The following is a 1,100,748-nucleotide window of genomic DNA, read 5'->3' on the forward strand; positions in this document are numbered from 1 at the left end:
TGGATGAAGTTCAGATCAAGATGGATAGGTTAGACGATGAAATGGTGATATTACAATATAGAGTGATGGAGTTTGCCCTGAGAGTAAGAGGTTTGAGAGAACACAATCGAGAGAATTTGAGAGAGATCTTTGCAGAGGCCTTTGCAAAGATAACTGGAGAGCAACAAGCAGATCTTTCATTGCAAATTGACAAAATATATTGTGTTAATTCCTGGTTTGCCAGACAGAAACAATTGCCAAGAGATATTGTGATTTATTTTACAATGAGGAGGATCTGAAATGAAACTTTACAAGCCTTCTATAAAAATAAACTCCAATTGGCAGGACAAGAGGTTTTAGTACTGAAAGAAATCCCCCCAAAAATGTTGAGAAACAGAAAAGAGTTTGCTTTTTTGGTGGATGAGCTTAGAAAACGACAGATCCAGTTTAGATGGGATGTTTCAGCTGGACTAGTGGTGAATTACTTGGGAGAAAGGTATCGTCTTAACACAATTTGGAAGGCAAAAGATTTTTATACTAATGTATTAAAGGCTGGATGCCCACCATCTCCGGAGATGAGGAGAAGAAAAGAAGAGCTGGCAATACAGGGACAGAAGGAAGGTAAACAGCCACAAGCTGAAGGAGAGACTTCACTTATTGAAGAAGATTTATTGCAATTTTTTGGTACTGTTCAACCTTTGGAATTAGCGGAAAAAAGAGAAGAACCAAAAGATCAAAGACAGACCTGAGCTGCAGCCAAACGAAGAGAACAAGACCTAAAGATACAGCAAACCCAAATGAAAGCTCAAGAAACTACAAAAACAGAAGCAGTGGGAGGAGCAAGGCCGAAGAGAAAGGTGCAGGAGGATTTCCAGCTGGCGCTCCAGAAGCTTCAAGGTGCCAAGAATGACAATTAAATTTTTGACCTGGAATGTTAATGGTTTAAATTCACCACAAAAGAGGAAGAAAATATTTCACTATTTGAAACAGTTTAAAAATGATGTAATTTGTCTACAAGAAACACATATTAGAGTGACAGATCAAAAATATTTGATAAATTCAAGACTGGGAACACATTTTGTTGTATCTGCTCCAGAGAAGAAAAATGGTATAGTTATATACCTAAAGACAGATTTAATAGCTAAACTAATTGAGGTAGATGTTCAAGGAAGATACATCGCAATTGAATTTTTAATAGAAGGGAAGAAAACACTCTTAATTGGAGTATATGCTCCCAACCAACAGCAAGAAAAATTTTATAAACTTTTGTACACCAAAATAATACAATGGGATTATAAATTGTGTATATTAATGGGTGATTGGAATGGAGTATTGGATACCCAAAAGGACAAAAAATGATTATTTCAAAACACCCAAAATCGTGCTAGATTGCCTAAATCTTTTTTTGATATGATGGATCATATGGAACTGAGAGATATCTGGCGAGAATGAAATGTTGAAGAAAAGGATTTTACTTTTTTATCTGATAGACACCAATCTTTTTCTAGGATTGATTTTATACTAATCACTAATTACTTTTTTTCTAGGGTGAATAAGACGAAGATATGTTCAAGAACTTTAACTGATCATAGCCCGCTATGGATGGAATTGGAGCAGGAAAAGGGAGCTAGAAGGTCTTGGAAGATAAATGAAAATTTGTTTAGATATGAGGAAAATGTGAAAGAATGTAAAAAACAAATGAAAGAATTTTTTGTTATGAATATGCACAAGGGTACATCTATGGAAATGGTTTGGGATGCAAGTAAAACATATATGAGAGGAATTTTAATACATTTGAATAATAAATATAGACGTAGACAAGAAAAGAAATGGAGGGATTTAGAAGAGGAAATAAAAAAGAAAGAGCAGGCACTTATATTGAATCCAACAGATAAGAAAATAAAGGAAACAATAAATTTGTTGTGAGGACAGTTTAATATGCTGATGGCAGACCAAGTGGCAACTAATTTACAATATGCCAAACATAATACTTTCTGTAATGCAAATAAACCAGGTAGATGGTTAGCTTATTTGTTAAGGAAAAAACAAAAGCTAAGTACCATAGAAAAAATAGAATACAAAGGTAAAGGGGTATATCAACAAAATATGATTAAAAAAGCTTTTTTAGAATTTTATACAAAGTTATATGCTAGTGATACAATTCAAGGTAAAGACATAGATAGATATTTACAGGAGGAGAATATTCCTCTAGTTACACCAGAGCAAAGGGAAGGATTGAACCAACCAATAACTTCTAAGGAAATTATTTTAGCAATTAAACAGTTAAAAGGGGGTAAAGCTCCAGGCACAGATGGACTGACAGCTGTTTATTATAAAAATTTGCAGTTAGAAATGGTGGAACCGCTTAAGGAACTATTTACCAAAATTCAAGCTGGAGGAGATGTACCCCCATCCTGGAGAACAGCTTTTATTTCATTGATCCCAAAGGAGGATCGAGATCATAGTCAACCTAAAAATTATAGGCCAATATCGCTTTTAAATATTGATTATAAGATTTTTGCTAAAATATTAGCAAATAGGTTAATGATAGTTATGCAACAAATTATTCATAATGATCAATCTGGATTTATAAGTGGGAGACAAATGAAATGTAATGTAAGACAAATTGTAAATTTATTGGAATATTTGGAAAGAAACAACCAAGTCCCTGCAGCGCTTATTTTTTTGGATGCGGAGAAGGCATTTGATCTATTGAATTGGCAATTTTTATTGAAAATAATAGAAAAGATGCAGTTTGGAGAGTATTTTACACAATCTATTAGGGCAATAAACCAGAGACAGACAGCACAAATAATAATTAATGGTGGTTTAACAGAAACTTTTAAAATTGAAAAAGGAACAAGACAGGGATGCCCTTTATCACCATTATTGTTTATTTTAACTTTGGAACTCTTATTGAATAAAATACGAGGATCAAATAAAATAAAGGGAATTAAAATTAGACATCATGATTATAGACTAAGAGCATTTGCAGATGACTTGGTTGTTACTTTAACTCAATCAGTACAATCAGTTATAGCCTTAATGGATATAATTAGCCAATATGGATAAGTGTCTGGACTTAAAATAAACAAACAAAAAACAAAGATAATAACTAAAAATATGATGGTAAAGCAAAAAGAAGAACTAGAAAGATTAACGGGATTTGAAATAGTAAAAAAGGTTAAATATTTAGAGGTATATATTACAGCTTCAAATGTAAAATTATATAAAAATAATTATGAATTGTTATGGCAAAAAATACAGAAAGAGATGGAGAATTAGGGAAAATTACAATTATCTTTGTTGGGAAGAATAGCAGCAATAAAAATGAATGTTTTACCCAGGTTTTTATTTTTGTTCCAAATGATACCAATACTCAAGAAAGATGAAAATTTGAGGGAATGGCAGAAGGGTATTAATAATTTTGTTTGGGCAGGAAGAAGACCAAGAATAAAGTTAAAAATAATGCAAGATATACGTGAAAGAGGAGGTCTTAAAATGCCTAATTTAAGATTATATTATGAAGCAGCTGTCCTATCAATAATTAGTGACTGGATTAATTCAACAGAAGAAAGAATATTGAATATTGAAAGATATGATTTGTTATATGGTTGGCATGCTTATTTATTATATGATAAGAAGGTGGATAAGACCTTTAAAAGCCATATATTAAAGAATGCCTTGTTACGAGTTTGGAAAAAGTATCAATATAAGTTAAATTATAAGATACCTATTGTTCTGTCCCCGTCTCACACACACACCCCCACAGACAGGCAACAGTTAAAGTACTCAGCCAACAACAGTTTATCTGGTATCAGAATTGGCAGCAACTCAGTGGCTGGCTGCCAGGTATTCTTTATTCACGAGGGGGGAGTTTCTCCCTTCATCCGGGAACAAAGCCAATACACAATAATCAACAAAGTCCAGTAAATACAAAGAAGGTCATCCGATATTTTGCTTGTCACAGAGCTGAACCGGCCACCACACCCTCTTTTATACCCTGTAGGGTGTGGTCCAATGACTCAGCCTAATCCCTGGCATGCCTCTTCTTCTGTTGCACGCGCTTATCTCTGCGACGCTGCCGAGGATCCAGCCAAGACTCATCTTTCTCATTACTGGCCACCTGTGGCTGCATGGACGTGCTTGGCCCCGGGCCTATCTCTTGACCTTCGGCGGACACCGAAGGCATTGCCAGAGAGGAGGGTCCTGGAGAAGGAGGCCTTGCCAACTCCTCTCCTTCACTCTCTGAGTCCTCTTCTCCTGATAACACAGGCTCAGGTAACGGAGCAACAAAACCTATATGGGCAATACCCAGACATGCGATAGAGAATATAAGTGTAGAACAAAAGCAAGAGGTGATTACCTATAAAGAGCTTCTTAAAATGGAAGGGGGTATATTGCAGTTAAAGTCCTTAAATGCATTAAAAGAAGAAAGGATAATTCAAACCTGGTTTCAGTATGGACAGCTGCAAGTTAGATGGAAAGAAGATCAGAGAACTGGTATCATGCAGAACGAGGAAAATTTGGTAAAACAAATTAGAGATCAAAGTCAAATGCATATAAAAAGATTATATAATATAGTGATAGGAATAGACTCAGAAACAGAATTAGTTAAGGACTGTATGATAAAATGGGCACAAAATATTCAGGAACCAATAATGATGGAAACTTGGGAAAAAATATGGGTTAGAAATGTGAAATTTACGCAAGCGCAAAATTTAAGAGAAAATGTTTATAAAATGTTTTATAGATGGCATTTAGATCCTAAAAAGTTAGCTTGTATAAATCCGAATTTGCAATCTAAGTGTTGGAGATGCGATTATAATGATGCTACCTATTATCATATATGGTGGACTTGTAAAAAAGTTAAAGCATTTTGGATTAAAATCTGGAACGAGCTCCCCCCGGAGATACGGAGGATCCCGGATCTGCGCACCTTCCGCCACGCTCTAAAGACCTTATTATTTCACCAGGCGGGCCTGGCCAAATTTTCTCCCTCTTTTATAAAAGATTTTTAACTTTTAAATATCTTTTAGTATTTTATATATTCAAATTTTAAAATTGGTTTTAAATAGTTTGGGGTTTTAATTTGTCTGGGCCAAAACTATTTAATTTGATATTAATTCTACTTTTAAATTTTGTATGTATGTGTTTTATTGTTTGGCTGTGCATGGCCGTGAGTCCTTCGGGAGTAGGGTGGTATAGAAATAAAATAAAATAAAATAAAATAAAATAAAATAAAATAAAATAAAATAATAAAATAAAATAAAATAAAATAAAATAAAATAAAATAAAATAAAATAAAATAAAATAATAAAATAAAATAAAATAATAAAATAATAAAATAAAATAAAATAAAATAAAAAAATAAAATAAAATAAAATAAAATAAAATAAAATAAATAAAATAAAATAATAAAATAAAATAAAATAAAATAAAATAAAATAATAAAATAAAATAAAATAATAAAATAAAATAAAATAAAATAAAATAATAAAATAAAATAATAAAATAAAATAAAATAAAATAAAATAAAATAAAATAAAATAAAATAAAATAAATAAATAAAATATGGTGGATTATCCAAAATATTCTTAAAAAGAAGATAAGGTTTACTCCACAGTTGTTTTTGTTGGGTATAATTACAGATTGTACGGTTATAGAGACTAAATTGATCTTAAATTTAATAACTGCAGCTAGACTTTTGGTGGCGCAATATTGGAAGAAGGAAGATCTGCCTACTATTGAAGAATGGACATTAAAAGTAGCGAATTTAGCAGAAATGGCAAAAATTTCAGCATATTTGAAAGATCATTCACAAGAAAGATATATATCGGAATGGAGAAGATGGATTGATTATATTCAAAACAAATATTGGACTAAAAAGTATCAAATAGCTTATGAATGAATAGAAAAATTAAGAGTATTCATATTTAGTTAAGTAAAAGGGAGTTAAAGTGTCAAGGGGGGGATAGGAGTCCATAGATCGTTAGCTCAGTTTAGTATATGATTGTTAATTGTTATACCCTGTATTTTGTTCCGGGAAGTTTGGGGGTGGGGTGGGTGGGGTAAGGAAGGGAGGGGGGATGGGGAAATATTTGTAAAAAATTTTGTAAAACTCTTTAATAAAAAAAAAATGAAATCGAGATGACACCTCTGCTTTATTTATTTTATTTTATTATTCAAACTTCTATACCGCCCTTCTCCTTTCGGACTCAGGGCGGTGAACAGCCAAAATAAAAACATATTTATACATAAAGTTAAAAATAAATTTAAAATAATTAAACAAATTTGGCCCGTAATTTAAAACTTATCAATTTAAAATCCGTATCAAATTTTAAAACCAACCATAAAATCAGGACAGACCTTTAAAGGAAGAAAAAGACAGATAGAAACATGTCACTCATAGAAAAAACCACAAACCTAGTATAAAACTCCTATCCAACCCAACCCACTCTGCTGCAGCCCCACTGGTGCTAAGCAATTGATTTCATGGGTTCTCCCTGGAAGAAAACATGTAGACACATAGAGTTTTATTCGGGCAATTCGAGCTATCTACCGGGAGCAGACTGCAAGAGTTCTCAAAGATGGAGAGGAGACGGAGAGAATTCAAATTCGTAGAGGTACAACACAGGGATGTCCCCTTTCCCCATTGCTATTTGTATTAACTTTAGAGCCCCTGCTTAGAGAAGTGAGAGGAAACACGGAAGTAAGAGGAATGAAGATTAGGCAGGAGGAAGTTAAAGTCCAGGCTTATGCAGATGATCTTGTATTTATCTTGGATCAACCACTGGAGTCGGGCCTGAAATTATTATGCTTGATTAGAGAGTATGGGAAGGTAGCGGGATTACTGAAGAATGAAGAAAAAACTAAAATCCTAGCGAAAAATATGACTCAGATGCAAAGGCAACAGCTGGAGCAGTTAATGGATTTAAGAATAACAAATAAAATTAAGTATCTGGGTATATGGTTGACTGCCAGATGCTCCTCCATAAAGGAGGATAACTAACTTCCTCTTTACAGCCAGATGCTCAGAGACCTAGAAAGATGGAAAAATCTCCAGGTATCAATTTTGGGAAGGGTGGCAACCATTAAGATGTGCGTATTACCCAAATGGTTATTTCTATTTCAAACAGCCCCGGTAAAGTTGAATAAAGAGTTTTTACAAATTTGGATAGGAGTAGATCTAAATTTATCTGGCAGGGAAAGAGGCCGCGGATTAGATTTAAAATGTTACAAGAACCCAAAAATAGAGGAGGATTTGGACTCCCAAATTGGGAGCTCTATCACCAAGCAGCGAACTTGATTTGGGTGAAAGAATGGATGGTCCTACAAAAGAGACGACTTTTGACATTTGAGGGAGCCGGTCTTCAACATGGCTGGCACTATTTTCTATGGCCGGGAGCATCCAGCCGCCCTAGACACTTTGATGATCACTATTTACGTAGGATGCTTGGGTACACTTGGGAAAAGGTTAGAAGAAGAGTATATTCAAAAGTTCCATGTTGGATTTCGGCGCAGGAAACTCAGATTTACCCAACATTGTATAAAGGGGAGAAAACCTTGACGTATGAAGTTTTTTTGGATGTTCAGGGTAATCCGAAGTCACGAGAATTATTAACCCATCAAGGATATAAGATAGACTAGTGGTCTTATTCTCAAGTGCACTCCAGGTATAAAAAAGATTTATATAGTGAAGGAATCTATCGTAAAAGACAAAAATTGGATAAGATCTTATTAGAAGGAGGGAAAGGGATACTATCTAAATGTTATGCATATTTATTGTCTCTGCAGATAGGACAGGATGTAGTGAAGGATTGTATGATAGCATGGGGGCGAAATTTTGGATATCCCCTTGACTTCCAGCAATGGGAACAGATTTGGTTGAAAAATATGAAATTAACTATGGCTTCTTCATACAAAGAAAACATATATAAAATGGTCTACCGGTGGCATCTCTCCCTGGCGAGATTAGCTAAAATGTTTCCCGGGACATCTGCCTGCTGTTGGAAGTGCGGTTACAGTAATGGAACTTATTTTCACCAATAGTGGACCTGCCCGCAGGCGGTTAAATATTGGAAAAAAATACGGCAATGGATTTTGGAAATTACACAGATTAATTTGGAATTAAGGCCTGAGATTTTCCTATTGGGGGCAAAACCTTTGAATGTTAAATCAGATATATGGTTCTTGTTGATTCACATTATTACTGCAGCAAGATTAGCGTATGCGCAGGAGTGGAAAAATCAATACTTACCGATAGATTTGAATATATAAAATTAATGAGTGTGCGGAATCAGATAGATTAACTAGATTGATCAATGGTAAAAAAGATTCAGAATTTTATAACAGTTGGAAATTATGGTACGATTGGGTCCAGAAAAGGTGGGATAGAATAGATATATGATGATGTATATATATATATGATGGCAAATATGTATGTATAAAGGAATGACTTTATATTTATGGACAATGTAATCACATTATACCATGGTGGCAGGATTGTATATTTTATTGGTGTATTGGTGTATAGAATATATTAATAAAAATTATTGAAAAAAAAAAGAGACAAGATGAATTGATTATATTCAAAACAAATATTGGACTAAAAAGTATCAAATAGCTTATGAATGAATAGAAAAATTAAGAGTATTCATATTTAGTTAAGTAAAAGGGGAGTTAAAGTGTCAAGGTGGGGGATAGGAGTCCGTAGATCGTTAGCTCAGTTTAGTATATGATTGTTAATTGTTATACCCTGTATTTTGTTCCGGGAAGTTTGGGGATGGGGTGGGGTGGGGTAAGGAAGGGAGGGGGGATGGGGAAATATTTGTAAAAAGTTTTGTAAAACTCTTTAATAAAAAAAAATGAAATCGAGATGACACCTCTGCTTTAAAGGAAGAAAAAGACAGATAGAAACATGTCACTCATAGAAAAAAACACAAACCTAGTATAAAACTCCTATCCAACCCAACCCACTCTGATGCAGCCCCACTGGTACTAAGCAATCGATTACATGGGCTCTCCCTGGAAGAAAACATGTAGACACATAGAAAAGAAGTATCATTAAATGTCCCTAAAAAAGTAGCACCATCAAATGCTTCTGTGATAGATAGATAGAAAAATACCCCAAACCTCCCTAGGAAAAAAAAAGGGCGAGTGTTAGTGATAGGGGATTCAATTCTCAAGGGAACAGAACCAGCCGTCTGTAGACCGGACAGTAAATCCAGAGAGATATGTTGTCTCCCTGGAGCTAAAATCAAAAATGTGGCTGAGAATCTAACCAAAATAATAAAACCCACAGATTACTACCCTTTTCTACTACTACATGTAGGGACGAATGACATAAAAAAGGACTTGAAAACAATATTGAGTGTTTACGAGCAGGTAGGCAAGAAAGTCAAGGACAAGTTGTTTTTTCATTTGTACTGCCAACAAAAGGACAACATCCGGTAAGAGAACAAAGAATTCTAGAAGTGAACCACTGGCTAAAGGGTTGGTGTTGCCAAAAAGCCTTTGGATTCCTGGACCATGGTCTGTACTATCTCCATGATGGGCTTCTGGCAAGAGATGGACTGCACTTCACAAAGACTGGGAATAATGTTTTTGGAAAATGACTAGCTCAACTTATCAAAATTGAGGGGGGAGGGTGACCAATCTTTAGGATCTCCAGGACCTAATTCCAAGCAAAAAACCCCAGAAAGCAAGTCAAATAATTAAATAAGGAGGGATGGGAAGGAAGACAAACACAAACACCAATTAGGAGACATAGGAAGCATACCCAGAGTCAGACATAAAGATCTCAAGTGCCTATATACAAATGCACAAAGTCTGGGGAACAAACAGGGTAAACTTCAACAATTAATACACAAAGGTAGATATGATATAGTTGGAGTAACAGAAAATTGGTGGGATGAAACCAGCGGTGAAATCTAAAATTTGTTACTACCAGTTCTGTGGGCGTGGCTTGGTGGGGGGGGGTAATGTAACTGGGTGGGCGTGGCCAATTTTTTTTTCTTTTAAAACCATTTTTTCTACAACCTCTTCATGCTTTCAAAAGGCTCTGACGATCCAAGCTGAGTTGCGTGATCAGGCAACTCAGCTTGGATCGTCAGAGGCATTTAAAAGAAAAAAAGGGTTTTTTTCTTTTAAAAGCCTTTAATGATCCCAGCTGAGCTGCACAATCATCAGAGGCTTTTTTTTTTTTTTTTACTTTTAAAAGCATTTTTTGGCTGAAGAAGTTGTAGAAAAAATGCTTTTAAAAGTAAAAAAAAAAAAAAGCCTGATGATTGTGCGGCTCAGCTGAGCATGGGGGATGGGGGGAAGCAGGGATTTTTGCTACCGGTTCTCCGAACCACCCACCTCCATCGCTACCGGATCAGGCGATCCGGTCTGAACCGGGAGCATTTCACCCCGGATGAAACCCATGACTGGAACATACTGATAGAAGGATACAATCTGTTCAAAAAACCCAGACCCCATAAAAGTGGAGTTCCTAGCCAACCTAGTTGACAACTTTGTTGTCCAAAAGATAGAGGAGGGAACTAGAGGAACAGCCATACTGGACTTAATTCTTACAAGAGAAGTGATAGAGGGAGTTGAAACTGCAGGAACCTTGGGTGAGAGTGACCATGTCTTACTAGAATTCAACATAACGCAAACACAAGCATTAGAACATAATGATACCAGAGTCTTAGATTTTAAAAGAGCTTATTTCAATAAACTCAAGAGAGAACTTGGGGAAGATTCCTTGGATGAAAATCCTAAAGGGGAAAACAACTCAAGAATCTTGGGAAACTATGAAAAATATGATCATAAAAGCCCAGTCCAGCACTATACCAATGAGAAAGAAAAACAAATCCAAGAAGAAACCAGCATGGCTGCACAAAGATCTCTCTGACAAATTGAAAGACAAAAAGGACAAGTACAAAAAATGGAAAGAGGGACACAAAACTAAGGCAGAATATCAATAGATACAAAGATAAAGTCAGGAAAGCAAAGGTTTAGGATGAACAAAGATTTGCAACAAAAGTCAAAGATAATAAAAAAAAGTTTCTTCCAGCATATAAGTAACAAGATAAAAATCAAGGAAACAGTAGGTCCACTAAAAAGAGAAGAGGGCAAGGAAGTAACAGGCAACAGAGAGAAAGCAGGGCTGCTTAACTCATTCTTTGCATTGGTCTTCACACAAAAAGAAACTATAGCCCAACCTACCAAAAACATAACTGTAAAAGACAAGCTAGAAATAAAAGTTAAAATGAGCAAAAAAAAAAGCTAAGAGAACACCTGTCTGATCTTGATGAATCAGGACCTCACAGACTACATCCCAGAGTTCTAAAGGAGCTGGCAGATGTCATCTCAGAACCACTGTACCACATCTTTCAAAAATCCTTGAACACCGGGGAACTACCAGAGGACTGGAAAAAAGCTGATGTGGTTCCCATCTTCAAAAAAGGAAAAAAAAACAGACCCAGGAAACTACAGACCAATCAGCCTAACATCAATAGGTGGGAAGATACTGGAAAAGATAATAAAAAAACAGATCTGCCAACATCTAGAAATGAGTAAAGTAATAACTGGCAGTCAGAATGGTTTGTTAAAAGCAGATCATGCCAAACCAATCTTATTTCATTCTTCAACATAGTGAATAAATTAGTAGACCAGCGAAATACTGTGGACATAATATATTTAGATTTATTTTAGCAAGGCATTCGACAAAGCAGACCACAACCAGGGATGAAATGCTCCCGGTTCGGACCGGATTGTCTGATCCGGTAGCGATGGAGGCGGGTGGTTCGGAGAACTAGTAGCAAAAATCCCTGCCCCCACCCCATTGCCCAGTTGAGATGCGCAATCATCAGAGGGTTTTTTTTAATTTTTAAAGGCATTTTTTCTACAACCTCTTTGGCTGAAAAAATGCTTTTAAAAGTAAAAAAAAAAAAAGCCTCTCATGATCCTGCAGCTCCGCTGGGATCATCAGAAGCTTTTAAAAGCATTTTTTCTACAACCTCTCCGCCCGAAGAGGTTATAGAAAAAATGTTTTTAAAAGGAAAAAAAGCCTCTGCTGATCAGGCAAGTCAGCTGGGATCATCAGAGGTTTTAAAAAAAGAAAGAAAGCCTCTGCCGATCAGGCAAGTCAGCTGGGATCGTCAGAGGCTTTAAAAAAAAAAGTTGGCCATGCCCACTCAGTCATATTACCCCACCACCAAGCCACGCCCACAGAACCGGTAGTAACAAATTTTACATTTCACCACTGACCACAACCTACTTCTTGGTAAGCTAGAAATAAGAGGGAGATAAAGCATCACCAACAGATGGATTTGTAACTGGCTGACAAACGGTACTCAACGAGTAGTCCTTAATGGGTCTACGTCTACATGGAGGGAAGTAAGTAGTGGGGTACCTCAAAGTTCCATCTTAGTCCCAGTACTCCTCAATATCTTCATAAACGACTTAGATGAGGGAATAGAAGAGCAACCAGGATGATTAGGAGACTAGAGACTAAAACATATGAAGAACGATTATAGGAACTGGGTATGGCTAGTTTAGTGAAGAGAAGGACCAGGGGAGACATGACAGCAGTGTTCCAATATTTGAGTGACTGCCACAGAGAGGAAGGGGTCAAGCTATTTTCCAAGGCACCTGAAGGTCATACAAGGAATAATGGATGGAAACTGATCAAGGAAAGATTCAACCTAGAAATAAGGAGAATTTTTCTGACAGTGAGAACAATCAACCAATGGAACAACTTGCCTTTGAAAGTTGTGGGAACTTCATCACTGGAGGCTTTTAAGAAGAGATTGGACTGACATTTGTCAGAAATGGTGTAGGGTCTCCTGCTTGGGTGGGGGGTTGGACTAGATGACCTACAAGATCCCTTCCAACTCTGTTATTCTGTTTAATCATTTCAGTAATTCAGTAAATTAGTTGTTTACTGGACTGTAAGGAAGAGGGGAAAATAGCCACAATTTAGAAAAAGTAATATCCTTCCATGGATTGGATTGGGATTGGGATTGGGATTGGATTCGATTGACAGAGTTAGGATACCAAGTAGTTTATTAAAAGCTAAATATGTACTAGGAATTACATATGTAGACATTGCATAGTAGTTTCAAAACAAATTAGAAAAGAACCATTCAATGAAAAATGTCATAGATAGGAAGAAGACCAACCCCAATACACCAACCAAATGTATATAAATGTATGGTGAATATCTGTCCTGAACATTGCATATTAGAGCTGATTTCACTGCAAGTAAACTAATATACATGGATAATAATCTTATCCATGGTACAAAGGTTAAAGAGACATGAAAGTGTTTGCCATGAAAATTAATTTGGCAGTATATAAATAGATTGTAGAAAACTGGAAGTGATAAATTTAAAACAGTTTTTTTCCTTCTAAATGTATTAAAATGCAAAAGTATTATAAATATGACTTGCATGCAACAGTGGCAAGGAAGAAAGATCTATATTTTTAAAGTACTCACTTTATTTCTGCTAGTTGGGTTGAATAAACTTTTAACTGGTACAAATTAGTGTTATTACCAGGATATTTCTAAAAACAATAAAGAATTATACTTTTATATATTGTCTGCAGGGGTGGGATTGAAAAATTTCAGCAATTGGTTCGCTGCCCAGTTGCTGGGTGGGCAAGGCCATGGGGGCATGGCCTACTCAGCCTCCTGCACCACAGCGGGGGGGGCATTTTTGCTCTCCCCAGGCTCGGGAGGCTTTCCTCGAGCCTCTAGAAGGGCGAAAACAGCATCCCCCGGTTGGTGACTTGCAGCGACAGGGTGTGGAGTGAGTGCTCGCTGCTCCTCTACACCTCTTTTCATCGCGTTTTGGGGATCCCTTGGGGGGCGTGGGACCCGGAGAGTCCTGCGGACAAGAGGGGAAGCCAGGCGAGTGGGAAAGTGGGGTGCAACCACTTCTCGCTGGACCCGGCGGCTCTGTCAAGCCAATGCGGTGAGCCAGCTGCTAATGGCGGGCCTGAAGCTGCAATAGCCGGCAAGTGACGGGAAGTTAAGAAGGAGATCGGAGGTGCGGTGCCAGATCTAAAACCTTATTCCCATACCCTGGAGTGATCTAGCGCCGAAAGAGGAGGTCGGTGGAGTCGGGAGAGGAGCGTTTTGACGCAATGTGAGGCGGCGACGGAGAGGGCAAAGTGGATTGCAGCTACGGACACCCGACAACCCGACGAGCTGACGGAGACACGGAGGGAGTAGATCGTCTTCTTAAAGAGCTCCAGACAGTGCGGAGAGAAGGGGACGTTGGCAATGCCTGATACGCCCCTTCTCGTTGAGTGGAGACAGCAGCCAGATGTGGGTTATGCTCATTGGTCAAATGTGGACTGAGCCTGCCAATTAATTATTAAATCCCGCCCCTATTCCTAGGGATTCCAGCTTTGGTGAAGGAGGAAGACAGACTCTGAGTGTGGAAAGTAGAAAAAAATAAACAAACTGTTAGATAAATTTTACTCTTAGTGCCCAGACTGATACTGGGTGGGACTGGCTGCTGTCTCCACTCAACGAGAAGGGGCGTATCAGGCATTGCCAACGACCCCTTCTCCCTTGAGAGTGGAGACAGCAGCCAGATGTGGGACATACCCAAGTTCACTGTCCCAACTCATGGGAGGGAACAGTCTGGGCCGAAAAACTCCTCCCTGATCTCAACACCTTGTAATACTCTTCTCCCAAAAGCAGCCTCTGCAGAGGCAAATTTATCTAATTTATAGTGTTTAACAAATGGAGAAGGAGAGGTCCAAGTAGCTGCTCTGCATATTTCAGACAATGAAGCCTTAGAAGCCTAAGCAGCTGTAGTTGCAGCACTTCTGGTGGAATGAGCTATCACCTTGGTAGGAGGAGGCAAAGATCGCAGTTCGTATGCCATCTTAATCGTTGTTCGGATCCATCGACCTAACGTCGAAGAAGATACCTTATTTCCTAATGAAGCCGGAAGATAGGAAATGAACATTGACTCTGTCCTACGAATATCAGCCGTCCTCTGGATGTATAACTTCAGTGCCCGTCTGACATCCAACATGTGTAATCTGTTTTCCAATGGATTGGAAGGTGAGGAATAAAAATCTGGTAAAACAATTTCCTGCAAACGATGAAAAGAAGATTTAATTTTAGGTATAAAAGTAGGATCCAATCTGAGGATCACTCTATCTACATGGAATACACATAAATCATCTCGGACCGACAATGCTGCAAGTTCTGAAATACGTCGCACCGAAGTAATCGCGACTAGAAAAACAACTTTTTCTGACAATAGACATAAACTGGTAGAGTCTATTGGTTCATATGGCGAACCCATAAGTGAATCCAACACAATTGAAAGTTCCCAAGAAGGGTATCGATGTATTACTGGTGGACAAAGGTTAGCTGCTCCTCTGAGAAAACGACGAATCATGGGATCTTGTGACAATGAATTATTGGAATTATATGTCAGGATAGATGAGATAGCAGCCACCTGTCTCTTGAGAGTGTTGGGAGAAAGTCCTTTTTCTAAACCAGCCTGTAAAAACATCAGTACCTGCAAAACAGAAGCTTGAAGAGCAGAAAAACCTTGGGTCTCACACCAAGATGTAAATGTGCGCCAAGTTGCTGAATAAATTCGTTGTGTTGATGACCGCCTAGATGCTTGCATGGTTCTAATTATTGGAGATGGAATGTGATTTCGCTGGAGAGCATCCCGCTCAACCGCCATGTGGTCATCTGTAGCCATTGTGGTTCCGGATGTGTGATTACGCCCTGGCTGAGGCAATTCATGATACATGGTATCCTCCAAGGAGGAGTCACTGATAAATTCATGAGGTCTGCAAACCATGACCTTCTTGGCCAATGTGGCGCTATTAGAATGATTTCCGCCCTTTCCAGTATTAGTTTCCGAATTACCCTTGGAATTAGAGGAATTGATGGAAAGGCGTACAACAGACCTTGTGGCCAAGGGGAGCGTAGAGCATCCACAGCTTCTGCAACGTTGAACGTTCTATCTTTTATGACCCTGGCCACAAGAGATCTCAACCCGGGTTACGATCCGGGTAGAGGAAAAACTTACCTTCAACTAAATCAAATATAGTTCCTAAATGAAGAATTCTAGTCATCTAGGAACCATAATTCTAGAATCATAGTTCCCAAATGAAGAATTCTAGTCGAGAGTTTCAGATGGCTTTCTCTATGTTAACAGAGAAGCTGTGTGAGGCCAGTGTCTGAATGGTAAATTGGAGATCTGAAATGTCCTGCTGAGGAGTTAAACAGAAGAGACCTAAACAGAGCCTGGGGAAATAGGCTCGTGAATGCAGGTTGATCCGGAGGTAAGCCCTCAACCTCCGACAACTCTGGTTCCTGAGGCTCCATCTCTTCCGATACAGAGTGTCTACTGACATAGGAGACGGATGGAGAATCTGAGCCCGCAAGCGAGAGGGCATCTTCCAAATCGACTCTGTCCAGCGAAGCCGAATAGTCCGAATGGACCGAATACACTGTAATCGGTCTGGCAGTCGAGAAAGTATGAGTCGACAGGGATCGTTGCCCCATTGCTGCAATCATACATTGAATGTCCTCTGGACGTAAAGGGGTAGAATCATGGTCTCAGGCTGGGCCGGCCTCTGTAGAGGCTTGAACCAGAGCAGAAGATACAGGTGAATGAACCACCAACCCAGCTGGAGTGCTATACTCCACAGCAGGGCCGGATTTTCCTATAGGCTAACTAGGCTTCAGCCTAGGGCCTCAAGATCAAGAGGGGCCTACATTCAAATTGTTAGCAAAATTAAAATTACACTTTCATTATAGATGAAAGGGCCTCATAAGTGGAATAGCCTAGGGCCTCTTTTCATCTAAATCCGGCCCTGCTCCACAGCATTGATACCCCACAGGCGGGGGAGATCCCAATAAGTCAGCTGACTCAACTGACACCAGGAAGTCTTGCAGCAACATCTGATCTGGGGTCGGAGAGAGGTCATGTCTACGTTCCCCTGGAGAAACCCTGGCTATTGTAGATGATGTAGGACCACTGTCCTTGGCCTTGAATACAGGCTTCCATAGAAGCTTTCCCTTGCGTATAGCAGAAAACTTAGCCTGAGGTTTAATGGATACTCCATCCCCTTGCACATGTTTGGCATCTTACGCTTGGAAGCAACTGACTGTTCCCTTACTGTGGCTGGTGGCCATGTTTTGACTTATCCAGAGCCTTAGGCATGATAGGCCATATAACACCCAAGAAGTGGAAAATAGACTCCATGTTAAGCAAGGCAGTCCTGTATCAGGGGAATGTCAAATTCTAGATGTATTCTGAGATAAATATGCGAGGCAGCAACAGAGAAAAGAGAAGGCAATTAACCCCAAGCCTGTAAGGTGAAGCAATGTCTGCCAAAAGGGCTGAAGGCAAGGTTAGGCCAGGGTAGCAGGCACAGCCAGAAAGACTGGAGGCCTGAGAGAAGCTCAACGTGTCGCCTCGCCCCTAAACATAATGGCGGCCAGAACTGCCAACTCAGGGATCACAAAGCTCCGTTACTGATCAGAACAGCAATGTCAAACAGCTGAGATGCGGACCGGTAAGAGAAGTCAAAGAGTCGAGCAGGTATAAATTAGGGTGATTTTACATATCACCAAGCCCTTGTGATGTGACTACAAGTGGCAAACCACAGGGAGCGCGAAAACTCCACTTTGAAGCCAGCGGCAAGGTCAATCAGCTGAGAAGCGGTTAATAGTGACAGCGGGCAGAGCTTTGTTCATTTCCGCAGGAGAGAATCAGAACATGGAGGAAAAGAACCGACAAGCGGTGATAGTCAGGGAGCGCAAAGACTCCACTCAGAACCCGGCAGCTAGTCTCAAACAGCTGAGAAGCGGCTCTATTGAGTCTCCTGGAGAAAAGCTGTGCCTGAGTGAAAGGCTGACAAGCGGCGAGAGACAGGGAGTACGAAAAACTCCACTAACAGTTATGCGGCTGGCAGTGACAAAAATGGCTGCCCAAAGACCGTGGGGAGTACAAGACTCCGCAAAGAGAAGTCGCTGTTTAAAATGCAGGGCTCCACTGGCAAAGCTGGTGATTTTTAGCCACCCATGGGAGCGGAAAGCTCCACCAACATACAGAAACTTACCAGTTCGATGAAAGGATGTCCAGCAAACAAAAGAATAGCCAAGTATGACATCCAAGGTCAAATCCAAACAATCAGGTATGAAAGAAAACAGTCTAACTCTGAAAACTGTCAGAGCTAGCTATCCACAATCTGTGCCACCGTAAGAGTGGGAGTGCTAGACTCCACATTATTGTTACTTCGAACAGGAGGAGGAGATCCCCATAAATCAGATGGCTCAACTAATAGTGGGAAATCTTGTATTGACATGTGATCCTGGGTCAGAGAGGAGGCATGTCTACATTCTCCTGGAGACCCAACCGTTATAGCCAATGGGGCAGAGCCAGTGTCTTTGTCTTTGCCAATAGTTTTTCTTAGTAGCTTCTCCTTGTGCTTAGGAAGAGCCTCAGAACAAGGCTTAATTGCTACTCCTTCCCCTTGTGTATGCTTGGAAGCATCCATTTTAGAATCCACTGACTGCTCTCGCACTGTGGCACTAATTTTGACTTGGCCAGAGCCTTAGGCATGACTGGCCTTAATTAATCAATCGGGTTGAAAGGACCCCCTAAAATTTTATCAGCCCTGTAATAGGTCAACGTAAATTTAAAAGTAGTTTAAATTAATATAAACATGTTATAGATGTAAATTATATCTCCAACACCATTTCCAGTAGCCAGATGTGGCAGTCTTAGTTTATAAGGACAGAATATGCTTATAGCCAGTACAGAACTAAGGATTGGAGGCTTGATAGAAAAAAACTGGGCCCTTGCCCTTAAACAAAATGGCGGCAGAGCAGTCACCTAAGAACTCGAGCTGGTGTAACTGTCAAAAACTGAAGCACTGCTCAGTCTCAAATGAAGGCAGATCTGTCTTAAACAGTCTAATTTGGCCAAATAATCAAAGCACTGATAAATGGAGATAGCCAGAGAAAGTCAAGCCTCGTAGTCGAAAATGTTAATTAGCCTCAATCAGCTGTGAGGCAGTTTAAAATAGCAGGGAAAAACTCTGCGCTTTCTTAAAACTGCTGACAAGCGGCAAGAATCAGGGAGCGAGATAACTCCTCAAATGCAAAAGTTTATGGCTATAGTGAAATAGCATCATCCATATTAATCATATGTTGAATGTCCTCTGTGCGCCAATTGATTTGCGCTTGATCTCGAGCCTGGTCCACTTCATTAGAAGTTTGGATAGGAACAGAGGATGTAGGTGCATTAAGCACTGAGAACGTGGGAGCGCTAGACTCCTCAGTAGTGGTTGTACCCATAACGGGATTAGAACCCCAAACTTCAGATGATTGAACTAAGAAACCTTAGAGTCAGTATAATTATTTCTTTTACGTGACTTTTAACAGTCTTGTCCTGACTGATGACAGCACTGGGAGTCACCAAAGAATGTTTTGCGGTTGGGCGCATAGGAAGTACACATTCCTTTTGTTTCTGATTATGATCCTCCCTAAATGAAGCCTGTGATTGCTCTCTTACTGTGGCCTTTCAGCCATGTTTGGATTTTGAGATAGCTTTAGGCATAATAATAGATTGGGAATCAGACCAAATCTATAATCAGTAAGATGTAAGTTATTTAAAATATTTATTATTTTTCAATAGTTTGAAAGGATAGATAAAGGCTAATATGTTTAATGTTCTCAGGTAAATGTAAAATTCTAGCTGCGCCAGTAATCAAAATGGCGTTTCAGCACTCAACTGGCACAGCCTGATAGGCTGGAGGCTCTCAGGAATGGAACTTGAGTTATTGCCGGTATTCAAATGGCAACCGGCTCAACTGTCAATGTGAGCACGAGGCTCAACTGTAAGGCAGAGATAAAATTCCAACAGTTAAAAGCCGTTAAGGTAACTATAAGTACCTATGTAGAATAATTATTAAATGAGGCTTTAATTGCTCTTGGGAGCGTAAATTGATATTGGGAGCGTGATTCTCCTCTTTCGGCTAGATTTGAAGCCGCAACTCAGCTCTAAGCAGCTGAAATCAATTTATGTTAGAAAAGGTTTTTAGATGATCTTGGGAGCGTGTAGACTCCTCTTTTCGGCTAAATTTTTAGCCGCATTTCAGCGCTAAACAGCTGAAATCAGTTAAAGTCAGCAGCAGCAAAGGGAGGCTGTTTTTAAAAGCATCAAAGCCGACTTTGATGTAAAGATTGTACCAACAATCTGTAAAGCTGTGACTTTATTCAGTGGCCGACAAGCGGTTAGCATGAGGGAGTGCGAAACTCCACTTTAATGGTCAGCTTAAATTAGCTGTGACAAGGTGAGCGCAAGACTCAACAATTGGTTTTTTTTTTTTTTACATTTAAAATAGCTTCTGCTGATAAAGGCAAAATTAAACCCCCCGCCCCCTTAAAGGAGCGGAATGCTCCAAGGAAATGATTAACTGACCAGTTTCAACGATGTTTTCTGATGCTGAAAGTAGAAAACTTCCTCAGATGTCCTAAGAATCTTCTGAAGTATAGGTAAATTAAATTAAAATGTTCAGTAGATAAAAGAACTGAAGAAATTAAGCAGAAATAACACTCTAACGCTGAAAAGCAGATAGAGCACACTTTCCACACAACTGTCCAGTCTGACGACTGAGCAAAAAAGCTGGAATCCCTAGGAATAGGGGCGGGATTTAATAATTAATTGACAGGCTCAGTCCACATTTGACCAATGAGCATAACCCACATCTGGCTGCTGTCTCCACTCTCAAGGGAGAAGGAAAAAGTTAAGGAAAAGTCTATTGGGGCGGTTGGGTTCTGTTTGGCGAACGAAGTGAAAAAGAAGAAGGAGAAATTGGCAATCTGCCTTTGAGAGCTTTAGAGAGCTTTAGAGAAACAGGAAGTGCGTCCATTGAAGTGGAAGACTGAAACAGCAGAGGACTGACAAGGAGACGCTCTAGCCGTGAGCTTTTACCACTGAGAAGCGTCGGAACCTAGTAGAGCTGAGAGGCGAAGACCTAAAGCTGGGCGATTACCGTATTACCTCATAGATATACTCCTACTCATTTTCCCTCCTGCCCTTTCGAGTATTTGCGACTCCAATACTCAGAACTTTGACTTTGTCTCTGATAAGTACTTTTAAAATCACCAAAAAATATATATATATATACTATACTATCAAGTAGATTTCCTTAGTATTAAGAAATATTGAATTCATAAATTGATTAATTAAGTATTGATCTTATTAAATAGTTATTGGACATAATTTTATATCAGGATTTAGATTTGTATTTATTGAATTGATATATTATATATATTTATCTAGGTATATTTATCTTATTCACTGAATCTATTTAATCTTAAATATTTATTTCTATTGGTAATAGTTATTTTACAGATTTATTTATTTTATAGTAATATTGTATATTATATTAAGGGTCTAATTTTAGATATATAAGAACTATTGAGAGAATTGATAAATTTATTAACTTATTTATTAACTTAATTCATTAACTGTTCAACTTATTAACTTATTAATTTATCTACATTAACGAATTATATTAAGACTGTACTTAACTTCATAAGAACCCTACTTTTATTTATTGCGGTTAGCTGGCAACGTAGAATTATCATACCATAGTAATCTATAAATCAAGTTCTATCTGAAACCTATTAAGAGATCAGTGGAAATCAATTAAGGAGGTTGGGACATAAGATAGTGCCCCAGAGTAAAAGGTGGCAAGCGCCAGTGGATGATCATTTGGAGAAAGATAGAGAATATAATTAGAGATCAAAAAGCGCTTTTGAAAGAAATGGCAAGTTTGACATCAACAATCGCAAAACCCAATAAAAAAGTTCCATCCATCCCCACGTTAGCAATGTCATCTCCAGCCACCCAGAAATTAGTAGAAGATCTACAGAAAACAGACAAACCCCCAGCAACTCCAACGCTGCAAACGGTACAATCGTCTCTGCTAACAATACAAGAAACCATGCTTGCGATGCAAGAAAAACTTTTGAATAGCCATTCCGAACTGAAATTAGATATACACGGACTTGATGCCAAAATGAATGAGATTCAAATTTCGATCGCTAGTAATGAGAACAGAATCCAAAAAGCGGAACAAAGAATAGAAAAAATCGAGAAGAAATTGGACATGGTCGATCAAACCCTGTTGGCGCAGAATAAAGAAACAGAAGACGCCCTAATACAACTTGAGATGGACAAGGCCTCATTTTACTTGCGATTCCAAAACATAGTGGAAGACAAAGATGAGGACCTAGGAGATAAGATGGCCAAGTTGATTGCAGAGACTCTCCAACAGGATAAGCAAGAAATAATTCGAGAGATCGACGAAGTCTACAGAGTCCAAACAAACTATGTGAGAAGGAACAGGCTCCCTAGAGAAGTCCATGTTCGGTTCGCTAGGAAAAAAGTGAGAGACATTTTGTATAATATTGCTAGGGAGGAAAAAATTATCTTTGGGGGAAAAGAAGTGAACATCTTAAAACAAATTCCAAGGAGAGTGAGGGAGAGGAGGAAAAACTATAGATTTTTGACAAACCAACTAAATAGGAGAAGTATAATATTTAGGTGGCTCTTGCCAGAAGGAATGCTAATATCTTGGCAAGGGAGGAAAATCAAAATCGATTGTGTAAGCGACGCCCAAGACTTCCTAGAGCAATTAAGGGGAGGTGAAGAGGAACAAATTAGTAAGGAGGAAAACGAAATAGTAAATACGGAAGAAGAGACATCTCAAGAACAAATCACAACAGAAGATATAGAAGAGGAGAAGAAAAAGGAAGACACAGAAGAAAGGGGGAAAAAATCTAGACCAGTGAGAGCAGTAACTTTAAAAGGTAAATAAGAACCGGAGACTAGAGAACAGTTACAGGAATGAACGATACTAAGATCTTATCATTAAATGTGAATGGTTTAAATGATTACAAAAAAAGGAGGATAATATTGTCGAAATTGGCGAAACAAAATCCGGACATAATTTGTATCCAAGAGGTTCACATAAAAAAAGAAGAAGCCAACTATTTAAATTATACTAAATTTGGTAAAGTATTCTTTTCATTAGCTGAGAAAAGAAAAAGGGGGGTGGCTATTTATGTTAAGAAAGGAATAGAGGCAGAATGTAAATATAAAGATGAAAAAGGGAGAATACTTATAGTAGAAATAACGAGAGACAATTCCAAGGTGTTATTGGTTGGGGTTTATGCCCCGAATAAAAAACAAGGGAAATTTTACCGGAAATTGCATGAACAGCTGGCAAAATGGGCAAATAACGAAATATGTATGCTAGGGGACTTTAATGGATCCAAAATATGATTACAAATGCGATATAACTAAAAAGAATAAAAGATCTCCCTTACCAAAGATCTTCTTTGATTTAGTGGACGAGATAAACCTAGTTGATATGTGGCGCACTTTACACCCCCACGACAGACAATTTACTTTCTATTCAATGCCACAAAACTCCTGGTATAGAATAGATATGGTCTGGGCTACCAGAAAACTGGGCCTAGAAATTAAAAAGGTTAACATGTGCATAAATGCTTGGGCTGACCATAAGTTCCTTGAAATTAGCTGGCACCACGATACAAAGAAAATACAACAGAGATGGAGTTTAAGGACTAAGTTGCTATATGAAGAAGAGTTTATACTGAAATTGAATGAAGAAGTCAAACGCTTCTTCATAGAAAACGGAAACCGAGAGACAGCCAAAGAAATTGTGTGGGACACTATGAAGGCTTATGTGAGAGGGGTTGCCATCTCATATACCGCCTTCAAGAACAAGGAAAAAAGAAAGTCTAGAGAAGAGCTCACCAATAAGTTATCGCAAGCTGAAGATAAACTCCAGCAATGCCCGGGAGATGAGGCGATCAAACAACAGTGGTCGATGACGAGACATAGATTGAACTTATTGGACCAGGAGGAAATGGCGCAAAAAATAAAAAGATCCAAGCATTATTGTTTTGAGAATGCTAACAAATCAGGGAGATGGCTGGCGTATAAACTAAAAAAAGAGAAGGAAAAAAACCAAATATTAGTATTAGAAGACTCTCAGGGTAACTTGTTGACGAAAGAAGAAGATAAATTAGAGAGTATAAGAAAGTTTTACGAAGGTCTATACAAAAGTGAAGGAATTGTGTCAAACAAGGTAGAACAGTATTTGTTGGAAGCTAAACTACCGTTAATCCCTGAAGAAGAAAAGGAAATGTTAAATGAAAAGATCACTATAGAGGAATTAAAAACGGCCCTTTCTAAAATAAAGAAGAATAAAACTCCAGGCCCAGATGGTCTTCCTGGGGAATTATACCAAAAACTTGATGATGCCCTAAAACTAGAGCTACTAGAAATACTAAATGAGGCTCTGGCGGGTATCACAATCCCAGATTCGTGGAGGGAAGCGTATTTGACGCTTATACTGAAAGAAGGTGCCGACCCGAAACAGATATCCAACTATAGACCTATCTCATTGTTGAACGCAGATTATAAATTGTTCATGAATATAATTGCAGAAAGGTTCAAAAAAATTTTAAATCACTGGATACATAAAGATCAAAACGGCTTTCTCCCAGGGAGACAGATCAGAGATAACCTGAGAATAGTTTTAAACACCTTTGAATACTACGAACAACATCCTGAAAAACAGCTGGCCTTAATGTTTGTCGATGCCCAAAAGGCATTCGACAACTTGAATTGGACTTTTATGATAAATCAAATTGACCTAATGGGATTCGGTACCAACTTTAGGAAGATGATTGAGAATATCTATAAAAACCAGAGGGCAAATATACTAGTGAATGGAGACAGAACCCAGTTGTTTCAGATCCAAAAAGGAGTGAGGCAGGGATGCCCCTTATCTCCCTTATTATATATTTTGGCGCTAGAGGTGCTACTTAGAAAGATAAGAGTTAACAAAGATATCAAAGGATTAAAGATTAGGAACGAAATATTCAAAACCCAAGCTTTTGCTGACGACGTAGCCCTCATAATGGAAGACCCATTAGAATCTGGTCTAAAATTAATGCAGGAAATACAGGACTATGGAGAGGTGGCGGGCCTTAAACTCAATAAGGATAAAACTAAAATAATAGTGAAAAACATGACAGATCTACAAAAGGAAGAATTGGAAGATTTATTAGGCCTCCAGACAGTTAGGAAAATAAAATACTTGGGAATATGGATCACTGCAAGATTCTCCTCATTAAAAGATGATAATTATATCCCCCTTCTGCAGAAAACACACCAAGACCTCGAAAGATGGAAAAAGCTCAAATTGTCTCTGATTGGTAAAATTGCAGCGATTAAAATGAATATCTTACCTAAAATTTTGTTCCTATTCCAAAACATTCCGTTATCTTTAGACAAAAAATTCTTTTTGGACTACATCAAAAATTTTCTGTGGGAGGGCAAGAAATCGAGGATTTCTTTCAAGATACTCCAAGGGATACTCCAAGATACTCCAAGATACTCCAAGGGAAAAGGAATTTGGGAGGTTTTGGGCTCCCTGACTGGGAACTATATCAAAAGGTGGCAAAAATAATCTGGATCAAGGAGTGGATCAAGTTACAAGATAGGAGAACCCTGATTTTGGAAGGACATGACCTCCTAGAAGGATGGCACTCCTACCTTTGGGATATAAAGAACAAGAAAAAATCCTATTTCCATAAACACAAAATTAGGGAGACTCTTATTCGCACGTGGGTCGAAATTAGACAGAGGATTTATACCAAGGTACCCAACTGGCTTTCCATTATGGAAGTGTTGGCGGCACCAAACAGGAGAGATGAGTATAAATGGGGTACATACAAGGACATCCTTGATGAAGAAGGGAAACTTAAATCGCTGGATCTATTGAGGGATCAGGGCCTAAACTTGGATTGGTGGAACTATTTTCAGATCAACTCAAGATTCCAAAAAGATAGAGACAAATTTGGTATAGCAGCGAAACACGGAAACTTTGACAAAATTATTTGGGGAACAGATAAGAAAATGTTAACAAAAATTTATAACTTTCTATTAGATGAAGATAAGGCAGAGTCCATAGCAAAAAATCAACTGAACATCTGGGAAAAAAATCTAGGACATAGACTAAATTTTAATGATTGGGAGATAGCTTGGAATAGAAACTACAAAATAACCAAATCGACAACGTTTAGGGAAAATCATTACAAATTGTTACACAGGTGGTATCTAGCCCCAGCGAGGCTAGCCAAGGTGTTTCCAAATCTCTCTCCCACATGTTGGAAATGTGGAAAAACGGTCGGCACCTTTTATCACCTTTGATGGACTTGCCCTGAGACTAAAAAGTACTGGTCCAAAATCCGACACTGGCTCTGTGAAATAACGGGACAGGAGGTAGTCCTAGCCCCAGAGCTTTTCCTCCTAGGCATAACCGAAGAAGGCTTTAACAATAATAAAACCCAACTGATAATCCAGATTATAACTGCGGCTAGATTAGCCTTCGCAAAATGCTGGAAAAACAAATTTATGCCCTCAGAAGAAACTCTAATAAATAAGATCCTAGAGTGCGCAGAAATGGCCAAACTGACAAGTGAGTTAAAAAACGAGGACAATTCAAAATATTATGACGTATGGGGTATTTGGTATCACTGGTTGAACAATAAGATGAAAACATGATTCTAGAATTTGACCTGGCACATGAATTATAGTTATATTGTATAAAATAATGTATAGTTAAGGATGAAGCTTTTGTTAACTTTTGTTTCACTATATTGTATAAACACTGCACCTCCGAAAGGAGAGATAGATTGTACATTTTCTTTTTTGTTTTGGAAAACTCAATAAAGTATCTATAAAAAAAAAAAAAGAAAGAAAGAAAGTGTTTGCCATGAAAATTAATTTGGCAGTATATAAATAGATTGTAGAAAACCGGAAGTGATAAATTTAAAACAGTTTTTTTTCCTTCCAAATGTATTAAAATGCAAAAGTATTATAAATATGACTTGCATGCAACAGTGGCAAGGAAGAAAGATCTATATTTTTAAAGTACTCACTTTATTTCTGCTAGTTGGGTTGAATAAACTTTTAACTGGTACAAATTAGTGTTATTGCCAGGATATTTCTAAAAACAATAAAGAATTATACTTTTATATATTGTCTGCAGGGGTGGGATTGAAAAATTTCAGCAATTGGTTCGCTGCCCAGTTGCTGGGTGGGCAAGGCCATGGGGGCATGGCCTACTCAGCCTCCTGCACCACGGCGGGGGGGGGCATTTTTGCTCTCCCCAGGCTCGGGAGGCTTTCCTCGAGCCTCTAGAAGGGCGAAAACAGCATCCCCCAGGCCCCAGATTCTCCAGAGGCTGGAAATAGGCCTGTTTCCAGACTTCCAGTACTTCCGGTAGGCCCATTTTTCTCCCTTCCCAGGCTCCAGAGGCTTTCCTCGAGCCTCCAGGAGTGTGAAAATGACCTCATCTGGGCTCCGGAGGCCCTCCGGAGGCTGGAAAAGGACCTGTTCCGGACTTCTGGTAGGCCTGTTTTTCGCCCTCCCAGAGCCTCCACGTGTGCCCTGCACTTACCTGTCATCCAAAATGGGCCATGTGGAGATTCCTGGGAGGGGTGGGCAGGGTCAGCCAGTCCTTGGAACAACTGTTTCAACAAACCAGATTAAAATTAATATCTGGTTTGTCCAAACTGGTCCGAACTGGCTGAATCCCACTCCTGATTGTCTGCCTCCAGAGAATATAATGGGCATAGCAGCATAATATGGCCTGATAGGGCACAGATTATTAATTACTATTCATAGCGAAGAATGTACTGTGACTGAAACCTAACAAAATTTTAATTACCGAATGAGTAAATTATAATACAAAGCAATTATTCCATTCCAGGGGACCAAGCAGAGGTAAATTTACTTTTTCTACCATTTATCATTTACTTTATGCCTAGACAGTTAATATCAACTGTGACTCTTTTAATTATGCAACATGGTTAATAACCCTAATAGAAAATGTATGTTTGATCACAAAATAATAACAATAATGACTCTTACTACTGTTAAGTTATATGAAGTATCTGAATTGTTTTCATGAATTTGAAATTTCATACTGCCCTTGTAGAAAACTGGAAAAGAAGGGAGAAAAAAAAAGTTTGCATTAGGAATAATTTGGTTTAGAAATTAAAGCATATATTTTAGAAAAATAAGAAAGCATATATTTTCTCTTTTATTCTTTAGCTTCCTTGTGTGATTATACACTGATATTCTGTCCTTTGCAGAGAAAGAAAGTTAAAGAATAAACATGTCTCTATAATATTTGTCCTGGTTTAGTTATATGACAAACTATAGCCTATTATTATAAGAACCAGCTCGCATGGTCTCATATCCTCCTTTCTACATTCTGTGTGCTGGGAAGCACCTTTAAATCTAAAACAGAATTGAATCCAAACAAGACAACAGTCTATTAAACATATTTGATATCAAGTAAAAAAATTAAGAATCACTAACCTGAGTCTTTACATATATCCGATAACTTACACACTTTCTTATATAAAATGTTTGCTCCTATAAAACACAAGTAAAAAGAGGACTTTGCATTTTAATATAATTGGTACACTTTTCCTAACTTAATATAAGTCCTAGCATGGAACCAAAATATGAGTATTGCATTTATTATTTTAAAAAATGAGTTAGGTCCAATATTATGAGCCTTGGTAGTACAGAGGTTTAAGGCACCCTGTTATTAAGCTGGTTATTAAGACCAGCTGCCTGCAATTACTGCAGGGTTCAAATCTCGCCAAGGCTCAAGGTTGACTCAGCCTTCCATCCTTTCTAAGGTAGGTAAATTGAGGACCCAGTTGTGGGGGCAATAAGCTGACTTTGTATAAATATACAAAAGGATGAAGGCTATTGCTGAGAACATTGTAAGCCGCCCTGAGTCTTCGGAGAAGGGCGGCATATAAATCAAATTAAAAAAAACAAAAAACAAAAATTATAAAGCCAGCTCAATGGTGAAATGTAAAATTTGTTACTACCGGTTCTGTGGGTGTGGCTTGGTGGTGGTGGGGTAATGTGACTAAGTGGGCGTGGCCAACTTTTTTTTTTACTTTTAAAACCATTTTTTTACAACCTCTTTGGCCGAAGAGGTTGTTAAAAAATGCTTTTAAAAGCCTCTGACAATCCCAACTGAGTTGCCTGATTGTCATGGAATAAGATGAAATATACTGCTAATAATTAAAAAGATGAGGGGAAATTTTGAGAAATATACTTGATAAATGAAAGAAAGACCGGGGTTGCCTGAACTCCATAGTGGAAAATATAAAATTGAAAATGAATACAGCAATAGAGAGGGATGAAAGAAGGAGAAGAGAGATGGAAGAAGGAAGGAGAGAGAGGGAAGGAAGAGACGGGAGGAAGGAAGGGAAGGGAAATTAGAGTAGGAGTGAGGGTAAGAGAGGGAGGAAGAGAGGAGGAGAAGGAGAAAGGAAGGGGAAGTAGGGAGGAGAAGAAGAGGGGGGAAGAGAAAGTAAGAAGGAAAGAAAAGAGAGAGGTGGTAGGTTTGAGGAGAAAGATTGCTGTACAATAAAAAAGATGAAAGGGAAGAAAGCCAACCCCAAACAAATATAAAGATATTAAGATAAAGAATGAATTGTTAAACTTTAAAGAATAAAAGAGAACAAATATGAATAAATAACAATAATTAGAAACACACATACAAACATACAATGTATTTTCTCTGAACAGAGTATTTGGCCGGTTCACAAATTTAAACAGTGTTTAGTCATTTCAATTAAATTTACAATTTCTATATTTCTTTTTTGCCATATTTATTCCTCATCTATTTTTTTAAAAAAACCAATATTACCCTTCATCCTCATCTCTAATCTTAATCAAATTCAATTTTTCCCTTCTATTCTATATTATACCCCTTCCCATTGTCATCTATTTTTATATCCATCCTCACATTGGTTAATTATGTAATATTACAGTTGTTTAATACAAATTCAACATTTTAATATAAATCAATTAGTTATATAACTATCTTTTTTGTATATTAATATGAATATGAATATTCCAATTATTTCCATGCAATCCAATTTCTTACAAATCAATTAATTATATTTACCAATAATAATAAACCAAATAATTTTCCCCATATATTCCTCCAAACTTAACTATTTCTGCTTTCAACACAATATACAATTATTGTATATAACAGCCCCGCTCCTGCGCATGCTCCAAGATGGCGGCGACCAAATGAGCTCCGTTTCGGGGATGGGAGAGTTGCCGGTCGTCAGGGTCTTCAGGAGCCTTCCTGTCCATCTCCGGCTCCAGGCCCAGTGAGGGGAGCATCCGCCCTGCCTTTTGAAGGTTTTTTCGCCCTCCGGAACGTCAGGGCAGGGCTGGACGGCACCGCGGGAGATGGGGTGATGGGCCTGGCTGCGGCAGCTGTTTCCGGTGTCGGGGGGAAGCAGAGGCCAAGGCATCCGGCGCCGGGCGGCGTTTGTGCGGCGGCGGCTTGGAAGTGGCCCCCCCTCGCTCCCTATAGCCCTCTGGATCCCTGGGGCGCTCTTTTCCGGTGTTTTGGGGGCTCCTGTGCGCCTTGGGAGTTTGAGGTGCCTGATTGCAGGCTGGCAACGACGACGGCAGCGGCGGCGGAGGCAATGGCTGACATGGACCGGCCGGCCAGAGAAACAGCCAGGCAGCAGGTTGATGGGGGAGAAGCTGACAGCCTCACCCCTAGGACTACCATCTGGCTCACAGTAGATTTTTACTGTGATGGGGTGTTTTTAGAACAAAGCTGTGACTGGGGGGTTGTGGAAATTGGGGCTGGAGAGGCGGGAGGCTGACCATGGTTTGGTTGGTTGGTCGCCTCGGGTGGCCTCTCCTCCCCCCCCTTTCCCCCCAGGTAAGGGTGGGTGTTGGCCTTAATGGCCAACCACCCCTGGATTGGGCTTTCCTGTCTCGCTACTCCTACTCTCACCTCAAGGAAGATCTTGTGCCCGTGGGTCTATTATCATCTTTATTAACATCTTTATTATTACCATCGTTATTAACATCTACACTTTGGACACTTTGGACCCTTATTATGCTCCACTCGTGCCCTCGCTGGTAGGAGAGACTGTGCACCATTTGAGAGAGCTGAGGGATTTTCCACATCCCAACGGAGAGGATAGAACATTGCTCCCGTCAACTTTGTAACGGGACCGGCTGTCGTGAGAGGATGGCTGGCCATTAGCCTCTGTTGGAGAAAAAGAACATTGGACCCTCTCCCTGTCGTGAGAGGACAGTGGAGTCCAGCCCTATAAATGGATATTTTGTGACCTTTTATGCTCAGTTATCCCTTGGACTATGACAGATTCCTGGACTGGCTTTTCTTTTCCCATCTTTGGTTCGGTTGATGCACCAAAAAACCGACCTTCTTGCGCTGCGAGACTCCCCCCTCTCGCAGGCCTGGCCCTCCACGTTATCGAGGGCCTATCTTGATGACGGGCTTTGGGACCCCAAGAGATGGCATGCAGCAAAGAGGGGGCTGAGGGGTTTTTTAGCTAAATTTTTAAGGAAAATTTTAAGGGGACCCGGGAGGACGGGTGGGGGTTGTAAAAGTGGACCTGGGGGGGTCCAGATAGCGACTGTGCAGGATGATGGGTTGGTTAGCTGCAGCAGAGGGGTCGTGAAAGGAAACTTAACTGGGGGGCAGGGGGACGATAGAAAGGGCTGTGTAATTGAAATCATGAGTGGGAGGGGCAGGTATGACGGGCGCAGGGGGTCATATCAAGTGTCGGGGGTGCGCACGCGCTGTCTCCAAACGATTGCGCACTCCGGCCCCCAATGCATGAGTCGTGTCCTGGGTTGTGTAGAGCCTCAGGCCCAGGGTCCGCGGCTGATGTTATGTAATGCCAGGTCGGTGGTTAATAAGGCCCCCCTCATCTGTGATCTTATTTTGGAGGGGGGTGCAGACCTGGCAGGTATTACGGAGACCTGGTTGGGCCAAGAGGGGGGGGTCCCCCTCGTAGAGATGTGCCCGCCAGGTTTCCGTGCATTTCATCAGCCAAGGGCCCAGGGGAGGGGTGGGGGAGTGGCGGTGATCATTAGGGAGAGTCTTTGTCCGAGGGAGACCACTGTTCCTCAGATAGCCGGATGTGAGTCCCTTTGTGTGAAGTGGGGCCGTGCGGTGCAGATGGGTTTGCTGACTACGTACCTGGCTCCCTGCCACGTGGCAGCGACCTTGCCCGAGCTACTCGACGTCATTGCCGGGGTGGCGGTCGATACCCCCAGACTTATTGTCATGGGGGATTTCAACCTCCCATCCGCAGGTGAGGCGTCAGAGGTGGCTCGGGAGTTCATGGCTTCCATGACGGCCTTGGACCTGACCCAGTTAGTTCAAGGCCCCACTCACATAGGGGGACACACTCTGGACCTGATTTTTATCTCTGGTCAGTGGTTGAATGATCTTGGTAGAGGGGAACTAGATATTAAACCCTTGTCATGGACAGATCATTCACTCCTTCAACTAGACTTTCCTACCGCCTGCCCCCACCGCAGGGAGACGGAACCGACCAGATGGTTCCGTCCCAGGCGCCTGATGGATCCCAAAAGGTTCCTGACGGAGCTTGGGCCGTTTCCTGAGACTCTAACACACGACTCGACTGAAGAGCTGGTGGCCGCCTGGGAGAGGGCGGCCGCTGGAGCTTTGGACCGCGTCGTGCCTTTGCGGCCTCTGACCTGATGCCGATCTCAATTAGCTCCTTGGTTCTCTGAGGAGCTGAGAGAGATGAAGCGTCGGAAAAGACGCCTAGAGAGTATTTGGAGGACTAGTCAATCCGATTCTGACCAGACACAGGTGAGGTCTTATATCAAGACCTACCTAGTGGCGATAAAAGCGGCAAAATCTAACCATTTTTCCGCTCTTATCGCATCTGCAGAGAACCGCCCAGCCGCCCTGTTTAGGGTGACCCACTCCCTTCTTCGGGGGGGAGTGTGGGAAGATCCCTTGCAGGGTCGTGCTGAGGATTTTGTGCAATTCCTGTACGATAAAGTCGCTCGGATTTGGGATGGCTTGGACTCCAATTGGATGAGTCCACGGGAGGAGACCGGGGCAGGTCTTGAGAATGTTATCTGGGAGGAGTTTGATCCTGTGACTCCCGAGGATGTGGACAGGGTTCTGGGTAAGATTAGTGCTGCCACGTGTTTATTGGACCCGTGTCCCTCCTGGTTGGTACTGGCCTCCCGGGAGGTTACACGAGGCTGGCTCCAGGGGATTATAGGTGCTTCTCTGGGTGAGGGTGCCTTTCCTGCTGCCTTGAAAGAGGCGGTAGTGAGGCCCCTCCTCAAGAAGCCTTCCCTGGACCCGGCTGAATTAGCCAACTATCGTCCAGTCTCCAACCTTCGTTTTGTGGCGAAGGTTGTTGAGAGCGTGGTGGCACGACAACTTCCCCGGCACCTGGATGAAGCTATCTATCTAGACCCGTACCAGTTGGGCTTCAGGCAGGGGTACAGCACAGAAACGGCATTGGTCGCGTTGGTGGATGATCTCTGGAGGGCTCGGGACAGGGGTTGTTCCTCTGTCCTAGTCCTATTAGATCTCTCAGCGGCTTTTGATACCATCGACCATGGTATCATGCTGCAGCGGTTGAGGGGGTTGGGAATAGGGGGCACCGTTTTGCGGTGGTTCTCCTCCTTCCTCTCCGACCGCTCGCAGTTCGTGTTGGCAGGGGGGCAGAGGTCGACCTCGAGGCGTCTCGCATGGGGAGTGCCACAAGGGTCAGTCCTCTCGCCCCTCCTGTTCAACATTTATGTGAAGCCGCTGGGTGAGATCATCCGTGGTTTTGGGGTGAAGTGCCATCTGTACGCTGATGATACTCAGCTGTACATCTCCACCCCAGACCACCCCAACGATGCCCTTGATGTGATGTCCCGCTGCCTGGAGGCCGTGCGGGTCTGGATGGGGAGGAACAGGCTCAGACTCAACCCCTCCAAGACCGAGTGGCTGTGGCTTCCGGCGCCCCGATATAGTCAGCAGGTGCCATCGCTGACTATTGGGGGTGAATCTTTGCCCCCCACAGAGAGGGCTCACAATCTGGGTGTCCTCCTGGACGCGCGGCTGTCTTTAGAAGAGCATATGACGGCCGTGGCCAGGGGGGCCTTTTATCAGGTTCGCCTGATTCGCCAGTTGCAGCCCTTTCTGGATCGGGACGCCCTGCGCACGGTCACTCATGCCCTTGTTACTTCCCGGTTGGACTATTGTAATGCTCTCTACATGGGGCTCCCCTTGAAGAGCACTCGGAGGCTCCAGCTGGTCCAGAATGCGGCCGCGCGGGTGGTTATGGGCGCAACCCGTTATGCCCATGTGACACCCCTCCTGCGCGAGCTGCACTGGCTCCCGGTGGTCTTCCGGGTGCGATTCAAGGTGTTGGTTACCACCTTTAAAGCGCTCCATGGCATAGGACCCGGGTACCTCCGAGACCGTCTTCTGCCACCAATAGCCTCCCACCGACCAGTTCGTTCCCACAGAGAGGGTCTCCTCAGGGTGCCATCTGCCAAGCTATGTCGGCTGGCGACGCCCAGGGGGAGGGCCTTCTCTGTGGGAGCCCCAGCCCTGTGGAACGAACTGCCCCCGGAAATTTGTAAGATCTCCGACCTCCGGGTGTTTCGCTGCACATTGAAGACCCTGTTGTTCCGCCAGGCCGGACTATCAACACAATAGTTTTAAATTGGGGTATTTAAATTTATTGGGGTTTTAAATTTGAGCCACTTATTTAATTATTTTAAATTTTATATCATTGTTTTGTCTGTGTTTTTAAATTGGCTGTACACCGCCCTGAGTCCTTCGGGAGAAGGGCGGTATAGAAATAAAATTATTATTATTATTATTATTATTATTATTATTATTATTATTATTATTATTATTATTATTATTATTATTATTATTATACAATTAATAGTATCTCAATTATTACAATTCCCTAGTTAAATAGAGCTTTCCCCTTATGTTACTCATTTTCACATCTTAAACTCTCCCAATAACCCAAATAGTTTTGCCCATATAATCCTCCAAATCACAACTTAATCGTTTCTACTTTCATCACAATATATAATTAAAAATATTTCAATCTTTACAATTTCCCTAATTAAATTTAAAAATGTTCTAGCTGTTATCCAAGCTACAACTTAATCCTTTTTACTTTCACCACCATATACCATTAAAGGTATTTCAATTGTTACAGTTTATACTTATTCATATTTCTAAAATAAATAAATAAAAACTTATCATTGTCTAGATTTCAAAAATACGAAGACAAATATTCCAATTATTATTCATTTCATTTTTACAATCATGATTTCCCATTTATTTCTTACTACTACTCATATTTCAATTCTAAATATGTATAACATCTTTCTCTTTCATTTCTTTTTCTTTTTCTCCCTTCCCATTTTTGCCTTTTTCTTTCTCCTTTTTTTCTTTTGTGTTTTAAAATTTTGAACTCTCCTCTTTTGCCCTAAATTTCCCATTGTTTGCACCTACCTTTTTTGTTGAGGAAAAAGAAGAAAAAGAAATCTGCCTCTGCCTAATTTTCCAACCTTGCAGCAAACAGCCAACAGCCAACAACCTGCTTTACTTTCAGTTTCATTTTTAACTTGATTAGCATAAGGAGAAAAAAAATCTGCTCCAGCAATTTAGCTCTCTGCAGCAAGCAGCAGAGCCCTGAGCAAAACAGCTGAGAGCAAATCAGCTGAAAGTCGGGAGGCCGATCTAATCAACGGACTAATTAGCCTATGCTGAAGCTGAAAGGAGTTGTTTTTTCTTGCTGTTTGCTTGCAAGGAGGTAACTGCTGTGAGGCACAGGCCAAAGGTGGGGGCCACCCTCCTTGCCACTTAGCGTCCCCCTGCTGCCCCCTTTTGCCTCTAGCGCCCCCCTGCCGCCCCCCTTGCCTCTTACCGCCCCCCTAAGGCATCCCACTGCCCCTTAGGGGGCGGTACCACCCACTTTGGGAACCACTGATATACATCATCATATTTGCTTCTACATTCACAACTAATAATATTAATACAGTTCCCTTAGATCTACTAATATATGCCTTATTTCCCTTCCTCCTTTCCATTATACTTCCCCTTTTAACCATTTTCTCTTGGTCTCTCCAAAATTCCACTTCTTAATAGTTTTCTCCTTTCATCCCGTTCTCTTAACTTTTTCTTTCTTTTTTTTTTAATATTTATTGTATCTTTTCTCCTGAATCCTTTTTGAGTCTATTACTCGAATAATTCTCCCCAAGTTTTTTCCTAATCTTTTTCCATTTCCTTCTCTTCCCTTTGATTGATTCTTTTTGGGGGGATATTCCCCCCATCCACTCTTTTTTTTTTTGCCACTGTGAATCTCAGTGTAATCATCTAACTTTTTACATTCAATTCCTTTCCGTTCAGTATTATTTTCTTGCTTCTCATTTATATTCTTTTTCCTGTTTTGTATGTTCTAGAAAAATTTGACTTTTTGTTGCACTTTAGTGGTTCACACATGTTTTTAAGCATCTCAATTAATTCCTCACACATCCAAGTCTCCATATTGTCAATTTAGAAAATTATTAATATTTTAACTTATATTTAATTAAGATTTTAAAGTCCATATAGTCTCTTTTTTATTTCCAAATAATATCCAGTTCAAATGTTTATCCAATCCACTCCAATTAAAACTTTGTTATTTTCCACCTCCGTTGAAAGTCGATACCAAGCAATTTAAAGAAAACAAATACTCCTTAAAAGTTCTCTCAGTTTCTTTTAGTAGTCAGTCATTGCTATTATTTTCCTCAATTGTTGGGCCAGTCTTGTAATGCTTTCTTTCCACCAGCAGATGTCTCTCTCCAATCCACAAGGTTCTCAAAGCATCAAGCTTGCAAAAATATTTTAAATCCACATAAAAAATACTTTCCCTCAAATTTCTTTTCCTTTTATTATTTTTAGTTTCTCCAAAGTCAGTTTTAAATCCAATTATAACATTTCCTTTTTTGGGCTTTAAAATTTTAGCTTCTTCTTTGTTCTTCCTTCAAGTGTCAAAACTGTCAAAAATATTTCAAATTCTCTTAAAAAGTACTTTCCCTCGGGTTTCTTTTTCTTGTATTAATTTTAATTTCTCCAAATCCAATTTTAAATCCAGTTATAAAGTTTTCTTTCTTGGGCTTTAATACTTTAATCTCCTCTTTGTTCTTCTCCCTCCATTAAAATTCCCAAGTGCCAATTAGCCGCTCATTTCTGCTCCGGGACACCTTTAAAGTTTTTTTCTTTTCTTTTTTACCTGTTGGCCAATCACTCACCCAGTACCAGCACTCCTTTCAAACACCTCTCCTGCACAAAAATCTTATTCCAGTTGCCCCAGCTTCAGAGCGATAATTTTTTAATGGCCACAAACCCCGCCGCCAGTTCGAAGAGCTGCCTCCGACCTTCCGAAGAACTTGCCTGTTCCTCTTGGTCGTCCAAGGTGCCTCTCCTACTTCATCATCCCTACAGGACGGTTCCAGTCCAAAGACCCCCCGACAGCAGTTTGTCTGGCTGGATTTTCATGGAGCTCGTCAGAGCCTGCTATTTTCCAGCTGGTCTCGCCGCAATGCTTCCAGTTTATTTTGATCTTAGTTTTCTTAATGCTGAGTTTCAAGCCAACTTTTGCACTCCCCTTCTTCACCCGCATCAAGAGGCTCTTTAGTTCCTCTTCACTTTCTGCCATTAGAGTGGTATCATCTGCATATCTGAGGTTGTTGATATTTCTCCTGGCAATCTTAATTCTGACTTTTGATTCATCTAGCCCCAACTTTCTCATGATGTGCTCTGCATATAAGTTAAATAGGCAGGATGACAATATACAGCCTTGCCGGACTCCTTTCCCAAATTTGAACCAATCAGTGGTTCCGTGTCCAGTTCTCACTGTTGCTTCTTGACCCGCATATAGGTTTCTCAAGAGAGAAATAAGATGGTCTGGTACTCCCATCTCTTTAAGAACTTTCCACAATTTGTTGTGATCCACACCGTCAAAGGCTTTAGCATAGTCAATGAAGCAGAAATAGATGTTTTTCTGGAACTCCCTAGCTTTCTCCAGGATCCAGGGTATGTTGGCAATTTGATCTCTAGTTCCTCTGCCTCTTCGAAATCATGCCTGTACTTCTGGTAGTTCTCGATCCGCATACTGCTGGAGCCTAGCTTGTAGGATTTTAAGCATAACCTTGCTAGCATGTGAAATGAGTGCAATGGTGTGATAGTTTGAACATTCTTTGGTATTGCCTTTCTTTGGAATTGGAATGTAAACTAACCTTTTCCGATCCTGTGGCCACTGTTGAGTTTTCCAAATTGCTGGCAAACTGAGTGTAGCACTTTTACTGCGTCTTTTAAGATTTTGAATAGCTCAGCTGGAATACTGTCACCTCCACCAGCTTTGTTGTTGCTCAGATTTCCTAAGGCCTATTTGACTTCACATTCTAGGATGTCTGGCTCAAGGTCAGTGACCACCCCTCTTGGTTATCTGGTGTAATTTTGCCACCTCTTCTTAATCTCTTCTGCCTCTGTTAGGTCCCTGCCATTTTGGTCCTTTATCATGACCATCTTTGCATGAAATGTTCCCTTCATATCTCCAATTTTGTTGAAGAGATCTCTGGTCCTCCCTATTCTATTGCTTTCTTCTATTTCTTTGCACTGTTCATTTAAGAAGGCATTCTTATCTCTTCTAGTTATTCTCTGGAATGCTGCATTCACTTAAGTCATATGTTTATTTTGTCAAGCATATATAAGATAACAGGTAAAAGTATAAATATAATTTGAATACATGAAAAGAGTAAGTAAAAAGGAATATTAGGACAGGGACGGTAGGCACGCTGGTGCATTTATGCACGTCCCTTACAGACCACTTAGGAATGGGGTGAGGTCAACAGTAGACAGTTTAAGGTTAAAGTTTTGGGGGTTTGGGGAAGAAACTACAGAGTCAGGTAGTGCATTCCAGGCATTGACCACTCTGTTACTGAAGACATATTTTCTGCAATCGAGTTTGGAACGGTTTACCTTGAGTTTGTATCTATTATTTGCTTGTGTATTGTTGTGGTTGAAGCTGAAGTAGTCATTGACAGGAAATACATTGTTGGAGATAATTTTATGTACTATGCTTATATCAGACTGAAGTCGGCGTAGTTCTAAATTTTCTAAGCCCAAAATTTGAAGTCTGGTGGCATAAGGTATTTTATTGCGGTTAGAGGAATGGAGGACTGTTCTCGTAAAATATCTCTGGACGCTCTCAATTGTATTTATGTCTAATGTGCAGTGCGGGTTCCAGACAGATGAGCTGTATTTGAGAATTGGTCTAGCAAATGTATTGTATGCTCTAGTTAGTAGTACAACATTACCAGAGAAGAAGCTACGCAAGATTAGGTTAACAACTCTTAATGCCTTTTTGGCAATGTTGTTACAGTGGGCTCGGGCACTTAAATCATTAGAAATGAGTACTCCAAGGTCCTTGACAGAGTGAGGGTCATCTACAGGGTCATGTCCATCTAATTTGTATTTTATGTTTTGATTTTTTTTGCCAATGTGCAAGACAGAGAATTTGTTGGTTGATATTTGAAATTGCCACTTGTTAGACCAATCTGACACATAGTCAAGGTCTTTTTGAAGGGTAGTTGCATTGTCGGTGGTGTTGAAGAGTTTAACATCATCAGCAAAGAGAACACAGTTGCTCTTAATATGATCACAAAGGTCACTTATGTAAAGTATGAAGAGTGTTGGACCTAAGACACTGCCTTGGGGAACACCGCTATTAACATGTACAAGATTTGATAGAGCGCTTCCTATTTTGACCACTTGTTGTCTGTTTGACAGGAAGGCAGCTATTCATTTATGTAGGAGTCCAGAAATGCCATTGGATTTTCATTTTAGAAGTAATTTGTTGTGTACCACTGAATCAAAAGCTTTACAGAAGTCTATATAAACTGCGTCTATTGCTTTCCCCTGATTGAGATGTGTAGTCTATATGTTTTTGCAATGTAGTAGTTGTAGATTACAGAATAATTTTTTTCTGAAACCAAATTGTTTGTTAGAAAGTAGGTTGTTTGTCTCTAGATGTAGGGTAACAGATTGGTTAATAATTGACTCCATGACTTTGCAGGTGACGCAACATAAAGAGATTGGTCTGTAATTTTCAACTAGCCTAGGGTCTCCGTTTTGAAGATAGGGATGACCCTGGCTTGTGACCATTGGTAGGACAAGGTGCTGATACTGAAAGATTGTTCAAAAATTATGCTTAGAGGTTCTGCAATTGCAATGGAAAGCTTTTTTAAGAAGTATGCACATAGTCCATCAGGTCCAATAGATAGAGATGGTTTTAGATTGCGTAGTGCCTTTTCAACATTGTCTTCTGTAAAATCAATATGTATAAGATCACTGTAATCGTTGTAATTGTCTGTAGTATGACTGGGAAATATTGGGTATGTGTTGTTGCTGTTTACAAAGACTGAACCGAAGAACGTGTTAAAGAGATTGGCTTTAATGGTTTTGTCAATACAATCTTAATTGTTTGGTCCTTTTAGGGGTGGGATGGATCTCGAGTTTTTAAGTTCGTTGTTTACAAAATTATAGAAGGCACAGGTGAATTTTGTGCATAGAAGGTTTTCTTCTTGCTTGATGTGATAATTGGTGCATTCAATCTTTATTTGTGGGCATAAGTTTTTATAGTGGTTTTTGAAGTTAGCTACGTAGTTTGTTTTGTTTTTTTGCCAAAGAGATTTTTTTCTGGATTGTAATTTCTTTATTGTTATTGGTAGTTTATTTGTTCTGTTTTTTTCTGGTGGGGTATTAGTGGTACATAAAGTTTAATGATTCTTTTGAGTTCACGCAAGAAAATGTTGTAATGGTCGTCAGCAGTATTACAGCAAGAGAATAGATTTTGCCAATCAAGTTATGAGAGTTCATTGTCTATGAGATCATAATTGGCTTTTTTAAAGATACACTTGGGTGTACCTTTCTCTTTCTCCCTTCCCTTTCACTTTCCTTCTTTCCTCAGCTATTTGCAAAGCTTCCTCAGACAGCCATTTTGCTTTCTTGCATTTCTTTTTCTTTGGGATGGTTTTAGTTGCTATCTCTTGTACAATGTTGTGAACCTCCGTCCATAGTTCTTCAGGCACTCTGTCTATCAGATTTAATTCCTTAAATCTATTTGTCACCTCTACTGTATATTCATCAGGGATATGATTTAGTTCATACCTGACTGGCCTAGTGCTTTTCCCTACTTTCTTCAATTTGAACCTAAATTTTGCAACGAGAAGCTCATGATCTGAGCCACAGTCAGCTCCTGGTCTTGTTTTTACTGACTGTATAGAGCTTCTCCATCTTTGGCTGCAGAGCACATAATCAATCTGGTTTCTGTGTTGACCATGTGTAGAGTTGTCTACGGTGATGTCCATGTGTAGAGTTGTCTCTTGGGTTGTTGGAAAAGAGTGTTTGCTATGACCATCATATTCTCTTGACAAAATTCTATCAGCCTGTGCCCTGTTTCATTTTGTATTCCAAGGCGAAACGTGCCTGTTATTCCTGTTATCTTTTGGCTTCCTACTTTAGCATTTCAATCCCCCATGATGATAAGGACATCATTTTTTGGTGTTAATTCTATAAGGTGCTGTAGGGCTTCATAGAACCGGTCAATTTCATTCTCTTCAGCACCAGTGGTTGGGGCGTAGACTTGGACTACTGTGATATTGGTTTGCCTTGGATTTGAACTGAGATCATCCTGTCATTTGGGGGATTGTATCCCAGTATTGCTTTTCCTACTCTTTTATTGACTATGAAGTCTACTCCATTGCTTCTGAGGGCTTCTTGTCCGCAGTAATATACCTAATGGTCATCTGAATTAAATTCATCCATTCCTGTCCATTTTAGTTAGCTGATTCCTAAGATGTCGATGTTCAGACTTGTCATCTCTTGTTTGACCATGTCCAGCTTGCCTTGATTCATGGATCTTACATTCCAGGTTCCTATGGAGAATAGATCTTTACAGCATCGGACTTTGCTTTCACCACCAGATGCATCCACAGCTGAACATCCTTTCGGTTTTGGCCCAGTTGTTTCACTCTTTCTGGCGCTACAAGTACTAGCCCTCTGCTCTTCCCCAGTAGCATATTGGACACCTTCTGAACTGACGGGCTCATCTTCCAGTGTCATATCTTTTTGCCTTTTGGTACTGTCCATGGGGTTTTCATAGTAAATATACTGGAGTGGATTGCCATTTCCTTCTCCTGTGTATCATGTTTTGTTCTGCCCTGAGATACTCATCTGTTAATTCAACAAATTTTCTGAAGTCATGGTCTAATGATTCACAGAATAGTTTTGGAAAGTTTATTTAAATTACTGAATATCAAACTCCACCTATCTTCTGGGGAAGTTGGATGGGTGGAATCAAGGAATAAATGCTAGTTTAGAACAATAACAGATGCAGATGTAGGATTCCACTCTAATGGTGACCTAGTCGAAGACTGTCTTAACTACATCCTTTGTTCATGGGGACTCACAATTTCATTCATTCATTCATTTATTCATTCATTCATTCTAGTGATGATGTGATAGCAGTGTTCCAATATCTAAGGAGCTGTGACAAAGAAGAGGGGATCAATCTATTCTCCAAAGCACCTGAAGGCAGAACAAGAAACCATGGATGGAAACTAACCAAGGAGACAAACAACTTAGTACTAAGGAGAAAATTCCTGACAGTTACAACAATTAATCGGTGGAAAGGCTTCAGTAGTGGGTTCCACTTGCCTTTGCTACCAGTTTGGAACTGTGAGTGTGCACACGCGTGCTTGCTTTGCTCACGTGCAGCGCTTCTGTGCTTCTGCGCATGCACAGAGCATCCGTGATGACGTCCGGGTTGGTTGGTGGAGCCTTCCACCGCCGCCACTACTGGTTTGTCCAAACCAGGGCGAATCAGTAGAAACCCACCACTGAAAGGCTTGCCTCCAGAAGTTGTGAATGATTTATCAATGGAGGTTTTTAAGAAGAGATTGGACAGCCATTTGTCTGAAATGGTATAGGGTTTCCTGCTTGAGCAGGGGGTTAACTTGAAGACCTCCAAGGTCCCTTCCAACTCTATTATTCTTTTAATCCTTTGATTATTATGAAATTTACTAGATTAAGAAGAGGAGAGAGAGGCATAAAGAGAATAGAGTGATAAGAGTGGAGACTGGCAAGTGGAAACTGGCTTTTTGAAATGGTCATTATTGAAACATTCAATAATTGTTCAGCTTCATGGTTGCAAAGTGCTAGGCCAATTTACTTTTAATTTGGAAAGGCAGGAAGAAGAAACTTTGTGTTTAAATCCATGATGTGTGGGCAATCAATACTTGGATACAGTACACCTACAACTGCACTTAAACTATTTTAATCTACAAAACAATAAAGTTTCTGAATTTACTGAGCTGTGTCTGCCAGTCTATTCTTAGCCAATAAAAGAAATTAAACTAAACTATGAAGTGTTAGGATTTACTATGATTTATTGTGGAGTCCTAATCAAGGGTTCCTGACTTCAAGGATGGTTTGAAAAGATAAAAAGAAATGGAGGGATATAGTGAATGTGTTGGTGTAAACTAAATTTAGTTAAACTGCTTTTTCTTTTTCCTGTCTCCAGGTATTCCAACGTCCACTATCCAGATTTTTTTTGCTTTCTTATTGACAATTGTTAATGTGTTAAGGAGGGTGGGTTCTTTGGCATATAATACATCAGATTTAACTGTGATTGAAAAGAAGAAAGTATGGATAGTTGATGTGGCAATACCATAGTCCATAGGAAAAAGGCTTCAATGGTAGTTAGTTACAAAATATGTGCATTGAAAAAATGTTCATCTATCAGTTACAAAAGGCCACACTGCTTCGATCCATACATAGATTACGGTGATACATGAAGTATCCTAAATTCTTGGGAAGAATTTGATGTGAATGAAGGCCAACACCAGCTAAACACACAGCAGTGAATTCACAGTGTTATGTATTATAATAACAATAATAAACATACCATCTATTTTTGAAAAGTCAAGTTCCATTATATTTGTTGTTTCTAAAGAAAAATGAAATGAGTTATGTTTAATAAATTATAATGTACAGTTCTGAAGTTATATAAAAATTTATATATATATATATAATTTTATATATAATATTAATAATATATATATTAATAATCTGTAATTATTTTAATAATGTTAACAATAATAAATGTAGGAATTAAGCTATTTAAGCAGACTGACAAGATATTAATAATAATAATAATAATAATAATAATAATAATAATAATAATAATAATAATAATAATAATTTTATTTCTATACCGCCCTTCTCCTGAAGGACTCAGGGCGGTGTACAGCCTATTTAAAAACACAGACAAAACAGCAATATAAAATTTAAAATAATTAAATAAATTGGCTCAGATTTAAAACCCCAAAAAATTTAAATACCCCAATTTAAAACTATTATGTTGATAGTCCGGCCTGGCGGAACAACAGGGTCTTCAGTGCGCAGAGAAACACCCGGAGGTTGGAGATCTTACAAATTTCCGGGGGCAGTTCGTTCCACAGGGCTGGGGCTCCCACAGAGAAGGCCCTCCCCCTGGGTGTCGCCAGCCGACATAACTTGGCTGATGGCACCCGGAGGAGACCCTCTCTGTGGGAGCGAACTGGTCGGTGGGAGGCTATTGGTGGCAGAAGACGGTCTCGGAGGTACCCGGGTCCTATGCCATGGAGCGCTTTAAAGGTGGTAACCAACACCTTGAATCGCACCTGGAAGACCACTGGGAGCCAGTGCAGCTCGCGCAGGAGGGGTGTCACATGGGCACAACGGGTTGCGCCCATAACCACCCGCGCGGTCGCATTCTGGACCAGTTGGAGCCTCCGAGTGCTCTTCAAGGGGAGCCCCATGTAGAGAGCATTATAATAGTCCAACCGGGAAGTAACAAGGGCATGAGTGACTGTGCGCAGGGCGTCCGGATCGAGAAAGGGCTGCAACTGGCAAATCAGGCGAACCTGATAAAAGGCCCCCCTGGCCACGGCCGTCATATGCTCTTCTAAAGACAGCCGCGCGTCCAGGAGGACACCCAGATTGCGAGCCCTCTTCATGGGGGGCAAAGATTCACCCCCAATAGTCAGCGATGGCACCTGCTGACTATATCGAGGCGCCGGAAGCCACAGCCACTCGGTCTTGGAGGGGTTGAGTCTGAGCCTGTTCCTCCCCATCCAGACCCGCACGGCCTCCAGGCAGTGAGACATCACATCAAGGGCATCGTTGGGGTGGTCTGGGGTGGAGATGTACAGCTGAGTATCATCAGCGTACAGATGGCACTTCACCCCAAAACCACGGATGATCTCACCCAACGGCTTCACATAAATGTTGAATAGGAGGGGCGAGAGGACCAACCCTTGTGGCATTCCCCATGCGAGACGCCTCGAGGTCGACCTCTGTCCCCCTGCCAACACGAACTGCGAGCGGTTGGAGAGGAAGGAGGAGAACCACCGCAAAACGGTGCCCCTATTCCTAACCCCCTCAACCCCCTCGCTGCAGCATGATACCATGGTCGATGGTATCAAAAGCCGCTGAGAGATCTAATAGGACTAGGACAGAGGAGCAACCCCTGTCCCGAGCCCTCCAGAGATCATCCACCAACGCGACCAATGCCGTTTCTGTGCTGTACCCCTGCCTGAAGCCCGACTGGTACGGGTCTAGATAAACAGCTTCATCCAGGTGCCGGGGAAGTTGTCGTGCCACCACGCTCTCAACAACCTTCGCCACAAAACGAAGGTTGAAGACTGGACGATAGTTGGCTAATTCAGCCGGGTCCAGGGAAGGCTTCTTGAGGAGGGGCCTCACTACCGCCTCTTTCAAGACGGCAGGAAAGGCACCCTCACTCAGAGAAGCACCTATAATCCCCTGGAGCCAGCCTCGTGTAACCTCCCGGGAGGCCAGTACCAACCAGGAGGGACATGGGTCCAATAAACACGTGGCAGCACTAATCTTACCCAGAACCCTGTCCACATCCTCGGGAGTCACAGGATCAAACTCCTCCCAGATAACATTCTCAAGACCTGCCCCGGTCTCCTCCCGTGGACTCATCCAATTGGAGTCCAAGCCATCCCAAATCCGAGCGACTTTATCGTACAGGAATTGCACAAAATCCTCAGCACGACCCTGCAAGGGATCTTCCCACACTCCCCCCCGAAGAAGGGAGTGGGTCACCCTAAACAGGGCGGCTGGGCGGTTCTCTGCAGATGCGATAAGAGCGGAAAAATGGTTAGATTTTGCCGCTTTTATCGCCACTAGGTAGGTCTTGATATAAGACCTCACCTGTGTCTGGTCAGAATCGGATTGACTAGTCCTCCAAATACTCTCTAGGCGTCTTTTCCGACGCTTCATCTCTCTCAGCTCCTCAGAGAACCAAGGAGCTAATTGAGATCGGCATCAGGTCAGAGGCCGCAAAGGCACGACGCGGTCCAAAGCTCCAGCGGCCGCCCTCTCCCAGGCGGCCACCAGCTCTTCAGTCGAGTCGTGTGTTAGAGTCTCAGGAAACGGCCCAAGCTCCGTCAGGAACCTTTTGGGATCCATCAGGCGCCTGGGACGGAACCATCTGGTCGGTTCCGTCTCCCTGCGGTGGGGGCAGGCGGTAGGAAAGTCTAGTTGAAGGAGTGAATGATCTGTCCATGACAAGGGTTTAATATCTAGTTCCCCTCTACCAAGATCTTTCAACCACTGACCAGAGATAAAAATCAGGTCCAGAGTGTGTCCCCCTATGTGAGTGGGGCCTTGAACTAACTGGGTCAGGTCCAAGGCCGTCATGGAAGCCATGAACTCCCGAGCCACCTCTGACGCCTCACCTGCGGATGGGAGGTTGAAATCCCCCATGACAATAAGTCTGGGGGTATCGACCGCCACCCCGGCAATGACGTCGAGTAGCTCGGGCAGGGTCGCTGCCACGTGGCAGGGAGCCAGGTACGTAGTCAGCAAACCCATCTGCACCGCACGGCCCCACTTCACACAAAGGGACTCACATCCGGCTATCTGAGGAACAGTGGTCTCCCTCGGACAAAGACTCTCCCTAATGATCACCGCCACTCCCCCACCCCTCCCCTGGGCCCTTGGCTGATGAAATGCACGGAAACCTGGCGGGCACATCTCTACGAGGGGGACCCCCCCCTCTTGGCCCAACCAGGTCTCCGTAATACCTGCCAGATCTGCACCCTCCTCCAAAATAAGATCACAGATGAGGGGGGCTTATTAACCACCGACCTGGCATTACATAACATCAGCCGCGGACCCTGGGCCTGAGGCTCTACACAGCCCAGGACACGAGTCACGCATTGGGGGCCGGAGTGCGCAATCACTCGGAGACAGCACGTGCGCACCCCCGACACTTGATATGACCCCCTGCGCCTGTCATACCTACCCCTCCCACTCATTATTTCAATTACACAGCCCTTTCTATCGTCCCCCTGCCCCCCGGTTAAATTTCCTTTCGCGACCCCTCTGCTGCAGCTAATCGACCCATCATCCTGCACAGTCGCTATCTGGACCCCCCCAGGTCCACTTTTACAACCCCCACCCACCCTCCCGGGTCCCCTTAAAATTTTCCTTAAAAATTTAGCTAAAAAACCCCTCAACCCCCTCTTTGCTGCATGCCATCTCTCGGGGTCCCAAAGCCCGTCATCAAGATAGGCCCTCGATAATGTGGAGGGCCAGGCCTGCGAGACGGGGGAGTCTCGCAGTGCAAGAAGGTTGGTTTTTTGGAGCATCAACGGAACCAAAGATGGGAAAAGAAAGGCCAGTCCGGGAATCTATCATAGTCCAAGGGATAACTGAGCATAAAAGGTCACAAAATATCCATTTATAGGGCTGGACTCCACTGTCCTCTCCCGACAGGGAGAGGGTCCAATGTTCTTTTTCTCCAATGGAGGCTAATGGCCAACCATCTTCTCACGATGGCCGGTCCCGTTACGAAGTTAACGGGAGCAATGTTCTATCCTCTCCGTTGGGATGTGGAAAATCCCTCAGCTCTCTCAAATGGTGCTCAGTCTCTCCTACAACGAGGGCGTGCGTGGAGCATAATAAGGGGTCCAGAGTGTCCAAAGTGTAGATGGTAATAATAAAGATGTTAATAAAGATGATAATAGACCCACGGGCACAAGATCTTCCTTAAGGTGAGAGTAGGAGTAGTGAGACAGGAAAGCCCAATCTAGGGGTGGTTGGCCATTAAGGCCAACACCCACCCATACCTGGGGGAAAGGGGGGGAGGAGAGGCCACCCGAGGCAACCAACAAACCAAACCATGGTCAGCCTCCCACCTCTCCAGCCCCAAATCTCCACAACCCCCAGCCACAGCTTTGTTCTCAAACACCCCATCACAGTAAAGATCTACTGTGAGCCAGATGGTAGTCCTAGGGGTGAGGCTGTCCGCTTCTCCCGCATCAACCTGCTGCCTGGCCATTTCTCTGGCCAGCCGGTCCATGTCAGCCATTGCCTCCACCGCTGCCACCGCCGTCGTCACCAGCCCGCAACCAGGCACCCCAAGCTCCCAAGGCACACCGGAGCCCCCGAAAATGCCGGAAAAGAGCGTCCCTGGGGTCCGGAGGGCTATAGGGAGCAGGGGGGGGCACTTTCAAGCCGCCGCCGCACAAACGCCGCCCGCCGCCGGATGCCTTGGCCTCCACTTCCTTCCGACGCCGGAAACAGCTGCCGCAGCCAGGCCCATCGCCCCATCTCCCGCGGTGCCGTCCAGCCCTGCCCTGGCATTCCGGAGGGCGAAAAAGCCCTCAACAGGCAGGGCGGATGCTCCCCTCACTGGGACTGGAGCCGGAGATGGACAAGAAGGCTCCTGAAGACCCTGATGACCAGCAACTCTCCCATCCCCGAAACGGAGCTCATTTGGTCACCGCCATCATATTAAGGAATTTTCTGTGGAAAGGCCAACCCTTAGATATACAAAAATGTGGAACACAACTATATCAAGAATTATGGATTTAACAAGTGGGACTCATTGTTAGGAAATATTATTTTTCAATACTGGGAAGAGAACATGACTCTAAATATATAGTCTTGAACTATGTGTTCACTTTGTGCTTTTAAACTGGCACTTTAGTCTAATTTAACACTATCCATTAATGTTTAATGCTGTGCTTAAATTACTAAGCTGAAGGATTGTTTCATATATTTCACTTATATAATATATTTTGTTGTTTCCTTTTTGGATGTAGTGTATCTTTCTGTTTTCCCCTTTTTTCTCTTCTTTATACTGAAAGAATAACTCATTAAAGAAAAATAAAATTCTACCAAGAGACTTGTGGCTTTTTCAAACAGTTATGGTATACTATTCCAACTTTACTGTATATTGGATTGTGGTGATTGGCTATCCTGCTAAACACAATAAGCAGAGTGTCAGCGTTTTAAAGATCTGCAATTTAATTAGTAAGATATTTCAGACTTTCTTTACCTTTGCTCAGTTCCCAGAAAAATAAGTGTGATTATATTTTATTTTCTGTCTTTAAATATCACTTTTCTTTCTCTAAATTCCACTGCAATTTTCTTATTTCCTCTTGTTCAAAATATTGTACGACTGTGCCATTAATTTTGTAATACCTTTGGTTTTTCTCTCTCATTTAAGGAGACCCTTATTGACTGAATTGCTGCTTTACAGTAATAATTCAATCAATCTAATTTCATCTCCTTTGTTCCTTAAGGCAGGAATCCCATTATACTAAACAACGTCAGTTATGCTTGTATATAATTGGGTCTATTTTATTATAGTGAAATACTACCCTATCCCTTTGAGGATTGTTAAACTCATACTGATAATGGTTCATCAAGAAAAATGTTTGTACTGAAGCACCTCCTGAATATTTCTCTTCCTGAAAGGACAGTTTACAGCATGATTTGATATTTTGTTTAATTTGGTATTGTTGGAAGAAATATCCATCTGGTTCAGTTCCAATCCACAAGAAAGACACTGGAAACATGAAGGCTGATTGGAAAGATGGCTTAATGGTAAAGCAGACCCACCAAGCACATGGTTCTCTGTTGCAGCTGACCACATGGAGTTGAGATTGGGGGGAGTGGGGGCGTGTTATACCTTCTCTTGGGCTTTGAACTTGAGCTTTCTGTTCCTGTGCAAAAACATGTATTCTATTGGCTGTTGTCAGACTCCCATGGTGCCATGTACAAATCCTAGGAGTTTGTCTGAGCCAAGCTTGGTTGAAGTTTGGCTGATGCAATGTCTTTAGGAGATTGTGCAATGTAGTGAGCTCTGCTGCTAGTGAGTTAATCCTATTATGTCCTGGAGGGTCACCCTGGAGATGAAGGTTTTTTGTCTTGTAGATAGGTTGGCCCAGTCCTGCTGGGGCTATTAAGAAAGACTTGGGGGCTTTCTGTCTTTAAAAACATGTTTCTCCTTTAGGGAAATATAATATTCTGGCTTTTTAAATATTTCTTAAAATATTTCATTCTTTTAGGAGGGGTGGCTTCCCTCAGTATTCTATGGTACCATACTGCTTTAAGACAAACAGTTTTTTAGTCTATTTTTATTTAAATTAAAAGTGGTATAATTTATTTATTTATTTATTTATTTATTTATTAATCAAATTTCTACACCGCCCTACTCCCGAAGGACTCAGGGCGGTGAACAGCCAAGATAAAAATACAGATAATACAAATATTAAAAAATCCCTTGAAATTATTAAATATTTCGGCCGAAACACAGATTAAAACACCCAATTTGAAATCACAAATTAAAAATTTAAAAATTTAAAGATGTTTTAACATCTTGTATAAGATGTTTTATACATAAATATTATAAGCAACCCACTCTTACCTGCAGTATCCACAATTCCAAATGAAGACAAATCTAAGAATACAAAAACACAAAAGTTAATACAATAGCGAAAAGAGAAGAAAAGTAATAAACACTAAACCTACTCTATGTCATTTTTTTTAAGGAAAATCTTGCCTGTAGCATTGTTAAGAAAGGTGACAAAACTGACAATGGATGAATCTGCTGCAAATAAAGAAACAGTTTTTATTTATTTAAAAAGCATGTAAATAAAAACAGCCATAATCTTATATTTTTTATAAGCTGAAATTTGAATTTTCCAAACTTTCTCATAAAAACTCAGTCATGTACAGTTGAGTTTGGAGAACAACTTTGTCAACTGTTTGAGTAGCAAACCTGCAGCCATGAATGCTATTCAATCCTAAAATGATATTTTGTGGTCTTCTCTTGTCATGCTCCTGAAATACAGTGCCAATATTCTGCCATATTTAGGCAGGGATCATATTGAAATTATTTTACAATAAGTTTACAATAGTATTTTAATTTCCAATTCCTGGGGCAATTGGGGGGATTGACAATCCCAGCTTCTTTCATTTACATCATTTGGCCTATCCCATTCCGCACTATCACTAAGAAAGGGCCTTGATAGTACAGTGGTTACGCACCCTGTTATTAACACAGCTGCCTGCAATTTACTGCTGGTTCGAATCTCTCCAAGGCTCAAGGTTGACTCAGCCTTCCATCCTTTCTAAGGTAGGTGAAATGAGGACCCAGTTTGTGGGGGCAATAAGCTGACTTTGTATAAATATACAAAAGTATGAAGGCTATTGCTTAACGCATTGTAAGCCGCCCTGAGTCTCCGGAGAAGGGCGGCATATAAATCAAATTAAAAAAAAAAAAAAGACAGTTAATGTGATGTCTACACTCTTCACATCATTGCTTTATTTACTCATTTCAGCCTTTGGCACTAAACAAGAACTAAATGGAAGTGTCTGTGAAATATAGCTTGGTATAGGGCATCAGGTCTCAAAAGGGCTTACAGCATTATTTATAATTTTAAACTAATATTTAGAGAAAAATTCTAAAGATTAAAAACAGATGAATAAATTCAGTGAGAGATCCAAATCCTGTTTTTATTTTTCCTGATTCTTTAATTTCAATTGGTATTTTCCCTTTCTATTCAAATATTTACTATGGCTAATAGTAGCATTTAGAAATCTAGATTGCACATGTAGTCCTTATAATGGAGACTGTGCATTATTGTCATAAGTTGTGACAGTCGTAAAATGGGTGACATTGGAATTCAGAACTGGGACACGTCGTTTTTTTTGGAGGGGGGGTCCATTATAATTTTGAATAGTTGATGAGTAACCAATTATAAGTTGAGAACTATCTGTAACCCTAAATGTATGGTAAAATATGTTTAATGACTGCTTTTTTAAATGTAGAGAGGTGTTCAATTGAAACTCCACAAGAAAATATATTCCATACACTGAACCACTGAAAAGAAAGCCCCCCTCCAGCATATCAGACAGATCTGATAGCTGGGATATCTTCAGAAGGCCCTATTCTGCAGATCCTGTCTAAACAAGTTTAGAATAAATGAAGAAGTTATAAAGGCATCTATTTAAAGTGGAAATTCCCTTTGAGGACCTAAATGATTTAATTTAGGTACTTAAAGGGAAAACCCACTTTTGTCAAGTGGTCTATGTCTTTCATAGATAGATCATATAGTACAGGGGTGTCAAACTTGCGTCGTCACAGTGGCATCACATGACATATCAGGATACTTTCCCCTTTACTAAATCAGGCGTGGGTGTGGCCAGTGCATGACTCAGCTGGCCCACAAGCCGGGTATTTTTTTTTTTTTTTTTTAATTTTGATTTATATGCCGCCCTTCTCCGAAGACTCAGGGCGGCTTACAATGCGCTAAGCAATAGCCTTCATCCTTTTTGTATATTTATACAAAGTCAGCTTATTGCCCCCACAAACTGGGTCCTCATTTCACCTACCTTAGAAAGGATGGAAGGCTGAGTCAACCTTGAGCCTTGGCGAGATTCGAACCCTGCAGTAATTGCAGGCAGCTGGTCTTAAGCAGCTTAATAACAGGGTGCTTTAAACCCTTGTACTACCAAGGCTCTTTGACAGCCCTGATATAGTAGGAGTTATAAATTATAAGTTATAAATACTGTGTCAGGGTTCCAAGTAATGGACCCAATGGAATCAAAATTCCAAGGCAGCCACGTTCCTCAAAGCATAGATTTATTAGGCACGTCATATTGGCACAATCCCCCAGTTATCTTTTCCTCCCCGCTCCCGTTCCCACAGCTTGATTTTCTTTGCTGTGGCAGCCCTGAAGTGCCAAGGGGGAAAATGGTTCCAGGATTGACAGGCTGTCCCCCCTCAGTTGAAGAGGACATCCTGTAATGAGAAAATCAGAGGGTTTTTAGTAGCAGCCAGGTTAACCCCCCTTCCTCCCCCAGGGGGTCACTTGGGTTTATTGGGGTGTCTATCATGAAATTGCTTTACAAGTCTGTCAGCTTTCACATCCAAACTTTTGACCCAGGTAGTCTCAGACAAGGGGTATCCCTTCCAATGAACTAAGTATTGCAATCATCCTCGGTGCATACAAGAGTTCAATATTTTTTTAACCCCATAATGGATGTCTCCTTGCACTACAATAGGTTTAGGAATGGCCCAGTCTACCGGTCTCAGCTGGGAGCTGACTGCTGGCTTTAACAAACTGCTGTGAAAGACCAGATGCACTTTCCCAACAAGCGTGGGAGCCTAAGCTGAACATTAACGGGTTGATTACTTTCACTATCGGGAATGGCCCTATGAACTTGGAACCCAGTTTCTTACATGGTAGCTTTAGTTTTAGATACTTTGTATCTAAAGAGTATACTTTGTCTCCGACTCGGAAAGGAGGCTGGGGGGAGCGGTGTTTCTCAGCTTGCATCTTATAAGATTTTGCTGCTTCCACTAAGGCTCACCTCGCATTCTCCCAGCCCTGTTTCAGTGATTCCATCCACTCATTCAGGGAAATGAAGGGGTAATTCTAGCTTGGGAACAAATTCCATGCCACTGGTGACCTGGACAGGGGTCTGGCCAGTGCTACTGTTCACCGAATTATTATAGGCTATCTTTGCAAAAGGCAGCAAGTCTGCCCAGTTAGATTGCTGGTAGTCTACACAGCACCTCAAATACTGCTCTACCATGGCATTCGCGCATTTGGCCACCCCTGTAAGGTCTTGCCTCTCCAAATATTCACAAGAAAGCAGGACTCTCGAAACTGAAGTTGTTCCAAAAGGAGCTTTTATTAAAAGTCTTGTGATAGCAAGAGGTCTAGGCAGGAACTAAATCTTCCCACTTAAAAAACAGCAATTTAAAGCAGTGCAAACAAAACCCTTCCCACAGTACAGCAATGCAGGAAACAGAAACTTCATATAGAGATCCCTCCAATCCTTCCCTCTCCCACCAAAATGCCAGCATCCCAATAGAAATATATGGGACCTAACATGCCGCTCCCCTAGAAAAATGGGAAGTCCACCGGAAAGAAAACAAAAAGAGGGAAGGGGAGACAAAGAAAACATAAAATCAGCAAGGTTTGTCAGGGACAATTGATGAAATATACATATTAATTTAGGGGCATGCACATGATTTTTGTGAACCCATTCATTGTATGAGAAGGGGAGTGTTTCCAAGCCACCAGGTACTGAGTGGCTCTTAGAGCAGTGATGGCGAACCTTTTAGACACCAAGTGCCCAAACTGTGTACGCGTGCATGCCCAAACTGAAAGGTGTGTGTGCATGCAAACATGCATATGCGTGGACATGTGTGAATGTGCGCATGCACAGACATGTGTGCATGCACAGCAGAGACCCGAAGACCAGCAGGAGGCGGGACATCCCAACACCGGCAGCATGGCAAGAGGTAAGATATTTTTCTTTTGTGAGCGTCTGTTTCGTCATTTGTAGGGAAACAGAAGCTCATGAAAGAAACGCCTCGGAGATCTGTCCTGGGGCAACTGCACGCATGCCAACAGAGAAGGCTCTGTGTGCCACCTCTGGCATGTGTGCCATAGGTTCACCATCATTGGTCTATGACAACCCGTTAACTGGGTTTCCAGAACTTTCAGGCAATTCTACAATGAAATCCATGGAAATCTCTCTCCATGGTGCTGAAGGGTTGGCTACCACCTGCAGTAGACCAGGGGTTTTCCCTTGCCTGCGTTTAGCTGCAGTAAAAATGGGGCAGCTTGCTACATAGCTTTCTATGTCTTTTTTTAAATGAGGGCCACCAGAATTGCCGTTTCAGTAAATATAATGTTTTTACAAAACCAAAGTGACCAGCTAATTTAGAGTCGTGACAAGCTTGCATAGTTTTCAGCCTTTCCCTAGCTGGGACATACAGCTTATTTCCCACCCAAGCTAACCCATCTTTTATTATGCAAGTACATCTATGAGCACTAAACCACTCATTTGTTTCCAAGGCCTTTTTGAATTCTGTAGTGGTGGCATTGTCTAAGGTGGAGGGATCGTTCTTTGTCTGAGAGCGTGTGACAACTTTAGCTGCTAAATGGGAGGCTGGGAGCATGGGCTTAATTACTTCCACCTTAACACTGTTGTGTTGTGGTAGTCTGGACAAGGCATCTGCCAAAATTTTTTTTCCTCCTGGTAAATACTTCAAAGTGAAATTAAAGCATTGGAAGTACTGTGCCCATCGGGCCTGTTCTGGGGACATTTTCTGTGGGGTTCTGAGTGCTTCCAAGTTCTTGTGGTCAGTCCGTACTTGGAAAAGTATTTTGCTTCCTTCTAAGAAATGTCTCCAAGTTAGGAGTGCCCACCTGACTGCAAAAGCTTCTTTTTCCCATATTGTCCATCTCTGTTCAGTTTCAGTTAATTTCCTAGAGGTGTATGCACATCTCTGGGTCTGGGTCTGAGTGTTTTCTACAGGTTCAGCTGAAAAGAGTCTTTTCAGTTTCTCAAATGCCACTTGGCAGTCCATAGTCCACTTCAGTGGTTGGCTAGGTTTCAGTTTATCTACTGTTCTGTCCCTGTACCACGCACACACCCCCACAGATGGTCCGGAGTTATTAAGCCACACGACAAAACTCTTTGATGATAAAGCTGGCAGCAACCCAGTGGCTAGCTGCCAATTCAGACTTTACTCACACAAAACAAAGATTAATCCAAATGCAGTCCGATAAAGCAGGCAAAGTCCAGTAAAGCAGAGATCATGGAGTATTTCCAGTTTTTTGCTCATCACAAACTGAACCGGCCACCACACCCACATTTATACCCCGTGGGGTGTGGTCCAGTGACTCAGCTAATCTCTGGCACGCCTTCCCCTCTGCTGTGCACGCTTCTCCCTGCATCTCTGTCGAGGGTCCAGCCAGCACTTATCTTCCTCGTCGCTGTCCACCTGTGGCTGCGGGGATGTGCTTGGCTCTGAGCTTATCGTTTGGCCTTCGGTGTCCTCCGGAGGCATTGCCAGAGAGGAGGGTCCTGGAGAGGGAGACCTTGCCAACTCCTCCCCCTCACTCTCAGAGTCTGCATCTGTCGATAGCCCAGGCTCTGGCAACGGAGCCACAACATCTACCCCCTTGGTTTTTAACAGATTTGTAATCAGGAACACTATTTAGGCAAAAGAGGGGATAAACTGCTGATAAAAGTTAGCGAACCCTCTACAATTGTTTCCAAGTGCAGGGCGTTTCCCATTTGAGGACTGCTCTGTCTTTTGTGGGGTCCATTTCCACCCCCTGGTGAGAGATTCGGTACCCTAGGTAATCTATTTTATCTTGGTGAAATTCACATTTGGAGAGTTTGGCAAATAACTTAGCTGCCCTTAATTTCTTCAAGACTTCCCGCACCAATTTAACAAGTTGAGTCTTAGTTTCATTATAAATAAATGTATCATCAAGATAAACCAAAACTCCCTTATACAAGTGCTCATGTAGCACCTCATTAATTAGCTGCATGAAAATGGCAGGCAACCCTTGGAGCCCAAATGACAAAACCTTGAACTGAAAACATCCAAACAGACAATTAAACACTGTTTTCCATTCATTCCCCTCCTGGATCCAGATCAGGTAATAAGTGTCCCTTAAGTCTAGTTTGGAAAAAATTCTCCCCTTCACAAGATGGGCCAGCATGTCCTTCATTAGGGGTAGGGGATAGAGATTTTCCTTGCAAATAGAGTTTAAATTTCTATAATCTTCACATAAGCATGATGAGCGGTCCTTCTTTTCCCGGAGCAGGACTGGGGACGCACGGTAGAGGTCCATTCGCCACAGTTGCAGCTACCTCCTCACTTTGTGGTATTCCAGTCTGGTGGGGTTCCTCTCTCCAGATTAATTTATTATTAGGGAATAATTATTAGTCCACCCTTGGGTTCCATTTCTTTAACCAGGTCAGTCCCAGAACTAGGGACCAGTCCATCCCTGGTATCACAATGAAAGTAATGGTTTCGGAGTGATTTGCCATCATTAGTTTGAGTGGTTCAGAGGCAAACATGACCAGGGCACCCCCCACAATGGACCCATCAAGTTGGCAGAATGAGACTGGAGTTTTTAGTGGCCTTAGTCGAATGCCCAGTTCCCTGACCAGAGTTGGGCTTATTAGGCTTCTTGTGCACCCCAAATCCAGCAATGCTTTAAGTCTTACTTTTCTCTCTGTTAATGGAATTAACAGTTTTATAGGAGTTGTAAGGGGTTCAACAACCCAACTTACCAAAGGGTCTTAATAGTTGCTATCTGACTGATCAGGTCCCTCCACTGGAGGGGTCGGAGTTCCTCTCACTGTAATTAATTCTGGTGGGAACTCAACGACCACATGGGTCTTTAGGGCTGTATCTCTGGAACACGGTGGTGACTTTGAGAGTTTCCCTCTGACCTGCTTCTTTTCTTTCCAGGTGGGCATCCTCACACAGCACTCAGCTGCGCAGTGGCCTTCCTTCCCGCAATTGAAGCAAGCGGCTGAGTGCGGTGGGGCAGAGCGAGTTTTAGTTCCCTCCCAACTCCCTTCCAGTGGGGATCTCTTCCAGGAGCAGCTTGCACGGTACTGGTTTAGAGTTTGGTCGATTTCAGCTTCCTCAGCCAAGACACACCAGCAGTGCAGGAGGACTGGGCCTCCATGGGCAATGCAGGCATTATACAAGTCATCATTTAAGCCATCTTTGAACCAACTCATGAATATTTCCTTTGGCCAATCTACCTGGCAAGGCAGGTCATGAAACTCTTTGATGTACTTGGCGACTGGACGGTGCCCCTGTCTGACATGTCTTATGCTGTTAATTGTGTTCGAGGATCGTGCCCAATAACTCCATAGACAGGTTCTTATTAAATCAATTACTGTTTATTAATCATACATCTTATCGTCACAGGTACAAGTCTGGAACTGCAGCAGGACCGCATGGCTGACCCTTAAGTACCCCCGGGGCGTGGCTAAGGTAAGGAGGGGTTATTGGGCTAGGGTGGACCTTGGGGGCTGGCTTGTCCAGCCCCCCTGCTTCTAGCTCTGGGTCAGAGGCAAGGCATTTATTTATGACAAAACCCCCTCTAAATGCCTGGCCGAGATGTTTTTGTATGGTGTGTACCTGAGGTGTCCTTTTCAGTAGGACGCCTAATTTTGATGTGAGATACGTGTGCTGTTTATTTTGCAATGGCTTTGTTAGAATGTCTGCTGTTTGCTCTTCCGTGTCACAGTGTATAACCTTCACAAATCCTATGTTCGCGAACTGCCTAACGTGCTTGTACTTTATGTCGATATGCCTCAACCTTTGACCCACCGCTTCAGCCTTAGATATTTCCATGGCAGCTTTATTGTCCTCGTGCATGATGATGGGGTAGTTTGGCTCGGCCCATATGTCAGCGAGCAGGTCGTCAAACCAGACCAGGTTGTTGGCGGCTTTGGACAAGCAGATATATTCGGCCTCCATGGTGGATGTGGCTACCAAGTCTTGCTTGCCTGTATACCAATGAACTGGGCTGTTGTTTAGAAAGAATATGTAACCCGAAGTGCTCTTTCTACACTTTACGTCCCCAGCCCAGTCAGCGTCAGCATAGCACGTGAGTGTGGGTGTTGTGGTGTTCTCGGGCTCTAATGACAGGCAAGCCTCGGAAGTTTGCTTTAGATACCTTAATACCCTTTTGATGGCCTCCCAGTGGTACACAGTGGGCTTACCCACATGTCTTGACAGCAAGTTAACTGGCAGGGCGATGTCTGGCCTGGTCCAGTTTGCAATGTATAGCAGGGAGCCTATGGTGGATCTGTATAATGTGTTGTCCTTGAACGCCTCAGCCTCATTATACATGTCCTTTAAGAAATCTGGTTGCATTGGCGTTTCACACCCCTTGGCGCTTGTCATGTTGCATTTATGTATTAGTTCCAAAATTTTATCCTTCTGTGACAGTTGAAAGCCCTTGCTTGTTTTCGTGATCTGCACCCCCAAGTATTTGTCTACCTTGCCCAATACTTTTAGTGTAAAATGTTTTCCCAGCTCATTGGCGAAGTTATTACATTTGCTGGCTTGATCACCGATATACAATATATCGTCTACGTATATCAAAACATATTCGAGGGAGTTGTCTGACTTCTTGGTGAAGAAGCAGTTGTCTGCTGAAGTGGCTGAGAATCCCATGGATTTCAATGTCTTGGATAGGCACTCATACCAACGTTTCCCTGATTGTTTGAGTCCATACAAGCTTCGGTTTAAAATCCAGGTTTCTCCCTTTTTGGTGCTTTGGCTGGGTGGCGCTCTCACGTATATCTCTTTGTCGAGCTCAGCGTGCAGGTAAGCGGTTTGCACGTCGAATTGGTGCACTTCTAACCCTAGCAGTGATGCGATTACGAGTGCACACTTCACGCTCTCGGCCCTGACTGTGGGGGAGTACGTTTCCGTGTAGTCATCAGGGTATTTCTGGGCGAACCCCTGTGCCACCAGTCTCGCTTTGTAGAGCGCTTTGTTTCCCTCTAGTGTTTTAACCTTGTAGACCCACCTAGTGCCTATGGTTGTCTTTCCCGTTGGGACTTTAGAGGGAGTGTATACGTTTAGTTCCCTCAGGCTGTCCATTTCCCTTTCCATGGCTTGTTCCCATTTCTCTCTCTCCTCATCCGGTAACCCCAGTACGTCCTCATATGTGTTGGGGGTTAGTTGATTAGTGTGTAGGGATAGTATGTAGTCCCCTAATCTTTCTGGCCTTTTGCCCCTGTTTGCCCTGACTGGTCTGTCAGGAGGTGTCTCTGTGTCATGCATGTACCTAGCTTCCCTTTCGGTGAGTGAGTCCATTTTAATGTGCGGGTGGTTTTCCTTCCATCCCTTCACTGGTATTTCCTGCCCCTAGGGTTTGTTCTTTCCCTGTTCAGTGCCCCTTCCTGCTTGGTGTTTTATCTCCCTTTGATCATCCCCTGGTCCGTCCTTGTTAAGGGACACCTCGTTGAGGTGTATTTTGGACCAGTTGGTGTTTTCGTGAAAAACAGCTGTTCGTGATATTACGAAATTGTTGCTGTTGTCTATGAACCTGTATCCCTTCGTCCCCGGCTCATAGCCCATGAACCTTAGCCTCCTGGATACCCTGTCCCCCTTACGCCTGAGTTGCTTGGGGATGTGCACATCTGCTGTGACCCCGAATATGTGTAAGTGTGACACCTGTGGTTTCCTTTGGTACATTAATTCGTATGGAGTTTTATTCAGTACGCTGGACCATAGTCTATTTAGAGTATAATTCGAATAAATGAGTGCTTCAGACCAGAAATGCTGCCCTAGGCCGGCATCATCCAGCGCGCACCTCATCATGGTCTGTAGCGTTCCGTTTTTTCGTTCTGCCACGCCATTTTGAAAGGAGGAAAACGGAGAAGTCGTGTAATGGACCATCCCGCGTGCTTTTAGCCATCGCGAGAAGTCGCTTGATAAGAATTCAGACCCCCGGTCTGTCATTATTTGCCTGATTTTGGTGTTGTGCTGTGTCTCCACCCTCGCATAGAATTCCTTAAATTTTTGGAATACCTCATTTTTGTGTTTTAGGGTGTACACGAAGCCATAGCGGCTGAAGTCATCCACTATGGTCAGGAAGTACCTTTTCCTGTACTTGATGGAGGGCCTTAGTGGCCCCACTAGGTCCATATGTACAAGTTGAAAAATCGAATTAGTTGTGCGTACTGATTTCTTGGGTCTTGGTTTGGTTTTTAATTTGGAGCCCTTACAAATAGAACACTCGAGATAGTTCTCACAATCCTTTATTTTTACACCTTCAGAGCATTCCAACATTTTCTGCACTACGGGAAAACTAATGTGTCCTAGTTTTCTGTGTAGTAGGTGGGCACAGTTGTCATACATCGGTTTTCCTATCGCTGGTTTCTCCTTCCTGGGTGCCCCCTGTTCACTGGGTTCATCGGTGGTGTGTGTGTGCTTAACCCCCTCTACTTGCTTACTTGCGTTGTCTGTGCTACTGGGTCTAACCCCTCGGTGATTGTTTACTTCTGGCTGTTTGTCCTTGGTTGGGTGGAAGAATGGTAGTTCCCCAATGACTACTACTTTCCCTATCCTTTTACCCCCTCTGGTTACCTGTGCCTTTCCTTCTTTGAAAGTCACCTCGACATTGTTATCCTTGCTCAGTTTTAGGGTGGCAAGGATATTATATGGTATATTTGGCACTAGGAGTACTCCCTGTACCACACCTATTCCTGGCACGTATGCGTTACCTTTGCCTGTTACTTGTACGTTATTCTGGTTAGCCACTTTCACTACAAAACTTTCTCCTGTAAAAGAGGTTAGTAGATTGCGGTCATGTGTGGTGTGGTTTGTGGCTCCTGAGTCCAGTAGCCATGTGCCTTCCTCCTTGTCTTGGCCTATGTGTCGTACTTGATCCCCTATGCCATACAGTGATCCAGTGTGACTCTCCCTGGAACTGTCCCTGTGGTCTCTCCTGTCCCTAGGGCTAGGGGACTCCCTACGCCTGTGTCTGACCTCTGGTGAGCGTCCGCTGGTATGTCTTGCCCTTTGCTCTGGCCTATCTCTTCTATGTATCCTGTCTCCTGTATTTTTAGGGCAGTCCCTTTTGTAATGGTTTCTTGACCCACATATATAACACTCTGTGTTGCTGTGGCTCCTGCCCTGTGGCTCAACCTTTCTGCTGGGTCTTTGCTCCCTGCGGCTTAGGGAGCGGTCCTTTCTGATGCAATCCTCTGATATTAGTTTGCTTGTTAGTAAGTCCAGTGAGAGCCTCCGTCCCTAGGTTGTCTATCTGCGTAATGAAGGTGTCCCAACTGGAGTCTAGGGAATTTACTATGATACTTATCATGGTCCTCTCACTTATGACCTCCCCCCTTTGTGTCAGCTGGGCCCTAGTATTATTTAGGGATAGTAAATGCTCGCTCATGGGTGTCCCTGCCTTGAGTTTGGTGGCATAAAATTCCCTGGACAGCCTGGTGGTGCTGGCAACGCTTTGGCAGTAAAACAATTTGTGCATTCTCTGTATTATTTCTAACGCAGTCAGGTGGTGGCTAATACTGGGGTAAATGCTGGGGGTAATGCTGGCAATTACAATACAGTAAGCTTTGTGGTGGATGCAATCTAATTCAAAAGTCCAGGGTTTTTCTGGGGGGTCTGTAACCATAGATAATAGGTCTTCCTTAAGCAGGGTGGCCTGGAGTTGTTGATTCCAGTCCAGGAAATTCTCCCCATCTAGCCTCAGTTTGGGAAAGTCACTGGGCAAAGTCCCTGAATTGTAAGTTAAATTACTCACATTATGTCGCTGTCCATGGTTCCTCACGTAAGGATACTCGCAATAAGGCAGAGGAACGACTGTGGCAAGTCTGAACTGACTTGTCTCTATGTGTCTGCATCGGTGTAGCTCTATGTCCTGTTCCGTTTCTCTTACAGGGGCGTGCTGCGCATGCGTGAGGTTCATTTCTCCCCAGTCGCCGTGGAGTGAGGAGCTCGTCCATGCTGCTCCCGGGTGAAGGCCCCAATCTTCCGGATGGGCCTTCAGTTCCTCTCCGGTTGGCCTTGTCTGCTCGGGATCGTCGCGGATCATCGCCTGGAGTCTCGGGAAGCGGTGAGGATCGCCGGTAGACGCTGGGAGTCCCATTGGGGCCGCGAATGGCCCCGGGTGGCCCGGTCTCGTGCGGATGCCGCCTGTAGGTGTCGGGCCGAGCCCCCTGCCCGCCGATGGACGTCCCCTGCCTGCGGATGGCCTCGCGGTCCACGGATCTGGTCCCGGTCGTCGGTCCGGTGAGTAGTCCCATCACCCGTGGTGTCCCATTTTTGTGGGTAGGTTCCTTAGGGGCTCTGGGTGGTCCTGGGTCCACGCGATGGTGGCAGCCTTCCCAGGGTGGGCGTCGGTGCCGGCCCTCGTCGCGCTGGGGTCCCTTTTGCTTTTCGGCCTGGCACCGGGGTGTATGGTCGGTATTTTCACCTTGTCCCCTAGGGCCGCGGTGATTAGTTCGATGGCTTTATTGACCTCGGGCTCGGTAGGCGAGTCTGTAGGTTTGGGTTTTGGGTTTTTGTGTTTTTTGTAGTATTTTTGGTCGGTAGTTTTTGAGTAGGCCCATGGGATTTAAATCTCGGGAGTCTATTGGTGGATGGTCAGCCATCTTTGATGACGCCGTCTCCCAAGATGGCCGCCGTGAAAAGGGCGCGAAGTCTCCTTCGGCCTTTGCGGTAGGTTTTTGGTGGGGGGAATCTTCCCTTACCGGGTCTCCTTCGCTGTAATCGGATTCGTCCTCATCTTCCTCACTCGCTGCTTCGCAGCCTTTGATCAGGCTTCGGAGTTCCGCGATGAGGTCGTTGTTGCTTTGCGACGAATCTATCAGCTCGAGGAGTTTTCCTTTTAGGTTGTGCATCTCTTCCTTTGAGGTTTCGTGTTTCGTCCACCCCTCGTTGCTCCTGGCCGGGGTGGATGGGTGGTGGAGTAGGCCGCTCGTCTCGGGTGCCTCTCCTTGCGTGGTTTCGGGTTGGGCAGGTCGTTCTGCCATCTTCTTGGTGAATGCTCTGGTATTCACCCTGTCTGTCGTGGTCCCTTGCATGCTGTGGAGTATCAGGATTGGGCTATCCAACCATCCTCTGCTACCATATTGTTAATTGTGTTCGAGGATCGTGCCCAATAACTCCATAGACAGGTTCTTATTAAATCAATTACTGTTTATTAATCATACATCTTATCGTCACAGGTACAAGTCTGGAACTGCAGCAGGACCGCATGGCTGACCCCTAAGTACCCCCGGGGCGTGGCTAAGGTAAGGAGGGGTTATTGGGCTAGGGTGGACCTTGGGGGCTGGCTTGTCCAGCCCCCCTGCTTCTAGCTCTGGGTCAGAGGCAAGGCATTTATTTATGACATATGCGGTCTCTAGCCTTGAGATTGGCTAGGGGATCCTAGTTGCGGAGCTCTGGTACATCTGCATTATGGAGGCTCACCATCCGATGTGCAGCTGATTCTTCTAGAGCAAGTATGACAACCCTGACTTTGGTCCCTTCTGTAGGGAGGTCCCTCCCATACTCCTGCATGTAGGTCAGTACATGTGCAAGGAAAAAACCCAGTTGCTGGGGTTTCCCGTTGAATTTGATGCCAAGCCTTCTGTTCTAAGGGTGGAAGCCTCCTCCCATCGAGTTGCAGGCCTTGCTTTGTGTTGTGATGTCTCCTGGGTGGATCTTCCATGGTGGCAATGGGTTTGCCAGTAGCCCCTGTGATTTCAGTAGATGCCTCTGGGGTTGGATATGTCCTTCATTCACTGGTAGCCTCTTTTTGCGCTCCTACCTCACCCGCAGCGCAATCCAGGATGCCCTGGATCTGCATGCCATGGATGGCCTCCCTCATGTGGTTCATGGCTTCCCTCAGGAGTTGGTTGGAACAGTCTGGGTCTTCTTCCAGTTTGTTATCATCATAGAGGTCTCCCATCTCCTACTTCAAGCTGGGTCAGTGACTCCCCGGGTGAGGGTGACATCCTTGGTCCTGTTGCCCCAGACTTCCTTCTTCCCAATGCCAATGGACTACCTCAGCTTGGCAGTGGTGTTTGAGACAATGTTCTCCTCAATCCAGGCATTGAGAGCCTCCTCTTCTTGGGTCTTGGGGGGGGTTCTCCCCCAGCATTCAGCCCAGGGGTGAAATCCAGCCAGTTCTATCCAGCTCAGGCGAAGCAGTAGCGGCAGTTGCAGGAGGCTCCGCCCACCCGCGCGGACGTCATGATGTTGCTTTTTTACATTTTAAGCCTTTGCGAATGCGCAGAAGGCTTTGTGCATGTGCAGACAACGGCGTACGCGTGCTTCGCTTGCACACACACAACACACACACATTGGCGAACCAGTAGGGAAGGTAAGTAATTTTCACCCCTGATTCAAACTCTTCGTGGTCGCTGCCTTGGGCAGACATAGTATCCACGGTCCCCACAGTAGGGCTGTTACCTCTCCGGGTTGACCAGTTTGCAGTTCCTACCTAATGTAAGGTCTTGCCTCTCCAAATTTTTGCAAGAAAGCAAGACTCTTGAAACTGAAGTTGTTCCAAAAGGAGATTTTATTGAAAGACTTGTGATAGCAAGAAGTCTAGGCAGGAACTAAATCTTCCCACTTAAAAAACAGCAATTTAAAGCAGCGCAAACAAAATCCCTCCCACAGTACTGCAATGCAGGAAACAGAAACTTCATATAGAGATCTCTCCAATCATTCCCCCTCCAACCAGAATGCCAGTGTCCTAATAGAAATATATGGGACCTGACAGCCCCATTCGTGCTCAGATGGAAAGCCAAGCCTTTGTGTGGACCCTATCGCTTTTAGGAACTCCCTCCAGAACTTTGCTTTATGAACATCCTAGCTAATTTTCTAGCTGAAGGTAATCCTGAGCAGGCTGTGAAGTGGGCTTGCTTTGAGAATGTCAATCACGGTCCAAATGACTGTGTTCCCGCCACTCTCCGAGAGCTCGACTATGAAGTCCATGGCAATTTCCTCCCAGGGTCAGCTTGGGTCCGCCACTTTCTGGAGGAGGCCAGGGGGTTTCCCAGGTCTCTTCTTCATGGCTGCACAAGTAACACAACTCTTCACATAATCCTCCACATCTGCTTTCATCCTAGGCCATCAAAATTGCCTCCTAGTTAGGTGCAGGGTCTTTAGGAATCCAAAGTGCCCGGCAAGCTTGAAATCGTGATTGTGCTGTAGGATCTGAAGTCTCAGGCTGGAGGGAACATATAGTTTGTCCCCCTTCCAGGCTAGTCCATCCCTCAGGATCAAGGCATCTCGGTTGTCATTGAACCACTGGTCTGCCAGAAACGCAGACTTCAGGGCATTTGTCATCTTGTCCCGTCCCCCCAGATTGTCCCAGCATCCGGCTTGGCCTCTGATGCTTTGGGGGAGGCGCGGGTTGTGAGGGGGGGGGATGGTGGTGTGGATGATTTCCTCATGACAACTGTTGACTTGTGGCTTTCTGGAAAAAGCATCCGCGAGCAGGTTCTTCCCCTCCCTCCTGCCCCGGGATGTACTTTAGCTCAAAGTTGAATCGCTTGAAATAATGCGCCCAGCAGACCTGCTTGGGAGAGAGCTTCCAGGGGTGGTGATCTTTAGGGTCTTGAGGTTCTTGTGATCAGTCCAAAACTCGATCGGCATCTTACTCCCCTCCAGGAAGTGTCGCCAGGAAAGAAGAGCCCACCAGTATAGGATTCCTTCTCCCACACTGCCCACCATCTTTTGGTGTTGATTAGTTTTTTGGATACGTATGCACAGGGTTGCAGCTGGCCCTGGGGGTTTTGCTGCAAGAGCACCACCCTCACAGCTACATTGCTGGCATTGGCTTGGATGACAAATGACTACTCAGGGTTGGGGTGCTAGATGATGGGCTCCTCTGCAAAGAGCTTCTTCAGCCTCTTAAACGCCCTCTGGCAGTCCAGGAACCATGCCAGCAGTTGGGGCAGCCTTGGCTTTGGGGCAGCCCGCCCCCCATTTTTGGTAATTCAGTTAGGGGCTAGGCAGCCTCCGCAAAGGCCGGATGAAGTGTCTATAGAAGTTAGCAAACTGCAGCAAACTCTGGAGCTGCTTGCAGATGCATGAGGGCTGCCAGCCCAGCACCACTTTTACTTTTCCCGGGTCCATCTCAATTCCTTAGTTTGACACTCGGTACTCCCAGGTAGTGTAGGGAGGTCTTGTGGAACTCACATTTTGACAGCTTCACGTAGAGCTTAGCTGCTAGGAGTTTTTTCAAGACCTGGCGCACTAGTTTAATGTGCTCTTCCTGTTGTGGCTCCATTGCCTGAGCCTGGGCTATCAACAGATGCAGACTCTGAGAGTGAGGGAGAGGAGTTGGCAAGGCCTCCCTCTCCAGGACCCTCCTCTCTGGCAATGCCTCTGGAGGACACCGAAGGCCAAGAGATAGGCCCAGAGCCAAGCATGTCCCCACAGCCACAGGTGGACAGCGATGAAGGAGTTAAGTGCTGGCTGGATCCTCGACAATGGCGCAGGGTGAAGCGTGCGCAGCAGAGGGTAAGGCGTGCCAAAGTTTAGCTGAGTCACTGGACCACACCCCACGGGGTATAAATGTGGGTGTGGTGGCCAGTTCAGTTTGTGACGAGCAAAAACTAGAAATAATCCATGATCTCTGCGTTACTGGACTTCTGCCTGCCTTGTCAGACTGCATTTGGACTAATCCTTGTATTGCTGAAACTTTGCCTGCTTTATCAGAATGCTTGCAGTCTAATCTTTGTTTTGTGTGAGTAAAGTCTGAATTGGCAGCTAGCCATTGGGTTGCTGCCAGCTTTATCTTCAAAGACTTTGTCATGTGGCTTATTAACTCCGGGCCGTCTGTGGGGGTGCGTGTGTGGGATGGGGACAGAACACTTCCATCATTTTTTTTTTAATTTGATTTATATGCCGCCCTTCTCCGAAGACTCAGGGCGGCTTACAATGTGCTCAGCAATCATCTCGCTGAATATGAGAATGTCATCCAGATAGACCCCCTTATAGAGGTGCTCAGCTGCATAAAGAAGGCAGGGGCTCACTGTAGTCCGAATGGCATGACTTTAAATTGGAAGCTGCCTAATGGGCAGTTGAAGGCGGTCTTCCATTCATCTCTGTCTTTGATTCGCACCTGGTAGTATGCCTCTCTAAAGTCCAGTTTAGTGAATACCTTACCCTTTGCCAGATGGCTTAGCATGTCCTTCACCAGGGGCAGGGGGTAGTGTTTTCCATGCATACTGTGTTAATTCCATAAAAATCCATGCAGAGCCTCATTGACCCATCTTCTTTTTAAAGAGCACTGGGGTGCCCCCCCCGCCTGATTTGGCGGGCTGAATGAAACCCCTTGACAGGTTGGCGTTGATATATTTCCTCAACTCATCCATTTCCTGGCGGGTCATGGAAGACATCTTTGGTTTGGGCAATTTGGCCCCTGGCATGAATTCTATCGCACAGTCAGTGGGTTGGGGAGTGGGGGTAAGGCGTTGCATTCATGATCACTGAATGCATCCGCCAGCTCTCTATACTCTTTGGGTTCCTGGGGACAGCCTGGTGGCACATCAGTGATGGCAGCTACTGTCTCACCCATTCTGGGGTCATTGGGGGGCTTTGGCGATGAGCCTTGCCCCTGGAGAGGGGTGGCAGCAGTCCCACTCCAATCTTTAGCTTTCAGTAGCCATCCTTCCACGTGATGGCGGGTCCCCACTTGTCCAGCCAAGCGAGGCCCAGGATGACTGACTCTGTCATTTTTGGTGCCACCACAAAGTGTATGAGCTTCCAATGGCGGCCCATTTCCAAACTCACTAGTTCGGTGATTAAAGTGGCAGGGGCTCTGCCTATTAATGTTCCATCTACTTGCTCAAAGCGTATGGGGGCATTAAGGGCATTGTGCCTATCCCTAGCTTCTGGACTGTGGAAAAGCCGATTAGGCATCTGGTGACCCGGTGTCTATGACACTTGTTCCTTGGGTCAGGTGCCCTGCCGGAGCTTGACCTCTGCTACTGCTGCCTCAGCCACCGCAGTGACCTAAGGGAAGCAGATGCTCCCAGAGCTGTCTCCGGTCATCTCTCCGGTAGGTATAGTCCCACCGGGATTGGAGGACCTCTCCTCTGGCCTCATTTCCATCTTCCATGAGTTTTTGCACTGCCCAGTTACCCAGGATCATGGCCGGAGCTAAGGACCCCGGACAGCAGCCCCGCAGGCACAGGGAGCTGCTTCATTGGTTTTAATAGGAGAGTTGGGTTAGTGTCAGGGTTCCAAGCAATGGACCCAATGGAATCAAAACTCCAAGGCAGGCGCGTTCCTCAAAGTATAGATTTATTAGGCACATCATATTGGCACATCTGGGGAAACCCAACTCTGAGCCCCCCTTGGGTTTCCCCCAATTAAAAGTAAAGTTTTCCCTCCTCTGCCCATGCAGTCCATCACATGGTCCAATCAGGTCACTGTCCAAGGGTCACTCAATTTCAGACCCCACCTCCTTGCACCTTATGGGAAAACTCTTGTTTCTCAGGATAAATAATTTTATTATGGCTACAATCCCCCAGTTATTTCTTCCTCCCCCTCCCCCCAGCTTGACTTTCTTTGCTGTGGCAGCCCTGAAGTGCCAAGGGGGAGAATGGTTTCAGGTCTGGCACACTTATTTAACAGCCAAGCTATGCATTTTTCACTAATTGAACAGCATCTGGGAACTTCAGAATACCAAATGTATTGAATAGCCTGATTTCTGCAAATATCTATACATCTGCTGCTTCCTAACTTAGAAGGCTGCACACAATACGAGTTATAATTCTGAAAAGCTTTGCTGGCTTTAAAGAGTTTGAAGGTATTAAATGTTTTATTTAAAGAAAACTAAGTAAGAGATAAGAGAGCCAGTGTGGCATAAAGATTAAGGCACCAGATTTAGAAACTGGAGACTGTGAGCTATAGTCTCACCTTGGGCAGAAAGCCAGCTGGATGACTTAGTCCAGTCACTTTCTCTAAACTCTAGGAAGGAGGCAGTAGTAAACCACTTCTGAAAAACCTTACTAAGAAAACTGCAAGGACTGGTCAGGCAGTTTCCAAGATGTGAACACAATTGAATGGAAGAAAATAAAAGTAAGATAAAGAATATTGTATTTAAGTTTCTTACTTGTGCTTAAAGAAAAGTTTCTAAGGTTTGATGAGATACTTGCATCACTGGCTGTAAAATATAATATATTCTTAGATTAAAATTAAAAGCATTGCATTTAAAAATTGTACAACAATATTCCCTGCTCACCACAAGAGGGCAATGCAAAGCTATTTAAACTTATTACAACTGCAAAGAAAAGTGTGATAATTCTGAAGTAATAAATCAGAAAGTATTTTTCCTATCAACTACTCTTTCATGGGCAGAATGCATAAAATAAATTGAAAATCTTGATATAACTAGTTATATTAAAATGTCTGCTTCTTACATCTATTCATGAGCAAAAAAACGAAGTCTATGTAACAGCAGAATGACAGTGAATAAATCTTTTAAAGAGCAAAGTACATTGGCTCTGTTCAAACAGAATATTAAGTTGCAGTTTAATGTTAGAGAAACAAGGGTAAATAAGCCAGGAGCTCATGTGTATTAATTGCATAAGTGCCTACAGCTAGTCATGGTAATGCCAGTGACAAAACATATCTTGTGACATCATAAAGCCAGCTCTGCTCTTTCATACTGTACTTGTGAGGCTTCAGGCAGGTATTTCAGGGGCAGAGCTTGCACTTTGATATTATGACTCATGTTTTGTCACTTGCCTTCCTTGTTCTTTTTTTTAGATACCCCTAGATCAGTGTTTCCCATTATAGTGGCTGGGGAATTCTGGAAGTTGAAGTCCACCCATTTTGAAACTGTCAAGAGTTGAAATACACTTCCCCAGATTGTCAAAAGAGAAGGCCATAAGAAACTGATGAGAAAGAAATGACCGGGCGCTGATCTGCAACCTGGTGGCAGCCATCCGGGCCAGACCACGGCCAGTGTTAGATCCGCGGTGCCACCTCACCCCTGCCCCCTGGGAGAGTGCATAGGAGGGGATGAGCGCGGGGGGCCTGGTGTCCCTGGGGACTGTGTTCTGAGTGTTTCCCTTTCACCCAGGATGCCAGCCCTTGCACGCTTATCACCTATGTGTATACCCAGGTGGCAGGGGGACAGGACAGTGCTGTGGATCTAACACTGGCCAGGATGGCCGCCAACAGGTTGCAGATCAGCACCGTGCCCACACCAATCTCTCCATGTCCCGCTCACCGGCCTTTCACCTATGTGTGTGTGTGCACGCATGGGCAGGGAGGAGATGTCTGTCAGTAGGGGCTCCACAGCCCACTGTGACCACTGGACTGGCCCTCCCAGAAGCAGGCATGGCAGTGGCACCAGCAGCAGGCAGAGACAGAGGGAGGCATGTTCGGACCACTGAACACACCTGCTCCATCCCACATGGCTGGATGGGGCAGGTGGCTGTCCAGCACATCCAGCAGGTTGGATTGCGTGCCTCTCCCCTGCACCTGTGCCTCTGGCTACTGCTGGCTACTGCTGCCGCTGTGGGCCGAGACATGAGGCAGGGAGTGGGGCGGCTGCTCCCAGACACCATTGGCCAGCCTACTCTGTCCCATCTGTTTCTGCTTGCAGTTAGAGAGCAGGTCAATGCTGGTCATTGGCCCCCAGGTGGGTCTTGCCTTGGCTCGTGCATGGAGTATGTTCCCCTCGTGCACCTGACCTACCTTGGCACTGTTATGGCCCGCTACCAGCACCGAGGCTACCAGCAGCTCACACAGGTCCATTAGGCTGCTGCCAACGCCTCCTTGAGCACCAGGCTCACCCAGCATGAAGGAGGTGAAGCGGCTACTCAGGCCCAGCCAGAATCACGTGCCTCCTTTCTCCACCCCCATCTCTGCTGAGCGTGGGCAGCCATGGTGCTGATGGAGATCCGGCTTTTCCCACACAGAGTGGCTGCCTTTTATCTGCTGGGCCTGGGCGTGCTCTACCACCTCTGCTCAGCCTTTCTAGCTGGCCACTTTGCCTCCTTGGGCTGGATGGGTCTGTTGAGCGGCGGCAGCAGCAGCCTGCCGCAGGGCCAAAGTGCATCGGGTACACGAAGGAAACACGCCCCATGTGCAGGCCAAGGGCAAGACCTGAGAGGGAACCAACGAGAAGATGACCAGCGGCAACTTGCTCTCCAACTGCAAGCAAAAACAGACAGTGGGGCAGAGTAAGCGCATCCAGTGGTCCACATCACGTGCCTCCCCCCTCCACTTGCTGCTGATACTGCCACTGTGCCTACTGCTTGGATGGCCAGCCCAGTGGAGTGGGCTCCAGAGCTGCAGTGTGTGCTAGCTGAGGGGCCGGCATGCTGCAGTTATTGCCGGAAACCATCGGCCCCCGTGCACAAAGGGCGGTGAGTGTGCAGTAGCCAACAGTTTCCAGAAGCAACTGCCCCTCCCCCTACCTCGCCTCACCTCATCCCACAGGACGAGCTTCCTGCCCACCGCTCCACTCACCGGAGACCCCTGGATTCCCTCCCCAACTCCGCCCAGCCCCCACAGGTGCCCCTCCACGCAAGCAATGTCAAACTGGCCACGACCACCCCACCATGTCCCCGCCCCCCCCTGCCCCTGGAGCACAACCACAATGTTGATCCAACCCTCAATTAAACCAAGTTTGACACCCCTGTCCTAAGGCATTCAACATTATACATTTCTCCCAGTTTTCTAAGTTCAGCAGATACTGTCAGTAGACACTATAGAAAAACTATAATGAACTCATCTGGGAAAGTACCAGCAACAAATACTTGGCAGAATCTGTTTCTCTTTTCAAATTGACTATAACATCAACTTTTTTTAAAAGCTAGATCTAGCATTCTTTAAAAAAAAAATCAGTAAACATCTGTTCCAAAACTGCACTAAGCTCATGCATATAAGGAATCCCAAGAGAGATGAATCTGTGGCATTCTGATGTCTAGCTTCTTTGGCAGCCCAGGCCATGGGTGCCAGGCCCCAATGAATGGTGGGGAGGGGGCATGCCCAATCACTTAAAGCAACCAATTAAATCTGGGTAAATTTTGGTACCTGAGCATATCATCATCAATATTGTCAACAAAGCTTTGCAATTATTTCATATTGCAAAATTTGTGCTGAAAGAGGATGGAGAGAACACTAAAAGTGGAACAGCTAAAGATGAATTTAGTTTGCTTCCTCAATAGGATAGAGCTGAGTTGAAATCAATCTCAGGTGGATACATCTTTTAAATACCCCAAGAGAAATATTTTAATGCTGCAGTTCATAAAATGTTAATATGTGTTATTTGAGACTGATTTTACTATAATTTATCTGAATCAGACAATTTGAAACTAAGGTTTATAATCCTAACTTTAAATAAATCATAATGAAAGTTAATGGCACTTCCAATTTGAATATAGTGATTAACAGTTGTTTTAAAGGCACTCCAAAAAAGCTTATCATCTTATCTCAATAATGTTAGGAACATGACTGCTCAACCCAATTTATTGAGACCAATTTCACTTTGTCCATTATTGTTTAGCAATATATTAGAACAGAACCACTGACTAATTTATACTAACTGATTTAAAATTGATTGATTGGTTATGATATCATTTAGAAAATGATTAGAAAAATCATTAGAAAAAGTTTTCTAAGATATTAGAAAATATCTAGATTTTTAAATATCTTAGATTTTTTAAGATATTATCTTGAAAATAAGTCTGCTAACTAGTGGAAATTATCTTGCTGTAAATATACATAAGATTACATTCTAATGTCATTTAAGCACATTTTGTTGATATTTACATTCCATATTTTTATTACTGATGCTCAGGGAACTAAATACTGACATACCAACAATAATATGCTCAAACATTAAAATAGTAAAATAACAAGGCATCAATAAGCTCAGATTTTCATTTCAAAGCCTTTTATTTGAGTCATAAAAGGCTTTAAAACTGCTTTGCAAAATTAGAAAAGCAAGAATCTTTTCTTGGATTTACAAGGTGAAATCAAATTAATGATTACTGTACATATGACATTAAATGCTAATTTGAAAGAATACCTAGCTATGCCATTAGTGAAGGAAAACTGCTTTGGATGCACAAGCCTTTACTTTTAAGATTTCTATTACAAGCCTTAATTCAAGCGATCTTCCACTGTTTAAGCACATTCAGTGAAAGTTGAGAAGAATTTGAAGTGAGCACCTTCCTAAAATTTGGAAATCTCTTGGCACAAACATACCATTAAGAGAAAAAAGATCTACCTGAAATTAATATAACTGAATCCTGTACGTATTTACAGACTTCACATACAAAGATTGCTATGATCCACAGTATTCAACTCATGTGTTCTTGCATATGGAGACACCTTACTTGTGGGGTGCCGCAGGGGTCGGTCCTTTCACCTCTTCTGTTCAACATTTATGTGAAGCCGCTGGGTGAGATCATCCGTGGTTTTGGGGTGCAGTGCCATCTTTACGCTGATGATACTCAGCTGTACATCTCCACCCCAGACCACCCCAGTGATGCCCTTGCAGTGATGTCCCAGTGCCTCGAGGCCGTGCGGATCTGGATGGGGAGAAGCAGGCTCTGACTCAACCCTTCCAAGACCGAGTGGCTGTGGCTGCCGGCGTTCCAATATAGCCATCGTTGACTATTGGGGGCAAGACATTGGCCCCCACGGAGAGGGCTCGCAACGTAGGTGTCCTCCTGGACACGCGGCTATCTTTAGAAGAACATATGACGGCCGTGGCCAGGAGAGCTTTCTATCAGGTTCGCCCGATTCGCCAGTTGCGACTCTTTCTGGATCGGGACTCCTTATGCACAGTCACTCATGCCCTCATCACTTCTCGACTGGACTACTGTAATGCTCTCTACATGGACCTCCCCTTAAGGTGCACGCGGAGGCTCCAACTGGTCCAGAATGCGGCCGCGCGGGTGATATTGGGAGTGACATGGCACTCACATGTAACACCTCTCCTACGCGAGCTGCACTGGCTCCCAGTGGCCTTCCGAGTGCACTTCAAGGTGTTAGTTCTTACCTTTAAAGTGCTCCATGGCTTAGGACCTGGGTACCTACGAGACCACCTTCTACAACCTATAACCTCCCACCAACCAGTATGCTCCCACAGAGTGGGCCTCCTCAGGGTACCATCACTAAAGCAATGTCGACTGGTGGTTCCCAGGGGGACAGCCTTCTCTGTGGGGGCACCTACCCTTTGGAACAGGATACCCCCAGGGATAAGAATAATCCCAGATCTTCGTACTTTCCGTCGGGCACTTAAGACCTTCCTCTTTCACCAAGCCAGGCTGGCATAATTAATTTTTTCTTTCCTTTTCCTAATTGTGTAAATTTTATTCTGAAGATCTTAACTTAACTGATAAGCCAAATTGACTTAATTATTATTTATTGCTTCTATTCACATTTTTATATATATGTTTATTTTGATTGTTCACCGCCCTGAGTCCTTTGGGAGAAGGGTGGTATAAAAAAATCAATCAATCAATCAATCAATCAATCAATCAATCAATCAATCAATCTTCCCCAAGTTGTCTGGCTGGAAAGTTACAGGATATCAAGTTGTAGGAAGAAATATCCATCTGGTTCAGTTCCAAGTTGGGAAAAAGACCCTGGAAACATGGAAGTTGATTGGAAAGAAATATTTATTGATGAAGCACATGTGATTCTGGGCATCTGACAAAATGGAGTTGAGAGTCGGTGGGTTTTTATACCTTCTTTGAGCTTTGTATTTGAGCTTCCTGTTCCTGTGCAAGAACATGTCCTTTAATATTCTATTGGCTGCTGTCAGATTCCTATTGCGGTCATGTAGAGGTTAGGTAGGAGTCATAGTTGGCTCTATAGGCAAGAGAGGAAATGCAAATCCTAGGTGCTGGTCTGAGCTAATATGGTCAACCTCTGGCTTATTGTTTATCTGAGCTCCCAGGTAAAGTTTGGATTGCTCTGGGATGGTGCAATGAAAGGGGCTTGTGTTCTGAAAGGGTGTTGGGCAATTCCTATTGTGTCTAAAGGCTTTTGTCCTATTGTGCCTAATGGCTTTTGTCTTGGGTAGTGACCGCTTCTCATCCTACCATTCTGCCTTTGATTCAAAATATGCTGTCTTGAATGGATTACCAAATCTGCATTTCTAAAAGCTGGCCTCCTCAGTTTCTGCTTGGGGCAGGGAAACGGGCTGTTTTCTGCCTCCCTTAAGATTTTTTATTTCTCCTTTAGGCGAAATATTTTATCCTGCCTTTTTAATATTTCCCAAACTATTTCATTTTTCTTGGAGGGGGGGCTTCCCACAAAGTCTAAGACACTGGAAGAATGTCTGATGAAAATTGATAGTATCAATGATTTTATAAACAATTCCAAGTTATTGTTTTTAACCTATTACAGGGGTGTCAAATTTGATTTCATTGAGGGCCGCATCAAGGTTGTGTTTGACCTCGTGGGGCTGGGTGGTCATCGCCGGGGTGGTCATGGCCAACTCGACATCACTCATGTCAGGGATACCTGTGGTGGTCCAGGCAGGTTTGGGGGGGAGGAATCCATTGTCTCCAGTGGAGGAAGGCAAGACCAGGGAGAGGACTAAACCCTTGTCCTCCAGAGAAACCTCACTGTCCCTCTCAGGCCATGCAGAGGACCCCAGATGGTGGCACAGGCTGTCCAGAGCACTAGGATGGGAGACCACCAGGAGAGGTCAAGAGGAGGAGACAAGGGGATGGCGAAAGGGCAGCAGGGCTGCTGGTGGCCAAGTGCTAAGGCAGGGATTGCCTGCCTGCCTGCCTTTTCTTCTTCAAAAAAAAAAAAAAAAACATATGCAGGTATTTAATAAACAATGTATTGTCTAGGTCATTTTATATATACAGTACATAATAATACTGATAATAAAGTCTTGGTCCTTTGTGTAAGGACCAAGAAAGTACAAACGCTTGAGAACTTTGTGTTTCAAAAGGAGCCTTTTATCGAAAGGGATGAAAGCAAGTCAAAACTCAAAGCAGGCTCTGGAGTCCCTTAGGCCATGCAGTTTAGGATAAAGGAAATTAGGAACCCCCTCCCCACCGTCCGATGCGGATTACGACCAATCTGCCGATTTGAAGATGAATTCTACCAGCCTCCCTGAGAAACAAATACAAACAGCTTCTCAGGGTCATCTTACAAACCACTTGTTCCCCCCTCCCCTTTCATTTCCCAAGGTGTGAGAATTCTGCAGGCATTCCTGGTGCCAGGCAACGGTTACAAATCAGGTTAAAGTTTATACAAAGGGGACCAGGCAGGAAATTGGATACTTAGGACACTTAGTTCTTTTCTTAGGAACTTTTCTTAGGAACTTTTCTTAGGAAAAGAACTAAATGTGACAACTCCAAATCCTCCCCTTCTTCCACGAAGAATGGCAGATACACGGATCTGACATATTGCCCTCCTCAGAAAAATGGAAAATCCACCTAGAAAGACATAAAACATATAATACATTAAGATTTAGGATGGTTTGTGTGGGTATTTCAGGTGGAATTTCCTTAACAGTGTGGGGGCTTTAACATGTTTTTTGGCTACCCATTGGTTCTGAGAGGATGGTAGATGTTTCCATGCCACTAAATATTGTGTGGTGCCGTGATGAGTGCAGGAGTCAATGATATATTTGATTTTAAAATGTTGTTCTCCTTCCACCATAATGGGGTTTGGAGGTGGGGGCAAAGGGGGTCTGACTTTTGAAGTGATTTCTGGTTTTAGGCTGCAGTGAAACACTGGATGAACCTAAGTGTCTTAGGAAGGAGAAATTCTACCATAACAGGGTTTATGATTCTGGTGATGGGGAATGGACCAATGAATTTTGGTCCCAGTTTCTTAGACGGTTGTAAAGATTGTAGAAACTTTGTGGATAGATATACGCAGTCCTCAACCTTGAGGTTCACAGTGTTTCTTGTCAGCTTGAATTTTAAAACCTGCTCTAGCCTCTTGAAGAGCTAGTCTGACCACTGGCCAAGTCGTTTGTAGATTGTTTATCCACTCCTTAAGGAAGGGGATGTCAAGTTCCTTAGCTGGCATCTCTGGCATGGGATTAAATTATTGCCCTGTGGCTACCTGAAATGGGGTGAAGCCACTGCGACTGTGTACAGAGTTGTTGTAAGCTACTTCAGCAAAGGTAACAGGTCAGTCCAATTGTCCTGGTGGTGGTTAATAAAACATCTTAAATATTGTTCCAATTCGCCATTAACTTTTTCAGCCTTCCCCTCCCCCCAGTTCGTTTGGGGGTGGTGTGAAGAGGACAGCCCCTGGATGGAGCCTAATAGATTTAAGAAAGCCTGCCAAAATTTGGAGGTGAATTGGACACTCCTGTTTGAGATAATCCGTTGGGGAGCTCCATGGAGGTGATAAATGTGGACTAAAAACATTTTTGCTAATGCCTTGGTTGTTGGGATCTTCTGGCAGAGTATGAAATGGACCTGTTTTGAAAAGAGGTCTGTTACAACCCAAATAACTGTGTTTCCCATGCTGTCAGGCAACTCCACTATAGAAATCTCTCTCCATGGTGCTGAATGATCTGCTACAGTTTGTAAGAGCCCTGGGGACTTTCCTTGTCATCCTTTTGCAGCTGTGCAGGTAGGGCAGCTAGCCATGTAGCTCTCAGTGTCTTTTGTAAGGGATGGCAACCAGAATTGCCTTTTGATTAGGTGTAGCATTTTCACAAATCCAAAATGTCCAGCTATTTTGGAGTCATGGCTTCGTTTTATAAGCTCCAATCTTTGGCTAGCAGGGACGTAAATGTTGTTTTCAATCCAGGCTAAATCATCTTTGAACAAACAAATGTTTTTGTGTGCCTGGAACCAGTCATCCTTAAGTAATGCCTCCTTAAATTTTGAGACCATTGCATTGTTGGCGAGTGGTTCTTTTTTGGCTTGTGTTTGGGTAATTACTTTGGCTAGATGGGGTGTCCAGAGCATAGGTTTAACAATTTCAGTCTTTTTACTGTTGTATTGGGGTTTTCTGGACAGGGCATCAGCTAAGAAGTTTTTTCCTCCTGGGAGATATTTGAGAGTAAAATTAAAATGTTTAAAGTTTTGTGCCCAACGTACTTATTTGGGAAGTGTTTTCGTGGAGTCTTCAGGGCTTCTAAGTTTTTATGACCAGTCCAGACTTCAAAGGATATTTTGTTCCCTTCTAAGAATTGTTTCCATGTGAGGAGGGCCCATCGTACTACATAAGCCTCTTTCTCCCATATGGCCCATCTTTGCTTGGTTTCTGTCAATTTCTTGGATGTGTATGCACATGGTTGTGCATACATGGTTCCTGTTCATTGTTTTGAAGTAGGACCGCTCCTACTGCCACATCACTGGTGTCTGCTTGGATGACAAATGGTTGTTCTGGATCTGGGTGTTTTAGGACAGGTTTGGCTGAGAATAGTTGTGTTTTTTGAATGCCGCTTGGCATTCCATGGACCAGTTAAGGGGTTGTCTTGGTTTTGGTTCCCCCCCCCACTTTCGTCTTTAGCAAGTTTGTAATGGGGAGGGCAATTTTAGCAAAGGCTGGAATGAATTGACAGTAAAAGTTAGCAAAACCAAGGAAACTTTGTAGTTATTTATGGGTTTGGGGTGGCTCCCAATCGATGACAGCTTTTACTTTTAGTGGTTCCTCTCTATTCCCTTGTGGGATATTCTATATCCAAGGTAGTCAATTCTTTCTTGGTGGAACTCACATTTAGAGAGTTTTGCATAGAGTTTTGCAACTTGGAGTTTAGCAAGAACTGCTTGGACTAGTTTTATGTGTTCTGCTTTTGTTTCAGTGTAAATTAGAATGTCATGAAGGAAACCAGGACCCCTTTGTATAAATGTTCATGGAGCACCTCGTTAATTAATTGCATAAACACAGCAGGGGCCCCTTGTAATCCGAAAGGGAGTCCTTTAAATTGGTAGCACCCCAGCAGGGTGTTAAAAGCAGTCTTCCACTCATCCCCTTTCCTAATTCTGATGTGTTAGTGCGCCTCTCGTAAATCAAACTTTGAAAGGAGTTTTCCTTTAGAGAGGTGAGCCAGCATGTCCTTCATGAGGGGGAGTGGGTACATATTTTCCACGCTGATTGTGTTAAGTTTTCGGTAGTCAACGCAGAGGTGTAGAGAGCCATCTTTCTTTTTGTGGAGTAACACTGGGGCTGCTATTTTTGGTCGGGTGGGTTCGATGAAACCTCTTTTTAGGTTTTTGTCAATAAACACTCTGAGTTCGTCTAGTTCTCTGGGGGATATGCAGTACATTTTGAGTTTTGGAAATTTAGCCCCTGGTAGGATCTCAATGGCACAGTCCATGATGCAATGGGGTGGAAGTTCATTGGCTGCCCTTCGCTAAATACCTCAGCCAAATCCGGGTATTCTTTGAGGATGTTGGTGGATTCAGCAGGGTGGCTGGTCATTGCTGTTTCCTTGTTTTCCTTTCCTTCCTCTTTCACATTCATAAAAGTTACATGCCCCTGGAATTTTACGGTTCCTCTCTTCCAGTTTATTTTAGAGCTCCACTTCTGCAGCCACATTAGCCCTAGGACTGGCCATTCCATTCCTGGGGTTACTATGAACCTGAGAGTCTCACTATGATCCCCCAGCTTCATTTGCAATGGTTCTGTGGCAAAAATGGCTGGCTCCCCCCCCCGCTACAGTTCTGTCTAGCTGGCAAAAAGCAATGGGGGGGTGTGTGAATTCCCAATCTCCCTGCCAGGGTTGGGCTAATTAGGCATCAGGTGCACCCCGAGTCCAGCAATGCTGCTACTTCCTCCCCTTTCCCTCAGCTGGGGATAAAAAGTCTTAGGAGTAGGGTGAGTGGTTTGATTGGGTTGCTTACCAGTGGGTTGTCATCCGGATCGCTTTCGGAGTGGGTCAGGTCCTCTTGGGGTGCCGGAGATCCTTCCTCTGATTTTGGAGGGGAACGGAATTCCGCGGTCTCTCGGCTTCTCAGCGCCGTTTCTTTTCCTTGGGGGGTGGGTTTTGCAGGCTTCCCCCGACAGGTGATCAGGCTTTCCGGCGGGGGTTTTCGACTGGCATTCTGCTATGCGGTGCACCTCCTTCCCACACTTAAAGCAACCTTATGGCCTCAGTGCCATGGCAGTTTGGGGTTTGAATGGCTCTCGCTTCCCCTGGGGTGGGGATCTTCTCCAAGCCTTGCCAGTGTGGTACTGGTTTCGGGTTGTTATGTCCACGCAGGTGTGAGCAGAGGCTTTCTTTCTGCCACACAAGTGTGGGACATATTTTAAAGTTATTGGTTAAAGGCTGACAGTTTTCCTTTAAAAGGGGCTGTCAGCCGGAAATTGCATATTGGTTTTACTGGGTCACGATCTGCAATAAACATTGCTGCTAGAAGTTTGGCTTCTCGTCTGTGTTCCTACACCCACACATTCCATTGGTGATGAAGGAGAGATTCCTGGTCCTTGAGCCAACGTAGAGATAAAAGAGGCACGTGCGAGTGGCGACTGTTTGTTTTGGAAAGAGAATGGCTAATTCACCACAGTTTGTTCCATTTGATCCTGAAACACAGATGTGGGATTCTTATCTAATCCTTTTTAACTGTATATTGGAAGCTAATGACTATACAAATATCACAGGCAATTGTAAATGAGCACTTTTTTTGAGCATTTGCGGAAAAGAAGTGTTTGAGATGGTGAGGAGCCTCATTGCGCCCCAACTCCTGCAGACAGTTCCTTGGGACCTATTATTAAGCAAATTGAGGGAACATTATGCTCCTCGACCATCTTGCATTGCTAGAAGACATGTTTTTTACCATAGCGACCAGGCGAAGGGTGAGTCTATCAGTTGTTATATGGCAGCCCTTAGGAAAGCAGCTATCTATTGTGAATTTAGCAACTTAAAGTTTTTGCATATCCTTGGAGGGGGTGGAGATGGACCCCACAAAGGTAAAGGCAGTATTAGATTGGCAAGCCCCAAGAACGAGAAAACAGCTGCAAAGCTTTTGGGGGTTTGCAAATTTTTACCGTCATTTTATCCCGTCCTTTGCATGAGTGGCTCTTCCGTTAACTAATCTTTTAAAGACCAAACATCTGGTCAGCAGGCCATGTCCAGGCCATCCAATACAATGGGATATGGCCTGTCAGCAAGCATTTGAAACATTGAAATCATTGTTTGCGAGGGAACCAGTGTTAAAGCATCCCAATCTGGCCCAGCCGTTTGTGATACAGGCTGATGCCAGCGATGTAGCTGTGGCAGCGGTTCTCTTGCAAGCCAATGAACAGGGGATGTTAAAACTATGTGCTTACGGTTTTTTAGTCCCCAAAACTAAGTGATACCGAACGCAGATGGGCCATCTGGGAGAAAGAGGCATTTGCAGTTCGGTGGGCCTTGTTGACATGGCAACATCTGTTAGAAGGGGGGGTTTACCATTCGAGGTCTGGGCTGACCACAAGAATCTGGAAGCCCTTCAGACCCCACATTGACTTTCACCCAAACAGGTCAGATGGGCTATGTACTTCTGACGGTTTAATTTTAATCTGAAATACATCCCTGGAGGGAGGAACTTCTTGGCTTATGCCTTGTCCCGTAAGCCTCAATATTCCAGTGAACAGGAACAGGCCATCATCCCAAAAACATCGCCAGAGGAACGGCGTACCCAACATACATCATGTATGGTCTGTATGAAAATGCAGGCCATCGGCATTACCCAGGACATCCAGAAGGCACTACCACTGATGAATGATACCAATCCAATAACAACAACCTAAGCCATAGGGCTGGTATAGCGTGGAAAGGATCCAAAATTTATGTCCCACGCTGTGTAAGACTTGAAGTGTTACGACGGTGTCATGATATACGCACAGCTGGCCATTTCGGTTTCCTTAAAACGTTGCACTTCACAAATCATCAATTCTGGTGGCCCTAGCTTGAAAAGGATGTTGAAGAATATGTACGCAGTTGCATGACACGTACTACGATGAAAAAATGACCTGGCAAACCTCCAGGCCTCTTACAGCCAGTGGCTTCTCCTCTAAGGCCCTGGGAGGAAATAGCCATGGATTTCATCATGGACTTACCTGAAAGCCGGGTTAACACGGTAATATGGATGGTAATCGACCTTTTTTCAAAGCAAGCTCATTTTGTGGTGTGCACGGGCTTACCTTCCGCCAGGAAGTTAGCTAACTGTTCCTAACTAATATATACCGCCTCCATGGAGTACCCCAACAGATTATCTCCGACCGTGGGGTACAATTCACTGCGAAATTCTGGCGGCAGTTTCTAGCAATGATAGGATTGTCACAGGGACTTAGCTCAGCCTTCCATCCATCCACTAACGGAGCTGCCGAGAGGACTAATGCAATGATACAACAATATGTCAGGTGCTATGTCGAACACCAACAAGGCGACTGGGCAGACCTATTGCCTTTCGCTGAAGTAGCCTACAGTAACACTGTACATAGTAGTACCGGATATACCCTGTTCTGTGTTACTTCAGGAGTTGAGTTTGTACCAATACCTGAATGCCCTCGCCCGAAGCCAAAAGAGTTAGGGTTACAGGAATGGGTGACACAAATGACTGGAGTGTGGGGACATATTAAAGACTCTCTGCGGAAGGCAGCAGAGAAATGCAAAAGCCAAGCAGATAGGAAGAGACGCCCATAATCGCCTTTCCATATAGGCCAGAAGGTCTATCTTTCCACAAAGTATCTAAACATCAAAGTACCGTGCAAGAAATTCGGCCCCAAATATATTGGCTCATTTCCGATAGTCAGAATTATCAACCCTGTTACTGTACAATTACAGTTGCCCCCTTTCTTGGGGAAAACCCACCCAGTTTTCCACAGTAGCCAGGTCGGGTGGAGACCTCTAGGTTACGGGGAACCCCACCTCCTCCGCCTCCACCTGTGGATATAGGCGGAGAACAACATTACGAAGGAGAAGAAATATTAGATGCTCGGCGACGTAGAGGCCACCTTCAGTATCTTGTACTCTGGAAGGGGTATTCAGTAGTGGAAGCCTCTTGGGTTCCGCACCACAACGTGGCAGCAGACCGATTGGTAGCTAGATTTTACAGGAAACACCCAACGAAACCTGGAGGGGATGGTGAACAGGGGCTATAACCCTCTCTGCTTTTGTTTTCCAGCCACCCGCTTGGTAGAGGGGCTGCATGTCAGCCCCCATCGCTGCCGGACTGTCATTCCGGAGAGGAGGGGGACTAGCCGATCATGCCGCCTTGCTTCCTGGAATTGAAACAACCACAATAACGCTATCTGCTTCCCCACCATCCGCTTCCCGCCATTTCCGGGGTGTTCTGTGTCCTCCAGCGCAGTCAGATGACCTGCTGCCCCTCAGCTGAAAGGCGGATGGAACTGCGCCTGCCCAAAAGCCGACTCAACCACCTTAGCCAGCGTTAATGAGGGTTTCTGACAGCCCTGGATTACATTGCGATCCATGCCTGGATGGGGGGGGAGGAGCTGGAACACACCAATCAACGCTGGGGTATGAGGTGGAGTTATGGGTGGAGCAGATGGACGGGGTACACAGAGGATAAAAACGGTGATGGGAACACATTAGGGTTAGAACTGACAATATTTCACAGAAACGCTGGGTGAACGTTGGAACATGCCGAATCTAGAAAGATAAACCTTTATTACAATGCCATCTTGTGGTCTGATGTTTTTTCTTCCACATCCTGACTCAGAAGCTGACACTTAGATGAAACCCTTCAAGACAGATTGGTCTGTGGGGTTCAGGATGTTCGGTTACAGAGATGATTATTGGTGAAACCAACGTTAACGCTACAGACAGTAGAGAAGACACAAGCCGCTGAATCATGAAATAGATCGACAGAAGAGATACAGAAGTTGGGCAGCCCCTGTTGTGGCTCGCCAGCGGCCTGCGCGGATTGTAGCTGATTCCGATGACGACGAGGCTGGTGTGGTGTTACGCCAGCAGCCTGTGCAGCTGGCGCTCGAGTCGGACAGTGAGGAGGCTGGAGAAGATGTGGTGCCAGAGGCAGGGATTCAGCCAGGGCCTTTAGAACTTCCAGAAGCTCCTTTAAGTGAAGAGGACGAAGAGGAGGAGCCTCTTCTCAATGCACGGGCGCCAAAAGGCAGAAGTGGCTCCTCAGGAGGTCTCCTCGAGAGAAGGCTGGGGGCTAATTGGCCACTCCCTTAGCCTATTTAAAAAGGAACGCCACTTGCAACAAGCTGTAGAGAACAATTTTAGTTCACTCTCTTTCGTGTCTGCAAAACTGCTTCTGGGCTTTCTGCCAACTTTAGTAAGACTGTGATTACCTTATTGTAGAATTCTGGTAGGCTGTTAAGACAGTGCATTAACAGCCTTTGAATGATAAAGACTAAGTTATTTTGAGTAAATAAGCTTTGTATAGAGTTTGTGTGTGCTGTGTTCTTTGGGGTCCATAGCTGGGGCAGAACAGTTTGTTCTCTATCCGAAAAAACACACACGCAAACCTTGATTAAGATGGAGCAGCTGAGGGAAGAGAATGTGCAGCTTTGGCAGCAGTTAACTGTGATGGCTGGTCAGCTGGCTCAGCTTCAAGCCCAAATGGCTTCATCTCCTCCTCCTCCTCCTCTTTCTCCTCCACCTCGGAGAAACTGCCCGGTAGCTGTGCCTGATAAATTTGCTGGTAATTTGGAAATGTTTCCGGCTTTCTTTGGACAATGCCATTTATTTATGAGCTTGTGAGCTGAAGATTTTCCCCATGACCGAGATAAAGTCGGATTCATTATTAGCCTGCTCTCCGGTTCTGCAGCTTGTTGGGCCATGCCCATTGGTCCAGAACAGTCCATTGCTTAATGCTTTCAGGGGTTTTGTGATCATTTGCGGCAAATGTATGAGGACCCTATCAAAGCACAAACATCCACCAGACGGTTGAAGTCCTTGAAGCAAGGCCGGCTACCCCTACAGGAATACATTAGCGAATTCTGTTTGTTAAGCCAGGACTCAGCCTGGAATGAGCCAGGACTTTTGGATGTATTCCAGCAGGGTTTGTAGGAGGCTTTACAGGATGAGTTGGCTAGAGTGGACATTCCTCTGACTCTTAACGAGCTGTTTCATTTGTATCTCAGAATTGATGCTAGGTTACAGCGCCGGCCCTCTCGTTCTGCCCATCAGGAATTCCGTGTGAACCCAGTTGTTCCGGCTCCAAGGGAGGAGCCCATGGAAATCGGTGCAGCCAGATCCCGCCTGTCCATAGCTGAGAAGGACAGACGGTGGGCAGGGGGGTTGTGTTTATATTGTGGGGAGCCTGGACATCTCACTGCCTCTTGCCCAAGAAGCGATGTGGGGCGTCGGCTCCTGGTCCCATACCACAGTCACCACCTAACCTGTTGGGAAAACGACTGGAGCCCGATCTAGGGGAGACCCTGGGTCGGGCACATAACAACACCAACTCATGCCCTGCGGAGGTGGATTCTGGACCCCCTCGTCATTTGATTTTGAATACCAAAGTTTTCATTGCCAACAACCCCAAGGGATTCCAGCTCATGCTTTGGTGGACTCCGGTGCGACGACAATTTCATGGACGAGGCGTTTGCCAATCACTTTGCCATTCCCCTGTGTCCAGTGGATCCTCCCATGGTCTTGGAGACCATTGATGGTTGGGTGCTTCTGTCCGGGCCGATTAAGGCCACCGCTCAACCCGTGCGTCTGACCATCGGTAAACATGAGGAGGCCATCCAATTTTATGTCACGTCCAGATTACATTTTCCTTTAGTTTTGGGGCTGGCTTGGCTTCAGACTCATGATCCACACATTCTTTGGTCCCAGAATTTCATGTCGTTCCTGAGTCTGCAATGTGTGGATCATACTCACCACGTTTGTGCAGGTCAGGTGCAGGGTCCACCTGCGGTATCTTTGCTGGATGACCTCTCGGACTTCGTGGACGTATTTAGTGAGAAAGAGGCGGACCAATTGCCCCCACACCGGTCGTACGATTGTCCCATTGACTTAATCCCGGACGCACCGCTCCCTGTAGGAAGATTGTATTCTATGTCGGACCCTGAATTGGTTGCATTAAGAGAATTTGTGGACAAAAACCTGGCCCTGGGTTTTATCTGGCCCTCGTCAATGCCCTTGTCCGCTCCGGTCCTCTTTGTCAAGAAGAAAACTGGAGACTTGCGTCTGTGCTGCAATTACCTAATCTGAACGCCATTACAGTGTGTAACCGGTATCCTTTACCCTTGATTCCTAACTCTTAGAGAGACTTTGGGGGGGGGGCTACCATCTTTACCAAATTGGACCTGCGCAGCACTTACAATCTGGTTTGGGTACAAGAAGGGGATGAGTGGAAGATGGCGTTCGGTACCAGGTATGGCCATTTTGAATATACGGTCATGCCGTTTGGATTAACCATAGCTCCCGCTGTCTTCCAACATTTTATGAACGTTATTTTCCAGGATCTTTTGGACCAGTTTGTTGTGGTTTATCTCAATGACATCTTGATTTACTCAACATCCTGGAAAAGTCATCTCCAACATCTCCGTCTCGTCTTGCAACAGCTTCGGGAACACCAGTTATATGCCAAGCTGGAGAATGCCAATTCTACCAGACGACCATCAACTTCTTGGGCCATCGCATTTCTCCCAAGGGCATCACGATGGATCGGAGCAAGGTCGAGGCATTGAGAAGTTGGCAACCTCCCCGTCAGGTGAAAGATGTTCAGCGACTCCTCGGGTTCGCCAATTATTACCGGACATTCATCACTGGCTTCGCCAATTTGACCATGCCCCTCACTCGACTCCTGCAGAAGAAAGTCCCATTCTGGTGGGGCACCACCAAGCAGCAGGCGTTTCTGGCCTTAAAGAAGGCCTTCATGATAGAGCTGATTCTTAAGCATCCTGACCCTCACCGTCTGTTTGTGGTGGAAACGGACACATCGGATATCACGGTCAGAGCAGTGTTACTCCAGGCTCACGTGGCTGGTGGTACTCTTTTTCCTTGCTCATACTATTCCCGGAAAGTGAATCCTTCCAAGTGCAATTATACCATCTGGGAAAAAGAGCTACTGGCCATTAAGACCGCGTTCGAGACCTGGAGACATCACCTCGATGGGGCCTGGCATCAAGTGGAAGTCCAGACGGACCAGAAGAATCTGGAGTTTCTAGGATCATACAGATCCAAAAAACTATAGGCCGATTTCACTTTTAAATACAGATTATAAGATTTTTGCTAAAATATTAGCAAATAGATTAATGACAGTTATGCAGCAAATGATTCATCATGATCAAACTGGTTTTATAAACGGTAGACAAATGAAAAGTAATGTAAGGCAAGTTGTTAACTTACTAGAGTATTTGGGAAGGAACAACCAGGTCCCCGCAGTGCTAATATTTTTGGATGCTGAGAAAGCCTTTGATAGATTGAATTGGCATTTTTTATTAAAATTAATAGAAAGGATGCAACTTGGAGAACATTTTATACAATCTATTAAGGCAATATATCAAAAACAAACAGCGCAAATAATAATCAATGGTGATTTAACAGATATTTTTAATATAGAAAAAGGAACAAGGCAAGGTTGTCCCCTGTCTCCATTATTGTTTATTTTGACGCTGGAAATCTTACTGAGTAAAATATGTGGGACAGATACAATAAAGGGAATTAAAATTAGACAGCATGAGTATAAGCTACGGGCATTTGCGGATGACCTGGTTGTTACCTTAGCCCAACCAGTACAATCGATTACAGCCTTGATGGATATAATTAACTTATATGGACAAATATCTGGTTTTAAAATAAATACAGCTAAAACAAAGATAATAGCTAAAAATATGACTAGAAGCCAAAAAGAAGAGATAGAAAGGGTAACAGGATTTGAGATAGTTAAGAATGTTAAATATTTAGGGGTTTATATTATGACCACAAATACGAAATGATATCAGCACAACTATGAACCGTTATGGCAAAAAATATAGAAAGAGATGGAAAATTGGAAAAAACTACAACTGTCTTTGCTGGGAAGGATAGCCGCAGTAAAAATGAATGTTTTACCAAGGTTTTTATTTCTTTTTCAAATGATACCTATACTTAAAAAAGATGAAAATCTGAAGGAATGGCAGAAGGGCATAAATAAATTTGTTTGGGCAGGGAAAAAACCACGAGTAAATCAAAAGATAATGCAAGATACACGAGAAAGAGGAAGTCTTAAAATACCCAATTTAAGATTGTACTATGAAGCTGCTGCTCTCTCAGCAATTACTGATTGGATAAATTTAACGGAGGAAAGGATATTAAATATTGAAGGATATGGTCTGGTCTACAGCTGGCATGCTTATTTATTGTATGATAAGAAAGTAGATAAGACTTTTAAAAGTCATATATTAAGAAATGCTCTATTACGTGTCTGGAAAAAGTATCAATATAAATTAAATGATAAGTTACCAATATGGACAGTACCTAGACATGCGATAGCAAATATAAATTTGGAGCAAAAGCAAGATAAGACTACATACAAAGAACTCCTTTATAAAGAAGGAGAGACTACAATTAAAACCCATGGAGCAATTAAGAGAGGAAGGAATAATTAGAACTTGGTTTCAATATGGGCAGCTGCAGGCCAGATGGAGAGAAGATCAAAAAATTGGTATTTCGCAACAGGATGAGAATTTGATAAAACAAATAAGAGACAAAAGTCAAATGCATATAAAAAGGTTGTATAATGTGTTAGTGGATATAGATTCAGAAACAGAGCTAATCAAGGACTGTATGATAAAATTGGCACAAAATGTAGGAGAACCAATAATGTTGGATACATGGGAAAAGATATGGGTTAGAAATGTAAGATTTACACAAGCTCAAAACTTAAGGGAGAACTTTTATAAAATGTTTTATAGATAGCATTTAGATCCAAAAAAACTAGCCTGTATGTAACCAAACTTACAACCTAAGTGTTGGCAATGTGGATGTGAAGATGCTACATATTTTCATATATGGTGGACATGTAAAAAAATTAAGGCTTTTTGGATAAAAATATGGTGGATTATGCAAAATATTTTAAAGAAAAAGATTAAATTTACACCACAGTTTTTTGTTGTTGTTGGGAATAGTTACGGATTGTACTGTAATAGAAACCAAGTTGGTTTTGAATGTAATAACAGCTGCCAGGTTACTGGTGGCACAGTATTGGAAGAAGGAAGATCCACCTACTATTGAGGAATGGACACTAAAAGTCGTGCATTTGGCAGAGATGGCAAAAATTTCAGCATATCTTAAAGACCATTCAAACGAAAGATACATAACGGAATGGAGAAGATGGATTGACTATATTCAAAACAAGTATCAGACTAAGAAGATTCGTATAGCTTACGAGTGAAACATTTTTAACTTTTAGCTTATGTTTATAGTGTTTTAAGTTATAAGGAGTTAAAGACCTAGAAAGAATTTGAAGTCAACAATTTATTAGCATATTTTAGTTTTATGTTTGTGGATGCTATACCCTGTGCTTGTTCTGGGAAGTCAAGAAAGGGGGGTGGGGGGAAGGCTGAGGGGGGATGGGTGGGAGGGCAAGAGGGGAGAGAACGGCTGAGGGGGGAAGGGTGGGGGGGAGAAAGTGTATTTCTTATAAAACTTTTCAATAAAAAAAAAATCTGGAGTTTCTGCAGACCCCACGGAAACTCAATCAACCACAGATCTGGTGGTCCTTCTTTTTTACCCACTTCAACATTCCAAGTGGGCACAATCAACAAGCAGATGCGCTTTCTAGGAAACCCAAATATGCCGAAGTCAAGGACCCGCTTCCACCTTGGACAATTCTTCCAGTCAAGTTGTTCGCTGCTGTCCAGGAACCTGTCGACCTATGGGTTCAAATTCGGGAGGCACAGCGGCAGGACGCCTACGTCGACCTTTGGAAGCAGGAAGTAGGGCCCAACTCTCCCTGGACGTTTACTGACAATCTCTTGAGGTACTGTAAGAGACTTTATGTACCATTGGGGCCGCTTAGGGGTCTTATTTTGTCCCAGTGCCATGACAACGCTGCAGCAGGACATTTCGGTCTGTTTAAAACCCTTAATCTCGTGTCGCGGACTTTCTGGTGGCCTCGTCTCCGTCATGATGTCCAGACATATGTGACATCCTATGTCCGTTGTCAACAGGCCAAGTCAGCCGTGGGCGCTCCCCCAGGACTACTTCAGCCCTTGCCGACACCAGAGAGACCTTGGGGTGTCATCTCGATGGACTTTCTAATGGACTTGTCCCCATCTTCGGGTTTCACGACTGTGTTCATAGTGGTGGACATGTTGACGAAGATTGGGCATTTCATACCCTGTCGAGGATTGCTGACAGCTCGTGTTTCCACCCGCATGTTCATCCAACATGTCTTTCGGCTACATGGCCTACCGTTTAGGTTCATGTCGGACAGAGGGACCCAGTTCCCCGCCCAGTTTTGGAAAGGGGTGATGACGGCCTTAGATGTCAAGATCTGCTTATCGTCAGCTCATCATCCCGAAACTGATGGCGGGACTGAAAAAGTCATTGGAGTATTGGAGCAATATCTGCACTGCTTTGTCAATCAACAACAGGACAATTGGACAGAATACTTAGCAATCACGGAGTTTGCTTTTAATAATTCCCAGCACACCTCCACTCAAACCACCCCTTTCTTAGCCAATCTGGGCTATCACCCGCGTTTCTTCCCGCTCATGCCCCTTGACTCCCCAGTTCCAGCAGCGGATGAATTCTTGACTGAGTTACAGACCGTTCATCAACTGGTGAAACAATATCTCAACAAGGCCAAAGAAGATTATAAAAGGGTCACAGACTGCTCTCGGCGGGCAACACCACTGTTGGCTGTTGGGGATTGTGTGTGGCTGTCAATAAAGAATCTCCCTTCAGACTGACCAGTGAAAAAACTAGATCATCGGTACATTGGACCTTTCCCTGTAGAGGTGGTCATCAATCCAGTGGCCTACCGCCTGACCCTGCCTCGGTCTTTGAGGATACACACTGTGTTTCATCAATCGCTTCTGGTTCCCGAATGGCCTATCTGTCTGCTCCGCCAACTGGACCATCCTCAGCCAGCGCCTCGTGACGGAGATGAATCGCCCATGTATTAGGTCGCTAGCATTCGAGATTCCCAGTGGCTGAAGGGTCAGTTCCAATACCTCATCAAGTGGAAGGGGTATGGGCCAAAGGACTTCACTTGGGAGGATGCGGCCTCTGTTCATGCTCCAGAACTTGTACGCACCTTTCATGAGCAGTTCCCGTCCCGACCACATCCGGATCGACAGACTCGGGGGAAGGGCCCTGCAGTGAGAGATAGTATTATGGCCCGCCAGCGGCCTGTGTGGATTGTAGCTGATTCCAATGACGAGGAGGCTGGTGTGGTGCTGCGCCAGCAGTCTGTGCACTGGCGCTCTAGTCAGACAGTGAGGAGGCTGGAGAAGATGTGTTGCCAGAGGCAGGGATTCAGCCAGGGCCTTTAGAACTTCCAGAAGCTCCTTTAAGTGAAGAGGACAAAGAGGAGGAGCCTCTTCTCAATGCATGGGTGCGCAGAGCTGCCAAAAGGCAGGAGTGGCTCCTCAGGAGGAGGTCTCCTCGAAAGTAAGGCTTGGGGCTAATTGGCCACTCCCTTAGCCTATTTAAGAAGGAACGCCACTTGCAACAAGCTGTAGAGAACAACTTTAGTTCACTCTCTTTCGTGTCTGCAAAACTGCTTCTGGGCTTTCTGCCAACTCTAGTAAGACTGTGATTACCTTATCGTAGAATTCTGTTAAGACAGTGCATTAACAGCCTTTGAATGATAAAGACTAAGTTATTTTGAGTAAATAAGCTTTGTGTACAGTTTGTGTGTGCTGCGTTCTTTGGGGTCCGTAGCTGGGGCAGAACAAGTAATGGGAGCTCACCCTATTATGCGGCATGAGGGGGGAAATCATCCATCGGGGAGAGGTGGAATTATGGGAAGACATTGAAGATGAGGGAAATAATCATGATGATATCCATTGGTTGAGAGTGGCCAGCAAGGATTGCAGATGGACAGAGGATTGAAAGTTGTTCTCCTCATGTACAGGGTGCGGCAGAAACCATCCGAGAGCTATGTGTCGCCATAAAAACACCATTTGTAGACGGTGTGGGAAGAAGGGTTACCTAGCACAAGTTTACAGTGCTGCGTTGCCTGCCCCCCCAACTGGACAGACTTCAATTCGTAATGTGGGGAGAAGCATGGCCCACCGAGGCTAAGAACCCCAGAGGATGAGTGTTACAATTAACACGGATGCTTGTTGTTCAGAGAAGGTGAGCAATCAAACCGGGATTCCGGGAAGTGGTAAAATTTATATTACTGTCCTTATTGCGGGATCTCCCTGCCGGATGGAAGTGGATATGGGGTTGGCAATAACAATTGTATCCTGGATGAATAAAAGTGGGGACAACGGACATCCCTGTCTTGTTCCTTTTTCAATTTTAAACTCTGTTGTCAAGCTTCCATTGATAATAATCTGTGCCTTTTGCTCTTGGTAAATTGCTGAAATCGCCTGTATAAATTGATCCCCAAAATCCATCTTTTTTAAAGTCTTTAGTAGAAAATTCCAATCCACTCTATCAAAGGCCTTCTCTGCATCCAGAAAGACCAGCACTGCAGGAATCTGTTTATTCTTCTCAAGATATTCCAATAAGTCTATTACTTGCCTTACATTATCCTTCATGTGTCTGCCCTCGATAAATCCCGCTTGATCATCATGAATCACCTTTTGAATTACTGGCATCAACCTGTTGGCTAATACTTTCGCATAAATTTTATAATCTGTATTCAAAAGAGATATTGGTCTATAGTTCTCTGGTTTTTTAGGACCGACTTGTTCTTTTGGTATCAAAGATATATAAGCTGTTGTCCATGATGGGGGTATTTTACCCCCTTGTTGAATATTGCAAAATAAATCTCTGAGTTGTTCCACCATCTCAGCTTGCAAAGTTTTGTAATACACTGCGGTCAAACCATCCGTGCCAGGAGCTTTGGCTGTTTTTAGCTGTTTAATTGCTACTATTATCTCCTCCTCTGTTATAGGATAATTCATTCTTTCCTTTTGTTGATCAGTAATTTTTGTAACTCTTTTATCGTTTAAATATTTTTCTATGAGTCCATTCTGCACCTCCTCTTTAGCATATAGTTTAGTATAATAGTCCACAAAAGCTTCTTTAATTAATTTTTGTTGAGAAATTTCTTTCCCTCCAATATCAATACTATCAATAGTCCGTATACTTTGTTTTTTCCTCAATGTGTAAGCCAACCATCTGCCCGGTTTATTAGCGTTACAAAATGTATTATGCTTCGCATATTGTAAGTTTGTTGCAACTTGTTCCGCCATAAGCATTTGAAATTGGTCTTTCAAAAGTTTTATAGCACCGCATATTCTTTCATCTGTTGGATTTTTAATAAGTAACTGTTCTTTATTCTTTATTTCTATTTCCAATTCAGATCTTTTCTTTTGTCGAAACAATCTATGTTTAGAGTTCATGTAAATAAGTATCCCTCTCATATAAGCTTTACTTGCGTCCCATACAATTTCAATTGGGGTACCTTTATTCAAATTTATTTCAAAAAATTCTTTCAAATGCTTTTTAAGTTCTGTTATATTTTTTTCATATCTAAACAAGTTCTCATTTACTCTCCAAGAACGTCTCTCAACCTTATCCATCTCAATTTCTATCCATACTGGGCTATGGTCAGTCAAAGTTCTTGGAAAAATCTTTGTTCTTTTTGTCTTAACAAGTAAATCATCTGACAACAAAATAAAGTCAATCCTAGAGAAGGATCTGTGTCTGTCAGAAAAAAAAGTGTAGTCCAAATCTTTTAGATTATGTATTCTCCAAACATCTTTTAGTTCCATATCTTCTTTCATGTCAAAAAAAGTCTGTGGTAATCTGATCCTAGACTTTGCCAAACTCTTTTTATCTAATTTAGAATCAATTACTCCATTCCAGTCTCCCATAATTAAAATAGATCTATAGTCCCATTGCAGTATTTTTGTATGTAACATCTTATAAAAATAGTTCTGTTGTTGATTGGGAGCATAAATTCCAATCAGAAGAATTTGGCCATTTGCTGTAAGCAATTCAATTGCTACAAACCTACCATCTTCGTCTGCTTCTATAACTTTAGCTGTTAACTTTTTATTTACATAAATAACCACACCATTCTTTTTTTGTGAAGTTGAAGATATAAAATGTGTTCCTAGTTTGGAGTTTATCAAGTATTTTTGATCTTGAGTTGTGATATGCATTTCTTGTAAACAAATTATATCTTTATTAAATTGTTTCAGATATGTAAATAATTTCTTCCTTTTCTGTGCTGAATTCAACCCATTCACATTCCAAGATAAACACTTAAGCATCATCTTCCTCTTTCTGGAACAAAGAGCAGAATAATCTAATGTCATCCAAAAGCTTCGATCCTGCTCCCCCCATGGCTCCAGTCTCTTGTACAGTACTCTTAACTGCCTTCTTGTCTTGTCTTTCCTGTTGTTGTTGTTGCTTTTGTTTAAGTAACTTAGATTGAGCTCGAGTTATACGTTGATCCTTAACTTTGATCATCTGAAGCGAATCCAAGATTGGAGAAGATTCCAGCAAAGGCTCATCCAGAAAACCTCCTTCTGCGCCTTGCATTTCCTCTGGTTCCTGCTTAGACTGTTCTTGCAGTTCTCGTTGAGGTTGCTTCTCATCACTCTCCTTAATCTCCAAAACTGTAGATGTACGTGGGGATGGTGTTCTTTCCTTAAGAATAGTAGTGTAAAAATGCTGTGCCTTCTCCACGGTATTCAAACGATATCTTTCTCCCTTGTATCTGAAAATTATACCAGCTGGGGCGTCCCACCGAAATGGTATCTGTAAATTTTGCAACTCCTTAACAAGAAAGCCAAATTCTTTTCTGGTTTTCAGCATTTTAGGAGGTAATTCTTTATAAATTCCAATTCGTGAGCCCCCCACTTGGACAGAGGTGTAGAAGGATTTTTGCAGGATGTCATTTCTTATTTCTCTATCTGTAAAATATATGACCACATCTCTAGGCAATTGTCTTTGTCTGGCCACCCAAGAATTGACTCTGTAAATTTTATCTATTTTGTGAAAAACCACATCAGGATTAACTTGTAGAATCTTAGCCAGGGCCTCAGAATAAACCTGTCTCAAATCCTGTCTTTCCTCTTCTCGAATTCCTCGAAGCCGTATGGCAAACTCCATTGCCCTGAATTGTATCATCACAATCTCATTTTCAACTCTTTGCATTTTATTGTCAACATCAGCAATTTTATAATCATTATCTTTCATCTTAACATTAACTTCTGATTTAAGTTCTTCAACTTTAGAATCAACTTTCATAATAAATTCTGCCAGGCCAGACGCCACTTCTGATATTTTTTTAGTCACCTTGTTTTGATTTTGTTTCACCATATCTTTAACTTCATTAATTTCCTGCATAAATTCCTGATGTGATTTTTGGAGTTTATCATCTATCTCCTGTTGAGATTTTTGAAATTTATCATCCAAAGTGTTAGAAATAAATTCTTTTAAATCTCCCACATCAAAATCTTTTTTCTGAGTCTGTATCTGTTGTGCAGGGGGAGGCTGTGCTTTATGTGTGGGAGATCCACCTCCTGTTGCCTTCGCTTCCTGCTTCTTTGAGGCCATCCTGCCACGTAGGCTAGTTTTACTAAAAAGGGAAGTTCTTCTTCCTCTCCCACCTCCACAAAGACTTCTAAAAAAGTCCCCCAGATTTAATCAAATAAGAACCAAAGCAAAGCAAAGTCCAGTATTGAAAAAGGAGAAATTTCTCTCTTATTTCTCTTGTTACAAGCGAAGCAACTTCGTAGTCCCCACTTTTATTCATCCTAACACTGGAAGTCTTGCTAAATACAATACGGGACTCTAATATCTTGAAAGGTATAATGATTAGGCAAGAGGATTACAGAATAAAGGCATTTGCAGATGATCTGGTTGTTACCCTATCACAACCAATGGAATCAATAATCCTGATGAAGGACATTATACAAGACTATGGTAAAGTTTCAGGTTTTAGACTGAATCCAAAAAAGACTAAAATGATAGTTAAAAATATGACACAAGATCATAAACATGAGCTTGAAAGGAGGGCAGGTTTTGAGACTGTACCTAAGGTAAAATATCTAGGAGTTCAGGTAGCAGAATCAAACATGAAATTGTTTCAAAATAACTATGAGGTGTTGTGGCGAGAGGTGCAGAAAGATATGGAGACTTGGAAAAAACTGCAGCTGTCTCTACTTGGAAGAATAGCAGCAGTTAAGATGAACATTTTGCCAAGATTTCTTTTTTTGTTTCAAATGATTCCGGTGCTTAAAAGTGATAAACAATTGAAAGTCTGGCAAACTGGACTCAATAAGTTTGCCTGGAATGAGAAAAAGCCGAGAGTGAAACTGAAAATTATGCAAGATGTTCCAGAAAGAGGAGGTCTCAAACTTCCAAACCTACAGTTATATTACGATGCAGCAGCTTTAACTTTAACAAGTGACTGGTTTGGAAGTAAAAAGGCTGGAATATTGAATGCAGAAAGTTTTGATCTTGAATTTGGATAGCATGCTTACTTATTTTATGATGACAAAGTTGATAAAGTATTTAAAAGTCATATACTTAGAGACTCTTTGATGAGAGTTTGGAAGAAGCACCGACTCAAATGGGATTATAAAATACCGCTATGGCTGGATCTTGGTCATACTTTATGGAATACAAATATAATGTCACTCGGGGGGTTTTCTTACAAAGAGGTTCTTTTTACAGATGCGGGCAGATGGCAGCTGAAGACATTGCAGACACTGTTGGACGAAGGGATTAATTTAACTTGGTTACAATATAATCAATTACAATTGAGATGGAAAGAGGACCAAAAAACTGGTATTATGTTGCACGAGGAAGAATTGGTTAGACATATAAAAGAGAAAGGTCCAATGCATATCAAAAGGCTTTATAATGTTTTGCTAGAAAGGGACTCAGAAACTGAATTAGTTAAAGATTGTATGATTAAGTGGGCACAAAATTTTGAAGAATCAGTGATGTTGGAAACATGGGAAAAAATTTGGGTTCAGAATGTTAAATTTACACAGTCGCAGAACCTGAGGGAAAATTTCTATAAAATGTTTTATAGATGGCATTTAGATCCCAAAAAGTTGTCATGTATGTACCCTAATGTTCAGTCAAAATGTTGGAGATGTGAATGTTTGGATGCTACGTATTATCACGTTTGGTGGACCTGTAGGAAAGTTAAGGCTTTTTGGATAAAAATTTGGTGGGTCATGCAGAATGTTTTGAAGAAAAAAATTCAATTCTCTCCACAACTGTTTTTATTGGGTATAGTTAAGGGTTTTACATCGGGTGAAACAAAACTGATATTGTATATGATAACAGCAGCAAGATTGTTGATAGGTAAATATTGGAAAAATGAAGCCTTGCCCACTATTGAGGAATGGACTTTGAAGATGGCCAGTTTTGCAGAGATGGCGAAGATTTCAGCATACTTAAAAGATTGTTCACAAGAGACTTATGAATGGGAATGGAAAAGGTGGATAGAATATGTTCAGAACAAATATCAAACTAGAAAGTATCAAATAGCTTTTATTTGAAAATAATGTATTAGAAATATTTTAAGGTAATGAGGGTAAAAAGAAAAATTATACAGGGGAGGGAGGGGTTCAAGTTTTTACATAAGTGTTATATTAAGGGGTTTTTTGGGGTTTTTTTTTTTAATCTTTCTTTACCAGTTATGAGTATATTATAGGGAAGTCTGGGGGGAGGGGAGGGTTAGGGAGGGTTAGGGAGGTTGGGAAGTTTGGGGGGGTGAGGGGGGAAAAAGGGCTGAAAATGTAATTGTAAAACTTTTGCAATAAAAAAAAAAAACACAATTGTATCCTGGCAGACTCTACAGAAATTGGTGCTACACGGAGCCGAGCAGAAGCTTATGCAGTCGTATTCGTTTGAGAGATTATCAAGGAAATAACATCCCCATTAAGGGTACTGGAACATTCCATGTAGAATATAAAGACTTCTCCAGGCCACTTAAATTGGTTGTTGTTGAAGGGGCACTGCATAACCTCCTGGGGCTGGATTGGTTTGCAGCTTTGGGGTTAGAGATTACCAGGGTTCATAAAATCCAGGCAGAAACCATCGGAGAGTTGAGTAAAGAGCTTGCCGATGTTTTTGACTGAAAGTTGGGAGAATATAGGGGTACCCCAATATCCTTCAATTTGGACCCTAAGGTGGCACCAATAAGAATGAAACCGAGGAGGGTGCCATTTGCACTAAAGCCCAAGGTTGACGAACAACTAGATAAATTGATTCAGCAAGGCGTACTGGAACCAATGGACTACGCCAAGTGGGAGATTCCTATCGTGACGCTAGTGAAACGAGATGGATTGGTCTGAATTTGCGCGGATTATAAATGTACGTTGAATAGGGCTCTTCAACATAATTCTTATCTGTTACCAGTGGTGCAGCACTTGTTACATTCGTTGGGGGGGGGGTTTACAATCTTCGCAAAGTTAGATCTTGCCGAAGTGTATCAGCAGCTCCCTGTAGATGATGCCACTGCCGAAGCACAAACAATTGTAATGCATTAGGGGGCGTTCTGTTGCCGCCGTCTAGTTTCAGGTGAATGTGGCCCCAGGGTTGTTTCAAACCCTGATGGAACGTTTGTTATCTGGCATCCCTGGGGTTGTGCCCTATTTCAATGACTTGCTCATCTCCGCTACCAATAAACGGAATTATTTGAACGACTACAACTATTGCTACAAAGATTACAAGAGGCTGGACTAAAGGTAAAGGAATAAAAGTGTAAAGTAGCAGTAAATCAAGTTGAGTTCCTGGGATACCAGGTCGATGTGTCCGGATTGCACCCCACCAAGGAGAAAGAACAAGCAATACAGGCTGTGCCAACACCAAGGAATAAGATGGAACTCCAGGCCTTTTTAAGGCTCCTCAATTTCTATAGTGTGTTTTTGCGACAAAAGGCATCTGTCGCTGAACCACTACATTGACTGTTGGGGAAAATGGTGCCATGGGTATGGGGGCGCAGAGAAGCAGCTGCATTTGTGAGGTTAAAAAATTAATTTCCTCGGATATCGTCTTAGTTCAGTTTAATGAACATCTGCCGTTAGTCCTGACGTGTGATGCATCCCTGTTTGAAGTCAGGGGAGTTTTGAGTCATTGCATTCCAGACAATCGTGAGGCTCCAATAGCGTTCTTTTTCAGGACATTATCATCTGCCGAGAGGAACTACAGCCAACTTGATAAAGAGGTGTTGGCTGCGGTGGCTGGAATTAAGAGATTTCACGAATATGTTTATGGAAGGAGATTTGATTTAGTGACAGATCATAAGCCGCTTTTGGGTCTAATCGTGGGGGACCGGCAAACACCGCAGGTCCTGTCCCCAAGAATGACGCGTTGGACAGAGTTCTTAGCAGCATATAGTTATCGACTTATACATCGACTCAGCATAGAATTGGGCCATGCTGATGGCCTAAGCTGATGTCCACTACCTAATCTAGTGGAGGATCCAGCCTCCAGCAGCATCAGTACTGCTGATTGAGACCATGCCGTCCGTTCTTGGTATGGTCACCCAGTGGCAACCCAGGAGGTGGCAACCCAGTCAAGAAAAGACCGAACGATCATGCAAGTGTTAAACTGGGTGTGGAGGGGATGGCCTAAAGAGACAGGGAGTGTAGAGTTTAAGCCATTCTGGGCAAGGCAATACCTTCAAGGCAGAGGGGGGTTTCAGCAGGTTCTGACCAGTTCTGGAGAACTGGTAGTGGAAATTTTGAGTAGTTCGGAGAACTGGTAGTAAAAATTGTGACTGGCCCCACTCCCATCTATTCTCTGCCTCCCAAGTCCCAGCTGATCGAGAGGGAATGGAGATTTTATAGTATCCTTCCACTGGAGTACGGTGGGAATGGAGATTTTATAGTATCCTTCCCCTGCCACGCCCACCAAGCCATGCCCACAGAACCAGTAGTAAAACATTTTGAAACCCACCACTGCCTCAAGGCTAAAGAAATCATTATTAGAGACTCTACATGAAGGCCACCCCGGAATTGTAAGGATGAAGGCGTTGGTCCGTAGTTATCTGTGATGGCCAAATATAGATAGAGATATTGCGGAGTGGGTGGTGTTGTGTCAAGCATGCCAGGAATCGAGCCCGGCACCTCCGGCAGCACCACCATGGGACTGGAAAACACAGAAAGGCTCCTAGTCTAGAATACATCTCGATTTTACAGGGCCGATAAAGGGGTTGTCATTCCTAATTGTTGTGGATGCCTATTCCAAATTGCTGGAGGTAGCCATAATGAGGTCAACAACGATGGATGCTGTTGTTAGAGTATTAAAATCTTTGCGACACATGGGCTGCTGGATGTGTTGGTATCGGACAATGGTCCGCAATTTACGGCAACGGCATTCAAGGTATTCCTAGTAAACCGAGGAATACGTCACGCCTTTTCACACCATTTCACCCCGCGAGTAACAGGCAGGCGGAGTGAATGGTGCGAATGATGAAAGAGGCGTTGTCTCGAATGGGTCCAGGGAACTATCAAGAGAAACTTGGAAAGTATTTGTTCAACCAACACGTCACTCCCTGTGTAGCCATTGCAAAGAGCCTAGCCGAATTACTTATAGGTCCCCAGCTGAGAACAAATTTAGATAGAATACACCCCGATTATTCAACAGAAACCCTCACAGACTGGGAAAGTATGGTCAGAACCTTTGAGCAAAGTGATTTAGTATATGCCCGAAATTATACCGGTCAACCCATATGGGTGCCGGCACAGCTTACAGAAGTTACGGGTCCCTGTTCATATCGGGTGGAGCTCGAGGACATATTGATCAGCTTCGGAGCCGAGTGAGGGGGACAGCCGTTTAGGGAGCTGGAAGAAGTAAACCGGGGTGGGAATCCAGAAGAGCGAGAGGGACGACAACGCAGTGGAAAGGACAACGCACTGGCCTCTGAAGGGCTGAGGCCAGTGCAGAATGAAACACCTATTATTAAGGGTCCATTGCCACAGAGCTTGTCTCCTTTTCCCCATCTCCGACTAAGGGATATGTTCGAGGGGGGGGGCAGAGAGTATTTGTAAGCCATCTGATGTAGTTGAAGAATTGTCGAGAATGCAGTCAACATGTGAGAAATACAGAAGAGCCGCCAGTTAACGCGAAGCTGCCGTAGACCAATGTATCTAGATCAGCGGTTCTCAACCTTTCACAGGGGTAGCCTAAGACCATCAGAAAACACATATTTTCGATGGTCTTAGGAACCGAGACACCGCTCTTCTATCCATCTCCAGGCGGGTCCGCCCACATGCAGATATGCCCTAAGCCTAAGGTTTAGGTGCTACGGCACCCCCTGCTGGGCGGCTCGAAGCCCACACCTTTGCAGTTGGCAGGCTGGATCTGTCAGCTCATTTCTTCCCAGCTTCATTTGCATCATGGCAACTCGGGGCCTGGGCGGCTCAGGCCTGCTTGCGCGGAACCTGTCGTGCCTTCTTCTCCTTCTTTCAACCAACCTACGGGCCCGGCAGTACCGGGTGGGGGAAACCAGTGTGGGGCTGCAGGCAGCCCAAGGGCAGGTACGTCCTCAAAAGGCAGAGGCGAGCAAGGGTGGCTGAGCTTGGCGGCCAGCGAAGGGTGAAATTTGCCAGATGGTGGTGGTTGGTGGTCCACGGTGTGGGGGCTAACTAAGCCATGGAAAGCGGGTTGGGGTGGGATGGACCCGAGGTTTTGCGTGGCCCTGAAAACTCCCTGCTGGGAAATGAAGCATGGAAGAGAGGCAGAAGATAACCGTCTGCAGGATAAAACCAGAATTGGCAGACTTAGCCGGCTCCTCGTTCGAGGCGCTGTGGCTGCTGTGCAAACACGCCTCTCTCGTGGCGCCCTTTGGCTCAGTGCTTGTTTTTTCGCTGCTGAACATTTTAAGGGCTGGAGCCTCATGGCTCCTCTCTCGGCACACGCAGCCTTGTATGTGTTTTCCTTCCGCTTCGGAAAATATGTTACCCCACTCTTCTAGCAGCTGCTAAGTCATGTCCCAACATTGCTTTTTTTTCCCACGAGGCAAATGGCGTTTCTTGTTTTTTCTTTGAAGACGTTTTGGCTTCTCATCCACCAAGAAGCTTCTTCAGCTCCGACTAGAGATGGTGGGGAATGGAAGGATTTATATTCCTTGCAAGGCCTCAAAACCAGAGCTGTGTTCGTAGATGACACAAGAAGGATAGGTTGTTATACAAATTGTGCCATATTATCCCCTGCAAAAATCTCTATTGACTAATTAATAACAAGAACAATAATAGGTTCAGATAATAATGGGGGACAATATAAATAAGGTAAGAAGAAAAATTATGAGCAACTCACTCCTACCAATGCATGCTGACCTTCCTCATTTATTACATATTGTTTTTGTGATTAATCACTATGCTTTAATTATGTTCAATTTGTAAGAATGAAAATACATCCTGCATATCAGATATTTACATTACGATTCATAACAGTAGCAAAATTACAGTTATGAAGTAGCAACAAAAATAATTTTATGGTTGGGGGTCACCACAACATGAACAACTGTATTAAAGGGTTGCGGCATTAGGAAAGTTGAGAACCACTGATCTAGATGATTATGTTTGTGGTGTATGAAGTTTCCCTAAGGAAGAGGGAAGGGGTGTTATGTCCGCACAGGCATGAGCAGAGGCTTTCCTTTTGCCACACAAGTGTGGGACATATTTTAAAGTTATTGGTTAAAGGCTGACAGTTTTCCTTTAAAAGGGGCTGTCAGATGGAAATTGCATGTTGGTTTTACTGAGTCATGATCTGCAATAAACATTGCTGCTGGAAGTTTGGCTTCTTGTCTGTGTTCCTACACCCACACATTCCATGGGTCATGTTGATCTCTGCCTCGTCTGCCATCAGATACCATTCATACAGGTGGTTTGGGGCGCCGCAGGCCAGGCAGGCAGTGTACAGGTCATCGTGAGTCCATCTTTGGACAGACTAGGATATCTTGTGGCCAGTCGACTTGGCCAGCCAGGTCCTGGAATTCTTCTGTGTATTCAGCTATAGGACGGCAGCCTTGCTTTACAACTCTGATGCGGTCGCAGGCTTTGCGATCAGCAAAGGGATCTTCGAAGCAGTGGCACAAAACTTGTCATGAATCAAGTTTTGTAGCTCTGGAGCATTGGAGTTGTGGATGCTCACCATCCACCTGGCCACTGCCCCTTCTAGGGCTAGGGTAACAATTCGCACTTGTGCCCTCCCGGTTGGGAAATTCCACCCATACTCTTGCATGTAAGTGAGGACTTGAGCCAGGAAAAATCCCAACTTTTGGGGGTCACCATCAAATTTTACCCCCAAGGGAGGGGTCTTCCTCTCTAGCTGTGGCCCCCTAAGTTGGCCAAGGGCAATTGCCTGGCTGGGACAGCGGGAAGTTGGGTACCTGGCAGCTGCTGCTCTGCCAGCTTGGTCAATTGCGGCTGGGTCAGGGGTGATGGCTCGGGTTTCCTCGGCTGCTGGTCCACCCGCTCTCCTTTGTTGGTGACCCTGTTCGCCTGGAATGTTGAGATTTTCCAGGACTTCCATCACGATACAGTTGATAGAACTGAATCAGTTCCATCAGTTCTTCAGTTGATCATCTGCTAGTGGTTCCTCGGTCAGCTCTTCCTAATCAGAGAGGGCCTCCAGCTCCCTTTTCCACCCGGGCTTATGGCTGCCGTGGGTGAGGGTCACCCCCTTGGCTCTTCCATCCCAGCTATCTTTCTTTCCTACACTGACCAACCATCGGGGCTTCATGGAGCTTTCAAGGACAGCTTCAATGTCCTCGATGGGACATATGGAGCTGGTGTCTGGCTGGGTAGTTGTTGAGGTTTCTCCCCAGCACTTGGCTTCCCCTTGCTCACTGCTTCGTTCAGACATTGTTGCAGGGTCCCTTCAGTAGAGTGGAAATTAAGGGGAAAAATTTCCTCTCCAGGTTGACCACTATTGCAGAGCCTGCTTTATGTAAGGACCAGCTTCTCCCCCCTTCCAAGAAAGTATGAACCCTTGAGAACTTTGTGTTTCAAAAGGAGCCTTTTATTGAAAGGGATGAAAGCAAGTCAAAACTCAAAGCAGGCTCTGGGGTCCCTCAGGGCATGCAGTTCAGGATAAAGGAAATTAGGAATCCCTTCCCCACCGTCCGATGTGGATTCCAACCAATCTGCCAGTGTGAAGATGAATTGTACCAGCCTCTCTGAGAAACAGATAAGAAGAGCTCCTCAGGGTCATTTTACAATCCACTCGCTCCCCCCTCCCCTTTCATTTCCCAAGGTGTGAGAATTATCCTTTATCTTTAATGTTAACCTATCCTTTTCTGCAGTCTAATATTTTTTTTGATTATATTTTCATCTTATTTCCTCATTTTTCCAATGTTGTGCAAATACAATTCTCACAGCCGTCAAAACATGCAATATTAAATTTTTCTGGCAAAATAACTAACAAGAATATTTCTCGCTTTAAATCTATATGTTTCTTTTTCATTTTCTCTAGCCATGTATGTATTTTCATCCAAAAAATTTTTGCCTTTGGGCAAGTCCATCACATATGGTAATACGAACCTGGTATCTGATTGCATTCCCAACATTTGACAGACATGTTTTTAAACATCTTTGCTAGCCTTGCTGGTGGCAAATGCCATCTGTAGAACATTTTATACAGATTTTCCTTGTACATAGTTGCCATTGTCAATTTATAGTTTCTATCCCAAAATTTTTCCCATTTATCTAATTCTATAGTATACCCAAAAATTTTTGCCCATGTTATTATTGTTTCTTTCACTTGTTCATCTTACATTTTAAGGCTTAATAAATAGCTATATATTTTCTTTATTAACTTTTCATCCACACCTAATAGTATCTGATCAAATATTGTTAGCTCCTTATAGAAACCATATGCAGTATCTTTACATCTTTTTCATATCTGAATTGTATTTGCAAGTGTGGCCACCATGCGAGATCCACCCCTTGATTTTGCAATTCCTGTTTAGTTTTAAGTTCCCCTTTCTCATTTAAAATATCTTTATATGTTACAATTTTCCCCAAGTTTACCACATTTGGATGTATCAGTGCTTCCATTGTTGAAAGCCAGACTGGTATTTTCATGTAAGTTTTTGCTTTAACTTTTTCCCATATTAGAAGTAGAGCTTTCCTTACATAATGTCTTTGAAAGTATCTATGTATTTTATTTTTGTCATAACACAGAAAGGCATGCCATTCCAGCTGGAGATCATGTCCCTCCAGCAAAAACAGTCTTATATTTGTAAGATTTATCCGTTCCTTCACTCAAGTTAGTGCTGAGGCCTGATAGTAGAACTCCCAATCTGGCAGACCATAGTCTCCATTGTTTTTGGATTCTTGCATCATTTTCAGTCTTATTCTCTCTCGTTTTCCTTGCCAAACGTATTTCAAGATTATTGCGTTTAGTTCATCAAAATATTTTTTCTCTAGCTTTATAGGAATCAGTTGAAACAAGAACAATAGCTTCAACAGTATATTCATTTTTATGGTTGCTATTCTTTCTTCCTACCTTTGACAACTACAGATTTTTCCAGTTCTCCAAGTCCACTTGTATTTGTTGTATTATAACCTTGTATAATTATTTTCTTTAATTGTTACACATCTAGCTGTTAAGTAGATTCCCAAGTATTTTACTTTCTGGACTACCTGAAGGTCTGTTTTCTTTGTCAAGTTGTTTTTCTGTTTATCTGTAGGAATTTTAACTAGTATTTTCGTATTTTCTTTATTTATTCTTAATCCTGCCACTTCTCCATATTCCTCTATGTCTCCCATTAGCTTAGGGCCAGTTTCCAATGGTTCTTCTAGTATAAATACCAGGTCATCTCCAAACGCTTGTAGTTTGTATTTTTCTCTTTTTATTTCCAGACCTTTTATTTCTGGATCTTGTCTAATGCCTCTATTTAACACTTCCAGTGTTAATATGAATAGTAATGGGGACAGTTGGCATCCTTGTCTTGTGCTTTTTTAATATTAAAATTTGCCGTTGAGTCCCTGTTTTGCCATTTGTCTAGAATATATTGTCTTAATCATGTTTATAAACTTCTCACCATAGTCCATACACTCTAATTGTTGCCATTTGTTTTTCAGAGTGTATTTCATAATATTCCAGCGTATCTAAAATAAATCTTACATTATTTCTTAATTTGTCTTTTAGGTAGGTATCCATTTGGATCTGAGTGAATAAATTCATTCAAGAACCTTTTTAATTTTTCTGCTATTATTGATGCAAATATTTTGTAGTCTGCATTTAATAGCGATATAGGCCTATAATTCTTTATCTGAAAGGCTGAATCTTCTTTTGGAATTAATGTTATGTTTGCTTCTATCCACAAAATTGGTATCTTAGCTTCTAACAGAATTTCATTGTAAACCTCTAACATTGACAAATTTAGTGAGTCCTGTAAATATTTATAAACTTCTGCAGGTAATCCATCTGGTTCTGGTGTTTTATTGTTCTGTTGTCTATTTAATTATAATCTGTTAATTCCATCATCGTCAGTCTTTCATTTGACATTGCTTTCATATTTTCAGGTAGTTTTGGTAATTCTACTTTTCCTAAATATTGCAATATATACTTTTTCTTGGTAATATAATTTTCTGTAAAACTCCTGAATTATTTTCTTTTTATTCTCATTTTGGTACTGTAGGTCTCCCTTCTCATCTTGCAATTTACTTTCTTCTCCTTTTTCAATTTATATGCTAGCCATCTTCCTGGTTTATTGGCATTTTCAAATAAGTTTTGTTTTGCTCTTTTGATTTGTTGTGCCAATTCTTCTTTTTCCATTAGGTTCAGTTATGTTTTATTTTTTCCATTTGATTTCTTAATTTTTCCTTTTGTGGGTCTTTTTGCAGTCCTAATTCAAGTTTTCTATGTTCTTTTAGTATCTTTTGCTGTTGTCCTTTTTTCATGTTTTTCTCACTATATAAATTATAGCTAATCCCCTAATATATGCTTTGGCAGTATCCCACAGATTTTTTAGTGAGGTCTCTTCTTTTCTTTTCTTTTTTTTTAAATTTTCAAAAAACTTTTATTAAAATTTAAAATATTAAAATACAAATACAAATACATCTGTAACAAAAATATGTCCATGATAGTTGTACAATTCAACGTCGTTCTAACAGTACACAAATTTTAACTCTATTCATATATTCTCAGATATTCCTTCTTGATCAAATATATGTAAACACAATTTATGTCTTATTTTGATCTTTATTTCCTATCTTTATTTTCTATCCGTTGATACCCGTTTTCCCAAGTTGAGTAATATTCCGAGTCTTCCTTATTATTTAATTCTATAGTAAGTTTGTCCATTTCTGCACATTCAAAAATTTTCCGGATTATTACACAATCTGTTAGCGTAGTGAACATTTTCCAGGCTTGTGCGAGTATAATTCTGGCTGCTATAATAATATGAATAATCAAATATTTAATCTTTTTAGGATATTTTCTTTTAATGATCCCCAGAAGAAACAGTTCAGGCTTCAATTCTATTTGGCAATGCATAATTTCATTTAACCATTTTTGTATTTTAATCCAGTATTTTTTTATTTCTGGGCAAAGCCACCATACACCATACATGAAAAAAGGTACCTTATGCTTTTTTAAATTTCCAACAGTTAGGGTTTAGATTGGGGTACATTTTTGCAAGTCTTGTTGGGGCTAAGTGCCACCGATAGAACATTTTATACTGATTTTCTTTATATGCGGCGGATTTTGTTAATGTATAATTTTTCTTCCAAATGTTTTCCCAATCTTCTAACTCAATATTATGTCCCACATTTTTAGCCCATGCTATCATTGGCCCCTTTATTATTTCCTCTTCCAAATCATAATTTAATATTTTAGATAGCAATTTCTCTTCCGGGCCGGTTAATAATTTGTCTAGTTGTGTAAAATTCAGTTCAAATCCAAATTCCTCTAAATCTTTTTTGTATCTTGATTGTATCTGAAGATAAGGCCACCAATCTATAATTATTCCCTGCTCCTTTAATTCTTGGTTGGACTTTAATCTTCCCCCGTTATCTAAAATTTCATTATATTTTACCATTTTACCAATGTCTAATGTGTTAGGGTGAATCATTGCCTCCATAGTGGATAGCCAGCCCGGTATTTTAAAGTAGTGCTTCTTCCTAATTCCCTCCCAGGTCTGTATCAACGAATCTCGCAATGTATGTCTATAGAAATATAAATGTTTCTTGTTTCTGGCATTCCATATGAAAGCATGCCACCCCATCTGAAGATCGTCTCCTTCCAATGTTAGAATTCTCCTGTTCTTTAAATTTATCCATTCCCTGACCCAAACCAAACTTGCTGCTTTATAGTAAGTCTCCCGCGCTGGGAGTCCAAAGCCACCTCTACTGCTACTATACTGAAGTGAAATTAATTTTATCCTCGCCTTTTTTCCTGCCCATACAAACTTCATAGTCATCCTATTTGACTAATTCGATAATTATCTTAAATGGGCTTGTGGTCTCTCCATTTATTATTACCCTTGCCTTTTGAATAGAATAAATCGATTCAATCGTCTTTTCAAATTTATCTCCGAATTTCCTGGCTTTAATTTGTTGGACCATAAATTCCCAATTCACATTATCTAAAGCTTTTTGAGCATCCAGGAAGACAAGGGCTGCTTGTCTCTCTGGGTGCGCCTCGTAATATTCCAGTATATTAATTATTATTCTAGTATTATTTCTAATTTGTCTCATAGGAATAAATCCGTTTTGGTCTGTATGTATCTTCTCATTTAGTATTTTTTTTCTCCATTCCACCATAATATTCATAAAAAATTTATAATCCGAATTTAACAGTGAGATTGATTTATAATTCTTAATTTGTTTATTGTCAGTGCCTTCTTTAGGGATCAGGGTAATGTATGCCTCTTTCCATGATTCTGGTACCTTTGCTTCCCTCAAGTTTTCATTACATATTTCCAATAATAATAATTCTACCAAATCTCCTAAGTGTTTATAAATTTCCCCAGGCAACCCATCTGGTCCTGGAGTCTTATTACTTTTTTGTTTCCAAATTGCTTCTTTAAGTTCGAATAATGTTATTTCCTTTAGTACTTCCCTTACTTCTTCTCTCAATGAGAAGCAAATTTCTTCCTTCAAATAATCACTTATTTTCCCCTGTACAGTTTCTTCCTGTCTATAAAGCCTTTCAAAGAATTCTTATGTAATTTTCTTTTTCTTCTTTATATTACTTTCCATGGTTCCATTTTCATCCTGATGTATTATTCTTTTTTCTCTTTCCTTTTTTAATTGATTGGCCAGCCACCTCCCTGGTTTATTAGCATATTCAAAATATTTTTGTTTTGCGAATTTTAAACTTCTTGCCAATTCTTTTTGGTCCAAAATATTCAATTTATGTCTAACTAGGGCCATTTTGTTTTTAGTTTGTTCCTTCTCAGGATCTGTTTGTAATTGATTTTCTAACTTTTTAATTTCCTTGGACAATATGTTATAATCTCTCCACTTATCTTTTTTTTTATTGCAATATATACTATTGTAATCCCCTTTAAATTTGTTTTTGTGGTATCCCAGAGGTTTTGTAATGAGGTGTGGTGTTTCTTGTTGTCTTTAAAAAAATAATTCCAATTCTTTTAAAATCTTTTGGGTATATTCTTTTTCTTTTAAAATTTGTGGATTCAATGTCCATCACCTTTCTTCTTTTTTTGTCCTTTCCATATTATTTTGAGAGGATTGTGGTCGGTCCAAATATTTGGCATAATCTCTACTGTTTCAATATCTTTAACTAAATCTCCATTTATCCAGGCCATGTCAATTCTTGATCATGATCTGTGAGGATTAGAATAGAAGGTGAATTTTGTTTCTTCTGGGTTTTGGGTTCTCCATATGTCTAATAGGTTTAATTCTTCTGCCATTTCAAAAAAAATGTTTGGTAAGGTATTTCTTTTTATTTTTATTTTTTGGTTATTTGCATAGTCCTTTTTAATGTCCACTATTGCATTGTAGTCACCAATCAAACATTGTCATTCCCTATTTCTAATATCTTATCATACACATTTTTATAGAAGTCCCTTTGGTTCTTATTGGGCGCATATATAACAACTAACAAAAAATTTTTTGACCATTGATATTTCAATTAATTCTTGTGTTTGTATATATATGTTTAGCTATTATCCCCTCTTTGATGTATACCGCCACCCCTTTTTTTTCTTCTGCTGATGTTGAGTAAAGTTTCCCCAATTTAAAATATTGTAAATATTTTTTGTCTTGTTTTTTAATGTGCACCTCCTGGAGGCACACAATATTGTTTAACTAATTTTGAAAATATCTGTTTTCTTTTGGATGGTGAATTTAAGCCATTCACATTTAGTGATATTAATTTCAGTTCTTCTATTCTTAATTTTGTACCACTCGCTGCCTTCTTTGAGTACTTGTTCTTACCCCCCTTTTCTTCTCTGAGTTCCTTCTCCTCTTTACTTTTATCCTCTTGGTCTTTCTCTTGAATCTCCTGTCATTGTTCATCTTGGCTGGCCGATTCCAATTCCTCTCTGCTGCTATATTTTTCCTCTGAGCCTACTAGCTGGTCATAAAGTTCTTGGGCTTTCCCCATACTATCAATTTTAATCTTTTTATCGTTCCAGGAGACTAACATTCCTTCCAAGGTCTCTTCTTTTCTATTGTCTTTGAAGAAGTATTCCATTTCTTTTACAGCTGTTTGTATGAATTCTTTATCTTTTAGTATTGATTGGTTCAATGTCCACCTTGGCCTTTTCTTTTGCCCCTTCCAACTAACTTTTATTGCGTTATGATCGGCCCATATATTAGTTTCAATCTCTATCTCCTGCACATTTGTCCTCAGTTCCAGAAACATCCATATCATATCAATTCTAGACCATGATTTGTGCCTCTTTGAGTAAAATGTATACTTATTTTTCCCTGGATTTGTTTCTCTCCATATATCCTGTATACAGGCTTCCTCTACCATTTTAAAGAAGGCCTTTGGTAGCGTCTTCCTTACTTTTTTCCCTGGTTTATTACTTCCGTAGTCCAGTTTTGTATCTACAATCACATTAAAATTTCCTACCACACAGATATTTTCATATTCCGTATCCATTATCTTCTTGTGGAGTTTTTTAAATAGAATTCTTCTTGTTTATTATTTGCTGAATGTATTGCTATCAACAATATCTGTCTTTGATTTATCACTATCTCCACCATCAAAATTCTTCCTTTTTCATCTGCGAATATCTGTTTAGAATTTATTGTTTTCTTGATATATAAAGCTACCCCTCTTTTCTTTTGTTGTGCTAATAAGAATAATTTCCCTATTTTCAGGCATTCCAATAATTTACTGTGCTGTTTTTTTAATATGTGTTTCTTGTAGGCAGATTATATCTAATTTTAACTTTTGTAATCGTGTATAAATTTTTCTCCTTTTCATGGGGGAATTAAATCCATTTATGTTGATTGAGAACATCTCAATTTCTTCTTCCATCTTCCTTACTTATAAATCGGTTCATTTTCTTCTTTTTCCTTCCCTCTTCCTTCTCCTTCTTCCTTCCCCATTTTCCTTCTTTTTCTTTCCTTGTTCTCTTGCCATCTTGCCATCTTTCCCTTTCTCCTTTCCTTCTTGGATACTCAAATGCAAAAGGAGAAACATTTCTCTTTTTGTTTTGTTTTGCTTTGTTTTCCTATCCCTCTGCCAGTGAAAACGGAACTTGGGGGGGGTCCCCTGGGCCCCATTTTTGGCCTGGACGGCCTCCTGCAGTCCTCTGCCAGTGAAAATGGAGATCAGGGGGCTACGTGCAGTCTCCCCAAGCTCTGTTTTCACTGGCAGAGGGCTGTAGGAGGCCGTCCAGGCCAAAAACAGAATCTGGGAGAGCTGTATACACCCCTCCCAAGCTTCATGTTCGCTGGCAGAGCCACTGTGGGCCAGTCCTTCACTGTTTCTAGGGAGGCCGTGCGGGCCAGATCTAACCACCCCATGGGTCGGATTTAGCCCACAGGCCTATTAGATACAGATATAAATCTGCAAATCTAAAAATTCAATCTCTGAAGACAAATAGTTTTCGTCAAGCTGAGCTTGCTCTTGGTGATTCATGCTGTTTACTTGGCAACAATTACTGTATGGAAGTGATTTGCCATTGTTGTGGGATATTTTATTTTGCTTTTTTAATTTTCCAGCTAGCCTATAGTGTTGGTATTCCCTGATCTTCCATCCAAATACCAACAAATCCAACCCAGTTTAGCTTCTGAGCCCAGAAAAAATCTTCCACATAATTAACACAAGCAACAAATGACAAACACTTAGTAAATGCTATATGAAGAAATTCCTGGGCAACTTTTATTTGCTTTGTTGGAGAAATTTAAACTCTCAAATTCAGCTTCCCTGAATTAAGGCATAAACAGCTTAATAGCTTCTGATTCTTGTCTTCCAGTGATTTCTTATGATATGCAATCATTACACTTTTTCTTCCTTAACTGAGTTTGAAATAAGAACAAAAGAAGCAGCAATGAAACATGGAAATATAATTTATGAAAGAAGGCAGCACCCAAGCCCCAATAAAATTTCCTTTGCACAATTAAACATTTTCTGAGATACTCAATAAGCCATTTTTACTGCAAAAATAGGACACTATACCTCTGTATGTATTGTTTTCATTTTTATATGTATTTTTTCTATATAGTAAGGCATAATAAAGTACTGTATATATTACTGTGATATTCATATAATTAAGCATAACCTTTTATGAATAGAAGTTATGATTAAACTATTTTTGTATGGTCGTAATATAAGGTGACCAGACGTCCCGCTTTTGGCGGGACAGTCCCGCTTTTGAGCAATTTGTCCCGCGTCCCGCGGCGTTTTAAAAAAGTCCCGATTTTTCATTCTGCCTCCTGGTTCCCGGCTGCCTCCTGAATCCCCGCTGATGGCTAGAGGGAAAAAACCTGTTTAAACTCTTGCCGCGGGGCTTCAAAGGGCCGCCCTACGTTAATTAGCTCGGCTTCCCCCTCTCAGCTGATTTGCACAGGGCTCTGCTCTTGCTAAATTGCTCAGTTTTTTTTTCCTCTTTGTGCAAACCAAGCTCAAAACGAAACTGAAAGTAAAACAGGCTGTTGGCTTTGCGGTTTGCTTGCAACGTTGGAAAATTAGGCAGCAGATTTATTTTCCTTTTCCTCACCAAAGGTAAGTGCAAACAATGGAAAATTATTTAGGGCAAAAGAGGAGAGTTCAAGATTTTAAAACACAAAAGAAAAAAAAGCTCTTTTTAACTAGGGAATTGTAATAATTGAGATATTATTAATTGTATACTGTGTTGAAAGCAGAAATGGTTAAGTTGTGGTTTGGAGGAATATATGGGGGAAATTATTTGGTTTATTATTATTGGTAAGTATAATTAATTGATTTGTAAGAAATTGGATTGCATGGAAATAATTGGAATATTCATGTTCATATTGATTAATATACAAAAAAGATAGTTATATAACTAATTGATTTATATTAAAATGTTGAATTTGTATTAAACAACTGTATTACATAATTACATAATTAACCAATGTGAGGATGGATATAAAAATAGATGACAATGGGAAGGGGTATAAAATAGAATAGAAGGGAAAAATTGAATTTGATTAAGATTAGAGATGAGGATGAAGGGTAATATTGTTTTTTTAAAAAAATAGATGAGGAATAAATATGGCAAAAAGGAAATATAGAAATTGTAAATTTAATTGAAATGACTAAACACTGTTTAAATTTGTGAACCAGCCAAATATTCTGTTCAAAGAAAATACATTGTATGTATGTGTGTTTCTAATTATTGCTATTTATTCATATTTGTTCTCTTTTATTCTTTAAAGTTTAACAATTCATTCTTTATCTTAATATCTTTATATTTGTTTGGGGTTGGCTTTCTTCCCTTTCATCTTTTTTATTGTACAGCAATCTTTCTCCTCAAACCTACCAACTCTCTTTTCTTTCCTTCTTACTTTCTCTTCCCCCCCTCTTCTTCTCCTCCCTACTTCCTCTTCCTTTCTCCTTCTCCTCCTCTCTTCCTCCCTCTCTTAACCGTCACTCCTACTCTAATTTCCCTTCCCTTCCTTCATCCCTCTCAATTACTGTATCCTTTTATGCATATGGACTACTCAGAGGGCTGAAAAAGTTATTTTTGACTGGTCCTCGCACTTTTGACCAGTCCTCGAACTTACGACTGTCCTCACATTTTACATTTTTGCCCTATCTTGTCATCATGGTGAAGAGAAGCAGTTGTGAAATGAGTGACATGGTTGTTAAGAATGCTGCACGGGCATAAATGTGAGGATGGTCATAAGTGTGAGGACCAGTCAAAAGTGTGAGGACCTGTCAGAAATGACTTTTTTCAGCCCTCTGGTTAGTCCTTTTGTGCATATGGACTACTCAGAGGACTGAAAAAGTTATTTTTGACTGATCCTCGCACTTTTGACCAGTCCTCGAACTTACGACTGTCCTCACATTTTACATTTTTGCCCTATCTTGTCATCATGGTGAAGAGAAGCAGTTGTGAAATGAGTGACGTGGTTGTTAAGAATGCTGCACGGGCATAAATGTGAGGATGGTCATAAGTGTGAGGACCAGTCAAAAGTGTGAGGACCTGTCAGAAATGACTTTTTTCAGCCCTCTGGTTAGTCCTTTTGTGCATATGGACTACTCAGAGGGCTGAAAAAGTTACTTTTGACTGGTCCTCGCATTTTTGACCAGTCCTCGAACTTACGACTGTCCTCACATTTTATGTTTTTGCCCTATCTTGTCACCATGGTGAAGAGAAGCAGTTGTGAAATGAGTGACATGGTTGTTAAGAATGCTGCACGGGCATAAATGTGAGGATGGTCATAAGTGTGAGGACCAGTCAAAAGTGTGAGGACCTGTCAGAAATGACTTTCCAGCCCTCTGAGTAGTCCCTATACACATAGCCATGGCCACCCGGTCACATGACCAGCTAGCCACGCCCACCCAGTCACATGGCCTCCAAGCCATGCCCACACAATAAGCCACGCCCACAATGGTGTCCCTCTTACCAATGTTAAAATCTGTTCACCGTACCCTATACACATAGCCATGGCCACCCGGTCACATGACCAGCTAGCCACACCCACCCAGTCACATGACCAGCTAGCCACGCCCACAAAATAAGCCACGCCCACAATGTCCCTCTTTACCAATGTTATCGTAATAAGATGTATTCACAGCAAATAGTCATATGAATCAGGGTCTCCACATTTATATACACTACTTTTTAAATGACAGATTCTAATGATTTTAGCAACTGGAAAGCTCATAGAAATCACTGCCTGGGGACAGCAAATGCTTTATATGATGTTGCTGCATACATATTCTTGAAAGTTCACTGAAAGAATACAACTAAGCATCTGAATCCTAATCCTTGAAGTATCTGAAAACTGCTACAGCTCTAGAATATGTTACATCTTGAAATTCTTACTATTGTTCTCTAACCAGTACACCACCTTAAACAGAAATTCACTGACAATCTAATGTTGGAAGAAAGATCCATCTGGTTCAGTTCCAATCCGGGAGAAAGGCACTGGAGACAAAATGGAGGCTTATTGGAAAGAGGGTTCATTTATTATTAGGACCACATGTTTGTGGTTCTGGTGCAGCTGACCACATGGAGTTGAGAGCGGGGGGGTGGGGGGTATTTATATCTTCTCTTGGGTTTTGAACTTGAGCTTCCTGTTCCTGTGCAAGAATATGTATTCTATTGACTGTTGTCAGACTCCCATGGGGCCATGTACAAATCCTAGTAATGTAAATGAAGCGGGCTCTGATAGATGACCACTGGATAACTTTCTATTCACTCTATTCTAAAAAGCAATGCATCCGGTTGGAAAAAGTACAAACTCAGCCAAAATCCTTTTGGTTCCTCTAGGAGGCCTCTAAGTTGTCAGAAGAAAGGAACATTCTAATGACATACAGCTTAAAGGTTGGTTAGGTCAAGGGGATCCACATGAGTTAAAAGTTGTCTATCGTCAGAAGATGATTTGAATCTATGCTTCAGTAATCTACAAAAAGAATTATAACTGTTTTGCAAAGAAACTCAGTAATTAGGAAATGTCAATTAAAAATGACAAATGTATATGACCATATGAATTGCTGAGTTAACAGAATCCTTTGTCTAGAAGGGTATAAAACCATTGTACCTAATTTCTGTCTTTGTTCAACACCTCTTGTACAGAGCTTTGAACCTATTGCGCAATATATAAATTGTCTCTGATTAATCCAAAAGTTGTGTTTGTCTTATTAAATCCACAACACTAGGAGTTTGTCTGAGCAAAGTTTGGTTGACGTTTGTCTGATGCAATGAAGGCGCTTGTTGGGCAATTCCTACTGTGGCTAATCCTACCTTTGTTCAGACTTTGCTGCAGGGAATTTGTTTATGAATAAAGCTAGGTATCTCTTTATCTTTGCTGAGATCTACTGAGGGCTATTAAGAAAGATGGGGGCTGCTTTCCAAGAGCATGTTTCACCATTTCTCATCTGGAGAAATATAATATTCTGCCTTTTTAATATTTCTCAATATATTTCATTCTTCTAGGAGAGGGCTGGATGCTAACTTTCTACACTAACTATAGTATGCTTTTTTTCAACTTGTTTGAAACTAAAAAACAAATTAGGGAGAACATAGGGAATTGCCTAACATCTGGTAGACCATAACTTAATTGCTACAGATCAAAGACTGCAGGGATGGAGCAAATTATGAAGCATGCCAGATTTTGGAACCTCACAATTTTTCTCATTATTATTAACTCTGAGATCTATCATATTTTTAAAATGTCTTTTGTTTTAAAAAGTGCAGAAAAATATATCATATTACCACATCTTGCCACAAAGTTGCTTTGTGGACAAGGTAGTTATATCTGGGCTACAGAGATTAGGGAGACTACATGGCAGTCAAGAGTTAGAATCTTTATTTCTATCTACTAAGTATCTGGATTTTGGCCGCCTAGGCACTCATTGTTGTTCAGTCATTTAGTCACTTCCAACTCTTTGTGATTTGATGGGTAGCATTTTCCTAGGAACTGCTTATTTAAGTTCTTGTAAGCTTATGTTTGTATTATCAGTGACAGTACCTAACACGGGTGTTGGCAACCCACAGCTCCGTAGCTGCTTGTGGCTCTTTGGGCCCTCTGCTGCAGCTCCCTGTCCCATCACTGGCTGGCCCCTCCCCTCCCCGTCACTCCTCACCTGGCCTGAGAAGGGTGATGGCAGGGGATGGAGAAGCATCCGGGGCTGATTCTCTGGCACCTCACACTTGCTGGAGCTTCTTCCGGCCCTTCTTGGTGCTGGGCATGCCCCGGTTGCTTGGGGAGATAAGTAACTTGCTCTCTGCCCCGAGACACTGGCCCAACCTTGCTGCAACTAACACTGGCCTCACTAACAAGAGGGCTGGTGGGGTGGGAATAGGACCTAGGTAGAGGGAACAATGGAAAGGGAGACGGGTCCACAGTGCCCAAGCTCAGGACAGTGAGAAAAGGGGGCTGGCCCTGCCGAACCTCTCACACCCACCCCGGGGGTCAGGAAAGCTGAGGCTGGGCTAAGCTGGCAAACTCTCCTTGGACCTCTTCGCCACTCCTTTTCTTTCTTCTTTTTGGAAATCTGGGCTGGCTGAAGAACGAGCGTAAACTGCAGCAGAGGTTTCCTTTTGGGTGACCCTCCTCCTCCTTCTCCTCTTACAACCCCCTGGCTGGCTGTGGCGGGGCTGGGAGCGTGCGCACGAGCGGGGAGACCCTCCTCAAGCGAGTGGACAGGCTTGGCCAAAGTGCAGCAAAGGCACAGATTTCCAAAAAGAAAAAAGAAAAGGTGTAACGAAGAGCCCCAAGGAGAGCTCGCTGGGCTTTCCGAGAGAGTGAGAAGAGACACAGAGACAGAGACAGAGATACACACAACACAGAGAGAGAGAGAGAGAGATAGGCACACACACACACACACACACACACACACACACACACAGAAATACAGAGAGAATGGGAGAAAGATGGAGAGAGAGAGACTTAGAGAGAAAGATACAGAGGGGGGAGAGGGGGAGAGAGATACAGAGAGAGAGGAGGAGAGGGGGGAGAGGGAAAGGGGGAGAGAGAGAGAGATACAGACGGGGAGAGGGGGGAGAGAGACACAAACAGAGAGATACAGAGAGAGGGTGAGAGAGATACAGAGAGAGAGATACAGGGAGAGGGGGAGAGAGGGGGAGAGAGAGGGAGAAGGGAGAGAGAGACAGAGAGAGGGGGAAGAGGGGGAAGATAGAGGGGGGAAAGGGGGAGATAAATACAAAGAGAGAGATACAGAGAAAGGGGGAGAGAGAGACAGAGATACAGAGAAAGGAGGGAGAGAGACATAGAAAGAGAGACACAGAGAGATGGAGAGAGATGGAGAAAGATACAGAGAGAAGGGGAAGGGGGGGAGAGACATAGAGAGATACAGAGGGGGCGTGAGATACAGAGTGAGAGATACAGACAGAGATGGGGATGAGAGACATAGATACAAAGAGGGGGAGAGGGGGAGAGAGATACAGAGAGGGGGGGAGAGAAAGGGGGCAGATAGAGAGTGGGAGAGAGATACAAAGAGAGACAGGAGAGGGGGGAGAGAGGGGGAGAGAGACACAGAGAGATACAGAGAGGGGGAGAGAGGGAGAGAGATACAGAGAGGGGGGAGAGAGAGGGGGAGGTGGGAGAGAGAGACATAGAGAGATACAGAGAGAGGGGTGAAATGCTACCAGTTCACGCTGGTTCGGGTGAATTGGTAGTGATAAAAACTACCAGTTTGGGCGAACCGGTAGTAAAAAATGCTTTAAGAAGTTAAAAAAAGGTTCCAACAATCACAGTTGTGCCTCGCGATCATTGGAAGCTTTTTAAAACTTTTTTAAAGCATTTTTTTATTACCTATTCACCCGAACCGGTAGTAAAAAAATGCTTTAAAAAAGTAAACAAAAAAGGTTCCGACAATCGCGTGGCACAGCTGATTGTCAATTGATTATCAATCAGCTGTGCTGTGCGATCGTCAAAACCTTTTATTTACTTTTTTAAAGCATTTTTTTACTACCAGTTTGGCAAAAGGTAGTAAAAAATGCTTTAAAAAAGTAAAAAAAGGTTCCGATGATCACGCGACACAGCTGTTATCGTTGGAAACTTTTATTTACTTTTTTAAAGCATATTTTTTTACTACCTATTTGTTCGAACCGATAGTAAAATAAATACTTTAAAAAAGTAATAAAAAAAAGTTCCGACAATGGCGTGGCACAGCTGTGATCGTCGGAACCTTTTTTTTTTTTTTTTACTTTTTTAAAGCATTTTTTACTACCTATTCGCCCAAACCAGTAGTAAAAGAATGTTGTTGTTTTTTTAAATTTGATTTATATGCCGCCCTTCTCCGGAGACTCAGGGCGGCTTACAATGCGTTAAGCAATAGCCTTCATACTTTTGTATATTTATACAAAGTCAGCTTATTGCCCCCACAAACTGGGTCCTCATTTCACCTACCTTAGAAAGGATGGAAGGCTGAGTCAACCTTGAGCCTTGGAGAGATTCGAACCAGCAGTAAATTGCAGGCAGCTGTGTTAATAACAGGGTGCGTAGACCACTGTACTATCAAGGCTCTTGAACCCAGGCACATGAACCTCCCTCCCAAGCCACAGCTACCAAGCCACGCCCACAGAACCGGTAGCAAAAAAAATTGTATTTCATCACTGCTTCAGATTGAAAAATATATTTTTCTATTGTTACCACAAACATAAGGAAAGATTTCCATCAACAAAAAGGATCCAGCTTCAACCCACTTGCCTTATTTTATGAAACCATTAGAATTTTGGAAGTTTACTCCTGTCCTAAATAAGTTTTCTTAAACATGTACCCCATTGAGATGTCATAACTTTGAATAGAGATACCTACTTGTAAGCATTTTGTTCAAATCCTTTTGAGCAGGCTTTAATTCTAAACCATCTCCTTTTCTGTAGAACATTTCCATAATGTTCTAATAGTTTTGTGAAGTAAAATTACAAAAACATCCTGCATTTCCTGGGTTTTCTCATCCACAAGAAATGGAAAACTTCAGGAAATGTTTAAGTAGAATTTTACTTATACACAAGTAGTCCTCGACTTAAAACAGTTCATTTAGTAGCCGTTCAAAGTTGTAACAGCACTGAAAAAAGTGACTTATGACTGTTTTTCACACTTACAACCATTGCAGCATCCCCATAGTCAGGGGGTCAAAATTTGGATGCTTGGCAACTAGTTCATATTTATGACAATTGCAGTATCCCAGGGTCATGTGATAACCTTTTGCGATCTTCTGACAACCAAAGTCAATGGGAAAGCCAGATTCACTTAACAACTGTGTTACTAACTTAACAACTGCAGAGATTCACTTAGCAATTGTGGCAAAAAAGCCATAAAATGGGGCAAAATTCACTTAACAACTGTCTTGCTTAGCAACACAAACGTTGGACTCAATTGTGGTCATAAGCTGAGGACTACCTGTAAATCATGCCATTTATATGTATATGGATTTGGGAGATGGTTTCCAGAATCATTTGAAAACAAACATTGCATGTAATGGAACTTACATAAACTTGTGTCTGAGTCTAGATCAATGGTTCTCAACCTTCCTAATGTCACGACCCTTTAATACAGTTCCTCATGTTGTGGTGACCCCCCAACCATAAAATTATTCCTAAAACCATCGAAAACATGTATTTTCCAATGGTCTTAGGCGGCCCTGTGAAAGGGTCATTCGACCCCCAAAGGGATCGCGACCCACAGGTTGAGAACCACTGGTCTAGATGTAAAGATTCCCTGAACTCAACTCTAATTTCTGATGACTTCATAGGTCTATCCATTCAGTTTTCCCAACAACACAATTACTTTGACGCTACCTTCTTCTGGGGCTTTTTTCTCTTCCAGACTGACCTATTGCTCTGGAATATCAACTTGGATGGCCAACTCCCACCCAAGAATCAATGAGTCCAAGTCTAATTTAGCTGGGTTGGGGGAATTCAGGCAAGGCAAACTAGGTGCTAACTCCCTATTGAAACATATCCAATAGACATGCTAATCAGCCTGTCTAATCCTTTACCTTGATACTGGAGTAGATCACTATTTCTCCTCAGATATCTGCTTACTGGGATTGCAAAGCTACCTTAGAACCAGCCGAGATAGAATTGGACTCATTGATCCTTGGATGGGGTCTAATCTAAATTCTAGCTAATTTTTTCCCCCTTTCATGAACAGGCACTGTTCTAAGTAAGTGTGTTTCTGGATGTTATTGATTTTTATATGACCCTTAGGTGTTGATAAATGTATTATTTTGTTGTTGCAACTGCTATAATATTCCCCTGCTGTTATTTTTGGTGAATTTATTTTAATTTTATGAATATAAAAAATATGGAAAGGATCAAATGATTCAGCTACTAGTGAATAAAAGATCAGTTATATGCCTGTCTACTAAGTGGACTCACTTGTATTCCTTTAAGAATAACTTCAGAAAATCTCTCAATTCTATAAATGCTGATTACCATGAATTGGAAATCACAAAATTCCATGTCTTCAAACACATATTTTAATTAAAGTGAGTTTTAAAATCTAAGATAAATTTGGCTGTTTTCCTCATAACATGAACCATGAAGCTCATAATCTGAACCATGATCTTGAACAAAATCCAATACTGACTGACTTATTTCATAGAATTGATGAAAATAAGTATAAACGAGTATTAGACTTTTAGATGTATTATAAAATATACACAAATATACTTATTATCCTATCTGTATAGTTCCTATCTCAGCACCCACTTCTTTCCATCTGCTATGTTATCTAGCTTATCCACATCCTCGAACCACACATTTAAAGGAACAATGATTAGAAGAGCAGAGAAAGAAAAACCTTACCTCTGCCAGAAGCCAAAATCAAATGAAGGAACAGGAGACCAAGAGAAATCTTTAATTTTAGTAAGCATTCCCATATTTTCTCCATGGATATATGGTTCATTTTACAGGCTGCCATCCTAGAAAGTGAAAGAAAAACCATTACATTTATAAATGATATTCATTTTATAAATGGGAAACAGTTATACAGACAATCCTTGACTTACAACCATTTGTTTAATGACTATTCAGAGTTAGAATGGCACTGAAAAAAGTGACTTGTGACCATTTTTTACACTTAAGACCATTGCAGGATCCCCAAGGTCATATGATCAAAATTTGGATGCTTGGCAAAGGCATGTATTCATGACGGTTGCAATGTCTCAGGGTCATGTGATCTTCTTTTGTGACTTTCTGACAACCAAGTCAATGGAGAAACCAGATTCACTTAACAACTATGTTACTAACTTAACAACTACAGTGATTCACTTAACAACTGTGGCAAGAAAAGTCATAAGATGGGGCAAAACTTACTTAACTTCTTGCTTAGCAATGGAAATTTTGGGCTCAATTGTGGTCATAAATTGAGGACTACTTCTACCAATGTTTTCAGATTATGTTTGGTATTTGTTAACAGTGATTATGGCTTCCTGGAAAACCACCTATGTTTCCTTATCCTGCTCCGTTATGAACTGCTAGAACAGGGGTTGGCAACCTGCGGCTCTGGAGCCGCATGCAGCTCTTTCAGCCCTCTGCTGCAGCTCCCTCTCAGCTGATCCCACCACTGGCTGGCCCCTCCCCTGCCCTCCCAGTCACTCTTCACCTGGCCTGAGAAGGTAAGGGCAACAGTGAGGGATGGAGACTTGCTCCATATTCCAGAGCGGGAGAGAAGTGGCCGGTACTTGCCTTTGCACGGCAACAGCATTCCACCTTCGTCGTGGTACATTTGCACTCAAGGCAGCTCTCGCCTCCTGACGTTTCAGGCTCAGAGCTGTAAGCTGCGTCTGGGAAGCACTGCGGAGGAAAGAAGCGGCCAGAGCTGATTCTCTGGTGCCTCATCTCTTGCTGGGTCTCGCGGGCGCTTCTTTTGGCCCTTGGCGCTGCACACACCTTGGGTGATTGAGGAGATGTGCAACCTACTCTCCACCCCGAATGCGAGGGGAGGGGTGAGGCGGGGCCAGGCAGGGCAAATAATTTAACAACCGGTTCTCTGCCCTAATGACTGGCTGGGTAGGCATGGCTGGGGGTCATGTGACTGGGTGGGAATGAGTGATGTCGAGTTGGCCATGCCTACCCAGTCACACCAGTTGTTAAATTATTGGCTCCAGGTGTTTTCTTTTCTGTGGGAAACAGGTCCAAATGGCTCTTTGAGTGTTTAAGGTTGCAGACCCCTGCACTAGAATAACATTACCAAATCTTTGTCCAGTCACATTGTCAATTAATGCAAAGCAACAGTAAACTCAACAATTTGGTTGATTCAATATCTGACACAAACTGATTTCATCAAATCAAGACATTTATACACTGTTCCCTGCAGGTTCTCTGTAACAGGTTCACTGACATTTGCCTCCCACCCCCACCCCCGCCCCCAAGGACCCAAACTGCAAGGAAGGCAATGAGCTTAAATATTTTTTATTAGTTTATCAAAAGATAAAATACAGAAATACAAAGAAAAAATAAAGATAATGGGAAAATAAGGGAGGAAAAGGGAAAGAAAAAAACGGAAGAAGGGGAAAAGAAAAAGAAAAGCATTGATTTCCAACTTCCAAAAGAAAGATTTAAACTAGAAAAAAAGACAAAAAGAGCTATTTGATTTTGTGAATTGGAAATCTTACTGTGTGGTAGTAATAAACATATTATCGCTAAGGTTTATAAATTGTTATTGAAATTGAATTTGGAGAATGAGTATGTAAAGCATTGTATGATTCAGTGGGCAAAGAACTTTGGATATAATATAATGCTTGAACAATGGGAGAATAGATGGATGAAAGTTTTAAAATTCACAGAAAATTAAAATTTAAAAGAAAACTTTTATAAGATGATGTACCATTGATATCTAACACCGGACAAATTGTCAAGAATGTATAAGGCATTTGAAATGAATATTGGAAATGTAAATGTAAAGAATAAAACTTTTATCATTTATGGTAGACATGTGACAAAGCAAAGAATTATTGCAGTAGGATTCACTCTTAATCAGGGCCGGATTTTCCTATAGGCTAACTAGGCTTCAGCCTAGGGCCTCAAGATCAAGAGGGGCCTACACAGTGGTGGGATTCTGGGGGTTCTAGGGGGTTCGGCCGAACCCTTTGTTAAATTGCTGGCTCGCCTGCCCCTCGCCTCCCACCCGCGCGGCGCCAGCCTACTGTAGCCAGGGGTAGGCAATTGTGGCTCTTTTACAACCTGTGGACTTCAACTTCCAGAATTCCTGAGACAGCTTGGCTGTCTCAGGAATTCTGGGAGTTGAAGGCCACAGGTTGTAAAAGAGCCACAATTGCCCACCCCTTCCCTAGCCTGAGTTCCGCTGCCTGGGATCCACGTGGGCTCTGGACGCAAGAGAGCAGGATGCAGAAAGCAGCTTCCACGCCTTCACTCACCCTCACTCTCTGCTCTGTTGGATCGCCGGCCGTTCGCTTACCCCGCCCACTCCCCATCTATTGCTGCCTCCGATGGCTAGAGGAAAAAAAAACTTCAAATTCTTGCCGCGGGACTTCAAAGGGCCGCCCTAGAACCAGTGGTGCAGCCGAACCCTTTGTTAAATTGCTGGCTTACCCCGCCCTTCCGCACCATTATTTGTTGCCAATAAATAGGGCGAGGGGCGAGGGGCGAGGGGCGGGGGAGCCAGCAATTTAACAAAGGGTTCGGTGTTTTTTTTGTAATTTTATTGGCCCACGGAGCTTCAGCAGAGGCTAATTGGCCTCCCGGCTCTCAGCTGATTTGTCTCAGCTATTTTGCTCAGGGCTCTTCTGCTTCCTTGCAAAGAGTGTTGATTTTTTTCCCCCTAACTATGCTGAGAAACGAAAGTGAAACTGCTTTGCTGTTGCTGCAAGGTTGGAAAATTAGGCAGGCAGAATTCTTTTCTTTTTCCTCACCAAAAAAGGTAGGTGCAAACAATGGAAAATTTAGGGAAACAGAGGAGAGTTCAGGATTTTAAAACACAAAAGAAAAAAAAGCTCTATTTAACTAGGGAATTGTAATAATTGAGATACTATTAATTGTATATTTCTGAAAGTAGAAATGGTTAAGTTGTGGTTTGGAGGAATATATGGGGGAAATTATTTGGTTTATTATTATTGGTAAATATAATTAATGGATTTGTAAGAAATTGGATTGCATGGAAATAATTGGAATATTCATGTTCATATTGATTAATATACAAAAAAGGTAGTTATATAACTAATTGATTTATATTAAAATGTTGAATTTATATTAAACAACTAATATTACATAATTAATCAATGTGAGGATGGATATAAAAATAGATGACAATGGGAAGGGGTATAATATAGAATAAGAAGGGAAAAATTGAATTTGATTAAGATTAGAGATGAGGATGAAGGGTAATATTGGTTTTTTACAAAAATAGATGAGGAATAAATATGGCAAAAAGGAAATATAGAAATTGTAAATTTAATTGAAATGACTAAACACTGTTTAAATTTGTGAACCGGCCAAATACTCTGTTCAAAGAAAATACATTGTATGTTTGTATGTGTGTTTCTAATTATTGCTATTTATTCATATTTGTTCTCTTTTATTCTTTAAAGTTTAACAATTCATTCTTTACCTTAATATCTTTATATTTGTTTGGGGTTGGCTTTCTTCCCTTTCATCTTTTTTATTGTACAGCAATCTTTCTCCTCAAACCTACCACCTCTCTCTTTTCTTTCCTTCTTACTTTCTCTTCCTCCCCCTCTTCTTCTCCTCCCTACTTCCTCTTCCTTTCTCCTTCTCCTCCTCTCTTCCTCCCTCTCTTACCCTCACTCCTACTCTAATTTCCCTTCCCTTCCTTCATCCCTCTCTATTGCTGTATCCTTTTATGCATATGGACTACTCAGAGGACTGAAAAAGTTATTTTTGACTGGTCCTCGCACTTTTGACCAGTCCTCGAACTTACGACTGTCCTCACATTTTACGTTTTTGCCCTATCTTGTCACCATGGTGAAGAGAAGCAGTTGTGAAATTAGTGACATGGTTGTTAAGAAAGCTACAATGGGCATAAATGATGACCAGTCATAAGTGCGAAGACCGGTCAAAAGTGCGAGGACCTGTCAGAAATCACTTTTTTCAGCCCTCTGAGTAGTCCTTTTGTGCATATGGACTACTCAGAGGGCTGAAAAAGTTATATTTGACTGGTCCTCGCACTTTTGACCAGTCCTCTAACTTACGACTGTCCTCACATTTTACGTTTTTGCCCTATCTTGTCACCATGGTGAAGAGAAGCAGTTGTGAAATGAGTGACATGGTTGTTAAGAAAGCTGCACGGGCATAAATGTGAGGATGGTCATAAGTGTGAGGACCGGTCAAAAGTGCAAGGCCCAGTCAGAAATGACTTTTTTCAGCCCTCTGAATAGTCCCTATGCACATAGCCATGCCCACCCGGTCACATGATGAGCTAGCCACGCCCACCCAGTCACATGATTGCCAAGCCACACCCCCAAATAAGCCACGCCCACAGAATCTGTTGTTAAAAAAATTGAATCCCACCACTGATGAAAGGGCCTCATAAGTGGAATAGCCTAGGGCCTCTTTTCATCTAAATCTGGCCCTGCTCTTAATACAGAAGATTGTTAAGGTGACTATAAAGATAAAACCAGAGATTTTTCTTTTAGGTTTAATGGATAAAGAATTTGAAAAAAAAAATGGAACTTTGATGTTATATATGCTGATGGCAACAAGAATACTTTATGCACAAAACTGGAAGGATACTTTGATTCCCACCATTGATGAATGGCTGCAAAATTTCATGGAGTTAGCAGAGATGGCTAAATTGACTGCTATGATTAAAGAAAGGAACACAATTAATTTTGTTTCTTCTTGTCAGGGTGCTAATTAATCCCATTCTGCTTTTGGGTAATCACATCTTGATTTAGAGACGTGGATTGAGACTTTTCCTTGCAAGTATACTTTTGCAAGAAAATAAACCCGAAGATATATTTTTCTAAGAAAAACTCATTTATTTGTTATAAAGAAAATAAAACATCTCACTATCTAAATAATTACATTTTGGCAACGTTCCTGCCAGCCACCTCTCTGTGGCCGGACCTCTTGGCAGGACAACAAAGAAAAAAGTAGTTAGAAGGAAAGTGAAGGAATGCGGACATGCGTAGTTAGCTTACTGATAAGATATTTGGCAAGCTACGGAAAGTCCAAAAATATGAGCTCATCTGGTAAATACAAAAACGCAGTGACAACCCCTTCTTTTGCCAGTTGAGCGAATATCAGGTACATTATCAAATAAGGCACATCTTCTTATGCAGATACTCTTGTTGAGCTGCTGGAAACGGTTTGTTGAGCATATCTGCAATCTGATCATGTGTAGATACATACTGCATTTTAACAAAACCTTGTTTCACTAATTGTTTTATGTTTTGATAACGGATGTCAATGTGTCTGGACCTAGAACCTGTGAAATGTGATTCAGAAATATAAACCACCGATTCATTGTCTTCCATCACTGTAATCGGTCTGATTGGGTGTGTCCAGATATCTGTGACCAAAGCATCAAACCAAGTTAGAGAATTACATGCATCTGAAACACAAGCATATTCAGCTTCAGTAGATGAACAAGAAACAAAATTCTGTTTACGCATTTGCCAATAAACAGGACATCCATTTAAGAACATCATATAACCTGAAGTACTTTTACATGATTTCTTATCACTTGCCCAATCAGAATCTGCATAACAACATAATTCTGCATAATCAGTATGTGTTGGTTCTAATAATAATTTCATATGTTTAGTGTGTTTTAGGTATTTCAATAATTTCTTAACACATGATCAATGAAACTGTTTTGCCTTACCTACGTGTCGAGACAAGAGATTAACACTAAGTGCAATGTCGGGTCTGGTCCAACTACTAATGTACAATAGTGACCCAATAACTGAACGATAAAGTGTTTGATCCTCGAACTCAGGACTTGCTTCATGTGTTAAGTTTGAAAATCTGTTTGTATGGGTGTCTTTGCTGTGTTAGCATCTTTCATGTTGCAATGATGCAAAATTTGTTCAATTTTATCTTCTTGTGAAAGACTAAACCCTTTCTGTGTTTTTTCAATCTGAACACCTAAATAAGTGCTAATATGACCCAATGATTTCAATGTGAAGTATCTCTGCAAAAATTTGGCGAAAATTTCACTCATTTGCTTATTTGATCCAATATAAACAATATCATCAACATAAACAAGAACTACCTCATATGCATTGTTAGATCTTTTTGTGAACACGCACTCATCAGTTTCAGACTTAATAAAGCCCATTGAATTTAGTTTGTCAGTAAGACATAAGTACCACATTAAACCAGACTGTTTCAGACCATAAAGACTTTTGTTTAGAAACCAGGTATCCCCTTCTTGCTGTCAGAACCCTGGAGGGCCTCTCACGTAGATCTCTTCATCTAGGTCTGCATGTAAATAAGCTGTGTCAACATTGAACTGGAAAACTTCTAAACCAAGGATAGTTGCAGTTGCTAAAGCAATTTTTACACTCTCAGTTCGGACTGTCGGTGAGTAGGTATTTGTGTAGTCCTCAGGATAACGTTGAGCGAAACCCTGAGCTACAAGTCTGGCCTTGTACAATGACTCACCATTTGGCTTCATTTTGATTCTGTAGACCCATTGAGTACCAATGACCCTTTGCTAGAAGTTTTGCAGGTGTAAACACTTTAAGTTTCTTTAGACTGTCCATTTCAACCTGCATTGCCTCATACCACTTGTCTTGCTCTGAATCAGGGAGATGTTTGATTTGCGTGAAATTATCAGGTGGAAGTGTAACATTGCAAATCAAAGGCAAGGGTGCTTTTGTCAGTTGCCAAGAATATCACTGTGGAGGGATTCCTTTTGTGGCCCTCTTGGAACGTCTCGGAACAACTGTCCATTCTTCTTCTGCTTTGTCCTCGTCCTCACATTCGTCGCTAGCGTCAGCATCCATGGCTTGCGAAGACGGAACATCAGGTTGAGAAGAACCAGTGGAATCTTGAACATCAATCTGCGCGGCATCAGCAGTATCATCTCTGGGAAAATAAACTCCAGGATCATTGGAATGTATCCTGGACCAGTCAACATCTTCCTCAAAATTAGCAGATTGGGAAATCACAATTACATGTTTAGAATCAATAAATTTGCTCCATTTTGAGTTATCATCTATACCCATAAATCTCAGTCTCTTTGCTGCTGGACCTCCTTTTCTGCTTTGAGCTAAGGGAATGTTCACCATAGCATATGAACCAAAAATATGGATGTTTTTGAGATTGGGCTTGTACCCATACAACATGAAGAAAGGAGTCTGATTTATTACACTGCTCCAAGTACGGTTTACAATGTAATTTGCATATTTGATAGCTTCACCCCAGTATGGATTGCTAAGGTTGGCGTCTTCTAGGAGACAACGCATCATGGTTTGCAGGACCCCTTGTCGTTTCTCTACGACCCCGTTATGAGCCGGTGTGTAAGGAGCCGACGTCTGATGAAGAATTCCATTCTTACGCATCCAGTCCTGGAAACATTGAGACATGAATTCAGCACCACGATCACTCTGGATTCTGGCGATGCGAACTTGGTGTTGGGTAGAAACAAGAGCAGCAAAATCTTTAAAAATCTGAAAGGTCTCAGATTTTTCTTTCATAGGATATACATATCCATATCTAGAGTAATTATCAACAATTGTTAGAAAATATTTTCTACCACCAAGGGTTGGTGGAAAAGGACCAACTATGTCAGTGTGAACCAAATCAAAAATGCGTGTTGACAGGCGTGTAGCGCGTTTGGGAATGGCTGCTGCTTTGGATTTGGCCTTTTTGCATACAGCACAATCCAAAAACACCTTACACCCCTTTAGATCCAAATCTTTTGCGAACTCCGGCATCTTCCTAAGAACACGGAAACATACCCCAATCTTCTATGCCATTTATGGATACACCTGGAATGCAAAGATTTACCAGTTAGTGAATTCTCAACATTAACAGTTTTATAAGGAACCTCAGGCTTGCTCTGAGCAACCTGTTTCCTAATTTTCTTTTTGTTGGCTTTAGGAGCCTTTGGAGTAGCAACAGGATCTTTCACTGGAGCATCTCTCTCTGGGCCTGTGCTCTCCTCTTTTGGTATACTTGCCTCTGTTTGCGGTTTAGACTTTGGCTTTAAGTAATAAACACCACCAATTAACATGGTTTCAGCAACAATATCTCCATCTTTAACTATGTAACTTGCTTTTTCAAGGTGGTGAACCTGGAACTTTAATGTTCTAGACAAGTGACTCTGACTAAGCAAATTACTAGTTGCTGTTGGTATATAATAAACATCAGGAATGAATGCATCAAGCTCTTCAACATAAACAGTTCCTTTTCCTTTGACCTGACAAGGATGATTGGAAAAAGAATAAAGTTCATGTAGTTCAGGTTCAGGCTCGCGCATCTTTGTGAAAAGTTCCTTTCTGTAGGTAACATGCAATGCTGCACCACTGTCCAAAGTCCACAGGAGTCGTCTGTCGTACTCTGGTTGAGGTTGTGGATCATTGGTTAAAGCCAATGTGGCAAGTGGAGTTTGTGGATCACGCTGAGGACCACGACGACCTTGTCCTCCACCTCTGCCTCTGCCTCTGGAGTCTGTTCCTCTGGGTTGGTACGTGACGGGAGCTGGAACTTGTTGGGGACAATCCCGGGTGGCATGTCCCACACGATTACAGATGTAGCATCTTGGCATCCTTGGAGCGTAGGTCCTTCCTCGGAAGGGACGCCTAGCTGGAGCTCTTGATGCGGGTGGTCCTCTCAAATGTGGAGTAGCTAACATCAGTGCTTCTTCTTCAATTAAAAGTCTGCATATATTGTCCACTGTGTGTTGAGCAATAGGCACTAGATTAATCTTTGTAATGGCATCTTTCCATTCATAATTCAATGAGTTAATAATAATGCTGATCATTTGAATATCATCAATATTATAGCCTCTTTCTCTCAATTCTCTTCTCAGTCCTTTCAGTTTGGTTAAATGTCCTCTAATTTGTTCACCAGGTTTCAATCTCGAACCATGGAACTCAGACATGAGCAAACATGAGGATTCAATTGAAACAGGCCTGTAGCAATTTTCCAATTGGACCCAAATTTGTTGGGCTGTTGCATCAGGCGGGAAAGTAACCTGCAGTTCAGTATCCATGGACATCAATAATGTTGTGCAAGCTTTAGTCTCCAAGTCTCTTATTGCAGGAGTCCATGGCTGAGCAGGAGGATTAAAAACCATACAGTGAGTACCTTCTCTGAGAAGTAACAATCCAATCTCACTGACCCAGGCCTTATAATTCTGTCCTGACATCTGTAATTTGGACTCACCAGTTAGTGGAGCAACAGAAAATGCCTGGTGAGGAACATGCATTTGGTATGCTGGTTGTGCCAGTAAAAATACCTGTGGTATTTGCTGTGCTGGAGGTGGACCAGAAGCTGGTCCTCGTTGTACAGCTGGAGACACGTGTGCATACATTTGTGGTTGGAGCTATGGCATTTGAGCTGCAATATTAACATGATCTGCTGGGGACACAGTCATTTGCCTTTGCTGCATTAAGCGTTTTTGTGTTCCATCTAAAAGGACATCAGCACCACCAGGGGGTGCTGAAGATTGAGCCTGTGGAGACACTTGTGGCATTGCAGCCTGAATATCAGAATGAGTTAAGGACATCTCTGATAAAGTCTTCTGCAACAATTGTAATTGCTCTCTCAAGATGTGGTGCATTTCAGCTTTCTTTAGTGAATTACTTTCGCCAGCAGATGGTGCTGCAACTTTAGTTTTAGGCAGCTCAGGTAATCTTTCTGCTTTCGTGGCATGATATGTAATTTGAGAAGACACCAGATCACGAGGCAAATGTGACGTGTGCACAGCTCTCTGTTCTGATTGGCCTGACACAGAATCCACCAGGGGGTGTGTCTTTGGCTCCGAAGGAGAAGGCATAATGACATTTTCAGATATTTTAAAAACACAAGACTCTCTCTTATCTTGCTCAAACATAGATAAAGCCATTTTTGCCTGTTCAAAAAATTTTATATGCCATGATAGGCTTTTATAGTTTGCTCATCCAGAGCGAGCTCAGAGCTTCGAGGAGAATAATGAATTATTTCTCTGAGTGGGGGTGAAAATGCTCGGCCGTTTGTAGAAAATCTGGCCCTGCACCAAGCGTTACAAATTCAGAAGGTTCTGGGACGACTGTTTGAGAGCATGCATAATTGGAAGGGGGTGTCACCAACCTCGGTCGCAGCACATTACCTTCAAAAGCAGCTCTTCCGTTATCTTCCTCCTGAAGCCTTTTTAAAATTCTTTTCGCTTCTTCATTAGAGAGAGCAGAGATATCCATATCTTCGGCAAAATGCATTCTGTATTTGTTTTACTTCTTCGGCATATTTGCAAAAATAATTAGCTTACCTCAGTAGCTAAAAACTAATTATCATCAAAAGTAACAAGCAAGGAAAAAGCCATAAATTAACCATCCTCTGCTACCAGGTGTCAGGGTGATAATTAATCCCATTCTGCTTTTGGGTAATCGCACCTTGATTTAGAGACGTGGATCGAGACTTTTCCTTGCAAGTATACTTTTGCAAAAAAATAAACCCGAAGATATATTTTTCTAAGAAAAACTCATTTATTTGTTATAAAGAAAATAAAACATCTCACTATCTAAATAATTACACTTTGGCAACGTTCCTGCCGGCCACCTCTCTGCAGCCAGACCTCTTGGCAGGAGAACAAAGAAAAAAGTAGTTAGAAGGAAAGTGAAGGAATGCGGACATGCGTAGTTAGCTTACTGATAAGATATTTGGCAAGCTACGGAAAGTCTTAAAGTCCAAAAATATGAGCTCATCTGGTAAATACAAAAACGCAGTGACACTTCTTGGAAACTGCTTTTGGTGCTTGAGGTGGAAAAAAAATGAAACTTTGATTTTGCGTTTTGATTTTTTTTAATACAATTTTTTAAAATTTTCTTTTAATACAAACATTCCATCATTCATTAAACAGTGTTTCGTCTGGGTACAAATTTCTTGTGTCATAACAGTTAAAATATAAATTTAAATATAAATAAATAAATAAAAACTTATATCTACTCTTATTTTAATATTTTAATACTAGTACTTAATACTTAACATATCTATTATTGTAACATTTCTCTTCTTAACTTATTTATCTTTATTATACATTACTTTCATATTTATTCTCTAACCATTGGTAAAATAAATCCCATAAATTAGAATAATCAGATTCTTCCTTTCGTTTAATTGCAAGTGTTAATCTATTCATTTCTGTACATTCCAATATTTTCTTAATCACATTTTCATCTGTAGGAATCTCTTCACCTTTCCAATTCTGTGCAAATACAATTCTAGCCACAGTTATTACATGAATAATCATGTATACATTTTCTTTACTATAATTCCCTGGTAAAATTCCCAACAGGAATATCTCAGGTTTTAAATCAATATGCTGTTGCATCATCTTCTCCAACCACATACGAATTCTTGCCCAGTATTTTTTATTTTATTTTTTTTGCTTCTACACATGTCCACCACATACGATCCCAGTGTCTGATGGCATTTCCAACATTTAGTTGCTTTATCTTTAAACATTTTCAGGTGACAGATGCCATCTATAAAACATCTTATACAGATTCTCCTTATATGCAGTTGACATTGTTAATTTATAATTTCTATCCCATAGTTGCTACCATTTAACTAGCTATATCGTATATCAAAAATTTTTTGCCCATGCTATCATTGTTTCTTTAACTTGTTCTTCTTCTAGTTTAATACTCAATAAATAACTATACAATTTTCTTATCACTCCCTCATCTGTTCCTGTTAATATCTTATCTAATTCTGTCAATTCCATATAAAAACCATATAATTTTGCATCTTTTTCATATCTAGATTGTATTTGCAGTTGTGTATACCACACCATATCGATCCCCTCTTTTTCCAAGTCTTGTTTCGTTTTAAGTTCCCCTTGTTCTGACAAAATATCTTTATATCTAACAATATTTCCCATATTAATAATGTTTGGATGTATTAGTGCTTCCATTGTCGAAAGCCAAACTGGTATCTTTTTTTTTTTTATTAAAAAGTTTTATAAGAAATACAAACATTTTCTCTCCCCCACCCTTTCCCCCTCCCCCCCTCCCCCCCTTCCCCCCCACCCCCCTCCCTAGACTTCCCAGAACAGGCACAGGGTATAGCATTCACAAACATAAAGCTAAGATATGCTAACAAATTATTGCATTCATATTCTCCCTAAATCTTTAACTCCTTATAACTCAAGAACTATAAACATAAACTACTTAAAAATATTTCATTCATAGGCTATATGAATCTTCTTGTTCGGATACTTTTTTTGCATATAGTCAATCCATCTTCTCCATTCTGATATGTATCTTTCATTTGAATGATCTTTAAGATATGATGAAATTTTTGCCATCTCAGCCAGATGCACAACTTTTAATGTCCATTCCTCAATGGTAGATGGATCTTCCTTCTTCCAGTACTGTGCCACCAGTAACCTGGCAGCTGTTATTAAATTCAAAACCAACTTAGTCTCTATTACAGTACAATCCGTGACTATTCCCAACAAAAAAAAACTGGTGTAAATTTATTTTTTTTCCTTAAAATATTTTGAATAATCCACCATATTTTTATCCAAAAAGCCTTAATTTTTTTACATGTCCACCATATATAAAAATATGTAGCATCTTCACACTCACATCGCCAACACTTGGGTTGTAAATTTGGATACATGCAGGCTATTTTTTGGGGGTCTAAATGCCATCTATAAAACATTTTGTAAAAGTTCTCTCTTAAGTTTTGAGCTTGTGTGAATCTTACATTTCTAACCCATATCTTTTCCCATGTATCCAACATTATTGGTTCACCTATGTTTTGTGCCCATTTTATCATACAATCCTTGACTAGCTCTGTTTCCGAATCTATTTCCACTAATACATTATACAACCTTTTAATATGCATTTGACCTTTATCTCTTATTTGCTTTATCAAATTCTCATCCTGCTGCAAAATACCAGTTTTTTGATCCTCTCTCCATCTGGCCTGCAGCTGACCAAACTGGTATCTTCAAGTAATGTTGTTCTCTAATTTTCTCCCATACTAATAATAAAGCATTCCTTATATAATGTCTTTGAAAGTAACCATGTATCTTACTTTTCCCATATCATTAAAAGGCGTGCTAACCCAATTTCAAGTCATGTCCCTCCAATATCTTGTATTTCTCAATACAATCCATTCTTTCATCTATGTTAACACTGCTGCCTGGTAATATAATTCCCAATTTAGTAGTCCAAACCCTACTCTGGTTCTCACATCTTGAAACAGTTTTAAATTGATTCTCGCTTTCTTCCCCTGCCATACAAATTTCACTACTATTTTCTTCAAATTTTCAAAATATTTTTTCTCCAATTTTATCGGAATTATTTGGAATAAAAACCAGTCTCGGTAATATGTTCATCTTGATTATTGCTATTCTTCCTATTAACGATAGTTGCAAATTTTTCCATCTGTCCAAATCTGTCTCAATTTGCTTTAACAGTTTATAATAATTATCTTCCTTAATCGTAACACTTCTTGCTTGAATCCCTAAATATTTTACTTTCTTTGTGATCTGAATATCTAACTTCTTCGTTAACTCCCTTTTCTGCTTCTCTGTAACGTTTTTCACTAATATCTTAGTTTTCTCTTTATTAATTTTCAATCCTGCTACCTCATCTTATTCTTCTATTCTTTCTAATAGTTTCAGCCCTGTTTCTTGTGGATCTTCTAAAATAAACACCAAATCATCTGCAAATGCCTGTAATTTATATTCCTCCTTTTTAATTTCCATACCTTTTATCTCTTTATTCTGTCTTATATTTCTATTTAATACTTCTAGCGTCAATGCAAATAATAGTGGAGATAGAGGACACCCCCGCCTTGTGCCTTTCACAATATTAACCTTTTCCGTCATATCTCCATTTACCATCATCTTTGCCAATTGTTTATAATATATAATCTTTTTTTTATTGAAAAAATTTTTCAAATACAAAATTTTCCCCCTTTTTTCCCCCCCTCCTCCCTAACCCCCCCCCTCCCCCTGTGGCTTCTACAAAATAAAACCCAAATTCATAACAGATTATATAATACTTTACCATCTCTTTGCTCCACCCCCCATACGCTGACCCTTTCTTTCTAATAATATTATTATATCCCCCTTATACATTTCAAAATAACATTCAACTGTAACATTATATAACTCCTAATTTAGCATAATAATATTATTATATCCCCCAGTTTAGCAATTTCTACTCATAATCTACCCTTTTCCTCCTCCCCCATACATATATCTCTTAATTCAAATCTTTTATATATATTAGTATAACATTTCAAAGCAACCTTCAACTGTAAAACTATATAATAAATCCTAATTTGACATTTATTCAACTCATAGTCTGCCCATTTCCTCCACCCCCATACATATATCTCTTAACTCAAATCTTTTACATATATTCATATCTAAACATAATATCCCTTTTCTTCAACTGAACAATCAATAAGCTAACCTATCTCCACCCACTTTCCTACAGGACTACCATACATAATAGTTCTTAATATCTTTATTCTTCTGCCCACACCACTAAGAAGTATTCCCTTATATAAATAAAATCCTCAAATGACTTTAAGCTTGTAATCCATATGATATCTTCTGTAATGTCTTTCAGCTGGATTGTTAACTCCATCACCCATGTTAGGGTAACATCACATCCTAATTCCAACAGTATGTTCAGTATCTTCAATTACCATCTGCCCCCATCAATAGTAGATGTCTTCATATATAAAAAAAACACCCGAGTGACTTTATATTTGTATTCCATATAGTGTCTATTGTAATGTCTTTCATCTAAATTATTAATTCCAACCACCGTAATAGGGTAACAACCAGATCTTCTGCGTGCCCCAATCCCATAACTCTCTTGCCTTGTAGCTCAGCATAAACGTAATACATTTATCAAAGAATCCAAAATAGATAGTTCCAATCCATTCAGTTTAAGGCCATTTTCACATCCCAAAAGTACAGCACTGCAGAGGTCTGTCACTCTCCTCAAGATAATACAAACCAATACTTTGCCTCAGCTATATTTTCATGTATTCAATCATCTCTTAGATAACTGGCATTACACTGTTGTTTAGTCTAAAAGTTTTTATTTTTGTAGGACCTGCTTCTTCTTTTCTTGACTTTTTGTGGGTTAGATCTCCATCCTGGTTTCCTTTCTGTAAGTTGTATATCAACTGTTTGGTTTCCATGCTGATCTATAACTTGATCTTGTTGGTTTTGCTTTTGTGGCTTAAATCTCCATTCTGGTTTCTTTTCTATGAGTTGTATATCAACTGATTGATTTCCATGCTGGTCTGTTACTTGATAAGTCATCACATTAGAATCCAAAGCTGCCTCTCTTGTATTTATAAATAGTCCAGCTGAGACCTCCGAAGGAGAATCCAGAAGCGGCTCATCTACAAAGACCTCTGTAACTTGTTGTTTTTCCATTACTTCCACCTCCATCTGCTTATCCTGAATTTCTATCTCTTGTTGATTTTGCTTTTCTTTATTCCACTCATGTATTATACATGGAGATGTTGAACCCATTTTGAGAATCTTATAGTAAAATTCTTCCGCTTTTTCAACAGTATTTAGTTGATATCTTTCTCCTTGATATCTCAATATTATACCAACTGGAGCATCCCACCTGAATGAGATGTTTTGTTTCTTTAGCTCAGTCACCAAAAATCCAAATTTCTTTCTGTCTTTTAACATCTTGGGCGGCAACTCTTTATATATCCAGATCTTTCTTCCATTCAGTTGTAGAGTAGAATTAAAGGATTTTTGCACAATATCATTTCTTATTCCTTTATCTGTAAAGTAAATCACCACATCTCTAGGCAATTGCCTTTGCTTTGCAATCCAAGAATTTACTCTATAGGCCTTGTCAATCTTACAAGATACCTCCTCAGGATGAACCTTTAAAATCCCAGCCAGAACTTCAGCAGATATTTTTCTTAAATCATCTCTATTATTTTCCTGTAAGCCTCTCATTCTAACCGCAAATTCCGTGAGCCTGTATTGCATCATTGTAACTTCTTTTTCAATCCCTTGTTTGATATTTTCTGCATTGTAAGTCTTGTGATCAGCTTCTTTTTTAGACTTTACTTCTGAGCTATTATCTTGAATATTTATCAAATCATTTTCAATTCTTTGTATTTTATTATCCAAATTATAAATCTTATCATCAACTTCCTCCATTTTAGACTCTAATAACTTGATATTTTTATCCATCTTTATAACTATTTCTGAAAAAGCATTAGTCACTGTTACAATCTTTCGTTGCAAATTATCATATTTTAGTTGTATCAATTCTTTAATTTCCTGCCTAAATTTTTCAAGATTCTGGTTCACAATCTCGTCATGTCTTGCCATCTCCTCCAGAACAAATTCTTTTAGGTTAAAGCCATTCTTCTGAGTCTGCAAGTTCGAAACTTGTTCACATAGTTTGTAAATGGGGGAACCCCCCCCCCGCTGCTTGTTTGTCTGGCTTTGTTAATTTTGACGCCATCCTGCCACACAGACAAACTCTTTTTAAAGAAAGAAGACTTCTCTCCAAACAAAGTCAATATCAAATCTCCAAGAGGAAAGAAACATAAAATAGAAATTTTTCTTCTCAATTCTAGCCAGCGCTGTTTATTCTGCTACTTTGTAGCTTGTTAAACTATTCAGACGGAAGGACTTTCGCTTTCGGCTTTCTTCTTCTCAAGCCTCAGCGGTCACCATTTTAAACTTTTTTTTTCCTTCACTTTTAAGATCGCTTATAAATCATTAAAAATACTTGCGATTTAGGGTCCCAAATCCAGATCTCATCCTCTTTAATTAAACAATCTGTTGATTTTCATTGAAAGGCTTGGTCTCGTCGCCTGGCTCTGCAAAAAGCAGAGTTCTCCCGAAGCCCGGAGCAGCGGCGAAGAAAATAGGGAGCCTCATCCTGCTTCGTCCCCAAGAGTAAAACAAAAACTCTGGGGACTTCGCAGAGGGCTCTACTTGCCCTCGCCTGCTCTATCTCACATTTCCTTATGGAAATGGAGTTTTTCGAGCTGCCTTTCAGCGGTGAAGGCGACAGGGCTGGCGGTCCCAAGGGACCGTCTGACAGCGACGGAAGCCAAACCGGAAGCCTATAATATATCATCTTAATCATGTTAGTAAATCTCTCCCCAAAGTCCATAACTTTTAATTGCATCAACATGAATTGCCAGTTCACATTATCAAATCCTTCTGTGCATCAAGGAATATCAGCGCCATTTGTTTCTCTGGATGTGCTTCACAATATTCCAATGTATTCAAAATTATTCTCATATTGTCTCTAATTAGGTAAGAAACCATTTTGATCTGTATGTATAAATTCATTAAAAAATCTCTTTTCACTTCACAGAAGCTAGGGGAAGGAGCTGCTGCCTGTGAGGGGGGAGTCTGAGAGTGAGTACAGAGAAAAAGCAGAGTGAAACTTGCCTTCATTACATTTTCACTTCACAGAAGCTAGGGGGAGGAGCTTCTGCCTGTGAGGGGGGGAGTCTGAAAGTGAGTACAGAGGAGAAAGGTAGCAGCCGCGCGTCTAATAGCATGTAACTATAAACTAAAAATAGCAATAATATATTCAGGGTTAGTGCACTTGAGATTGTGATTTTATTCTATTTCAAAATGACCAACTTAGTTCAGTGTAATACTTGTTTTGCAGCTGTCTTTCACAGTACTCTTTTCAAATTTGGATACTGTCATCTTTGTAAACAAATTAGTAGTCTACGCGGACAGATTAACTATCTAGAATCACTAATCTGTGCTCTCCAAGAAGAAATTAGGTGCCCAATTCAGCCATTCCACTCTATTGGGCTGCCGTGCCATCAGTCCCCTCTACCAAAAAAATCCTGCAGAAGAAGAGCAGTATGGACAACCATGGGATCTGGCAGGGTGACAGCTGTGAACCATAAACACAAAGCTTTTGCTGTGTCCCAGCATAACATATTGCTGACCTTAATAGGGACACTAAAGTGACAGGTCAAGGTAGTTGTGATACTGATAACTCAAATAAGCAGGGGATCATGGTCCGAGATGAAGAACTTACTTTGGAAAGGGGAAAGTGTGAACCAGGTATTACACATCGGTCACACAAGAGCATGGTATCCAAAAAGAGAAGCCACCTCCTGGTTGGTGATTCAATTGTAAGGGATGTAAATTTAGGAAAAGATATGGAGGTTTTTGAAAGAGGTCAGGTGTCTGCCAGGTGCTACTGCCAGCAGAGACAAGAGGCATATTCTTAAAATAGTCAAGAATGCCAGTAAGGACTGTGATGTTGATGCTATTATACATCTTGGCACAAATGATCTGTCTCAAAAAGATATACTTTCTGTGCAGAATGATTTCCAGAGCTTGGGGTATGAACTTAGTAGTATAGGTTGTAGGCTTATCTTTTCAGAGATTTTACCGATATATAAGGAACAAAAAGGGAAAGGCCAGTGTGCAGCAGAGTTTAATGTGTGGCTAAAGGAGTGGTGTAGAAGGGAAGGCTTTGATTTTATTAGTCATGATGTCTGCAACTGGTCCAATGAAAAACTGCACAAAAGAGATGGATTGCATCCATCAAAGAAAGGGGCTGGGTTACTTAGCAATAAATTCACAGATTTTTCTGGATAAACATTTAAACTGAACAGCAGAGACAGAGAATTAATTGATACAGAATATTTCTGTCCCCAGCAATCCAAAATTAATAGGGCTATCAGTGCATGTAACATAGATGTCTGTGTGACTAAGATGATCACCCCTGCTGTCAACCAAAACCAAGCATTTAATAGTGAGCGCCATACCATGTACATTAATCAAACAGGTGGCAAGAAAGTAGGGGCAGTCAGGCACAACACAGGTTATGTAGACAGTAAACACAGGGTCAATCAAAATGGACTCAAATGTCTATACACCAATGCACAGAGTATGAGGAATAAACAGGGTGAATTAGAAATTCAAGTAAATGAGGGCAGATATGATATTGTTGCCATTACGAAAACTTGGTGGGATGAAACCCACAAATGAAACATACAGCTAGAGCAGCGGTTCTCAACCTGTGGGTCGCGACCCCTTTGGGGGTCGAACGACCTTTCACAGGGGTTGCCTAAGACCATCGGAAAACACATATTTTCAATGGTCTTAGGAACTGAGACACCACTCCTCTATCGGTCTCCAGGCAGGTCCGCCCACATGCAGATACGCCCGAAGCCTAAGGCTTAGGTGTTATGGCGCCCCCTGCTGGACGGCTCTAAGCCCAAACCTTTGCAGTAGGCAGGCTGAATCTGTCAACTCATTTCTTCCCAGCTTCATTTGTATCATGGCGGCTCGGGGCCTGGGCAGCTCAGGCCTGCTTGCGCGGAACCTGTCGTGCCTTCTTCTCCTTCTTTCGATCGACCTGCCGGCCCGGCACCCTGTTAGTACCGGGTGGGGGAAACCAATGTGGGGCTGCAGGCAGGTACGTCCTCGAAAGGCAGAGGCGAGCGAGGGTGGCTGAGCCTGGCAGCCAGTGAAGGGCAAAATTTGCCGGGGAGTGGTGGTTGGTGGTCCACGGCATGAGGGCTAACTAAGCTGTGGAAAGCGGGTTGGAGTGGGATGGACCCGAGGTTTTGCGTGGCCCTGAAAACTCCCTGCTGGGAAACGAAGCGTGGAAGAGAGGCAGAAGATAACCGGGTGGATGAAGGATGAAATTGGAATTGGCCGACTTAGCCAGTTCCTCCTTCGAGGCGCCATAGCTGCTGTGCAAACACGCCTCTCTCATGGCGCCCTTTGGCTCAGTGCTTGTTTTCTCGCTGCTGAACATTTTAAGGGCTGGAACCTCGTGGCTCCTCTCTCGGCACACGCAGCCTTGTATGTGTTTTCCTTCCGCTTCGGAAAATATGTTACCCCCCTTTTCTAGCAGCTGCTAAGTCATGTCCCAACATTGCTTTTTTTCCCCAAGAGGCAACTGGCGTTTCTTGTTTTTTCTTTGAAGACGTTTTGGCTTCTCATCCACCAAGAAGCTTCTTCAGCTCTGACTAGAGATGGTGGGGAATGGAAGGATTTATATTCCTTGCAAGGCCTCAAAACCAGAGCTGTGTTCGTAGATGACACAAGAAGGATGGGTTGTTATACAAACTGTGCCATATCATCCCCTGCAAAAATCTCTATTGACTAATTAATAACAAGAATAATAGGTTCTTTCAGATAATAATGGGGGACAATATAAATAAGGTAAGAAGAAAAATTATGAGCAACTCACTCCTACCAATGCATGCTGACCTTCCTCATTTATTACATATTGTTTTTGTGATTAATCACTATGCTTTAATTATGTTCAATTTGTAAGAATGAAAATACATCCTGCATATCAGATATTTACATTATGATTCATAACAGTAGCAAAATTACAGTTATGAAGTAGCAACGAAAATAATTTTATGGTTGTGGGTCACCACAACATGAGCAACTGTATTAATGGGTCGCGGCATTAGGAAGGTTGAGAACCACTGAACTAGAGTCTTGGACTTTAAGAGAGCTAATTTCAATAAACTTAGAGAGAGCTTGAGAAGGATTCCATGGATGAGAATCCTCAAGGGGAAAACAAGTCAAGAAGCTTGGGAAATTTTGAAAAGTGAGATTATCAAAGCTCAGTCTAGCACAATACCAATGAAGAAGAAAAATAATAGATCTCAAAAGAAACCAGCATGGCTGCATAAAGAACTCTCTAACAAATTGAAAGACAAAAAGGACAAGTATAAAAAGTGGAAAGAGGGGCAAATAACTAAGGCAGAATATCAGCAAATAGCCCGAGCCTGTAAAGATGAAGTGAGGAAAGCTAAGGCTCACAATAAACAAAGGCTTGTGACTAAAGTAAAAAATAACAAAAAAAGCTTCTTCCAACATATTAAAAACAAGAAAAAAGTCAAGGAAACAATTGGCCCATTGTTGGGAGAAAGTGGCAAGAAGGTGACAAGCAACAGGGAGAAAGCAGAACTACTTAACTCATTTTTTGCATCTGTCTTTACACAAAAGGAAAAAACAGTCCAACCTATCAAAAACAGCACCACAAAAAACAGATTAGGAACACAAGTTAAAATAGGGAAGAAAATGGTAAGTGAATACCTGTCTAACTTAGACTAGTTCAAATCACCAGGACCAGATGGATTACACCCCAAGGTTCTGAAGGAACTGGCAGACGAGATCTCAGAGCCACTGAACTATATCTTTCAAAGATCCTGGAGCGCAGGGCAACTGCCAGAGGATTGGAAAAGAGCTGATGTAGTTCCCATCTTCAAAAAAGGAAAAAAAAAAACAGATCCAGAAAACTACAGACCTATCAGCCTGACCTCAATACCAGGGAAGATTCTGGAAAAGATAATCAAGCAACGAATCACTGAACACCTAGAAGCAAACAAAGTAATAACCAAAAGCCAACATGGGTTTGTCAAAAACAGATCATGCCAGACTAATCTTATTGCATTCTTTGACAGAGTGACAAAATGAGTGGACCAGAGGAATGCTGTCGATATAATTTACTTGGACTTCAGTAAAGCATTTGATAAAGTAGGCCATAACCTACTGCTAGATAAAGTAGAAAAACGTGGGTTAGACAGCATCACCACCAGATGGATTCATAACTGGCTGACCAACCGCACTCAACGTGTAGTCCTCAATGGAACTGCATCTACATGGAGGGAAGTATGCAGTGGAGTACCCCAGGGCTCTGTTTTAGGTCCAGTGCTCTTCAACATCTTCATCAATGACTTGGACGAGGGGATAGATGGGGAACTCATCAAATTTGCAGATGACACCAAGCTGGCAGGAATAGCCAACACTCCAGAAAATAGGCTCAAGATACAGAAGGATCTTGACAGACTTGAACATTGGGTGCTATCTAACAAAATGAAATTCAACAGTGAAAAAAACAGTGAAAAAAGTAATTCCCATTTTCTTCCCATTTAGGGAAGAAAAACAAAATGCACAGGTACTGTATATGTGGTACCTTGCTCAATAGTAGTAACTGTGAGAGGGATCTTGGAGTCCAAGTGGACAACCATTTAGATATGAGCCAGCAGTGTGCAGCAGCTGCCAAAAAAGCCAACACAGTTCTGGGCTGCATAAACAGAGGGATAGAATCAAGATCACATGAAGTGTTAATACCATTTTATAATGCCTTGGTAAGGCCACACTTGGAATATTGCATTCAGTTTTGGTCGCCACGATGTAAAAAAGATGTTGAGACTCTAGAAAGAGTGCAGAGAAGAGCAACAAAGATGATTAGGAGACTAGAGCCTAAAACATATGAAGAACAGTTGCAGTAACTGGGTATGTCTAGTTTAATGAAAAGAAGGACTAGGGGAGACATGATAGCAGTCTTCCAATATCTGAGGGGTTGCCACTAAGAAGAGGGAGTCAAACTATTCTTCAAAGCACCTGAGGGTAGAACACGAAGCAATGGGTGGAAACTAATCAAGGAGAGAAGCAATTTAGAACTAAGGAGAAATTTCCTGACAGTTAGAACAATTAATCAGTGGAACAACTTGCCTGCAGAAGTTGTGAATGCTCCAACACTGGAAATTTTTAAGATGTTAGATAACCATTTGTCTGAAGTGATGTAGGGTTTCCTGCCTGGGCAGGGGGTTGGACTAGAAGATCTCCAACGTCTCTTCCAACTCTGTTATTCTATTTCTATTTTTATTTCTTTAAACTTTCTGCCATTATTGAGGTAAATATTTTATAATCTTATATATTTTATAATCCGCATTTAATAGGGAAATTGGTCTGTAATTTTTTATTCATTGCTGGTTTGAGTCTTCTTTTGGGATGAGAGAAATATATGCCTCCATCCATGAAGTTGGCATTTTCGCCTCTAACAATAGTTCAGTAAATACTTCCAGTATTGTATTACTTATAACTTCTTGTAACTTTTTATAAAACTCAGCTGGTAATCCATCTGGGCCCGGTGTTTTGCTGTTTTGTCTTAATTGCTTCTGTCAATTCCATTATTGTTATCCTTTCTTCTAGTGCCTTTTTAAATGTTTCTGGTATAATAGGTAACTCAGCTTTTTCTAAGTATTGTTTTATTTTTTCTTCTGGCATTGTCTCTTGTTTATATAATTTTTCATAGTAATCGTGAATCATTTTTTTTTTCATCATTTCGGTAACATACAGTCTCTTCATCGTCTATTAATTGATAAATTAATTTTTTTCCTTCTCTTTTTTCAATCTATATGCCAAATATCTTCCTGGTTTATTTGCATTTTCAAAAAAGTTTTGTTTAGATCTCTTAATTTTTTGAACTAAGTCCTCTTTTTCTATTAAATTCAATTTATGTTTTTTCAAGTCCATTTGATTTCTAAATTCTTTTTTGTGGATCTTTTTGCAATTCCATTTCTAACTTCTTATACTCCTCCCCTAGTTTTTTTTTAATTTGTCTTTTCTTTTTATTTCTCTTTCCCACATGTTATTGCCAGTCCTCTGATATATGCTTTGGCTGTGTCCCATACACTTTATAGTGAAGTTTCTTCTGTTCTATTCTCTTTAAAAAATAAAACCAACTCCTTTTCCATATGCGATAAAATTCTTTTTCATTTAAAATTGTTTGATTCAATGTCCATCTTAATTTCTTTTTTTGTCCCTTCCATATAATTTTCATCGGATTGTGATCCGCCCATGTGCTTGTTTCAATGTTTATTTCTTGTATATTAGATAGTAAATCATCTGACATCCACATCATATCAATTCTGGACCAAGACATATGTCTATTTGAGTAAAATGTACCGTATTTCCCGGCGTATAAGACGACTGGGCGAATAAGACGACCCCCAACTTTTCCTGTTAAAATATAGGGTTTGGGCTATACCCACCATATGAGACTACCCCTCTTCCAACGCACACCAAATAAAAATTAAAAAACATCAACTGGCTCACCCACAATGTAAAAGCAGCTGTGCTAGACCCAAAATGACCCCTGCAACAAGCAGGAACCTCACACAGCCACAAAGAGCCCAAAAAAACAACTTTCACACTTTACCCACACACAACACAACACAACAGGCTCACCCACAATGTAAAAGCAGCTTGCTAGACCCAAAATGGCCCCTACAACAAGCAGGAACCTCACACAGCCACAAAAAGCCCCCCCCCCAAAAAAAACTTTCACACTTTACACACACACAACACAACACAACTGGCTCACCCACAATGTAAAAGCAGCTGTGCTAGACCCAAAATGGCCCCTACAACAAGCAGGAACCTCACACAGCCACAAAAAGCCCCCCCCAAAAAAAACTGTCACACTTTACACACACACACAACACAACACAACTGGCTCACCCACAATGTAAAAGCAGCTGTGCTAGACCTAAAATGGCCCCTGCAACAAGCAGGAACCTCACACAGCCACAAAAAGCCCAAAAAAACAACTTTCACACTTTACACACACAAAATTCCACATACAGCTTTGTGAGATTTTGTGTGTTTGTGTAGTTAGAGTGAAACACTACAGAAACACACTAAATCTCAGAAAGCTGCACAAATATTATTTTATTTTTATTTTTATATGAAAACTAAATTTAAAACTTCCTAAACTTTAAATGGCTAGGTCTAAAAAAGAACAACTAAAAAAAAACCCAATTAACTGTTTTTTTAAAGCTCCCAAAGGGGAAAAAAACTTACCCAATAGACCAGGGGTCTCCAACCTTGGCAACTTTAAGACTTGTAGACTTCAACTGCCAGAATTCCTCAGCCAGCTTTGTTTTGCTGGCTGAGGAATTCTGGGAGTTGAAGTCCACAACTCCTGCCTGCTTGATTGCAGGCAGGGAGTGGATTGCTGATGGAATGGATACAGGCAAGCGAAGCAAGGCAAGCATTGCGATTAACAGCTAAGGTAAGCAAGCTGGAGGGGGAAAACTTTTTTCCTTTTACAGGGCTCTGGCGATCCCAGCTGCGTTGCCTGATTGGCAGGCAACTCAGCTGGGATTGTCAGAGCTTGCAGAGCCTCGTAAAAGGAAAAAAGTTTTTTCCTTTTACATGGCTCTGGCATCCCAACTGAGTTGTCTGATTAGCAGGCAAAGCTGGGATCGTCAGAGCTTGGATTGCCAGAGCCATTTAAGGCTCGTCAGAGCCTTTCAGGCTGGTCTGCCTGGTTACAGGAGAATGACACCCGGCGTATAAGACGACCCCCAACTTTTGAGAAGATTTTCATGTGTTAAAAAGTCATCTTATATGCCGGAAAATATGGTATATTGACTTTTCTCCAGAAATCTTCCTTGCCAAGCATGTTGAATGCCTAATTTTTCCACCATTTTGAAAAAGGCTTTTGGAAGTGTTTCCTAGCTTTTTTATCTTTTTTAGTTTTATAGTCCAAGTCTACATCCACTATTGCATTGAAATCGCCTACTATACATATATTTTCATACTCCAATTCTATTATTTTCCTGTGTAATTTACCATAGAAGTCTTCTTGATTATCATTTGGTACATATATCGCCACTAAAAATATTTATTTATAGTTCATCATTACCTCCACCATTAATATCCTCCCTTCCTCATCCATGAAAATTTGTTTGGCCTTTATTGCCTCCTTAATATACAATACAACGCCTCTCTTTGATGTGTAAGCGAGGCATATATTTTCCCCATTTTAGGATATTCCAAAAAAAAAAAAAAAATAGTGTTCTTTTTCATGTGAACTTCCTGTAAACAAATTATACCATTTTAATTTTTCCAATTTATTAAAAGTGCTTTTCCTTTTTATTGCCAAATTCAGTCCATTTTGTATTAATTGATGTTAATTTTATTTCTTCTTCCATGTTTTACTTCTATGTGAATTTTGTTGCTCTAGTCATCCTTGTCTCTCTTGTCTCTCTTGGTTCCTTTGCCCTCGCTCCTTCTTGTATTGCTATTTCCTCCCGATCTCTCTTCCATGAGCTCTTCCTGGTGCCTCTCTCTCTCTCTTCTCTCAGTCTCTCCTCCTCTTGCGGTCCCAAGTATTGATCACAAAATTATTCTGCCTTCTCTATCGAATCTAATCTGTGTCTTTGATCCTGCCCAGTCACCAACACTTCCTTGGGTATCAGCCATCTAAAACTTATTCCTTTTTTAATTAAACATTTTGTCAAGAACTGATACGCTCTTCTCAAATCTCTAACTCTTCTTGGTATTTGTTTTAACACTACTATTTCTCTACCCTTGTACTTCATAGGGATATTTCTTACTCTCTGTAAAATCTGTTTTTATTGCTTTTTTGGTAAACCTAACATGCACCTCTCTGGGTAGATTATTTCTTATTATGTATCTTGTATGTACTCTAAATAGCTCATCAATCTCATTCAAAATTATTTCCTTAGCTTCCTCCATCGCTTCCGCCAACAAATCTGCCATTATCTCTGCTAAATCTTCCCCTTTCTCTTCTTCCATATTCTCAAATAATAATCTGCTCAATCCATTTCTAAGGAAATAATAGTCTTTTTCTTTATTTCTTTATTTCTATCTGCTGCTGTTAATTTATAATCCAGCTCTCCCACTCTTTTTTCTGTTAATTTGACTTTTTCTTCTACTTTTCACATTCTTTGCTCATTTTTCTCCATGATCCCTTGATTTTTTAATTCCCCTTCTAATTTCTCCATTCTCTCATCTAATTTACCTATTCTTTCCTTTAAATCTTCATGAAGAACTTGTATCATATTCTTTAATTCTAACTACATAGCATTTGTTTTTTCTTGTTGTGCCATAGAATCTAATGTTCTCTGGCCAACCGGGCTAGAAGTTGCAGAGGATGACACTGAAGACAATGCTGATGTTGTTTTCTTCATCTTGTAATATCTTGATATTTGTAATCCACCAAATATAACTCGTTGTATTTCCAAGCCAATTTATATCCAAGTATAGGCCCACCAAAAAAAAAAAAAAAAAACCCTGCAAAAAGCAAGGAAATGAAAAAACAAATAGAAAAATAGAAAACGAGAGTAGTAACAAAAGTAACAAAGAAGAAAAATGAGAAGCCAAAAAACTTTGCAATCCAAATCTCAGGGTTTTTTCTTACTTCTTTTCTTCAGGTTTTTCTTACCTTAATCCAAATTGCCTCAGAGAGAGGAAAAATAAAATTTATAATCCAAATTGACCCCCCAGGCTCCAAAATTATGGTTAGTCCAAAAGAAAAATTCACAACGCTACCACAAAGCCAAAAAAAGATATAAATAAAAAAAATAGAAAAACAGATAACAGCCACTTAAAAAGAAAAAAGTAAAAGCTTTATTTCAAAGTGCTACCAAAAAAAAGGAAGTTTCCCCTTGGCCTGTTTCTGTTATTTCACCTTTTAAGTTCCAAGAGCTACACTATTCAAATAAAAAAACAACAACAAAGTTTCCAGTGTTCCGCTTTCTAACAATCCAAACAGCTTCTTATCAATTTAATTCACAGGCTCCCAAGGTTACATCTCATCCTTGCTCTAATGTCCTCCAATTTTCACTATTGCCTGTAGATGGCACTGTTGCTTTGCTTTAGTTCAGTTCAATGGGGAAAAAAATAAAGTTTTTCCCTTTAAAGAAAGGAGTTCTTATAATCAGTTTTATATTAGTTATTAATCCCCAATTTAAAAATTAAAATATCCAGTCCAATTTTCTGACTTTGCTCTCCAAACAGCTCTTTCTAAGCCAGAAAGTTTAGTTTTGCTACTTTGTTCTTTTGGATCCTCCCGCCTTCCTTGTGGCTGTTCTTCCAGAGGTGGAAGGAAAAAACCAATTCCACCTCCTCTTTTTAAGCCACCCTCTCTTCTCCTCTACTCTTCCGAGGAGGTTCTTACAAAAGTTTTTTAAAAAATAAGAGTCTCACCCAGACTGATCACACCTTCTTCTGCCTCCGCACTCTTGCTGTGACTGCCCCAGCTTTGTAGCGACTTGCAAAGACCGCCTTCTCAGTTGTCAGCTTAGGGAGCTTTTTCCGGATCAATCAGGGAATTTGCTGTTTCCCTGAGATCATGGGAATGTGCTCCCTTTGCTCACCATCCCTACAAGACGGTTTCGGTCCCGAGAGACCACCCGACAGCTGAGATATCGATGATTTCCTCGGGAGCACCCCAGGAACACATCTCGCCGCAATGCTAGCCACGCCCCCTCGCTGCAATGCTAGCCCCTCCATGGAGTTAGGAGAGATGGCTAAATTGATTGCTTTGATTAAAGAATCAAATCAATCAAACAAACAAATCAATTAATTATATTTACCAATAATAATAAACCAAATAATTTCCCCCATATATTCCTCCAAACCACAACTTAACCATTTCTGCTTTCAACACAATATACAATTAATAGTATCTCAATTATTACAATTCCCTAGTTAAATAGAACCTTTTTTCTTTTGTGTTTTAAAATCTTGAACTCTCCTCTTTTGCCCTAAATTTCCCATTGTTTGCACCTACCTTTTTTGGTGAGGAAAAAGAAAAAGAAATCTCTCTCTGCCTCATTTTGTCACATTGGAGCAAAGAGCCTGCTTTACTTTCAGTTTCGTTTTTTCAGCAGAGCTAGGGAAAAAAAATCTGCTCCAGCATTATTTGCAGCAAGCAGGAGAGCCGTGCACAAAACAGCTGAGAGCAAATCAGCTGAGAGTCGGGAGGCCGATCTAATCAATTTGTGCTAATTAACCTATGCTGAAGCTGAAAGGGGCTGCTTTTTCTTGCTGTTTGCTTACAAGAAGGTAACTGCTGTGAGGCACAGGCCAAAGGGTGGGGGCCAGTGGGTGGGCAGGGCTACATTCGGTGTATAAGACACACCTAAATTTTCACCCCCTTTTGGGGGGTAAAAAGGTGCGTTTTATAATCCAAAAAATATGGTAAATTCTGTGCTCTAACCTTATACATTTGATATCTCTGTTGCTTTCGTAGAACTTTTTTTCTTTAATGTTTCGCTTGGAAATCTGGAAATTATGTCTCAAATTGGGAGGGAAGTAGATTGATAAATGTTGCTTTACTCTATATTATTACAATCTTACTTCCTGGGGTCTACATTACTATAACCTTTCTTCCTCTGATGTCACAGCTCGGCATCCACTCTTCTTTTCAGAAGTATTTTGTGAAAATATTTTTTATTCTTAATTATTTACACTGACTTTCTGCCAATTCTCAAATGCAGCACAATACTTCTAAGCCCATATCTCTCCATGCTCATATCGTAATTTTTTTTTTAAATTTGATTTATATGCAGCCCTTCTCCGGAGACTCAGGGCGGCTTACAATGCGTTAAGCAATAGCCTTCATACTTTTGTATATTTATACAAAGTCAGCTTATTGCCCCCACAAACTGGGTCCTCATTTAACCTACCTTAGAAAGGATGGAAGGCTGAGTCAACCTTGAGCCTGGTAAGATTCGAACCTGCAGTAATTGCAGGCAGCTGTATTAATAACAGGGTGCTTTAAACCACTGTACTACCAAGGCTCTTATATAGCCTTGATAAAGACATTTGCTCTTCCAGCTTCATCCTTATTGCCTAGTTTGTGTTTTCTCAAACAACTCCATTCTTTTTCTTTTACTTAGTCTTCCAAGATACCTGCACCATGCCAATTTATTTGTCCTCCAAATAGTTTTACCATTATGGTTTCGTAGCAGTCCAGTAATTCCAGGAAGGAGTAATTATGCTGGTGGAAATTTAAGTCCAGAATCTAAAGCTAACAGATTCTCCAATCAATCCCTAAAACACAGGTGTACTTTAGTATTAAGTATTTTAAATATTAAAATTAAGTAAAATAATTATTTACTGTTTTTGACAAGGAACTATGCAGCTGAGGAAATCCGCTCAAACTACAGAAGATATTGAAGAATGATAGAAAGAACCTAATGGTACTCTTACTAATCTACATAAAATGCTACATATCAAATTAAAATAAGAGTACAAAGGAGAAAAGTAGCATGCTACCCATTTAACCAAATTTCCAAAGTCTAAATTTAGGGATTAATGCCATGGTGGAAAGGGGCAAATAAAGAAATGCCTTCAGTTCACTCTTTTTTATTAAAAAAAAATCAATAATATTTTCATTTTAGATTATTCCATGTCATTTTTGATGTTTAGCAATGAATGAATGCAAAGGCACACCCAAAGCTGATAAAGAATAGAACCAATTGGCCTTTTGTGTTATTTTTTAAAACTATATATAATTATAGCTTATATATATTAACTATATAGTTTATATAGTTAATATATATAATTAATATAACAAAAAAATTATATTTTGCTGATAAAGAAATAAAGGGAGACTAGTATAGATCTATTTCAAGCTTTTTAGCTTTCATCAGCTAGCTATACCCTTACTTGGATTCAAACTTGGGCTTCCTGCAAGTTAGGCAGTTGAATTAACCTTCTGAGCCACAAGTTCTCCTCGCCTCATCAGCTTGAGCCAGGGATAGATTACGTGTTTATCGAGACACCTGGTCTACCCCAACATGTGGGAGGGAGCATTCTGCTCCCTTTCGCCTTTCAGCTCCAATCCAGGAGCCCTCAAGCAGTCGTATTCACAATAAAGGGAGCAGAATGCCCCGTCCCACATGTTGGGGTAGACCAGGTGTCTCGGTAAACACTACATACATATATCTATATATCTATATCATCTATATCTATATCTATATCTATATCTATATCTATATCTATATCTATATCTATCTACCTATCTATCTATCTATCTATCTATCTATCTATCTATCTATCTATTAAAATCTTGGGTATTTTCCCGCGTCATTGTAAATAAATTGGTTAAAATATTTAAAATTCTGGTTAAAATCCCAGCTTAAAATCTTAAAATCAAACATAGATAAGTGACAGCTCCGACCTCGCAACAGAGATCCCTTCGCTTCTAAATGAAACAAGAGCCTGAAGATGACAGGGTTCTGAGCCTGTCGAAACGTTGCTATAAGAAAAACTTTTAAAGTCACTGGTAGGATTTTAGCTGAGGTTTTAAAGACCTTGCAGAGTGCTCTGTAAGGATTTTTAGAAGATTTTAAGATGGGATTTTAACCAGAATTTTAAGTATTTTAACCAACTTATTTACAATGATGCGGGAAAACACCCGAGATTTTAATTTTTTGCATATGCACACCCGCGAAAACTTAAGAAGACATATATATATATATATATATATATGTTTTTCCTCTAGCCAGGTTTTCCCTATGTAACCAAGGTTTTTCTGCAGCCCCAGCTCAGTAGAATCACATCCACTAGATTCTGGACTTTTTTCCTTTCTAGCAGCCAGCAAGTTCTTCCTGCTAGGTGGGAGACTTATATAGATCTATTTCTAGCTCGTTTGCTTTCATCAGTAAGCCACACCCACATCTTATGTATCCTCCCTGTAAAGGTATAGTATCTATTTTCTTACTTCTTCGTAGGGTTTATGTGTGTTTTTCCTCTAGCCAGGTTTTCCCTACGTAACCAGATTTTTCTGCAGCCCCAGCTCAGTAGAATCACATCCACTAGATTCTGGGCTTTTTTCCTTTCTAGCAGCCAGTAAGTTCTTCCTGCTAGGTGGGAGACTTATATAGATCTATTTCTAGCTCGTTTGCTTTCATCAGTAAGCCACACCCACATCTTATGTATCCTCCCTGTAAAGGTATAGTATCTATTTTCTTACTTCTTCGTAGGGTTGCAGAAAAACCTTGGTTTTTGGACTAGAAACAGTCCAAAGAACAAGTCTGAGCAGGGTCCTGGTTAGTAGTCCTTAAGAGTGATGTTAAAATTACAACATAAAAATTCCACCAAAAATATTCTTTCAAATGAGAAACCTATGCACACGCAATCTAAAATGACAATATTCTAGTCTGTTTTTTCATACTTTTTGGTTGAAAGGGAAGCATGCTGTTTATTTTGTGAAAATAGGGAACTCTGTATCTATTTATTGTTTTGGTAATTGCAGGCTAAATTTCTTAACAATGTGAGAAATTATTCTCAAAAAGGGATTATAAAAGCTCAGATGCAAGGAAGTATTTTATACCTCCTTGCACGTGATAATGATGAACACTAATTCCTCTTGGCTTCAATAGGCTGCATGACTTCTAATAAAACCTTCTTGCTCATTGGTAAATATCCTTTTAATAATTAGTATAGTCAATTAGTATGTATACATTAGACATACATACTGTATACTGTTTAACACATACTCTAATCAAAGATAAGCAATTTTATACTTTTAAAGCTTGGTTGTTTGCTTGAAGAGATGACCTTACCTAATTAGATAACATTATCAGTACTAGTGAGTGTGGGGTTTGCTCCCTGATTATATACAGTTGCTTCTCCAGACAGTGTTTATTTTTTATTTATTACATTTATATGCCACTCATATAACCAGAGCAACTCTGGTTTGTATGACGTGGCTTTCTCCTCGATAATTGCTTGATTAGGACAGAGTTTTCTGCTTGATTGTTTTGTATTTTACTTGACTGTTTTTATATTTCACTTCAAATTTTATATTCCACCTAGTTTAGTGGCAACTAATCTGAAATTAATGGGTCTTCAAAATACATTTCACTCATATTTTTTCTGGTAATTAATAATTTCTTTCTCTTTCATAAAGGATTGAAGTTGTATTACATCTTATTATATCCTTTCATCTTACCCTGAAAAACCTGTTTAGCTAGACATGCTATCTATATTAGTCACTACTTATTTGTATTCATTAACCTAAAATGATAAAAGGAAACTGAAAAATATGTTATCTTCTTCAGGAAAAAAAAAGCATTAGATTCTCCTTTTGTACTTTCCCTCACATGCAAATCTGAAGTGACCCATTCTGAGATAACCAAAAAAAAGAGCAACATAGGAATAGATGTTCAAACTACAAAGGAAACAAATATATTTTAGTCCTTTCAAATCAGGTATCTTCCCTTTTCAATCTTCCAGTTTTAAACTCATCTTATTGGGAATGAGAAACAAATATCTATCTCAAGTTAAATATGCAAAAGACTGCCATCACATAAGCTTATGGGAAACCATTATACCAAATTAGGCAATGAATTGATAGTAGATTCTATCCTGGATTTCAGAAAAGGATTAAGCCACACTTGAGTATACCAGGATGGAACTTGAACGTTTAACATATTATTGCATTCCCCCCCCCCCAAAAAAAAACCCCAAATAACTAGCCAGATCAATGAATGAGGAATGTTACAGTGTGACTGTGGGTTCTTTTACATAGCTGGATATGTTTTAGGTATGTCCCTCTGGACTTCAGATCCATGTTTCAGGAATGACTCTAAGGCCATACCGGAGTTGCTTCTCCCATTTTGCCCTCTCCTTCAGCTGACTCATATCAGTACAACAGCAGCCATAACTGGTCATAAAACCTGTATGCCACATGGAGTCATATTCTTCTCTAAACAGCTACAGAACGGACTATAATTGTCACATCCATTCCAGTTGAGATTAGTTTGGTCTCAATTTCCAACTAAAAGCAGTGACATGAACATGGTTCAGTTTGTTTGGATTACATTTTTAGGATTCGTAAATGACAAAGCTAAGCACTTGTTGAATATGATCCTGATGTAAAAAGTAGATTCCACTAAACCATAAGACTGGTTTTCTAGTAAAGGGTGATTACTATCACAAGTTCAGCATTTTTAATTCTATCCCACTAAAATGGACCCACTGTAGCCATATGTTTGGGCACAATAATGGGCACAAAGTGACTTATTAGGTCCACAAAAAAAAAAACACTTCTACAACGCTTCAGTTACACCACGGCACAGTTTGTATTTACACAATCAAGTTGGCTTCTACAGACCTAAGGAGACTTTTTTCTCTTCAAGAATACCATAAGGCTATTATCAATACTGTTTCATTCAAGTTATAGCTAGTGGCCTGCTCAGATTTTCCTGACCAGTCCACACTTTCAGCAATGTCCAAACAACAAACAAGTGTTTTGAACTCTCTCCTACCTCTAAAGAGCCTGAAACAGGCAAAGGCTGGATTTGTATAGTTTTTGAGAGTGGATTGTTTCAAATTGTTCTTCATGTCTGCAGAGTTGTGGCTGAGACATTTTTCACCATAGTGCAGAGCAGTCCTTACACCTGTTGTATATTCTGTTTCCTGGGTGTGGATGGCAGAAGTAATGTATTTACTTCTAATTACCCTAGCAAGAGTTATTGCTGTCGCTTTCAAGTGCAAAGTCAATACTTTCTCCACTCGTCTTTCTCCTCTCCCTTTGCTCGAGATCTACCATCTGATGGATGGAAGAACCCTGTTAAGGAGTTCCAGCGTCTTGGAAAGGCGGAAAGAACCTGTCTTGCTCCAACCCAATCGGAGATCTTCAAAGGCAGTCCCAAGGACTTTTTAAGAAGAAACGGCCCCTCCCCTACAGCAGCAAAATGGAACTCAGGAGCAACTTTTTCCCGCTTGCCTGGCATGCTTCGCCTACCTTTTCGCCCCAAGGACGCCAGGCACCGAACATTTCCCGGCTCACCTCACTCAGGCCGGCGGCGAAGCCCGATGTAGTGCCCAGACTCGCGACCAGGCGCTGGTGGAAGCGCGACCTTCCTCCTCTGTCCCCTTCGCTCCCTTCTTCTCAGGGGGCGCCCACAGTCCTCTTCCCAGGCCCGATCCCTTCCAGCCTTAGCCACGCACCCGGCCGACCTCTCTGCTTCGAACTGGGACACCCCAGCTCGGATGCGCGGAAAAGGCAGCCGACCGCTTTGAAGGCAAAGGCGCAGCGGCAACCGCCAGGAGGAGGGAATCCGGGCGGGAGGAGGAATCTAGAGGTCTGGAAACTCCTTAGGCGTGGCGTGAGCATTGGTCGTTTCAATTTTCGAATAAAGTATCTAATTGCGTGCACTTTCAGAACAAGCCACGTTAAAACAGCGAGAAAAACGGCTTTCGCCAAGCCAGACTTCCCCGCCTGGCAGTTGATCGCCGGGATAATCACTATTTCTTGTCGGTCCTTTTTCCAAACCACAAGACTCCGGCGTATATTTATTTAAAAAGATCGTCCAGTGATGGAGGTGCGTGCCTTAACTTGCTCTGGATTCTGCCCGTGCTAGTTTGTAATGGAAGGTCACTTACACATGAGAACAAACTCTGGGGTACCAGAAAGGGCAGAGTGGCTCAGTTGGCGCTAGGACAAAAAAAGACCCCCCCACCCCCAAAGTTTCAATAAGAGAAGAGTAGCTGGAAAGCAGAGAGATGTGAGCTTTCTCTCCCCAGAGTTGTTTTCTTCTCTTTGATTTACATCTAGGATCAGCTGTTAGTTGGTGTGAGGTGTGAGGAGTCCTTGGTGCTCTTTGAGCTTGCTTGTTTTCTTGCAGACGGTTGGTTACCTAAGCTAGGTAAAATCATCAGGCAGCACATTACCTAGTTTGGGTAATGAACTGTCTGCAAGAAAACAAGCAAGCTCAGAGAGCAAAAAGGACCCCTCATTTCAACCTGAACTACAAATATTCTCCCTTATTGTTAGTTGTTGTGTTCTTTAATCCCTTGACTCACTGCAGAGGAGTGGTGGTAAATTTATCTTTGTGTGTGTGTGTGTGTGTGTGTGTGTGTGTGTGTGTGTGTGTGTGTTTTAAGCAAAAGCAACATTTTCTATAATGTGCTTCTGTATATTAAACTAGAATTTTATAACATATATGAGACTCCCCTAACTCCTAGCCTTAAATAATCACTGGAATTGAAGGCCAGCAAACTCAAAGGTACCTGCTTAGAACAGGAACATTAAACATTCACTTTCTACACCCTTTGCATCAGTCAACATTTACTCCCATTGTTATAGTAGATGCCTTTATTCTTGGCTTATGTAGACAGGTTTCATAGACATTATTCAGTTGGTGATTTATTCATCTTCATGCCATGGCAAGACATCTTTTTATTTTCTCACTATTTTTACTCCATATACTCTGCTTTCAATAAATGTCTTGTTTTTTTCTGGCTATAAAGCATTATCTCCAGTAGTTGTAACAGTTGGATTCTGCACCTCCTACTATCTAGGGGCTGAAATGTGCTGAATTAAACATGGCAAGGCAATGTACCTGTTCAGAATTTGTGGTTGCATTTGTTTTTTATTTAGGCAAGATATACAAATTTAAAAAGAGGTAATAGAGTAATTACAACTATTTTGAAAAATTCATTGTAACACGAACAAAAATGAAGTATTGTGGTTGATCAAACATCTTCTATTTAGAGTGTGTAATTAAAAAAAGTTCAGAGAAAACTAAGGATTTTACTTTAAGATACTGTGAATAACCACAAGTATATGTAGTTGCACGAATGATGTGAACTAAATCAGATGAATAGACGGATTTTCCAAATGTTGTTGGATTCAGCTTCATCATTCTCAGCCAATATAGCTAACAGAAATAATAAGAGCTGTCTAACATTATTTGGAAGAATAAAGATAATAGCCCCATCACATTTTGTTACATAATTGAATTTGGCACAATTATGGAATAGAGGCATCTTTAGTTTACAAGATAATTATGAATGCCTGTGTACATCTCTAAGAAGAGATTGTACCAGCTCACATGCTTTTATTTTGATTTTCATTGATTGTTCACTCATATGGACTGTCTAATGTTGACATTGTTCAATAACTATTAAAAATGTCTGGTGTCTTCTTGATCCTGGAACTGTGTTCACATTAAAAATATACATGTGTACTTCTCAGCGTATATATTGGTATGAGATAAATTATAGTGATAATAAGTATGAATGTGATGAATTTGTAGCAACTTGAATATGTGTCCACCTATACATACATATTTTAAAATTGTTCTAGGAGAACTGGGTAAACCACATTTCAGATACAAAGATGTTTAGAAAAATATGTTGTACAATAGAAGAGAAAAAATGTGGGTTTTTTTTAATTATATTTACTACAACTGAAGCAGTAACAGGTAAATCAGTTTCATGGAAATTTTCCAAGGAATTATTTAGAATAGAAATTCAAGGAAAATGACCTAAAGATGCTCCAATTGTTTCAGTACTGTCATGGTAATTCTAAAATTGTTCTGCAACTAAGCAATACAGAGGCAATTCTCTCTGGGAATGAATTTGGGAAAGTTCATTATCTTCAGTAAAAATTCATATCATATGTGTATGTAAACCAGACAATGTAATTGAACCGTGTGGACAAATATTTTAACTTACTATCCTGTATGATAGATCGGCTATGATCTTTTTCTATATAGTTGTAATGTTTATGAATTACAACCGTTGACCAAATAACAAATCCTGGATATTAAAAGCCAAACTAATTCATATTTCAAATTTTGTCTACTGATCACAAGTTGGCAGGAAATGTTTAGCTGCCTAAGGATTTTTGAATATGCATGTATACTTTGTTGTGTATCTTTGTGTGTGTATGTGTGTATGTATTCTGCATTTATCTTTACATATGCTCTTTTATACTTCCATTTCATAACTAAGGCTAAACAATAAATTATTCAACAAATGAATAAGCTAAAGCATGCTGCTTTTCTCCTCTTCCTTTTTTATCTTGTGAGGCAACTTCAATTAGGAGAAACAAGCTTTCTCTTCCTTGACTGTCAACACTGAGTTTAATATTTTATTAAGAATAAAAGAAATTGTGGTTGAAAAAAAACCTATGGTTTATTAGATTATATCAGAAACAAATTAGATATTCAGAGGAATTCCAGGAGAAGGAGCAGCCAAAAAGATACTAAGAGCATTGCTGGAGAAAAACAAAGCAGGTATCCAACCAAATACAGGTAAGGGCCTTTCTTAGGCATTGTCTTATGGTGATAAGAACAGCAAAATGGTGGCGATCCATTGTGCTGGTCAAGAGTAATCCTTCCTGAAAGAAGTGGAAAAGAAGATGGCCATTAATGGCTGAACAGAAGCAGTGACAGCTGGTCAGAGTAAGCATTGAGAAAGCGGAAGAAAGCAGTGGATTTGACCTGGATGAAGTTTCTTTCCAACTTCCACCAAATTGAGTGAATTTCCCTATGCTGATTTAAGAAGAAAGGGGGACTCCAGAGAGAAGGAGCGAAGGGAATTTCTTCCCACTTCCCACACTTTTGAAGCGTCGAGGAAAAATGCAAAACAGTTACAGTTAATAATAATAATAATAATGAGTGAAGGGCGAGTTGTTAAAAAAAAAAACAGAGCGACTGGACTAGACTTTACAAAAGAAGATTTGGACAGAGGTAACTTTGGATAGAGACAATTTGCAATTATATTGAGTCGCCTTCCTGGAATTTGGGCTAAAATAGGGAAGGTAAACTGCCTTTCCCCCCCCCTTTGCGCTGACATAAGAAAGGAGCAAGGAGGGCATCTACTGGGCAAAGGGGATATAAAACTGAAGGATAGTGGAAGTGACAAACACTCCTTTTTTTTCCTTTCTCTTTTCCTGGATATCATATAACCTATAATCTTGGCTGACCAGTGGTGGATTACAAATAACATGGACTAAAGGTTAACTGCTGCCTATCTCCATCTCTTTGGAATTCTGAGGTATTGGAGGTTGGCGATTTAATAGGCCCTGTAGATTATAAACACACTTGACGAACTCACAATATTATTGGACAGATAAAAGCAGAACATTAAGGACAAGTATAGCGGTCGTTCTTGGATTACAAACTTCTTCTTATCCTGGAATCATCATCATTATTATTAATGCTTTCTCTTCTAATTGCATATACAAAAAGAATGGACTAAAGGGAGGATTGAAGTGGGATTGAATCTGAAAGACGTTTACTTCTATTTATATACCTATAGCTTAAGTGAGATTTGGGGTGTTGGAGTGTTATATACATGTTAAAAGGTCATTGGTGGTGTTGGATATTAAAAAAAAAAGTGAGGTAAAATTGTTGATCATGACAACCACTACAAACCTAACAAAGATAGGGGTAGGGAGGAAACCTGCCTCCACACCATCATCGGCCATCTCAAGCCCATCCAATCAGAGGTCAATAGAGGATATATTATAAATGGAGAAATCAAACCCATTTAAGGAATTGCAGGCTATGCTCCAATCAATGCAGGAGAATATGACAAAAAACCATGACAAAATGAAGAGGGAAATAGGAGAAGTGAGAAACGATACGGGAGAATTAAAAGAAAAGATGAGCCAATACAGTATAAAGGGAAACAACTGGTAGTTCTGAAGCAGGTCCCAAAAAGAGTTAGAGAGTTGCAGAAGCAGTACCAATTTTTAACTAAACAATGTAGTTAAAAATAGTCAACAGACTAAGTATAACATAAATTTCAGATGGTTGACCCTGGAAGGAATACTGTTCACATGATGTGAAAAGAGACATAGATTGGACTCGTTGGATAAAGCGATGGAGTTCTACAATCAGCATTTTGGTACTGAAGAAGAACCAGAGGAGAGGGAAGCAATAGAAGGAATGCTTGCTACAGAAGAAAAGAAATTGCAGCAAAAGGTAAGTGAAAAAAAGAAAAGAGACGGAACAGAGAGCAATGTAGTAAGACCCAAAGAACCAAGAGAAATAAGAGCAACCAGGAGTATAAGACTCAGATATATATAGAACAATGCAAGAATAATTTAAGATACTATAGCTAAACATCAATGGATTGAACTCACCCATGAAAAGGAAGAAAACCTTCAATAAATTACAAAGATTGAATCTAGACATAATATCACTACAAGAAGTCCATATAAAAGTAAAACATAAACAATTACTGGAGTATCCTAAGTTGGGAAACTCTGTCATTATCACAACAAAAGTAAAGAGGAGTGGTATTATATGCTAAAGAAACAATTCAGGTAACCAAATATATAATGATGATGAGGGAAGGATCCCACTTTTTGATTTAAGTAACATTAAATCAAAAGCGGGTAAGCCTAGTTGCAATCTATGCTCCAAAAAGTGAACAAGAACAATTTTATTAAAAACTACATAATACTATATGTGATATGGAGTATAATAATCTTTGTCTCCTAGGAGACTTCAATGCAATAATAGACAAAAAATTGAACTATAAAAGAAACAGAAAAAGAAAAAGAGTAAGAAGGATTCTACCTAGAACTTTCTTTAAAATGGAAGAAGAGTTACAGATACAAGATGTCTGGAGAGAGAGGAACCTGGGGGAAAACCAATACATACCCTATTCAGGGGTGAAATTCACTTACCTTCCCTACCAGTTCACAAATGTGTGCATGCTATGAGCGTGCTCACTTCGCTCGCATGCGCCATCATCCACGCATGCGCAAAGCCTTCTGCACATGAGCAGAGGCTTAAAATCGTCACAAAAAAGTGATGTCATGACATCCACACAGGTGGGGAGAGCCTCCCACAGCTGCCGCTACTGGTTTGCCGAAGCCAGATAGAACCGGATGAATTTCACCCCGATTCTATTCAAATAGACACCAATCTTGGTCTAGAATAGACCAACATCCATATTGATGGATAGACAACATCCATCAATATGGATGTTGATGGAATTAAACACTAATGTATATGAGGTAGAAATAGATACAAATCTATGGGCAGATCATAATCCAATGAGAATCAGCTGGAAAGGACAAAAGAAAAGTATAAGATGGACTCTGAACCAATCGATATTAAAAGATATAGAATTTAGACAGACATTGGGAAAACAAATGGGATTTTTCTTTAAAGAAAATAGGAAAGAAGACACGTCATTACAAAACCTATGGGAAACAACAAAAGCATACATGAGAGGAGTTGCTATAGCATTTATGGCAAAGAAAAATAAAAGGAAGAAGCAACAACAAAGAACTTTAGAAGAAGAGCAGAGTTACAAAAAGAACCACAACAAATAAATTTAAAACAGCAAATGGAGCTAATTAAACATAAATTGTTTAATTAGCACAACATATAAAAAGAACTAAACAAAACTTTTTTGAGAATGCAAACAAACCAGGGAGATGACTAGCCTACAAATTGAAAAAGGAGAAAGAGAAAAAATGGATAAGTAAATTGCAAGACAAAGATAGAATTCTATGTTACCAAATTGAGGAAAAAAAGAATATTATCCAGGACTTTTATAAGAAAGTATATGATGATGATGAGGAACATCCAGAAGAGAAAATATTACAATATTTGGAAAAAGCTAACTTCCCTAAGGTTTCAGAAGCAATGAAATCTATGCTGAATAAGAGGATAACAATGACAGAACTAGCAGAGGCAATTAAAAAACAACAAAGCACCTGGCCCAGATAAGCTACCAGCAGAAATATATAAAGAGCTACAAGCTACTTTGAGTCAATTAGAGGTTTCAGTTCTGTATGAAACGAAGATACCACCATCATGGGTGGAAGCTAATATTACTTTGATACCAAAAAAGGATTCAGATTTAATGCAAATTAAGAACTACAGACTCATATCCTTACTGAATGCCGACTACAAAATATTCACTTCAATAGTAGCAGAAAGATTGAAGGGATTTTTGAAGGAGTTTATATACCCTGACCAAAATGGCTTCCTACCCAAAAGGCAAATAAGAAATAATATGAAAGTAATATTAGATACGTTGGAATACTCTGAAGCACTGTTGTTTCTAGACGCCCAAAAGGCATTTGACAATGTGAACTGGCAATTCATGTTATACCAGGTAAGACATATGGATTTTGGAGATAAATTTATAAATATGTTCAAGGCAATATATACAAATCAGAAAGCCAAAGTGATTGTGAATGGTGAGGTAACTGAAAATGTTTCGATACAAAAAGGTACAAGGCAAGGCTGTCCATTATCTCCATTGTTATTTATCTTAACACTGGAAGTACTAACCAGAAATATCAGGCAAAATGAGCAAATCAAAGGAATGGAAATCAAAAGACAAAAATACAAACTACAAGCTTTTACAGATGATTTAGCTTTCATCTTAGAGGAACCGTTAGAATCAGCTCCAAGACTTATAGAGAAATTAGAGGAATATGGAGAGGTTGCTGGATTAAAAATAAATAATGAAAAAACCAAAATGATAGTTAAAATTCTTACAAATAAACAGAGGGATGAATTAATAAAGAAAATGGATATCCAGATAGTGAAAAAAGTGAAATATTTAGGAATCTACCTAACAGCAAGATGTACAACAATTAAAGAGGACAACTATACAAAATTAATGCATATCAAATTAAGCTGGATATGGAGAGATGGAAAAGCTTGCAACACTTTATGATGGGTAGAATAGCCACAATAAAGATGAACATACTGTCGAAGTTACTTTTCTTATTCCAAACAATACCAATAAACTAGAGAAAAAATATTTTGATGAGTTGAATAAAATAATGTTAAAATTCATTTGGCAAGGAAAAAACCCAAGAGTAAAACTGAAACTACTGCAAGAATCAAAAGGGAAAGGAGGTTTTGGTCTGACAGACTGGGAACTGTATTACCAAGCAGCTGCACTCACATGAGTAAAAGAGTGGATAACTTTGAGGCATAGAAGACTATTATTATTGGAGGGTCATGACCTTCAAATAGGGTGGCATGCATTTCTCTGGTACGGGAGAAATATGGCACATCGATATTTCTAAAGACATTATGTAAGAAATGTACTGCTATCAGTGTGGGACAAAATTAAACAACAAAACTGTAGGGAAATACCAGTCTGGCTCTCCACCTTAGAAGCATTGATACACAACCAAATCTTATAAATATGGAAATAATTGTTTCTTATAAAGATATATTAAATGAGAATGGTGAATTGAAAACCAGATTAGAACTAAAAAACCAAGGGTGGAATTAGAGTAGTGGTCGTACCTGCAGATACAGTCGTGTTATGTGAAAGATGTGAAAACATGGGACTTTTATAGAGAACTAACAACATTGGACAAGATATTAGTGGGGACTGATGACAAATTGATAAGGATACTATACAATTATTTACTAAATTATAAAATGGAAGAAGAACAAGTTAAAGAGAAGATGATAGTATGGGCCAAAAACTTTGGATATAATATAGATTTGGATAAATGGCAAAAGCTTTGGTATAGGAACCGGAAATAGTCACATCATATAAGGAATGCTTGCCGCCTTTTGTGCCCATGCAGGGGGTGGATGGGCGCCCAGCTGGGCTGATCATCCTGAAATTGTGTTCCCCGAAAATAAGCCCTAGTGCTTATTTTGGAGCCCCAAAAATATAAGACTGGGCCTTATTTTAGGGGAAACACAGTACTAAAACAGAGCCTCCATTGCTTTATTTGATTGGCTAGGAACAGATAGAAAGCTGAGTATCATCAGCATACTAATAATTCCTCAATTTATGCTACTGTATAACTTTACCCAGTGGTTGCATAGAAATTAAACAGGTGAAAGAAGAAATATACAAAAAAATGAGAGAGGAGACAGTTATGTACAAAGGAAGGGAAGTTCTAACATTAAAACAAGTACCAAGAAGGGCCAGGGACAGGAGAAGAGATTATAACTTCTTAACGAGACAACTAAACAAGCTCAAGATAAAATTCAAATGGCTCATATCGAAAGGGGTACTTATTTCATGGGAAGGAAGAAAATTTCGAATAGACACCATAGAAAAAGCTCAAGACTTGTTGACCAACACTTAGGATATGAAGGAGAACAGGAAAGTAGAGAGAGTAGAGAGGAACTAAACTCCAGTGATCAAGAGGTACAAACAATAAGCAAGGAGGATAGGGAGCAGAGGAGGGGAAGGCCGGAGAAGGAGGAGACGATGGGGATTACACAAAGAGTTACAAGAAACACTACAAAACTCAAAATCAAGGACAAATAAACACTAGCAGAAATGGAAGAAGAATTAAGACTTGTTTCTATAAATATAAACGGACTAAACTCACCAAGTAAAAGACATCAAATATTTACCAAATTGCAAAAACTAGGGGCAGACATAATTACATTACAAGAGGTACATATAAGAAAGCAACAGAAAAAATTACTTGAAAATAAAAAATTAGGAATAATATATACATCTTTAGGCGATTGCAAAAAAAGGGGAGTGGTGATATATGTCAGAGACCACATAAAAACCAAACTGATTCATACAGATATAGAGGGTCGAGTGTTAATGATAGAACTAAAATTGGAAACAAAAATAATATTATTAGTAGCAGTTTACGCTCCAAATGGAAACCAAATAGATTTTTACAAAAAATTACACGATAAATTAAAAGAGTTGGATTATGAAAACGTCTGTATTGTTGGCGATTTTAATTCGATTGTAAACCAACGAGAAGATTATCATAGTAATAGAAAGAATAAAATTAAAAGGAAGGCATTACCACAAACATTCAAGGATTTGGCACAAGAAATGAGTTTACATGATACCTGGCGAGAATTAAACACCAAAGTAAAACAATATACATATTTCTCTGGCCCGCATCAATCATGGTCCAGGCTGGATATGGCTTGGATGACACCCCAACTAAGTAAAGAAACACATGATGTAGAAATTATGCCTTGTACATGGGCTGATCATAATCCTATCAAAATAGTTTGGAAAGGTTTCCGAAAACAGAAAAGATGGAAAATGGATACAAGTATAATAAAGGAAAAAGAGTACTTACAAATGATAGAAAAGGAAATGAAGATATTTTTTCAAATCAATACAAAGGATCAAACGTCGTTACAAAATTTATGGGATACAACGAAAGCTTATATTAGAGGCCTAACCATTGCATATGTGGCAAAAAGGAAAAAAGAAAAACAGAGAATTAGAAATGATCTACTGGAAGAAATTAAGATAGAGGAAGTCAAATTACAACAGCATCCTAATAACAAGATAGTGCAACAAAAACTTAATTTGGCTAAACACAAATTGAACTTAACTACAAAACCTGAACTGGCACAGAAAATAAGAATGGCAAAGCAGACCAATTTTGAATATGCAAATAAAACCAGATGCTGGTTGGCTTACAAACTGAAAAAGCAAACAGAAAAAAGAACTATTCATCAACTCCAGGACGAATCAGGAACCTTACACCATACACATTTGGAGAAGAAAAACATAGTTAAAACCTTCTTTCAAAAACTCTACGGACAGGAAGATGTCCTGGAAGACCAAATTAGAAAATATCTTCATAAAACCAATTTCACACATTTTGAAGAAGAACACAGAGAGATCTTGAACCGGCACATAACAATGTTCGAACTGATTGAAACCCGCAAAAAACAAAAGAACAATAAAACCCCAGGACTAGATGGAATTCCTACTGAATTTTATAAACTCTGCCAGCAATCAATAGATGAAATAATGTTACAAGTGTTTAATGCAGCATTACTGACAACTGAAATTCCAAAAGCCTGGACAGAAACTATCATCACATTAATACACCAAAGAAGATACAGACCCGAACCAAGTTAAAAATTACAGACCAATCTCATTACTCAATGTGGATTATAAACTATTTATGTCAATTCTAGCAAAGAGACTCAAAGCAATAATTCATAAATATATACATCCAAATCAAAATGGCTTTATACCCAGGAGACAAATCAAAAACAATTTGAGAACGATTATAAATATTTTGGAATACTACAATCAGAAGATAGATAAAGAAGTAGCCCTAATCTCACTTGATGCCCAGAAGGCCTTCGACAACTTAAATTGATCCTTTCTCATAATACAATTGGAGTCGATGAATTGTGGAGAGAAATTTCTCAAATTGATAAAAAAAAAATTACTCTCACCAAACAGCAAGCATCTCAATAAATGGCGACATGACACAAACTTTTGATATCCAGAAAGGAGTACGACAAGGATGTCCCATGTCACCCTTACTATTTATAATAGCACTGGAAGTGCTATTGAATGAAGTCAGGAAGGAAGAAGATATCCAAGGTCTTAAGATCCGGGGAGAAGAGTACAAACTGCTTGCTTTCGCAGACGATGTAATTTTTATTCTGGAAAAACTGAGACTATCCGGACCCAGGCTGATGGCAATGATAGAGGAATACGGAGATGTTGCGGGCCTCAAAATAAATAAACAAAAAACGAAAGTACTAACGAAAAATATGAATCAGACACAGAGGATGAAATTAGAAGAAGAATTAGGAATTCAAATAGTAAAGAAGATAAAATACTTAGGTATCTAGTTGATGGCAAAAACTACTACAATCAAAGAAGGCAATTATACTAAATTATTAAAAGAAATTAAAAAAGATTTGGAAATTTGGAATAGACTACAACTGTCACTGATGGGTAGAATTGCCTCAATAAAAATGAATATACTGCCAAGAGTATTATATCTATACCAGGTAATACCAATACAGCCAGGAAGTGACTTTTTCAAGAATCTCAATAAATTAACAATGACATATTTATGGCAGGGAAAGAAGGCTAGAATCAAGATCAAAGCTCTACAAGATTCACAAGACAAAGGAGGCCTGGCACTACCAGATTGGAAACTCTATTATAAGGCTGCAGGGTTGGCTTGGATCAAAGAATGGATGAAATTGGACGATAAAAGAATTCTATACATAGAAGGCTTCGATCTGGTGTGAGGATGGCACGCCTTCCTATGGGACGGACCGGACAAACGACATATGTATTTCCAACAACATATAATTAGGGCTTCATTATTTAAGATTTGGCAGGAAATTAAGAGAAATCATTATATTAGAATTCCAAAATGGTGGTCCCCGATGGAGGCATTGATACATCCAAATACTCTCAAGATAGGAAAGATGATGCGGTATCAAGATCTATTAAATCAGGAAGGCAAATTTACCCCAAGACATCAACTCCAAGATGGTGGCATAGATATTGATTGGTGGCCCTATACCCAAATGCAATCAAGATACACAGCAGACAAAAAACAATATGGAATTCCAGACAACCTAAACGAATTGGACAAGATCTTACATGGACCAGAACAAAAGATGATAACCAAAACATACAATTACGTTCTTAGATATAAATTATTAGAAGAAACAGTCAAGGAAAACATGATAAGGTGGGCCAGAGATATAGGCCACAACATTCAATTGGCAGATTGGGAGAAATTATGGTCAAATTGGGAGAAATTATGCTCTTCGTAGCCACCAGACGGTCCCTCGGGACCGCCAGCCCCTTCGCCTGTAAAGAGCCGCCTGTACAGCGGAAAGGCGGCTCGAAAAACTCCATTTCCAGGAGGAAATGTGAGACAGAGCAGGTGAGTGTAGGTAGAGCTCTCCGTAGCCCCCAGAGTTTTTTTTTTTTACTCCTGGGGGCGAGCGGATGACGCTCCCTATAGCACTCGCCGTTTGCTCCGGGCATTGGGAGACCTCTGCCTTTTGCAGAGCAAGGCTACGAAGACAAGCTTTCCAAGATAACTAACAGATTAATCAAAGAGGATGAGATCTGGATCTGGACCTGGACCCTAAATTGCAAGTATTAATACTTATTTTGCAAAGGATATTCAATAAAGTAAAAAAGGTCTTTTAAAATGGCGACTGCCGAAACTGGAGCAGAGAAGCTGAAAAGGGAAAGTCCTTCCGTTTCTTATTAAGCCACAAAGTAGCGGAATAAATGCTCCTGGCTACATTTGAAGAAAAAGCTACACTTTTGTGTTTTCTTCTTCCTGGAGATTTGATTTGATACTGATCCTATTTGGAAAGAGGCTTGGGTTTTTTTTTCTTTTCTAAAAAGTTTGCCTGTGTGGAAATATGGCGTTTAGGCTTATAAAGCTGGACAAACAAGCAGAGGGGGGGGATTCCCCCATCCACAAATTATATGAACAAGTTCTTAACTTACAGTCTCAGAAAACTGATTTTAATATAATTGAATTTCTTTTGGAGGAGATTGTAAGAAGGGATGAGATTATGAATCAGAACTTTGAGAAATTTAAGCAGGAAACTAAAGAATTGGTGCAATTAAAGTTTGATATTTTGCATCGAAAGATTTTAAAAATGGCTAATGGTTTCTCAGAATTTATGATCAGGCTGGATACAAATACTAATCTATTAGAGTCCAAAGTGGAGGAAATTGAAGACAATTTGGAAAATAAAATAGAAAAAATTGAGAATGATTTGATAAATACTCAAGACAATAGTTTAGAAGAAAAACCTGAAATGGAAGCTGATTGTAATGTAGAAAATATACAGCAATGTATTGAAAAGGAAGTTTTATTGATGCAATATAATTTTACTGAATATGCGATCAGACTGAGAGGATTACATGAAAATAACAGAGAGGATTTAAGAAAAATATCTTCTGAAATTCTGGCTGGGATTTTAAAGGTTCAACCTGAGGAGGTACTTTGTAGGATCGATAGAGTTTATAGAATAAACTCCTGGATTGCAAAGCAAAGGCAATTGCCTAGAGATGTGGTGATTTATTTTACAGATAAAGATATAAGAAATAATATTGTGCAGAAATCCTTTAAGTCTACTTTGCAATTTTTTGGAAGAAAGATTTGGATTTATAAAGAGCTCCCACCTAAGATATTATTGGAAAGAAAGAAATTTGGCTTCTTGGTGGCTGAGCTTAAAAAAAGAAATATCTTATTCAGATGGAATATTCCAATTGGTATAATATTGAGATATCAAGGAGAAAGATATCAATTAAATACTGTTGAAAAAGCGGAAGAATTTTATCAAAAAATTTTAAAAATGAACTTAACATCTTTATGCACAACACAAGACAAGCAGAAGGAGCTAGAAATAAAGGAAAAATATCGAGTTACAGAGGCCTTTGCAGATGAATTGCCTTTGGATTCTTCAGATACCTCAGATGGATTATTTATAAATAAGAGAGAAGTGGCATCGGATTCTAACGTGATGACTCGCCAAGTTACAGATAACCATGGAAACCAACCAATTGATATACAACTTACAGAAAAGAAATATGATTCACAAAAACAAAATCAACAGGATCAAGTTATAAAACAGAATGAAAATCGACCAGTTGATACACAACTGGCAGGAAGGGAATCAGGATGGAGAGCCAACCCACAAAAAGAAAGGAAAAAAAGAAACAGGTCTCACAAAAATAAAAATTTCTAAACTAAGCAACAGTAAAGCCAGTTACTTTGAAAAAATACATGACTGAATATATGAAAAGATGGATGAGGCGAAGTAGTGGTTGATATCATCCTGAGGAGAGTGACAGACCTCTGCAATGCTGTAATTTTGGGATGTGAAAAGGGCCTATGAATTGTTGGATTGGAATTATCTATTTTGGGGGTTTTTTTATTGATTAACGTATTATATTTATGTTGAGCTATAAGGCAAGAGAGTTATGCTGGGGCATGCAGAAGATCTGGATGTTACCCCATTATGAGAATGGGAATTAATAATCCTGAAGAAAGCCACTATTACAGATATGGATTACAATTATAAAGTCACTCGGGTGGTTGTTTTCTTTTTTATATATATATGTGTAGATATTCATTACTGATGGGGGCAGATGATAACTGAGGATTTTGAATACTCTGTTGCAACTGGGATGTTATGTTACCCTAGTCCGGATGATGGAGTCAGCAATCCAGTGGAAAGACATCAAAGAAGATATTATATGGATTATAAATTTAAAATCATTGATTGTGTTTATATAAGGGAATATTTTTTTTAGTAGGATGGGCAGAAGAATAAAGATATTAAGAATTGTTGTGCATGGTAATCTTGTAGGAAAGTGGGTGGAGACAGGCTAGTGTATTGATTGTATAGATTAAAAAAAGGGATGCTTAAGAGACATATATATGGGAGTGGAGGAAATGGATAGAGTAGAATAAATGTAAAACTAGAATTCATGGGGAAGGCTGCTTTGAAATGTTATATTAATATACGCAAAAGATTAAATGTTAAAGTAGGATTTATTATATAGTTTTAAAGTGGAAGGTTGTTTTGAAATGTTATATTAATATACAGACATAAGTATGGGGAAGGGGGAAAAAAAGGGCAGACTATCGATAAATTGGGAGTTATAATAATATTACTGTGTTAAATCAGAAGTTATCATACAGTGTTATAATGGAATGTTATTTTGAAGTGTTTGGTAAGAGGGGGAAGTAATAATATTAATAATATCACTAGAAGTAAGGGTCAGTATTTGGAGGGGGGAGTAAGGGGATGGTAAAATATTATATAATCTGTTCTGTACTAAGTTTTTATTTTGAAGAAGTCACAGGGGGGATGGGGTGGTGAGGGGGGTTAGGGAGGGGGGGGGGAAAGGGGGAAAAATTTGTAATTGAAAACTTTTTCAATAAAAAAAAAATATTAAAATGACAAGGGCCACAACGTATAAAGAGAATCTCATCAAAATGTTTTATAGATGGCACCTACCACCGGCTCGATTAGCAAAAATGTACCCAAACGCCCCCTCATCTTGTTGGAAATGTAAAATCAAAAAAGGGACATATTTTCATGCTTGGTGGAAATGTAAAAAGGCCCAACAATACTGGCAAGACATTAAAAAAATTATTGAGGAAATAACGAATCTACAAGTAGAAGACAGCCCAGAATTCCTTTTATTTGCCATGATAACAGCACAATTCACCAAAGAGACGAAATATCTTATTATACACATCCTGACAGCAGCACGATTACTATTTGCTCAAAATTGGAAATTAGATCAACTCCCAACCAAAGACAAAATTATCTCAAAAATAACAGAGTGTGCCGAGATGGACAGATTGACGTTGGAGCTCCAGGACAAGGAAGAAAGTGACTATTACAATGTGTGGCACCAATGGTACCCATGGCTGGAAAGGAAAATAAACACAAAAGTAGACAATAATAACTAGGGTGAAAGATGATTAGCAATAAGGAGAAGATGTAAAATTATCATAAGTCTTAAGTAGTTGAATCAAGAATCAAATATTACTTTCTTATGAATAGATAATGAAAAGAACTAAATACACTGTTGATGACAAAAAGCATATATGTAGAATGTTGTGTGGGTGTTGTGGGTGGTGGGAGTTCTGTTTGGTTTGTATTGTCTTTGTATTTTTGTTTATATTTTAATAATAAAAATATTTTTTTTTAAAAAAAAGAAATTAAACAGGTGTGGGGATAGCATCAACCTCTGAGGCACTCAGCAAAGCAAGGGCTATGGGCTAAACCTCCCCAGTCCCATATCAACACCATCTGGAACCATCCCTAGAGGAAGGAAGCAAAGCAATACAATTCATGGCCACCCATTCCCAGCCCATGAAATTGAACCAGAAGGGTACCATGAAATAATACAATTTTGGCTAGATTGTCCCTTAATAAATGTGCCTTTTGAGTATGTGTTTATGTATTGTAAAGTATGTGCAAATTCTTTAAAATAGGCCATATCAGCACATTTCCATATGAATTTGAGATATACAAATTGGTTATGCTCATATTGAAATGCAAACTAAAAAGCATTCAACTTACCAACTTCTCTGCTTCTTAGACATAACAATAAATCAAAAGTAATATTTATCAGAAAGCAGGTGTTTTCAGTTTCCTTGCATGTGGCAGAACAAGAGGAGCTTGAAATACATTTATCCTGGCTTATTTCCAAACCACACTATTTAAGTATACTTTTTAAAAAGGGTCCACACCCTTTTAAATCAATTCTAAATGTGCATTGTGACAACATGGTCACAATGCATTCAACTGCATTCAAATATATTTTGTCATTGTTTGAGAAAATCCTCATAAATCAATTTATTTTAGTAACATCTGATTTAAGTTTGGATGATTTCACAAGATATTGTCTGATTAATTCTGGAAAGGACCCCCTGAGTCCACTCATTGGCATCCTTCAATCTCAAGAGACTATGGTATTGTGCTCTGGAAAGAGGTCCTAAAACAGCATCTCCTGAGTCCATTTATTTGCTTTTGAAAAGCAAATGGCTACCAGTTATAGAACTTTCTGCCTAGGTAATAAGTAGATAGACATACTGTACAGTTGTAATTCAGAACAATTCATTGGAAGTTTTGTAAGCCTAAATTATTCAATGGACTTTGAAGAAATAGGAAGTAAGATACAAACAGCCTGGACACTTTGCTGTTGGAGGAGATTCCTGAGAATACTAGAAATTAATTGATTAGATTATCAAACCAACCAACTGTAAATCCTCACATGAGGCACAAATGATCAGGATCAAATTTTCATATTTCCAATATATTATGCAAAGCTAGCTCTCTGGAGTAGGTGCTAATGCTATGAAAGATGGAAGAAAAAATTGGAGGACAACCAACATAAAAATGTAAGGACTCAGTTACATTAGGAATTCAGGTTTCACGCTTAATGCTATGAGAATTATATAAGAGATCGCTTGTGCCCCCCCCCAGCTCCGTTTTTGCTGGCAGAGGGCTAGCAAAACAAACTAAAAGCAAAACAAAACAGAAGGAGAAATGTTTCTCCTTTTACATTTGAGCATCCAAGAAGGGGTGACGCAGTTGTTAGAGTGCAGTACTGCAGTTACTTCAGCTGACTGCTAGTTCAGCAGATCAGCGGATCAAATCTCACCAGCTCAAGGTTGACTCAGTCTTCCATCCTTTCCAGGTGGGTAAAATGAGGAACCAGATTGTTGGGGGCAATATGCTATTTAGTATACTGTCTTTGGTGTAAACTGCCCAGAGTCCTCGGAGAGTGGGCGGCATAGAAATGTGAATAATAAAATAAATAAATAAATAAATAAATAAATAAAATAAATAAATAAATAATAGGAAAGGACAAAGGGAAAGAGCAAAGAAAAAGAAAAAGAAGGAAAGATGGGAAAAGAGCAAGGAAAGAAAAAGAAGTAAAGAGGGGAAGGAAGAAGGAAGAAAAAAGAAGAAAAGGGAGGGAGGGAGGGAGGGAGGGAGGGAGGAAGGGTGGGAGGGAGGAAGGAAGGAAGGAAAGTCCTGCCTTAGCACTTGGACACCAGCAGCCCTGCGACCCTTTTGTCTCCTCTTGACCTCTCCTGGTGGCCTCCCATCCTATTGCTGAGGATGCTTTGGTTACAAAGCCAGGTCTCCTTGTGTGGAGAGGGAGTGGGTCTCTCTCTGACCCATACACTTTGCCTTCCCGCACACACTATGAGCAACCTGGCCAAGGAGAGAGAGCACAGCAGCAGCAGCCTCGAGGAGGAGGTAAGTGCAGCCAGGCACCCCCTTTGGGAAGCAGGGTTGGGCTGGGCTGTGGGATCCCAGTTCCCTGGGAGCTCAAGGGCTGGACTGGGCACTTGCCCCCCACTGCCAAGGGCTCTGGACAGCCTGTGCCACCATCCGGGGGTCCTCCGTGTGGCCTGAGCGGAACAGCGAGGCTCCTCTGGGGGACAAGGGTTTGACCCTCTCCCTGATCTCGCCTTCCTCCACTGGAGACAATGGATCCCCCCAGCCCCACCCAGGCCACCACAGGCGCCCCCAACAAGGGTGATGTTGAGCTGGCCACACACACCTGCCCACTCTAGATCAAACACAATCCTGATGCGGCCCTCAATGAAATAAAGTTTGATACCCCTGGCCTTGGGAAAGCTTTTAATTTAATGATGATCATTTCCAGTATTTTAAAACTAAGCAGTTCTGTTTTATAACATACTAACACTAGCCAAATTGTGTACCAAAAGATGTACAATTTAGTTAACAGCTGGGGTTTCTCTTACTTGAATCAGATGTATGGTTTCCCTACATGTTGCTGCATGTTGGCAATATTAACTGTTGTAAGGGAATAATAATTCATCAGACTTTATCAGTGGGGCTGTGTGGGAATGATCCTGGTATAGCTTGCAGTTTGGGACTGGGACTTGCACTTCAGGTTCCAAACATGCTGAGTTTTATGACGATGGAATGTTTGTCACATTGTCAATAACTCATGAGCTGGTGCAAATTTCATTGCTATAAAAAAAATAGCTGGAGTACAATTTATTTTAAACACTGCAAGGTAGATGTTTTTGTTTTGAGGTTTTGGGAGGGAAAATAATATCCCAGTAGATTAATAACTGTATCCAGAAGTCCCATCTTCCCCATAAAATGTAAAGGAATGATACTTTTAGATGATTTTTGGCTCCTGCTAAATGTTTTTCCTCTTCAATCATGTCCTTAATGCTATACAATAGGTTATTCTATTTTTATATAGCTTTATTAAATTAAAAAACCCAATGAAATACAAATTAACATAAAGGGAAAAGGGGGAAGGGAATAAAAGAGAGAAGTTAACAGGTGTCAAAAATGCATAAAATAAATATAAAGAAATAGTGACCTTTGACTTTTTTTAGTACAGAGAAAATACAACAATCTCTAAGTAAGTAATATCAATACCTGAAAATGTTTAAAATATTAACAACCAATATTTGAAAAACCAATAATTATATCATCTTAGTTTAATTTTAATCTAACATATAAAAACCTAATTCTAAATAAATCATAGCCATATATTTAACAACCCACAATATTTCTCTAGTCAAATCAAGTCTTATCCTTAAATTCCAAAGTCAAACTTTCATTTATTCCTTATCCTACAATAGGTTTTTCTAGAGCATGATTCTTTCAGGTAAATATGCTACTTGATTCTCTCCTTTCTGAAACTCAAAGAGATGGTAATCCTAAAAAAAAGGCACTATTTTTATTAGATCAGTGCCAAACAATGTTTTAAGGCAATAATAAGTGCTGAAAAGCTGATACACCCAAAATGAAAAAAGAATGGGAAATTGCCAAAGTATTGCAGCTCTGAACACCTCAGTAGTACTATAAAAATCTCTAGTACTTCAAGATATGAGCAACATATTTTATAAACACTTTGTCAATATTTCTATTCTACAACATATTTTAACGAGTTGTAATTTAGTCATAAAAGTTTATTCAGGGTGGACCTTGGCAAGTAGTTTTCATTTTGGAACATTGACCATTTTGCAAAATCAAGGTCCGAACTGTATGTAATATATCTTTAAACACTTAAAAATAAAAATAAACATTATAAATATTTTTTTTAATGTGAATAAGAAGCTATATCAGTACCATTTAACAAGAATGAAGTGAATGCCACATCAGTAATTATTTATTACATATTGCTAATTGTAATATTTAAATAGATATAAATATAGACCCGGAAGTTGGAGAGACAACATCAAAGACACAATACAATAACATCAATTAACAATGGTTGAGGCAGCCAGAAGAGCAAGAGCCAGAACTTTGTATCTCTCTTGACACTGAAAGTGGTAAAAGAGGAAGGGAGGAGGAGGAGGAGGAGAAGGAGAAGAAGAGAACATATTGCTGTAATAACTTTTTTACTGTATAATGGGGAAGTCAGAAATTTTATTAGTGAACCTGTTTCAGATGTGCATATATTTACAATTCCTGCATATTATCCATCATCCTGCTCTATTCAGGATCCTGCTCTTGACCACAGCTTTTAAGAAGATAATGCACCACCTACTAGTACTGTTTTTTTTTTTTACCTTACCTATTATTTCATTCATTTTCCATTTATGTACATACTTTAATAAAAAAAACCTGCAGGCAATCTCTATTTCAGGAAGCATCCAGGTCAAGGGTAATTGAGCCATCACAGATCAAACTTAAACTTTTCTGATTCTGAGAATAATACAGCATCTTACATGCCTATCTAGACTGAATATCAAGGAAAAACAAAGCTACTCTTTCTCATCTTACCACATACCTTCTTCCTGGTCCTGCCACTGCTCAGGTTTCAAGGTAAAAAAAGACTGCAGATTGTGGCTTCTGAGAATGTAACCAGCAGTGGATTTTTTTACAGATGTGAAAGATCAACAGAGGCACATAATTTTTTTTTTCAAAATAGCTGAAAATATTCCCTCATTCCCCAGATCATGACTAATTTTGACATTAATTCAATATAGCCTTGGAAACCTTACTTTTCTAAGTGCACACATTTTGGATGCTAACTATGGATTACAGGAATTATAGCCTTCAATGAATTAACATGAATTACATCTATTATCTTTTTTTTTTGAACTGCATATCTTCTGCATATCCACGCCAATGCTAAATGCAAATGGAATTTTAAACCCCTTATTATCAAAAAGATTTTCTACATGGTACTCCTCAAATTCAGATAAAGTATACCTCTCAAATTAAATATAAAGATTACAAGATACACAGAATCATACGCTGAAATTGCACACATGCTTGGAGATCATATAGACTATTGCAGATTTTTTTTAAAAAAAAATCAGTAAACTCATATAGCTCTGCATAACTAAGCAATGTGAAATTTCTGTATCTATTCACAGCAGTCCAAACTACAAATTTTCAAAATAACAAAAAATTCCCTTCAAAGGCCTTCCTTCATAAAAATACTACAATTTTTCATGATCTTGCCTGGAATTTTGTTAGTTACCAGGCAATGCCACCAAAATTTTGCATATTTTTGATGACCTTTTGAAAGTGTTGCCTTATGAAGCATTTTTTCTGTCCCCCGTATTTTAGTATTGTCTTGAAATAAGCAGAATTCTTATTTAATAAAATATAAATTGCTATTTTACTGCTACAGATTTTTTAAACCCATTGGATTGAATAAATTTATTTCTCATTAGATGTGATGCAGGGATTTGAATTGGTAGAATTAAATCACACAGTACATTTTAACAAAGGTCAAAAGAGATCATTTTATATGATACTATCATACTTTTCACTAGACCTAATTTACTCTATATAATACACTCTACATAAGAGTTTATCATATGAGTAGTATCATATTTTATGCACAAAAGGCAAAAATGGTTATAAGGTAAGGTGAACAGTTTATAACTTTCCAGTTTTTGATTAATTACAATTGTTACATTTCACTACTAATTCTATGTAAAATTGAACCTGAGCACAATAATGTTTCCAAGGTTCCCCTGCTTTCATTAGAACATCAGAAGCAGTGTTGGGCTGCCACATCATTAGCTTTACTCCTTTGGGGTATGCATATGACATCACAAGACATATAGAAGAGGTTGTTACATCAGGACGCTGCAACATGTGTTTGTCATTTTTCATTAATCTGAGTCCTTGCATCTGGAGGCAGAGATGTTTCTCAAGGATGAGAAACAGAGATGTTTCTCATCCTTGTACAGCATATACTGTTCTAAAAACAAGAAAAGTTGATAATACAAATGTAGAAAGATTTAGCCTTAAATGACAACCATATTTTAGATTCAAGTTCATTGTTAAATGTTGGAGAAGAGCTGGGAAAAGCTAGAATTGCAACACAGACTTTTAGATAGATATTTTGTCCTTTGTGCCCTTTAGTTTCTTTGTTATTATTTTGTGTTACTGTTTTAATGTACTTTTCAGAGTATAAGATGCACTTCCCCCCCCAAAAGAGGGTGAAAATTTGGGTGTGTCTTATACACCGAATGTAGCCCTGCCCACCCACTGGCCCCCACCCTTCAGCCATTTTCGGCCTCTGCGCCAGTGGTGGGTTGTTACAGGTTCACCCTGGATCAGGCAAACCAGTAGCAGCGGTGGTGGGAGGCTCCGCCCACCTGCCCGAATGTCTCTGCAAATGTGCAGAAGCGTCGCTTGCACACGTAAGCATGCATGTGCCCACAAGCAAACTGGTAGTGAGCAGAATTGAAACCCACTACTGCTCTGTGCGTCGCATTTTAGACCTATTCCAGGCCGCAGGGATTGCCACAGACCATCGCTGCCTCCGTGCCTCACGATTTTGGCCTCTGTGCCTCACGTTTTCAGCCTCCGAACACTCCATTTCAGACCTATTCAAGGCTGCGGAGATCACCAGAGCACATTGCCGCCAATCGCCGCCTCTGCGCATTGCATTTTCAGCTTCTGCGTGTCACATTTTCGGCCTCCGCATGCCCTGTTTTTGGCCTGTTTTTTGTGCGTTGCATTTTTGAGCGGTTCCAGGCAGTGGGGATTGGCAGTGGCGGTGATCCCCGCTGCCTGGAACCACCCAAAAGTGTGATGCGTAGAGGCAAAAAACGCAATGCGCAGTGGCGGCAATCAGTGACAATGTGCTCTGGCGATCCCCGCAGCCTTGAACGGGTCTGAAACGGAGCATTCGGAGGCTGAAAATGCAAGGCACAGAGGCCAAAAACATGGGGCACAGAGGTGGCGATGGTCTGTAGCAATCCCTGCAGCCTGGAACAGCTGATTGCAGGTATTCGGAAAGCCAATCCACCCACCAATCAGCTGCTTATGCTGAATCAGGATGCAATAATGTGCTGAAGCTGACCTGTCTGTTCGCTATTTGCTGCAAGGACATTAGCCAGATGAATACCGATGGATGCTGGTAGGCAAAGGCAGAATTTTTTTCCCCTTATTTTCCTCCCCAAAAACTAAGGTGCGTTTTATACTCTGGAGCATCTTATACAAAGGATGTATACAAAAAATACGGTATTTTATATTGCTGTTATAACTTAACTTTTTTCAATAGAAAAGAATAAATCACTCAAAGTAACGCATAAGGTTCACTAAATAAATAAATAAAAAACAAGTGCAATGTCTTACTGATACAATTTCATAATGCAAAACAATCCACAAACTGCTATTTTAAACCAGAAGGATATTGGAAAAGGATATTCATATACTTTTTATTAAGTGTGCTAGAAGGATCAGAGTAAGTATGGCACAGAGTAGGAAAACATGTTTCCACACACAATAACAATTTCAATTTGTAGCCCTTTATTATTTGTATTGCTGTATACTGTTTTTCTGCTGAAGTTTGGGATTTAGATAATTTCTTTTAATTTAACAATTAGCTATTAAAGTTTGTTATTTGCTGAGTATAAGAAGTCTTTTTAGTCCTTATTGCAATTCTTATTGGAGAAAATTACCACAAGGTTAAATGTACTGTATGGTTTATGAACTGGGTGTTTTGAACATTGCCTCCTAGGCTAGTTTGTTCTTTTCCATTTCATTGCACTTTATAGTTGTATCATAAATAATAAATGGTTTAAAGGTGCTACCACTGCAAGCAATATGTATAATTAGATGCAGAGAAGTCTAGCTTTTGTTGGTCTGTGAAATAATTTCCCCTTTATTTATTTCAGTCCATGATGGCTGCCGCAATCCATGCAAATCACTATTTTCTTTTGCCATCTACACCAGTTGCAAATTTATTGCTGAACTGATTTACGTGTAGTCAGGTTATAAGATAGAGAAATGGGCCATCAGCACTTTAAAGATTTTCTTTAAAGAAAATCCCAAAAGACCTTCCAATTTCATCTGTAATAAATTAAGTTTAAAAAATACAAACAAATCTGTAAACTTATATTTCCTTGTTGACTAATTATAAATATGTGCTGTTTCCTCTATATCAGGATCTTGCCTACTTGAGTAGATCAAATGAACTTTAAAATCTCTCTTACAGATTTTTCTCCAAAAGCACCAAAGAGGTACTTTTTATAAACAATATATGTCTATTTTCTTTCATCTGATCCATGCTATTTTTCTGTCCACCCACTCTCAGAATACAACCCTATTTTTAAAACCTTTTTAGATCTCTTAATAGTTTATTTCAGGTAGTTTCATTTGATCTCTTTGGGGGAAACATAAAACAAGCCTGTGAGCTCCAAATGTGAAATTTTATGCAAACAGGATTAAAATGGAATAAAAAAGGGTTATGACAGCTAATCTTGGTGGCAGATGGTTTAAATCTTCTCTTTGTTCCATTATTACATAACTATAGGATGTAGAAGAATTTTTTAGAATTTGTTTTGCATTTAATTTTAAGTCCTTCTTTCATATATTAGGAGTAGAACGATAGCATAAATATAGCCATATCAGATCTTATTCTGAGCAATAAAAACTATACATCAGCAGACAGATAAAGTCTCATGTGTATGCTCCTCTAGTTATGAGGTCATTTCTTTGCACATAACCAAATATGCTTAGCAACCCCCTAAGGAAGTTTGCTGGGATAAGATTTATTCAGCCTCCTCCCACTCTTTACTCCCTTTTCAACTTCCCATGGTTTCTTTTTCTTTTTCAATCCTTAAAAGACAAAGAGAGCTAAATAAATTATAGGATATTACTCATGTCATGGAACCATTAGTGGAATGCTCCAATGTTGCAATGCTCTGACAAGCCTAGAGATTGCCAGCAAAAGAAGTGAGAACTTAGCAGTATTTGCTGCATTTTGTTTAAAAATAAAAGCAAACATTGGCCATGTTTCTGTTGCCCAATCCTTTCAAGCCCAGGATTAAAATCATAATAAAGGATTGGGAAGACTTTGGAACCAAAATTTCTTCCACGCTTCCCAACTCTACAATATTCCCATTTGAATGAGGACCCAAATTGTTGGGTCTGACTCTGTAAACTGCTTAAAGAGGGCTGTAAAGCACTGTGAAGCAGTATATAAGTCTAAGTGCTATTGCTATTGTTTTAAACTTTGTAAGGACTTTTAAGACTTTTTAAATTTTTCTAATTTGTATTGCTTTCATTTTATAATTTTGTTGTTATTGTTATTGTTTGCATTCATTGATTTAAGCCAGATGTCAGCGTTCCAAATTAGGTTTTCTTCCAGCGCTGACATAACAAGATGAAGCAGAAATGAAGCAGAAGCTGAGATGAACTTTTACCTAGTTTTGTATGTTACAGATAGTGTTTCCTGGGAGACGAGGATGGGGGCTACATTCCTGTGAAAAGAACGTGCCGGGATGTAGAGATGGATCTGTATGATGGCCAATGGGACATTGGGGTTGGAGAGCGGAAGAGGAGGGGGTTGGAAGGAGGGGCCAGTTTGGCTGCAATTTGAATCAGAAATGTCGGATTCCGCTATTCTTAAAATAAAAATGATTCATTAGACATCTTGCGCTTGAGAATGAAGTTTATTCAAGATAGCACCGAAACCTGACAGAAAGCCAAACCTTTGACGGACCTCCTAAAGACAGGAAGCCCAGCAATGAAACCTCGCCCGGGACAACCCCTACAGTGGGACCTGACCTGCCAACAGGCATTTGAGATGCTAAAAGGACTGTTCGCGAAAGAACCTGTCTTAAAACACCCGGATCCGGAACAGCCTTTTGTCATCCAAGCAGACGCAAGTGATGTGGCAGTAGGAGCCGTGTTACTCCAAAAGAACAACCAAGGTGATCTACAACCCTGCGCCTACACCTCCCGCAAACTCACCGATACGGAGAGGCGATGGGCGGCGTGGGAGAAGGAAGCGTTTGCAGTAAGGTGGGCCTTGTTGACCTGGCGGCACCTTCTAGAGGGAGGCCAGAAACCATTTGAAGTCTGGACTGATCATAAAAACCTAGAGGCTCTAAAAACCCCACGAAAACTGTCGCCCAGGCAAGTGCGGTGGGCACAATACTTCAATCGTTTCAATTTCGAGCTTAAGCACATCCCAGGAGGGAGAAATTTCCTGGCTGATGCCCTCTCCCGGATGCCCCAATACAACAGTGAGCGGGAGCAGGTAGTGAATGCCATCATCCCCTCCACCCAAGCTGCGGCCCAAGTGATCACCAGACGGCAACGACGTGACCAGCAAGGCCAACTTGCAAGTGACTTAACTGCAAAATTAAAAAATGAAACGCTGACCGACCCCTGGTATCGGGACAATCAACATCTCTTGACAAAAAGAGATGAACTAGCATGGAAGGGGACAAAGCTCTATGTCCCACAGAGTTTACGCATCCTGATTCTCAAGAGGAGCCACGACGTTAAACCAGCAGGACACTTCAGGTTCCTAAAGACTCTGCACCTAGTACGAAGGCAGTTCTGGTGGCCACACATGAGAAAGGACGTAGACAGTTATGTAAAAAGCTGCACCATTTGTGCCACGATGAAGACAAGGCCAGGGTGCCCGCCTGGATTGTTGCAACCAGTAGCTGACCCAACAAGACCTTGGGAGGAGATTGCAATGGACTTTATAGTAGACCTACCGAGGAGCAGTGGAAATACAGTGATCTGGACTGTAATAGACTTATTCTCCAAACAGGCACACTTCATTCCTTGTAGTGGACTGCCTTCAGCCCGTCAGTTATCCAAACTGTTCCTGAAACACATTTACCGCCTACATGGAGTCCCCAGGAGAATCATTTCCGACAGAGGGGTCCAGTTCACAGCAAAGTTCTGGAGGGAGTTCCTACGATCCATAGGTTCATCCCAAGGGCTCAGCTCAGCATTTCACCCGAGCACCAATGGGGGGGCAGAAAGACTGAACGCTATGATAGAACAGTATTTAAGATGCTACGTCGACTACCAGCAGTCCAATTGGGCAGACCTCCTATCTTTTGCGGAGGTTGCATATAATAATGCTGTCCACAGCAGCACGGGGTTAACCCCGTTCAAAATAGTGAGTGGCATGGATTTTGTTCCCATGCCAGAATACCCAAGGGAGCCCCCTTCCTCAGTCAGTTTGACCGACTGGATGGCAATGTTGAGACAAACTTGGGAGAATGTTAAGAGGGCGCTGGCAAAGGTGGCTCAATCTTATAAGGAACAAGCAGACAAGCACCGAACTCCCCAAAGACCATTTCAGCTGGGAGAGAAAGTTTACCTCTCCACCAAGTACTTGAGACTTAGACTCCCGAGCAGGAAATTGGGCCCAAAATTTATAGGACCATTTCCTATAATAAAAATAATCAACCCCGTTACAGTGCAATTGCAGTTGTCACGGCTTTTGGGGAAAATTCACCCCGTTTTTCACAGTAGCCTTCTAAAACCTGTAGTGGGGTCTACTTTAAGGCCAACGCCACGTGAACCCCCTGGGCCCCTGGTTGTTGGGAGCCAAACGCACTACGAAGTGCAGCGGATTCTTGATTCAAGATGGCACAGGGGGCGCCTTCAGTACTTAATTAAATGGAAGGGTTACCCATTGTCAGAGGCTTCCTGGGTGAAGCGCGTAAACATTCAAGCTGATCGCCTTATAGCAAAATTCCATGCAGACCACCCGGGAAAGCCGGGAGGGGGGGGTGCACAGCCAGGGAGGGGCTGATGAGACTAATCTTGTTGTGTTTTCCCTATGGGATAGGTGATGTCGCAGAAGTGAAGGGAGAGGGGCCGGATGTCAGCGTTCCAAATTAGGTTTTCTTCCAGCGCTGACATAACAAGATGAAGCAGAAATGAAGCAGAAGCTGAGATGAACTTTTACCTAGTTTTGTATGTTACAGATAGTGTTTCCTGGGAGACGAGGATGGGGGCTACATTCCTGTGAAAAGAACGTGCCGGGATGTAGAGATGGATCTGTATGATGGCCAATGGGACATTGGGGTTGGAGAGCGGAAGAGGAGGGGGTTGGAAGGAGGGGCCAGTTTGGCTGCAATTTGAATCAGAAATGTCGGATTCCGCTATTCTTAAAATAAAAATGATTCATTAGACATCTTGCGCTTGAGAATGAAGTTTATTCAAGATAGCACCGAAACCTGACACCAAGTTATTCCCGAACCGGTCTGAACCGGTAGAACCCCACCCCTGATTATATTAGAATTAGCTGTTAGTGAGACAAATTAGCATTATTCACTTTTTCTGAGCAGTGCTCTCCATATCACTCCCCAAAAAGATACCAATACTTTTCTTAGCTCAAAATAGCCTGTCCTGTATTAAACCATAACTGAATTCACCCAGATGCAGCCCACTGAATTTTAACAAATTTACTGTTAACAATACCAGAACATTGCTATGACATACAATTTATAAATGCCCAAGAAGGCATATAATATGGAACCACTACTGCAGATGTGTCAAACTCAAGGCCCTTGAGCCAGATTCGGCCCATGGGGTGCTTAGAACTGGCCCACAGGGCCACCCTGGAAACAGAGAAGGACCGGCCTGCGGTGCCTCTGCCAGTGAAAATTTTTGCTGGCAAAGGGCTGCAGGAGGATGTCATAGCCAAAAAAGGGGCTCCATGTGTGGCCCCCAAGCTCCATTTTCGCTGACAGATGGCTAGCAAAACAAACTAAAAGCAAAACAAAACAAAAGGAGAAATGTTTCTCCTTTTGAATTTGAGCATCCAAGAAGGGACAGGAAAGGACAAAGGGAAAGCAGAAAGAAAAAGAAAAAGATGGGAAGAGTGCAAGGAAAGAAAAAGAAAGAAAGAGGGAAAGGAAGAAGAAAGGAGAATGAAGAGGGAAGAAAAAAGAAGAAAAGGGAGGGAGGGAGGGAGGGAGGGAGGGAGGGAGAAAAATCCTGTCTTAACACCTGGCCACCAGCAGCCCTGCTGTCTTTTCACCATCCCATTGTCTCTTCCTCCTGATCTTTCCCATCCTATTGCTTGCTCCATGTGTGGTTTTAGATGGGATAATTCAGGTGCCAAACAAAAAATAAAAAAGGACATGTGGCTCTTAGATTCAGGGACCAAAACCACACAACGTGTAACCCAGAACTATTCAGTTCATTCACTGAGGCAGACTTCAAGTTAAAGGTAGCCAATCAAAGTAGTGTCCAAGTGGTAGGGAAGGGGAACGTGCACATCCCGCAAATTGGAGAAATAGAGGGGGTATTGTATGTACCTGAGATACCGTACAACATGTTAGCTACCACCAAGCTCACACAAGACACAGGCAGTGAAATAGTGTTCAGGGAAGGGAAGGCCTATGTACTTAAGCAAGGAAATAAGATAGGGGAGGTAAACATATGAGAGGGCCTGCCCTACTTCACACCTGGCACGAGCAACAAAGGAAGCATTAACACAAGCACAGACAATGGGGAAAAAGGAAACAATGAGACAGAGGGGGTGCACCAGGGGGTAACCAACTGTAAACCATCTGGTAAAAACATTGTGTCTATTGGAAAACCAATGCATGATAACTGTGCCCACCTCCTCCACAGGAGGCTGGGACACATTAGCTTCCCTGTTGTGAAGAAAATGCTAGATTGTACTGAAGGCCTTAAAGTAAAAAACTGAAAATTATCTAGAGTGTTCAGTTTGTAAGTGCTCAAAGATTAAGGTTAAGGCAAGGCCAAGAAGGTCAGAATGAACCACCGAGTCTCCATTCCAACTGATACATATGGACTTGGTAGGGCCATTGAGGCCATCTGTCAGGCATAGAAAGAGGTTCTTCCTAACTATTGTGGATGATTACAGCAGATATGGTTATGTCTACTCACTTAGACACAAGAACGAGGTATCTCAAAGATTCAAAGAGTTCCACAAAAGGGTAGAGCTACAGCACAGTACAAAAATAAAACAAATAATGACCGACAGGGGGTCAGAGTTTATGGCTAAAGAATTCACAAGAAGGTTAAGGGAGCAGGGTATAGTGCACTACTCTTCTTCGCCTTTTTCACCATTCCAGAATGGGGTCGTAGAAAGAAAGAACGGAGTGCTCCAAACTATGATGAGGTGCCTTTTGGAGGACGCAGGGATGGGACAATCTTTCTGGTCGGAGGCATTGCATTATTCTAACTACACGCTAAACAGGTTATGGTCAAGCTCCATTAACAAAACACCATACGAAATGCTGTACAAAGAAAACCTAACCTGGCCCACCTACACATATTCGGTGCCCCAGCAGATGTTCACATCCCCAGGCAATTGAGAAGAAAGGGGGAAAAGGTATCCAAAAGGTTAAAATTTGTGGGGTATGAGCCGGGAACAAAAGGCTACAGGTTCATAGACAGCAACAACAGATTTATAGTATCCAGATCTGCAGACTTCCATGAAAATTCAAACTGGTCAAGGCTTCCCTCCAACGACATCTTCACCAACAGAGACACACACGACAATGGCCAGAGGGAAGGGGAGATAACCACAGAGAAAACGAAGGAAGCAAAACCAAACAGAACCAAACATCACAAAATAAGCACTAAAGAGTGGAAGGAAGGACACCCCACTCTAAAATTAGACAGCCTAACAAGCAAAGAGGCTGAGCGCATGCATGAGACAGATACATCTCCAGATAGACCTGTAAGGGGGAATAGAAATAAATTGCCAAAAAGACTAGAAGACTACATCATGACCATACATAACAACAACGCCACACCTAATTCCTATGAAGACATACTGAACCTCCCCCAAGAAGAGAGAGAAAAATGGAAATTAGCCATGGACAGGGAAATGGAGAGCCTCAGAGACCTACATGTGTATTCACCAGCCCAAGTACCAGAAAACAAGAAACCAATAGGGACAAAATGGGTGTTCAGAATCAAAACACTGGAGAACAATAAAGCACTGTACAAGGCAAGACTCGTCGCACAAGGGTTTGCCCAGAAGTATCCAGAGGATTACAGAGACACTTACTCACCTACCGTCAGAGCTGAGAGTGTCAAAAGTGCACTGGTAATAGCCACTATTCTGGGACTTGAAGTATTCCAGTTTGATGTGCAGACCACATATCTCCATGCTGAATTGGACAAAGAAATATACGTTAAAGCACCTCCAGGATACAACGAAGGAGAAAGCAACACTTGGCTCCTGAATAAAAGTTTGTATGGACTCAAGCAATCGGGCAAGAGATGGTATGATTGCTTAGCCAAAGCCCTCAGCTCTATGGGTTTTACAGCCACTTCAGCTGACAAATGCTTTTTTACAAAAAGAGAAAATGACTTATTTGAGGGCATACTTGTCTATGTGGATGATATTCTGTACATAGGCAAACACAAGGACAAATGTGATAAATTTGCCACTGAACTGGGGAGCCACTTCTTGAAATCACTAGATAAAATTGACAAGTACCTAGGAGTTCACGTGACCAAGACTGATAAAGGATTCCAACTTTCCCAAAAAGAAAAAATCATTGAACTGTTATCAAAATGCAACATGTCAGAGGCAAAGCCCAGTGATACACCCATGCAACCAGACTTTCTGAAAAGCATGTATGATGAGTCTGAACCCTTTAATGACAACAAATTGTACAGGTCTACCATAGGATCGCTATTGTACATAGCCAATTGGACTAGACCTGACATCACTCTGGCGGTCAATTTGCTATCCAGACACGTAAGCAAGCCTACTACATCTCACTGGGACGCCATCAAGAGGTTGCTCAGATACCTTAAATACAGCATCAACGTACAACTCTGCCTTGAACCAGAAATGTCCACGAAACCAAGACTGACCTGTTATGCTGATGCTGATTGGGCGGGAGACATCAAAAGTAGAAAAAGCACCTCAGGTTATGTACTATTTCTCAACGGCAGCCCCATCCATTGGTACACAGGAAAACAGAAACTGGTAGCCACCTCCACCACTGAAGCAGAATTTGTCTGCCTGTCCAAGGCCGCAAATAACCTGATATGGTTTGACGACTTACTTAATGACATTTGGGCTGAACCATCATACCCAATAATCATCCACGAAGACAACAAGGCAGCAATAGAGATATCAAGAGCTGATGCCGTAGGTCAACGATCAAGGCACATTGATATCAAATGCAAACATGTTAGACAATTCTCAGAAATTGGTTTCATTAAGGCCATACACTGTGATACTGAGGAGCAAACTGCAGATATACTAACAAAACCTTTATCGCATAAACAACATGCATATCTCATGTCAAAAATATGTGTTCATATGTAAATCATGTATATGATGTGTATGTATGTAAATACCATACACCTGTACCCAGTTAGACATTTAGAGGGGGTTTTGTCAGGGTAAATGTCTAACAATCTCATAATCATAGGCCCACAGCCCTGCAAGGGTTAACTGATCACACATCCCATCATCCCCATAACCACACCTTACCTTCTGGCTCCTCCTCCTGTGTATAACAGCTCCCACCACGTGGAGATCCAGCAGTTCCAGATGTGTACCTGTGTGAGAGAGACCAGAGGTCAGTAAATGTTAACCTCATTAGACCTGGGGGTAGACCAGGCATGAAATAAAAGATACTGGAAAACCATATTTAATTGTCCTGTGAGTTACTGGGCTAGATCCATTCTTTAACAGGGGCACATAAATCTTACTTCCTTTCCAAGCCAGTCCCTCCTGCAATGTTAAGTCCAGTTGGTTTTCTTTGAATCAGGCATTGTCGGATAGCACAGTTTTTAACTCAGCCATCAACTTGTCTTCAGGGAGATCAGAGTGGAGTCTGGTTTGTGCCCTAGTGCATGCTTGGGCAGCTGGCTGAGCTTCGTATATCATGGCATGTACTACCTCTTCTTGTCAGCTGTCAAATTGGGGTTTCCTGGACAGCGCATCAGCCAGTAGGTTTCTTTTCCCCCCCCCCCCGATGTATTTTAGCTTGAAGTTAAAGCATTTAAAATACTGAGCCCATGAACTTGTTTGGGGGAATGTTTCCGAGGGGTCTTTAGTGCCTCGAGGTTTTTATGATCAGTCCATACCCAAAAGGCTCCTTACCCCCCTCAAGGAAGTGTCTCCAGGATAGGAGAGTCCATCACACCACAAAAGCTTCCTTCTCCCACACCACCCACCTGCGATCCATGTCTGTTAGTTTTTTGGACATATACGCACAAGGCATTAATTTGTTTTGGGCTTTCCTCTGCAGTAGGATGGCTGTGACCGCTACATCACTGGCATCGGCTTGGATTATGAAGGATTTGTCTGGGTCAGGGTGTTGGAGGACTGGCTCTGCCGCAAACTGCCATTTTAGCTGTTCAAAGAATTTCTGACAGTTCATTGTCCAAGCTAGGGTCTGGCTAGGTTTTGGCTTGGTGGGAGATGGACCAGTTTTTAGTAATTCCATCAAATGGAGTGTAACCTAGGCAAAGGAAGGGATGAATTGTCTGCAAAAATTTGCAAACCCCAGGAAGCTCTGAAGTTGCTTACATGTTCGTGGGGGTTGCCAGTCTAGCACAGCCTTCACCTTTCCTGGGTCCATTTTGATTCCTTGATTGGACACCTGGTAACCCAGGTAGTCCAAAGACTCCTTATGGAACCCACATTTTGATAGCTTCACATAAAGTTTGGCTGCTAGGAGTTTTTCAGCACCTGTCTGAATAGTTTGATGTGTTCTTCCATGTTCTCACTGAATATAAGAATGTCATCAAGGTAAACCAGGACCCCCTTATATAGGTGCTCATCCAGGACCTCATTGATCAGCTGCATGAACACTGCAGGGGTCCCTTGAAGCCCAAAAGGCATGACTCGGAATTGGAAACTGCCCAGCAGGCAGTTAAATGCTGTTTTCCATTTGTCCCACTCCTTTATGCAGACTTGGTAGTAGGCTTCCCTAAGATCTAGTTTGGTGAAGATTTTGCCTTCAGATAAGTGGTTCAACAAGTCTTTCATTAGGGGTAGGGTTCTTTCTTCTCTTTAAACAAGATGGGGCTGTCACTTTAGATTTTGCAGTCTCAATGAATCCTCTGGCTAGGTTGGCATCAATGTACTTCCTCAACTCGGTCATTTCTGCAGGCATCATGGAGTACAGTCTGGGTTTTGGCAACTTGGCTCCAGGTTTTAATTTGGTGGCCCTGTCAGTGATTCGATGAGGGGGAAGGATATTACATTCCTCCTCAGTAAATGCCTTGGCCAGGTCTTTATATTCCTTGGGAATCTGGGGCTCGCCTGGAGGGCAGTCTGAAGCTGCTGTTGCAGCTTCTGGCAATTGGTTTCCCTAGTTTGGCAGTCTCTTGGGAGGAGGGATGGGCGAAGTGGGCCGACACCAATTATGATTTTCCAGTATCTATCCTCCCATTTGATTTGTCAAGCCAAGCAAGGCCCAATATGACAGTGTTGAGCCCGTTGTTTCGTTTGACAATGCAGGGAAGAGAAGGAGGAGTTGTGGAGAAAATGGACCTGCCTGAATGCAGAGTGGGGTGTCATTTCACAGGGTGTGGTGATGGTGGCACAGGATGTAGGCAGTCAGAGCCAGGAGAAAGGAGAACGTCGGAGACAGGAGGGAAGGGGAATGATGTTGTTGAAGGATGCCGTCATGAAACCAACACAGGGCGGCTTATTGGAAAGTGTTTCACAGCTGAGAAAAGCCCAGATGATCATCAGGGGCGTAGTGGGTGGGTGGCACAGCTCTACAAAAAGCGTTGAGAGGTGGATGCTCTCAGCGCTGACTTTGACCTGTTTGAGCTCAGTGTTTCCTCGGATCTACCTTACAGCAGCATTAAAACATTGTTACCAACCCGGATATTATTCATTTCAGCGTGGTTTGTTTCTGCTGACAAGGTTTGTCCAGGAAGACTGAGAGAAAGTCAGTGCTCTTCATTTCTATTTTGATTTCGTTTGGTATTTCAGTTGGCATGGTAGAGGGACTGGACCCAGAAGCACTGATGCTGGCTGTACCGGAGGAGGAGCAGGAGAGTACAGACCCAGTGGTCCAGGGTGACCTCCAACAGTCTGTGGTGAAACCAAAGGAACAGAACCAACAGCAGGGAGGGGATGCAGCTGAAATCCCAGAGGCAAAAAGTGACTTGATACAATTTTCCTTGGGGGAGTGGTGGCACAGTTCTGCTCTGTCAGGACCTGGGGGGTGAAGGCGCCAACACTCCCCTTTCAGGAAAGCATTTCCATGGGTGGAGAGAGAGGAGGTGGGCTGAAGATGAGGAGGGTGGAGAGTGGAATTACTCAGCTGGGCCAGGACCTGCTACAATGGATGTATTGAGGGAAAGGTTTGGGGAGGCCAGTTTTAGATGTGCGCCCTCCTGGCAACTGTGGGCGACAGGTGTAGAGCTGCCTACCACCTGGCAGGGAGCATCTGGGCCATCTGGAGCAGACACTTGGTTTTGTTTGACCAGCCCCAAATTACGACTACAGCAAGCTAGAAAATGGAACACCCACCCACAGGAGCCCATATTTCATCTCTGGAAGAGGTGATAAGACCTCCTGACCATGGAGTATGCAGGGATCATGCTCAAGTTTCATGGGACAGGGGACAGCCCAGTCCAGGGCAGCAGTTTGATACCCAGGGGACCTGTGGTGGCTGGGCAGTACCCCATGGAATTGCCAGGCAGGGCCCAGAATGGGGCCCAGGGTTATGGCCTCCCCAGACGATGTGGAGTCCGCCACCATTACAGGTGGCTTTTGATGGGAGTTCAGACTGGGTGGCACTCTTATTGAGCCAGGTTATTAGTCATATGGATTTATATGGCTGGTTCTACCCGTCCCAATGGGTGATGGTGGTTGCTATCATGACTGTACTAACCAGGGAGGTGGTGGACTGGGTAGCTGACCTCCATAGTAACCATGCCCTGGAATTAACGAACATTGGCATGTTTTTGGAGGTTCTCAGGGCCCGCTTTGAGGATGAGTCCAGAACGCAACTGGTTGAGGGAGAGCTGGTGTCCCTGAAGCAGAGAGGCCAACTTGCTAAGGACTATGTTAAAGAGTTTTGGAAAATTGCAGGGAGATTACGGACATGGCCTGAACATTTGCTGGTGCACCAGTTCCACCTAGGCTTGGACCGTGATTTGAGACAAGCATGCATTTACAGAGGTCTGCCGCCACGTCTCATTGATTGGTTTCAAGTGGCCATAGACTTAGATGTCAGCTTAAGAGAATTTCGCTTAAGAGGAGTATCAGGATTGACCCAACCTAGATGAGTTTCAGACAGACCTCTGTCGAATCAGGAAACAGGGAGGTTGGACACAACACCTGGGACTTTGGAGACAGCCTATAGACCACCATTCCAGTGTTTCCGGTGTAATCAAGGTGGACACAGAGCTTTGAATTGCCCCCTCCCTCATCACAGCCACCAGTGGCACGGACACCAGAATCCAGCGGAAAGGTCTGAGATACAATCCTGGAGCAGTCCAGGATACCGTTGCAAACCCTTCCCTCTGATAATGGGACGCCCTTCAAAGAGGTCGGAAGTACATTGGGACCCGGAGACCTGCCAGTGGTAGTAGGGGACAGTGATGAGGACGACATGAACGACCTGATGGTAAGTGATCCCATATGCCCATTTGTAATCCAGGTTACCCTTAGGAACCTGCACAATCCCAAGGGGTTACGGCAGGGAGCATTAATTGATTCAGGATGCACCCGTTGCCTGAGACAAAAATCCATAGCAGCCCAACTGAGTTTACATATGATTCGACTACAAAAAACCCATTAAGTTCGAGCAGATGGATGGGTCAACACTGGGAGGGATGCCGGCCACCCATGTTACAGAACCAATAAGGCTAGAAATAGGTGAACACTGGGAGCATCTTCGATTTGTGGTAGTGGACATAATGATCGAACCCACTATCCTAGGATTGGCCTGGTTAGATAAATGGAAACCCACAATATGGTGGAGGGGGGATACAGAAAACTCCACCTTGAGCTTGGTCCTGAACCAGCAATAAGTGAACCTACTGAACAAGCAGACGAAGGATGGCAGAAAGCACCTTTGCAGGATAGTAAGCCTCTAGTTCAAGGGGTCCTGGATATATATGCAAATTTGGTAAATGTGTTTAGCGAAATAAAATGTGAATCCTTACCACCACATCGGTCAACGGATTGTGCCATAGAGTTAGTACCTAGTTGCCAAAGCCCCATATGTATTCTATGACCCCGAAAGAACTGAAGCAACTACGTAGATATATAGATAAGAACCTGGCCAGAGGGTTTATTCAACCTAGTAGGGCGCATATGGCTGCCCCAGTCCTTTTTAGGGAGAAGAAGGATGGAGGTCTCCGCCTCTGTGTTGATTTCCGTAGTCTAAATGCAGTAAGCATAGAGCCTTTATACCCACTACCTTGATAAAGGATTTACTGGCCATGTTATCTACAGGTAAAATTTATGAAACTGGATTTACAAGAGGCATATTATAGAGTCTGTATTAAGCCAGGCAATGAATGGAAAACCACTTTTAATTGTCTGCTCGGTAGTTATAAATTTCAAGTTATGCCATTCGGTTTGCAGGGTGCCCTGGCAGTATTCATGCAGTTGATTAATGAGGTCCAGCATGAATATTTGTACCGGGGCATGTTGGTATATCTTGACGATATCCTCATTTATACTGACACTATGGAGGAGCATACGCAATTGGTACGCCGGGTATTAGAGAAACTGCTAGCAGCCAAATTATTTGTTAAGGTGTCAAAATGTGAATTCCACTGAACCAAACTGGATTACTTAGAGTATAGGATATCTCAAAAAGGGTTGGGGATGGATCCCAAGAAGGTTACAACAGTATTGGAGTGGCAAGCCCCAGGGACGAGGAAGCAATTGCAGAGTTTCCTCGGGTTTGCTAACTTTTATAGGCAGTTTATCCCAGCATTTGCCCAGATAGCATTATCCCTTACTAATATCCTATGCACATGGGGAATCACCGTAAAACCAAGACCAGGCCAGTGTATAGTATGGACCCCTGATTGTCAGAAGGCCTTTGAAGATTTGAAAGCACAGTTTGCCTGTGAGCCCATACTCCAACACCCCTAACCAGCAGAAACCATTCATAGTTCAGGCAGATGCAAGTGATGTGGCTGTCAGGGTCGTGCTGTTGCAAACTAACGATCATGGCCAATTACAGCCATGTGCGTATACATCTAAGAAACTTACCCCTACAGAGAGAGGATGGGCGATATGGGAGAAGGAGGCGTTCGCTGTCCGATGGGAACTCCTTACCTGGCGGCATATATTGGAGGGGGCAAAGACCCCATTTGAGGTCTGGACAGATCATAGGAACTTGATAGCATTACAAACCCTCAGGAAGCTATCGCCCAAACAGGTGTGATGGTCACAATATTTTCAGAGGTTTAATTTTGTGTTGAAGTATGTACCAGCAGGCAAGAACTTCCTGGCCGATGCTTTATCACACATGCCACAGTTTAATAGTAAACGAGATGATGTGGTACAGGCAATGATACCCAATGGGCAGCCAGCTGGGAAAGCAACCACTACTAATAAACCTCATGAGTGTGAGGAGGGAATAAGGAATGCCTTGAGTGGAGACATCTGGCTCCAGGAAAATAGAAACCTATTAACCCATAGGGATAGGTTAGCATGGAAGGGTGACAGGCTGTACATCCCAAAGGAACTGCGGAGTTCTGTCCTACAAAGGTGCCATGATGTCAAGTCTGCCAGCTACTTTGGTTTTCTTAAAACCCTACATTTTACATGACGCCAAGTTTGGTGGCCGCAAATGCACGTAGACATAGAAGCTTATTTAAAAAGCTGTCCTATCTCTGCCAAGCCCAAACTGAGACCAGGGAAACCTCTTGGGCTGTTGCAATCTGTAGCCAATCCTAGTAGACCATGGGATGAAATTGCCATGGATTTCATAGTTGAACTCCCAGAAAGCAACAGCAACATGGTAATATGGACTGTAATAGATCTATTTTCCAAAGAGGCCCATTTTATACCATGTAGAGGGCTACTGTCAGCCAGACGGTTAGCAAAACTATTCATCCAACATATCTACTGCTTACACAGGGTACCTCACCGGATTATCTCGGATAGAGGGGTACAGTTTACAGCCAGGTTCTGGCGAAATTTCATACAGTCCATAGGGTCGATGCAGGGACTCAGTTCAGCCTTCAACCCTAGCACCAATGATTCAGTTGAGCGAGCCAACGCTATGGTGGAATGTACCTGAGGTGTTATATCTCATATCAACAATCAGACTAGTCGTACCTGTTGCCATTCGCTGAGGTATCTTATAACAACGTGGTGCACATACTGGGTTTACCCCTTTTGAGATAGTTACAGGATGTGAATTCCTTGCTATTATTATTTGTATAATTGTATATTGCATTAGATAAGGCAGCAAAGGAGTACAAGTGCCAAGCAGATAGGAAGAGAGCAAATATTGAACCATTCCAGATGGGGGATCGGGTATACCTCTCTACTAAATACATAAAATTGAGAGTACCAAACCGGAAACCCATTTACTGTGACCAAGGTCATTAATCCTGTGACTGTTGCTCTAAAACTTCCACCACTATTGGGTAAAATCCAACTGGTTTTCCATAGCAGTCTCCTAAAACCAGTGACAGCAATCAGGGATACCCCAAAACATCCTGGCCCTGTAAAGGATGGACATTATGAAATAGATAAGATATTAGACTCCATAATATATATTGGAGATATTATATTATGATGCAGCAGCTTTAACTTTAACAAGTGATTGGTTTGGAAGTAAAAAGACTGGAATATTGAAAGCAGAAAGTTTTGACCTTGAACTTGGATGGCATGCCTACTTATTCTACGATGACAAAGTTGATAAAGTATTTAAAAGTCATATACTTAGAGACTCTTTGATGAGAGTTTGGAAGAAGCACCGACTCAAATGGGATTACAAAATACCGCTATGGCTGGATCTTGGTCATACTTTGTGGAATACAAATATAATGTCACTCGGGGGGTTTTTATACAAAGAGGTTCTTTTTACAGATGCGGGCAGATGGCAGCTGAAGACATTACAGACACTGTTGGATGAAGGGCTTAATCTAACTTGGTTACAATATAATCAATTACAATTGAGATGGAAAGAGGATCAAAAAACTGGTATTATGTTGCATGAGGAAGAATTGGTTAGACATATAAGAGAGAAAGGTCCAATGCATATCAAAAGGCTTTATAATGTTTTGCTAGAAAGAGATTCAGAAACTGAATTAGTTAAAGACTGTATGATTAAGTGGGCACAGAATTTTGAAGAACCAGTGATGCTGGAAACATGGGAAAAAATTTGGGTTCAGAATGTTAAATTTACACAGTCGCAAAACCTGAGAGAAAATTTTTATAAAATGTTTTATAGATGGCATTTAGATCCCAAAAAGTTGTCATGTATGTACCCTAATGTTCAGCCAAAATGTTGGAGATGTGAATGTTTAGATGCCACGTATTATCATGTTTGGTGGACCTGTAGGAAAGTTAAGGCTTTTTGGATAAAAATTTGGTGGGTCATGCAGAATGTTTTGAGGAAAAAAATTCAATTTTCTCCACAGTTGTTTTTATTGGGTATAGTTAAGGGTTTTACACGGGGTGAGATAAAACTGATATTGTATATGATATCAGCAGCAAGATTGTTGATAGGTAAATATTGGAAGAATGAAGCTTTACCCACTATCGAGGAATGGACTTTGAAGATGGCTAGTTTTGCTGAGATGGCGAAGATTTCAGCATATTTAAAAGACTGTTCACAAGAGACTTATGAATGGGAATGGAAAAGGTGGATAGAATATGATCAGAACAAATACCAAACTAGAAAGTATCAAATAGCTTTTATTTAAAAATAATGTATTAGAAATATTTTAATGTATTAGAAATATTTTAATGTAAAGAGATAAAGAGGAAAAATTATACAGGGGGAGGGATGGGTTTAAGCTTGTTTACTAGTGTTACTAGTTATGAGTATATAATAGGGAAGTCTGGGGGGGGAGGGTTAGGGAGGGTTAGGGAGGGTTTGGGGAGGGAGGTGGGGGGGTGAAAAAAGGGGTGAAAATCTAATTGTAAAACTTTTGCAATAAAAAAAAAAAAGATATTAGACTCCAGAATCTACAGGGGTAAACTCAAATATCTGGTTAGGTGGAAAGGGTACCCTTATGAGGAGGCCTCCTGGGTGGCTGCTGAAGACATTAATGCCAATCGGTTATTATGACGGTTCCATAGAGACAACCCACAGAAACTGAGGGCTGCTGTTAACATGCATGTTAACATTATCTTTTCAGAGGGACTCCTGGTAAAGGGGAGCCACCTGTTGAGCCCATTGTTTCACTTGACAATGCAGGGAAGGGAAGGAGGAGTGGTGGAGAAAATGGACCTACCTGAATGCTGAGCAGGGTGTCATTTCACAGGGTGTGGTGATGGTGGCACTGGGTATAGGCGGTCAGAGCCGGGAGAAAGGAGAACATCGGAGACAGGAGGGAAGGGGAATGATGTCGCTGAAGGATGCCATCATGAAACCAGCACAGAGGAAGGGCAGCTTGTTGGAAAGTGTTCCACAGTTGAGGAAAGCCCAGATGATCATTGGGGGTGTGGCAGGTGGCCCGGCTCTACAAAAAGCACTGAGAAGCGGATGCTCTCAGCGCTGACTTTGACTTGTTTGAGCTCTGCGTTTCCTTGGATCTAGCTTACAGCAGCATTAAAACATTGTTACCAACCCGGATATTACTAGTTTCAGCGTGGTTTGTTTCTGCTGACAAGGTTTGTCCAGGAAGGCTGAGAGACAGAGTCTGACATCTTTGGTGCTACTATAAATTGTATAAGATCACGATGTCTCCCAAATTCCAATCTAACCAGTTCAGTGATTTAGGTGGCTGGGACTCCCCCAATTAATATCCCATCCACCTGTTCAAACATAACTGGGTACTTTAAGGCTTTTGTTTTTATTCCGAATTGTTCAACAATTGGAAGTCCAATTAAACATTTGGTACAGCCTGTATCTATTATTGCTGGTACTTCTCCTTGCTCCCCAGTCTCTGGCACCACCAGTTTCACTTTAATTGAAAAAGAGGGGATGGGTGAATTCACTATCGGGTCGTCTTCTCTGCTAGCCTCGTCAGGAGAAGCTTCCTTGGCTGGAGGTTCCTTGCTCTCTTCAATGGGGAGGGGAACCTCTATGGCTTGTCTGGCAAATCGGCTGGTATCCAGGGGATTTCTTGGAGCCCTTCTACCTCAGGTGGACATGGCCAGGTGTTGTTGTGGAACTGGTGCAGGGGCCAGGCACTCAGAAGCTCAATGACCCATTTGTCCACAATGATAGCATTTAATCACCCCTGCAGGCTGAGTGGGAGGGACTTCAGCAGGCTTTGAAAGTGGATGTCTAGCCAGAGTTCTCTGAGGTGGCTTCTCTGCTGGGGCTTTGTGGAGGGGGTGAATTTCTCTATCCAGAGCTATGGACCTAGTATACCAGTCCTTCAGTCATTCTAGCACCCCTCAGATGCCACATGCTTTCCTGACTTGGTCAATGGCTTGTTTAAAATAGTGTAGGAGTATATGGTTCAGCCAATGACAAGGCTCCCTGCGACTTGTCTAAAGTCCCATGCAAAGTCTTTTATGGGTCAGTTACCTTGCTTCATGTCCTTTATTGTGGCTTCATTCTCATTGATCTGGTCAGGGTCATCGAATCGGGCCCAGAGCAGCTCAACAAACCCTTCAGCATCATTTAGTTCAGCTACTCCCTCGTTGTTACATTTTAAAACAATCTCATTATTTGTATAATGTTAAAAAAATTAAAATATTTAGGTTTTGATATGATTGCAGAATAAAGCCATGTTATTTAAGTCCTGATAATCTAGTACCCTAGAGGCAACACAGCCCTCCATCTTGAAACACATGGCTGCACTGGTTACAGTTGCTGTGTACAAATGGGCAAGGTGCAGGAAAGCCACCCACAGACACAAGGGGTCTGCTGCCAGCAAGGTGGAGGCTTACCCAGGCCAGATCAATTGGTCAGGTTAGCTTGGAATCCCATCTAGCATGTCAAATTGTTGGAAGTAAAATCTGGTCCAGTTCTAAGCCGGGAGAAAAATGCAGGAGAAATGAATTTGGAGGCAAAATGAAGGAAAGGAAGTCTCCATTTATTTAGGAATCAGAAGTGAAGTGACACAACATCAGCTCTAGGACAGCTGACAACCTGGTTTGGTGAGTGGATGGACATTTATATTGTTTTGGGGCTGTGGGATTGAGATTTCTGGTCTTGTTGGGCAATAGGTTTCAAGTGTGTGTCTTTGTTTATTCTAAAACAAAGTGGTGGCTCGGTTTCTACTATGGCTGGGAAATCATGCCCTGTCCTTGAGGTCAGGTGGGGGAATGCAAATTTGAGTGGCATTGTTTTTATATGCTTAATCTATTAGGTTTTGTCTCTCTGTGCTGGCTGTAGCCAGCAGTACTTTACCTATGAATAGGCTGCAGCCAGCAATGCTTTTGTTTATGAATGGAGCTGCCAGCTATCTAGTTTCCATTCACAGAGAGTGTTCTGCTTTTATGAATGGATTCCAGTTTTCCCCTTCACAAGGGCTTTGGTTTATTGAGAAAACTGCTCCAGGCATTTTCCTATTAGTGGGAAAATGCAAGTCGGCTCTTGTCAAGGGGGAGCTTTCTCCTTACTTTTGGGAAGGGGGTTTCATTGACTATTTTAGAAGAAAGAATGGGGGTGGTGACTTCCTACAAGGCATTGTTTTCTGTTTGTTTAATCCTTTCTTATCTGGATATTGATTGCTGGACATGTTGCTGGATATGTCCTGGTCTTTTTGGTTCCTTATTGGCTCTTTTGAATGATGTGCAAATGTGGTTTATCTCTGTGTGTCTATTTTCACCTATATTCTGCCAGCAAGGTGACATCCACACATCTTAAAATTGTGTCTGTTCAGGGTTTTGTCTGTGGTCTTTGGGGTACCAGATATTCCTTAATCTCTCATGTTTCCAGAGAGAGAGGGGGGAGAGAGAGAGAGAGAGAGAGGGAGAGAGGGAGGGAGAGAGAGAATACATTTATATCAATAAGCATACTTAAAAGACTGTTCACAAGAGACTTATGAATGGGAATGGAAAAAGTGGATAGAATATATTCAGAACAAATACCAAACTAGGAAATACCAAATAGCTTTCATTTGAAAATAATGTATTAGAAATATTTTAATGTAATGAAGAGGGGGAGAAAAAAAAATTATAAGGGGGAGGGAGGAGTTCAAGTTTTATACAAGTTTTATATTAAGGGGGGTTTCTTTACTTGATATGACTATATTGTGTGGAAGTCCGGGGGGGAGGGGAGGGTTAGGGAGGGTTAGGGAGGTTGGGAAGCTTGGGGTGGGTGTTGGGGGGGGAAAAAGGGGTGAAAATGTAACTGTAAAACTTTTGCAATTAAAAAAAAAAATAAGCATACTTTGTAACTCTGTTGTCCTATATAGACAAATATGAGCAAAGAAGAGAAAGGTTTTAGCCCTTGAGAATATAAATAGAAACTTACACGTTGCATGGCTATTTTCCTGGTAATTGTTCTTAATTTCTTAGTGTGTTTAACATAGTATCATACAGGCTTTACATTAATCATAAGTAGCACAACATGTGAAACTTTATAGCTGCAGCTTTGTGTGCTTTATACAACACACAAGGTGGTAGAGTTACCATTTTCAGTTGTGAACTGTTGTGTTTCTCTGTTAAAACAGGTAACCTAGAGGTTTCATTTCAGAATTTAATTTGGTTATTCACCATATCAGCATTTACCATTCTAATATGCACATATGTGCACTGACATTAAAATGATTTTACTTTTTCTGCTTATTATACATTTTTGGCACACAGTTTTTTTCCTAATAGAAAAACTATTTTATCAAATTGAGGGAGACAAATCTGCCTTCCTATTCTGCAAAGATTTCTGGCCAAGGTTTTCTCTGGTCAACATTCTTTATTTTAAAAAATAATAAGATTTGTATATTTATTGTCTATGTTTCCAAAATATTTTTTCTTGTTTTCATTGTTTACTATGCTTGTTTTATATCTAGACGTTCTTGCTTACACTTGCAATGACTTTTGAAAAGGCTGACATATCCATTATCATTATTTATTATGTTTGATAAACTCGGTACAAACTGCCTTTCAAAAATACAGAATTAATAACATTTATAAAACAACTGGGAAAGCCTGATAAACACTGATGGGCCACCACATACATTGCAAAATCTACAATGCCATCAATAGTTGGTGCTCCTCAGCTTTTGAGACAGCATCTCTTAAATCTAATAGCATCTTTTAAATTTTTAATGTCCTCTTGCCATTAACTTATTCTCATGTCCCCTTTTTATTGCTTATCAAAGCAATTGCCTGTGACATTTTTCTTTTCCATTCCCCCCCCCACTTCTGTTTTTTTTCCCAGTAAGGCTCATTTTTCACTTAGATGAATAAACACAGAAAATCCTATGATGTCATTGTCCTATTGCAATGCAGGGCCTTCATATGTGTTTAATGTATTATTTTGCCAAAAAACATTAAAGTTTATTAGCAAATATTTACATTCTGCATCAGGTGGTTCCTTCTTCCAGATGTACATTGCAGTAGTATAGAATTAATTATTATTACCTTTACAAATTAAACATTGCTGTGGCTGTACCTTAGATCAGCTTTCCAGTGTTATATTTACCTCAGTCCTGAATTATAAATCCTTTTTGGATTTTAATCCGTGTACTTTGTAATTTTATGTTAACTTTTTTTTAACTTTATTTTATTCTGACCAAACTGACATTTTACTTCTATTTCTTTTTTTTTTTGCATATTTTTTTTATTTTTATTTCTCATAAACATATTTAAGTGTACAGTCTCTTATCCATCATTAATCATTCATCATTCATCTTATCCTTTAACTTTCAATTTTATTTGTTCGGGGCTGCTCTTTTACCATTTCCTCTTCCCTCCTTTTTCTGTCCCTTTCTATTTTTTCATTCCTCCACTCCTCCCCTTCTACTTCCCCTCTCCTTCCCCCACTCCTCTCTTCTTCCTCCCTTTCTAACCCTCTCTCCTACTCTTCTTTCTCCTCCCTTTTCTTCTTCTCTTTTTCCCTCTCTTCTACCTCTCTTACTCCTTTCCTGTCTTGTCCCCTCCTTCCCTCTCTCTATTCCTCTCTCCTTTCCCACTCCTTTGTTGTATCCATTTTCAATTTAATTTAGAATGGTATTTGAGCAGCCCCAATTTTCTATTTACATATATCTTTGTTTCAAATTCTTTTTTTGTTTAATAATTACATCTGTTTTATCATTCATGTACACTTTTATAGTAACTCTTTTTCTCTTCCCCCTCTTCCCCCTTTTCCATTTACCTAGGCGTCATCTGAGTTTCTATTCTTTTTATTGTCTTTTCTCTTATTTGTCTTTTCTTTATCCACTTCCTCACTCTATCTTTATTTATATTTCTTTTCTAACCAACCATAAAAACTTCCCCATGTCTTGAAATAACATCGATTCCTCTTTATCTTTTATTCTCAATGTTAGTCTATTCATTTCTGCATATTCTAAAATTTTCTTTATTATCTCTCCTTTAGACAGGATTTTGTCTGCTTTCCAGTTTTTTGCAAATACTATTCTAGCCGGTGTTATTATGTGAATTATCAAATATATATCTTCTTTTCTATATTTCTCCAGTATTATTTCCAATAACAATGGTCTTAGCTCTATTCGTTGCTGTAGCATTTCCTCTAACCATGTCTGTATTTTAACCCAATAGTTCTTTGTGTCAGACTTCGATGCTATCTCAAAATAAATGGATTTCCAAACTGCCAATCTTTAAGGAAATCTTTTCTTTATTCGAGCACAGCAACCAGATCATGACTCGATGCGGACAAGACTGACCTTTTGCCCCCCAATCCCTCCCTTTCCGATCCCCAATTATCTGCTTCTCATTGGCTATCTTCCAAATCACTCTCCTGACTTCTTGTCTCGTCATTTCACAGGAATGTCCCCCTTCCCTTCATTTCCACGGTGACCGAGCTTCAAAGGGATTTAGCAGGCAAAAGTCCAGGGCTTATCTTGAAATTGCAATTGTACAATCTTCCTTTCTATGTCAGCAGTGAGACGCTGACATCCGGCCCCTCTCCCTTCACTCTCTTCGTGAGGCCTGCGCGAGATAAACAACAAGTTTAGCACCTTACCCGATCCGAGGGTGTACCCCACCCCCTCCCGGCTTGTCCGGGTGATCTGCATGGAATTTAGCTATGAGGCGGTCAGCTTGGACGTTTGTGCTCTTCACCCAGGAAGCTTCTGACAAGGGGTAACCCTTCCACTTAATTAAGTACTGGAGGCGCCCTCTGTGCCACCTCGAATCGAGAACTCGCTGTACTTCATAGTGGGTCTGGCCTCCAACAATGAAGGGCCCTGGGGGATCATGTGGCACCGGCCTTAAAGTTGCCCCTACCACAGGCTTCAGGAGGCTACTGTGAAAAACAGGGTGTATCCTCCCTAGTAACCGGGGCAACTGCAATTGTACTGTGACCGGGTTGATTATTTTTACTATTGGAAATGGTCCTATGAATTTCGGCCCCAGTTTTCTGGTCGGGAGTCTGAGTCTCAAATACTTGGTGGAGAGGTAGACCTTCTCCCCTATTTGGAACGGCCTCTGGGGGGCTCGGTGCTTATCTGCTTGTTTCTTATAAGCCCATGCTGCCTTGTCTAATGCCCTCTTGACGTTCTCCCAGGTTTCTCTCAGCATTGCCATCCAGTTGGTTAAGGTAACTGAGGAAGGAGGCTCCCTTGGGTACTCTGGCATGGGGACGAAATCGATGCCGCTCACTATCTTAAATGGGGTTAGTGCTGTACTACTGTGGACAGCATTGTTATATGCGACCTCCGCAAATGATAAGAGGTCCGCCCAGTTTGATTGCTGGTAGTCGACGTAGCACCTCAGGTACTGCTCTATCATGGCATTCAACCTCTCCGCCCCCCCCATTGGTGCTTAGGTGAAACTCTGAGCTGAGGCCTTGGGATGATCCTATGGATCGAAGGAATTCCCTCCAGAACTTCGCTGTAAACTGGACACCTCGATCGGAGAGTACTTCTGCGTACTCCGTGCAGGCAGTAGATGTGTTTTACGAACAGTTTGGCCAACTGGCGGGCTGAGGGTAGTCCGCTGCAGGGTATGAAATGTGCCTGTTTGGAGAATAAGTCTATTACAGTCCAGATCACTGTGCTTCCGCTGCTCCACAGGAGTTCGACTATGAAGTCCAAAGCAATCTCCTCCCATGGCCTTGACAGTTCAGCTACTGGCTGCAGCAGCCCCAGGGGCCTCCCTGGTCGGGTTTTCATCGTGGCACAGATGGTGCAACTTTTTACATAGCTGTCTACGTCTTTTCTCATGTGGGGCCACCAAAACTGTCTCCATGCTAAGTGCAGAGTCTTTAGGAAGCCAAAATGTCCCACTGGTTTGACATCGTGACTTCTCTTGAGGACCAAGGTGCGTAAGGCCTCTGGGACATAAAGTTTCATCCCCCTCCATGCTAGGCCATCTCTCTTTGTCAAGAGATGTTGATTGTCTCAGAACCAGGGGTCCGCCAACATTTCTGCCTTGAGCCTTGTCGTTAGGTCACTCACAGGTTGCCCCTGCTGGTCTCGATGCTGCCATTTGGTGGTTACTTGGCCCACTCCTTGGGCAGAAGGGATGATGGGATTCACTATTTGCTCACGTTCACTGTTGTATTGAGGCATTCGGGAGAGGGCATTGGCCAGAAAGTTCTTCCCACCTGGGATGTGCTTCAGCTCAAAATTGAAACGATTGAAGTATTGGGCCCACCGGACTTGCGATAACTTCTGTGGGGATTTGAGGGCCTCCAGGTTTTTGTGGTCAGTGCAAACCTCGAACGGTGTCTGGCCTCCTTCTAGCAGGTGTCACCAGGTTAACAGTGCCCATCTCACTGTGAACACTACTTTTTCCCATGCCACCCATCGTCTCTCTGTGTCGGTGAGTTTGCGGGATGTGTAGGCACAAGGTTGCAGGTCCCCCTGGCTGTTCTTTTGGAGTAGGACTGCCCCTACTGCCACATCGCTGGCATCTGCTTGGATGATGAAGGGTTGTTCGGGGTCAGAATGCTTCAAGACAGGTTCTTTTGCAAACATTTGTTTTAGTGTCTCGAATGCCTGTTGGCAGGCCGGGTCCCTCTGTAGAGGTTGTCCCGGGCAGGGTTTTGTTGTCGGACTCTCTGTCTTTAGGAGGCCTGTCAGAGGTTTGGCAATTCTTGCAAAGGAGGGGATGAATTGCCTGTAGAAATTCGCGAACTCCAGGAAACTTTGTAGTTGCCTGCGGGTGCGAGAGGGTCACCAGTCTAGGACTGATTGTACTTTAGCCGGGTCCATCTCTATCCCCTCGTTTGACACTCGGTAGCCTAAATAGTCCAGACGTGATCGGTGGAACTCGCATTTTGACAGTTTGACGTAGAGGTTCGCTTTCAGCAGTTTTTCCAGTACTTTGCGTACGAGGGGTATGTGTTCGTCTATGGTCTCCATGTAAATGAGAATGTCATCTAGGTAGACGAGGACCCCTTTGTACAGGTGGTCATGTAGAACTTTGTTTATCAATTGCATGAACACTGCTGGGACTCCCTGTAGCACAAATGGCATCACCTTGAATTGGTAACTTCCCAGGGGGCAGTTGAACGCTGTCTTCCACTCGTCTCCTTCCCTGATGCGTACTCGGTAGTAGGCTTCGCGGAGGTCTAGTTTGGTGAAAATCTTCCCCTTGGCCAGGTGGGCTAGCATGTCTTTCATGAGGGGGAGGGGGTATAAGTTGTGTGCGCAGACCGCATTGATCCCCGAAAGTCAACTACCAGATGCATAGAGCCGTCTTTCTTCTCTTTGAAGAGGACCGGTGCCGCGACCCATTCACTGGCTCAATGAAACCCCTTCGTAGGTTTTTGTCTATGTAGTTTCACATTTCTTGCATTTCACAGGGTGTCATGGCATATAATTTAGGTTTAGGTAGTTTCGCCCAAGGGATGATTTCAATGGCGCAGTCTGCATTGCAGTGGGGAGGTAGGACGTCACACTTGGTCTCGCTAAATACCTCTGCTAGGTCTTGGTAGTCTTTTGGGATCTGTTCTGTTTCATGGGTGCTGTTGGATGTGGACCCCAGCTGCTTCGCTGCACCCTTCTGGAGGGGCCCTTGCATCGGTGCCATCTTCTTTTGTTCAGGTGGGAGAAGTTGGGGCTCGAGTGTGGGGGGTGTTTGTCCTGGTTGGAACGGTAGAGGTTGGGGCCCTTTTGCTATCCTCAATCTGCGGGTCCCCTCTTGCCACCAGATAATTGGACCCCACTTGTCTAGCCAGGAAAGTCCCAGTATGACTGGGTCGGTCATCTTGGGGGTTATTATGAACCGTATCGTCTTCCAGTGATCCCCTAGTTATAGCTTCACTGGCTCGGTCAGGTGGGTGGCGTAAGCTCCACCTACGAGGGTCCCATCAACTTGCTCAAATCGAATTGGGTGGTTGAGCTTCTTAGCTCGGATTCCCAATTTTAGGACTGTGGGTAGATTAATCAGGCACCTAGTGCAACCCAAATCTATCAGGGCTTGGAAAGACTCTTGGGTACCTGTGTTTGGGGCTGTTAGGCATATGGGGAAAAGGAAAGGGTGGATGGGTCCACTCACCATTGGGTCGTTTTCACCCTCGTCCTCACTGTCATACGAGTCGGGGGATGGTTCTCCATCATCCGGGACTCCCCTTGTCTCGGTCAAGTGGGCGAAGACCTCTGTGCCTGGGGGCAGACTTCATGGCACATCGGTGGCTCGCTTGGGGCCCTGTTCCCGTCGTGCCTTTGACTGAGGGTTTGGCCTCGGGCCTGGGGTTCCACATGCTGCTGCTAGATGGCCCATTCCTCCACATCTGTAGCATCTCATTGGGCTCTGCGGAACAAAAGGCCTTTGGGTAGGCCGTAGTGCCGTGGTTCCTTGTCTGGTATGTGGCCTCGGGTCTGATTGGTATCTCTCTCTGGCCTCTGGTTGCTTTAGCATGTCGTTGGCATGCAGTCCCCTTTCAACTTGCATCGCCACGCAGAACCATTCGGAGAGTCGGTTTGGGATGTCCCGATAAGCAGTCACTTGAGCGATCCACTTATCTAGGCTCGTTCTGAAGAAATACACTAGTAGTCGCTCTGGTAGGGGAGGCAAGGTGCCCACAACTCTTCAGAACTCATGAATGTGCTCCTTGATGGGCTTCCCTCTCTGCATTAGGCTTCTGAGTTCGTCTTCCACATATGGGTCCTCCCCTGCTTCCTCAAACCTCGCCCGTAGTAGTTGCAAGAAATCATCTGCGTCTTGCAGTTGGGGGGCTCTATTCTTGTAGAGGGCTGATGAAGTTTTTGCTTCTCCCTCCAGCCCTTCTGAAATGGCATTGACCAGGGCTCTGGGGAATGAGTATAGGTGCCCATAGTGCTCAATATAGATCTCAGCTGCATCGAGGAACTGCGCTACGTGGTCTGGATCCCCATCGAACTTCTCCCTGAACTGGGGTGGCTCTGCTCTCGGTGGTCCCTCTTCCCATAGTAGGGCTTTGTGTGCCTGTTTAGGGTGTCGTTGGGTTTCTTCCTCATCTCTTATTCGGGGGCGGGGGGGTGATGCCTTGCGTAGGCTGGTATGCTTGCTGGGCAGAGGAGGAACCCATGGATGCAAACTGGGACTTTCTTTCCTTCTGGTGTGGGAGGAGGAAGGGCTGGGCCCCCTTCTATGGTGACTTAGTTCAACAGGGTCAGCTGGCCTCCTTCTATCTTTGGGCCTGCAGGATGGACCGTCTTCCAGGCTGATGGCACATTCAAAATCTTGCTTTAACTCCTCCATGGGGCTTTCGAGTGGCAGGGTTGAAGTTTTTTTCTGTCTGGCCTGCTGCCAATCCCATAACCAATCCACCCTTCCCAATTCACTCAGGGGTTTCCCCTTACCTTTAGCGTCTGGAAAGGGGAATTCAGCTTCTGCAGATTTTGGCAAAGTCCACCAAGGTTCATCATTTTTTCTTCTCTTGGGCTGGAGCACGATCGTCTGTCCTTGGTAATTCTGTGGCAGTGGAGGGGGAAGGGGGGGGTTGCAGCTTTGCTGGGGGGGGTGGCCCCGTTGCATCCAAGCTGGCTGGAGTAGGGAGGGGTGGCTGGTTCACAGCCGTTTGGAGTAGACTTTCAGTAGAGCTGGCTTGCTGCCATGGCTTCAGAACCTTGCCTCCAATCCGTCCAAACATTTGGCAGGGAGCTGGAGGGCTGGAGGTTTGCCAGTTTGGCTTGGAAAGTTGTGAGTCTTGTCCGTCTGTCAGACTTCGATGCTATCTCAAAATAAATGGATTTCCAAACTGCCAATCTTTAAGGAAATCTTTTCTTTATTCAAGCACAGCAATCGGATCATGACTCGATGCAGACAAGACTGACCTTTTAATAATAATAATAATAATAATAATAATAATAATAATAATAATAATAATAATAATAATAATAATAATAATAATAATAATAATTTTATTTCTATACCGCCCTTCTCCCAAAGGACTCAGGGCGGTGTACAGCCTATTTAAAAACACAAGACAAACATCAATTTAAAATTTAAAATTATTAAATAAATTTGGCTCCATTTAAAACCCCAGAAATTTAAAATACCCCAATTTAAAATTATCACGTCGATATCCCGGCCTGGTGGAACAACAGGGTCTTCAGTGCACAGCAAAATACCCGTAGGTCGGAGATCTTACGTATTTCCGGGGGCAGTTCATTCCACAGGGCTGGGGCTCCCACAGAGAAGGCCCTCCCCCTGGGTGTCACCAGCCGACATAACTTGGCCGATGGCACCCTGAGGAGACCCTCTCTGTGGGAGCGAACTGGCCGATGGGAGGCTATTGGTGGCAGAAGTCGGTCTCGAAGGTACCCGGATCCTATGCCATGGAGCGCTTTAAAGGTGGTAACCAGCACCTTGAATCGCACCTGGAAGACCACTGGGAGCCAGTGCAGCTCGCGCAGGAATGGTGTCACATGGGCACAACGAATTGCGCCCATAACCACCCGCGCGGCCGCATTCTGGACCAGTTGGAGCCTCCAAGTGCTCTTCAAGGGGAGCCCCATGTAGAGAGCATTTCTCGGCTTGTCGTTCGTTCAGAACTGCGATAGTAAATAATCACCAGTAATGCACAGAGAATCAGGGTTTACTTTGGCAATGTTAAGCTCGCAATCAAAAGTAAAGTACAAGTCGGTGTTTTGGTTCAAAGTCAGCGCTGGGTGTAACCACACCACAGCGCTATTTAACAAAACTCAGCCCCTTAAACATACATCCGGTGATTATCAATCAAGCACCCCCCACTCCCTTAACAGTAACAGCTGTGGTGATTATCAATCAAGCACCCCCCACTCCCTTAATAGTAACAGCTGCGAGCTCCAGAGCAGCAGGGACAGCAGAATCGGAGAGCCCGGCAACGTCATCAATCATCGCTATCCAGGAACTGATTGTGTGTTTGCTGCGGCTGCTTATCTCCGCTCCTTCGTCTCCCATACCCCCCATCGATGGCGAGCTCCGGTAGGACTCGACAGGCGGCCCCCCCTACCAGGAGCTCACCTATAAATAGAAAGCATACAAATGTTAGTTAGTGTTACGATCCTGCATTAGGTTTGTCTGGGTATTTCCGATGGAACCGTTGTATCAATCGGGCAGTGTGAACGTCGGGTGCTGCCACCCACGAGGCCTGTGTTACAGGGTATCCTTTCCACCGCACAAGATATTGCAACATCCCCCTACGAACCCTGGAGTCCAATATTCGGTCTATCTCATATTGGTTGGTATGCACGGGACCCGGTGGAGTAGTCGAAGTACCTGGCCTTTCTATCGTCACTGGTTTCACCAAACTGCTATGGAATACAGGATGTATCCTACTGAACAGAGGGGGAAGTTTAAGAGCTACGGTTACGGGATTGATGACTTGTGTTATAGGAAATGGTCCTATATATTTAGGTCCTAATTTTCTACTGGGTAGTTGGAGTTTAAGGTATTTCGTAGACAAGTATACTTTGTCTCCTATCTGGAATGGTTTTGGATCAGCCCTTTTCTTGTCTGCATATTTTTTGTACTCGTCTGCGGCCTTTTGTAATGCTGTTTTTACACTTGGCCATACATGACTAATTTTATCGGCCCAACCGTGTGGCATGTCACCGTCTGTCATAGGGGGATCTAACTCTGGAATGGCTGAAAACTCTCGGCCGTATATTACTTGGAAAGGGGAGAACCCAGTACTGCGGTGTGGTATGTTGTTATATGCGACTTCGGCGAAAGGCAGGAGTCCTGACCAATTCGTCTGCTGGTAGGAAACGTAGCATCTGATATATCTTTCGACCATGGCATTGGCCCGTTCAGCCGCTCCGTTAATGCTCGGGTGGAATGCTGAACTTAACCCTTGAGAGGATCCAATTAAACGGACAAATCGTTTCCAAAACTTAGAGGTGAATTGAACACCGCGGTCGGATATAATCCTCTTAGGTGCTCCATGGAGACGATAGATATGTTGCAAAAAGAGTTCGGTTAATTGTCACGCGGATGGTATGCTTTTACATGGCACAAAGTGGGCCTGTTTCGAAAACAGATCTACCACCGTCCAAATTACAGTGTGGCCATGGCTAGGGGGGAGATCGACTATGAAATCCATAGCGATCTCTTCCCACAGCCTGCTAGGATTCGCGACTGTTTGTAATAATCCTAACGGTCGTCCAGACCAGGGTTTGGCGGTTGCACAGGTTGTGCAACCCTTTACATATGTTTCTATGTCCTTACACATTCGTGGCCACCAGAATTGCCTCCTCACAAGGTGTAGAGTTTTTAAGTATCCAAAATGGCCTGCTGATTTGGCATCATGGCACCTGCATAACACCACGTTCCGTAAACGTTCCGGAACATATATTCTATTCTCCCTCCACGCTATCCCATCATTATAGCTAACCATAGAGGGGTTTTGGATTACCCATTGATCCTGTTGTAAAGCTGTTTTAAACTCAGTACATAAGTGACCATCTACTTCCGTAAGTCTTAATAGGGATTGGGAAGGTGCAATTAGAGGTTCTATTACTTCCTCTCGTTTGCTATTATACTGTGGCATCCGGGACAGCGCATCAGCCAGGAAGTTTTTCCCAGCAGGAACATACCGCAACCGGAAAGAGAAACGCTGGAAATATTGTGCCCACCTTATCTGTTTGGGAGATAGTCGCCTGGGCGTTTGTAAGGCTTCTAAGTTTTTATGGTCCGTCCATACCTCAAAAGGATGAGACGCCCCCTCCAAGAGATGTCGCCATGTCATCAACGCCCAACGGACCGCGAATGCCTCTTTTTCCCAGATCACCCATGCCCGCTCTGTCGTGGTTAACTTTTTAGATGTATAGGCACAAGGTTGTAACCCTCCCTGCTGTGTTCCCTGCTGCTCCTACAGCCACGTCGCTAGCATCTGCCTGGACTACGAATGCCTGCGTTGGGTCTGGATGTTTGAGTACTGGTTCTTGAGCAAAGAGTGTTTTTAACTGCTCAAAAGCAGTTGACGACCACGTCAACGCTTGTCCCGGCTTTGGTTTAGCCGTGGCCGGTTTGGTCCGTAACAAATCCGTTAGTGGTAGGGCTATTTCAGCAAAGCTGGGAATGAACTGCCGATAGAAGTTGGCAAAGCCAAGAAAGCTCTGTAATTGCTTTCTAGTTCTAGGGGCCTGCCATTCAAGCACTGCCTGGACTTTTCTGGGATCCATCTCTACCCCGCTCTCTGATATTCTATAGCCTAGATAGTCTATCTTCTTTTTGTGAAACTCACATTTGGATAGTTTCACATACAGCCTAGCAGCTAATAACTTGTCTAAGACTTGTCAGACCAGAGATATATGTTCTTCTTCAGTTTGCGTGTAAATCAAGATGTCATCTAAATATACAAGGACACCCCTGTACAGATGTTCATGCAGCACTTCATTGATGAACTGCATGAACACCGCAAGGGCGCCCTGTAGTCCGAAAGGCATGACCTGGAACTGATAGCATCCTAGAACAATTGAATGTTGTTTTCCACTCATCCCCTGGTTTGATTCATATCCTATAATATGCTTTGTGTAGGTCGAGTTTCGTAAAGATACGACCGGTGGCTAGGGCAGCTAACAGGTCCTTCATTAAGAGAAGTGGATAGAGGGGCTCCACACACACTGCATTGAGACCCCTGAAGTCAACGCATAAGCGTAAACCTCCGTCTTTCTTCCCCCGAAACAGGACAGGGGCAGCCATCTTTGATCGACTGGGTGTGATAAAACCCCGGGCCAAATTCTTGTCTATATATTTTCTTAATTCTTTTAGTTTGGGTTGTGTCATTGAATACATCCGGGGCTTGGGTAGCTTCGCCCCGGGTATTAACTCAATACTGCAATCCGTAGGCCGGTGAGGGGGCAGGGTCTCACATTCCTCCTCACTAAAGACCCTGGCGAGATCCCTATACACATTAGCATACGTCGTGTCTGATGGTGGACTCTCTGCTTCTATTCCCCCTGCTGGCTCCTTTTCCTCATTGGTAGGGGGAGGTCCCAACGGTAATCGGAGTTTACGAAAACCCCCTTCCCACCATATCGTAGGAGCCCACTTGTCCAACCATGCCAATCCTAAAATCACTGGTTCTAACATTTTCTCCACTATAATAAACCGAATGGTTTCGGTGTGCTCCCCAATATTGAGATGCACCGTTTCTGTTATATGAGTCACTGGTGCCCCTCCCAGCAATGAACCATCCATTTGTTCAAAGGTAATAGGGGTTCTCAACCGCACAACCCGCAGCCCCAGTTCGTCAACTATTGCCCTACGAATTAAACAACGAGTACACCCTGAATCACTCAATGCCTCATATCGGCGTCCAGTGGTTGCCCATGGGTTTCGGAGTACGACTGGTACCACGAAAGGTCGGATGGGGTCGCTCACCATCAGGTTGTGTGGGTCCTCATCATCGTCATCACTATCCCCAGCCACAATTGGGAATTTTTCCGCCACCACTTTCTTAGTATCTGTAGCTAGGGGATCCCTCTCCGTACAGGATGTTCGAGTCATTTGGGACTGTTCGGATGTTGGTCGGCCTCTGCCTCTCAACGTAGCAGGATACCCCCAATCCCCTTCATCCTCATCAGTCCATCGTCTTTCCCTCCAGCCCTGGAAAGACGCTCCCAAGCGAGGGGGCGTTGGCATCCGCGGCCCAAGGAGAACAGAGCTGTGCCACCAATCCCGTTGTCCTGGAAGACTCTCCTCCTCCGTTCGGGGCGGGGCGCTCTTGGGTTGCTTGACTTTTGGTTTCACTGCCAACTGTTCCACACTCTTCTTCGCCTCCTCTATCAGCAGTTCCTCCCCCCCCACATCTCCACTGCACTCCTGCTCTTCCAAGGCTGTCCCTTCTGCCATATCCCCCTTTGCTGCAAAGCCACAGGGAATCCTCACCTCTTGCAAAAAGGAACCAAGCGCTGACTTTCTCTCGGCTTGTCGTTCGTTCAGAACTGCGATAGTAAATAATCACCAGTAACGCACAGAGAATCAGGGTTTACTTTGGCAATGTTAAGCTCGCAATCAAAAGTAAAGTACAAGTCGGTGTTCTGGTTCAAAGTCAGCGCTGGGTGTAACCACACCACAGCGCTATTTAACAAAACTCAGCCCCTTAAACATACATCCGGTGATTATCAATCAAGCACCCCCCACTCCCTTAACAGTAACAGCTGTGGTGATTATCAATCAAGCATCCCCCACTCCCTTAACAGTAACAGCTGCGAGCTCCAGAGCAGCAGGGACAGCAGAATCGGAGAGCCCGGCAACGTCATCAATCATCGCTATCCAGGAACTGATTGTGTGTTTGCTGCGGCTGCTTATCTCCGCTCCTTCGTCTCCCATACCCCCCATCGATGGCGAGCTCTGGTAGGACTCGACAGGATTACAATAGTCCAGCTGGGAGGTGACAAGGGCGTGAGTGACCGTGCGCAAGGCGTCCCGGTCCAGAAAGGGCTGCAACTGGCGAATCAGGCGAACCTGATAAAAGGCCCCCCTGGCCACAGCCGTCATATGCTCTTCTAAAGACAGCCGTGCATCCAGGAGGACACCCAGATTGCGAGCCCTCTCTGTGGGGGGCAAAGATTCACGCCCAATAGTCAGCGATGGCACCTGCTGACTATATCGGGACGCTGGAAGCCACAGCCACTCAGTCTTGGAGTCTTTTGCCCCCCAATCCCTCCCTTTCCGATCCCCAATTATCTGCTTCTCATTGGCTATCTTCCAAGTCACTCTCCTGACTTCTTGTCTCGTCATTTCACAAGAATGTCCCCCCTCCCTTCATTTCCACGGTGACCGAGCTTCAAAGGGATTTAGCAGGCAAAAGTCCAGGGCTTATCTTGAAATTGCAATTGTACAATCTTCCTTTCTATGTCAGCGGTGAGACGCTGACACTTTGCTTCTTTACATGTCGATCACATATGGTAATATAATCCTGGAAGTTGATGACATTTCCAACATTTACTGATTTATCTTTGAACATTTTAGCTAATCTTTCTGGTGGCATATGCCATCTATAAAACATCTTATACAAATTTTCTTTAAATGCTGTTGCCATTGTTAATTTATAATTTCTCTCCCATAATTGTTGCCATTTCTCCAATTCAAAAGTATAACCAAAGTTTTTGCCCATGCTATCATTGTTTCTTTTACTTCTTCATTTTCTAATTGAATTCGAAATAAATAATTATATAATTTCTTAATCATTTTTTCATCTGTTCCTGTCAATATCTCATCCAATTCTGATTTCCCCAAATTAAAACCATACTGTCTACGGTCTGCTTCAAATCTTGATTGTATTTGCAATCTTGTGTACCAATCTGTCTCAATCACTTGTTTTTCTAACTCTTGCTTTTGTTTCAATTCTCCCCGTTCTGTTAATATATTCTTATATCTAACAATATTCCCCATATTTACAATATTTGGATATGTCAAAGCTTCTATTGTTGAAAGCCACATTGGTATATTCCAGGGGTCTGCAACCTTAAACACTCAAAGAGCCATTTGGACCCATTTCCTACAGAAAAGAAAACACCGGGAGCCACAAAACCCTTCCCGTGCCTGACTATTTCTTGAATGACCACAAAACTAGCATATATAGTTGAATTAAAGATTCTATTTTTTTCTGAAACTTTTCTTTTCTTGGATTTATCCATGGCCTACCAGGGGTTGAAAAGTTCAATAAATCATATGCTAGTGGGCATCGCACATTGGCGGTTGTGACGCATATTTTGAATGACAGGGAGCCACAGCAGAGGGGTGAAAGAGCCACATGCGGCTCCAGAGCTGCAGGTTGCTGACTCCTGGTATATTCAAATAATGTTTCTCTTTCACTCTCTCCCACACTAATAACAAACCATTTCTTACATAATGTCTCTGGAAATATCCATGTATCCTTTATTTCCCGTACCATAGGAAAGTGTGCCAACCTAGTTGTAAATCATGTCCCTCCAACATCAATAGTCTTATGTTTCTCAATACAATCCATTCCTTAATCCATGTTAACGCTGCCGCTTGATAATATAGTTCCCAATTCAGTAGTCCAAACCCACCTCTAATTCTTGCATCTTGTAGCATTTTTATATTAATTCTTGCTCTTTTTCCTTGTCATACATATTTCCATATTATTCTCTTCAAATTTTCAAAATACTTTTTCTCCAATTTTATTGGTATCGTTTGAAACAGTTTTGGTAATATGTTCGTTTTTTTTTTATTGAAAAAGTTTTTCAAATACAAATTTTCCCCCTTTCCCCCCCCCTCCTCCCTAACCCCCCTCACCCCTCCTTCCCCTTTGACTTCTTCATAATAAAACCCAAATTCATAACAGATTATATCATGCTTTACTATCCACTTACTCCATCTCCATATACTGACCCTTTCTTTCTAATAAAATTATCATACCCCCCTTATACTGTACTATAATATGCATTTCAAAGTGAGATTCTATTATAACAATATCTAATAACTCCTGATTTAACATAATAATATTATTATATCTCCCAATTTAACAATTTCTGCTCGTGATCTGCCCTTTTACTACCCCCCATACGATATAACATTTCAAAGCATACTTCCACTCTAAGGCTATTCAATAAATCCTAATTTAACACTTGTTCAGTTCAACTACCCATTTCCTTCCGCCCCTTCATTACATATATTCACATCTAAACATAATATCCCTTTTCTTTAAACTAAACAATCCATAACCTAACCTATCTCCACCCACTTTCCTACAAAATTACCATAATTATTCTTAATATCTTTATTCTTCTGCCCACTCCCCTAGAAAAATATTCCCTTATGTAAATAAAATCCTAAAAGAAAAAAAAACTTTAAGCTTGTAATCCATATAGCATCTTCTGTAATATCTTTCAACTGGATGATAAACTCCATCGCCCATGTTAGGGTAACATCGCATCTTTATTCCAGCAGTATTTTCAGTATCTTCAATTACCATCTGCCCCCATCAGTAACAAGTATCTTCATATTGGAAGAAAGAAAGAAAAAAACCCCGACAACCACCCGAGTGACTTTATAATTATATTCCATATAATGTTTATGGAGGTGTCTTTTATCCAGATTATTAGTTCCAACCATCATAATAGGGTAACAACCAGATCTTCTGCGTGCCCCAATCCAGTAGATCTCTTGCCATATAACTCAGCATACACGTAATATATTTATCCGGAAATCCAAAAAAAACAAACAAGATATTTCCAACCATTCGATTTAAGGCCTTTTTCACATCCCAAAATAATTCAGCACTGCAGAGATCTGCCCTATCCTCAGGATAAAATAAACCAATACTTTGCCAATTATGTTTTCGTATATTCAGTCCTCTCATAAGTAACTGGCATTGCACTGTTGTTTAGTTTAAAAGTTTTTATATTTGTGAGACCTACTTCTTCTTTTCTTGACTTTTTGTGGGTTGGATCTCCATCCTAAATTCCTTTCTGTAGGTTGTGTGTCAACTATTTGGTTTTGCTGATGTATAACTTGATCCTGTTGGGTTTGCTTTTGTGGCTGAGATCTTTCTGGTTCTGTAAATTGTATATCAACTAAATGACTTCCATGCTGGTTTGTGCTTGACAAATCATTGCATTAAGGTCCGGAACCGCCTCTCTTATATTAAATAATCCAGCTGAGACCTCTGAAAGAGAATCCAAAAGCGGCTCATCTGTGGAGACCTCTTTAACTTGTTGTTTCTTCATTGTCTCCATCTCCTTCTGCTTTTCTTGAATTTCTGTCTCTTGTTGATTTTGCTTTTTAAGTACCTTATGATAAAATTCTTCCGCTTTTTCAACAGTATTTAACTGATATCTTACTCCTTGATATCTCAGTATTATACCCACTGGGACATCCCACCTGAATAAAATATTTTGTCTTCTTAACTCAGACACCAAGAGTCCAAATTTCTTTCTATCTCTTACCATTTTAGGCGGCAATTCCTTATATATCCAAATTTTTCTCCCATTCAGTTGTAAAGTAGAATTAAAGGATTTTTGCACAATATCATTTCTTATCTCTTTATCTGTAAAATAAATCACCACATCTCTAGGCAGTTGCCTTTGCTTTGCAATCCAGGAATTCACTCTATAAGCCTTATTAATTTTACTAAATACCTCCTCAGGATGAACCTTTAAGATCCCAGCCAAAACTTGAGCAGATGTTTTTCTTAAATCATCACTGTTATTTTCCTGTAAGCCTCTGATTCTGATCGCAAATTCTGTAATCCTGTATTGGAGCATTACAACCTCTCTTTCAATTCCTTGCTTTATATCTTCTGCATTATAAGTCTCGTGACCAGCTTCCTCTTTAGACTTTAGTTCTGAGCTATTATCTCAAATATTTATTAAGTCCTTTTCAATTCTTAATATTTTATTGTCCAAATTATCAATTTTCTCCATTTTAGACTCTAGCAATTTCATATTTGTATCCAACTTTATAACAATTTCTGAAAAACCATTAGTCACTGTTACAATCTTTTGTTGCAAATTGTCATACTTTAGTTGTATCATTTCTTTAATTTCCTGCCTTAAATTTTCAAATTTCTGGTTCACAGTCTCATAATATTTTGCCATTTCCTCCTGAATAAATTCTTTTAAATTAGAACCATTCTGCAGAGTCTGTAGGCTCAGAGCTTGTTCAAACAGTTTTGAGTGGGGGAGCACCCCCCCTTCTTGTCTATCAGATTTAATTAGTAACGCCATCCTTCCAACAAACTCTTCTTTTTTACCCCCCAAACAAGATCAAGTACAAATCTCCAAGAAGAGAGGAACTTAAAATAACTATTTTTCTTTCAAATTGTAGCCAGCACTATATATTCCGCTACTTTGTATCTGTTATGGAAGGACTCTTACTTTCAGCTTTCTTCTACTTCCCAAGCCTCAGCGGCCATTTTAAAGCTTTTTTTTTTCTCTTTCACTTTAAAATGCTTGTAAGTTCATTAAGGATACTTGCGATTTAGGGTCCCAAGTTCAAGTCCAAGTCTCATCTTTTTTAATAAGTCCATCTGTTAGGTTCGTTAGTTAATCTGGTTCCAGCGCCTAGCTCTGCAAAAAAAAAAGCAGAGTGCACCCGATGCCCGGAGCAGCGGCGAGGGACAATAGGGAGCTCGAACCTGCTCGTTCCCAAGAGTTAAAAAAAGACTCTGGGGACTTCGCAGATGGCTCTACCCACCCCCGCCCGCTCAGACTCACATTTCCATCAGGAAATGGAGTTTTTCGAGCCGCCTTTCAGATGTAAAGGCGGCTCTTTTACAGGCAACGGGGCGGCGGTCATGGAGGACCGTCTGGCGGCGCCGGAAGCCAGACAGGAAGCCTCGGTAATATGTTCATTTTTATTAATGCTATTCTTCCCATTGATGATAGTTGCAGATTCCTCCATTCCTCCAAGTCTGTTTCAATTTGTTTTTTCCATTTATAGTAATTTTCTTCCTTGATAGTTACACATTTTGACATTAAATGATTACCCAAATACTTCACTTTCTTCACTATTTGAATGTCCAGTTTCTCCATTATTTCCTTGTTTTATTTTCTCTCATATTTTTTTACTAATATTTTTGTCTTGTCTGTATTAATTTTCAATCCTGCTACTTCTCTGTATTCTTCTATTTGCTCAAGCAGCTTTGAAGCTGTCTCTATTGGATCTTCCATAATAAACACTAAATCATCCGCAAATGCTTGCAATTTATATTCCTCTTTTTTAATTTTTATTCCTTTCATATCCTTGTCCTGTCTCACTTTTCTATTTAAAATCTCTAGTATCAAGATGAATAACAACGGAGATAACGGGCAACCTTGTCTTGTTCCTTTTCTAATATCCACTTTTCCTGTCATTTCACCATTTACTATCACCTTTGCCAATTGATCTTTGTATAGTTTGTATATAGTTTTAATCATATTTATAAATCTATCTATAAGTCCATCATTTTTAACTGTATTTTCATAAATTGCCAATTCATGTTATCAAATGCTTTCTGTGCATCTAAAAACAGCAATGCTATTTGCTTCTCTGAATGTGCTTCGTAATATTCCAAAGTTTTTAATACATATTGTCTCTAATCTGCCTTTTCAGTAAGAAACCATTTTGGTCTACATGTATAAACTCATTTAAAGGTTTTTTTCAATCTTTCAGCCATAATTGATGCAAAAATTTTACAGTCTATATTTAATAGGGATATTGGCTTATAATTCTTTACTTGTTGTAAATCTGACTCTTCTTTTGGTATCAAGGTTATATATGTCAGGGCATTTATTAATCCCATGTTTGGCTCTGGGACTAATTACCCTGGTTTAATTAGAAGAGATGAATCGAGGCTCCTCCTTGTTTGCAATATTCTGAAAAAGAAACGCGAAGAAAGGTTTCTAATAAAACTCATTTATTTGTTATAAAGAAAATAAAACACCTCACTAACTAAGAAAAGTTAATTGTTACATTTTGGCAAGCGAGATCTCCTGCCGGTCCAGCCGGACCTCTGGCAAGAGAACAAAGGAAGGAAGTGAGTGAAGGAATGTGGGTGAATGGACATGCGTAGTAGCTTTTGATAACAATTCTTGGCAAGGTACGGAAAGTCAGATAGTCCAGAAATAAGAAGCTCAGCTGGTAAATAAAAAAACGCAGTGACAATATATGCCTCTATCCATGAGTCCAGAATTTTGGCTTTTAATAGTAATTCATTAAATACCTGCAACATCACATTATTAAATACATCTTGTAGGATTTTATATACCTCTACTGGTAATCCATCCAGTAGAGGTATGGTGTTTTCCCATTCTTTTGTCTTTTAATTCCCTCACTAATTCCATCATTGATATTCTTTCTTCGAACGTTTTTTAAATTTTTCTGGAAACTTAGGTATTTTGGCTTTTTCTAAGTATTGTTCTATCTTTTCCTCTGCAAGTATCTCTTGTTTATACAGTCCATTATAATATTTCTCAATTATTCTTTTCTTTTCCTCATTTTTGTAACATACATTTCCATCTTGGTCGACTAATTTACTTATTAGATTCTTTTCTTTCTCTATTTTCATTTTATATGCTAGCCACCCTCCTGGTTTATTTGCATTTTCAAAAAAGTTTTGCTTTGTAGATTTTATTTTGTTTGCCAATTCTTCTTTTCCATTAAATTCAATTTGTGTTTACTCAAGTCCATCAGATTCTTAATTTTTTTGTCTTGTGGATTTTTCTGTAACTCCATCTCTAACTTCTTGTACTTCTCCTCTAATTTCTTATGCATTTGTTTATTTTGTTTATTCCATTTTCCTAAATATGTCATTGTCAATCCTCTAATATATGCTTTGCTAGTGTCCCACACATTTTGTATCTTCTTTCCTATTCCCTTTAAAGAAAAGGGTCAATACTTTTTCCATGTATTGTTGAAAGCTCTTTTCACTCAATAATTTTTGATTAAATGTTCACCTCATTTTTTTCTTGTGTCCCTTCCATGTCATTGTTATTGGATTGTGGTCCGTCCATGTACTTGTTTCTATATCAATCTTTTGTATTTTAGATAATAATTCTTTGACATCCACATCATATCTACTCTTGACCACAACAAGTGTCTATTGTCAGCGTTCCAGAAAACCCCAACTCCAAGTAAAGATGCAGAAGCAAGCATTTTCCAAAGTTCTCTTTACTATAATAGGTAAACTGGCACATCTGGGAAAACCCAAATCTGAAAGGTCCGCGTTTTCCCTCAGTAAATCAAAAACCCCCAAACCATCCCCTCACTCCTCAGTCGATCACATGCTCCAATCAACGTCTGTCCTATCTCGACTCAGCACTCCGACCACTCCTTCTCCAGATGCCGGATCACCCTGACCTTGACCAACAGGAAGAATGCTATTATGTCTACAAACAACCCCTCTACTAAATCCCCCCTCCTACTTTCCCACACATGAGAAGGTGGCAGCATGGAAGCTTCTGGCCTAATATGGCTTCCAACGCTGACAGGCGTCCCCCCCCTGCAGATATACCCACATCCTGAAAAATAAAACAGACAAAACACAAAAGAAGGGGTTAACATCTTGTACAGGACCCTTCAACCCCCTCTTCCCCCTCCAGGCAGACCTTTTGGTTTCTAAGGAAATTTATCATGAAATTGCTTCACCAGAGTATCAGCATTCACATCCCAACTTTTCATCCAAGTAGCTTCAGATAATGGGTACCCTTCCCAGTGTATCAAATATTGTAAGTGACCCCTGTAGAGACTAGAGTCAAGGATCTTCTTCACTTCATAATGAGTCTCCCCTTGCACTACCAAAGGAAAAGCTGGCAAGGGCCTTAAGTTAGATTCTCTTGCTGGTTTCAATAAGCTACTGTGGAAAACTGGGTGTACTTTCCCTATTAAGCGAGGGAGGCTAAATTGGACAGTCACTGGGTTAATCACTTTCACTATAGGGAAGGGGCCTATGAATTTGGGTCCAAACTTCTTGCTAGGTAACCTCAATCTTAGGTACTTGGTTGACAAATACACCTTATCTCCTATTCAGAAAGGTGGTTGGAGAGACCAGCGTTTGTTGGCCTGGGCCTTATATTTTTCTGCTGATTCAGCTAAAGCTTTCTTAGTATTCTCCCAACCCCTTTTCAATGAGGTCATCCATTCTGTTAGGGACATGGAAGTGGGCGGCTCTCTAGGCAAATCAGGCATCGGCACAAAACCCATGCCCATAATTATCTGAAAAGGAGTCAACCCAGTACTGCTGTGTACTGCATTATTATAAGCCACTTCTGTGAATGGTAGTAAGTCCGCCCAGTTTTCTTGTTGATAATTTACATAACATCTAATGTATTGTTCCACCATTGAGTTCAATTTTTCAGCCGATCCATTAGTTGATGGGTGGAAAGCTGAGCTAAGCCCCTGGACCGTAGAAACTCTTTCCAGAATTTAGCGGTAAACTAGACCCCGTGATCTGATATTATTCTTCTTGGAACCCCATATAGTCTGTAGATATGTTTCACAAAAAGCTTTGCCAGTTTCTTGGCTGATGGTAGTCCGTTGCAGGCAGTGAAGTGTGCTTGCTTGGAGAATAAATCAATGACAGTCCAAATCACCTTGTTACCTCCACTGTCAGGGAGCTCAACTATGAAGTCCATTGCAATCTCCTCCCAGGCGAGATGGGTTCGACCACTGTCTGGAAAAGCCCAGGGGGGCTTCCCTGGCCTGGACTTCATGGTAGCGCAGGTGGCACAGCTTTTCACATAGCTTCCACATCAGCTTTCATCTTTGGCCACCGGAATTGTCTCCTAGACAAATGGAGGGTTTTTAAAATGGCCCCCTAGTCGAGAATCATGACTCCTCTTTAGCACCAAGAGTCGCATGCTGTGGGGCACATAAATCTTACCCCTTCCATGCCAACCCCTCTCTTAGGGTTAGGTCTGTCTGGCTTTCCTTGAACCAGGAATCAGTTGAAAGCACTACTTGTCTTCAGGGAGGTTGGAACCATGTTGCATTTGCACTCTGGTGCAGGTTGGGCAGCTGGCTGAGTTTCTGAGATCATGGCATGAACTATCTCTTCCTGTCAGCTGTCAAACTGGGGCTTATGGAAGAGAGCATCAGCTAACAGGGTTTCCCCCCCAGAATGTATTTCAGGTTAAAGTTAAAGCGTTTGAAATACTGAGCCCAGTGAACCTGCTTAGGGGAAAGCTTCCTCAGAGTCTTCAGCACCTTGAGGTTTTTGTGGTCAGTCCACACTTCAAAAGTCTCCTTAACCCCCTCTAGGAAGTGCCTCCAGGATAGGAGAGCCCATTGCATCACAAAAGCCTCTTTCTCCCATACCGGCAATCTGCGCTCAGTGTCTGTTAACTTTCTATTATTATTATTATTATTATTATTATTATTATTATTATTATTATTATTATTATTATTATTATTATTATTATTATTAACATTTTATATTTTAAATTACTAACATTACAAACAACATATACAATATTTCACCCTGTGCAATACATAAGAAAGGAAGATTTGGTTCTTCGGATATATCCTCATGATCGCCAAAATCCACGTTCTCGGGGTACAGGTACCGAAGCATCCAATTTTCCCAGCGCATAGTCCACAAATGGTTTCCAAATTTTCCAGAAAATATCTTCTTTATAGTCACCATTTCTAATTTTAATATCACATGTCATTTTATCATTTAAAGCTAATTTCCACATTTCACAATACCATTCTTCTATTCTAAAATTCACATCTAATTTCCAATATCTGGCTATTATAATTCTACCCATTATAATCATAATTCTAATCAATTCTTTCTCATATTTTGTTGGTTTTATTTCCTTAATTATCAACAGTAATATAGTTTCTGGTCTCAATATTATTGCTTTCCCCATCATTTCAAATATCATTTCCTCCAATTGTTGCCAAAACTTGTTAACTTTATCACATTTGTACCACATATGTTCATAAGTCCCTAATTCCATATCACATCTCCAACATTGTTTACTAATTTTTTTATCCATCAATGACAATCTTAATGGAGTCAAATACCATTTCCAAACACCCTTATAATTATGCTCTTTAATCCTTACAGATAAAGTCTTCATAATTCTACTCTTCCAATTCACGTTCCAATCTAAATCTGATATTTTAATATTAAGTTCTTTTTCCCAATTCATCTTCATCACCCTTTGTGGTTTTCCATCAAAATTTATAATCTTATATATCTTACTAACAAGTCCCTTTAGCCCAATTTCATCTTTCATAATTTGGAATACTAAATATTCAAATTCAGTTTTACTTCTACTTATCGAACAATTGTCCCTTACCTTCTTAGTCCATTTTTCTATCTGTATTTTTTCAAACCAGCCTAAACCCAATTTTTCAATGATTTCTTTTTTCCTCCTTTCATTTTCTGAAGTTTTTAACCAATCTATTATAGTTTGTATATTTTCATCTTCCATTACCCTATCATGACTTATATTAGTTTTAATCGGCCAATTTTCAATTGTCTTCCCTAAGAAAATTATATCTGGAATTAAAATTTTAACAAATTTGTTCCAAATTTTACTCAGTCCCTTTAACCAATAGCTATTAATTACACATTTTGATTTTGCTTTATCTAAAAACCATGTTGAGCCAAATCTCTTGATGTCCTTTAATTCTAAATCTCTCCAATGACTATCTTCACCTTTAAATATTTTTACCACAGTCCGAATAGCATAAGCCCAATAATAATTGAGTAGTTTGGGGATTCCTAATCCACCTTCCTTTTGATTTTGATACCACATTTTCTTTACTAATCTAGGTCTTTTCCCACCATTGCAAAATTTATCCAATTTCTTCTGATATCCTTCAATATCTTTCTCTGTCAAATTTAACGGTAACATCTCAAATAAAAAATTAAACTTTGGCAACAACATCATCTTACACATTGCAATTGTGTAAACTTATTACCAAAACCTAGTACCTCAACAATTGTTTTAATAGTTTCCCATTGTACAGAGTCAAAAGCTTTAAAAATATCTAATGATACTATACCTATTTTATCAGCATTATATTCAGCAACATCTATAATATTTAATACTCTTCTGACAATATCACTCATGTATCTACCCTTCACAAAGCCTACTTGGTTATAACTTATATATCTATCTATAAATCTACTTAATCTATTACTTATAATGATGGTAAATATCTTTGCATCTTGATTAATTAAGGAGATGGGCCGATAGGACTCAATCCTTTCTAAGTCTTTATCTGGTTTAGGGATTATAGATATCACCATTCTATTCCATGACAACGGAACTTCTCCACCATGTAAAATTCCGTTAAATAGTTTTTGCAATTTTGGTATTATTATTTCCTTAAATTCTTTATAAAACTCAGCAGGTAATCCATCTTCACCTGGAGCTTTCTCTAATTTTATTTTTTGTATTACTCCATTAATCTCATCTTGTGTTATATCTTCTTCCATCAAGTCTTTATATGTTTGGTCAATTTTCACAACATGTTTTTCTAAATAACTTCTCAGTTTTTCCCGATCAATTAATTTTTTCGAATATAAATTTTGAAAAAAATTCCTGACCACTTCGCATTTTTCTAATTTTTTATAGCGTCTTATACCCTTATCATCTATCAAGGCTCCAAATTCTCTCTTCTCTCTTTTATTTTTCGCCATCCTTGCCAATAACTTAGAGTTTTTATTGCTAAATTCAAAAAAATTCCTATTTAAATATCTCATATTCTTTTTTACCAATTCTATATCTTCTTCTATCAATTTATTTTTTAGCAAATTTAGTTCCTCCCAAAAAAATTTTTCTTTAGTAAACAAAAATTGATTCTCCAATTCCTTAATCTGGCTTTTATCTTTTTCAATTTTATTTTTATAATTTTTTGTATTTTCTGCTTGATAACTTGATATTTCCCCTCTAAACGCTGCTTTCATCGCATCCCAAACAATTTCAAATTTAACCTCTCCCTTATCATTCAATCTCCAACATTCTTCCCATGTTTTAAATATCCATTTTTTATCCTCCTCATTTTTATACAGTTTTTCATCATATCTCCAACAATTTCCTTTTTTCTCAAAATTAAAATCTATTTCCATCGTAACTTCTCCATGATCAGAATCCTTAAAAATTCCCACATCTATCTTATCCACATTATTCAACAAATCTTTAGAAACTAAGATATAGTCAATTCTTGAATATGTATTATGTATCTTAGAGTAAAAAGTGTACACTCTTTCAGTTCCTTTCACTTCTCTCCAGACATCCACCACGCCGTTTTGAAACATCCATTTATTTAAGGTCCCCATTTTATTTGCTCCTCCACAACGAGTGGGGTTAGTACTATCTATTTTATCTCTAATTAAATTAAAATCCCCAGCCACAATTACTTTCCCTACACTTTCGATTTCCAAAATTTTAGTTATTTTTTCAAGAAATTCTTTTTGCTTCTCATTTGGTAAATATAAATTAACCAGTGTCACTTTTTCCTCGTTAATATTTCCCACAATTATTACATATCTTCCTTCTTCATCCACAATTACTTGTTCTTTTTCAAAATATACCCTATCTGATATCAATGTAGCAACTCCTCTAGCTTTTGAAGTTCCAAAAGATTTTTCATAAATTTGCATACCCTTTATATACATTTTATTTGAGTCTTCAGATTTCTGATGGGTTTCTTGCAAAAATAATATATCTGGTAGATCTCTTTTAATTTTAAGTTTTTTTAAGTTTAAGTGTCTGTTAACTTTCTCGATACATAAGCACACAGCATTAATTTGTTTTGGGCATTCCTTTGCAGTAGAACAGCATCCACCGCCACATCATTTGCATCCACCTGAACCACAAATGGCTTATTTGGGTCAGAGCGCTGTAGGATCAGCTCCACTGTGAATAGGTGTTTTAATTGTTCAAAGGATTTTTGACAGTTCCTTGTCCAAGCTAGGGGTTGGCTAGGTTTTGGCTTGGTGGGAGACGAACCAATTTTTAGCAATTCTGTCAAGGGGAGGGCAACCTCAGTGAAGGAGGGAATTGTCTGTAAAAGTTTGCAAACCCCAGGAAGCTTTGAAGTTGCTTACGGGTTCATGGGGGTTGCCAGTCCAGCACTACCTTCACCTTCCCCAGGTCCATTTCGATTCCTTGATTCAACACCCTGTATCCCAGGTAGTCCAAGGACTCCTTATGGAACTCACATTTCAACAGCTTTGCATAAAGTTTGGCCGCTAGGAGCTTTTTGAGCACTTGTCTGACTTATTTGACATGTTCTTTCATATTTTCCCGGAATATAAGAATGTCATCAAGGTAAACAAGAACTCCCTTATACAGGTGCTCATGCAAAACTTCATTGATCAGTTGCATGAAGACTGTGGGAGGCTCTTGGAGTCCAAAAGGCATGAACCAGAATTGGAAGCTGCCCAGGGGGCAGTTAAAAGCAATCTTCCATTCATCTCCCTCCTTTATGCAAACCTGGTAGTAGGCTTCCCTTAGATCTAGCTTGGTGAAAATCTTACCTTTTGACAAGTGGTTCAGCAAGTCTTTCATTAGTGGTAAGGGGTAGGTATTTTGTACCTACAAATGATGCAAATGATGTTGTTTATAGTCCACACACAATCTAATCCCACCATCTTTCTTTTCTTTAAACAATACGTGGGGGGGGCACCCTGGATTTCGCAGGCTCGATGAATCCTTTGGCTAGGTTGGTGTCAATGTACTTCCTCAACTTGGTCATTTCAGCAGGTGTCATGGAGTACATCCTGGGTTTTGGCAATTTGGCTCCCGGTTCTAATTTGATGGCGCAATCTGTGGGTTGATGAGAGGGGAGGAGGTTACATTCCTCCTCACTGAATGCTTTAGCTAAGTCTGTATGTATGTTAGGAATCTGAAGTTCGCCTGGAGGCCTGTCTGAACAAGCCGCTGCTGGTTCTGGCAGCTGGCCTTTTTTTTTTTTTTAAAATTTGATTTATATGCCGTCCTTCTCCGGAGACTCAGGGCGGCTTACAATGTGTCAATAGCCTTCATACTTTTGTATATTTATACAAAGTCATCTTATTGCCCCCACAAACTGGGTCTTCAATTTACCTACCTTAGAAAGGATGGGAGGCTGAGTCAACCTTGAGCCTGGCCTTTATGGATAGGCTGCACTTTGGGAGGAAGGACAGGGGGTAATGGGCCAACCCCTATTCTGATTTTTCGGTATTCATCTTCCCATTTGATGGTGGGGGTCCATTTGTCTAGCCAAGACAGGCCCAGTATGACAGATTCTGACATTTTTGGGTTACTATAAATCGTATAAATTCATGATGTCTCCCAATTTCTAATCTAACCAGTTCTTAATATGGGTGGCGGGGACCCCTCAATTAACTTTCCATTCACATGGTGAAATTTAATTGGGTGCTTTAAGGCTGCTGTTCTGATCCCCAATTGTTCAACAAGTGGAAGTCCAATTAGACATCTGGTGCAGCCGGTATCTATTATTGCTGGCAGTTCTGCTTGCTTCCCTGTCTCTGGCACCATCAGTTTCACTTTGATTGAAAAGGAGGGGATGGGTGCACTCACCATCGGGTCTTCATCTTCTCTAGCCTCGTCAGGAGGGGCTTCTTTAGCTGGAGGTTCCTCACTCTCTTCAGTGGGAAGTGGAACCTCTATGGTGAATCGACTGGTGTCTGGGGCCTTTCTCGGAGGCCTCCTACCTTGTGCAACTGTGGCAGGATGTTGCTGTGGAAATGGGGCAGGGGCCAGACACTCAGAAGCTCAGTGTCCTGGTTGTCCACACCGATAGCATTTAATTGCCCCTGCCAGTTGAGGGTGTGTGTGATTTCAGTAGGCTTTGAAAAGGGGCATCTAGCTAATGCTCTCCGAGGTGGCTTCTCTGCTGGGGTTTTGCGGTGGGGGTGGATTTCTCTGTCTAGAGCAGTGGTTCCCAAACTTTTTCAGTCCACCGCCCCCTTGTACTACAAACTCATCCTCAGTGCCCCCCACCCAGGGGTGGGTTCTACTTACCTTTACTGCCAGTTTGCAGCGGGGCCACGTGCGTGCGCTCACTTTGCTCGTGCATGGATGCACTCTTCTGCATGTACGCAGAAGCATTTTGGTGATGTCGGGGTCGGTGGGCGGGGCCTCCTGACAGTTTTACTACTTCTATAGAACCGGTGAGAACCGGGGCAACCCACCACTGCCCCAACCCTCACTCCCTATCAATAGCATTGTTCGGAATAGCGGTTTGCACAACCCAGTAAGGAAGATAGTAACAGTAAAATACACGGAATAGAGCCATTTTTGGCCTCTTGAAGCCCTGCCCTGCATGTCCCATTTTTGTGAAAAATGGGCCCGTTTTTTGCAAAAACAGGGTGTACAGAGCCTTTGGGAGGCCTGCAGGCTGCTCCAAAACAAATCTATCCCTATAACAAAAATAGCTAACAGTATTAGTTAACACTAAAGAAATCCCCTGAATCAACCAATCTAGAGCAGTGATTCTTAGCTGGGGGTTCCTTTTGAATTTGCTGACCACCAGTGAGTGGGAGAAGGCAATTTCACAGAGGAGGGGATGGAGAGGGCTGTGGGATGAATTCACACCCATTCCCAGACCCCCTTGGGATCAACCTATAGCCCTCCCCTGCCTCCTCAGGCGGTGGAGCGTGTGGGTGAGGGATACTTTTCAAGAAGTCACAAGGAGGGCTGAGAACTGGTTTCTGTCCCACAAGTAAGATTTGGTCCAGAACCAACCCCAACATGAAGGTCTTTTATTTACTCCTTGTACTCCTTGTCTTTGCATTTTTAACAGGTAATAAATTAAATTTCTGATGATGTAAAGTAGCTCATAACTCACCATTCCAGACAGCTATTATCATGTCTAAAAGCAAGATACCCTTCTCCATGTTTTGTCTGGAGTACCATTTAATCCAGAGCCTTTTAATTCCAGAAGTCCAAGTTTAAAGAATGGACTTCTGGAATTAAAGCTCCATTTTTTAGCTAAAACTTAATTCACACCTGTTAGTTTTGCTTGAGCAGTGTGAACAATTGACAGTGTGATCCTCCAAAGGTCTGAAAAATATATCATTGATTTTTCTTTGGCATTTAAACTAGATAACCAATGTGAAAAAGTGCATCAAGGAAGGACTGGAAAGCCAATTCATACTGAACTGTATTGGGTTTTCTGTTGTTATTTGAATAAAATGAAAAGAAATCAAATAGTGGTACCTAGTGCAGAAAAAGAAATGAAATAATGGGTCATTCTCAACACTTGAATTCTTTACACTTAAAATATCTAGAAATTATTATGGTTAAGTGAGTTCAAATCAAAGTTCTTTTAAAAATAATTTTTATTGAGTATTTTACATTTTAAAACCAAACACAAAATAGCAAAAAGAAACCAAGAGACAAAAACAAAAAACAAAAACACACATACACCAGACATTATAATACAATACTAACAACAGATATATACAATTTTACAACTTTCTGCATCGACTTTTGTCTTTACTCTTAGCTTTTATCCTCCCGCTCCTTTTCTTTATTTTTAAATATTCATAATTAACTGTTTTGTTAGCAGGATCATTATTTACATTTATATCCAGTAGGTTAATATCTAATTTCACTTTAAATTCTTATTTCTTAATTTGATTTCTGTTCTCCAACCTTATATAAAACCTATTCCGCACTTTATAATAACCCAAGTCTTCTCTTTCTTTGATCTCCATCGTTAATTTATCCATTTCAGCGCATTCAAGGATTTTCTTTATTATTGTTTCTTCCGATGATGTATTGGTCGACTTCCATATTTGCACTAGAGTAATTCTGGCTGCCGTTAGAATATGCAATATAATATAATAGAGACTTTTTTCCATTTTTCTATCAATCATTCCTAGGAGGAACATCTCTGGTTTAAAATCTATCTTTTGGAGTGTAATCTCTTCTAACCACCCTTTAATTTTATACCATAATTTCCTCACCTTAGGGCACATCTACCACATGTGGTAGTATGTCCCTAGTTTGTGACCACATCTCCAACATTGGGGTGATAAATTGGGGTACATTTTTGCCAGTCTTGCTGGTGCTAAATGCCACCTATAAAACATTTTATAGCTGTTTTCTTTGTATGATACTGCCATGGTCAATTTGTAATTTTTCTCCCACAATTTTTCCCATTTATCCAATTCTATGTTATGTCTGAAATTCCTAGCCCAACTTATCATCATTTCCTTTACTGTTTCTTCTTCCAACTTGTATCCTAATAAGTAATTATAGATATTTGTAATCATTTTTCTTCCCGATCCTAATACTAATTTATCTAATTCCAATTGTTTCCTGTTTATGCCAAATTGTTCCTTATCTTTTTTAAATCTAGTTTTGATTTGTAAATATGGCCACCATTCCAAATTTATTCCTTGTTTTTTCAAATCTTGTATTGATTTTAATTCTCCTTTTGTGTCTAATAAATTTGCGTATCTTACCATTTTATCTAGGTCTGTGGTATTTGGATGAATCATTGCTTCCATTGTAGACAACCAAACTGGGACTTTCATATAATGATTCTTTTTAATCTTTTCCCATACTTTCAGTAGTGCATCCCTTACCTTATGACATTGAAAATAAGTGTGTGATTTATTTTTCCCATCCCATAAAAAGCCATGCCAACCGAGTTGAAGGTCATGGCCTTTTATCGTTAATATCCGCTTATTTTTAAGTTGTATCCAATCTTTGAACCATATTAGGGATGCCACTTGATAGTAAAGTTCCCATTCTGGTAAACCGAATAAGTATAGTAACAAAGTTCAAATCAGATTTGATTTGATACTTCAAATCAAAGATTTCTGAGACCAATGTTGAATTCTTAAATTTCAGTAGTCACCAATCCCAGTCTTAAAATGAGTTTAGAATCAGTGGGAGTCACTGATATTAATGAACTACTAGTTACTGATAATGAGTCCAGTCCTGCCTTTCTTTTCCTTCTGTCCAAATTTTGCAAGTATTTTTTTCAGGTATATGTTTTATTCCAAAGTATACAAACCATTATTGTTAAGGAAAAAATGGGTCTTCCAAGCAATTTTAAAGACACTGTCAGAATGACTCTGCCCTCAGCCCCCCTTGTGGCTCCTTGAAAAGCATCCCCCCCCACATATGTAAATGAAAAGAATAAGCTTAAAAATCCTAGCCTTTTAAAATTGAAAATATGGAGAATTGGGAGGATGAATATGAGACACTAAGGGAGATGTTTCAAAAAATAAAGGAGGCATTTAAGGGAAATAAAGAAGCAGAGAATTGGTTAGCTTGCAAAAAAAAGAAAGAGAAAAGATGAATGAGAAGCAAGAGAAACAAGATAATATTGAAAAGGAAATAATTGAAAAAAAGATAAAGATGATTACACTGGGTTCAATAGTGATAGAATAAAAATGGATATGGGAAAATACATCTCAAATATGAAGAAAAGAGAAATAAATGGGGTAATATTGAGAATGAAAAGTAATAGAGTTAAAATTAAAGGAAATTAAATTTAAAAATGTTAAATTTAAAAATGTTCTAACTCACTGGTTTCAAAGTGGGCGGTATAGCCCCCTGGGGGGGAGATGCCTTGGGGGGGGCAGTAAGAGGCAAGGGTGGGCGACAGGGGGGCGCTAGAGGCAAAAGGGAGCAGCAGGGGAGCACTAAGTGGCAAGGAGGATGGCCCCTATCCTTTGGCCTGTGCCTCTCAACAGTTACCTCCTTGCAAGCAAACAGCAAGAAAAAACAACTCCTTTCAGCTTCAGCATAGGCTAATTAGCCCGTTCATTAGATCGGCCTCGGTCTCTCAGCTGATTTGCTCTCAGCTGTAAGGCAAAAGAGGAGAGTTTAAGATTTTAAAACACAAAAGAAAAAAAGGAGAAAGAAAAAGGCAAAAATGGGAAGGGAGAAAAAGAAAAAGAAACGAAAGAGAAAGATGTTATACATATTTAGAATTGAAATATGAATAGTAGTAAGAAATAAATGGGAAATCATGATTGTAAGAGTGAAATGAATAATAACTGGAATATTTGTCTTCGTATTTTTGAAATCTGGACAATGATAAGTTTTTATTTTTTATTTTTTTTAGAAATATGAATAAGTATAAACTGTAACAATTGAAATACCTTTAATGGTATATGGTGGTGAAAGTAAAAAGGATTAAGTTGTAGCTTGGATAACAGCTAGGACATTTTTAAATTTAATTAGTGAAATTGTAAAGATTGAAATATTTTTAATTATATATTGTGATGAAAGTAGAAACGATTAAGTTGTGATTTGTAGGATTATATGGGCAAAACTATTTGGGTTATTGGGAGAGTTTAAGATGTGAAAATGAGTAACATAAGGGGAAAGCTCTATTTAACTAGGGAATTGTAATAATTGAGATACTATTAATTGTATATTGTGTTGAAAGCAGAAATGGTTAAGTTGTGGTTTGGAGGAATATATGGGGAAAATTATTTGGTTTATTATTATTGGTAAATATAATTAATTGAATTGTAAGAAATTGGATTGCATGGAAATAATTGGAATATTCATGTTCATATTGGTTAATATACAAAAAGATAGTTATATAACTAATTGATTTATATTAAAATGTTGAATTTGTATTAAACAATTGCAATATTACATAATTAACCAATGTGAGGATGGATATAAAAATAGATGACAATGGGAAGGGGTATAATATAGAATAGAAGGGAAAAATTGAATTTGATTAAGATTAGAGATGAGGATGAAGGGTAATATTGGTTTTTTTAAAAAATAGATGAGGAATAAATATGGCAAAAAGGAAATATAGAAATTGTAAATTTAATTGAAATGACTAAACACTGTTTAAATTTGTGAACTGGCCAAATATTCTGTTCAAAGAAAATACATTGTATGTTTGTATATGTTTTTCTAATTATTGCTATTTATTCATATTTGTTCTCTTTTATTCTTTAAAGTTTAACAACTCATTCTTTATCTTAATATCTTTATATTTGTTTGGGGGTGCCTTTCTTCCATTTCTGGTCCCGTCTGGACTACTGTAATGCTCTCTACATGGGACTCCCCTTGAGGAGCACTCGGAGGATCCAACTGGCGCAGAGTGCAGCCGCGCGGGTGGTGACGGGAGCGATGTGGCGCTCCCATGTAACACCTCTCCTGCGCGAGCTGCACTGGCTCCCGGTGGTCTTCTGAGTGCGCTTCAAGGTTTTGGTTATCACCTTTAGAGCGCTCCATGGCTTAGGACCTGGTTATTTACGGGACAGCTTGCTACCACCAATAGCCTCCCACCGACCCGTACGGTCCCATAGAGAGGGGCTCCTCCGGGTGCCATCGGCCAAACAATGTCAACTGGCAGCCCCCAGGGGGAGAGCCTTCTCTGTGGGGGCACCTACTATCTGGAACGAGCTCATCCGGAGATACGGAGGATCCCGGATCTGCGTACCTTCTGTCGCGTGCTCAAGACTTTCTTATTTCATCAAGCTGGCCTGACCTAAGTCTTTCCCCTTTTTAAATGGAAATTTTAAATTTGGTTTTAAATTATTGGGGTTTTAAATTTGTTCAGCCAAATTATTTAATTCATTTTAGTTTATTTTAAATTTTGTATCGATATGTTTTATTCTATGGCTGTTCACCGCCCTGAGTCCTTCGGGAGTAGGGCGGTATACAAATTCAATAAAATATAAATATAAATATATAAAAATTTCATTTTTTTTTATTGTACAGCAATCTTTCTCCTCAAACCTACCACCTCTCTCTTTTCTTTCCTTCTTACTTTCTCTTCCCCCCTCTTCTTCTCCTCCCTACTTCCCCTTCCTTTCTCCTTCTCCTCCTCTCTTCCTCCCTCTCCTACCCTCACTCCTATTCTAATTTCCCTTCCTTCCTTCCTCCCTTCTCTTCCTTCCCTCTCTCCTTCCTTCTTCCATCTCTCTTCTCCTTCCTTCATCTCTCTCTATTGCTGTATTCATTTTCAATTTTATATTTTCCACTATGGAGTTCAGACAACCCCAGTCTTTCTTTCATTTATCAAGTATATTTCTCAAAAATTCCCCTCATCTTTTTAATTATTAGCAGTATATTTCATCTTATTCCATTTTTTCTTTTAAATCTTTACTCAAACAATCTTCCAATCCTTAGACTTTTTACTTTTAACAATATATTTTTACTTTACTTCTTACAAGTATATCATATGAATCATTTTTTGCATTTCAATTTCATTCAGTTTTACATTTAATTTCCATATTCCATCTTATTCAATTAATTCTTATATTATAATTTATTCTTTCCTTTTAGTGTTTCTTCCAATATCATTCTTTCTTTTGCATTACATTGTTCTATTTTTCATTGAACAGCATTTTCACCTATAATTTCTACAACTAGCATCCTTCTCTTTATTAACAAATTAACGTTTTCACTGACTCTTAACCATTTTCTCTTAGTCTCTCCACAGTTCTCTTTCTTGATGTTTTTCTCCCTTTCTCCCATTTCTTTACTTCTTCTTTTTCCTGTTCTTATATTTCCCCTTCAGCCTTTTTCCTTTAATTTTAACTCTATTACTTTTCATTCTCAATCTTACCCCATTTATTTCTCTTTTCTTCATATTTGAGATGTATTTTCCCATATCCATTTTTATTCTATCACTATTGAACCCAGTGTAATCATCTTTATATTTTTTTTCAATTATTTCCTTTTGAATATTATCTCCTTGTTTCTCTTGCTTCTCATTCATCTTTTCTCTCTCTCTTTTTTTTTTTGCAAGTTAACCAATTTTCTTCTTCTTTATTTCCCTTAAATGGCTCCCTTACTTTTTGAAACATCTCCCTTAGTGTCTCATATTCATCCTCCCAATTCTCCATATTTTCAATTTTAAAAGGCTAGGATTTTTAAGCTTATTCTTTTCATTTACATATGGGGGGGATGCTTTTCAAGGAGCTACAAGGGGGGCTGAGAACAGAGCCATTCTGACAGTGTCTTTTAAAATTGCTTGGAAGACCCATTTTTTCCTTAACAATAATAGTTTGTATACTTTGGAATAAAACATATACCTGGAAAAAGTACTTGCAAAACTTGGACAGAAGGAAAAGAAAGGCAGGACTGGACTAATTATCAGTAGCTAGTAGTTCATTAATATCAATGACTCCCACTGATTCTAAACTCATTTTAAGACTGGGATTGGTGACTACTGAAATTTAAGTATTCAACATTGGTCTCAGAAATCTTTGATTTGAAGTATCAAATCTCTGATTTGAACTATCAGATCTTTGATTTGAACTTTAATTTGAACTATGGCAAGAAAAATCATAAAATGGGGCAAAATGATTTTACATGATAATAGCTGTCTGGAATGGTGAGTTATGAGCTATTTTTACATCATCAGAAATTTAATTTATTACCTGTTAAAAATGCAAAGACAAGGAGTACAAGGAGTAAATAAAAGACCTTCATGTTGGGGTTGGTTCTGGACCAAATCTTACTTGTGGGACAGAAACCAGTTCTCAGCCCTCCTTGTGACTTCTTGAAAAGCAACCTCCCCACATGCTCCACCACCTGAGGAGGCAGGGGAGGGCTGCAGGTTGATCTCAAGGGGGTCTGGGAATGGGTGTGAATTCATCCCACAGCCCACTCCATCCCCTCCTCTGTGAAATTGCTTTCTCCCACTCGCTGGTGATCAGCAAATTCAAAAGGAACCCCCAGCTGAGAATCACTGCTCTAGATTGGTTGATTCAGGGGATTTCTTTAGTGTTAACTAATACTGTTAGCTATTTTTGTTACAGGGATAGATTTGTATTGGAGCAGCCTGCAGGCCTCCCAAATTCTCTGCGTACCCTGTTTTTGTGAGGCAAGGCTTCAGGAGGCCAAAAATGGCTGTATTCTATGTATTTTACTGTTACTATCTTCCTTAGTGGGTTGTGCAAACCGCTATTCCAAACAATGCTATTTATAGGGGGTGGGGGTGGGGGCAGTGGTGGGTTGCCCCAGTTCTCACTGGTTCTATAGAACTGGTAGTTAAACTGGCAGGAGGCCCCGCCCACCAACCTCGACATCACCAAAATGCTTCTGCCATTGGGCAGAAGTGCGCATGCATGCGCACGTGGCCCCGCTGCAAACCGGTAGTAAAGGTAAGTAGAACCCACCCCTGGGTGGGGGGCACTGAGGATGAGTTTGTAGTACCAAGGGGGTGGTGGACTGAACAAGTTTGGGAACCACTGAAATAGAGAATAGATTGGGAAAGGTTGAACAAGAAACAAGTGGTTTTATTGGATGGGAGATGGACAAAGCAGAATTTTATTTGAGATTCCAAAATGTGGAGGAAGAAAAAGGAGAAAATTTGGTGGATATTATGATTAATATGCTGGCTGAGGTACTAGAAATCACTAAAGAGAAGATGAGGATGGGGTCGATGAAATTTATTGAGTTTATACCAGATATGCTATGCGCAACAAACTGCCAAGAGAAGTACACATAAGATTTACCAAGAAATCGATTAAAGCACAAATACTTCAGGCAGCTAGAGAAAAAACCCTGAAGTACAAGGAGAAAGAAGTGGCTGTCTTGAAACAAATACCAAGAAAGATTAGAGAGCTGAGAAGAGAATACCAATTCTTGACAAAAATCCTGATTCAAAAAGGAGTTAACTGTAGATGGCTGGTCCCAGAAGGATTAACTCTCACATGGCAGCTCCAAAGATATAGGTTGAATACAATTGAGAAAGCAAGAGCCTTTTACGATGAATTTCTTAAAGGAAAAGAAGTAGTAACAGAAGTTGAAACACAAGCTGCAGTAGTTCCAATTACATTCACAGAAGAAGAACTGGCAATGCTTGAATCAATAGAAGGAGCTGTCAGTGGGATTGTGGAATGTAAGGAACAACATGAAGTAAGATCAACTAGAGTAACAAAACCTACATATAAAGTATGAACATGGAAGAAAGGAAATTAATTTCAATAAATGTAAATGGACTAAATTCGGTTATTAAAAGAAGGAAAGTATTTCATAATTTAGAGAAACTAAAATTTGATATAATTTGTTTACAAGAAGTGCATATTAAAAAACAGCATGAACAACTATTGATATAACCAAAACTTGGAAGAAATTTTTTATCACTATCACAAAGCCAAAAAGAGAGGAGTTGCTCTATATATCAAAAATGCAATACTGGCGGAGCAAAAATATGCAGACGAAGAAGGTAGAATACTGATGGTGGAACTAATGGATAATAATATGAAAATTCTTCTAGTAGCAATTTATGTTCCAAATGACAATCAAAGAGACCTTTACAGAAAATTACATAATAAAATAATTGAAATGGAATATGATATGTATGATGGGAGATTTTAATGGAATTGTGGATGAAAGCTTGGACTATAAATTACATAAAACAACAAGACATAATAGAAAGACATTACCGAAATCTTTCTTCAAGATGATAGAGGAAATAAACATGAAAGATGTATGGAGGGAGAGAAATGGAAAAAATAGACAATATACTTTTTATTCTGATAGACATTCATCTTGGTCCAGATTAGATATGATATGGACAACAATGGATTTGATGTTGAATATAGAACATGTGGAAATAAAACCTAATTTATGGGCAGATCACAATCCGGTGACAGTTATATGGAAAGGGTGTAAAAGAAGATCTAGATGGACTTTAAATACCACAATATTAAAAGAGAAAGATTTTGTACAGAAAATGGAAAAGGAGCTGGACTTCTTCTTTAAAGAAAACAAGAAGGAAACACTGGCACAAAATCGTTGGGATACAATGAAGGCCTATGCCAGAGGATTAATCATAGACAATACAAGGAAAAGAAATGTTAAGAAAAGACAGAACTTTAAAATATTGACTGATGATTATAAAAGACTTGAAAAGGAATTCCAGAAAGATCCATATAAGAAAGACATCAAAATTAAAATGGACACAATAAAACATAAAATGGACCTATTGGAGAAAGAAGATTTAGCCCAAAAAATAAGAAGCTCAAAACAAAATTACTTTGAAAATGCGAATAAGCCAGGAAGATGGCTAGCATATAAATTTAAAAAAGAAAGAGAATCAAGAAAAACAATTCAACTAGTTGATGATCAAGGGCAAAGTAAATTTGGAAATAAAGAGATGGGGACAATAATACAAGAATATTATAGACAACTTTACAAGAGAGAGATGATAGATGAGGAAAAAGTGGTAAGATATCTGCAAGATGCAAAACTATCTCAGATTCCCAAAGATACTGAAGAGATATTGGAGGGGAATATAACAATGGTGGAATTAACAGAAGCAATTAAGAAACAGAAGAATGGAAAGGCACCAGGACCAGATGGCTTACCTGTTGAATATTTCAGGACATTACAAGAATCTTTAAGTCTCCCATTACTGGATGTCATGAATGAAGTGATGATAAAGAAGAAAATACCCAAATCATGGACTGAGGCGTACATTACATTGATTCATAAGGAAGATACAGACCCACAACAAATCAAAAATTATAGGCCTATTTCCCTGCTAAATTCAGATTACAAAATTTTTGCTACAATACTGGCAGAAAGACTGAAGAGATACCTGAATAATTTTATACATACAGATCAGAATGGATTTCTCCCAAAAAGACAAACTAGAGATAATATAAGAAGAATTCTGGATACTTTAGAATACTATGAAGCACACCCGGAAAAGCAGATGGCATTGATATTTTTAGATGCACAAAAAACTTTTGACAATATTAACTGGTGATTTATGATACTCCAAATGGAAGAGATGGGCTTTGGTAGAAAATTTATCCAGGCAATTGAAGCTATATATGTTAAACAGATGGCAAAAGTAATGATAAACGGTGAATTGACTGATTCTATTGAAATAGAAAAAGGTACTAGACAAGGATGTCCGCTGTCCCCATTGTTGTTTATATTGACTTTAGAAATTTTAAATAGAAACATCAGAGAAGAAAAAGAGATAAAAGTCATTAAAATATGAAAAGAAGAATACAAATTACAAGCCTTTGCAGATGACCTGGTCTTTATTATTGAAGAACCATTAATAACAATAAATAAATTGATAGAATTTATTGGAGAGTTCAGGAAAGTAGCTGGTTTGAAAATTAATAAACGAAGATAATGACTAAAAATATGTTGAAAAAGCAAAAAGAGGAATTGATGGAGATTTCAAAGATGCAGGTCACAAATAAGGTAAAATATTTGGGGATATATTTGACAGCAAGGTGTAGCGCACTTAAAGAAAATAATTATAATAAGCTTAAACAACAAATAGGGCAAGATTTGATGAAATGGGGAAATTTGCAATTATCTTTGATTGGTAGGATCTCAACGATTAAGATGAACATTTTGCCTAGAATTTTGTACTTATTTCAGACCAAGTTGGGTAAGGAATTCTTTGTAGATTTGAATAAAATGATATTGAAATATATTTGGCAGGGAAAGAAGGCGAGAATAAAATTAAAGTTGTTACAAGATGCTAAAATGAGGGGTGGCTTTGGCCTGCCTAACTTTGAACTATACTATCAAGCAACAAGTTTAATGCAGATTAAAGAATGGATAACTTTGAGAAATACTAGATTATTGAATTTGGAGGGATATGATTTGTTGATGGGAATGGCATGCCTTTCTATGGTATAAAGGAACTAAAATACAGGGATACTTTAGAAGACATCAGATACGGGAAGCTTTATGGTTGAATTGGGAGAAGATTAAAAAATATCACTATCTGAAGATTCCAGTCTGGGTATCCACAATTGAAGCTTTCTCATATCCAGTAATATTTAAAAGGGAACAAATTATTAGATATAGTGAATTATTGGATGAAAAGGGTGAATTTAAATTAAAGCAGAACTAGAAGATCAGGGATGTAAGATGGACTGGTTTTCATATATGCAAATATTTTCTAGATATTGATAAGATCTCAAACGAGGGTTTTTATAATGTTTTGACTAATTTAGATAAGATTTTAATGGGTTCTGATGATCATGTAATTAAAAAGTTATACGGATATTTGCTAGAGGTAAAATTGGAAGAAGAACAAGTTAAAGAATTAATGATAGCATGGGGGAAAATTTTGGTTATGGTATCGACTTAGAGAAATGGCAAAAATTGTGGTCGCATAACTATAAAATGACAATGTCTACAGCATATAAGGAGAATTTGTATAAGATGTTTTACAGGTGGCACTTACCCCCGGCGAGGATAACCAGAATGTTTAAGAATAAATCGGAGAAGTGTTGGAAATGTCATCAGACCCCAGGATTCTATTACCATATGTGATGGACATGCGTAGAAGCAAGAAGATATTGGACTAAGATACACACATGGTTGAAAAAAATGACAAAGAGACATATTGACTTTAAACCAGAGACATTTTTATTAGGGATCTTACCAGAGACATTTAATAAAGAATTGCAATATTTAATGGTGAATGTTTTAACAGCAGCTAGAATTGTATTTGCCAAAAATTGGAAAGGAGAGAAGATACCTATTGATGAAGAAATTATTAAGAAAATGTTGGATTGTGCTGAAATGAGTAAATTGACATTTGAAATAAGAGAACAGGAAGATAAACAATATTATTTGATATGGGATTTATTTTACCAATGGATAGATAATAAAACATGGAGATGAAATATGTATATGAAATGAAATTAAGATAAAATGTGTAAAAATTTGTTTTTTTCTTAGTGGAAAAGAAACATGTATCGTATATTGATATCTTGAAGAGTTTGTGAGCACGAAAAGATTTTAACCGACTGAAACACTGTCTGTAATTGTTTGAAAGGATGATGCTTTTATGTTGTTTTTTGTTTGAAAATAAAAAAAAAAGAAATCCCCTCATGATAAACCAATTAATAAGAATGGATTTTGGAGAAAAATTTATAGACTTGATTAGAGCCATATACACTATACAAAGGGCAAAGATAATAATTAATGGGGGACAAACAGAAAGTTTTGAAATAACTAAAGGAGTAAGACAGGATTGCTCGTTGTCTCCTCTGTTGTTCATTCTGTCTGTGGAGACATTAATGTTCCAAATTAAAGATAATTTGGAAATAAAGGGATTAAAAATTAAGTCACAAGAATATAAGGTCCGAGCATTCACAGATGATCTGGCATTTATTATTGAGGACCTTTAGAATCTGGACCTATTTTACTACAAGATATAAACCAATTTGGTGCAGTAGCAGGATTTAAAATGAATAAAGACAAAACTAAAATATTGACTAAGAATTTAAACAACAGACAGAGTGAACAACTAGAGGAGGAACTGAGAATCTCGAGAACAAAGAAAATTAAATATTTGGGAATTTGGCTATCAGAAAAGTGCACCACCATAAAGAGGGATAATTGTGATAGACTCCTATTACAAATACAAAAAGATTTGGATAACTGGACTAAATTACCAATATCATTAATTAGCAGAATTTCAACGATAAAAATGAACATATTCCCCAAGTTACTATACTTATTCCAAACAGTACCAATAACATTAGGGAAATTTTTTTTGAACAACTGAATAAATTGACATCGAAATTCATATGGTCAGGGAAAAAAACCGTGCATTAAATTCAAATTATTGCAAGATAGTAAGAAAAAAGGTTTACCAGAATGGGAACTGTACTATCAAGCGGCATCCCTAACATGGCTCAAAGATTGCATACAACTTAAAAATAAGTGGATATTAACGATAGAAGGCCATGACCTTCAACTTAGTTGGCATGGCTTTTTATGGGATGGGAAAAATAAATCACACACTTATTTTCAACGTCATAAGGTAAGGGATGAAAGTATACTGAAAGTATGGGGAAAAGATTAAAAAGAATCATTGTATGAAAGTCCCAGTTTGGTTGTCTACAATGGAAGCAATTATACATCCAAATACCACAGACCTAGATAAAATGGTAAGATACGCAAATTTATTAGACACAAAAGGAGAATTAAAATCAATACAAGATTTGAAAAAACAAGGAATAAATTTGGAATGGTGGCCATATTTACAAATGAAAACTAGATTTAAAAAAGATAAGGAACAATTTGGCATAAACAGGAAACAATTGGAATTAGATAAAATACAAAGAATTGAAAATGATTTGATAAACACTCAAGACAATAGCTTAGAAGAAAAACCTAAAATGGAAGCTGGTCATAAGACTTGTAATGCAGAAAATATAAAACAACGGATTGAAAAAGAAGTTTTAATGATGCAACATAATCTCACAGAATATGCTATTAGACTGAGAGGATTACAGGAAAATAACAGAGATGACTTAAGGAAAATATCTTCTGAAATTCTGGCTGGGATCTTAAAGGTTCATCCTGAGGAAGTATTTTGTAGGATTGACAGAGTCTATAGAATAAATTCCTGGATTGCAAAGCAAAGGCAACTGCCTAGAGATGTGGTGATTTATTTTACAGATAAAGAAATAAGAAATAATATTGTGCAAAAATCTTTTAATTCTACTTTGCAATTGTTTGGAAGAAAGATTTGGATATACAAAGAGTTACCGCCTAAGATGTTATTGGAAAGAAAGAAATTTGGATTTCTGGTGACTGAGCTTAAAAAACAAAATATTTTATTTAGGTGGGATGTTCCAGTTGGTATAATATTGAGATATCAAGGAGAAAGATACCAATTAAATACTGTTGAAAAAGCGGAAGAATTTTATCAAAATTTTTTGAAAATGAGCTCAACATTTTTATGCACAACACAAGATAAGCAGAAGGAGTTGGAAATAAAGGAAAAATATCGAGCTACAGAGGTCTCTGTAGATGAATCACCTTTGGATTCTTTAGATGCCTCAGTTGGATTATCTATAAATAAGAGAGACGTGGCATCGGATTCTAATGTGATGACTCATCAAGTCACAGACAAGCATGGAAATCAATTAGTTGATACACAACTTATAGAAAAGAAATATGAGCCACAAAAGCAAAACCAACAAGATCAAGTCATAAATCAGAACAAAAACCGATCAGTTGATATACAACTCGTAGAAAGGAAATTAGGATGGAGATCAAACCCACAAAAAGTCAAGAAAAAAAGAAATAGGTCTCACAAAAACAAAAATTTCTAAATTAGGCAACAGTGAAGCCAGTTATTTAAAAGATGACTGAATACATTTATTTATTTATTTATTTATTATATTTCTATAGCGCCTTTCTCCCGTAGGACTCAAGGCGGTGTACAGTCAAGAAAAATATAGACACACAAACATCATAAAATTGCTAATTAAAATTGTTACTTAGTTTGGTCAATTAAATAAAACCCAGAATTAGATAACATTTAAAAAATCATTTGCATGTTTGTATGTTTAGCCCTGCCTGTTGGAACATCAGGGTCTTGAGGGCACGGCGGAAAGCACGGAGATCAGGGATATTCCGTATCTCCGGGGGCAGTTCATTCCAAAGGGTTGGAGCCCCCACAGAGAAGGCCCTCCCCCTGGGAGTCGCCAGTCGACATAATTTGACTGACGGTACCCTGAGTAGTCCCTCCCTGTGAGAACGAACTGGTCGGTGGGAGGCTATTGGTGGCAAAAGACGGTCTCGTAGGTACCCAGGTCCTAAGCCATGGAGCGCTTTAAAGGTGATAACTAACACCTTGAATCGCACCCGGAAGACCACCGGGAGCCAGTGCAGCTCGCGTAGGAGAGGTGTTACATGGGCGTAATGAGCTGCGCCCATAATCACCCGCGCGGCTACGTTCTGGACCAGTTGGAGCCTCCGGGTGCTTTTCAAGGGGAGCCCCATGTAGAGAGCATTACAGTAGTCCATACGGGAGGTAACTAGGGCATGAGTGACCGTGCGCAAGGCGTCCCGATCCAGAAAGGGACGCAACTGGCGGATCAGGCGAACCTGATAAAAGGCACCCCTGGCCACGGCCGTCAAATGATCTTCTAAAGATAACCGTGAATCCAGGAGGACACCCAAGTTGCGGGCCCTCTCTGTGGGGAGCAAGATCTCATCCCCTATTGTCAGTGATGGTACCAGCTGACTATACCGGGACGCCGGAAGCCACAGCCACTCGGTCTTGGAGGGGTTGAGTCTGAGCTTGTTTCTCCCCATCCAGATCCGCACGGCCTCCAGGCAACGGGACATCACAGCAAGGGCATCATTGGGGTGGTCTGGGGTGGAGATGTATAGCTGTGTGTCATCAGCATACTGATGAACACTCACCCCAAAACCACGGATGATCTCACCTAGCGGTTTTACATAAATGTTGAACAGAAGGGGTGAGAGGACTGACCCTTGTGGCACCCCACAAATAAGGTGCCTCGAGGTCGACCTCTGCCCCCCTGCCAACACAAACTGCGAACGGTCAGAGAGGAAGGAGGAGAACCACCGAAGAACAGTGCCCCCTATTCCTAACCCCTCCAGCCGGTGCAGTAAGATACCATGGTCGATGGTATCAAAATTTAATTTAATTTAATTTAATTTCGAATTTATATATTCGAAAAAAAGCCGCTGAGAGATCTAATAGGACCAGGATAGAGGAGCAACCTCTGTCCCGAGCCCTCCAGAGATCATCCACCAATGCGACCAATGCCGTTTCTGTGCTGTATCGTGACCTGAAGCCCGACTGGAACGGATCCAGATAGACAACTTCATCCAGGTATCGGGGTAGTTGTCGCGCCACCACACTCTCAACAACCTTCGCAACAAAGCGAAGATTGGAGACTGGACGATAATTTGATAATATAGCCGGGTCCAGGGAAGGCTTCTTGAGGAGGGGCTTCACAACCGCCTCTTTCAAGGTGGCGGGAAAGACACCCTCACTCAGGGAAGCATTTATAATCCCCTGGAGCCAGCCTCGTGTAACCTCCCGGGAGGCCAGTACCAACCAGGAGGGACACGGGTCCAATAAACATGTGGCAGCGTTAAGCTTGCCCAGAATCCTGTCCACGTCCTCAGGAGCCACAGAGTCAAACTCTTCCCAGATAACGCTCTCAAGACCTGCCCCCGTCTCCTCCCCTGGATCTACCCAATCGGAGTCCAGGCCTTCCCGAATCTGAGCGACTTTATCATGCAGGAATTGTACAAAATCCTCAGCTCGACCCTTTAAGGGATCTTCCCGTACCCCCACCTGAAGTAGGGAGCGGGTCACCCTAAACAGCGCAGCTGGGCGGTTCTCTGCAGATGCAATAAGAGCGGAGAAGTAGCTAGACTTCGCCGCTCTTATCGCCACTAGGTAGATCTTAATATAAGATCTCACCTGTGTTCGGTCAGATTCAGATCGGCTTGTCCTCCAATCACTCTCCAGGCGTCTTTTCCGACGCTTCATCTCTCTCAGCTCCTCGGAAAACCAAGGAGCTAGACGAGATCGGCATCGGGTCAGAGGCCGCAAAGGCACGACGCGGTCCAAGGCCCCAGTAGCCGCCCTGTCCCAGGCGACCACCAGGTCCTCAGTCGAGTCGTGAGCCAGAGTCTCAGGAAATGGCCCAAGCTCCATCAGGAACCTTTCGGGGTCCATCAGGCGCCTGGGACGGAACCATTTGGTTGGTTCCGTCTCCCTGCGGTGGGTGGAAGTGACTTGAAAGTCCATGTGAAGGAGAGAATGATCAGACCATGACAAGGGCTTGATGTCTATATCCCCTATTCTTAGATCATTCAGCCACTGATCAGAGATAAAAATCAAGTCCAGAGTGTGATTCCCCAAGTGGGTGGGGCCTTGAACTACCTGGGTCAGGCCCATGGCCGTCATGGAAGCCATGAACTCCCGAGCCGTCTCCGACATCTCACCAGCAGATGGCAGGTTAAAATCCCCCATAACAATAAGTCTGGGGGTTTCCACCGCCACCCCGGCTATAATGTCGAGCAGCTCAGGCAGGACCGCTGTTACGTGACAGGGAGCCAGGTACGCAATCAGTAGGCCCATCTGAATCCCCTGACCCCACTTCACAAGGAGGGACTCACATCCGGCTATCTGAGGAACAGTGGCCTCCCTCGGGCAAAGACTTTCTCTAAAGATTGCTGCCACTCCCCCACCCCTTCCCTGAGCCCTTGGCTGATGGAATGCACGGAAACCTGGCGGGCACATTTCCACAAGGGGAACTCCTCCCTCCTGGCCTAACCAGGTCTCCGTAATCCCTGCCAGGTCAGCACCCCCCTCTGAAATAAGATCATGAATGAGGGGGGCTTTATTTACCACTGACCTGGCATTACATAACATCAGCCGTAGACCCAGGGTCTGAGACTCTGAACAACCCGGGAAACGAGCAGTGCTTTGGGGGTCGGAGTGGGCAATCGCTCGTAAACATCGAGTGCGCACTCCCGAAACATAATATGGCCCCCTGCAGCCGTCATATCTGCCCCTCCCACTTACTATACTAATGCCCATTGCTTCATCCCCCTGCATCCTTGTCAGATTTCTGTCCCCATCCTCCCCACCATGATTATCAGACCCATTACCCCTTTCAGTGGATTTATGGATCCCCCCAGATCCATTCCCACAATCCCTCCCAGAACCCCTTAAAATAGAACTTAAAGATTTATCTAAAAACCCCCAAAGCCGTCGGTTTTTTGCAAACCACCTCTCAGGGTTCCAAAACCCGTCCTCAAGGGCGGCCCTTGATAACTGAGAGGGCCAGACATGCGAGAGGGGGGAATCTCGCAGTGCAAGGAGCTCCGCAGTTGAATACATCAAAGATAGGAGCGAGTTGAAGGAGATGAAGGATCATTTTCTTCTAAGAGTGTTAGAGATGGTTAAGACAGGTAATTTAAAATAAGGGAGGAAATAGATGTAAAAGGGAGACCAGTATGTTACAAATGTCAATACATCGGAACATCATCGCCCTCTCACGACGATGGGAAGTCTTGTGGTTGTAGTAAGTCCATCCAAAGGAGGTGGGGGTAGAGGTCTCAAAAGGTCGTCCTCTCACAGCGACCAAACCATTTGAAACAAACAAAGAGAAGGTGGTCTATCTCCCCATAATCCAAGACTCTCGATGTCTGTATCTCCTCCAGTCCTGATACCAGCGATGGCCGAGGATTAGATCAAAAAAGTAAGGCAGAGCCACTGGACAAAGTATTTAGGGTTAAATAATCAGGGTAATCTTGGGGGAACAGGTGGTAAATAAAGCTGCAGATCGATCTAAGATTGCAAGTTAACGCTGAGTGGTCGTAATAGATCTAGATCTGATAAAGGAGAGAGGGACAGTTGAGGGGGAGAGTAAGTCATCATCTCCAGTTTGTAATCCTCAGTCCCTATCCATCACCTTGGAATACATGAAAAGATAGTTGAGGCGAAGTATTGGTTAATATTATCCTGAGGAGAGTGACAGACCTCTGCAATGCCGTAATTTTGGGATGTGAAAAGGGCCTTAAATTGTTGGATTTGAATTATCTATTTTGGATTTTTTTTGATAAATGTATTATGTTTATACTGAGCTATATGGCAAGAGAGCTATGCTGGGGCATGCAGAAGATCTGGTTGTTACCCCATTATGACGGTGGGAATTAATAATCCTGAAGAAAGCCACTACTACAGATATTATATGGAATACAATTATAATGTCACTCGGGTGGTTGTTTTCTTTTTTTTTATATACATGAAGATATTCATTACTGATGGGGGCAGATGATAACTGAGGATTTTGAACACTCTGTTGCAATCAGGATGTTATGTTACCCTAATATGGGTGATGGAGTTAACAATCCAGTGGAAAGACATCAAAGAAGACATTATATGGATTATAAGTTTAAAGTCATTGATTTTATCTATATAAGGGAATATTTTTTTAGTAGGGTGGGCAGAAGAATAAAGATATTAGGAATTGTTATGTATGGTAATTTTGTAGGAAAGTGGGTGGAGACAGGCTAGTTTATTGATTGTTTAGTTTAAGAAAAGGGATGTTTAAGAGATATATTTATGGGAGTGGAGGAAATGGATAGAGTTGAATAAATGTTAAATTAGGATTTATTATATAGCTTTATAGGGGAAGGCTGCTTCGAAATGTTATATTAATATACACAAAAGATTAAATGTTAAATTAGGATTTATTATATAGTCTTAAAGTGGAAGGTTGTTTTGAAATGTTATATTAATATACAGACATATGTATGGGGGAGGAGAAAAAGGGCAGATTATTGCTAAATTGGGAGTCATAATAATATTACTATGCTAAATCAGAAGTTATTATACAATGTTATAGTAGAATGTTATTTTGAAATGTATGGTAAAAGGGGGATGTAATAATATTATTAGAAAGAAAGGGTCAGTATTTGGGGGATGGAGTAAGGGGATGGTAAAGTATTATATAATCTGTTAGGAATTTGGATCTTACTTTGAAGAAGTCACAGGGGGACGGGTGGTGAGGGAGAGTTAGGGAGGAGGGGGGAGAAAAAAGGGGGGGAAATCTGTATTTGAAAAACTTTTTCAATAAAAAAAAAGAAAGAAACAGTAAAGGAAATGATGATAAGTTGGGCTAGGAATTTCAGACATAACATAGAATTGGATAAAGGGGAAAAATTGTGGGAGAAAAATTACAAATTGACCATGGAATTATCATACAAAGAAAACATCTATAAAATGTTTTATAGGTAGCATTTAGCACCAACGAGACTGGCAAAAATGTACCCCAATTTATCACCCCAATGTTGGAGATGTGGTCACAAACTAGGGACATACTACCACATGTGGTAGATGTGTCCTAAGGTGAGGAAATTATGGTATAAAATTAAAGGGTGGTTGGAAGAGATTACACTCCAAAAGATAGATTTTAAACCAGAGATGTCCTCCTAGGAATGATTGATAGAAAAATGGAAAAAAGTCTCTATTATATTATATTGCATATTCTAACGGCGGCCAGAATTACTCTAGCGCAAATATGGAAGTCGACCAATACATCATCGGAAGAAACAATAATAAAGAAAATCCTTGAATGCACCGAAATGGATAAATTAACTATGGAGATCAAAGAAAGAGAAGACTCGGATTATTATAAAGTGTGGAATAGGTTTTATACATGGTTGGAGAACAGAAATCAAATTAAGAAATAAGAATTTAAAGTGAAATTAGATATTAACATACTGGATATAAATGTAAATAATGATCCTGCTAACAAAACAATTAATTATGAATATTTAAAAATAAAGAGAAGGAGCGGGAGGATAAAAGCTAAGAGTAAAGACAAAAGTCAATGCAGAAAGTTGTAAAATTGTATATATCTGTTGTTAGTATTGTATTATAATGTCTGGTGTATGTGTGTTTTTGTTTTTTGTTTTTGTCTCTTCATTTCTTTTGCTATTTTGTGTTTGGTTTTAAAATGTAAAATACTCATTAAAAATTAGTTTTTAAAAAAGGGAGGCTTCTATGGGGCAATACTGAGGGAGAGAAAGGGGTAGGATAGGGGAGGCTTCTGTGGGGCAAGGCTGAGGGAGAGAAGGGGGTAGCATAAGGGAGGCTTCTGTGGGGCAAGGCTGAGGGAGAGAAGGGGATTGGATAAGGGAGGCTTCTATGGGGCAAGGTTGAGGGAGAGAAGGGGATAGGATAGGGGAGGCTTCTGTGGGGTAAGCCTGAAAGAAAGAAGGGGATTGGATAGGGGATGCTTCTCTGGGGCAAGGCTGAGAAAGGGATAGGATGGGGGGGGCTTCTATTGGGCATGGCTGAGGGAGAGAAAGGGATAGGATAGGGGAGGCTTCTGTGGGGCAAGGCTGAGGGAGAGAAAGGGATAGGATAGGGGAGGCTTCTGTGGGGCAAGGCTGAGGGAGAGAATAGGGGCAGCTTCTGTGGGGCAAGGCTGAGGGAGAGAAGGGGGTAGGATAGGCTTCTGTGGGACAAGGCTGAGGGAGAGAAAGGGATAGGATAGGATAGGGGAGGCTTCTGTGGGACAAGGCTGAGGGAGAGAAGGGGATAGGATAGGCTTCTGTGGGGCAAGGCTGAGGGAGAGAAGGGGATAGGGGAGGCTTCTGTGGGGCAAGGCTGAGGGAGAGAAGGGTAGGGGAGTCTTTTATGGGGCAAGGCTGAGGGAGAAAAGGTGATAGCATATGGGAGGTTTCTGTGGGGCAAGGCTGAAGGAGAGAAGGGGATACAATAGGGGAGGCTTCTATGGGGCAAGGCTGAGGGAGAGAAGGGCATAGGATTGGCTTCTTTAGGGCAAGAAGGGGAGAGGAGAGGCCGATCGTAACTACTCATTAATTTTCAAGCTGTAAGTGTTGATTTATGAAGCCCGATCACATAGTTTCATAGCGGAGCATGGGTATTCAGCTGGTTTACCTATATAATGACCATCTCAAACATAAATGGGAAAAGTGAATGCAATGGACCAACTAATATTTCCTAAAAGGAAAAAAATATATAATATTGAAGTCATTGCTTGCGAAATATAATTGACCCAATATTTTCAACTCAACTAATTCTGATTGCAGTTTCTAATGCTTAAATGCAAATACTGGTTTATCTAAAGTTTGACCAATTTTGCCCAAGCTGTTGCTCTCAAAACTATATGTGGGAATAATTCCGAGAAGGCAGATTTATTGGCAAGACTTTTAGAATTGGTTTGCCATTGCCTACTCCAAAGTTGAAAGATATGTTTATATGGTTGCATTCTAATTATAGTTGATACTACTCTTACTCTTGATGTCATTTGTAACAATTTTGATTTGGAAAAATTATAGTAATGTCTCAAATATAAAAGAAACTTCAGTATTGAACTGTCACGAGTGTTTCCAGGATTGCTGTGGCTACTTGCCTACTCACAAACAGTATGGTTTCAATCAAGCCATCTCCTGTTTGTAATTACCTGCAAGCCTTCCCCGCCCTAGTTAACTGCAGGTTAACTCCCTATATAAGCAAGGACCTTTTCACTTGCTACTCAGGCCTAGACTTCTGGTTTAGGCCTAAATGCACAGCTCCTGCAGGAAGCTTAGTGCAACGCCGCAGATGGGAGAAGAATGCAGATAAGGACTCCAGACGCCGTTGCAGAGAAACTCCCACGGATGCTTGCCTTTTGCTGTTTTGAAGCACACAAGCTATCATCGGGACTGCTGCTGGACCTTTTTCCTCGCACAAGCTCCAAACAATGTTTGCTGTTCGAACTGTTTTTACTTCAGGTGACTTTCAGCTGTGAAGTTTGTGCTGCCCCCATTTTGATTGCCTTGATGATGTATCGATGCCGAAGCTTCTTACCTTCATGCTAGCTTTATTCTCTTGTGAACTGTTTCGGTATTGTGGAGAGGGATCTAGGGAGATAGCCTTGCTTCACACACCCAGATAAGACTTTGTTTTTAATGTGCTTTCTTAAAGACATAGTGCTTTTTAAATGTTTTAAAGTAAATTATAATTTTACACAAGACGCCTCTGTCAGAATTATTTCAGTCTCAGTGTGTTTACTCATGAGCTGGTTCACGGTCCGGGGTACCCCTCAACCCCATTCCATAACATGAACTTACCGAACTTTTGAAAATTCATAAAATAAAACTACCAGAGAATATTCTCTCTGCTTTATTTAATCCTAATCTTATGGTACTTTTGCATTATGTAACCATTGAATAATAATTAAAAAAAAGAAAACCAGCATGTCTTTAAAACAAATACACATACAAAAGCAGAAAAACAAAGTATATTTCTGCTTTTAAAATAAATTTTAATTCTAAATCATTGTGTTATACTGTAAATTTTGAATTAATACTTCCAGAAAATTATATTTTCAGGATCCCCAATAAAACTTTTTTTTTAATTTGATTTATATGCCGCCCTTCTCCGGAGATTCAGGGTGGCTTACAATGTGTTAACCAATAGCCGTCATACTTTTGTATATTTATACGAAGTCAGCTTATTGCCCCCATAATCTGGGTCCTCATTTTACCTATCTTAGAAAGGATGGAAGGCTGAGTCAACCTTGAGCCTGGTGAGATTTGAACTTGCAGTAATTGCAGGCAGCAGATGTAAGTGGATGTTAATAACAGTGCTTTAGTCTGCTGAGCCACCAGAGCTCCAAACTTATTTAGCAGTTTGGATTTAACTAAACATATCTGAGCAAAAATTAAAAATAGCTGTTAATCTAAGAACCAAAGGAAATATAAATTCCCACTGTGGTGTTTATTAGCACAAATAATAATCTAGTCAGGCCTGGAAGCCATCTTTTGTATTAGGCCTTCAGACCTGCCACATTTACTACTGTGGGAAACTGGGTGAGGGGATTATGTGGAGATGGGTGATATATAGTCATAATAACATTCCTTTCTCAAGAAGTCAAGGACAAACTTGCCCTGCAACTGGGACCCTGGAGCTGGGAAGCATCTCAAGTTGGGATGATGTTTGATTGGACCATGTGATGGACTTGTGGGTGTTGGGCAGGGACTTGAACTTTTCTTTGGGTGGCGAAAACGTGGAAACTTTCAGATTCGGGTTTTTTCAGATGTGCCAATATGACATCTCTAATAAAATGTAACTTTGAGGAAACTCCGAGGAAGCCTCGGAGTTTTATTTTGTTGGGAGTGTTACTTGGAACCTTGATATTAATCCAAATCTCCTTTAAAACAATATACTAGCTCGCCGGATAAAGGGGTGTGGTCCGGGGTCCTGAGCCCTGAATGACAACGCAAACCCGGGCAGTGTGAAGACTCAGGAAAGATGGAGGAGGAAAAGAAAGCCACAGAGGGAACTACGGGGAATGGCTCGATGACCCTCATTGAGACCAGCTACTACCCTTCCCAAGCCATAGGGGAAGCAGCAGAAGCCACAGAAAGGGAATGCAAGCTGGGTCCCCGGCCCAAAGAGCCGGTGCCTGAGCAAGCTGCACTACTGGATCCAACCCTGTGGGGTGAAGCTGCCAGAGTTGTGTTGTCCCAAGAGGGGATTACTGGAGCCAACCCATCGGAACTGCAATTCGGTGGATGCCAAGAGGGACAAAGCCCAACCATCGAGTGGAGGATGCCGAGCCAGCAGTGCCGCAAACACCCCAGAGAATGGGGGTTCCCACCACCATTATACAGCCAGTCATTGGCCAGTCTCCTAGAGCGGTTCGACCAAGTCAGCATGACCAGTCCTGCCCAAGCCATCAGGACTGGACAGCCCAAGTGGACCCTGGCTCAACCTACATTTACCTTTCCGAGCCAGGAGGCCTTGGCACAGCTGAGTGGAGCATTGGCTTCCTTCTATTCAGCACCTAGCAGGTCACTCCACAGTCTCCCACTCTGAGCCCTAGCAACCAGAGCGACAGCCACCACAGGGATCGGACTGGCACAGCAACAAAGTTTCCTGAGCCAACCTGGCACAGTGCTTCAGAGAACACAACAGGGGCTATTGGGACCAAGTGCACTACCCCAGCAGCCCAGCAGCCAGCATTCAGATTGCTTCCAATTTAAAATCATGCTGTTTAGTCTACAAGGGGCCCCAGCAATCTTCATGCAATTAATCAATGAAGTGCTACATGAGCACTTATACAAAGGGGTCCTAGTTCAAGTTCAAGTTCAAATCTCACCAGCTCAAGGTTGACAGCCTTCCATCCTTTCGAGGTAGGTAAAATGAGGACCTGGATTGGGGGGCAATAAGCTGACTTTGTATAAAAAAGAACACCACTTAGGAGGGGGCCGAAAGCCCTACTAAGCAGGTATATACAAAAGTATGAAGGTTATTGCTTAACGCATTGTAAGCCGCCCTGAGTCTCTGGAGAAAGGGCGGCATATAAATCGAACCAATAAATAAAAATAAATAAATAAGTTTACCTAGATGACATTCTCATATTTAGTGAGACCTTTGAAGAGCACATAAAGCTGGTGTGGCAAGTACTGAAAAAACTCCTAGCCGCTAAGCTCTATGCAAAGTTGTCAAAATGTGAATTCAACCAGACCTCCCTTGACTACCTAGGCTACCACATATCCAAGGGAGGGGTGGAGATAGACCCAGGAAAAGTAAAAGCGGTGCTAGACTGGCAACCCCGACACACTTGCAAACAACTGCAAAGCTTCCTGGGGTTCACAAACTTTTACAGACAGTTTATACCAGCATTTGCAGAAGTTGCCTTGCCACTAACAGAACTGTTAAAAACAGGGCCAACCCCTGCGAAGCCACGACCAAGCCAACTGCTTGCTTGGTCAATGGACTGTCAAAAGGCATTTGAGAAATTAAAGAAGCTATTCACTGAGGAACCGATTCTACAGCATCCGGACCCAAAATGGCAATTCATAATCCAAGAAGATGCCAGCGATGTGGCCAAAGCAGCAGTGCTCATGCAAAAAGACCCACAGGGACAGCTCCTACCCTGTGCCTACATGTTGGAAAAACTGACTCCAAAAGAAGGTGGGCCATCTGGGAGAAAGAAGCCTATGCAGTCCTCTAGGCCCTTCTTTCCTGGAGACACTTTCTAGAGGGGTGTAAAGTGCCCTTCAAGGTCTGGCTGATCACAAAAACCTTGAAGCCCTAAAGACCCCTAGGAAATTGTCTCCTAAACAAATCCGGTGGGCACAAAACTTCAGGCGGTTCAAATTTGAACTGAAGTACATCCTAGCAGGAAAAAATCTATTAGCCGATGCCCTATTGAAAAAACCTCCATTCGATAGCTGCAGGGAGGAAGTCATCCATGCCATCATTCCCCCCTCACAATCAACTGTACAAGTCACCACCAGGGGCCAAGCCAAAAGACAGCCCAACCCCAGCCAGGGTAAACTGAGGCCACATTAAAGACAGTGCTCCTAGCTGACCAGTGGTTCATAGACAATATGGACAATTTAACCAAAAGGGATGGACTGGCTTGGAAGGGACCAAAGCTATATGTCCCCGCCAGTTTGAGGCTGGAGGTGTTGCAACGCAGCCACGACTCCAGGTTGGGTGGCCATTTTAGGTTCTTAAAAATCCTACATTTGGTTAGGAGGCAATTTTGGTGGCCAAAAATGAAAGCTGATGTAGAAGAATATGTAAAAAGCTGTGCCACATGTGTAGCCATGAAATAAGGCCAGGGAGACCCCCGGGACTCCTCCAGCAAGTGGCAAGCCCCAGCAGACCTTGGAAAGAAATTGTGATTGGTTTTATAGTTGAGCTTCCAGAGAGCAGGGGAAATGCAGTTATTTGGACAGTAATTGATTTGTTTTCAAAACAAGCCCACTTTACAGCTTGTTCGGGATGCTATGTGAATTATCAGCAGGAGAACTGGGCAGACCTATTGCCTTTTGCGGAGGTGACGTACAACAATGCTGTGCACAGCAGCACTGAAGTAACCTCCTTCCAGGTCACCAGTGGAATGGACTTTGTGCCTATACCTGAACTGCCCAGTGAACCTCCCTGCTCTATGTCCCTGAATGAGTGGATGGAGTCATTGAGAAAAAACTGGGAGAACACCAAGAAGGTAATAGCCGAAGCTGCTTAAGCATACAAAAAACAAGCCAAGAAACACCGATCTCTTCAACCCCCTTTCCGTGTGCGAGATCGAGTCTATCTGTCAACCAAATACATAAAACGTAGGCTGCCTAGCAAGAAATTGGGACCTAAATTCTTAGGTCCTTTCCCAATAGTGAAAGTAATTAACCCAGTGACAGTTCAGCTAAACCTCCCATGCATTCTAGGGAAAATACATCCAGTTTTCCATTGTAGCTTGCTAAAGCCAGCCATAAAATCTAGATTAAGACCGCAAACTCAAGCACCCCCTAACCTATTGTGGTGCAAGGAGAGACCCATTATGAAGTAAAGATCTTAGACTCCAGATTGTATTTTTTTAAAAAATTTGATTTATATACCGCCCTTCTCCGGAGACTCAGGGCAGCTTACAGTGCGTTAAGCAATAGCCTTCATACTTTTGTATATTTTATACAAAGTCAGCTTATTGCCCCCACAAACTGGGTCCTCAATTTACGTACCTTAGAAAGGATGGATAGCTGAGTCAACCTTGAGCCTGACAAAATTCGAACTTACTTTAATTGCAGACAACTGGTGTTAAATTACAGTGCCTTGTCTGCAGAGCTATCCAGACTCCTGGATAGCTCTGTATTGAAGTAGATTACAATATTTAGTACATTGGAAAGGGTACCCTTTGTTTGAGGCCATGAGGTTTAAAAGTTGGAATGTCAAAGCAGATAGACTAGTAAAGCAATTCTTTGATAAGTTTTCTGATAAACCAAAGGGTCCCCCTGGGGAAGGGAAAGGTAGTTAGTATGCTGAATGATTAACCACTATGGTAGTCTCATTTCAGGATACGTTTTTCTGATGTGGGGGGTAGCCTGTCAGGTCTGGAAGCCATCTTTTGTATTAGTCCTTCAGACCTGCCACGTTTACTACTGTGGGAAACTGGGGGGAGGGGATTGTGTGGAGTATGGGTGATATATAGTCATAATAACATTCCTGTCAAGGACAACTTGCCCTGCACTTGGGAGCCTGGAGCCTGGAGCTGGGAGGCATCTCCAGTTGGGACTATGCTTGATTGGACCATGTGATGGACTTGTGGGTGTTGGGCAGGGACTTCAACTTTTCTTTGGGTGGGGAAAATCTGGAAACTTTCAGATTCGGGTTTTTTCAGATGTGCCAATATGACATCTCTAATAAAATGTAACTTTGAAGAAACTCAAGCCTCAGAGTTTTCTTTCATTGGGGGTGTTATTTGGAACCCTGATAAATCTCATCCCCACCAAAAGGAGGAGACATCTTTAATAGTAAAGCACTTCACTTTCATTAAGTACAGCTTCTGAATGTCTTAATAAAGAAACATCATGTTATTTGTGAAAGCTTGATGAAGCTGAACAGGAAGTAATATTTATTAATCAGATTTCAAAGTACTCCACCCAAGTAGTTTTGCCAACTATGACTCATTTATTTTGTCCCATAAAATTCAGGGGAAACCAATTCCATTTCTACTAAAATAGCCTCGCCTCATCTATTTGTAAAGCCACTCTCTGCTTCCATTTCTTGTTATATCAAAACACATTACAAAGACAGAGTTAATAACTTGATCTTCTAGGTATATCAAATAGTTGTACTGAAATATATTGGGAGATTTGATCTGTGAATGTATTTTTGGTAAGTGTATAATAGTAATCTTGTAATTGTAAACTCTATAATTTTGGTAAGTGTATAATTTTGGTAAGTGTATAATTTGTAATCTTCAGTGTATAATTTGTAATCTTCACATGAATATTGACAAATATTCACATGAATATTTGTATTGAATATTTGATTTGTATTGAAAGTAACATGGATTTGTTGGATTAGTTCCCCAAGAGTATGCATTGATTTCAGTGAGACATTGACTCATCCTAAGGAATGTATCAGCTCTATTGGCTTGTATGTCACTATGTAGAATTAGTTGGTTACCATAGTGACTGGGATCAACATACTGTATGCGCATTTTCAAATCAGAATACTTGCCTGGTATAAATACTTTCATTCACTATTTGAAGCTTCACAGTATAACTTGTTTTTACTTTTTTTTCCAGGACATGATCCAGTGGTGGGATTCAAATAATTTAACAACCAGTTCTCTGCCCTAATGACCATTTTATCTATTAAAAAATTATATACTGAAAGGGTTGGGGTTAGGGCCTGATTGTTAGGGCTGTGAGGTGGCCTGAATGTCAAGAGAGCCAGGGGCAGAGGCAAGTAGAGGGTGTCTCTTTTCTATTCCTGCCCTGGATTGGGGAATCTGGTGGGCAAGTGGGAGTAGGGGCTAGCCAGAGCCTCAACCATCAGCTTCTCTTTCTCACCCTCTCCCGAAGCATCCTCCGGAGGCATGGCCCTTCCCCTTCCTCCAGCTCTGCCACACATGTGGGACGAGCCTCCCACAATGGCCAACCTGACCCTGAGCGAGCCACATTGTTTCAGCTGCAAGGAGCCTGGCTTAAGGTTTCCATCACCCAGGCTTTCTGAAGGTGATGGGAACTATAGCTCCTGCCATTCTGAGAAAGTCTCATTGATCCCTCACAGCATTGCCTGCAATTCTCATTACAGGGAGAAGTTGCTTCTAAACACACACTTCCCATGATCTTCCAGGGCTTGATTCTGCAAAGGCAATTTGTTCTGGAAGGGAAGCAGGGAAGACGTTTCTGTCAGGAGAGATCCTACCCAGCAGTCAAAACTTCAAGCAGGAGGATGACTCCACAGAGCAAGTGCGGATCCCTGCAGTTCCTGGAAGCTTCAACCGCTCATTTTGGTACCGCTTGGCTGGTCTGGTGGGCAGGATTGTCTTGCGCCTTATCTGCAGCTGCATTGGCAGCTGGCGCTGCCCTCCCAAGAGGTGATGCAGTGATTGGTCAGTTGAATGGGGATTGACTATCCCCCAACCCCCCCACCCGCTGTCAAAGTGGACCCTGGGTGCTGCACTACAATGGAGAAATGGGAAATGGAATATCCAGCGCGAGGGAAGAGGAGGCTGCTTTCCCTATTTCTTCTCCCTGCTCCTGGAGCTTGCCCATCCACCACCACCCAGATGCCCTTGCTTCCAAGCATTTCTTTGCTAACCTGATTTCCAGCTCCGTCATGTTTCTCCGTCTCATTTCTCACCATCGTATGCAAGGAAACAAAAGTTTGTGGGACTTTTTCATAGGAAATTAGAAATTGATTGAACTTTTTTTTTTAGTCCCACAAACTTCTGTTTCCCTGCACACAATGACGAGAAACACGACAAAGAAACACGACGGAGCTGGAAATCAGGTTAGCAAAAAAATGCTTGGGGGAAGTGAGGGCATCTGGCCACCAGGCGCTGAAACGGGCCTGTCTCTCTCTAGCAACTGTCCAGGCCCACCGGAGGAAAGGCTGGCATCTATTGGCACTTAAATGCAGTGGCATTGCGCTCGCTTGAGCACCCTTTCTGACCCTCTGCTGTCAGTGCTTTGGCCCTGGGCTGCTGCGCAGGCCCCACCCTGCCCCCACTGCCTGCTGTAAAGTAAGACATCCTCAAAAAATAAGACCTAATGGGTCTTTTCAAAAAACCTTATTGTTTTTTGGTCTTATTTTCAGGGAAACACGGTAGTTTTCACCTGAGTGACATGAGTGACATCTCCATTTGGTTTCCGTCACTTCTGTCTTGGACTTTTGGGGAGGGTTTTTTTCCTGCCTGAAAGGAAGTTGAACGAAAACCAGACATGTTCTGGAAAATACAGATTTATCATAATCAATTCGCCAAACTCAACAAAAAATTAGGTTCTGCCAAACCAGTGCAAACCAGCTGAATCCCACCACTGACATGACCTCTATAGTAAACACAAGAGCATGATCTCTGTAGTAAACACTTGAGACTATGGGTAATCTTCATTTTATGATCCAAGTGGAACTAAGTGAGTTACGACCAACTTTACCACTTTTCCCACAGTTGATCATTACAGTTGTTAAGTGAATCACATGGTCACTAAGCAAATCCAGGTTCCTCCATTGAGTCTTCTTTTGGAAACTGGCTGGAAAGATCACAAATGGCAATCACGTGACCCAGGAATACTGCAACCACTGTAAATACATGTTGGTTGCCAAGCACCTAAATTTTGATCATGTAACCATGAGGATGCTGCAATGATCATAAGTGCAAGGACTGATCATAAGTCATTTTTTTCAATGCCACTGTAACATCAAATGGTTGCTAAATGAATGGTTGCAAGTTGAAGACTACCTCTAATTCTGAAGACGTAGCCGCATGTCCCTCTAACAAAAGCATAAATATGCCCCAGTAATGATTTTTAATGCCATGGGTTTTAGACATTGACTTCAGCCCATTCCAAGACACCTGAGGCAGCTTAAAGGGATATTTACCTACTCTAATTTTTGTGAGGGATCTCACGAAGAACGATGGTTCATTGAGGGCGCTTCCAAGAAAAGGTCAGCACACAAGGATGTAATCAAATTAAGTCTTTATTTAGAAGTAAAAGTAGGGTAAAATAAGTTCCCAGGCATGGAGGCATCCATGCCTTGATTGAGCCCATAGCTCAGTCCCATAGGAGATTAGAACAAGAGCAGGGAAAAAGGGAAAAGCAAAAAGGGGTAAAAGCAAAAGGGGGGGAGCAGCCCCTGTGCAGGGGTTCTTATAGGGGCCCCTGGCCCCTCCCTTACAAGGTGTGTGAGGGGGCCGGAGGGCCATTAACTCTCCCCAATGGGGCTGCAGGGGCTGGAGCCCCTTGACCCACCAGTGGGATCAAAGGTGCCTCTTTGCCCTCATCTGGTGGCCTTTGAAGAGACTGCCATGGCTGGCACAAAATACCTAACAATTCTCCTTCTTGCCAGCCAATGACAGGTGACGGTGATTATGTCTGAGAGGGCGAGCAGGTGTCCTGCCACCTCTCCTGTTCTTTAATGGGCAGCTCCTGGATTGCAGAGAAAATCTTTGGGGTGACCACGACGCTGTTGACGGATGCAACGTGCCCAATGTCAATTCTCTTTGGTGGGACCCTCTTGTTGGACCGCTTTGACCTTCTGACTTCCTGCCACTCACCACCTTTTTCCTCTGTGGGTTCACGACCGGGATGTGGAGGCCCTCGGTCCCAGGCGTTGGGCATCATGGGCCTCTGAAGCATCGCTGGAGGCAAAGAGTCAGGTGAAGATGGTGTGTCTTCCCCCTCAGGACTGGACGGCTCATCCTCCTCATCTGGACCAGATAGGCTGACCTCTTCGTCCTGTTCCTCGCTCTTGTCGGTGGTAGGGTCTGTGGTTGTCTCGGGCAGTGTCATGGTTGGTGCAACTTTGCTGGGCCGGTTGATGTATGGGCTCAGATTATTTGAGTGGATCTGGGTCCAATTGGAGTCCTCTTCGAAGGAGGCAGATTGGGAAGTCATGGTCCTGCCCCCTTCTCCCAGGAATCGGTAGGCCTTGGAGCCAGGGGCATAGCCCAAGAACCTCAGTCTCTGGGAGACGGATCTCCCCTTCTTCTGCAGCTGCTTGGGGATGTGCACCCAAGCGTAGGAGCCAAACACACGCAAGTGTCCCAAACTTGGCTTCCTACCGTGGACCAGAAAATATGGGGTCTGGTTCACAACGCTGCTCCAGGTGCAGTTCAGGGTGTAGTTGGCGTAGTGTACCGCCTCCGCCCAGTACGATTCCACAACCCCAGCATCCACAATCAGGCTGTGCACCATGGTCTGCAGAATGCCATTATGTTTTTCTGATACACCGTTCTGCGCAGGAGAAAAGGGTGCTGTACGAAAATGGTGTATGCCTTTGTGCCTTATCCAGTCCTGGAACTTTTGGGACATGAACTCAGCCCCCCGGTCGCTCTGCAGCTGTGCGATCTTGGTCTTGTACTGAGTTTCCACATAGTTGTACAGTGACTTTATGGCATCAAAGGCTTCAGACTTTTCCGTGAGGGTATACACATGGCCGTATCTCAAGAAATCATCAACAGCAGTGAGGAAATACTGCCTCTTTCCTAGGGACGGTGTAAATGGCCCAACCAAATCAACATGTATTAATTGATATGGGTATTGAATTTTACGCAGTGACACCTTAGGTATTGGGGTGGCCTTCCTCTTTGCCCTCTTACAGATGGCACTGTCCAGAAATACCTCACAATCCTGGAGATGAATCCCCTCAGCGAATTCCCCCATCTTTTTAACCACTGGGAAGCTCGCATGGCCTAACCTCTGATGTAAGAGGTGGGCACATTTAGTATGGAGTGGCTTTCCCACTGACACCCCCTTGGCTCTGGTTGCCTTGGGCGGTGCTGGCACCTTAGGCCCTTTTTTGGGCTTACCTGCCTTAGGTGCCTGCTGAGGCTCGGGTTTCTTGCCCGCATTCGCCTTGGAAGGCCATGGTGCTGGTTGAGGCGGGGTGTGCACAACTGCCTCAGTCTTGTGCATCTTTGACAGCCTGGGAGCTGGCTGTGGAGCCTTTCTCTCTCTCTGCGCGCAAGCCCCTTCTGGGGTGGCACCCTGTGAGCTGTCTCCTGTGGCTGGGTACTCAGGGGAGAAATATGGCAAACCATTTATAATGGTAATATTCCCAATGACCCTTTTGTCTCGAGTGACATGACCTCCCCCTTTGCAAAACAATACCTCCACCCTGCCATCATCACATAGCTTGGTTATGCTTAACAGGTTATTAGCTATAGAGGGAGCATGTAATACACCTTCGACATTGCCCAGCCCTGGTACAGAGACAGTGCCCTCCCCAACGACCAAAGCACGGTTACCATTTGCAACCTTAACAGAGGAGCTAATTCTCCTTAACCTCTTAAAGCCTTGCCTCAAGTTAGCAATGTGAGATGAAGCCCCAGAGTCCAGTAAACAGAGGCCAGTAGGGCCATCAGCCTTTGTGGTGGGGGTGAGGTAACTAGCATACACAAAATTGCCCTTAGCACCACCTTTGCCCCCGCCAGGCCCCCTTCTCTGCCCCCTGCCCCTTCCTTGATTGGAGCCACACTTAGGTCCTTGCTGGTAATGGGGGCAGTCCTTCTTCAGATGCTCCTGAGAGCCACAGATGAAACACTTGGGTAGAGCATTAACCTGCTCTGAATTCTGGTGCCTTCTGTTGATGCGATGAGTTGTGGCCCTGGTGTACTCTCCTGCATCTCTACGCCTCCTGTCTTCCTCATTGAGCCTCCCTGTGAGGTAGGACAGAGTCATGGCTTCCTTTCTGGTTCCCTCTAGTGAGACAATAAAATTGCCCCAACTTTTGTCCAGGGATGCCAGAATGACAGTGATCATGTTGATCTCATCACGGGGTAGTCCCTGAGCACCAGCTCTGCCCTGAGTGCCTTGAACCATGCTTAGCCATGCTAGCCCCAAATTTTAGCTTGGTGTTATAGAACTCCATTGTGAGTCTTGTGGTGGAGCCTAAACTATCACTATTAAATAAGCTATATAACAACCCCCAAATTTCACCAGCTGTGACCCATCTGGAATGCTAGGGTACAATTTAGCATCCAGTGAGCTCAGTAGAGTGGTATAGGCTCTCCTGTGGTACCACTCTTCTTGAGGTCCCCAAGGGAAAGGTGGGGGGTCTAAAACCATTTCTAGGGTCCCCTCTTTTAAGAGACATACCTGAATCTCTTTGTTCCATATATTATAATTTTCCCCTCCCAGATGTAGCTTCTGAAAGTTATTTGGGAGAACAGACACAGCTGGGGCAGAAAATGCTAATGTATTTTGCTGTCCTTGGTATCTCTTCTTAGGTTCCATTTAAGTAAATGGGAGAGGATCCCTCTGCTGGCCGGTGTAGGTATTTTTTTCTGATTATTCTTTTCTTTTTCGGGTGGAGCGAACTGAGCATGTGCGAACTGCTGAGCATGCTCAGAACTCATTCCAGCCCAGGAGCCGATGGGGGCGGACCTCTCTCTCTCTGTGCTTCAGAGCCAGGCCTGGGCCCAGGCCTGTGGGGCTCTGAAGAGTCTTCTGGAAGCCCCCCTGGTACTGGAACACTTACCAGGGGGCGAAGGCTGCAGGATGGGGCTGAAAAAGCCCGAAAATGCTGAGGATCACCTGGAGGGGCCCACCGCTGGCCCTGAAGACTCTGGAGGAGGCAGCCATCTTGGGAGGTGGGAGACTTGGCTGGAGGCCTCCTGAAGTCATCCAGGTGAGTCCTCCATTGTCTCGGTGGGGGTATTGGGAAGTCTGGAGCCCCCAGGGGTTCTTCTGGGGCTCGCTGGAGGCCTGGGTCCTGGCTGGGGGGCTCTGGACTGGATGCCCCCCCCTCGCTGGTCCCCTGGGGGTGTTGAGGGAGGCTGGCTGCCCCCGAGGTTGAGGCCACGGTCATTGTGGCCTCCAGGGCTGCAACCAGGACTTGGATTGCAGCCCTGATGCCTGCTGTAGCAGGAGCGGCTGGGCAGACTTCGAGGCTTGCCTGTGGGGGGGGGGCAAGCAGTTTGCATGCTGCTTCGGCTGGCTGCCATTGTTTTCTGGGCCTCGTGGCCTAGCTGAGGCCTACCAAGCCTCGCTGGAGTAGGTGGCCTCAGGGCCGCCATGTTGGGGAGCCTCCTGGGCGCTGGGGAAGGACTTACCTGGTGTCCAGAGGCCCCCTGCGCTGGTGTCCCATGTGGCTGGGCTCCTGGCATCCCTCAGGTTGCTAGGAGCATTCGTAGCAGCTCTCTGCATTCCTCACCAGTGAGCTGGTCTATGCTGGGGGTGGCCTGGTCCCTGATCTCCTCCTGGTGTCCTGGCAGTCCTGGGTGGACTGCTGGTCTTCCATGCCTTCCTCTGTGGCTTGCAGCTGCAAGGAAGCATGCAAAGGGGTCCCTTGCGTTCCGCTGGGTCCTCTTGCTTGGAGACTCCTGGTCATGACTGGGGAAGTCCTGCCATCCATCTCTTGGGGGTTCTTGCTGGAACCTCCTGGCATCTTGCTTCTGCTGGCTTGGAAGCATTGCCTCAAACCATTCTCAGCTACCACTTTGTGAGGGATCTCATGAAGAACGATGGTTCGTTGAGGGCGCTTCCAAGAAAAGGTCAGCACACAAGGATGCAATGAAATTAAGTCTTTATTTAGAAGTAAAAGTAGAGTAAAATAAGTTCCCAGGCATGGAGGCATCCATGCCTGGATTGAGCCCATGGCTCAGTCCCATAGGAGATGTGAGAAATAAAGAAATTAGGATTATTCCTGTAAAAAAGTATAGCCTAAGTTATGCCATTTTGAAATCATGTCAAGGCTTTATTTTACTCTGTATAACCTGATTATATAATTTAGCTGACATTTAAGAACATGAGAAAGGAACTGTGTAATTCCTGTGTTCTTGAGAATGTGTTTATCTGGCAGGAAATATGCTTTCAGGTCACCTTGCCCTCATTAAAAAGGGGAAGTACGCATATGCTGATATTACATATTAAACGTATAAGCAGTATCTTTAAGTGGGGTATTTTTATATACTGGAATTGTGGGGACTTTCCACAAAGGGGAACAAACATGTGTTTAACTTGTTATATAAAGTCTGAAATTGTACTCAAGGGACATGCTTGTATCCTGGCTTGTATCCTGTACGATGTAACCTGAAATTGTATAAAAGACGGTAAGAAAGACACTGTAATTCACCCTTTCAATTTGAGAGGGACCTTTGCAAAGAATAAACTTTTTCTTGTCTTGTCTTTCAACTCTCTGTCAATTATTTTCCGGGTGACAGGTATTTCCTGTGTATCACAATTGGCGCTGAACAGGGACCTGAGGACCTTTTGTCTGGTGAGCAAATAAATCTAAAAAAGCGTGCTAAACACTGTTTTAGTGTAAGGTTTGTTTTCTTGCCAGACGGGAGCAGCTTCTCTAAAAGCCCTGAGATGGAGACTTGGACGTTAAGACAAGAGAGTCAGATGATGGTGTCGGTAATGAAGACTGCAAATAAGCCAGCAGACAGGAAAGAAATGGTAGGGCGAGGAAGAAGCTTTGTAAAGAATCCTTCCACTGTAATGAAACAGCATCCTGGAGTAGGGAGAGGTTTTCCCCTGTTGAGAAAGCCTGGAGTTAGTGGCCAGGAAAGTAGGAAATGTTTTGCGTGTGGCAAAGATGGACATTTTGCTAGGAATTGTCCAGAGAAGAGGAGGTCCCAGAGGATGGAACCATGCCTCTACACCCTTATGGGAGAAGAGGATGATTAGTGGGGTCAGGGGCTTTTGATAGAGGGATCCCACCAAGAGCCCTTGATAAATTTGTTAGTGGGACCAGAAGAAGAAGAATATGTGTGTCTAATAGACACTGGAGCAACCAGAACTTCTATTTGTAAATTACCTAATGGGGTGCATCAAACAGGTGCAACCATTAAGATAAGGGGTGTTCAAGGAATACCTTTTGAAGTGCCATTATTGAATAATATGACCTTAGGTTGTGGAAAGCGAAAAATCTATCTAGATGTGATATTTGTACCAGAAGCTGGCATTAATTTGCTTGGGAGAGATGCGTTATCACTTCTTGGTTGTGAGTTAAAATTCTCTAGTAATGACTCTATAGTTAATGTGTTGACTGAAGAGCAGGAAAGGAATATTGACCCTATTGTGTGGGAACAGGAAGGTAATAGGGGTGTTTTAGATATCCCCCCGTTGAAAGTGATTTTGAAGGAAGGGACAGTTCCTGTGAAGGTTAAGCAGTACAATATTCCTATAGACTTGAGGAGAGAGTTAAAGCCAGTGATTGAGAAGTTGTTAGCTGATGGATTGATTGAGCCTACTATGTCACAATATAATTCACCTATATTACCTGTTAGGAAGCCTGATGGGTCGATCAGAATAGTTAATGATCTGAGAAAGATAAATTCATTGGTTGCCAATCGACATTCAATTGTAGGAAATCCTTATACGTTGTTAGGGAGAATACCACATAGTCATAAATATTTTAGTGTGATAGATTTGAAGGATGCGTTTTGGACATGTCCTTTAGATGAGGAGTCGAGAGATATTTTTGCTTTTGAATGGGCTGATCCTGATACCAATAGGAATCAGCAATATCGATGGTGTGTTTTGCCACAAGGGTTTTCTGAAAGTCCGAATTTGTTTGGACAGATGTTGGAACAGGTGTTGGAAAGATTTTGTATTCCTTCTGGATTGCAGGTGTTACAATATCTAGATGATTTATTGTTATCTGGAGAGAAGAAGGTTGAGGTTGAAAAAGGAATAAATGCATTGTTGAATTTCCTGGGAAGAAATGGCTTGCGAGTGTCTAAAAGGAAACTTCAATATGTGGAGTTAGAGGTAAAATATTTAGGTCATTTGATAAGCCAGGGAAGTAAACGGATAAATCCAGAGAGAGTAGAAGGAATAATAACTCAGCCTTTGCCAAAAACTAAGAAGGAAGTTAGGAAATTGCTTGGTTTGGTGGGTTATTGTAGATTGTGGATTGATGATTATATGGACAAGGTGCGGTTTTTATATGATAAGTTAATAGAGGAAGAACCTTGGATAGTTGTATGGAAGGAAGATGATGAGTCCAGATTGAAGGAATTGAAAAGATCTTTGATGCAGGCTCCGGTTTTGAGTTTACCAGATTTGAAGAAACCGTTTCATTTGTTTGTAGCAGTAGAAGACGGGATTGCAAAAGGGGTCCTTGCTCAAACTTGGGCAGGCAAGTTCCCAGGCATGGAGGCATCCATGCCTTGATTGAGCCCATGGCTCACTCCCATAGGAGACTAGAACAAGAGCAGGGAAAAAGGGAAAAGCAAAAAGGGGTAAAAGCAAAAAGGGGGGAGCAGCCCCTGTGCAGGGGTTCTTATAGGGGCCCCTGGCCCCTCCCTTACAAGGTGTGTGAGGGGGCTGGAGGGCCATTAACTCTCCCCAATGGGGCTGCAGGGGCTGGAGCCCCTTGACCCACCAGTGGGATCAAAGGTGCCTCTTTGCCCCCATCTGGTGGCCTTTGAAGAGACTGCCATGGCTGGCACAAAACACCTAACAATTTTAAAATAGTATATTCCCTCTTCTGGATGAAACATAATGGGTAATGAAGCTACAAGCCCCCATGGACTATAGACAAGAGTGATGTTTCTCAACCTTAGCAACTTTAAAATGTATGGACTTCAATTCCCAGAATTCTTCAGGTAGTTAGAATCAAAGTCCATACATCTTAAAGTTGCCAAGCTTTAGAAACACTTCTATAGATAATGGCTGCTTATAGAGGATAGCTGTATCTTAGATGGATGTATACGTTATATTTAACCATATTGATAGAAAAATAACTTTCTGTGAAATTGAACCAATATTTTCTATTATTTTTTATGTTGCAGTTTCATTGACATTACTAATTATTTAAACTCCCTATTCTCGGCAACAATACAAGATGATTTGCCACCAACTCCTGCTTTTCATTCTGGATTTATAAATGAATTGAGCTACAAAAGAGCATCTGGGAAAAAACATTAAGCCAAATTAAGTAATTTAGAAGTACTCTAGACCATGTGCTCTAATATATTATACTATGGAGAAATATCCATCATGAGTAAAAAATGGAGCAGTTGATCTAATAGGACTTCCCATTCTGTGGCAGGAGATACATGATTTATTGCTATATAAAAATGCACTTTGGGAGATTATGAGCATTTCCTCACTAGCAGTCCTTAGTGGAACCCATCTTGTTTTTAGGACAATAGAAAAAGCAATCACCATAATGATGGTTAGTCTCATCACTGGCTTTTTCTGCCTGCTTTCCAGTATGGAAATTAGTAGGACAAGACTGGGTAATCATCTCCAGAGGACAACGCAAAGCCAGTGTTGGGGAAATGGAGTGTTAAACTAAAGTCATAAGACACTCTTGGTGATGCTGCAAATAATAAATGTTCCACACCTCACTTTTCTCCCCTCAGCTTTCACATACACCCAATAGTATTGTAGAAACTTAGCACCCACCCCTCTCCTAGAAGAATGAAATATTTTGGGAAATATTAAAAAAGCCAGAATATTATATTTCCTGGGATGATAAAAGAAGAAACATGTTTTAAAGAAAGAAAGCAGTTCCCTGCCCCCAGCAGATATTTGGTGCCCATTAAGAAAGACTAGACCAGCCTATCTACAAAAGACCTCCAGCTCCAGGGTGATGGGATTAAGACATGACCCTCCAGGAAATAATAGGATTAACTCATCTAGCAGCAGAGCTCACCACATGGCACAATTTCCTAAGGACATTGCATCAGCAGTCCAAACTTCAACCAATCTTAGCTCAGACAAACATAACCCCTACAGGGCCCCATGGGAGTGTGACAACAGCCAACAGAATACATGTTCTTGCACAGAAACAGGAAGCTCAAGTACAAAGCCCAAGAGAAGATATAAACCCCCCCCACTCTCAACTCCATGTGTTCAACTGAAGCAGAACCACAAAGACATGCTTCTGTTCATCAATAAATGGATGAATTTTGTCTCTAGTGCCTTTCTCCCAGCTTGGAACTGAACCAAATGGATTTTTCTCCCAACATTATATTTTCTCTATTTTCTGTTTAGGCATTATACTAAAAACCTGGAATTCTAGTTCTCTCTTAGGCACAAAGCCAGCTAGGTGACCTTGGGCCAGTCACTTTTTCTCTTCCCTAGAAAGGAGACAGTGGCAAACCATGTCTGAAAAACCTTGCCAAGAAAACTGCAAGAAAACTTGTCAAGGCAGTCTTGGAAAATTGGACATGATTAAACAGAAGAAAAAATGAGTTTGTTCAGAGGCCATCAGTTTATAATAAATGATGATTTTAAAAAAACCAAAAATCTTCAAGGGCATTGAAAAAGAATTATCTATGTCTAGACTTTGGCTGAGATACTATTAGATCTTCAGTGTTGTAATTGCTTATTTATTTTTACAATTTCAACTGTTTATGGTTTCATATTAAAATCATTTACAGAGATAAAGACTGCTGTTAAGGGAATGCAATGAAGAATTTATGGTACAAATAAACAATTCTACCCTAGTGAATATCATTGTACATACAATGTTTCATATAACATCTATATAATATGATTTAGAATACAGAGCAATCATTTTTGCATCAAAGGCAAAAATGCCTTAGGGTTCTTTGTGCAATTCAAATAAAAGATACATATTTTCAGAACTACTATTTCTAGCTGAAATCAATTCATTCAATATGTTCATCACAGAAGGAGTTCTGAGGAGCTTACTGCATATCCAGGAGATGTTCCTTTATTAGAACACCTTATATATTAAAGTAACAATAAACGCTAGACAATTTTTTGCAGAAGAAGATGGGAGACTTTTGACTGTGGATGTAACAATGAACTACAAATAGATAACTTTTGATAGCAATATATGCACCAAATAACAAAAAAGAAGATTTCTATGAAAAACTCCACAAGAAAATGATAGAATCGGTATATGAAAATATGTGTGTGGTAGGAGACTTTAATGCAATTGTAGTTGCATAACTTGATTATAAAAGTAGTAAAGTAGGCAAAAAAAAAAAAGCTTGAAAAACACTTCCAAAGACCTTCCTCAAAATGGTGGAAGAAATAGGCATTCAAGATGTATGGAGAGAAATATACCCTAAAAAGTAGTGGGATTCAAAAATTTTTACTACCGGTTCTGTGGGCATGGCTTGGTGGGCATGGTGGGGGAAGGATATTGTAAAATCTCTATTCCCTCCCCACTCCAGAGGAAGGATTCTGTAAAATCTCCATTCCCTCCCCACTCCAGGGGAAGGTTACTGCAAAATCCCCATTTCCTCCTGATCAGCTGGGACTCAGGAGGCAGAGAATAGATGGGGACGGGGCCAGTCAGAGGTGGTATTTACCGGTTCTCCTCAAAATTTCCACTACCAGTTCTCCAGAACTGGTCAGAACCTGCTGAATACCACCTCTGATCCTAAGAAAAATCAATATTCATTTTACTTAAATAGATACAAGTCTTGTTCAAGAATAGATATTGTTGCAATATTTTCAGGATCAGACTCAATAAATCTAGTAAGAGTTAAAGGTTCAAATATATCTCTTTTTATTTATATTAGGCATTCTATATTCACTGAATATTCACAGATAGAAGCAAGGAATGGGTGCGTGCAGCTCCTTATATATACAATGGGTGGAGCTATGTGTGGGAGTGGTAAAGTATGAATACATTAAGAAGTGAAGAATAAATTAACCCCTGATACCCCGTTCATATACTATTTACATATTAGAGAATAAGGCATTTACATGTGACAAATCCCCCTCTAAATGCCGATTCGGTATGCTACACCAATTACATTCAGATTCAGGACAATACAAAACATATAACTTGGAAGTCAAGTATTTATGCTGCTTAGAAGGTAAAGGCTTTGTCAATATGTCAGCTAATTGTTCTGATGTCTCACAATGCACTGCTTTAATAAATCCATCCTGAGATAATTGTCTCACATGTTTAAATTTTATGTCTATATGTCTGGACCTTTGTCCAATGGCGTCAGATCTAGATATTTCGATAGCCGCTTTATTGTCTTCATGCATGACAAAAGGTAAGACAGGTTTTTTCCAAACATCAGAAATTAAATCATTAAACCATACAAGGTTATTTGCTGCTTTAGATAAACAAACATATTCTGCTTCTGTCGTTGAAGTGGCCACTAAGTCTTGTTTGCCAGTGTACCAGTAAACTGGACAATCATTTAGGAGGAATACATAACCGGATGTACTTTTTCTGCATGAAGTGTCTCCAGCCCAATCCGCATCTGCGTAACATGTGAGGTTTGGTTCCTTAACATTATTAGGTTCTAATATCAAACAAAAATCTAAGGTATTTTTTAAATATCTTAATATCCTTTTAACAGCTTCCCAATGGTACATTGTTGGTTTGCTGACATGTCTGGACAATAAATTGAGGGGTAAAGCGATATCAGGTCTTGTCCAATTAGAAATGTAAAGAAGTGAACCTATGATTGATCTATAGAACGTGTTATCTTTGAATTCAGGAGATGATTCATCAGCATTTCTTAGGAAGTCAGTCTGCATAGGAGTGTCACAGGGTTTGGCATCACTTAGATTGCATTTGTTCAAGAGCTCTATGATCTTATCTCTCTGAGTAAGTTTGAATCCTCTTTTAGTCTTATTAATTTGAACACCAAGATACTTATTTACTTTGCCTAAAGATTTCAATGAGAAATGTTCATTTAGCTTAGTTACAAATGTTTCTCTTCTTTCTTTATGTTTACCTATGTACAAAATGTCATCCACATAGATCAATACAAATTCTATGTAATCATCACCTTTTTTAACAAAGAAACAGTTATCAGCAGTAGTGGCATTGAAATCCATAGTTTTAAGTACTTTTACTAAACAATCATACCATCGTTTACCAGATTGTTTTAACCCGTATAAACTCTTGTTTAATAACCAAGTCTCATCCTTGTTTGTGTATTGACTGTGAGGTGCTCTTACATATATTTCCTTATCTAGTTTTGCGTGTAGATACGCAGTCTGTATGTCATATTGGAATACATCGAGATTGAGTGCTGATGCTACTACTAGAGCTGTTTTGACACTCTCAGTTCTTACTGTGGGGGAGTATGTGTCAGTATAGTCCTCCGGATATTTCTGTGCATAACCCTGTGCAACTAATCTAGCTTTGTATAGAGTATTGCCTCCCTCTAAATTTTTAATTTTATATATTCACCTAGTACCAATAATGGTTTTGTCTTTTGGTGCAATTGCAGGTGTAAATACATTTAATCCTTGTAAACTTTCCATCTCTTTTTTCATTGCTAATTCCCATTTTTCTTTTTCTTTACGAGGAAGTTTTAACACTTCCTCATATGTATTAGGTGTCGTTGATTCTCCATCCATGTGCATTATATAATCCTTGTATTTATTTGGCATTTGATTTCTGGTGTTTCTAATTGTTTTTTCAGGTTTACTATTATTATCATGCAAATATCTTGCTTCCTTTTTTGTTAGTGTGTCTGTCTTTATTTTGTGTTGACTATTTGTCCATGTTTTGGTTTTGTTTCTATGTTTGTTATCATTTTGCTTTTCTATAGTCCCTTTCTCTTGGGATTTTGTATCTTTGTTGTTACTTGGGAATATTTCATTAAGATGTATTTTAGACCAGTTGGCCTGTTCATGGAACACAGCTGTTCTGGAAACTATAAATTTGTTATTATTATCAATGAATCTGTATCCTTTTGTGCCTGTCTCATATCCCATAAATCTGAGTCTTCTAGACACATTTTCTCCCTTTCTTCTTAATTGTTTAGGTATGTGTACGTCTGCAGTGACTCCAAATATGTGCATGTGTGCTAATTTTGGTTTCCTATTATACATCACTTCATATGGTGTCTTATTTACAGTGCTGGACCAGGTTCTATTCTGTGTGTAATTGGAATAATGTAGGGCTTCTGACCAGAATTGTTTGCTTAAGCCAGCATCTTCCAATGTGCATCTAATCATGGTTTGTAATGTTGAGTTCTTCCTCTCTACAATCCCGTTCTGAAACGCAGAAAATGGGCTAGATGTGTAATGTAACATTCCTTTGTCCTTCAGCCATTGGGAGAATTCCTTAGACATGAATTCACATCCCCTATCTGTCATGATTTGTTTTATTTTGATATTGTGTTGTGTTTCTACGCGTTTATAAAATTCTTTAAATTTCTGAAAAGTTTCATCTTTGTGTTTTAATGTATAAACAAATCCATAGCGACTATAATCGTCCACTATGGTTAAGAAGTAACATTTTCTATAAGTGATTGATGGAGTTAGTGGACCAACCAAATCCATGTGTACTAAATCAAAAATTTTGTTGGTTGACCTAGTTGATTTTCTAGGCCTGGGGCTAGTTTTTAGTTTTGTAGATTTACATACTGAGCATTCCAAATAGTTTTCACAATTTTTTATTTTAACACCTTCTGCGTGTTCAGTCATTTTTTGTACTACAGGAAAACTGGCATGTCCTAACTTCCTATGCAAAATATGAGCACACTCATCATGAATTGGCTTACCTATTTTTGGTTTTTTTTCATTATGTGCATCCTTGTGATCATGAGCTACTTTACATTCATCATTGTCACTGTTGCTAATGTTTCCATCATCTAGTTCAATACAATCTTCCATATTTGAATCAATGTTGTGTAACCATTTTTCCTTTGTTATTAAATAAGGTAGGCCTCCTTTAATCATTACTGTACCTATATCTATTTTATTTTTCTCCAAGGTCGCGTTTCCTTTTGAAAAAACAATATTAATATCAGAATCTCTGCTTAGTTTTATGGCACTTAGTATGTTATGAGGTATTTCAGGTATTAGTAATACCCCCTCTATTTTTCCTAGGCCAGGTAGGGTTACATTCCCTCTGCCTAATACTTGAACCTTTTCTTGGTTAGCTACCTTTATTACAAATTTATCTTCTACAAATGAAGATAATATACTTTTGTTATTAGTGGTGTGATTAGTTGCTCCAGAATCAATAAGCCAATTATTGTTCTCAGTTTGCTGTATGTTAGTGTTGTCTTGTTTATTTAGTCCATTCAGTGAACCAGATTTTCTATCCTTTGAATTATCTCTGCCCCCTCTATGCTCTTTGTAATTTGGTGGGCTTCTATATCTATGTCTATCAATGGAAGACTGTCTATAATTGTATTTGTTTCTGTGTTCTGACCTATGTCTTTCTTTTGAAATTTTGGGGCAATCTCTTCTATTGTGTTCCCTGGATCCACAGTTGTGGCATCTAAATGTTTCATTATATCTTTCTTGAAAAGCTACTTTTCTATATGGTTTGTGTTCTATGTGGTTGTTAGAGCGATTCCTCCTTGAATTGTCTTCAGCTATTAACTTATTGGATAGACTTTCTATGGATAAGTATCCTAGATTGATTGTGTCTAAATGTGACATATAATTATCCCATGATGGGTCAAGTGAGTTGATGATAACACTTTTCATTGTTTGATCTGAAATCACCTCCCCCCTTAAATGTAGTTCAGCTCTTATTTTGTTTAAAGATATTAAGTGTTCACTTATGGAAACCCCTGGTTTTATCCTAGAGGAAAAGAAATCTTTAGACATTCTTGTGGTAGTAGCTACACTGTCACTGTGAAATAAATTGAACATGCATTGAATAATTTCTGAAACAGTCAGATTTTGCTTAATGCTGTGATACATAGCAGGAGATACACTAGAAATTAATAAGAAAAATGCTCTATGGTGTAAGCAGTCTAATTTTAGAGTCCAAGGTCTTTTTGGGGGACTAGTGATAAAAAACAGTAAGTTTTCTTTCATAAAGACAACCTGGAGCTGCTGATACCATTCTTGTAAATTAATGCCATCTATCCTCAGCTTTGGGAAGTCACTGGGCAAATTTCCGACATTATTGGGTCTATTACTTACAACCTGAGGTAGTCCGTGGTCTCGTAAATGCTGGAAATTACAAAATGGCGTGGGAATGCTCGCAACGAGCCTGCACGGTCCTCTCAGCAACTCATGTCTTCCTGGGCCGTCTGCGTAGTCTTGCGCATGCGCGTTGTCCATTTCGTCCCTGGAGTCGTCGTGAGAGGTTCTCGTCATTGCGGCTCGCTCGTTCTGCTCCTCCTCAGACGAATCGGTCTCTGGCTCGATCTTGGGAGTCCTGACGATGGCGGCTGTTCTTTTTCTTCTTTTGAGAGCGTTGGTGCTTGCATCGGTCTGTGGCGTGGGGCGATATCTGCAGGGCTCTCTGGGTTCAGGTGTCGGTGCTCTCGTTGTCAGGATGGGAGCGGGTAGATTTTGAGGCGTTGGCTTGCTCGCTTGCTTTCTAGTTGACTTTTTGGTAATTTTTAGTTTCGGCCCAAATGCAGCAAAAAGCGTTTTCATTGCTGATTTTATCTGAGTATCTGTTGAATCACCTTCACTTTCCGATTCTGATTCTTCTGAGGTGTTTGACTTTTCTTTTTCGTTTTCATTGTCTAGTAATGTTTTTCGCGCCAGAAATTTTGAATCGAGTTTTTTGATTGGTTCTGCTTCGCTCACCCTGGAGGTCTGTTGAAACCAAGATGGCTGCCATTCAAAATTTTGCACGGGATCACCGTTTTTCTTCTTCATGGTATTTTTTTCTGTAATCATATCACTCACTATTTTTGAATCTTTTGGCTTTTCAGTAGTGATGTGCTTCTCTCTCGCTGCTCCGCTGTTTTTCAGCATATCTTGGAGGTTCGCGATGAGGCTTTCATCATTCTTCTGGCTTTTTAATAGTTTTAATATCTCTGACCTGAGTTCGTTGTTTTCTATTTTGATTTCCTCTCGGTCATCATTTTCATTTATTATTTCTTCGTCTTCAGTGGTGTATTCTTCGGATTCTCTCGAAATCGCGTTTGTGGATTCATCGATTATTTCTTGATCCGTTTCCATTTCTTTGCTGTATGCCCTGGTGTTGGGCCTATCTCTCTTAGACATATTTAAATTTTTTATTGAGTCAATTAACCATCCTCTGCTACCAACTTGTTGCAATATTTTCAGGATCAGACTCAATAAATCTAGTAAGAGTTAAAGGTTCAAATATATCTCTTTTTATTTATATTAGGCATTCTATATTCACTGAATATTCACAGATAGAAGCAAGGAATGGGTGCGTGCAGCTCCTTATATATACAATGGGTGGAGCTATGTGTGGGAGTGGTAAAGTATGAATACATTAAGAAGAGAAGAATAAATTAACCCCTGATACCCCGTTCATATACTATTTACATATTAGAGAATAAGGCATTTACATGTGACAGATATGATATGGATGTCACTGAAATTAAAAGAAATTGTGCAAGAAATAGAAATAGAATCAAGCACCTGGGCAGACCACAACCCAGTAAAAGCTAAGTGGAAAGGACAAAAGAGAAAATTGAGATGGACATTGAATCAATCAATATTAAAGGACAAGAAATTTATACAAACTATGGAAAAAGAACTGGACTTCTTTTTTAGAGAATAGGAAAGAAAAGACATTATGTGACCATGGTGATTTGTGACATCAGTTCCAGCTACAGTCATTAAGTGAATTATCCATGGTCATTAAGTATATGCAACTTCCTGCTGGCTTTCCCATTGACTTTGCTTGTCAGAAGCTGGCTGCAAAGATCACAAATGGCAATATTATGACCATGGGATGCTGCAAGCATTATAAATGTGTATCAATTACCAAATAACCAAATTGCAATCATGTAACTGTGGGATTCTGTGATGGCTGCCATTTCAAGAACCAGTTGTAAATTTCCTTTTTCAGTGCTGTTGCAACTTTGAACAATTGCTAAATAAGGAGTCAGTAAGTAAGGACTACCTGTAAAGGCAATAGAAAATAAATTTCCCTGATTAATTAAAAGTATACCTATCACATTCATGCTTTGGCAAGCAGTAATCTAGGGGCATTTCCAATTGTCATTGCACTGCTCAGGATCCATACTATAGTTTCTGTTTAGTAGCTGAACCAATTTACTGCTGACTGAGATGTGAAAGAAATATTATATATAAAAAAAAAAAGCTGGAATCACTGAGGCTTTATAGTCTTCCCTGCCCCCTATCTGTCTTCCAGAGTTCTAAATTCCAACAATCTTCTAAGCTGTCTTGTAAGGGGAAGGACATTTCAACTATTTCCCTTTCTCCAGAATGGTGAGAGATGTCATGTAAAGTGCTAGGTGATGAATTTTGCATTCTTTTTCATGTGGAGTGGAAAGATGACACAAACTTTGTTGCTACAAGCTTGTGCCCATCAAAAAGGGCAGTGGTCTCTCTTCCTCGTCCTCTGCATTTCTGACTTGGCAAGAGCGAAGATGAATCTGGGTCATTTTCAAATTGCTTTCTAGGCATTTAAGAGTGGAAATGGAAAAGTTAAAATGCCTTAATTAAGTCTCAACTGGCTATTACATAGTAACAGGTATAAGATGGATCTTTTAAAACTAATAGTAGGTATAATTATGCTCTACGCAGGGCCCATAATCTTCCATTTCCCTTTCCTCTTACCAAATTTATGCATAACCAGTGATCAGAAAAGTAGATCTAAAAACTGAATGCAGACACAGGAGATGCTCCATTTCCTGATCTTCCTTGATGCTTTAAGCATGCATCTTTTGGACATAATGTGACAGGATGAGACAAGGAGAACAATGAGTTTGCACAAATGCTCCAATGACACTGATACCTATATTAAAAAAATCAAAGCCCTCTTCCTAGTGTAATTCAACTGCTGCAGAGCCTCAAGTAGTCAGATATTAAAAGGACTCTGGTAGCATCTTTTCCAATTAAGAGGTCCTTCTGATAACACAAGTCTCTTCCATATAATGTTAAATGAAATAGTTTTCCAATATTAACTTGGTCTCTAAGCTGCTAAACCAGAAATAATAAAAAAAAGTATTCTGAAATATTATGTTTTGTTTTCACTGTACTGATGTTATTGAACTTGGTGCATTGGGATATTTTTACTGTGGCAAATTGTCTGATTTGTATTGTCTTCAGTTTTCCTTTATACAGAAATATTGTATTTATTTAGAACATTCCTTTCACAGCTCTTTGACCAGTATGCTGGAATCGCTTTCTGAAATGCACTAGATAGATATGGACAAAAAATGATATTATATTTTATTAGATTTATTTTTACACTTAATTGTGTATCTAAATACTACCAATATGATTGTTTACTGTTATTCATTTATTAATATTCTAATTCTGTTAAAAATTAATCATTAGTAATATCTTTTTGTATCTTTTACTATTATTTATTTTTATTTAATAGCAATAACTGTATAACTCATAATTAATGTTGAAAGTCTTAGTGTACCTTAAAAATTAAAGAGGAAATTTATCAATGTCTGCTTCCTCAAATGTGTGAGGAGAGAGGGAGAAATATTATTCTTTCATCTATTTCTGTGGAATAGTGGAAACGGGAAAAGGGGGCATGATAGAAAGAAAACTCTGAAAAAAAATGCATTAGATGTAACATGGCTTTCCCTCTGGAAACATTACTAATACTGTGCTTTGACTGAACACAACATTCACTATGAAGCTGGGGACATGAAGGAGAACAGAAATGGTGTTAACAGCTGGAATATGTTTTCCTGGCTGCTAGTTCTCCAATTTCATATTCCTTCTTCTCCTTTTTATCTATAAAATAAGAGGCCTTCCAAGCTCAAATTATTAATCATATAATCACATTTCTTTAAGCCAAACAATGTAGAGTTCCATAGCAGGTCTTCTGAGCCAGAAATTGATCTTGTGAGATGTAGTGATCCCTTTCCTTCTTGCTTATCGCGATGTACTTTTGCTTAAAGCCCACAATTTCACAGTTTGCGATTTTAACTTGGAATTGTAATATATTCCAGGAACCAAGCACATAAAATGCAATAAGTATGCTACCATATTTATTTATTAATTAGTATTTTCTTGTGTCCTGCACTTACACCATGCAAAATAAGATAATAAAAGAAACTAAAATGAAAAATAAGATTAGTTTGGTGTTGTAATTAAGGCACCAGGCTAGAAATTGGGAGATTGTGAGTTCTAGTCCTGCCTTAGGCATGAAGGCAGCTGGATGACTTTTGGCCAGTCACTCTCTCTTAGCCCTAATGAGGGAGGCAGTGGCAAACCACTTAACAAAAATTTTGCAAAGAAAATGGGAGGAATTATCCAGATGTTGCTAGGAGTCATGATACATTGAGTGTTTTAAATATCAATATTAACATTTAAAATTGTGCCCAATAAGTAGCTGATAACCAATGCTGAATTTGCAGCATAGTCATACATTTCTTATACCATGCACCTGTTAAAAGTGTACTGATACCATATATTTTGTACTAGTTACAAATTTTAGACATTTATCAGAAGTAACTCCAGATAGAATATATTGTCTCAGTAAAGACAAATGTAACCAAAACCTGGATAGTCATTACTAGGTCTGACTGGCTATGTAGGATTGCAGCTGGCACATCAGGCACAAAGTACCATTCACTGCAATTGTCAATGGTGAGTCCAGTATCACCTGAAGATGATTAGTTTACCCAGCCTGTGAAGCTGCTGTTTCAGAGAAATTTACATTTCTACCAAATAAGCTGAATCATTATCTTGGTCCTACTTTCCATTTACCAAGAACAACTTCATTTTATTTGTATTAATTTCATCTTGATTTCCATTTTCAAATTTTGGCAGCATTAAGGAACAAGTTGCTTCTTTATTAAAGTGACACTTAAGATGGATAGTAATTAGAAGTATAGCAATAGCACTTAGACTTATATATTGCTTCATAGTGTGTTACAGCAGTCTCTAAGAGGTTTACAGAGCCAGCACATTGCCCCCAACAATCTGGGTCCTCATTTTACTGACTTTGGAAAGATGGAAAGCTGAGTCGACCTTGATCTTTCAGAATCAGACTCCTGGAGTGGGCAGTAAGTTAGCCTGTAGTGCTGCATTCTAACTACTGTACTACCACAACTCTTGATATAACATACTTGGTATGATTTTCCCCAGCAGTTTCATATAGACATTTTAACACTAGGGGCACATGAGAAAACTCTGGAATCCTCTGATGCTATTTTCTGAGCATGGTCCCACAAGAAGGACTAGATCATTTATCTCCCAATTCAATAGAAGGTCTCTTTAATAGAAGTCATATCATTGCCTTCTGTAATCATGGGCTGATACGTAGTTCCACAAGGCACTGACCACCACCATTAATCATGAGTCCAGTCCCAGTCTGGCTGTTTTAATCAACCAGGAAGACTAAGACTCAAATAAGCAGGTGATGACTCTCATCCTTTCATGCTCCACCTCTTCATTTTCAAGCCAAAAATAATCCAAAATAGCAGGACAAACAATAATCAATTTTGCATCCAATTGAGTTGAACCTGATCATCTTTGCCTCATAAAGAATACTGGTAGTCCTCATCTTACAACCAGTTGAAATTACAAAGGACCTCCCCTGGTGTACCTGTGACACTGTTTTGAAGTTACCATGACTGTCCTCCCCATGGAGTCACATGACCGCATTTCGGACACTTGACAACTAGCCCACATTTACAGCCATTTGCCACTTACTTTTGTTTTCTGCCAAATATCAAAATCGGCCAGTAGCAAACAATTGGTTTGCTCAATGACTGCTAGAAAAAAGGTCATAAAATTGAGGCAGTCATGACATGACCCAATTAATGTCCATCACAACTAATGACTGTAACAGGCAGGTTTTATTACAATCATAAATCGAGGACAACTTGTAATGCTAAATGGTCACAGGGAATCATCCATTGCTCTGGTGCCTCCTTCTACAATCTTGGTACAAAAATATGGCACACTGCAGAAAAACAATGCAAATATTCAATGGATTTATAAGGTGGGCACAGAAATTAGAATTCTTTCCTACTTCCATTGCAGCTGAATATTACTTCAAATGGGCTTTCAGGTGAGTCTCATTCTGTGCTCAGTCAGGTCCATCTTAAGCTCTACCCCTCATATATCTTCTTTTTTTTTTATTGAAAAAGTTTTTCAAATACAAATTTTTCCCCCTTTCCCCCCCCACTCCCTAACCCCCCCTCCCCCTCCCCTCCCCCCATGGCTTCTGCAAGATGGAATCCAAATTAATATCACATTATACTTTACCACCCTTTTACACCACCCCCTATGTGCTAAACATTTCTTTCTAACATTATTATTATGTCCCCCGCATACTATACGTTTCAAACAACATTCGGCTATGAAGCTATATAATAAATCCTGATTTGGCATTTATTCTACTCATAATCCACCCCCATACGTATATCTCTTAACTCAAATCTTTTAAGTATATTAATATCTAAACATAACATCCCTTTTCCTAAACTAAGCAATCAGTAACATTACCTATCACCTTGTACCATATCAATTTTATTTCACCCACTATCCTACAGGTCTACCATACATAATATATTTAATATCTTTATTCTTCTGCCCATATCACTAAAAGATATTTCCATATATAAATAAAACCCTCAGATGACTTTAAATTTGTATTCCATATAGTATCTTCTGCCTCATATATCTTCTGATGTCCCATCTAATTCATTGCTCTCTGGGAATGAAAAAGGCTGATTTCTCTCAAAGAGGGGGAAGAGAAAACTTCAGGGCAACAGTGACATCCATTGGGATTTTCTCCCTTTTCCAAATCACAAAGGATAGGAGAGCTTGGGGAATATCCCCAAGAGCATTAAAACAAAAACAAAAACAAAAACATAGGGATTTGACCATTTTAATTAGCATTTTATTGCAACAGAAGTTTTAAAGCTGACCAGAGTGTGAACCATCCCTGACAATGTAATAATTCCTTCAGATTGAATGGCTGTTAGTGACTGGCTCAAAAGTTTATTCAGTGAGATTTCATAGCTGAAGGTGAACCTGAACTTGATTATCCCAGTCTTAGTCAAAAATGTTAACTACTGCACTAATTTCTCACTAGTTATTACTTGAATGTTTTTTCTGAGATGAGTTTCTATTCTCCTCTTGTTGTTCTGATGTATTGCTTACTGCCCAATCACTACGAATCAACAATCCAGATTCTTCCCACCACCTCCCACTCTTCCCACTAGTACCCATATACTGTAAATCAAGACTCGATCACTTTTAAACTTCAGGTCAGGATAAAAGCCTAGGAACAGAATCTCTAGCAGGAGTAAACAGTACTTAAATACTTAAATCGGCAATGAAGCTGCCTTTCCCAGGGACAAACTGATAAGCAGAGTGTCAGGCATTCAAATAATTTAGATATAACACAGTTGCTGAGATTTTGCTAACCTGGGTTAGGTTCAGGCAGGAGCATTGGAACCTGGTTCAGTTTCCCCTGTTAATCTTTATGTAATTGTATACAGTGCTGGCTCAAGACTTTGAGGTGCCCCTGGGCCACATTGACTGATGGTGCCACTACCCACCAATGTGAATATTTGCATTTTTAGAGTGATTTGGAAGGAGGGGCAGCATTAGCACCCTCTATGTTTTGGAGCCCTAGGCTACTGCCTATTAGGTTTTAACCTAAATCCAGTCCTGGTTGTATGAAACTGGAAGAAGGCACAGCCCAAAAACTGTATGTTTGTATCTATCTATTCTGACCACCAGGAGCAGAACTGGATTTAACAATGTTTTCATCTTTACTAATTGTATATAAGAATTATAGAAATAGTCCTTCCACCTGTGTCTTATTGCTGCCATCTTCATCTGCCAAGCAGCAAGCCACGTAAAATTTACAAAGCTGTGGAACTTGCTAGTTTTAAAAAAAAGATTTTCTAGGGTCTTGGATCAAGAAGCAAAGCTCAAGTGATACATCATGGGCAGCATTCAACTGAACCTCTCCCACCCCCCCTTTAGTCTTTATAGCAGTGGTTCCCAAACTTTTTCAGTCCACCGCCCCCTTGGTACTACAAACTCATCCTCAGTGCCCCTCACCCAGGGGTGGGTTCTACTTACCTTTACTATCGGTTTGCAGTGGGGCCGCGTGCAGGCACTCACTTCGCTCACACATGCATGCACTCTTCTGCACGTGCGAAGAAGTGTTTTGGTGATGTTGGGGTCGGTAGGTGGGGCCTCCTGCCAGGAGGCCTGCAGGCTGCTCCAATACAAATCTATCCCAGTAACAAAAGTAGCTAACATTATTAGTTAACACTAAAGAAATCCCTGAATCAACCAATCTAGAGCAGTGATTCTCAGCTGGGGGTTCCTTTTGAATTTGCTGACCACCAGTGAGTGGGAGAAAGCAATTTCACAGAGGAGGGGATGGAGAGGGCTGTGGGATGAATTCACACCCATTCCCAGACCCCCTTGCGATCAACTTGCAGCCCTCCCCTGCCTCCTCAACCCCAACATGAAGGTCTTTTATTTGCTCCTTGTACTCCTTGTCTTTGCATTTTTAACAGGTAATAAATTAAATTTCTGATGATTTAAAATAGCTCATAACTCACCATTCTAGACAGCTATTATCATGTCTAAAAGCAAGATATTCTTCTCCATCTTTTGTCTGGAGTACGATTTAATCCAGAGCCTATTAATTCCAGAAGTCCAAGTTTAAAGAATGGACTTCTGGAATTAAAGCTCCATTTTTTAGCTAAAACTTAATTCACACCTGTTAGTTTTGCTTGAGCAGTGTGAACAATTGACAGTGTGATCCTCCAAAGGTCTGAAAAATATATCATTGATTTTTCTTTGGCATTTAAACTAGATAACCAATGTGAAAAAGTGCATCAAGGAAGGACTGGAAAGCCAATTCATACTGAACTGTATTGGGTTTTTCGTTGTTATTTGAATAAAATGAAAAGAAATCAAATAGTGGTACCTAGTGCAGAAAAAGAGATGAAATAATGGGTCATTCTCAACACTTGAATTCTCTACACTTAAAATATCTAGAAATTATTATGGTTAAGTGAGTTTTGCCCCATTTTTCAATTTTTCTTGCCATAGTTCAAATCAAAGTTCTTTTAAAAATAATTTTTATTGAGTATTTTACATTTTAAAACTAAACACAAAATAGCAAAAAGAAATCAAGAGACAAAAACAAAAAACAAAAACACACGTATACCAGACCTTATAATACAATACTAACAACAGATATATACAATTTTACAACTTTCTGCATCGACTTTTGTCTTTACTCTTAGCTTTTATCGTCCCGCTCCTTCTCTTTATTTTTAAATATTCATAATTAACTGTTTTGTTAGCAGGATCATTATTTACATTTATATCCAGTATGTTAATATCTAATTTCACTTTAAATTCTTATTTCCTAATTTGATTTCTGTTCTCCAACCATGTATAAAACCTATTCCACACTTTATAATAATCCGAGTCTTCTCTTTTTTTGATCTCCAACGTTAATTTATCCATTTCGGTGCATTCAAGGATTTTCTTTATTATTGTTTCTTCCGATGGTGTATTGGTCGACTTCCACATTTGCACTAGAGTAATTCTGGCCACTGTTAGAATATGCAATATAATATAATAGAAACTTTTTTCCATTTTTCTATCAATCATTCCTAGGAGGAACATCTCTGGTTTAAAATCTATCTTTTGGAGTGTAATCTCTTCCAACCACCCTTTAATTTTTTACCATAATTTCCTCACCTTAGGGCACATCCACCACATGTGGTAATATATCCCTAGTTTGTGACCACATCTCCAACATTGGGGTGATAAATTGGGGTACATTTTTGCCAGTCTCGCTGGTGCTAAATGCCACCTATAAAACATTTTATAGCTGTTTTCTTTGTATGATACTGCCATGGTCAATTTGTTATTTTTCTCCCACAATTTTTCCCATTTATTCAATTCTATGTTATGTCCGAAATTCCTAGCCCAACTTATCATCATTTCCTTTACTGTTTCTTCTTCCAACTTGTATCCTAATAAGTAATTATAGATATTTGTAATCATTTTTCTTCCCGATCCTAATATTAATTTATCTAATTCCAATTGTTTCCTATTTATGCCAAATTGTTCCTTATCTTTTTTAAATCTAGTTTTGATTTGTAAATATGGCCACCATTCCAAATCTATTCCTTGTTTTTTCAAATCTTCTATTGATTTTAATTCTCCTTTTGTGTCTAATAAATCTGCATATCTTACCATTTTATCTAGATCGGTGGTATTTTCATGTATCATTGCTTCCATTGTAGACAACCAAACTGGGACTTTCATATAATGATTCTTTTTAATCTTTTCCCATACTTTCAGTAGTGCATCCCTTACCTTATGATGTTGAAAATAAGTGTGTGATTTATTTTTCCCATCCCATAAAAAGCCATGCCAACTGAGTTGAAGGTCATGGCCTTCTATCATTAATATCCGCTTATTTTTAAGTTGTATGCAATCTTTGAGCCATGTTAGGGATACCGCTTGATAGTAAAGTTCTCATTCTGGTAAACCGAATAAGTATAGTAAAAAAGTTCAAATCAAAGATTTGATAGTTCAAATCAGAGATTTGATAGTTCAAATCAAAGATTTCTGAGACCAATGTTGAATACTTAAACTTCAGTAGTCACCAATCCCAGTCTTAAAATGAATTTAGAATCAGTGGGAGTCACTGATAACAATGAACTACTAGCTACTGATAATAAGTCCAGTCCTGCCTTTCTTTTCCTTCTATCCAAGTTTTGCAAGTACTTTTTCCAGGTATATGTTTTATTCCAAAGTATACAAACCATTATTGTTAAGGAAAAAATGGGTCTTCCAAGCAATTTTAAAAGACACTGTCAGAATGACTCTGCTCTCAGCCCCCCTTGTAGCTCCTTGAAAAGCATCCCCTCCCCACATATGTAAATGAAAAGAATAAGCTTAAAAATCCTAGCCTTTTAAAATTGAAAATATGGAGAATTGGGAGGATGAATATGTGTCACAAGTAAATGCCTTATTCTCAAATGAGGAAAATGTATGTTCACAGAATATCAGGGGTTAATTTATATCTCCTTCTTAATGTATTCATATGTAACCACTCCCATCCATTACTCCACCTCTTTGATATAAAAGGAGACGTATGGACCTCCCACTTGCTTCTATCTACGATCATTCAGAGAATATAGAATGCCTACTGTAAATAAATAGTGCTTTGTTTAAATACTTTGTTCCTGAATCATTTATTGAGTCTGATCCTCAAAATTACGCAACAATCTGGTAGCAGAGGATGGTTGGACTGACTCAATAAAAATTAGATATGCCTAAGAGAGAAAACTCCAGAAACAAAAGAGAAAGACCCAACACCAGGGCACACAATAAAGAGATGGAAACGGATCAAGAAATGATCGATGAATCCACAACTATCATAACAAAAGAATCTGAAGACTGCGCTACAGACAACGAAGAGATAATCGATGAAACTGATGACCAAGAAGAAAATGAGATAGAAAACAACGAACTCAGATCAGAGATACTGAGACTATTGAAAAGCCAAAAAGATGACGAAAATCTCATCGCGAACCTCCAAGACATCATAAAAAACAGCGGAGCAGTGAGAGAAAAACACATCGTAACAGATGAATCTAAAGAACTAAAAATGGTGAGCGAATTGCCTATAGATAAGAATATAATGAAAAGGAAGACTAACGGTCCCGCACAAAATTTCGAATGGCAGCCATCTTGGTTTCAACCAAGAATATACTTTTGTATATTTATACAAAGGCAGCTTATTGCCCCCACAATCTGGGTCCTCATTTCACCTACCTTTGAAAGGATGGAAAGCTGAGTCAACCTTGAGCCTGGTGAGATTTGAACTTGCAGTAATTGCAAGCAGCAGATGTTAATAACAGTGCTTAGTCCACTGTACTACAGGCTCTTTGCCCATATAATCCTCCAAATCACAACTTAATCATTTCTGTTTTCATTACAATATATAATTAAAAATATTTCAATCATTACAATTTCCCGAATTAAATTTAAAAATGTTCTAGCTGTTATCCAAGCTACAATTTAATCCTTTTTACTTTCACCACCATATACTATTAAAGGTATTTCAATTGTTACAGTTTATATTTATTCATATTTCTAAAAAAAATAAAAAAATAAAAACTTATCATTGTCTAGATTTCAAAAATACAAAGACAAATATTTCAATTATTATTCATTTCATTTTTACAATCATGATTTCCCATTTATTTCTTACTACTATTCATATTTCAATTCTAAATATGTATAACATCTTTCTCTTTCATTTCTTTTTCTCTCTTCCCATTTTTGCCTTTTTCTTTCTCCTTTTTTTCTTTTGTGTTTTAAAATCTTGAACTCTCTTCTTTTGCCCTAAATTTCCCATTGTTTGCCCCTACCTTTTTTGGTGAGGAAAAAGAAGAAAAAGAAATCTGCCTCTGCCTAATTTTCCAATGTAACAGCAAACAGCCAACAGCCTGCTTTACTTTCAGTTTCGTTTTCAGCTTGATTAGCACAAGAAGAAAAAAAAATCTGCTCCAGCAATTTAGCTCTTTGCAGCAAGCAGCAGAGCCCTGCGCAAAACAGCTGAGAGCAAATCAGCTGAGAATCCAAGGCCAATCTAATGAACGGGCTAATTAGTCTATGCTGAAGCTGAAAGGAGTTGTTTTTTCTTGCTGTTTGCTTGCAAGGAGGTAGCTGCTGCGAGGCACAGGCCAAAGGGTGGGGTCCATCCTCCTTGCCACTTAGTGCCCCCCTGCTGCCCCCTTTTGCCTCTAGCGCCCCCCCTGCCACCCCCCTTACCTCTTACCACCCCCTAAGGCATCCCACCGCCCCCCAGGGGGTGGTACCGCCCACTTTGGGAACCACTGCTCTATTTCTTTTATTTTTTCCTCTTTTTGATCATCTCTCTTCTCTAGTTTTGACATTCTTTCTTCATATTTTGACATTGTTTGCTGAATACTGACCACTTTTTCATTCATTTTTTGAACTTTCTCATCTGTCTTAAGTAGTTGTTGTTCCATTCTTAGAACTGTTTGAAAAATCATTTGTAGTGATGGATCTTTATCTTTCTCCTCTTGCTGCAACATTGCTTGTATAGATCATTGTCCTCCAGATGGTGATGAGGAAGGCGTGGAGGCAGTTGCTACTCTTCTGCTCATTTTGTTAAATATCCAGCCAAAGCAACGTCCAGAAAAAAACCCAAAGTTTTAAAAAGAAAAAGCCAAACAAATAAAAAAAGGAGGAAAAATCAATAAAAAGCCAAATTCTTCAGATTCTTTCAAACCCTAATCCTTTAAATATGGATCCAAAAAATAGGAAGAAGGTAGAAAAAACAAAAATGAAAAAAAAAGAAAAAAAGATATGTAGAAATATAACAAAGAGCTAACAAAAAAAATAGTGTATAAAGTCTACTTAAATATCTTCAGGCTCTTGAATGCCTTAATCCAATACGATTATTTAAAAATCCCAAAAACAATGTAAATGAAAAGTATAGGGAGAAAATAAAAACAACAAGAAAAAATAGTCCTTCAGGCACATTTATTTCCGGAAAGGATTCAGAGAGTGATTTTTTAGAAGCCACAGATTGAAAAAAAAAGAAAGAAAGAAAAGAGCAAGTAGCAGCTCAAAAGAAAACAAAAGCCAACAATGATATTTCAAGACTCCTACTCCAACTAAGTTCAAGGGAAACACCTGTATAAACAATACAAGTAGTCCACTTTCTCAGATGTTCTCCACTCTTATTAGCATGACCGTTCAGAGTCCCTTTTATTATGGCTACAATGTATCTCTGAGCTGTTACTTTAAAAAAACATAGAAACAAAATATCTTTTCCAGTAGGTGGCAGTATGGCACTCCCCTAGCTTCCCTATTTTAAATATTTTGTTACTTTAAAATCTAGGTCTTTTCCGTTTAAAATTAATACAGAATTACAAAGGGGGGAAAAGAAAAAAGAAGGAAAAAGAAAAAAAGAAAAAAGTGTCCATCTAAGCAGTCAAACCAATCTCTTCAATTTTTCTCTTTTAAAAAGGCAGAGTTTAAAAAATTAGCAATGCTAATCTTCTCACTTCAATCCAGTCCCGGGCTATAGTGAAAGTGAAACACTTAAGTCTTTCAAATTAGATAATTGGGTGTTAAAAGAAAAACTTTTCCCAGATCATTTCGCTGCTTCTCCTCTCTTACTCTCTATCTCCAGCTTCAAAATCTTTTTCCTTTAAGATGTTCTTTGTATCATTTAAAGAAGTAAAGATTCTCTCGCCGATTCGATTCGCTGTCCTTCCTTTCTCTCTTCCTGAAACTGCTCCAAACTCGGCAGCCTCAATGACTGCTGCTCTGCCGCCAGAAAAAGAGCTTTCCTGGATCAACCAGGGACTTTGCGATGTCCCTGGGATCCACAGGATGTGCTCTCCACTACCACAGTCAAAACTAGATTGTGGGGTCCAAGATGGACCGTCCAGCAGCGGAATTATCGGCAGGAATTCTGGAGTCCCAGAAATTCCCATCCGTCTTGCAGCGGCATCAGCTTCCAGTCCTCATTATTAATTGGTTTATCATAAAGTCCCTGTTTAAGTTGTCAAAAGCTTTTTGTGCATCCAAGAAAACCACAGCTACCTGTTTTTCAGGGTGAGCTGTGGAAATTGGGATCGTAGAAACACCCAGGAGCATAGAAGAGTCCAAAGGCAGATGCATGAATAAATGTGATAAATGTATTTATTCATATAACAAAACATATTAACTATATACAAAGGCTGTCTTAATATCCATTAGGATAGGGGGCACACAGCGTGTGTGACTACCCTTATCTAAGATCATGTCTCATGGAGAACAAACATAAAAGAGAGCATAGTGGAAAGGTTAGAGGGGGTTTTATACTCGGTGTAAGCCCCTCCTCTCCACATAGGAGTGGGGGCACATTCTGCCTCCACTAGTGTCTGTATGATACATGTGCCAATGGCTTGCAAATACTTGACAGTTCCCCTCCTTGCGAGCCAATGGCATGCAAACATACAAATGCAATGCACAACAGATTTTACCCTGTGAGACATAACTTTTTACACAGATCTTTGTGCCTATCTGCTGGTAGAGGTTTTGTGAAAATATCAGCTGTTTGATATTTGGTCTGACAATGTGATAAAGATATAAACCCCATCTCTACTAGTTGCCTAACATTTTGATAGCGGATATCAATATGTCTGGACCTTTTTCCCACCGCATAGGCTTTGGCAATGCCTATGGCCCCGGTGTTGTCTTCTATAATTTGGATGGGCAAAGTCGGTGGTGTCCAGATGCTAGAAATTAAGGCATCAAACCATATCAGATCGTTCCCTGCCTCTGATAAGCATGCATATTCGGCCTCAGTGGTGGAGCACGAAACAAATTTCTGTTGCCCCACATGCCAATGGATGGGTGCCTCATTTAATAGTACCAAGAAGCCCGAAGTACTCCTACGTGTCTTGGTATCTCCGGCCCAGTCCGCATCCGTGAAGCATTTTAATTGGGCCTTGTCTCTATTCTCAGGTTCCAAGCGAAGCACATAATCTGCTGTGGTCTTGAGATACCTTAATAGCTTTTTAATGGCCAACCAGTGGAACTGGGTAGGATGTTCCACTTGTTTAGATAGCAGGTTTACGGCCAGGGCAATATCTGGACGGCTCCAGTTACTTATATATAGTAATGAGCCGATCACTGACCTAAATAGAGTATTATTTTGGAACTCTGGGCTATCCTTGTGTGCCAATCCATAATAGTCGGTCTGCATTGGGATAGCCGTTGGCTTGCTATCTTCCATTTTACATTTCACCAAGAGTTCCTCTATCTTTTCCTTTTGGGAGAGAGCAAAACCTTTTGGTGTAGTGATGATTTGTACGCCTAGGTACTTGTCCACATATCCTAAAGATTTTAGAGTGAACTTTTTTTGTAGGGTCCTGGCAAATATAATACATTCCCCCTTGTCAGGCCCTATATATAAAAGGTCATCGACATACACTAGGACTTTCTCCAGTCCCCCTTTGGTATCCCTTGTGAAGGTACATTTATCAGCTGGAGATGGATGGAAACCCAGTGATTTGAGAGTTTTAGTCAGGCATTTGTACCACAGTCTGCCTGATTGTTTGAGGCCGTACAAACTTTTCTTCAGAAGCCAGGTGTGGCCTTCCTGCCATTGAAATCCGGGGGCACCTCTGACGTAAATTTCTTGTTTTAGATGTGCGTGTAAATAAGCAGTTTGCACATCAAATTGAAAAATGTGTTCCCCATGTGCTGCTGCGGTGACCAAAGCAGCCCTCACACTTTACGCTCTCATGGTGGGGGAGTATGTTTCATCAAAGTCCTGCAAGTAGCGCTGTGCGTAGCCTTGTGCTACCAGCCGGGCCTTATAGAGGAGTTTGTTGTTGGGCATTGGCTTGACCTTGTAGACCCAATGGGTGCCAATTGCTTTTCTCTTTTTGGGGACTTCCATGGGGATGAAGACTTTCAATTTTTTGAGACTGTCCATTTCCCGCTCCATTGCCACCCTCCACCTGCGCTGTTCTTCCTCGGGAAGCTGGAGGACATCTGAGTATGTTTTAGGGGCCATGGTAATGCTGTTGACCGAGGCAACACAGCCAATGTCCAACCTTTTGGGTGGCACCCCTTTATTGGAGCGTTTTGACCGTCTGGGAAATTGCCACTCACCATCATCATTGTCATCCGGAGCATCGGTGTCAGAGTTGGAGCTGCCGGAGGTATCTTTCCAATCAAAATGGGGAGGGCCTCTGTCCCAGACGCTGCGAAGATATGGTCGTTTGGGTGAGGCAGGAGGTGTGAAGTCACCCAGGGATTCCTTGTCTGAATCGTCAGAGTCAGGTAGGGATTCATCACCATCCGGATCTTCGCTGGTCAGTTGTTTGGAGTTTGTTGGTTCATCCTCTTCAGGTGGTGCTGCTTGTTCAGTGTCGCTTCTAATAGGGGAATAACCGGGTTCATTGGAATGAATTTTTGACCAATTTGACCCCTCCTCAAAGGAAGCTGATCTAGAGACAATGACAAGGTTATTTTTGTCTACAAACCTAGAGGCCTTGCTGCTGGTTGCATAACCTATAAATCTGAGCCTCCTTGATGCCTTGCCCCCCTTTCTTCTGAGGTGCTTGGGAATATGGACCCAGGCATAGGAACCAAAAATTCTCAGGTGTGAGAGGCTAGGTTTCCTTCCATGGACCAGGAAGTATGGGGTTTGGTTAATGGCACTACGCCACGTCCTGTTGACTAGATAATTAGCCATTTTGACCGCTTCTGCCCAAAAAACTTGGCTCATGTCAGCATCTGCAAGTAGGCAGTTCATGACATTCTGCAGCACGCCATTTCTCCTTTCTACAATGCCATTCTCGGATGGAGTTCGAGGGGATGATTTAAAATGGAGGATACCTCTCTCCTTCATCCACTTTTCGAAAGTCTTGGATGTAAACTCAGTCCCCCTATCACTCTGCACCTGAGCGATGCACATCTTGTGTTGCATTTGGATCTGGTTGTAAAGATATTTGAAGTTGGTAAAGACTTCAGTTTTGTCCTTTAAAATAAATACATGGCCATAACGAGAGTAATCATCTACTACAGTTAAAAAATAACGCCCCCTACCAAGGGAGGGTCTAAAAGGACCAACCAAATCCATGTGTACCATCTGATAAGGGTACCTTGCACGACGGGAAGAGATCTTAGGTATAGCAGCAGTTTTAGATTTTGCTGCCTTACAGATGGCACATTCCAAATAGGTATTACAATTCTTTATCTTAAGCCCATCAGAAAAATCTTGCATTTTCTTAATAACCGGGAAGCTGGCATGGCCGAGCCTGCGGTGTAATATATGAGCACAATCCAAATGTAAAGGTTTACCCATGCATACTTTGTCAACCTTATGTATCTTACCATTACAAGCCTTGGTCTGTTCAGTAATGAGAGTAGGCACTGGATTAATGGTCACCTTAGAGTTCCTCAGGGTTGGCTGAGGAGTTGTGACCTTAATGGGCTCAGCCTTAATGGCTTGGGTGTCCTAGGAGCTGGTTTAAAAGCTTCATTGGTTTTAGGTCCAGGGTCTTTGAGTTTGGACAACCTGGGGGCTGGCACAGAAGCTTTCTGCTCTATCTGGGCGTTAGCTCCCTGAGCCCTCTCATTAGGTTTCTTGTGCCTTTTGACCTTTGCTTTTGGGGAAAAATAAGGCAAATTGCTGAGCACATTGTAAGCCGCCCTGAGTCTTCGGAGAAGGGCGGCATATAAATCAAATTAAAAAAAAAATTGTTGATTTTTACAATATCGCCAACAACACCCCCACTTTCGAAAACATAACCTCCACCCTTCTCAAAAACCAGTTTTACATTTTTATCCTCAGTCAATTTTAAGATGCTTAAAAGGTTGTTCTTGATTGAGGGAACGTACAGCGCCCCTGTGACATCTCCTATACCAGGCACATTGATCACGCCTTCCCCAGTTACCTCTGCCTTGTCCCCAGTGGCAACTTTTACTGAGGACTTGAGTGGGTGTAAAACCTTAAATCGTTGCTTCGTGTTGGCTATATGCGTTGATGCACCTGAATCAAGAAGCCATAGCCCCTCACCATCCTTTACCTGGGAGGTGTGATTGTCACTAGTGGCACTACAGAATTGGTATCCTTTATGACCACCTCCCCCTCTTCCACGGCCTCTTTTATTTTTATTGTGCTTAAGTCCAGCCGTGTTGGCCCTAGAGCGAGGGCACTCCCTTTTAAAGTGACCTTGTATGCCACAGTCAAAGCAGGTGGGAAGGGTATTAATCCTTTCACTTGTGTCCTGGTGCCTCCTCTGAGGCCTAGGCCTGTGATATGCCTCCTTCATTTCTTGTTGTTCCTCATCTCTGCACCTTAAATCTTCCTCAATAAAGCGGCCAGAAAAGTATTCTATATTTCTTTGTTCCCTAGAAACCCCTTCTAGAGAAATAATAAAGGGACTCCAGGATTTGTCTAGGGAGTTCAACATCACACTAATTAAAGTGGATTCAGAAACAGGCTCCCCCCTCTGTATAAGCTCATCCCTCATGGCTTTAAGCGTTGCCAAATGTTCCCCCATTTTGACACCAGGTTTGAGTTTATAGTTGTGGAAAATTCTTGACAATCTGCTGGTTGCAGCCATATTGTCACTATGGAATAAATTATATAGGGCAGTCCAAACTTCCTGAGCTGTGAGGCCATCTGAAAGACTGGCATGCAGAGCTGTGTCTATAGAACTTAACAGGGTTGTGTAAGCTCTTTTATGCAGGAACTCAATTTCAGGGCTCCAAGGTAAAGGGGGTGGTCTTTTGATCATGTCCAGAGTATTTTCTCTTAAGACAATTATCTGAATCTCTTTACACCATTTTTTAAAATTCTGACCACTTAAATGTAATTTTTCAAAATTATTTGGCAAAGTTACAAAATTATTGCCATTAAACTGCATGGGGAGTTGTTCAAATGGCTGAAAAGAGCCTGTTGTGAATGGCATTGGGATCCCTAAGCCTGGGATCAATTGCTTAGGTCTGGCTCCTTTTTGTAGTCCTTCTGTAGTTTGAAGCAACTGGGCACGTGCAGGAAATGGAGCATGCTCCAAAGCCTTTTCTTGTTGGAGCTCCGATCTCCCTCTCTGAAGTCAGGTCTGGCTGGAGCTTCAGCATAGGCCCGAACATCAGCTGTCTGGCGGGGAAACCTTGGAGGAGTGGAAGAAGGCCTGGAGATCTTTCTGGAGACTGGAGGCCCATCAGATGAGGTCCATGGGCTGGATAGGCCTAGAAATGTCTCTGGATCTCCTCTTCTCCATCAGAGGAGCAGGATTGCAGCTCCAGATCATCCCAGCAGGACCGGAAAGGTGCAGAGGCCTCAGCCTGGGCCTCCGTGGAGCATTCAGTGAATGGTGAGTGCCTCTGCAGTGGGGGGTGGGAGGCTGCAGGTCCATCTGGGTTCCTCCGGGGGTGGGAGGTTGGATTTGGGGCCCTCCTTAAGTGGGCAGCTGGGTCTGGGACCTCGGGACGGCCGGTGGGTGGTTGCTCCATAAGTTCCAGGGCAGCGACCAGGGCCTCTATGGCCTCTTTGATGTTTGCCTTGGCAGGTGGGGCCTGGCAAGGGGCTTGTGGGTTCGAAGTGGTCCTCTGGGCCGCTGGAATGCTGAACTGACTGGCTGGCGTTGTAGGCCTGGGCTGTGGAGCTGGGGATGGCCTGGCTTGTGGTTCTGGCAAAGTGCCCAGGGGAGCAGCCATCTTGGAGGAAGTTGCCTCCGGAAGTGGCCTGGCGGCCATTTTGTTTGGCGGGAAACTGGGTGGGGGGGAGTCTCTCTGGCGGCAGGCGCCATCTTGGAGAGATCAAGCAGGGGAGTCCTTACCGGGATAGCAGGCATCTCTGGTGCTGCCTCCTCAGGCCTCTTTCTGGCTGCTGCCCTTGTCTTCAGGAGGAAGGCGAGCACTGCTCGGCACTCCTCTTCTGACATCTCAGCCACTTGCCTGTCCAGGCTTTCATCTTGTCCTTCTGCCCCCTCTTCGTCAGTGCTGAAGAAGCCTTCTCCAACATTGCCTGGCTCGGCCCCTGGGATCTCTTGCTGCATCTGGGTGGCCTCTGGCTGCCAGGGTGTAGCTGGATGGAAAACCCCTTCAATGTTTTCCATCATTGATTCAGACTGGGGCTGCTGTGAAGTTCTCCTCTGTTGAAGGCCTTTGGTCACAACAGGGGAGCTTCTCTCACAGGTTATTTTGGAGGGCATCTCGCCTTTTCAACAGCTCCTGGAGTGGAGTTCTGCTACCATTCCCTCTGCTACCATTCTGTGGAAATTGGGATTGTAGAAACACCCAGGAGCATAGAAGAGTCCAAAGGCAGATGCATGAATAAATGTGATAAATGTATTTATTCATATAACAAAACATATTAACTATATACAAAGGCTGTCTTAATATCCATTAGGATAGGGGGCACACAGCGTGTGTGACTACCCTTATCTAAGATCATGTCTCATGGAGAACAAACGTAAAAGAGAGCATGGTGGAAAGGTTAGAGGGGGTTTTATACTCAGTGTAAGCCCCTCCTCTCCACATAGGGGTGGGGGCACTTTCTGCCTCCACTAGTGTCTGTATGATACATGTGCCAATGGCTTGCAAATACTTGACATGAGCTTTGTAATATTCTAACGCATTGATGATAATTCTTATATTGTTTTTTATATATCTGTTGGGTAGGAATCCATTTTGGTCCGAATGTATAATTTAGTTCAATATATTTTTAATTCTATCTGCTATTATGGCCATAAATATTTTATAGTCAGCATTTAGCAACGAGACTGGCCAATAATTCTGTATCTTCTGTTGTTCACTATTGTTTTTGGGGATGAGAGTTTTCCTTTTGGAATGTGTACTTCTTGTTGGCATACTATTTCCATGTTCAATTTTTGGAGTCTAGTAATTATTTGTCTTCATTTTATTGGTGCATGCAATCCATTTATGTTGATTGATATTAAATTCACCTCTTCCTCCATTAAATTATTTATTTGTCCTTCCTGCTTCCCTCTTTTGTGTTACTCCCCTCTGCTGTCTTGTTCTTACACTCTCTCTGTATTGGTTTCCAGTCTCTAACTGCTCTTCCGATCCTCGATTTGATTTTTCTTCTTGATTTTTGGATTCGAATTCCTCTCTACTTTCTAATTCTTCTCCAAAGTTTTGTTCACTGAATTCCTGAGCCTTTTCTACCATATGTATTTTCTACCATTCTACCATTCTTATTTTTTTGTCTTCCCAGGATATTAACATGCCCTCTGGTATTAGCCATCGGAACATGATTCTATGATTGGTCAATTTAGCAGAAAGGAATTGATAATTCCTCCATTGCTCACGAATTCTTTTGGGTAATTGTTTTAATATTATGATCTCCTTCCCATCAGTTTGTCTTCCCTTGTCTTTCTATAAATTTCATCACGAATTGATTTCTTTGTGAATCTGACATGAATTTCATGTGATAGTCTATGTCATTTCACATAATTTGTATAAATTCAGTAAGTCTCATCAATACTGTTCCCTAATTCCTGTCTATCTATATGTAGGGGTTCTGCTAGTAATTCCACTATGAGTTTATATAGATCCTCTTCCACATTTTGAAATCTTAAGTAATAGGAGGATCTCTCTAGCTCAAGACGGGTCACTGTCTCCTCCAACTCCTTTTTCTCCATTTCCCATCTCTCTTCTGCAGCTTCCAGTTTCTTTTCGGTTCTCTCTACCTTAGACTCTATTACGTTTATTTTTTGTTCATTGTTTGATATTGATTCCTGAATCTTTTCCATTTTGTCATCCAATTTTCTTATATCTCCCTTCACCTCACTCAGATCCCCTTTCATTTCTTCATGATTGTTTTGCATTTCTTCATGATTTTTTTGCATTGTTTCCTGCATTTTCATCATGACCTCTTGAATCATATTCAAAGAGGTCTGCATGTTCTGCACAGCTGCTGCTGTTCCTAATTTTTCAGTAGATGGCATATCTGTTATTAATTTTTGCCCTGCAGGTGAAGCTGTCACAGGGGTTGTCTTTTTTACTGTTATTGTAATTGTAGCTGTATTTGACATTTTAATTTTTTGTAGAAGGGTTTTCCACAACACCATATACACTGCTCAAAAAAATAAAGGGAACACAAGCAGAAGACATCTGAGATCTGAATGAATGAAATAGCCTTATTAAATATTTTGTTCGTTACATACAGTAGTTTTGTGTTCCCTTTAGTTGTTTGAGCAGTGTATAAACTACTGTATGTAAAGAACAAAGTATTTAATAAGGCTATTTCATTCATTCAGATCTCGGATGTCTTCTGCTTGTGTTCCCTTTATTTTTGGGAGCAGTATATATCTAAGTTTTTACCCCAAGTTTTATCTATACTTCTTTCTATTTCTAATCTTTCTTCTTAATCTTAAATCAATAAAGAATACAAGATTTTCAATAGTAATAGCAATAGCAATTATCAATAATATCAGTTCACAATTAATTTCAGGTCTATACAATGAGAAAGTAGATGTATTTCCTATTATTGAATTAATTAAATTATTACACAATATCTAGAAGAAAAGGAAGGAAAAGTTAAGACAATAGGGTGGATCATCAAATGTTGAAGAAGGGAGGGGAATCACATATAGTAAAAATTATATAACAATATTTAGTTTTATCTATATTAAATCTTAGCTAACAAGTTCCAGAGTTACATAAAGACAAAATTGGATTAATTATAATTTTTCAATCCCATACAAATATATGGTAATCCTTTACCAGTCAGTATATTGGTTGATTTAATATCTCCAGTCAATAAGTCTTCCTCCTGTAAATCAATGTTCTTTCTTCTTCAATCACTTTCACAGTTCCTTTTTCTTTCTCCTCCTGTTCTCCAAACTTAAAGATGGCAGCTTTCAATTTGTCTAGTCACTGTCACTTCCTCCGTCTCTATCTCCAAAGGCTATTATTTACTCTCTTTTTTCTCCGACCTGTTCACCACCTACACACACCTTCAGTACCTCCTCACAACCACAATCCCAGTTCCAGCTTTTCTTTGTGATTTTCTCATCAATCCAATCCACAATCCACTATCCACAATCCTATCTCTCTCAGCATCGTTCGTAAATCACTTGCACTCTCCACCAATTTTCCTTCCTCTCCCGCATCTAAGGAGCCGCTTTTTTCCTCTTTGGAGAATCACTATTTTCCCTCGTCTGCCACCTCTACAATTTCACTGAGACACTTCGGATGTTTTGCCTCTTGTAAAACTCTTCTCGCCGATGCTTCTTGTTGCTTCTCACTATACTGCTTCCTCATTTTCTATTCGGGTCGCCATGTCTCTGGACCTGGCTCTGATAGCCGTTCTCTTCCACACTGGATTTAGTGGGTTCCACCCTCCTTGGTGGAGGACTGCCTTTCACTCCACCACCTCTGGGCTATCCCCTTTTGTTTGCTGTCCTCTTCAAGGTTCAGCGTTGCTGTTATCGGCTTCCAGACATGGAAAATCGGGCAGGAGAAGTGGAGATTCCAATTCCTTGCAGTGCACCAGCATGACGGTACCCCGGAAGTCATAGAAGCCTCCCTTATCCTATCCCCTTCTCTCCCTCAGGCTTGCCCCACAGAAGCCTCCTCTATCCTATCCCCTTCTCTCCCTCAGCCGTGCCCCACAGAAGTCTATCCTATCCCCTTCTCTCCGTCAGCCTTGCCCCACAGAAGCCTCCCCTCCCCTATCCCCTTCTCTCCCTCAGCCTTGCTCCACAGAAACCTCCCCTATCCTATCCCTTTCTCTCCCTCAGGCTTGCCCCACAGAAGCTTATCCTATCCTATTCCCCTTCTCTCCCTCAGGCTTGCCCCACAGAAGCCTCCCCTATCCTATCCCCTGCTTGCTGCTGTGAAAGTAAAACTGAAACTGAAACTCCTCTCCTCTGCTTTTGTTTTGCATTTGGAACAGATTTCTTTTTAGGTGGGAAGTAGAACTTCTTAGCATTAGAGCATGGAACATATTTCTCTTCAGGTTGGGAGCGGGAGTAGAACTCCTTAGCATCAGAGGGCTGTTTGGAAAGTGAAACAGTATTTGCTTTGTGAGCAAGAAGGAGACAGAAAGGAGCCTGGCCGTGGTTTAGCTCAACTGTTCTTTAGTAAAGCTGCTTGCTGCTGTGAAAGTAAAACTGAAACTGAAAGTCCTCTCCTCTGCTTGTGTTTTGCATTTGGAACAGATTTCTTTTCAGGTGGGGGGGGAGTAGAACTCCTTAGCATCAGAACATGTTAATAATAATATAGGAAATAATAATGCTCTGATGGTCATTTTGAAAAATCCTTTCTTACTGAGCACCTAGAAGCCAAGAGGAATAAATATGGCAAATTTCAAGTTTGTACGCCTTACAGTTCTGGAGATTTTGTGATGATGTGTGAGTGGCATTTCGTTTTTATAGAGAGAGATTAAGATGTTTTGATAGTACAGTGGTTTAGTGCACCCTGTTATTAACACAGCTGCCTGCAATTTCTGCTGGTTCGAATCTCTCCAAGGCTCAAGGTTGACTCAGCCTTCCATCCTTTCTAAGGTAGGTGAAATGAGGACCCAGTTTGTGGGGGCAATAAGCTGACTTTGTATAAAATATACAAAATAATGAAGGCTATTGCTTAACGCATTGTAAGCCGCCCTGAGTCTCCGGAGAAGGGCGGCATATAAATCAAATTAAAAAAAAAAAAATTCTAAACTCAGTGTCTCTTTTCTTCATATGAGCACAGATGTGGTCAACTTATGACCACAATGGAGCCCAGAATTTTTGTTGTTAAGTGAGAAATTTGTTAAGTGAATTTTGCCCCATTTTACGACTTTTGCCACATTTGTTAAGTGAATCACCACAGTTGTTAAATTAGTAACATGGCTGTTAAGTGAATCTGGTTTCACCATTAACTTTGTGTCAGGTTCCGTAAAGACTGGAAAAATAAACTCAGTACGCAAAAGCAGTAACCAAGTCTGTTTATCCTGATATCAGTACTAACTGACCACCTTAAATTGTTACAGAAAGGAATCTTTGTTGGAGTTGATGCTCCGTGCTCTCCATCACCTTTTAATCAGTATACAGCTCCACCCTAGTGCAATCACTCAATTATCCAATTACCCCTATCCTCCCTCTCCCTCCCCAATCCATCACAGGCCACTTCAATTGTTCTGGCTGCTCTGTCTTTCCTTAAAGTGATAAGGTTGATAAACTGCTTCAGTGCATGACCCTGATGTCATCTAGCATCCAGCTGGGAAGTCAAAGTGAGAGACATGCCTCGGGGCTGACGACCCAGGAGATCAGGCACACAGTAAGGGTCGTCGGCAAAAATGTGCAGCAGCGGAATGGTGATCTCCACACAAATGGCAGTCCCAAGTACCGTCGCAGGGCTGGGGCTGACACTTTGTTTGTCAGAAGTTTGCAAAAGGGGATCACATGACCTTGGGGCACTGCCGTGTTCATAAATATGAGTCAGTTGCCAAGCATCCGAATGTAAATCATGTGACCATGGGGATGCTACAATGGTCTTAAGTATGAAAAATGGTCATAAGTTCCTTTTTTCAGTGTTGTTGTAACTTTGAACAGTCACTAATTGAACTGTTGTAAGTTGAAGACTACCTGTATTCCATGAAAAAATGCTATGACAATATGACAACTGATTTGCTGAGGACTGTTTCACTTATGTCAGAAATGTATGAATATAATTATTCATGCAGCATTTAATGCATTTGTTGTTTTTAAAACTGAAGCTTTTTTCCACTGAAATTTATCACAAAGTGCAAAGAAACAAGCAATACAATTACATAAAATTAAATTGTATTAAAGTGCACATGAACACCTGTAGACCAATACACACACCAAGCATCCAAACTAAAAAAAAAAAGTCATGGGGAATAAGAAAAAAGGGAGCCTGTAGTGAAGCTAACACAGTGTAATGGCCATTCATGTGGATAGCTTTAAAATAAGATTAGACAAAAATCACAACAGTTAAGGTCATTGATATCTAGACATCCTGATTATCAGTTGCCGCCAGTATACTCAGATTGCCAATTGTTTGAAAACAGCAGTAGACCTGTATCCCTACTGTCCTGTTTTTTGTGAACAACTGGTTGGTTACAGTTGGAAGCAAGTAGATATGATTGATCTCCTTGGCCTGTTCCTCCAGGGAGCTTACTTTTTAAAATCAGTTTTCAAGGGTCAGGCACAAATTTGACTACAGTGAAACAGAACAAAAGAGTGTTTGCTAGATTTGACAATGGCTTTTTCTAAACCATTGGTTTAGAAGTGGTTGAATATGAAGCCAAGGCATAATAATGTTTTCTTTCTGAAAAAAACTGTTCTACCATCTATCTGCTAATTAAGCCAGTCTTATATAATTCTCAACTGTGTCAGATATTAGAGAATTATTGTCAACTGATAAAATACATGATACTCAACCTCAATGCTTTGCTGGTATGCATGACAGAATGCATACCAGCATTCTGATGTACTTACCATACAAGGCTAATAGATAAAGGAACAGTAGATTTATGCCAGGAAATAAATTTTGCATTTAACAAGAATGAGGTAATGCATAATCAGCTTGGCATACTTCATTGACACTTACTGTTAATCTGGCTTCAGCCAAAAGGATTTAGCTTCTTGATGCCATAACAAGAATGAAAATCCTCCTTTCAACAGTCCTTTGTATTATGTTCTCTGTTGTGCTTTAAATTCTTATGAAAACAATATAAGACGAGAAATATTACTCTGTAATATTATTGTGGGAGTGTGGAACCTAGGCTCAGAAAGAGGGACTCACTTGGTTCTGATAACAGCATGGTAGCCATTCCTAAGCACAGCATTGTTATTCATTAACATGTTATATAAGTGGAACCAAGGCCTTAATTCTTATTCTAAGCATTGACTCTGAATTTATACCTGGAAGAAATAAGGTGGCACGGTTGTCAGAATATTTTCTTGACTTCTCAAGATGTGAGCTCTGAAAGAAATTATAGTTAGTCTTCAATTTCAACACCATTGGGACCAGAAGTTCATTGCTAGGAATATGGTGATTGAGCTGTGCCTCATATGATGATCTTTTTTATCATGATTATTAAGTGAATCCAGCTTTCCCCATTGACTTTGCTTGTTGAAATCCTCCTGTCAGATCTGTGAATCTGCCATTCTTCAGGGGAAGAGGGGGGCCCTATACTTCCTTTAGACTTTTCTATCTTTTTTTCCTATATATCCTGCACCATGTAATTAATTGCTTTATAACTTCAAGCCTGGTGCCTAGAGGCCTGGCACTTTCTCAACTTTCAGGGAATGGGTGGGGAGGAAGGGCCATGTGGATTGCATTGCTCAGAAAATGAGGCTGAAAAAGTCTTCTTATCACTTTCCTAGAGCATCCCTTACAAAAAAACATCTTCACACCTGTGGATTGGCTAAATCCACATCAAAAGATTGGGAGGGGACTCTAACTTCTTTTATTCCTATTGTATTGCCTTAAGGACCCCAGATCCTACTTTGCTTTTGCCCAGCTATCACTTCTTTCTCAATAAAAGGATCCTTTTGAAATGCAAAGTTTCAAGAGTCTTTACTTCCTTGATTAAGGGAGAGAGGCCGGGCCCAGGGACGAAATGTTCCTGGTTCGGACCGGATTGGCCAATCCAGTAGCAATGGTGGTGGGTGGTTCAAAGAACCGGTAGCAAAAATCCCTGCCCCCCCATGCCCAGCTGAGCCGCGCGATCATCAGAGGCTTTTTTTTTTTACTTTTAAAAGCATTTTTTTTACAACCTCTTTGGCCCACCCAGTCACATGACCCCACCCAGCCACGCCCACCAAGCCACGGTGGTAGGAAAGAAATTTAGATTTCACCACTGGCTGGGCCTTACACCCCCTGAGAAAGCTGTAAGTGGCATGACCTCAGGATGCCACAATCACTGTAAGTACATACTAGCTGCCAAGCGCCCAAATTTTGATCACACAACCCATGGAGTCACAGTGACAATTGTACATTGAGGTCTGGTTTAGTCATAAGTCAGTGCTGTAATAACTTCAAATAGTTGTTACAAGAATAGTCATGTCTAGTCACCACCAGGCACAGATAGGCACAATATGTATCAATTTTTAAGGATTGCATATGTATAGAGAAAGACATCTGTGAATTTAAAGAAGCATAACTATACTATCCTATTCCTGAGCTCAAACAGAGGTGGTATTCAGCAGGTTCTGATCAGTTCTGGAGTACTGGTAGAGGAAATTTTGAGTAGTTCGGAGAACTGGTAAATACCTTCTCTGACTGGCCCCGCCCCGCTTCTCTGACTGGCCCCTGGTAAATACCCGACTGGTATTCGGTGTATAGATAGCTGCTAATAAAATTTTTTTTTGTCTTATTCTTATTTCAATTCATAAAATTCTTCCTTCCCCATCAGCAAAAATTTGTCTCTTTAATATACTCCTTTCTTTTTTTGTGATGCAAGAGCTGAATAAAATTTTCCTAGTTGGGGGGCTTCTAAAAGGTGTCCTTGTTGTCTTTTAATATGGACTTCTTGCAAACATGCAATATCCGTGTTATATTTTTGGAGTTTGGATAGAACTTGCCTCCTTTTGGCCAGAGAATTTAAACCATTTATGTTAATCGAAATTAATTTGATTTCTTCTTCCATGTTATCTTCTGTTGATGGCCCTAGTTCCTTTCCTTAGTCTCGTTTCTCTTTGTGTTTTCGAACTCGCCCCTGTTCTTTCCTTTTGTTCTCTTTCAGTCCTCGCCTGTGATTCAATTTCCAATTCCTTTCCTTATTCCTGACTCTTGTCTTCTATCTCCTCCCCACTGTCCCTCTCCTCATCTGTTGCTATACATTGATCATAAAATTCCTGAGCCTTATCTGGTGTGTCCAGCCTAATTTTTTTGTTTTGCCACGTCACTAGCAATCCTTCTGGGATAAGCCAGCAGAACATTATTTTATAGTTCATAAGTTGGGAGGAAAGGAAGTGGTAGTTTTGCTTTTGCTCCCTTACTCTCCTAGGTATTTGTTTGAATGTCAGTATCCCTTTCCCTTTATATGTCAGCAGTGTGTCCCATGTTCTCCTATAAATTTCATCTCTAATTGTTTTTTTGTGAATCGTACTTGTACCTCATGTGACAATTTATGTTGCCGTGCATAGTTCGTATGCACTTGTTCTGCCCCAGTTATGGACCCCAAAGAACGCAGCACACACAACGTCTGTACAAACCTTAGTTTACTAATTAAGGACTACTAATGAGCTGTCTTAGTAGTTGTTCAAACACAAATACATTTTAAACCAGTCTTTTCTGAACAAGGGCTGTTAATTTAACTTCATTAACAGCCAACAAGAATCCAAAGAATAATAACTCAATTCTGAGGCACAGTATTTCAGATAACTGTAATCCTACTATGGTTGGCAGAATGCCCAGAAACAATTTGCAGGAAAACTGACAAGAGATAAACAAGAGCCAAATCAAACGTTTCTGGAATCAAGACGCAAAAGAATATGAATGAAGTTGTTTCCTGCAAATTGCATCAGTCGTCGTCCATCCTTAAATGGGCTAGGGGAGTGGCCAATTAGCCCCAAGTCTTACTCTCAAGAAAGACCTCCTCCTGAGGAGCCACTCCTGCCTTTTAACAGCTCTGCGCACTCGTGCATCGAAAAGAGGCTCCTCCTCTTCTTCCTCTTCACTTATGGGAGCTTCTGGAGGTTCTGAAGGCTCTGGCTGAATCGCCTCTGGCACCATATCTTCTCCAGCCTCCTCATTGTCTGACTCAAGCGCCAGCTGCACAGGCTGCTGGCATAGCACCACACCAGCCTCCTCGCTGTTGGAATCAGCTACTAACTGCACAGGCCGCTGACGGGCCACAACAGCACTCTGTACAATTCATCAATACCATTTTGCAAATCAATCCTATCCATCCTCAAATTATCAGACAACAACTCAATCATAAGATTCAGGAGGACTTTTCTTTATTTTCTAATATATTTTGGAATCTTAAGTAGAACGCGGATTTGTCCATTTCAAGATAGGTTATTGCCTCTTCGAGCTCTCGATTTGTTGCCATCAATTTCTCTTCTGTCTCCTCTAGGTTTTTTTCTGTCTGTTCCATTCTTACTTCCACTGTTTTTATTCTTTGCTCGATCTTGGCAATTGTCTCTTGTATTTCTCCTGTTCTATCATCTAGTTTCCATATATCCTCTTTTACTTCACCCATGTCGTTCTTTAGTTCCTCATGTTTTTTTCCAATCAATTCTTGGGTTTTGAGAATCACCTCCTGAATCATATTTAGAGTTGTCTGCATAATTTGTAAATTCACTGCTGACCCTGCCTTCTCACCTCCCAACATATCTCCTATCAATTTCTGTCCTGCTGGAGAGGCAGTCATTTGCGTGATTTTCTTTGCAGTTTTTGTAATATCCAGTTTCCCAAAGAGTTTCTTCCACAATACCATAAAATATCTAATTCCACCAGAAGCTACCTTTCCAATAGCATTTATTATTTCTTACTTCTATAGCCTTACTCACCTAATTTACCATAGATTAAATTTTACAATTAATTAAGATAATCAAATAATTAGATAATATAATTAATCCTACCGTTCTACTCCACAATACCATAAACAATTTCACTCTAAATTTATTTAACAATATCTAAATATACTAAAATATGATACCTCAAAGACAAGAAGAAAAAAACATCAAAGTATAAATTATTTAACACTATTTAAAACTTTTATCAATCAAATTCAATACAATAAATTTAATCTGTAAATTTAATAAATTTAATAAATTAATTCATTTATCTATTTATATTATATTAATCAGTTAGATGTTAAATAATACAGATAATAAAAAAGTCTAAGTATACACCATGATATTTGCTGTTAAATAATCAATATAAACAATATACACATCTGGCCACTGATCTTCCCAATCCAAAGTCTTCTAATGATTTTAAGCAGTTCTTTCACTCTCCTACTTCATTACACTGTCCACACCTCTTCTGTTTACTACTTTCTAAGTCCTAAGTTCAAGATGTCCGCTCCTGTTAATATGCACTGTCACTGTCACTGTCACTTTGCTTCACTCTCCAAATCTTGTCATTTCAGTTTTTGTGTCCACAGTCTCCAGTCATTCACTCCCAATCACCACAGGTTCAATCACAATCTTTCTTTCTCACAAGTTCCAATATTCTTTCTTTCCCTTTCAACTCTTCCAATTGTCCTCTTTCCTCTTTTCAACCTTCTTCTCAGAACTTTGCTCCACTGCCAAAGTGCCGCTTTTTCCCTCTTTGGAGTCTCACTTATCAATCAGTTTGTAGATTCTGCCAGATTAGGGAAGCAGCCCAGTAACTCATTCTGTCCTTTCTCTAGCCACCGATACTTCTCACTGCTTCTCACTCCTTGCTTCCTTCACCATTCAGGTAAGCCGCCATGTCTCCAGATCCGACCATTACAGCTGGTCTCTTTCACGTCGAAATTCAAGGGGTTCCATTTTCCATAACAGGAGATCTTGCTTCTCCCTGTTACCCCAAGAGTATCCCCTCTACAGAGCTGACCCTTCCAAGGTCGGACCTCACCTCTACTGGCTTCCAGATGCGAAAATTTGATCCAAGAAAACGGGACTCCGTTTTCCTGAACCGCAGCACTGTGACATCACCCCAGAAGTCCCTTCTGATGATATTCTTATAGTTGGCTGTGGTGAAACAGACGAAGAAGCTGAGCATGACCATGATGAGAAGCTAATAGCACTATTAGATTGGTATAAGCAGGTGACGTTAAGGCTCAGTGTAAAGAAGTTGCAGTTTAGGGTGCAAGAAGTCCGCTTTCATGGGCATATCTTGTCCTCATGAGGCTTAAAAGCTGATCCAGATAAGATTAGAGCCATTTTGGATATGCCACCGCCTGCTGATGCTAAATTGATGCAGAGATTTATTGGTTTTGTTACATATTTAGCAAAATTTCTGCCACACCTGTTGGAGGTGTGTCAGCCATTGAGACGCTTTCTGGACAAAGATGCAGTTTGGCACTGGCTTCCCAAGTATGACCAGGCAGTACAGGAGATAAAATGCTTGGTCACCATTGCTCCACTGTTAAAATATTATGATGTCACAAAGACCATTACTATTCAAAGTGATTCAAGCAAAAATGGCCTAGGATGTTGCCTATTGCAAGGAGGTCAGCTGGTTGCATATGTGTCCAGACCACTCTCTTCTGCCGAGTTGAATTATGTTCAAATTGAAAAGGTATTGTATTTGCCTGCCAGTGTTTCCATCATTGTCTTTATGGCCAGGATACAATCACAGCCAAAACTGATCACAAACCACTAATAGCCATATTCAAGAAGCCCCTTTTGTGTGCTCCCAAGCGGCTGCAGAGCATGATGCTTAGTTTTCAGAATTACAACCTCAATGTTGTCTACAAGCCAGGACATGAAATGTATATCAGTGATGCCCTGAGTAGGGCTATGTTAGATCAGGTGACACTTGGAGGATAACATGAGCATCAGAAGCCTGCTGGTTGCAACAGGTATAAACTTTCTTCAGTGAAGTTAATCAAGCAGACTATCTTAATGTCACAAATCAGTGGCTATGTCAGCTTAGGCAGCACACAGGTACTGATGTAGCTTTACAGGCACTGAAGGCTATCATTCTGAGCGGATGGCCAGATGAGAAGGAGGCAGTTCCTGCAATAGTGAGGGAATACTGGTCATTTAGAGATGAGATCACCATACAAAATGGTATCTTGTACAAGGGTCCAAGAGTCATAGTGCCAAGGTCACTGAGAGCAGAGATGCTATTGCGCATACACTTGAGCCATATTGGTGGAGAGGCATGCTATAGAAAAGCCCATGACACACTTTACTGGCCTAACATGCACGGCGAAATCAAGGACTTTGTTAGCAATTGTTTCACCTGCAATAAATATGAATATTCGCAACAAAAAGAAACCATGATGTCACATGAGATACAGTGGTGGGATTCTGCCAGTTCTAGGCGGTTCAGCCAAACCGTTTGTTAAATTGCTGGCTCGCCCCGCCCCTCCGCCCCACTATTTATTGCCAATAAATAGTGGTGGGCGAGGGGCGGGCGAGCCAGCAATTTAACAAACGGTTCAGTGTTTTTTTGTAATTTTATTGGCCCCCAGAGCTTCAGCATGGGCTAATTAGCCTGTTGATTAGATCGGCCTCCCGACTCTCAGCTGATTTGCTCTCAGCTGTTTTGCTTAGGGCTCTGCTGCTTGCTTGCAAAGAGTGCTGGAGCAGATTTTTTTCCCTAGCTATGCTGAAAAATGAAACTGAAAGTAAAGCAGGCTGTTGGCTTTGCTGTTGCTGCAACGTTGGAAAATTAGGCAGGCAGATTTCTTTTCTTTTTCCTCACCAAAAAAGGTAGGTGCAAACAATGGGAAATTTAGGGGAAAAGAGGAGAGTTCAAGATTTTAAAACACAAAAGAAAAAAAGCTCTATTTAACTAGAGAATTGTAATAATTGAGATACTATTAATTGTATATTGTGTTGAAAGCAGTTGTGGTTTGGAGGAATATATGGGGAAAATTATTTGGTTTATTATTATTGGTAGGTATAATTAATTGATTTGTAAGAAATTGGATTGCATGGAAATAATTGGAATATTCATGTTCATATTGATTAATATACAAAAAAGATAGTTATATAACTAATTGATTTATATTAAAATGTTGAATTTATATTAAACAACTGTAATATTACATAATTAACCAATGTGAGGATGGATATAAAAGTAGATGATAATGGGAAGGGGTATAATATAGAATAGAAGAGAAAAGTTGAATTTGATTAAGACTGAGATGAGGATGAAGGGTAATATTGGTTTTTTTAAAAAATAAATAAGGAATAAATATGGCAAAAAGGAAATATAGAAATTGTAAATTTAATTGAAATGACTAAACACTGTTTAAATTTGTGAACCGGCCAAATACTCTGTTCAAAGAAAATAAATTGTATGTTTGTATGTATGTTTCTAATTACTGCCATTTATTCATATTTGTTCTCTTTTATTCTTTAAAGTTTAACAATTCATTCTTTATCTTAATATCTTAATATTTGTTTGGGGTTGCCTTTCTTCCATTTCATCTTTTTTACTGTACAGCAATCTTTCTCCTCAAACCTACCACCTCTCTCTTTTCTTTCCTTCTTACTTTCTTTTCCCCCCGCCTCTTCTCCTCCCTACTTCCTCTTCCTTTCTCCTTCTCCTCTTCTCTTCCTCCCTCTCTTACCCTCACTCCTACTCTAATTTCCCTTCCTTCCTCCCTTCTCTTCCTTTCCTCTCTCTCCTTCTTTCTTCCATCTCTCTTCTCCTTCCTTCATCCCTCTCTATTGCTGTATCCTTTTGTGCATATGGATTACTCAGAGGGCTGAAAAAGTTATTTTTGACTGGTCCTTGCACTTTTGACCACTCCTCGAACTTACGACTGTCCTCACATTTTACGTTTTTCGCTCTATCTTGTCATCATGGTGAAGAGAAGCAGTTGTGAAATGAGTGACACGGTTGTTAAGAATGCTACAATGGGTATAAATGATGACCAGTCATAAGGGTGAGGACCGGTCAAAAGTGCGAAGACCTGTCAGAAATCACTTTTTTCAGCCCTCTACGTATTCCTTTTGTGCATATGGACTACTCAGAGGGCTGAAAAAGTTATTTTTGACTGGTCCTCACACTTTTGACCACTCCTCGAACTTACGACTGTTCTCACATTTTACATTTTGCGCCCTATCTTGTCACCGTGGGGAAGACAAGTAGTGGTGAAATGACTGACACAATTGTTAAGAATGCTGCAACGGGCATAAATGTGAGGATGGTCATAAGTGCGAGGACCAGTCAAAAATGTGAGGACCAGTCAGAAATGACTTTTTTCAGCCCTCTGAATAGTCCCTATGTGCATATGGACTAGTCAGAAGGCTGAAAAAGTTATTTTTGACCGGTCCTCGCACTTTTGACCAGTCCTTGAACTTACGACTGTCCTCACATTTTACGTTTTACGCCCTATCTTGTCACCGTGGTGAAGAGAAGTAGTGGTGAAATGACTAACACGGTTGTTAAGAATGCCGCAACGGGCATAAATGTGAGGATGGTCATAAGTGCGAGGACCAGTCAGAAATGACTTTTTTCAGCCCTCTGAGTAGTCCCTATGTACATAGCCACGCCCACCCGGTCACATGACCAGCTAGCCACACCCACCTGGTGTGGGGTGCCTTGCCTGGCCTCTCCTCGTCTCAAAGGCCTCAACAAGATACAATTTCCCTGTCTATTTATTTACTACTACTGAACATCCAAAATACACTATTTAATCCTATGTATATATGCCATATGTGTACATACATATTATATAGTATAGAGTGTGTATAGGCACACAAAAAGATACATTATCTACTATATATACTGTATGTGTATGTGTATACACACACACAGCTCTTCTAAAACTATACACATTCCACCTTACTTACTGCATTTGGAAAAACACACTCAGAGTCCACTTTCTGCCATACATTTAACTATAATGTCTGTACATTAGAACATTACACACACCTTCAGATTTTCTTCCCTAGCCTGCACATGACTGTTAGAGCCCTGAGATGTCATGGATAGAGTAAAATGTGGTGAAACTCTTGACAACGCTCTTGCTTAGCAACCAAAATTTTGGGTTCAATTGTGCTCATAAATCAAGGACTATCTCTGCCTTCCTCTGCATGGCAGCCTTGTCCTAGTAAACCCCTTCTTTCTGGCAATTTTCCTCTCTGTTAGAGGCACCAAAATAATCCAGACGATGTAAGGTTTCCTGCTGGAGCAGGGGTTTGGACTAGATGGCCTCCAAGGTCCCTTCTAACCCTGCTATTCTATAATTCTGTAAGGATCTCCTGCTGGAGCAAGGGGACTAGATGACCTCTAAGATCCCTTCCAGCCCTAGATTGCTGTGCTCTTTCAAAGCTTCTTCTGAAGCCACGTCTAGCGCCAGGGTTTGTGATCCTTCCTTCCTCTCCTTTTTTTTTTCTCTCTCTCCCTTCCTCCCTCCCTCCCTTCATGTATCTATCTCTCCATCCATCCATCCATGCAACTATATATCATTCACTTTCCCTTCCCTCCCTCCCTCCCTCTCTTTCTTTCTTTCTTTCATTCCTTCCTTCCTTTTTTTTCTTTCTTTCTTTCCTTTTTTTCTCTTTCTTTGTCTCTTTTTCTTTCGTCTCTCCCTTCTCTCTCTCTTTCTCTCTCTCACTCTCTCGTTTCTTTCTTTCTCTCTCTCTCTCTCTCTTCCTTCCCTTCCTCCTTTCCTCTCTCCTTCTAAGTCTAGGAGACCCACCCAAAACAGACACTCCTTTGGATGAAACCGGCCATTGCCATCCATCTTATTCAACTCAAAATACGCACGCACGCATGCACACACACACACACACACACACACACACACACACACTTCTGTGATGGTAAGTTGCAAAGTGCAAACTAACAAAAACTTTCTCTTTTTTTGCAATGCTTGTTTTTTTCAGCCCCAAGCCTCTCCCAATGTTTTCCTTTCCTTCGTCACAGCGCTGGGCTGCAAGGGGGGAAACCTTAGGCGTGTGCCCTATCAAAGAGGATCATGGGTGCTGTGCTCAATAGGGAAATTAGAAAGGGAGCTGCCAGCAGGAGGGAAAGATGAAGAGCAGGCAAAGAAAAAAAGTGGCTTCCTTCCCTCATGCTGGCTGCTCTGTTGCCATTTTCTTCATTTCAGCACCACGCTGTGGAGCTTCCCTCACCCACGACCGCCCAGGCTTTTGCTTCCCTCAAGCAGGAGGATAAGCATGGAGAAGACCGCTCCGGTTGTTGCCAGTTTTGCCATTGCAGTGCCACATAGCTTGCCCCACCCATCACTGCCCAGGCCCCAACTTCCCCCAAGCATTTCTTTGCCTACCTCATTTCCCCTCTGTCGAGTTTTTTCCATAGTGCTTCTCACCATTGTGTGCCGGAGAGCGTGGTATACAGCCGAAGGCAGGCAAGCTGGCTGGCCCTCAGAGCCCATGTGGCCGAGGCACGCAAGGGAGCCAGACAGAGAGCAGCAGCAGCTATGCTGGGTGAGCGAGCAGACAAGATGAGGAGTGACTGGGCGGCACAGGGCAGAGCAGGTGGTGCGGTGCAGAATTTTAACAACTGGTTCGCCTGAACCAGCCTGAACCCCACTGAATCCATCTCTGCATGCACATACATATACATATGTACCTATATAAATATATAAGCACTGAAGTAATTACATGTATGCAGACTACAATTATGTACACTTAAAGAAATATGTATGATTTTCCTTTATTGAAAAATCCACTTTCCATTGGAAAATAAGTCTAGTGGATGGCCAATAAATTCAAATAAAATCATTTTGAAGTAGACATCTGCTGAGGATCAACAATCTCAGAATTACAGCTGTGGCTGCACAACTGAAGCCCCACCCTTTAAAAAGTGAATATTAATGCTCATTGTATACATAAACTGTTCTATAGCAGCTGCCAGCAAGTACTTCACTGACCCTTGCTGAACATCCAAAAGCTAAGCAGGCTTGGATGTGGTCAAATCTTGGATATGAGATTACTGGGAAATCTCTGGGATTTAAGCTAGACTGGAAGGTATTGACAAACTGTTTCCACATTACTGCCAAAAAACCCATATATTACATAAAAGCATATGCAATATGGCACATTATATATTTTCTGCCATATTTTTTCAGAATCAATGACCACAACAGTCTGCAATCATATAATTGAATTTATTACTCACTACCCAGGAGACATTACATCTGGAACAGGGTGTTATAGTCAGTTTCTCCTATTTAGAAATAAAGCACATTTGATAAATATTTTTCAAAGACGTTGTTTTTGTCAGATCCCTATTGTTTGGTGGGCTTCAGTAGGCAGGAAGCAGACCAGCATAGCTACAACAACATTTATTGACTCAAAACTGGAAATGATGAACAGCAGGCAAATGCCTGTAATTTATACTCTAGGCCCACAGGGCCTTAACCAATCATAGTATTTGAAAAAGCCCGCCCAAATATGAATGTTCTAAGTTTCCCTCCAAAACAGTTGGAGTTAATAGTTAGGTCATCTTAGGTCAGTTAGGTTAGTTTCACTTTAGCAGGCTTAACACAACTATATACATTCAATACATAACACCACCCCCCCAGGATAGTTCTTACCCTCAGTCTGTTCAATATTCATAGCTTTTGAGATAGGCTGGGGGCCCATGGATCCTAGTAGACTGCCATAATGTTACTGGAGAGTCCTGTTTAAGTGGGATATTGTCCATCTACAATTGGACAGAGGCTTGATGGCTGTTTGGTCGCCAGTGAGTGATGGTGGCTCTACTGCCCTTGGTACCTCAATTTCTCTGGAGATGGCCATGGGTGGTGTAGGCAAACTCAGTGGAAAACAGTTCCCTCATGGTTCTGATAACACCTCAGGATCCTCACCTGGGACTGGCTTAGCCTGCCGATGCCATAACTGATCAATGTGGTGTCTGACTGTACGATCATTCCCCAGAATAACCTTGTATGACAAGAGGCCCATTACCTTAGTTACCCTAGCTGCCACCCAAGGTGCCCCACTCCCATAGTTCCTGGCCCAGACCAATTCACCTGGCTGTAATTTCCTGGGGGGAGGTTGGCTGAGCTGTATCTGCTGCTACTTTTTCTGGGTGAAGTTGGTTGAGCTTCGTGGTGAGCCGGCAGCCCCACCTCATCTCCACTGGGCTGCGACCTGTTGCTGTACAGGGAGTTATGTGTTGACACAGGAGGAAGTTTGTCAGGCGGTGATTCCAGTCCCCAGTCATCATATGCTTGAGCACCTCCTTTGTGGTCCTGACCATTCATTTGACCTGACCATTGGTCATGGGGTGGAATGGAGCAGATGTTACGTGCCGAATCATGTTGGCGTTGAGGAAAGATTGAATCTCTTCAGTCGTGAATTGTGCCCCATTGTCAGACACGATAATATCTGGCAGACCATGTGTGGTGAACAGCCAGAGCATGGAGTCTCAGATGACTCTGGTTGTTGTCATCAATGAGATTGGTGCCACTTCCACTGGAATAACTGTCTATTACTATCAGGAATACTTGCCCTTGGAAAGGGCCCACAAAGTCAATGTGCACGTGAAACCATGGGGCATGCGTGGTCTCCCAGCGGTTCACTGGTGCTTGTGGCATCTCCGGTCTGTTTTTTTGGCAGGTCTGGCAACTCCTTACTTGATTCTCAATGTCTTTGTTCAGGCCTGGCCACCACAAGTAGCTCCTGGCTAGACCCTTCATCCAAACAATTCCTGGGTGCCCCTCATGTAGGGAATCCAGCATCTTGGAGCAAAGACTGGGTGGAATGATGACCCTGCTGCCCCACAGCACACATCCCTTGTAAGCTGACAGTTCATTTTTCCGAGAAGCGTAGTGCTGGAACTCAGGGCCTGGCCAGGCCTCCGGCCATCCCCTTAACATCCAGTTGAGAACGTGGCTAAGCGTTCTGTCCATGGTAGTTTCAGCTGCAACATCCCCTGCATGTAGGGGTGCTTCAGGCAGGTCCTGGATCACCAGAACACGACAAGCTGGGGCCAGATCCGGCTCAGTCTGTGGTAGGGGCCATCAGCTGAGAGTGTTGGCATGGCCAATTTCCTTGCCTGGCTTATGGACTAGCCAATATGAGTATGCAGCCATGAAAACGGACCATCATAGCATTCATGGCAACAGGATCTGCGGTGTCTGTTTGTCAGCTGTGAAGAGACCGAGTAGAGGTTTGTGGTCTGTAAAGATGGTAAAGGTTCATCCATATAAGAAGTCATGGAACTTCTTAATGCCAGCCACTATGGCAAGGGCTTCTTTGTCTATCTGGGCATAATTCCTTTCAGCCAGTGATAATGTTGTAGAATAGTATGCGATGGGGGCTTCTCTATCATCTGGCATCCTGTGGCTTAGTACTGCCCCAATGCCATATGGCGAAGTGTCACAGACAAGTGTTACTAGTAGGGTTTTGTTGAAATGAGCTAGGACAGAGTCCAAGGATAGCAATGATTTTACCTCCTTGTCAAAGCAAAAGAGGAGTAGCATTTTACATCAAACAGACAATACAATCCAAACAAATATATGAGGATAAGGAAGGAAGAGTATTAATGGTAGAAATTGTAATGAACTATAAAAAAATATTACTTGTGGGTATAAATGAAAATTCAGAAGAATTTTATGCAAAATTACATAGGAAAATATTAGAATATGAAGATGAAGATATTTGCATAATTGTAGATTTTTAATGCGATTGTTGATAATGAGTTAGATTGCAGAGGGACGTGGCCGGCATTGGGCGATATTTATTTATTTATTTATTTATTTATTTATTTATTTATTTATTTATTTATTTATTTGATTGATTGATTTATATGCCGCCCTTCTCCGGAGACTCAGGGCGGCTTACAATTCTTTTAAGCAATAGCCTTCATACTTTTTGTATATACCTCCTTAGTAGGGCTTTTTGGGCCCCCCCCAAGCGGTGTTCTATTTATATAAAATAGAACTTTATATAAAGTCAGCTTATTGCCCCCACAAACCAGGTCCTCATTTTACCTACCTCAGAAGGATGGAAGGCTGAGTCAACCTTGAGCCTGGTGAGAATTAAACTCGCAGTAATTGCAGGCAGCTGGCAGCTAAATACTACTTTAACAGTAGTTTAGTCCACTGTGCCACCAGGCTCTTATGGTTTGGATTCTGGAGCTCCAAGAGAACACCGATATCCTAGCCAATTTTGGGGATCCCCAGGGAACATAGCTATCTTGTGGAGACAGCAAAGAAAGAAGACGCTGGCTGGCATGGATAGGGACTGAGCAAGTTCCCTGAAATGCTGGCATTAGTCTTCGACCAGTTGGTGAAGGAAGGCAGCCATTAAGGAGCTGTCACAAGCCAGAATGGCCATGATCAGAAAGAGGGAATGTAGGAGCAGTAATTGAATGGAGTATTGTTACCAGGTGAGTAATTGGCCAACTCATAGGTAAAAGGAAAAAAATCTTTGACTGCTTGAAAAAACTGTAGTGGAAGATTGGCGGCTAATTGGCACAGAGGGACTAAAGCAGAGAAGAAAAAAAACAGAACTTTAAAAATCAAACCTAAAGCCCTGGAAAAAATCTTCCATTTGGATTTAAAACTGGATTTGGGGGAAAAAAATAAGACAAGGAAAAGAAGATAGAAAAACATTTTAAACAGCAGAAGAATTTAATGTGGAAAAGAGAAAGTGAACGCTTTTGTATATTACAAGATGGCTACTTTGTTATGGAAAGGATTGTGAATCGGAGAAAGACAGCTGCTGGCGGAGAGCATGAGAAAGAGGTGTGAGAGAATTCATACAGCTCTACCAAGGTAAGAGAACAAAGAACAAAGACTGAAACGGTGCTGGCTCAAGTGAAGATCTGAATTGAACATTATTTAAAGGGGGGGGGAAAGAACACTATATGGACTTGGAAATTTGAAATATATGTAAAGGAAAAGAATAAATTTAAAAATCTCAGCCTTTTAAATTGAAAATATGGAGAATTGGGAGGAGGAATATGAGACATTGAGGGAGATGTTTCAAAAAATAAGAGAAGCATTTAAGGGAAACAAAGAAGCAGACATTTGGTTAGAATGCAAAAAAAGAGAAAGAGAACAGAAGAATGAGAAACAAAAGAAACAAAGAGATAATATTGGAGAAGAAATAATTGAAAATAAAGATAAAGATGATAACACTGGGTTTAGCAGTGACAGAATAAGAATGGATAAGGGAAAATACATCTCAAATAAGAAAAGAAGAGCAATAAATGGGGAAAGATTGAGAAAGAAAATTAATAGAGTTAAAATTAAAGAAAAGAGGCTGAAGGGGAGATACAAGAAAAGGAAAAAGAGGAAGGTAAGGGAATGGGAGAAAGGGAGGAAAATACCAAGAAATGGAGTTGTGGAGAGACCAAGGGAAAATGGTTAAGAGTCAGTGAAAATGTTAATTTGTTAATAAAGAGAATGATGTTAGTGGTAGAAATTATATGTGAAAATGTTGTTAAATGAAATAGATCAGTAGGTGTAATGTGAAAGAAAGAATGATTTTGGAGAAAGCATTAAATGGAGAGAAATAAATAACATAAGCATTAATTGAAATTATGATGGAAAATTGAAATTGAATGTGAAATTGAAATGTTAAAAAATGATTTAAGTGTTATACTTGCAAGAAGTAAAGAAGAAAAAAATATATTGTTAAAAATAAAGAAGATAAAAGATTGGAAGATTGTTTGGATAAAAATTTAAAGGGAAAATGGAATAAGATGAAATATACTGTTTATAATTAAAAAGATAAGAGGAATTTTGTGAAATATACTTGATAAATGAAGTATCAAGAAGTATGCCTGGACTCCATAGTGGAAAATATTAAATTGAAGATGAATACAGCAATAGAGAGAGATGAGGAGAAGAGAGGTGGAAGGGAAGAGGAAGGAGAGAGAGAGAAGGAAGAGTAGGGAGGAAGGAAGGGAAGGGAAATTAGAGTAGGAGAGAGAGGAAAGAGGGGGGAAGAGAGGAGGAGAAGGAGAAGGGGAGGAGAAGAAGATAAGAGAAGAAGAGGAGGGGAAGAGAAAGTAGGAAAGAAAGAAAAGAGGGAGATAGTAGGTTGGAGGAGAAAGATTGCTGTACAATAAAAAAGATGAAATGGAAGAAAGGCAACCCACAAACACAAATATATTAAGATAAAGAATGAATTATTAAAGAATAAAAGGGAATAAATATGAATAAATAATAAAATTAGAATTTAAGGGCAAATGAAGATTTTTTTTATTAAAAAGTTTTATCAAATATTACAACAATTTTTCCCATCCCTCCTCCCCTCTCATCCCTCCTCCACCCCCACATCCCTCCTCCACCCACCCCCATCCCTCCTCCACCTTCTCCCCCCAGCCCCCCACCAGAGCAAATACAGGGTATAACATTTAACAAACATAAACTAAAATATGCTAACTTTCTATAGACTCCAAACTCCCTCTTGCTCTTTAACTCCCCTTTCAACTAACAAAACATAATTCAAAAAGAAAAAATGATTTTTGTTTCATTCATAAACTATTTGAAACTTTTTAATTCGATATTTGTTTTGAATATAGTCAATCCATCTTCTCCATTCCGATATATATCTTTCATTTGAATGGTCCTTCAAGTATGCTGAAATTTTTGCCATCTCTGCTAAATTCACTACTTTTAATGTCCATTCTTCAATAGTAGGTAAGTCTTCCTTCTTCCAATACTGCACCACCAAAAGTCTGGCTGCTGTTATTAAATTTAAAATCAATTTAGTCTCTATAACCGTACAATCTGTAATTATACCCAACAGAAAAAATTGTGGAGTAAATTTTATCTTCTTCTTGAAAATATTTTGGATAATCCACCATATTTTGATCCAAAATGCCTTAATTTTTTTACATGTCCACCATATATGATAATACATGGCATCATCACATTCGCATCTCCAACACTTAGGTTGCAAACTTGGATACATACAGGCTAGCTTTTTAGGATCTAGATGCCATCTATAAAACATTTTATAAAAATTCTCTCTTAAGTTTTGGGCTTGCGTAAACTTTACATTTCTAACCAGTGGTGGGATTCAAGTAATTTAACAACCGGTTCTCTGCCCTAATGATTTCTTCCAACAACCAGTTTGCCAAACTGCTCAGAAAGTTAACAACTGGTTCTCCCGAAGTGGTGCGAACTGGCTGAATCCCACCACTGTTTCTAACCCATATTTTTTCCCACGTTTCCATCATTATTGGTTCTTCAATATTTTGTGCCCATTTTATCCTACAGTCCTTAACTAACTCAGTTTCTGAATCTATTTCTACCAATGCATTATACAACCCTTTTATATGCATTTGACTTTGGTCTCTAATTTGTTTTACCAAGTTCTCCTCATTCTGCAAAATACCAGTTTTCTGATCTTCTCTCCATCTAGCTTGCAGCTGTCCATACTGAAACCATGTTTGAATTATCTTTTCTTCTCTTAATTGATTCAAAGATTTTAATTGTAGTATACCTCTTTCCTTATTAAGAAGCTCTTTATAAGTAATCACATCTTGTTTTTGCTCTACACTTATGTTCTCTATCGCATGTCTGGGTATTGCCCACATTGGTAACTTATCATTTAATTTATACTGATACTTTTTCCAGACACGCAATAAAGCATTCCTTATTATGTGACTTTTAAAAGTCCTATCCACTTTCTTATCATATAATAAATAAGCATGCCAACCGTAAACCAAATCATATCCCTCAATATTCAATATTCTTTCTTCTGTTGAATTCAGCCAGTCTCTAATTGCTGATAGGGCAGCTGCCTCATAATATAATCTTAAATTGGGCATTTTGAGACCTCCTCTTTCACGTATATCCTGCATTATTTTTTGCTTTATTCTCGGTCTCTTTCCTGCCCAAACAAAATTATTAATACCCTTCTGCCATATCTTCAAATTTTCATCTTTTTTAAGTATTGGTATCATTTGAAAAAGAAATAAAAACTTAGGCAAAACATTCATTTTTACTGCTGCTGTCAGCGTCTCAGCGCTGACATAGAAAAGGGAGGATGAAGCTTGAACTTTTGCCTGCTAAATCCCTTTGAAGTTTTGATCTCCTTGGAGATGAAGAGGGAGGGGGAACATTCCTGTGAACTGACAGGAAAAGAAATCAGGAGAGTGACTTGGAAGATAGCCAATGAGAAGCAGAGAATTGGGGATCGGAAAGGGAGGGATTGGGGGGCAAAGGTCAGTACTGACCGTGCAGAGTCATGATCCAGTTGCCGTACTCGAATAAAGAGAAAATTTCCTTAAAGATTGGCAGTTTGGAAGGTCATTTATTTTGAGATAGCATCGAAGCTTGACAGATGGTCAATACTCACAATTTTCCAAGCCAAACTGGCAAACCTCCAGCCCTCCAGCTCCCTGCCAAATGTTTGGACTGAGTGGCGCCAAGGTTCCGAAGCCATGGCAGAAAGCCAGCTCTCTACTGAAAGTTTACTTCAAGTAGCTGTGAACCAGCCCCCCCCTACTCCAGCCAGCTTGGATGCAACGGGGCCACCCCCTCCCCCAGCAAAGCTGCAACCCCCCCTTCCCCCTCCACTGCCACAGAATTATCAAGGACAGACGATCGTGCTCCAGCCCAAGAGAAGAAAAAATAATGAACCTTGGTGGATTTTGCCAAAATCTGCAGAAGCTGAATTCCCCTTTCCAGACGCTAAAGGTAAGGGGAGCCTCTGAGTACATTGGGAAGGGCGGATTGGTTATGGGATTGGCAGCAGGCCAGACAGCAGAAAACTTCAAAGCTGCCACTCGAAAGCCCCATGGAGGAGTTAAAGCAAGATTTTGAATGTGCCGTCAGACAGGAAGACGGTCCATCCTGCAGGCCCAAAGATAGAGGGAGGCCAGCTGACCCTGTTGAACTAAGTCACCATAGACGGGAGCGCAGCCCACCCCCCTCCCACACCAGAAGGAAAGAAAATCCCAGTGTACATCCATGGGTTCCTCCTCTGCCCAGCAAGCATACCAGCCTAAGCAGGGCTTCGCCCCCCTGCCCCCAAATGAGAGATGAGGAAGAAGCCCAATGACACCCTAGACAGGCACACAGAGCCCCACTATGGGAAGAGGGGCCACCGAGGGCGGAGCCACCCCGGTTCAGAGGGAAGTTCAATGGGGATCCAGACCATGTAGCGCAGTTCCTCGACGCGGCTGAGATCTATATCGAGCACTATGGGCACCTTTATCCATTCCCCAGAGCCCTAGTCAATGCCATTTCAGAAGGGCTAGAGGGAGAAGCAAAGACTTGGTCATCAGCCCTCTACAAGAATAGAGCCCCCCAACTGCAAGACACAGATGGTTTCTTGCAACTACTATGGGCGAGGTTCGAGAAAGCAGGGGAGGATGCTTATGTGGAAGATGAACTCAGAAACCTAATGCAGAGAGGGAAGCCCATCAAGGAGCACATTCGTGAGTTCCGAAGAGTCGTAGGCACCTTGCCTCCCCTACCAGAGCGACTACTAGTGTATTTCTTCAGAACAAGCCTAGATAAGTGGATCGTCCAAGTGACCGCTTATTGGGACATCCCAAACCAACTCTCCAAATGGTTCCGTGTGGCGATGCAAGTTGAAAGGTGGCTGCGCGCCAACGACATGCTAAAGCAACCAGAGGCCAGGGAAAGATACCAATCAGACCCGAGACCATATACCAGACGAGGAACCACGGCAGTACGGCCTACCCAAAGGCCTTTCATCCCGCAGAGCCCAATGAGATGCTACAGATGTGGATGAATGGGCCATCTAGCAGCAGCGTGTGGAACCCCGGGCCCGAGGCCAAACCCTCAGCCAAAGGCACGATGGGAGCAGGGCCCCAAGCGAGCCACCGATGCGCCACGAAATCTCCCACCAGGCACAGAGGTCTTCGCCCACCTGATCTAAACAAGGGGAGTCCCGGATGATGGAAACCAATCCCCCGACTCGCATAACAGCAAGGAAGATGGTGAAGATGACCCAATGGTGAGTGGTCCCATCCACCCTTTCCTTTTTCCCATATGCCTAACAGCCCCAAAAACAGGAACCCAAGAGACTTTCCAAGCCCTGATAGATTCGGGCTGCACTAGGTGCCTGATTAATCTACCCACAGTCCTAAAATTGGGGATCCGAGCTAAGAAACTCAAACACCCAATTTGATTTGAGCAAGTTGATGGGACCCTGGTAGGGGGAGCTTATGCCACACATCTGACCAAGCCAGTGAAACTGGAACTAGGGGATCACTGGGAGACGATATGGTTCATAATAGCCCCAAGATGGCCGATCCAGTCATACTGGGACTTTCCTGGCTAGACAAGTGGGGTCCAATCATCTGGTGGCAAGAGGGGATCCGCAGACTGAGGATAGCAAAAGGGCCCCAACCTCTGCCACTCCAACCAGACCAGACACCCCCCACACTCGAGCCCCAACTTCTCCCGCCTGAACAAAAGAGGATGGTACCGACACAAGGGCCCCTCCCGAAGGGCAATGTGAAGCAGCTGGGGGCCACATCCAACAGCTCCCATGAAGCAGAACAGATCCCAAAAGACTACCAAGACCTAGCAGAGGTATTTAGCGAGGCCGAGTGTGACATCCTACCTCCCCACTGCGATGCCGACTGCGCCATCGAAATCATCCCTGGGGCGAAACTACCTAACATCGCCGCTTGGTGATACAATTCCCAATTTGGTAGTCCAAATTCTCTAAATTTGGAATCTTGAAGCTATTTAAGGTTAATTCTCCATTGTGAGGTGGAGACAGCAGCCAGAAGTGGGTTCAGCTCGTGCAATCAGAGGAAGGACTGAGCCTGTCAAAGCTAAATCCCGCCCCGGCTGCTAGGGGCTCCCAGCTTTGCTCAGTCCTTCAGACTGGACTACAGTGTGGAAATTCTCTCTCTAGTCAATTTCTGCCTTTCTGACAGTTTTTTCTTGGAATTTTTGGCTTTTTTTGACACGGACTGTTACCTGACTATTCTCTGCCTCTTGGACGTCGGATTCGTTTACCACCAATTGCCCTCACCTTCGGCTAATTTCTTCCTCTTCGACAGTTTCTCGATCCTGCCCCTCCTGGATCAGTAAGTGGGGCCTGAGGAGCCTTGTGCTCCCTTGGAAGAGACTCTGCTCGCCTTCTGGGACAATTTTCTCGCTGCGGAGTTGCCGCGCTCCCCTGTGCCTGCCGCACCGCCATTTCAAACGGCGTAGCGGTTTCTAGGCTTGGCTGGGCGTGTGATTGCTGTGGAGTTGCCGCGCTCCCCCCTTTCAACTTCTGGTCAGTAAGTGGGGACTTGGGCAGCCTCTTGCCACTTAAGGGAGCCGCTGATTTATTCTTCTGATAGGCAGCGGCTGTGGGGCGCTTTCTGAGCAGTTAGATCTCCGTGGAGTTGCCGCGCTCCCTTCTTGCCTTGCGCGCCGCCCGTTTAAGTTCTAAGCTGAGGGAAAGTTTTCTTTCTCGTTTTTAAAATTGCCGCTTGCCGTTTTGTCCCCTGGCTCAGCTGATTGTCGGACCTAGCAAATTAGCAGGTCCTTGGCCTTTTTTTTCGCTCGCCCTTGATGGCTGGAGCAGTCTAGCCCCGTAGATACTTACCTTCTGAAGTGGTGGAGTTATCTTTCGCGCTCCCATTGTCTCTGGGGCTCAGCCGCCATTTTGTGGGTGAATTTGGCGCGCTTGCTGTGGCGGCTATTGGAGGCCTCCAGGCTGTAAACTTTCCTGTAGAGGCTCAGCCGATTTCCCTTACTCCCTGGACATTATTGGCTCCTGCTTTAACACCAGTTAGTGGGGTGCTTTAACTACGCACCTTTTTGCCTCTCGAAGGTCGGTTGTGATTCTTTGAAAGCAGTCCAGGAGCGGCCATATTGATTGTACATATTTCAACCCATCATGCCTAAAGCAGTGGGGAAGAGCAAACATGGCCGTAGGGCCACAGTGCAGCAACAGTCCCTAGCCATTCATAGGGATGTGGGGACTGATCCCTTGGTAGTCTCCGCCAGTCCAGCTGCCCAAGAGCCCACAGGGTCCCAATTGCATCATAAGGGTTCCTCATTGGACCCTCCACGGGCCCCCCACCGCAAGGAAAAAAGTTCAAAACAGCAGAGTGAGAGGGCCAACAAACGTCCAACTTTGGTCTCTAATTCTGTCTTATCTGGGGTCAGTGCCCGTCCGTCTCCTCCCACGTCAGAACAAATGTCGCTTCAAGACTGTCCTCTGGACTATCATAATTCGGATTTGTGGGGTGCTGCTCCAGTTCCTTCTCCTCTGGCTCCTGTTGCTCCGGCTCCAACTCCTCCTGCGCAGCCGCCGCTGTCCTTATCTTCTGTTCCGGTCCGTACTTCTTCGGAAGTCGGGCCGGCTTCTGGCCAGATTCAATCAGTTTTTAATACTGAGGACATTCAAAAAATGATTGAGACCGCAGTACAGCAATCTTTGGCTGCCCGTGATTCCTATCGGTCCAAACGCCCTAGGAATTGGTCAGTTCCATCTAATTCCTCTGTATCCTCGGATGGGGATGAAGACAATGAGTTCTTATCCAGAGCCGGTTCTCATTCTCCTGCTCCTTCATGTGTAAGCCGTCCTTCCGTCTGTGAAGAAGTTGAGCATCAAGAACCAGAGTTGTCGGAAGATGAGGGACTTCCACCGGACCAACCCCCCTTTACTGGTCTTTTCCCTCAGGCTCTGTTTAAGTCCTTACTATTTAAGGCGGTTAATGCGGCTCAACTTGGGACCTCCGCTCAATCTGTCCCTCCTACGTCCGACAATGCGCTAAATCCCTTGTTTACGGAGCCTCCTAAACCTGTGACGACTGTTCCTACTCCTCCTCTATTTTTGGACGTTATTAAAAAGCAATGGTCATCTCCTGCTTCGGCTCCTGTGCCATCTACTACAGACAGGAAAAACTTCTCTGTTTCTGCAGAGTTGTCCTCACTGCTTCAGATCCCCACGGTGGATGCTCCTGTTGCGGCCTTGCTTTCCCACTCTACGGTTCCTGGTGATCCTGAGGAGAACCTTCGTCCCGAAGAGCGTCGATCCGAACAGGTTCTTCAACGCGCTCATCTTGCAGCATCCTGGGCCATCCGATCAGCCACTACGGCCTCCTTTTTTAATCGTTCAACCCTCCTTTGGCTCCGCCAACTTCAAGACAAGCTCGCCAATGAGGATTCCAATTTCAAGCAAGACGTCAACAAGATCGTGGCGGCAGTACAGTTTTCTGCGGACACAACTTTAAATGCAGCTCGCTTCGCTTCAAAGTCCCTGGCGTCAACTGTAGCAGCCCGTCGCCTGGTTTGGCTGAGACATTGGCCGGCTGATGCCCGCCATAAGTGGCGTCTGGCCTCAGTTCCCTTCCTGGGGGGGAAGTTGTTTGGGGACCCGTTGGAGGCTTTCCTGATAGAAAGTAAGGACAAAAAGAAAATTTTGCCCACCGTTTTCCGTAGAGGGGAACCCAGATATTCTCCGTTTCCCTCTCGTGCCCAATTTCGCCCAGCGGATGGGGGTTCGGGGTCATTTTGTTCCTAGACAGAGGGGGTTTCAGGACAGACCCGGGAGAGGTAGGCCTTTTATGTCTAGACGGCCCTTTCGAGGGGGAGGGGGTCATTCCATCCGTCGCCGTCGTTAGTAGTGTCCCTAACTTTCCCGTGGGCGGCAGATTGGGCCATTTTGCTGCCATTTGGGAACGCACTACTTCAGATTGCTGGATCAGAGCCTCCATCCGATCGGGGCTGTCCATTGAGTTTGTCTCCACCCCTCCTTCTGTTTTTCTCCGCTGCCCCCGCTCCGGTTGCCCTGAGCGTAGAGCCCTCATGGATTCGGCCATTAACCACCTCCTCGCCATCAAGGCCATTCAACCTGTGCCTTTGGATCAATTGGGGCGTGGTTTCTACTCTCGGGTCTTCCTTGTACCTAAGTCCTCGGGTGGGTGGAGACCGATTCTGGACCTAAAACGTTTGAACCAATTTGTAGTTTATAGAAGGTTCAAAATGCAATCTTTACGTTCTATTCTTGACGGCGTTCGGAGGGGCGATCTCCTCTGTTCAATTGATTTAACTGAAGCATACTTACATATACCCATTCGTTCTTCCTACAGGAAGTATTTACGTTTCTACTATTCTGGAAAGCATTTTCAGTATAGGGCTTTGCCCTTTGGTCTTTTCTCAGCTCCCCGTAGCTTCACTAAGATATTGGTGGCTTTAGCCGCTTCTCTCAGACTCCAGTCAATTCGTCTCCAGTGTTATCTGGATGACATCCTTATTATGTCTACGTCTCTGTCTCGAGCCTACTCTGACCTTCACCTCACCATTCGGACCCTAGCCGCCCATGGTTTTTCCATTAACGTGGAAAAGAGCCACCTCGTCCCTTCCACTAGGATCATCCACTTAGGGACGGTCATAGATTCGGTCGAGGGTAAAGTTTATCTGTCTAGGGAGCGGCAGGAGGGACTTAAGGCCCTAGTGACTCAAGTCATGCGAGAGAAGAGGGTCTCGCCCTTGTTTCTCTCCAGATTATTGGGGAAAATGGTTTCTGCTATCGATATTGTTCCCTGGGCTAGGTTCCACCTGAGAAGCCTTCAGTGGTTTCTTTTGCCTTTGCAGAAGGCGGGGAAGGGCACCTCATCGACCAGAGTTACCGTCCCCAGGGAGGTGTTGGCTTCCCTTCACTGGTGGCGCTCCCCGTCCATCTCCAAGGGCAGTTTTTTCCTGGACCACCACTGGGTCGTCGTCACAACCGATGCCAGCAAATTCGGCTGGGGCGCTCACTGCGAGACTCAAGTAGCTCAGGGCACGTGGTCGGCCACCGACACCTCCCGCAGCATAAACTGGCTGGAACTACGAGCCGTCGTTCTCGCTCTCCGCGCCTTTCGTCATCTGGTGGCCGGAGCGCATGTGTTGGTTCTCACCGACAATGTTTCAACGAAAGCCCACATAAATCGCCAGGGGGGCACCAGGTCCAGGTTGCTGATGCTGGAAGCCAAACGACTTTGTCTTTGGTCAGAACGCCACTTGATCTCCCTGACGGCGGAACACATTTCAGGGGAGGCGAATGTACGAGCGGACTGGCTCAGTCGCCAGTCGATAGACCACTCCGAGTGGCATCTGAATCCCTGTATCTTCCAGAGGTTGGTGAGTTACTTCGGCGAGCCTATCGTGGACTTATTCGCTTCTCCTCTGAATGCGCAGCTCCCCAGGTTTTTCTCCCGCTTCCGGACGCCTCAGGCGGAGGCAGTGGATGCTCTCCACTCCCCCTGGCCTCCGGGTCTGCTCTTCGCATTCCCACCGATTCCCCTCCTTCCACGGGTCCTTTGGAAGGTTGTTCTGGAACGGGCGGAGATCATCCTCATCGCCCCCCGGTGGCCACGGAGATCATGGTTCGCCGACCTCATGCACTTAACAGTAGCTCCTCCCTGGACACTTCCGTGCCCCACCGATTGCCTCAGCCAAGGTCAGATTCTCCATCCAGACCCACTGTGGCTGAAGCTGACCGCTTGGAGATTGAGCGGGGCGATCTCCAACGAGACAACGTACCTCCTTCCATAATCCAAACTATCCAAGCCTCACGCCGGCCCTCCACTAATAGGATCTATTCATCGACGTGGCGGGCGTTTGCTACTTGGTGTTTCTCCCAGAACATCTCTCCACTGGAAGCTTCCGTATTGCAGGTCCTGAGGTTTCTTCAGGCAGGCTTGGACAAAGGGCTCTCGCCCAATACCTTACGGAGGCAGGTGGCGGCAATTTCGTCCGTTTTGACTCCCAACTCTCTCGAACCCTTGTCTCAACGACCCATTATACGGCGTTTTCTGCGAGGAGCCACCAACTTGTCACCCCCGGTCGTTCACAGATATCCCACTTGGGATCTCACCCTTGTGCTGAACTCTCTCACTGAGTCACCATATGAGCCGTTACGCACGGTCAGTCTACGCCTGTTATCATACAAGGTGGCCTTTCTGGTGGCCATAACGTCTGCTCGTCGTATTTCGGAGATCGCGGCTCTTTCTATGAGAGACGATTTGTGTATATTCCATGAGGACCGAGTTGTGCTTCGACTCGACCCCACATTTGTACCTAAGATTAACTCTCCCTTTCACCGTTTACAGGAACTGATTCTCCCAGACTTCTGTCCTCATCCGTCTCATCAGTTGGAGCGTCAATGGCACATGCTGGACGTCCGGAGGGCTCTGCGGATCTACTTGACAAGGACTGCGGACATTCGTCGGTCTGAGTCATTATTTGTGTCTTTTCTTCCTGCTACGTTAGGTGCTAAGGTGTCGTCGTCAACGATCGGACGTTGGATTCGGTGCACGATCGCTACGGCGTATGAACTGCGTTCCTTAACACCTCCTGCTACGGTGACAGCTCACTCGACGAGGAGTGCGTCGACTTCTGCAGCCTGGTCTGCTCAAGCTTCGTTGCTCGAAGTCTGCAGAGCGGCTACCTGGACCTCTCCTTCACCCTTTGTTCTGCATTATAAGATAGACAAGTATGCCTCGGCAGAGGCGGCCTTCGGGCGGAGAGTTCTGCAACGAGTGCGGGGGGAAGGGGAGTTTCTTGCCCAGACTGTTCCCTCCCTAGACTTGGGACATTGATCTTGGGTATGTCCCACTTCTGGCTGCTGTCTCCACCTCACAATGGAGAAGGGGCGTTGGTCCTACCTGACATGCACCTTCTCGTTGGGTGGAGACAGCAGCCAGTCCCACCCTGTCAGTCTGGACATTGATATGTTTGTTTATTGATATGTTTGTTCTTCTCTTTGTTGTTCCACACATTAAGCCTGTCTTCGTCCTTCACAAAGCTGGGAGCCCCTAGCAGCGGGGGCGGGATTTAGCTTTGACAGGCTCAGTCCTTCCTCTGATTGCACGAGCTGAACCCACTTCTGGCTGCTGTCTCCACCCAACGAGAAGGTGCGTGTCAGGTAGGACCAACGCCCCTTCTCGCTTTTTTCCCTTGCCATATATATTTTCACATCATTTTATTCAAACTTTCAAAGTGTTTTTTCTCCAACTTTATCAGAATTGTTTGAATAAAAAACAACAATCTTGGCAATACATTCATTTTGATTAATGGTATTCTCCCCATTAAAGATAATTGTAAATTTTTCCATTTTTCCAAATCTGCTTCAATTTGATTTCTTAGTTTATAATAGTTATCTTCCTTCACTGTAATACATCTTGAGGTTAATTGGATACCCAAATATTTTACTTTCTTCACTATTTGAATATCTAATTTCTCCATTAATTGCTTCTTTTGTTTTTCTCTCATATTTTTAACTATAATTTTTGTTTTATCTTTATTTATTTTCAATCCAACTACTTTTCCATATTCCTCTATTTGTTCAATTAACTTTGGACCCATTTCTTTTTTTTTTTTTGAATCAAGTTTTATTGATCCCCCCCCCATTTTCACCCGCATCTTTTATGAACAGAGTATTGGCCATATCATAAATCATACAATTTAACATATTCAAATACATTTTACTCAGTTACAATTTTTGCCAAAATTTACTTTTTCCATTTTTTGATTATGTCTTAAAATTTCTATGCTTATTTGTATAAACAACATCTTTATTCGCCCTCAAATTCTAATTTTTCTGTTTTAACTCATATTTATTCTCTTTTATTTTTTAATAACTCATTCTTTAGCCTAGTGCATTTATGCATGTTCGGGGTTGCCTTTCTTCCATTTCATCTTTTTTGTTGTACAGCAATCTTTCTTCTCAATCTCTTCCATCTCTTTTCCTTCTTTCCTTTCTACTTTCTTCTTCCCTCTTCTCCTATTCCTTCTCTATGTCCCCTTCCTTTCTCCCTCTCCTCCTCTTTCTTCCTTTCTAACCTTCTCTCCTACTCTTATTTCCTCTCCCTTCCTTCCTCCCCTCTTTCCTTTCTTTCCATTCCTTTCTCTCCTTCTTCCTCCCTTCCATCCCTCTACTCCTCTTTCGTCTCTCTCTATTGCTGTATTTATTTTCTATTTTCCACTATGGTATCCACAGTGAATAAAATGGAAATGTTAATAAATGAAGCAAGTAAGAATAAAACAATACATGTTAAGAAATAAAATAGAAGAAAGATATTGTTAAGGGTTGGAAGGTTATACTATGGTCAAGGGTTTTTAAGTTTATTATTCCTTTGCATATAATTCAAATTCAAAGTCCATGTAGTCCTTTTTCTTTTTTCTTTTCTTCTTTCCAGATAGTGTCCAATTCAAACGTTCATTTGAGCCATTCCAATTTCAGTCTTTGTTCTCTCCACTCCTCTTGCAATCACATTCTAGTTATAAACAAAACACTCCTACAGTTCTTTCAGAAGTTTTTCACGATAATATAAATAAGCTTAGTATGATACTTTCTTTCCACCAGCAGATGTCTCTCCAATTCACAAATCGTCCAGCCACAAAATATCCCTTTGTATATCCACAAAAATGATTATTTCCTCTTCTCCAAATTAAATCCTTTTGTTGGTTAAAGAATACTTCTCTCTCTCCTTTTTTCTTGTCTTGTTTTAATTTCATCCAAATCCAGTTTTAAGTCCCAGTGAAAGGTTCCTTTTAACGCTTTAGTTTTAGTTTTAAAGTTCCTTTTTTTCCTTCACTTAATTTCCCAAGTGCCAATTAGCCGCTAATTAGTTGTAGGGACTTCTTTCAAGCTTTTACAAGTTTTTTCTTCTTACCTGTGAGTTGGCCAATTACTCACCCGTTAACAATACTCTGTTCATTCTCCACTCCTGCTCACATCTTAATCTGGTTGCCCCATTTTGTAGCAGACATAATGGCCACCTCCCCCACCGTTGGGTCAAAGAGCTGTCTCCGACCTTCCGAGGAGCTTGCCTGCTCCTCTTTGGTCTTTCGAGACGCCTCCCTCTCTCCCCCGTCCCTCCAAGACAGTTCCGGTCCGAAGACCCCCCCCCGACAGTGTCTGGCTGGGTTTTCACGAAGCCCATTGGAGCTTCGCTATTTCCCAGCCAGTATCGCGACGCTTCCGGTTCCCTACTTTGGACCCATTTCTATTGGTTCTTCCATAATGAATACTAAATCATCCGCAAATGCTTGTAGCTTATACTCTTCTTTTTTAATTCTCATCCCTTTTATTTCTTTGTCTTGTCTTATTTTCCTGTTTAAAATTTCTATGTCAGAATAAATAATAGTGGAGATATCGGACATCCTTGTCTAGTTCCTTTTCTTATATCTACTCTGTCATTTCACCATTTATTATTACTTTAGCCAATTGATCTTTATATATAGTCTTAACCATATTGATAAATCTGTCCCCCAAGTCCATCTTTTGTAATTGTAAAATCATAAATTGCCAATTCACATTATCAAATGCTTTCTGTGCATCTAAAAATAACAATGCCATTTGTTTCTCTGAATGTACCTCATAATATTCCAATGTATCCAAAATAATTCTTATATTGTCTCTAATTTGACTTTTAGGCAAAAAATTATTTGGGTCTGGGTGTATAAATTCATTTAACAGCCTCTTCAATCTTTCCGCCATAATTGGTGCAAATATTTTATAATCTGCATTTAATAGTGAAATTGGTCTATAATTCTTTATTTGTTGTAAATCTGTTTCTTCTTTTGGTATAAGAGTTATATATGCCTCCACCCATGAGTTCGGTGCCTTGGCTTCTATTAATAAATCATTACATACTTGTAACAATATATACTTAGTACATCTTGCAACTTTTTATATACTTCTGTTGGTAGCCCATCTGGTCCTGGGGTTTTTCCATTCTTCTGCCTTTTAATTCCCTCCATCAATTCCATCATTGTTATTCTTTCTTCTAATGCTTTTTAAAATTGTTCTGGTATTTTAGGGGTCATTACTTTTTCCAAATATTGTTCTATCTTTTCTTCTGGTATCTACTGTTGTTGATATAATTTCTTTTAATATTTCTCAATTATTTTTTTCTTTTCCTCATTTCGGTAACATATCTTTCCCTCTTGATCTAATAATTGAGTTATCAGTTTCCTTTCTTTTTCCTTCTTCATCTTGTATGCCAGCCACTTTCTTGGTTTATTTGCATTTTCAAAAAAGTTTTGCTTTGATGCTTTTGTTTTCTTTGCCAGTTCTTCATTTTCTATTAAATTCAATTTATGTCTCCCCAATTCCATTAGGTTTTTAATTTTTTTGTCTTGTGGATTTTTTTGCAATTTCTTCTCTAACTTCTTATATTCCTGCTCCAACTTCTTTTGAATCTGTCCTGTTTGTTTCTTTTTCCTGCATATATCATTGCCAACTCCTTATATATGCTTTGCTAGTGTCCCATACATTTTGCAATGATGTATCTTCTTTTCTATTTTCTTTGAAGTAAAAGGTCAATTCTTTTTCCATATATTGTATAAAATCTTTCTCATTTAATAGGCTTCGATTTAATGTCCATCTCATTCTTTTTCTTTGTCTTTTCCATGTCATCATTATTGGATTGTGATTTGCCCATATATTTGCTTCTATATCAATCTTGCCTATCTTGGATATTCAGTCTGTGGACATCCACATCATATCTATTCTTGACGGTGACATATGCCTGTTTGAGTAAAATGTATAATGTTTTTCCTTTAAATTTCTTTTCCTCCAAGCATCCTATAAACTTAATTCATCTACCATTGTATAGAAAGTTTTCTGGAGTGTCTTTCTTGGTTTTTTATTCACTTTTGTAGATTTATAATCTAACTCATTATATTTTTTTTAAAAAAAACAAGTTTTATTGGTCCCCCCTCCCATTTCCCCACAACTTTTTTGAACAGAGTATTGCCCGTTACTTGTCTTATACAATTAATTAAATTCAAATATATTTTACTCAATTACAATTCTTGCCAAAATCTTTCCCCCCCTTTTTTAATCATCTCACTATTTCTTTTCTTTTTTTAAAAACTTTTTTAATAAACAAACATACATATACAGACTTAGACATTTAAACAAACTATACATAAACTAACTATACAGTAAGATCAAGTCATACAGCTTGAACTTTGAAAATAGAGCTACTTCGGTAATTATATATCTATATATCTGTGTATATTTATCTTTCATCATGTATCAATGTTTATACAACGATATTTCATTTTATTTCCTTATTTTTGTATCATTGGGTGGTATTCCCTTATTTCGTGTTCTTTTTATCTAACCAGTTGTACCATTTCTGCCAAATTAAGTAATAGTCTGAGTCTTCTTTTCCCTGTATCTCTTTGGTAAGTTTGTCCATTTCCGCACATTCCATTGTTTTTTGTATTATTTTTTCCTCTGATGGCGTGTCCTCCAGTTTCCACTATTTCTATGCTTACTTACATACACAATATCTTCATTTGCCCTGGGATGTCCGGTGGCACCGTAGGCATTGAAGACGCTCCTTTGTGAGCGCCAGCCCCGCGATTGCATAAAGCCGCTAGAACAGTGCAAATCAGCTGTCTAGCGGCTTGGAAACTTTCTCCCCGGGAAAAGGGGAGGAAGAGAGCAGACGGGTGTAGATAGAGCTCCCCAAGAGCCTCAGGAACAATTCTGGGGCTCAAAGGGTGAGAGCTCCCTGGAAGCCCGACAGAGCTCTGGATCTGGGACGTTTCTGCTTTAAGCAGAACAAGACGCCGCGACCACCCCTGCAAACAATGCTTTGAATAAAACATTGGACTTGGAAGCAGGCTGAGCAAAGCCAGGAGAGATCAGATTTGCAAGTACTAAACTTTAACTTCAAATGTGTATTACTTCCTCCTGAGTTATTAAGGGAAGAAAGTGAAAGCAAGATGGTGATTGAGTTCTAATAGGGCATGAAAGTGAAAGTTAAAAGGAAAGTTTTAACTGGCAGACCCTGTCTAAAACTAGAGATCTTTGCTTTGAAAGAAAGAAGATTTAAAGGCTAAAAAGACCATAGTAGTGAACTTAAAAAAGGATTGATATTATTTAAGGACTGGAAATTTTTGGACCTGGTGGATTTGTTGTTCTGGTTGCTGTATAAATTCAAATTGAAAACTAAAAATGGCTTCAAAATAAATAAAGACTGTTGCCTCTAAAAGTGCTGGGAGCTCGCCAGCTCAAACGTCCAAATTGCAATCTCTCTCTGTTCCAATGGAACCACCAATATTAACACTTGAAATGTTGCAGGAAGCACTTAAAACACAAGCCTCTGTTACAGAGAAAAAAATTACTTCTGTGTTTGAGGATAAAATTCCAGATGTCGCTGATGAGATGGCTGAAATTAAAGAGTTTATTCAAAATCAAAATCAGGAAATTAGAGAAGATATTGTCATGGCAGTCCAAGGTCTGGCAAGCCATATTGAATCATTAGGTGAAAAAGTGGAAGAAATTAAGTAGTCTAATGTGAATTTAGAAAATAAAATGGGAAAGGTTCAGAATAAGATGGAAAGAGCAGAGGCTGATGTAACAATGATACAATATAGAGACATGGAATTTGCTTTGAGAATAAGAGGTCTGAAGGAAAATAAGCAAGAGAATTTGAGAGAGATTTTTGCAGAGGCATTTGCACAGATAATGGGAGAACAAAAAGCAAATTTTGAATAGCAAATTGACAAAATTTATCGTGTCAATTCATGGGTTGCCAGACAGAAACATTTACCAAGAGACATTGTAGTCTATTTTACTACAAGGAGGATACGTAATGAAATTTTACAAGCCACTTTTAAAAACAAACTTCAAGTGGAGGGGCAGGACGTTTTAATACTGAAAGAAATCCCCCCCAAAATGTTGAGAGCCAGAAGGGAGTATGTTTTCCTGGTGGAAGAACTCAGAAACCATCAGATACAGTACAGATGGGAGGTTCCAGTTGGACTAGTGGTGAACTATTCAGGAGAAAGATATCGTCTTAATTCAGTGTGGAAGGCAAGAGATTTTTACACCAATGTACTAAAGGCTGGATGCCCACAGTCCCCAGAAGCTAGAAGGAAGACAGAAGCAGAGGGGGCAAGAAAGGGGGAGAAGGAAGAATCGCTGGCACAGGCTCAAAGGGGAGCTTTGATTATTCAAGAAGATTTAATGCAACTTTCGACTACTGCTCAAGCTTTGGAGGTACTTAAAAAAAATAGAAGAACCTAAGGATCAAAGACAGACCTGAGCGGCAGCCAAGCGTCAAGAAGAATTAAGAGTGCAGCAACTCCAGATGACAACTCAAGAAACTACAAACACAGAAGCAGTGGGAGGAGCAAGGCCAAAAAGCAAAATGCATGGAGATTTCCAGCAGATGCTCCAGAAGCTTCAGGGTGTCAAGAATGGCAACTAGATTTCTGACTTGGAATGTTAATGGCTTAAATTCACCACAAAAGAGGAGAAAAATATTTCATTACCTGAAACAGTTTAAAAATGAAGTAATCTGTCTACAAGAGACTTATATTAGAATGAAAGATCAAAAATATTTAATAAACGCAAGTTAGGTACACATTTTGTTGCATCTGCTCCAGAGAAGAAGAATGGTATAGTTATATACCTAAAAAAAGACTTAATTGCTAAACTAATTGAAGCAGATGATCAAGGAAGATTCATAGCAATTGAATTTTTAATAAAAGGGGAAAAATACTTTTAATTGGAATATATGCACCAAACCAACAACAGGAAAAATTTTACTAGCTTTTACATTCCGAGTTACTACAATGGGATTATAAATCATGCATTTTATTGGGTGATTGGAATGGAGTTTTGGACACTAAAAAAGATAAGAAGGGGCTCTTGCAAAATATCTCAACGCGTGTCAGATTGCCAAAATCATTTTTTGAAATGATGGATGATATGGAGTTGAGAGATATCTGGCGAGAGAGGAACTCTGAAGAAAAAGATTTTACTTTTTTTTTCTGATAGACATCAATCTTTTTCTAGGATTGATTTCATATTAATTACTAATGATCTCTTTTCTAGGGTGAAGAAGACGAAGATATATGTCCAAGAGTTTTAATGGATCATGGTCCAATTTGGATGGAAAGGGATTTAAGAGGTCTTGGAGGTTAAATGAAAATCTGTTTAGATATGAGGAAAATGTAAAAGAATGTAAAAAATTTATGAAAGAATTTTTCATTATGAATATGCATAAGGGTATATCTATGGAAATGGTTTGGGACGCAAGTAAAGCATATACGAGAGGTATTTTGATATATTTGAATAATAAACATAGACATAAACAGGAAAAAAAAAGGAAGGACTTAGAAGAGGAAATCAAAAAAAAAAAAAAAGAACAAGCTTTGATATTGAACCCAGCAGACAAGAAAATAAAAGAGGCAATTAACTTACTGCAAGGGCAATTTAATATGTTAATGGCAGATCAGGTTGCAACTAACTTGCAATATACTAAACAATACTTTTTGCAATGCTAACAAACCAGGGAGATGGTTAGCATATCTGTTAAGGAAAAAACAAAAGTCACGGACCATAGAGAAAATAGAATATAAAGGTAAAGAGGTTTATCAGCAAAATATGATTAAAAAAGCATTTTTAGAATTTTATACGAGGTTGTATGCTAGTGATAAAATTCAAAGTACAGATATAGATAGATATTTACAGAAAGAGAATATTTCTATAATTACAAAAGAGCAAAGGGAGGGTTTAAATCAACTGATAACTTCTGAGGAAATTATGTTTGCAATTAAGCAGTTGAAAGTGGGTAAAGCCCCTGGGACGGATGGTTTGACAGCCGCTTATTACAAATACTTGCAGTTAGAAATGGTGGGACCACTTAAGGAATTATTTACTAACATACAATCTGGAGGAGATGTACCCTCATCCTGGAGGACAGCTTTTATTTCTCTGATTCCAAAGGAGGATCAAGACCACACCCAGCTAAAAAATTACAGGCCCATATCACTTTTAAATACAGATTATAAGATTTTTGCTAAAATACTAGCAAATAGGTTAATGACAGTCATGCAACAAATTATTCATAATGATCAAACTGGTTTTATAAATGGTAGACAAATGAAGAGTAATGTAAGGCAAGTTGTTAACCTATTAGAGTATTTGGGGAAGAACAACCAAATCCCTATGGTGCTAATATTTCTTGATGTGGAGAAAGCATTCGATCAATTGAATTGGCATTTCTTATTGAAAATAATAGAAAAGATGCAGTTTGGAGAATATTTTACACAATCTATTAAGGCAATATATCAGAAACAAACAGCACAAATAATAATTAATGGTAGTTTAACAGATACTTTTAATATAGAAAAAGGAACAAGACAAGGATGTCCCTTGTCTCCATTATTGTTTATTTTGACTTTGGAATTTTTGTTGAGTAAAATACTTGGGTCAGATAAAATAAAGGGAATTAAAATCAGGCAGTATGATTACAGATTACGAGCATTTGCAGATGACTTGGTTGTTACTTTAACCCAACCATTACAGTCAGTTGTAGGTTTAATGATATAATTAATCAATATGGACAAGTATCTGGATTTAAAATAAATGCAGGGAAAACGAAGATAATAACTAAAAACATGATTACAAATCAAAAAGAAGAATTAGAAAGACTAACAGGATTTGAAATAGTAAAAAAAGTTAAGTATTTAGGGGTCTATATCATGACACCAAATGCGAAATTATTTAAGCATAATTATGATCCATTGTGGCAAAAAATACAGAGAGAGATGGAAAATTGGAAAAAATTACAATGATCTTTGTTGGGAAGAATAGCAGCTGTCAAGCTTCGATGCTATCTCAAAATAAATGACCTTCCAAACTGCCAATCTTTAAGGAAATTTTCTCTTTATTTGAGTACGGCAACCGGATCATGACTCTGCATGGTCAGTACTGACCTTTGCCCCCCAATCCCTCCCTTTCCAATCCCCAATTCTCTGCTTCTCATTGGCTATCTTCCAAGTCACTCTCCTGATTTCTTTTCCTGTCAGTTCACAGGAATGTTCCCCCTCCCTCTTCATCTCCAAGGAGATTGAAACTTTTCTATGTCAGCGCTGAGATGCTGACATCCGGCCCCTCTCCCTTCACTCTTCCGGTGAGGCCTGCGCAAGACAAACAACAAGTTTAGTACCTTACCCCATCCGAGGGTGTGTCCCACCCCCTCCCGACTTATCCGAGTGATCTGCATGGAATTTAGCTATGAGGCGGTCAGCTTGAATGTTCGTGCTCTTCACCCAGGAAGCTTCTGACAAGGGATAACCCTTCCACTTAATTAAGTATTGGAGGCGTCCTCTGTGCCACCTCGAATCAAGAATTCATTGTACTTCATAGTGAGTTTGGCCTCCAACAATCAAGGGCCCTGGGGGATCACATGGCACCGGCCTTAAAGTTGACCCTACCACAGGCTTCAGGAGGCTACTGTGAAAAACGGGGTGTATCCTCCCTAGTAACTGGGGCAACTGCAATTGTACTGTAACCGGGTTGATTATTTTTACTATTGGAAATGGTCCTATGAATTTCGGGCCCAGCTTTCTAGTCAGGAGTCTGAGTCTCAAATACTTGGTGGAGAGGTAGACCTTCTCCCCTACTTGGAACGGCCTCTGGGGGGCTCGATGCTTATCTGCTTGTTTCTTATAAGACCATGCCGCCTTCTTGGCGTTCTCCCAGGTTTCTTTCAGCATTGCCATCCATTCGGTCAAGCTAACTGAGGAAGGAGGCTCCCTTGGGTACTCTGGCATGGGGACGAAATCCATGCTGCTCACTATCTTAAATGGGGTTAGTCCTGTACTACTGTGGACAGCATTGTTATATGCGACCTCCGCAAACAATAAGAGGTCCTCCCAGTTCGATTGTTGGTAGTCAACATAGCACCTCAAGTACTGCTCTATCATGGCATTCAATCTCTCTGCCCCCCCATTGGTGCTCGGGTGAAACGCTGAGCTGAGGCTTGGGATGATCCTATGGATCGAAGGAATTCCCTCCAGAACTTCACGGTAAACTGGACACCTCGATCGGAGATGATTCTTCTGGGTACTCTGTGCAGCCGGTAGATGTGTTTTACGAACAGTTTGGCCAATTGGCGGGCTGAGGGTAGTCCGCTGCAGGGTATGAAATGTGCCTGTTTGGAGAATAAGTCTATTACAGTCCAGATCACTGTGTTTCCGCTGTTCCTCGGCAGTTTGACTATGAAGTTCATAGCAATCTCCTCCCATGGCCTTGACGGTTCAGCTACTGGTTGTAGCAGCCCCGGGGGCCTTCCTGGTCAGGTTTTCATCATGGCACAGATGGTACAACTTTTTACATAGCTGTCTACGTCTTTTCTCATGTGGGGCCACCAGAACTGTCTCCGTGCTAAATGCAGAGTCTTTAGGAAACCAAAATGTCCCGCTGGTTTCACGTCGTGACTCCTCTTGAGGACCAAGGTGCACAAGGTCTCTGGGACATAAAGTTTCGTCCCTCTCCATGCTAGGCCATCTCTCTTTGTCAGGAGATGTTGATTGTCTCGGAACCAGGGGTCCGCCAATGTTTCTGCCTTGAGTCTTGTTGTTAGGTCACTTGCTGGTTTCCCCTGCTGGTTTCGATGCTGCCGTCTGGTGGTTACTTGTCCCACTCCTTGGGCAAAGGGGATGATGGCATTCACTACCTGCTCACATTCACTGTTATATTGAGGCATTTGGGAGAGGGCATCGGCCAGAAAGTTCTTCCCACCTGGGATGTGCTTCAGCTCGAAGTTGAAACAATTGAAGTATTGGACCCACCGGACTTGCCTGGGCGATAACTTCCATGGGGTCTTGAGGGCCTCCAGGTTTTTATGGTCAGTCCAAACCTCAAATGGTGTCTGGCCTCCTTCTAGCAGGTGTTGCCAGGTTAACAGCACCCATCTCACCATGAACGCTTCTTTTTCCCATGCTGCCCATTGTCTCTTTATGTCGGTGAGTTTGCGGGATGTGTAGGCACAAGGTTGCAGGTCCCCCTGGCTGTTCTTTTGGAGTAGGACTGCCCCTACTGCCACATCGCTGGCATCTGCTTGGATGACGAAGGGTTGTTCGGGGTCAGGATGCTTCAAGACCGGTTCTTTTGCAAACATTTGTTTTAGTGTCTCGAATGCCTGTTGGCAGGCTGGGTCCCTCTGTAGAGGTTGTCCCGGGCGGGGTTTCGTTGTTGGATTCCCTGTCTTTAGGAGGTTCATCAGAGGTTTGGCAATTCTTGCAAAGGAGGGGATGAATTGCCTGTAGAAATTTGCGAACCCCAGGAAGCTTTGTAGTTGTTTGCGGGTGCGAGGGGGTCGCCAGTCTAGGACTGATTGTACTTTAGCCGGGTCCATCTCTATCCCCTCGTTTGACACTTGGTAACCTAAATAGTCTAGCCGCGATTGGTGGAACTTGCGTTTTGACAGTTTGACATAGAGGTTCGCTTTCAGCAGTTTTTCCAGCACTTTGCGGACGAGGGGTATGTGTTCGTCTATGGTCTCCGTGTAAATGAGAATGTCATCTAGGTAGATGAGGACCCCTTTATATAGGTGGTGGTGTAGAACTTCATTTATCAATTGCATGAACACCGCTGGGGCTCCCTGTAGCCCAAATGGCATCACCTTGAATTGGAAACTTCCCAGGGGGCAGTTGAATGCTGTCTTCCACTCGTCTCCTTCCCTGATGCGTATTCGGTAGTAGGCTTCGTGAAGGTCTAGTTTGGTGAAAATCTTCCCCTTGGCCAGGTGGGCTAGCATGTCTTTCATGAGGGGGAGGGGATATAAGTTGTGTGCGCAGACCGCATTGATCCCCGAAAGTCAACTACCAGACGCATAGAGCCGTCTTTCTTCTCTTTGAAAAGGACCGGTGCCGCGACCCGCGGTTTGACTGGCTCAATGAAACCCCTTCATAGGTTCTTGTCTATGTAGTTTTGCATTTCTTGCATTTCACGGTTTAGGTAGTGAAAATGATGTGAAAATATATATGGCAAGGGAAAAAAGCGAGAATTAACCTTAAATAGCTTCAAGATTCCAAATTTAGAGGATTTGGACTACCAAATTGGGAATTGTATCACCAAGCGGCGATGTTAACTTGGATTAAAAAATGGATCTTATTGAGAAATACAAGACTATTGACTTTGGAAGGACATGACTTACAACTAGGATGGCATGCTTTCTTATGGTATGGAACAAATTGGCTCCATTGATATTTCCAGAGACATTGTGTAAGGAATGGTTTGTTGGTAGTATGGGAAAGAGTAAAAGAAAAACATTATATGGAAGTACCAATGTGGCTTTCAACAATAGAAGCGTTGACACAACCAAATATGATTAACATGGACAAGATTGTAAGATATAAAGACATTTTAACAGAGAAGGGAGAATTAAAACAGAAACAAGACTTAGAAAAACAAGGGATTGAGATTGATATACACGTTGCAGATACACTCAAGATATGATTAAGACTAAAAATAATATGGTTTCAATTTAGGGGAATCAGAATTGGATCAGATAATGATTGGAAAGGACGAAAAAATGATTAAAAGACTGTATAATTATTTGTTGCAAATTAGATTGGAAGATGAAGAGGTAAAAGAGACAATGATAACATGGGCAAAAAAATTTGGATATGCAATAGAATTAGAGAAATGGCAACAACTATGGTAAAGGAATTATAAATGGCAACTACATATAAAGAAAATCTATATAAAATGTTTTATAGGTGGCATATGCCACCAGAAAGATTAGCAAAGATGTTTAAGGATAAATCAGCCAAATGTTGGAATCATTGCTGGGATCATACTATCATATGTGGTAGTCATGTTTAGAAGCAAAAAATTATTGGTCTAGAATACAGAAATGGTTGGAAGAAATATTACATAAATCTATACCAGAGGTTTTTTTATTGGGTATTCTCCCAGAGAGAATACCAGAGTTTTTTTTTTATTGGGTATTCTCCCAGAGAGATATAGTAAAGAAGATGTGTATTTAACTATACATATAATAACAGCAGCAAGAATTGTATTTGCATAAAATTGGAAGACAGAAAAAAATTCCGTCAGAAGGTGAAGTAATAAAAAAGATTTTAGAAATGAATAGATTAAGAATAAGAGATAAAGAGGAATCAGTGTATTTCAAAACATGGGGAAGATTTTATATATGGTTAGAAAAGAAATATGAAGATAAGATGATAGATAAATGATTTAGATAATAGAAAGTTAAATGAGGGAGAGGATAAAAAAGAAATAGAAACCCAGATGACACCAGAGTAAATAAAAAAGGGGGATGGGAGGGGGAAAAGAAAGAAGATAATAAGAATAAATGTACAGTTATGATAATACTGATAGATAGAATAAATCTGAAAAGAAATTGAAAGAAAGTATATACTAATAGTATACTAATACTAATACTAATACTAATACTAATACTATTAGAATACAGGAGTTGCTCGGATACCAAACAAGGAGAATATTCCGCAGCAAAGAAGATAGAAAGGAGAGAGAAGGAGAGGGTAGGAAGAGGAATGTAAGAAAGGGAAAAGGTGTCAGATCCCTAAAAGTGATACTGCCATTCAAGTGAAGGAAGGGGGGATGTGGATTCGATTTACTAGCATGGCCTGTGTCATCAGATATTTTACAACCTATATCCTGGCGCCAAGGAAGCCTGAGATTCCCTTTACCTGCAGGAATTTATATGATAGCCATGTGGGTTGTCTCACTTTAAAGGGAAGTGGTGGGAATGCATGTTTGTTCGGGTTCTCAAAGGAAATAGTAAAGAAAACATCTTCACACTTGTGTATTGGCTGAAATCTGCATTCTGACCTGAAGGGAGGGGTCTCTACCACTTTAATCCTACTGCTTTGCCTAAGGGCATTCAGATTGTGCTTTAGCTGGATGGTTTTCACTTCTGCTTAATAAAAGAATCCTTTTGAACAACTACGTTTCAAGAGTTCATACTTTCTTAAGTTGGAAAGAGAGGCGATCCTTACAGAAAGCACAATCTGCAAAACGGTCAACCCAGAGAAGCAATCTTTGCTCTACTGAGGGGACCTTGCAAACCATGTCTGAACAAAGCAGAGAGCTGGGAGAAACCGATTGCTGGAGAGAGACAGCAACCGCCACCCAGTCGGATGCCTGTCTCGGGCAACCCATCGGAGAGGATGAGGTAACCCTGGAGAATCCTGAAAAGCCCCACTGGTCGATTGGCATCGGGAAGAAAGATGGCTGGGATGAGAGAACCAGAGGAGTCACCCTCAACCGTGGCAACCGAAAACCAGGGTGGAAACTGGAACTAGAAGCCCTTACTGACCAGGGGGGGCTGACCAAAGCACCCCTGAGGGAGGACTATCTGAAGAGGCATATAACCCAATTGGTGATGGAGACTTTGGAAAATCTTAACATCCGAAGGGAGCCAGGACAACAACCAAAGAGCACTGAAAGGGCAGCAGTCATGGATGATGCCAGGGGAGGCACCCCCCTCCTGGAGGCCGCCTATCGAGCAGATGGTGCAGCAGCTACGGGAGAAGACCCAGCAAACCCTCCCCCCCAGGCAGCACGCACACCGGCGCCCATTCCCAATCAACCCCGGGCTCCTCAGCTGGAAAGAGAAACTCCCCCTCTTGGGGTGAAGTTTGATGGGAATCCGCAACAATTAGGATTCTTTGTGGCACATGTGCTCACCTACATGCAAGAGTATGGGCATGATTTCCAAACCCAAGGCTCCTGAGTGCGAGTTGTGACCCTAGCCCTAGAGGGTGCCGCAGCCAGATGGATGGTGACCCTACATAATGCCAACGCACCAGAACTGCGGAATTTCGACCATTTCATGATGGCCCTGCGACGTCGGTTTGAGGACCCACTGGCAGATCGCAAAGCACGTGACCGCATTAAGGTGGTGAGGCAGGGGCGACGGCCAGTAGCAGAGTATACTGAAGAACTCCGGGACCTCGCGTGTCGTATGCACTGGCCGGAAGATATTTTGGTGAGCTGTTTTAAGGACGGACTGAGTGATGATCTATACAATGCCTGCGTGGCCCGAGGGGCACCAAATGACCTACATGAATGGTATGTCACCGCCGAAGAAGCTGAGATTGATATGGCCAGAAACCAGTATCGAGCGGGGTGAGCATGGAAGAAATCCTCACCCCAATGGAAGCAAGAGCCCCACAAACCACAAACCGCATTCTCCCCGAGATCTTCAGCCTGTTTCAAGTGTGGAAAAGAAGGGCACCGAGCTGCAGAGTGTCGTTCGCAAACACCCGCCCGGAACCACCCACCAGGGGAGGGTCCTGGAAAACCGGGTCGGCGTGGGAAGGAGACTGCTCTGAGGAGCAGGGAGGCCATAGAAGTCCCATCCCCTCCCCTCTTTGGGGAAGAAACCCTGGCATCTGAACAGGAGGAATCACACTCGTTTGGAAGCGATCCAGATGATGAGCCACTGGTAAGCAAACCAATTAAACCGTTTACCCTCCCCTTAAGACTATTTATCCCAAACCAGGACAGGGAGATAAGTATCCCCATCCTAGTGGATTCGGGGTGCACCCGTTGTTTGATCAGCCCAACCTTAGTAGGGAAGTTAGGGATTAACGTAAGGAAGCTGAAAACCCCCATTGCTTTCTGCCAACTAGATGGGTCAATAGCAGGAGGGGAGCCAGCTTCTCTGGCCACCGTGCCTCTACATATAGGCATTGGAAGCCACGAGGAAAGGCTTACCTTTATAGTGGCACCTGGCATGGAATGGCCGTTGGTTCTGGGCCTTGCGTGGCTAAAAAGATGGAACCCACAAATCAATTGGAAACAAGGCATCATAAAATTTCAGAGGAAGGTGACTTTTGCTGAGTATCCACATAAAGGACTTGAGGGGGCAGAGAATCGAGAAACAGCCATGCCTGGTCATGCCACACCAACTGAGGGCATACCCATAGAATACAAGGATTTAGCTGAGGTTTTTAGCGAAAAAGCCTCAGATGAGCTCCCCCCCCACCGTGCCACTGACTGTGCAATAGAAATCCTACCCGGCGCGAAACTCCCTAAACCCAAGATGTACAGCATGTCACCGAGGGAGTTGGAAGAGCTGAGAACATTCATTGAGAAAAACCTAGCAAGGGGTTTCATCGAGCCAGCCCGACCAAAAATTGCAGCCCCAGTGTTGTTTAGAGAGAAAAAAGATGGTTCAAAACGCTTATGCATTGACTACCGAAACCTTAATACTATCAGTGTGTAGAACGTGTATCCTCTCCCCCTTATGAAAGATATGTTAGCACACCTCGCTAAAGGGAAAATTTTTTCAAAGCTGGACTTAAGGGAGGCTTACTACCGTGTCAGAATTAAGGAAGGGGATGAGTGGAAAACGGCATTTAACACCCCCCTCGGCTGCTCCCAATTCAAGGTACTCCCCTTTGGGTTACAAGGAGCTCCTGCAGTGTTTATGCAGTTAATAAATGAAGTGCTGCATCAGCATTTATATAAGGGGGTTCTGGTCTATTTGGACGACATTTTAATCTATACCGAGACCAAAGCAGAACATGTAAAACTAGTCAGGGCAGTTTTAAACAAACTCCGTGCTGCCAAACTTTATGCCAAACTTTCCAAATGTGAATTCCATCAAGAGAAGATTGACTATTTGGGATACCGCATTTCACACCAGGGAGTTGAGATGGATCCTCTAAAAGTGCAGGCTGTACTTGATTGGGACCCTCCACGCACACGTAAACAGTTACAGAGCTTCCTGGGGTTTGCCAACTTTTACCGCCAGTTTATCCCTGCGTTCGCTCAGATTGCCCTCCCCATCACCAAGCTCTTAAAAACAAAGGGGGAGGACAACCCTAAACCAAAGCAACCATTGAACTGGACTATGGAATGCTAGGCATCATTTGAAAAACTTAAACGGCTGTTCTCAGCAGAACCAATTCTACAACACCCGGACACGGAGAAACCATTTGTCATACAAGCAGATGCCAGCGATGTGGCAATAGGAACGGTCCTGCTTCAGAAGAATGAGCAAGACCAACTACAACCCTGCGCTTACACATCCAAAAAGTTGAATGAGACTGAGCAAAGGTGGGCTATTTGGGAGAAAGAGGCGTATGCAGTTGGGCATTGTTAACCTGGCGGCACTTCCTAGAAGGCAGTAAGACCCCTTTTGAAGTCTGGACTGATCATAAAAATCTAGAAGCCCTAAAGACCCCAAGGAAACTCTCCCCAAAACAAGTACGATGGGCTCAGTACTTTAAACGGTTTGATTTTACTCTAAAATACCTCCCAGGGGGGAAAAACTTTCTGGCAGATGCGCTATCCAGAAAACCGCAATACATTCGTGCAAGGTCAGACGTAATCAAACCTATAGTACAAAACAGTCAACTAGCCGCTAAAGTAGTCACCAGATCCCAGGAAAAACAAGAAACAGTGACAGACAATGACACCACCCAAAATTTTAAACAAGCATTGGCCACTGATGAATGGTTTTTGAACAACAAATCCAGCTGTCTGATGAAAGAAGACTTGGCTTGGGTGGGGGGGAAGTTGTATGTCCCTGCAAGCCAAAGACTATGCTTAATGGTACGGTGCCATGACTCCAAATTAGCTGGACATTTTGGGTTTGTGAAAACTTTACACCTGATTAAAAGACAATTTTGGTGGCCATCACTAAAAAAGGACATAGAAAGCTATGTAGCTAGCTGCCCCATTTGTGCAGTAGCAAAAAGACGCCAGGGGAAATCCCCAGGTCTATTGCAGAAGGTAGCTGAACCTTCAGCGCCTTGGAGAGAGATTGCTATGGATTTCATTGTGGAATTGCCAAACAGTGAGGGAAATACTGTTATTTGGGTTGTGACAGACCTATTTTCAAAACAGGCACATTTTATACCCTGCCAAAAGATCCCAACTGCTAAAAGTTTAGCCAAATTATTCCTAATACACATTTATCGACTTCATGGTGCTCCACAAAGGATCATCTCCGACAGAGGGGCTCAATTCACCTCCAACTTTTGGAGGGCGTTTTTGGGCTTACTTGGTACTTGGCCAGGGGTAGAGCACATCTTTTCATCCATGTACTAATGGCAATTCTGAAATTTTGAACTCGGTACTAGAACAATATTTAAGATGTTTCATTAATTTTCAACAGGATAACTAGACCGAACTTTTGCCTTTTGCTGAAGTTGCGTTTAATAATGCTGTCCACTCAAGCACTGGTTTTACCCCTTTTAGAGTAGCAACAGGCCAGGCTTTCAGCCCCATGCCTGAACTACCCACAGAAAAACCCACCATCCCCTCACTTAAGGAGTGGATGGATAATTTGCAAAACACGTGGCCAGTGGTTAGATTAGCCTTACAGGAAGCTAGAGAAGCTTTTAAGATTCAAGCTGACAAGAAAAGGATGGAACCCAAACCTTTTCATATTGGAGACAGAGTATACTTATCTACAAAATTCTTGAAATCATTACAACCATCAAAGAAACTAGGGCCAAAGTTCATTGGACCTTTCCCCATCACTAGAATCATCAATCCAGTAGTAGTTGAACTACTTCTTCAAAAGACACTCAGGCAGATCCATCCAGTATTCCATATCAGTTTACTCAAACGAGAAGCAATCTCATCCCTCAGACCACCTGCATCTACACCACCTGTTCCCATCATGATTGAAGGTGAACAACACTTTGAAATCAAGGAAATCCTTGATTCTAGGATCCACAGAGGGAAAGTCCAATACTTAGTTGCTTGGAAACATTTACCATCAGCACACAATGAATGGGTCGCTAAACACCACGTTAGGGCTCCAATCTTACTGAGAAAATTTCACTCCCAATACCCTAACAAACCTTGTTGATCTACTATCATGAAATCTTGTGTATATTTGTTTTTTCTTGTTTTTTTTTACAGGTGGACCCTTTTGTTTTCTAAGGAGGGTAGCATGTCAGATCCCTAAAAGTGATACTGCCATTCAAGTGAAGGAAGGGGGGATGTGGATTCGATTTACTAGCATGGCCTGTGTCATCAGATATTTTACAACCTATATCCTGGCGCCAAGGAAGCCTGAGATTCCCTTTACCTGCAGGAATTTATATGATAGCCATGTGGGTTGTCTCACTTTAAAGGGAAGTGGTGGGAATGCATGTTTGTTCGGGTTCTCAAAGGAAATAGTAAAGAAAACATCTTCACACTTGTGTATTGGCTGAAATCTGCATTCTGACCTGAAGGGAGGGATCTCTACCACTTTAATCCTACTGCTTTGCCTAAGGGCATTCAGATTGTGCTTTAGCTGGATGGTTTTCACTTCTGCTTAATAAAAGAATCCTTTTGAACAACTACGTTTCAAGAGTTCATACTTTCTTAAGTTGGAAGGAGAGGCGATCATTACAAAAGGAGAGGAAGGAAGGGTAGGGGACAGGAGTAGGAGAGAAGGTGAGAAGGGGGAAAAGAAGAGATGAGTGGGGGAAAGGAAGAGGAAGTAGGATAAGGTAGGAGAGGAGGAAGGAGAAAGTAGGAGAGGAGAGGAGGGGGGGAAGGGAAGGGAAAGAGGAGAAGAAGAAAAGTTGTTGCGAAATGAGGGAAGAAAGGGTAGAAGAGCAAGTCCAAATGTAATTAAAATGCCTTATTTTAATGCTTTCTTTAAGGAAAACATGTAGGATTAGTTACGTATAAGAAAATGTACATTTCATATTGTGTGTATAAAAAATAAAGCTGAAAAACTTTTCAAAAAAAAGTTTTTATCTCATTAAACGCTTTGTCTTGAGTGCTCAATTTGAGCAGGACCCACCGTCAGCTACGTTTGCAAATGTGGTTGAAAGTCATGGAAGAGATAATGGACAAGGCCAATCCAGTATCTAGCTCCATGGAGCATAGGACCCCTTGCAGTTTTAGTTGGAGTTTTTTTTTTTATGGGGCGTTGGGCCCCTGTGCATTGGATGCTATGCCTTCCCGTGCAGTGTTCAACTCTGTTCTGTTCTGGGGCCATTTTCCCTTGTGCTGCTGCGTCACAGTTTTCATTATCCACTGACAACCTCTGCAAACTCTGGCAATGTGCCCTTGTTATCCACAGGCACGGCATACTGCTGTGCAGAATCTGCACTCTGCTCTTTCATGCAGTCCCCCACAGCTTGCGCAGCTCTGTAGGGGAGTTGCTTGCTCTGTGGAGCATGGCCGTCTGGGTGGCTCTCTCCGCAAGTGATTGATTTCTTCACTCTCACTGACCTCCCCCAAGCCTTTGGGGGTTTATGGTGGATCACTGGGGGGCAGGTTTGTGTTTTTCGTGGCTGGAGAGTCTTCATGGCCCCTCTGGCAGCTTCATCCGCCATGACTTCCTTCAGTGCGTCTTGAAAAATCAGTTTCTCCATGATGAATAGGTGCTGCTGTAATTTACTATTACACAGGCTGCAAACGAGCCTGTCTCTGAGACAGTGTTCCAGATCAGGGAACTCACATTGGTGAGAAGCTTGGTGAAGGACTGCCACAAACTCTGCTGCAGATTCCCCGGACCGCTGTTCATGTTGCTTGAATGCATAGCACCGGGCAATGACCGAAAGTTTAGGCTCAAAATGTTCCCTTAATTTTTTCTTGAAGTCTGCGTAGGCCACAGTTTCTACACTTACCGGTGCTATAAAGCTTTCAGCAATATCAAACATGACTTGTCCACAGACACATATTAGGGTTGCCGCCTTCAGGCCATCATCCATGACTTGGTTAGCCCAGAGATAATTGTCTACTTGGGAGATGTATGAGCTCCACTGTTCCAGGTGAGTAATATCGAACTCGTAGAGCCTTCCCAGTTTAGCCATTTTGAGAAGGCCCCTGTGGTGTTGGTTAATGCCTGTATTGCTGTGGTTGGAGCTGGGCTGCACTTCCTGGGGATCCTGGGGTTGGATCCCTCAGGTACATCTGTGCCTCCAGTGTGTCTTACTGGCAGGCAGGGCAGGGAGTTTGGTCCCACCAGGGCTTTTTATCTGGTCTGACATCCAGTGATTTCACCATGCCTCCAGTGTGGCTTACTGGTAGGCAGAGATGAGGACTAGTCCTGCCGGGGCTCGTTACCCAGCCTACCACCCAGTGATTTCAGTTTCTTGGTTAGCAGCAGCTTTCTCCTCTGCAGCATCCCACCTTCGTCACCATTACTGTGTAGTGGGTTTCAGTAGGCAAGAAGCAGACCAGCATAGCTACAACAACATTTATTGTCTCAAAATTGGAACTGATCACTTCCAGTTTGGTGTCGCGGCAAGACAGTCAGGGAATTAGTGGGCTCCGATGAGCGCTGCAAAAACCCTGGCTGCCGAACTGCCACCGATGGGTCTTCAGACCAGAACTGTCCTGCAGGGACAGGGTAAAAAGAGAGGCGCCTCAGATGACCAAGAGGAACAGGCAAGTTCCTCGGAGGTTGGAGGGAACTCTCTGTGAGTCAGTGGCAGGGGGCGGTAGCCATGGCAGCTGCCACGAAGCTGGGACAACCAGACTAAGAGATGTGGAGGAGGAAAGTGGATTGAAATGGAGCTCTTTGAAGCCGGGTGAGTGACAACCAACCCAGGCTTGTAACAATGTTCAGAGCAATATTTTTAACTATAAGACCCCTAGTTTTAAGGCTAGGGACAACAAAAGGGCATGAAAAGTTGAAATGTAATTTTAAAGAGACAAAGACCCAACAAACAACTGATTTTTGAACAGAACCAATTAAAAAAGTTAAATATTGAGACATGATTAAAAGACTGGACAGAGTTTTAAAATTTGAACTGGACTTTAAAAAAAAAGATGATTTGATATTTTTAAAATTAAAAGAAGAAGTGTAATTAAGCTGGACTGGTATATAATTGAAACAAAATGTATACTTGCATGACTAATGGAAATTGTGGATTCTAGAGAGACACCTTCTGGTTTAAAAAGGAACATTTTAACTTGCTTTTTGTTTTGGAGAATTGCAAATTCTACAGATAATAGCCGTGGGATTTTGTGAAGGAGGTTTTTTTTTCTTGTCTGCAGGCAGCCTGACTTCGGTGAAAAGAAAGGGAAACTATAACGGAAGTCTTATAATTGGTATAATAACAACTTAAAAAACTGGCGCAGGAGCAAGAGAAGGAACTGGCGCAGGAACAAGAGAAGGGAACTTGATGCATTTTATTTGGAATAGAAATAAGAAAAAGATTTAAAAGGATACATGGAGGACAGAATTTGAAGATATTGAAAATGAGATGAAATATATGCCAGCAGGCGAGAATATGAAGAAATAAGGTATACACGGCTGGAAAAAGAAAAAGAAGATTAAAACAACGTGATTAAAAATGAAAAACAATGTATAGGTGGATAGTAATAATAAAAAGGAGATTTTTATAGATAAATATGGATGAATAGGAATATGAGAAGAATATGTTGTAGATATATAAAACTGAAATACTGATGGAAATTAGAATATAAGAGAAATAAATTATGTTAAAAGGAATTTATAAATGCATATAAAGATGTGTTTGAAGTAAGAACTATGTCTCAATGTTAAATTGTCATAAAAAAGAATGATAATATGATTGTGAATAAATAAAGTATAGATGGATGGTAACAACAGAAAGACGATTATGCTGGGATTAACAGCATAATTAAGATGATTATGCTGAGAGTAACAGCAAAAATAAAAATGATTATGCTGGGAGTAACAGTAAAATTAAGATGATTATGCTGGGATTAACAGCAAAAAACAAAAATGATTATGCTGGGTATGACAGCAAAAACAAGGAGGATTATGCTGGGATTAACAGTAAAAATGAAATGATTATGCTGGGTTTAACAGTAAAAATAAAGATGATTATGCTGGGATTAACAGTAAAAGATGATGATTAAATTGAAGATGATGTGCTGGGATAAATATATAAAATAAAGATGTTTGTGCTGGGATTAGCGGTAAAAATAAAATGATTATGTTGGGATTAATAGTTTAAATAAGAATGATTGTGTTGGGATAAACAGCAATGAAGATGATTATATCGGGAGCAACAGCTAAAATATTGTTTAAATGTTTATAATAATTGTAATGATTTATATTTTCAAAATACATTAATCTAAGCAAAAAGAAAAAGAAAAATGAAATGATATTTAGTTAGGATTTAAAGATTTAAGTAACAGATTTTTGAGATAATGGCATTGTGAAATAGACAGAATTTAAGGAAATAATTGAGTTAAAGATTAAGTTGTGTTATTTGAAAATTAAGATTTGTTAGTAATTGTACCAATTTATGACTGATCAATGCTTCGTTTTGAAAAGATGTATTTTATGTTTATGTTATTTTTTTAAAAAAATAAAAAAAAAATATCTGGAACTGATGAACAGCAGGCAAATGCCTGTAATTTTTACTCTAGGCCTACAGAGCCTTAACCAATCATAATACTTGAAAAACCCTACCTAAATGTGAATGTTCTTTTTTTTTTCCCCCAAAATATATATGTTTTTTTCCAATATAACCCTTAAAATACATCTCTTTCGAGAGCGAAGTCTCAATCCGGTCATGAATAGGTACAATTGCTTACATTTTAAAAAGGCTCCATTCACAATTTCCCATTATATCTTTTAAAATTCAAAATCAAAACATAGAAAAAAATTTTAGTCAAAGCTCTACAGTAAAAGTTCGAAACCTATAAGAACAAGTTTTAATATAAATTCTAACATCATCATCTAAACAAATCTATTATATCAATACAATTTTAATTTCAAATTAACTCACTCATTTTTATTTCTATTAATCAATCTTAATCATATCTTGTTCTTCACCTTATATCTTTTTCCATCAGTATCAAAAAATAATTTTTTTAGCAATATTCTAACCTCTTGTTCTAATTATTTACCTTACAATTTTATCACCACAAATCTTGATTTCAAATTCTATACCACTCCATTCTTATTACACTTTATAAAGCAAAGTTCTATCTAATTCTTAGTCTCTTGACCCTTTCCTTAATTCTTAATATCTTAAACTTTATCAATGTATCTTTGATTTTATCTCCCTTGTCATCTATTACTCTTTTCATGTTACACAGATTTATCACAAAAATATGTTTTGTTTAATCTAATTTCCAGCATATTTTCTTCCATACCTCCCTCTGTTATTTGGCTATTATTCAACATATTCTGTTTGGCTAGTTCCCAACATATTTTTCTCCAGAACACCAACTATTTTTGGCTAATTTCAATATAATCTCCTCCAAGCCTATCATCGTTATTGGCTGATTTCCAGCATATTATATTTGGCTGATTTCCAGCATAGTTTCCTCCTATACTCCCTCCATTGTTTGGCTGATTTCCAGCATATTCTCCTCCAACTCTCCTCCTGTTTGTTTGGCTGATTTCCAGCATTTTATTGGCTGATTTCCAGCATATTATGTTTGGCTGATTTCCAGCATAGTCTCCTCCAGGACTCCCACTCTTATTTTGCTGATTTCCAGCATAGTCTGCTCCAACTCTCCTATAATTATTTGGCTGATTTCCAGCATTTTAACTAGTTCCAACATATTTCCTCCGAGTCTCAAACTCTTATCTAGTTGGTATCCATCCCTCTTATTTTAACTTCCCCTTAACATATAATTATCTATTTTATGTCAGCTTCCAACACAATCTTTCAAATTAATTCTCAATATATTTCATAATAATCATCATTTCCAGTATATATTAAATCACAATTTATCGCTAATATCTGTGTGTTTGATAGTTTGTTCAATAAAGCCTTAGTCCAGCATACTCATCAAATTAACATTTGTTTACCAATTAAAATTAAAGCATATTACATCAAGCAGTAAATTTTCCTTAAAATTGTCTCACAATAATATATATGCCATCTCTTATTTTCTATTTTTATTACTCGAAAAGCTTTTCTGTTTTTATCCAAAAATCATATATACTTTTAGGCTTTTAATCTTTACATTTCAATTCAGTTACATTTAAAATTTATTACTTTATTTCCTCCTTTTCTTCCTTTTTCTATCTGTCCATAATTGTTCCATTTCAAAGTTCATCCATTCGAATTAAAAAAAATTCTGTATGTTCCTTTAATGCTTTTATAATGTCTGTTCCGTGTGTAGTGCATCAACTTCCTGTCTTTTTTTCCTGCACCACACCTAATTTTTTTTTTCCAAGGCTTGTTAATTTCCATTGTCTAATGTCCAAAATATTCCTTTTTTCTTCTTAAAATCATCTGGGACAGAATAGAAACCTCCAAAGTCCATAAATCCAATGTAAATTTCAAGGCAATCCAAAGTAAAAAGCCATTTAAAATGTTCCTTTTTCAAACAGAAAGAAAAGTATCTTCAATCCACTTTCCTGCTTAGTCACTGCAGACTCCATGGCAATTTTGTAGCCATCCGTCTGTCTATCTTCATTAGCTTCGTTAGCTTTCAAAGGTGTAAATTCCCAAAGAGACATTTCTCCAAACTGTTCCAAATAAAAGCAAAGTCAATTTACTGGGTTGTTAAAAATCAATTCTTCTAAGCCAAATTTAATAAAACAAAGACTATTTCGGGTCCTCATTCCATTTTCTTTTCTTTTTCTTTTAAATCTTCAAGCCCCACGGCTCTGTAGCCGCAATTTGAAGTTTGGGGTCTTATTTTTTAAAATCCAAATATGTGTGTTGTGCCTGGGTTGGTGTCACTCACCTGGCTTCGAGACGCTCACTCTCTATTCTTCTCCGCTTCTCCTCCTCTCCTCCAGCACAATCCTTGTTCCTGGCTGCCGCAGGATCAGGACAGCCACCATGGCTGTCATTCCACTGCCGCCAACGTGAAGGGAAAGCCTCAGGCCCTGAGGAACCTGCCCGTTCCTCTCGGCCGCCCAAGGGGTCCCTTCTTGTCCCCCTGTCCCTTCAAGACAGGGGAGGTCCACAGACCTGTCGGCGGCAGCTTAGCAGACGGGGTTTTGGCGAAGCTCTGCAGAGCTTGCCATTTCCCGTCTGTGTCCCTGCGGCGCCAACCGGAAGTGATCCCTAAATGTGAATGTTCTAAGTTTCCCTTCAAAACAGTTGGAGTTAGTGGTTGGGGTCATCTAAAGGTTAGTTTCACTTTAGCAGGGCTTAACACAACTATATATATTCAATACATAACAATCCCTATCATGATACTGCCATGCATGTGGGGAGGAGACCCCGGAGTCTTTTACTCACTTATTGCTCTCATCCTGTTTTCCTATTTATTTCAATAAAAGTTTCCTTTTGAAATGCTAAAGTTTTGAGAGTCCATGCTTTCTTGAACAGGAAGGAGAGGCAGGACCTTACATAAAGCAGGGTCTGCAAAAGTGGTCAACCCGGAGAAGCAAACTCATTCTACTGAGGGGACCCTGCACACAATGTCTGAGCAAAGTGGCAAGCAAGGAAAGGGAGAATGCTGGGGTGAGGCCTCCACCATCACCCAGCCAGAAGCCAGCTCCTTCTGCCCCATCACAAAGACACCGAAGCCGGTTTCTAGGCCCCCACGAAGCCCATATGGTCGATCGGAGTGGGGAAGAAAGATAACTGGGACGGAAGAACCTGAGGAGTCACCCTCACCAAGGGCAGTCAACAATCGGGCTAGAAATGCGAGCTGGAAGCCCTGTCTGACCAGGAAGAGCCGATCAAAGAACTGGCCGAAGATGGCCGCCTCAAGAGAAACGTTATGCAGTTCGTGATGGGAGGCTTTTGAAAACCTCAGAACCAGGGGTAAATTATATCAACATCAGAGAGGGAGCGAGGCAGCAGCAGCCAACGAGGCCAGGGCCACCACTCTGGATCCAGCAGCAGTAGGCCAAGCAGATGTGGTGGGGGGGGAGGGAAGCAGCCATCCAGGTGAACTCACCCTGCGTAGCATGAACCCTTGCAATCATTCCTGGACAGCCCAGAGTGCCACAACTGGAGAGGAAGATCTCCCCTTGGGAGTGAAGTATGATGGTGACCCGCAACAACTGGGTTTTTTCCTGGCACATGTCCTCACATACATGCAGGAGTACGAGAGGAATTTCCAGACCCAGGATGCTCAGGTCCAAGTCATCACCTTGGCCCTGGAAGGGGCAGTTGCCCATTGGATGGTGACCTTCCACAACGCAGACACCCCTGAACTGCAGAACTTAAACCAATTCATGATGGCACCGATTTGACAACCCCTTGGCAGATCGCAAAGCTCATAATCACATCAGAACCATGAAACAGGGGCACCAGCGGGTAGCTGAATACACTGAAGAGTTCCAAGACTTAGCCTTCAGAGTGGACTGGCTGGAAGACATCCTAGTGAGCTGGTTCAAAGTAATCCCTCATTTTTCGAAGGGGGGCAGCATGTATCCCTATCGTGATGCTGCCATTCAAGTGGGGAGGGGACCCCGGATTCTTTTACTCACTTATTACTCTCATCCTGTTTTCCTATGTATGCTGTAATTCCCTAGTTTATAACTTTTATCCTGTCACCTATCCTGCCTTGTGCTTTGATTTACCTTGGGGGATGTACAAGGGGGGAGGGCCATCTGTTTTCTCTCAGTTTGAAAGCCTCACAGAAGAACTGCATGGGAACGACTCCTTATCTCTTTCTCAGGACGACCATTTCCACAACATCTTAGCACCTGTGGATTGGCTCATTCAACATCAAACTGAGAAGAGGGGTTTCTAACCACTTTATCCTAACGGAACTGCCTGGGGGGAACTCAGACCCTACTTTACATTGTCTTGTATTCACTTCCTTTCAATAAAAGTTTCCTTTTGAAATGCTAAAGTTTCAAGAGTCCATGCTTTCTTGAACAGGAGGGAGAGGCAGGACCTTACATATTAATTTATTAATTATATTAATAATACATGGTAATTTTCTGACTACAGTAAATATTTTAATCAGTATATTCATTAATAATCCTTTACTTCTACAATATAGTTTCATACTAGTTTACGGCATCTGTTCTTTTACATCCCTCCAAAATTTTCTCTCATGCTCAAGCAAGTTATAGTTTAAAAAATTGAATATTTCCTATCTTAGCATCTGGTGCAAAAAAATAGGTCCACATGGAAGGTTTAATTTAAGTGATTTAGTGCTAAAAGCTGATCCAGAGAAATCTTCTCAACTAATGATCAGCAGCTAGTTAGAGCTAGATAAAGTTCAATAGCAGTCAAAGGGGGTTGGACATAGTTTATTTCTGACTCTAAACTGATCCCTCATTTTACCCTTCCCCCTGTCTCTGCCAGGTCTTCTCCTATATATCTATATGAAACAATTGAAGCCCAGTTTAGTGTTCCAGAGTTGACAAGCTTTCAGACAAGGAGCATATATTGAGGAGAAACTCTCAACATCTGTTTTCCAGAATGTTTAAGAAAAAACAGGTTCTTTTGTAAATTTTTAGCACAAACAAAAGAAAACCATTAGTTGAATAGAAGAGATGAATATTTATGACTGTTCAGAACTCATGACACTCCCAAAGCTTTGGGGGATTCTCAATTCATTAATAATAGCTGGACATTGACAAATTGCTTCTATGTTCCCTCATCTGGCCCACCCTGATGGACATGATCTTTATATGATACTGAAACAAGGAAAGGGTTATTTCTTTGGGATTACTTTAATTAACATTCCTGCTTGGCACAGGGGAGTGGGCTTAATGGTACAACCTTTTAGAATAGATTTCTTATAGCCTTCCATGGGGTTAAGCAACACATTCTGCACCCCACAACCCTGTCAATGATGAGAGGACCCCCCACCATAACAATTAAATTTGGGTGGGAGAAATGGAAGAGGAGAAACACTATACCTGAAAAAATCCAGGGGAGCACTCAACAGTAATAGTTTTAGAGTTCCCCCATCTCTGCGGTTACCTATGGGCAGTGCAGTGTTTGTCACCCAGCTACAGTATGCCTTGTGCCACTTCCCTTGTTTTTTCTCAAGGAAGGAGGAAAAAGGAAAATTGAAGAAGAGAGCAGCCCACAGTTATTGCCAGGAAAGCTGCCAGGGCTTCTAAGGGTTCTGTGAGCCATATAAGATGCTGCTGGCTGAAGCCATGGCGGACTCCACATAGCAGTGGAGATGAGGAAGTGTTGATATTAGCTCCAATGCCTCTTTTCTCTTTTACTTGCTCCTTTCTTGAGCGCCACTCTTCTGCTATTGCTCCTTTTTCCAAAGAACCATCAGACACAATGATCAGACTCAGTTGCAACAAGATATAGAAAATTGCTACTGTTTTGTGCTATCTGGTGGTCATCAAGGTTATTACAGGAAAAATAAGGTAACCCTTTCTGTGGGATCAAATTTGTTGGCTGATTAACAAAAAGAACAGGCAACAGGTAGAGCACAGTAGCCCACAGTTCTTCATGCTCCATGGTGGTTGCCTCCCAATTCACCACATTTATACCACTGGTTCCTTCCAAATCTGGAATTCTATCTTTTATACATGCCTAGTATCTAGAATTATTCAAAGTTATATTTCAGGACAAATACCATGCAATATCTTTCTAGTTTATCTTTTATACTAGCACAAGCTTTTCCTACATTTAATTTCTTTTTGTAACTACAGTGAATAAGAGCAAAAAGGACAGCAACAGAAAACATGTATAGTTTTTTAAATTTACTAATTCATTATGGATGTCATATCATATAATTTGTGTATATACTGTTGTCTTCTGGCCCCATCAAGTGGCTGGGGCCAAATACCAATCTGTATTGTTTGGAAGCTGATCTGGAAGCCTCATCAGATACTCCAGTCACATTACCATTTGGAAGAAACAGAAGCACCAGGAAGAATCCAGTCTAATCAATGGCACACATTCATTTGAAAATGATCTGTCCCCGTCCACACACACACACAAACACAGCCAGCCGAGGGTTAAGGAAGCACTTGGCACACACCCAGGTCTTTATCTCCAACTTGGCAGCGATATACACACCGTCTGCCAAGTGCTTTATTTCCACAGAAACAGAAAGATAATATACTCAGCGTACAAGAGTCCAACAAAAATAAATATTCCTCTCAGTAGTTTCGGACAAGGCTTTAGTGACTATCCAAGGTTTATTTTTGTTCGTCACAGGGATCACTGGCCACCACCCTCTATTATATAGTCTCTGGGGTGTGGTCCAGTGACTCAGTTCTAATCCCTAGCACGCCTCCTGAGCTGCTGCAATCGTTTATCACGCCTTCGGAGGCGTGCGTCCAGGAATGATGTCTCTCCTTCGCTCTCATCTGAGACACCTGTCTCCCTGTTAATCTCCTCTCCCTCGGCCGGCACCTGAGACAGTGCCAGAGGGGAGGGGCCTGGAGAGGGAGGCCTGGCTGACTCCTCTTCCTCATGCTCGGAGCTTTCTTCCTCCGATGGGATAGACTCAGAGGGCGGGGCCACAACAGAAAACAAAATCCACATCCCATACACACAGCATTGCTGGTGAGATTTAGATTTAGATTTATCTGTATTTGTTAATTGCTATGCTCACCAGCAACTCAACACTGCTTATTTTGTATTTGGATTCTTATTGTATGTATTTCTATTTTTCCCAGTTTCACTGTTAAACATAGGGCGCAAAGAAGGACTGGACACTCTGTTGGCAACAAATATTTTATTTAAGCTCCGTAAACTGCAATGGCAATCCCAGCTGCAGCAGCCCCTTTTATAGCCCGGAGCTGTCTGCGGCTTCAGCCACTGATGCTTGCCCAAGTTTCCCGCTCCTGGGTCTCTTTCTTTGATTGGCTCATTTGAATCTGCCATTCAATACTCAACACCCCTCCCCTCTAGCTTGGCGTTGTCCAATCCTGTAGTTGTTAGGGTACATAGTCCCGCAAGTAGGCGGGCTGTCTCGGGGTGCGACTGGACCTGCGCAGATCAGTCCGTCCAGCGCTCTCCGAGTGTGAGGTTGAGTTCTGCGGCTCTCCTGGTGTTGCCTCTGGAACTCTCTCGAACTCGGTGGCTGGCATGGTCTTCTTCTCCCAGATGTTAACTCCTTCCTCCCCGGGCCGGACTGGTCTGCTGCTCCGGTTATTCGGATCCTCCTCTCGACTCTCAGGTAAGTGTCCGCTGTTATTTCCCGGGCTTCTTGAGAGTTGTCCAGTATGCTCCTGTATTGGTGTTTGGGCTAGGGCCCGGTTTCCGTCCGGGGGTCTCTCCTCTCTTTGCTCGAGGTTCATTTCTTTTGGATCTGGTTCTGTCCTGGTTATTCATCCCCTTAGCTGGTCCACATGTCTTTTCTACTGTTTGCCGTCCCCTGTCTGGAGTCTGTATGATAGTGGACTGGTGACCTGTGTGATCTCCGCTGGTATCCATAGGGGGTTTCCACTAAAAGTCTTGGCGTAAACCTTGTCCCCCACCTGGAACTGTCTGATTCTACTCGTCAGATCGGCTGGTTTCTCTGTGCTGAATTGTGGGTGTAGTCTGTCCAATGTGGACCGCAACTTCCTTCCCATCAGTAGTTCGGCTGCGCTTCGGTGTGTCGTGGCGCTTGGTGTGATGTGTTGGATGCTCAAGAGTTTGTCAATCTTGGCTTGTATATCCCCTGACCCCAGTCTGGCCAATGTCTCTTTAGTTGTTCTCACCATTCGTTCTGCCAAACCGTTCGTCGAAGGCTTTCCTGGCGCTGACAGGGCATGCTGGATTCCCTGATTGGCAAGGAACATTTCAAAAACATTTGCCATGAACTGGGGCCCGTTGTCCGAGACTATTAGGTCGGGCAACCCGTGAATTGCAAACAGCCTTCTGAGGACTCGGATGACTGCCTCCGCTGTCGTTGATGGCATCAGGCTGACTTCCAACCATTTCGAGTATGCGTCCACGATGATGAGAAACGTGTTCCCTTGGCATGGGCCCGCAAAGTCTATGTGTATCCAGGACCAGGGTGCTCCTGGGTTCTCCCAGTCATGTGTGGGGGCTGTGTGGGAGGCTGATCGGTTTTCTTGGCATGGTTTGCAGGTCGCCACCCAGGTTTCTATCTCCTTGTCCATCCCTGGCCACCATGCGTAGCTCCTTGCCAGTGCTTTCATTTTTATGATCCCCGGGTGACCCTCGTGTAACGTATGTAAAATGTCCTGTCGTAGTGTTTCAGGAATGATTACCCTGTCTCCCCACAACACGTACCTCCTTAGCCCTGAGAGTTCTGTCTGTCTTGTCTTGAAAGGTTGGAATTCCATGCCCAGGTTTGTGTCTGGCCATCCCTTCCAAATCCAATTTAAAATGCGCACCAGCGTTCTATCTTTCGCTGTGGCTCTCGCGATGTCTCCCACCGAGACTTGCACATTCTCCATAGTCTCAATTAGTAGTGTGTAGACAGCGGGTGCTGGGTCTTTCACGTTTTCCGGCAAGGGGCATCGGCTGAGTGCGTTGGCATGAGAGATGGTCTTCCCAGGTTTGTAAAACAGCTGGTCGTCGTAAACTGCCAGGAACTCTATCCACTGGAGCATTCATGGTGACAGAATGGGGGGGCATAGGTTTGTCCCCCATGATAATCCCCAGCAGGGGGTCAGTGATGAGTTTGAATCTCTGCCCGTACAAATATTCGTGGAAACGCTTTATGCCAGCTACTGCAGCCAATGCTTCCTTGTCTAACTGGCTATAGTTTCTTTCTGGCTTGGATAATGTTCGTGAATAGAAGGCTATGGGGGCTTCTCTTCTGTCCGGCATGCAGTGACTTAGTACAGCTCCGATGCCAAAGGGAGACACATCGCACATTAATCTAATCGGTAATGTCCCATTGTACTGTACCAGCACTCTGTCCGATATCAATGTGTTATTTTTTCAAAAGCGATCGTTTCTGGTCTTCCCCATTTCCATTCTGTCGTTCTGTCCAGAAGCCGGTGCAGCGGTTCAGCAAGAGTAGCTTTCTGTGGCAGGAAGATATTATAAAAATTCAATAAGCCTAGGAATGCTTGCAGTTCCATTTTGTTAGTGGGAGTGGGCGCTTCTCTGATAGCCTTCAGTTTGCTCGTGGTGGGACGTATTCCCATGCCATCTATTAAGTAGCCCAGGAACTCTACTTGTGTTTCAGCTAAATGGCACTTGTCCCTTTTTACTTTTAGTCCCACCTCTTGGAACCTGGTTAGCACTGCTCTCACTCGTTGTCGTAGTTGCCTTAGGTCTCTCGCCGAGATCAATACGTCGTCAAAATATGGGATGACTCCCTCGATCCCCTGTAATAGATGCTCCATCAGGCTCTGAAATAACCCCGGGGCTACGCTTACCCCGAACTGTAGGCGCTTGCACTTGAATGCTCCCCTGTGTGTTTCTATTGTCTGCGCTTCTGCTGTAGCCTCATCTATGGGGAGCTGCTGGTAGGCTTGTGCCAGGTCAAACTTGGCAAAGATTCTTCCTTGGCCCAACGAGTGTAATAAGTGTTGGACCACCAGCACAGGGTATGCGCTTTGCTGTAACGCCTTATTTAATGTACTTTTGTAGTCTCCACAGAGACGCATTGACCCATCTGGCTTAATAGGAGTCACGATGGGGGTCTCCCACCTGGCATGATCAATTGGCTCTAGGACTCCCTGGGCCACTAGCTTATCTAGTTGCTCATCTATCTTGGGCCGAAGAGCAAAAGGAACCCTCCAGGGCTTGATTCAGACAGGGGCAACTTGGGGATCTAGGTTGAAGGAGATCGGGGACCCCGTGTACTTGCCTAATTTGCCATTGAAAACATCCGTGAATTCTTCCATCAGTTCTGCCTCCCAGTTGTCATCTCCGATGTGATCGATTCCAACTACAGCTAGCCCCAATGGTCCGAACCATTCCAGGCCCAAAAGGCTGGGTCTGTCCCGGTCCATGATGGTGAGGGGAAGCTTCCCTTGGAATGTCTTGAACTGGATGTTGAAGTCCTTTGTGCCCAGAACCGGAATCCGGTTCCCTTGATAATCTACTAGTGTGAGTCGTTGGTGCTTGAGAGCGCGGGTCGAGATGTTTATGTATTTATTTATTTATTTCATGTATTTATATGCCACCCTTCTCCAGAAGGACTCAGGGCGGCAAATACAAGTTAAAAACATGTACAACAAAATCCCATTTTAAACCAAATTAACTAATAAATAATAAATAATAAAACCCAGAATCAGAGTCAGCCTATTTGCTTGAACAGCCAATTCTTCAGGTCCTGACGGAAGGAGGGGAGATCAGGAGCCATCTGGTGGGAGCACCCACAGAGAACGCCCTACCCCTGGGTGCCACCAGATGACATTGGCTCGCCGTCAGAACCCTGAGGAGAGCAGCCCTTTGTGAGTGAACAGGATGGTGAGAGGCAGGCAGGAGAAGGTCCTGCAAATATCCCGGACCTAAGTTATGTGGTGCCTTATAGGTGAGAACCAGCACCTTGAAGCGGACCCGGAGAACCACTGGTAACCAGTGCAGCTCACGCAGGAGAGGTGTTATATTGGAGTAACGAATGATCTCACCCAGCGGCTTCATATAGATGTTAAAGAGCAGGGGGGAGAGAACTGACCCCTGAGGCACCCCACAATTTAGGCCTCGGGGTGGACCTCTGCCCCCCCTGCCCATACAAACTGCAAGTGACCTGAGAGGTAGGAGGAGAACCACTGTAAAGCAGTGCCTCCCACCCCCGACCCCTCAAGTCGCTGCAGTAGGATACCATGGTCGATGGAGGAACAACCATGTTAGGAACCAGTCGCGTTATGATTTTCCAGGATACCATGGATAGGTGAGACCCCGAGTCGACCTCCATCGTGCAGGGTCTCCCCTCGATGAGGACGGTTGCCGCCATCTTGTTTGACTTTCCTGCGCTTGCATGGCCCACAATTACTGTTTGGTGGGTTTCTCCCCTCTCCGATCCGGAATCTTCGCTTTTGTGACCTCTTCCAAATGGTTGTCTTTTCCCGCTTGTCTGGAATGGTCGGCTCTTTTGCGGCGAACTGGGTGGTTGGTTCGGTCAGCTTCTCCAGGATGCTGGTTCGGATGCTCTGCAGGCTCTTGCTATATGTCCCTTTCGTTCACATCTCTGGCATATAGCATCGTGGAACCTGCATTCTGCCCTGGGGTGGTTGCCTTCGCATCCGACACACCAAAAGTCTTTCTTTCCTTTCCCTTTTGGCTTCCCTTTTTGGTCCAGTCTGAGGTGGTGCACTTCGTCCTCATCCTCCTCTTCTTCTGATTCCGTTTCTGCTTCCTCGTAATGGACCAAGGATTCCTCTTTCCCTTGCGGCCCCTTGTTGATCTTCTTCATGGCTGCCACGGATTTCTGGGATGCCTCCATCGCTGGGGCTTCTTCCATGGCCTCCTTGAAAGTTATTTGAGGCCTGGCCAGCAACCTGCTTTGTAGTGTGAGATCCTTTAGTCCCAGCACTAGCCGATCCCTCATGGCTTTCTCTAGGTTCGCAAAGTCGCACACGGCAGCTATCTCTCTTAAAATCGCCACGAACTCACTGATCGTCTCGCCCTCCCTCTGGTTCCTCCAGTAGAATTCATGCCTTCTCACCAGGGACGATGCTTGGGGGGTGTAGTGCACCTTCAGTATGCCTTGTAGGGACGTCCAAGTCATGGTTCTCAGCTCAGCAGGGGCGGTGAATGCTTTTGCCATTTTTAATATAGCTGGACCGCAATGCGTGAGAAAGAGGGCTCTCTTTCTTTGTTCTGACAAGCTCAACAGGTCGTTCACCTCCATGTACATGTAGAACCTTTCCATGTACGATTCCCAATCTTCTCCAGTCGGGTTGAACAGTGCGGGTGGGCTGATTGAAGACATTCTTGTTAGCCGATGATCTGACCGGTCTCAGTAGTTGTTGATCTAGGTGGCTGGTGATTGCTTGTGGAGATGTATTGTTTGTGTTCGTCGTCCTTCAGAATCCCACCTTTGTTGCCAGTATTAAATATAGGGCGCAAAGAAGGACTGGACACTCCGTTGGCAACAAATACTTTATTTAAGCTCCGTAAACTACAATGGCAATCCCAACCGTGGCAGCCCCTTTTATAGCCCGGAGCTGTCCGCGGCTTCAGCCACTGACACTTGCTCAAGTTTCCCGCTCCCGGATCTCTTTCTTTGATTGGCTCGTTTGAATCTGCCATTCAATACTCAACATTCACTCATCCTGTTCCTTTAATAAAGTGTCTGTATCTATGAACATTGTCTGTTTTATTGGAAGATAGGTGGATTTAGCTGCATATCAAGCTGCACACAGAGGACAGAACAGTGGAAATAAAGGAAACTTTTTGCTACCATTGTGTTTATAAGTCTTTATGCTTTAGGTTAAACATGCTTATGCTGATTTATTATAACTATATAGTAGCTTCATTTTTCATATAGATAGATGATAGATAGATAGATAGATAGATAGATAGATAGATAGATAGATAGATAGATACAGATAGACAGACAGACAGATGATAGATACAAGCTGTCCAAAAGCAATAAGCGGGTTAACATTATTATCTATGTCTATGTAACTTAACTTTATGATGTTGAGAATGATGATTTTTATTTGGAAGATGTATATTCTATGTTTTACCCTGACTTGTGTCTCTCTCTGTATCTGTATGTCTTTGTGTGTGTATCTCTCGGTGTGTCTTCAAGAGTTTTTGGCTCCTGATGACTGCCTGTAGAACTCTGCAGTTTTCTTGGCAATATTTTGGAAATGGCTTGCTATTGCCTCTTCCTAGGACTGAGAGAGAATGGTTGGCACAAGATCACCCAGCTGGCTTTGTGTCTAAGGCAGGATTAGTATTCAGTCTTCTGATTTCTAGCCTGACTATATAAAATTGCAAAAATGTGTAAAATACAGTTAATAATAACAGAAACAAGAAGATCAAACAGAACTTAAGGCAAGGAACAATGTATTTGTAAATATGAAAAAAATAATTTAATAACAATTTCTAAGATAGTCAAAAAGTTACAGTAACAATTGCATGTTTTCTGAAGAATCAGAAAATCAAACTCATCTTTAAAATTGATGCATTCTACATCTTGGGAGTAATGTGAGAGAAGACCCCTTCCTCCATAAATTATTTTTTTCTTCTGTATTCTTGGAGAGTCCATGAAAGTTTGTGCTTTTTTTCCCTTGGGGAGGGGGTTCTAATTAAATAAATAGATGCCTTAGGTCTGTGATGGTGAACCTATGGCACGTGTGCCAGAGGTGGTATGCAGAGCCCTCTCTGTGGGCTGTGTCCTGAGACATTGGCCCAACCCGGCCGTGGTCGATGCCAACCTTGCTAATATGAGGGCTGGCAGAGTGGGAATGGGATCTGGGAGGAGGGTATGATGGAAAGGGGGACAGGCCCACTGGTGAGGAGCAAGCACAAACTGTGGCAGCGACTTCCTCCTCCTTCTCCTCACTTGACCCCCTGGCCAGCTGTTGTGGGGCCAGGAGGGCATGCAGAAGCTCAGATACTCTCCTCAAACGAGCAGCCAGGCTCAGCCAAAGTACAGCAAGGGTGCGCGGGTGGGCAGGTTGACAGCTGACAGGGGAATGTCTTTGGTGAGCGCACTTTGGCTTTTTCTGAGCCTGATCCCCGGGGTGGGTATGCGAGGTTCAGCGGGGCCAGCTCCCTTTTCCCCTGCCCTGAGCTTCTTTACTCCTCCAGCTGAGTGGTGCTGCCGCCAGTGTTGAAGTGTGAAGGACCTGGCCCTGCAGTGTTTCCTTGCTCAGTTGAAGGCTTCATTCAGCTGGCTCTGGAATCGGAATCGGCCAGGTTCAGGAACCAATGCCGTCTGTAGCATTGGTGCGTTGCTCACTTGCACGTGCCAGATGAAGCACTGCAGGGCCAGGACCTTCACAGTCACATCCAACTTGCTGGAATTCACTTGGCCAGGGCAGGAGTTCACTGTCCCGCAGAGCCCGCTGCCACTTGGGTGAGGAGGACAATGATGAAGACAAGGAGAAGAATGTTGAGGCTTTGCGCCAGCCGGCATAAAGTAAATCAGGTGGGCTGGCTGGCTGGTTGGGGAGGGGCAATCATGGTGCTTAGGTGACTGCCCCCGCCAGCAGCTTGCATTCCCCAACTGAAGCTGGAATTCACCGTGCCAGGGAAGAAATGAGAGGCCCTGCTCTCCTGGAGGGCCTGCCGCTGCTTTTGAACAAATTTTTTTTATTGTTTTTTAAAATTCAAACAAATCAAACAAATCACTTATCTATTTAAACAGATGTGCAACCCCCCCTTCCCTCCCCCCCCGGACTTCCCAGAAGAAAAACAGGGTATAGATTTTACCAAACATACGCTAAAATATGCTAAGTTAATGCAAGACATTAAAACTCCCTAGACCCCTTAACTCCCCTTCTACAGATTATTCATCAACCTCCCCTTAAACACATTTTAAGGAGGTTTTGAATTTTAAGTGGGGGTTGATGTATCTTTAAGACTTGTCCCTTTCTCGGAACCATTTCCTCTGATTTAGAGCCCCCATATCGACTCTTCTTGCTTGTATAGACAGTCAGTTCATAGAACAAAGAATTAACTCGATTAGTTTGCAAAGAAAGATCCAGTTGCTGCATTTCAATTAATTGTGTGAAAGCCTCTGCCAAATCATCTTTATCCGAAACCTCGTAGAGCTGATCAGTTCCTTCTTCTTTCTGCTCCAAATTACATTTTTGAAAAGTTCTGTCAGTTAATTCCAAAAGGGCAGGAAGAGGGTTTGAAGATTCTCAAGGATCAGCCAGTTCCAGCCTCTCTGTCTTGATCAAAATGTCTCCTACATTGTCATTATGCTTTCCTTCAAAAACATCCTCAGTTGCTTTTTTATCCTCCACCAATTCTGTGAATTTTTGTTCCATGGTTGCTGTAAAGTTATTAATAATTTCAATTTGGTTATTCATGGCTTCCTTTATAAATTCTGCAAGGTCTCTAAAAAAAAACCTCCTGGCTTTGTGTTTCAGTTCTCTGTGTCATTTCTAACGCCATTAAAGAGCCTCCACTTTCAGAAACTCCTTCCTTGGAAGCCATATTATTTTAAAAGAATTTTTCTTTTCACAGCCATAAAGTCTCTCAAGCAGCTCTCTCAAATTTATTTGTAGTTTATCAAGCAAGATAGTTTTTTCTAGACCCAGCTCTCAAATCCAACAGTTTAAATCCAGTCTCTGAGCACAAGTCTATTAACAAGCACTTTCATTTCCTGCTTTCACTTTCACACCCACAACAAAGATGCCATTTCCAGCTCAGCACAATCAAATAAAAACAATGTATCCCAGGAGTTAAGCATATACTTGCAAAAGCTTGTTCTCCTGCTTCTGTTCTGTCTGCTTTTTGAAATCAATTAATCTTCTTCTTGAAAGCAGAGTTGGTCGCCGGTGCCTGGCTCCGTTTAAACGGAGTCGCCACGGATCTGGACCTTCAGTGGGCTGAACGGGGAGCTCTCACCCTCCAAGCCCCTGGAATTAATCCAGGGGCTCCCGGGGAGCTCTACCCTCGCCCACCGGCTCTCCTCTCCTTCTTCTCCCGAAGGAGAGGTTTTTAAGCCGTTTGACAGCTGATTAGCGCTGTCAGAACAGCTCCAACGGAATCACGGGGCTGGCGGTCCAAGACCGTCCGCGACGCCGGCGGTGCCAAGTGGAAGTCCGAGGGCCTGCCGCTGCTTGAGTGGGGAGGACAAGGAGAAAAACGGCTGCTCAATTGGCTCTCCCCCCCTCCCCCGTTGCCAGCAATATACGAATAATAGAAATCAACTCAACCCTTGATTAAATCTTGCAGACTTGATCCAGTATCTTTGGGGTTGTGGTTATTATTGAACAATAAATCAATTTCCACTTTTTATAAATCATAAACATGGTGCTTAATAGTGTGATTAATTAATATGGGAATAAGTAAGTTAACTTTAGATGAGGAAATGAAGAGGCAGCATACTCAAAAAGGACACCATTAAATACCTGCTCAACTATAGCAATAGCATTTAGATTTATATACCACTTGTCAGACTCATGATGCTTGCTAGCTTTCAGCTGCCATTGTAATGGGAGGAAGGTATTTGTAGGTATTTGGGAGGGGGGAAGCGAGCTGGTGGAGGTGTCTCAAAAAAGGGAGGAAAATTCTCACTGTGTTTTTAGCAGCTGCACAGAGAGCTGATAACTATCAAGGTCAACTGTTCTGGCATACCAGATAGATGGGGCTGCCTAAAGAAATACTCCACATGACACCTTGGGGAGATGTGGATTGGACATTTACCTTGGGACTGTTGGGGGAGGGGTTTGGGGGATGCTTTCAATATGTAATTTTCGCGCTTATTGCCTCAGACTTTGCTTTTCTTTCACTGCATTCACTTCATACTCAGTAAAAGTACCTTTCTCTACAAACATGGAGTTGGGGTTTTTCTTTCTTGTGGGCTTTGAACAGAGGCAAGCCTGACATTAAGCAAAGTCTGCTTTAACAGCCATCCTGGAGAAAACTCTACCGTGGGGGCTGAGCCAAGAATGTCTGATCAAGACAGTGACCAAGAGGACATGGGAGCTGCTGGGTCCACCCCTCCCTTATCCAAGCGAGGTGGGGAGTTTTTAGATTGGATGTCAGAATTACATCTTGAAGAAAAACCAGTCAGAGCTAAGTGGTTGCTGGGCATGGGGAGGATAGATCCTTCAGAGGAAATCTCCTCAGGGGTGACAGTAACCAGACGCCAGTGGGGAGAGGCAGCTTGGCAGGAAGAAGACAGAGAAGACCTCCTGCTGACTCAAGCCATGCAACTCCTGAAAGAGACTTTTGAGAATCAGAAAGCCCGTGAAAGGTATGCACTGCCAGCCCGGAGGGAGACTGAACACCGGGGGGGGGCGGAAGTGGAGGCTGCAGCAAGCGCAGAAGAGGTTCCCAGGGTTCAGCTAGAAAGAGAGCAAGCTGCTGGGGCTCAAGCTGCAGCTATAGCCCAGGGCCCCCCTGTGGGGGGGGGCAGGAACCACGAGGTATCAAATTCCAAAGGTTCCTCCGCTTAACGTAAAATATGGAGGGGACCCCAAGGGTTTGGCATTCTTCCTATCCCAAGTGTGGAACCACATGGAGGAGTATGGAGAGGATTTCCCATCGGATGCCACCCGTGTGAGATGCGTCACTATGGCCCTGGAGGGGACAGCTGCTGACTGGTGGGTGGGCCTCCATGATGAGAATTCTCCCCTGCTGAGAAATTATGACCAGTTCATGATGAAACTCAGAGGATGCTTCGAGGACCCCCTGGCTGAGCGGAAGGCCAGAATCAGGATAAAGTCGATAAATCAAGGGCGGAGATCAGTGGCCGATCCAGGAGTTTTGTGAGCTGGTACACCACATGAGGGGGTGGTCCCAGGAAGCCCTGATGGAATGTTATAAGGATAGCCTCAATGAGGATGTCTACAAGGTGTGCTGCTCCCGTGGGGGCCTTGAGACCTGCAACGCTGGTACGTGATGGCAGCCGATGTGGAAATTGACTTGATCAGGGATCGCTTCCATGGGGGCCATGTCTGGAACAAGCCGTCCCCTGCCCCACAGAAAGAAGGCCCTAGAGCGTCCAAAGGGGGGTCAGCAATGAAGCCAAAATCCACAGTGTGCTTCCAATGTGGGAAAGAGGGCCACCGGGCTGCTGATTGTTTCTCCAAACCTGGTTCCAAGCTGACCCCTACTGGTGGGAAGAAAGCTGACAAGCCTCCAGCAAAGAGTCGCAAGACAGCCCTGAAAGGGGTGGAAGTCATTGAGTTTGCTTCCCCAGGCCTGGGGGAGTTGGGAACTCCGACCACCGCAGATGACAGCAATACAGAAACTCCGATGATGACCCCCTGGTAAGTCAGTGTGAGGGCCCCATGACCATCCCAATCAAACTAAGGGTGCTTTCATCCGGGGCCCACGGGAAGATGCTAGCCCTCTTAGACTCTGGATGCACCAGATGTGTCATCAGCCCTGAGGTGGTGGACAAACTGGGGCTGAGACTAAAAACCATAAAAGTGCCCATTGCATTTTGCCAGTTGGATGTGTCAGTAGCAGGGGGCCCCAGCCCATTTTGTGACAGAACCGATTGAAATGTGGATGGGGGACCACTGAGAGGTTCTTGAGTTTTATCATGGCCCTGGACATGGAACGACCCCTTTTGCTTGGACTGCCTTGGCTACAGAAATGGAACCCCCAGGTGAACTGGAGGATGGGGTGGTTATGCATCCCTTTTGCCCCTCCGGGGAAAAAAGGGGGCAAACCTTTTTGCACAGCTAAAGCTGTGAAGGAGTGGGCAGCGGTGGCAAGCGAACATATTGTGGGGGAGGAGAAAATCCCTAAGGAATATTGGGACCTCAGGGAGGCTTTCAGCGAGAAGGCGTCAGATGTGCTCCCACCCCACTGGCCCACTGATTGTGGCATAGAGATCCTCCCAGGGGTGAAGCTCCCTAAGCCAAAGATCTATTCCATGACCCTACGTGAGCTGGAGGAGCTGAGGAACTTTATTGACAAAAACCTAAAACGGGGCTTCATCCAACCGGTGAGGCCGCGAGTGGCTACCCCAGTTTTGTTTCAGGAGAAAAAATATGTCTTTCTTCGCTTGTGTGTTGACTATAAGAACCTGAACGCTATTTGCGTGGAAAATGTCTACTCACTGCCCCTTATGAAAGACATGCTAGCTCACCTGGCAAAGTAGAAGATCTTCCCTAAACTGGATTTGAGAGAGGCTTACTACAGGGTCCAGATTAAGGAGGGGGATGAATGGAAAACTGCTTTCAATTGCCCCTTGGGTTGCTTTCAATTTAGGGTGCTCCCCTTTGGGCTACAGGGGGCCCTGGTAGTGTTCATGCAATTAATTAATGAGGTGTTACATGAGCATCTTTACAAGGGGGTCCTGGTCTACCTCGATGACAATCTTATCTACACGGAGACCATGGACGAACACGTGACACTAGTGTGGTCAGTTCTGAAAAACCTCAGAGCGGCTGAATTGTATGCTAAATTGTCGAAATGTGAATTCCATCAGAGTAAGATTGACTATTTGGGTTACTGCATATCTCACGAGGGAATAGAAATGGATTCGAGAAAGTCCAGGAGGTCCTGGGGTGGGCACCTCCCGCCCCCTGCCTGACACTACTTCACAGTGCTTTACAGCCCTCTCTAAGCATATTGCCCCCAACAATCTGGATCCTCATTTTACCCACCTCGGAAGGATGGAAGGTTGAGTCAACCTTGAGCCAGGTGAGATTCGAACTGCCAAACTACTGGCAGCTGGCAGTCAGCATTCTAATCACTGCAAAACCACAGCTCTCAATTATAACCAAATAAATAGCCATGCATATCATTAAAGTTATGATTATCTGGGGCTTCCAGGGTGATGTCACGGTGGTGTGGTGTAGGAAGATGGGACTCTGCTCTTTTTACCCAATTTTTTACATCTGGAGATCAGCAATGGTAAAGTTGGACCTTGTAGAGGACAGCAAAAGAAAAGGGAACACTCAGGGCGATGGGGTGAAAGGTGATCCTCCATCGCGGAGGGTGGATTCCCTGAAATCCAGCGTGGAAGAGACCAGCTGCTTCTTCAGCTGGGTCCAGAGGTGATGGCCCCAGGAAATGGCGAGGAAGTGAAAGAGTGAAAAACAGCAGGAAGTATCGGCGGTAAAAGTTTAAGCAAATAGAAGTGGCCAGGAGGACTATCTATCAGGTTCGCCTGATTCGCCAGTTGCGTTCCTTTCTGGATCGGGACTCCTTATGCACAGTCACTCATGCCCTCGTCACTTCCCTCCTGGACTACTGTAATGCTCTCTACATGGGGCTCCCCTTGAGGAGCACCTGGAGGCTCCAACTGGTACAGAATGCGGCTGCGCGGGTGGTTATGGGAGCGACATGGTGCTCCCATGTAACACCTCTCCTGCGCAAGCTGCACTGGCTCCCGGTGGTCTTCCGGGTGCGCTTCAAGGTATTGGTTACCACTTTTAGAGCGCTCCATGGCTTAGGACCTGGGTACCTACGAGACCGCCTTCTGCCACCGGTAGCCTCTCACCGGCCAGTATGCTCCCACAGAGAGGGGCTCCTCAGGGTGCCGTCAGTCAAACAGTGTCAACTGGCAGCCCCCAGGGGGAGAGCCTTCTCTGTGGGGGCACCTGTCTTTTGGAACAAGCTCCCCCCGGAGATACGGAGGATCCTGGATTTACACACTTTCCGCCGTGCCCTCAAGACTTTTTTATTCCAACAAGCTGGGCTGACCTAACTCTTTTTAATTGCTTAATTTTAATTTGTTTTTTTAAAAGGGGTGTTTTAATTAGTATGGGCCAAATTTGTTTAATATGTTTTAAATTGTTTCTTAAACTTTCCGCCGTGCCCTCAAGACTTTTTTATTCCAACAAGCTGGGCTGACCTAACTCTTTTTAATTGCTTAATTTTAATTTGTTTTTTTAAAAGGGGTGTTTTAATTAGTACGGGCCAAATTTGTTTAATATGTTTTAAATTGTTTCTTAAACTTTATATTGTATGTGTTTTATCTTTGGCTATTCACTGCCCTGAGTCCTTCGGGAAAAGGGCGGTATATAAATCCAAATAAACCTAAACCTAAACACTGTACTACTCCCCTAAATTGAGGAAATCTGTCAAGAAGTGACTGAATGAGCCTCCAAAATGTGAAAAGTGATGCCTAAGCGGTGGGAGTGGAAAAGAAAAAAGTAAGCAAAAAGAGACAGTATTGAATGGACTGGGAGTGAAAGTGTTTTCTGTATTGTGAATGGTGATCTAAAAGACTGACATGTTTAAAGACTGGAAGGTTTAATGCGATAGAGACAGTGTTGTGAGATTTATGCTGAGAGCAGATGAAAACAGATTTTACTTGGAAAGGAAAAAAGAAAGAGACGAAGAAGCTGTGGAGAAGGGACAGTGACTGTGCAATCTATTGATAGCAGCCATTTTTCATCTTGGAGAAACAAAAAGCAGCAGCCTCCTTTTTTGACTATCTGGGTGATAATTTTGGATCTGGACTTAATTATAATTAATTGCCTATCTTCTACATATTTTATATATTTATACATTTATGTATTTTCTATTAAATATATTCTAACATATTAATTGCTTTCCTTCCTCCTATCTAAATGGGTCTAGGACTTTTCGGCTCAAACTCTTGGCGCTGCCTGTTTCTCCACCAGGGATTTGCCTCCACATTATTACGCCTTGGCACTTTGGGCCACGGCCCCTCTGTCGCAGTCCCTTCACCGCGGCCCATTCGTCATAGTACAGTTCGCGTTGGGTTTTTGGGCGCAGAGGACAGTTTGAAGCCAGCCAATCAGTGCAGGGGCTCAGGGGCTTTGGGAGTAGAGCGGGGGCTGAAGTTCAGAGGGAGGTTCTGTCAGTTCGGAGCCTCCCAAGGTGGCCGAGAGCAGTGTGGGGGAGGGATCCAGCCACAAGAATGGATTCAGCTACAAAACAAACAAGTACTAATGATAGAAAGTCATGATCTCCAGATTGGCTAGCACAGTTTTCTCTGGGATGGGAAAAATAAATATCATACATATTTCCAAAGACATTTATTAAGAAATGTTCTTTTACAAGTCTGGGAGAAGGTTAAGAAGAATCATTATACAAAAGTCCCAATCTGGCTATCAACTATGGAAGCAATATTACATCCAAACACCACGGACTTGAGCAAAATGATAAGATATACAGAACTACTTGATGAGAAAGGGGAATTAAAATCAATTCAAGATTTGAAACAACAAGGATTAAATATGGAATGGTGGCCGTATTTACAAATAAAAACCAGATTCAAAAAGGATCAGGAGCAATCTGGCATATACAGAGAACAATTGGATATAGATAAAATTTTATTAGAATCGGGGAAAAAATGATCACAAAAATTTACAATTTCTTATTAAAATACAAAATGGAAGACAAAGCAGTAAAACCAGATGATCTGCTGGGCAAAAAACCTTGGGCACAATATAGAATTAGAAAAGTGGGACAAATTGTGGGATAGAAACTATAAATTAACAATGGCAGTAGCCTATAAAGAAAATTTGTATAAAATATTCCATAGATGGCACTTGGCACCAGCGAGATTGGCCAAAATGTTCCCAAATCTATCACCTAATTGTTGGAGATGTGGTTACAAATTAGGCATATACTACCATATGTGGTGGATGTGCCCCAAGATAAAAAAAAATTGGCATAAAATTAGAAATTGGCTGGAGGAAATTACCAAATTAAAAGTGGAATTTAAACCAGAACTCTATTTATTAGGAATAATTAACCCCAAAATAGACAAATCTTTACAATATCTAATACTTCATATATTAACGGCAGCAAGGATTACTGTCGCACAGGGATGGAAACAAAATAATGTATTAGGAGAGGAAACAGTAATTCGAAAAATTCTACAATGTGCAGAAATGGATAAAATGACGCTGGAAATTAAGGAGAGGGAAGAGCCGGAATATTATAGAGTGTGGAATAAACTATATGATTGGTTAGAAAAAAGAAATCAAAATAACAATTCGGAATGTTAATTTAACCAGGTTAAAACTAGGAAGTGTAAATTGCTGAACAGTGTCAACCAGATAATGATGGTTTTGTAAATAGATACTAATGTAAATATAAGTACGTAGATGAAAGATTGAATAAGAATAGAAAATACGTATCCATGTCGATACAGTAAGCTGTAAAATAATATATGATGTAATGTTATGTTTGTTATGTGTTTTTAATGTATTTTTGTTTTTTGTTGTATTTTTCTTTATTTTGTTTTTAAAACTTAAAAACTCAATAAAATTTATTTTTAAAAAAATTAAAGTTATGATTATCCAATAAACATCAGCACGAAGGGTATGTGCACCTGTCATAGGTGAAATGAAGGAATATTCCATGGTAAATGAAGGTAAATATATGTATCCCAGGATAATGTTTCAGGATCCAATCTAAGTTGGTCACTAGACTAAAGGTTACTCTTCTGAACTGTCGGGTTCATGCTGGAGCCCATCCTCAGGGAACTTTTCTCTCTCCAGAAGTGAGTGCAATATTCTGGTTCCCTAAGGATAGGCTCCAGCACAAGCCTGAAAACTTGGAAGAATAAACCTTTGGCCCAGGGGTGAAATGTAAAATTTGTTACTACTGGTTCTGTGGGCATGGCTTGGTGGTGGTGGTGGTAATGTGACTGGGTGGGTGTGGCCAACTTTTTTTTTTTTAACTTTTCAAAGCATTTTTCTAATGCTTTGAAAAGCCTCTGCCAATCAGGCAACTCAGCTGGGATCATCAGAGAGGCTTTTTAAAAATGCTTTGAAAAGCCTCTCTGACGATCAGGCAACTCAGCTGGGATTGTCAGAGACTTTTCAAAGCATTTTTTTTACCACCTCTTCGGCCAAGAGGTTGTAGAAAAAAATGCTTTGAAAACCCTCTGACAATCCCAGCTGAGCTGCGCGATCAGAAGCTTTTTTTTTTTTACTTTTAAAAGCATTTTTTCATCGGAAGAGGTTGTAGAAAAAAATGCTTTTAAAAGTAAAAAAAAAAGCCTCTGATGATTGTGCGGCTCAGCTGGGCGTAGTGGTGGTGGGAATGCAGGGATTTTTGCTACCGGTTCTCCGAACCACCCACCGCCATCACTACCGGATCGGGTGATCCGGTCCAAACCGGGAGCATTTCACCCCTGCTTTGGCCCCAGTGACTGACACAAATTAGATCCTGCAAGATATTCTATGCTAAACGTCAAGAAGGACCTAGTTGCAACATTGAGAAAGAATGCATATTGGTGATGGGAAGGTAAAATTTGGAGACAAGAAGAACCTAGCATTGTTCAGTGTAAATACAGGCATTCCTCAACTTAAAAGCACAATTGGGACTGAAATTTCTGCCACCAAGTAATGTGGTCGTTAAGTGAGGCATGCCTGATTTTATGAACTTTTGCTATAGTCATTAAGCAAATCATCACAATTTTAGGCAAATCATGCTATCAGAAAGCAAATCTGACTTCCCCATTGACTTAGCTTCCCTTTGGGAAAGTCACAGATGGCGATCCCATGAACCCAGGATGCTGCAACTGTCATAAATACATGCTGGTTACCAAGCACCCAAACACTGATGTTGTGGCTGTGGAGACACTGATGATCATAAGTGCGAGAACTGGTCATTAGTCACTTTTTTCAACATAGCTTCAAACCATTGTTAAATTAATGGTCATAAGTCAAGCTGTACTTTTAGGTATCTGCCCTTCTCTATTAAATCAGGTTTGAGGGATTTTTCAGAGTTTTCAAAGCATTCAGAAAATAGGACTAAGAAGTACAATCAACAATTTAGTACAAATTTAGCCAACTCTCAAGAGTAGTCTGCATTTACGACACTTACAGACAAATTATATAAATCCCAGCTACGCATACCAAAAAAGGGACATAGTATGGTAGTAGATTTATTGGGACCAAGTATAAGTTCCTGAAATTTTATTCAAGTCTAAGCATTAAATATTGAATATAACAAAATACTTTAAACATATAAATGTCTTAGGGAAAATTTGTAATATTTTTGTTGCTGTCTTGATCAGACCTGTGTTTTTTTAACAGAGTAAGATGAAAAAAGTTGAGAGCTACTGGTCTAATTGTCTTAAACTGGCACGCCTGTATACATTTAGCAAAATCAAGGCATTATTTTCATAGTTATTAAAGACTTCCATTTTAACTGGGCCCTATTGTGATGGAGCTATAAACGTAATTGTTATCATGGGCACAGTATGAGTGACCCTGGAATCAGGTACAGTAGTTCTTTACTGTTGCATACGTGGTTATTAGTAGTAAAAAAAATGGATTATCTTGGAGCATAGTTAAAGAAAAAGCAGAAAATGCAAATACTTTACAAAATAGAGGCATAAAAATTTGGCCAAGAGAATAAGACTACCAATCTCTTCTACTACATCTGTGATAGCGAACCTATGCCATGCGTGCCAGAGGTGGCACGCAGAGCCCTCTCTGTAGGCACGGATCACTGTGCCCCAAGACATTGACCCAACTCGGCCGTGACCGACGCCGACCTCGCTAACACGAGGGCTGGCGAGATGGAAATGGGATCCGGGAGGAGGATATGATGGAAAAGGGGATAGGCCCGCAGCTGCGGAGTGAGCATGAACTGCGGTGGTGGCTTCCTCCTCTCACGCGATCTCCTGGCCGGCTGTTGCAGGGCCAGAGGGCACACATAAGTGGGGATACTCTCCTCAAGCTAGCGGCTGGGCTCGTCCAAAGTGCAGCGATGGCACGGGGTGGGGGGGTTGACAGCTGACAGGAGAACGTCTTTGGAGAGGGCACTTCGGCTTTTTCCAAGCCTGATCCCCAGGGTGGACGTGCACGGTTTGGCGGGGCCAGCCCCCTTTTCCCATTGCCCTGAGCTTCTTCACTCCTCCAGCTGAACGGTGCCGGCGGTGGCGTTGAAGTGTGAAGGGCTTGGTCCTGCAGTGCTTCCTCGCTCAGTTGAAGGCTTCATTCAGCCTTCAAACAGTAAAGCTGGCCGTGGAATCGTAATTGGCCGGGTGCAAGAACCACCACCATCCATGGCCCTGGTGTGCTGCTTGCTTACATGTGTCAGCCTTACTGTTTGAAGGCTGAACAAAGCCTTCAACTGAGCGGGGAAGCACTGCCAGGCCAGGCCCTTCACAGTCACATCCAGCCTGCTGGAGTTCGCTGGGCTGGGGCAGGAATGAGACCCTGTCTGCCCCAGCCCAGGAGCCTGCTGCCGCTTGAGCAAGGAGGACAATGACAAAGACGAGAAGAATGGTGAGGCTTTGTGCCAGCCGGCAAAAAGCAGATCAATTGGGGCTGGCTGGCTGGTTGGTGAGGGGGCAATCATGATGGTTAAGTGTTTTTTGTTTTTTTTTTAAATTTGATTTATATGCCGCCCTTCTCCGGAGACTCAGGGCGGCTTACAATGCGTTAAGCAATAGCCTTCATTCTTTTGTATATTTTATACAAAGTCAGCTTATTGCCCCCACAAACTGGGTCCTCATTTCACCTACCTTAGAAAGGATGGAAGGCTGAGTCAACCTTGAGCCTTGGAGAGATTCGAACCAGCAGAAATTGCAGGCAGCTGTGTTAATAACAGGGTGCACTAAACCACTGTACTATCAAGTGGTTGTTGCCGCCAGCAGCTTGCATGCCCCAACTGAAGTTGGAATTCGCTGTGCGGGGGAGAAATGAGAGTCCTGCTGTCCTGTTTGAGTGGGGAGGATGAGGAGAAAAATGGCTGCTCAGTTGGATCTTCTCCCCCCCGCCCCGTTGCACGCAGCTTGAGTGCCCCGACTAAAGCAGGGTGTCAGCGTTCCAAATTAGGCTCTCTTCCAGCGCTGACATAACGAGATGAAGCAGAGAGAGCAGAAGCTTGATTTATTGCTGAGATGAACTTTTATCTAGTTTTTGTATGTTACAGATAGTGTTTCCTGGGAGACGAGGATGGGGGCTACATTCCTGTGAAAAGAACGTGCCGGGATGTAGAGATGGATCTGCATGATGGCCAATGGGACATTGGGGTTGGAGAGCGGAAGAGGAGGGGGTTGGAAGGAGGGGCCAGTTTGGCTGCAATTTGAATCAGGAATGTCGGATTCTGCTATTCTTAAAATAAAAATGATTCATTAGACAGCTTGCGCTTGAGAATGAAGTTTATTCAAGATAGCACCGAAACCTGACAGACAGCCAAACTCTCCTCCAAATCCAGGCTGGCTGAGTTTAAATCATCCCGTTCCCTCCCAGACATCTGGTCGGACGGACTATGGCTGAAGCCAAGCTCTCGGAGGAAAGCCTGCTTCAAGAAACGGGAGGAGCAGGACTTCCGGGTTGGCTCCGCAGCACCATTGACGGTCTTTTTAGACCGCCGCCCCCGTGATTCCGTTGAGCCGTTCTGACAGCGTTAATCAGCTGTCAAACGGCTTGAAAATCTCCCCTTCGGGAAAAGAAGGGGAGGAGAGCAGGTGGGTGAGGGTAGAGCTCCCTGAAAACCCCTGGATTAATTCCAGGGGTTAGGAGGGTGAGAGCTCCCCGTTCAGCCCACTGAAGCTCCGGATCCGGGGGGACTCTGTTTTTTTTTTACAGAGCTAGGTGTTGCGTCCAATTTCTGCTGTCAAACAGAAGATTAAATGATTTCAAAAAAGCAGGCGGAACAGAAGCAGGAGGACAAGCTTTTTGCAAGTATAACACTTAACTCCGGGGATACAATGTTTCTAATTGGATTTTCTGAGCTGGAAGTTAAGATGGCGTTTCTTTGTTGCGATTTTAAAAGGGAAAGTTAGAAAAAGTTTTTGCTAATAGACTCGTGCTCAGAGACTGGCTTTAAGTTGCTGGAATAGATTTTGAAGAGCTGTTTGGGAAAAGATTGTTTATAAAGAAATTGCTGAATGCTGCTCAAAAGGATGGCTCTGACTTTATGATTTTATGGTTGTGGGAAGAAAGAAAATTTCTTTAAAATAAAATGGCTTCTAAGAAAGGAGATCTTGAAAGTGCTGGATGCTATTTGGAGGTGTCAGAAACGAAACAGTTGTCTGATTTACAGAGTTGTAAGGATTTTGATGCAGAACTTACAGAATTTATAAAAGAAGCCATGAATAATCATACTGCAGCTATAAGTAACCAAATAGCAATTCTTAAAGGGATAACAACAGAAATGACTGAGGAAATCAAAACAACTACGGAGCATGATGACAACTCAGGAGATATTGCAGCAGAGAGGGTGGAAGAATTTTCTCAAGAATTTTCGAGCTTACTCTCTGCTCTTTTCGGAAAAATTGATAGAATCCTTCAAAATTATGACTTGGTTTGGAAAAAAGTAGTAAATGACCAGACTTTCGAAGTTTCAGAAGATGAAGGAGACTTGTCAGTGGCATCTATACATTTAATAGAAAAGAAACAATTGAACTTTTCTTCACAAACTCTTGACAAACTTTGGTTTTACAGACGAAGGAATGAACTGATTTATATAAGCATGAAGAGGCGATTTGGGGGCTCTAAATCAGAGGAAACTTTTTTAAAAAGGGGACAATTTTTGCAGTTATATCAACCTCAAATTAAAATGAAAAACCTCCTCAAAATAGAAGTAGGAGGGATGCAGAAAGATTGGAAAAAATATAAAAAGAAAGCAAGAATGGAAGATTAACCTTTTCTTTTGGCTTTGTAGTTGTTCTACTCATGGTTAAAAATGATTATGTTGTAGGTATTATAACTACTGAGGGGGGAAAAGTATAAAGTTAAATATTGATTTTTAAATATGATGTACTAATGGTTGATTAATCCTTTTTGGTGTTTTAGTTTATGTATTAATGGTTAATTATGTTGTTGATTATCTTTTAAATTTTAAAAATTGGAGGGAGGAATAATGAAGGGGGGAAATTTAGAAATTTAAAAAATGTAGAAATTTAATTAGTGAATATCTAAGGTTTATTTTTTGTTATGAGATTTCAAAATAAGAAACCAAGAATGGAAGATTAATTTTTTTTTTTTTGGCTTTGCAGTTGTTCTATTCATGGTTTAAATTGATTATGTTTTAGGTGTTATAACTACTGAGGGGGAAAAAGTATAAAGTTGAATATTGATTTTCAAATATGATGTATTAATGGTTGATTAATCTTTTTTGGTTTTCTAGTTAATGTACTAATGGTTAATTATAAAAATGTAGAAATTTAGTTAGTGAATATCTAAGGTTTATTTTTTGTTATGAGATTTCAAAATATCTGAACTTTGAGAAAAATAGGAGGGGGAAAAATGTTTTTAGGTTTGAATGTTTAAGATTTGTTAATGGTTTTAAAATTCTTAGAGTTATTGGATTACATGTTACTTTGTGTTTATATAAAGGGAGGTTGATGAAATTGTAAAAGGGGAGTTAAGGGGTCTTGGGAGTTATTAAATCTTGCAGTTAGCTAGTTTATTTTAGCGAATGTTTGGTGAAATCTATGCCCTGTTTTTGTTCTGGGAAGTCGGGGGTGGGGGGTGGTAAGGAGGGGTTGAAGATTGAGTTTACCAAATTGATTTTTTTTTCTTTTTTTCTGATGATAGTATGAATGATTGTTTATATTGTATACTTGTTTGATCAGAAAATAAAAACTTTTTTATTAAAAAAAAAAAAAGAAACGGGAGGAGCAGAAGCGGTCGTGATTCCAGCCAACTTGGAAAATACAAAGGTTCAACTTTCTCTGCCTTCCCTCCCCGCAGAACTTCAAGCAAAGAAACGTGAGGCAGATAAGTACCCGGGGACTGTGCCAAAAGCCTTAGAGGTGGAATTTCCTTTTGCAAATGTAAAAGATAAAGAAAAACCCTTAAGTGAATTGGGAAGGGCGAGCTGGGGATGGGAATGGCAGCGAAGCCCAGACAAGGCAGCACCTCCCCACCCCAGGATGAGAGACGAGGCAGAGGACTATCAACACCAAGGCTGGCCCTCCAGAGCTCAGCACAGAGAGGAGAGGGCACAGAGGGAGGAGCCACCCCAGTTCAGAGGGAAGTTCGATGGTGACCCAGACAACCTCGCCCAATTCCTCGATTCAGCTGAGATATACATAGAGCGGTTCGGACACCTCTACCCTTTCCCCAGAGCCCTAGTGAATGCTATCTTGGAAGGGCTGGAGGGAGAAGCAAAGAGGTGGTCAGCATCACTCTACAAATACAGGGCCCCCCAGCTACAAGATGCGGATGGGTTCTTGCAACTATTGAGAGCCCGTTATGAGGAGGAGGAGGAGGACCCGTTATGAGGAGGAGGAGGAGGACCCCTATGTGGAAGACGAGCTCAGAAACCTAATGCAGAGGGGGAAGCCCATCAGAGAGCATATCCGTGAATTCAGGAGAGTCATTGGGACACTGCCTCCCCTACCAGAGCGATTGCTGGTGTATTTTTTAGAACAAGCCTAGATAAAAGAATTTCCCAAGTGACTGCCTATCGTGACATCCCAAACCGACTCGCTGAATGGTTCCGGGTAGCGATAAAAGTCGACAGAGGGCTGCGGGCGAGTGACACGTCAAAACCACCAGAGGGAAAGGAGAGAGGCCGACCAGACCAGGGGCCACTCAACAGACGAGAAACCCCAACATCACAGCCCTCCTACAGACCAACTGCCCCACGGAGCCTACAGATGTGGAGGAAGCAGCCACATAGCAGCAAGATGTGGAACGCCTAGACCGGGACCAGCTCCACCGCCCAAAGCACGACCGGAACGAGGGCCCAAGCGCGTCACCCACGTACCGCGGGAAGCTCCCCAAATCCCTGAATTTTTCGCTCATCTGACCGAAACCAGAGGAATCCCAGATGAGGGAGATCAGTCCCCCGAACCCTATGACACGGAAGACGAAGGCGAGGATGACCCGATGGTGAGTGGACCCGTCCATCCTTTTCTTTTCCCCATACGCCTAACAGCCCCCAAAACAGGGGCCCAAGAGACTTTCCAAGCCCTAATAGACTCGGGTAGCACACGGTGCCTAATCAACCTACCCACAGTTCTAAAATTGGGAATCCGAGCTAAACAGCTCAAACAACCAATTCGCTTCGAGCAAGTTGATGGGTCCCTAGTGGGAGGAACGTACGCCACACACTTGACTGAACCCGTGAGACTAGAACTCGCAGATCACTGGGAGACGATCCGCTTCATAATAGCCCCCAAGATGACAGAACCAGTCATATTGGGACTCTCATGGCTCGACAAATGGGGCCCAATCATTTGGTGGCAAGAGGGAACCCGCAGGCTGAGAATAGCAAAGGGGCCCCAACCCCTGCCGCCCCGACCAGAAGAATTCCCTCCCACGCTGAAACCCCAAAGCAGCCCTCCACTACAGAAGAAAACACCATCAACACAAGGGTCCCTCCCAGAAGGTGCAGCAAAGCAATTGGCAGCCGCACCCACCACCGCTTGTAACGCAAACCAGATCCCAAGGGAGTACCAAGACCTTGCGGGGGTATTCAGCGAGGCCGAGTGTGACATTCTGCCCCCCCACCGCGAGACCGATTGTGCCATCGAGATTATCCCAGGAGCGAAACTACCCAAACCTAAAATGTATGCCATGACGCCCCGAGAAATGCAGGAAATGCGGGACTACATAGACAAAAACTTACAAAGGGGATTTATTGAGCCAGTGAAACCAAGGGTAGCGGCGCTGGTCATGTTTAAAGAGAAAAAGGACGGCTCCATGAGACTGGTGGTCGACTTTCGAAGTATCAATGCTGTTTGCGTACACAACTTGTACCCCCTCCCCCTCATGAAAGACATGTTAGCCCACCTAGCTAAAGGGAAGATTTTCACCAAACTAGACCTTCGAGAAGCTTATTACCGAGTACGCATAAAGGCAGGAGATGAATGGAAAACAGCATTCAACTGCCCCCTGGGTAGTTTCCAGTTTAAAGTAATGCCTTTTGGATTGCAAGGAGCCCCGGCAGTATTCATGCAGTTAATAAACGAAATCTTACATGAACACCTTTACAAAGGGGTCCTCGTCTACCTGGACGATATTCTTATCTACACGGAGACCATAGATGAACATATACCCCTCGTCTGCCAAGTACTGAAAAAACTGCTACGGGCAAACCTATATGTCAAACTGCCAAAATGCGATTTCCACCAATCACGGCTAGACTACCTGGGCTACCGAGTATCAAATGAGGGGATAGAGATGGACCCAGCCAAGGTCCAAACAGTTCTACAATGGCAGCCCCCTCGCACCCGCAGACAACTGCAAAGTTTTCTAGGCTTTGTGAATTTCTACAGACAATTCATCCCCTCGTTCGCGAAGATTGCCAAACCTTTGACGGACCTCCTAAAGACAGGAAGCCCAGCGATGAAACCTCGCCCGGGACAACCCCTACAGTGGGACCTGACCTGCCAACAGGCATTTGAGACGCTAAAAGGACTATTCACGAAAGAACCTGTCTTAAAACACCCGGATCCGGAACAGCCTTTTGTCATCCAAGCAGACGCAAGTGATGTGGCAGTAGGAGCCGTGTTACTCCAAAAGAACAAGGTGATCTACAACCCTGCGCCTACACCTCCCGCAAACTCACCGATACGGAGAGGCGATGGGCGGCGTGGGAGAAGGAAGCGTTTGCAGTAAGGTGGGCCTTGTTGACCTGGCGGCACCTTCTAGAGGGAGGCCAGAAACCATTTGAAGTCTGGACTGATCATAAAAACCTAGAGGCCCTAAAAACCCCACGAAAACTGTCGCCCAGGCAAGTGCGGTGGGCACAATACTTCAATCGTTTCAATTTCGAGCTTAAGCACATCCCAGGAGGGAGAAATTTCCTGGCTGATGCCCTCTCCCGGATGCCCCAATACAACAGTGAGCGGGAGCAGGTAGTGAATGCCATCATCCCCTCCACCCAAGCTGCGGCCCAAGTGATCACCAGACGGCAATGACGTGACCAGCAAGGCCAACTTGCAAGTGACTTAACTGCAAAATTAAAAAATGAAACGCTGACAGACCCCTGGTATCGGGACAATCAACATCTCTTGACAAAAAGAGATGAACTAGCATGGAGGGGGACAAAGCTCTATGTCCCACAGAGTTTACGCATCCTGATTCTCAAGAGGAGCCATGACGTCAAACCAGCAGGACACTTCGGGTTCCTAAAGACTCTGCACCTAGTACGAAGGCAGTTCTGGTGGCCACACATGAGAAAGGACGTAGACAGTTATGTAAAAAGCTGCACCATTTGTGCCACGATGAAGACAAGGCCAGGGTGCCCGCCTGGATTGTTGCAACCAGTAGCTGAGCCAACAAGACCATGGGAGGAGATTGCAATGGACTTTATAGTAGACCTACCGAGGAGCAGTGGAAATACAGTGATCTGGACTGTAATAGACTTATTCTCCAAACAGGCACACTTCATTCCTTGTTGTGGACTGCCTTCAGCCCGTCAGTTATCCAAACTGTTCCTGAAACACATTTACCGCCTACATGGAGTCCCCAGGAGAATCATTTCCGACAGAGGGGTCCAGTTCACAGCAAAGTTCTGGAGGGAGTTTCTACGATCCATAGGTTCATCCCAAGGGCTCAGCTCAGCATTTCACCCGAGCACCAATGGGGGGGCAGAAAGACTGAACGCTATGACAGAACAGTATTTAAGATGCTACGTCAACTACCAGCAGTCCAATTGGGCAGACCTCCTATCTTTTGCGGAGGTTGCATATAATAATGCTGTCCACAGCAGCACGGGGCTAACCCCAATCAAAATAGTGAGTGGCATGGATTTTGTTCCCATGCCAGAATACCCGAGGGAGCCCCCTTCCTCAGTCAGTTTGACCGACTGGATGGCAATGTTGAGACAAACTTGGGAAAATGTTAAGAGGGCGCTGGCAAAGGCGGCTCAAGCTTATAAGGAACAAGCAGACAAGCACCGAACTCCCCAAAGACCATTTCAGCTGGGAGAGAAAGTTTACCTCTCCACCAAGTACTTGAGACTTAGACTCCCGAGCAGGAAATTGGGCCCAAAATTTATAGGACCATTTCCTATAATAAAAATAATCAACCCCGTTACAGTGCAATTGCAGTTGCCACGGCTTTTGGGGAAAATTCACCCCGTTTTTCACAGTAGCCTTCTAAAACCTGTAGTGGGGTCTACTTTAAGGCCAACGCCACATGAACCCCCTGGGCCCCTGGTTGTTGGGGGCCAAACGCACTACGAAGTGCAGCGGATTCTTGATTCAAGATGGCACAGGGGGCGCCTTCAGTACTTAATTAAATGGAAGGGTTACCCATTGTCAGAGGCTTCCTGGGTGAAGAGCACAAACATTCAAGCTGATCGCCTTATAGCAAAATTCCATGCAGACCACCCGGGAAAGCCGGGAGGGGGGGTGCACAGAGGGAGGGGCTGATGAGACTAATCTTGTTGTGTTTTCCCTATGGGATAGGTGATGTCGCAGAAGTGAAGGGAGAGGGGCCGGATGTCAGCGTTCCAAATTAGGCTCTCTTCCAGCGCTGACATAACGAGATGAAGCAGAGAGAGCAGAAGCTTGATTTAGTGCTGAGATGAACTTTTACCTAGTTTTTGTATGTTACAGATAGTGTTTCCTGGGAGACGAGGATGGAGCTACATTCCTGTGAAAAGAACGTGCCGGGATGTAGAGATGGATCTGCATGATGGCCAATGGGACATTGGGGTTGGAGAGCGGAAGAGGAGGGGGTTGGAAGGAGGGGCCAGTTTGGCTGCAATTTGAATCAGGAATGTCGGATTCTGCTATTCTTAAAATAAAAGTGATTCATTAGAGAGTTTGCGCTTGAGAATGAAGTTTATTCAAGATAGCACCGAAATCTGACACAGGGATTGCACTCTCTCTCTCATACACACAAACACAAAGTTTGGAGAGGCCCCCTTCTCTCTCTCTGTTTCACTTCGGCGGCAGTTGTACACTTCAGAGCCTGGCTGGCAGGGTGCTCAGGAGGTGGTGGGGGGCAGCTCTGCACCCCCTCACCTTCCATCATACTAACCCCCCCCTCCTCACTGCTCAAGTGTTTCCTGCCCCATTGCCAGCAGTTTGGGTGCCCTGGCTGAAGTACGGATTACTCTCTCTCCCATACATACACACACATACACAATTGGATTGCTCTTTTGCTCTCTCTCTCTCTCTCTCTCTCTGCCTCAACCCATTTGCATGCAAGCTTGCTCCATTGGAAGTCTCATTAAGTCAGGGGTCCTCAAACCTTTTGAACAGGGGGCCACTTCTGGGTCCCTCAGACTATTGGAGGAGTGGACTGGCTAGATGGGTGTGGCTGGGTGGCCATATGACTGGGTGAGCGTGGCTTGGTGATCATGTGACTGTGTGGGCATAGCCAATTTAGCAGTCCATTTTGCCAATTAGCAGTCCATTAAATAATGCACACAAATTAAACTTTAATTTGTTTTTCTGCTGGGAGTGTTTTATTTACTTTTGTTTGACTTTTCTTTTTACTAGATCATTTTTTAAGTTGTTTACGAGTCTAGTGGTCCACTTCAGAAAACTCAGTTTTGCAGCAATTCTTCTCAGCCCCAAGGAGGTTACAACCTCCCACCCTCCTTCCCTCCCTCCCTCTCTCATGAAAAGTATGCTAGAAGAGCAAATGGGAGTGGGGAAGAGAAACCTTGCTGAATTCCATTCTATTCCATTCCATTCCATTCTCTCTCTCTCTCTCTCATCTCTCTGTCAGGAAAGAAAAGTCTTCTACAAAAGCAAATGGAGGTCGGGAAGAGAAAGCTTGCTGAATCCCACTCCATTGCATCGTGGCAGTCTCAATCTGCTTTTGGAATCTCACTGGCCTGAGCTTCCTCCGTACATGCCGAACGCATGCAACAGGCTCGGCCAAGGCCTCCGCACATCTGGCAGGCAGAATCGGACTGGGCAGGAATCGCTTAGAGTGGATGTGGTGAGAAAGCTCCAAGATGGGGACTCAGCAGCACTGATCCGCTGGCCAGCCAGTCCTTCCCGCCTCCCTCTCCAGTGGCAGAGACCGCTGTCCTACTTCAGGAGTGGGAAGCCGAGCGGGAGAAGAATGGGCAGCAAAGTAGCGGGAGGGGAGAAGGCAGAGGCTGTTGCTGCATCCACTCCCTAGCTTGCTCATGTCTTGCCAGCCAAACTTTGCCAGCAGGCACACGAGCTCAAAACGGAGATGCGGCGGGGTAGGGGCCCTGCAAGGCAGAAGGCTGCCTTCAGTCCAGGGAAGGGACTGCAGCCTTGGGGCTCCATCTGAAGGAGCTACAGAATTCGGGCAGTGCCCCAAAAGCACCGTGGAGCTGCTGCCTTGCAGGACAGGACGGAGCTCTGCTCTCCCTGCCGAACAGCCCAGTGAAGGAGGCACATCATCGGGGGTCTTTACCCCTGGCAGTTCCTGGGTGGCAACTTCGCAGTCACTCGACAGACTCGCACAGCCCGAAGGAGGCGAAGAGAGCAGTTACAAAGGTATGTTTCCCTAGTGCACCACCTAGGTGGTCAGCAGCTTGCGTAGGTCCATTAGGCTGTGGCCACTGCGAGTGAGGAAAGCCAGATCCCCATCAGAGCCCTGGCTGCCCAGCAGAGATGTGGGGGAGGAATGCAATCCTGGCTGGGCTTGGGCGGCTATAGGACCGATGAGGATTGATCTTTCCCTGCTCACGGTGGCCATCTTTTGCCTGCTGGGAATGAGCATGTCTTTACCCGTTCTAATCAACCTTTCTAGCTGGCCACTTTGCCTCGAAAGTGCTCCATAGCACTTTCGGGGCGCTGCCCGAGTGACACAGCTCCTCCTGCAGTTCCTTCCTTGGACTGAAGGCAGCCTTCTGCCTTGGAGCCCCCCTCCCGCTGCATCTCCGTTCCAAACTCGTGTGCTTGTTGGAAAAGTGGGGCTGGCGAGACGCGAGCGAGCTAGGGAATTAGTGCTGCAAGAGTTGCTGCCTTCTTCCCCCCCACAGTCACTTGGCTACCTGTCGTTCTCCCACTCGGCTGCCTACTCCTGAGAGGGAGGGTTGCAGCCAAATTCCCGGAAGGCGCGGCTCGTGAGTAGCCAGGCTTCCTTCTCCGTGAGCAGGTGAGTTGGCAGGGTAATACCCAAACCGGTGCCTGGGGCTCAAAGGCCCTCTACCTCCAGCCTTGGGGTGGACGCCGTTTCCTACCCTGCCCCCGTGATGCTTCAGGGAAGCCTGGCGGGATGCCATGTGTTGGGTCTGGTAGCAGATGGAGAAATACCGCAAATGCTGCAGGGCCTGCTGGCAAAGCGTCCCTCTCGTGCAACCACCACTGCGTGAGAACATGCTTCATGTGCAGGCCAAGGGCAAGACCCGCGAGGTGGCCAAGGAGATGACCAGCGGTGACCTGATCTCCAACCGCAAGCCAAAAGAGATGGGAGGGGAGTAGGCAACAGCTGCCCCACACCCTCCTCACCTTGTCTTTGCCTGCAGTGGGAACAGTAGCTGAAGGCAGAGGCAGAGGGGAGAGGAATGCGATCCCATGGGCTGGATTTGTTGGGCAACCATGTACCCTGTCCCAGACACATGGGATGGATTAGGCGCGTGATCCACATCATGTGCCTCACCCGACCCTACTCCTCTGCTTGTTGCTACCACCACCATGCCTGTTTCTTGGACGGGCAGCTGTGGAGTCCCTGCTGCCAGACAGGGACCTTGCAGTTCCTGGCCATCTCCCTCACCCTCTGGAAGCCGCAGCAGGTGAGACACCTCTTCCCCAGGCCTCCGTCAGCCAGGAAAAGCCAGCCATGCGGGCCGGATACATCGTGTTGGCGGGCCATATCCGGCCCACGGGCTGTAGTTTGAGGATGCCTGCATTAAGTAATTAAGTGGAAAGTAGTTGGGGGGGAGGGGAGGAGCAGAAGACTGGGAAACACTTTTCCTGCCAAGAATAAAAGTTTCTGGGACCCTGACTCTCTGCAAAAGAAGATGGGTGCCTGGTGGCTCAGCAGACTGATAGCATTGTGATTAACACCAGCTGTCTGCAATTACTGTAAGTTCGAATCTCACCAGGCTCAAGGTTGACTCAGCCTTCCATCCTTTCTAAGGTAGGTAAATTGAGGACCCAGTTTGTGGGGGCAATAAGCTGACTTTGTATAAATATACTGTTGCAATATTTTTCAGGATCAGACTCAATAAATTTAGTAAGAGTTAAAGGCATTCTATATTCGCTGAATATTCATAGGTAGAAGCAAGCAAGTGGGGACAAACAGCTCCTTATATATACAATGGGTGGAGCTAGATGTGGGAGTGATGAATCATGAATACATTAAGCAGTGAAGAATAAGTTAACCCCCGATACCCCGTTCATATATTATTTACACATTACAGAATAAGGCATTTACATCTGACAAATCCCCCTCTAAATGCCGATTCGTTATACAACACCAATTACATTCAGATTCAGGACAGTACAAAACATATAATTTAGAAGTTAAGTATTTATGCTGCTTGGCAGGTAAAGGTTTTGTCAATATGTCAGCTAATTGTTCTGAAGTCTCACAATGCACAGCTTTAATAAATCCATCCTGAGATAATTGTCTCACATGTTTAAATTTTATGTCTATGTGTCTGGACCTTTGTCCAATGGCGTCAGATCTGGATATTTCAATAGCTGCTTTATTATCTTCATGCATAACAAAAGGTAAAGTAGGTTTTTTCCAAACATCTGAAATTAAATCATTAAACCATACAAGATTATTTGCAGCTTTAGATAAACAAACATATTCTGCTTCTGTCGTTGAAGTGGCCACTAATTCTTGTTTACCAGTGTACCAATAAACTGGACAGTCATTTAAGAGGAATATATAACCAGATGTACTTTTTCTACATGATGTATCTCCAGCCCAGTCTGCATCTGCATAACATGTAAGCTTTGGTTCTTTATTATCGTTAGGTTCCAACATTAAACAAAAGTCTAGTGTACTTTTCAGATATCTTAATATTCTTTTAACAGCTTCCCAGTGATACATTGTTGGCTTGCTGACATGTCTGGATAATAAATTGAGGGGTAAAGCGATATCTGGTCTTGTCCAATTAGATATATAAAGAAGTGAACCTATGACTGATCTATAAAATGTGTTGTCTTTGAATTCAGGGGATGATTCATCAGTATTTCTTAGAAAGTCAGTTTGCATAGGAGTATCGCAAGGTTTGGCATTACTTAGATTGCATTTGTTTAAGAGCTCTATGATCTTATCTCTCTGAGTAAGTTTGAACCCTCTTTTTGTTTTATTAATTTGAACACCAAGATATTTGTTTACTTTGCCTAAAGATTTCAATGAGAAATGTTCATTTAGTTTAGTTACAAAAGTTTCTCTTCTCTCTTTATGTTTTCCTATGTATAAAATGTCATCCACATAAATCAATACAAATTCCATGTAATCATCACCCTTTTTAACGAAAAAACAGTTATCAGCAGTGGTGGCATTGAAGTCCATGGTTTTAAGTACTTTTACTAAGCAATCATACCATCGTTTACCAGATTGTTTTAACCCGTATAAACTCTTGTTTAACAACCAAGTCTCATTTCTGTTAGTGTATTGACTGTGAGGTGCTCTTACATATATTTCCTTATCTAGTTTTGCGTGTAGGTACGCAGTCTGTATGTCATATTGGTATACATCGAGATTAAGTGCTGATGCTACCACTAGAGCTGTTTTGACACTCTCGGTTCTTACAGTGGGGGAATACGTGTCAGTGTAATCCTCTGGATATTTCTGTGCATAACCTTGTGCAACTAGTCTAGCTTTGTATAGGGTATTACCTCCCTCTAAGTTCTTAATTTTATATATCCACCTGGTACCAATAATTGTTTTATCCTTTGGTGCGATTGCAGGTGTAAATACATTTAGTCCTTGTAAACTTTCCATTTCTTTTTTCATTGCTAATTCCCATTTTTCTTTTTCTTCATGAGTGAGTTTTAACACTTCCTCATATGTATTAGGTGTCTTTGACTCATCATTCATATGCATTATGTAGTCCTTATATCTATTTGGCATCTGATTTCTGGTGTTTCTAATTGTTTTTTCAGGTTTACTATTGTTATCATGCAAATATCTTGCTTCCTTTTTTGTTAGTGTGTCTGTCTTTATTTTGTGTTGGCTATTTGTCCATGTTTTGGTTTTGTTTTTATATTTGTTGATGTTTTGTTTTTCTATGGTCTCTTTCTCTTGAGATTTTGTATCTTTGTTGTTACTTGGAAATATTTCATTAAGATGTATTTTAGACCAGTTGGCCTGTTCATGGAACACAGCTGTTCTGGAGACTATAAATTTGTTATTGCTATCAATGAATCTGTATCCTTTAGTACCTGTCTCATATCCCATAAACCTGAGTCTTCTGGATACGTTTTCTCCCTTTCTTCTCAGTTGCTTAGGTATGTGTACGTCTGCAGTGACCCCAAAAATGTGCATGTGCGCCAATTTTGGTTTTCTATTATACATTACTTCATATGGTGTTTTATTTACAATGCTGGACCAGGTTCTATTCTGTGTATAATTGGAATAATGTAAGGCTTCTGACCAGAATTGTTTGCTTAAGCCAGCATCTTCCAATGTGCATCTAATCATGGTTTGTAATGTTGAGTTCTTCCTCTCTGCAATCCCGTTCTGGAACGCAGAAAATGGACTAGACGTGTAATGTAACATTCCTTTGTCCTTTAACCATTGGGAGAATTCTTTAGACATGAATTCACATCCCCTATCTGTCATAATTTGTTTTATTCTGATATTGTGTTGTGTTTCTATGCGTTTATAAAATTCTTTAAATTTTTGGAAGGTTTCATCCTTGTGTTTTAATGTATAGACAAATCCATAACGGCTATAATCGTCTACTATGGTTAAGAAGTAACGTTTTCTATAAGTGATTGATGGAGTTAGTGGACCAACTAAGTCCATGTGTACTAAATCAAAAATTTGGTTGGTTGATCTGGTGGATTTTCTTGGTCTGGGGCTAGTCTTTAGTTTTGTAGATTTACATACTGAGCATTCCAAATAGTTTTCACAATTTTTTATTTTGACACCTTCTGCGTGTTCAGTCATTTTTTGTACTACAGGAAAACTGGCATGTCCTAACTTCCTATGTAATATGTGAGCACACTCATCATGAATTGGCTTACCTATTTTTGGTTTTTTTTCATTGTGTACATCTTTGTGATCATGAGATATTTTACATTCATCATTGTCACTGTTGCTAATGTTTCCATCATCTACTTCAATACAATCTTCTATATTTGAATCAATGTTGTGTAACCATTTTTCCTTTGTTACTTGATAAGGTAGGCCTCCTTTAATTATTACAGTGCCTATATCTATTTCATTTTTCTTTAAAGTCGCCTTTCCTTTAGAAAAAACTATGTTAATATCAGAATCTCTACTTAGTTTTATGGCACTTAGTATGTTATGAGGTATTTCAGGTATTAGCAATACCCCCTCTATTTTCCCTAGACCTGGCAGTATTACATTCCCTTTGCCTAACACTTGAACCTTTTCTTGGTTAGCTACCTTTATTACAAATTTATCTTCTACAAATGAAGACAATATATCTTTGTTATTAGTGGTGTGATTAGTTGCTCCAGAATCAATAAGCCAATTACTATTTTCATTCTGCTGTGTGTTAGTGTTGTCTTGTTTATTTAATCCATTCAATGAACCAGATTTTCTATCCTTAGAATTATCTCTGCCCCCTCTATTGTCTTTGTAATTTGGTGGGCTTCTGTACCTATGTCTATCCATGGAAGACTGTCTATAATTGTATTTGTTTCTATATTCTGACCTATGTCTTTCTTTTGAAATTTTGGGGCAATCTCTTCTATTGTGTTCCCTGGATCCACAGTTGTGACATTTAAATGTTTCACTGTATTTTTCTTGGAAAGCTACTTTCCTATATGGTTTGTGTTCTATGTGGTTGTTAGAACGATTCCTTCTTGAATTGTCTTCTGCTATTAATTTATTGGATAGACTTTCTATGGATAAGTATCCTAGATTGATCGTGTCTAAATGTGACATATAATTGTCCCATGATGGGTCAAGTGAGTTGATAATAACACTTTTCATTGTTTGATCTGAAATCACCTCCCCCCTTAAATGCAGCTCAGCTCTTATTTTGTTTAAAGATACTAAATGCTCACTTATGGAAACCCCTGGTTTTATCCTAGATGAAAAGAAATCTTTAGACATCCTTGTGGTGGTAGCTACACTGTCACTGTAAAACAAATTGAACATGCATTGAATAATTTCTGATACAGTCATATTTTGCTTAATGCTATGATACATTGCAGGAGACACGCTAGATATTAATAGGAAAAATGCTCTATGGTGTAAGCAGTCTATTTTTAGAGTCCAAGGTCTTTTTGGGGGACTAGTGATAAAAAACAGTAAGTTTTCCTTCATAAAGACAACCTGGAGCTGCTGATACCATTCTTGCAAATTAATGCCATCTATCCTTAGCTTTGGGAAGTCACTGGGTAAATTTCCGACATTATTATGTCCATTACTTACAACCTGAGGTAGTCCGTGGTCTCGCAAGTGCAGAAAATTACAAAACGGCGTGGGGATGCTCGCGACGAGTCTGCACGGTCTCCTCGCTAGTTCATGTCTTCCCGGACCGTCTGCGTAGTCTTGCGCATGCGCGTTGTTCATTTCTTCCATGGAGTCGTCGCGAGAGGTTCTCCTCGTTGCGGCTCGCTCGCTCTGCTCCTCCTCAGACGAACTGGTCTCTGGCTCGATTTTGGGAGTCTTGACGATGGCGGCTGCTCTTCTTCTTCCTTTGACGGCGTTGGTGCTTGCTTCGGTCTGTGGCGTGGGGCGGTATTGGCAGGGCTCTCTGGGTTCGGGCGTCGTCGCTCTCGTAGTCAGAATGGGAGCGGGCAGGTCTTGAGGCGTTGGCTTGCTCGCTCGCTTCTTCGTTAGCTTTTTTGTAATTCTTAGTTTTGGTCCAAAAGCAGCAAAAAGCGTTTTCATTGCTGATTTTATTTGATTGTTTGTTGAATCTCCTTCACTTTCCAATTCTGATTCTTCAGAGGTGTTAGAGTCTTCTTTTTCATTTTCGTTGTCTGATGTTTTTCGCGCCAGAAATTTTGAATTGAGCTTTCTGATTGGCTCTGCTTCGCTCACCCTGGAGGTCTGTTGAAACCAAGATGGCTGCCATTCAAAATTTCGCGCGGGATCACCGGTTTTCTTCTTTACAGCAATATTTTCTGTAGTCATATCACTCACTATTTTGGTGTCTTTTGATTTTTCTTTAGTGATGTGCTTCTCTCTCGCTGCTCCGCTGTTCTTCAGCATATCTTGGAGGTTCGCGATGAGGCTTTCATCGTTCTTCTGGCTCTTCAATAGTTTTAATATTTCTGACCTGAGTTCGTTATTCTCTATTTCGATTTCCTCCTCATCATCATTTTCATCTATTATTTCTTCGTCTTCAGTGGTGTATTCTTCAGATTCTCTCGAAATCGCATTTGTGGATTCGTTGATTATTTCTTGTTCTGTTTCTATTTCTTTGCTGTATGCCCTGGTGTTGGGCCTATCTTTTTTAGACATTTTTAATTTTTTTATTGAGTCAATTAACCATCCTCTGCTACCAGCTTGTTGCAATATTTTTCAGGATCAGACTCAATAAATTTAGTAAGAGTTAAAGGTTTAAATATATCTCCTTTTATTTACAATAGGCATTCTATATTCGCTGAATATTCATAGGTAGAAGCAAGCAAGTGGGGACAAACAGCTCCTTATATATACAATGGGTGGAGCTAGATGTGGGAGTGATGAATCATGAATACATTAAGCAGTGAAGAATAAGTTAACCCCCGATACCCCGTTCATATATTATTTACACATTACAGAATAAGGCATTTACATCTGACATATACAAAAGTATGAAGGCTATTGCTTAATGCATTGTAAGCCTCCCTGAGTCTCCGGAGAAGGGCGGCATATAAATCAATTTTTTTAAAAAAATCTGTGTGATATTACAGCACCCAGGAGCATCCATTCTCGGCATGAAAAGCATTTCCTAGCCAACTCTCCTCTCCCTTCCTCAAAGGCAAAGAAACAGAGACACAAGAGAGGAGACAGATGTTTGCAAGGTGAGTGAGTCCTTGTGGCAGGAAGGGAAGGAGAAGCATGAGGTATCTTAGTGGGTTGGGGAGGCCTTGAGTGCCTGTTCTATCACTAGGTCCCCCCCCATGGCCTTCCCCATCCCCTTCCCCATCCTCATGTGCACATTGGTATTCTTGAATTGTGAGCTCTTAGGAAAGTATCCCCTCCTTGTGTCTTGCAAACAGCTATTTCCAGTGGGGAAAACAGGACAAAGCAAGTGGGGAAAAATAGTTTCCTTTGCTATATTTCCAGTCTGAATTAGACCATGGTAGGGGCCATACAGGAGAGCTCTTTTAAGGATTATGTATTAATAGAAAAGCAACTAATTTACTTCTGTTCTTAAATGCGGATGCTGTTATACATAAAAAACAGAGGAGCTCTGATCAACTATCAGAGCCATCATTTTGACAGTTTTGCTGTAGTGTAGTCTGTGGACGCCCCCATGAAAGGCAAGCATGGGATCAACTGAGCCTGGTTTGTTCTCAGTCTTTTAAGTGGCCACAAACTACTAGCAAAAGAGTCTGCCTTGGCACTTGATCACCAGCAACCCTGCTGCCTTTTGCCCTTGTCCCCTCCTCCTGATCTCTCCTGGTGGTCTCCCATCCAATCACTGAGGATGCTTTGGTTACAAAGCTAGGTCTCCTCATAAGGAGAGGGAGTGGGCCTCCTTCTGACCCACATACGTTGCCCTCCTGCACACACGAGCAACCTGGCCAAGGAGACCGAGCACAGTTGCAGTGGGAGCTAGCTACGCCCACCATGGCCACACCCACCATGCCCCCCAAAGTCAACCACAATCCTGATGCAGCCATCATTGAAATTGAGTTTGACACTCCTGGACTAGCAGATTTATTTTTTATTTATTTATGTAATTTATATGCTGCCCTTCTCCTGAAGGACTCAGAGCGGATTACAAAGAAAATATTCAACAAATTTGAAAATTACATAAAAATTAAAATCCAATTAAAAATTAATTAAAATTATTTCAATGTAAAAATACCCCAACGGATCGGCCCATTTGATGAAAGAGCCACGTCTTCAGTTCCGCGGCAGAAGGAGAGGAGGTCAGGGGCTGTCCTAAGCCCGGTGGGCAACCCATTCCAGAGGGTCGGCGCTCCCACAGAGAACGCTTTCCCTCTGGGGGCCGCCAGACGACATTGTCTGTCTAACGGCACCCTGAGGAGGCCCGCTCTCTGGGAGCACACAGGACAATGGGATGATGGTAGGAGATGATCCTGCAAGTACCCCAGGTCTAAGCCATGTAGGGCTTTATAGGTGAGCACCAGCACCTTGAAACGGACCCGAAGGACCACCGGCAGCCAGTGCAGCTCGCGCAGGAGAGGTGTCACACAGGAGTAACAAGAAGCCCCTGTAATAACCCGTGTGGCCGCATTCTGGACTAGCTGTAGCCTCTGGGTGCATCCCAAGGGCAACCCCATGTAGAGGGTGTTACAGTAGTCCAACCCAGTGGCTTCATATAGATGTTAAAGAGCAAGGGGGAGAGAACCGACCCCTGAGGCACCCCACATGTGAGGGGCCTCGGGGAGGATCTCTGTCCCCCCTGTCCATTCAAACTGCGAGCGACCCGAGAGGTAGGAGGAGAACCACCATAAAACGGTGCCTCCTACCCCCAATCCCGAGTCGCTGCAGTAGGATACCATGGTTGATGGTATCAAAAGCTGCTGAGAGGTCAAGAAGGACCAGGATGGAGGAGCAACCCCCATCCCGGGCCCGCCAGAGATCATTCACTAGGGCGACCAATGCCGTTTCTGTGCTGTAACCGCACCTGAAACCTGATTGGTACGGGTCCAGGTAGTCAGTTTCCTCCAGGAACTGAGGGAACTGCTGTGCCACCACGGACTCAACAACCTTTGCTATAAAGCGAAGGTTGGAGACTGGACGATAGTTGTTAAGGGAGTCTGGATCCAGGGTGAGCTTCTTAAGGAGGGATCGAACCACCGCCTCTTTAAGTGTGACGGGGAAGACCCGTTCCTTTAATGAAGCGTTGACAACCGCTTGAATCCAGTCTCCAGTCACCTCTCTGGCTGCAGAAACAAGCCAGGAGAGACAAGGGTCCAATAAACACGTGGAGGCACCCAGCCGACCCATAATCCTGTCCACTTCATCCACTGAAACAGGCTCAAACTCAACCCAGATGTTACAAGACAAGCTCTTGCCTTCTCGATAGACTCTGCCCAGTCAGAGTCCAACCCAGTCCAGATCTGAGCGATTTTATCTTGCAGAAACTGTACAAAATCTTCAGCTCTGCCCTGCAAGGGGTCCTCCCTCGCTTCATGATTGAGAAGAGAGTGGGTCACTCTAAACAGGGCTGCTGGGCGGTTTTCTGCAGATGCAATGAGAGCGGCAAAATAATGACGTTTCGCCGCTTCCATCGCCACAAGATAAGACCTAATATGGGTTCTTAACTGTGTTCAGTCAGATTCCGTCCAGGAGGATCTCCAACCGCTCTCCAGGCGTGAGTGCTGCATGTGTTGATCTCAAACTTACAAAGTATGAGCCAAGGTTGGAAAAATTATCAGCGTGCATACAACAGCAAAAGTCACATTACTCAAAAGCATGCCAAATGCAAACTTTTACCTTTCAATAAAAAGTTGTTTGATTCATTGAAATCTCTGCTATTGTGGGTTTTTTTCAGAGACAAGACATTAATCACATATGAGTTGTTTTTTCTAAACTAAAACCTCATTATTCAGGTTAAATTGCTGTGTTGGTACTTCACGATAAATAAATGGGTTTTGGGTTGCAGTTTCGGCACTCGGTCTCTAAAAGGTTTGCCATCCCTGCCTTAGGTTGAGTAAGTACGGCTTAGGAAAGACAAAGGCAAAATGGACTGGTAAATTGGGCACGCCCACCCATCACATGACCACCTAGCCTCGCCTACCCAGCTGGTCATTAGGGCAGAGAACCAGTTGTTAAATTATTTGAATCCCACCACTGGGGAAAAGCTCTTTTTCACTCCTGGGCCACTACAGTTCATTGTCCACCAATTGCAGTCAGTACTTTTTTTTTGGGAAACAGTCTGCACCAGCTGGTAACTCTGAGAATTTGGCCTTGGTGAGTATCTCCTCTCTGGTGGCAGAAGATTCTCATGCATCTTCTGCACTCCCCCCTCCCTAGGAATTTACCAAGCCCCCTCCTTTTTCTGTTTGACAAAATGCAAGCTGGAAGTTGATGTAGGCAACAATGAAAGTGAGTCAGGTTTGAAGCAAATTTCTGCAAAGCTTATTTTATTGCTCTTCTTGCATGCTATTGTACTGAAAGAATTAGAGCATACACAGAGTGTTACCTAACTCAGCTTTTGTTATTCTGCTGAGCTGAACTCCATTGTAACCTAATGCATCACCAGCAAAGATAAAGCCTCCAGGCTTTTCTTTAAAAAGCAACCAAAATAAGGCTACAACTAAATAACCACATGGTTAGTGTATCTACATCCTGCAACGGTGCAAAAAGGACGTTTATCCTCGTCTCCCCGAAGCAAGGAACAATACGCCTTCTGGCTACTTATTAGCTGCGTGGAGATACGAGAAATACCTGAAACACGAAGCAGAATCGTGCGATCCGATTCTGAAACGCCGCTAGAAGCGGCGTTTTCCTCCTAGGCTCGCTGGCCACACATTTAAACGCGAAGAAAAGGGAAGCGTTGCACATTCGCACTGTTGCCCCCACGTGTCGAAGGCAAGCGCAGCAACCACGCCGGGGAGGGCGACGGTCGGCTCTCGGGATCCGCAGGGGGGCAAGCGAGAGCCACTCGGCTGTCACTCTGGGCAAAGAGCTCGTCTGCCCGGCAGCGGCGAAGAAGGGCAAGACGCCGAATCCTGAAGGAGACTCCGTCTCCGGCCTTGCTCCAGAAGCCTGCGGCCGGTGGGGATCCGGCACACTCCATGCGCAAGATGCTGGCCGCCCTCTCCCGCCTGCTGCAAGGTACGGCCGCCTCAAGACCGGTGAGTATCCCGGGGACGGGAAGTGTCGGCAATGGCCACCGCTCGCAGGCACCCCTTTCCCTGCGGTTGGAGCCCCCTGGGATAGCCCTTGCCCAAGTGCGTGGGTTGCAGGCGATCCCGGGTGGGCGCCTTGAATTAGCGCGCGCAAAGCGGCTCCGTTCTCCTGCCACTGTCGGCACCAGGTCTGGGCTTGGTTGCATCCCGTCGCCACCCAAGCGGGCCGGGACACTTTGCCTATTGGGGCTTTCATAAGAAAAGAGAAGGAAAGCAAGGCCCGGCTGGGGCCGCGATTGGCTTGGTGTGGACAGTTTCGAGGTGGATGTTAGAAGGTTTTTTTTTTTCAAAAAAAAATATTCCATAGATTATTCCTTCCTCTATTTTCATGTACCAAGTGTTTCTCAACCTTGGCAACTTTAAGATGAGTGGACTTCAACTCCTAGAATTCTCCAGCCAGCAGGCTTCCCTAGCTGGGCAATTCTGGGAGTTGTAGTCCACACATCTAAAATTGCCAAAATTAAGAAATATTGCATGTTTCTCACCCAGTTTTCACCCGTGCCCAATTGTAACTTTTCTACTGTGCATCTCCCTTTTCCAGGTTCCATTAACTGATGAAAAAGCTTGCCACTGAAAGCCAAATCTAGTCCTAAGTTCTGCCTCAGTTTACCTTCCCAATAAGCAACTGAAGAGGAAGATCATTTAAAAGCAGTTTATTAGGGTACTCTGATAAAGTGGGGTCTCTCTATGAAAAAAGAAGAGAGAACTCCAAGCCCCATGTTTCACTCCTTTTTATAGTTAACACAACAAAGAAAATGCAAGATTGGATAGGATAAAAGTAACCTCCCCTTTGTATAGGAAGTCAGTTACATGTAGTCAGACATGTTACATATTTGCATTCCATAATATCACACATGTTCATTAAAATGAGGTCTGACATCAGAAGGGGTGTAATAGTAAGGAAAAATGTTTTTTGGAGTTCACAAAAGAGATAAACCAGACCCCAATTTGTACTAAAAACATTTTCTTATCTGAAGCTCCTTTCCAGGTTGTTTATCAGTTTAGGAATGTTAAAAGCTAATAAACCTGAACATCATTTTAAAAGAGAGAAAATAAATCAAATTAAAATACAAAGTAACTATGCTAGGTAACAAACTACAAAACCCATGTCATTTGCCCTTCATACTTGTCTTGAGATTGTAAATAGAATATATGTTTTTATTTACAATAAAGTGTTTGCAGTATAATACATTCTGCTTTTCTTTGATTCCCTTTCCTATGATGGGTCCCCCTCTTACATACTTTTCACCTGTGGCCTACTTGAAACATCCCAAGGGGGCCATATGGCCCCAGGTAGAGAATCATTACTCTAACTGACTTATTTAATAGACTAAGCAATAGCCTTAATACAGTGCGTGAATGCAAATCAGGAACAAGAGTTTCTAACCTGACTAGGCTCTTTCCTGCTCCATTTGTATGGTAGGATACCAGATGTACACTGTGTACACAATTATTAAGTAAGTGAGTATTTTGATCATATCATTTTTATGCATATTTTCCTACCCCCATGCTGTATTAACTTGAATGCTTAGTGGATATAAGCCAGGGGTGAAATCTAAAATTTTTTGCTACTGGTTCTGTGGGCGTGGCTTAATTAGTGGGTGTGGCTTGGTGATAAGGTGACTGGGTGGGCGTGACCAAGTCAATGTCTTTGCCCTTTTTTAACCTACAAAACACAACACAACACAACTGGCTCACCCACAATGTAAAAGCAGCTGTGCTAGACCCAAAATGGCCCCGCAACAAGCAGGAACCTCACAGCCACAAAAAGCCCAAAAAACCAACTTTCACACTTTACACACACAAAATTCCACATACAGCTTTGTGAGATTTAGTGTATTTGTATAGTTAGAGTGAAACACTACAGAAACACACTAAATCTCAGAAAGCTGCACAAATATTATTTTATTTTTATTTATTTTTATTTTTATATAAAAACAACTAAATTTAAAACTTCCTAAACTTTAAATGGCTAGGTCTAAAAAAAGAACAACTAAAAAAAACCCCAATTAACTATTTTTTTTAAAGCTCCCAAAGGGGGAAAAAACTTACCCAATACAACAGGGGTCTCCAACCTTGGCAACTTTAAGACTTGTAGACTTCAACTCCCAGGATTCCTCAGCCAGCTTTGCTGGGAGTTGAAGTCCACAAGTCTAGGCAAGAAGGCAGGCAGGCAGAAAGAGCTGCTCACCGATGAGCTTGATTGCAGGCAGGGAGATTCAGTTGCTTGCATTGCATAATGGATTGCAGGTATTACAGCGTTGCGACCAGCAGCTAAGGTAAGCAAGCTGGGGGGTGGGGGGAGAAAAAAAGAAACTTTTTTTCTTTTACATGGCTCTGGCAATCCAAGCTGAGTTGCCTGATTAGCAGACAACTCAGTTGGGATCGGCTGGTCAGAGCCATTTAAAAGGAAAAATTGGCTCTGATGATCGTGCGGCTCAGCTGGGCATGGGGGAGCGGGGTCAGGGATTTTTGCTACTGGTTCTCCGAACTGCCCGCTGCCATCGCTACCTACTTGCCTGAGCTGGTCTGAACCGGGAGCATTTCACCCCTGATATAAGCATATAAGGTGTATTTGTGTAATGAGGGAGGGTGTGGCCTAATGAGATCAACACCCTATATCAAGGTGTGCATACTTATTAGGCAGCTTCTTTTCCTCAGGCAAAATGGGCCAAAAAAGAGATTTAAATGAAAAATAAAAAATTGTAAAAAGTCAAAGGAATGCAGCACTTTTGAAATTGCTAAGATATTGGGTCGTGATCACAGAACCATCAAACATTTTATTGCAAATAGTCAGCAGGATCGCAAGAAGCATGTTGAGAAAAAAAGATGCACGTTAACTGCCAAAGATTTGAGAAGAATCAAACGTGAAATTACCAGGAACCAATTATCTTCCAGCGCTGTCATATTCTAGAATTGCAACTTACCTGGAGAGCCCAGAGGTACAAGGTGTTCAGTGCTCAGAGACATGGCCAAAGTAAGGAAGGCTGAAACCCGACCAACACTGAAGAAGACACATAAGTTGAAATGGCAAGACTGGGCCAAGAAATATCTGATGACAGATTTTATGGACTGATGAGATGAAGTGATGGACCAGATGGATGGGCCCGTGTTTGGATCAGTAACGGGCACAGAGTCCCACTTCGACTCAGATGCCAGCAAGGTGGAGGTGGGGTACTGATATGGGCTGGTATTTTTACAGATGGGCTAGTTGGACCTTTTTGGGTTGAAAATGGACTCAAAATCAACTCCCAAAACTACTGCCAGTTTTTAGAAGACACTTTCTTCAAGCAGTGGTACAGGAAAAGGTCAGCGTCTTTCAAGAAGACCATGATTTTTATACTTCATCGCAGCATCAAGTACTCCACTGCGTGGCTAGCCAGTAAAGGTCTTAAAGATGAAAGAATAATGACATGGTCCTCTTCCTCACCTGACCTAAACCTTATTGAGAACTTGTGGGCCCTTCTTAAATGGGAGATTTATGGTGAAGGAAAACAGTATACCTCTCTGAACAGTGTCTGGGGAGGCTGTGGTTGCTGCTGCACAAAAAATTGATTGTCAATAGATCAAGAAAGAAGGGGAGGCGTGGTCAGCCTCGCGGCGGTACGATGGGTTTTTTGAGATCTCTTGAAGTCCTGTCAATATCCCAAGTGACCTAAATCATCCTTTAGGAACGACAGATAAGAGGATCACGGACTGGTCAGCACAGGGGGACTGCAAACTCCCTGGCTGAACCAGAAGACGCTCCTCAAACCAGACAGCAGAAAAGCGACCATAGAAGTCACTAGGAAGCTGGGGCAGCTGCAACGAAAGAGGAAGAACTTGTGAATGCTTTGAAGTACTTTGTTTTGAGCTTTGCTGGTGGACAGGGTGGTTAAAAATCAATGATTTTTTTAAAAAAATCAAAAAAATCAGATTTTTTTGATTTAAATCGGATTTTTTTGATTTAAATCGGACTTTTTTAAATAAAATGCTTTTTGAGGAAAATATATTACCATCCAAAGGTTATTCCATCATGAAATAAAGATTAGTTTTTTAATTATGTAGAATAAGGCTGTGTATGTTTAATTTTTTTGGTAAATAAATTCCATTAATCCATTCACAATGTCATGCTCTTCCAGAGGTTTTTGTAAGATTATTGGGCAGTTTCTCTGCCTACAAGATATTATCACAGATGCTTGGTTTACTTTTGCAGTTCTCAAAACTGAATTTGACTCAGCAGAGATCACATGCCTCTTCTTCACAGCAAAAATGTTATAACTCTGTTCGAGTTGAGAAAAAGACCTTAATCCTATTGTTCTACAAACCTATGAATATAGAATCAACCCCTTCAGTGCTAAGTTTCAAGAAGTTCAGTGAATAGAATAGAATAGAATAGAAACAATATTTTTCTGATTGTTTGGAGTGGAATAGATCTGCACAAGAAGAAAGTGAAACTAAGTGTGAGGAGGAAGGGGCAAGCAGACAAGCAGTACAAAATGAAAGTGAAACTTTCTGAGCACAATACTGCACAGCCACAGACAGTCAAGTCTTTGGATCTTTTTGTGTGTATGACCTGAGGTTTATCACATTCTTTCCTTGGAGGAAAAAACCTATAATGGCAGCAGGCCGTAAAAGAGACCCAGTTTGGCAATATTTTAATGAAGTTCCTTTACCTATCGGTAAGGCAGGCATGCGTGCAAACTGCAAACACTGCAACAAAGAAATGCAAGGTCTGGTGGCCCGAATGAGGCAACATCATGAGAAGTGCTGTGATGAAGATGACCAAAGAAACACATTTGAACAGGCAGGATCTTCAGGTTGGTAAACATTTTTATTGAATCATATTTCTAAAGACTGCCTTGAACTGTCATGTTTGAGCAAAATTATATTTCTTATTATTACTGCATGTTACTGTCATTTGGTACAGTTATGAAGAAAAGCAAATATTCCTTTTGGGGCAGTGCTGTGTACAATAAGCAGAAATTGTATAAACAATAAAATAACAGCATTGACTTTTTTGTTTAGGGGAATTCATGGATTCTGGAAACTATCCACCTTCAAGATCACTATCCTCCTGTTCTACAGTTTCAGAGTTATCCATCCAGGATAGCGCTTCATTAGCATCATCATCATCAGACACCCACAGCCACATATCACTATCATCTAAAAGAAAGAAAAAACCCTTCCCTCCTCGAACCACCATAGATAAGTTTGTGATAAAAACTAGCAGATTAGAAAAAGAGTTAATTGATGAAAAAATTGCCCAGTTTGTTTATGCAACGAACTCTTCTGTCTGACTGAGAACCCACATTTCATTAATATGGTTCAGTCACTGAGACCAGGATACAGTCCACCCAGCAGAGCAGATGTTGCAGGGAAACTGCTGGATAAAGTGTATGACAGAGAAATGGAGCAATGTGCAACAGCTCTGGAGGGTAGAATTGTTAACCTAAGTATTGATGGGTGGAGTAATGTCCACAATGATCCTATTGTATGTGTTTGTATAACAACAGAAGAAGGGAAAGTCTTCCTTGCAGAAACAATTGATACGTCAGGAAATGCACACACAGCAGAATACTTACAAGAAGTGGCAGTAAAAGCTATAATAACATGTGAACAAAAATTCAAATGTCTAGTCGCAGTTTGGTCACAAACAATGCTGCAAATGTATCCAAGATGAGAAGAAATTTAGAAGAGCAGGAAGGGAATACAAAGCTAATAACATATGGTTGCAGTGCTCATTTGCTGCACCTCTTAGCCAAAGACTTAAGTATTCCAGAAATAAAGACTAATATTGTTGAAATTGCTAAATACTTCCATAACAATCATTTTGCTGCAGCAGCTCTGAAAAGGATGGGTGGAACCAAGCTAACGCTCCCACAAGATGTTAGATGGAACTCTGTGGTGGACTGTTTTGAGCAGTATATCAAGAACTGGCCTAGTCTGATGACAGTTTGTGAAGAAAATCGAGATAAAATAGATGGCACTGTCACGGCCAAAATCCTCAACATTGGGTTTAAGAGAAATGTTGAACATATGCTGAGCATCCTGAAACCCATCTCTGAAGCTTTAAACAAAATACAGAAAAATAGCTGTTTTATTGCTGATGCTGTTGAAATTTGGAAGGAACTGAGTGAACACTTAAAAACAGAACTACACATGGACAGAATTAAATTACAAGCATTAAAAAAATGAATGGGACAAGTACTGTCTCCAGCTCATTTTTTGGCAAATATTGTCAATATCCAGTATCAGGGTCAAAACCTAAGTGCTGAGGAAGAGGAGTTAGCTATGACATGGGTATCCAGCAATCATCCATCTGTAATGCCAACTATAATAAACTTCAAAGCTAAGGGGGAACCATAAGAAATATATGTTTGCTGAAGATATTTTAAAGAAAGTCACACCAGTGAACTGGTGGAAGTCACTTAAGCACTTGGATTTAGAGACTGTTCAAGTAATGATTTCACTTTTAACAGCAGTAGCTTCTTCTGCAGGCGTTGAAAGAATATTCTCTTCCTTTGGACTCATTCATTCTAAACTGAGAAATTGTTTGGGACCCGATAAAGCAGGAAAGCTTGTTTTTCTTTTCCAGATTATGAACAAAGAAGATGTAGATGACGAGTGAGCTACAGAGGACAGTATTTAAGTTTTTCATGTGTAGGCTGGGCTGACAGTCTAAGTTTCTTAAAATATATACATTTTGTTTAGCCAAATTAAACAAATATATATATTTTGTTTAGCCAAATTAAACAAACATGGATGTTTGTTTAAGCAAATAACATATGCTGTAATGTTATTGTTTCAGTTGAATAAATCTATTTAAATTGTTATTATTAAGGTAATGATTATTTTTCTCCTTCCTAAGTACAACAGAAAAGTTGTCCAAATATGAATGATTAACCTATTAAACGGGGGATAAGAAAACTAATATGAAAAGTTGTTATTCTAAAAATCTTCATCTACTTGCATATTAAAGTTATACCAGCAAGAATTAGTCTTTATGTAGAAAACTATGATTTAAATCAAGCCTTACTGACTGATGATGATGATTTAAATCGTGATCAGTTTGATTTAAATCAAATCCACCCTACTGGTGGATAAGTGAAAGGCATTCTATTCTGTGTTTTATTTTTCTATTTCTTTTGTGGGACTTTTTTTTTTAATATGCCTTTTTGCCATTTGACTAAAAAGAACTAGATTGATAAGAATTTGGATTAAGACTGGAAGAGTCAGAAGAAAAATTTTTCTTTTTGGCTGTTTGGATTTTTATCTCTCATTTTTTATTTTTTGCAGCTGATTTTTTTCTTTTTCTTCTTCTGTTGTCATCCAAGCAGACGCCAGTGATGTGGCAGTAGGAGTGGTCCTACTTCAAAACAATGAACAGGGCCAGTTGCAACCATGTGCATACACATCCAAGAAATTGACAGAAACCGAGAAAAGATGGGGCCATATGGGAGAAAGAGGCTTATGCAGTATGATGGGCCCTTTCACGTGGAGACAATTCTTAGAAGGGAACAAAATACCCTTTGAAGTCTGGACTGATAATAAAAACATAGAATCTCTGAAGACCTGAACTTTCCCCCAAACAAGTACGTTGGGCACAATACTTTAAATGTTTTAATTTTACCCTCAAATATCTCCCAAGAGGAAAAAACTTCTTAGCTCATGCCCTGTCCAGGAAACCTCAATACAACAGTAAAAAGATGGAAATTGTTAAACCTATGCTCCAAACACACCAGCTAGCCGCCAGAGTAGTTACTCGAGCACAAGCCAAAAAAGAACCGCTTGCCGACAATGCAATGGTCTCAAAATTTAAGGAGGCACTACTTAAGGACGACTGGTTCTAGGCACACAAAAACATTTTGTGTGTTTAGCCTGAGTTGAAAACAAACTTTACGTCCCTGCTAGCCAAAGATTGGAGCTTATGAAACCATGCTGGACATTTTGGATTTGTGAAAACGCTACACCTAATCAAAAGGCAATTCTGGTGGCCATCCCTTAAAAAAGACATTGAGAGCTACGTGGCTAGCTGCCCCACCTGCACAGCTGCAAAAAGATGACAAGGAAAAGTCCCCAAGATTCTTACAAACTGTGGCAAATCCTTCAGCACCATGGAGAGAGATTTCTATGGATTTTATAGTGGAGCTGCCTGACAGCACGGGAAACAGAGTTATTTGGGTTGTAACGGACCTCTTTTCAAAACAGGTCCATTTCATACACTGCCAGAAGATCCCAACAGCCAAAGCATTAGCAAAAATGTTTTTAGTCCATATTTATTGCCTTCATGGAGCTCCCCATCCGATTATCTCAGAGAGAGATGTCCAATTCACCTCCAAATTTTGGCGGGCTTTTAAAAATCTATTAGGGTCCACCCAGGTACTGTCCTCTTCACACCACCCCCAAACAAACGGGGGGGGGGGGGCTGAAAAAACTAATGGCATATTGGAACAATATTTAAGATGTTTTATTAACTACAGGACAATTGAACTGAACTGTTACATTTTGCTGAAGTAGCTTACAGCAACTCTGTAGCAGTAACAGTGGCTTCACCCCATTTCAGGTAGCCACAGGACAAGAATTTAATACCATGCCAGAGCAGCTAAGGAACCTGGCATCCCCTCCCTGAAGGAGTGGATAAACAACCTACAAACCACTTGGCCAGTGGTCAGATTAGTGCTACAAGAGGCTAGAGCAGCTTTTAAAATTCAAGCCGACAAATGCTGTGAACCCAAACCATTCAAAGTTGGAGACCGCGTATATCTATCCACAAAGTTTCTACAATCCTTACAACCGTCTAAAAATCTGGGACCAAAATTCATTGGCCCATTCCCCATCACCAGAATCATAAACCCTGTCTTGGTAGAACTCCTCCTTCTTAGGCAGGTTCATCCAGTGTTTCACTGCAGCCTACTCAAGCAAGAAATCTCTTCAAAAGTCAGACCCCCTTTGCCCCCACCTCCAAACCCCATTATGGTGGAAGGAGAACAACATTTTGAAATCAAAGACATTCTTGACTCCTGCACTCACCACGGCTCCACACAATATTTAGTGGCATGGAAACATCTACCATCCTCTCAGAACCAATGGGTAGCCAAAAAACATGTAAAAACCCCACACTGTAAAGGAAATTCCACTTGAAATACCCATACAAACCATCCTAAATCTTAATGTATTATATGTTTTATGTCTTTCTAGGTGGGTTTTCGATTTTTCTGAGGAGGCAATATGTCAAATCCATGTATCTGCCATTCTTCGTGGAAGAAGGGAGGGATTTAGACTTGTCACATTTAGTTTTTTTCCTATGTGTCCTAAGTATCCAATTTCTTGCCTGATCCTCTTTGTATAAACTTTAACCTGATTTATAATCGTTGCCTGGTGCCAGGAACGCCTGGAGAATTCTCATACCTTGGGAAATGAAAGGGAAGTGGGGGGAATGAGTGGATTGTGAGATGACCCTGAGAAGCTCTTTGTATCTGTTTCTCAGAGAGGCTGGTGCAATTCATATTCACACCGGCAGATTGGTCGGAATCCACATCAGAAGGTGGGGAGGGAGTTCCTAATTTCCTTTATCCTGAACTGCATCCCCTGAGGGACCTCAGAGCCTGCTTTGAGTTTTGACTTACTTTCATCCCTTTCAATATAAGGTTCCTTTTGAAATACAAAGTTCTCAAGAGTTTGTATTTTCTTGGAAGGGGAGGGGGGGAGAACTTGGTCCTCATAGTCATGCATTCTGGAGAGAGAGAAGTTCCCTGAGGACGGGCTCCAGCATGAGTCTAAAAGCTTAGAAGACTAAATTTCTAGTCCCAGTGACCGCCTCAGATTGGATCCTGCAACAAATTAGATCAATATTTAGATTTACAAGATTGTGTGAACACTCTATGAACACTTCATTTAGATTTCAGCATGTAGTGTAAACTCAGACATTTGAGTAACCATTGCTTAGTTAATCATGAATGTGTTTTGTAAACAAACAGAAAGAACAGAATTTTTCAGTTCTACTTTTTGAATTCTTGTATAGTGTGTCTAGTGTGAATATTTAAAGTGCGGTCAGCCTACAACATGTCCATAAAGAGTAAGCACTTGGTCAGGCTTGGGAGGTGTTATTGAAGGAGACATTTTTGTTCCAATGTGTGGTTTAACAGTATTAAGCAAAGTATATTATAGGGCTGTCATAAGCTATCAGATGTTGCAGGGGAAACAGTGATATTCCCTGCATGATATTTCAAGCCCAGCTTTTAATATAGGGATAAATCTGTGCCAAATTGGTATTGCTTTATATTTCATTTCAGATCACTTTAGATCAATTTGCAATATGAATCTTAATAATACTATGCAACATAAATTCTAAGCTACTTAGGTTTGGATCTCATGATCCAAGGTGCTCTTGTCATAAATTAATCTTTCTAAACCACATTCCTTTATTTTGTTCTGAAATTTATATCAATGAGCTATTTTTTTTTAAAAAAAAATGTTTTTATTCATAGTAACTAGCAAGTTAGAACAAAAAATTTTAATTCTACTTTTTGGATTCTTTGAGAGTGGATTTGCAGGATTCCAATAAAAATCCTGTTTAAAAATCCAAGATTTAGGGGGCTTAAAGAAATTATTGCCCATTATAAACCTCAATGGTATTTTTTGTATTTAGGTTTTAATACTGTACTATACTAAACCATGATTTTATCAATGGTTTGTTGAATAAACCACAGTTTACAAGTTCATACGACACTGAGCCATAGTATGAACAGTTGTTAAAGTCACACAAACAAAAAAGGAAAATTGCGGTTTAACAATAAAACAATAGATGATCATTTTTTCCTACTCTTGAGAACAATAGATGGAACTTCAATTGAAGCAAAGGTTTTCTGTATCAATACCTGTATGTATATTTGTTTGTTTGATTGATTGATTTGCTGCCTATTCTGTCATGGGGCTACTCTAGATGGTTTTTAACAATAAAAAAGTTATATAGAGTTGTATATATTGATAATACTAAACCTTGGCATCCAGAGATGCCAAGTAGAAATTACATAAAATGAGAGACAGGACTGAGCCCTCGATCTCTTGTTTCTGCAATGAGCAAATTAGAAGGAGTGGAATCTGCAAAATTGTGCTTCAAATTCTCAATCTTGCAGACAGTCCAGTGCAAAACAGTGCCTGATTCCTTTATGCCTTTATCACCTTTCAGGTCCCATCAAATGACACAAGAGCAACTAATGAATCTTCATTCCAAGCCCAGGCCTGAACCCTGATTTAGAGAGACCCAGATAGTCTGCTTCACAAAAATCAGCAGGAAAATCTTTTTGACTTGGATTGTGTGTATGAAGATTGGTGCACAAATAGGGATAATTGCTACTTTGGTGCATTAAAAATAACAGCATCTATTCTTCATTATGCTAAAATATTATAATGCAATAACTTTTTAAAGGAAGTTTTACTGTTGCATAAAAAAGAACTCTGCGCTGAATAAATAGATGTCACTTGGCTAAATAAAATTGGTACTAAAATATATATTTGTAAGGAATCATTTTTCCCCACATCTGTATGATGGTAGCTGATATTCCTTTCTATTTTTGTTTTTTCCAATTCTACTGCTTCAGGGAGCTGTTAGTGAGGTAAGACCAGTATTTTAATTGTATGAATGTTCATAACAAGCCATAATCTGTTGTGCAAAAAATATATATTCTGTTCTGATTTGTTATTTTAATGGTCCATTTATTCCTGGATAGAAAATTGAAATCTTGCTTGGTAGCCCTTCTAATTTTAAGACATTCAGTTCAGTAAAAGTTATTTCTAGCATAATTATCATGCTAGACCAAAGTTAGCAGCTTCAGCATTTCCTGTCAATAGACAATTCTGTTGATTTTTGCACAGTTGAGAAAACAGTTTTCAAGTGCATGAAATATGAGAATTTATCTTTTTCTGGAAATATTAGAAAATCTAAGTAATATAAGCATTGCTAAAAATTTTATCATTGCCTGTATTTTACTATTACAGTATTACGTTTCTTTTTGTGTCCTCTAAATCATATATTCTGTGGCATTTTGCTGCTGTAGCAAATCCTGCATGAACACAAGTGGTAATAATCGATTGCACATACATGTTGCAAAATAATCACAGGTGATAGACTGTGTCACATTGATGTCACATGACGTATTGTGATTTTTTTGCCTTTGCGGAGCTAGGGTGGGTGTGGCCTGCACATTACGCATCCAGCCCGTGGCCCGCCAGTTCGACACCCCTGCTGTAGAGTGTTTAAGGCATTTAGTTTCTTAAGTGTTCTTTTTTCTTACCTGCATTATTTTAACTTGATTCTGATTAAATTGCTTTTTTCTCCCTGCTTTTTCCATTACAAATCTTCCAAAATAGAAAATACAAATGTATTTATGGGACCCACATAATTCAATATATTTCCTGTAAAATATATTGTTTATTGTAATAAATTCTTATTCTATGAGCTTGATTGTTTACTTGCAGATGTTTTATTAGGCAGCTATCTTACATCATCAGCCTTACACAAATTTGGAAAGCACCAAAAATTCCACAGTTCAACCCTAAATTAGAGATATTTCCTTTTGTTGGTATCTTATAATTAATTTTTGAATTATATTTATTTTCATATTTCCTTATTTTTATATTGTTTTTTTAAATTTACCCACAGTTAATTGGAATCAAGCATCAAAATGGAATGAATCAATAATAAATACAGACTTAAAAACTACTTATAAAATATCCATTGTAATCTTTAAAAGTTAAAAATTGTTAGATGTAAATTGAAATCATCTTGAAGCAGATAGGAATATTTTTTAAAAATATTATTTTAATTTAACATACATCTGTATATCTGTTTTTTGCCTCTCTTTTTTATTGAAAGGTTGCCCGTGTGGTTGTTGCTTCTCGTAATTATGCAGATTTTGCAAACGAGGCTACATTTGAAATTAAGGTAAACAGATTTATTATTTTAGAAATTTTAGAAAACTAATACTAAACTAAAACTAAAACATATTTTAGTGTTGTGCAATATATTAAAGAATCTTTTGGATGTATCCAAATGATTTCTTTATAAAGTCAAATTCCTTTATATTGAAATAAGATTACAAGATATTACATGATATATTACAAGATATATTTTTAAGTATAAAATGGAGAACATCATTTCTTGGATTGAAATACACTTACAGGAAAACTACAAAATAACTTTTAACATGCAATTTATCATTAATTTTATTTTATTATTTAATTTTCTTTAAACGAAAGACATATTTGCTGATTCTAAGCCACACTGTGGTCATTCAGTATGTTTTAGAAATTATGTAAAAACTATTTTTATGAGCTGGTGTGAAATACTGATCTTACAATTATACTGCAGATATGAGGAGAGAGTATAATGGCCATAAATAGGGAATGTGGGAGCCATGGGAAGCCTGTCCTGCTTTCTAATGTAAGAGTCCTGTTAAATTTCATCAGGTTCTACCTTTCATCAATTTCATACTTTTTGGCCAAAGCAGAACATTTCAGAGTACAGTCTTAACAACTGCCCTGTTTAGCAGCCGTTCAGAGTTACATGGTTCTGAAATAATAACTTTATCTTTACACTGGTCTTCACACTTATGATAGTTGTAGCATCCCTGTGGTCATGCGACCAATATCAAGTCTTTTATTCACATGGATAAACAAAAATCAAATGTAATTAGTCCCAACAAACTTTGTTCTGGCCAAGGAATCTGAATTGCTTGCTGTATACTAGAAAACGAACGGTTGTCTGTGACAGCCGGCCACTCCCAAACCTCTACTATTTATTTCCCAGCCAGGGAGGGGCTGGCTAGCATCTACATCTGCTTTTCCCTGAGAGCGGGCTTATTGTTTTCCTTTGCTCTCCTCTCCTTTCCTCTCTACGCATACGCGCATCTGGGGTGGGCCTCATCTGTTCCTCCCTCTCACTCAGCTCAGGACCCAAAGAGAGCTGCCTCTCCACCTGGATGGAAGGCCCCGGCTCTGCCTCTGTCGCTGTTTCCCTATCAGAGCCTTCCAAAGTCTCCAAAGCTGGCCCAGGCTTTCCCTCAACCTCTTTGTCTGACTCTGCTGCTAGCTCTGCTGGCAGCCAATGGGCTACAACAGCTTCTGATAATTAGAGTTCAATGGAAAAGCCAATAGTAAAATTGGAAGTTGTAGTCATGTGATGTCTTGCTTAACAACCGGATTGCTTAGCGAAGTTGCCAGTCTTAATTGTGACTGTTAAGTGAGAACTACCTATGAGTAGTTTAGGCAGTTATAAAACTGTTACAGTGGAGATTTCTATCCAGGACAGGGGTGTTAAACTCACATCGTCACGGCATCACGTGATGTATCACGACTTTTTCCCCTTCACTAAACCGGGCGTGGGCATGGCCAGCACGGGACACATCCAGCCCGCGAGCCACAAGTTTGACACCCCGATCTAGGAAGTGCAATAAGTTTTAAGGATATTCTCTTACCCCACTGGGTTCAGCTGTGGTGCTAGAGTAAATTGCTGTATGATTGTTTGAAAGGGAGTGAGATGAGTAAAACAATTTGTAAAAATATTAAGTGTGGCAGAAGTCAAGGAAAGCATCTGGTGCTAGATTGTTCACCAAAGAGACCACGATGCCTAGTTCTGGATTATTTCAATATTATACATTTTTGCTCATAAGTTTACATACCCTGGCAGAATTTATGATTTTTTGGCCATTTTTCAGAGAATATGAATGATAACACGAAAACCTTTCTTTCACTCATGTTTACTGTTTGGCTGAAGCCATTTATTGATAATACTCTTTTTCAATCATAATAACAACAGAAACTACCCAAATGACCCTGATCACAAGTTTATATACCCCAGTTCTTAATACGGTGTATTGCCCCCTTTAACATCAATGACAGCTTGAAGTCTTTTGTGGTATGTGTGGATGAGGCTCTTTATCTTCTCAGATGGTAAAGCTGCCCATTCTTCCTGGCAAAAAGCCTCCAGGTCCTGTAAATTCTTGGGCTGTCTTGCATGAACTGCAGGTTTGAGATCTCCCCAGAGTGGCTCAATGATATTGAGGTCAGGAGACTGAGATGGCCACTCCAGAACCTTCACTTTATTCTGCTGTAGCCAATGACAAGTCGACTTGGCCTTGTGTTTAGGATCATTGCCATGTTGGAATGTCCAAGTACGTCCCATGCGCAGCTTCTGGGCTGATGAATGCAAATTGTCCTCCAGTATCTTTTGGTAACATACTGCATTCATCGTACCATCAATTCTGACCAAATTTCCTGTGCCTTTATAGCTCACACATCCCCAAAACATCAGTGATCCACCATTGTGTTTCACAGTAGGAATGGTGTATTTTTCAACATAGGCCTTGTTGACTTCTCTCCAAATGTAGTGTTTATGGTTGTGTCCGAAAAACTCAATTTTGGTCTCATCACTCCAAATGACTTTGTGCCAGAAGGTTTGAGGCTTGTCTCTGTGCTGTTTGGCGTATTGTAAGTGGGATACTTTGTGGCATTTGCGTAGTAACGGCTTTCTTCTGGCGACTCGACCATGCAGCTCATTTTTCTTCAAGTGCCTCCTTATTGTGTATCTTGAAACAGCCACACCACATGTTTTCAGGGAATCCTGTATTTCACCTGAAGTTATTTGTGGGTTTTTCTTTGCATCCCGAACAATTTTCCTGGCAGCTGTGGCTGAAAGTTTAGTTGGTCTACCTGACTGTGGTTTAGTTTCAACAGAACTCTTCATTTTCCACTTCTTGATTAGAGTTTGAACACTGCTGATTGGCATTCTCAATTCCTTGGATATCTTTTTATATCTCTTTCCTGTTTTATATAGTTCAACTATCTTTTCCCATAGATCCTTTGACAATTCTTTTGCTTTCCCCATGACTCAGAATCCAGAAATGTCAGTGCATCACTGGATGAAGGATACAAGGGTCTGTCAGGAGCCAGAAACTCATTGACCTTTTATACACACTCACTATAATTACATGCAAACAGATCACAGGTGGGGATGGTTACCTTTAATAGCCATTCACACCCCTTTGTGTCAACCTGTGTGCATGTTATCAGGCCACAATCACCAAGGTATATAAACTTGTGATCAGGGTCATTTGGGTAGTTTCTGTTGTCATTATGATAGAAACAGAGTAAACACAGTTGATTGATAATAAATGGCTTCAGCCAAACACTACCCATGAGTGAGAGAAAGGTTTTCATGTTATCATTCATATTCTCTGAAAAATGGCCAGGAAATCATAAATTCTGCCAGGGTATGTAAACTTATGAGCACAACTGTATGTTCAAAAAGATCAGAATTGCTTCAGGAAGCTGTTTAATAGTGCATGAAAATCATAATCTATTTTTGCTCCTAGTTCTGCTTCTCTTCAGAAGTTTATTGTATATCAACCTAATGGTTCCATTTAGCTGCTATAATTTACATTGTTTAACTGATTTGTGAAGTAATCCAGTATTTTACAGCCATTTAAATAAATGGCTATCTCTATTATTGTTGGTAATAAAATATATTAATGTGTTGTATAAATAATTGCTTTGGCCCATTCAGAATGTACTATTGACTAATTTATTAAGTGACCATAAGTGGTAATATTACAGATTTTTTTTCTTCTTGCCACTTGATCCACATTATATAAATCTGTCATATGTTAAAGTAATCTTATTTTCTAAGTAGAAGAATTTTCCCCCTTGCATTAAGAGCACTAAACCCCTAAGATTTCACTGCTGTTGCTCTTTCTACCCCTGGAATTTACTATCCCTTGGGAAGATGGCTAGGTAATAGTTCCAGGATTGTGTGTATTCCATTTTCAAGGTTGGAAATGACACCAACCTTGATTCTTGACAGAATTGTGCATCACCTACAAAAACAGGCTTGCATTTTCAGGGTCCTCCTGATTCACAGCTACTGCTGGAGGAGCAGGTTGAGACCACAACCAGAAGACTTTTATCAAGTTTCAGCATCAGTCAAGCTTTACACAGAATAGGATACTTTGAAGATGGTTACTCAAGCCATTGTCACTTTGCTCCTGCATAGTTGATCTGCAAAGTTGATCTGCATAGCACTACTTTTGAAAATAAAGTTCAGCTGCTACAAAATCCACCTACCTCAAATACTACTAATAACACTACTGTAACAGGAACTGCATTGATTATTGGTTTCTAAATGCAGTTCAGGGCGCTGATTATTTCTGTAAAGCCTGCATAACTCAGAGCCTGAGTTTCTTATTAATTCTAAATAATTGTGGCTGTTAAACCCAAATGAAAACAAGTATCTCTTATATGTAATTATGGCAGGAGATGGCATGCAAAGAGAGACATTGACAAGTAAATATCTTTGTGGCTGGGAGCAGATAGAGCAGGGGTGTCAAACTCAATTTCATTGAGGGCCACATCAGGGTTGTGGTTGACTTTGGAGGGCCAGGGTGGGTGTGTCTAGGGTGTGCATGGCCAGCTCAACATTTTCATGTCGGGGGATGCCTGTGATGGCTTGTGGGGGGGGGGAGCTGGGAGGATCCATTGTCTCCAGCAGAGGAAGGCGGAGGACCCCTGGATGGCAGTGAGGGCTGCCCAGAACCCTGGGTAGCGGAGGGTAAGTTCCCAGTCAGCCCTCGAGCTCCCAGGGCACTGACACCCCACAGACCAGTCCAGCCCTGCTTCCCCAAGGGGGTGCCTGGCTGCACTTACCTCCTCCTTGAGGCTGCTGCTGTTGTGCTCACTCTCCTTGGCTAGGTTGCTCATGATGTGTGCAGGAGGGCAAAGTGTAGAGGGAGGCCCATTACCTCTTCATGCAAGGAGACCTGGCTTTGTAACCAAAGCATCCTCAGTGATAGGGTGGGAGACCACCAGGAGAGGTCAGGAGGAGGGGACAAGGGGATGGTGAAAGGGCAGCAGGGCTGCTGGTGGCCAAGTGCTAGGGCAGACCCTCCCTCCCTCTCATTATAATCTTCCTTCATTCCTTCCTTTTTTCCCTTTTTTTTCTTTTTCCTTTCCTCTTCATTATCCTTTCTTCTTCCTTCTCTTCTTTCCTTCTTTTTCTTTCCTTGCTCTCTTCCACTCTTTCCTTCTTTTTATTTTGTCTTTCCTCTTTCCCTTTCTCTTTCCCTGTCCCTTCTTGGATGCTCAAATGCAAAAGGGAAAACATTTCTCAACGACTACTTGCCTTGTGATCAAATGTCACTTTTGCTAGTAGTTTGTGGTCACTTAAAAGGCTGAAAACTAACCAGGCTCAGTTTATCCCAGGCTTGCATTTAGTGGGGGCGTCCACAGGCAACAGTAGAGCAAAACTGTCAAAATGGTGGCTGTGATAGTTGATCCGAGCTCCTCTGTTTTTTATGTGCAACAGCTTTAGCATTTAGGAACAGAGGTAAATTAGTTGCTTTTCTATTAATATATAATCCTTAAAAGGGCTCTCTTGTAGGGATCTTGCCAATTCAGACTGGAAAGATAGCACAGGAAAATATTTCCCCCCATTCTGCTTTATCCTGTTTTCCCCACTGGAAATGGCTGTTTGCAACACACAAGGAGGGGATACTTTCCTAAGAGCTGAGAATTCAAGAATACCAATGTACAGACATTTGCTAATCTAATGCACTGTTAGTTAAATGAACATGAGGCATCTCAGGGTGGGGAAGGCCATGAGGTGCAGGCTAGTGATGGAACAGGCCCTCAACACCTTCCCCACCCACTAAGATACCTCCTGCTTCCCCCTCCCTTCCTGCCACACCAAACTCACTTACCTTGCAAAGATCTGTCGTCTCTCTTGTTTTTCTGTTTCTTTGCCTTTGAGGAAGGAAGAGGAGAGTTGGCTACGAAATGCTTTTCGTGCCGAGAATGGACGTTCCTAGGTGCTATAATAACACGCAGATTCATGCACCCATCCTCTTTTGCAGAGAATCAGGGACACAGACTTTCATTCTTGGCACGAAAATTATTTGCGGTGCCTGTCTTTTGCTCCTTCCCTGAACTCCTTTCCGCCACCACCGTGGCAGGGATGCTCCCTGCCTGCTAAAATCCGCTGCGGACGGAGATCCTTAAACCCACTTAGTGGCCAGAGCTAGGAGAGTCACTGTGGAATCGGAATCGGCTGGGTGCAGGAACCAGTGCCGTCCATGGCCCAAGTGTGCTGCTCGCTCATCTGCTCTAGCCTTACTGTTTGAGGGCAGGAAAAAAGCCTACAACTGAGTGAGGAGGCACCACAGAGCCAGGCCACATATACCCGCGTCTAGCTCACCGTGCTAGGGTAGGAATGAGACCCTGTTGTCCCATGAAGCCCGTGTGCGTGCAAATGGGGCTTCTATGTGCAAATGGGGAGCTTAGAAACGGAGCTATCTACACCTCCATTTTCTTCAGCTCGGACAGCTGGGGCACCCAAGCTGCTGGTGACAGCAGTGGGAGCCATCTGAACAGCCATGATCCCCCTTCCCCAGCCTGCCAGCCCCGTTCGACCTACTCCTTGCCCGGCCAGTTGGCCAACACAAAGCTTCATTGCTGTTCTTTTCCTCCTCATCCTCCCTGCTCAAGTGGTGGTGGGCTCCACTGGACAATGGGGTCTCATTCCTCCCCTAGCACAGCGTGCTGGATAGGTGGCAAGGGGCCTGGCCTCGCAAAGCCTCGCTCAGTTGAAGGCTTTGTTCCTGCCCTAAAACAGGCTAGTACATGTGGGCAAACAGCGTACCTGGGCCACAGACGTCATTGGTTTTTGTGCCCAGCCTTAGATCCAACCCACAGGGCCGCCCTGGAGCCCGTGAGCAGTCAGGATGCAGCCTCAACCCCATCCCCTGGGTGTCGCACCAGAAGCGGCGAGCACATGAGCGCTGTCATACTGGTTGAAAGGGAAGAACTCAGAACGCAATCAGCTTGAAGTACAAGATGGTCCCCACGCACACTCACGTCGCTGCTGTGCACGCCCAGGGGCAATGCGGGGGCAAGCCCTCACTGGCTCCAAGGTGGCCCTGCAGATCTAAGACTGACCATGTTTCAGCCTGAATGGCCCCCACCAGGTTGTAGATTAGTGCCTGGTTGGCTTGGGCTGGGCTGAGACGCTGAAGACTGGTCCTTCGCTGTTTCCAGGGCGGTTCCATGGGCCTGATTTAACCACATCATGGGCCGGATGTGGCCTGCAGGCCTTGAGTTTGATATGTTTGAGATAGAGTATTTGCTAAGGGATTTATTTTATTCAGGCCTTATTGTTCAGAAATCTTTTAGCACAAAAATAGCAAAAGCAATAGCACTTAGACTTACATACCGCTTTACAGTGCTTTACAGCTCTCTCTAAGCGGTTTACAGAGTCAGCATATTGCCCCCAGCAATCTGGGTCCTCATTTTACCCACCTCCGAAGGATGGAAGGCTGAGTGTTGAGCCTGTTGAGATTTTAACTGCCAAATTGCAGTCAGCCAGAAGTCAGCATAAGTAGCCCTGCAGTACTGCACTTTAACCACTGCACCACATTGGCTCCTATGATGCTAAGTGTATGCAGATACTCAAATAATTTAAAAATACAACATGACTACTTGTCTTTATTGTTTGCAGAAATCTGACCTCCATCGCTTGGAAGAAGGTCCTCCTACCACAACTGTACTGACTCGAGAACAAGGTCTCCAATACTATAAGACGATGCAGACTATTCGGCGCATGGAACTGAAAGCAGACCAACTGTATAAACAAAAGATTATTCGGGGTTTCTGCCATTTATATGATGGTCAGGTGGGTAGCAGATTTCATCAAATTTTCTGTTTCATTTTAATTAGGCTGTTATAAGTAAAAAGAATTCTGAAGAATTCTATGTCTCAACTCTACAAGTATAAATAAATTCCTTGGTGGTTGAAAAAAGTGAACACTTATCATTTCTAAAAATGCTAGAATTTTGTGAAATATCTTCAGTGGGAATAGTTTGTAGTGTGTAGCTGATGGAAACAGTGTGATCAAATGGCTAATGCTAATATTTTTATTTTAGTCTAGTTCCCCCTGAATGCTAGAGATTATACCATACTACATTTAAATTCTTCAAATCTTTTCTGGTTGTTTCCCTCCTCCCATTTTTTTTAATTTATATGTATTTTGTACCCTTAAGATTTTGCTCCCATAGTCTTTTAAGAGTTTTAATGATTTTTCCTAACCTGTTTATCATTAATATAATTACTGCATTGCAACTGTCTTTGCTAAGATTACTTATATATCTCTAGACCAGAGATGTCAAACACAAGGCCCTCAGGTCGCATCCGGTCCGCAAAGGGCCCAGTTTTGCCCCGCGGGGCTGCCCTGGAGACAGCAAGGGACCGGCCCTCACTGGGCCCTGCCCACCCCAACGCACACAGAGTAGGTAGTGAGCACGTGGGGACCAATGGAGTCCGACAACTGCCACAGCCCACTAGCACACTTGGGTTCCGCAGCCAAGCAGCAGGCAGAGGTGCGGGGGAGGCTCGTGATCTGGTCTGCTGAATGTGCCAGGCATCCATCCTGCTGTTTGTTTTTGCTTGCCCGCAGCCATCACGGAGCAGGCTGCCTGGTGGGCCGAATCACATGCCTCCTCCTGTGCCTCTGCCTCCAATTGCTGCCAGTGCCGCCACCACAGGGCTTATCCTCCCGTCCGCCGCCGCCCCCACACAATGGCCCCGGTGAACAGGAAGGGTGGGGAGCCCCCGTCCCAAAAAAAATAGCTGGGACTCCCGTCCCCGCTCTGTCCCACTTGAGCCCCGCCCCAGAGCTGCCCCATGTGCCCCACACCTGTGCATCTTGGGGCCCCGCAGCCAGGCCACCCCCGCTCACCACCTGCCTCACCTTGCTTCGTGTCGCAGTGGTGGCAGCAGCAACAGCTGCCCCCTCCAGTAGGAGCCTCACTGCCCCTCAGCCCCTCCAGTCCAGGAAGCCCAGCCCAGGCAAGGAGAGCAAGCACAACAGCAGCAGCCTGGAGGAGGAGGCAAGCGTGGGTGGGAATTCTCCTCTGGGAACTGGGGCTGGACCACTGGGTCCCTGCACCCTGGGAGCCCAAGGACTGGGCACCTGCTGCCCAGGGCCCCAGGCAGCCCATACTACCATCCAGCCCCCTCCCCCCCCCCCCCGTATGGCCTGAGAGGGTCAGTGAGGCTCCTCTGGTGGATCAGGCCTTGGTGCCTGCCCTGGTCCCGCCCCTGAAGCGAGCAATGTCAAGCTGGCCATGCCCACCTCGGCCACGCCCACCCAGTAGGCCATGAACATTCGGCCACACTCACCCCAGCTCCCCGAGTGCAACAATCCTGATCCGGCCCTCAGTGAAATTGAGTTTGACTCCCCATACTTTAAAAAATTAAATATGGTGAAATGTCATGTAAGATACCTAAAATATAGCAATAAAGCAAAATACATAACAAGGGCCAGTATTTGTTTAAGTGCAACATCTTTCTCAAAGGCCAAAGTGCATTAAAATATTGTGGACTGACTAGTAGCAAATTAATAACTGTTCTTTCACTATGATCCTGTGTCGCAAAGGCTTAGTGTACTGTAGTTAGAACTCAAGGTAGCTTCTTGACCATTTGTAAGACAGTTCCAGGAGGCAAATATTACAATACCTGAAGTGAGCCACATACGTATTCCTTCAGATACACAGCAGCCTCATCTGAATAGGCAAAGCATCTATTTCCCAGAGCTGGCTTTTTGGTTTCTTCTGAACCATTGTGCAAACTCAGTGTTTGACATTTGTAGAGAATTGTATACAAATACATTTGTCTACCTGTATGTTATGGTATAATGCTATGAGTCGTGGTAGCACAGTGGTTATAGTGCAGTACTGCAGGCTACTTCTGCTGACTGCCAGCAGCCTGCAATTTGGCAGTTCAAATCTCAACAGGCTCAACACTCAGCCTTCCATCCTTCTGAGGTGGGTAAAATGAGGACCCAGATTGTTGGGGGCAATAAGCTGACTCTGTAAACCGCTTAGAGAGGACTCTAAAGCACTGTAAAGCTGTTTATAAGTCTAAGTGCTATTGCTATTGCTATTGCTATTGCTATTGCTATTGCTATTTCAATGCTGTTGGTTTGTTTTTCCACAGGAAGCTTGCTGTGTTGGACTTGAGGCAGCCATAAATCGAACAGATCATTTGATCACTGCCTACCGGGCTCACGGCTTTACCTATACGCGTGGTATTTCAGTTCGAGAAATTCTTGCTGAACTGACAGGTTTGTCTAGTAAAATGAAATGTAAATATGGAAAGGATGAATACCACTGCAGATAGATCTAGAAGGGTTAAATTCTGATTGCATTTCTGCAATGAAAACCATCCTAATTTGCTTAGTATATCTTTGCTCAAGTGGATAACAGAGGTCATCTGTCCTTATACCAAGAGCTTGAGGTTTTAGTCATTAATTCATATACTGCTGTAAGTTTCTCTGTATTTAGAGAAATCTCTGCACCACCATTTAAACATTTCTCTTGATGCAGTAACATGTAAAATCTGGCCATTAACAGACAGCTTATAAAGAACATTTATATATATATATATTTTACTTTTTGTCTTTTTATGGAATCTTATTGAAATTCCAATTAAGCAAAAAAGGATGGCATGCTAAAAAGTCCTATATATCATTCATATAGAGGGTGCAATGGCTCAGTGGTTAAAAGAGGTTAAGCTTGTCAGCTGGAAAGCTGACCGCCCCGGTTCGAGACCTGAGTGCCATGCAATGGGCTGAGCTCCCATTACTTGCTCCAGCTCCTGCCAACCTAGCAGTTTGAAAACATGCAAATACAAGTAGATAAATCGGTATCACTTTGGTGGGAAGGTAACAGCATTCCATGCATCTCAGTTCTTAGCTCCCTTGGCTAAGAACTGGAGATGAGCACCGCCCCCTAGAGTCAGAAATGACTGGATGGGGAAACCTTTACTTTTATATTATTCATGTGAACTCTAAAGCCCCAATGTATACTGTATTTTTAATATTTCAGGTCGGATAGGGGGTTGTGCTAAAGGCAAAGGTGGCTCAATGCACATGTATGCCAAAAACTTCTATGGTGGTAATGGTATTGTTGGTGCCCAGGTAAGGTTCATTAATCAAACTAGCTAAATTGCCGATTGCATAATATGGGAACATTGGCACAAGACATGATGATTATAACCAATTATTGCATGACTTTAAAGACGGATTAAATGAATTCAGGAAAAGGCAGATTTATCAAGGGCATTTAATCTTGAGATTCAGTGTTATTTCTGGTTGGTGACAGCATATCTCCATATACCAGCTTGGGGAAAGCAATAGGAGATGGATATGGCTGATCCTCTGTGTGCAAGCAGTCTGCACCTGATTGGCCATTATAAGAAACAACAAGGTGGTTTAAGATGGTTTACCTACTACATATAATATCTTATAGGTTCCTTTGGGAGCTGGTATTGCTTTGGCATGTAAATACTTTGGGAAAGATGAGATTTGTGTGACATTGTATGGTGATGGTGCTGCAAATCAGGTAAGTTTCCAGATTTATTCAATTAGATGCATATTTCTATACAGCACTATCCAATTTGACATAATAATATGCCTATACTTGCCTTTAAACAGAACAGGTGTGACAATACTAAGGCAGCTGGTTTAAGCTGGAAACTTCTCAGGAGTTTCTTCCCATGCTGCTATAGCAGTGCTGCCCTCAAGCTCTACAATGTAGAAAATCTGATTAAAGTAGTTTTCTATGTAATGAATAAAGCAAGTAATTTGCACTGCGGAACTTGCTCATGCTGAAGGTTTGATTGTAATTTGATTTGGATAATCTTTCCTTGGTTTCCAATAAGAGAACTAACAATTTCTACTACTTCAGATAGACACAAGCAAATTGGACAACATCTGACAGTGAGGTTGTATCTAGACTGAAAAGGGGATAATGCTTTAGCTGTATATTTCTTTATAATGAAATAGTTGCATTTGCCAACTGCAAGAATATATGTAAAGATCTCTAAAATCTGTTAATATTCTTCCAGGGTCAAATATTTGAAACTTTTAATATGGCAGCCTTGTGGAAGCTGCCATGCATTTTTATCTGTGAGAACAATAGATATGGAATGGGTACTTCTGTAGAGAGAGCTGCAGCCAGCACAGATTATTACAAAAGAGGAGACTTTATTCCAGGTCTTAGGGTAAGATATTTACTATTCTCCATTTTTTTAAAAGAAAAATGAACATTGTAGTAATACTTTTGAGTAAACTTATGTTTTGTTTTGTTTGGCCACTAGGTTGATGGCATGGATGTTCTTGCTGTAAGAGAAGCTACAAAATTTGCTGCTGACCACTGCCGAGTAGGAAAAGTAAGTATGAGTAGAAATGACTATATTGCATGACTATATAGTGTGTGTCTATGTATGCATGTTTAAAGTAGGCAGAATTTCAGAGAAATTTATTTTGTTTCAAATACATGTAACAATACCAAAGTAGTAATTACTTTTAGCCCCATTTGCAAAGTACCTTGTGAGCTCCAAACCTAGTAATATGATGTAAATAGTATACGAATAATAGAAATCAAATCAAGGCTTGATTAAATCTTGCAGACTTGATCCAGTATCTTTGGGGCTGTGGTTATTATTGAACAATAAATCAATTTCTACTTTTTAAAACTCATAAACATAATAGTGTGATTAACTAGTATGGGAATAAGTAAGTTAACTTCAGATGAAGAAATGAAGAGGCAGCATACTCAAAAAGGACACCATTAAATACCTGCTCAACTATAGCAATAGCAATAGTACTTAGACTTATATACCGCTTCACAATGCTTTACAGCCCTCTCTAAGCATATTTCCCCCAACAATCTGGATCCTCATTTTACCCACCTCGGAAGGATGGAAGGCTGAGTCAACCTTGAGCCAGGTGAGATTCGAACTGCTGAAATACTGGCAGCCGGCAGTCAGCAGAAGTGGCTTGCAGTACTGCATTCTAATCACTGCAAAACCACAGCTCTCAATTATAACCAAATAAATAGTCATATGTATCATTAAATTTATGATTATCCAATAAACATCAGCACGAAGGGTGTGTGCACCTGTCATAGGTGAAATGAAGGAATATTCCGTGGCAAATGAAGGTAAATATATGTATCCCAGGATAATGTTTCAGGATCCAATCTAAGTTGGTCACTAGACTAAAGGTTACTCTTCTGAACTGTCGGGTTCATGCTAGAGCCCATCATCAGGGAACTTTTCTCTCTCCAGAAGTGAGTTCAGTATTCTGGTTCCCTGAGGATGGGCTCCAGCACAAGCCTGAAAGCTTGGAAGAATAAACCTTTGGCCCAGGGGTGAAATGTAAAATTTGTTACTACCGGTTCTGTGGGCGTGGCTTGGAGGTGGTGGGTAATGTGACGGTGGGCGTGGCCAACTTTTTTTTTTTAACTTTTCAAAGCATTTTTTTCTCTTGCTTTGAAAAGCCTCTGCCGATCAGGCAACTCAGCTGGGCTCGTCAGAGAGGCTTTTTTAAAAAATGCCTCTCTGATCAGGCAACTCAGCTGGGATTGTCAGAGACTTTTCAAAGCATTTTTTTTACCACCTCTTCAGCCAAGAGGTTGCAGAAAAAAATGCTTTGAAAACCCTCTGACGATCCCAGCTGAGCCGCACGATCATCAGAGGCTTTTTTTTTTACTTTTAAAAGCATTTTTTCATCGGAAGAGGTTGTAGAATAAATGCTTTGAAAAGTTAAAAAAAAAAGCCTCTGATGATCGTGCGGCTCAGCTGGGCATGGAGGGGGGGGACGCAGGGATTTTTGCTACCGGTTCTCCAAACCACCCACCGCCATTGCTACCAGATTGGGCAATCCAGTCCAAACCGGGAGCATTTCACCCCTGCTTTGGCCCCGGTGACTGACACAAATTGGATCCTGCAAGATATTCTATGCTAAAAGTCAAGAAGGACCTAGTTGCAACATTGAGAAAGAATGATATGGGTAGGCAAAATTTGGAGAAAAGAAGAACCTAGCATTGCTGAAAGATTTGGATTGGGTAAATGCAATGTGAAAGAATTCCGTTACTAATTCTTACAAGGCAACTTAAACATGCAACTTTACACATGGACGTCACCATCATGTTTCCCTGGCTCTCCAAAGCTTAAAAATTACTTCATTTTCAGATCCAAGCTTTACCTGAGAAGTTAGCCCAGCACATATCTCAGAATTCGTGGTAGAACTCAATTCAACCAGAAAACAAGTTTTGACCCAGAGCTCAGTTTGATACCAGGTTATCACAGTAACATTTTATATTGTGAACCACATAACCAAACAGACCCTCTCATAACAGTTCTTGGCAAATCAATTTTTAAATTAAAAAGCTCAGTGTAAATACAGGCATTCCTCAACTTAAAAGCACAATTGGGACTGAAATTTCTGCCACCAAGTAATGTGGTCTTTAAGTGAGGCATTCCTGATTTTATGAACTTTTGCTATAGTCATTAAGCAAATCATCACAATTTTAGGCAAATCATGCTATCAGAAAGCAAATCTGACTTCCCCATTGACTTAGCTTCCCTTTGAGAAAGTCACAGATGGCGATCCCATGACCCCAGGATGCTGCAGCTGTCGTAAATACATGCTGGTTGCCAAGCACCCAAACACTGATGTTGTGGCTGTGGAGACACTGATGGTCATAAGTGCGAGGACTGGTCATTAGTCCCTTTTTTCAACATAGCTTCAAACCATTGTTAAATTAATGGTCATAAATCAAGCTGTACTTGTAGGTATCTGCCCTTCTCTATTAAATCAGGTTTGAGGGATTTTTCAGAGTTTTCAAAGCATTCAGAAAATAGGAATAAGAACTACAATCAACAATTTAGTACAAATTTAGCCAACTCTCAAGAGTAATCTGCATTTACGACTCTTACAGGCAATTTATATAAATCCCAGTTACGCATGCCAAAAAAGGGACATAGCAGTGGTGGGTTCCTCCCAGTTCGGCTCGGTTCCGTCGAGCCGGTAGCAGTGACGATATGACGTCACCGAACCAGTTCTGCCACCACCCACCCATCCCTGCGTTATTCTTACCTTTTATTTGGCCCCACCCCCAATCTATTGCTGTCTCCTGAGTCCCAGCTGATGGCTAGAGTGAAAAAAACTGTTTAAACTCTTGCTGCAGGGCTTCAAAGGGCCGCCCTACAGCTGATCAGTGTTAAAAGAAAACAGATGAGTAGACCGGTGCCTGCAAAAATACATGAGTAGATCAGTGCCTGCAAAAATAAATGGGTAGATCGGTACAGCTCTGCAAGCAGTTAAAAGCCTGGTAAACTTTAGCAGTACCTCTGCTAAATCCTAAATAATTGTCACATGACCATCAAGCCACGCCCACAAAATAAGCCACACCCACAGAACCGGTAATAAAAAAAATTAAAACCCACCCCTGGGTTTTAAATCGGTAGTAGATTTATTGGGACCAAGTATAAGTTCCTGAAATTTTATTCAAGTCTAAGCATTAAATATTGAATATAACAAAATACTTTAAACATATAAATGTCTTAGGGAAAATTTGTAATATTTTTGTTGCTGTCTTGATCAGACCTGTGTTTTTTTAACAGAGTAAGATGAAAAAAGTTGAGAACTACTGGTCTAAATGATCGTCTTAAACTGGCACGCCTGTATATATTTAGTAAAATCAAGGCATTATTTTCATAGTTATTAAAGACTTCCATTTTAACAGGGCCCTATTGTGATGGAGCTACAAACATATCGTTATCATGGACACAGTATGAGTGACCCTGGAATCAGGTACAGTAATTCTTTACTGTTGCATACATGATTATTAGTGGTGAGAAAAATAGATTATCTTGGAGCATAGTTGAAGAAAAAGCAGAAAATGCAAATACTTTACAAACTAGAGGCATAAAAATTTGGCCAAGAGAATAAGACTACCAATCTCTTCTACTACATCTGTGATAGCGGACCTATGCCATGCATGCCAGAGGTGGCACGCAGAGCCCTCTCTGTGGGCACACATTGCTGTGCCCCAAGACATTGGCCCAACTCGGCCGTGACCGACCCCGACCTCGCTAACACGAGGGCTGGCGAGATGGAAATGGGATCCGGGAGGAGAGTATGATGGAAAAGGGGACAGGCCCGCAGCTGAGGAGCGACCACGAACTGCGGTGGTGGCTTCCTCCTCCTCACGCGATCCCCTGGCCGGCTGTTGCAGGGCCAGAGAGCACACATAAGTGGGGATACTCTCCTCAAGCGAGCGGCTGGTCTCATCCAAAGTGCAGCGATGGCACGGGGTGGGCGGGTTGACAACTGACAGGAGAACGTCTTTGGAGAGGGCACTTCGGCTTTTTCCAAGCCTGATTCTTGGGATGGACGTGCGAGGTTTGGCTGGGCCAGCCCCCTTTTCCCACTGTCCTGAGCTTCTTTATTCCTCCAGCTGAACGGTGCCGGCGGTGGCGTTGAAGTGTGAAGGACTTGGTCCCACAGTGCTTCCTCGCTCAGTTGAAGGCTTCATTCAGCCTTCAAACAGTAAGGCTGGCCATGGAATCGGAATCGGCCGGGTGCAAGAACCAACATTGTCTGTGGCCCTGGTGCGCTGCTTGCTTACATGTGTCAGCCTTACTGTTTGAAGGCTGAACAAAGCCTTCAACTGAGCGAGGAAGCACTGCCAGGCCAGGCTCTTCCCAGTCACATCCAGCCTGCTGGAGTTCGCTGGGCTGGGACAGGAATGAGACCCTGTCTGCCCCACCTCAGGAGCCTGCTGCCGCTTGAGCAAGGAGGACAATGACAAAGACGAGAAGAATGGTGAGGCTTTGCGCCAGCCAGCAGAAAGCAGATCAATTGGGGCTGGCCGTCTAGTTGGTTGGTGAGGGGGCAGTCATGGTGCTTAAGTGGCCACCGCCGCCAGCAGCTTGCATGCCCCAACTGAAGTTGGAATTCGCTGCGTGGGGGGAGAAATGAGAGTCCTGCTGTCCTGCTTGAGTGGGGAGGATGAGGAGAAAAACGGCTGCTCAGTTGGCTCTTCTCCCCCCCCCGCCCCGCTGTTGCCAGCAGCTTGAGTGCTGGACTAAGCAGGTATCGCTCTCTCTCTCTCTCTCTCACTCATACACACACACACACCGTTTGGAGAGGCCCCCTTTTCTCTCTCTGTCTCACTGCGGCAGCAGTTGTACACTTCAGTGCCTAGCGGGCAGGGCGCTCAGGTAAGCTGGTGAGGGGCAGCTCCACAGCCCCTCACCTTCCTTCGTACTCAACCCCCACCCCCGCCTCTCTGCTCAAGTGTCACCTGCGCCATTGCCAGCAGTTTGGGTGCCCTGGCTGAAGTACGGATTGCTCTCTCTCCCATACATACACATACATACACAATTGGATTGCTCTCTTGCTCTCTCTGTCTCACCCCATTTGCATGCAAGCTTGCTCCATTGGAGGTCTCATTAAGTAATTTAGTGGAAAGTAGTAGGAGGGAGGGGAGGAGCAGGAAACTGGCAAACACTTTTCATGCCGAGAATAAAAGTTTCTGGGACCCTGACTCCCTGCAAAAGAAGATGGGTGCTTGAATCTGTGTGATATTACAGCACCCAGGAGCATCCATTCTCGGCATGAAAAGCATTTCCTAGCCAACTCTTCTCTCCCTTCATCAAAGGCAAAGAAACAGAGACACAAGAGAGAAGACAGATGTTTGCAAGGTAAGTGAGTCCTTGTGGCAGGAAGGGAGGGAGAAGCATGAAGTATCTTAGTGGGTTGGGGAGGCCTTGAGGGCCTGTTCTATCAATAGTTCTCCCCCCATGGCCTTCCCCATCCCCTTCCCCTTCCCCTTCCCCATCCTCATGTGCACATTGGTATTCTTGAATTGTGAGCTCTTAGGAAAGTATCCCCTCATTGTGTGTTGCAAACAGCTATTTCCAGTAGGGAAAACAGGACAAAGCAAGTGGGGAAAAATAGTTTCCTTTGCTATATTTTCAGTCTGAATTAGATCATGGTAAGATCCATACAGGAGAGCCCTTTTAAGGAGTATGTATTAATAGAAAAAACTAATTTACCTCTGTTAAATGCTAAAGCTGTTGCACATAAAAAACAGGAGCTCTGATTAACTATCAGAGCCATCATTTTGACAGTTTTGCTGTACTGTAGTCTGTGGATGCCCCCATGAATGGCAAGCATGGGATCAATTGAGCCTGGATTGTTCTCAGTTTTTTCTTTTTTAATTTTTAATTTTCTTTTAATAAAAGCATTTCATCTTTCATTAAACAGTGTGTCTTCTGAGTACATATTTTTGTGTCATAACAATTAAAATTTACCACCATATTCATTATTTCTATCCTTACATTACTACTAATACTTTACATACCTACTATTGTAACATTTCGTAACTTATTTGACTTTATAATACATTACTTTCATATTTATTCTCTAACCATTGATAAAATAAATCCCATATATTGTAATAACCAGATTCTTCCTTTCCTTTAATTGCAAGTGTTAATCTATTCATTTCTGCACATTCTAATATTTTCTTAATCACATTTTCATCCTTAGGGATCTCTTCACTTTTCAATTTTGTGCAAATACAATTCTAGCTGCAGTTATTACATGAATAATCAAGTATACATTTTCTTTACTATAAGCTTCTGGTAGAATTCCCAACAGGAATAGTTCAGGTTTTAAATCAATATGTTGCTGCATCATCATCTCCAACCACGTATGAATTTTTGCCCAATATTTTTTTGCTTCTACACATGTCCACCACATATGATAATATGAACCGAGTATCTGATAACATTTCCAACATCTAGCTGATTTGTCTTGAAACATTTTTGCCAATCTTTTTGGTGACAAATGCCATCTATAAAACATCTTGTATAAATTTTCCTTGTATGCAGTTGACATTGTTAATTTATCATTTCTATCCATAGTTGCTGCCATTTATCTAACTCTATCATATAACCAAAGTTTTTCTCCCATGTTATCATTGTTTCTTTTACTTCTTCTTCTAATTTAATACACTATACAATTTTTTTATTGCCCTCTCTTCTATTTCTGTTAATATCTTATCCAATTCTGTCAATTCCATATAAAAAACATATAATTTAGCATCTTTTTCATTTGTAGATTGTATTTGCAGTTGTGTATACCAAGTCATATCAATCCCGTTTTTCCAATTCTTGTTTCATTTTAAGTTCCCCCTTCTCCAACAAAATATCTTTATATCTAACAATATTTCCCCTATTAATATTATTTGGATGTATAAGTGCTTCCATCGTCGAAAGCCAAAGGTATCTTCAAATAATGTTGTTCTTTAATTTTTCCCATACTAACAATAATGCATTTCTTATATAGTGTCTTTGAAAATAACCATATATCTTTTTTTCCCCTACCATAAAAATGCATGCCAGCCCAATTGCAAATCATGTCCCTCCAATGTCAATAACCTTGTATTTCTCAATACAATCCATTCTTTCATCCATGTTAACACTGCTGCCTGATAGTATAATTCCCAATTTGGTAATCCAAACCCTCCTCTAGTTCTTGTAACTTGTAACATTTTAAAATTATATTCTTGCTTTTTTCTCCTGCCAAACATATTTCACTATTATTTTATTGAGATCTTCGAAATATTTTTTCTCCAATTTTATGGGGATTGTTTGGAATAAAAACAATAATCTCAGTAGTACGTTCATCTTAATTGTAGCTATTCTTCCTATTAAAGATAATTGCAAATTTTTCCAAGTCTACCTCAATTTGTTTCATCAATTTATAATAGTTATCCTCCTTAATCGTTCCACATCTTGCTGTTGTTTGAATCCCTAAATATATTACTTTTTTTGTAATCTGAATATCTAATCTCTTCATTAACTCCCTTTTCTGTTTCTCTGTAAAGTTTTTACCTAAGATCTTAGTTTTCTCCTTGCTGATTTTCAATCCTTCCCCCTCACCATATTCTTCTATTTTTAAAAATAATTTTGGCCCTGTTTCTTGCGGATCTTCTAGAATAAACACCAAGTCATCTGCAAATGCCTGTACTTTATATTCTTCCTTTTTTATTTCCATACCTTTTATCTCTTATCCTGTCTTATATTTCTGTTTAATACCTCCAACGTCGCTACAAATAATAATGAGGACACAGGACATCCCTGCCTTGAACCTTGCATAATGTTAACCTTTTCAGTCATGTCTCCATTTACCATCACCTTTGCCGATTGTTTATAATTGTCTTAATCATATTAATAAATCTCTCCCCCAAATCCATAGTTTTTAGTTGCATCAGCATAAATTGCCAATTCACATTATCACCAGGGCTTGGTGGCTCTGCAGACTGATAGCATTGTGATTAACACCAGCTGCCTGCAATTACTGTAAGTTCGAATCCCACCAGGCTCAAGGTTGACTCAGCCTTCCATCCTTTCTAAGGTAAGTTAAATGAGGAGCCAGGTTGTGGGGGCAATAAGCTGACTTTGTATAAAATATACAAAAGTATGAAGGCTATTGCTTAACGCATTGTAAGCCGCCCTGAGTCTCCGGAGAAGGGTGGCATATAAACCAAATTTGAATTATCCTTTCTTCTTTTAATACATTCAAAGACTTTAACTGTAATGTACCTCTTTCCATATTAAGAAGCTCTTTATATGTAATCTACATTTTGTTCTACATTTATATTCTCTATCGCATGTCTGGGTAGTGCCCATATAGGTATCTTATCATTTAGTTTATATTGATACTTTCTCCAGACACGCAATAAAGCATTCCTTAATATATGGCTTTTAAAAGTCTTATCCACCTTCTTGTCATATAATAAATAGGCATGCCAACCATATAACAAGTCATAATAAATAGGCATGCCAACCATATAACAACTCAATATTCAAAATTCTTTCTTCTGTTAAATTAATCCAATCACTGATTGCTGATAGGGCAGCTGCTTCATAATATATTAAATTGGGCATTTTGAGACCTCCTCTTTCACGTATATCTTGCATTATCTTTAATTTTATTCTCGGTCTTTTCCCTGCCCAAACGAAATTATTAATACCCTTCTGCCATTCCCCCAAATTTGCATCTTTTTTGAGTATTGGTATCATTTGAAAAAGAAATAAAAACTTAGGCAAAACATTCATTTTTATTGCTGCCATTCTTCCCAACAGGGACAATTGTAGTTTTTTCCAATTGTCCATCTCTTTCTGTATTTTTTGCCATAACGGTTCATAATTATACTTATATAATTTTACATTTGAAGTTGTAATATAAACCTCTAAGTATTTAACATTTTTTACTATTTCGAATCATGTTACTCTTTCTAGTTCTTCTTTTTGGTTTATAGTCATATTTTTAGCTATTATCTTTGTTTTCCGTGTGTTTATTTTAAATCCAGATACTTGTCCATATTGATTAATTATATCCATTAAACCTATAGCTGATTGCACTGGTTGGGTTAAAGTAACAACCAAGTCATCTGCAAATGCTCGTAATCTGTAATCATAATGCCTAATTTTAATTCCCTTTATTTTATCTGACCCACGTATTTTATTCAACAAAAGTTCCAAAGTCAATATAAACAGTAGCGGAGACAGGGGACATCCCTGTCTTGTTCCTTTTTCAATTTTAAAGGTTTCTGTTAAACTACCAGAAATCCCAAATATTGATCGTAAAATTGTTCTGCCTTTTCTGTTGAATCTAATCTTTGCTTCTGCTAGATCACCAATACACCCTCAGGTATCAACCATCTAAAATTCACTCCTTTTTTAATTAAACACTTTGTCAAAAACTGGTATTCTCTTCTTAATTCTCTAACTCTTCTCGGAATTTGTTTCTCTACTATTTCTCTACTATTTCTCTACCTTTATACTTCATCAGGTTATCACTTGCTCTCTGCATGATCTCTGTTTTTATTGCTTTCTTGGTGAATTTAACATGCACCTCTCTAGATAATTTGTTTCTCATTGCGTATTTAGTATGCACTCTAAATGTTTTGTCGATCTCATTCAGAATTTTTCCCTTAGATTCCTCCATCGCTTCCGCCAGCAAATCTGCCATTATCTCCACTAGATTTTCTCATTTTTCTTCTTCCACATTCTGGAATCTCAAATAATAACCTGCCCTATCCATTTCTAAGGAGATAATTGTTTTTTCTTTATTTTTGTCTGTCGCTGTATGTCTGTAATCCAACTCTCCCACTCTTTTCTCTGTTAACTCTGCTTTTTCTTCTACTTTTTGCATTTGTTGTGCATTTTTCTCCATGATTTGTTTTAAATTTTCTAATTTTCCTTCTACTTTGTCCATTCTCTCATCTACCTTGCCTATTCTTTCCTTCAGATCTTCATGAAGAGCTTCTATCATAGTTTTCTATTCTAATTGCATTGCGTTAGATTTTTCTTGTTGTAACATAGCATTCAGTGTTCTCTGGCCAGTGGGACTGAGAGTTGTAGTCAAGGATGCTGAAGACGGTGCTGATGTTGTTTTCTTCATCTTGTAATGTCTTAGTATTTGTAATCCACCAAGTATAAGTAATATAATTCCAATTCAGTTATAATCCAAGTATAAGTCAACAACAAAAGGAAGAGAAAAGAAAAAGAAAAAAAAAGGAAAAATGATTTGTAATCCAAATCCAAATCTGAATCTTGACAATTTATCCTTCTTGGGGTTTTTCTTGTTCTTCTTTTCTTCAGGTTCTTCAAACCCTAATCCAAATTGCATCAGGGAGAGGGATTTATAAAATAATAATTTGTAATCCAAATCAGCCCACCAAGCCCCAAAAATACAGTTATCCAATATCCCAAAAAGAGAGTTCACAGAGCAATCACAAGAAAAAAGAACCGATAGCCACAAAAAAAGGAAGGAAGGAAGGAGCGAGCCTTATTTCAAAGTGCCAGGGAAAATTTCCTTGGTCTGCTTCTGTTTATTTTACCTTTTAAGTTCTAAGAGCTACACTATTCCAAAGAAAAAACAAACTTTCCAGTGTTCCGCTCTTTATCTTAAATTCTTCAGTCAAAACAACTCCTTATCAGGTTGGTTCACAGGCTCCCAAGGTTACATCTTTTCCTTTCTCTTATGTCCTCCAATTTCCATTTTTGCCTGTAGATGACACTGTTGCTCTGCTTCTCTCTTTCTTCCTCTTTTAACTGTGTTGTCTCAAAGCTAATTGTAAAATGCAATATTTACAGAAAAAACAAAGTTCATAAAGTCACTTTTATATTAACTAATAGTTCCAAATTTAAAAATTTAAAAATAAGATATGCATTCTGGATTTCTGAGTTTGCTCTTCAAACAGGTCTTTATAAGCCAATTTTTATTTTTTTTCCTTTTGGCTCTACCAGCCTTCCTCACTGCTATTCTTCCAGAGGTGGAAGGGAAAAACCAATTCCTCCTTTCGAGTCACACTCTCCTCTGCTATTCTCAAGGAGGTTCTTCTTTGGGAAGTTTAAAGAACTAAAAATCTTGTATTGAAAGTATTTCACCTAGACTGATCACACCTTCCTTCTATCTTCATGTTCTTGCGGTGACTGCCCTAGCTTTGTAGCGGCTTGTAGCTGCCGGTTTAGGGAGCTTTCTCCCGATCAGTCAGGGAGTTTGCAGACTCCCTGAGATCAATGGAATATGCTCCCCTTGTTTATCACCCCTACGAGGCGATTCAGGCCCAAAAAGGATCACCCAACAGCTGGGATTTTGACAGTCCCATGAGAGCTCCCAAGGGACACATCGTCTCGCGGTGATGCTAGCCAAGCACCCCCCCCCTTTGTTCTCAGTCTTTTAAGTGGCCACAAATCACACAAATCAAGTGGCCACAAATCACAAGGCAGGTGGCATTTGATCACAAGGCAAGTAGGCATTGAGAAATGTTTCCCCTTTTGCATTTGAGCACCCAAGAAGGGACAAGAAAGACGAAGAAGGGAAGAGAGGAAGAGAGCAAGGAAGGAAAAAGATGGAAAGAGGGGAAGGAAGAAGAAAAGAATGAAGAGGGAAGGAAAAAGAAGGGAAGGAAGGAAGGAAGGAGATTATAATGAGAGAGTGAGGGTCTGAGGTAAATCCTGCCTTAGCACTTGACCAGCAGCCCTGCTGCCTTTTGCCATCCCCTTGTCCCCTCCTCCTGACCTCTCCTGATGGTCTCCCATCCTATCACTGAGGATGCTTTGGTTACAAAGCCAGGTCTCCTCATAAGGAGAGGGAGTGGGCCTCCCTCTGACCCACATAATTTGCTCTTCCGCACACACGAGCAACCTGGCCAAGGAGACAGAGCACAGCAGCAGTGGGAGCTGGCTACACCCACCACAGCCCCCGAAGTCAACCATAATCCTGATGTGGCCCTCATTGAAATTGAGTTTGACACTCCTGGACTAACAAGATGACCTGAGTGCTGCATGTGTTGCTCTTAAGCATACAATGTATGAGCCAAGGTTAGAAAAATTATCAGTGTGCATACAACAGCAAAAGTCACATTAATCAAAAGCATATGCCAAATGCAAACTTTTACCTTTCAATAAAAATGTGTTTGATTCATTGAAACCTCTGTTATTGGGGGGGGGGGGGTGTTCAGAGAAAAGACGTTAATCACATATGAGTTGTTTTTTCTAAACTAAAACCTCATTATTCAGGTTAAATTGCTGTGTTGGCACTTCGCGATAAATAAGTGGGGTTTGGGTTACAGTTTGGGCACTTGGTCTCTAAAAGGTTTGCCATCACTGTACTACATAATCTTACATTATTTTTAATCAAATTGTTTTCTTAAAATGAGGAAATTAAAATAGATTTTTTTCACACTGTGGATTATATCCTCTTCCTATCTTGCAGGGATCACATGATAAAAGTTTGTGAGGGCAAGGCAGGAGTGTTGTCAAAATTCATACTGGGCTTTGGATCCTACTTGGCTTGTTCAAGCCAGCTTCAGGCTTGCCCAGGCAAAATAGGAGTGAGTTTTAATAGGTCTCCCATTTTGCCTGGCATGCCTGCAGTAAATGGTTACATTATTGAAAGTCTGAGAAATCATGTATTAAATTAAAATTTAATTATTTATTATATTTATATTTATATTATATTTAGTATATTTATTTATTTCTTACCCATCCCTACTTTAGTAAACAGAGTTATCATTTTAGGGGGCTTGGCATTGGAGTATTTGCAAACTAATAATAAGGGACTAACCAACGTCTTATGCAAATATGGCCCATTAGTATGAATGGTTTGTACACTTTCCTGTTAATCAAAATAGTCAAAGCAAAATATGATTTAAACATGGCTTAAGCAAACCATAATCTTACAATTGTTTTTATAGTTGTAAGGTACAACTTGCACACTGTCTTCTACATGAGAAGCTTAGAGAATTGTGTACATGCATACCTAGTCATATTTCAGAATAGATTCTTCTCTATTTTTTCTTACCTAAATTCTGAAAGTTTTCTCTACCATTTTATAATACATTTTGTAAATGGCCAAACTCAACCAGATTTAGGACTGTTTTTTAATAATAAACTTCCAGTCTGCATCCCTTGCATTGGATTAATTTTTCAAATACTTTTATTATTTTTACAATTTGAGGATTTATAGTAGAAACAAATAATATATATTACAAAATGTAAATCTGCATGTAGACTTTTCTCATTTCACATCAACAATTAGTTTTTAATCAGAATTTTTATAATTTAATTGATAGCATTGATTTCCAATCCTGAATACATATCTTAATTTCCCTTAGTTTGTTTTTGTTAGATCAATGAAAAGCAACAAATTTTAAATGTAAGAGGAATCTTTTTCCTGCTGTTTTGCCTATATTCGTATTTTACCTTAAATTATATTCTTGCTCCTGCAGAATAAAGCCCTGAATATTTTATACCATTTGCCATATAAATGCCATAAATGACATGATCTTTTTTCATTATATTATTAACAATTTATTGGCAGAAACTGTTTTCATATGGTTTACCAGTGTAATTGGCTTTTTTACAGTTACCGAACAAGAGAAGAAATTCAAGAAGTAAGAAGCAAAAGTGATCCTATTACTCTCTTGAAGGACAGAATGGTGAACAACAATTTAGCTAGTGTGGAGGAGCTCAAGGTAATAATTTTTCTTTTCACAGGTTGTGAAAATTAGATAGAAATTTTTTTTTCTCTGAATAATTAGTGATGAGTTGGAGGTACAAATAGCCCTCATTTAATATCCACTTGTTCAAATCAAATATTACCTTACTAAAATAAACAACCCCATGGATTACTACCCCTTTCTTCTCCTACACGTAAGGACCAATGACACAACAATGAATCTGAAAATGATGGATTACAAACAACTAGGGAAGAAAGTTAATGAATTAGGAGCACAAATGGTATTTTAACCTATACTTCCAACAAAAGGCCAACATCCAATGAGGAAGAAAGAATTTTAGAAACGAAACACTGGCTTAAAAACTGGTGTCTTCAAGAGAACTTCAGCTTCCTAAACTATGATCTGCATTACCTGTGTGAAGAGCTACTGGCAAGACATGGACTGCACCTCATAAGAACTGCAAAGAATATATTCAGAAAATGACCAGCCTATTTTATCAAAAGGGCTTTAAAGTAAAATTGATGGGGGAGGGGGGCAATCTTCATGACCTTTAGAACCTAATTCCAAGCAAAAACCACTATATAAATACCATAGGTAGCTGTGCCATCCAAACTTTAATTCATGGCTGTCTAATTCAGGTAACCTCTTATTCTGGAGGTTCACCTAAACATTTGGCCAGGCCAGACAGCATGCATCAAAATACAATTTCAAGTCTGGTGTCAGGGTTCCAAATAATAATCCCAAATCTGGTAGTCCCAACCCCCCTCTTCCCTTAGCATCTTGTAGTAATTTATATCTAATTCTTGGTTTTTTCCTTGCCATATAAACTTAAAAATATCCTTCTGCCATTGTTTGAATGGATTGTCGGTTGTAAGTATTAATAATATCTGGAATAGAAAAAGCATCTTTGGTAAAATATTCATCTTGATTTACAGAGATTCTACCTAATAATGATAAGTGCAGTTTATCCCATCTTTGTAAGTCCTGTTTAATATCTTCCAAAGAGGGAGGTAGTTGTTTTGAAACAATTTTATATTTGTATTTGTCAACATAACTGTTCTGACCTGGCTCCCAAACACAACAAGCCCTTTGTATTTAACGAAACATTCTCTTTATTAGGAGTGCCAGCAGCCACACTCTCACAGCAGGCTACAAAGTCTCTAAGTCCTGTGGAAAGTTGACTTTCGCTCCCTTTCCCACTGAAATGGCCCCAACATACCAGGAGTTTCTCTCCCTTTCTCTTTCCACACTTGCAAAGGAAGTCCTGGAAGGTGCGCTTGCTTTCTTCCAGCACCAGACATACACACGCTCAGAAGGCACTGCAGATTCAAAGAAGAATTCTGATAATTTTCAGACAGGATTCGGAAGTGCAGGCTATCAGTGGCTGACAGGCAGGGAGATGAATAGTTCTGTGCCACACCTATTCATCTCCGCCTCCTGCCTTTTATCCCCAGAGCTAGGGTGGGGCTTTGCTAGCAGCAGTGGCTCTTCTGTCCCAAGGACCGGCCCATAGATTCCTGCTGCTCTCCTCTGCTTTCTGTGCCTCCGCACATCAGCCACTGGACCCAGCTGTTCCTCCTCTTCCTCATCAGCCACCTCCAAACCTGGGGGCTGTTGACTCTCCATCTGAGCTCAGGCTGATGGATGTCCCAGGCTCCACCTCTGTCTCTATCTCTGACAGCTCCATTCCCTCTTCCCCCTTGGAGCTCTCAGATTGTCTTGATGCTAGCCCCAATGCCTCATCACTGCCTCACAGATTTGGCTGCTGGAGGGGTTAACCCTAAGTATTTCATCTTTTTCTCAACCCTAAAACCCGACTTTTTTTTCAGTATATCACTGTCCTGCGAAGACCTATTCTTGATCAGCATTGTTGTTTTCTGTTTGTTTATTTTGAAACCTGCAATTTCCTCATCAAATATTCAATATTGTTTTTTAGGTTCTGTAAAAATATAGCAAACTTTTATACATATTAAACTTAAGGGGCTTTCTACACAGTAAGCAAAAAGAGATTTATACTTTTGGGGCCCCCACAATGGACTATGTTGTTTTTTCATAATTGATTAGTAGTTAAAAATTGTTAACATGTAATTAACATGGCATTTTGAATTTGTCTATCTAGATTCATATTTGACGCATCAGTGTCATAATCACATTTATTAGAAAAATACCTTCAGAATTTTTAAAACTAGCAATCATAGTTGACAAATGTTTATGTGTATTTACACTTTATATTTAATTCATCTTCCTTTTGGATAAAAATGATTCTGCAACGGTATAATCTATTGCTCTCTTGAATCTTGCTGCCCTTCCCAAAACTTTGGTCAAATGGAAAGAAATTAAAGTCCAAAACTTTAGGAGATAATTATTATAGTTAGAGAGAGAAACTACTCCTACAATATTATAATTAGATCATATGCAAATAGGTATGAAAATGGCTTAGCACATGTGTGTAACAGATATAAGGAGTACTTTTTAAAAAAAATCATGATTTGAATTTTTGTAGCTTGATGTATCTACACTTATATTAGAACCAGAGAGTGGTTTTGATCCAGATTATTTATTGCAATAACAAACTATGTATTAGTAATGTAAGTTTAAAGCACTTTACTCTGTATTTTGGGAGGCTTTCTTCTGTCTATTAATATTCTATTGTTTCTGGTGTAGGAGATTGATGTGGAAGTAAGAAAACAGATTGAGGATGCAGCACAGTTCGCCACCACTGATCCAGAACCACCTCTGGAAGAATTAGGCAATTATATCTATAATAAAGAGCCACCCTTTGAAGTGCGTGGTCCAAATCAGTGGACTAGGTACAAATCTGTTGGCTAAGAATTCTGATTAAGCAGCTACTTAAACTGATAGATAGCATATTGGAGTTTAACTGTTACATCTGTTCTAAGTGATAAAAGCCAGATAAGATAAATCATAAAATAAATTTTGGGGAGGGTGGGGAAATGAGAAAAATGGAATTTTGAAAGAAAGTTGTGCAAGAAGTAAATTAAAGTTTATTAAACTTCAGTTTGTTCTGTGTTGCTGTATGATGAAAATTAACTCAGCTAAAATGGCATTATTTACATTAATAAAGTTTCATCAAGATTTTCTAAGCATATATTGTTTTATGTATATCTTTGCTTTCTTCCTTTCATTGTTTTTCATGGTTTTGTCCATTGTATTTACTTTAAAACTTAATATTTTAATATACTCAAAATATATTGATATATTTACTATAAATAATATATTCAACCTAAATTATTTTTTCTTAGTGTGGAACCCTGCACAATTTGAAATACTTTGGGGTTTATCTTGCTCTTACAAAATCATATAAAAACTAATACTTTGTGTTATACAACACTCAAACATATTTTTAAAAAGCAGGTATATTAGAAAAGGTTTACATTTTACAGCAACTGCATTTTGTAAGGTGAACTATTCATGTAGCTAAGCATTTTTCTAAGTTACTGTACATGTCTAAAGTTGTGTAGATTGTTTAAATAATACATATACATACAATTTATAATAAACTAGTCATTATTTAATACTTACAAACAGAGCTTTTTAATTGTGCAAAACATGCAAGGAAATCAGCATATAAAACTTATTTGGAATGTATTTTTTTTCTTACAATCCATTAGCATCTGGCAAAAGTGAAATGCTACACCTCCATTCCAAGACTGTATTTTTATTCTTTTCTCTCCTACTTCTACTTTTTTTTCTTTCTTATACCTTGCTGACCCAAAAGGGAATAGTGTGATATATTGTATATGTATACTTGCATTGTTTTGGATAATGTAAAATGTGTTCTTTTGCTACATACTTAGAAATATGAAGTGATTCCAATTACATGCTGCATTTTAGTCCAAGCATGTTTTTTAGAACCAAAGAGCTACCTGAGAAGGGATTAGAATCTGCCGTTCCCATTATTGATTTTGTCTGGCCTCCAAAACTAAGCAAAGGCAGATTTAGTAAATGTTTTGACAGAATACCAGTTCTGTGAACTGGACTGGGCAATCAGAAAACATCTTCAAAGAGACTTCTGGTTGGAGCCGTTGTCGCTGATAGACGGTCCTTTTAAGACCGCCAGCCCCGTTGCTCGTAAAGAGCCATCTCTGCAGTTGAGAAGTGGCTTGGAAAACTCCACGATCCGGAGGAATCGGGAGAAGAGCCGGCGCGACAAGGTAGAGCCCCCTTTGAAGTCCCCAGATTGTTTTTTTAGCGTCTGGGGAGGAAGCAGGGTGAGGCTCCCTATACAGAGCGCTGAGGCTCCGGGCTCCGAGGACGACTCTGCAATTGCAGAGCCAGGTGACGCGTCCAACGAAACAAGAGAAAGCCAAGAACATTGTTAAAAATAAGCAGGGTGGAATCTGGACTTCAAAATTAAACCGCAAGTATTTTTTTTAGCCCTGTGAGTTTAGTAATTGAGAAGAAGTGAAAGTTCTTTTAAAATGGCGCCCGGCTTTAGCAATAAGGAATGCTGAAAGCGAAAGTGGAATTGTTTGAGCTTATTTGTGCTACGAAGTAACAAAAAGTAACAGCACTGGCCTGAAGAAAGAGGAAAAGTTCTTTTAAAAGTGATTTGACTTGTTCCCTCTCCCTTGGGACTTGATTAAAGCTGGGGAAATTCCTGAAAGGTTTTTGTGGTGGAAAGAGAGAGAGGATATCTTTTTTAGAAAGAGTCAGGCTGTGTGGAAAAATGGCTTCAAAACAAACAAAGTCAGCTAAAGCTGATGGGGGAGGGCTCCCCCACTCATAAACCAAAAGAGCAGCCTTTGAGTTCACAGACACAGACCCAAACACAAGAATCTGGATTTAATGATTTGAAGGAATTTATTGCTGGGGCTTTAGATCAGAAATTTGAAAAATCACAGCAGGAATTTAAAGAGATGGTTCAAGAAAAATATGACAAGATGAAAAGGGAAATACTGACAGCTGTGACTGGTTTGTCAGAAGTAGTGCTCCAAGTTGATAAGAAAGTGGAACATCCTAGCTCAGAAGTGGAATCTAAAATGAAGGAAGCTGATAAAAAAATTTCTAATGTTGATAATAAAACGCAAAGGCTTGAAAATGAAGTTACAATGATGCAATTCAGATTTATGGAGTTTGCTGTGAGACTCAGAGGTATAAAAGAGAACAATAGAGAAGACCTGAGAAGGGTTTGTGCTGATGCTCTGGCTGTTATGTTAAAGGTTGACCCTGAGGAGATTTTTTGCAAAATTGATAAGGTCTATAGAGTGAATTCTTGGGTGGCAAGGCAAAGGCAACTGCCTAGAGATGTGGTGATCTACTTTACAGATAGAAGAATAAGAAATGATATTTTGCAAAAATCTTTTGTTTCTACTATTCAAGTGGATGGAAGAGAGATTGGGATCTACAAAGAATTGCCACCTAAGATGTTGAGAGATAGAAAAGATTTTGGATTTTTGGTGACTGAATTAAAGAAACAACAAATCCCATTCAGATGGGACACTCCAGTTGGTATAATATTGAGGTATCAAGGAGAGAGATATTGATTAAATACTCTTCAAAAAGCAGAAGAATTTTATTTCAGTGTTTTTAAACCTGGTGCAGCATCTCGACGTACTTCCTCGGTGTTAGCCATAGTGGAGGGTGAGAAGGATATGCAATTTGAACAAGAGCTTGAAGAGCAGAGGAAACAGACGGAGAGGGAGGCACTAGAGACTCAAGGAGTGGCAGGGGGCCTACCCTTGTTGGATCCTCCTTTAGAGTTTTCAATTGAACCACCTAAAAATACAAGAGAAGTGGCAGCGGATCTTGATTTGATGTTGCATAGTGCTAAAGATCAGCGTATTACTCAAGCAGCTTATAAACAATTTTTAGAGAAACAACATCAGAGTTCAAAGTTACCACAAGACGAACAGGGAGTCAATGGTAAAGCACAAAAATCTGAAGCTATGGGAGGAGCTAAGCCGAAGACTATTAGTGTGGAACAGAAACTTCAGCAAATGCTCTTATCGCTTCAAGACCCCACAAATGACAATTAAGTTTTTATCTTGGAATGTGAATGGATTGAATTCACCACAGAAAAGGAGGAAGATATTTCATTATTTGAGACAATTTAATAATGATGTTATTTGCTTACAGGAAACTCATATTAGAATACAAGATCAAAAATATTTGATAAATTCTAGATTAGGAACACAGTTTATAGCTTCAAACTCGGAAAAAAAAATGGTGTAGTGATTTATACAAATAAAAGATTGCTAACAAAAATTATAGAAGCAGATGATTGTGGAAGATATATAGCAATAGAACTTCTTACAGATAATGGCCCAATCTTGGTGATTGGAATTTATGCTCCTAATCAGCAACAAGAAAAAAATTATAAATTACTGCATTCTAAAATACTACAATGGGACTATAGATCTATCCTACTTATGGGAGATTGGAATGGAGTAATAGATCCTAAAATAGATAAGAAGAGCTTATCAGTTGTTGTTGTTTTATTTGAAAGAAGACTTGGAACTGAAAGATATATGGAGAGTGCATAAACCAAAAGAATTGGACTTTACTTTTTTTTCAGATAGACACAGATCCTTCTCTAGCATTGATTTTATTTTACTCACAGTTGACTTGCTTTTAAAAACAAAGATATTTCCGAGGACTTTATCTGACCACAGCCCAGTATGGATAGAGATAGAAATAGAAATGGGAAAGAAAGAAGATCTTGGAGAGTAAATGAAAATTTATTTAGATATGAAAAAAATGTAAATGAACTTAAAAAACAAATGAAGGAATTTTTTGAAATGAATTTGAATAAGGGTACCCCTATTGAAACTGTTTGGGATGCGAGCAAGGCTTATATGGGCGGGGGGGTACTGATTTATATGAACTCTAAACATAAATCAAATTGACAAAGAAAAAGCTTAGAATTGGAAGGGGAGATAAAGAAAAAAGAGCAGTTACTTATAAAAAATCCAACAGATGAAAAATTACAAGGAGTTATAAAACTTTTGAAAGATCAATTCCATATGCTCACAGCGGAACAAGCAGCAACTAATTTACAATTTGCGAAACACAATACATTTTGTAATGCCAATAAACCGGGCAGGTGGTTGGCTTGCACATTGAGGAAACAGCAGAGTACTCAGACTATTGGGAGTATTGAGTATAAAGGGAAGGAAATATTTCAACAAAAACTAATTAAAGAAGCCTTTCTAGATTATTATACCAAACTATATGCTAAAGATGATATACAGAATGAACTTATAAATAAATACCTAGAAGAAAAAAGAGTTATCATTTCATTTTTAATCATTTTATTAAATTTGTATACCGCCCTACTCCCGAAGGACTCAGGGCGGTGAACAGCCATAAAATAAAACATATAAATACAAAATTTAAAATAGAGATAAAACAAATTAAATAAATTGGCTGAACCGTTTTAAAACCCCAATAATTTAAAACCAAATTTAAAATTCCCATTTAAAAGAGGAAAAGTTTATGTCAGGCCGGCTTGCTGGAATAGGAACGTCTTAAGCGTGCGACGGAAGGTACGCAGATCCGGAATCCTCCGTATCTCGGGGGGAAGCTCGTTCCAGATAGTAGGTGCCCCCACAGAGAAGGCTCTCCCCCTGGGGGCCGACATTGTTTGGCCGACGGCACCTGGAGGAGCCCCTCTCTATGGGAGCGTACTGGTTGGTGGGAGGCTATTGGTGGTAGCAGGCGGTCCCGTAAATAACCAGGTCCTAAGCCATGGAGCGCTCTAAAGGTGATGACCAAAACCTTGAAGCGCACTCGGAAGACCACCGGGAGCCAGTGCAGCTCGCGCAGGAGAGGCGTTACATGGGAGTGCCACGTCGCTCCCATCACCACCCGCGCGGCCGCACTCTGCGCCAGTTGGAGCCTCCGGGTGCTCCTCAAGGGGAGCCCCATGTAGAGAGCGTTACAATAGTCCAGACGGGAGGTGACAAGGGCATGAGTGACCGTGCGTAACGAGTCCCGATCCAGAAAGGGACGCAACTGGCGAATCAGGCGAACCTGATGAAAAATCCTCCCAGTCACGGCCGTCAAGTGCTCTTCTAAAGACAGCCGTGAATCCAGGAGGACGCTCAAGTTGCGAACCCTCTCCGTGGGGGCCAATGCTTCGCCCCCAATAGTCAGCGATGGCACCAGCTGACTATATCGGGACGTCGGAAACCACAGCCACTCGGTCTTGGATGGGTTGAGTCTGAGCCTGTTTCTCCCCATCCAGATCCGTACGGCCTCCAGGCACCGGGACATTACTTCAAGGGCATCGTTGGGGTGGTCTGGGGTGGAGATGTACAGCTGGGTGTCGTCAGCGTACTGATGGTACTCCACCCCGAAACCACGGATGATCTCGCCCAACGGCTTCACATAAATGTTGAACAAAAGGGGTGAGAGGACCGATCCTTGTGGCACCCCACATATAAGGGGCCTCGGGGTCAACCTCTGCCCCCCTGTCAACACAGACTGCGACCGGTCAGAGAGAAAGGAGGAGAACCACCGTAATACGGTGCCTCCCACCCCCAACCCTTCCAACCGGTGCAGCATGATACCATGGTCGATGGTATCAAAAGCCGCTGAGAGATCTAATAGGACCAGGATAGAGGAACAACCTCTGTCCTGAGCCCTCCAGAGATCATCCACCAATGCGACCAATGCCGTTTCCGTGCTGTACCCAGGCCTGAAGCCCGACTGGAACGGATCTAGATACGTCGTTTCATCCAGGTACCGGGGAAATTGTCGTGCCACCACACTCTCAACAACCTTCGCCACAAAGCGAAGGTTGGAGACTGGACGATAATTAGCCAATATTGCCGGGTCCAGGGAAGGCTTCTTGAGGAGAGGTCTCACCACCGCCTCTTTCAAGGCGGTGGGAAAGACACCCTCACTCAATGAAGCATTTATAATCCCCTGGAGCCAGCCTCGCGTCACCTCCCGGGAAGCCAGCACTAACCAGGAGGGGCACGGGTCCAACAAACATGTGGTCGCATTCAGTCTACCCAGAATCCTGTCCACGTCCTCAGGGGTCACAGAGTCAAACTCATCCCAGATAATATTCTCAGGACCTGCCTCCGTCATCCCCACTGGATCCCAGTCGGAGTCCAGATCTTCCCGAATCTGAGTGATTTTGTCATACAGATACTGAACAAAGTCCTCGGCTCTTCCCTCCAAGGGGTCCTCCCTCGCTTCCTGGTGGAGCAGGGAGCGGGTCACCCTAAACAGGGCGGCCGGGCGGTTATCTGATGACGCAATAAGAGCAGCAAGATGAGTACATTTCGCTACTTTTATCGCCACTAGGTAATTCTTAATATGAGATCTTACCAGTGTCCGGTCAGATTCAGTGCGATTGGCCCTCCAACTACTCTCTAGGCGTCTTTTCCAGCGCTTCATCTCCCTCAGCTCCTCAGTAAACCAAGGAGCCAGGTGAGATCGGCGCCGGGTCAGAGGCCGCAAAGGCACGACTCAATCCAGAGCTCCAGCGGCCGCCCTATCCCAGGTGGCCACTAAGTCTCCAGTCGAGGCGTGAGCCAGGACCTCAGGCATTGGCCCAAGCTCCGTCTGGAACCTATCAGGTTCCATCAGGCGCCTGGGGCGGTACCATCTTATCGATTCCGCCTCCCTGCGGCGGGGAGCAGCGGTTCGAAGATCAAGGCGAAGGAGAGAGTGATCCGACCATGACAAGGGCTCGATGACTATGTCCGCTATCTCGAGATCACTCAGCCACTGTCCAGAGACAAAAATCAAGTCCAGTGTGTTTCCCCCCATGTGCGTAGGGCCATGAATTAGCTGGGTCAGATCCATAGCCGTCATGGAAGCCATGAACTCCCGAGCCACCTCAGACGTCTCACCCACGGACGGCAGGTTGAAATCCCCCATGACCATAAGTCTGGGGGTATCAACCGCCACCGCGGCGATAACGTTGAGTAGCTCGGGCAGGGCTGCTGCCACGTGGCAGGGAGCCAGGTACGTGATCAGCAAACCCATCTGAACCCCATGACCCCACTTCACAAGGAGGGTCTCACAACCGGCCGTCTGAGGAACAGTGGCCTCCCTCGGCCTAAAACCTTCTCTAATAATAACCGCTTCTCCCCCGCCCCTCCCTTGATACCTCGGTTGATGGAATGTGTGGAAGCCTGGTGGGCACATTTCTACCAGAGGGACCCCTCCCTCCAGGCCCAACCAGGTAATACCTGCCAGGTCCGCTCCCCCCTCCTGAACAAGATCACAAATGAGGGGGGCTTTATTTACTGCGGACCTGGCATTGCACAACATCAGCCGAAGGCCCGGGCCCTGAGGGTCTGTGCAACCTGGAGTGGAGCCTTGGGGGCCGGAGCACGCTACCGCATGGAGACAGCGGGTGCGCGCTCCCTTAACATGATATGGCCCCCTGCTCCTGCCATATCTACCCCTCCCCCTCACAGTACCGATGGTAAAAACACAATCTGGACAAGCTCGACCCCCCCATTTCCTCCGGAACTCCCCTCCCCCGCCGCGTATAGTGGCCAGGCCTGACCTTCCCCTTGGTGGGTTATCCCCCGAACCCACTACCCTAGTTCCAATTTTACCCCCCCCCCCCGGGACCCCTAAAAATTTTTCCAAAAATTTACATAAAAAAACCCTCAACCCCCTCTTCACCGCATGCCACCTCTCTGGGTTCCAAGACCCATCATTGAGGTAGGCCTTCGATAACGTGGAGGGCCAGGCTTGCGAGAGGGGGGAGTCTCGCAATGCAAGAAGCTGTGCCCTTCGGTACATCTAAGCTCTGAGGTAGTGATAAGGTATGGCCCAGGGTTCCATGATAGTCCAAATTGTCCTGAAAAAAAGGCAGGTTGACCATAAGCGGAAGAGTCTCCACTGTCCTCTCACGGCAGTGGGGGAGTCCAACGTTCCAACCAATTCGAGGGTAATCGTCCAACCAGCCTCTCACGATGGTTAGCCAACTAGCCATGGGGAAGATGGTACATCCCATCGGTAGTGAAACAATGATAGAAACTGGCTCCGTTCGTCCTCCTGTAAGCTGCCATTTTTCATACAGCCAGCGTGCTAGATAACAAACAGAGCCAGGTCCAAAGTCTCCAGAAGAAAGTAAGCTGTCCACAATATTCATACAGGTAGCGTATAGATGGATAATACAGGCAAGCAGATAGAGGAAAATAAGTGGGAGCCACCTCCATTGAGCAGAAACCGGCAGGGCAAGCATGTTAATCATAGGGCCTGATAATGGCCCAACTAGGACGGGGGGGGGAGGGGGGGAGAGAGGGTTAACCAGGGCTGCGCAATAACTCCAACAGCCCCTCCACCCTCATTAAACCCCCCCCTCGAGTCTTCCAGGTCTTTCAACCATCCTATATGCCCAGTCCTAGCCCCCCGAGATGGTTATAAAGGAGGCCTCGCCATGGGAGCTAAAGTTTGGGAATTACCCCAGAGCCCCATGGCTGCCCGAAGTTGCCAATGTTTAAAATTCAGAGATGGAGGCTCCCTCCTCGCGTTCTTCGGCTACACGACTCCAGCCGTCCCAATGGCTGCTACAACGGCGGAGGCGGAGGCGCTGGCATCATCGCGGGCTCCACCAACATCTTCCATTCACCCTCACCTCCTTCGACGTCCACTTCCTTCCCCCCGGCGTCTACCTCCACTGCTCCGACGCAGGGGGGGTGCAGTCCGCGACGACGCCAGCGTCCCCACCGCAGCCATCGCACCAACCATCCAAACATAGCCGAAGGCTGGCCGTTTCTGTTCCTCCATCGCCGCCGCTGCCGCCGCCGCCCATGGATCACAAACGCCGCCCTTCTCATGGCGGCCTCGGAACAGCTGTTCGTCGGAGCGTCGGAGCGTCGGTGCCACGCTGTTATCGGCACCTTAGAGAGCCCAAAAAGCTCTCAATCGACCGGCTAGAAGCACGCCTGCCGGGCAGGGGGTCCCAGATGGTCAAACGACCCCCCCCGGAGACCCTCACAAGCCAAGACCCCATCTCTATCACAGCGAGCCTAGAGCCGGGTCGCTCTATAAAAATTTAGTTATAAAAATGTCTAATGATCAAAAGGAAAGAACGAGTTTACCAATAACAGCTGAGGAGATTATTGTTGCTATTAAACAACTGAAAACAGCTAAAGCTCCAGGAACGGATGGTTTAACTGCGGTGTACTATAAAACTTTGCAAGCAGAAATGATTGAACATCTTAAAGACTTATTTTGTAGCATACAACAAGGGGGGAAAATACCCCCTTCATGGAAAGCAGCTTTTGTTTCTTTGATACCAAAAGAGGAGGCAGGCTCTACAAAACCGGAAAATTTTAGACCAATATCTCTCCTGAATATGGATTATAAAATCTTTGCGAAAGTATTAGCCAACAGATTAATGCCAGTTATTCAAGAGGTGATTCATCATGATCAAGCAGGATTTATAGAAGGCAGATACATGAAGGATAATGTGAGGCAAATTATAGACTTATTGGAATATCTTGAGAAGAATAAACAGATCTCTGCAGTGCTGGCGTTTTTGGATGCGGAGAAGGCCTTTGATCGAGTGAATTGGAACTTTCTATTAAAGACTTTAAAAAAGATGGATTTTGGGGATCAGTTTCTACAGGCGGTTTCAGCAATTTATCAAGAGCAAACAGCACAAATTATTATTAATGGAAGCTTAACTACAAACTTTAGTATAGAAAAAGGCACAAGACAAGGTTGTCCGTTATCCCCGTTGTTGTTTATTCTAACCTTAGAAGTCTTGTTGAATACAATACGGGACTCGAATACTTTGAAGGGAATAGTGATAAGGCAAGAGGATTACAGAACAAGGGCATTTGCAGATGATCTGGTTGTTACCCTAACGCAGCCAATTGAATCAATAATTCAGATGAAAGACATTATAGAAGAATATGTATGGTATCAGGATTTAGACTGAATCAGAAAAAAACCAAGATGATAGTTAAAAATATGACAGTTGATCAAAAGAAGGAACTGGAAAGGAAGGCAGGCTTTGAAATAGTATCAAAAGTGAGATATCTAGGAGTTCAAGTTGCAGATTCAAATATAAAACTGTTTCAAAATAACTATGAGGTGTTGTGGCGAAAGGTACAAAAGGATATGGAAACCTGGAAAAAACTGCAGCTGTCTCTACTTGGAAGAATAGCAGCAGTTAAAATGAATGTTCTACCTAGATTTTTATTTTTGTTCCAAATGATTCCGGTGCTTAAAAATGATAAATATTTGACTGAATGGCAAAAAGGAGTGAATAAGTTTGTTTGGAATGAGAAAAAGCCAAGAGTCAAACTGAAAATTATGCAAGATGTTCGTGAAAGGGGTGGTCTTAAACTTCCAAACCTGAGATTATATTATGAAGCTGCAGCGTTTACACAAGCAAGTGATTGGTTTGGAAGGACAAAGACTGGAATATTGAATATAGAAAGCCACGATCTTGAATTTGGTTGGCATGCATACTTATTTTATGAAAACAAGGTGGACAAAGTATTTAATAACCATATACTTAGAAGCTCCTTGATGAGAGTATGGAAGAAACACCGATTCAAATGGGATTACAAAATACCGTTGTGGTTGGATCTTGGTCACATTATACGGAATATAAATATAAAGTCATTCGGGGGGGTTTTATATAAAGAAGTACTTTTTAATGACGTGGGCAGATGGCAACTAAAGACATTGAACGCACTGTTGGAAGAAGGGATTAATTTAACTTGGTTACAGTATAATCAACTTCAATTGAGATGGAGAGAAGATCAAAAAACCAGTTTAATGTTGCATGAAGAAGAATTGATATATTTACTATAAATAATATATTCAACCTAAATTATTTTTTCTTAGTGTGGAACCCTGCACAATTTGAAATACTTTGGGGTTTATCTTGCTCTTACAAAATCATATAAAAACTAATACTTTGTGTTATACAACACCCAAACGTATTTTTAAAAAGCAGGTATATTAGAAAAGGTTTACATTTTATATATGAGCAACTGCATTTTGTAAGGTGAACTATTCATGTAGCTAAGCAATTTTCTAAGTTACTGTACATGTCTAAAGTTGTGTAGATTGTTTAAATAATACATATACATACAATTTATAATAAACTAGTCATTATTTAATACTTACAAACAGAACTTTTTAATTGTGCAAAACATGCAAGGAAATCAGCATATAAAACTTATTTGGAATGTATTTTTTTTCTTACAATCCATTAGCATCTGGCAAAAGTGAAATGCTAAACCTCCATTCCAAGACTGTATTTTTATTCTTTTCTCTCCTACTTCTACTTTTTTTTCTTTCTTATACCTTGCTGACCCAAAAGGGAATAGTGTGATATATTGTAAACGTATACTTGCATTGTTTTGGATAATGTAAAATGTGTTCTTTTGCTACATACTTAGAAATATGAAGTGATTCCAATTACATACTGCATTTTAGTCCAAGCATGTTTTTTAGAACCAAAGAGCTACCTGAGAAGGGATTAGAATCTGCCGTTCCCATTATTGACTTTGTCTGGCCTCCAAAACTAAGCAAAGGCAGATTTAGTAAATGTTTTGACAGAATACCAGTTCTGTAAACTGGACTGGGCAATCAGAAAACATCTTCAAAGGTCATTCTGTACTGATGCCAAGAAAACTCCATCAATTGGTCCATGAAGTCACCAGGAATTCAGCTCAACTCAAACAAAACTTAATTTTTCCCTCCATATAAAATCAATTCCCTTTCTTCTTTTGAGCTAAATTCACATACAATATTGCAAATTATGTAATTCACTTATTTCTGGCATCGTCTATTGAACAATCATAGATAATTTATGGCTGGGCAGAGGCTTTCCCAAATATTCTTCAGATTCTCATGTCTTCAGGCCTGTATATAATATGTCTTCTTCACTGCTTTCAAGCTGCATTCAGAATAGGCGTTTAAAGCAGAAAGGGGTGATCAGAGAACAGACATTCTTCTTTAGTTCCCAAGTATGATTTTGTAACAAATAGACATCCTGCATACCTGAGCTAAAAGCAATAGAGGAATAACGATGGCCTGGGTCAAATAGAATGTGTATTAGATAACTCCTGGAACATTCATTCACCAAGGTTTAGGAATAGGGATGGCTAGAGACCAATAGAACAAATTGTTAGATCATTACTAAAATGTTTATTAGATTATATTTCTTATTATCCCACCTTGTCCCACTTTCTTCTTTAGTGAAATTGTATAAACCTTTCTTAATTCTTTGTTCTGGGTTCTTGGCATTTTGGGCAGGACCCCTTTTCTTGGAGCACTTAAATAAAAGGCAAGAAAACTGCATCTCTTGTCTGGCTTCCTTCATTAGCCTCAGCACCAGGCTCAGACCCAAATTGGGGACAACACACATGCCCAGAGTACCATTACTCCATCTCTATTGCAGGTAGCATACTTCTGAGGAATTCTAAAGATTGCATTATTACCTACTGGCTTACTTTCTAGTGAGTCCCTGAACAGAGAGTTCACAGACAATGTAAACTGAGGTCAAAGTAGCCAATGTGATTTGCTTATGGCTCAGTGTACTTTGAACTGATCACATACATGACTAGACTACCGTATTTTCCGGCGTATAAGACTGGGTGTATAAGACGACCCCCGACTTTTCCTGTTAAAATATAGGGTTTGGGCTATACTCGCTGTATAAGACTACCCCTCTTCCAATGCACACCAAATAAAAATTAAAAAACATCAACTGGCTCACCCACAATGTAAAAGCAACTATGCTAGACCCAAAATGGCCCCTACAACAAGCAGGAACCTCACACAGCCACAAAAAGCCCAAAAAAACAACTTTCACACTTTACACACACACAACACAAAACAACTGGCTCACCCACAATGTAAAAGCAGCTGTGCTAGACCCAAAATGGCCCCTGCAATAAGCAGGAACCTCACACAGCCACAAAAAGCCAAAAAAACCCCCCAACTTTCACACTTTACACACACAAAATTCCACATACAGCTTTGTGAGATTTTTTGTGTTTGTGTAGTTAGAGTGAAACACTACAGAAACACACTAAATCTCAGAAAGCTGTACAAATATTATTTTATTTTATTTTTATTTTTATATGAAAACTAAATTTAAAACTTCCTAAACTTTAAATGGCGAGGTCTAAAAAAGAACAACTTAAAAAAACCCCAATTAACTATTTTTTTAAAGCTCCCAAAAGGGAAAAAACCTTACCCAATAGACCAGGGGTCTCCAACCTTGGCAACTTTAAGACTTGTAGACTTCAACTGCCAGAATTCCTCAGCCAGCTTTGTTTTGCTGGCTGAGGAATTCTGGGAGTTGAAGTCCACAACTCCCTGCCTGCTTGATTGTAGGCAGGGAGAGGCTTGCTGATGGAATAGATTCAGGCAAGCGAAGCAAGGCAGGCGTTGCGACTAGCAGCTAAGGTAAGCAAGCTGGAGGGGGAAAACTTTTTTTTACAAAACTTTTACATGGCTCTGGCGATCCCAGCTGCGTTTCCTGATTAGCAGGCAAAGCTGGGATCGTCAGAGCTTGGATCGCCAGAGCCATTTAAGGCTCGTCAGAGCTTTTCGGGCTGGTCTGCCTGGTTACAGGAGAACAACACCCGGCGTATAAGACGACCCCCGACTTTTGAGAAGATTTTCATGTGTTAAAAAGTCGTCTTATACGCCGGAAAATACGGTATTGTGCAAAGTCAGCAACTGTTCACAAACGCCAAGGAGAGAATGCTTTTATTGGTATGTGTGTTGTGTAGGAAGAAATATCCTTCTGGGTTCAGCTCCAAGTGGGGAAAAAGACACTGGGAACATGGAAACTGCTTGGAAAGATGGTTTAATGGTGGACAGGATCACATGGCTTGAGTTCCTGAACAGAAAAGGGTGAGATACAGCGAATCCCCGGGTTTTATGCTTTGAACTTCCTGGGGCCCCGAAAGAGTATCCTGATTGGTTGTCAGACTCCCATGGAGTGGGGGTCTTAGCTAGCCTTGCTGGCTGATGTAATCTTCCCAGGTGCCATGTGGTGAGTTTCTGTCCTAGATGATTCCTATTGTGTTGCAGATGATGGTCCTTTGACAAAGGATTGAGTTTCTGCCTCTGGCCCATTAATAAAGGTGTGTGCGTTGCGGGGGGGGGGAGGCAGGAAGCTGCTTTGTCTTTAAAACATGTTTCTCCATTTCTCATCCAGGGAAATATAATATTCTACCTTTTTAATATTTCCTAAAATATTTCATTCCTCTAGGAAAGGGGTGGGTGCTAACTTCCTACAATCCCTAATTTATTTTTTTTTCAAAACATGAGTTTTGAAACATGTTCTTGGCAAAAGATTAAAATTGATCAGGTCAGGGAGAGTTGATGGGTGCTTTTAATTGTTCTAATGCAAAGGGGAGGCATTGATAGAGGCAGCAGAAGGATTTTTCAGCGGCTCCCAAAGAGCTTTCAACCATGAAGGTCTAGCAGCCAGGAGAAAAGTTCTGGTAAGAATTTTACAGTTTCCAATTTTCCATGCCAATTAATTTCAGATGTCAGATATCACTTTCTGTGAGCTTCCAGTCAGGTTTTAAGCAAGCACATGTCCCAAAACATTTTCACAGCCATGGTTTTCCTTTAAATTACAGGCTGCCCATTTCCAAGGGATGGTTACTTGAACCTGCCCTAGCTCTTACTTTAGTGCATCCAGGATTTGTGCGTCCAAATTGAGGTTAGCCAGTGTACAATCCAGGTTTTTGGGGGGTTTGGTATTACACACGAGCCCTGGGACTTCTACTCATGAGACCACCAGTGCAATGTATCTTTCTTTACTGGGCAACTGGGCAGCATCATTTGTGAGTCAGTCAGGGCTTGGGTTTTGGATATCACTTTTCTGCTATCTCTTCAAGTGAGGGAATTGCCTGAGGGGGATTGCTCCCTCCCCCATGGAATTAGCAGGGAGATATGACTTCTTGGGCTTTTAGTGCCACAGAGCAAAAATCAACCTAGGAGAAGCTTTATGTGGAGGTAAGTGAAGGGAATAGTTTCAATCTAATTCTGAATGCTGTGTCTCTCTGTGTGTGCATGTGTATGCAGCTACTCTTATAATACAGACAATACAAACATTTTGGACAAATTTCTCTCCCACCAGATAGACATCTAAGGTGTTCAAAACTTGCTGTGCCAGCTACTCTCAAATACAAGCCTTACATGAGTACATTAGACTGATTACTATATAAATGAGACAAGAAAAAAAACTTACAATGAAACTCCCCCCTCCCCCCATAGTCTTTCCAGCTGTCTTCTGAGGATTGAAGAGTCCTTTAGTCTTTACTTGTATATCTCAGGGTCTTTTCTTTCATGTCTGCTGGATGACATGCTTGGTGGTAAGGCTGGTCAGTCAGGCTTGGGAAGGTCTGCTCCACTCTGGTTGCTGTGATGACTTTCAGTGGAGGCTGGATTCAAACCCAATTCCTGGCTCAAACAGATGGAAGGTCTCCTCTGGAGGCAGCATCTGGATCCATGTGCTCTGCTTCCACAGTTGCAGAGTCCTTTGTGTAAGGCTGAAAGACATTAGAACAGGGTCCCCTCCCCCCTTTTGTGGGTAATCTTCCCAGGAAAGGCATTGTAACAGGATAAGAGATGGGGGGTGGGGAGTTAGATAGCTTGCAGGCAGAGTTTGAAAAGAAACAACACACCAGTATTGCAGTTACTAAACAGATAATGCAGTTTCAACAAAATGGAGACACAACAGATGAGAAAGAAAAAACTGGATTCACATACTTCAGGAAAGAGATGAACAGGTAAAACCATTTAAACACATACAGTGAGTGCAAGACTAAATTTTTTTCTTGTAAACGAACTTAAAACTTCCTCATAAACTTGAGTTGTTACTTTAAGATACAGAGAGGGAAGGAGAGGGGAAAAATAGAAATATAATGAAAAGTTCTTTTTACTCTGTTCTTGTTGGCCAGACAAATACAGGGCAAAGGCTCTTTCTCCCCCCCCTCTCTCTCCCATTTTTCATTGCTTCACCCTTCTTTTTTTTTTAACAATTTCAAATTCTTATCTCTAGGGATCAGATATATTTTACAGTTACAATTACCTCAAGGGCGCACAAAGACTTAGACATACACACATAAAAACAAGGAGGACAAAGAGATGGAAAACAGAACTCTGAGATTTACACACACACTGATTATTCCCACCATAAATCTCAGTTAAATTAGGGAAGGCACAAATCTTAAACATAAATACCACGTGGTTGCATAGAAGACAGAGACAAACAAACAAACAAACAAACAAACAACAAACCAAACAAAAACCCCAACATTCCTATCTATACATTTCCCTTTTCTTTTAAGTACCTTTTTTTTAGCCAAATTTATCCCCCCGTGTTATCTTTTAGCCTAGCCCAGGGGTAGGCAAACTTGGCTCTTTTACACCCTGTGGACTTCAACTCCCAGAATTCCTAAGGCAGCTTGGCTGACTCAAGAATTCTGGGAGTTGAAGTCCACAAGGTGTAAAAGAGCCAAGTTTGCCTACCCCTGGCCTAGCCCATTTCCTCACAATTTCCGAGCTTTCCTTTTGCTCATGCCAAGCAACACTGGCGTCCGCCTGGCATCCCAGGCCACAATCAACTCTTCCAGGGGATTTTTCCTCGCCCTCGAGCTACAGCTTCCCATGATCCTTGAAATGTAAGTTCACTTTGGCTCGGCCGGGCGATCCTCCTTCGTTTTTCAGAAAAAAAGGTTCTGAGAAGGACACAGATTCCCTTTTGTGAAATCTGCCTGGGTTTTTCGGATCCAAAAAGGGGAATCCGGGAGGACCTCACTGCCCCTACAGTTAGTACCAGTACTCCCCGTGCACACGCACCTTGGGCTGCTTTCCTTGGAACACCAGGGACTCCCTTTTCTACTTTTAATACCCCTTTCACTTTCATTTGGTGATCGCTCGGCTTCCGTTCCTTTTAAACATAAAGTTCCACGTTTGGCGACCCCCCCCCTTGCTTTCTCTATCCTACCAGTCACAGTTCGGTGCAGCTAGCAGTAGGCAGAGGTGCGGCTAGAGGTCACTCAAAGAGGTGAAATCAGACAGTTTTATGGATGGAATCCCACACACACACTTCCTCCTTCCCTAACAGAAGGTCCTGTGCTCTGGCAAAACCCCCATGCTCTCCAGACTGTTGGTCTTTCTGCGGTTAGGAAATGCACAGAGGAAGCAAGATCCAGCTATGATTGGAAGAAGGGCTTTCACTCACACACATGCAGGCATACACACATTTCCCATGATTTTCCATGCTTTAAAATTAAAATTTAGAGGTACTCACCTTCTTTCCAAGCAGCCTTTGAGCTCAAAACTCAAAACCCCTTTAAAACCTAGTTCCAAATGGCCAAGGTCTGTGAAAACATGCCCACAGACTCAATGGGTCTGCTGCTAGCAAGGGAGGCTTACCTGGGCTAGTCCATTGATTAGGTTAGCTTGGAATCCCATCTGGGTCGCCAAATTGTAGGAAGAAATATCCTTCTGGGTTCAGCTCCAAGTGGGGAAAAAGACACCGGGAACATGGAAACTGCTTGGAAAGATGGTTTAATGGTGGACAGGATCACATGGCTTGAGTTCCTGAACAGAAAAGGGCGAGATACAGTGAGTCCCCAGGTTTTATGCTCTCTCTGGCTTTGAACTTCCTGGGGCCCCGAAAGAGTATCCTGATTGGTTGTCAGACTCCCAGGGGGTGGGGGTTTTAGCTAGCCTTGCTGGCTGATGTAATCTTCCCAGGTGCCATGTGGTGAGTTTCTGTTCTAGATGGGTCTTATTGTGTTGCAGATGATGGTCCTTTGACAAAGGATTGAGTTTCTGCCTCTGGCCCAGATGTTTGTGGGCGGGGGGAAGGCAGGAAGCTGCTTTGTCTTTAAAACATGTTTCTCCATTTCTCATCCAGGGAAATATAATATTCTGCCTTTTTAATATTTCCTACAATATTTCATTCCTCTAGGAAAGGGGTGGGTGTTAACTTCCTACAGTTGCTGTGCAGAATGGCAATTTAACCTTATATGCAATAGTTGTGTGTGTGGGGGGGTGTACTTTTATTTACAGGTATTTAATGTTGAGAAAAGCTACATCTTGCACGTTCGTTTTTCTCTGCCACTATTACTCTTGACAGAACCCCTCATGCATAGGTCAATATGTGGTTCATCTACAATTATCTAATCTCGGGATTATTGATCAGGGCTAAAAGTGGTGTAAATTAATCTCAGAAAAATCTTTTTTTTCTTGTCCACCCTCTCTCCTTGCTTCTTTTTAAGAATCCAGTAACTGAACATTTGCCTTATCTTGTGGCAGTCAGCAGGCTCGTAGGTGCAATCTGCTGCTTCCTATGGTAGCTTGTCCCACCTAAGAGCTCTAAACTGCCTGTTATTGTAGACAGAAAGACGCGTGACTGGACGAGGACTGGAGCTGGAACGCTTACCCGGGACACCTTTCTCCTCTCCCTGCCACCAGCTACTCACCCGCGTCGTAGAAGATGTCCAGCATGGCCGTTTCACCGCTAATTTCAAAATAGGAAGTTGCAATAGGTTTCTGATGCAAACGAGCTGGAAAAAGATGACAGTGCAAAGACAAAGTAGTTTAACTCTGTTGGGGCCCCAATTCCTGCCCCTATTCAGAAAAATTCAAAACTGCATCCCCAAACCATAATCAAATTACTGGAGTAACAATTGCATTTTATAGAATTAGGAGAAATACTTTATCAAAGGCAGCCAAGGAAATATGCAAATTCTCTTCAATACATTCATTAGCTTCCATTAGAGTTTCAAATATAAATGTAAATATTAAATATAAAACATTATTTTAATGGTACTCTACAGATTCAACAGTTGTATTAGTTGGAATCGATTAAGGGAGACATAAGGACATTAATTTTTTCAATTTTGTCTTTGCTCAGGTGGAAAGGTAAGTCTAATTTTCTTCATCTACTTTTGTGGCAGGTTTCTCTTTAATCTTCCCATTGTGATGAAAGAGTAGATTGTTGCATTGGTTAATAATATTAATATGAAATATTTAATCTGTTAATTTTGAAAATGAAGCCTTATGGTTTGCTAGCTAAAATTATGTGAAAGCCAACTTTAATTTGATAAAAATACTGCAACCTTTCCCCCAAAAAATGAAAAGTGGGGAATCTGGTTTATTTGACCAAAGGTGGCATATTTTTTATGAGTTTAAAATCTTGCTACTGCTATCTCAGTCTACATTTACCTCTCCTTATGAGGTAGTATTATACTGAGGACAGAGATTATTATATTCTGTCTCTCGTTTATCAGAGATCCAGTGTCTCTTTCCTGTGTTGACCCATTATGTTCATGGCTATTCTGGTGGCTGTGAACTCAAGAGCTGCCTCTAGCTATTGCTCCAAAGAAGGCAAATTAGTTTGCTCCAGCAGCATAAAGTTAGAGAAGTCCATTATAACAAGATGGTAGGAGCTCAGGAAGCATATTTTTTCAGCAAGAAGATGGGTACAATAGTGACAGCTTGTTCCTACAGCCCAGTTGTAGAAACAAGGCCTCACATCTTGTTGTCTGTGATGAAAAGTCTAGCAGGCATTGGGTGCATTGGGGAGGAAACAGGAAGCTTGGGGGGGGAATCAACTCAGCTGGGAGAGTGGGGCAAGTATGTTAAAGATATTTGGACTCTCAAGACACTGCCTTAATTTTATTCTACATTGATTTGGAGAATTGATTCAGCAGATTTTCAGAATTGTTACATTAATGTACTAGATCTTTTCAGAAATCCAAGTGATTGTTTCCTGAATTTGACAGCATCACAGGGTTTGATATTATCTGTGCATCAATAACTTCACTCTCTAGTATCTCTCAAGTGACATTTTCCAACTCTTCTCTCTGCCATGAACACATGGTTAATGCCAGATCCGAAACCCCAACAAGCTAATTTCCCACTCCCAACCCATTCAGGTCTCAATGATAAAAAGATTCATCTTTCGTCTAGAGTCAAATCACATATGAGGTTTTTTTATAACAGATCTGGCAGCAGCCATAACCCAAAGCTCCCAATGCTCAGTCAACCTGGATGCTAAACTAAAATAAGGGGTGTCTTCAGATTTCTAATCCTGAGATTATCCTTGCACCATATTTCTTTTGCCAGCAACCACCATTTTTCTTGGCTCTAATCTCTGTTGATATCTAAAGGAATTATCCATCTCTCATCTCCATTTATATACCTACACTTCAACTATTTCATTGGTATCCTCACTTAGTCACTGCATGTCCAGTTACACTTGCTTAGGTACACAGCTTAGAAACAATATTTAGATTGCAGAATAATATTTTGACTTTTATCTGGAAGACAAAATAAAAGTGGAAGATAAACTAAACTAAAAATAATTTTTGTGATAAAACCATTCAGTGTAAAGTTTTCTTCTATTAAATAATACAACAATTTAAATATGAAATACAAGAAATAAAAGAATAAACGGAACTAACATTAATTGCTACTGTCTATCTTCTGAATACAATTTAGTCCAGTTCAAAGAAAAACGTTTCCAAAATTATGTTTACTCACAGGTCTGAAATGACAATTTCTTTTAAAAACTTGAAAATATAATTTCACTGTAAAATACTTTCCATCTGTAAATATGCAAAACAAATATTCCAGTTCTAACAAAAATCAATGCACTATCAAAGAATTTCCATAAAATCTCATTTAATTTATTTTACAAATCACAATACATTGGACTTCTCAATACAGATTTATAAAATGACAATTTACCAACATAACAGAAAGAGAAAAAGGAATTAGAACCCTGAATTCAGGTCAATCAATGCTGAACTCATTTTTTCTTTTAAAATAAGATTTTAAAATGTCTTAGTTTTCAAGGCTCTATCTTTGAATCTATATTGTAACAATTCACAGTAAGTTTTTCAAGTGAATGAAATCAGAAACCTATTAAACTATTTCAAGTTTCATGTGTGTGTGTGTGTGTGTGTGTAATACACACACACACACACACACACACACACATATATATTAGAAACACTACTTGTCCTCCTATTGGATTCCCACAATGTTGAAGCTAGTAGCTATACATCTTTATTGCTAGAAAACCTCTAAGAGAACTAGAAAGGTCTAATAGGAAAACTGGGGCAGAGCCTGTTCAGCCTTAGATTCAGGCTCAGTGACTGTTGTCATGCAAGAGACACTTCCAGACAATCAGGGTCCATTTCACACTGGCATCTTACAGCAGTAGTGCAACTTTTTCCTGGTTATGTAGGCTGCACTTGGGTATTGAGTGGCAATGTTGGGGCTACTCTTCACATGCAGAACAAGGAAAAAAACTTTGTTTAAATTTATTTTTTAAAATAAATATATTATTATTACGCCCAACATATTTTATATTTTTAGTTTCTGCCATGTTGAGATTACACTCAAGTACATTCCATGACACAGAGATTACTACATCCAAGGGAGAATGATGTGGACACACAAAGAAACCAAATATTCCTCCTAAAATATTCATTAGGACAGCAATATCTGATGCAAATGAAAAGTTTCTTTGCTGCAATAATAATGCCTCATCAGCTCTCCATCTCATAGTATTTTTAGTAATCTTTCCCACCAATTTCCACAGCTTGGTACACATGCATCTGCATGTAAAAACACTTATTTCCACGAAAACATTCAGAATGGCATGCCAATAAAGAAATGCCATGACTATGGACTTAGGGCATTTCAAAGTCCGATAGCCTTTTGTCCACTTTAATTATTTAAGCTAGTGTCTATAAATCATAACACTATAACATTGCCTAGGTCTCTGTTGCAGCACAATAACCTACACTCCTAGATTATGACTGGAAATCAAGGTTGTTTTGAAAAACAACAAGGGCTAACACTGATTTATTACATGAATGCTGTGAGGACAACGAAATTAGTTCCATGATTTACTTTCATACTTCAATGTAAAACACTTCATCAAGATGATTTGGTCATTTTAATACAGAAATCCTAATGTAATGTTAAAATCCTGAAAGATATCACAGTGACACATTTTTTATTAGTGTGCTTGTATCAATGTTAATAAAAGAAAATATACATGACTGATACAAGTATTTGGATGCATTATTAAATCTTTAGTCTGAATGTTCTTTCCTGATATGAAGCTATTAATAAACACAATTTTCGGACATTTTTGGGTGTCATGGCAATACTTTTAAGTCTCCTTATCCAATAACAAATAAAAGTTAGCAACCTTAAATGTAGATATTTAAATGATAAATATTAAATGTTTATATTTGATATGATAAAGTCATCATGGGATATTTCATGAAAAGATAAATACTAGAATTCTATTATATAACCAATGATGGATATTTCAGCAGGACACATTATCTCAGTTATTCAAGAACACTTAAGTACAATCCTATGCATGTTTATTTACAAGTGAGTCTTACAGTTTTTAATGTTTATTCTGTAGTAAGGGTACAAGGATTGTGAAATCAGACTGTAAGCTTACATACCATTATCTGATAATATATTTTACTGAACTGAACAAAACCCATTCCAATACACATGCACAGGATTGCACTATTAATGTACTATGAAAATTAGAAATCCAGCTATAATTTTGTTACAAGGACTTTTCAGAGATTGCACATATATTATGCAAACACATATACATTCCTTTGTCTTTAAAAGCTGAAATCTTCACTATCTGTATAGAGACGTAAACACTGCTTTGATGTAAGTCATTTGGTAAGATGCCAGTATAGAAACCATTTGCCCCAAATTTGCAGGCTTACAATTGTTTAAATGAGGTTAATATCACATAGTTCTCTGCATATAATAATATAATTTTCTCTTGTTAATTTTTATTTTATCCTTGTTTGCTCTTAGATGATGCATGTTCTGCTCACCCAAGATGTGCAAAATTGGAGATAAAAGTGGGTGTTTAACATTTGAGTGACAGTAAACAAAGTGAATTATCAGAATAATCATAATATGCAATACTAGTTAAAATAAAGCTGCCTCAAACTCAAGTGTGGTTTATTACATCATTAAATTGAAACAAATCAGATCAAAATGGAAGTTTTTGTTGAGCAAGCAGTTAATATGCTGAAAGACCGACCTCTAGTGGATTGACAGGCCTCATTGTGATAGCTACATTTCTAAAATCTGGCCTACAACTAGTTCCAATCCGTGTTTGGCAAAAGAAGGCACAAATCATTGCAAAGACCAGATTTTTCTTTTTAAATATACTCTTTGTTAACCTTGTAGTTAATTTTTGGACATAAGATTGCATAAATAATTGTATTTAAAACAACACACATTAAGTTGCTTTAAGAGAAACAAACCCCCTCACCCAATATCCACATTCATTTCAGGATATATGCAATACAAACATTTTAAGAATCTGTGATAAAAGACAATTTAAAAAGTCAACTCATGAAACCTGTAAACTGATAAACAATTTACTTATGGAAAATATCATTAAAATAGTACCACTATGAACTAAACTGCCTGAGTTTTCAATTTGCCTGTGAACGTGAAGCAGAGAAGATTTTAGCACAACACGAAAAAATTCAGTCACAACCAGTGCCATTTCAAGAAAGTGTATCACATAGAAATGTATGTTCTTCAGTGGAATTTGTGTTGTGCTATTCAATTCTTGTACTTGTTCAAACAAAGAAATGTAGGCAGATCTTTTAATCATTTGGCACAAAGTTATTTTGTTTGGGGCATAAGTCTCTGTCATTATGAATTAATACATCCATCCAGAGTTCACTTTGATTGAAGAGCTTTCTTTATATCATTAATTTCCATCTAAAAAGAAGAAACACAGATTAAATTATATTCAACTAATTCTTTTATCAAGCATTTAGACTCTCTTAATTCACTGTTCAGTCAAATATGCTGACTCTTCATCTTCAATTTAATGTGAGAAATTATTAAGAAAGGGGATAAAATCAATACGTATGACACAACATCAAAAACAGGAACTCACAAGGAGAAATCATTTATTTTAGTTTGACTTAAATCAAGAAAATATTGAAAGAGTTTTAGGAAAGAGACTATAAGGGAAAAATCTGACACAAGGTATCCGTTGCTAGATTTTTCTTTTCTCTTTTAGTTCAAAGGAGCTACTTGGAAAGGGAATATTGAAAGAAAATTTAAAAGTATTTGCCCATGCTCTGTTTTCCACACAAACTGTCTATAAAGCTATTATTTGCCTGTCCAGAAAAGCATTCAGAAAACACCTACATATTTTGTCTGCAGAAAACAGCCCTATTGGTTAGAAAATAATACAAAGATGAAAGGTTTCTCTGAATAAAACATCGACTTAAATTTTACTGATTTTAAGCCTTTCAAAATGCTTTTAGATAATATTTTCTTGGCTATTGTAAAACTTAAATTGAAAAAACACTTCAAATATATTTTTCTGTTTTATTTCCTTTTTTTCCTATATATTAGAATTTGTTTCATATTATACAAAACTTATTGGACTATGAGATACAAGGTTTCATTAAAAATCCATTATAAAGCTGATTCATGTATTCATTCATATACAAGTACCTGTAACTGTAGCCGAATCTTTTTTTCTTCATCTAATTCAGACAGCAATTGCTTAATTTCTTTTCTAGGAAAAAAAACACAAAATTTTAATTACCATATTTTCAAGGGGAGGGGGCATCCATTTTTGACAATACGTATCAATGTAAGTTATAATATAAACTATATTACACTAGTTATACATTTTTCTAACTTCTTTTTCTAAACTATAACTTCTCTAATATAATTTCAGTCTTTACTTGGCAATTACTGCAGAAATCACAACTTAGCAGAATTTTTACTACTATATTCAATAAAGGCTAAATTAATTAATTATGAACCCAAACAAGACATGATGATAAGCACTAAAACCCTTTAAGATCATGTAAAAAATACAAACATTGCTTTAGTCATTCTGAACTATTCATGGTTCTTGAGTACATGTATCATTAATTACAGTAAATAGGAATATTAACTAACTTTCTGATTTCTAAGTATTTTATGGGAATTAGGACAATTCTATGTATATATTTAAAAACTGGCAAATAGAAATGTCATTTTCTTTCAAGTCCCATCAACAACATCTAAATTCAGCCTTAAACTTTAAGACCAATTCATACTTACAAGTGCTGCAAATGCTGTTAGGTAGCCAAAAATGGCAAAAAAATATGTACAAGATATATATCAGCATATTTGAGGATACCACAATTAAATACATACTGTATATAAAAATATTGGTAAGAAAAGTGCATAATTTACTTTCCAAAGTAAAACTCAGTGATCCCTGGTTGGAGAAAGTTTTTTTCTGACAGCCCTGCCTTTATAGTTACAATAATGATAAAATACAAATTTGATATAATTTAATAATGTAAATTCTTCACCATTCGGTTCTGTCCAGAGATCTTAGATGCAAGTTGAGATATGACAAAATCTGAGATACATTTATTAAATCATTATTTAATTGTTTATTTTTCATATTTTTCATATATTATTTATAGGTTATTTTGCATTAATTAAGTACAGCTTTTGGTTTTCTTTTTGTATGCTGCGTAAAATCAAATAGTTTAATACAGGCGATAACACAAAACTGTAATAGACAGAAAAATTATGCTGTGGGATACAGCTTTGAAAGCCTTAAATTTATTGTCTAACAGCCTAAGTGAAAAAGATACAGTTGAACAAGTTCATTGATAAAGTTAATGGAATTAACAACAATAAAAACCCATACTGTACTACCTGATTAATACAAGGAAAAGTATTGGAACACTCACTTCTGCTGGTCTTTCATTGTTTCAATGATAGTGCGTAGCTCTTTAACTTGTAAACTTAGTTCTTCCAAAGCTGTTTCACTTTGGCTTGAATGATCAGTCTTTAGCTTTCCTTCAGTACTGAACAAAGAAGGGGAATTTGATCTGTGACCTGGGGTTCCTACTGAAGTTGGATGAAGTATAGATGAAGAAGATAAGGATGAAGATAAAGCACTTCCACTTGTTAAACTTCCTGGCTTTGTAGGCAAAGAGACTTTGTTATCAGACACCTGTGAAACAGATAACAAATACATTTGGAAACATACATTTGGATCAGCAAGCTATACTTTTCCAGTTGTGTCTTTCAGATATATTTGATGGTCAAAAGAGATAATAGTTTTCTCAAATCTTTTAAGTATTCTTTTATCAACAACTAAGCATGATCTTAAGCCAGACAATCAACCATGAGAATGTTGTTGGGCAGACTTCATTCTGAATTATTTCTGCCTCAAAAGAATGCCCAAAAAGAAGGGGAAAATAAGAATATGAAAACAGAATATGTCTTGTTTCTGCACTATAGTAGAAATAAAAATTAAGGGATGACCTTGGGGTTTTTCTTTTAAACTACCAAATTTAGCTAATCATTTTGCAGCACAGAGATGCTTTAGAACTACCATTCCATAGTTATATGAGTATCATAATCGAAGAAACTGTAAAATGAAGGTGAAGAACATGCTTTATAATAATAAATTCTAAGATTCAATTCCAGTAAACTCCATGTTGTATGTTAAACATTTTTTTAGGAATCTGAAGATGAATAAAGAGTACCTTCTATTCTTATTACATTACTATGCTCTAGAACTATTCCAGAGTTATAGAAAATTGTAATGTGTATAAAATACAGAAACTGAGATTTTAAGAAAAAAAAACTGCAACATGAAATGAAACATCTGCCTGCCAGCTAAGCATGAAATTGAAATCTGTACTCATTTAATTCAAGAGGAATTCAATATGAATAGATTCTATGCATTTGAAAAAAGCAACAATCAATGTCTACCTGAGCAGAAAATTTCTGTTTTCAGATATCTTGGGAGATAAAATTTTGTTTGCTATAAATTTGTTTTGTCTACTTGAAGAAGAAGGAATGGTACAGTCCCTCCTGCCTTTTCAGTGTTGAGCTATATTAATCAATTACTATTCTGTCTATAGCCACAACATTTTAAGAATGATATAAATGAAATGGATAATAGTATGCTTTCAGTCAAAATAAGATCTGGACATAGGACAAAAAAGGCAATGGTCACTCTGGTCAATAATACTAGCCCTACTTTGTGATACCTTTCCCGCCGCCTTGAAAGAGGCAGTGGTGAGGCCCCTCCTCAAGAAGCCTTCCCTGGACCCGGCTGAATTAGTTAACTATCGTCCGGTCTCCAACCTTCGTTTTGTGGCGAAGGTTGTTGAGAGTGTGGTGGCACGACAACTGCCCAGGCACCTGGATGAAGCTATCTATCTAGACACGTACCAGTCAGGCTTCAGGCAGGGGCACAGCACAGAAACGGCATTGGTCGCATTGGTGGATGATCTCTGGAGGGCCCGGGACAGGGGTTGCTCCTCTGTCCTAGTCCTATTAGATCTCTCAGCAGCTTTTGATACCATCGACCATGGTATCATGCTGCAGCGGTTGAAGGGGTTAGGAGTAGGGGGCACTGTTTTGCGGTGGTTCTCTTCCTTCCTCTCCGGCCGCTCGCAGTTCGTGTTGGCAGGGGGGCAGAGGTCGACCTCGAGGCATCTCGCATGGGGAGTGCCACAAGGGTCGGTCCTCTCGCCTCTTCTGTTCAACATTTATGTGAAGCCGCTGGGTGAGATCATCCGTGGTTTTTGGGGTGAAGTGTCACCTGTACGCTGATGATACTCAGCTGTACATCTCCACCCCAGACCACCCCAACGATGCCCTTGATGTGATGTCTCGCTGCCTGGAGGCCGTGCGGGTCTGGATGGGGAGGAACAGGCTCAGACTCAACCCTTCCAAGACCGAGTGGCTGTGGCTACCGGCGTCCCGATATAGTCAGCAGGTGCCATCGCTGACTATTGGGGGTGAATCTTTGCCCCCCACAGAGAGGGCTCGCAATCTGGGTGTCCTCCTGGATGCACGGCTGTCTTTAGAAGAGCATAAGACGGCCGTGGCCAGGGGGGCCTTTTATCAGGTTCGCCTGATCCGCCAGTTGCAGCCCTTTCTGGACCGGGACGCCTTGCACACGGTCACTCATGCCCTTGTCACCTCCCGGCTGGACTATTGTAATGCTCTCTACATGGGGCTCCCCTTGAAGAGCACTCGGAGGCTCCAGCTGGTCCAGAATGTGGCCGCGCGGGTGGTTATGGGCGCACCTCGTTGTGCCCGCGTGACACCCCTCCTGCGCAAGCTGCACTGGCTCCCAGTGGTCTTCCGGGTGCGATTCAAGGTATTGGTTACCACCTTTAAAGCGCTCCATGGCACAGGACCCGGGTACCTTCGAGACCGTCTTCTGCCACCAATAGCCTCCCACCGACCAGTCCGTTCCCACAGAGAGGGTCTCCTCAGGGTGCCATCAGCCAAGTTATGTCGGCTGGCGACACCCAGGGGGAGGGCCTTCTCTGTGGGAGCCCCAACCCTGTGGAATGAACTGCCCCCGGAAATACGTAAGATCTCCGACCTCCGGGTGTTCCGCTGCGCACTGAAGACCCTGTTGTTCCGCCAGGCAGGGCTGTCAATATAATAATTTTAAATTGGGGTATTTTAATTTTTGGGGTTTTAAATCGGCCAAATCTATTTAATTATTTTAATTTTTAATTATTGTTGTGTGTTGTGTTTTTAAATTGGCTGTACACCGCCCTGAGTCCTTCGGGAGAAGGGCGGTATAGAAATAAAATTATTATTATTATTATTATTATTATTATTATGGAGGGGGCCTCGATGGACCATAACCTTATCTCTTTTACAATCTACTAGAACAAATGAGCCTCACGAGCAGTTTACACTAAACTGTTGTTATTTACATAAAATAAAACAAGGTCTATTCAAAAGGAATATTAGATGTCATTCTCTTTCTTAAGTGTCCTGTCAGCTCTCTGTGCAATCCCTCTATGCGATTGGAGTTCTGGCTTTTCTTCCCAGACTTCACATATACTCAAATTATGTGGAATATTTGGATATAATGCTGGGTCAATTGATAATAACAAAATACAAAAGACTTTATGATGCAATAAATCAATTTCCAGAGTCCAGGGCTTAGGGGGAGGTTCTAACAATGATGACAGCACATTCTCTTGTGAATCCAACAGTAGAATGGCAAGATATTATACTATGCTATGTTGCTCCCCTTGTGGGAGGGGTTGAAACACCGAACTGCACAGGTGCGCAGCTTATTCTCGTCGGGACACCGAGGAGTGAGGAGCTCTTTGGCTGCTCCTCTGTAGAAGGCCTTGGGCCTGCCTCTGGGACCTCAGCCTCAGCTGGAGTAGTCCTGGAAATGGCTCCGAAGGCTGGAGATGCCGCAGGAGAGTCTGCCAACTTGGAAACATATATAGTGCGACAAGCAATGAATTTGGGCTAGAGAGATGTGCCAAAGTAGCAGTAAATTGGGAGGGGGGGGGGAAATCATAAACAGTAATGGAATTGAAATGTTGAATGGTCAACATATAGGACCCATCAGGATGATGCCTATATTTTACAGTTGGATAACATCAAACATTGACAAGTGAAATATGATTAGTACAGAACACATCCAAAGAGTAAGAAAAATGCTAAAGACAAAATTAAATGGTGGCAATACCATCAAAGACATCAATATCTGGGCCAGGCCTGTAATATGATATAGTACTGTAATTATTAACTGGACACAAGCTGAACTGGACTGTTTGGATCAAAAAACAAGAAAGCTTATGACTATTCACCATGTATTACATCCCCACAGTGATATTGATAGATTATACTCATAGAAATGAAGGCAGAGGGTCACTATAACTAATTGTTGAAGAAGAAAAGCATGCATTGGTAGATTAGGTAAAAGACAGTCAACAACTGGCGCAAGTTAAAAATTGGAGCTTTGTAAATGTACAGGAATTTTAAAAAAATATTGTAATAATGTAATCAAAACATGGATAGGATGCTGGAAAGGGGAGACTTCTGGGGTACTGTCATGCTGGTGCAGTGCAGGGAATTGGAATCTCCACTCCGCCTGCCTGATTTTCCATGTCTGGAGGCCAATAACGGCAATGCTGAACCTTGAAGAGGACAGCAAATGAAAGGGGATAGCCCAGAGGTGGTGGAGTGAAAGACAATCCTCCACCAAGGAGGGTGGAACCCCCTGAATCCAGCATGGAAGAGACCGGCTGTCAGAGCCAGGTCTGGAGACATTGCGACCCGAATGGGAAATGAGGAAGCAGAATAGTGAGAAGCAACAAGAAGCATTGGCAAGAAGAGTTTTACAAGAGGCAAAACATCCGAAGTGTCTCGGTGAAACTGTAGAGGTGGCAGACGAGGGAAAAAAGTCAGTCTCCAAAGAGGAAAAAAGCGCTCCTTAGCGGTGGGAGCAGAAGGAAGATTGGTGGAAAGTGCAAGTGATTTACGAGCAGAGCTGAGAGAGATAGGATTGTGGATAGTGGATTGTGGATTGGATTGATGAGAAAACCACAAAGAAAAGATGGAACTGGGATTGTGGCTGTGAGGAGGTACTGAAGGTGTGTGTAGGTGGTGAACTGGTTGGAGGAAAAAGAAAGTAAAGAATAGCCTTTGGAGATAGAGACGGAGGAAGTGACAGTGACTAGGGAAATTGAAAGCTGCCATCTTTAAGTTTGGAGAACAGGAGGAGAAAAAAAAAAAGGAACTGTGAAAGTGACTGAAGAAGAAAGAACGTTGATTTACAGGAGGAAGACTTATAGACTGGAGATATAAATTAACCAATATACTGACTGGTAAAGAATTACCATATATCTATATGAGATTGGAAATTTATAGTTAATTAAATTTTTTCTTTATGTAACTCTGGAACTTGTTAGCTAAGATTTAATATAGATAATACTAAATATTGTTCTATAATTTTTACTATATGTGATTCCCCTCCCTTCTTCAACATTTGATGATCCACCCTATTGTCTTAACTTTTCTTTCCTGTTCTTCTAGATATTGTGTAAGAATTCAATTAATTCAATAATAGGAAATACTTTCCTATTATAGACCTATGTATAGACCTGAAATTAATTGTGAACTGATATTATTGATAATTGCTATTGATATTGATACTGAAAATCCTGTATTCTATATTGATTTAAGATTAAGAAGAAATTAAGAAAAAAGATTAGAAATAGAAAGAACTATAGATATAACTTGGGGTAAAAACTTAGATATATATGGGGTTGTGGAAAACTCTTCTACAAAAAATTAAAATGGCAAATACAGCTACAATTACAAAAACAGTAAAAAAGACAACTTTTTCACCTGCAGGTGAAGCTGCAGGTGACAGCTTCACCTGCAGGGCAAAAATTAATAATAGATATGCCATCTACTGAAAAATTAGGAACAGCAGCAGCGGTGCAGAACATGCAGACCTCTTTGAATATGATTCAAGAGGTCATGATGAAAATGCAGGAAACAATGCAAAAAAATCATGAAGAAATGCAAAGCAATCATGAAGAAATGAAGGGGGATATGGGTGAGGTGAAGGGAGACATAAGAAAATTGGATGACAAAATGGAAAAGATTCAGGAATCAATAGCAAACAATGAACAAAAAATAAACATAATAGAGGCTAAGGTAGAGAGAACTGAAAAGAAACTGGAAGCTGCAGAAGAGAGATGGGAAATGGAAAAAAAGGAGTTGGAGGAGACAGTGACACATCTTGAGCTAGAGAGATCCTCTTATTACTTAAGATTTCAAAATGTGGTAGAAAACAGAGAAGAGGATCTATATAAACTCATAGTGGAATTACTAGCAGAACCCCTACATATAGATAGACAGGAATTAGGAAACAGTATTGATGAGGCTTACTGAATTTATACAAATTATGCGAAATGACATAAACTATCACGCGAAATTCATGTCAGATTCACAAAGAAATCAATTTGTGATGAAATTTATTGAAAGACAAGGGAAGACAATCTGAGATTTAAAGGAAAGGAGATCACAATATTAAAACAATTACCCAAAAGAACTCGTGAGCAATGGAGGAATTATCAATTCCTCTCTGCTAAATTGACCAACAATAGAACCATGTTCCGATGGTTAATACCAGAGGGCATGTTAATATCCTGGGAAGACAAAAAAATAAGAATAGATTCGGTAGATAAGGCTCAGGAATTCAGTGAACAAAACTTTGGAGAGGAATTAGAAAGTAGAGAGGAATTAGATTCTAAAAGTCAAGAAGAAAACGAATCAAATCAAGGATCGGAAGAGCAGTTAGAGACCGGAAACCAATACAGAGAGGGTGTAAGAACAAGACAGCAGAGGGGAGTAATGCAAAAAAGGAAAGCAGGAAGGACAAATAAGTAATTTAATGAAGGAAGAGGTGAATCTAATATCAATGAACATAAATGGATTAAATGCACCAATAAAATGAAGACAAACAATTACTAGACGCCAAAAATTGAACTTGGAAATAGTATGCCTACAAGAAGTGCACATTCAAAAGGGAAAAGTGGTTTTTTGGAAGCCCCCAAACTAGGGAAATTATTTGTAGCATTGACAGAAACAAAAAAAAGAGAGATAGCAGTTTATATAAAGGAAAGGTTAAATCCCAAACAAATGACATTAATGAGGGAAGGACATTAATGATTGAAATCTCAATAAAACAAAAAAGAATATTACTTATAGTCATTTATGCACCTAACATACATCAGAGAGAATACTATAAGAAGTTACACAGGAAACTAATAGAATTAGAAGTAGATAATCTAAGCATAATAGGTGACTTCAATGCGGTGGCAGACCCTAAAAAAGACTACAAAACTGGAAAAAAGAAAAATCATGAAAGGAAAATATTACAACCCGCATTTTTTGAATTGGCCCAGGAATTTAACTTAAAAGATACATGGAAAGGAATTAACCCCCCAAAAAAGCAACAAACCTTCTTCTCTAACCCCCCAAAATCATGGTCAAGGATAGACATGGCGTGGATGGACCCAGAAACAGGGAAAGACATTGCGGAAATAGAAATTGAAGCCAACTCCTGGGCAGATCACAATCCATTAAAAATTAGTTGGAAAGGAGAAGTAAGGAGGAGAGGGAGATGGACCATGAACCAAAGGATAGTGAAAGAGAAGAATTTTATTCAATAAAATTGCTGACTTCTGAAGACCCCTGAAGACCGGGGCTTAAAGGGGATTAGAAGACCCTATGGAGACTGGGGGTTTGGCAAAGTTGGGCGACTGGCCTGCCTCCCCCTGGCCTGTATCCATTTTCCCCTCCCCGCCGCGGCCTGGTTATGGGCGTGGGCGGGGCCATGGCCATTTGATCTGGACCTTATCTGCACCGGCACTGGACTGCATTGGACTTATTGGACCCCTGACCTGACCTGACTATAATTGACCCCCGGTTTCCGGCTATATCATCAGTCCCAGTCACATTTACAATGCCTTGCTGTGAGGAGAGGCTTAAGCCTGGGTGTGGTCACCGAGAGAGTCACCTTGCTGTTATTGCCACTGAATTAGACCTGTCGATACCAGCCGCCGTGAGAGGGTGGCTTGGTCATTGCTTTTCAGGGCATCGGCTTGAGACTCCTCTCCACTGCCGTGAGAGGACAGTGGAGCCCCGGTTCTGATCCGCGCCAAAATGGTGAACTGTCTCTCCTGGACTTTTAAATGTACCATCATTGAATCCTTAGCCTGACTCTATTTCCCCAAGCGAACTTGCAGGAATGTATTCACCGGCTGAGCTCTTTGCCTTGCGAGACTCCCCCCTCTCACAAGCCTGGCCTTCCATGTTATCGAAGGCCTACCTCGATGAAGGGCTTTGGAACCCAGAGAGGTGGCATGTCACGAAGAGGGGGTTGAGGGGTTTTTTAGATAAAGTTTTAGCAAATGTCTTAAGGGGTTCCGGGGGGGGGGAGGGTTGGATCAGAAGTAAGGCCGTGGGTATGGGGGATAACCCACTAAGGGGAGGGCCAGGTAAGGCTGTGGAGCACGGCATGGGGGGTGGGGGGCCCGGGGTCAAGAGGGGGGATAAAGTTCATCCAGATAAGGTTTTTACCATCAGTACTGTGGGTGGGAGGGGTAGATATGGCGGGAGCAGGGGGCCATATCGTGTTAGGGGAGCGCGCGCCCGCTGTCTTCGAGCGGTGGCGCGCTCCGGCCCCCAAAGCTCCACTCGTTTTCCAGGTGGCGCGGATCCTCAGGGCCCTGGCCTCCGTCTGATGTTATGCAATGCCAGGTCTGTAGTAAATAAAGCACCCCTCATTTGTGATCTTGTTCAGGAGGGGGGAGCGGACCTGGCAGGTATTACGGAAACCTGGTTGGGCCAAGGGGGGGGTCCCTCTTGTTGAAATGTGCCCACCAGGCTTCCGCGCATTCCATCAGCCGAGGTTGCAGGGTAGGGGCGGGGGGGGTAGCGGTTATTATTAACGAAGGTCTGAGACCGAGGGAGGCCACTGTTCCTCAGACGGCCGGCTGTGAATCCCTCCTTGTGAAATGGGGCCACGGGGTTCAGATGGGTTTGCTGATCACATACCTGGCTCCCTGCCATGTGGCAGCAGCCCTGCCCGAGCTACTCAGTGTCATCGCCACGGTGGCGGTTGAGACCCCTAGGCTTATGGTCATGGGGGATTTCAACTTGCCGTCCGTTGGTGAGGCATCTGAGGTGGCTCGGGAGTTCATGGCTTCCATGACAGCCATGGACCTGACCCAGTTAATTCATGGCCCTACCCACACGGGGGGAAACACGCTGGATCTGGTTTTTGTCTCTGGACAGTGGTTGAGTGATCTCGAGATAGGGGATATAGTCACCGAGCCCTTGTCATGGTCTGGTCACTCTCTCCTTCGTCTCGACCTTTCAACCGCTACACCCCGCCGCAGGGAGGCGGAGCCAGTAAGAAGGTTCCGCCCCAGGCGCCTGATGGAACCGGATAGGTTCCAGATGGAGCTTGGGACATTCCCTGAGGCTCTGGCACACGCCTCGACTGGAGACCTAGTGGCCACCTGGGATAGGGTGGCCGCTGGAGCTCTGGATCGGGTCGTGCCTTTGCGGCCTCTGACCCGGCGCCGATCTCATTTAGCTCCTTGGTTCACTGAGGAGCTGAGGGAGTTGAAGCGCCGGAAAAGACGCCTAGAGAGTAGTTGGAGGGCCAGTCTTTCTGAATCTGACCGGACACTGGTAAGAGCTCATATTAGGAATTACCTAGTGGCGATAAAAGCAGCGAAATGTAGCTATTTTGCTGCTCTTATTGCGTCATCAGATAATCGCCCGGCCGCCCTGTTTAGGGTGACCCGCTCCCTGCTCCACCAGGAAGCGCGGGAGGACCCCTTGGAGGGTAGAGCCGAGGATTTTGTCCAATATCTGTATGACAAAATCGCTCAGATTCGGGAAGATCTGGACTCCGACTGGATAGTCTCAGGGGGAGGGACTGGGGCAGGTCTTGAGAATGTTATCTGGGATGAGTTTGATCCTGTGACCCCTGAGGACGTGGACAGGATTCTGGGTAGACTGAACGCGACCACTTGTTTATTGGACCCGTGTCCCTCCTGGTTAGTGCTGGCTTCTCGGGAGGTGACACGAGGCTGGTTCCAGGGGATAATAAATGCTTCGCTGGGTGAGGGTGTCTTTCCTGCCGCCTTGAAAGAGGCGGTGGTGAGGCCTCTCCTCAAGAAGCCTTCCCTGGACCCGGCAATGTTGGTAAATTATCGTCCGGTCTCCAACCTTCGTTTTGTGGTGAAGGTTGTTGAGAGTGTGGTTGTGCAACAGCTTCCCCAGCACCTGGATGAAACGACGTATCTGGATCCGTTCCAGTCGGGCTTCAGGCCCGGGTACAGCACGGAAACGGCATTGGTCGCGTTGGTTGATGATCTCTGGAGGGCTCGGGACAGGGGGTGCTCCTCTGTCCTGGTCCTGTTAGATCTCTCAGCGGCTTTTGATACCATCGACCATGGTATCATGCTGCACCGGTTGGAAGAGTTAGGGGCGGGAGGCACTGTGTTGCGGTGGTTCTCCTCCTTTCTCTCTGACCGGTTGCAGTCTGTGTTGACAGGGGGACAGAGGTCGACCCCGAGGCCCCTCATATGTGGGGTGCCGCAAGGGTCGGTCCTCTCACCTCTCCTGTTCAACATTTATGTGAAGCCGCTGGGCGAGATCATCCGTGGTTTCGGGGTGGAGTACCATCAGTACGCTGATGACACCCAGCTGTACATCTCCACCCCGGATCACCCCAACGATGCCCTTGAAGTGATGTCCCGGTGCCTGGAGGCCGTACGGATCTGGATGGGGAGGAACAGGCTCAGGCTCAACCCATCCAAGACCGAGTGGCTGTGGTTTCCGACGTCCCGATATAGCCAGTTGACGCCATCACTGACTATTGGGGGTGAATCATTGGCCCCCACGGAGAGGGCTCGCCCCACTTGGGCGTCCTCCTGGATTCATGGCTGTCTTTAGAAGAGCACTTGACGGCTGTGACTGGGAGGATTTTTTATCAGGTCCGCCTGATTCGCCAGTTGCGTCCCTTTCTGGATCGGGACTCGTTACGCACGGTCACTCATGCCCTCGTCACCTCCCGCCTGGACTATTGTAATGCTCTCTACATGGGGCTCCCCTTGAGGAGCACCCGGAGGCTCCAACTGGCAGAGAGTGCGGCCGCGCGGGTGGTAATGGGAGCGACATGGCGCTCCCATGTAACACCTCTCCTGCGCGAGCTGCACTGGCTCCCGGTGGTCTTCCGGGTGCGCTTCAAGGTTTTGGTTACCACCTTTAAAGTGCTCCATGGCTTAGGGCCTGGTTATTTACGGGACCACCTACTACCACCAATAGCCTCCCACCGGCCAGTACGCTCTCATAGAGAAGGACTCCTCCGGGTGCCGTCAGCCAAACAGTGTCGACTGGCGGCCCCTAGGGGGAGAGCCTTCTCTGTGGGGGCACCTACCATCTGGAATGAGCTCCCCCCGGAGATACAGAGGATCCCGGATCTGCGCTCCTTCCGCCGTGCTGTGAAGACCTTTTTATTCCATCAAGCGGGCTTGGCCTGATCTCTTCCCTTTTTAAATATGTAAATTTTAATCTGTTTTTAAATTATTGGGGTATTTTAATTTGTCTGGGCCAAAAAGTTTAATTTGATTTTATTGGGTTTTTAAATTTTGTGTATTTATGTATTTTATTGTTGGCTGTTCACCGCCCTGAGTCCTTCGGGAGTAGGGCTGTATACAAATCAAATAAATCAAATAAATCAAATAAAATAATACTCAAAAAAAGAGTTAGGCCTGTTTTAAAAAGAAAATTGGAATGAAGAAACTACAACTCAAAACTTACGGGATACAACAAAAGCTTATATAAGAGGTTTATCTATAGCATACACAATAAGGAAAAATAGAAATAAAAAGAAACAATTGGCAGAGCTCCAAGGAAAATTAGAAAAAACAGAATCTAAATTACAGAAAGAACTCCAAAACCAAGAAATCAAAGTAGAAAAAGAGTTAATTAAACATAAATTACAATTAATAACCCAAGAAGAAGTAGCACAAAAAATTAGAGCAACTAAACAAAATTATTTTGAAAATGCCAATAAGCCCGGAAGATGGTTGGCTTATAAATTAAAAAAAGAAAAGGAAAAGAAATTAATAAAACAATTAGAGGATGAGGATGGAATGGTGAAACAAAATTATTCTGAAAATGCCAATAAGCCCGGAAGATGGTTGGCTTATAAATTAAAAAAAGAAAAGGAAAAGAAATTAATAAAACAATTAGAGGATGAGGATGGAATGGTGAATCTACAGGAAGAAAAAAAGAAAAGTATAGCAGTAAACTATTTTCAAAAACTATACAGTTCAGAAAAAATTGAAGAGGAGAATATTCAACGATACCTTCAAAAAAGGAATCTTCCCAGTATACCAGATATAAGAAAAGAAATATTAAACGAGGAAATAACGAAACTGGAGATACAAAGAGTAATTCAAAAGTAAAAAAATAATAAGACTCCAGGCCCAGATGGAATTCCCGCTGAATTTTATAAAACATTTCAAGAGTCGTTAGAACAACTGCTATTAGAAACATTTAATGAAGTACTGAAAAAGGCCAAGATACCAGAATCCTGGAGGGAATCATTAATAACTCTCATTCCCAAAAACAATAGTGAACAACAGAAGATACAGAATTATTGGTCAATCTTGTTGCTAAATGCCGACTATAAAATATTTATGGCTATAATAGCGGATATAATTAAAAATATATTGAATGAAATTATACATTTGGACCAAAATGGATTCCTACCCAACAGATATATAAAAAACAATATAAGAATTATCATCAATGCATTAGAATATTACGAAGTTCACCCAAAAAACAGGTAGCTGTGGTTTTCTTGGATGCACAAAAAGCTTTTGACAACTTAAATTGGGACTTCATGATAAACCAATTAACAAGAATGAATTTTGGAGAAAAATTTATAGACACGATTAGAGCCATATACACTATACAAAGGGGAAAGATAATAATCAATGGGGAACAAACAGAAAGTTTTGAAATAACTAAAGGAGTAAGATAGGGCTGCCCACTGTCTCCTCTGTTGTTCATTCTGTCTGTGGAGACGTTAATGTCCCAAATTAGAGATAATTCGGAAATAAAGGGATTAAAGATTAAGTCACAAGAATATAAGATCCAAGCATTCGCAGATGATCTGGCATTTATTATTGAGGAACCTTTAGAATCTGGACCTATTTTATTACATGATATAAACCAATTTGGCACAGTAGCAGGATTTAAAATGAATAAAGACAAAACTAAAATATTGACTAAGAATTTAAACAACAGACAGAGTGAACAACTAGAGGAGGAACTGGGGATCTCGAGAACAAAGAAAATTAAATATTTGGGAATTTGGCTATCAGAAAAATATACTACTATAAAGAGGGACAATTATGATACACTCCTATTACAAATACAAAAAGATTTGGATAACTGGACTAAATTACCAATATCATTAATTGGCAGAATTTCAACGATAAAAATGACCATATTGCCCAAGTTACTATACTTATTCCAAACAATACCAATAACATTAGGAAAAAATTTTTTTGAACAACTGAATAAATTAACATCGAAATTCATATGGTCAAGGAAAAAACCACGCATTAAATTTAAATTATTGCAAGATAGTAGGAAAAAAGGACGTTTCGGTTTACCAGAATGGGAACTTTACTATCAAGCGGCATCCCTAACATGGCTCAAAGAATGGATACAACTTAAAAATAAGCAGATATTAACAATAGAAGGCCATGACCTTCAACTCGGTTGGCATGGCTTTTTATGGGATGGGAAAAATAAATCACATACTTATTTTCAACGTCACAAGGTAAAGGATGCACTACTGAAAGTATGGGAAAAGATTAAAAAGAATCATTATATGAAAGTCCCAGTTTGGTTGTCTACAATGGAAGCAATGATACATGCGAATACCACAGACCTAGATAAAATGGTAAGATACACAGATTTATTAGACACAAAAGGAGAATTAAAATCAATACAAGATTTGAAAAGACAAGGAATAAATTTGGGATGGTGGCCATATTTACAAATCAAAACTAGATTTAAAAAAGATAGGGAACAATTTGGCATACACAGGAAATAATTGGAATTAGATAAAATAATATTAGGATCGGGAAGAAAAATGATTACAAATATCTACAATTACTTATTAGGATACAAATTGGAAGAAGAAACAGTAAAGGAAACAATAAGTTGGGCTAGGAATTTCGGACATAACATAGAATTGGATAAATGAGAAAAATTGTGAGAGAAAAATTATAAATTGACCATGGCAGTATCATACAAAGAAAATAGCTATAAAATGTTTTATAGGTGGCATTTAGCACCAGCGAGACTGGCAAAAATGTACCTCAATTTATCACCCCAATATTGGAGATGTGGTCACAAACTAGGGACATACTACCACATGTGGTAGATGTGCCCTAAGGTGAGGAAATTTTGGTATAAAATTAAAGGGCGGTTGGAAGAGATTACACTCCAAAAGATAGATTTTAAACCAGAGATGTTCCTCTTAGGAATGATTGATAGAAAAATGGAAAAAAGTCTCTATTATATTATATTGCATATTCTAACGGCAGCCAGAATTTCTCTAGCCTAGCGCAAGTGTGGAAGTTGACCAATACACCATTGGAAGAAACAATAATAAAGAAAATCCTCGAATGTGCTGAAATGGATAAATTAACAATGGAGATCAAAGAAAGAGAAGACTCGGATTATTATAAAGTGTGGAATAGGTTTTATACATGGTTGGAAAACAGAAATCAAATTCAGAAATAAGAATATAAAGTAAAATTAGATATTAACGTACTGGATATAAATGTGAATAATGATCCTGCTAACAAAACAGTTAATTATGAATATTTAAAAATAAAGAGAAGGAGCGGGAGGATAAAAGCTAAGAGTAAAGACAAAAGTCGATGGAGAAAGTTGTAAAACTGTATATATCTGTTGTTAGTATTGTATTTCAACGTCTGGTGTACGTGTGTTTTTGCTTTTTGTTTTTGTCTTTTGATTTCTTTTGCTATTGTGTGTTTGGTTTTAAAATGTAAAATACTCAATAAAAATTATTTTTTAAAAAAAGAATGCTGGAAAGGAAAATGATTACAGGAAAATGATCAAAAGATCAAGGGGAAAATGGATAAAGATAAAACTTGACAATAGCTTATAATTGGAACATTAATAAAAGAAACTAAATACCCGACTTTGGTTGTGCAAGAGCAAGCTGTTCGAATCAATACAATCAAGGTTAGAATTGAAAAAAAAATCATCAAATGATAAAGTGCAGATTATGCAAAGAAGCAGAAGAAACAGTAGCTCATAGCTCTTACAAGAAGACCGCGCAAACTGATTATAAAGAAAGATAACAGAATCATCAAAATGATTCACTGGAACTTCTGTAAAAACTATCCTGTACCAGTAATGAAAAATTGGTGGGAACATGTAGTTGAAAAAGTAGTAAAAACAGGAAGTTAAAATATTTTGGGATTTCCAAATAAAGACTTACACAACAGATATACTGTAAATGTGATTGAAAAGAAGAAAGTGTTGATAATTGATGTAGAAATAGTGGAGAATAGTAGACAAAGATTTGGAGAAGATCACAAAGTATCAAAATCTGAAAATTGAAATTGAAAAATCACAGCATAAATCAGCCATGGTGGTCCCAGTGGATACTGGGTGCAATACCAAAAAATCTTGGATGGCACTTAGAAAGTTCACATGATGACAAAATTTTCATCTGACAGTTACAAAAGGCCTGCACAAATACTATGCCAATATATTAAGACAACCTAGGTCAGTGATGGCTAATCTTTTCTGGACTGAGTGCCCAGGTGAATGCACAAATGTGTGGCCAACCCACAATATTAATATTAATATATTAATATTTATTGAATTTATATCCCGCCCTTCTCCCCAAAGGGACTCAGGGCGGTGAACAGCCAAAAATTAAAATAACATACAATATAAAAGTTAAGATAACTAAAAATAAATTAAATTAATCGGCCTCCCAATTTAAAACCCCAAGCTATACAATTAAAAACTAACCCATAAAACCTATTCAGGCCAGGCTGGCTTGCTGAAATAAAAACGTCTTCAGGGCCTTACGGAAAGTGCGGAGATCTGGAATCAGCCGTATTCCAGGAGGTAGCTCGTTCCAGAGGGCAGGTGCTTCCACAGAGAAGGCTCTCCCCCTGGGGGCCGCCAGCCGACATTGCTTGATCGATGGCACCCTGAAATGCAATGCACGCGTGGCCCTGCCGCATGCACCCCGCACATGCGCGGCAGAAACCCGAAGACCAGCTGGCTGGCAGGAGGCGCACACGCATGCATGGTGGAGCTGAACTGGGGCGACGGCTCACGTGCCATCAGAGAGGGCACCGTGTGCCACCTCTGGCACGCATGCCATAGGTTTGCCATCAGGGATCTAGGTTCTTGGGAAGAACCTAATGTATATGAAGGTCAACAACACTAAAGAACTGGAAGCTGTCATTTCACATTTTTGTCTATAAAATAATAACATAATGGTACCACCCTTATTGAATGTTACATGAAACTTAAATAACTTACAAGCGAAATTGTAACAGTCTTTGCTTTCTTTAATGGCTCAACTTTATGTGATAGGGAAACTTGTTCTTCTTTCTCATCTTCAGGACTTGGTGAATCAAAAAAGTCAGGACTAGAAAGTGAAGACTGTGGAAATAAAAGAATATATTTTTTTACTTTCAAGTATTCAAAACATGCACTTACTCTATAACATTTTAGTATTGTAATTAATCTGAAAACAAAAATAATCCTCTGTTAGTCACACAGCACATAATTTCCCATTAGCTGTATGCTTACTAATATTGATTGTGGTAAGATACTGATGTGGGACTTCCAACTATGAATTGCTCCCATCAGCTCAATACCAAAGTGCTGAAAGTAAATCCCATCCAGTACAGGTAGTCCTCAACTTATTATAACAATTGATCCCAAAATCTATGTTGCTAAATGAAACATATTAAAGTGAGTTTTGTTCCATTTTATCACCTTTCTTGCCACAGTTGTTAAGTGAATCACTGCAGTTGTTAAGTTACTAAAATGGTTGCTAAATGAATCTGCCTACCCCATTGGCTTTGCTTGTCAGGTCACAAAATGTGATCTCAGACAGCAGGACACTGCAACAAACTAGTTGCCAAGCATCTGAATTTTGATCATGTGATGTGGAAGTGTGAAAAATGGTCATAAGTCACTTTTTTCAATGCCGGTGTAATTTTGAAACGTCACCAAATGAACTGTTGTAAATTGAGGATTACCTGTAATCCAATATTGTCACTGCGTTTTTGTATTTACCAGCTGAGCTCTCATTTCTGGACTGTCAGACTTTCCGTAGCTTGCCAACTTCTTATCAGTAAGCTACGTGTATCCGCATCCACATTCCATTCCTTCACCCCTTCCTTTGTTCTCTTGCCAGAAGTCCGGCTGCTGAGAAGCAGCTGGCATGAACTTTATTTCAAAATGTAACTTATTAGATCAGTTAGGTGTTTTATTTTCTTTATAACAAATAAATTAGTTTTCTTAGAATATATCTTCGGGTTTTTGTTTTCTTAAAATATACTTGCAAGGAATAGTCTCGATCCACCCCTCATAATCAGGTGCGATTATCCCAAAAGCAGAATGGGATTAATCAACGCTCTGACAAATATCTCCTGTCATCACCATTTGATCTTAAAGGTTTTGCTTTAAGTGAAGTGAAGTATAAGTTTGGATATCTCATGGACTTGTATTGAGTGGTGCAGTGGCCTAGAGGTGGCTCTCTCGCCTAACAATCAGGAGGCTATGAATTTGATCCTAGGTAGACTGAATATACCAGTGATGGTGAACCTTTTCAGGTGAATATACCAGTGATGGTGAACCAAGTAACCAAACGGGAATGTGTGCGTGTGCGCATGCGTGCGCCGGAGTGCCAGAAACCCAAAGACCAGTTAAAGATCTGGATCAGAATTGCATGACTATAAGGTTACAGTGGGTCATAAATCCCCCTCTTTCAGTACCATCACACCGTCACTGAATGAAGGCATCCATCTCAAAGCTGGTCTTCACGTGCACCGGAGTGCTGGAAACCCAAAGACCAGCTGGCTTGTGCGCATGTGCATGCCGGCCACTTGGTCTTCAGGTTTCCGGCGCTCCAGCATATGTGAAGACCAGCTTTGAGATGGATAACAGATTAAAATTAGTATAATTCCTACAAGTAGTCCTTGGTTTATATCCAATCATGTCAGAGTTTGTTGCAGAAATTAAATCCAGAAAGCACACACAGGTAAACTGATTCAGCAGGATTCATTAACTTCTTTATATACATATAATACATAAAGATAAATATACAATACCAATATAGATTCTTCTTCAAAGTAGTAGCAGTTATAATCAAAACACAAGCTAGGAGAGAACAGTTAGTTTCATTTCAGCAGAGCAGAATAGTTTCAGTTTCTCTGCACACACTCAGAAGCTGCAGACTAAGAGACACCCTGGCTCCAGTCTGTCTCAGCTCCCAAATAGCCCTCATTGGCTGATTTAGTTGCTATGCCTATTCATTGGCTGATCTATTCCAGTTTATGAATATTCATACTCATTCATTTAGTGACGGTGTGAACTTGTGATGGTACTGAAAGAGGGGGATTTATGACCCACAGAAACCCTGTAGTCACGTGAATCTGATCCAGATCTTTTGCACCTAGCTCACAATTACAACATCACAACAAGCCACAATCATTTAATTGTAATTTCCAACATTCTCTGCTGGCTTCCCACAAACAAAATCATTGGGAAAACTGGTAGGAAGACAGATGTTGCAGTCATGTGAGTTCTCCATTTAATGACCCATATGGTCCTTTCTTAACAATAGTAACCAAAAATGCCAGAATTGCAGTTACTAAGCGGCTCAGTCATGTGATGTTACGCTGTATGCAAGCGTTGCTTAGCAACAGCAATTCTGGTCCCAATTACCCTTGTAAACTGAGGATTATTTGTATTATGAATAAAAAATAATTAAAAACATCACAAAGGAAGTTAAAATATGCAGATGTTACTTACAGATGTGAATGACTGTGATGGAGGTCTTCTGCCAGTAGCTTTTGGTCTTGTAGTAGTTGGATGGCTGAGCTTCTCTGCAACTGGTACTATGGAATCAAACCCCTCCAAATCTTAAAAAACATAGAAGAGATATTAATATTACAAGTACTATGATGAAGCTTTTAAAACTTAATTTCCATATTATTTTGCATTAGTTTAATATTATCAAATTGAGACAGAGGGCGGCATCTGTAAGTATTTATTTATTTTAAAGAAAATATTTCTGTCTGGTTTTTAGTTAATGCTACACATCATACATCTGAAAACCATTGGATAATAAAATAGTTGAAAACTAATTTAAATATAGGTAGTCTTTGACTTACAACCATTTTTTTTAATTTTTAAAAGTTTTTTATTAATAGTTCAAAATTAAAAACATTGGACATAGATATGACATCATTGGCCCCAAGCATCTTCCAACACTTTAAACTAATATATAATATACTAATGATAATATAATAATAATATATTCCTTACACCTTATACGTAATTTAAACATAGTATAATAATAGTAATTTTTACCTTATTCCTATACAATTATACATATTTATACTTACATATACCTATCTATACAATTCACATACATATTTATAATAACGTATATAATTCTAGTCTAATACTACACATTTGTCTCGGCTATCCTCCTTTTATCTAACCATTCATAGAATTTTGCCCAGATTTTATAATACAATGTTTCGCTTTTATCCTTGAGTTCCAAGGTGAGTCTATCCATTTCTACGCAGTTGAAAATTTTTAGTAGTATTTCCTCTTCAGTTGGGGTATCTTTCTCTTTCCACTTCTGTGCAAAGGCTATCCATGCAGCTGTCAGTATATGCAGTAGTAGATAATTTATGTCTTTCTTGTATTTGCTCTCTGTCATTCCCAAAAGGAAAAATTCCGATTTGACTTCTATGTTTATTAACAAAATTTCTTCCAACCATCTCTTTATCAGATTCCAATATTTTTTTGCATTTGGGCATTCCCACCACATTATGATAGAAATTTCCCAGAGCTATCTTGCACTTCCAACATGCCGAAGAATTTCCCTTACTGATTCGTGCTAATCTTGTGGGGGGGAGGTGCCACCTATAAAACATCTTATATAAATTTTCTTTATATGAAATTGCTAATGTAATTTTTAAATTTTTTCCCCAGACAGTCTGCCAATTGTCCAAATCAATACTATGCCCAAAATATTTACTCCAAATTATCGTTTGACTTGTTCCTTAATCATGTCTTGTTCCAATAAATAGCAATATAATTTACTTATGGTCTTACCCTCCCTGCTTAATAGATCTTATCTAATTCTGATAATTCTTGCTTTATACCCCATTCCTTTTTGTCTTTGCTAAATTTGGATTGTATTTGGAGGTATGCCCACCATTCCAATTCAATTCCTTCTTCCTTTAAAATGTTTCTTGCTTTCAATTCTCCTCTCTCATTCAGAATATCTTTATAGGTGACAACCCCTCTCCCCCAATTTAGTAAAATTTGGATGAGTATACATGGACCACTGGTGGTCCGTGAGAAAATTTTGGTGGTCCGCAGAAAAATTATTTGCATTTTTTATATTGCACTAAATCAGGGGTCCTCAAACTACGGCCCCTGGGCTGGATACATGCAATGAACGTTTGTGTTGCTGCAGAGAGTCTCCCCCTTCAGGGTCTTCTTGTGTGGGTTGGAGGGGGGAAGAAATTCTGACTTGGGGTCTGCTTCAACCTCCTGGTGCAGGTCTTTGGACAAAGGCTGGAGGAAAGTGCTGCTGGTGGCAAAGAGCCAGAGGGCCTTGTTCCAGTGGGACTGCATGATGGCCTGGAACTGACTGACCATCTCAGCCCATTGAGCCTCCAGGCGCCTGTACCTGGCTTTGCACTCCCGCAGGTCTTCCCTCTGCTTGGAAAGACTATGCTCATAGTCCTCAGTGAGGTGCTTCTGCTGAGCCTCCTTCTCAGTCAGATCCAATTTGAACTGAGCTGTTTTGCCAACTCTTTCTTGTGGTGGCTGATTAGCTCCAACAACTGCTTCCTGTTGGAGCCCTAAGGAGCCCGGGTGGGGAGGGGAGGAGTGGCTGGGAGGGGAGGGGCGAGTAGAGGTCGGTGAGGCACCTCTCGACGTGAGTGACATTGAGTTGACCACGCCCACCCAGTCACATGACCACGTAGCCATGCCTACCCATCCGGTCATTAGGCAAATCATATTAGTGGTCTGTGGGATTTAAAATTACGAATTTAATGGTCCCTAAAGTCCGAAAGGTTGGTGACCCCGATCCAGATTTTATTATGTTGTTAGTATTAATGTTGTTTTTTAATTTAAAAGATTTATAAGGCTACCTAACTCAAATAGTCTGACTTTGGGTGGCATAAAAGAAAAAAATAAAATAGATAATACTATATAAATTATAAGCAGAAGGTAATTCCACTTAATTGGCCCCTAATACCTGGGAGCCCTAATACCTGAGAGCCAGTTTGGTGTAGTGGTTAAGGCACCAGGCAAAAAAGTGGGAGATTGTGAGTTCAAGTCCTGTCTTAGCCATGAAAGCCAGTTGGGTGACTTTGAGCCAGTCGTTCTCTCACAACCCAACAGGAAGGAAGGAAGGAAGGAAGGAAGGAAGGAAGGAAGGAAGGAAGGAAGGAAGGAAGGCAGGCTGGCTTTCCTAAAGGCAACAAGAGTTGGAAACTGTGGTATACCAGAGGAGATCATACCAGAGAACAGGGATAACCACAGAAAAGGCATGCTTCCAAGATCGTACAAGATGACACCTAGAACATGAAACCGGGAATATGCCCTCCCTGTAAGCACTAGGGAAGTACTAGTGTACTGGAAAAGAGCTGATGTTGTTCCCATCTTCAAAAAATAATAATCTACAGGAAACTACAGATTTATCAGCCTAATCTCAATACCAGGGAAGATTCTGGAAAATAATAATAATAATAATAATAATAATAATAATAATAATAATAATAATAATAATGATAATGATAATGATAATGATAATGGTAATAATAATAATAATAATAATAATTTTATTTCTATACCGCCCTTCTCCCGAAGGACTCAGGGCGGTGTACAGCCTATTTAAAAACACAGAAACAAAACAACAATTAAACAATTAAAATTTAAAATCATTAAATAATTAGGCTCCAATTAAAAGATAATCAAGCAACGAATCAGCAAACACCTAGATGCAAACAAAGTAATAACCAAAAGCCAGCATGGGTTTATCAAAAACAGATCATCCCAAACTAATCTTATTGCATTCTTTGACAAAATGAGTGGACCAGAGGAATGCTGTCGATATAATTTCTTGGACTTCAGTAAGTGATTTCATAAAGTAGACTACAATCTACTACTTGATAAGATAGAGAAATCTGGGTTAGACAGCATCACCACTAGATGGATTCATAACTGGCTGACCAACCATACTCAACATGTAATTCTTAATGGAACTGCAACTACATGGAAAGAAGTATGCAGTGGCGGTACCCCAAGTCTCTGTCCTAGGCCCAGTACTCTTCAATATCTTCATCAATTATTTAGACAAGGGGAACTCATCAAATTTACAGATGACACCAAGCTGGCAGGAAAGGCCAATGCTCCAGAAGATAGGTACATACTTGAATACTGTGCTCTATCTAACAAAATGATGAGAAAAATAAGGTTCTACATTTAGGCAAGAAAAACTCAATGCACAGGTATAGAATAGGTGGTACCTGACTCAATAGTAGTAACTGCGAGAGGAATCTTGGAGTCCTAGTGGCCAATCACTTAAATATGAGCCAGCAGTGTAATGCAGCTGCCAAAAAACCCAACACATCCTAGACTGTATTAACAGAGGGATAGAATCAAGATCACATGAAATGTTACTATCACTTTATAATGACTTGTTAAGACCACACTTGGAATATTGCATTAGGTTTTGGTAAAAAAGAAGCTCTCTAAAAAGAGTGTAGAGACGAGCAACAAAGATAATAATCAGGGGCCTGGAGGCTAAAACATATGAAGAACAGTTGCAGGGATTGGGTACGGCTGATCTAGTGAAAAGAAGGAGTAAGGATGATGGCAGTGTTCTAATATCAAAGGGACTGCCACAAAGAAGAGGGGGTCAACCTATTCTCCAAAGCACCTGAAGGCAGGACAAGAAGCTGTGGATGGAAAAAGAATCAACCTAGAACTAAGAAAAAATTTCCTGAGTTAGAACAATTACTGTATTTTTCGGAGTATAAGATGCACCTTTTTCCCCCCTACAAGGGGGTGAAAATTTAGGTGCGTCTTATACACCGAATGTAGCCCCTCACACCCACTGGCCCCCACCCTTTGGCCTGTGCCTCGCAGCAGTTACCTCCTTGCAAGCAAACAGCAAGAAAAAACAACTCTTTTCAGCTTCAGCACAACATAATTAGCCCATTGATTAGATCAGCCTCCCGACTCTCAGCTGATTTGCTCTCAGCTGTTTTGCGTAGGGCTCTGCTGCTTGCTGCAAAGAGCTAAATTGCTGGAGCAGATTTTTTTTTTCTCCTTGTGCTAATCAAGCTATGCTGAAAATGAAACAGAAAGTAAAGCAGGCTGTTTGCTGTTTGCTGCAATGTTAGAAAATTAGGCAGAGGCCGATTTCTTTTTCTTCTTTCTCCTCACCAAAAAAGGTAGGTGCAAACAATGGGAAATTTAGGGCAAAAGAGGAGAGTTCAAGATTTTAAAACACAAAAGAAAAAAAGGAGAAAGAAAAAGGCAAAAATAAAAATGGGAAGAAAGAAAAAGAAATGAAAGAGAAAGATGTTATACATATTTAGAATTGAAATATGAATAGTAATAAGAAATAAATGGGAAATCATGATTGTAAAAATGAAATGAATAATACTTGGAATATTTGTCTTTGTATTTTTGAAATCTGGACAATGATAAGTTTTTCTTTTTTAATTTTTTTTAGAAATAGGAATAAGTATAAACTGTAACAATTGAAATACCTTTAATGGTATATGGTGGTGAAAGTAAAAAGGATTAAGTTGTAGCTTGGATAACAGCTAGAACATTTTTAAATTTAATTAGGGAAATTGTAACGATTGAAATATTTTAAATTATATATTGTGATGAAAGTAGAAATGATTAAGTTGTGATTTGGAGGATTATATGGGCAAAACTATTTGGGTTATTGGAAGAGTTTAAGATGTGAAAATGAGTAACATAAGGGGAAAGCTCTATTTAACTAGAGAATTGTAATAATTGAGATACTATTAATTGTATATTGTGTTGAAAGCAGAAATGGTTAAATTGTGGTTTGGAGGAATATATGGGGAAAATTATTTGGTTTATTATTATTGGTAAATATAATTAATTGATTTGTAAGAAATTGGATTGCATGGAAATAATTGGAATAGTCATGTTCATATTGATTAATATACAAAAAAGATAGCTATAGAACTAATTGATTTATATTAAAATGTTGAATTTGTATTAAACAATTGCAATATTACATAATTAACCAATGTGAGGATGGATATAAAAATAAATGACAATGGGAAGGGGTATCATATAGAATAGAAGGAAAAAAATTGAGTTTGATTAAGATTAGAGATGAGGATGAAGGGTAATATTGTTTTTTTAAAAAAACAGATGAGGAATAAATATGGCAAAAAGGAACTATAGAAATTGTAAATTTAATTGAAATGACTAAACACTGTTTAAATTTGTGAACCAGCCAAATATTCTGTTCAAATAAAATACATTGTATGTTTGTATGTGTGTCTAAAAAATAAAAAAAACTTTTTATAAAAAAAACAAACCAAAAAAGATAGGTATGTCTTATACTCCGGTTCATCTTATACTCCGAAAAATACGGTAATCCGTGGAATGATTTGCCTCCAGAAGTTGTGGATGGTCCAACACTGGAGGTATTTAAGAAGAGTTTGGACAACTCTTTGTCTGAAATGTTATAAGATTTCCTACTTAAGTAGGGAGTTGGACTCCAAATCCCTTCCAGCTCTGTTATTCTATTAAAGCCTGCTTGCATTATGAGATATTCCCTATCTTTTTTCTACTTTATTCTCTTGAAACATCTTCTGAGACTTAGACTTAGAATAACTTTATTGTCACTTTGAATGTACACTAATCGGCATACATTAAAATGAAATTTCGTTGTATACAGCTCTCAAACCTCCAATATACACTACATAAACATGACAAAATTAATTAATTAATTAATTAATACAAAATTATGTATATATCCACATATCCTGTTTCCCCCCAAATAAGGCATCCCCTGATAATAAACCCAATCGTGCTTTTGAATGCATGGCAATAAGGTCAAGCGCTTATTTCAGGGTTCAAAAAAATATAAGACAGGGTCTTATTTTCGGGGAAACATGGTATATTATATGACACAGAGAAACAACACAGTCTAGTTTGGATGTATACATGTACATAGCGAGAAAAACAAATCTTGCGAGTTTACCAGACAGATGGCATAGGGAACAAAGCACTTTGAGATATTTCTTGGAAATTTCACCAAATATATTCTAGAACGGGGGTCCCCAACCTGTGGACCACAGCCCATTACCAGACCACGGGCTAATTGCCACCGGGCCACAGGAGTGGCCAGCCTGTGTGTGCGCCTCCATGGGCGTGCATTGCCAGACTCATGTGAGCCTCATTGCAGGCACCCACAGCCCCACTTGTACGAGCCTCATTGTGGGTGCCTGTGGCCCCACTTGTGCAAGCTTTGTTACAGGCATTAGCAGCCCCACTCACGTGAGCCTTGTTGCAGGCCCTCATGGTCCCACTCATGCAAATATCATAGGTACTCATGCATGGGCACATGCGCTTGCCTATCCCACAAAATCACCCCTTCTTTCCCCCCTTCCCCTGCTCTAGGCTGCCAACCCAGAAAGGTTGGGAACTCTGTTCTAGAACATATCACCACTTTGTTAATGGCTTTTTTCTAAGGGGACATAATCAAATTAAGAATGGAGAAATCATATGATATCAATAAGGATACCATTCAGAATGCATAAACTGTAAGATACACATAAGAAAGGTTAAATGATTCTTAGAATGCTGCTGTTAAACGTGGAGAAGATAATTTGTAATTGCCCTTTTCTCAACACGATTGTACAATCTCTTTCAAACCCGATATCATTTGCAGTTTTTAACCTAATAATAAATCCAATGCGAATGTAATAATAACAAAAGACAGCAACACAATATGTTCTGTGCCCACCAGATGAGTTGTGATTAAAACTTCCAAAACATACCAAAAACATCCAGTTAAGGAAAACTTCTTTTTCAACTACAGAGTTTGTATCTTTTAAAATATGAATATTGTATACTGAAGAAAAAGATAAACAGAATGATGGAATTGCCTGATTAAGAAAGCCTGAAGTCCACACTATTTCTACTACATCTGCTTAAATTAGAATTTGTCCCTTTGTCCATTAGTCATCTCCTGTCACATCCTCTCTCCATCCCTATAAAAATGCTCACACATGAGAATGAAGAAGTATGATTAAAAAAAGAGGAGAATTTGTGAAACTATACCTAGCTAGAAATTATGGTGGGGTTTTTTTTATCCTGCAAGGGATCATGAAATTTGTACTTTACAACTAACAGCAGGTAGAGCAGGATTATAATGTGACATGGGAAAGCTCCATTCCCAGGTCTTATCAAGCTTTCCTTTAATCAGGCTTTTAAATATCAGATTAGTGCTGTTCCATTCTTTCAGAGTCATTTTCCATGAGATGGACACCCATAAGAGCCTTGGTGGTGCAGCAGACTAAAGTGCTATTAAGTAGCACCAGCTGCCTGCAATTACTGCAAGTTCAAATCTCACCAGGCTCAAGGTTGATTCAGCCTTCCATCCTTTTGAGGTAGGTAAAATGAGGACCCGGATTGTGGGGGCAATAAACTGACTTTGTATAAAAAAGAACACCGCTTGGGGGGGGGCGAAAGCCCTACTAAGCAGGTATATACAAAAGTATGAAGGCTATTGCTTAACGCATTGTAAGCCGCCCTGAGTCTCCGGAGAAAGGGCGGCATATAAATCGAACCAATAAATAAATAAACAATAAAATATCAATTTGACAGATAGACAAACAGACAGACAAACCTTTTCAGAAAAGAATGCTAAACCCATGTCACTTTCAGTGCACAAGAACTTACATAATAACAGAATTAAGTTTACCAGATAGCTAAACCTGCAGTTTAGCCCTATGATACAACTTGCCTTTTTGCCAAACCCAGCCCTACCTCCCACTAAGAAGCATGATGGGTTATGCTTTTCCTGAAATCTGGTAGTAAAGCAAAAAACTGACCAAATACTTTCTTTAATTTGACCTGCACTGAAACTGTAGGGACAGCACTGTTCCCCAGCCTTGTTCTTGAGAGTTCAGCCATTTATGCCACACACTGTTCTGTTCAAAGTAGGATAGCTGTATATTAACAAAGCTATGAAAAAGATCCCTAAATGATTACTAAGATATTCACTCCTGAAGCAAAACGTCTTCAAAAGAAAAAACAAGAAAGTCCAGTTGCCTCCTGAAAAAGCACTTTGGGACTATAATCTGATATAAAACATACGGTATTATGCATAGATGTGTTTACCCTGAAATGTTTTATATTATGTTTAATATAGAGCTGAAATGTAAAATTTGTTACTACCAGTTCTCTGGGCGTGGTGGGTAATGTGATGGTGGGCGTGGCCAACTTTTTTTTAAAAAAAATTTCAAAGCATTTTTTCTAATGGTTTGAAAAGCCTCTCTGCCGATCAGGGAACTCAGCTGGGATCGTCAGAGAGGCTCTTTAAAAAATGCCTCTCTGCCGATCAGGGAACTCAGCTGGGATTGTCAGACACTTTTCAAAGCATTTTTTTACACCTCTTTGGCCAAGAGGTTGCAGAAAAAAATGCTTTGAAAAGCATCTGATGATCCCAGCTGAGCCGCACGATCATCAGAGGCTTTTTTTTTTACTTTTAAAAGCATTTTTTCATTGGAAGAGGTTGTAGAAAAAATGCTTTTAAAAGTAAAAAAAAGCGCATCTGATGATTGTGCGGCTCAGCTGGGCATGGGGGGGGTTGCACAGGGATTTTTGCTACCGGTTCTCCGAACCACCCGCTGCCATCACTACCGGATCAGGTGATCCGGTCCGAACCGGGAGCATTTCACCCCTGGTTTAATATAAATAATGTTATATAATGTTAATAATGTTTAAAATAATAATTTAAAAATGTATTTGTTTAAAAAGAGAAAAAGATTGTAGACTCTCATTCTAAAAATGCCCAACCAGAATTAACTCAAAATTATAAGTTTTAAGAATGTAATTCCAAATAACATGGCATTATTTGTTTTTATTTTCTGCAAAAGCCAACCAAGTAAATTTTTTAAAATACCGAAGAATAAAAGAAGCAGTATTTCCAGGAATTGGCAGAGATGAGAGTGCCTAATCTGACCCTGACTTCAAATCAGTATAGCACACAAGCCAACTAAAACCCTTCAAAACATCCTAAGCAGACCAAAAGACCCAACAACTCCAGAAGAAAAAACAGGAGTCATCTGCAACAAACAATGTAAGGACTGCAACAACCACTATGTAAGACAAACAGGCAGATGACTGGCAGAATGCATCCACGAACACCAACTAGCAGAAGACATAATGAAAATTCTTTAATTTCACAATTTATAGACAGATGTAACTATAATTTCAGTTGGGAAAATGTGACCATCCTAGACCAAGCCAAGTCCAAAAATGCCAAGTGTCAGGGTAGTGATTTAAAAGCTGACCAGCTGCTACAATGATGCACTGATGTAATGATGGGAATGAGTCAGCAAGATTTTTGGCTGTTATCCCTTTAAGAGCCTGTACAATAACAAGAAGCCCTGTTAGGGCGTCTCTCTCTCGCCATGTGTTCTTACCTGCTGTAATTTACTGATTGTTTGACTTCTGCCTATAGTACGTGTATGTATAGTATATATTCTTTTGTAGATAAAAACCACTATTTATTACAAACCTCTGTTTGCTGTTATTGGTCCTGGATTGTCTCATGAATTAAAGCTGTGCGCACTCTGACACTAAGGAATTTCTAAAAGCCTGGCACTCTGACAAATTAGCCATCAATAGACATATAGACATTAACAGCCTTGAGCCTTGGTAGTACAGGGGTTTAAGGCACCCTGTTATTAAGCTGGTTATTAAGACCAGCTGCCTGCAATTACTGCAGGGTTCGAATCTCGCCAAGGCTCAAGGTTGACTCAGCCTTCCATCCTTTCTAAGGTAGGTAAATTGAGGACCCAGTTGTGGGGGCAATAAGCTGACTTTGTATAAATATACAAAAGGATGAAGGCTATTGCTGAGCACATTGTAAGCCGCCCTGAGTCTTCGGAGAAGGGCAGCATATAAATCAAATTAAAAAAAAAACAATATGTATATGTTTATACAAAAGAAACTATCACCCAGCCAAAAAAGGAACAAAAAGACACAAGCATCTCTCCACCAGCAATTAGCACCCAGATTAGCATAGATTAACTCCAAGGTTAACATCAAACCAACAATCAAGTAAAAAATATCCCAATCAAGAAACTGCCAAAGAAGCCACAGGAAACAGCCCAACCAAAGAATCTCTAAGACCACTCCCACCAACACTGACAGGCAAGCCACCAGAATATAAAGTGACGGCAAACTGCACTACTTACTATTATTGACAATGTTACCTAGTTTGGGTAATGAAACATCTGCAAAAAAACAAGCAACCTCAGAGACCACCAAGGACCCCTCATGTCAACCCTGAGCTACAAATGTTCTCCTTTATTAGCACTGACTTCAAAAGCTATCTTTACCATGGCAGGCTTAATAAAACATTAAATCTCCCCCTTGTAAATACAGCAATGAAAAAAAATTAAGGTATTTTTTTAAAGCATAAAATCCTACTTTTTGAAATGTCATTTTCTATTACAATTTTCTTTTTTAAATTAAAAACAACTACACTCTTCTTTGACTTAAAATTCAGAAAATAGGAATTAAAGGATATAAAAACCAATTACAGAAACAAGGACCCTTTTGCAATGGTACAAAACATAGTCTAATCATTTCCACAAATGTTAATATGTAAAGTTGAAAAATTAGGCCACCATACTACCACAATTCTGAGCAGGGGCGCTATGATATACAAGGTGCCCTTGTGCAGAATTCTACCTAGTGTGTACACACATCTACTATTAGTCTTTTTTTTTTTTAATCTTGCAACTGGCATATCCCGCATTCAGTGCCATTGTGCGATACACAATTTTATATTCTATAAAATAAATCCATTCTTAATATCCTGCTTGGCATTTGTTTAACCCATGTAAAAGTCATGCTCCTTTTAGAGATTAGGTCATATCTTTAATGAAAGAATGACCTTAAAATTGGCTCAATCTGCAAGGACATCTACAATCAAACTAATCGGTAGTAAGACATAACATCAGTAAGAAAGCTGATGTTATTCTTCCTATTATGAAAGTTTTAAATTTATGCTTCCTGGCAATAATCCACTAACAGACAGATTGGTTCTTATTTAAGAGACTACTGCAAAAACACAGAATCCTTGTAAGATCATTTTATTAGTTCTCAAAATATTGCCGATGCATATCTAAACTATTGCATTTGACTAACTTGCAAACATTTTAGTTTATATTAGAAGATGGAATCACATTTTTATTAGCATAAAAATTAGGTTTTACTGTTGCTAAGGAACAATGTTATAATAAAGAAGTGCAGTATTTTCAAAAGCATTGCACCGGCCAGTATGAAATGGCTCGGTTACTAAAGAATTACAACTACAACAAAGCAAACAAACGGATGCCAAGAGAATGGAGCAATAGATGCCATTCATTCTCTCTCTTGAAAAAAGACAGGACAGACAGAAGGTGCAAAACAGCCTTACCATCATCAAGTGAAGAAGAATTACCCATGATAAAGGGATGTAAATGGGGAAAGCTTGAAGAAATATGAGTGGAAAGAAAAAGAAAGGCACCACTAGAAATGCAGAGAAAAAGAAAAGAAAAAAGTGTGAGGAGAAAAGGAACAGATCTATACACATACTTAACAACAGGACTAACAGTGTTTTTCCTCCCAAAGCTTTGCATGTATGAATCATAGATAAAACAAAGAAAAAAGTCCCTTTGATACAACATTCACATTAAAAACAAATAATGCTTACAATCCAACCAAGAAACCTTTCACTAATTCTGTTCTAATATAAATACTTGAAAGTCTTCACACCAAGAAAAATATATTAAATAAATGCATTCTTTGGGGAGTGTGCACATGACGATGTCTATATTCATTTGACATTTAAATAAAACATTTCCATAAACAAATTAATCTCACATTTCTAGTTTGTGTACCACAGTGAAATAATATTGCAATACTATACACAGTGCAGTACTATGCTTCATTTCCCTCTGTAAGAAATGAGCTGGTAAAATGAACATTTTGTTTCACCATTGCTGAAGTTCAGGCTGCAATGGTTCATGGTATCACTGCCAAGAAACTTACCAAGACGGTGGTGAGAACATTTCTCACATCTCATATATTTCACCGTCATCTCCTTTGCCCTACATCTGTCCTCAAATCTACTCTAACATTGCTCATAAATAATTTAATCTATTTTTATATTTCTTTTCTCCATTTTCAAGTGATTAACAATTTTAAATATTTCAACTAGCATACAACAGATACATAATGCTTTCATTTTTATTATTCTGTACATAATTCTGTATCTCAAAAAAGGCTTTTATTTTCTTTTATTATTTCTAAATCTGACCAAAATACAAAAAGACTTTGAACAACTTCACAGTATAAAAAGCAATATTAATGTTTTAATTTTCTATCATTATTATTCTCATTTAGTACTCTGACCTTCACTTATGTTAACTAAATATTACAATTGTAATTCTGATTCAAAGACAAGAAAACCATGTCACATATTAGTATTCTATGTTCTTCTCAGTCTAAGCTAATGTTACAAATCTGTTGGACTTCATCAACAGCTAATATTTATAAGAAGCAAATAATCCGGAGAATAACAATTCAAGGCTGGTTTATGGCTGATAAGAATAAATGAACCTAAAACTGCTATACTTCAGTATGTATTTAGTAAGCAAAAAGCAGAATATTAAATACATATTAAAATACATAATTATTTTGTAATTTCATTTTCTGAAATCATTCTTTTTGTTAAAAAACTTGGCTTATTTGAACAACTGCCTATTAAAAGCATATTAAAAATATTATTCCAAAATAAAGATTAATTTCTGCCCTATTTTAATTTTAATAGTATGAGCTTCTTGAAGAAATCATATCATAAAAGTAACACAGCATGCTACCAATGTTATGTAGTAATGCTTACAATTTAGAATACAAAGATTCTCCTCTTACAAAACCATGTCTTCTGGAGCCCAGTTGTTACAGAACTGAGTGATTGAAGCAGATGATACTAGAATATTTCCATATGAAAATGACACTTGGTTTGCTAACAGATATGTGATCACAGCAGAACACCTCACTTTCCAGCCTGAGTATACTATCTTTACAATTTAGAACGCTTCTTAAGGACAGCAAATTTATGAAAAATGTAAAAATATTTAAATTTTCTCAAGATAGGAAACGTGATTAAAATGCTTCACGAAGTCACCTTAATTCCAAAGTTAGTTATTACAAAGCTCTACTACTTCTTTTGAACTAACAACCATTAAAGATAAATTTTTAAAAACTCTAGTTTTTTAAATAACTTAATACATTGATTTTATAATAAAGATGTCAACTGATTACAATTTAGAAATACTCTTTTTATATAGCAACCTGATCATATATATGTAAAATTTACTTCAACTTACCGATGTCATTGCTTCTTTCAGTGGATTCCTTTTCTAAGGTGCTGGACAAAGAACAGCTCACCAAATCTACTTTTGGAATTTCATTCCTGCAGTTAGAAACAAGAGAGATGTGGTCACGCGACAGTTTCCACAATTCCTGGAGGAAACGTCTTATCTAGATCCGTTCCAGTCGGGTTTCAGGTCTGGGCACAGCACGGAAACGGCATTGGTCGCGTTGGTAGATGATATCTGGAGGGCTCGGGACAGGGGTTGCTCCTCTGTTCTGGCCCTGTTAGACCTCTCAGCGGCTTTTGATACCATCGACCATGGTATCATGCTGCACCGGTTGGAAGAGTTGGGGATGGGGGGCACTGTGTTAGGGTGGTTCTCCTCCTTTCTCTCAGACCGGTCGCAGTTCGTGTTGGCAGGGGGGCAGAGGTCAACCTCGAGGCCTCTCATTTGTGGAGTGCCTCAGGGGTCGGTCCTCTCGCCCCTTCTGTTCAACATTTATGGGAAGCCACTGGGTGAAATCATCCATGGCTTTGGGGTGAAGTACCATCAGTACGCTGATGACACCCAGCTGTACATCTCCACCCCAGGCCACCCCAACGATGCCCTTGAAGTGATGTCCCAGTGCCTGGAGGCTGTGCGGGTCTGGATGGGGAGGAACAGGCTCAAGCTCAACCCTTCCAAGACTGAGTGGCTCTGGCTCCCGGCATCCCGATATAGTCAGTTGACTCCATCACTGACTATCGGGGGCAAGTCTTTGGCCCCCGCGGAGAGGGCGCGCAATCTGGGAGTCCACCTGGATACGCAGCTGTCCTTGGAGGAACATCTGACAGCTGTAGCCAGGGGGACCTTCTGTCAGGTTCGCCTGATTCGCCAGTTGTGGCCCTTTCTTGATCGGGATTCCCTGTGCACAGTCACTCACGCCCTCGTCACCTCACGCCTGGATTACTGCAATGCTCTCTACATGGGGCTCCCCTTGAGGAGCACCTGGAGGCTCCAACTGGTCCAGAATGCGGCCGCACGGGTAATTACCGGAGCCGCCTGGCACTCCCACATATCACCGCTCCTGCGTGAGCTGCACTGGCTCCCAGTGGTCTTCCGGGTGCGCTTCAAGGTGTTGGTTACTACCTTTAAAGCGCTCCAGGGCATAGGACCTAGTTATCTTCGAGACCGCCTGCTGCTACCGATGACCTCCCACCGACCTGTGCGCTCCCACAGAGAGGTCCTCCTCGGGGTGCCATCAGCCAAACAATGTAGGTTGGCGACCCCCAGGGGGAGGGCCTTCTCTGTGGGGGCACCTACCCTCTGGAATCAGCTGCCCCCAGAGATAAGGAGAATCCAAGACCTCAGTGCCTTCCGCCATGCCCTTAAAACTTTCTTTTTTCAGCAAGCCGGGCTGGCTTAACATATTTTTTAACATATTTTTAATTTTTAATTGGTTTGTTATCTTAAATTGGGGCCAAATTAATATATATCCTTTTAATTGTTTTTTAATGTTTGTATTGTATGTTTTTATCTGGCTGTACACCGCCCTGAGTCCCTCGGGAGAAGGTGCGGTATATAAATTCGAAATAAAATAAAAATAAAATAAATTTCCACTTTTTAGCTTTGGGGAAAGGAAGCATTCCTCTATGCTACTCCAGCGTCACCCCAAACTGTCAGAGATACCCATCTCTCATAAAGCAGCACACTACTTGGATTAACTTTATCTTGTTTCTCCTTAACACCTGTCAAAAGAACTTATTTTAGACACACTAATATCCTAAATGATGTCTTGAATATTAGCTGTGCCTTGATACTGAAGATAACTTGTCTGTAATCTGAAAAATAATTTCAGCCTCTCTCAATCATATTAGATGAAGGAAAATTAATTCTGCAAACTCAACTGTAAAACATATGAGGTGTCCAGCTGCAACAAAATGGTTAAGCACTCCAGTGGTGGGTTGCTCCCGGTTCTTTCCGGTTCTATAGAACCGGTAGTAAAACTGGTGGGAGGCTCCACCCAGCCAGCACAATGTCATCATTGGTGATCTGTGCGTGCGCAGAAGCTTCTCTGCATGCACAGAAGAGCGCACGTGTGAGTGAAGTGAACACGTCCATGAGATTTCGCTGCGAACCGGTAGTAAAGGTAAGTGGAACCCACCCCTGAAGCACTCCCTAGGTCTGTTGCTAGAACCTTTAGCATGATTTGTATTGGCATTAAGTGTTTGAATTACTAATACCCTTCTACTGACCGTCTGAAATGGGAGCTTTCTGCATTGTATAAATGGGTAGAATTAAAAGGGTTAGCTTTCCTTTAGACCCTAATATCTGGGAGTTTCAACTCAGAAAGAGGTAGCTATATTTTTGAAAAGGAAAAGGATCATTCATATGTTATAAATTGTGCCATTTATTCCCAGACCCGACCAAACTGATGACCTTTTACTTCCCAAAACCACAAGCTCTTTAACAGAACATTCCATTTCTTGAACATTCATATTTATCTATAGTATATGAATATTTTGATTATTATTAATGTCATTCTTTCTTAAAATAGTTTAGACTCATTCTAGATTGTATGGTATGGAATTTTTATGTTTTCCTTCGACTTAAAGATGCAGAACAGTCCAGTACATCTTTTTTACTGGTAGATATAATATTTATTTTCAGAACATGTCTTCTTTTGAAATGAATTATAGAATATAACATTTGAAAGGGATGTTGAAGATCATGTAGTCCAACCCTCTATCCCATCAGCCATGGTGGCACTGTGGTTAGAATGCAGTATTACAGACTAACTTTGCCCACAGCCAGGAGTTTGTTCCTGACCAGCTCAAGGTAGACTCAGCCTTCCATCCTTCTGAGGTTGATAAAATGAGGACCCAGATTGTTGCGGGCAAACATGCTGACATTTGTAAACCACTCAGAAAGTGCCCTAAATCACTATGGCGTGTTATATAAGTGCTATTGCTATTGCTATCGGGGATTTAATATTGCAGCATTTTTAATGACCATCTGGCTTCTGTTTAAACTCCTCTAGCATAGTCACCATCACCACCACCCTTTGTAATGCAGCAGCTCTTACTGTTGGATTCCCCACCCCCATGATTCCAAATGAAATTATTTAATCCCATTTCACTTTGTCTGGAATAATTCTGACCTGTCTTCCATGTAATAGCCCTTCAGATACTAGAAGACAATTGTCATTTCTCCCTATGGTCTTAGCTTCCTAAACATACTTACCTAGGCTATCCTGTTTGTACCACTTAGTTAATTGTATCTTCCAACATATTAAAAATGTCATTCCAATAAAACTAATCCTTTTCATACTTAGGGCTTTATTCTTACATACTTATATAGTACTGACAAGAAAAAGAATAGTTTTTATCAATGATAATAAACATGTCCTGACAATGTCAATTATTTCAGGCCTGATACTTTCCTTTTTGATATTATAAAAGCTAATTTAGCACTGATTTCATTTTTAAATGATACCAATATTACCAGTAATAATAGACATACCTAATGTTCATGGAGGCAGAGAGATCCTATTAGTTAAACACTGTAGGTAATTTCAGAAACCCACTGGCAAACAGTAGATATAGTGATCATTATGTCATCATCTATCAAACAGATCAAACTAATCAGAAGTTGCTTAGGAAAAAGGCTCATATCCCATAACCAATCAGATTCGGTTATATTCTACATCCTGATAAATTTTCAGCTATTTGGAGAAGTAAGTTTATTTCACATAAATACTCCTATAAATGGCTTTATAAGTAATTTTTTTTAAAAAAAAATCTTAATTGCTACAAAAACTCAGCTAGTCTTATTTGACGATGGAAGACAATTATCATTATAAAAGTGAATCAAAATTATTTATTTACATTATTTAAGTACTATGGCAATCTTTTTAATAAGGTTTGTTAAAGGTATTTATACTGTATAAACTATAAAATTATTTTATCAATTTTAACTGTTTTTTCTAAAGACAGGAATCTTGTAAGACCCCAAAAGGAACCAAGGCTATTTATTTATTTGCTTGTTTGTTTGTTTGTTTGTTAAATTTACCCATCTTGCCTCAAGGTAACTATGCAATTTTATACTCCTTTATCACAAAAAGTCTAACTGGAAACAATAAGTAATACATATAACTCTACATTACATTACATTTTAACATTTTTTTATTGCATTATATATTTAATGTAATGTAATGCATAATATATCTTTGGTAGCAGGGGTGGATTCTAAAATTTTTTACTACCGGTTCTATGGGCGTGGCTTATTTTGTGGGCATGGTTGATAGTTATGTGACAAACAATTCTTTAGGATTTAGCAGAGGTACTGGTCTACCAGGCTTTTAACTGCTTGCAGAGCTGTACCAGTCTACCCATTTGTTTTTGGAGCGCTCTGGTCTACCTATTTGTTTTTGGAGTACACTGGTCTACCACCACACTGCCTTCTACCGCTGATCAGCTATAGGGTGGCCCTTTGAAGTGCCGCGGCAAGAGTTTAAACATTTTTTTGCTGCTCTGCCACCACTGAGAGCGTTGGAAAGAGCTTTCAGGCAGCTTGGCCTCAATTGCCAATCTATCACCACCGAGCGGTTTACAAGGAGTGGATCGTTTCTAGCTGATCAGTTGGGAGGCTTCGTGGCTTCTCAATTTAAAGCTAAGGTATCTTTTTTTTCTCTCTCTCTTCTTTGTCAAGTGAGCCCTGGTTTTTTTCCTTCTAGCCATCAGCTGGGACTCGGGAGGCAGTGAATAGATTGGCAGCAGGCCAGGCAGAGGTGGTATTTACCGATTCTCTGAACTACTCAAAATTTCCACTACCGGTTCGCAAGAACTAGGGAGAACCGGTAGCAACCCACCACTGTTTGGTAGCCATTATGCAAATTTTATAATTGTATTAAGATACTTTTTCTCAGCTCTAATCAACCAGTGTTTTTATTTCATTTATAGTTTAATGATCAAGCTCAAACTACCATATTATGGATATAGTTTGTGAAGACTCAGCATCCTTGAGAAGGCTATGCTAGGGGCGGAATGGAAAGAAAGAAAAAGATGACTGGCAGCAAGGTGGATGAACTTAATAACATCAGTAATGAATGCACCACAGAGAAATCTAAAATGCCAAGTTGACAACAGATCATCCTGAATAAAATCTTATATGGTTATTAATGAGTTAATTAGAGAGAGCCAATTTAGTGTAGTGTTTAAGACATCAGGCTAGAAACCGGGAGACTGAGTTCTAGTACCAGCTTAGGCACAAAGCTAGCTATGTGACTTTGGGCCAGTCACTCTTTTAAAGCTCTAGGGAGGAAGCAATGGCAAAACTATTTCTGGAAAGCCTTGCCAAGAAAACTACAGGGACTAGTCCCAGGCAGTCACCAGGAGCTAATACTGATTTGGGCATCAGAAAAATAAAAGAAGGTTGATATCAACTTGACAACAGATAATCATTGTAGTTAAAAACAAATTATTAGCTCAAATACCTTGTTTGAATCAGAGGCACAACTGGTCTTTCTGGTCTTCTTGGTGGCAACGTACCAGGTCTGTTCAAAGAGTTTGTTTTTGGTGGTCGAGGTTTCTTGGGTGGTATAGCAGGAACAGAAGGCTTCTGTAAATCTAACGCTTTTTGCTCTCTCTCTGGTCTTTCTTCAAATCAATTTTCCATCCAAATAATTAAAAAAAGCCATTTTTAAGCCAAATGATCATATGCAATAGCTACAATAGTCAACAAAAAGAAAAAAAACCCCAAACCCTAGCAATTGATTTACTGTCACTACAAGTATATTATAGCTAGCTGCCTAGAGTCATTGAGAGTTGGGCAGCATACAAGTTTAATAAATTATGGTTCATCACACAGTCGGATGTTTAGACTGGATTTGGCATTTTTATACATCTATTGCAGGGATGGGTTCTAAAATATTTTACTACCGGTTCTGTGGGCGTGACTTGTTTTTTTTTTTTATTGAAAAAGTTTTCAATTACAAATTTTTCCCCCTTTCCCCCCCTCCTCCCTAACCCCCCCCTCACCACCCCATCCCCCCTGTGACTTCTTCAAAATAAAAACCTAGTACATAACAGATTATATAATATTTTACCATCCCCTTACTCCCCCCTCCAAATACTGACCCTTACTTCTAGTGATATTATTAATATTATTACTTCCCCCTCTTACCAAACACTTCAAAATAACATTCCATTATAACACTGTATGATAACTTCTGATTTAACACAGTAATATTATTATAACTCCCAATTTATCGATAGTCTGCCCTTTTTTTCCCCCCTTCCCCATACTTATATCTGTATATTAATATAACATTTCAAAACAACCTTCCACTTTAAAACTATATAATAAATCCTACTTTAACATTTAATCTTTTGCGTATATTAATATAACATTTCAAAGCAGCCTTCCCCATAAATTCTAGTTTTACATTTATTCTACTCTATCCATTTCCTCCACTCCCATATATATGTCTCTTAAGCATCCCTTTTTTTAATCTATACAATCAATACACTACCTGTCTCCACCCACTTTCCTACAAGATTACCATGCACAACAATTCTTAATATCTTTATTCTTCTGCCCATCCTACTAAAAAAATATTCCCTTATATAAACAAAATCAATGACTTTAAATTTATAATCCATATAATATCTTCTTTGATGTCTTTCCACTGGATTGCTGACTCCATCATCCGGACTAGAGTAACATAACATCCCAGTTGCAACAGAGTGTTCAAAATCCTCAGTTATCATCTGCCCCCATCAGTAATGAATATCTTCACATATATATATAAAAAAAGAAAACAACCACCCAAGTGACTTTATAATTGTAATCCATATCTGTAATAGTGGCTTTCTTCAGGATTATTAATTCCCATTCTCATAATGGGGTAACATCCAGATCTTCTGCATGCCCCAGCATAACTCTCTTGCCTTATAGCTCAACATAAATATAATACGTTACTCAATTAAAAAAAAACCAAAAATAGATAATTCCAATCCAACAATTCATAGGCCCTTTTCACATCCCAAAATTACAGCATTGCAGAGGTCTGTCACTCTCCTCAGGATGATATCAACCACTACTTCGCCTCATCCATCTTTTCATATATTCAGTCATGTATTTTTTCAAAGTAACTGGCTTTACTGTTGCTTAGTTTAGAAATTTTTATTTTTGTGAGACCTGTTTCTTTTTTTCCTTTCTTTTTGTGGGTTGGCTCTCCATCCTGATTTTCTTCCTGCCAGTTGTGTATCAACTGGTATATTTTCATTCTGTTTTATAACTTGATCCTGTTGATTTTGTTTTTGTGAATCATATTTCTTTTCTGTAAGTTGTATATCAATTGGTTGGTTTCCATGGTTATCTGTAACTTGGCGAGTCATCACATTAGAATCCGATGCCACTTCTCTCTTATTTATAAATAATCCATCTGAGGTATCTGAAGAATCCAAAGGCAATTCATCTGCAAAGGCCTCTGTAACTCGATATTTTTCCTTTATTTCTAGCTCCTTCTGCTTGTCTTGTGTTGTGCATAAAGATGTTAAGTTCATTTTTAAAATTTTTTGATAAAATTCTTCCGCTTTTTCAACAGTATTTAATTGATATCTTTCTCCTTGATATCTCAATATTATACCAATTGGAATATTCCATCTGAATAAGATATTTCTTTTTTTAAGCTCAGCCACCAAGAAGCCAAATTTCTTTCTTTCCAATAATATCTTAGGCGGGAGCTCTTTATAAATCCAAATCTTTCTTCCAAAAAATTGCAAAGTAGACTTAAAGGATTTCTGCACAATATTATTTCTTATATCTTTATCTGTAAAATAAATCACCACATCTCTAGGCAATTGCCTTTGCTTTGCAATCCAGGAGTTTATTCTATAAACTCTATTGATCCTACAAAGTACCTCCTCAGGTTGAACCTTTAAAATCCCAGCCAGAACTTCAGAAGATATTTTTCTTAAATCCTCTCTGTTATTTTCATGTAATCCTCTCAGTCTGATCACATATTCAGTAAAATTATATTGCATCAATAAAACTTCCTTTTCAATACATTGCTGTATATTTTCTACATTACAATCAGCTTCCATTTCAGGTTTTTCTTCTAAACTATTGTCTTGAGTATTTATCAAATCATTCTCAATTTTTTCTATTTTATTTTCCAAATTGTCTTCAATTTCCTCCACTTTGGACTCTAATAGATTAGTATTTGTATCCAGCCTGATCATAAATTCTGAGAAACCATTAGCCATTTTTAAAATCTTTCGATGCAAAATATCAAACTTTAATTGTACCAATTCTTTAGTTTCCTGCTTAAATTTCTCAAAGTTCTGATTCATAATCTCATCCCTTCTTACAATCTCCTCCAAAAGAAATTCAATTATATTAAAATCAGTTTTCTGAGACTGTAAGTTAAGAACTTGTTCATATAATTTGTGGATGGGGGAATCCCCCCCCCTCTGCTTGTTTGTCCAGCTTTATAAGCCTAAACGCCATATTTCCACACAGGCAAACTTTTTAGAAAAGAAAAAAAAACCCAAGCCTCTTTCCAAACAGGATCAGTATCAAATCAAATCTCCAGGAAGGAGAAAACACAAAAGTGTAGCTTTTTCTTCAAATGTAGCCAGGAGCATTTATTCTGCTACTTTGTGGCTTAATAAGAAACGGAAGGACTTTCCCTTTTCAGCTTCTCTGCTCCAGTTTCGGCAGTCGCCATTTTAAAAGACCTTTTTTACTTTATTGAATATCCTTTGCAAAATAAGTATTAATACTTACAATTTAGGGTCCAGGTCCAGATCCAGATCTCATCCTCTTTGATTAATCTGTTAGTTATCTTGGAAAGCTTGTCTTCATAGCCTTGCTCTGCAAAAGGCAGAGGTCTCCCAACGCCCGGAGCAAACGGCGAGTGCTATAGGGAGCGTCATCCGCTCGCCCCCAGGAGTAAAAAAAAAAAAACTCTGGGGGCTACGGAGAGCTCTACCTACACTCACCTGCTCTGTCTCACATTTCCTCCTGGAAATGGAGTTTTTCGAGCCGCCTTTCCGCTGTACAGGCGGCTCTTTACAGGCGAAGGAGCTGGCGGTCCCGAGGGACCGTCTGGTGGCTACGAAGAGCAAACCGGAAGTCCTTGTTGGTGTGGGTTGATGGTCATGTGACAGTGGGCATGGCTTGATGGTCATGTGACTGGGTGGGCATGGCCAACTCAATGTCACTCACGTCAAGGGGTGCCTCACCTGGCCCCTCCCTTTCCAGCCAATCCTTGTCACACCCAGCCTCAATGTATCTATAGTTCTGTAAAAATGTTGTTCACCTTTTTTCAACTTTATTATCTACATACTATAGCTGTATTTTCAAGGACCACTGAAAGGAGGAAATGGCTCACATGCTTTGCCCAAGAGTGTGATAAGTAACAGGCTTTTAAGGGGCTGCCAGAAAGAAGGGGGGGGCAATGTATTTTCCAAAGTACCAGAAGGCAAAACAAGAAGCAATGGATGGAAACTGAACAAAGAGAGAAGCAACCTAAAACTAAGGAGAAACTTCCTGACAGTGAGAACCAATATAGGTGCAAAAATATTTCAGTCATAATTTCACATATAAAATAGCCATTCATGTAATACAACCTTCATATTGTTCAAAACAGTCATTAGTATTATAGCTGATGTTTGACAGCAAACCTAAAAGTCAAAGATCACAAGAGTGCTTCTTTCTCTGCATGTATACAAAATATCACATACCAGGAATAGTATATTAAGATGGATTTATACAACCTGATGTACAAAATAAACACACACATATTTATGCTCTGGACTATAGACATTGAATACATGTAAATCCCTAAAAAATATGTGGTAGCCCTGGGCAAAAGAAAGGCAGTAAAATCACTCTAGGTGTAGGGACAGTGTAAAATATTAACACATGATAAATAATGGAACAATTAAAAATAATAGCATAGAGGGTTTTTTTTTCTCTCTCTCTCTCCCTTCCTTCCTCATTCTTTCTCTTCTATCTCTCTCTCCTTCCGTCTTTCTTTCTTTCTTTCTTTCTTTCTTTCTTTCTTTCTTTCTTTCTCTCTTTCTGTCTGTCTGTCTGTCTGTCTGTCTCTCTCTCTCTCTCTCTCTCTCTCTCTCACTCTCACTCTCACTCTCACTCTCTCTCTCACACACACACCTGGTCTGGGCACAAGGTAGCCATTGTTACAGAAGTTCTCATTTCTCTCTATAATACACCTGATACTAATTGATACCCTATCTCTCAACTACGTAAAGCCTATGCATGTTTACTTGGCAGTAAAGCTACTCTCTTTCAGTGGGATTTACTCCTAATAGATACACATGAATGCAGGTAGACAGCTAGCTCCGTTGTTTAATAGGCTGTGAGTAAAATTTCTACATTAACAAAATTTATACATAAACAACAGAATATAGGAGCAAAAAATCATAGCAATAGTCTGAGCTATGCTTTTCTTCTTTAAATGGAAGTACTACCCATTTTAACCAGACATTAAGACTCATTAGTTTGGAATACTAGTATGGCTTGCACTGAACCTTGACAGTACTTGTTTTCCTTACAAACTAGCTCAACTTTGTTTCCTTTAAATCTTGCTTTTGTTACACACACCGCCCGCTTCGGACCAAGAGCTCCGTTTTTAGAGAAAGACAGTGGACTGAGGGGGTGGGGGCTTTGGAAATAAACGCGGAGCAAGAGAAAAGGGGAAAGGCGCGCTCTGGATTCAGAACTCTGAGCCTTCCCCAGAAGCCCTCCTCGTTCTTATTCTTCCTAATCCCTTCCCACTCCCGGATCCTTCTCCCCCCCCCCTTCCTTTTGCTTCAAACTCCTTTTAGGGTGGGAGGGAAAACCAAATAAAAACGGGAAGGAGGCAAGGACAGAAAATGGTGCATGGTAGAGGGCATTTTTCAGCCACTTTCAGGGACTGAAAAGTTGAGGGGACCCAAGGAAGCAGCAACCGGTCAGGACTAAGACGCCCCCCCTCTCACCCTCCACCATCTCACCCTGCCTTCTTTTTCTCTCCCTGCCCCCGTTCTTCTCTCTCCCGGGAAGAAGGGGACTAACCTTAAAAAAAAAGAAGCTTTGCTGCTTAGCAGAGAAAGCAGTAGCTGGGAAAGATGTTGCTACAGAGTTAAAACAACGAAAAAATTGCCCTTCCCCTGTTCCTACCCTCCCTCTTTTTCTCCCCACCAGTTTCTTTTAGCTTTGGCTCTGGTGCCAAAAGAGAGAATTCTCTTTTGTTTGTGAAGTCCCCCTCCTTTTTTTCCCACCCAGCTGGAGAAAGACAGGAGAGGGCTGCTGCTGCCCCTATCAGACCCAGCACAGTGGCTGCATGCAAAACTGGTGGCTTCAGGAGGCGCTGGCTGGCAGGGAGAAAGGAGTCGGCACAGCAACCTTTGTAGCCACACAGCTGCAAAGCTTGCCGAGCTCCCCCCATCCCCTGCCCCACTTGCTACCCCAAATTGTGCCCCACTGCAAGACGCGCATTTTACCGCGGAGTGGCAGCTACAGGTCATCTCTCTGCCATTGCGTGCAGAGAGTGCGAGGCAACTAACTTCTCGCACTCAGAAGTTTTTCTTTACTTTGCAAGGTTTTTCCGTGCACACAATGGCTGAGAGACGACCTGAAGCTGTCAGTCTGTGCTCTGCCAGGCAAGCAGCAGAGCGAGTAAGCCAACGATCTGCCGGATTCCTGTAATCTGCAGTTTACTCATGAGCACCATGCTCACGAGTAAACTGCAGATTAGAGGCAGGCAGCAGATTGCAGGCAGTGAAAGAAACCTGCCTCTTGCCTCCGTGCATCGAGGAGGCCAAGCAGCAGTGGGAAGAGCAAGGGATGGGAGGCGCAGAAAGTGGCTGCCAGCGATGCCCTCAGGGGAAGATGTGGGCGGGAAGGCTTGACCCCCCCTTAGGAGCTTCAATTTACTCATGAGCACCATTGGCCTTTGTCCCGGCCTCTCCCGGCCAATGGTGCTCGCAAGTAAACTGCAGCTAGGATCTCCCACGTGCTTCCCTCGCAGGCCAGGCCAGCTGGGGGAAACACACAGGAAGAGTGCGATCTCCTGCACGCTCCCCTCCCTCCCCACGTGCATCGGTCCACCACCCGCTGCTGGTATCACCCCTCCACCAGCTCTCCCTCCCCCGCCCACCCGAGCCCTTCAGCCTTACCTTACCTTTGAGCAGAAGTACGGGGCTAGATTCTGCAAGTAGTGGCAGGGCGGGCGAGCATCGGGTGAGCAAGTGGGGACTGGTTCAGGGGCGTGGCCAGCCAAAGGTCACTAATGGTTCGGGGAACCATGTCAAATTTCCACTAATGGTTCTCCTGAACCGGTCCAAACCAGTAGCAACCCACCTCTGATCTATTGAGTCCTTCCTGAGGACCTGGGTTAGCAGATGTTATTTAATGGAGTTAAAAGTACTTTTGCAGGATGTAAGCTCTTCCAAGTAAAGCTGCTTTTTGCAATTGACTAATCATGATTTTGTCAATCCTGATGGTGCTCAAATGATGTTCTAGATCAGGGGTTGGCAACTTTAAACACTCAAAGAGCCACAAAAGTCCTAACTGGAAGCCCCCACCCCCACCCCGTTCAATTCTGGAGTCAGCCGGAAGTCCAGTTACCCCACCATAGAATCTCCTGCTAGCGCAGTGTTCTTTTTCCTCTGCCAACTGGAAGTCCGGTTCCCGCCCCATAGAGTCTCCTAGCACGGCATCTGTTTTCCCCTGCTGACCGGAAGTCCAGTTCCCCCACCATAGAGTCTCCTCCTAGCATGGCGTCCTTTTTCCTTTACCTGTCCTAACTGAAAGCCCTATCAATTGTGGAGCCGACCAGTGACAGGGAGCCGCAGCAGAGGGATGAAAGACCCACAGGCAGCTCCAGAGCCACAGGTTGCTGACCCCTGCTCTAGATGTTTTAAGATTGCATCAAAGGCATCTATCATTGTTGGTATTATCTTTGCTTTCTTTTGCAATAATAATAATAATAATAATAATAATAATAATAATAATAATAATAATAATAATAATAATAATAATCTTTTATTTATATTTATACTTATATAATAATCTCTATTTGCAGATCTTTGTGTTTTGTGATTTTCTCCAATTCTTTCTCTTCTATTCTGCTTTCTTCAGTCTGCTACATACACTATCCAGACATTTTTGTCTTTATTAAATTATTAGTATATTTTTATTAACCAAATTGGATTTTTCATTTATAACTTTAAAAAAACAGAATTAATTTTCTGATGCTAAAATTTTTCAAAGTTTTTATTTTCAACAATAATAAATGTGAATCTTAATAACTTGCTACTGTTGCCTAATTTAAGAATATTATAAAAGAATTCTTAAAATGTAACTGAAATGTATAAGTAGTTTAAATCCATTTTCTTATATTCCAAAATATTATATAATTATCTAATATTTGAACCACAATTTAATGATTGGATGAGTTTAATGATTTAATGGACCAAGGGGAGTAGGGGGTAGGAAGGAAGGTTGTCTCAAGTCTGAATGCCCATTAAATTCAAATACAGATAACGGACCTAATTTGTAACCTGAAGTGATGTTTTATTCCATTTGCAGAGTTAAGTAATAAATTTAATTATTTGCATAAATTGATCCAACAATTTGGATCAATTGCATAATAATGCAAATGATATCAATTGTCCATACTGCTTCAGAAGCAACAGCATTTGCTTGCTTTTTAGAATGGAAGTAAAGTTTTTTATGGTTATATCTGGGTTCTGTTGGATCAATATCTGGAGAATCAAAAGTTTTATACTGGAATAGCCTTGGATGTTTTCAAAAAGCTTTATTTATATTTCATTTAACATTTGGGGCTTTCTTTTAGAAAGAGAAATAACATGCAGTTTTAAAAAAACAAAAGAGAAACTCACAGAACTATACTTCATTGCTGATGCTTCTGGCACTATTTTACAAGTTGGAACTGGTGGCATATGTGTCACACTCACAAGTTAATTTCTACACACTACAATATGGAATTCCCTTATTCCTGTTCCAGAAATTATATACAACAAAGATTTTCTTACCAGTGTTTCTGAGTCTCTGATTAAAAAGTTAGAACAGGCAAGAACTAAAATGTAAAGGTGATTTTCAAACAGAAGTACAATTCTTACCTTTTTCTTCTGTTCGATGAGGAAGGCATTCTGGCCTTTCAGGAGGAACCTTTTTAATTTCATGCTTTCTATCTGTTGTAGCTATCAAAAAGCATAATGTTAAATACTTAAAAAGAAGACAATAAAAAATATTTTTTCTGCTCTAGTAATTTAGTAGTTTTTCGTTTAAAATGTGATAGGCTGTTCCTCTATGGATTAGATCTGTTTCCATTTCAATTAAGCTCTGTTAAACTTGGATTTATTGTGTTAGATACAGTAAGTATCAAATGAAGTAAATTTCAAAATTTAAAATCACAAAAAGTGATTTCCACTGCTATAGCACTTAACAGGAAAAGGAAATTCACTGCTTTAGTTTGCTTATATGACAATGATCCATCACAGTAATTCTTATTGGATGTCAGTTTACAAGTGAGTTCAGCAATATTTCTGAATTGCCCAAAGTTGATTTTATCTCTATTATAGCTGAAGCTTGAATACCCATAATCATATTTATGCCTCATATTATAAACTGACTAATTAATTAATTAAAGTGGAGAGAACAGGAAGCGTCATGGCGAGAGTGGTTGGAGAATAGCAGGCTCTGACAAGCCTGGTGAAAATCCAGCCAGACAAACCGCTGTCAGGGGGTCTTCGGAGCAGATCTGTCTTCTAGGGATGGAGAAGAAGAAGAGGCATCTCGGACATCAAGAGGAACAGGCAAGTTCCTCGGAGGTCAGAGGAAACTCTTTCATCCGGTGGTGTCCATTGCGACCGTCATGAAGCTGGGGCAATCTGAATAAGAATTGTGCAGGAGCGGTGTTTTGGATGGAGTATTGAAACCAGGCGAATGACTGGGCAGCTCACAGGCAAAAAAGAAATATTTTAAAATTTTTAAAAAGAGTTCTGGCATGGAAACAGCAGCTAATTAGCATCGGGGAATGTTAATGGAGGGAGAAAAACAAAGTGGAAGTGAAAGTACTAAAGCCCAAAACAGAGTTTGATATTTGGAATTGGAAACTGTATTTGGAAATATTAAAAACACTATAAGAAAAAGAAACCCAAAAGAAAATAGTTTTTGAATTGGACATAATTTTTTTTTAAAAAATTGGAACTTTAAAGGAAGAATAAAGAGAAACTCAAAATAGAAAAGCCCTGTAAAGGATATTCTAATTGGATTTGAAATTGGAGTGTAAACTTAAATTTGGGTTATATAAAAATCAAGAAGAGAAAGAAGAAATTTGAAAAACATTTGATAAGCAGATTTAACACATGAATTGGATACTTTGTTAAGTTGTTGATTTGAAACTTGTGGATTGGAGAGAGACATCTACTGGTGGAAAAAATTACTACACTGAACACTTTGAAAGCCAGAAAAAATTACAGTGACTTTGATCTACAAGAGCCGTGAGAAATTTTAAGGAGGATTTGTTTCTCTTTTCAGCTGTTTGACTTTGATAACCAAGGAGGTGGAAAAAAATAAAACTTTAAATTAGAATCAAAAACAAACCAGAACAGCAAAATGTGGCAGGAACTAATTGAGATGGTTAAAATGGTGCATTTATCATTCGATTTGGATAGGAAAAAACCAAGAATTTTGTCAGAACATACTCAACTGGATAAACAGGCTATGGACAAGAAGCAAGAAAACAGCATTGAAGATAAAGACATTGATGAAAAATTAAATGATTACAATGGGAGTAACAATGAAAAAAAGAGAAGAGTGAGCAGGAAACAACCAATAAAAAAGAAGCAAAGGAAGAGAAGGAAAGGAAAAGGGAAAAGGTTAGAAAAAAATATTTTTAAAGATTACAATGGGATTAACAGTGGTAAAAATAGAGAGGATAGGAAGAACCAAGAGAGACAAGAAAAAGGGAAGAGGGTAGAGAAAAAAAAATTAAATGATTAAACTGAGATTAACAGTGGGGAAGTAAGAAAGGTGAGAGGAGAAAAGGGAAATAGATTAGATGGGAATTTAGGGCAAACTAAGCGAGTAATGGATCTAAAAATTAAAGGAAGGATACAGGACAAAAGACATAACAACTATAAAAAGAAAATGACAGAATGGAAAAGGAGGATTTTTTGAAGGGGCTTGTTGGATAGACCAAGAGAAAATGGTTAAAAGGCAAGGAGGAAGAATAATATGATATATACTCATAGTAACAAATGAATTGTATTATTATTAATATTGGTGATTGTAATATTTGAATAAGTTGGAATATATTGTGTAATATGAATGGTAGAACAGAGAACAATAAGGGAAAGAAGGAAAGGATATATATAGAATTGTATTAATATTAGTATTGTAAAAATTGAATGTAATGTAAAAATTGAATGTAATGTAAAATGATGGAACTTATTAGGGGATAAGATATAGAAATTTGAATGGAATAAGTACTATTAATATTGGTGATTGTATTAAAATTAATATTCTAAAAACGGAATTCAAGGTAATGCAAAATGATAATTGAAATTATTTATTCAGAGGGGAAGATAAATGGAAATGAGGATATAAATTGTGAAGTACAAAATGATCTATTTAGAAGGAGTTAAGAAATGGAAACCTAAATGAAATTGAAATGGAATAAGTTATTTTTATCTTAAAAAGGTGGTGTGGAAAATAAATTTGGAAGAAATATATTGTTTTTGGTAAAATAGTACAATGATTAACAAGGAAATAAGATATGCTAAATTGGTCCAACCAAGAAAATAATTGGTATTAAGAAATAATTGTGAAGTATTAAGTTAAAAATTAGAAATTAAGGAGGGAAATGATTGTGTTTAAATTAAAGGGTTTTAATAGAAAGAAGCCAACATTGAGAAATATATGTGACAAAGGGAGAAATAACAGAATGAAATGAAATAAGAGTAGGAGGTTAGGGTGGATGGCAATATTGATTATATATTAAATATTAAATAGAGATGAAAAGAGGGAGGAGCGGACCTGGCGGGTATTACGGAGACCTGGTTGGGCCCGGAGGGTGGCGTCCCTCTGGTTGAAATGTGCCCACCAGGCTTCAGAGCATTCCATCAGCCGAGGGCCCAGGGGAGGGGCGGGGGGGGTGGCGGTTATTATTAACGAGGATCTGGGTCCGAGGGAGACCACTGTGCCTCAGATAGCCGGATGTGAGTCCCTCCTTGTGAGGTGGGGCCGTGGGGTTCAGATGGGCTTGTTGCTTACGTACCTGGCTCCCTGCCGCGTGGCAACAGCCCTACCTGAGCTACTCGACGTGATAGCCACGGTGGCAGTAGATACACCCAGGCTTTTAGTCATGGGTGATTTCAACTTGCCATCCGTTGGTGAAACGTCTGAGGTGGCTCGGGAGTTCATGGCTTCCATGACGGCCATGGACCTGACCCAGTTAGTTCATGGCCCTACTCACAGGGGAGGTCACACTCTGGATTTGATTTTTGTCTCTGGCCAGTGGTTGAGTGGTCTTGCTATAGGGGATATAGACATGGAACCCTTGTCATGGACTGACCACTCACTCCTTCGCCTAGATCTTCGAACCGCGACCCCTCGCCACAGGGAGGCGGACCCAATCAGATGGATCCACCCCAGGCGCCTGATGGCTCCAGACGGAGCTTGGGCCATTTCCTGAGGATCTAGCACATGACTCGGCCGAGGACCTGGTAGCCGCCTGGGATCGGGCGGCTGGTGGGGCCTTGGACCGAGTTGTGCCTTTGCGGCCTCTGACCCGATGCCGATCCCGTGTGGCTCCTTGGTTTACTGAGGAGCTGAGGGAAATGAAGCGCCGGAAAAGACGCCTGGAGAGCGGTTGGAGGGCCAGTCTCGCTGAATCTGATTGAACACTGGTAAGGTCGCATATTAAGGCCTACCTAGTGGCGATAAAGACGGCAAAGTCTAATTACTTTTCCGCCTCTATTGCGTCATTAGGGAATCGTCCGGCCGCCCTGTTTAGGGTGACCCGTGCCCTGCTCCATCTGGGAGTGCGGGAGGATCCCTTAGAAGGCAGGGCGGAGGATTTCGGACAATACCTGTATGACAAAATCGCTCAGATCCGGGGGGATCTGGACTCTGACTGGGTAGATCAGGGCAGGGTGACGAGGAACAGTCTTGAGAATGTTATCTGGGAGGAGTTTGATGATGTGACTCCCGATGATGTGGACAGGATTTTGGGGAGACTTAGTGCGGCCACATGTTTACTGGACCCGTGTCCCTCCTGGTTGGTACTGGCTTCCCGGGAGGTTACACGAGGCTGGCTCCAGGGCGTCATTAATGCTTCGTTGAGTGAGGGTCACTTCCCTGCTGCCCTGAAAGAGGCGGTGGTGAGCCTCTCCTCAAGAAGCCGTCCCTGGATCCAGCAATATTGGCCAACTATCGTCCTGTTTCCAACCTTCGCTTCATTGCGAAGGTTGTTGAGAGTGTGGTCGCGCAACAGTTTCTGCAATTCCTGGAGGAAACATCCTATCTAGATCCATTCCAGTCGGGTTTCAGGTCTGGGGACAGCACGGAAACGGCATTGATCGCGTTGGTGGATGATCTCTGGAGGGCTCGGGATAGGGGTTATTCCTCTGTTCTGGTCCTATTAGATCTCTCAGCGGCTTTTGATACCATCGACCATGGTATCATGCTGCACCGGCTGGAAGAGTTGGGGGTGGGAGGCACTGTGTTGCGGTGGTTCTCCTCCTTTCTCTCCGACCGGTCGCAGTTTGTGTTGGCAGGGGGGCAGAGGTCGACCTCGAGGCCTCTCATCTGTGGAGTGCCGCAGGGATCGGTCCTCTCGCCCCTTCTGTTCAACATTTATGTGAAGCCGCTGGGCGAGATCATCCATGGCTTTGGGGTGAGATACCACCAGTACGCTGATGACACCCAGCTGTACATCTCCACCCCAGGCCACCCCAACGATGCCCTTGAAGTGATGTCCCAGTGCCTGGAGGCTGTGCGGATCTGGATGGGGAGGAACAGGCTCAGGCTCAACCCTTCCAAGACTGAGTGGCTGTGGCTCCCGGCATCCTGATATAGTCAGTTGACTCCATCGCTGACTATTGGGGGCGAGACTTTGGCCCCCATTGAAAGGGCTCGCAATCTGGGAGTCCTCCTGGATAGGCAGCTGTCTTTGGAGGAACATCTGACGGCTGTTACCAGGGGGACCTTTTATCAGGTTCGCCTGATTCGCCAGTTGCGGCCCTTTCTTGATCGGGATTCCTTGTGCGCAGTCACTCACGCCCTCGTCACCTCTCGCCTTGACTACTGCAACGCTCTCTACATGGGGCTCCCCTTGAAGAGCACCCGGAGGCTCCAGCTGGTCCAGAATGCAGCAGCGCGGGTAGTGATGGGAGCAACATGGCGCTCCCATGTAACACCGCTCCTGCGCGAGCTGCACTGGCTCCCGGTGGTCTTCCGGGTGCGCTTCAAGGTGTTGGTTATCACCTTTAAAGCGCTCCATGGCATAGGGCCTAGCTATCTCCGAGACCGCCTGCTACTACCGACGACCTCCCATCGACCCGTGCGCTCCCACAGAGAGGGCCTCCTCAGGGTACCATCAGCCAAACAATGTAGGCTGGTGGCCCCCAGGGGGAGGGCCTTCTCTGTGGGGGCTCCCACCCTCTGGAATCAGTTTCCCCCGGAGATAAGAAGAATCCATGACCTCAATGCCTTCCGTCGTTCCCTGAAAACCTATCTTTTTCAGCAAGCCGGGTTGGCTTAGAAGAAATTTTTAAATTCTTTTAATTAGTTTGTGATTCTTAACTTTCGGGCCAAAATTTATATATATTTTTAAATGTTTTAATATTTGTATTCTATGTTTTTTATCTTGGCTGTACACCGCCCTGAGTCCTCAGGGAGAAGGGCGGTATATAAATTGGAAATTAAATTAAATTAAATTAAATTAAATTAAATTAAATTAAATTAAATTAAATTAAATTAAATTAAATTAAATTAAATTAAATTAAAAATAAAACATTAGAAAAAGAATAATATGGAAGAAATCTAAATATATAAATTAAATTTGGGGAAAATAAGCTGTATAAATTTTGACTCGGTCAATACTCTATTCAGAAAAAAATTATTGTTTGTATGTATGTTTGTTTTAAAAAATAAAAAAATAATTTAAAATAATAATTAATTAATTAAAGTCATCTGCCCTATTGCAGGAACAAGAGAATTAAGCTGAAAAAAGTCTTTGTAATTTCACAACTCAGATATGAAGTGTAGCATCCTAAATCAGTATTTCCTGTGTTTATTAGAATACAGAAATGCTCTTTCTAACCGCCTCCTCAAAACATCCTTCCAGACAAATTTAGTAGATTCATTTGAATGTAGGAAATAAATTGCATGCATTTATTAGCATACAGTTTGGATGAACCTTTACTCATAATCATAATTATGCATATAAAGTAAGATTCAAAATACAGAGAATAATATATTTACAGCTGTTTGTCTGTTGTTCTTTCCAGTGCCTATACATTTTAATACATGAAACATGTTTTAGGACATGTTTATTTCATATTTCTTCTCTTTTATTCCTTGGGAGGAATATGAGCTAGTGTAATGATGACAGAAGCATGCTGAATTTAACTGAACATGATTTACTTGAGCTCAATAATAGAGAAGTTTCATGTCCAATGGTAGAGGAAAAGAAATAAGAAATATTACAGGTGAATTATTTAACAAAGAGAACTAATAATTAAATGTATAATTAAAATAGTGAACAGCTATATTTTCCATTTCTAGTAAGTGATAATTTTAAGTGAAAATCTTAGAATGAAATCAAGATATTTAAAAAGCAAATGAACTTAATTTCAACAGGAACTCTATTCAAAGCAATAGCTATCATTAGTATGTTCCTTTAACTATAAGATGGCAAATGTATCACCATAGAATAATGGAATCAGTCAACTATAATGTTGATACAACTATACAGTGAGCCAACAGCCAAGCAATCCCAGGAGTGCAGAAGGGGTGAAGGGGGGCAGCTGTCGGAATATAAATATATCTGTGGAGGTCCATTATAATTTTGAATGGTTACTAAGGAGTGGTGGGATTCAATTTTGTTTATTACTAGTTATGTGGGCGTGGCTGGGTTGGCATTCATGTGACTGTGGGCATGGCTTGGCATTCATGTGACTGTGGGCGTGGCTTGGCGGTCATGTGACTGGGTGTGGCTGAGTGGTCATGTGACTGGGCGTGTGTGGCTGGATGGTCATGTGACCAGGTGGGCGTGGCCTTAGATGAAACAGCTTTTCTTGAGTTGCTGGAGTCAAGTGGCATACAAATTTAATACATTATTATTATTAATTGCATATATATTTCTCCATGCTTGGTGACAAAAAGACTGCCTTCAGAGGCTTTATTAACCATCATTTTGTTTGGAAGCAGCAGAGCAACTTCTGTTCCAAATCATTTTACCCTCATTAACCACAGACCATAAAGCCAGAAAAATATATAATCATTATATATGTGTGGTGAGGGTGTATTTGATAGAGTTGGCCTTCAGAAAAGGAAAATTATATGTAAACACTGAAATGAACAGCCAAGGAAAATTTGTGTCTTTTCCTGTTCTGACAGTGACTAAACCTGAGGGTGTTAAACGTCTAAATGACAGGTAGGCCTCAATTTATGACCAAAATTGGGACCAGAATTTCCATTGCTAAACAAGGCAAACAAGTTGTTAAGTGAGCCATACATGATTTTACAACATTTTTTACCATCGTTGCTAAGCAATCCCTGCAGCTAATTGAATCATGCAGTTGTTAAGCGAATCTGGCTTCTCCCGTTGACTTTGTTTGTCAGAAATCAGCTGGGAAGGTTGCAAATAGTAACCACATGACCCCAAGATGCTACAACCATAATAAATACATGCAGGTTGCCAAGCACCAAAATTTTGATCACATGACCATGGAGATGCTGCAACAGTCATAAGTGAGAGGATCAGTCATAAGTCACTTTTTTCAGTGCTGTTGTAACTTTGAATGGAGCCTAAACAAATGGTTGTACATCAAGGACTATCTGTATCTGCGGCTTTAAGCTTCCAATTAGCATCTAACTAGATTTCAGCTGCATCTCTGCACCAGGCCTAATAGGATAATTTCCTTATTCCCAAAATGTAGGAGAACAACCCAGGCTTACTTCTGAGTGTTTTTCAAGCTTAGCAACTTTGAGACATGTGGACTTCAATTCCTAGAATTCCCCAGGCAGCATGAGACCTGATCATTTGATTACTCCTAAGTCAGTAACATGAAAGAATTACCAACTTTAAAGATACTAAGCACTGAATCTTTGTATGAATTGATTTAATAAGATTCCATACTTACCACGCCCGTGTCTCTGCTTGGACAGAACCATCAAGGCACTTCTACTGGATTGCCCCTTGTACCATTTTGGGGGCTCTGATTTAATATTGCCTCCTCCTCCTCACTAAATGCATGGATTGAGCTCAAATGGATGTTACCTATTTTCTACTGATGGATTAATATATCAAACTGTAATATAAACTGATCCTTCATCACAAGGACACAGCTTTAAAGAGTAAACATCCCCCCCCCAAAAAAATATCTCTTCCAGGATGGTTAGTGCTGTCTTAAATTTAGAGATAGGTATTTGGTTTAATTATATTAATAATGTAAAGCAATTTCCAATGAATTAGTCTATTAAATAATAATTTTAAATTACTTTCTCTCCCGCAATCTAGACTGAAGCAGAATTAAACCATATCTGCTCCTTTGTGTTTTCTGAATGGGTTTTATAGGAAGGAAGCTTAATTTCACACCCACACCCACCAGCCACTCGATCTACTCATTTAGGAAGCATGGAGGAAATATTCAGCAACAGCAAAACTCAATATCTTAAAATGCTTTAAAGCCCGGCCATTCAGCTCCAGCAACGGTGGCTTCCTGGAACTTCTTCTCCTTGTAGCATTGAGCTCATTTGCTTTTATTTTGAAATCCAGCACTCTTGGATTTCAAGAGTGCTCGGGCTCAGCAGCTGGAGAAGCAGTGCTGGATTTAAAAAGGTAAGCAGCTCAGTGCTACAAGAGGGGCAAGGGGCGTGGCTGGGTGTGTAGAGCTACCGGTTCAGGTGAACCAGACAGGACTGGCTGAATCCCACCACTGTCACTAAGTGAGGACTACCTGTAATTGCACTTTAACCATTTAACATGGTATGGTAATATATACAGTAGTTGAGAACATGTTAAGAGACTCCAAATGGATTGTTGTGTATTTAAGAGCATATTTATTGATGCTGTGAATTACCTGATCCTTGTTTGAAAGGAGCTGAAGGAGGTGGAGGTTTTTTAGGTCTCTAAAAGTAAAAGAAAATGAATAAATAAAAGATTATTAAGAAAGAAATACTAAAGGAAGTAAAAGAAATACTTTTTTCCCTTTTTGGATGTATCCAATGAGGCTATGTATCATTAGTAAGAAAATACTAATAGTCCTCTCAGAAGTAAAATTTGCAAGAAATATTCTACATAGAATCTGTTTTTTTTCCATTGCTATTTTAAGGCATAATGTCATTAGAATAATGTATTACCATATCCAGATATTAGAGCTCTGTTTTCAGGGTGGAAATGAATGAAATGTATTGGAAATCCATTATCTGTTCTTGTTTTTTCTCTTTTAAAACCAGACATTTTATTTAGAATGTCCAGTTGATGGAAGCTTTCACAGAATAAAGTCTTAAGAGTCCTGAGAAAGCTCAATGAAAGGTGGCATCTGATAGGCAAATGATGCCATAAAATATTAATATTTATCAAATAGAAAAAAATTGATGTTATTTTTAGAATGCCAACATGCAGATTTTATTTTATAAAACTTTGTATAGTTTTCACAGTTATTGCCATAAAATATGATTTTTTTAAAAATTGAATGTTTTATTTAGATGGGCAACATTTGTAAATGATGTAAAAGTTAATTTGCTTTACAATAGTAGGCTTATTAGTTGCTCCTACCTCTTTTTCAAAATCAGGAAGTAATAGTTTTACAAAGTTATCAGGGAATACTCCTCTTTTACCATTAAGTTCTCCTTCCCACCAGCCAGCATCAATGCAATCCTATGATACATAAGAGAAGAGTATATATTGAAATACAATTATTCTAATTTCTTGCAAATTGACAATAAACAGACAAATACATCGAAACAGTAATTATATTTTACATAACATTTCTGTATAATTATTTTGATCTGAAACTCATAGTACTTACTTCAGAAAGTGGAATTTTCTCCACATGCAATGTGCTGTTCTTACCAATATATGAAAGATCTTACTGCCATTCTCATTCTTCATTTTGTGAAACATTGGATTATTACAAAATAAGTAAATCCACTATTTGTCAGGGTTCCAAGTAATAAATCCATAGCAAGCAAGACTCCGAGGCATGTAGATTCCTCAAAGAATACTTTTATTTGGAATTATCATATTGGCACATATCTAGTGAAAACTGACTCTAAGGTTACTCCGGTTTTCACCTAGTTAAAAGAAAAAGTTTTTCCTCAAACCCCAAACAATCAGCCACATGGTCCAATCAAGATGCTGTCTAGTCGTCTGGAGACCTCCTTCCTTCTTCCACAGTCCAGGTGTGAGAATGTCCTTGGTTCTCAAGAGAAAGTATTTTATTTTGGCTACACAAACCCCTCTATCTCTAATCCCCCCCTCCCTATCCCTCAGCTCCAGTGTGGCAACACTGAAGCTCCAATATGGATCTGGTCAGGTCAGCTTCAGGGTTGACACTATTACCGAATCTAACTATATAACTTTTATATAAATATATAACAATAAATATATAGTTATATAACAACGATCTAGTTATATAACTGATAGCTAAAGAGATTGATAATAAAATAAACTATAATAAGAAAAGCTGTATATCAGCACATTGTACTTTCTATGGAGATTCTCAATCATCCAGGTCATGGTTGTCTCAAAGATACTTTTTCCAAGACAACAGGATTTTCTTGGTTTTTTTCCTTTGAAAACGGTTTTGCTTCTCATCCGTGAAGCTTTTTCAATTCTAACTGAATGGGGAATGGAAGAAATGTTGTTCTTTGTAGTCATCTGGTTGTTAGCACTCTGAAAATCGGTTGTTAACTCTCTGAGAGTCATTGAGGACACTTGAGGAATTATCTGTATCCTCAGAGTCACCTGAATCAAAGTGTAAATGGGTATGGAACCTCATTGAGACTGCTGATTGCAAGGATTGCAATTGTAAACAGGAAGATAGGTGATGTTATATCCCTTTCCTTCCGTTGAAGGATGGCTGTTCAATCTTAAAACAAGTGGTCCTCTCTGTCCACAACAAGAAAGTCCAGTTGCTTTTTTAAAAAGAACCTTTGGGACAACCATGATCTGGATGACTAATCTCCATACACACTTCAAAGGAGTCCTGGACAGAAAGAACCACTGTTCTCCACACCTGTTTACAGTCTGATTCAGGTGACTCTGAGGATACAGATAAGCCTCCGCACAACTCTTAGACAGCTAACCCTGCAATCCTCAGTGTGCTAACAACCAGATGACTGCTAAGAATATAAATCTTTCTATTCCCTACCAGTCAGTTAGAACAGAAGAAGCTTCTTGGATGAGAAGCAAAATGTTTTCAAAGGCTAACATACTGTTGCCAAATTTGAAAAACAAAACATTGTCAACACCTTCAGTGAACTGTTTACCATTACTTTTCCTTATCAGTCACTGCTTAGCTCTGATCCCATTTATTTATACAGGTGAAACTCGAAAAATTAGAATATCATGCATAAATTCATTTATTTCGGTAATGCAACTTAAAAGGTGAAACTAATATATGAGATAGACTCATTACATGCAAAGCGAAATAGTTCAAACCTTCATTTGTCATAATTTTGATGATTATGGCTTACAGCTCATGAAAACCCCAAATTCACAATCTCAGAAAATTAGAATATTGTGAAAAGGTTCATTATTCTAGGCTCAAAGTATCCCAAAGTGTCTAATCAGCTAAGTAAGCCATAACACCTGCAAAGGGTTCCTGAGCCTTTAAATGGTCTCTCAGTCTGGTTCAGTAGGAATCACAATCATGGGAAAGACTGCTGACCTGACAGTTGTGCAGAAAACCATCATTGACACCCTCCATAAGGAGGGAAAGCCTCAAAAGGTAATTGCAAAAGAAGTTGGATGTTCCCAAAGTGCTGTATCAAAGCACATTAATAGAAAGTTATGTGGAAGGGAAAAGTGTGGAAGAAAAAGGTGCACAAGCAGCAGGGATGACCGCAGCCTGGAGAGGATTATCAGGAAAAGGCCATTCAAAAGTATTGGGGACTTTCACAAGGAGTGGACTGAGGCTGGAGTCAGTGCATCAAGAGCCACCACACACAGACGGATCCTGGACATGGGCTTCAAATGTCGAATTCCTTTTGTCAAGCCACTCCTGAACAATAAACAATGTCAGAAGCGTCTTACCTGGGCTAAAGAAAAAAAGAACTGGTCTGTTGCTCAGTAGTCCAAAGTCCTCTTTTCTGATGAGAGCAACTTTTGCATCTCATTTGGAAATCAAGGACTGGAGGAAGAATGGAGAGGCACACACTGCAAGATGCTTGAAGTCCAGTGTGAAGTTTCCACAGTCTGTGTTGATTTGGGGAGCCATGTCATCTGCTGGTGTTGGTCCACTGTGCTTCATTAAGTCCAGGGTCAACACAGCCGTCTACCAGGAGATTTTGGAGCACTTCATGCTTCCTTCCGCAGACGAGCTTTTTGGGGATGCTGACTTCATTTTCCAGCAGGACTTGGCACTTGCCCACACTGCCAAAAGTACCAAAACCTGGTTTAATGACCATGGGATTACTGTACTTGATTGGCCAGCAAACTCGCCTGACCTGAACCCCATAGAGAATCTATGGGGCATTGCCAAGAGAAAGAAGAGAGACATGAGACCGAACAATGCAGAAGAGCTGAAGGCCGCTATTGAAGCATCCTGGTCTTCCATAACACCTCAGCAGTGCCACAGGCTGATAGCATCCATTCCACGCCGCATTGAGGTAGTAATTGATGCAAAAGGGGCCCAAACAAAGTACTGAGTACATATGCATGCTTATACTTTTCAGAGGTCCGATATTGTTCTATGTACAATCCTTGTTTTATTGATTTTATGTAATATTCTAATTTTCTGAGATTGTGAATTTGGGGTTTTCATGAGCTGTAAGCCATAATCATCAAAATTATGACAAATCAAGGCTTGAACTATCTCGCTTTGAATGTAATGAGTTTATCTCATATATTAGTTTCACTTTTTAAGCTGCATTACTGAAATAAATGAACTTTTGCATGATATTCTAATTTTTCGAGTTTCACCTGTATGTATAGTTTACATTTTTGGCACTACTTTGTGTCACCTGAATGACATCTGCCATTTTGATGCCTAGTCCCCTAATGTGCAGCCATCGCCTTGAAATTCTTTTGTAACCTCTTTTTGTTTTTACCACTCTGAACAATGTAGTGTCATCAGCAAATTATTCCCTTAGTGACGCCCAATTCCAGATCAAAGTTAAAAAAGTCCATTCCAAGAACAGAACCCTGGGAACCCAGTAATTACACACTTTAATAATGAGAAATGCCTATTTATTCCTGTTTAATACTCTTTAGCTATTGTTTATCCACAAGACAGCCTGCCCTTTTATTCCTTGGCTACTAAATTTACTGAGAGTTGTTGATAAAGGACTTTATCAAAGGCTTTTTGAAAATCTAACTAGATGATGTCTAATGGCTTGTTCTTATCCATATGTTTATTCATATATTTAAAAAGCTCTAATAGATTCATTAATAGGTCTTCACTTATTGAAGCCATGTTGGGTATCCTTGAGCAAGATTTCCTGGATCTCCCCATGAACTCTTCTTAACAATTAGAGTTATGCTGGCCACCTTCCAGACCTCAGCTACAGTCCAATAGAGACAGGTTGTATATTTGAATTATGAAGTCCATAATCTCAGCTTTATGCATGTTTACTCAGCCGCCCTGAGTCTTCGGAGAGGGGCGGCATATAAATTTAATTAATTAAATTTAATTAAATTTCTTTTTCAACAATTGTCTCTTGAAAAAAGAGAGGAAATAAACTCATATTGAAATAAAATAGTCTGAAAATACTTTTTAACCTTATATTTAATATGTATTAAAAGAATTGGTTTGCTATGCTGTTCTAAATTCTGATAGTAAATTATTAGTTAATTAATCCCATATTTTATTTTAAAAGCAACAAAAAATCTTCCAACTATCTTCAATAATATACTTAGTTGGGAACTAATTGTTCTTCCTTATGACAGAGTTCAATTACTTGTTTGTAATGCATAAAAAAATGAAGATCACCCAGTTTCAGTCTGTTCTTCCACTCTGGACACTGATATTTTCTTGTTATATAAACTCTTGAAACAACCCACCCTAAACATTAGGCATCATGCTCAAACAAAGAACTCAGTTTGATTAGTTCATCCAATACAGTGTTTTTCTATAAAATGGTGTGACTGTTTGTAAACAAAAATTATATAATTACCTTATTGACAAGAGTAACAATATCACCTTCTTTGATTGTTAATTCATCTTCATTCTGTGCTTCATAAGGAAATATAACTTTGCAATACTCCTTCACTAAAAGGAAAAGTGGTGTATTTCAATACATTTCAACAACTTCAGAAGTAAATGTGAAGAAATCAAACTTGCTAGGTCAAGAATTTGAATTATATTAAAATAATTTTCAATAAACAGTAATGAAGATTTCAGCAGAAATAGCCATTAGCTACAACACTAGTTGGAAATGTTTTGTTAAACCTTGTTTTATGGCAATACTGCTCTCTTCCTGAATTTGATGTTCTGAGGAAGAATCTTTACAAATAGAAAGTGGGGGAATTTCTCCAATACTTTAATGAATATTCTGGTTTATATAAAGAATATAAATGCACTCAAATTCTTAAGAATTTCATATGAGAATAAAAGCATATAACAGTCCAAATTTTAAAGAAATTTGGAAGAAGAAATTTTAAAGAAAAAATAAAGAAATAAAAGAAAAATGCACTTTAATTGTGTTTTCAGCTCATATTCTATTTGGGGGGGGTGGAGGGAGGCAGAATCTCCATATTTATTTATTTTTATTAGTTTATAGTATAAAATATACAAATATATGGAAAGAGGGACACATAACTAAGGCAGGATACAGCAGGCAGCCAGAATCTGCAAAGACGAAGTCAGGAAAGCAAAGGCTCAGAATGAACAAAGCCTTGCAACTAAAGTCAAAGATAACAAAAAATGTTTCTTCCAACAAATAAATAACAAGAAAACAATCAAGGAATACTTGGTCCACTAAAGAGAGAAGACGGCAAGGAAGTTACAGGCAAAAGCAAGAAAGCAGAGCTGCTTAACTCATTCTTTGCATGAGTTGGTGGGTTTCAAAAATTTTTACTACGGGTTCTGTGGGCGTGGCTTGTTTGTGAGTGTGGCTTGGTGGTCATGTCACTGTGGGCGTGGCTTGATGGTCATGACTGGGTCGACATGGCTTGGTGGTCATGTGATTGGGTGATCATGTGACTGGGTGGGCGTGGCCAACTTGACATCACTCACATCAAGGGTTAGGGTTAGGGTTAGGGTGCCGGGCCTCTCCTCTCCTCAAAGGCCTCAACAAGATACAATTTCCCTGTCTATTTATTTACTACTACTGAACATCCAAAATATACTATTTAATCCTATGTATATATGCCATATGTGTACATACATATTACATAGTATAGAATGTGTATAGGCACACAAAAAGATACGTTATCTATTATATATACTGTATGTGTATGTACACACACACAGCTCTTCTAAAACTATCCACATTCAACCTCACTTACTACATTTGGAAAAACACACCCACTTTCTGCCACACATTTAACTATAACTTCTGTACATTTAAAACATTACACACACCTTCAGATTTACTTCCCTACCTAGCTTGCACATGACTGTTAGAGCCAGGAGAGGTCATGGATTGAGTAAAATGTGGTGAAACTCACTTAACAATGCTCTTGCTTAGCAACCAAAATTTTGGGCTCAATTGTAGTCATAAGTAAAGGACTATCTCTGCCTTCCTCTGCATTGCAGCATTGTCCTAGTAAACTCCTTCTCCTTTCTGGCAATTTTCCTCTCTGTTAGAGTCACCAAAATAATCCAGACGATATAAGGTTTCCTGCTGGAGCAGGGGTTGGACTAGATGGCCTCCAAGGTCCCTTCCAGCCCTACATTGCTGTCCTGTTTCAAAACGTCTTCTGAAGCCACGTCTAGTGCCAGGGTTTGTGGTTCTTCTTTCCTCTTTTTTTTTCTCTCTCTCTCCCTTCCTTCCTCTTTCTTTCTCTTTCTTCTTTCTTTCTTTCTTTCTTTCTTTCTTTCTTTCTTTCTTTCTTTCTTTCTTTCTTTCTTTCTTTTTTGTCTCTCTCTCCCTTCCTTTCTCTTTCTTTCTTTCTTTTTTCTCTCTTCTCTCTCTCTCTCTCCCCCTGCCTCTTTCTTTCTTTTTCTCTTTCTTTGTCTTTCTTTCTTTCTTTTCTCTCTCTCTTTTCTCTTATTTGTACCCTATGACTATCATTAAGTGTTGTATCTTATGATTCTTGATGAACGTATCCTTTCTTTTATGTACACTGAGAGCATATGCACCAAGACAAATTCCTTGTGTGTCAAATCACATTTGGCCAATAAAAACAATCTATTCTATTCTATTCTATTCTATTCTATTCTATTCTATTCTATTCTATTCTATTCTATTCTATTCTATTCTATTCTATTCTATTCCCTTTCTCTTTTTCTTATCTCTCGCTTTCTCCCCCCTCTTTCTCTCTCTCATCTCTTTCTCCCTCTCTCTCTCTCTTTCTCATCACTCTTTCTACCCCCTTTCTCTTGTGTGTGTGTGTGTGTGCGCGCGCGCAAACCTAATAAGGACAGAGCCATCCACTTCCCTGGCACAGAAACGGATTTGAGACCTCGTTGCGGCCCTGAGCGCCAACATCACAACTGCCCCTTCCTCTTTTTCCCCCTCTTGTTGCGGTCTCGCTCTCTTCTTTCCCCCTCCCCCACGAGCTTGCCATTCCCCTTGCAGCACCTGCAGGGCTGGAGACTTTCGCCTCTTCTTTTCTTTCTTTTTCTTTTTTCTTTTTATTAAATTTATATACCGCCCTACTCCCGAAGGACTCAGGGCGGTGAACAGGCACAAAATAAAATACATAGATACAAAAGTTAGAAACATAATTAAAACCAGATTAAATAATTTAGCCCGAGACAATTAAAAATCCCAATAATTTAAAACAGAATAAAATTTCAATTTAAAAAATTTTAAAACAGGGGAGAAAATTAGGCCAGGCCGGCTTGCTGGAATAGGAGGGTCTTAAGAGCACGGCGGAAAGTGCGCAGATCCGGGATCCTCCGTATCTCTGGGGGGAGCTCGTTCCTGATAGTGGGTGCCCCCACAGAGAAGGCCCTCCCCCTGGGAGCCGCCAGTCGACATTGTTTGGCTGACGGCCCCTCTCTATGAGAGCGTACCGGCCAGTGGGAGGCTGTTTGTGGTAGTAGGCGGTCCCGTAAATAACCAGGTCCTAAGCCATGAGCACTCTAAAGGTGATAACCAAAACCTTGAAGTGCACCCGTAAGACCACTGGGAGCCAGTGCAACTCGCGCAGGAGAGGTGTCACACGAGAGCACCATGTTGCTCCCATAACCACCCGCGCGGCCGCACTCTGCGCCAGTTGGAGCCTCTGGGTGCTCCTCAAGGGGAGCCCCATGTAGAGAACGTTACAGTAGTCCAGGCGAGAAGTGACGAGGGCATGAGTGACTGTATCTAGGGAGTCCCGATCCAGAAAGGGATCACTGGCGAATCAGGCGAACCTGATGAAAAATCCTCCCAGTCATGGCCGTCAAGTGCTCTTCTAAAGACAGCCGTGAATCCAGGAGGACACCCAACTTGCGAGCCCTCTCCGTGGGGGCCAGCGATTCGCCCCCAATAGTCAGCGATGGCGTCAACTGACTATATCGGGACGTCGGAAACCACAGCCACTCGGTCTTGGATGGGTTGAGCCTGAGCCTGTTCCTCCCCATCCAGATCCGCACGGCCTCCAGACACTGGGACATCACTTCAAGGGCATCGTTGGGGTGGTCCGGGGTGGAGATGTACTGCTGGGTGTCATCAGCGTACTGGTGGTACTTCAACCCGAAACCACGGATGATCTCGCCCAGCGGCTTTACATAAATGTTGAACAAAAGGGGCGAGAGGACCGACCCTTGTGGCACCTCACATATGAGGGGCCTCGGGGTCGACCTCTGCCCCCCTGCCAACACAGACTGCAACTGGTCAGAGAGAAAGGAGGAGAACCACCATAATACAGTGTCCCCCCACCCCTAATTCTTCCAACCGGTGCAGCATGATACCATGGTCGATGGTATCAAAAGCCGCTGAGAGGTCTAATAGAACCAGGACAGATGAGCAACCCCTGTCCTGAGCCCTCCAGAGATCATCAACCAACGCGACCAATGCTGTTTCCATGCTGTACCCAGGCCTGAAGCCCAACTGGAACGGATCCAGATACGTCGTTTCATCCAGGTACTGGGGGAGCTGTTGCTCAACCACACTCTCAACAACCTTCGCAACAAAAGGAAGGTTGGAGACCAGACGATAATTAGCCACTGCCGGGTCCAGGGAAGGCTTCTTGAGGAGACGCCTCACCACCGCCTCTTTCAAGGCAGTGGGGAAGTCACCCTCACCCAACGAAGCATTTATAATCCCCTGGAGCCAGCCTCGCGTCACCTCCCGGGAAGCCAGCACTAACCAGGAGGGGCACGGATCCAATAAACATGTGGTCGCGTTCAGTCCACCCAGAATCCTGTCCACGTCGTCAGGGGTCACAGGATCAAACTCATCCCAGATAACATTCTCAAGACCTGCCTCAGTCATCCCCCCTGGAACTACCCAGTCGGAGTTCAGATCTTCCCGAATCTGAGTGATTTTGTCATGAAGATATTGAACAAAATCCTCGGCTCTACCCTCCAAGGGGTCCTCCTGCGCTTCCTGGTGGAGCAGGGAGCGGGTCACCCTAAACAAAGCGGCCGGGCGATTATCTGATGATGCAATAAGAGCAGCAAAATATGTACATTTTGCTGTTTTTATTGCCACTAGGTAATTCTTAATATGAGATCTTACCAGTGTCCGGTCAGATTCAGAAAGACTGGCCCTCCAACTACTCTCTAGGCGTCTTTTCCGGCGCTTCATCTCCCTCAGCTCCTCAGTGAATCAAGGAGCTAAATGAGATCGGCGCCGGGTCAGAGGCCGCAAAGGCACGACCCGATCCAGAGCTCCAGTGGCCACCCTATCCCAGGCAGCCACTAGGTCCCATCAGGTTCCATCAGGTGCCTGGGGCGGAACCATCTTACCGGCTCCGCCTCCCTGCGATGGGGTATAGCGGTTCGAAGTTCAAGGCAAAAGAGAGAGTGATCCGACCATGACAAGGGCTCGGTGACTATGTCCCCTATCTCAAGATCACTCAACCACTGTCCAGAGACAAAAACCAGGTCCAGCGTGTTTCCCCCTGTGTGGGTAGGGCCATGAATTAACTGGGTCAGGTCCATAGCTGTCATGGAAGCCATGAACTCCCGAGCCACCTCCGATGTCTCACCCACGGATGGCAGGTTGAAATCCTCCATGACCATAAGTCTGGGGGTATCAACCGCCACCGCGGCGATAACGTCGAAGAGCTCGGGCAGGGCTGCTGCCATGTGGCAGGGAGCCAGGTACGTGATCAGCAAACCCATCTGAACCCCATGACCCCACTTCACAAGGAGGGACTCACAGCTGGCCGTCTGAGGAACAGTGGCCTCCCTCGGTCTCAGACCTTCTTTAATAATAACCGCTACTCCCCCGCCCCTGCCCTGTGACCTCAGCCAATGGAATGCAAGGAAACCTGGCAGGCACATTTCAACGAGGGGAACCCCCCCTCCTGGCCCAACCAGGTCTCCGTAATACCTGCCAGGTCTGCTCCCCCCTCACCAATAAGATCACAGATAAGGGGGGCTTTATTTACTACGGACCTGGCATTGCACAGCATCAGCCGGAGGGCCAGGCCCTGAGGGTCTGTGCAACCTGGGGAATGGGTGGAGCCTTGGGGGCCGGAGCTCGCCACCGCTCGTAAACAGGGGGTGTGCACTCCCCTAACTCGATATGGCCCCCTGCTCCCGCCATATCTACCCCTCCCACTCACGGTAGTGATGTTCAAAGCACTATCCGGACAAACTCTGACTCCCCCATTGACCCCGGGATCCCCACCTCCCATGCCGTGCTTCCTTGACAGGCCCGCCCCTCCCCTTAGTGGGCTATCCACCATGCCCACAGCCCGCATTCCAATCAAACCCTCCCCCTCCCTAGAACCCCTTAAAAATTTAACTAAAAATTTGAATTTTCTCTTTCCTGAGGCATGGGTTTTAACAGAGGGGAAGCAAAAGCAACCAAATGGCGCATGTCCTCCCGGAGCAGCAGCTGCTTGGCTTTCCCTGACAGATCACCTTTTTTTTCTCCCCTCGCCTCGTTTTTTTAACTCACCGCTTTAAAGGCAGCTTATACAGGGAAAGCCCGGGAGGCACGTGCGCATGGAGCGCCCTGCCCCCTCCCCTCTGCTTTCTTTTCTTCCCTCTTTTTCACTCGGGAGCAAGGGGGAATAAAGAGGCCAGCTGGCAGGTAAAGGTTCACTCACTTGCTTTGCTCATCTGCCTCCGCTGCCTTTTCTCAGCTCCCCTCGTCTTACAGCCAGCTTTCTCATTTAGGGAGATGCTGCAGTCTCAAAGATCGGGAGGGCCACGCAGCAAGAGAAAGGACAGTGAAACTTGCAAGTGCGGAAATGGGAGAGCAAAGCAAGCGATGCTTCGGGATGCTGGCTGGCCTTTTTATCCCCCTCACTCCCGAGGCAGCTGAGTAGTACAACATGAGGCTGTTTCTGCTCTCTTCCAGAGCTGCTGCTGCCATTCCAGAGGGCAGGGAGTGTTGGGGGGCCAGGAACTCCCACATCATGACTGGGCAGGTGAGCTCGGGCCGGCTGGCAGAGGGCGATTGTTCCTTCGCTTGCGTCCCCTGGGGGACTGGCCAGGAGCGCCTGATGGGCTTGGGCTAGACGGGCTGGCTCGCGCGACAACGATCACTGCTCAGGAGTGGGGGGGGGGCTGCCCTTGCCTGGGTGGCTCCAAAATTAAATGAGGAAAGCAGCATACTGTGGGAGGGAGACCCACTCTGGACCTGCCTATTTGGCCGAAGGGCTGCCTCGGGGGCAACATGGCAAGGCTTGGCCTCCTTTTGGGCCTGGCTTTTGGCTGTTGCCTCTAATCTCCAGTTTACTTGTGGGCACCATTGGCCTTTCTCCCTGCCTCTCCCAGACAATGGTGCTCACGAATAAACTGCAGCTAGGCTCTCCCGTGTGCTTCCCTCGCAGGCCAGGCCAGCTTCAGGAAACATATGGGAAGGGCTCTGGTGCTACAATCTCCTGTATGCTTCCCTCCCTCCCCATGTGCATCAGTCCACCCACCACTGGTATCACCCCTCCGCCAGCCCTCCCTCCCCTGCCCACACACTGGCCCATGCTTTTGGGAAGGAGATACTTGTGGCAGATGGGACGTGGTGGCTGCAGCTGACTTGGGATGGAAACGCGGAGAAACACCCAGCAAGCAACTGCCTTTTCCTTTCCGACTTCTGTTAGCAGAGAGAAGGAAGAGGCAGAGGCAGCAGTGGCAGCAGAAGGGGCCGATCGCTTTGCAGCCGGTGTGGTTACCCGGCCTCCCTTCGCCTGACTCTTCTTTAGCGGTCCTGACCCTAGCCTCACTTCCTCCCCCACCACCGCCTGCGTACCTTCCATGGCAGCTGGTCCAGAGTCCGGAAGGCAAGCTGACTGGAGTTTTTGGTGTCCCCCAGCCAGCCACCGCTGCTGGAAAGCGGCTGGCAAAGAAGCCTCCAAAAAGGCTTCTTTGCCAGCTACTTTCTCTGCAGGCTGGTGAAAAGTACTGGCGGAAAAAGCTGCTGCCGTCATCGCCATGTTCTTCGCGCATGCACATCCCATTGGACTTGCAAGACAATGGGATGCGCATGTGCGAAGAACATGGCAGCCGGGGCGAACAAACGGCATCTGGGAGATCAGTTCGGGGGTGTGGCCAGCCGGCCATCGCTATTGGTTTAGCGACCTTGGCCAAATTTCCTCCAGTGGTTCACACGAACTGGTAGCAACCCACCACTGATCCCATGACATTATACATTTGAGCTAAGAAAGTTTTTCATTATTTCCTACTTGTTTCATTTTAAAATGTTAAAATCTGTCACAAGTTTCTTTTTTAAAAAAGTTTTTTCTTATATAAAAATGTCAAATCAATGCCTGGGCGCCATACATTCCAATACAAATAAAGCTGATCAGATTCAACATAATTATTACTTTCAATCAACTTATGTGTTTCTAATAACAATACTCATCTATGTTAGGTTGCAGTCTATCATTATTCAATTATTTCACATTTTCTCATTATTACTTTCATTTTATAAAATAAAAACATATACATTAATATTCCCCTTATTTCTATCACTTATTCTAGCTTTCAATCATGTCACCCTTTATTAAGAAGCTTTTTCTTTCTTTCCTGTCTAACTTCTAATCATGTCACCTGCCTAAAGAAAAAAAAAGAATAGAGGTGGAGGGGGGAGAAGCAACTCAGAACAACAACAACAAAAAAGGAATCATTCATCCACCATCTCTTGCCCACTTCATACTTTAATTGCTATGCTTTAAAAAAAGGAGAGGAAAAAGGAAAAGCGAATCAGAACAACAATAAACAAGAAAATCATCTATCCTTGCCCGCTTCAATACTTTAATTGCCACACTTTTTTTTAACTTTCCTCCCAAATTCTAAGTAGCTTATTTTGTTTTTTTTAAATTGATTTTTATCCAACAGTCCAAGAACTATGTATTCAGTCTTTGAATTACCCTTCAAGGAGTACACTAGTCCCAGTTCTTTATGTCTCATAGGTTAACAATCAGTTCCATTTAAGTAGTCCCAAAGGTTATCAAAAGCCCCTTTATGTCCTCTTTACAAATTCAATCCTCTAGTATAATATTCAAATGTCACTTTAGTTGAATCACTTCCTCATTTACTGGATCTCCAGTACTCATAGGGTGGCTAAAAATAATCCAATGGACTCCCGGGTGTAGAGATAGAAGATAAAAGCCAGGAAGAACAACATCTGGAAGAAAAGGAGTTAGATACAGAGGCACAGGAGAGGATTGAAAGAGAACAGCAGGAAAGAGAGAGGTCGAGGACGAGGATGTAACAGGAAATAAGACCAAGGAAAGGAACCAGGACTATTAGCAAACAATAATATGGAAGAAGAAATTCAATTAATATCAATTAATATAAATAGTTTAAATTCTCCAGCTAAAATGAGGCAAGTTCTCTCCAAACTTCAAAAGCAAAATATGGACATTACATGTCTGCAAGAAATTCATATTAAAAGACAGCAAGGACACATTTTAAAAGCCCCCAAATTAGGGAAATTTTATTCAGTTCTTGCATCAAAAAGAGAGAGAGAGAAAGAGAGAGAGAAGGGTAGTAGTATATATAAAGGATTGGCTATAACCGAGACAAATTTACGCAGATGAGGAAGGGAGAATTTTATTAAATGAAGTAATAATAAGACAAAAATGAATCTTATTGGCAGTTACCTATGCACCAAATACTAAACAAGGGGAAATTTATTATAAACTACATGAGAAAATAGTAGAATTAGAACCGGAAAATATTTGCTTATTAGGAGATTTCAATGCGGTTGTGGATCCAAAAAAAGACTACATCCGAGGAAAAAAAATAAGAAGAAGAAAACATTACCGACCACTTTTTTTGATATGATGCAAGAGCTGAATCTAAAGGATGTTTGGAGAGAATTGAATCCACAAAAAAGACAGTATACTTTTTTCTCTAACCCGCATGGTTCATGGTCCAGGATAGACATGGTATGGATGGATTTGGAATTAAGCAAAAATATAGAAGAGGTAGAGATAATACCAAATACATGGGCGGATCATAACCCATTGATATTGAAATGGAAGGGAAAGGAAAAAATGAGAGGGACGTGGACCATGAACCAGAGGGTGTTAAAAGAGAAAAAATATGTACAATGGATGGAGAAAGAATTGGATTTTTTTCTAAAGGACAACTTAAATGAAAATACAACCCTACAGAATCTTTGGGATATGACCAAAGCCTACATCAGAGGCTGAACAATAGCATATGGGACAAGGAGGAACAAAGAAAAAAAGAAACAACAATGAGAGCTACAGGAGAAACTTGAAGAATTGGAACGTAAGATGCAGGAAACCCCAAATGAGAAAATTAGGGAAGAAAAAGAATTGACCAAACATAAAATAAACTTTATTTCCCAGGAAGGAATAGCCCAAAATCTCAGAGCGACAAAACTGATATATTTTGAGCACACTAATAAACCAGGGAGATGGCTGGCCTATAAATTGAAAAAAGACAAAGAAAAAAACTAATAACACAATTACAGGATGAAGAGGGGAACATATACCATCAGATGGGGGATAAAAAGAGAATAGCCCAAAATTTCTTTGGAACTCTTTATAGCCAGGAGAGAATAGAGAATAAAGATAACATTAAGCAATATTTAAAGGATAGGAACCTCCTCATAATATTGGATGAAATAAAAGAAATGATAAATGATAAAATTATGATGACGAAGATAAAGGCGGCAATTCAAAAGCAAAAAAACAATAAAACCCCAGGACCAGATGGTATATCCCCTACAAAGAGATTCTACAAAGAGATTCAAAAACCATTGGAAACACTACTATTGAACATATACAATGATGCCCTAGAACAGGCAAAACTTCCAAAGACATGGATGGAGGCATTGATAACACTTATCCTAAAAGATGATACAAACACTCAACAAATTAAGAACTATAGCCAATCTCGCTACTTAATGTTGATTACAAAATATTTGTGGCAATAATGGCCGAAGGAGCCAAAAAAATATTAAACGAAATTATTTATTCAGACCAAAATGGATTTTTGCCTAATAGACATATAAGGAATAATGGATGGATTATTATAAACTCATTAGAATATTATGAGGCGCATCTGGAAAAGCAGCTGGCATTAATGTTTGTTAATGCCAGCTGCTTTCAATTAAATTATCAAATGCTATCAAAAAGCATTTGATAATTTAAATTGGAACTTTCTTATCAATCATAAAGTTCATAAAAATTATGAACTTTGGGGAAAAATTTACGAGTATGATTAGAATGATCTATTCGAATCAATTGGCGAAAATAATAATAAATGGGGAAACAATGGAGAAGATTATTATAACTAAAGGGGTAAGACAGGGATGTCCTTTGTCCCCCCTTTTATTTATACTATCGCTGGAAGTATTACTGATACAAATTAGACAAAATTGAATAATAAAAGAACTGAAAATCAAACAGGAAGAATACAAAGTTCAAGCTTTCGCAGATGATCTGGTTTTTATTATGGAAGACCCCTTGGAGACGGGAATCATTCTAGTGCAGGAAATTTAAGAATTTGGTAAAGTGGCGGGGCTCAAAATAAATAAATAAAAAACCAAAATACTAAGAATCTAACAAAAAGGCAAAATGAGGAATTGGAAGAGAAACTGGGGATCCAAATTGTTAAAAAAGTGAAGTACTTGGGAATTTGGCTAACAGCAAAATGCTCCACGATAAAAGAGGACAATTATGACAAATTGGTACAACAGATACAAAAGAATTTAGATATTTGGGCAAAACTACAAATACCTTTGATTGGTAGAATTGCGACAATAAAAATGAATGTATTACCCAATTTGTTATATCTTTTCCAAACAATACCAATAAGTTTGGGAAGAACATTCTTTGAACAATTAAATAAAATAATAGGTAAATTTATTTGGTTGGGAAAAAAAAGCCCAAATAAACCTTAAACTTTTACAGGACTCTAGAACCAAAGGAGGCTTTGGCCTCCCTGATTGGGAATTATACTATCAAGCGGCAGCAGTAATGTGGCTTAAAGACTGGGTCCAATTAAATAACAAGATGGTATTAACTCTAGAGGGTCACGATCTCCAATTGGGATGGCACACGTTCCTGTGGGAAGGAAAAAATAAAACACATACATACTTCCAGAGACATCTAGTGTGAAATATCTAGTTGATAAATATCTAGGACAAAATTAAGAAAAACCATTATATGAAAGTTCAATTTGGATATCAACAATGGAGGCAATAATTTATCCAAATGTATTAGACATAAATAAAGTGGTAAAGTATTCGGAACTATAAGAGGAAATTTAAAATCGGAGCAAGACTTAAAAATCAAGGAATAAAAATTGATTGGTGGCCATACCTGCAAATTAGAACAAAATATAAAAATATAAAACGATCGAGAACAATATGGCATTTATGGAGATCAATTGGAACTTGACAAAATATTATTAGGAGCAGAGGGAAAATGATCACAAAAACATATAATTTATTATTAAGATTTAAAATGGAAGAAGAAAACGTAAAGGAGACAATGATTAGTTGGGCAAGAAATTGTGGACATAGTATTCAATTGGATCATTGGGATAAATTATGGGAGAGAAACTACAAACCAACGATGTCAGCTGCTTATAAGGAGAACCTCTATAAACCCTGTTCTATCATTGACACCTACCACCAGCCAGATTGGCCAGGATGTTCTCAAACCGATCGCCTAAGTGCTGGAGATGTGGCTACAAGCAGGGAATATTCTACCAGATGTGGTGGACCTGTCCCAAGGCCAGAAAGTATTGGCGTAAGATAAGAAAGTGGCTGGAAGAGATAATTGAACAGAGGATAGAGTTGAAGCCAGAATTGTTTCTCTTGGGTATTTTTGATGGGAAAATGGGGAAAGAATTACAATACATAGTGTTACATATATTAACGGCAAGAAGAATTGTTTTAGCACAGAATTGGAAATAGACTGACATTCTTCCAGACCATATGATAATAAGGAAAATCTATGAATGTGCAGAAATGGATAGACTGTCTATGGAAATGAAGGAGAGGGAAGAATCTGAGTACTACCAAATTTGGAATAGATGGTATTCCTGGCTCAAGAGTAAACATAAAACCTAAGGTATAAGCCGTAAAGAGTATAATATATAGAATGGAAAATTTATAAGAAATATATGATATTGATTTGTGGGTAGATATTATTATAATTTAAATAAGGATATAACATAGGATAGTGATGTATATAAATATAATTTTTGTAAATATGATTGTTACAAAAGATATGGATACCAATATGGAAAAGCTGTTATAAGTGTAAATATGTGTTTTGTGTTTTAAATGTTGGAAGATTCAATAAATACTATTTTAAAAATAATCCAATGGAATTTTAACTTTCACTGTCTATCATATAAGTGGAAGACTTGTAATTTTCCTTTTTGTCAGCAGGTGGCACTCTCCACTTAGATTTCAGTTTACTAGTCCATCATTTTGGTTATAAAACAATTGTAAAAGCAGAAGAAGTTTTGTAAATTGATAATTCCAACATTTAAAAATGCCTTCCCAATATCACTTCTTCCCAGTTTAGGAGTCAAATTTTCTGTTTATTTCAAAATCTATTATTTACTTTGCTGTGCCTTTCATTTCCGGTTAGGTATTTCTTCAGAGTGCCCCTAAAATGTTTAAACGCCGCTTTAACACATAGTTCTGAGCAAATGATTCTGAGTTGTTTCTTGGGATTAGATTTAAAGTGAAAGAAACATCCAGAAACATCTCCCCCAGTTCCAACACGGCTCACCTTCTTCTCTTAGCTGTTGTTCTTCAGTTGTCCCAGCTTTGTAGCAGCCATCTTTAGGCTGCTTCTTCTTCTTGTTGTGGCTGAGAGGGAGAAAGAACCCCGGGCCAGACAAGAGAGCTGCAACTCTCCCCAACCTCATATGTTCCTCTTTGCTTCACCGCCCCTAAAGGGTGGCTTTGGCTCCCTCCAGAGCCCACAAACACTAAGAATTCAGCACAGGAAACATGGAGACCCCCTCCTCTGTGTCTGTATCGCCACAACGTCAACCAGAAGTCCAAAAATCTCTCACAAGTTTCAATATTTCCTTCTCACCAGAAAATTCACTGCATTAAAAGATTTTCCTATATAAAATTTTGCAAAATTAAGCAGTTCCCTCTGATGTTATCCTGTTCATAGAGTGTCACCATTATTTGGGTAGTTTGCACTTCTATAGTGTGTCCCCAAATTTCTTTAACCAGAATGTAATAAAAAAACCAGGAAGACTTACTCTTTGTTCTGCTATCCAATTCAATTTTTCTTGCCTCCTGGACTGTTGTAGCTGTGGGCATTCTTTTTCCAACTGTCTGTAAACATAAAAATAATTAGTCATTTAAAAAATAACACCACTCATTTGCTCATCCAAATCATAATAGTTAATGAAAATATGAAGTAACTGATTTAATTCATTACCTGCCACAATGTCTTTAGTTATTTTAACTAAAACGTATTTTAAAATAACAAATATATTTAACTAGTTTTTGTTTCTTTGTGATTTTATTACATATTTGTGCAAAAGAAATTATCAATCAATCAAAGTTATATAGCCACCCATATCACTGAGGCTACTCAGTAAATTATGATATTTGCAATCATATTAAGGTTTTTTTGATACTCACTTGTCCAAAGTAACTATTAACTATATTTTATCTTGATTATTTATTAACTGTATTTAAGCTCTCAGTATTCTCAGTAAAAATAACATTATTTAAATAGAATTTAATATAATGTAATATAATTTACATTCTAATTTACTCCATAAAATTTATTGTTTAAAAACCAGGATTAATCAATCACCTTTCATGTTTATTTGAAAGTGAGAAGAGAGATTTGACTAAACGATGAGAAAACTACTGTAACATCTAGTTTCATAAAAATATTCTACAGCTATTGTTGAGATAGAAGTAAAACAAGATTGTATGGTCAAATGACAAGGCATTGTCTGCAAAATCTCATTTTCAAACATGTAGGTTTAAATAGAATTGTTATATTTGGGGTTGGAGAATGTAGCATAACATATATTTAAAATGAATTTAGATAACATACAGTAGTTGCAAACTACCATATGCAAGGAAATGAAATAGCTTTTTCATTTATTTTATTTAACTCATCTCTCTTGATTTTGTTTCGTTATTACATAGCAGTAAAGAATGCAGTGCATTGATTAAGTCTTGCTTTTCTTAGAGTTTATATGGGTTGGCACATGAAGTGTTTGTGAAAATATGGAAGTTACAGCAGGAATCTAACTTGACCAAAAATGTATGAACCAGGTTCATCATCTCTAACCATCTCTAACACTCTTAGAAGAAAATGATCCTTCATCTCCTTCAATTCGCTCCTATCTTTGATGTATTCAACTGCGGAGCTCCTTGCACTGCGAGATTCCCCCCTCTCGCATGTCTGGCCCTCTCAGTTATCAAGGGCCGCCCTTGAGGACGGGTTTTGGAACCCTGAGAGGTGGTTTGCAAAAAACCGACGGCTTTGGGGGTTTTTAGATAAATCTTTAAGTTCTATTTTAAGGGGTTCTGGGAGGGATTGTGGGAATGGATCTGGGGGGATCCATAAATCCACTGAAAGGGGTAATGGGTCTGATAATCATGGTGGGGAGGATGGGGACAGAAATCTGACAAGGATGCAAGGGGATGAAGCGATGGGCATTAGTATAGTAAGTGGGAGGGGCAGATATGACGGCTGCAGGGGGCCATATTATGTTTCAGGAGTGCACACTCGTTGTTTACGAGCGATTGCCCACTCCGACCCCCAAAGCACTGCTCGTTTCCCAGGTTGTTCAGAGTCTCAGACCCTGGGTCTACGGCTGATGTTATGTAATGCCAGGTCAGTGGTAAATAAAGCCCCCCTCATTCATGATCTTATTTCAGAGGGGGGTGCTGACCTGGCAGGGATTACGGAGACCTGGTTAGGCCAGGAGGGAGGAGTTCCCCTTGTGGAAATGTGCCCGCCAGGTTTCCGTGCATTCCATCAGCCAAGGACTCAGGGAAGGGGTGGGGGAGTGGCAGCAATCATTAGAGAAAGTCTTTGCCCGAGGCCACTGTTCCTCAGATAGCTGGATGTGAGTCCCTCCTTGTGAAGTGGGGTTGGGGGATTCAGATGGGCCTACTGATTGCGTACCTGGCTCCCTGCCACGTAACAGCGGTCCTGCTTGAGCTGCTCAACATTATAGCCGGGGTGGCGGTGGAAACCCCCAGACTTATTGTTATGGGGGATTTTAACCTGCCATCCGCTGGTGAGATGTCGGAGACGGCTCGGGAGTTCATGGCTTCCATGATGGCCATGGACCTGACCCAGGTAGTTCAAGGCCCCACCCACTTGGGGAATCACACTCTGGACTTGATTTTTGTCTCTGATCAGTGGCTGAATGATCTAAGAATAGGGGATATAGACATCAAGCCCTTGTCATGGTCTGATCATTCTCTCCTTCACATGGACTTTCAAGTCACTTCCACCCACCGCAGGGAGACGGAACCAACCAAATGGTTCCATCCCAGGCGCCTGATGGACCCCAAAAGGTTCCTGATGGAGCTTGGGCCATTTCCTGAGACTCTGGCTCACAACTCGACTGAGGACCTAATAGTCGCCTGGGACAGGGCGGCTACTGGGGCCTTGGACCGTATTGTGCCTTTGCGGCCTCTGACCCAATGCCGATCTCGTCTAGCTCCTTGGTTTTCCGAGGAGCTGAGAGAGATGAAGCATCGGAAAAGACGCCTGGAGAGCGATTGGAGGACAAGCCGATCTGAATCTGACCGAACACAGGTGAGATCTTATATTAAGACCTACCTAGTGGCGATAAGAGCGGCGAAGTCTAGCTACTTCTCCGCTCTTATTGCATCTGCAGAGAACCGCCCAGCTGCGCTGTTTAGGGTGACCCGCTCCCTACTTCAGGTGGGGGTACGGGAAGATCCCTTAAAGGGTCGAGCTGAGGATTTTGTACAATTCCTGCATGATAAAGTTGCTCAGATTCGGGAAGGCCTGGACTCCGATTGGGTAGATCCAGGGGAGGAGACGGGGGCAGGTCTTGAGAGCGTTATCTGGGAAGAGTTTGACTCTGTGGCTCCTGAGGACGTGGACAGGATTCTGGGCAAGCTTAACGCTGCCACATGTTTATTGGACCCGTGTCCCTCCTGGTTGGTACTGGCCTCCCGGGAGGTTACACGAGGCTGGCTCCAGGGGATTATAAATGCTTCTCTGAGTGAGGGTGTCTTTCCTGCCGCCTTGAAAGAGGTGGTTGTGAAGCCCCTCCTCAAGAAGCCTTCCCTGGACCCGGCTATATTATCAAATTATCATCCAGTCTCCAATCTTCACTTTGTTGCAAAGGTTGTTGAGAGTGTGGTGGCGCGACAACTACCCCGATACCTGGATGAAGTTGTCTATCTGGATCCATTCCAGTCGGGCTTCAGGTCACGATACAGCACGGAAACGGCATTGGTCGCGTTGGTGGATGATCTCTGGAGGGCTCGGGACAGAGGTTGCTCCTCTATCCTGGTCCTATTAGATCTCTCAGCAGCTTTTGATACCATCGACCATGGTATCTTACTGTACTGGCTGGAGGGGTTAGGAATAGGGGGCACCGTGCTTCGGTGGTTCTCCTCCTTCCTCTCTGACCGTTTGCAGTTTGTGTTGGCAGGGGGGCAGAGGTCGACCTCGAGGCATCTTATTTGTGGGGTGCCGCAAGGGTCAGTCCTCTCACCCCTTCTGTTCAACATTTATGTAAAACCGCTAGGCGAGATCATCCGTGGTTTTGGGGTGAGTGTTCATCAGTATGCTGATGACACACAGCTATACATCTCCACCCCAGACCACCCCAATGATGCCCTTGCTGTGATGTCCCGTTGCTTGGAGGCCCTGCGGATCTGGATGGGGAGAAACAAGCTCAGACTCAACACCTCCAAGACCAAGTGGCTGTGGCTTCCGGCGTCCCGGTATAGTCAGCTAGTACCATCACTGACAATAGGGGATGAGACCTTGCTCCCCACAGAGAGGGCCCGCAACTTGGGTGTCCTCCTGGATTCACGGTTATCTTTAGAAGATCATTTGATGGCCGTGGCCAGGGGTGCCTTTTATCAGGTTCGCCTGATCCGCCAGTTGCGTCCCTTTCTGGATCGGGACGCCTTGCGCACGGTCACTCATGCCCTAGTTACCTCCCGTATGGACTACTGTAATGCTCTCTACATGGGGCTCCCCTTGAAAAGCACCCGGAGGCTCCAACTGGTCCAGAACGTAGCCACGCGGGTGATTATGGGCGCAGCTCGTTACGCCCATGTGACACCTCTCCTACGTGAGCTGCACTGGCTCCCGGTGGTCTTCCGGGTGCGATTCAAGGTGTTAGTTATCACCTTTAAAGCGCTCCATGACTTAGGACCTGGGTACCTACGAGACCGTCTTTTGCCACCAATAGCCTCCCACCGACCAGTTCGTTCTCACAGGGAGGGATTACTCAGGGTACCGTCAGTCAAATTATGTCAACTGGCGACTCCCAGGGGGAGGGCCTTCTCTGTGGGGGCTCCAACCCTTTGGAATGAACTGCCCCCGGAGATAGGGAATATCCCTGATCTCCGTGCTTTCCACCATGCCCTCAAGACCCTGATGTTCCAACAGGCGGGGCTAAACATATGAACATGTGAATGATTTTTTAAATGTTATCTAATTCTGGGTTTTATTTAATTGACCAAACTAAGTAATAATTTTAATTAGCAATTTTATGATGTTTGTGTGTCTATATTTTTCTTGACTGTACACCGCCTTGAGTCCTACGGGAGAAAGGCGGTATAGAAATATAATAATAATAATAATAATAATAATAATAATAATAATAATAATAATAATAATAATAATAATAATAATAATAATAATAATTTGAATAGAGATTTATTTAATGAAACATCCTGTGGGGAAAGTTAAAAACTAGCCCTTACTAGCCATATTATATCAAGAGTATTATTAGAGAGCAAGTTTTTTGTACATATAGTACACATAAAGAAAAAGACAGAAGGAAGAGATTAATGGTCTTATAGGCAAAGAGCAAGCAGAATGACGAACAAAGAGATAACATAATTGACACACGCCATGAACACATGGCAAGACCTCAAACTCGGAGCCAAACCAAAGCCTGGAGCCAAAGACACCAGCCGCCCCTTTATGTGTATTTCTCCTCAGCTGGGTATTTTCCTACGTAAACCAAGATTTTCAAAGTGGATGTGATTTCACTGAGCTATGGCAGCATTTTGAAAATCTTGGTTTACGTAGGAAAATACCCGTCTGTTGTGGCCCGCCAGTGGCCTGCGCAGATCGTAGCTGATCCCGACGATGAGGAGGCTGGTGGAGTGTCACGCCAGCAGCCTGCACAGCCGGCGTTCGCGTCGGACAGAGAGGAGGCTAAAGAGGATGTGGTGCCAGAGGCAGAGACTCAGCCAGGGCCTTCAGAACCTTCAGAGGCTCCTTCAAGTGGAGAGAGTGAAGTGGAGGAGCCTCTTCTCAATGCTCGCGAACGCAGGGCTGCCAAAAGGCAAGAGTGGCTACTCAGGAGGAGGAGGTCTCCTCAAGAGTAAGGCTTGAGGATAATTGGCCACTCCCTTAGCCTATTTAAGTCACGTGCCTTTAGTAAGTTTCTTGCTGGAAACAACTTGTAATTATCATCAGAGCATTTTTGGAAAAGTCTTATCATATCTTGTTTTCTGGGCTGGTTGCCAACCTTTGCCGGACTTTGGTTTATTCTTGCTACTTAATAAATTTGATAAGGACTGTTGGTGTGTGTCAATATCCTCGGGAATCCAGAGCTGGGGCAGAACACTGGCTGAGGAGAAATACATATATACAGGTGAAACTCGAAAAATTAGAATATCGTGCGAAAGTTCATTTATTTCAGTAATGCAACTTAAAAGGTGAAACTAATATATGAGATAGACTCATTATATGCAAAGCGAGATAGTTCAAGCCTTGATTTGTCATACTTTTGATAATCATGGCTTACAGCTCATGAAAACCCCAAATTCACAATCTCAGAAAATTAGAATATTGTGAAAAGGTTCAATATTCTAGGCTCAAAGGGTCCCACTCTAATCAGCTAAGTAAGCCATAACACCTGCAAAGGGTTCCTGAGCCTTTAAATGGTCTCTCAGTCTGGTTCAGTAGGAATCACAATCATGGGAATGACTGCTGACCTGACAGTTGTGCAGAAAACCATCATTGACACCCTCCATAAGGAGGGAAAGCCTCAAAAGGTAATTGCAAAAGAAGTTGGATGTTCCCAAAGTGCTGTATCAAAGCACATTAATAGAAAGTTATGTGGAAGGGAAAAGTGTGGAAGAAAAAGGTGCACAAGCAGCAGGGATGACCGCAGCCTGGAGAGGATTGTCAGGAAAAGGCCATTCAAAAGTGTTGGGGACTTTCACAAGGAGTGGGCTGAGGCTGGTGTCAGTGCATCAAGAGCCACCACACACAGACGGATCCTGGACATGGGCTTCAAAAGTCGTATTCCTCTTGTCAAGCCGCTCCTGAACAACAAACAACGTCAGAAGCGTCTTACCTGGGCTAAAGAAAAAAAGAACTGGTCTGTTGCTCAGTGGTCCAAAGTCCTCTTCTGATGAGAGCAACTTTTGCATCTCATTTGGAAACCAAGGACCCAGAGTCTGGAGGAAGAATGGAGAGGCACACACTGCAAGATGCTTGAAATCCAGTATGAAGTTTCCACAGTCTGTGTTGATTTGGGAGCCATGTCATCTGCTGGTGTTGGTCCACTGTGCTTCATTAAGTCCAGGGTCAACACAGCCGTCTACCAGGAGATTTTGGTGCATTTTATGCTTCCTTCCGCAGACGAGCTTTATGGGGATGCTGACTTCATTTTCCAGCAGGACTTGGCACCTGCCCACACTGCCAAAAGTACCAAAACCTGGTTCAATGACCATGGGATTATTGTGCTTGATTGGCCAGCAAACTCGCCTGACCTGAACCCCATAGAGAATCTATGGGGCATTGCTAAGAGAAAGATGAGAGACATGAGACCGAACAATGCAGAAGAGCTGAAGGCCACTATTGAAGCATCCTTGTCTTCAATAACACCTCAGCAGTGCCACAGGCTGATAGCATCCATTCCATGCCGCATTGAGGCAGTAATTGATGCAAAAGGGGCCCAAACCAAGTACTGAGTGCATATGCATGCTTATACTTTTCAGAGGTCTGATATTGTTCTATGTACAATACTTGTTTTATTGATTTCATGTAATATTCTAATTTTCTGAGATTGTGACTTTGGGGTTTTCATGAGCTGTAAGCCATAATCATCAAAAGTATGACAAATCAAGGCTTGAACTATCTCGCTTTGCATGTAATGAGTCTATCTCATATATTATTTCACCTTATAAGTTGCATTACTGAAATAAATGAACTTTTGCACAATATTCTAATTTTTTGAGTTTCTTATATATATAAGAACCCACACATTTTTCCAATTCCATTCAAATGTCAACTTCTTCCACATTTCCAAAGGAATAGGAATTGATAGGAATTTGTCAACTTCTCTAAAATATAGAATACCAACTGTAGACATTATAGGCTATGTCTACAAAGAGAATGACAAAAGAATAGTTGATCTTATATACAAAGAAAAAAAAAGTGTGTAAGAACCAAAATAAAACCATGGAAAAATATCAATGCAGTCATTTTTGCTTGGTTTCAATTGAAGTCTCCTCTGTCTATTATTATTATTAGAACCCTTTTTTACAATTAATGCAAAGAAAAATAAATACACATATACATATTTTTGTGGTCAATTCTTTAGGAACTTTCTGAAATGAATATATATATCCTGTTCAATAAAATTGCCAGAGCTGCTACTGATTTATTTATGTTATATATAGAAATGACCGCTCTTTGCTGAATTTTTGTATACAGTAGAACTTCTGGTCACAAACACTTCTTTTTAAAAAAAAAAATTAGATCTTTATTAATTATTTACAAATAAAAAAATATATAATATAATTTTCAAACAGATATAAGTTATATATAGGTACACAACACAACACATAAAGACAACCACAAAGAAGGACTAACCGGGGGTCATATCGAACCCCCAAATATTTATTCATAGTTACATCCCAGTAAATCCTTTTGTTCAAATAACGTTGACTATTTTAAATACCAAACTCTATCTCATTATAATTAAGTATATATTTAATACTATGTTATTTATTCTATGTTTGTCCTCTTCTTTAGCCATATATACCAGCATTCCCAGTTACTGTAGTATTCTTTTTTGTCTCTTAGGATATACATTAATTTGTCCAATTTGACACAATTCAATATCTTATTTATTATAAGTTGATCTGATGGTATATTTGCATTTTTCCAATGCTGGGCAAGTGCCATTCTCACTGCTGTTGTAATATGGATGAATAGATGCCAGTCTTGTTTGCCCATGTCTTTTAGTTTGATTCCAAGTAAGTAAGAATCTGGAGTTAGGGGGAAACTTGCACCTGTTATCTCGTTCAACCATTTTTTAATCTTTTCCCAAAATTTCCTGATCTGAGGGCAGGTCCACCACTGGTGAAAGAAAGTACCCCTGGCCGAATTACACTTCCAACATTTGTCCGAGGATCCAGGGAACATTTTAGCTATCCTATCTGGTGGGAGGTACCACCTATAGATCATTTTATAAAAGTTCTCCTTAAATGCCGCTGATAATGTCAATTTCATTGATCTATTCCATATTCCCTGCCATTCTTCAAGTTGCATCGGTCTTCCTACGTTTCTCCCCCAGGCAATCATCGTATCTTTTACTATCTCCTCAGCTGTATAGTTTGATAGCAAAAGATTATAGGTCTTAGATATAAATTTTGTTTCAACACCCAGAAGGAGTCTATCTAGCGGTTGTGTCATTTGGTAAATACCATACTCTTGTTTGTCTTTTCTGAATCTAGCTTGAATTTGGGCATATGACCACCAATCTATATCTATTCCTTTTACTTGAAGTTCCTTTCTTGATATTAAATTCCCTCCTCCATCCATCAGGATATTGTAGGTCCAATTTCTTTTTATATTATAAACAGTTGGGTAAGTTGCCATCTCCAATGGGACCACCCATTTAGGAACTTGGGTATAAGTTTGTTTCTTCACCTTTTCCCATATTTTTATTAAAATTTTTCTAATATAGTGGTAAGTAAAATATTTAGATTGTTTTCCTTGTTGTGCCCACAAAGCTGAATGCCAGCCTTGGTGAAGATCAAATCCCTCAACCGTTAATATGCGTTTTCTCGAAAGGGATACTCAATCTCTTATCCAAAGAAGGGACGAGGCTTGGTAATATAACTCCCAATTTGAGAGCCCCAAGCCCCCCCCTCATTTTGTGTTCCTGTAGCATTTTTCTCTTAATTCGTGGTTTTTTTCCTTTGTCAAATAAATTTGTTTATTGCCTGATCCAATTTCCTAAAGAAATTTTTATCCAAATTTACAGGAGCAGTTTGAAATAGAAAAATCCACCGTGGGAGGATATGCGCTTTGATTGCAGCAACCCTGCCCAAAAGTGAAAGCTGTATTTTCTTCCATCTATCTAGGTCCTCTATTGTATCAGCCAATAGTTTAAAGTAATTGGTCTCTTTAATATTAGAGTATTTGTTTGTCAGCCAAATCCCTAGGTATTTTACCTTCTTAGTAAATTTAAGTCCCATGGCTTCCTGCACCTTATTTTTTTGATCCTCTGTTAAGTTTTTGGATATCATTTTAGTTTTATTTTTTGTTAATTTTTAATCCTGCTACTTCTCCATATTCTTCAATTCTCCTTAGCAATATCGGACCTGAAGTTAGAGGGTCTTCCAAGATGAATACAAGATCATCAGCGAAAGTTTGGAGCTTGTATTCTTCTCCCCTAATCCTTAGGCCTCTAATATCCTTGTCTTGCCTGATTATGTTGAGAAGTGGTTCCAAAGTTAACACGAATAATAACGGTGAGAGAGGGCAACCCTGTCTGGTACTTTTGGAGATTTTAATCTCATCGGAGATTGTTCCATTAAATAGCAACCTGGCCGACTGTTTAGTATATATAGCCTGAATTGCATTTATAAATTTAGAGCCAAATTCCATAATTTTTAATTGTTGTGTAATAAAATTCCAATTGACCCTATCAAAGGACTTTTGGGCGTCTATGAATATCATTGCCATATCTTTGTCTGAATACCTTTCATAATACTCCATTACATTTAAAATTACTCTTACGTTGTCTCGAAGTTGTCTATAAGGTAGAAAGCCATTTTGGTCCTGATGAATGAAGTGGGAAAGAAATATTTTGAGTCTTTCTGCTAGTACTGTCATAAAGATCTTATAGTCGACATTTAAGAGTGAAATTGGTCTGTAGTTCTGAATTAGTGATTGGTCCGAGTTGGGCTTTGAGATCAATGAAATATAAGCTTCCCTCCAGGATTGAGGTATCTTGGCATCTGTTAAGGCCTCATTAAATACATCCTTTAGTTGAGGACTCAGCAAGTCAATAATACCTTTGTATAATTCACTTGGGAGACCATCAGGTCCAGGGGTCTTTCCCCCCGCTTGCTTATTAATAGCTCATTCAATTTCGCCAATAGTAATCTCTTTATTTAAAAGAATTGGGGATCGGTTCCAATTGAAGTTTCTGGAGATATTCCCCAAGTTTATTTTCTTGACATCTTTCTTCTCCGTATAAGGAGCCGTGAAATTCCTGGGCTATTTTTACTTTTTGATCCCTATTAACTGCCAAATTTCCATTTTTATCCTGTAGGTATTCTATTTTTCTTGCTTCTGCCTCTTTATTTAGTCTATAACTTAACCATTTCCCAGCTTTGTTCGCATGTTCAAATTGTCTTTGTCTGCTTTTCCTAATTTTGTCTGCCAACTCCTTTTGGTCTATTAATGAAATCTCGTGTCTAATTAACTCTATTTTCTCTTTGGATTTAAGATTTTGTGGGTCTAATCGCAACACCTCTTCCATTTTTTCTAACTCTGATATTAGCTCCACCCTTTTTGACCTTTCTTCTTTCCATTTGCGGGTTAAGTGTTTTATTGCCAGTCCTTATACTACGGCTTTAGCAGTGTCCCAAGTATTTTGTAAAGAAGTGTCCTCTCTTTTGTTTTCCATAAAAAAAAATTGTAGTTCCATTTTTATCATATTAACAAAATCCTCATCCTTCATTAATTCAGCTCTCATGGACCATCTCGCTCTTTTTTTTTTAACCCCTGCCCATTTGATTATTATAGGATGGTGGTCTGCCCATACATTCGTACCTATCTCCAATTCTTTAATCGCCTCTTTAATCTCTGATGTTGACTAAAACATGTCAATCCGTGACCACGACTGATGTCTGGGGGAGAAGTAGGTGTATTATTTTTCTTTAGGATGTAAATCTCGCCATATATCTGACAGTCCTATTTCAGTTGCCAATTTGTCCCAAGTTTTTGGTAGTGTTTTTCTCTGTCCTTTGGCATATTTTTGGGATCCCTTCCCTGGTTCATAATCCTTACCTAAGTCTGAGATTGCATTAAAATCTCCCAAAATACATACATTTTCATAATTGAGATCAGCTATCTTCTTATACTGTTTTTTAAAAAAGTTTTTTTGATCAATATTGGGAGCATAGATAATTACTAGTGAAGCCAATTTTAAATCTGTTTTAATCTCCAAACATAATGTTCTTCCCTCTTCATCTGCATGTAATTGTTGAGTCACTAATCCTTTACGGTCATACATCGCAATACCTCGTTTTTTCTGGTTGGCCAGGGATACATACAATTTCCCAAGTTTGGGACAAACTAACACCCTTCTAACAAGCACTTCTGACCACAACCAAATTGGGTTCCAAACAAAAACCATCACATTTTTTCCCCCGCACCGATTTTCTCTTCCATGCCATTTTTTTTGTAAGCACCAAATTTCCAAAATTAGGTTCGGGTCATGATCAAATTGGTTTGCAACCAAAGTTATGGAACGAATTATGGTTGTGACCAGAGGTTCTACTGTATATGTTGAAATTATTCCAGACATTTAGCATGTACTAAACTGTAAAAATCTTTTTCTCTTTGTTCAATTTCAAACAGGAACATAGATGACACATTCTATATTGCAAGCAGAAAAAAAAAATGTTTCAAATAGAGCTCAGTTATAATGCTTACACACAGAATTAGAAATCTGGACAACAAATATAGATTAAGGAATTGGCAAATAATAACTAAACAAATAAAAGGTCAACATGTTTAAAAAGTATAAGGAAAATTTCTCTGTAACTCTAATTATCACTTACTTCTGAGTAAAAATATAAATACCTTTGAATCAAATAAATATTTAGCAAACTATTTCTACAAGAAAAGAAGTATAGCCTAACTGTTTTGGAAGCATAATTTCTACCATATTCTTTTTGTTTGTTGTATTTTATCAGTAACAATTCCAAAAGTCTGATTTTCATTTATTATATAGTAAGATTTAAAGCAAATCTCAAATCATATTAAATGAAGACTATCATAAAGCATCTGCGTATGTGTATCTGTCAAAGCAGAAATATAAAAGAAGCAGCTACACAATTCAGTGCAAGTTATTAATGTTAGTTATTAGCTCTGAAACACAGATGTTGCTGTTTTTCCTTTTAAGACTTCAGTGAAAACTCTCTTTAACATATTTTATGCTAAGATATAGACCATTTGAAGCCTTTGTTGCCAAACAAGTTGTTACCTATATTATGCACATTACAACAGTTGTATACATACACAAGAAAAAAGTATTTTTTAAAGACATACCTCTTCTCCCATTGTGAAGTAAAGCCACCTAAAAATGTTTAGAAGCAATATGAAGAGTCCTCGCACTGCCTTCTAAAAGTTCAGCTTGAGAAACCAAGCCTAAAACTGAGTCATACTTTAAGACTAATACTAGCTACGGGAAAACATTGCATTTCTTTCACAGGAAATTGGAATTGACTACAAGAAGGCAATTTTTAACTCCCTTGCAGAGAGAGAAGATTGTCCTGAGAGAAAACTGATCAGACACAAATCAGAGCAAAGATCATCATCATTGGAAGATAAAAGCATTCTGAAAAACCCAGGAAACAAATCAGATATATATTAGGTAATAAGACAGGTGATATTTTAAAAATGTATTCCTCTCCTAGCTATAAGAAATTATTCTGCACTATTTGTATTAAAAGTTTTAAATAAGTAAAATATATTAACATACTAATCACACAGTTACAAAATTTATATACTGGAGAAATAATGCTACAGTATAATAAAAAGCCAATGTTCATAAAGAATATCCTGATCAAAAATAATCAGACACTGTTTATTGATGTAAACAGCTTCACAATAACTATGTATATAGGAAGGGAAGCAGTGAAAAACAATGAAAATGTACCTATAAAATGATGTCAGGATGCCAGTAAATAGTGGATTGGCTTTGGCTATGGCATAGTTCAATTCACCATTAGAATGAATGAATGAGCTGGAAGGGCCCTTGGAGGTCTTCTAGTCCAACCCCCTGCTCAAGCAGGAGAACCTATACTATTTCAGATAAGTGACTGTCTAGACCAGCGGTTCTCAACCTGGGGGTCGCGACCCCTTTGGGGGTCGAACGGCCATTTCACAGGGGTCGCCAAAGCCCTCTCTCGCCCCCCCCCACGCCTTCACTCACCCTCACCCTCTGCCTCTGTTGGATCGCCCGGTCGCCGTTTGCTTACCCCGCCCACTCCCAATCTATTGCTGCCTCCGGAGTCCCAGCTGATGGCTAGAGGGAAAAAAAACTTTAAATTCTTGCCGCGGGGCTTCAAAGAGCTAGCTGCAAAGAGGTAAATTCCTGGAGCAGATTTTTTTCCCCCTTAGCTATGCTGAAAAAGTGAAATTGAAAGTAAGCAGGCTGCAACGTGACAAAATGAGACAGAGAGATTTCTTTTTCTTTTTCATCACCAAAAAAGGTAGGTGCAAAACTGCAAACAATGGGAAATTTAGAGCAAAAGAGGAGATTTTAAAACACAAAAGAAAAAAAGCTCTATTTAACTAGGGAATGGTAATAATTGAGATACTATTAATTGTATATTGTGTTGAAAGCAGAAATGGTTAAGTTGTGGTTTGGAGGAATATATGGGGGAAATTATTTGGTTTATTATTATTGGTAAATATAATTAATTGATTTGTAAGAAATTGGATTGCATGGAAATAATTGGAATATTCATGTTCATATTAATATACAAAAAAGATAGTTATATAACTAATTGATTTATATTAAAATGTTGAATTTGTATTAAGCAACTGTATTACATAATTAACCAATTTGAGGATGGATATAAAAATAGATGACAATGCGAAGGGGTATAATATAGACTAGAAGAGAAAAATTGAATTTGATTAAGATTAGAGATGAGGATGAAGGGTAATATTGTTTTTTTAAAAAAATAGATGAGGAATAAATATGGTAAAAAGGAAATATAGAAATTGTAAATTTAATTGAAATGACTAAATACTGTGTTGGAAGAAATATCCTTCTGGATTCTGCTCCAAGTGGGAAAAAAGACACTGGAAACATGGAGACTGATTGGAAAGATGTTTTAATGGTGGACAGGATCACATGGCTTGATGGGGCCCATTGTGTTAGTTTCTGTTGCTATTGTGTTGCAAATGTCCTTTGACAAAGGATTGACTTTCTGCCTCTGGCCCATTAACAAAGGGTGGGGGGCAGGAAGGTGGGAGCTGCTTTGTCTGTAAAATATGCTTCTCCATTTCTCATTCAGGTAGGGAAATATAATATTCTGCCTTTTTAATATTTCCCAAAATATTTCATTCTTCTAGGAAAGGGGTGGGTGCTAACCTCCTACAACTGTTTAAATTTGTGAACCGGCCAAATATTCTGTTCAAAGAAAATACGTTGTATGTTTGTATGTGTGTTTCTAATTATTGCTACTTATTGCTATTTGTTCTCTTTTATTCTTTAAAGTTTAACAATTCATTCTTTATCTTAATATCTTAATATTTGTTTGGGGTTGGCGTTCTTCCTTTTCATCTTTTTTATTTTACAGCAATCTTTCTCCTCAAACCTACCACCTCTGTCTTTTCTTTCTTTCTACTTTCTCTCCCCCCCTCTTCTTCTTCTCCCTACTTCCTCTTTCTTTCTCTTTCTCTTTCTCCTCCTCTCTTCCTCCCTCTCTTACCTTCACTCCTACTCTAATTTCCCTTTCCTTCCTTCAGCCCTCTCTATTGCTGTATCCTTTTATGCATATGGACTACTCAGAGGGCTGAAAAAGTTATTTTTGACTGGTCCTTGCACTTTTGATCAGTCCTTGAATTTACGACTGTCCTCACATTCTATGTTTTTTGCCCTATCTTATACCATGTTGAAGAGAAGCAGTTGTGAAATGAGTGACATGGTTGTTAAGAATGCTGCACAGGCATAAATGTGAGGATGGTCATAAGTGTGAGGACCAGTCAAAAGTGCGAGGACCTGTCAGAAATGACTTTTTTCAGCCCTCTGAGTAGTCCCTATACATATAGCCATGGCCACCCGGTCACATGACCAGCTAGCCACGCCCACCCAGTCACATGACCTCCAAGCCACACCCACAAAATAAGCCACGCCCACAGAACCGGTAGTAAAAAAAATTTAGAACCCACCCTCGGTTGGGGGTCACCACAACATGAGGAACTGTATTAAAGGGTCACGGCATTAGGAAGGTTGAGAACCACTGGTCTAGACTCTTCTTAAAAACATCTAGTGATGGAGTGCCCATGATTTATGGAGGCAAGCTGTTCCACTGGTTATTGCCTTCACTGTTAGGACGTTTTCCCTTAATTCCAGTTTGCCTCTCTCTTTGATTAATTTCCAACCATTGTTTCTTATCCTGCCCTCCAGTGCTTTGGAGAATAATTTGACCCAGTGGTGGGGATTCAAATAATTTAACAACAGGTTCTGTGGGCGTGGCTAGGTGGTTATGTGACTGGGCAGGTGTGGCCAACTTGACTTCATTTCTTTGCCCTAATTACTGTTTTAAGTATAAAAAAAGATATACCAAAAGATAGTTCATTTTATCCATTTAATACTTAAATAAGAATAAGAGGTACACAAAACTAGATTTTGTTACAAGAGTTTTACAATATGAATAAAAAACTATTTATACAAAACTATACAAGAGTTTTACAATATGAATGAAAAACTATACAAGTTCTGTTGCCTTTTCATCCTGTTAAGGGCTACTGCAAAAAAATTTAAGAAATGTTTCAGTTTGGACTCGATTGTGGTTGTAAGTGAGGACTAATTGTACATGTGAGACAGCGACTTTCCAAAAAATGGTGAGCACAATCCTAATTCCCCCTAAGAGGATTCCCTCATTTGGACCTTTTACAATCCCCCAAAGGGTCAAAGGAAACCAGATTTCATACAGCTCTGAACCCTTAAGGCAAACCAAATACAAGTGGTCCTCGCTTAATGGCCAGTTGCTTAGCAAGTGTTCTAATTTATGACTGATCTCCCCAGAGCTACTTGACCTATTTTTGGAGTTTTGACAGCCATGCACACACACACACACACACACACACACACACACACACACACACACACTTATGACCAGTTACAATATCCCACAGAGTCATGTGACTGAGGTTTTCTATGTTTTTTTGCCAGTTTCCAACAATTTCTTCTGGTTTCCAGTTAAAAATGCCCATTGGGGAAAATGGACTTGTTTTACAACCACAGTGTTCACTTAATGACCACAAGGCAGGGGTGAAATGCAGCCGGTTCACACCAGTTCTGGCATCCGGGGAGAGAAAATTTTGACTGGTTCAGAGAACTGGTAGGGAAAATTTTGATTAGACCCGCCCACCTGCCTTCTCCCTCCTCTCACCTCTCCTATATTCTGTTTTTTATTAGTTCAGCTGATTCGCACGGCAGAGTGGATTGCTGCCTCAGCTGAGCTAAGAAACAGCAAATGAGTCTTAGTCTCATTTGCCCTCAGATAGAATAATAAACTGACACTTTTTGCTGCTTTTTTCCTCCTCCCCTCACCCCCACAGCAGGGAAAGGAATACTAGCTTTAAGTAGCTTAAATGAGATGTCTGGGTGTTTTAACACCTCGTTAAAATGTTGCAGAAAATCACAGAGCTAATCTGGAAGGGAATCACTGTGCTGAACCATTGAAAAGTGCAGGTGGTGGTCTTCAACCTCTTTCTGCTTTTCTGGGTCTTTGATTGGGGGTTTCCTCTGGAGCAAAAGCAGAAATTCCAGTGAAGATTTCTCTGTGTTGTGTATGTATCTATTTTGTGCGGGAAATTCAAATGCATAGTGAATCCTGATTGGTTCTTGGTCACCCCTGGAAAGTATATAAAGAGGGCTGTTGACTGTGAGTTTTTGCTGAAGTCTCACCCTGAATTAAAGAGCTGTTGTTACTAGCCTGCTTGTGCCTCTCGTTATTCCCGCGCTACAACATTGGCGACGAAGGTGGGATAGAGGCCACAAGAGGCAACTCGAAAAGAGCTTGGAGTTTCAGCCAGGGTGACTGGCGAACACGAAGACGCGGCATGTCTGCCTACGTTCCACCAAAACCCTTCGACCCAACCCGAGAGAAGTGGGGATTGTATCTGACAAGGTTCGAATGCTCCTTGGAAGCGAGCGAAATGCAAGGGCTCTCCGCAAACAGAAAACGGGCTCTGTTCTTAAGCCACTGCGGGCCAGACGTATTCGAGATGGCAGAATCCCTCTGCGAACCAACCCAGTCCAGACGGTCCCCTGGGACGTCCTTCAAGCCAACCTGAAGGCTCACTACGCTCCAGTTCCGTCCAAATTCGTCCAGCGCTACGAACTCCGGCAAAGAGTTCAAAAAGAAGGGGAGCCAGTCAGTGCTTATGTGGCAGCGCTTCGAAAAGCCGCTATGCATTGTGACTACAGAGACTTAGACGATGCATTGCTTGAACAACTGATTTGCGGGGTTCGTGATACCTGGTTACAAAGGCGTCTTCTAGCCAAGCCAGACCTAACGCTAGCCGGCGCGCTAGACAAAGCCCGAGCACACGAGGCATCAACGAAGGCGTCGGAAGCGCTGCAGTGTCCCAATTCAAGCAAGGACGGGCCGAAAACAGCCCCCGTCCACAGAGAGGAGGTGCGAACCAGCACAGAGGAAGAGTCGGACGAGGACATCTTCCATACAGAAAAGAGATCGAGTGAACAAAGCCGCCGCCACGAGAACTGCCCCAGCTGTGGCGGGATCATGAGAGACAGTCATGTAAATACAGAGAAGTCATCTGCAGGCGTTGCAATAGAAAAGGCCATCTAGCACAAGTTTGCAGAGCTCAACTTCCGCGTAGTTGAAAACCACGTGACTACCGTGACCAACCAGAATCGGCTCGTTCAAAACAGCCAATCAAAGATGACGGCGCGAGAAAACGGCGCGAACCTCAAAAGCGGGAAACCTACAGCACGACAAGCGGCCAAGCCAGCACACCCGACGACGAGAAGGTCTACACGAAAGTAGAAATCGATGGCAAATCGTGCGAAATGGAGATCGACACCGGGTCTACGCTATCGATCATGTCCTGGTCGACACTCAAGGCACTCCTGCCCAAGCTTCAGAAAAGCCAGCTATCCTGACAGAAAATCTACCTACTCGACTACCAGGGAAACCGAGTTCCCGTTGAAGGAGTCACGAGTTCCGGGTCACCTACGGCGAGTTTCAGAAAGAGCTGCCTCTGACCGTTGTCAGCAAGCCTCTTCCGAGTCTACTGGGCATGAAATGGTTCTGAGCCCTTGGCATGGGCTTCACGGGCGTCCACAACATCAACGGATCATCATTGAAAGAAACACTGCTTCACGAGTTTCGGGACGTTTTCGAAGAGACTCTAGGCAAGTACGTGGGGACCCCTATTTCTTTCAATTTAGACCCCAATGTAGCGCCAATTAGACTGAAGGCGAGGCGAGTTCCCTTTGCCTTAAAACCCAAGATCGATGCGGAGCTCGACAAGCTCATTAAACAAGGGGTGCTAGTTCCTGTAGATCACGCTAAGTGGGAAACCCCAATAGTTACTCCAGTTAAAGCAGATGGCTCAATTAGAATTTGCGCCGACTATAAGTGTTCGATTAACAAGGCGTTGCAGCAGAGCGCCTATCCGGTTCCTATAGTCCACCATCTACTACACTCCCTGGGCCCTGGCAAGCTATTCGCGAAGCTAGACCTTGCGCAGGGATACCAGCAACTGCCAGTAGATGACGCTACGGCAGAATCACAGACTATAGTAATCCACAGAGGTGCCTTCAAATGCACCAGGCTTCAGTTTGGGGTCAGCATCACCCCAGGACTTTTTCAAAGTACCATGGAGCGCCTTCTACAAGGCCTCCCAGGCGTCGTCCCGTATTTCGACAACGTTTTGATTAGTGGCCAGGACGAAGTGCAGTTGGGCCAAAGGGTTAGACAAGTCCTAACCAGATTCAGAGAAGCGGGACTCAAGCTTAAATGGAATAAATGCAGGATAGCAGTGCCATCAGTGGAATTCTTAGGCTACAGAATTGACGGCTCAGGCATTCATCCCACAGAGAGCAAAGTGAGGGCCATCCAAGGCGCACCCACCCCCAAGTCAAAAGCTGAGCTGCAGGCCTTCTTGGGCCTACTCAATTTCTATACGATGTTTTTGAAACAAAAAGCCACCGTTGCGGAGCCTCTGCACAGGCTCCTTGGAAAAAACGTTCCGTGGGTTTGGGGCAAGCGAGAAGCGACTGCTTTCAACACAGTAAAGAGACTTTTATCCGAGGACAGTTTCCTCATTCAGTACAATGCTGAACTAGCTCTGGTGTTAGTCTGCGACGCTTCCCCCTTTGGCGTTGGTGCAGTTTTAGGCCATAGACTGCCAAATGGGTTAGAGGCACCCATCGCCTATTACTCTCACACTCTGTCTAATGCTGAATGGAACTATAGCCAGCTAGATAGGGAGGCACTAGCGGCTGTAGCAGGGGTCAAAAAATTTCACGAGTACTTGTTTGGCCACACTTTTGAACTCATTACAGACCACCAGCCTCTTTTAGGACTTTTGGCTGGAGATAAACCGACCCCGGCGGCTCTCTCCCCCCGGATGACAAGATGGTCCATATTTTTAGCCCATACTCGTACAAACTGCTCCACCGACCAGGCAAAACCTTAGGACATGCTGACGCACTCAGCCGATGTCCTCTACCAGAACTATTGGACAACCCAACCCCGGAAGCTCCGGTTTTACTGCTAGACATTGTTTCCCCGGGCCCCATTTCTTCAAACGAGGTGGCGAGGGTTTCTGCCAGAGACTCTGTTTTGCGCACAGTAATGGGCTGGGTGACGAGGGGTTGGCCTACCAAGGTGGACGGTGGTGACTTTCAATTGCATTTCAACAAGAAAAATGAACTGTCAATGTTGGGGGGTTGCTTGTTGTGGGGTGACAGGGTGGTCATTCCTTCGCGATTAAGGCACAGGGTCCTAGAAATGTTGCACGAGGATCACCCTGGGGTTGTTCGCATGAAAGGCCTAGCTCGTAGCTATGTTTGGTGGCCACATCTCGACCAAGATGTCACTGAGTGGGTAGCGAAGTGTAGACCTTGCCAGGAGTCCCGCCCAGATCCCCCCATTGCGCCCGTTCGGGAGTGGGAGAAACCAAAAGGACTGTGGGGGAGGATTCACATAGATTTTGCTGGCCTGTTCCATGGCCAAAACTTTGTAATAATTGTAGATGCATATTCTAAGTGGCTCGAAATTGCCCTAATGCCATCGACCACTTCTGAGGCAGTAATCAAAGTACTCAGAAAACTTTTCGCAACACACGGGTTGCCGGACACACTGGTGTCCGACAATGGGCCCCAATTCACGGTAACTCAATTCGAAGGCTACCTAGCCGAACTAGGCATTAGACACGCACTATCCGCTCCTTTTTATCCGGCTTCTTTTTTTTTTTATATATATATTTTTATTAATAATAAAAAAAACAAACCAACATAAATACATTAAAACAACATACAAAACGAACAAACATCAATTCAGTCCAATGACTGACTCTTAGAAGTTACTACAACGGTGGGTTATTTTCATATTTCTATTTGTATCTATATCTACATTCACATGTTTACATGGTTATATATGTATATATATAATTGACTCCTTGTTTACTTCTATGCATTTCTATTGAATAGTCGAAAATTATCTTTATATTCCTATTTTTGCCTCCAGCCAGCTGTACCATCTTTGCCATACTAAATAGTAATCAGTATCATCTTTCTCTTGTATTTCTTTTGTGAGCTTATCCAATTCTGCACATTCTGTAATTTTGGCTATTATTTTGTCTTCTATGGGTAACTGTTCAGATTTCCAATGTTCGGTAAAGAGTATACGTGCTGCTGTGAGGATATGGATGATCAGATATTTTATTTCTTTGGTATATTGTGCTGTGATTATTCCCAATAAAAAGATTTCCGGCCTCATTTCCAGTTTTTGTTTTGTGATTTCTTCAATCATTGTTTTAATTTGTTGCCAGTATTGTTTTGCCCTTCGGCATGACCACCAGAGATGATAATATGTCCCTTTCTGTGATTTACATTTCCAGCACATTGGAGACGTATTTGGGAACATCTTGGCTAGGCGCGCCGGTGGGAGGTGCCATCGGTAGAACATTTTGTAAAGGTTTTCCTTATAAGGTATAGACAATGTCATCTTATAATTTATCTTCCACAAATTTTCCCACTTATCCAATTCAATAGTATATCCTATATTTTTGGCCCATGTTATCATATTCTCTTTGACAACCTCCTCTTCTAATTTGTATTTTAGTAGGTACTTATAAATTTTGGTAATCATTTTGTCATCTGTACTTTGTAATATTTTATCCAATTCATTTGGTTCATTTTGGAATCCGAATTGTGCCCGATCAGTTTTGTATCTTGATTCTATTTGCATGTATGGCCACCAATCAATGTCTATACCCTGATTTTGTAATTCTTGTCTTGTTTGTAATTCTCCTTCACTGTTCAGTAGTTCTTTATAAGTCCTCATTTTCTCTATATCCATGGCATTGGGATATATTAGTGTTTCCATTGTCGATAACCATCGTGGAATCTTGGTATAGTGTTTTCTAATCTCTTGCCATGTTTTGTACAATGATTCTCTGATAATATGTTGCTGGAAATATCCATGGTGCTTGTCCTTTCCCTCCCACAAAAAGGCATGCCATCCACGTTGTAATTCAAAGCCCTCTAGTAATAGCATTCTTTTATTCTTGAGGTCTATCCAATCCCTTATCCAGTTTAGCGATGCTGCTTTGTAATATAACTCCCAGTCCTAAACCTCCTTTTTCCAGAGTATCTTGCTTTATTTTGATTCTGGCCCTTTTCCCATTCCAAATAAATTTTGTTATTATTTTATTAAGGTCCTTAAAAAAGTTCTTTCCTGGCCAGATTGGGGTTACTTGAAAGAGGTAGAGTAATCTAGGCAGTATATTCATTTTTATGGATGCGATTTTCCCTAGAAATGACAGTTGTAATTTGTTCCACGTTTCCAGATCTTTTCTAATTTGTTTCATTAATTTGTTATAATTGTCTTCTCTAATTGTTATTGCTTTAGCAGTAAGCCAGATTCCTAGATACTTTATTCTCTTTACAATTTGTATTCCTAATTTGTCTTCTAGTTTTGTCTCCTGTACCTTTGTCAAATTCTTTGTTAATGCTTTAGTTTTTTGTTTGTTAATTTTAAGCCCTGCGACTCTTCCATATTCCTCTATCTTTGCTAAAAGTTTGGTTCCTGTTATTTCCGGTTGCTCCATTATAAATACCACATCGTCAGCGAAGGCTTGCAATTTGTACTTCTTTCCGTGTTCTCAAACCTTTTATTTCTGCATCTTTCCTAACTTCATTTAGTAATATTTCCAATGAAATTATGAACAGTAGTGGGGATAAAGGGCAACCCTGTCTCACACCCTTTTGTATATCCAGATTTTCAGTCATATCTCCATTAATCATAATTTTGGCCGTTTGGAGGGAGTATACTTTTCTAATCATATGTAAAAATTTGACACCGAAGTCCATGGCTTCTAGTTGCAATATGAGGAAATTCCAATTTAGATTGTCAAATGCCTTTTGTGCGTCTAAAAAGATTAAGGCTACTTGTTTGTCAACTCTTTTCTCGTAATATTCCAGGACGTTGATAATTGTTCTTATGTTGTTTTTGATCTGTCTTCTTGGGACAAAACCGTTCTGATCTGTATGTATGTATTTATAAATAATTATATTCAGTCTTTGCGTTATAACCAACATGAAGAGTTTATAGTCTACATTGAGCAATGAGATCGGCCTATAATTTTTAACTTGTGTGGGGTCCGTATCTTCTTTGGGGATGAGTGTAATAATGGTTTCGGTCCAGGATTTGGGAATTTCTGCTTCTAATAATGCATCATTAAGGACTTGGAGTAACAGTTCATCCATTGCATTTTGACAGTAAAACTCCGTTGGTATTCCATCCGGGCCTGGAACCTTGTTATTTTTTTTGCTTTTTCCTTGCTTCCACCAGCTCAGACATCGTAATTGGTCTATTTAATGCTTCTCTATGGGACTCCTCTAATTTTGTTCACGGCAACTCAATTCGAAGGCTACCTAGCCGAACTAGGCATTAAACACGCACTATCCGCTCCTTTTTATCCGGCTTCTAATGGCCTTGCTGAACGATTTGTAAGAATGGCCAAAGAAGCCCTCTCCCGACTCGATGCTGGGGACTGGCAGGCTAGAATAGACGAGTTCCTAGCAGTACAGCATGCCACCCCGTGCCCCACTTCAGGCCGCCGCCCAGCCGAACTTTTAATGGGCCGAAAGCTACAATGCGTTCTAGACAGACTGCATCCAAACTACTCCTCTGATAGTTTCACTGGGGAAGGGGGAGGACTAAGACACTTCGAAGTAGGTTCACTAGTCTTTGCTAGAAGCTACACTAATGGACCACTATGGGTAGAAGGAACCATCGTAGGAATTACTGGTCCAAAGTCATACACAGTAGATATTGGGCATGGTAAAATCTGGAGGAGACATATCGATCAATTACGAAAACGTTTACCTAATGAAACACCATGTCCTAAGTACCCAAGTCTCTCCGACACAGCTACCTCAAGTCCGAGTAAGCCGGAATACTTATCTGGCAACCCTGAGTTCCAGCGCCGCCCCAGCGAGCCGACACTCCCAGCCGGAGATCGCCACACCTCCGGAGAAATCCAGGAGGTTCCATTGGCGGAGCCGGGAAAGACGGGAGGTCCCTCTGACTGGCTCGACGCCTCACCAACAACTGAACTGCGCAGGTCAACCAGGATTAAGACACGCCCTGGTCACCTGCGTGATTTTGTATGTAAATATGTAAATAGATAGAATAAGTGCCTTCTGGGAAGGGAGGGGTGTTGTGTATGTATCTATTTTGTGTGGGAAATTCAAATGCATAGTGAATCCTGATTGGTTCTTGGTCACCCCTGGAAAGTATATAAAGAGGGCTGTTGACTGTGAGTTTTTGCTGAAGTCTCACCCTGAATTAAAGAGCTGTTGTTACTAGCCTGCTTGTGCCTCTCGTTATTCCCACGCTACAACACTCTGTGTCTTCTAATTTTCTTCCAGAGCAAAACAAAAATGCTTCTTCCTGTGAAGGCTTTTCCAGTTCTTTATTCTGATTTTCTCCTGGAGCAAAAGAAAGCCCTTTCTAGTGAAGTCTTCCCTGTGTGTTTATTCTGATGTTCATCTGGACTGGAGCAAAATCATCTGATGGCAGGCCTTAAGTAACAATCCCACACTTATTTTACTCCATGCGTGGCCCACCCACTATTTAATTTACCACTTCTGTCTGTGCCTCTTTCCCAAACTGTATACTTGTCTCCCCCTCCCTTTCTCTCTCACTCTGATTCACTCACACACTCACTCACTCACTCACAAACACACACAGGTCCATTGTAAAATTGTCTTCCATGAAACCCTGGTGCCAGAAAGGTTGGGGACCTCTGAATTAGACCATGCAGGGTCCCTAAAGGAGAGCCCTTTTAAGGATTATGTATTAATAGAAAAGCAACTAACTTGGCTCTGATCCTAAACCCTAAAGCTGTTGCACATAAAAAACAGAGGAGCTCTGATCAACTATCACAGTCACATTTTGGATCTGAGTGGAGGGCCTGGGAAAGGTGTCAGAATAACAGAATAACACTTAGAGGGGACTTTGGAGGGGACCCTATACCATTTCAGAGAAATGGCTGTCCAGTCTTTTCTTAAAAACCTCCAGTGATCAAGCACCTAGAACTTCTGGAGACAAGCAGTTCCACTGGTTAATTGTTCTCATTGTCAGGAAGTTTCTCCTTAGTTTTAGGTTGCTTCTCTCTTTGTTCAGTTTCCATTCATTGCTTCTTGTTTTGCCTTCTGCTTCTTTGGAAAATACATCGCCCCCCCCCCACTTCTTTGTGGCAGCCCCTTAAAAGCCTGTTGCCTATCACACTCTTGGGCAAAGCATGTGAGTCATTTCTTCCTTCCAGTGGTCCATGAAAGTACATGTGGCGATCCTGCACGCTGAAGGCTTGATCCTCTTTCGGTCTCTGAAGTCAAAGAGAGAGTGCCAAGGAATGGCGGCCCCGAAGGAATGACTCATCGTGTTGGATAGGAAGCCGATTGCAGAGAGCTGGAGAATTGGAGAACTTGGATTTATGAACTCGGAGGTGAGGAACGTGGAGAGAGAGAGCGTGAAGCTCTAATTGCCGGGACAAGCTGTGAAGCGAAATAGCCTCACTTGATCAGCGGCTGAGAGAGATTAACCCGGACAGTGAAGAAATCTGCCTATTTAATAGGGGAAGAGCTGGTAACGGAGTGTAATTTTTCTCTCTTTTGCATCTGTTATCTCCTTGATTGGATTATTGGATTTTGCTGTGGACTTTTTTTTTTTTCTATCATAAACTTATAAATCCGGGACAAATTATCAATAATCTCCCTTATCAAGCTGAATCACTAGCTTTTTGATACTCTATGTTTGTAGCTGGAAACGTCTTTGCTTGGAACTGTCGGCAATATAAGATCAGCAACTCCATCTAGTGGCAGACTTGGAAACTCCAAAAGAAACATCGTGGTTGTACTTAGAGGAAGTTTAAAATCTAAAGATTTGGTCCTCCCCATTTCCTCTTTCCTCCCCTTTTTGGTTAATCTTTGGTTAATCCCTCCTTTCCTCAACCCTTATTTACTGATCAGGCCTGAGTGATATATCAGGCTGAATAGAAACTTAAACAGATTTATACAATATTTATACTATATATAGAGGGCACTGAACTACTATTGTTACAGTAGAAAATAATTTATATATCTATATGCTTAATAGATTGGCTAAAAATTGTAGATTAATCGTATATATTGGGCTGATTTAAATTTTTATTTTTATTTTATTTATTTATTTATTTTATTTTTATTTGATTTGTATACGGCCCTACTCCCGAAGGACTCAGGGCGGTGAACAGCCAACAATAAAATACATAAATACACAAAATTTAAAAACCCGATAAAATCAAATTAAACTTTTTGGCCCAGACAAATTAAAATACCCTAATAATTTAAAAACAGATTAAAATTTACATATTTAAAAAGGGAAGAGATCAGGCCAAGCCCGCTTGATGGAATAAAAAGATCTTCACAGCACGGCGGAAGGAGCGCAGATCCGGGATCCTCCGTATCTCCGGGGGGAGCTCATTCCAGATGGTAGGTGCCCCCACAGAGAAGGCTCTCCCCCTAGGGGCCGCCAGTCGACACTGTTTGGCTGACGGCACCCGGAGGAGTCCCTCTCTATGAGAGCGTACTGGCCGGTGGGAGGCTATTGGTGGTAGTAGGCGGTCCTGTAAATAACCAGGTCCTAAGCCATGGAGCGCTTTAAAGGTGGTAACCAAAACCTTGAAGCGCACCCAGAAGACCACCGGGAGCCAGTGCAGCTCGCACAGGAGAGGTGTTACATGGGAGCGCCATGTCGCTCCCATTACCACCCGCGCGGCCGCACTCTGCGCCAGTTGGAGCCTCCGGGTGCTCCTCAAGGGGAGCCCCATGTAGAGAGCATTACAATAGTCCAGGCGGGAGGTGACGAGGGCATGAGTGACCGTGCGTAACGAGTCCCGATCCAGAAAGGGACGCAACTGGCGAATCAGGCGGACCTTATAAAAAATCCTCCCGGTCACGACCGTCAAGTGCTCTTCTAAAGACAGCCGTGAATCCAGGAGGACGCCCAAGTTGCGAGCCCTCTCCGTGGGGGCCAATGATTCGCCCCCAATAGTCAGTGATGGCGTCAACTGGCTATATCAGGACGTCGGAAACCACAGCCACTCGGTCTTGGATGGGTTGAGCCTGAGCCTGTTCCTCCCCATCCAGATCCGTACGGCCTCCAGGCACCGGGACATCACTTCAAGGGCATCGTTGGGGTGATCCGGGGTGGAGATTATCAAATTAATTGATAAATAGAGAATTTGAGGAAGAGAAAGACTAAGTAAGCAGAAAAGTGGAGAGAACTTAGTGTGTATGCTGGGTTGGAAGAATATTTGGTCTCCAAATAAAAATCAAGGAGGACCTCAAGGAGAGATGTCCACTGCAGTGGCTACAATGGTTACTAAAGGGAGCAAGAAAGCTTTACTGCCCCCCTCGGCATCATCGCCGGTATTACCATTCCAAATGTCACCTACATCTATAGAAGATGCAAATACATTGGGAAAGTCCCCCTCATTACAGAATTTACAGGGAATGATGCAGACAATGCAAGAGGTAATGATGGACTTAACGATGAATTTGAGAAGTGAAATGGGAGCGGTGCGGGGAGACATTAAAATATTAAATGAACAATTGACAGAAGTGTGAGAGGTAATGGTTAAACAAGAGGGAAGACTTCACGAAGTGGAAGTCCGTACCAATAGATATGAAGAACGCTTGGCGGGATTGGAACGTGAACAGGCCGCAACTACGAGGACTATGGAAGAAGAAATAATCTTCTTACAGATGGAACGCTCCTCCTTTTTCCTAAGAATGCAGAATGTGGTTCAAGATAAAGAAGAATGTGTGAGAGAAGTAGTTGGAAATATTTTAACTGAAATCTTGGAAAAAGATAAGGAGTTAATAATGAAAGACATTGATGAGGCCTATAGGGTATTTACGGGATATGCAAAGCGACATAATTTGCCTCAAGAAATTCATATCCGATTTTGTAAGAAGGATATACGGGGGGAAGTTTATAGGAAGGTAAGGGACCAGGTGATACCATATAAAGGACAACAAATTATGATTTTAAAGCAAATCCCTAGGAAAGTTAGAGAGCAGCGGCGAAGATACCAATTTCTGACGATGCAATTAAGGAAAAATGCAATTCTATATAGATGGTTGATACCGGGAGGTTTATTGATAACTTTGCGAGATAAGAGGATTAAAATTGAGAACTTGAGAGGTGCACGAGATTTCTATGAACTAAATTTTAAGGCGAATGACTTGGAGACTGAGGAGGAAGCGGAAAATGGAAGCTTAGAAGACCTACAGGAGGATGAAGAATTTAAGGAACGAACAGATGGGAAGGAGAGAAAGATAGAGAGGGAAGGAGTTAGTGGGAGGAAAGAACCCCTTTCCCCATGGAAAACCCGACAGACTAAAAAGAAAACAGAGAGCAAGTAATAAGTAAGTAGTAAGGAGGATGGTAAAGGGAGAGGTGGGGGTATCCTTATTTTCAGCTAATATTAATGGTTTAAATAATCCATGTAAGAGAAAGAGAGTGTTTAACCGGTTGGTAAAAGGAAATTATGATATGATATGCCTGCAGGAGATTCATGTAAAAGGAAACCAGAAAGCGATACTGGAGAATAAAAGACTGGGAAATTTGTATGCCTCCCTGGCAGATCAGAAAAAGAAGGGAGTAGTGATATATGTAAAAGGACACTTAGAATCTAAATTAATTTATGCCGGAAAAAAAGGTAGAGTCCTGATGATAGAGGTAACAATAGACCAAAGGAAATGTTTGTTAGTTGGAATCTATGCCCCAAATGGATGCCAAATAAACTTTTACAGGAAATTATATCAGAAGTTATTAGAGGTAAACTATGCCAATATTTGTTTGCTCGGGGACTTTAATGCGGTAGTAGACCCAAACTTGGATTATATACCAGAGAGAGGTAAAGCCGGGAAAAAGAGGAGGAGGAAACTTTTGCCAAAAATTTGTAAACAGATTAGAGAGGTAACAGGGTTGAGAGATATATGGAGGGATAGAAATCCGGGAAAGAAACAGGGTACTTATTTCTCCCCCAGACATCATTCCTGGTCCAGATTAGATATGGCCTGGATGACTGTAGGATTATGTGACCAGGTGTTAGATGTGGCAATTGAGGTTAACGACTGGGCAGACCATAGCCCGTTGAAAATATTATGGAGAGGAGCCCGCAGAATAAAGAGATGGAAGATGGAAGTAGGAGTATTAAAAGACAAAGATCTACTCCAAAAGCTAAAGGAAGAGATGGCTTTTTTCTTTAGGGTCAATAGGAAGGAGGATACTAGTCCCCAGATTATCTGGGATACTGCGAAGGCGGTGATCAGGGGAGTAGTATCATCTCATATAATTGGAAAGAGGAAGACCCAGAGACTGAAACGGAGTAAATTGATGTGTGAATTGGAGAAAGTGGAAGCGAGGTTGCAGGCAGACCCAGGGAACTTAAAACTAGTTGAGGAGAAGAAAATAACCCGACACCAGTTAAACTTATTAGATCAGGAAGAATTGGCTACTAAAATTAGATGGGCAAAACAAAGGCACTTTGAGCATGCAAATAAAGTGGGAAAATGGCTTACTTATAGACTGAAGAAGCAACAGAGAGAAATAGGATAGTTTGTCTGAAGGACCAAAGGGGAAGATGTGTCTCGGATAAGGAAGGGAAAGGAAAAATAATACAAGAATACTTTGCTGCTTTGTATTCAGCTGGAGATGAACAGGACCAGGAGATTAGAGAGTATTTGGCTAGAGCGGATTCCCGGAAGGTCCCACTCCCAATGAAAGAAATATTGAATGCAGAGATTACCTTGAAGGAAGTAGAGTTAGTATTAAGGGAACAAAAAGGGGGAAAGACCCCAGGTACGGATGGTCTGCCAGTAAAAATTTATAAGGCCCTCCTTGAGACTTTGGGGGAATTTTTGACTGAAGTGTTTAATGAGGTTCTGGTCTTTGGTCAAATGCCACCCTCCTGGTCCGAAGCGTATATTACATTAATTCCAAAGGAAGGCACTGATCCGCTTCTGATTAAAAATTACAGACCGATTTCCCTGCTTAATTCCGATTATAAATTATTCTCTGCGATTTAATGAAGAGACTAAAAATTTTCCTGAATGAGTACATCCACGGAGACCAGAATGGCTTCCTACCTCATAGACAATTGAAAGATAATGTGAGAACTATAATGAATATATTAGAATATTATGAGTGTAATTCTGATAAACAGGTGGCCCTGGTCTCTGTGGATGCACAAAAAGCTTTTGACAGAATGAGCTGGAACTTTCTCTTTGCACAGTTGAGTGAAATGGAATTCGGGGAAAGATTTACCAGGGCGGTCCAGACAGTATACTCAAAACAGACAGCGAAAATACTTATTAATGGGGAGGAGTCTGAAAAAATTGATATAAGTAAAGGTACTAGATAGGGATGTCCATTATCTCCACTTTTATTTATTTTAACCCTAGAGTTATTATTGAATGAGGTCAGAAGAAATCAAGGAATTAGAGGGCTAAGAACCTGAGGGGAAGAGTTTAAGCTCCAAGCCTTTGCAGACGATTTGATATTTGTCTTGGAAGAACCTTTGGAATCGGGATCAATCTTGCTCCAGGAGTTGGAGGCTTACGGGAAAGTAGTGGGATTTAAATTAAATAAAGATAAAACCAAGATCCTAATTAAGAATATGACGAAGAATCAAAAAGTGCAATTAGAGGAAGAACTAGGGATCCAGATAGTTAAAAAACTAAAATATTTAGGAATTTGGCTTTCATCTAAATGCTCGACCATTAAAGAAGACAACTACCAAAAACTACTTGGTCAAACTAAAGAAATGCTGGAAGGATGGAAAGGTTTACAGTTATCATTAATAGGTAGAATTGCAGTAGTTAAGACGTATATCCTGCCTAAATGGATTTTTCTTTCAGACAGCCTCAGTTTTATTAGATACAAAAAATTTTCAATCTTTAGATCAGTGTATACATAGATTTGTATGGCAGAACAAAAAACCAAGGATTAAATTGAAAATGCTTCAAGAATCCCCTTCCAGGGGAGGATTTGGCCTACCTAAATGGGAGCTTTATCATCAAGCAGCCGTCTTAAATTGGATCAGAGACTGGATTGCTTTGAGGAGGAGGAGAATCCTTAGCTTGGAAGGCCACAATTTGCAACAGGGGTGGCATTATTATCTGAGTCAGGAAAGGCCCCCAAAACATAAATATTTTATGGACCACTTTATTCAAAAGGTTTTGATGACCATATGGGATCGAATAAGAAATAAATATTACCTGATGACTCCGATTTGGCTTTCCCCTTTAGAGGCGATGATACACCCGACTCTTTACAACAGAAATAAACCATTAATTTACCAAGTTCTGTTGGATCCTTCAGGCAAAGTAAAATCTCGAAATACGCTGGTGGAATTAGGCTATGAACTAAGATTGGTGGTCATACAATCAGATCCAATCTAGGACAGCTCAGGATTAAAACAAAGGAGGAATCTATAATTCCCTACAGGAACTTGATAAGATCTTGTTGGGGAAAGATGAGAAAGTATTATCCAAACTGTATCAATTCCTCTTAATGGATTGGATTGGATTGGAGAGGAGCTCATCAAGGACTCAATGATTGCCTGAGGGAGAAATTTGGGATACTCGATTGAACTTGAAAAATGGGAAGAAATTTGGGGGGAAACCTTAAAATTAACAATGTCGGATTCCTATAAGGAAAATATATACAAAATACTGTATAGATGGCACCTGCCCCCGGCTAGATTATCAAAGATGTTCCCGGGAACCTCTCCGGTTTGTTGGAAATGCAACACCGCTATGGGAACTTACTTTCATAGTTGGTGGACCTGTCCCCGAGCAAAAGAATATTGGGCTAGAATTCAAAAATGGATTTTAGAAATCATAGGATGTAGAATAGATTTGAACCCGGAAACGTTTTTACTAGGCATGAAACCAGGGAACTTAAACAAATCTAATTGTATCTCGCTCTCCACATCATCATTGCAGCCAGGATCTCGTTCGCGCAAGAATGGAAATCCAAAAATATCCCATCGGAGGCTACGTTAATTGCAAAGATCATGGAATGTGCAGAAGCAGAAAGCTTACTGGACTTTTGCGAGATAGGCAAGAATCAGAGTTATATAGGAGCTGGGACAGATGGTATGCTTGGCTGCAAAAAAAGAAATCTTAAAAAGAATGAAAATATTAACCTTAATGTGAACGTGGGTAAATATTTATAGGAGCATTGCATGACAGTTGAAAATTTTTTCTCCTGGATAAACTTTTCTTTCTTTTGATGAGTTGGCTTAATGGAGGTTTGTACTTTCTCTAGGCGAAAATTGATACTTTTAAACTCTATATGTATTATATTACTCTCTGCAATTCTATCCATATTGTTATACTTTTTTTCTGTATTTTTTTAATAATTTTCAATAAAAATTAAAAAAAGAAAGAAAGTACATCTATAGTATGTAGATAATAAAGTCGAAAAAAGGTGAACATTTTTACAGAAGTATAGATATGTTTATTTATTTATTTATTTATTTATTAAATTTATATACCGCCCTATTCCTAAGGGACTCAGGGCGGTGAACAGCGAACGATAAAAATACATGTAATACAAACGTTAATAATAAAAAACCAATTAAAATATACTAAACATTCTGGTCCTAGATAATTCAAGACATCCCAGTTTAAAATAAAATCAAAAAGCAATATAAAGGGAAAGTTAGGCCAGGCCGGCCTGCTGAAACAGGAATGTTTTGAGGGCACGGCGGAAAGTGCGCAGATCCGGAATCTTCTGTATCTCTGGGGGGAGCTCGTTCCAGATGGTGGGTGCCCTCACAGAAAAGGCTCTCCCCCTGGGGGCCGCCAGTCGACATTGTTTGGCTGACGGCACCCTGAGAAGCCCCTCTCTATGGGAGCGTACTGGGCGGTGAGAGGCTATTGGTGGCAGAAGGCGGTCTCGTAAGTACCCCGGTCCTAAGCCATGGAGCGCTCTAAAGGTGGTAACTAAGACCTTGAAGCGCACCCGGAAGACCACAGGGAGCCAGTGCAGCTCGCGCAGGAGGGGAGCCACATGGGAGCGCCATGCTGCTCCCATAACTACCCGCGCGGCCGCATTCTGGACCAGCTGGAGCCTCCGGGTGCTCCTCAAGGGGAGCCCCATGTAGAGAGCATTACAGTAGTCCAGGCGTGAAGTGACGAGGGCATGAGTGACCGTTTTTAACGAGTCCCGATCCAGAAAGGGACGCAACTGGCGAATCAGGCGAACCTGATAAAAAGACCTCCCGGCCACAGCCGTCAAGTGTTCTTCTAAAGACAGCCGTGAGTCCAAGAGGACGCCTAAGTTGCGAACCCTCTCCGTGGGGGGCAATGACTCATCCCCAATAGTCAGTGATGGCACCAATTGACTATATCGGGACGTCGGAAACCACAGCCACTCGGTCTTGGATGGGTTGAGCCTGAGTCTGTTCCTCCCCATCCAGATCCGTACAGCCTCCAGGCACTGGGACATCACTTTAAGGGCATCATTGGGGTGGTCCGGGGTGGAGATGTATAGCTGAGTATCATCAGCATACTGATGATACTTCACCCCAAAACCATGGATGATCTCACCCAGCGGCTTCACATAAATGTTGAACAGAAGGGGTGAGAGAACCGACCCCTGCGGCACCCCACATACAAGGGGCCTCGGGGTCGACCTCTGCCCCCCTGTCAACACAGACTGCGACCGATCAGAGAGAAAGGAGGAGAACCACCGCAACACGGTGCCCCCCACCCCTAACTCTTCCAACCGGTGCAGCATGATACCATGGTCGATGGTATCAAAAGCTGCTGAGAGGTCTAATAGGACCAGGATAGAGGAGCAACCCCTGTCCCGGGCCCTCCAGAGATCATCTACCAATGCGACCAATGCCGTTTCCGTGCTGTATCCAGGCCTGAAGCCCGACTGGAACGGATCTAGATAAGCCGATTCATCCAAGTACTGAGGAAGCTGTCGCGCTACCACACTCTCAACAACCTTCGCAACGAAGCGAAGGTTGGAGACTGGACGGTAATTAGCCAACACTGCTGGGTCCAGGGAAGGCTTCTTGAGGAGAGGCCTCACCACCGCCTCCTTCAAGGCGGCAGGGAAGACACCCTCTCTCAAGGAAGCATTTATAATCCCCTGGAGCCAACCTCGTGTAACCTCCCGAGAGGCCAGCACCAGCCAGGAGGGACACGGGTCCAATAAACATGTGGCCGCGCTTAGTCTGCCCAGTATCTATATGTTGAGGCTGGATGTGACAAAGAATGGCTGGGAGGGAAGAAGCCAGGCAAGGCACCCCTTGACGTGAGTGACATTGAGTTGGCCATGCTCACCCAGTCACATGATCACCCAGCCATACCCACCCAGTCACATGACCACCAAGCCACGCCCACCAAGCAAGCCATGTCCATAGAACTGGTAGGGAAAAATGTTGAATTGCCACAAGGTTCACTTAACGACCATGGTATTTGCCTAACCACTGTGAATTCCCCAAGCCTAGCTGGGAAATTCTGGGAATTGAAGCCTACCCATTTTCAAGTTGCCAAGGTTGAAAATCACTGGATAGAGTCTGGTTCCTTGCTAATGTGAGGCTGGGTCTTGCAGTCTTTCAAATCAAGTTGCACTACAAGAGAAGGAGGGACTGTCCTATGCTGGGGTCCCCAGGGTCCTATCTTGTCCTGATGCTGCTTAACACCTGCACAGAGGTGCTGGTGGAAGTCATTGGTGTCCTTCAACTCCCCAAGCGAATTCATATAAAAATATTTTTTCACTATTCAGATTAGGGCTCGGGGTGGGGGTTATTCCTCTATCCTGGTCCTCTTAGATCTCTCAGCGGCTTTTGATACCATCGACCATGGTATCATGTTGCGCCGGCTGGAGGGACTGGGAGTGGGGGGCACCATTTTGCGGTGGTTCTCCTCCTATCTCTCCGACCGGTCGCAATCTGTGTTGACAGGGGGGCAGCAGTCGACCTTGAGGCGCCTTGTTTGTGGGGTGCCACAAGGGTCGGTCCTCTCACCCCTCCTGTTCAACATTTATGTGAAGCTTTAGGTGAGATCATCCGTGATTTTGGGGTGGAGTTCCATCAGTAAGCTGATGATACTGAGCTGTAGATCTCCACCCCAGACCATCCCAACGATGCCTTGGAAGTGATGTCCCAGTGCCTGGAGGCCGTGCGGGTCTGGATGGGGAGAAACAGGCTTCGACTCAACCCTTCCAAGACTGAGTGGCTGTGGCTGCCGGTGTCCCGGTATAGCCAGCTGGCGCCATCGCTGGTTATTGGAGGTGAATCATTGGCCCCCACGGAACGGGCTCGCAACTTGGGTGTCCTCCTGGATGCACGGCTGTCTTTAGAAGAGCATATGACGGCCGTGGCCAGGGGGGCTTTCTATCAGGTTCGTCTGATACACCAGTTGCACCCCTTTCTGGATCGGGAGTCCCTACGCACGGTCACTCAAGCACTCGTCACTTCTCATCTGGACTATTGTAACGCTCTCTACATGGGGCTCCCCTTGGGGTGCACTCGGAGGCTCCACCTGGTGCAGAATGCAGCCGCGCGGGGGATTATGGGAGCGACGGGGCGCTCCCATGTGACTCCTCTCCTGCGCGAACTGCATTGGCTTCCGGTGGACATCCGAGTGCGCTTCAAGGTGTTGGTGATCACCTTTAAAGCGCTCCATGGCTTAGGGCCAAGGTACTTACAGGATCGTCTTCTGCCACCAATTGCCTCCCACCGGCCAATTCGCTCCCACAGACAGGGCCTTCTCAGGGTGCCGTCGGCCAGACAATGTCAGCTGGCGACCCCCAGGGGGAGAGCCTTCTCTGTGGTGGCACCTACCCTCTGGAACAATCTACCCCCAGAGATACAAGTCATCCCAGACCTCCAGACTTTTCGTCGGGCCCTTAAAACCTACTTCTTCAGTTAGCCGGGCTGTCCTGATTTTATGGTGGGTTTTTAAAATTTGAAATTGGTTTTAAATTGAAATGTTTTAAATTATGGGCCAAACTTATTTAATTATTTTATATCTATTTTAACTTTTGTGTACAAATGTTTTACTTTGGCTGTCCACCGCCCTGAGTCCGAAAGGAGAAGGGCGGTATAAAAATCTAACAAATAAATAAATAAATAAATAAATAAATAAATAAATAAATAAATAAATAAATAAATGCCTGGTTTAGCTCAACAGACAGAAGTACTGTAATTTAACCCCAGCTGTCTGCAATTAAAGTAAGATTGAATCTCGCCAGGCTCAAGGTTGACTCAGCCTTCCATCCTTTCTAAGGTAGGTAAATTGAGGACCCAGCTTGTGTGGGCAATAAGCTGATTTTGTATAAATATACAAAAGTATGAAGGCTATTGCTTAACATACTGTAAGCCGCCCTGAGTCTCCGGAGAAGGGCGGCATATAAATCAAATAAAAAATAAATAAATAAATAAATAAATTATCAGTTGGATGGGAGTTTGTAGGTCATCTAGTCCAACCCCCCTCCCAAGCAGGAGACCCTATACCAGTGATGGCTAACCTTTTTGCCATCGCATGCCAGGAGGGGGGGAGGTTCATTCGCGCGCGTGCCCACACCCATAATTCTATGTGTCCCGCCCTGCACATGCGCGTGCAATCCCCCCTCCCTCCCGCTCCTAGCATGCGATGGCCCTGTAGGCCCGTTTTTCTTTCTCACTTGGCTCCAGATCCTCTCTATGCATCTGGGGAGGGCGAAAGAGCCTTCCCCACCCCCTTGGAGGTCCTCCGGAGGCCTGAAACCTTGGCAACGGGACTGTTCCTCTCTGCCCCCTTTTCCTCTTTTGTCTGCTGGATTGGCGCAGGGGGATGAACCTAGCTTTGCTGTCCATTGCAGCTAGGAATCTCAAAGCCAAGAATGAATGTTTGTGCTACAACTAGCCCCTAGATCGGCCTCCTGCAAACTCCAACTCTCGAGGAGCCAGGCCAAAGTTTTGCGCACCACTCACTGAGGCGGAGGGAGGGGCTGAAGCTAACAGGTGGCCAAGCCAAGTCACCTGAAGGACCCCATCCCGTTGTTAGGAGTCCTGGTGCCTCAGCAAGCGAAACTTCAGTCGGGTAGATGACGGAGTTTCCAGGGGGCCTGTGCCTGCCTATCTAGCGCCCGGATAGCACAAGTGTTCATTCTCGGCTTTGAGATTCCTAGCTGCAAGGGACAGCAAAGCTAGGACTGACCCCGGCCGTGGCTTCCAGCTCCAAGCCGAAGTGGTGGGAACCGAGGGCTGCCTTGGGCGCCACTAGCTGGAGCAAATGACGTGACAAAGGCAGAATGGGCAGTGCAAAGGCAAGTTGCGCTTTACTCCTGCACACTAAGGCTTCGGCCATCGCTAACGCCATTTCGGCCTGCCTGCGCCAGTCCCTCTTGTTGCCCCAGCACCATTACCTTTAGGAAACCGCAGTCTCAAAGATCGCGCGGCAAGAGAAAAGGCAGCCATGTGTGCTGACGCTGCCGCTGCCATACCAAATGGCTGCCTTGGGAGTGGGGGGAATAAAGAGACCAGCTGGCAGGCAAAGGTTCACTCACTTACTTTGTGCTCCAGCCTCCACTGCCTTTTCTCTTCCTGGCTCCCCTTGTCTCACAGCCAGCTTTCTCATTTAGGGAGCTGCTGCAGTCTCAGAGATCGGGAAGGCAGCGAAGCAAGAGATAAGGCAGTAAAACTTGCAAGAGCAGGGGTGGGACAGCAAAGCAAGTGATGCTTCAGACTGCCGGCTGGCCTCTTTATTCCCCGTTTCCAAGGCAGCCGGGTAGCACAACACAAGGCTGCAGAGGCTTTATAGTGTTTCTGGGACAAGAGGAGCTGCTGCTGTGTCGTTCCAGAGGGCGGAGGTGGCTGGGAGGCCAGGCACTCCCACAACCTGACCAGGCAGGTGGGCTCAGCTCATTCCAGACAGGGCGATTGTTCCTTTGTTCATGGTACCTGGGGGACTGGCAAAGAGTGCCTGGTGGGCTCAGGCTAGGCTGGCTGGCTCACGGGGGTGGCGACAGGGATCACCGCTTGGGTGTGTGTGCCGCTGGGCCTGGATGCAGTGGGCTCCCCTCACCCAGACAGCTCCAAAATTAAATGTGGAAAGCAGCATACTGTGGAAGGGATACCCACTCTAGACTTGCCTGTTTGGCCAAAGGGCTACCTCGGGGGCAACATGGCAAGGGTTGGCCTTCTTTCGGCCCAGCTATCGGCTGCAGCCAACTCACCCTCCCCTCCACCTCGGGTTCTGCATCCAACTCGTGATGAGGCAACTCGCCATTTCTGGGTGGCAGCCGAGCAACCCTTGGGGGAGAGTGCCACGCTGGGGCACTGTGTGCCCGGACCAGGCACTTTCTCTTGGGCCTTGCCCCAGAGCCAGGCCTGAAAGATGGCAGAGTCTCATTGTGTCATCTCACCTGCAGCCGTTTGGACGAGCATGGCGGGCACCCTCCCCCACCGTCAGCCTTACCTTCTCAGGCCAGGAGAAGAGTGGCTGCATGGGAGGCAGCTGGGTCAGTGGAGATTGGCGAAGGAAGGCTCACCACCAGAAATCAGTTGGGCCATATGGTTGTGACTCTAGGCATTGCCCAAGGCAGGCGAGGCACGGTAAGGAGTGAGTGGGCAATAGTAAATGCCTAATTCTTTTCTTTAGACTAGCCAAACCCAAATCCTGCAGCTGTTCTTCATAAGGTTTAGTCTCCAGGCCTTTGATCATCTTAGTTGCTCTTCTCTGAACTGTTTCCAAAGTCTCAACATCTTTTTTGTAGTATGGTGCCCAAAATTGCTTGCAGTATTCCAGGTGTGGTCTTACTAGGGTTTTATAAAGCGGCATTAATACTTTACATGATCTTGATTCTATGCCTCTGTTTATACAACCTAGGATTGTATTAGCTTTTTTGGCTGCTACTGCACACTGCTGACTCATTCAAGTGATTATCCACTAAGACTCCAGGGCCCCTCTCACAATTACTGTTTTTGAGCGAGGTTTCGCCTAATTTGTACTTATACCTTTGATTTTTCTTGTCTAAATGTAAACCTTTGCTTTTCTCCACATTGAAATTCACTTTGTTGGATAGGGCCCTTTGTTCAAGTTTGTCAAGATCTTTTTGGATCTTGAGCTTGTCTTCTGGGGTGTTGGCTATTTCTGCCAGTTTAGAGTTATCTGCAAATTTGATGAGTACTCCTTCTATTCCCTCATCTAAGTCATTTATGAAGATATTGAAGAGTACTGTGCCTAAGATGGAGCCTTGTGGCATCCCACTACTTACTTCTCTCCATGTGGATGTAGTACCATTAAGAACTATTAGTATGATAGTTCTATGAACTATGAGTATGGTTTGTCAGCCAACCACAAATCCATCTGGTGGTGATGTTGTCTATTCCACATTTGTCTAGCTTACCAAGAAGCTTGGCAAGGTGTGCTCTACCTTGTCAAATGCCTTACTTAAATCTAAGTATACTATGTCCACAGCATTTTGTTGATCTACTCATTTAGTGGCTTTATCAATGAATGAGATAAGATTGGTTTGGCATAATCTGTTTTTAACAAACCTGTGCTGGCTACTAATTATAAATTTATTTGCTTCTAATTGTTCGCAGATCTGTTTTTTGATTATCTATCTAGCTAATTCAGATCTATCCAGAAATTTTATTAGTCAAAAGGATACAGAAATGAATCAGCTACTGTTGCAAGCTTTAGTAATATTGGAATAATGCTTTATTACCATTGTTGACTGAAATTACATACGGATAAAAAGCTTGTGATTTGACAGATTAAATTACATAAAGGAATATTATTCCAACCATAGTGTTACTGTATGGTCATTTGGAACCTTTCTTACTTCCTTGCTTATTATGTATATGGTTGATACCATCACAAACTGCACCTCACTTCATTGTGACTCATAATAAATCTTTCAAGGTAAGATATCTACCCACAGTTCACGCACTGGTTTTTGAGGAAAAACACAATTATTCCTTGTCTATGGAAATTCTCAGTCATCCACATAGGAGAACAAACATATCAGGACTGGATTCAGCAGTCCATCTGCATTTAAAAGACACAGGCCACTCTTTTAACAAAGTCCATATTTTGGACAGAAAGGATCACTGGTTTAAAAGAGGGGTTAAAGAGGCCATCATATGTCAAAATTGAACAGCCTTCTCTTAACAAAGGGGGAGCAGTGGTAGGATTCAAATTTTTCTACTTCCATGGGCATCGCTTGGTGGGCACGGCTTGGTGGGCATGGCTTGATGGGGCAGCACCTTGCTGTGAGTGACATCAAGTTGGCTACACCCACTTAGTCACATGACCCCCTCCACCAAGCCACGCCCACTAGGCCATGCCCACAGAACCCAGTAGTAAAAAAATTTGAACTTACAACTATTGCACCCTTTCTATCTATTATTTTCTGCCCAAGGTCTGAGGTGGCTAAACTCAGAATCTGTCAAAGACCTTCTGCATGCCGCCTGCTCTCCCTTCACCATGCGTCACTCCATTTCCCCTCCTTCAGAGGCCCAGGCCCTTACTCAATCTCCCCGCTTCCTCCCCCACCACGATCGCCTCTTTCTTCATCCCGCGACCTTACCTTCCTCCTGCAGCTGGTTGCCAGGGAAGGTAAGCAGCTCTGAGCCATTGCTGCTGGGTTCCCCACCAGCTCGAGCCTCCCAGCCACTGCCTCTTTGCCAGCCGGAACTGAGCCGACAGCGGCAGCTAGCTGGAGGCTTCTTGTGCTGAAAAAGAGGCAGCGGCTGCAGGATTCTTGTGCCAAAAACTACCAGCCTCTGCTTCTTGAATGTGCCGAAAAAGAGTTTCAGTCCCATGACCATCGCTGCCATTGTCACCCTGTTCTTCATGCCAGGTGTTCAGCAGGCAGCGGGGATCTGAATGGCACAGTTGGAGTGATGGGGGGTAGCACAGTTGGAGTGATGGGGGGTAGCACGTTACTTCTTGCTGAACACCCCTGCCAGGTCTCGGTACTCTTTGGGGATTAACTGGGTTCCTGGTAGTTGCTCTGAAGTAGCTTTAAGGAGTTTGTTTCCTTCAGTTTCCACCTGGTACTGGACAGTTCTTCCCTTCTGGCTAACTTGAGGAGGGAGAGGGCCTCTTCCTAGCCTCATTTTTCTCTCTCCCCCTTCCCACCAGATTGTCAGGCCCCACTTTTCTAGCCAGGACAATTGCAGAATCACTGCCTCTGTCATCTTCAAGACTATTACAAACTGGATGATCTCCCAATGTCAGCCCATATCTCACCACACTGGCTCAGTGAGGTGCATTGCATCACTCTTAGCAGTGATCCATCAACTTGCTCATGTTGTGGTCAGCCAGCAGCCTGCGGAGCTGGCAGCAGAGTCAGGCAGTGAGGAGGCTGGGGAGGAACATGGGCCAATCCTGGAGTCTGGGAAAGGCTCAGACGAGGGCTCTGCATTGGAGGCAGAGATGGGGCCATCTGGGAGTTATGTGCAGACTCCGGAGCCTCCAGAATCAGACATCAGAGAGGCAGAGGAACAGGGGGAGCCTGTTCCTAGTGCGCATATGCGCAGAGCTGCCAGAAGGCAAGAACAGTTAAAACAAAAGGGACTCGGGAGTAAGGCTTGGAGATGATTGGCCCCTCCCATAAGACATAAAGGAAGAGCAAAGGCAGGTGGGCCTTTGCAGGAAGCAATGTTGTGGATGGTGTCACTCTGTACTTTGAAGCTCCATTTTTGATTCTGTGTTTCCGTGCGGCCTTGCCAAGATAATTGCCAATTAGGTCTTTGGCAGCATGTCAAAGAAGTTAAAGGTGGGTGTTTACCAGCCTTCTACAAAGGCATACTTCTGTTGGACTATTTATAAACTCTTGGTGATTCAGCACATGCTGCAAATGAAAGGAATTCACAGCTGTTACAATAAAAAAAAGAGGTTTGGGGACTAATTGCGTGCTTTTTACTATATCAGGAAGCCTAGGTCAGAACAGCTCAAGCCTCATGGCTTGGGGCAGTCTCTTTGCTCTGATCCTTATGGCGTGCTCCGGCCCCCAAAGCTCCACCCGTCTCCCAGGTTGCATAGACCCTCAGGGCCCAGGCCTTCGGCTGATGCTGTGCAATGCCAGGTCCATAGTAAATAAAGCCCCCCTCATCTGTGATCTTATTCAGGAGGGGGGTGCGGACCTGGCAGGTGTTACGGAGACCTGGTTGGGCCAGGAGGGGGGGGTTCCCCTCATTGAAATGTGCCCTCCAGGTTTCCTTGCTTTTCATCAGCCGAGGTCACAGGGGAGGGGCGGGGGGGGTAGCGGTTATCATTAAGGAAGGTCTGAAACCGAGGGAGGCCACTGTCCCTCAGACGACCGGCTGTGAATCCCTCCTTGTGAAATGGGGCCACGGGGTTCAGATGGGTTTGCTGATCACGTACCTGGCTCCCTGCCACGTGGCAGCAGCCCTGCCCAAGCTACTCAACGTCATCGCGGCGGTGGCGGTTGATATCCCCAGGCTTATGGTCGTGGGGGATTTCAACCTACCGTCCGTGGGCGAGGCGTCTGAGGTGGCTCGGGAGTTCATGGCTTCCATGACAACTATGGATCTGACCCAGTTAATTCATGGCCCTACCCACCCGGGGGGAAACACACTGGATCTGGTTTTTGTCTCTGGACAGTGGTTGAGTGATCTTGAGATAGGGGATATAGTCACCGAGCCCTTGTCATGGTCTGATCACTCTCTCCTTCGTCTCAACCTTCGAACCGCTACACCCTGCCGCAGGGAGGCGGAGCCAGTAAGATGGTTCCGCCCCAGGCGCCTGATGGAACCTGATCGGTTCCAGATGGAGCTTGGGCCATTCCCTGAGGCTCTGGCACACACTTCGACTGGAGACCTAGTGGCCGCCTGGGATAGGGCAGCCGCTGGAGCTCTGGACCGGGTCGTGCCTTTGCGGCCTCTGACCCGGCGCCGATCTCATTTAGCTCCTTGGTTTACTGAGGAGCTGAGGGAGTTGAAGCGCCGGAAAAGAAGCGCCTAGAGGGTAGTTGGAGGGCCAGTCGTTCTGAATCTGACCAGACACTGGTAAGATCTCATATTAGGAATTACCTAGTGGCGATAAAAACAGCGAAATGTAGTTACTTTGCTGCTCTTATTGCATCATCAGATAATCGCCCGGCCGCCCTGTTTAGGGTGTCCTGCTCCACCAGGAAGCGTGGGAGGACCCCTTGGAGGGTAGAGCTGAGGATTTTGTTCAATATCTGTATGACAAAATCACTCAGATTCGGGAAGATCTGGACTCTGACTGGGTAGTCTCAGGGAGAGGGACTGGGGCAGGTCTTGAGAATGTTATCTGGAATGAGTTTGATCCTGTGATCCCTGAGGACGTGGACAGGATTCTGGGTAGACTGAACGCGACCACTTGTTTATTGGACCTGTGTCCCTCCTGGTTAGTGCTGGCTTCTCGGGAGGTGACACGAGGCTGGTTCCAGGGGATTATAAATGCTTTGTCGGGTGAGGGTGTCTTTCCTGCCGCCTTGAAAGAGGTGGTGGTGAGGCCTCTCCTCAAGAAGCCTTCCCTGGATCCGGCAATGTTGGTGAATTATCATCCGGTCTCCAACCTTCGTTTTGTGACGAAGGTTGTTGAGAGTGTGGTCGCGCAACAGCTCCCCCAGCACCTGGATGAAACGACGTATCTGGATCCGTTCCAGTCGGGCTTCAGGCCCGGGTACAGCACGGAAACGGCATTGGTCGCGTTGGTTGATGGTCTCTGGAGGGCTCGGGACAGGGGGTGCTCCTCTGTCCTGGTCCTGTTAGATCTCTCAGCGGCTTTTGATACCATCGACCATGGTATCATGCTGCACCGGTTAGAAGAGTTAGGGGTGGGCGGCATTGTGTTGTGGTGGTTCTCCTCCTTTCTCTCTGACCGGTCGCAGTCTGTGTTGACAGGGGGACAGAGGTCGACCCCGAGGCCCCTCATTTGTGGGGTGCCACAGGGGTCGGTCCTCTCGCCTCTCCTGTTCAACATTTATGTGAAGCCGCTGGGCGAGATCATCCGTGGTTTCGGGGTGGAGTACCATCAGTATGCTGACGACACCTAGCTGTACATCTCCACCCCGGATCACCCCAACGATGCCCTTGAAGTGATGTCCCGGTGCCTGGAGGCCGTACGGATCTGGATGGGGAGGAACAGGCTCGAGCTCAACCCATCCAAGACCGAGTGGCTGTGGTTTCCGACGTCCCGCCATCACTGACTATTGGGGGCGAATCATTGGCCCCCACGGAGAGGGCTCGCAACTTGGGCGTCCTCCTGGATTCACGGCTATCTTTAGAAGAGCACCTGACGGCCGTGACCGGGAGGATTTTTTATCAGGTTCGCCTGATTCGCCAGTTGCGTCCCTTTCTGGATCGGGACTCGTTACGCACGGTCACTCATGACCTTGTCACCTCCCGCCTGGAATATTGTAATGCTCTCTACATGGGGCTCCCCTTGAGGAGCACCCGGAGGCTCCAACTGGCGCAGAGTGCGGCCGCGCGGGTGGTAATGGGAGCGTCATGGCGCTCCCATGTGACACCTCTCCTGCGCGAGCTGCACTGGCTCCCGGTGGTCTTCCAGGTGCGCTTCAAGGTTTTGGTTACCACCTTTAAAGCGCTCCATGGCTTAGGACCTGGTTATCTACGGGACCGCCTACTACCACCAATAGCCTCCCACCGGCCAGTACACTCTCATAGAGAGGGTCTCCTCCGGGTGCCATCAGCCAAACAGTGTCGGCTGGCGGCCCCTAGGGGGAGAGCCTTCTCTGTGGGGGCACCTACCATCTGGAATGAGCTCCCCCCAGAGATATGGAGGATCCCGGATCTGCGCACCTTCCGCCGTGCTGTGAAGACCTTTTTATTCCATCAAGCGGGCTTGGCCTAATCTCCTCCCTCTTTTAATATGTAAATTTTAATCTGTCTTTAAATTATTGGGGTGTTTTAATCTGTCCGGGCCAAAATGATTTAATTTGATTTTATCTGGTTTTTAAATTTTGTGTATTTATGTATTTTATTGCTTGGCTGTCCACCGCCCTGAGTCCTTCGGGAGTAGGGCGGTATACAAATCAAATAAACTAAACTAAACTAAACTAAACTAAACTTAGCTTCAACACTGTCAGTAGACTAATTAGGCACCTGGTGCAGCCTGAATCTATTAGGCCGTCCAACTTTCCCATGATTCCTGACTTAGCAGCACGATTCTTGCAGGGATGGCAAAGGGCTTCACTCACCATCGGGTCATTTTCACCCTCATTATCACTGTCATAGGGGACAGGCTGCTGGTCCCTCTGGGCCAGAATTCCCTCTCCCTCACTTGAAGTGGGGGAGACCTCGATGGCCTGGTGCACCAAGCTTGATTTTTCCATTTCCGATCTTCCCTGAGTCTTTTTCACCCTTCTGGTATTGTTGGAAAGGTTGCCAGGGCTCAAGACCTTGGGTAGGTTTATGAGATTTGGTTTAATGTCAAGGCTCCAACTAATGAACTCAAGCAAATCAGAACCCTGAGACTTGGCTCCTTCTCAAAGGTCTTCTTTAATTAGTACATATCAGCACAACTTCAATGGAAATCAAATCTAAATCTTTCCCATGGTTTCAGTATAATTAAACTAGGACATCCTCAAGTGTCACAGATCACATTGGCTAATTGAGTTAATTGGCAGGCTCTTCAGCCACTCCTTTCCCAACCTTATCTATTGCCAATGGAGATAACCCTGGTTCTCTTGAGAAAGCTTTGTTGTATCTAGTAATTCACTCCAACCTCCTTCCCCCCTGTGTGGCAACTGAGGAACAGAGAGATGACTGTGGCCAGGTTCTGTTCGAAGTTGACACCAATCTCAGAAGAATGGAAGGCTGAATCAACCTTGAACCGATGAGGCTCCAACTCCTGGCAGTGAGCTAAATTAGCCTGCAATACTGCATTCTCACCACTGTGCCACCATGGCTCTCGCTTATAAATCTAAAAATCAAAAGTAATTAATTCATTAGGAAGATAACTGCATTTCTCATTTCTTAGAAAGTAGTCCTTTAAAAAAATTACTGAACACCTTCCTATAACTGCATCACTACATAGATAGTCAAAACTATTGTCCAAAATAACTTATCAGACTGCGTCAGTGAAATTGATAATGCCAACAACTATACCTTTAAGAAAAGGCAAGGATAACAAATTTATCTTTGACAACATCGAAATGAAGAAATTTACAGCACATCTACACCCAGCAGCAGTCCCTCATCGACAGAAACAAAAACTTCAGAGACATTGGAAGTAAAAAATCTCATACAGTCCCTTCATGATGATTTGAAACAAGACATAAAGGAAATGAAAGAGATGATTGGGAAGAATGAAGAAAGAATCCAAAAAGTAGAGGAAAAAACGGAAAGGACAGAAAAGAGGGTTCAAGAGTTAGAAGAAAAGTAGATTTCAGTAGACAGAAACCAAGAAAAAACAATAATCTTGTTGGAAATGGACCGTTCTGACTATTATCTAAGATTTCAAAATATAGAGGAGGAAAAGGGAGAAAATTTACCAGAGGTGATTGCTGAGATGCTGGCAGAAGCTATAGAAGAACCCAAGGAGAAGATTTTAAATGAGGCTTTTAGAGTACATACAAGATATGAAATGAGAAACAAATTACCAAGAGAAGTACACATAAGATTTACAAAGAAAGCACTAAAATCAGAGATAGTACGAATAACAAGAAGGACAGCATTGAAGTACAAAGACAAAGAAATAATAGCACTGAGGCAAATACCTAAAAGTTAGAGATTTGAGGAGAGAATATCAATTTTTAACAAAATTTTTAATAACAAAATGAGTGAGTTTTAGATGGTTAGTACCAGAAAGAATCTTGGTGACATGGCAAGAACAAAGACATAGATTAGATTCAATTGAAAAAGCGAAGTTATTTTATGAACAATTTTGTGGTCCATTAGAAGATGAATTGGGAGCAACAAGAGGACTTAAACACAAAGAGGGAAAAAAAGGTACAGAAGAAAGAACAAAGGAACAGGAAGAAAGAGCACTAAGAGAAGCTGCAAGATCAAAGGATCCAAAAGAACAAAGAGAGACAAGAGCAATGAAACTTAAAACTAGTCACAAGTAAAGTAAAATATGGAAGAAGAAATAAAAGCAATATCAAAAATGTAAATGGACTGAATTCAGTGACAAAAAGAAACAGAATTTTTAACAGATTAAATAGACTACAGATGGATATTATATGCTTACAAGAAGTACATATTAGAAAACAACATACAAAATTATTAGAGCATTCAAAATTAGGAGTTGTATTTACCCCATTGATACAACAAAGCAAGATGGGAGTAGTTTTATATGTCAAAGAAAAAGTAAAGCCTAAATTAATATTTGAGGATAAAGAAGGCAGGATTTTAATGGTGGAAATAAAAATGAATTTTAAACAAATACTTTTGATAGCATTATACGCTCCAAAAGACAAACAAGAAGAATTTTATAAGAAGCTGTACAGGACAATTATAGAATTGGACTATAAATATATACGTATAATGGGTGATTTTAATGCTGTAATGGATGTGGAGTTGGACTATAAAACAACAAAGACAAATAAGAAACCCAGAAAAACTCTCCCAAAATCTTTTTTCACAATGATTGAAGAATTAAGTATTCAAGATATTTGGTGACAAAAACATTTGAAAGATACACCTTTTATTCAAATAGACATTTGTTGTGGTCGAGGATAGATATGATATGGATTTCAACAGAATTTATAGATAGCATACAAGAAGTAAACATTTAAATAAATATTTGGGCAGACCACAATCCAATAACAATAACTTGGAAAGGACAGAAGAAAAAGACAAGCTGGACATTGAATCAAGTAATATTAAATGAAAAAGAATTCCAACAGACAATGGAAAAGGAATTAGAGTTTTTCTTCAAAATAAACAAAAAGGAGGACACATCACTTCAGAATGTATGGGACACAATGAAAGCATATATTAGGGGCTTGGTAATAACATATCTGGGAAAGAAAAATAAAAACAAAAGACAAATACAGAAGAAATTGGAAGAGGAATATAAGAAACTAGAGGAAGATTTACAAAAGGACACACAAAACAACAAAATTAAGAAACAAATGGAAATGAAAAAACATGAAATAAACTTGAACGAGCAAGAATTTTTGGCAAATAAATTAAGAGCATCTAAATAATTTTTTTTTGAAAATGCGAATAAACCGGGAAGATGGTTAGCATACAAAAAAAAAAAAAAAAGAAAGAAAAAGAGAAGAAAGTAATAAAATACTTACAAGATGAAAAGGGGAAAATACATTATAGAAGTGAAGAAAAGAAAATTCAAAATTATTATGAAAAGCTCTATTATCAAGAGAAGATATCTGAAGAGAAGATAATACAATTTTTAGAAAAGCAGACCTATTTAAACAATACAAAGGGATGTTAGAAGAGAGAATAACAATGATGGAGCTAACAGAAGCGATTAAAAAACAAAAAAATGGGAAAACACCAGGTCCGGATGGACTACCAGTGGAACTATATAAGACACTTCAAGAGGTGTTAAGCAATGTAATGCTGGAATTATTTAATGAACTTTTATTAAAAGCAAAAATGCCAGATTCCTGAATAGAGGCCTATGTAACACTTATACCTAAAGAAGATTCAGATTTACAATTTATAAAAAACTATAGACCGATTTCATTGTTAAATGTGGATTATAAGATTTTTCGCTTCAATAATGGTGAATAGACTAAAGAGACTATTAAATGAATTCATTCATATGGACCAAAACGGGTTTCTATCTAAAAGGCAAATTAGACACAATATGAGGATAATTTTGAATACGTTGGAATATTATGAGACACATCTAGAAAAACAAATGGCAATTATATTTCTAGATGCCCAGAAACTTTTTAATAATGTGAATTGGCAGTTTATGATAAAGCAACTACAGATAATGGACTTTGGGGAGAGATTTATGAATATTATAAAAACAATATATGATAAACAATCAGCTAAGATAATGATGAATGCAGAGATGACAGAAAAAGTTAAGATAACAAAAGGAACAAGGCAAAGATGCCCATTATCCCATTGTTATTTGTATTGACTCTAGAAGTGCTAAATAGAAATATAAGATGAAATGAAGAAATAAAAGGGATGAAAATTAAAAAAGAGGAATATAAACTACAAGCCTTTATGGATGATTTAGTATTTATCTTGGAGGAACCCCAAAAAACAGGATCCAAATTATTAGAACAAGTAGAGGAACATGGAGAGGAAGCAGATTTAAAAATAAAGAAAAAACAAAAATATTGGTAAAAATATTACAGAAAAACAAAAAAGAGAATTAAGGGAGAAATTGGATATAGAAATTGTGAAAAAAGGGAGATATTTAGGAATACAATTAACTTCAAGATGTGTAGCAATAAAAGAGGATAATTATTATAAATTAGAAAGACAAATTGAGAAAGACTTGGAAAAATGGAAAACTTTACAACTATCATTTATGGGAAAAATAGCAATAATCAGGATGAATATATTCCTGAGGTTATTGTTTTTATTTCAGACAATTCCTATAAAAATTGAAAAGAGTTATTTTCAACACCTAAACAAGATAATGAGGAAGTTTATATGGCAGGGAAAAAAGGCAAGAATTAATATAAAGATGCTACAAGATGCAAGAATAAGGGGAGGATTTGGACTGCCAAATTGGGAATTACATTACCAGGTAGCAGCATTGATGTTTCATTTTTTCATTTTATTTAATTTGTATACTGCCCTACTCCTGAAGGACTCAGGGTGGTGAACAGGCACAGAATAAAACACACAGAATACAAAAATTAAGAGCAAAAGTAAAATCAAATTAAATCAATTTAGCCCAAGACAAATTTAAAACCCCAGGTTAAGAACAAATTAAAATTTACATTAAAATTTACATTAAAAAAGAATGGGAAAGGTTAGGCCAGACCAGCCTGGTGAAATAAAAAGGTCTTAAGAGCGTGGCGGAAGGTGCGTAGATCCTGGATCCTCTGTATCTCTGGGGGGAGCTCGTTCCAGATAGTAGGTGCCCCCACAGAGAAGGCTCTCCCCCTGGGGGCCGCCAACCGACATTGTTTGGCCGACGGCACCTAGAGGAGTGCCTCTCTGTGAGAGTGTACCGGCCGATGGGAGGCTCTTTGTGGCAGCAGGCGGTCCCGTAAATAACCAGGCCCTAAACCATGGAGCGCTCTAAAGGTGGTAACCAAAACTTTGAAGCGCACCCGGAAGACCACCGGGAGCCAGTGCAGCTCGCGCAGGAGAGGTGTTACATGGGAGCGCCACGTCGCTCCCATAACCACCCGCGCGGCCGCACTCTGTGCCAGTTGGAGCCTCCGGGTGCTCCTCAAGGGGAGCCCCATGTAGAGAGCATTACAGTAGTCCAGGCGGGAAGTGACAAGGGCATGAGTGACAGTGTTTAAGGAGTCCCGATCCAGAAAGGGACGCAACTGGCGAATCAGGCGAATGTGGATGTGGATGAAAGAATGGATTGAATTAAGAAATATAAGATTACTAACTTTGGAAGGACATGATTTGCAATTGGGATGGCATGCATTTTTATGGTATGGTACAAGTAAGATACATATGTATTTTCATAGACACTATGTAAGAAATGCATTGTTATTAATGTGGGAGAAGGTTAGAGATAAATACTATGTGAAAATTCCAATATGGCTATCAACAATGGAAGCATTGGTACACCCAAATATAGTTAACTTTAGAAATATTTTTAGATATAAAGACTTACTTACAGACAAGGGGGAATTGGAAGGGAAACAAGAAATGGAAGAACAAGGGATTGTGATAGACTGGTATACTCTGGGAGAAAGGGGATTGTTAGAATGCCCTCCGTTGAGGGCTTTTCTATTAATACGCTGAGTGGGAGGGGCAGGTATGGCGGGGGCAGGGGGCTGTATCGTGTGGTGGGGACATGCACTTGCTATCTCCGAGCGATTGCATGCCCCGGTCCCCTTAGCTCTTCCCGTTCCTCAGGTTGCTTAGAGTCTCAGGGCCCGAGTCTCTGGCTGATGTTGTGTAATGCCAGGTCCGTAGTAAATAAAGCCCCCCTCATTTGTGACCTTATTCAGGAGGGGGGAGCGGACCTGGCAGGTATTACGGAGACCTGGCTGGGCCATGAGGGGAGAGTTCCCCTCGTGGAGATGTGCCCACCAGGCTTCCGTGCATTTCATCAGCCGAGAGCTCAGGGCAGGGGCGGTGGGGGTAGCGGTCATTCTAAGAGAAGGTCTTGATCCGAGGGAGACCACTGTACCTCAGATAGCCAGATGTGAGTCCCTTTTTGTGAAGTGGGGTCGTGGGGTGCAGATAGGTTTGTTGATCACGTACCTGGCTCCCTGCCACGTGGCAACGACCCTGCCCGAACTCCTCAACGTCATAGCCGAGGTGGCGGCTGATACTCCCAGACTTGTGGTCATGGGGGATTTCAACCTGCCATCTATCGGTGAAACGTCTGAGGTAGCTCGGGAGTTCATGGCTTCCATGATGGCCATGGACCTGACCCAAGTAATTCACGGCCCTACTCACATAGGGGGACACACTCTGGACTTAGTTTTTAATCTCTGGTCAGTGGTTGAGTGGCCTTGATACAGAGGATATAGGTATTGAACTCTTGTCATGATCTGACCACTCGCTCCTTCGACTTGACTTTCTGACCGCTGCACCCCGTCGCAGGGAGGCGGAACCGACCAGGTGGTTCCGCCCCAGGCGCCTGATGGATCCTGATAGGTTCCAGAGGGAGCTTGGGCCCTTTCCTGAGACTCTAACTCATGACTCGGCTGAAGACCTGGTGGCTGCCTGGGATAGCGCGGCCGCCGGGGCTTTGGACCGAGTCGTACCTTTGCGGCCTCTGACCCGGCACCAAACTCACTTAGCTCCTTGGTTCTCCGAGGAGCTGAGGAAGATGAAGCGCCAGAAAAGACGCCTAGAAAGTGGTTGGAGGGCCAGCCGATCCGAATCTGACTTGACACTGGTAAGGTCTCATATTAAGACCTACCTAGTGGCGATAAAAATCTAGCTATTTTGCCGCTCTTATCGTGTCATCAGATAACCGCCCAGCCGCCCTGTTCATGGTGACCCGCTCCCTTCTCCATCTGGGAGCGCGGGATGACCCCTTGCAGGGCCGAGCTGAGGATTTTGTACAGTATCTGTATGATAAAATAACTCAGATTCGGGAAGACTTGGCCGCTGACTGGGTTAGTTCAGACAAGATGACTGAGGCAGGCCTTGAGAGTGTTATCTGGGAGGAGTTCAATCCTGTGGCTCCTGAGGACGTGGACAGGATCTTGGGACGGCTGAACGTGACCACATGTTTATTGGACCCGTGTCCCTTCTGGTTGGTGCTGACTTCCCGGGAGGTTACACGAGGCTGGCTCCAGGGATTTTTAATGCTTCTTTGAGTGAGGGTGTCCTGCCAGCCGCCTTGAAAGAGGCAGTTGTGAGGCCCCTCCTCAAGAAGCCATCCCTGGATCTGGCTGTTTTGGCTAACTATCGTCCAGTCTCCAACCTTCGTTTTATTGCGAAGGTTGTTGAGAGTGTGGTGGCGCAACAGCTTCCCCAGTACCTGGATGAAGCTGTCTATCTGGATCCGCTCCAGTCCAGCTTCAGACCTGGGTACAGCACGGAAACGGCATTGGTCGCGTTGGTGGATGATCTCTGGAGGGCTCAGGATAGGGATTACTCCTCTATCCTGGTCCTGTTAGATCTCTCAGCGGCTTTTGATACCATCGACCATGGTATCATGTTGCGCCGGCTGGAGGGACTGGGAGTGGGGGGCACCATTTTGCGGTGGTTCTCCTCCTATCTCTCCGACCGGTCGCAATCTGTGTTGACAGGGGGGCAGCAGTCGACCTTGAGGCGCCTTGTTTGTGGGGTGCCACAAGGGTCGGTCCTCTCACCCCTCCTGTTCAACATTTATGTGAAGCTTTAGGTGAGATCATCCGTGATTTTGGGGTGGAGTTCCATCAGTGTGCTGATGATACTCAGCTGTATATCTCTACCCCAGACCACCCCAATGATGCCTTGGAAGTGATGTCCCAGTGCCTGGAGGCCGTGCGGGTCTGGATGGGGAGAAACAGGCTTCGACTCAACCCTTCCAAGACTGAGTGGCTGTGGCTGCCGGCATCCCGGTATAGCCAGCTGGTGCCATCACTGGTTATTGGGGGCGAATCATTGGCCCCCACGGAAAGGGCCCGCAACTTGGGTGTCCTCCTGGACGCACGGCTGTCTTTAGAAGAGCATATGACAGCTGTGGCCAGGGGGGCTTTTTATCAGGTTCGCCTGATACGCCAGTTGCGCCCCTTTCTGGATCGGGACTCCCTACGCACGGTCACTCAAGCACTCGTCACTTCTCGTCCGGACTATTGTAACGCTCTCTACATGGGGCTCCCCTTGGGGTACACCCGGAGGCTCCAACTGGTGCAGAATGCAGCTGCATGGGGGATTATGGGAGCGACAGGGCGCTGCCATGTGACTCCTCTCCTGCGTGAGCTGCATTGGCTTCCGGTGGACTTCCGGGTGCGCTTCAAGGTGTTGGTGATCACCTTTAAAGCGCTCCATGGCTTAGGGCCGAGGTACTTACAGGACCGTCTTCTGCCACCAATTGCCTCCCACCGGCCAGTTCGCTCCCACAGAGAGGGCCTTCTCAGGGTGCCGTCGGCCAGACAATGTTGGCTGGTGACCTCCAGGGGGAGAGCCTTCTCTGTGGTGGCACCTACCCTCTGGGACAATCTACCCCCAGAGATACGAGTGATCTCCGACCTCCGGACTTTTCATCGGGCCCTAAAAACCTATTTTTTTCAGTTAGCCGGGCTGTCCTGATTTTATGGTTAGTTTTAAAATTTGATATGGATTTTAATTGAAAAGTTTTAAATTATGGGCCAAATTTATTTAATTATTTTAAATCTATTTTTAACTTTTATGTATAAATGTTTTTTATCTTGGCTGTTCACTGCACTGAGTCCGAAAGGAGAAGGGCAGTATAGAAATCTGAAAAATAAATAAATAAATAAATACGCATATGCAAATACAAGCAAAGTATGAAAAAGATGCAAAATTATATGGTTTTTATTTAGAAATGACAGATTTGGATAAGATACTCATGGGAACAGAGGATAAAATAATTTTAAAAATCTATAGCTTTCTGCTTAGTATGGAATTAGAGGAAGAACAAGTAAAGGAAACAATGATTGCCTGGGCAAAAAATTGTGGATATTCAATTGAGCTCGATAGATGGCAACAGTTATGGGGAAAAAACTATAAACTAACAATGTCCACTGCATATAAAGAGAATCAATATAAAATGTTTTATAGATAGCATATGCCTCCGGAAAAATTGTCAAAAATTTTTAAAGACAAATCAGCTAAATGTTGGAAATGCCATCTAATACCAGGATCTTATTATCATACTGTATGTAGTGGACATGCCCAGAAGCTAGAGAGTATTGGAGCAGAATTAAGACATGGTTAGAAGAAATGATCCAACAACATATTGATTTAAAACCTGAGCTGTTCCTATTGGGTATACTACCAGAGATAATGAGTAAATAAAATACATACTTGACTATACATATAATAACTGCAGCGAGGATAGTATTTGTGGAAAGATGGAAAGCAGAGAAAATCTCTTTGAAAGGGGAAGTAATTAAAAAAATCTTAGATTGTGCAGAAATTAACAGATTAACTTTGATGATTAAAGAGAGAGAGGATACGGACTATTATAAGATATGGGGGAAATTTTATGATTGGTTAAAAAAGAGATATAGATAAAGATTGTGATAATTAAATAAGGAGAATGTTATATTAAATGTATTCTAATTTGGGGGAAATATCGCAACAGAGAAATGGAAATTATCAAGGAGAAATGAAGATAGGAGGAGTAATAAAGAGAAGAAGTCACGGAAGAAACACTGAGAAGACACATGGAAGGATTGATGTATTATGTGTTTGTTTGTTTTAAAAAATGAAAAAAACTTTTATTAAAAAAAAAGAAAAGAAAAGGCAAAAGACTTAAAATATCTGAAAAGAATCCATAGTACCAAAATAAAACAAGCCGATTCCATTGAAAATACTTTCAGAGACCAACAATATGAAAGCAAATCCATAAATGGTGCACATCAAGGAAAGAGCAGCCAAAGGCCAGTTCAAATAATCCATCACCATTATTTTCTATACTCAAGCCTTTCTCTACTATCCAAATGTATTTCTTCTGATGATCTTCAGATGGAACTCAGATTTTGAAAGACATTTCTCAAGGGCATTTATAGACAAAGTCTTAGCTTCTGTGTTACAAAAAAACCTATTTAATTTATTGCTTAAGAGACACGGTGGCACAGTGGTTAGAGTACAGTACTGCAGCCTACTTCTGCTGATCACTGGCTGCCAGCAGTTTGGCAGATTGAATCTCACCAAGCTCAAGGTTGACTCAGCCTTCCATTCTTCCGAGTTCGGTAAAATGAGGACCCAGATTGTTGGGGGCAATATGCTGACTCTGTAAACTGCTTAGAGGGAGCTGGAAAGCACTGTGAAGCGGTATATAAGTCTAAGTGCTATTGCTATTGCTCTTCTTGTTCAGGTGCCAAAATGATTTCTACGAGGCTCTGTGTGTGCCAGGAAGGAGATACTAGGTTGCATTACTGGCCTTAGACGAATCACACGAATCACAGAATATCTGCTGGAGGACAGAGGTAGAGAAGGAATGGTAAAAGATTTTGAACTGAAAGAGAAAGGAACTGTGCAATAGAGTAGCATAGATTGCAAAAAGTACTATTTTAAACGTAATTATGGTATTATGTGTTATAGGGGATATAGACATGGAACCCTTGTCATGGTCTGACCACTTGCTCCTTCGACTAGATCTCCGAACCGCTACATCCCGCCGCAGGGAGGTGGAGCCTACAAGATGGGTCCGCCCCAGGCGCCTGATGGATTCTGATAGATTCCAGATGAAGCTTGGGCCATTTCCTGAGGTTCTAGCACATGACTTGGTCGGGGACCTGGTGGCGGCCTGGGATCGGGCTGCTAGCGGAGCCTTAGATCGAATCGTGCCTTTGCGGCCTCTGACCCGGTGTCGATCCCTCGCGGCTCCTTGGTTCACTGAGGAGCTGAGGGAGATGAAGCGCCGGAAAAGACGCCTGGAGAGTGGTTGGAGGGCCAGTCTCACCGAATCTGATCGAACACTGGTAAGGTTGCATATTAAGACCTACCTAGTGGCGATAAAAGCAGTGAAGTCCAATTACTTTCCCGCTCTTATTGCATCATCAGAGAATCATCCAGCGGCCCTGTTCAGAGTGACCGGCTCCCTGCTTCAACCGGGAGTGTGGGAGGACCCTCTGGAGGGCAGGGCTGAGGATTTCGGATGATATCTGTATGACAAAATCGCTCAGATCTGGCGGGATTTGGACTCTGACTGGGTAGATCCGGGCAGGATGACGAGGAATAGTCTTGAGAATGTTATCTGGGAAGAGTTTGACTTTGTGACTCCGGATGACGTGGACAGGATTTTGGGGAGACTTAATGCGACCACATGTTTACTGGACCCGTATCCCTCCTGGTTAGTACTGGCTTCCCGGGAGGTCTCACATGGCTGGCTCCAGGGAATTATCAATGCTTTGTTGAGTGAGGATCACTTCCCCGCTACCTTGAAAGAGGCGGTGGTGAGGCCTCTCCTCAAGAAGCCCTCCCTGGACCCGGCAGTATTGGCTAACTACCGTCCTGTCTCCAACCTTCGCTTTGTGGCGAAGGTTGTTGAGAGTGTGGTTGCACGACAGTTCCCACAATTCCTGGAGGAAACGTCCTATCTGGATCCGTTCCAGTCGGGTTTCAGGCCTGGGCACAGCACGGAAACAGCATTGGTCGCATTGGTTGATGATCTCTGGAGGGCTCGGGACAGGGGTTGCTCCTCTGTTCTGGTCCTATTAGATCTCTCAGCGGCTTTTGATACCATCGACCATGGTATCATGCTGCACTGGTTGGAAGAGTTGGGGATGGGGGTCTCTGTGTTACGGTAGTTCTCCTCCTTTCTCTCTGACCGGTCGCAGTTTGTGTTGACAGGGGGGCAGAGGTCAACCTAGAGGCCTCTCGTCTGTGGAGTGCCACAAGGGTCGGTCCTCTTGCCCCTTCTGTTCAACATTTATGTGAAGCCACTGGGTGAGATCATCCATGGCTTTGCGGTGAGATACCACCAGTACGCTGATGATACCCAGCTGTACATCTCCACCCCAGACCACCCCAGCGATGCCCTTGAAGTGATGCCCTCCAGTGCCTGGAGGCTGTACGGATCTGGATGGGGAGGAACAAGCTCAAGCTCAACCCTTCCAAGACTGAGTGGCTGTGGTTCCCAGCATCCCGATATAGTCAGCTGACTCCATCGCTGACTATCGGGGGTGAGTCTTTGGCCCCCATGGAGAGGGCGCGCAATCTGGGTGTCCTCCTGGATATGCAGCTGTCCTTAGAGGAACATCTGACGGCTGTTGCCAGGGGGACCTTTTGTCAGGTTTGCCTGATTCGTCAGTTGTGCCCCTTTCTTGATCGGGATTCCGTGCACACAGTCACTCATGCCCTCGTCACCTCTCGCCTGGACTACTGCAATGTCTCTACATGGGGCTCCCCTTGAGGAGCATCCGGAGGCTCCAACTGCTCCAGAATGCGGCCGCGCGGGTAATTACAGGAGCTGCATGGCGCTCCCGCATAACACCACTCCTGCGCGAGCTGCACTGGCTCCCAGTGGTCTTCCGGGTGCGCTTCAAGGTGTTGGTTACCACCTTTAAAGCGCTCCATGGCATAGGACCTAGTTATCTTCGAGACTGCCTTCTGCCACCGACAACCTCCCATCGACCCGTGCGCTCCCACAGAGAGGGCCTCCTCGGGGTGCCATCAGCTAAGCAATGCAAGCTGGTGACCCCCAGGGGGAGGGCCTTCTCTGTGGGGGCTCCCACCCTCTTGAATCAGCTGCCCCCAGAGATAAGGAGAATCCAAGACCTCCGTGCCTTCCGCCGTGCCCTTAAAACTTTCTTTTTCCAACAAGCCGGGCTGGCCTAACAAATCTTTTAAATGATTTTAAATTTGTTTGTCTTTTTAAATTTTGGGCCAAATTGAGATATTTTCTTTTAATCTGTTCTTAATGTATTTATTATGTACACCGCCCTGAGTCCCTAGGGAGAAGGGCGGTATATAAATTTGAAGTAAAATAAAAAAAATAATAAAAAAATAATGATAAATTCAGGGTCTGCCATTTTTCATGATATATACAACATATATTGGAAGGTTGAATTCAAAATAAATATCCCATTTTGGATATCAATGTGGAAGTAATCTCATAGATATAGAAATCTATTTATAGAATCTGACATAAGGAGAAATTAATTCCACAACAGATTTTGAATAGTCTAAGAGTTCCTGTAACAAAATTAAAACAATCTGTAGAAAGATACTGAAGAATTCTTTATTATAGAAAAGAAATAACTACACATAGGAATGAATCATTGACATATCTTTCTAGGCAATTAGAAAGTTCAATTACATTTTTAAGCAGAGTTCCTTTTTTTGACCTTGGCAGAACATCTACTCTTGAGACACAAACACACAAGTCTGAACACATGTGACTAATTTATATACCATACCTTTTCAACTGGCAGAAAGTCATTATCTACTTCTATTGACCTTGGACGTAGCTTTATGGGGTTGTCCTTGAAAATGTCACCAAATCCAATCCCCTTGATTTTCTTGGGTTGGATTGTTGCTGCTCCATTGGCTCCTTCTGATTTTGTGCTACTTGAGTCACCACCATCACTTTCTGAGCCTGTAGTATCCCTTAAACCTACCAGAGGGAAGAAAGAAAAAGAAGCTTACTCTTAAGATTATTTTTTATAACAGTGCAATCAGCAAAATAAAAGAAAAATCCCTCATGAACCAGATTAATAGTACAATACTGAAATAAATTTTAAAACATTGTTTGTTCCAACTGACAGTACAACTAGGACCAGTTTTATTATGTTTATGGAGAACATATGGTAAGATATAGATATATATACATGTGGAGGTAGAACAGAAATTATTTTATTTATTTATATCCCTCAGGTATTTAGCAGTGTGGATAATAGAGCTGGGTACAATCTGACTAGGATATAATGCACCACTATTCTTAGAGTTTACACTCCAAAAGTATGGGCAACACAGGAGAGCTTCAGTTAAAATCTCAATAAATGAACAAATTCACACAGCTTTTATAAGCTAAACAAATCAACCGAAATAAGCAGAAGTGATTATCAGAATCACCTTGTTCATATGTCATACTAACATTAGAAAATCCACAAAAAGACATCCATTTTTAAATAACCATGTAATGAAAAAAAATTGATACCTATTCGTCAGAAAATCAATGAAATGCTAAATCAGCTATGATTTAAAATAGTTGAGCTAATCCACATATTGGGTCTTCTATATATATAAATTACAACAAACCAATTATATAATCAATATTGTAAATTATTTAAGAGAGAAATTATTTAAGACAGATAGAAACAGAAAGCAGAAGTTAATCAAATATGCAATCAAATGCATATATAATATTATCTCTGCCATTATCTCTGCCAACATATTGAATCAAATATCTACCTGAGGAAATCTTGTTGAAAATTACATCCACATCTCCTGCACAGGAATAAAATAGATTCCTGTCTGTCCATTAAATCAATCTGATTAATTTTAATATTATCAGTGAAAAAGACTATTCCATTTCTATCTCCACACAGGAGACTACCTCCACACAGGAGGTAAACTTGTTTTGCCTAGAAATCACCAACCAATTTCACAAGGATACCTTACTGTGATAGCTGCATTACAGATAATTCTCTGAGCAAATAAACTCAAGATTGATGTGATCCTTTTTTGTTATAAATGTGGATTGGAAAAAATGAAGGAAGTGTTTTAATGTGGGTGCCAGTTTGAACCTCTGCTATTCCTATCATCCAGAAGTATTTATAAAACATTAAACCTGAATATATTTGTAACCAAAATGATAGTTTATTGAAGAACTATTTTTAAGATCAAGGATATGATTATGCATAGATTTTAGATAAACAGAACTAATGATTTAATCTACAATCTATGACTTCAGATAATACTATAAATATTCAAATAGTTCCAACAATAGAGTTATTAACAAAATATAGGTAAATTCCCTAATATGTAGACATAAGCAATATTGCCCAACTTAAGGTACGAAACCATTTTCAGTTTAATACATTTCAATCTCAAAGTGAAGATTTTACCTGTTCAAGGCCTAAAATAAAATACACGTTATTTTTACTATAGAACACATCATTTTGAACAAAACTTGGAGTGGCACCACAAGTTTTCTTTACATGTTTTTTTTTTAAATATTCTATTTTATTCCTCTTGGGAATTTTTCTATAAATCGGAATATACTATTCCACTTGTTCTTGTGGTCCTTAGATTAAATACAACAGAGAAAGAGTTTGTTCTGAGTTGCAACTGCAGTAGGGTTTGAGAAAGTAGGCTGAAGGCAATGCTTTGTCTACCACTGTGGAAGAAAATGCAAGATTGTTTTTCCTGGGAGAAATGATATGTGGGCAGCTTTTGTCACAGACTGGCCCAGAGATCACTGATTTTTTATAGCTCATCTTCAAAAATCATTATGAATTTAAGAGCTGCCCATTCCTGGCAGTTTAACCAAAAATAATGAAAAAATTAGTAAAATACTTACAATTAAATCAAATAACCATACAGCACGCCTCCATGTCTCTGGTGACACTTTTAACTACATATTAAAGGTTCTACTAAAACACTGTTTTCACTGCCTTCTTGAACTGCATCAGAGCCAGCTAAACATATGGAGGTATGCTATTCCAGAAGAAAGGCTGCAACTGTCTTGAGCCCAACTCAAAATCTCATATTGGAGGGAATGTGTGTGAGCTTAATCCCTTCCTAAAATAAGTATACAGTATAAGTTGATTTTACTTGAACATGATAGTCTGGAAAAGCTAAGATCAAGCAATCAAACACTGCATATATTAAAGCTAGCATTCTGAATTGCCCCTATCAGAAGCCAGTGCAGGGATTATAAAAATAATCTTATATGACTGTAAAGCAGTAGTGAAATCCAATTTTTTTTTACTACCGGTTATGTGGGCGTTGCTTGGTGGGCATGGTGTGGTTTGGTGGGCGTGGCTTGGTGGACATGGCAGGGGAAGGATACTGCAAAATCTCCATTTCCACCCCACTCCAGGGGAAGGATACTGCAAACTCCCCATTCCCTCCCCACTCCAGGGGAAGGATACTGCAAAATCTACATTTCCACCCCACTCCAGGAGAAGGATACTTCAAACTCCCCATTCCCTCCCCACTCCAGGGGAAGGATACTGCAAAATCTCCATTCCCTCCCCACTCCTGCAGGAAGGATATTGTAAAATCTCCATTCCACCTCATTCTGGGGCAAGCCAGAGGTGGTATTTGCTGGTTCTCCGAACTACTCAAAATTTCTGCTACTAGTTCTCTAGAACCTGTCAAAACCTGCTGGATTTCACCCCTGCTGTAATGGTACTCACCATTACATGCACAGATCACTGCATTTTGTACCAACTCAAATAATAAAGAGAAGGATGTTAGTTGTAGAAATTATATGTGAAAATACTATTTAATGTAAAATAGATTAGTAGATGAAATCTGAAAAAAAATGAACTGTTTTTGATTTGGAGGAAGCACTAAGTGGAGAGAAATAAAAGTAACAAAAGAATTAATTGAAATTAAGATGGGAATTGAAATTGAAATGTAAAATTGAAAATCACGTGGCGCTCCCATGTGACCCCCCTCCTGCGCGAGCTGCACTGGCTCCCGGTGGTCTTCCGGGTGCGCTTCAAGGTTTTGGTTACCACCTTTAGAGCGCTCCATGGCATCGGACCGGGGTATCTACGAGACCGCCTTCTGCTACCAATAGCCTCTCACCGACCAGTACGCTCCCATAGAGAGGGGCTCCTCAGGGTGCCGTTGGCCAAACAGTGTCGACTGGCGGCCCCCAGGGGGAGAGCCTTCTCTGTGGGGGCACCTACCATCTGGAACGAGCTCCCCCCAGAGATACGGAAGATCCCGGACCTGCGCACGTTTCGCCGTGCTCTCAAAACTTTTCTATTTCAGCAAGCTGGCCTGGCCTAACTCCCATCTTTTAAATTTTTAATTCGTGATTTTACAAATTGGGTGTTTTAATCTGTGTTTCGGCCGAAAATATTTAATAATTTTAAGGGATTTTTTAATATTTGTATTATCTGTATTTTATCTTGGCTGTTCACCGCCCTGAGTCCTTCGGGAGTAGGGCGGTATAGAAATTTGATTAATAAATAAATAAATAAATAAATAATTGTGGACTATTTTTCTAAATATTTAAATTGATTTTAAATATCTAAAATGATTTTAACTGACTAGGAGATTTGTAAATTACTTCACTGGGATAATTTTACAATCTTAAATTATTATTTGAATTTCAAAGAAGTTACACTGTCTTCTCATACTAGTCATTTTTATGACACATTTGGATTAATAAATTAGACTTCTAAAACATAGGTCTTTACCATTTATGCTGCAGTGATAAAATGACACTTCTCATATAACATGTAGAAACAGTGTCTACATTTATAGCTATTGCACTATATAGGTAGTCTTCATTTAATGACCATTTGAAGTTATAACAGCACTGAAAAAAGTGACATGACCATTTTTCACAACTGTTGCAGCATCCCAATAGTCATGTGAATAAAATTCAGACACTTGACAACTTGGTTCATATTTATGAAGGTTGCAGTGTCCTGGTGTCATGTGATCACCTTTTGTGACCTTCTGACAGGCAAAGTCAACGGGGAAGCCAGATTGACTTAACAACTGTGGTACTAACTTAACAACTGCAGTGATTCATTTAACAAATGTGTCAAGAAAGGTTATAACATGGGGCAAATTTCACTTTAACAAATGTCTCACTTAGCAACAGAACTTTTGGGCTCAATTGTGATTGTAAGTCAAAGATTACCTGTATTTCAAGCAGGTATTAAAACAAACTTTAAGTTTTCTGATTATTAAATTCTTTACTGAGCTTGAACATGTATTTCAAATGTTATGATTTGTGCAAATTAATGCAGCTACGTACTATGGTAAAATGCTGATGCAAAATAAGTAACAGATGGCATAAAACAGCCATCTTCTTCACATAAGTTTAAAATGCCGTCATTTTCCAGCCAGAAAGATCGAAGTCACAGTTGTGCTCTGGTGCCTCTAGATAATACCGTGTTGAAACCACATGTAGAGAAAAATTCACTACTATTAAAGGTTACTTAATTCTGTAATGCTTTGTAACTGAAAACTGAAGGGTGGGATGGACTTATAATTTAATGACAAAAAGGCAGAAATCCCAAAGCCATGTTGAAAACCTCTCCCAACTCCAATAAGCTACAATTTGGAATGTTGTGATATACAGAATCTCTTTATAAATCAAATCAATCAATTAATTAATTACAATATTAAATCTTTTTTCAACTGCACCATCAGAACAACTTCCCAACCTTTATCTATTGTAATAATAATATCTATTCTTTCAGAATATACAACATTGTTCAAATGTTTTCTTTTTTTGCCCAGTATATTAACTTTCTTTAACTCTTGAATCCTTCTGCTTCAGCAGAGTGAAATTAGCATTGCCCTTTATCACAGGATAACATACGTTAATTATTCAGTGCCCTCCAACACTGAACACTCATTCTAATAATGAATCTATTTGTGTGGATGCAGACAGCTTTTACCATTGTGGTACAATTGTTCTTGGATGATCCCAGTCTTCTACTTTACTTGGTAAATTCATTATAATGTAACAAAACAATTGAATTTATGCATACACCAGTTTTTTTAAAAAATCAGATAAAAAGTTTTTCATTAATCTCAAACTATTTCTTATAATTTGGAATTGATCTTTTTCCTCCCAGCATTTTTTCTTTTGCCAAAGGCTTGAATGATAATGTGATAATTTAACATTAAGACAGGTGGCAGGGATATAATTTGAGTCTTAAACATCAAGCTGATTTATTGGATCAGGTTTTTTCCCCTCTGGAATATATCTTACACTTGCACACTGTCTCAGCTTCCTTATTTTTTTTTTTTAAAAGAAAAAAAAAACATGTTTATCATGTTTAAACCTGTCCAATCCCCTTTTAATCTCGGCAGAATTCATCATGCTACATGGCCTTTTACCCAGTTCAAAAGTAATTCTAAACCATACTTCCCCTTCCCCATATTCAACTGAGTTTCTATTCCTAGTTCATGACTTGTGATTGAAAACTATAGTTTGCTGAATGAGACAAATAATTCAGATTGGTTTATTCAGCAGTTAATTAAATTAAGTTTGCTTTAGAGTTAATTCCCAATTCACCAATAATGATAAAAACTTTTAATTTGTTTAGCATTGGTGCCTGCTGTTTTATAACTATTTCAGTTTATTTTTATTTGGAAGTGCTTGAAAAATTCTTATTTTTAAAGGCAGCACATAAAACCTTTTTTTAAAAAAAAATATGAATAGAATGCTCCGATCTAATTGTGCTGCTTTTTTCCTGTTGTTTCCTGATAAATGGAAGTATGAAAAAGTATCCCATCCCCCTCTTCTCCACTTCAGATCAAAGCCAGTCTTTCTCCTGTTCCACTTCACAGATGCTTGGTATAGATTTAAATGCCAAGATGGGGGGAAAAAGTGGTTGCATTTTCATGGAGCAACTATTATATTTAAATAGTCAACAGCATTTTGAATAATGATAAAGCTAGAAAAGTAACTATATGTCAATTTCTTTTTTAAAAAAAATGTTTCCTAGCAACTTTAGTAAATCAATCTGGGCAATATTTTAGTTATTCACATCATGCTTTTTAATTAATACTGATTTGTATTCATGAGAAAATGATAACCATTATTTCATGAATACAAAAATGGAGAGCGCCTTGAGTTTGGTTAACTATGCTTGACAGCAATACATGAAAACCAGGCCATCTGCCTTCTTCCTTAGGAATTGCCTGTTCATCCAGGGGATTGATGAGACCCTGGTACCAAGTTACAAACTTACTTAGGAATACTTTTAATGTAGGAAAGGTATTGATAAGATAAAGGCCTTATCATACCTAGTTACCTTTGGTTGAACTAGGTTACTATGACTACTGAAAATGTATGTATATTGTTGTTTTCTTATGATTGGTTCATAGTAATGTACACTGTTCAACATTATATAAAAAGTGGTTCATTTGAAGCCGGTGTGTGCCCATTTTGGACCTTTCCACCTACAGATAGGTGGAAAGTCATGATTGGGCCCTTACTCCAGGTAAACTGCCCCAAGCTTTCTGGGACAACACAAAGCTGCTTCATATAGAGATAAATTTTGGTTTATCTAGCCTACTAGATAATGCATATTATGCATATGCATACTATTACTGTAAATGCCTCAATTAGCAATGCTTGTCCAAGATTTCATGAAAAGCTTCCCCCAAGATTTTTTAATTCTTAGGCTACTAAGAATTAGCTCCATTCTGAGCTCCAAACACGTTGTACTGTTGACTTACAATTCCTACAATCATTCCAATATGCATGCTTTCAGATCAAAATATCTAGCTTGGCACTATATTTTTGGGGTGATTCCCAATATTGCAAATTGTTTCACCCATGTACATAGATTACATTCATTTTCAAAACACATGCGCAGTGGACTGCAAATGAACTGATCATCTCACAGAGAACTATGCAAGTAGCCAACTAGTCCACAATGGGTGAACGTTCTTTCATTGGCAGATGAAAACAGACACATTCAAAGAGCAGCCTTAACTTATCATTCTCTCTTTTTTCTGTTAATTAACTCACTGTTATAGCGTCTGTAGCTCTCAATCTTTGTCGGTCCCACTTTATACAGAATTGACCCTTCAAAGGCAGACTTTCCTGACAGCAGAATAAAAGAAAAGGAGAGCAGAACAAAAAGAAAGGATAGGAAAATTGAAGTAATAGCAAAAGTAAAGAGAGGAATAATTTTTAATCTTGCTGCATTAAAGTTTCATTAGTAAAAGAACAAATTTATAAGTAATTATAATTTCACTGTTTGCATTTCTGAGAGAAAAAAGTCAAAACTTTGTTCAGATTATGCCATTCAACAAAGTAAACCATGTATTCTTTCTGAACATTTTTAATGGTCAATAAACACCTAATTCTATGCAAATTAGCATAGGGTTGGGATGCCTTTGTTTCCTTTTTGCTCATAACATGCAACAATTCTGAGTGTCTATCAACAAATTAAGTAGAATCAACTTTTCCCCTCCTCTCAAATATGTTTTCAGAGGATTGAGAAGCTTCTCCAGAGAGATGTTATTGCTAAATAAATAAATAAATAAATAAACAAAATAAACAAAATGTCATTGTATGTGAGAGTATTCATGATGTTTAACTTTATCCCGACTCCTCTTTTTATAAAAGATGTAATGTATTAGAATAAAAAGTATTTTATCCTAATACATTTGCCACTACAGGTAGTCCTCAACTTACAACAATTCATTTAATGACTGTTTGAAGTTACAATGGCATTGAAAAAAGTGACTTATGACCATTTTTCACACTTATGACTGTTGCAGCATCTCCACAGTCATGGGATCAAACTTCAGTTGTTTGGCAACTGCTTCATATTTAGCATATCGGCAGTGTCCCTGGGTCATGTGATCACCTTTTGCAACTTCCAGCAAAGTCAGTAGGGAAGCTAGATTCATGTAACAACCATGTTACTAATTTAACATCTGCAGTGATTCACTTAACAACTATTGCAAGAAAGGTAATAAAATGGTGCAAAACTCACTTAACAAATGTCTCACTTAACTACAGAAATTTTGGGCTCAATTGTGGTTGTAATTCAAGGACTACTTGTAGTCTTTAGTTCTTTATTTATTTTATTTATTTATTTGATTTTATTTGATTTTTATACCGCCCTTCTCCAGCAGGACTCAGGGCGGTGAACAGCCGAGATAAAACAGAGCATACAAAATTTAAAAACAGTTTAAAAGGTAATTAAATAATTTCGGCCCACAATTTAAAACAACCCAATTAAAACCAATTTCAAATTAAAACCGAACGGATGGGATCAAGCCAGCCCAGCTAGGTGAAATAAATGAGTTTTCAGGGCCCAATGAAAAGTCCGGAGGTGTGGTATCATGCGTATCTCTGGGGGTATGTCGTTCCAGAGGGCAGGTGCCGCCACAGAGAAGGCTCTCCCCCTGGGGGTTGCCAGCCGACATTGTCTGGCGGACGGCACCCTGAGGAAGCCCTCTCTGTGCGAGCGTACTGGCCGGTGGGAGGCTATTGGCGGCAGAAGGCGGTCTCGTAGATACCCTGGCCCTAAGCCATGGAGCGCTTTAAAGGTGGTCACCAACACCTTGAAGCGCACCCGGAAGACCACCGGGAGCCAGTGCAGCTTGCACAGGAGAGGTGTCACATGGGAGCGCCCTGTCGCTCCCATAATCACCCGCGCGGCCACATTCTGGACCAGCTGGAGCCTCTGGGTGCACCCCAAGGGGAGCCCCATGTAGAGAGCATTGCATTAGTCCAGGCGGGAAGTGACGAGTGCCTGAATGACCGTGCTTAGGGAATCCTGATCCAGAAAGGGACACAACTGGCGTATCAGGCGGACCTGATAAAAAGCCCCCCTGGCCACAGCCGTCATATGCTCTTCTAAAGACAGCCGTGCATCCAGGAGGACACCCAAGTTGCGAGCCCTCTCCATGGGGGCCAGTGATTTGCCCCCAATAACCAGCGATGGCACCAGCTGGCTATATCGGGACACCGGAAGCCACAGCCGCTCGGTCTTGAAAGGGTTGAGTCGAAGCCTGTTTCTCCCCATCCAGGCCCGCACGGCCTCCAGGCACTGGGACATCACTTCAAGGGCATCATTGGGGTGGCCTGGGGTGGAGATGTACAGCTGGGTGTCATCAGCGTACTGATGGAACTCCACCCCAAAGCCACGGATGATCTCACCCAGCTACATAATCCATGGATGATCTCAACCATTACATAAATGTTGAACAGGAGGGGCAAGAGGACCGACCCTTGCGGTACCCCACAAACAAGGCGCCTCGGGGTCAACCGCTGCCCCCCTGTCAACACAGATTGCGAGGTAGGAGGAGAACCACCGCAAAATGGTGCCCCCCAATCCCAACCCCTCCAATTGGCGCAACATGATACCATGGTTGATGGTATCAAAAGCCGCTGAGAGATCTAATAGGACCAGGATAGAGGAGCAACCCCTATCCCGACCAACATGACCAATGCCGTTTCCATGCTGTGCCCAGGCCTGAAGCTGGACTGGAGTGGATCTAGATAGACAGCTTCATCCAGGTACTGTAGCAGCTGCCACGCCACCACACTCTCAACAACTTTTGCAATAAAATGAAGGTTGGAGACTGGACGATAGTTAGCCAAAATAGCCGGATCCAGAGAGGGCTTCTTGAGTAGGGGCCTCACCACCGCTTCTTTCAAGGCAGCCAGCAGGACACCCTCACTCAGAGAAGCGTTAATAATCCTCTGGAGCCAGCCTCGTGTAACCTCCTGGGAAGCCAGCACCAACCAGGAGGGACACAGGTCCAATAAATATGTGGTCGCGTTCAGCCGTCCCAGAATCCTGTCCATGTCCTCGGGAGACACAGGATCAAACTCCTCCCAGATAACACTCTCAAGACCTGCCTCAATCATCCTGTCTGGACTTACCCAGTCAGAGGCCAAACCTTCCCGAATCTGAGCGATTTTATCATACAGATACTGCACAAAATCCTCAGTTCGACCCTGCAAGGGGTCATCCCACGCTCCCAGATGGAGGAGGGAGTGGGTCACCCTAAACAGAGCGGCTGGGCGATTTATCTGATGATGCAATAAGAGCAGAAAAATAGCTAGATTTTGCCGCTTTTATCGCCACTAGGTAGGTCTTAATATGAGACCTCACCAGTGTTCGGTCAGATTCAGAACAGCTGGTCCTCCAACCGCTCTCCAGGCATCTTTTCCGGCGCTTCATCTCCCTCATCTCCTCAGAGAACCAAGGAGCTAGGTAAGTTCGGTGCCGGGTCAGAGGCCGCAATGGCACGACGCGGTCCAAGGCCCCGGTGGCCGCACTGTCCCAGGCGGCCACCAAGTCCTCAGCCAAGTCATGAGCCAGAGTCTCAGGAATTGGCCCAAGCTCCATCTGGAACCTATCAGGATCCATCAGGCGCCTGGGGCGGAACCACTTTAAGCACAGCAGAGCACATTTTATACCAAATTAAATTCAGTAGCATCATATATTTATGAATTCATCAATATGTATTGCTTAGCAAATTTCTCTATTCAAAAAGCAATGTAAAAATAGAATTACTGATTTTATGATGTCATTATACCTTCATTATGTCAATTTTTAAAAAATAGATATATAAATTACTGAAAAGTTTAAATTCAGGTTTTGTGAGATTCTGCATAAAAGGCTTCCAATGATTGAAAAACTGCTTTAATTTCGTCTAGAATCGTAAGACCATTCCAAATGCCATCTTTTCAAATACCATAATATAGTACAAATTATAAAAATATTTTAAGTCAAGTCTCTTATTCAATTCAATTTATTACAGTCATAGACCAGAGACCAGATCAAATAAAAATACTCAGTAAATATACAATTAAAAATTCTAGCATAAAATAATAAAACAGCTAAAATCTATGATAAAATCCAGTCTGTCAATTATATATGGTCTAACTATGCTAAAATTACAATCCATAAACTATGTGGCCTGTAGTCAGTTTAATACTAAAAGGGAAATGAATAAGCAATGCAATGGGTTTGCCACATTTGTTGCATAAAATAGCTATGGTGGATTAGACACGTGTTTCCAATGAATCCCCAGTGCTGTTGTGCAGAATCTAGCCATCTGCGCTGTAGTTATGGGCTGTTCATCCTTAAGCAGCCACTGGAGATAAGCAGTGTTGGAATGACAGGATACCTAGCAATTATTGGAAGAATTTTTTTTTTAATCTCTCTGTAAAAGGAACATCGAAGGAGTATGTAACCAACGGACTCCATCTCTCCTGAGCCACAGGAACAGAGTCTTTCAGTCAATGGTATTTTTTTATATTTGCCGTACAGGACAGCCAATGGAAGCGCATGGCACCGTGCGAGCAAAAATGCTTTCCAATGGTTTGCTGACTCCAACTGGCTAAGATAGCTGACAGGAGTAACAACATATCTAATGGCGTCTGGAGCCAGAAACAATAGAGCTTTCCCTAAGTCCATTTGCCTTTCGATGTCCTCTACCCTTTGTTGCAAGGTTTGTTGAATATTGAACTTGAATATTGAGGCTGAAGAGAAGCCTAGTTTAGCAAAGCTGAACTTGACAGCCTTGATCCATGACGAGGAGAATTTGTCTTGGAGGATTAATGGTGCAAGGCCTTGCAGAAAGAAGTTAAGCTTTAGCCAGAGATTTAAAGACGCTCTATAGATTCTTTTTTTTTATTTATTGAAAAAGTTTTACAAATACAAATTTCCCCCCCTTCCCCCCCCCTTTCCCTCCCTTACCCTCCCCTCCCCCCATGGCCCAGGATGAAATCCAAATCCAAATCATATTATATAATACTTTACCGCCCATCTACTCTACCCCCTGTGTGTTACACATTTCTTCCTGACATTCTAGTATACTATCCCCTGTAAACTATACATTTCTACACAACATTCATCTAAGAATTATCTGGTACTTCCTAGTTTAGTATTTATTCTACACATAATCTATCCATATCCTCCACTCCCTTACATAAATCTCTTGTGTCCGGTCTTTTATATATGCTGATAACTTCACCATTTCTGCGAGACTGGCCACCTTCAGAGTCCATTCTTCAATAACATCCCTTTTCCAATATAACCTAGCCTATCACCATATACCATATCAGTTTTGTTTCACCCACTTTCCCGCAGGTCCGCCATATATAATTATTTATAAAATCTAAACAATCACATCAGATCCTTCTTCCAACAGTGTGTTTAGTGTCTTTAGTTGCCATCTGCCCCCATCATTGAAGAGTACTTTTATGTATAAAAACCCCCCGAGTGACTTTATATTTATATTTCATATGATATCTTCTGCAAAGTCTTTCATCTAGATTATTAATTCCATCGACCATGTTAGGGTGACAACCAGATCGACTGCAAATGCCCTTGTTCCATAGTCCTCTTGCCTCATTGAGGCTGGGGAGAAGCCTAGTTTAGCAAAGCTGGACTTGACAGCCTTGATCCATGACGAGGAAAATTTGTCTTGGAGGATTAATGGTGCAAGGCCTTGCAGAAAGAAGTTAAGCTTTAGCCACAGATTTAAAGACGCTCTATAGATTCTTGCTTCGACTTTTGTCAATCCTGCCTCCAGGCGCAGAAGTGCATTTGAAACACAATGTGGCATCTGGATAATTGCTCTAATGAATTTGGACAGAACTTTTTCCAATGTTGTAAAACACGAAGGTGAGGGTCCAAGCAAGGTCCCATGAGAAAGTTGTGTTAGTGACTTGGCCAGAAAAAGCTTAATTGTGGCAGAGACATAGCATCCTCCCTTTGTGCGGAAAAATTTAAGGATGGCGCTCACTGATCTTTGGGCCAAGGCAGCCACATATTCGCCATGTGCTTTTCTTTAAAAAAATAAATAAATAAATTTTATTTCTTTAAAAAAATACAAACAGAAAGTTTATCAACAAACAGATCGCAGTGAGAACCTTACACAATACATTACATTCAGTCCAAATATACAAATAAGAAATAAAGACTAAACTAACATTGTCCTCTTTTTATTCTATTATTTAACCAAATATACCATAGGTCCCAACATTGAAAATATAGGGGGTCTCTTTGATCTCTTAAAATTTTTGTTAGCCTATCAGCTTCTGCACATTCCATAATTTTCCCTAAAACCATATCTTCAGACGGTAGATCTTTACCCTTCCAATTTTGGGCGAGACATATTCTTGCTGCAGTTGTGATACAGACAATCAGATACCATTTGTTAGTGCCTATTTTATCTGGCCTAATGTTTAATAAGTAAAATTCAGGTTTCAATTGTAGTTTGTATCCAGTAATTTCTAACAACCATCTCTGAATAAGTTTCCATAATTCAATTACCCTGGGACAGGTCCACCATACATGGAAATAGGTACCTAGCTCCCCACACTTCCACAAGTTTGGGGAGAGTCCAGGAAACATTTTTGATAATCGGGCAGGAGGAAGGTGCCACCTGTATACCATCTTGTAAAAATTTTCCTTATAAGTGGTTGCCATCAAAAATTTCAATTGTCTAGACCAAATTTCTTCCCATTTTGTCAAATCGAGTGGCCAATATTCCTCCCCCAGGCAATCATCGAGTCTTTGACAATCTCGTCTCCTATCCAATGGCTTATTAAAAGTTTGTAAAACTTAGCTAGCATTTTTTCCTCCTTCCCTAATATGATTTTATCTAACTCCTGCAGGGTCATATCTATACCTCCTTGCTCGTTATCCTTTTTATATTTGGAGTTAATCTGAGCATAAAACCACCAATCCAACTCCATTCCCTGCAGAGCTAATTCGGTTCTTGTTTTTAAACAGCCTTGGCTATCAAGCAGCTCACGATAAGGTAGATGTTTTTCTTTATTATATAGTGAGGTATATGTTATGGCTTCTAGCGGGACCAACCAGGAGGGGGTCAGAGAATAAAATTTATCTTTAATTTTCCTCCATGTTTCAATTAAAATATTCCTTAAATAATGACCTGCAAAGCTCGTATGTTTTTTTACCCTGTCTTGCCAAAGGAAATAATGCCAACCCTGTTGCAACCCCGAACCTTCCAAAACCAACAGCCGTCTCCTTCTCAGCAAAATCCAATCCCTTACCCAAACTAAATTTGCGGCCTGATAATAATACTCCCATTTAGGCAAACCAAATCCCCCTCTATTCTTCACCTCTTGGAGCATTTTAAGTTTAATTCTAGGCTTTTTATTCTGCCAAATAAATTTAAGAACACATTGATTTAGTTTTTTTAAAAAAAATATTGTCCAATCTAGCTGGGGCTGTGTAAAATAAATATGTCCATTTTGGGAAAATATAAGATTTTATGGCCGCGATCCTACCTAACAAAAAGACCTGCAACTTCTTCCATTTCTCTAAATCTTGTTCCATTTGTTGGAGAAGTTTCAAATAATTATCCTCCTTGGTTGTTGAACATTTAGCAGATAATAGAATGCCTAAATACCGTACCTTTTTAACAATTTGGAATCCCAAATTCAATTCTATTTCCTTCCCCTGCTTTGTTATCAGATTTTTAATCAAGATCTTAATTTTTTCCTTATTAACTTTTAGGCCCGCCACAGTTCCATATCTTTCTAATTCATAAATTAAGTTTGGGCCCGATGCAAAAGGGTCTTCCAATACAAACACAAGGTCATCAGCGTACGCTTGCAATTTATACTGCTGGTTCTTAATATGCAGTCCTTTTATTTCCGAATTTCGCCTGATTTCCCTCAATAACGGTTCCAGTGTTAATATAAATAGGAGCGGAGAAAGCAGGCACCCCTGTCTAGTTCCTTTCTCAATACGAATTTTCTCCGATACATCTCCATTGATCAGAATTTTGGCAGACTGCTTTGAGTAAATTGCACAGATTGCCCAAGTGAAATTCTCCCCAAATTGCATATGATGTAACAGGCCAAATAAAAAGCGCCAGCTCACTCGATCAAAAGCCTTTTGCGCGTCCGCAAAGACCAAAGCCAGCTGTTTATCAAAGTGGGTTTCATAATATTCTAGAATATTCATAATTATTCTCAAATTGTCTCTAATTTGCCTACGAGGTAAAAAGCTGTTTTGGTCTTCGTGGATAAATTGGTTCAAGAAACCTTTTAATCTGTTTACCAATACCACCGCAAATAACTTATGGTCTGCATTGAGAAGTGAGATCAGTCTGTAGTTCTGGATCAGGGATAAATCATTACCTTCCTTTGACAGGAGGGTAATTAGTCCTTCTGTCCAGGAATCCGGAATCAATCCCTCCTGAATTACCCCATTAAATAATTCTACCATGTGAGGACCTAGAACTTCCCATAGTGCCTTATAACATTCCATCGGAAGGCCGTCTATACCGGGGATCTTCCCTGTTTTTTGTTTCCCTAAGACCCTTTCAATTTCCCCTTCCGTTATTTCTCTATCCAATATTTCTCTAGACAAATCTGGGATTTTTGGTAGATCAGAGTCTTCTAAATATTTCCTTATTTCATCCTGGGGTTTGTCTTCTTCTCTATATAGATCAGTAAAAAATTCCTGCACTACTCTTTTCTTCCCCTCTTCCTCTACAATCCAATCACCGTTTTCGTCTTTCAAGTTATGAATTCTACTCCTTTCCTTCTCTTTTTTTAATTGGTACATAAGCCACCTTCCCGGTTTATTTGTACTTTCGAACTGTCGCTGTTTCATCCATCTGATTTTCTTTTCTAGGTCCTCCTGGTCTAAGAGATTAATTTGATGATGCGCCAATTTCAAATTCATACCTAATTCTCTACTGTTTGGATCCTGTTGTAACACAGCCTCACTTCTTGCCAACTACCCTAATAGCTTATCTCGTTTAGCCTTATCCTTCTTCCATTTCCCAGCTATATAATTTATCGCTAAACCCCGAAACACTGCTTTAGCTGTATCCCATACATTCGAAAAATTTGTATCCTCGTTATTATTTTCCTGGAAGAAAAATTCCATCTCCTTTGCATAGGTTAAAAATTGCTCATCTTTAAGAACCCTCACATCTATTCTCCATCTGGGCCTTGTTTTCAAACCTCCCCATATGATCCAAAGCGGATTGTGATCTGCCCGCTCATTAACACCTATCTCTACTTTCCGGATCCCCTGCCCCAGCTCCCCCAACATCCAGGCTGCATCTATCCGCGACCAAGATGAATGCCTGGGGGAGAAGTATGTCTACTGCCTTCCTTCTGGATGTTTTTCTCTCCATATATCTCTAAGTTCAAATTCCTCCTGTATTTGATGGCAAACAGGTGGCAGTCCTTTCTTTACTGTTCTTTTTCCTCCTTCCTGTTTCCTGTTTCCAGGTATATAATCTTTAACTTTATCGTCAATGGCATTAAAATCCCCCAGTAAACAGATATGTGGATAATCATATTCTGTCAGTTTATTATAGAGACTTTGGAAAAAACCTTTCTGGTTCCCGTTAAGTGCATAGATACAAACCAATAAACATTTTTTGTGACAAATTTCTACTTCAATCATTAATAATCTCCCTTCTTCGTCTGCAAATATCAATCTGGAACTTATATGATTTTGAACATAAATTGCTACGCCTCTTTTTTTTTGTTTCCGCCAAAGATGTATATAAATTACCCAATTTAGTACAATTCAATAAGTGTAAATGATCTCTTTTCACATGCACTTCCTGAAGACATATTATGTTCAGACCTGCTTTTACCAATTTGTTAAAGACCTTTTTTCTCTTATTCGGACCATTCAGCCCGTTAATATTAACTGACATCAAACGGATCTCCTCCCCCATCCCTTCTCCCTTCTGCTACCCCTACTTGCCCTCTACCTGGAGTTTCTTCCTTGTTTGTCTTGTTTCTCTTTGACTCAGTCCTTCGGCTCCTACCTCTACCTGTACCTGTCCTCTTCCTTTCTTTTTCCCACCTAACTGCTCTGATTTCCCTCTCTCTTCCTCCTCTAATAATTCTTCCCCACTCTTGCTCTCTGATTCTTCCCCCACATCCAATTCTAAGGAGTTAAGATGTCTACTAAGGAAGTCTCTGGCATCTCTGAGATTGTCAATCCTTATCTTTTTATCTGCCCACGTAAATTGTAATCCTTCAGGCAGTAGCCATCTATAGAGCACTTTATGTTTTCTTAACTGGGCAGTTAGAAAGTGGTAATTTCGCCGCAGCTCCCGCACCCGTCTGGGGAGTTGTTTCAGAATTATTAACTGTCTGTCTTTAAATGTTATCATTTTATCTCTTGCCTTCAGAACCACTTCTTCCCTAAGGGCCTTCTTAGAAAGCCTAACATGAACCTCTATCGAGAGCCCCTGTCTCCTAGCATAACTCGTATGTACGTGCAAGACATCATCTATGTCTCTCGATATGTTTTCTTTACCTATATCCAGGATACCAGCCAAAATATCTGCCACTATGTCTCTTAGGGGTTCCCCCGTCTCTTCCATGACGTTCTGTATCCTTAGGTAAAAAGCTGACCTTTCCATCTCAAGAAAGATAATCTCTTCCTCCAGAGCTCTGTTCGCCGAAAACTGCTCCCTCTCATTCCCTTCCAGTCTCTCTTCGCACCGCCCAACTCTCTTCTCTACCTCTTGTACCTTACTTTCCTGCTGAATCATTGCCCCCTGAATACCCTCCAGTCTCTCATTCAGCGTTTTAATGTCATTTCTAACAGCTCCCAGTTCCCCCTTGAGGTCTGATGTCAAATCTTCTAAGTTCTTGGAGATAGCTTCCTGGTTCCTTGTCATCACCTCGTACATTTCCTGCAACATGCCCTGAAGGCTTGATAACGTAGGGGGTTTCCCCGCAGCAACTAAGTCGTCCAAAGATTTAGATGATGAAGATGAAGATGTAGGTGTAGCCGGGGGGGGGGGCAGTCACTGGGAGTGTCAAAACTTTTTTCCTGACTTTTGTAGTTGTCACAATTGTTGCGCTAGACATCTTGCTTGTAGGGCTACGTCCAAACACTTTCAGATTTAATTATGCCAATTGCATTGATCAGTTCTACTTACATAAATTCCCTGGAATGGTTGGTCACCAATCAATATAAATTAATCAAATACTTAGTCAATTTGAGAGAATTTCAATGCTTATTTAGTTAATTACCTAAGCGAAGAACAGCTTTGAATTAGCTGAAACAAATTATATTCCAAAACGTTCAGATCAGTATTAGTCAGTAGAGACCGTAATCAATGGGGGTTAATTTCATTCGGCTAAATGTAAAGGTACATTCAAGTCTCTCGTCCTCTGGGAGCTCAGCAAATATTGTAGTTTTAAAGTTCACCCCTGGGAGGAAGCAAAATGCTGTTCTATACAGTCAATGATGAACAAGCAGAAAAGAGTAGCCCCGGAAGGAGGGAGTCTGTCCATTCAAACCACAATTCCCAATCCATATAGAGAGAAGGAGTAATCACCGTCCATTAACGGGGAGGCAGGGGGGAGGGGGGGGAGGATCCACCCAAAAGCTTTCAGACAATCAGGCACAATTCTCTTTTCACAATTTCTCTTTCAGTCTCAACTCAGCTCAATGATGGCCAAAAAGTTCGTGAGGTAGTAAACAAACAGCCGCTTTCCCCGCCTTAGCTCCAATAGAGAAAATGGCACTCAAGTTGGTTCCTTTTCCGCCGCCACACTCACTCAGAATAGGGAGATCAGAAAGGATCAAAGATCCGCCTCAGAATAAAATAACTTAAGTTAGAAAGGGGCTCCTTGCCCACCTGCGATCGGGTTTCCCTTCCATTACGGGGTAGTCACCGTTTTGGGGACGCCATGACTGGCGCCGTCTTCCTAACCTGTGACAAGAGAGATCCGCTGACGCGCATAGGATTGCCACTCCACATGCGCTGTTGCTCCTCTCCGCTTACGGCCACCTCTCTGGGGCCGGCGGCAGCACAAAAGCCGCTCAGGTTAGAAAGTTTGCAGGAACAAGGCAAGAACAAGCTCCGTGTCCGTCTTGCTTGCATGGTGACGTTACCGGAAACTGCCATGTGCTTTTCTTGAACCAGTGGCCTGGATGATTCTCCTAGGTATTTGAGGGTGGTTACCTGCTCTATATTATGGCCATTTAGATACCATGAATAGAATTTTGGCCTTTTTGCAAAGGCCATAATCTCTGTTTTCTCATAATTTATGTCCAGTTTATTGTAATTACAATACTGGACGAGGGATCGCAAGTCTCTTTTAAGACCTACTGGTGTCCTGGAGAGGATAACAGCACCAGCATAGAGCAGCAGGGTGATGCTTCAATCGTCTATTTTTGAGAGGTAGTAATCTGGTTTATTTAACCATTTTACCATGTCATTTATATAGAAGTTAAAAAGCAAGGGGGCCAAAATGCAGCCGTTTAACCCCCTTTTGAGTTTAGACTGACTTCAAGAGGGACCCTTGCATATCACATCTCACCTTGAGGGATGTTTTAGTATGTAAGGCATATAATAAATGAAGAAGACTGTGGTCAATTGAGGCAGCTTCCAACTTCTCCCATAGCTTAGTCCTGGTAACCATATCAAAGGCTGCCTTGAGATCTATAAAGCTGGCGTATAATGATATAGGTCTATTTGACACATATTTTTCAATCAGATGATGGAGAACTAAGCATTGAACTATGGTTCCTCTCACTTCTCTAAACCCAGCTTCCTCTTCAGCGATCAAGTTCTCAAGATCCAGCCACTCCTTTAATTTATCTTGGAGGTGTTTGGCATAGAGTTTGCTGATTATATTTAGCAGACATATTGGTCTATAATTGGCAGGATCATCTCTCTTTCCCTTTTTAAAAATTGGGACAATTGCCAAGCCCCAATCTTCTGGGACATGGCCAGTGGAATCGATGTAAGTGAATGGTGCTGCCAGGACTGGTATCCATCACTCCAAATTGTTCTTTAATATCGTATTTTTTGGATTATAAGACGCACCTTAATTTTTGGGGAGGAAAACAAGAAAAAAAGAATTCTGCCTCTGCCTACCAAGGATCACTGGCGTCCTCACTTCCACTTGGATTTTGATAACAAGTAGCACAGATCTTTTTATCCATTTAAAACAAACCCTACCACTCTACGTGCATTTAACTGGAGTGGGTGGGGTGGGGGATGATTTTCATGGGGGCAGAAGAGGGCCTTGGCACCGAAGGCTCCACTCTTGAGACGCCCCCGTCTTCCTACCTATAGCTGTAGACATTGAAAGCCTGGCTTTCTCGCAGCAAGGGCCGATAGAGACGCAGCATTTCAGTTCTCCTGGATGCTGCCATCTCGTAATCACGGTGCTGGGCTTCCCGGCAAGCCCCCTGTGCCTTTGCTGCTTCAGTCGGAGCCTGATTCTGGAAGCAGCCCGGGGAAGTGCGGAGGTCGGGACTCGTTTGGCGAAGCGGGTGCTATGCAGGGGGCATAAGGCAAGGCGCTGCCACCTAAAAACACTGTTGCCGCAATCTCCACTGTCTGGAGATCTCTACTGCCTCCCTGATTCCAAAAACGGGGTGTGCAGAGGTAAAAAAAGAGCATCACGTTTTTGGGTGGTTCCAGGTGGTGGAGATCACAGCAACAGTGTTTTTGGGTGGCAGCGTGTTGCTTTACGCCTCCTTTGCAGTGCCCGGTTCGCCAACTTTAAGTGATAAAATATAAGTGTCGTGGTGAGACTGGTTGGAAAAATAGCGGGCTCCGATGAGCTCCGTGAAAATTCAGCCAGACAAACCATTGTCGGGGGTGGGGGGGTCTTCAGAACGGAACCGTCCTGTAGGGACGGTGAAGAAGGAGAGGCGTCTTGGATGATCAAGAGGAACAGGCAAGTTCCTCGAAAGGTTGGAGGCAGCTCTTCGGACCTGCAGCGGGGGTGGTGGCCATTGTAAAATGACCGCTCTGAAGCTGGGGCAACTGGACTAAGTTTTTGTGCAGGAGTGGTGTTTGAACAGAGTGCTGGTACCAGGTGAGTGATTGGCCAACTCACAGGTAAAAGAAAATTTCAAATTGGAACATTAAAAGGTATCCCGGAAACGAAATGAGTGGCTAATTGGCACTTGGGAAATTCTAGGGAGGGAGAAGAACAAAGAGGAGACTAGAATACTAAAGCCCAACAAAGTTTTCATATCTATAAATGGATTTGGAGAAACTAAAAATAATAAAAGAAAGAATCTGAGGAAAAGTATTTTTTATGTGGATTTAAAATATTTTTGACAGCTTTGTCATTTAGTTGGCTTGAGAATATTGTGGATTTGAGAGAGACATCTGCTGGCGGAAAGAGAGTACTACAATATTTGTTGGAAGATAGAAGAGAAAGTACAGCTGTGACCTTGACAACTAAAAGATAATTTGGAAACTGTGGGAACTTTTAAGGAGTATTCCTCTTTCTACATTGCTTGGTTTTGATTCTCAACAGCTGTGGAAGAATACAAATCTTTAACTTGGAGTGGACTGGATAAATACTTGAATTGGACATTATTTGAAAACAAAAAGAGACTATATGGATTTTAAATCTTAATTAAATGTGACATAATTCAAAAGTGTTAACAATTTCTTAAATTGGCAATATGGAGTCTTGGATGTGTGAGGAATTAATTGAGATGTTTAAAGATATGCGTGAATCACTAAAGGGTAATAAAAAGTCATACATTTTGCTGGAACATACAGAACAGGAAATAGGGGAGAAGGTGGTAAAAGAGAGCATAAATGAGGAGCAAGAAAATAATATTGAAAGAAAAGGAATTGAATGCAAAAAGCAGTTAGATGATTTCGCTGGGATTTACAGTGGCAAAAAATACAGTGGATGGGGGGGAACATCCCCCAAAAAAGAATTAATCAAAGGGTAAAGAGGGAAATAGTGGAAAGAGATTAGGAGAAAGCTTGGGGAAAACTACTCGAATAATATATCTAAAAGTGAGAAAAGGGATTCAGAAGAAAAGATATAATAAATATTAAAAAAGAAAAAAGAAAAAGAGTAAGTTAAGAGAATGGGATAAAAGGAGAAAACCAGTGGTGGGATTCTGCCGGGTCTAGGGGGTTCGGCTAAACCCTTTGTTAAATTGCTGGCTCGCCCCGCCCCTTGCCCCGCCCCTCCGCACTACTATTTATTGCCAATAAATGGGACGAGCGAGCCAGCAATTTAACAAACGGTTCGGTGTGTTTTTGTAATTTATTGGCCCCGCAGCACACCGAACCGTTTGTTAAATTGCTGGCTCGCCCGCCCCTCACCCCGCCCCACCTCCCACCCATGTGGCGCCAGCCTACCCTAGCCAGGGTTAGGCAATTGTGGCTCTTTTACAACCTGTGGACTTCAACTTCCAGAATTCCTGAGACAGCTTGGCTGTCTCAGGAATTCTGGGAGTTGAAGGCCACAGGTTGTAAAAGAGCCACAATTGCCCACCCCTTCTCTAGCCTGAGTTCCGCTGCCTGGGATCCATGTGGGCTGCCACGTGGTTCCCCACTGGCTCCGGACGCAAGAGAGCAGGGTAGAGAAAGCAGCTTGCCGGAGAACACGTGAATGGCTCCATGTGGTCTGCAAGTCAGTGGCTGCTGCTTCTGTCCCCTGCTGCTGCTTGCCTGGGAGAGAAAAACTTCCAGAGCATTAAACAAAGGTAAAAGGGAAGCAGGGGGAGGGGGGAGAGAAGGACAGAAAGAGGCTTTAATTTGCTTCACATCGGAGGCTGGATGTGAAGCAAATTTGTTTTCATTCGCTCTGTGTTCCTCTTTCATGCAAAAAAAAAAAAAAAAAAAAAAAGCCCGATCTGATCTGGAGCCGAATGTCATTAGAAGCAATGCTGTCAGCTTGGAGCATTTCATTTCAGTCTTCCAACTGGGCAATGAATTGAACCTCCTCCCGTAAAACAGATGCAATGTGGGTTGTTTGTTTGTTTTAGCAACGTGGATTGTTTTCCTAGGGCAGGGGTCTCCAACCTTGGCAACTTTAAGATTTGTGGACTAAAACTCCCAGAGTTCCTCAGCCAGCTTTGCTTTGCTTTGCTGGCTGAGGATTTCTGGGAGTTGAAGTCCACAAGTCTAAAAGTTGCCAAGATTGGGGACCTCTGCCCTAGACCATTTTAGGAGCAAAGTAGTGGGTTTTGCTGGCATTTAAGGAGGAAAGGAAAGGAGGGAGGAAGAGAGAGAGAGAAAAGAGAGAAAAAGAAAGAAAAAAAAGGAAGAAAGGAAGGAAGGGAGAGAGAGAAAGAAAGAAAGAAAGAAAGAAAGAAAGAAAGAAAGAAAGAAAGAAAGAAAGAAAGAAAGAAAGAAAGAAAGAAAGAAAGAAAGAGAGAAGGCAGGAAGGAAGGACCACAAACCATGGCACTAGACGTGGTTTCAGAAGATGCTTTGAAACAGGATAGCAATCCAGGGCTGGAAGGGGCTTTGGAGGCATCTAATCCAACCCCCTGCTCCAGCAGGAAACCTTATATCGTCTAGATTGTTTTGGTGCCTCCAACAGAGAGGAAAATTGCCAGAAAGGAAAAGGAGTTTACTAGGACAAGGCTGCCATGCCGAGGAAGGCAGAGATAGTCCTTGACTTATGACCACAATTGAGCACAAAATTTTCGTTGCTAAACAAGAGCGTTGTTAAGTGAGTTTCACCACATTTTACTCAATCCATGACCTCTCCTGGCTCTAACAGTCATGTGCAAGCTAGATAGGGAAGAATATCTGAAGGTGTGTTTAATGTTCTAAATGTATAAAAGTTATAGTTAAATGTGTGGCAGAAAGTGGATTCTGGGTGTGTTTTTCCAAATGTAGTAAGTGAAGTTGAATGTGTATAGTTTTAAAAGAGTTCTCTGTGTGTACATACACATACAGTATATATAGTAGGTAATGTATCCTTTTGTGTGCCTATATACACTCTCTACTATGTAATATGTATGTACACATATGGCATATGTACATAGGATTAAATAGTATATTTTGGATGTTCAGTAGTAGTAAATAAATAGACAGGGAAATTGTATCTTGTTGAGGCCTTTGAGGTGAGGAGAGGCCAAGCACCCTAACCCTAACCCTTGATGTGAGTGATGTCAAGTTGGCCACGCCCACCCAGTCACATGACCATCAAACCACGCCCACCAAACAAGCCACGCCCACAGAACCGGTAGTAAATGGACTACTCAGACGGCTGAAAAAGTTATTTTTGACCGGTCCTCGCACTTTTGACCAGTCCTTGTAAGACTGTCCTCACATTTTACGTTTTGCGCCCTATCTTGTCACCGTGGTGAAGAGAAGTAGTGGTGAAATGACTGACACGGTTGTTAAGAATGCTGCACGGGCATAAATGTGAGGATGGCCATAAGTGTGAGGACTGGTCAAAAGTGTGAGGACCAGTCAGAAATGACTTTTTTCAGCCCTTTGAGTAGTCCCTATGCACATAGCCACGCCCACCCGGTCACATGACCAGCTAGCCATGCCTACATAGTTACATGACCAGCTAGCCACGCCTACACAGTCACATGATTGCCAAGCCACACCCCCAACTAAGCCACGCCCACAGAACCTGTTGTTAAAAAAATTGAATCCCACCACTGGAGAAAACTATCAAGAAGTGGAATTTTGGAGAGACCAAGAGAAAATGGTTAAAGAAGGGAAGATTAGTGGAAAGAAGGAAGGGAAATAAGGTACATACTAGTAGATTTAAGGGAACTGTATTAATATTATTAATTGTGAATGGTCAACTATGTTAAAGGGTTTTAATGTAATATTTGAATATGATGATGTATATTGCTTATAGTAAAACAGAATAGCAGATGAAATGTGAAATGGCAATTTGGTTTAATTTTGAAGACAATTTAAATTAAGAGACAAAGTTGAAATGTTAAAAAGTGGGATTTTGAGAAATATATTCTATAATGTAGAAATAAGATAATTAATTGATGTTATTTTTTTTTACTTTTAAAACCATTTTTTCTACAACCTCTTCGGCGAAGAGGTTGTAAAAAAATGTTTTCAAAAGGCTCTAATGATCCCAGCTGAGTTGCCTGATCGGCAGAGACATTTTTTCTTTTAAGAGTTTTTTTTCTTTTAAATGCCTCTGACGATCCAAGATGAGTTGCCTGATCGGCAGAGGCATCTAAAAGAAAAAAAGTCTCTGCCAATCAGGCAACTCAGCTTGGATCGTCAGAGGCATTTAAAAGAAAAAAAAGTTTTTTTTTCTTTTAAAAGCCTTTGACAATCCCAGCTGAGCCGCACGATCATCAGAGGCTTTTTTTTTTTACTTTTAAAAGCATTTTTTCAGCTTTTAGAGGTTGTAGAAAAAATGCTTTTAAAAGTAAAAAAAAAAAGCCTCTGATGATTGTGCGGCTCAGCTGGGCATGGGGGGGGGCAGGGATTTTTGCTACCGGTTCTCCGAACCACTTGCCTCCCTCGCTACTGGATCAGGCGATCCGGTCCAAACCGGGAGTATTTCACCCCTGATAAAATGTATAAGATGTGACCCGGTCAACACTCTGTTCATAAAAAATGTATGATGAAAGAAAAATTCTAACAAAACTTGTTTACAAAAAAAAAAAAAAAAAAAAAATTATAATTCATCATCATCTGGAAGACCACACAAATCCTTAACTTCTACTTCATAATACAAATGAACCACACATAATACATTTATGGGAAGTTTTTAATAAAAGTATACTAAACAATGCTGCAGTAGTTAATTTTATATGCTAGTTAATGATCCATTGAATACAAAGTAGCATACTTTTGTGACTTAAAAACACAGGATATTGTAAAGCAAAATAATAAAAATAACATATCTAGCTGTGTCCAATAGCATATACTATTTTTAAAAAATCAAGAATTCAAGAGATCTGGCACCCTAAATAATCAATAGTCTCCTGGCTTAGCTTGTTTGCCACAGCCTTGCTAGTGATCACCTTTTGCATAATTCTGAAGACAATTCCTTGGGTTTACTGACCAAAACCCGAGTTCCAGGTACACCAGCACTATTGATAGAAAAAATTAAAATGCTAACTATCAGAGAGAGAAAAAAATAAAGCTGTTGCATATGTATTTGTCATAAGTAAATGCCTTATTCTCAGATGGGAAAATGTATATATATGGGATATCAGGGGTTAATTTATTCTTCCTTCCTTAATGTATTCATATGTAACCACTCCCATCTCTTACTCCTCCCTATTGGTATAAAAAGGGGATGAATGCACCTCCTCCCTTGCTTCTATCTACAATCAGCAGAGAATATAGAATGCCTACTGTAAATAAATAGTGTTTTGTTTGAATATTTCGTTCCTGAATTATTTATTGAGTCTGATCCTCAAAATTACGCAACAAGCTGGTAGCAGAGGATGGTTGAACTGACTCAATAAAATTAGACATGCCTAAGAAAGGAAACTCTAAAAACAAAAGAGAAAGACCCAACACCAGGGCACATGATAAAGATATGGAAACGGATCAAGAAATGATCGATGAAACAACGACCACAATAAATAAAGAATCTGAAGATTGCATCACAGATAACGAAGAGGTAATTAATGAAACCGATGACTAAGAAGAGAACGAAATAGAGGGCAATGATCTCAGATCGGAGATACTGAAAATACTGAAAAGCCAAAAAGATGACTACGATCTCATCGCGAACCTCCGAGACATCATAAAAGACAACGGAGCAGCGAGAAAAAACCACACAGTAACGGCTGAATCTAAAGAACTAAAGATGGTGAGCGAATCAAATGTAGACGAAAGTGCAACGAAAAGAAAAACTAGCGATCCCGCTCAAAATTTTGAATGGCAGCCATCTTGGTTTCAACCGACCACTAAAATGAGAGAAGCAGAACCAATCAGGAAGCTAGATTCAAAATCCATGGCGCGAAAAGCCATACACAATGTGAAAAATAAAAAAGAAAGACTCTATTCTTCTGAAGAATCAGATACAGACATCGAAGAAACTTCTACCAATTTAAAAATAAAATCGGCCATGAGGACACTATTCGCTACATTTGGCCCAAATTTAAAAATTACAAAAAAGTCGACAGAAGCAGCTGAGCAAAAAATAAAGAAGAAACAAGCAAGCAAACAAACTCTTCAAAATTCACCGACTTCTATCCGGACGACGAAAACACCAGCACCTGAACCCAGAGGACCCTGCAAATTCTCCCCCACGCCACAGACGCTTCCGAGAACCAGAGACTTCAACCAGGACAGATCCAACGAAAGAAAGCGAACGCCAGCCATCTCCTGGACACCCAAGCTCGAACTGGAGACTGAGTCGTCGGAGGAAGAACTCTGCGACGAGACCACAGCAGCGAGAACCTCTCCCGACGACTTCAGAAGCGAAATGAGCAACGCGCATGCGCGAACACAAGCAGACATCTACGAGGGACACGAAGAACAGAGAGAACCATTCAGACTCGTTGCGAGCATACCCACACCATTCTGCAATTATCAACATTTACAAGATCATGGACAACCCCCAGTTGTAAGTAATGGAACTAATAATATTGGGAACTTGCCCAATGACTTCCCAAAACTAAGAATAGACGGTATTAATTTGCAGGAATGGTGTCAGCAACTTCAGGTTGTTTTTCTAAAAGAGAATTTATTGTTTTTTATAACTAACCCCCCAAAAAGGCCTTGGACTCTAAAGTTGGACTGCCTACACCATAGAGCATTCTACTTATTAATATCTAGCATATCTCCTGCTATGTATCATAGTATTAAGCATAACTTGACTGTCTCAGAGATTATTCACTGCATGTTTAAATTATTTCATAGTGAAAGTGTAGCAACCACTACAAGAATGTCTAAAGATTTCTTCTCAGCTAGGGTAAAACCTGGGGTTACCATAAGTGAACATCTGATATATTTAAACAAAATCAGAGCAGAGCTACATTTAAGGGGAGAAATAATTTCAGATCAGACAATGAAAAGTGTCATAATTAATTCATTGGACTCATCATGGGATAACTACATATCACATTTAGACACAATTAATTTGGGATATTTATCCATAGAAAATTTGTCAAATAAATTAATAGCTGAAGATAATTTAAGAAGAAGCCGCTATAATGCACACATAGAACATAGACAAAGTAAGAGAGTAGTGTTTCAAGAAAAATATAGAGAACCTATTGAATGTTTCAATTGTGGATCCAAAGAACACTGTAGAAGAGATTGCCCTAAATATTTCAGAGAAAGACAAAGACATGATCATAGGAGCAGATATAATAACAGACAATCATCTAGACATAGATATAGAAACTCACCCAATTTTAGAGAACGTAGAGGGGGCAGAGATAATTCAAGAGATAGAAAATCTGGGTCACTAAATGGACTAGATAAACATAATGTAACTAACATACAGAATCCAAAGGATAATACTTGGCTCATTGATTCTGGGGCAACAAATCATACAACGAATGACAAAAATATATTATCTTCCTTTATAGAAGATAAATTTGTTATTAAGGTAGCCAATCAAGAAAAGGTCCAAGTTATTGGTAAAGGAAATGTAAACTTACCCGGTCTAGGAAAAAAAGAGGGGGTATTATTAATACCAGAAATACCTCATAATATACTTAGTGCAATAAAACTAAGTAGAGACTCTGACATAAATATAGTATTCTCAAAAGGAAAGGCAACATTAGAGAAGAATAAAACCAATTTGGGTAATGTGGTTATCAAAGGAGGCCTACCATATTTAGTCATAGAAGAGAAATGGCTACACAATATCAATTCCAACATGGAAGATGACACTAACATAGAGAATGAGGACAATAGCAATAGTGATAATGAAGAACATGAAACAAATCATAATCACAAAAACACATCTAACAATGACACACTCAATAACAAAAAACCTACAATTGGAAAACCAATTCATGATGAATGTGCACATATATTACATAGGAAATTGGGACATGCTAGTTTTCCTGTAGTACAAAAAATGATTGAACATGCTGAAGGTGTTAAAATAAAAAATTGTAAAAATTATTTGGAATGTTCAGTATGTAAGTCCTCAAAACTCAGAACTAGTCCTAAACCAAAAAAGGCAACAAGATCAACCAATCACATTTTTGACCTGGTACACATGGATCTAGTTGGTCCATTAACCCCATCAATCACATATAGAAAACGATATTTTCTAACTATTGTAGATGACTATAGTCGTTATGGCTTTGTTTATACTTTGAAACACAAAGATGAAACATTTCAAAAATTTAAAGAGTTTTACAAGCGTGTAGAAACACAGCACAATATCAAAATAAAACAAATCATGACAGACAGGGGATCTGAATTCATGTCAAAAGAATTCTCCCAATGGTTAAAAAAACAAAGGAATGCTACACTTCACATCTAGCCCTTTCTCTGCATTTCAAAATGGAGTAGCAGAGATAAAGAACTCGACACTACAAACCATGATTAGATGTACATTAGAAGATGCTGGCTTAGGAAAACAATTCTGGTCAGAAGCATTAGTATATTCCAATTATACTCAAAACAGAACTTGGTCCAGCATAGTGAACAAAACACCATATGAACTAATGTACAATAGAAAACCCAAAATAACACACATGCACATATTTGGAGTCACAGCGGATGTACACATACCAAAACAATTAAGACGTAAAGGAGAAAACGTATCAAGAAGACTTAGATTCATGGGATACGAAACAGGCACAAATAGTGTTTTGTTTGAATATTTCGTTCCTGAATTATTTATTGAGTCTGATCCTCAAAATTACGCAACAGTATTATCTTTCTTTTAAGTATAATCCAGCGGTAAACATTAAAGGATAGGAGCATCATTACCAAGCACGATACCAACTGAATTTCCGAATTAGCATTTCAGAACTTTTAGTGATAAAATATAATGGCAAATGATGGCCTTTTTGTTCATTTTGTTCAAAATGAACAAAAAGGTCATTCAATCAGAAAAACAACAACCGGGGAGTTTAAATATGTACGGCTTGCTAAACTTAATTTAATATTAATTCGGTTTCACCTGGCACAGTTCACTGCACAACTTCTACAAATCTGTTAGATTTTGTTCATTAGAAAGGAGAAAAAGAAAATCCATTGTATAATGAAAGAATCCAGCCAAAGCTAAAATAAAATGAATGCTTATACGCTTACTCGGTTTTATCAGGTGCTCTTCATGGACAATTCTAGTATCATCAGAATCAGAAAACTCCTTTATGAAATTAGAAGGGAACATGCCAGTCTTCCCATTTAGCACTCCTTCCCACCAACCTTCTTCTACCTGTGCCACGGAAGAAAACAAACAAAGTGAATTCCTACTTTTAAACCTACAGTGACAACAACAATTTTAGTATTGTTACATACAAACCTCTAAATATCCATGGACAATCATGTCATTTTCAATATCTTGTAAGATTTTATGGTATGTGGTGCTGTTCATTTAAATACACTGACATTATTGAATAGAAATAGATCTCTATACCCATCAAGTCCATAAGCAACTGTTTCTGGATGCTACTTTGGTAAATGAGAGGCGTAAGAGACTGAAGTTTAAACTACACAAAGTAAGAGGTATAGGCCTTCGAATCCTGGAATACCATAGTAATGGGCCATATATGGTATCATACGCCCTTAAAACAATAACCAACTTTACACCAGTCCAAGATTCAAGCTGCCTCAGTTTCTAAGAATATTTGCTATTAGCTTAGCTATGTTCCTTCCTTTCTTTCCAAATCTGTTATCCATACATTGATAGCTTTCATTTTGATTATAGTGATACATTCAAGATAGCTCAATTGCCAAAGAAGAGTGAGAACCTTGAAGCATTTTAGTCCTCGACTTACAACAGTTTGTTTAGTGACCATTTGAAATTACAATGGCACAGAATAAAGTGATTTACGACCATTTAACATACTGATGACTGTTACAGCATCCACATGGTCATGTAAGCAAAATTCAGATGCTTGGTAATGGACTCATATTTATGACGGTTGCAGTTCCCAGGGTCATGTGATCACTTTCTGCAATCTTCTGCAATTTTCTAACGAGCAAAGTCAATGAAGGAGCCAGATTCACTTAACAAACGTCTTACTAACTTAACAACTGCAAAGATTCATTTAACTATTGTGGCAAAAACCTAAAAAAACTTCTTGAAGTCTGGAGCCTGCATTCCATCTCACCCTTTCCTCCCCCCTTGTTCTTTGGCAAGTTGAGAAGTGATCATGGTTGCAACACCATAAGTGCACTTCGAGCTTGACACTTTTAAGCAGAAGAGATGTATTGTAGTGAATATTAGAGTAGGATTTAATACTTTCTTTACAGACACTATAACAAAATTGTGATATAATTATATTCTAAACAAATTAGCCTACAATTATGGCAAATATCCTAATAAAATATACATTACAGCTTAATGTTTAATAAGAGAAGGTTTGACATTTATATACTTTTCCTCTTCCTCCCTCTGAACATATAGACTGAATAATACAGAACAATATAATTATATTTAGCAGCAAGACTTAACTAAACTATAATTAAGATATTTAGTTAAAGAATAATTAATCCATCAACAATTGATTCAGGTACATTAAAGAATATATTTGAGTAACAGATAATTCTGTTTGAATGTGTGCCAGAATACTTATGCCAAAGTTAGCATGCAATTGATGGGCTAAATTGTAATGACATTCATCTACAGCAACGGTTCTCAACCTGGGGGTCGTGACCCCTTTGGGGGTCGAACGGCCATTTCACAGGGGTTGCCAAAGCCCTCTCTCGCCCCACCCCATGTCTTCACTCACCCTCTGCCTCTGTTGGATCGCCGGTCGCTTACCCTGCCCACTCCCAATCTATTGCTGCCTCCTGAGTCCCAGCTGATGGCTAGAGGGAAACAAACCGTTTAAATTCTTGCCGCGGGGCTTCAAAGAGCCGCCCTACAGCTGATCAATGTTAAAAGAAAACAAATGAGAAGACTGGTGCCTGCAAAAATAGAAAAAAACAGCCCCTTTCAGCTTCAGCATAGGTTAATTACCATAAATTGATTTGATCAGCCTCTGGACTCTCAGCTGATTTGCTCTCAGCTGTTTTGCGGAGGGCTCTGTTGCTAGCTAAAAAGAGAGGAGCAGATTTCCCCCCCAGCTATGCTGAAAAACAAAATTGAAAGTAAAGCAGGGTCTTTGCTGCAATGTGACAAAATGAGGCAGAGAGAGATTTCTTTTTCTTTTTCCTCACCAAAAAAGGTAGGTGCAAAACTGCAAACAATGGGAAATTTAGGGCAAAAGAGGAGAGTTCAAGATTTTAAAACACAAAAGAAAAAAAGCTCTATTTAACTAGGGACTTGTAATAATTGAGATACTATTAATTGTATATTGTGCTGAAAGCAGAAATGGTTAAGTTGTGGTTTGGAGGAATATATGGGGGAAATTATTTGGTTTATTATTATTGGTAAATATAATTAATTGATTTGTAAGAAATTGGATTGCATGGAAATAATTGGAATATTCATGTTCATATTGATTGATATACAAAAAAGATAGTTATATAACTAATTGATTTATATTAAAATGTTGAATTTGTATTAAACAACTGTATTACATAATTACATAATTAACCAATGTGAGGATGGATATAAAAATAGATGACAATGGGAAGGGGTATAATATAGAATAGAAGGGAAAAATTGAATTTGATTAAGATTAGAGATGAGAATGAAGGGTAATATTGTTTTTTGTAAAAAATAGATGAGGAATAAATATGGCAAAAACGAAATATAGAAATTGTAAATTTAATTGAAATGACTAAACACTATTTAAATTTGTGAACCGGCCAAATACTCTGTTCAAAGAAAATACATTGTATGTTTGTATGTGTGTTTCTAATTATTGCTATTTATTCATATTTGTTCTCTTTTATTCTTTAAAGTTTAACAATTCATTCTTTATCTTAATATCTTTATATTTGTTTAGGGTTGGTTTTCTTCCCTTTCATCTTTTTTATTGTACAGCAATCTTTCTCCTCAAACTTACCACCTCTCTCTTTTCTTTCCTTCTTACTTTCTCTCCCCCCCTTCTTCTCCTTCCTACTTCCTCTTCATTTCTCCTTCTCCTCCTGTCTTCCTCCCTCTCTTACCCTCACTCCTATTCTAATTTCCCTTCCCTTCCTTCATCCCTCTCTATTGCTGTATCCTTTTATGCATATGGACTATTCAGAAGGCTGAAAAAGTTATTTTTGACTGGTCCTCGCACTTTTGACCAGTCCTCAAACTTACGGCTGTCCTCACATTTTACGTTTTTGCCCTATCTTGTCACCATGGTGAAGAGAAGCAGTTGTGAAATGAGTGACACGGTTGTTAAGAATGCTACAATGGGCATGATGACCAGTCATAAGTGCGAAGACCGGTCAAAAGTGTGAGGACCTGTCAGAAATCACTTTTTCAGCCCTCTGGGTAGTCCTTTTGTGCACATAGACTGCTCAGAGGGCTGAAAAAGTTATTTTTGACTGGTCCTCGCACTTTTGACCAGTCCTTGAATTTACGACTGTCCTCACATTTTACGTTTTTTGCCCTATCTTATCACCATAGTGAAGAGAAGCAGTTGTGAAATGAGTGACATGGTTGTTAGGAATGCTGCACGGGCATAAATGTGAGGATGGTCAAAAGTGTGAGGATCTGTCAGAAATGACTTTTTTCAGCCCTCTGAGTAGTCCCTATACACATAGCCATGGCCACCCGGTCACATGACCAGCTAGCACGCCCACCCAGTCACATGACCTCCAAGCCACACCCACAAAATAAGCCACACCCACAGAACCGATAGTAAAAAATTTTAGAACCCACCCCTGGTTGGGGGTCACCACAACATGAGGAACTGTATTAATGGGTCGCGGCATTAGGAAGGTTGAGAACCACTGATCTACAGCTTCATAAACCATGCTATGTGAATGACTGTACCAACATGTCAAAATGGCCAACATAACTATTCACCCTGTAGATCACACAAGGTTTATCAGTTATTTATTTCCTATGTTTTCTGTAGGGATTCATTATACTTATTATGCCTATATACAATAGCACAAAAAACACTCTCAAGCCTCATATTTCTGTCTGGATTCATTCCTTTTTTTACTTATTTTTTTAATTTTACAGACCATAGTGTTGTTTTAAATATTCTGCTCTAGTATTCCATCCACTCAACTATACAATACAAATACTTCGTTTTTGTTTTGAATAATAGTTCAATTATTATTTTAGACATTACTTTAAATGTTAAACTCTTTAGATTGGTACCTTCTTGTTTGGTACTACATAATATTACTAATAAATCAATATAGGATATTTTCTTTTAATATATGCCATCCAGTGGTGGGTTGCTCCCGTAGTAAAAATTTGTAGCAGTTTGGAGAACTGGTAATAACATTGGCTGGCCACGCCCCTGAACCGGTCCTGGCCTGGTTGCCGCTCGCTTACTCCGCCCACCTCATCAGAGGCTTTTTTTTTTACTTTTAAAAGCATTTTTTCTACAACCTCTTCGGCTGAAAAAATGCTTTTAAAAGTAAAAAAAAAAGCCTCTGATGATCACACGGCTCAGCTGGGATCGTCAGAGGCTTTTAAAAGCGTTTTTTTCTGCAACCTCTTCGGCCAAAGAGGTTGTAGGAAAAAAAAATGCCTTTAAAAGCCTCTGGCAATCCTGTTGTGACTCCGACCCCCGAGCCCGAACTCCGAAAGTGAAGGAGAGGAGTTGGCAGGGGCTCCCTCTCCAGGACCCTCCTCTCTGGCAATGCCTCAGGTGTCTCCCGAAGAAGAGATAGGCCAGGAGCCAGGCATCTCCGAACAGCCGCAGTCAGACAGCGACGGAGATAAGTCTTGGCTAGATCCCCGCCAGTGTCGGAAAGACAAGCGTACGCAGCAGAGAAGGAGGCGTGCCAGAGATTAAGCTGAGTCACTGGACCACACCCCACAGGGGATAAAAGGGGGTGTGGTGGCCATTCAGGCTTTGTGACGGACAAAACTGAACAGCTAGCAAGGCATACTATGTCTCTGGAACTTCGTTATCTGCCTTCCTTGGATTTATTATGGATTGGACTTGACAATTCTTTGGCTTTGTGAATTTATTTTGGTTTATCTGATGGAGGAGGAACACCTCCCTCTGTGAGTAAAGTTTTTGGCAGGCAGCTACTGGGTTGCTGCCAATTCTGTTATCGAAGGAAATTGTTGTCTGCAAATTTATTTTAACTCCTGACTGACTGTTTGTATGCGTGTGCGAGACGGGGACAGAACAGATCCCAGCTGAGTTGCCTGATTGTCAGAGGCTTCTAAAAGCATTTTTTTCTGCAACCTCTTTGGCTAAAGAGGTTGTAGGAAAAAAAATGCCTTTAAAAGCCTCTGGTGATCCCAGCTGAGTTGCCTGTTTGTCAGAGGCTTCTAAAAGCATTTTTTTCTGCAACCTCTTAAGGTTGTAGAAAAAATGCTTTTAGAAGTAAAAAAAAAAAAAGTTGGCCATGCCCACCCAGTCACATTACCCCCCACCAAGCCATGCCCACAGAACCGGTAGTAAAAAAATTTAGAACCCACCCCTGATGCCACCCAAAGTTATTCTGGAGTCGGGCAGTTTTAAATATAATAAAAAGTAACATATTCTTCCTCTTCAATCAGCCAAGCTATACATATTCTGTAGAATAAGCAAGCTAAAAAAAAAAAAAAGGCTAATTCACAAATTATGGGAAATGTGCATAGATTTCCATGTTCCTAGCATTTTACCTATACCATTATGGCAACAGAAATAATAGGAGTCTCTTTTGCTTTAGAGGGGTGCTCTGCATCTTCTCACTGAATTTATTTATTTTACAATGTATTTATTAACTATGATCAGGAACTGTATTCAAAATGTAAGATAAATTTGGATGCTACAAAGCTTGAAAGCACTACTTACTTCTCCCACTACCTCAATGATATCTCCAACTTTCAACTCCAGTTCATCTTCATTTTGAGGCATATAACTGAAAGCCACCTGACATCGTCGCCGTCTATTTCGTTCACCTACAATTGAATAAGATCCCAATATTTTTATTATTAATTTTAAAGTGAATATTTAAACAGATAGAGGTGACAGAAAGATTGGATTTTACCCTTTTGAACACACATTTCAGTTCAACTTAGCACGCTATTTCTCAATGTCATAATGACAGTCAGGCAACTTACAATGACTACTGTTTGTCAAGCTGATAAATGGAATTGGTCCCTAGTGTTAAACTTCCTAAATGATATAAAATTTGCTAGAGAGCAATCTGTACTCAAAATAAGTTTTTTTATAGTGTCTTGTACAGCTTTTTTCTGAGATGCCTTCTAGTCTAGCCTATAACCCTGCAATTACATTGAAATTTCCACCCAAGTACTAACCAAACCCAGTCTTGCTGAACCTCTAAGCCCAGACAAGGGTCAGTCCAAATGTGTATTATTGGTCACTGTGTGGTCTTAGGCTACATGTCTGAATTAAGGTAGCAATGTCATAGACATTCAACCAGGCTTCACTACCAGTAACTAAAGTCAGAAACTACCTGCTTTAATATAAAACTTTCCCAAAGCAATGTCTATTTATTATTCCTTTACCTTGAATAGTTATTATCTGACAGACAAGTTATGCCAATCTTTATTTATCTAGTCTATTTAATTCGTTTTTAATCTATTTTAAATTTTTGTATTTCTGTGTTTTATCTTCTGGCTGTTCACCGCCCTGAGTCCTTCGGGAGAAGGGCGGTATAGAAATTTAATAAATAATTAAAAAAAAATAGTCTAGAACTGAAGCTTTTGCTGTTCATGCTCCTCCTGGTCCACAAGAATTATAGGAGGTTTTTTTTAATACGAAATGCTAAAATTGTAAGTAGTTGTAAGAGTCATGATCTAAAGCAGGGGTCCTCAAACCCTGGGCCATGAACCACTACCGGTCTGTGGCCTATTTGAAACTTGACCTCGCGAAGTGTGGGCTGGTGCACATGAACGTGTATGCAGCTTGACTTGTGAGAGCAGTGGGCTGGTGCACATGCACACGTGCACACCATCCTGTCAGTCATTCCCCTCTCCCCCCCTCCAGCCAGGCCACCAAGACGCAAAGATTGGGAACCACTGAAAGAAATCTGCAGGGCTAGAGTAATCTGGACTTCTATATTTTGCCTACTAGCTCTACATGCTGCATGACAACTTTCTAAACTAAGAAGTGTGTCAAAAGCACTTGTTGATAGTTTTACTTTCAGGTAATCAGAAATGCAATGTTAGCATTATGAAATTCTTAATAGTTCTTAATGTTGACCTTAAAACTGAGAATGTTTTTTGCTCATAATGAAAGACTAAAAATAAATTCCCACATTTAAAGTAGAAGTTTAAAAGATACATTTAACATAATTTGTGATGCTGTATCCCAAGATGGCGCTGCTGACAGCAGCCTCAGCGAAATGCTCTCTGATAGTTTTGCTGTTTTTTCTCAAGATTTAAAATGGACATCTAACATCAAAAATGTCATCAAAAAAGCACAACAAAGAATGTTCTTTCTGCGCCAACTCAGAAAGCTCAGACTGCCCAAGGAGCTACTGATTCAGTTCTACCGAGGAATTATTGAGTCTGTCATCTGCACTTCTATAACTGTCTGGTTTGGCTCTGCAACCAAACAAGACAGACACAGACTTCAATGGATAATTAGAACTGCAAAAAAAAAAAAACAATTGCTACCAACCTGCCTTCCATTGAGGACCTGCACTAGTCAAAAAGACGGCTGTGAAAATATCTATAGACCCCTCACATCCTGGACATAAATTGTTTCAACTTCTACCCTCAAAACGACACTATAGGGCACTGCACACCAGAACAACTAGACACAAGGACAGTTTTCTCCCTGAATGCCATCACTCTGCTAAACAACTAATTCCCACAACACTGTCAAACTATTTACTAAGACTGTATTACTATTATTCTTTTCATCCTTCCTATTACCTATCTCCTCCCACTTATGACTATAATGATGCTGTTTATATTTTTACAATTTATATTGTTTTATTTAGTTTCCTAGTACGATTTGATTGCTTATTTAGTATCCTATGACTATCACTAAGTGTTGTATCTTATGATTCTTGATGAATGTATTTTTATGTACACTGAGAGCTTATGCACCGAAGACAAATTCCTTGCGTGTTCAATCACACTTGGCCAATAAAGAATTTTGTTCTGTTCTGTTCTGTTCTATTTTAAAACAAAATACAGCACATTGTATAATGTTTAAATAGTCTTGATGTACTGTCATATAATATCAGGTATGTTGATTTCTGAACTCCAACATCACTGAAAGTGAAAAACTTTCTAATTCCAAAAATCACATAATTATTTGTTGGTTCCATATAACCATGCTTTTAAGCCCAGGACCCTTGGTAGAAAACTGACACTGAGAAAACTACCACAAGAAGGTGGCCAAAGTCAAGGAAGGCCTGTGTGTACTGTACTCCATATTTTAGATTCGACTTCAGTTTGATACTTTAACCATACTGAATGCCAAAAGTTAAATCACAAATATAAAATGCATGAATATAATGCATATGCTGTAGAGGGTTTTATATTTCACTGAAACCTATCTACAGCAGTCTTTCCTTACAGTCCTAAACACGTTTTTATTTATTTCTGTTTTTTATCTTGGTGGACTACACTCTTCCAATCCGAGATACTGCCCATCTTCTTGAAAAGTGACACACCTGCCTACAAAAACTCTTTCCTTTATATCTTGATTTCTTCATCTGCTTCCAGCCAGGTTCCTTCTTCCCAGTATAATTACATACAGTACCTGATCACTTTAGAATTTCAGTTATTTCCTGGCCCAATGCCAAAGTTAATTCCAAAATATTGGCACAATGGCATTTAAAATCTTAAGTTTTCTTTTTTTAAAGAAGGAAGTATGTTTCTCAATGCTTAGTAAATTGTGTAATTGTTCTATTCCTGAACAAGGGCTGACAGACTGAGGCAAGACAGCAGTCAAGGCTAACAATTTATTGCGGCTAACGTAAGTCTAACAGGTGGCTGCTTGGCTCACAACAGCAGCAGCAGCTCGGATCTTTTCATAGCTCTTTTATACTTGGCGCCGTCTTACATGCGACCAATCAGAGCGCGCCTTCATTCCCATCATGGGAACGGACTGGAATGGGAACAGGATGCAACACTCCTCCCTCATCAATCTGCACATTCGTATTCTTGGAGGCATGCTGGGCGGTGTCTGGTCCTCTCGGATTTACGCAGTCCTCCGCCTGGAGTCAGAGCAGGTGTTTTCACTGTCGAGGCTTCTGGAACAGTGGGAGACTGCTCCCCATCTCGTTCAGAAGCCAGCAATGCTGGAACAAAGTGTAAGTCCTTTGGTAAGTCTGTTTCCTTTCTTGCCTCGTGTTCAGTGTTGTCTCCGGGTTCAGTGTCGTCATCGTTCCTGGTAGGTAAACCTCTGTTGGGTAGGTTAGGCTGGGCCTCTAATGCCTGTAGGTGTGGTCTGTTGCCCCATCACCCACTTAATTGATCTATGTGGCAATGCCACATTCAATCATCTTCAAGTAGAACTCTATATGATCGGGGACCAGTCACTCCTAATATTTCCCCTGCTAACCACAATGAGTGGCTGGAGTAATTTCTTGCATAAACTGGGCCCCCCTTTTGAAACCCCCTAACATTTGTTGTGAAATCCATAGGTTTCTCTGGGGTGATAGTTGGGATGTAACCTATCCAGGTTAGTCTTTATTCTCTGGCCCATTAATATCTCGCCGGGCTTTGATTGGTTTCAGGATAGGGGGTGGCATGCTGTAGGAGCAGGTACTTAGCTACCTTAGTGGGCCAGTCACCTGGGCCCAACCTGGCTAAAGCATCTTTAACAGAACACACTGTTCTTTCAACCAATCCATTACTAAAAGGGTGAAAGGGAGCGATTAGAGCATGTCTGATCCCTTGACCAGCTAGGTATAATTCAAACAGACACGCCATCAATTGTGGTCCATTGTCTGAGACTAATGTGTCTGGCAGTCCATGGATAGCAAATAGGGATCTAAGGGCCCTGATTAATGCTTCAGTAGTGTAGAAGCCATCAATATCACTTCCACCCATTTGGAATAAGCATCTACCACCACTAGATTATCTACAGTATTGGTGGATAATACCGTGAGGACCTATTGCAATAATAACTTCTTGCTGTCATCTTCCAGCTAATTGGCTTTTCCCGAAGGAAGAAACCGGAAGTGCAGCCATAAGCTATAACGGGTACTTGAAGTTTGACAACAGGAAGAACTTTGTAACATTCTGAGCTGCGATCTTTTCTTTCAATTGTGTCCCTGCTTATTAAGACTTTCTGCTTGTTGGATCTACTTGAGACTTTCCCTTAATTAACTGAGATATTTCTTTAGGTGGAAGAACTCCCTTGATTGTGGTAGTAGCCAACTAAATAAGAGTAATGAATTCCATAAAACATCATTTATAGAACTCTTTATCAACTATCAATATTATTACTGATATTAATACTAATACTAACTTATTAACTTATTAACCTATTAATTAACTTATTAACTTATTAATTATTCTATAATTATCTCTCTATTTATATAGATACGAACCCTTTTTCTTTCTTTCTTGGTCAACTATTTTAGAAATTGATACCCATATTTATACTCAATTTAGACTTATATAAGAATAATTTATAGATTGTATTTGATGAATTTAATAAGTGTGAAATAGTATGTCTGCATTAGTATTGCAAGGTTAATATTGAAGAGATTGAGTATTTATTACGATATATAGATTTGGATTAATTAACTATATTTAACCTATATTTAATTGGAATGAGCACTTAGTACGGTATACTGGTCTGGTTTTGATAATCATATTTAGTTTATTTATATATAATTTCGTATAATAATATTTGAATGAACTGTTGCGTGTAGACAGGAAAATTGGGTAAATTTAGGATTAGATGAATTAAGTGAATCTTGCTATTAGAAGAGAGGATAGTGGATGATAATTTGGAAGAACATTGAGGTAATTTTGACAAACCAGAAGAGAATTTTAAAGGAGATGACAAGCATTTCATCGGCAGTATTTAAGACTGGGAAGAAAACGTCATCCAACCCTGTATTAACAATGTCTTCTCCAGCTCAGCAAAAATCCACTGAAGTGCTAACAAAAGCGGACAAGTCAGCAATGTTACCAACCATTCAAGCGATACAAGTGACCTTGTCAACTATTCAAGAAACGATACTCCTGTTACAAGAAAAAATGACTAACAATCATGTTGAACTTAAATCTGATATTCACTCTATTGACCAGAAAATGAGTGAGATCCAAGAGTCCATCCATATCAATGAGAATAAGATAAAGAAGGTTGAGACGAGAGTGGAGCAAAACGAGAGAAACCTTGACTCGATCACCAGAAATTGATGGCACAAAATAGGGAGTTGGAAGACTCTATTATCCAACTCGAGATGGACCGGGCAGCTTTCTACCTCCGTTTCCAGAATGTGGTTGAGGAAAAAGACGATGATCTGGGAAATGTTATGGTGGACTTAATAGCTGGAATTCTACAACAAGATAAAGACGATATTATAAAGGAGCTGGATGAAATTTACAGGGTGCAAACCAACTATGCTAGGAGGAACAAACACCCTCGAGAAGTTCATGTCAGATTTGCCCCAAGGAAAGTGAAAGACGTGCTATACAATATAGTAAGAGATGAACCTGTAAATTTTAAAGGCAAAGAAGTAATAGTACTGAAACAAGTCCCTAAGAGGGTTCGAGATCTGAGAAGAGACTACAGGTTCTTGGCGATACAACTAAACAAGAGAAGCATTCCCTTTAGATGGCTTATACCAGATGGAATGCTCGTTACCTGGCAAGGGAAACGGATCAAGATTGACAGTCTAGTCTCCGCACAAGAACTTCTGGACCAACTGAGAGGTGAGGAGGAAGACCAAAGTAGCAAGGAGGAACTGGATATAGCCTCCCAGGATGAGATCAACGCACAGTTAAAAAAGTCCAAGGAAGGAACACTAGAGGATAAGGAGTTAGAAGAGAAGGAAGCCAAAGAAACTACAGGAAAGAAGCAAAGACCACAAAGAGCCGCAAAAACAAACATAAACTACGTAGTTAGTTAGATAATGGAGGGTTGGAAATGGCTGTCTGTTAATGTAAATGGTCTAAACAACGGAGGGAGGAGAAAACATATTTTTTCAAAATTGATCAAACTTAACCCAGAAATAATTTGCCTTCAAGAAGTCCACATAAAGAAAGAGGAGAGGAAATATTTGGAATTTGAGAAATTTGGCAAATGTTTTACCTCTCTAGCAGAGAAAAAACAAGGGGGGGTAGCGTTATATGTAAAAAAAGGAATTGCTGCTGAATTTAAATATTCAGATGATAAAGGGAGATTTCTTGCAATTGAAATTTATTTTTTATTTTTATTTTATTTTGAATTTGTATACCGCCCTTCTCCCTGAGGACTCAGGGCGGTGAACAGCCAAGTAAAAACATCAAGTACAAATATTAAAATACAGTTAAAATATACATATATAAATTTGGCCCCATTAATTAAAAACAATAAACAAAACACTTAAAAACACTTAAAAAATTAGGCCAGCCCGGCTTGCTGGAAAAGGAAGGTTTTAAGGGCATGGCGGAAGGCACTGAGGTCTTGGATTCTCCTTATCTCTGGAGGCAATTGATTCCAGAGGATAGGTGCCCCCACAGAGAAGGCCCTCCCCCTGGGGGTCACCAGCCTGCACTGTTTGGCTGATGGCACCCCGAGGAGGCCCTCTCTGTGGGAGCGCACGGGTCGATGGGAGATCGTCGGTGGCAGCAGGCGGTCTCGAAAATAGCTAGGCCCTATGCCATGGAGCATGGGGTAGTATCCCAATTTTAGTAGTAGCCATTTATGCTCCAAACAGAAACCTAGGAGAATTCTATAGGAAATTAAGCAATAAAATAGATGAATTGGAACATACAAATATTTGTATTATTGGGGATTTCAACGGGGTAGTAAACCCAGAGGTTGACCACAAGAGTGGAATAAAGAAAAAGACTAAAAGGGAAAAACTCCCCAAAACTTTTTTTGATTTGGTTGATGAGCACAATCTAGTAGATCTCTGGCGAACATTACATCCAAACGATAAGCAATTTACATACTATTCAAACCCCCAGATGTCCTGGTCAAGGATTGACATGGTCTGGGTCAGTAGAAGTTTAGGGTTAGATATTCACTCGGTTGAAATTACCCCAAATGTTTGGGCTGATCACAACCCTTTAGAGATTAAGTGGAAGAGCCCAAATAGGATTAAACGAAGGAGATGGAGATTAAATACCCATATTCTTAGGGAAGTAGAGTTTACTAAGAGACTCCAGAGAGACCTACAATTTTTCTTTGCGGAGAATGAGAATCAGGAAACTCCTCTAACATGTGTTTGGGATACAATGAAAGCCTACTTAAGAGGGTTAGTAATATCGCATAATATATATAACAATAAAGAGAAAAGAAAGGCTCAGAAGGATCTGCTGGCCCAACTGGAAGAAACAGAAAAGAGGCTACAACAAGATCCGAGTGATATTAAAAAAAAAGAGCAATGGATGACAGCAAGGCATAAATTAAATTTACTGGAACAGGAAGAATTGGCGAAAAAAATCGAACAATCCAAACAATATTATTTCGACAATGCAAACAAACCCGGGAGATGGCTATCGTATAAATTAAAAAAAGAGAAAGAGAAGGGTGTTATAGACGGCCTGGAGAATTCGGAAGGCAGAATATTAGAGGATGAGGAGGAGAAACTTGAGTTTGTCAGACAGTATTATGAGACGTTATATAGTGAGGAGGAAACTTCAATCGATAATATAAATCAATACTTTGCCAAAGAGAAATTCCCACAGATAAAGGAGGAGGAAAGGGAAATGTTAAATAGAGAAATTACAACAGAGGAACTGAAGGGGGTAATATCCAAATTAAAGAGTAACAAAACTCCTGGCCCTGACGGCCTCCCAGGGGAACTGTATAAAAACCAGGATCTGGCAGAAATACCAAAACTTCTGATAATATGTAATGAGGCCCTGAGAGGCTCTAGGATCCCAGAATCGTGGAAGGAGGCATTCATCACACTGGTAGGAAAAGAAGGTACCGATCCCAAGCAAATAAGGAACTACAGGTCGATCTCCTTACTCAACACGGATTATAAAGTATTTATGGGAATTTTAGTGGGTAGGTTGAAGACAATACTAAATAACTGGATCCACCCCAACCAAAACGGGTTCCTCCCCAGTAGACAGATTAGGTCTAATATGAGAGTGGTGATGGATGTGCTGGAATACTACGAAATACACTCTGAGAAACAGCTGGCCATGGCCTTCCTCGACGCTCAGAAGGCTTTCGACAATTTAAATTGGGGATTTATGATCCAGCAAATCCAAAGAATGAATTTCAAGGGGTATTTCGAGAATGCGATAAAAGCAATTTACGATAAACAGAGCACAAATATCATACTGAATGAGGAAGTAACTAAAACCTTCCGGATTGGTAAAGGGGTGAGACAAGGCTGTCCACTCTCTCCACTCTTATTTATATTATCCCTGGAGGTATTGTTAAGGAAAATTAGGCAAAATAATGAGATACAGGGATTGGAAATTAGGAATGAAACCTTTAAGATTCAAGCTTTTGCCGACGATGTAGTGTTGATAATGGAGGACCCGTCAACAACAAGGCCAAAAGTATTGAAAGAACTAGATGAATATGGGAAGCTATCAGGATTCAAACTAAATATGACAAAAACTAAAATGTTAACAAAAAATATTCCAATAAGAGAACAGGAAACACTAGCCTTGGTACTACAGTGGTTTAAAGCACCCTGTTATTAACACAGCTGCCTGCAATTTACTGCTGGTTCGAATCTCTCCAAGGCTCAAGGTTGACTCAGCCTTCCATCCTTTCTAAGGTAGGTTAAATGAGGACCCAGTTTGTGGGGGCAATAAGCTGACTTTGTATAAATATACAAAAGTATGAAGGCTATTGCTTAACGCACTGTAAGCCGCCCTGAGTCTCCGGAGAAGGGCGGCATATAAATCAAATTAAAAAAAAAAAAAAAACTAGCAAATAATTTGGGTATCCAAATAGTTAAGAAGATAAAATATTTAGGGATTTGGATTACTGCCAGATGCTCAACCTTAAAGGAGGATAACTATACACCCTTACTGACAAAGATAAAACAAGATTTGGATAGGTGGGGAAGCTGCAAATATCGTTCCTTGGTAGGATAGCCACTGTTAAGATGAGTGTTCTCCCCAAATTACTATAATTATTCCAAACCACTCCTGTTAGTATTAACAGAAAATATTTTTCAGACTTAAATGGGATAGTAAGGAAGTTTATCTGGGGAGGGAAAAAACCGAGAATTGCATTACGGTCCTTGCAGGAAAAAAGGAATAGGGGCGGATTCGGACTCCCAGTTTGGGAATTATACCACAAAGCGGCCAACTTAGTATGGCTACGAGAGTGGGCCTTATTAAGAGATAAGAGAATTTTACAATTGGAAGGGCACCACCTATTGAGAGGTTGGCATGCCTATCTCTGGGATAAAGGAAAAGAGACAGGGATATGTTTCCACCAACATAAAATTAGAGATACATTAATGAAGACATGGAAAGAAATCAGGCATAAACATTACTTAAAATACCCAAAATGGATATCTACAATGGAGGCACTGATCCATCCAAATACAATAAGTAGGGAGAAAATGGTCACCTATCAAGATATCTTAGATAACAGTGGTAACCTTATATCCAATGAGATATTAAAAGAGCAAGGGATCCATATAGATTGGTGGCCTTATTTACAAATTAAATCCCGATATAGTAAAGATAAACAAGAAAAGGGAATAGAGAAGGGGACAAATAGTTTGTATAAGGTATGGCTAGATAGCGAGAACAAACTATTAGCCAAATTATATTCCTACCTGCTCGAATATGACAGAGAAGGAGAAATATTAAAAGACCAAATGATCGCTTGGGGGAAAAACATCGACTCAAAGATAAATCTAGATGATTGGGAAGAAATATGGAATAGCAATCTTAAACTGACGAGAGCAACAAGCTATAAGGAGAATCAGTATAAGATGCTATATAGATGGTACTTAGCACCATCTAGAATTGCTAAGGTCTATCCAAATGCAAGCCCCAAGTGTTGGAAATGCGGCCACCACCAAGGTACCTTCTATCACATGTGGTGGACTTGTCCGGAAGTTTTGGAAAAAAATACAAAAATGGATCCAAGAAATATTAAAGGAGGATATTAATTTCTTGCCGGAAATCTATCTCCTGGGAGTGCTAAAACGAACATTTGATAAGGATAAGAAATATTTGATTATTCATATTGTCACAGCTGCTAGACTCTCCTATGCCAGATATTGGAAAGAGAAAAGAGGTCCAACCGAGGAACAGATAGTCAATAAGATACTTGACTGCGCAGAAATGTGCAGATTAACGTATGTGTTAAACGGAAAGGAGGATTCAGAATTTTATATGATCTGGGATCTGTGGTATAGGTGGTTGGAAATTAAATGCAAAAGTTAATACTCATGAGGAATAATGCACAACTATTAGTTAATCCTATATATTATTGTACCGTAAATAAACAGTAATCAATTTTATATATAAGAATTTTTGTACAAACTGTATAATTAATTAGATAATTAATTAGATACCGCACTTGTAAATATACAATATGACTACACGTTGCCGAACCGTATAGTTTGAATTGTAATATATTTTTAATTCAATAAAATTTCATAAAAAAAAAAAAAAGCATCTACCACCACTAGAAACATTTTACCCTAAACTGGCCCTGTGAAGTCAAGGTGAATACGAGACCATGGGGCTCTAAGTCTTTTCCATTCTTTTTTTTTAAATCAAGTTTTATTGATTTTTTTTCTTTCACACACACACATATATTTTATGAACAGAGTATTGGCCATATCATATCTTATACAACTTTTCATATCCAATTTCATTTTACATAGTTACCATTTTTGCCAAAATATTCTTTTTCCATACTTTTTTATCATATCTTAATACTTCTATACTTATTATATAAACAGCATCACCATCCACCCTCAAATCCTAGTTTCTTAACATTATTTCAATTAGTTATCTTATCTTATCCATTATTAATCATATATATTCCCTTTTAACTTTCATACTAATTCATTCTTCATCCTAATAAATTTACACATTCTCGGGGTTGCCTTTCTACCATCATCTCCCTTGTTTTACAACAGTTCTTCTTCTCCTCTCCTCTCTTTCTCTTCCCTCCCTTCTTTTATCCCTTTCTACTTTCCTCCTCTCCTACTCCTTCTCTACTTCCCCTTCCTTCCCCCCTCCTCTATTCCTTCCTCCCTTTCTAACATTCTCTCCTACTCTTATTTTCCCTTCCTTTCTTCCTCTCCTTTTCCCTTTCTTCTATTCCTCTCTCTCCTTCCTCTCTTCTCCTTCTTCCCTCTACTCCTCCTTCCATTCTCTTTCCATTGTTGTATTCATTTTCAATTCAATATTTTCCACAATGGTATCTGGGCAACCCTGATCCCCCCCCCACTTATTAACTATATTTTTCAAAGTCCCCATCACATTTTTAAATGATTAACAATGTATTTCAACTCACTCCATTTTTACATTGAAACCTTTTAACTTAATTAACCTTCCACCTCTTATTTTCCTTAATTCCTAATTTCTTGTTCCAACATCCAGTTGTTATTTTCCTCATTTATTAGCATTTCAATTTTATATCTTAATTTCAGTTATTTTCACATTTGAACCAATCTTCATTTCATATTGCATCTGCTAATCCATTTTACAATAAACAATATATTTCTTTTTTACTTCTTACGTATATCATTTACTAGCATTTCAATTTTGTATCTTGATTTCCATTATTTTCATATTTAAACCAATCTACATTTCATATTACACCTGCTGATCCATTTTACAATAAACAGTATACTTCTTCTTGTTTACTTCTTACAAACAATTTCTACTATTAATACATTTCCCTTAAATCAACTAATAAATGCTTTATTTCCCTTTCTTCTCTCCATTATTCTTCCCCTTTTACCTATTTTCTTTTGGTCTCTCCAAAATTCCACTTCTTAATATTTTTCTCCCTTTCTCTCCCTTTCTCTTATCATCTTCTTCTTCTTCTTCTTCTTCTTCTTCTTCTTCTTCTTCTTCTTCTTCTTCTTCTTCTTTTTATAATTATTGTATCTTTTATTTTATTTATTTATTTATTTTATTTTATTCAATTTATATGCCGCCCCTCTCTGAAGACTCAGGGCGGCTCACAATACATTTAAAATCCTAATAAAAAACATTTTAAAATTAAAAATATTTAAAACATTAAAACTCATTCATACCATTCATGGCTGGATCTCGCCAGATCGCAAGAGTGAGATCAACGGCCCCAGGCCTGCCGGAAAAGCCAGGTCTTCACTGCTTTTCGGAAGGCCAATAGGGTGGGGATGGTCCGGACCTCAGGAGGTAACTGGTTCCAGAGAGCTGGGGCAGCCACAGAGAAGGCCCTCCCCCGTGGGCCCGCCAGCCGGCATTGTTTAGCTGACGGGACCCGGAGGAGACCAACTCTGTGGGATCTTACCGGTCGCTGGGAGCTATGCGGTAGAAGGCAATCTCAAAGATTTTCCCCTGAATCCTTTCCCTTGTTAAAATTGTTACCCTTTTAATTCTCCCCCTCAGTCTTTTCCCATTTCCTTCTCTTCCTTTCTTTTTTGGGTGATATTTCCCCCATCCACTTTTTGTTTTTCACTGTCAATCCCAGTGTAATCTTCAATTATTTTCCTTTCAACATTTATATCCTCTTCTTCCTTTTTTTTTTTTTGTATTCTAACCAGATTTCCGCTTCTTTATCACCCTTAAATGCTTCACACACCTTTTTAAACATTTCTATTAATTCCTCATATTCCCAATGTTCCATATTGTCAATTCAAAGAAATTTTTATTTTAATTTATATGTAATTAAAATTCAAGTCCATATAGTGTCTCTCTTTTTTTTTTATTTCCAAATAGTATCCAATTCAAATATTTATCTAAACCATTCCAGTTTAAAACTTCGTTCTTTTTCTCTTTCAAGGTCGGGATCCAGCTATTTAAACAAGTACTCCTTCCATGTTTAAAGCGTTCATTCTGGTGCTTTCTTCTCTCTCCAGTTTACAAATCCCCAGGCAACACAATATCACTTTTAAATCCACATTGAAAATGCTTTCTCTTCTGCCCCAACTGGCATAATATTGAAGTATGAAGGAGAAAGGTACAGATTGAATACAGTTGAGAAAGCGGAAGAATTTTATTCTGCAGTTTTTAAAAAAACAGGCACAACATCCCCACGTACATCTTCAGTGTTGGAGATAAAGGAGAGTGATAAGGAGAAGCAGTTTGAACAAGAGATTGAGGAGGAGTATAAACAGATGGAGCGGGAGGCAATGGAAATGCAGGGAACTACAGGGGGATTTCTAGATGAGCCTTTGTTAGATCTCCCTCTGGAACCTGTATTTGGAGTACCCACAAATACAAGAGAAGTGGCTTTGGACCTGATCCGGATGTCTGAAGCTAAAGATCAGCGTATAACTCGAGCAGTTTATAAGCAATTTAAAGAAAAACAACAACAGGAGAGGTCCAAGCCACAACAAGACAAGAAGGGAGCTAAGGGTACACAAGCACGTGAAGCCATGGGGGGAGCTAAGCCGAAGACTACCAACCTGGAAGAATGTCTTCAGCAAATGTTCCTATCGCTTCAAGAGGTTCCAGATGACAATTAAGTTTTTATCTTGGAATGTGAATGGGCTAAACTCACCACAGAAGAGGAGGAAATTATTTAATTATCTGAAACAGTTTAACAATGATATTAGTTGCCTACAAGAAACTCATATTCGAATACAAGATCAAAAATATTTAATAAATTCTAGATTAGGAACACAATTCATAGCTTCTAGTTCGGAAAAAAAGAATGGAGTAGTGTTTTACATAAATAAAAGACTATCATCTAAAATAGGGAGGTTTATAGCAATTGAACTTTATACAGAAAATGGTCCAATTTTGGTGATTGGAATCTATGCTCCTGACCAACAACAAGAAAATTTTTATAAAACATTGTATTCTAAAATACTACAATAGGACTATAGATCTATTTTAATTATGGGAGATTGGAATGGAGTAATTGATCCCAAAATAGATAAAAAGAGTATGGCAAAGTCAAGGATTAGATTGCCACAGACTTTTTTTGATAAGAAAGAAGATCTGGAATTAAAAGATATTTGGAGAATACATAACCCAAAAGACTTGGACTTTACCTTTTTCTCAGACAGACACAGATCCTTCTCTAGGATTGATTTTATTTTATTATCATCTGACTTACTTGCAAAAACAAAAAAAACAAAGATTTTCCCAAGGACTCTAACCGACCATAGCCCAGTATGGATAGAAATTGAAATGGGAAAGATTGAGAGAAGATCATGGAGAGTAAATGAAAATTTGTTTAGATACGAAAAAAATGTAAACGAACTTAAAAAGCAAATGAAAGAATTTTTTGAAATGAATTTGAATAAGGGTACCCCTATTGAAATTGTGTGGGATGCGAGTAAGGCATATATGAGGGGGGTACTCATTCATATGAACTCTAAACATAGATTAAACCGACAAAAGAAAAGACTGGAAATGGAAGCAGAGATAAAGAAGAAAGAACAGCTACTTATAACGAACCCAACAGATGAAAGAATACGAGGAGCTATAAAACTCTTGAAAGATCAATTTCATATGCTTATGGCGGAGCAAACAGCAATTAACCTACAATTTGCGAAACATAATACATTTTGTAACGCTAATAAACCGGGCAGATGGCTGGCCTACACATTGAGGAAGCGTCAGAGCACACGGGTTATTGGTAGTATTGACATTGGAGGGAAGGAAATTTTTCAACAAAAATTAATCAAAGAAGCTTTTTTAGATTATTATACCAAATTATATGCTAAATATGAAATAAAGACTGGACTTATAGATAAATACTTAGAAGAAAAAAGAGTTATAAAAATTTCTAGTGATCAAAAGGAAAGAATGAGTCAACCAATTATAGCTGAGGAGATTATTGCCGCAATTAAACAATTGAAAACAGCTAAAGCACCAGGGACGGATGGCTTAACTGTGGTGTATTATAAAACTTTACAAGCAGAAATGATTGAACATCTTAAAGACTTATTTTGTAGTATACAACAAGGAGGTAAAATACCTCCTTCATGGAAAGCAGCTTACATCTCACTGATACCGAAAGAGCAAGCAGGTCTTAAAAAACCTGAGAATTATAGACCAATATCTCTTCTGAACAATGATTATAAAATTTTTGCAAAAGTGTTAGCTAACAGATTAATGCCAGTTATTCAAGAGGTGATTCATCATGACCAAGCAGGATTTATAGAAGGCAGATACATGAAGGATAATGTAAGGCAAATAATAAACTTATTGGACTATCTTGAGAAGAATAAACAGATATCTGCAGTGCTGGTGTTTTTGGATGCGGAGAAGGCCTTTGATAGAGTGGATTGGAACTTTCTATTAAAGACTCTGAGAAAAATGGACTTTGGGGATCAGTTTATACAGGCAGTTTCAGCAATTTATCAACAGCAAACGGCACAAATTATTATTAATGGAAGTCTGACTACAAATTTTAGTATTGAAAAACAAACAAGACAAGATTGTCCACTATCCCCATTGTTATTTATTCTAACATTAGAAGTCTTGCTGAATACAATACGGGATTCAAACTCATTACATGGCATAGCTATTAGGCATGAGGACTACAGGACCAGGGCATTTGCAGATGATCTGGTTGTTACCCTAACACAGCCGATGGAATCAATAATCCAGATGAAAGACATTATAAAAGAATATGGTATGATATCAGGATTTAGACTGAACCAGAAAAAGACTAAGATGATTGTTAAAAATATGACACAAGATCGGAAGCAGGAACTTGAAAGCAAGGCAGGCTTTGAAATAGTATCAAAAGTTAAATATCTAGGAGTTCAAGTTGCAGATTCAAATATAAAATTATTTCAAAATAATTATGAGGTGTTGTGGCGAGAGGTACAAAAGGATATGGAGACCTGGAAAAAACTGCAGCTGTCGTTGCTTGGAAGAATAGCAGCAGTTAAGATGAACGTTTTGCCTAGATTTCTTTTTTTGTTTCAAATGATTCCTGTGCTTAAAAGTGATAAGCAATTGAGAGAATGGCAAAATGGATTGAATAAGTTTGTTTGGAATGAGAAAAAGCCGAGAGTCAAACTGAAAATTATGCAAGATGTTCCAGAAAGGGGAGGCCTTAAACTTCCAAATCTACAACTGTACTATGAAGCAGCAGCTTTGACACAAGCAAGCGATTGGTTTGGAAGGATAAAGACTGGAATATTGAATATAGAAAGTCATGATCTTGAATTTGGTTGGCATGCATATTTATTTTATGAGAATAAAGTGGATAAAGTATTCAAAAGCCACATACTTAGGAACTCTTTGATGAGAGTTTGGAAGAAGCACCGATTCAAATGGGATTATAAAATACCGTTATGGCTGGATCTTGGTCATATCATGTGGAATAGAAATATAATATCACTCGGGGGGGGGTTATACAAAGAAGTTCTTTTTATGGATGGGGGCAGATGGTAATTAAAGACATTAGAAATACTGTTGGAAGAAGGGATTAATTTAACTTGGCTACAGTATAATCAACTTCAACTGAGATGGAAAGAAGATCAAAAAACTGGTATAATGATGCATGAAGAAGAATTGGTTAGACATATAAAAGAGAAAGGTCCAATGCATATTAAGAGGGTTTATAATGTTTTGTTAGAAAGAGATTCGGAAAATGAATTGGTTAAAGATTGTATGATAAAGTGGGCACAAAATTTTGCAGAACCAGTGATGTTGGAAACATGGGAAAAAATATGGGTCCAGAATGTTAAATTTACACAATCGCAGAATCTGAGGGAAAATTTTTACAAAATGTTTTATAGGTGGCATTTAGACCCTAAGAAATTATCGTGTACATATCCTAATGTTCAACCAAAATGCTAGAGATGTGATTGTTTAGACGCCACATATTATCATATGTGGTGGACTTGTAAGAAAGTGAAGGCTTTTTGGATAAAAATTTGGTGGGTTATGCAAAATGTTTTGAAGAAAAAACTTCAGTTTTCTCCACAACTGTTTTTATTGGGTATAGCTAAGGGTTTTACATTGGGTGAAACAAAGCTGATATTGTATATGGTGACAGCAGCGAGGTTACTGATAGGTCAATATTGGAAAAATGATGTTTTGCCCACTATTGAAGAATGGACTTTGAAGATGGCCAGTTTTGCAGAGATGGCGAAGATCTCAGCATATTTAAAAGACCGAACTCAAGAGACTTATGTATGGGAGTGGAAAAAGTGGATAGACTATGTGCAGAATAAATATCAAACTAGGAAATATCAGATAGTTTTTAGCTGAAGGAATGTATTATGTAGGGATAGATTAACTGAGTTTTATGAAGGTATAAATGGTATATAGGGGGTGGAGGGGTTTAAGTTTCATAAAATGTATTTTTGATTAGGATTGTATTTTGTGGAAGTCCTGGGGGGAAAAGGGGAGGGTTAGGGAGGGTTTGGGGTTTTTTTTTGGGGGGGGGGGAAACTGGGGAGAAAATGTATTTGTAAAACTTTTCAAATAAAAAAAAAGAAAATGCTTTCTCTTCAATTTGTTTTCCTTTTATTGTTAAAAAATGGTAGAAAGTTTTCTTTTTGGGGCTTTAGCCTTTTAATTTCCTCTTTGTTCTTTCCCCTCCAATTAACATTCCAAAGTGCCAATTAGCTGCTCATTTCACGTTGGGACCTCTTTCAAGCTTTTTCCAAATAATTTCTTTTTACCTTTAAATTGGCCAAATCGCTCCTCCGGTAACAATACTCATTCAAACATCGCTCCTGCACAAATCTTAGTCTGCTTGCCCCAAACGAGCAGTTGTTTTAATGGCCTCCACCCCCGCCGCCGGATCAAAGAGCTGCTTCCGACCCTTCAAGGAACTTGCCTGTTCCTCTTGGTCTTCCAAGGTGCCTCTCTTTCTTCACCATCCCTCCAAGACAGTTCTGGTCCAAAGACCGCGCCAACAGCGGTTTGTCTGGCTGGATTTTCGCAAAGCTCATCAGCGCTTCGCTATTTTCCAGCCAGTATCATTGCAACGCTTCTGGTTCCTAGGTCTTTCCCATTCTGTGGGGTGGGCCCTGGGTGGATTTAATCTGGATTCTTGGCAAGCCTGAGACCCAATCCGTGATAGCTTGGTCCATATTGGGCCACCACACATAACTTTGTCCCAGCGCCTTCAGGTGCACTATCCCTGGGTGTCCCTCACCCGGGCTATCAGGACTTGATGTCTCAATGGGACATCAAGTCCTGACAGCCCATTACCAGGGAAATTACCTGGTCCTTAGCAGAGTGTTTTGCTACATCGGCTGCAGTCAAAGGGCACTATAGGTCTTTGATGAGAACTGTGTGGGCAGGTGCTGAGTCTTCTACATCAATGGCCAAAGGGCATTGGCTTAATGCATCAGCATGGCTAAGATGTCTTCCCAGTTGATGTGTTAATGAATAAGGGTAGGCTGCCATCTGGTCATGCGTGGTGAAAGAACTTGGGGTGTTTGGCGGTCACCTGAGAGTAACCCCAACAACAGTTTATGGTCTGTAATCAGTTCAAAGCTTCGACCATACAAATACTCATGAAACTGTTTGACACCAGTGACTAGTGGCAATGCCTCTTTATCAATTTGACTATAATTCCTTTCAGTCTTAGGTAGTGTTCTTGAAAAAAATGCAATAGGTGCTTCTATTCCCATTGGTAGTTTGTGGCTAAGCACAGCACCAACGCCATAGGGAGAGGCATCACATTCCAGCACTAAAGGTAAGTTTTCATTATATTGGATCAATAAACTTCGAGAAGTTAGGAGGCTTTTGACTGCCCGGAATGTGGCCTTTTCCTTCTTGCCCCAGTGCCATGGCTGTTTTGTGTCCAGCAGTCTATGCAATGGCTCAGTGACTTATGCTTTGTGTGGCAGGAATAAACTATAAAAATTTATGAGACTCAAAAATGCTTGTAATTCTGTCTTATTTTTGGGTGTGGGGGCATCTTGGATAGCTTTTATCTTTGTTGTAGTAGGATGTAGGCCTGATGTGTCTATCCTGTATCCTAAGAATTCTACTTTGCGCACAGCCAATTGGCATTTTTCACATTTCAACTTTAAACCTGCTTTTTAAAATTTCAGCAAAACTGCCCTTAGGCATTCTTTCAATTCCGTAAAGTTGATTGCAGACACCAGTATGTCATCAAAATAAGGGATGACACCTGGGATGCCCTGGAGCAACCTTTCCATCAAACTTGGGAAGATGCCAGGGGCCACACTAACACCAAATTGTAACCTATGGCACTTAAAGCCCCCCCCTATGAGTCACAATTGTTTGTGCCTCAGCAGTTGGTGTGTCCACAGGAATTTGTTGGTATGCCTGTGTTAAATCCAATTTTGCAAAAATCTTACCCTCTCCTAGCAAGTGTAATAAGTGCTGTACTACAGGCACAGGATAGGCACTTTGCTGAAGTGCTCGATTTAAAGTGCACTTGTAGTCAGCACATATTCTCACAGACCCATCCGATTTAACTGGTGTGACAATAGGTGTCTCCCACTTAGCGTGGTCGACAGCCTCTAGGATTCCCTGTGCCAAAAGTTTGTCTAAGGCTGTGTCTACCTTTGCCCTGAGGTGAAGGGCACTTGTCTTGGTTTTAAGCGGATGGGTGCTACCTGGGGTTCTAAATTAAATGAAAGAGGGTTGCCTGTGTACTTATCCAGGCTGTCTTCAAATACTGTTGCAAACTCTTTGATTAAGTTGGATATGTCTGGTTCGCTGATGTGGTTGATTTGATGCCAGAGACTGCCAGGCCTAGTGAGTCAAACCAGTCAAGCCCCAAAAGGCTTGGGAGGGACTCTTCTACTATGATGAGGGAAAGCTGCCCTGTGAACTGTTTAAACTCTATTTGAAATTTGCCTGTATCAAAGGTGGGAATGTTCCTTCCTTGGTAACCTCTAAGTCCTTAGAGGCACAGCTTAATCATTTTCTTGGAAAGTTTAGGAACCAATCATTTGATGGTGCTCCAGGACATCAGGGACATAGATGACCCTGTGTCTACTTCCATTTTGCAGGGGGGGTCCTTCTACTTTAATAGTGAGGAAATTTTTTTTCTTGCGATTACTATTGGCCTGCCCAATTACTGATTCTGCAGGGTATCTATCTTTTGTAATTGTGAAGCAGTCTTCTCTCCTGTTTGTTGTTTTAAAAGGAGTTTTTCTTACGAACGGTGTTCTCACTGAGGGCATTATTGTGGGTTGAGGAGCTCTGCAAACTTTTGCTAGGTGTCCTTTTCTTCCACAATGAAGGCAGTCGATGTTTTTGAATTTACAGGCTGAGCTTGGGTGATTCCCTCCACAGCTGAGGCATGCATTTTGAAACATTGGCCTTTCTTTAGTGTCATTTCTATTGGTAGGCAGCTTGAGGCGGTGCCTACTGCCATCAAGCAGCATTGGGGCGTAATGGCTTTTTAATTTTGCAATTAACATTTCCCATGCCATGGAATGTATTTTTTGGGGTGCTAGCAAGTTTCTAGCCGTCTCAAACACCTCAGTTCCACAAAACGTTAAAAAATATGCTTTTTTCCTATCATTTGAGATTTCTGTGTACTTGTTTGCTAACAAAAAGCACTCACATTTATCTAGGTACATGTTCCACATTTCTGTCGCTGGGCTGAAGGTGGCAAAAGAGGGTATTGCTGCCATTCTTGTTGGGGATAAGCACTTTAGTTCTCAAAATTTCTGGATCATTGTAAGGTAGTACGACATCGTCGCTTTTGACTCCAGTTCAGGATAGTGACAGCTCTTGTTTCCATGACTAGCTCTGTAACCAGCTTTTGTCTAGTGCCTCAGTCTGGGATACATCCCACCTTCGTCGTCAATTGTTCTATTCCTGAACAAGGGCTGACAGACTGAGGCGAGACAGCAGTAAAGGTTAACAGTTTATTGCAGCTAACATAAGTCTAATAGGCAGTTGCTGGCTCACAACAATAGCAGCAGCTCAGATCTTTTGACAGCTCTTTTATACTCGGCACCGTCTGAGGCACGACCAATCAGAGCGCACCTTCATTCCCGTCATGGAACAGACCAGTATGGGAACAGGATGCAGCAGTAATCTTTCTTCCCTGGAACAGATTGATTAAAACAAAAGCAGCAGAATGATCTCTAGTCAAGCCAATGAGAATAGGGCCCCACCCAGAAAAATAGTTTAGGAAATTCTGATTCCATGTTGAGGGGCAAATGACATGGGTTTTGTAATTTGTTAGCTAACATAGCTACTTTGTATTTTAATGTGATTTATTTTCTCTCTTTTAAAATGATGTTCAGGTTTATTAGCTTTTAAGATTCCTAAACTAATAAATAACCTGGAGACTAGCTCCAGATAAGAAAAAGTTTGTTAGTACAAATTGGGATTTGGTTTATTCCTTTTGTGAACTCCAAACAACCATTTTCCTTACAATTATGCCCCTTCTCATGTCAGACCTCATTTTAATGAACATGTGTGATATTATGGGATGCAAATATGTAACATGTTTGACTACATGTAACTGATTGCCTATGCAAAGGGGAGGTTACTTTTACCCTATCCAGTCAACTTTCCTTTTGCATTTTCTTTGTTATGTTAACTATAAAAAGGAGTGAAACATGGGGCTCAGGGCTCTGTCTCCTTTTTCATAGAGACATCCCATTTTATCAGGTTACCCTAATAAACTGTTTTTAAATGATCTTCCAACCTAGTTGCTTATTAGGAAGGTAAACTGAGGCAGAATTTAGGGCCAGATTTAGCTTTCAATGTAGAATGCAAAATCCATGTGTGATTTCATAGAGATCATGATTAACTTTTTCAGAAATATGCTATTTATTATGCATTAGCTGCATCTTCTGTTAAATCCTAAGAGAAAAGGTTAACAATTCAAATTAAATAAAACCAAAAGAATCCTATCTGTAAAGTAAACCAGAAACTATTCTGGGCCCACCTAAGGTCTGCTACGATGGGGCTTGACTGATATCAACTGAAACAGTTTATAAGAATGGGATTGGTTCTAAATGACTCATATACGCCTTTCGCCTCAGTGACATAATGGGTTATAGCTACCCATTTTATAGCAATTTCAGAAAAGCTAAAATCAGCAAAATACAGTGCTTTATTTACACAAGCAGTTGCCAAGATTACAGCAAAGAACTCTGTCCCAAACAGACCTTAAACACTTAGTGAAGAATGAGAACTAGGGCATTTGACCTCTCCCACTGGTTTTGTTGGAGGATGACTACTTTTCTCTCCCTGAATTATTTTCATTATTTCTAATTTTATAAGAACCACCATCATCTTCCCTAATTTGTTTTCCAGATGACTTGGACATCACCCCTGAGATCAGCGTCAAAACTGTTTTTAAACCACCACTGGTTAACTAATACCATTTTATGAATAATATTCAGAACTGAGTAATATGTAATAATCTGTTGTCTGTTTTTAATATATTTTGTTAAAAATTATTCTTTATTATTACATATTTTGTTATAATATAAAATGAAATATTGTTAATTTTAACTATACTAAGAATATTAGCCAATCCATTTATAGTACTTCTAAACATTCCTTCCTGCAGCTGCTGAATGCTAGGTCCTACATAGCTCTTAAAGTTTATGCACTGTTTATAATAATCTAAAGTGGAATGGTTTGGGTGGACATTAAAAATTAAATGGCTAGTAAAAGTTCATGGATATAAAAACACTATCAAGAATGCTTAGGACTTAAAATTGCTGCTGTTATAACAGAGCATGCTTCCTTTTCATTTCAGGGCCTTAAGAACCCAGAGGCCCAATCCCCAATTTCATACATGGCCTTCTCATTTGCTTCCATAAATCCAATTCAAAAAGCAATGCCAAGTCTTTTAGAACACTAAAATAAACTTGTAAAATTACCACTGCAAAATTGCACCAGTAGTTTTGGTTCTCAGGGTTTATATTCTGGAACTTACACATCAATTATTATATTTTATTTGGACTCTAGTGCCCTAATATTTTCTATCTTTATCTTTAATTAGGGACTCTAGTGCCCTAATATTCCTCTATCTCTACCTTTCTTTTGTCAAAATATATATAACCCCTTAAGAGGATCCCATTCAAGGAGGACTTTATTTAAAGATTCCCAGAATTTTTTCATTTCACTACATATAGAATTTTCAGAACAAAATAAGAAAGAGCTGACAGCTGTTAAAACCACAATAGCTGGTATATATATATATATATATATATATATATATATATATATATATATATATATATATATATATATATAGCATAAGTACATGGTAAAGAACACAGCTTTACCTTGTTTTACAGTTTCAGGTTGTAGTTTTAAAACCAAAACTATTGCAGAGGCACATGCTAGAAATTGTAGCCTTTTTAAAACTGAATGCCACGAAGATTTTAAAAAAATATTTCAAATCCTTCTACAATTTGTAGGTATAGGTCCGTGATGGCGAACCTATGGCACACGTGCCACCTCTGCCATGTCGCCTGGCACGCAAGCTCATCTCAGCGCGCATGCGCGTGCCAGTCAGCTGATTTTCGGGCCTTCTGGGCCCACCAGAAGTAAGGAAACAGGCTGTTTCCTGCCTCAGGAGGGCCTGGGGGGATGGGGAAGGCCCGTTTTTCTTTCTCACCTGGCTCCAGATCCTCTCTATGCATCTGGGGAGGGCGAAAACAGCCTTCCTCAGCCCCTCAGAGGCCCATAGGAGGTCTGAAAGCCTCTCTAGGAGTCTCTGGAGGCTGGGGACAGCAAAAAATGTCACTTCCTGTCCAACCAAAACTTGGGAAATGGGCCATTTCAGGCCTTCAGAGGGCCTCCGAGGGGATAGGGAAGGCTGTTTCGCCCTCCCCAGATGCATAGAGAGGATTTGGAGCCAGGTGAGAAAGAAAAACGGGGCTACCGGGCCATCACATGCCAGGAGCTTCGTGTGCGCATGGGTGGGGCACATAGAATTATGGGGGTGGGCACGCGCGCGCGAACCTCCCCCACCCCCCATCTTCCTGGCACACGATGACTGAAAGGTTAGCCATCACTGGTATAGGTGTTTAACATAACACTAAATTTATGTAAATAATTTAATAGGTTTGATACATTGTCTACATGTTTGTTTCTTATAATATCTGCCCCTTTATGGTCCTAATGTTGGATTAAGTGTTGCAAGCTTTGTATAATTAATATTAAAAAGAGTCAACATTCTGTGATTTGGGAAGAATGTACTAAAAAAACAAATTGTCTAAAGTCAACACTGTCTTTTGTTCTGTCAAAATTCAATTAATTACAACTAGTTCTAGCAAAACAATATATTTATCAAATACAGGCTAAGTTAGTAAAAGGTGCACCAAACTGGTATTCTAATTCCTAGGCCCACAGAAGACAATGCTGGACCTCAGAAAGCAGACCTAATTTTAAACCAATAATAATTTTAAAAAAAATTCTTATGGGAGAAATGCATACCAATCATTGAACATCAATTAGTTCTGTTTTAAGAATTAACAGGTATGAGGGATAATTCCAGATTAAACTGCTGCAATGCACCCCAGGTACAGGTATTGTAAATGCAACAGGCCCTCTGAAGCAACATGATTTCTAATTTTTGAAAACAAAACTCACACAAAGAAAATAACTTAATCTGAGACCTCAGGTCCACATATTCCCTGGAGAAGCTTTATGTGTGGCCTCTAAATAATTTCCAATTGTAATTTGTAATGTGCCAGAAAGAAAAACTTTCATGACTGGTGATTAATTGTATCTACTGTGTTTAAACATTTAAACAGAAATACTGAAGTGGGTAAAATGGTTAAATGTAAAAGAAATGGAATATAATTATTTTTTACCTGATCTCATACACAACTTTGAATGCAACTATAAGACACTTACAGACAAAATGTGGCCCTCAGCTTGAAGGCAGTTGGGCAGAAGGCAGCATCTCAATATAAAGGATATTGTGAAATTCAAACCACTAGCTCATGTCCTATCACATTCTCTAATATCAGCATTGTTTCTTCCTTTTTTAACTCTGCTACAGCCAGTTCATTACTTATAAAAACATTTGCTGGATTCTTATAAAAACGTTATTATCTACCACAGTGGTGAAATCTAAAATTTGTTACTACCGGTTTTGTGGGTGTGGATTGGTGGGAGGGGGGGTGTTAATGTGACTGGGTGTGCGTGGCCAATTCTTTTTTTTTTTTAACTTTTAAAACCATTTTTTCTACAACCTCTTCGGTGAAGAGGTTGTAAAAAAATGCTTTCAAAAGGCTCTGACGATCCCAGCTGAGTTGCCTGATCAGCTTGGATCGTCAGAGGCTTTTAAAAGAAAAAAACTCTTTTTTTTTTAAATACCTCTGACAATCCAAGCTGAGTTGCCTGATCAGCAGAGGCTTTTTAAAAGGGTTTTTTTCTTTTAAAAGCCTTTGACAATCCCAGCTGAGCCGCATGATCATCAGAGGCTTTTTTTTTTTTACTTTTAAAAGCATTTTTTCGGCCGAAGAGGTTGCAGAAAAAATGCTTTTAAAAGTTAAAAAAAAGTCTCTGATGATTGTGCGGCTCAGCTGGGCATGGGGGGGGGCAGGGATTTTTGCTACCGGTTCTCCGAACCACCTGCCTCCATCGCTACTGGATCGGGTGTACCTGTCCGAACCAGAAGCATTTCACCCCTGGTCTGTCACAAACAACACTAAAATAAGAAACTAACTGCATCATAAATGTAATAAAAAGGGGATTTACAAAAGTTCATGTAGAGCATCTAGCATTATAGAAAACAGTTACACCAGATGTTTACTGAATATGTCTCACTTCATTAAAGCTTTCTTCAAAATACAACTTGTTTGGACATCTTTTGAACTCCTATTTTCTATGCCCTGTATGTGGCTATGTTCTGTTGGAAGAAAAATTCAAGCCAGGAAATAAAATGTAGGCTGCCCACAAGGAAAGAAGGTCTGTTTATTTAGTTGCCGGAAACTTTAGTGACAGAAACATGTTTCTGGAGTGGCTGACAAATTAGCTTGGTGAGTGTAAGGATTTTTATACAGTTTATAATATTTTGTAATTTTGAGGTTTGCTTTGTGTGCTTTTATTATTTGATTGGTTTTACTTGTTTCCCAAAGGCTCATGAAGGGTCTTAATTATCACCTTCCCTTGGTCCTAATTCTGTCAGGCATGTGTAATTGATTTTATCCTGTTATCTTTGATCTGTTTATTGCCTCTAGCATGCCTTTGTTAATGGATGGGCAGGCTTGAGTAATTGTTTCTCAATGACAGGGTTACTCAAGTTCACAATTGCAACATTGTTTCTTTTACAGCTTGAGCTCTGTCTGGCTGTTTGCCTACAGCTACTTTCTATTAGGGGAAGAAGAAAAAAATGGAGATGGTGTTCTTTTACTTTTAGCAGCTTCTGTATTTCTTTTCCTGGCTTTGAGTTTTATTTTTGCGACTGTTTTCGGGCATTAGTCAAAAAGATTGGGGTGGGGTGCATTCTTACCACAGTTCTACCACATAAAACTGAAGCAACTTTATTATCACTTCCATACTGTTACTATTAACGTCTCAAGAAGAAACCAATTCCCCAGATATGCATAAAACACTATACCTTTTTATATACAGTACGTATGTATACGTATGCAAACACACACATTTATACTTGAAGATAAATTAATGGAAAGTTGAAAAACATCTGATCTGCTTGATAAATACATATATCCTTATCCATCCCTCCCGCTCTCAATATTTTATATATACACAGACTGGGGAGGGGGGAAGGGGAGAAGCAGGGTTGAAATCCAGCAGGTTCTGACAGGTTCTGGAGAACTAGTAGTGGAAATTTTGAGTAGTTCGGAGAATCGGCAAATGCCACCTCTGGCTGGCCCCAGAATGGGGTGGGAATGAAGATTTTGCAATATCCTTCCCCTGGAGTGGGGTGGGAATGGAGATTTTGCAGTATCATTCCCCTGCCATGCCCACCAAGCCACGCCCACAGGACTGGTAATAAAAAAATTTGGATTTCACCACTGGGGAGAAGGATGTTTGTGCTTATGTGTGTTTGCATTATATAATGATGTATGTGTATGGCACTCCCTTTCAGGTTCTGTGATTAGATGCTGATAAAACAAAAAAATCCCTCCATTGTTTGCTGCACTGATTCCTTACTGTAAGCACTAAAGTCATTGCAAAAACAATTAGATCCCACAATCGTGCAGGGTAAGCACTAAGAAAAAGAATAACACAGGAAATTGGTAGAAAGTTGAGCACCATTTGACAATGGAAACAATGAAAAGTTTTAGTTTTAATATAGTGTTACAGAAAAGGTAGCCAAGAGTAGAAATAATAATCTATCATGTTCATAAAATGTATGCTAATATACATTAAAAGCAAAGTGTTTGATCTATGAACTATGGAATAATCAATGGTGAATGCCAGGGGTGGGTTCTAAATTTTTTTACTACCGGTTCTGTGGGTGTGGCTTATTTTGTGGGTGTGGCTTGATGGTCACGTGACAATTATTTAGGATTTAGCGGAGGTACTGGTCTACCAGGCTTTTAACTGCTTGCAGAGCTGTACCGATCTACCCATTTATTTTTGCAGGCACTGATCTACTCATGTATTTTTGCAGGCACTGGTCTACTCATTTGTTTTCTTTTAACACTGATCAGCTGTAGGGTGGCCCTTTGAAGCCCTGCGACAAGAGTTTAAACAGTTTTTTTCCCCTCTAACCATCAGCTGGGACTCAGGAGGCAGCAATAGATTGGGAGTGGGGCCAAATAAAAGGTAAGAATAATGCGGGGGGGGGGGGGGAGAACCGGTTCAGTGATGTCATATCGTCACAGCTATTGGCTCGGTGGAACCGGGCCGAACCAGGAGGAACCCACCACTGGTGAATGCCATTTATTTCTGTCTATTTCAGCTTTATTTCATGACAAATTGGAATTCTTTAGGAAAAAGTAGAAGGGTACCAATTCCTATAGTTGCAATTGTATTCAGCATTCTCTGTTAGCAAACAATAGCAATCAGTTTGGGTACATTTAAATCAGTATCTTGTTCAATAGCAGTTTTATCCCAAGCATTCTCATCCTACTCTATATATGATAGGATCTCTAATCGAGGACCATACTGTTGTTTCTATTACAGCAACAATGAGTGACAAGAAATGAATTGAGATGCCTAGGAGACACTTAAAATATCAGGTATAATTTGTCTTTATTAAAGTTCTACAATTAAAATGTATTACCTTTTTTGGAGGTTCTAATAATTGTCTCAGACAATAGTAAAGAACTTCCATTAGAAACTTCATGCATAGACAATTCTGGTGCTTTGCTGGCAAAACTTTCTTTCTTCACATCTTTTTTTATTTCCTGTGTAAGAAATAAAGACAAATGGGGGGGGGGGTGCCTTTTAAAATTCACATCCATGAACAGAGATGAATCATGTGATAAACATTAGATTCTCCAAATCTGGTAAACAACTAAGAAACTATAGTACTTGATGGTACACAAAGCTAAATAAAATAAATCAAACCATTGATTATACTGTATATGCTGGTTTCCATAATGAACTCATAAGTAGAATTATTATGTGGAAATGCAAAACTGTAGCCTTTAAAGTAACAGCCTCTGAACGCTTATTTGGGAATTAGTTCCATGCCTTGCTATAGTACAAGGAGTAGTTTTTGTCCAGAGCTATGTTAAAACAAAAAATAAAACCCCAAACTATTATTTCTTGTGTTTCTAGTGAATGCTAGGGCCATGAGAATTACATCATTAAGTAAACAGGAACAAACATTTTAGCTTTTCCCTCTCTTGTGTGGTGGGTGGAGGGAATGAAAAATATACAAAACACATGTAATCCCAGAGATCTAATTTATTCTAAGGCTTAAATAATCAAAACCAGAAAACAATAATTCAATTGAAAACTGCTATCTTTAAATGCTGTGATCTTAAAGAGCCTTGGGATGACATAAATGGATTTGGTAGACCAGAAGCGGTCTGTGGGTTATTCAACATAAACACAATGCCTTCTTTCACACAATTATATTAAATTAAAGATCAACATGTGACATTAACCAGAAAAGTAACTCTGACTGCAGGTGTATAATGCAAACTACCATCAAGGAGCCACAGAAGAAGCTGTCTGGCAGTGAGTATGACATTTCTTATTGCCTGATCAACTGCAGATAGAAAGCACAAGCTTTAAAGAGATCTTGGTGACCAGAGATCAGAATGGGAAGGAAGAACCTGAAGTAAATGCTAAATTTTCAGTTTCTTTCTATGGACTGTGCCCCTCAGCTACAGCAATAGTCATTCATGGAGTTTTAGAAAGAAAGTCTTGTTAAAGAGAGTCTGACACTGAACTTTAGGGTTTTTTAAAAATTTATTCTGGGCAGTTTTATCCAACATTCATTTCTTCCTGCAACCAGAATGATCTTCCTCTCTCATTTATACATACTGAGTTAAAGAATCCTCATAACAATGAACTATTAATTGTACAGAAACAAAAAGAAAACCTTAAAATGGCAGAAACGTTATGCTAATAATGAACTGTAAATTCTGGTTGCTGCACTGATGTTCCATTTATTTAAATAAATCATCATATTTTCAAGTTTAAAAATGCCAGAAAACTACCAGCATGCAATGAATAATTTAACTGAGTATTTCTCAGTTTTGGTAACTTCAAGATTTGCAGACGTCAGTTCCCAGAATTCTCCAGCATGTTGAAATCTACACATCTTAAAGTTGCCAACGTTAAGAAACACTTAGATAATATGGAGTTATATTTTGTTTATTTAACCATTTGGACTGTTTCCAGTTATGCTTTCAATATCTTTCATATGACAAGACTGTCAGCCCCGACTCGATGATACTTGGGGCTGTCATTCAGGTGGAGCCAGGAGACTCATATATGGGTCCAACGCCGATCACAGATGCGCCCGTGCCAAGCTGTCACTGGGGCTGCTGTCGCCATATCAGATGGGATACAAAGCTCTCACCGCTGCTGCAGCTGCAGCCATGTTCCTGATGCTGGCGTTTTCGCAGCACAACTGGGAGGTGGGGCCAATGAACAGCCGACAGAGCCAAACTGCAGAGGAGTTGCTGACTCTCGGCTTGGTTAATGAACTAGCCAGCCAGCCTGGATTAGGGGCGGCATATTGGCTGTGTGATAGGCTGAGGTCGTACTGGAGGCACGGCTAGGGAGTGGAGTCATGGGTGGAGCACAGGAGACATTAAAAGGTGGAGGGAAGCACTGTGCAATAGCGCTGACTATTCCTTCTTCACTGTAATTGATTGTTGGAACGTGCTGGAGCACAGGATAAAGATTACTATACCCAGGAACCTGGTTTTGTTTTTTTTCCAAGCGCCTGTTCAGAAGCTGACAGGTAGTCAGCGCTCTCCATATATTTCAATCAAGCAGGCATGGCAGAGGGAACGCAGTCAGGACAGGAACCGGAAGACTTAGCAGAGTCAGTGGTGCCAGTTGAGCCTGATATCTCCAAAGACCAGCCTGTGCTGTTGCTTGTTTTTCTTTTCTTTATTTTCAGGCCCAAATAAAATATGTAGACAAAGGTTGTAAATTAAACACTGTTTTATTTATTTGTTTTCTTCTTCAGGAGATCTACATACAAGCCAAGAAGTCTGACAGGAACATCTGCTTAAATACACAAGGGGCGGAGCAAAAGATGAGGAGGAGTTAAGTGGAGGGATACATAAATTACATCATGGGGATTAGCTCATCCATATATATATATATATATATATATATATATATATATATATATATACACACACACACACACACACACACACACACACACACACACATATATATATACACATACATACATACATACATACATACATACATACATACATACATATATACAGACAGGTATTTTCTTGGTGACAAATCCCCCTCTAAAATACCTAACGGTTAAATTGAATATTTATAGATTTAAATATGTATATTCAATTTTGAAGATAAATACACATGTTGATTGGTAGGTAACGGTTTTGTTAATATATCTGCCACTTGTTCATGAGTATCACAATGTGAGGCCTTAATAAAACCCATGTTGGATAGTTGTCTAACGTGTTTATATTTGATATCAATATGTCGTGATCTCTGACCTATTGCTTCAGAATTTAATATATCTATTGCAGCTTTATTGTCCTCATGAATGTTAATAGGAGTTCTGTTTACCAGTATACCAGTGCATGGGACAGCTATTAATTAGGAAAACATAACCAGATGTACTCTTTCTACTCTTAGTGTCTCCAGCCCAATCTGCATCTGCATAACATGTTAAGATTGGTTTTTTTGAGTGGGTAGGTTCTAAATATAGGCAAGCGTCAGCACTAAATTTGAGATATCTGTGAATTCTTTTTATTCCCTCCCAATGATAAGTGTTCGGATTGCTTACATGTCTGGATAATATATTAACAGCTAGAGTGATGTCCGGTCTGTCCAATTTGATATACAACAATGATCCAATTACCGATCTATATAAGGTGTTGTCCTTAAATGGTATACCTTCATTGCTCATATTTTTTACAAAGTCGGTTTGCATGGGGGTTTCACAAGGTTTGGAGTTTAACATATTACATTTTTTCAATAGTTCTAATATCTTGTCCTTTTGAGACAATTTAAACCCTCTATTTGTTTTGTTGATCTGAATACCTAGATATTTATTTACTTTTCCTAGAGTTTTCAAAGTGAAGTGCTTTCCCAGTTTTTCTGCAAATTCTTCACATTTAAGTTTGTGTTGTCCAAAATACAAGATATCATCAACATAAATAAGTATGTATTCAATAGAGTCATTTGTTTTTCTAGTGAAGAAGCATAGGTCTGCAGATGTAGCTGAAAAACCTATATCTTCAAGCGTTTTCACTAAGCATTCATACCAACGTTTACCAGATTGTTTTAGTCTGTATAGACTTTTATTTAATAACCATATTTCCCCTTTCTGTACATCTTTACCTGGGGGTGCTTTCACATAGATTTCTTTATCAAGATTGGCATGTAAGTAGGCTGTTTGGACATTGAATTGATATACGTCTAAATTTAGGATGGATGCCAATACCAGTGCGGTTTTGACGCTTTCTGATCTAACGGTGGGAGAGTAGGTGTCTACGTAGTCATCAGGAAATTTTTGTGCGTATCCTTGGGCCGCTAATCTAGCTTTATATAAGAATTTATTGTTTTCTAATTCCTTACTCTTAAAAATCCATTTTGTTCCTATGGGTGTCTTACCTACCGGTGGCTCTGTTGGTGTGTATACATTGAGTTCCTTTAAACTATCCATCTCTTTTTTAATGGCTTGCTCCCATTTAGCCCTCTCTTCATGTGGTAATTTTAATATGTCCTCATAAGTGGTAGGGGGAATCATGTTGGTGTTGATGGAAAATACGTAATCTTCTAACCTTTTGGGCAGTTTGTTTCTATTTGATCTGATGAGTCTATTGAGGGGTAAATCTGAATCCTGCATGTACCTTGCTTCTTTTTCTGTTAGTTTATCTAATTTTTTGACTGGGTGGTTCAACTTCCATTCTTCAGGCGTTATCTCTAATCTTCTGTGATTATTTGATTCTATAGAGTTGGGTTTGTCGGTACGTGGTGTGTGCTTTAAGTCAGTGTTCCATGTCACGTTGTATAAATCATTAAGATGTAATCTGGACCAATTATTATGTTCATGAAATACAGCTGATCTTGAAATGATGAATTTGTTATCTTTGTCTATAAATCTATAGCCTTTGGTTCCTATCCTTTGGTTCCTATCCCATGAACCTTAGTCTTTTTGATATTTTCTCACCTTTACGTCTCAATTGCTTTGGAACATAGACATCCGCCGTGACTCCAAAAACGTGTAGATGTCCAATTTTTGGTTTTCTACCGTATAAGACTTCATATGGGGTTTTATTAATCACACTGGACCATAATCTATTTATAGTATAGTTTGAATATGTGAGTGCTTCAGCCCAGAAAATTTGTCCCAAACCAGCATCCTCTAATACGCATCTGACCATGGTTTGTAGTAAACCATTTTTCCTCTCTACAATTCTATTCTGGAAAGGTGAAAAGGGACAGGATTTAAAATGTATAATTCCCTGTGACTTAAGCCAATTGGTGAATTCCTTGGATAAAAATTCTGATCCCCTATCTGTCATTATTTGTTTGATGTTTATGTTATGCTGCGTTTTTACTTTTATATAGAATTCTTTAAATTTTTTAAACACTTCGTTATTGTGATTGAGAGTGTATACGAAACCATACCTGCTAAAATCATCTACTATAGTTAAGAAATACCTCTTTCTATATTTGATAGATGGTTTCATGGGACCAACTAGGTCCATATGTACTAATTGAAATATTGATTGAGTGGTGCGAGTGGCTTTTTTTAGGTCTTGGTTTGTTCTTAATTTTTAAAGACTTGCACACAGAACAATCCAAATAATTTTTACAATTCTTTAATTTAACATCTTCAGAACATTCTATCATTTTTTGTATAACAGGAAAACTGGCATGCCCAAGTTTCCTATGAAGTAAATGAGCACATTCATCGTGTAATGGTTTACCATATGATACCCTATTATGGGTGTTGCTATCATCTGTATGATCTTTATTCATGTTACTTTCAGATTTCTTATGTGTGTCAGCTTAACTTTCTTTGTTTTTTAATTCTAAGATTGGACATGTTGATTCACTTTCATCAGGTACAAAATATGTTAGACCTTCTTTGGTAATGGTTTTTCCTACAATTCTTTTGTTCTTGGTCATAAGTACCTTCCCATTTTGGAATATGGTTTCTATACCTTTCTCCTCACTTAATCTATGTATAGCTAGTATATTGTGAGGAATTTCAGGCACAAACAAGACCCCCTCTATTTCTCCTAAGCCTCTAATGTAAGTGGTGCCTATTCCCTTTACTTGGACTCTATTATGGTTTGCTACTCTGATAAAGTAATTTTTTTCAGTGAATCTACTTAGGCATTTTTTGTTATGAGTGGTATGGCTCGTGGCTCCAGAATCAATGAGCCATGCATTAGCTAACTCAGTTTCAGAGTCTTCGTTGTTTACTAATCCAAATAAAGAACCATATTTATAGTTTCTAGAATCATCTCTGTATCTTCCTCTGTCTCTTGGACTGGGGGACTCTCTACGTTTAAATCTGTAATCAGGTGAATGCCTGTTTGAGAATTTGACGTTCCGGCCTGTTCTTTCTTTGTGTTGTGGGTAGTCTCTGTCTCTATTATTTCTTGGGCAATCTTTTTTAAAATGACTTTTGGAGCCACATGTGTGGCATTCTAGAACATATTCATCCCGGTTTTGGAATTCTACTCTCTTAATATTTCTATTTTCCTTATGGTTCATGAAGTGTTCCCTTCTTATATTGTCTTCCGCTATGAGTTTACTAGTTAGGTTTTCTAATGTGACATATTCTAAATTGAGATTATCTAATAAATTTATGTAATTGTCCCATCTGGAGTCAAGCGAATTAATTATAATGCTTTTCATGGTGTTATCTGAAATGTTTTCTCCCCTTTGAATGAGATCAGCTCTAGTGGCATTTAAATTCAAGATGTGTTCACTCATGGTTATCCCTTCTTTTAGCTTAGCTGAATAAAATTCCCTGGATATTCTCATTGTTGTGGCAACGCTCTTGCTGTGAAATAAGTGAAATAATTTTTGGAGTATCTCAGAAACTGTCAGGTGGTGGTTAATACTAGGATATATACTAGGTGATATAGTGGCAATTAATAAATAGTAAGCTTTATGGTGAATGCAGTCTATTTCAATAGTCCAAGGTTTGCTTGGAGGATTGTTAATTAAGAACAGCATATTTTCTCTTAGATATATAACTTGGAGCTGCTGACTCCATTCTAACAAATTGGTTCCATCTAGTTTCAATTTTATATGTTCTGCAGGTAAAACTCCTGAATTATATGGAAAGCTATTTCTTGTTAGTTGCTGTCCATGGTCTAAATCATTAGCATACTCACAATATGGCATAGGAATAGTGGGTGTGAGTCTGTATTGACTTATCTCTATGCTCTCTTCTTTTTTTCTTACAGATGAGTTCTGCGCATGCTCAGGCTTCATTTCTCCCCAGCAGCCGAAGAGTGAGGATCTGCTGCTCTCCTCCTTCAGGAGAAGGTCCCAGACAGTCTGATGGCTTCCTGTCCTTGCTCTGGTGGTCCCCAGGCCATCGGTGGATGTCTGGACATCGCTGTGACTCCGGTGATTTTTTCAGCTTGGTATCTTTCTGTCTCTTCTTTATCTGTTGCTGCTCCATGATATTTTATAGTATTGTGGAATTTCGCAAACAGATCAGGATCATTTGGAGCAGCTTCTATTAATTTAATTATATTCTTTTTGATATTAGATGGAGTACATTCATTCATGGTTGTTTTTGTAATTCTATTCAGAGTGTCTGTATTACTGAAAAGACTTTTTGTTTCCGTCTTTTCTTTTGAATTATTTTCAGTAGGGGTTAATTGAGCCGCCATTCTGCTGTTAATTGATCTAGTTATAGGTCTTCTTTTTACCTCAGGTAGGTTTGATTTCTCTTGCATTCTTTGGTTTATTGGGCCTTCTCAACCGTCCTCTGCTACCATTCAGGTTGCTTGTTTTTCTTTTCTTTATTTTCAGGCCCAAATAAAATATGTAGACAAAGGTTGTAAATTAAACACTGTTTTATTTACTTGTTTTCTTCTACAGGAGATCTACATACAAGCCAAGAAGTCTGACAGGAACATCTGCTTAAATACTCAAGGGGCAGAGCAAAAGATGAGGAGGAGTTAAGTGGAGGGATACATAAATTACATCATGGGGATTAGCTCATCCATAGATATAGATATATATACATATATACAGACAGTTAGGTATTTTCTTGGTGACATGTGCAGCAGCAGTTAGAGCCTGTGCCGCAGCAGTTACAATCAGATATTAGGCCTAAACAGCGTGCCACCTCAAAGAGGCCACCACGTTTGGAACAGGAGCCGGTGACCTCTGACCAGAGGGTGATACCAAATACAGGAGTTGTGGGGGAATGGTGGTTAGGTCCTGTGAGCCAGGGGGGTTATGAGGTACCCCTACCCCCACCAACGCTTACCTCCTCTAGAAGTCATTTCACTCAATGGAGGGAGAGACATATCTCGGAGGATGAATGGAGCTACTTCACCACATTGGGAAGCCAAACTCTAGATGTTTTGAGGGAAATGTTTGGCCCAGCTGGGTTTAAAGGAAGACAGGTAGGACCCACCCTGGCACATGACGCCCAACTACCAAAGGAGGGTTCGGTTCGCTTCCCGGGAGTTGATGGGGGGGAACGAATCAGCCCAGGAGACCAGAGGCCACCCAAGAATACCCCTCCACCTCTCAGAGGCCACCCCGAATACCCTGTTGGCCAGGATAATCGATTCACTACCCCAACCTGGCCGTTGGTGGGCCTGGGACAAGGACCAGTAGGCAGGTGGGAGCCACCGGCTGTGAAAGCTACCTTCGATGGCAGCCCAGACAGGGTGGCACTATTTTAGGACAAGTGATTGACCACCTGGACAAATACAGACACTTATACTCCTCCCAGTGGTCAATGGTGATGGCAGTAGCCGCAGTTATGGAGGGTGAGGCAGCAGACTGGCTCGCAGACCTATACAGCAACCACGCCAGAGCTAGGAGACATAGGCCTGTTCCTTTCAGCTATACAAGAGCGATTCGAAGATAATACAAGGATGCAATGGGATGAGGGGGAACTGTTAGCAACTAGGGAACGAGGTAGGCCAGTCGGTGACTACATTAAGGATTTCCATAGGTTAGCAGGAAAAGTGAGGCAATGGCCAGAGAGACTGCTAGTCCATCACTTTAAAGCTGGACAGTAATCGACCTGTTTTCAAAACAGGCCCATTTCGTGGCCTGTCCAGAATTAACCACTGCAAGGAAGCTAGCCAAGCTTTTCATCACTCATATTTATAGGTTACATGGTGTGCCATGGAGAGTCATATCTGACCGAGGGGTTCAGTTTACCACCAAATTTTGGCAAAACTTCCTGATCAAAATAGGGTCGTTACACGAGTCTCAGCTCAGCATTTCACCCAGCCACTAATGGCACAACAGAGAGAGCAAATGCCATGATAGAACAATACATCCAGTGCTACGTGAAACACCAACAAGCGGACTGGACAGACCTACTTCCCTTCGCGGAGGTAGCGTATAACAATGCCGTTCATAGTAGCACCAGATATACCCTGTTCCAAGTAGCCACAGGAATGGAGTTTGTACCTATACCAGAATGTCCCCAACCAACAGCCGATGGTCTGGGATTACGGGAATGGATATCCCATATGCAAAGCGTGTGGGAGGTGGTCAGAAAGGCCCTACATAAAGCAAGGGAAACATACAAATATTATGCTGACAAAAAGAGACAACAACAAGGTCAATTTCATGTAGGCTAGAAGATATATCTACCTTCTGGCCTACATTAGAAGAGCCTCGGTGGTGCAGCGGACTAAAGTGCTGTTAAGTGCTAGCACTTAGCTGCCAGCTGCCTGCAATTAGTGCAAGTTTGAATCTCACTAGGCTCAAGGTTGACTCAGCCTTCCATCCTTTCGAGGTAGGTAAATTGAGGACCCGGATTGTGGGGGCAATAAGCCAACTTTGTATAGAACAACACTACTTGGGGGGGCTGAAAGCCCTAATGAGCTGGTATATACAAAAAAGTATGCAGGCTATTGCTATAATGCATTGTAAGCCGCCCTGAGTCTACGGAGAAGGGTGGCATATAAATTGGACTAATAAATAAATAATAAATATCTGTCCACTAAATACCTGAATCTGAAGGTGCCCAGCAGAAAACGTGGCCCCAAGTATATAGGACCGTTTCCCATAGTGGAAATAATAAACCTTGTGGCGGTGCGTTTACAGCTACCACCTTTATTAGGAAAGATCTATCCTGTGTTCCATAGTAGCCTACTGCGTCTATTCAGGACATCTCCATTAAGGGATCCTCTCCTCCTCCACCACCTCCTGTTAACGTTGGGGGAGGACATCATTATATAGTAGAGGAAATCCTAGATGCCCGCTGGCATCGAGGTCATTTGCAGTACCTTGTTTTATGGAAGGGATACCCTTTAGCAAAGGCGTCCTGGGTACCTTTTCAGGATGTCAATGCAGCAAGATTTCATTGCAAGCATCCGAACAAACCAGGAGGGGTGGATACAAGAGGGCCAAAACCTTCCTAATATGAGTTTTATCTTCCAGATGCCATCCTCATGATAGGGGGGCCGCATGTCAGCCCCAACTCGATGATACTCGGGGCTGACATTCAGTCGGGGCCAGGAGACTCACATACGGGTCCAACGCCGATCACAGATGCGCCCATGCCACGCCGTCACTGGGGCTGCTGTCGTCATAACAGACAGGATGTGAAGCTCTCACCGCTGCTGCAGCTGCAGCCATATTCCCGAAGCCAATGCTGGCGTCCAGCCTGGATTAGGGGCGGCATATTGGCAGTGTGATAGGCTGAGGTCGTACTGAAGGCGCGGCTAGGGGGTGGAGTCACCTCCTAGCCGCAGGTGGAGCACAGGAGACATTAAAAGGTGGAGGGGAGCACTGTGCAATAGCGCTGACTATTCCTTCTTCACTGTAATTGATTGTTGGAATATGCCGGAGCGCAGGATAAAGATTACTATACCCAGGAACCTGGTTTTGTTTTTTTTCCAAGTGCCTGTTCAGAACCTGACAAAGACTTTTTTAAAATAAAAATTGTCAAGAATCTATTATATTCACTACAAAGAGCTATTTTAAAAAGGCAAAAAAGGAATTTATATAACAATAAATTCTTTGAAGATATTTTAATGAATCTCACTGGCTCAAGGTTGATTCAACCTTCCTAAGTTGGCAAAATGAGGACTCAGATTGTTGGAGGCAAGATGTTTTTTCTGTAAACCACTTAAAGACGGCTGGAAAGCACAATGAAGTGGTATATAAAGCTAAGTGCTATTGCTATAGTTGTTCAAGCATTTCATTATATACAAATTGCCATTAAAATCAGTCCAAGCATCTTTAGAACATAACACACAAATACAGAAATAATAAGATGGACATTTATAAGCAAATTTTGAGATTTAATAGGCTTGCTACAAATGACGTAATTGTATTAAGGTAACTCCACAATCATCAGTACGACTTAGTAACAAATGAATCTCAATATAATTGGGTTTGATATGCAGCATTCTGTGTTTGCTAGATGAAATAAATTTAAGTGAAAGACAGTGTTATACCCAAACCGAACATTTCCTCTTTGAGTTTATTTCTGTACCTAAAAGACAACCTGTGGCTGTCAGCTTGAATGAGAAACTCTGAATTTGAAAAACTGAAATTATGAAAATTATATGAAACTAGTCTATCCAAAATACTATGAAACTAGTCTATCCAATATGTAGCCCATCAAGCAGCCTTGTATGACCTGCTAGCTGTTTTGAAGACTCAATACTGTACAACCATTGTGCCACCACTGTAATAGATGCATGGATAATCTTAAGGAAAGGGAAGAGGAGATTCCCCTAGGAAAGTATTAGACAAGAGAAACAGGAGTCACAATTGCTTAATGGTCAAAGCAAGTAACTTAGGAAGGACCCACCATAATGTGGCAGGCAAGAAATTTGTACTTTCAGACTTACAAGATTTTGTTAAGATGGCCTTACAATAAAATAGAGTTAGCTCATAGAGTCGTGTTTCCTGTCAGTTTACTCACAAAGGCTGATAGCCACCAGGAACATTCAACCAGTGCTACTATGCTGAAAGACACAGTGCCACGTATTTCCAACAATTCTAGTCTTACTAACACTGCCAGCTCCTTTTCTTTATGCTGTGCTGCTAGCTGCCAACAGCTGATTGGTACACCCGCTATTACTTTGTGACTCATGAATATTTTTAATATATAAATATAGCTCTTTCTCCTCTGAGTTGTGCAGGACTGCTATAACTAGCACCAAGCAGATGTTCTCATGTTTTAAAAGCTAGAAAAACAAACACCAAATAATGATATAATTTATCCTTAATTCTACAAAAATGTTTACAGTTTGCCTGTGCATTTCTTATACATGTTTTAATCATTCTTATTCTAGAAATAGTACTGTTAAAAATTGGAATCCAATGCAGATAGTTATATGCAGTAAATGCTTTAGATTTCATTGTGGTTCTTTTTGACTGTAAAGGTTTAACAGTAAGTACATTGAAGTAAAAGATGCCATGAGATAGCAACATTACCTGCAATTTCACATTCTGTCTTCTGTTTGCTTACTGGAACTTTACTCTTACCTTGAAAAGATTTCAATAATTTGCTGTTTTTGATTTGCTTACATTTTATTTTAATTTCACATTTGGGACAGAATAGAAGTTAAAAACATGACATTAAATGATCGTGGGGAGGGGACTCTATCTATTGACCCTCTGTCATGGACCGCTCATTCCCTCCTTAGACTCGACTTTTCCTCCGCCATCCCCCGTCGCAGGGGTGCGGAACCAGTAAGATGGTACCACCCCAGGTGCCTGATGGAACCTGAAAGTTTCCTGATGGAGCTTGGGTCATTTCCCGCCTCCTTAGCCCACGATTCATCTGAGACCCTTGTCGCGGCCTGGGAACAGGCTGCGGTGGGGGCCCTGGATCGAATCGCGCCTTTGCGGCCTCTGATCCGACACAGATCCCGGGCGGCTCCTTGGTTTACCGCGGAGCTCAGGGAAATGAAGCGTTGGAAAAGATGCCTGGAGGGTGGTTGGAGATCCTCCCGATCCGAGTCCGACCGAACACAACTAAGAACCCATATTAGGTCTTATCTTGTGGCGATGGAAGTAGCGAAACGTAACTATTTCGCCACTCTCATTGCATCTGCAGAAAATCGCCCAGCAGCCCTGTTTAGAGTGACCCACTCCCTCCTTAATCAGGGAGCGAGGGAGGACCCCTTACAGGGCCGTGCTGAGGACTTTGCACAGTTTCTGCAAGATAAAATCACTCAGATTCGGACCGGGTTGGATTCCGACTGGACAGAGTCCATTGAGGTGACAGGGCCTAGTCTCGGTGGAGACATCTGGATTGAGTTTGAGCCTGTTTCATTGGATGACGTGGACAGGATTATGAGTAGGCTGGGGTCTTCCACATGTTTACTGGACCCTTGTCCCTCCTGGCTTGTTTCAGTAGCCAGGGAGGTGACTAGAGACTGGATCCAGGCTATTGTCAATGCTTCACTAAAGGAAGGGGTCTTTTCCGCTGCACTTAAAGAGGCGGTGGTTCGACCCCTCCTTAAGAAGCCTAACCTGGATCCTGACGTACTTAACAACTACCGTCCAGTCTCCAACCTTCACTTTTTAGCGAAGGTTGTTGAGTCCGTGGTGGCACAGCAATTCCCTCAATTCCTGGAGGAAACTGACTACCTGGATCCTTACCAATCTGGTTTCAGGCGTGGCCACAGCACAGAAACGGCATTGGTCGCCCTAGTAAATGATCTCTGGCAGGCAGGGATGGGGGTTGCTCCTCCATCCTGGTCCTTCTTGACCTCTCAGCGGCGTTCGATACCATCGACCATGGTATCCTGCTGCAGCGGCTCAGGGGGATAGGGTTAGGAGGCACTGTTTTACAGTGGTTCTCCTCCTATCTCTCGGGCCGTCTGCAGTCTGTTTGGGCGGGGGGTCAGGGATCCTCCCAGAGGCCTCTCACTTGTGGGGTGCCTCAGGGCTCGGTTCTCTCTCCTCTGCTCTTTAATATCTATATGAAACCGCTGGGTGAGATCATCCGTGGTTTTGGGGTGAGGTATCATCAATATGCTGATGATACCCAGCTTTACATTTCCACCCCTGACCACCCTAGGGATGCCCTTTCCGTGATGTCCCACTGCCTGGAAGCGGTGCGGATTTGGATGGGGAGGAACAGGCTTAGATTCAACCCTTCCAAGACTGAGTGGCTGTGGATGCCGGCATCCCGGGATCTGGAGGTTCCATCCTTAATGATTGGAGGTGAAACCCTTGCTCCCTCCGATAGGGTCCGCAACTTGGGTGTCCTCCTGGATTCTCGGCTGTCTTTAGATGACCATCTGACAGCCGTAACCAGGGGGGCCTTCGCACAGGTCCGTCTTGTGCACCAGTTGCGCCAGTTCCTAGACCGGGATGCCCTCGCCATGGTCACTCACGCCCTTGTTACCTCTAGGTTGGACTACTGTAACACCCTCTACATGGGGCTGCCCTTGGGATGTGTCCGGAGGCTTCAGCTAGTCCAAAATGCAGCCGCGCGGGTAGCTACGGGGGCGTCTAGATACTCCCGTGTAACACCTCTCCTGCGTGAGCTGCACTGGCTACCGGTGGCACTCCGGATACGTTTCAAGGTGCTGGTGCTCACCTATAAAGCCCTTCATGGCTTAGGCCCGGGGTACTTGCAGGACCATCTCCAGCCGTTCTCCCATCGTCCTGTGCGCTCTCACAGAGTCGGCCTCCTCAGGGTGCCGTCGGCCAAACAATGTCGGCTGACGACCCCCAGGGGGAGGGCGTTCTCTGTGGGAGCCCTGACCCTCTGGAATGGATTGCCCACTGAGCTCAGGACAGCCCCCGACCTTCTTTCCTTCCGTCGCGAGCTGAAGACATGGCTCTTCCGCCAAGTAAACTGATCCGTTTGGGGGTACACTGGTATAATTTTAAATCGTTTTTAATTGGGTTACTGATTTTAATTTGGTATTGTATTGTGATTTGTATTGAAGTTGTCATTTTGTAAGCCGCCTTGAGTCCCTAGGGAGAAAGGCGGCATATAAATCGCAATAAATAAATAAATAAATAAATAAATAGTCAGGATTCCAAGTAACAGCCCAGATGAAATCAAAACTCCAGATAAAAATTTACAGACCAATATCACTATTAAATGCAAATTACAAGATTTTTTTTCCAAAAACGTTTTTATTTTTATTTCTCATAAACACATTTACATGTACAGTCATTTATCCATCATTTTTCATCCATCTTATCTTTTAGCTTTCAGTTTTAATTTTTACTTTTTCGGGGCTGCTCTTTTACCATTTACCCTTACTGCAACCTTTCTTCTTCTCCACCCCTTCTCTTCCTTCCTCTTTCTCCTCCTACTTTCTTTGTTCTTCCTCTCCTATTCTTTCCTACTTCCCTTTCCCTTTCCCCACTCCTCTCTTCTTCCCTTCTAGCCTTCTCTTCTACTCTTCTTTCCCCTCCCTTTTCATCCTCTCCTTCTCCCTTTCTTCTTTCTCTCCCTCTCCTCGCTTCTCCCTTCCTCTCTCTACTCCTTCCCCTCTCTCTAGTTGTTTCCTTTTCAATTCAATCTAGAATGGTATTCGAGCAGCCCCGATTTTCTATTTATCTTTATTCTCATTTCAATTTCTTATTTGATTAATATTTATTTTTATTTCATCATTTGTGCACATTTTTATAATAATCTCACTTTTTCCCTTTTATCCCCCTCCCCTTTCTTCTTTTACTAGGCGTCATCTGGGTTTCTATTTTTCTGATTGTTTTCTCCCATCTGTTCTCTATCTATTTTATCTCTATACCCTTATTCATATTCCTTTCTAACCAATCATAAAATTTGTCCCATGTCCTGAAATACACCGACTCTTTAACTTTTATTCTCAATGTTAATCCATTCGTTTCTGCACATTTTAAAATTTTCTTTATAATTTCTCCTTCCAACAGGATTTTATCTGCTTTCCAGTTTTGTGCAGATACAATTCTAGCCGCTGTTATTATATGAATAATCAAATATGTATCTTCTTTACTGTAATTCTCTGGTAAAATTCCCAGTAAGAATATCTCTGTTTTTAACTCTATATGTTGCTGCAACATTCCCTCTAACTATGCTTGTATTTTCACCCAATAATGTTTTGCTTCTTTACACAACCACCACATATTATAATATGATCCCGGCAACTGGTGACATTTCCAACACGTAGCTGTTTTATCTTTAAACATCTTAGCTAATCTTTCTGGTGGCATATGCCATCTATAAAACATCTTATACAAATTTTCTTTATAAGCTGTTGCCATTGTTAATTTATAGTTTCTTTCCCAAAGTTGTTGCCATTTCTCCAGTTCTATGGTGTATCCAAAATTCTTTGCCCATACTATCATTGTTTCTTTTACTTCATCTTCTAGTCTAATCCGCAATAGATAATTATATAATTTCTTAATTAGTTTTTCATCTGTTCCTGTCAATATTTCATTCAGTTCTGATTTCCCCAAATTAAAGCCATATTGTCTACGATCTGCTTCATATCTTGATTGTATTTGCAGTCTTGTATATCAGTCTATCTCAATCCCTTGACTCTCTAGTTCTTGTTTTGTTTCAGTTCTCCCCGATCTGTCAAGATATTAGATATTATTATATCTAATAATATTCCCCATATTTACAATATTTGGATATGTCACCACTTCTATTGTAGAAAGCCACATTGGTATATTCAGATAATGTTTTTCTTTCACTCTCTCTCATTTATTAATAACAAACCATTTCTTACATAATGTAAGAAATATCCATGTATCCTGTTTCCCATACCATAAAAAGGCATGCCAACCCAGTTGCAAATCATGGCCCTCCAAGGTCAATATCTTGTATTCCTCAATAAAATCCATTCTTTAATCTATGTTAACACTGCCGCTTGATAATACAATTCCCGATTTGGTAGGCCAAACCCACCTCTAGTTCTTGCATCTTGCAGCATTTTTATGTTTATTCTTGCTCTCTTTCCTTGCCACACATATTTCCACATTATTTTCTTCAGCTCTTTAAAGTATTTTTTCTCCAGTTTTATTGGCATGGTTTGGAATAAAATAATAGTTTTGGTAATACATTCATTTTTATTAATGCTATTCTTCCCATTAGTGATAATTGCAGGTTTCTCCATTTCTCCAGGTCTGTCTCAATTTGTTTTTTCAGTTTATAATAATTGTCTTCCTTGAGCGTTGCACATCTTGATGTCAAATGAATGCCCAAATATTTCACTTTCTTCACAATTTGGATGTCCAGTTTCTCTGTTATCTCCCTTTTTTGAATTTCTCTCATATTTTTAATTAATATTTTTGTTTTATCTTTATTGATTTTCAGTCTTGCTACTTTCCCATATTCTTCTATTTGCTCTAATAGTTTTGGCGCTGTCCCTATTGGATCTTCCATGATAAACACCAAATCATCCGCAAATGGTTGTAATTTATATTCTTCTTTTTTAATTCTCATTCCTTTTATTTCCTTTTCCTGTCTCACTTTTCTATTTAAAATCTCTAATGTCAATATAAATAGTAATGGAGACAAAGGGCATCTTTGTCTTGTTCCTTTTCTAATATCAATTTTTCTGTCATTTCACCATTTACCATCACCTTTGCCGCTTGGTCTCTATCTTTAATTTGAATCATATTTATGAATCTGTCTCCAATATCCATCATTTTCAATTGTTTTATCATAAATTGCCAATTCACATTATCAAATGCCTTTTGTGCATCTAAAAACAACAGCACTATTTGTTTCTCTGAATGTAATTCATAATATTCTAGTGTATTTAATATAATTCGCATATTGTCTCTAATTTATCTTTTTGGTAAAAAGCCATTTTGGTCCAAATGTATAAACTCATTTAATAATTTATTTAATCTTTCAGCCATGATTGATGCAAAAATCTTATAATCCACATTTAATAGAGATATCGGTCTATAATTCTTTATATATTGCAGATCTGCCTCTTCTTTTGGTATTAAAGTTATATATGCCTCCATCCATGAGTCCGGAATTTTAGCTTTAAGTAGTAGTTCATTAAATACTTGCAGCATCACATTGCTTAATACATCTTGTAAGGTTTTATATACCTCTGCTGGTAATCCATCCGGACCTGGTGTCTTCCCATTTTTCTGTCTTTTAATTCCCTCCATTAATTCCATCATAGATATTCTTTCTTTTAATTGTTTTTTGAACTTTTCGAGGATTCTAGGCAGTTCCATTTTTTTCAAGTATTGTTCTATCTCATCTTCTGCTACTGTTTCTTGTTGATACAATCCATTGTAGTATTTCTCAATTATTCTTTTCCTCACTTTTATAACAAATAATATGAGAATTATCCTGAACACACTGGAATATTATGAAGTACATTCTGAAAAACAAATGGCATTGATATTTTTAGATGCACAGAAAGCATTTTATAACATAAACTGGCAATTCATGTTACTACAATTAAAATATATGGATTTTGGGGAGAAATTTATTAACATGATAAAGGTTAATAAACAAACAGCAAAAGTGATGATCAATGGGGACATGACAGAGAACTTTAACATAAGGAAAGGTACAAGGCAAGGATGCCCTCTGTCCCCTTTACTATTTATATTAACATTGGAAGTATTAAATAGAAGTATTAGAAAAGACCCAGAAATAAAAGGAATGGAAATAAAAACAGAAAAATACAAATTACATGCATTTGCAGATGACATGGTGTTCATTTTAGAAGAACCACTGGAAACTGGTCCCAAGCTAATAAAAATGATAGCAGAATATGGTGAAGTGGCAGGACTGAAAATGAATAAAGAAAAACTAAAATATTAGTCAAAAATGTTACAGAGAAACAAAAAAAGAGCTGGTGGAGAAGATAGATATTCAGATAGTGAAGAAATATTTAGACATTATATTATATTATATTTTGACATTAAAGAGAGCAATTTTAAAACATAAAGAATTTAAATCTGTTCTTCCAAGATAATAAAAAGGAGGACACGAATATTCAAAATCTATGGGATACGGCAAAAGCCTACATGAGAGGGATTGTGATCGCCTACATGGCAAAATATAATAAAAAGAAAAGACAGCATCAAAAAGATTTGGAGGAAGAACTTGGTAGACTAGAAAGAGATCTACAAAAAGAACCTAAAAGAAGGGATTTGAAGCAACAAATAGACATAATTAAACATAATTTGAATATGATCGAGAAGGAGGATTTGGCACAACGACTAAAATACTTAAAACAAAATTATTTCGAAAATGCAAACAAACCGGGAGGCTGGCTAGCTTATAAATTGAAGAAACAAAAAGATAAAAAGTGCATTAGTAGATTATGCAATAAAGAGGAGCAGATAATATATCATAATGAAGGGAAAAGAGACATAATTCATGAGTTCTACACGGAATTATATGCAGAAGAGGGCGGCACTCTCAAAGAAAAAAGCATTAGATGTCTCCAAAAAGCCAACTTAAAGTGTCAGAAGAAATAAGACTCATGCTGAACAAAGACATAACACCTCTAGAATTAATAATGGCAATTAAAAGACAGAAAAATAACAAAACAGCAGGCCCGGATGGATTGCCTTCGGAGATATACAAAAATCTTCAAGATCCTCTAAATTCCACTTTATTAGAAGTATTCAATGCAGTTCTCAGAGATGCAAAAATACCGGCCTCATGGGAGGAAGCAATCATCACCTTAATTCCAAAGGATAATTTGGATTTGACATTTGTTAGGAATTACAGACCCATATCTTTGTTAAATTCGGACTATAAAATATTCATGGCCATTATGGCTGAAAGGTTAAAAAGATTCTTAGAGGACTTTATTCATAGTGACCAGAATGGTTTCTTGCCGAGGAGGCAGATAAAAAATAACATCAGAACCATACTAAACGTATTGGAATACTATGAGACCCATAATGAAAAGAAATTGGTCTTAATGTTTTTGATGCGCAAAAGGCCTTCAACAACGTCCATTAAAACTAATGGAATTTGGGGAGAATTTCATAAATATGTTCAACGCAATGTACTCCACCTAAAAAGCCAAAGTAGTTGTTAATGGTGAAATGACACAGAGTTTCAAAATTCAGAAAGGAACTAGGCAGGGATGCCCATTATCACCATTATTGTTCATTCTATCCCTAGAAGTACTCACTAGAATTATCCGAAAAGACGAACAAATAAAAGGTCTGGAAATAAAAAAGGAAATCTTCAAAGTGCAAGCATTCGCTGATGACCTTGTGTTCATTCTAGAAGACACTTTACTAGAAGTTGCAGGTTTGAGGGTGAACAAGGAAAAAACCAAAATTTTAGTCAAGAATATGAGTAAAATGCAAGAAAAAGAATTGGCTGAGAAAATTAAAATATAGACAGTAAAGAAAATGAGATACCTAGGTATCTATTTGACGTCAAGATATGCTACACTAAAGGAGGACAATTACAATAAATTAGTGGATCAAATAAAGGTAGATTTGGATAGGTGGAAAAACCTGCAACTTTCCTTTATGGGGAGAATCGCGACAGTCAAAATGACTATATTGCCAAAGTTACTCTTTCTATTTCAAACCATACCAATAAGATTGAAAAAGGATTTTTTTAGAAATTTAAATAAAATAACTAAATATATTTGGCCACGGAAAAAACCCAGAATTAAATTGAAATTATTGCAAAACTCGAAAGAAAGAGGTGGATTTGGACTCCCTGATTGGGAAAAATACTACAGGTGGCAGCACTCACATGGATCAGGGAGTGGATTAATTTAAAAAACAGGAAGCTGCTAGCACTGGAAGGATGTGATACGCAAACTGGGTGGCACGCAATCCTCTGGGATGGGAAACATAAAATACACCAATACTTCCAGAAACACCTCATCAGAAGAGCTCTATTGGATGTTTGGATTAAAACTAAGCAACAAAATTATATAGAAATTCCCAATTGGCTGTCGACTCTGGAGATGTTTGTACATCCAAATTTCATGAAATTAGGAAGAGTGATTACATATAAAGACATATTGAATGAAAAGGGAGAACTGAGGTCTAGACAGGACTTACAAGAAGAAGGGATAGAACTAGAATGGTGGGCATATCTTCAGATTCAATCCTGATATGTGAGAGATAAAAATGAATGGTACATAAGAACCGAACCGATAGAATTGGATGAAATTTTACAAGGGGCAGATGTGAAGATGATTAGGAAATTATATAAATATTTACTGGATTATGACATGATAGAAGAGCAAGTGAAAGAGACCATGCTCACCTGGAGTAAGAATTTTGGGTATGGCATAGATCTAAATAGCTGGCAAAAACTATGGGAGAGAAATAGAAAGCTTACCCTAGCCACTGCGTATAAAGAAAATCAATACAAGATGTTTTACAGGTGGCATTACCCACCCGCAAGACTGGCCAAGAAGTGCAAAAATTGCTCACCAAAATGTTGGAAATGTAAAACAACATTAGGCACCTATTATCCAATGTGGTGGGGGTGCCCGAAAGCCAAGGACTTTTGGTGCCAAATAAAACAGTGGCTAGAAGAGATGTTAAACAAGACGATAGATATGACGCCAGAACTCTTCTTTCTGGGTATAGTAAGGGATAATTCCAAAAAAGAAGAAATATATCTTATGGTACACATACTAACGGCAGCGAGGTTGATATTCGCACAAAATTGGAAATACAGAGAGAACCCTCAGGAGGTAGAAATAATTAACAAAATATTGACCTGTGCAGAAATGGACAGGTTAACAATGGAGCTCAAAGATAAAGATGAATTGGAATTCTATGTAACCTCGAATACATTTTATAAATGGCTAGAGAAAAGGAGGAATGTAGGGATAGAGAATTAGAAACAGAGTGAAGGAAAGGGGAGAAAAATAAATAAAATTAAATTAAGAAATATTAGATAGGAATAAATTGGATTTGAATAGGTACGAAGGGAATATGTATATAACTGAAGTGTGATTGAATGAACAAAAAGTATATATGGAATATACATGATATTATATTGTAATATACATGAAAGAAAAAGTGCTAGAAAAGTATGTACCAGACAAGTCGCACCAATCTAATTTTTTTTAAATTGTATATTTAATAAAATTAATTTTTTAAAAAAATATGAATATCTTGCTGAGACTATTATTCTTATTTCAAACAATTCCGATAAAACTAGAAAAAAAAATCTTTGAAGAACTAAACAAAATGATATTAAGATATATTTGGCAATGGAAAAAAGCAAGAATAAAATTGAAACTGCTACAAGATACTAAACATAAAGGGGGCTTTGGGTTGCCAGACTGAGGGCTACATTACTGTATTTGCTGTACTTGCCTGGGTGAAAGAATTGGTAAATTTGAGACATAAAAGATTATTAAATTTGGAGGGGCATGATCTCCACTTGGGGTAGCATGCTTTCTTATGGTATGGCAAAAATAAAATACATGGATACTTTCAAAGACATTTTGTTAGAAATGCATTATTGTTAGTATGGGGGAAAGTTAAAGAAAGACATTATATGAAAATACCAGTCTGGCTCCCCACAATGGGGGCAGTGATACATCCTAATGTGATTGATGTGGAAAAAATTGTAAGATATAAGGACATTTTGAATGACAAAGGGGAACTCTAATCTAAACAAGAACTGACCAATCAAGGGACTGATTTAGCATGGTGGCCATATATGCAAATACAATCAAGATATGAGAAAGACGCAAGAATGTATAACTTTCATAAAGAACCAACAGAACTAGATCAAATACTACTAGGGACAGACAAAAAATTAATTTAAAAATATATAATTATTTACTGAGTATTAAACTGGAAGAACAACAAGTGAAAGAAACAATGATAAGATGGGCTAAAAACTTTGGCTACCCAATAGAATTAGATAAATGGCAAAATCTGTGGGATAGAAATTGTAAGCTAACAATGTCAACGACCTATAAGGAGAACATATATATAATGTTTTATAGGTGGCATCTACCACCAACAAGATTAGCAAAGATGTATGAAAATTTATCAGCTAAATGTTGGAAGTGTAATCAGATACCAAGTTCATACTATCATATGTGGTGGGCATGCTCAAAGGCGAAAAAATATTGGACTAAAATACATACTTGGTTAGAAAAAAATATAAAACAACAGATTTGAACAACAGATTTGAAATCAGAGATATTCTTGTTGGGTATATTACCAGAACAGTATGACAAAGGGAAAATATATTTAATTTTACGTGTATTAAAGGCAGCAAGAATTGTGTTTGCACAACAATGGAAAAACGAAGAGATCCCTACAGATGAAAGTGTTATAAAAAATATTAGAATGTGCTGAGATGGACAGATTAACACTTAAAATAAAAGGAAGAAACAGAATACTTTTTGACATGGGACTTGTTTTACCAATGGTTAATTAACAGAATCAGAGATTAGAATCTAAAAAGATCTAAAAGATAATAAGAACTTTTATATTGAAAACTTTGTAAGATAGATAAACTAATTGTATTACTATTTTGCGATTATTACTGATATGTTTATTCTGTTTATTATTATGATTAATGTTGATCAATATGGCATTTCTACTAAAATTAATTGTGCCCAGACACGCTGTTCAGATAGATATGGAATTTTTTATCGATATAAAAATGTATTAATAAAACATATATTAAAAAAACGTACAGATTAGGCATGTCATATTGGCACAGCTGGTGAAAACTCGACTCTGAAGCTCCCCGGGTTTTCCCCATCCAATTCAAAATCCAGAGTTCTTTCCCCCACTACACACAACCAACACATGCCCCAATCAGGTCACAGTCCCAGACTCAAATGACTCCCATCCACACCCCCCAGATGCTGATGAGAATGTTCTTGGTTCCCAGAAGAAAGAATGTTATTTTGGCTACATATTTTCCCAGCTATCTCTACTCCCCCCTCCCTTTCCCTCAGTTTTATCCAGCCTCACTGGGGCAACCCTGAAAATATTCCAAGATGGCTCCAGGGTTGACAGGCTGCCCCTCCTCAAGCGAAAAGGACGTCCTGAAAAAAGAAAGAAAAAACGCATAGAGAATTAAACCAACCCCGTTTCAGCCTTCCCGACCTCCTCCCAGTGGCTCCTTGGGCTTCCCAGGATACTTGTCATGAAACTGCTTGACTAATCTATCAGCTTTCACATCCCAACTTTTCACCCAGGTGGCCTCAGACAGAGGGTAGCCTTTCAAGTGGACCAAGTACTGCAGTTGACCCCAATTCAGGCGCGAATCCAAAATTTTCTTTACTTCATAGTGGGTCTCTCCCTGCACTACAATAGGTCTCGGGCTGCCCGGTCAACTGGTCTTAGCTGGGGGCCTACTGCTATGAAAGACCAGATGCACTTTCCCTAATAGATGTGGGAGTGTAAGCTGTACAGTCACAGGGTTTATCACTTTCACTATTGGAAATGGCCCCAGAAATTTAGGACCTAGCTTTTGACTTGGCCACTTCAATTTCAAATACTTTTTTTTTTTTTTTTTTGCAAAATATTTTTATTATACAGTTTTCTTCAGAGATGGGATTCAAATCCCGGTGCTACCAGTTTGCTATTGGTAGTGCGCGGATGCACATGTTTGCTTTGCGAGCACACGGCGCTTCTGTGCATGCTCAGAGCATTTTTGATGATGTCTGGGCTTGTGGGTGGAGCCTCCCACCACCACCACTACCGTTCACCCAAAGCGGGGCGAACCAGTAGAAACCCATCTCTGATTTTCTTCATTTTACCTTACAATTTTTGCTTTGCAGCAGCTCTATACTGGTGTATATCTACAGTTTTTTACTCTTATATATACTAATATGTATACAGTATATAATTATCATTCTAAATATTTTTTACATCTTACATTTTTATAACATCTTACCATAATATCATAATATATATAATAAATATTTGTCTATCATTATTCTTATACTTATTTCACATTTCTAATTCGTTAATCGTCTTTCCTCATTTATTTTCTAATCTTTGCTTCTACTATCTAACCAATTATACCATACATCCCAAATTAAATAATATTCTGTTTCTCCTTTGTCCTTGATTTCCATTTCAAATACTTTGTTGACAGATACACTTTGTCACCAACCCGGAAAGGAAGTTGGGGAGAGCAGCGCTTGTTGGCTTGCTCTTTATAGGTCCTCACCACTTCCCCCAGGACTCGTTTGGTATTTTCCCATCCCTTCTTCAGAGAATCCATCCAGTCGTTGAGAAACATGGATGATGGTGGCTCGGTGCCAGGTCTGGCATAGAGACAAATTCCATGCCACTTATAATCTGAAACGGGGTCAGGCTGGTGCTGCTATGCACAGCGTTGTTATAGGCTACATCTGCAAAAGGCAGCAAGTCTGCCCAGTCAGACTGCTGATAGTCCAGGTAGCATCTCAAGTACTGTTCAATCATGGTGTTCACTTGTTCCACTGCCCCATTTGTGCTCAGATGGAAAGCTGAGCTGAGGCCTGGGGTGGACCCTATGGCCCTCAGGAACTCCCTCCAGAACTTCACAGTAAATTGGACTCCCCTGTTGGAGATGATTCGGCGGGGGACCCCATGCAACCTATAGATTCATTTTATGAACATCCTGGCCAACTTCTTGGTGGAGGGCAGATCCATGCAGACAGTGAAGTGGGCTTACTTTGAGAATGTCAATCACGATCCAAATGACTGTGTTCCCACCACTCTCCAGGAGCTCGACTATAAAATCCATGACAATTTCCTCCCAGGGATGAATTGGCTCAGCTACTTGCTGAAGAAGCCCAGGGGGATTCCCTGGTCTCTTCTTCATGGCTGCGCAGGTAGCGCAGCTTATACATAGTCCTCCATGTCTTTTCATTTTTGGTCACCAGAACTGTTGTCTGACTAGGTGCAAAGTCTTGAGATAACCAAAGTGCCCAGCCAATTTAGCGTAATGGTTGCACTGCAGGACCTGGAGTCTCAGGGCGGTAGGGACATACAGGGTGGTCCCTTTCCATGCCCATCCATCCTTGAAGGTCAAGGCATCTTTGTTGTCATTGAACCAAGGGTCCGCGGAGAAGGCTGTCTTTAGTGCCACTGTTATCTGGTCACCTCCAGTGTGTGGATATCATCAGGCTTGACCTCGGGTAGTGACTTGGGCCATTAGCTAGGAGGTGGGGATGATAACGTGGATGATCTCCTCTCGGCAACTCTTGAATTGTGGCTTTCTGTACATGGCATCAGCTAGCAGGTTCTTTCCTCCTGGGATGTATTTTAATTCAAAGTCGAACCGTTTGAAATATTGTGCCCACCTGACTTGCTTGGGGGAGAGTTTTCGGGGTATTTTTAGTGCTTCTAGATTTTTTTATCAGTCCAGATTTCAAAGAGCACTTTATTCCTCTCTAAAAAGTGTCACCAGGTAAGGAGACGCCAGCGGACAATGTACGCTTCCTTCTCCCAAACTGCCCAGCATCTCTCAGTGTCACTGAGTTTTTTGGAGGTGTAGGTGCAGGACTGCAAGTGGCCTTGGGGGTTCGCTTGTAGAAGAATCGCTGCTACAGCCACATCACTGGCATTCACTTGGACAATGAATGGTTGCTCTGGGTTGGGGTGCCTGTCGATGGGTTCCTCTGTGAATAGAGGACTGACACTCTAGGGACCAGGCCAGTGGTTGACTTGGCTTTGGCTTGGGGGTCCCCCCTTTTTAACAGTTCTGTGAGGGCGAGCACCTCTTTGGGGAAGGCAGGGATAAATTGTCTGTAGAAGTTGGCAAACCCGAGGAAACACTGAAGTTGTTTGCGGGTGCGTGGGGGTTGCCAGTCTAGGATGGCTTTTACTTTTCCCAGGTCCATTTCGATCCCTTCGCTTGACACTCGGTAGTCCGGGTAGTCCAGGGAGGTCTTGTGGAACTTGCTTTTTTTTTTTTTCATTTTATATTTTAAATTACTAACATTACAAACAACATATACAATATTTCACCCTGTGCTTGCATTTTGACAGCTTCATGTAGTTTGGCTGCAAGGACTTTCTTTAGGACTTGATGCACTAGTTTGACGTGGTCCTCTAGGGTATCACTGAAGATGAGACTGTTGTCTAGGTAGACTAGAACTCCCTTGTAAAGGTGCTCATGCAGCACCTCGTTGATTAGCTGCATGAAAACTGCAGGAGCTCCTTGTAATCCAAAAGTCATCACTTTGAACTGGAAGCTGCCTAGCGGGCAATTGAAGGCCGTCTTCCACTCGTCTCCTTCTTTAATGCAGACTCTATAGTACGCTTCTCGCAGGTCTAGCTTGGTGAACACCTTCCCTTTGCTAGGTGGGCTAGCATGTCCTTCATTAAGGGCAGGAAGTAGGTGTTTTCCAAACAGACAGCGTTGATTCCACAGAAGTCCATGCAGAGCCTGATCGACCCATCCTTCTTTTCTTTGAATAGCACCGGGGCTGTGACCCTGGACTTGGCTGGCTGGCTGAAACCCCTTGCCAATTTGGTGTCGATGTAGTTCCTTAGCACATCCATCTCCCTGAGGGTCATGGAGTACATCTTGGGCTTAGGGAGTTTAGCTCCTGGCACAAACTCTATAGCACAGTCAGTGGGTCGGTGAGGGGGGAAGGTGTTGCAGTCTATGCTAAATGCTTTGGCCAGTTCCCTGTATTCTTTGGGCACCAGGGGGCAGCCAGGCAGTGCGCTAGCATTATTTATTTATTTATTGCGATTTATATGCTGCCTTTCTCCCTAGGGACTCAAGGCGGCTTACAAAATGACAACTTCAATACAAATCACAATACAATACCAAATTAAAATCAATAACCCAGTTAAAAAACGATTTAAAATTATACGTGTACCCCCAAACGGATCAGTTTAATTGGCAGAAGAGCCACGTCTTCAGCTCGCGGCGGAAGGAAAGAAGGTCAGGGGCTGTCCTGAGCTCAGTGGGCAATCCATTCTAGAGGGTCGGGGCTCCCACAGAGAACGCCCTCCCCCTGGGGGTCGTCAGCCGACATTGTTTGGCTGACGGCACCCTGAGGAGGCCGACTCTGTGAGAGCGCACAGGACGATGGGAGAACGGCTGGAGATGGTCCTGCAAGTACCCCGGGCCTAAGCCATGACAGTAAGTGTCATGGTACGGCTTTGCATGAATGAGTTACGTGATCTGCCATTCTTCTGCAGAAGAGGGGGGATTTTATACATGATACATTTATTTGCTTTTCCTTTCTATGTATCCCATACCCTGCTTGCATTCTTGTATAACCTTTCACCTGATTGATAACCATTGCTTGGCGCTGTAGCTGCCTGGCAGTTTCTCACCTCTTGGGGAATGTAAGGGGAGGGTGGGCCATGTGGACTGCAGTGCTGGAAGATGGCCCTGAGAAAGTTCTCTTATTTTTTTCTCAAAGCAGCCAGTACAATTCTTCATACCTGCGGATTGGCAGGATCCACATCAGACTATTGGGAGGGATCTCTAATTTCTTTTATTCTAGTTGTATGTCCTGAGGAACCTAAGAGCCTGATTTGAATGTGCCTTGCTATCACCCCTTTTCAATAAAAGGTTCCTTTCGAAATTCTAAGTTTCAAGAGTCTTTACTTTCTTGAATAAGGGGGAGAGGCTGGGCCTTACATAAAGCAGACTTGGCAGTCATAGTCAACCTGGAGAGGAAAAGTTTTTTTTTTACTTTCTCTTCTACCAAGGGGACCCTGCAAACCATGTCCGAACAGAGCAGCAAGCAAGGGGAAGCCGAGTGCTAGGGAGAAACTTCCACCATGACTCGGCCTGATACTGGCTCTATATGCTCCATTGAGGACACTGAGACTGTCCTAGAGAGCTCCACGAAACCTAAATGCTCCATCGGCACGGGGAAAAAGGACAGCTGGGATGGAAGAAACAGGGAGGTCACCCTCACCCACAGCAGCCAAAAGCCGGGGTGGAAGATGGAACTTGAGGCCCTGTCCGATCAGGAGGAGCTAATCGAGGAACTCTGGGAGATGACTGATTGAAGGGGCACATCAACCATTTCATGATGGAAGCGCTGGAGAATCTCAATATCTGAGGTGAGCAGGTCGCCAGCAGAGGAGAGCAGGTGAACCACCAGCTGCAGAGGCCACCTGAGCTGTCATCCTGGACCCAGCCGCAACCGACCAAGCCGCCACCACCACCGAAGCAGCAGCCATGCTTAGGATCCAGCCCCTCACCGTTCTAGCCCAGGCGATTGTCCCCGGCCAACCCAGAGGGCCCCAGCTTGAAAAAAAATATCCCCTTGGGGATGAAATTTGATAGAGACTCCCAAAAGTTGGGTTTCTTTCTAGCCCAAGTCCTCACCTACATGCAGGAGTATGGGTGAAATTTCCCAACTCAGGGGAAGCGAGTTTGAGTCGTCACCCTAGCCTTGGAAGGGGCAGCTGCCAGATGGATGGTAACCCTCCACAACACCGATGCCCCAGAATTACGGAACTTCAATTGTTTCATGACGGCACTGCAACACCGATTTGAAGACCCCCTCACTGACTGCAAAGCCCGCAACCGTATTAGAGTTGGAAATGGCGAACAAGTCTATAATTACCCAAATGACTGTATTTCCACCACTTTTGGGTAGTTCAACAATAAAGTCTATGGATATCTCCTTCCAAGGAGCTCCAGGTCTGGCAACGTTCTGGAGTAACCCAGGCGGCTTCCCAGGTGGCTTATTGGCAGAAGCATACACAGGGCAGCTAGCAACCTATGCCTCTATGTCCATCTTCAGCGAGGGCCACCAGAACTGTCATTTAAAATAAGTTAATGTCTTTACGAGCCCAAAGTGTCCAGCAGCTTTAGCATTGTGGGCTTGTTGTAACACTGCTCCCCTCAGGCTGAAGGGGACATACAACTTAGAACCCACCCATGAGAGACCATCACAAACAGTACACCCGTTTGAGTGGGATATGAACCAGTCATCAGTTTTTAGCGCTTCCTTTAACTGCTCACTTAAATTGGTAGATAGTTTCAGGTTCCCCATCCTCTGGACTCTGGTGACTTTGAGAGCCGCCAACTGCTTAGAGGGAATAACCGGGAGAATTACTTCTGGCCATGTGCTATTATATTGTGGCAATCTCAAGTGAGCATCTGCCATGGACTTCTGGTTTGACGTCGCGTCAAGACAGCCGGGAAAATAGCGGGCTCTGCGGAGTCCCGCGAAAAACCCGACTGCCGAACTGCCACTGATGGGTCTTCGGACCAGAACTGTCCTGCAGGAACAGGGTAGGAAGAGAGGCGCCTCGGACGACCAAGGGGAACAGGCAAGTTCCTTGGAGGTCGGAGGGAACTCTCTGTGAGTCAGCGGTGGGGGGAGGCAGCCATGGAGGCTGCCACGAAGCTGGGACAAACCAAATTGTGCAGGAGGAAAGTGAAAAAGAACGAAGCTCTTTGAAGCCAGGTGAGTGACACCAACCTAGGCTGGAAACAACGCTTGAGCAATGATTATTTCTACAACCCCTAGCCTTAAAACAGTGGCTGTGGATTCGAGGGGCATAGAAGATTTTGAAAAGTGACTTTAGAAGGAAAAGACCCGCAAGGAAAATTACTTTGATACTGAATTAATTGGAACAACTAAACATTGAGGCATGTTAAAAAGCCTGCAAAGAACTTTTTAAATTAGAATTGGACTTGGAAAAAAAGAAAGAAAAAGGGACTTAATACTTTTAAAACCCAAAAGAAGAAGAGAGTTAAATTGGACTGTTATATAATCACAAAAAAATGGAGACTGGCGTGATTAAGGGAAAGTTTGGATTACAGAGCAACACCTTCTGCTTTAAAAAGAAACATTGTAACTTGCCATTTGTTTTAGAGCATTGTGAAATTACTGATAATAGCAGTGAGAGCTTGGTGGTAAAGGTTTCTTCTTTGTCTACAGAAGGCTTTTTTGGTGGAAAGAAAGAGGAAATACAACGGAACTTTTATAATTGATACTAATTGGCACAGGAACAAAAGAAGTCAAATGGCGCAGGAACAAAAGAAGGAAAGCTGATGTACTTTGCAGGGAATAGAAGTAGCAAAAAGAACTAAAATGATATATGAAGAATTAATTTTGGGAACATTGAATTTGAAATGGATTATAAATTAATAGACAAGGAAATGAAGAATTAAAATATGAGAGCATCCCTCCCTTTTCCTCCCTTTTCAGTCACATCATGAGACATCTCCACCAGCTTGCTTCCCCAACCAAATACCTATACCTTCTCTCTCTCTCTCCCCCCCCCCCCGTTACTATGGCAGCTGATAGCAAGCAAGCATCATAGAAGCTGACAGGCCCACCGATAACATGACAACTCAGAAATTTAAGGACGCACTCCTTAAAGATGACTGGCTTCAAGTGAACAGAAACAATTGCCTAATTAAAGGTGGCTTAGCCTGGGTGGGAAACAAACTGTATGTCCCTGCAAGCCAAAGACTCGACCTGATGCAATGATGTCATGATTCCAGACTTACTGGACATTTCGGATTTCTTAAAACCCTGCATCTCATCGAAAGACAATTCTGGTGGCTATCCCTTAAAAAAGACATTGAAAGCTACATGGTCAGTTGTCCTATCTCGGCAGCCACCAAGAGACACCAGGGAAAATCCCCAGGACTCTTACAAACTATAGCTGAACCTTCAGCACCCTGGAGAGAAATTTGCATGGATTTCATTGTAGAACTGCCAGAAAATACGGGAAACATTGTTATTTGAGTTGTTACGGACCTTTTTTTCCAAACAAGTCCATTTTATACCCTGCCAAAAAATCCCAACTGCAAAACCTCTGGTGAAAATGTTTTTGGTGCACATTTATCACCTTCATGGTGCTCCTCAATGAATTATTTCAGATAGGTGTGTTCAATTCACTTCAAAATTTTGGTGGGCTTTTTAAAATTTATTAGGCACCGCCCAATGCTTAAGCTCCTCCCATCACCCCCAATGAATGGGGTGATGGGAGTTGAATGGGCTGCCGTTTCGCCGCTTGCTTGAAATCTCACTCTCTCCCATTTCTGTTCGCACTCTATGACTGTACTGTCACTGCGTTTTTTGTATTTGCCACCTGTGCTTGAATTCTAAGATTTACGGTAGATGCTGGGCACCTTATCTTTAAACTACTGTGCATGTCCACATTCTTTTCTTTCTAATAACTTTCTTTGTTCGTCTGCCAGAACTTCTGCTGGCAAGGCAGGGAAGGTTGCCAAGATGTAATTAATAGCTAGTAAGATTGTTTTTTATTTCTTTATAATAAATTATGTGTTTTATTAGAATGTATCTCAGGTTTATTTTCTTAAAGTATACTTCAAGGAAAAGCCATGATCCGTCTCTAATTAAGTGCAATTACCCCAAAAGGGAATGGGGTTAATTGCCACCCTGACACGTGGTAGCAGAGGTCGGTTTGGAATTTTGGCTTTTTTCCTTTGCTAGTTACTTTAACTGATAAGCGAATAGACTATTTAGGCAATTAGTTTTCGGCGACTGAGGAAAGCTGATTATTTTTTGCAAATATGCCAAGAAAGAAAAAGATCAAAACAAAATACAGAACACAGTCTGCTGAAGACATAGATATCTCTGATGAAGAAGTGAAAAGAATTTTACACAGGCTTTCAACTTTTCAAACACCGCTTGCTTCAGCAACCAGACTGGAGGAAGGTGCTGTTGGAGGTGATGTTGGGGGAGCTGCTCTTGAAGAAGACGTGCTGAGGTCAGTGATGCCCACTTAGGTTTCTTCAAGCCCCCAGTTAATTACTAAAGAAGCTTCTATCGAAGCCCAGGAATTTGAAATGCTTGGTGCAAGGCCAAAGTTTTCACAAATGGCTGAGCATTTTTCCTCCCACACACAGAGAGAAGTAATTTATTATTCTCCTCGAAGCTCGAAGCTCACTCAGCGTGAGCAAGCTATGAAAAGCTATCATGATCAAATAGAATTTTTTGAACGTGACCTATACCAGGCAAAAATGGCTCTATCTATGCTCGAGCCAGATAAGAGAGTCTCGTGTTTTTCAAACCATTAAAACCTCCATCTTGCCTTCTTCTCCGAAGCCTAAGACACACCTCCTAGAAGGTATTGTGTCAGGCAAATCAGAACAGGCAGCTGTGTACACGTCACAATTGTCACATGACGTTCTCTCTTCTCAAATTACACATCATGCCACAAAGGCAGAAAAGTTATCTGAGCTGCCTGAAACTAAAGGTACAGCACCATCTGCTGGCGAAAGTAATTTACTAGAGAAAGCTGAAATGCATCGCAGTTTGCAAGAACAATTACAAGTATTGCATAAGACTTTATCAAACATGTTCCTAACTCACTCAGATATTCAGACTGCAATGCCACAAGTGTCTCCACAGGCCCAATCTTCAGCACCCCCTGGTGGTGCTAGTGTCATTTTACATGGAGCACAACAATACTTAATGCAGCAAAGACAAATGACTGCATCTCCAGTGGGTCACATTAATATTGCAACTCAAGCACAAGTGGCAGCTGGAGCACAACAACCACAAGTGCACGCACAAGTGCCTCCAGCCACACAACCAGGGCCAATTTTTGGTCCACAACAAGTACAAGTATTTTTACCAGCACCTCTAATGCATGTTCCTCAACAGGCCTCTTCTGTTGTTCCACTAGCTGGTGAGTCAAAATTAAAGTGATCAGGACAAAATTATTAGGCCTGGGTCAGTGAGATTGGATTGTTACTTCGTAGAGAAGGTATTCACTGTACGATCTTTAATCCTCCTGCTCAGCCATGGACTCCTGCAATAAGAGACTTAGAGACTAAAGCTTGCACAACATTATTGATGTCCATGGATATTGAACTGCAGGTTACTTTTCCACCTGATGCAACAGCCCACCAAATTTGGGCCCAATTGGAAAATTGCTACAGGCCTGTTTCAATTGAATCTTCATGTTTGCTCATGTCTGAGTTCCATGGTTCGAGATTGAAACCTGGTGAACAAATTGGAGGACATTTAACCAAACTGAAAGGAATGAGAAAAGAATTGGGCGAAAGAGGCTATCTTATTGATGATATTCAAATGATCAGCATTATTATTAACTCATTGAATTATGAATGGAAAGATGCCATTACAAAGATTAATCAAGTGCCTAGTGCTCAACGCACAGTGAACAATATATGCAGACTTTTAACTGAAGAAGAAGCACTCATGTTAGCCACGCTACATTTGCGAGGACCATTCGGATCAAGAGCTCCAGTGAGGCGTCCCTTCCGAGGAAGAGCCTACATTCCAAGGATGCCAAGATGCTACATCTGTAATCATGTGGGACATGCCACCTGGGATTGTCCCCAATGAGTTCCAGCTCCCGTCTCATACCAGCCCCGAGGAACAGATTCCAGAGGAGGCAGAGGCAGAAGATAAGGTCGTCGTGGTCCCAGGCATGATTCGCAACCTCCACTCACCACATTGGCCTTAACCAACGATCCACAACCTCAACCAGAGTACGACAGACGACTTATGTGGACTTTGGACAGTGGTGCAGCATTGCATGTTACCTACAGAAAGGAACTTTTCACAGAGATGCACAAGCCTGAACCTGAACTACGTGAACTTTATTCTTTTTCCAATCATCCTTGTCAGGTCAAAGGAAAAGGAACTGTTTATGTTGAAGACCTTGATGCATTCATTCCTGATGTTTATTATATACCAACAGCAAATAGTAATTTGCTTAGTCAGAGTCACTTGTCTAGAGTGTTAAAGTTCCAGGATCACCACCTTGAAAAAGCAAGTTACATAGTTAAAAATGGAGATACTGTTGCTGAAACCATGTTAATTGGTGGTGTTTATTACTTAAAGCCAAAGCCTAAATCACAAGCACAGGCAAGTATGCAAGCTCCAAAAGAGGAGAGCACAGGCCCAGAGAGAGATGTTCCAGAGAGAGATCCTGTTGCTACTCCAAAGGCTCCTAAAGCCAACAAAAAGAAAATTAGGAAACAGGTTGCTCAGAGCAAGCCTGAGGTTCCTCATAAAACTGTTAATGTTGAGAGTTCACTAACTGGTAAACCTTTGCGTTCCAGGTGTATCCATAAGTGGCATAGAAGATTGGGGCATGCCAGTTTCCGTGTTCTTAGGAAGATGCCGGGGTTCGCAAAAGGTTTGGATCTAAAGGGGTGTAAGGTGTTTTTGGATTGTGCTGGCTGCAAAAAAGCCAAATCCAAACGGCCTACACGCCTGTCAACACGCATTTTTGATTTGGTACACACTGACATAGTTGGTCCTTTTAAGCCAACACTTAGTGGTAAAAAATATTTTCTAACAATTGTTGATAATTACTCTAGATATGTATATGTATATCCTATGAAAGAAAAATCTGAGACTTTTCAGATCTTTAAAGACTTTGCTGCTCTTGTTTCTACCCAACACCAAGTTCGCATCGCCAGAATCTAGAGTGATTGTGGTACTGAATTCATGTCTCAGCGGTTCCAGGACTGGACGCGTAAGAATGGAATTCTTCATCAGACCTCGGCCCCCTTCACGCCGGCTCAAAATGGAGTGGTAGAAAGACGACAAGGGGTACTGCAAACCATGATGCGTTGTCTCCTAGAAGACACCAACCTCAGTATGCCATACTGGGGTGAAGCTATCAAATATGCAAATTACATTGTCAACCGTACTTGGAGCAGTGTAATAAATCAGACTCCTTTCTTCACGTTGTATGGCTACAAGCCCGATCTCAAAAACCTCCATATTTTTGGTTCATACGCTATGGTGAACATTCTCTTAGCTCAAAGAAGAAAAGGAAGTCCAGCAGCAAAGAGACTGAGATTTATGGGCATTGATGATAACTCAAAATGGAGCAAATTTATTGACTCCAGACATGTAATTGTGATTTCCCAATCTGCTAATTTTGAGGAAGATGTTGACTGGTTCAGGATTCATTCCAATGATCCTGGAGTTTATTTTCCTAAAGATGATATTGCTGATGCCGCGCAGATTGATGATCAAGATTCCACTAGTTCTTCTCAACCTGATATTCCGTCTTCGCAAGCCGCTGATGCTGATGCTAGCAACGATGGTAAAGATGAGGATGAAGCAGAAGAATGGACTGTTGTTCCGAGATGTTCCAAGAGGGCCACAAAGGGGATCCCTCCACAGCGATATTCATGGCAACTGATAAAAACACCCTTGCCTTTGATTTGCAATGTTACACTTCCACCTGATACGTTCACACAAATCAAACATCTTCCTGACTCAGAGCAAGAGAAGTGGTATGGGGCAATGCAGGCTGAAATGGACAGTCTAAAGAAACTTAAGGTGTTTACACCTGCAAAACCTCCCGCAAACAAAAGGGTCATTGGCACTCAATGGGTCTACAGAATCAAAAAGAAGCCAAATGGTGAGTCACTGTACAAGGCCAGACTTGTAGCTCAGGGTTTCGCTCAATGTTATCCTGAGGACTACACAAATACCTATTCACCGACAGTTCGGACTGAGAGTGTAAAAATTGCTTTAGCCACTACAACTGTCCTTGGTTTAGAAGCTTTCCAGTTCGATGTTGACATGGCTTATCTACATGCTGACCTAGATGAAGAAATCTACATGAGAGGTCCTCCAGGGTTCCGACAGCAAGAAGAGGATACCTGGTTTCTAAACAAAAGTCTTTATGGTCTGAAACAGTCTGGTTTAATGTGGTACTTATGTCTTACTGACAAACTAAATTCAATGGGCTTTCTTAAGTCCAAAACTGATGAGTGTGTGTTCACAAAAAGATCTAACAATGCATATGAGATAGTTCTTGTTTATGTTGGTGATATTGTTTACATTGGTCCAAATAAGCAGATGAGTAAAATTTTTGCCAAAGCCTTGCAGAGATATTTCACATTGAAATCTTTAGGTCATGTTAGCGCTTATTTAGGTGTTCAGATTGACAAAACACAAAAGGGATTTAGTCTTTCACAAGAGGATAAAATTGAACAACTTTTGCATCATTGCAACATGAAGGATGCTAACACAACAAAGACACCCATGCAAACAGATTTTCATTACTTGACACATGAACCAAGTCCTGAGTTCGAGGATCAAACACTTCATCGTTCAGTTATTGGGTCACTGTAGTACATTAGTAGTTGGACCAGACCCAACATTGCACTTAGTGTTAATCTCTTGTCTCGACACGTAGGTAAGGCAGAACAGTTTCATTGGACATGCGTTAAGAAATTATTGAAATACCTAAAACACACTAAACATATGAAGTTATTGTTAGAACCAACACATACTGATTATGCAGAATTATATTGTTATGCAGATTCTGATTGGGCGAGTGATAAGAAATCACGTAAAAGTACTTCAGGTTATATGATGTTCTTAAATGGATGTCCTGTTTACTGGCAAGTGCGTAAACAGAATTTTGTTTCTTGTTCATCTACTGAAGCTGAATATGCTTGTGTTTCAGATGCATGTAATTCTCTAACATGGTTTGATGCTCTGGTCACAGATATCTGGACACGTCCGATCCGATCGATCACTGTGATGGAAGACAATGAATCGGTGGCTTATATTTCTGAATCACATTTCACAGGTTCTAGGTCCAGACACATTGACATCCGTTATCAAAACATAAAACAATTAGTGAAAAAAGGTTTTGTTAAATTGCAGTATGTGCCTACACATGATCAAATTGCTGATATGCTCAACAAACCACTTCCAGCAGCTCAGCATGAGTATCTGCGTAAAATGATGTGCCTTGCCTGATGTGACTTGACTGATGTCCGCTCAACTGGCAAAGAAGGGGTTGTCATTGCGTTTTTTGTATTTGCCAGCTGTGCTTGAATTCTAAGACTTACGGTAGATGCTGGGCACCTTATCTTTAAACTACTGCACATGTCCACATTCTTTTCTTTCTAATAACTTTCTTTGTTCGTCTGTCAGAACTTCTGCCGGCAAGGCAGGGAACGTTGCCAAGATGTAATTAATAGCTAGTAAGATTGTTTTTTATTTCTTTATAATAAATTATGTGTTTTATTAGAATGTATCTCGGGTTTATTTTCTTAAAGTATACTTCAAGGAAAAGCCACAATCCGTCTCTAATTAAGTGCAATTACCCCAAAAGGGAATGGGATTAATTGCAACCCTGATATGTACCACCTTCGATTTCTCATTCTCCTTTCTGTTCTCCAACCGATGCCTTCTCTTGTTTGATTTTCGCTTCCCACTATTCGGTTGTCAGCATTTCAGGCCAGCCAAAATAGCTGGTTTTTTTCCGACTGGAATTAAGAGGTTTCCCCTGAACCTTCAGAGGGATTGCTTTCCTCTCCGGGGTCCTCGAGGGTTCCTCTTGGATCCTCTGGATCAGCTTCTTGGAACTTCAAGAACGGAGCTCCATTCTCTTCGTTCCTGGCACCATGATGTTACTGCCGGACATCATCCATTATCATTTGTTGGCGATTTCCTGATCTCCAATCCGTATCGTGCATCAATTCCATCATCTCCCTATGATTCCTTTTCATAGTTTCCTTGATACATTAATAGTATTTCCATTTGGGGTATATATATATATATTTCTTCTTGTTGTAACATTTTACTTAATTTAGTTGACTAAAAGTTATTCAGTAATCCATCCAAGTCCCAGTTTCAGGTTCCAGGTGGCAGGGATCATGGCAACAGTGTCTTTGGGTGGCAACACCTTGCCTTACGCCTCCTGCACAGTGCCCACTTTGGCAACCTAGTCCCAACCTCCGCACTTCCCCGGGCCACTTCCGGAATCAGGCTCTGATGGAGGCAGCAAAGATGCAGGGGACTTGCCGGGAAGCCCAGCACCATGTTTATGAGATGGCAGCATCCAGGAGGACTGAAGTGCTGCATCTCTTTTGGGCCTTGCTGCGAGAAAGTCAATGCCTACAGCTATAGATAGGATGACAGGGGCATCTCAAGAGTGGAGCCTTCGGTGCCAAGTCCCTCTTTTGCCCCCATGAAAATCATCCCCCACCCCACCCACTCCAGTTAAATGTGCATAGAGTGATAGGGTTTGTTTTAAATGGATAAAAAGATCTGTGCTACTTGTTATCAACATCCGAGTGGAAGTGAGGACTCCGCTGATCCTGATGCTGGTAGGCAGAGGCAGAATTCTTGTTTTCTTGTTTTCCTCCCCAAACATTAAGGTGCATCTTATAGTCCAGTGCATCTTATAGGCCAAAAAATACAGTACTTAGATACTTCCAAGTACGCTATATTAGAAATGCATTATTGTTAGTATGGGCAAAAATTAGAGAAAAACACTATTTGAAAATACCAGTCTGGCTCTCCACGATGGAGGTACTGATACATCAGAAGTGGTTAACATGGAAAAAATCATAAATGAAATGAATCATATGAAGACATTCTGAATGAGAAAGGGGAACTTAAAAGCAGGAATTGAATAGTGAAGGGATTGATTTAGCATGGTGGCCGCATGTACAAATATAATCAAGATACAAGAAAGATATGAAAACATATGGTTTTTATAAAGAACCTACAGAATTAGATCAGATCCTAACAAGAACAGATGAAAAGCTAATAAAAAATTTTTAGAACTATCTAGTGAGCATTAGAATGGACAAAGGACAAGTAAAGGAAATATAGCAGAATATTGCGGAAAATGAGCAAAGGATCCAAAAAGTGGAGGTAAAAATGGAACAAACGGACAAGAGAATGGAAAGGATGGAGCAAAATCAAGTGTCAATCAATAAAGAATTGGAAGAGTTATTAACATACTTAGAGATGGAGAAAGCGTCTTTTTACCTCAGGTTCCAGAATGTAGAGGAACAAAAAGATGAAGATTTAGGAGAATTAATGACAGGGATATTAGCAGAAGTGACCCAGAGAGATAAAGAAGATGTTTGAAGAGATATGGACAAAATTTACAGAGTCCACACAAATTATGCGCGCAGGCACAAGCTGCCTAAGGAGATACATTATTAGATTTACAAAAAAATCCATAAAAGAGGATGTTTATAGGAAGATGAGAGAAGGGGCAATTGTATATAAGGGAAAGGAAATAATGACTCTCAGGCAAATCCCAAGAAGGATAAGAGATCAAAGGAAAAACTACAACTTCTTAACGTCACAGCTAAACAAATATTAAATAATGTTCTGCTGGCTGATACCGGAAGGGCTACTGATTTCCTGGCAAGAAAAGAAATAGAAGATCAACAGTCTGGAAAAAGCCCAAGATTTTTTCGACCAGCATTTTGTGTTAGAAGAGGAACAGGAAAGCAGAGAAGAATTAGAAACTAAAAGCCAGGGGAACATCGAACAGAAGAAGTAGAAAGAGAGCAAGAGGAAAAAAGAAGATTGGAGAGAGAAAGAATTGAAAGAGAGGGAGTGAGGGAAAAAACACAAGTAATTACAAGAAACACAAGAAGACTAAGAACAACGAACAGATAGAAAACAAGAATGGAACGGGAATTAAAAATGACCTCAATCAATATAAATGGACTAAATGCACCAACCAAAAGAACACACACATTCACAAAACTACAAAAATTGGAGATGGACATTATTTACAAGAAATTCATATTAAGAAACAACATCAAAAGCTACTAGAAAACCAAAGACTAGGAACACTATACACTTCACTAGCTGATCAGAAAAAGAGAGGAATCGCAGTATACATTAAGAAACATTTGAAAATGGCGAAAGATTTATACGATCTGAAGAGAAACCAGAGAAACCTGAGAGGCATAAAGGAAAATAACAGAGAGGATTTGAGAAGGGTTTGTGCTGATGCCTTGGCCATGATGTTAAAGGTTAGCCCTGATGTGATTTTCTGCAAGATTGACAAGGTTTACAGAGTAAATTCGTGGGTGGCAAGGGAAAGGCAATTGCCTAGAGATGTGGTGATCTACTTTACAGATAAAAAAATAAGAAATGATATCCTGCAGAAGTCTTTTGTTTCTACCTTACAAGTGGACGGAAGGCAGATTGGGATTTATAAAGAGCTTCCACCCAAGATGTTAAGAGACAGAAAGGATTTTGGATTTTTGGTGATGGAATTAAAGAAACAGCAAATTCTATTTAGATGGGATGCTCCAGTTGGCATAATATTGAGGTATCAAGGAGAGAGATATTGACTAAATACTGTTGAAAAGGCGGAAGAATTTTACCTCAATGTTTTAAAAATTGGCCCAATATTTCCATGTACATCTTCAGTGTTAGAAATACAGTAGGGTGATAAAGAAAAGCAAGCTGAACAAGAGATTGAAATTCAGTGGAAGCAGATGGAGATGGAGGCAATGGAAATACAAGGAGTCACAGGGGACTATAAAGCTAAATATCAGTGTATAACTCTTTCAGCCTACAAACATATTTTAGAAAAACAACAGCAGAGACCCAAGCCACCACAAAACAAAGCAAATATATTGTTTAAAAAAATAAAGGGAACACAAGCAGAAGACATCCGAGATCTGAATGAATGAAATAGCCTTATTAAATACTTTGTTCTTTACATACAGTAGTTTATACACTGCTCAGACAACTAAAGGGAACACAAAACTACTGTATGTAACGAACAAAGTATTTAATAAGGCTATTTCATTCATTCAGATCTCGGATGTCTTCTGCTTGTGTTTCCTTTATTTTTTTGAGCAATGTATATACAGATGCAGATGGATGGATTTTGATGATAGAAATACAAACAGAATCAAAAACAATATTATTAATATCGATATATGCACCTAAAGGAAATCAAAGTGAATTTTTCAAAAAAATACACAATATAGTCAAAGATTTGGAATATGAGAATATCTGTATTATAGGAGATTTTAATGCAATTATAGACACCGAAAAAGACTACCAGAGCAATAAAAAGAACAAAACTAGGAAAAAAACACTTCCAGACACATTCAAAGACATGGCAGATGAATTACAATTACAGGACGTATGGAGAGAGGTGAACAAACAAGCAAAACAATACACATTCTATTCTAGCCCACATCAATCATGGTCTAGAATAGATATGGCCTGGATGACTTTAGAATTTAGGAAAGAGATAAAAGACATTGAAATATCATGAAATACCTGAGCAGATCACAGTCCAATAACAGTAGTATGGAAAGGATATCGAAATCAAAGAAGGTGGATGATGAACAATGAAATAATAAAAGATAAGGAATACTCACAAATAATCGAGAAAGAAATGATTACTTTTTTCCAGATAAACACAAAAGAGCAAACTTCACTCCATAACCTTTGGGACACCTATATAAGAGGCCTTACTATCGCGTATATGGCAAAGAAAAACAAAGACAAACAACAGATAAGAAACAACTTATTAACAGAACTCAGAACACATGAATTAGAGTTGCAGAAAGAACCCCACAATAAAATAATTAAAGGAAAGCTAAATCTCGTCGAACATAAAATTAATTTAATCACACAAACAGAAATTGCAAGGAAAATTAAATTAGTAAAACAAAACCACTTTGAATACGCAAATAAAACATGTCACTGGTTAGCGTATAAATTGAAAAAGGAAAAAGAGAAGAGAACAATATACCAGCTGCAAGACGAGGTAGGAGAAATACACCACATAAATCAAGACAAAAAACGAATAGTAAAAAATTTTTTTCAGAACCTTTACAAACCAGAGGAAATTCGGGAAGAAGATATTAAAGAATATTTAGGCAAAACAAACATTCAAAAGTTGAAAGAGACACAGAGAAAGTTATTGAACAGACCAATTACCATGATTGAATTGATAGAGGCAAGGAAAAAAAAAAACAATAAAACCCCAGGACCGGATGGTATACCAACAGAATTTTATAAAACATGCCAGCACCCAATGGACGAGATGTTACTCCAAGTTTTTAACGATGCACTTTTAGAAGCTATAATTCCCAAATCCTGGACTGAAACTATCATTACACTCATTCCAAAAGAAGAAACAGACCTCACACAAATCAAAAACTACAGGCCAATATCACTGTTAAATGTGGATTACAAGCTGTTCATGCTGATTATTACACAGAGACTGAAAACAATTATCCACGAATACATTCACCCAGATCAAAATGGTTTCATTCCAAGAAGACAAATAAAAAATAATATGAGAATAATCATTAATGTTCTTGAATACTATGAGAAAAATTTGGATAAACAATTGGCTTTAATCTTCTTGGACGCGCAGAAGGCTTTTGATAATCTAAATTGGAAATTTCTTATATTACAATTGGAGAGTATGGAATTTGGCAACAATTTTTTAAATATGATTAGGAAAATGTACTCCTCTCAGACTGCAAAGATTATGATAAATGGGGATATGACAGAACAATTTGAGATATCAAAAGGAGTGAGGCAAGGATGTCCTCTATCCCCCCTATTGTTTATAATACCTTTAGAAATCTTATTAAATGAAATCAGGAAAGATAAAGAAATAAAAGGACTGAGAATTTAAAAAGAGGAGTACAAATTACAAGCCTTTGCCGACAATGTGGTGTTCATCTTGGAACAACCAGCAGCAACAGGAACCAAATTGTTAGCAAAAATAGAGGAATATGGAAGAGTGGCCGGTCTCAAAATCAATAAACAAAAAACAAAAGCATTAACAAAGAATCTGACAAATTCACAGGAAAAAGAATTAGAAGATAAATTAGGAATACAAATGGCAAAGAAAGTAAAATACTTAGGAATCTGGCTCACCAACAAAGTAACATCAATTATTTTATTTATTATTAATTTAATTTGTATACCACCCTTCTCCCAGAAGGGACTCAGGGCGGTGAACAGCCAAAATTAAAAAACATACAAATGCAAAAGTTAAGATAATTAAAAGAATTAAATCATTGGCTACCCAAATTTAAAATCCCAAATCCATAAAATTTAAAATCCCAATTAAAAAACCATTTAGGCTAGGCCGGCTTGATGAAATAAAAACGTCTTCAGGGCTTTACGGAATTAGAGAAGATAATTATAACAAATTGAAAAAATAGTTGAAAAAAGATTTGGAAACATGGAGCAAGCTACAGCTATCATTTTTAGGTAAAATTGCATCTATCAAAATGAACATACTACCCAGAATACTATATCTCTTCCAAGTAATCCCGATTTGGCCAGGAAAAGATTTTTTTAAAGATTTTAATAAAATGATTGCAAATTATATTTGGCAGGGGAAGAAGGCTAGAATTAAAATAAAATAACTTCAAGATACACGAGAGAAAGGAGGATTAGGATTACCAGATTGGGAATTGTACTACAAGGCGGCATCATTGATTTGGATAAGAGATTCGATAGACCTTAAAAATAAAAGAACATTAACTTAGAGGGTTTTGATTTGCAAAGAGGTTGGCATGCATTTTTGTGGGAGGGAAGAGATAAACATCACGGATATTTTCAACAACACATCATTAGAGAAGCACTATATAGAACATGGCAAGAGATTAGAAAAATACATTATGATAAAATTCCAGGATAGTTATCGATCATGGAGGCGCTGATCTATCCTAACGCCATGGATATGGAGAAAATGAGAAATTACAAAGAACTATGGAACAGCAGAGGAGAGTTACAATCGAGACAAGAATTGAAAGAACAGGGTATAGACATTGGCTGGTGGCCATATTTACAGATAGAATCCAGGTACAAGACAGACCTGGTACAATTCGGATTCCAAAAAGAACCATATGAATTAGACAAAATTTTACAAGGAACGGATGAGAAAATGATAACTAAAATATATAATTACTTATTAAGATATAAATTAGAAGAAGAAGTGGTCAAAGAAAATATGATAATTTGGGTGAAAAAGTTTGGGTATAGCATCGAATTGGACAAATGGGAAAAATTATGGAATGTAAATTATAAATTAACAATGTCTATACCGTACAAAGAAAACTTGTATAAAATGTTCTACCGGTGGCACCTCCCCCTGGCGCGCCGAGCAAAAATGTTTCCGAATACCTCCCCAATGTGTTGGAAGTGTAAATCACAAAAAGGAATTTACTATCATATGTGGTGATCATGTCGAAAGGCGAAACAATATTGGCAGGAAATAAGGACACAAATAGAAGAAATCACAAATCAGAAATTGGAAATGAAACTGGAAATCTTTCTACTAGGAATAATTACAGGCCATTACGAGAAAGAAATAAAATATCTAATTATCCACATACTAACTGCAGCACACATACTCTTCACTCAAAACTGGAAACATGAAGACATACCAACGGAAAAAAAAATAATCACCAAAATTACGGAATGTGCAGAAATGGATAGACTTACAAAAGAATTACAATAAAAAGACGATACAGACTATTATTTAGTATGGCAAAAATGGTATAACTGGTTGGAGAAAAAGAAAGGAATATAAACATAGGGACACAAAAGAGGGGTCAAACTTGAGACAAAAATTGAGTACCAACTAAGGAATATAACAAATTAAATATGGAGTCTATCATATTGTCTTATATGTAAATATATAGATATATAGATAAGTATATAAAAACAGTCTACCTGTCAGCATTCCAAATTAGGCTCTCTTCCAGTTCTGACATGAAGACATGAAGCAAAGACCAGAAGCGCTGATTTATTGCTGAGATGAACTTTTACCTAGTTTTCTGCATGCAACAGATAGGGTTTCCTGGGGAACGAGGGTGGGGGCCACATTCCTGTGAGAAGTACGTGCCGGGACGTAGAGATGGATCTGCATGATGGCCAATGGGACATCGGGCTGGAGAGCGGAAGAGGAGGGGGTTGGGAGGAGGAGCCAGTTTGGCAGCAATTAGAGTTAGGAATGTCGGCTATTTCTGTTCTTAATAAAAAGTGATTTATTAGAGATTCTGCGCTTGATAATGGAACTCATTTAAGACAGAACCGAAACCTGACACTACCAATGTGATAGCTTTAAAAAGGAAGTCGTAAGACTCGATTTATGTTTATTTGTTTTGTATGTTGTATTGTATCTACGTTTGTTCGTAATTTTTAATTAACAAAAAGTTTATTAAAAAAAAGATAATGGATGATGAACAAAAAATTCAAACAATAGAGGAAAATTCAGAAGGAGCCAGAAGAAAGGAGAGAGGAGAGAAACCAACAAATGACACAAGTCGATAAAGACACAGTAAAAATAAAACAGATGATTTTTTAAGAAGCCAAAATATAGAAGAGAGCAAAAAGAAAGATTCTTTAGCACAGACCAAAGAGGTTCTGATGGGTATCTTAGAGAGCAGACAGCAAGAGACTATGTGGAGACAGAGAAGACATTTAGATTAAACATGCGTGATGTAGAGGATACAAGATCCCAAGGGAGGAGCAAGGGAGATTAATTAAAAATTCAATAAGAGTTGAAATACTAAAAAGGGCAAGAGATGGTGGATAGATATAGAATACATCTTAATATGGGATTTGTTTTAGTAAAGTTTAAAAAATAGAGCTAGAAATTAAAAACTGGAAAATTGTTATGCATATTAGAAGCTATTATAGTTAATATGAATAAGTAAATGTTAGACGTTAAGGTTACTATTATGGAGGCTTAAAAAGTAAAAAGTAAGGGATGATAGATAGATACATAATACCACTTAATATGGGAATTGTTGTATCAGAGGCTAGTAATAAGACATAGAAAGTAGAAATTGGAAAAACCACTATTTTATATACTGCCACAAAATAGAATATATTATAATTACAATGTATATGTAAGTCTGAGAAGCTGAAAGAATATTAAAGGTAAAGGTAAAGGTTCCCCTCGTACATATGTGCTAGTCGTTCCTGACTCTAGGGGGCGGTGCTCATCTCCGTTTCAAAGCCGAAGAGCCAGCGCTGTCCGAAGACATCTCTGTGGTCATGTGGCCAGCATGACTAAATGCCAAAGGTGCACGGAACGCTGTTACCTTCCCACTAAAGGTGGTCCCTATTTTTCTACTTGCATTTTGTACGTGCTTTTGAACTGCTAAGTTGGCAAAAGCTAGGACAAGTAATGTTGTGGCCCGTCAGCGGCCTGTGCAGATTTTAGCTGATTCCGACAACGAGGAAGCTGGTGTGGTGCTGCGCCAGCAGCCTGTGCACCTGGCGCTCGAGTCGGACAGTGAGGAGGCTGGAGAAGATGTGGTGCCAGAGGCAGGGATTCAGCCAGGGCCTTCAGAACTTCCAGAAACTTCTTTAAGTGAAGAGGACAAAGAGGAGGAGCCTCTTCTCAATGCATGGGCACGCAGAGCTGCCAAAAGGCAGGATGGCTCCTCAGGAGGAGGTCTCCTCGAGAGTAAGGCTTGGGGCTAATTGGCCACTCCCTTAGTCTATTTAAGGAGGAATGCCGCTTGCAGCAAGCTGTAGGGAACAACTTTAGTTCACTCTCCTTCGCATCTGGATTGCTTCTGGGCTTTCTGCCAACTTTAGTAAGACTGTGATTACCTTATCTTAGAATTCTTGTAGGCTGTTAAGACAGTTTATTAATAGCCTTTGGTTGATAAAGACTGAGTTATTTGAGTAAAATAAGCTTTGTATAGAGTTTGTGTGTGCTGCGTTCTTTGAGCAGCTGGGGCAGAACTAGTAATGGGAGCTCACCCTGTTATGCGGCATGAGGGATTAGAACTGAACTGCCGACCTTTCGATCGACACCATGTCCCTGAAAGAGTATTATCTATATTTAATTAATATCATCATTGTTATCAAGATTTTGTATAAAGTAAATTGACCCAGACAATGTACTGATCACCAAGTATTTTGAAGGAAAATAAAAAAATATATTTAAAAAAGGCATCTAGTGCACCCAGTGTCTATAATGGCCTCTACATCCTCTTGGGTCTCTGTTCTGGGCAACACTATCTGGGATTTAATGGTAAAGGGGCAGATGGCTTCACTTACCATCATCCCCACTGTCATCAGTGCTGTCACCTGTGGTGTCGGGAGGGTTTTTTACTGCCGGAGTTTCCTTGCTCCCGGTTGGGGGAGGGGAGACTTTGACAGAATGCCAGGTGAACTTCCCCTTCTTGACTGGTTTCCGTGGGGTTTTATTGGGCCTTGCCATTGCTGGAGTCCTGGTCTGAGGAACTGGAACCGGAGCAAGGTATTCAGATGTTTGGTGCCCCTGCTGGCTGCATCGAAAACACTTGATGGAAGGACTTCCAGTGGCTCCGCCGGCGCCAAAAGAAACTCCCTTGTGAGTGCCAGCCCCAGGACTCCGTTAGAACTGCTAGAACAGCGAAAATCAGCTGTACAGCGGCTTGAAAACTTTCCCCCTGGGAGAAGGGGGGAAAGAGAGCCGACGGGTGTGGGTAGAGCTCCCCAAAAGCTCCAGGTTTCTTTTTAAATCTGGGGCTTAAAGGGTGAGAGCTCCCCGGGAAGCCCGTCATTGCTCCGGACCTGGCACGTTTCTGCTTCAAGCAGAACTAGGTGTTGCGACCACCCCAGCAACTCAACTTTAAAGAAAAAAATTTTGGACTTGAAAGCTGGCAGAGCAAATACAGGAGAAACTAAAATGGCAAGTACTGAACTTTAACTCCAAAGAGTCTATCACTTCCCTCTGATTTTCTATGGGAGAAAGGGAAAGTAAGATGGCGTTTGATTCTAACAAGGGCGTGGAGAAATGAAAGTTAGTTACAAAGTATCATGCGGTGCTGAAAGCCCCCGTTTAAAAGAAGAGGATTTTATTTTAAAAGGACTTTTTTTTAAAAAGACTGGTACCATTTAAGGACTGGAATAACTGATTTAGTTGTTGGAAAAGTATAAAGTGGAAGTCTTATTAGGAAAAAAAAATGGCTGGCTTTTTTGAAAGTGATGAAGGCTCACCATTATATACATCAGTAAATACACAAATACTGACTGTGGATCTCTTTGAGAAAATTTTAGAGTCATTTACCTCCGCGTTTGTGGAAAGAATGGAAGGGTTTTTCAAGAATGACTTTACACAAATTCGAAACAAAGATACAAGTGAAGATACGGTATTGTTCCAGTTGCCAAACAACAAGGAGTCGTTGAAGGAGGAGGCAGACGAAATAACCCAGTTTAATGTGCCTTTGGAAAATGAAATGGAGGTTTTTCAAATTAAGAAGGAAAGGCAGAGAGGCTTGAAGGAGCGCAACCAGGAAACAATGAGAGACATTTCTTCAGAGGCTTTGATACAGACAATTGGAAAATTGTCAGGAGGCGTTGGGATTTCTTATATAAGAAGGAAGATTCGAAGTGGAACTTTACAACTTTTTTACAAAAATGGATTCCCAATCGCAGTTAAAGAGGTATTTTTACTGAAAGGAATTATTTTTCGAAGAGAACAGGATTGTAAGGTTCAGCAACTTCAGTTAAAAATCCAAGAACTTATAAAAATAAAAGAAGGCAGAGGAAAAAGACCGAAGCAAAAGGTTCGCAAAAAAGTCAGGAAAAAATGGAGAAGGAAAAATTACAATCCTCTTTTTTGGGGAGGATAGTAATAGTGAAAAAGAATGATTATACCTGTATAAGTTATATTATAGGGAAAATGAATGATTTACCTATATTTAGGGACATGATTTGTTTTGAAAAGTTACATTAAATAATGTTATGGTTGAATTGTTATGAATTGGTGAAGAATTTATATAAGTTTATGGGTTAAAAGAAAAATATTGTGGATGTAAAAATTATGGACAGTGTAGATCATTCAATATAAGTTTTGGGTTAGAAGAAGGATATTACTTAAACTTTTATATGTTGTTTTAAATTACATTAATACCATATTAAAGAATGCTTTGTTGAAGAATAAATATAAACTTGTGGGGTATAAGGAAAACATAAATAGTGCAAGGGTTGAGGGAAGGTTTTTGACAATATTTTATATGGATATTAAACAGGGAAGATGTTATTTGATTATATGTAGAAGATTTGTAGAGAATAAGATGAATAAATTTACATAAAGCTACTAAGCAAGGAATGTTTTCAAGAAGAATTAATATAAATTTATGGGGTAAAAAGTAAAAATAAGGTTTTTACAATATATTTTATTTGAGATTGGTTAAAATATTTTGTTAAGGTATTAATATATGTAAGGGTTGGAGATCTGATGTTTAACTGTAGAAGAAAGAAGACTTGCTTATTATTGAAGAATGGACAAGAACGAAATTGGATTGATTACTTTCAAGCAATAATTGGTTTAAATAGTTATATTTAGATAAGGGGGAGTTAAAGTGCAAGAGGGAGATAAATCTATAGATGGTTAGTTTATGTTTTTTTTTATGTTTGTTAAATGCTATACCCTGTATTTGCTCTGGGAAGTCAAGGGGGTGGGTGGGAGGGTTGGGCAGGAGGGGGGAGGAGAGAGGGGGAAATATGTGTAAATTTTTTAAAAACTTTTCAAAAAAAAAAAGAAAACACTTGATGGTTGCAGCTGGGGTCAGCTTTGGTTCCTTTGGATGTCGTGAACTGCTCTTTTCAACTTCTTATCTGAAGTGGGCTTATGGTGTAGGTGGACCTCCAGGACCATAGCCACTGCCATCCGGTACCACTCTTGTATAAGCTCAGGCTTGCTGGAGGTCTAAGTCCAGGGCCTTCTCGAAATAGTGGACCAAGAGGCGTTCTGGCCAGTCCTGCAGCTTTCCTGCCACTCTCTGGAATTCCCACACCAGCTCCTTCATGGGGTGGCCTTTCTGTTTAAGGTCTTTGATTTCGGCCTCGGCCTTGGCCTCCTGCCCTGGCCAGTGTCTTCGAACCGAGTTCTTAATACTTCCATTACTTAGTCAGCATCCCCAAGCTCAGGGGCACCTTGATCATGCAGTTGGGCTATCCAGTCAGTCGCTTCACCCACCATGTTGTCAGCTATTGCTGAGACCATGTCTCCATTGGACTGATACTGGTCACCGTAGCAATCGAGGTGGGACCAGATCCAGTTTAGAAAGTACAGTCAGGTCCAGAAATATTGGGACATCAACACAATTCTAACATCTTTGGCTCTATACACCACCACAATGGAATTGGAATGAAACAAACACAATGTGCGTTAACTGCAGACTGTCAGCTTTAATTTGAGGGTATGTACATCCAACTCAGGTGAACGGTGTAGGACTTACAGCAGTTTGTATATGTGCCTCCCACTTGTTAAGGGACCAAAAGTAATGGGACAATTGGCTTCTCAGCTGTTCCATGGCCAGGTGTGTGATATTCCCTCATTACCCCAATTACAATGTGCAGATAAAAGGCCCAGAGTTCATTTCAAGTGTGCTATTTGCATTTGGAATCTGTTGCTGTCAACTCTCAAGATGAGATCCAAAGAGCTGTCACTATCAGTGAAGCAAGCCATCATTAGGCTGAAGAAACAAAACAAACCCATCAGAGAGATAGCAAGAACATTAGGCATGGCCAAAACAACTGTTTGAAACATTCTCAAAAAGAAAGAATGCACCGGTGAGCTCAGCAACACCAAAAGACCTGGGAGACCATGGAAAACAAGTGTGGTGGATGACCGAAGAATTCTTTCCCTGGTGAAGAAAACACCCTTCACAACAGTTGGCCAGATCAAGAACACTCTCCAGGAGGTAGGTGTATGTGTGTCAAAGTCAACAATCAAGAGAAGACTTCACCAGAATGAATACAGAGGGTTCACCACAAGATGTAAACCATCGGTGAGCTTCAAAAACAGCTATGGAGTATGGAGAAGGAAAGGAATTGCTCATGATCCTAAGCATACCACCTCATCAGTGAAGCATGGTGGTGGTAGTGTCATGGCGTGGGCATGTATGGCTGCCAATGGAACTGGTTCTCTTGTATTTATTGATGATGTGACTGCTGACAAAAGCAGCAGGATGAATTCTGAAGTGTTTTGGGCAATATTATCTGCTCACATTCAGCCAAATGCTGCAGAACTCATTGGATGGCACTTCACAGTGCAGATGGACAATGACCCAAAGCATACTGCAAAAGCAACCAAAGAGTTTTTGAAGGGACAGAAGTGGAATGTTATGCAATGGCCAAGTCAATCACCTGACCTGAATCCCATTGAGCATGCATTTCACTTGCTGAAGACAAAACTGAAGGGAAAATGCCCCAAGAACAAGCAGGAACTGAAGACAGTTGCAGTAGAGGCCTGGCAGAGCATCACCAGGGATGAAACCCACTGTCTGGTGATGTCTATGCGTTCCAGACTTCAGGCTGTGATTGACTGCAAAGGATTTGCAACCAAGTATTAAGAAGGGAAAGTTTTCATTTCATTTCATTTCATTTCATTTCATTTCATTTCATTTCATTTCATTATTTCATTTCATTTCATTTCATTTCATTTCATTTCATTTTATTAGATTTCTATACCGCCCTACTCCCGAAGGACTCAGGGCGGTGCACAGCCAAACAATAAAAACACATACAATACAAAATTTAAAAATAGAATAAAATCAAATTAAATAATTTTGGCCCCGACAAATTTAAAACCCCAAACTTTTAAAACCAATTTAAAATTGAATATATAAATACTAAAAGATATTTAAATTTTTTAAAATCTGGTATCTATGTGACGGAAAACTCCTCCGTTGCCCCCAGCCCTACATTCCTCAGATAGTTCAGTTCTTCTGGAATAACAAATCCAAACCCCAGCCTCCATCGGATGTCACAGGGGGCCTCCAGGTCCTCTACAGCTGCCAAGATATCCCGGGAGGGGGTCTTTCTTCTCCAGTCCGTTATGCTCCTCTCAGTTTTCACCCTCTAGCAAGCCCCCCTTCTCCGGCAATAGGGCCTGAGAACAGCTCCAGTACTTCCATGGGGTGTGCCATGGCCCAGTTAATGTTGGGGCCGGCCTCACCACCCCCACTGATATCCACGCCACCATTCCCGGATTCCAGGGGCCACTGAGGAAGTTCCTGAGTGGGGCAGATGAAATTTCAACAGGCTGCCACCACTCGCTGCCCCACAGCCATACTTCCCCTTTCACCTTGCTGCTATCACTGCCAACGACTGCCGCCGAACAAACCACCATAGCACCACTTTCGGCGGCATTGGAGCAGTGCGGCCAACTTCTTCGCCAGCGCCTCTAGGCATGTCCAGGGGCAAGGGAGATCTCAAAAACCCTCGCCCCCTCTGCTGACTGACCCCCCCGCCGCCAGCAAGCCACATCTCCATATCTCCGCTCTCCGCTCTCCGCTCGGCTCCGCTCTCCCTTCTCCTTCTCCTTCCCAGCAGCGCCGCCGCTCTCCACTCCCCACTCGGCTCGGCTCTCGGTGGCGGCAGCGGAGTCGGAGCAGCGCGGCCACACTCTCCCTCGCCGCCTCCGACTCCGGGGGCGTCCAGGGGCGAGGAAGATCGCAAAACCCTCGCCCCGAAGCCATCCGACCGAATCAGGGGTCGCTGGTGGTCGAGCTCCCCTGCAGCACCCCCTCGAGCCCCAGAAAGTCCTCCATCCAGCCGCAGCACCTCACCTCACGACTGCCATCTTGCGCATGCTCACTTCCTTTACCTTTACCTTTCAGGGGTACCTTTACCTTGATAGTTTGATTTATGATTATTATTCTGTCCCATTACTTTTGGTCCCTTAACAAGTGGGAGGCACATATGCAAACTGCTGTAAGTCCTACACCGTTCACCTGAGTTGGATGTACATACCCTCAAATTAAAGCTGACAGTCTGCAGTTAACGCACATTGTATTTGTTTCATTCCAACTCCATTGTGGTGGTGTATAGAGCCAAAGATGTTAGAATTGTGTCGATGTCCCAATATTTCTGGACCTGACTGTATGAGCGCTTCCCAGGGGTTCCATCAAACATGGCTCTGAATCGTGGCGGAGCAGCTAGGGGTGTGGTTGGTGGCACTGGTGGCTGTGGAGTTGCTGCTGGTTGAGGAACTTGTACTGGCACCCATTAACACTAGACCCACCCCTGACCAGGGTAGAAAGCGCAACCAGGGGTTGGCTGGCGGGAGCCTAAGGGGGGGTTGGCACAGCGGGACAGCCAGCCCTGGCAGTTCAGAGGCTGCTCTTTGCAACGGCGGGCTGGATTGGCCTATGGACCCAGTCGGTGGGTTGACAGCTGTCAATACAGTAGATTGGGGCTGCCGTGGGAAATTTCGGCATGATCCGCTCTGCGCCGAATGGAACAAGGGGGAAACTCCACTCAGGGATGTCACGTTCCCCTGGCTTGGGAAGGTGAACATTGGTTGGGCTAGGACCATAATGGTCTGGTTGGCTGGAGGGTGCTGGCTCAGGCTGCTGATGCTCAGCTGGCCGAACTTCTTGGGTAGCACCTCCAGAGTTTGGATCCTCAGTAGTGGCTGGACTCCCCACTCCCGGGATTCGCTGAGGTCAGTGGGCATCTTAGCTCTCCACTCAAAGATTGTGGTGTGCTCCTGCGGCGATCTGGCATTCCTGGAGCATCAGCTGGCCGGAGAATTGCTCCTCAGCCTGGTATAGCACCTGGGTGGCTGGCTACTGAGTTGGTTCCCATCACATTGGGATTGCAAAAGCACCACTGGATCCATGTCGACATCAGGAGAGCATGTGAATCGGTTCCCAGAGAATGGGTTCCTTGGGCCGGACACCCAGATGGCACTCGAGCTCAGCAGCTGCTTGCTTGTTCATTGAGGGGAAGCTGAGGCTCCCAGAGCTGTCCCCGGTGAAACCGCTGCTTCCGGCAGCTCTGCTGGTGGCGGTCAACTCCTCCTTTAGTTCCTTCTTCTCCTCCATCTTCCCTGAGTCTTTCCACTGCCTGATAAACTGGGTAAGCGACCAGAGTTCAGGACCCTGGACAGCAGCCCCCCCCCCCCCCCGAGTGCGGGTAGCTGTTGCTGCTTTTAAAAAGGGAGTCTGGTTAATGTCAGGGTTCCAAGTAACAGCCCAGATGAAATAAAAACTGCAAAGTCAGAGGCTTTCTCAAAGTATAGATTTATTAGGCATGTCATATTGGCACAGCTGGTGAAAACCTGACTCTGAAGTTCCCCAGGTTTTCCCCACCCAATTCAAAATCCAAAGTTCTTCCCCCCACTACACACAACCATCATATGCCCCAATCAGGTCACAGTCCCAGACCCAGATGACTCCCATCCACGCCCCACCAGGTGCTGATGAGTGTGTCCTTGGTTCCCAGAAGAAAGAATGTTATTTTGGCTACATATTTTCCCAGCTATCTCTACTCCTCCCTCCCTTTGCCACAGCTCTATCCAGCCTCACTGTGGCAACCCTGAAAATGTTCCAAGATGGCTCTAGGGATGACAGATATACTATCAAGTATCAGAAACCCCATCATTTGTGTGATCTGATCAATTTATAACCTGTGACTAATAAAGTTCATTTTATGTTGTAATTGTTGTCTTAACCATTTAGTCTTGTCCAGCTCTTGACAACTTTACAGGCAAGTGTTCTCCATGCTACCCTGTCATGTACTGCTTCTTTCAATTGTTGGGTGTTCATCTTTCTATCAGATTTGGTGTTGCCATGTTTTCCTAAAAATAAGACTTATCCCCAAAATAAGCCTTATAATATAAGCCTTACTCCCAAGATCATCATCACCTGGGGTGGGCATAGGCATGGCCAGCACCAGCAGTGGCGAAGGCACGTGGGCCGACGGTGTCCGGCAGCAACTGCAGCCTGCGCAGCGCAGGTGAGTTGATTACCTGTCCAAGCAGCAGGCGGAGGAGAAGTGGGGGGAGGAGGGAGGTGATCCAGATATGCTGCACGGGCCATGAGAAAATCAGGAGTCAGTGGGTGGAAGCAGGCAGCCGGCCACAGGAGGTTCATCTTTGCATGATGATACTGGCAGCAGATGGAGGCAGAAGTATGGGTGGGGAGGAAGGCAGGCAATCCAACGCTCCACATGGGCAAGCTGAGAGACATGAAGATGAGCCTCTCATGGTCATCTGCCCACTCCATCCCACTGTCTCTTGGCTTGCCTGTAGCCCATGCAGCACGTCTGGATTGCGGGCCTCCCCACGCCTCTGCCTCCATCTACTACCAGTGTCACCGTGTGAAGACAAGCCTCCCACGGCTGCCCAATCACTTTGTCCCACTGTCTTTCTGCTTGCTTGCTCTATTGCGGCTGCAAGGAAGCAGAAGTGGGCCGGTGGCCACGTGGATTCCTGCTGGACAGGGCTGTGGAGCCGCTGCCACAAGGCGAGGCAGGTGTCAGGGCATGGATGGCCTGGCTGCAGGACCCTGAGGTAAGCTGGTGTGGGGTGTGTGGGGCAGCTCCACCCCCCACCTTGTGGCGGTGGCACTGACACACCATGCAGCCTCCTGTCCCGTTGCGTCGGAGAGCAAGCAGAAGAAGTGGGCCTCCTGTACATGGGGAAAAAATAGGACATCGCTCAAAAATAAGTCCTAGTGCTTATTTTGGACCCCCCAAAAATATAAGGCCCGGTCTTATTTTGGAGGAAACATGTATCAAGTCAGCGTGTTCTTTGCTTGTCCCTTCTTCTTGCTTTCTCCAATGAATGTGCATGTATGTCATAGATGTAGTAAATCAGATTTAATTTTATGATTTTAGCTTCCAGTGATGTGTGTGGTTTTATAAGATTTAACACTTCTCTGTTAGTTACTGGTCCATGGTATATGCAATAATTTACCCCTGAATAATTTAATTACATTGTAATTAGAATGCCACATAAATATATCTGGTTCATAAACTTAACTTTCTTCAGACAGCTAGCAAATATAACTGAATATCTTCTACATCCAATAACTATATTACACTGCCTTGAAATCTAAAACAATGCAAAAACAGTTTCATGAATAAAATTCTGCTAATTCTAGTTATCTATGGGTGTCAGAAAACTGCATGTTCCTATGAATACATAGAAATTCTGTGGACAAGGCAATGGCTTTTTCCAATGAACTTATTTTTTTCCTGAACATATTTCAGAAAAAAAGGATAATGTTTTGAGATCAGCCATGTCTGTTTGAAAGTTTACACAGTACTGAATAGAAATGTCCAGCAAACATAAATGGAAACATATGCTCTAAATTTCATGAGTATGTTTTAGATTGATGAATTAATGTTATATAATCAACATATCTGATTGACAATTTCTGAAAATTACTATTTGTTTAGCAAGAAGAATAATGGAATACCAAAAAAATATGCTAACTACTTTCTAATACTTATCAGAATCAGATTTTATGTATGTTATTAAAACTGAAATGCATATTTAAAATATTAAATACAGAATTTCCCCTGAATAACATTTTTCTATTCTTCAAGTTGTGAAGTTTACATATGATCACCAAGTTAATTAGTAATGTGAAAAATTTAAAAAAATCTATAATGGAACAATATTTTCTTTACATAATATAAATTTCCTAATAAACTATTTAAGACAGACTTTTTCACCTGCTCTTGCTAATTTTTGAATTTTGAATTCAAGATTCAAAATCTTGCTAGTTTAAAAAGTAAAAATTGTAAACAAAAATTGTAAGCCGCCCTGAGTCTCCGGAGAAGGGCGGCATATAAATCAAATTAAAAAAAAAAAATCAGTGATTTTTTCAGGCACAACATTACCTCAATAATGTACAATGAGAATACTGCTAATATGAACACAAAGCAAATATTACACCTTACTATGGCTTCCTGCTGTATCAATTTCAGATTTCTCACATTCTGGCAGATAGATAGATTAGTGCAAAAATATTAAAAAGTAGCAGAATCTATTCAATTTATCTTTCAATTAAATCTATATATATAAAAGCAAAAACCACTCATGCATTAATCACAAAATTTCCAGAACTGTAAAGCCTACAAACTTGAAATTTGCCAAGATATGTTCCTCTTGGCTTCTAGGTGCTCATTAAGAAAGGATTTTTCGAAATGACCATCAGAGCATTAGTATTTCCTATATTATTATAACACGCTCTGATGCTAATTAGTTAGATGTTCTACTCCCCTCCCAACTTAAAATAACTCTGGAGAGAATGGGATAGCATAGGACAGGCTTTTGTGGGGCAAGCCTCATGGAAAGAAGGGGCTAGAAAGCCTGAGGGAGAGAAGGGGAGAGGAGAGGATCTATAGGCCAAGCCTGAGGGAGAGAATGGGATAGGAGAGGATCTATGGGGCCAGTCTGAGGTAGAGAAGGGGGTAGGATAAGAGAGGCTTCTGTGGAGTCAGCCTGAGGGAGAGGAGAGGCTTTTGTGGGGTCAGCCCAGTGGTGAAATTTGAACTGGTTTACTGGCTGGCTGGCTGCGCAAGTGCATGCATGCCGCATGCCAAACGCACGCTATGCATGCGCTTGTGCAGTGTGCATGCACAGTGTGCACCATGCACCAAATGCGAGGTGCGCATGCACATACATGCGTGCGTGCAGTGCATGCCAAAAGGAGGCATGGGGTAAGTAGAACAGTGCACAGGGGTGTGTGATCTGCTGTGGCACGCAATCTTTAGAGCCTTTTTTTTAGTTTTAAAACCATTTTTTTTTATTGCAAAAGTTTTACAATTACATTTTCACCCCATTTTTCCCCCAACCCACCCCATACTCCCCACCCTAACCCTCCCAAACCCCCCCTGACCCTCCCCCCCTGACTTCCACAGAATATAATCCCATCAAAATCCCCTTTTATAAAACCTGAACCCTTCAAACCCCCTTATAATTTTTCATCTTCACAAAATTCATACATTTCTATTTTTATATAATACTTTCAATGAAAAGCTATTTGATACTTCCTAGTTTGATATTTGTTCTGCACATAATCTATCCACTTTTTCCACTCCCATTCATAAATCTCTTGTGAGCAATCTTTTAGATATGCTGAAATCTTCGCCATCTCTGCAAAGCTGGCCATCTTCAAAGTCCATTCCTCGATAGTGGACAAAGCTTCATTTTTCCAGTATTTACCTATCAATAATCTCGCTGCTGTTATCATATACAATATCAACTTTGTTTCACCCAATGTAAAACCCTTAACTATACCCAGTAAAAACAATTGTGGAGAAAATTGAATTTTTTTCTTCAAAACATTCTGCATGACCCACCAAATTTTTATCCAAAAGGCCTTAACTTTCTTACAAGTCCACCAAACATGGTAATATGTAGCATCTGAACAGTCACACCTCCAACATTTTGGCTGAACATTAGGGTACATACACGACAATTTCTTGGGATCTAAATGCCATCTGTAAAACATTTTATAAAAATTTTCCCTCAAATTCTGCGATTGTGTAAATTTAACATTCTGAACCCATATTTTTTCCCATGTTTCCAACATCACTGGTTCTGCAAAATTTTGTGCCCACTTAATCATACAATCTTTAACCAATTCAGTTTCTGAATCCCTTTCTAACAAAACATTGTATAACCTTTTAATATGCATTGGACCTTTCTCTTTTATATGTCTAACCAATTCTTCCTCATGCAACATTATACCAGTTTTTTGATCTTCTTTCCATCTCAGTTGAAGTTGATTATACTGTAGCCAAGTTAAATTAATCCCTTCGTCCAACAGTGTCTCTAATGTCTTCAGTTGCCATCTGCCCGCATCTGTAAAAAGAACCTCTTTATATAAAAAACCCCCGAGTGACATTATATTTGTATTCCACATAATATGACCAAGATCCAGCCATAGCGGTATTTTGTAATCCCATTTGGATCGGTGCTTCTTCCAAACTCTCATCAAAGAGTCTCTAAGTATATGGCTTTTGAATCTTTATCCACTTTGTTTTCATAAAATAAGTAAGCATGCCATCCAAATTCAAGATCAAAACTTTCTATATTCAATATTCCAGTCTTTTTCCTTCCAAACCAATCGCTTGCTTGAGTCAAAGCTGCTGCTTCATAATATAGCTGTAGGTTTGGAAGTTTAAGACCTCCCCTTTCTGGAACATCTTGCATAATTTTCAATTTCACTCTCGGTTTTTTCTCGTTCCAGACAAACTTATTCACTCCGCTTTGCCATTCTTTCAGTTGTTTATCACTTTTAAGCACCGGAATCATTTGAAACAAAAAAAGAAATCTTGGCAAAATGTTCATCTTAACTGCTGCTATTCTTCCAAGTAAAGACAGCTGCAATTTTTTCCAAGTCTCCATATCTTTCTGTACATCTCGCCACAACACCTCATAATTATTTTGAAACAGTTTCATATTTGATTCTGCAACTTGAACTCCTAGATATTTAACCTTTGGTACAATCTCAAAACCTGCCCTCCTTTCAAGTTCGTGTTTTCGATCTTGTGTCATATTTTTAACTATCATCTTAGTTTTTTTCTGGTTCAACCTAAATCCTGATACTGTACCATAGTCTTTTATAATGTCTTTCATCTGGATTATTGATTCCATTGGCTGTGTTAGGGTAACAACTAGATCATCTGCAAATGCCCTTATTCTGTAATCCTCTTGCCTTATCACTATACCTTTCAAGATATTCGAATCCCGTATTGTATTCAACAAGACTTCTAGTGTTAAAATAAATAACAATGGGGATAACGGACAACCTTGTCTTGTTCCTTTTTCGATATTAAAGTCTGTTGTCAAACTTCCATTAATAATAATCTGTGCCTTTTGCTCTTGGTAAATTGCTGAAACCGCCTGTATAAATTGATCCCCAAAATCCATCTTTTTAAAACTCTGTAATAGAAAATTCCAATCCACTCTATCAAAGGCCTTCTCCGCATCCAGGAAAACCAGCACTGCAGGGATCTGTTTATTCTTCTCAAGATATTCCAATAAATCTATAACTTGCCTTACATTGTCCTTCATATATCTGCCCTCTATAAATCCCGCTTGATCATCATGAATCACCTCTTGAATTACTGGCATCAACCTGTTGGCTAGTACTTTTGCATAAATTTTATAATCATTATTCAGAAGAGATATTGGTCTATAATTCTCCAGTTTTTTAGGACCTATTTGCTCTTTTGGTATCAAAGAAATATAAGTTGTTTTCCATGATGGGGGTATTTTACCCCCTTGTTGTATATTACAAAATAAGTCTCTGAGTTGTTCCACCATTTCTGCTTGCAAAGTTTTATAATACACTGCAGTCAAGCCATCCGTTCCAGGAGCTTTAGCTGTTTTCAGTTGTTTAATTGCTGCAATTATCTCCTCAACTGTTATAGGATGGTTCATTCTTTCCTTTTGTTGGTTGGTAATTTTTGTAACTCTTTTATTTTCTAAATATTTTTCTATAAGTCCATTCTGTATATCATCTTTAGCATACAATTTAGTATAATAATCTACAAAAACTTCTTTAATTAATTTTTGTTGAGAAATTTCTTTCCCTCCGATATCAATACTATCAATAGTCCGCATACTCTGCTTCTTCCTTAATGTGTAGGCCAACCATCTGCCCAGTTTATTGGCATTACAAAATGTATTATGCTTTGCATATTGTAAATTTGTTGCAGCTTGGTCCGCCATAAGCATTTGGAATTGATCTTTCAAAAGTTTTATAGCACTACGTATTCTTTCATCTGTTGGATTTTTAATAAGTAGCTGTTCTTTTTTATTTCTACTTCGATTTCAGATCTTTTCTTTTGTCTATTCAATTTGTGTTTAAAGTTCATATGAATGAGTACCCCACTCATATATGCTTTACTCGCATCCCACACAATTTCAATAGGGGTACCCTTATTCAAATTGATTTCAAAAAATTCTTTCATCTGCTTTTTAAGTTCTATTATATTTTTTTCATGTCTGAACAAATTTTCATTTAATCTCCACGATCTTCTCTCAGTCTTTCCAGTCTCAATTTCTATCCATACTGGACTATGATCAGATAGGGGTCTTGGAAAGATCTTAGTTCTTTTTGTTTTAACAAGTAGATCATTTGATAATAAGATAAAATCAATCCTAGAAAAAGATGTATGTCTATCAGAGAAAAAAGTATAGTCCAAATCTTTTGAGTTATGTATTCTCCACACATCTTTTAATTCCAAATCTTCTTTCATATCAAAAAAAGTTTGTGGTAGTCTGATCCTTGACTTCGCCAGACTCTTTTTATCTAATTTGGAATCGATCACTCCATTCCAATCTCCCATAATCAAAATAGATCTATAATCCCATTGCAATATGCAAAATTTTATAAAAGTGATCCTGTTGTTGGTTAGGAGCATAAATTCCAATCACAAGAATTTGGCCATATACAGTGTACAGTTCAATTGCTACAAACCTACCAGCTTCATCTGCTTCTATAATTTTAGCTGATAGTCTTTTATTTATGTAAATAACCACACCATTCTTTTTTTTCCAAGTTTGAAGCTATAAAATGTGTGCCTAATTTTGAATTTATCAAATATTTTTGATCTTGTGTTCTGACATGAGTTTCTCGTAAACAAATTATATCATTATTAAATTGTCTCAAATATGTAAATATCTTCTTCCTTTTCTGTGGTGAGTTCAATCCATTCACATTCCAAGATAAAAACTTAACCATCATGTATACCTTTTTGAAGCGACGAGCAGAATTGCCGAATATCTTCCGAGACCTTCGGCTTTGCTCCCCCCATGGCTTCACTTTGTTGTGTAGTACTCTTGACTCCTTTTTTGTATTGTTGTACCTTAGCTCTTTCTTGTAATTGTTTTTCTTTGAGTTGTTTAGAAACTGCACGAGTTATGCGCTGGTCTTTGGCTTCAGCCATACGAGCTAGGTCCAAGGCCACATCTCTTGTAGTCAAAATTGGAGAAGATTCTAACAGGGGCTCCTCCAAAAAACCTCCTGCAGCACCCTGCACTTCCACTAGCTCTGATTCCAGCTGCTTAGGCTGCTCTTCCAACTCTTGCTGGGGTTGCTTCTCCTTATCACTCTCCTTTATCTCCAACACAGTAGATGTACGTGGGGATGGTGATCTCTCATTAAAAACAGTGTAATAAAAATGTTCCGCCTTTTCAACAGTATTCAATCGATATCTTTCTCCTTTGTACTTCAAAATTATACCAGTTGGGGCATCCCACCGAAATGGAATCTCTGATTTTTTTAATTCATTTACTAAAAAACCAAAATCTTTTCTATCTTTCAACATCTTTGGCGGTAGTTCTTTATAAATTCCAATTTGAGTTCCCTCCACTTGCACAGAAGAAAGAAAAGATTTTTTCAAGATATCATTTCTCATTCTTCTATCTGTGAAATATATCACCACATCTCTAGGCAGTTGTCTTTGTCTGGCCACCCACGAGTTCACTCTGTAAATTTTGACTATTTTGTAAAAAATCTCTTCAGAATTAATTTTTAACAACACAGCCAAAGCATCAGCACAAACCTGTCTCAAGTCTTGTCGGTCATTCTCCTTAATACTTCTAAGTCTTATAGCAAATTCCATAGACCGGAATTGCATCATCATAATTTCGTTTTCAACTCTCTGCATTTTATTATCCACATCAGAAATTTTGAAATCAGTATCCTTTATTTTGACATTCACTTCTGATTTAAATTCTTCCAATTTAGAGTCCACTTTAATAATAATTTCTGACAAGCCAGACACCACATTTGATAATTTATCAGTCACCTTGCCATAATTCTCTTTTACCAACTTTTTCATTTCAATAATTTCCTGCTTGATTTCCTGTTGAGATTTTTGGAATTTATCATCCATTTCCTGAAGAGATTTTTGAAAATTATCATCCAAAGCCTGAGTAATAAATTCTTTTAAACTTTCAAAATCAAAATCTTTTTTCTGACTCTGCTGAGCAGAAGGAAACTGCTGTTCAGACTTGTGTGTGGGGGATCCCCCCCTGCTGCCTTGCCTTCCTGTTTTTTAGAAGCCATTCTGTCACGTAGGTTAGATTTTCTGAAAAAGGATATCCTCTTTCCTTTTCCAGCACCACAAAGTCCTCTAAAAAAGTCCCCCAGTTTTAGTCAAATTGGAAATAGAATTGAAGCAAGCTCAGGCTTATTTTAAAAAAGGATTTTTTTTCTCCCTCTTCTCCTGTTTGCTTGTTACAAGCAGCGCAACTTTGTAACTTGTTAGAATAGCTTTACAAGACCACTCTCACTCTCAGCTTGTTAACGCTGGAGCCGGGTGCCATTTTCAAGCCGCTTTCACTCGCTCTAACTTTTGCTTAGATCAGAAAGTCACAGAAAAAAAATAATACTTGCAGTTTCTTGGTTTAAAGGTTCAGGTTGTTGTTTCCACTGATTAATAAAGTTAATTTCAATCAATTTGGATGTTTGCTGCAGCCGGCTTGCTCTGCAGCATGCAGAGTCGTCCCACGCCGTCCGGAGTCTCCGCAAGTTGAAAGGGAGCCGCGCCTGTTTCCTCCCCAGTAGCAAACTTCTGGGGGCTCACAGGGGCTCGACCTGCGCCTTGCTTACTCTTCTTCTTCAAATCCTTCAGATTCTGGAGTTTTCAAGCCGCTTCTCAGGATCAAAGCAGCTCTACAAACGGCGGGGCTGGCGGTCCTTAAAGAGGGACCGTCTTTCACCGAAGGCAAGCAAACCGGAAGTCCTTTTAAAACCATTTTTTTACAACCTATTTGGCTGAATAGGTTGGTAAAAAATGCTTTTAAAAGTTAAAAAAAAAGGCTCTGATGATTGCGCACCACAGCTGTGATCGTTGGAGCCTCTTTTTTAACCTTTTAAAAGCATTTTTTTACAACCTATTCGCCTTAATATGTTGTTAAAAAATGCTTTTAAAAGTAAAAAAAAGAGAGACTCTGACAATCGCACGCCACAGCTGTGATTGTCGGAACCTTTCTTTAAACTTTTAAAAAGCATTTTTACTACCGGTTTTGGAGAACCAGACCAAACCGGGAGCATTTCACCCCAGGGCCAGCTTGAGGGAGAGAAGGGGAGAGGAGAGGATCTATGGGGCAAGCTTGAGGGAGAGAAGGGGATAGAGAGGAGAGGCTTCTGTCAGCCAATCCTGAGAGAGAGAATGGGAGAGGAGAGGATAGGCTTCTGTGGGGCTAGCCTGAGGGAGAGAACGGGAGAGGAGAGGCTGATCATAACTACTCATTAATTTTCAAACTCTAAGTGTCAATTTATCAAGCCCCATCACATAGTTTCGTCATCACAAGCACGGGTATCCAGCTAGTCCCTAATATTTTTGTTAAGTGTTCTGTTGTCATACATCTCTCAACCATGGGACTATAGTGACATTGAAATAACATACTTCAGCCATCTGATGTTTCTAGCAAAACCGATCTCAGCTCAAGTTGTAATTTGACATACCTGCTGGCAGTATCAAGAGTAAAATCCTATATGTGTGCTACAATCAGCTCATTCTAAGTATTATGGCATTGTCTTTCCAGTTGAAGAAAGAAACACACATTCGCACTGGAACAAGGTGAGTTTAAAATAATCAACATTCATATCCATTTAGAAAAATGGATTTATAATATTTCCACATTTTTCCAAAGTTCACTTATTTCTGCTAATTAATTCCAGGTTTTATAACACTGAAAAATATCAAACCTATCATAAAACATATACTTTGTGATGTATTGGACTGGTCTTTTCAAACAAGAACTATTCTGTGCCATTTTATTTTATTTGGAATTATCAAAGTGTTCACAATCAGACATACTGTAAGTACATCATTTCTTCTAATCTGTATTTGCAAACTAATTAAGTCAGTGGTGAAATGTAAAATTTGTTACTACTGGTTCTGTGGGCGTGGTTTGGTGTGTGGGGGTAATGTGACTGGGTAGGTGTGGCCAATTTTTTTTGTTACTTTCAAAAGCATTTTTTCTACAACCTCTTCGGCCGAAGAGGTTGTAAAAAAATGCTTTTAAAAGGCTCTGACAACCCCAGCTGAGTTGCCTGATCATCAGAGGCTTTTGTTTTCATTTAAAAGCTTTTTTTTTTTTTTTTGCTTTTAAAAGAAAAATAAGCCTCTGATCATCTTTGGCTGAAGAGGTTGTAGAAAAAATGCTTTTAAAAGGCTCTGACGATCCCAGCTGAGCTGCAGGATCATCAGAGGCTTTTTATTTTTACTTTTAAAAGCATTTTTTTGGCCAAAGAAAAAATGCTTTTAAAAGTAAAAAAAAAGCCTCTGATTATGGTGGGGGACAGGGATTTTTGCTATCGGTTCTCCCAACCACCCGCCGCCATCGCTACCGGATCAAGCAATCCAGTCCGAACCGAGCGATCCGGTCCGAACTAGGAGCATTTCACCCCTGAATTAAGGAGGCAAAACAAAGATACAAATATGGACATAATACATCAGTGTCAATTATTTAGAGGGGAGATACATAGAGGACAGGACATATTGCAGGAAATGTTGCCAACATAATCTTATTATATGTTGTTTTTTTAATTGCATTTTTAGCCGACTTCGTTACAAAGACCAACAACAAACCATGCTTCCCATTTAAATTAAATTAAAATAGATTACAGAACTTGCTTGTGACACCTGCTGCCTCTCCCTGTCCCAGCTCTATATAAAACAGAAACAAAAGAAATTGAAACTGTCAATCTCTGGCAGTTCATAATACATGATTGAGCCTGAACAATGGGAAAAAATAATGGTGGCAAGATACATTTTAATAACATTAAAATAATTTTTCACTTCCATAAAAGACTAATTAAAGAACTGATCTTTAATGTTATCTTTTGCACCAATATTTGATCTCCCATTAAATAATAAAAGTAAAAAATACAGTTTTAGTCAGGTTCAACATAATTCATTTGTGTTAAGGAAGAAGGACTCCTACTATATTAACAAGTCAACTAACAAGTTAACGAGGCGAAATCTCCTAACTGAACAATTAATCAGTGGAACAACTTGCCTCCAGAAGTTGTAAATGTTCCAACGTTGGAAGTTCTTAAGAAGAGATTGGATAACCATTTGTCTGAAATGGTATAGGGTTTCCTGCCTAAGCAAGGGGTTGGACAGAAGATCTCCAAAGTCTATTCTATTCTATTCTATTCTATTCTATTCTATTCTATTCTATTCTATTCTATTCTATTCTATTCTATTCAAGTCTAGACTAGTCTAGTCTAGTCTAGTCTAGTCTAGTCTAGTCTAGTCTAGTCTAGTCTAGTCTATTCCTATTCCTATTCCTATTCCTATTCCTATTCCTATTCCTATTCCTATTCCTATTCCTATTCCTATTCCATTCTATTCTTCCTCAATTAAATACTCAGGAATTTAAAAAGATGGATATAGTCTTCTGAAATCCCAGGCCTAACACAAAGCCAACATCACAGTGGGTCAGTTCAGAGGCTACCTTAAAAGAATCAAGCAAGGATACTAGTGTCTGTAATTTGATTGTTTACACATAGTTCTTCCTGTCAGAAAATTATTTAAACAATATTTGTTATTTAAACTCCAGACTGTGGATTGTTCTATAAAGCATCCATTCAGAATCAATTTTGATCACTTATGTGAACAGTAATTTACTTCCATACAATTTAGCATGCTACATATCTAAGCCAAAATTAATTAAAATGAAATTAATAAATGAATTATTTAGATCACTAACCAACCTTAAAAATAAGGTGACATGACATGACATTGACATGACATTGACACAATGTTGATACGACCTAACAACATATATAACCAGCATGTATAATTTTCCTGATATCAGGTAAACCATTTAAATATCAAGGCTGTTAGACTAAGATTTCAAGGAAGAGACCATAAATTTTAATAAGTGTATATGTGTGTGTGTGTGTGTGTGCAAAACTATTATTATTGCTAAACATTTAGCAATTGAATTAAACTGTTCCTAGTGAGCTTCTGCTGAACAGAATAGAGCAACTCATGTCATATATTTTTAAGTTCTTCCTAGCAGAACCATATACCATTGTTATTAAAGCAAGGAAAGATAGCTTTGCTTTTGTTCTGTATGATGACAATCAAGAGAATAGTCATTAGAGAATATAAAGGATACTGTTTGAAAATTAGTATGAAAGAGAGGTATCTATATTAAAGAACTGGTTAAGAAAAGTATCAGAGGTGTAAATGTGAAAGTTTAGAATTAAAAGAAGAGTGGGATATATATAGCGGGATCCTGGTGATTATAAAAGGCCTTGAATCTGAATTTTCTGCTGGGCTGGACTGTAACCTCCTAAATAATTTTCCAATTAATTTTTCTCTTCCTGCACCTGGCTAACTAATCTTTACATTCTTGCTGTCTGAAATATTTGGAGACTTCTGGTGGTCAGATTTATACAGGCAGTATCTGAGCACTATGCCTATTACTGCTTCAATCAACAAATTATCAGGTGAAAGTTAATACACAATTCAGGATGCATAATCAGGAATAGGTTTTTCACTTAATAAGTTTTTCCCTAAAAAGAAGATTAAGCAACCCAATGGAGACTAGAGCTATCAATGGCTCCTATCTATAAAGCTTACTTCTGGTCAGAGGCACCATGGTTTAAATCTCAGTTATTGAGAAACAAAGAAGACTACTACCCTTGATTATGGGCTTCCCCTGTTCATATGATTAGATACTGGTACTATAAACATGATTTACTATATCAATTTTGGTCTGATTCTTCTTTTGATTATGCTATACATAAGTACAATGTAAGTTTAAGAATAGGAAGCCCTGGACTTCCTGTTGGCTCCGCGAGCCTCGAAGACGCTCCTTCATGAGCACCCGATCCCTGGTTCCGTAAAAGCCCCAGAACAGCCGAAAAACAGCTGTCTGGAGGCTTGGAACCCTCTCCCTGGGAAAAGGGAAGAGAGAAGAGTCGACAGGCGGAGGTAGAGCCCCCCCCCAAGCGCGCTAGGAGAAATCCTGGGGCGTGAAGGGTGTGGGCTCCCTATTGAAGCCTGTCAAGCTGCTCCGGACCAGGGACGACTCTGCTAAAGCGGAGCTAGAAGCCGTGACCAAAATCTGCTGAAAATAAATGAGGGGACTTTTAACATCTTTACCTTGATTGCAGACAGAGCAAACCAGGAGAAAAAAGAAAAAAAATTGCAAGTAACACTTTAACTCCGTTTTAAAATGCAGAAAATGGCGTCTGAGAGCAGGAGGAGGAAGCTGCTAGGAAAAGTGCTTGTTAATGCTTGTTAACATTTGCAACAGTGATACAGCTACTGGATTACACCTTAAGATAAAGTTTTAAAGTGGAAGCGGCCAGGAAAAGGATTTGGCACCGAGGGAAAGAATTTGGTATTGACTTTAATTAAAAGTTTGCCTTTATACTGTGTGGAAAATAGTTGGAATTGTTGTCCTGATAGCTGGATGAATACAAAGTGGCTGAAATATGGCTGACACCAGGGCTGGTGAATCAGCAAATTCTCAAGCTGTGACTGTTCAGATTTTTCAAGAACTTCTAGACTCTTTTAACTCTGCTCTTTTGGACACAATTGAAAGAGCTTTTTCAAAAAACAGCTTGGAAAATCATAAGCAGTTGTTGGAGGGATCAGCAAATTCTTAAGCTGTGACTGTTCAGGTTTTTCAAGAAACTTTAGACTCTTTTAATTCTGCTCTTTTGGATACGATTGAAAGAGCTTTTTCAAAAAACAGCTTGGGAAAACATAAGCAGTTGTTGGAAGGGCAACAGGAAACTACTCAGAGGAGTTTGTTTTTGGAAAAGCAAGTGGCTGTCAGGATTAAAAGGCAGGCTGGCACAGTTGAAACAAAGGCTTTGGAGGACGTTTCCATTCAACTGATAGAAAAGCAACAAATAGACTCTTGATTGCAAGTTGACAATCTTTATGGCAACAAATTTTGGCTATATGGACAAAGGAATGAACTGAATGATTATACAAGCAAGAAGAGTCGAAATGGGGATTTCAAATTAGAAAACATGACCTCAAGAAGAGAGCGAGTATTTCAGAAACATCAACCTCAAATCAACATTTTAAAACTTTCAAAAATAAAATTGGGGGGACTGTTGAAAGAATTAATTAAAAAAAAGGATTGGAAAAAATATAGAAAGAAGAGAAGAACAGAAGATTAAGAAAGATATCTTTCTGAAGATTTTGAAATTTGCACTTGGCAGATATGTATTTTAATGGTATTAAGAGATTTTTAAAATGTTTAACATAAGATTATATTATTTTAAAAGATATATGAGATAAATTGTGTAAGCTTTCAAGATGCCCAACTTTTTGAAGCAAAGAGGATTAATGTTAAATTCAGAATTCAAAACTAATTATCATTTTGTAATAGGATAGTAAAAGGGCTGTGTTTTTTTTTTTTAAGTTAGAGGTACTAAAATGGTTAATTGAAAATCTGTAAGATATTTCTTGTAGATTTTGAAATTTATATTTGGTAAATAAGTGTTTAAGTGGTATTAAGAGATTTTTAGAATGTTTAACATAAGATTATATTATTTTAAAAGATATATGAGATAAAATGTGTAAGATTTCAAGATGCCCAATTTTTCTGAAGGAAAGAGGTTTAATGTTAAATTCAGAATTTTACTAGGGAGTAATGTTTAAAAAGAATGATGTTCGAGGGTATGGAAATGGAATTTATTCATGATTTTTACTGCTTGTAATACTGTTAAAGTATTGGACTATACATCAAGAAAAAGTTTTTTTTATAATTAGGAAGAATGAATTTAACTTAATTGGTTGTGAGAATTTATAAAAGGGAGGTTGATGAATTGGAGCAAGGGGAATTAAAGAACGTGTGGGAGTTTTGAACTTTATAATTGGTTAGTTTATTTTAGCATATGTTTGTTAGATGCTATACCCTGTTTTTGCTCTGGGAAGTCAGGGGTGGGTGGGGAGGGTGGGATAAGGGTTGGGGTGGGAGAAAAGTGGTGAATAGAGAAATGCTTTAACAGAAGAAAGTATCTACGATTAGAATACAGGAGTTGCTCAGATGCTAAAGGAGGAGAATATTTCACAGCAAAGAAGTTAGAAAGGAGAGAGGAGGAGAGGGTAGGAAGAGGAGAGGGAGGGAGAGGAATGGAAGAAAGGAGAGGAGGAAGGGAAGGGGACAGGAGTAGGAGTGAAGGTTAGAAGGGGGAAAAGAAGAGAGAAGTGGGGGAAAGGAAAAGGAAGTAGGATGAGGTAGGAGAGGAGGTAGGAGAAAGTAGGAGAGAAGAAGAGGGAGGGAAGGGAAATAAAGAAGGAGGAGAAGAAGAAGGTTTGTTGTGGAATGAGGGAAGAATGAGAAGAAGAGCAACTCCGAATGTACTTAAAATGTTTTATTTTAATGCTTTCTTTAAGGGAAATATGTATATGTAGGATTTATTATGTATAAGAAAATGCATATTTTTTATTATGTGGGGAGGGGGAAAGGGTGGGGGGAGAAAATTGTTTGTATTTCTTATAAAACTTTTCAATAAAAAAAAAAAGAGGCGTTGGACTTTCCGTGAACGCTCTTTCTCCAGGGGATGCGGAGTGGGTCAGAAGTGGGATGATCCAGCCCATCTGGCCAATCACTGAGTCGGATAAACTTGGCCACGCCTACTCAGGCCTCCCTTCCTTCCAGTTTGTTCGACGAAGGCAGATCTGCAAAACAGTCTCAAGCCTAGAATACAAGAGAAATCGCAGACGGGAGGGGCTGACCCACTCCGCATCCCCTGGAGAAAGAGCGTTCACGGTAAGTCCAATGCCTCTTCTCCCACTGGGATGCGGAGTGGGTCAGAAGTGGGACATACCCAAGCTTGTTAATTCGTCGGGCGGGAAGTCTGCGAAGGTCGATGTCGAGGTGCCAGGTGAACCTGTTGGAGGACTCTCCTTCCGAAGGCTGCCTCGGCGGAGGCAAAAGTGTCCAAACTGTAATGCTTGATGAATGGAACAGGAGAGGCCCAGGTAGCTGCCCGGCAAATTTCCTCGAGGGAGGCCTGTGTGGCCCAAGCAGCGGTAGTAGCTGCACTCCGTGTGGAGTGAGCTGTAATATGACATGGAATGGGGAGAGATCGTGAGTCATAAGCTTTGGAAATGCAAGCTCGGATCCAACGCCCTATGGTGACTGAAGAAACCTTGGATCCCAAAGATGAGGGTTGAAAAGAAATAAATAGGGCTTCGGAGCGTCTTGAGGATGCGGTCCGAGAGATATATATTTTAAAGCCCTGCGAACATCAAGTGTCCGCCATTTGCGTTCTAGGGGGTGAGATGGATTTGGACAAAAGTTAGGTAGGATAACTTCCTGCTCACGATGGAACCGTGAGTTAATTTTTGGCACGAATGCTGGGTCCAGTCTAAGAATTACCCTCTCTGGGCGTATCACACATAAGTCTGGTCTGACAGATAGAGCTGCCAGCTCAGAAATGCGGCGAGCCGAAGTTACGGCCACCAGAAAGGCCACTTTCATTGTTAGAAATCTAAGGGAGGCAGTCCGGAGAGGTTCGAAGGGTGGACCTGTCAAGGCTGACAATACATGTGGCAAGTCCCATGTGGGATATCGGTGTACCAGGGGTGGACGCAGATTTCGTACCCCACGCAGGAATCTCCGGATGGAAAGGTGATGAGACAGAGGCACGCCGTCCCTGGGAGACAACACGGTGGCGAGAGCTGCAACATGCTGCTTGAGGGTATTATGCACCAGTCCCTTGCTGTAGCCATCATGGAGAAACTCCAACACCTGCGGAACAGAAGCTGACAACGGGTTAATTCCGCGCGCAGAGCACCACGAAATAAATACCTTCCACGTGATGTTGTAGAGTCTGATGGTGGACTCCTTTTTGTCAGCCTGCATTACCCGGATGACGTTTTCTGAGTACCTCGCTTCCCTCAAGAGCAGCCCTTCAAGCGCCAAGCGGTTAGGTTGAGCCACTGGGGCTCTGGGTGTAGGATTGTTCCCTGACTGAGGGACACTTTCTCCGGAGGTAGTCGCCAAGGGTCCGTCGTTGAGAGGGCTACGAGGTCGGAGAACCATGGCCTTCTTGGCCAATAAGGAGCAATGAAGACCACGTCCGCTTTCTCGGCTACAATCCTGCGAAGGACCCGCGGAATCAATGAGATCAGCGGGAACGCATAAAGTAGCTCCCGAGGCCAGGGGCAACGGAGAGCATTTGTGTCCTCTGCCCCCTGCGATGGGTAGCGTGTGAAGAATCGTCGTAGCTGTGCGTTCTCTGGGGATGCAAGGAGGTCTACCTGTGGCTGGCCGAATCGGAGACAGATGTCCTGAAACAGAGCGGGACTGAGGCGCCATTCTGATGCGTCTATCGTGGTGCGGCTGAGATAGTCCGCCTGAAGGTTGTCCTTCCCCGCGATGTGATCCGCCCTGAGGGACTGAAGGTGAGATTTCGCCCACCTCCTGAGAAGAAGAGCCTCCTGCATCAAGGTCTTGGACCTTGTTCCCCCTTGGCGATTGACATGTGCCTTCGCCGACACATTGTCTGTAAGCACTAGCAAGTATTGTCTCTGCACAGTCCGATGAAAGGCCAGAAGAGCTAGGCGAATGGCCCTGAGTTCTAGAAGATTGATACTTGACCTGGCCTCTGTCGTGGACCATCGCCCCTGAGCGACCTGGGAACCCAGGTGCGCGCCCCAGCCAGTCAGGCTGGCGTCTGTAGTCATAATCAGTGGATGTATGTCCAAGAAGACACATCCGTTGTCCAGAGCCGGGGATAGCCACCAGTGCAAAGATCGGCGTACTGACAGGGGGACCCTGATCTTGGATTTGGAGGCCGCTGTCCTTGCCCGCTGATAAGGAAGTAGCAGCCATTGAAGGCTGCGGGCATGAAGCCGAGCCCAGGGGACTATGTCTGTGCACGAAGCTAGTTTCCCCAGTAGATGGGATAATTCTAGCTTAGGAGCTGTCGGATCTTGTAACAGATGCCGAATCAGAGATCTGAGGCTGTCTTTCCTCTCCTGAGAGAGGAACACCTGTCCTACCTGCGTGTCTATGACTGCACCTAGATGATTTATGCGCTGTTGAGGGACCAACTGACTCTTGGGCTTGTTGACTAGAAACCCATGATTTTGTAGTATTTGCAATGTGAGATATACATTGGTTCTGGCTCTGTCGAAGGACGAGGCTTGTATTAAAATATCGTCCAGATAAGCCTGAATTTGAATCGGTATGGACTGCAGGTGGGCTACCAAGGCTGCCAGAATCTTGGTGAAACTGCGCAGGGCTGATGCCAGGCCGAATGGAAGGGCCCGGTATTGTAGGTGACACCCCGCGTAGCTGAATCTGAGGTACCGCCGGTGAGCTGGCTCTATGGGTATATGAAGGTACGCCTCAGAGAGATCGATGGAGGCTAGGAAGTCTCCGGGTCTTATTCCCTCCAGGATAGATTTGAGCGTACTCATTTTGAATTTGCGGTACACTAAATGAGTGTTCAGGGATTTTAGATTTAGAATCGCTCTCCATCCCCCCGAGCGCTTCGATACCACGAAAAGAATCGAGTAAAACCCCTGTCTCCATTGCTCCCGAGGGACGTCCTCCACAGCATTGATCTCCAGAAGATGCTGAATGGCGAGCTCCATCAAATTGCGCTTGCTGAGAGAGCTGGAGACAGGGCAAGGTATGAAGCGGCTCGGAGGGCGGGAGAGGAACTCCAATGGGAGGCCGAATTCGATGATATGAAGAACCCATTGGTCTGTCGTACTGCGAGCCCATTGGGGGAGAAACAGGCTCAACCTCCCCCCAATGGGAGCTATCAAGCGGGAGTCATTTTTGGCGGCGGAACTGACGTCCGCCAGTTCCACGAAAGGGCCGTTTCTGAGGGGCGAAGGGTTTGGATTTATCCCTGTAGGAACCTCTATCTTGGGAACGAAAGGAACCCTGCGAGTAAGGTCTCTGACTGGGGCCCTCCTGGAAGAAATTACGGGCCGGTTGCCTGCGATAGTAGGGGGTAGCCCTGCGATCAGCTCGTCTAGCAATGGAAGGTAGGACCTTCCTTTTATCCCTGTCCTCCACTAATAAGGGTTCAAGGGAAGCACCAAATAATTTAGGCTCAGAGTATGGTGTAGAAGCTAGATGCCATTTGGCCTTGAGGTCAGCGTGCCAAGGTTTAAGCCACAAGAGGCCACGGGAAGTGACTGAAGAAGCCATAGCCCGCGAGGCAAATTTGGCCGCATTTAGCGTGGCATCCGAGGTGAATTGTGTGGCAGCTATTATCTTATTTAAGTCCTGATGGACTCTGGCATCCTGAGCTGGTATGCGGGACTGAAGTTGGAGCCACAATAGTGATGACCGTGAAAAGAATAAGGCCGCAGTAGCGGCCTGAATTGCCCAGGCTGAGGCCTGGTGGGCTTTCTTGAAAGATGAATCAAACTTACGGTCTTCCGTAAGTCCCTCAGAAGTGTCCCCCGAGATGAAAGGAGACGACGACGAAAGCGCTGCCACAGGGCCATCAACCTTGGGAACCTGCAAAAGACTAGTCAGGACAGGATCCATGTTGTAATTTCTATGATCGTAGACACTAGGAGTAGGGAGAGAAGTTGGATTAGTCCATTGTTTACGAACCATATCAGTGAAAAGTTTTGGCGCCGGGACAAACAGTTGCTCAGCTACTGGTTCAGAAAATATGCCCTGACTGGTGGAAGCGGCAGAAGTTGATGGGACAGAATCAGTGTCAATTAGGCCCGAGGTGACTTTGGCCTTGTGAAGCAGTGATTTAAAAAGTCCCTGGGGGAAAAGACCCGTAAAGGCTGGCACATCTGGAGCAGTGGATTCGTCATCCGATAAATCCACCTCCCTTTGAGGTTCGTCCTCTAGATCTATATCAGCACTGCCCCTAGATCTAACACGAGAATGAATAGGGGACCCTGTAAGGCTGGCATCAGGAGAAACCCTTGATCTTCTGGAATGAAGGCTCTCAGAGGCAAGAGAGACAGATCGATGCTCCCTGATGCCTGCGTGAATGCCATGAGATATGGCCCTGGCAATTAACATCTGCACTGATTGAGGAAGATTCTCCAGATCTGACTTAGGTCGATCATTTGGTGGAGGATCCTGAGCAGGAATAGAGCAATCAAAGGGATCCCCCTCTTGTCTAATTGGAGAGCCATGAAGGCTGTCCTGCCGTTCTGGAGAGAAGGCTCTGGTCAAATCAGCCTCCTCTGCAACCCCTGAATCGAGACTGGCTTCCGGGTTTGGCTTATCTCTATGAGTATGCGTAGTCAGATCAGAAGTATGTTAATGAGACTGTTTTGTATGTTTTGATTTTGAAGAGGCCTTACGGCCAGAATCAATCTTGCAAGATGACTGGTCTGCCATTGCGATGGTTAGGCTGTGTTACAGCAGGAAATCTGTACAAATGAACAATGGTAAAGACATCAGTAAGATACCAATAGTATCAAGACAGGAACAATTATTATTTCTTTTTTCTTTTTCTTTTTTTTTTTTTTGATGAAAAGGAGACAGCGTCTTCAAATTTAATTTCCCACATATATTAAATCCAACGAATAATTAGGGAAGCCGCTGCAACAAACCAACCACCGAAGGAAGAAATTCTTTCCCATGTTTGGATATAAAATGGCTGCCCGGGAACAAGTCTCCTGGGCCAGACAAAATGGCTGCCAAGGGTTGGGATTAAACTCTGAAATAACCCAAATCCACAAAACACAGACCTGCTTCCATTGCCTTTCCTCCCTTTTTTTTTTTTTTTTTTTTTTTTGAAACTCAGTCAAGTGCAATAGTTTACCAAGCAAGGAGCTCAGACAGGTCCCAGCAGCCGATGAAAAAGGGCGCACAGAAATGGCGGCTAATTAACGGCTGCAAAAAACTGGCGGCACAGAAATTGGCGTGGAAGCGTCAGACACCACCCACGCCAAGGCAACAGCGGCGATAATCAAAGCACCATCTTCCCCGGTAGCTGGGAAGAGCGGCGGCAGCAAATAGAGCCGGAATGAAGCTCTCGAGCCAGGCAGAGGATTTTCGGCTTCTGCGGCTTCTCCGACCTCCAGCTGATCAGCGCTGAGGCAGAGACTGACAGCGGAGCGGGGCGGCGAATGGAAAAAAACAAAGCGCCGGTCCCCGAAGCGTTGCGATCTTCGCGCCCCTCAGCTGATGAGTGCTGAGGCTGTCAAGGGAGCGCGGCGTTGGCGTTTTCAGCCTGAAATGACTGAAATGGCCCGCACGCACAGCGCTAGAGAGAGAATGGGGGCTGAAAGGGAATCTTAACACTCACGTTCCCTTGAAGCACAAGAGGCAACGGAGGCAGCCCTGATGATTAGACAGCGTTTAAGCTGAAAAGCCCCCAGCAACAAACGATCTCAAATTTTGTCAGAAGTGAGAGTCTCAGCGAAGCGACTGGTCAGAACCACTGAGTCGAATAAACTGGAAGGAAGGGAGGCCTGAGTAGGCGTGGCCAAGTTTATCCGACTCAGTGATTGGCCAGACGGGCTGGATCATTCCACTTCTGACCCACTCCGCATCCCAGTGGGAGAATAGGAAGCCCTGACTGATCCAAGGCAGATATAAATTATAAACATCAACACTAAAAATTGTTCTAGTGTTTAGGTTATCAGCTTTGTTTCAATTCATTCTTTCATCTACACACTTAAAAGTTTTAAACATCACTAACCTATAGAAGTAGTCTTTTGGGAAGTCATGCATCATGGATTCTAAAGCTCTTGTGGAGATTATCAGGCATTAAGATCAGACCAAGTCAACTTGATTACTTTTAAACTCCCATAGTCTTTGTCAATATAAATGGAGCAAAGGATATATTAATCCCTGCAATTGGCAAGCAATATAAAGCCAGTGGATAGGCTTTGCTCAGCACTTGAAACCTAGCCAACATATGATGTCAGCCACAGTGAAATTTCATTTGAATTTTCTTTGAATAACATAGTGAATATCTGCCAGCAATGCCCTTTTGGATGCCACATACAACAAATAGGCCGGAGTGTGTAAAAGAATTAAAGGACACAGGATTGAAAACAAGGACAAAGTAATATCAGAGCATTTTAACTTCCCAGCACATTCCATTACAGATCTCAGAGTAGCAGTTTTGGAACAAAGAAACTTTACTAGCACAATTGAACAGGAGGCAACTGTACTTACATACCTCAACAGATTTTAGGCTTTCTCAAAAGATATGAACAAATACACGATGGGTTTTTAACACATTACAATCATTACTTGATAAAATCCTTGTAATGTTGGTCCACCAAAGAACCTCATTTGCATAACCCCTCCCCTTCTCTCCCCATCTTGTTGCAATTCTACATTAGTTAAACCATTCTTTGCAACTGATGAAGGGAACTGTGGCTCATGAAAGCTTATGCTTTGTAAGATATATATTAATCTTAAAGACTATCAAACTCTCTTAGAAAAATCAATAGTACTGATAAAGCAAATACAGTCTGGAAAAGGGAAATGTAACTATCCCACAACTGTTACTTTAGAAACATATTTCCAAGATCTAATAATTTAATAAACTTAGAATTTTAAATTTAAATGTTATTTGATTTTTTCTGAAAAAAACAATTTGACATTTCATTATATTTGCAAATTCTATTAACTAGGCACCCATCTTTTTCAGTGATTTTGATCACTGTTAATACCATTATTGAGGTTTCTATTTTTTTAATAGTTGAGTTTCCATTAGCTTTGGCAATCTATTTTCTATATCAGGGGTGTCAAACTCATGTATTCATGGCAGCATCACATGATATATTGGGACTTTTTCCCTCTTTGCTAAACTGGGTGTGGGCGTGGCAAGTGTGTGACGCATCTGGCCCATGGCCCGCAAGTTTGACAGCCCTGTTATATATGCTTTGTAATATGATAAACATTTACCTAGGCAACAAAGTTATTCCATAACTGAGAATTTTTTATGACTGTTAATGTACATACTGCTGGCGAAAGTAATTTACTAGAGAAAGCTGAAATGCATCGCAGTTTGCTAGAACAATTTCAGGTATTGCATCGGACTTTATCAAACATGTCCTTAATCCACTCAGATATTCAGACTGCAATGCCACAAATGTCTCCACAGGCTCAATCTTCAGCACCCCCTGGTGGTGCTGGTGTCCTTTTAGATGGACATAACAATGCTTAATGCAGCAAAGGCAAATGACTGCATCTCCAGCAGGCCATGTTAGTATTGCAGCTCAAATGCAACAGCTCCAAGCTCAAGCACAAGTGGCAGCTGGAGCACAGCAAATTCCTATACAGCAGCCACATTTTCAAGTGCGTGCACAAATGCCTCCAGTGGCACAACCAGGACCATTTGCTGGTCCACAACAAGCACAGCAAATATCACAGGTATTTTTACCGGCACAGCCAGCATACCAAATGCATGTTCCTCAACAGGCAATTTCTGTTGCTCCACTAGCTGGTGAGTCGACATTAAAGATGTCAGGACAGAATTATAAGGCCTGGGTCAGTGAGATTGGATTGTTACTTCGTAGAGAAGGTACTCACTGTATGGTTTTTAATCCTCCTGCTCAGTCATGGACTCCTGCAATAAGAGACTTAGAGACTAAAGCTTGCACAACATTATTGATGTCCATGGATACTGAACTGCAGGTCACCTTTCCGCCTGATGCAACAGCGCAACAAATTTGGGTCCAATTGGAAAATTGCTACAGGCCTGTTTCAATTGAATCTTCATGTTTGCTCATGTCTGAGTTCCATGGTTCGAGATTGAAACCTGGTGAACAAATTGGAGGACATTTAACCAAACTGAAAGGAATCAGAAGAGAATTGAGAGAAAGAGGCTATCTTATTGATGATATTCAAAAGATCAGCATTATTATTAACTCATTGAATTATGCATGGAAAGATGCCATTACAAAGATTAATCTAGTGCCTATTGCTCAACGCACAGTGGATCATATATGCAGACTTTTAATTGAAGAAGCACTCATGCTAGCCACGCCACATTTGAGAAGACCACCTGCATTAAGAGCTCCAGCGAGGCATCCTTTCTGAGGAAGAGCCTACGTTCCAAGGATACCAAGATGCTACATCTGTAATCGTGTGGGACATGCCACCTGGGATTGTCCCCAACGAGTTCCAGCTCCCGTCTCGTACCAGCCCAGAGGAACAGATTCCAGAGGAGGCAGAGGCAAGGTTGTCGTGGTCCCAGGCGTGATCCACAAGCTCCACTCACCACATTGGCTTTAACCAACGATCCACAATCTCATCCAGAGTACGACAGATGACTCCTGTGGACTTTGGACAGTGGTGCAGTGTTGCATGTTACTTATAGAAAGGAACTTTTCACAGAGATGCACGAGCCTGAACCTGAACTACGTGAACTTTATTCTTTTTCCAATCATTCTTGTCAGGTCAAAGGAAAAGGAATTGTTTATGTTGAAGACCTTGATGCATTCATTCCTGATGTTTATTATATACCAACAGCAAATAGTAATTTGCTTAGTCAGAGTCACTTGTCTAGAGTTTTAAAGTTCCAGGTTCACCACCTTGAAAAAGCAAGTTACATAGTTAAAAATGGAGATATTGTTGCTGAAACCATGTTAATTGGTGGTGTTTATTACTTAAAGCCAAAACCTAAATCACAAGCACAGGCAAGTATGCAAGCTCCAAAAGAGGAGAGCACAGGCCCAGAGAGAGATGTTCCAGAGAGAGATCCTGTTGTTGTAATTTGTATTATAGGATGATAGATCTAGAGGGGGTTTTGGCTTACCAGCGTGGGAAAAATACTATAAGGCATTAAGTTTAACATGGATTAAGGAGTGGGTCAATTTGGAGAATTACAGACTATTAAAATTGGAAGGCCACGATCTATTAAAGGGGTGGCATGCCTTCTTGTTGAACGCCGGGAACAAAACCTATAAACATTTTTAAAACCACATAATAAGAAGTTCACTGATTGGCACTTGGTTCGAAATTAAAAATAAACATTATATGAAGGTTCCCGGCTGGATATCTGCATTGGAGGCGGCAACGCACCCCAACACACTAGCCCCCCATAAATTAATAAGATATAAAGAATTACTGGATCCCCAAGGAAGATTAAAAACACAGCAGGAACTCAGGGAACAAGATATAGAAATAGATTGGTGGCCCTACCTACAAATACAAACTAGATACAATAAAGATAATGAGGAAGGAGGAATCGAAATAAATCCCAACCGACTAGACAAATTATTAGGAGCTAAAAATGGAAATTTGATTTCAAAGATTTACAAATACTTATTAGAATTCGACCTAGCACAAAATCTAGTCAAAGGACAAATGATAGCTTGGGCAAGGAATATTGGCAAAAACATACAATTGGAAGAATGGGAAAGGGTATGGGAAACCAACTATAGAATAACAAAATCCGTAGCATATAAGGAGAACTACTACAAGATGTGGTACAGATGGTATCTAGCCCCTGCGAGATTGGCGAGGATGTATGCAAATCTTAATCCAATGTGTTGGAAATGTAAGCAAGCACAGGGAACCTTCTTTCATGCCTGGTGGCTTTGCCCAAAAATTAAGAAATATTGGATAAAAATAAAAATTTGGATATCAGAAATAATTGCGGAGGATATTGAGTTAGAAGCAGAAATTTTTTTGTTAGGAATGCTTAAACAAAACATTAGAAAGGAAAAAAAGTACCTAATATTAGGTTAGCCCTAGCACAAGTCTGGAAAACAGATCAATTGCCAATGGAGCAGCAAATAATTCAAAAAATTTACACATGTGCAGAAATGGATAGACTAACATTGAAATTGAAAGATAAGGAAGACTCACAGTATTTTAAGATATGGGACAGTTGGTATGGGTGGATAAACCAATGGAAAAGAAGGTAAAGTCAAAATTTAGTAAGATATTAAAAGTAATAATTATACACCGTCATTAAGGAAAAAAAGGAAAATAAGTTTTTGTATATATGTGTACATATAATGTGTACATTATATATACTTTGTTGTTTGTTGATACTGTTGATTGTATTTTAAGGTTGTGAATGTTTTATACAATTTTATTTTTTTAAAATCTAATAAAGTTTGTTTTTTAAAAACTAAAAAAAAAAGCAAGTTACATAGTTAAAAATGGAGATATTGTTGCTGAAACCATCTTAATTGGTGGCGTTTATTACTTAAAGCCAAAGTCTAAACCGCAAACACAGGCAAGTATACCAAAAGAGGAGAGCACAGGCCCAGAGAGAGATGTTCCAGTGAGAGATCCTGTTGCTACTCTAAAGGCTCCTAAAGCCAACAAAAAGAAAATTAGAAAACAGGTTGCTCAGAGCAAGCCTGAGGTTCCTCATAAAACTGTTAATGTTGAAAATTCACTAACTGGTAAACCTTTGCATTCCAGGTGTATCCATAAGTGGCATAGAAAATTGGGGCATGCCAGTTTCCGTGTTCTTAGGAAGATGCCGAGGTTCGCAAAAGGTTTGGCTCTAAAGGAGTATAAGGTGTTTTTGGATTGTGCTGTCTGCAAGAAAGCCAAATCCAAAGCAGCAGCCATTCCCAAATGTGCTACACGCCTGTCAACACGCATTTTTGATTTGGTTCACACTGACATAGTTGGTCCTTTTAAGCCAACACTTGGTGGTAGAAAATATTTTCTAACAATTGTTGATAATTACTCTAGATATGGATATGTATATCCTATGAAAGAAAAATCTGAGACTTTTCAGATCTTTAAAGACTTTGCTGCTCTTGTTTCTACCCAACACCAAGTTCACATCGCCAGAATCTAGAGTGATCGTGGTGCTGAATTCATGTCTCATTCATGTCTCAGCGTTTCCAGGACTGGACATGTAAGAATGGAATTCTTCATCAGACGTCGGCTCCTTACACACCAGCTCATAATGGAGTCGTAGAAAGACGACAAGGGGTACTGCAAACCATGATGCGTTGTCTCCTAGAAGACGCCAACCTTAGTATGCCATACTGGAGTGAAGCTATCAAATATGCAAATCACATTGTCAACCGTACTTGGAGCAGTGTAACAAATCAGACTCCTTTCTTCATGTTGTATGGCTACAAGCCCGATCTCAAAAACATCCATATTTTTGGTTCATACTCTATGGTGAACATTCCCTTAGCTCAAAGAAGAAAAGGAGGTCCAGCAGCAAAGAGACTGAGATTAATGGGCATTGATGATAACTCAAAATGGAGCAAATTTATTGACTCCAAACATGTAATTGTGATTTCCCAATCTGCTAATTTTGAGGAAGATGTTGACTGGTCCAGGATTCACTCCAATGATCCTGGAGTTTATTTTCCTAGAGATGATACTGCTGATGCCGTGCAGATCGATGATCAAGATTCCACTAGTTCTTCTCAACCTGATGTTCCGTCTTCGCAAGCTGCGGATGCTGATGCTAGCGACAAATGTGAGGACGAGGACGAAGCAGAAGAAGAATGGACTGTTGTTCTGAGACGTTCCAAGAGGGCCACAAAGGGGATCCCTCCACAGTGATATTCATGGCAAGTGACAAAAACACCCTTGCCTTTGATTTGCAATGTTACACTTCCACCTGATACGTTCACACAAATCAAACATCTTCCTGATTCAGAGCAAGAGAAGTGGTATGAAGCAATGCAGGTTGAAATGGACAGTCTAAAGAAACTTAAGGTGTTTACACCTGCAAAACCTCCCGCAAACAAAAGGGTCATTGGCACTCAATGGGTCTACAGAATCAAAAAGAAGCCAAATGGTGAGTCATTGTACAAGGCCAGACTTGTAGCTCAGGGTTTCGCTCAACGTTATCCTGAGGACTACACAAATACCTATTCACCGACAGTCCGGACTGAGAGTGTAAAAATTGCTTTAGCAACTGCAACTATTCTTGGTTTAGAAGTTTTCCAGTTGACACAGCTTATCTACATGCTGATCTAGATGAAAAGATCAACGTGAGAGGTCCTCCAGGGATCCGACAGCAAGAAGGGGATACCTGGTTTCTACAAAAAAGTCTTTATGGTCTGAAACAGTCTGGTTTAATGTGGTACTTATGTCTTACTGACAAACTAAATTCAATGGGCTTTATTAAGTCCGAAAGTGATGAGTGCGTGTTCACAAAAAGATCTAACAATGCATATGAGATAGTTCTTGTTTATGTTGATGATATTGTTTACATTGGTCCAAATAAGCAGATGAGTGAAATTTTTGCCAAAACTTTGCAGAGATATTTCACATTGAAATCTTTGGGTCATGTTAGCACTTATTTATTTGTTCAGATTGACAAAACACAGAAGGGGTTTAGTCTTTCACAAGAGGATAAAACTGAACAAATTTTGCATCATTGCCACATGAAGGATGCTAACACAACAAAGACACCCATGCAAACAGATTTTCACAACTTGACGCATGAACCAAGTCCTGAATTCGAGGATCAAACACTTAATCGTTCAGTTATTGGATCACTGTTGTACATTAGTAGTTGGACCAGACCCGATATTGCACTTAGTGTTAATCTCTTATCTCAACACGTAGGTAAGGCAAAACCTTACCTACTAGAGCTTTGGTAGTACAGTGGTCTAAAGCACCCTGTTATTAAGACCAGCTGCCTGCAATTACTGCAGGTTCGAATCTCGCCAAGGCTCAAGGTTGACTCAGCCTTCCATCCTTTCTAAGGTAGGTAAATTGAGGATCTAGTTGTGGGGGCAATAAGCTGACTTTGTATAAATATACAAAAGGATGAAGGCTATTGCTTAGCACATTGTAAGCCGCCCTGAGTCTCCGGAGAAGGGCGGCATATGAATCAAATTAAAAAAAAAAAGTTTCATTGGACATGCGTTAAGAAACTATTGAAATACCTGAAACACACTAAACATATGAAGTTACTGTTAGAACCAACACATACTGATTATGCAGAATTATGTTGTTATGCAGATTCTGATTGGGCAAGTGATAAGAAATCACGTAAAAGTACTTCAGGTTATATGATGTTCTTAAATGGATGTCCTGTTTACTGGCAAGTGCGTAAACAGAATTTTGTTTCTTGTTCATCTACTGAAGCTGAATATGCTTGTGTTTTAGATGCATGTAATTCTCTAACATGGTTTGATGCTCTGGTCACAGATATCTGGACACGTCCGATCTGACCGATCACCATGATGGAAGACAATGAATCGGTGGTTTATATTTCTGAATCACATTTCACAGGTTCTAGGTCCAGACACATTGACATCCGTTATCAAAACATAAAACAATTAGTGAAACAAGGTTTTGTTAAATTGCAGTATGTGTCTACACATAATCAAATTGCTGATATGTTCAACAAACCACTTCCAGCAGCTCAACACGAGTATCTGCGTAAGAAGATGTGCCTTAATTGATGAAATACTTGATGTCTGCTCAACTGACAAAGAAGGGGTTTGTCACTGCGGTTTTGTATTTGTCAGCTGGGCTCCCATTCTGAGTCTTACGGTAGACTGTCTGACTCTTATCTCTGAAACTACTGCGCATGTCCACATTCTTTCACTTTCTTCTAACTTTCTTTGTTCGCCTGCCCAGAGGTAAGGCAGGAACGCTGCCAAGATGTAATCATTAGCTAGTAAGATTGTTTTTACTTTTTTATAATAAAATGTGTTTTATTAGAACGAATCTCGGGTTTTATTTTCTTTAAAAGAATACTCCAAGGAAAAGCCACGATCTGTCTCTAATTAAGGTGCAATTACCCCAAAGCGGAATGGGATTAATTGCCACCCTGACAGGGAGAACCCCTTTTGCATGGCCAAAGTGGCAAGCGAGGGAGCGGCGACTGCAACAGACCACATTGTGGGGAAAGAAAAGATCCCAAAAGAGTACTGGGACCTCCGGGAGGTGTTCAGTGAAAAGGCATCAGATGTGCTGCCCCCCCCCCACTGGCCAACAGACTGTAGCATAGAAATCCTTCCTGGGGTAAAACTCCCTAAACCAAAAATCTACCCCATGACCCCCCGGGAGTTGGGGGAACTACGAGACTTTATTGATAAAAACCTAAAACGCGGCTTCATCCAACCGTATAGGCTGCGTGTAGCCACCCCAGTACTATTCCGGGAGAAGGAGGATGGGTCTTATCGCCTGGTGGTTGACTATCAGAATTTGAACGCAATTTGCATAGAAAACGTCTACCTCCTGTCCCTCATGAAGGACACGCTAGCCCACCTGGGCAAAGGAAAGATTTTTACTAAACTGGACTTGCAGAAGCATATTATAGAGTTCGGATTAAGGAAGGTGATGAATGGAAAACTGCCTTCAACTGCCTGCTGGGTGTTTCCAGTTTCAGGTGCTCCCTTTCGGACTGCAAGGAGCCCCTGCAGTGTTCATGCAACTGATCAATGAAGTACTGCATGAACACCTCTACATGGGGGTGCTGGTCTACCTTGATGACATTCTTATTTACACCGAGACCATGGATGACCACGTAAAACTGGTGAGAGCTGTCCTGAAAAAACTTAGAGCTGCTGAACTGTATGCTAAGCTATCAAAATGTGAATTCCACCAGACTGAAATTGACTATCTGGAGTACTGCATTTTGCATGAGGGGATAGAAATGGATCCAGAAAAGGTCTGGGCCGTGTTGGAATGGGCTCCCACATGCACCCGCAAACAACTACAAAGTTTCCTGTGTTTTGCTAATTTCTATCGACAGTTCATCCCCTTGTTTGCAAAAATTGCCTTACCAATTACTAACCTTCTGAAAACAAAAGGAGAGGAGAGGCCAAAACCCTCCCGGCCTCTTGAGTGGACTATGGACTGTCAGGTGGCTTTTGAGAAACTGAAATGACTGTTTGCTGCCGAACCGGTCCTTAAACATCCTGACATGGAAGCCCCATTTGTTGTTCAGGCCGATGCCAGCGATGTGGCCGTCAGGGCAGTGTTACTCCAAGCAAATGCCGAGGGGAATTTGCAACCCTGTGCCTTTACCTCTCGGAAATTATCTGAGACCGAGAGGAGATGGGTCATATGGGAGAAGGAGGCTTTTGCTGTTCGTTGGGTGCTGTTAACGTGGAGGCATTTCTTGGAAGGGGCGAAGCACTCCTTTGAAATGTGGACTGGGGACTTCCAGTTGATGAATCCCAACAATATGGCGCTGTGACAGCGATCGCTGCTTTCAGTGCCACTTTTTCATTGTGTTTTGGGGTCCCTTTGAGGCGTGAGAGCTCGGAGAGCTCCGCGGACGATAGCGGGATGTCAGCAGGCAGAGCGGTGAGGAGCAGGCACTCTCTGCTGGACTGACAGCCACTGTCAAACTAATGCGGTGCGTCTGCCTTAAATAGCAGACTCAAAGCTGTGATAGCCAACAAAAGACAGGAAGCAAGAAGATTTTGGTGAAGTTGATGCCTATTATCCTTCATACCTACTCTCCCCTGAACATGCTTGGAGTGAGTTTAATCGGATTGTGCTGGCTGCGTCGGATAAGAAGGACCCTGGAAGGAATTGGCGGCGATTTTGAGGTTAGAGAACATCGGTGGGGGGCGAGATTGCAGACAAGCCGGTGAGACTGAGGATACTTTTAGAACGGGAGACGGCGCTTCCAGGGGATTGGATTGATATTTTGTTTTGAGCAAATAAACTTTGAAAGCTGAGAGTGTGGAATAGACTAATTGAATAAAGGAAATTGGATTTCAGAAGTGCGGCAATTGTCAGGACTAATAATAAGACCGTCTGGAACTGAGAGAGTGAGAAGGAGCCCTTGGGGAAGACAACGTGGCTGATGAAATCTGAATGACAATGCAAATGGAGAGTGATTGAACTTAAGAGCAACGCGAAGCGGATTATACAGCAAAGTGTGCCTGCTGCATCCTTGTAAAAGAACTTTTTTATATTTTTGGTTGCTTCTCCCTCTCTTTTTCTCTTTTATGATTGAGAGAAGTTATTAAGCAATCAATTAATTAATCAAAATAACAACAAAAATTAGAAAATTTATATATCTATAATTATATATCTATATCAATATTATATATTATATTATATCTTCCATTTCAGATAATCTAAATTAATTGTGAACTTATTTAAAATTTATTAAGTACTTATTAGATTTTTTTTTATTAAGGAATTTATACACTCTATAATCTTATATATTCTATAATTGGATTTTTTTTTCTTCTCCTCTTCTCTTCTTCTTTCAATTATTGATTCTTAATTTTGATTAGTTTTTTATAACTTGGAATATTGAATATTGAGATTGCATAATTAATTAATTAATTATTTGTGTACTTAGATTACTTAATATATATTAGAATGTTATCAGTGCTTAAGTGTTAAATAAGGATAGGTAAAGTTCATTTGCTTAAGTAGTGATAGCAGGTGAGAAGGTTATCTTAGTTCAAATTAGTTTAAATATTAATTGATTAATAAGTGACTTATTACAGGATAGATTTGTGCAACGGATAAAAATCTGAATTATTGTATTACTAAACAATATTGAATAGTGGAACGGGGGGAACGATTTAATATAAATACACTGATAGAGGCAGTTAAATATTGGTGGATGACAATCTGGAAAAACATTGAAAAGATAATAAGAAAACAGAAAAAGGTGTTAAAGGAGATGACGAGCCTCTCATCCACGGTGACAAAAACAGGAAAGAAAACACCCTCAAATCCCACGATCACAACGACATCACCTGCTATGCAGAAATCGACTGAAGGTCTCTCTAAAATGGAGAAATCAGGAATGATACCCACAATGCAAGCAATGCAATCAACACTGACAGCAATACAGGACACGATGATTATGATGCAAGAAAAAATGTCTAGTAATCATACTGAACTGAAGACAGATATTAGGGCATTAGATCAAAAAATGATTGGTATACAGGAATCGATACAAACCAATACACAGAAGATTAAAAAGATGGAAGTTAAAATGGAACAACAGGAAAAAAATTTAGATACGGTTGACCAAAAACTGATGGCACAGAACAGGGAATTGGCAGACTCAATTACCCAATTGGAAATGGATCGAGCCTCCTTCTATCTCCGTTTCCAAAACATTGCGGAAGATAAGGAAGAAGATCTGGGCCAGGTTATGGCGGAATTAATTGCTGAGGTGTTGCAACAAGATAAATTAGATATTATAAAGGAAATAGATGAGGTATATAGGGTCCAGACAAATTATGCACGAAGAAATAAATTGCCAAGGGAGGTGCATATAAGATTCGCAAGGAAGAAGGTAAAGGATATCTTCTATAGTATGGCAAGAGACGAACCAGTCATGTACAAGGGAAAGGAGGTGATTATATTGAAACAAATTCCAAGGAGGGTAAGGGAGATAAGGAGAGATTATAGGTTTTTGGCTACTCAATTAAACAAAAGGTGGATTTTACCGGAAGGCATGTGGATCACGTGGCAAGGGAATAAAGTTAAGATAGATAGCTTAGTAGCAGCTCAAGAGTTCTTGGATCAATTACGAGCGTCTGAAGAGGATCAAAGCAGTAAAGAGGAGTTAGAGGCGATAACATCTGAAGAAGAAGCAACCCAGCAGAAAAGAGAGAAAGAAGGGACATCGAAGGAGGAGGAGGAAGATAAGGATAATAAAGAGACAAAGAAAGACCGAAGACCACAAAGAGTTACACGCGCCAACAAGTATTAGGATAGTATACAAGAATTAAGAGATGGATGATTGGAAATTGATATCGATCAACGATGGCCTGAATGATAACAAAAAGAGAAATTTTTTTTTTTACAAAATTAGCTAAACAAAGTATGGATATAGTGTGTCTTCAAGAGGTTCATATTAAAAAGGAAAATCAAAAATATTTGGAATATAAGAAATTGGGGAATCTTTATGCCTCTTTAGCTGACAAAAAGAAGAGGGGAGTAGCTTTGTACATCAAGAAGGAAATAAAAGCCGAACTAAAATATGCAGACCCGAAGGGAAGGATATTAATGGTGGAAGTTAAAAGAGGCAATTATCCAATTTTATTAACAACAATTTATGCTAGAGGAAAATTTAGGAGACTTTTATAAAAAATTAGGAGAGAGATTAAGCATGATGGATAAGAGCAAGATTTACATAATTGGGGATTTTAATGGGGTAATAGATTCGAATAGAGACTATAAGGGGACCAAAGGTAAAAAGAAAAAGAGGAAAAATCTACCAAAACCATTCTTTGATATGGTAGAAGAACTTAATCTAGTGGATATTTGGCGGGTTGTGCACCCACATAAGAGGCAGTATACATATTACTCTAACCCTAAAAAATCTTGGTCCAGGATTGATATGATGTGGGTAAGCAGAGATATAGGGTTAGATATTAAGTCAACGGAAATTATGCCCAACATTTGGGCAGACCATAATCCATTAGAGGTTAAATGGGAATCTACGCACAAGAGAAGAAATACAAGATGGAGATTAAATAATCAATTTCTAAAGGACAAGCAAAATGTTGAGAAAGTAAAAAAAGAATTAAATCTATTTTTTGAAGTAAATGAAAAGGAAGTAACATCTTGAGGTATCATATGGGATACAATGAAAGCGTACATAAGAGGACTAGCAATATTGTATAGTGCACATAGGAATAAGGAAAGAAGAGAGAGGCAAAAGGCACTGATAGAAGAATTAGGGAAAGCTGCGAGGGAACTAAAACAAAAACCAGATAATAAGGTTGTTAAAGAAAATTGGATGGTTATACGGCACAAATTAAATATTATCGACCAGGAGGAATTGGCGTACAAAATGAAACGAACCAAACAATATTATTTTGAAAATGCAAACAAACCGGGCAGGTGAAAAAGAGAAAGGCATAATTCATCAATTGGAAGACCCGGAAGGCCATCTTAACAATAAACAGGAAGATAAATTGGAGATTGCCCGAGAGTATTATGCGGCTCTGTATGCGGAAGAACAAATTCCCAATGAAAAGGTGGTCCAATACTTGTCAAAAGAAAATCTCCCAAAGATCGGGGAAGAGGATAAAGAAATACTTAATAAAGAAATAACGATGGCAGAATTAAGGACGGTAATATCTAAACTTAAAAAGAACAAATCCCCAGGCCCAGATGGACTCCCAGGGGAATTCTATAAAAATTCGGATTTGGAGGAAATTTTATTACCAAAGCTGTTAGAAATTTATAATGAGGCCCAAACAGAATCCAAAATTCCAGAATCATGGAGAGAGGCGTATATTACTCTCCTCCAAAAAGAAGGAGAGGATCCAAAATTAATTAAAAATTATAGACCGATCTCCCTCCTGAATACGGACTACAAAATTTATATGGGCATCTTAGCAGGAAGGCTAAAAATAATTCTGAATAAATTAATACACAGTGATCAAAATGGATTCCTCCCTGGGAGGCAAATCAGGAATAATACAAGGATGATAATAGACATATTGGAATACTATGCGGAACACCCGAACAAAGAAATGGCATTGGTCTTTGTCGACGCCCAAAAGGCATTCAACAATCTTAATTGGCAATTTATGAAACAACAAATTTTCCAAATGGAATTCGTATCAAATTTTGTTAATACGATATTCACAATCTATCAAAAACAAAAGGCTAACATATTACTGAATGGAGAATTAACTAAGGCTTTTCAAATTAGAAAAGGGGTCCGACAAGGGTGCCCTCTATCCCCACTTTTATTTATTTTAGCACTAGAAGTACTTTTGAGAAAGATTAGGAATAACAATGAAATAAAGGATTTAACAATCAGAAAAGAGATATATAAGACACAGGCATTCGCAGATGATGTGGTATTAATTATGGAAGAACCATTAGAATCAGGCACTAAAATTTTGGAAGAATTGGGCAATTACGGAGAGGTAGCAGGCCTTAAATTAAATAAATCCAAAACTAAATTATTAACAAAAAATATGACGGAGGTAAGAAAAAAAGCACTGGAAGAATCAATGGAGATCCAAACCGCCAAGAAGGTAAAATACCTGGGGGTGTGGATTTCATCAAGGTGCTCGGCCCTCAGAGAGGATAATTATTTACCATTGATTAGAAATATTAAACAGGATCTAGAAAAGTGGGGAAGACTACAGATATCATTATTAGGTAGAATTGCGGCAATAAAAATGAGCATATTACCCAAGTTATTGTATTTATTCCAAACGGTCCCTATTAAATTAGATAAAAAATTTTTTTTGGAGCTCAATATCATCATCAGAAAATTTATTTGGGAGGGAAAGAAACCAAGAATAGCAATTAGGAATTTACAGGACAAGAAGGAAAGAGGGGGTTTCGGATTACCTAAATGGGAGTTATATCAAAAAGCTGCAAACCTAGTATGGTTGAAAGACTGGGCAACCCTGAGAAATAAAAGACTGTTAACTTTAGAAGGGCATGATCTCCAGAAGGGCTGGCATGCATATCTCTGGGATACTGGGAAGAAGATGAAAACTTATTTCCATAGGCATAAAATAAGGGAGATCTTGATACAAATATGGGGAGAGATGAGACAGAAGCACTATAGGAAAATTCCGAGATGGCTTTCCACCATGGAGGCTATAATATATCCAAATGTATTAGAAATGGGTAAAATGGTCAGATACAATGAGCTATTAGATGGGGAGGGAATCTTAAAACAAGGGAAGAATTGATGGAACAAGGTACCTCTATAGACTGGTGGCCATATAACCAAATTAAATCCAGATATAAAAAAGATAAGGAGGAATTTGGCATAGAGACGAGCATAAATGGATTTGACAAGATATGGATGGGCACGGATGACAAAATTCTAGCTAAATTATATAATTACTTATTGGAGTACGATATGGCGAGGAAGTAGTTAAAGAATCAATGTTAGCATGGGCCAAAAATATCGGACAGAATATAAATCTGAACGAATGGGATTCAATATGGAATAATAATCTTAAAATGACAAAGGCGATGGCTTACAAGGAAAACCAATACAAGCTGTTTTATAGATGGCATATGGCCCCAGCTAGGATAGCGAAGATCTACCCCAATTCAAGCCCTAAATGTTGGAAATGTGACCATCAGCAGGGTACTTTCTATCACTGCTGGTGGACTTGTAATCAGGCACAAAAATTCTGGAGGATGATATGGATGTGGATTAGAGAAATAATAAAAGAAAATTTTGATTTCGAATCAAAAGCCTTTCTCCTGGGAATTTTGAAAATTGAATATGCAAAAAAGAAAAAGTACTTAATTATACATATTCTGACAGCCGCTAGAATTTCCTTTGCCCAGTATTGGAAAGAAAAACAAATACCACCTCAAGAACATGTTATTGGGAAAATACTGGAGTGCGCCAAAATGAACAAATTGACTTCAGAAATTAATGACAGAGAAGATTCAGAATTTTATAGTGTGTGGGACATGTGGTACGAATGGATGGGGAAAAGAAATAAAGAAGGAAATAGAGTATAGAGATTAAGTATTAATTAATCAACAAAATCCATGGAGAAATGAACAGTATTATATTTAGTCTTAGAGATTTGAGCACTATTATCTTTAAATGTCTTAAAATTAAATTTAGCTTTAAGAAACAATATCAAATAAAAGACAAATAATAATGCACGTAGATGTATATATGTATATATTTGCACCAATGAACCGAAAATGTATTGAATGTATCACTATATGTTATAATAAAAATCAAATTTTAAAAAAAAAGAAATGTGGACTGATCACAAAAACTTAGAGGCTTTAAAAACGCCATGAAAACTGTTGCCTAAGCAAGTCCGCTGGACCCAACACTTTAACTGATTTAATTTCTCCCTGCGCTACCTTCCTAGAGGAAAGAACTTTATGGCAGATGCCCTCTTGAGACTGCCTCAATACAATAGCGTTCGAGAGAAAGTAATCCATCCAGTTATCCCCTCGAAACAGCTGGTGGCACCAGTGGTTACCAGAGCCCAGGCAAAAGTAGATCTAACCTTGTCCGGCGACTTGAGTAAGCAGTTGAAAGAAGCACTAAAAACTGATGAGTGGTTTTTAGTCCACTTCAATGAGTGTACACTTCAGGAGGGTCTCGCCTAGGTGGGAGCCAAACTATATGTCACTGCCAGCCTGAGGGGAACAGTATTGCAATATGCCCATGATGCTAAAATCGCTGGGCATTTTGGCTTCGTGAAGACATTACATTTAGTTAAACGACATTTCTGGTGGCCGGTGCTGAAGAAAGACATAGAAGCCTATGTGGCGAGCTGTCCCATATGTGCTTCAACCGTCGTGGCATACCAGGAGGATGGCACCATTGGAAGCTGCACCCCACATGACCCCTGGGGGGGATGTGGATTGGATAATCCTGACTGGAGGATTGGGGAGAGGATTTTAAGGATGCTTTCTATATGTGATTTTTGCGCCTATTGCCTCAGACCTTGCTTTTCTTTGGTTGCATTTAGTTCATACTCAGTAAAAGTACCTTTCTCTATGAAAATGGAGTCAGGGTTTTTCTTTCTTGAGTACTGAAAGGAGGCACACCTGACACCGTTCTTATATTGTTCCTAATTTGCCTTGTAGGTAGAAAACCATTTTGGTCTGAATGTATTATTTCATTTAATATTAATTTCAATCTTTCCGCAATTGTAGTAATAAAATTTTTGTAATCTGTGTTCAACAGCGACATTGGTCTGTAATTTTTTATTTGTTTGGGGTCTGTACCTTCTTTTAGAATAAGGGATATATAAAATTCAATCCAGGAGTCTGGTAATTTGGCCTTCTCCAATATATCATTATACACTTCCAGTATTATCATGTCAAAATCCTCATACAAACTCTTATATACCTCCCCTGGAAGTCCGTCTGGCCCCAGAGTTTTATTACTTTTTTGTTTTTGCACTGCTCTTCTTAATTTTGTGGCTGTTATCTCTTTATTTAATATTTCCCTCTGCTCTTCTTTTAGTCCTGGCAAACCATTAACCTTTAAGTATTGTTTTATGTTCTCCTCCTCTATTTCTTCTTTTTTATATAGCACCTCAAAGTAATTCTGGATTATTTTTTTCTGTTCTTTTTTTCCATTTTGTAATGTAACTTTCCATTTTCATCCTGTAATTCCTCAATCAATCTTTTTTCCCTATCCTATTTTAATTTATAGGCTAGCCACCTCCTGGGCTTGTTTGCATGTTCAAAAATTTTTGTTTTGCCACTTTCAATTCCCTTGCCCTTTCCTCTTGCTCCACTATTTTTAGTTTATGTTTAGCCAGGACCATTTTCCCTTTATTTTTTTCATCCTGGGGCTCCCTTTGTAATTTAGATTCTAATTTCTTAATCTCCTCCTGCAGTATATTTTGCATTTGCTTTTTCTCCTTTTTTTTTTTTTTTTTTGCTATATAAGCTATCGCTATACCCCTTAGGTACGCTTTAGCCGTATCCCATATAATTTGTAATGATGTTGGTTGTTTTGTATTTTCTGTAAAAAATAATTCCATTTCTTTTTTAATCTTTAAAATAAATTCTTTTTCCTTTAAAATTTGGGGATTCGGTGTCTACCTTCTCCAAGCTTTTTTCTGTCCTTTCCAAACTATTTTTAAGGGGTTGTGGTCAGCCCACGTATTTGGCATTATTTCTATTGTTTCTATATCCTTTCCCACATCTCCATTCATCCATGTCATACCTAATCGGAACCAGGATTTATGTGGGTTCGAGAAAAAAGTGTATTTCCTTTTTTTGGATTCAATTCCCTCCACTGATCGACTTGATTGAGTTCATGTACCATATCAAAGAATGATCTTGGTAGTATTTTTCGTTTCTTTTTATTTTTCATACTGCTAACATAGTCCTTTTTTTTGTTCACCACCGCATTGTAGTCTCCTACATGCAAATATTTCCCTGTTCCATTTCTATGAGTTTTTCGTGTAATTTGCTGTAAAATTCTTTTTGATTCTCATTTGGGGCGTAAATTGTCACCAATAACCATGATTTCTGTCCAATATGTAGTTGTATCATTAAAACTCTTCCATCTATATCTTGATATTTTAATTTAGCCTTTATTCCCTCCCTGATATATACCACTATTCCCATCTGTTTTTGTTCCACTAATGCTGTGTATAGTGTTCCTAATTTCGGGAATTCCAAACATTTTCTATGCTGCTCTTTTATATGTACCTCTTGTAGGCACGCTATATCTATACCTTGTTTTGCTAATTTTGTTAGTATTTGTTTTCTTTTAGCAGAGGTATTTAATCCGTTAACATTAATCGATATTAGCCTAATTTCTTCTTCCACTGTTCTACTTATATATTGGTTTCTGTCTTCTATTGATTCTAACATCTCTTTGTGGTCGTGTTCTCAAACCCGCTCCTTCTCCTTCCCTTTGTCCCTTTTCTTCCTCGCTTTCTATCTCTAGTTCTATTTCTTTTAGCTCCTGTTGCTGGTCTTCCTGACTTCTAGATTCTAATTCCTCTTTGCTACTGCTCTCTTCTTCCACCTCCTCCAGCTGATCATAGAGTTCTTGTGCCTTGTCTAGATTGTTTATCTTGATCTTTCTTTCCTGCCATGATACCAACATCCTTTCTGGGATTAACCATCTAAATAGTATATTTCTTTTAATCAGCTGTGCAGCGAGAAACCCATAGTTTCTTCTCTGTTCTCTTTCTATCTTTGGGACTTGTTTTAGTGTTTGTATTTCTTTATCCTTAAAAATCATTGGGTCATCTCTCGTAATCTTATAAATTATGTCACTGCCTTTCTTTCTCACAAATCTTATATGAAATCTTATATGAATATTGAAGATTCAATATTCCTTAATGTGGGGCATCTTGGAATTATCTCATTGTCTAACAGAGTTCTGAAAATATAACTCACATTTGGTCCTAATATAGATAGATAGACTAACACCCACACATTAGTTTTACTGGAAGGAAGGACAGAACCCAAGCTACTGATTAAAATTATAGCTTAGATCTGAAGATTGGATGCAGGCATGAAAGGCACTTTAGCTTAATTAAAGGCAGAAGTTCACAGCTTTTAGCAATATTTCATGCCAGTTGGAGTGCTCCAATTCCATTCTGTTGAAGCTGGTGAAACACTCAAACACAGGTATCAGAGGGCATTACTGTACACACATACAACATACTCCCACCCATGTATATATGAATGAATGAATAAAACTTTATTATGGTCCTCGACCAACAACATTAAAAATAATACTGACATTAATCATGAATAGTAACATCCCTGTTATGTAAATACATAATCTCAAATCGTTAGGGTCATTCTCTAATTTACATGAGTGGAGAGCTGATAAGTATGTGAGTAAATGTATTTTTCCAATAATCGCTATAAATATCTCCAAAAAATTGGCACCAGTTGACATCTATAACTCTGTAACCAGTTTTTTTCTTGTGGATATTGCAGCGACACAGAATTTTGCCAGTGCCCACGTGGTAGCCAGATTTGAGTCTTGGAGGAGAAAACCTACATAAAAGTCGTCTGTCCTCCCTGGCAATCTCTCTAGTAAGGGGAGAATATATATTGATTTACATACTCTGTATAACTCACAGTACAATAAAACATGTGAGATATCTTCGATTTCTCCTTTTCCACATATGCATACCCATTCTGCTATTGGTGTTCTCTTGTACCTACCCTGGAGAAGTGCTGAGGGGAGAATATTAAATCTGGCTCTGAAGAAAGCTATTCTTTGTTTTGGGAAGATCAGATCATTTAGATATCTTGCTGATTCCCACACACCCTGCTTGATTCTGTCCCTACTATGGAGAGGCAACCTATTTAGTTCTTCTTGGAACTCCATGTCATTCATTCTATCAATTACCACTTGCTTTGCTTTGTCAAAGCCGAGGGATATTAAGAATACCGATGAGAGCCCATAAGAGCCCAGCTTGTGATCTATCGCCTGTTTCCAGGGGGAGTTGTCAGTCAGCACTAACGGGGACAGTCCCTCTGGAAAGAAATGAATTTTTAGCCAATAAATGATCATCATCTTCCAGGCTCTTACCTGAATTTGAGGCATACCTGTCTCAATTCTTAGCTTGGCATTTGGAGTTCCTTTGGGTGCAGCTAAGATGGCTCGCAGGAATTTGGTTTGTATAGTTTCTAGCAAGTTTTTCTTTGCAAGGATTCCTGTTTGTGCCCCATAAAGAATTTGCGCCAATGTTTTGGCCTCAAAAAGTTTTAAGGCAGCAGGTACTAATTGACCTCCGCCTGTATAAAAGAAGTGTTTAATTGCATTTGAGAACCTATTGGCTGCTTGCAGTGTCTGCTCCAGGTGTGCCTTCCATGTCCCATGTGAGTGGAAGACCACCCCAAGGTATCTAAATGTCCTAACCTGTTCCAATCTGTGTCCTTCAATTTTCCAGGAATATTGTCTGGGTCTTTTGGCAAAAACTAAAATGTTTGATTTATCAAAGTTAAGGACCAACTTGTTCTGTCTACAGAAGCCAAGTGTTGCTCTAATTGCTCTCTTCAGTCCTATGGGATTTTGTGAAATAATAGCAGCATCGTTGGCATATAGGAGAATCGGGATTTTGCGTTGTGCTATGTTAGGAGGATGTAGATCAGGATTTTGTAAGAGATCAATCAGGGGGTTAATATAGAAGTTAAAAAGGGAGGGGGACAGGATGCAGCCCTGCCGTACCGCTTTTTGAACCCTTACTGGGCCGGTTAAAGTCCCTTGAGGATTACACCTCACTTTCAAGGTGGAATTGACATACAATTTTTGTATGAAGAAAAGGAGGTGTTTATCGATTGTAGTGCGTTTTAATTTCTCCCATAGGGTGTTCCTGGATATTGAATCAAAGGCCTGCTTAAAATCAAGGAAGGCCACGTAGAGAAAGGATTTTTTTTTGTACGTGTATTTTTGCACCAGATGGTGAAGCATCAGGATATGATCCACCGTAGCTCTTCCTTCTCTAAAGCCGGCTTGTTCATCTTTGATTATCCCCCCTGAAATTAGCCAATCCTGGAGTTTATAGTTTAGGTGTTTAGCAAACAATTTACTAATAACACTCAGAAGACTAATGGGTCTATAATTTCCTGGATCATTTCTATTACCCTTTTTATAGATTGGTATAATAATTGCTAATCCCCAATCTCTTGGCATACAGCCCGTTTTATCTATTAATGTAAACAGTGATGCTAAAAGTGGGGCCCACCAACTAGTGTTCTATTATTTCTGCGAGGACATTATCAGCACCAGGTGCCTTATTAGCCTTGAGGGCTCCGATCAACCGGGATATCTCTTCTGGTGTAACAGGGGCCAGTAAGCGGTTTGGTCCAAACTAATTTGGCTCTCCTTAGTTACATAGTCGGGTTCTGTATATAACTCTCTAAAATATTCTTCCCAGGCCTGAATTGGTACCTGATTAGTTGGGGGTGGGGGGATTTTCCCAATCCTCTGGTGATGTACCATAAAAGGGATGGATTCTTTGTCCTGACTGATGTAATTAATCTCTGCCAAGACTCTTTCAAAGCCACACTTTTCTTTTCTTTTAGGAGGGTCTTATATTGTGCCTTCAATTGTTTTAAGAAGTGAGCGTGATCCTCAGAAGGGTCATTTTTATTTCTTCTGTATTCCTTATTATATATCCTTTTTAATTGCACGCAATCTCTATCAAACCATTTTTTGTTCTTTAAAACCAGCTTTTTAGAGTGAGCTAATATTCTATTAGTGAGAATCAATTTCAAATTTGAAATTAAAGTTTCAAACTCCTCTAAGTATGGTCCTTCAAACTTATTTCTTAGTAGAGATGTATGTGATTCTATGGTTTCTGCAGCTAACATCCATTTAGTAATTTCCTTTGCATTTTTCTCAGTCCATTTAATTTTTACCTGGGTATTTTGGCTCTCTAATCTGGATAGGTAGATTGAGCCAACCCTTAGTAATTTCTGGTGTAATGTAAGAATAAGGATAAGTGAATCATGATTGCTTTCCAGCCGTGAGTCTATCTCCATCTTCTGCAAGAAGTTCAGGAGGTCATATGATATTATCCAGTAATCAACTGTGGATTTTCTTCCTGCTCCCCGAAAAGTATAGTTTGCTGGGTAGTCACCCCAAGTGGAACCGTTCAAGATACAAAGGTCCAAGCATACAGTCATCTGTCTTACACACAGTCCTGCCCGATTTGCCTTAGTGTCTTTAAATTGTCTGGGATACAGTGGTTCTCCTGGTACATTCTCATCATAATGGATCTTAAAATGATTAAATAATGCTTGATCGTTTGGGCCCATCCTAGCGTTTAAGTCCCCCCCAATAATTATTGCTGCTGTAGGGTATGTATCTAAGCAGCCCAGGATAAAATCTTCTATGCCATCCCAAAACTTTTTTAAAAAAAATTATAAACCTTATTAACAAATAAATAAAACACACACTAAACATATATAACACAGCACAACAAAAAAGAAATACATTATACAATAAAACAGTTATATATATTCAATCATTTGAAGCGTCTGTTTCGTAGTGATATATCCAATTACACAGTTATACATATTCCCATAAATCTTAACTCACTGATTCCTTTTTACCTCTTTACCCTCTCCTCTCTTCTGCTCTCTAAGACTTCTTTTTTTGTTCTGTGTATTACCTTCACTTTCTGAGTTTCTCTCTAAATGTTTTACTGCCCATAAGGAGGTGATTACATGCACAGCTATACTTTTATTCCATCTGATTTCTAATTATATTTCTTCCGTAGCAACCCTATGCCAGTGATACCATTTATTCCAAACTTTATAAAATTCAGTGTCTTCTTTTTCCTTTAATTCTTTTGTCAACCTATCCATTTCCGCATATTGTGTTATCTTATCTATTATATCTTCTTCTGATGGGATTTTTTCCAATTTCCAATTGCTAGCATATATTATCCTTGCCGCCGTTAGGATATGTATTAGCAGATATTTTATTTCTTTGGGGTAAGATTTTGTAAAAATTCCTAGTAGAAAAGTTTCGGGTTTCTTATCTATTTGTAATTTAGTAATTTGTTCTAACCATTTCTTGATGATGGACCAGAATTTCTTTGCCGCTGGGCATGTCCACCATAGGTGATAGAAAGTGCCTTGTGGATTCTTGCATTTCCAACACGCCGAACTGTTTTTCGGGTTTATTTTAGCCAATCTTGTTGGTGACATATGCCACCTATAAAACATCTTTAGCTGGCTTTCCTTGTATGCCACCGCCAGAGTTGTTTTTGTATTCATTTGCCAGAATTCTTCCCATTTATCCAATTCTATTGAGTATTTGAAATTCTGCATCCATTTAATCATTGTGTGTTTAACTATTTCCTCCTTCATCTTATACCTTAACAGAAGTTTATAAATTTTACTGATTAATTTCTCTCCAGAGTCTAATATGATGATATCTAATTCCTGTTTCTCTTTACATATTTGATACTTTTTTATATATTCCTTGTGTTTGAATTGTATCTGTGAAAAGGTCCACCAATCAATTTCCTTATTTAATTCTGCTTCCAGTTGCTGTTTGGATTTTAACTTTCCTTGGTGATCAATTAATTCTTTGTATCTCATTATATTTTTGGATTCTGATAAATTTGGGTGTTTTAAGGCTTCTGAGGGTGAGAACCATAACGGGATTTTTGTGTATTGTTGTTTTTTAGTTTTTAACCAAATTAGTAATAAAGCATGTCTAAGTGTATGCCTTTTAAAATAGGTGTGGGACTTATATTTTTCATCCCATAAAAAGGAATGCCAGCCTGCTTGCAGATCGTGACCTTCAATGGATAGTATTCTGTTATTACTCAGTTCCATCCATTCTTTAATCCATACTAGTCCTGCTGCTTGGTGGTAAAGTTCCCAATCCGGGAGTGCTGTTCCTCCTCTTTCCTTGGAATCTTGGAGTAGTTTTAATTTTATTTGTGGTTGTTTTCCCTGCCAAATGAATTTGGAAATAATCTTGTTTAAACCCACAAAGAAATTTTTCCCTAAATTGATTGGAGTCATCTGAAATAAATACAACAATTTTGGTAATATATTCATTTTGATAGTGGAGATTCTTCCCATAAATGAAATTTGCAAACCTTTCCAATTATCCAAGTCTTTTTTTTAATTGTGTTATTAATTTATCGTAATTATTTTCTTTTATGGAAGATGTTCGTGGTGACAGCCATATACCTAGATATTTAATTTTATTAGTCACTTGAACTTGTACATTTTTTTCCAAATCTGTCTCCTGAGTTTTCGTCAGATTTTAACTAGTAATTTTGATTTATTTCTATTTATCTTTAACCCGGCCACCTCTCCGTAGTCTTCTATTTTTTTAAGGAGTTTTGGTATTGTATCTAGGGGTTCTTCTGCTATAAGTACTAGATCATCGGCAAAAGCCTGGGTCTTGTACTCTTCTTGTCTCACTTTTAATCCTTTAATCTCTTGGTCCTTCCTAATTTTTTTTAACAGAATCTCTAAAGATAAGATATACAGTAGAGGGGAAAGTGGACAGCCTTGTCTGACCCCTTTTGTTATGTTGAATTGGTCAGTCATGTCATCATTCACAAGTACCTTCGCTGTTTGTTTTGTATATAGTTTCCCTATAATATTTTCCAAATTTGGTTCCAATTGCATATTTTTTAACTGTTCTTTTAAGAATGTCCAATTTAAATTATCGAATGCTTTTGGGGCATCAAGGAAAACCAGCGCAGATTGTTTCTGCGGGTGGGCTTCATAGTATTCAAGCACATTTAGTATCACTCTCATATTATTTCTAATTTGGCGGCCCGGTAGAAATCCATTCTGGTCTGAATGTATGTAGTTGTTCAATACTTTTTAAAGTCTTTCTGCTATAATTATGGCGAACACTTTGTAGTCTGTGTTTAGTAGAGATATCGGTCTATAGTTCTGAATTAATTGGGAATCAGTGTCTTCCTTATGAATGATAGTGATTATTGCCTCTGTCCAGATCTGTGGAATTTTTGCCTTCTCTAAGGCCTCATTGTATACCTCCAACATATTCTCTCCTATTATTCCCTGCACTAACTTATATAATTCCCCCGGAAGTCCATCCAGTCCCGGGGTTTTATTGTTTTTAAGTTTTTTCAGTGCAGTATTCAATTCCAACATAGTTATCAGTTTATTTAATACTTCTCTTTGTTCGTCTGTGATTGAAGGCATATTCGATCTTTGTATATAATGTTTTATCTTTTCTGCATCTACTTCTTCTGGTTTATATAATTCAGTATAAAATGTCTGGACAATTTCTTTCTTCTCTTTCCTACTATAGTGAATTTCCCCTTCTGAGTCTCTGAGTTGGTATATCATTCTTTTATCTCTATTCTTTTTCAATTTATAGGCCAGCCATCTTCCCGTTTTGTTCGCAAATTCAAAATAGTTCTGCTTGACCATTTTTATTTTCTGTGCTAATTCTTTTTATTCATCAAATTTAAATTATGTTTTATCTCTTTCCATTTTTCTTTTATCTTTTTATTTTGAGGGTGTTGTTGGAGTTCAAGTTCTATATTTTTTAAGTCTTCCTGGAGCTTATTTAGTTGTTGTTTTCTTTCTTTGTTCTTTCTCCCTGTGTAGGCTATAATCAGACCTCTTATAAACGCTTTTGCAGTATCCCATGTGTTCTGAACGGAGGTATCCTCTTTCTTGTTTATTTTAAAGAACCAACCTAATTCTTTTTCTAGCATTTCATTAAATTCTAATTGTTTGCAAATTCTTTGATTCATTGTCCATCATTTAAATCTTTTCACTCCTTTCCAATTTACCAGTATTGGGTTATGATCTGCCCAATGATTCACTTCTATATCTATTTTATCCACCCCATTTCTGATGTTTGTGGTCATCCATGCCATGTCAATCCTAGACCAGGATTGGTGGGGATGAGAATAGAAAGTAAATTGGTTCTGGTTTCCCTCCAGACATCTCTCAAGTTTAGTTCCTTAGTCATATCAAAGAATTCTTTAGGGAGAGTCTCTTTTTTTTTTCTTGTTCTTTTTCCCTGTTTTGTAATCTTTTTTCACGTCTACTATCGCATTATAATCACCAATTAAACAAATATCTTCATATTCCAGCTCAACTATTTTATTGTGTATTCCCTTAAAAAAGTCCTATTGATTTTGATTCGGTGCATATATTACTACTAGCAATATTTTCCTATTTTCCAATACTAATTCAATCACGACTGTTCTACCATCTTCATCTGCATATTTTAATTTTGAGAGGATCCAGTCTTTAACATATACCGCCACTCCCCTATTCTTTTTTGAGGTCAGTGATGTATATAATTTCCCTAATTTGGAATTTTCTAAAATCTTTTGGTGTCTTCTTTTTATATGTACTTCCTGGAAACATGTCACGTCCGCTCCTATTTTTCGTAATTTAGTGAAAGTTTGAGATCTTTTTTTTTTTTGGCACATTCAAGCCATTTATATTTACTGAAAAAAGTTTCAAGGCCTCTTCCATTGTCTAGTGAAGCTGTTTTTTTGTATTCCTTGTCTCCATCCGTGTTTTCGTCCTTGCACCTTCTTTCTCCCCTCTTTCTTTATCCTGTCTTGTCCTTACTTCTTTCTTCTGAGATGTCTCTGATAGAGTTTCTTCTTGACTTCTACTTTCTGGCTCGTCTTTACTGTCATCTTCCTGATTAAAGTGTGCATCATGAAACTCTCTTGCTTTCTCTAGTGTATCCAGTTTGTATTTTTTTTCTTCCCACGTAACCAGAATCCCTTCTGGTATTAGCTATCTGAAGGCTATTTTGTGTCTATTCAACTGGTTTGTTAGGAATTGGTATTGTCTCTGACTCCTGATTCTTCGGGGTATTTGTTTTAAAATAATAATTTCCTTGCCTTTATATGTCAACGTCCCTCCTCTGGATTTCATATACACCTCATCCCTAATTGATCTTTTAGAAAATTTCACATGTACCTCTCTTGCCAGCCGATGCCTTCTTATGTAATTTGTCTGAATGCGGTAATTTCCTCTAATTGTTCCTGTATATCCTGTTTATCTTTTTCTGTTATTTCTGCTATTATTTCTGCCATTTTCCCATCAAGATCTTCATCTTTCTCTTCTGATATATTTTGAAATCGCAGAAAATATGAGGCTTTTTCCATCTTGAGAGTTGCTAAGGAGTCGGACAGTTCTTTATTTATTTGAGCTGTTTTCTGTTCCATTTTCTCTACTTTCATTTCTACTGAGTCTATTTTAGCTTCTGCTTTCCTAATTCTTGTTCATTTTCGGTTATTGATTGTTGAATGTCTCCAATTCTGTCATTCATATTTTTAATATCTCCCCTAACTTCTCCAATTTCGTTTCTGATTTCTGTGTGAAGTGATCTCATTTCTTCCTGGTTCTCTGCCATTTTTTCTTGTGTTTTTAGTAACGTTTCCTGTATCATCGAAAACATGCTTTGCATAGTGTTTAATGTCATTTCCGTTTTTTCTTTCTCCTTTTTTTTTACTACCATACTGTCTAATGTTTTTTGTTGTATAGGTGATGCTGCCACTGTTGTCATATTTACAGCTGTTTTTTTCTCTGTTTTTGTAATGGTGGAAATTGTTGACATCTTTAATGCTCTAGAGAAACTTTCCCAGGCTAACATACAATTTTTGTATGCTAATATACTATCCTCTGTTTCTTTAATTTCTTCGGCAAGGTTTGTTTCTATTGTTATCAACTATCACACTTTAATCACACCTTAATCCCCCAATGTTCATTTGCTAAACAGTTAGCTTTACTGTATCAGTAATTAACTATTTTTCAATTTTTCAATCAATCAATTCAATCAATTATCACCTCTTATTTGCAATATCAGTCAGAAAATCTTAATTAATCTTAATTAAATTTCATCCAATCCCCTTCTTTTTTCTCAAATTTATAAAACCGTAACACAATCAATATTTGAAGTTTATGACTTAAATAAGTTAATAAATAGGTTAATAAATAAGTAGATAAGTAGATAAGTTTTCAATTATAAGTTATGAAATATAAATTCTGCAAGATTTAAATTGTAATAAGTATATCTATTATCACTTTTAAATGTCTAATAAATTACTATCTTTACAAATATACCGCATGTACAACGTGTCCAAATTATTGGTAGATAGAAAAAGATCTAAAGGGTCACCCCCCCTTTTTTTTTAATCGTACTTAGCGTTTTTAGTCCAGTGTTTAATCCAATCTCTTCTGTAAGTCTAATATGGCTACTCCTGCTTCCCGTTCAAAGCAACTTTTCTTCCTTTCCGTCTTGTCACTGCAGTCCTCAGTAACACCAATAGACAATTTAGCGTCCAACCACTGCTTTAGATTTCCAAGTTCTTTTATTTCTAATTATCTTTGGTCTTCTTCTTTTGTGCTTATTCCACCACTGCCGGATTGCTCATCAGAGTCTTAGAGTCCCAAGTTCACCAAATACCGCTTAGTCACTCCACAAGGTTTTATTTCACTCACTGCCATTTTAACCTGGTATATATGCTCCACTCGTAAGTCGCCGCCACAAATTGGTTTGTCCGATCGCGCTCCTTCTTCTCCACTTTTCTCTCGTCACACCTCATTGCTGGGGGTCTCCACTCCGCTCTGCCACTCGAAGCTACTTTTCTATAGATAGCTTCACTCTAGGCGGCCGCCATCGCTCCTGTTCCCCCGAAGAGCGGACTTTTTCTTTGATAGATTCGGGGGGTTTGTCCCATTTCCCCTTCGACGCTAGCGCTGCGTCTAGAGGCTTTAGAACTTCCCCTCTTATTTTCCGATCTCTACGGGATCAGAAAAGTCCTTAAAAGGCTTCTATCAAGGAATATTGGGGTTCCAGAGACGGCAGCTGCCATTCCTCACCCCGCTCACGATGTCGTCACCGCCAGAAGTCCGCCATCCCAAATCTTGTTGATCAAATTAGTCTTATTGGGTGAGGGAATGTAGATATTAAAAAGCAAAATCTCCACCTGTTTAAATAAGAGTAAGGTAGTCACAACCCATGGCTGCAAAGATGGCAGTGATACACATTTAAATTGCAAGGATGTATTCACTAATGTTACAAAAACCCCTTCAGCTCTCCCCCCACACCTTGCTTGGGATAGCTGGGATAGAGTTAACCCAATAACCATCTAATTGTATCTCTTCAGCCCAGGTTTCCTGTAAAAAGAGAATGTCAAATTGTGATATATAGTCAAAAAAACCTTGGTCTTTTGATGGAACAGTCCAACCCGCTATATTCCAGATTATGATGGAGAGGGGATCCTCTTTTGCAGCTCATCAGGAAATTTGATTTATACAAAGGGAAGTTGTATGGTTGTTCCAATGGCTTGAGATGTCGTCATGCACAAAATTGGCCTTCTCTAAAAGGAGGGGTGCCCCATCTAAATTCTGTGTCGACTCCTGGTAAAATTATTCAGGGTAAGAGGATTTAGCACTAGCTAACAAGGCTTGCCATTCTGATGCCTCTTCTCTAGGTGTAGAGCAGCGGGTTATTCGGTCGTGCTCCATTCGGCTTTGAGCTGATGACACTGACATGGGTCCTCTCTCGATTTCTTGATGTGGTGCTAAAGGTATCATAGGATAATCACATAAGGATGCTAACATCTCCTTCTCTACTGGGGCTTCTAATGGCCCCTGTGTATCTTGGCTTCTGTTTTCCATGCTCTCATATTCTTGCAAATCCTTGCCCCCTGGGGGAGAAGTAAGAGGCTCAATTATAGGGGAAATCAGTTCAATAAGCGGTTCAGCTGTGTCAATTATGTCCAATAAGGATTTCTTTAAATTTTCTAGTTTGAATAGAATGTTATCTTGTTCTTTCCTTGGGAGAGCGCCAAAAGCATTAATGAAACCGGTTTCTGTGCTGTTAAGTACATCTTCGCTGGACAAGGCTGGCTTACTCCCACTTTCTTCCTCTCTCTTTTCCAAGGTTGAGAATGAGGAAGAGACAGCAACTTTGGGAGCTCGCATGTTAACAATTAAGGGTTTAACCCTTTCCTTACAGAAAACTCTGACGGGAAAGATTTGAAAGGCTAGATGTGCCTTCATCTTGAATAGCATCAGTGGTATGGTCGGCTGTTTGAAAGGCAGAAGTATCCTCTTCCAATTTGAGGCCTCAGGAAGCCACTCCGCAGCACGGAGATCAATCTGCCCCCAGTGACAGTGAAGAAGCTGGCTTAGGGAATTGTTCTGCCCCAGCTACAGGTCCCAAGAAGTGTAGCACACACACACAGCTCCAAAAACTCAGTTTAATACAAACAGACCCCTTTCAAAATGCAGGCTTTAACCACAAATGTCCTTATCAGCCTGCTATGAATTACAGAGATTAAACGAAGTCCAACAAGGGTTGGCAACCAGCCCAGAAACTAAGTTGTAACAAAAAACTCACTCTCAAAATGCTCTGCGTAGGACCAAATGTTGTTTCCAGCAACGTTTGCTATCTATGTGCGAACTTAAATAGGCTAAGGGAGTGGTCAATTAACCCCAAACCTTACTCTCGAGGAGATCTCCTCCTGAGTAGGCACTCCTGCCTTTTGGCAGCCCTGCATGCTCGAGCATTGAGAAGAGGCTCTTCCACTTCACTCTCTTCACTTGAAGGAGCCTCTGGAGGTTCTGAAGGCCCTGGCTGAGTCTCTGCCTCTGGCACCACATCCTCTTCAGCCTCCTCACTGTCCAACTCGAGCGCCGGCTGCACAGGCTGCTGGCGCGACACCACACCAGCCTCCTCGTCATCGGGATCAGCCACAATCCGCGCAGGCCGCTGGTGGGCCACAACAGGAATTCAGTATAGCACTCTTGGTAATCCAGCGTCCATGATTAATTCTGTTCATATGAATTCTAAGCACAACCTGATGTGTTTGTAGTGAGCGATGTGATTGCTGTAATTGTAGGGGAGATGCTTTACTGTCTTCCAGTGAAACTTCTCTATTAATACCTCTATTAATACCTCCTCCTCTTGATGCCTTATGTGGAGAACGACTGTTTTTCCGAGTGGGCTGATATTTTTTGGCAGGCTCTTTAACTGTTTCCCTGGATCTTTGCTCTTTTTCCTCTTCCTTATCCTGAGTATGGGATTTACCCAAGTCTGCTGTATGGACTTTAGTGGTGGTGCCTGTAGCCCGATGTTGTTCTTGCAGAAAAACAGCTATATCTTTTTTCAGTGTCTCTACATCATGTTGAATGGTTATTAGTTGCTCAAATATTGAAACAACCGTTTGTGCTGTAAGAAGGCATTGCTTTGCCATAAACTCTGTTGTATTCTCCCACGGTAAGCTCTCCACACTCTGGATTAGTTTGTTGTTAAACTTTTTAGACTTTATCTCAGTCTCCATACAGGCTGTAACTGGACTCATTTGTGAAAACAGCTGGGTGTCATTTTGCTCCCCTCCCCCCGGATCGGGAAAGTCTAGTATCTGCTGTTTTGTCAAATCTCTTTGCCGGTCCCGTTCTAACTTCTCCAGATTGTTGGAAATGAAGGGAGGGATATTTTTACTTACAAATCTCTTGTCAGCAAAGTGCTTGTCAATTTTTGGTTGTTTTGCATTCTTCATTGATGGGAGAGATCCTGGGTTGGTGCCATGGCGCTTCTTTCTTTTCCCCATGCCTTATTAATCCTTATCAGCCAAAACTTTGTCTCTGTTGTGGTCTACTCTGTTATCGTCTCCGAAAGATATTATTTAAATAAAAAGGCTCCAATGGGTATACTAAAAATTGATAAAATAAAATAAAACCAAGAGAAGCTACTGCAAACACACTCCAGCAGCAGCAGCAGCCCCGCCCCCCCATGTATATATGCAATGAAACAATAGGCCCCAAAATTTTTGTTTGGAATATATGTGATCCAGGGGTGGGTTCTAAATTTTTTTTACTACCAGTTCTGTAGGTGTGGCTTATTTTGTGGGCATGGCTTGATGGTCATGTGACAGTAGGCGTGGCTTGATGGTCACGTGACTGGGTGAGCGTGGCCAACTGAAAGGAGGAAATGCCTCACATGCTTTGCCCAAGTGTGTGATAGGCAATAGGCTTTTAAGAGGCTGCCACAAAGAAGCGGGGACAAAGTATTTTCCAAAGTACCAGAAGGCAAAGCAAGAAGCAATGGATGGAAACTGAACAAAGAGAGAAGCAACCTAAAACTAAGGAGAAACTTCCTGACAGTGAGAACCAATATAGGTGCAAAAATATTTCAGTCATAATTTCACATATAAAATAGCCATTCATGTAATACAACCTGCATATTGTTCAAAACTGTCATTAGTATTATGGCTGATATTTGACAGCAAACCTAAAAGTCAAAGATCACAAGAGTGCTTCTTTCTCTGCATGTATACAAAATATCACATACCAGGAATAGCATATTAAGATGGACTTATACAACCTGATGTACAAAATAAACACATACATATTTATGCTCTGGACTATAGACATTGAATGCATGTAAATCCCTGAAAAATATGTGGTAGCCCTGGGCAAAAGAAAGGCAGTAAAATCACTCTAGGTGTAGGGACAGTGTAAAATATTAACACATGATAAATAATGGAACAATTAAAGATAATAGCACAGAGTTTTCTCTCTCTCTCTCCCCCTCCCTCCCTTCCTCTTTCTTTCTCTCTCCTTCCCTCTTTCTTTCTTTCTTTCTTTCTCTTCCTGTCTCTTTCTCTCTCTCTCTCTCTTCCCCCCCCCCACACACACCTGGTCTAGGCACAAAGTATCTGTTGTTACAGAAGTTCTCATTTCTCTCTATAATACACCTGATTCTAATCGATACCGTATCTCTTAACTACGTAAAACCTATGCATGTTTACTTGGCAGTAAGGCTACTCTCTTTCAGTGGGATTTACTCCTAATAGATACACATGAATGCAGGTAGACAGCTAGCTCCGTTGTTTAATAGGCTGTAAGTAAAATTTCTACATTAACAAAATTTATACCTAAACAACAGAATATAGGAGCAAAAAAACCATAGCGATAGTCTGAACTATGCTTTTCTTCTTTAAATGGAAATACTACCCATTTTAACCAGACATTAAGACTCATTAGTTTAGAATACTAGTATGGCTTGCACTGAACCTTGACAGTACTTGTTTTCCTTACAAACTAGCTCAACTTTGTTTCCTTTAAATCTTGCTTTCATTACCCACTGCCTGCTTCGGACCAAGAGCTCCGTTTTTAGGGAAAAAGAGTGGACTGGAGGGGGGGGGGGGCTTTGGAAATAAAAGCGCAGCAAGCGAAAAGGGGAAGGGCACACTCTGGATTCCGGACTCCGAGCCTTCCCTGAGCTGGGAAGCCCTCCTCATTCTCATTTTTCCCAAACCCTTCCCATTCCGGGATCCTTTCCCTCCCCCTCGCTTTCTTTTGCTTGAAACTCCTTTCAGGGTGGGAGGGAAAACCAAATAAAAATAGGAGGGAGACAAGGACAGAAAATGGTGCATGGAGGAGGGCATTTTTCAGCCGCTTTCTGGGACACAAAAGTTGAGGGGACCCAAGGAAGCAGCAACCAGCCAGGACTAAGACACCCCCCCCGCTCCCACCCCCCACCATCCCGTGCCGCCTTCCTTTTCTCTCCCTGTAACCACTCTTCTCTCTCCCGGGAAGAGGTTGAGCAACGCACTAGTGTGATGGCCACAAAGTGAGGCGGTGGGGTTGGAGGACAAAGCAAGGCAGGGGTGCAGAATTGCCCCCTATGTCCCCCATCGGCTTACCTGAGTGCCCCACAGCCAGGCCATCAACATCCTGACAACTGCCTCATCTTGCGGCGGCTCCAGCAGCCCCATCCATGACCCCACTTGTCCATTGCAGCAACAAGCAAGGAGAAATGGGCTAGTGGCCATGCAAGGTCCTGAACAGGGTTTCTGGAGCCTCTGCTGCAAGGCCAGGCAGTTGTCAGGGCTTTGATGGCCTGGCTGCGGGGCCCTCAGGTAAGCCCATGTGTGGGGCAGCTCTGCACCCCATCTTGCTTCGTCTTCCACCACCCACCACCTTGTTTCATCTTCCATCCCCCACCCCCTTGTTTTGTGGCCACTGCACCGGTACGTCGCTCATCTTCCTGCTCTGTTACAATAGCGAGCAAGAAGAAGTGGCAAAGAATGCAGATGAAAGAAGCAAGGCGGTGTGGGAGTGGACGAAGCAGTGCAGGCCACTGTGGAGAGCATGACTAGTGCCGCAGCCATGAGGTGGGGTGAGAGAGTGAGAGAACAATCTGATCAAATGTGTGTGTCTGTCTGTGTGTGTTTGAGAGAGAGGGAGGGGAAGGGAGAGAGAGAGAGAGAGAGAGAGAGAGAGAACCCAGGGCAAGGCACAGAGATAACACAAACAGCTGGCAGTTCAAACTGCCCCTTTATTGCTCCAAATTTCCCCAAATGCTCCCATGTTTCTGGCAAGTCCCAGAGCAGAGTGATAACAAATCCCCACACAAACCTCAAGCAGCCTCTGGCTGCAATTAGTCCAGCCCAGCACTGTCTGCATCAAGGCTGCACAGCAATAAATCCAAATTTATTTGGCAAATCAAGGAGGTCAGGAAGCAAAAGATCCAGGTAATTAGTCCAGAACACCAGAAGGAATGCAAGGACTCTTGGAAAGTTCTGGAGCTCTCTAGGAGCTTTGGTGGCTCAGCAGACTAATTAACATCCACTTATATCTGCTGCCTGCAATTATTGCAAGTTCGAATCTCACCAGGCTCAAGGTTGACTCAGCCTTCCATCCTTCCTAAAATAGGTAAAATGAGGACCCAGATTATGGGGGCAATAAGCTAACTTTGTATAAATATACAAAAGTATGAAGGCTATTGCTTAATGCATTGTAAGCCGCCCTGAGTCTCCGGAGAAGGGTGGCATATAAATCAAATTAAAAAAAAAAAAGTTCAAACGTCGGCACGCAACAGTTCAGGAACTCAGTGTTTGTTCCCAACAAATGCCCCTCCCCACAGCATCTCCTTAAGTCTCATACCCCAGGTGCCTAGTGAAGATGGGCAGGGCACTTTTCTCCCAAGTAGCTTGCTCAGTCTGCGCTGTTCACACTTCTCTCCACTCTCCGAGCCCTTGGATCAGGAAGGGGTGGTCCTTGCTCCTCGCCTGAGCTCTGTCTCTCATGTTCATCCTGCAATCTGTCCTAATCCTGAAAGTCCCTGGCCTTCCCCATTTTCTTCCGAAGACAACAAAGCTGCCCCTTCAACCTCTGTGGGTTCAGGTCCCAGTTTATCTTCCCGTTTTGAGCCTAATAGGTCTCCCTGCAGCCCCCAGGGAGCAAAAACAGGCCATGGGTGGGCCGCACCATATCCCTGTGCACTATATTTTGGGCTTAGTAGGCCTCCCTGCACTTACCTGGGAGCCAAAATGGGGCACATGGGGACTTCTGGAAGGGTGGGGCAGGGTCAACCAGCAATTTAACAACTGGTTCGGCCAAAGTGGTGTGAACTGGTTGAATCCCACCACTGCGCCTGGCCCCCACAGGCACCACCCACACAAGTGACATCAAGTTGGCCATACCCCTGGGCCACACCCAGTTAGCCGCGACCACCCCAACCATGTCTCTCTGACCCCCAACCCCTGGAGGACAACCACAATGCTGATCCGGCCCTCAGTGAAATCAATTTTGATACCCCTGCTCTACAGTATTGTCTGACACAAAGCAGAATTAAGGTTTATTTCAATTATTCAAGTCTTCTAAACCACCAAGTACTCCCAAATCATAGTCTTACAGCCACCATGTTGGCATAAGATTCTTATTATGTAATACTATGTCAGACATTTTGCTGGACATACCAATATCCATGTAAACTAAAGCATTTATCCTACAGTTTAAAGGACATTTTTCAGGTAACAAAATATAACAACTTAGAGTCTAAAAATTGTATAATGATCTAATATTCACATTGTTTATATGTAGCATTTAAGATACTTCTAGAAAAAATATTCCTAGACGCATGGATTAAGAAGAATTATGCCTCCATAACTAGTACAATTGCAATTAGCTGATTGGTCTAGGCCAGTGGTGAGATTCAAATTTTTCCACTATCAGTTCTGTGGGTGTAGCCTAGTGGGGATGGTGTCATGTGAGAGTGGGCGTGGCCAATTTGACATCACTCATGCCCACTCAGTCACATGATCCCACCACCACCAAGCCATGCCCACAGAACCCGGTAGGAAAAATTCGTCTGCCTCTTCAAAATCCTGCCTGTACTTCTGGTAGTTCTCAGGCCACATACTAGCCTAGACTGGAGCCTAGCTTGTAGGATTTTGAGCATAACTTTCCTAACATGTGAAATGAGTGCAATGGTATGGTAGTTTGAACATTCTTTGGCAATGCCCTTCTTTGGAATTGGAATTATCGTCTTTTAAGATTGTGAATAGCTCATCTGGAATACTATCACCTCCATTAGCTTTGTTGTTGCTCAGACTTCCTAAGGCCCATTTGACTTCACATTCCAGGATGTCTGGCTCAAGGTCAGTGACCACCCCATTGTGGTTATCAGGGATGTTAATCTCGTTCTTGTATAGTTTTTCTGTGTAATTTTGCCACCTCCTCTTAATCTCTGTTAGGTCCCTGTCATGCCGCCGTCAGAGTCTGAATCTGTGGGGGAAGATGAGCTGGAACAAGAACTGGCAGAGATGGAGAGGCCTCTTTAACAGCTGCTTTGCGGCTAGGGCAGCTGGCTGGAGGCCACCGAAAACTACTAGAGGTCTCGAACATGCCAAAAAAGCTGCTGCAGTGCCATCGCTGTCCTGTCGAAGAACAGGGCAGTAACGGCAGCAGTTTTTTTGACGCATTCGAGACCTCCGATAGCTTTCAGCGCAAGAACCTCTAGCCATGTGCCGCTGGCTTGGTTCCGGCTGGCAAAGAGGAGGAGAAGACAGGAAAAAAGATGCAGCTCCAGGCTTCTTACAGCAAAAATTACCAACCTCCGGCTCCGCTTCTCCAACACGCCGCTGCTCCCCTGTTCTATGCGCCGGCCATGCAGGTACACCCCATTGCCTGCTGCGCTGCTCCGCTCAGACTTGCCCGGGCAACTCCAAGTGGAGCGGTGCAGCAGGCAACAGGGTATACGCAGGCGGCCAGAGCATAGATCAGGGTGGTGGTGGCGGCGCATTGGAGAAGCAAAGCTGGAGGTCGGTAATTTTCGCTGCAAGAAGCCTGCAGCCATTGCGTCTTTTTTTGGTACGGCTGGACTCCAGCCACACCGAAAAAAACATGCAGTGGCTGCAGGCATCTCACGACAAGGGGACGAGATGCAGGCTGGCGGGGAGCCCAGCAGTGACAACGCCAGCCAGCCACGGGAGGAAGGTAAAGTCCTCCAGCCATGGGAGAAAGATAAAGTCATAGCCACAGGATGATGAAAGAGGTGGTCATTGGGGAGGAAGCAGGGAGATTAAGGGCTGGGGCCTCTGAAGGAGGGGAAACAGGGCAACGTGTCGCACTTAAGGGAAAGTGGGCAGTGAGCAGGTGGCGGCTCTGAGGCAAGGCCGGAGCCAGAGAATCGCACGTTCCCCAACCTGGCCAAGGTGGGAGTCCGCTCCAGGGGCCTCTGGGAATGGCATGTCCCTGAGGCCCAAGCCCCCGACCCAAAGCAAAGGGTGAGCTGGCGGCATGGATTGCTTAACTTTGGTGAGCTGAGCTAAGCGGGTGTCGGTGAGGCGACTGGAAAGGAGATTACCTGGGCCGCATGGCGAAGGCAACATATATAGGGCAGGGGTGGGCAGGGCGAGTGGCAAGCAGCCAGAAGGGGCGAGCGAGCGTTGAGTGGCTGGAAGGGGCAAGCGAATGGTGACCAGGCGGGGGCATGGCCAGCCAGAAGTCGCTACTGGTTTGGCAAGCAGGGCCAAATTGTTGCTACTGGTTCACCCGAAACGGTGCGAACTGGCTGAATACCACCTCTGGTCTTAGGCCCAGAAGGTAAGTATGGTTAGGCCTAATTACAACTTCAATGGAACCACAATAAAATCCCAGGATTGTAGCCTACATAGAAAATTGAAAACTGAAAATACCTGGAGCATCAGAAATAAACATTTTCAATCATTTTCTATATACAGGAACATCATTTTTACTGATGTTTTACTGAACATATGTTGTAAGAATCATTAAGGAATGAAAGGTGTGGGAAGCCAAAACATTTCATGATTTCAGTCTGTGGCAATGAATATTCATATGATTTAGTTGCTTCATTTTGAAGAAAACCGGGGCTTTCAAATGCATGTATTCTCCAGCTAAAATAACAAATGCAATAAGTTTCTTATCTACAAGATTTATATACAACATTTGCTTTGCAGTTTACTACTTGTTTCATAACTTTTGCATCTAGAGTTGTTTATTTGCATGTACATTTACTGTATGTCCTGCTTTCTGCTGGTGGTGTACAGGTAGACCTTGACTTGTGATCACAATTGGGACCACAAAGCAATGACATTGTTAAATGAATTATCACAGGACCAGACTCGATTTTATGCCCACTTTTACCATGATCATTAAGTAAAATCACTGTGGTTGTTAAGCGAATCATGTGGTTGTTAAATAAATCACATAGTCATTGGACGAATACAGTTTTTCCAGTTAACTATGCTTGTCAGATGCTGGCTGGGAAGGTTACAAATCACAAATACATGATTGGAAGATGCTGTAACCATCATTAATGTGAGCAGTTGCCAAGCACCTGAATTGCAATCATGTGACTGCAGGGGTGGTACAATGCTTGTAACTTCAAGGACAAGTCATAAATCACTTTTTCTGAAGCTGTAACTTTGAACTATCATTAAACAAACGGTTGAATGTGGCTTCTCTGCAGATGCCTAGTACCACTAGCTGGGGCTCCAATCACTGCTTTCTCCTGTTTACTAGGTTGTTTCAAAAGTCTTATTATACACAGAATTGGCCCTGTCAAACCTATGTTATGCTATCAGTAAATTATTAGATTTTACTTCTTGACATTCCAGTTTATGCATAAGAAAATGTCTCTGTTTAGTCATTTTGGAAGCACTCATAAACTAGGCAATGAAAAATACTGGTTGATGAAGTAGGAAAAATCTATAATCTTAACTCAGTCTTTTAGAAGAAATTTGCATGCAATAGGATTTTGTCCATCTCCAATAAGGAATTTTATAATAATGGTATATTCAGATATATATCTTTTTAACTGTATTTTAATGTTTGTATCTATGTTTTTAACTTTGGCTGTACACCACCCTGAGTCCTTCAGGAGAAGGGAGGTATATAAATTTGATAATAAATAAATAAATAAATAAATAAATAAATAAATAAATAAATAAATTTATCTCTTACTAGTGGAAAATTGTGTCAATTACTAAATACAAGGTAATATCCCTTTCTCACTTTTCCTCATATACAGCTATAGACTTTCAGGAGGAAGTTTGAAGTACAGAATTTAGAAACATTTCAACAATAACATATTCATTTCCCTTCTCCTTTCCCCTCTTATTCATTTCCGCAGAACATAACTTTTCTTTCACATTTGTTACTGCATGTTGACAGAAATTCCCTTCCACATTTTCTACAGTGACCATGCAGAAGTGGTTTCTGTTACAAGTAAAACAAATAGTGAAAACAATATTTTCAGGGGTACCTTGGGCTTACAGCTATAAACTTCTTGTTTCACATAAAAGTATGTTAGAAAATTCAGGTAGTTTTGCAATTAGGACAACAGTAATTGAGTCCAGCTTTAGGTTGTAGGTTGTGCCAGTCTTTAGGCGGATCATCAATGGCCTAACCAATTTTACAACATTTTTTTGCAAAGGTAAATAAGTGAATGCTGAGATTGTTAACTGAACCCTTTGTTTGCAATGGATGCTTTTTGCTGGAACTGAAAGCAAACATCAGTTTTCACCTAAAAAACATTGTTAATTGCAATCACACAACTGCAGAATGTTGCAAATGGCTGTAATTGTAGCCAGTTGCCAAGCACCCAAAATGCAATCACATAACCAAGGAGGAAGCCTTGGAACTTTGAATCCAGTTGTAAGTATATTTTTGGGATCTGTCATAACTTCAAATGGTCGCCAAACAACTGATCATTAAGTGAGGACTACCTGTAGAAGAGTTAGTGTTGTATTTCTTTGAGAAAAGTGCCTTTAAATGTTTGGGCTACATCTTCTCAAAGATTCATTACTAGCCATGCTGGCTGAAATTTATAGGAGTTATACTGTAAAAGTTCTAGGAAACACTAGATAGCTCATCCTTATTACAAGATATAAGAAAAATGAAAAACTTTTTTCTATCTATGCTGTAATAATTCTGTCAAACAATATTATGTATTCATAAGTAACATTTCTTCTATACCTGAAGTATTATGTTAAGGAAAATCTGAACTTGTTTAATTGTATTGCATCTTTTATAATATTCTAAAAAAGACAAACTAATAACAAACTAATAACAAACAAATGTTTCTCATGAAGACATTATTCTGTACAAAAGCAAAATATATTCAGGTTTTCAATACATCAAAAAATGTAAGGTAAGTACTTGGTTATCAACATTGAGCAGAAGAATATAAGGTTGAAGCTATGTGATTTTAAAATATATTAGACAACTTGTGACTTACTGGGTCATCCTTTAAAGGAAAGCTAGTGCACTCTGATGAAATCAGAATGAACATTAAATTATGGGCTGACCATATTTTTTTACCACAGTGATGGTTGGTCTCACAATCATCTATGTATATTATCATGAACATAAAAAGAATAGTAGAGGTAAATGGACTTCATTAATAAATCATTATTTACTTAACTAAAACGTAAACAAAATTATCACAGGTAAGCAAAAAAACGGTAGGAGCAGGAGCAGCTTCTGACTTCCTGCCAACTTCCCTGCTGACGTTGCTTGTGGGAAGATGGCAAGGAGTATGGAAATAATGATCATGTGACCACAGGGACATTGCAACAGCTACAATTTTGCAAATAAAACTGATCTGAACAGCATAGAAATTTCAATTCAATAGGAGTAACAGGATTTTTTATGTACTTTGATTCAAAAATGATTGTTGTATAACGAACCGTTTGGGCTAACTTTAGGGTGCAGACAAATAGGTAAACACAATGTAAATTTTAGTAGTATATAAATATTTATTATATTTGCTCATTTGTAGCATAAATTTGTAGTATTTGTAGCATTAATCAAATAGTTTTAACAATAAAGCATATTTGATCCATAAAGTATATATTTCTGCGATTATCCACATCATCTAGGGAAAAGTGGAGTACAGGTAGTTCACAACCTACAACTGCTCATTTAGTAACTGAGAAAATGACAGTCAGAATAAAAGAATAACAGAGTTGGAGGGACCTTGGAGGTCTTCTACTGCAACCCCCTGCTCAGGCAAGAAACCCAAATGGTTGTCCAATTTCTTCTTAAAAACCTCCACTACTGCAATAGCCACAATTTCTGGAGGCAAGTTGTTCCACCGATTAATTGTTCTAACTGTCAGAAAATTCTTCCCGAGTTCTAGGTTGGTTTTCTTCTTGATTAATTTCCATCCATTGCTTCTTGTCCTGCCTTCATGGGCTTTGGAGAATAGGTTGCCCCTCTCTTCTCTGTGGCAGGCCTACTATTGTAGTATCCCCATGGACATATGATCATAATTTGGGCATGTATTTATGATGGTTGCAATGTCTGGGATCATGTCTAAATCATCACCATTTATGACTTTCCCAGCTGACTTCTAACAAAAACAATTAAGTGAAGCTGGATTCATTTAATGACCGATTCATTTAACTGCAGCAATTCATTTAACAACCTTGGCAAAATGGTCATAAAATCATGCATGTCTCACTTAGTAACAGAAATTCTAATCCCAATTGTAGTAATAAATTGAGGACTATCTGTAGTTATAATTTCTGATAAACAAATGGTTGGCTAATAGACAAGGATAGGTTGATTAGTACATAATTTTTCAGTTTAAAATATATTAAGGTTTTTTTAAAAAAACAAGTTTTATTGGGGTTTTTTTTCTCCTCTCCCACCTTCACCCACATCTTTCTTTCTTTTTTTTTTTGAACAGGGTGTTGGTCGTTTCTCATCTTATACAATTTGTCAAATTCAAATACATTTTACTCAATTACAATTTTTGCCAATATTGTCTTCCCCCCTTTTCCTTTTTTTTTGAACATACCTCAGTATTTCTATACTTGCATACATAAACACCTTCTTCCCTAAATTCTAACTTTACTATTTGTACCTATTTATCCTCTTTTATTCTTAAACAATTCATTCTTTATCTTAATATATTTATATTTGTTTGTTCAGAGCTGCCTTTCTTCCACTTCATCTTTTTTATTGTACAGCAATCTTTCTCCTCAAACCTACCCTCTCCCTCTTCTCCTTCCAACTTTCTTTTCCCACCTTCTTCTTCTCTTCTCTACTTCCCCTTCCCTTCTCCTTCTCCTTCCCTTCCCTTTCACTGGGAGTGTTACTTGGAACCCTGACATTAATCCGAATTTCCATGAAAACTTCAACCAGCTCCCCGAACTCAGGGGTGCTGTCCGGGGTACTGAGCCCTGAACGTTGACCTGACACTGGGCAGCATGAAGATTCAGGGAAGATGAAGGAAGACAAACCAGCCGCAGACAGGACCATGGGGGCTGGCTTGATGATCTAAGTCGAGACCATCTATTCCCCTTCCGAAGCTGTAGTGAAGGCAATGGAGGCTGCCGAAGCAGAATGCCAGTAGGGTGCCCAGCCCAAACAGCTGGCACCCTGGCAAGCCGCTCAACTAGATTCTTCTGTGTGAGGTGAAGCCATGGGAGCCATGCTGCCACAGGAGATGTTGACCAGGGCGACACTGCGGGAATAGCAGATGGGAGCAAGCAGAGCGGAGCAGACCCAAGTCCTTGAATAGAGAGCATTGGGACTGACTGATCTCAGCGACTCCCGAGAGTGGGGCTTACCACCACCATTGCGCAACCAGTCGCTGGCGGGTCTACCAGAGCGATTCGGCCAGCTCAGTATGAGCAGCATCGCTCAACCTCCTGGTACTGGGCCACCCAGATGGACCCTGGCTCAATCCATGTTCACCTTCCCGGGCCAGGAGGCTGGAGCAGCACTGAGTGGAGTGTCTACGTCCTTTCAATTGGCAAGAAGTGGCTCACACCATAGCCTTACCTGTCGGGCCTGATCTACCAGAGTGACAGCCCCTGCTGGAATTGGAGTGACGCAGCAGCAAAGCCCGTGAAGCCAATCCAGTCCGGTGCTACATGGGCCACAACTTGGACTGTTGGTACCCCCAACTGGTACCCTAAGCAACCAGTTCTCAGATTGCCTTCTACCCAAAGCAGGGGTGGATGCAATACCAATGGATGGCAGCGCCAGCCCTGCAGCCAATCCTGCCGGCCCAGCAACCAGTACTGGTCCAGCCACAGGTACTGGCTCAGCAGCCCGCGTCAGCCCCGCAGCCTGCCCCACCACTGGTCCCGTCAACCATTCCTCCTCCACAATTTCGAGTGACTTTTGACGGGATCCCAGGAAAGCTGGCCTACTTCCCCAATTGGGTCTGGGCCCACACTGATCACTATGGGACCAATGTCCAACTGATCAAGACTTGATTTCAACGATTGCAGACTGCATGAATGAAGATGACGTGGACAAATTTGTCCAACTACTCCGAGGCCAGTTTGAAGACATGGTCCACCGAGTAGAACCCTCCCCGTTTACCACTTCAAATAGGCCCTTGACGCAGACCTCAGACAAGCTTGCGGCATCAGGCGAGTCCCGGAGCGTATACAAGCCTGATACAACACAGGCAATGGCCGTGGACCTGGAGATCCAACCCCATAGAAAGCCAACTGGAGAGAAACCAGCAAGAAGACACCTGGGCCGCCAAACCCCAGCTAAACCACCCGAAGTGCCACAACCCACACCGTCCAGGACGATCAAGTGCTACAGGTACAGCCAGCACAGACAGAGAGCATCCGAATGCCTGGCTCCTGCCCGGGTCCCTCAAGCCTGGACCCCCTCCACATCCCAGGGGAGAAGAATCCCGTGAAAGCCACCAGACAAAGGGAAAATCACCAAGCAGGCTGTTGAGGTTCCTCTCCTTCCAACTGAGGATGAGGAAACTCCATCCAGAGAAATCGACCCAGGCTCTGGCGAGGGGAATAGTAGTGAAAATGACCCAATGGTAAGTGAAACCTTCCACCCCTTCACTATCAAAACCCGGATTATAGTGCCGGAAATGGGGGCCCAAGGGGAGGTAGAGGCCGTCATAAACACTGGCTGCACCAGATGCCTGATCAGCCTCCCCACATCCAACAGGTAGGTATTGGCACAAAACCCTTAGCATGCCACATCCGTTTTGAACAGGTCAATGGGACACAATACAAAACAGGTCAAAGGGCTCCACAATAGGTGGAGCCCTTGCTACTCTGGTCAGAGAGCTTTTGTTAGGCTAGAAATGGGCCGCCACCAAGAATTCATCTGATTTGTCATAGCTCCCAAAATGACTGAATCAATCATATTGAGCCTCATGTGGTTAGACAAATGGGGACCAACCATCACGTGGGAAGACAGCTATCAAAAAGTAAAAATAGGCATTGGACTGGTACCGCCCATCAAACCAGACCGTTGCCAAAGACCACAAACCCCAGCAGCCTCAGCAAACCTGAAACCACAGCCCCCACCGCAGATGGATTGCCCAGCAGCCCACGGGTGCCAAGGGAGTACTGAGACTTGTCAGGCATCTGTAGTGAGGAAGACTGCAACTTCCTCCTCCCTCACCGCCCAACAGACTGCACGATTGAATTCATACCAGGAGCCAAGCTGCCTAAACCAAAGATTATTCCACGACTCCAAAAGAAATGGAAGAATTAAGGAAATACATTGATGCCAATTTAGCACAGGGATTTATCCAGCCCACAAAATCCAGAGTGTCAGTCCCTGTACTATTTAAAGAAAAGAAAGATGGGGGGATGAGGCTTTGCATTGATTTTCGTGGAATTAATGCCATGTGCATGGACCTGCCCTCTCCTCATGAAGGACATGCTAAGTCACTTAGCCAAGGTGTTCACCAAACTGGACTTGAGAGCAGCCTATTATCGCATATGGATCAAAGAAGGAGACAAATGGAAGACCGCCTTTAACTGTCCACTTGGCAGTTCCAATTCAAAGTCATGCCATTTGGTCTGCAAGGAGCCCCAGCAGTTTTCATGCAGCTTATAAATGAGGTGCTACATAAGCACCTATACAAAGGGGTCCTACTTTTATCTAGATGACATTCTTATATTCAGCAATACTCTCGAAGAGCATGTAAAGCTGGTGTGGCAAGTGCTGAAAAAACTCCTGGCCGCAAAGCTCTCAAAATGTGAATTCCACAAAACCTCCCTAGATTACCTAGGTTACCAAATATTGAGCAGAGGGATGGAAATGGATCCAGAGAAAGTGAAAGCAGTGCTGGACTGGCAATCCCCATGCACAGCGTCAAAGCTTCCTGGGTTTTGCAAAATTTTACAGACAATTCATCCCAGCCTTCGCAGAAATCGCCCTGCCTTTAACAGAACTATTAAAAACAGGCCCTTCTCCTATGAAACCAGGCCGAGTCAACTGCTCGCCTGGTCAATGGACTGCCAAAGAGCCTTTGAGAAATTAAAACAGCTGTCTGCCAAGGAGCCAATCCTCCAACACCCAGATCCAGAGAGACAGTTCATCGTCCAAGCAGATGCTAATGACGTAGCAGTGGTGGCTGTGCTCCTACAGAAGGACCCACAAGGACATCTCCTGCCCTGCGCCTATGTGTCCAAGAAGCTTACCAACACTGAGAGGAGGTGGGCTATATGGGAGAAGGAAGCCTACGCAGTCTACTGGATCCTCCTCTCCTGGAGACATTTTCTTGAAGGGGGTAAAGTGCTGTTCGAAGTCTGGATCATCACAAAAACCTTGAAGCTCTAAAAAAAACCCAGAAAACTATCTCCCAAACAAATCCATTGGGCACAATACAAGGGTTTAGCTCTGCTTTCCTTCTGAGCATGAACAGACTGGTGGAATGCACAAATGCGATGGTGGAGCAGTAAGATGCTATGTGGATTACCAACAAGAGAACTGGGCAGATCTGTTACCATTTGCGGAGGTGGCTTACATTTGCAGTGCACAGCAGCACTGGACTGACCCTTTTCCAGGTCACCAGCAGCATGGAGTTTATTCCCATGCCTGAACTGCCAAGAGAACCCCCTTCTTCCATGTCTCTGGCAGAATGGAAGAATGGATGGAGTCTTTGAAAAGGGGGTGGGAAAATACCAAAAAAGCGCTGTCAGAAGTGGCAGAAGAATATAAAAAATGGGCAGACAAGCACCATTCCTTCCAACCTCCCCTTCCGTGTAGAAGATAAGGTTTTCCTATCAACCAAATACATACGATTGAGGCTGCCTAGCAAAAAATTAGGGCCAAAATTCCTAGGTCCTTTCCTAGTAGTTAAAATAATTAACCCAGTGACAGTTCAGCTTAGCCTCCCCTGCATCCTAGGGAACATACACCCTGTAATTCACTGTAGTCTGCTGCAACCAGCAGTTGGGTCCAATCTAAGACCTCAAACCCAACCACCTCCTCCTCCTATAGTTGTACAAGGAGAAACCCATTATGAAGTCAAGAAAATTTTAGATTCTAAGCTTAGTACACTGGAAAGGGTATCCTTTATCTGAGGCTACATTGGTCAAGAGTTGGAATGTAAAGGTAGATAGGCTAGTCAAACAATTCCACGATAAATGCCCTGATAAGCCAAAGGGTCCTTCGGGGGGGGGGTAGTTAGGAGTCTGATTAGCCCCCTGTATTATTCTCTTTCCAGGACACACTTCTCTTCTGAGGGGGGCAGCCTGTCAGACTTGGAAGCCATCTTTTACCTTTGAGCCTTCAGGCCTGCCACAAATTCTACTGTGGGAAAATGGGAGGGGGGATTGTAAGGAGTGAAGATGATATATAGTCAAAATAACATTATTTCCAGAAAGTCAAGGCCGTTGTGCCTGCAGCTGTGTTGAGACGAATGAGAAGGTATCTTCTGTTCCAGAGGTTACTTGATTGGTTCGTGTGATGGACATGTGAGTGAAGGGCAAGGACTTGAACTTTCTTTTGGGTGAGGAAAACCCGGAAGCTCTCAGATTCAGGTTTTCCCAGGTGTGCCAATATGACATCTTTAATAAAAATTAGCTTTGAGGAAACTCAAGCCTCGGAGTTTTGATTTCATTGGGGGTGTTACTTGGAACCCTGACAGAGTGGTGCAAGGGAAAACTCATTATGAAGTAAAAAGAATTTTAGACTCTAGATTGTATAGAGGTCGATTGCAATATTTAGTTCATTGGAAAGGCTTAAAAGCTGGGATATAAAAGCAGATAGGCTAATGAAGCAATTCCATGATAAATATCCTGATAAGCAAAAGGGTACCCCTGAGGGGCAGAAGAGGTGGTTAGGGAATATTGGTTTAACCCGCTATGTTCCTCTCGTTGCAGGACACGATCATCAGTTGAGGGGGGCGGCCTGTCAGGCCTGGAAGCCATCTTTTACTTTGGATCTTCAGGCTGCCACATTTGGTTCTGTGGGAAACTGGGAAGGGGGATTGTATGGGGTAGGGGAGATATCTAGCCATAACAACATTCCTTTCTCTGAGAGTCAAGGACATCCTACCCCACACCTGGAGTGGTGTGACTGGGAGGCATCTCCAGTTGGGATGGTGCATTGATTGGGCCATGTGATGGACATGTGGGTGCTGGGACAGAGACCTGGACTTTTTTTTGGGTGGGAAAAACCTGGAAGCTTTCAGATTTGGGTTTTCCGAGATGTGCCAATATGACATCTCTAATAAAATGGAACTTTGAGGAACTTTTAGCTTCAGAGTCTTCTTTCATTGGGGGAATTATTTGGAACCCTGACAGTCCCTCCCTCTGGCCATTGTGGGCCTCTGTGGAGATGACCTCAACATAGAGATGGCTGGAATGTGCTTTTGTTTTGACTGAAGTGCAATTGCCTCGCTGCAGCTGTGAGGCTCGGTTCCCCATCCCCCTTCCTATGCAACTTGGGAGCAGGTCAGGAATGCTTCGTGAGTTGACATGCAGTACCTCGCACCTCCATCCCAACGAACCTCTCCCTCAGCTGTTCCACTGAAGGGGTGCAGCACGCTGTCAGGTACTTCAAGTCCACCCGCTCTTCCATGGCCACAGCTCTCTTGGCTTTCCACTTCAAACCTTGGGTCATGGCAACCCCTAGTGGGATCAGAGCGAACTCTGCCCTGGCACCCTTCCCCACTTTGCCCCATAACAGCTTTTTTGGGTCAAGGGAGAGGGATCCAGCTCCTTCCTCTCATGCCAGTGACTGCTCTGTCTTCTCTGTTCACCCCTTGGACCAGGTCATGACTATTTGGGCTCAGGAATCCACCTCTTCGGCATCTCTTTTTAAAAGGCCACTTCAGCCTTTGCTGCTGTCCCTACTTTTCACTCCACACTGGACATTGTCCTTCTCACAGCACTTTCATAGGTGGCTGTTGTGACTCCGACTCCCGAGCCTCTCCTCATGGAGGAAGAGGACTCAGAAGGTGAGGGGGAGGAACCTGCAAGGCCTCCCTCTCCAGGACCTTCCTCTCTGGTAATGCCTCAGTTCCATCCGAAGGCCAGGAGGAACAGCCTGGGATGTGCCAGGAGGAAGGCATTTCAGAGCACCCATTGATAGAGAGTGATACTGATGAATCCTGGCTTGATCCCAGGCAGCGTCAGAGGGAGAAGTATGCGCAGCAAAGGAAGAGGCGTGGGAGGATCATGGATTGAGCTGAGTCACTGAGCCACGCCCCACAAGGGATAAAAGGGGGTGTGATTGCTCGGCAGGCTTTGTGATGGACAAACATTTAAATTCTAAAGAGTCACATCGTGAATCCTGCACTTCGGCTCAGATATATTTTGACTAAACTCTTGTGGATAATTTGTCGCTCTGGAAACGGACTACAGATAAGGCCTCTCCTGCTGTTTGGGAGTGCTAATTGGATTTGGCAGGCATTTTACAAGTAGCTGCCAGAACTCTCATCTGCCAGGAATTCTGGTCTGTTTATACAATACATTATTGGCAGGGGTGTTGGATATTGCATTTGTCTGTGTGAGGACGGGGGACAGAACAGGTGGCCAAGCTCTTGAAACAAGAGCTGGTGTAATGTCAACAGTATGACTACTGAACCCAAAAGAAGTAGGCACCCTCAGGACATTTGCATTCCCAAAAGCAAATCTTTATTGGATACATCATTTTGGTACTAAAGAATCAAAACCAGCTTTGGTTTTCCTGCACAATGCTTGCATGGTTAAAAAATAGCTTCCCCTTCTCCTCACCCATGGATGTTGATATTGTCTAATTATGAATCATCTTTTTGTTTTGAGAACAAAACAAAACACCTTGGTGGGTTCTTGGCTCTCACAGTCTTTCCCTGGAGTGTCTGCATTCCTTCTCACCCTTGTCTCCTCCCTGTTCTTTGGCAAGCTGAATAGCAATAAGACTCGAAAGTTTTAACTTGAACTTGACACTTCCTTTCTTTCTGTCCTCCTTCTCCTTTCCTTTTCCCTTTCCCTCTCTGCCGCTTTCTTCTTCCTTTAGTCTATCTTTCTGGTCAAATATGAAATTGGCTATTGTCCATAGTTCTGATATCTCCAAGCTAGACCAATTCGACACAATTCTATGGAAGTGGTCCCAGGTGTCATTGGCTGATTGGTCAATGAATGCCGAGGGCAGGATCCATTGGTCTTTTCTGATTAGGACTCTGCCCAGTAATTCTCAGCTAGTTGTCCAGGAGTGAACTTCACACTTTCCTTTATCCACTCACTTTCCACACAATCTCTCTCTTCTCTTAACAGAAGGTCCTGTGCTCTGGCCAAACTTTACAGAGTCTGTCGGTCATGGTACTGTGGGACTAGCAATGGATCTGGGTGCAGCTAGGAAAGGCAGGGGGAACAGGATCCAGCTGTGGCAGACGGAGAGATTTCTTTACACACGCACCATCATACAGACACACAAAACCTCTTTTGCCTCCTGGGCTTTTTTAAAAATCTATTTAAAAGTTTTTTGGGGTACTTCCCTCCTTTCAAGCAGCCATCAACTATAAAAGCCTCAAAAACTCTTTTTACTACCCTGTGCCACCTGAGCAGCGTCCGTAGTGCTCATCCACAGATAAAAACAATCTGTTGCCAGCAGGGTGGTGACTCTCTGGGCCCGGACAATGGCTGTGTTAGCTGGGAGCCCCTTCATGGTAGCCAAATTGTTGGAAGAAAATTTGGGGCTCATTTTTCCCACTGAGAGAATGCTCAAGAAAAGAAAAACACACAAATGGCACTGTCTAAAATTAAAAGGTCAAAGCCAGCTGCTCAGATGGAGGTTTATTTCAGGAGCAATGTGACATTCAGCAATTCAATTCTGGGGCAGCTGACCAATTAGTTGGGAGAGTGGATGGATTTTTAAAAGGTTCTGGGGTTTTGTGTTTGAGATGCTTGTGTTGTGCAATGTGGTGAGCCTTGTGTCTTTTGCTATTCTAATGGTGGTGGTAAATCCTATTATGTCTTAAAGGTCATGTTCTGTCCTTGGAATTGGGTAGGGGAATGCAGATTTTAAATCACATCATTTCCCTATTCTTGGTCTGTCCTGTTTGTTTGATTATAAATGGGCTATAGCTGACAGCTCTTGTTCCTTATGAATGGAGCTGTCTAGATAGGCGGTATCCGCTTGCAATAGGCATCTTGTTACAATGTATATTTTACAAATATTGGCATCTGTTTGCGATCAGAGTTTTGTTACAATGTATCTTTCGCAAGCGTCTGGCTGGTTATGGAATGCGCTTCTGGCGGTTTGCTTATTAGTGGCTTGACTTTTCGTATTTTCTGAGGCGTTTCTTATGGCTGGGTTTTTGCTAAGGAAAAAGGAGATGTGGATGGATGTGATTGCTTCCTATATTAGTAATAAGCAATTAGAATGTTAGAAATTTTTATCAATGGCCAAAGCAGCTCCTAAAGACATAGCTAGCTCCTAAAATTGTACAGGAACCTTATTTGATAAACTATTAAATTTTGATGCTGTAATTTGAAAGAATCAGTAAAATTTGCATGTTAAATCTCTGGTAGGTGGAACACATTCACTTTACTATGGGAAGGAAACACATCCTCCTGTCATTCAGTCTTCCTCTGCCCATACAGTCTTCCCACTATTTATCAGGGCAAAGGGTTAAAAATTACAATCAGGACAAACAGTGAGAAACTGCAAAGGGCTCAACACAAAGATTAAAATGTGGCAGGAGTCACAAGCCTGTTCAGGTAAACATTCCTTTGAGGATGTCAGTGATCTTAATTAAATAACAAAAAGATCCATTCCTGAAGAGATTGGCACTTCTATCAGCAATACTAAATTCATGGAAACGCAATACTGCAGGGTACCTGACTCAATAACATTCCTTCTAGGTCTAGGAAATCCAGTTAAATGCACATTTGGAATTCCTAGAAGGTGGGCACACTTTCGTGTGCTTTCAAAGAACAAAGGCAAGGTTCTCCTACATAAAGAGCTTGAGGGGGAGGGGGAGATGGTCACTTCTGACTGTTCACTCAGTACATTGTGCTCTCAGAAATGCATTTTATCTCTGATTAAAGCAACAGCCTATGTTCTTTATTCCCATTTCAGAAATGACCCTGGTAAGATTTCTTTTTAATGGAGAGGAAGGGAGCAGAGGGGAGGGGAGGGGAAGGGAGGAGAGGAGAACGTCCTATACCATTTCACACAAGTGATTGTCCAGTCTCTTCTTAAAAACCTCCAGTTGTGCATGCTTCATCCAGTGAAGCACGCACAACTTCTGAAGGCAAGCTGTTCCACTGGTTAATTGTCCTCATTGTTAGGAAGTTTTTCCTTAATTCCAGGTTGCTTCTCTCCTTGATTGGTTTCTTCCATCCATTGTTTCCTGTCCTGCCCGCTGGTGCTTTCTAAAATAAATTGCCCTCTTCCTCTTTGTGACAGCCTGTCAAATACTGGAATACTGCTATCATGTCCCCCCTAGTCCTTCGTTTCTCTAGACTAACCAAATCCAAATCCTGCAACTGTTCTTCATAATTTCCAGGCTTTAAATCATCTTAGTTGCTCTTCGTTGCACTTTTTCCAAAGTCTCAACATGTAAATTTTAATTTGTTTTAAATTATGGGGTATTTTAAATTCAGCCAAATTATTTAATTCGTTTTTAATTCATTTTAAATTTTTGTATTTATGTGTTTTATCTTGTGGCTGTTCACCGCCCTGAGTCCTTCGGGAGAAGGGCGGTATAGAAATTTAATAAAATAAATAAATAAATAAATAAATTTATACAACCAAGGATAGTATTAGCTTTTTTGGCTGCTGCCACACACTGCCAGCTCATGTTTAAGTGATTGTCCACTAAGACTCCAAGGTCCCTCTCACAGTTACTGTTTTTCAGCCAGGTTTTGCCTAATCTGTACTTGTACCTTTGGCTTTTCCTGTCCACGTGTAAAACCTTGCTTTTCTCCACATTAAATTTCATGTTGTTGGATAGGGCCCATTGTTCAAATCTGTCAAGATCTTTTTGGATCCTGAGCTTGTCTTCTGGGGTGTTGGCTATTCCTGCTAGCTTACTGTCATCTGCAAATCTGATGAGTTCCCCTTCTACTCCCTCACCTAAATCATTTATGAAGATATTGAAGAGTACTGTGCCTAAGATGGAACCTTGTGGTACCCCACTGCTTACTTCCCTCCATGTAGATGTAGCACCATTAAGGACTATTCATTGAGTACAGTTTGTCAGCCAGTTACAAATCCATCTGGTGGTAATGCTGTCTATCCCACATTTTTCTAGTTTACCAAGAAGTAGGCTGTGGCCTACTTTGTTAAATGACTTGCTGAAGTCTAAATATACTATGTCCACAGTATTTCGCTGGTCTACTAATTTAGTCACTTTGTCAAAGAATAAATAAGATTGGTTTGCCATGATCTGTTTTTAACAAACTCATGCTGGTTACTAGTTTACAACTAGTTTACAACTAGTTTACAAACTTTATTTGTAAAAAGGCGAAAGATTTATTCGATCTGAAGAGAAATCCCACTATCGCTACAACCTCTCTGGCAACACAGAAATCAACAGAAGGCCTGGCAATGCAAATTCTGCAAGCGTCGTTAACCTTGATTCAAGAATCGATGATGGCAATGCAGGAAAAACTGTTAAATAACCATGTCGAATTAAAATCAGATATACATGCATTGGACCAGAAAATGAATGAAATCCAAACATCAATATTCAATAATGAGCAACGAATTCAAAAAGCCGAAACAAGAATTGACCAAACCGAAAAGAAGTTGGATATCGTGGACCAAACATTAACAAGTCAAAATAAAGAGTTAGAAGATTCAATAACCCAATTAGAGATGGACCGGGCTTCCTTCTACTTGCGATTTCAGAATGTTATTGAGGACAAAGAGGAAGATCTAGGCGAGAAGATGGCGGAGCTGATAGCTGATGCACTTCAACAAGATAAACAGGCGATAATTAGAGAGTTGGACGACGTATACAGGGTCCAGACAAATTATGCAAGAAGGAATAAGCTTCCTAGGGAAGTACATATCCGCTTTGCAAGGAAAAAAGTTAAAGATATTCTATACAACATGGCAAAAGATGAACAGATAACATATCGAGGAAAAGAAATAATAATTCTAAAACAGATACCAAGAAGAGTTCGGGAGATGAGAAAAGAATACAGATTTTTGGCCATACAGTTGAACAAAAGAAAGATACTATTCAGGTGGCTTCTCCCAGAAGGGATGCTAATAACCTGGCAAGGAAGAAAAATTAAAATAGAAAGTTTGAGTACAGTACAAGATTTCCTTGACCAGCTGAGAGGCGTGGAAGAAGAGCAGGGTAGCAAAGAAGAACTAGAGACAGTAGCAGTGGAGGAGGAAGCCCTACACCAACAGAACACAAACAAAGCAACTGTAGAGGAGAAGACAGAAGAAGAAGAAGAAGAAGAAGCCAAAGGGAAGAAAGCAAGACCAGTAAGAGCCGTAAGAACAAACAAGAACCAGTAACCAGACAGGGGTATAGAGATGAACGACTTGAAATTAATATCTGTAAATGTCAATGGTCTAAACAACCACAAAAAGAGGAAAAGAATATTAACAAAACTAGATAAACAAAATGTTGATATAATGTGTCTACAAGAGGTACACATAAAAAAAGAAGAGGATAAATGTCTAGAATATAAAAAATTTGGTCAAACATTTGTCTCGCTGGCAGAGAAAAAGAAGAGGGGGGTGGTAATCTATGTAAAAAAAGGAATTGAAGCAGAGCAAAAGTTTAAAGATACAAAGGGTAGAATCCTCATGATTGAAATTAAGAGAGGGAATTCCAAGGTATTATTAGTGGGCATTTATGCCCCAAATAAAAAACGGGGAGAATTTTTCAAGAAACTTCATGAACAACTAGTAAAAATGGCATATAATGAAATCTGTATGATAGGGGATTTTAATGGCATCATGGACTTGGAGAAGGACCACAAGAGCAATAAAGTAAAAAAAAATAAAAGGACAAACTTACCGAGAGCTTTTTTCGATTTAGTTGATGAATTAGACCTAATTGATATTTGGCGTACCCTGCACCCAAACGATAGGCAATATACCTTCTTTTCAAATGCACAAAAGTCGTGGTCTAGAATTGACATGGCATGGGTTAGCAGGAATTTAGGGTTAGAAAGTGGAACGGCTGTAATCAACCCGAACGATTGGGCAGACCATAACCCAATAGAAATTAGATGGAAGTCTGTACAGAGAAAGTACCAACGACAGTGGAGGTTTAATGCTAAACTACTGAGCGATAGAGATTGTATACAAAAACTCAAAGAAGAAATAAATTTTTCAAGGAAAATGAAAATAAGGACACATCCCGCGCAATAGTATGGGATACTATGAAGGCTTACCTGAGAGGAGTCGTGATTTCATATACCGTACATAAAAACAAAGAAGAAAGGAAGATCCCGGAAGATTATTTAAATCACATAGGAGAATCAGAAAGAAAACTTTAAGATAACCCAGAAGATGAAGTAGCCAAAGAAAATTGGATGATGTGGAAGCACAAAGTAAATATCATGGAGCAAGAAGAACTGGCACAAAGAATGAAAGGAATGAAACAACATCTTTTTGAGAATACTAACAAATCGGGCAGGTGGCTGGCCTATAAATTAAAAAAGGAAAATGAAAAGGATATAATTCATATCTTAGAAGACTCTAAGGGCAAGCTATTGACTAAAGAGGAAGAAAAATTGGGTAGAGCGAGAGAATATTATGAATCCCTATACAAAGAAGAGGAGGTACTGGAAGATAAAATTGAGCAATATTTGACAAATGCAGTGCTCCCACAAATAACTGATGAAGAGAAAGATATGCTTAATAGAAAGATCACAATTGAAGAACTAAAAATGGCCCTTTCCAAATTGAAAAATAACAAAGCGCCAGGACCCGATGGATTCCCAGGGGAAATATACAAAAAATTAGAAGAAATACTCCAACCGAAATTGGTAGAAATCTTTAATGATGCACTGACAGAATATAAAATCCCAGAGTCATGGAAGGAGGCACATGTCACACTTGTGCTGAAAGAAGGTGCCGACCCAAAACAAATTCAAAATTACAGACCAATTTCGCTCCTAAATACTGACTATAAATTATTCATGGGCATAATGGCAGAAAGAATGAAAAAGATACTAAATAATTGGATACACAAAGATCAGAACGGATTCCTTTCGGGGAGGCAAATTAAAGACAATTTGAGAATCGTACTAGACACCCTAGAGTACTACGAAGAACATCCCGGAAAACAGATGGCCCTAATCTTCGTCGATGCCCAAAAGGCATTTGACAATCTAAATTGGAAATTTATGATTAAACAAATTGAGATTATGAAATTCGGAACAAATTTTGAAATGATGATTAAATCTATCTATAATAACCAAAAGGCGAGCATTCTGGTGAATGGGGACAGGACCAAAACATTCCAAATTAGTAAGGGAGTAAGGCAAGGTTGTCCCCTATCCCCATTATTGTTCATTTTGGCCTTAGAAGTTCTTTTGAGGAAAATTAGATCTAATGAGGAAATAAAAGGATTGAAGATCAGGAAGGAGATTTACAAGACGCAAGCGTTTGCAGACGACGTAGCTCTAATTCTCGAAGACCCCATAGAATCGGGACCAAAAGTGCTAGAGGAATTAAGTAAATATGGAGAGGTGGCAGGCTTCATATTGAACAAAACTAAAACCAAAGTATTGATTAAGAATACAACTGAGAACCAGAAAAACGAGATAGAAGAAGTATTAGGACTACAGGTTGCCAAAAAAATTAAATACCTAGGAATTTGGATTACATCAAGATGTTCGACCCTGAAAGACGACAACTACACTCCCCTAATTAGAAAGATGAAACAAGACCTTGACAGATGGAAGAAAATAAGACTATCACTTTTGGGCAAGATAGCCACAATTAAGATGAACATTCTCCCCAGAATATTATTCTTATTCCAAAACATACCGATAAATTTAGATAAAAAGTTTTTTCTAGAACTAGACAAAATCATCAGAGAATTTATATGGGAGGGGGAAAAAACGAGGTTTTCTATCAAAATTTTAAGGGGCAGAAGAGATATAGGTGGATTTGGTCTCCCTGATTGGGAAATATATTACAAGGCAGCTAAGTTAGTCTGGATAAGGGATTGGATTACCCTGGAAAATAAGAGGATTCTTACCCTAGAAGGCCACGATTTGCAAAAAGGGTGGCATGCCCATATTTGGGACGCAGAGAAGAAAAGGAAGACATATTTCCATAGACATAAAATTAGAGACTCATTGATACAAACATGGACCAAGATTAGGCAAAGATATTACAAAAAAATCCCAAATTGGCTCTCAACAATGGAGGCCCTGATCCACCCCAATAGATGGGGGATGGAGAAAATGGGCAGATATAAAGATATCTTAGACGAAGGAGGGAAGCTTAAACCAAATGATACTTTACGAGAGCAAGGAATAATCTTAGATTGGTGGACCTATTCGCAAATAAAATCTAGGTATCAGAAAGACAAAGAACAATACGGTTTAAAACTTGGATCAAATGAATTGGATAAAGTCCTGATGGGAACAAATAAAAAGATTCTGGCCAAACTATATAATTATTTATTAGGTGATGAGAAGTCCGAAGATATCACAAAGAATCAAATAAATGCATGGGAGAAAAATATAGGGTGTGATATAAACTTTGGGGAATGGGAGGAGGCATGGAACAGGAATCTTAAACTGACTAGAGTGGTGGCCTACAAGGAAAACCATTACAAAATGCTCCATAGATGGTATTTAGCCCCGGCCAGATTAGCAAAGATATATCCTAATATACATCCCAATTGTTGGAAATGTGGCCACGGTCAAGGCACCTTCTTTCACATGTGGTGGACATGCCCGGAAGCAAAAGGATATTGGAATAAGATCAGGAAGTGGTTATATGAAATAATTGGCGAAGATATTGAACTAACACCAGAGATATTTCTCCTGGGAATGGTAAAGAAGCCATATGGAAAGGAAAAGATACATTTAATGATTCACATGATTACAGCTGCCAGATTGGCATACGCACAGTACTGGAAAGAGAAAACTCAACCACCAGAAGAGCTCACAATTAGGAAAACACTGGAGTGCGCAGAGATGACTAAATTAACCCATGAATTAAATGATGACGAGAAGTCAGTTTACTATATTGTGTGGGAAAGGTGGTACAAGTGGATGCATGATAAAATGAAAGAAAGACTTAAAGGTGTGTTAAATAATGGTTAAAAGTGATTTGAAATATCACCAAGTATTATTTATGTAAATAGTTAAAACACTGCACATCCGATATCAACTGAAGATGACATTACATTTATGTTTTTTATGTTTTTGTTTGTATGTTTTTCTTTTTCTCTGTTTGTAAAAAATCTTAATAAAGTTTCTACAAAAAAAAAAACTTTATTTGTTTCTACTGGTAGATGTTCACATATGTGTTTTTTTATTATTTATTCTTCCCAGGTATTGAGGTTAGGCTGATTGGTCTGTAGTTTCCTGGGTCTATTTTTGTTTGTTTGTTTTTTGAAGATGGGAACCACATAAGCTCTTTTCCAATTCTTTGATAGTTCCACAGTGCTCCAAGATTTTTTAAAGCTATAGTACAATGGTTCTGAGATAATATCTGCCAGCTCCTTCAGAACTCTGGGATGTAATGCATCAGGTCCCAGTGATTTATATTCATCAAGGTTAGACAGAAGTTCTCTTTCCATTTTCTTGCTTATTTTAATTTTTATTTCTAGTCTGACTTTTACACTTATGTTTTTGGTAGGTTGGGCTATAGTTTCTTTTTGTGTGAAGACTGATGCAAAGAATTAGTTCAGCAGCTCTGCTTTCTCTCTACTGCCTGTTACTTCCTTGCCATCTTCTGTCTTTATTGGACCGACTGTTTCCTTGACTTTTTTCTTGTTATTTATGTTTATTTATTTCTATGTTGAAAAAACATTTTTTTATTATCTTTGACTTTTGTTGCAAGTCTTTGTTCATTCTGAGCCTTTGCTTTCCTGATTTTGTCTTTGCAGATTCTGGCTATTTGTTGATATTCTGCCTTAGTTATGTGTCCCTCTTTCCATTTTTTGTACTTATTTTGTCTTTCAGTTTATCAGAGAGATCTTTGTGCAGCCATGCTGGTTTCTTCTTGGATTTCTTATTTTTCTTTTTCAGTGGTATTGTGTTGGGATGGGCTTTTATAATCATATTTTTCAGTGTTTCCCACACTTCTTGGGTTGTTTCCCCCTTTAGGATTTTTATCCATGAAATTTTGCTTAGGCTCTCTCTGAGTTTGTTAAAATCAGCTCTTTTAAAGGTGAAAACACTGGTTGGATTATATTCTATTGCTTGTGTTTGCAATATATTGAATTCCATTATGATGTGATCACTCTCGCCCAAGATTCCAGCAGCATCAACTCCCTCTATCACTTCTTATTAGTAAGAATTAGGTCCTTTAGTTCCCTCCTCTACCTTTTGGATGACAACGTTGTCAGCTAAGTCGGTTAGGAATCTGTTTGATCTCTCACTTGCTGCAGAGTTTGTCTCACAGTTGATATCAGGGTAGTTAAAGTCCCTCATTACTACTATGGTATGTTTCCTACATACATTTGTTAATTGATTAGGAAAGAGTTCATCTATTTCTTCTGCTTGGTTGAGTGGCCTGTAGTATATGCCTATAGCAATGTCATTATGCCTATAATCATATACTCCTATAGCATGTCTTAGTGCCCCACTCTCTATCTGCAGATTTGTTAGATTATTGGAGTTCCCATTTTGGAGAACTACATGCCTTGAGAGTGCTTAGACAGTACCAAGCAAATGCTTTGTGGGATTATGATGGAGATGGCAGGACATTTATCAGCAGCTTCTCTTTTTACTTAAGTGGAGTTAATTCATTTGGCAATGGCTGGCATGAACAGTCATGCAGCACTTTTAGATAACCCTTTTTTATAAATGAAGATATTATATTGTATGCTACCTTTAGTTCATTCCTCAACAGGGGATTAACTCCTGTGTGCTAATATATCACACAGTGGCTATTAAAACCCCATGCTGGGAACAATGAACAGCATGCTTCTCCAGACTTAATTCCTATTTAGACAATAGGTTCTCAGAAATAATTAGGCTGCTACTTTCTTTATTATTCAGTTATAAGGTTGGTCAACCCCAGGTAGTTATGTGATTTGCTGACTGGATCTTTGCTATTTGATACAAAACATTATTAGATTGAGAAAAACAATGTTTCTTAAGAGGTCAATGTTTACTTATCACTATATTCATAAAACTTTAAGACTAGTACTCTAAAGAAAGAGAACACAGGGACATTTAAGAAAAACATCTAAGATAATGTTTCTGCAATCATATATGTTGTAACAAATTATCTTATATTTTGCAGGCATATATAATTTTTGGGTTAAGTTTTGTATTTCTTTCCTTTGGACAGGAATATCTCTGTTGCCTTCTTTTAACTTTTCCTAGAGATGAATTTAAAAGAAGGGACAGGAAAGACAAATATTTTGATTTTTCTAGGACAGTTAAACTAGTAAGTCTCCTTCTAGTCTAATAGACATAATCTTAAATCTTAGTGCTTTCACAAATTGTTTTTAGTTGATACAAAGGCACCCTGCTTGTGTGAGTAAATTACAGATAGAATCATAAATAATAAGAAAATCCAGGAAGTGGAAGGAAATTGGGGCCACATAAATGATATAAGGGTTAGTTCAGGTATGTAGAGGACTGGTTCTAGACATTTTGGTGCCCTAGACAAAGTCATGTTCTGATGCCCCCTACAATTTGGCTCATTTTCCAATTTTGTTAGGAATTTCAAAAATATACCTTCTAGTTTCATCCTCCTCCTCCTCCACCACCTCCTCCTCCTCCTCCTCCTCCAGGTTTTTGAGTTTTACAAATATGATTTTCATGCTTGGACATTTTTTTTTCTTTTCTTCGACCTTTTCACTGTATTTACACTATAAAATTTTATTTAATCCTTGACTGGGCATGCTGACTCACATGGGATACTTACTGCTTTTTGCTTTTTTATTGTGTTTTTCAGAAATCTTTTCAATTTTGGTGTCTTCTAAAATTTGGTGTCCCTAGGCCTGTACCTACTTGGCCTCAGCCCAGAGCCCTGGGTTCATGGATGGTAATCATCTATACCTATCACTATAGGCATGGAAAGAAATACAGCAGATTCTGGTACAGATGAATGACATGTTGGAGCAACAGAAAACATTGAGTGAAAAGTTTAAAAAGTGGGATAATCACATATGTTATGGATTTTGCAGAAAAGCATAAGGTGAAGCCTTGGTTTTCATTCCAAAACGAACTAGGAACCAAAAGGACCTTAAACAAAAATCTGCCCAAAAGTTTCGGGGGAGAAATAGACTCAATATTTACAAAATTGGTATCTCTGCCATAGGAATCAAATGCTTTTACTCCAATAACTTCAACTCTTAAAATAGTCAAGCTAAACAATTACTCAGTCCAAATACATTTTTCAAAATTCTTTTGAATTTTGACTCAAATCTTATACATTTCTATTTTTACTACAACTTAGCCCAATATTGTGACTAAACTTTCAAAACTGTCTGAGACATGCTACATATGTTACTATTCTATGTGACTACAATTGAGTATATGTGACTGCAACTATAATATATCAAAATTCCTGCTGTCACACAACTTTCTCATTTATGAACATAACCACAGTTATTATGAAATTTATTTCCCTACAAAATTAATTGTCTAAAAACACTGTGATGAAGAAATTCTAGCCCCAAACTGACCATCATAGGAAGTGATCAATCCCAATTTGTGGAGAATAATACCTTTAGTTAGGCTGCTAATCGTGAAAAACCACCACAAGACAGGACGGAAGTCCAAAATGAAGCATTTGCTTGAACTGAGAAAACCCAAGCATTCATTGCTTCAGAAACAGTTACTTCTTTTATTTCCCACATACATCTCTCCCTGGAGAATTATGTACAACTGTCAGGCATGCCTCCCTTCAAAACTCAAAAAAGGAAAACTCAACTCCATGTTTGTAGAGAAAGGTACTTTTACTGAATTTGAACTGATAGCAGCGAAATAAAAGAAAGATCTGAAGCAAAAGGCGTGAAAGTTACATATTGAAAGTATCCACAAATCCCTCCCACAAAGAGCCAGGGTAAATGTCCAATCCCCATCCCAATTGGTATCATGTGGGCAGCATCTTCAGGTGTTTTCATCCATCTGGTATTCTCAGACGGTTGACCTTGAATGGGGATAAACAAGTCCATACAGCTGCGCAGTAGAATATAGGAGCAATTCTCCCTACTTGTTCACACAGGGCAATCTCTCTCCTGCTCACATCCCCCACCCACATGCGCGGTATCCAAGCCACAACCAGGGAAGCCACTGGGCTTATTACAAACCGTAGCCGAACCAAACAGACCATGGGAGGAAATAGCCATGGATTTCATGGATACTTAGTGTGAAACAGTTGTAAAAGTTCTGGTGCACTGACATCTCACTCATTCACCCATTCAGACTGAAAGGCAACCAAATACTGTACTTTTTCCCTATGTTTTCTTGAGTTGAGGAACTCTTTGACCTTGAAATGCTGCTCACCTTCTATGAGCAGGGGTATAGGAGGGGTAGATTGCCCTAGTCGGAGAGAGGAGGTATGTTCTGTTTCCAATAAGCTAACATGAAACACAGGGTGAATCCTTCTAAGGATTTTTGGTAACTCTAGTTGAACCATGACTGACAATCATGGTTGACAATCCTGACAATAGGGAAAGGGCCCACATACTTAGGCCCCAATTTCTTTGACTTCTGGGTAGTCTGTAAGTACTTAGTGGACAAGAAAAGCTCTTTTCTTGTCAGCATATTTCTTATGTGCTCAATGAACCTCCTCTAACGCCTTACGAGTAACAGGCCAGATAAACTGAAGCTGCTTGATTCAATCCACTAACAAAGGGATGTGTGGCTTCTCTTGCAGCAGCTCTGGAATGCGTACAAAGTCCTGACCAGAAACCACTTTGAACAGAGTGAAACCGGTGCTGCTATGGATAGAATTATTATAAGCGACCTCTGCAAAAGGCAATAAGTCGGCCCAGTTGTCTTGTTGATAACTTATGTAACATCTGAGGTACTGCTCTAGAATCGAATTAGCATGTGGGGGTGGAGCTTAGGCTTTGGGCAGAGCCTAACGCCTTCAGGAACTTCCTCCAGAAGCGGGGGGTGAATTGTACCCCCCTATCCAAAATAATGCATTCGGAACCCTGTATAATCTATACACATGTTGAATCAACAGTTTAGCTAGTGTTTTTGCTGAGGGAATCTTGGAACAGGATACAAAATGCACTTGCTTTGAAAATTAGTCGGTGATCACCCAAATGACCGTATTTCCCCCCGCTCTCAGGCAGCTCAACGATAAAGTCCATGGATATTTCCTTCCACAGAGCACTAGGGCTAGCAACATTCTGGAGTAATCCAGGTGGCTTCCAGGTGGCCTCTTTGCTGAAGCACACACAGGACAGCTAGTGACATAGGCCTCTATGTCCTTTTTCAAAGATGGCCACCAGAACTGCCATTATAACTAAGTGTAATGTTTTCATGAACCCAAAGTGTCCAGCAGCTTTCAAATCGTGGGCCTGTTGTAATACAGCTCCTCTAAGACTGGCGGGGATGTACAATTTAGCTCCAACCCATGCAAGGCCATCACAAACAGTACACTTGTTTCTGTGGGATATGAACCAGTCATCAGTTTTTAGCGCTTCCTTTAGCTGCTCACTTAAATCAGTGGATAGATCCAAGTCCACCTTTCCCTAGGTTCTGGTGACCACGGGAGCAGCCAATTGCTTGGAGGGGATAAGCGGGTGGATTACTTCTGGCCATGTGCTATTATACTGGGACAATCTAGATAGAGCATCTGCCATACAGTTATTGCCCCCAGGAAGGTAGTGTAGAGAGAAGTTAAACTGATTAAAGTGTTGTGCCCAATGGACTTGTTTGGGCGACAACGTCCGGGGTGTTTTTAAAGCCTCTAGGTTCATATGGTCTGTCCACACCTCACAAAGATATTTTGCTCCTTCAAGGAAATGCCTCCAGGTTAGCAGGGCTCATCAGACGGCAGAAACTTCCTTCTCCCAAATTGCCCACCTCCTTTCAGTTTCAGTTAATTTATGGGAGCTTTGGCATAGGGTTGTAAAGTTCCAGCAGCATTTTCTTGAAGTAGTACAGCCCCCACAGATACGTCACTGCCGTTGGCTTGGACTACGAAAGGGGCATCCATGTTGGGATGTTTTAAGGATGGGCTCAGCCGCAAAAAATCATTTCAGCTTCTCAAAAGCTGTCTGGCATTCCATGGTCCACCCAAGGGGGCAGCTAGGCCTTGGCTATTAGTATATTTAGGATATTAGTAATGGGCAATGCAATTTTAGCAAAAGAGGGAATGAATTGACAATAAAAATTAGCAAGCCCTAGGAAGCTTTGCAGCTGCTTGCGGGTGCGAGTGCGCAGTCACTCCATGACTGCCCAGACTTTTACTGGGTCCATTTCAATACCCTCATGCGATATGTGGTAACCCAAATAGTCTATTTTAGTCTGGTGAAATTCGCACTTTGACAACTTGGCATACAGTTCAGCAGCCCTGAGTTTTTTCAGGACTGAAAGCAATATTTTCACATGTTCCTCCATGGTTTCAGTGTAAATAAGAATGTCATCTAGATAAATCAGGACGCCCTTGTAAAAATGTTCATGCAGCACCTCATTTATCAATTGCATGCACACAGCTGGTACCCCCTGTAGCCCAAACAGGAGCACCCTAAACTGGAAACAACCCAAAGGGCAATTGAAGGCCGTTTTCCACTCGTCCCATTCCTTAATTTGAACTTGGTAGTAAGCCTCTCTCAAGTCCAGTTTAGTGAAAATCTTCCCCTTGGCCAGACAAGCTAACATGTCCTTCATTAGGGTTAATAGGTAAGAATTTTCTACGCAAATGGCATTGAGATTTTTGTAATCCACATAAAGGCGAAGAGAGCCATCTTTTTTCTCACACCGGGTGAGTGAGGCAGCCACTCGTGGCCTAGCTGGTTGGATGAAACCCTGTTAAGTTTTTATCAATAAAATTTTGCAATTCCTCCAGCTCGCGAGGGGTCATGGAGTCGATCTTTGATTTAGGGAGTTTCACTCCTGGGAGGATTTCTATACTGCAGTCCATGGGGTGATGGGGTGGGAGTACATCTGAAGCCCTCTCGCTGAACATCTCCCTGAGGTCCCCATATTCTTTAGGGATTTTCTCCTCCCCAGCAATACATTTGCTCACTGCCGCTGCCAGCTCTTTCATGGGTTTGGCTATGCAGATGGGTTTTTCCCCTTCCTTCCCCTGCTGGGTGGAGCAGATGCACAACACCCCCTTCCTCCAATTCACATGAGGGTTCCATTTCTGGAGCCAGGGTAATCCGAGCAAAAGGGCCATTCCATTCCAGGGACTATGATAAAACTCAAAGTCTCTCGGTGGTCCCCCATCTGCAACTCAACTGGTTCAGTGACAAAAGAGGCTGCCCTGCCCCCAGCTACTGACCCATCCAACTAGCAAAATGCTATGGGCACTTTCATTGTCCTCAGTCTCAGTCCCATTTTTTCCACCACCTCTGGGCTGATTACGCACTTAGTATACCCAGATTCCAAAAGGGCTAACATCTTCCCATGGATGAAGGCACTCTTAACTCCACCGGAATGGTCATGGGGCCCACATGCTGACTTACGAGAGGGTCATCATCGGATTCGGTTTCGCTCTCCCTTGGGGTGGTCGGAGCTCCGAACTCCTCCAGGCTTGGAGGAGCGAACTCTATGACTTCCACACCTTTCAGGGCCGTTTCATTGTTCTTTGCTGGTGGCTTCTTGGCTCTTTTTCCTCTAGCAGGGGTCAGCTTGGAGCCAGCCTTGGTAAAACAATCAGCAGTGCCCCTCCTTCCCATATCTGAAGCATGCTGTGGATCTGAGCTTGGATGCTGGCCTTCCTTTGGCAGTTCTAGGGGCCTTTTTCAGGGCAGAAGGGGAAGGCTTGTTCCAACTGCAGCCCCCATGGTACCAATCTCTGGCCAGGTCAATTTCTATCTCGGCTGCCAACACATACCAGCACTGCAGGTCTCTGGAGAGCCCTCGGGAACAGCAGTTTTGGTAGACATCCTCATTGAGGCCATCCTTATAACATTCCATCAGGGCCTCCTGGGACCACCTCCACATGTGGAAAACCGGCTCATGAACCTCCTGGGTGTATTCAGCCACTGATCTCCACCCCTGGGTTAGGGTTTTCATCCTGGTTCTATCCTTTCGTTCAGCTAAGGGATCATCAAAACGCACTCAGCGGGCATTCATAAACCGGTTGTAATCCCTCAGAAGTGGGGAATCCTCATTATGGAGGCCCACCATCCACTCAACTGCTGTCCCCTCCAGGGCCAAAGTGACACCTCACCTTTGCCACTTCTGAAGCAAAATCCTCCCCATACTCCTGCATATGATTCCAAACTTGGGCTAGGAAGAATCCCAAAACCTTGGGATCTCCTCTATATTTTACTGCTAGCTGAGGAACCTTTGGAATTTGGTGCCTCTGGGAGGCTACCCCTTGCCCCCACTGGGGGGGGGGGCTGGGCTGCAGCTGCCACTTGAGTTCTGTTGTAGCCTGTTCGCGGCCTGTATAGCTAGTAGCTGATTCAGACAGCGAGGAGGCTGGTGTGGTGCTGCGCCAGCAGCCTGTGCAGCTGGCACTCGAGTCGGCTGGGGCAGAACAAGTTCCTGCAGCCTGTGCTGGCTCTGGCCAAGCTCTAGGAATCTCTTCTGGGTATGCAGGGGCTTCTGCTTCCCCCCCCCCAGTTTCTCAGCCTCCTTACGCGCAGATAAGGCATACCTTTCACGTGTTCTCCAACTTCCAAGAGCTTCTTGCAGGAGATGCAGGGCTTGAGTCAGCAGGAGGTCTTCTTTGTCAGCTTCCTGCCAGGCAGCCTCTCCATGCCAGTGTCTGGCAGCTGTTATCCCAGGGGGAATCTCCTCCGGAACCTCCATCTGTCCTATGCCCAATGACTATTTGGCTCAGACCGGCTTTTTCTCAATCTGCAGTTCAGACATCCACTCCAAAACTTCCCAGCTGTGGCAGGACTGGGGGGGGGGAGTTGAGCCAGCAGCTCCCATGTCCTCTTGGTTGCTGCTTTGGTTAGATATTCTTTGCTCAGCCCCCACGGTAGAGTTTTCTCCGGGATGGCTGATAAAGCAGATCTTGTTTAATGTCAGGTGTGCCTCCCTTCAAAACTCAAGAAAGGAAAACCTCCAACTCCATGTTCTAAAATGCATGTAATAAACAAGGTGAAATTAACCAAAGCAGAATAAAGCATATCCTTTACTTCTGCTGAATGATCCTAGGCTTTTAGCTGCCATATATCATATTTCATTTCATATTTACTAATGCTGGACAATTCTTTCAAAAGCAGAGGTTTGAAGTCACCAGAGTTCCCTCTCACAAAGCACCTCTTGGTAACAATTAAACATAGGAGACCCATGTTACCCAATGGTGGCCAAAAATCAGAAGGAATCTGATAGAACTTGATACCAAGTTAACAAATTTTATTAAAAGACATAAGACTTGTAGCTCACTCCCCAAGATACAAGGCCTACTAAATTTACCCTTGATCCCTTTTGCCTACATTGCTGTCAAATCAGTACAGGTTTATGACCATAACTGGGAATGGAATTTCCACTACTGTAATATACTACATAATCTTACCATGTCAATCATTGAAGCAGCTGTCTTCTATAAACTGAATAAATAATTTCTACCTTTATCTTTAGAAAGCCAGTTTGGTGGACCAAGCTAGAAATCAGGAGACCATCAATTCTAGTCCCAGGCCTGCCTTCATTCAAAACCCAAGAAAGAAAACCTCCAACTCCATTGAAGTAGAGGAGTGGTACTTTTACTGAATTTGAACTGATAGCAATGAAAGAAAAGCAAGATCTGAAGCAAAAGGTGCGAAAGTTACATATTGAAACTATCCCCAAATCCTGGAACTTTCGGTTTGGCGTCGCAGCGAGACAGTCGGGGAATTAGCGGGCTCTAATGAGCTCCGCGAAAACCCGGACTGACCAACTGCTGCCGATGGATCTGCGGACCAGAACCGTCCTGTAGGGATGGGGAAGAAGGAGAGGCACCTCGGAAGATCAAGAGGAACAGGCAAGTTCCTCGAAGGTCAGAGGAAATTCTCTATGACCCAGTGGTGGGGGATGGCAGCCATTGCGGCTGCCACGAAGCTGGGGCAACCGGATAAAACATTGAGCAGGAGTGATGAATGGAACAGAGTTTTTGGAAGCCAGGTGAGTGACAGCCAACCCTTGGTTTGAAACAACAATAAGAAAAACATCTTTGTAACTTTAAGACCCCTAGTGATGAAACACTAGGCTAATGAACAGGGAGGAAAGAAAAGAAGATTCTGAGGCACGATTTTAAAGGGACAAAAACCCAATGGAAAATTGACTTTTGAACAAAACTATTTGGAAATTTTAAATAACTAGAGAAATTGCCCCAAGATTGGTTAAAGGATTGGAAATAAATAAATAGATCCTTTCTTTTTCCTTTCTTTTTCAAATTTAAAAAAAAAACAAAGAATGGATAATAAGCTTTAAAACAGAAGTGTTGTATAAATGAAAGGAAAAAGGAAAAAAGAAGTGAAAAGAGCTGTGTAAATTTGGACTGGACTACAAAACTGATTTGATATTTTTAAAAGCTAAAAAGAAAAAGAGAAGCTAAATAAGATTGTTGATGCAGATTGAAACAAAATGGATGCTTGTTTGACAATTGGTAATTGTGGATTGTAGAGAGACACCTTCAGGAGTAAAAAGGAATAATTGCAAGTTGGTCTTTGTTTCGAAAAATTGTGAATTTTACAGATAAAATGTCGTGAGAACTTTCGGGGGAGTTTGTCTGCAAGCAGTTCGACTTTGGAGAGGAAAAAAAGGGGAATACAACGGAACTTTTATAAATTGGAATAATATTAACTTAAAAAGAATAAAATGGCACAGGAAATTGGTGAAATGATTAAATTGAGGTGCTTGCCATGGAAAATGGAAATAAGAGAAATAATTATAATGTTACACGGAAGACTAAAACTTGAGGACATAAAAGCTGAAATGGAGCCTACGCAAGCAGACAAGAAAATGAAGACAGAGAAGTGAGACATAGAGATTGAAAATAGAGAAAACAAAGATAATATGATTAAATATGAAGAAGTTACTGAACATGTGGACAATAATAATAAAAAGGAGGTTTTTAGAGATTACATTGGGATTAACAATGAAAAAAATAAAGATGATTATGCTGGGATTAACAGTGGAATGATAAAAGAAAAAGGTTGGAAAATATAGGAATAATAAAAAGGAGGTTTTTAGAGATTACGCTGGGATTAACAGTGAAAAAGATGATTACACTGGGATTAACAATGGAATGATAAAAGAAAAGGTTGGAAAATACTAGGGAATATAGAGTAAAATAGAAGAGTCCAGGACTTTGATTTAATGATTATATTGAGATTAATAATGGTAAAATGAGAGAAAGAGAAAAGAGAGGGGAAACAACGGGAGAGATAGGGCAAAATAGGGGAGAGAGAAAGGAAGATAGAAATGAGAGAAGAATACGTTATAAATATCTAGAACTGAAATATGGATTGAAGCTAAAATATATGAATAATGGACATAATGAATTAATTTTTATTGAGATGTTGGATGGTACTATTTGAGAAAATCGATGGCTATTTTTAGAGATTACACTGAGATTAACAGTGGGCAAAATAGGGGATAGAAAAAGGAAGATAGAAATGAGAGAATATCCTATAGATACCTAGACTTGAAATATGGATTGAAGCTAAAATATATGAAAATTAGATAACGTAAAAAGAAAATATATCAATGGATATAATGAATTAATTTTTATTGAGATGTTGGATGGTACTATTTGAGAAAATTGATGGCTATAATAATTGGGATATTGTTTCAATACCTATAACAATTGTAATAGTTTGAATATCTTCAATAATACATTTATTCAAGCAAAAAGAAAAGAAAATTGAAATGATATAGGATTATGATTTACTAAATAAGACTCATTTAAATTGGCTTTTATATAAATGGTATTGTTAAATAGACAGAATTTAGGGAAATAATGGTGAATTGTATTATGTTGTGTTATTTGAATTAAGAACTTTGTTTAAATGTTAAATTGATATATTTTCAAGATTAGAGATAAGATTTAAATGAACGTTGGACTTACCTTGAACATTCTTTCTATGTGCACTGCAGGAGAGTCCAAGCATGGGTTAATTTCAGTCTGTTGTGACGTCACTGAGTTGGAATTTCTTTGGCCACGCCTTCCTTCTTCCGGCTGAGACTTCAGTTTTTTCAACGAAACCAGAACAGGAAAGAAGTAATCCGTTCGAAGAACCGACCACTCCTGGACCCCGGACCAGCACAAGCCAGGGTGGGATTGGACTCTCCTGCAGTGCACATAGAAAGAATGTTCAAGGTAAGTCCAACGTTCATTCTCCTGTGCACTGCTTGGAGAGTCCATGCATGGGATATACCCAAGCTAAATTGATGTTGAGCAGGAAGCAGATCGGTCCAGGGTCCACTCGACCGGCCGCACTCTCTGTAAGACACGCCTCCCAAAAGCTGCTTCAGCCGAAGCGTACTGATCCAATTTGTAGTTCCTTACGAACGGTGAAAGAGAAGCCCAAGTGGTGGCTCTACAAATTTCCAATATGGATGCCTGTGTAGCCCAGGCCGCCGTGGTGGCAGCACTACGAGTTGAGTGCGCCATGATGCGACATGGTATGGAACGAGCTTGTTGTTCATAGGATAAGGCAATGCATGCCTTGAGCCAACATCCAATGGTGGATGGAGACACTTTCTTCCCCATCGAGGTAGGCTGGAAGGACATGAATAAAGCCTCCGTTCTGCGGAAGGAAGCAGTGCGTTTGATGTATCTCTTCAAGGCTTGGCATACATCTAACGTATGCCAGCGCTTCTCCCTTGGATGTTGTGGATTGTGCCCTATGGAACCAGGAATTTATTTTAGGCACAAAGCTAAGGTCCAAACGAAGAATGACTCTGTCCAGGTGAAAGATGCATAAATCCTGGCGCACTGAGAGTGCAGCTAACTCTGATATCCTACGTGCAGATGTAATTGCAACTAAGAACATTACTTTAAACGTAAACAGTCTAAGTGTGGTAGTCCGCAGTGGTTCGAAGGGAGGCAAGGTGAGCGCTTGCAAAACCAAGGATAGGTCCCAGGTCAGGTATCTATGTACTGTTGGTGGTAAAAGGTTGGCAACCCCTTTTAAAAAACTACAAACCTTAGGATGGTGAGAGAGAGGAATAGGTCCTTCATCCGGCAAGATGGTGGCCAAGGCTGCAACTTGTCGCCGAAGCATATTAGTCGCTAACTTCTTCTCCAGGCCTCGCTGCAGGAACTGCAAGACCTGTGGAACTGTGGCAGCAGTCAGTACTAGATGCATTGTGGAGCACCAATGACAGAACGATACCCACGTGGCATCGTAAATCCTGGTTGTCAACGCTTTGCTAGACGCAAGGATGGTAGAAATTACTTCAGGCGAATAGTGTCCCTTCCTGAGGGTCTCCCGCTCAAGCGCCAAGCGGCCAACTTGAGCCACTGGGGGTCCGGATGTTGAAGAGCCCCTTGGCTGAAGGAGACCTTGTGCGGTGGTAAGATCCAGGGATGAGCTATTGACAGCGACATCAGGTCCGTGAACCAGGGACGTCTCGGCCAATGCGGTGCCACTAACAGGACCTCTGCCTCCTCCTCCAGAATCTTCCAGATCACCCTCTGGAGAAGAGGAATGGGAAGAAAGGCATATAGGAGGTCGGGTGGCCATGGACAACAAAGGGCATCAACACCTTCTGCCGCTGGAGTACAGAATCGGGTGAAGAACCAAGGCAGGTGAGTGTTCTGAGGTGTGCAAACAAATCCAAGACCGGAGTCCCGAATCGAACCGTGATGAGGTGGAATAACTCTGGATGCAACCGCCATTCCGACTGGTCTATCGTTGTTCGACTTAACCAATCTGCTGTGGAGTTGGATGTCCCAGCGATGTGCTCCACCCTCAAGGACAGGAGATGCCATTCTGCCCAGAGACACAGTTTCCTTGCCTCGCACATAAGGATTTTGGAGCAGGTGCCTCCTTGGCAGTTGACATGTGCCTTGGCCGTGACATTGTCCGTTAACAGGAGAACGTGCTGATTCGACAGCTCCATTCGAAAATGATGGAGCGCCAGATGGGCCGCTCTCAGCTCCAGCTAATTGATGTCATTGTGCAGCTCTCGCTGAGATCATCTTACTTGAGTCACCTGGGTCCCCAGGTGCACTCCCCAGCTGAAGAGACTCGCATCTGATGTCAGGATCAGTCTGGGAGGATCTCGAAAAAGGCAGCCCTCTTCCATGTCCTTCGACTTCCACCAATCCAGGGATCGCCGTACCTGTAGAGGAACTCTGAGCTTGCACAGTGAGTTGCTGTGCCCTGACCTCTGACTGGGGAGAAGGAGCTACTGCAAGGGTCTGGAGTGTAGACGAGCCCAGGGAACTATTGCTAAGCAGGAAATCATTTTCTCTAACAGTTAGGAAAGAGTCAATAGGGGCACTGAAACTGACGCCTGCACCTGTTGTACTAAGTCTTTTATGCTGTCTTGTCAGTCTGGAGACAGGAACACTTGAGGTAACTGAGTGTCTATTACCGCCCCCAGATGAGTAAGCCTGGTGGACGGTGTCATATGGCTTTTTTCCCAATTTACTGAAAAGCCGTGATCCTGAAGTGACTGGATTGTGAGCTGCAGATCTAGTTCCACCTGCTTGAGCGATGAGGACTGAATCAGTACATCGTCCAGATAGCACTGCAGGCAGACTGGATGTGTCGTGAGACGTGCTGCTATCACGTCCAGCAATTTGGTGAAGGTGCATGGGGCAGAGGAGAGGCCAAACAGCAGTGCCCGGTATTGCCAGTGGTGACCTGCAAAGGCAAATCTGAGAAACCTCCTGTGAGCTTCCTTTATGGGGACATGGAGGTATGCTTCTTTGAGATCTATTGATGTTAAATAATCTCCCTGTCTGAGGCATTTTGAATCTCTTGTATTCAGTATTGCCCTTTGGCCTCCCGAGCTCTTGGGAACTAGAAAGAGTACGGAGTAAAATCCCAAACCCCTCTGTCCAATTGGTATTGGTTCGATGGCTGAGATGTCCAGCAGATGCTGAATCTCGGCGTCCATCATGGCCTTTTTGTTGGGGTTCCTGGGAACAGGGCACTGAAGAAAACAAAGAGGGGGTCTGGAGCAAAATTCTAAGGTCAGTCCAAGTGTTATTGTCTGCAATACTCATGCATCCGTGGTGGTCTCCCTCCATTGGTTGGCAAACCTCTGAAGTCTGCCGCCAATTGGGATGTGAATCCAAGAATCATTTGGAACGGCAGTAGGGGCGTCCCCCTTACTCCTTGTAAGGCTGCCTTGACTGCGGTTGTCAAGATCTATCTCGAAATCCAGACCTATCTTGCGCTCTGTCCCCCCCTGGGAAATACTGCCTGTGATATTGGGAGGCAGGGAATCCTGCCTCAGTGTTCCGAAAGGACTGCCCACAATAATAAGGGGTAGGCCGTCTGTCAGTTCTCCTAGTCTGCTGAGGGAGGACCTTCCTCTTATCCTTCCCTTCCACTAGGATGGATTCCAGAGCTTCTCCAAACAGCTGGCTTCCCTTAAAGGGTGCTGCAGCTAAGCGCCATTTGGACCTTGTGTTTGCTTGCCACTGGCATAGCCATAACAAACGTCTGGATGCCACATTAGACACTAGGGCTCTAGAAGCGAATTTCGCCACATTAATAGTAGCATCAGCTGTGTACTCAGTCGCAGCAATTAGCTTACTAATGTCTTGTTGGAGATGTACATCTTCTGGTGAGATCCTGGCCTGCATCTGTTTTAGCCATAAAAGCAATGTTCTAGACATAAATGAAGCTGCTGTGGCGGTCCTAACTGCCCAAGCTGCTGACTGGTGGGTCTTGCGCGCAGCCAAATCAGCCTTTCTATCCTCAGTCTTCAATCCCTCAGCATTATCAGAAGGGAGAATGGCAGTTGAAGCCAAATTAGCCAAAGGAGGGTCAACAGTGGGAATCTGAAGGAGTTCCTCCAGTTCCTTCTCTACAGTATACATCTTTTTTGTCCATGCTACAAGGTGCTGGAATTGAAAGAGGTTGAGCCCATTGCCTCTGAATTACATCAACAAAGAATTTTGGGGAGGGAATGACTTCCTGAGTAGTAACTCGCTCTGTAAAGAGGCTGGCACAAAGATCCTGGGAGTCACTAGAATCTGTGGATCTTTCCATTTGTCCCATATTAGCAGTCATTTTTGCTTTGAGTAGTAGTGTCTTAAAGAGATAGGGGCAAAACAAACGAGTGTAAGCAGGTTTGTCCTGAGCAAGCCCTTCATCCCCTGCCATTTCAAATTCACCTAATTCCTCCTCTCCTTCCAGTGAAGCCTCACTGTGAAGAGATGGAGATGCATGGCGTGATCCCTCCCTGCAATCTATATGCCTATGTGAATGTTGATGCAAAGGATCTGATCTGAGAGGCTCTGGATGTAAAGGAGCCAAAATTCCCCTTTGTGCCAGGGCCTGATCAATACCCTGAGTAATGGTTTGTACAATGGCATAACATAAGTCTGAGGACAAGGTTTGCTGAGTAGCCTCTAGGGGGTGCAGCCCGCTGCTGTGGGCATAAACGTGGCTGATGATATAGAACGCTGCCTGCCAGGCACCTGAGAATCAGAAAGGGGCTGAGGAGGGTCAGGAATAAATCCTTCTTGAAAAGGAACTGCCTGAAAACCATGTGATTCCAGAGGCATAGTGGGAGACCAGTTAGGCTGGTCCTCCTGCACCTCATGTTGCTGCAATTCAGAAGAAACAGGATTGGAAGGCTCACCCATATCCTTAGAACTCTCAGGGGATTTAGAAGCTGCAGCTTGTTGCTGGGCCTTTGCAAAATACTTTTCTAAGGCTTTTTGTCTCCTCAGTGCATCTTTCTCAGCAGCTACAGTAGTAGATTTGGAAACTTTGGCTTGGGTGCTAACAGAAGCCTTGCTAGATCTCAATCTGGGCTTTTTAAGTACAGGACCCTCAGCCTGATATTGGGAGTCCTCAGAATCACTACTATTTGCCATATCTAACCCAGAAAACAGGTTGTATAATCCCAAAAGATAATAGAAGCTGAAAGATTTACTCACTGCGCAGATCAGAGTTCAAATCATGCCCAAACCAGCAAAATGGTTTGTTAGCCTGTACGTACAAGCAGCAGCAGCAATGATCAAATACCTCAGGTCTTAGCAGGGCTTGATCTCAGCAATGTGGCTTCCAAACACTCCAAACGCTTTATAAACCGACAAAAACAGCTTTTACTTGCGTAGCCACAATTTTCTGTGATGGTCAGGCCTCCGGAGAAGATTCCTTGCTCCAATTACTGCCCAGCTGCTCAATTGCTTCAGAAATTTGCTGTGTTGTATGCTGCTACAAAATGGCGGCTACTGGCCTAACGATCAGCGTGCTTCTCTAGGCCTGCTGCTCTCCAGCAGCTCTGATCACTCTCTGCGCTCCATTTTCGCCACTCCCAGATCAATTAAGAGGCTCTAATTAGATTAATTTGAAAAGAATTTAGAAATAGCCAATTTTCCGAATGTAAAGAATTTTATTTTAAAGGAACCAACTCAAAACAAGTCTTTCTATCAGACTGAGTTGAAAAAAACTGAAGGCTCGGCCGGAAGAAGGAAGGCGTGGCCAAAGAAATTCCAACTCAGTGACGTCATAACAGACTGAAATTAACCCATGCTTGGACTCTCCAAGCAGTGCACAGGAGAATTTGATGAAGTAATAATTAAATAAAGACCTAATGAATATTATGTGAAGTAATAATAAAATGTAAGGAAGTTCTAGAAATGGAAATAAGGTTTAGAAATATAAACATGTTTGAACTGTATTTTTAATAGTGAGTATTTGGGGTAAGAATTGTGAAATGTATTATGAGGTATTAATTGAATCAAGATTTAAGGTGGATTAATAGAAGAGTAATTGCTTTGATTAAGTTAATATGAGTTAGCTTTCTATAAGATGGTAATAGTTGAGATATGTGATAAGTGTTATGGCAAAAATAGAATATATAAAATTTTGTTAAAGATGAACAAAAAATTGAACAAATTTATGACCGGATCAATGCTCTGTTCCGAAAAGATGTATTGCATGTTTATTTGTGTGTTTTAAAAAATAAAAAAAAATTTGCAAAAAAAAAAAAAGTACCCCCAAATCCCAACCCCCAGAGACCCAGGGTAAATGTCCAATCCCCATCCCAATTGGTGTCATGTGGGCATCTTCAGGTATTTTCATCCATCTGGTATTCTCAGATGGTTGACCTTGACTGGGCATAAACAAGTCCATACAGCTGCGCAGTAGAATATAGGAGCAATTCTCCCTACTTGTTCACACAGGGCAATCTCTCTCCAGATCACATCCCCCACCCAAACGCCAACCTTCCCCCCACCCCATTACTATGGCAGCTGATAGCAAGTAAGCATCATAGAGCTGACAACAATGTTATGAATTTAAATAATTTCCTGTATATTGTACTTATTGTAATCTGCAGACTATGAAAATATGGCAAATAAGATGAAATCAAAAGAGAATAGTAAACTTCAATAAAACTTTTAAAAATACATTATTGAAACACACGTTAGCAAATCCACATTATTCTCACTACATACTCAATCAGTCTATTCAATAGGAAAGAATCAGAAATGTTCATACAACAAAGAATTAACTTGAAATTTAGCAGTTTTTTGAGATTTCCAGAATAACAGCTATGTTTGATTACAATAAAAACCAATACCCTATGATTTTCTTAGGATCATCAGGTTTTAATATAACATACCTATGTAATCCAATATACATGGTAGGAAACAGGGTGCTGTCTGCTTCTAGTAATAGCCACTATTTTGTGAAAGGGCAAACCTATGGAATCCATTAAAAATACTCTTTTTTTTTAATTTGATTTATATGCCGCCCTTCTCTGAAGACTCAGGGCGGCTTACAATGCCTTAAGCAATAGCCTTCATACTTTTGTATATTTATACAAAGTCAGCTTATTGCCCCCACAATCTGGGTCCTCATTTTACCTACCTTAGAAAGGATGGAAGGCTAAGTCAACCTTGAGCCTGTTGAGATTTGAACTTGCAGTAATTGCAGGCAGCTGATGTTAATAACAGTGCTTTAGTCTGCTGTGCTACCAGGGCTCCTGGTAGTATTAAAAATACTCTTGACATAGACTAATGAAGGAGGATATAGCCCTTGAAAATGTTAGATCCATTTTTATGTACTTATTTTTTGTGACACAACCAACATTTTGCTTGTTTTTCAGATTTTATTGTCTCTACATGCATTGAAGAAACAATGCATATAGTTGTGTCTTTCAATGACTTGCTGAACAACCTGGATGTGGTCCATTGTGCTGCAGCCATTTCTGAACTCTGCCTGCTCCTTTGGCTGTGCATAATTTAATGTTCTCAATATTCTTTTTGCTATTATCTTGGTGAAAACCTTGTAGATGACTGAAAAAAGACTTACTGGGCGATAGTTCTTGGGCCCCTTTCTTCTGTATAAGCATTTTTCCATGCATTGGGTATTTTTCTTCACTGAGGCATCTCAGTATAGTTTTGCTAGTATCTGGGGTAAACTATGATTAGCAACTTTCAGCATTACAATCATAACACAGTCAGTTTGGGACGGGGTGGTTTTGGGCCATGCCGAGGTGTCTAGGGGTCGTTAGAGACATCCACGACCCTAGCCCCGGCAAGAAGAGCTCCTGCCCAGCCTGGGGAGGGCTTTTACGCCCTCCGGAGCATCGCGGCTGGAGCGGGAGCCGGCGTTTGGAGAGGCGTGTTTGGAGAGGCGCGTGGAAGCGCCATGTGAAGGAGAGGGCGACAGTCGACCACACCGAGGGGTTTAAGGGCTGGTAAAACATCTACGCCCCAGCCCCTGGTGAGAAGAGCTCCTGCCCAGCCTGGGGAGGGCTTTTACGCACCCCAGAACATTGCGGTTGGAGAGGCGCGTGGAAGCGCCGTGCGAGGGAGAATGGTGGCGAGGATGGCAGCAGTAGGGGAGTTTAGTTTGTTTGAAACTGTTCCCCCTGATATTGGGCTGCTCCCCCTGACATTCGGGTTGTGGAGGCCTCTCCCTCTCCCATGTGAAGGAGAAGGAGTGACGGAGATGATGGAGCCAGGAGGTGGGTGGCTGGGATGTTGGATGATGCCCCCCCCTCGCCCCCGCCCCCCCGCAGGACTGCTTCCAGAATAATCACGCGGGACCTCCCCCTTATTCTTCATTTCACCTACGCCTTAGCCGGATAGAGAGACTATGGGGGAGCTGAGGGATCCATTTCTACTCCAGCGAAGGAGCTGTAGTAACACCTCTGGTATGACTATCTCCAGTGAGACCAGCCAGTGTGAGAGGGTGGCTTGATCATTGCCTCGTTGGAGTGGAAAGGACATTGGACCTTCTCCCTGTCGTGAGAGGACAGTGGAGTCCAGCTCTATGAAATTCTATGAAATTCTATGAAATCCATCTGTACCCTGAAGGGTCTCTCTGGACTATGAACCCTGGACTGGCCCTCTTTTCCACCTTGGACTCGGACGTACAATGACGTACAAGAAAGCCGACCTGCTAGCATTGCGAGACTCCCCCCTCTCGCAAGTTTGGCCCTCCACTTTATCGAGGGCCCACCTTGATGACGGGCTTTGGAACCCCGAGAAGTGGCATGTAAAAACTAGAGGGTTGAGGGGTTTAATATCAAAAATTTTTGTAAATTTTTTAAGGGGTTCTAGGGAGGGGGAGGGTTTGATTGGAATGCGGGTCGTGGGTATGGGGTATAGCCCATAAAGGGGAGAGGCGGGCCTGGCAAGGAAGCACGGCATGGGAGGTGGGGATCTCGGGGTCAAGGGGGGAGTCATAGTTTGTCCAGATAGTGTTCTGAATATCATTACCGTGAGTGGGAGGGGTAGGTATGGCGGGAGCAGGGGACCATATCGAGTCAAGGGAGCATGTACCCGCTGTTTACAAGCGGTGACATGCTCCGGCCCCCAAGGCTCCACCCGTTCCCCAGGTTGCACAGACCCTCAGGACCCGACCCTTCGGCTGATGCTGTGCAATGCCAGGTCCGTAGTAAATAAAGCCCCCCTCATTTGTGATCTTATTTGTGAGGGGGGAGCGGACCTGGCGGGTATTACGGAGACCTGGTTGGGCCAGGAGGGGGGGTCCCCCTCGTCGAGATGTGCCCACCAGGTTTCCTCGCATTCCATCGGCCGAGGTTACAGGGCAGGGGCGGGGGAGTAGCGGTTATTATTAAAGAAAGTCTGAGACCGAGGGAGGCCACTGTTCCTCAGACGGCCAGCTGTGAGTCCCTCCTCGTGAAATGGGGTCGTGGGGTTCAGATGGGTTTGCTGATCACGTACCTGGCTCCCTGCCACGTGGCAACAGCCCTGCCCAAGCTACTCAACGTCATCGCCGCGGTGGCGGTTGATACCCCCAGGCTTATGGTCATGGGGGATTTCAACCTGCCGTCCGTGGGTGAGGCGTCTGAGGTGGCTCGGGAGTTCATGGCTTCCATGACAGCCATGGACCTGACCCAGTTAATTCATGGCCCTACCCACACGGGGGGAAACACGCTGGATTTGGTTTTTGTCTCTGGACAGTGGCTGAGTGATCTTGAGATAGGGGATATAGTTACCGAGCCCTTGTCATGGTCAGATCCTCTCTCCTTCGTCTCGACCTTCGAACCGCTGCACCCCACCGCAGAGAGGCGGAGCCGGTAAGATAGTTCCGCCCCAGGCACCTGATGGAACCTGATAGGTTCCAGATGGAGCTTGGGCCATTTTCCGAGGCTCTGGCACATGCCTCGACTGGAGACCTAGTGGCCGCCTGGGATAGGGCGGCCACTGGAACTCTGGATCGGGTCGTGCCTTTGCGGCCTCTGACCCGGTGCCGATCTCATTTGGCTCCTTGGTTCCCTGAGGAGCTGAGGGAGTTGAAGCGCCGGAAAAGACGCCTAGAGAGTAGTTAGAGGGCCAGTCTTTCTGAATCGGACTGGACACTGGTAAGATCCCATATTAGGAATTACCTAGTGGCGATAAAAGCAGCGAAATGTAGTTATTTTGCTGCTCTTATTGCATCATCAGATAACCGCCCGGCCACCCTGTTTAGGGCGACCCGCTCCCTGCTCCACCAGGAAGCACGGGAGGACCCCTTGGAGGATAGAGCCGAGGATTTTGTTCAGTATCTGTATGACAAAATCACTCAGATTCGGGAAGATCTGGACTCCGACTGGGTAGTCTCAGGGGGAGGGACTGGGGCAGGTCTTGAGAATGTTTTCTGGGATGAGTTTGATCCTGTGACCCCTGAGGACGTGGACAGGATTCTGGGCAGACTGAACGCGACCACTTGTTTATTGGACCCGTGTCCTTCCTGGTTAGTGCTGGCTTCCCGGGAGGTGACGCGAGGCTGGCTCCAGAGGATTATAAATGCTTCATTGGGTGAAGGTGACTTCCCCGCCGCCTTGAAAGAGGCAGTGGTGAGGCCTCTCCTCAAGAAGCCTTCCCTGGACCCGGCAATGTTGGTTAATTATCTTCCGGTCTCCAACCTTCGTTTTGTGGCGAAGGTTGTCGAGAGTGTGGTTGCGCAACAGCTTCCCCAGCACCTGGATGAGACGACGTATCTGGATCCGTTCCAGTCGGGTTTCAGACCCGGGTACAGCACAGAAACGGCATTGGTCGCGTTGGTTGATGATCTCTGGAGGGCTCGGGACAGGGGGTGCTCCTCTGTCCTGGTCCTGTTAGACCTCTCAGCGGCTTTTGATACCATCGACCATGGTATCATGCTGCACCAGTTGGAAGAGTTAGGGGTGGGAGGCACTGTACTACAGTGGTTCTCCTCCTTTCTCTCCGGCCGGTTGCAGTCTGTGTTGGCAGGGGGACAGAGGTCGACCTCGAGGCCCCTCATATGTGGGGTGCCACAAGGGTCGGTCCTCTCGCCCCTTTTGTTCAACATTTATGTAAAGCCGCTGGGTGAGATCATCCGTGGTTTCAGGGTGAAGTACCACCAGTACGCTGATGACACCCAGCTGTACATCTCCACCCCGGACCACCCAACGATGCCCTTGAAGTGATGTCTCGGTGTCTGAAGGTCGTGTGGATCTGGATGGGGAGGAACAGGCTCAGGCTCAACCCATCCAAGACCGAGTGGCTGTGGTTTCCGACGTCCCAATATAGTCAGTTGACGCCATCGCTGACTATTGGGGGCGAATCGCTGGCCCCCACGGAGAGGGCTCGCAACTTGGGCGTCCTCCTGGACTCACGGCTGTCTTTAAAAGAGCACTTGACAGCTGTGACCGGGAGGATCTTTCATCAGGTTCGCCTGATTCACCAGTTGCGTCCCTTTCTGGATCGGGACTCCCTACACACAGTCACTCATGCCCTCGTTACCTCCCGCCTGGACTATTGTAACGCTCTCTACATGGGGCTCCCCTTGAGGAGCACTCGGAGACTCCAACTGGCACAGAGTGTGGCCGCGCGGGTGGTTATGGGAGCAACATGGCGCTCCAGTGTGACACCTCTCCTGCGCGAGCTGCACTGGCTCCCGGTGGTCTTCCGGGTGCGCTTCAAGGTTTTGGTTACCACCTTTAGAGTGCTCCATGGCTTAGGACCTGGCTACTTACGGGACCGCCTACTACCACAAACAGCCTCCCACCGGCCACCACGCTCTCATAGAGAAGGGCTCCTCCAGGTGCCATCAGCCAAACAATGTCAACTGGTGGCCCCTAGGGGGAGGGCCTTCTCTGTGGGGGCACCTACTATCTGGAATGAGCTCCCCCCGGAGATACGGAGGATCCCGGATCTGCGCACTTTCTGCCGTGCTTTGAAGACACTCCTATTCCAGCAGGCCAGCCTGGCCTAATTTTTTCCCCTTCTTTTAAATTTTTAAACTCAAGTTTTAATTCGTTTTAAATTATTGGGAGATTTAAATTGTCTCGGGCAAAAATTATTTAATTGGGTTTTAATCATGTCTTAACTTTTGTATTTATGTGTTTTATTTCGTGCCTGTTCACCGCCCTGAGTCCTTCGGGAGTAGGGCGGTATACAAATTTAATAAAATGAAATGAAATGAAATGAAATTTCCTGAATGTTTGCCATTTTCCATTGATTTTATGGCTCTTGATACTTGCTCCACTAGGATGTCTGGCATTTCTTCTTTTGTGGGTGTTGTTATTTTTTAGTGTTCTTTAGTGTTGTATAGCTCTGAATAGAATTTTCCAATTATTTCTAACATTTCCTGTCTTGTTCTACACCCAGAGCTATCTTCACATTTAATGGAAAAGCCTTCTTTATGTCCGTCATTTTTTCATTAAATTGTTTCATCAGAAATTTTTGATTGTACAAAGTGTTTTTCCAGTGGTGCTATAGATGTAGCAGATTCAAAGATGTTTTTGACTATTTGGTCATTTTGGTCTGTAATGTTAATCTCTTCCAAATCTTGCAATCGATTTGATAGATTGATTTCAAAATCACTGTTCTCCTCTATCACTCTTTATTTTTGTTTTTTGTGACGTCTTTATCATTTTCATACACTTTTTTTTGACAACCTATCTTCACTTTAGGTCGTACCATTCTATGGTTATTTCCAATGTTAAAACGATTGATGACAGTACAATTGCAGAATATGGTTTTATCACTTGACATGATGCAGTCAATTTTGCTTGTGTACCCAGATGGACTCTTCCATGTCCATTTTTTGGACATTAGCTTTTTTCTTGTAAAATGAGTTCATGATATAAAGTTCCTGTCCTCCAGCAAAATCTACTAGTCTGTTACCTCTATTATCTCGTTCACCACTTCCATATGGGCCAGTCACTTTTTCTTCAGGTATTGTTCTTTCTATTCTTGCATTAAAGTCACCCATTAGTATTTTGTATCAGCATTTTTCTTTGTCTTAAAGGTGGGTCACATCATCAGAAAACTCTTCAACCTCATCATCACTATAGCTTATTGTTGGCACATAAGCTTGGGTGATTTGAAGCTTGTATTGTTTGTTCAATTGGGCTATTCTGTCTAATATACTTTCAAATTTTACTATAGAGTCTTTCAGTTTTTGGTTGATGAGAAAACCAAGTCCGCCACATCATCCATCTTTGGTACTCTAGTGTAGAGTAAATGCCCAGTCATATTAAGTTCAACTAAATTTTCGCCTTCTCATTATGTTTCACATAGTCCAATGATATCTCAATGCATATTGTTGAGTTCAATCAGCAGTTCATCTAATTGAGTGTCTGTTTTCATTGTTTGAATATTGACTGTTCCTATATCCAAAGTCCAAAGGCACACTGATTTAACCCGGTGATTCTTAGCACCCTCTGCCTTCACAAATCTCTATTATGTCTTAAATGCAATATTTTAAATGCATATCTTAAAAATAAACTGCCTATAAGAGCTATATATTATTGTGATTTTTATAAAATAGTTAAAAGTATTTATACTATGTAATTGTGTTCTGTTCTTTTTTAAAGATCTTTTTATGCTCAAATTTTAAGCTTCAATTTGATAAAAAGTCATTGCTTATTTTTTTGTATACTGCCACAACTGAACCTGATTCTCAATGTTTTACATCAATATTAATACAAATGAAACACTAAATAAATAAACATAAACGGTTATTATGAAAATACACAAAAAACAATACATCAGCAGCAATTATAACCAAAAGAACAGGTATCATTTCATTTTTTTCATAAGGCTTTTGAAACAATTCAGTTTTCAGAAGATTGCAGAAAGCTAACAATATGAAGATAAATTTGACTTATAAAGTTTTCTTGTTTGGCTGCTAATATTACAAACCTGTATCTCAGCAAGATAATGTAAGTTGATCACATAAAACAATTAACAGTTTTCACTTTGTACTCACTCTTACAAAGTTGTCAGGGAACAAACCTCTTCTGCCTTTGAGCTGTCCTTCCCACCAACCTCCATCTTCTTTTCTGATGTTGGTGATAATGTCACCGACAGTGATTGTCAGCTCATCATCATGTTGAGCTTTGTAGTCAAACTCCACTATCGCCTCCACTAGAAGGGAAAGCATAATGATACAGTACAAAATTAGGGAGGAAAATCCAGAAAGATTCCTGTAATTTTAGAGGATTAAAATACATGAATCAATATCCATAATCCAAACAGCAACATTTAACAAACTACAAAGCTGTCCAAAAGAAAAAGAGTCAAAGTAAAATAAAACTGTTTCTAGTAAAAGGGACTGGTGGGGAGAAAGTTGCATCAGGCAACCTACCTAAAGTTAGTTTTCTCTCCATTCTGTTCGAAAGACCCTAGGATGCTTAACTAAACTATGACATTTACAATTATTATTAAATAGTTGTAAAGAAAGAAGGTTTCATGCAACTCAAAACAGCCTTGAGTAGGTAAGTAGCATATGGCAGATCTCGGACAGCACTGGGCCACAGGGGAAATCATTACATTCCCAAAGGCTCACACACCTTGGGGAATGAAGCATCCTTGAACGGCAATGGTGACACTAGGGCTGAAGTTGAAGCCCAGGCCTCAATTTGGCCCAGTCTCAGTACTGCCACCAAGTGTTCTGCCCCAGCTCCGGATTCCCGAGGATATTGACACACACCAACGGTCCTTATCAAATTTATTAAGTAGCAAGAATAAACCAAAGTCCGGCAAAGGTTGGCAACCAGCCCAGAAAACAAGATATGATAAGACTTTTCCAAAAATGCTCTGATGATAATTACAAGTTGTTTCTAGCAAGAAATTACTAACTGCGTGCAACTTAAGTAGGCTAAGGGAGTGGCCAATTATCGTTAAGCCTTACTCTCAAGGAGACCTCCTCCTCCTGAGAGAAAGACTCCTGCCTTTTGGCAGCCCTGCGTGCTCGAGCATTGAGGAGAGGCTCCTCCACTTCGCTTTCTCCACTTGAAGGAGTCTCTGGAGGTTCTGAAGGCCCTGGCTGAGTCTCTGCCTCTGGCACCACATCCTCTTCAGCCTCCTCGCTGTCCGACGCGAGCGCCGACTGCGCAGGCTGCTGGCGCAACCCACCAGCCTCGTCGTTGGGATCAACCATTATCTGTGCAGGCCGCTGGCGGGCCACAACACCAAAGGCCATTGTTCAGAGTGGCGTAGATGGAGAGGGACACAGAGAATTGGTTCTCTTTTGTTTGCGTGTGTGTGTGTGTGTGTGTGTGACACACCAAAAGAGCCAAGTTAGGCATTTTATGACTAAAAGATTCCATGCCCAAAAGATTCAGTGTTACTGATATAGTATGACAGTATCCATTCCTTCTAGTTGAAAATATTTTTAGATTCATTAAAACTAAAGAATGTTTATTTTGACTCAGAAGGATTGCATAGTATCACACTTGTTTCTGAGATAATGGAAAATATGTTTAATTCTCACAACTCTTTACAATATTGCTCAAAAAAGCATCCTGATGCAATGCCAGCTACTTAAAAATTGCATTTACAAAGTAGATCAAGCAATCGTTTAAAAGTGGAGTCATGGCAACTGAAGCTGCTTGGATAAGCAGTGAAATGTCTCAAACCAACAAGAAAATAAGTCCAATTGACATGACTCAACTTTCAGACAACTTTACCTGGATGATTGAGAATCTTCATTGACATATAGATCAGGCAATGTTACTGATTAGTGCAAAAATATAAAATTACTACAAATATGTGTTTGTTGCAGAGCAGACACTCAATACACAGACATATATTAGATATTGTTAATATCAGAGTGTTAACCTTTGTTTAAAAAGGCTATCTACTCCAGCCAATACAATAAATTTACTACTATAATGGCCATACTGACTACCTAGCACTTGTTTCCAATTTTCCTAAGACTCTGTTGCACTGCCTATATTTTCATAACATTGTTGTTAGAATGACTAGATATATAAAAGTGAAATACCACTCATGCATCATCACAAAATCTCCAGAACCGTAAAGCCTACAAACTTGAAATTTGCCACATATCCTCTTGGCTTCTAGGTGCTCACTAAGAAAGGATTTTTTGAAATAACCATCAGAACATTAGTATTTCCTATATTATTATTAACACGCTCTGATGCTAAGGAGTTCTACTCCCCCTCCCCATCTGAAAAGAAATCTGTTCCAAATGCAAAACACAAGCAGAGGAGAGGAGTTTCAGTTTTACTTTCACAGCAGCAAGCAGGGGATAGGATAGGGGAGGCTTCTGTGGGGCAAGCCTGAGGGAGAGAAGGGGGATAGGATAGGATAGGCTTCATTGGGGCAAGCCTGAGGGAGAGAATTGGATAAGATAGGGAAGGCTTCTGTGGGGCAAGGCTGAGGGAGAGAAAGGGAAAGGATGGGAAGGCTTCTATGGGGCAAGCATGAGGGAGATAAGGGGATAGGATAGGAGACGTTTCTATGGGGCAAGGCTGAGGGAAAGAAAGGGATAGGATGGGGAGGCTTCTATGGGGCAAGGCTGAGGGAGAGAAGGAGATAGGGTAGGGGAGGCTTCTGTATGGCAAGGCTGAGGGAGAGAAGGGGAGAGGAGAGGCCAATCATAACTACTCATTAATTTCCAAGCTGTAAGTGTTGATTTATCAAGCCCAATCACATAGTTTCATAGTGGAGCACGGGTATTCATCTAGTCATATAATCTTTTAATAGCCACTTCTCTAGGCTAACATATCCAACTCGTTCAGCCATTACTCAATGGATATTATCTACAAGCCCTTTATCTTTTTTGTTGGCAACCTCTATATATGTTCCATCACAACCTTCTTACATTTCAGGGCTCTAAAATGCATGCAATAAACAAGGTGAAATTAACCAAAGCAGAATAAAGCATATCCTTTACTTCTGCTGAATGATCCTAGGCTTTTAGCTGCCATATATCATCTTACATTTCATATTTACTAATGCTAGACAATTCTTTCAAAAGCAAAGGTTTGAAGTCACCAGAGTTCCCTCTCACAAAGTACCTCTTGGTAACAATTAAACATAGGAGACCCATGTTACCCAATGGTAACATGGCCAACAATCAGAAGGAATCTAATTGAACTTGATACCAAATAACAAATTTTATTAAAAGACATAAGACTTGTAGCTCGCTCCCCAAGATACAAGGCCTACTAAATTTACCCTTGATCCCTTTTGCCTACATTGCTGTCAAATCAGTACAGGTACAGGTTTATGACCATAACTGGGAATGGAATTTCCACTACTGTAGTACGCTACATAATCTTACCATGTCAATCATTGAAGCAGCTGTCTTCTATAAACTGAATAAACAATTTCTACCGTTACCGTTATAAAGCCAGTTTGGTGGACCAAGCTAGAAATCAGGAGGCCATAAATTCTAGTCCCAGGCCTGCCTTCATTCAAAACCCAAGAAAGAAAACCCCCAACTCCATTGAAGTAGAGAAGAGGTACTTTTACTGAGTTTGAAATAATAGCGGCTAAAGCAAGGCAGGATCTGAATCAAAAGGCGCGAAAGTTACAGGTTGAAAGTTTCCCCAAATCCCTCCCCCCAGGGTCCCAGGCTGAATGTCCAATCCACATCCTGCATGTCATGTGAAGGTTATCTTCAGGTATTTTGCCCATCTGGAGTTCTAGGACGGTTGGCCTTGACTGGGTGTAAACAACTCCACTCAGCAGCACAGAAATTCTTGAGTGCAAACCTCCCTTTTAGTTCACGTGGGCCTTCACCACACCAGCTCACTTCCCAAACCCAAATGCCATGCCCCCACCATTACTATGGCAGTCGATAGCAAGCAAGCATCAGAGGAAACCCCCATGCTGGAGATTCATGCCAGTTTAGGCAGGAAGGGAAGGCATCAGGGGGGGGATCCCCCACACACAAACATGAAACGCAACCTCCCCCTGCTCAACAGTTACAAACTCAGAAAAAAGAATTTGATGTGGGAGATTTAAAAGAATTTATTTCTAAAACTTTGGATGATAAATTTCAAAAATCCCAACAGGAGATAGATGATAAACTTCAAAAATCACATCAAGAATTTATGCAGGAAATTAATGAAGTTAAAGATATGGTGAATCAGAATCAAAAAAAGGTGACCAAAAAAATATCAGAAGTGGCGTCTGGCCTGGTAGAATTTATTGGGAAAATTGATTTTAAAGTTGAAGAATTTAAATCAGAAGTTAATGTTAAGATGAAAGACAATGATTATAAAATTGATGAAGTTGACAATAAAATGCAGAGAATTGAAGATGAGATTGTTATGATACAATTTCGGGCGATGGAATTTGCCATACGGCTTCGGGGAATTCGAGAGGAGGAGAGACAGGATTTGAGACAAGTTTGCTCTGAAGCCTTGGCTAAGATTTTACAAGCTAATCCTGATTTGGTATTTCATAAAATAGATAAAATTTACAGAGTGAACTCTTGGGTGGCCAGACAAAGACAACTGCCTAGAGATGTGGTGATATATTTTACTGATAGAGAAATTAGAAATCATATCCTGCAAAAATCTTTTCACACTTCTGTACAAGTGGGGGGTTCACGACTTGAAATTTTTAAAGAATTACCTCCTAAAATGCTGAAAGCTAGAAAAGAATTTGGTTTTCTTGTTAAGGAATTGAAAAATTTACAGATACCCTTCCGGTGGGACGCACCAGCTGGGATAATTTTTAGATACAAGGGAGAAGGATATCGGTTGAATACCGTGGAGAAGGCACAACATTTTTATAGTACTATACTTAAGGAAAGAACTCCATCTCCACGTACATCTACAGTTTTGGAGATTAAGGAGAGTGAAGAGAGGCAATTGAAAGAACAGTCTAAGCAGGAATTAGAAACAGTGCAAGGTGCAGAAGGAGGTTTTCTGAGTGAGCCCTTGCTGGATTCTTCTCCAATTTTGGATTTGATTCAGTTGGCTGAAGTTAAAGATCAACGTATAACTAGAGCTCAATCCAAGCTATTTAAACAAAAGCAACAACAACAACAGGAAAGACAAGACAAGAAGGCAGTTAAGAGTACCGTACAAGAGAGTGGCGCTATGGGAGGAGCGAGATCGAAGCTTTCGGAGGAACTTCAAATATATTGCTCCGCGCTCCAGAAAGAGGCTGATGACCTTTAAGTGTCTATCTTGGAATGTCAATGGGTTGAATTCAGCACAGAAAAGGAAGAAATTATTTACATATTTGAAACAATTTAATAATGATATAATATGTTTACAAGAAACGCATATAACCACTCAAGATCAAAAATATTTGATAAACTCAAAACTAGGAGCACATTTTATATCTTCAACTTCGCAGAAAAAGAATGGCGTGGTTATTTATGTAAATAAAAAATTAACAGCGAAAGTTATAGAAGCAGATCAAGATGGTAGATTTGTAGCAATTGAATTGCTTACAGCAAATGGCCAAATTCTTTTGATTGGAATTTATGCTCCCAACCAACAACAGGACTATTTTTATAAGATGTTACATACTAAAATATTGCAATGGGACTATAGATCTATTTTAATTATGGGAGACTGGAATGGAGTAATTGATTCTAAACTAGATAAAAAGAGCTTGGCAAAGTCTAGAATTAGACTACCACAGACTTTTTTTGATATGAAAGAAGATATGGAATTAAAAGATGTTTGGAGAATACATAATTCAAATGTATTGGATTGCACTTTTTTTTCTGATAGACATAGATCCTTTTCTAGGATTGATTTTATCCTGTTGTCAAATGATCTACTTGTTAAGACAAAAAGAACAAAGATTTTTCCAAGAACTTTGACTGACCATAGCCCTGTATGGATAGAAATTGAGATGGATAAGGTTGAGAGACGTTCTTGGAGATTAAATGAGAACTTGTTTAGATATGAAAAAAATACAATAGAACTTAAAAAGCATTTGAAAGAATTTTTTGAAATAAATTTGAATAAAGGTACTCCAATTGAAATTGTTTGGGACGCAAGTAAAGCTTATATGAGAGGGGTACTTATCTATATGAACTCTAAACATAGACAGTTTCGACAAAAGAAAAGAATTGAGTTGGAAATGGAAATAAAGAATAAAGAACAGCTATTTATTAAAAATCCAACAGATGAAAGAATTCGAAGTGCTATAAAACTTTTGAAAGACCAATTTCAAATGCTTATGGCGGAACAAGTTGCAACAAGTCTACAATACGCGAAGCATAATACATTTTGCAACGCTAACAAACCGGGCAGATGGTTGGCTTACACATTGAGGAAAAAACAAAGTATACGGACTATCGATAGTATTGTTATTGGCGGGAAAGAAATCTTTCAACAAAAATTAATTAAAGAAGCTTTTGTGGACTATTATACTAAATTATATGCTAAAGAAGAGGTGCAGAATGGACTTATAGAAAAATATTTAAATGATAAGAGAGTTACAAAAATTACTGATCAACAAAAGGAAAGAATGAATTATCCCATAACAGAGGAGGAGATAACAGCAGCAATTAAACAGTTAAAAACAGCCAAAGCTCCTGGCACGGATGGTTTGACTGCAGTGTATTATAAAACTTTACAAGCTGAAATGGTGGGACAACTTAGAGATTTATTTTGTAACATTCAACAAGGGGGTAAAATACCCCCATCTTGGACAACTGCTTATATATCTTTGATACCAAAAGAACAAGTTGGTCCTAAAAAACCAGAGAATTATAGACCAATATCTCTTTTGAATACAGACTATAAAATTTATGCGAAGGTATTAGCCAACAGGTTGATGCCAGTAATCCAAAAGGTGATTCATGAGGACCAAGCGGGATTTATTGAAGGCAGATATATGAAGGACAATGTAAGGCAAGTAATAGATTTATTGGAATATCTTGATAAGAATAAACAGATTCCTGCAGTGCTGGCTTTTTTGGACGCAGAGAAGGCCTTTGATAGAGTGGATTGGAATTTTCTACTAAAGACTTTAAAAAAGATGGACTTTGGGGACCAATTTATACAGGCGATCTCAGCAATTTATCAAGAGCAAAAGGCACAAATTATTATTAATGGAAGTTTGACGACAGAGTTTAAAATTGAAAAAGGAACAAGACAGGGATGTCCGTTGTCCCCACTTTTATTTATTTTAACATTGGAAGTCTTGCTAAACACAATACGGGACTCTAAAATTTTGAAAGGCATAATGATAAGGCAAGAGGATTACAGAATAAAGGCATTTGCAGATGATCTGGTTGTTACCCTATCACAACCAATGGAATCAATAATCTTGATGAATGACATTATACAAGACTATGGTAGAGTCTCAGGCTTTAGACTGAATTCAAAAAAGACTAAAATGATAGTTAAAAATATGACACAAGATCGTAAACATGAGCTTGAAAGGAGGGCAGGTTTTGAAATTGTACCTAAGGTAAAATATCTTGGAGTTCAGGTTGCAGAATCAAATTTGAAATTGTTTCAAAATAATTATGAGGTGTTGTGGCGAGAGGTCCAGAAAGATATGGAGACTTGGAAAAAGCTGCAACTGTCTTTACTTGGAAGAATAGCAGCAGTTAAGATGAACATTTTGCCAAGATTTCTGTTTTTGTTTCAAATGATCCCGGTGCTTAAAAGTGATAAACAATTGAAAGTTTGGCAGTCTGGTGTGAATAAATTTGTCTGGAACGAGAAGAAGCCGAGAGTGAAACTGAAAATTATGCAAGATGTTCCAGAAAGAGGAGGTCTTAAACTCCCAAACCTACAGTTATATTATGATGCGGCAGCTTTAACTCTAACAAGTGATTGGTTTGGAAGTAAAAAGACTGGAATACTGAATGCAGAAAGTTTTGATCTTGAATTTGGATGGCATGCTTATTTATTTTATGACGACAAAGTAGATAAAGTATTTAAAAGTCATATACTTAGAGACTCCTTGATGAGAGTTTGGAAGAAGCACCGACTCAAATGGGATTACAAAATACCACTATGGCTGGATCTTGGTCATACTTTGTGGAATACAAATATAATGTCACTCGGGGGGTTTTTATACAAAGAGGTTCTTTTTACAGATGCGGGCAGATGGCAGCTGAAGACATTACAGACACTGTTGGATGAAGGGCTTAATCTAACTTGGCTACAATATAGTTAAGGGTATAGTTAAGGGTTTTACACGGGGTGAAATAAAACTAATATTGTATATGATAACAGCAGCAAGATTGTTGATAGGTAAATATTGGAAGAATGAAGCCTTGCCTACTATCGAGGAATGGACTTTAAAGATGGCTAGTTTTGCAGAGATGGCGAAGATTTCAGCGTATTTAAAAGACTGTTCACAAGAGACTTATGAATGGGAATGGAAAAGGTGGATAGAATATGTTCAGAACAAATATCAAACTAGAAAGTATCAAATAGCTTTTATTTGAAAATAATGTATTAGAAATATTTTAATGTAAAGAGATAAAGAGGAAAAATTATATAGGGGGAGGGACGGGTTCAGGCTTATATATTAGTGTTATTAGTTATGAGTATGTAATAGGGAAGTCTGGGGGGGAGGGTTAGGGAGGGTTAGGGAGGATGGGAAGTTTGGGGAGGGAGGTGGGGGGTGAAAAAGGGGGTGAAAATGTAATTGTAAAACTTTTGCAATAAAAAAAAAAAAAAGAAGCCTGCCCTGGATCCGGCCTCCCTGAACAACTTTCGTCCTGTCTCCAACCTTCACTTTATAGAGAAGGTTGTTGAGTCTGTGGTGGCGTGCCAGCTTCCGCAATTCCTGGAGGAGACTGATTATCTCGACCCATACCAATCAGGCTTCAGGCGCGGACACAGCATGGAAACGGCATTGGTCGCCCTGGTGAATTATCTCTGGCGGGCCCGGGATGGGGGTTATTCCTCCATCCTGGTGCTATTTGACCTCTCAACGGCTTTTGATACCATCGACCATGGTATCTTACTGCGACATCTCGGGGGGCTGGGGGGGTGGGGCACTTTTTACGGTGGTTCTCCTCCTACCTCTCGGGCTGTACACAGTTTGTTTGGACGGGGAGTCAGAGTTCCTCCCCGAGGCCCCTCACTTGTGGGGTACTGCAGGGGTCGGTTCTCTCCCCCCTGCTCTTTAACATCTATATGAAGCCGCTGGGTGAGATCATTCGTGGTTTCAGGGCGCGGTATCATCAGTACGCTGATGATACTCAACTTTACATCTCCACCCCGGACCAACCCAGGGATGCCCTTTCTGTGATGTCTAAGTGCCTGGAGGCGGTACAGGTCTGGATGGGTAGGAACAGGCTCAGGCTCAACCCCACCAAGACAGAGTGGCTGTGGATACCAGCATCCCATGATCTAGCTCCCCCATCACTGTTGATGGAAGGGGAGTGTCTTGCTCCCTCAGAAAGGGTTTGTAATCTTGGCGTTCTCCTTGATTCACGGCTGTCTTTAGTGGACCATCTAACGACCATGACAGGGGGGGCATTTGCACAGGTTTGCCTGGTGCACCAGTTACACCCTTTTCTACACAGGGACGCCCTCCGTACGGTCACTCATGCTCTCATTATCTCTCGGTTGGATTACTGCAATGCCCTCTACATGGGGCTGCCCTTGGGGTGCACCCGGAGGCTCCAACTGGTCCAGAATGCGGCCGCGCAAGTAGTTACAGGTGCGTTCTGCTACTCCCATATAACACCACTATTGTGCGAGCTGCACTGGTTGCCGGTGGTCCTCTGGATCCGCTTCGAAGGTGCTGGTACTCACCTATAAAGCCCTTCATGGCATGGGCCCGGGGTATTTGCAGGATCACCTCCTACCGGCCTCCCACTGCCCAGTGCATTCAAATAGGACTGCCCTCCTCTAGGTCCCCTCGGCCAGACAGTGTCGGCTGGCGGTCCCCAGGATGAGGGCGTTCTCTGTGGTTGCAACGACCCTCTGGAATGGGTTGCCCACCAGGCTCCGGACGGCCCCCGACCTCTGCACTTTCTGCGCCGACCTAAAGATATGGCGGGTGTTTGTATGTAGGTCTTTGATTATTCGGGTCTTCTCCCACGTAAAATTGGAAGTGTCTTGGCGACGTTTCGACGAAGTCTCATTCGTCATCTTCAGGCTGGTGTTCTCGGCTTCGTGCTTCCAGGAGCAATGTGAGATCTCAGCTGTCTCTTCCTTTTAACTGCTAGTGGGGGTGTGAGCTGATTGGGTGGGGACTTGGCTGTGTTCTGATTGGGTGGAGGTGTGTTCTGATTGGTTAGGGGCTTGGCTGTGCTCTGATTGGATGGGGGGTTGGTTGTGCTCTGATTGGCTGGGGGTGTGTTCTGTTTGGGTGGGGGGTTGGTTGTGCTCAGCTTAGTCTGAGTTGCAGGGGGATTTGAGCTGGTGAGCTGCGTTGTTGTTGTTTGGCTTCGTCTTTGTGGCCGTGCGAGCTCTTCATGGTGGGTGTCAGTCTGCTTCATGTATGGATTGGAGGGGTTTAAAGTGGCTAATGATGCAGCTGCAGTCTGGCTTCTGGTCCTTGGTCGTGGCTCATTATCAGTGTGGGTTTGAGTCTGCTTTCTGCGTGGATGTGTGGTGGTGACATCCTGTGTGGCTCTCGTGAGTGTGGGTCTGGTGTCATTCGTCATGTTAGGGACTCGTTTGTCAATAAGGGCGGGTTTCCAAATGGCTGGTAGGCGGGAGGTATCGTCTCGTTTGTTCATGCTGGGCGTTTTTCTATCTCGATGGCTTCTCTGATTATTCTGTTGTTAAAGTGTTCAGTTTTGGCGATAGTTCTGGTCTTTTTAAAGTCAATATCATGTCCTGTGGCTTTAAGGTGTTGGACCAGGGAAGAAGTTGGTTCCTCTTTTCTGACTGAGTTCTTGTGTTCTTCTATGCGTGCACTTATTCGTCTGTTGGTTTGTCCGATGTATGTAGTGGGGCAGGCGGTGCATGGGATTTCATATACTCCTTGATTTTCTAACTCAATTTTGTCTTTGGGGTTCCTTAGGATGGTGGATATTTTTCGGTTTGTGCAGAATGCTGTCTTGATGTTATGTTTGTGGAGGATTTTGCTTATTCTGTCTGTGGTGCCTTTTATGTATGGGAGGAGGGCTTTGCCGTTTTCTTGTTCTCTGTCTTGGATTTTAGTGGGGGTTTCTTTTTGGATTAGGTTGGTGATCTTATTTCTTTGGAATCCATTGGATGTTAGTACGTTAGTAAGAGTGTGTAGTTCGGTTTTTAGGTGTTGTTCGTCAGCTAAGCGTTTTGTTCTGGAAATGAGTGTCTTGGCTACAGAGTTGATCTGGGCAGGGTGGTGGTGTGAGAGTGCGTGTAGATAGCGGTTTGTGTGTGTTTTCTTCTGGTAGATAGTGTGTCCTAGGGAGCCATTGGATTTTCTGTAGACTAAGACATCCAGGAAGGGAAGTTGGTTGTTCGCTTCTGTTTCCATGGTGAATTGTATTTTGGGGTGTAGGCTGTTGAGGTGTGTGAGGAAGTTGTCCAATTTTTCTTTCCCATGAGGCCAGATTATGAAGGTGTCGGCCACATATCTGAGCCAGAGTTTGGGTTTACGATCAGATTTTCTAGAGCTTGGGTTTCAAAGTATTCCATATAGAGGTTGGCAATGACAGGTGAGAGGGGTGATCCCATGGGTGCTCCTTCTGTTTGTTTGTATTTCTGTCCATTATAGATGAAGTATGTGTTGGATAGGCAGTGGTTGGTCAGATCTAAGATGTGCTTGGGGGGGTTATATTTGTTTTGGATAACTGTCAAGGCTTCTTTGATTGGTACTTGGGTGAAGATCTACACGCACTCTCACACCACCACCCTGCACTTGGTACTGAGGGATATTAAATAAGCAGTTCAAAAGAAAAAGCTGGAACACTAATATATAATAACAGTAGCCAAAATTAACCAAATTAAGATCAACTGACAGTAGATATTGCATGTCATTTATGAATGTTAAAATGTCACTGCAAAACAGTTTTGATAACAATCCACACATGGGGAATAATTATAGCAGTTTCTAGTTAATTTTAAGAATTACTTGTACAGATTTAATGGCATACCTTCAAATACGAATGATACAAATACTTTGTACCATTATTTTTCTTGTATTTAGACAATACTGTCTAATTCTAAACACAAAATGTAGCAATGGTTTACATCTCCGCAGTAACACAATTGTTGTTAGTTGTGAAGTCATGTCCGACCCATTACGACCCCATGGACTATGTTCCTCCAGGTTTTCCTGTCCTCTACTATCCTTTGGAGTCCATTTAAGCTCATGCCCACTGCTTCAGTGACTCCATCCAGCTACCTTGTTCTCTGTCGTCCCATTCTTCTTTTGCCCTCAATCTTTCCCAGCATTAGATTCTTCTCCAGTGAGTCCTTCCTTCTCATTAGGTGGCCAAAGTATTTGAGTTTCATCTTCAGGATCTGGCCTTCTAAAGAGCAGTCAGGGTTGATCTCCTCTAGGACTGACCGGTTTAATTGCCTTGCAGTCCAAGGGACACGCAGGAGTCTTCTCCAGCACCGTAGTTCAAAGGCCTCAATTCTTTGGCGCTCAGCCTTTCTTATGGTCCAACTTTCACAGCTATACACTGCAACTGGGAAAAACATAGCCTTGACTATAGGCACTTTTGTTGGCAGGGTGATGTCTCTGCTTTTTAATATGCTGTCTAGATTTGCCAAAGCTTTCCTCCCCAGGAGAAAATATCTTTTAATTTCTTGGCTGCAGTCCCCATCTGCGGTGATCTGGGAGCTCAGGAAAATAAAATCTGTCACTACCTCCATTTCTTCCCCATCTATTTGCCAGGAATTGAGAAGGCCGGATGCCATTATATTAGTTTTCTTATTGTTGAGTTTCAAGCTAACTTTTGCACTCTCCTTCTTCACCCCATCAAAGAGGCTCTTTAGTTCCTCTTCACTTTCTGCCATTAAAGTGGTATCATCTGCATATCTGAGATTGTTGATATTGCTCCCGGCAATCTTAATTCCAACTTGTGATTCATCTAGCCCCACCTTTCTCATGATGTGCTCTGCATATAAGTTAAATAGGCAGGGTGACAGTATACAGCCTTGCTGGACTCCTTTCCCAATTTTGAACCAATCAGTGGTTCCGTGTCCAGTTCTCACTGTTGCTTCTTGACCAACATATAGGTTTCTCAAGAGACAAATAAGATGGTCTGGTACTCTCGAAACTTCCAGTCTGGAGCCGCATCGCCACAGTTGGGGAAATAGCTGGCTCTAATGAGCCCGCGAAAACCCCGACTGACAAACCACCGTCCGATCGGTCTTCGGATCGTCCCCCATCTTGCAGGGATGGGGGGTGAAGAGGAGCGCCTCGGTGTGCCAAGAGGAACAGGCAAGTTCCTTGGAGGCCAGAGGGAATCCTCGAAGTTGGCGGTGGGAGTAGGCAGCCATGGTGGCTGCCACAAAGCCACGGCAGACCGGGACACAAGATCGTGCAGGAGAGAAGAAGAAGAAAGAGCAAGTATCTCGAAGCCAGGTGAGTGACACCAACCCAGGCAAAACAACAGGATTATTTGGTTTTTTTGAAAAAAAATAAGACCCCAACTTTAAATAGCAGCTACAGATCTGTGGGGCTTGAAGATTAAAAAAAAATGGAAATAAAAACCCAAGACAGACTTTGTTTTAGTAAATTTGGAAGAATTGGCTTTTAACAACTTAGAAAAGTGACTTTTTTTTTTTTCTTATTTGGAGTGGATTGGAGAAATATATCTTTGGGAGTTTACACCTTTGAAAGTTAACAAAGCTAATGAAGAAAGACAGACGGATGGCTACATAATTGCCATGGAGTCTGCAGTGACTAAGCAGGAGAGTGGATTGAAAAGATTTCCCTTTCCCTTTCCGTTTGGAAAAGAAACTTTTTAAATGGCTTTTTACTTTGTATTACTTTGAAATTAACATTAGATCTATGGAAATAGGAGATCTCTATTCTGTCCTGGATGATTTTAAGAAAAAAGAAGGAATATTTTGGACATTTGACAATGGAAATTAACAAGCTTAGCAAAAAAAATTAGGTGTGACGTAGGAATAAAAGACAGGAAGTTGATGCATCACACATGGAACAGACATTATAAAGCATTAAAGGGATATACAATTTTTTTTAATTTGAACAGATGAACTTTGAAATGGAACATTTATGGACAGATAGAAAAAGGAAGAAAAGGAAGAAATAAAGTAGATAAATTGAAATGTAACTAAATTGAAATGTAGTTTAAAAGCCTAAAGGTATATATGATTTTTGGATAAAAACAGGAGGGTTTTGGAGTAATAAAAATAGAAAATAAGAGATGGCAATTAAAATAGAGGATGATATATAGGTGGTTATAAACAATAAAGAAGAGTATATTTTAATGTGAGACAACTTTAAGAAAATTTACTGTTTGATGTAATATGTTTTAATTTTAATATGCAAACAAACGCTAGATTGATGATTATGCTTGATTAAGGTTTTATTGAATAAACTATAAGATACACAGATTTTAGCAACGAACTGTGATTTAATTCAATATATGCTGGAAATGATTATTATTATGAAATATATTGAGAATTAATTTGAAAGAGCATGTTGGGAAACAGACACAAAATAGATAACTATATTGTAAAAGAAAATTAAAATAAGAGGGATGGATACCAACTAGATAAAAGTTTGAGACTCGGAGGAAATACGTTGGAAACTAGTTAAAATGCTGGAAATCAGCCAAACACTTACAGGAGAGTTGGAGGAGACTATGCTGGAAATCAGCCAAACAAGAGTGGAAGCCCTGAAGGGGACTATGCTGGAAATCAGCCAAACATAATATGCTGGAAATCAGCCAATAAAATGCTGGAAATCAGCCAAGCAAATAGGAGGAGAGTTGGAGGAGATTATGCTGGAAAATATGCTGGAAATTAGCCAATAATAGTTGGTGCTCTGGAGGAGACTCTGGAATGGTGGTAGGCTTGGAGGAGACTATACTGGAAATTAGCCAAAAATAGTTGGTGCTCTGGAGGAGACTATGCTGGGAATCAGCCAAACAATAGAGGGAGGTATGGAAGAAAATATGCTGGAAATTAGTTTACATAAAACATGTTTTTGAGATAAACCTGTGTAACATGAAAACTGTAATAGATGATAAGTGTTTTTAAGTGTGTTTAAGATACTAAGATTCGAGGAAAAGGGTCAAGAGATTAAGAATTAGATAGAATTTTGTTTTATAAAGTGTAATAAAAATGGAGTTGAATTGAATTTGAAATTAAGATTTGTGGTGATAAAATTGTAAGGTAAATAATTAGAATAAGAGGTTAGAATATTGTTAAAAATTATTTTGACACTGATGGTAAAAGATACAAGATGAAGAAGAACAAGATAAAATTAGGATTGATATATAGATATAAAAATGAGTGAAAGTTAGTTTGAAATTAAAATTGTATTGATATAATGGATTTGTTTAGGTGAAGATGCTAGACTTTATGTTAAAATCTGTTTTTTTTATGTTTTGAATTTCTATCCGTAAAAGATGTAATGGGAAATTGAATGGAGCTTGTTAAAGGAATGTAAGCGTGGTAACCATCTATGACCGGATCGAGACTCTGTTCTTGAAAGTTATATTTTATGTTTATGTTTGAAAAAAAAAATATTTACAAAAAAAAAAAAAGATGGTCTGGTACTCCCATTTCTTTAAGAACTTGCCACAATTTGTTGCGGTCCACACAATCAAAGGCTTTAGCACAGTCAATGAAGCGGAAGTAGATGTTTTTCTGGAACTCCCTATCTTTCTCCATGATCCAGTGTATGTTGGCAATTTGATCTCTAGTTCCTCTGCCTCTTCGAAATCATGCCTGTACTTCTGGTAGTTCTCAATCCACATACTGCTGGAGCCTAGCTTGTAGGATTTTAAGCATAACCTTGCTAGCATGTGAAATGAGTGCAATGGTGTGATAGTTTGAACATTCCTTGGCATTGCCTTTCTTTGGAATTGGAATGTAAATTGACCTTTTCCAATCCTGTGGCCACTGTTGAGTTTTCCAAATTTGCTGGCAAATTGAGTGTAGCACTTTTACTGCATCGTCTTTTAAGATTTTGAATAGCTCAGCTGGAATACTGTCACCTCCACTAGCTTTATTTTTGCACAGATTTCCTAAGGCCCATTTGATTTCACATTCTAGGATGTATGGCTCGAGGTCAGTGACCACCCCATCATGATTATCAGGGATGTTAAGCTCATTCTTGTATTGTTCTTCTGTGTAATTTTGCCACCTCTTCTTACCCTCTTCTGCCTCTGTTAGGTCCCTGCCATTTTGGTCCGTTATCATGCCCATCTTTGCATAAAACATTCCCTTCATATCTCCAATTTTCTTGAAGAGATCTCTGGTCCTTCCTATTCTATTGTTTTCTTCTATTTCTTTGCACTGTTCATTTAAGAAGGCATTCTTATCTCTTCTAGCTATTCTCTGGAAATCTGCATTCAATTGGGTGTATCTTTCTCTTTCTCCCTTGCCTTTCGCTTCCTTTCTTTCAGCTATTTCCAAAGCTTCCTCAGACAGCCATTTTGCTTTCTTGCTTTTCTTTTTCTTTGGAATGGTTTTAGTTGCTACCTCTTGTACAATGTTGTGAACCTCTGCCCATAGTTCTTCAGTCACTCTATCAGATCTAATTCCTTAAATCTATTTGTCACCTCTACTGTATATTCATCAGGGATATGATTTAGTTCATACCTGAATGGCCTAATGCTTTTCCCTACTTTCTTCAATTTAAACCTAAATTTTGCAAAGAGAAGCTCATAATCTGAGCCACAGTCAGCTCCTGGTCTTGTTTTTACTGACTATAGCGCTTCTCCATCTTTGGCTGCAGAGCACATAGCACAATCTGATTTCTGTGTTGACCATCTAGTGATGTCCATGTGTACAGTCGTCTCTTGGGTTGTTGGAAAAGAGTGTTTGCTATGACCATTGTATTCTCTTGACAAAATTCTAACAGCCTGTGCCCTGCTTCATTTTGTACTCCAAGGTCAAACTTGCCTGTTATTCTGGTTATCTTTTGGTTTCCTACTTTAGCATATCTATCCCTCATGATGATAAGGATATCATTTTTGGTGTTAATTCTATAAGGTGCTGTAGGGCTTCATAGAACCTGTCAATTTCATCCTTTTCAGCACCAGTGGTTGAGGCATAGATTTGGACTATTGTGATATTGAATGGTTTGCCTTGGATTCGAACTGAGATCATTCTGTCATTTTGGGGATTGTATCCCAGTATTGCTTTTCCTACTCTTTTATTGACTATGAAGGCTATTCCATTTCTTCTGAGGAATTTTTGCCCACAGTAGTATGCCTGATGGTCATCTGAATTAAATTCACCCATTCCTGTCAATTTTAGTTCGCTGATTCCTAAGATGTTGATGTTCAGACTTGTCATCTCTTGTTTGACCACGTCCAGCTTGCCTTGATTCATGGATCTTACATTCCAGGTTCCTATGGAGAATAGATCTTTATAGCATCTGACTTTCCTTTCACCACCAGATGCATCCATAGCTGAGCGTCCTTTCGGCTTTGGTCCAGCCGCTTCACTCTTTCTGGACTAGTAGTACTAGCCCTCTGCTCTTCCCCAGTAGCATATGCATGCATGCCCTTGCATTATGTAATCCAGTCTAGAAATATCAGTCCAGGCACAGTAAAATATTAAAGTCTCAGAGTTCCACTGAAATCACAAGCAAATTTTTCAATCACTTCAGTTAACTTACAATTAACATTTTCTTACCCATTGTTTCAGGAAATCCCCCATCAAGACAGTACAACTTCATTCTTATAACAACACAATTCAAGGCAACTTTAAACAACCAAATGACAGCAACAGAAAAAAATCCAAGGGATGGCATTAAAATCAATTTTCTCATTGATGTTACAAGGTGAATTTTTTTATCATAAAATACCATATTTTTTTATTTATCACAAAATACCATGATAAATCCAGGGACAGTTACTAAGCTTTAGTTTCCAAGAATGGGTGATTTGTTCTATGATTTCACTGAGATAATAAGATAGACTACATTCCTCTGGATATAACTGAGTATCAAAAAATAAATATTAAAAATTAAAATAAATATTTTAATTTATACAGTTCTTAAAAGAAGTCAGATTCCTTGACAGCAGGTGACACTGCCTAATAGATGGTATCTGTAGCATGCCAGCTCTGATAGTTCTGTTGGGGTGAGCAGACACAATTGCAGACAGATAACTACATAATTTGGACTGTTGTCATGTAGAGCTTAACCAACACTTTGAATTGCACCTGGAAGTCTAACTGGGAGGCACAACAGCTCTTAAAAGAAGTTATAAAATGATACATGGACTTATTGTGGAATCCTCCAAATTGACTGTGGGGCTGCAGTTTCTGAAGGTAAGGGCAATCACTTGTAGAGCTCATTGCAGTAGTTAATGTACAGTAGTTACATTACAATTCCTGTAACATGAGTTATTATGAGTAAGGTCAATCATGAAACTGGATGTAATTGGCGCAAAAGACAACCTGTATAAAAGCTCTCCAAGCATCTATAATTGAAGAACATTCCCAAATTGTGCAACAACTCCATCTGAAATACTGCATCCACATCCAGAGATATATAAAAATCTGTAAATCCATGGTCTCAAAAACCTACAACCGCTCAATCTTGCCAAGATTGAACCACATCCTATTCTTTCCCATCCAGACCTCCAGGCTCAACACTGGAAAAATATTTTAATGGCATCTCTTGGCTGGTCTGGGGCAAAGATGTATACTAATAATACCTTTCACTGTATCACTTTCAATCTTTTGAAGTACTCCAGACAAGAAGCACCAAATATGAGAGCCAGTTTGATCTAGTGGTTAAGGCACTAAGGTAGAAAGCAGGAGACAATGAGATGAAGTGCTGCCTTAGCCATGAAGTGACTTTGGGCCAGTCACTCTCTATCAGCCCAAACACATAATAGGGTTGTTGTTGTGGGGAAAATAAGAGGAGGAAGGCATGTTGTATATGTTTGCTATCTTGAGTTATGGTGTGTATGTTGGAATAGCAATAGCACTTATATACCGTTTCAAAGTGTTTTCCAGCCCTCTCTAAGTGGTTTACAGAGTCAGCATATTGCCCCCAACAATGTGGGTCCTCATTTTACCTACCTCGGAAGGATGGAAAGCTGAGTCAACCTTGAGCCTGGTGGGATTTGAATTACCAAACTAGAGGCAGCCGGCAGTCAGCAGAAGTAGCCTGCACTACTGCACTCTAACCACTGCAGCTCATGTTGAGTTATGGTGGAATACAAATGAATAAATAAATAAATGCTACCTTACTATGAAGAAAGTTAGCACCCACCCATCTTAAAAGAATGAGATATTTTAGGAAATATTAAAAAGGCAGAATATTATATTTTTCCTAAAGGAGAAATGTTTCTAAAGACAGAAACTTAGAGGCTCAGCTCTCTGCCCCAAGTAGAAACTAAGGAGCCAACTTTTAGAAATGCAGATTTGGTAACCCATTCAACACAGGATTATGACCGGAAGCTGACATTGCGGTGAGACGAGCGAGAATTGGCGCTCCAGAAATTTCACCGATAGCCCCACCGCTGGACGGTCCATCCTGGACCCCACAGTCTTGTTTTGACTGTGGTAGTGGAGGGCACATCCTGTGGATCCCAGGGACACCGCAAAGTCCCTGGTTGATCCAGGAAAGCCCTTTTTCCAGCGGCGGAGTAGCAGCCATTAAGCTGCTGAGGCTGTGACAGTTTCAAGAAAGAAGAAGGAACGACAGGGAACAGATCAGTGAGAGATTTTTACTTCTTTTTAAATAATACAAAGAACACCCTAAGTGATGAATGAAGTGGAGATTGAGAGCAAATGATGGGAAGCGGCAAATTTAATTGGAATTAATTTTTTATATTTTATATATAATTATATATAATTTTGTATATAATTTAAAAGACTTGGAAATTGCTTTATTTTCATTATTGATTTGAACCGGACTGGATCGAAGAAGAAAAGAGTAGTATTGGGAACTTTTTAAAATTTGTCTTTCTTAGATTGATATTGATTGACTATTTGGACTGGAGCCTTTCCCTTTTTAGGCAATTTTTGATTAATTTTAAACAAAAAGAACTCTTAAAGAATAGGAGAGACAGGAGAGTGTGTAATGCTGCCATCTGCTGGGAAAGAAACTTTGTTTCTATGTTTATTCAAGTAACAGAAGAAAGAGACATTGTAGCCATAATAAATGAAGAGGCTCGGTATTGAGTGATAAGAGTGGAGAGCAACTGAAGCTGTTTATACAGGTTCTCTTGTAAGATTCAAGTGAAGAAGGAGCCTGGAAATATACTGGAAGGCTTTTGAACTCTTTTGAGTAGTTACTTTTGTTTTCTTTGTTATTTGTGGTTTGGATAAAAGAAGAAAAAAAATCACTCTCTATATGCTCTCTGGACATAGAAGCGTTTGAAGGACTACTTATTTTTTCTGATTTTTTCTTTTTCTTTTGTACCTTTTTCTTTTTTATTTGGGATTTTTACACAACTCCATTGGATTAAGGCACCCAAGAGCCTGAAGATTCTATTGACTTAATATTGACCTTTTTTCCTCCCCCCCCCCTTCTTTCTTCCTATTTGGAAGAGGACTTCTACTTTTTATTTTTTTTTAACTATTCTTTTTCTTTTTTCCTATTTTTTCCATTTTTGTTAACATACAAAGGATTAGGGTTTTGGAAGAACCTGAAGAACTATTTTTTCTTTTTTTCCTTCCTTTGATTTTTTCCCTCCTTTATTTGACCTTTTCAAATTTTTTGTTTTTTGAAAGTGGTTTTGGTGGAATATTGAACAAAATGAGTAGAAAAGTAGCGACAGTGGGAGCTGCAGCGACTACACCGTCTTCGTCACCATATGGAGGTCAACGTACTATCCAGCAATGATGCAACAAGAGAAAGAGAAAGAATCATCAACACAAACAATTATACAAACACTTCAAAGGATGGAACAACAACCACAAAGGATGGAACAACAACTATTGAAGACAGATGAAAAAGTTCAGAGGATGGAACAACAGCTCCTCAAAACAGATGAAAAGGTGGTTAATATTCAACAAACAATGTCAAAATATGAAGAAAGATTGGTAAAATTAGAGGAAAAAGATGACCAAAAAGAAGAAAAAATGAAGGAAATAGAGAATAGATTGGGAGAGGTTGAACAAGAAACAACTGGCTTAATTGGATGGGAAATGGACAAAGCAGAATTCTATTTAAGATTTCAAAATGTGGAAGAAGAAAAAGGGGGAAATTTAGCAGATATTATGAATGGAATGCTAGCTGAGGCTTTAGAAGTCACTAAAGAGAAGATGATGGAAGGGGTTGACGAGATTTAAAGAGTCTACACCAGATATGCAATGCGTAACAAACTGCCAAGAGAAGTACATATAAGATTTACTAAGAAATCAATTAAAGCACAAATTCTCCAGGCAGCCCAAGAAAAGACTCTGAAATATAAGGGGAAAGAAGTGATAATTCTGAAACAAATTCCAAGAAAAGTGAGAGAGTTGAGAAGAGGATATCAATTTCTGACTAAAATTCTGATGCACAAAGGAATTAACTATAGATGGTTAATTCCAGAAGGATTAGGTTTAACATGGCAACTTCAAAGATATAGATTGAACACAATTGATAAAGCAAGAGCTTTTTATGATGAATTCCTTAAAGAGAAAGAAGCAGAAATGGAAGTCGAAACTCAATCTACAGTAGTCCCAATAAAATTTACAGAAGAAGAACTGGCAATGCTTGAATCAACAGAAGGGGCTGTTGGCGGGGTTGTGGAACAGAAGGAACAATGTGAAGTCAGATCGACTAGAGCAACAAAACCTACATATAAAGTATGAACATGGAGGAAAGAAAATTAATTTCAATAAATGTAAATGGACTTAATTTGGCCAACAAAAGAAGAAAAGTGTTAGGATATGGTGTAAGTCTAACAAGTTGTCCAGGCAATATATGTGTTCTATAACTTTAAATGTATTCTGTAACTCTAAGATGTAATGCTGAGTAATTGTACTCTGAGTCATTGTAATGACTAATGACTGCTGACTAACTGTTGACTGCAATTATCATAATTGTACTGTTGAGTCATTGCACTGCTGACCTCACTTATCTTAAGTGGATAATTACTAGTGTAAACTGTATATAAGGAGGAAGCCGAGCTATAGTCATTGTTGGACCTGCTCTCATCATTGCTTGACTTGTTGATTGAAACTGTTACTGTCGTGTGTGAAGAAGTGGATGGATCTGTTACCATCGTGATTTGTTACCAGCGTTGAATTGCTGTTTATTACTAACTGCTGTAAGTAAGAAGATATCTGTAACTTCGGATTGATTTGAATGGCTAAAGACTTGGATTGACTAAAAGACTATGCAATTGTTTTTCACTACAAAGTAAAAGCTTTGTTAAACCAGTTTGTATGTATTGTATTCATTGCTCTCAGTACCGTTTCTCTGTGCACTTACTCTGCTGGTTGGTAACACAACAATATCCTTAACATTGGTTATGGGCCCAGAGCCAACCAGAACTAACTAGGATTGTTCAGAGCTAAACTGAGAGTTAATGTGAATAATACAGAAAACTGTGCTTGTGAAATATATTCCAAGTGAAGATGGCACAAGAACAGTTATCGAGTATTTCCATGATAACACGGCTAGATGGAACAAACTATGTATCCTGGTCTACAAAATGTAATCTACTTCTGCGTAGAGAAGGACTCTGGGACGTAGTAAATAATCCACCGGATGTAACAACACGGAATCCTGATGATGATGAAGATGCGAAGAAATCAGCCAAATTTACCAGAGACAATGAACGAGCTCTTTGCATAATTGGACTAACACTGAGTGACCAGCAGCTTGTCCATATTCGTGGCGAAGAGACTGCTGCTAGATGTTGGACCAAGTTGAAGAGACTATATGTTCGTGACACTGTGGGTGCTCATATAAATCTCACATGGAAATTGTTTAAACAACATCTTCTTAAAGGAGGAGATATGATGGCTCATTTGGAATCCATGACCAGAATTTTCCAGGAGCTGCACGAAAAGGAACTTGTTTTCTCGGAACTACAGCAAGTCTATATAATTCTTTCTTCTTTGGACGATAGTTATGACGACTATGTTTCTTTACTGGAGGTTTTGACCAGAGATGACCTCACATTGGCTGGCGTAACTGGTAGGTTATTAGAAGAATCCAGAAGAAGACAAGAAAGGGATCAGTTGAGAGTAAATCAACCAAAAGAAGACAAAATGTATTCAACTGTCTATGTTGTAAAACGATGTTTTGCTTGTGGGGCTAAAGGGCATATAGCTAAATATTGTAAGAATAAGAAAATATCTGTTAGGGATAATAATAGACCCAAGAAGGGTTGTAATTTAGCTATATCCAGTTCAACAACTAATGTTAACCAGGATTGGTGGGTTGTTGATAGTGGTGCTTCTCAATCTATTACCAAGAATAGAAACAATTTTGTGAAAATGAATAAGAGTAACCAACATGTTAGATTAGCAAATGGTTGGAAGGTTAAGGTAGCTGGAGAGGGTGTTGCACGTTGGTCATTTAGTAATGAACCATTGCCTATGTTATATATTCCTGGGTTAAAGTATAATTTGCTATCTGTTAAATCATTATTGCAAGTTGGGTTTACAGTAACGTTTAGAAATGATAAATGTATTATCGAAAAAGATGGAAAGGTTGTTACTGCAATATTAGAAAATGATTTATTTATTCTAAGAGAGAACCCAGTATTAGTAGCAAATTCTAAGTTGGTGTACAGGAATGATAAACCACATGATGAATGTATTCATCTGATGCATCGAAGACTAGGGCATATAAATTTCAGGACGTTAAAGAAAACAGTTCAGCTATCTGAAGGGATAAAACTACAATCATGTAGTAAGTATTTAAATTGCAATGCCTGTAATCAGCAAAAAAGTAAGGTAACACCAGCAAATCATTATAATGGTTTTAAAACCAAAAAGCCATTAGAAGTCGTGTTTGTTGATTTAATTGGACCCAAGAAACCCAGTATTGGAGGTGCCTGCTATATTCTGAGCATAGTAGACAATTACTCTAGGTACGGATTCTGTTATCTTATGAAAACGAAATGTGAAACATTCCAGCATATAACTAACTGGCTGAGATTTGTTGAAATGAAACAGAAGTATAAAGTAATGTGCTTAGTAACAGATAATGATACGGAATTCACTAACCAAAGGTTAGAGAAGTTTTTGCAAGAGGCAGGTATACAGCAAAACATAGACCACAACACAATGCTTATGTTGAGAAAAGAGGTCAAACATTACAAGCCATGACTAGAACAATGTTGGCAGATTCTGGTTTGCCTGAAACTTTATGGGGTGAGGCTGTTAAGTGTGCTAACCATGTATTAAACAACGTGGTACATTCATCTACTGGTGAAATACCATTCACATTATGGCATGGGAGGAAACTAAATCTTAGTTACTTACACACATTTGGAGCCCCAACTTGGGTGCATATTTCATCTACTGTGAGAAGGAAGGAACAACAAAGAGCCAGAAAAATGTTTTTCGTAGGCTATGATTCAAATCATAGGTCTTTTAGATTTTGGGCACAGGGAACTACTAGTATTTACTGTAGTGCAAATGCAAAATTTCTAGAGCACGAAGGATGGGAGAAACTTGAACGTGCAGATTGTAGACAGGATGACAATACTGTTAGCATTGAGCATCAAATGAGTAACGATACTCCTGATGAGGATATAGATGATGTAGATTCTTCTATTAAGGTTGAAGAAGAGGAGGTAGTTTAAGGGGAGGATGAAATTGAATCATCTGCAATGAATCCTGTATTACCTAGGAGATCCAGTAGGGAAAGACATCCACCTGATAGGTATAAAGCAACTGTAGTTTGTCAGGTTAATATAGAACCTTCACGTTATGAGGATATTAGATTGTATCCTGAAAAAGAGCAAAATGGAAGGAGGCAATGAGTAGAGAAATAAACTCATTAACTAAATTAGGTGTTTATGAGGATGTTAAATGACCACCTGGAGAGAAATTGATTGGTTGTCGATGGGTGTATAAAGTAAAGAAAAGTATAGATGGGACAATAACCCATAAAGCTTGCCTTGTAGCTCAAGGTTTTGCTCAAACAGAAGAATTTCGATGAGGTGTTTGCTCCGAGTTTAAGAGCTAGCACTTTAAGAACTATGCTAGTGTGGGCAGCAAAGAATAAGTATATTATTAATCATATAGATGTGGAGACGGCATACTTGCATGCTCCATTAAGACATACCATTTATATGAGGAAGCCGTTAGGAGTGAAAATAAATGATCAAACTGATTGTTGGAAATTAAATAAAAGCCTTTATGGTTTAAAACAATCAGAGTTTGAATGGAACCAATGTATAGTGAAAGAACTGAATAATATTGGTTTTCAGGAAGGTGTAGCAGACAAATGTCTCTTTAAAAGACAGAATAATGGTTTAGTATCGTTTTTGCTATTGTTTATGGACAATATAGCAATTGTAACTAAAACTGACAAGGAAGCAATGGATATTGTTAGACAGTTGCAAGATAAATTCAAAATTAGGAATTTAGGACATATTAGACACTATTTAGGTCTTGATATTGTTCAAACAGCTAGAGGGTATAAACTGTCACAGGCTAGCAAAATAAGCCAGATGTTGAAACGTTATAGCATGGAGCTATGTAAGCTAGCTAAAACGCCAATGGCACAGGATTTTCAACATGAAGAAATCCAAAGTCCTGGATTTAGTAAGGAGATCTATCAATCGCTGATAGGGAGTCTATCGTATATTAGCAATTGGTCGAGACCTGATATTTCATATAGCGTAAACCAATTAGCAAGGTATAATGCAGAGCCAACTGATAGGCATTGGCAAGCCGCAAAGCGGATATTGAGATATTTAAAGATGACAATGCATTATGCATTATATTTAGAACCTAACCGTGATCTTACACTGAGTGCATACGCTGATGCTAGTTTTGCTACTGATTTGACCACCAGAAAGTCTACATCAGGTATTGCAATAATGTTAGGTAATTGTTTAATAGGATGGAAGTCAATAAGGCAGAAACATATTAGTTTATCCACTATGGAAGCAGAATTTTCCTGTTTGTCACTAGTATGTACTGATTTGATTTATTATAAACAATTAATGCTAGATGTCGGATTAAAGGTAGATTATCCTATTGTAATTTATGAGGATAACCAAGCTGCTATAAAAATGGCTACAAATTTAGCAGTTAAGACAAGGTCAAAATATACTGATATTCGTTATTTGAATGTTCGTCAGAGTATTCAAAGTAATATGGTTCAGTTAGAATATTGTATGTCTGAAAACAATGTTGCTGATAATTTCACCAAAGCGCAGGGTGCAAATAAAAATAAAATGTGTTGCGAAAGCTATGGTTTGAGAATTTGAACAGGGATATATTAGCCTGTCCAAAGGGGAGAATGTTAGGATATGGTGTAAGTCTAACAAGTTCCACAAATTAGAGAAATTAAAATTTGATATAATTTACAGGAAGTACATATTAAAAAACAACATGAACAATTATTGATTCAACCAAAACTTGGAAAAACTTTCTTATCTTTATCACAAAGCAAAAAGAGAGGAGTTGCTCTATATATTAAAAATGTAGCAGAGCAGAAATATGCAGATCCAGAAGGTAGAATTCTGATGGTAGAAATAATTGATAATAATATAAAACTACTTTTGGTAGCAATATACGCTCCAAATAACTATCAAAGTGACTTTTATAGAAAATTACACAACAAAATAATTGAAATGGACTACGACAATATATGTATGATGGGAGATTTTAATGGAATTGTGGATGAAAAGTTGGACTATAAAACACATAAAATTACAAGACACGATAGAAAAATATTACCGAGATCCTTTTTTAAAATGATAGAGGAAATAAACTTGAAAGATATATGGAGGGAGAGAAATGGGAAAAATAGACAATATACTTTTTATTCTGATAGACATTTATCTTGGTCCAGATTAGATATGATATGGACAACAATGGACTTAACTTTCAATATTGAACAAGTGAAAATAGAAACAAATTTGTGGGCGGACCACAATCCCGTGATTGCTATTTGGAAAGGGCGGAAAGGAAGATCTAGATGGACTTTAAATAATACAATATTAAAAGATAAAGACTTTGTACAGAAAATGGAAAGAGAGCTGGACTTTTTCTTTAAGGAAAATAAGAAAGAAGAAACATCGACACAAAATCGTTGGGATACAATGAAGGCCTATGCCAGAGGATTAATTATAGACTATACAAGGAAAAGAAATGTGAAGAAAAGACAAACCTTTAGGTTTAGGTTTATTACATTTGTATACCGCCCTTCTCCCGAAGGACTCAGGGCGGTGAACAGCCAAGATTAAAATACATACAATATAAAAATTAAGATGAATATCTTAATATTGACCGATGACTATAAAAGATATGAAAAGGAACTCCAGAAAGATCCATATAAGAAAGATGTAAAAATCAAAATGGATATAATAAAGCATAAAATGGACCTACTGGAGAAAGAAGAATTAGCCCCAAAAATAAGAAATGCCAAACAGAATTACTTTGAAAATGCAAATAAACCAGGAAGATGGCTAGCATATAAATTGAAAAAGGAAAGAGAATCAAGAAAAATAACACAATTAATTGATGATCAAGGACAAAGTAAATTTGGAAACAAAGAGATGGGGAAAATAATACAAGAATACTATACACAACTTTATAAGAAAGAGTTAATAGAGGAGGAAAAAGTGGCAAGGTACCTGCAAAAAGCAAAATTACCACAGATTCCCAAAGATGTTGAGGAGATGATGGAAGGGGGTATAACAATGATGGAATTAACAGAGGCAATCAAGAAGCAGAAAAATGGAAAGTAACCAGGACCAGATGGTCTGCCGGTTGAATATTACAGGACGCTACAAGAATCCTTAAGTCTCCCGTTATTGGATGTTATGAATGAAGTAATGACAAAAAAGGAAATACCCAAATTATGGACTGAGGCTTATATTACACTGATTCATAAAGAAGACACAGACCCACAACAAATAAAAAATTATAGGCCTATATCCTTGCTAAATTCAGACTATAAAATTTTTGCTTCAATATTGGCAGAAAGATTTAAGAGATATTTGAATAATTTTATACATTCAGATCAAAATGGATTCCTGCCAAAGAGACAAATTAGAGATAATATAAGAATAATTCTGGATATTTTAGAATATTAATGAAGCGCATCCTGAAAAGCAGATGGCCTTGATATTTTTAGATGCACAAAAAGCCTTTGACAATGTGAACTGGCGATTTATGATGCTCCAAATGGAAAAGATGGGCTTTGGTAGGAAATTTATTCAGGCAATTGAAGCCATATATTCTAAGCAGATGGCAAAGGTAATGATAAATGGAGAATTGACTGACTTTATTGAGATAGAAAAAGGCACTAGACAAGGATGCCCACTGTCCCCATTATTGTTTATATTTGTTAAGGATATTGTTGTGTCACAACCAGAGTCATGGTTCATAAAACAGAGTACCATCAGAAGTTTTTACGCACAGAAACAGTTTTGAGAGTAATTGTGAATAACATGCAGACAAACTGGTTTTATAGTATTTTACTTTAAGGGTAAAGCAAAATCATAGTCCTTCAACAATCCAAGTCTTAGCCATATAAAGTGCAATACAAGATCAATCCAGGGATATAAAATCTTCTTACCAGTTTGTAGAAAAATACAAGGAACATTTATCTGCTACACTTTCTATAAACCCCATAGCATTCAACTCTTTCACAATACACCTATTCCATTCAAACCCTGATTGCTTCATACCGTAAAGGCTCTTTTTTAATTTCCAGCAATCGGTTCGCTCATCCGTTCTTACACCTAACGGCTTCCTCATATAAATGTTGTGATGTAAAGGTGCATGCAAATATGCTGTCTCAACACCTATATGAGTAATCTTATAATCATTCTTTGCCACCCATACTAGCGTTGTTCTCAATGTGGTTGCTCTTAAACTGGGAGCAAAAACCTCATCATAGTGTTTTTCAGACTGAGCGAAACCTTGAGCGACTAAACAATCTTTATGGGTTACATTTCCATCAATACCTGTCTTTAACTTATAGACCCATTTACAACCAATTATCCTTTCTCCTGGTGTTAACTGAACATTTTCGTATATATCTAACTCGGTTAAAGATTTGAGTTCTCTATTCATAGCCTCCTTCCATGCCATTTGATCCTTTTCAGGATACATCTTGATATCATCAAAATTGGAAGGTTCTACATTTACTTGACAAATCACACTTGCTTGATATCTATCGGGCGGATGTCTAACCCGAGTAGATCTTCTAGGCAATACAGGACTCATATCAGGTATTTCATCTTACTCCTCCCCTAAACATCCTTCTTCTTTTATGATAGACTCTATATTACCTATATCTTCATCAGGGGTATCACTGAATATTTGATTTTCAATAATAACATTATCATCATTTCTGTAATCAGCTTGCTCAAGCTTATCCCAACCTACATGCTCCAGGAATTTTGCACTAGCGCTACAATAAATGCTAGTGGTTCCTGACAACCAGAATCTAAATGATCGGTGATTCGATTCATATCCTACAAAAAACATTTTTCTAGCTCTCTGTTGTCCTTTTCGTCTTAACGGAGAGGGAATATGAATCCAAGCAGGAGCACCAAACATATGCAAATAACTAAGATTAGGTTTTCTACCATGCCATAGTTTAAATGGTAATTCTCCAGTAGATGAATTTACAACATTGTTTAAAACATGGTTGGCACACATAATGGCTTCACCCCATAAGGTTTCTGGCAAACTAGAATCTGCTAACATAGTTCTAGCCATAGCTTGCAGTGTTTGACCTCTGTGTTCAACATAAGCGTTGTGCTGTGGTCTATATGGGGCAGAACATGTATGCGCAATACCTGCCTCCTGCAACATATTCTCTAACCTTAGATTAGTAAACTCGGTACTGTTGTCTGTTACCAAGCAAACAACTTTATGTTTCTGCTTCGTCTCTACAAATCTTAGCCAGTTGTTAATACGCTGAAATGTTTCAGATTTTGTTTTCATCAAGTAACAGAAACCATATCTAGAGAAATGATCAACAATGCTTAGTATATAGCAGGCTCCCCCTACACTGGGTTGTTTAGGTCCATTAGATCTGCAAACACCAATTCTAATGGTCTTTTGGTTTTAAACCCATTGATTCGGTTTGCTGGGGTTACTTTGCTTTTCTCCTGATTACAGGGATTACATTTCAGATATTTAGTACATGGTTTTAACTTTATCCCTTCAGATAACTCTACTGTCTTTTTCAATACCTTGAAATTCATATGTCCTAATTGTCGATGAAGTAAATGGATACATTCATCGTGTGGTTTCTTATTGTCATAAACAGAGTTAGTTTTAGCTACTAATGCTGGGTTATCCCTTAATACAAATAAATCATTTTCTAACATTGCAGTAAGACATTTTCCATCTTTTTCAATTAAACATCTATCTCCTTTAAATGTTACTACAAATCCAACCTGTAATAATGATTTAACTGATAACAAGTTGAATTTCAGTCTAAGTATATACAACATAGATAATTGATCGTCAATAAATGAACAATGTGCAATACTTTCCCCAGCTACTTTCATTCTCCAACCATTGGCTAATGTAACATGTTGTTTGCTATTATTCAGTTTAGCAAACCTTTCTCTATTTCTAGTGATGGATTGTGATGCACCACTATCAAGTACCCACAAATCATGGTTAACATTTGTAGAACTTAATATAGCTAAATTAACATCCTCTTTGTTTCTCTTTGGATCACCAAAAGTCATTTTCTTTCCCTTAGTACAATATTTAGCTATATGCCCCTTAGCCCCACAAGAAAAACATCTTTTAACAATATAGGCAGTTGAAGACAATTTTTCTTCCTTTGGTTGTTTCTCTCTCAGTTGTTCTCTATCTTTCCTTCTTCTGGACTCTTTCAACAATCTTCCGGTTATGCCAGTCAATGTTAGTTCATCTCTGGTCAAAACCTCCAGTGAAGAAACATAGTCATCATAACTTTCATCCAAAGAAGAAAGAATAATGTAAACCTGTTGCAACTCTGAAAAAATAAGTTCCTTCTCATGTAGCTTTTGAAAAGTTCTTGTCATAAACTCCAAATGAGCTAACATATCTCCTCCTTTAAGAAGACCGGTTTTAGACTTCCTGTCTGGCTTCTGGCGCCGCCAGACGGTCCTCCGTGACCGCCACCCCGTTGCCTGTAAAAGAGCCGCCTTTACATCTGAAAGGCGGCTCGAAAAACTCCATTTCCTGATGGAAATGTGAGTCTGAGCGGGCGGGGGTGGGTAGAGCCCTCTGCGAAGTCCCCAGAGTCTTTTTTAACTCTTGGGGACGGGCAGGTTGGAGCTCCCTATTGTCCCTTGCCGCCGCTCCGGGCATCGAGTGCAATCTGTTTTTTTTGCAGAGCCAGGCGCTGGAACCGGATCAACTAACGAAACTAACAGATGGACTTATTAAAAAAGATGAGACTTGGATTTTGGACCCTAAATCGCAAGTATCCTTAATGAATTTACAAGCATTTTAAAGTGAAAGAGGAAAAAAAAAAGCTTTAAAATGGCCGTTGAGGCTTGAGAAGTAGAAGAAAGCTGAAACTAAGAGTCCTTCCATAACAGATACAAAGTAGCGGAATATATACTGTTGGCTACAATTTGAAAGAAAAAGAGTTATTTTAAGTTCCTCTCTTCTTGGAGATTTGTACTTGATCTTGTTTGGGGGGTAAAAAAGAACAGCCTGCTGGAAGGATGGCGTTACTAATGAAATCTGATAGACAAGAAGGGGGGGGCGCTCCCCCACCCACAACTGTTTGAGCAAGCGCTGAGCCTACAGACTTTGCAGAATGGTTTTAATTTAAAAGAACTTATTCAGGAGGAAATGGCAAAATGTTATGAGACTGTGAACCAGAAATTTGAAAATTTAAGGCAGGAAATTAAAGAAATGATACAACAAAAGTATGACAATTTGCAACAAAAGATTGTAAGACTGACTAATGGTTTTTCAGAAATTGTTATAAAGTTGGATACAAATATTAAATTGCTAGAGTCTAAAATGGAGAAAATTGATGATTTGGATAATAAAATATTAAGAATTGAAAAGGACTTAATAAATATTCGAGATAATAGCTCAGAACTAAAGTCTAAAAAGGAAGATGGTCACGAGACTTATAATGCAGAAGATATAAAGCAAGGAATTGAAAGAGAGGTTGTAATGCTGCAATACAGAATTACAGAATTTGCGATCAGAATTAGAGGTTTACAGGAAAATAATAGTGATGATTTAAGAAAAACATCTGCTCAAGTTTTGGCTGGGATCTTAAAGGTTCATCCTGAGGAGGTATTCAGTAAAATTAATAAGGCTTATAGAGTGAATTCCTGGATTGCAAAACAAAGGCAACTGCCTAGAGATGTGGTGATTTACTTTACAGACAAAGAGATAAGGAATGATATTGTGCAAAAATCTTTTAATTCTACTTTACAACTGAATGGGAGAAAAATCTAGATATATAAGGAATTACCGCCTAAGATGGTAAGAGATAGAAAGAAATTTGGTCTATTGGTGACTGAGTTAAGAAGACAAAATATTCTATTCAGGTGGGATGTCCCAGTGGGTATAATACTGAGATATCAAGGAATAAGATATCAGATAAATACTGTTGAAAAAGCGGAAGAATTTTATCATAAGGTATTTAAAAAGCAAAATCAACAAGAGACAGAAATTCAAGAAAAGCAGAAGGAGATGGAGACAATGAAGAAACAACAAGTTAAAGAGGTCTCCACAGATGAGCCGCTTTTGGATTCTTCTTCAGAGGTCTCAGCTGGATTATTTAATATAAGAGAGGCGGTTCCGGATCCTATTGCAATGATTTGTCAAACCACAAACCAGCATGGAAGTCAATTAGTTGGTATACAATTTACAGAACCAGAAAGATCTCAGCCACAAAAGCAAACTCAACAGGATCAAGTTATACACCAGCAAAACCAAATAGTTGATATACAATCCACAGAAAGGAATTTAGGATGGAGATCCAACCCACAAAAAATTAAGAAAAGAAGAAGTAGGTCTCACAAACATAAAAACTTTTAAACTAAACAACAGTAATGCCAGTTACTTATGAGAGGACTGAATATATGAAAAGATAATTGGCAAAGTATTGGTTTATTTTATCCTGAGGATAGGGTAGATCTCTGCAGTGCTGAATTATTTTGGGTTGTGAAAAAGGCCCTAAATTGAATGGTTGGAAACATCTTGTTTGATTTTTGGAGTTCTGGATAAATATATTACGTGTATGTCGAGTTATATGGCAAGAGATTTACTGGATTGGGGCACGCAGAAGATCTGGTTGTTACCCTATTACGATAGTTGGAATTAATAATCTGGATAAAAGACACCTCCATAAACATTATACGGAATATAATTATAAAGTCACTCGGGTGGTTGTTGGGGGCTCTTTTTGTTTCTTTCTTCCAATATGAAGATATTCGTTACTGATGGGGGCAGATGGTAACTGAAGATTCTGAAAATACTGTTGGAATAAGGATGCGATGTTACCCTAACATGGGTGATGGAATTTATCATCCAGTTGAAGGATATTACAGAAGATGTTATATGGATTACAAGCAAAAAGTTTTTTTTTCTTTTAGGATTTTATTTACATAAGGGAATATTCTTCTAGGGGAGTGGGCAGAAGAATAAAGATATTAAGAATAATTATGGTAATTTTGTAGGAAAGTGGGTGGAGATAGGATAGGTTACGGATTGTTTAGTTTAAAGAAAAGGGATATTATGTTTAGATGTGAATGTATGTAATGAAGGGGGGGAAGGAAATGGGTAGTTGAACTGAATAAGTGTTAAATTGGGATTTATTGAATAGTATTAGAGTGGAAGTATGCTTTGAAATGTTATATCGTATGGGGGGTAGTAAAAGGGTAGATTACGAGCGGAAATTGTTAAATTGGGAGATATAATAATATCATTATGTTAAATCAGGAGTTACTAGATATTGTTATAATAGAATGTCACTTTGAAATGCATATTATAGCATAGTATAAGGGGGGTGTGATAATTTTATTAGAAAGAAAGGGTCAGTATATGGAGATGGAGTAAGTGGATAGCAAAGTATGATATAATCTGTTATGAATTTGGGTTTTATTATGAAGAAGTCAAAGGGGAAGGGGGGGGTGAGGGGGGGTTAGGGAGGAGGGGGGGAAAAAAGGGGGAAAAATTTGTATTTGAAAAACTTTTTCAATAAAAAAAAAAAAGAAGACCGGTTTTAAACAGTTTACGTGTAAGATGTATGTGAGCACCCACACTATCATGAACATATATTCTCTTCAAATTGTTCCAACACCTAGCAGCAGAATCTTAACCACGAATATGGACTAGCTGCTGGTCACTCAGTGTCAGTCCAATTATGCAAAGAGCTCGTTCATTATCCCAAGTAAATTTGGCTAATTTCTTCTCATCTTCATCATCATCTGGATTCCATGCAGTAACATCGGTGGATTATTAACTACATCCCATAGTCCTTCCCTACGCAAAAGCAGGTTGCATTTCATGGACCATGAAACATAGTTTGTTCCGTCCAACCGGGTTATCATGGATATACTGGATGACTTTTCTTGTGCCATCTTCACTTGGATAATTAATAACAAACACAGCTGTCTGAATAAATTACTGTATCATTCACATCAACTCTCAGTGCTCTAGATAATACCGGGTAACTCTGGGTGTCTCTGGGCCCATAACCAATGTTAAGGATATTGTTGTGTCACAACCAGAGTCATGGTTCATAAAGCAGAGTACCATCAGATGTTTTTATGCACAGAAACGGTTTTGAGAGTAATTGTGAATAACATGCAGACAAACTGGTTTTATAGTATTTTACTTTAAGGGTAAAGCAAAATCATAGTCCTTCAACAATCCAAGTCTTAGCCATATAAAGTGCAATAAAAGATCAATCCAGGGATATAAAATCTTCTTACCAGTTTGTAGAAAAATACAAGGAACATTCAGGAACAATATAAAAACAGTTCAATAAATATCAGGAAACATTAATAAATAAACTATGATCAAACATTGACCATTTAGAAAGATCAAAAATAGTTACAGCATAGTAGCAGGTAAAAATATGGTGTAGTGATCTTACACTAACCACAAGTTAGCTCTCCTTAAATACATTGGCTACAGAGCTCATCCCATCAGAATGCAGAATGACTCAGCAATGTTCTTAAAGCTACATAATACAATTTCATATTACAAACATACAATGTTGGATTATATATTATCTGGCCAATTAGTTAGGCAATGACCCTTTCCTAACAATATTGTCACTGGAAGTTTTAAATAGAAATATCAGAGAAGAAAAGGAGATAAGGATCATTGGTCCTACCTGATACGTTCCTTCTCGTTGAGTGGAGACAGCAGCCAGCATGGGTAGTGCTCATCCAATCATCATGAAGGACTGAGTCAGCCAATCATTCTTAGTCCTGCCCTTGTTGCCGGGCAGGCCAGCTTTTGGCGAAGACTTGAAGGCAGACTCGGCGTGTGGGAGAGGAGAAACATCAGGAGAGAGGCAAAACAGGAAACAAGCAAGGTCCAGCCGAGAAGGGAGGGTCTGGCTGCTGTCTCCACTCAATGAGAAGGAACGTATCAGGTAGGACCAACGATCCTTCTCCATTGAGAGTGGAGACAGCAGCCAGCGTGGGACGTACCCAAGTTCACTGTCCCGTAACCAGGGGGGGATCATGCTGGACCGCCGTAACCTCCCTGGCAACAACCCTTTGAAGGACCCGGCGTCCAAATGCGGCCTCCGCCAAAGCAAACTGGTCGATCTTGTAGTGTCGAATGAAAGGTCCAGGGGAGGACCACGTAGCTGCCCTACAAATTTCCAGCAAGGGGGCCTGCGTAGCTAATACAGCCGTCGTAGCCACACTGCGGGTAGAGTGAGCCGTCAGTCTAGGAGGCCGTGGAAGAGAGTGAAAGTAGTAGGCCGAAGCAATAGTCTGTCTAATCCAACGACCGATGGTAGCAGACGAGACCTTACAACCCTGGGTGGTAGGCAAGAAGGAGACAAAAAGCGACTCCGATCGGCGGAAGGGAGCCGTCCTTTTCAAGTAGATTCGCAACGCCCGCCTGACGTCGAGGGCGTGCCAACACCGTTCACGAGCGTGAGAGGGCCGAGGGCAAAAGTCCGGTAGAATAATTTCCTGCGAACGGTGGAAGACAGAATTGACCTTCAGCATAAAGGTAGGGTCCAAACGGAGGACCACTCAGTCTGCGTGGAAGACACAAAGGTCCGGATGAGAAGATAAGGCAGCGATCTCCGAGATGCGTCGGGCCGAAGTTATGGCCACCAAGAAAGCCACCTTGCAAGTGAGAAGTCTGAGGCTGGTGGTCCTGATGGACTGCAAGACCAGTGGAAGGTCCCAGGTCGGATATCGATGTAGCACGGGAGGGCACAAGTTCTTGGCACCCCGGAGAAAACTGCGGATCAAGGGGTGATGGGCCAGGGATGACAAGGAACCGCAGGTAAGAACAGAAGATAACGCTGCTGCTTGTCGGCGGAGAGTGTTGGGAGAAAGGCCCTGGGCAAGGCCTCTTTGCAAAAACATTAGAACATGAACAATGGAAGGTTGAAGCGGTGGTACGCCGACTTGGGTGCACCAGGAGCAGAAAGCTCGCCAGGTGGCTGAATAAACTCGATCCGTAGACGGACGCCGGGAATATTGTAATGTGTGAATAACGTCCGCTGGAATGTGGACCTCCCTCAAGGAGCACCGCTCAACCTCCAAGTGGTCAGAGTGAGCCAGGCCGGGTCCGGGTGCGTGAGAGCACCCTGCGATAGAAGATTGTCCACGAGGGGTAAGCGCCACGATGGGGTCACCGACAGGGACACGAGATCCGCAAACCAGGGTCTCCGAGGTGCCACAAGGATCACTTCCGCTTGCTCGGATAGAATCTTGCGAATGACCCTGGGAATGAGAGACGTCGGAGGAAAGGCGTACAGAAGGCCCGACGGCCATGCAGTCCGAAGGGCGTCGATGCCGGCTGCCCGAGGGTGCGGGTATCGAGAGAAGAACTGCAGAAGCTGGGTGTTCTCGTGAGTCGCGAAGAGGTCGATTACTGGAAGGCCGAAGTGAAGACACAGGTCCCGGAAGACGCGCGGGTGTAGGGGCCACTCCGCATTGTCGATCAGCCGGTGACTCAGCCAATCCGCCTGGATGTTCTGTACCCCCGAGATGTGCTCCGCTCGCAGCAAACACAGGTGGCGTTCCGACCAGAGACCCAACGCCATTGCCACCGTCAGAAGGGACCTCAACCTGGTGCCCCCCAGTCTGTTCAGATGCGCCGTGGCGGCGACGTTGTCCGTGAGGACGAGGACGTGGGTTCCGGAGATCAGAGGCCAAACGACTTCAGGGCAAGGAAGACCGCCTGTAGCTCTAGCCAATTGATGGGGCGACGAGCTTCTGAGGGAGACCAAGTCCCTTGAGCCAGTTGGCCTTGGCAATGAGCTCCCCAGCCCAGGAGGCTGGCGTCTGTCGTCACCACCACTCGTGGGGATTCGAGAAAGCAGCAACCCGCAGCGAGAGCAGGGGAACGCCACCACCAGAGAGATCGGCGCACCACAGGAGGAAGCGGGATCGGCTTCGATGAAGTGCCCCTTCCCGCCTTCTGCAAAGGCAAGAGAAACCATTGGAGTTCCCTGGCGTGAAGCTGAGCCCAAGGAACTATAGCTATCGCCGATATCATCTTACCTAACAACTGGGACAGGACATAGGGAGAAACAGCTCGACACCCTTCGACCTGAGCGACCAATCGCCTCAGGCTATCCTGCCTATCGGGGGAGAGAAAAACCTTACCCTGAAGAGTGTCAATCAGGGCACCCAAATGTACAAGGCGAGTGGAGGGGGTGAGGTGGCTCTTCTCCAGGTTAATGGAAAAGCCATGGGCCACTAACGTTTCCACCGTCAGACGTACGTCTAAGGCAGCCTGCTGAAGTGAGGGAGACATAAGCAGAATATCATCTAAATAACACAAAAGGTTATTTGATTTGGGAACTAAAAACACCCTGGAATAGAACCCAGAGCCTTCCTGACCCGGGGGCACAGGTTGAATTGCCCTGATAGCCAGGAGATGCTGAACCGATGAGTCCATAAGGGCTCTCGAGATTACGAGAAATCGGACAGCAGACAAGGGAGTTGGGGGTGGAGCAACGAATTCGATAGCCAACCCAGATTTCAAGGTGGCGAGGACCCACTTGTCTGAGGTGGAATTCTCCCAGATGGCAGTGAAAAGGCCTAATCTGCCGCCAATGGGAGGATCCGAAATGCAATCAGCGACGGCGACGGGCAAAACGACCTCCTCCCCCACGAAAGGGCCGTTTAGGAGCAAACTGCCGTCCCCTAACTGACCTATCCTGCGGGCCCCTGGACCTAGCAAAAGGACCCTCACGTCTAAAGACAGAAAAGGAGGCAGAAGTACCCCCCCATCAGTACCTCGAGCCGGAGGACGAGACGGATAAGGAGAAAAACGGGACTCTCCTCTATGGTAGGCTGCAGCTAACACTTTCTTTTTGTCCCTAGTCTCCGTAAGGAAGGGATCTAGGGCTTCTCTGAAAAGCTTAGAACCATGAAATGGGACAGACGCCAACCACCATTTGTGCCTGGCGTCTGCATGCCAGTGACGTAGCCAGACCAAGCGATGAGCCGTGACAGAAGAAGCCAAAGCCTTTAAAGCGAATCTGGCGGCGTTCAGCGTAGAGTCGGCAGAAAATTGTACAGCTGCGACTATCTTGTTTAAGTCCTGCCGAATTCGAGAGTCAACGGGGGGTAATTTTTCCTGTAATTGCTGCAACCAGAGCAACATGGTCCGGTTGAAGAAGGAAGCCGTGGTGGCCACCCTAATCGCCCAGGCAGAACTCTGGAAGGTTCTTTGAAGCACAAATTCGGAACGCCGTTCTTCAGGACGGAGACCCTCAACAGGCTCGACAGGCACGTTGGCATTAGGAAGCAGAGCCGCAACAGGAGCGTCTATTGAAGGCAGCTGAAGAAGAGAATCGAGATCCGAGGAGACAGGAAAATTCTTGTCATTGGATGAGGGAAGAGGAGCTGAGGCAGGAGACTCCCACTGGCGTTTTACTACGTCCAAGAAGAGAGGAGGCGTAGGAATTGAAGTAATAGGCTGAGCAGGCTCCACAAACATGGGATCCAAGGGACCTGAGGAGGGCTGAGCCGGAGCCGTATCGGCGGTAGGAGAAGACAAACAGGCCGTGTTGACGGCCTTGAACAGCAAGGATTTGAACAAGGCCTGCGGAAAAAGGCCGGTGAAGGCCGGTTGGTCCGGTGGGAGGTTTTCATCCTCCGATAGGTCAGAGTCAGCGTAGTCCACATCAGTCAAGGCCGAATGATGGCTTGAATAAGAACAAGTCGGAGATTCGGGCCGCATGGAACGAGCGGAATCATGAGTAGTCCGCTCCGGGGAAGCAGGAGAAGCAGACCTTACTGACCCTTGCCGACTCGAGGAAGAAGATCGGGCAGCCAAAGACTTTTGAACAGCCGCTTCAATCATCTGCTGGAGTTGAGCCGGGTGGAGTTGGTACAATACCGTGTCTGAAGAAGAAGCCGCGCCCGGATCAGGAGGAGGAGGATTCTGAATGGTCGCAGAAACCGGAACCGATGGTTGAGTCGATGAATCAGAGCCCCACAAGTTGTCCTCAGAAATGGAAATCGGACAGTCCTGAAGAGACAGATGATCCGGAGTAGGAGGTCTAGGTACCGCTGCAGAAGCCGGTTCAGTCGTAGCAGGAGGTACTTGCGGAGGAATAGGAGTCAATTTGGCACTTGCCCTTTCACAGAGTTGAGATAAGACCTTGACCCTCCGTTTCTCCACCTTGGAGGAAGCCGACAGGCTATGCTTGGAGTGATGGTGAGAGCGGGAGGAGCGAGAAGCCGAGGAAAGGACCCCAGGGGCCTCCTGGGCAGAGTCTTGGGAGGCAGACAAGGATTCTGATTGGCCAGCCGCAGAGGAACCAGCTTTCCGGCCATGTTTAGACTTGGATAGGGCCTTAGGCATCTTGGAAAATTCAAAGCAATTAAGTGACACCGAAATGGGGGCGCTAGACTCCACAAATCAAAGCAGGTCCAGGATAATGGGCCTGAATGGGCAGAAGGGAGCGTGGCAAAAACTCCACAGAAAAAGCCGCCAAATGACAAGAAGCTTGCACAACGACCACCAGTCAGTAAACGAGTTGCAGACAAAGATGCAGCAATTGGAAACTAAGTCAAAACAAGGCCCCAGGAACAAAGGCGACTGATGGCAGGGTGGTCGTTAAATGAGACCGGTCATAAGTCCGGGTCGCTGTAGCGCAACAAAAGGGGGCGTGAAGCCCCTCCAGCAGCGGAACTGATGACGTAGATCCGGAGCGCTAAGGCCAAGGAGAGGGGGCGCGAAGCTCCACAAGTTGAAATGATTAGTCACAGGCCCGGATTACGCGCTAAAATGGAGGGGGCGCGAAGCTCCACAAGCTGAATTCAATTAGCCACAGGCCCGGCTGTAGCGCTGAGAGGGAGGGGGCGCGAAGCTCCACAAGCTGAATTCAATTAGCCACGGGCCCGGCTGTAGCGCTGAGAGGGAGGGGGCGCGAAGCTCCACAAATATCACGCTGTCGATGATCCAGGGCCAAACGTCACTCCACAGAACAGCACCGGCGAGAAGGGGGCATTAGGAGACGATCCGCCGTAATTGGAGTCCTCCTCAGGCCGATTGCCAGCAAATTAGTAAAGGGAAACGGCGCGGTTTTCAGCGGCGGGAAAAAGTCCTTTAAAATGGCCGACGCCACTCGCCGCGCTTGCCGAACTCCCCAAGCAGCCGTGAAAGTGAAACCAAGGGCAGGAGGGAAAAAGCACAGGGAACCTAATCCTGACAAACCCCAGTTTTTAACAGTAAGGAACCTGGAGGGCTAGGAGGAGGAGAAGGGAAGAGAAGGGAGGAGAACTCCCTTTGCAATGAGGGGATAGCTGAAGCAATGGTGCCCCAAACAACTCACAAATCCGAAGTCAGAAACAGTCCAGAGTCAGTCCAATCGAGGAATCAACGAGATAAGGGAATAAGCAATCCAAAGTCACAAAAACAGTCCAAGTCAAATATCAGAAGAGAGCAGTAATAAGACAGAAAAACCAGGAAATAAGCCAGAGACAAGGTCCCACACGCCAGCCAGAGCTGAAGGACTAAGTCAAAAGCTGGCCTGTCCGGCAACAAGGGCGGGACTAAGAATGATTGGCTGACTCAGTCCTTCATGCTGATTGGATGAGCACTACCCACGCTGGCTGCTGTCTCCACTCTCAATGGAGAAAAGGTATGAAAATTTGAAAAGAAGAATACAAATTGCAAGCCTTTGCAGATGACCTGGTCTTTATTATTGAAGAACCATTAACATCAATAAACAAATTGATAGAAAATATTGGAGAGTTTGGGAAAGTAGCTGGCTTGAAAATTAATAAAGATAAGACAAAGATAAAGACTAAAAATATGTTGAAAAAGCAAAAAGAAGAATTGATGGAGATCTCAAAGATGCAGGTCACAAACAAGGTAAAATATTTGGGGATACAATTGACAGCAAGTTGTAGCTCACTTAAAGAAAATAATTATAATAAGCTTAAGCAACAGATAGGACAAGATTTGGTGAAATGGGGAAATCTGCAGTTATCTTTGATTGGTAGGATTGCAACTATTAAGATTAATATTTTGCTTAGAATTTTGTACTTATTTCAGACAATTCCAATAAACTTGGATAAGGAATTCTTTGCAGACTTGAATAAAATGATGCTGAAATACATTTGGCAGGGAAAGAGGCAAGGGAAAAAGAGCCTTGGTGGTGCAGCGGACTAAAGTGCTGTTAAGTAGCACTTAGCTGCCAGCTGCCTGCAATTACTGCGAGTTCAAATCTCACCAGACTCAAGATTGACTCAGCCTTCCATCCTTCCGAGGTAGGTAAATGAGGACCCGGATTGTGGGGGCAATAAGTTGACTTTGTATATAAAAGAACACTGCTGGGGGGGGGGGCGAAAGCCCTACTAAGCAGGTATATACAAAAGTATGAAAGCTATTGCTTAACGCATTGTAAGACGCCCTGAGTCTCCGGAGAAGGGCGGCATATAAATCAAACCAATAAATAAAGAATAAAACTTAAGTTGCTACAAGATGCTAAAATGAGGGGTGGTTTTGGCCTACCTAACTTTGAACTTGATTATCAAGCAACTAGTCTAATGTGGATTAAAGAATGGATAACTTTGAAAAATACTAGATTATTGAATTTGGAGGGACATGATTTGTTGATGGGGTGGCGTGCCTTTTTATGGTATAAAGGAACTAAAGTACAGGGGTATTTTAGAAGACATCAGATATGGGAAGCTTTATGGTTGAACTGGGAGAAGGTTAAAAAGTACCATTATTTGAAGATTCCAGTCTGGGTTTCTACAGTTGAAGCTTTTTCATATCCAATGACATTTAGAAGGGAACAAATTATTAGATATAGGGAATTATTGGATGAAAAGGGTGAACTTAAATTAAAACAGGAACTAGAAAATCAGGGATGTAAGATGGACTGGTTTTCATACATGCAAATATTTTCTAGATATCGAGAAGATCTCAAACAAGAAGGTTTTTATAATGTTTTGACTAATTTAGATAAGATTTTATTGGGTTCTGATGATCATGTAATTAAAAAGTTATATGGATATTTGCTAGAGGTAAAATTGGAAGAAGAACAAGCTAAAGAATCAATGAAAGCATGGGGGAAGAATTTTGGTTATGGTATAGATTTAGAGAAATGGCAAAAATTGTGGTCGCATAACTATAAAATGACAATGTCTACAGCATATAAGGAGAATTTGTATAAGATGTTTTACAGGTGGCATCTACCCCCGACGAGGATAGCCAGAATGTTCCAGAATAAATCGGAGAAGTGTTGGAAGTGTCACCAGACTCCAGGATTCTATTACCACATGTGGTGGACATGCGCAGAAGCAAAGAGATATTGAACTAAGATACACACGTAGTTGGAAAAAATAATAGAGACATATTGATTTTAAACCAGAGATATTTTTATTAGGGATCTTACCAGAGACATATAACAAAGAACTGCAATATCTAATTGTGAATCTTGTATCAGCGGCTAAAATTGTATTTGCTAAAAACTGGAATACCTATTGATGAAGAAATTATTAAGAAAATGATGGAATGTGCTGAAATGAGTAAACTGACAGTTGAAATAAAAGAACAGGAAGATAAACAATATTATTTGGTATGGGATTAATTTTATCAATGGATGGACAATAAAATCTGGAGATAATTATGAAATAAGTGAAAGCTGAGATAAATTAAGTGGAAATTTTTTTTACGGAAATAAGATGGGATGTTAGTGATAATTTGAGGAGAGGAGGAGCACAAAAATGTCACCAATCGACATACTGTCTGTAATTGTTTGGAATGATAATGTTTTTATGTTTTGTTTTTGTCTTAAAAAATAAAAAAGTTGATTACAAAAAAAAACACCACAGGATTAAAACCCCAAGGTAGCCAGCATCTAGGATTAATTACATTTGTTAAACAAGATTAAAAACCCCAACTCACTGCCGGCCTTCGCAAACAAACTAATTAAAATCAAATAACAAAATATATAAAACAAGCCTCTAAATTACAAAATGCTCTCAACCCAACTGGTGACTAAAGCTCAGTTGAACTGTGTATCAATGTTCACGGAGCAGCCCCAAGCTCCTTCTGGAACTTCATGAGATCCATCAGATGCCTGTAGGAAACCAATCAAATAGGTCCTAACTATGTTGTTCTTTATTTGTGAACTTCCCAGAGTTTATTGGATTGGGTATTATTAATAAATAAATAAAAACTTAGCTATATATTCACAAAATTAGCTGAAATTTGAAAAGAAAATTATCCTTTACTTTTGGAACTGCATTAGTAATTTAACCAAAAATAGTTTATATAAAAATTAAAAAATGCAATATCTACACTGAAAGCCTACATTGAAAAAAATGAGATTGTAAATCTATGCTCAACTTGTAAATACAAAAGTATATATACTCTGCATTGCTATTGCTGCCAAAAACTTAAAACCATTTGTTTTCTCAGAATCACAACCACAGTTTATCACGTGGAACCAATGAGCTATCTATATATAGGTTTTACTGCAAATCTCCTAAAAGAAAGGGGGAATATTCTTCCAGTCACTGCACTGTATTTTTTCAGAAGAAGAAAGTTAGATGATAGTAATAAGAAAACATTACAGGGGAACTCTCAAATAACTACTATACCCCTAGGTCCAAGAAATATGCTCTTGCTGTATACATTTTTCAATATTTTATTATAATAAAAATGGAACTAAAACTATTGCATAAAATAACACATAAAATACTAACCTCAAAACAAGAAACAAGATCATGGCAGCATAATCCTATGTTTTTATCCTGAAGATACAGTAGTAGATTGGTAAAAGGATAAAGGGGAGATCATAGTTTCATGAGATCAGTATCTTTTACTATGGGTAATGTTTTCAGAGAGACTGCAGATATTCTCTCTTCCAGGATAAAGTATATGGCTGTCTTCTAATAATGCAATTTTTACTGTGGAAAAGTTAGTTAGCACCCACCCTTCTCCTAGAAAAATGAAATATTCTAGGAAATATTAAAAAGGCAGAATATTATATTTCCCTGGATGAGAAATGGAGAAACATTTTTTTTTAGGCAGGAAGCAGACTCACTCTTAATAGACTCCACTCTCAATAGCCCACAGCAGATGTCAGCACTTAAGAGAAAGAGATGGCTAGGTCTATTCATAAGCAAATACCCCCACCCAAGATCCAACAAAGGTAGGATTAGCCTTCAGCCATAATTTTTTTTTTTTTAATTTGATTTATATGCCGCCCTTCTCTGAAGACTCAGGGCGGCTTACAATGTGCTCAGCGATAGCCTTCATCCTTTTGTATATTTATACAAAGTCAGCTTATTGCCCCCACAACTGGGTCCTCAATTTACCTACCTTAGAAAGGATGGAAGGCTGAGTCCATTAATAGGAGTTGCCCAAAGCCCCTTCATTACATTATCCAGCAAAATTCAACCAAACCTGGGACTCAAGACAACCTACAGTACCCTGCATGGCCCCATGGGAGTCTGACAGCCAATCAGAATACATTTCTTTCACAGGAACAGGAAGCAAGTTCAAAGCCAAGAGAGGGTATAAATCTCTCTCACACACACACCCATATGCTTGATTGCCCAGGACCTCAAACCATGTGGTCCTGTCCACGATTAAACCATCTTTTCAAACAGCCTCCATGTTTCCAGTGTCTTTCTCCCCTCTTGGAACTGAACCCAGATGGATATTTCTTCCAACACTACTTATGCTTAATATGTGTGGATTCCTCCAACTATTTCTCTATGAAGTTGACAATGTTCTCAATTTAGCAGAACTCCTCAGTCTTTGCAAGCTCCTTGATAGCCAGTTATATAACAATGAAGCTACTTCAACCATAGGAGATGGATGACATCCCCACCCCATATTCTGTTATCTGAAGAACTGCTTTTAAAAGTATAGAACAGTGGTTCTCAACCTTCCTAATGCCACGACCCTTTAATACAGTTTCTCATGTTATGGTGACCCCCAACCAGGGGTGGGTTCTAAATTTTTTTACTACCGGTTCTGTGGGTGTGGCTTATTTTGTGAGCGTGGCTTGGAGGTCATGTGACTGAGTGGACGTGGCTAGCTGGTCATGTGACCGGGTGGCCATGGCTATGTGTATAGGGACTACTCAGAGGGCTGAAAAAAGTCATTTCTGACAGGTCCTCGCACTTTTGACTGGTCCTCACACTTATGACCATCCTCACATTTATGCCTGTGCAGCATTCTTAACCATGTCACTCATTTCACTACTGCTTCTCTTCAACATGGTATAAGATAGGGCAAAAAACGTAAAATGTGAGGACAGTCGTAAGTTCAAGGACTGGTCAAAAGTGCGAGGACCAGTCAAAAATAACTTTTTCAGCCCTCTGAGTAGTCCATATGCATAAAAGGATACAGCAATAGAGAGGGATGAAGGAAGGGAAGGGAAATTAGAGTAGGAGTGAAGGTAAGAGAGGGAGGAAGAGAGGAGGAGAAGGAGAAAGAAAGAGGAAGTAGGGAGAAGAAGAAGGGGGGAAGAGAAAGTAAGTAAGAAAGAAAAGACAGAGGTGGTAGGTTTGAGGAGAAAGATTGCTGTACAATAAAAAAGATGAAAGGGAAGAAAGCCAACCCCAAACAAATATAAAGATATTAAGATAAAGAATGAATTGTTAAACTTTAAAGAATAAAAGAGAACAAATAGCAATAAATAGCAATAATTAGAAACACACATACAAACATACAACGTGTCAGCGTTCCAAATTAGGCTCTCTTCCAGTGCTGACATAACAAGATGAACTTTTACCTAGTTTTGTATGCACAGATAGTGTTTCCTGGGAGACGAGGGTGGGGGCTACATTCCTGTGAAAAGAACGTGCCGGGAGGTAGAGATGGATCTGCATGATGGCCAATGGGACATTGGGGTTGGAGAGCGGAAGAGGAGGGGGTTGGAAGGAGGGGCCAGTTGGGCTGCAATTAGAATCAGGAATGTCGGCTATTTCTGTTCTTAATAAAAAGTGATTTATTAGAGACTCTGCGCTTGATAATGGAACTTATTTAAGACAGAACCGAAACCTGACACAACGTATTTTCTTTGAACAGAGTATTTGGCCGGTTCACAAATTGAAACAGTTGTAGGAGGTTAGTACCCACCCCTTTCCTAGAAGAATGAAATATTTTGGGAAATATTAAAAAGGCAGAATATTATATTTTCCTGTATGAGAAATGGAGAAGCATATTTTACAGACAAAGCAACTCCCACCTTCCTGCCCCCCACCCTTTGTTAATGGGCCAGAGGCAGAAACTCAATCCTTTGTCAAAGGACATTTGCAACACAATAGCAACAGAAACTAACACAATGGGCCCCATCAAGCCATGTGATCCTGTCCACCATTAAATCATCTTTCCAAGCAGTCTCCATTTTTCCAGTGTCTTTTTCCCCACTTGGAGCAGAACCCAGAAGAATATTTCTTCCAACACAGTATTTAGTCATTTCAATTAAATTTACAATTTTTATATTTCCTTTTTACCATATTTATTCCTCATCTATTTTTTTAAAAAACCAATATTACCCTTCATCCTCATCTCTAATCTTAATCAAATTCAATTTTTCCCTTCTATTCTATATTATACCCCTTCCCATTGTCATCTATTTTTATATCCATCCTCACATTGGTTAATTATGTAATACAGTTGTTTAATACAAATTCAACATTTTAATATAAATCAATTAGTTATATAACTACCTTTTTTGTATATTAATCAATATGAACGTGAATATTCCAATTATTTCCATGCAATCCAATTTCTTACAAATCAATTAATTATATTTACCAATAATAATAAACCAAATAATTTCCCCCATATATTCCTCCAAACTACAACTTAACCATTTCTGCTTTCAACACAATATGCAATTAATAGTATCTCAATTATTACAATTCCCTAGTTAAATAGAGCTTTTTTTCTTTTGTGTTTTAAAATCTTGAACCTCCTCTTGCCCTAAATTTCCCATTGTTTGCAGTTTGCACCTACCTTTTTTGGTGAGGAAAAAGAAAAAGAAATCTCTCTGCCTCATTTTGTCACATTGCAGCCAAGACCCTGCTTACTTTCAATTTTGTTTTTTCAGCATACCTAGGGGGAAAAAAAATCTGCTCCAGGAATTTACCTCTTTGCAGCTAGCTAGCAACAGAGCCCTCCGCAAAACAGCTGAGAGTAGGGCAGCTCTTTGAAGCCGGGCATCAAGAATTTAAAGTTTTTTTCCCCTCTAGCCATTAGCTGGGAGGCAGCAATAGATTGGGAGTGGGCGGGGTAAGCGAACGGCGACCGGGCGATCCAGCAGAGGCAGAGGGTGAGTGAAGGCATGGGGGGGTGAGAGAGGGCTTTGGCGACCCCCGTGAAATGGCCGTTCGACCCCCAAAGGGATCGCGACCCCCAGGTTGAGAACCGCTGGTATAGAAGTTCCTTAATATGAAAATTTGTAATAATCAACATTTTGGAGTAAATCTTTGAGCAAAGAGAAGGAAACATACTAAATAAATATTATTTCCTTTATGAAGAAGTATTCTCTTAAAATGCTTTGGGAACCAAGGACAATAAAGTATTTTTCACAACAAAGTTTCCTCTTTTTACCTAGTACATACTTATTATACATAATCTGTATTAGGATCCAAGACCAATTTAAAAGTATTTTTTTTTATTGAAAAGTTTTATAAGAAATACAAGCATTTTCTCCCCCCCTTCCCCCTCCACTCCTTCCCCCCCACCCCCCTCCCTAGACTTCCCAGAACAGGCACAGGGTATAGCATTCACAAACATAAAGCTAAAATATGCTAACAAATTATTACACTCATATTCTCCCTAAATCTTTAACTCCTTATAACTCAAAAACTATAAACATAAACTACTTAAAAATATTTCATTCATAAGCTATATGAATCTTATTGTTCGAATACTTTTTTTGCATAGTCAATCCATCTTCTCCATTCTGATATGTATCTTTCATTCGAATGATCTTTAAGATATGATGAAATTTTTGCCATCTCTGCCAGATGCACAACTTTTAAAGTCCATTCCTCAATGGTAGGTGGATCTTCCTTCTTCCAGTACTGTGCCACCAGTAATCTGGCAGCTGTTATTAAATTCAAAACCAACTTGGTCTCTATTACAGTACAGTCCATGACTATTCCCAACAAAAAAAACTGTGGTGTAAATTTAATTTTTTTCCTTAAAATATTTTGAATAATCCACCATATTTTTATCCAAAAAGCCTTAATTTTTTTACATGTCCACCATATATGAAAATATGTAGCATCTACACGTTCACATCGCCAACACTTGGGTTGTAAATTTGGATACATGCAGGCTAATTTTTTTGGGTCTAGATGCCATCTATAAAACATTTTGTAAAAGTTCTCTCTTAAATTTTGAGCTTGTGTGAATCTTACATTTCTGACCCAAATCTTTTCCCATGTATCCAACATTATTGGTTCACCTATATTTTGTGCCCATTTTATCATACAATCCTTGACTAACTCTGTTTCTGAATCTATTTCCACTAATACATTATACAACCTTTTAATATGCATTTGACTTTTATCTCTTATTTGCTTTATCAAATTTTCATCCTGCTGTAAAATACCAATTTTTTGATCCTTCTTCTCTTAATTGCTCCATAGATTTTAATTGTAATCTAACTCCTTCCTTATAAAGGAGTTCATTATATGTAAACTTATCTTGCTTTTGCTCCAAATTTATATTCTCTATCGCGTGTCTGGGTATTGTCCATATTGGTAACTTATCTTTTAGTTTATATTTATACTTTTTCCAGACACGCAGTAGAGCATTTCTTAATATATGACTTTTAAAAGTCTTATCTACTTTCTTGTCATACAATAAATAAACATGCCAGCCGTAGACCAGACCATATCCTTCAATATTCAATATCTTTTCCTCCGTTAAATTTATCCAATCTGTAATTGCTGAGAGGGTAGCAACTTCGTAATGCAGTCTTAAATTGGGCATTTTAAGACCACCTCTTTCTCAGGTGTCTTGCATTATCTTTTGATTAACTCGTGGTTTCTTCCCTGCCCACACAAACTTGTTTATGCCCTTCTGCCATTCCTTCAAATTTTCATCTTTTTTAAGTATAGGTATCATTTGAAAAAGAAATAAAAATCTTGGTAAGATATTCATTTTTACAGCGGCTATCCTACCCAGCAAAGACAGTTGCAATTTCTTCCAATTTTCCATCTCTTTCTGTATTTTTTGCCATAACGGTTCATAATTATATTGATATAATTTCGTATTTGCAGTCATAATATAAACCCCTAAATATTTAACCTTCTTAAGTATTTCAAATCCTGTTAACCTTTCTATCTCTTCTTTCTGGCTTCTGTCCATGTTTTTAACTATTATCTTTGTTTTAGCTGTATTTATTTTAAAACCAAATACTTGTCCATATGAACAGATTACATCCATCAAGGCTGTGATCGATTGCACCGATTGGGCTAAGGTAACCACCAGGTCATCCGCAAATGCTCGTAGCTTATATTCAAACTGTCTAATTCTAATTCCCTTTATTATATCAATCTCACGTATTTTATTTAATAAAATTTCCAGCGTCAAAATAAACAATAACGGAGACAAGGGACAGCCTTGCCTTGTTCCTTTTTCTATATTAAAATTATCTGTTAAACCACCATTGATTATTATTTGTGCTGTTTGTTTTTGATATATTGCCTTAATAGATTGTATAAAATGTTTTCCAAGTTGCATCCTTTCTATTAATTTTAATAAAAATTGCCAATTCAATCTATCAAAAGCTTTTTCAGCATCCAAAAATACTAGCACTGCGGGGACCTGGTTGTTCCTTCCCAAATACTCTAATAAATTAACAATTTGCCTTACATTACTTTTCATTTGTCTTCCATTTATAAAACCAGTTTGATCATGATGAATCACTTGCTGCATAACTATCATTAATCTGTTTGCTAAAATTTTAGCAAAAATCTTATAGTCTGTATTTAAAAGTGAAATCGGTCTGTAATTTTTAGGATCTGTATAGTCTTGCCCTTCTTTTGGGATCAGCGAAATAAATGCTGTCTTCCAAGTTGGAGGTACCTCTCCTCCCTGTTGTATATTATGGAATAATTCCTTCAGTGGTTCCACCATTTCCTCCTGTAAACTTTTATAATAAATAGCTGTCAAACCATCCGTTCCAGGAGCCTTATCCACTTTCAACTGCTTAATTGCAAACATAATTTCCTCGGAAGTTATCAATTGATTTAAGATATCCCTCTGCTCTTTTGAAGTTATAGAAATATTCTCTTTCTGCAGATATCTATCTATATCTATATCTTGAATTTTATCACCAGTATACAGCCTTGAATAAAACTCTAAAAAAGCTTTTTTAATCAATTCTTGCTCATAAACCTCCTTATCCTTGTATTTTATTTTCTTTATTGTCCTTGCTTTCTGCTTTTTCCTTAACAAATATGCCAACCACCTGCCTGGTTTATTGGCATTACAAAAAGTATTCTGTTTTGCATATTGTAAATTGGTTGCCACTTGATCTGCTATTAACATATTAAACTGACCCTTCAATAAATTGATTGCCTCTTTAATTTTCTTATCTGTTGGGTTGGCTATTAAAGCCCGTTCCTGTTTATTAATATTCTCTTCTAATTCTTTTCTTTTTGCCCCCCGTTTCTTTCTATATTTATTATTCAAATATATCAAAATTCCTCGCATGTAGGCTTTACTTGCATCCCATACCATTTCCATAGATGTACCCTTTTGCATATTCATAGCAAAAAACTCTTTCATAAACTTTTTACACTCTTTTACATTTTCTTCGTATCTAAACAAATTATAATTTAACCTCCAGGACCTCCTAGGCCCTTTCCCATACTCCAATTCCATCCAGACTGGACTATGGTCTGTCAATGTTCTTGAGCAGATCTTCATGTTCTTCACCCTGGATAATAAATCATTAGTAATTAATATAAAATCAATCCTTGAAAAAGATTGATGTCTATCCGAGAAAAAAGTAAAATCTTTTTCTTCTGGGTTTCTTTCACGCCAAATATCCCTCAACTCCCAGTCGTCCATCATCTCCCAGAACGGTTTGGGCAATTTTGCTCTTGTTAAAACATTTTGTTTAGGTCCCTTCTTGTCTTTTTTTACATCCAAAACACCATTCCAATCCCCCAGTAGGATACAAGTTTTATATCTCCATTGTGTCAACTTTGAGTGTAGTAAATTATAAAATTTTTCTTGTTGTTGGTTCGGGGCATATACTCTAATTACAAGTATTTTTTCTCCTTTTATTAAAAGTTCAATCGCTAAAAATCTTCCTTGCTCATTCGCTTCAACTAATTTTGCAATTAAATCTCTTTTCACATATATAACTATACCATTTTTCTTCTCTGATGCTACTGCAACATAGTGTGTACCTAATCTTGCATTTATCAAATATTTTTGGTCTTGTATCCTAATATGAGTCTCTTGTAAACAAATTACTTCACTCTTAAATTGTTTAAGATAGTGAAATATTTTCCTTCTCTTCTGCGGAGAATTGAAACCATTAACATTCCAGGTCAAAAATCTAGTTCCCATCTCTGGGCCTCTGAAGCGTCTGGAGCAATTTCTGATGATCTTGCCTCATTTGACCTTTAGGTCTTGCTCCTCCCACAGCTTCTATTTTGGTAGTTTCTTGGGTTGCTATCTGCAGTTGTTGTTGTTGTTGTCGTTGTTGTTGTTGCTGCTGTCGTAGTTCTTCCTTATGCTTAGCTATTGCTTCTCTGGTCTGTCTTTGATCCTTCGGTTCTGCAAATATATCAATTAAATCCACATCTTGAACAGCCATCTGAATTTGTAGTGGTTCTTCTTGACCAGTCAAAACTCCCCCCTGAACTACTGTCAGTAGCTCTTCTCTCTCTCCTTGCATTACTTCCTTCTTTCTTTTTCCTTCTGGTGATTTGGGTGTCCCAGCCTTTAATACATTGATGTAAAAATCTCTTGCTTTCCATATTGTATTAAGCTGATATCTCTCTCCAGAATATGTCACCACTAAACCGGCTGGGACCTCCCATCTGTACTGTAATTGACGTTTTTTCAGCTCATCCACCAGAAAAGCATACTCCCTTCTAGCTCTCAGCATCTTGGGGGGGATTTCTTTCATTGTCATCACCTCCTGGCCTTCAACCTGAAGCTTGTTTTTAAAAGTAGCCTGTAAAATTTCATTGCGTACTCTCCTTGTAGTAAAATATATTACAATATCTCTTGGTAAGTGTTTCTGTCTGGCCACCCAAGAATTAACACGATTTGCCTTGTCAATCTGCCAGCCCAGCTCAGTTTTTGTCTCCCCCAGCAACTGTGCCAATGCCTCTGACATCATTTCTTTCAAGTTCTCTTGTTTATTCTCCTTCACCCCTCTGAATCTTAAAGCAAATTCCATATCTCTATATTGTAACATGGTTACATCAACTTCAGCTCTCTCAAGTCTACTGTGAGTCTCTTCCAATTTATTGTCCAAAATTTCCGTAGATTTCTTAATTTTTTCAACTTTATCATCCACCATTTCAATATCAGCTGCCAAACAATTAAATGCCAACAATATATCATCTCTGATTTGCTGATTCCGAATTAAAATCTCATCTGAAACAGCCTGTATTTTTTTATTAGTTTCATTAATTTTTTCCTTGGTTTCATTAATTTTTTCATTAATCACAGTAGCAATTTTATTTTGTGTGGCTTGTAGGGCTTCTTGTATCATCTCAAACGTTAAAGTCTGTGGGTCTGTTAGAGGGGCAGAGGCTTGCAATCTAGGAGTATGAGCTGGGGAGCTTCCAGAGCTCCCAGTTCCTTTAATAGGAACGGTCTTTACAGATTTTGAGGCCATTTTCAGTTTAAATTGATCGTTGTATTTTATTCAGAAGCCAAAAAGAAAAGTTAATCAAAGTCAAAGAATTTTCCCAATCGTAAATTAACGTTTAAAATCCTCTTTCTCTCAACACAACAGTTCTTTCCAGGCAAGAGGCTACCAGGGAAACAAAACGTTCTGTAACTTTCCCTTTCTCCGCCCCTCCCTTTCAACTTTCAATCGCCATTTTGTTGTAAATTGCTAACTTGTTACTTCCGAAGGAGGCTATAAACTTTGGAGTTAAGTGTAAATACTTGCAGTCTGACTTCTCCTGGCTTGTTCTGCTGCAGCAATTAAAGATGTTAAAAATCCCTCCTTTGTTGTCAGCAGAGATGGTTAAGGCTTCTAGTTCCGCTAAATAGCGGAGTCTTCCCAGGTCCGGAGCAGATTGGCAGACTTCTAGGGAGCCCACACCCTTCGCGCCCCAAGATTTCTCCTAGGGCACTTGGGGGGCTCTACCTCTGCCTGCCGGCTCTTCTCTCTTCCCTTTGCCCGGGGAGAGGGTTTTCAAGCCCCAGACAGCTGTTTTTCGGCTGTTCTGGGGCTTTTACAGAACCGGGGATCGGGCGCCCATGGAGGAGCGTCAGCGAAGTCCTGCGGAGCCAATCGGAAGTCACCAATTTAAAAGTAAATTAAAACAATCCAATACAAACCATCTGAATATTTTTTAAATTTTTATTACTATTTTGTTTCCTTCCTGGATAAAAGAAACTTCTTCCTCCTTTCCAATAATATTGTTCCTAAGACAGATTTGAATCCCTGTCTTACAGACTCTGTTTTTTATCCAGAGTTTAATTGCTTTCAATTGCTTTTTTATTTTATTTTTTACTCTTTATGTGTCACAACAGGTAGTACAACACTGCATAAACTGTATCTCAGCTTGCTCAACAAACAGGGCGTTGGTCCTACCTGATACGCCCGTTCTCTCCCGCGGGAGGGAACGGCAGGCAGCACTGGGTAGGCTCAGTCAGTAGACCAATCAGGACCGGGTCTGCAATGAAGCTTAGCCCCGCCCTTCCTGCTGCTCTCTCCAGTTTATCGGCGAGGTAATCACTGCAGACTGTTGTGTGTCTCCTGCTGATAGAAAGAAAAGGTAAGTACAACCCACCCCGCCCCGACACCCGAAGGCGCAGCCCCAATAGGGAGGGGGCTGCCTGCCGTTCCCTCCTGCGGGAGAGAACGGGCGTATCAGGTAGGACCAACGCCCTTTCTCCTCCCTGGTTGGGAACGGCAGGCAGCACTGGGACATACCAAAGCTTGATGTCCAACAGGAGGGCAGTGCTCGGGCGAGCCTCAGATCAGGAAACATGGACCCGTTGCAGGACCCGTCTGCCGAACGCCGCATCAGCCGACGCGTAGACGTCCAGACGGTAGTGTCTAATAAAAGGTGTCGGGGTAGACCAAGTCACCGCCCTGCAGACTTCTTCCAAGGACGCTTGAGTAGCCCAAGCAGCGGAGGTGGCTGCACTCCTGGTGGAATGTGCAGTCACCCTGTTGGGAACCGCAAGCGATTGTGACTCATAGGAAAAGGCAATTGTGGCCCGGATCCATCGGCCCAAGGTTGGAGCAGAAACCTTGGTTCCCATCGTAGTAGGTTGGAACGAGACGAATAAGGCTTCCGTCTTACAAAAAGAGGCAGAACGAGAAAGGTACATCCGCAAGGCCCTGCGGACGTCGAGCTTGTGCCACATTTTCTCGAGCCGGTGAGACAGGCGAGGGCAAAAATTGGGCAAGGCGATTTCCTGCGATCGATGGTACACAGAGTTCACTTTGGGAAGGAACATGGGGTCCAAACGGAGGACTACCTTGTCGTGATGGAAAACACATAAGTCTTGCCGGATTGACAAAGCGGCCAGCTCGGAGATGTGACGGGCGGATGTAACCGCCACCAAGAACGACACTTTAAAGGAGAGAAATTTCAAGGAAGTCGTCCGAAGAGGTTCGAAGGGCGATTGAGTGAGGGAGGACAAAACCTTTGAGAGATCCCAGGTAGGGAAACGGTGAATGACTGGAGGACTCAGGTTTGAAGCGCCCCGCAGAAATTGGCGGATCAAGGGATCCTTGGTAACAGTTGTCAGAGAAGCACATGCAGAGATGGAAGCCAAGGCCGCGACCTGACGCTTCAGAGTAGAGGGGGCAAGGCCGGAGTCGAAGCCGTCCTGGAGAAAACCAATGATGTGCTCCGCCGAAGACGAAGTCGGGCAAACCTGGCGGGCCGAGCACCATGATGAAAAGGAGCGCCAGGTAGACTCGTAAATACGGGCGGTGGAAGGGCGCCCCGTGGCCTGGATGGTTCTAATGGTGGCAGGAGGAATATTGGCCCTCGTCAAGAATCCCCGCTCAGTCTCCAAACAGTTAGTTGTAGCCATTGGGGCTCGGGATGGACCAGAGCCCCTTGCAGAAGGCAAATTCGATCGTCCGGTATTCGCCAGGGACTGGCCGTGGACAGGGAGACCAGGTCCGAAAACCAGGGCCGGCGGGGCCAGTGTGGAGCTATGAGGACCAGCTCCGACTTCTCCGCTAGGAGTTTCCTGAGGACCTTGGCGATGAGTGGCAGGGGAGGGAAGGCATAAAGAAGCACCCCCCGAGGCCAGGGAGAGCGAAGGGCATCCACCGCTTCTGCCCCAGGGGACGGAAATCTGGAAAGGAAACGAGGAACCTGATGGTTGACGTGGGAAGCGAACAAGTCCACCTCGGGAAGATCAAAGCGGTGAGAAAGCTCCAGGAAGAGATCAGGGTGAAGTTGCCATTCAGAATGGTCCACCAAATTGCGACTTAGAGAATCAGCCTGAATGTTAGACTTGCCAGAAATGTGAGAAGCCTTTAGAGAGGCTAAGTGAGACTCGGCCGAGGCCGAGTTGCAGGGATTCGTAGAAAAGGGACCTAGAGTGGGTACCACCCTGTCTATTAACATGGGCCTTGGCGGAGACAAGGACGTGCTAACCCTGAAGCAAGGGAAGAAAATGACGTAAGGCGAGGAAAATCGCCCGTAATTCCAAAAGATTAATAGAAAAATCCCTCTCTGCTTCAGTCCAAAGACCCTGAACCATATGGGAATCTAAATGCGCACCCCAGCCGGAAAGGCTCGCATCGGTAGTAAGAACCGACCGATGAGGTTCCCTAAACAAGGTACCATTGGCAAGTGCCAAAGAAGACCACCACCTTAAGGAGTCCAAAACCTTTGAAGGAAGGGAAACTTTGCGCAACGAGGAAACAGACAGAGAACGCTGAAAGGGGAGGAGGAACCATTGGAGGCGCCTGCTATGCAAACGGGACCAGGGGACGATGTCGAAGGAGGACACCATTTTGCCCAGAAGACGGGCATTGAGAAGCCAGGTCATTTAAGCTGGACTGGCGTGACGGTGAGAGAAACACCATAGATGAAACAGTGTCTATGACAGCCCCTAAATGCTGGAGACAGGTCGAGGGGGTCAGAGAACTTTTGGCCCAATTGATTAGGAAACCATGAGATTCAAACAAACGGATAGAAGTTGAGACATCCTGCCGAGCCCCGGGAAGGGAGGAGGAGAGGATAAGAATATCATCCAGGTAGAATAAAATACGAATGGGGAGGGACCTAATATGGGCGACGAGGGCCGCCATCAACTTAGTAAAGACCCTGGGAGCCGAAGAGAGGCCAAAGGAAAGAGCCCTATATTGATAATGAGAGCCCTTAAAATAAAAACGGAGGAATTTGCGGTGGGGTGGAAAAATGGGGACGTGCAAATAGGCCTCGGTCAAGTTAACCGAGGCAAGGAAGTCACCCTCACGAATGCACTCCAAAATAGTTTGCAGGGAGTGCATCTTTTTTTTTTTTTTAATTTGATTTATATGCCGCCCTTCTCCGAAGACTCAGGGCGGCTTACAATGTGCTCAGCAATCTTGAACCTGCGGTAGGTTATGAAGCGGTTCAATGACTTCAGGTCCAAAATGGCACGCCAGCCCCCAGAGGACTTGGGGACGAGAAACAGACGGGAGTAGAAACCGGACCTGCGCTCCGAAGGAGGAACAGGCTCGATGGCCCTGATCTGGAGAAGATGGGCAACAGCAGAAGCCATACGGGCACTGGAAGAAGGGTCCTGAGAAACCGAACAAGGGACAAAAACCCTAGGAGGGGAACAACTAAACTCCAAACGAAGACCCTCCCTAATGGTAGAACGAACCCAAACATCAGAGGTAGTGGCGTCCCAGGCATTGGAGAAAAGGGAAAGACGGCCACCCACCAGGGAGTCTGGAGGCCGATCAACGAGGCTTGCGGAAGGGGTGACCTTTGCTGCCACGGAATGGCCTTCTAGGGGGAAATCTAAAACTGGATCTGACCTGAAAGTCTTGATTTTGCAAACCCCTGGAGGAGAAGTTGCGAGTGGAGCGGTTGAAGGAGGAGCCACTGTCAGAGGGACGAAAGGACTGGTTCCGGTAGGCTGGTTGGCAAAAGTCCGACCTGCGAGACAAGACTGGAAAAACCTTCTTGTGATCTCTGGTCTCAACCAAAATAGGATCGAGAGAAGAACCAAAAAGATTATTAGTCTCATAAGGGGCAGCTGCTAGGCGCCATTTATTCCTGGCATCAGCTTGCCAGTGGCGGAGCCAGAGGAGCCTCCTGGAGGAGACAGAAAATCCAATAGCCTTGGCTGCAAAATGGGCCGTGTTCAGGGTAGCATCGGCCGAGAATTCGACCGCAGCAAGAATTTTATTAATGTCCTGGTGAGAACGTGTGGCAGAAGCTGGAATGCGATCCTGCAGCTGCTTCAGCCAGAGAATGGAGGCCCTGTTGAAGAAAGATGCCGCCGAGGCGGTCCTTACCGCCCATGCAGAAGCTTGATGTCCTTTAATTAGGGTTCGCTCGGCTCGTTTGTCCTCAGGGCGCAGGGATTCTTCAGGAGGACCAGCAAGGTGGGTGGAAGAGGCTAAGGCTACAACTGGTGCATCCACTACTGGCACCTGTAACAAGTCAGAGAATTCATTAGTAATAGCATAAAGCTTCTTATCCTGAGAATTGGGCAAGGGGCCAGTGCCCGGGGAAGCCCATTGCCTCTTCACCACATCGGAGAAAAGTTTTGGTGCTGGTAAAGTGTCCACTCTGGCAGGCTGTTCTGCAAAAAGAGAAGCAGATGGATCATCAGAGGCTGAAGCAGTAGCCTGGGAAACAGAAGCTGGTAACATTTTGGTAACAGAGAGAGCCTTGAAGAGTAAGGAGCGAAAAAGGTGGGGTTTGAAAATGAAAGCTGGCTGGTCAGGCTCAAGGCCCTCATCATCAGACCACTCCTGGTCTAGGGCCAGGTCTTCAGCAGAAAGAGAGACCTGGCTAGCAGAGGTTGGGGAGGAAGGTCTGTCCAGATGGGGTGAATCCTCCCTCCTGTGCAACAAGTGGCTGACATGACTGGCACAATCCGACACCACCGACTCTGCACGCTGGTTGAGGCCTTCCGATATCCCCTGGCGAATCGCTGTTGCAATGAGGGAAGCCAGGGCAGGTGAAATTGTGGCAGGCAGAGAATCAGAACTGGCGGGGGGGGGGAGAAGGAGGAGGGGGGGAGGAGGAGGGGGCGGAGGAGGAGGAGAAGGAGGGGGTTGACAGTCAGAGAGAACTGGATCCCCTCGTACTTGTGAGTCAAGGCTGTGACGGTGGCCATCTTGGGGCAGCGTGGCAAACAAAATGGCTGCTGTGCTGGAAGAGGGAGAAGGCCTCGAGTCAAGTCGATCCGGAGAAAGTGATTCCCTGCAGGAGGCCTGGGGCTGGGCATGACAGTGAGAGGCCTCAGAAAAGGGCTCCTGAAAGAAAGCCTGAGGAGGGGGGACCATGGCATCCTTGGAAGCCTGAAGCTGCGCCTTTTGGACGGCCCTTTCTAAGGCCCTATGCCTGCGTTGTTCATCTTTTGAGGCCTGAGCTGCTTTAGGCTGAGGGACAGAGGCCACCTTGTTCTTTTTGTGGCTGCGCTGCTGCCCTGAAGTCCCCTCCCCGGGATCGCTATTGTGGCGTTTTCTGGAATTTTGGGAAGCAGCCCCACGCCCAGCTTTAGAGGAACGAGAATCTGCCATCTTGGCAATCAGGCTTTTGGTCAGGGGTAGAATGGAGGGAGGCCCCGTAGTACTCACTGCGCTCTTCGTGCCAGGAGAAGAATTCGAACCAGCAAAATGCACAGATCAAGGCCAGCAAAGGATCTGTGAAGAGCTGCTAAGCAAAGGCTTTTAGAATGCAGCCAAGCCTCGCCCGAAGCAGCAACGGGGCGAGTGCGGTGCAGGACAGGGCTATGGAGCGAACTCGTGGGCCCAGCCTGAGGGACTGCTCGCAGGCAGTCAGAAGCCTCGTTCGGCCGTCTGGGAGGCCGGAAGAATCCTTCAAGCCGAGAGGCTCAGCCTGATTGCCCTGGTAGTTCTTAAAAGAACTGTTGGTGTAAAAGGATTTCTTTTCTTTTTCTTTTTTTTTTTTTGCAAGGAAAGGCAGGAGACTAAACTGTCCAAGTCGACCGAGTCGATAAACTGGAGAGAGCAGCAGGAAGGGCGGGGCTAAGCTTCATTGCAGACCCGGTCCTGATTGGTCTACTGACTGAGCCTACCCAGTGCTGCCTGCCGTTCCCAACCAAGGAGGAGAATTGGGCATATTCAAACAAAACTTTCAGCCAAGATGCACAGAGTGAGGAAGATGGTTTATTCACACTCCAGGTGAATCGTAGACAATGCCAAGCTTACAATGTGTAAAATAAAGTCGGCGCTGAGAACAGCTGCCTCTCAGTTCCTCTTAAATAGGGCGCGCCGGCCTGCCTTCCAATCAGGCTTCACTTCCTGGATTCTTGCATCTCAGCTGCTTGGGTGCCTGCCGTGACGTCATTCTTCACTTCCTCGGCATGGCAGCAAAGTTTGTTCATGGTAATGGCTCACCCTTTTGTGACGTGCCCAGCCACCTAACCCATCACCAGCACCCTTACATCGTGTGCACCCACCACCCATCATCCACCGGCCCCCAGAGGTTCAGTGTGTGCTGTCCGGGGCCTCAGGTATGCAGCTTCCCTACACCCCGTTGTGTCGAGCCAAGATGAGTCTCGACAGGCAGCCCCCTCTACCAGGAGTCCACCTGCAAGAGACAAAATAGAGACATCAATACTGTTCAATCACTGTCCTGTCCCCTCTCCCACTGGTTTGTGTGGGTATTTCTGATGAAATTTGTTGAATAGTCTTCTCACATGAATAGACTTCTCACAGAGTCCAGACAAATCTCACATGAGATCTGTCATTGGCACCCATGATGCCTCCTCAAATGGATACCCCTTCCACCTCACCAGGTATTTAAGTCTCCTCCTGACAAGTTTAGAATCGAGGACTTCGTCAATTTCATACTGTCCGTCCCCCACCAGTCCGGGAGCCTCTACAGGATCCCTAACGATTTCCACAGGTTTTAAAGACTACTATGGAACACTGAATGGATCTTACTCAGTAAGGGCAGTAGTTTCAAAACCACTGTTACTGACACTGTCACCCTGGTGATCGGGAAAGGTCCAAGATATTAGAGTTCAAGTTTTCTACTAGGTGTTTTTAATTTAATATATTTAGTGGACAGATATACTTGGTCCCCAACCTGGAATGGCTTGTCATCTGCTCTCTTCCTGTTGGCTTGGCGTTTGTAATCCTCCACCGCTTTGTTTAATGCTAATTTCACCTGTGACTCTCTGGTGTCTCTTGATCTTGGTCTGTTTCTCAAGTTCAGGGATAGCAGTGAATTCTCTGCCTATCACCACCTGAAAGGGCGTGAACCCAGTACTGCAATGTATGGCATTATTATATGCTATTTCAGTGAATGGCAGGAGGTTATAGTCGGATTGCTGGTAAGATACATAATAACGTAAATACCTCTCTACCATGACATTGGTCCATTCTGCCGACCCATTGGTACTAGGGTGGAAGGCCAAACTTAGCCCTTGTGAGGATCCTATCATATGGACAAAGTTTCGCCAGAACCTTGCCGTAAACTGTACATCCGTCTGATATAATCTGGTGGGGTGTCCCGTGCAGTTGGTAGACATGTTGGAGGAACATTTTCGATAACCTCCTGGCAGATGGAAGCACGTTACAGGGGATGAAGTGGCTTTGTTTCGAGAACAGATCTATTACAGTCCATATTACGGTATTACTGTTACTTTCCAGAAGGTCCACAATGAAATCCATGGCAATTTCATCCCATGGCCTACTGGGTTCTGCAACGGACTGTAATAGCCCGAGGGGCTTTCTTGGTCGGGGTTTTGTGACTGCACACACCTTACAACTTTTTACATAATTTTCAATGTCGTCATGCATTTGTGGCCACCAAAATTGATGTCTTGTAAGGTGTAAGGTCTTGAGGAAACCAAAGTGATCAGCTGGTTTCGCGTCATGGCACCGTCATAATACTAGGATTCTAAGGCTTTTGGGGATGTATAATTTAGTCCCCATCCCTGCAAGACCATCCCTGTGGGTTACTAATGGTTTATGCTCTGTAAGCCAGGAATCCTTGCTCAACGCTAGACATAATTCCTTGTGCCAAGGATTCAAGGGTTCCGTATTGTACAACCACCCCACCCGTTGATCACCTGGCTTGTACTACCTCCTCTCTTACTATTATATTGAGGCATTTGTGATAATGCATCAGCCAAAAAATTCTTCCCAGCTGGAACATATTTTAACATGAAATTAAATCTCTGGAAATATTGTGCCCAGCGCACTTGTTTTGGTGATAACTTCCTGAGAGTTTGGAGAGCCTCTAAATTCTTATGGTTGGTCCATACTTCGAATTTGTTTTCTATTCCTTCAAGTAGATGTTGCCATGTGAGTAGCGCTCACCGTACCACGAATGCCTCTTTTTCCCAAATAGCCCAGCCCCTCTCTGTAGGTGTTAATTTATGAGAGGTGTAAGCATAAGGTTGTAGCTTACCCTGTTTGGTTTTTTGTAACAATACAGCTCCGACAGCAACATCACTGGTGTCAGCCTGCACTACAAAGGCCAATGCGAGGTCAGGGGTTTGAGAATAGGTTCCTGAGAAAAAAGGGCTTTCAGATTCTCGAATGCTTTTTGATATTCAGGTGTCCACTCCAATACCTGCCCTGGCCTTGCCTTTAGTCTAGTATTCTTGATACGTAGTAGGTTGATGAGGGGTAACGCCACCTGGGCAAAGGCTGAGATAAATTGCCTATAAAAATTCGCAAAACCAAGGAAGCTCTGTAACTGCTTCCTTTTCCCCAGTGCTTGCCATTTTTGGATCCCTCTCCACCCCATCCTGAGAAATGCGATATCCGAGGTAATCTAGCTTTATACGGTGAAATTCTCATTTCAACAGTTTCACAAAGAGCTTCGTTTTTAGTAGTTTCTTCAACACTTGTCATACCAAATGGGTATGCTCTTCAATTGTGTTTGTATAAATCAAGATATCACCAGGTATACAAGGACTCCCCAGTACAAATGCTCTTGCAGGACTTCATTTATTACCTGCATGAACACGGCTGGGGCACCCTGCAACCCGAATGGCATCACCTGGAACTTATAATTACCCAAAGGACAATTAAATGTGGTCTTCCATTCGTTACCTGGCCAGATACGCACTGAATAGTAGGCCTCTCTCAAATTGAGTTTCGTGAATATCTGGCCAGTGGACAATGTAGCCAGCAGATCCCTAATCGAAGGCAGAGGGTATAAATGCTCTACGCAAACAGCATTGAGGCCTCGAAAATCCACACATAGACGTAGACCCCCATCTTTCTTTTCCCAGAATAATACTGGTGCAGCCATATTTGACCTACTGGGTTGGATGAACCCCCTAGCCAAACTTTTATCAATATATCTTGGAAGCTCATCTAGTTCTTTTTGGGTCATTGCTTACATACACGGTTTTGGTAGTTTAGCCCCATGCAATAACTCTATGGCACAGTCAGTTGCTCTATCGGGGGGGGGGGTAAAACTTCACATTCCTCATTAAAAATATTTGCCAGGTCTTTATATATCTCTGGGAACCCCTCAGACAGAGACCCCTGGTCACAGTCCAACCTATCCCCAGCCTGTCCAATATGCTGTCAGACCTCTGGGTCTGGACCGATGGCTGGTCGTAATTTCCAGATTTCCTCCCTCCCACCAAATGGTTGGTTTCCATTTATCCAGCCATGCCAGACCTAGTATGATGGGTTCTATCCTCCTCTGTACAATTATGAACCGGATGCTTTCCCAATGCTCCCCTATTTCTAGTGTAACAGACATACGGCCACATGTGTCACTTGCGCTCCTCCGAGCGTAGAGCCATCCATCTGTTCATACTTTATGGGAGTTCGCAACTTCACTGTGCATAATCCCAGGTTATCTACCACTGCCCTTCATATCAAGCATTGGGTGCATCCGGAATCAATCAAAGCCCCCTGATGGCTCACAACAGATGTGTGTGTGTTTCTCAGGGTTACCATTATAACAAACGGACGTACGGATCACTTACCATGGGGTCACTCGGGTCATTGTCATCACTGTTATCAGACACCACTGGTAGACTTCTTGCTCCAAGGGGACTCCTTGCGTCCTGAGTTGTTGGGCAGGAACTGCTGGTTGGGGTCTGAGCATCTATTTGAGACCGTTCTGGAGTTGGACAGACCCAGTCCCAGATCTTTCCACCCATCACTGGTGGTCGGGAGGCTGGAGGTTGTATAGGGGGCATAGGACAGTTGGCTGCCAGATGCCCAATCTGGTTGCATTGGAAACAATGGAACATTGATTTTCTGGTCAAATCGGTGGTGCGGCTCAGAAAGGAACCTTCTGTTATAGGTTCCCGAAAGGTAGATTGTTTGTCCAAAGCCCGTCTTTGTTGGCCAAGACTCCCCTCTCCCCGTGACTGGAACACTCATAATCCTACGTCCAGATCTATTGCCGCCCTGAACCACTCTGTCAACCGTGGAGGCAAACCCCAGTATACACATGCCTGTCTTAGATCCTTATCCAAGCTCATATGGAATTGGTGAACCAAGAGCCATTCTGGCCAGACTCTGAGTCATTCTGCAATCGTGAGGAAGTCTTTGACATAGTCTCTTGCTGGCTATCCTCTTTGTTTTAGAGCTACAAGCTCCCCTTCCGCTAACTGTGTTCTGGATTCGTCTTCAAATCTTCCCCTCAAAGCCTTCAAGAAAAACCCAACATTTCCCCTCAAAGCCTTCAGGAAAAACCCAACTATGCTAGTTCCTTGGCATAGTTGCTATGGAGATCAGCGACCCAGTCCACCGCCTCCCCCATTAATATGGTAATAATAGCAACAACCATGGCCCATTGCGATGCGTCCATATAGCTGATTATTTGACTTAAAAATAATGACACCTTATCAGCGCTCCCATCGAATGTAGCCTGGATTGGTGGAGGGCCCCAGAAGGGTAGTTGTGGCCACACCCCAGGAGCTCATACAGGAGCCTGCCCAGTTGGCTGAGCTTCGTGGGTATTTCTTCCCTCCACCATATGATGACTAGACTGTTTCCTTGGTCCAGGTTGGCTAATGTCATGTGTTCCCTGCATTCTCTGCGGGCCTTGGTCCACCCCACGCAGTGCCTCCCCCAGTGAGGATACTGGAGATTCAGTGATTTGATGTTCTGTTACCCTAGACCTACTAGACCCCTTCTCCACATGCAATTTTGGACTGGCCAGATGGAAGCGGGTACCTGTTCCACGTGTTCCCACTCCTCCTTGCCAAGTGGCCAAGGAATCCACCCCTGTTGCCCAGGGCTGCCATGAAGGGGCATCCCTGAAGCTGGCTTCCCCAAACCTCTCCCTCAATACATCTAAGGTGGTGGTCCCGGGGCCAGTGGAGTAGCTCCACTCCCCTTCCTCATCCTCCATCCACCTCCTTTCCCTCCATCCTTGGAACATTGCTTCAGCAGGAGGCGGGTTGGTGGCTTAGGCACAACAGGACCAGTGAGAGCAGAACTATGCCACCATTCTCCTGAGGAGGGCTTTGTCCCGCTAGGTGCAGACACTTCCAAGTCCTCAGCAGAACTCTCCCCCTGGTGTAGTTTTCTCTCTTTTGGCTGTACCACTGCTGGCTCACTGGTTTCTTGGGCTTCCAGTACTTCCAGTACCTTCTCCTCTCCTACTTCCTCAGTCACTGGCGAACCAGTCAACGTGCCCTCCCCCATGCCCCCCCCCACAGGGCAGTCAATGCAAGTAAAGTAGAAATCAGCGCCGACTTTCTCTTGGCTTACTCAACAAACCTGGGCGTATTCAAACAAAACCTCCAGCTGAGATGCACAGAATGAGGAAGATGGTTTATTCACACTCCAGGTGTGTTGTAGACAATGCCAAACTTACAATGTGTAAAATAAAGTCGGCGCTGAGAACAGCTGCCTCTCAGTGCCTCTTAAATAGGGTGCGCCGGCCTGCCTTCCAATCAGGCCTCACTTCCTGGATTCTCGCATCTCAGCTGCTTGGGCACCTGCACTGTGACGTCATTCTCCACTTCCTCGGCATGGCAACAAAGTTCATTCATGGAAATGGCTCACCCTTTCGCGGCATGCCCAGATGCCTAACCCATCACCAGTACCCTTACATCGTGTGCACCCACCACCCCTCAACCATCAGCCCATAGAGGTTCAGTGCGTGCTGTCCGGGGCCTTGGGTATGCAGCTTCCCTAGACCCCATTGTGTCGAGCTGAGGTGAGTCTCCACACTGTGTCTTGATGAGCAACTAATATGGAGGATTTAATTTACTCAATTGCTAATAGTTGGGGAAAACCACTTAGGCTACTGAGTTGAATTCCTCCTCTGCACAGAAATTCATATTAAGTCATGTGAGATAAATGGCTGTCCAGCTTTTGCTTAAACGACCAAGTGAAAGAGAATCTATCACTTTCCTGGATAATTGGCTCCATTGCTAGCTATTCTTGTTTTTATAATGTTTTTCTAAACATTCATTGAGAATCCGTTATTATAGAATACAGAGGACACTTTCATGTGACGTCCTCTCAGTACAAAAGTGTTATCGAATCTTGTTCTCTTCCAGGTTAAACATCTTCCTTCTATGATTTTTCTTTTAACAGGAGAATCATGTTGTCTGTCTCAGAGGCCATTCCAGAATCCTCTTTAAATATGGAACTGGGAAAAATAGTTTTAAGGTAGGAACAATTACTTATGTTTTTAAAATGATACTCTTGTTCTTAAGAATGCATTTACCTTTTTATTTGCATCCCTATCATATGCCCAACTCAAATTTGGTTTTAATGAACTACTTCCTCAAGTATTTTTGCTAGTATTATTACGAAGCCAATATTCATTAAGTTTACATGTACGTAATTGCCATTTCTAGATGAAGAACATTACATTTATGGAATTCCATTGCTATTTTCAACCCCTTTTGCTAACAAATAAAGATCATATTGAATGCCACTGCTATCTTCTAGAGCAGCGGTCACCAAACAGTGGTCCATGGACCACTGGTGGTCCACGAGAAAATTCTAGTAGTCCGTGGTGCACCCGGGTGGAAGAGCTGCTCCGGGATGAGCAATGGCCAGTCCTGTGACTAGAGCTCTGGAATATGGGACTGGCCAGGCAGCTCAATGTGGGGCTGTAAATCTCTGCTGTAGAGGGAGGTTGTGCAACTTGCAACTTTGCAATGCAGCCCTCACCAGCTGGAATGAGGTAATGGTGCAAGTGGGGGGGTGGCGGTGCAGGCAGGCCAAAGCACCGGGTGGCTGCAACCCCGGGCTATTTCTTCCCCCTGCTGTAGCTTCCTGTCAGCTGAACCCACCAGTGGCTGTCCCTGCCCCTTGCCCTCCCTTCCCAGACACTCCTCGCCTGGCCTGAGAAGGGAAGGGAAGGGGATGGAGATTCGTTCCATATTCCAGAGCGGGAGTGAAGCTTCGTCTCTTGCTGGATCTCGCTTTGCTCCATCTCTTGTTGGATCTCGTGGGTGTTTTCTTCTGGCCCTTGTTGGTGCTCTGCACACCTTGGTCTCTCGGGGAGATGCTTGACTTCCTCTCAGCCCCAAGACACTGGCTGGCCCATGAGATGAGAGAGAGAATGAGAGAGAGAATAAGATAGAGAGAATCAGAATGAGAGAGAGTGGGAGAGAGAGAGAAAGAGAGGGGGATAGAGAGAGAGAGAGATGAGAGAAAGAAAGAGAGAATGAGTGGGAGAGAGAGAGAAAGAGAATGGGGAGAGAGAGAGAGAAAGAGAGAGAAAGAGTGGGAGAGAGAGAGAGAGAGGGGAGACAGAGAGAGAAAGAGAGAGGGGGAAAGAGAGAGAGAGAAAGAGAGAGGAGGGAGAGTGCCTGAAGTACCCCATCCCGTCACTGGGAGTCCAGGCGCTTCAGCAAGTGACGCGCTGGATTTGTATTAGTGATCCGTGGGATTTAAAATTATGAACTTGGTGATCCCTGAGGTCCAAAAGGTTGGGGACCCCTGTTCTAGAGTATTAACTATCACACACAATTTTATGTCATTTGAAATTTGACAAGCATTCTCTCTTGATCTAAATAGTTAATTAAAATATTGCTCAGGAATAAAATTTGTACCACTCCATTTCACAACTCAACTCAGTTTAATAAGGGACTAGTATTGCTGAATAGCTTTGAGTACAAATTTCAAACCAGCCATGTATTTATTTAATTGTCATGCTATTCAAGTTGCACTTAATTCAAATCTGTATGGAGGTACCTTTAGAGCCTTTTAATTCCAGAGCTTATTAACTAGCCTCAGGGGTTGTAAATGCCTATTTGCTATTGTGCAAAACATAGGAGAAAACATAGACAATGGAGATTTTAGAAACAGCACAAAATCAAGGCCCAGCCTGAAACGTATTTGTCCTTTTGTATCTGTAGCATAGTAATCACCAAATGAACTGTAGAGAAATAACAATTATTTCTGAGATAGACAAATTGTTTTTTGCATTTGCAAAAGGCATCGTGAATGAATAGTGAAGTTAAAAACTTCTCAATCACACCCTGAATCGAACGGAAATGAAACACAGTTAACAAGAAGCATCTGTTGTGTTGGGGTGGCATGACATACTGTACTTAGTGTAGTTAAGGTTTGCTTCTGTAGATAAGATTTCTTATCAAATCAAGTTTAAAAACTTTAAAAGTTTCATCTGACTGGTAGATTGAAATAATAAATGTCTGTTAACCAGAGCACAAGAAGAATTATTCTACATCATTCCATTTTATAACTTTTGTTTTGCTTAAACCTTATTATGCTGGGAATTTCATGAGTCGATCCCTAACAGATAAGTCAATAAGCTGCCTAATGTAGGTAGCTAGACTGGATTAGAAGTGCTTTCAGAGATTTTCAGTTTTATGAATAAGGTCAATTCATGTAGCATACTACTATTTAAGAAATGGATGCACAGTAAAAGAATTGTTTTAACACTTAGTTAAGTGTTAAAAGTTCTGATTCAGCACCTTAAAACAGAAGCAAAATCTGTAATACGTCTTCAACATGGACTAAAAAACACATATCTTTAAACAATCAATCCTGGGGTTGATGAAGAAATAGACTCTAAAGAAACTCAATTTTGTTGTCCAAATTAATTCAAGTATCAAACAAAGTTTCTGGATTTATACTAGTAGCAGAATATTTGCCCTGACACTATTTCAGTAAGGCACCTAAACATGCTGAATAGTAGTATCCTCAACAATTTTTAATTCAAACTTTTCATATCTTCCGTCAAACAAAATCCAGTATTTTAGAAACATGTAATTTTGCTTATAAATCAAATCCTTTCTTCCAAGCTACCTAAAATTATATATATATATTATACAATATATATTATACAAAGAATCAGTATTGAATCCAAGTAATCAAAATTTTCACATCATTTTATATGTGTAGTACCTTTAGTGTAAAAGCAAATGATAAGGACAGCCTGATTTTCTTAAACAAGATCTACCTTCCTGCCCTCATGTATACCTTTCCTAAGTCTGGAACATCCTCTGACTCCCAGAGTAGGAAGATTTCCAGTATTGGAAACAGTAATATATTAAGCTGCTTTAACGTTATTTAAAATAACATGGGTTCTGGAAAAATACAGACAGGCCATTAAATTGTGAAGAGGTTTACACTCAGTAAAAATGTTAATGGATGGACATTGTAAATGGGTTCTGATAAAACTCAGGCTCTTTCTATGAGATCAGGCAAAACCTTTTCCTAACACTACCTTAGCTAGAAACTTAAGATGTGGGGGGGATTGTTGTGTCTGTTTTGTTCTTTCCTAATCAAATAGCTTGATTATTTTGTGTGAGTAATTTCTATATTTCTCCCAGCCGAGTGCCTGTGTGTTGTGTCCCCTTTCTCACAAGGTCTGATATGATCTGACTTATGGATGTTTGGTGCCTGCTGATCTTGCAGAAGCTGCTTGAAAGAAAACATCCATTTGGGTTGTATATTTACTGTATAATTTTAAGAAAAGACAGGCAATAAAGCAGACATACAAAAGACCATGCTTAACTTTTTTAGAAAGATTTTTAAGGTAAAAATGTCACTTTAATTCATCCTAGAACCTTGAAGATAAATTATTTTTGTCATCTGAATGAGAATCAATAAAATCAACATTTAAAAAGGGGGTCTCTACAGATTTTACTCTGCTAGTCATTGGCAATTGTAGGTGCTCATCTCCGTTTCAAGGCAATTGAGCCAGCACTGTGCAAAGACGCTTCCGTGGTCATGTAGCCAGCATGATGTCATGGAGTGTTATTACCTTCTTACCAAAGTTGTTATCTGCTTCAATTTGTATGCTTTTGAACTGCTAGGTTGAGAGGAGCCGGGTTGAGGACGGAAGACCCAGCAGCACTTGGGTCTTGAATCTTGAATCTTAAGCACTGAGCCATCACATCACCAAAATCAAAATATTGTGGCATATATGTGTCAGACAGACCTCTAGCATGGGTTTTCCCTTTGATGCATGCTTGCTATCGGCTGCCATACTAACAGGGAGAGGAGACATGACATTGAGGTTAGGGAAGTGAACTGGTGTGATGAAGACCCATGTGAACTAAAAGGGAGGTTTGCTCTTAAGAATTACTGCGCTGCTGAATGGAATTCTTTACACCCAGTCAAGGCCAACCATCCTAGAACTCCAGATAGACGAAAGTACCTGAGGATATGCTCCACATGACACTAGGCAGAACGTGGATTGGACATTCAGCATGGGTCCCTGGGGAGAGGGATTTGGGGAAACTTTATAATATGTAACTTTCGCTCCTTTTGGTTCAGATCTTGCTTTTCTTTCACCGCTATCATTTCAAACTCAGTAAAAGTACCTCTTCTCTATTTCAATGGAGTCGGGGGTTTTCTTACTTTGGTTTTCAACAGAGGCAGGCTTGACAAAATGTGTTATATGTTTCTATTTAATAGCAAAAGATAAATAGCACACCAGATTGCACTTAAGATGTATATCAAAGATAAAAATATATGCAATGGCAGGAAATTTATTTTGTAATGTAAATACAAGTTTAGAAAGGAAAAGTTATGTCATACCTATTAGAGACATAGTATGTGCATGAAAAATGTACCTCTGAATGCTTGTTACAGCTTTTGTTTTTAGGTTATGAGGTCCAGACTCCATTATACCTATATGTATAAATATTGATTTTTAAAATATAAATATAGGTGGTATGCTCTTTTGGTAGCCAGAGTGGCACAGTGGTTAGAGTGCAGTACTGCAGACTACTTCTGCTGACTGCCAGCTGACTGCAATTTGGTTGTTCAAATCTCACCAGGCTCAAGGTTGACTCCGTCTTCCATCCTTCTGAGGTGGGTAAAATGAGGACCCAAATTGTCGGGGGCAATATGCTGACTTTCAGTTGGGCTCAATTGTGATCACAAGTCAAGGACCAGTTATATTATATTTACTTTCATGTAATGAAACTGGGATCAAGGTTTTAAATATATCCTTCAATTGTACTTATATCAGGGGTGAAATGCTCCCGGTTCGGACTGGATCGCCTGATCCGGTAGCGATGGCAGTGGGTGGTTCGGTGAACTGGTAGCAAAAATCCCTGCCCCACCCCCATGCCCAGCTGACCCACGCGATCATCAGAGGCTTTATTTTTTATTTTTAAAAGCATTTTTTCTACAACCTCTTCGGCCAAAAATATGCTTTTAAAAATTAAAAAAAAAAGGCTCTGATGGTCAGGCAACTCAGCTGGGATCGTCAGAGGCTTTTAAAAGCATTTTTTCTACAACCTCTTCGGCCAAAGAGGTTGTAGAAAAAAATGGCTTTAAAAGTAAAAGTAAAAAAAAAAAAAAGTTGGCCACGCCCACTCAGTCACATTACCACCAACACCACCAAGCCACGCCCACAGAACCAGTAGTAACAAATTTTACATTTCACCACTGAAATGAGTTCAAATTCATATTTCTAAGAGAGTGGTCAACATATTTGAAGAATATTTACGATGTAGATTTAAAGTTACAATGTAGATGTAGTCTGAGATCAAGATTATTATGTATGAATTAAAACAAGAGGGTAGTCTACAGACAATCAATATATTAAGCCCCAAATATTTAAAAGAATGCTAAGAAACTACACATTCAAGTCAAACACATCAAAAGCAATCAAAAGCATGGATACAGAAGTGTGCCTTAGGTAAATTATTAGATTGAAATTCTGGTTTAAGATGGCTGGAGTTTATCCAAAAGGCAGAAAGTCCCACAGTGAGCAACAACATTTAAAAAGGCCCCTGTGTAGGGTATTGCTTAGAAATTTATTTAATAATACTTACATTATCACACAGTTCATACAACTCTGGATTAGCAATAAAATAAAAAATGCAGAAACTCAGTAATAAATATAAATTTATAACAAATGTCATGACAGTCCATTCATGACCAACCAACAAAAACCATAAATCCATAAATATTACCCATCATGTGTCCAACTACATAATATAAAGTAATATATAATATAAAAGGAGAGTGTAGTTTAATGGACAGTGCTTCAAAGTCCACAAATGGAACTATGCAGCAAAACATTAGAAAGTGTATTTCATGTTTCTCTTTTCATACTAACTACACAGGAAAAATTACTGTATGTCATACAAATAATGTGTATTATATACACATTACTTTGTTATGCTAAGTGTTGTTTTGTTTAAAGTATATTTTGTCTTGCTTTATACAACACATGAAGTTAAAAATAATGATTTAAAAATTAGAAAATCAGTTCACACAATAATTTGTTACAATCAAATAAACCATAGGGTTTAGGACAATATGAGAATTTAGCCACATTCTGCAAAGTTGCTTATTAAGCTTCACAAGCCTTCATCCTTTTATCCGAAATCTAGCGCATGATTTTAACTGAACTAAATTTTAAATACAGTACCAGCACAATGGATGGATCTTTATCACAGGGTCATCTAAAGTTCAGCAGTGAAAAATAGAGGCAATGAACCCATGAAATAAAATGCATATATAAATCTGGATAGTTCAAAATTTTAACAAACATGAAAAATCTCTTCACCAAAGCATCTTCCCTACTCACTTATGTGACACTGGATAATTCCTCAAAATAAACAGATATTTTACCTTTGCCAATTGAAAGTCTAGAAATACCTTATTCTGCACAATTAGTGCATATAACCAAAATATCCTCTAATCAGTTGACAGTACTGGCTATTTCAAGAGAGCTGCACACTCCACTTTCCAATAGTATGAATATTTGCTGCACAGAGAGTCATTGTATTTACAAAAAAGGAGAATGACTGAATGCAGTCCCTTCTTTGGGAGGAAACAGGCCCCCTTGCCCTTCAGACGGCTAGGGCCTGGCACTGCTATTTCTGCCTCTCTTTAACCCTAATAACAATATAAATAGTTGAATCATGCCTTAATTATGCTAACATGCCACAAAAGAGATCTCAAACAAATCTCATACCTTTTCTGCATCCAAGTTCCTGAAGAGGTTAGTATGGAGGAAGCCCAAATGAATTTAATACTACCTTTTTGTTGCTCTTCTCTGAATAGGCATTTTTCTCACCAAGTATGTCTGATTATAAACTAGAATTTTGATGAAGAAAAAAGAGGGAGAAGAAATATTCCAGAGCACCAACTCTAAGGATCCACAGTCACAGTTTGATCTGTGAGTCTGTTTCAAGCAACATCCGGTAACCCTAAAGTACCCTCTTGATGACTGGCTGCCAAGATCAATAAAGGTTAACAACTGTGGCCTTTTTCCAAAAGCCAGGAGTAAGCACGCAAAGAAAGGATGGCAAAGTTGTGCATTTCTAATTGCCCGTTAGGCGTCTCTACAAGGAAGAGGAAGGGAGATGCTGTTTAAAGCAGCCAAGGAGACATTTCGTGCGATGTCGGGAACAGGAGGTGGGAGGAAAAGCCCACAGTTCTCGTCCCAGAGACAGAGAGCGAGAGAGGCAGAGACACAGAAAGAAGTCAAATGGATAACACGACCCTTCGATTTCCTGTCATATCGGAGGTTAATTTCTACACTGGCCTGCCCTCTCGTGCACCACTAACAAGAAAAGAGCTCCTTCCCCGGATGCCAGAGAGGGCGGCTCGCTGGCGCGCTCCAGCCCCCGGCATCTTTTCTCTACTTCGTTCTCTTGCTTCACCCCCCCCCCCCACCATCCTTCTTCCGTCTGTGGCGCCTATGCCAGCCACCCGTGTGGTGCAATGACGACGCCACGGAAGGGATTCCCTCCCTACCCCGTTTATGGATGGATGGTAGTGCTTTTTTGACAGCGCGTGATTAACAACAGATGGATTTGGCCTCCCGGCTTTCATTCAAGCCTTTCCAGCAGCCACCTCTACCCCTCCAAGTGCCCAGGCCAGAGTCAGCGCGCAGACCAGACAATTAAAGGTCTCTAGGGGTGGGTGGGAAAACAGACCTGATGTTGCCCCTTTTCTCTCCGCCAAACGGATAGAGGGAGATGGACAAGACACACCCTTCGGATGTGTCCTACTCCGTCTCACGATACTTGCCAGTACTATTGTAATGCCACAAGAGACAAATAGCAATAGCGACCACCCGGTTCGGCCTGCCTCACGATCAGCCACGCAGCAAATCTCAGCCCCCCAAAAAAGGGGGAGGGGAAGGGAGAAAGACAGACACATACCCCAAGCTCTGTCTACCTTCACACTTACCCATTTATGTCGAGTTTGGACTCCGCCAAACAGGGTGAAAGTTTGAAGTTTGCGAGGCGGTGAAAGGCCACCGAGCCGATGGAGTCGGATGAATTACAGGAAGCTTCTTTTCTCCGATTGCAGAAAGAGCAACGTCTTCCCTTCCTTTCGATTAGTCAGTGCCCATTGCAACAACAGCACCACTGTTTTATTTATTTCTTGCTCTGAAACTCTCCCGCCCTCCGAAGAAAAGAAGGGGAGACTTGTTTCTCGACAGAAAGAAGAAAAGGGGACGACAACAAAGCACCTGACGCGCTAGCGAGAAACGTAAAGGAAGAGGGGGGAAAACGGATCGCACCCTTGAACTGCGAGAGGGAAGCAGCGAGCGGGAGTGCGCGCGCGCGTTAGGGCGGGAACGCAAGCAAAGGGGGCGGCGGGAGCGGTTCGCTGCAAGGGAATGGGCTGGCTGAATGGTGGGTGTCGCCCTTCCTGAGACCCTTCGTGCGGCAAGGTAGGAAGTGCAAGTGAGCTGCCGCTCAGTTACCTACTCGACGCCAACCGGCAGTTCCCTGACGAGCAGGGAAAAGGCACGAGAATCCCCCGCTCGGCCATCCTATCTTCGGGCATCCGGCGGTATCCGGGAGAAAGCGTTACTCGCTGTGATATTAAATCGACTCATGTGGCCGCCCATCTCGCGAATGCGATTCAGGACACATAACAGCACGTTAAAGGAATAAAAAGCAATTTTAACAAAGACTAGAGACCTACAGTGGTAGCCGAGTGTAAACCTGCACAATCAAGAAAGACCACTTAATGGTCTTTTGAACCCCAGGTCTTGGAGCAATCCAGGTCTTTTTGAAAAACTGGCAGGGTCGGGGCCAATCGGATCTTGGGGCCTATGGTGTACCAGACACAGGCAGGCACCTGGACAGAAAGGGCAAGTTGTGGGGTTTCATAAGATGACGTTCTTTCAGGGGCTGATGCGCGCCTTTCTTGTTCCTGCCCATCCCTTTAGGTCCAACAACTGGAAAGAATCAATCCTATAAATAACCCACCCCTATGCCAAGAAGGATTTTATAGGTAAAACTAGTGCTTTAAATTCTAACCAGAAGCACACTAGCAGCTAATTCAGCTTAGTGGTGATGTAATTATGGCAACAATGGTGTCTGTAGTTGCATTCTGAACCAGCTGCAACTTCCAGATGATCTTCAAAGGCAGTCACTTGTAAAATATGTTGCAGTAAACCATTCAGGTTGTCACCAAGGCATGAGTGATCATGATCAGTCCAGGAAGGGGAGCAATTTTAGTGGATAAGACAAAGCAGTGACAGAATCCTAACCACAGTTGCCACCTACTATTCAAGCAGGAGCTGTGACTCCAGGACACAAGATCTAAAGACTGAACAGGGCAGCGCCACCCTGTCCAAAATCAAAGATGGACATAGAACAACTCGATAGGAATGAAATAAAACCTATTGTCAGGCCTGCCTCCATTCAAAATCCAAGAAAGAAAACCCCTTACTCCATTGAAGTAGAGAAGAGGTACTTTTACTGAGTTTGAAATGATAGCAGCAAAAGAAAAGCAAGATCTGAACCAAAAAGCACGAAAGTTACATATTGAAAGTTCCCCAAATCCCTCCCCTCAGAGACCCATGCTGAATGTCTAATCCACGTCCCGCATAGTGTCGTGGAGCACATCTTTAGGTAAATTCGGCCATCTGGAGTTCTAGGACAATTTGCCTTGATTGGGTGTAAACAACTCCATTCAGCAGAGCAGTAATTCCTGAGAGCAAACCTCCCTTTTAGTTCACATGGGTCTTCATCACACCAGCATGCTTCCCAAACCTCAATGCCATGCCCCCCCTCCCCGTTACTATAGCAAGCAAGATCAAAGGGAAAACCCATGCTGGAAATCCATCTGATATCTGTTCTCCTTCCAGACCTTCACAACATCCAGACACTGGGACAGAACTTCAAGAACTTCATTTGGATGTCTGAGAGCTGAAGCATACAACTGGGTATTATCAGCATATTGATGATACTTCATACCAACAGATCACCTTTTACTTTACTTTATTTTGGATTTATATACTGCCCTACTCCCGAAGGACTCAGGGCGCTGAACAGCCAAAAGATAAAACACACATAATACAAAATTTAAAAACAATGTAAAAGCACATTAAATAATTTGGCCCATACAGATTAAAACACCCCTATTGTTTTAAAACAAATTTAAAATTAACAATTAAAAGGAAGTTAGGCCAGGCCAGCCTCATCCATGGCTTTATGTAAATAATGAAAAAGGAGGAAAAGGGTAAGTTATGAATGAATGAATGAAACTAGCTTTTGAAGAAGCACTGCCAAATGTTGTCCCTCTCCCCTAGCCCTATCAGCCAGGACATCATGGTGATGGTACAGAAGGCCACTGAGAGATCCAGGATGTGCCATCCCATCACACACTTGCCACAGTCAACAAATATGGCTAAGCCATCCAGTGGTGAAATGTATAATTTGTTACTATCAGTTTGGGGGGGGGGGTAATGTGACTGAGTGGGCGTGGCCAACTTTTTTTTTTAACTTTTAAACCATTTTTTCTACAACCTCTTCAGCTGAAGAGGTTGTAGAAAAAATGCTTTTAAAAGCCTCTGACAATCCCAGCTGAGCCGGGCGATCATCAGAGGCTTTTTTTTTATTTTTAAAAGCATTTTTTTGGCCAAAGAGATTGTAGAAAAAATGCTTTTAAAAATTTAAAAAAAAAAAGCCTCTTGATGATCGCATGGCTAAGCTGGGCATGGGGGGCGGGCAGGGATTTTTGCTACCGGTTCTCCGAAACACCCACTGCCATTGCTACCGGATCGGATGATCCGGTCCGAACCGGGAACATTTCACCCCTGAAGCCATCCCAATCTGAATGCCAATTGGAAGGGTCCATATAATCTGTTCCTATGGATCCTAGCTGGAAGCTGGAAGCCAACCACTTTCTCAACAACCTTCCCTAAAGGGAAGGGTGATGATTGAACAAAAATTATTTGGATCCAAAGACGGTGTCTTGAAGAGCAGGTGGAATTGCCCCCTCTTTCCAAGAGGAATTTACTGCCATGTGGATCCACTTACATTAATGAATCAGTAGAAAGCAACATACAGGGAGCCATACCTACAGCTTTGAGGATCCTGTTCGCTTCCTTGGATTAACATGCTTGAACTCAGCCTGGATAACATCACATGACTGTGCATCACTGTTCTCCAAAGAACCTACTCAGCTGGAGTCTAACATAGTGAATCCAAGTTATTTTATTCACTGAATCCCAAGAATAGTCCATAGAAACTCACAAATGTTCCATCAATCCCTTCTGACCCAAAAGAGACTAGGTTGCCAAAATCCAAAGGACACAATAAGGACAGAGAAATGAGCCTTTTTTGTTGCCCATGTTTATTTATTTATTTTTTATTTTACTTCAAATTTATATACCGCCCTTCTTCCTGGAAACTCAGGGCGGTGTACAGCCAGATAAAAACACATAATACAAACATTAAGAACAGATTAAAAGGAAATATCTCAATTTGGCCCAAAATTTAAAAGACATACGAATTTAAAATCATTTAAAAGGATTTGTTAGGCCAGCCCGGCTTGTTGGAAAAAGAAAGTTTTAAGGGCACGGCGGAAGGCACCAAGGTCTTGGATTCTCCTTATCTCTGGGGGCAGCTGATTCCAGAGGGTGGGTGCCCCCACAGAGAAGGCCCTCCCCCTGGGGGTCACCAGCCTGCATTGCTTGGCTGATGGCACCCCGAGGAGGCCCTCTCTGTGGGAGCGCACGGGTCGATGGGAGGTCGTCGGTGGCAGAAGGCAGTCTCGGAGATAACTAAGTCCTATGCCATGGAGCGCTTTAAAGGTGGTAACCAACACCTTGAAGCGCACCCGGAAGGCCACTGGGAGCAAGTGCAGCTCGCGCAGGAGCAGTGTTATGCAGGAGTGCCATGCAGCTCCCGTAATTACCCGCGCAGCCGCATTCTGGACCAGTTGGAGCCTCCGGGTGCTCCTCAAGGGGATCCCCATGTAGAGAGCATTGCAGTAGTCCAGGCGAGAGGTGATGAGGGCATGAGTGACTGTGCACACGGAATCCCGATCAAGAAAGGGGCGCAACTGGCGAATCAGGCGAACCTGACAAAAGGTCCCCCTGGCAACAGCCGTCAGATGTTCCTCCAAAGACAGCTGCGTATCCAGGAGGACACCCAGATTGCGCACCCTCTCCATGGGGGCCAAAGACTCACCCCTGATAGTCAGCGATGGAGTCAGCTGACTATATCGGGACGCCGGGAACCACAGCCACTCAGTCTTGGAAGGGTTGAGCTTGAGCTTGTTCCTCCCCATCCAGATCCGTACAGCCTCCAGGCACTGGGCCATCACTTCAAGGGCATTGTGGGGTGGCCTGGGGTAGAGATGTACAGCTGGGTGTCATCAGCATACTGATGGTATCTCACCCCAAAGCCACGGATGATCTCGCCCAGCGGCTTCACATAAATGTTGAACAGAAGGGGCGAGAGGACTGACCCTTGCGGCACTCCACAGATGAGAGGCCTCGAGGTCGACCTCTGCCCTCCTGTCAACACAAACTGCGACCGGTCGGAGAGAAAGGAGAACCACCGTAACACGGTGCCCCCCATCCCCAACTCTTCCAACCGGTGCAGCATGATACCATGGTCGATGGTATCAAAAGCCGCTGAGAGATCTAATAGGACCAGAACAGAGGAGCAGCCCCTGTCCCAAGCCCTCCAGAGATCATCAACCAATGCGACCAATGCTGTTTCCGTGCTGTGCCCAGGCCTGAAACCCGACTGGAACGGGTCTAGATAGGACGTTTCCTCCAGGAATTGTGGGAACTGTTGTGCGACCACACTCTCAACAACCTTTGTCACAAAGCGGAGGTTGGAGACAGGACGGTAGTTAGCCAATACTGCCGGATCCAGGGAGGGCTTCTTGAGGAGAGGCCTCACCACTGCCTCTTTCAAGGTGGCAGGGAAGTGACCCTCACTCAACGAAGCGTTGATAATTCCCTGGAGCCAGCCTCGTGAGACCTCCCGGGAAGCCAGTACTAACCAGGAGGGACACGGGTCCAGTAAACATGTGGTCGCATTAAGTCTCCCCAAAATCCTGTCCACGTCATCCGGAGTCACAGAGTGAAACTCTTCCCAGATAACATTCTCAAGACTATTCCTCGTCATCCTGCCCGGATCTACCCAGTCAGAGTCCAAATCCCGCCGGATCTGAGCGATTTTGTCATACAGATATCGTCCGAAATCCTCAGCCCTGCCCTCCAGAGGGTCCTCCCGCACTCCCGGTTGAAGCAGGGAGCGGGTCACTCTGAACAGGGCCGCCGGACGATTCTCTGATGACGCAATAAGAGCGGAAAAGTAATTGGACTTCGCTGCTTTTATCACCACTAGGTAGGTCTTAATATGCGACCTTACCAGTGTTCGATCAGATTCGGTGAGACTGGCCCTCCAACCACTCTCCAGGCGTCTTTTCCAGCGCTTCATCTCCCTCAGCTCCTCCATGAACCAAGGAGCCGCGAGGGATCGGGACCGGGTCAGAGGCCGCAAAGGCATGACTCGATCTAAGGCTCTGCTAGCGGCCCGATCCCAGGCCGCCACCAGGTCCCCGACCGAGTCATGTGCTAGAACCTCAGGAAATGGCCCAAGCTCCATCTGGAATCTATCAGAATCCATCAGGCGCCTGGGGCAGACCCATCTTGTAGGCTCCGCCTCCCTGTGGCGGGGTGTAGCGGTTCGGAGATCTAGGCGAAGGAGCGAGTGGTCAGACCATGACAAGGGTTCCATGTCTATATCCCCTATAACAAGGCCACTCAACCACTAGCCAGAGACAAAAATCAAGTCCAGAGTGTGACCCCCCCTGTGGGTGGGGCCATGAACTAACTGGGTCAGGTCCATGGCCGTCATGGAAGCCATGAACTCCCGTGCCATCTCAGATGTCTCACCAGCAGATGGCAGGTTGAAATCACCCATGACCATAAGCCTGGGTGTATCAACTGCCACCGTGGCTATCACGTCGAGTAGCTCGGGCAGGACCATTGCCACACGGCAGGGAGCCAGGTACGTGAGCAACAGGCCCATCTGAACCCCATGACCCCATCTCACAAAGAGGGTTTCACATCCGGCAATCTGTGGCACAGTGGTTTCCCTCGAACCAAGAAATAGATAGGCCCTAATTACCTGTGTCCAGTCAAGTTTGCGCCAAGTTTTTTGCCAATAGTGATCTAGGCATCTCATCTGATGCGTCATCCTCCCAAGTCTTCTGAAAACCAGGGGGATACCAGGATCTGTGCACAAAGTCTGCACAGGCACAATTTGAACTGTTACTGTAGCTTTATTCCTAGTGGCAACTGAAACCTCGGTCAAACTGTATCAAATCCTTAGGAAAGCCCTTCTGAAACCTAATAAAAGTCCCTTGGAGTCCTCTGGCAGACCAACAGAAGAGACCCCATTTCCCTGCAAGTGGGGGCAGGTTGCTAAAATAAACTCCAGGTTCGCAAGGTAATAATTTTTCCATGACGAGACAGAAAGCAGCATCCCTCAACTCCAGCTCATGCCAAGACAAAACCCAGTAAGTGTCAATTATTATTATTATTTATTTATTATTATTTTATTCAATTTGTATACCGCCCTTCTCCTAGTGGACTCAGGGCGGTGCACAGCCAGAACTAAAACACATGCCAATACAAAATTTAAAATTATTAAAAGAATTACATAACTGGCCCAATTTAAAACAATTCAATTAAAACCCAATGACAATTTAAAAACTAAAAAACTAAAAAAAGACTAAAAAGGGGGGAGGGGGGTTGATGCCAGCCCTGCTTGATAGAAAAGTTTTCAGGGCACGGCGAAAGACCCGGAGATCCAATATCCTTCGTATCTCTGGGGGCAAATCGTTCCAGAGGGCAGGAGCTGCCACAGAGAAGGCCCTCCCCCTGGGGGTCGCCAGCCGACATTGCCTGGCTGACGGCACCCTGAGGAGTCCCTCTCTATGGGAGCATACTGGTCGGTGGGAAGCTATCGCCGGCAGAAGGCGGTCCCGCAAATACCCAGGTCCTATGCCATGGAGCGCTTTAAAGGTGGTAACCAACACCTTGAAGTGCACCCGGAAAACCACTGGAAACCAATGCAGCTCACGCAGGAGAGCTCTCATAATCCCCCGTGCGGCCGCATTCTGCACCAGTTGGAGCCTCCGGGTGCTCCTCAAGGGGAGCCCCATGTAGAGAGCATTGCAGTAGTCCAGGCAGGAAGTGACGAGTGCCTGAGTGACTGTGCGTAAGGAGTCCCGATCCAGAAAGGGATGCAACTGGCGAATCAGGCGGACCTGATAAAAAGCCCCCCTGGCCACGGCCATCATATGCTCTTCTAAAGACAGCCGTGCATCCAGGAGGACGCCCAAGTTGCGAGCCCTGTCCGTGGGGGCCAATAACTCGCCCCCAATAGCCAGCAATGGCACCAGCTGGCTATATTGGGACGCCGCAGTTGAGCCTGCAATACTTGTGTACTGCCTTCAAAGAACTTTACCACCAGCCTGGTGATATCCTCAGGCAGAGCAGTCACAGAGGCTGCTTCAGTAGCAGAACTCCTGATTGCTAAAGGCCCAATGTCATAAGTAGAAATTCACACCTGGCTATCTGCTATTGTCTGTCAGCACTATTCTCCCATCACTAACCACACACATGCCAAGCTGCCATTTCCCCTTTCCTTAATCATCAAAGATCCCATGCATAAACAATGTCTGTCCACAGAGCTGGTAGTTTAATATCAGGGCATTCCTGAGTGTGTACTCAATCTGTTGTTCAAAACACTAAAAAGTAATGTATCCTAATAGCCATATTTCAGTTCAGAATGTTTTGTTTTACATGCAAAAATCAGACCACCATACTGGTAGTAGAATTCTTGTTGGAGACCAATGAAGTTACTATAGTCAGAGAGAATCACAGGTAGGCAGAAATGTCATCTGCAAATAATCAAAAACACTGGTAATGGATAATGACTAAGGACTGTTACAGTAAATCATGATATACATCATGTTAAGTTTCTCCTTCAGAGGCTAGACTGAAAACAGGTACAGATTAAGCCTAGAAATGAAAACGAATGGCTATCCATTTGTACAGAGAAAACTAAAAGTTTTCACATGCACCCTTAAAAATGCAGTATAAAAGCTCAGAATCAGGAAAAATGTCTGTTCTAACCATGACAGGCACAACTACATGCCTCTGTCATCTTGGGCACCCTCATTCAAGTCACCTTTTTGCATTAGGACCAAGATCCAATATAAACTACTTCTATGTAGCCCATGTCATGTGAAGAAAACATTCCTTGGATCAGTTTACTTCTACTTAAAATCCTAGGTCTTGAGGACTGTTTTGAAAATTAAAAAAGAGGTTGTAGAAGAGAAGATTCTAAAGAAAAAATTCAATTATTACAAAGCTGCTAAAAGCTTTGCTACTTTATAATGCATACCTGTTACATTTTTTTTTTACATTTTAGAAATCTGTATATTCTATATAGTAATGTAGAAATAACCTTGAATGGATCAGTTGCTAGGGGAGGAAAAAATAACAATTTACTTGATGGTAGTTCATTGCTGTAGAATATAACAGAATTATAAAGCTTGTCAGATTATTTCTGTCCACTGTTATACCAAATAAAATCAAGACAGAATTTCCTTTTTCTGCTTTTCACTTTCCCAGGACAGAAGCATCATTTTTTTCCTCCCTTAACAATTCATCCAAGTCTGCATTACTATTACTATTAATCTTCTCATCGTTCCTATCACCTATCTCCTCCCACTTATGACTGTATGACTGTAACTTGTTGCTGTATCCTTATGATTTATTTTGTTTCCTAGTATGATTTGATTGCTTATTTGTACCCTATGATTATCATTAAGTGTTGTACCTTATGATTCTTAACAAATGTATCTTTTCTTTTTATGTATACTGAGAGCATATGCACCAAAGACAAATTCCTTGTATGTCCAATCACACTTGGCCAATAAAGAATTGTATTGTATTGTATTGTATTGTATTGTATTGTATTGTATTGTATTGTATTGTATTGTATTGTATTGTATTGTATTGTATTGTATTCCTTCAACAAGTTATCTCTATGATTCTTTACATTTTCTTATCAAAGTTTCAATAAAGGACAATATACATCTTTGGGCCAGTCAATCTCTCTCAACCCATCTCAGACAGTTGTTGTAGGGAAGAAACAGGAGTATTACAAATGTTCAGCACCTTGAGATAGTAGCTAAAGTGGGATAAAAATCTAATAGAAATAATAAAAATTAATGGAATTTATTTAGTGTATGGCGATGGAATGGAGAATCATGATTTAACAAAAGCATTAAGCTTCCCTACTTACTGAAAAAAGTACTTATAGGTCAATTTATTATATAATATAAAAGTGACAACATGCAACTTCATTTTTATCAGTCACTAATTAGAGAAAATAAACATGGGATTTGAGACAGTCTGGTGCTTTACTTTTGACAGCCACAACACAGAAGGGAAGCATCTGCAATCTTCAGAAAATAGACTCTGAATTCTTCAAATCTGAAAGCTATTCTAGGAGTGCATAGCACTAGCACTATATAGGTTTTTCACACTGAAGTGCCTCAAGACCAATGTTTAGGACAAAAACAGGAAAATATAAGTGAACCCTTATGTTTAGATATATCTGATCAAATTACTGGGATGTGAAAGGAAATTAGACTGTTCCTTTGATCTATTATAGTTCTCACATGCAAAAGTAAACTACCCTGGCACTACATTTACCACAAAGTATCCTACTCAAAAAAGATGCAAAAAAAATTGAATAGTATTATAAATAGAACTTGTATTAGATGTTCACTGCCTGCTACAATTCTTTCATAATTAATGTTTGCTACAATTATTTCTTGGTATTCTTCTGCATTTGCTTTCAGCCTAGTCTCTCAAGAAACCTACCTGTCAAACTCGAAGCATGTATGCTGTTGCAATTGCAACCATTATCACTTCTCAACTTTCCAAAGAACCAGGGGGAGAGGGAAGGGCGAGATGGAATGCAGGCTCGAGACTTTAAGTGGCAGAGCCGTGAGAGCCAAGGAAACTTCGGCAGGTGTTTGCCAAGATGAGAGACTTTTTCTCATAACAATACAATGACATTCAATTGGACAATGTGACCTGCACTAATAGGGGGGAGAAATCTATACTGTAATTATGTGGGTTTGCATGGGAATTAGGTAGAGCTGGTTTTTCCTTCAAAAGTGCCGAAATGATGTACTCAATAAAGTTTTGCATTTTGCATTTAGACCTGAGTCTTGAAGGTGCTTGCTTGGGTTGGGTTCATCACTAGGAACATTGTCATTAACATGACGTATATCCTGATTTACTGTAACAGATACTTCCTACCCTATAGAAAGTGGTTTTAATAAAATTATTTTTAAAATCGTATTAATTTGTAAATATATTAAATCATTAATATATTTTGAATGTAATACTCATGACTATTTAGTATTGAATCTGGAAAAACACAAAGGAGCAGGACATGATTGAAGGGTAATCCTGTCCTCTGCAAATAAACTATTTTAACTGTTACTTGTATATATTTCTAATATTCTATTTGAAATGTTTAGCTACCAAATCTTTCCTTCATGCAGACACTAACAAGAGATTTTTACACCACTCAGCCACAAGTTAGCAATGTCACTCAGAAGATCTGCGACTTACGTGCCTATCCCATATAGCTTATGTCTATAGAAGTCCCTGTGTATAAACACAGAAAAATGAGCTTCAGGTTGGATTCATATTCTTTGTTTCTTCAAAAATGTAGGAGTATGAACAGCAATATTAAAGAAGTAAATATGTGTTTGATGCCACTGGCCTTGAAAGCAACAGCAGTACTTTGAAGTGGATTATTTTGCTCCTTTCCATTTTAAATTAAGGTTTAGACATAAGTCAGATAGAGCACTGGTCACTCTACTCTTGTCAATACCTGAAAGACCAGTGTTTCTTCCTTGGTGTTATTACATGTCTCTCAGCAGTTTTTGATGCCACTGACTATGACAAACAAAAATTGGAGGCACTGTGTTGGAATTGATTCCATTGACTGCTTGAAGCACTGTCTTATATGGGAAACAGGAACTTGAGAGAAGAGTTGTCTGATCCTTGGTTATTCCAATACCGTATAAGTGTCTTACCTATCTCCATTGTGTGGGAGAGATTACTTTATTTCAGGTGATTATCATCAATAGAATAGGGATAGTCATTAGTAAATAGATATGACTTGGGAAGTCTTCCTCCAGCATAGGTTGGTGGCCCCATTTCATTGAAGCTCTGGAGATAACTCACCGTCTTTTACCACATGGTTAGACATCTGGGACACAATATCAGAATGGAAGGCCACTGTATGCCTCACCAGTTGCTCTATGGTGAACTGGAGACTGGAAGGAGACTTCAAGGTCATCCACACAAGTGCTACAAAGACACTGGAGGAAACCCTATGCCACTGTGACATCCAGCCAAGAGAAATAGAAGCTGCAGCTGCTGACAGAACCCACTAGCAAATACTGTGCTGCAAAGCCTATGCCAGTTTTGAGGAGAGATTCTTCCAAAAACTGGTAGAAAATTATGAGTGGAATCCTAGAATAACACCCACAATTTTAACAATGGACTTCTGGTGCTCCCATTGTGCTACACTCTGTGCTTCCAGAATGGGACTGCAAAGCAATCTCTGTGTTCATAGATGAACAGCATAACAATGTCTTCTTTTAATTCTTTTAAGAAGGACTATCTATACTAGATTATACTGTATAAGACATTCTATAGAATCGCCCTTGAAAATGACCTAGAAAATACAAATGGCATTAAATATGGCAATCAGAATGATAACAGGTGAAAATTGCCATTATAATGTAATACCTATACTATAACAATAGTAGTTATTGGTGGGTTTTCTACAGTAGTTCAATCTGGAATGCTGGTTTTGATATATAAAACCTTATAGGACTTGGCACCAGGATACCTTAGGGACTATCTCTTCCACATGGAATCTGCTTGTCCTGTACATGTAGATAGTGAGAGGATGCTTAAAGGTCCCATCATCATAACAGCTCAGAAGTACATGAACCCAAAGATCTTAGGAAAGGCACAATATGGTTTAGTATATCACAGGCTGTAAATAATTGTTTTGTTTATTATATAAGCAATAAACTTTAAACATATAAACTTTATGTATAACAATTCCTAGCAATAAAACCATGCTTAGAGGAAAAATGATAATAAATAAAGATTTCCTTCAGGTGGGATTTTTTCCTCAGACTTCTCTTTACGAGGAAGAAAATGACAATCCTACAATGTTGAAAGCTATTTTTGAAAAACATTATTAAAACTGTAGAAAAGACCTGCAACATTATACTACTAAAAATAAAATTATCTTTATAAAGAAAAGTTAAAGTATTAGATCTATTTTTCCATTTCAATTCTTGATAGCATTATTTAATACAAAGTTACTTCTATAATTAATCTTGTTATCTACTTCAGTACTGTAGTTCAGATGTCCAGTTCCTGTGAAAGGAATAAAAAATAAATTAAATATATACAAAAGTTTTTAATTTGTTAGCAAAAAGTATTAATCTGCTGCTTCATATTTTTATTTGTTTAACTTTTCTAAAGCTAATTTTGAATTTCCAAATTTTACCAGTGCTACTACATTTAATAATCCTCATAAACTTCACCCAAAAGAACTCTAAAGGGATTGGAACAACCTGCTGTTGCATCAAGTATCTTCGAAATCCTATATAATTGCTAGGTTTCTAGAGTTTGCTATTAGCAATATTTTATTTCTGTAAATTAACTAATTTTAAAATGCAATTTTATTGATACTTAAAGTGGTTCTGATAATAAAACACTGTGAATGCTAACCATAGGAAAACACTAAGAACCTACAGGTGAAACTTGAAAAATTAGAATATTGTGCAAAAGTTCATTTATTTCAGTAATGCAACTTAAAAGGAATCTTCGGAGAGGGGCGGCATATAAATTGAATTAATTAAATTAAATTAAATTAAATACGAGATAGACTCATTACATGCAAAGCTAGATATTTCAAACCTTGATTTGTCATACTTTTGATGATTATGACTTACAGCTCATGAAAACCCCAAATTCACAATCTCAGAAAATTAGAATATTGTGAAAGGTTCCATATTCTAGGCTCAAAGTGTCCCACTCTAATCAGCTAATTAAGCCATAACATCTGCAAAGGGTTCCTGAGCCTTTAAATGGTCTCTAAGTCTGTTTCAGTAGGAATCACAATCATGGGAAAGACTGCTGACCTGACAGTTGTGCAGAAAACCATCATTGACACCCTCCATAAGGAAAGCCTCAAAAGGTAATTGCAAAAGAAGTTGGATGTTCCCAAAGTGCTGTATCAAAGCACATTAACAGAAAGTTACGTGGAAGGGAAAAGTGTGGAAGAAAAAGGTCCACAAGCAGCAGGGATGACCGCAGCCTGGAGAGGATTATCAGGAAAAGGCCATTCAAAAGTATTGGGGACTTTCACAAGGAGTGGACTGAGGCGGGAATCAGTGCACCAAGAGCCACCACACACAGACGGATCCTGGACATGGGCTTCAAAAGTCATATTCCTCTTGTCAAGCCACTCCTGAACAACAAACAACGTCAGAAGCATCTTACCTGGGCTAAAGAAAAAAAGAACTGGTCTGTTGCTCAGTGGTCCAAAAGTCCTCTTTTCTGATGAGAGCAACTTTTGCATCTCATTTGGAAACCAAGGACCCAGAGTCTGGAGGAAGAATGGAGAGGCACACACCGCAAGATGCTTGAAGTCCAGTGTGAAGTTTCCACAGTCTGTGTTGATTTGGGGAGCCATGTCATCTGCTGGTGTTGGTCCACTGAGCTTCATTAAGTCCAGGAGATTTTGGAGCACTTCATGCTTCCTTCCGCAGACGAGCTTTATGGGGATGCTGACTTCATTTTCCAGCAGGACTTGGCACCTGCCCACACTGCCAAAAGTACCAAAACCTGGTTCAATGACCATGGGATTACTGTGCTTGATTGGCCAGCAAACTCGCCTGACCTGAACCCCATAGAAAATCTATGGGGCATTGCCAAGAGAAAGATGAGAGACATGAGACCGAACAATGCAGAAGAGCTGAAGGCCGCTACTGAAGCATCCTGGTCTTCCATAACACCTCAGCAGTGCCACAGGCTGATAGCATCCATGCCATGCCGCATTGAGGCAGTAATTGATACAAAAGGGGTCTAAACCAAGTACTGAGTACATATGCATGCTTATACTTTTCAGAGGTCCGATATTGTTCTATGTACATGTTCTATTGTTTTATTGATTTCATGTAATATTCTAATTTTCTGAGATTGTGAATTTGGGGTTTTCATGAGCTGTAAGCCATAATCATCAAAATTATGACAAATCAAGGCTTGAACTATCTCGCTTTGCATGTAATGAGTCTATCTCATATATTAGTTTCACCTTTTAAGTTGCATTACTGAAATAAATGAACTTTTGCACGATATTCTAATTTTTCGAGTTTCACCTATATTTAGAAACATTCACTCAACCTAAATAGTTCTACTTTTACAAATATAACTATGCTGTAAAATGCTGTCAACTAAATATATTGCCCTCAGATGGGCAATCAATGATCACCACAGGTAGTCATGTAAGTTGGGTCAGTGTCCAATTTTCATAACAGAGGCTATGTATAAAAACCTTTTCTGCGTCTGATTCTGCCTCTAGAAAACAATTCTGCACTAACAGCACTAACCCTTTCTGGAAACAAAGACAATTTCAAGTACTTCATACTAGCTTAGTTACGTAGGATTACATTGGAAAGAATATGTTTTGTTTAGGCAGATTCACATTGGGTAGGTTCATACATTAAGTTATAATGTTGTTTGTTGAGTAGTTCTGGTGTAGTGTAATGGATAAAACTCAGTCATTGGCTTATATATAGAATTTAAAGCTTAATATTGAATGTGACCCAAGCCATTCTTCCCAACTGCATTTACCACATGAGGATTTAATCATGTTTGTTGTATAAATTATTGTGGTTTGGGTTCTACGTAATGCTAAGCTTTAATGACTTCATTCATTATCTGTTGCCAAAATCAACCCAATTACATTATAAGCTTAGTACCATGTGTGAACCCAAGATGGCTTTTTTTCTAGTCAGGAAAACGGAGGGAAAGGACTGTCACTTTGCCTAACTTTAAAAAAATCTCAATTAACGATTCTTTGTTTCTTTCCAAGGCTGAGAAGAGAGAAAAAATATACTGTATTTTTCAGAGTATAAGACGCTCCGAAGTATAAGACGCACATTAGTTTTTGGGGAGAAAAACAAGAAAAAAAAATCTGCCTCTGTCTACCAGCATCCATTGACATTCATCTGGATAGCGTCCTTGCAGCAAACAGCCTGGTTATCGCAGCCTGATTTAGCACGAACAGCTGATTGGCGGTTGAATCAGCCTCCTGGAACACCGCCAATCAGTTGTTCTTGGCTGCAGGGATCGCCAGAGCCCATCACTGCCTCCATGCATCACGTTTTTGTCTTCTGCGCATGGCGTTTTTGGCCTTCACACATTCTGTTTTAGATCTGTTCCAGGCTGTGGGGATTGCCACAGCACATCACCGCTGATCGCCACCTCTGCGCTTCACATTTTTGGCCTCCGTGCGTTGCATTTTTGGCCAGTTCCAGGTGGCGGGGATCGCAGCTGCTCCCCGCCTGGAACCAGCTGGAAGTGTGACGCATGGAGGCCAAAAAAGGGGTGTGCAGAGGCCAAAAACGAGATGCACGGAGGCAGCAATGTGCTGTGGCGATCCCCGCAGCCTGAAATGGGTCTAAAACATGATGCATTGAGGCAGAAAATGGCCATAGGGTGCATCCCGGTGGGTGAGCGGGGCTTCGGCAACATTTGGTGTATAAGATGCACAGCAATTTTCACCCACTTTTGGGGGGGGGGGGGGAGTGCGTCTTATACTCTGAAAAGTACAATAACTCATCTAGCTGTGCCATATTTTAACTGATATACTTATTTGCTTATTAATTTGTACATTTAATTTGCAGTCCACACTTTAAACTGAAAGAATCCCAGTTTTGTTTATAGATCAATAAAACAATTAGTATGCTTTTAAGTTTATATTTTAAAGACGGCAAAAGAATAATATAGAATTTGAAAAATATTCAGGTTACTGTAAGTATTTTATTTTTTTTGATCTACTATTATCAATTCAAGTGTCTGTTGGAAGGCTATTAGAAAGGTAATGTTTGATGGAACTGACTTTAATAAACTTTTTTTTCACTGCTTCCTTGTTGCTAAAACAAAATGAAAAGAAGAAAAGGAGAAAACTCAGCAGAACCATAATTTACTGAAAGCTATCCAGAGTTATATTTTCTTCCCTTAGAATTAAAGCCTTTAGCTTTAAAATCTAAGGAAGGAATAACAGCAGTGTAATGCTTTAAAAGGAAAAGAAGACAAATATTTGGTCAGACAAATACAAAGTAAAATACATAAGAAGTAATTTCAAGCAGCACTGTGAATAGAGATGCAAAGGAGACAAAACAAAGTGCTACATTGTTTTCTGATTGCAAGGCTGTTTGAAGTAGAAATAAACACATCAGGTAGCCCCAATGATGTTTCTCACACTGATTCTCAAGAGATGACCATATAGCTGTGATCTCTTCATCAAAAGAGGTAAGTATACTTTTCCTGGCTGATTCAAATTTTTATTATTTTAGCTTTCTATATTCAGAAACAAATAATCAGGAATCATGAAATAAACCATAGATTGAAGATGGAGTTTCTCCCCCTCTCTCACATAATTTACCTTGCGAGATTATAGCAACAGCACTTAAACTTATATACTGCTTCACAGTACTTTACAGCCCTCTCAAAGCGGTTTACAGCATATTGTCCCCATTTTTACAGATTTCGAAAGGATGGAAGCTGAGTCAACCTTGAGCCAGTGAGACCAGAACTGCCAAACTGCTGGCAACCAGTGATCAGCAGAAGTAGCCTGCAGTACTATATTCTAACCACTGCGCCACCGCAGCTCTTAAGATTATCATGATTTAGGAGAATCCGGAAGTGGCGCGGCGGTACTGGCTGGGAAAAATGTCAGGCTCCGACGAGCTCGGCAAAATCCAGCCAGACGAACCGTCACCAGGGGGTCTTCGGACCGAAGCTGTCCTGTAGGGACAGCGAAGAAAGAGAGGCAGCTCGGTGTCTAAAGAGGGACAGGCAAGTCCCTTGGATAGCCTGAGAAACTCTCCCCGAGCCAGTGATGGGGGGCGGCGATCAGAGTGAATTGCCATGAAGCTGGAGCCTCTGGAGCAAGCAATGTGCAGGAGGGAAAATTTGGACAGAGTGCTGGTGTTGGGTGAATGATCGGCTAACCCACAGACAATAAAAAGAAAATTCTAAACATTTTCAACTACTAAACAATTACTAAAATTATCCTAGCGTGGAAATTGCGGCTAAATAGCGGTGGGGGGAGATGGCGGATGGAAAGAGAAAGTGAGAATGACAAGAGCACCATAGAAGAACCCGAATAAAGAATTAAAAGTGATTGACAAATGGAAATGTAAATCTGGAACTTGGATTCAATTTGGATTGGATTATAAACTGATTGGTGATATATAAAGCTGAAAGAAGATGCGAAAACTGGATTTTTTCTCTTTTATGACTAGGTAAACACGGATGTGGATTACAAATAAAATGGCGATTTGTTAATTAGACGAGTGGAACTGTGGATTATAGAGAGATATCTGCAGAAGGAAGAGCATGACATGGAATTGTTTTACTTTTAAAACCTTTAACTTTTAAAAAAAGATAACTGGCAAGAACTAAGGAGGATACGTTTTGCCTACAAGAGGACAGACTTTGATGATTATAAAAAAAGGACCTTAATGCAATTTAAAATTGGAATAACTCAACCCAGAAAGAATAAAATGGAACAGGAACTTAATGAACTGATAAAGACGATGTGTTTGGAAATAAAAGAAATGATTATAAATTTGCATGGAAAATCGAAATCTGAGGAGGCAAAGACAGAACTAGAATGCACTGAAGATGAAAAGGAAATGACTAACGAGAAACAAGAAAGAGAGATGGATAATGAAGAAGACAAAGACAAAGAGACTGACTATGGAAAATTAAATAATTGTAATATTAAATAAGGACAAAAAGAAAAGAAACAAATAAGGAAAAGAGGGTGGAACAGGGAAAATACAAAAAACTTAAATGATTACACTGAGATTAACAGTGGAAAGATAAGAAAGGGAAAAGAGATGGAAAATAATAAGAAATAAAGGACAAAATAAAAGATTTCATGATTTTAAAATACAAAATAAGCATACTAGGATTAACAATGAAGAGACACAAAAAAGGAAAGAGAAAGGAGATACAATGGGAAATATAGGTCAGAATAGGAGAGTGCAGAACTTTAAAATACAGAAGAAAGGAAGAAAAAGAGAAAACAAAAGGAAAAGAAGGAAAAGAGGGTGGAGGAGAAGGAAAAATATTTAAAATATAAATGATTACACTGGGAATTACAGTGGAAATATAAGAAAGAGGGAAAAGAGATGGAAAATAATGGGAAATAAAGGGCAAAGGTTTCACGATTTTAAGATACAAAATATTAATAATGAAAAGATACGAAAAAGGAAAAGAAAAGTAGAAACAAAGGGAAAATTGTAATAAATGTCACATGCTCAATAATATTGGAGGTTTACAGAATAAGTTTTAACAATATGAATAAATCAGTTGAGGGAAATGTAATATTTGGAATATTCCAAACTATATATTTGAAACATAACTAAAAAGAGAAAAGAAGACAAATTAATATTTTAAGAACTAATTGGATTGGGTAAAATGAGAAAGAATTAAGATGCGCTTTATAAATATATATTTGAATACGTGGAAATATATTGTTAAAATGTTTTGAGAAATATATTTAATGATTGAAATTGAATGTAAAACTGAAGGAAATTGAAATGATAAAAATGATTTAAATGTGATACTTGCAAGAAGTAAAGTAGAAAAAATATATTGGTAAAAGTAAAAAAGACAAGAGATTAGAAAAGCGTTTGAGTAAAGATTTGAAGGAAAAAAGAGAATAATATGAAATATATTGTTAATAATTAAAAAGACAAGGGATCGGGGTTGCCTGGACTCCACAATGGAAAACATTAAATTGAAAATGAATACAGCAATAGAGAGAGATTAAGGAATTGGAGGGGAGCAGGAAGGAGAGAAAGGGATGGAAGAATAAGGAGGAAGGAAGGGAAGGAGAAGCAGAGTAAGAGAGAAGGTAAGACAGGGGGGAAGAGAGGAGGAGAAGGGAAGGGAAGGGGAAGTAGAGAAGGTGGGGAAAGAAAGTTGGAAGGAGAAGAGAGAGAGGCTAGGTTTGAGGAGAAAGATTGCTGTACAATAAAAAAAGAAGATGAAGTGGAAGAAAGGCAGCTCTGAACAAATAAATATATATTAGGAAAAAGAATTAATGGTTAAAGAAGAAAAGAGAATAAATATGTACAACTAGCAAAGTTAGAATTTAGGGATAAATGAAGAAGGTGTTTATATATGCAAGTATAGAAATACTGAGGTATATTCAAAAAAAAAAGAAAAGGGGGAAGACGATATTGACAAAAATTGTAATTGAGTAAAATGTATTTGAATTTGACTAACTGTATAAGATAAGAAACGACCAACACTCTGTTCAAAAAAAAAGAAAGAAAGATGTGGGTGAAGGTGGGAGAGGAGAAAAGAAAAAAACCCAATAAAACTTGTTTAAAAAAAAAGATTATCATGATTCATGAGATTATCATGAAACCAAACTACTACTCTGACAGAGAGAATATAAATGTAATAAATGAATACTCGTATGGTATGTACCATGTTTCTGGTCTTATTTTCTTTTGGGCTGAAAATAAGCACTAGGGCTTATTTTCGGGGATGTCATATTCTTTTCACCTACAGGAGTGGAAGTGCTGCTATCGCCATCCCCGCCCTCTGTCTACTTGCCTGCAGCTGCAATGGTTCAAGCACTCAGCACACCCCGGCCTCTGCCTGCTGCTCCTGGGACTCTGGAGTTCGAGTCTTGCTCAGGCTGTTGCTACAAGGAAGAAGGCCATGTGGTGCGTCAGGATCAGTTCCCCCCATGCCTCTCCCGGGCTGCTGGGCCTATTGCACCTCCTGCTGCTGATCTCGCGGCCCCGCTGCTCTCGGCCTGCTGGGCTGCTCCTGCATGGCATGGGGCAATTCAGCCCAGATCTACAACCTCCAGAGTGCCTTCCCCGCCGTTGGCCTGCCAGGGCCCCTTTGCCAATGGTTGCTGATGGAGCAACAATGCCTCACCCGCTGTTGCCTTCAGGCTGTACCCCTCTCCTGCCCTGCTTGAGCTACATGGTGGCCCTGCAGAAGGAGGGAGGAGAGAGGGAGAGATTGCCTCTTCCTCCTTTGTGCCACAAAACCCCGTCTTCCCTGGCCGAGCCCCTGGCCTGCATCCTTCTGGCTGGAGCAAGACATGCAACTCAATGTTACCTGCAGTGGCCTCCCAATGCAATGCTCTGCGGCAGTTCAAGAGCAAACCTCCACCTTCCCTATGCAGGATTGCAAGGCTGGAGGTCTCTGCAGCTTCCACTGATTAACCCTCGTCCTGGCAGGGCTGGCTCGGCAGCCAGGGAAGATGGGGTTTTAGGGCACAAAGGAAGAAGGAGAGATCTCCCCCTCCCTCCATCGCTCCAACGACCACTGGTGAAGCGGCCCGGGCAGGCCGGCGGCAGGGGAGGCACCCCAGAGGTTGTAGATCTGATCCGAGTTGCCCCACACCAGGCAGGAGCAGCCCAGCAGGCCGGCCAAGAGCAGTGCAGTCAGGAGAGCAAAGAGACCCTGCAAAGCCAGCAGCAGCAGGTGCAGCAGGCCCAGCAGCCGGGCAGAGGCACAGGGGAGAGACGATTCTGATGCACTGCATGGCCTTCTGCCTCAAACGGTAGCAGCAGCCTGAGCAAGACCCAAACTCCAGGCCTGGCACAGTGCAAACCGTGGTTGCCGCCTGTTCCAGAGCCACAAGGTGAGCTGCGGGAGAAAGGGGCCCTCAGCTACAAGGTTGCCTGGTGCCACAGGCAATGCCAGCGCTGGCTAGAGTGTGCCGGAAACATCTACAGGAGCCTGGAGAGACAGAATGAGAGGCAGCTCCAGGCCCTCACTGACTCAGCCGATCTGCAGGGCTGTGATTAAGGGGCAAAGCCTCCATGAGGTGACTGGGGAAGGGAAGGAGTCGTCATGCTCAGCACCACCTCAGGGATCGCTCCCCTTGTTTGTGAGGGGACATGTGATTGGGCTGCCTCCTGTATTGACCACGTCCACCCACTTCAGTAGAGCTTATTTTTGGGGTAGGGATTATATTAGGCACACCCTTAAAAATCAGGGTAGGATTTATTTTCTGGGTAGGTATTATTTTCAGGGAAACACAGAATTTATAAATCATACTTGCATTAAAAATGTATAAGTAATTGTTACAATAAAAAAAGCCTTTCAATTTCTATCTTTGACATTTATCAGGATAATGACAACTGTTTTATTATAATTTTTGTAGAATTTGCCATGATTTGATTGCAGTGATAGTATAATTGTCATCTATACAGTCATTTGTATTTAGACTTCATTTTGTTGTCCGTTTGTGGAATTCTTGTCATTAACCATAATAATATTTTTCTTGACAACCATTCAAATTTTCACCCAAAATAATTCATTTACCTACTGTTTCCGCAAAAGTTCTTCTCTGATTTTATAAGTGGTAACTCCTCTTGCACCAGCATAACGTAACCGCTGGTATTTAGCCTGTATATACAAGCCCTTTTGTACTAAATTTGATCTGAAGTGAGGGCGCCCATCAATAAAACTGTACTGTTGAGAAAAAAAATCATTTAATAGTTTTTAGAATCTTACCTGAGTAATGCTTAATAGACGAATCAAGTATTGTAAGTATAATTTGTATTTGCGTATGCATGTATGTGTGCATGCATGCGTGCTCACTCACACACACACACACACACACACACTATGGTTTTAAAGAAAAATGTTAGGCTTCTGCCCATATTCTAGTAAAAGGAAAAAAATGTTTTTAAAAAATTATCCCCAAACCCCATTAGCTAGAATATCATCCAGAAACATTATTCAAGAAAACATCAGCAGGGGAGATAATGTTCCCTTTTATGTGTGGCACAACACACATAAAAAATGGGGTTTTGACTGAGTGCCTACAGCCTCACTACCCCATTAACAATTATCATGTGCTAACTTTTTATGAAACTTTGTGTCTTATAATTTGAAATCATGATACACAAAATAATGTTCAGAAGTATAATACTGCCATTAATTTTCAAGAATATGTAGGAATAACTGGTCTTATTACTGATTATTTAGGAAATCTAGTATAATTATGATAATTATAGATGATTTAGCTGAACTAGGTTGGTCTCTTCTCAACATCCTAATGTTTTCCAAATATTATCATGTGCTAACTTTTTAAATTTTTGCTTCTTCTTGGTTTATCTACTGCCCCTTTAGCTCCATCAATCCAACTTTATATTCCCAAATTTAAACGGTTTAGATATTATTGGCGAACATTAAATACAACCTAAAAATAAAATTTACAACACATCAGAACACGTTATTAAATATCATTAAAAATTGAGAAAATATTGCTAGGTCACACATATATTTAGAGACAATGTTTCATAGACACTAGTGCACATACAAAGGTCTCCTTGTAACCACTTCCTCTCTCTGGACTTTCGTTTTTCCAACTCAACAATAGAAGAAACAGGCTTCCTTTTGTCTACTTGACTCTCCGAGGTTAAGGAAAGTCCCAGAATCATCCCTCAAGATCCTCCAATAATAACAACAGCCAGCAAGCAGTTTTAGAAGACCGGCTTCCAGAATAATTGGTAAGCAGAAGCTGGGAAGCGGGGTCGAAATCACATCATTGTTGGATAAAACAGCTGTTTTGGAATTTACTTTTTTTTTTTTTTTAATTTGATTTATATGCCGCCCTTCTCCGGAGACTCAGGGCGGCTTACAGTGCGTTAAGCAATAAGCAATAGCCTTCATACTTTTGTATATTTATACAAAGTCAGCTTATTGCCCCCACAAACTGGGTCCTCATTTAACCTACCTTAGAAAGGATGGAAGGCTGAGTCAACCTTGAGCCTTGGAGAGATTCGAACCAGCAGTAAATTGCAGGCAGCTGTGTTAATAACAGGGTGCTTTAAACCACTGTAGTACCAAGGCTCTTTTGAAATGGACAATAAACTGTGCTCTTCATTTGTTAAACGATTTATGAGACTATTATCCAAGTTAAAAAAGGTTCTCTTTAGTTACAGCTTATCACCCCTTTTTGAAGCTCTGAATGTTTAGTAATTCTTTATTACTAAATGACAAGGAAGAGGATTGCTAGAGGCAGCCAAAATAAGGAAGCATGGAGTACTTTTTCTCATGAAATATAAAGATAAAAGTTGTGGTATTAATCTACTACTTCTAAAATAATGTGTAGCCCTGTATTGTTTTCTTGTGGGTGGTTGAAATTTGCTGATTTTTATGGAATCTGATTGGCTAGGAAGAGGAATAAACAAACAAACAAACAAATAGATGTCTTTCATCACTAGAGGGAGCTACGAGGATGCTTAATTCTGATTTGGAGTCTGTTATTAAGGACATTTTTATGTCACTTAATGATTCTGTCAATGTTTCAGTTTTGAATTTTAAAAAGTTGTTTCAAATTTAATTAGATATCTACTTTCCTATTGTGAATAGAAACTCACCAGATTCACGCATTACAACTCATACCAGATCGTGGGAGATACAGGACATATTTATTTTTTAAACAAAGTACTTCTATAACAGGAATATTTTCCTAGGATCATAGCACTTTTTTTACTGGAGTAAACTAATTTTTTAAGAAAATATAGTTCATTCAGTTATTCTAGTTGTAATGACCTTCTATTGTCTGTGTGGTAATATTCAACGGTAACTATATTGTAAAGAGAAAGGTACTTCTACTGATCCAGTAGAATTCCGTAAAATTAAAATTATACCTTGATGGGTCTTTGAACTGTTTCAGGATTTTCAATTTGTCTTTTAAATCGATTGGTTGCAATATCAGCATGTGAATTTTCAGTATAATGGCTCTATATTAAAAGAAAATTGCAATGATTGATTGAATATTTACGTTTTTCAAATTATAAACTCTACAAATCCGACATAAAGAATGCTTATTTTTCCTCCTTAACAAAAGCAATAAAAGGAAAAAAAGTCAGGGTGCATTTCCTCATCTTCAATAGTTTAACATACAGAGAGAGAGAGAAGGAGGGAGGGAGGGAGGGAGGGAGAGATAGACGTGGCTGAATAGTGTAGTGGCTACACTATTTGTAGCCTTTGATGTGGGAGACCAAGGTTCAAATCTCAACTGTTACCTACTTTACCAATAGGGGTCCTTAGGCAAAGACCCCCTAACACTCATTGTCTATACCTCAAATGTGAGTGACATGAACTAGGAGAGTCATGCCAGCTCAGATGAGGCCCTGAAGTTAACAAGGTCTCTGTCAGATCTTGGGGAACCAGAACAATCTGACGATAAATGGGCTACTGGAAGAAACAATTGATAGACTTACACAAGAGAATCTGGAATTGATGGAATGCTACTACAACAGTAGACCTAATGAGAGGGGATATTTGATGACAGAAAATCTGCATCCACTCTGAGAAACAGCTAGTTACTCAACATTTCAACACAGCAAAGAGGAAACTGCTCTCACAACTTGAGATAAATCAAGATAAATCAACTATACATTAGATGAACTACACATTACATTCCAGACCCAAAAAGACCCAGAAGAACAACTGGATGTGCAGCCACACCTGAAACTGGAATGTCACTGCCACCGCCTCCATTACAGAGCACGGTAGGTGATATGAGGTATAAGATCATTGATAAACTAGCTACAATCAACCCTCGAGGTGAATTATCAGGGGAGAAGTTATCATCAGATAGTATGCTAGAAGATTCCAAAAGAGTCCTCACAAAATCCCTACTACTGCCATAACTCAAACCAATGAACTGCTGCAGATTACAGCAGCTGCAATCTCAGAGACGTTTGGCTACACAATCAGAAGAACAGCAGTATATCCTCACCCCCACCGGCCGAAAATGAGGTTAGAGGTTAATATCAAGACAACTTGTAGAGAGGTTAGTCAGTTAGTGGAATTATAGAAAGGTGTAAAACTTAGGAATATTTATAGTCCACCCAAATACAGACTGAGCCCAGGGGTGAAATTCAAAATTTTTCCCTACCGGTTCTGTGGGCGTGGCTTGGTGGTCATGTGACTGGGTGGAGGGACGTGACCAACTCAATGTCACTCCCACTTAGTCACATGGCTCCCCCCAGCCACAACTGCCCAGGTTTTGTGGCTCCCGGTGTTTTCTGTGGGAAATGGGTCATGTGACTGGGTGGGCATAACCAACTTGATTGGTCTCACCCTTAGGAAATTTCTCCTTAGTCCAACTCACAATAAAGTAGCACTGTTCCAATATTTAGAATAGAATAGAATAATAAAGTTGGAAACGACCTTGGAAGTCTTCTAGTCCAACCCCCTGCTTAGGCAGGAAACCCAAACCACTTCAGACAAATGATTATCCAATCTCTTCTTAAAAATTTCCAGTGTTGGAGCATTCTGGAGGCAAATTGTTCCACTGATTAATTGTTCTGTCAGGAAATTTGAGGGCTCCTACAAAAATGAGGGAATCAATCTCTTTTTCAAAGCACCAAAAGGCACAAGAAACAATGGATGGAAACTAACCAAAGAGAGAAGCAACCTAGGACTAAGGAGAAATTTCCTAAGGGTGAGAGCAATCAACCAATGGAATAGCTTGCCTTCAGAAGTTGTGGGTGCTCCATCACTAGAGGCTTTCAAAAAGAGTGAGGGAAGTACACTCCAGGACGACAGTGCCAGAAACAATGCAGGAAACTTAAAATAGCCATTCCCATTTATGTCCACGAGGAAAAAATTGGTTACCAAATTATGTCAACTGGTGCCAATTTTTTTGAGATATCTATAATAATACATTTACTCACATCCTTATTAGCTCTACACACATGTAAACTAGGTTTGAGATCATGTATTTTCATAATAGAGATGTCTATTGCTGGTCAATGACTGTAATAAAGTTTTATTCTATTCTATTCTAGCCATTCCCATTTTTAAAAAAAGTCAATCCCAAAGCAAAAGCAGCAACTGAGAGGGAAACTAAGAGCAGCTGCTCAGGCTAATTGAAAGCCTGGGCATGCTGCCAAATGCCATTAACCCTTCCAACTCTATATTCTATGTTCTGTGTGTTCTAAATTGGGTGCTTCACAGCAGAAGCAATATAGCTGGCTGGACCACACATGCATTAAATTCATGGCCTGTATGATCAAGTTGCATCATTGTTCCCTCCTGTATCTTTTCCCCCAGGAAGAAACAAGAAGTAGCCAACATTGTAGCAGCTATAAAAGGTCTTGGGAAACTCCAGGGAGTATCAACTGATCACAGAAGTGTTACTTAATACTCTTTATAGTGAAAAAGTTTGTAAACTTGTCTTTCTTCCTGAAGGGAAGAAGTTAATCCCATCTCTAGATGGATAATTGATGGGTTTCCCTGCCCTAACCCTGTCAGTTTCTGCTGTTTATTGACTTGATTCAGCATGTATCGGCTGCATTCCAGCTGCAACTGTTAAGTGAGCTATTAACTGAAGGGAGGGAGGGAGGGAGGGAGAGAGAAAACTGTTCTCCGAACTGCCTAAGCAATTTACTAACGGTTCGGGCGAACCAGTGAGAACCAGCTGAATTTCACCTGTGACTGAGCCGTCTGGCTTGATAGGCATCACTATGAGTGTCTCCCACTTGGCATAGTTGACGGGTTCCAAGACTCCTTGGGCAATCAGCTTATCTAATTGTACGTCTACCTTGGAATGTAGAGCAAATGGGCCCCTGCATGGCTTCATGCGTATAGGTGTGACCTGAGGGTCCAGGTTGAAAGATATGGGTGTTCCGGTATATTTGCCCAGGTCTCCATTGAAAACATCAGCGAATTCCTGAATCAGGGTCTCAACATTGGAGCTACTGATAGAGTTGATGCCAATAACTCCCAGGCCCAAAGAGGAAAACCAGTTCAGCCCCAACAGGCTTGGTAGGGCGCCGTCTTCTCCAATCAGTCACAGGTGGCCTACAAAGTTTTAAAATGAGACTTGAAAGGTTCCGCTTCTGATGACCGGAATGCTGTTGCCTTGATAGTCTCAGAGATGAAGGCGTTGATGTCTCAGTTGGCTTTTGGAGAGTCTCGGAACTAACTTCTTAATTGTGCTCCATGAGATGATGGTCATGGAGAACCCGGTATCTACTTCCATCCGACAAGAGGCACCCTCGATTAGGACGGTTACATTAATTTTTTTTAAATATATGAGGTTGGCCTGTCCGATGAAAGGTTCTGCCCAACAGGTGCCTTTGAAGATAGCGTAACATTCTTCCCCCTGTTTCTGTGGTTTCTGTTGTGCCCTTCGGTTGTAGGGTAGGCTGGCAGGTTGGCAGGCAAGACAGACTTTAGCTAAATGTCCTTTTCTGTCGCACCATTGACAAATAGCATTTTTGAGCTTGCATGGTGCTCTTGGGTGGTTGCCGCCACAACCCATGAAGGATATCTCTCCTTTCATTGGCTGTGCCTTGTCTCCTTGATGATTTTAAACGGTAGACGTCATCATCATCAGTTGGCTCTTCCTGATCTAGATCATCATGGTGAATGGTAACTGTTTTTCGTGAGGATGGCGGACTATTTGATTTTTATATTTCCTCCGTTGCTCCGCTGGAACAAGGAGAGCTCTGGCTATCTCAAAAATGTCCGGGCCACAGTAGCTAAGGAACAATGCCCTCTTCCGATTGTCAGAAATGCCGGTGAAATCGTTGGTTTCAAGGAAGCACTCGAATCGCACTATATACAAGTCCCATGTCTCCAAGGCTGGGCTGAATGGGAAGAACAGCGTTAGTGCAGCCATTTTTAGAAGACCGATGCAAGCCAGGCAATCTGAAGCCAATCTGTTGATGGTCAATAAATGGTGCTGCAGCGAACTATAGATCATCTCCGACATTCAGCTCTTTGAAGGGACGGTGATCAGCTCTTTTTGGTCTTAATTCCCATTCAATCCCACCTTCGTCGCCAGTGTTAGATTTTGGGTTTGAATGGAAGAGACGCAGAGTGATCTTCAGTTAAGCTCTTTATTCAGTATAGTAAAACAACCAGCAAAATTTCTGGCTGACCACGCTCCTTTTATAAGGAGCTGTCAGCCAGGCAACCAATCAATTTAAAGCAATTCTCCCACTTAAACAGCGGACCTGAGTGAAGACTTCAGCTCTTGGTTTCAGTAATTAATTACAATACGTAACACACCCAGCCCAGACATAATCCAGACCTAATGGTTAAGAAACTAACAGCAGTGGATGAATGTTTAGCAGCACGGATGAACCAGCTGCTAGCAGCAGGCTCCCAGCCAGAGTGACTGAGGGAAGGATAGTGCTGATCATGAAAGACCCCCATAAGAGAACAGCACCAGCCACTATCAGCCAATAACCTGCCTCCCTACAACATGGAAAGTCCTATCAGGCATTATAGTCATTGAGCTACAGGACCAAATGAGTCAATATATCAGCACAGCTCAGAAAGGCATTGGAAACAACACCAGAAGCTCAAAACACCAATTGCTCAAGATAGAGCAGTTGTCCAAGAGTCAAGGTCTAGACCATGGGTGTCCAATCTTTTGGCTTGTCTGGGCGCCATTCAGTGAAAAGGAATTGTCTTGGGCCACATATAAAATATGTAATACAGTTTTATAATATAAAATCATATGCTGAAAGTTTATGATCTTGTGTCCAGGGCCACATGCAACCAGTGGTAATGGGTTGGACATTCCTGGTCAAGACCAATCAGTCCAATCTGATACAACCTGAATTGACTACTGGAAAACTTGCAACTCATTGCCCACACACATACAAATCTGTAAATGCCTGGCACTATGCAAAGGCAACAGGATACTAAGGACTTTCCTCAAGAACTCAATTTAACTATAGAAAACAACATTGGGATTCAACTCAAGACAGCTCATACAAGGGGTCATCAAATGCTGCATATACCATATATATCACTGAGAGATTCTAGGGCAGTGGTGGTTAATCTTTTTGGCACCGGAGAAATGGCAACAGCTATGGGGAAGAAATTATAAATTAACAATGGCAACAGTTTATAAAGAAAACCTGTATAAGCTGTTTTATAGATGGCATATGCCACCAAAAAGATTAGCTAAGATGTTTAAAGATAAATCAAACAAATGTTGGAAATGTCACCATTTGCCGGGATCATATTATCATATGTGGTGGTCGTGCAAAGAAGCAAAGTACTATTGGGTTAAAATACAGACATGGTTAGAGGGAATGCTGCAGCAACATATAGAGTTAAGACCAGAGATATTTCTATTGGGGATATTACCAGAGAAATATGGTAAAGAAGATACATATTTGATTATTTATATAATAACAGTGGCCAGAATTGTATTTGCACAGAATTGGAAAGCAGATAAAATCCCGTTGGAAGGAGAAATTATAAAGAAAATTTTAGAATGTGCAGAAATGAACAAACTAACACTGAGAATAAAAGATAAAGAGGAGTCAATGTATTTCAAGACATGGGGAAAAATTTATGATTGGTTAGAAAAGAAATATGAATAAAGATATGGAGATAAAAAAGATGAAAAAGAGAAAAAAATAATTCGAAAAATAGAAACCCAGACTAGGAAAAGGGAAAAGGGGGAAGGGGGGGGGGGAGGAAAAAAAGTGAGATTATTATAAAAGTGTACACAAATGATGAAACAGATGTAATTACTAAACAAATAAGAAACTGAAATGAAGATGGATGCAAATAGATAATCGGGGCTGTTCGAATACCATTCTAGATTGAATTGAAAAGGGAAACAACAAGAGAAAGGGAAAGGAGTAGAGGAAGGAAGAAGAGAGGAAAGGAGAGGAAGATAGAAGAGAGGGAAAAGGAGAGGAAGAAAAGGAAGGGTAAAGAGGAGTAGGAGAGAGGGTTAGAAAGGGAGGAAGAAGAGAGGAGTGGGGAAAGGGAAGGGGAAGTAGGAAAGAGAAGGAGACAAAGAACGAAGAAAGTAGGAAGAGATGGAGGAAGAGAAGGGGAGGAGAAGAGAAAAGGTTGTGGTAAAATAAAGGAGGGTAAATGGTAAAAGAGCAGCCCCAAACAACTAAAAATGAAAGTTAAAAGATAAGATGAATGGAAAATGATGGATAAAAGATTGTACACTCAAATATGCTTATGAGAAAAATAAAAAACTTTTTGGAAAAAAAACCCCTTTTTGGCACCAAGTGCTGGAACTGGAGCACATGCACACACACACACCGGAGCGCTGGAACCCGGAAGAGAGCAGCTAGCTGGTATGCATGCATGCGGCGGCCAGCTACACTTCTGGGTTCCATCATGCACATGTGTGACGGCCAGCTGGTCTGGCACGCATGCGCACTGGTCAGTTGCTCTCTTCCGGGTTCAAGCATGTGCATGCATGCCGGCCAGCTGGTCTTCATGCAAAGATCAGCTGGCCGGCGCGCATGCATGAGACGAAAACCGAAAGACAGCAGGTGGTGACGGCGTGTGTGCCCACAGAGAGGGGTCTGCATGCCATAGATTCGCCATCATGGTTCTAGGATATGGCTACCCTGAACCCCTCTCCCCCCTCCTCCATCTATCTGTGCAATCTCTTAATTTGGGCTTATCTCACAGAAAGCTGTGTGTTGCCAAAATTCTGATTAATTAATTCTCCAGGTGTACATTTCATCACAGTTTCTCAGTCACATGGGAGCCATGAGGAGGCAAGTAAAACAGCAACATCCAAATACTACCGAAGGACAATACAGGTCCTGAAGAGTCAGCTCAATGCTATTAACATTTATACCCTGCCAATCATCATATACCCTGCCGGTATAGTGAGCTGGTTAAAGAAGGACATGGAAGCTGCTGATGTGAAGAGTTGGAAGATCTTCACAATTTATGGCATTTCCATTCCAAGTCCAACACCTAGAGACTGTACGCCAGCTGAAAGAGGGCACACGTGGCCTAATGAGTGTCAAAGCCACTGTCCTGGATAAAACACAGAGCATCCAGGAGTAGAATTTCAACAAGGTCGCAAGATAGGTGTTGAGAAAAAAAGACGCACATTAACTGCCAAAGATTTGAGACAAATCAAATGTGAAGCTACCAGGAATCCATTATCTTCCAGCGCTGGCATATTCCAGAACTGCAACCTACCTGGAGTGCCCAGAAATACAAAATGTTCACTGCTCAGAGATATGGCCCAGGTAAGGAAGGCTGAAACCCAACCACTACACATAACAGGAAGACTGGGCCAAGAAATATCTGAAGAGAGATTTTTCAAAGGTTTTATGGACTGATGAGATGACGTGACTCTTGATGGACCAGATGGATGGACCCATGGCTGGATCAGTAACAGGCACCGAGCTCCACTTCAGCTCAGATGCCAGCAAGGTGGAGGTGGGGTACTGGTATGGGCTGGTATTATTAAAATATGAGCTAATTGGACGTTTTTGGGTTGAAGATGGACTCAAAATCAACTCCCAAACCTACTGCCAGTTTTTAGAAGACACTTTGTTCAAGCAGTGGTACAGGAAAAAGTCAGCGTCTTTCAAGAAGACCACGATTTTTATGTAGGACAATGCCCCATCATATGCATTAAAGTACTCCACTGCATGGTTAGCCAATAAAATTAAAGATGAAAGGATAATGACATGGCCCCCTTCCTCACCTGACTTAAATTCTATTGAGAACTTGTGGGCCCTTTTTAAACGGGAGATTCATGGTGAAGGAAAAGAATGCACCTCTCTGAATAGACGATCTGTTGATTGTCAACAGATCAATAAACTGACAGACTCCATAGTCTGGTAGGCTTATGACTGTTATTGAAAAGAAGAGTGGCTATATTGGTCACTGAATTTTTTTTAAAATGTCAGAAATGTTTATTCTTATATTTTGAATATTTGTGTATTATTCACTTTAACAGATGCAAATAAATGAGATGGGCAAATTTTCATTTTTCATTTAGTTGCATAATTCTGCACACTAATAATTGCCCAATAATTGTGCACACATATTCTCCCAAGAAAGCCAAAAACTCACTTTTATTTTCTTAAACTATTCAGGTTTGAGGTTTATTAATATTTTGGATTTACCAAGCGCACTATAGTTATTCAATAATAAAATTAATCCTCCAAAATACAACCTGCCTAATAATTGTGCACACAGTATATGTCTACAGATTCTTCAGCTACAAATGATATTATGCATTTCTGCCTTACTAAATTCAGTTTGAAATTAAAAATAAAATCTATAGTCTAACCCAATTTACTCTAACAACTCTACTTAGGGTGTGAATTATTTCAAAAAGTGACACACAATTTGAAGTGTTTTTTTATTTTGTTTTTTTGCAGAAGATATGCAATGAACCTAAATCTTATTTTCTGTATAAAATCTTGTCAAGTACATATTTTTTTACCTATTTTTCAGCTGTTCACACATTATTCTAGAAAAAAAAAAGAAAAAACACTCAATACTCTTTCTCGGCTTATGATATAATGTGCATGTAATTTAACAGATTAACAGAATTGGAAGGGACCTTGTAGGTCATCTAGTCCAACCCCTCCGCTCAAGCAGGAGGCCCTACACCATTTCTGACAAGTGGCAGTCCAATCTTTTCTTGAAAGCCTCAAGTAATGAAACTCCCACAACTTCTGAAGGCAAGCTGTTCCATTAGTTAATTGTTCTCACTATCAGAAAGTTCCTCCTCATTTCTAAGTTGAATCTCTCCTTGGTCAGTTTCCATCCATTATTCCTTGTCATTATAAGGTATCTTAAACACCTGCAATTTTTTCCAAAATCTCTAAAGCTGAAAAAAGAGTCTTTGCATCTTGCTTTAAATAAAGATAAGCCATCATTAAATGATAAACAAGAAAAAATATTTAATTGTATTTATAATCTGCCCCAAGATTATAGGAATCTCGGCAGTGTATAATAGCAAACAAAGCCACAACAAAAACATCATAATGAAAACTCTGTCAAAATAAATGGAATTGTGAAAGCATTGTACACAACATTGTACAATATTCCTAATAACTTACCATGTATGGTTTCTTAATAAATTTTCTGAAAGGCTGACTTGGGAATCTTGGTGATTTCTGGTATTTGTATGTTTGAGTACTCCGAAGTTTTACAAAGCTATTATTTTGTGCATGCCTAAACAACAAAATATTTCAGTGTTTATCAATTTAAATAAATTCATTTAAATTGGCCCAGTAATATACAATTTAAATCAAACATAATTTATGAAAACTGATAAATTCAACAGTCATCTGATATGTCTAACAAACATGCTAATCATAAAGTATTCTTGCTTGTGCAATATTTCATATGTTGAGAATAAGTACATTACTATGTGCAGATTATCAAGCACTGTTAAGTATTTGCGCAAAGAACTACCCTAATATTTATTCTCTTCTGAAATTTCAGTTTACAGAGTTCAATGTAACACTCTAAAATAATCTGTTTTAGAAGATTAGTATTTTATAATTATTCTATATCTATTTTAAATTATTGCATACTGAGACATCATAGTACATCTTTATCTATTTGAAATTAATCCAATCATTTTAGACCAATTCAGACAAGTCCATTTAGACCAAAGCTGTTCATGATCAAGTCTGAACCAAACATTCCATAAATACAATCTGAGATGTTAGTGATTCAAAGATACACTATAGTTATTCAAATATAACATAAATGCCAAAACTCCTGCCAAAATGTCAAAATAAACAAGAAATAGTTCAATTTGGAAAGGAACTGAAATAGGGAAGCAGCCACCAGCAATCTTTTTCTATGGCCTCATAAATAGATAAGTTAAATGGATATGAATTCAACAGTTTGGGCCAGTGGTGGAGTTCTAATTTTTTTACTACCAGTTCTGTGGGCGTGGCTTGGTGGGTGTGGCAGGGGAAGGATACTGCAAAATCTCCATTCCCAAAAAAGTACATTGCATTTCAGGTGGTGGCTGGTTCTGGCCAGTGCTGCGACCCAAAAACGCTTTCCTCCCTGGTTCCCCGATGCACATTGCAGAGTCATGCGCCTTCCACCTCCTTCTCCTCAGACTCACTTTCTCTTTCCTCCTGGCCAGATCCGTCACCTGAAATGCAATGCACTTTTTTGGCCTCCACACACCCCGTTTTTGGAATCGGGGAGGAAAGCGGATTTCGGGCGGCAGCACTGCAATCCCCTCCACGAATCCAAAAACAGGGCGTGCGGCTGGCGCTGCTACCTGAAAATGCTTTCCTCTCTGGTTCCCCCATGCACATCGCAGAGCCACGCACCCTCCTCCTCCTCCGCACTCACTTTCTCTTTCCTCCTAGGCCAGGAGCAGAAATCGTCCGCCCTCCGCTTGAGTCGTCTGGGGAAGGGGCAGGCAGAGCGGCCAGCCGCCTTGCTTTACACCTCCTGCGCAGCGCCTGAAACCATGATGCTCTTTTGTTGCCTCCGCACGCCCCGTTTTTGGAATCGGAAAGGCAGAGGAGATCTGTAGGCAGCGGAGATTACGGCAACAGTGTTTTTGGGTGGCAGCCTTGCCCCTTAGGCAGCGCCCGCTTTGCCAACCAAGTCCCGACCTCCGCACTTCCCCGGGCTGCTTCCGGAATCAGGCTCTGACCGAGGCAGCAAAGGCGCAGGGGGCTTGCCGGGAAGCCTGGCACCATGTTTATGAGATGGAAGCATCCAGGAGGACTGAAGTGCTGCGTCTCTATCGGGCCTTGCTGCAAGAAAGCCAGGCTTTCAACGCCTATGGCTATAGGTAGGAAGACGGGGGCGTCTCGAGAGTGGATCCTTCAGTGCCAAGTCCCTCTTCTGCCCCCATGAAAATCATCCTCTCCCCACCCCAAACACTCCAGTTAAATGCACGTAGAGTGATAGGATGTGTTTTAAATGGATAAAAAGATCTGTGCTACTTGTTATCAAAATCCGAGTGGAAGTGAGGATGCCACTGATCCTGATGCTGGTAGGCAGAGGCAGAATTCTTTTTTTCTTGTTTTCCTCCCCAAAAATTAAGGTGTGTCTTATAGCCCGGTGTGTTTTATAGTCCGGAAAATACAGTAGTCCTTGACTTATCACTATTCATTCAGCTACCATTCAAAGTTACAATGTTGCTCAGTGAAAGGACTTATGTCCAGTTCCTAAAGTTATGGCTAACTCCTGTGGTTGCATGATTGCAACTTGGGACCTGGCAATCTATTTGCCCTTATGACTAGATTGTAGTTGCCAAGTGCCCTGCAATCATGTAATTTCCATTTGCAATTTTCCTGCTTCCTCAGAAAGTCAATGGAGAAGCCAGCAGGGAAGTCACAAACCACTGCTGCCTTCTGGGAATTTTCTCTCGTCTCTGGTAGCTAGCTGAAAAAGCTCTATGTGAAAATCCAAGCATGATTTTGGCATGGAATGTTTTCAGTCAGTCCCTAGAATCAAGAGGACTCTCTTGACCCAGACCTTTTTTGGCCAGCCTCCAGAAACAAGAGGGAGGCAGCAGAGGTTTGGATTTCTGCATTGAGGCTTGGATTTTGGCATGGACCTTGTCAGCCAACCCACAGAGATGAGAGGGAGTCCTCTTGGCATGTGGCAACAACTTGTATGTGTGCAACAGATTTCTGCATATACGCTTTGATTTCTACACAGATACTGCTTGGATTTTGGCATGGAACTTTTTCAGCCAGTCACCGGAAACAAGAGGAAGTCCTTTCCACTCTAGAGGCTGGGCTGAAAACATCCCATGGCAAAATCCAAGTAGAATTTTCAGCCATGGAGGATTTTCAATCTCAGGATGGAAAGACCTGAGAACCTCTTAACTTTGGAGCTGCAAATCTAAACAATTCCAATGCCTTCATGCACTCTCTGCAATACCCCCCGCCACACTGTTGCTTTCTCCCCCAGCCAGTAGGGTCTGAGGTCTGCAACTTTCTGCCAGCTTCTCCACTGACCTGATTGTGGGAAGCTAGCATGAAGTTGTCTGACCTAAGACTGGAGCATTCACTTATCAATGACAACTGCCTGGATTGCCACTGCTAAGCAAAGTGGTCACATTTTACAATAGCATCACTTAGCAACCAAAATTTTGGTCCCAATTGTGGTCATGCAGGACTACCTGTAATGAAGAAATAGATCTTGGGTGTAATGGTGAACATCTGCTGTAAAACAGACCAACAGCATTTTAGGGATAATAAGAAGCAGTATTGAAAGTTGAGATGCCAATACCGTAATGCCCTTATATAAACCAATAGTGCTATTATCGCTGGGCTGTTGTGTGCAGTTTTGGTCATCACACCCCAAAGACGATACAATGGAGCTACAGAAGTTTCAGAAGGGGGAAACCAAAATTTGTTAACTATAAATGTGATAAATACAGGTAATCCCCAGGTTACAAGCATTCCCTTAGCGAATGTTTAAAGTTATGTGATCAACGCCCTCTAGCATTTCCGAAAAAGGCCCGAAACTATAAATCTTGCAGTACCATGGCAGTTATTCGCCTTGGATCCGGCCTCCGGAGGCTCCATTTTGGTCAGCAACGGGCTGGGGGAGGCCCAGGGAAGGCCGGATCTGGTGTCCAGAGACTCCATTTTGACCTGCACCGGGCTGGGAGAGGCCCGTGGAGGGTCGAACGGAGCATCGGAGGGACACATGAGGTCAGAAGGAGACTGCTTGCTAGATCTTCATAAGGTAAGTGACCCAGCGCGGCAGGTTGGGGGGGGAAGCAATTTGGAGAGTGTGAGGTGTTTCAGTGGGTCAGGGAGGCCTTGGGTGGTTTTAGGCAGGTGGCCTGTTCCACTGGTAGGCTCCCCATGGCCTTCCCAACCCTGAAATACCTCATGTGCAATTAACAAGTGCATTCTAGTTGCATTCAGTTAGTGAATGCATGCATGGGCGAAAGGAGGGAGTGATTTCATTCAAGGTATGAGATTCACTCCCATGAATCCTCGGGTTACGAATGGAACGGGCAGGCTCCATTCCATTCGTAAGTCAAGGATTACCTGCAAATAGAAATTTACAATGTTTTCATCTCAACTAAAGTGTACTGCAAATTAGCACAAATCTTTGTTTTGGTAAAATAAAGGGGAAAAGTTTAGATGGATTTAAGACAGTATCCTATCTCAGTTGCTTGTATTCACATTATTATATGGCTGAGGTCTAAATAAAACCAAGTACCTGCTGAAAGGTGAAAGCAAAAATGTCTAATGAAAAATGGACTAGTTTTGAAGAGCTGGGACACAGAAAGTGTTTTTTTCACAGAGGCATAGGAGTATCAAAAATAAAAGGGCACTGTCTTTGGAAAAAGCCTAAATCGGAATAACATGATGGGTTCTACTCTGTGACCACTATCTCAAAGTATATTCATGCCGCCAAAATAAAATAAAAAAATTCATCTGTCTATGCAGGTGGGAAACAACTATTTCAAATCAGATATGAAAGAACCGCATGAGTACATATTTTTGTACGCCATTAATGCATTTTCTTCCTCAATTTCCTATAGGAGATCAGATATTTTACAACCAAACTAGTTCATATGTCTTCCATAGTCCAAACTATATCATGCTACTATAACTTATTATAGTAAGGGTATCAGGGGAAGGAAAAGAATAGTAAAAAGCTGATACTAACATCAAAATTAATTTAAATGTATCTTCTAGCAATAGGATAAAAACCAAAGGAACACTATGAATTTTTATGTGGATTATGATACTTCACTAAAAACTGCAAACAGAAAATAAAGATAAAGTTACTCAAACCATAACTTCAAGATATATATCATGAAAATAGCATTAGAATGTAATAGTGTGGCTATAGTATTTTAACTCCAACTATTATTTCTCTTGAGAACATCTACCTTTGTGGGATATTAATGTAAAATATATTTTCATCTTCATTCTCCAGTCTCTGTTTTCTTCGCCTCTCTATGTCATGTCTTAAATCATTTGGGTCCTCTAGAACTCTCACAACATTCTAAAAATAAAATAAATGGATTAATGAATTAAAACTTTTATTTTTATTCTCACCTAAATTTAGTATAAGACCAGTATTAGAATAAAATAAAGCAAAAAGTGTTACATTTCACCGAAATGATTTTTTTTAATTCAATTTCTATAGTCGCCCATCTCAATCCAATTAACTCTGAGCAACAAACAATATTACAACAATTAAAACCATAAAAACACTAAAACAAGAATTATCATAATAATTACACTGAAATTAACAATGCAACCATCTAACCGGGCCTCTAACAGGATTCCATTACAAATTATACATTAGAGTTACTGCAGTAAAAAAATCTCATTCAATTATTAAAATCAAATTTGGTGAACTTGAAATTCTCAGCCAAATCTACCTCACATGTTTGAAAACAGAATTACATACATCCATTTCAGGAGCCAATTGGAATAAAAAATGCTTTCAATAAAAAATAAAGTTACCTCATTTTTTCAGTAAGATAGGGTTACATGCTGAACAAATAAACATATTATGGAATCATTAAAATAAGACACTTTATCCTGTTGCTGAAAATGTTTTTTCATTAGGAGATAAATATACATACCTGTCCAAACTCACACAAATTAGCTCGTTTGTTCTGAAGTTCTGCCAGAGACATATCAATCCTCCTAATGACCAAGCAAGTAAGTATCAATAAGCTATATGGGGGAAAGAAAACTACAACAGATACTACATTACACAAAATATACTTAAATAATGCAACCTGCTGCAGGTCTACTTTTTTAAAATCTCAGAGTCCATGTTGGTCATTGTGCAGGAATGCATTTATTTAGACCATTCTAAACATGAATAGAAAGGGTAGGATATAACTAGATTATAGAAATAACTAGGAAGAGCCAGAAAATGAGCCAAGAAATGTTTTTAGTGGAAAAGACAGATACCTCATCTCATGCTGGATATATTTTAAGTTTGCAAAATTATTTGTTGTTTAATCAACTAAAATGAATTTTATGGGTTGAATACATTTACCTTACCTGTGAATCTCTGGATCCAAATGTCTTTTAACTTCATTTGCCTCTGATATATCTTGTATTTTTGAGAAGCGCTCATTTAAAGTTAGGTCAGAAGATTTAAAATAATTTGCTGTGAAGTCAATGAAGAAAAAAAGCTAATTCTACAAGCAGTAATATTATTAGCAAATGAAATCTCCACCCTGAAGATCATATCTTAACCCTTGTAATTTTTAAAGCCATATATTGCTTAATAAATTTGTAATGGTAGCGTACAGCATACTTGTATTTTATTTCAATATAGCCTTCAAAATCTACTCAATAATCCTTTCATCTGAAGGGGCCCATATAAACTTTACTACTTAGACAGCCAGATCGAAGTGCAGAAAGATCAAATTGATATACACTTCAATTAAAAATTCTCTCAAGTGTGTGTGTGTGTGTGTGTGTGTGTGTGTGTGTGCCATTTCTGTGCCCATTAGTACTCAACAGTATTTTTTAAAGTATTAACTTGATCTATATATGCATGTACAAAGCCATTATAGCTAAACTTCAATTGTTTAAAAAAAATCCCACTACCTCTAATTTAAAAAGTGAAATAGTCTTTCTTGAATTTTTTGGTAGTAATCTCATACTACTTTATGCAACAGCTACAACATTTCACATATCTTGGATTACCTTGGTTAATGACATACAAAATATTTTGATTACTAGACAGTGATGATACTACAAAAAACAGGATATTTTTAACTTTCTGTAACCACCTTTAACTTGGTGGATAATTCTGATGATTTCCTGAGCAAATTCTTTTGATGGGTTTTGTTCTACCTTCTGTGTCACAGATTTTATATGTTCAAATACAGGATGAAAACTTTCAGGTTTTTTACCCACAGCTACTAGGTCACATGATGTCTGCCTCTCCATGATATGACCAGAAGCTCCCCTGGAATAAATTTAGGAAAGTTTAAAAAATATTCTGTTAAAATAACATTTAAAGTATTTGAATAAAATAGCAAGAGAGATTAAAAAAGGAAAATTAAGACTAATCCACATAAAAAGAGCTTCTAGATAGAAATGATCCTTGGCTCCATTTGTTGAGAAAGATAATTTTATTAGAGAGCAAGCATATTGCAGCATTGCATAGCCAGAACTAAGAATTGCACTCCAAAATCCTAGTTCTTCTCATCCCTCCCTTTACTGTCTCTCATTGCCCACTTTAGTGTAACCAATCAAGTTTGTGCAAAATGTTTTCATAACGGTCAGTTCAAATGCAGGTTGGTATGCAGCTCCCTTACTCTTCCAGCTTGATAACTTTGAGGCAGCCTTTCCATGAAGTACAATTTCTACTTTCTGTTTCCTAAGCATTCCCCTCCCCCTCTCCACAGTTCATGGCAGTCTGTCAACAAGCAGTGAAGCACAATGAAGGTGGCAGCTGACACATGATTATCTTGTACTGCATTGGCATTTTCCTATATTTTCTTCAGAGTCACAAAACCATAGTATAAGACTTACAAAGTGCTCAAATTTCATTATTTGAGTTTCTGTTATAGCAAATCTAGAAAATAATGCATCATAAGAAATACAGTGAACTTTCAAATCAGCAAAATGCTGAACATTGTTTGCTAACCACTTACGTGTTATTGCAAAGAAAACAACCAGGATGTACCAAATCTTAACTCAACTTAAGGAAGAGTGTACTTTCTGTATGGTAAAAATCCATGAAAATTATTACATGGCTATAAAAACTTCCTCTTCCAGATAATTGGCCTTCAATGGTTTCTCAATTGCTAGCTCTAGCACCAACAGGACGAGAAGAGAAGAAAAAAAACCTTTTTCTCAGATATCATGGAGAAATAAATGAAAGAAAGGACTGGGAAAAGGGTGCTATTTAAACCATGCTTCAGGCAGTAATTTAAATTTGGTCAGCTGTTCTGCAGCAGCATTTTTGGGCAGCAAAAGCCTGTGAACAGATACAGAAAATCATTGCAGCTTCTTTAGACACTGGCTCTACTGCAATCTTATACTAAAGAACAAAATGTTATATTATGAAATACATCAACTGATGAAGAATTGGATATATTAAATTCTCTAAATCATTTACGTAACAAAAAGTAATATTTAAATCAGAAAAAAAGAAAGTTAACAGTAGCTAACAATTATCATTTCGGTTACCGAGAGCAAGTTAATTAGTATACAAGTATGTAGGCTGTCCATAATCTCTGCCCAGTACAACCACAATTCAATGGAATGCCAAATTAAAATTCCACTATTCCTAGTTATTAACGGAAATGGAACCTGGCACACTGGTCTAAGATTATTGAGGTAGAATTGTGTGAAGTTCTAAAATTATAATATGGATGAAAGACTAATCAAATGACACTGAGCTATAACCTAAAACCATCATTCTTTTCTAGATTATCTAAACTTCTCAAAATCTGTTCTCTTTAATTTCAGGATCTACAGCCTTTGAGCTTTATTGTCATCTTTCCCTTATGTAATGAATGATACACTGAGCAAGTTCAAAATTTTACAGTAGTGCTTAAACATTTGTGTACCCTTTTGAATTTTCAAAATTGTTGCATAAATATGACCTAAAATATGATTTGTTTTAAGCACCACTATAATTATCTTATCCTTTCAATAGGCTAACACTTCAACTGCCAGCATTTCATACCCATGCAGTTTATAACTCTGGAGTTAGCTGCTGGCCTAACTCCAGAGACTATATATGATAAAAATAGTTATACATAAACAAAAAATATAGAGGGATAGTTTTTTTCTAAGGTGTAGCTGTGAGAGACTTCCTCCCCAAAATACAGAATGAAAAGGCAGCATATAGAGATTGAAAAACTTTCAATATCTCTTCACATTTTATCCTGTAAGCTAGCACTCCTCAGGATCAATATATTTAAAGAGCTATGGATTCCCCATTCTTCATCTAATATACAAGATTTGAGTGAAGAATGCTACTTGATAAAGGCACATCTAAACATATAAGTTTAAAACATGTTTGAAGCAACCACAAATCAGTCTCTGAAATTATACAAACTAGGAAAACATTTGTCATCCATTTTTGGTTACATAAACTGATTACAGACATGATTCATTTTCACAAAACCATTAAAGGCCAAGTTAATTCAAGCAAATTATAATTATATGACATTTTTCTTCTTTTAGACGATTATTTAAAATTACTTTCAAACAAACTTATTTCAGGATGCACTATGCAAAGCAGCTTTGTTTTCCCGATTTCTCATTTTAACTGCAGCCCTTGCACTGGAGATATTCATGGAGATAAAGGGAAGAAATATCCCATGATATTCTGATTTTCAGGAAGCTGGTGAGACAATGGAGCAAGACGCTACTGCAATTCTCTGAATCCTGGTCACTGAACTCAACAGTACAGTGGTACCTTGGTACTCAACTGTTTTGAAACTCATCGAATTAGATACTCTACACATTTTGACACAAAACTTTTGTCCCAGTACCCATCATTTGTTTGATACTCAATGCACAAACTAGAACTTGTTGGTGCAGCTGTCTTGTGACTCACTACATCAGGGTTGTCAAAATCTATTTCACTGAGGGCTGGATCAGCATTATGGTTGCTCTCAAAGAGCCAGTAGCTGGCTTGCTACTAGGTGGGCATGGTTGGGTGAGCATGGCCGCCTCAACACCATTCACTGGGCGTGGTTGGGTCAGCATGGAACAAGTCACACCAGCTAAGTCAAGGTGGGGACAATTTGTTGCTAAGCTAAGTCAAGGTGGGAACAAGCTCGCCTCCCCAAACTGCTGACAGTGCGTGCATGCACACATACACCGCATTCCAAGTTTGTGGACTTTTATTCACAGAGGAAGGAGAGGCCCTTCTCCTCAAGCCCAGGCATGATTGGCAGTTTGTAAGCTCAGATGTGGATAAGTGTCTCCAAGCTTGGAATGGGGTGTGCGTGTGTGTGCATGCATGTGCACAGCATACAAAGGAGACGTTCTTCTTCCATTCCCAGACATCGTTGGCTTTTCCCTGTCTTGTGCCCCCTCCCAGCAAAGCAGGAAGCAGAGGACAATGCTGCTACGTGTGGAAGCATGGAGGAGAAAGTTTGCAAGAAGCAGTTTCCTGAATCCAACTTCTGCCTTGACAGATCTCTGGAGAGAAAGAGGTGGCAGGAGAGTAGCGCTCCCCAGTCCTCCACAAGGGAGGCTGGCCCTTCTCAAAAGGGAATCCCCGTTTCCAATCGTGTGTGGTAAGGATGCTAGCTTGTTGGGGCAGCCTTCCCTCACGCAGTACCCTGCCACCCTCTCCTCCTCTCCAGAAATCTGTCAATACCATTTCAGAGAGGTGGCTGTCCAGTCTTTTCTTAAAAACCTCCAGTGATGAAGCACCTATGATACTTCTTCGGTTACTCGTACTTACAAAAGAAACCAAAATGCAAGTAAAGGTAAAGGGCCCAGAACTCAGCAATGGGGGGAGGGCGGGGGCTGCTGAATCCCATGGTGGAACCATTTTCACAGCGGCAGGAGTGCTATGGAGAAGGGGGGAGCATGATCTCAGCGGATGACAATATTGGAAGGAGAGGACCTGGAGGCATCTCCCCTATATGGCTTGGAGAGACAGGCAGGTACCCTCAAAGAGAGTGGATCTTGCAAGTAACCTGACCCCGTCCTGTTTCTAGCCTTCCAAATGATAGGGAACTGCTTCCTCTCCATCCGGACCATCACAACCTCTGGGCACTGGGTGATCATCTGAATGACATTGCCTGACTGACCAGGCATGGTAACAGAGGACAGCATGTGGGTGTCTCAGGGATTGGTGTCTTCCTGCTCCGTTTTGATATTTCCCTGATATTATGAAACAAGGAATGTCTCCACCTCAACCCGAACAGGGAGGTTTCGGCCTACCTGGGTCTGGACAGGGCTCGTTTTTTATATTTGCTCACAGGGCAGACAAAACCTCACTTTCTCCAGATGTTGCTGTCTACTGTTAGGGGAGAAAAGGGCTGAGCCTTCTCCAACAACACCCACTCCTACAACCTCCAAATAAGCAGAAGATCAGGCTGGGGGGAGAGCCCCTGGGTATCAGCCCAACAAACAGTTGACAAAGGCAGAGGCAGAAAGAGGTCTTGGGGGGGATAGTGCCCATTGCCTGCCCTTCCACTGACTTCTTGGCAAGCAGCTGCCAGGCAGAAGGACCGCCACCCTTGGTGTGCTGAGTTGGAAAAAGATTGGGGAGTGACTTAGAGCAGTGGTCCCCAACCCCCGGTCCGCGGACCGGTGCCGGGCCGTGGAGTACCTGGCACCGGGCCGCGCAGCGGCCGGGGGACATGAACGCTGCAGCGCAAAGGCTCCTGGGCCGTGCGCAAAAGCTCCTGGGCCGTGCGCAAAAGCTCCTGGGCCATGCGCAAAGGCTCCAGGGAAGAGAGCCCCGCGCAGGTACGCATGTGTGGCCCAAAGCCCCCACCCCTGCGCGCGCTCAGCGGGCCACGGTAAAATTATCAAAGGCTGATTGGTCCGCGGCGATAAAAAGGTTGGGGACCACTGACTTAGAGGATAAGGAAAGCCGGGCGTCCTCTGAGACTATGGGAAGGGGAAGTTGAGAGTTCAAAACTGCATCTGTATCTGCATTAAAAACTCAGCGGATGCAGGCAAAATGTGGATATTTGACACCTCTCCTGAGGAGATTCGCTTCCCTCCTGCCCTTCCCCCTTTCAACTTGGTGCTGCCACTGCTCCTCACTCCCCTGAAATGCTGGCAGCCAAACCCAGAGCCGATGCTGTTTCTTCCCAGTCCGACGCGTTGCAACCTAGGAGAGAAATCTATGAGGCTTCCCGGAGCCCGGCGGGGCCGATCCATTCCTCCCAAGAACAACTTCCCCGCCACCTTCCAGCTCTGTCACTGCTGCCCAGTCCGGCCTGCTTGGCTGGCTGCATCCTGCAAGGTGGCACTGAGCAAAGCCCGTGGCACTCCGCCCGCCCAAGCGCTTCTCTCCCAGCAGATCCTGCCCACCCTTCCTGGCTCCCCTGCCTCGCCCACAGCCTTTTTAGAGACAGAGTCCCAACTTGGCCAGCGAGGGAAGATGTGCAGAACCAGCCACAGCCTTGATCCATGCAGCCCAGCTCGAAGGCTGCTGGCCAATGAGCGGCCGAAGGGCCAATGAACTTCAGCTGCTGCTGGGCACAGACAGCCCCCACATGCCCACCACCTCCTGTGTGCATGCACAGGGGAAGCGCCTGGCCAATTTGGGGTGGGTGGCACCCGGTCCCTCATCATTTCCAGGGCGGCCCTGCGGGCTAGATCTAAATACATCGAGGGCCGGATCTGGCCTGCAGGCTTTGACTTTGATACCCACACACTCCAATATTCCTCATGGGAAACACCTGCTTGGTACTCATAGTTTTTGGTCTCATTGTACCTCCTGGAACTAATTAACAATGAGTACTGAAGTACCACTGTACTAACCTAAATTATCAAAATGATTATGTTCCTTTTAATAATTGGTTAAAATAAAATATAATTAAGAGACATTACCTGTATTTATGTATTGTTTTCTTCATATCCACTTTGACAGTGAGCTTCTCTTTCCTAGCATGAACATCTGAACTACCAGTATCATGCTGGTAGTTGCTGGAAAAATCTATTCTTCCCCTAAAATCCAAATCTTTCTGTATTCGTTCTTTTTCATTTTGATCTAAGGATTTCACACATGAATTGTGGCCTTTCCCTGAATTATATTTCACTGCCACTTCAGTGTGAGGCTGTCCCATTCGGCTTGCCCTGTCACTGCTATAATGATCTGAATATTTACTATTCCAAACTCCTTTACAGTAGCTGTATTTCTCGTTGTCCAACTTGACATATTTCTCTGCTTTTTCATCAGAGGAGTATTTTCCTCCCTCTGGATGTCTATGACGTTTATGAGAATACTCATATGTAACCTTAGCTTCACAATTATTACTGTATTCAATTTCAGCATGCCATTGATCTTCAAGATTTCTTTGTTCTTCCCTTTTCTGATTGGAAGAATAATTTTGCTTCCATTTGGAACTGCTTGCGGATTCTCTATCATACCTCTCCATTTCATTCACTTTTTTAGAGCTGGGCCCATATTCTCTGTAATCACGGTCAGGATACCTGTGTTGATATAAAGTAGTTTATACTTGCAGTAAGGAAGAAAATGAGAATTTATGTATGCAGAATGCTGGTAAACTCAGCTGTTAGGTAGAATGTGTCACCCCGTAATCCCTCAAGCCACCAAAAGAGGGGAAATTATGATCTTGAATATGCTAGTCACCAACAGGATTAATATAAAAGAAATAATATTCCTCTAACACCAGTAGCCCACAATTAAACTATATTTTTATTGTTAGAGAAAACAATTTTCTGGCCAGAAATATGGAACTATTAGGGAAAATAGTTTTCACTTGAGGCTTTACACCACTAAAAAAAATAATTAAAACTGGGCAATTTCTCTACCTCTTCTTGGAAGAACTCCTAGGCGTACATTCATTAGAAAATCTTCGAGATGACTGAACATATTTGTCTTCTTGTATTTGGTGGTGCCTCAAGTCATTTTCATGCCACTTCCTTTCAAACTTACATAAAGTCTTTAATGGCCTATGATATGTCTTCATTTCTTTTGTGTTTCCAACAGCTCGAGTACCTTCATGCATTTCTCTTACATGTACTTTAGATGGATAAAATGACTGATGGTATTCTTTGTGAGACATTTCTAAATATCTAGAACTAAATTGGTTTCTTCTGATACTTTCATTTCTTTCAGGTGAATATGTTCTAAAAGATTTATGATTATCAATGTCTTCTGAAGGGTTTCTTTTCAGAGAAGGGGAATATGACCTGGATTCATGAAGTCGATGATAGTTAGTTTCATGTGGTATATATCTGGGATTGGTTTGCCCATGTTTTGCCTCTTCCATTCTCCAAGTTATAAGTTTCTTTGAGTCTTTTTGGAAAATCTTATATTCAGAGTCATAATCAATGTGATAATGCCTTTGTCTATTGTATTCCTGTGCTCTGAAGACTGGTGATAAAGATCTACATGAAAACACATAAATACCGAATTCAATTCAATTATTGCAATATACATTATGTCAGTAGGTGTGGGAGTCTGACAAAGTAGCATACAATATTGTTCTAAGTTACCTATAGGAACTTATTACATTTCGCATGTTGAAATTTTTAAAATTTGTTCGTTAAATTGAGGGAAAATGAAGCAAAACTGGAACAGGTTCCTCATGTAGATAATTCCCATACAGACTAACTACTTCTGGAAATTATTCTTATGAAGTGCAGCAAATTTTAAGTGCTGCAGCTGGTGTTCCGTCAACAGCTACATTCTAAAATGTAAACAATGTTATGACAGCTATATTCTTAGTAGAGAATATAGCTGTATATATTCTCTTACAGATAAGAGGATCTCTCACTCTAAAATCCTGAATACATTCACTTCTAAATATACTGCTCAAAAAAATAAAGGGAACACAAACAGAAGACATCTGAGATCTGAATGAATGAAATAGCCTTATTAAATACTTTGTTCTTTACATACAGTAGTTTATACACTGCTCAAACAACTAAAGGGAACACAAAACTATTGTATGTAACAAACAAAGTATTTAATAAGGCTATTTCATTCATTCAGATCTTGGATGTCTTCTGCTTGTGTTCCCTTTATTTTTTTGAGCAGTGTATAATTCCAATAATTAAGAATAATATTTCTCAGATAATCATAGAGTGCTGCTGTCTTCTAGTAAATTAAGGATAATCTGTATGAGCAATAGAAAAACATGACCATTTACCTTCGTTTCCATCGTGGTGATCTTGACCGTGATCTAACCATCTTTCCATATACTTGTAAGCTGTCTTCGTTTAACTATTAGAAAAATGTAAACAAGTAAATATGTAGCAGTATGTACTATAACTGTTAATAGTTTAATGTTTACCAGAATATATTTCAAAAAAAGTATTTAATTTATAATTAAGATAACAAGAATGAAAAGCTACAACAGAAAACAACCTCATATTTTATCTAAAATGGAAATGTTGATAATTTGCTGATTTCATGTATTGTATTCATTAGTATTTTTTAAAAAAATCTACACTACCATATTTTTCGGAGTATAAGACGCACCTTCCCTCCCCCCCAAAAAAGAGGGTGAAAGTCTGGGTCATATACACCGAAGGTAGCCCCACCCACTCGCTGGCCCCCACCTTTTGGAGGTTGTTGGCCTCCACCCCTCACATTTTCCAGCGGTTCCAGGCGGCGGGGATCCTCATTTCCACTCGGATTTTGATAACGAACAGCACAGATCTTTTTATCCATTTAAAACAAACCCTATCACTCTATGCACATTTAACTGGAGTGGGTAGCGTGGAGTGGGGAATGATTTTCATGGGGACACAAAAGGGATTTGGCACTGAAGATTCCACTCTTGAGACACCCCGGTCTTCCTACCTATAGCTGTAGACGTTGAAAGCCTGGCTTTCTCACAGCAAGGCCCGATAGTGATGCAGCACTTCAGTCCTTCTGGACGGTGCCATCTCGAAAACACAGTGCCGGGCCTCCCGGCAACCCCTGCACCTTTGCTGCCTTGGTCGGAGCCTGATTCTGCAAGTGGCCTAGGAAGCGCAGAGATTGGGACTCGTTTGGTGAAGCGGGTGCTTCTGCGCGAGAGGCACAAGACAAGGTGGCTCGCTGCCGGCCTGCCCCTTCTCCAGACAACACAGGCAGAGGGTGGTCGGCTTCTGCTCCTGGCCCAGGAGATGGATCTGGCCAGGAGGAAAGAGAAAGTGAGCCTGCGGAGAAGGAGGGCTCTGCGAATTGCATCGGGGAATCGGGGAGGAAAAAGAGCATCGCCTCCATGCATCGCATTTTCCGGCGTTTTCCTCCAATTCCCCGATGCAATTCGCAGAGCCATGCACCCTCATGAAAACACAGCGGCGGTAGTTTTCGGCCAGTTTCAAGCAGCACCCTAACTGCTTGCACCGCCCATCTCCCAGCATATGGAGGCCAAAAACGTGATGCTTGTTTTTGGCAATCCCCGTTGCCTGGAACTGACCGAAAACCGCCACCACGTTTTCATGAGGGCACATGGCTCTGCAAATTGCATCGGGGAGGAAAACGCTGAAAAATGTGATGCATGGAGGCAGTGCTCTTTTTCCTCCGATTGCCCGATGCAATTCGCAGAGTTTTACCTTACACCCCTTGTGCTGCCACCCAAAAACACTTTCCTCCCCGATTCCAAAAACGGGATGTGCGGAGGCAAAAAAAGAATATTGCATTTTCGGGTGGTTCCAGGCGGCGGAGATAGCAGCAACAGTGTTTTCAGGTGGCAGTGCCCGCTTCATCAACCAAGTCCCGACCTCTGCACTTTCCTGGCCTGCTTTTGGAACCAGGGTCTGACCAAGGCAGCACCTTGGTAGTACAGTGGTCTAAAGCACCCTTTTATTAAGACCAGCTGCCTGCAATTACTGCAGGTTTGAATCTCGCCAGGCTCAAGGTTGACTCAGCCTTCCATCCTTTCTAAGGTAGGTAAATTGAGGACCCAGTTTGTGGGGGCAATAAGCTGACTTTGTATAAATATACAAAAGTATGAAGGCTATTGCTTAGCGCATTGTAAGCCGCCCTGAGTCTCCGGAGAAGGGCTGCATATAAATCAAATTTTTTTAAAAAAAGGTATAGGGGGATTGCCAGGAAGCCCGGTGTTTACAAGATGGCAGCGTCCAGGAGGTCTGAAGTGCTGCATCTCTATCGGGCCTTGCTGCGAGAAAGCCAGGCTTTCAACGCCTACAGCTATAGATAGGAAGATGGGTGTCTCGAGAGTGGAGCCTTTGGTTCCAAGTCCCTCTTCTACCCCCATGAAAATCATCCCCCACCTCACCCACTCCAGTTAAATGTGTGGAGTGATAGGGTTTGTTTTAAATGGATAAAAAAATTTCCCAAAGCCTCTAATATTCCCGGTTCGAGCGCCGATTTAGGCGCTATCGACCTTGTAGAGGTTGATAGAGGAAAGGGAAACCTCCGAGGACCTCGGGGAGGACAGCAATCCCCCCGAAGGTTCAGGAAAACTCCCTTAACTCAGACCGGGAAAGAACCAGCCATCCAGGCTGGCCAGAAACGGTGACAGGTGTATAGAGGGAAGCGAAGATCGAACAAGAAGCATCGGTGGAAATAGAAAGCAAGAAAAGGTACTTTTACATCTTCTAATTGTCGAAAGAAAGCGGGAGGAAGGAACCCCTGAGTCAAAGAAAGAAGAGAAGCGGCGACTAGCAAGTGAGTGGAGGGAGGAATCCATATTCAAAGTGACATCGCATAATTTGGTAGCCAGTGAAACCCGAGGAAATCCAGAGGGAAGCAAGTCGACGGAGCGTGAGGGCGATATTTAGAACTTTATAAATAAGAATCCGAAAAAAGTTAAAGTTTCAGGAAGTAAAAAAGACTTGACGGGAGGATTACTAGATCCCCGGATATCCAAAGAAGAAAAGACGGAGAAGCCATATTGATTTACAGCAGAGAACGTAGCAAGCTTGGGACTTATAATACTCTTATGTTTACTGGATAGCTCAGACAAAGCTTCGTTAACAAGACTGAGACAATTGGATTATTGGAGAATAAGATAACTGGATAATTGGCTTAAATTACTTAGAGAAGCAGACTTTGACATTCTTGGTGCACATTTGGTGTTTATTGGATATATATAAAAGGGAAGGAAAAGTACGAACGAACGTGGAATACACTGGATCTATAACACTGTTTTTTCTACTGTTTCCAGTTTGGGAGGACTTGAACTGAGGACTAGGAAATAACTGGACAATACAAGTCGAGTTGGACTATAGTTGGACACTCAATATAAGGAGTAAGAAGAAGGAGAAAGTAACGAGTGTGGGAAGTACTTCCAAAGAAGAATCAAAGACTTGCTATTAAAACTACTCATTAATTATCAATAGTGACCAAGAAGTAATATTTATATATATATATATATATATAGACAGTTTTGGAAATTCATTTTTACATACGATTGCATAGTATAATTTGGTATTGATCAAGTCGATTATTGCCTCGTCAGCCTATTTTTATATACTTATACTTACTTTATATACTTAGAAACAAAGGTTTAGATTATAGCATATTTACTATATTTGCGTAAAGTATACCTATATATGTATGCTAGAGAAATTAGAAACTAATAGCAATTGATATTTATTGGATTATTGAATTAGTTACTGAACTATCTATTGATTATTGAATTATTGTTGCATCAGTCTACCTTCATACATTTAGGAGCAAAGATTTACAATTAAGTATATTTATATGTGTATGTCAGATAAATTAGAAATCAATAGCAATTGATAGTTATTGGAACTAAGATATATATATATGTGTGTGTGTGTGTTCTTGAGACTTACCTTTATATATGATTACATAGAATAAGTTTATTAACACTAAGCGAACTATTAACCTATAAGCCAGTTTTTACACTGAGTCAAAGACTTAGTCTATAGTATATTAAGTATATTTATATAAATTATATATCCTTACCGTATTAGATAAATTAGAATTCAACAGAAATTGATTTTTGATTAATAGGATAAGAGTTATAGCAGGTATTTAAATATTTAATTTTAAGAACAACCGGTTGATGGATTGCTAGATTAGTGTACTTTTCCCCTCAAACCTTCTCCTCTAGTTCCCATCACTGTTGTCTCACAAATATCGTGAAATATTAGAAGAATATTGAATAGTGATAAATAAATCTGGGTGCACAGACAAGAATCAGAATTATAAATATTGATTAGTATATGAAATTCTGGGAAATTATAAAAAAAGAAATACTAATGGCAACTACAGGCACAGCAACAACAACCAAAACAAGTAAGAAAATACCATCGAGCCAAATGATACTTATGGCCTCGCCAGCCCAACAAAAAGTAACTGAAACTACAGAAAAGGAAAAGATGGGCCCCACCCTCAACATACAGAACATTCAATCCGCACTAGCAATGATCCAGGAAGGTATGAATAGAATGCAGGAAACGATGGCACATAACCATGAGGAAACAAGAAAAAACCGCAAAGAACTGAGGTCAGATGTAAGCAAAATAAAGGATAACATCAAAAATATGGATGAGAAGATAGAACAAATCCATCAAAACATAGCGGAAAATGAGCAGAGGATTAATAGGGTGGAAGAAAAAATAGAACACACGACTAACAGAATGGAAAGAATGGAACAAGATCAAGGGGCATTTAACAAGGAAACCGAAGATGCATTAACGTATCTTGAGATGGAGAAGGCATCATTCTATTTACGATTTCAGAAAGTAGAACAAAAGGAGGAAGACCTAGGCGAAACAATGATTGAGATATTGGCGAAGGCAACCCAGATGGACAAGGATGAACTGCGAACTGGAATTGACGAAATATATAGGGTGTATACGAATTACGCAAGAAGGAATAAATTACCGAAAGAAATTCACATAAGATTTACGAAGAAATCGATAAAGGAAGAAATCTACAGAAAAATGAGAGAGGAGACAACTTTGTATAAAGGAAGAGAAATCCTAACCCTCAAACAAATACCAAGGTGAACAAGAGACCAAAGAAGAAATTATAACTTCCTAACTAACCAGCTGAATAAATTCAAAATAAAATTCTACTGGTTATTACCGGAAGGTCTACTCATCTCTTGGGAGGAAAGAAAATACAGAATCGATAATATAGAAAAGGCTCAAGACTTCTTTGAACAACATTTCGCCTGCGAGTAGGAACAGGAGACGAGAGGAGAAATGGAACCCAGGAGACAAGAGATACAGCAGACGGAGAGAGAGGAAAAAGATCAGGAAGACAAAAGAAATGTGGAGAGAGAAAGAACGGAGAGAGAGGGAACGAGGGAAAAGACCCAAAGAGTCACTAGAAACACAACAAAGTTGAAAATAATGAACAGAAAAATCCAATAGAGATGGAAAGAGAACTGAAAATCATATCAATTAATATAAACGGACTCAACTCACCAAGGAAAAGGAAACATATATTCACAAAATTGCAAAAACTGGACTATGACATTGTAACATTACAAGAAGTACATATTAAACGACAGCAACAAAAACTCTTGGAGAACCAAAAATTAGGAAGACTATATACATCTTTAGGAGATAGCAAGAAGAGAGGAGTGGCAACATACGTTAAAAATCACTTGAAAGCCAAACAAGTATACACAGATACGGAAGGACGCATTCTAATAACGGAAATACAAACAGAAACAAAGACAATACTAGTATCCATATACGCTCCTAATGGAAACCAGAGGGAATTCTACAAGAAATTACATGACACAATTAAAGATCTGGAGTATGAGAATGGGCGTTGGTCTTACCTGATATGCCATTTCTAGTTCACTAGGAAACGCCGGTCACATGAGGGATGTGACTTATCCAGTAATCCTAGGACCGAGTCTACCAACTAAAGAAGTCCCGCCTCTTCCTGTATCCAGTTTGAGACTAGGACGTACGGTAGACTGCCGTGTCTGTAAAGATAAAAGAGAAGTAAAAAATCCCCAGGACCCACCCCCGTCCCCCAACCACGAGAGGTGCTGGACCAACCGGGAGGGGGTGACCGGCGTTTCCTAGTGAACTAGAAATGGCGTATCAGGTAAGACCAATGCCCATTCTCAGTCACGGAGGAAACGCCGGTCACATGAGGGATATACCAAAGCCCATGTACCTATTGGGAGGGAGAAGGCCGGCACCGCTCCTGGTCTTGGGAAGATACCCTCTGCAGCACTCGTCGTCCAAAGGAAGCCTCCACCGATGCATAAACATCCAACCGGTAATGCTGGACAAACGGAGACGGAGAAGTCCACGTAGCAGCGCGGCAGACCTCCTCGAGAGAAGCTTGGGTAGACCAGGCAGCTGAAGTAGCTGCGCTCCTGGTAGAGTGGGCAGTAATGCCACGAGGCACCGGTAAAGATTGAGCTTCGTGAGCTAAGGAAATGGAGGCCCTGAGCCAACGACCCAATGTAGTGGAAGAGACCTTCAACCCCATGGACTGGGGTTGGAAAGACACAAAAAGGGCCTCAGAACGACGAAAGGAAGAAGTCCTGGAAACATAAACCTTGAGAGCCCGACGAACATCAAGCTTGTGCCACACCTTTTCCAGGTGATGGTGGGGGGAAGGACAGAAGTTGGGTAGAATGATCTCTTTAGAACGATGGAAGGCTGTATTGATCTTCAGAATGAAGGCTGGATCTAATCATAAAACCACTCGATCAGCATGAATGATGCAGAGATCCTGACGAACTGAGAGAGCGGCCAACTCCGATATCCTCCGAGCTGAGGTAATCGCTACGAGAAAGACCACTTTAAACGACAAAAACTTCAGAGAGACTTCCCGGAGAGGCTCAAAGGGAGGACCAGTAAGAGCCAATAGAACCTTGTTCAGGTCCCAGGTCGGAAACCGATGAACAGCCAGAGGACGTAGATTGGAAGCGCCTCTGAGGAATGAATGGATAAGAGGATGAGTGGACACAGACTCCGAGGTACCGCAGGTGAGGATAGAAGAGATGGCAGAGATTTGTCTCCTGAGAGTATTGGGAGAAAGTCCCGACTTGAAACCATCCTGAAGAAAGCCTAGAACGTCAAGGATGGAAGCAGCAGTAGGAAGAACCTTCTTACGGCGACACCAGGCAGAGAAGGCCATCCAGGTGGCATTGTAAATACGGTTGGTCAACTTGCGACGAGAAGCCTGGATCATAGAGATTATTTCCGAAGGGACCCTGGCTGTGGACAGGAGGAATCGCTCAACCTCCAGGCGGTCAGCCAGAGCCACTGAGGGTCTGGATGAGCTAGGCGGCCTTGCCACAGAGAGATCTTGTCGTCTGGAATCTGCCAATGAGGTGCAACGGAGAGAGCCACCAGATCCACAAACCACGGTTGTCAGTGCCAGAAGGGTGCCAGAAGGACGAGCTCGGCTTGTTCCTGCAACAGCTTCTTCCTGATGACCCTGGAGATGAGGGGAAGAGGTGGGAAAGCATAGAGAAGAAGACCACAAGGCCACGGGCTGATCAAGGCATCCACAGCCTCGGCCCCCTGGACAGGAAACCTCGTGTAAAACCTCGGGAGCTGGTGGCTGGATTCGGACGCAAAGAGGTCCACTGCTGGAAGACCGAAGCGAGTCACAATGTCCTGGAACAGAAGCGGATCGAGGCTCCACTCCGTCTGGTCCACCACTGAGCAACTGAGGGCGTCCGCCTGTACATTTGATGACCTTGAGATGTGAGAGGCGTGTATGGATGCCAAGTGACTCTCCGCCCACCTGAAGAGATGGGAAGCTTCCCTCATGAGGGCCTTGGAGTGGGTCCCTCCTTGCCGGTTGATGTGGGCCTTGGCAGCTACGTTGTCTGTCCTGATCAAGACATCCAGACCCCGAAGGAGAGGAGCGAACTTGCGAAGGGCCCGGAAGATAGCTCTGAGTTCCAAGATGTTGATGTGAAGTCCTCTCTCCTGGACCGACCACTGCCCCTGAGCCAGATGAGACCCCAGGTGAGTTCCCCATCCGAAGAGGCTCGCGTCCGTGGTGATGCTCACTTGCTGAGGATCTCTGAACAGGCACCCCCGAGCAAGAGCCGGAGAGGTCCACTAGGCCAAGGACTGAAGAACTGCTGGGGTCAAGGGAACTCTGGTCACTGACATACTCCTGCGAGACCATTGAAATGGAAGCAAAAACCACTGAAGCTCCCGGCTGTGAAACAAAGATCAGGGTGTGATCCCAAAAGCAGAGACCATCTTCCCCAACAAGCAGGAAAGACCCAGGAGGGAAAAAGAACGCGAAGCTCTAACCTGACCAGCCAATTCAACTATACTGTCCTGACGTTCTTGCGTAAGGGAAACCTGCAACCTGACAGTATCAATAACAGTCCCCAAATGCTGGATGCAAGTGGAAGGAACTAAGTTGCTCTTGGAACAATTAACCAAAAAACCATGGGACTGCAGGGTTTGAAGGGTGACCTGAACATCCCTGTTACCCCGGGCCTCTGAACTAGACAAAATAAGAATATCATCTAAATAAAATAAAACTCTAACAGGAAATGATCTCATATAGCCCGATAAGGAAGCCAAGATCTTCGTAAAAACTCTGGGAGCCGAAGAGAGGCCAAAGAGAAGGGCTATATATTGATAATGCCTCCATAACAAAAATGGAGATATTTCCGATGTTCAGGAAATATGGGCACATGAAGATATGCCTCCGTCAAGTCGATGGAGGACAAAAAAATCACCTGGACAGATAGAAAGGAGAATAGTCTGGAGGGATTCCATCTTGAACCAACGATAGACTATATATCTGTTCAAGGATTTAAGATCCAATATGGCCCTCCAGCCTCCTGAAGCCTTGGGAACTAGAAATAAACGAGAATAAAAGCCCTGGCAGACTTCCTCCCGGGGAACACATTGAACAGCCCTAATCTCCAAAAGATGTTGAATAGCCTCTTCCAGCAGAACCCTCTTGGTTCTGACATGGGAAACCGGGCACCTGACAAACTAGGGGGAACAGAAGAGAACTCAAGGGTTAAACCAAATCTAATTGTACGCCTAATCCAAGAGTCTGAAACTGAAATATCCCATTGGTCAGCAAAGACCTCTAATTATGGAGTCAGGGATAGGTAAGGGAGAACTAACGGGATCTACGGAAGGGGTGGCCCCTACCTCCCCTGAAGGGCCTGCAGGAAGGGAAACGGGACCCCTGCCTTACCTGGAAATCCTGCTGTTGTCCACCCCTGGGCTGAGAGTAACGTTGAGGCCTGGATTGGAAAGAAGAGTAGTCAGAGCGAAAGGAATGGGCTCTAAAGGAACTCTGCTGACGAGGATCAGATCTCCTCGATAAGGAAGGCAGAATCTTGCGATGATCCTTCGTCTCGATGAGAAGTGGATCCAATGCCGAGCCAAAGAGCTTTTCCCCAAAAAGGGAGCCGAGGCGAGCCTCCACTTGTTCCGGGCATCCGCCTGCCACTGTCGAAGCCAAAGAAGCCTTCGTGATGTCACTGAAGCCCCGATAGCCTTCTCTGAAAACCTGGCCGCATTCAGAGTGGCATCAGCAGAAAACTCAACAGCAGCTAGGATTTTGTTGATGTCCTGGTGGGATCGTACATCAGAAGAAGGCAGCCGTTCCTGCAGTTGGCGAAGCCAAAGAATGGAAGCCCTGTTAAAAAAGGAAGTGGCCGAGGAGGTCTGAATGGACCAAGCTGAGGCCTGGTGATCCTTGACCAAGGAGCGCTCAAACTTCTTGTCTTCAGGACGCAGAGATTCTTCTGACGGACTAGTAATAGGAGATGCTGAAGAAAGCGCCACCACAGGTGCATCTACAGAGGGAACTTGAAGGATGTTAGCAAATTCAGAAGCCATATTGTAAAATCTTTTATCTAGACCATTAGGAATAGGGCCAGAGCTAGGAGAAGACCACTGTCTTTGGATCACATCAGAAAACAGCTTGGGAGCTGGAACCACCTCTGCACAAATGGAAGGCTCCTGAAATAATAATGATGAAGAAGGATGCTGAGAAGAAGATGTAGAAGCCTCCTTTTGAGTGGAAGAAGAACTTCCCAGGCCAGTAACATTTTGAGCTTTATATAACAAGGATCTGAATAATTGAGGCTTGAAGAGCCCAATGAAGGAAGGCTGGTCTGGCTCCAGACCCTCATCATCCGAGAGATCTTGATCCAGGGCAATTTCTCCTTCAGATAGGGAACCTTGACTTGCATTTTCCTGGGAATCCCCTCTTTCCTCACAGTCCACAGGATCAGCAACAGCCTGGGCCCTCACAGAGCGACTCTGCTGACTCACATAACTGGAGGCCTCAGATGAGGCCCTTTGCTGCAGGCCTTCAGCAATACGCTGCCTAATTGATAATGAAATAAGCTCTGCCAAAGCAGGAGTTAAACTCAGAGGAGCCTCAGCCCCTTGATTGCTAGATGGAGCTGGAACCTCAGGGGGTTCTTGCCTTGGGGGGGCCTGAATAGACACAATTGGAGATAGAGGCCTAGCAGCAGGAAATACAGAAGAAGCATCAGCAGCCACATTCTCACCCTGAGTAGACTGATCTGGAGAAAAATCATGTTCAATTTGGATTTGAGAAGGGGAAACAGCCACATTGGAAGTGGGGAGGGCAGAGGATTTAGATGGCCCCACAGCAGGAGATGAAACTCTAGAGGCCTCCGATGAAAGGCCTTTTCCATGGTCTTATGCCTCCTGGTCTTTTCCCTTGATGATGCAGCAGGATTGGCACTCTTGGAATGAGTGGACCTAGTAGAAACTCTGGCTGCCTTGGAAGGGACAGGATCCCCTGAAGATCCTTCCTTAGGATCAGAAGTATGGCCCCTTTTCCCTTTATTCTGGGGTTTATTGCTCCTAGCATCCGCCATTTTGGAGCAGGAAAAATACTTTCACAGTTCAGAAAATTAAGGCCAAAAGAGGGAAATAACCCCTAAATATACACCCACAGGGAATAATTGGTGATTCAGGTAACTCACTGCACCAGGAGAGAAGCTGGAATGGTGCCAGAAGTCAGGATGGCCAAACAGGAGCCTGGAAATAGCCGCTAGCCAAATGGCTTAAAGGCGCGGCAAAATTAGGTGCGGAAAAGCCTTGCGCCAAAAACTTGCAGCAACAAAGGTTCCAACAGATGCAGGAGGCAAGGAAACCTCCCAAATGGCCCCAAAAGGACAGAAAATTGCTGCTGATAAGCGCGGCGGTGCTTCCGCATGTGCGCGCTGCCGCGGGGCTGCTCACAGCCACCAGAACACTCCTAGCGCTCCCCAGCTGATTTCAATTAAGTCTTGCTGCTTCGATGAAAAACACCAGCAAAACTAAGTAGAACTGAGCAAAATTAGCAGAAATAGCAGAAAATAGCCAAAAAGCTCTCCCCACGTGGAGTTAATAGGGTGAGCTAAACAGACACGACTGTCCTCTACCAGACCGAGTCGAAAAACTGGATACAGGAAGAGGCAGGACTTCTTTAGTTGGTAGACTCGGTCCTAGGATTCCTGGATAAGTCACATCCCTCATGTGACCGGTGTTTCCTCCGTGACTGAGAATTGATTTGAGTTGAGGTTGGCATGCCTTTCTGTGGGATGGCACAGATAAGAAACACAGGTATTTCCAGAGGCACTTAATCAGAGGTTCATTATACAAAACATGGAAAAACATCAGAAAGCAACATTATAGTAAAATCCCGAGATGGCTGTCCCCTATGGAAGCATTAATCTACCCAAATACTATAGAAATAGGAAAGATGAGGAAATATCAAGAATTGTTGAGCAGGGAAGGGAACCTATACACAAGACAAGAACTGTAAATGCAAGGTATAGTTATTGATTGGTGGCCATATCTCCAAATAGAGTCAAGATTCACAGCAGACTGGATACAATATGGATTCCAAACCGAACTGAATGAATTAGATAAAATACTAAAAGGCACGGACGAAAAAATGATATCTAAAATTACAGTTATCTACTGAGGTATAAATTAGAGGAGGAAATGATGAAAGAAAATATGATAAGCTAGGCAAGAAATATAGGTCATAACATAGAACTGGACAAATGGGATAAGCTATGGATAGAAAATCATAAGATGACAATGTTGATCCCATACAAAGAAAACCTATATAAGATATTCTACAGATGGCACCTCCCACCGGCACGTTTGGCTAAAATGTTTCCAAATACATCACCAATGTGTTGGAAATGTAAGTCGCAAAAGGTGTCATATTACCATCTCTGGTGGTCTTGTAGAAAGGCACAACACTACTGGCAAGAAATTAAGAGAATGATTGAAGAAATAACCACAAAAAGTTGAAATGAAACCAGATTTTTTTCTATTTGGAATGACTACATCACAATATACTAAGGAGATAAAATACCTTATTATTCACATTTTGACAGCAGCATGCATACTGTACGCCCAAAATTGGAAATCCGAACTACTACCAACAGAAGCAAAAATAATTGCAAAAATAACCGAATGTGCAGAAATGGATAGACTCACTAAAGAGCTTCAAGAGAAGGAAGATACCGATTATTATATAGTTTGGCAAAGATGGTACTCATGGTTGGAGGAAAAGATAGGGCCAGTAAAATAAAATGTTAGGAAAACTTAAATGGGAGTACAGAAAGTGGCACATGAGGGAAACAGTAGGATGGTAGTTACGAATAGTTAGTACAAATTGCAGAAAACTATGCTTAGAAATGCACAATTATGTTAAGACACAAATAAGCAGAAATGCAAACTTTTAAATAAAGAAACAACAGGTAAATGAGTAAACAACCACCGATATGATAGCTTCTTAGGATAGTTTCTTCTTTTTTCTTCATGTGTGTATTGTATTGATGTATATGTATGTGTTTTTATATGTATTTACGTTGTATGTTTGTTGTTTAAAATAAAAAATTTATAAAAAAAGAAAAGAAAATCATGCCCCACCCCACCCACTCCAGTTAAATGCGTGGAGTGATAGGGTTTGTTTTAAATGGATAAAAAAATTTGTGCTACTTGTTATCAAAATCCGAGTGGAAGTGAGGACATGCTGATCCTGACGCTGGTAGGCAGAGGCAGAATTCTTTTTTTCCTCCCCAAAAATTAAAGTGTGTCTTATAGTCTGAGAAATATGGTAAGTTATTTTCTGAAGAAAAAACATGCTCACAACGAAAATGGGACAGAAGTCTAAATTATAACACTCCCATTAAAGTGAAGTAACCAGGGATTAGCAGAAGATTAACGCTTGGCGCCTTGCTGGCATTCTGTCATCAATGGGAAAGGGGGGGAAACAAATAGGCAATTTGCTGTATACTTTTATGGTGGAAAATTGGGAGGGGGGAGTTGACAGTTGAGGATGATCAGAGCCGTTTGGAATCTGGTTCATGCTGGAGCACTGGCATCTTCAAGGCCATTTGCTTTGCATGTGAAATTTCACCAAATACCTCAGAGTTTCCATAACATTATGGCGGTGCTGGATTGGCTACTCTCATACAGACCCCAGGGAAAGGGCCTGAGGAAACCAGGAATTTTAGCTCTGTATTGGCATGCAAGAATTTTAGATTCCACTTGACTCTCTTGCAATTACCATCTCTTAGTAATTTCAAATGGAGTCGAGAGTTTTACTTCCCTAAAAGATCAGACTGGGGTGGGTCTGACAATATCCTGCAGTCTATCCATAATGGCAGACCACTGTACAACAATTAGATGTTAAGATTCACACACACACAGCTGACATAAACAAATCTGGATACAGAGAGTTTTATTCTTTAAAATATAAATGCAAAATAATTTAATAGTCATGCCATAATTAAGATATATTCAGTATGTACTGTTATTTTCTGAATTATCACACCCTTTGTTTAATTGTAATAACCTGTCATGATATTCACTGCAGCAAAAATTATGCAATATTGAAATTATCTTCTAGATAAACAAGTTTTGAATTAGCATTATACAAAATAAATATTCAAAATCTCCCTCTGTGCTGTCAAAATAATCTCCCAAATTCAAACATGGAGAAATATCAACTTTTTGCTTTTCTAATTATACCAACTCAATATCATATCTCAGTTTTTTGTATTAGATTTGGAGTACTTTCATCTACTGCATTTTGTAAAAAGAGAATGCTTTCTTTAGCACTCCTTGGAAGATTTAATGACAATACACTATGCCTTAATGTAGATTTTGCCTTAAATGAGAAAACCATAGCAGACAATTCAGAAACCTTAGTAATTTTATTGCTGAATGAAGTGGAATCTACTTTACAAAAATGTTTATTACAAAATGTTTGTAGACTTTCAGCCACCAATTTTTGCTATTTTGTTACAATACAGTAGCTCTATATACTGTAAACTATAGAGAAACTGTGGATAAAATGGACCTGCCTCCTTTATTAATGATGGGCAGTATCACTGTTCATTCAAAAAATGTTTTTATATATATGGATTTAACTAAGAAAGGCTAGGGGAAAGAAGGAACCAGAAAATATATACTAATGTGTCTTCCATGCTTACTACATTGTGGTAGAATATTACTGCTTTTCATTTAAATAGATCTCTTTTGTGCGCATCACTACAGAAGCACACTTGATTTTCTTGTGTTTTTGATGCTTTAACATTTCTACCCAGTATCATCCATCTTTCAAATTTTCATTTCAGATTTCTGCTTATTAATAAAACAGTAAAGTATTCTGTGTCTAATACCAGAGAAGTGTTTCTATACATAACTCAGAAATAGAACAACATTCCTGCCCATGTTCAACATTATTTCAGCCAAGAAAATCATTGCAAAACTTAAAGCTCCTTCGAAGTTGAATATGTGTGGATAAAGTCAGAACCAGGCAAAGCCTTCATATTCAAATCATGGAAAATTTGAAATAGATAGGGATAGCTTTAGGAATAAATAAAACTAGTATAATTTCCAATGCAGATACTTTTATCTTGCAGAAAAATTGTTGATACATTTTAACATAAGATCTTTTAGCAAACATATTCAGAAATTTATCTACTTTAGGTGAGGAAAACTTTGCCAAAGATATAGTTAAATTCATATGTCTGCTTGAAAGCTTCACTGGGAAATTTTATCCATTTATTTTTATTCCCTGTTTTGTGCTGCTTAACAAAATACCAATATGTAACAGCACCTCTTCTCTTTTCCTATGATTGTTGTTTGTTAAAAAGTCTTTGGTAAGGGACTTAGCAAAGACTTTGGAAGCTGATCAACAATAACGGGACAAAGGTATCATTCTCCCAATGGCTGACAGCTAAGGTTTGCAACAGGAACAATCCATGACTAGATAAGAAATGTTACTGCAAGTTTTAAAATGAATCAATTAGGCTTGCATTATTTTTTAATCTTCCATTGCAATTCTTCAGATACATCAATAGCTTAAAAATTCAGTATCAGCATATTGGCCAGAAGCTCTATGAACAAAAACAAGAACATCCTGAGAACAAGATGCACAATACTTGGAGAGGTTTCAAAAACCCAAAGAGTAATAGGAAATGATCTGTAGGCCACTCTTGCACTGTCTGATGTCAGTGTTCCTAAGTCTGCTGTAAGAAAAACACTGAACCAGACAAGTCTGCAGGAAATTACCAATTTCCCAAAGTGCATTGTTGCCTATGTTGTTTGTCCAAGAGCTCTCTGATCTCCCAACTAAATTCATGTCGGATTAGCAGATACCAACATCTTAAATTATATCCAATAAGCAATTCGCAACCAATATAGATCTTTCGGAAAAGCAACCAATTGATTCTTATACTTCGCACTGGTTGGCAATTTAGCAATCATCTTTTGTATTAACTGCAGATTCCAGAAACTTTACAATGACATCCCATATATAGTGTTGCAATAGAAAATTCCGAAAGAAACAAGGTATAGATAACTGTCACCAAATCTGACTAAGAAAGGTCACTATTGGCACTTAATTGTGTAAAAATCCATGTTATCTGTGAATCCAGCGACAGCTGAATCGTTCAAAGAACACTCCCATATTATGGAATTATTCTTTCATAGATGTAAGATTTATCCAAAACAGGCTGAACCTTATTCCCAAAACCAGATTTCTATTTATCTATACCAACTCCATCTTGTCTGAATCTAATTTTAATTTATCTAGCCCACTATTGACCTATCATGTTATTACTTACATTATATTTACGGTTCAAAAAGAAAATATATTTTAGTAGTTCATGAAAATCTCTTAATAATTTGTAAATTATTTCTGTTAACTGTAGTCAAGTAAAAGTAAGCCATTATATAATTAATTTTTATATAATTTGTTGGGTGAACACATCAGTAGTTTGTAAACAAAGTTGTTTCCTGAAATGGATTCAATCAGTTGCCTTGTACAATTTTCCTGCATACCCAAACAATGTTTAAATGATTTATTTTGTACTCCTGCATTATTACAAATACTGATGAAAATTAAGTTGGTAAAGTTCGTCTTTAAAACTGACAAAAAGGCAAACATAATACAATTTTGTTAGAAGATTAAAAAGATTCACATCAGTTGGGTTTGAATGATTTTCTTCTCCATACTCTGCTCTTAGGCAATGGAAACTACTATGTTTACTCGGAAATAAGACCGTGTCTTATTTTCTTTTGACCCCCGAAAAACGGCTAGGGCTTTTTCTTGGGAGGGTCTTATTTTTTTTTCTCCCATGTACCGGTAAGAGGCGGGGGGGGGCGAGCGGCCCCTTGTGCGAGTTTCCCAAAGGGTTGCAGCAGGCCATCCCAGCATCCACGATACAGGTGCTTCGCGGGTGCCACTCAGGTCACTGTCTTCAGCAAACATGGTAATCTCCCACCCCCCACCTGCATATTGTCCTTTCAAAGAGGAGTTTCACCATGACGGAGAGGCAGCTGGAGGCAGCGTTTGTGTCAGGTTGGGCTTTCTCCTGCCTGTCCTCCTTTTCTCAATCTATACTGCCCCGTGCAGAGCCGATAAGAGAGCTGCAGCGCCCGTCAGGGCCCAAAGTGTGCCGGGCTCAGCATAGCTGTAAACCCGATGCCCACAGCACTGAATAGGCATGCAGGCCAGCACTCAGCCAAAGGTGGAGAAGACGAGGCAGCAGCACAGCTCCACCCACAACACCAGCAGCATGGGGCCTACTGCAGCCAAGAAGTGTCCTAGCAGCAGCTGGACGAGCAGGCAGGATGGGTGAGAAGCTCCCCGCCGGCCAGGCACTGAACCTCCGCCACTGCTGCTGGGAGAGAGAGAGAGAGAGAGAGAGAGAGAGAGAGAGAGAGAGAGAGAGAGAGAGAGAGAGAGAGAGATCCGATCCAATGTCAGAGGGCTGGTGGCGATGTGCACTCTCTCTCTCTCTCTCTCTCTCTCTCTCTCTCTCTCTCTCACACACACACACACACACACACACACAGGTCCCTCACACACACACACACACACACACCCCTCCAATGCAGCCACATCGCTTCACTAACCTGCTTTCCAGCTCTGTTCTCTGCTGCGCGTACAGGGCAAGAAGTCTCTGGGACTACAGTAAAAACAAATTACCATAGTTCAGATCTTCCAACTTCCAAAAAAAAAATCTCGTGAAGTTTGCCTGCTGGCCCAGCTGCTGCTAGGCCACTTCTCGGCTGCAGTAGGCCCCATGTTGCTGGTGTTGTGGGTGGAGCCATGCTGCCTGTGCCACCTTGCCTGCTGCTGCCTTTGGGCAGCTGAGCGCTGGCCTGCATGCCTACTTGATACTGCAGGCACTGGGCTAAGCTACACTGAGCCCAGTGCTCTTCAGGCCTTGGTGGGCGCTGCAACTCTCATTCCAGCTGTGGTTGGGATAGCGGCGGACAAGGCGGCATGGCTCCACCAGTGGCTGCTCGCAAAGGGGCCAGGCAGGCTGGCAGCGCTCAGGTTTTCAGAGGTTTTTGATCGGGTCTTGGTGGTGGGCTGGGCCAGGCGGAAGGCGAGGTGGCTGCAGAGCTGCCGCAAATGAAGCAGGCGCCAAAGGTGACTAGGTATGATGCTCGCGGCAGTGCTGCTGTTCACGCATGCAACGCCACAACAAGCCTTGCAGGGTCCTGCTCCAAGAGGCTGCCCCAGTATGACAAACCTCATGGCAGTGCCGCTGCTCCCGCACGGAGTTTGGGGGAGAGAAACAAGCCAGGGTCTCTACTCCTTCTGCTTTCCAGCCAAAAGCAGAAGCAGCAGAGACCCTGGTCTGTCTGTCTATCTTTCTTTCTTGCGCAATGGCACAAGCCTTGCAGAACTAGGTTTGACATACCGGTACAGCCACGAGTGGCAGGACAGTCAAGTTGTGAACAACCCAGGGATCTAAACAGCATTTAAGTGGCTGGGATGCCTGTAGGGTCCCTGGCTTCTGAGACAGACGAGGCCCAGAGAGGAGGCGCTGTGAGGTAGCCCATTTCTCATGTTGGCCATGTGGGGGTCACCCATGCAGAGACCGTGCCTCGGGTCACCGCCCTGAGCAGGTGCCGAGCTGGAGGAGGGGGAGGGGGAGTCCCCTTACCTGGTTGCCTTCCGCCATTTCTCATCAAGTGTGTGCATGTGTATGTGTGTGTGAGTGAGAGAGACAGAGACAGAGAGAGGGAGGAATCTTTTTTCAAAGAGTGTTGCCTGCAATTGTTACTCTCCTCCATTGTCTCTCTTTCTCATTCTCTCTCTCACACACAGACATTTGATTGCTTGAAAGGGACAGGCTGGACTTTGCTTCTATTGTAAGCATGCACTTCCCACAATCTTCCACAATTGCCTGTCCTTTTCTCAAGCAGCAGCAGCTGGGTAGAGGCAGGGAGGGGGGAGCCAATTCTGATGGGCCACATGGCTTTCTGCCTCATCGTAGCAGCAGCCTAAGCAACACTCGAGCTCCAGGCCTGGTGAAGCGCAAACTGTGGTCACCGCCTGCTCCATAGCCACAAGGTGAGCTGTGGAACAGAGGGGCCCTCAACTGCAAGGTTGCCTGGTGCCGTGGGCAGGGCTGGGGCTAGCAAGAGTGACTGGAAACATCTCCAGGCACCCGGAGAGACAGAACCAGTGCTGTGGAGTCGGAGTCGAGGAGTCGGAGGAAATTTCGGGTACCTGGAGTCGGAGTCGGCAAACAATGCACCGACTCTGACTCCTACTAAATTTAGATTGGAATTTTAAAAAAAGCAAGTTTAAATGTCCCAATTCACAAAAAGTTATAATTAATGACTTCATTAAAATACATTCGCATATTAATACAGAGGAGTCGGAGTCGGGGAGTCGGAGTCGGAAGTACAAAAAACTGAGGAGTCGGAGTCGGAACCGGAACATTTATCTCCCGACTCCACAGCCCTGGACAGAACTCTCAGATTTCGCTGGATCAGCGGGCCGTTAAGGGCTCCAGCAGCCATGAGGTGACCGGGGAAGGGAAGGGGTGCCTCCTGTGCTAGCCATGCCTACCCCCTTCACTAGGGCTTATTTTTGGGGTAGGGCGTATATTAGACACACCTAAAAAAATCAGGCTAGGTCATATTTTCGGGAAAACATGGGAGATTGTTAATAAAATTGGGAAATATTTAATTTGAAAAATGTGCTAGAAATTGATATTTGTTAAGATCATACTTTTATAGCTTTAAATTGTTCAATTTGTTACAACGCTCCAATTAGCTTTTTTTAGAAACAATAACAAAATTGAAGAGCACTGTATATTTAAGTATTTACTATTACTGGTTACTTTTTTAAAATAGGTGATTAAAAAATGAAGTATTCAGAAGCTACAATTGATACAGAATGAAGTGGTACAGACAGTTTAGGAGGCCTCTAGGGTGGCACATTAACACTGCTGTTAGGCGAGCTGCATTGGTTGCAGGTTTGCTTATTTGGGGAACCATCTTGCTCCAATAGAATTGGCTGACCCCACTCACTCTGGTAGAAAGGGTCTGCTGCAGACCTTGTCAGTCAAGAAATTTCAGCCAGCAGGATCTAGAAGTTTTTTATGCAATGACTCCTGTCCTCTGAAACATTTTGCCAGACCTGAAATCCACCTCCACCTTTTTAGCTTTCCGGAAGGGCCTTACAACCTGGCTCTGCCAATTGCTTGGGACCCTAATGGGGGCATGCTGTGCTGGAGGTGGCTGGTGGAGTGATAGACAAGAGCCCACCCCCATACTGTTTGTGCTCTACATTTTTGGTTTTTAATTCTTAATGATTCTATATTTACAATTTACAGTAGCATTGTAAGCCATCTAGAGTTGCTTTGGAAAAAAAGAGATGGGTGGCATATATATTTAATAAATAAAAATAAAACTGAGCCATAGAATGATTCAAAGATCACTTTTTCTCCATGCTATGGAAATTCCTCTGACAATTATCTCTCAGATAATTGGGAATCCAGGGAAGCCAATCTTTTTTTTTTTTTAATTGCAAAAGTTTTACAATTACATTTTCACCCCTTTCCCCCCCCCCTCAACCCACCCCAAACTTCCCAACCTCCCTAACCCTCCCTAGCCTACCCCTCCCCCCGGACTTCCACACAATATACTCATGTCAAGTAAAAAAAAACCCCTTTGTATAAAACTTGAACCCCTCCCTCCCCCATATAATTTTTCATCTTCATTACATTAAAATATTACTGTCTTGACATATCATTTTCAGATGAAAGCTATTTGATACTTCCTAGTTTGATATTTGTTCTGAACATAATCTATCCACTTTTTCCATTCCCATTCATAAGACTCTTGTGAACAAACTTTTAAGTATGCTGAAATCTTCGCCATCTCTGCAAAACTGGCCATCTTCAAAGTCCATTCCTCGATAGTGGGCAAAGCTTCATTCTTCCAATATTTACCTATCAACAATCTTGCTGCTGTTATCATATACAATATCAATTTTGTTTCACCCAATGTAAAACCCTTAACTATACCCAATAAAAACAGTTGTGGAGAAAATTGAATTTTTTTCTTCAAAACATTCTGCATGACCCACCAAATTTTTATCCAAAAAGCCTTAACTTTCCTACAAGTCCACCAAACATGATAATATGTAGCATCTAAACAATCACATCTCCAACATTTTGGCTGAACATTAGGATACATACACGACAATTTTTTGGGGTCTAAATGCCATCTATAAAACATTTTATAGAAATTTTCCCTCAAATTCTGCGACTGTGTAAATTTAACGTTCTGAACCCAAATTTTTTCCCATGTTTCCAGCATCACTGGTTCTTCAAAGTTTTGTGCCCACTTAATCATACAATCTTGATCCAAAAGTCTCATCTGTATCACCTGCATATGAGATCAACAAATTTAAATCCTATTGCTTTAAAAAAGCAAAAGTTATCTAATAAGGAAGCCTTTGTGTTTCTGGATTACACTATTATATATTAGGAAAAATCTTCACAGGGTGTTATATTTATCATGTTATGCATTTTTGGGGAACAATCACACAAATGGAAATCTTATTTAACATCACTGTTAGTGCATGAAAATACATCTGCTGAAAATGAACACAGTGACTATAATAGGATAAGAACTGAATTATGGAAAAAACAAATGTATGTAACCACAGTCTAACAACAGTATTAAAATGAATTTGCAGAAATATATCTGGAGTAAGAGACGTTATCTTGGTAGAGGGATCTACCAAATTAGTTATAATTATCTGATCTCACAAGAAACTTTGCTAAGCAAGTCTTGTCTCTGAAATGAATATATTTTCCCAAGTGAAATAACCCCAATGTCAAGTTACAAAATACTAAGTTATTTACTTTGTGGAATGATATTAACACTTATGTTGATATCATGCAAACACATTTACAAAACTATTGAAGAGAGAATATATATGATTTAAATGTTTGCTAACATCAAAGCTCATCACATATAAACCTAACTATGCCTTTCTATATAACTATCTACGGTAACTTTTTATGTTATTTAAGCTTCCATCAGATGAAACTAGAAGTACATCTACTGTAGTATGCTTTCCACCACAGACAACCCACTGATTTTTAGAACTTACTTTTTCACAGCAGCATTATAGCAACTTATTAGAAATAGGAGAATGAATGGTAACATTCTTAGAGGCTCGACACAGTTAACTATTTCTCTTAAGTATTAATTAAGATTAATCATGAGAGATGTCCATTGCCTTTTCTTAAAGGCATACGGTTTTGCTCTTCTTTCTAAATCAGCCTGGTTATTTAAGTGAAAAAAACTAAATAAATCAAACTCCTGATTAAAAAAAACCATACTATGAATTTGTTTGTTCTGAATTCTGTATCATTTATAGAAACATATTGCCATTAATTAATCTATTTTTCCTTGTAAAACAAATTTCCATGGCATTCTTCTACAATACAAAGCTTAAATCACTGAAGTAAATGTTCCTTTCTTAAGATGTAGAAAAAAGTGACCATTAATTTGGTAAGAATTAACATTATACATCATAACGGATTTTTTAAAAAAACGTTACCATGGCATATTTTGAATCCTCTTTCACATTACTATATTTAAAACATTACTTGTGTTACACATTGAAACGTAACTCTATTCATTAGTATGGATTTCCTCACAGAATAAGATGTCCCTCTCCCCGTAGAAAAGGGACATGGAACTGGGGCGTCCCGATTGCGAAACCAGGACTCGAAAGCCTACAGAAGGGACGCGACACCTTCGCGCAAAGCCATCACCTCCAAAGCCCCCAAGATTGATACGTGTCCCTGATACGTGTCCCCGGCGCGCTTCTTCTCCGCGGCGAGCCTAAGCGCTGAGGCCCGGTGAAGGGGGCGGCACCCGGAGACGCTCACCTTCCACTTCGCCCCGCCGTTCCAGCCCTCCTCCTCCCGTTCCTGCTCCTCCTGTAGCCGCTGTCTCAGAAACGCTCTCGGGGCGGCCACTCAGTTTGCCCCCGCGCCTGGATTCCGTCCAACTTGAAGCCGCCAGGTTCGAGCCGGGCTAGAGCAGAAGCCCAGCGCCGCGGAGGCCTGAAAATAAAAGCCTGTCCACCAGCCCGCCTGTCTACTCCTCCTCAGACAAACGGGTTGGGCTTAGTGTCCCGGAAGTAAATGAACCGGAAGTAGGGGGTAAAAGAAAGTGGGAATTCGTCGGCTGTCTTGGTGATTCTTCTGCGGATGAGGGTGGCTGTGTGCTTCACTCCTCTTATCCCGCCAAGCTTGTGTGAATCCTTTTCTCCATTTTTGGTGCTTGTGGCTTGTATGATCTTCCCTTTTTCAGGAAACTGTACTGATTACTTCCTGGCTGCATTCTCACGAGACACTAAACGCTTATTAGTCAAACTGGTTTGTAGTACTCAGCTTCTCCTACAATCATCACAAACTATTACCGGTTACCGGTGCTGCGACGGGCAAAAGCAGTATTTTCCCCATCTCGAAATGTCCCTTCTGCTCCAAAGGGACCCCTATTCCAATAGTCTTTTCTTTCTTCGTAGGCAAATAGCTGCTATCGCATTCATGATTAGCTGAAGCTGAAACTTCCCTTAAATTTAATAGGCACATTAGACTACATTAAATTAGTGCAATATGCTGGACCAAAATGCAGTTAGTTAACTAGTGGGTAAGTGGTTGTGCGTACATGTGATAAGTAAGCAATCACACAAATTTAACTTGTAAACTAGAGCAGAGGTTCTCAATCCTTTTTCACTAATCCCCTTTAAATAGCTTTTGTGGCCACGGACCCTCAAGACTTAATTCAATATTTAAATCATAACATTTCATCAAGTCTTTGTGGACCATTGACTGAGAACCACTGGTGTAGAGAATACCACTGGTACCAATTATAGAGTTTATTTTGAACCCCCCCTATTAGAAAACACCCCCCCCAATGCTTCCCTAAGAAATGAGAAGAAATCCCATGGGAAAATACTTCTATATTTCCCCTTTAAACTGCTAATTAACAAGTGGGATATACTTTGTTGCCAGCAAACCAATCCACACCTAAGGGGCATGGGAATTTAACACTTGCCCAGTGTTTTTACTCCCCCAAAGACAACAACAAAGATCATATACCTAAACCAGAAATATCAGCTCTGATAAAAGATATCAAAATATTTCTTCTAAATTCCCTCAGCCATAAAAGCATATTGTCAACTCGCTGTTTTGTCCCCGTCTCACACACGCACACAAACAGTCAGCCAGGAGTTAAAATAAACTTGCAGACAACAATTTCCTTCGATAACAGAATTGGCAGCAACTCAGTAGCTGCTTGCCAAAAACTTTACTCACAAAGGAAGGTGTTCCTCCTCTGTCAGATAAACCAAAATAAATTCACAAAGCCAAAGAATTGTCAAGTCCAGTCCATAATAAATCCAAGGAAGGCAGATAACAAAGTTCCAGAGACACAGTATGACTTGCTAGCTGTTCAGTTTTGTCTGTCACAAAGCCTGAATGGCCACCACACCCCCTTTTATCCCCTGTAGGGTGTGGTCCAGTGACTCAGCTTAATCTCTGGCACGCCTTCTTCTCTGCTGCGTGCGCTTGTCTTTCCGACGCTGGCGAGGATCCAGTCAAGACATCTCCGTCGCTGTCCAACTGCAGCTGTTCAGAGATGCCTGGCTCCTGGCCTATCTCTTCTCCTTCGGGAGACACCTGAGGCATTGCCAGAGAGGAGGGTCCTGGAGAGGGAGGCCTTGCCAACTCCTCTCCTTCACTTTCGGAGTCTTCTCCCCCCGATAAGACGGGCTTGGGGGTCGGAGTCACAACACTCGCAAAGCATCCCTTTTTTATTTCCATTTTTATTATTAAATTACATCCAAAGGGTTCAGAAATCCTGTCAAAATCTTACTGATTGGTCACTCTGTGGTCAGCTGCCCCCAAAGCAAACTTTGTATTGTTTTTGGACCAAATAAAGAGAGAGGCCTCCTTTTCAAACAGCCAGCCTCCAGTCTTGATTTTAGGAAATCAGGGAAATTCTCCCAACATAATAGTGAAAAAATAAACTGTAAACACTGCAGCAACTAATATTAAAATTGATCAGGGGTGTCAAACTCAATTTCATTGAGGGCCGGATCAGCATTGTGGTTGTCCTGGCGGAGGTGGCAGAAGGGTGTGGGCATGGTGGTTGCAACTGACTGGGTATGGCCCGGGGGCCTTGAGTTTGACACCACTGATCTATAGCAAAAGGCGATCCACATCCAAAGTGCTATGGCTACCTTGCAAAAAATGACAATTATTTTAGCTTTAGTGATCAGTTTGGTAACTTCCTAGAGACCTTGTGTGGCACAGGTGTAGGTCATAAAGGTCGAGGAGCAGGTGCCCTCTGATAGGAGGAGAAGGGAGGCCTTCATCCCTGCAGGCTAAATGGTCAGTTACTATCACTTATCAGAGGGAAGATGCCTTCCTAGAGAGAAGCTGCCCTTCAGTGGGGCTCCTGGACTCTGGGGAAGCTTCCCTCCTTTTGTAACCTCCTCTCAGAGGGCTGAGTGAAAGTAAGAGTTTGGGTTAGATTTAGGGTGGGATGAGGGACATGCTGAAGGGGAGGGGGAGGGGGAGGGGAGAAAGAGAAGGTAAAAAGGGGATAGGGAGGGGAGGCAGGGCAAGGGGAAAGGAAGATGGGGAAGGGGAGAAGAGTTTTTTAAAAAAAAATGCCTTTACGGAAAAGATCAGGCTTCCAAAAGCTGCTCTTTCCCAATTTTAGGGGCCTGAATAAGAATGTCTGATCTCCAAACGGGCATGAACTTTCTGTGCCCCACAAACTAGCCCCCCTTTGAGGCTTCCGGGTGGCTCCCTCTCGGCCTCCCCTACCTCCCACAAACGTTGCAGGGAAAACCTGGCAGTCGGAGGAGCCTGGAGCCTAGGGCGAAGTGAGTGAAATGCCCATCAGCCAGTCCCACTGCCCTGCGCGAATCCCTTTGCCACTGCCCCTCCTCACCCCCACCCATCTGGGCAGCTCCTTCACCAGCCCTTGCAGCTCCAAAAGCAACTGGTAGTGTCCCGCCTGCTGCCACGCTAGACAGTCTCAGTCCAAGCCACCTCCTCTGCGCGGGATCTCGGCCACCTTGCCCACCAGGAAGGTGAAGGCAGCCCTGAAGCTTCATGGACAGCGTGGCTGGGAGTGGGGTGCAGGTGGGGTGGTGGCGGTGCGCTGCGACAGCTTTTTGCGCGAGCCTGCAGACGCTCCTTCGCTTGCCCTGCTCCCTCCGTGGAGCCAAGACGGAAGGGGGATTCCTTTGCTTTGCAGGGCTTGCTGAGAAGGAAACCCCCCCCCCCGGTTGCTGCTATCTCTTCTCTTACCTGCTGCCCCTCCAGAGCCCGGGAAGAGGGCAGCCGGGGTCTTCTCTGGTGAATTCCAGCTTGCATTTTGACTGATGCGACCTAAACCTGTATTTCGCAACAACATCTTGTTTGTTGCTGGCTCGGATTCCATTATGATTGCTTACAAAATCACGTCCCCCCTCCCCCTAGCCTGGACAGTCCCTCCTGTTTGATGAGTGCTCGGAAGAGTTGCATGTGAGCCTCCATTCTCGCGCTCCCTAGCCTGCTCCATGCCCACTGCAGCTGCAGCCTCGGAGCTCTCCGGTGGCTTCCCCCTCCTCGACACCCACACCGCGCCAGCCCTGGGTGGTTGACATGCTCCTCTGGCTGCTGCCCCACGATTCTCACGCTCCGCTGTTTGCACTCAGGAGCAGCGGCTGCTCCAGCTGCAGCCTCTGGGCTGCCCAGCAGCCGCAGCGCACACCACCTCACTCTCTCCCCGAGCAGGGGGCTGCCGAGCAGGGGGCTGCCGAGCAGGGGGCTGCAGTGGCGACCAAGGGACAAGCAACAGATGAAGCAACGTTGGCCTACCGCCTCCTGTGTGCACATCAGGATTGGATGGGCCGGGCCTTTGCACACATGCGCCTGTCGCCTCCTACGTGCCCGCCAGACTAGTATGGACGTGAGGGCCGGATCTAACCATTTCGCAGGACTTCAGTTTGACACCCCTGAAATAGATTTTTAATTGATTTTTTCAGTATTATCCTATTTTTCACTAATATCCTATTAATGAAAAGAATACTGTCTGCTGCCACCTTATGCTTGCTTATGCTTTGGTGACCCATGAACTGTGGGGAGGAGAAATGAATAGGGGAATGCTTGGGGAAATGAAAATATCTCCTCAAGACGCTGCCTCAAGGTCACCCAGCTGGAAGAAGGAGGGATAGAGAAGAATAACATTCACAAATTCTTCCAAAATCACTACATAAGAAACTCACTATTATCTGTATGGGAAATTAAAAGCTAAGGTATGTTTGAGAATCCCAGAAAGGCTTTCAACAATGGAAGCGTGCACATATCCAAATCTGGTGAAGTTTGAAAAAATTATGACATATAAAGACATTTTGGACACTGAAGGGAAATTAAAATTAAAGAAGAGCTTGAAGACCAGGTTATTAAACTATCAGATTATCTAAGATGGCACCGCCAAAGGCTGCCTTGGTGAAATGCTCTCTTATGGTTTCTTTATTTTTAATTATTCTCTGTGACTCACTACGGATTTCTCATGAGACCATCTGCTAAACATTAAGCAATGTTTCTTTAAGGAGCAGCTTTCTGTGATCTCAGCCTTCCCCCTCTTTACAAATGCTGAGGAGATTCTAACACAGGAAGAAGCAATTTCCCCAGAGCCATGGATTACAAAAAAAACCAAACGGAAGAAGCGAAGAAAGAGAGGTAAAAGGGCGGGGATTTTAAACAAATTAAGGAATAGGAGAAATAAAACTCCTCTGCCTTCAATTTTCCTAACCAACGTATGTTCACTTGCTAATAAGATGGATGAAATATTCCTTATAGCAGCCTGCATATCCCAGGGTTTCAGATTCAACGATCAGACAGAATTGCAGAAACATCTGGTAAAAAGAAGGGAGGAGGCTTATGCTTATATGTCAACAGCTGGTCTCAGGATATAAGTATAATATATAAATTCTGTAACGAAAAACTAGAGACATTAATTATCAAGTGCAAACCATACTACTCACCTCGTGAATTTTCCTCATTTCTTCTAATTGCTGTTTATGTCAAACCACAAGGCTATGTAAACAAGGCATTATGAACTCTAGCTGACCAAATTATGGAGGTTGAAGCCAAATACCCTGATTCACTGCCCATTATTTTGGGAGATCTAAACAAGGCAAACTTAAGGAAAAAGCTACCAAAATACTTTCAGCATGTCAATTGTCCCACTAGAGGCAAGAATACTTTAGACAGTTGCTACACAATACTAAAAGATGCTTATCGGTCCTTACCATGAGCAGCTGTGGGACACTGATCATTGCATGATTCACCTTGTACCTGCTTACAGGCAAAGACTTAAAACCACAAAACCAACAATTAAATCAGTGAAGACCTGGACGGAAGAGGCAAAGTTAAAGCTACAGGCCTGCCTTGACTGCACTGATTGGAATGTTTTTGAAAGTACCTCTGCAGACTTAGATGAACTCACAGATACTGTAACATCATATGTCAGCTTCTGTGAAGACCTATGTGTACCCACCAGGAACTTGCAAATATACAGTAACAACAAACCTTGGTTCCCAGCTAAACTAAGCAGCTACGTTGTTCCAAAGAGGAATCCTACAGAAAAGGTGATAAAATGCTGTACAATCAGGCCAGAAATGAATTAACAAGGGAGACCAGAGCAGCAAAAAAAAGCTACTCTGAAAAGCTAAGGAATCAGTTCTCAACAAATGAACCAGCAAACTTGTGGAAAACTCTTAAAAATATCACCGGCTATGGCAAACCTTTCCAGGCTGAAAGAAATCAGCAACTGGCAGATGACCTGAATGTGTTTTACTGCAGGTTTGAAAGGAAACTAAAGCCACCTATCTCTACAACCCCCATCTTAGACATACCAACAACAGCCAAGCTTCCTACGACTGATCCCATCCCATTGGGTTCACAACCCCTAGTGATCACAGAAAAGGAAGTGCAAGATCTATTTCACAGACAAAAGCCAGGAAAAGCTCCAGGCCCAGACAAGATACCCCATCTTCACTCGTATCTTCAATAAATCACTAGAGATATGCTATGTTCCTTCTTGCTTCAAACGCTCTACTATCATCTCCGTGCCGAAGAAGCCCACCATCAAGGAACTGAATGACTACAGACCAGTTGCTCTAACATCTGTAGTCATGAAAACTTTTGAAAGGCTAGTGCTGTCCCACTTGAAAACCATCACAGATCCGCTGTTAGAACCCTTGTAATTTGCATATTGAACAAATAGATCGACAGATTATGCTGTTAATATGGTTTCTGCACTACATCCTACAACATCTTGAATCTCCAAAGACCTACGCAAGGGTCCTCTTTGTAGACTTTAGTTCAGATTCAATACCATCATTCTGGACACACTTCTAACTAAGCTAAACCAGCTACAGGTACCTGAACACACTTGCAAGTGGATCACAAGCCTCCTAACAAACAGGAAGCAGCAGGTGAAGCTAAGCAGAATCACATCAGATACCAGTACAATTAGCATGCCCCCCCCAAGGCTGTGTGCTCTCCCCACTTCTCTCTGTATACCAATGACTGCATCTCTAATGATCCATCTGTTAAACTACTGAAGTTCACAGATGACACAACAATGATTGGTCTCATTCAAGACAATGATGAATCCACATACAGACGGGAGGTTGAACAACTAGCCTCATGGTGTGACTGGAACAATCTGGAACTGAACACACTCAAAACCGTAGAAATGGTGGTAGACTTTAGGAGAAACCCTTCCATACTTCCACCTCTCACAATACTAGACATCACAGTATCAACAGTAGAGATCTTCAATTTCTAGTTTCTACCATATTGCAAGATCTAAAATGGACAGCTAAGATCAAAAACGTCATCAAAAAAGCACAACAAAGGACTTCCGGTGGCACCGCAGGCGTCGGCGGCAGCTCCTTTGGGAGCGCTAACCCCCGCGATCTCGTAAAGCCGCTAGAGCAGCGAAAATCAGCTGTTTTAGTAGCTCGGAGCTTTCCCCTCGGGAGAAGAGGGGAAGGTGAGCAGGCAGGTGTGGATAGAGCTCCCCAAGACCCTCAGGATTAATCCTGGGGTGCGGAGGGTGAGAGTTCCCCAAGCACCTGAGGAAGCTCTGGATCCGGGACGTTTCTGTTCTAAACAGAACAAGGCGCCGCGACCACCCCTGCGAACTAAATGATTGGACTTTAAAGCAGGCAGAGCAAAGACAGGAGAAATCATAACTGCAAGTACTAAACTTTAACTCTAATAAATTATTACTTCCTTCGGAGCCTGAGATGGGAGAAAGCTTAAAAAAGATGGCGCTGAGTTGCTTAAGGGCGTGAAAATGAAAGTTAAAAGAGAAAGTGCTTGTTAACACTCATTAATGCTCGTTAATGCTGTCAGTACCTTTTAAAAGACTTTGGTGGGGAATTTTGAGGATTGGAAATTAAAGAGTACAATATTGATTTATCAATAAGCCATAATAATTATTAAGGACTAAGATTAAGAAGACCTGTTGGCTCTGCTGAGTGGCTGGTGGGAAAGTGCAGTTTGGAGATGGCTGCGAAGCAAATAAAAACTGTTGTGACTAAAAGTGCAGGGACTTCTCCAGCTCAAACATCAAAAATGCAGTCTTTGTTAGCCCCACCAGATGCACAAACACTGACACTAGAAGTTCTTCAGGGAGCTTTAAAGAAACTGTCTACTGATTTGGAAGAAAAAATCACACTCCGTTTTGAGGAAAAAATTAAAGAAGTGTCTGAGGAACTGCTTGAAATCAAAGAAACAATTCAAACCCAAAATGATGCAATAAGAGAAGATATTGTTGAAGCATTTAAGGGACTGGTGGGTCATGTTACATCTTTGGAAGAAAGGGTGGATGAAATTGATCAGTTTAATTTGAATGTGGAAGCTAAATTGGGAGAGGCTCAAAATAAGATGGAAAAGGCGGAAGCAGAACTCATAATGACACAATACAGAGCGATGGAATGGGCAGTGAGGGTCAGAGGCTTGAAAGAAAATAACCAGGAAAATCTTAGAGAGATTTTTGCAGAAGCCCTTGCTCAGTTTACTGGAGAATCTGCTTTAGACAAAATTTATCACGTTAATTCATGGATTGCCAGACAGAGACAATTACCAAGAGATATTGTGATCTACTTTGTTACAAGGAGAACAAGAAATGGAGTCTTACAAGTTTCTTATAAAAAGAAACTTCAAGTGGCAGGACAGGAGGTTTCAGTAATGAAGAAAATTCCCCCCAAAATGCTGAGATCTCGAAAGGACTATGCATTTTTAGTTGATGAACTTAGAAGGCGTCAGTTGCAGTACAGATGGGAAGCTCCAGCCGGATTAGTGGTGAATTATTTGGGTGAGAGACATCATCTCAACTCAGTTTGGAAGGCAAGAGACTTTTATACTACCATACTAAAGGCTGGGAACCCACCATCTCCAGAAGCCAGAAGAAGGAAAGAACCAGGAGAGGCAGAAAGGGGGAAAAGGAAATTATGCAGGCACAAGCTCAAGGAGGTGTTTTGACTACTCAACAAGCATTATTGCAACTTTCAGAGGATGTTCAAATTTTGGATTTATTTGAAAAAATGGAAGACCCCAAGGATCAAAGACAAACTCGAGCAGCAACTAGACGTAAAGAACAAGAATTAAAGAAGCAACAAAGTCAGATAATAACCCAAGAAATTGCAATTACAAATATGGAAGCTGTGGGAGGAACTAGACCGAAGAGGAAATTTCAGGAGGACTTCCAGTCGGTGCTCCATAAACTTTCAGGGGTCAAGGATGGCAAATAAATTTTTGACCTGGAATGTTAATGGCTTAAACTTACCACAAAAGAGGAAGAAAATATTTCACTATTTGAAACAGTTTAAAAATGATGTAATTTGTTTGCAAGAAACACATATTAGAACAAGTGATCAGAAATACCTAATAAATGGAAACTTCCGGTCGGCATCGCAGGCTTCATGGATGGTCTTTTTAGACCACCAGCCCTGTGTCTTCGTAAAAGTCGCTTTGACAGTGCAAACCGGCTGTCTGGCGGCTGAAAACCTCCCCTTCAGGAAAAGAAGGAGAGGAGAGCCGGTGGGCGAGAGTAGAGCTCTCCGAAAGCCCTCTGGAATATTTCCAGAGGCTTGGAGGGTGAGAGCTCCTCAGCCAGCCCGCCAAGAAGCTCCGAAGCCGGGACGACTCTGCGAAAGCAGAGCGAGAAGCCGCGATCCGATCCTGCTGTCAAAAATGAGTCTGAGTGATTACAAGCGCAGGCAGAGTGGAAACAAGAGAACAAGCCTTAATAAGTACAGAGCTTAACTCCGGAGTTACTTTGTTTTACTGAATTTCATTGAGCTGGAGGCTGAAGATAGTGTCTTTGTTATGATTTTGAAAGTGAAAGCCAGAAACGAAAGTGCTTATTGAGAACTTTGCCCTGGGAGAGTGGATTAGCTGCTTATTAACTGCTGGGAAGTGAGAGCTTGTGGAGAAAAAAAAAACTATCCTGCCTGATAAATTTGAGACTATAAATTACAAACATTTTAAAGTTGTTTAAGGGACTTTGTGGCTTTGGAAAAAAAAAGGGGGGGGGAAGGATCTTTTTAAAAGGGGAAAAAATGGCTTCTAAACAAGTGAAACCAGGAGTTGTTAAGGTTCTCCAGTTGTGTCAGTGGTGACACAGAAAGCACAACTTCCAGCTGATTCACAGAGTCAGGAGGCTGCACTTAATGATTTTAAGGAATTTATGAAAGAAGCCATGAATAATCAAGCAACAGCAATGAAAGAAGCTATGAATAATCAAGCCACAGCAATGAATAATTTAACACTAGAATACACAACAGTTTGTCAGGAGGTGAGCAACGGCTGTAAGGAGCTCTCCCAAAAGCAAATTAGGTTTTTCTTTTTTAACGTTTTTAAAGTATTTTTATATTTTTAATTCATTTTTAATCTATTTTTAATTTATACTGGACTTTTACAAAGCACATATAGTGTGGCTACTGTTTGTTTTAGACATATTTTAACAATACTACAACCTGCATTCCTGGCTTAGGCTACTCCTGTGACTTCTCCTTGCAAGGCCTGAAATTCGGATTACCGGACTTGTTGACAGACCTCAGTGGAGGCCCCTAACCTCGGAGGGGATTTTGAGCTGTTTGTTTTTGGAACGAGTACAGTAAGGAACTGGCTGGCTGCAGACGCTCCCGGTAGGCCTGCTTTTAATGAAACTCTATCAGCTTTTTAGTCTCTTTCTCCCACATATTTCCCCTGTGAAATAATTTAAACAATTTAAACAATTCTGAAAATAGATGATAGCAAAGAAGTGGGAGTAAAAGACAAGTTTGGAAAGGAGATGGGTTTTTACCTCTGTGGTGCCTCAGCTGAGACCATCATTAAGGCCTACCTTAACTACGATTGCCGAGGGAGGATAAATTGTTGCGATATTTAATTTCGCTGGGAGATACTGGATCAACTATCTACCAGAATGGTAAAGAAAAGTAAGAGGCAGAGAGCTTACTCTCTCTCCCCAAAATCTATGACAGAACTTAATTACTCCAAGCCTCTTAAACAGCTTAAATTGGATGACTTTATGGAGAGGTGTAATCCAGATCCCCAATCTGAACTTCAAACTTTGTCTCTGTCGACTGTATCATTGGGAGAGGGAGATACAGAAAGGGAGCTTTCTTCCCGGATTTCAGATTTAAACTCGCCTGCTAGAATGGGTGACTTTTCAAGCTTTATCCCCTCTCCTACTTCTAGCTGTTTAAAAGAAGTTCCGACATATTCAGACCTCAGAGAGATGGTCTGTACTCAGAGTATGTTAACTGTGCACACAGTAGATTCAATATATGACTTACTGACATCGATCAAAAGAGACATCGAGAGGATCTTCCAATTCTTAAATGGCCCTCACTCTGCAGCTAAGGAGGGTGAGATTGCACACCGTCCTGACGCGCGGAGAGAGTGGAAGGGTTTAAGACCTTAACCCAAACAACAAAGCATTGCAAGTACTGATGCTAACCCTCATCAAGGAAGAAGGTTGTTAAAGAAACAAATTGCTTTAAGGATAAGGAAAATCCCATGCAATAGAGGACGATGGACTTCAAAGGAAAGGGTAATCCTCTCACTTGCACAGCTATTGAAATCTGATCCTTTATTAATAGATCTACTCAGATATGAAAAACTTCCCCAGCATAGCAATTGTGTTCGACTAATACTGCATTTTGACAGCAATACTATTCCGAATGCTGTAATGAAAAGAAAAGGATCCCTGCTCAGATTTGAAGTCATTCCTACAAGAGTCTTCTCGAGTGGGCCTATTAAACCGCTTTTACAAGGACTTAACCAAACATCAAAAATGGTACCTAGGAACCACTCTGCTACCTCCAGGGTCTTTCCTCTAGAATCCGGAGAAGCTATGGAGGCAGGCCAGACCAGGGAGGTCCCACATATGAAGGCAAGCACCGACAAGCCAGAGGATGTTATAATCAGTGAATTTGTCTCCTTGTCTCCAAAGGAGCAAAGGTCGATGTTAATTGAATTTGACTTATTAAGATCTTCGCTAGCAGAAGCCTGCAGTTCAACGAGAAGGCTATCCAAGTTGGAAGAATGGGGAAAGCATGCTCAGACAAGGCCTAAAGTTGTTAAGTCCGTCCAGCGGGATAGAAGGGAAGGCAAAAGACTTTTCAAAGAAACAAAGACCATGAATGTAGCGGCAGAAGTTCACCCTCCCCCAATTGTGCAACTGCCGTCACCTGTCTCATCTTCCTTAAGAACGGGGGAGGCACTTCCGCAACAATCAGAGGCCACTTTTGACTCCTTTGGCACTCCAGAGAAGGCGGTGGTAGTAATTCCGGACCCCTCCACCAGAAGGGTGGAGGAAGAGACACAAGGAGTAGTGCCTTGGGCTGATTGACTAGACAACAAATGGCCAATAACTAGGGTATCTTATATCCCTAGCCTTTCCCTCCTGTCCTGGAATATAGCGGGCTGGAAAGGCATTGCAAACCGGACCGATTTTATAAAACTGATTTCAACACATCATCTCATCCTCCTTCAAGAAACCTGGCTGACTACTAATGATCCACAGATCAGCTTACCGGGCTTTGCCTCATGGCATAAACCGGCAGGTAAAGTCAATTTAAGAGGGAGGGCAATTGGGGGCTTAACCATGATGGTCAAAAGGGATACGGGATGGAAGGGTGAGGAAATTTCTTTAGACCCTCAATTCCAATATATTCTGCCTATTAGATTTTCATTCAGGAGGATGGACTTAATCTTAATTAATGTATATATCGCTCCTTTTTCATTCCACCTTCTAGGAAGGGATTTGTGGGATGAATTAGATTCAATATTAGCTACCTTAAAGGGACGCTTTCCCCAAGCAAAAATTATATTAGCTGGAGGTACTAATGCAAGACTAGGCCCCTCAATGAAGAGCTATGCTAACCGAGGCCTGGTACCAACTGGATACTTTTATAATGAGTTCACCTGGTCCTCAATGGACAAGAGGACCAATAAATATGCCCAGAGGTTAATTTCCCTGCTGTTTATGAATGATATGCAAGTACTTACTGGCTTGAGTGATGGGTATATATATCCCTATACTTTCTCGTCCAACAAAACATCAACCTCTATCGATTATATCTGCACTTCCTCTAGTTTAGTACACCATTTTTCAGATGTAAGAGCTATATTTAGAGAGGAAAGTGACCACTTTCCCATCACGGCTCTAGTTTCACTCTCTTCAGAAGTTAGGCCTCATTCAAGAGAGGAAGTTGACACCTTAGTAAACGCCCGGGTTTATAACTACAAAAGGTTATATTGGCACAGACTTGATGTCAAATCTGTGACCACTTATTTGCGCTCAGACGAAGCCAGACACCTAGCAAGGGAAATCTCCCAATCTAAGCCCGGAGACAACACCCCAATGCCAGCTTATATAGAACTAACTTCTACTCTTAAGGACTTAATGATCCAGAATGATAGAAAAGTAGATGGGATCTCTAGAAAGTGGTTTGATGACGATTGCCATAGCTTGAGGTCAAATCTAAGAGCCGCAGTTAGGAAAGTTAACCGATCCAGACAGGATGGTGATTATTCAAATATGGTTCAACTCAGGAGAGCATACAAATCCCTCCTGAAAAACAAGAAAAGTAGCTATAATACCAGGATGTGGAAAGAGGTAGAAATGGCAGCGAAATCCCAATTCCCTATGATCTTTTGGCATAAAATAGCCGGTATATTAAAACAACGTTCCTCATTTATGGACACTGATATATCAGCAGTAAAATGGGAGAAGCACTATCTTGTTTTATTTGATGGTAATAATACAACAAATGTCTTGCAACTGGATAATCTCCAGCAGGAATTAAGGAAATGTCCGGAATGGACACCAGTTACCTCTACCAAAGTTAAACATATAATTCAATCCTTAAAGGCCGGGAAGGCCCCTGGAGAGGACTTGCTGCCTCCTGAACTCTTTAGGTCCAACATTGACTTTTGGGTACTGGTGCTGGTAGCACTGTTTACTTATATCGATAAAGTAGGGATAATCCCTGAAGGGTGGAAGTTAGCTATAGTTTTTCCAATTTTCAAGAAAGGTGACAGAGCCGCCCCATCCAACTACCGACCCATCAGTCTTCTTAATATAATTTCAAAAATGTATACGAAACATCTGCTAAATAAAATAGAGGACTGGTGCCTGGATAAGGAAATTCTGGCAAATGAGCAGGCAGGTTTTAGATCAGGTAGGTCTACCGTTGACAATTGTTTTGTCCTTTCCCACTTAATTAATAAATACAAGACCCAGGGGAAAAAGCTGTATACTGCCTTTATTGACCTTACCGCTGCTTTTGATTCTATAGATAGGAACCATCTGTGGAGGAAACTACAAGTCATGGGGATGGACCCCAGACTTATTTTGTTGATCAGGACTCTCTATACTAATATGGCAATTAGAGTCAGATATGCAGCAAATGGGGCCTCAACAAACAGCATACCGACAACTAGAGGAGTGAGGCAGGGCTGCCTGCTGGGCCCTACTCTTTTTAACCTTTATATAAATGATACCCCAGCGCAGCTGGAAGATCTTCTGACGCACAGCCCCCAAATAGGCTCTAGATTTATTAATGTATTAATGTACGCCGATGACTTAGTGCTGTTTTCTAGAACCCAAATAGGAATGAGGAGACTTCTTGACAAGCTCACACGTTATTGTACCACAAACCACTTGACTATAAATGTAGCTAAATCAAAAGTTTTAGTCTTTGGCAATAAGGATAAAAAGCACAATTGGCACAAAGATTGAGCAAGTTACCCAATATACTTATCTTGGAATTGTTTTTTCCAGTGCAGGAGGTTGGACTCCGCACCATCAATACCTTTCTCAAAAGGTCAGAGCAGGAACAAGCCTTATATCCAAATTAAGTAAACGTATCCAACCAACCTCCATTTTACCTCTTCGTAAAGTCTTTCAGGCTAAACTTGTTCCAATCATGCTCTATGGTGCTGAAATTTGGGGTCTTACAGAGGCCCCCATATTGGAGAGAACTCAATATAATTTGTTAAGGAGGATGCTCGGGGTAAACAATTCCACTTCAGCTGCAGCCGTCAGAGCTGAATTGGGACATTTCTCACTGTACACCTATACAATCACTAGGGCGGTAGCCTACTGGCTAAAAATGACTCAGATGAAAGCCAGCAGACTCCCCAATATCTGCCTAGAGGAACAACAGATTTCAAATCCTCAAAGATATTCCTGGCTAACCCGGCTGTCAGAAATATTGAACCGATATGGCGTAGGGTTCCCGTTGTGTGACACACTGAAGCAAGTTAAACAACGGATTAAAGATATACATGGGCAAATGGACATGGCAACCCTTTCAACTAATCATTCCCTTAAACTGCTGACAGCAGTTAAAACAACTTTCACCCTGGAAAAGTATTTACATCTAGAAATGCCATCAGTGGAGAGACAGTTATTTGTTAAGTTTAGATTCGAACTTTTAGATACCAACGTTAGATTCGGCCATTACCGGAAAATCCCGTATGACAAAAGAACATGCATGTCCAAGATGGCCGCTCCCAGCTGAGCGGCGGCGATACCTGGGGGAGATCCCCCGGCTTTTTGGGGGTTTTCGGGGGCCGGACCAGCTAATTTTGCCCCATGTCTGGCGAGGGGAGCTTCCCACCAATCGGGTGTTATCTTTTTGAGAGCTGGCAGCTCTCCAGGACGCAATGGCTGGGAGGAGACGGAGGCGGCTGCGCTGCGGCTTTACGAGCAGGGAGAGTGGCTTCAGCGTCTCCCCGCGGCTGCCGGACTGGTGGAGTGGGTGGTGGCGGCATTGGTGATACAGTTTCTCCCTGGAGCTCCGAGGGGATGGCAGGGGCTTCCCAGCGATGGATGGAGATGTTTTTCGGAGAACTGGGATCGTTGGGGCTAGCACTTGCTTCAATACTGGGACGAGCGGCTGTGAGGGACGACACCAGAGGGGGCGAAAAGGAGGAGGAACCTGCTTAGGGAGAGTGAGGAGCCTCTGACCATGATGTACTATTAATGTCAGTTTCTTGGAACTATTATTACAATTTAGATGGGAGGCTTACCTGGAGGGGGCCTCTTCCTGGTCCTTCCAGAGGTTCCCCCCCTCCCTTATGTGGATGGGGGTGAGCTAGAAACATTGCTGGTTCTGACGGTCAGAAAAGACCTTAGGCCAAGCTCTTATGCCCCATGTGGTCTGTTAGCCTCTGTGAGGCCACTTATCATCTGGAGGTTCCTCTGAACAATATGATGATATTTGCCTCCCATGGACATCTATAGCCTCCTGATTCGCCTCCTGATTTGCCTAAGGTGCAGCCGCCAGAACCATCGGAGGCTTCTCTTGGCCCGCGGACCTGTAGATTGGTGGCTGTTATTAATGCCCCCCAATTGTAGAGCGAGATATTCCAGACTTCAAGTCTTGCATGGAGCCGGACGATGACTGCGGTTTCTGGCCCTTCCCAGCTTTCGTGAGAGGGCAGCTGATGTCAACACCTGGCCTCGAAGTGGCTTAAGACTCCATCCTCTGCTGTGAGAGAGCAATGGAATTTATTGAGTCTATTGACTTGGAATTGATTGAATATCCCTCCCCAGACTTTGGACTTTCTTAATTACCCCCAGGCCGTGGACTTCCCCCTGATTAATTAATTAATTGATTGATTAGATGTATTCGTCAACAGAACTTCTTATTCTGCGAGACTCCCCCCTCTCGCAGGTGTGGCCCTCCACTTTATCAAGGGCCTACCTTTATGACGGGCTTTGGCACCCCGAGAGGTGGCATGCCGCAAAAAGGGGATTGAGAGGTTTTTTAGGGAAACTTTTTGATAGATTTTTAAGGGATTTTAAGGGGTGGGAGGGTTGTGTGGGTTTGGGGGTTAACTCACGGGGGGAGGGGTCTGGCCCAGCTGTCAGTGGGGCCACGGAGGGTGCGGATTCCGGGGGTAAGGGGGACATCAGAGTCCATTCTGTCGAGGGCTTCTCTATCTATGTGTTGAGTGGGAGGGGCAGATATGGCGGGAGCAGGGGGCCGCATCATGTGGTGGGGGCGTGCACTCGCTATCTTCGAGTGGTGGCGTGCCCCGGTCCCCATAGCCCTTCTCGCACCCCCAGGCTGTTCAGACTTTCAGGGCCTGAGCCTTCGGCTGCTGTTGTGCAATGCCAGGTCCGTGGTAAATAAAGCCCCCCTCATTTGCGATCTTATTCAGGAGGGGGGAGCGGACCCGGCAGGTATTATGGAGACCTGGTTGGGCCATGAGGGGGGGTTCCCCTCGTGAATATGTGCCCACCAGGTTTCCGAGCATTCCATCAGCTGAGAGCTCAGGGCAGGGGTGGGGGGGTGGCGGTTATTATAAAAGAAAGTCTTGATCCGAGGGAGACCACTGTTCCACAGATAGCCGGATGTGAGTCCCTTTTTGTGAAGTGGGGTCGTGGAGTATAGATGGGCTTGTTGATCACGTACCTGGCTCCCTGCCGCGTGGCAATGGCCCTGCTCAAGCTGCTCAACGTCATAGCTGAGGTGGCGGTTGGTACCCCCAGACTTCTAGTCATGGGGGATTTCAACCTGCCATCTGTCGGCGAAACGTCTGAGGTGGCTCTTGAGTTCATGACTTCCATGACGGCCATGGACCTTACTCAGTTAATTCATGACCCTCCTCACACTGGTGGACACACTCTGGACTTAGTTTTTGTCTCTGGTCAGTGGTCGAGTGGCCTTGATACAGGGGATATAGTCATCGAACCCTTGTCATGGTCTGACCACTCGCTCCTTTGACTGGACTTTCTAACCGCTGCACCCCGCCGCAGGGAGGCGGGACCGATGAGGTGGTTCCGCCCCAGGCGCCTGATGGACCCTGATAGGTTCCAGATGGAGCTTGGGCCATTTCCTGAGACTCTGGCTCATGACGCAGCTGAGGACCTGGTGGCCACCTGGGATAGTGCGGCTGCCAGGGCCTTAGACTGTGTCGTGCCTTTGCGGCCTCTGACCCGGCACCGAACTCACTTAGCTCCTTGGTTCTCCGAGGAGCTTAGGGAGATGAAGCGCCGGAAAAGACGCCTGGAGAGTAGTAGGAGGACCAGCTGCTCCGAATCCGACCGAACACTGGTGAGGTCTCATATTAAGACCTACCTAGTGGCGATAAAAGCGGCGAAATCTAGCTATTTTGCCGCCCTTATCGCGTCATCAGATAATCGCCCGGCCGCCCTGTTTAGGGTGACCCGCTCCCTCCTCCACCTGGAAGCGCGGGATGACCCCTTGCAGGGCCGAGCTGAGGACTTTGTGCAGTAACTGTATGACAAAATCACTCAGATTCGGGAAGGGCTGGCCTCTGACTGGGTATGTCCGGACGGGATGACTGAGGCAGGTCTTGAGAGTGTTATCTGGGGGGAGTTTGATCCTGTGGCTCCCGAGGACATGGACAGGGTCCTGGGACGGCTGAACGCGACCACATGTTTATTGGACCCGTGTCCCTCCTGGTTGGTACTGGCTTCCCAGGAGGTGACACGAGGCTGGCTCCAGAAGATTGTTAACGCTTCTTTGAGTGAGGGGGTCCTGCTGGCTGCTTTGAAAGAGGCGGTGGTGAGGCCCCTCCTCAAGAAGCCCTCTCTGGATCCGGCTGTTTTGGCTAACTATCGTCCAGTCTCCAACCTTCGCTTCGTTGCGAAGGTTGTTGAGAGTGTGGTAGCGCAACAGCTTCCCCGGTACCTGGATGAAGCTGTCTATCTAGACCCACTCCAGTCCAGCTTCCAGCCTGGGCACAGCACGGAAATGGCATTGGTCGCGTTGGTGGATGATCTATGGAGGGCTCGGGATAGGGGTTGCTCCTCTATCCTGGTCCTGTTAGACCTCTCAGCGGTTTTTGATACCATCGACCATGGTATCATGTTGCACCGGTTGGCGGGGTTGGGGGTTGGGGGCACCGTTCTGCGGTGGTTCTCCTCCTACCTCTCTGACCGGTCGCAATCTGTGTTGACAGGGGGGCAGCGGTCGTCCCCGAGGCACCTTGCTTGTGGGGTGCCACAAGGGTCGGTCCTCTCGCCCCTTCTGTTCAACATTTATGTAAAGCCACTGGGTGAGATAATCCGTGGTTTCGGGGTGGAGTTCCATCAGTACGCTGATGACACCCAGCTGTACATCTCCACCCCAGGCCACCCAACGATGCCCTTGAAGTGATGTCCCAGTGCCTGGAGGCCGTGCGGGCCTGGATGGGGAGAAACAGGCTCCAACTCAACCCCCCCAAGACCGAGTGGCTGTGGCTTCCAGCATCCCGATATAGCCAGATGACGCCATCGCTGGCTATTGGGGGCGAATCACTCACCCCCACGGAGAGGGCTCATAACTTGGGTGTCCTCCTGGATGCATGGCTGTCTTTAGAAGATCATTTGACGGCTGTGGCCAGGGGGCTTTTTATCAGATTCGCCTGATACGCCAGTTGCGCCCCTTTCTAGATCGGGACTCCCTACGCACAGTCACTCAGGCACTCGTCACTTCCCGCCTGGACTACTGCAACACTCTCTACATGGGGCTCCCCCTGGGGTGCACCCGGAGGCTCCAGCTGGTCCAGAACGCGGCCGCGCGGGGGATTATGGGGGCGACGAGGTCCTCCCATGTGACACCTCTCCTGCGCAAGCTGCACTAGCTCCCGGTGGTCTTCCGGGTGCGCTTCAAGGTGTTGGTGACAACCTTTAAAGCGCTCCATGGCTTAGGGCCAGGATACTTACGAGACCGCCTTCTGCCACCAATAGCCTCCCACCGGTCAGTACGCTCGCACAGAGTGGGCCTCCTCAGGGTGCCGTCTGCTAGACAATGTCGGCTGGCGACCTCCAGAGGGAGAGCCTTCTCTGTGGCGGTGCCCACCCTCTGGAACAACTTCCCCCCAGAGATACGTACAATAACAGACCTCCGGATTTTTCGTCGGGCCCTGAAAACCTATTTATTTCAACTAGCTGGGCTGGCTTGAGTTAAATTTTAAATTGATTTTAAATTGGGTTGTTTTAATTTACGGCCAAAATATTTAATTATCTTAAACTGTTTTTAAATTTTGTATGTCCTGTTTTTTACTTTGGCTGTTCACCGCCCTGAGTCCTATTTGGAGAAGGGCGGTATAGAAATGGAAACAAATAAATAAAATAAAAATAAATAAATAAATGCATATGTGGGGTAAACGTCGTGGAGGACACGGCGCATATAATATTCGAATGTAGGCTGTATGAGGAAGTAAGAAAACAATATCTGTCCCCAATTATAAATAAATTTCCCCACTGGAATATAAGGCATAAATTAGCATTTCTGTTGAAGGCTGACTCTCCTCCCCTGGTAAGAGCTATCACTCGCTATCTTAAAAGGATGACAGCAATACGAGCCAGTTATATCGAAAAAAATTTCATTGATTGTAAGAAAGATGAGCTGAGTTAGAGAGGAGCTATCTTATTTGGGTTATCTAGTCTTGGCAACTTAGCTATTGAAATCTGATATTGTAAAATTTTAATGTCATATATCATATATTTTTAGATTGTTATTTTTGTAACTGTTTTGTCTTTTTCCCTTTTTCTTTTCTGTTTTGTCTGAAAAGGCCTTCGGGCTATTCAATAAACAAATACAATTTAACACTACTTGTGGAAGGGAAATTAAAGAAAGTTGAGGAGGATATAAGATCAATTAAAGAAGTGGTTGCAGAAAAACACGATGAAATAAGAGATGATATTGTTTATGCTGTATCAGGATTGTCAAACCTTGTTATCCAGCTTGATGGGAAAGTTGAAGAAATTAATGAAGCCAATTTAAATTTGGAAAGCAAAATGGGAGATGTTATGACCAGAACAGAGAAAGTGGATGATGAATTGGTAATGTTACAATACAGGTCCATGGAGTTTGCTTTGAGATTGAGAGGCCTGAAAGAAAATAGCAAAGAAAATTTAAAAGATATTTGTGCTGATGCTATTGCAGAGATAATTAAAGAAAGACCAGAAGATGTGGCAAGCCAAATTGATAAAATTTACAGGGTTAATTCCTGGCTGGCAAGACAAAGACAGTTGCCAAGAGATGTGGTGATTTATTTTACAACCAGGAGGATCAGAAATGATATTTTACAAGCTTCCTACAAGAATAAAATTCAGGTGGCAAGAGGTGGTGGTTTTGAAAGAGATTCCTCCAAAGATGCTGAGAAGTAGAAAAGACTTTGGCTTTTTGGTAAATGAGCTGAGAAATCAACAAGTGGCATACAGATGGGACGTTCCAACTAGTCTAACAGTGATTTATAATGGAGAAAGATACCGGTTAAACACAGTCTGGAAGGCAAAAGACTTTTATGAAAAATGTTTTAAAGTCTGGATACCCACCCTCACCGGGGGGGGAGGAGGGAAGAAAATGGAGATGTTACAACAAGAAAAAGATGGAAAACAGATACAAACTTATGCGGAGGTTGCAGCTGGAGGAATTATCATGGAAAAAGATTTGGATATTGGGGGTTTACCCCCAACTTTGGAACCACCTAAGAAGGGAGAGCCGAAAGTACAATGACTGACCCGATCAACTTATAAACTTCAAGAACAACAATCAAAAAGGCAACAATCTCAAGATTTATCTCAAGAAGTTCAAAAAACAGAAGCGGGGGGGGGGGGCTAAGGCGAAGAGTAAGGTGGAGGAGGAGCTTCAGCTGATGCTCATACCGTTTCGAAAGGCTAAAGATGGCAACTAAATTCCTATCTTGGAATGTCAATGGCCTAAATTCACCACAAAAAAGAAAGTATTTCACTACTTGAAACAATTTAACAATGATGTTATTTGCTTGCAAGAAACACATATTAAATTATTAGACCGAAAATATTTGATAAATTCAAATACTTATCAATGCCACATTTTGTGGCATCAGCGCCAGAGAAGAAAAATGGGCTAGTCATATATGTAAGGAAAGGATTATCAGCTAATTTAATTGAGGCAGATGATCAAGGAAGATATATTGCAATTGAATTATTAACACAGACTGGAAAAATGCTTTTAATTGGAATATATGCCCCTAATCAGCAACAAGATAAGTTTTATAAATTTTTACATACTAAAATAATACAATGGGACTATAAATCTTTTATATTAATGGGTGACTGGAATGGAGTAATAGACACACAGAAAGATAAAAAAAGCTTATCAAAGATCTCAACACGTGCAAAATTACCTAAATCTTTTTATGATGTGATGGAAGATATAGAACTGAGAGATATTTGGAGAGAACATAATGTGGAGGAAAGAGACTTTACTTTTTTTTCTGATAGACATCAATCCTTCTCCAGGATTGATTTTATACTAACCACAAATGATTTTATTTCCAGGGTGAAGAAGACGAAGATATGTCCAAGAACTTTAACTGATCGCAGTCCGGTTTGGGTGGAATTTGAACAGGAGAGGGGAGAAAGGAGGTCTTGGAGGTTAAATGAAAATTTACTTAGATATGAAGAAAATGTGAAAGAGCTTAAAAAACAAATGAAAGAATTTTTTGTTATTAATATGAATAAGGGTACTTCTATGGAAATGGTCTGGGATGCTAGTAAGGCATATGTGAGGGGTATGTTAATACATATGAATAATAAATATAGACTAAAACAACAAAAGAAGCAGAAAGAGATAGAGGAAGAAATAAAAAAGAAAGAACAATTACTTATAGAGTATAGAGACAAGAAAGTAAAAGAAACAATAAATATACTACGAGGGCAATTTAATATGTTAATGGCTGATCAGGTGGCAACTAGCTTACAATATGCTAAACATAATACATTTTGTAATGCCAATAAACCAGGTAGGTGGTTGGCCTACATGTTGAGGAAAAAACAGAAATCACGAGTCATTGGAAAGATAGAATTTAGAGGTAAGCAAGTTTACCAACAGAATATGATCAAAAGGCTTTTTTAGAATTTTATACAAAGTTATATGCTAGTGACTCAATACAAGGTATAGATATAGATAGATACTTAAAGGAAGGGAATATTCCTGAATTAACGTTGGAACAGAGGGAAGGATTGAATCAACCAATAACTTCTGAGGAGATTACTGATGCAATTAAGCAATTAAAAATAGGGAAAGCTCCGGGAACAGATGGATTAACAGCTGTTTATTATAAGAATTTACAGCTTGAAATGGTAGAACCGCTTAGAGTTCTATTTTGTAAAATTCAATTAGGGGGAAGAGTTCCACCTCTTGTCAAACAGCTTTTGTTTCACTGATCCCGAAGGAAGATCAAAATTGTATTAAACCTGAAAATTTTAGGCCAATTTCACTTTTGAACATGGATTATAAAATTTTTGCTAAGATATTAGCGAATAGACTAATGCCAGTTATGCAACAAACAATTCATAATGATCAATCAGGCTTTATAAAAGGGAGGCAAATGAAATATAATGTTAGACAAATTATAAACTTATTGGAATATTTGGAAAAAAACAACCAGGTCCCTGCAGCGTTCATATTTTTGGATGCAGAGAAAGCATTTGATCGATTGAATTGGCAATTTCTGTTTAAGATAATAGAAAAAATGCATTTTGGGGAGTATTTTATACATTCAATTAGAGCAATATATCAGGAACAAACAGCACAAATAATAGTTAATGGAGGTTTAACAGATGTGTTTAAAATTGAGAAAGGTACTAGGCAGGGTTGTCCCTTGTTGCCATTGTTGTTTATTTTAACTTTAGAAGTTTTGTTGAATAAGTTACGTGATAAAATAAAAGGAATTGTAATTAGACAACAGGATTATAGATTAAGAGCAGATGACCTGGTTGTTACTTTATCTCAACCTATAGAAGTGGTTCCCTATATGTTGGACATAGTAGCTCAATATGGCAAAGTATCTGGATTTAAAGTAAATCTACATAAGACAAAGATGATAACTAAAAATATGTCCATAACTCAAAGAGAAGATTTAGGGAGAATAACGGGGTTTGAAATAGTTAAAAAGGTTAAGTATCTAGGAGTATATATTGCAGCCTCAAACACGAAATTGTTTAAAAATAATTATGAAATTCTTTGGCAAAAAGTACAGAAAGAAATGGAAAATTGGAAAAAGTTACAACTATCATTACTGGGAAGGATAGCAGCAATAAAAATGAATGTACTACCTAGGTTTTTATTTTTGTTTCAAATGATACCAGTGCTTAAGAAAGATGGAAATTTGATGGAATGGCAGAAAGGGGTTAATACTTTCATCTGGGCTGGGAAGAAACCAAGAGTGAAACTGAAAATTATACAGGATATACGTGAGAGAGGAGGTCTTAAAATGCCTAATTTAAGATTGTATTATGAAGCAGCTGCTTTATCACGAATTAGTGATTGGTTTAACTTAACTGAAGAAAGACTGTTAAACATAGAAGGTTATGATTTGTTATATGGATGGCATGCTTATCTGTTATATGAAAAAAAAGTGGATAAAGTGTTTAAGGGTCATATACTCAGAAATGTGTTGTTGAGGGTTTGGAAAAAGTACCAATATAAGCTAAATTATAAGATACCCATATGGGCAAATCCCAGACATGCAATAGAAAATATAAGTATAGAGCAAAAAACCGAGGTGATTACTTATAAAGAGCTTCTTTTTTTGGAAAGGGGTAAATTGCAACTGAAATCTTTAGATGAATTAAAAGAACAAGGGATAATTTATACTTGGTTTCAGTATGGTCAGCTTCAAGCTAGATGGAGGGAAGATCAAAAATTTGGTGTTATGTAAAATGAGGAAAATCTGGTGAAACAGATTAGAGATCAAAGTCAGATGCATATTAACAGGTTGTATAATGCATTATTGGAAATAGATTCAGAAATGGAATTGGTTTAGGATTGTATGATAAAATGGGCACAAAACTTTCAGGAACCAGTGATGATGGAAACGTGGGAAAAGATTTGGGTCAGAAATGTTAAATTTACGCAAGCGCAAAATTTGAGAGAGAATTTTTATAAAATGTTTTATAGATGGCACTTAGATCCTAAAAAATTATCATGTATGTACTCGAATTTGCAAGCTAAATGTTGGAGATGTGAATGTAATGACACAACCTATTATCATATACGGTGGACCTGTAAGAAAATCAAGGTATTTTGGATAAAAATCTGGTGGGTGATGCAGAATATTCTGAAAAGAAGGTTGAAATTTACTCCTCAATTGTTCCTATTGGGTATAACGACGGACTGTACAGTATCAGAGACTAAATTGATTTTGAACTTAATATCAGCAACTAGGCTGTTGGTAGCGCAATATTGAAAGAAGGACTCTTTGCCTATTATTGAAGAGTGGATACTGAAAGTAACGAACTTAGCAGAAATGGTGAAAATCTCAGTGTACCTGAAGGACTATACACAAGAAAGATAAGTATCGGAATGGAGAAGATGGATTGATTATATTCAAAATAAATATCAGACAAGAAAATATCAAATAGCTTATGAATGAACGTTAAGTATTAGAAGTATTATGTTATCTATAGTTGAGTTAAGGTTTCAGGCGGGGAGTTAGTAGTCTGAGGATAAGTAGGTTAATCTAGTTTATGATTGTTAAATGAAATACCTTGTATTTTGCTCTTGGAAGTCTGGGGGGGAGGGTTGGATGAGCAGAGGGAAAGGGTGGGGGGTACATGGGAGGGAAGAAAATTATTGTTTTTCTGTAAAACTTTTCAATTAAAAAAAAAAAAAAGAAATACCTAATAAATGCTAGACTGGGCAAACATTTTGTTGCATCAGCTCCTGAGAAGAAAAATGGTATAGTTATATACCTAAGAACAGATTGAATGCTAAATTAATTGAAGCAGATCCACAAGGAAGATATATAATGATTGAATTATTAATAGAAGGGAAGAAAATACTTTTAGTGGGAGTATATGCACCTAATCAACAACAAGAGAAATTTTATAAACTTTTGCATAAAAAATTAATACAAATGGATTACAAATCATGTATAATGATGGGTGACTGGAATGGTGTATTGGACACTAAAAAAGACAAAAAGACCCTTTTGCCAAATATTCAAACACGGACTAAATTGCCTAAATCTTTTTTTGATATGATGGATGATATGGAGTTGAGAGACATATGGCATGAACGAAATTTTAAAAAACAGGATTTTACTTTTTTTTCTGATAGGCACCAATCTTTTTCTAGAATTGATTTTATACTAATTACATATGATTTTCTTTCTAGGGTAAAGAAGACAAAGATATGTCCAAGAACTTTAACAGACCATAATCCGGTGTGGATGGAATTAAAGTTTGGGGAGGGGTCTAGGAGATCTTGGAGACTGAATGAAAACTTATTTCGATATGAGGCAAATGTGATAGAATGTAAAAGGTTAATGAAAGAATTTTTTGTTTTAAATATGCATAAGGGTACACCTGTGAAAATGGTATGGGATGCAAGTAAAGCATATATGAGAGGAGTTTTAATAAATTTGAATAATTCCTACAGACGTAGACAGGGGAAAAAACGGAGGGAATTGGAAGAGGAAATAAAAAAGGAACAGGCGTTAGTGGATAAACCAGATGACAAGAATATAAAAGAAGCCATTACAATATTGCGAGGACATAATATTAATTAATTATTAATTAACATTAATATGTTGATGTCAGATCAAGTTGCAACGAACTTGCAATATGCTAAACATAATACCTTTTGCAATTCAAATAAACCAGGCAGGTGGTTAGCATATATGTTAAGGAAAAAACAAAAATCTCGTACAATAGAAAAAATAGAATATAAAGGTAAAGAGGTATATCAACAGAATATGATTAAAAAAGCATTTTTAGATTTTTATATGAGGTTATATGCTGGTGATAATATACAAGGTAATGATATAGAGAGGTATTTGCAGAAGGAGAATATTCTTGCAATTACTGATGAACAAAGGGAAAGATTGAACATATTAATAATCACTGAGGAAATTCTTCTGGCAATTAAACAATTAAAAAGTGGAAAGGCTCCTGGCACAGATGGTTTGACAGCAGTGTATTATAAAAATTTTCAATTAGAAATGGTGGAACCTCTTAAGGAGTTATTTGCTAAAATACAATGGGGAGGAGAGGTGCCACTATCCTGGAGAACAGCGTTTATATCCCTGATTCCAAAAGAAGATCAAGATCATAGTCAACCCAAAAATTACAGACCCATATCATTGCTTAATACAGATTATAAGATCTTTGCAAAAATCTTGGCAAATAGACTAATGTCAGTTATGCAACAAGTGATTCATAAAGATCAAACTGGATTTATACAAGGGAGACAAATGAAAATGTAAGACAAATTATTAACATACTGAAGTATTTGGGGAAGAACAACCAAGTCCCTGCAGTGCTTATGTTTTTGGATGCAGAGAAAGCGTTTGATCGATTGAATTGGCAGTTTTTAGTGAAAGTAGCACAAAAGATGCAGTTGGGAGAGCATTTCATACAATCTATTAAGGCAATATACCAGAAACAAACAGCACAAATAATAGTTAATGGTAGTCTCACAGAAACTTTTAAAATTGAGAAAGGAACAAGACAGGGATGTCCCTTGTCTCCACTATTGTTTATTTTAACTTTGGAAGTATTGCTGAATAAAATACGGGACTCAGATAACATACAGGGTATTAAGATCAGGCAACATGATTATAGACTACGAGCATTTGCAGATGATTTGGTTGTAACTTTAACCCAACCAGTAAATTCAGTTACAGGTTTGATGGATATAATTAGGCAATATGGTCAAGCGTCAGGGTTTAAAATAAATATAGGGAAAACAAAGATGATAGTTAAGAACATGAATATAAATCAAAAAGAAGAAATGGAAAGAGTAACAGGATGCAAGATAGTGAAAAAGGTTAAGTACTTAGGAATCTTTATTACAACGTCAAATGGGAAATTATACAAGTATAATTATGAATTGTTATGGCATAAAATACAGCTAGAGATGGATAAATGGAAAAAATTACAACTGTCTTTGTTGGGAAGAATAGCAGCAGTTAAAATGAATGTTGTGCCCAAGTTTCTATTTCTCTTTCAAATGATACCAATACTTAAAAAGGATGCAAATTTGGAGGAATGGCAGAAAGGTGTTAACAACTTTGTTTGGGTAGGGAAGAGACCAAGAGTTAAATTAAAAATAATGCAGATATATGTGAAAGAGGTTTGAAATTGCCCAATCTAAAATTGTACTATGAAGCAGCTGTTTTGTCAGCAATTAGTGACTGGATTAATTTAACAGAATACTGAATATTGAAGGGTATGATTTGCTATATGGTTGGCATGCCTACTTAGTTTATGAGAAGAAGGTGGATAGGACTTTTAAAAATCACATATTAAAGGAATGTCCTCCTACGTGTTTGGAAAAAATACCAATATAAATTGAATGGCAAGATACCCATGTGGGTAGTACCTAGACATGTGATAGAAAATATAAGTATAGAACAAAGACAGGATGTAATTACTTATAAAGAACTTCTGATTACAGAAAGAAATGTATTACAGTTAAAGTCTCTGAATGTATTAAGAGAGGAAAGGGCAATTCAAACCTGGTTTCAGTATGGACAGCTGCAGAATAGATGGAAAAAAGATCAGAAAATCGGTATTACACAAAGTGAAGAAAATTTGATAAAACAAATTAGGGACCAGAGTCAAATGCACATAAAAAGGTTGTATAACCTGGCTCGGAGACAGAGTTAGTTAAAGATTGTATGATAAAATGGGCACAAAATTTCGAGGAACCAATAATGATGGAAACATGGGAAAGGATCTGGGTAAGAAATGTAAAATTTACACAAGCTCAAAATCTGAGAGAAAATTTTTATAAAATGTTTTATAGATGGCATTTGGATCCCAAAAAGTTAGCTTGTATGTACCCAAACCTACAACCCAAATGTTGGAGATGTGAATGTGTTGATGCTACCTATTTTCATGTTTGATGGACTTGTAAAAAAATTAAAGCATTTTGGATAAAAATATGGTGGATTATTCAAAATATTTTTTAAAAAAGGATAAAGTTTACTCCACAGTTGTTTTTGTTAGGTATAATTACAGATTGTACGGCTATAGAGACTAACTTGATTCTGAACTTAATAACTGCAGCAAAACTCTTGGTGGCGCAGTACTGGAAGAAGGAAGATTTACCTATTATTCAAGAATGGACATTAAAAGTAGTAAATTTAGCAGAAATGGCGAAAATTTCAGCATATCTAAAGGACCATTCAAATGAGAAATATATGTTAGAATGGAGAAGATGGATTGATTATATTCAAGGCAAATATCGGACTAAAATATTTCAAATAGCTTATGAATGATCAAAGAGATTTTATAAAGTACTTAAATTTAGTTTAGTAAAAGGGGAGTTAAAAGTTCAAGAGGGGGATAGGAGGCTATAGATAATTAGCTTATGTTAGCTTATGATGGTTAAACGTTATACCCTGTATTTTGCTCTGGGAAGTGGTGGGGAGGGAGGGGAAGGGGAGGGTTGGAAGGGGAGGAGGGAGGGGGAAGGGGAAATGTCTGTAAAACTTTTTAAAACTTTTCAATAAAAATAAAAAGCACAACAAAGAATGTTCTTTCTGCACCACTCAGAAAGCTCAAACTGCCCAAGGAGCTGCTGATACAGTTCTACAGAGGAATTATTGAGTCTGTCATCTGCACCTCTATAACTGTCTGGTTTGGCTCTGCAACCCAACAGGACAGACACAGACTTCAGAGGATAATTAGAACTGCAGAAAAAACAATTGCTTCCAACCTGCCTTCCATTGAGGACCTGAATACTGCATGAGTCAAAAAGAGGGCTGTGAAAATATTTACAGACCCCTCACATCCTGGACATAAACTGTTTCAACTCCTACCCTCAAAACGATGGTATAGAGCACTGCACACCAGAACAACTAGACACAAGAACAGTTTTTCCCCGAATGCCATCACTCTGCTAAACAAATAATTCCCTCAACACTGTCAAACTATTTGCTAAGTCTGCACTACTATTAATCTTTTCATCATTCCCACCATCCATCTCCTTCCACTTATGACTGTATGACTGTAATTTTGTTGCTTGTATCCTTACAATTTATATTGATATTGTTTCCAGATTGCTTATTATTTACTGTATGACTATCATTAAGTGTTGTACCTTATGATTCTTGATGAACGTATCTTTTCTTTTATGTACACTGAGAGCATATGCATCAAGACAAATTCCTTTTGTGTCCAATCACACTTGGTCAATAAAAAATTCTAATTCTATTCTATCATGGTGGCCTCAATTGCAAATAGAAGCTAGATATGGCAAAGACATGAACATGTATGGCTTCTATAAATAACAGCCTTTGATCAGATATTGTTGAATTCTGATGAAAAACTAAGAAAATACATAATTTTTTTACTAAATTGGAAAATGGAGGATGAACAAATAAGACACAATGATACAGTGGGCAAAAGACTTTAGATATAATATAGAATTAGAAAAATGGCAAAACTTATGGGAAAGAAACTATAAATTAACAATGACAATGTCTTATAAAGAAAACTTATATAAAATGTTTTATAGATGGCACTTACCACCTGCTAGGTTAGCTAAAATGTTTAAAAATATGTCTAGCAAATGTTGGAAATGTAACCAAAAATGGGTACATATTATCACATGTGGTGGACTTGTGTTAAAGCAAAACCATTTTGTGCAAAAAATACATAGATGATACAAAAAGATGATACAAAAACATCCAAGAAACTTCTTGGATGAAAAGCTAAACATCTTCAAAGAAAAACCAGAAAGTCCAGTTGCCTTTTGAAAAAGCACTTTTGGAATAATGTATTTTATGGAAGACTAATACATATGTCAAGCACCATATATACATTATTAAGAACTAGCTGGATACCCGTGCTACGCTATGAAGCTATGTGATGAGGTTTGATAAATTGACACTTAAGAGTTTGAAAATTAATGAGTAGTTATGATCAACCTCTCCTCTCCCGTTCTCTCCCTCAGGCTTGCCCCATAGATCCTCTTCTCTCCCCTTCTCTTCCTCAGGCTGGCCCCACAAAAGCCTCTCCACTCCCTCAGGCTGGCTCCACAGAAGCCTCTCTTATCCTACCCCCTTCTCTCCCTCAGGCTGGCTCCATAGAAGCCTCTCCTATCCCCTTCTCTGCCTCAGGCTGGCCCCATAGAAGCCTCTCCCCTTCTCTCCCTCAGGCTTTTTAGCCCCTTCTCTCCATGAGGCTTATTTAGTTATTTTCAAGTTGGGAGGGGGAGTAGAACATCTAACTAATTAGCATCAGAGCGTGTTATAATAATATAGGAAATACTAATGCTCTCATGGTCATTTTGAAAAATCCTTTCTTAGTGAGCACCTAGAAGCCAAGAGAAACATACATGGCAAATTTCAAGTTTGTAGGCATTATGGTTCTGGAGGCTCCATGGTTAATGTGTGAATGGTTTTCGCTTTTATATATGTAGATCGGGGTGAAATGTAAAATTTGTTACTACCGGTTCTGTGGGCGCGTCTTAGTGGTGGTGGTGGTAATGTGACTGGGTGGGCGTGGCCAACTTTTAAAAAAAAAAACTTTTCAAAGCATTTTTTCTAATCCTCTGAAAAGCCTCTGCCATCAGGAAACTTAGCTGGGATTGTCAGAGAGGCTTTTTAAAAAATACCTCTCTGCAAATCAGGAAACTCAGCTGGGATCGTCAGAGACTTTTCAAAGCATTTTTTTTACCACCTCTTTGGCCAAGAGGTTGCAGAAAAAAATGCTTTGAAAAGCCTCTGATTATCCCAGCTGAACCGCGCGATCATCAGAGGCTTTTTTTTGTAACTTTTAAAAGCATTTTTTCGTGAAGAGGTTGTAGAAAAAATGCTTTTGAAAGTTAAAAAAAAAGCCTCTGATGATCCTGCGACTCAGCTAAAGATTAAAAGCAACACAACCCCATAACATCTCCCCTTTTCTAATAACAGCAACACTTTCTACAAATTGAGTCTATCAGGGGGGCGTGAGCATCTACCACTCCGAGTAATGACCGGCTCTCTCACACCTGACTCTCTCACGCAGGGCGGATCTCTTCGCTCGCCATTTTCTGAAGCCTTGGATGTTTGGCTATTACCAGACGCACCAACTTGCTCAGGACTGTCATCAATGTCAGACAAGCATTCATTATTATCCTTAAGTAGGTTTGGCTTGGCAACTCGCTCTGACCCACTCACTAGATATGAGGAGTCTGGTTGCTCAGCCACACGCAAGTCCACACGGTTCCGCCGATATCGGGTTCCTCCAAACTCCACCAAATAGGAGCGAGGTGCCACTTGTTGTAAACAGGTACCCCTTTCCCAACGGCCAATCCAATCTCCAGGCAGTGGTCTCATCCGAATTCGTTCTCCCACCTTTAACTCTGGCAAGTCTCTTGCAGATCTATCATATTTGGCCTTCGCCACTTGCCTCCTCTGCCGTAGCCTTTCCGGAACCCCTTGTATCACCACGGGCTCAAGCAACTTATTTGCCACGGGTAAGGACGTCTTTAATCTCCGTGACATTAATCTTTGTGCTGGGCTACTGTGCTTTATGCTGGGCTACCGAAGGTATGACGGTTGGAGTATTCCTCCAATGTAAAATAGCCTTCCACGGATCGCTACATTCGCCATGTGCTTTCCTATATAAGTTCTTAGCAATCTTTACAGCTGATTCGGCTTTTCCATTCGCTTGCGGATAACGTGGCGACGAAGTAATATGATCAAACTCCCACTCAGCAGCAAATTTCTTGAATTGCAGACTTACAAATTGAGGACCATTATCTGTAATCACTATATTTGGTTGCCCGTAACGTGCAAACTGAGACTTACATCTCTTAATGGTGGTCTCTGCTGAAAGGTCTGGAAGGAGGTCAATTTCCCAATAATCCGAATAATGGTCCACTATTATCAAGTGCTCTTTCCCTGCATAATTAAACAAGTCCATACTAATGATCTGCCAGGGTCGGGATGGTATCTCGTGTGACATCATAGTTTCTTTCTGTTGCCGATATGCATATTCATTACAGATGGTACAATTACTGACAAAATCCTCAATTTCGCCTCGCATATTCGGCCAGTACAATGTGTCACGGGCTTGTTTATAGCATGCCACCCCACCAATATGGCTTGAATGGATGCGCAATAACATCTCTGGTCTCAATAACTTTGGCACTATAACTCTTGGACCCTTATACAGAATGCCATCTTGTACAGCGATCTGTACAGAAGGACCAGTATTCCCTTACAATCATGGGAACCGCCTCTTTCACATCCGGCCACCCACTCAGCACGATATTCTTTAATGTCTGTAGGGCCACGTCAGCGTCCGTATGTTGCCTCAACTGCTGTAACCGCTGATTCGTAACATTAAGATAATCTGCTTGTTTAATTTCAGCAAAACATATTTGTTCCTGTCGCAGCCAACAAACCGTCTGATATTCATGTTCTCCTCCCGTAGCTGTCTGATCTACTGTGGCTCTACTCAGAGTATCACTGATATACATTTCACGTCCTGGCTTAAAAACGACATCAAGATTATAATGCTGTAAACTGAGCATCATGCTTTGCAAGTGCTTCGGGGCACACAGAAGAGTCTTTTTGAATATAGTTATTAACGGTTTGTGATCAGTTTCAACTGTAATTATATCTCTACCATAAAGGTAATAATGGAAGCGCTGGCAAGCAAATACGATACTTAAAACATTCTTTCTCGATCTGAGCATAGTTTAACTCTGCTGGCGAAAGCGCTCTGGACGCGTATGCAACTGGCTGACCTTCTTGTAACAGACAGCATCCCAGACCGTTCTTTTTTTTTTTTTATTGCAAAAGTTTTACAATTAGATTTTCACCCCTTTTTTCACCCCCCCCACCTCCCTCCCCAAACCCTCCCTAACCCTCCCTAACCCTCCCCCCCCAGACTTCCCTATTATATACTCATAACTAATAACACTAGTAAACAAGCTTAAACCCATCCCTCCCCCTGTATAATTTTTCCTCTTTATCTCTTTACATTAAAATATTTCTAATACATTAAAATATTTCTAATACATTATTTTCAAATAAAAGCTATTTGATACTTTCTAGTTTGGTATTTGTTCTGAACATATTCTATCCACCTTTTCCATTCCCATTCATAAGTCTCTTGTGAACAGTCTTTTAAATATGCTGAAATCTTCGCCATCTCAGCAAAACTGGCCATCTTCAAAGTCCATTCCTCGATAGTGGGTAAAGCTTCATTCTTCCAATATTTACCTATCAACAATCTTGCTGCTGTTATCATATACAATATCAGTTTTATCTCACCCCGTGTAAAACCCTTAACTATACCCAATAAAAACAACTGTGGAGAAAATTGAATTTTTTTCCTCAAAACATTCTGCATGACCCACCAAATTTTTATCCAAAAAGCCTTAACTTTCCTACAGGTCCACCAAACATGATAATACGTAGCATCCAAACATTCGCATCTCCAACATTTTGGCTGAACATTAGGGTACATACATGACAACTTTTTAGGATCTAAATGCCATCTATAAAACATTTTATAAAAATTTTCTCTCAGGTTTTGCGACTGTGTAAATTTAACATTCTGAACCCAAATTTTTTCCCATGTTTCCAGCATCACTGGTTCTTCAAAATTCTGTGCCCACTTAATCATACAGTCTTTAACTAATTCAGTTTCTGAATCTCTTTCTAGCAAAACATTATAAAGCCTTTTAATATGCATTGGACCTTTCTCTCTTATATGTCTAACCAATTCTTCCTCATGCAACATAATACCAGTTTTTTGGTCCTCTTTCCATCTCAGTTGTAATTGATTATATTGTAACCAAGTTAGATTAAGCCCTTCATCCAACAGTGTCTGTAATGTCTTCAGCTGCCATCTGCCCGCATCTGTAAAAAGAACCTCTTTGTATAAAAACCCCCCGAGTGACATTATATTTGTATTCCACAAAGTATGACCAAGATCCAGCCATAGCGGTATTTTGTAATCCCATTTGAGTCGGTGCTTCTTCCAAACTCTCATCAAAGAGTCTCTAAATATATGACTTTTAAATACTTTATCAACTTTGTCATCGTAGAATAAGTAGGCATGCCATCCAAATTCAAGGTCAAAACTTTCTGCTTTCAATATTCCAGTCTTTTTACTACCAAACCAATCACTTGTTAAAGTTAAAGCTGCTGCATCATAATATAACTGTAGGTTTGGGAGTTTAAGACCTCCTCTTTCTGGAACATCTTGCATAATTTTCAATTTCACTCTCGGCTTCTTCTCGTTCCAGACAAACTTATTCACACCAGACTGCCAGACTTTCAGTTGTTTATCACTTTTAAGCACCGGAATCATTTGAAACAAAAACAGAAATCTTGGCAAAATGTTCATCTTAACTGCTGCTATTCTTCCAAGTAGAGACAGTTGCAGCTTTTTCCAAGTCTCCATATCCTTCTGAACCTCTCGCCACAACACCTCATAATTATTTTGAAACAATTTCATGTTTGATTCTGCAACCTGAACTCCAAGATATTTTACCTTAGGTACAATTTCAAAACCTGCCCTCCTTTCAAGCTCATGTTTACGATCTTGTGTCATATTTTTAACTATCATTTTAGTCTTTTTTGAATTCAGTCTAAAACCTGAAACTCTACCATAGTCTTGTATAATGTCGTTCATCAGGATTGTTGATTCCATTGGTTGTGATAGGGTAACGACCAGATCATCTGCAAATGCCTTTATTCTATAATCCTCTTGCCTTATCATTATGCCTTTCAAAATTTTAGAGTCCCGTATTGTATTTAACAAGACTTCCAATGTTAAAACAAATAAAAGTGGGGACAACGGACATCCCTGTCTTGTTCCTTTTTCAATTTTAAACTCTGTCGTCAAACTTCCATTAATAATAATCTGTGCTTTTTGCTCTTGATAAATTGCTGCAATCGCCTGTATAAATTGATCCCCAAAGTTCATCTTTTTAAAAGTCTTTAGTAGAAAATTCCAATCCACTCTATCAAAGGCCTTCTCTGCATCCAAGAAAACCAGCACTGCAGGAATCTGTTTATTCTTATCAAGATATTCCAATAAGTCTATTACTTGCCTTACATTGTCCTTCATATATCTACCCTCAATAAATCCCGCTTGGTCCTCATGAATCACCTTTTGGATTACTGGCATCAACCTGTTGGCTAATACCTTCGCATAAATTTTATAGTCTGTATTCAAAAGAGATATTGGTCTATAATTCTCTGGTTTTTTAGGACCAACTTGTTCTTTTGGTATCAAAGATATATAAGCAGTTGTCCAAGATGGGGGTATTTTACCCCCTTGTTGAATATTGCAAAATAAATCTCTAAGTTGTCCCACCATTTCAGCTTGTAAAGTTTTATAGTACACTGCAGTCAAACCATCCGTGCCAGGAGCTTTGGCTGTTTTTAGCTGTTTAATTGCTGCTGTTATCTCCTCCTCTGTTATAGGATAATTCATTCTTTCCTTTTGTTGATCGGTAATTTTTGTAACTCTCTTATCATTTAAATATTTTTCTATAAGTCCATTCTGCACCTCTTCTTTGGCATATAATTTAGTATAATAGTCCACAAAAGCTTCTTTAATTAATTTTTGTTGAAAGATTTCTTTCCCTCCAATATCAATACGATCGATAATCCGTGCACTTTGTTTTTTCCTCAATGTGTAAGCCAACCATCTGCCCGGTTTATTAGCGTTGCAAAATGTGTTATGCTTCGCGTATTGTAGGCTTGTTGCAACTTGTTCCGCCATAAGCATTTGAAATTGATCTTTCAAAAGTTTTATAGCACTTCGTATTCTTTCATCTGATGGGTTTTTAATAAGTAACTGTTCTTTATTCTTTATTTCCATTTCCAACTCAGATCTTTTCTTTTGTCGGAGCAGTCTATGTTTAGAATTCATATAGATAAGTACCCCTCTCATATAGGCTTTACTTGCGTCCCAAACAATTTCAATTGGGGTACCTTTATTCAAATTTATTTCAAAAAATTCTTTCAAATGCTTTTTAAGTTCTATTGTATTTTTTTCATATCTAAACAAGTTCTCATTTAATCTCCAAGAACGTCTCTCAACCTTATCCATCTCAATTTCTATCCATACAGGGCTATGGTCAGTCAAAATTCTTGGAAAAATCTTTGTTCTTTTTGTCTTAACAAGTAGATCATTTGACAACAGAATAAAGTCAATCCTAGAAAAGGATCTATGTCTATCAGAAAAAAAAGTGTAATCCAATTCATTTGGATTATGTATTCTCCAAACATCTTTTAGTTCCATATCTTCTTTCATATCAAAAAAAGTCTGTGGTAGTCTAATTCTAGACTTTGCCAAGCTCTTTTTATCTAGTTTAGAATCAATTACTCCATTCCAGTCTCCCATAATTAAAATAGATCTATAGTCCCATTGCAATATTTTAGTATGTAACATCTTATAAAAATAGTCCTGTTGTTGATTGGGAGCATAAATTCCAATCAAAAGAATTTGTCCATTTGCTGTAAGCAATTCAATTGCTACAAACCTACCATCTTGATCCCAGACCGTTCTTACTTGAGTCGCTTTGAATCGTAACCATCTTTGTGACATCATAGTATTTTAATACTGGAGCAGTAAGTAACCAAGCGTTTTATCTCTTGCACTGCCTGGTCATGTTTAGGGAGCCAGTGCCAAACTGCGTCTTTATCCAACAGATGTCTCAATGGCTGGCAAACCTCAGATAAGTGTGGCAAGAATTTTGCTAGATATGTAACAAAGCCAATAAATCTCTGCACTGCTTTAGCATCAGTAGGAGGTGGCATGTTCACAATAGCTCTGATCTTGTCTGGGTCCGCTTTTAACCCTTGTGATGTTAAAATATGTCCATGAAAGTGGACTTCTCGCACCTTAAACTGCAGCTTCTTTATACTGAGCCTCAGCTTCACCTGCTTACACCGCTCCAATAGTGCCATCAAATTCCCGTCATCATCATGCTCCACTTCATCATCAGTGTCGCCACACCCAACTATAAGGATATCATCAATAGGCTCAATTCCGCTGAGGCCACTCAATAATTCCTGCTGCTTCCTTTGATAGGTCTCTGGTGCTCCAGATACACCAAAGGGCAGTTTAAGCCACCTCTTTCTGCCCCAAGGAGTCCAAAACGTAGTCATATAACTGCTCTCTTCGTCCAGTTTACACTGTAGGAAGGCATCCCTGGCACCAACAAGTGTAAAAACCCGTGCCTTAGGCAGCTTGTGCAAAACATCCTTTAACGTTGGCATTGGGTAATGTGATCGTTTCAAAGCCATATTCAAAAACTTGGGATCGATGCAAATTCGGATCTTTTCCAACTTCCTAATCACCCCACTTCCCACTTCTGACACCACCATATTACTTATCCAGTCGGTTGGCTCGGCTACTGAAACAATATGTCCTCTGCTTCATATTTATCCAACTGTGCTTTAACTATGGCTATAGGGACATTGCGTGGGGCACTTTGTACTGGAGGGACAGCGGGATCAAGTTGAAAGTGAACCTCTCCTGGAACGGATGCAATAGGGCCCTCAAACACCTCCCTATAAACTTGGAGGACTTGATGCTTTATCAATGGTCTCCCCAAGGCTTTGGAGGAATAGGTTTCAACATTATGCAACTCCCTCGGAATGGTAAATCGCATCAATCCCAAACGCTCACATGTTGAGCCTGACAGTAACGGCTTTTGATCTACATCCACAATTTCAAATTCCAATTTGTGAGTAACCCCACGTATGTTACACTCTGTATAAAATAAGCCTAGTGACTCCATCAGTTCCCCCGAATATAACTTTAATGTGGCACTACTAGGCTGAAGGGGTGTCTCAGGTGCCAATTTCCTTTTTTCCTTTAGGCTCATCACATCGCATGTTGCCTCTGAGTCCAACTGACAAGATTGAGTTATATCATTAAATTGAGGATTAACAAACCACTTTTTGCCTTTTGAATGTACTGCACCAATGCATTCTTTCGTATAGATCGCATCTGTGGTAAACAGCGATACATCCTCTAAGTCTGGCGTTTGCTCGACCATATGCAACTTCCTTGCTGCCAGACACACCCCAGCAAAATGGTTCAGCCTCCCACACATCCTACAGATTTTACCATACGCTGGACACCGATCTTTCCCATGTGCATGCACATTGTCACAGTATTTACACGGTGTGTGGTTGTCTGCTGACAAATTGCGAGGCTTCTGTTTAAACTGCTGCTGTTGCTGATGATTCCTCACATTTGGCTGGTGCCTGGAAGCTACATTAACACAGTTGGTCTGTTTATCTCGCTCCAATGCCATCAGCCATTTATCTGTAAGTTCAGTAGTCCGACATATTTCTATGGCTAATTGCAACGTTAAACCATGTTCCCTTAATAAACGGCGGCGTGTACTTTCCTTGGCAACACCCAAAACTATTTTTTCTCGGATAAGTTCGTCTCTTAGGGAACCGTAATCACAGCTTGCCGCTCTTTCCTTTAAGCGTGTTACAAAGGCATCTATCATCTCCCCTTCTTCCTGCGTGCAGCTGCCAAAAATATATCTTTCATATATAACATTCTTATGCGGTCTGAAGAAAACTTCCAAAGCATCCAAAATAGCCTTAGTATCAGTCCTCTGCTCTTCTGTAAGAGTTAAACTATGCTTATAAACATGAAGACATTCTGCACCCATCAATCTTCTTAATGTGGCAGCTTTACTGCTGCCGGCTTATCATTTAGGCCTGTCGCCAAAGAGTAATCTTCAAACTCTGCCCTAATGCCGGCTGACGACCCCCAGGAGGAGAGCCTTCTCTGTGGTGGCACCTACCCTATGGAACAATCTACCCCCAGAGATACGAGTGATCTCCGACCTCCGGATTTTTCGTCGGGCCCTAAAAACTTATTTTTTTCAGCTAGCCGGTCTGTCCTGATTTTAGGGTTAGTTTTAAAAATTTTAATATTTATTTTAATTGACAAGTTTTAAATTATGGGCCAAATTTATAAATTATTTTAACTTTATTTTTAACTGTGATGTTTGTATAGATGTTTTTATCTGGCTGTTCACCGCCCTGAGTCCGAAAGGAGAAGGGCGGTATAGAAATTTGAATAAATAAATAAATAAATAAATAAATAAATAAATAAAGTTTTCCCAATTAGTGCTAGAGTCCTCACTTACTCGCATGGGGTTGCGGCAGTGGTATATTATCTGCCATGGTGCTATATTTCTTACTTCAAACGCTCCACTTTCAGGACTGAACCACTTCTGACACCATGTTTCGGATAAGCTTTTATTAACAAAGTAAAACTAACAAACAACGCTTATAAAGCATCTTCAAGGGCAACACCCAGGAACCGGAAACACCTCATAGAAGCACATAGAGATAAAGATTAAAAGCAACACAACCCCATAACAACCTGCTTCAACTTAAAATCTCTAAATAGAAATGATCCTTTGCTCTATTTGTTGAGAAAGGTATATTTTTATTAGAAGTCAAGTGCATTGCAATAGTGCATAGCCAGAACTGAGAATCAAATCCCTGAGTTCAATTTTTCCCTCCCTTAGCTGCTTCCCATCACTAACACTCCCCCGACCAATCAGATTCAAGCAAGAAGTTTTGAGAATGGTCACTTCAAGCATGGGTTGGTATCAGGGGTGAAATGTTCCTGGTTCGGACTGGATCGCCTGATCCGGTAGAGATGGTGGCGGGTGGTTCAGAGAACTGCAAAAATCCCTGCTCCCCCCCCCATGTCCAGCTGAGCCGCGTGATCATCAGAGGCTTTTTTTTTTTTACTTTTAAAAGCATTTTTTCTTCGGCCGAAAAAATGCTTTTAAAAGTTAAAAAAAAAAGCCTCTGATGATCGCGCGGCTCAGCTGGGATTGTCAGAGCCTTTTAAAAGCATTTTTTTTACAAGAGGTTGTAGAAAATATGCTTTTAAAAGTAAAAAAAAATGTTGGCCACACCCACCCAGTCACATTACCCCACAACCAAGCCACTCCCACAGAACCCTTAGTAACACATTTTACATTTCACCACTGGTTGGTATGCAACTGCATTCTTCTCCCAGCTGGGTGACCTTGAAACAATGTTCAGGTTGATACAGCAAGCAGTGTCTGGTTGGGGGGGGGGGATATAGCAGTCACTCTCACTTTCCCCAAGCAGTGCTTTCACTTTCCCTCAAGCAACTCCCCTTCCATCCACCCTTTCCATGATTCATGGCATACTGTCACTGCATTGTATTGAAACACAAGTGAGAGTGAGGTGACAGCTGACTAGGATACTATAAGTAGGATCCATTCTTATGCAGGTACTTATGGTAGTCCTAAGGGCAATGGTGGGTTCCTCCCGGTTCGGCCGAGCCAGTAGTGGTGATGATATGATGTCACCAAACCAGTTCTCTTTGTTTGGGAGCTGGGCCCTCCCGCCCTCTCCCCCAGTGTTATTCTTACCTTTTATTTGGCCCCGCCCCCAATCTATTTGCTGCCTCCCGAGTCCCAGGAAGGGAAAAAACTGTTTAAACTCTTGCCGCGGGGCTTCAAAGGACCGCCCTAAAGCTGATCAGTGTTAAAAGGCAGTGTGGTGCTAGACCAGTGCGCTCGAAAAACAAATGGGTAGACCGGTGCCTCCCAAAACAAATGGGTAGACTGGAACGCTCCAAGAACAAATGGGTAGACCAGTACAGCTCTGCAAGCAGTTAAAAGCCTGGTAGACCAGTACCTCTGCTAAATCCTAAAGAATTGTCACATGACCATCAAACCACACCCACAAAATAAGCCACGCCCACAGAACTGGTAGTAAAAAAAATTAGAACCCACCCCTGCTACAGGGATAATACAACTCAGCAACTTGGGTCTTCTTAGTTCAGAAAATATGTAACATATTGTTATGCTAACCAGGAGTGTTCCTAATTAGGCTGCTAGTTATATTTGTCTCCAGGGTTTTAATGACTTGAGCCAGAAGGCAGGTTCTACAACTGAAGGATATCTTCTTGAATCTGCCTTCCAATACTGCTGAGGAAAGAATATTAAATGAATAGAAGACTGATATTTGGGAAACCTTATAGAAATGAACACACACAAGCAAAACTACATGCTTCAAATAAGGATTTCTATATTTTGATGGAACATACACAACTGGCATGAATTGATTTCTCGAACAAGGACAAAAATACCACCATCACAATATTATAGCCATATATGATAGGTTGATATATTTTATTATGTAAAATGGGAATTGCAGGATTAACTTGAAAGACACTATACCATGCTACAACATATTGCAAGCCATCAAGGAATTACTTTTGTGGAAATACATCTGTAAGCAATAATGTATATTGTCACTTATTTTTGTAGCTTGTTTAATTATTAAATGGGTCACTTTTTTAAAGACACAAGAAGAGAGTTATAGTTTAACACACATCAACATAAAAAAATTCATTAGCTTTAGCAACATTTTTCTTATATAGAATAGGACAAAATGTGACCTCTCTGGGCAACACAGACTATAGCATTAAAGAGGTCAATGAAATTTGAAATCCCTTATGCCAAATTCCAAGATAAATTAAATCTATACAAGTTCCATTGATTTTTAACAAGAAAAACCTAAATAAGAGCTTAATTCTTGTTAAAAGCAACAGTTATTAAAATGCTTGTCTGAGCTATGTCATGCTCTTCATATATTTTAAAATACCAATTATCTCAAAAACCTTTCTTCAGTCACATTTGTCAAGTGAAAGATCCTAACAGTTTATCATGTTGAATAAGTATAATTTTCTGCATTCGTAATTACATCTTAGTATGTTGCCATGTGTATATATTATGTTATTACAATGCTGAGTTTCAGAATTCCAGTGATTTATGAAGTCTGATATTGAGAACTGATACATTTTCAATATAAACATTTCAGTTTTGATCCATTAATACAGGCTTATGAAGCAGTATAATATACATAATTAAATGTAGCTATATTTTGTCCCAAAGGAACAAACTTAAATATGTTTTAGACCCATGTAATAAAGACCTTCTAATTTTAGCATATATCGTCATCACAGCATAATGCTAACTAAATTATTGATTAAAACAACATAAAATTTGTTATGTGTCACATGTTGATGGATAATTCTAATTCTATACTGTCTTCAAGACAGTTGGATTCCAACAGTTGCATATTATTTTTCAAACCTTTTCAGTTATAGATCTTCAGTGAAATACTTATAAAATGATATTAAGATGGTCCTTCAGTAAAAACAACCATATTGGCAATTTTTTCTTTTAAAATAAATGGAATCCATTGAGAGATGTTTAGGACACACATTTTCACTAGACCATATTCTAAACAAAACTCCCACAAAAACTCCTCAAACCATTAAAAAATCCTGCTTTTTATCGAGTGACTACTCAGCAATGCATTTGGGAAAACTGTAAATTCAGTGCAGAATTGGTGGTATCCAGTGTTGCAGACTGCAGCAGCTTGTTAAAAGGACAGGCTCTTATTTTACTGACAGTAGTAGCATTGAGAGTGTTCTATTTTCTCAATTTCCTCTGCCAATTAGAAAGAGAAATACAGTGAGTATACTCAAAAGTACTGAATCTTGAGCAAAGAAATCACAAATACGGATGTTATCCTTGAATAGTTGAGCCATCATTATTCATGCATCTGAACTTCCAGTAGCAAAACAGGTCTTATCATGTTATATAGTTAATCAGTTTACAAATTACTACATCTATCTTACTCCTTATTTACCATTTTGATCTCTACCATCCATTGTGATGGCAGGTAATATTCTATGTACCTAATTTGGCAATCCATAAATGCTTTTGCTAAGTTAAGTTTGTTAACCTTTATACAACAGTATAAAGGGCACAAGATTCTTTGACGTACATTTTAGGATTCATTTTTGGATTTTATAGTACATCACTGTTTTTAGATTAAGTAAATTGATGCAAGGATATAGACAGATATCCCTAGATAAACCAAGTGCATCTCCTATGAATGGAATTTATATATATAAACTGCATACATTCTCTTTAAAAGTGTCCCAAAGTTGCTTTTTCAAGAGGCAACTGGACTTTCTGGTTTTTCTTTGAAGACATTTCACTTCTCATCCAAGAAGTGGATCTTCAGCTCTGACAGAAGCTTCTTCAGCTCTGACAGAAGCTTCTTGGATGAGAAGCGCAATGTCTTCAAAGAAAAAACAAGAAAGTCTAATTGCCTTCTGAAAAAGCAACTTTGGGGCAACCATGACCTGGATGACTGAGACTTGATGGAATTTATTTGCTTTTCTGCCATCACCAGAAACCTTTCTGGTTTATAATTTTTCTTTTTCATCCCCCACCTCCCCCAATGTGGCTGTGCTTAACATAACAAGGGAAAATATAGGCAAGACAAAAAACAACATAGTCGCTTATTTTTAAAGAAAGAAATGAATTGATATCTGTCAAAAAACTTTTGATTGGAAAAGAAAGCTGAATGGTTGTATTCTATGAAAGGACCATACCAGTGGTGGGTTCCTCCCGGTTTGGTCCGGTTCGGCCGAGCCGGTAGCGGTGACGATATGACGTCACCGAACTGGTTCTCCCCCCCTGTCCTCCCACCCCCCCACCCCCCCACGTTATTCTTACCTTTTATTTGGTCCCACCCCCAATCTATTGCTGCCTCCTGAGTCCCAGCTGATGACTAGAGGGAAAAAAACTGTTTAAACTCTTGCTGCGGGGCTTCAAAGGGATGTCCTACAGCTGATCAGTGTTAAAAGCAAACAAATGAGTCAGGTCGTAAGTGCGAGGACCTTCCAGAAATGACTCTGACCAGCTAGCCACGCCCACCTAGTCACATGACCTCCAAGCAACGCCCACAAAATAAGCCACGCCCACAGAACCAGTAGTAAAAAAATTTAGAACCTACCCCTGGACCATACCTTATTGCTATGTAGTGATGTATTTGTCAACACAAGGTACTTAATGTTGTCTCTTGGCCTGGGCTATTAAATCCATCAATCAAATTTTTATTACAATCATCTATGCTAATACTTTCACTTGTTAATTTTGGGTAAGTGGCCTGGCCAGTAAAATCTAGTAGTTCTTCAAGAGCCTTCCTATTATTTGATCCATTTTGGTCCAAAGTAATTCCTGGCATCGTTTCATTAAATGGTGAAAATTCAGGGACAGATATAAGTTCTTCTTTTGAAGCAGGACTATAGAAAGGAAGAAAGGAAAGAATCAAGGTATTGCTGTATATCTTAACATATATAAGTATGACAATAAAACTGTCTTTATGTGATTAGAAACATGATTTTATCTCACTTATTTTAAAATGGAAGAATAATAGGATAAGAGAATATGTATTAGGTATATATTAAGCCTTGAACCGAAAGAACCTGCTATCTTAAATTCTTAAGCAATATGACACACTGGAATCTTCTTCTGATGCATAGTATTTATATATTATATTTACTGACATTAAATACATTTGATACTTTGAATATAAAACATTTATTTTCAGGTGATGGTGAAAATAAAAGAACAAAAGACAAGGAAGGGATTTATTAACTAAGCCTTTTTCACTGAAACAAGAATGTTTAAAAGAATCAGTGCCAGGTTGCAGTGACTAACCCTCTGATATATCATAATCCTATAAGGGCCTGCCCCAGCTAGTCCCTCAGGAAAGTAAGACTTGACTCCATTGAGCTGAATCAAAAGAACTTTTACTGAAAGAGTGTGGTTGCAGTAAAGTCAGGCAAAATCTGAAAAAGCCTGTGCAAAATACAAAGCAATTCTTCAATTTTCCCAACCCCAACCCCCCTGACCAGTTCACCGGCAGCCAATGTGATGATGCAAGATTGTTTTGAGAACACTGAGGTGCTAGGCAGGTAAGTTAACTCTCAAGGCATGACAGCCTTGAATCTAGGCTGGAATGGCTGGGAGGTAGTCTGCTTTGTCACTGAAGGCAATCCCCCCTCCCTAATTCCCAGGCAATTACAGCAAAAGCATGTGAAAAATGCCAGCAACCAGCCAGCCAGCCTTCCCACCCACCCCTTCCAACAGAATGGCAGGATACGATGTGGACCTGACATGCTTCCCCCTGAACAGCGACATTAGTCCTGGAGAAGAAAAATCCAAACAGGGAGAGAAGAAACATAAAACAGGAAAAATGTCATTTAGGTTTGTCAGAATACTGATTATGGAATACTGATTATTTATTTTATTTATTTATTTATTTATTAAATTTATATCCCGCCCTTCTCCCCGAAGGGACTCAGGGCGGTGAACAGCCGAGAATTAAAATAACATACAATATAAAAGTTAAAATAATTAAAAATAAATTAAATTAAACGGCTGCCCCAATTTAAAACCCCTAGCAATACAATTAAAAAAAAAAACCTAAAACCTATTCAGGCCAGGCCGGCTTGCTGAAATAAAAACGTCTTCAGGGCCTTACGGAAAGTGTGGAGATCCGGAATCAGTCGTATTCTGGGAGGTAGCTCGTTCCAGAGGGCGGGTGCTCCCACAGAGAAGGCTCTCCCCCTGGGGGCCGCCAGCTGACATTGCTTGACCCACGGCACCCTGAGGAGGCCCTCTCTGTGAGAGCATATTGGCCGGTGAGAGGTTATCGGTAGCAGCAGGCGGTCTCGTAAATACCCCGGCCCTAAGCCATGGAGCGCTTTAAAGGTGAGAACCAACACCTTGAAGCGCACCCGGAAGACCACCGGGAGCCAGTGCAGCTCGCGCAGGAGAGGTGTTATATGGGAGTGCCATGTCGCTCCCGTGATCACCTGCGCGGCCGCATTCTGGACCAGTTGGAGCCTCCGGGTGCTCTTCAAGGGGAGCCCTATGTAGAGAGCATTAGCGTAGTCCAGGCGAGAAGTAACGAGAGCGTGAGTGACTGTGCATAAGGAATCCCGACTCAGAAAGGGGCGCAACTGGCGTATCAGGCGAACCTGATAAAAAGCCCCCCTGGCCACGGCCGTCATATGCTCTTCTAAAGACAGCCATGTGTCCAGGAGGACGCCCAAGTTGCGAGCCCCCTCTGTGGGAGTCAATGACTCACCCCCAATAGCCAGCGATGGCGCCAGCTGACTATATCGGGATGCCGGCATCCACAGCCACTCGGTCTTGGAAGGGTTGAGTCGAAGCCTGTTCCTACCCATCCAGACCCGCACGGCCTCCAGACACTGGGACATCACTTCAAGGGCATCATTGGGGTGGTTTGGGGTGGAGATGTATAGCTGAGTGTCATCAGCATACAGATGGCATCGCACCCCAAATCCACGGATGATCTCACCCAGCGGCTTCACATAAATGTTGAACAGGAGTGGCGAGAGGACCGACCCTTGTGGCACCCCACAAACAAGGTGCCTCGAGGTCGATCTCTGCCCCCCTGTCAACACAAACTGCAACCGGTCAGAGAGATAGGAGGAGAACCACCACAACACGGTGCCTCCCACCCCCAATCCCTCCAGCCGGTGCAGCATGATACCATGGTCGATGGTATCAAAAGCCGCTGAGACATCTAATAGGACCAGAACAGAGGAGCAACCCCTATCCCGAGCCCTCCAGAGATCATCAACCAACGCGACCAATGCCGTTTCCGTGCTGTACCCAGGCCTGAAGCCGGACTGGCACGGGTCTAGATAGACGGTTTCATCCAGGTACTGCGGGAGCTGTTGCGCAACCACACTCTCAACAACCTTCGCAATAAAGTGAAGGGTGGAGACAGGACAGTAGTTAGCCATAACAGCCGGATCCAGAGAAGGCTCCTTAAGGAGGGGCCTCACCACCGCCTCTTTCAAAGCAGGCGGCAGGAAACCGTCCCCCAAAGAAGCATTTATAATCCTCTGGAGCCAGCCTTGTGTAACCTCCCGGGTAGCCAGTACCAGTCAGGAGGGACACAGGTCCAGTAAACATGTGGTTGCGTTTAACCTCCCCAGAATCCTGTCCACGTCCTCAGGAGTCACAGGATCGAACTCGTCCCAGATAACATTCTCAAGACCTGCCTCAGCCATCCCGCTGGAATCTACCCAGTCAGAGTCCAAGCCTTTCCGAATCTGAGTGATTTTATCATGCAGATACTGTGCAAAATCCTCAGCCTGCCCTTGCAAGGGGTCCTCCCACGCTCCCTGATGTAGGAGGGAGCGGGTCACTCTAAACAAGGCAGCTGGGCGGTTATCTGCCGATGCAATAAGAGCGGAAAAGTAATCACACTTTGCCGCTTTTATCGCCACTACATAGGTCTTAATATGAGACCTAATTAGTGTTTGATCGGATTCCGAGCAACTGGCCCTCCAACCACTCTTTAGGCGTCTTTTCCGGCATTTCATCCCCCTCAGCTCCTCGGTGAACCAAGAAGCTGGGCAGGTGCGACACTGGGTCAGAGGCCGCAAAGGCACGACACGATCCAAAGCCCCGGCGGCCGTCCTATCCCAGGCGGCCACCAGATCTTCAGTCAGGTCGTGAGCCAAAGCCTCAGGAAATGGCCCAACCTCCCTCTGGAATCTCTCCGGATCCATCAGGTGCCTGGGGTGGAACCACCTAATCGGTTCCACCTCCCTGCAGTGGGGTGCAGCGGTCAGAAAGTCCAGCCTCAGGAGAGAATGGTCAGACCATGACAGGGGTTCAATAGCTATATCCCCTATAACCTGGCCATTCAACCACTGACCAGAGACAAAAACTAAGTCCAGAGTGTGTCCTCCCGTGTGAGTGGGGCCATGAATTAGTTGTGTCGGGTCCAAGGCCGTCATGGAAGCCATGAACTCCCGGGCCACCTCAGACGCCTCACCGGCCAACGGCAGGTTGAAATCCCCCATGACCACCAGTGTTTTCAAAGTTATGGTGTTTTAAAAGTTTAGGGGCTTTAACAAGGCGATGGTCAGTCCACTCATTCTGAGCTGATGGGAAATCTTTCCATGCCATTAAGTAATGAAGGGTCCCCTATGCTTACGGGAATCTAGGGTTTTTTGGATTTCAAAATGCTGTTCCCCCTCAATCATCAGTGGCATTAGTTTGGGGGTGGTGAATTGAGCTAAGTCCTTGGTCAGTACCAAGCAGGTAAAGAAAAGCTCCCCAAAACTTAGAGGTGAATTACACCCCTCTATCTGAAATGACAAGTTGGGGTGCTCCTTGTAGCCTGTAGACATGGTGTAAAAATAGTTTGCCCAAATCCTCTGCTAAGGGAATCTTCTGACAGGGGACAAAATGCACCTGCTTAGAAAATAAATCAGTTATCATCAATATAATTGTATTTCCTGAACACTAGTATCCCTTTATACAGGTGCTGGTGAAGAACCTCATTTATCAACTGCATAAACACTGCCAAGGTGCTCTGGAAGCCAAAAGGGAGGACTCTAAAATGGAAGTATTCCAAAGGGCAGTTGAATGCAGTTTTTCACTCATCCCCCTCCCCGATTCTCACATGACAGTAGGCTGCTCACAGGTCCAATTTAGTGAATATTTTGCCTTTGACCAAATGGGCTAGCATGTCTTTCATCAGTGGTAGATGTTCTCCAAAGAAACAGCATTTAGTCCTCTATAATCCACCCATAGAACTGTTCTGTCCCCGTACCACACACGCACCCCCACAGACGGCTCGGAGTTAATAAGCCACATGACAAAACTCTTTGAAGATAAAGCTGGCAGCAACCCAGTGGCTAGCTGCCAATTCAGACTTTACTCACACAAAACAAAGATTAGACTGCAAGCATTCCGATAAAACAGGCAGAGTTTCAACAATACAAGGATTAATTCAAATGCAGTCCGATAAAGCAACACAGCGGCTGGAGAAGTCCAGGAGGTGGGCCGGACGCGGCTTTGGCCTGTCAGCACGTCACACAGGACGTCACGTACGTGTGCATGTCGTGCCGTACCTGAGGCCACCGAAATGTCCGTGTCACCAGATTCAGCGTCTTAAAGAATCCGAAATGTCCCGCCGTGGGGTCGTCATGGCACTGGTTCATGACAAGAGCTTGGAGCGGACTCGTGGGCACGTACAACCGGCCTCGGTGCTTCATTAAGCCCTCCTCCAAAGTCCATGGGGAGGCGGGGCCAACGTCCGCCTTCCGCTGTTGAGACCAGTCGTCCTGGCGCTGCGCTTCCCGCACCTGAGCCCGCAAGTCCGTTGGTTCCTGGACCATGGCCAAGGATTCCGCTGGCAGCACCGTCTGTGGAGGAAGGGAGTCCTTCGGGCAGAAGTACTCCGGCTTGCGGGACAAGGCATCCGCCCTCAAGTTGTGGCCACTCAGGATATAAGTCATGTGGAAGTTGAACCGGGCGAAAAACAACGACCACCGGATCTGCCGCTGGTTCAACTTCCTAGCGGTCGTGAGATGCTCCAGGTTCTGATGGTCCATCCGCACCTCCACCTGGTGTCAGGCCCCCTCGAGATGATGCCGCCAAGCCTCAAACGCGGCCTTGATAGCCAGCAACTCTTTCTCCCAGATGGTGTGGTTGTGCTCGGAAGGATTGAGTTTCTGGGAGTAATATGCGCAGGGAAAAAGAATGCCATCATCTGCCGGGGCCTGTAACAGCACCGCCCCAATCGCCACATTGGATGCATCCGTCTCGACCACGAACGGACGATGTGGATCGGGGTGCCTCAGGACAGGTTCCGTGATGAAGGCCTGTTTCAGGACCTCGAAGGCCTGTTGCTACGGGGGACCCCACTGGAACGGAACCTTCTTCCGAAGGAGCTGGATCAGCGGCGAGGTCAAGTTGGCGAAGCCCGTGATGAAGGTTCGGTAGTAGTTGGCAAACCCCAACAGACGCTGGATGTCCTTCACCTGACGAGGGGGTTCCCAACTACGCAAGGCCTCCACCTTGCGCGGGTCCATGGCGATGCCTTCGGGGAAGATGATGTGCCCAAGGAACTCTATGGAAGTCTGGAAGAAGAAACATTTCTCCAACTTCGCATAGAGTTGGTGCTCCCGCAGGCGCTGCAGAACCTGGCAGACATGCTGGATGTGGCTTTCCTGGGACCGGGAATAAATCAAAATGTCATCCAGGTAAATGATCATGAACCGATCCAACATGTCCCAGAACACGTTGTTCATCAGATGCTGGAAGACTGCGGGGGCGTTGGTCAACCCGAACGGCATGATGGTATACTCGAAGTGACCGTATTGGGTGCTAAATGCCGTCTTCCACTCGTCCCCCTCTCGTATCTGCATCAGGTTGTAGGCCCCTCAGAGGTCGAGCTTGGTGAAAATCGAGGCCTCCCGCAACCTCTCCATCAGCTCTGGGATGAGCTGCAGGGTCGTAGCGATTCCGCATGGTGATTGCGTTTAACCGCTGGTAGTCGCAGCACAGACATAAGTCCCCCGTCTTCTTCTTCACGAAGAGGACTGGGGCTGAGAGAGGGGAGGATGAAGACCGGATGAACCCTCGGGCCAAGTTTTTGTCCAGGAAGTCCCGTAGGGCGGCCAACTCGGGCTCAGACATGGCATACAGGCGTCCCGCGGGCAGTGGCGCGTTGGGCAACAGATCCACCGGGCAATCATAGGGTCGATGGGGGGTAAGCGGTCCGCCTCCTTTTCGCTGAACATGTCGACGAAGGGCATCAGCTCAGGAGGCAAGGAGACGGCAGGGGTGGAGACGTCCTGGCCAGCACAGGTGTGGCAGATGTGGTCAAGGCACTGCAGGCTCGGGAAGGAGATGGCGTTCCTCAGCCAGGCCACCTGTGGATCATGGGCCCGAAGCCAGGCCATCCCCAGGACCAGCGGGAAATGCAGGTCTGCCGTCACATAAAATTGGATTGCTTCCTCGTGGGCCCCAATGGCGAGGCACAAAGGCTGAGTCGCGAACTTAATGGGCCCCGCTACAAGTTCCCGCCCATCAATAGTCTTGACCCTCAACGGAGGGTCTACTGGAACCAAGGGGACCGCAAAATGGTCCACGAAGGCCTGGTCCATAAAGTTTGTGGTGGCCTGAGTCCACCAGCGCATGTGCCTGAAGCCCCTCCGACCGGTTGGCCAACAACACCCGGGTGTCCAGGATCAGGTGTCGAGGGGGCCCAGAGTCCACATCCGCTGAATCAGGCAGGGCATTAATACGTGCCCGGCCTAAGGTTTCCCGCAGGCCGGGCCTGCCCCGTTTCCCGGCTGGTCCCACCGACATTCAGGAACAGGCATGAGCGCCCCACTGCACTTCCTGGGGCAGGAGGCGGCAAAATGTCCAGCCTCGCAGCAATAGAGGCACAATCCCCCTTGGCATCTCCGCATTCGCTCCTGGACTGTCAGGCGAGATCGGGCCACTCCCAGCTCCACGGGCTCCTCCGCGGTTGCCACGAAACGCGGGGTGACCCGGGACACTGTCGGTGCGGGACGCAGGGGTGCAGAAACAGTCGGGGGTTCCTGGACGGGCCGGCGGATCTTGTGCCATTGGAAGCGGGCATCAATGCGCAGACACTGCATTATGTGGGCATCGAGGGTCTGAGGCGCCTCCACCCAAACCAGCTCGTCCTGCAGGTTGTCGGAGAGGCCATCCTGGAAAGCGTCCCTTAATGCTGCATCGTTCCAGTCAGAGTCCTGGCCCAGAAGCCGAAATTCAGCCACATATTTCTGCAGGGGGTGCTTCCCTTGATGGAGGTCCTTGAGGCGCCTGGCTGCTGCCTGAGTCTTCAGGGGGTCCTCGTACATCACCCTCAGATGTTGCCAAAAGCCCTGATAATCTGCCAACAAGGGGCTATTCTGCAGCAATAGGGGCATGGCCCATCGGGCGGCATTGCCAGAGAGGAGGTTAATTACGAATGCCACCCGAGCCCGGTCATCCGGAAAGTCCTCTGGCCTCATAGCCATAAACAGTTGGCATTGTCCCATGAAGGCCGGGAACATCTCCTGCTGCCCAGAGAACTTATCTGGCACATTGATAGGGCATTTCCGACGGAGGAGGAGGTGGTGGGACAGCTGTAGGAGCATTTCCCAAAGCCAGCTGCGCAGTTAGCTGGCCGACTTGCTGCTGCAGGAGCTGATTATCAGCTTGTAGTTGTTGTATTATTTGCTGCAGTTGTGGGTCCATCTTGGTTAGAGATGAGTTAATGTTTGGGGTGACGAGCAAGATGTTCTGTCCCCGTACCACACACGCACCCCCACAGACAGCCCGGAGTTAATAAGCCACATGACAAAACTCTTTGAAGATAAAGCTGGCAGCAACCCAGTGGCTAGCTGCCAATTCAGACTTTACTCACACAAAACAAAGATTAGACTGCAAGCATTCCGATAAAACAGGCAGAGTTTCAACAATACAAGGATTAATTCAAATGCAGTCCGATAAAGCAGGCAAAGTCCAGTAACTCAGAGATCATGGATTATTTCCAGTTTTTGCTCGTCACAAACTGAACCGGCAACCACACCCACAGATATACCCTGTGGGGTGTGGTCCAGTGACTCAGCTAATCTCTGGCACGCCTTCCCCTCTGCTGCACACGCTTCTCTCTGCACTTCTGCTGATGGTCTAGCCAGGACTTATCTTCTTCGTCGCTGTCCACCTGTGGCTGCGGGGACGTGCTTGGCTCTGAGCCTATCGTTTGGCCTTCGGTGTCCTCCGGAGGCATTGCCAGAGAGGAGGGTCCTGGAGAGGGAGGCCTTACCAACTCCTCTCCCTCACTCTCAGAGTCTGCATCTGTCGATAGCCCAGGCTCAGGCAATGGAGCCACAACAAGAACAAACATCCCATCCTTCTTTTCACAAAGCAGGACAGGGGCTGCTACTCATGATCAGACTGGTTGAATGAACCTGCAGGCCAGATTTTTGTCAATGAACACCCACAGTTCATCTAACTCTCTTAGGCAATTTAGCCCCGGGTAGGATCTCTATGGCAGAGTCGTCTGGTCGGTGGGTGAGGGGGTTGTTCGTCCGAATATTTTTTTGCTGAATACCCTTGTACAGGTCATCGTTCAGCCCATCTTTGAAACAGTTAATGAGGATTTCCTCCAGCCAGTCACTGAGTTGGCATGCCAGGTCACATAATTCCTCGGTGTACTCTGCCACCACCCTGCAGCCTTGATGCAGTTTTGATGTGGTCCCTTGCTTTGCGGTCGGCTGGGGGGTATTTGAAATGCCAAGTAAGGGCCATCATGAAGCGATCAAAATTTTTCAGCTCCAGTGCTTTCGCATTGTGGAATGTCACTATCCAGTTTGCTGCGACCCCTTCCACTGCCAGGATTAACTTCTGGCGCCCTCAGTAGGGATCTCCGGCCCATATTCTTGCATGTACATCAGAACATGGGCCAGGAAGAACCCCAGTTATTGAGGGTTCCCATCCAATTTCACACCAATGGGTGAGGTGTTCCAGCTCTTTGTTGTCAGTTGGCCAGCTCCTGCCAGGCAGCAGCCCTGGCGGCCTTCCTTAGCACTGCAGTTATGGCAGCTGGGGTTGCTGAAACCCCTGCCATGGTGTCTAATGCTGACGCTCGTCCCCCATCTTCCTTATCTTGGGTCTGCTGGGCCTCACTGGTGGCAGCCATGGCATGTGGCTTGTGTGCTTTCAGGGTTTGGAAGGCATGCATCATGAACCATATGGCTTGCTTCATCAGCATGTTGGCATGACCAGTTTTTCCACCTTCCTCCTCCTCGCCCTCAAGCTCTTCCAGCTCCAGTTGCCCTTCTTGCCATTAGCCATCTCAGGTGATGGTCGCCCCTCTGGTTATTCCTTCCCAGTCTTCCTTCTTTCCAACACCAATGGACTACCTGAATCTCAACGAATCTCCTAGGCTCCTGACCTCTTCCATCCACTCAGAAATGTCCAGCCCGAGGGGAGGCCTAGACGATGCTTCTCCACAGCACTCAGCTTCTTCCTGGTCACTGCCTTGGGCAGACATGGTGTGAACAGTCCCCATGATAGGGCAGTATGCCTTTCTGGGTTGACTGACTTTGCAGATTTTGCCTAATGTAAGGACCTGCCCCAGCTGGTCCCTCACGAAAGCAAGATTCTTGACTCCATTGAGTTGAATCAAAAGAACTTTTACTGAGAGAATGTTTTTGCAGCAAAGTCAGGCAAAATATGAAAAAGCCCACATAAAATACAAATCAATTTTTCAGTTTCCCCAAATGAAATCCCACTGACCATTCCACCAGCAGCCAATGTGATGTTGCAAAGTTGTTCTGAGAACACTGAGATGCTAGGCAGATAACAGTTAACTCTTAGGGCATGATGGTTTTGAATCCAGGCTGGAACCAGCTGGGGTGGAGTCTTGCTCTGTCTCTGAAGAAAATTCCCCTCCCTAATTCCCAGGCAATTACAGCAAAAGCATGCGAAAAATGCCAGCAGACAACCTCCCCACCCCCACCCCAACAGAATGGCAGGTCACGATGTGGACCTGACAAATTCAAGAAAATGAATTGCTACCTTCTTTAGATTAATATCATTTCTGAAAATGTATTATGTACCTCACATCCATAGACTGAACTTCATCTGTTGACTCATCCAAGCTGTGAGATTTTCCATCCATTGCATTTAGTTGAATAAGGCCCATAAGTGGCTTACGACCATTAGAAAATACTTCAGGAGGAAAAGATTCAGACACAGCACATTCAAAACCTTTAGGATTTTTGCAATTTGTTACTCCATTAATTTCTGCAAAAAGAGTCACATTAGAAAATGTGATTTTAAAAATTTCCCACAAGTTTCCAACTCTCACAAATCCATCAGGTTTACTCACGTTATTCCATAGAATACTTTATTATATAGTATTCCTGAGTTGGCTAGACAAAATTTAAAGCAGAAATGTAAAAGGAATTAAAATAGGCAAGCCTGAAAAATTAAATATATGTCATTGAAGAACTGAATAGATAATACATTTATTATAAGATATCTGATATTATTCCCAGTGAAATTTGAAACTAAAAGCAGCAGCTCCTCTTTTGAATGTTATTTCTCCATTTCTCTTTTTTACAGTTAATCCTCCTCTGTCTTCCCCTTTACAAAAGGAGAATCTAATAGCAGAAATTTAGCCACTAAGAGTAGATGGATTGGAAAAAAGAAATTGCTGGAGAAAGACAAGCCATTAATTTTAAGTATGCGTTCTCCTGGATTAAAAGCCTTCCAATTTTTCAAAAAGTATTCTCACATGAAAATCTGTGCTCATATAATACATTTAATACATAAGGACAGGCTTTAAGTTACTGGAGTCCCATATCATCAGCATGTGTTCAATATTTCTCTCTTAAAAACTAAATTTAATGCAAGAGGTTTAATTTTCAGGTGGCTAAAACATGAATTGGTTCTCCCACTAATTTCAATTGGTAGGCCTTATGCAAATCATACATACATTTTCCTACATAAGAGAAATTCCCACCGAATATATAGATAAACATTACATCAAACAGGCAATAATTCTTCCAACTCAATCTTCCCCCATCTGGAGGTTCTTAAGAGGTGTAGACTTTAAACCCGTATTACCAGCAATTACAATATTGATTGGGCAATTCTGGAAGACAGAGTTTACATGACTTGAAGGCAGCCAGGTTGAGAAAAGGTGTTCCAAACCAACTCTCAAGTCTCTATTAGAACACAGGCTATACTTATTAAAAGCAGGAATTGCTTTTAATTACCATAAGAAGCAGGAATTGCTACATTCCTAGCACTCAAACATCTCCACCCAGGGTAAATATCTTCCACCTGCTGTAGAAGAATACAATCACCTGTTTTTCTACAGTGAGTGAAAGTATCCTCCAATAGTATGTTCAAAGGCAGTATACATAACTTCTAAACTGAGGTGGATGTTTGGGTACTCATTCTGAATACAGCTTTGAGAAAAGCAAAGCAAAATGAAATATCTCATGATCTCAGCTAAGAATGAGAGACCTTTCTACAACTTCATACATATCTGAGAAAGCTGGGCAGTTAAAAATGTGAAAATAAATAAATAAATAAATAAATGAATAAATAAATAAAAATTTCCTCTTGGACACAGTGCAAATATAGTAAAAATATATGAAGTAGCTGCTTCAGGTTTGGGGAAGAGCTATAAAACAGTGCTATAACTATCTGAGGAAAAGCACTTCGTTGCAAAACTGGAGCAGTTTTTAGGGGCTGTGGTAAATGACATCAATGCAAGTAATAAACAAACAAAAAGGACAAAGAAGAAAAAGCATGCAAATATCAGTTAAAAGAAGTGTCTTAGTTCTGTTTGCCCTTATGTTAGAATAACTAGGTAGAATCCTATATGCCTGTAGGGCAAATTGAACATTTAATCTGATATCCGCTACTACAAGAAGAAAATCTGTCATCACAGAAGTGTTAGATAAATATTTATAAATTATAGAGAGCTGGGTCTTCCTGGCATTCCAGGGGTTCCTTAAGTCAAGAAAGTATGTAATGCCAATAAAAAGTAAACACTGCTTTACTAGGCTGTGCAACATTTTGGATTCAAAAGAAAAAAGGTTCTTTAGAGAGTGCATGGGTGTGCACATAGCACCTGTTGACGGTTCCTAAACCAAAAATACCTTTTATTTGGATCAGATACAGTTGCAAAGAACAGTCACAAAGTTCTGGAAGAAGGCACTGTTTCTTTCAGTTGTGAGAAAATAACATTTTGCCCCTCAAATCCAAAGCACTGTACAGTCTTAAACTATGTTTTAATAGCTGAGCTGAGTTTGAGCCATGTCTTTAGAACTACAAAGGCTATAAAATTATCTAGACAGCAGGCAAGTCCTTGAACTCTTCAAAAAGCCATTATGTAAGATGTATGTACTGTTGCTAATAGTATTTTCTTTTACTGACCTCTGAGATCTGTTTTAGGCCTCTCACAGTTTGGGAGAAAGAGGAAGCTCTCTCAATAGAATAAATTGTTCTAATGGTGTCACACAAAAGAAGGCAATGAAAGTCTTGCCTAGGACAAAATAAAAAATTGCCAGACAACTGGGGCCAGGGGCAGTGAGTCTTAAGCTTCCGCAAAATAAAAAATACTAGGATTCCTCACTGTAGAGCATCCCCAGTTCTAGTTCTGAGGGAGGAACAGAAAAGTTAACTTTCAAGCAGGTCAAGCAGTGTAAATTGTGCCAATCTTACTCTTGGCTTTTGTGATAATACTGCATGACAAGCGAGGTTGCAGATAATATGAGGAAAAAAATTGTCTAATGTTGGACCTGATTTTGAGTTCTTTCCTTTTTCCTCATTGCAAAAAAGGGAAAGGTCTTTTTTCTAACTCTGTAAGTGTGTGTATGTGTTTGTGTGTAAGATTTAGCCCTAGGTCTAGCTACTCCTGGTACTTTACTGCTAACCTAGCAAATCTCGTAAGGAAATTAATGCTTCTGTGTAATTACCATCACTGCCTCAGCTTCTATAATCTTTTATTCCTGCATAGGGACCTGCTTGGAATGGAAATCCTGCTACACTCAAAGTCAATTAACAAATTAATTAAATTCAGAGAGTTGTGATCATTCCAGGTAAGATACATGCCTACTAATATTACTTAAATAACAATGTGCAGACAGAGTCTTGACTCACTATAAGGAGGAGCAGGGCTGATCTAGAATATCTTCCTGATTTAATCAAACTAAACCAGGAAGAGAGCTACTCTCTGGATATATCTTTTAGGAAACAGATGATTATTAGCCAGAGCAGGTAGAAAACAACAAGTTGATTAGTATAGGTAAGCACTGTTTCTTGTGTCCCAAATTTTTGCAAAGCTTAACTCCTTTGCTTGTCAGATGCCCCAAATGTCTCAGGGACTAACCAGTAATACAACTGGTTATTGTTTCTTGTTTAGATTGGAAATATTGCAACTATAGCATCCATTGCCTAAATAACTTCAGTCTTCATTTGTATTAGTGTGTGTCAATGGTGGGTTTCTACCAGTTCACCCTGGTTTGGGTGAACCAGTAGTGGTGGAGGCGGGAGGCTCCACCCACCCGCCCGGGCGTCATCATGGACGCTCTGCGCATGCGCAGAAATGCCATGTGCACGTGCAGAAATGCCATGCACATGCGCTCACCGTTCCAAACCATTAGCGAAGGTAAGTGAAACTCATTACTGGGGTGTGTGTGTATACATATATAGATATATATGTATATATACACACACACACACAAATACAAATAAAGACTGAAGTTATTTATACACACACACTCGTCCACATGAGAGGAGTAACAGTTCACCCTGGTGTTGCAAAAAAAGGAAAAAAGAATAAGGCTGAATGTTTGTTTAATAAAATTACATCATGCACTACCAAATCCCAAACAATAAGACAAGCCCAAAAATGAAGGGTAGACATAACAATGAAAAATAACACAAACAGCAAAACATGTATGGGAAAGCTACAGAGTAAGGTCCTAGAATAACATCCTAAAATATTCAGCTTTGTGAATATACAATCAGAAAGGATAACAGCCAACACCTTTCATGAAGATATGGATTTTGAGTGATTATTAGTATGCAGGTGTGACTGAAATTACACATTTTACCTGCTTGACTAAGGGCAAGTGGGTTGGGATATTGATCCACATTCAAGGTTCTTGGCTCATCTGATTTTGTGTCTTCTTTCTGTTATCATCAAACACATTACATACAATTACATTACATACAATGCACAGATGCATTAAATATAAGTCCTTTTCAAATTAAATATGTGGCAGAGTTCAACAGGGTTTAAATATTATCTGTATTTAAATAAATCTCTGCTTCAATCAGATAACTTTAAATTTTGAGGATTATAATTCCACACAGAAAGGCTGACTGTGTTGACTGGAATTAACGGTTGTTTTACCACTATTATATATTTAAAGCAAAGATTAATAAGACATAATATGAGGAGTAGGAATAACAGAATTCTTGTCTTTTAGTTCAGAAGTCCATTGTGCATCTATATATAGATACAATACATATACTACATATATGACCAAAGAATCCAGCACTCTATCTCAACTTATTAGTTCTCTTTTTAAAAAAATCTAACACAATCAATAAAGAAATGTATATATTCTGTTTTTATAGTCAATAGCTTTTAATTTTATTATTATGCATTGACTCTAACACTGAAAAGATCTTCAAATTAAATCAGTTGTATTGAAAGAAAGTAGCACACCTTGAACAAGTAAGAATTAGTCACAACTCTTCCCCATACACAATCTAACTGATTTGGAAGGGAAAACCAGCAAGAGAAGAATTTTGCTTTTCCTCCCATTATCACCTGTCATCATAAAACAATTCTTCAGTTTGTTTTTCCCACTTATAAGGAAGAAAGTTACTCCATATATTAAATGTTATAGCTCTAAGACGGTTTAAAGAAGACTTTGTTTCACCTGTCCTTTACACAGTGAATACATGCAACAGAGACAAGAGAGAAGATTAAGTTATCTAATTATTCTGTTAAATTAAAGTTGGGGAATAATATGAGGATTTCTGGATGAACCAGTTTATAACATTCTGCATTTTCTGTTAAAAGAACTTTTTTCTAATACCTTGATTTCTGCTATTTCATTTTTTCTTGTCCTTTTCATTATTTCATCTATTCGCTGAAATGAGAAAAAAAAAAGTTTGCTTTCCTCATTTATTTATTTTTATTTATTTATTTTTCATATTTGTATACCGCCCTACTCCCGAAGGACTCAGGGCGGTGAACAGCCATAATAAATACAAATACATATAGAAGTTAAAAACTATTAAGAAACAGATTAAGTAATTTAGGCTCAAAGATTAAAAAACATCCAAATTTATCTAAAGAGGTTTAAAACCCAATTTAAAAGACAGTTTAAAAGCCAATTAAAAAGGGAGAGTTAGGCCAGACCAGCTTGTTGGAATAGAAATGTTTTCAGGGCTCGGCGGAAAATGCGTAAGTCTTGGATGTTTCGTAACTCCGGGGGAAGCCCGTTCCAGATGGTAGGTGCCCCCACAGAAAAGGCTCTCCCCCTGGGGGCTGTCAGTCGACATTGTTTGGCCGACGGCACCCTGAGGAGTCCCTCTCTATGGGAGCGAACTGGTCGGTGAGAGGCTATTGGTGGCAGGAGGCAGTCTCGTAAGTACCCTGGTCCTGAGCCATGGAGCGCTCTAAAGATAGTAACCAAAACCTTGAAGCGCACCCGGAAGACCACTGGGAGCCAGTGCAGCTCGCGCAGGAGGGGGAATTTAATTTAACAACTAAATTAAAGAAGTATATAATGTGGGGGGAAATTCATTTCCCAGAAAGCTTTAAATTAATGTACAGGATTCTACAAACATATAATCAGATCATCAAGCCATAGCTATTTGTTCGCTTTATATTCTTGGCATCTCTTCCAAAAAGCCCTCATTGTTATTGGCATCTATAGCATATCTTCTTTTAGTTCTAATTTGGTGGAAGTACTGTAATGATTTGGAAATGTTACATTAAAATTTCCACCTCTCCCCAGGCAACACAGGGCTTATCTATAGTATATTACAGTAATAAAATGATCAATCAGTAAAGCCAACACCCTTCTATTACCAAATCAATTGTGTAAGATGCAGAAGATAATACAATTGTTAATAGTTCTAATAAACTTGAAAAAATTAATTCTGAACAGTTTGTAATTTAGTTATTGCATTTCATACTGAGAGTGTAATTAAATCATGTATTTTTTGAAGCTGCTAGCTCCTTTCTTACAGCAGCCTAATTTACGCAGTCATAGAACAATGTAAAGTAACAATGCAACAAGATTTGATTTGAATAAAGTGTTACCTTCTTTCGTTCTTGTCTTTCTTGCTCTATCTGCTGCATAATATGTTCCTTTTCTAAACGTAAATGTTCAGCTGCCTCTCGTGCTTTAGCTTCTGCTGCTTTTTTCTAATTAAATACAAGCCAACATAGTGTTACTATTATTAAACATTTAATTTTCAATTCACTTCACAGTCTGGAACTGGTAAAAACTTAACAGTTCAAGTCCTAACCAAGGACCTATGAGCTATTAAAATAATGTCTGAGTACTGGTATATAAGCAGTTCCGAGTAAGGTGGTTTTTTTGCAAAGTCAGAATATTCAGGTCTAATAAATTCAAATTTTCCATGTATCTAGGCAACCCTTTGGGTATTGCTTCAAGGGCTCCTATTGCTATTGGTACAACCATTGATTTCTTCCTCCACAATCACTCAACTTCAATTTGCAGATTGCGGCATTTCATTATTTTTTTCTAGTTGTTTCTCTTCAATTTGTGCATCACCTTGTATTGCAATATCAATGAACCAGACTTTTTTCCCCCTACAATAGTGATGTCAGGCATTTGGTGGGCCAGATGTCTGCCTGTTTGGATTCGAAAGTCCCATAAGATGATGATGATATTATGATTATGATGATGTTTTCCCGAAAATAAGACCCTGTCTTATATTTTTTTGAACCCTGAAATAAGCGCTTGGCCTTATTGCCGTGCGCTCAAAAGCCCGATTGGGCTTATTATTAGGGGATGTCTTATTTTGGGGGGAAACAGGGTATTGTTATTATTAACATGTTTCCCTGAAATTAAGACCCACCCAGAAAACAAGCCCTACCCTGATTTTTTGGGGGTGGGCCTAATATAAGCCCTACCCCAAAAATAAGCCCGGGTGAATGGATGTGGCCAGCACAAGAGGTGGTGAGCCTGCAGGGACCGACGGTGTCCAGCAGTAGCTGCAGCCCGCCGGCCCCTTGGTGCAGCGCAAATACTGTTAATTCTGAGCATGGAGAGAAAGCTTCTTGATTCCTGTGCTTGTCTTTTCACTAAGTGTGTGTGTGTGTGTGTGTGTGTGTGTGTGTGTGTGTGTGTGTGTGTTGGGGAGGGGAGCAAAGCTCTTCCTGAGTCTTTCACTGGCTGAGCTGTGTGTGTATTTGATGACAACCTTCAAATTGCATTCTTCTCCCTCGGGAAGAGCTCTGCTTCCCACTACACCCACCCACACTTAGTGAAAAGACATGCACAGGAATCAAGAAGCTTTCTCTCTCTCTTTTTCCACCCCCCACGCTATGCTGCTACGTGCTGATAACAAGCCTTTTCTCCCCCCTCCCTTCTGCAAATGAGATACAACACATGCTACACATTCAGCCAGTATATCAAACCATTATTCTCTCTCCTGAAGGAACCCCTTAAACAAAACAGAGTGAGGACTAGGACGGATTATCCCCATCTGCCCCTTTCACCTGACACTCCAAATCTTTGTTTTGGCACCCCTTTTACTCCCCTCCCTGGCATTCCTGGCTCAAGAATTCCCTGACCCTGGCTCATCAGTGCTGGGGCAGGACATCGCAAATAGCTCATTCCCCCCACCCCGGCTTATCAATATATGAGTGACTGTGGACTGCCCTCATTTCCCAGCCACTTTCTGCCCCATTTCACTCCCAATGCCCATAAAGAATTCGGGGGGCAAAAGCAGAGCCTCGGCGGTGAAATGGGCCCAGAACGCAAAGGCACCTTCTCCCTTTGCTGGTTCTTTTGTTCCTCTTTCACTTGACCAAACACTTTTCACCCAGATGGAGAAACGATGGAGACTCAAAGCGTTGTGTGCTTGCAAAGGGGACAGTTTGAAAGGAAGCAATTAGGTCCATTTCAAAGCGTCCTCTTTGCAAGCAGACAAAGCTTTGTCTCCCTCTGGGTGAAGTGTGCAGCAGAGTCAGGTGGAGGCAGAGGCAATCCCAATGTATCACTCACTCCTTCCCACTGTCTCTCGGCTTGCCTGCAACTGTGCCAAACAGGTACCCGCATGGGGTGTTGGGATCGCCTGCCTCCGCCATCCCCCATGCCTCCGCCTGCTACCAGTATCAACTCTCAAGTGAACCTGATTGAAGCCATCTTGTGCTGCCTCACAGTTGCCATGAAGCCTGGAAGAAGAAGGGGAGGGGTGGGGGGGAGTAGATAGCCTGGCTTACAGTCAAAATAAAAAGTTTTCCTGTTGGAACCAAGGTAATCATAACAGGTGGCTGGTGAAAGAAGAGAGAAGCCTGCCAGCTATATTCATTGGACTGTGACTGATGACTGGGGGAAGGGGGAAGTTTTACTCTTTTAATTAGGTGAAAACTGCGGAAACTTTCAGAGTTGGTTTTCATCGGCTGTGCTGATATGATATATCCAATAAACATGACCTTTGAGCAGGGGTGAAATGCTCCCAGTTCGGACTGGATCGCCCAATCCGGTAGTGATGGCGGCTGGTGGTTCGGAGAACCGGTATTAAAAATCCCTGCCCCCCCATGCCCAGCTGAGCTGCACGATCATCAGAGGCTGTTTTTTTACTTTTAAAAGCATTTTTTCTACAACCTTTTCGGCCGAAAAAATGCTTTTAAAAGTAAAAAAAGCCTCTGATGATCGCGCGGCTCAGCTGGGATCGTCAGAGGCTTCTAAAAGCATTTTTTTCCTGCAACTTCTTTGGACAAAGAGGTTGTAGGAAAAAAAATGCTTTTAAAAGCCTCTGGCGATCCCAGCTGAGTTGCCTGATCGTCAGAGGCTTCTAAAGGCATTTTTTCCTGCAACCTCTTAAGGTTGTAGAAAAAATGCTTTTAAAAGTTAAAAAAAGAAGTTGGCCATGCCCACCCAGTCACATTTTTTATTTATTTGATTTATATGCCGCCCTTCTCCGGAGACTCAGGGCGGTTTACAATGCGCTAAGCAATAGCCTTCATTCTTTTGTATATTTATACAAAGTCAGCTTATTGCCCCCACAACTGGGTCCTCAATTTACCTACCTTAGAAAGGATGGAAGGCTGAGTCAACCTTGAGCCTTGGCGAGATTCGAACCTGCAGTAATTACCCCCCCACCAAGCCACGCCCACAGAACCAGTAGTAACAAATTTTAGATTTCACCCCTGTCTTTGAGGAATCTATCTGCCTCGGATTTCTGATTTCAATGGATGCGAGGTTCCCCTCGCACATATGTGCTAGTCGTTCCTGACTCTAGTGGGTGATGCTTATCTCCGTTTCAAAGCCAAAGAGCCAGCGCTGTCCAAAGACGTCTCTGTGGTCATGTGGCCGGCATGACTGAACGCCAAAGGCACACGGAACACTGTTACCTTCCCACCAAACCTGGTCCCTATTTTTCTACTTGCATTTTATACGTGCTTTTGTACTGCTAGGTTGGCAGAAGCTGGGATGAGTAACGGGAGCTCACCCCATTACGCAGCACTAGGTATTCGAAAGATCTAAGCAAATATAATAAATATATATCACTTTTTCAATCCAGAGCATGGTGCATTGTCATTAGTTTTGTCTTTCAATCCAAATTATCAAGTTCTAACCGAGTCCAATTATTCCAGCTAAGTATCATATTACAGGCACTGCCCGGGTGTTAATTGTCTTTATATTTCCTCCACTTAGGTTTGATCTCAAGATTTTCTGGCCTCACTTTATGTATTTTGTTGAAGTAACTTCCTTTACTTAGTTGTGCAACAGAGTTTCCAAAACTCCTAAGAGCTCTCTAAGACTCTTCTTCTTGTGTTACTGTTTTTATCAACTCTTCATTATCAAGTTCAAATCCATCATCTTTAACCATTTTTTCTGCCTTAACAGCAATTGTTACACCTTTAACAATTGTAAATGTAAAATTTCATTTCAATGTCTCTGCTAAATTCCTCAGTGATTTTCAGCAGTGAGCTCAATTCAGCATTTGTTTTTCCAAACAGTTTTAAATCATCCATATTGTTTTATTGTTTGTTTGTTTTATTAAATTTATATACCGCCCTACTCCTGAAGGACTCAGGGCGGTGAACAGGCACAAAATAAAATACATAAATACAAAAGTTAGAAACATAATTAAAACCAAATTAAATAATTTAGCCCAAGACAATTAAAAATCCCAATAATTTAAAACAAATTAAAATTCCAATTTAAAAATTTAAAAGAAAGGGGAGAAAATTAGGCCAGGCCAGCTTGCTGGAATAGGAGGGTCTTAAGAGCATGGCGGAAAGTGCGCAGATCCGGGATCCTCTGTATCTCCGGGGGGAGCTCATTTCAGATAGTGGGTGCCCCCACAGAGAAGGCCCTCCCCCTGGGGGCCACCAGTCGACACTGCTTGGCTGACAGCACCCGGAAGAGCCCCTGTCTATGAGAGCGTACTGGCCGGTGGGAGGCTGTTTGTGGTAGTGGGCGGTCCCGTAAATAACCAGGTCCTAAGCCATGGAGCGCTCTAAAGGTGGTGACCAAAACCTTGAAGCGCACCCAGAAGACCACCGGGAGCCAGTGCAGCTCGCGCAGGAGAGGTGTCACACGGGAGCGCCATGTTGCTCCCATAACTACCTGCAATATAGAGCAAATGGGAAATTTCCAATCCTTTTTTAAGGATCATAACCACAAGTTTGTTTTCTTCAAAATGCTTGTTAGGTGTGTCATCGAAAGTACAAAAAACGGAGGTGACAGTGAGTCACCTTGGAAGATTCCTAGTTTGATTTCAACTTCACCAAGTTTTTCTCCACAGGCCATCCACTTACGTTTCCCATAGCTTTGTGGAAGTCTTCAGGAATTTCTGTATGTTGTTGCTAATTCCAAAAATGTCTAAGCATTTCTCAATCCAGTTGTGTGGAACAGAATCAAATGCTTTCTTATAATCAATCCAGCCACGAACAAATTTGTTTGTCTTTTCTTTAAATTCTTCAAAAACAGTTTATAAAACATGAATTGATCTTTGGTTCCTCTTGAATTTTTGCAGCACTCTTTCTCTTCTACGGGTAGCAAATCGTTGTTTTCTAGATGTACATAAATTTGGTTTGCAATACGCGTTGTATGTTGTTGGCAGGCAAGTGATTGGCCTGTAATTTTCAGGTTTATTTCCCTTTTCTGCATGCTTCTGAATCAAAAAGTTTCTTCCAGTTTTTAGCCTTTTTTCACTTTCTGGTGTTTCCAGAATCTGATTCATCTAGTTTACTAATCTTGCATGCAAACTTGTTAGTGATTCCAACCATGCAACTCATCCAAACCACTTCAGTTTTTTACCTTCTTTGCTTATTTTTCCACCATTTCTTTTGTTATGTGAAGATCTTCCATTCTAGTCACTTTTACTGTGCTTTCAACCTGCTTGATCTATTTTGCATTCTCATTGTGCTACTTGTTGTTTTCCCACAAGTTCTTCCAAAATTTCAGGGTGTTTTCTTTGTTAGATTTTTCACTTGTAGTAACTTTTTTTTTAAAAAAAAGTTTTTATTTTTTATTTTTTACACAAACACACATACATACAATATATTTTTTCTGAACAGAGTATTTGGCCGGTTCCCAAATTTAAACAGTTTTTAATTATTTCAACTAAATTACAATTTCTATACTTCCTTTTTGCCATAATATTTATTCTCTCTATTTTTTTAAAAACCAAAATTACCCTTCGTCCTAACCTCTAATCTTAGCCAAGTTTCAATTTTTCCCTTCCATTCTATATTGTACCCCTCAAATTTAAAATCTCACCTAATATGATTCCTAGTATTTCCTTATATTCCTTTATTATAATTACTGATGTTTTCCATTGTCATCTATTTCAATATCCATCACCTTAGTACAAATTAATTAATTATGTGGTGTTACAATCATTCATTTCTTATCAAAATAATAAACCCAATTGTTTTGTAGCATACATTTTCTTAAATAATACAGTCCAACGTCTTAATAAAAGTCAATTAGTTATATAGTTATCTTTTCTCTTTATATAGTAATAATAAACCCAATAACTTTCCACATATACTTCTTTGTATAAATTCCAGAAATATAGACATGAATATCCCAATTATTACAATTTCCATACAATCCAACTTCTTAAGAAGTCAGTTAATTATGTAGCCATCTTTTCTTTTTACATGATAATAAACCAAATAACTTTCCCCATATATTCCTCAAAACCACAACTTAATCATTTCTGCTTTTGCCACAATATATCATTAAAAGTATTTTAATTATTACAATTTCCCTAACTAGATTTGAAAATAATCTAGTTGTTATCCTCTAATTTATTAAACTTATTAATATTTCTAAAAACTTATCATTATCTAAATTCCAGAAATGCAGATAAAAATGTTCCAATTGTTATTCAATTCATTTATACATTTCATATTTCAATTCTAAATATATATATAGCATATTCATCTTTCATTTCTTTCTCCTTTTCTCCCTTTCTATTTTTATTTTTGCTCTTTTCTTTCCCCTTTTTTTCTTTTGTGCTTTAAAATCTTGAACTCTCATGTTTTGCCCTATATTTCCCATTATTTCCCATCTCTTTTCTCTTTTTCTTATTTTCCCACTGTTAATCCCAGTGTAATCATTTAATTTTTTTATGTTCTTTCTATTCCATCCTTCTTTCCTTCTTTGTCTCTTTCCACCTTTCTGTTTTTTCCATTGTTAATCCCAATGTAATCTCTAAAAACCTCCTTTTTATTGTTACTATCCACATAATCATTCAATTTTCCATAGTCAATCTCGTTATCTTTATCTTCTTTATTTTCAGTCTCTGTGTCTTGCTTCTCCGTCGTTATTTCCTTGTCAGCTTGAGTATGCTCTATCACAATTTTTGGATCCTCAGGTTTCGATTCTCCATGTAACATTATAATTGTTTCCCTATTTCCGTTTTCCATGATGAGTGTATCATTTTCATCATTTCTCTAATTTCCTGTGCCATTTTATTCTTTCCGGGTTGGTATTATTCCAATTTAAAAGTTTTGTTGTATTCATCTTTTTTTCTCTTCAAAGTCAAGCTACTTGCAGACAAAGAAATCCTCCCCAAAAGTTCTCACAGCTGTTATCACTAATAAAGTTCAGGGTTTTCCAAAACAAAAGTTCCAAATTGCAATGTTCTTATTTCTCATGAAGATGTCTCTCTACAATCCACAATTCCAATCAGCAGTCTGACAAAGTATCCATTTTGTTTCAATCCACGTTAACAATCTTTACTAGTTTCTCTTTTCTTCTTTTTAACTTTGAAGATGCCAAATCAGTTTTATAGTCCAGTCCAAATTAAACAATACTTTCTCCCCCCCCCCCCTCTTTTTTTTCTTAGTATAGCACCTCTATTGCAGGGCTTATTTTCCAATTTCTCTTTTGTTTTTCTTAGCATTAAAAAAAAAGGATCTACTTATTTTCTTTCCAACCCTTTAGCCAATTTTGGGGTTATTTCTTCTAATTTTTAAAGTTCTCCAAGTAATTTTATTCAAAAGTCAATTTTCTTTTTGGGGTTTTGTCCATTTAAATTCTGCTTCAAACATCCTCTTTTCTTCCCCCCATGCCCGTTAGCCATTATTATTACGCTGGGGGGGGGGTCTTTCAAATTTAAAAATCTTTTTTTTTTGTTATTTCTCCTATGAGTTGGTTGTCACTCCCCCGACTTCAAAACTCTGTCCCAGTCACCGCTCCTGCTCAATACTTAGCCCGGTTGCCCCAACTTCTTGACAGCCGCAATGGCTGCCGCCCCCGCTGCCGAGATGGAGAGAGTTTCCTCTGACCTTAGAGGAACTTGCCTTTTCCTCTTGGTCTTCCGAGGTGCCTCTCCTTCTTCCCCATCCCTACAGGATGGTTCCGTCCGAAGACCCCTCGGCAGCAGCTTGTCAGTCCGGGTTTTCGCGAAGCTCATTGGAGCCCACTAATTCCCTGACTGTCTCCCCACGACATTTCCGCTTGAATCACACTTGTAGTAACTTTCAAGGGTCTTATAGAAATGATGCTCAAAATTGTGAATTTTGCTGAAACTACGTTATTCGGTTATCATATTGCTTTATTTTCTCTGCAATACTGTAGCTACAACTCTTTGTTTCAGCTCTTCAACCACAACTGCAATTTCCTTGTTTTCCAGGTCATATCTTCTTGTCAGGCTAATTCTGATTTTTTAATTATTCAGTTTTCCTTGCCTCAAATTCTTCAAATTACTTAAATCTAATCTAATTCTCTTTAACTCGACCGATTTTCCACTTTGGTTTGCCCTTAATTGCTTTATTCTTTCCAATTTTCAACCCTAATTCTTCAGTAGTAACAAAAGCTGCTGCATACATTAGCTGGTTTGTTTGAGCTAATGTTTCTGTTGGAATAATCTGAGCAACTTCATTCAAATTTTTCAATAATTTAGCCAAACCTCTTATTAACTTGATTCAGTTTTGGCAATCGAATTCTTTCCATGTTTTCCATCTGAGTCTTAATTTTCTCAGCCTAGGTTGGCTATGGCTGTTGGTTCTTCAACTTCTAATCCAGCCTTCTTGTTCCTCATCCACTTCTCTGATTTCCTTCCTTTTCTCCACTACTTGTTGCTTCACTTCTAAATTATCTCTATTATCAGTTATACTTGAGCCTTGATCTTGCACTGCTCTGCTTGCAATCTCTTGTAATTCTGCATTAGTGAAGAGCTTGTGCTTCAAAATAACATGCCTCTGGTCCATAAGTCTTTGTTCATTGATTTCCATATCCAGGTGATTCTCTTTCCAAATCTTGAACATGTGCTTTTGAAATCCATGTTTTGTTGGCTCAGATTTTTCATAATTAAGTAATTTTCTTCCTTTGTCCATTTTTCATTTTTTTTTTCATTCGTCTTCCAGTCACATGTCAACTCCATGCCATGGTTGCCTAGTAGAGGGAGCTGAGCCCTGTGGCATATTTTTCACTGAACATCCAGAAGCCATAGTATTCAACTCGAACCTTATTGAGACGGGCAACACTTGATCTGGCAGAGAATTCACTTGATGTGTTTTAACCATAGTTAAATGAGTTTGGAGTTTGACTCTTCTACAGAGCACACAAGCCCCCCTCCCCAAACCCAACACGGTAAAGCTCCTTGGTGGGATGATGATGATATAATGATAATTTATTATTATTGTTGTTATAGATTTAATCTTCAATTCAATTTACAGTCTAGACTGGTAAAAATTGAACATTCAAGTCCTAATCAAGGACCTAAGAGCTGCTAAGGTAATGTCTGAGTATATAGGCCAAGAGTATCAAACTCAATTTCATTGAGGGCCACATCAGGGTTGTTTGACCTCAGAGGGCTGGGAAGGGGCATGGCCAGGGTGGGTGTGACAGCACTCTGCCTCTTGTAGCACTCTGCCAGCCAAAATGGGGCACAGGGGTTAATTACAAAATGTGGGCTTTGCTTTGTGACATCCAGATTCAGTGAGCAAGGGGGTGTGAACTGCACACAAAATACACTTTTGTTTGGTTATGAAGAAATATGTCCAAAGTCAGATGTAGACTAAATGTAGACTGACTTTTAGCTACACACCTTCCCAGCAAACAGTAAATTTCGAAGCTCTGGGTAAAGAGGATTAATTTTAGGATGAGTAACCACAATTTGCATGTTGGAGGTTCCTAAAGGAATGCTAGGAAACTGTATTTTAAAGAACATTTGAGGGAGAGGTGCAGAATAGCTGTTCTCTGCCTGATGCTGTTGAGACCTGGCACCAATCAAAACACTTTTTGTGATGCAACTGATCATCACTGACAGGATAAGCCAGTATATGAAAATAAGAGCAAACTCCACTCCCTTTTAGTACTGAAGATATTATCTACTTTGATAATGAAACATCTACAAGAAAACCATCAAGCTCAAAGGGCACCAAGGACCCCACAGTTCAACCCTGAGCTACAAATATTCTCTTCTATCGATAAACACTTTTTGATTACTCAGAGCTTGCCTTATATGAGATGGCATCCAATGGAGTTCATTCTAAATTTTGGTATGATTTCTGTAAATAAGGAATATAGAATTATAATGGCTGAGTCTTTGATCCTTTATACAACAACAACAAAAAAATACAAAGCTAAGGGATAAACAAAGAAACAGATTTGAAAAAAGAAAAGGCTCAGGAAAGGAAGAAAGAGGAAAAGAAAGAAAACTGAAAAAGAATGACTTCCAACTTTTATTGGTACAGATATAAGTAAAAAATAAATCAAACTCTTAATCTAGGATTAACATTTGTCTACATTATTTCCATAATCCCATATCTAATCATCAAAACACCAGATCAACTTTTAATTTCAGTTTCTCACAAAAAGTCCAGGAATGGCTCATATCACTTTAATCACTATTTGTTAAGGAAACCACAACTGATTTATTTAATTGCACCAAAGTCTAAATAAAACAGGAATGGAAAATCCTAAACTCTAGTCTAGACCCATGCTTCTCAATTTTGGCAACTTTAATGGACTTCAATTCCCAGAATTCCCCAGGCAGCATGAAGTTCACCCATCTTAAACTTGCCAAGACTGAGAAACGCTGATCTACAGATAGGGATTTTTCCATTCCTCTTTTACTGGTTCTTACTTACTTATGAGCAATCATAATGCAAAATCCTCACTCCCACCCCACCTGTTCTGACCTAGGCTTCCTGATATAGTAAAAAGCACACAATTAGTCCCAAAACCCCTTTTTATAATTTTAACGGCTGTGAATTTCTTTCATTCACAGCTCGTGTTGAATCACCAAGAGTTTATAAATAGTCCAACAGAAGTCTGCCACAGTCCTTTGGATAAGGCTGGTAAACACCGACCTTTATCTTCTTTGACACGCTGTCAAAGACCTAATTGGCAATTATCTTGGCAAGGCCACACGGAAACACAGAGTCAAAAACAGAGCTTCAAAGTACAAACCAACAACATCCACAACGCTACTTCCTGCAAAGGCCCATGTGCCTTTGCTCTTCCTTTATGTCTTATGGGAGGGACCAATCATCTCTAAGCCTTACTCCTGAGTCATCCCTTTTGTTTTAACTGTTCTTGCTTTCTGGCAGCTCTGTGCATGCGTGCACTAGGAAAAGGCTCCCCCTGTTCCTCTGACTCTCTGATGTCCGACTCTGGAGGCTCCGGAGTTGGCACATAACTCCCAGATGGCCCTGGCCCCATCTCTGCCTCCGACACAGACCCCTCATCCAAACCTTCCCCAGACTCCAGGACTGGCCCATGTTCCTCCCCAGCCTCCTCACTGTCCAATTCTGCTACCAGCTCTGCAGGCTGCGGGTAGCAACACCACCCCAGAGCAATCATAATGCAAAATCATTACTCCCAGCCCACCCCAGAGCAATCAAAATTCAAAATGTTCACCCCCACCCCACCCCAGAGTAATCATAATTCCCTCACTAACTTGCTTTCCACATTCTCTGGCGTGCAGGGCAACAAAGAAGACCATGGGACTACAGGTTTTTTAAAAAGTGCTGTTAGGTTCAGCTTGCAGCGTACTCCTAACTTGTTGGTCAGGCAATATCTGTTTCTTTAAGAAACAACTGAGCCATGTAATCAGGGTTTGCTGAACCCTGTAATTAGGCTACAGTGCATAAATAAGCAGCACAGAGAAGCGTTCCTTCTTCCTGCTTCTTCCGGATTGATACCTGATTGTATCCTGTTGCTTACTGCATCTGGTATATGGTACTGTATACCAAGAGTTACTAAAGTCTGTTTGCTTTGGTAAGGGAAGATACTTACTGGACTGATATTACTGTTTATGACCTTAGACTGTTTTACTTACACCGAGACTGTTTGTTATCTATAAAGTATTATTCTCACATGAGCTGGACGTTTATCTCCTTCCCTGTGTGTTTCTGCTCTGCTCGTTGCACAAGCAACAAATACCTTTTACACACACCCTAACATTGGTTATGGGCCCAGAACGTTTCAGGCTCTTTAATTTGTTTTTGTGGAAGTGAGAAGTGCAGGCAGTGGGTGTAGTAGTCAAGATGATGGCTTTTGAGCAAGGTACAAGTTATTCTACCATAACCCGGTTGGATGGAACAAACTATGTTACCTGGTCCACAAAATGCTGTCTACTTTTGCGAAAAGAAGGACTGTGGGACATGGTTAATAATCCACCGGACATAACTGCACTGAATGCTGATGACGAAGAAGATGCCAAAAAGATAGCGAAGTTTCACAGGGACAACGAGCGTGCTTTATGCATCATTGGCCTGACACTGGGAGACCAGCAACTTGTCCATTTCCGGGGTGAAGAGTCTGCTGCGAGGTGCTGGACAAAGCTAAAGAAGCTCTACGTTCGTGACTCTGTGGGTGTCCATATCTACTTGACACGGAAATTATTTCGCTTACATCTTCAGAAAGGAGGAGACATGATGGCTCACCTGGACTCCATGACAGGGCTTTTCCAGGAGCTACATGAGAAAGACCTTGTGTTTACTGAACTGCAGCAAGTTTATATTATTCTTTCATCGTTGGATGACAGTTATGACTCTTTTGTTTCATCATTAGAAGTATTGTCTAGAGATGAACTGACATTGGCCAGTATAACTGGTAGGTTACTGGATGAGGCCAAACGTAGGCAAGAACGAGACCAGTTAAGGATGCAACAGCAACCAAAAGTGGAAGCTGTATATGAGAATGTCAATATTGTTAAACGCTGTTATGCATGTGGGGCTAAGGGGCACATTGCAAGATATTGTAAAAATAAGAAAGTGTCTGCTAGAAACTCTGCTAAACCCAGGAAAGGGTGTAATTTAGCAACCAGTTCATCTAATAATATAAGAGATGATTGGTGGGTGATTGATAGTGGTGCCTCTCAATCAATAACAAAAAACAGAAAACTGTTTCTAAACATGAAGAAAAGTACTAAAAAGGTCAAATTAGCTAATGGCTGGAATGTGACTGTAGCTGGGGAGGGACTTGTTCAATGTTCTATTAGTAAGCACCCTTTACCCATGCTTTATATCCCTAGTTTGAAATATAACCTTTTATCTGTAAAGTCATTACTACATTCTGGGTTTACAGTAACTTTTAAAAACAACAAATGTTTGCTGGAATGTGAAGGCACTGTAGTTACTGCAGAATTAGAAAACGACTTATTTGTCATTAGGGATAAGTCATTACTGTTAGTTCAGTCAAAAGCTAAATTTGGAAATGTAAAGCCTCATGATGAATGCGTACATTTATTACATAGAAGACTTGGTCATCTGAATTTCAGGTTGTTGAATTCGACTGTTAAGCAGTCTAACGGCATAAAATTAAGGGCTTGCAGCAAATACCTGAATTGTAATACTTGTAACCAACATAAAAGTAAAGTTACACCTGCAAACCGCTGCAATGGGTTTAAAACAACTAAACCTTTGGAGGTAGTCTTTTTAGACTTAATAGGGCTAAAGAAACCCAGTTTAGGGGGAGCATGCTATATTTTAAGTATAGTTGATCACTTTACTAGATATGGTTTTTGCTACCTTATGAAGTCCAAAAGTGATACGTTCCAATGTATCACAAATTGGCTTCGTTTTGTTGAAAGGAAGCAGAGGTTTAAGGTGAAATGCATTGTTACTGACAATGGAACTGAGTTTACTAACCATCAGTTGGCTAAGTTTTTGAATGAAGCTGGGATACAGCATAAACGTTCTGCCCCTTTTCGGCCAGAACATAATGCATATATAGAAAGAAGAGGCCAGACCCTACAAGCTATGACTAGGACTATGCTGGCTGATGCTTGTTTACCTGATAAATTGTGGGGAGAAGCAATACTATGTGCCAATCATATTTTAAATAATGTGGTGCACTCCTCTACAGGAAAAATTCCTTTTACTTTATGGCACGGCAGGAAGCCGGATTTAAGTTATATACATACTTTTGGTGCACCAGCCTGGGTGCATATACCAGTTAGTCAGAGAAGGAAGGACCAACAGAGAGCAAAGATAATGATTTTTGTTGGCTATGAGGCTAACCATAGGTCCTATAGGTTCTGGGAAAAAGGAACAACAAAAGTTTTGTGTAGCGCTAATGCTAAATTCCTAGAACATGAAGGCTGGGACAGGTTAGAAAAAGCAGACTATGGTTTTACAGATGTAGATGTTAAGATGGACCATATTCCTGATGATAGTTCATCTGAGATGGATGATAAACCATCTATTAAGGTGGAAGAACAGGAACAGGAATTAGGGTTAGGGGAGGATGAACCCAATATACCTGATGTTAGTCCTGTTATGCCTAGACGATCTTCCAGGGACCGGCATCCACCAGATCGCTATAAAGCCACAGTGGTTTGCCAAGTAGACATCGAACCATCCAGTTATCATGATATAAAATTATATCCAGAAAAGGAGCAAAAAGCCTGGCAAGAGGCAATGGATAGAGAAATTGATTCTTTGAAGAGGCTTGGTGTCTATGAAGTTGTAAGAATACCACCAAATGAGAAACTTATAGGCTGTAAGTGGGTCTATAAGGTAAAGAAAAGTGTAGATGGGGTAGTAACCCATAAAGCTCGGCTTGTTGCACAAGGGTTCTCACAGACAGATAGAGACTATGATGAGGTTTTTGCTCCAAGTCTACGAGCGAGCACTTTGAGAACGATGCTGGTTTGGGCAGCTAGAAATAAATGCTCAATTACTCATATAGATGTCGAGACAGCTTACTTGAACGCTCCGTTGAGGCATACAATATATATGAAGAAACCTCCTGGTTATGATACACAGGATAGAACTGAGTGTTGGAGGCTACAAAAAAGCCTATATGGTTTAAGGCAATCAGGTTACGAGTGGAACCAATGTATAGTGCAGGAATTACATAACATTGGGTTCTATGAGGGCGTAGCAGATAAATGTCTGTTTAAAAAAGAACAGGATGGATGTGTTTCATTCTTGTTACTCTTTACAGACGACATTGCCATAATTACCAGAACTGACGCTGAGGCCAGAGAGATTATCAGTCAGTTGCAAACAAAATTTAAACTTAGAAATCTAGGACAGATACGGCATTATCTAGGGCTGGATATCCTGAAAACATCTAGAGGATTTAAAATTTCACAGTCTAATAAAATCTGCAAATTGTTGAAAAAATATGGGATGGAATTATGTAAACCTGCCAAGACTCCTATGGCACAAGAATTCCAGCAGGATAGTTTGCAGAGTCCACAGTTCAGTAAAGAACTGTATCAATCATTAATAGGCAGTTTGTCGTATTTGAGCAACTGGACACGGCCTGATATAGCTTTTAGTGTTAATCAACTAGCACAATATAGTTCAGAGCCTACTGATAGGCATTGGCAGGCTGCTAAACGTGTTCTTAGGTATCTTAAAAGAACATTGCATTTTGCTATGTATTTAGAACCAAATGCCAATATGATATTAAAGGCATATGCTGATGCCAGTTTTGCCAGAAAATCTACGTCTGGAATAGCAATCATGTTGGATAACTGCCTGATTGGATGGAAATCAATTCGCCAGAAACACATAAGTTTGTCTACCATGGAAGCGGAGTTTTCTTGTCTATCACTTACATGTACTGAACTGATTTATTATAAACAGTTGATGGAAGATATTGGATTCAAAATGGATTATCCTATCACGGTTTATGAGGATAACCAGGCAGCCATTAAAATGGCAACGAATCTTGCTGTAAAGACAAGGACTAAATACACTGATATACGTTATCTGAATGTTCAGCAATGTGTTAAGGATAACATGATTACATTGGAATATTGCGCATCAGAGGACAATATTGCCGACAACTTTACCAAAGCGCAAGGTGCCATTAAACACACCAATTGTTGTGAAAGAGTTGGATTAAGAATCTGAAATGTAACTGATACCACTGTACAATGTATGATTTGGATGTGTATTTTTGTTTCTGTATCTATTGTGTATATTGTCCTGCCCAATGGGGAGAATGTTAGGTTCAGCTTGCAGCGTACTCCTAACTTGTTGGTCAGGCAATATCTGTTTCTTTAAGAAACAACTGAGCCATGTAATCAGGGTTTGCTGAACCCTGTAATTAGGCTACAGTGCATAAATAAGCAGCACAGAGAAGCGTTCCTTCTTCCTGCTTCTTCCGGATTGATACCTGATTGTATCCTGTTGCTTACTGCATCTGGTATATGGTACTGTATACCAAGAGTTACTAAAGTCTGTTTGCTTTGGTAAGGGAAGATACTTACTGGACTGATATTACTGTTTATGACCTTAGACTGTTTTACTTACACCGAGACTGTTTGTTATCTATAAAGTATTATTCTCACATGAGCTGGACGTTTATCTCCTTCCCTGTGTGTTTCTGCTCTGCTCGTTGCACAAGCAACAAATACCTTTTACACACACCCTAACAAGTGCAATCAGACCTTCCAACTTCTCAGAAAAAAAAGATCTCGTGAAGTTAGAAGGTCTGATTGAACTTTTTTTAAAGTGGTAGTCCCATGGTCTTCTTTTGTTGCCCTGCATGCCGGAGAATGGAGCTGGAAATCAGGTTAGTGAGGGAATTATGGTTGCTGCAGGATTTTGCTGGAGGCCGTCCAGGCCGAAAACAGGCTGCGGGGTGGGAGGTGCGGGTGGCCTCCCCACTCCCCATTTTCATTAACAGAGGCACTGCGGGCCGGTCCTTTGCCATTTCCAGGCCAACCCCATGGGTCAGATTTAAGCATCATATTTGGCTCGTGAGCCTTGACACCCGATATAGGCAGTTCCAAGTAAGGTGGGCTTTTTTTCAAAGTCAGACTATTCAGGCCTGATAAATGTTCAAAATTTCCATGTATCTAGGTAACCCTTTGGCTCCAAGGGTTCCTATTACTATTGTTTATTTATTATTATTTATTAATTTTAAAAATATTGGTCATCGCACACCAGCCAGATGTTCAGACTGAGTTTGGCAATTTTGTGTACCTATCGAGTCCTTACCAAAGATTTGGTATCAGATTTGATAGGCAGATTTGGATGTTTGATGATATTACAAATATCGTCTCAGGATGGAAGCTGTTCCAAGTAAAACTACCTTCTGCAATTGACTGATGGCAAATTTGTCAATGACAATAGTGTTCCAGTTGTTTTGGAATTGCACCCAAAATACCTATTACTATTGGTGCTATCCTTGCTTACCTTGCCACAATCATTCTATTTCTATTTGTAGGTCTTTATTTTGTTATCTTCTCCAATTCTCTCTCTTCTATTCTACTGTCTCCAGACACTGCCACATCCACTACCAAGACATTTTTGTCTTTCTTAACGACAATTGTTAAAAATTTATTATTATTGTTGTTCTTGTTGTTGTTACTGTTATTATTATTATCCTGTGCTAAGCAAATTGGGCTACAAGCATACTCCACAATTTTCAGTCAGCAACTACAGTCTATGCATCCTTCCATTTAAGGCTGATGTTTTTAAAGTAAAAGATCTTCCTGAAATGTTTGGTGCCAGGTTTTTTATTGTTGTTGTTGTTTGGCATACCTCTTTTTCTCCATCTGGTGGTATCCAATAATTGAAGTCTTTGCTGGACATTGCTCACTCATGGGGAGCATGTGTCTATTAAAACGCATTCTGTGTTCTATCACTATCTCAGAGTTTTTGGGAATTACCCCCTCAAAATCCCACTGCATTCCTCAACAGGGTGAGGGAGTGAACTACATGGGATAAAATAATATCCCGTGTAGGAAAATTGCAGGGGCATGGATGTCAGGCTTGCAACCCAGTGTCACAAAAATTCTTGCAACAGAAACTATAAGTCAAATCCTGACCCAACACATTCAGTTCCAAATTTAATTTCAATGTGTTTTTCTGAAACAGAGTTCTAGAATTTGATTCAAATTCTCTGCTAGTATTATGTGTATACCTTTGTGAGCACTGATACAAGCATCTGTGAAAATAATGAACATTTTCCCATTACTTGCCTGGTAATTACTGCATATGGGGAATACAGCTATCTGTGCTACTAGTTTTCCCCAAAATATAGCACAATGGAAAGCAGAGACTCTTCTATGGATTAACTTGAAGAAGCCAGAGAGGGAAAAGGTGTCCTTTGAAATATAAACTGTAATCTCTGCCTACTGATTCAATAGGATCCAGTAGAATTAAAACATTTAAACATAGGGTCTGATTTGTCAAGGCAATTTCAAAAGGCAGACATTTGAACTCTATCCAGGCATAGACATTTTGATAGCATTAAGACAACTTGCTATTTAAAGTGGAATGCAAATAATATCAAAGGTTCAGTGTTTTCTGTATAACTTATCATATAAGTTCTATTACATTCGGAGTCTGCAATACACCACATAGTTTGATCCAAACTACAATACAATATTTACTTAATACTACAGTATTAAGTAAACACAGATATGATACATAAAAATTGTTATGGATCATATACCTAAGGATAACGTATATGCAGTATTTATAGAAGCAAAGGAAAATTAAAAGAAATTATAGATTCTTAGTCTGGATTCATTATATTTTTCAACAGCTTAATTTCTGAATATTCCGTTCATTATATAAAATGTTGCACCTTGTAAATAAATAAAAATACATGCTCTGAACCATCAGATCACCACACCTGTATCTCAAGCATAGCTTGCAATTCTTTTTCTTGTTTTTCTCTCAGTGTGTGTTCTTCTTCAGCTCTTTTTCTTGTTTCATCTTCTGCTTTTCTTTTTGCTAATTCCTCTTCCAATTTCCTTTCCTCTTCTCTTTTATGATCCTTATTTTCCAACAGAGTCCTCTCTTCCTCTGCTTTTCTTTTCAGCTCTTCTTTTTCTAGCCTTCAAAACACCACAATATATTGTTGGGAGTACATTTATGTTTTTTTCTATTAAATATTTATATCATTAAGAACTGGCTCCAAATAACAAGGTAACAGAACTTGAAGAGGATAAAGAGAAATGTTGCATATTTCTAATTAAATATGTGAAACATATACTCTTAACTTGCATATGTTTGCCCTATAACTAAGAGATTATAGTTATTAATGTAGGGAGAGCAGGATACCTTTCAAGTTTTTGTCTTTCTTGCCTTTCCTTTTCTTCTTGTTCTTTCTGAAGTCGAGCCTGACGTCTCTTCTCTGCTAGAATTCTAGTTGCTTCTTCAGCATCAGTAGTCCCTGCTACATGTTTCCCTAAAAAAAGTTCCTGAATTGAATATTAGTCTGTAGGCAGGAAACAAGTTATATGTGCAATAGAAAGTCACACAATATTATTCTGATGGTTGAATTTTCTAATCAATGAAACTATAAAAATATTATAAATATGCATTCTTGATTTTAATTAATGTTAATCTCCTAGATGCTATCTTCATATTTTACCTTCCTTAGCAAGATTCTGCGAATAATTTCTAAGGGATACAGTACAAAATAATTGTTGATGGTAAAGTTTAAATTAACAGCCCCTCCCCCCAAATATTAGTGACAGAATTAATCATGTAAAATAATAGTCAACTGAACTAACATATAACAAAGAATTGTTTTAGAAGCAAAGGCAAATGGGAGATGGGGCTAACGTCACGGCAACATGACACATCTCCACGGGGCTCCATGGAATCACACCGAATTCGACCTGCTAGGAGGTTCCAAGGGACCCAAATCATTCTGGAGGTGTGATGAAGACAGAGAGGAAACTCTGTCAATCACAAGGAGACCGCAAACTCCTTGTTTGATTTGGAGGAAACTCTCAATCTGGCAGGAAGAAAAAGATGGCCATTGCATGCCTGACCAGAGCTGTGACAGCCAACCGATGAAGCAAGCATAGAATCTGAGGAACAGTGTGATCGATCTGGGTGAGATTTTTCCAACTCCTATTGTGGAAATCGCCCCTTTAAAGTAAGCTTGGGTGAAAGTGGGATTCAAAGAAGAGAAGGTGACTCAAGAATAGTGGTAAGCAAACCTGAGAGCTATCTATAGAATGGGAAATAGAGAAAAGAGAACTTTTCAGAAAGAGGTTTAAAAGCTAGAAAAGTCAGTGTCAGCATCTTTGAGATAGCATCGAAACCTGACAGTCAGACTGGGGATTTAAATTACAAAATAGACGAAGTTGAAAACTTTTTGGAATATGAAATTTTGACTCCTGGGACTTTTAGAAAGCTTTGGATCAGATGATATAATTTAAGCTAACCAAAGAGAAAGGAGAGAAATAGAGCAACAGCCACATCTACTGGAGAAAACCGCAGGGAAGTGAAAGTAATGAAAGCATGACTTTGACAGTCTATTGAAGATAAGCTTGCTTGTTACAATAACACCTGCTCTAGCAAATTGTTTATATGGGATAGCAGAGACAGAGAGTGAAAAACTGTAACTTTTTAAACAGTGTAGCTCTTTGAATTTATATGGAAACTAAAAAGATAAAGTAATTAGAAGCTGGGAAACAGCAAGGAACTATTTTATTTTTCCTTCCTTTTTGAACTTTCCTTCTGGTGATTTATGAGCCTATATCCGTGATGGCGAACCTATGGCACGCATACCAGAGGTGGCATGCAGAGCCCTCTCTATGGGCACACGCGCCGTCGGCAGTTGCTCTTTTGGTTTCTAGTGCACGCATGTGCATTGGCCAGGTGGTCCTCGCACATGCCTGAGCACCGGAAACCCAAAGACCAGCTGGCCAGTTCGCATGCATGCACCGGCCGCCTGGTCTTTGAGTTTCTGGTGCTCTGGCATGCACAAAGACAAGTCTTCCGGTTTGCGAGCCTCGGCGACGGCGGTGTTTCTTCAAAGACCGCCAGCCCCGCCGCCTGTAGAGCCGCCCCGCGATCGAGGAGCGGCTCGAAAACTCCAAAATCTTGAAGATTGAAGGAGAAGAGATAGCAGGGTACAGGTTGAGCCCCTGTAACCCCCCAGGGAACTGTTTCTGGGGAGGAAACAGGCGTGGCTCCCTTCCAACCTGCTGAAACTCCGGGCGGCGTGGGACGTTTCTGCTAATTAGCAGAACAAGCCGGCAGCAGCAAACTCTTAAAGCGAAAGGAACTAATTTTAACAATCAACGGAAATATCAACTTGAATCCAGAAACTTGAAAACTGCAAGTATCAGTGCTTTGTTGACTTTCTAATTTAAAAGAGAAAGTGAGTGAGTGAAAGTGATTTGAAAAAAAATGGCGCCCAGCATTTGAGTTAACGAGCTAATGAAAGTGGATTTGTGAAGCCTTCCTGCTTTGTTACAAAGTTATAAAGCTGCTACAAAGTTGCTCTATCTAAAGAAAAAAATTCTTTTTCTAAAATTTGACTTTGTTTTACTTCAGCTTCACTTGATTAAATCTGGGGGACTTTTTTAGAAGCTTTTGTGGAAGAGGGAAAGGAAAAAGAACTTCCCTCTTTAGAAAAATTAGCTTACGTGGCACAATGGCTTCAAAGAAGCAGGAAGGGAAGGCATCAGGGGGGGGATCCCCCACACATAAACATCAAACGCAACTTCCCCCTGCTCAACAGTTACAAACTCAGAAAAAAGAAATTGATGTGGGAGATTTAAAAGACTTTATTTCTAAAACTTTGGATGAAAAATTTCAAGAATCTCAACAGGAAATAGATCATAAACTTCAAAAATCACATGAGGAATTTCTGCAGGAAATTAATGAAGTTAAAGATATGGTGAAGCAGAATCAAAATATGGTGACCAAAAAAATATCAGAAGTGGCGTCTGGCCTGGCAAATTTTATTGGGAAAGTTGATTTTAAAGTTGAAGAACTCAAATTAGAAGTTAATGTTAGGATGAAAGATAATGACTATAAAATTGAAGAAGCTGATAATAAAATGCAGAGAATTGAAGATGAGATTGTCATGATACAATTCCGGGCGATGGAATTTGCCATACGGCTTCGGGGAATTCGAGAGGAGGAGAGACAGGACTTGAGACAAGTTTGCTCTGAAGCCTTGGCTAAGATCTTACAAGTTAACCCTGATCTGGTATTTCACAAAATAGATAAAATTTACAGAGTGAACTCTTGGGTGGCCAGACAAAGACAACTGCCTAGAGATGTGGTCATATATTTTACTGAGAGAGAAATTAGAAATGAAATCCTCCAAAAATCTTTTCACACCTCTGTACAAGTGGGGGGCTCACGACTTGTAATTTTTAAAGAATTACCTCCTAAAATGCTGAAAGCTAGAAAAGAATTTGGTTTTCTTGTTAAGGAATTGAAAGACTTACAGATACCCTTCCGGTGGGACGCGCCAGCTGGGATAATTTTTAGATATAAGGGAGAAGGATATCGATTGAATACTGTGGAGAAGGCACAACATTTTTATAGTACTATTCTTAAGGAAAGAACACCATCTCCACGTACATCTACAGTTTTGGAGATTAAGGAGAGTGAAGAGAGGCAATTGGAAGAACAGCCTAAGCAGGAATTAGAAAATGTGCAAGGTGCAGAAGGAGGTTTTCTGAGTGAGCCCTTGCTGGATTCTTCTCCAATTTTGGATTTGATTCAGTTGACTGAAGTTAAAGATCAACGTATAACTAGAGCTCAATCCAAATTACTTAAACAAAAGCAACAACAACAACAGGAAAGACAAGACAAGAAGGCAGCAAAGAGTACCCCACAAGAGAGTGGAGCTATGGGAGGAGCAAGATCGAAGCTCTTGGATGAACTTCAAATATTTTGCTCTGCACTCCAGAAACAGGCCAATGACCCTTAAGTGTTTATCTTGGAATGTTAATGGGTTGAATTCAGCACAGAAAAGGAAGAAACTATTTACATATTTGAAACAATTTAATAATGATATAATATGTTTACAAGAAACGCATATTACAACTTAAGATCAGAAATATCTGATAAATTCAAAATTAGGAGTACATTATATATCTTCAACTTCGCAGAAAAAGAATGGTGTGGTTATTTATGTAAATAAAAAATTAACAGCAAAAGTTATAGAAGTAGATCAAGATGGTAGGTTTGTAGCAATTGAATTGCTTACAGCAAATGGTCAAATTCTTTTGATTGGAATTTATGCTCCCAACCAACAACAGGATTGTTTTTACAAGATGTTACATACTAAAATAGTGCAATGGGACTATAGATCTATTTTATTTATGGGAGATTGGAATGGAGTAATTGATTCTAAATTAGACAAAAAGAGCTTGGCAAAGTCTAGAATTAGACTACCGCAGACTTTTTTTGATTTGAAAGAAGATATGGAACTAAAAGATGTTTGGAGAATACATAATCCAAATGAATTGGATTACACTTTCTTTTCCGATAGACATAGATCTTTTTCTAGGATTGATTTTATCCTGTTGTCAAATGATCTACTTATTAAGACAAAAAGAACAAAGATTTTTCCAAGAACTTTGACTGACCATAGCCCTGTATGGATAGAAATTGAGATGGATAAGGTTGAGAGACGTTCTTGGAGATTAAATGAGAATTTGTTTAGATATGAAAAAAATACAATAGAACTTAAAAAGCATTTGAAAGAATTTTTTGAGATAAATTTGAATAAAGGTACCCCAATTGAAATTGTTTGGGACGCTAGTAAAGCTTATATGAGAGGGGTACTTATCTACATGAATTCTAAACATAGACTGTTCCGACAAAAGAAAAGATCTGAGTTGGAAATGGAAATAAAGAATAAGGAACAATTACTTATTAAAAACCCAACAGATGAAAGAATACGAAGTGCTATAAAACTTTTGAAAGACCAATTTCAAATGCTTATGGCGGAACAAGTTGCAACAAGTTTACAATACGCGAAGCATAATACATTTTGCAATGCCAATAAACCGGGCAGATGGTTGGCTTACACACTGAGGAAAAAACAAAGTATACGGACTATTGATAGTATTAACATTGGAGGGAAAGAAATTTTTCAACAAAAATTAATTAAAGAAGCTTTTGTGGATTATTATACTAAATTATATGCCAAAGAAGAGGTGCAGAATGGACTTATAGAAAAATATTTAAAGGATAAGAGAGTTACAAAAATTACTGATCAACAAAAGGAAAGAATGAATTATCCTATAACAGAGGAGGAGATAATAGCAGCAATTAAGCAGCTAAAAACAGCCAAAGCTCCTGGCACGGATGGTTTGACTGCAGTGTATTACAAAACTTTACAAGCTGAAATGGTGGAACAACTTAGAGACTTATTTTGCAATATTCAACAAGGGGGTAAAATACCCCCATCTTGGACAACTGCTTATATATCTCTGATACCAAAGGAACAAGTTGGTCCTAAAAAACCAGAGAACTACAGACCAATATCTCTTTTGAACACAGACTATAAAATTTATGCGAAGGTATTAGCCAACAGGTTGATGCCAGTAATCCAAAAAGTAATTCATGAGGACCAAGCGGGATTTATTGAGGGCAGATATATGAAGGATAATGTAAGGCAAGTAATAGACTTATTGGAATATCTTGATAAGAATAAACAGATTTCTGCAGTGCTGGTTTTTTTGGATGCGGAGAAAGCCTTTGATAGAGTGGATTGGAACTTTCTACTAAAGACTTTAAAAAAGATGGGCTTTGGGGACCAATTTATACAGTCGATCTCAGCAATTTATCAAGAGCAAAAAGCACAGATTATTATTAATGGAAGTTTGACGACAGAGTTTAAAATTGAAAAAGGAACAAGACAGGGATGTCCGTTGTCCCCACTTTTATTTATATTAACATTGGAAGTCTTGCTAAATACAATACGGGACTCAAAAATTTTGAAAGGTATAGTGATAAGGCAAGAGGATTATAGAATAAAGGCATTTGCAGATGATCTGGTTGTTACCCTATCACAACCAATGGAATCAATAATCCTGATGAACGACATTATACAAGACTATGGTAGAGTTTCAGGTTTTAAACTGAACTCAAAAAAGACTAAAATGATAGTTAAGAATATGACACAAGATCGTAAACACGAGCTTGAAAGGAGGGCAGGTTTTGAAATTGTACCTAAGGTAAAATATCTTGGAATTCAGGTTGCAGAATCAAATATGAAATTGTTTCAAAATAATTATGAGGTGTTGTGGCGAGAGGTTCAGAAAGACATGGAGACTTGGAAAAAGCTGCAACTGTCTTTACTTGGAAGAATAGCAGCAGTTAAGATGAATATTTTGCCAAGATTTCTGTTTTTGTTCCAAATGATTCCGGTGCTTAAAAGTGACAAACAACTGAAAGTCTGGCAGTCTGGTGTGAATAAGTTTGTCTGGAACGAGAAAAAGCCGAGAGTGAAATTGAAAATTATGCAAGATGTTCCAGAAAGAGGAGGCCTTAAACTCCCAAACCTACAGTTATATTATGATGCAGCAGCTTTAACTTTAACAAGTGACTGGTTTGGAAATAAAAAGGCTGGAATATTGAATGCAGAAAGTTTTGATCTTGAATTTGGATGGCATGCTTACTTATTCTATGAAAATAAAGTGGATAAAGTATTTAAAAGTCATATACTTAGAGACTCCTTGATGAAAGTTTGGAAGAAGCACCGACTCAAATGGGATTATAAAATACCGCTATGGCTGGATCTTGGTCATACCTTGTGGAATACAAATATAATGTCACTCGGGGGGTTTTTATATAAAGAGGTTCTTTTTACAGATGCGGGCAGATGGCAGCTGAAGACATTGCAGACACTGTTGGACGAAGGGATTAATTTAACCTGGTTACAATATAATCAATTACAAATGAGATGGAAAGAGGACCAAAAAACTGGTATTATGTTGCATGAGGAAGAATTGGTTAGACATATAAGAGAGAAAGGTCCAATGCATATTAAAAGGCTTTATAATGTTTTGTTAGAAAGAGATTCAGAAACGGAATTAGTTAAAGATTGTATGATTAAGTGGGCACAGAATTTTGAAGAACCAGTGATGCTGGAAACTTGGGAAAAAATTTGGGTTCAGAATGTTAAATTTACACAGTCGCAAAACCTGAGAGAAAATTTTTATAAAATGTTTTATAGATGGCATTTAGATCCTAAAAAGTTGTCATGTATGTACCCTAATGTTCAGCCAAAATGTTGGAGATGCGAATGTTTGGATGCTACGTATTATCATGTATGGTGGACCTGTAGGAAAGTTAAGGCTTTTTGGATAAAAATTTGGTGGGTCATGCAGAATGTTTTGAAGAAAAAAATTCAATTTTCTCCACAATTGTTTTTATTGGGTATAGTTAAGGGTTTTACACGGGGTGAAATAAAACTAATATTGTATATGATAACAGCAGCAAGATTGTTGATAGGTAAATACTGGAAGAATGAAGCTTTGCCTACTATCGAGGAATGGACTTTGAAGATGGCCAGTTTTGCAGAGATGGCGAAGATTTCAGCGTATTTAAAAGATTGTTCACAAGAGACTTATGAATGGGAATGGAAAAGGTGGATAGAATATGTTCAGAACAAATACCAAACTAGAAAGTATCAAATAGCTTTTATTTGAAAATAATGTATTAGAAATATTTTAATGTAAAGAGACAAAGAGGAAAAATTATATAGGGGGAGGGATGGGTTCAGGTTTATTTATTAGTGTTATTAGTTATGAGTATGTAATAGGGAAGTCTGGGGGGGAGGGTTGGGGAGGGTTAGGGAGGATGGGAAGTTTGGGGAGGGTGGGAGGGTGGTGGGGGGGTGAAAAAAGGGGTGAAAATGTAATTGTAAAACTTTTGCAATAAAAAAAAAAAAAAAAAAAAAAAAAAAAAAAGAATAGTGGTAAGCAAACCTGAGAGCTATCTATAGAATGGGAAATAGAGAAAAGAGAACTTTTCAGAAAGAGGTTTAAAAGCTAGAAAAGTCAGTGTCAGCATCTTTGAGATAGCATCGAAACCTGACAGTCAGACTGGGGATTTAAATTACAAAATAGACGAAGTTGAAAACTTTTTGGAATATGAAATTTTGACTCCTGGGACTTTTAGAAAGCTTTGGATCAGATGATATAATTTAAGCTAACCAAAGAGAAAGGAGAGAAATAGAGCAACAGCCACATCTACTGGAGAAAACCGCAGGGAAGTGAAAGTAATGAAAGCATGACTTTGACAGTCTATTGAAGATAAGCTTGCTTGTTACAATAACACCTGCTCTAGCAAATTGTTTATATGGGATAGCAGAGACAGAGAGTGAAAAACTGTAACTTTTTAAACAGTGTAGCTCTTTGAATTTATATGGAAACTAAAAAGATAAAGTAATTAGAAGCTGGGAAACAGCAAGGAACTATTTTATTTTTCCTTCCTTTTTGAACTTTCCTTCTGGTGATTTATGAGCCTATATCCGTGATGGCGAACCTATGGCACGCATACCAGAGGTGGCATGCAGAGCCCTCTCTATGGGCACACGCGCCGTCGGCAGTTGCTCTTTTGGTTTCTAGTGCACGCATGTGCATTGGCCAGGTGGTCCTCGCACATGCCTGAGCACCGGAAACCCAAAGACCAGCTGGCCAGTTCGCATGCATGCACCGGCCGCCTGGTCTTTGAGTTTCTGGTGCTCTGGCATGCACAAAGACAAGCTGGCCGGTGCACATGAGTGTGCCGGAAACCTGAAGACCAGGTGGCTGGAGCATACATGCACACTAGTTAGCTGGTCTTCAGATTGACGATGTTCCAATGCGTGTGTGCATTCTGGTTTCAGCACTCGGTGCCAAAAAGGTTCACCATCACTGGCCTATATGGTTGAACTTTGGGGGCTGGTAGGCCTAAGTGGATTATAAATTTACCAAGAAAATAAAAAATTAGGATTTGAAGAACCTGAGGAACAAAAAGCAACCTTCCCCCCCCCTTTTTTTTTGGATTACAACAGTAGAAAGTATGAAATTATTTGGAGAATCTGGTGGTGCTTGGATTTTTGAAAAAAAAAATTAAGTAGGAAGTTGGCGGGGGATTGAGGAAATATAAGAATAATATTTGTGTTATTACTGATTGTCTTTTTTGAATTTCTTGAAGATTTTAAGACTATCCAAAATGGCTAGTGTTTCAAATTTAAGTAAATTTGGGGGGGGGAATACATCTGCGTCATCATCATTATCATCAGCAACAGCAGCAGCAGCAGCATCCAGTACAGCAAGTTAAAGATCTTTGAATAGCATGTTGCAGCAGTAAAAAATGAACACAATGAACACGATGCAAGCAGAATTGAAATTAATGCTCCAAACATTTCCAAAAGCCACAACAAAAAAATTTGAAGACATGAAGGAAGGAATGGAAAAGATAGATGATAAAATGGAGAATATTCAACAAATAATAACTAAAAATGAACAACGGATGGAGAAAATAGAAGAGAAATCAGAACAAACAGAGAAGAGTAATTAGATGGAGTATTTGAGATGGATAAACCTAATACTTCTTGAGGTTCCAGAACATTGAGGGAAAAAAAGAGAAAACCTTGCAGAGATAATGGCAGAATTGTTGGCAGATGCCCTAGAGGTGGACAAGCAGGAGATGCTTGCTGGGATGGACAAAATATTTAGAGTATATACAACGCATGTGTCAAGAAATAAACTTCCTAGAGAGGTACATGTGAGATTTACTAAGAAGGCATTAAGAACAGAGATACTTCAAAGAGCAAGAGATGACCCGTTGAAATACAAAGGAAGAGAAATAATAGTTCTGAAACAGATCCCTAGAAGAATACGAGACACGAGAAAACAATACCAATTTCTGACAAGACAATTAATTAAGCATGAAGTAAATTTCAGATGGCTATACCTGAGGGAATACTGGTGACATGGATGGATCAAAGGCACAGATTGGATACTATAGAGCAGGGGTCCTCAAACTTTTTAAACAGGGAGCCAATTTACGGTCCCTCAGACTGTTGGGGGGGCAGACTGGCTGAGTGGTCATGTGACTGGGTGGGTGTGGCCAATTTAGCAGTCCATTTTGCCTTTGTCCTTCCTAAGCTGTACTTCCTGAACCCAAGGCATCTATTTATTTAATAAGATACCCTCCCCAAGGGAAAAAGAACACACACTTTCTTGCCACTTGCCTAATTTCAGTAAAAGAGCAGCTTCAGGCTTCTTAAAATAGGCCATTAAAAAAAGAATAAAACAAACAGGATTTCCTTCAAAATAACTCCTGATTATATGTTTCAGAAGACCACACAATAAACCAGACTGAGAAATGCACCAATTAAGACTGCAACTAAAACCCCCAAGATTTGGGAAAGAGAATCACTCTAAAATCCATTAGCATTGCATTTCTCCGAATGCACCATATATCTTTATTTTACGTATTGTAAATTGATTTCTGATGCATTTAATTTATGGAATTATCTTTTGTTACTACTTCCAGCAATATTAATCTGCATTTCTTACTTTATTTAAAACGAACAGATTTCAAATTATATAAACCCCATTGAGATTGTCTGTAGCCAAACACAACCTCCACCGATTTGCTCTCACATACATACTCACCAATCTGCTTTAAAAGGTAAATATTATATATAAAGTAAATGTTACAGGCAATACCTTAATGCTGATTAAATCTAAAAGAGGCCAAATCAGGAGGACTGATCAGAAAGTGACTCACTGATAACTAAGGACAGATCCACCTCAAGTTTCATTTAAAATTGGAGGGGTGACAGAGAAAGAAAAGAAAAGCTTTTAAGTTACTCTTAAAAGTAACTACAAGCTAATCATTTTTGGTCCCCGGACACAGGCAATGAAACAATAACAAAAAACCCCTCCCCCACGTTGCTGCTTCTGAACTAAAGCAATTGAGCAGGGAAGCCAGAGTGGGAAAGATCCTTAGCAAAATGTTCACCTTAGCAACTTTGGTAAACACACGCAGAGGAGACGAATCCAAAGTCAGAGAAGGGACCCTTACAAGCCCCAGTCACTGGGTCCTCCACTCCCACCTTTTCTTCCAAATCAAGGGAAAAAGCTCCCAGCCCAGAAACAACGCTCCCAGTGCTGGAGAGCTGCACTTGCAGTAGAGTAGGAAGAAAAACCTCACAACTTTAAAAACTCAGGGTGAAACCTCCTCCTCCTCCCCCACATGGCTGCTTCTGAACTAAAGAAAGCTACCAATTGATCAGGGAAGCTAGAGTGGGAGAGATCAAATGCCAGCCAGTCAATGACAGTCCCGGGGATTTAAGCTTTGGGATCCCCTTTTTCTTCCTTCCTTTCCAGCGAGCGGCAGTTTGCAGGGTCTGAAATTTATTTTCCCTTTCCGCCTTTGCCTGCTTCCCAGCCAAGGAATGCTGCTTTTTTTGCTGCCTCCCCACAAAAAGAACCTCTCTTTCTTTCTCCTTCCTTCCTTCTCATCTTCCTTCCCACCTTCCCTGCCTGCCTCCTTCTCATTCCCATCTCGTTCGAGTTTGGCAATGCTCTTTTTTTTCAAAGAAAATAGGAAAGAAGAAACCTCATTACAAAATGTATGTAGGGAGTATGAAGTGCTCCCTATGTGACTCATATGCCCACTACAAGTGTCTGGGGTTAACTAAAGGTGTAGTCCAGTTTCTTCAATCAACATCACTAAAAACCTCCCAATTTGCATTTCCAATATTCTGCCCATCCTGCAAGTCCAGACTTGACAAATTCATTGTTTTGCTTGAACGGGTGGACATTTTGGAAGCAGGTCGAGCATCCCTTGAAGAAAAGGACAAAAAGCGGAGAAGTGAAGCACCAGTATCCAGGAATCATGACACAGCTCAACAACCCAAGCCGCAGGAAATCACTAATCCTGCTAGTAACAGCTCCATCCTTGTCAAAGACGCGATTGAATGCGAAGAGGAGCATCCCAATGCTATCTTATTTGGACTGGATGACACCAACGAATCCGACATCACAAATGTTCGTGACATCATCAACAACTTCCAGGCATCAACCATCACTCACAAAAAATCATTGATGTTTCCCGCGATGGCCCCGAGTTCAAGAACAGTGATAGCTCATTGGCCCTATGCTTCTGCAGAGTCGTTTGCAAGAGCGAAAACAGCAAATGCAAATTCATTTCCACAATAAACTTATTCGTCAAAAGCTGCACAAACCATAGGAAACTTCGTTCGTGTCCTGACCTGTCCATACTGCAACGTGCCCGCGAGCTCCGCTTGGAGCTCAAAAGATGCCAGGACTAAGGAGAGATTGACCAGTAGATAGACTACCGCGCTGACTGTATCAAACGCAAGATCAGTGGCCTGCGTCCCAAAAACTGCCCCTCACAATCAACCAAAACTAGGCATGCATGCCCCCAACTTCCACCAGGTCCACCCCTATGGCCTAAAATGCAAACTACTTAATGCAAGAAGCCTTGCAAACAAAATGCCCGAATTCCTCCTGCTTCTAAGTGCGGCTCTATTCGACCTTATTTTTGTCTGCGAGACGTGGCTGAATGTATCCTTTCCAGACTCCATTATTACTATGTGACTGTCATGTTTTCTGGTCTGACCATGATAATCGTAGAGGGGGTGGTGTTGCTATCTTCTATAAAAAGTCCCTAGGTCTGAAAAAGATGTTACACAGGAGCTTGATCTTCCTGAGACCATTGTCTGAGAACTGTCCCTAAATACCACAGTTTGTTTCTTACTATGAGCCTGGATAGCTCAACAGACTAAAAGCCTGTTATTAACATTCAGCTGTCTGCAATTATTGCATGTTCGAATCTCCCCAGGCTCAAGGTTGACTCAGCCTTCCATCCTTTCTCAGGTAGGTAAATTGAGGACCCAGTTGTGGGGGCAATAAGCTGACTTTGTATAAAATATACAAAAGTATGAAGGCTATTGCTTAACGCATTGTGAGCCGCCCTGAGTCTCTGGAGAAGGGCGGCATATAAATCTAATTTAAAAAACAAACAAACAAACAAACTATGTTATAGAGCCCCTAATTATGACCTTAGTCATACGAACAAGCTAACTGCACTACTAACATGGGTAGCTTCCTGCCCATACCCCCTTATCTTTCTTGGTGACCTCAATTTGCCACTTATTAATTGCACCCTAAATGAATCTACAACTGAACCTATACATGCAACCCTGTACAATGCTGTTACGACTTTGGGGCTGGAGCAGCTGGTAATGAACAATGCTAGGCTCAACAACTGCTTAGATCTCATCTTCTGCAATAGCTTAAACTCAATTTATGGCCTACAAGTTAAAGAACCTTTTTCCAACAGAGATCACAGCATGATTGGTTTTTGTCTCAATTTATGCCCTTGCAAAGAGGATGGGACTCCAAACTATAACTTTAAAAAAGACAACTATGATCTCATAGCTGCCAACCTCGCATCTCTTGATTGGCACCTTCTGTTCACATTGTATAACTGCAGGAGACCATTATAACACCTTTTTGCTTGAAGTCAATCTAGTCATTAATCTATACATGCCTAAAATAACCCCCAAAGACCAAATAAATAAATAAATAAATACCCATAACAATAAGAAAGTTACAATCCAAGAAAAAATCTCTTTGGCGAGAAAACAAAATTGGCTATGTAGCCAACTTTAAAACCGCTACAAAGCCTTATGCCGCCAGATAAAGGCAGAATGTACCAATCACCATTGCAAACAGTAGGAAGAGCTGCCAAACTCGAACTCCTCCCGAGCCTTCTATCATAAATGCCAAACTTAAAGACTCGAAAACTATCCCACCCCTAAAAGGGCCTAACGGGGAAGACTGTAATGATGAAGCTGCTAAAACCAACCTCTTCAATACATTCTTCAGTTCAGTCTTTGTCAACAGCAATGGCTGCTGCCCCATTTCCTAGTCGTACCATAACAAATTGTAACGATCTACTACATATTGATTTTACAGTAGATAATGTTGAAACGGCAATACATAACCTAAAGTCATTTCTATCTACTGGCCCTGATGGATTATGTGCCTACTTTTTGAAAAAGCTTGCCACTGACCTAGCTGAACCTCTATGCACAATCTGGAGGTATCCTTCAGAACCAGCTCATTGCCCAACCTATGGTCATTAGCAACAATTATACCAACCTTTAAAAAGGGAGACTCTAGTCTAGTAGATAATTACAGACCAATCTCACTGTGTTGCGTCACCTGTAAAGTTATGGAATCAATCATAAACCAATCCATCACCCTCCACTTAGACAAATAACCTGCTATCTAACAAGCAGCTTGGTTTTAGAAAAAAATTGTCGTGTAATCTGCAACTCCTACACTGTAGAAATATTTGGACCACACATCTTGACCAGGGTAAAGCAATAGATGCAATTTACATAGACTTCTGTAAAGCCTTTGATTCAGTGGTGCATGGCAAACTACTGTTGAAATTAAGTTCTTATGGCATCTCCAGATCCCTGCACAAGTGGATTGCCATGTTTCTGTCCAACAGGCAACAAATAGTTAAAATAGGGAGGACTCAATCAAATCTGGCACCTGTTAACAACGGTGTCCTCCAAGGCAGCATTTTAGGACCCACACTCTTTCTGCTTTACATCAATGACCTATGTGATCATATTAAAAGCAGCTGGGTCCCCTTCGCTGATGACATAAAATTATTTAACACTACTGACAATGCTGCTGGCCTACAAAGCGACATTAATTATGTGTCAGAATGGTTGTGCATTTGGCAACTCCAAATCTCAACTAATAAATGCTCTGTCCTGCATATTGGCAAAAAAAATCAGAACACCAAATACAAGTTGGGCGAAAACGATCTCGTAGATGAGATGTCTCGTAGACTTTGTCAAGGATCTAGGAGTACTCATCTCAAATGATCTAAGCCCCAGAGCTCACTGTAACAGCATTGTCAAAAAGGAATTAAGAATTGTTAACCTAATCTTGCAAAGCTTCTTTTCTGGTAACATTGTACTGCTAACTAGTGCATACAAAACCTTTGCTAGACCAATTCTTGAATACACCTCATCCACCTGGAATCCACACTGTATATTGGACATTAACACAATTGAACGGGTCCAGAGGTATTTCACGAGAAGAGTACTCCACTTCTCTACTTACAGTAGAATCCCTTATGCCACCAGACTTGAAATTCTGGGCTTGGACAATCTGGAACTGTGCTGCCTGCAGTTCGATCTAAGCATAGTACACAAAATTATCTACTACAACATCTTACCTGTCAATGACTTCTTCAGCTTCCCGCCTGGACTACTGTAATGCTCTCTACATGGGGCTCCCCTTGAGGAGCACCCGGAGGCTCCAGCTGGTCCAGAATGCGGCCGCGCGGGTGGTTATGGGGGCGACTGGTGGTTATGGGGATGACTCGGCGCTCCCATGTAACACCTCTCCTGCATGAGCTGCACTGGCTCCTGGTGGTCTTCCGGGTGTGCTTCAAGGTATTGATTACCACCTTTAGAGCGCTCCATGGCTTAGGACCTAGGTATTTACGAGACCGCCTTTTGCCACCAATAGCCTCCCACCGACCAGTACGCTCCCACAGAGAGGGGCTCCTCAGGATGCCGTCGGTCAAACAATGTCGACTGGCGGCCCCCAGGGGGAGAGCCTTCTCTGTGGGGGCACCTACCCTCTGGAATGAGCTGCCCCAGGGGATACGGCGGATCCCGGATCTTCGCACCTTTCGCCGCTCCCTAAAGATGTTTTTATTCCAGCAAGCCGGGCAGGCCTAACTTTTTAAAATTGTTTAATTTTTAAATTGTTAATTATGGGTTTTAATATAGGGGTGTTTATAATTGTGGGCCAGATTAATGGATTTTAATACTGTTTTTAAATTTTGTATTTCTTGTGTTTTATCTGTTGGCTGTTCACTGCCCCGAGTCCTTCGGGAGAAGGGCGGTATATAAATATAAACAAATAAATAAATCACAATAATACATGGGCAAACAATTGATATAAACTCAAGGTAAATCGCTCCAAACTTTATTGCAGAAAATACGACTTCAGCATAAGAGTGGTCAAGGCCTGGAATGCTCTAACTGACTCCACTGTTACAGCCACAAACCCTCACAGCTTCAACCTCAAACTGTCTACCGTGGATCTCACCCCATTCCTAAGAGGTCCATAAAGGGGGCGTGCATAAGCGCACCAGCGTGCCTACCGTCCCTGTTCTACTGCCCGGATTTATCTGTACTTACTTCCTTTGTTTATGTTTATACTTTTACCTGCTATCTTGTACACGTTTAATAAACAAACAGACAAACAAACAAACAAACAAACAAACCAGGAAGATGGTTGGCATATAAACTGAAAACAGAGAAAGAGAAGAAACTGACACATAGATTGGTAGATGAGATATATTACCAAAATGAGGATAAAAAAAATAATAATTCAAGACTATTATGAAAAGCTGTAACCTGGCTCACATCCTATTTGACTGTTGCTTGTATAAGGGGCGAGAGACAGGTACCTTGGTCCATATACCAAACGAATGACCCATGGGGATCCCCATATCAAAACAACTTACTTTATGTGCGACCAGAACCTGAAAATAACATTTAACACAGCACAGTACTTAAACAAAATGATTCGGTTGAGATCTGCATATGTGGGACTGATCGGGGTAGATTGTAAGGGTGACACCGAAATATAATTTTATGTCATTTTATTCTATTTTATATATTTATGTATTAAATTATATTGTATTTTATCCTATAACTATTGTATTTTACCCTACTCTTGTTTTAAATCGTTTATATAAGATTTTATTGGCGATATATGTTTGCACCTTGTGCTTTGATATGGCCTATAGGCTAATCAAAGCTATCATTTTAAACTGTATTTTATTCCAATTTCATTTTAAATTGTATTTTATCCAATTCCATTTTAAATTGTTTTTATCAGATTTTAGTAATAATTTGTGTCTGGAACTCTGCACTTTGATATGGCCCAAGGGCTAATCTATAAAGTAAAAGTAAAGTGCCATAGATGAAAAGCTGTATGAGCAAGAGAAAGCTTCAGAAGAGAAAATTAAACAATATTTGGAAAAAGTGGAATTACCTAAAGTACCAGATACAGTGAAAGCTATGTTAAATGAATGAATATCAATGATGGAATTGTCAGAAGTGATTAAGAGACAAAAAAGCAATAAAACACCAGGACCAGATGGGCTACTGGCAGAATTTTATAAATATTTACAAGATACTCTAGGTCCATCAATGTTGGAAGTTTATAATGAAGTATTGATGTGAAGGTACCAAATTCATGGATGGAAGCAAACACTACCCTTATTCTGAAAGAAGACTCAGATTTAATGCAGATAAAAAATTATATATCTTTACTGAATGCTGATTATAAAATACACGCTTCAATAATAGCAGAGAATTAAATTAAAAAAGTTTTTAAATAAATTTATACATCTAGACCAAAGTGGTTTTTTGCCTAAGAGACAGATTAAAAACAATATGACAATGATTTTAAATACATTGGAATATTATGAAGCACATCCTGAAAAACAAATGGTGTTTATTTTCTTAGATGCGCAGAAAGCATTTGACAACATAAACTGGCAATTTATGCTTTTACAACTAAAATGTATGGACTTTGGTGAGAGATTTATTAACATGATAAAGGCAATATACCATAAACAAACGGCAAAGGTGATGGTAAATGGAGATACGACAGAGAATTTTAATATAAAAAAGGCACAAGACAAGGATGTCTACTATCTCCTATACTATTTATATTGACATTGGAAGTGTTAAATAGAAATATTATACAAGATATAGAAATTAAAGGTATGGAAATAAAAACAGAACAATATAAATTACAGGCATATGGAGATGATTTGGTTTTTATCTTGGAAGACCCACAAGAAAATGGACTTAAATTAATAAGGAAAATAAAAGAATATGGTGAAGTTTCAGGACTGAAAATAAATAAACAAAAAAACAAAATAATAGCTAAAAATATTACAGACACACAGAAAAAAGAACTACTGAGAAAAATAGATATACAGATAGTTAAGAAAGTTAAATATTTAGGAATTCAACTAACAGCAAAGTGTGTAACAATTAAAGAAGACAATTATTATAAACTGGCGTAACAAATGAAAACAGATTTGGAGAAGTGGAAAAATCTGCAATTGTCATTGATGGGAAGAATAGCTACTATAAAAATGAATATCTTGCTAAGATTACTATATTTATTTCAAACAATACCAATAAAACTGGGGGAAAATACTTTGAAGAATTAAATAAAACAATATTAAAATATATTTGGCAAGGGAAAAAAGCAAGGATAAGTTTGAAAATGTTGCAGGACTCTAAAAATAGAGGTGGTTTTGGGCTACCAGATTGGGAATTGTATTACCAGGCCTTGATACTTACTTGGGTGAAGGAATGGATTAGTTTGAGGAACAAAAGACTATTGACCTCAGAGGGACATGATCTCAAACTAGGTTGGCTTTTTTATGGTATGGAAAAAACAAAATACATAGCTTTTTCCAAAGACACTATATTAGGAATGTATTATTATTAGTATGGAAGAAAATTAAAGAACAACATTATTTGAAAATAATGTGTGGCTCTCCACAATGGAGGCACTGATTTATCCAAATGTTATTGATATAGAAAATGTTACCAGATATAAAGATATTTTAAATGAAAAAGGGGAACTTAAAACTAAGCAGGAACTGAGTGACCTAGGGTCTGAGATAACATGGTGGTCATATTTACAGATACAATCTAGATATGAGAAGGATGTTAAAATGTATGATTTATATAGAGAAGTAACATAATTAGATCAGATATTAATAGGGAGAGATGAAAAATTAATACAGAAAACATATAACTATTTGTTAAGTATTAAGATGAAAGATGAACAAGTAAAAGAGATAATGGTAGTATGGGCTAAACATTTTGGCTATTCAATTGAGTTAGATCAATGGCAGAAATTATGGGATAGAAACTATAAATTAACAATGTCTACTGTATACAAAGAAAATCTTTATAAAATGTTTCATAAATGGCACTTTCTGCCTTCAAGGTTAGCAAAGATGTTTAAGGATAAATTTGTAAAGCAGACACCTGGTTCGTACTATCATATGTGGTGGACATGCAAAAAAGAGAAAAAATATTGGACAAAAATACATACATGGTTGGAAAAAATGATAAAACAGCATATTGTTTTGAAACTAGAGACATTTTTGTTGGGCATTTTACGGGACAAATATAATAAAGGGAATGTATATTTGATTTTACATGTACTGACTGCAGCTAGAATAGTATTTGCACAACAATGGAAAAGTGAAGAGATCCCAACAGATGAAAAGGTGATTAAAAAAATACTAGAATGTGCAGAAATGGATAGGCTAACACTTATAATTAAGGAAAAGAAAGAAACTGAATATTTTTTGACTTGGGACTTATTTTATCAATGGTTAGCTGACAAAAACAGGAGCTAGAAACAGGGAAATATATGGAAGGACCAGTGATATAAGGAAGGTATGTTAAATTGGTTAAACAAATATTATTGTTATTATTATTGTTATTATTGTTATTATTATTATTATTATTAATACTATTATAACTGATACTAATGCAATGAATACTGTTGTAAATACTTTTGACTATTATTTCTTAAAATGATTTGTACTCAGACAACACATTGTTCAATTAAAATTGGAATTTTTGTATGTTATAAAATAAAATAAAAACATATATAAAAAAGAAGAAGCAAAGGCAAGTAAATGAGAATCTACCTTCAGTATTTTCAATTTTTCCTATAGAATATTTTTCGGCACTAGACTGATTTACAGCTTCAGCTGGTGATGCTTGAGTTCTTTGACTAATATTCTCCCGCTGGCTGTCTTTAACTTTTGCTGTTCTTTTTTTAGGAGTTTCTTGGTTCAAGTTTGAAGTTGTACGATTTTTCACAGAAGCTGGATATGCTTTATTAGTTTTGGGAGACTGTGGATAAGTCTTTGAGACTGACCTAAAATATAGATTTCAAATAATTCAGTTTTGCCTTATAAATCAAGACAATAGTAATTAATCATAGCCTTGGCTGTTTTTCTCAGTCTTTTATATTAGGCTATGAATGAAACATTAAGCAAAAAAATAACACAAGGGAAGATAGAATTGAGTTGATTTTGTATTTTTTCTTTTTTACAAAAAGACAATACAGAATAGATGCAGTCAGTTTATATAAAATGGATTGAACAACAATTCACTTAAGAACAGATAGCATTTAGCAGCAATAGCACTTAGACTTATACACTGCTTTACAGTGCTTTATAGCACTCTCTAAGCAGTTTACAGAGTCAGCATATTGCCCCCAACAATCTGGTCCCTCATTTTACCCACCTCAGAAGGATGGAAGGCTGAGTCAACCTTGAGCCTGGTGAAATCTGAATTGCCAAACTGCAGGCAGCTGGCAGTCAGCAGAAGTAGCCTGCAGTACAGCAGTACAGCACTCTAACCACTGTGCCACCCCAGCTCATAAATAAAACAATATTACCGGCACAATGTTATGAAACAAGTTACTGTATTTTTCGGAGTATAAGATGCACCTTTTCCCCCCCTTAAAAGGGGGTGAAAATTTAGGTGCGTCTTATACACTGAATGTAGCCCCGCCCACCCACTGGCCCCCACCCTTTGGCCTCTGCCTCGCAGCAGTTACCTCCTTGCAAGCAAACAGCAAGAAAAAACAGCTCCTTTCAGCTTCAGCACAGCCTAATTAGCACAAGTTGATTGGATCAGTTTCCCGACTCTCAGCTGATTTTCCCTCAGCTGTTTTGCTCAGGGCTCTGCTGCTTGCTGCAAAGAGGTAAATTGCTGGAGCAGATTTTCTTTTCCTTGTGCTAATCAAGCTATACTGAAAACGAAAATGAAAATAAAGCAGGCTGTTTGCTGCATCGAGGCAAAATTACTCAGAGGCAGAGGCAGAGGCAGAGGGAGATTTCTTTTTCTTCTTTTCCTCACCAAAAAAGGTAGGTGCGTCTTACACTCCGGTGCGTCTTATACTCTGAAAAATACAGTAGCTATACCATGACAATTAACATCATTAACAAAAGCAATAATCTAAAGAGATAAACATTGAATTTGTGACAGATATACAATTTTGGGGTTTATATCCATATAGTTATAAAATTCCTTTAAATGTAATTTGTGTGGGGATACAGCCTGATAATTAGTTATTTCAGGTGAAAACATTGCTGAATATATTGAAAGTACTAGACATCTAACTTTAACTGGAAACAGGGCTGATAAGTGGCAACCATTTAAATCCAAAATGAGCCACAAGATGAATTATTGGATTAACCCTGTAAACTAGTTTTAGAAGTGTATTGGTATTTTTCTATTAATATATAAAACAAGACTCAGCTCTAATATTAAATAAATACATACACACAAACACACACAGTCATGTTTGTCATCTATCATTTATCGATAGCAGAGCCATTTTTTTGTTTTAATATGGAAAAATAGAATAGAATAGAATAGAATAGAATAGAATAGAATAGAATAGAATAGAATAGAATAGAATAGAATAAAATAACATTGTTGGAAGGTCCTCTAGTCTAACCCCCTGCTTAGGCAGGAAACCCTATACCACTTCAGAAAAATGGTTATCCCATCTCTTCTTAAAAACTTCCAGTGTTGGAACATTTACAACTTCTAGAGGCAAGTTGTTCCACTGATTAATTGTTCTGTTAGGAAATTTCTCCTTAGTTCTAAGTTGCTTCTCTCCTTGATTAGTTTCCACCCATTGCTTCTTGTCCTACCCTCAGGTGCTTTGGAGAATAGCTTGACTCCAGTGGTGGGTTGCTCCCGGTTCAGTCCAGTTTTTGCGAACCATAGTAAAGGCGGTGGGAGGCTCCGCCCACCTGGCCAGACATCATCAGACGATCTATGCATGCCAGAAGCTTCTGCGCATGCATGCGTGCTCCCATTGTGAACTGGTAGTAGAGGTAAGTAGAACCCACCCCTGCTTGACTCCCTCTTCTTTGTGGTAGCCCCTGAGATATTGGAACACTGCTATCATGTCATGCCTAATCCTTCTTTTCATCAGACTAGACATACCCAGTTCCAGCAACCGTTCTTTATATGTTTTAGCCTCCAGTCCCCTAATCATCTTTGTTGCTCTTCTCTGCATTCTTTCTAGAGTCTCAACATCTTTTTTACATCGTAGCGACCAAAACTGGATGGTCACCATGAAAGAAAGACATATAACATAGCTTTTATAAATGTGCTTCTATGTATGTATGTATGTATGTATGCATGCATGCATGTATATGTGTATGTGTGGAAACAGAGAGGAGAAGGAGAAGAGAGAGAGGATAATATATAAAGATGTGGGGATGAAGCAATCTGTTTAAAATTTATTCAAAACATCTCTTATCAAAGCTATTTATGAATGAAGTAGCATTCCTTGGTATTTATATACTAGCTGAATACCCATGCTCCGCTACAAAACTATGTGATCAGGCTTGATAAATCGACAGCTTGAAAATTAATGAGTAGTTACGATTGGCCTCTCCTCTCCCCTTATCTCCCTCAGGCTTGCCCCACAGAAGCCTCCCGTATCCTATCCCCTTCTCTCCCTCTGCCTTGCCCCACAGAACCCTCCCCTCCCCTATCTCCTTCTATCCCTCAGGCTTGCCCCACAGAAGCCTCTCCTATCTATCCAGGGGTGAAATTCAGCAGGTTTTGACAGGTTCCGGAGAACCGGTAGCGGAAATTTTGAGTAGTTCAGAGAACTGGCAAATACTACCTCTGGCTGGCCCCCGAGTGGGGTGGGAATAGAGATTTTGTAGTATCGTTCCCCTGCCACGCCCACCAAGCCACACCCACAGAACCAGTAGTAAAAAAATCTGAATTCCACCACTGATCCTATCCCCTTCTCTCCCTTAGCCTCACCCCACAGAAGCCTCCCCTATCCTATCCCCTTCTCTTCCTCAGCCTTTCCCCTCAGAAGCCTCCCCTATCTTATCCTCCTTCTCCCTCGGCCTTGCCCCACAGAAGCCTCCCCTATCCTATCCCCTTCTCTCCCTCAGCCTTGCCCCACAGAAGCCTCCCCTATCCTATCCCCTGCTTGTTGCTATGAAAGTAAAACTGAAACTCCTCTGCTTGTGTTTTGTATTTGGAACATATTTCTTTTCAGATGAGGAGGGGGAATAAAACTCCTTAGCATCAGACCATGTTAATAATAATACTGGAAATACTAATGCTCTGATGGTCATTTCAAAAACTTCTTTCTTAGTGAGCACCTAGAAGCCAAGAGGAACATACGTGGCAAATTTCAAGTTTGAAGGCTTTATGGTTCTGGAGATTTTGTGATGATGCATGAGTGGTCTTTCGCTTTTATATAGATCAAAAGTAGAATATACATAAATTATTCATCTGTTTACATAGTTTGTTTTAAGATTATATTGAAGAAAAAAATAGGGCAGGAAATCTAAAGAATTTGACAGCTAATTCATGCAATCTTGGTACTGAATAGGTCATTTTCTTTTTTTCTTTTTTTTTTCTTTTTATTACATATATAAACACACAAAAAACACATACACATACAAATGTGACAAATACGACATTAATAACATAAATGACATCTAAATGTAGTGTCTGATTTTATCCGACATCAATAACCTAAATTCCTCAATATATATTCCTTCCTCTCGCCTTATATAACGATATTATTTTTTAATCTTTAATTAGGGGTTGTTATATCTTATTTGGTACAGAATTTTGTTTTACTCTTTTAGGATCCTTTTTTGGTTTTGTTTTTCCCCTCTAACCATTGATACCACCTTTGCCAAACCAGGTAGTAGTCAGATTCTTCCTTTCCTTGAATTTCCTTGGTGAGTCTGTCCATCTCAGCACATTCCATGACTTTAGATATTATTCTATCTTGTGTTGGGACTTCTTCCAATTTCCAATTTTGTGCATAAGTGATTCTTGAGGCAGTCAAAATATGTGTGATCAAGTATATTGTTTCTCTGTCGTAATTACTTGTAAATATGCCTAATAAATATGTTTCCTGTCTTAGTGGTACTTTTTGGGCTGTTATTTGTTCCAATTGGGTTTTGATATTATTCCAGAATTGTTTGGCTTTGGGACATGACCACTACATGTGGTAGTATGTCCCTTTTTGTGCTTTGCATTTCTAGCAGAGTGAAGATGTATTGGGGAACATTTTGGAGATTCGTGCCGGTGGGAGATGCCATCTATAAAACATCTTGTAAATATTTTCTTTGTACGGTACTGATAAGGTTAATTTACTGTTAATTTTCCATAGTTTTTCCCATTTGTTTAATTCTATAGGGTATCCAAAGTTCATCGCCCACGTAATCATATTTTCCTCGAATATCTCCTCCTCTAATTTATATGCCAGTAAGAAATTATAGATTTTTGTTATTAATTTCTCATTGGGGCCCAACAAGATTTTATCCAGTTGGTTTAGTTCTTTTTGGATTCCAAATTTCTCCATATCTGTTTTGTGTCTGGATTGTAATTGTAAGTATGGCCACCAATCCATTTCAAGCCCTTGAGTTCTTAGTTGTTCTATTGTTTTTAGTTTTCCTTCTTCATTTAAAAGATCCTGATATGTTTTCATTTTATTTGGGTCCATTGAATTTGGGTAGATTTGTGCTTCCATTGTAGAGATCCAACGTGGTATCTTATCATAGTGAATCTTTCTGATTTCGTTCCAGGTTTTGATCAGGGTATTTCTCACAATGTGTCTACGGAATTGTTCTTGTTTTGTGGGTTTGTCTTCCCATAAGTATGCATGCCATCCCTTTGTCAAGTCGAAACCTTCCAATGTTAATGTTCGTCTATTTTTCAATTCAATCCAATCCTTTATCCATGTTAATACTGACGCTTTGTAATAAATCTGCCAATCGGGAAGTCCCATTCCTCCTCTATCTCGTTTATCCTGTAAATGCTTTAATTTGATTCTTGCCTTTTTTTTCTGCCATATGTATTTTAGTATCATCCTGTCCAAATCTTTAAAGTATGTTCTGCCCGGGTTTACTGGAATCACCCTGAATAGGTACAGCACTCTTGGTAGAATATTCATTTTGATAGTGGCAATTTTACCTAAAAAAGATAACTGGAGTTTTGTCCACTTTTCCAAGTCTTTTTCTACTTGTTTAGCCAGTTTAGTATAATTATCTTCCTTCAGCGTCAATATTTTGTTGGTAAGCCATACCCCTAGGTATTTGACCTTTTTTGTTGTTTGCATTCCTAGCATATTTTCCAACTCTTTTTCTTGGTGTTTGGTGAGATTCTTTGTTAAAATTTTAGTTTTTTATTTATTGATTTTCAAACCTGCCACTTCTCCATATTGCTGTATTTTAGTTAGTAGACTTAATCCCGATTGTAGTGGTTTTTCTAATATAAGTACTATGTCATCGGCGAAGGCTTGCAATTTGTATTCCTGATTTTTTATTTTTAATCCCGTTATTTCTGTATCCTTTCTGATTTCTTCTAATAGTATTTCCAAAGTTAATATAAACAATATGGGGGATAGGGGGCATCCTTGTCTTACCCCTCTTTTTATATCAAATTGTCCTGTTGTCTCACCATTAATTAATATTTTTGCAGTTTGGGTACTGTATATCCTTTTAATCATCTTTACAAATCTTTCTCCAAATTTCATCTTTTCCAGTTGTGCAATGAGAAATGTCCAATTAAGGTTATCAAACGCTTTTTGAGCGTCCAGGAAGATTAAGGCTAGTTGTTTGTCTGGTCTTTGCTCATAGAATTCAAGGGTGTCCATAATTGTTCTTGTGTTATTTTGGATTTGTCGTCCGGGAATGAAGCCATTTTGGTCGGGATGTATATAATATTTGATAAAGGTTTTCAGTCTCTATGTTATGATGGATGTATATAGTTTGTAATCTACGTTGAGGAGGGAGATTGGTCTGTAATTTTTGATTTCAGTGGGGTCCGAATCTTGTTTTGGGATTAATGTAATTATTGTCTCGTTCCATGAATGTGGGGTTTCAGCTTCCAAAAGTGTGTCGTTGAATACTTGTAGTAGGATACCATCTAGCGATTGTTGGAAAGTCTTGTAGAACTCCGCTGGTATGCCGTCTGTTCCCGGTGTCTTATTGTTTTTTTTGTTTCTTCCTTGTTTCTATTAATTCTAACATAGAAATCGGTCTGTTCAGTAATTCGATGTGATCTTGTTTTAATTCCTGTATTTTTTGTTTATTTAAGTATTCTCTCGTATCCTTCTCTCGAATTTCTTCTTCTGCGTATAAGTTTTGGAAGAATTCCTTTGCAATTCGTTTTTTATCTTCATTATTCTGGTATAAACATCCGTCCTTGTCTTTTAATTGCATTATTATCTTCTTTTCTTTTTCTGTCTTCAATTTGTAAGCTAACCACCGTCCAGTTTTATTTGCGTGCTCAAATTGATTTTGTTTGGTTATTTTTATTTTCCTTGCTATCTCTGCTGTTGTGCTCAAATTCAATTGGTGTCTTATAAGGTTTATTTTCTCTTTGGTTTCTTGGTTATGCGGATGTTCCTGTAGATCTAATTCATATTGTTGTAATGTTGTCAATAAGCTTTGTTTTATTCGTTGTTTATCTTTGTTCTTTTGTGCGGTATAGGCAATTGTTAGGCCTCTGATGTATGCCTTAGTTGTGTCCCATAAGTTTTGCAGACTGGTGTATTCTTTAATGTTTATTTGGAAAAATAATTTCAGTTCCTTTTGGATCATTTCCACATATTGCTTATCATTCATAAGGTCTCTAACCATCACCCATCTTCTCCTCGGTTGGTGGCCCTTCCATATTATTTCAATTGGGCTGTGGTCTGCCCATGTATTAGTTGCTATTTCTATTTTTTTGATGTCTGTTCTAAGTTCTGCTGTCATCCAGGCCATGTCAATTCTGGACCACGATTGGTGCGGGTTTGAGTAGAATGTAAATTGTAGTTTATCGTAGTTAATTTCCCTCCAGGCGTCCTTTAATTGAAACTCTTGTGCCATATCGTAGAATGTCTCCGGGAGTACTTTCTTCCTAGATTTATTTCGTTTGCTGGTCCGATAGTCTTTCTCTGTATTTACAATTGCATTGTAGTCTCCAATGAGACATATGTTTGAGTAGTCCAGTTCTTTGATTCTATTGTGGATCCTTTTGAAGTAATCTCTTTGCGTTCCGTTCAGTGCATAGAGTGACACTAGTAAAAAAAATTTTGTTCCTGTTTTGATTTCGACCATCAGTGTCCTGCCCTCCTCATCAGGGTATATTTGCTTTGCTTGTATATGGTTTTGAATATACATTGCTATACCTTTCTTTTTTTGTTCAGATAATGCTGTGTAAAGTGTTCCTAGATGTTTATTTTCTAATAATCTACGTTGTTGATTCTTGATATGAACTTCTTGTAGTGTGATAATGTCCATATTCAATTTTTGTAAATTCCTGAATGTGTGTGATCTCTTAGATGGAGTGTTGAGGCCATTTATGTTTATTGATATTAATCTTATTTCTTTCTCCATACCAATCTTCTATCTCCTTGTTGTCCTGAGTTTCCTAGTGTTTTTTCCAGTAGTTTGTATTTTTCCCTTGCCCCTCTCTTTCCATCCTTTCTTTCTCTCCCCTTGTTCTTCCTTCCCGCTGAACTTCTTCCAAATGGTCCTCCTGATTTGCAGATTCTCGCTGTGTTTCGGATTCTTGTTCCTCTTCTAAGACGAAATTGCTGTCAAAAAACTGTTGCGCCTTCTGTAGCGTATCAAATCTATGTTTTTTGTCTTGCCAAGATACAAGAATTCCCTCAGGTGTTAACCAGCGGAACATTATTTTGTGGTTATTTAATTCTGTTGTCAAAAAGCTGTAATTTTTTCTTGTTTCTCTTATTCTTCTTGGTATTTGTTTTAGTGTAATTATTTCTTTGCCCTTATAGGTAACTGGTTCCTCTCTCATTATTTTGTATATTTCCTCTTTCACAGATTTTCTTGCAAACCGAATGTGGATCTCTTTAGGTAACTTATTCCTTCGGGCATAATTGGTAAATACCCTATAGACTTCATCAATTTCCGAATTTATTTCTTCCTTATTCTTTTGGGTCGCCTCCGCTAGAATTCCCACCATCAAGTCTCTAAGATCTTCTTTGGTTTCCACGATATTTTGAAATCTTAAATAAAATGACGCCTTTTCCATCTCTAAGAATGAAATTGAGTTTTCCAGTTCTTTATTTGTTGTTATCTGGTCACTTTCTAGATCCTCCAGTTTCTTCTCTGCTTGCTCCTTCTTTACTTCAATGTTTTGAATTCATTGTTCATTCTTGGCGATGTTTTGCTGAATTTTCTCCATTTTATCGTCCATTTTTTTTAGGTTGTCCTTTATTTCTGTTACATCCAACTTCAATTTTTCATGGTTTTCCTTGCTTTCTTGATGGTTATTGGCAATTGATTCCTGTGTTCTGTTTATCCCCTCTTGTATCGTTGCTAGTATTGAGTGTATATTTTGGATGTTAACTGATTGGGGAGTTTTCTCTTTTTCTGCCAATAACATTGTATCTATCGTTTTCTGTTGTGCAGGTGATGCAATAGACGATGTTTGGCTGGTGACTATTCTTTTACTAGTTTTAGTCATTGCGGATGGGCTGGTAGTTGTCATCTTGATTCTCTGGTTTAGCAATTCCCAAATTTTCATTCACAGTCTATATTGTATAATGGAATTTCTCTTCTGTTAGTAGCAGGAGCCAATTTCTGTTATTCCAATTTCAAATCCACTCTAGTTCCTCAAATTTGGCTAATATCGTTATATAAGGGATTGATTTAGTCTTTAACAGGGAGTAGGGAAAAAATACGACGTTTCAGCAGGTCATTTTCAATTACTATATTAAATATTCTATTTCAATATTCTATTAACCTTATTTAATTCTATTAAATTCTTAATTATATCTCTATTAACTCTATTAATTCTATTAACTCTTACCAACCTCAATTCCTCACTTAAATAATATAATTAATTATAAATACGATAATAGAATAATATATCAATCACTTTATCTAATGCTAAATTATAGCACAAAAGCAATCAAAGAAATACGAAGAAGGTACAAGTAAACTATTTGTTATAATATTATTATTCTTCAAAATCTATGTTTCAATCAAATTACTTTCTTAATTTATATTCCACTTCCTCTTACTTTGCTTAAATTCTATATTTTAAGCTTCAACTTAAAACATTTCAAAACTATATGTTATATATACTGTAATCTTCTGTATAATATACTATTATACTATAATATACTATTATACTTTTATATACTATATTATACTATATACTCTTATTATACTCTTATTATACTATAAATTAAAGTATTATGTATTGCAAATAGAGAAATTTAAAACAAGTTAGAAAAGGTTTGATTGAATTAAGTCTTAAGCGTTATATTTAGTTCCTGGATTATAAACGTTGCAATCCACACTCAATGTTGCATCATTCAAGCAGTTCGTCCTGTGATTTTTATCAAAATCTTCCGTGTATCTCCCAAGGATATTACTACTATAACTCCAAAACTGCAGTATCTTTTAGAATGTTGTCTCTTTGCCGTTGATACAAAGTCTCAAAGTTCCTTCCGATCGCTCTCAACGTTAATTACTATCTGTTCTCTGTTCTCTGTCTCTCTCACCTCAGCTCCACTTCCATTTATAATAAATCCAACACTCGATCTTGTGTTCCTTCGCAAATCAATTAGTCCTTGCCAATTCCAAATCCAAGCCCCAGTCAATTTTGTAATGATATATTTGATATTCGATCCACAACTCTCCAGTATCTCTTTAAATCCACCTTAAATCTGTTGTCTGTCAGCTCTGCTTAGTCACCCTCTGGTTGGTCTCGCTGATTCGCTCTGTTTACTTTCACTTTGCCGCTTCCTTATGGCTCAGCCTCGCCGATCTGTTTGGAGTCTCTCTCTTAATTATACTTGCATCAATGTATGTATGTACCTTTCACAGTCTTGTTCTTTGTTAATTTGGTGATGTCTTTATTCGATCTTCGCTTCCATATCTGAGACGGCAGTCAGCGTTCCGGCCAGCCCAGGGAGGGCTGGGTTTTTTTCGGTCGGAATTAAGGGGTTTTCCCTGAACCTTTGGGGCGACTGCTGTCACCTCCAAGGTCCTCAGGATTTCCCCTTTAATCTATTGACCTCTTCGTGGTCAATAGTGCCAAAAAAGTGGCTCCCAGATTGAAAATTGGAATTTAGGGAACGGAGCGCTGTCCCCTTAGTCCCTGTCACGCTGGCGTCACCGGCGGAAGTCCTGAATAGGTCATTTTCTAATTGAAGCACCATGGTCAGCTCTGCAAATCAGTTCTGAAACTATAATTAAAGGGAATTCCAAGTGATATCTGTGTGGTATCTATAAATGTCAAAAAACCATGTATTTTTACTCTTTAAGGCTAATTTCACATCTACACAATTATGCTACTATGTAGTCTCTTCAATACAATATAGCATAATTCAAAGTTATCTTCTTATAATGGCAAGTTGCAGTAATATAATTATAAACATAATTAGGGAAGAAACCTGTGCACACAATAACCACTTCAGGTGTTTGGTACAGATCCCGAACACCTAGGTTTGGTCCAAGCAGGCATGTTCTGGAATGTAGAGAATGGGAAAAATGCAATGTTATCTGTGATAATAGCTAAAGGGGAAGGAGGAAAACAGCACAGGAAAATCAGGAACAAGAGTGGACCACTGCTGTGTCCTTGAATTAAAGAAACGAATCTTCTTTACCTTTCCCATATTATTTCCACCACTTTCCTTTCTTCACTTTAACCACAGCCATGTGCCACCTTTGAATTTAAGTTAAGGATCTATTAACACAATACAAGTAAGAATCCTATAGTTGAAAGATGCCATTAATAGAGGTGATTGTCTTCTGTCTATTCAGATGCAATTCCACATTATCCCCATTGTAGTTTAATTTCAGTGCTTATATTTCTCTTCTGATGATGTATCTTTTTTACTTACTGCACCTTGAAGGAGAGGAAGTCTTAGTTGTTGACAAAATTGACATCTGTCTCCTGTGAAATTTAGCTCTAAACCTAACTTCTCTACTCCTTTGCCTTTACACATTGACACACCTACCTTGTATATTTTGCAGTATGCATTCAAACAAAATCACGAGCAAGTTAACAAGCTACCAGCTCTCTGATGAAATTACATATAAACAGGCTTACTAAGGGAGGAAAGCACACTGAGATGAAAACATTGAGTTACATTTTTTGTAATAGTCCTTTATAATAGGGCCAATAAGGCTAATGCTGTCCTACAAAATTAGGATATTATGCTCACTTAACAGCATGGTCTCAGTCATGAGTATACATGTCAGCAAGGACACAAGATGATGAGAAAGTAATCAATAATTTCACATTTTGGGAGAAAAGGGCAAGGTTGAGAGATTAGCTAAAGCAATCATGGACAGAAGAAGAAAATAAAAGAAGGCATTATTTTAAATATAATTGGTACCACCAATGTCATTTTGAAGAAGGAAAATTTGACTTGTATCAGGTGGAATGGTTTGGAAGACTCTTGTTAAGCAAGATGACTGAATACTTTTGATAGTCAGGACATTCTCACTGGCAAGCTCTAGGAGTTACCTCATATAGTTTGGCTTGCATTTGTAGAGCCAAAACTAAAAATAGCACCTGTATCTGCTTAATACTGCTGCTATTTTCTCAGTATAAATCTATTAAACATAAACTTGGGCAACAAGAATGCAAATCATTTCTGCAGAGAAAAATATGTTTTACTCTGCATGATAAAAACAACACACTAAAATAAAAACTACGTACATTTAAGCTTATTCAGTGGACAATGAGAATTTGCAAAACATTCTTACTTTGGAGTTGTGGGTGAAGCGGATTGTTTAGATACAGCTGCTGCAGAGTCATATTTTTTAAAAGGAGACCCAAAACCAGATGTGCCAGGTGTTGTTGATTGTTTCTTTTTCTTCTCATTCTTAAAAAAGATAATATAATTTGATAATCTGAGAAAAACAATAATTCAGTATGTATATGTAGATGCAAATACATATATAGATTCCTGTTTAAATATATGCACATAGACCTGCCTTTTGCATAAGAAAATATCACACAAGTTTGAAATTTGTATATTCACTATCCAAACTCTGAGCTTTAAGAACTTTTTATCTTACTTTCCTTTGTGCGTATAGTAACAAAATCAAGCCTGCAAGATCATTCAAGCATCCGTTAATTGAGAGGGAAGAAACCTTAAATTTAAATACCTAAAAGCAGGGTGAAATCCAGCAGGTTCTGACAGGTTCTGGAGAACCAGTAGTGGAAATTTTGAATAGTTCAGAGAACCAGTACGGGAATTTTGAGAAGTTCAGAGAACTGGCAAATACCACCTCTGGCTGGCCCCAGAGTGGGGTGGATATGGAGATTTTGCAATATCCTTTTCCCAGGGGTGGGGAAGGAATGGGGATTTTGCAGTATCCTTCCCCTGCCATGCCCACCAAGGCACACCCACCAAGCCACACCACACCCACCAAGCCACAGAACCGGTAGTAAAAAAATTTGGATTTCACCACTGCCTGAACGTCCTTTATACTCCCAATGGGCAATCATGTATTGTGTCTTCATTCTTAATTGCTATACAGATTTTAATCAAACCAAGCCACATCAGTGAGTGCCAAGTCAAGCCAAGTGTGAACTGCCAGAAGACACTCAGTTCCAGAATCCTTACAGTTCAGTTTTCATTCCTTACCATTATCACTTCAGAAAAAACAGCTAGAGAAGGATCTACATAATGACTACAACACTTCAACAATTCCACAGACAGCTCACTAAACTACCAGTTTCTTGCTCCAATATTTGTCGGCTTTTCTTGACTAATTAGAAAAAATTCCTTAAAGAATAGTTTCCAAAGATTAAAAAACTTAAATAAATTTACTGTAAGTAAGCATAACTGCTGCGCATCAAATACAAGTCCTGTTTATAGTGAAACCAACATTTGAATTTGTACTTCTTTCTCCTACTCAAATGAAGCAATGATATTTCTCTCTTTTGAATAGTAGGGATGATTTCCACATTGTTATTTTGATAAGGAACCAATCTGGTTTTCAAGGTACTTACTTTTGATTATGTGAGATTTGCAATAGTTGTCACAGTATCAGAATTAAGTAGCACTTCAAATGAACCAGTTAGCCCAAATGATGAATCAAGTAGTCCAACAAGTGGAAAAGAATTATCATATGCAAGGCCATTTTCTAGTAGAGACCTGCTGCCAGTACAGTACAACTCCCATGCCTAACAATTTCCAACTTAGAGAAAGATGAGAGGGGTCAAAGTATTTTGCTGCCTCTTTTGCTCAATATAAACAGTGGTTTAATGTCTTAGATGTACAAACCAAGGGAAGAACAGAAAGAAAAAAAAATAGGAGCACATTTTCTTCCTTTTTGTTCATTGCAATTTATCCAGTTTTCCATTAATGGCTAAGCAGATCTATGTTAAGGCTATCATTAGATTCTGGGTTGCCTCAATAAATGGTTAGGAGACTGGACTTGATGATTCCTTTGAACTATTATGAAAATTAAATGCAAATTATTCACAGCTCATCTTGAGTAATTAAAATTACTCACACTCATCTTGCCTTTAAGTAAAACTTTCAAGATGGCTATTTACAAACCTTACATTAAACCAATGTGGTTCTACATGGAGTTGCCCTTGGAAAGCAATTGGAAGTTGCAGCTGGTCCAGAATAAAGCAATATTGGCAGCTATGGGCATACCAGTCCAAGTAAAACTACTGCTTCATGAGCTGCACTGAATCCTAGTAAGCTTCTGGGTACAGTTCAATATCTGCATTATTACCTAAAAAAATTGTTCATAGGGTCTTGTTATATGAGCCATTTTGTCTTCCATAGTTTTTACTTATCCTGTATGATCAGACAGAGTTGGTGTGCTTCAGGTCCCATCTCTTAAACAATGCTATTTGATGAGACTTAAGAAACATGTTTTCTGTTACAGTGCCTGCCCTGTGGAAGAATACTCTCTCCCAGAAATTTATCTAGCTCTGAACTTGTTCAAAATATTTCCTTAAAATCTAATTTCTAGCCTAGCCTTGGACTAGAATGGATGTGGGTTCTTTGCATGGTACATGGTTTTATTTTAGAGCTTGTGGTTTTGTGACATTTTATCATACTTGGTAGATTTGCAAAAAAGCTAAAAAAATGGATACAAATGCACACTTTGATAAAGAGGATTTTAAAGATCAATATTCAATTGAAACCTCTACCTGGGAATATGACTAACTGAACATACACCCAGGGAGAGATCTCCAAAGGATTTTTCCCTGGGTGTTGCTCTTCTGCCTTCTAACTGAAGGGACTGGTATCCCATCAGCTTTTATGACCCACCAGGCCAGGGTGTGACGAAGAACTTCCCCTCGGAACCCTTCAATACAGCTATAAGTCGGCAGTTTTGGAGATGAACTCCAAAGCTGTCTGCATGCCAAAAGCTGGGAGGTGAGGGGCTGAAATCTGTTTGGGGGTTGAAGAAGTAGTCATTTGGAAATTCACCTTTCAAATGGACGGTAAGTTATGCCTTCCTTTTCTTAATCACCTTCAACTATTATTATTCTATCTTAAATCAACTTAAAAGAGGCTCTTTCCAGCAACAGCCTGCTATACCTTTTTGAAGACCCACGCCATTTGTGGGATTTCTTTTTAAAGAACAAGGAAGCTAAGGCAAGCCAAATAAAGAAGTGTGCTGTGAAAAAAAAAAGCTGATGGAAAAAGATAAAGATTGAAGCCATGATTTTAATTTACTATTGTAGCAACTGCTAGCTTGATCTTCTTAGCTGTGGGTGGCTAAAATCTTCTGATTATGACTAAAAGAGGAAGCCAAGATGGTGGACCAAAGTATTAGAGATATATTTGAAAGGTCTCTAAATAAAATACACCAATTTGTTGACCACTTGTTCTCTGATGATAAAAAAATCCTCTCAAAGTATTTCTGAGATGCAAACATGTGGAAATGTTACCAAACTGCAGAGGCAACTTCACAAGTAGCTGAAAATGCAGAATTTTGGAAGAACCGGATATTAACTTTCACTTTCACCTTCCTTACTATGGTTGAAATGCAAACCTCTCAACACAACTAAAAGAAGAGTGTCGAGAAAAAAGACAAATTTGGGCCTTTTTCTTTAAGGACATTAACAAGATTGAGGATTTTTTGATAAAAAGAAAGGCCTACAAGTCTTTAATACTTCCAGAAAAGAAAAAGATTTTACTCCATTAAGATAAGCTGGAAGGAGTGACTTAAACTTAATGAGTTAACTGGAATCAAGATGCATTTTCTTCTGCTTGATATGTGCAACTGAAAGAAAGATTTAACCCAAAATTTGAAACTGTATTTTTTTTACATATTATATAAAGCTTAAGTAACTCTTAAAGTAGGCAAAAGCTCTTGAAACTGTATTTGAGAGTACCTGTATTAAGAGAAAGTTAAAGAAAATGATGTATCAGTTTAAAGAAAAACTCTGTATGTTAAAAAGGATGTTTATAAAAGAAAAAAAATATTCTATAAGGGTAGTTTGGAGGGAGAGAGCTAAATGCAATATTGAAGTTTAAAGCCTGCATATTAAGAAGTCAAAAAATAAGATGTATTAGAAAGTTTTGATTTTTTTAAAAAAGTGCTTTTGTGTGCGTGTTTTTAAAAAGTTTAGTACCTTGAAGGAAAGAGGAGGGTGAAAAAAAAAGAGAAAATGATGGGATAAAATGATATTTAACCAGGGTGAAATCTAAAAATTTTTGCTACTGGTTCTGTGGGCATGGCTTAATTAGTGGGTGGGGCTTGGTGGTAAGGTGACTGGGAGGGCATGGCTTGTTGGTCAGGTGGGCGTGGCCAAGTCAATGTCACTTCTTTGCCCTTTTTTAACCTACAAAACACAACACAACACAACTGGCTCGCCCACAATGTAAAAGCAGCTAGACCCAAAATGGCCCCTGCAACAAGCAGGAACCTCATACAGCCACAAAAAGCCCAAAAAACCAACTTTCACACACAAAATTCCATGTACAGCTTTGTGAGATTTTGCGTGTTTGGGTAGTTAGAGTGAAACACTACAGAAACACACTAAATCTCAGAAAGCTGCACAAATATTATTTTAATTTATTTTTATTTTTATATAAAAGCAGCTAAATTTAAAACTTTCTAAACTTTAAATGGCTAGGTCTAAAAAAAGAACAACTAAAAAAAACCCCAATTAACTATTTTTTTAAAGCTCCCAAAGGGGAAAAAACTTACCCAATAGAACAGGGGTCTCCAACCTTGGCAACTTTAAGACTTGTAGACTTCAACTCCCAGAATTCCTCAGCCAGCTTTGCTTTGCTGGCTGAGGAATTCTGGGAGTTGAAGTCCACAACTCCCTGCCTGCTTGATTGCAGGCAGGCCAGATTCAGTTGCTTGCTGATGCAATGGATTGCAGCGATTACAGCAAGGTGTTGCGAGCAGCAGCTAAGGTAAGCAAGCTGAGAGGGGGAGGGGGAGGGATTTTTGCTACTGATTAGCAGGCAATGCAGCTGGGGTCGTCAGAGCTTGGATGGTCAGAGCCATTTAAAAGGAAAAAAGTTTTTCCTTTTACGTGGCTCTGGCGATCCAAGCTGAGTTGCCTGATTAGCAGGCAACTCAGCTGGGATTGTCAGAGCTTGGATCGTCAAGAGTCATTTAAAAGAAAAAAAAGGCTCTGATGATCGCGTGGCTCAGCTGGGCATGGGGGGTGGGGGCAGGGATTTTTGCTACCGGTTCTCCGAACTGCCTGCCGCCATTGCTACCTACTCACCCGAGCCGGTCCGAACTGGGAGCATTTCACCCCTGTATTTAACCGTATCTGATAATAAATAGCCAAGCTAAATAGGATACCCTTATGCAGCATAATAATCAGAAGCTTTTCATTTTTATGAATGTCTAAATATCTAGTGAACAATAATTAAACAAAGCAAAACCCCCAAAATACTAACAGTTCATTTCAAATGCAAGAATGCTTAATATAAGGTTTCTTTCTTAACATCTTTGATAGTGCAAGTCAGAAGAAAAGAAAGCAGAGATTTGTATTTGTATCTTTATCCTGGGGAAGCAAAATATAAACCAACATATAAGTTTATTTTAAAAAAAGATGTGAGTTAGTAATTTCCAAACCTACCTGTGAGACTTCACTTGTACTTGCTTCCTTCACTGAATCTGACATGGAAGCAGATGCTGCTTTCTTTTTCTCCACACTTCGAGTGGGGGAAGGCTTGTAAGAAGTTTTAAGAGATCTGGCTGGTGCTACACGAGGACAGATATGGAATACTAAAGAGTTATAGTACAATAGCAAGTTCATTAGGAGACATAGACAAAGAAAGCAAGAAGAAAAAAAGGAAAGAAACAGCCCCATTTTATTAGAAACAACCAAACACATACTTTCCCAAAACATTAATGAATTGTCTTCCCATTTTAAACAGCCATAACATTTTTGCTCAAGAAATTTAACATGAAGCATATAAGCACTTTATTTGCAAGTAAGATTGCAAATAAGATTGGGACATTCAAAATTCTTAAGATTGGGACATTCAAAATTCTTCATTTTCTAATAAATGACTGCTATGGGTTAGAAAAGTCAGATACACATATAATATAACAACCTAAAAAAATGAATAGACATATAAGATTGAAAACAGATATATTATCCCCAGTATAATTTTAATTATGAAAATTTCACTGGCTAGATGAATCATTTTAAGTCCTTCATTTAGTGTTAACATGGTGAATCCTATGTATTTTGAACTCCCTGTGTATTTTATGAATAATTTTCTAGACTCTTTAAATTTACTATTTTATGGGAAAATTTGTTTTAAGTAGCTAAAATATTCCTGAAGATATTAGCTTTACCTGAATCAGTATACCTCTCAGAAAGCATTAAAGTACTTCTGTTTCTGGCTAAAGAAGCTTGTGTGGGAGTCAATAGTCGAGAAATGATAAAAGTTTCCATTGGACTAAAGTGCATGCGATGAGCTGAAGGATGGGACCAAATGAAAAAAATAAAAAATAACAATTTTTTAAATGTGCAACTAAACATAAAAACAAAAAAGATATACAAAAGAAATAAACAATTACAACAAAAAATAAAGCTAAACATAGTTTAAAGTTCAAAACCTTTGATTTAATTCTTCCACAAACAACTTTTCATTGTGTAACCCATGTTAGATCTTGGTCAATCAAATACATATATTAAATTACTGTATTAGCATCTATTAGAATTAGACATAAAATGGCAAAACACATTATTATTAAAAAGGATTCTTAGTTTCTTCCTGAATTGAATTTATGAAGCAATAATCAAAAGTATAATTTTATGGTCAGCCTAATATTGTTCTTACCTACATTAAATCTTCTATCATCTTTGATATTTGAAATTTGAGTCTATATATTGATCGATATACTCGTGTGATATTCTAAGGTGATCAGGAAGGAGCATGAGAGAGCTATTTTTTTTTTGTTTTTTGTTTTTTTAATTTGATTTATATGCCGCCCTTCTCCGGAGACTCAGGGCGGCTTACAGTGCGTTAAGCAATAGCCTTCATACTTTTGTATATTTATACAAAGTCAGCTTATTGCCCCCACAAACTGGGTCCTCATTTAACCTACCTTAGAAAGGATGGAAGGCTGAGTCAACCTTGAGCCTTGGAGAGATTCGAACCAGCAGTAAATTGCAGGCAGCTGTGTTAATAACAGGGTGCTTTAAACCACTGTAGTACCAAGTTTGGGCTTTAAATTCAAATTTAAGAATCTGCTTATTTAGTACAAAATATTCAAGTTATGTTTTGTTCAATTTTTATATTCTGCCATTTTTTATTAGTGGTCTCAAAATCTACAGAATTCTTCTTTGTAAATGTTGCCATTGGCCTGGTAACAGCAAGTATGATATATATATATATATATGTATGTGTGTATGTATGTATGTATGTATGTATATATATATATATGTATGTATGTGTATGTGTATATATATATATATATATATGTGTGTGTGTGTATGTGTACAGTTAATATCTCGGGTTTCTTCCCGTGTAATTGTAAACATATTCCTAAAAGGGTAGTAGCGACGTTTCGACGAAATCACATTCGTCATCTTCTGGCTAAAGTTCTCGGTTTGGTGCTTATGGGCAAACTGTGTGAACGTAATTGACGTTTTTCTATGAAAAGAGGCAAAGGTGCATTCTGATTGGTCAACAGTGCCGTTGTATTCTGATTGGCTGATGACGTAGCTGTATTTTGATTGGGTGGAAGTGCTGATGCTTGGTTGTGGGTTAATGGATAAGTTATGCTGGAAATGGTGGCAACACAGGCATTATGATGAATCTTTGATCTATGGTTTAGATTTTGTGTTAAGATTCGTTTGTCTATGAGAGCAGGTTTCCAAATAGTAGGCAGACGGGAAGTGTCATCACGTTTATTCATACAATATGGTCTTTTCTCTATTTCAATGGCCTCCCTGATTATTCTGCCATTGAGATGTTCTATTTTTGCAACTGTTTTTGTGTTATTAAAATTAATATTATGTCCTGTGGCATTTATGTGTTGTACTAATGATGATGTGTGTTCTTTCTTTTGTACTGAATTTTTATGTTCCTCGATGCGCACACTCATTCTTCTGTTGGTCTATCCAATATATGTTGAGGGGCAGGAAGCACACGGGATTTCGTATATGCCTTGATCTTCTAATTCTATTTTGTCTTTAGGGTTTCTCAGAATAGACGATATCTTTCTATCTGTGCAAAATATGGTTTTGATGTTGTGTCTATGTAGTATTTTGCTAATTTTATCCGTTGTTCCTTTTATATAGGGCAAGATGGCTTTCCCATTGTTTTGTTCCTCTTGTTGATTTCTCTTCTGTCTGGGTGTTACATGCTGGATCATACTGATGATTTTATTTCTACAGAACCCATTTGATGTCAGTATGTTCGTTAATGTATATAATTCTGTTTGTAAATGTGCTTCATCAGCCAGACGTTTAGTTCTTGTGGTTAATGTTTTGGCAACAGAGTTTATTTGTGCTGGATGGTGATGTGATTTAGCGTTGAGATAACGGTTTGTATGTGTCTTCTTTTTATAGATGGTATGTCCTAAGGTGCCATCAGATTTTTTATAAATTAATACATCAAGGAAAGGCAACTGATTTTCTGATTCTATCTCCATGGTGAACTTTATTTTGGGATGGAGGCTGTTCAAATATACTAAGAAGTTTTCCAGTTTATCTCTTCCATGCGGCCAGATCACAAAAGTGTCATCAACATATCTAAGCCACAATTTTGGCTTGTTAACAGTTTTTTCTAAGGCATTGGTTTCGAATTCTTCCATGAAAAGATTAGCAATAACAGGTGATAATGGTGATCCATTGGTGCACCTTCTATTTGTTTATATCTCTGTCCTCTGTGTATGAAATATGTGTTGGATAAACAATGTTCTGTTAAATCTGTGATATGTTTTGGTAGTTGATATTTGTTTTTAATTGATGACAGGGCTTCTTTGACAGGTATTTGCGTGAATAGTGATACAACATCGAAGCTTACAAGTAAGTCATTTTCTTTTATGTGTTGCTTTTTCATTATTTGTATGAAATGGTATGAGTTCTGTACATATGAAGCAGCAGATTCTGCATAAGGTTGTAGATGTTTTGCTAGGTATTTGGCTAGATTTTGTAACGGTGAGCTTATGGAACTTACTATGGGTCTAAGAGGTATTCCATCTTTGTGTATTTTTGGGAGACCATACAGTTTTGGACATTTTGATGACTTTTCTCTGGGGATAATTGTTTGTTGGATTTCTTTACTTATAGTACTTGATGTTATCTTTATCCTCGTGGTTTTTTCTAGATATGTTGTTGGGTCTGTGTTTATGGGTTTATATGTGGCATCTTGAAGTAAGTTAGACAGTTTCTTTTCATAGTCTACTGTGTTCATTACTACCGTTGCATTGCCTTTATCTGCTGGTAATATCATTATGCTATTATTGTTTTTTAAAACTTGTAGTGCTTTTTGTTCTTCTTTTGATAAGTTGCTTTTAGGTGGTTTACTAGTGCGTAAAATGTTGGTGACATCATGTCTAACTTTATCAGCATCATCAGCACTGAGTTTCTTTAAGCTGGTTTCAACTTCACATATGATGGTTTCTATAGGGATTTTTTTAGGTGCCACTGCAAAGTTAAAGCCCTTTGCTAAGACATTTGTTTCTGCTGTTGTCAGTTCCCTATTGGAAACATTGTATACCACTTGTTTTAAATGATTCTGTGCTATGGTTGGAGGTTTTTTATGTTCTAATTTTTTAAGTTTCTTTAAATGTCTGTAAGTTTTATGAGTGTTTTCTATTTCAGATCTCCAGATGGTAAGCTGTTTTATTTTGTCCCATAATATGGGGTGAATAATATTGCTTATCTTCAAGTATAAAGTTAACAGATCTTTGTTTACTTGATCCAATAGGAATCTTTTGCTATGAATTTCATTTCTAAGTAATGCCATTTCAGTTTTTCTCAGAATGAGTTGGATAGATGTTGTGTAGGTATGGAATTTCAATTTAAAGCAAGTAGGTATTATATTTTGGTCACGACAGTGACATAAAAATGTTAAATCACACAGTATTTGAGTTCTTTTTATCTCTAACTTCTCATAAGATCTGGTAAGTTTATACATCTCCTCCCCGTAGAGGTGTGATATTTGTTTATGTAAGTTTTCACAGGTATATGTGTGTACAGTTAATATCTCGGGTTTCTTCCCGTGTAATTGTAAATATATCCCTAAAAGGGTAGTAGCGACGTTTCGACGAAATCACATTCGTCATCTTCTGGCTAAAGTTCTCGGTTTGGTGCTTATGGGCAAACTGTGTGAACGTAACTGACGTTTTTCTATGAATATATATATAAATATATATATTTGCTTATGGGCAAACTGTGTGAACGTAACTGACGTTTTTCTATGAATATATATATATATGTTTTTTTTTTCTTCTAGCCAGGTTTTTCCTACGTAACCAAGGTTTTTCTGCAGCCCTAACTCAGTAGAATCACATCCACTCGATTCTGGGCTTTTTTCCTTTCTAGCAGCCAGCAAGTTCTTCCTGCTAGGTGGGAGACTTATATAGATCTATTTCCAGCTTGTTTGCTTTCATCAGTAAACCACACCCACATCTTATGTATCCTCCCTGTAAAGGTATAGTATCTATTTTCTTACTTCTTCGTAGGGTTTATGTGTGTTCTTCTAGCCAGGTTTTCCCTACGTAACCAAGGTTTTGACTAAAGCTTCGTGCTTATGCGAGCAAAGCGTGATCGGAGATGCCGTCTCTCTATAAATATTGGTGGGGAGGCGTGGAGTGCTGGCTTTCTTGTTGTAAGTGAGTTGGTTGGCTGTGTTGTTACATCTTGATTAGTTGATGGAGTTGATGTTTGCAGATTAGTTGGTTGTTTCGTAACATTCTGTGTGGTCGAGGTCGCAGCTGTGTGCCCATTAGTCTTTTGTGTTGTAACGACCTGGGTAATGGGTTGTATGGTAGCAACCTGAGCTCTAGTGTTGTGACATCCTGAGTCCTGTGCTGCAACATCTTGGGTAGTTGGCTGTGTTGTAACATCCTTACCTTTAGTGTTGTAACATCCTGAGTTCTGTGATGTATTGTCTTGAGCAGATGGCTGTGATGCAACATCCCAGGCTTTGGTTTGCCTCCGAGTCTGAGATCTTGTCACATGCTCATGGCGTGTGTTAGTTTGCTTTGTGTGGGGATAGGGGGTGGGGGGTGCAACAGCTGGCGATGCCGTCGTGGTCCGGCCCCTGGACTGTGGTTGTATTTCATCTATGGGATGGGATTGGGTTTGAATCTGGTGAGGATGATTGGTGGTGGCATCATGTGTTATCCTGGGTCTGGTGTCAATGTTTGTGGCTGGGGCTCGTTTGTTGACTAGGGCTAGTTTCCAGATGTCTGGTAGGCGGGAGGTATCGTCACGTTTATTCATGTTATGGGGGTGTTTCTCTATTTCGATGGCTTCCATAATTATTCTCTTGTTGAAGTGTTCAGTTTTGGAGATTAATTTGGTTCCTTCAAAATCAATTTCATGTCCTGTTGTTTTAAGGTGCTGGAAAAGGGAGGAAGTTTTTTCTTCTTTTCTGACTGCGTTCTTGTGTTCTGCGATGCGTGCCTTTATTCTCCTATTGGTTTCTCCAATGTATGTGGCTGGGCAGATTTTGCATGGTATTTCATAGACTCCTTAGTTTTCTAGCTGGATCTTGTCTTTGGGGTTTCTTAAGATGTTGGCTATTTTTTGGTCAGGGCAGAAGGTTGTCCTGATATTGTGTTTGTGGAGAATTTTGCTGATTTTATATGTGGTGCCTTTGATGTAAGGGAGGAGGGCGATGCCGTTGTACTGTTCTGTGTCTCAGTTCTTGGGGGGTGTCTCCCTTTGGATTAGGTTGGTGATTGTGTTTCTTTGGACTCTGTTAGAGATTAATATGTTTGTGAGTGTGCGTAATTCAGTTTTCAGGTGTCTTTGTTGGCTAGGCCTTTGGTTCTGGAGATGAGAGTCTTAGCTACGGAGTTGATCTGTGCAGGGTGGTGATGTGATTGAGCGTTTAAGTAACGATTTGTGTGTGTTTTTTTCCAGTAGATGGTGTGTCCTAGGGAGCCATCGGGTTTTCTGTAGACTAGGACATCCAGAAAGGGGAGTTGGTTGTTAGCTTCTATTTCCACAGTAAATTGTATTTTGGGGTGTAGGTTGCTGAGATGTGTGAGGAAGTTGTCCAGTTTTTTCTTTCCGTGTGGCCAAATTATGAAAGTGTCATCTACATATCTGAGCCAGAGTTTGGGTTTGTGTTCAGATTTATCTAAAGCAGTGGTTCTCAACCTTCCTAATGCCGCGACCCTTTAATACAGTTCCTCATGTTGTGGTGACCCCCAACCAGGGGTGGGTTCTAAATTTCTTTTACTACCGGTTCTGTGGGCGTGGCTTATTTTGTGAGCGTGGCTTGGAGGTCATTTGACTGGGTGGGCGTGGCTAGCTGGTCATGTGACCGGGTGGCCATGGCTATGTGTATAGGGACTACTCAGAGGGCTGAAAAAAGTCATTTCTGACAGGTCCTCGCACTTTTGACTGGTCCTCACACTTATAACCATCCTCACATTTATGCCTGTGCAGCATTCTTAACAACCATGTCACTCATTTCACAACTGCTTCTCTTCAACATGGTATAAGATAGGGCAAAAAACGTAAAATGTGAGGACAGTCGTAAATTCGAGGACTGGTCAAAAGTGTGAGGACCAGTCAAAAATAACTTTTTCAGCCCTCTGAGTAGTCCCTGTGCACAAAAGGACTACCCAGAGGGCTGAAAAATGTGATTTCTGACAGGTCCTCGCACTTTTGACCGGTCTTCGCAGTTATGACTGGTCATCATTTATGCCCATTGTACCATTCTTAACAACCATGTCACTCATTTCACAACTGCTTCTCTTCACCATGGTGACAAGATAGGGCAAAAACATAAATTGTGAGGACAGTTGTAAGTTCGAGGACTGGTCAAAAGTGCGAGGACCAGTCAAAAATAACTTTTTCAGCCCTCTGAGTAGTCCATATGCATAAAAGGATACAGCAATAGAGAGGGATGAAGGAAGGGAAGGGAAATTAGAATAGGAGTGAAGGTAAGAGAGGGAGGAAGAGAGGAGGAGAAGGAGAAAGAGGAAGTAGGGAGAAGAAGAAGAGGTGGGGAAGAGAAAGTAAGTAAAAAAGAAAAGACAGAGGTGGTAGGTTTGAGGAGAAAGATTGCTGTACAATAAAAAAGAGGAAAGGGAAGAAAGCCAACCCCAAACAAATATAAAGATATTAAGATAAAGAATGAATTGTTAAACTTTAAAGAATAAAAGAGAACAAATAGGAATAAATAGTAATAATTAGAAACACACATACAAACATACAACGTATTTTCTTTGAACAGAGTATTTGGCCGGTCCACAAATTTAAACAGTTGTAGGAGGTTAGCACCCACCCCTTTCCTAGAAGAATGAAATATTTTCGGAAATATTAAAAAGGCAGAATATTATATTTCCCTGGATGAGAAATGGAGAAGCATATTTTACAGACAAAGCAGCTCCCACCTTCCTGCCCCCCACCCTTTGTTAATGGGCCAGAGGCAGAAAGTCAATCCTTTGTCAAAGGACATTTGCAACACAATAGCAACAGAAACTAACACAATGGGCCCCATCAAGCCACGTGATCCTGTCCACCATTAAAACATCTTTCCAAGCAGTCTCCATGTTTCCAGTGTCTTTTTCCCCACTTGGAGCAGATGTGGATATTTCTTCCAACACAGTATTTAGTCATTTCAATTCAATTTCTATATTTCCTTTTTACCATATTTATTCCTCATCTATTTTTTTAAAAAAACCAATATTACCCTTCATCCTCATCTCTAATCTTAATCAAATTCAATTTTTCCCTTCTATTCTATATTATACCCCTTCCCATTGTCATCTATTTTTATATCCATCCTCACATTGGTTAATTATGTAATACAGTTTTTTAATACAAATTCAACATTTTAATATAAATCAATTAGTTATATAACTATCTTTTTTGTATATTTATCAATATGAACATGAATATTCCAATTATTTCCATGCAATCCAATTTCTTACAAATCAATTAATTATATTTACCAATAATAATAAACCAAATAATTTCCCCCATATATTCCTCCAAACCACAACTTAACCATTTCTGCTTTCAACACAATATACAATTAATAGTATCTCAATTATTACAATTCCCTAGTTAAATAGAGCTTTTTTTCTTTTATGTTTTAAAATCTTGAACCTCCTCTTGCCCTAAATTTCCCATTGTTTGCAGTTTTGTACCTACCTTTTTTGGTGAGGAAAAAGAAAAAGAAATCTCTCTGCCTCATTTTGTCACGTTGCACCAAAGACCCTGCTTTCGCTTTCTCTTTTCAGCATAGCTAGGGGGAAAAAATTTGCTCCAGGAATTTACCTCTTTGCAGCTAGCTCTTTGAAGCCCCACGGCAAGAATTTAAAGTTTTTTTTCCCTCTAGCCACCAGCTGGGACTCCGGAGGCAGCAATAGATTGGGAGTGGGCGGGGTAAGCGAACAGCGACCGGGCGATCCAACAGAGGCAGAGGGTGAGGGTGAGTGAAGGCGTGGGGGGGGCGAGAGAGGGCTTTGGCGACCCCTGTGAAATGGCCGTTCGACCCCCAAAGGGGTCGCGACCCCCAGGTTGAGAACCGCTGATCTAAAGTGTTGGTTTCAAAGTGTTCTATGTATAGGTTTGCAATGACGGATGAGAGGGGTGATCCCATAGGTGCTCCTTCTATCTGTTTGTATCTTTGTCCATTGTGGATGAAGTATGTGTTGGTTAGACAGGGGTTGGTCAGATCTAGGATGTGCTTAGGGGGTTGTATTTGTTTTGGATAGCTGTCAAGGCTTCTTTAATAGGCACTTGGGTGAAGAGGGATATGACATCAAAACTCACAAGTAGGTCACTGGGTTGTAGGTTTTGTTTCTTTATTGTTTCTATGAAGTGGAATGAGTTTGTACGTGTGAGGTGATGGATTCTCCGTAGGGCTGGACTTGTTTGGCAAGAAATTTGGCAAGATTCTGTAGAGGTGAGCTTATGGAGCTGACTATGGGTCTGAGTGGTGTTCTTTCTTTGTGTATCTTGGGGAGGCCATAGAGCTTGGGGCATCTGGATGATTTCTCTCTGGGGATGATTCTTTGCTGGATCTCTTCACTGATGGGAGAGGCTTTTATTTTGGATTTGGTGGTTTTTTCCAGGTAGGTGGTGGGGTCTGTGTTTAGAGGTTTGTAAGCGGGGCTTTGGAGTAGGTTGGATAGTTTGGTTTGGTAGTCAGAAGTGTTCATCACCATTGTGGCATTACCTCTGTCTGCTGGGAGAATCATTATGTTAT

General features: G+C 41.1%; 4 protein-coding genes across 12 annotated transcripts in view; 1 reads left to right on the forward strand and 3 right to left on the reverse strand.

Moving 5' to 3' along the window:
• The first annotated feature begins 402,221 nt into the window (after positions 1-402,221).
• Positions 402,222-444,465, forward strand: PDHA1 (pyruvate dehydrogenase E1 subunit alpha 1). Of its 2 annotated transcripts, XM_070943873.1 has the most exons (12): positions 402,222-402,389; positions 414,026-414,040; positions 415,300-415,368; positions 422,968-423,141; positions 425,463-425,589; positions 426,353-426,444; positions 426,776-426,868; positions 427,374-427,529; positions 427,626-427,697; positions 431,060-431,127; positions 441,268-441,376; positions 444,026-444,465. In XM_070943873.1, exons 1-12 carry the CDS (start codon positions 402,330-402,332, stop codon positions 444,188-444,190), a joined length of 1,200 nt encoding a protein of 399 aa, XP_070799974.1. In that variant the 5' UTR covers positions 402,222-402,329; the 3' UTR covers positions 444,191-444,465. The 2 variants fall into 2 exon arrangements, with proteins under 2 accessions (XP_070799974.1, XP_070799975.1); XM_070943874.1 differs by lacking the exon at positions 414,026-414,040.
• Positions 444,466-468,064: 23,599 nt separating this feature from the next.
• Positions 468,065-903,737, reverse strand: SH3KBP1 (SH3 domain containing kinase binding protein 1). Its single transcript, XM_070943239.1, has 19 exons — positions 903,402-903,737; positions 828,619-828,776; positions 668,314-668,437; positions 639,766-639,872; positions 633,995-634,121; positions 611,058-611,132; positions 603,790-603,986; positions 545,151-545,226; positions 531,340-531,434; positions 526,778-526,879; positions 526,080-526,128; positions 516,888-516,968; positions 508,223-508,385; positions 502,762-502,847; positions 488,867-488,976; positions 486,362-486,484; positions 470,110-470,375; positions 468,863-468,926; positions 468,065-468,112 (listed from the first exon to the last, which is right to left on the reverse strand). The coding sequence occupies exons 1-19, from the start codon at positions 903,403-903,405 to the stop codon at positions 468,071-468,073; spliced, it is 2,049 nt and encodes a 682-aa protein (XP_070799340.1). The 5' UTR covers positions 903,406-903,737; the 3' UTR covers positions 468,065-468,070.
• An 11,858-nt stretch (positions 903,738-915,595) lies between these two features.
• BCLAF3 (BCLAF1 and THRAP3 family member 3) lies at positions 915,596-974,116 on the reverse strand. 8 transcript variants are annotated; one of them, XR_011600406.1, is made up of 13 exons: positions 973,916-974,116; positions 951,446-951,519; positions 950,103-950,681; positions 949,158-949,760; positions 943,400-943,578; positions 942,660-942,768; positions 942,230-942,293; positions 941,525-941,640; positions 936,732-936,846; positions 927,549-927,641; positions 925,210-925,359; positions 917,113-917,438; positions 915,596-915,981 (listed from the first exon to the last, which is right to left on the reverse strand). XR_011600406.1 is itself a non-coding variant. In XM_070943931.1 (12 exons), exons 2-12 carry the CDS (start codon positions 951,484-951,486, stop codon positions 915,954-915,956), a joined length of 1,950 nt encoding a protein of 649 aa, XP_070800032.1. In that variant the 5' UTR covers positions 951,487-951,519; positions 973,916-974,116; the 3' UTR covers positions 915,596-915,953. The 8 variants fall into 8 exon arrangements, 6 of the variants coding, with proteins under 6 accessions (XP_070800032.1, XP_070800029.1, XP_070800030.1 ...); XR_011600407.1 differs by having other exon boundaries at positions 917,113-917,457; XM_070943931.1 differs by lacking the exon at positions 917,113-917,438 and having other exon boundaries at positions 925,214-925,359; positions 943,523-943,578.
• Positions 974,117-1,018,483: 44,367 nt separating this feature from the next.
• Positions 1,018,484-1,100,748, reverse strand: part of MAP7D2 (MAP7 domain containing 2) — a 129,599-nt gene continuing 47,334 nt past the window's right edge. The window contains exons 5-15 of the mRNA XM_070943244.1: positions 1,091,690-1,091,812; positions 1,090,962-1,091,110; positions 1,085,639-1,085,757; positions 1,073,531-1,073,763; positions 1,054,049-1,054,175; positions 1,053,618-1,053,822; positions 1,035,161-1,035,265; positions 1,033,926-1,033,979; positions 1,032,930-1,033,008; positions 1,028,913-1,029,099; positions 1,018,484-1,018,733 (exon numbers count right to left, since the gene is read on the reverse strand). Coding sequence (XP_070799345.1) covers positions 1,018,484-1,018,733; positions 1,028,913-1,029,099; positions 1,032,930-1,033,008; positions 1,033,926-1,033,979; positions 1,035,161-1,035,265; positions 1,053,618-1,053,822; positions 1,054,049-1,054,175; positions 1,073,531-1,073,763; positions 1,085,639-1,085,757; positions 1,090,962-1,091,110; positions 1,091,690-1,091,812 — 1,631 coding nt within the window. The remainder of the gene's footprint in view (positions 1,018,734-1,028,912; positions 1,029,100-1,032,929; positions 1,033,009-1,033,925; positions 1,033,980-1,035,160; positions 1,035,266-1,053,617; positions 1,053,823-1,054,048; positions 1,054,176-1,073,530; positions 1,073,764-1,085,638; positions 1,085,758-1,090,961; positions 1,091,111-1,091,689; positions 1,091,813-1,100,748) is intronic.

This window comes from Pituophis catenifer, unplaced genomic scaffold, assembly GCF_029215685.1.
Source record: "Pituophis catenifer annectens isolate HBS135680 unplaced genomic scaffold, rPitCat1.0.hap2 SCAF_4, whole genome shotgun sequence".
NCBI lineage: Eukaryota > Metazoa > Chordata > Lepidosauria > Squamata > Colubridae > Pituophis > Pituophis catenifer.

What these genes read in the sequence shown, in the direction of transcription:
- BCLAF3 (XM_070943928.1), bottom strand. Translation starts at nt 951,486, where the DNA reads ATGGTTAGATCACGGTCAAGATCACCACGATGGAAACGAAG. An exon ending in TTGGATCCAGAGATTCACAG is followed by an intron (nt 942,294 to 942,659) that starts GTAAGGTAAATG and finishes CTTGGTCATTAG; the next exon opens with GAGGATTGATATGTCTCTGG. An exon ending in CAGTTCAAAGACCCATCAAG is followed by an intron (nt 925,360 to 927,548) that starts GTATAATTTTAA and finishes TTTTCTCAACAG; the next exon opens with TACAGTTTTATTGATGGGCG.
- PDHA1 (XM_070943873.1), top strand. Translation starts at nt 402,330, where the DNA reads ATGCGCAAGATGCTGGCCGCCCTCTCCCGCCTGCTGCAAGGTACGGCC. An exon ending in ATGGTATTGTTGGTGCCCAG is followed by an intron (nt 426,445 to 426,775) that starts GTAAGGTTCATT and finishes AATATCTTATAG; the next exon opens with GTTCCTTTGGGAGCTGGTAT. An exon ending in ATGAGTGACCCTGGAATCAG is followed by an intron (nt 431,128 to 441,267) that starts GTACAGTAATTC and finishes GCTTTTTTACAG; the next exon opens with TTACCGAACAAGAGAAGAAA.
- SH3KBP1 (XM_070943239.1), bottom strand. An exon ending in TATTAGAACCTCCAAAAAAG is followed by an intron (nt 639,873 to 668,313) that starts GTAATACATTTT and finishes ATTCAATTGTAG; the next exon opens with GTGAACGAAATAGACGGCGA. An exon ending in AGATTCGGCTACAGTTACAG is followed by an intron (nt 468,113 to 468,862) that starts GTACTTGTATAT and finishes TCTTCTTTTTAG; the next exon opens with ATGGAAATTAATGATATAAA.